Here is a 1,153,433-nt window from a genome sequence, read left to right as displayed (position 1 = left end):
AGGGTTGGGTAGTTGGGGTTCATAGGGGTAGGAGAGAGTATAGCTGTATTCCTTTATAATTGCTTTCTCTTTACAACTTGGTTGGACATTTGGTCCTTTGCTGTAACTGTATCACAATGATTGGTGGTGTTCTCCTGATTGTGGGGAGCCACATGCTTTCCTTGCTCGATCCTACAAATAAAACTTGTTGTGAAAAAAAATAAATAATCGCGATTCCACCACCCTTCCTAGGATGGTACGCCCAAGCTAAATCTGAAATTGAGCATTCATATGGGGCAACAACTCATTTTCACGGTAAGACTCTTTACCCACCCAAAAATGTATTTCAAAGCATATGGTAGCCTTTATTGTACAGGATTTGTATTAGAGATTAAAATCAGATGCGATTTCCACAAAGGGGTGTTATTTCCTCCTGATCTAGCATGGTCTCTGTTGCTGAATCTGTCCAAAATCTGTCTTAGTTGTTGTTACTCATTACCTGTTATATTTGACCAATCTTTGGTAGGCGCTCACAATACTGTGAGGCACGTCCAGCACTAGGATTCGTCAATAGATGACAAAAATAAAATTTTAAAAAGGCATATAATGGTAATCTCGGATCAGCACCTCATTGCACCAAGTGAATGTCTTGACTGTTGAGGCACAGATTGCGGCCATCTCCGAAACAGAATGAAAAACTGAAATTGCAGACTTTTACACAAACTTCATATTTCTGTAATATTTCCGTGCATGCCTGTGTTTTGGAGTTGCAGTCCCCTTGTATCAAACAAATTGTAAAACTTCCTAATTATATTTAAACAGAGGTAATGCAGAAATTGTGGTATAAAGGCCTTCACGAGTTCCCTAATCCTGGCAGGCAATTTACCGGTTTAGGCAAGGTGAAAATCTAGTAATTCTAACTCTAATACGAATGTCATTACAATATTATTAGTAAAGACTTTATGCCTAAATTTATGATTATTGCTAACACGGGCATCTAACATTTCGGAATACAGACTATCATTTTTTGTCTCACAGTATTGCTTAAATCCAGGCAAGAGAGTTTTCAAAATGCTTCCAAACGAGATCTGCTATTTCCAACTACAACACCTATTACTCTATATTTTCATTTATTTGGGTTTAAATTAAGAACTGCAGTAGCTTTTTAATACCTGCACTCGCTCTATAGTTCAGACCTGGCGTGATTTATTTTCCTCCTATGTTTAAAATGTGCCACCGTTTCTAAGAGATCAACCCTATCCTGCACATAAATCTTCCTCTTCCTTACTTTACATTCACATGCTCCCAACTTTGGATTTTAGCAGCTTAGAAACTTACTTTCCCCATCTCCATTTTCCCTCATAAATGAATGCTTCTCGTATGATATACATCAACAAGACAAAATAGCCTGTATTATGTAAGCAGTTCAGGTTGTGAGGAGTAAGGATAATGGCAAATTACTTTTATGGCACATAAAGTACCTAAACTTTTAGGTTTAATAAAGAAAATACAAGTATCGTGTTCACTATACAATAGTCTTGTTGCAATGAGTCAACAGTCTTTACATGTTACCTCTAATGTACAATTATAAGAGCAAGGAACCCTTCTGTCACAAAGACATGCTTGTTGCTAGTGTATATGCGTTAAATATTATGAGGGTGGGTCATGAGCTGTAATTTGGGAAATATCTGGCTCCTGATCAAATCTGTGGGGCAAACATGAATACGATTCATCTCTCAACATTTCCTACAAAAAGAATAAATAGGTAAAAACATCTTCTTGATAAAGTAATTCTCCCTTCTAGGGATACATGGAGCTCATTCTATCTTTTCAGTTCAACAACTGTCTTCAATATTAATAGAAATACTGGTCATGATTTAAATATACCCTGATTTGTAGTCTAATCTTCCAATAATCTCATGAGCAACGGTATAATAATCTTCATAATTTGTAAATGTTGTTAGTACATTCCCTGCACATAGGCTACTTTTAGTGAGAAGTGTCATAGAATTCAACAGAGCAATGCCACAGGGCTACGGTGTCAACCAATAGCACAAACACAGATGGTCCAAGAGGGCAGTGCTGCTGTATACATAACAGTATTTTCATTCCCATATCAAGGGTCCGATTTATGCTTATAGAAATCAGATAATGTGTACGATCAGTAAACATTTTTCACAAATCGATCTTTGCAACAAGATATTTTTAATACATCCTAAAAGGAGAATGTGGAGAAAAATGTAATTAGGATAAAGTCTGTTTGGTCTTTTTCACCCTCACTTTCAAATACACCATTTAGATATGGATCCACGCATCTCTTATAATACCTTCATATGTGTTTCTACTTTTGGTTTATCACTACTAAGATTTGTGATAGTTCTTGTACGGTACGATTCATGCGTTCGATTCATGCATTTGTCTTTAGTACAAAAAAACGTGTCCCATAAACATCTCCCTTTTGATCACACCATCAGTTGGGAACAATAGAAGGCTATAAATGAATACTCTTCAAGTTCTTCAACTTTGAAAGAAATAAACCTATTAAACCAACAAAAAGAAATCTAGCAAAAGACAATTTAATAGTAACCCAGATGACTATTTCTTATAGGAATTCACCTATACTGTAATGGTGTGGGCTGACTCAAAGGAACTCAGGTGCCATGGCAAAGATAACTGCCCTTGTTCCCCTTACTAAGAATGTTTAGTTCAGTAAAGTGGACTATACTGTACACCTGATGATCCAGGTATTTTCCTTTGCAAGAAATCACTTATCCATTCTGTAAGGCACCAATTCACTAAAAGTGTTTCATGGCATTAATCAACTTCACACAGATCAAGGTTAAAGCCAGGATGTAAACCATAGTTCTGTCAGCAGCAAAGTCCTCAGCTGCTTTTGAAATTGGAGGTGATAAAACAATAACTGCAACTTAAACTAAACTATTCCGAGCATTAGGAGCCAGAGTGAGAACATACAACCTTATTTTCCCTGAGACCCGAAACAAGGCATCCTAATGGACAAAGGGCTAGGACTTGGAAGGTAACTTAAAGCCATATCCTAAGGACCATATCCTTATGAAACTGAGAAGCCAGGTCATGGATTGCTCTAGGGTTGATATATAGTTCTAAAACTGAACTGTTAGAAGCAACAGGGAAGGAATGTATAGTTCCCCAAAGGGAGGTGGCCAACTCGAAGCCTCTGGCTCACACAAGCAGACTTATAGTAGCATTTTGAGCCAGAAAAAAACAAGGCAAAAGACCATTTAGAAATCCTAATATAAGCTTCCCCTTAGTGTAATAAAGTGCCTTCCAGGGCTAATTTAGGAAAACAGAGTAAGATCCTATACAGCAGCTTCAGCTGACAGAAAAAAAATATTAGAAACTACTGTGATCGGAGGAGCAAGTTTTAAATTCGTATCAAGTTACATTCATGACATGCTGGTGCTCTGCCTCCCACAGTTCTCGTCAACATCACATGCTAGCAACATTTGTTACGCGACCTCGGGAGGGAATGTTTATCATGAGAAAGAGAATACCATTAAGGGGAGCCTGGAAGCAGCAATGAGGCCCCTCAAAGGTGGTGTAGATTTCTGGAGATCACTTAACTTACTGATTATGGCAGTCTCTACCTATCTAAAATGTTGATACTCCTGAGGCGGTTATACCTTCTTGTGACCTTGACAGCATGGGTACCAATATTCTGGTTCAACACTTTGGATTCCCTTCTCAGGGATTTAATTTGGGATGGCCAGCGCCACAGAGTAGACGAGCGCAGATGGTGACATGAGTGCCCCAGATTAAAGACTATACTATGTTGCGATCCAGGTAAAGTTGATAGCATAGTGTCTAGACTGTAAACATCAATAAGATATAGAGCACAGAGCTAAATCAAGGAGCAATGATATCGGTTACTCGGGGGTAAGTCAGAACCTCGGGGAAAGCCAAACTACTTAGAGTAGCTTTATGCAGCTGGAAGGGAAGCGTGAAGAAAACATCACAATTCAATTCTATGCATTTACAACAACACAGGCTAGAACCCCTATATCAGGAGGCTTCTTCACAACATCAACAATGTCAATGTCGACAGAGGGGTGGCTGGTAATGGTGGGGGATTGTTATGAGACTAGGAAACTCAGCACTGGACAAGCTGAGAGCAGAATATGGCTTGCCCCCTGGTCAGTCCCTAACAAAAGGTAATAATCCATACACTGAGGCCCATGGTGAGAACAAAAACTCAGGAATCACTTAAACATGAACTATTACAATTAATGCTAACAATATGTCCTTGGGACAACATGATAACATGTTTATATAAAACCCTTGCCTCAATGATGAAAACAAGCCTAGCCAAATTTAGGGCTACTTGGGAAACAAATCTGGGCAGGGGCATAGATAATGAATAATGGGGAAAATTCATAGGATACATGTGCGAAAGATCCAGGAACTCCAGGTTCAAAACTATTCAGTTTAACTATTTCCATAAACTTCACAGACACTAAACAGATTAGTGGAGAGGGAGCTCATGACATGTCTCGTATGCGACCTCCTACATGCTGATTTGTTTCCACAAGGTATGGAGATTCCATCAATTTCCTGAAGTACTGGAGTAAGATATGCATACTACTCAAGAACACGCTGGACGAGACAGATTTTCAGAAACCAGGTGTGCCTCCTGAGGTCATTTCAAAAACCTGAATTCAGAACAGCGGGAAATACTACATTAATTGATCTGGCATATATGTTAGCTAAAAGAGCATCAGCAATGAATGCAAGACAAGAAAGGGTCAGGAGTACACCAGATGCTTAAGTTACAAAATGGGCCAAAGTTTAAAGCATTTTACTTTGAAGGGAAGAGAATGCTTCATCAGCAATTAAAGCTTCAATTGAAACTTCCTGTATGGTAGTGAGAGGAAGCAGGTAATTACCCAGGAGCCCACGTGGCCTACTATTGAGAATCTCCACATTGTGTGGTTTGATCAAATAAATGGAGACAAATCTCTTGTTTCTGCAGGAGGCAGAAGAAGCAAAGTTCCGCTATCTTCAGCAGCCAAGACCTGTACAGACACTCTGTAGGATGGCCAGAGATATTTTTTGGCCACTATTTTCTCCCTGACCAGATCTCCAACCTTCAGGATCCAACCGGGAGCTGCTGGCACTTCCTTCACTTCACCAGTGGCGGTGCATTTAACTTGGACGTTGCTTTGTTCGTCCCAGACACTGTTCCGTTCCTGTAAAACAGCCAGACATTTGTTTATGTAAAAATTATGTTTCAGCCACCACTATGCTGGGACTGTCGAGGTCTGGGACCCACATTTCAACCACAAACAGGATCTGATTGGAAGTCTGACCACCCAGGGATTTTCTAGGCAGATTGTTTAATGCCCTATGGACCCCATTTAGGTGATGGACCCAACGCATTTCGACATTCGTATATAAATGCCATTTATATGCAATCGGTAAAGTTTCACCTTCATTGAATAAAACTTAGATGTACCCTGATGCCCCCGCAATTATGCGGATAGCCAGGTTTGTTGTGCTAGCACTTGTGTGTAAATATTTTGAAGCTAGCATGTCAACTTGTACTGAACGCAAACTTGTGTGTTTTGGTGTCCAAAGTGTGCTTTAAAAGTCTACATATATGAGGTCACAGAACAGTTTAAAAAGTTCTGCGTAACCTGGAATTAAAATTTAGGAATCCCAATATGGATTGTAACCTCTTCAATGTAGCTGAAGGTTGTAGGAGCACACATTTCTCTAAGAAATATGTTGCAAGGCTTTTGCCTTCACATAACTGCTCCTATCCCAGAAACAGGACACTGAGGTGGGCTATCTGATTTTTTAAATTTAATTTGTAGCCCATGTGAGCAAATCCCAGAACTATGCAATCTACTATCGTCGGGTGTACTTAATGGTCATCAGCCGTCCGATATATGTCATCGACATATGACAATGCCTGGTCATCAACATGTTTTATGAGTTCTGTTACCCTAGCTGAAAACAGCAATAAACGGAATTGCCTCGGAGAACCCAGCGTGGACTATGCAGTCAAATAAACGCTTTCAGGTGCTATATTTTGGCAGACAAATACATTTGAGACTTCTAGTGTGGTTTTGTGGTTTTTACACACTATGTTGTTCATTAGTGCCGTGCTGTGCGCGTTTTGTACTACAAATGTGACAGTAGCTGTATTCAAGTGTGTGTAATCTAAAACTAGACGATATGAATGATCAGGCTTCCTTACAGGAAAACAAGGGATTATTCACTGAAGAGGTGCAACTTTCTATTACACCCTGGTATTCAAATTGCTGGAGAATTTCCCCAACTAGTTATTTTGCATATTTTTTTATGGGATATTGTCTTTGAGATTGTGGGATCGATCTCAGTTGTATTTCATGATGAGGGGAACCATCATCCCATCCCACATGGTTGGTGTATAATGCCAGCACTTGAGCTAACGCCTACACCTTGGCACAGGAATGTTTTACGTGTTCAGGAAGGACATCGTAGAAGGCAGGATAAATTACTGTATCTCAGGTTGGGTAGTCCATGACAAATTCTAGTGGCCAATCCTTTTCGGCCAGGAGAACAACATAGCCAAATGACAGGTTCTTCCAAAAGAGAATTTTAATCGGTCTTTGTATGTCCCCCTACAAAAAGAGTTGTATCTTGTAGGAAAGTGGGTTTCTGTTGCAGTAACCTCCCCACTTTTTGCCAGACTTTTCTTGGTGTGCCCTGGATCCCTGCCAATCAGGTTTCCAGGGCCTGTGTTCTTTCCCCAAAACTAAACCAATTGGCATCTCTGGCCACAGGTCAGCCCTGGTAAATGGTACCACAGGTACCCAGGACACTGTGACCATGGAAGACCTCTAAGGGTAGCAGCACTAATTGTGCCACCCTTAGAGGCCCTGGTACCTTTATACACACACACACACTGTCTTTGAAGGCTGCGTGTTTTGGTGCAGAACAAAGTAAAGATTTGACATGGCACACCTGTGTGCCATGCTTACAACCCACTGCTCTGGCATAGATCAGTCACCCCTCTAGCTGGGTGCCCTGTGCCAGTGGTGCGGGTGCAGGTGCATGAGCCCTGTACCCCTACAGTGTCTACGTCCATTCTTAGACATTGTAAGTGCAGTGCTGCCATTAAGAGTATATAGTGCTGGGAGCTTGTAATTACAAACTCCACAGCACCATAATGGCTACACTGAAAACTGAGAAGTTTGGTATCAAACTTCTCAGCATATTAAACCCACACTGATGCCAGTGTGGGATTTAATGAAAAATGCACACAAAGGTCATCTCAGAGATGCCCCCTGAAAATGAACCTACCCCTAGTGTCCAGGCTGCTTTCAGCTGCCACCACCAGACATGTGTCTGGACCCCTGGTTTGAGAGCATGATGCTCTCTGGGGCCTGAAACAATGCACATCCTGAGGTGCCAAGTCTCCTCCCACAGGATGGGCAGGGTTCACGAAGGGGAAGCCTTTGTGAGCCTCCCCAGACCATTTGCTGCATTCAGCAACTGGTCCCCACTGGTTCTACCCCCCACTTTGGGCAGGAGAGCCGGCAGGAGAAACAAGTGAGGGAAAGAGGTGTGCCAACCTCTGCCAACACCACCCCTCAGGTGGGGGAGGCGAGGTGAAGCACAACTCTGAGTCCCCGCCATCTTGAGGATGGGAGGACCCAACCAACCAGGGACAGGCTCCTGGCCCCTCCCACTGGAGGGTGGCACGATAGGGGGTGTACCCACCCCAGGGAATGGACCCTGCCTTTGCCTACCTGTAATGGGCCTAAATCTAGTATTTAGGGGGAAACCTGGACCTTGCTTCCTCAGATCCAGAAACAAGAAGAAGAAAAGAAGAAGGACCGAACGGCTGTGCAGCCAGCTAACAAGAGGAAGACGCCCACTAACTTGACCCCAGCCCTACAGGCCTGTCTCCCCTCGAACCTGTTCCTGCGAAATCCCAGTGTGTCCTGCAGCCAGCTTCCTCGAAACCCCAGAGGACCTGCCTGCCATCTTTTCCAAAGACTGTTTCTCCCGTGAACACCGGATTTGTTCAAACAGCAACCTCTGGCAGCAGTCAGAAACCGCAAATCCAGCCCACCCTGCACCTGCGAACCCGGCCCGATTGGAAAAACAGCACAAGGAGGTCACCCCGGCGATCCTGAACAGACATAGGGTGGCCCCTGACCGCCTCAAGCCTACAGCCGACGCCTGCAGTCTAAGTCCAGAAGGCCCCCCTAACCACGACCAGGAGCTGGTAAGAAGATCCGACTCCAAAAGGCACCACTGCACCCGACACCCCATGGCCTTGTGTGCTCAAACCAACGGTGCATAATCACCCCTTAACTTCCCAACTTACCTATCAAAGTGGTGGTTGCACCCAGAAGTCCTTCATCTTCCTGCCTGCAGCGCTTTTGCAAACCAGAGGATCTCTACTGAAAACAACAGGGCGCCCGACGTCGAAACAGCACTCTGCACCTGGCCGCCTCAGTGCAGCTGAGGGCGCACATTTTGTGCTACTTTCTTTACCCATTTGCCCTCATATACACCCTAGGAGCACCAACCGGAGGTCCCCTATCTCCCATTGGATAACAATGGGCCTCAACACTCTGCACCCGGCCGCCGAGGGTGTAAAAAGAGTGCATCACTGACCCTGGGGGACCCCTGAGTCTAACCCCAGAATCTTAACTCCCACAGTCGATTATTTACCTGTGAGCCGATTACCTGTTTTTCCTCCATAGGATAACATTGACAATTTTCTTCCAAAAAGTTTTCAAGTGTGGAGTTTTGAAATCTAAAAATATTCTTTAAAAAAAAAAAATCGCACTAATTACCAAAACTTATTTACTTACCTGTTTGCAGGGAATGTCCCAGTGCTGAATCTAGGTATCAAGCACTGAGTTAGAAAAGTAACTTACCTGTAATTTACTGAAAAAGCCTATTCATTTAAATGTACTGTATTTGCTAAGTGTTGCAACCTACTGCATCCCCTGTAAATCAACCTACTGCATCCCCTGCAGGGCTCGAAAAATCTGTAAAAATGCACTAGACCTGCAGGTCTAGTAACCTACAAAATCTCCTCGACCTAACTTGAAATGCACTTGACCTCAAACTCTGAAAGCTGAGCAAATGTGACAAGTTAACACGATTTAAAAGCATTTTTATTGCTCATTTACTTTGTGAGCAATAAAGATGCCTTTAAATCTTACTATCTTGTCACATTTCCTCTGCATTCAGAGGCAGAGGTCAAGTGTCAGTTTGTATTCCTACTCACCAGAAAGGGCGAGTAGGACCTAAAAATAGCTCGTCCTGAATCAATTTGATTTGCAAATGCGAGCGAGCAAATTTTTCGAGCCCTGCCCTGTAAATCAAACAAAGTACAATTTCTATTGCATTTCCAAACTGTACTATATTCAGCAGCTTATTACTGAAAAGTATTTTATTCTTACCTGTGCCAGGCTTGCTTAGTTCTAAAAATAAATAGTATATTTTTTTTATACAAAAACAATTGGCCCAGAGTTCAGTTGTTGAGTTTGTGAATTCATTTGCTGACTGAGTGAGTACATCAAATGCTTAATACTGTCCTCTCATACTGCCTTACTGCTCAACCACTCTACCACAAATAGAGAGTAAGGTGCTATTTAACTTTAACCTCTGCAAACCTCTGGGGTCACCTGGGCACACTATACCTCATTTTGGTGTAGTATATGTAGAGCCAGTTTCCTACATATCTCCCACAGGAGATACGGAACACTAACCAGTGTATCCGGTGATTAAACGTGGATGAAGTTACTCAGACCTACTGCCGCCAGACAAATCCATCAGGTTCCCGCGAACTATTGTGACCTCAGCCGCACTGTCCAACATGGTCGGATCCCACTTCCCTTTGAGAAGCAGAGTACTCAATATCCTTGGCATGCTTGACCTTTAGTCCAGCTACCTTCTTTTTGAATTGAGGTTTGGATGTTTTAGTTTTGTCTTCCTGTTTAATTGTGTAGTCAGATGAGTATTGCGAGTCCTTCATTGGATTCACAAACTCCTCTGATCTGCACTCTGAACGTCTATCTCTCTCTGAATGTTTGTCGGATAACTCCTGGAAGGAATGAGACAAATGTGTATTAGTATCCAGATACCGGTCAATTGGTCTAATATGAGCACGGTTAAGTAGGTTATAGCGCTTCTCGTGGTTCTTCCTTTTGAGGAGAACCACCCCGTGATTTAGCCTAGTCTTTATTTTTCTTATTATCCCACTTCTTCTTTGTAGAAGACTCGGTGCTTGCTACAAGTTAACCGTCTCAGAACTACTCTTTATTTGTGGTTTTCCAAGTTTGGCTCGCACATTATCTCTACCTAGTGTTGCATAGGTCTCTTTGATAATTTTATGGTAATTTGCTCTCATGTTGTTCCGGAGCCAAATCACTTAAATGCTGGTTTATACCCAACGCTGCTGCTTTTCCTTTAATGTTATGATAACGGGGGATACTTCTGCGAAATTGCCCATCAGTTTCATCTCCAAAATCAGGGCAGGTGCTGCCCTGTACTCATTCTGAATCTGTTTAAGCACCTCTGGCACAACAGCTAATAAAGGGGTACCATGAGTTCTGGTATATACTGCTGCAAAAACGGTACCCCAGGTGGTGCAGTTTTCCACAGGGGGAGTCATCCCCATTGGCAAGCATACTGTTAAAATACTGTGTTTTTCCAAGGGCCCCATATGGGGAAACACTGCTTCAAGCAGACTTGTTTTTTGTGCAGTCCAGAACTGAATTTTCTCCTATCTGATGGGAATTTTATCCATGACTGCATTTATTGTTTGTGAGCTAATGCCCGTGGTAGCCAATTGTGGTTGTGCAGTGTTTAACAACGGGTCTCTGGCTGGCAGAGGTATGCACCCTGTTCAGGTAGGGACCCACAATCCGAGTCAGGGTAAGTGTAATACATACTCTGTTTGGCTGTAAGTAAGGGTTTTATATAGCACTGAATTGCTGAGGCGTTTGGGCGCTGGAGAAAACACAGAAGAAAGGAAGAGTTCATAAGATAAGATCAGCTGCAAAGCTGGGATAAAAACACATTTTTAATAAACCTCGGAACTTAGACCGAACCGATTGAGATCTAATATCCAAAGGCAGCCTGTTCCAGAGTTTGGGAGCCAGATAGGAGAGGCATCTACCACCCCATCCAGCCTTACTCCATTTTGGGATTTTAACCAAAGCCTGCTTTGCAGACCTTAATGGAAGCCCTGGACAGTACCAGAACCTGTGCTCATCCTCGGGTAACTTGGCTCAGAGCAGTCAGGCTAAACTAAAGAGGCAATGTGTAAAGTATTTGTACGTGCTCACACACAAACACACACACACTCACAGTGAAAACTCCTCAAAAGTACCCCATACCAGTTTAGAAAAAAAGCCAATATTTATCGGAATAAAACAAGACCAAAATGACAAGAATCCAATACACACAATTGAAATATGAATTCTCAAAGATTAGATGCAGTTCTAGCACTTAGAAACACAAAAGCTCCGGCTGGGGTTATAATGACGTGCTTGACTAAGTCGAATCTCAAAGTTTGGGGCAGGCTTCGATAGAGCTATGGAGTCGCAATGACCCTGGTTACAGCACCTTGTAAATGATGACTAAACAAAGAAATTGTGAGGCATCGGGGTGGGAGAGTAGTGGTTTGAGGCATATTTATTTATTTATTTGTTATACATCTTGTAAAGCGCTTGGTTACACTAGCAAGTGTGTCCCCGCGCTGGTTGCTTCGATGCCGCTTCACTTATGTCAGGCATGAGTGGGGGTGTCTAAATCATGCACTAAGCTTTGGGAAACAAAGTTGTTTTGAGCTCTCTCCGGAAGATGGACTCTGATGTCTCCAGTCGCAGCTTCTTTGGCAGTTTGTTCCACTGAGTGGCCGTCAGGACTCTAAAAGATCGTCCACCCATTCGCACTCTTTTGAACTTTGGGACCTGAACCTGTCCAGTTCCACAAGATCTTAACTGGCGGGTAGGCTCATATCGATTAAGGAGGCTATGGAGATACTTGGGGCCCTTTCCATGGAGGATGCGGTGTCCTACGCAAAGGGCCTTGAAAGTCACCCGCTCCCTAATCGGGAGCCAGTGTAGGGTCCTCAATGCTTTTTTTGCTGACGCTCTTCTGGGTAGCTGTAGGATCAGACGGGCAGCCGCATTTTGTATGCGTTGTAATCTCTGGAAGCATTTTGCGCTAGCACCTTGATATAGGACATTTCGATAGTCCAATCTGGACGTTATCAGGGCATGGACCAGGGTTTGTCTTACCGGCACAGGCAGAAGGTCCAGTGTTTTTCTTAGGACCCGTAACATGCCAAAACAAGTGCCCACCACCTGTTTGGTCTGGTGGTCGAAAGATATTTTATTATCTAGCCAGATTCCTAAATTCTTCACTGGATTCCTGGGTGTGGGCAATGCGCCCAACTCATCCGGCCACCAGGCCGAAGTCCAGACTGATGGCGATTTGCCCACAATCAACACCTCCGTCTTGTTTCCATTTAATTGGAGGCAGTTATCAGCCATCCACTTGGCGAGCTCATGCATACATAACGAGAAATTGGCGGCACATTGCTCCTTTAGTTGCGTCAGGGTCACAATCAGTTGTGTGTCGTCTGCATACGACACTATCTCAACCCCAAATCTGTCTGTGATCCCTCCTACTGGTGCCACATACAGATTAAAAAGAGTGGGGCTGAGACTGGAGCCCTGTGGCACTCCCTGATTTAGTTTTATTTCTTTGGACCTAAAAGGTCCCTGTGCGACCTGGAAGCTCCGGCCTGTTAAAAATGACTCCAGCCACTACCATGCTTTGCCTACCACTCCTCCCTTTTTCAAACACTGTAGCAGTGTGTGATGGGCTACAGTGTCGAATGCGGCACTGAGATCAAGAAGAATCAGCGCCGCTGTCTGACCCTCGTCCGCGTATCTACGTAAAGTTTCGGTAGAGGATAGCAGGGCAGACTCCGTCGAGTGCAAAGCGCGGAATCCCGACTGTGAGGGATGAAGCAGTCCACTAGTCTCAATTAATGCGGAAAGTTGTTTATTAACTGCTTTCCCCGCGATCTTGGCGAAGTATGGGAGAAGCGAGATGGGTCGTAGTTTTTCTAATTTCTCCATACTAATGTTGGGCTTCTTTCTCAGAGGAAGGACTACTGCTTTCTTCCATGTTATGAGTACCTGTCCAGATTCGAAAGATAGTGCAAGTAGGTGCCTAATGTAGGGCTCCAGAATGTTTATACTGCCATGAAGTCTTTTTGGGGATGCCGGATCACTAGGTGAGCCTGATTTAATACTTCCTGCGATATGGCATATGATTTCCCGCGAGGGTACCAGAAATGCCGTGAGGCAATTCCTATCCTGAACGGACGTAGGGATTTCCGCCCTCCCATCACCTCCCCTAGCTGCCTCCGGAAAGGCAGAGTAGATTTTTTCTACCTTACTGGCAAAGAACTCTGCTACCTGATTACAAGATTTAACTGATCCATTTGTAGGGGCTGCTAGTCGGGTGAGATCTGACAATTCCCTATATACTAGAAACATTTCCTTCATGGAGTTGTCTGCTTCTTTGATTCTAGTACAGTAGTAGGTTTTTCGAGTTTTCCGGATAAGGGCGTGATATTCCCTCAATCCCTTCTTGTATCCAACTCTCTCTGTCTCAGAAAAACATCTCCTCCATTTCGTCTCTAGGCGTTTACATTCTGCTTTTTTTTCCCGCAGTTCATTATTGAACCATGGGGCGGACTTAGATTTCCTTGCCGGTGAATTCTGAGTCCATGGTGCTGTATGGTCTAGCGCCTTTCGGATTCGCAGATCTAATGCCTCGCAGGCAGATTCAATTCCCACACCCTCGGGGGGGCCTCCCAGTATTATTACTTTGTCAAATGCCTCTGTGGAAAACTTCGCCCATTTCCTGCGTTTATTTGAAGTGCTAGTTCCATTCTGTGTTCCATTATCAGGAGCCGTTGGTCTTAGAGAGACTAAAAAATGGTCTGACCAAATCACAGGGGTTGGAGGCGCTACAGTCAGCGCATCGCAATTAGCAAAGATTGGGTCCAGGAGATGGCCTTGGCAGTGGGTAGGCATTTCCGACTTGAACAGCAACTGTATGTCTGCCAGTTCCTGTCTGATCTCCTGAGCTTCAATATTCAAAGGGTCATTAAAATGGAAATTCAAGTCCCCTAGGAGAAGGAGTCTCTTGTGTTCTAACGCTGATTAAGTGAGATTCTCCATCAGTTGAGTCGCAAATCTGGCCCCCAGCCCAGGGGAGCGGTATGTCAACAATCCCTTGAGGCTGTAGTCATGGGATCCTGAGATTGAGAAAAACCCAGTCTCGCTGCCCGCCATATCCATCTCCTCTAGGGTGCAGGCCAGATCATGCCTGTATATTATAGCAATCCCTCCCCCTCTCCCCTTCTTTCTATCTATTCTGTTTATATCATATCCAGGTGGAAGGGCAGCCAACACATCTGGTGCTGACGAGGCATTGAGCCATGTCTCAGTGAGAAAGAAGGCATCCACCTGACTGTCCATCAGGTAGTCATGGACTTCCATCCTATGTTTCCCTAAGGAGCGGCAATTAATGAGGGCAAGATTTAAAGTCTTTCCCCTACGCCAAGATCTAAGTTGCCGATTAACGGCAATGATCACAGGCACAAATATGGTGACAATCACATAGAGATGCTGCAACAGGCACCTCCAGACAACAAATGGCATCAGATTTCAAGCGAAACATACAGACCAGGTCAGCCTTGGAGTGGAACAGCCACAACCATCACACGCCTTTTGGCTTTGGCATCTGTTCTTTACTGTCGGTGCAGGTTACTGGCACGTCAGTGCTTAGAACGGTGCGTTGCACAACGAAGGGGAGGCATCACTGAAGCAAGTGAGGTGTCTGTTTCTGAGGTGATGCAAAGTTGTTGAGCCATTACCACCTTCAAGGCACAGGGGAGATGATGCAGTGTTCAGGGGAGAGGTGTTGGTTCCCATCAGCGGTGCAGAGTCGATGAAGCGTCGAGGGTCAAGCCACAAGGCGTCAGCTTTGAGGAGTTGGTGTCCTGCCACAGGTGCTGCGGCAGTCGGGTGTCACAGACTTTTTTTTTTGCAGAGTTTTATATAGCGCGAACTAGACCTGAACCGAATCAGGTATCAGAGCGCTTTACATAGCACCAGTTACGTTACATGAGGACACGCTTTCATTTTAGGCACGGGGAGATTAAGTGATTTGCCCAGAATCACAGGTCTTCAGTGGCACGGTGCTCAAGACTCACACTGTGGCGCATCATAGGAGGCACTGCAGTGGCATTGGTGTCTGCGATGCAAGTCGGGGTTGTTGCATTGAGCAGGGACCAAGGCTCCAGTGCAGACAGTGGCGCGGTGCTGAAGAGTGTCGCTGGCTCCGAAGTCACACTGGAAGTCGGTGTACTGGTTTCTTTTTATTTAGCACAGTAAACTCATTTACAAGGGCCCAGTAATTTGATTTGGCACCACTTGGCAGACTAGGGCTATCAGCAGAAAACCCCAGATGCTGCAGTGAAATCTTTGATGGCCCTGAGATTTAAAACAGGAGGTAAGCTCAACTCAAGCCCTTGACGAAGCTTTGAAAGTAGGCTGCAGAGAGCTTAGTCCAATCCTCTCACTCCTAAGACAGAATCAGCAGGCCAACACAAAAAAGCAAGCAGCAAAGAGGCAGTCCCTCCTGGCAGCACAACAGCTCTTCATCTTGTCAGAATGTCTGCAGTCCAGAAGTGTTTCGAGTATATGGTGTCAGAGGTCCAGCACTTATACCCATTCCAGCCTTTGAAGTAGGGAGACTTCAAAGAGAGGTCTTGATAGTGCACAAGATCCTGTCCTTCCCAGTCCTGGCTCCAGAAACACTAAACGGGGGGAGACAGCTCTTTCTCTGCGGACAGGGAAAGCCCTGTTCAGGTGCAGCCAAGTGATGAGCCATCAGTATATGAAGGGCACACCGCAACTCCCTTTGTGTGTGACTGTCTAAATTCAGAAAGCCCAACTGTCATCCAAACCAGACGTGTACTCTATGGACAGGCAGAGGCACTGAATGGTTAAGTAAGAAAATTCCAACTTTCTAAAAGTGACATTTTCAGATCTGCAATTTCAAAACCAACTTCACTGAAAGAATTGTTTTTAAATTATGACTCCAGAGACGTCAAACTTCAATTTTCTATCAGCCCCCAATTGGAAGATACACCCATAAGATGTTAAAAGGCAGCTTCAATGCAAACCTATGGGAGAGATAGGCCGTGCTATAATGAAAAACGAATTCAGCAGTTTTTCACTACCAGGAAATATAAAACTTAAAACCACATGTACTACCTTTTAAATATAAGGCACCCTGCCCATGAGCTACCCTAGGGCCTACCTTAGGGTTGCTTTACATGTAATAAAAGGGAATGTTTGGGCCAGGAAAGTAGGGGTACTTGTCAGTTCGACATGGCAGTTAAAATTGTGCACAAATGTTCTGCAGCGATAGACCTTAGACATGTTTGAAGGGCTACTTGTGTGGGTGGGACAGTCAGTGCTGCAGGCCCATAAGCAGCATTTGATTTACAGGTCCTGTGCATAGACAGTGCACTGTACTAGGAACGTATTGGTCAATCAATGATGCCAATCATAGAGAAACTAAATGCTATCACATTTTAGACACAGAGCACATGCACTTTAGCACTGGTCAGCAGTGATAAACTGCCCTGCCCTGAGACCTAAAACCAGTCAAAAGCAGGAGGCCAGAAGCAAAAAGACATGGGAAACCACACCAAAAGATGCCAGGTCTGACACGCAGCTTGTGCAATCCTCACAGGATTTAATGTTGATGTTCGTATAACGAACTGTTTGAAACACCTACACATAGTTACTAAATTGCTGTACAATCTGCGTTCCTGTGGAGCGGTCATGATTGCTATATTAGGATATGGTGTGTAACCGGCTAAGACTGGCCATGTTGCTGACACATTTCTAAGGGGACCTAGTCTAACGTCATTTATTGTATGTGGTAGGGCGTCTCCAAACCAATTTTTATGTTCTTGGTATGCTCTTGGTATTCTATTTCTTCTATGGTGTGTAGTCATTTGGAACTTCAGCTGCAGTGTAATTGTGATACAGCCTAGTTGTGTTGTCTGTTGCTGGGAATGTAACCCATGAATAGAATACCTCTGTCCTATATGCTTTGTGAGCCTCAACCACAAAGGTAACATCCCCACCCGTAAATGCGAGATCATCCTGTAGCAGCTTCTGAGTAACCGCATGTCTGCAGTTCTCAGCTATGTTTAGTGCTGCATCTTCAGCCACAAGAATATGTGGAATTCAGAGAGGGTATCACAACGGGATAATCCTTTGAAAGATTCAAGCTTGAACAGTCAATACATAGAGGTTACCTACTTAGCTGAGGAAGATGGTCCCTACCACCACGGAGTTCTCCGGTTATGGGGTGAGATGGGGTCTTAAGGTATGCGAAAGAGAATTACTCAGGCGATCCATTCAATAATCAACCATTGTAGACATGACATGTCATACGGCTTCCACTTCTTCAGTGGTAACTGTGCTTTGTGGGACAACATAAAAGTTGGGGTAGTGCCGGAGTGATTCTAAGCACATCCTCATAATATGTTGGCCTATGGTCCTGCTAGCTCATAGTGCCACCATAAGTACCCTAAAACCCAAGAGGGTAACGAATGGATGTGGCAACTTCAGAACATGACGTACCTTACTCCCCAAAGAACCGTGTTAACAGATCTAGAACGTTTTCACTCAGTCACTTGTACACAACCAGAGAGGCACACGGGAAATACACAAAGGAGCTTTTCAATATTTATTGACCCATTGTGATTCTTGTACAAAATATATGTGCTGCAATGATTAATAGAATGAAGCAGATGAAAGTGATTAGCAATATGAGAACAGTGAAAATGATAAATTCCACCATTCTGCTAAAACAGTGTATATATGCTGGCATATAGGTACTGTGTATAGTGTACTCCTATGATGCGCTCCCTAACATACTTGCATAGGGTGGGTGATCTGTCAAAAACTCCTTCTGTATGACCCAACTCCCCAATACCTCTGGGTGAATGTGTTCAGGTCCCCGTCTTAGTCACAAGTTGGACATCCCTCCTCGCAGAGGGAAAACAGGAATCAGCTGGACTGAGACTGTGACAACAGCAACCTCGCAGTGACAGCAGAGTGATCCTCTGATGTGAACACAAAAGTGCTCTTGTTTATATAATAAAGAGATCCAATCTAACGTGTTGAAACCTTAGCCAGGCTGTCAGTGTATCCTCTTATGAAAGCAATGTTGCCTAACGGATGATAAACAAACAACAATTGTGCTGTGAACTTTAGCTCTTGTACTAAATGCTCAAGGTGTTGTGATAATGTTTTGATGAAGTGGAAATGTAAGCAAATGTGGTTTTTAAGAACCATATCCTGCACAGTCACGCATGCAAATGTGTGTCAAAAGTCAAAGTATAGAAAAGATGGCAACTTAAATGTGTGTATGGAAAATGGCAGCGTTTCTCCCCGTGCCTACCCAGACACGTGACAGGAGAATGGCATGGCATAGAGTGTTGCAGAGTCAAGTGGCATATAGTGGAGTGGCATGGAATAAAGTTGAGCAGTGGAGTGTAGCAGCATGTTGTGGAATAGAGTGGAATATAGTGGCATAGAGGGAGTTGCACAGAGCGTTGTAGAGTGGAGTAGTGTCAGAGTGGCTTAGAGTGGAGTAGAGTTGAGTGGCATGGAGTGAAGTATAATGTCAGAGCGGAGTAGAGTTTAATGGAGCAGTGTCAGAGTGGAGTACCGTGGAGAATTATGGAGATATCGTGTTTCAGAATATATTGGCGTAGAGTGCACTTTCTTTGAGTACAGTGGTGTAGAGTCCATTGCTGTAGAGTGAAGTGACAGAGAAGTTTGCAATGGTGTAGAGTGGAGTGGTATAGTGTGCAGTGGCATGGAGTAGAGTATTTCAGAGTAGACTGAAGTGGCGTACAGTGGAGTGGTGCAAGGTGGAGTGGTACAGGGTAGGATGCATTAGAGTACAGTGGCGTAGAGTGCAGTGACAGATTAAATCAGTGCAGAAGAGTGCAATGGTGCAGACTAGAGTGGCGTGGAGTGATGTAGAGTAGATGACATTAAGTGGATTGGTGCACATTTGAGTGGTGCAGAGTAGAGTGTAGTACATAGAGTGCAGTGGCAGAGTTCAGTGGCGGAGAGTGCAGTCTTGCAGAGTAGACTGTCAGAATCCAGTGACAGAGTGCATTGGCTTAGTGCAGAGGCATAGAGTGCAGTAGTCCATGGTAGAGTGAACTACCGTAGAGTGGTGCAGAGTAGAGAGGTGTAGAGTGCAGTGGTGCACAGTAGAGTAGAAAGGGCGAGTAGAGAGACACGGTTTGGTGGCAAAAGGTGCAGTGTTGTAGAGTAGCATAATGTGCAACTGTGTAGAGTGCAGTGGTGCAGAGTAAAGTGACAGAGTGCAATGGTGTAGAGTGGCATAGAGTGTAGAGGGTTGCAGAGTATAGTGGAGTACAGAGCAGTGGTGCAGAGTGGATTGGCGTAGAGTGCATTTCTTTTGAGTAAAGTGGTGTAAAGTGCAGTGGCGCATGGTAGACTGCAGTGGTGCCAAATAGCACAGAATAGTATAAAGTGGTGTAGAGTAACATGCTTCAGAGTAGAGTAAAGTGGCGTACAGTGCAGTGGCATAGAGTAGAGTGCAGGGTTGTAGAGTACATTGGTAAAGAGTGACTTAAGAGTGGATTGGCATAGAGTGTAGTGGATAAGAGTGCAGCAGTGCATACGAGAGTAGTGTGGGGTAGACTGCATTGGCGTAGAGTGGTGTAGAGCAGAGAGGCATCGAGTGAAGTGACATGGAGCGGTGCATGGAGAGTGCAATGACGTGGAGTGGCATAGTGTGGAGTGGTGAAGAGTAGAGTGCACTGTCGTGGAGTAGTGCAGAGTGGGGTAAAGTGGAGTATGCATGGTGTGGTAGCACACTGCCGTTACAGACAACACATCTTCAATTAAAATGACCATTACATTAGCACAGACATACAGTTTTACACAACAAAAAAATATACAGAGCACAAATGATGTGTATTGAAATAAGTGTTGCCACTACACTTAAGAATTACCTAAAATCTGCTTCATTTGTGCTTTCCTTATTCTGAAACACCTGCACAGTTCTTTTACAGACATTTAAATTGTGTTTGGTGCTAGAAAACAGAAAAACGTTGTATCGCACACCCCGAGTAGCCAGCTGGCAAAAAATAAGATCCTCCATTCTTTCTGTCTCACGTGGGTACCCAGCAGGGTTGTCACATAAATCCTCTCACTTTGAAGTCAAAGGAAAAAAAGTAAACACCTGCTCCCTGGAAGACAAACCCTTACATTTTACCTCTGTCTTTAATGAGCAAATGAGACAAGATACGATCAAGATTTTAAGGCCTGTGTACAGAAATGCTATACTTGTGGAAGAAAGCGGACTTTTGGCATGGAAGGAACAAACTCAAGGTGGACAGTCTAAAACAAATAAAGCCAGCAACTAGAAAGCAAGCAAATTTGAGTTGCATGCTACATAGTCAATGGTAAGCAATGGGATGAATGCACTCCAAAGGAAGCTTTCTGAACGCCACCAAGATGTCGTTAGAAAACCGCCTTTGACCTGAAAATGACAATACAGTAAAGTAATACTTCTTCAAATTGTACCGCGATACACCCCATATTTTCCCTTTTCTTGCCGCATAATTGAGTCAGCCCTGCTGCATAATTTGGTACTTCTCTGCCATATGGTTCCAGTGGCCCTGCCTATAGGCAAAAATTGGCTCATTGCATATTAATGTCTTTGCATGGTCTGTAGTATTTCACAAAACCGCCCCTCTAAACATGGAATTGCTGCGAGAGGAAGTCCTAAAGACCTCAGGTACAACGGCTCTGGCAACCTTCAAGCCAGCTGCAGAAGCTGCTAAAGAATATGCTAAAACAACAATTGTGTAATGATTAACAAATCAAGCCGGCATACATTAGGGAGGAAAAAAATGCACAACAATGTTTATATTTTAAAAAGCGTGCATACTCGGTGTGCATAGATGCATCAAATGTCCTTTACAAATTACACAACAAAAAATGGATGCAACAAAAAGCTTACAAATAAAAATGTCAGATGTTCCATAGCAAGTCCTCAAAAAAGAGAACAGGTTTCTCTGCAAATACATGATGGGCAAACAGAGATTACATATGTTCCTGTAAAATATATATAAATTATCTATTGCTGTCTTATTTGCTGGTAGAGATAAAGTTGTTGAAGCATAACAAATTAAGTAAGAATGACCTGAGCCAGGAAAGCGGAGACACAGTGACATCAATTACTACAGACCAACGACACTGCAGGTACTCATTTTGCTCATTGTAAACGACACTCCGGGTACTGACTGAAGTACTTGAGAATTTTAATTCCAGCTCAGCTGAACTGCAAACTGGGTCAAGCAGTGGGCACCTGTAGTGGCATAGCTAGAATACCATGGAACCTAATGCAAGTGATGGCAAAAGCCTCCCTCTGTACTCATTTTGTGCTGAGGAATCCTCATATCCCTCGGTCCTGCTGCTGTGACTTTCTCTTCACTAATAATAGCCCAGCCTATGAGCACCTGCATAATACATTTTTCCAAGGAAGCTGTTAATCTCATCTCAGCCCACCAGGCACGCTAGTGTGACCACCTCACTCTATGTCGTCATAGAAATTAACCTACAAGGCATTGCTAACATCTGTTAGACTAACTAGTTGAATGGAACCAAGCCAACACCCAGAATGCATCATATTGTGAAACGACAGTAGGGGCTGGAAAACATCTGTGATAACATTGAGTGAGGTGACCATCCCAACTGTGACTCTGGTACTCTATAACTGAAATACGCAAAAGATAATAGGAGGTTACTTGCAATAAGGCTATCTGCTAGTGATAATTAAGAGTAGCACTCCAACCCATCGTTCCTTTGCTCATCGTGCTACCTTCGTTTGGACCCAGCCATGAACAAATTAGTCTTAACCCTGCTCCTCATGGGAACAGTCCAGCCTGAACTGCCAAGCCAGGTGCAGCCGGAATACAAGAAGCCCAGTAAGGATGTTGCCCTAGTTATAGGCTCAACAGCCCAATACAGCTTGGTTCCAGTGGCACAGAGAGCATTGTACCCACATCTGGGCATACCCATGCCACTTAGGGGAGTACATGAAACATACAAAAGGTGATGGGAGGCAGCTTGCAATAGTCTAACCACTGGCAATAGCTCAGGGTAGCATTCCAACCCATTGTTCTTTTGCTCACCATGCCATCTCAGTTTAGACCCAGCCATATGCAAATCAGTGTTGACCCTTCTAGTCCAGCCTGAACTGCCAGGCTAGGTCCTACCTGAACCCGCACACAACCAACTCCAGTTCAGGGAGGGCCTGGCAATTCAGACAGGACTGTTTCAGTATATGTATATATATTTTTTTCCACCGAAAAAAATCATAAGTTACATACAGGAAAGTTAAAGTTAGGTTCACATTTGACCCAAAAAAAGACCATAGAAATTCAGCAGCTATACTTACAGTTCTACTTATATTAAGAAAGTAAAACATGTGGCCTAAAGTACCCTAAAAGCACATGTTCTAGTTGCTTCAGATAAGTACAACTATAACTGCCGAATTTCTATGGTTTTGTGTGGGTAAAATGTTAACTTAAATAGAACATCCCTGTTATCTTTGTTGGTTTTTTTCCAGCAAATTTGACAGTTTTTTTACGTAAAGTAATATATAATTCGATCCTCGAGTACCTGTGGAGGATCCCCGTCATAAGATGTACAAAGTTGTATTCCTTTATTAACTCTAAAACTACTGAAAAGATTTCCACCAAATTACAAAAAGGGTTCTTTCTGGATCAAGAGCTAGCTTTCTGCCAAATTTGGTGTAAATCCGTTCAGCCTGTAGCCCTATCTAAAAATTGCAAAATCCCCATAGACATTGCATGGGGAAAAATCGTTTTGATGTCAGCCCCCACTTGATGAATCACCCCGAAACATTCCATGCAAAACTAGGCAAAGTAGGGGCCCTTTTTGATAAAAGTTTGATGGTTAGTCAAACGACACCAAAGTTATTTGAAAAAGACAGAAAACTTTGTCTATGGGAAAAGTTGGTCCTAAGTAAAAATACCTACTGACTATTGCCAGTAGAGAATATATATATATATATATATATATATATATATATATATATATATATACACACACACACACAGTTTTTTCACACAATGTATGTATAACATTGTTTGACAATTACGGTCTGGAACTAACCAGAACACTTTTTTTTTACTAACTATTGGTGGATGCATTATATGCCAGTTCAGAGAGTGACATGATCATAAAAAAAATGTGAACGCTGTCAATAAAGGACAAATGCATTGCTGGCAGTGATTCGCTGGTAAGTTGTGTGCCAGCTCATCAAATAGTTTACCTTCAAAACCAGACATGTTGAAGCCATCGGAGGGAGATAATGCAACTCTCCAATCCCTACTGCACACAGTGGCAAAGGCACCGACATATCAACTCAAAGAAACGACATTTAAAACTATAATGAAGAACATGACCTCCCAAAGAAAGAAAAAAAAAAGGATGACCAGCTGGGGACCATGAACCTCCAGCTCCGTACATCATCCGATTGATCCAACGACTTGTGTGCAAAGCTTTTCATAGTTGCAGAGGTAAATATCTTCCTAGTCAGGGAGTTAAGCCCAATATGCCTTTCGAAGTCACTTGATCATACGACCACCGTAGACACACAGTTACAGATCATCCTTTTGAGAGACCTGCAGGCTGCACTTAGGTTACCACACCACATGAATGCACCTGTATCTATAAAGAACGCCATTTAATACTTATATGGAGGTTTTCAGCTAAATCTACCACTAGTTACTCACTTACAAGACCTGGTTTGCGAACGCATGAAAGGCAGCACTGTTCCAGGCAGGGCATCATACCAAAACCCATTGTTTAATAACACTGCGACCAAGTCTTCATTTTTAAAGTACCATGCTCAGAAATAGGATGTGATGCACTATTGTCAGGGCTAGATTTGGAGGGCAGTATGTCAGGAATACCTAAGAGCATTTAATATTACCTATTTTAAGTTTAGCAATTTGCCGACACCTGATTCAAAGGCACTTTGACAAGTTGAGAACAGTAGAGGGGGAGATGCGCGGGCACGGTGATCTGACAGATCAGTGCAGGGGACGAGCACACACGTGATCAGACAAATAATGAACAGCACACACGTGCTACGTGGCCAAAGGGGACGGCTCACTCATATCACACGTGGGCAGAGCGGTCTGTCACGGGAACCTTGAGGGTGACCGGACACCCCGGAATGGGTGCACATCTAGGTGGAACGTCAACACAGGGAACTCTGGGGCTCCTCCCTCAGACTGTCGTGGGGTGGGGGAGGAAGTGTGAGGAGCGTGGCCCTTTAAGAAGAGGCCCAGCGGCAGTGCGATAAGTCCGGATCGAGGAGAACCCAAGGCCTTCCCTTGCCCCCTTCTGTTTCCTTGACTTTGCCATCTCCCCGCAGCCCGCCCGCTGCGCAGGTCTAGGCTCACCTCAGTCCCCGTTAGGGTTAGGGGCGCGGCGTCTCCCGACTCCGCTTGGCTCCTGCCCTGTCCCTCTCTGTGAGCTGGGCTCGCGCGTCTCTCTGCTGCTGCCGCCTCTCGGCTCCTGGGACGCCAAGATGGCGGCGCTGCTGAGGCTGCAGGCACGGGGCCGGCGGCGGCAGCCACTTTCACTCACTGAGAGAGCAGGGACATGGGGAGCCATGGCGGGGGGGAGAGGCGCCATTGGCCAGGCCAGAGCAATCGAGTGAGCACAAGAGCCAAACACGGGAAACCTGACAGGCATCCAGACCTCAGGCAGGGGTTCTGACCCTGTGTAGTAGGTCACGGGAAGGTAGTTTGGAGAGTGCCGAGCAAGATTTAACACGGTTAGCGAACCCGGGTTCTGAGACTTAACTATCGATGCACTCGGCAGCGTGACAAGTTGAGCCTAGTTGAAGATTGCCGAACGGTTATGGTGACGTTGAGATGGTGAGGCAGCAGATATCGCGCTTAGTGCCTAGCCATCGCGAGATCTTCCGTCATTTGGTGATTATATGAGGAAGTGAGGTCACCAAAGTGATGTGAATAAATAAAAGCAGTAGACGATTGTTTGTGGGCGCGGGTGTGGACAAGTTATATTCATGCTCCGTGTAATGCAAGGCCACCTGAGATATAGTGGTTCATTTAAACAACCATCAAGACAACATCAGTTCACTTCAACTTGAGACGAGGAGCGGCGCCCTTGATTGGACAAATGATTATGCGCGTGCATATATATTAAAATGCAAGGTCATTGGAAACCCAAACTTTGGGGGGGGGGGGGGGGGGGGCAGAGTATAACCAGGAGTGGCGGTCAGACATGGCACTAAATGGCGCAGTACGAACCAATTTATCAAAATATGTAAATCGGATAATTACTTATAAAAGTATAAAGGCATTGTTTCAATGTTTGTCATTGTCTCAAATACATAGGTATGTGATTGACATTTGTTGAAAGTATTTTTTTTCAACATTCATGACCTAACTACCTTCTTCATATGGTCTGTATGGTTCTTGCATGTAAAGCAACATTATTCTATATTGGCCGGATACAAGTTAGGGTTTTGTAGAGCATAGATCCCCTACTGGATTACTTCAATGTGCTCTCAAATTAGATGGTTAAGTAACATAGTCCATAGTGAATTAAAGTGATGAGCCGCCAGTCACACAGGTTGGTCTAGTGCAGAAGCAGAGATTTAAATCCATAATTGCATATTGTGCAGTCCAGTGACTATATGGTTACATTCTTCCCATTGAACACCAACGGTTATTACTTTGTATTTAGTTTTATTATTGTTCTTCATTTATTGTTAGTATATGGTGTTCTGTAAATACACAAACCACACCTTAAGTCAAACTGGCATTATACAAACATAAATATTTACAATATCAAGATTATAGGTGTTATTTTTTTTGTTTTTCATATTTCCACGGACATTAAATATGAAACAGTGACAGAACATGCCTGTCTGAAATTTGCATTTCTTAAGCATCTCCGTAATGATCTGTTAAAAAAAAAAAAAAAGCCTTCGTTTTGTTAATAATTTAATGTGATAATTGAGGCGTTGAACCTGTGCTGAAATCCTTGTTTTTCTCAAGTCAGGCAAGGCATCAGTAACATTAACCACTTGACTGCTAGGGCTTCTCCCATTTGTAATGGTGGCAGGAGCTTCCAAATAAGGACAGGAATCGTTGTGGGGGAAAACACTGTTTATTTAATTATTTGTGTTGCAGAGAGCGCCGAGCCGGTGATGTCCCGAGCTCCGGCACTCGCGCCTTCTCAGTGGGGATGCCCGCGCATCCCAAGATGGCTGGAGGCACGTCGCGTCATCACGCGACGTGCATAAACTAGAACGCCAACTCTACATATCTCCCTTTTTTCCAAACAATGAAACAACATAAAACTTACAGTCCGCTGCTCATATCAAAGTCTTGAAATCTGGATGGTCTCACCACCACTCTCCCACTGCGGGTCTGTCTTACCGGGGTGGCCGTGACTTCTCTCTTGTGCGTCTCTGCGCCACCTCCCCTATTGTTCAGTGCCGTGGGGCTCTCCGTTGACCTCCTTATTCTCATCTCCTTCTCCGTCCCGGGACTACTTCTGTTGCTTTGCTCCTCGTTGGTTTCTCCTCTTCCCATGTCCATCTCCGACTCAAATTGTTCATTTCCTGCATCTGGCTCCCACGCACCTTCCGGTTCTTTCTCACCTTGGCTCCACTGCAGCACTCTGTTGCACCTTGCCATGCGGTCCTGAGACCACATGTTACCATCACTCAGCAAGGCGGCTCTGTCATACACCTCCTTGACTTGCAGGGGTTTGCTGTATTTACTGTCCCCCTTCCTCTGCATTACTGCTAACTTAACTCGCACCCATTCCCCTTCTTCTAATCCTGTGTCTTTCACGTTCCTCCGCATGTTGTAGTATTTTGCATAGACGGCCCGTGCCTTCTCCAAGTTCGCCTGAACGACTGCGGGGGACCATTTGCTTGTTATGGTTTTCTCCTTCCACGCTCGGTTGTCCTTAGTGAAGAGGTCACGACCCCTCAAGATTTGGAAGGGGCTATATCCTGTTCCTGTGGGGGTGATTCTGTACGCCCATATCATATGCCATATTTCCTTCTCCCAGTCCTTGTTATTTGTTATTGCGGCTTGCACGGACCCCATCACCACCCGGTTGAAGCGCTCTACTAGTCCATTTCCTGCCGGGTGATAAATGGATGTGTGTTTGGAGAGGATGCCATTTCTCTCCATGAATTTGGTCCATTTGTCTGAGGTGAACTGGGGGCCATTGTGACTCAAGATAGATTTGGGTATGCCCTCTCTCACAAACGTGTCACTCAAAAACTTCAGGATAGTCTCTGTGTCCATTATTTCTTCCACTTTCACTTCAGGCCATTTCGAGTACCTGTCGATGAGCATGCATACATATTTTTGGGTTCCTTGTCCGTCCAAGATCGGGCCCAAGATGTCGATGGATAATTCTTCCCAAGGGTTCTTTGGGGGGTCGAATCTTCCCAGCGCCGGTCGTAGTGGTTTGAGCGCTTTGTCCGCTTCCTGGCACTGTATGCATTCTCTGACATACCGTTCCGCTTGCAGGTCCATGCCTGGCCACCAGTATCCTTCCTTGGTCCGCAATTTCGTCTTTCCTATCCCCAAGTGACCTTCATGGAGGATCGCCAATAGTTTTGGAACTATGCCTGCTGGGGGAATGATCTTGTCTCCTCTGTAAATGAACACTCCCTGATCGTCCATTGACAATTCTTCTCTGACCTCATAGTACTTCCTCAGGTTTTCACTCAGGTGTTTCTTTTCTGGCCAGCACTTTACTATGCATTCCTTCACCTCTTGCATGGCCTGATCTTCTTTGTAGGCCTCATTCCACTCCTGGTTGCTGATGACCTTCTCCTGGTCATCCATCAGGGCTACCATTTCTTCCCCTCCTGCTTGGTCCTGTTCTCCAGGTTCCATGGCTGCCGCCCTACTTAAGTAGTCTGCTACTTTGTTCCGACTGCCCGGAATATATTCAACATCATATCTAAATTCCAGCAGCTTCAAAGTCATTTTCGAGATCCTGGGGGTGGCACTGGCATGCCCACTGGAGGTCAGTACCTTCACCAATGGTTTATGATCCGTCTTCAGCTGGAACCGTGTGCCCCACAGAAATTGTTGAAATCTTGTCATTGCCCACACTACGGCCAACATCTCTTTTTCAATGACACTGTATTTTCTTTCTGTGTCACTCAGTGTGCGAGAGGCAAAACTCAGTGTCTCCACCACTCCTTGTCCTCGGTCCTGCATTAACACGGCGCCCAGTCCTTTATCTCTGGCGTCTATCGTAAGCACAGTCTTTCCTTGGGGATCGTATCCTTGCAGGGGTATGGCTCCCACGACATCTTTCTTTATGCTTTCGAACTCCCCTTGTGCTTCGTCCGTCCAGCTAAACACTGACTTCTCTCTTGTAAGTTGTCTCATGTGGTGTGTCTTTGTTGCGAAATGCTGCACGAATTTGCTATAATATTGTGCCATTCCTAAAAAGGACCTGACATCTTCTTTGCTGGCTGGTGGTGGTGCATCACAAATCGCCTTTACATTCTCGGTCTTGGGTGTAATACCTCGCACTCCAATTTCATGCCCCAGGTAGGTCACTGATTCCACACCCAGGTGGCACTTTTCCCACTCTGCCGTCAAGCCTTTTCCTTCCAGCACTCTCAGTACTTTGGTCAGTTTTGCATCGTGGTCCAACCTGTCTCGTCCCATCACTAGGATGTCATCCTGGAAGTACTGGATGCCATCCATATTCTTGAACAGTTGGTGCATCAATTTCTGAAACACCGCTGCCGCCGATGCCAGTCCGAACGGCATGCGACGGAACGGATAGCACCCAAAGGGGGTAATGAATGACGTCAACCTCCTGCTCTCCGGGTGCAATGCGATCTGATGATATGCCGAGGTTAAATCAATGGTAGAGTACCACTTGATTCCTCTTGTTTTGGCCAACATCTCTTCGATCCTTGGTAAGGGGAACTTCTCCACCACAATGTTTTTATTCAGTTCGCGCAGGTCCACGCATAGCCTGACCTTTCCGTTTGGTTTCATGACCATGACCAATGGCGCCAACCATTCTGCGCACGTGATCGGTTCGATGATGCCTCTCCTTTCCAACTCTTGCAATTCTTATTGCACCACCTCTCTCACCGCGAGGGGTAAATTTCTCACTTTGTGAGACACTGGTACTGCACCTGCCTTGAGTACGATCTTGTGTGCGAACTTCTCGAGTCGTCCCACGTGCCTCCGAATACCTTGGGGTACTCTATCTTCCACTTGTCCAAGTCTGGCCAACCTTCCGGTTCAGTGAGTAGTATCTAGACTTTACCTCCCGGGTCTAGTTTGATGCCCAGGTCGCCCTCATCCAACCATCCCAGCACCGATGGTCCTTTTTCGGATATGTACAATTTACAATTGGCACTTCGTCCTCTGAATTCGAACTTTAAGGGACGGAACCCAACCATGGGTATGCGATCTCCGTTGTACGTGACCTGCCTTATGTCCAGTCTCTCAAGTTCTGGGCCCAAGTGTGGTTTAAAGGTGTCATTCCACACCGCCCTCTGGACTATAGTGTAGGGCGATCCTGTGTCTGCCACTATACTTATTGGCACTCCGCCAATCTTCATTCCCAGCACCGGCTTGGTCGATCTTTTATTGTCTATGCTCAACACTTGGTCGTAGATGCAAAGTATGGTGTCATCCTCTTCTTGGTTATTCTCCTCCAGGTCCTCTTGTCCTTGGCCGATGTACTTAACCATGCCCCTGGCTGACTTCCTGCGGCACACTTTCTCGTAGTGCCCTACGATCCCACAGTACATGCATTTGGCGCGAAACACCGGACACTTCCTGTCGTAGGCTTCATGTGCCCCGCTTCCACAGCGATAGCAGGCCTTCTTGTTGTTCCCCGTCTGTTTTCCCGGTGGTCCTGGATTCCCTTGCCACCTGTTCGGTCCCTTCGGGGTGGGCCCTTTGTTCCTACTGTCCCTTCGGGGCTCCTCTTCTATCCTGTTCACCATCGGACTGGCCAACGTCTCTCTCTTTGCCGCTACCGCGCATCGTCGTGCCAATTCCGCTTTCTTGACTATTACCATGACTTCCTTCAGCGTGGCGTCCCCGCTGGCCCACAGCTTGTCCTGCACGGCTGTACTTGTGGTGTGCATTACGATTTGATCCTTAATGAATTCATCTTGGAACGTGTCGTACTTACATGTAGACGCCAACTTCCTTAACGCCGTCACGTACTCTTCCACTGACTCTCCCGGTTGTTGCTTCCTTTGTTGGAAGTTGTATCTATCAATCGAGACACAAACCGCTGGTCTGTAGTGTTCATTTAAGTCTTCGATTGCGTGTGCATACACATCGTCATCTGTGCTCCCTCGTTGTTTGGGCACCAGATTTTTGAAAATCCGGAGCCCCTCCGGGCCTAGATTATGTAGCAGTATTCGCTTCTTCCTCTTACTAGTAAACTTTTCCTCATTTTCATCCTCGAGTACCTCAATGAAGTTGTCAATGTAGTCTCTCCAGTCTTCCCACCGCATGAGGGGTTCCCCTGGCTTGGGTAGGAACTGTACGGGGGCCGTCGCCGACGATGCCTGTGCGCACATATTTTCGCGCCTTACCGGGGGTGGGGTCCCACCGTGGCTCCTGGGGCTTCCCGGTGCGCCGTTTTTCTCCTGTTCCTCAAATTGTAGCTGGGGGCTTTCTGTCTCTGCCCCTTTGCTCTTCCCTGAGGTCGCCAGTGCTCCTGCCCGTGGTTATGCTGTGCTGTTGGGTGCCTTGGCAGTCTACCCCTCTGTGTGCCCTTCCACTTTCTGCCCGGATGCTCAGTGTGGCTCCTCCGTGGGGCTATGGGCTCTGCCGCGCTCTCTGCTGTTCCTCTGCCACTGTGTAGTTGTTCAACTGCTTGCAGGCCACAGCGTTGGTTGGTTGGTGCCTCTGCCTGGGTTCAGGGCTTCTAGCAATTCCCACAAAAGTATCTGTTTTTTTTCTCTTTGTTCGGTCGTTTTTTCAGCATCCCGCCCTCAATGCCATTGTAATGGTGGCAGGAGCCTCCAAATAAGGACAGGAATCGTTGTGGGGGAAAACGCTGTTTATTTAATTATTTGTGTTGCAGAGAGCGCCGAGCCGGTGATGTCCCGAGCTCCGGCACTCGCGCCTTCTCAGTGGGGATGCGCGCGCATCCCAAGATGGCCGGAGGCACGTCGCGTCATCACGCGACGTGCATAAACTAGGACGCCAACTCTACACCATTGATGTTTACTTTGCCTTTTTCTAGAAGTTTGGGCAATTCGCACTTAAGCCTTTGTAATTTTTTTCACAGAAGGTATCCAGGGTAAATTTGTGTCCTTTGTTGTCACATATTAGGATTCTAGAGGTGCCCAGGGATTGTGGATTCCTCCAAAGGGAGCCAAGAAAACAACAAAAAAATAGCAGAATGTTGTTTTGTATTGGAAAAAAGTAGATGTACAAGAAAGCATATGGGTTTCTTTTTGGAAAAATGGCATCAGCAAAAGGTTTGGTGTGCTAAGATCGCCATCTTCCCAAATTTCAGGAGTTGTAAAAGAAAACAGTTTTTTTTTTAATTTCAAAAGATTTTATTGTGAAGAAATTTTATATATACAGTACAGGTATACAGTACAGATAAAGTGAAGGCAATGCTGGGGTCAATGTACGCCGGTGGGGTTACAGTCGGGTTATCGTTGACACAATGGTGGCACGAACAGAGATAGCTATGAATCACGATCTTGGCGTATGGAGTCATTGGTGGTCTTATGCTTTGTCCTCGAGGAAAGGAAACAAAAGTGGGAAAGGAGAGAAAGGAAAAGAGGACAGGGAAAGCGGACAGGATGGTTCGAGCGGTAGTTAGCCGCCAGGACTTCCCGAGTTTGAGATGAGGGGAGGCTGGCTCTGAGGGTACCAAGCCCAGATGGCCAGCCTAAGGCGGTTTGTGCGAGCTCAGGTAGTTGTCTAGGGAGTACCACGTTGGGTGAGTGTTTAGCGGTTATGTTGTCCGCCCCCCTTGGGAAGGTGATCCTGTTGAACCAGCTCTTGAAGGATGCCTTCCCTGTGTCTTTCCAGTTCGTTAGGATTGTTTTAACAGCCGTTGTGAGTAGAAGGTCAATCAAGTCGCTGTCGTTTTTGGACTGAATTTCCTGGGTCATGAAGGCGGCTACTATCCCTAGGGAGTCTGGATGTATTGAGTGCCCCATTATGCTGTTTATGAAGTCTCTTATTCTACCCCAGAATGTCTTGACTCTAGGGCAGTAGAAGATAAGGTGCGCCAAATCTCCTTTTTGTTTGTGGCAATTCCAGCATAAGTCGTTATCACGTAGTCTGACAGCTGCTAGGCGGGATGGGGTCCAGTACGCTTTGTGGAGGAGCCAGTATTTAGTTTGTGCTAGGGTTGGGGTGACAGCTCTCTAAGAATAAAGGCGGCGATCTCGAGAGCAGATCTTAACAAGGAGGTCCCACCGATTCTACAATACATGTCGAACCTAAACAAAGTTGGCCACCAAACGTCGTACCTATACAAACTCCTGTGCCCAGTAACAACAAGATTAAACGCCAAAACGCTAGAATACTGGGAAACCCTACAAACTAGACAGTTCAGCGAGAAGGAAAACAGTTTTTAACACAGTTTTTGCATTTATTTAAGTGGTAGACCATTATTCCTATTTTTTACAATTTCAACCTACTTACTGTTTGGGGTGGAAACAGGTGTTCCCATGGGGAACCCGGAAGGCGACAGATTTCTGGAAACTAGGCAAAATTCTGACTTCAGCAAGGGGCTGTTTGTTTAGAATTCTCTTGATTTTCTAAAATAAAATTGTTGGACTAAAAAATAATGAAAATAAGTTGGAAACATTTGCAGTTGGTGACAGTGTTTTCATCTATAATTTTTTGCCCCATTGTTGAATTACAAAAGTGACATACTAATATGTCCATGAGACTCTTCTGGTTGCTGGGAAATGTAGGCCCTGATTACAAGTATGGTTGATATTTATCGTACATGATAAATAATGATACCACAGGGCACATTATTTATCAAGTGTGATAAATACCACTTATTACCAATTTCTAGGGAATAACGTGGATTTAGGTGTTTAGTGCACCAAAATCCTCATGATACGGTAAATACTGCATGCTGTTCCTATGTTAAATTTAGCCAGGTTTGACTTGCTGAAATTGAAAGAAGGTTGAGGTATTTTAACACATCTGATAATTATCGGATATGTTAAATACCATCTATCTCCTAATTATGACCCGTGTTTAAACAGGAGTTTGCACACAGGTGGAAATACATCAACCCCCGGAAGCGAAACCTGCGGGATCAAGCGAGGCAAGCGGTGTGAGGGGAAAGCTGCTGAAGCGAGTCTGCGGAGGTTGTGGAGCAAAGTGTGGTGCTCAGCTTTGGGCAGCGGTTAGGCAGAGACAGGGTGAATCCCGATCCCGGCCCTGCGCTCTTACTGCACTCGTTAGCTGAGGCATACTAGGGCATGCACCCCCCCAATCTGCCTGCCGCACTGAGCAGCCCCTCTTGTGGACAGCTGCATTAGTGAGGAGCAGCACCAGTTTGATCTTGCGGCTGTCGCTTTGCTAGTCTGCTGACTGACTGCTTGGTTGCCTGCCTCACCCTTGCCCTAGTTTGGGTGCTCTGCCTTGTCCGCCTTGTTCCCTAGTTTGCTCTCCCTTACCACTACGCCTACACTGACTGACTTGTTAGGCCCCTGCTGATAGCTCAAGCCTGCTTTTTAGGCCTCTTACCTGGCACTTGGCACCCCTTGGTATCCCCAGACTCGGACTGAGGTTGCAATAACAGCAGGCAAGGCCAGGAAGAAGATGGGGTTGCCCAAGCCGCGGCATGTGTAGCTACAAGTTGCTGAGCGCGAACCTAGGTCCCAGCAGAAGTGGCCAAGCTAGACCTGGGTGCGGCTTGCAGGGGCCTGGTGTGTTCCTGCTTGGGCCTCCTCGTTCCCCCAGTGCAAGACAACCTGGAACTCTGCGAATATTGCGCGGAGCCCTCACTCATCTCCGCTCTACATAAGGAGTGACTCCATTACCACCACTACCTCCAAGGGGGGCATAGAAGGCCAGAGCTTTGGAGTGCTCAGAGGGAGGCATATCTGTCTGTGAAAGGACCCTCTCACCTACCTGTCTTACACCCCAGTCTCACTGTCTGGGCCCTACATGAAACTCATACAGATAGCTGCTAAAAGGGCAAGTTATCTAAGAAGAATTGTATAACACAACAAAAGGGACCTTGATATTGCCCAAAAAACACAGAAACCATTAAAACGGAGCAGAACGCAACTGAACAACCGGTTCATAAATCGGAAACAGAACTAAGAAAAAATCAAAGATCAATAAGGGACAGCAATAGAACACAACCAACGCCGATGTCAACAAAGCGAATAGCGTCTGGCAACTCACCATTACTATGCAACGAGGAGCAAAGAGTCCATTTTAAACTACAGACTCCATAGAAACTGAAACTGAAGCCATTTTTGGACGCAGCCACCTTCTATACTAGCTCGAAACTCTCACACAGGCTATTCGAGAGCTGTAAGGGCAAGCATACACTCGACTCAAGAAAAGCACAGGAACTGTCAAGGAGGCGAGCACTGAGGGAAACAAAAACATCAAAAAACCAAACACCACACTCAGCCCCAAAAAAATACGCAAGCAGCTACGGGCCGCAAGACATCGGAAGCAAGGGGTGGCCGCTTAATGTCTGGCCATTGTAAGAAACGGATTCACAGCACACTGGACAGGAAGGTGAATGATATGTTGGAAAAACCTAAGAAAATCAACCAGCGCACAGGTCCTGTGACATCTCAGAACTTGATACATAGATACTTCCCTAGGAAATGGGGAGGCGCCCAACCTTCGCTGACAAATGCGCCAGATATAATGTCCTGGATGACTCTATCCCCGAAAAATAAAAAGCGCTAAGCCGGCAAAACTGACAGAGGCATCCCGTCAAAGACGCAACCTACAGCGGAAATGTTGGAGATGGCGGAACTGGCTGAAATGGTCGAGCTAGCAGACATCGACATAGGGGAAATCTGCACCCAAAGAAACGCGATGGATAAAGCAGAGAATCATAACAATATTGGGAGAGCGGGTATCTTCCAAAAAATAACAGAGGAGCAGTCAGGTGAGGAGCCAGAAAGAAAAAAAAAGTGTCATCGACACAATGCCCCAACACATATCAGGCATAGATGCGGGAGCAGTGACAGAAGCCATCAAAATCTCCCCTCAGTGTAGAACGAGGAAGATAACATGAAGGAAGTTATGGAGGATATAGAGGAGCAATGCCAGAAACACACTACTGAACTCATGCAAATGTAAGGCAAAATCTGGTAAGGAAGCATAACAGACACCAACTCATAGTGGAAGCATCAATCTCCCACCCAGAGAACTATCAGCTTGATAGACAACAAAACGGGGCAGAGAAAGGGCCAAAACTGACCTGTTTGACTCCACTAAGCAACAGTGGCCGGAGCTTTGGGATCATTCACCAGATTTGAGCCCAGCCGATATGGCAAGCAAACATAAACGGAGAAACACTGAAGTGAAGCCGGGTCAAATGTATTCGAATTACTATCAGACCTTGATAAGGGAGGAAACCCCAGTGCAGCTCATAAACACAATAAATACTTCTCTATTCGCGGCTATCAAAGCACTCACCTGGCAATCGCATAAATTAGAAATACAAGTTGATCTGACACACATGCTCGCTCAGAGCTTACTTTCAATTGACAAAAAGATTGAAGCACTAAACTCAAAAATTGACTGTCGGCTAAACAAGAGCATCGCGGATCTATTAACAACATTGATAAATCAATGCAAATGTAACCACGAAGGAAAATTGCAAATCTAAACGCCTACCACACAAACAGCAATAAAAAGCAGGAAGATTAAACCATCAGACAATGGGTGCACACCATCAGACCAAAAAACGCAAGAATCAAGCTGCGATAAGGCCTGCTATGCAAGCATGGGGCCTCCACACTTTACAATCGCAATACCTTCGCAGACTACCAATGAATGCCTGGAGTGCAACCAGACACCAACGCAAGCCATAGGCACTGAAACCAATAAGGTAAAATCAAAGGAGAAGACGACACCATTTTCACAGAGACAAAAAAAGAAACTGAGCAAAGCATAGAAGGCCAACAAAAGAACAATCAAAGCACAAAGAATTACTCAAAAGATCCACAAATGTAAGTACTGAGCAAATCAGCAAAGCAAGAGGATAACAGAGAAGCAACCATGCTAGAAGCTCCGAAGACATACCCCATTTTCCTTTCAAGGGTACACACCGCACGATCATCTAATGAGGAAGCAAAACACGGACTTGTCGGGGCAAGAACAGAAATATCCGAACCATCGAAAAGCGCTGGTCTGCAAACGCAGCAAGGGGCATCGGAAAAAAGGGAAAACTTTACCGAGACAACGCCACGAAGCCTCCAGCAGACCATCCCCAGCACACAAACAGTTACTGAAAGGCACAACAGAGAGGTCATTATACTAATAAGCCCTTGCACACAGCAACATCCAAACATAGAACGTGCAGTGGAGTTAGAGAGAGAGGCACACACACACAAGAAGGAAATTAACAGAAAGAAATTAACAGAACATCTCAGATGGGCCAGACTTGTGAACCAGTGGATGGTTCAAATCATCAAGCGGGGAACCGTAAAGGTTCACCGTTATATCCTCAGGGTTGTACCGCTGCTCAGAGGGGTCCACCTCTCGACTGCCCCAAGTCCGGAATAATAAGCTTAACACAGACTAGTGAGATATTCAAGCGAGGGAAGTAGGAACTGCTGGAAGGGAGCTCTGTGAATGACAAGAAAGATCCGTAAGCAATAGTGTCCCTCTAAAATATATACTTATAGGTCATACAAATACTAATCATAGGAGTATGTGGAATGTTAGTAAATGATACCTGTAAAGGAAATTAGTAGTTCTCTACCAGGAGAGATTAGAGGGTGGGTATGAAGAAATAACAAGTATGGTTTAAGCATTTACATAACAGATAACGCCTACCAAGAAATGTAGGGAACACCACCTCACCTACCCATTCTAAGTGTTGGATGATTCTAAAACGTAACATCAGTCGGCTTCCTTGACACCCCCTACTAACCTCCCCTGTATAATAATGAAAGAACACACAAAGAGAAAGACCATGGCTTAATATCTCTTCCTTGAAAACAAGTCTGTATGAATGAGACTTCAAAGACTTGTAATGATCACATTAACATGTTGAGGCAGTGCCATACGATAATCCAACTGAAAGCAACTTAGAAAAAAAATGCTGGAAGTTTTTAGTGACTCCACACTCTTGTGGTAATTAGAATGTACATAGAGTATTGGGCTATTTGCATACTCCAAGCCTGCTGTAAGGGAGGCAGCCCACAACATAACCCCCCGAAGGATCAAACACAGTCTTAAGAGGAACCCAAAAAACCATCTGCCCTTGTCTTGGGGAAGCGGGGCACGATCAAAATTCATGTGTGTAACAGAAGAAGTGAAAACCTTAGGACAGAGAAAGAATTAACAAGCATGAATCCGGAAAAACCTGAATGGACTTGGCTCCCCACAAAACACAGAAACCATTAAAACGGAGCAGCACCAGAAGCAGAACGCAACTGAACAACCGGTTCATAAATCGGAAACAGAACTAAGAAAAAATCAAAGATCAATAAGGGACAGCAATAGAACACAACCAACACCAATGTCAACAAAGCGAATATCATCTGGCAACTCACCATTACTATGCACCGAGGAGCAAAGAGTCTATTTTAAACTACAGACTCCATAGAAACTGAAACTGAAGCCATTTTTGGACGCAGCCACCTTCTATACTAGCTGGAAACTCTCACACAGGCTATTCGAGAGCTGTAAGGGCAAGCATACACTCGACTCAAGAAAAGCACAGGAACTGTCAAGGAGGCGAGCACTGAGGGAAACAAAAACATCAAAAAGCCAAACACCACACTCAGCCCCAAAAAAATACGCAAGCAGCTACGGGCCGCAAGACATCGGAAGCAAGGGGTGGCCGCTTAATGTCTGGCCATTGTAAGAAACGGATTCACAGCACACTGGCCAGGAAGGTGAATGATATGTTGGAAAAACCTAAGAAAATCAACCAGCGCACAGGTCCTGTGACATCTCAGAACTTGATACATAGATACTTCCCTAGGAAATGGGGAGGCGCCCAACCTTCGCTGACAAATGCGCCAGATGTAATGTCCTGGATGACTCTATCCCCGAAAAATAAAAAGCGCTAAGCCGGCAAAACTGACAGAGGCAGTCCGTCAAAGACGCAACCTACAGCGGAAATGTTGGAGATGGCGGAACTGGCTGAAATGGTCGAGCTAGCAGACATCGACACAGGGGAAATCTGCACCCAAAGAAACGCGATGGATAAAGCAGAGAATCATAACAATATAGGGAGAGCGGATATCTTCCCAAAAAAAAACAGAGGAGCAGTCAGGTGAGGAGCCAGAAAGAAAAAAATTTGTCATCGACACAATGCCCCAACACATATCAGGCATAGATGCGGGAGCAGTGACAGAAGCCATCAAAATCTCCCCTCAGTGTAGAACGAGGAAGATAACATGAAGGAAGTTATGGAGGATATAGAGGAGCAATACCAGAAACACACTACTGAACTCATGCAAATGTAAGGCAAAATCTGGTAAGGAAGCATAACAGGCACCAACTCATAGTGGAAGCATCAATCTCCCACCCAGAGAACTATCAGCTTGATAGACAACAAAACGGGGCAGAGAAAGGGCCAAAACAGACCTGTTTGACTCCACTAAGCAACAGTGGGCCGGAGCTTTGGGATCATTCACCAGATTTGAGCCCAGCCGATATGGCAAGCAAACATAAACGGAGAAACACTGAAGTGAAGCCGGGTCAAATGTATTCGAATTACTATCAGTAATGCAATACATTCTTCCTCAAAGTATTCTTCCTTTATTAAATTAATCACTTGCACAGGGCAAGGTACCTAGTAGGTTCAAGTGTGCTCTGCTGATCCCCTTAACTAAAAAATCTGGCATTGACCCACATGACCTTACGAATTACAGGCCGATTTCCCTCTTACCCTATCTATCAAAAATTCTGTAAGCCATGTCTCTAACTGTCTCTCAAATTTCATTGAATCAACTGAATATCTGGAACCGAATCAGGCAGGCTTTCGTCCATGCCACTCGACTGAGACAGTGATACTTGCGGTCCATAATACCCTGAGATCTAACGCAGATAGAGACCTTTATCAGGCATTGGTGCTCCTTGATTTGTCGGCCGCGTTCGACACGGTTGACTATTCTATTCTTGTCAACCGTGTCGAGCAGGCCGGTCTCAGGGGCCCTGCTTTGAGCTGGCTGAAGTCTTTCATCTCCGAACGTACTCAATCTGTTAGATTGGGGACATTTACAGCCCCAAAATCCGTTTCTACCTGTGGAGTCCCTCAGCGATCATTTTTGTCCCCGTTATTATTTAATTTGTATTTACGCCCTTTACTGCACTCTTTGAAAAATCACAAAGTTACGATTTTTAACTATGCAGATGACTTGCAACTTGTTTTTTCATTGAACTCCCCTGACGCTGTGACAGAATTTCAGGAAACTATGACCCATATCCAGAGATGGATGAATCTGAACCACCTCAAACTTAACCCGGGCAAGACAGAACTTGTCTTGCCCGGGAAAAGTGAAATTAGTTGGGGACCCCATTTCTGCCCATCTGACATGGGAATTCCACCTACCAAATCCCACACAGTTAAGAGCTTAGGGGTGACTCTCAGTGAGGATCTATCGCTTAAAGGTCATAAAGGGACGGTAGTTTCATTTAGTTTCTTTCAATTGAGAAAGATAAAGAAAATTGCCCACCTTTTAACTTATTCCGCTTTGATTCAAGTAACTATCGCCTTAGTTTTATCTCGGCTTGACTTTTCAAATAGTCTGTACCTAGGTCTTCCAGCAGGTCAGCTAAAGAGATTACAGTATGTCCAGAACCAGGCAGCCAGGCTCATTTGTAAGCAACCTAAATGGCAATCCATTAGGCCAGGATTAGAAAATCTTCACTGGCTGCCGGTAGCCCAGAGAGCTGCATTTTAAAGCCGGCTGTATTATTTTTAAAGCATTGCAGGGCAAGGGTCCCAAATTCATAAGGAATTTGGTATGCAAATACATCCCTTCACGTAATCTTCGCTCGGCCCACCAAGATCTGCTAATGGTCCCCTTATTTAAGAAAAAACGTCAGGGCGGTAGTTGTTTCCACTACCTTGCCGCCTCCTTATGGAACTCCTTGCCACTGCCTTTAAGACAGTGTGATGGTCTTCTTACCTTCAGATAGGCCTTTAAAACATGGCTTTTTAGACAGGCCTATCCTTAAATAAGTGCAAAATGTACCCTTGCGAAATGTACCTTTAGCGTTATGCTGTGTTCCCAAAAAAAAAACTTTGATAGCGCCATGAAGCCCATGGGCGTACGTGCGCTGAATAAATAAAATTTAACATAACATAACATCAGACCTTGATAAGGGAGGAAACACCGGAGCAGCTCATAAACACAATAAATACTTCTCTATTCGCGGCTATCAAAGCACTCACCTGGCAATCGCATAAATTAGAAATACAAGTTGATCTGACACACATGCTCGCTCAGAGCTTACTTTCAATTGACAAAAAGATTGAAGCACTAAACTCAAAAATTGACTGTCTGCTAAACAAGAGCATCGCAGATCTATTAACAACATTGATAAATCAATGCAAATGTAACCACGAAGGAAAATTGCAGATCTAAACGCCTACCACATAACCAGCAATAAAAAGCAGGAAGATTAAACCATCAGACAATGGGTGCACACCATCAGACCAAAAAACGAAAGAATCAAGCTGCGATAAGGCCTGCTATGCAAGCATGGGGCCTTCACACTTTACAATCGCAATACCTTCGCAGACAACCAATGAATGCCTGGAGTGCAACCAGACACCAAAGCAAGCCATAGGCACTGAAACCAATAAGGTAAAATCAGAGGAGAAGACGACACCATTTTCACAGAGACAAAAAAAGAAACTGAGCAAAGCATATAAGGCCAACAAAAGAACAATCAAAGCACAAAGAATTTCTCAAAAGATCCACAAATGTAAGTACTGAGCAAATCAGCAAAGCAAGAGGATAACACAGAAGCAACCATGCTAGAAGCTCCGAAGACATACCCCATTTTCCTTTCAAGGGTACACACCGCACGATCATCTAATGAGGAAGCAAAACACGGACTTGTCGGGGCAAGAACAGAAATATCCGAACCATCGAAAAGCGCTGGTCTGCAAACGCAGCAAGGGGCATCGGAAAAAAGGGAAAACTTTACCCAGACAGCGCCACGAAGCCTCCAGCAGACCATCCCCAGCACACAAACAGTTACTGAAAGGCACAACAGAGAGGTCATTATACTAATAAGCCCTTGCACACAGCAACATCCAAACATAGAACTTGCAGTGGAGTTAGAGAGAGAGGCACACACTCACAAGGAAAATAACAGAAAGAAATTAACAGAACATCTCAGATGGGCCAGACTTGCGAACCAGTGGATGGTTCATACCATCAAACGGGGAACCGTCAAGGTTCACCGTTAAATCCTCAGGGTTGTACCGCTGCTCAGAGGGGTCCACCTCTCTACTACCCCAAGTCCAGAATAATAAGCTTAACACAGACTAGTGAGATAGTCAACCGAGGGAAGTAGGAACTGCTGGAAGGGAGCTCTGTGAATGACAAGAAAGATCCGTAAGCAATAGTGTCCCTCTAAAATATATACTTATAGGTCATACAAATACTAATCATAGGAGTATGTGGAATGTTAGTAAATGATACCTGTAAAGGAAATTAGTAGTTCTCTACCAGGAGAGATTAGAGGGTGGGTATGAAGAAATAACAAGCATGGTTTAAGCATTTACATAACAGATAACGCCTACCAAGAAATGAAGGCAACACCACCTCACCTACCCATTCTAAGTGTTGGGTGATTCTAAAACGTAACATCAGTCGGCTTCCTTGACACCCCCTACTAACCTCCCCTGTATAATAATGAAAGAACACACAAAGAGAAAGACCATGGCTTAATATCTCTTCCTTGAAAACAAGTCTGTATGAATGAGACTTCAAAGACTTGTAATGATTATATTAACATGTTGAGGCAGTGCCATACGATAATCCAACTGAAAGCAACTTAGAATAAAGCTGGAAGTTTCTAGTCACTCCACTCCCTTGTGGTAATTAGAATGTACATAGAGTATTGGGCTATTTGCATACTCCAAGCCTGCTGTAAGGGAGGCAGCCCACAACATAACCCCCCGAAGGATCAAACACAGTCTTAAGAGGAACCCAAAAAACCATCTGCCCTTGTCTTGGGGAAGCGGGGCACGATCAAAATTCATGTGTGTAACAGAAGAAGTGAAAACCTTAGGACAGAGAAAGAATTAACAAGCATGAATCCGGAAAAACCTGAATGGGCTTGGCTCCCCACAGCCCTTACGACTAAAGGGCAGTCAACTCTTTAGGAAAGGAAATGGAAAACAATTAAAATCATTAGTCCCAAAAAGAAGCGCACTATGGATTGTCAACAGGAGCATAGCAGGTCTTTATTCCCTAACGACAGATGAAAAAACATTGGATTTCTCAAACACGGGAGACATCATATTCATGCAAGAAACGTTGTCGTCTGTTCCCATACCTATTCCAGGGTTCAAAATAAGCCATATACCTTCACACAAGAAAAATTTGTTCAGAAGGCCAATGGGCGGCCTCGCAATCTATGAGAAACTAGAATTACAAGTATGTTAGACTTGGCATCCTTGGCGTAGTTTCCCCTGACTTTTTGCCTCTACCTCCTGTATTTTTGATGCTGTGCTGGATTTCGTTTTTACTGGCTTAGATGCTTTGAGCACTTTGCCACTGCTGATCAGTGTTGAAGTGCAAGTGCTCCCAGTGTAAATTGTTATTAGGATTTGTTCTCCCTGATTGGCATATTTAATTTACTGGTCAGTCCCGAGTAGAATGCACTGAGTGTGCCAGGGCTGGTAGATCAAATACTACTAGTGAGCCTGCAGCACTGATTGTGCCACCCACACGAGTAGTCCTGAAACGGTAACTCAGACTTGCCACTGCAGTGTCTGTGCGCAGTTGTTAACTGCCATGTCGACTTGGCAAGTGCACCCACTTCCCAGGCCCTAACCTTCCCTTTTCTTACATGTCAGTTACCCCTAAGGTAGGCCCATGGTACCCCTGTGGGCAATGCACTGTGCATGTAAAAGGTAGGACATGCCCTGATGTGTGTGGCATGTCCTGATAGTTAAATACTGACAATTTCGTTTTTCACTATTGTAAGGTTATCTGTCCCCATAGGAAAGCATGGGAGTTAATTTATAACATCTTATAAATATAACTTACCATTAGGACCAGATAGGAAAATATAGTTTAGTATGCCTGAACTCAGAATCCAAAGATGCATCTTTTAGGAAAAGTGATTTTTACATTCTGAGTCTGAAAATACTACTTTTAGAAAGTGGCTATTTTCTTGTTCAACCATCCTGTGTGCTTCTGCCTGTTTGTGGATTGACTGTCTGGCTTTGGACTGACAGGGGCTGGGGTGGTGCAGTGGCTCCAGGAGTCTATATGAGTCAGCACTACGTTGAATAGGCCTGATCTCAATTTGGAGTGGTGGGAGGAGTAGCACCTGTACCTGATTAGGGATGTGCCTGCCTTCCACAATGCTGGCGCCACCCCCTGTGGTGTGTCTGGAGCCAAGGCTCACACTGACAATGGATGTTGTTGTGCACTTGTAGAGTGCCCCTCAGAACTGGTATGAACTGGGCTCAGAGCCCCTTGCACAAAGAGAACAAAGATATTTTGGGGTATAAGTATCATACCCAAAACCCCAGACTTTTAGACTACTTCTGGAATCAAGAGGAACATTTGCCAAGAAGAAGAGCTGGAGAAACAGAGGGAAGTACTGCCCTTGCTGTGTGTATAGGGTTGGCCTGCAGTTGCTGTTCCTACCAAGGAAAGCAGAAGGACTTTGCTGTGTGCTGTGTCCCCTGCTTGAGGAAAGTCTCCAAGGGCTTGAGTAGAGCTTGCCTCCTGTTTTGAAGTCTTAGGAACACAAAGACTTCACCTCAGCTCCCCTGAACTTCCGTGCTGGGAGTTCTGACCTTTCAGAAAAGGGGGTGGTGATGAACAGAGTGTCTGAATTAAGCAGACCACTCTTACCCAGTCCAAAGATCAGGGCTTGATCCATCACCGTTATTTATCTCACTGCCCCATCCCAGCTCAGAACCTGGCTATATGCAAATTAGTCTGTCCCTGGCCCAGTGCATCATGGGAACAGGGCAGACCAAACTACCAAGCCAATTCTTCACCAGAAAGGAGACAAGCTACCGGGGACCGGTTTCTGGCATTTCAGCCTCTTCGGCCCGGCTTGCTTGAATCCTGATGGAGCAGTGAGAAAGGGACTCATGTCTGAGTATACCCTGCCACACCTGTAGTGGCCAAAAACGATTCAGAAAAGGGGGTGGTGATGAACAGAGTGTCTGAATTAAGCAGACCACTCTTACCCAGTCCAAAGATCAGGGCTTGATCCATCACCGTTATTTATCTCACTGCCCCATCCCAGCTCAGAACCTGGCTATATGCAAATTAGTCTGTCCCTGGCCCAGTGCATCATGGGAACAGGGCAGACCAAACTACCAAGCCAATTCTTCACCAGAAAGGAGACAAGCTACCGGGGACCGGTTTCTGGCATTTCAGCCTCTTCGGCCCGGCTTGCTTGAATCCTGATGGAGCAGTGAGAAAGGGACTCATGTCTGAGTATACCCTGCCACACCTGTAGTGGCCAAAAACGATTCAGAAAAGGGGGTGGTGATGAACAGAGTGTCTGAATTAAGCAGACCACTCTTACCCAGTCCAAAGATCAGGGCTTGATCCATCACCGTTATTTATCTCACTGCCCCATCCCAGCTCAGAACCTGGCTATATGCAAATTAGTCTGTCCCTGGCCCAGTGCATCATGGGAACAGGGCAGACCAAACTACCAAGCCAATTCTTCACCAGAAAGGAGACAAGCTACCGGGGACCGGTTTCTGGCATTTCAGCCTCTTCGGCCCGGCTTGCTTGAATCCTGATGGAGCAGTGAGAAAGGGACTCATGTCTGAGTATACCCTGCCACACCTGTAGTGGCCAAAAACGATTCAGAAAAGGGGGTGGTGATGAACAGAGTGTCTGAATTAAGCAGACCACTCTTACCCAGTCCAAAGATCAGGGCTTGATCCATCACCGTTATTTATCTCACTGCCCCATCCCAGCTCAGAACCTGGCTATATGCAAATTAGTCTGTCCCTGGCCCAGTGCATCATGGGAACAGGGCAGACCAAACTACCAAGCCAATTCTTCACCAGAAAGGAGACAAGCTACCGGGGACCGGTTTCTGGCATTTCAGCCTCTTCGGCCCGGCTTGCTTGAATCCTGATGGAGCAGTGAGAAAGGGACTCATGTCTGAGTATACCCTGCCACACCTGTAGTGGCCAAAAACGATTCAGAAAAGGGGGTGGTGATGAACAGAGTGTCTGAATTAAGCAGACCACTCTTACCCAGTCCAAAGATCAGGGCTTGATCCATCACCGTTATTTATCTCACTGCCCCATCCCAGCTCAGAACCTGGCTATATGCAAATTAGTCTGTCCCTGGCCCAGTGCATCATGGGAACAGGGCAGACCAAACTACCAAGCCAATTCTTCACCAGAAAGGAGACAAGCTACCGGGGACCGGTTTCTGGCATTTCAGCCTCTTCGGCCCGGCTTGCTTGAATCCTGATGGAGCAGTGAGAAAGGGACTCATGTCTGAGTATACCCTGCCACACCTGTAGTGGCCAAAAACGATTCAGAAAAGGGGGTGGTGATGAACAGAGTGTCTGAATTAAGCAGACCACTCTTACCCAGTCCAAAGATCAGGGCTTGATCCATCACCGTTATTTATCTCACTGCCCCATCCCAGCTCAGAACCTGGCTATATGCAAATTAGTCTGTCCCTGGCCCAGTGCATCATGGGAACAGGGCAGACCAAACTACCAAGCCAATTCTTCACCAGAAAGGAGACAAGCTACCGGGGACCGGTTTCTGGCATTTCAGCCTCTTCGGCCCGGCTTGCTTGAATCCTGATGGAGCAGTGAGAAAGGGACTCATGTCTGAGTATACCCTGCCACACCTGTAGTGGCCAAAAACGATTCAGAAAAGGGGGTGGTGATGAACAGAGTGTCTGAATTAAGCAGACCACTCTTACCCAGTCCAAAGATCAGGGCTTGATCCATCACCGTTATTTATCTCACTGCCCCATCCCAGCTCAGAACCTGGCTATATGCAAATTAGTCTGTCCCTGGCCCAGTGCATCATGGGAACAGGGCAGACCAAACTACCAAGCCAATTCTTCACCAGAAAGGAGACAAGCTACCGGGGACCGGTTTCTGGCATTTCAGCCTCTTCGGCCCGGCTTGCTTGAATCCTGATGGAGCAGTGAGAAAGGGACTCATGTCTGAGTATACCCTGCCACACCTGTAGTGGCCAAAAACGATTCAGAAAAGGGGGTGGTGATGAACAGAGTGTCTGAATTAAGCAGACCACTCTTACCCAGTCCAAAGATCAGGGCTTGATCCATCACCGTTATTTATCTCACTGCCCCATCCCAGCTCAGAACCTGGCTATATGCAAATTAGTCTGTCCCTGGCCCAGTGCATCATGGGAACAGGGCAGACCAAACTACCAAGCCAATTCTTCACCAGAAAGGAGACAAGCTACCGGGGACCGGTTTCTGGCATTTCAGCCTCTTCGGCCCGGCTTGCTTGAATCCTGATGGAGCAGTGAGAAAGGGACTCATGTCTGAGTATACCCTGCCACACCTGTAGTGGCCAAAAACGATTCAGAAAAGGGGGTGGTGATGAACAGAGTGTCTGAATTAAGCAGACCACTCTTACCCAGTCCAAAGATCAGGGCTTGATCCATCACCGTTATTTATCTCACTGCCCCATCCCAGCTCAGAACCTGGCTATATGCAAATTAGTCTGTCCCTGGCCCAGTGCATCATGGGAACAGGGCAGACCAAACTACCAAGCCAATTCTTCACCAGAAAGGAGACAAGCTACCGGGGACCGGTTTCTGGCATTTCAGCCTCTTCGGCCCGGCTTGCTTGAATCCTGATGGAGCAGTGAGAAAGGGACTCATGTCTGAGTATACCCTGCCACACCTGTAGTGGCCAAAAACGATTCAGAAAAGCGGGTGGTGATGAACAGAGTGTCTGAATTAAGCAGACCACTCTTACCCAGTCCAAAGATCAGGGCTTGATCCATCACCGTTATTTATCTCACTGCCCCATCCCAGCTCAGAACCTGGCTATATGCAAATTAGTCTGTCCCTGGCCCAGTGCATCATGGGAACAGGGCAGACCAAACTACCAAGCCAATTCTTCACCAGAAAGGAGACAAGCTACCGGGGACCGGTTTCTGGCATTTCAGCCTCTTCGGCCCGGCTTGCTTGAATCCTGATGGAGCAGTGAGAAAGGGACTCATGTCTGAGTATACCCTGCCACACCTGTAGTGGCCAAAAACGATTCAGAAAAGGGGGTGGTGATGAACAGAGTGTCTGAATTAAGCAGACCACTCTTACCCAGTCCAAAGATCAGGGCTTGATCCATCACCGTTATTTATCTCACTGCCCCATCCCAGCTCAGAACCTGGCTATATGCAAATTAGTCTGTCCCTGGCCCAGTGCATCATGGGAACAGGGCAGACCAAACTACCAAGCCAATTCTTCACCAGAAAGGAGACAAGCTACCGGGGACCGGTTTCTGGCATTTCAGCCTCTTCGGCCCGGCTTGCTTGAATCCTGATGGAGCAGTGAGAAAGGGAGTTCTGACCTGCCAGGAGTGCCTGTGACTGTGTGGGGCCTCTGGAGGTTGTTTCGGCTGCTAGGAGCTGGAAAGCAACTCAACAAACAAGGAATTCGACGCATCGCTCTTCTGACAACAGTTTTCCAACACAACGCTGTGGTGCGAGAAGAATCCCCCTGCACCGCTGCTGGTGAAACCGACGTTGCGCCTGTCGCCACTGCAAGAATCGACGCATTTCGGCTGAAAAGTTCGACGTAATGCCGCTCGCTGCCGCCACATCATTCACCGACGCATCCCAGATTTCCACGCATCATCCCTGTGCTGCAAGTTTTCCCAGACGCATTATCTGCGGATTGGAGTCATCTCAGAACCGACGCATCGCTTCCCCCTATAGACCAGACCCGACGCATCGCTACCCTGTGTACAGTGGAACTGTCACATCGCATCCATGAAGGTCTCAGGAACGACACATCTCTTTGTTTGTCGACGCTTCTCATCGCTGCGGCTGTTTGGCTAGGTGAACTTTTTGGCAACAACAGGTACTTTGCAAGAAATCACACATCCATAGTCTTCTATGGACTCAGTTGCTAAAACCTTTTGAAAGTCATTTTTCTTAATACTTGTATGCTGGATTTTTGTCGTTTTTTTTCTTGTTAAGTTTAGATAAAGATACTTTATTTTTCTAAACCATTGTGGTATCCATCACTGTGTTACTGTGAATGTTGGTACAAACACATATACACATTGCCTTTGGGATAAGCCTGTCTTCTCGTGCCAAGCTACCAAGGGGGTGAGCAGGGGTTATCTAAAGTGTGTATCCCCCTTACCCTGACTAGAAGCCAGGGTCCCTATTTTGACAAAGGTACCTACCTTTGCCAACTAGAGACCCTCATTTGTAAAAAAGTGGAAGTCAAAGAATGGTCAAATAACAACTGGAACCTACAGGCATCAACATAAGTGGCTTAGCACTAGATGAAATGGCTATAGTGAAGAACACAATCAAGCTTATAAAAGGATACATATATGAACAACCAGAAGATCAGTACATATTGGCTGGCGATTTTACTTGCAATTCAGACCAACCCGATACATCCCAAGGAGGCCGTGAAAGAACGATCCACCTTGCATCTGCAAATCTGATCTTGGGTCAGCGGCATTAGTAGCTCCGACAGGGGGCACTATGATCCACACTTACGGAGATACATCGACCGTGGACTATATATTCTTAAGAAACAAGCTATCAAAGAAGTGCACAGCTTTCGAGGTACATTGGAGGAACAAAAGTGATCACAATCCGATTACCACAGACATCAGTATGAGCACAATGTCTATTATATCTGCAATCCAGCCGGCCATAAGTATGAAACAAATGAGGGCACACTCATAAAAAGGATCAAATGGGGGCCTTTCGCAATGACCAACTATGAAGATTATAAAAATACCAATGCAACTGGCCAATGGTGCCATGAGGTAATAAAGATAGGGCAATGATCCCGATGGCTAGACATGCTCCACGTGTCATTAATGCCACAAAATCTAAAAAAACGCCAAATTGTGCCAAAAGAAGTTTGGTGTCCCCGAATTCCTGGAACAAGAAAGATTGTAGAGAGCAAAAAAACATACAGACAAGCTGCTAAACAACATAGAAAAGAAAAAAAAACATAGCTACAGAAAGCAAGCTGAAAGAAGCCAGACGACAAAACAAAAAGATTGTGTGGAGCCAAAAACATCAAGAAACCCAGGAACAGTGGAAACATTTATTCTCCTTGTATACATAAGCGACTATGTCATATAGCATGGAGAACGTCCTATCGGCAACCAAATGGGAGCAGCAGGTGGAGAACCTATATGTAGACTCGGATAAACGGAAGATATTTCATATAGAGCAGCTGAAGAATCTTTTAGAAGACTCGGAGGACAGCACCATAACAGCAACTAGGGCAGAGATACTAAAGATACTAAGTTATAGTCAGAGTGATGGGGCTCCAGGACCGAATGGCAAACCGGGTATCATTTTTAAAGACGACCGAACGTTCTGGGCCCCATTGATGCTCAACCTGTTCAACAAATGCCTTGCCACATCTGCCAGACCGGAAGCATGGAAGGGCTCGATCCTCTACCCAATACAAAGGGAGATCCAGCTCTGCCGTAAAACTACAGGTTAATTCCACTCCTTGACAACGATGGCAAATTCTTTGCAAAAATTCTCTTAAAAGAACTAGGGCAATGGATTACAGGCAATAAAATCATACCGCCCTATCAGACAAGAGTCAGACCTAACCCATCAACTCTCGACAACATCGCTCTCGCATACCTGGGCTCAAAGGCCCATAAAAGAAACACTCCATTATATGCCTGCTTTGTCGACTACAGTGTGTCCTTTGACGGCATTGACCATAACATGCTGTGGAAAAAACTGGCAGGATGGGACATTCCAAAACAAACTGCTTGCAGCAATTGCAGCCTTATACATGGATAAATCGGTGAGGATCAAGCTAACGCAATCACATATCACCAGATGGATTTCAGCAAACAGAGGCTTAAAGCAGGGGTGTGTACTTGCCCCAACTTTATTTAACCTATATACAACAGATCTAGGGGAAGAGCAATTAAAAGGCAGAACCTTTCCACCATTGTTAGGATGAAAAAAAATCCCAATAATACAGTACGCAGACAACTTGGTCTTGATGGATCAGATTCGAATAGGAATGAGGAGGGCCCTGGACATATTACATGAGTACAATAAACGCAACGCCCTCCACGCAAATGCGGGAAAACCAAAAGTCCTGATTTTCGGCCATTGCCCTTTAAAACGCAAACTCAAGTGGAAACTCTGCCCATTAAAGTTTGACATGGACTCCAAGTACAACTACCTGGGAGTATGGCTCATGGACTCAGGGAAACGTACACTGCAGACAAAGGCAATAGGAGCCAAAGCAGCAAAGACCACTTATGCTCTATCTTGTCTCTACCACAAGCTAAACAGCCGCTTGGCAGAGGCAACACAACGAGTAATCGGGGCCAAAAACGTACATACACTAAGTTATGGCCACCTTGCCTACCCTGGCTAACAGAGGCACTTAAGCAAAACCACACATTATCATATAAAAAGGTATTTGGCATGTCAAAGCACACTCGGTGCACTTTAATACACCTGGAATTTAATCTCGCAAGCATGGACGTAGCATTAAAAAAAACATAATCAATTACTACTTCCAGTAGAGCTGGGCTGACCCTGAGTCCCTGTGGGGTGCCCTTATGGCAATGTTTTTGGACAAGCAAGTGCCTGGCCAAAGTACCTGGAACTAGACACTTCAACATTAAATCTGGATATAACATCTGTGATGGCTCTCCAAATCAGCAAAGAACAGCTATAAAGCAAAGTAAAGGCACAGACTAAGAAGACCTTGAGGGATTTGGATCTAATCAAGGCAAGAAGCATTAGAGGTGCAGAGGAGCTTGTAATATCCCATGAGGCCTATCCTTATGCAACATGAGATAAAATCATCAAGGGGCGCTAGGTGGAGCACACGCAAGATGGCCACACTGTTGTGAGGCTTCTGCAGCCCTGCACATCTATCCTTAATTTATCGTGCTTGTTAATTCTAACTATGTCCAGAGGGTGATATGGGCTAGTGGAAGACTCTGTGAAAAACTCGGCTGAATCGGACCACTCTCGATCCACCTGTGGCGTCCTGCAGCTCCGACCGAACTGTGACACAAATTGCCCTGGAGCCCTGTCTTGGCCTGCGGAGCAGTGCAACACCGCTGCTGACCACGAGGTGAGCAGGCCTCAAGTAGCGGGCTTGGCGGCCGCGTTGCACCAGCGGCGCCGCGCCTAACAATTGCGGTGGTGAACCTGGCCAGAAAATGGTGCTGGGCTAGCGGCATAGAAGGAGGGCCCCGCAGTGGAGGAAGTGAGAGGCACTGATTACCTGATATTGCGGGCGCAGCACATTGACTTGCGGATAACGACATACCGCCGCGATCCCGCTGTGCCTGGCTGTGAGTGACGGGCGTCTTCGGAAGGGGGCTGGGCAGTGATCTGGCTGCTTCATAGCGCCGACGTTGCTAGCGAGTGGCCCCACTGCGTTTACCCCGTGCTGGGCTGTTTTGAACGGGATACGCTGCCTGACTCACACCGACCCTGCACTCCTGCACGGGAAAGCACCGTACCGGGACTGGGTGTTTCCCGCGGCCCCGCAGCGCTATCACAGGAGTGTGCCCTGAAGTAATAACCCTACTGCACATGGAGGTGTTGGGCTAGACGGGGCAGAGTTGACCTGCGGACCCCTCCCTTTCTTTTGGCTTGTAACTGGGAAGCAGAGGCCAGCAATTTGAAAGGGCGCCAAAAGACACTATCCAGCCCTCAATTCCATACATTAACTGCGTCCTGCAGTTAAAACACTGGCACACCTCAAGAGATCTACCATGCTGGCAGTAATTACCACAATGGCCCACAAAGTGTTGTTTGCGCTCCTCCCTCCCATGTAATGCGGGCTGTGTGACTCGTGATCTCCCCGAGAGTCTCCATTTGCGCACAGAAGAGACTTGACCACTGTGACACCGAGGATCTGTGGACTGGTACGCCCCTCTTTGTGCGTACTGTGTTACTCAGCTTTGGGCCACTGGTGCAAGATTGGATAGTAGTGGAACAATTGGCTCCGGTAAGAGACATCTCGGAAGCCGGAAGCTCGGAAGAGCGCTCGGAACCTCCAGGAGAATCGCGATGTGGACGGTTGTGGCGAGAAGCAGGGTGATGTACCCCCACAGAGCACCGATGTACAGAGTATATTACAGAAAGTCCGATAGGGATTTGCCACCATTGTGGACAAAGTTGATCAGATGTCGTCACAAATGGACGCCATTGCGCATAAGTTGGAGGGTCACGAGGACCGTATAAAGGAGACAGAGTGACGCATCTCGGACGCTGAGGACGCATCAGCCCAGGTCACCGCGCAAGTTACTTGCATAGATCGATTGCTGAAAATGGTCTCCGCAAAGGACGAGGATTTAGAAGCGCGTAGCCGGTGCAATAATATACGTATTTTAGGTATTCTGGAATCCACCAACACGGGACGAATGGAGGACTACGTAGAACAGTTGTTATTATCCTCAGTGGGAGCGCAGGCTTTCTCCAATCAATTCATAATAGAACGAGCACACCGCACCCTGGGTCCGCACCCGCCACCAGGGAGTACACCGAGGCCCATCATAGCGAGACTTTTAAATTATAGGGACCGGGACGTCGCACTTCGCGAAGCAAGAAACAAACAGCGCTTAACCTGTAATAGCATTACTTTCTCTATTTACCCAGACTTTACGCCTACGGTCCAGGAGGAGAGGCGCAAGTTTACAGTTGTCAAGAATAAACTGAGATTAGCCCAGATTGACTATGCACTGTTGTATCCTGCAAGACTCAGGGTCACATATCAAGGAAAGCAAAAATTATTTACCAAACCGCAGCAGGCGGAAGAATTCCTCGAACATCTGAAGAGGTCGGGTTAGGCTGATGGAGCCTCAGCCGCATCACAGAACACCCCCTATGTGGGGGCAGAAGAAGATGATTCTCAGTGACTGCTGTACTATTCCAGGTTTGATAACTGTTATGGGACGAACTGAATAATTGTATATTTAGCCTTCTAAACCTTATAATGTGAATTGCCTAGTGAGCTGGCTATTTCGAGCCATTGATTGTAAGTGCGGGCCCCCCAGCTCCCCAGGGTTCATCTTTTACATCACTGGTGGACTCGTCGAGCAGGGTGTATCTGTGCTGTCACCTGGTTGTTACCCCCACCGGGCGATCCCCCTATGTTGTTTATAGCAAGATTAATGCCGACTGAAGATGGTTTTTCTTTTTTAGTGATCTTAGTTGGGGTATGGGAGGGGGGGGCGGGAGAATATTTTGGGCAAGTTGGGGCTGCTTCAGTGGATGGAGGGAGGGATTTGGGGGGTTGTTGGAAGTCCTACATGACCGTCATAGAGCAGAACAGTATTCATCATAGATCAGCATAATTAATGGGAGATTTCAGTGTTGATTTGTTACCACACAGCTTGGCGAGGCACTACTCGCGCATACATACCCTGACCGACATCCTTTAGATGCGGGCCGCCTATACGACAGGTACACGGACACATGGATGATACACGTCCAGAGAAGCTGCATATTCTCACATGGTAAGTAAGGGGGTTAGGAGACCCACGCAAAAAGTGACATATATTGACTTACCTGGACAGACACCAGGTGCACATAGCCATGCTGCAGGAGACGCACTTTGGCCCTCGCTGTGTAAACACTTTTGCCAGTAAGTGGGCTAAGCACAGGGTTTTCTCCTCTTACTCAACATATGCGAGGGGAACGGCCATACTCATAAAGAAGCACACACCTTTTACGCTGGCTGGGACCACCTGGGACACCCAGGGAGGTATTGTCTGGCATGGGGTAGGTTGGGGTCTGATTCAAGCACTCTGGCGAGCTGTTATAGGCCGAATGTGGATGACCCGGACTTCTACACTGAGTTGTGGGCAAAAATAATTGGCATAGGCTCAGCCACATCATTTGAGGGGGGTGATTTCAACATTGCAAGCAGCCCAGACGTGGACAGATCTCACCCGCCCCCACCAATATACTAAAGCACGTGCTGTCTTGCATGATACACTGGTCGAGTACAACTTGATAGATGCCTGGAGACATATGCATCCCCACAAGTTAGAAGGAACACATTACACTGCACAGGCAGCATCATGGGCTAGATTAGACTATTTGTTTCTATCCAGGGGATTTGGTCCAGCCATTTCCCAGGTACAACACTTGGCTCGTACATATTCGGATCATGCGCCTGTCAGGCTTACTTTATCCTCCGCAGATTATGGCCCACCGCAGAGCAGTTGAAGATTGCAAGCCACTATTTTATTAGACCCTATCTTTCAGGAGGAATTGAGGGAGGAAATAGGTGATTTTTTTTTGCGGAATAAAGACTCATTGGACAGTGTGGAGACTATATGGGAGGGAGGCTTTTAAAGTTACACTTAGGGGTTATTGCATATCAAAGGGAGCGGGGGTACTCAGAGATATTATGAACACGTTGCACAAGCTCGACACGGAGCTCAAGGCACTTGAGACTACACTTGCTACGCACCCAGATAGCCAAACACAATCAAAATTTAGAGAGACGCTCACGCAATACATGGATGCAGCTCACAGAGAGTCGCAGTTTAGAGGTCGTTACTGGACGGCCCGGCGGTATGGAGAGGGGGAGAGGCTGGGCAAGGCTCTAGCAGACACGATTAGAAGGCCGAGATACACAAACTATGTACTGGAGCTTGAGGGTCCGGGGGAGATACTGTATAGAGATACTGCAAACATACTCAATGCCTTTACCGCACACTACCCAAATTGTACACCACACAGAGAGTTGATAAGTTAGACCTGATACTTATCTGGGAGACGTGACACTGGAGTGGCTGAGCGATGTACAGCGAAGGTTTTTGTGTGCCCCGTTTGAGCTGGATGAAGTGAGGGGGGCAATCATGCATATGCAATCAGGGAAGGCCACCGGGACGGATGGCATTCCCATCAAATTTTACAAAACTTACATTGACCAGATGGCCCCAATACTCCGTGAAGTCTATGAAGATGCTCTTGATACTGGCCACCTCCCCTCCTTCATGTGAGTAGCCCTTATTACTTCGCTTCTAATGCCCGGGAAGTCACCCCAAGAGTGCGACTCTTATAGACTGTTGTCTCTCCTCAATAGTGATGTAAAGATACTGGCCAAACTCATTGCTACTCGGCGTAGCTTATTAATGGAGAATCTAATCTGCCCGACCAGTCCAGCTTTGTTCCCGGAAGGGCCACGTCTCATAATTTGCGGACACTCTTTACTGTGTTGAACAATGTATACTCGGAGCTGCCGCTGGTGGCTGTCTTTTTGGACGCCACAAAGGCGTTCGACTCAATAGAATGGGACTATATCTTTGGGGTGATGCTACGGATGGGTTTTCCCCCCTTTTTCTATCCTGGATCCAGCTTCTATATGGCTCACCAGTCGCCAAGGTACTTATTAACGCCAAGGTGTCCCCGGCATTCCTGGTCACAAGAGGCACCCGGCAGGGGTGCCCTCTATCACCCTTACTTTTCGCACTTGCAGTTGAGCCATTGGCGGCCAAGCTGCGGCAACACCATCGGAACAGAGCGCTACGGTGCAATATGAGGCAGATACTAATCTCTTTATATGCGGACGATATTACACTGTATGGCCGAGATCGGCAGCACAACCTCAATCCAATCCTCAGGGAGTTTATTGGGTTTGGGAAACTGTCTGGGGTTCAAATCAATTGGGGTAAATCTTCTATTTTCCCATTGACGACCGCGAAGGCTCTCTTTCCATTAGACTGTCCTTTAGAATGGAGCGAGGATGAGCTGAGGTATTTGGGTATTCGGGTCACGAAGGATAAGGATGAGCTGATGCGACTGAATTATGGTACGACACTGATGCACATAATTTAGAACATTTCTCGCTGGATCATGCTCCCACTCTCCATGGCAGGGCGGGCATCCTTAGTCAAAAGGGTGATACTACCACAATTGCTTTATTTATTTATGAACATACCATTCCACCCAGGGACCTACTTTTTTAAGACGGTTAGATCTGAATTGCTGCTCTTGGTTTGGGGAGGCAAGTAACCGAGACTGCAATGGAAGGTCCTCATCCGGCCCTACTCCCAAGGGGGATTCGGGGTCCACAACTTTGAATTGTATTATTACAGCGCACAGGCCCATTATGCTTACTTCTGGGTACATCAATCCCGATATATATGCCACAGGTGGAAGCAGAACACTGGCTGGCACATCCAGTTCAAATAGAGGGCGCACTGTATGACCCACCTACCGTAAGGGAAAAGACACCGACTACTGTCACTTGTACTGTCGCAGCATGGGCCTACATAGGTCGGTTATTGAGTACCCCGCTGCTATACTCTCCGCTACTCCCGCTGGTGTACCACCCCACTATGCCCCTACTCCAAGAGGCGGTGTTTCACAAGTTTCTGGAACGCACACACATTAAAACTTGGGGGGATTTGTATCATGAGGGACAATTCCGGAAATTGGAACATATGTTCCAGGACTTGCCCCAGACACCACTTGATGTTTTTCTTATACATCCGCCTGAGACAAGGAATCCGGGCCCTCACCCCAGATTTTCCAACTGAACCTGAAGTCCTTGTGCCACTGCAGATAACTCTTCAAAACACATCAGCCAAGCGCCTTGTCTCGTTGATCTATCACACGGTACACGCGCAGAAAGAAGAGCCACCTGCGTTGGCTAGAGATCGCTGGGACTCGGAGCTGGGCTTCGTTTTATCGGATGACCAGTGGGAATTCTGCTCGTCACAAACGGAGCAGGTTTCAGCCAGTAGCAGGCTTTGCATTATCCACTATAAATTTCTACATAGATTATATTACACCCTGCCCGATTGCATCGTTATAAGCTTATGGAGATGGACAGGTGTGACAGATGTGGGGCCTTGGGGCCAGATTTTCTACACTTAGCCTGGGAGTGCCCCGGGATACACGGATATTGGAATCTGATTTTTGAAGCTCTGGATTTAATCGTTAACGTGCAGATTGAGCCTACACCTCTGCTGGCCCTGTTGGGCTATGTTAAACCACTGAAGGCGGCGCACCGCAAATACGTAGCACTCGCACTGCTAATGGCCAAAAGACAGGTGGCATGCCGTTGTGGCAGGGGGAGGGCGCCAAAGTTTAAGATATGGCTTAATGATCTAGTGCACTGTCAAGAGCAACTCACTTCATATGCGGGATTATTTCTGAGTGCCTCCAGACCTAAAGACATATGGACCCCCCTGAAATGTTACCTGTTGGAGCACCCACGAGAGGACCCCTTACTATATAGCTGTTGAACATTCCGTGCTGTGTGACGTGCCGAGCTATATACGGCATTCGACATGGAGAAGCTCATCAACACTGTATGGTATTACATAGGCATACTGTTGAAAATACTTGATTCAATCAATCAATCAATCAAAGCATTTATATAGCGCACTACTCACCCGGAGGGTCTCAAGGCGCTGGGGGGAGGGGGTCCGCTACTGCTCGAACAGCCAGGTCTTGAGCTGCTTCCTGAAGGCGAGGTGGTCTTGGGTCAGGCGGAGGTGGGTCGGAAGGGAGTTCCAAGTCTTGACGGCCAGGTAGGAGAAGGACCTTCCTCCTGTGGTGGCTCTTCGGATGCGGGGGACTGCGGCGAAGGCGTGGCTGGTCGATCGGAGCTGGCGTTTGGGGGCGTAGAAGTTGAGGTGGCTGTTGAGGTATCCTGGGCCTTGGTTGTGTAGGGCTTTGTGTGCGTGGGTGAGGAGCCGGAAGGTGATTCTCTTGTTGACCGGGAGCCAGTGCAGGTCTCTCAGGTGTCCGGAGATGTGGCTGCGGCGGGGGATGTCCAGGATGAGTCGTGCTGAGGTGTTCTGGATCCGCTGGAGTCTCTTCTGAGTTTGGCGGTGGTTCCGGCATAGAGGGAGTTGCCGTAGTCCAGATGGCTGGTGACGAGGGCCTGGGTGACCGTCTTCCTGGTCTCGGAGGGGATCCATCGGAAGATCTTGCGTAGCATGCGCAGGATGTTGAAGCATGACGAGGAGACGGCGTTGACTTGTCTGGTCATGGAGAGGGAGGAGTCCAGGATGAAGCCCAGGTTGCGTGCGTGGTCTGTTGGTTTGGGTGCGCTGCCCAGGGCGGGGGGCCACCAGGAGTCGTCCCAGGCGGAGGGTGAGGATCCTAGGATGAGGACTTCCGTCTTGTCCGAGTTCAGTTTCAGGCGGCTGTTCGACATCCATTTGGCTACGTCTGTCATCCCTTCGTGCAGGTTGGCTCTGGCGGTGGTGGGGTCGTTGGTGAGGGAGAGGATCAGCTGGGTGTCGTCGGCGTAGGAGATGATGTTGAGGTTGTGCTGGCGTGCGATGGCTGCGAGGGGGCTCATGTAGACGTTGAAGAGTGTTGGGCTGAGCGAGGAGCCTTGAGGAACGCCGCAGATGACTTCGGTGGCCTCCGATCTGAACGGGGGGAGGCGGACTCTCCGTGTCCTTGCGGCGAGGAAGGAGATGATCCACTCCAGTGCCTTCTCCTGGATTCCGACGTTGCTGAGGCGCTGTACTAGGGTAAAGTGGCAGACAGTGTCGAAGGCCGCGGAGAGGTCCAGGAGGATGAGGGCCGCTGTTTCTCCGTTGTCGAGCAGGGCTCGGATGTCATCGGTAGCTGCGATCAGGGCGGTCTCGGTGCTGTGGTTGGGCCGGAAGCCAGACTGCGAGAGGTCGAGGGAACCGTTCGTCTCGAGGAAGGTGGCCAGTTGCTTGTTGACGGTCTTCTCGATGACTTTTGCCGGAAACGGGAGCAGCGAGATGGGGCGGTAGTTGTTGAGGTCGGTGGGGTCGGCTGATGGTTTCTTGAGTAGAGCGCTGAGTTTGGCATGCTTCCAGCTCTCCGGGAAGTTGGCGATGTCGAAGGAGGTGTTGATGATGTCCCGCAGGTGGGGTGCGATGACAGTGTCGGCCTTGTTGAAGACGTGGTGAGGGCAGGGGTCTGTCGGAGATCCGGAGTGGATGGAGTTCATCGTGCGGATGGTGTCTTCGGTGCTGATCGGGGTCCAGGCGCGGAGGGTGGTGGTGGGGGGCGGTGGTTCGGTCGTGGCGTGCGTCGGTTGAGTGCTGAAGCTGTTGTGGATGTCCGCGATCTTGTTGTGGAAGTAGGAGGTGAGGGAGTTGCAGAGGTCTTGCGAAGGGGTGATGTCGTTGTTTCCGGCGTTGGGGTTGGAGAGCTCTTTCACGATGTTGAAGAGTTCCTTGCTGTTGTGTGCGTTGTTGTCCAGTCGTTCCTTGAATGCGGTTTTCTTGGTGGCGTGGATCAGTTGGTGGTGTTTTCGGGTGGCGAGCTTGAGGGCAGTCATGTTGTCCGGTGTTGGGTCTCTGCGCCAGGTTTTCTCGAGTGCTCTGCAGTTCTTCTTGGAGCTCTTGAGTTCGTCGTTAAACCATGGGGCTTTCTTGCTGCCGGGTCTGCTCGGCGGGGTCTTCAGAGGGGCGAGGTCGTCTGCGCAGTCGCTGATCCATTTTGTGAGGTTGGTGGCCGCTTGGCTGGGGTTCGTTGTGCTGGTGGGAGGGTTCTTGGTCAGGGAAGTAGCGAGCTGGTCTGCAGTGATCTTGTTCCAGCTTCTGCGGGGAACCTGTTGCTGGTGATGGTGGAGCGTGATCCTTCTGAAGCTGAAGTGGACGCAGCTGTGGTCCGTCCAGTGGAGTCCCGTGGCGTGGCTGAAGGCGATGTCCTTGCTGGAAGAGAAGACCGGGTCGAGTGTGTGTCCGGCGTAGTGGGTGGGGGAGGTCACCAGTTGCTTGAGTCCGAGGTTGGCGAGGTTGTCCAGCAGGGTGGTGGTGTTGCGGTCGTTGTTGTTCTCCAGGTGGAAGTTGAGGTCCCCGAGGAGGATGTAGTCAGCGGAGAGGAGGGCGTGCGGGCTGATGAACTCGGCGATGTCCTCGCTGAATTGTGTGCGTGGTCCCGGGGGTCTGTAGATGAGGGTGCCTCTGAGTGTGGTCTTGGGGTTGATGTGGATCTGGAAGTGCAGGTGTTCGGCGGGTGCGAGGGTGTCATCGGCGTTGGTCGTGATGCGGATGGTGTTCCTGTGGATGATGGCGATGCCTCCTCCTGTCTGGTTGACGCGGTCCCTCCGGATGATATTGTAGCCGTCCGGAATGGCGATGGCGATGTCGGGCGCTGAGGAGGCGTTCATCCAGGTTTCCGTGAGGAAGGCGACGTCTGGGGCTGTGGTGTCGAGCAGGTTCCAGAGCTCAACGGCGTGTCTGTGGACGGAGCGGGTGTTGAGCAGGATGCACTTCAAGTGGGTGCTGTTGGTGTTCGGCTTGTGCTGGTGTGGCGTGGGTCCGGTTGCAGGTGAACTTGCAGGTGTGGCAGCTGAAGGGTCCGTGGGTGCGTCTCGGTGTGGCTCGGTAGCAACCCGGGGTTCGGCCGGTGTTGAGTGCGTTGAGTTCGGCGGCGTCTTAGGTCCGTCGGGACGGCTTTCGTCGGTGGGGGCCAGGGGTCCTGGCACTGGGCGCAGGCCAGGCGCGGACGGGCGTAGACGGGCTTACCTTTGGCGCTCAATCGGTGCTCCCGCTGCGCGTGTCCGCTGCGCGGTCGCTCTGGGGGCATCACAAGAAGGGAGCCGGGAGGGAGGGTCCGCTGGGAGGCGGGGAGCGGGTGGGCCAATCGGCAGGCGGGGGGGCGGGGTCGCAGCAGGTAACGGCGGGAAAAAACCTATGCGGGCTTGGTGGGCGGCCCTGCGGCGGCTGGGGCGCCGGGGATCCGAGGTCGGGCGGCCCTGCGGCGGCTGGGGCTCCGGATCGGCGTCTGGCAGGCAGCAGGTAATGAGTCAGGCAGAGCAGGCGGGGAGCGTGGGGGCGACCAGGCCGTGAAGGGCGCAGTGGTCGCTCCTGTACCGTGGTCTGGGTCCCCTTAAGAAGGGAGCCGGGAGGGAGGGTCCGCTGGGAGGCGGGGAGCGCGTGGGCCAATCGGCAGGCGGGGGGGCGGGGTCGCGGCAGGTAACGGCGGGAAAAACCTATGCGGGCTTGGTGGGCGGCCCTGCGGCGGCTGGGGCGCCGGGGATCCGAGGTCGGGCGGCCCTGCGGCGGCTGGGGCTCCGGATCGGCGGCTGGCAGGCAGCAGTTAATGAGGCAGGCAGAGCAGGCGGGGAGCGTGGGGGCGACCAGGCCGTGGAGGGCGCAGTGCGAGTGCTACGTATTTGCGGTGCACCGCCTTCAGTGGTTTAACATAGCCCAACAGGGCCAGCAGAGGTGTAGGTTCAATGTGCACGTTAACCATTAAATCCAGAGCTTCAAAAATCAGATTCCAATATCCGTGTATCCCGGTGCACTCCCAGGCTAAGTGTAGAAAATCTGGCCCCAAGGCCCCACATCTGTCACACCTGTCCATCTCCATAAGCTTATAACGATGCAATCGGGCAGGGGTGTAATATAATCTATGTAGAAATTTATAGTGGATAATGCGAAGCCTGCTACTGGCTGAAACCTGCTCCGTTTGTGACGAGAAGAATTCCCACTGGTCATCCGATAAAACGAAGCCCAGCTCCGAGTCCCAGCGATCTCTAGCCAACGCAGGTGGCTCTTCTTTCTGCGCGTGTACCGTGTGATAGATCAACGAGACAAGGCGCTTGGCTGATGTGTTTTGAAGAGTTATCTGCAGTGGCACAAGGACTTCAGTTTCAGTTGGAAAATCCGGGGTGAGGGCCCGGATTCCTTGTCTCAGGCGGATGTATAAGAAAACATCAAGTGGTGTCTGGGGCAAGTCCTGGAACATATGTTCCAATTTCCGGAATTGTCCCTCATGATACAAATCCCCCCAAGTTTTAATGTGTGTGCGCTCCAGAAACTTGTGAAACACCGCCTCTTGGAGTAGGGGCATAGTGGGGTGGTACACCAGCGGGAGTAGCGGAGAGTATAGCAGCGGGGTACTCAATAACCGACCTATGTAGGCCCATGCTGCGACAGTACAAGTGACAGTAGTCGGTGTCTTTTCCCTTACGGTAGGTGGGTCATACAGTGCGCCCTCTATGTGAACTGGATGTGCCAGCCAGTGTTCTGCTTCCACCTGTGGCATATATATCGGGATTGATGTACCCAGAAGTAAGCATAATGGGCCTGTGCGCTGTAATAATACAATTCAAAGTTGTGGACCCCGAATCCCCCTTGGGAGTAGGGCCGGATGAGGACATTCCATTGCAGTCTCGGTTACTTGCCTCCCCAAACCAAGAGCAGCATTTCAGATCTAACCGTCTTAAAAAAGTGGGTCCCTGGGTGGAATGGTATGTTCATAAATAAATAAAGCAATTGTGGTAGTATCACCCTTTTGACTAAGGATGCCCGCCCTGCCATGGAGAGTGGGAGCATGATCCAGCGAGAAATGTTCTAAATTATGTGCATCAGTGTCGTACCATAATTCAGTCGCATCAGCTCATCCTTATCCTTCGTGACCCGAATACCCAAATACCTCAGCTCGTCCTCGCACCATTCTAAAGGACAGTCTAATGGAAAGAGAGCCTTCGCGGTCGTCAATGGGAATATAGAAGATTTACCCCAATTGATTTGAACCCCAGACAGTTTCCCAAACCCAATAAACTCCCTGAGGATTGGATTGAGGTTGTGCTGCCGATCTCGGCCATACAGTGTAATATCGTCCGCATATAAAGAGATTAGTATCTGCCTCATATTGCACCGTAGCGCTCTGTCCTGATGGTGTTGCCGCAGCTTGGCCGCCAATGGCTCAACAGCAAGTGCGAAAAGTAAGGGTGATAGAGGGCACCCCTGCCGGGTGCCTCTTGTGACCAGGAATGCCGGGGACACCTTGGCGTTAATAAGTACCTTGGCGACTGGTGAGCCATATAGAAGCTGGATCCAGGATAGAAAAAGGGGGGAAAGCCCATCCGTAGCATCACCCCAAAGATATAGTCCCATTCTATTGAGTCGAACGCCTTTGTGGCGTCCAAAAAGACAGTCACCAGCGGCAGCTCCGAGTATACATTGTTCAACACAGTAAAGAGTGTCTGCAAATTATGAGACGTGGCCCTTCCGGGAACAAAGCTGGACTGGTCGGGCAGATTAGATTCTCCATTAATAAGCTAAGCCGAGTAGCAATGAGTTTGGCCAGTATCTTTACATCACTATTGAGGAGAGACAACAGTCTATAAGAGTCGCACTCTTGGGGTGACTTCCCGGGCTTTAGAAGCGAAGTAATAAGGGCTACTCACATGAAGGAGGGGAGGTGGCCAGTATCAAGAGCATCTTCATAGACTTCACGGAGTATTGGGGCCATCTGGTCAATGTAAGTTTTGTAAAATTTGATGGGAATGCCATCCGTCCCGGTGGCCTTCCCTGATTGCATATGCATGATTGCCCCCCTCACTTCATCCAGCTCAAACGGGGCACACAAAAACGTTTGCTGTACATCGCTCAGCCACTCCAGTGTCACGTCTCCCAGATAAGTATCAGGTCTAGCTTATCAACTCTCTGTGTGGTGTACAATTTGGGTAGTGTGCGGTAAAGTCCGTTCCCCTCGCATATGTTCAGTAAGAGGAGAAAACCCTGTGCTTAGCCCACTTACTGGCAAAAGTGTTTACAGCGCGAGGGCCACAGTGCGTCTCCTGCAGCATGGCTATGTGCACCTGGTGTCTGTCCAGGTAAGTCAATATATGTCACTTTTTGCGCGGGTCTCCTAACACCCAAACACTGATGAACTTGCACAGATTTTGCACAGATTTTAAACGCATCACACTTCGTTACAGTTAAGCTTATTATTACTGTTTGTACAAGTCATTCAAAGGGACAGGACAACTAAACTTGCTAATCAAATAATCAAATCATCCTTCTCGTCACAAGGATCTGATAAAGAGACACTAAAAAAAAAAAGGAACCAATCTGAGATGACACTCTTAATTTTCTGTTTAAAGTTTTACTCATTGCTGATCATGAAGCTGGCTGCTTTTAACCACTATCAGCTTTAAGTCACTCACATATTGTCTGGACTACTCCCGCACATGGCTTTAATATTGATATCCTTCTCTTGAAAATGAATTCCTCTTATTGTGTTTGATTTTTTTTGCAATAAATGATTGTTATGGTTTTAATTAACTAAACAATACATTTTGATATTGATTGATACATCAACTAACTTGTAATCAATACCTTAGTGTTTGCTGGTTTTCCTAAATACAGGGGCTTCCCAGAGCCACCAATTGAACTGCAGCTTGTAATGATTTTTCATTGTGTACCAAACTTTCAACAATTCTTAAGCTAAAATCTAATGAATGAAAAATGGATATGAAGAAAAATGCACACAAGATACTAAGCATAGGAATTGTGGGTATTTGTAAACTCTGAATTTGGGGTTCCCATTCTATCATGTTATTCAGGGGGAAATTTGCCAAATTTGATCTTTCTGGCACACATGCTTACATTTAGAAGCCTATAATGGAAATACATTCTAATTAATATTAACAAACTTTAGACTATTCTCTGTTCCCACATTTCTCTCAATAAAAACACAGACACACTTCTGTTGCTCGGCTTAGCATCTGCTACACATATAGCCCAAAAAGCAAAATGGAGACATAAGCATTTTCTGTTTTGTCAATGGGGGTAGCTGTGATGTTTGGGCCTGCGCTCTGCTGCCACCCAGGAAAACTTACCCAACTCAGACATTTCTGGAAATTAGACACTGCTGGAGTTTAAGGTGGTGTGCCTTGCATGGATCCCACAACATTTTCTTACAGTTCCATTCAAACCTCAAAATTTGGCAAAAAGCAAGCATATTCTTCACATTTGTGTGAGAGGAAATTCCATAATCTACAGAGATCCACAAGTTTCCTACCACCCCCCATTTCCACACCCTCCTGATTAAAAACAGCATTTTTGGCATATTTCTGTCCCTGGTAGCTAGGCCTTCTGCCCCTGTTGTGGGCAGATTAGGGGTAAACACCCTTATCTATGCTAGGGTAGGTGAAAAGAATGTTGCACCTATTTTTGGGTGGGGGCATGGCCAAATGTCTGGAATTGCATGGCCCTCAACCTTCCTTTTTTGGGTCTATTATTTCTATTGTTTAGTAGACTTTCTGCCTCCAGGGGGACCGGAAGACTGTTGCACCTGTTCTGGGGTAGGACACAGCCCAATGGCTAGGTCGGCTGCCCCAACCTTTTTTTCACAGGCGTAGATCTAAGATTGGCCAATGCCCTTTATCTTTCTTCGGTACAAAAGGGTTTGGTGATGGACGGAGCATCTGAACCAATCAAACACTCACACCCAGTCAACAGATCTGGGTTTGATCCATCACCTTTCTTTAACCCACTCTGCCACCCCAGTTCAGACATGGCCATATGCAAATCAGTCTGATCCTGTGCCTCATGGGAACAGTCCAGCCCGAAGTGCCAAGCCATGCCTTCCCTGGACCGGATTCAAGCTTCCTAGGACCGGTTTCTGGCATTATGTTATGTTATGTTATGTTATGTTAATTTTGTCTTTTATAGCGCACGGCTACTCGAACAGAGTGTCCCGGCGCTTTATTGACAGCCTGAGAAAGACAAACACAACACAGAGATAAAAAAGACAGAGCCAGCAAAATAAAAGAGGGGAATCTAACGGGCAAAGAGCCAGGTTTTAAGGCCCTTCCTGAAGGTCAGCAAATTAGAAGTGCTACGTAATGCCAAAGGCAAAGCGTTCCAAAGCTGTGGAGCCCGCAGCCTAAAAGAACGGCCTCCGATGCGGGCCTTCTTCACTCGAGGAACTGCAGCGAGGAACAACGATTCAGATCTCAGAGATCGTGCCGGGTGGTAGAAGGCAAGCCTCCTTTGAAGATATTTAGCCCCCGAGGCGTAAAGAGCCTTATGTGCCAGGGTCAGGGCCTTGAAGTCTTTCCGCTTTCGGATAGGCAGCCAATGGAGTGACTGCAAGAGGCCGGAGACTCTGGCTCGCCTATGAAGGCCAAAAATGGCTCGCGCGGCCGTGTTCTGGACCACCTGCAGCCGCTGTAGAAGATATTCCGGCAGACCCAGGTATAGGACGTTGGAATAGTCCAATCTTGAGCCAATTAAGGCCTCTACCGTAGTCCTCCTATGGTCCTCAGAAAGCAGAGGAAGAAACTACCGAAGCATCCTGAGGAGGCCAAAACAGGTGCCCGTAAGGGCCAGGATCTGAGATCTTAAAGTCAGACCATTGTCAAACTTGATCCCTAAGTTCTTAGCCACCTGAGACGAGTGCGCTGGAGGAGACATATCAGCGGGCCACCATTCCTGTCAGTCTGGATCGGATTGGCAGCCGAAGAAGAGTATCTCAGATTTATCTGAGTTGCACCTGAGGCTGTTCAGCTGGAACCATTTAAAAACAGCCCCAAGGCACTCACGGATACTCTCTCCATCAAAATCCTCTCCTTTCCCGCAGGTAAAGAGGAGCTGGGTATCGTCAGCATAGGATACGATCTGGGCCCCAAAAGACTCGGCCAGTGCCGCCAGAGGGGTCATAAAGATGTTAAAAAGAGTCGGGCTCAGCACAGAGCCCTGCGGGACTCCGACTCCCAAAGGCGGCATCTCGGCAGAACTAGATGAGGCCCAGACTGTTTGTCGACGGCCAGCCAGAAACGATCTAAACCAGCTAAGCACCGTCCCCCTCAGACCGATCTCACAAAGTCTGACAAGCAGACCCTCGTGAGGGACGGTGTCGAAGGCCGCCGACAAGTCAAGCATTACAAGCATGGCTTTGCCACCCGAATCCAGTGCCTCCTTAATGGCTTCAGACACCTCCAGCAACGCCGTCTCGGTGCTAAGGTTAGGGCGGAAGCCAGATTAAGTGGAGTGAAGCAGGTCATGAGATTCTAAAAAGTTAGAAAGCACAATATGCACATGCTTCTCCAAATCTTGGCCAACGCAGGGAGGAGAGAAATAGGCATATAATTGGCTAAGACCGCAGGATCAAGACCAGGCTTCTTAAGGAGGGAATGACCATCGCCTGCTTCCAGGCCTGTGGGACCACCCCCCGGCTCAAAGAGAGATTCATTACAGCCCTCTTCAGCCAGGCTTGCTTGAATCCAGTGGCAAAGTGAGCAAGGGACTCACGTCTGAGCATACCCTGCCAAACATATGGCGAACAAAGCGGTACAAAAGGGGTTGGTGATGGACGGAGCATCTGAACCAATCAAACACTCACACCCAGTCAACAGATCTGGGTTTGATCCATCACCGTTCTTTAGGCCACTCTGCCACCCCAGTTCAGACATGGCCATATGCAAATCAGGCTGACCCTATGCCTCATGGGAACAGTTCAGCCCGAACTGCCAAGCCATGCCTTCCCTGGACCGGATTCAAGCTTCCTAGGACCGGTTTCTGGCATTACAGCCGTCTTCAGCCAGGCTTGCTTGAATCCAGTGGCAAAGTGAGCAAGTGACTCACGTCTGAGCATACCCTGCCAAACATATGGCGAACAAAGCGGTACAAAAGGGGTTGGTGATGGACGGAGCATCTGAACCAATCGAACACTCACACCCAGTCAACAGATCTGGGTTTGATCCATCACCGTTCTTTAGCCCACTCTGCCACCCCAGTTTAGACATGGCCATATGCAAATCAGTCTGACCCTGTGCCTCATGGGAACAGTCCAGCCTGAACTGCCAAGCCATGCCTTCCCTGGACCGGATTCAAGCTTCCTAGGACCGGTTACTGGCATTACAGCCGTCTTCAGCCAGGCTTGCTTGAATCCAGTGGCAAAGTGAGCTAGGGACTCACGTCTGAGCATACCCTGCCAAACATATGGCGAACAAAGCGGTACAAAAGGGGTTGGTGATGGACGGAGCATCTGAACCAATCAAACACTCACACCCAGTCAACAGATCTGGGTTTGATCCATCACCGTTCTTTAGCCCACTCTGCCACCCCAGTTCAGACATGGCCATATGCAAATCAGTCTGACCCTGTGCCTCATGGGAACAGTCAAGCCCGAACTGCCAAACCATGCCTTCCCTGGACCGTATTCAAGCTTCCTAGGACCGGTTTCTGGCATTACAGCCGTCTTCAGCCAGGCTTGCTTGAATCCAGTGGCAAAGTGAGCAAGGGACTCACGTCTTAGCATACCCTGCAAAACATATGGCAAACAAAGCGGTACAAAAGGGGTTGGTGATGGACGGAGTATCTGAACCAATCAAACACTCACACCCAGTCAACAGATCTGGGTTTGATCCATCACAGTTTTTTAGCCCACTCTGACACCCCAGTTCAGACATGGCCATATGCAAATCAGTCTGACCCTGTGCCTCATGGGAACAGTCCAGCCCGAACTGCCAAGCCATGCCTTCCCTGGACCGGATTCAAGCTTCCTAGGACCGGTTTCTGGCATTACAGCCGTCTTCAGCCAGGCTTGCTTGAATCCAGTGGCAAAGTGAGCAAGTGACTCACGTCTGAGCATACCCTGCCAAACATATGGCGAACAAAGCGGTACAAAAGGGGTTGGTGATGGACGGAGCATCTGAACCAATCAAACACTCACACCCAGTCAACAGATCTGGGTTTGATCCATCACCGTTCTTTAGGCCACTCTGCCACCCCAGTTCAGACATGGCCATATGCAAATCAGGCTGACCCTATGCCTCATGGGAACAGTTCAGCCCGAACTGCCAAGCCATGCCTTCCCTGGACCGGATTCAAGCTTCCTAGGACCGGTTTCTGGCATTACAGCCGTCTTCAGCCAGGCTTGCTTGAATCCAGTGGCAAAGTGAGCAAGTGACTCACGTCTGAGCATACCCTGCCAAACATATGGCGAACAAAGCGGTACAAAAGGGGTTGGTGATGGACGGAGCATCTGAACCAATCGAACACTCACACCCAGTCAACAGATCTGGGTTTGATCCATCACCGTTCTTTAGCCCACTCTGCCACCCCAGTTTAGACATGGCCATATGCAAATCAGTCTGACCCTGTGCCTCATGGGAACAGTCCAGCCTGAACTGCCAAGCCATGCCTTCCCTGGACCGGATTCAAGCTTCCTAGGACCGGTTACTGGCATTACAGCCGTCTTCAGCCAGGCTTGCTTGAATCCAGTGGCAAAGTGAGCTAGGGACTCACGTCTGAGCATACCCTGCCAAACATATGGCGAACAAAGCGGTACAAAAGGGGTTGGTGATGGACGGAGCATCTGAACCAATCAAACACTCACACCCAGTCAACAGATCTGGGTTTGATCCATCACCGTTCTTTAGCCCACTCTGCCACCCCAGTTCAGACATGGCCATATGCAAATCAGTCTGACCCTGTGCCTCATGGGAACAGTCAAGCCCGAACTGCCAAACCATGCCTTCCCTGGACCGTATTCAAGCTTCCTAGGACCGGTTTCTGGCATTACAGCCGTCTTCAGCCAGGCTTGCTTGAATCCAGTGGCAAAGTGAGCAAGGGACTCACGTCTTAGCATACCCTGCAAAACATATGGCAAACAAAGCGGTACAAAAGGGGTTGGTGATGGACGGAGTATCTGAACCAATCAAACACTCACACCCAGTCAACAGATCTGGGTTTGATCCATCACAGTTTTTTAGCCCACTCTGACACCCCAGTTCAGACATGGCCATATGCAAATCAGTCTGACCCTGTGCCTCATGGGAACAGTCCAGCCCGAACTGCCAAGCCATGCCTTCCCTGGACCGGATTCAAGCTTCCTAGGACCGGTTTCTGGCATTACAGCCGTCTTCAGCCAGGCTTGCTTGAATCCAGTGGCAAAGTGAGCAAGGGACTCACGTCTGAGCATACCCTGCCAAACATATGGCGAACAAAGCGGTACAAAAGGGGTTGGTGATGGACGGAGCATCTGAACCAATCAAACACTCACACCCAGCCAACAGATCTGGGTTTGATCCATCACCGTTCTTTAGCCCACTCTGCCACCCCAGTTCAGACATGGTCATATGCAAATCAGTCTGACCCTGTGCCTCATGGGAACAGTCCAGCCCGAACTGCCAAGCCATGCCTTCCCTGGACCGGATTCAAGCTTCCTAGGACCGGTTTCTGGCATTACAGCTGTCTTCAGCCAGGCTTGCTTGAATCCAGTGGCAAAGTGAGCAAGGGAACCACGTCTGAGCATACCCTGCCAAACATATGGCGAACAAAGCGGTACAAAAGGGGTTGGTGATGGACGGAGCATCTGAACCAATCAAACACTCACACCCAGTCAACAGATCTGGGTTTGATCCATCACCGTTCTTTAGCCCACTCTGCCACCCCAGTTCAGACATGGCCATATGCAAATCAGTCTGACCCTGTGCCTCATGGGAACAGTCAAGCCCGAACTGCCAAACCATGCCTTCCCTGGACCGTATTCAAGCTTCCTAGGACCGGTTTCTGGCATTACAGCCGTCATCAGCCAGGCTTGCTTGAATCCAGTGGCAAAGTGAGCAAGGGACTCACGTCTTAGCATACCCTGCAAAACATATGGCAAACAAAGCGGTACAAAAGGGGTTGGTGATGGACGGAGTATCTGAACCAATCAAACACTCACACCCAGTCAACAGATCTGGGTTTGATCCATCACAGTTTTTTAGACCACTCTGACACCCCAGTTCAGACATGGCCATATGCAAATCAGTCTGACCCTGTGCCTCATGGGAACAGTCCAGCCCGAACTGCCAAGCCATGCCTTCCCTGGACCGGATTCAAGCTTCCTAGGACCGGTTTCTGGCATTACAGCCGTCTTCAGCCAGGCTTGCTTGAATCCAGTGGCAAAGTGAGCAAGGGACTCACGTCTGAGCATACCCTGCCAAACATATGGCGAACAAAGCGGTACAAAAGGGGTTGGTGATGGACGGAGCATCTGAACCAATCAAACACTCACACCCAGCCAACAGATCTGGGTTTGATCCATCACCGTTCTTTAGCCCACTCTGCCACCCCAGTTCAGACATGGTCATATGCAAATCAGTCTGACCCTGTGCCTCATGGGAACAGTCCAGCCCGAACTGCCAAGCCATGCCTTCCCTGGACCGGATTCAAGCTTCCTAGGACCGGTTTCTGGCATTACAGCTGTCTTCAGCCAGGCTTGCTTGAATCCAGTGGCAAAGTGAGCAAAGGAACCACGTCTGAGCATACCCTGCCAAACATATGGCGAACAAAGCGGTACAAAAGGGGTTGGTGATGGACGGTGCATCTGAACCAATCAAACACTCACACCCAGTCAACAGATCTGGGTTTGATCCATCACCGTTCTTTAGCCCACTCTGCCACCCCAGTTCAGACATGGCCATATGCAAATCAGTCTGAACCTGTGCCTCATGGGAACAGTCCAGCCCGAACTGCCAAGCCATGCCTTCCCTGGACCGGATTCAAGCTTCCTAGAACCGGTTTCTGGCATTACAGCCGTCTTCAGCCAGGCTTGCTTAAATCCAGTGGCAAAGTGAGCAAGGGACTCACGTCTGAGCATACCCTGCCAAACATATGGCGAACAAAGCGGTACAAAAGGGGTTGGTGATGGACGGAGCATCTGAACCAATCAAACCCTCACACCCAGTCAACAGATCTGGGTTTGATCCATCACCGTTCTTTAGCCCACTCTGCCACCCCAGTTCAGACATGGCCATATGCAAATCAGTCTGACCCTGTGCCTCATGGGAACAGTCCAGCCCGAACTGCCAAGCCATGCCTTCCCTGGACCAGATTCAAGCTTCCTAGGACCGGTTTCTGGCATTACAGCCGTCTTCAGCCAGGCTTGCTTGAATCCAGTGGCAAAGTGAGCAAGGAACTCAAGTCTGAGCATACCCTGCCAAACATATGGCGAACAAAGCGGTACAAAAGGGGTTGGTGATGGACGGAGCATCTGAACCAATCAAACACTCACACCCAGTCAACAGATCTGGGTTTGATCCATCACCGTTCTTTAGCCCACTCTGCCACCCCAGTTCAGACATGGCCATATGCAAATCAGTCTGACCCTGTGCCTCATGGGAACAATCCAGCCCGAACTGCCAAGCCATGCCTTCCCTGGACCGGATTCAAGCTTCCTAGGACCGGTTTCTGGCATAACAGCCGTCTTCAGCCAGGCTTGCTTGAATGCAGTGGCAAAGTGAGCAAGGGACTCACGTCCGAGCATACCCTGCCAAACATATGGCGAACAAAGCGGTACAAAAGGGGTTGGTGATGGACGGAGCATCTGAACTAATCAAACACTCACACCCAGTCAACAGATCTGAGTTTGATCCATCACCTATCTTACTTCAGCACAAAGAAATAGTGAGATTAACAGCCTATCCCTATTTCCATGTCCAGAAATTTCGTAATGGCTACTTTGTATAGAAAAGCTTGCACCTTCTGCATTGGAATGGACAGATGCTTCTCTGAGAACCAGTCTAAAGTAGGAGGGTACTGTGACGGACAGAAAGAAATGGTAGGGTATAACCATACTGAAAGATCTGGAGGATACATCAGTTGGATATGATGTACTCCACCCTGGAAGAAAGTAAAGAGTTCTGCTCCCACAGAGTGATTGTCCACCGCTATGGGCAGGCTAAAGCGGCTTGAAGGCTATGCTGCATGGAAGCGGGGACTAGCAGGACATTTTCCCTGAACTATGCTTTGCCTGCCAGATCCTCATCCACAAAAAGACTGGAGAGACTGGTGTTACCTGTACTCTAACCCAGAAGAGTAGCCTCAGAATTTCCAGAGAAAAAGGTCTGATAGGGCGTACCATGGCCGGAGTCTCCTTAAAGCAATCTGTAGGAAAGTAGGATCTTTCTGACATGGTAACCCCACGTTTTGCCTAGTGTCAGTGTGTTTAGACCGTAGTACACTGGGATCCTGCTAACAAAGTTCCCAGTGACAGTGCTCTCTCCCTTAAATTGACTTAATCAGTATTTTGTACACCCCACAATTGGCATATTGGTGTACCCCTGTAAGTCCCTTGTAGATGGTACTAAGGTACTCAGGGCATTGGTACACCAGGGGTCTCCCATGAGCTGCAGCGTGTAATATGAACTCATGAGAGTCCATGCAAACTGTGTCTACAGGCCTTCTATTGCAGCCTGTGTGAAATGGTGCATGCATCTTTCACCGCATATATGAGATTTACCTTATATCCCAGTCACTGCACTTGGACCCTATAAGTCACCCCTAAGGTAGGCCCTTCAGCCCAAGAGCAGGGTGCACTGTGCTAAGTGTGGGGTGACCCTGCATGAGCAGAGGCATCCCTACAAATCCCAGACTCCATTCTCTGGGCTTTGTAAGTGCGGGGAAGCCATTTTAAGGTCTGTAGTGGACACTAGTCAACACTGAATGTCCAACTACTTAATGGCTTCACTGAATCTAGTCATGTTTGGTATGAAACATGTTGGCATACTGCAACTACACTGTTGCCTAGTACCACATACTAGGGGGCACATTAGAGGAGCACCCCATATCTACCTGTGTAGCCTTGCAGGGTCTGCATGCAAGCCAGTGCTGCTGCTGACCCCAGACACTTTTCTGCCCTCCTGCTGCTGAGCCTAACTCATACAGAGGAAGGCACAACCAAGGATTTCCAGTAGTGGAGAGGCGTTACCACTGCTTCTTTAGAATTAGGTGTCTCTGGGCTAGGGTGGGGGTGCTCCGAGTACCACCAGACTACTTTAAGGGGCTCATTTGGTAGCCTCCTTACATAAACCAGTTTACTCCAGTACAGGAGCTCTCGGCTCCCTCTCTGGCATTAACCTACACAAAGGACGGGGAAGGGACACTCCCCCTGTGTCCAGCTCCTCCCCCAGGGAGGTGCAGAGAGCTCTACTAGGTGGCCACTTGATTCTGCCATCTGGAAAATAAGATAAGCAAAGGCCCTGTGAGTATCTGACTGGTCAGTCCACCAGAGTAGCATCCCTGACCCTCCCTGATGGGTGGATCACTGCAGAAGCTGTCCAAACCCCTTCCTGGGTTATTTAAGGGCTCCCCTGAGGGTGGGACCCTAGATTCATCTGGATAAGGATTCCTCTGCAAGATTCTTCCACAATACTCTTCAGCTGCTGGACACTGGATTCTGCTTCTGGACTTTGCCAGGAGCCAAAACAAGACTGCATCTAGTAGGAGGGCTTTTTACTGCAACGTTGTCCCCATACTTTGCAAAGGCTCTGCAACCTACATGGCTGTGCATCCTCCAGAGTCACAAGGACTCTGTGTGCATCAAGGACAGCAAAAATTAATCTCCCTTGGAGTGAAGGAATCACTCCTCTGCACCGGCAGGCACCTCAACGACGATAACTTGCCTGTGGGTGCTGCTGTCCCACAGACTCTCCAAGGCTCTACAAAACAGGTGATGGTTTTGTGGCTCCCCAGAGGTCTGACTGACTTCTGTGCAACTTGGAAGACTGTAATCCCTCACTGGAGCCGCTGGAACTTAACCCTTCTGCACCCCGTCTGTTTGTTGTTGTCAAGTCGTGTCAGCTATCCAGTCTGGAGGTCTTTGAGCTCCAAGAAGCCCCAGCCTCAAGCATCACCCAGCTGCAAAAGCGACATTCTCTCAGCATCTCTTGCAATGTGGGCCTCCATCTTCTGCGTGCTGCTGAGGTCTCCCTGCAACTCCCTGTGCCTGCTCCCGGGTCTTCACCAATTACTGCTGGCTCTCCTTCTTGCTGAGGGTTGGCCCTAACTTACCTGTAGAGGGCAATTTACTTGTACCTTGCTGTGCCCATTTCTGCATTTCATCCTGCAACACATCTGTTGCATATGTCAAGGCTTGTTAGTGATCCTGCTGGCCATTGACCCTCCTTCCATTCGTTGGCAGGCGTGGGACGGCATGTAGACTGCTCCTGAGATCCTACAGCATCGCCTGGACTCCACAGCTGCAACTTTAAGCCCTCCATCCTACAGTAAAGTACCCCCTAGAGGGGCTGGCAATGTGCCCCTGCACCTCCTGGAAAACTCCGGGTGGCTTGGACTCTGTCTCCTCTTTCCCTAGGTACTCTTCGTCCAGAATCCACGTCTGGGTTCCACCGACCTGGTCCACGGGTCACTGTGGCAGCTGGACAGCTGAGGTCCCCCATTGACTCCAACGGGCGGTTCTGATATCACTTCACACCTATGCACCCGGGCTCCCTGGTGTAGAGATCCTGCTTCTCTGGGTATCCACGGGTGGAGGTGCTCTTCAACCTCCCATGTTTCAATGGGGTTCCTCAGGGTCCTCTGAGAAGGGTCCTGAATCCTAAAAAAAGCTAACCGTGACTTCCCCATGTTATCCTATGGACACTGCCCCAGGGTATCACCTCTGCACCTAGGGAATCATAGCAACCTACCGTTGGTGGTTTCTTGCTTCCCCTGTCTTATAGATCCTTGTGTGTTGGTCTCTACTAGGCATCCTGTTCACATTCCATTTGTTAAGTATATGGTTCTCCCCCATAGGGGTCCATGTGTTTTATGTGCTTACTCACCAGCTTTACTGTATATTTGTTGTGTATTCATATCTCCAGGTAGGAGATATATAAAAGTAGTTTAGTGATTGGTGTTATAATATCAGTATTTTTCTAGCACAGGGGTACATCTTTCCTGTGTGGACATCACTGACTGACCTGTGTGGTAATTGCATCCGCTTTACACCCTCCTGGATGAACCTTAGATGTTCTCCACAGCTACCTCTTGAGAGCTTTGGTTATCAGGGACCACTTTCACTATCACTAATGGTTGCCTGGACTCAGTGCAGGGTACATCACCAGTAGGTGTGCACCATAAACTGAGCAGCCTATGAACACTCTGTCCAAATCAACTTTGTCATTTAAGTAGGATATTATTGCGGATTATATAGCCCACACACTAGTGTTGGCAGATGGGACTGTTCTGGACTGGCACTACACATTTGCTTTCATGCTGCCCTATATGTAGGTGGGACAGCGGACTACCCCCGGAGACCGGGAGACGTAAACTCAAGAAATAAGCCAGATCCATCTCTCTGATCAGGGATTTTATTGGGATTAGTGATAGAGCGCGCAGGTCACCCGACCAACAATTTTATCACATACGTATCGGGCCCATAAACTTCAATTTACCATATTTATTAATCGGGCGACCATACACTCTACTACCAGTAACCCTTGTTTCTTCCTATTTTATTTCTAGTGTACCCGACTTACCAATCCACCGTTACGGGTACCTATTGATCCCAATGGATCAGGGAGCTAGCTGTAAAGGAAAGGCAGACACAAAATACCAACTATTGTACCTTTCTTTGCACTCTCATAAAGACCACAGACTCTGAGAAAGTTTTAAAACCTTTATCTAAGGTTAATCAGTTTCATTAAACATTAGGTTTACAGCCAATAAACTGTGGGGGATTTGTATCATAAGGGACAATTCCGGAAATTGGAACATATGTTCCAGGACTTGCCCCAGACACCACTTGATGTTTTCTTATACATCCACCTGAGACAAGGAATCCAGGCCCTCACCCCAGATTTTCCAACTGAACCTGAAGTCCTTGTGCCACTGCAGATAACTCTTCAAAACACATCAGCCAAGCGCCTTGTCTCGTTGATCTATCACACGGTACACGCGCAGAAAGAAGAGCCACCTGCGTTGGCTAGAGATCGCTGGGACTCGGAGCTCGGCTTCGTTTTATCGGATGACCAGTGGGAATTCTGCTCGTCACAAACGGAGCAGGTTTCAGCCAGTAGCAGGCTTCGCATTATCCACTATAAATTTCTACATAGATTATATTACACCCCTGCCCGATTGCATCGTTATAAGCTTATGGGGATGGACAGGTGTGACAGATGTGGGGCCTTGGGGCCAGATTTTCTACACTTAGCCTGGGAGTGCCCCGGGATACACGGATATTGGAATCTGATTTTTGAAGCTCTGGATTTAATCGTTAACGTGCACATTGAACCTACACCTCTGCTGGCCCTGTTGGGCTATGTTAAACCACTGAAGGCGGCGCACCGCAAATACGTAGCACTCGCACTGTTAATGGCCAAAAGACAGGTGGCATGCCGTTGCGGCAGGGGGAGGGCGCCAAAGTTTAAGATATGGCTTAATGATCTAGTGCACTGTCAAGAGCAACTCACTTCATATGCGGGATTATTTCTGAGTGCCTCCAGACATAAAGACATATGGACCCCCCCTGAAATGTTACCTGTTGGAGCACCCACGAGAGGACCCCTTACTATATAGCTGTTGCTACATTCCGTGCTGTGTGACGTGCCGAGCTATATACGGCATTCGACATGGAGAAGCTCATCAACACTGTATGGTATTACATAGGCATACTGTTGAAAATACTTGGTTCAATCAATCAATCAATCAAAGCATTTATATAGCGCACTACTCACCCGGAGGGTCTCAAGGCGCTGGGGGGAGGGGGTCCGCTACTGCTCGAACAGCCACGTCTTGAGCTGCTTCCTGAAGGCGAGGTGGTCTTGGGTCAGGCGGACGTGGGTCGGAAGGGAGTTCCAAGTCTTGGCGGCCAGGTAGGAGAAGGACCTTCCTCCTGTGGTGGCTCTTCGGATGCGGGGGACGGCGGCGAAGGCGTGGCTGGTTGATCGGAGCTGGCGTTTGGGGGCGTAGAAGTTGAGGCGGCTGTTGAGGTATCCTGGGCCTTGGTTGTGTAGGGCTTTGTGTGCGTGGGTGAGGAGCCGGAAGGTGATTCTCTTGTTGACCGGGAGCCAGTGCAGGTCTCTATGGTGTCCGGAGATGTGGCTGCGGCGGGGGATGTCCAGGATGAGTCGTGCTGAGGTGTTCTGGATCCGCTGGAGTCTCTTCTGGAGTTTGGCGGTGGTTCCGGCGTAGAGGGAGTTGCCGTAGTCCAGACGGCTGGTGACGAGCGCCTGGGTAACCGTCTTCCTGGTCTCGGAGGGGATCCATCGGAAGATCTTGCGTAGCGTGCGCAGGATGTTGAAGCATGACGAGGAGACGGCGTTGACTTGTCTGGTCATGGAGAGGGAGGAGTCCAGGATGAAGCCCAGGTTGCGTGCGTGGTCTGTTGGTTTGGGTGCGCTGCCCAGGGCAGGGGGCCACCAGAAGTCGTCCCAGGCGGAGGGTGAGGATCCTAGGATGAGGACTTCCGTCTTGTCCGAGTTCAGTTTCAGGCGGCTGTTCGACATCCATTTGGCTACGTCTGTCATCCCTTCGTGCAGGTTGGCTCTGGCGGTGGTGGGGTCGTTGGTGAGGGAGAGGATCAGCTGAGTGTCGTCGGCGTAGGAGATGATGTTGAGGTTGTGCTGGCGTGCGATGGCTGCGAGGGGGCTCATGTAGACGTTGAAGAGTGTTGGGCTGAGCGAGGAGCCTTGAGGAACGCCGCAGATGACTTCGGTGGCCTCCGATCTGAACGGGGGGAGGCGGACTCTCCGTGTCCTTCCGGCGAGGAAGGAGATGATCCACTCCAGTGCCTTCTCCTGGATTCCGACGTTGCTGAGGCGCTGTACTAGGGTACGGTGGCAGACAGTGTCGAAGGCCGCGGAGAGGTCCAGGAGGATGAGGGCCGCTGTTTCTCCGTTGTCGAGCAGGGCTCGGATGTCATCGGTAGCTGCGATCAGGGCGGTCTCGGTGCTGTGGTTGGGCCGGAAGCCAGACTGCGAGAGGTCGAGGGAACCGTTCGTCTCGAGGAAGGCGGCCAGTTGCTTGTTGACGGTCTTCTCGATGACTTTTGCCGGAAACGGGAGCAGTGAGATGGGGCGGTAGTTCTTGAGGTCGGTGGGGTCGGCTGATGGTTTCTTGAGTAGAGCGCTGAGTTCGGCGTGCTTCCAGCTCTCCGGGAAGGTGGCGATGTCGAAGGAGGTGTTGATGATGTCCCGCAGGTGGGGTGCGATGACAGTGTCAGCCTTGTTGAAGACGTGGTGAGGGCAGGGGTCTGTCGGAGATCCGGAGTGGATGGAGTTGATCGTGCGGATGGTGTCTTCGGTGCTGATCAGGGTCCAGGCGCGGAGGGTGGTGGTGGGGGGCGGTGGTTCGGTCGTAGCGTGCGTCGGTTGAGTGCTGAAGCTGTTGTGGATGTCCGCGATCTTGTTGTGGAAGTAGGAGGCGAGGGAGTTGCAGAGGTCTTGCGAAGGGGCGATGTCGTTGTTTCCGGCGTTGGGGTTGGAGAGCTCTTTCACGATGTTGAAGAGTTCCTTGCTGTTGTGTGCGTTGTTGTCCAGTCGTTCCTTGAATGCGGTTTTCTTGGTGGCGTGGATCAGTTGGTGGTGTTTTCGGGTGGCGAGCTTGAGGGCAGTCATGTTGTCCGGTGTTGGGTCTCTGCGCCAGGTTTTCTCGAGTGCTCTGCAGTTCTTCTTGGAGCTCTTGAGTTCGTCGTTAAACCATGGGGCTTTCTTGCTGCCGGGTCTGCTTGGCGGGGTCTTCAGAGGGGCGAGGTCATCTGCGCAGTCGCTGATCCATTTCGTGAGGTTGGTGGCCACTTGGCTGGGGTTCGTTGTGCTGGTGGGAGGGTTCTTGCTCAGGGAAGTAGCGAGCTGGTCTGCAGTGATCTTGTTCCAGCTTCTGCGGGGAACCTGTTGCTGGTGATGGTGGAGCGTGGTCCTTCTGAAGCTGAAGTGGACGCAGCTGTGGTCCGTCCAGTGGAGTCCCGTGGCGTGGCTGAAGGCGATGTCCTTGCTGGAAGAGAAGACCGGGTCGAGTGTGTGTCCGGCGTAGTGGGTGGGGGAGGTCACCAGTTGCTTGAGTCCGAGGTTGGCGAGGTTGTCCAGCAGGGTGGTGGTGTTGCGGTCGTTGTTGTTCTCCAGGTGGAAGTTGAGGTCCCCGAGGAGGATGTAGTCAGCGGAGAGGAGGGCGTGCGGGCTGATGAACTCGGCGATGTCCTCGCTGAATTGTGTGCGTGGTCCCGGGGGTCTGTAGATGAGGGTGCCTCTGAGGGTGGTCTTGGGGTTGATGTGGATCTGGAAGTGCAGGTGTTCGGCGGGTGCGAGGGTGTCGTCGGCGTTGGTCGTGATGCGGATGGTGTTCCTGTGGATGATGGCGATGCCTCCTCCTGTCTGGTTGACGCGGTCCCTCCGGATGATCTTGTAGCCGTCCGGAATGGCGATGGCGATGTCGGGCGCTGAGGAGGCGTTCATCCAGGTTTACGTGAGGAAGGCGACGTCTGGGGCTGTGGTGTCGAGCAGGTTCCAGAGCTCAACGGCGTGTCTGTGGACGGAGCGGGTGTTGAGAAGGATGCACTTCAAGTGGGTGCTGTTGGTGTTCGGCTTGGTGGGTGCTGGTGTGGCGTGGGTCCGGTTGCAGGTGAACTTGCAGGTGTGGCAGCTGAAGGGTCCGTGGGTGCGTCTCGGTGTGGCTCGGTAGCAACCCGGGGTTCGGCCGGTGTTGAGTGCGTTGAGTTCGGCGGCGTCGTAGGTCCGTCGGGACGGCTTTCGTCGGTGGGGGCCAGGGGTCCTGGCACTGGGCGCGGGCCAGGCGCGGACGGGCGTAGACGGGCTTACCTTTGGCGCTCAATCGGTGCTCCCGCTGCGCGCGTCCGCTGCGCGGTCGCTCTGGGGGCGTCATAAGAAGGGAGCCGGGAGGGAGGGTCCGCTGGGAGGCGGGGAGCGGGTGGGCCAATCGGCAGGCGGGGGGGCGGGGTCGCGGCAGGTAACGGCGGGAAAAAACCTATGCGGGCTTGGAGGGCGGCCCTGCGGCGGCTGGGGCGCCGGGGTTCCGAGGTCGGGCGGCCCTGCGGCGGCTGGGGCTCCGGATCGGCGTCTGGCAGGCAGCAGGTAATGAGGCAGGCAGAGCAGGCGGGGAGCGTGGGGGCGACCAGGCCGTGGAGGGCGCAGTGGTCGCTCCTGTACCGTGGTCTGGGTCCCCTTAAGAAGGGAGCTGGGAGGGAGGGTCCGCTGGGAGGCGGGGAGCGCGTGGGCCAATCGGCAGGCAGGGGGGCGGGGTCGCGGCAGGTAACGGCGGGAAAAACCTATGCGGGCTTGGTGGGCGGCCCTGCGGCGGCTGGGCGCCCGGGATCCGAGGTCGGGCGGCCCTGCGGCGGCTGGGGCTCCGGATCGGCGTCTGGCAGGCAGCAGTTAATGAGGCAGGCAGAGCAGGCGGGGAGCATGGGGGCGACCAGGCCGTGGAGGGCGCAGTGCGAGTGCTACGTATTTGCGGTGCGCCGCCTTCAGTGGTTTAACATAGCCCAACAGGGCCAGCAGAGGTGTAGGTTCAATGTGCACGTTAACCATTAAATCCAGAGCTTCAAAAATCAGATTCCAATATCCGTGTATCCCGGGGCACTCCCAGGCTAAGTGTAAAAAATCTGGCCCCAAGGCTCCACATCTGTCACACCTGTCCATCTCCATAAGCTTATAACGATGCAATCGGGCAGGGGTGTAATATAATCTATGTAGAAATTTATAGTGGATAATGCGAAGCCTGCTACTGGCTGAAACCTGCTCCGTTTGTGACGAGGAGAATTCCCACTGGTCATCCGATAAAACGAAGCCCAGCTCCGAGTCCCAGCGATCTCTAGCCAACGCAGGTGGCTCTTCTTTCTGCGCGTGTACCGTGTGATAGATCAACGAGACAAGGCGCTTGGCTGATGTGTTTTGAAGAGTTATCTGCAGTGGCACAAGGACTTCAGTTTCAGTTGGAAAATCCGGGGTGAGGGCCCGGATTCCTTGTCTCAGGCGGATGTATAAGAAAACATCAAGTGGTGTCTGGGGCAAGTCCTGGAACATATGTTCCAATTTCCGGAATTGTCCCTCATGATACAAATCCCCCCAAGTTTTAATGTGTGTGCGCTCCAGAAACTTGTGAAACACCGCCTCTTGGAGTAGGGGCATAGTGGGGTGGTACACCAGCGGGAGTAGCGGAGAGTATAGCAGCGGGGTACTCAATAACCGACCTATGTAGGCCCATGCTGCGACAGTACAAGTGACAGTAGTCGGTGTCTTTTCCCTTACGGTAGGTGGGTCATACAGTGCGCCCTCTATGTGAACTGGATGTGCCAGCCAGTGTTCTGCTTCCACCTGTGGCATATATATCGGGATTGATGTACCCAGAAGTAAGCATAATGGGCCTGTGCGCTGTAATAATACAATTCAAAGTTGTGGACCCCGAATCCCCCTTGGGAGTAGGGCTGGATGAGGACATTCCATTGCAGTCTCGGTTACTTGCCTCCCCAAACCAAGAGCAGCAATTCAGATCTAACCGTCTTAAAAAAGTGGGTCCCTGGGTGGAATGGTATGTTCATAAATAAATAAAGCAATTGTGGTAGTATCACCCTTTTGACTAAGGATGCCCGCCCTGCCATGGAGAGTGGGAGCATGATCCAGCGAGAAATGTTCTAAATTATGTGCATCAGTGTCGTACCATAATTCAGTCGCATCAGCTCATCCTTATCCTTCGTGACCCGAATACGCAAATACCTCAGCTCGTCCTCGCACCATTCTAAAGGACAGTCTAATGGAAAGAGAGCCTTCGCGGTCGTCAGTGGGAAAATAGAAGATTTACCCCAATTGATTTGAACCCCAGACAGTTTCCCAAACCCAATAAACTCCCTGAGGATTGGATTGAGGTTGTGCTGCCGATCTCGGCCATACAGTGTAATATCGTCCGCATATAAAGAGATTAGTATCTGCCTCATATTGCACCGTAGCGCTCTGTCCCGATGGTGTTGCCGCAGCTTGGCCGCCAATGGCTCAACTGCAAGTGCGAAAAGTAAGGGTGATAGAGGGCACCCCTGCCGGGTGCCTCTTGTGACCAGGAATGCCGGGGACACCTTGGCGTTAATAAGTACCTTGGCGACTGGTGAGCCATATAGAAGCTGGATCCAGGATAGAAAAAGGGGGGAAAACCCATCCGTAGCATCACCCCAAAGATATAGTCCCATTCTATTGAGTCGAACGCCTTTGTGGCGTCCAAAAAGACAGTCACCAGCGGCAGCTCCGAGTATACATTGTTCAACACAGTAAAGAGTGTCCGCAAATTATGAGACGTGGCCCTTCCGGGAACAAAGCTGGACTGGTCGGGCAGATTAGATTCTCCATTAATAAGCTAAGCCGAGTAGCAATGAGTTTGGCCAGTATCTTTACATCACTATTGAGGAGAGACAACAGTCTATAAGAGTCGCACTCTTGGGGTGACTTCCCGGGCTTTAGAAGCGAAGTAATAAGGGCTACTCACATGAAGGAGGGGAGGTGGCCAGTATCAAGAGCATCTTCATAGACTTCACGGAGTATTGGGGCCATCTGGTCAATGTAAGTTTTGTAAAATTTGATGGGAATGCCATCCGTCCCGGTGGCCTTCCCTGATTGCATATGCATGATTGCCCCCCTCACTTCATCCAGCTCAAACGGGGCACACAAAAACCTTCGCTGTACATCGCTCAGCCACTCCAGTGTCACGTCTCCCAGATAAGTATCAGGTCTAGCTTATCAACTCTCTGTGTGGTGTACAATTTGGGTAGTGTGCGGTAAAGGCCGTTCCCCTCGCATATGTTGAGTAAGAGGAGAAAACCCTGTGCTTAGCCCACTTACTGGCAAAAGTGTTTACAGCGCGAGGGCCACAGTGCGTCTCCTGCAGCATGGCTATGTGCACCTGGTGTCTGTCCAGGTAAGTCAATATATGTCACTTTTTGCGCGGGTCTCCTAACCCCCAAACACTGATGAACTTGCACAGATTTTGCACAGATTTTAAACGCATCACACTTCGTTACAGTTAAGCTTATTATTACTGTTTGTACAAGTCATTCAAAGGGACAGGACAACTAAACTTGCTAATCAAATAATCAAATCATCCTTCTCGTCACAAGGATCTGATAAAGAGACACTAAAAAAAAAAGGAACCAATCTGAGATGACACTCTTAATTTTCTGTTTAAAGTTTTACTCATTGCTGATAATGAAGCTGGCTGCTTTTAACCACTATCAGCTTTAAGTCACTCACATATTGTCTGGACTACTCCCGCACATGGCTTTAATATTGATATCCTTCTCTTGAAAATGAATTCCTCTTATTGTGTTTGATTTTTTTTTGCAATAAATAATTGTTATGGTTTTAATTAACTAAACAATACATTTTGATATTGATTGATACATCAACTAACTTGTAATCAATACCTTAGTGTTTGCTGGTTTTCCTAAATACAGGGGCTTCCCAGAGCCACCAATTGAACTGCAGCTTGTAATGATTTTTCATTGTGTACCAAACTTTCAACAATTCTTAAGCTAAAATCTAATGAATGAAAAATGGATATGAAGAAAAATGCACACAAGATACTAAGCATAGGAATTGTGGGTATTTGTAAACTCTGAATTTGGGGTTCCCATTCTATCATGGTATTCAGAGGGAAATTTGCAAAATGTGATCTTTCTGGCACACATGCTTACATTTAGAAGCCTATAATGGAAATACATTCTAATTAATATTAACAAACTTTAGACTATTCTCTGTTCCCACATTTCTCTCAATAAAAACACAGACACACTTCTGTTGCTCGGCTTAGCATCTGCTACACAAATAGCCCAAAAAGCAAAATGGAGACATAAGCATTTTCTGTTTTGTCAATGGGGGTAGCTGTGATGTTTGGGCCTGCGCTCTGCTGCCACCCAGGAAAACTTACCCAACTCAGACATTTCTGGAAATTAGACACTGCTGGAGTTTAAGGTGGTGTGCCTTGCATGGATCCCACAACATTTTCTTACAGTTCCATTCAAACCTCAAAATGTGTCAAAAAGCAAGCATATTCTTCACATTTGTGTGAGAGGAAATTCCATAATCTACAGAGATCCACAAGTTTCCTACCACCCCCCATTTCCACACCCTCCTGATTAAAAACAGCATTTTTGGCATATTTTTGTCCCTGGTAGCTAGGCCTTCTGCCCCTGTTGTGGGCAGATTAGGAGTAAACACCCTTATCTATGCTAGGGTAGGTGAAAAGAATGTTGCACCTATTTTTGGGTGGGGGCATGGCCAAATGTCTGGAATTGCATGGCCCTCAACCTTCCTTTTTTGGGTCTATTATTTCTATTGTTTAGTAGACTTTCTGCCTCCAGGGGGACCGGAAGACTGTTGCACCTTTTCTGGGGTAGGACACAGCCCAATGGTTAGGTGGGCTGCCCCAACCTTTTTTTCACAGGCGTAGATCTAAGATTGGCCAATGCCCTTTATCTTTCTTCGGTACAAAAGGGGTTGGTGATGGACGGGGCATCTGAACCAATCAAACACTCACACCCAGTCAACAGATCTGGGTTTGATCCATCACCTTTCTTTAACCCACTCTGCCACCCCAGTTCAGACATGGCCATATGCAAATCAGTCTGATCCTGTGCCTCATGGGAACAGTCCAGCCCGAAGTGCCAAGCCATGCCTTCCCTGGACCGGATTCAAGCTTCCTAGGACCGGTTTTTGGCATTATGTTATGTTATGTTATGTTAATTTTGTCTTTTATAGCGCACGGCTACTCGAACAGAGTGTCCCGGCGCTTTATTGACAGCCTGAGAAAGACAAACACAACACAGAGATAAAAAAGACAGAGCCAGCAAAATAAAAGAGGGGAATCTAACGGGCAAAGAGCCAGGTTTTAAAGCCCTTCCTGAAGGTCAGCAAATTAGAAGTGCTACGTAATGCCAAAGGCAAAGCGTTCCAAAGCTGTGGAGCCCGCAGCCTAAAAGAACGGCCTCCGATGCGGGCCTTCTTCACTCGAGGAACCGCAGCGAGGAACAACGATTCAGATCTCAGAGATCGTGCCGGATGGTAGAAGGCAAGCCTCCTTTGAAGATATTTAGCCCCCGAGGCGTAAAGAGCCTTATGTGCCAGGGTCAGGGTCTTGAAGTCTATCCGCTTTCGGATAGGCAGCCAATGGAGAGACTGCAAGAGGCCGGAGACTCTGGCTCGCCTATGAAGGCCAAAAATGGCTCGAGCGGCCTTGTTCTGGACCACCTGCAGCCGCTGTAGAAGATATTCCGGCAGACCCAGGTACAGGACGTTGGAATAGTCTAATCTTGAGCCAATTAGGGCCTGTACCGTAGTCCTCCTATGGTCCTCAGAAAGCAGAGGAAGAAACTTCCGAAGCATCCTGAGGAGGCCAAAACAGGTGCCCGTAAGGGCCAGGATCTGAGATCTTAAAGTCAGACCATTGTCAAACTTGATCCCCAAGTTCTTAGCCACCTGAGACGAGCGCGCTGGAGGAGACATATCAGCGGGCCACCATTCCTGCCAGTCTGGATCGGATTGGCAGCCGAAGAAGAGTATCTCAGATTTATCTGAGTTGCACCTGAGGCTGTTCAGCTGGAACCCTTTAAAAACAGCCCCAAGGCACTCACGGATACTCTCTCCATCAAAATCCTCTCCTTTCCCGCAGGTAAAGAGGAGCTGGGTATCGTCAGCATAGGATACGATCTGGGCCCCAAAAGACTCGTCCAGTGCCGCCAGAGGGGTCATAAAGATGTTAAAAAGAGTCGGGCTCAGCACAGAGCCCTGCGGAACTCCGAATCCCAAAGGCGGCATCTCGGCAGAACTAGATGAGGCCCAGACCGTTTGTCGACGGCCAGCCAGAAACGATCTAAACCAGCTAAGCACCGCCCCCCTCAGACCGATCTCACAAAGTCTGACAAGCAGACCCTCGTGGGGGACGGTGTCGAAGGCCGCCGACAAGTCAAGCATTACAAGCATGGCTTTGCCACCCGAATCCAGTGCCTCCTTAATGGCTTCAGACGTCTCCAGCAATGCCGTCTCGGTGCTAAGGTTAGGGCGGAAGCCAGATTGAGTGGAGTGAAGCAGGTCATGAGATTCTAAAAAGTTAGAAAGCACAATATGCACATGCTTCTCCAATATCGTGGCCAACGCAGGGAGGAGAGAAATAGGCATATAATTGGCCAAGACCGCAGGATCAAGACCAGGCTTCTTAAGGAGGGGAATGACCATCGCCTGCTTCCAGGCCTGTGGGACCACCCCCCGGCTCAAAGAGAGATTCATTACAGCCCTCTTCAGCCAGGCTTGCTTGAATCCAATGGCAAAGTGAGCAAGGGACTCATGTCTGAGCATACCCTGCCAAACATATGGCGAACAAAGCGGTACAAAAGGGGTTGGTGATGGACGGAGCATCTGAACCAATCAAACACTCACACCCAGTCAACAGATCTGGGTTTGATCCATCACCGTTCTTTAGCCCACTCTGCCACCCCAGTTCAGACATGGCCATATGCAAATCAGTCTGACCCTGTGCCTCATGGGAACAGTCAAGCCCGAACTGCCAAGCCATGCCTTCCCTGGACCGTATTCAAGCTTCCTAGGACCGGTTTCTGGCATTACAGCCGTCTTCAGCCAGGCTTGCTTGAATCCAGTGGCAAAGGGAGCAAGGGACTCACGTCTTAGCATACCCTGCAAAACATATGGCAAACAAAGCGGTACAAAAGGGTTTGGTGATGGACGGAGTATCTGAACCAATCAAACACTCACACCCAGTCAACAGATCTGGGTTTGATCCATCACAGTTCTTTAGCCCACTCTGCCACCCCAGTTCAGACATGGCCATATGCAAATCAGTCTGACCCTGTGCCTCATGGGAACAGTCCAGCCCGAACTGCCAAGCCATGCCTTCCCTGGACCGGATTCAAGCTTCCTAGGACCGGTTTCTGGCATTACAGCCGTCTTCAGCCAGGCTTGCTTGAATCCAGTGGCAAAGTGAGCAAGGGACTCACGTCTGAGCATACCCTGCCAAACATATGGCGAACAAAGCGGTACAAAAGGGGTTGGTGATGGACGGAGCATCTGAACCAATCAAACACTCACACCCAGCCAACAGATCTGGGTTTGATCCATCACCGTTCTTTAGCCCACTCTGCCACCCCAGTTCAGACATGGTCATATGCAAATCAGTCTGACCCTGTGCCTCATGGGAACAGTCCAGCCCGAACTGCCAAGTCTTGCCTTCCCTGGACCGGATTCAAGCTTCCTAGGACCGGTTTCTGGCATTACAGCCGTCTTCAGCCAGGCTTGCTTGAATCCAGTGGCAAAGTGAGCAAGGGACCCACGTCTGAGCATACCCTGCCAAACATATGGCGAACAAAGCGGTACAAAAGGGGTTGGTGATGGACGGAGCATCTGAACCAATCAAACACTCACACCCAGTCAACAGATCTGGGTTTGATCCATCACCGTTCTTTAGCCCACTCTGCCACCCCAGTTCAGACATGGCCATATGCAAATCAGTCTGACCCTGTGCCTCATGGGAACAGTCCAGCCCGAACTGCCAAGCCATGCCTTCCCTGGACCGGATTCAAGCTTCCTAGGACCGGTTTCTGGCATAACAGCCGTCTTCAGCCAGGCTTGCTTGAATCCAGTGGCAAAGTGAGCAAGGGACTCACGTCTGAGCATACCCTGCCAAACATATGGCGAACAAAGCGGTACAAAAGGGGTTGGTGATGGACGGAGCATCTGAACCAATCAAACACTCACACCCAGTCAACAGATCTGATTTTGATCCATCACCTATCTTACTTCAGCACAAAGAAATAGTGAGATTAACAGCCTATCCCTATTTCCATGTCCGGAAATTTCGTAATGGCTACTTTGTATAGAAAAGCTTGCACCTTCTGCATTGGAATGGACAGATGCTTCTTTGAGAACCAGTCTAAAGTAGGAGGGTACTGTGACGGACAGAAAGAAATGGTAGGGTATAACCATACTGAAAGATCTGGAGGACACATCAGTTGGATATGATGTACTCCACCCTGGAAGAAAGTAAAGAGTTCTGCTCCCACAGAGTGATTGTCTACCGCTATGGGCAGGCTAAAGCGGCTTGAAGGCTATGCTGCATGGAAGCGGGGACTAGCAGGACATATTCCCTGAACTATGCTTTGCCTGCCAGATCCTCACCCACAAAAAGACTGGAGAGACTGGTGTTACCTGTACTCTAACCCAGAAGAGTAGCCTCAGAATTTCCAGAGAAAAATGTCTGATAGGGCGTACCATGGCCGGAGTCTCCTTAAAGCAATCTGTAGGAAAGTAGGATCTTTCTGACATGGTAACCCCACGTTTTGCCTAGTGTCAGTGTGTTTAGACCGTAGTACACTGGGATCCTGCTAACAAAGTTCCCAGTGACAGTGCTCTCTCCCTTAAATTGACTTAATCAGTATTTTGTACACCCCACAATTGGCATATTGGTGTACCCCTGTAAGTCCCTAGTAGATGGTACTAAGGTACTCAGGGCATTGGTACACCAGGGGTCTCCCATGAGCTGCAGCGTGTAATATGCACTCATGAGAGTCCATGCAAACTGTGTCTCCAGGCCTTCTATTGCAGCCTGTGTGAAATGGTGCATGCATCTTTCACCGCAAATATGAGATTTACCTTATATCCCAGTCACTGCACTTGGACCCTATAAGTCACCCCTAAGGTAGGCCCTTCAGCCCAAGAGCAGGGTGCACTGTGCTAAGTGTGGGGTGACCCTGCATGAGCAGAGGCATCCCTACAAATCCCAGACTCCATTCTCTGGGCTTTGTAAGTGTGGGGAAGCCATTTTAAGGTCTGTAGTGGACACTAGTCAACACTAGATGTCCAACTACTTAATGGCTTCACTGAATCTAGTCATGTTTGGTATGAAACATGTTGGCATACTGCAACTACACTGTTGCCTAGTACCACATACTAGGGGGCACATTAGAGGAGCACCCCATATCTACCTGTGTAGCCTTGCAGGGTCTGCATGCAAGCCAGTGCTGCTGCTGACCCCAGACACTTTTCTGCCCTCCTGCTGCTGAGCCTAACTCACACAGAGGAAGGCACAACCAAGGATTTCCAGTAGAGGAGAGGCGTTACCACTGCTTCTTTAGAATTAGGTGTCTCTGGGCTAGGGTGGGGGTGCTCCGAGTACCACCAGACTACTTTAAGGGGCTCATTTGGTAGCCTCCTTACATAAACCAGTTTACTCCAGTGCAGGAGCTCTCGGCTCCCTCTCTGGCATTAACCTACACAAAGGACGGGGAAGGGACACTCCCCCTGTGTCCAGCTCCTCCCCCAGGGAGGTGCAGAGAGCTCTACTAGGTGGCCACTTAATTCTGCCATCTGGAAAATAAGATAGGCAAAGGCCTTGTGAGTATCTGACTGGTCAGTCCACCAGAGTAGCATCCCTGACCCTCCCTGATGGGTGGATCACTGCTGCAGAAGCTGTCCAAACCCCTTCCTGGGTTATTTAAGGGCTCCCCTGAGGGTGGGACCCTAGATTCATCTGGATAAGGATTCCTCTGCAAGATTCTACCACAATACTCTTCAGCTGCTGGACACTGGATTCTGCTTCTGGACTTTGCCAGGAGCCAAAACAAGACTGCATCTAGTAGGAGGGCTTTTTACTGCAACTTTGTCCCCATATTTTGCAAAGGCTCTGCAACCTACATGGCTGTGCATCCTCCAAAGTCATGTCAAGTCAAAGTCAGTCTGTGTGCATCAAGGACAGCAAAAATTAATCTCCCTTGGAGTGAAGGAATCACTCCCCTGCACCGGCAGGCACCTCAACGACGATGACTTGCCGGTGGGTCCTGCTATCCCACAGACTCTCCAAGGCTCTACAAAACAGGTGATGGTTTTGTGGCTCCCCAGAGGTCTGACTGACTTCTGTGCAACTTGGAAGACTGTAATCCCTCACTGGAGCCGCTGGAACTTAACCCTTCTGCACCCCGTCTGTTTGTTGTTGTCAAGTCGTGTTAGCTATCCAGTCTGGAGGTCTTTGAGCTCCAAGAAGCCCCAGCCTCAAGCATCACCCAGCTGCAAAAGCGACATTCTCTCAGCATCTCTTGCAATGTGGGCCTCCATCTTCGGCGTGCTGCTGAGGTCTCCCTGCAACTCCCTGTGCCTGCTGCCAGAGGGGCCCTCCCGGGTCTTCACCAATTACTGCTGGCTCTCCTTCTTGCTGAGGGTTGGCCCTAACTTACCTGTAGAGGGCAATTTACTTGTACCTTGCTGTGCCCATTTCTGCATTTCATCCTGCAACACATCTGTTGCATATGTCAAGGCTTGTTAATGATCCTGCTGGCCATTGACCCTCCTTCCATTCGTTGGCCGGCGTGGGACGGCATGTAGACTGCTCCTGAGATTCTACAGCATCGCCTGGACTGCACAGCTGCAACTTCAAGCCCTCCATCCTACAGAAAAGTACCCCCTAGAGGGGCTGGCAATGTGCCCCTGCACCTCCTGGACAACTCCGGGTGGCTTGGACTCTGTCTCCTCTTTCCCTAGGTACTCTTCGTCCAGAATCCACGTCTGGGTTCCACCGACCTGGTCCACGGGTCACTGTGGCAGCTGGACAGCTGAGGTCCCCCATTGACTCCAACGGGCGGTTCTGATATCACTTCACACCTATGCACCCGGGCTCCCTGGTGTAGATATCCTGCGTCTCTGGGTATCCACGGGTGGAGGTGCTCTTCAACCTCCCATGTTTCAATGGGTTTCCTCAGGGTCCTCTGAGAAGGGTCCTAAATCCTAAAAAAAGCTAACCGTTACTTCCCCATGTTATCCTATGGACACTGCCCCAGGGTATCACCTCTGCACCTAGGGAATCATAGCAACCTACCGTTGGTGGTTTCTTGCTTCCCCTGTCCTATAGATCCTTGTGTGTTGGTCTCTACTAGGCATCCTGTTCCCATTCCATTTGTTAAGTATATGGTTCTCCCCCATAGGGGTCCATGTGTTTTATGTGCTTACTCACCAGCTTTACTGTATATTTGTTGTGTATTCATATCTCCAGGTAGGAGATATATAAAAGTAGTTTAGTGATTGGTGTTATAATATCAGTATTTTTCTAGCACAGGGGTACATCTTTCCTGTGTGGACATCACTGACTGACCTGTGTGGTAATTGCATCCGCTTTACACCCTCCTGGATGAGCCTTAGATGTTCTCCACAGCTACCTCTTGAGAGCTTTGGTTATCAGGGACCACTTTCACTATCACTAATGGTTGCCTGGACTCAGTGCAGGGTACATCACCAGTAGGTGTGCACCATAAACTGAGCAGCCTATGAACACTCTGTCCAAATCAACTTTGTCATTTAAGTAGGATATTATTGCGGATTATATAGCCCACACACTAGTGTTGGCAGATGGGATTGTTCTGGACTGGCACTACACATTTGCTTTCATGCTGCCCTATATGTAGGTGGGACAGCGGACTACTCCCGGAGACCGGGAGACGTAAACTCAAGAAATAAGCCAGATCCATCTCTCTGATCAGGGATTTTATTGGGATTAGTGATAGAGCGCGCAGGTCACCCGACCAACAATTTTACCACATACGTATCGGGCCCATAAACTTAAATTTACCATATTTATTAATCGGGCGACCATACACTCTACTACCAGTAACCCTTGTTCCTTCCTATTTTATTTCTAGTGTACCCGACTTACCAATCCACCGTTACGGGTACCTATTGATCCCAATGGATCAGGGAGCTAGCTGTAAAGAAAAGGCGGACAAAAAATACCAACTATTGTACCTTTCTTTGCACTCTCATAAAGACCACAGACTCGGAGAAAGTTTTAAAACCTTTATCTAAGGTTAATCAGTTTCATTAAACATTAGGTTTACAGCCAATAAACTGTCAATAACTAAGATTGTAAAGAGCACGTATCCATATAGGAAACAAATCAAGCCAACCATTTATGAGTCTACAGGAGGGTAAGAACAGGGAACATGCAAATCAGAAATTTCAGAGTTTAGACTTTAAATGGAAATAACTAAAGACGGGAAAGATTTATGGAACATACTAGAATGTCACAGTTGAAAACCTATACCCTTGATAAATGGAAATGGATAAGAACTTTGGATTTGTAATTACGAGCGCTCTAAGATAACATATACCTATGGGAGGGGAAAAAGTGGAACATACTAGAATTTCAGGACCATCATTTAGTCAGCTAAATGATAAAGATAAAACACATCTATATTTCATGAACGGTATAGTGAATTGAACTTAAAGGAAGGGAAAAATAGGAACATGCTAAGAAACAACAATAATGTATGACCTTTTCATTTAATAGTTTTGCGGAAAGCATGGAAATCAAAATATGCACGAGTATGACTTTATTGAAGCAAAAGAAAGGAAAAATAGAAGGTGCAGAGTAGACTTTCAGCACTATATTTACCTAGTATGGTGTGAAGACCAACCCTGGCCACGGGTCAGTTAAGGACGGGAGAAACCCCAAGGAAGGACAGTCATCAATAGGACAGCAGGTGCAGAAGGGACACCCCAGGACAGGACAGGAAACCCAGATTAGGATCAGGACAGGACCACCAAGGTAAGACCAGCACCCGCAGTTTGCAAGCAACACCTGCGCTCCACCCTCTCTGCAGCTATCAGTCAGAACCCCGATTGGGTTTTTTGAATTCCCAGCAAAGTGCTCCGCCAGCACTTAAGGTTTAAAACCTCTAGAGTCTATGGAAAGTTCGGACAGAGTGCTCCGCAGCCCTCTGTATCAATCACCTATTGAGTGCGTTGGGTTAGTGACAGGTCAGCTATTCGGACAAGTCGGACAATTTCTCTAGCTAAACCTAGGCTAGTTATACTGTTTTTGGGTCAGTGTACCACCCCCCAAATGTTGCAAGTGCAAGAATCCCTAATTTCGATTGGTCCACAAATAGGCCAGGTTAACACACCAACCACATTTCACCTTTACAAGACTTCATTAGCATACTCTGGGACCGCCTATTGAATTTGGGGTTCCCATGAGATGTTCTACAGAATACAATGAAATATATACAATTGTAGCTTTTGCAGGACAGTTCAGCTTTGTTTAGCTGGGTCGCAGGTCACTTTCTCAGGAGCATCTTGGCTGTGGCTGCCAGCTGGCTGAGTTCCACTGTTACAAGGTTTTCTTCCCTCTGCCAGGTTGACATGCGCAGTAGGGACTTCTAAGATGGGGTTTGCTTCCCTCCCAGGCCCAAGGGTTACGATACATGAAAAGTAAGCGAAAACAAATTAGAAATACAAGAAAAAATGAATACACTGTATACCGTGAATAGCTACTCTATACCCCTTACTTTATAATAACTATAGCATTAGTATTAGAGGCACACAAACAGTAGCGCAAAGGCAGCAGCGCAAGCTTCGGCATGTGAGAACACAAAGCGGCCATCTTAATGCTAGTGCACAAGTGCAAAGATTCCCACCAGAACTGCGAGTACGTCACGTCACGTGATTGTGACCAACGCATGCGCAGAAGAAAACCCCGCTAAGCAGCGGCCATTTTAATGACAAGCGTTGTTAAGGTTAATACACACATAAGCAAGCATCTCTCGGACACCCAAATGTCAAAATAACAGGGAAATTAGTAAGACGAACATTGTTGATTACATTTGTTAATGTTATTCGAGGTTCTCGAGTACAAGCAAGTTGCGTAACGTGCGAATTCTTGCTCCATCATTAGCACCTGACTGCCTGGCACTGCCAAGTTCCTTAGTTGTTTCAGTTTGCATCTTGTTGTATATTCATCTGCATACTCCTTCTTATGGAACTGCATCACCTATTAAATGTGATTTAGAATGCCGTAGTGCCAGCGGCACGCCCATGTATTGGGACCACGTGATGACCTTTGATTACCATTATTTTAATTGACTTTTGGTGTTTTACTTTACCATTGCCTGAATGTACGACATCATTTTTCCTGCATGTGCACTTTTCCTTGAAGATTTCTTTCCTGTCTCCTTGTAGTTTTAGAGTGGGCGTCCTTTCACAGAGTAGAACAGCCTCGCCAGGAACGGAACGTGTGGGATGTGCATTTGAAAGCATGAGAGATAGAAAGATGTGGAATGTACTTCTTGGTCTCGAAGTGTAGTATTAAATGCAGTGGTGCTCAAATGTGTTTTATGTTGTACATTGAGCCATGAAGTGTGTAGTGCTATAGGCACTGGTGCACAAATGTGCATTGTGTTGTACATTGGGAAGTATTATGAAGTTCTTACTATTGGCTTTGACATGCCCTCATGCCATCTTGAATTTTGACTCAGTCTAGGTTGAGCTTTTGTGCCTACAGGCAGGCCCCCAAATTACTAAATTGTTTAGGCTATTCACGTTCAAAGTTGTTTTCTGTTCTATTGGAGATTGTTTTCAAACTTCGTTGAGATAAGGGGCTGGAACATGTGAGAGCGCAGAAGGATACATGAGAACTCTTTTGCCTTTGGAATGTATGCATGGAGAGTGGCCAACTCTGGTAAGTTTCTTTGGTGCAAAGGAGGGCCTCTCAGAAACTTCTAGTGCTTTGAGATTATAAAACTGGGGTTTGTTGACTTGGAAACCGGGATTTTGGACGCGTCTGAGTCAGTGTAGCAGAACCTGGATTGCTGAGGCTGTGAATCCCCTAGTCTAGAGGAGGGCTAAGAAGCAGTGTTTGCAGCCTGTGAGGCATTTTACTTTTGATTATTGACTTTGTGATGTGTCTGTGTGCGCATTCAAGCCTCTAGTGTTTTAATCATCTGATGTATTTAGTGTATATATCTTTCTGATTTCTTGTAGTGGACTTCCATGTTATCATCTGCTTGCATTTAACAGTTGCATTTGCTTACTTACAAGTGTTAATATTGCTTGCTTGCTTACACACACACACACACACACACACACACACACACACACACACACACACACACACACACACACACACACACACACACACACACACACACACACACACACACACACACACACACACACACACACACACACACACACACACACACACACACACACACACACACACACACACACACACACACACACACACACACACACACACACACACACACACACACACACACACACACACACACACACACACACACACACACACACACACACACACACACACACACACACACACACCCCCCCCCCCCCCCCCCCCCCCCCCCCCCCCCCCCCCCCCCACCCCCCTTACTGGCAATAGCCAGTAGGTATATATAGTTAGGACCTAGCTTCTATAGGAAATCCGCAACATTCTATTGGGAATAACTTTGGCGCCGGTTGAGGAATTTGCGTGTAATTTTCCCAAATTGTGGCCAGCTCTGCTGCGCTCCTTCCCTGAAAGTTTCGGGGAGATTCGTGAAGTGGGGGCTGAGAAAAAAGGGGGGTCCCAAAACGTGTTTTCCACATGTTAATTTCCATAGGACGTTCTGACAAGGCTACAGCCCGAACCGCTGAACGGAATTACACCAAACTTGGCAAAATTGTAGGGACTGGTACGCAGAAGTGCCTTTGCTATATTTGGTGAAAATTGCTCCAGTGGTTTTTATGAAAATTAACTTCAAAAACACATATATATCTGGGCGGAGCCTAACCACACATCTCATCGTGAGATCTGATTGGCTGTCAGCACTTCATTCAAGAAGTAAGTAAAGTTTTTTATTGCGCAATTAATTAAAATCATTGCAATGTACACACACTAGGATGACCATTACATATTAAGGGTGAAGAGATACACGGAACAGTTAAAAACAAAGAAATTATTAATTAATAAAAAAGACGTACAGTAGTGTCACCAGGAGATGAGGAAAACTCAGGCTGGGTCGGAAATAAGACTAGGGGAATTAATGTCTAGAATAAACTTAACAAACCGGGCCGCCAACTGCGGCGAGTCTCCCCTCATGCAAGCGTCTAGTGCTTCCTGGCAGGTCCTGATGTTAAGAAAAAGCCAAATAGGACGCAACCAGAAGTTTCTTTGGATTCGGATTTTTGGCAAATGCACAGTATGTGGATAAGGTTTTCCTCCTCCTGCTTGCAAAAGCGGCATCGAGACGAAGCCTCTTTCCTGTACCCCTGGCCAAACTTGTATGCCATCAGCGGGATTAAACCAAAACGAAACCGCATTAACTGAAGTTTTATGTGAACTTTCATAGGAGCTGCCAGATATGACGGAAACATTTTCTGATTGTATAATTTTGAAACCTAGGGGCCATGGAAGAGCTGAGCGACCCGTTGCTCGTCGTGGTCGCTTGATAGAATTTTTGCTTGTTTGGTTAGAAGATTTGTTTTCGCCACAATGGGCAACGAGGATGACCATATGTCCTTTGCTTTGAGGGATTCTAGACATGATGTCAGAAATTTGTTCCACGATGTTTTGTGGTTGCTGAGGACGCTTTTTAAGGAGTGAGGGCTAGCGTGCTTTGTTTTTAAACAATAGTTAATGTAGCGTGCACTCATTATCCATCTCTGGGAAGACAGTCCAAATTCTTTCCGAATTTGGGCATGGGCGGTTGAATTTGGCAGCCGAAAAACCCTACGATAACAGGACGATTGTGCTCTGTCCAACCAATTATTCATTTTGTCCTTGAATATTATTGCACCAAAGGAGATAGTGGGGAGTAATTTTGCGGTGATCAGTTTTATTAGTGGTACTAGATTTTGAGAGTGCAGAGCACTTTTTGTTCTTATAAAGGCCCCTTCTAGACTACGGGCCACGGCCTGCATTTCGGTTGTGTGCACAGAGGGTCTCCCTTTGTGGTCGATCCACACCCCCAGATACTTATAGGTAGTGACAGTTTCCAGTCTTTTCCCTTCAATGAACCACGTGGTATTTTTGATTTTTCCAGATGATATTATCATTGCTTTAGTTTTCGTCACGTTTATCTCAAGCAGGTTTATATTGCAATACTGAGCGAGGGAGTCGAACAGTCTCTGGAGACCTACCTGGGTTTGATCTAGCAGTATGGTGTCATCTGCATATTGAAGAGTTTGGATCTTTCTTGACTCTATTCTTGGAGGAAAAGCACGAATGCATGACAGCCATTCGGGGAGATCCGCGAGGTACAGGTTGAAAAGCATTGGTGCAAGGGTGCACCCTTGCTTTAAACCTCAGTTAGTGTAGATTTTATTGGAGGTCGACCAACTCGATGTGACTCGCACTTTGACCCAGGTGTAAGTATGTAGAGAGATTAATACTTTCAGTAGCGACTGTGGAATACCCCATCTTGCAAGTTTTTCCCACAATTTTCATCCAAGAAGTGTTGGCAGCCATCTTGGGACCAATATACATGATAACACCTCATTAAAAAAAGCATTTTAGTTAATAGAGGGTTTTAGGACTTTAGTTACATTATAAATCATTTGTTGATGGTACCATACTCATTTTAGGAATTGTGGTGTGTTCTAAGGTGATTTTACCATGTGAAAAAGCCTTCTGCTGGGATATCATGAATCATGTTTGAAAGAAAACTATTATCTCATGCTTTTCCCACAGTGGTTTGGAAGGGGATCTATAAGCTAAACTGAAAGCATATTTTCTGTAAATTCACATTATCTTTCTCAGTCATGTGAGAATGAAGTCTGACATTCTCAGTAAAACATGTACATCCAACAAGAACAGAGACTGTCAGTTGATTCCTTTGTGTTCTACTGCAGCCTCTTAGAGTGTTCTAAAGAACAACTAGAGCGCTAACAGTCCTACTTATTACAAAGGTATGGCACACCTGAAGCCATCTTGATTGGAATAAAGTGGTAAGTCTGAAAACATTTAATTTAAAAAGGAACAAAATGAGGGGGTTCATTTTGCCATAGAAAGTAAGATTAGCAGCAGACTTCCCTGGTGAGCAGTAGCTTTACTACAGTGATCTAATGAGCAACTAGAGTGCTAACATTCAGAATTTATGGCAAATGTGTGACACATCTGAATGCCTTCTTGATGAAACCAAAGTAAACAAGCATTGAAAATGCAATAGATTTCGCTCTCGTTTAAGTTAAAGCCATTCTGTTTGTAATGAGGTGGCTTTTTAGCTTTGCTTTTATTAGTGTTTTTAAAACTTTCATGTAAATAACATGCATATGTATGCATATATGTATATGTATGCATGCATTTATATTTGTATTTATATAGATATGCAGATTATATATGTTTATATATATGTATATTACCTACTGGTGGTCGCCAGTAGGTATATATAGTTAGGATTTTTTCTCTATGGGATTTTTGAAAATTCTATGTCAAATAACTTTGGCGTTTGTGGACGGAATTGGCTGAAATTTTCAGGAAAATGGCACATTTTGTTTCTGAGCAGCCCCTGAAAATTGGGGGGGGGTTCGTCCAGGGGGGGTCGAGAAAAAAGGGGGGTCCCAAAACGTGTTTTTAACATTGAGTTTTCCATAGGGCGGTTGGCCTCACTTTTAGCCCGAACGGCTGAATGGATTTGCACGAAACTTGGCAAAATTGTAGGGACTGGTAGCCCGATGTGCCTTTTGTAGGTCTCAATATATGTGCTACAGTGGATTTTGAGAAATTAACGTTTAAAAAAAGATATATATCTGTAACAGCGGACCGGGCAGCGCTCCAGTACGCGTACTTTTCGCGCAACGGAGCTTTGTGAAGCGAAGCTGATTGGTTCTCCGGCGTCTGTAAACATTCCAAACAGTCCGTAGCGGCCGCCATCTTGTCTCTCGGTAGGATCGAGAGACAAGAGGAGGCCAAAGCGAAGGGGCAAATGACCATAAGGGGGCATAGTAGATCCTCGCTGACCCCCTAGGTTTGATGTGGAGGTTTTAAAAGGGCCCCGCGGGGCAAAAAAAAAAAATAATAATAATAATCGAACGGCTGAATGGATTTGCACGAAACTTGGTAAAATATTAGGGACTGGTAGCCCGATGTGCCTTTGCTAGGTCTCAATATATGTGCTCCAGTGGATTTTGAGAAATTAACGTTCAAAAAAAGATATATATCTGTAACAGCGCTCCGCTTCGTGTAACGGAGGTTTGCGAAGCTGATTGGTCATTCTGTCACTGGGCTATAGTTGGGCTACATCTGGCTGATATTTGGGCTACATTTGTTTTTTTGTCTCTGGCGGCCATCTTTGGGCTACATTGGGCTACATTGGGCTTCATTGGGCTTCATTGGGCTACATTGGGCTACATTTGGGCTCCAACATATATATAGGCCAATGTAGCCCAATATATATTTTTCAAAGTTAATTTTCGTAAAAACCACTGGAGCATATATCTTGAGACATAGCAAAGGCACATCGGGCTACCAGTCCCTACAATTTTGCCAAGTTTCGTGGAAATCCATTCAGCCGTTCGAGCTAAAAGTGAGTCCAACCGCCCTATGGAAATGAAGGAAATGAATGGGTAATTTGTAATTAGCAAATAGCTCATCGCAAACTAGGAATGGTAAAGAATCGCTATTTATTCCTTAAAGTTCGCTATTTAGGAAATGCAAAAAACTTTGATGATACATATGGCGGTTCATCTCTAACAAGATAAGAAGCATAGGGATAGATTTATGATGACTGGCGCATCACCAGGGATGTGTTAGTCATTCTGTGCCGCTGTTCCGTCACCTATGGTGTGCTGCATTTACAATGCGGCGCATCATGGGGCAAAAACAGCACAGATGCGTGATGTATCTGTGCCGTAATGGTGGCGCATTGCTGGAGTTGTATCGCAAGTGTGATGAAGCTCCAGCAAGGGTCGGGGGTGCCCCTGTCGCAGGGTTTCTGTTCTCACACAGAACTGTGGACAGAGGATTGGAACCTCGGCGAATTAGGGTGCCCCAAAACTCACCTTAGTAATCAAAAACCCCTTAGCAAGCTAGGTACAGTGTCACATTGGATATAACAAACTCTCAATGTTTAGACAATCCAGAATATGAACTTATAGTACCTCAGGATACGTGGAACTCATGAACAGTCGGTCGTTATATATTTCTTAGAAACCAGAACATGGAGTTAAGAAGAACACATGTGTATTTGAAATGTTTATTTACTAATGCCGTCTTCTCAGGCGTAGTATCTTAGATAATACAAGTACACATATTATCAGTAGCAAAATTACCAGCATAGTTACTAGTACATAAAAAGCGAATGGTGACAGTATGTTAACATGCTGTAAATGAATAAGAGTTAGCAACACTTATAAGCAGCCACGGGCCGTGGAGGGAGTTACGGTGAGGCGGGGAGGGGGAGGGGCAGGGTGGAGAGGGCTCCACCCTGCCCCTCCCCCTCCCCGCCTCCCTGCCCCACCGTAACTCCCTCCACGGCCCGCGGCTGCTTATATCTCACCCTCCCTAATACACATATTATATTATTTGCTAAGAAGGTCTGTTTGTGTTGGTTTAGGGCGTGCCCATACTTTAGTGTCTTAGATTTGAAGGAATCACATCAGCATACACCAGCTCTCTCTTCATGTGAACCGCATCAACTGTTGTGTATGTGTGTTCGGCAAAGCAATATAAAACCCGCCTCATGCCCAGAATTGGCAGAAGCTGCACTTATGTTATGAGTATGAAGTCGTGGAGATCAGACCTCATAACAATTCTGTATCGTGTTGTTCTTGAAACTTCAGCACTCGCTGTACAGATATAGTTTAACAAGCAAAGCAGATAGTAGAGCAATAACATATTATTCTCATGTAAACCACGATGAACTACTAGGTTGAAAGCTAAAGCAACAACTAAGTGTCGTGTGCAGAAGTTGCAAAAAAGGAAAAATGGCGTTTAAACCGGTAATGAGCCCATGCTAACTTAACACGGTGTAAAGATATCCAGGACCTAGATGACACCTCCCCATGATCCGGAAACGAACTGAATAAGATAATAGAAGTGCCATCTCATGAGAGCAGATTGCAACTTTATATGTGGACGGTCCGCAAGGTAAAACATTAAAAACGAGGAAAATTTAATGCTAAAGAAAAATAAAACAGCCAAGTACTTTATCGAGTCTTAAGCCAATAGGCAAGCTAAATAATAAAAACTTGACAAATAAGTCAATGAATTGTCAATGAAATGCTAGTACTCAGCATATCAAACATGAAAAAGGTCTATGACATAACTGTGTATGCAAAATAAGCTGCAACAGCCTCCAATAGGAAGTCACCGTCTTCATCCGAAAAGAGTTCAGCCATCCAATTTAAAAGCGGAAAAGAACATACGTGCTCTCCCAGCACCGGATCCTCTATCACCATCAGAGGACAGCTCGGTGGGTTTTCAAGAAAGCTCTGTTCCAAGAAAGACTGTGTTGCCGCCAGTAAATTCCAGGGACCAATTAGTCCATGCATCAATGCCACAGCCATAATCCTTTCGCCAGGACAAACCAACTCGTGAGTAATGATAGGAGTCATCAGCTGATTAAAGTCGACGTCAGGAGAAACCGGTCCGCAGAGACACAAATCAATGGCCCAATCGAAATCACAGGTCAGGCAGTGAAATACAGGCTGGACACAGGTGAAGTAGGAGAATCGAAAAGATAATCCATATGCCGTGCTTAATATCGCCAACGGCATTGTGCCATAATATTCTAGCATGCGATTGCGGAACAGTGTCAGCAGCTGCAGGGCGGGAGCTTGCACAGGAGGGACATCCATATTTAAAAATGTAAAAAAGCACAAGAGCGTCCGCTGGTAATGCAAGTAAAAATGGGAATCCACGAAGCACAGTGGAAAAAAATAGAATGAAAGAAAGCAGGGATGACTCCAAAGATTTTCTCAAATGAAGTCACGAGACCACTGGTAACAACTTTAAAAAAGTGCGCCAGGCCCTTTGTGGAGGACGCGTTAAAGATAGTCCGAACCATCTTGCTGAAATGGAAAGGCGAATCTGTATTGAAAAGGGTCTGCACCTCTGTACGGGTGATCGCTATGTGAAGCACGAAAGTTTCACGGGCCGAACTCAAGGCCACCTCTCTCTGAGACAAAAGAGCTCTTATTCTTGCCATGCCGTTGAAATCTGCTCCCAAGGTTGGTATTTGTGGCCAGATTGAAAACTCCCTATGTTCATGTGTGGGAGGAAATAGAACATTTCTGCAGCAAATAACCCGTTCACTTACTGTTACGATAAAAGGAATACTTTTAATTAACCCAGAACAATCTTCATTATTGAGCATCAAATAACTACCATTTTCCAACAACTTGAACGTGGGGATGATAGCAGGAACTGGCGTGCCTTGCAACACGCAAGCCATATTTGGTCGGTGTTTGTTGCATGAACCGTGTAACTGTATGTGCCTACACATTAGTGAATGATCTGGCGTCTCAGTGCATTCCTCTCCATTCAGATAAACTTCTTGATCATCTTTGAAACATCTGTATGTGTATGGAAGCGACCAGACCTCATGAAGAAAAGCACTACCTAAAGGTTCATAACGACCTATTGGTATATATTTCATACAATTTGAAAACTTATATAAAGCAAAAGGCAGCGTTATTAAACCGTGGATAAGGCACGTTGCCAAAAAACCCGCAATCCTCTGCTGATGATGTCACTGAGCATGTCATGAATGATGTAATATGTGACATCATCAGCAGTGGATTACGGGTAATAGTATCTCTAGTTTACTCCCCTATAGCTGTCTTTCTTTTAACATAAGTGTCTGTTTCCTTCCCTTATACTTACTGTTCTTTTTTTGAAAAAAAATGTTTGGTTCACTTCCGGTTCGCGTACCGGCGAGCGAACTGGGAAGCGAACTACGAGAAATAGAGGTTGGCACAGTTCCAAATATTGTACCAATTTTTTAATAACGGGGAGGTAGTTCTGAAAAGAACTTTTTTTTTAATTGTTTTTGTTGTTTTATATTTTTTTTATTATTTTTCTGAACATTTTTTTACTTTTTTTGAATTTTTCTGAACAGTTTTATATTTTTTTGGGTTTTTCTTGCAGGGGGCAATGAAAACGATTCATTGTAAAGGGCTCAACAGGAGCAACAAAACAAAAAAAAAGTATTTATTATTTGGGGCGTTTCGTACAAACTTGCATATGATAGTCAATAGCTCTGTTGATCAGAGTGATGCTTCTTTCTCCGTAGCAAATGAATCCATTGCAATGTACGCAGACGTGTTTTACTTCATGAAATCTCGTTTGAATATTTGGCACCATCTCCCTGCCCTCTGGTCCCGTTACTTCCGGTACAACAGATCTTCTGGCCATAATAGGGAGATTATCTAGGTCGTTACGAAACTGTGCAGCACTGTAGTTGTTAGGATGCCACCTAGTCATATGGCGATGCATTGTGTAGTTTCCGAAACTGTATTTTTTGTCGGTCCCTCTGGACAGTCTATCTTGACATATAAGGCAAGTTACGTATCTTGCATTTACTTTTTTCTGACCTTTGGGAATTTAAAAAAATTGGCAAATGAAGTTTTCTTTCCGGTGAGACGTCCTGGGCTCCTCAGGCAAAAAGTGCCTCTCTTCGTGCTCGTCGTCCTGTTCCTCTTCTTCCTCTTCTTGCTGAATTATAACTTGAGCAGGTGGTCCACTCTTCCTTGGATGTGGTGGAGGTGGTGGGGAAGCACCAGCTGAAGCTACTAAAGAAGCCATTGCTCACTGGTAACAAAGGGTCTTTCTCTCACAATGATGAAAGTCAGAGTGAGGAAAGAAGGAGGGATATTCATCATTTGGGAAAAACAATAGTTCTCAACCAATGAAAAGTGTTAATTTTAGATTATATGACCTAGTCTTACATCATTAGGAAACCAAAAGTGAAATGAACCAATGAAAAGTGTTATTACCAAGTCACATGACCTGCTGTGTTTACGTTAAGCGCTTTGCAGGGCCTCCCGGTTTGCTTCCAGAAACCTGTGCTTTGCGACTCGGTAAGCGTACCAGTTCGCTAACATAGCACGTCATATGACGTATCACGCGACAACGCGAAACGTCATGCGGACGGGAGGCGTCACGATGTTGTTTTCTAACGCGGCAGTTGCGGTAAAGAAACGTTTACCGGCTCGCGGTCTATTTCGCGGCATCAAGGTCAGCTAACGGGAAGCTTCCCGATTCGCGAAGCGGGAACGAAGAAAAAAAAATATTTAAAAAAAAAATTATTAATAAACATATAAAATATATTTTTGGATTTAAAGAAGAATACATTTTACAGCTACAGATATTAACTGTTAAAAAACCAATGAAATTCACTGAAAAAACCATAGGTTATAGACCATATATAGTTAGGAATTAGCATTTACAAAACCTTGAAAATTCACTGAAAAAACCATAGGTTATAGACCATATATAGTTAGGAATTAGCATTTAGAAAACCTTATTTTACTCACACAAAACCATTGAAATTCCATATATAGTTAGTTGCACTAACTATATATCGCGCACCCGCAATCCACTGCTGATGATGTCACATATTACATCATTCATGACATGGTCAGTGACATCACTGATGACATCACTGATGACATCTCAAATGACATCACTGATGACATCACTGATGACATCTCAAATGACATCACTGATGACATCATGACACACCAATACCAGTTACTACATACGCACTCACTGATTCCTACGTCTACACACACATTCACTCATTCACCCATACAATCACTCATACATACAGTCACTCATTATTACAACACTATCATATGCACTCATACACCTATGCAGACAGTCACACACTGCCACTCATCCATGGAGTTACTCACACACCAAGTCAGTCCTGTAAAGAATCAATCACACTTCCATTTCTTCATCTATACAGTTAAACACAGAACACCATACTTCAGTGACATCACTGATGACATCACTAATGACATCTGAAATGACATCACTGATGACATCTCAAATGACATCACTGATGACATCATGACACACCAATACCAGTTACTACATACGCACTCACTGATTCGTACGTCTACACACACATTCACTCATTCACCCATACAATTACTCATACATACAGTCAGTTATTATTAGAACACTATCATATGCACTCATACACCTAGTCAGTCCTGTGAAGAATCAATCACACTTCAATTTCCTCATTTATAGTTAAACACAGAACACCATACTTTTCACACATATACTAACACATACTTACTCTCTTATACAATCACTGATACAAGTACACATTGATATGCACAGCGTCACACACCTCCCAGCCAGCCACACACACACTCAGTCTTCCATCCATCCAGTCATTCTTCAATATGTAAAACGTATTTAAACTTTACAAAAACACACAGACACTAGATGATGTCATCAGTGATGTCATCAGTGATGTCACTGACCATGTCATGAATGATGTAATATGTGACATCATCAGCAGTGGATTGCGGGTGCGCGATATATAGTTAGTGCAACTAACTATATATGGAATTTCAATGGTTTTGTGTGAGTAAAATAAGGTTTTCTAAATGCTAATTCCTAACTATATATGGTCTATAACCTATGGTTTTTTCAGTGAATTTTCAAGGTTTTGTAAATGCTAATTCCTAACTATATATGGTCTATAACCTATGGTTTTTTCAGTGAATATATATATATATATACACACAAACATAAATGCATATGCATATATATGCATATATATATGTGTATATGTGTGCGTGTAGAGAGAGGTAGAGAGGTAGAGGTGTAGAGGTAGAGGTAGAGAGGTAGAGAGGTAGAAAAAAGAGAGTGAGTAATAGAGTAGAGAGTGAGTAGTAGAGAGTAGTAGAGAGCAGTAGAGAGAGTAGCAGAGAGTGATTAGCAGAGAGTAGTTGAGTGAATAGTAGAGTGAGTAGTAGAGAGTAGTAGAGAGTGAGTAGTAGAGATGAGTAGTAGAGAGTAAGTAGTAGAGTGAGTAGTAGAGAGCAGTAGAGAGTGAGTAGTAGAGAGTAGTAAAGAGTGAGTAGTAGAGAGTAGTAGAGAGTGAGTAGTTGAGTGAGTAGTAGAGAGTAGTAGATTCTGCATATTTTCACCCCTGAGGCGGAAGCCGGGGGTCCTTTAGCGCTCCCTTGTGCCTTTCATTTCAATCATTGTATTGTAGTGCTAGTCGCTGTTGATTAAGAACAACGATTTTAAAAATTGTATATATTTTAATAATCTTTTTAAATAAAGCTAAATCCCACCTTGCAGCGAGACTTGCGTCGCCCAAGGTATATTTTTCACCGCCCTGCTATAGCGCCGCCGTGCCTGGCGCTGGAAACGAATATCACCCACTTTAGACGCCATCTTGGGCAGGGGAAGGCGGGCGCTGTAGCTGATCGTGCCTCCCGCCCTCCCAGGTTACTTAAGGGCGTCTCCCTAGGCTCTCGTGGATTCTGCATATTTTCACCCCTGAGGCGGAAGCCGGGGGTCCTTTAGCGCTCCCTTGTGCCTTTCATTTCAATCATTGTATTGTAGTGCTAGTGGCTGTTGATTAAGAACAACGATTTAAAAAATTGTATATATTTTAATAATCTTTTTAAATAAAGCTAAATCCCACCTTGCAGCGAGACTTGCGTCGCCCAAGGTAGATTTTTCACCGCCCTGCTATAGCGCCGCCGTGCCTGGTGCTGGAAACGAATATCACCCACTTTAGACGCCTTCTTGGGCATGGGAAGGCGGGCGCTGTAGCTGATCGTGCCTCCCGCCCTCCCAGGTTACTTAAGGGCATCTCCCTAGGCTCTCGTGGATTCTGCATATTTTCACCCCTGAGGCGGAAGCCGGGGGTCCTTTAGCGCTCCCTTGTGCCTTTCATTTCAATCATTGTATTGTAGTGCTAGTCGCTGTTGATTAAGAACAACGATTTTAAAAATTGGATATATTTTAATAATCTTTTTAAATAAAGCTAAATCCCACCTTGCAGCGAGACTTGCGTCGCCCAAGGTATATTTTTCACCGCCCTGCTATAGCGCCGCCGTGCCTGGCGCTGGAAACGAATATCACCCACTTTAGACGCCATCTTGGGCAGGGGAAGGCGGGCGCTGTAGCTGATCGTGCCTCCCGCCCTCCCAGGTTACTTAAGGGCGTCTCCCTAGGCGCTCGTGGATTCTGCATATTTTCACCCCTGAGGCGGACCCGGGGGTCCTTTAGCGCTCCCTTGTGCCTTTCATTTCAATCATTGTATTGTAGTGCTAGTCGCTGTTGATTAAGAACAACGATTTTAAAAATTGTATATATTTTAATAATCTTTTTAAATAAAGCTAAATCCCACCTTGCAGCGAGACTTGCGTCGCCCAAGGTAGATTTTTCACCGCCCTGCTATAGCGCCGCCGTGCCTGGCGCTGGAAACGAATATCACCCACTTTAGACGCCATCTTGGGCAGGGGAAGGCGGGCGCTGTAGCTGATCGTGCCTCCCGCCCTCCCAGGTTACTTAAGGGCGTCTCTCTAGGCTCTCGTGGATTCTGCATATTTTCACCCCTGAGGCGGAAGCCGGGGGTCCTTTAGCGCTTCCTTGTGCCTTTCATTTCAATCATTGTATTGTAGTGCTAGTCGCTGTTGATTAAGAACAACGATTTTAAAAATGTTATATATTTTAATAATCTTTTTAAATAAAGCTAAATCCCACCTTGCAGCGAGACTTGCGTCGCCCAAGGTATATTTTTCACCGCCCTGCTATAGCGCCGCCGTGCCTGGCGCTGGAAACGAATATCACCCACTTTAGACGCCATCTTGGGCAGGGGAAGGCGGGCGCTGTAGCTGATCGTGCCTCCCGCCCTCCCAGGTTACTTAAGGGCGTCTCCCTAGGCTCTCGTGGATTCTGCATATTTTCACCCCTGAGGCGGAAGCCAGGGGTCCTTTAGCGCTCCCTTGTGCCTTTCATTTCAATCATTGTATTGTAGTGCTAGTCGCTGTTGATTAAGAACAACGATTTTAAAAATTGTATATATTTTAATATTCTTTTTAAATAAAGCTAAATCCCACCTTGCAGCGAGACTTGCGTCGCCCAAGGTAGATTTTTCACCGCCCTGCTATAGCGCCGCCGTGCCTGGCGCTGGAAACGAATATCACCCACTTTAGACGCCATCTTGGGCAGGGGAAGGCGGGCGCTGTAGCTGATCGTGCCTCCCACCCTCTTCCCACCCATCCGGACTTGGATATAAACAGCAGACCATCCCGTCCGCGCAGCGGGCGCGCCGAAGGCGCGCCAAAGGCAAGCCCGTCTGCGCCCGTCCGCGCCTGGACCGGGCCCAGGGCCACTCCCCCTGGTCCTATTCCCCCTGCTTCACGATTTATATATCCCAGTGCTGAGTTGTTAAGTTTGCGTCCTCAATACTCTCTGGACTGTACTATGCTTGACCCATCGCTACTTACAGTAAACTCTGCACTCTCTTGTCCAGGTTGTAAAAACCATATACTTAGGCATTTTGCCCCATCTACTAAAGCTACTAATAATTCGCATAAGTCCTATAATATCGCTCTCACTAATGTCCGCTCTTTAGCAAAACATCGACAGGAAATATCCGATTTTATTGAGGACAATAAAATAGACATTCTATTCATGACCGAAACATTGATGGATGAATCCTCTGACCCAGATGTGGTCATTGCTGTTCCCAATGGCTATTCCATTTATAGAGTGGACAGACAACGCAAGAGAGGTGGTGGCATTGCCATCATTGCCCGGGATGCTCTCACTGTTAGAACCACCAATATCTCATTTCTTCCCTGTGAGGCTTTACACTTCTCTATTAAGTTGGTTCCATCTTACACCTTTAACGGTATTCTTTTGTACCGACCACCAGGAACCAGGGGAGATTTCATTGCCGACTTCAGGTCCATTCTTGAATCGTTTGCCCTCCAGAGCTCTCTAACAGTCATGGGTGATTTTAACTTCCACTTCGATAAAGTGGAGGATAGAGACACTGCATCTTTTATAGAGGATATGAACATCTTCGGACTCCCACTAATGGTTAAATCACCCACTCATGAAAAGGGCCATATCTTGGATGGCATTTTTTCCAATGTGGATAATTTACAGATCTCTCAAATTCTTCCCCTCACCTGGTCCGATCATCATGCAATTCTGGCCACGCTGACTATTCACGATGCCGTTGTCCCCACAATATCCTCAACCCCCCGCCAACCATTTCTAGCCTGAAACGACATTAACAGCTCCCACTTGGAAAGAATGCTGGCTAAGTCAAATCCATCCTTAGCGGCGGACCCAGATACCGCCACCATACAATTCTACGATTGGTTGGGTGCAGCCGCAACCTCACTGGCTCCGGTCAAACAGCGGTCCCGAAATAGACAGGCTCCGTCGGCCCCCTGGTATACGGAGGCACTTAGGTCACAGAAACAACAGTGTAGACACAAAGGGAGGCTTTGGCGGAAAGATTATTCAGAGGAAGTTAAAACACTGTATAAAGAAGCAGTGGCTAAATATAAATCCATGATCAGTGAGGCCAAAAAACGTTTTTCAGTCATAGAATTGAGCTAGCTAAAAACTCAAACAAAGCTCTCTATGAAACTAACAAACAACTAGCCGGCTACTCCACTAATCGGACACCACCTCCCTCCCAACTTCTCTGTGATGCCCTGGCCAATTTTTTCTTTCATAAGGTTATTGACATCTATGCTGCCTTTACTAAAAATATCCCTGCCCCCAATATTATCCCAACTGGCATATGCACTGGTCCCACTCTTCCCCAGTTTGTCGATATATCTAGCTCCCAGATTTCGGACATCATATCTACTATTAGGTCAGGGTCTGCACTTGATCCCTGTCCATTCAAAGTATTTTTACCGGTTATTGAAGTACTTCTCCCAGTCATCACTTCCATATGCAACTCCATGTTTAGGACTGGAATTTATCCAGCCATGTTAAAAAAAACACTTCTTAAACCGTTATTAAAAAAAACCTAATCTCAACATGGACGAACCCAAAAGTTATCGCCCAATTGCTAACCTTCCGGCTCTGGCTAAAATAGCCGAAAAGGCTTTGAATTTACAACTCTCTGCATTTTTAGAGAAACACCATTTGCTGGACGAATCTCAGTTCGGTTTCCGTCGATCTCATGGGACGGAGACAGCCCTGATCAAAGCAACGGAGGACATAAGATCCATCCGTGATGCCGGGGGCACAGCAGTACTAATACTGCTCGATTTATCGGCCGCTTTCGACACGGTCGATCACGCTATTCTGATCGACTGTGTCGAAAAAATGGGGGTTCAACACCTGGCCAAAAAACTTTTGGCATCATTTCTAGCTGACAGGACCCAGGTGGTCACTCTGGGACCCTTTCAGTCCGCCACCTTGTCGCTGCCATGTGGGGTACCTCAAGGCTCATCCCTTAGTCCGACACTTTTTAATATCTACGTGTCGGACCTAGCTAATGTCATCCGAGCTTATGGGATGAGCCTTACCTCATATGCAGATGACACGCAGTTGGTCCTTGCCATCAAGAATTACGGCCACAAGATGGTCGAGGTTTTTAAATCAGGCATGCTGGCAATAGGGAATTGGATGGCCACCAATTGTCTAAAGCTTAATTCGGACAAGACCAAAGTGGTTATTTTCGGACAACTAACACCAGAATGGTCCGCTTCCTGGTGGCCATCATCCCTGGGACCTCCACCAGTGCCGGTCAGCAAGGTGAGGAACCTTGGTGTTATCTTCGATGATCGATTAAACTTTGTCCCTCACATCAATCAAATTGCCTCATCTGCCTTGTATAAATTAAAACTCATTAAATAAATTCTCCCTTTCCTTCCGGATACAGCCGGCAAAACCTTGGTGACCTCCCTGGTATTGTCCACATTGGACTACTGCAACGCCTTGTTTGCAAATGCACAGAGTAGAGTTTTAAACAAACTTCAGGCTATTCAGAATTCTGCTGCCAGGCTCCTTGGCAAGATTCCTAAACATCAATCTGCCGCGGAAACTATTAGAAATCTACACTGGCTTCCCATCAGAAGCAGGATAGAGTTTAAAACTCTCTGCATTGTGTATAAGGCGCTGCACAACTCCGGACCTACCTTCCTCACCCAAAACCTGATTCCTTATAGTCCCCACAGAACACTGCGTTCATCCTCCTCAAATGACCTTGTAATCCCTCGTACCAGATCAGTTACCTGGGGCGACAGAAGATTCTTGGCGTCAGCCCCCAAACTTTGGAACAAATTGCCGCACTACATAAAAACAAGTTCCTCTCTTCTGTCATTTCGTAAACAACTGAAGACCTGGCTTTTTAATCATTAAATCCAGTTTTTCCTCTCGGGTAAAATACTGCAGATACCCTCAGCGCCGAGACGCCCTCGGGCCATTGATTGCGCTTTAGAAATGTCATTAAATAAATAAATAAATAAATAGAGAGAGAGTAGTAGAGAGTGAGTAGTACAGAGTAGTAGAGAGTGAGTAGTAGAGAGTGAGTAGTAGAGAGTAGTAGAGAGAAAGTAGTAGAGACTGAGTAGTAGAGAGTAGTAGAGAGTGAGAAATAGAGAGTGAGTAGTGGAGAGTAGTAGATAGTGAGTAGTAAATAGTGAGTAGTAGAGAGAGAGTAGTAGAGAGTGAGTAGTAGAGAGTAGAGAGTAGTATAGAGTGAGTAGTAGAGAGTAGTAGATAGTGAGTAGTAGGGAGTGAGTAGTAGAGAGTAAGTAGTAGAGAGTAGTGGAGAATATTCCAAAATTTGGCACAGCACCACTTGCACAATAAGTCCAATCAAATCATATCACTTAGAGTCCTTATTGAAGCGCTGAATCTTGGTGTATATTCAAATGCTTTTATTTTCCTTAAGTTTATGTACCACAACCAGCTGAAGCATTTCGTTCTGTACAACAGAACTTCTTCAGGGCGTTCTTATTTCCTTCAAGTTATGTCGGTATCCTGTTGTCATATAACTAGATATTTCTTCCAAATGTTAGACGAGACGTAAGTACATTCTTATTCAAAGTGACTAGGTATCAATTTTACCCACACAATTCGGGCAGACTTGAGTAATTTATAGCATCCTCAAAGTCAGTCTTTCAAAAATTCCAAAGTATAGGACATGATAATCCAAATCCAAATGTTTCTCAAGAAAAGTCATTTTCAATCGTTCGGAATTTCGGCGTTTGGGCAGATATGACCCAGGGACCCCCAGTATGCAAGGGGAATTAGTCCCCCCTCTGCAAACGCGCCAGTGGCCTGCGTTGCAGAGAGGTGTAAAAAGAGACATAGCCTCATTACACCTCTGTGCAATGCAGCCCCCTGGCGCATACTGGAGGTTCCAGGTAGGCTAGTTGGCCCCCAAGGACCCCCAGTATGCAAGGGGAATTAGTTCCCCCTCTTCAAACATGGACGGGGGCTGCGTTGCAGATAGGTGTAAAAAAGGGAGTGGCCTCATTACACCTCTCTGCAATGCAGCCCCCTGCCGCATACGGAGGCTCCTGGTGGGCTAGTTGGCCCCCAGGGACCCCCAGTATGCAAGGGGAATTAGTTCCCCCTCTGCAAACGCACCAGGGGGCTGCATTGCAGAGAGGTGTAACAAGGGGCATAGCGTCATTACACCTCTGCAATGCAGCCCCCTGGCGCATACTGGAGGTTCAAGGTGGGCTAGTTGGCCCCCAGGGGCCCCCAGTATGCAAGGGGAATTAGTTCCCCCTTTTCAAACATGCACGGGTGCTGCGTTGCAGAGAGGTGTAAAAAGGGGCGTGGCTTCATTACACCTCTCTGCAATGCAGTCCCCTGGCGCATACTGGAGATTCCTGGTGGGCTTTCAGGTCTTATATAGGAATTAGCATTTAAAAAACCTTTGAAATTCACTGAAAAAAACATAGGTTTCAGGCCTTATATAGTTAGGAATTAGCATTTAAAAAACCTTTGAAATTCACTGAAAAAACCATAGGTTTCAGGCCTTATATAGTTAGGAATTAGCATTTAAAAAACCTTTAAAATTCACTCAAAAAACTATAAGTTTTAGGGGTGTTATAGTTAGCTGGACATTTCACTCATACAAAACCATTGAAATTGCTCCTATATAGATAGTTGTACTAACTATATTTCGCGCACCCGCAATCCACTGCTGATGATATCACATATTACATCATTCATGACATGGTCAGTGACATCACTGATGACATCTCAAATGACATCATCCAGTGAATGTGGTTTGCTTCGTTATTTAAATATGCATTATATATATAGCATAATGCTAATTCCTAACTATATAAGGCCTGAAACCTATGGTTTTTATGGTTTTTTCAGTGAATATATATATATATATATATATATATATATATATTACCTACTGGCGGTCGCCAGTAGGTAGTTATAGTTAGGATCGATTTCCATAGGGAAATCGCAACATTCTATTTGGAATAACTTTGGCGCCGGTTGAGGAATCAGCCTGAATTGTTCAGCAACTTTGCCTCGCGGCGCTCCGCTCCTTCCCTGAAAGTTTGGGGGGGATTCGTCAAGTGGGGGCCGAGATAAAAGGGGGGTCCCAAAACGTGTTTTCCCTATGTTAATTTCCATAGGGCGGTCTGTCGCACTTTTAGCTCGAACGGCTGAATGGATTTTCACCAAACTTGGCAAAATTGTAGGGACTGGTAGCCCGATGTGCCTTTGCTATGTCTCAAGATATGTGGTCCAGAGGATTTTGAGTAATTCAGGTTCAACAAATTTATATATCTGTAAGCGCGCCCCGGTGCGCGTACCGGGGAGCGCTCCGGGCGCGCCACGCGACCTGCGCACGGGAAGTTGATTGGCTCTCGGGTGTCTGTAAACATTCGAAACAGTTCGCAGCGGCCGCCATCTTGTGTCTCGGTAGGATCGAGACACAAGAGGTGGTAAAAACAAAAGGGAAAATAATGAAAAGGGGGCAGGGTACACCCCCCCCTGACCCTTTAGGTTTGATGTGGGGGCCATAAAAGGGTCCCTCGGGTAAAAAAAATGTTTAGTTTTTTTTCGATTTTCGCGGGGGGAGCGCCCGGTACGCACACCGGGGAGCGTACCGGGGAGCGAATCAAAAAAAAAAGAGATTGCCAGAGTGCTAAACATTTTAGCAATTTTTTATAAATGGGAGGTAGTTCTGAAAAGAACTTTTTTTAATTGTTTTTGTTGTTTTATATTTTTTTTATTTTTCTGAACATTTTTTTTTTTTTTTGTATTTTTTGAACAATTTTATATTTTTTTGGGCGGAACAACGAAAAACAGGCATTAGAAAGGGCTCAACAGGAGGGAAAAAAAAAATTATTTCTTGGGGTGTTTTGAGCACTTGTGGTTTTCAAATGCTCTATTAATTAAAATGATACTCCTCTCCCCATAAGAAATTAGTGCACCACAATAAATGCACACTAGTTTCAGGTGCACAAAATTCTTTTGAATACTTGGGACCGTCTCCCTCGCCTCTGGTCCTGATAGAGTTTCCTGTGACGATATACTGGCCACAGGATTTGGTGGGTTATCCTGGAGGTGACGCACCTCAGCAACGCTATAATTGATTGGATGCCACCTCTGCATGTGGCGGTGCATAGTATAGTTTCCAAAACTATACTTTTTGTCTGTGCCTCGGGACAGAACTGCATTGCAAATGAGGCATGTCACGTACCGGGCATTGACCTTTTTTTGCTCTTGAGGGTAAGAAAAAAAATTGCCATATAAAATTGTCTATGTGGTGGGATTGCTGGGGCTCCTCTTCCTCTTCTTCTTCCTCTTCCTCTGGGTTTGGAAGGAACTGTGCAGGTGGTCCTTCCTTCCTAGGTGGTTGTGGTGGTGGTGGGGGTCCACTAGCTGCAGCTACTACAGATGCCATGACTGAACAAGCAGAAACAGGTCTTCCTCTCACAAAGATGAAAGTCAGAGTGAGGAAAAAAGGTGGGGTTTTCATCATTTGGGAAACAAAAGTGTTCTGGACCAATGAAAAGTGTTATTTTCAAGTCACATGATACAAGCTTTCATCATTTGGAAACCAAAACTGATCTGCAGCAATGAAAAGTGTTATTTTCAGATCACATGACCCGATGCGTTTACGCTACGCGCCCCGGGGCGCGTCACGTAAGCACGTCATGACGTTGCGCGATCGTATGCGATCGCGTGATTCCGGGTGCGCTTACGCAGTGCGTCATATGACGCATCACGCGACTACGCGAAACGTCATGATGTTGTTTTCGTTCGCGGGAATAGCGCCCTTGGGACGCTCCCCGGTACGCGCCCCGGGAGCGCTCCGGGGCGCGTACCAGGGCAAACAATAAAAAAAAATATATATTTACACAATTTAAAGTTCGTTATAAAAATTATTACTTTTCATACCTATAGAGATTTGATATTAAAAAACCTATGAAATTCACTGAAAAAACCATAGGTTTCACCCCAGTTATAGTTAGGAATTAGCATTTAAAAAACCTATTAAATTCACTGAAAAAAACATAGGTTTTACACCAGTTATAGTTAGCTGGAAATTTTACTCACATAAAACCATTGAAATTCCCACGTTATAGTTAGTTGGACTCACTATAACTTGCGCGTGCAATGCACTGCTGATGACGTCACATATTACATCACTCATGACATGGTCAGTGACATCACTCATGACATCACTGATGACACCATCCAGTGAATGTGTGTCTTTCTGAAAAATAAATAATAGTGAGTAATGTTTAAATATTTAAATATATGTGTTATTGTTTCACTTTGTGTATAAGTGGCTGCATGGGTTGGTGAGTAGCTACATGTGTATGTATATGGGTTATTAGATGTTTTTCTTAGTATTAGTATGAGTGTTTGTATGGTTTGGTGGGGGTATTACTTAGCACATAGATGCATGAATGACTGACTCTCTCTTTGTATGTGTTTTGAAGACAGCATATGTGCAGGACTGTATGGGTGGATGAGTGTGTATATGTGTGTGTTAGTGAGTGAATGACTGTCTCACTAGTGTCTTTATCAGTAACTTCATATGTTTAATCTAGTATATGTGAATATTGATGTATATAAGTGAGTATATGTGAGAGTGAGGGATTCTAAGAGTTCCTGTTTAAATTAGTATGTGTTTCTATAAGTGATTGTTTAAGAGAGTAAGTATGTGTAAGTTTCCTTAGAAGTAAAGTGGTAGTGTGTGTATAGCTATATATGCAAATGAATAGATGTTCAATAGTTTATTTGCATGTGTGAGTATGTGTGTGAGTAACTTTTGGATGCCTGTCAGTGTGTAACAGGATGTATAGGTGTATCACTACATATGATGAGTGAGTATATGTATGAGTGACTATATAGAACTGTTGGTGAATGAGTGGATGTATATATAAATGGTGGACTTATTGAATTGGTTGTTGTAACTGGTATGGGTATCTCCATTTTGTTTGAAAATTTTAGTTTCTATTTTTGAATATGTGTTTCAAGGGTTACATTACAGTGAAAGGAGGTCTGTCACTCTGTCACAATGACGGTGTCATCAGTGATGTCATGAGTGATGTCACTGACCATGTCATGAGTGATGTAATATGTGACGTCATCAGCAGTGCATTGCACGCGCAAGTTATAGTGAGTCCAACTAACTATAACGTGGGAATTTCAATGGTTTTATGCGAGTAAAATTTCTAGCTAACTATAACTGGTGTAAAACCTATGGTTTTTTCAGTGAATTTAATAGGTTTTTTAAATGCGAATTCCTAACTATAACTGGGGTGAAACCTATGGTTTTTTCTGTGAATATATATATATATATATATATATATATATATATATATATATATATATCACTGAAAAAACCATAGGTTATAGACCATATATAGTTAGGAATTAGCATTTAAAAAACCTTATTTTACTCACACAAAACCATTGAAATTCCATATATAGTTAGTTGCACTAACTATATATCGCGCACCCGCAATCCACTGCTGATCATGTCACATATTACATCATTCATGACATGGTCAGTGACATCACTGATGACATCACTGATGACATCTCAAATGACATCACTGATGACATCACTGATGACAACATCCAGTGACTGTATGTTTCTGTAAAGTTAAAATATGTCTTACATATTGAAGAATGAGCGGATGTATAAGTGTCTGGATGAAGGATTTAGTAGGTGCGTGACTGACTGTATGAGTGAGTGATTAAATGTGTCTCACTGAATGCATGGGTTAGTGACTAAACTGTCTTAATTTGTGCATCATTATGTCTGTTGTTCTGTAAACTGCTGCATGTGTTGATCATTAGCTATACGAGAGGCTATATGTGTTATTAATTGGTTGCCCAAGTATTTCTATGGGAGATTGAGTTTGTGTGGGGGTGGCTGGAAGGTGTGTGACTCTATGCATAGATGTGTGAGCAGTTTATTCACTAGGTGTATGAGTTCAAGAGTGCATGTGGAAACAGCTACATGGGCAGTTGACTGTGTGCATGAGTGTATTGATGAGTGAATGGATATCTCAATGCTACATGTCATAGTAAGTACATATGTAAAACACAGTACATGTGAGAGTTGGCATATATAAATAACTGTGCATGAGAGCCACTGAATGAGTGAGTGGTTGTATCGATCATTGTGAACTTGTATCAGGGATTGTATAAGAGAGTAAATATGTGTTAGTATATGTTTCAATAAGTAAGGTGTGTTTAACTGTATAGTTGAAGAAATGGAGGTGAGATTGTTTCTTTGCATGACTGACTGGGTGTGTGAGTAACTCCATGGATGAGTGGCAGTGTGTGAGTGTCTGTATACACTGAGTGTATCTAAGGTTATATTAGAGTCTGAAGAGGTTTATCGTATTAGCACAAGAATGATGTCAAATGAGATGTCATCAGTGATGTCATCAGTGATGTCATTTGAGATGTCATCAGTGATGTCATCAGTGATGTCACTGACCATGTCATGAATGATGTAATATGTGACATGATCAGCAGTGGATTGCGGGTGCGCGATATATAGTTAGTGCAACTAACTATATATGGAATTTCAATGGTTTTGTGTGAGTAAAATAAGGTTTTTTAAATGCTAATTCCTAACTATATATGGTCTATAACCTATGGTTTTTTCAGTGAATTTTCAAGGTTTTGTAAATGCTAATTCCTAACTATATATGGTCTATAACCTATGGTTTTTTCAGTGAATTTCAATGGTTTTTTAATAGCAAATATCATAAGCTGTCGAATGTCAAGTACGTGGTAAGTGAAAACATTTTCGTGTTTATGCACACTGATCTGCTTTGAATGGTGCCCCCCCCCCTCATTTCTATTAGGAGTACTCTCTCTTTGCAGATAGTGAAAGGTAGTTAACGCAGGCGTTTGCCCCCGTTGTAATCCGTCGTGCCTGCTTCTCTCTCCATTTGATTGATTGTTATCCAAGTATTTACTGTTTTAGAATTACTTCTCTTTGGTTCATTCTCTATTTACAAACAAACACAGAGTCGCAATACTCTGTTTAGTCTTTGCAGATAACGAAAAATCGTGTAAAAAAAAAGAAAAGGAATCGAGCAAAATCAGTAGGCCACTAATGGGATCTCTTTTTGACCTCGCTAAAATAGAAACATTAGGAACAACCCCTCATGACAAATACAAAACTAGTGAGATGAACTGAACTCCACACAATGATGGCTGCAAAACAGCTCGGCTCCGCCACCCACCCCGCCCAAAATAATGATAAAGAACGGCTGCCATGATTGGTTGCGGAATGACCACGACGGAGCTACGAAATGGTGCTGCTCTCATGCTAACCCCAGCTTCAGTCTGAAACATCCAGAAACACTGTAGACTACCAATTCGATCAGTTCCGGTAGCGCCCCAATGTAACCCGGTAGAGAAGAACTAGCCCTCCCCTCTTTGACTGATGGTTCTTGTTGCCTGTCCCTTCTGTTGCCATTTAACAGAACTATTTAGCCTGCTGAAAGGGGTTGTGTTCCGACCGCTGGTTGGTGGAGACATTTTGACTATATTCTGTACCTGCGTTGTCGTGTAATGCGTCATATGACGCGCCGCATTAGCGCATCCGGAAGTCATCCGGGGCGCGCAGCGCGTAACGTAAGCATAACAAGTCATGTGACTTGTTAATAAAACTTTTCATTGGTTCATTTTACTTTTCTTATTGTAATGATGAAAGGCTTGGTCATATGACCTAAAAATTACGCTTTTCATTACTTCCGAACATTATTTTTTCTTAAATATATGTTATAATGTTCCAGGCTAATGTACTTTCCCGGAAATTTTACAACTGTCCTGCAAGTAAAATATATTCTTTTTTCGAGAAAAAGAGCGTTTCTTCGTCCCATGACGGAGCCGTTGAGCAAAAGAGGGTCGACCTGCTGTCTTAGTCGCCGATACGCCTGAATATGAGATTCTTATCGATCACTTTATGTTGCAGGAATAGAAAACACAACAGCCCTTGACCATTTATCTTTACTGCGTTCCTTCGTATTATACCTTTTACCCTTCATGTAATTGGTCTGCTTTATTTCACTTGCCTTTTAATGATTCTAAAACAGTCACTATTATTAAAAACTTTACCAATGTATATACTACTACCATGTTTTCTTTTAAAAACCTTTATTGTGAAAATGTCATTATACAAATACGAGCCTATAACCACGTGGGCCTGCCACAGAGCAAACTGTAATCGTATATGATGAATAGACATTTACACTGTAGAGGAACGTAACGGGCGGGCCATTAGGTTGCAAGAACTAAGGTGTCTAACAGTTACGGAATCGGTGGACGTACATTTTATAATTAAAATACGACAGGGCCAGTTACAATAAAATTATCTAGATATACATTTGCGGGCAAGTACCATGGGTGACGTTAATTCGAACTTTCAACAGTACAGTAATCAATAACACATCAGAACTTAATATCAATAGGGATGTCGAAATAGTCAATCAATTCTCGTCCCCGCCCGCCATGTGCTTCAAAACTGCATACGTATCTCGTGATTTCAAGGTTCTGCAACCAGTACACAACAAGGAGTTACGAGTCCCATTTATTCCGGCGCCATTTTGGGCGAGGACGGGCAGGTCCAGGATATAGTCAAAATGTCTCTACCAACCATCGACTATGATGATGTTCATATGCTGTATTTATTAGAGTAACACTCATCTGTCCACATGAAATTAATTTGCCACAATCTAAACATGTCATTTTAATCTTTCCAAAGTTCTTCTAAATATTTGGGACCGTTTCCCTTGCCTCTGAAGCTCTCAGTGCCACTTCTTTGATGAATGTACTAGCAGGTCAGGGGTTCTCCTCCAAATCTCTCTTTTATGCAGCTCTATAATTAATTGGTGCCACCTCTCCATATGACGATGCATGGTATAGTTACCACAACTATATTTTTTTTCGGTTCCTCTGGAGAGTTCATCGTGGCAGATGAAGCGTGTAACGTACCGGGCATTTACCTTTTTTTGCATGTACAGGAAAGGAAAAAAAAATCGAGCGTCCGAGTTCTAAGGTGTCCCAGGGCCATTTTAGTGGACCAGGCCCAAATCCAAAGAACAGGCCGCCATTTTGAGAGTCCTCTTGCAGCCGCCTGTCGCTGTAGCATCAAGAGCAGCCAAAACTCAGCTGAATGGCAACTGAAATGGTAAAGGGGCGCCCCACTACAGCAGACGAGCCTCCACCTAGGAAGGCCCATTCACGCCGGCTCCCCCCCCCTTCGGGCACCCCACGCCGTTATTCGAAGCAGTATTGTAGGATGGCCACACCAGTGCGGCAACTTGCTAGACATCACCTCGGTGGTAACCGAATCTCAACGCCTTGTGGTGTCTTCTATTCAAAAAACATTGTTATGCTGCCTTCGACCTATTCGCCGCAAGTGCGCACACAACTCAACTGCATATCTTGCTAGACACCACCTCGGTGCCATCCGGATCTTGGAATCTCAGCACCTTTTGGTGTCTTCTCTTCAGAAAATATTGTTGCGCTGCCTTTGGCCCCATTCGCACATCAGTCCGCTACTGACGCCATCTCACAGGCTAATGGGGCGCCCCACGCCGACTTTCAGCATTGTAGAATGACCACACCAGTACAGCAACTTGCTAGACATCACCTCGGTGCCATCCGGATCTCGGCGCCCCACTGCAGATGAAGTGCCTCTCAACTATGAAACCACCACGGTGACATCCGGATCTTGGCGCGTTGTGCTGCCTTCGGCCTATTCGCACATCGGTCCGCTACTGACGCCATCTCACAGGCTAATGGGGCGACCCACGCCGAGTTTCAGCATTGTAGGATGACCACACCAGTACAGCAACTTGCTAGACATCACCTCGGTGCCATCCGAATCTTGGCATCTCAACGCCTAGTGGTATCTTCCATACAAAAAATATTGTTACGCTGCCTTTGGCCCCATTCGCACATCAGTCCGCAACTTAGACATCACCTCGGTGCCATCCGGATCTTGGCATCTCAGCGCCTTGTGGTGTCAGTCAGAAAATATTGTTGCGCTGCCTTTGGCCCCATTCGCACATCGGTCCGCTACTGACGCCATCTCACAGGCCAACGGGGCGCCCCACGCCGACTTTCAGCATTGTAGGATGGCCACACCAGTGCTGCAACTTGCTGGACACCACCTCGGTGCCATCCGGATCTTGGCGCATTGTGTTGCCTTCGGCCTATTCGCACATCGGTCCGCTACTGACGCCGCCTCACGTGCCAACGGGGCGCCCCACGCCGACTTTCAGCATTGTAGGATGGCCACAGAAGTGCGACAACTTACTAGACACCCCCTCGGTGCCATCCGGATCTTGGCGCGTTGTGCTGCCTTCGGCCTATTCGCACATCGGTCCGCTACTGACGCCATCTCACAGGCCAACGGGGCGCCCCACGCCGACTTTCAGCATTGTTGGATGGCCACACCAGTGCGGCAACTTACTAGACACCACCTCGGTGCCATCCGGATCTTGGCGCGTTGTGCTGCCTTCGGCCTATTCGCACATCGGTCCGCTACTGACGCAAACTCACAGGCCAACGGGGCGCCCCACGCCGACTTTCAGCATTGTAGGATGGCCACACCAGTGCTGCAACTTGCTGGACACCACCTCGGTGCCATCCGGATCTTGGCGCGTTGTATTGCCTTCGGCCTATTCGCACATCGGTCCGCTACTGACGCCGCCTCACGTGCCAACGTATTTTCTACGCATTTTATACCCTATGCCGCATAACAGGTCATGTGACTTGTTTATAAAACTTTTCATTGGTTCATTTTACTTTTGGTTTCCTAATGATGGAAGGCTTGATCATATGACCTAAAAACAACACTTTTCATTGGATGAAAACTTTTTTTTTTTCCCAAACGATGAAAGCCCCACCTTGTTTCTGGATGTTTCAGACTAAACTGGCGTCAGCATGAGAGCACCACCATCTCGTAGCTCCGTCGTGGTCATTCCGCGAGCAATCATGGCAGCCGCTCCCCACCAGAAGCCTGCAGGAGTCGGGGCCCCCAAAACTTTTGATGAATTCTCAAGGCGGAGGGGACGCTTTCGAGAATGGGGTCCAAGACCTAGCAGACAAGCGTCCGATTTCCAAGGTGTCCCTGGGCCATTTCAGTGGACCAGGCCCAAAAAGGAAAGAGCCTGCCGCCATTTTGAGAGTCCTGTGACAGCCGCCTATCGCTGCACCGCAAGAGTGGGCGCAACTCAGCTGAATTGCGGCTTTTGACACAGTGGACCAAAAACGGACGGAATGGCAACTGAAACGGTAAAGGGGCGCCCCACTACAACAGATGACACTCCACCTGGAGAGGCCCGTTCACGCCGCCTCCCCCGGGGCGCCCCACGCCGTTATTCGGAGCAGCATTGTAGGATACCAAAACCAGTGCGGCAACTTACTGGACATCACCTTGGTGCCATCGTTCTGCTGCCTTGGAACTATTCGCACAACAGTTTGCTACTGATGACCCACCCCCCGCGACGCCCCACGCCGTTATTTGCTGGGTGGCAACTTACTAGACATCACTTTCGTGTCATCTAGATTTCGGCGCGTTCTGCTGCCTTGGAACTATTCGCACAACAGTTTGCTACTGATGACCCACCCCCCGCGACGCCCCACGCCGGAAATCTGGACGTTGTGCTGCGTTGGGACTATTCGCACAGCCGACCGCTACTTCGTTGTTTTTCCCTAAAAATGTTTATATGTTATTACTATTTTTGTTTTCTTGTATATATTTATAAATTATTAAAGTTTTATAATCTTACTACTTTGTCGGAGTGCTATATATTTTTAATGTGACACATAATTGTAAAAACTTTCATGTACAAAGAGTCATCCCTGGAATCTTCCGCTTCACGCTCGGTCCCCTCCCCAATCACAATACAGGATGGTTTTCAGATAATAGCAACGCTTCTGCTGTGACGGATCTCATCGAGTGTGGGCCTTGATCTACTATAACTCCTTTGAAGAGGGGTGATTCTTTACAGCTGTGGCCATAAACTACATCTGCAGGGCTAGCTGATAGCCTAGGACCGGCCTGGACAATCGGACACAGAGGAAAAGAAGTGTCAGAGGGTGCGGTAGTGAATAGGGCGAAAGGAAGGTGTCGGGCGGGCACAGGGTGTGATTCTCAGGGAAGAGCAGCGCAGATGGGGGGAGGTTTATTACCCATGCATAAGACAGAGAGCGGGGGTGACCACTGCCTGGGTGAGATGCTTGCGAGGGTGGGGAGCCATGCTAAGGATCGACAGCGTGCACAGAGTGGGTCTGGTCAAGGCATCTAAAATGGCTGCCGTGCACGACAAAAGTGTGGCATTTGAAAAAAGACAAGATGGCGCAGACAATGTTTTTCAACACTTCCTGATTTCCTTCGAATCGAACGTTAACAGACGTTGGGGCATATTACCAAAGTTAAGCGATATTTATCCCTAACGATGCATTGCAAAGATTTTTTTACCGTCAGAAATTATCGCAGATAAACCTTGCTATTATCAAGGTTTATCGCAAATACGATAAAAAACGACCGCAATGCATTAATATCGCTGAAAACTCAGCGATATTCATGCATTACCGAGCTAATGCTCTTAGCCATGTTATCCACCTCCCATTGGATAACATGGCTAAGAACTGCTCAGGGCAGCTGTTACTTTTTGGAGATATTCGCGCTTATCTCGAATATTTCCAAAAGTTGATAATAGGAGATAGCGATGTTAGCGACTGTTTCCAGTCGCTAACATCTTGGCATGCCCACTTTGCATGTCATTAGTGATAAATATCACTCACATGCAAAGTGGGGCCCAAGATGGTCGCTATCTCCTACTAGCCGTCGCTAACTGGTGTTAGCAACAGCTAGGTAATACAGATATAATTTTATCTCCGCGAAGCGGAGCCCTGTTACAGATATATATCTTGTTTTTGAACGTTAATTTCTCAAAATGCACTGAAGCACATATATTGAGACCTAGCAAAGGCACATCGGGCTACCAGTCCCTAATATTTTACCAAGTTTCGTGCAAATCCATTCAGCCGTTCGATTATTATTATTATTTTTTTTTTTTGCCCCGCGGGGCCCTTTTAAAACCTCCACATCAAACCTAGGGGGTCAGCGAGGATCTACTATGCCCCCTTATGGTCATTTGCCCCTTCGCTTTGGCCTCCTCTTGTCTCTCGATCCTACCGAGAGACAAGATGGCGGCCGCTACGTACTGTTTGGAATGTTTACAGACACCGGAGAGCCAATCAGCTTCGCTTCGCAAAGCTCCGTAACGCGAAAAGTAAGCGAAGCGGTGCGCTGTTACAGATATATATCTTTTTTTGAACGTTAATTTCTCAAAATCCACTGAAGCACATATATTGAGACCTAGCAAAGGCACATCGGGCTACCAGTCCCTACAATTTTGCCAAGTTTCGTGCAAATCCATTCAGCCGTTCGATTATTATTATTATTTTTTTTTTTGCCCCGCGGGGCCCTTTTAAAACCTCCACATCAAACCTAGGGGGTCAGCGAGGATCTACTATTCCCCCTTATGGTCATTTGCCCCTTCGCTTTGGCCTCCTCTTGTCTCTCGATCCTACCGAGAGACAAGATGGCGGCCGCTACGGACTGTTTGGAATGTTGACAGACGCCGCAGAACCAATCAGCTTCGCTTCACAAAGCTCCGTTGCGCGAAAAGTACGCGTCCTGGAGCGCTGCCCGGTCCGCTGTTACAGATATATATCTTTTTTTAAACGTTAATTTCTCAAAATCCACTGTAGCACATATATTGAGACCTACAAAAGGCACATCGGGCTACCAGTCCCTACAATTTTGCCAAGTTTCGTGCAAATCCATTCAGCCGTTCGGGCTAAAAGTGAGGCCAACCGCCCTCTGGAAAACTCAATGTTAAAAACACGTTTTGGGACCCCCCTTTTTTCTCGACCCTCCCTGGACGAACCCCCCCCCAATTTTCAGGGGCTGCTCAGAAACAAAATGTGCCATTTTCCTGAAAATTTCAGCCAATTCCGTCCACAAACGCCAAAGTTATTAGACATAGAATTTTCAAAAAACCCATAGAGAAAAAATCCTAACTATATATACCTACTGGCGACCGCCAGTAGGTAATATATATATATGGTGAGGAAAGAAACGCTTCTACCGGAGTGCTGGAACCCGATGGAAGTTGGCGCAGATCCCGGCGAAGCAATCCGGGTCAATATGTCCAAAATAAATTCAAATGAAGAATGTCATGCGCTCTCAGGCAAAAAGACAGCAGGGGATCAAAAATAGCGAGGATGCAGTTTAATACACAACGCGTTTCACCAAAAAGGCTTGTTCACGTGTACCTACACACAGAAACACCAACTTTTAAATAAAGTTTCCATGCTTCATCCCAAATGGTAAACATGAAGGTCGGACTACCAGAAAATACATGGCAGACATCTTTGAATGGTTTACAATGCATGACAATTACCTTTGCAAAATTCAAAACTTAAAATCACAAAGTAAAACACAAATGGTTGCTCGTATTTGTTAAATGTCAGAAGCGGGCTTCCCAAGTACATAATATTGCCCACGTAACTTGTCATAGTACCAAATGGATAGCCAATATTTTGGTGAAGTAAAACACAAATGGTTGCTCGTATTTGTTAAATGTCAGAACCGGGCTTCCCAAGTACATAATATAGCCCAAGTAACTTGTCATAGTACCAAATGAATAGCCAATATTAGGGTGAAGTCACCAATAAAGGCTGACAAATTGGAGCGGTCACATTTCACAACTAAAGTTTGAAGCCCCATGGTGCTGGTCTGTCATAGGTCGCCCGGCAATGAGGCGCAGAATGTAATGACTTCATCGTATGGGCAAAGTTCAACCGTATTGCAATGTGAACAGTGACATGCAGTAGCTTGGCAAAAAGGTTAGACATATGCGCAAATTATGTGACAATTAAATGTTAAAAGTGATCTTGTCTCACGCAAAGAATATTGTGAACCATGATAAAGCATGTATAGCATTGACAGGTAATGGTACATGAAAAACAAGGCAAAATGAAAAATGAAAAACTGTCGCCCAGTGCAGCGCGTGGTGTCTATATTAATATACGACAGACTTTCAGACGGCGTAGTAACACCGGTATGGGCATAAGTTGGTAAGCACAGTTCTGCATGCAGCCAAGGGAAAACACACGTATATGCATAGTGCAAGGTCAGGGGCGACATGGTTCATTGCTGCAAATGTCGTGTGACAAATAGGTGGCAAATCAAGGAGCAAAATTATCCGTGATAATTCTCGTAATGAGAAGCCTGTAGCAAGCTTGTTGCTGCCCGGTTAAGTCAAAGTGCCATATCATGCTGGAAGAGTACCAAAATTGGGAAGGTCTGACCTTGTAAGTTGGTGTCTCAAAGTGTGATAAAGTCAAGAGCAGTGATTCCTGGAGTGCAAAGGTTGGGTGCGCCCGTGCAAGTGAATCCAGAACAAAATAAGAAAAACATGAGTTAAATTCACACAAGTTGAATATAAATAATGCGAAAAAATTGCATAACATGAAAATACAATGTCAGAAAAGGAAGTGTACATGATTAGAGAATGATTATAGCAGATCTCAAATGCTAGTCAGAAACATAGATTATTCTCTTAAGTGAATTGCTAATTCCTCATCAATATTAAGGCCTCCCGGGAATCTGGTTTGGAATTCAATTATGAGTTTGGACTCACGTTGCCTCAGATTGAGTAATCTGTTACCCCCTCTCGGATGTCTGGGGACCTGTTCCAATATGAAGAAATTTAAATCAGCAATATTGGAAAAGTGTTGTTGTTCGAAATGACGTGCCACCGGGTATTTCGGGTCTTTGTTCGTGATGGCCCTGAGATGTTCCAAGATTCTTTTTTTGGCAGCACAACTCGTGCTGCCAATGTACCAGAGTTTGCAGGAGCATTCAATAGCATATATAACAAAAGTGGTACTGCAAGTAAGGAAAGAGGTCAATTTTTTGGTAATGTTGTTATATTCCACAGATCCTCTGTATTTGCTGTGTTTGCAGGCTTTGCAGTGGCCGCGGGGATAGAAACCGACTAGACCATGATCTGTGTCTGTCTTAGTATATTGGGTGATGTCATTTCTGACCACTAGATCACGTATGTTCTTACCTCTCTTGTAAGTAATCATGGGTCGATCTGGGATGGTATTACCGAAGACAGAATCGGTTTTGAGAATCCCCCAATTTTTGGCAAGAAGTTTTTTAACTTGTTGAGATTCAGAACTGAAAGTGAGGATGAGTCTGGTCGATTCATCGTTTTCAGTAGTGTCAGGCACGCAATTGTTTTCCAGTATCTCAGATCTTTCTATACTCTCTGCTCTTTCTTTGGCTTTTTTGAGAACCCAACTGGGGTAACCCCTACTCTTGAACCTATTCATGATGGTTTCCTGCTCCCTAAGAAAAGAATCATCGGTGTTACAATTGCGTTTCGCCCTCAGAAGTTCTCCGTAGGGGATGCTCCATTTGAGAGCCTCAGGGTGACTACTTAGAGCATGCAAAACGCTGTTCCCAGCTGTGGCCTTGCGATACAGTGAGGTGCAGATTTTTTGTTCTTTGATCTCTAATTTGACATCTAAAAATTCGGTTTGGCTGTTACTGATGCTGCCTGATAGGAAGATGTTGTAGCTGTTACAATTAAGTTTAGTGATGAAGTCTTGTGCTTCAGCTTTAGTGCCTTTCCAGACAATAAAGAGGTCGTTGATGTAGCGTAGCCACACGATGACCTTTTCAAAGTATTCCCTCAAGGTGGCACTGTCATGGATTTCCTGCTCCCAGTAACCCATGAAAAGATTCGCTAGACTGGGAGCAAAGCAAGAACCCATGGCAGTACCACTGATTTGCCTGTAGAGGGCGCCGTCAAAGGAAAAAATATTGTTAGTCAGACAGAAAAACATCATCTCCATTATCATTTTCGTGTGTTCACGATAGCACATAGGTCTATTTTTCAGAAAATGTTCACAGGCTTCAATACCATGTTGGTGATTAATGATAGTGTATAGAGATTGGACATCTAGTACAATAAACATGAATTCAGGTTCCCATACTATATTTTCGATCTGACAGAGAAAATCTTTCGTATCTTTTATATAGCTGGGTAATTGGATAACAAAGTCTCGAAGGAAATGGTCCACATATTTAGAAATGTTTTCACTGATGCTACCGATGGAGGACACTATCGGGCGTCCTGGTGGGTCAGAGGCATTTTTGTGGAGCTTGGGTAGTAGGTATAGGATGGGTAGTTTGGGGAAGTCTTTTTTCAGATAGCGATATTCTTCCCAGACAAGGAGCCCCTTGTCTTTCCATGTTTCCAGCTTTTCCCAAATATCAGTAATACTTGTGTTGTAGGCATCAATTTTAACTGGAATGTAAAACTTGGTATCACTGAGTTGTTTCATTGCCTCACCAATATAGTTCTCTCGATCCAGGACAACAATGTTTCCACCTTTATCGGCAGGACGGATCACTATACTAGTGTCATCATAGAGTACTTTAAGTGCTTTTCTTTGGGAAAAAGTTAGATTGTTTCTAAACCCTCTCTTCCGTTTGGATTTACTTTGTTTCCTTAGGCTAAGCAGCCCTTGCACAATGCACTCATGAAAGGTGTCTATGCAGTTGTGTGGAAGTGCAGGCATGAAGGTTGATTTTACCCTAAAGTTACTTTTAGCATGTGCATCTTGTGTGAGATTCATGTCATCAAGGCATTGGGTGATAGGGATGGATTGGTCCTCACTGGAATTGTCCTGGATCTCATTTAAATCAGACATGACTGCTAAAGTCTCAGCATCTCCAATGATTAAGTTGGAAGAGACAGTGTTATCTCTGTTACCACTGGTATAGGATTGGCCCAATCTTTTGAGTTTATGCCATTTTCTTAATTTTAATTTTCGTGCAAATTTAAAAACCTCTATGCGGGTGTCAATGAAATTCAGTCTGGTCGTAGGGCAGAAAGAGAGGCCTAAGCACAGTGTCTTTTTATCAATGTCAGACAAGGATCTTTTAGAAAGATTAACTACAGTTTTGTTTACCGTTTGTGCATCCATTAGTAGTTCTTGTTGGAGCGTGTCTCTCTGGTTCCCACTGCGCCCTTTGTCTTGTCGATGTTCCCACCGTTGTCTGAGTCTTTTCTTCCGGTTTCTCCTCTTCCTCGGCCTCTGCCCCTTCCGCGTCCACGTCCTCTCGGTTTGGGAGATGAGTATTCCATCTGATTGTGTTTTTCCTTGTGACGATTCTCCTTCATCACCCGAAACTCGTCTAAAAAATTCTTTCGGCGTACAACTTCTTCACTAGACACACTCCCCATCGTTACATCGGATTCTGTGTCACTGATGGAGGGATGTTCTTCTAAGGTTCCACTGGTGTTACCAGAGCTCTTGGAGGCATCATCTTTTTTGTATAGATGGTCATATTTTCGGCTGAAAGTAAGTATTCGCCCACAGTCATAATCAGCATAATCGCGATTCATTTTGCGTTGTTTGCGTAGTTTAATCTCTTCTTCATGTTTTGTTAGTCTTTCTTTCATGGTATCTAACGTTTTTTTCAAAGTTTCCTCGTCCATGAGAGCTGTTAGATCTATGATTATATCCCCAATTTCTTTCAAGAGACTCTCCCTGTCAATCCAGGCATATTGGATTAAAATCTCCAACATTCCCTTTGAGCTTGCCGCCGAATGTTCTGACCAAGCTTTTAGCATCAGTGGATTGGGTGCCTCATAAGTAGGGGTAATAAAGATTCGCAAACCACGAGGTACCATGGATTGATCAACATAGTTTTGTAGGGAAATTGCTTCCCACCATTTACCAATTTCAGCTCGTTTGAGTTTTTCCAATTTTTTAATTTTTAAATCAATTGGCTGATTTTTGGGTTCTACAGCTTTGATGTTATCAGCGTTAGATGTACCCCCAGGTTTCCTGGAAAACAGAGCCAAAGCAGCCGCCCTTCGTAATGTTTCCTCTTCTGACATGGTATGCTGATGCTCGACTTAAACTGCAGATGTTAAAATGTAGTCAATGATCCCCTCTGCCTAAGCGCCCCTTCCCACGATGGGAAGTTACTTCTGCCACATTGCCAACAAAAAATGTGATAAGCCCTGCAACAGTCCAAGGGCAAATACCGTACTCCTCTTCAATCGGCGAGTAACGGTAAAGTAATTGCGGTGACGCCCCTCAGAACAGTAGTCGTGTACACATGCAGCCGCTGCCCCGGGGAGATCAGCCTGGCTCAGATCCGCCGACCCGAGGCCACGCAACTCTCCGCACAAGGGACGGACCACCGGTGACTCGACTTACCTCGAGAGGGTCCCACGAAGAGATCTTCGGTGTGGGTGTGTCTCACTTGGCTTGGCCGGTTCGGTGCACTCCTCCGTAAATCTGGTGAGGAAAGAAACGCTTCTACCGGAGTGCTGGAACCCGATGGAAGTTGGCGCAGATCCCGGCGAAGCAATCCGGGTCAATATGTCCAAAATAAATTCAAATGAAGAATGTCATGCGCTCTCAGGCAAAAAGACAGCAGGGGATCAAAAATAGCGAGGATGCAGTTTAATACACAACGCGTTTCACCAAAAAGGCTTGTTCACGTGTACCTACACACAGGAACACCAACTTTTAAATAAAGTTTCCATGCTTCATCCCAAATGGTAAACATGAAGGTCGGACTACCAGAAAATACATGGCAGACATCTTTGAATGGTTTACAATGCATGACAATTACCTTTGCAAAATTCAAAACTTAAAATCACAAAGTAAAACACAAATGGTTGCTCGTATTTGTTAAATGTCAGAAGCGGGCTTCCCAAGTACATAATATTGCCCACGTAACTTGTCATAGTACCAAATGGATAGCCAATATTTCGGTGAAGTAAAACACAAATGGTTGCTCGTATTTGTTAAATGTCAGAAGCGGGCTTCCCAAGTACATAATATAGCCCAAGTAACTTGTCATAGTACCAAATGAATAGCCAATATTAGGGTGAAGTCACCAATAAAGGCTGACAAATTGGAGCGGTCACATTTCACAACTAAAGTTTGAAGCCCCATGGTGCTGGTCTGTCATAGGTCGCCCGGCAATGAGGCGCAGAATGTAATGACTTCATCGTATGGGCAAAGTTCAACCGTATTGCAATGTGAACAGTGACATGCAGTAGCTTGGCAAAAAGGTTAGACATATGCGCAAATTATGTGACAATTAAATGTTAAAAGTGATCTTGTCTCACGCAAAGAATATTGTGAACCATGATAAAGCATGTATAGCATTGACAGGTAATGGTACATGAAAAACAAGGCAAAATGAAAAATGAAAAACTGTCGCCCAGTGCAGCGTGTGGTGTCTATATTAATATACGACAGACTTTCAGACGGCGTAGTAACACCGGTATGGGCATAAGTTGGTAAGCACAGTTCTGCATGCAGCCAAGGGAAAACACACGTATTCTTCATTTGAATTTATTTTGGATATATATATATACAGTTGACAAAGTGGGAGAGTGACGCAATATGCGGCAAAAAATCATCAGCAGGACTACAAGGACCATGAGGCACTGCTGCATTAGCACAACCCATCCAGGGGCGTGCCTTCATCTTTCATTAAGGCCCATCCTGCTGCTCACCTGTTAATCATCGTCACCCTCTGAGGAAGAAGGCAGACGCCTTCGAAACGCGTCAGGGACTTGGGCGAAACAGAACTGAATTGAAGTCTCCCTGTTTGTCAAGCTATTCAAGCTTCTTTGTGGTTGGAATAAAGCCTTGTCGAAGCAGCCCCGCGAGTTTGGCTTGTGTTCTTGGACACGCGAGCTTTCATTTTTGGACGGTCCCATCACCTTCCCAGCCGCACCCGCCACAAGAGTGCCAGCGCCTTGATGGGGAAACGGAGCGTCGCAGGGCAACTGCATTGCGCCTAGCACCGCCAGACATCGTCGAGGGAGGAGTCCTGATAGGACGAGCATCCAGCTCGTTGGTTTTACGGTATTTACCGTTTTCCTGCTCATCGACCAAAGCGCTGCCTGGCTGGCGAGGGGCTTCTAAGCGAGACTTTGCCACCACAGTTGACAAAGTGGGAGAGTGACGCAATATGCGGCAAAAAATCATCAGCAGGACTACAAGGACCATGAGGCACTGCTGCATTAGCACAACCCATCCAGGGGCGTGCCTTCATCTTTCATTAAGGCCCATCCTGCTGCTCACCTGTTAATCATCGTCACCCTCTGAGGAAGAAGGCAGACGCCTTCGAAACGCGTCAGGGACTTGGGCGAAACAGAACTGAATTGAAGTCTCCCTGTTTGTCAAGCTATTCAAGCTTCTTTGTGGTTGGAATAAAGCCTTGTCGAAGCAGCCCCGCGAGTTTGGCTTGTGTTCTTGGACACGCGAGCTTTCATTTTTGGACGGTCCCATCACCTTCCCAGCCGCACCCGCCACAAGAGTGCCAGCGCCTTGATGGGGAAACGGAGCGTCGCAGGGCAACTGCATTGCGCCTAGCACCGCCAGACATCGTCGAGGGAGGAGTCCTGATAGGACGAGCATCCAGCTCGTTGGTTTTACGGTATTTACCGTTTTCCTGCTCATCGACCAAAGCGCTGCCTGGCTGGCGAGGGGCTTCTAAGCGAGACTTTGCCACCACAGTTGACAAAGTGGGAGAGTGACGCAATATGCGGCAAAAAATCATCAGCAGGACTACAAGGACCATGAGGCACTGCTGCATTAGCACAACCCATCCAGGGGCGTGCCTTCATCTTTCATTAAGGCCCATCCTGCTGCTCACCTGTTAATCATCGTCACCCTCTGAGGAAGAAGGCAGACGCCTTCGAAACGCGTCAGGGACTTGGGCGAAACAGAACTGAATTGAAGTCTCCCTGTTTGTCAAGCTATTCAAGCTTCTTTGTGGTTGGAATAAAGCCTTGTCGAAGCAGCCCCGCGAGTTTGGCTTGTGTTCTTGGACACGCGAGCTTTCATTTTTGGACGGTCCCATCACCTTCCCAGCCGCACCCGCCACAAGAGTGCCAGCGCCTTGATGGGGAAACGGAGCGTCGCAGGGCAACTGCATTGCGCCTAGCACCGCCAGACATCGTCGAGGGAGGAGTCCTGATAGGACGAGCATCCAGCTCGTTGGTTTTACGGTATTTACCGTTTTCCTGCTCATCGACCAAAGCGCTGCCTGGCTGGCGAGGGGCTTCTAAGCGAGACTTTGCCACCACAGTTGACAAAGTGGGAGAGTGACGCAATATGCGGCAAAAAATCATCAGCAGGACTACAAGGACCATGAGGCACTGCTGCATTAGCACAACCCATCCAGGGGCGTGCCTTCATCTTTCATTAAGGCCCATCCTGCTGCTCACCTGTTAATCATCGTCACCCTCTGAGGAAGAAGGCAGACGCCTTCGAAACGCGTCAGGGACTTGGGCGAAACAGAACTGAATTGAAGTCTCCCTGTTTGTCAAGCTATTCAAGCTTCTTTGTGGTTGGAATAAAGCCTTGTCGAAGCAGCCCCGCGAGTTTGGCTTGTGTTCTTGGACACGCGAGCTTTCATTTTTGGACGGTCCCATCACCTTCCCAGCCGCACCCGCCACAAGAGTGCCAGCGCCTTGATGGGGAAACGGAGCGTCGCAGGGCAACTGCATTGCGCCTAGCACCGCCAGACATCGTCGAGGGAGGAGTCCTGATAGGACGAGCATCCAGCTCGTTGGTTTTACGGTATTTACCGTTTTCCTGCTCATCGACCAAAGCGCTGCCTGGCTGGCGAGGGGCTTCTAAGCGAGACTTTGCCACCACAGTTGACAAAGTGGGAGAGTGACGCAATATGCGGCAAAAAATCATCAGCAGGACTACAAGGACCATGAGGCACTGCTGCATTAGCACAACCCATCCAGGGGCGTGCCTTCATCTTTCATTAAGGCCCATCCTGCTGCTCACCTGTTAATCATCGTCACCCTCTGAGGAAGAAGGCAGACGCCTTCGAAACGCGTCAGGGACTTGGGCGAAACAGAACTGAATTGAAGTCTCCCTGTTTGTCAAGCTATTCAAGCTTCTTTGTGGTTGGAATAAAGCCTTGTCGAAGCAGCCCCGCGAGTTTGGCTTGTGTTCTTGGACACGCGAGCTTTCATTTTTGGACGGTCCCATCACCTTCCCAGCCGCACCCGCCACAAGAGTGCCAGCGCCTTGATGGGGAAACGGAGCGTCGCAGGGCAACTGCATTGCGCCTAGCACCGCCAGACATCGTCGAGGGAGGAGTCCTGATAGGACGAGCATCCAGCTCGTTGGTTTTACGGTATTTACCGTTTTCCTGCTCATCGACCAAAGCGCTGCCTGGCTGGCGAGGGGCTTCTAAGCGAGACTTTGCCACCACAGTTGACAAAGTGGGAGAGTGACGCAATATGCGGCAAAAAATCATCAGCAGGACTACAAGGACCATGAGGCACTGCTGCATTAGCACAACCCATCCAGGGGCGTGCCTTCATCTTTCATTAAGGCCCATCCTGCTGCTCACCTGTTAATCATCGTCACCCTCTGAGGAAGAAGGCAGACGCCTTCGAAACGCGTCAGGGACTTGGGCGAAACAGAACTGAATTGAAGTCTCCCTGTTTGTCAAGCTATTCAAGCTTCTTTGTGGTTGGAATAAAGCCTTGTCGAAGCAGCCCCGCGAGTTTGGCTTGTGTTCTTGGACACGCGAGCTTTCATTTTTGGACGGTCCCATCACCTTCCCAGCCGCACCCGCCACAAGAGTGCCAGCGCCTTGATGGGGAAACGGAGCGTCGCAGGGCAACTGCATTGCGCCTAGCACCGCCAGACATCGTCGAGGGAGGAGTCCTGATAGGACGAGCATCCAGCTCGTTGGTTTTACGGTATTTACCGTTTTCCTGCTCATCGACCAAAGCGCTGCCTGGCTGGCGAGGGGCTTCTAAGCGAGACTTTGCCACCACAGTTGACAAAGTGGGAGAGTGACGCAATATGCGGCAAAAAATCATCAGCAGGACTACAAGGACCATGAGGCACTGCTGCATTAGCACAACCCATCCAGGGGCGTGCCTTCATCTTTCATTAAGGCCCATCCTGCTGCTCACCTGTTAATCATCGTCACCCTCTGAGGAAGAAGGCAGACGCCTTCGAAACGCGTCAGGGACTTGGGCGAAACAGAACTGAATTGAAGTCTCCCTGTTTGTCAAGCTATTCAAGCTTCTTTGTGGTTGGAATAAAGCCTTGTCGAAGCAGCCCCGCGAGTTTGGCTTGTGTTCTTGGACACGCGAGCTTTCATTTTTGGACGGTCCCATCACCTTCCCAGCCGCACCCGCCACAAGAGGGCCAGCGCCTTGATGGGGAAACGGAGCGTCGCAGGGCAACTGCATTGCGCCTAGCACCGCCAGACATCGTCGAGGGAGGAGTCCTGATAGGACGAGCATCCAGCTCGTTGGTTTTACGCTATTTACCGTTTTCCTGCTCATCGACCAAAGCGCTGCCTGGCTGGCGAGGGGCTTCTAAGCGAGACTTTGCCACCACAGTTGACAAAGTGGGAGAGTGACGCAATATGCGGCAAAAAATCATCAGCAGGACTACAAGGACCATGAGGCACTGCTGCATTAGCACAACCCATCCAGGGGCGTGCCTTCATCTTTCATTAAGGCCCATCCTGCTGCTCACCTGTTAATCATCGTCACCCTCTGAGGAAGAAGGCAGACGCCTTCGAAACGCGTCAGGGACTTGGGCGAAACAGAACTGAATTGAAGTCTCCCTGTTTGTCAAGCTATTCAAGCTTCTTTGTGGTTGGAATAAAGCCTTGTCGAAGCAGCCCCGCGAGTTTGGCTTGTGTTCTTGGACACGCGAGCTTTCATTTTTGGACGGTCCCATCACCTTCCCAGCCGCACCCGCCACAAGAGTGCCAGCGCCTTGATGGGGAAACGGAGCGTCGCAGGGCAACTGCATTGCGCCTAGCACCGCCAGACATCGTCGAGGGAGGAGTCCTGATAGGACGAGCATCCAGCTCGTTGGTTTTACGGTATTTACCGTTTTCCTGCTCATCGACCAAAGCGCTGCCTGGCTGGCGAGGGGCTTCTAAGCGAGACTTTGCCACCACAGTTGACAAAGTGGGAGAGTGACGCAATATGCGGCAAAAAATCATCAGCAGGACTACAAGGACCATGAGGCACTGCTGCATTAGCACAACCCATCCAGGGGCGTGCCTTCATCTTTCATTAAGGCCCATCCTGCTGCTCACCTGTTAATCATCGTCACCCTCTGAGGAAGAAGGCAGACGCCTTCGAAACGCGTCAGGGACTTGGGCGAAACAGAACTGAATTGAAGTCTCCCTGTTTGTCAAGCTATTCAAGCTTCTTTGTGGTTGGAATAAAGCCTTGTCGAAGCAGCCCCGCGAGTTTGGCTTGTGTTCTTGGACACGCGAGCTTTCATTTTTGGACGGTCCCATCACCTTCCCAGCCGCACCCGCCACAAGAGTGCCAGCGCCTTGATGGGGAAACGGAGCGTCGCAGGGCAACTGCATTGCGCCTAGCACCGCCAGACATCGTCGAGGGAGGAGTCCTGATAGGACGAGCATCCAGCTCGTTGGTTTTACGGTATTTACCGTTTTCCTGCTCATCGACCAAAGCGCTGCCTGGCTGGCGAGGGGCTTCTAAGCGAGACTTTGCCACCACAGTTGACAAAGTGGGAGAGTGACGCAATATGCGGCAAAAAATCATCAGCAGGACTACAAGGACCATGAGGCACTGCTGCATTAGCACAACCCATCCAGGGGCGTGCCTTCATCTTTCATTAAGGCCCATCCTGCTGCTCACCTGTTAATCATCGTCACCCTCTGAGGAAGAAGGCAGACGCCTTCGAAACGCGTCAGGGACTTGGGCGAAACAGAACTGAATTGAAGTCTCCCTGTTTGTCAAGCTATTCAAGCTTCTTTGTGGTTGGAATAAAGCCTTGTCGAAGCAGCCCCGCGAGTTTGGCTTGTGTTCTTGGACACGCGAGCTTTCATTTTTGGACGGTCCCATCACCTTCCCAGCCGCACCCGCCACAAGAGTGCCAGCGCCTTGATGGGGAAACGGAGCGTCGCAGGGCAACTGCATTGCGCCTAGCACCGCCAGACATCGTCGAGGGAGGAGTCCTGATAGGACGAGCATCCAGCTCGTTGGTTTTACGGTATTTACCGTTTTCCTGCTCATCGACCAAAGCGCTGCCTGGCTGGCGAGGGGCTTCTAAGCGAGACTTTGCCACCACAGTTGACAAAGTGGGAGAGTGACGCAATATGCGGCAAAAAATCATCAGCAGGACTACAAGGACCATGAGGCACTGCTGCATTAGCACAACCCATCCAGGGGCGTGCCTTCATCTTTCATTAAGGCCCATCCTGCTGCTCACCTGTTAATCATCGTCACCCTCTGAGGAAGAAGGCAGACGCCTTCGAAACGCGTCAGGGACTTGGGCGAAACAGAACTGAATTGAAGTCTCCCTGTTTGTCAAGCTATTCAAGCTTCTTTGTGGTTGGAATAAAGCCTTGTCGAAGCAGCCCCGCGAGTTTGGCTTGTGTTCTTGGACACGCGAGCTTTCATTTTTGGACGGTCCCATCACCTTCCCAGCCGCACCCGCCACAAGAGTGCCAGCGCCTTGATGGGGAAACGGAGCGTCGCAGGGCAACTGCATTGCGCCTAGCACCGCCAGACATCGTCGAGGGAGGAGTCCTGATAGGACGAGCATCCAGCTCGTTGGTTTTACGGTATTTACCGTTTTCCTGCTCATCGACCAAAGCGCTGCCTGGCTGGCGAGGGGCTTCTAAGCGAGACTTTGCCACCACAGTTGACAAAGTGGGAGAGTGACGCAATATGCGGCAAAAAATCATCAGCAGGACTACAAGGACCATGAGGCACTGCTGCATTAGCACAACCCATCCAGGGGCGTGCCTTCATCTTTCATTAAGGCCCATCCTGCTGCTCACCTGTTAATCATCGTCACCCTCTGAGGAAGAAGGCAGACGCCTTCGAAACGCGTCAGGGACTTGGGCGAAACAGAACTGAATTGAAGTCTCCCTGTTTGTCAAGCTATTCAAGCTTCTTTGTGGTTGGAATAAAGCCTTGTCGAAGCAGCCCCGCGAGTTTGGCTTGTGTTCTTGGACACGCGAGCTTTCATTTTTGGACGGTCCCATCACCTTCCCAGCCGCACCCGCCACAAGAGTGCCAGCGCCTTGATGGGGAAACGGAGCGTCGCAGGGCAACTGCATTGCGCCTAGCACCGCCAGACATCGTCGAGGGAGGAGTCCTGATAGGACGAGCATCCAGCTCGTTGGTTTTACGGTATTTACCGTTTTCCTGCTCATCGACCAAAGCGCTGCCTGGCTGGCGAGGGGCTTCTAAGCGAGACTTTGCCACCACAGTTGACAAAGTGGGAGAGTGACGCAATATGCGGCAAAAAATCATCAGCAGGACTACAAGGACCATGAGGCACTGCTGCATTAGCACAACCCATCCAGGGGCGTGCCTTCATCTTTCATTAAGGCCCATCCTGCTGCTCACCTGTTAATCATCGTCACCCTCTGAGGAAGAAGGCAGACGCCTTCGAAACGCGTCAGGGACTTGGGCGAAACAGAACTGAATTGAAGTCTCCCTGTTTGTCAAGCTATTCAAGCTTCTTTGTGGTTGGAATAAAGCCTTGTCGAAGCAGCCCCGCGAGTTTGGCTTGTGTTCTTGGACACGCGAGCTTTCATATATATATATATATGTATATATATATATATACCCCTATATACATTTGAATGTTGTTCATTTGACACCTGGTAAAGCCTTTTTGTTAGAGAGTGTTGCACAAATAAAACCCCATGCCTTATTCTGAAAACAGTCTTTTGATGTGTTTCATTTTATAAGAGTGAAATCCATTTCCAGGTGCTTTTATAGCTTCGCCTTGTGTGTGCATCTGCTCTGGGAGAGTGGTATTTTCTATTATTGCGGAGGGCAAAAAATATAGATACTCCTCCAGGACTGGAAGCATGGAACAGCACAGGAGCCGCTGAGATTGGCTGAAATTGTAGTCTGATATGCTTGAAAACTCTCAAATCAGTTATACTCAATGCTTTATGACTATGCAAGACCACATATACTGTGATATTTGTCCAACTCTTAAAATAAAAACCAACTCATGAAAAATCTGTGAATCACTTTCAGGCATATCGATGGAGCATGACACTGGTGCCAGCTGCCCATCCCACACAATGAGTTGTATCGAGGCCCTCACAAATCGCATATTTGGCTGCATCCTGACCATCTCAAATGGTTTTTGTCAAGTAGGCCCTAAGTTGTTTCGGGACAGGTGGCAAGATCTCGCTGGCCATGTCCCAGAGGAAATTTATATATTGACCAATAAACACATTTGACTAACTTCAATGCTAGGCTTGCCAGGGAGAACAATAGTTTCCTGAATGCCTCAATCCTATTTATCTACCTGTTTGGGGGACAAGGTGGGGGGTGGTGTCAGGGAAAGAATTGGAATTCACCTTGCTGCTGGAAGTCTGGACACCAGACTCTCTGGAGTAGCTTGCTGGGTAAGGAAATCAGGATCACCAGGAGCCAACCTTTGGCATCTACACTCCTGGCACCAACAAGGTTTGCACCAAGTGCCCATTAAGCTATCAGTAATGGCCTCATTGAACTGAAGTAAGGGCTCAGATAAGGCTGGCCCAGGTTGCAAAACCTAAGTAAAGACATTCGTCTTGACTTCATCTGAAGACAGTTGTATGTCCAGGACCTCAGTTGCTCGTCAAATTACTACAACGAAAAAACCTAGAATCCTTAAAATCCCGTCTCAATAAATTAAAATCGGGCTCCCCAGATGACCCGGTTCCACCTAACGTCCTTAACCAAGTCTCTCAATCAGTGGCACCTACCATACTTGAGCTCATAAACCTGTCATTAAGCACTGGCAATGTCCCCTCACCTTGCAAACAAGCCATGGTGAAAGCACTTCTTAAAAAAAGTAGGAGCCGACCCAGACATCCTCCTGAACTACAGACCTATATCCCTGCTGCCAGCTATTTCCAAAATCACAGAGAAGCATATGAATGGTATACTCTCAGCATTCCTCGAGGAAAACGGCTGCCTTCACCTGACACAAACTGGCTTAGACCCCAACAAGGCACCGAAACAGCTCTAATTGCCGTGACCGAGGAAACCAGAAAAATCATGGATAGCGGAGGTTCGGCAGCCATCCTCCTCTTAGATCTGAGTGCAGCCTTCGATACCGTTAACCATCATCTGCTTATCTCTAGGGCTAGAGAAGCAGGGGTATCGGGGACTGCACTGGGATGGCTGAAGTCCTTCGTCGAAGGCCGATCGTTCCGGGTCTACGAGAATGATGTTACATCTAGGAGCATGCCGATGAGATGTGGGGTTCCTCAGGGTTCCTCCCTGAGCCCCACACTTTTTAACATTTATATGAGCCCTCTGGCCAAAATTGTCGAACCCTTTGGAATTCGGATCATTACTTACGCTGATGACACCCAACTGATAGTATCCCTCAATCAACCAGAAAACAGTCCAGACACCCTAGCAAATTGTATGAAAACAATTTCAACCTGGATGGAAAGCTCCTTTTTACAACTCAATGGAACCAAGACCAAACTGATGTTCTTAGGTAAACCACTTCCGGAGGGGGCCATCACCCTTTGGCCCAATTGTCTAGGCAAAGCTCCAACTCCCAAAGATCAAATCAAATCCCTAGGAGTTTGGCTAGACAATAAACTTAACATGAGAACCCAAGCGCAGAAAGTTGCAGGATGCTGTTTTGGACTAATTAGAATGATGAGGAAAGTCTTCCCACTTCTCTCATGGGAATTCAAGAAATTAGTGGTCCAGGCACTAATTCTCTCACGTCTGGACTACGCCAATGCTCTTTCTGCTGGTTCACCGCGGTCCACAATAAGGAGTTTTCAGGCGGTGCAGAATTGCGCAGCTAGACTTCTCATGGACATCCCCCGCAGAGAGTCAGCCAGAAGAGCAATAGCCTCCTTGCATTGGCTACCCGTGGCAGAAAGGATCCAGTTCAAAGCCCTCTGTGTCACCCACAAGATCCTGACTGCAAAATGCCCTCCAATACCACAGGGAACCATTGTCCCCTATCTCCCTAATAGATCTCTCCACTCAAGCAACAAACGCCTAGCAACAATCCCTAAAATCCTTAAGACTAGAAGTGGAGGCCAACGCTTCTCTTATGTCGCTTCCAAAAGTTGGAACACCCTTCCTGACCACATTCGACTGGTGGATGACCATCTGGTTTTCCGCAAACGATTGAAAACATTGCTATTTCCATCCAGCTAAACAGAGCAGTCACAGCTAATAGTTCACAGCGCTGGGGGGCCTCAGGGTAGCCATGCGCTCTACAAATCAATTTACAATTACAATTACAATTACAATTACTCTTCCACTGAAGAACCAAGAGGCAAATTCAACCTTGTATTTGGGGAAGTATCAAGCTCGCTGGCCTCTTGTAAGTTCATGTACAAGGTGTCGTCTTCATAGTGGGGATAAATCATCCCCATCATCCTCTCTGAATGGTGACAAGCACTGTAAATGGAGCGAAAATGGGAATGGAGACTCTAAGGATGCCTCTGCAATAGTAGTAGCATAAGATCAGACTCAAGCTATAAGGGGACCGGAGGTGCTGTAGCGAATTCTGAACAATACCTCAGTCGGGGTTAAGCCGAGGTTAGTACGAGATCGGACATTGGGGTCAGTACCAAATTCTCCTCTGATGTCAGTGCCATTGATGAAGGAGGGACCAACGTGGGTCTCGGACCTGTAATGGAAGTCTGCCCCAGAGTCATTTCTGAACCTGTGAACGGCCCCAATTCTAGGGGCCCGAAGGCACTCAAGTGGGAGCCGGAAGAGTGCTAAAGATGACCAGTATGGCCTCCTTAAAGGCCTCAACCTGCTATGGCATCACCGATGGCCTGGGACACTCTGGCGCATAAGGATCATGTGTGGAATCAGCACCTTAATCGAAGATCGAATGCAAGATTAATTTGCGCCTTTAAACCCTCGGAAGATCTCTCTAGATAGAAAGTGGGAAGGGGTTGAGTTCCGCCTCACCTTATGCTTTGTAACAGATAGGTTTCTCCCAATTATTCCACCAGAAATTTTCACTTTTGACTACCCTGTTTTCTTTTTTTTTTACTTTTATAGTTAGTGATTCTCACTACCTGAGTCTCATGGTAAATTGACAGAAATTAGACTCAGCTTGTTAACCACTAGTGTCCGCCTTTCAAGATAAAGCTGCTGCTGCTGCACTGCTAGGGCAAGCTCACCAGTCTAGTTACACATGAACATACCACATGTGTGCGGGATGCACGTGCAAAACTTCCGTTGGGCGCAGCCTGGTGTCTGCACACAGGTAGCCTGTTTCATTAGGGAGTCTGCAAAGAGTGATACTGACCAAGGGTAGGTCATATAATGTGAGTGTGTGAGTGGAATTCATAGTGTAGGTCTTTAGCGTTTACTGGAAAATCTGTGCACTTCACTGTATTATACATTACACACAAAATCTGCCTAAAGTACAGTTTCACTCCACTTAAGCCTACAGGGTCCAGTAAAGTATCAATATGGGGAAAAACAAGCACCCCGAGTTTAGTTTGAATTTGCAGTCCCCAAAGCACTAAATACACATCTTATGGGACTTCAAGATTTGTCATATTTCTCTAGCTCAGCTAATAATCAGATTCTAGGCCTTTGTGACCCCTACCAGTTGATGTTAGTTGCCCTGCTCCCCAGCAGAGAGATCAATGGCTTCCCTACAAAAAAAGGCAACCAACAGTGATTGACCCAGTTTCTGCATCACATAATTAGCTTGTGACACTGCACCCATTGGAACAAAGGTGGGAACCTAGACATCTGCAGCCAGCATAGAAGGGGGCTCAACTTTAAATTTGTGGAGTGAAGGGATCAGGCGGCAGCTGTGTCAGCTAGGAACAGAGTAGAAGTCCTCAGAGGAGCTCCTTCCAGAGACAACTTTTAGTCACAATCTTTGATTGTCCCAGAATACTGTGCAGGAGGGTTGGGACAGGGGTGTGGGGATAATGGGGCATCCTAGGATTGCCCATGGGTGCCTAGCATCCTCAGCTTTCACCACCACTTAAAAATTCCTCCATAAGGAGAGAGACAGGTGAAAAGACTCTGAACCTGGGAGCGAGGATGGCAGAAGGAGGGTACCCTGTTGAAAGATTAGGTCACATGATGCCGTGCAAAGATGGACCAAGGGCTTTGACTCTGACTGTCCCCCAGGAAAAGGATGACTCTCTGTAAGGCCAGGGGCACTGGCTTACTTATGCCCCCTGGGGACTGATTGGTAGAAATCACATGCTGAGGGGCTGTTAGAAATTTGGTTTCTTGTTGGCAGAGTATGCACCCTGTGCAAGTAGGAACCACAATCCTAGTCAGGGTAACCTGGAACTATACTAAAAGATAACCCGTGCTCAGCCTCTTGCAGCTTGGCACATAGCAGTCAGGCTTATCTGAAGAGGAAATGGGTAAAGTAATTGTTCAACATATACACACACTAACACAATCAAAACACCACAAAAAGATTCTACACAGGTTTAGAAGAATACATTATTATATTTGGAGCAAAACACGACCAAAACAACAAAAGTCCAATAAGTACAAGTCAAGATATGAATTTAAAAAGAATAAGTGTAAAAATAACGCTTAGGTGCAATAGGGCTTTAGGAGTTACATGAAGTCTCACTGAACTATGGCAAAGTCAACAGTTCAGGCCAACAGTGATGGAGCGCAAGCTGGAGACAAGAGTCATTCTGGCCCCTTGAACAAAGTACCTTGATCGTGGTCGCAACAGAAAGATGCAGGGTGCAGACGAGTGATGCGTCAATGTCGGGCCCTGCAGTAGAGGTGAAGCGTTGATTTTCTTCACACAGTGGTGGCGATGTGCTGGGGTCTATTGAGCAAAACACCACTTCCAAGTGTGATGATTCCGAAGTTAATGCACAGGATTAATACACACTGGAGGCCAGGCGCGGCCGGTACAGTTAAGAGCGGTGGGGAGGGGGCAAATTTGACAGACAACGGGATAGGTAAAAACATTTTTTTTTAATAAAACCACTCACCTTACACTCGCCACATCGCCGATGCGGCGAGTGTAAGGTAAGTGGTTTTATTTATTTATTTTATTTTACCTATCCCGTTGTCTGTCAACTTCCTCCGCCCCACCGCTCTTACCTGTGCCGGCCACACCTGCTGGAGGGACGATGCATCGATCTTCTCCACGTAGTGATAGCAATGCATTGGTTCCATAGCAGTGGTTCCAGATGCTATGCGGCGGTTCTGACGGAAATGCGCCAGGTTCTACTCTCGCAACAGGGTTGATGCACGTATTTTGCTACAAGCAGCCTGGAGATACGTCAATTTCTGTGATGCAAGTATCTGGGCCCACTTCCTCCAGTGAATCAGGCATTGGAGCAGGGGTAGAGACTATGATATCCCTGAGTCTCAAGCAACAGGAGGCAAGCCAACAAGCCCTTGGAGATCACTTCAATTACAAGGCAGAGTGAAGCGCTCCCTCAGCAGGGTCAGAGAACAGCAGGACAGCACAGCAGAAAAGTAAGCCTTCCAGGTCAGCAGTCCAGAAAAGGGTCAGCTGTTAATGCAGCACAGCAGTCCTTCTGACAAAGTCCAGTTGTAGGTCCTGAAGTGTCTGATTTGGTGGGGTCAGAGACCCAGTTCTTATACCCAAGTGTGCCTTTGAAGTTAGGGTGACTTCAAAGAAGGGTCTTTGAAGTGTACACAGTTCCTTTCTTCCTAGCCCTGTCTCCGAACTATCAGTAGGGAGGTAATCTGCCCTTTGTGTGGGAAACAAGATACTGCCTATTCAGGTGTATGTGTCAGCTCCCCCTCCCATCCTGCTTAGAAAGAGCTATCAGGATTCAGAATAGTATTCAGACACACCTACCCTTCGTGTGTTTGTGGCTGTCTAGAGGGAATGCACAAAGTGTAGCGGTCACCCACCCCAGACGTGTATTGGAGACAGGCTGCAGGCACACAGAGCAGTAAGAGCAGAGAAATGTTCACTTTCTAAAAGTGGCATTTCTAAAACAGTAAGGTAAAATCCAAATTTACCAGTAAAGAGGATTTATCATTGCTATTCCAAATATATAAAACACGATGCAGCTTCTTCTTTCCAATCAGGAATTACAGCTTTAAAGTGTTTAAGGAATTCCCAATGTTAACCTATGAGAGGAGTAGGCCTCATAGTAGTGAAAAACGAATGTGAGTGTTTGTCACAAGCAGGACATGCTAAACGTGACAGTATATGTCCTACCTTATACTTAGACAGGGCTCTGCCCTATGGGCTACCTAGGATTTAGCTTAGGGGTGATATATATATAATAAAAGGGGAATTTTAGGCTTGGCATTTAGCTTTAAATACCAAGACTAAGAGGCAGTAAACTACACACACAGGCCTTGCAATGGCAGGGCGAGAAAACTTTAGACTACTTGTGTGGGTGGCACAATCAGTGCAGCAGGCCCACGAGTAGCATTTAGGTTACATGCTCTGGGTATAGGGTATACCACTTTACAAGGGACTTAGGGACTTACAAGTAAACTAAATATGGCAATTGTGTATACACCAATGTTACTATGTTTAGGCTAGAAGCACATGCACTTTAGCACTGGTTAACAGTGGTAAAGTGCTCAGAGTCCTAAGGCCAACAAAAAGAATCAGCAAAAAGAGGAGGTGAAGGGCAAAAGGTTTGGGAGAAGACCACCCTAAGGATGACAGGTCTAACACGTGTCCCCCCCCCAGCTGAAAATGGTGAGATATACCCAACCTCCAGGGAGTTCTCATCACTAAAGTGGAAAAACCTGGATAGACCATCAGCATTGATGTGGTCTACACAGTTATGTAAATGTAAATGTAAATGTATTTCGATTTATATAGCGCACGAATCACCCAGGGGTCTCAAGGCGCTTGCTTAGGGAACCCGTCCTGGTATTCCCCTGTGAGATACCCCGGCATGGTATCCACAAGGTGAAAGCCAGGCATCCCGCCGCGAGGGGCCGTAGTGGAGATTAAGCAAGCTATTGCCCAGAGTCGCAGAGTGTGACCCCGTGAGTCGAGTAGGCACCGGAGCGAGAATTGTCGAGTCCGTGGAATTTTTGAGCCCGAGACCCGCCGAGGCGGGGAATCGAACCCTGGTCCACGGCCGATCGCAGCTTCCGGGTCTGCCGCCTCTAACCACTGAGCCACGCTTCTCCACCAGTTCCACCCAGATGTCCATACCCTGTAGGGAAATGGACCACCTCAACAATTTTGGATTCTGATCCCTCACTTGCATGAGCCACCCAAGGGACTTGTGATCCGTCTGAATCAGGAAGTGAGTGCCAAGCCTCAACTTCTTCAGTGCCCAAACCACAGAAAAAGCTTCTCTTTCTATAGCACTGCACCTCTGTTCCCTGTGGAGTAATCTCCTGGAGATGAAGGCTACAGGTTGGTCTAGGCCCTCTTCATTTAGCTGTGATACTACTACCCCTATGCCATGTTCTGAGGCATCTGTTTGAACAATAAACTCCTAGGTGAAGTCAGGGGTCTTGAGCATAGGCTCTGTACACATGGCCTGCTTAAGGGAGTCAAATGCTTTTTGGCATGCCTCTGTCCAAATCACATTTCTGGGCTGCTTCTTAGAAGTCAGCTCTGTTCAGAGGGCAACTGTGGTGCTGTATCCCTTGACAAACATCCTGTAGTACCTAGTGAGGGCCAAGAATGCTCTGACCTCAGACTGGGTTTTGGGTGGGCTCCCAGGCCATGATAGTCTCTATCGTGGCCTGGAGGGGCTGCACCTTACCCCTGCCCATCAGGTGTCCAAAGTACACCACAGATCCCTGCCCTAAATGGCATTTATAGTCAGGCCTGACTGTTGCAGAGCCTGAAGCATTTCCTGCAGGTGAAAAAGATGGTCCTTCCAGCTGCTACTTTAGACAGCTATGTCATCCAGGAAGGCAGCTGAGAAGGCCCCCATACCAACAAGGACCTGGTGTACCAACCTCTAGAAGGAGGCAAAGGCATTTTTGAGTCCAAAGAGCATCACACAAAATTAGTAGTAGACCTCTGGAGTGGAGAAGGCTGACCTCTCCCTGGCATCTTCTGTTAGGGTGCTCTGCCAGTACCCAGACGTAAGGTCAAAGATACTGAAGTACTGGACAGCCTCTAACCCGCCAATCAGCTCATCTGACCGGGGGATGGGGTGAGCATCTGTCTTAGTGACAGAGTTTAGCCCTCTATAATTCACACAGAACCTGAGTTCAGGTGTGGCACCTGATGGGGCAGCTTTTGGTACCAGAACCGCAGGACTGGACCAGGGGCTACTGGAGAGTTCTATCACCCCCAATTCCAACATGTTAGAGACTGCACTCCTAATGCTGGCCCTCACCTTATCAGTCAACCTATAAGACCTATTCTTGACATGGAGGTTGTCTCGTGTGTTTACATGGGTACACAGGTGGGTAATCCCTGGGATGAGGTAAAACAGAGAGGAGTATTGTCGCAATACTTGGTGGCAGTCCCTCTGCTGTTCAGGAGTCAGACGGGGGCAGGATTACTCCCCCCACAGATCCATCTTTCTTCTTGGAATCTAAGAGGTAAGGGAGAGGTTCACTCTCCTCCTCTTTTACATCTGTCACCAACAGCATGATGAGCTCAGACCTCTGAAGGTGGAGTTTGAGGCGATTTGTATGGGACACCCTGTGGGGTTCCCTAGGGGTCTTGAGGTCCACCAGGTAGGTGGCCTCACCCTTTCTCTTAATCCCCTCATATGGCCCAGTCCAACAGGCCTGGAAGGCTCTGGGCTCCACCGGTTCCATCACCCGCACTTTCTGCCCAGGAGTCAGTTCCACAGTGGTAGAATTTTGGTGATACCACTGCTTCATGACATCCTGGCTGGCTTTCAAGTTGTCAGAAGCTTGCTTCCACAACTTAGCTATTTGACTTCTGAAGGCCAGCATGTAGCTCTCGGAGCCTCTATACCATGCTCATTGATGGTGGCCCATTGCCTATACCTGGTAGTATGTGAGGGCACATGGCTTTAAGGAAGCATCTCACTGTCACCGAGGGACACTAGGGTAGCCCCAATAACCCACCCCCATTAACTGGGACAAATGCCTCCCCTTGCACTACACTACCCACCCCTGGACACCTTCCTCCAGTGTGAGGTGGTGCTCTTTTTAGACACTTGGGATCCCCTTGTCGTGTCCAAGCTCATAGCACTTGATTGGCTTGGGCTGCTGACTATAGTTCGGGTAGTTTTGCTTCTGGTGGCCAGATTTGAAACCAGATCCTTTCCCCTGTGAGTTGTTTTGAGGGTCTTTAGAGAACTCTCTCTTTTTATCTACCCCACCTTCTTCTGGTGGGAATCCTGACCATCCGTTTGGGAGTCCTCCCCCAGATACCTTCTTGGATACTCTGGTGCTCACCCAGATGTCCGCCTCCTCAGCAAGCTTCCTGGGGTCAGGAAGCTTGCTATCAACCAGGTGCTGGCACAGCTCTGGAAAGCAAGTATCAAGCATGTGCTCCTTTAAAAATAAACTGTACAGTGCTGATTAATCATCATCCTTGGTGCCCCTCACCAGCCCTTCAGTGCCTTACTAGCATAATACTAGAAATATCATCCATGTCTGTGTGAAGAGTTTTATGGCTGCCCCTGAATCTGAGCCTATACCTCTTAGGGGTCAGTTCAAACTTACTAAGATGGCCTTCATAGCAGTGTAGCATGTTGGTTCCTCTAGCACTAGTGTAAGAAGTGTGTCCCCCCAGCACTGTGGGCATATACCTCGATAAACTATCACCCCAGAAGTCCTCTTGGATCTTATGCACTTTCATAGCCACTTCATTGCTGCAAACCACTTATCTGTGTCCCCCCATCCCATAGCTGGGCACCAAATCCTTGGATATATTGACTGTGGACTCACCAGTAGACACTGTGGGTATGCTGCTACCATTGTTGTTGCTGGACCCCACTTGTAGGACCATAATGTCCAGCTCTTTGAGGTTGAGCTCATGGGTAAATTTGCTCTCTTCCATTGCTACCCTCCTCTCCTCTAGGGCCTGTCCCGAATTAGCAAGCTGGTTGTCAGAGTATGCACCCTGTGCAAGCAAAAACCACAATAATAGTCAGGGTACGCTAGATACACAATAAAAGATAACCTATTCTCACCCTAGTTTAGCATGTAGCAATAAGGCTTATCTAAAGAGGCAATGTACAAAGTACTTGTGCAACACATACATACACACACACAGTAACACAATAAAAACATCACAAAAATACTCCACATGGGTTTAGAAAAATATATTATAATATTGTAAACTGTTGTGAATGTATCTAGGACCCTAATTAGATATTCCCGATTCATGCCCTTATGTGGTTATAACAAAACACATCCTTATAAAGGCATAAGAATCATGTCCATATTTAGTCATAGCCAATGCAGTCCAAATACGGCAAGGCTACTCCCATAGACTCCTAGAAAGTACAACGTGTTCTTTAAACAAACCAAGCCTCCAGCAGCCCGGGAATTCCCCCTGCTTTTGTTTTGATTTGCACAAGAACTCCTGGAGTCCAGAAAGAACTGTAAGTTCTTAGTGACGTCTTATGTCCAACCTTATGTCAAACCCGGCACCTTCCAGGTATAAATATATCCAGTGTTTCCAGTCACCCTTGCGGGTTGCTGGGAGATCGAGTCCTGAGAAAGAGATACAAGACTTCCTTCGTTCTAAAACCAAGGTACGGAGCTGATTAGATCCTTAGAGAATTCTTGATGCAGATTCTTGGCAAAAACCTAACTTAACTTAAACTGCAACTTACTTACTCCTTCCCACGTATTAGGCTTAGGTCAGGTACACCGGGGTAGGCGTATCTTAGAAGCACCAGTTGAGTACGTTTATTCAATGATTTTATGTATGTATATATTTTATCCATTTTAAGTATCATATGGCTCAGAAACCATATCAATGCTTTTACAGTATTATTTCATAATACTACATTTACTATACGCACTTGACTTTATGACAACTATTGCAATTGTGGCAATTCACTTTTCTTGCATGAGAAAGAGGACTGCTCAATAAATAACACCTTTTTTTGAAAACGCCCGTCTCTCTATTTCTCTGCACTCCTGGTGAAACTAAGTATGCACGATTGACTGAGTGAAATAACTGTCTATTGTTTTCACACGACTCTGGAGATATACTCCTTGTTCTGGAGGGAGCAAAGTTGTCATGTTTATGCGGTTGTCAGAAACTAATCCCTTCTTGTCTAATCAGGAAAGTTAACTCCTTCCTGTTCATTCGAGAAAGTTTCTAGTGACCTCTGAGCTAGCTGGCATACCTAATTAAGTCTAACATATTCAGTAGAGACCTAGATGACCTCAGTCCTACGTCTAAACTATTGTTTGTGTTATTCGAATGCGCAGAGCCTATTGGGAATATAGGAACTACACTACATGGCGCCCAACGTTTGGTAAGGCGATAATCTAACGCTAGATACTAGAGTAACTCAGTTGTGCTTTTCACACAGACCCCTTTTTCCCGTAAAAACTCCAATAGACGTCTGGAGTGGGTGAAAAGTTAATATCCGCCAGAACTTAGTAGGAAGAGATTCCTATGTATTAGTTTTTTGGTTTAGTCAACGTTGAAGGATACAGTGTTCCAAAATATTGTGCACCTAATCTTTGTTTCCTTGAAACTTGATCTGCAACAAAAAACTTTCTGTCAGTAAAATGCCAGAAGGTGATGAAGAAAGAGATGCTTTGGCAGCTCAACTTATAGCGGATGACACAAGTCTCCAAGATGAAAACCCGAATGCTATAATCATTCCGGTAAATGTAAGAAGAACTATAACTCTTAAACTTATAGAAAATGAACTATCATCGAGAGGTGGTACAGTCATATTTGTGGTAGAGGCCCATGAATATCGGCAGACAGAGGTATTCTATTCATGGATACATTTTCCAGCAGCACACGCTGTAACACAAGATTTCCACTATTACAAAATAGAGGAACCTCCGGATGAATACGCCCCTTTCGAGGACGTTGAAATTCCACTAACATACCAAGAGCACCTGCTCTGGTTTAATGGTGCCCTAAGGGGGAGGAGCTACGCTAGCAACCAAGATGGCTGCATAAGCTCCCGGCTCCGCCGACCTCCGCCAGTTGCTCACAAATCCTGACGATTATCCTGATTTCTCACCGGTCTCCCGTGCAGCTGAAGTGTTCCTGACTCTAAAGGTGCAATCCCGGAATTTCTAGCTGCTTGAATAACGAAGATACGCCGTGTTCCATTCTCGGCCTAACCCAGAGTTGAAGCCGGGGACTCGATTTCCAACCCAGCCGGGTTGGAGTTGAATAACATCGGCCGCGGGACGTGGGTGGCGTCCGGTCTCCCGAAGTGGAGTGTTTCTTGTCCGTTTTGGATGGTGGATCGGTGGCAGTTTTATCTCGCAGCTATGGCGGCGTGACCCATCGTTTGCTGTGGTCGGGGATCCGCTGCCCGGAGGCCCCGTTGAGCTCCCGGGGTCGATGGGCTTGGTTCCTCGCTGGCGGCGACGGTGTTGAGATCGCGCTTTTGGAGAGTGCCCACAGTTGTCATCGGCTTTGCCTGTGCCTGGTGCCCCGGAGTAGTCGACCTCCGGGGTTCAGAGACCTGCTCGGTCGATTCGTGAGGGGCGATGGAGCGGGTGGAATGCATACCGTCGCTGCATACTGTAATGGGCGCCCTTGGGGAGCTCCATTCACAAGTTACCGCCATCGTCCAGAGGATGGTCGTAACGGTTGATATCATCTGCCGGAGACCTGACTCCGACCCTTTGTTGGTTCTGGAACACGCTGCTCTACCCGTGGAGCAAGCTCCGACTGTTACAAAGAGCCCCGCGCTGAAGTCAGACTTTGTATTCTTCTTCGACTCCCGAACGGCGGCATGCGAGCCCGGGACTATCAACGGTGCATCCTCCCCTACGCCGATACCGCCCAAGATGGATATGGACAATCTTATATTTCAGAGTGAGTTCTCCAGTGACTGTCGGATTGATACCTCGCCCTTTTTCTCCCAGATGGTCCAAACACGCTCTGGCGACCTATTTCTGGTGGGCAGTGAACTCTGTTTGACTTTCGGATTTTGTGTACCGCTACCCTGGTCTCAATCCTTCCGTACTGACTTTGAACTTTTTCTATATTTTGATTCTCCTATTGCGATGGCGGTTCGAGAGGACAGGGCTCGCACGAAGAATCGTAGCGGCCAGGGTTGACTTTTATTTTTCCTGGAGGGGTTTGAAAAATGACTTCATTTGACACGGGACTTGTATCTTATAATGGTGCGGGAGTGGGGTGGTTCTTACAAACTTCCCCCCGTTGGATTTTACTAGTTGCATTCTATTATTCTGGAGATGTGTGGGGTGGGTTGCTGCTGGTGGGGGGTAAGGGAGACCGGGGGCCTGTTTGATATTCCCTCCTTCACTCTTTTTTCCTACTTATAGGCTTAGCTTCGGGGCGACAGGCACACTGCTAGTGGGGATGGACCGTAGCCATTGCAGGGGTGCAGGGTGGGGGGAATGGGGAGGGGTTTGTTATTTTACCTTTGTTTAGTTCTATGGCCTTTTTTTCTCTTTCCTTTCTTCTTTCACAAGAGATGGGTCGTTTATCCTGTATCGATTTTCTTACTTAGTCGGGTGTCTAATTTGGTCTTCATTATCCTGAATCCTGGCTGGGCGAACCTTGCAGGCTGTTGATTTGTCAGATTGCTGATCGTTTCTCCTCTTTAAATGTGTATATCGTTGCTACAGCTACATACTTCTGTGAATTGATTTCTATGCATTGGTATACTCGCTCGCCTATCGTTATATTGTATTTTGTGTATGACACCCGATTTATGTAAATTCTCTTGCTTTCTTCAATAAAACCCTTAAAACAAATTAAAAAAAATGGTGCCCTAAAACCTCAAAATCACATCACCAGGCTCGGTCCACTAGGTAGACCAGGAGCCACATGGCCGGTTCTAGCCAGCTACACACCACATCCTGACATTGAAAAAATGTCAAGCGAAGAACTCCTAGTTAAACTAAAAGAATTAACAAAGGCATATAGAGAATTAGTTCAATTGGCAATTGATGATATAACATACCTGCAGAAATTGAAAGAAACAGATATAGCAGAACAACCTTTTGAACTTGCCAGAATCATAAAAAATCATCCTATGAAGAACTAGGTAGAGATAGTTTGGGTGGGAAACCACTAAAACCACAACTAACTGAAAATCCTGAAAAACCTTTTATTAAGAATAATCTCAACACTCCAAAAAAGAGTTGGGAGGGTAATAAACAATCCACTCCCAGAGAAAAACGGTTTCAGTGCAGAGGAAGGTCTCCTCAAAGGAGAGATAGATCTCCAGAAAGAGGAGGCAAGTCTCCCCAGAGGGAGCCCTCTGAGAAAAGATACAACCTTAGAGATAGGGATAAATTGAGAAAACCTGACAGATATCAAGATATTGATACACGTCCCTCTTGATCTTTTCAGACTTCCTCACAGAAATTGGAAAGAAGAGGACGGTCAGAACACAAGGAAGAGCACGTCAAGTCCAAAGACAAGGAACCTGCTCATCAAAGTAAAAAATTACAATTTACAAAAAAGAAGGTAGCTAGTATTAAAATAAAACATGCAGAGGATTCTGAGGACACAACTGAAAAACGGAGAGACAGCGCAGCAGAAGTAACCATAGATCGCAAGATCCTGATGAATCTTCTGGAGACAGTGGACACAAATGAATACATTCAAGTGGAAACTGCAGACACCAGAGTTAGCAAACCCCATAAATTATATGAAATAACATTGCGTATAGAGGGGGACAAAACTAGGAAAATAAAGGGTCTCTTTTGGAATAACCCTTCGAAAGGCTATGATATCCTTCTAGCAGAAAAAGACTGGCCACCAGAGTTTGTCAGGGAGTGCCCACATGGCGAAGAAATGATTATGCCAGCCTTCTCAAATCAAATTCCAATTCATAAATAATACACATTTGCAAGAAAATTGGCAGTGGCCCAAGCCCCTGCATTATATAACAATCATGTAGGATGGGATGAGGATTCTCCTCACCAGAAAATCCAGTTAAAAAATCAACCGACTGCACAAAGGCAGTATCCTGTTAAACAAGAAGCTAAAAAGCAAGTCAGGGAGATCTTAGATCAACTTGAATATCAGGGGGTGCTTGAAACATGCACCTTACAAATGAACAATCCTTTGTTTCCTGCCTCCAAGCCAGACGATTCCTATCGTCTAGTTTTGGACTACAGACACCTAAACTCTTGCTGCAAAACATTTGCAGTACAAAACTCACACAGTGCAGCACTAATGAATAACATTGTGCGCAAAAAATATAAAACAATATTAGATATCTCAAATGGTTTCTTTTGTCAAAACATTGCACCTGAAAGCAGGTATTTGACCGCTTTCTCAACAATGGGAGCGCAAAAACAATTCTGTCGACTCCCACAGGGATTCAAGAATAGCCCAGGATTATTTTCAGCAAGGGTAACAGAGTTACTACAATTGTATGATGATGAGGCATTATCTTATGTCGATGACATCTATCTTACAGACGACGACCTGGAGACACACTTGAAAAGAGTGAACACCATAATACTTGGGTTCGCAGCTGAAGGGTACAAATTCAACTTTAAAAAGTCACGAATTGCTCACCTAACTGTCCTGTTTTTAGGATATGAATTATCAAGTCAAGGCAAAAGCCTAGCAGACAACTTCTTAGAGAAGTGTGCAGTACTCCAAGCACCAAAAACGCTGAAGAACTTACAATCAATACTAGGTTTCCTGAATTTCGGAAGAACATACATTCTAAATTATGCGGAGAGGGTTAAACCTCTATATGAATTAATAAAACGTGATTTCAAACCAATTAATTGAACTCAGAAACACACAGAAATTTTACGATCATTACAAACAGACATGTTAACTAAAACAAAACTGCAAACACGCGCAAATGAACGCAACCTTGTAATCCGAGTCATCCCAGGAAGATGCGGATTCACGTACCTGACCTCTAATGAGGGAGAAACGGTACCAATAGCTTATAAATCACACTTGTACACACAAGCTGAAATGAAATTCAGTTCTACTGAAAAAATTCTAACAGCGGTTCAAACTGCTGTAGCAAAAGAAAGAGCCCTAGCCCAAGGCAAGAGCATATCTTTTTTAACAGCAGTATCAGCACTTGAGGCAGTGACAAGACCACGCATTCCAAATGCAGTGGCATTAGATCCAAAATGGATACAATAGGAAAATTCTCTTGCTGCAGAAGACGTGAAACACACTTTTGATCCAAAAGACTAGAAGATCTAGAATACGAAAGTGAATGTCCTCTGTCAATCGAAATTCTGCCTCTCGAACAATACACCTGTGTAATCTACACGGACAGATTTGCACAACACTACGTCGTGAAAAAACAAGTTTACAATGCAAAATGCGCGATCGTTAAAGGTCGCCGGCGCTTAGGTAAATTCAGACCGATGGTCATCAAAACTGAATCAATCAGAAACTGTACAGCTCAGCGAGCTGAAATAAGATCTTTAAAGATGGCGCTTGAAAATGCCGATTGCGAATTCCCCACACTAATAGTGTGCGATTCGCAGTATTACATCCAGTCTTACAATAATGACATGCAGATACGGATCAAAAACGGTTACAAAGATGAGACTGGTGCCACAATAAAGCATAAAAAACTTTGGGAACAGGTAGTTCTTTTGCAGAAAGAACTACGAAAGATTCACGTGATACATACAATGAGTCATCAACGTGATGGCGCTCACGTTGCAGGGAATTCATTAGCTAACAGAGCCACAGTGGCAGGGGTCAAACCGGCTTTCGTAACTACAAAAAAGCGTACTAAAAAACAAATAGACGGTGAAACGCTACTAGCAGTAAGAGCCTCAATGAAAGGCAACTATGCGGCGTTACCTCTAAATGATCCACTTGGAAATAAATACATAGTTGATGCGAACTCCGTTCCTTTTGACCAAATCCCTGGAGTGGGGGATAGAGTAATTCCAAACACGAACCGGAGAGCTTACTTGATTCAAGAAGCACACATGGGAATGGGTCTGAGGCACCAAGAGATCTTGAAATCTGTAATAGAATTACAATCACAATACTGGTGGCCGGGGATGAACGTGCAAATTTACAACTTTGCAACTAGTTGTCAGAACTGCAATAGAGATTGCAGTAGTGAACTGGACGAGACACCAGCCCAGATACCTTTATTAGAAAGCATTAGGCTATCTATACGCAAAAATCCAGAAGGAAAAAGGCGATCCCATAATTATTAAGATGAGATTCATTTAGATGTAGGCCCCAGCGCTCGGCTGACGCCAGAACTGTTATAAAAGATTTGCGAGTCTTTATCGGCACATACGCAATTGGCATGCTACATTCTGACCAGGGTCCTGCGTTTAGCTCTTGAGCTTACAAGGAGGCCATGGTCAGCATGGGCATTGCATTGCGGTACTCTTCCCCTTTCCATCCTGAGGGTAATGCGGTAGTGGAAAGAAAAACCGTGACATAAACCAATCTATAACGGCGAGGGTATTAGGTTCGGGTGATGGGTGGGTCAAACATCTAACAAGTGTCCAACGTAGTCTTAACAATCTGCCAAGAAATTCTCTAAGAGATATCACTCCATACGAACTATTGTATGGTACTAGAATGATAATCCAGGACTTAGATTGTCAGACTTCAGTGGTGAAAGAAAAGTCCTTTGATATCAAAGATCGTTTGGCTGTTTTACAGGACTTAAATGAAACAAGAAGAAGTCTAAGTAACATAAAGTTAAAGCCAACAGCCACTGAAGAGAAACCACCTGTCCCAGCAAGACCTGTCTGGATTCCAAAGATTGGGGATCTACTCAGAGAGAAGATCGCGGTGAAGAAGGAATTAGGGCTTTCTTACAGAAAAGCAGTACCTGTCTTAGCTGTCAGCGGAACAAGATCAGTAGTACTACCGCCCCTTGCTGGTAAAAAGGAGAACAGAGTTGTATCTATCGACCTGGTAAAACCACAATCATATGGCCAATAATAAGTAGTAGGCCCAGTGGGCTCCCAAGAAGTAGCAGAAGACCAAACCTTGCTACAATCCAAGAGGTTCAAACTGAGAGACTAATCACTTTTGAAAAACCTACAGTAAATAAAAAAGGACTATGCAACAAAGCCATGGAACTTGTGCCTCTTGAAACCCAAATTGCAACAGTTCGTCAAGAAACACCTGTCTACAATGATGTAGCATCGGACTATACTAATGTACCAAAGAAAGATCCAAAGACTAAAGAAAATCCGGAAGCAATTCCAACAATTGACAGAATTGCATCTGGCTACTTCATCAATTTCGATGACTTTTCTGATGATCCAAGTGAACATGAAGAAATGCCAGCAACAAAAACTTTCAAAGAAAAAGTAACTGAACTCTTTCATCAACTCAAAGAAACATATCTGATTTCACCATGGATTGAATTATGAATTGTGTTAGGTGTACTTTTCCTCCTGCTTTGGCTCATCATGACTTTATGTTTGGGTAGATTTATTGATGGAAAATATAGTACAATGGACACAGCAAGTCAGAACATCAACTTGGTCCTAAAGCCACACAGATCATCTCACATCGAGAAAAGAGAACTGTCATCAGTGAACATCACAGCCATTCCTATTCCCGGTGGGGTAGCATGGGACAAAACGGATTATGAAATCTATGGCCCGATTGAGCTCTTGAAATATCCACATCAATTCAAGGTTTCCTTAAGTAACTTTATGACACCAAGTACTTTCTCTGATGATTGGGACTTTGAAAATATTAATAATAAGATGTCAGATTTAGTAATGTCAGCAAAATTCACAGAACATGATTATTTGCAGGGTTCATCAAACTATGAAGAAATGTACTGTTATAATCATTATGGTCATCACTATCTGCATAAATCTGGTCAACCTAGAAATGTTTTTACTTATAACCAATGGGAACATTGTCCAACACCGCCAAAAGGCAGCTCGAAAACATTTTATAAGAAATTCCCATACTTCTCAGGGTTTAACAACAGTGAACCAGAAACGTTTTATTTCAAAATGTTAAATAAGACAGGAATGAAAACAATGTTGACAAATACTAAATTGATTTATTCAGAAAATTTTTATGATAAAATGTCTACATTTGGTTTTGAATTTTGGAAAAACAACATTGAAACAAAAACTATCTGGGGTACAAAAGACTGGCAGGTACAAGGTTTGGAATCATTTTTTAGAGCCTACATGATCCCAGAACAGATAATATTCCTGAATGACACCATTCAACAAAAAACCTGTCTTGGTTTAGCCAAGATAAAAGACTTGAACAAACCGTCTATTCCAAAGCCCATACCTGCTAGTAATAGCACTACAGATGTGGAGATAGACGTATCGCATATTTTACACTAAAACAGAACAAATACTGATTGGAAAAATGGTTGATCTGGCCCACAGACACAAATAACTGTCAAGATAGATTCCTGAACAAAACACAGGGATTCAAACATACCAGGCCAGACCCAAGATATTCCCAGAGACAACATCCAGGGATAGTTACAACATACATTGTAGGGAAACTATGCCTTGAGTGGCTACAAAAATCCACACTGGCTGAAATTAAACAACACTTGACTTTACTTAAAGATGGTGCTGACTTGCGAGATTTTATACTGGGACCTCGCAAACAGCATCAAAAATGTTTCATATACGCCGGTATATACGCTGCTTACAACGAGGCTTGGAAAGTAATGCAAATTGAAACTGCTGAAAAAATACGAGAAATTGATCGTATAAATTTGGAAAAATCACTTTCTGTAGTGGACAATGGGTTAACGACTCTGTCCTCCAGAATGTATTCACTGGACAGCATTGTATCATCTGCTATTGATATAATAGAGCAGGATTTGCTAATGTTACAACATGGTCAGTCCCAATTGCGTTCTATTGTACAATTTGGCTGGACGTTGCAAAACCTGCGTTCAGGCTACGTGCCATGGCGTCTAATCAACACAACGTCATTATTTTCTAACTTTAACCTTACTGATAAACAAATCAGTTTGGCACAAAAATTAGCAGACTATACGATTCTGAGCATTGAAAAACTTGAGAGATTACCATTGACAATGTCAGAGAGGCCTGTCATTGAATGGATAATACATGGAACAATTACAATTCCGATAACAACTTTTCAGTTTCGGTATTGCCAAAAGTATATACCAGCAGGCCTGTATGAAAGGTTGGGTAAAGGATACATCAAATCGACCTGGAATTTACCCTACACACATAAATGTTATAGTGAAGGGAAAAAAGAAGTATTTCTTAGTGTTAACAATTGTAAAAAATCACTAAGCGGTACACTTCTGTGTCAAGGTATTATCTTGCATGGAGCCTGCGAAGGTTCATTAAATAACCTTTCATGTCACCTGCATGGCACTCCTGCAACACAGATAGAGCCTTTTTTCAGACAGCTTTCCAACGGCAGCTACGTTCTAATAAGTGACCACAGCTGTTGTGGCATGGTGCCAGGATAAGCCTATCTCGTAACCGTTACTTCCAGGGTCATTTGCTGTATGCAAGTATTGTATCCAAACAGCAATCCAGACATGGAGGCTGCAATATGGCCTTCTTTGAATATCTCTTCTATTCGAATTGATACTTTAAGCAGAATGAAGTCTATTCTTTTACAGACAACTGTGCCTTTAACCTCGTCCAAAGAGACGTATGATCTGCAAGTTGCAAGGACAGTGGCAGAGATACATACCCTATTATCGACAAATTGCCCCGTGCATTTCGTAGAAATGTTAGGTCAAATCTTAAACATGTCTGATACCAGTGGCATCGCACATGTATTTAAGACAATTTTTTCGGGACTGTTAGCACCCTTTGAAACAGTTCTGGGCATTTTCACGAATTTTGTGCATTCTTTATTCGGCGGCCTGCCTCTTCTTTTGGGACTCGTAGCAGGAATTTTATTTTTGATCCTTCTGCTCCGATATGGCAAGCCAAGCCACAGACAAAACTCCAGCTACCGCTACCGAGACCGAATCACTAGTGTCCTCGGATTAGCCCGGCTAAGAGATCTGAATACAACTTGGTTTCTTTCATTCAGACCAATCTGGCAAGATTGCATCTTACCTGTGCTTCGAGGTTATTGTTATTTTTACTTTAGTTTATATAGCGCCAACTCACCTACAGGTCTCAAGACGCTTTCAGACCAAGAAGACACCACAATTCCCGGCTAGAAAAGGAGTAAGATGACCAAAAATTTAAGAGGGACCTAAGGCTTCCCTGAACAGAGTTGTTTTCAACTGCTTTCTAAACTGTAAGAGATTGGTCTCTTTACGAAGTGTGTCCGGCAATTTGTTCCACAGCTGTGGAATTAGTGTGGAAAAAGATCTTCCACCCTTTGTTGCCAGTTTAAAGCGAGGGCAAACCATCAGCTGAGCGTCCGACGATCTGAGTGATCGTTTAGGGATATAAGGCATCAAACGATCCTTAATATAGACCGGAGCTTGTCCATATATTGCCTTATGTGCTATACACAGGCTCTTAAACTCTACTCTCTGCTTCACAGGGAGCCAGTGGAGCCTGAGCAATAGGGGGGAGACATGAGGTCTTCTAGGAAGATTGAAAATTAACCGTGCTGCATCGTTCATGAGAGGCTGCAATCTCTTGAGCAGACTATTTGGCAGGCCTAAATAAAGGGCGTTGCCAAAGTCCAATCGTGATATAATTGTGGCTGAAACTACCGTGCGAAGCTTCGATTGAGATAGAAGAGGAACTAGTTTACGCAATTGCCTGATTAAACCAATGCATTTGCCAACGACCGTAGGGATCTGGGCAGACATTGACAAGTCACAGTCAATTTTTATGCCTAGACTTTTTAGGTTTTGCCTAGCGAAAGCTGCGCTCTGCGCAGCTTTTTCGCGCAGGCGAAATCCTGTTGAGAACTGTAGGGTGCTTTGGGTCGGCCCTCGTCATTGATTGGCTGGCTCCGTAAACGGAGCCTTGCCATTGGACGAGGGGCCTGTCCGTCAATGCCGGACCAGACACGGGGGCGTTCCTGACATTCTTTGCCTTTTGCCGACGTCACGCGACGCCGGGAACGCCCCCGAGTCTGGTCCGGCATTGCCGGGACCTGCGTTTGCTGAAGTGTCGGGTTTCTTTGCTGTGGCGGAACAAATTGCAGGTAAGCGATGGTGTCTTTTGTAATATAAATGACTGTATTTTTTGAATGCCCCATCCGAAATGTTTAATCACGTATTTTTTTTTGTTCTCTGCAGGTATTTTGCGACGGCCCGGTGGGGGGAACAATTTCCGGTCGGGATCCTTGGCTCGCTGTCTGTCTCCATGGGGGGAACAATTTCCGGTCGGGATCCTTGGCTCGCTGTCTGTCTCCGTCTCCGTGCTCCAAGGGATTTCTTGCAGGTAAGCGATGGTGTCTTTTGTAATATAAATGATTGTATTTTTTGAATGCCCCATCCGAAATGTTTAATCACGTATTTTTTTTTGTTCTCTGCAGGTTTGCTGAAGTGTCGGGTTTCTTTGCTGTGGCGGAACAAATTGCAGGTAAGCGATGGTGTCTTTTGTAATCTAAATGACTGTATTTTTTGAATGCCCCATCCGAAATGTTTAATCACGTATTTTTTTTTGTTCTCTGCAGGTATTTTGCGACGGCCCGGTGGGGGGAACAATTTCCGGTCGGGATCCTTGGCTCGCTGTCTGTCTCCGTCTCCGTGCTCCAAGGGATTTCTTGCAGGTAAGCGATGGTGTCTTTTGTAATCTAAATGACTGTCTTTTTTGAATGCCCCATCCGAAATGTTTAATCACGTATTTTTTTTTGTTCTCTGCAGCTATTTTGCGACGGCCCGGTGGGGGGAACAATTTCCGGTCGGGATCCTTGGCTCGCTGTCTGTCTCCGTCTCCGTGCTCCAAGGGATTTCTTGCAGGTAAGCGATGGTGTCTTTTGTAATATAAATGACTGTATTTTTTGAATGCCCCATCCGAAATGTTTAATCACGTATTTTTTTTTGTTTTTCTCTTCAGGTTGCCGGGACCTGCCTTTGGTGACGTGTCGGGTTTCTGTGTTTGTGGCGGAACAAATTGCAGGTAAGCGATGATGTCTTTTGTAATATAAATGACTGTATTTTTTGAATGCCCCATCCGAAATGTTTAATCACGTATTTTTTTTTGTTCTCTGCAGGTATTTTGCGACGGCCCGGTGGGGGGAACAATTTCCGGTCGGGATCCTTGGCTCGCTGTCTGTCTCCGTCTCCATGATACAAGGGATTTCTTGCAGGTAAGCGATGGTGTCTTTTGTAATATACGCGATTTACATTTGTATATAATTATAATTTGTTTTATGTGTTCTACTTTTTATAACTTTGCAAAGTGTTTTAGAAATTAATTTATCTCACTTTCGTTGCAGGTATTTTTCGGCGTCGCGGCGTGGTCCCGGGATCTGGGCGTGGTCGCTGTTTCCGGTCGCCATTTTGCGCTCGGTGTCTGGCTTCGTGGTACGATGGATTTCAGGTACGCGTTTAATTTGTATATAATTGTAATTTGTTTTATGTGTTCTACAGTCTTTAGCCTATTTGTTTTATATATTTTGCGCTTGTTCTCTTTAATGTTTCCGTGTCGGGTCTCCTCCGTGGCGTGACGACTTGCAGGTAAGCGATGGTGTGTTTTTTAATTTACATTTTTATGTCGCTGTAATTTCTTTTATGTGTTCAGCCTATTCTGTTTTTATTGTAATGTATTTATTTTTTGGGCCTGTTCTCTTTAATGTTTCCGGGTTGGGTCGCCTTCGTGGCGTGACGACTTGCAGGTAAGCGATGGTGTGTGTTGTAATTAATAAATGGCTGTCTCTTTTTAATGACTGTGAGTTTTTGTAACTTTGTAAAACTTTTTTTAGAATTATTTTATCTCACTTTCGTTGCAGGTATTTTTCGGCGTCGCTGCGTGGTCCCGGGACTTTTTATAACTTTGCAAAGTGTTTTAGAAATTAATTTATCTCACTTTCGTTGCAGGTATTTTTCGGCGTCGCGGCGTGGTCCCGGGATCTGGGCGTGGTCGCTGTTTCCGGTCGCCATTTTGCGCTCGGTGTCTGGCTTCGTGGTACGATGGATTTCAGGTACGCGTTTAATTTGTATATAATTGTAATTTGTTTTATGTGTTCTACAGTCTTTAGCCTATTTGTTTTATATATTTTGCGCTTGTTCTCTTTAATGTTTCCGTGTCGGGTCTCCTCCGTGGCGTGACGACTTGCAGGTAAGCGATGGTGTGTTTTTTAATTTACATTTTTATGTCGCTGTAATTTCTTTTATGTGTTCAGCCTATTCTGTTTTTATTGTAATGTATTTATTTTTTGGGCCTGTTCTCTTTAATGTTTCCGGGTTGGGTCGCCTTCGTGGCGTGACGACTTGCAGGTAAGCGATGGTGTGTGTTGTAATTAATAAATGGCTGTCTCTTTTTAATGACTGTGAGTTTTTGTAACTTTGTAAAACTTTTTTTAGAATTATTTTATCTCACTTTCGTTGCAGGTATTTTTCGGCGTCGCTGCGTGGTCCCGGGATCTGGGCGTGGTCGCGGTTTCCGGTCGCCATTTTGCGCTCGGTGTCTGGCTTCGTGGTACGATGGATTTCAGGTACGCGTTTAATTTGTATATAATTGTAATTTGTTTTATGTGTTCTACAGTCTTTAGCCTATTTGTTTTATATATTTTGCGCTTGTTCTCTTTAATGTTTCCGTGTCGGGTCTCCTCCGTGGCGTGACGACTTGCAGGTAAGCGATGGTGTGTTTTTTAATTTACATTTTTATGTCGCTGTAATTTCTTTTATGTGTTCAGCCTATTCTGTTTTTATTGTAATGTATTTATTTTTTGGGCCTGTTCTCTTTAATGTTTCCGGGTTGGGTCGCCTTCGTGGCGTGACGACTTGCAGGTAAGCGATGGTGTGTGTTGTAATTAATAAATGGCTGTCTCTTTTTAATGACTGTGAGTTTTTGTAACTTTGAAAAGCGTTTTTTAGAATTAATTTTTCTAACTTTCTTTGCAGGTATTTTTCGGCGTCGCGGCGTGGTCACGGTTTCCGGTCGCCATTTTGTCTTTGGATTCTTGGCTCGCTCGGTGTCTGTCTCCGTGGTACGATGGATTTCAGGTATGCGATTGCCATTTGTATGTCATTGTAATTTATTGTATATGTGTTCAGTGTATTTTGTTTATATTGTAATGTATTTATTTTTTGGGCCTGTTCTCTCTAGTGTTTTTGTGTCGGGTCTCCTCCGTTGCGTGACGACTTGCAGGTAAGCGATTGTGTGTTTTGTAATAGTGTTTTTGTGTCGGGTACGCAATTTACATTTTCATCTAATACTTATTTTGTTTACAAGTGTATTTCCTATTGGTCTTATATATTTTGGGCCTGTTCTCTCTCATGTTTCCGTGTCGGGTCTCCTCCATGGCGTGACGACTTGCACGTAAGCGATGGTGTGTTGTGTAATTTACTTTTTTATGTCATTGTAATTTCTTTTATGTGTTCAGCCTGTTTTGTTTATATTGTAATGTATTTCTTTTTTGGGACTGTTCTCTTTTGTGTTTTTGTGTAGGGGCTCATTCGTGGCATGACGACTTGCAGGTAAGCCATGTTGTGTTTTGTAACAAATGACTGTCCCTTTTCAATGCCCGGGAGTTTTTTAACATGGAAAAGGTATTTTTGAGTTTATGTATCTTCCTTTCTTTGCAGGAATTGAACGGCGGCGGCGTGGGAACGATTTCCGGTCGCCATTTTGTCATGGGATCTTTGGCTGTCTGTCTCCGTCTCCTTGGTCCAAGGGATTTCAGGTACGCGATTTAAATTGTAATGTAATTAGTATTTCTTTTACAGGTGTTCAGCCTTTTTGGTTTATATTCTTTTAATGTTTCTTTTTGGGGCTGTTCTCTCTAGTGTTTCCGTGTAGCCTGCCGTGACGTGTCGGGTTTCCTTCCCCGTGGACGAACAACTTTAAGGTAAGCGCTGTGGTCATGTCTTAGTGCGACTCGGTGTAGATAGATTCAAATGTAATTTGTATTTTCTTACAGGTGTTGTAGATTTAACGTAACAGGTGTTCGGCCTATTTGGTTTATGTTCTTCTGATGTTTCTTTTTTGGCCTGTACTCTCTAGTGTTTCCGTGTCGGGTCTCATCCGTGGCGTGACGACTTGCAGGTAAGCGATGTGTTTTGTAACTAAACAATTACTGTCACTTTCGAATACCCGGAGTGTTTTGTTACGTTTCAAAAGTAATTTCTAACTTCATTTCTTTCCCTTTATTTGCAGGAATATGTCGGCGGCGTGGTGTCGTAATTCTATTATGCTTACTTTAATAGTTATTTTATATCGTGTGGTTTCAGTGTAGGGAATTATTGCAAAGAGCTATCGTGTTTTTCTACTTTAACAAAATGATATTCACCAGCACTTCTTTTTGTATTTGCAGGCAGCGTGGCGCCAACTCGTCTACCACTAAGCTTTGATATTCAAGATCGGCTAAAGTCGCACATAGCCACTAAGTACTCTAACGAGTCACAGCATCCACGACCTTTTCATTCGGCCAGACAGCCTCCTATCGGCAATTTACATATGTCGAGACAGCAACATCCTAAACAACATCTCACCTACATGTTCTTAACAACAAACTTTGCAAGTCTTTTGTTATTTAATGAACTAACTGCGTTTTTTTTTGTCTTCCACAGTATGTAAAGGACTACAGCCACGGAAAGAAACATTTCTTCGAGCGAGCTCAGAAGGTATACTTCGTGACAGTGGACTGGAGCCTCTCGATTTCTCGACCGATCTCAGGAGGTATACTTCGAGACAGCGGACTGGAGCCTTTCGACATAAACTGTAAGTTCCTTCCTGTCTGTGAAAGTAATTTGTCCTTTTGAGCTGCGGTATTACGACCACAATTTTCAGTTTTACACGCGCAAACAAAGCAGTAATAATATGAATCACTTTAGAATTAAATTTTGTTGCCTATACGTTTGTCCAATTTCACCATGTTTTTGTTTAATGCGTTTGAGTTCTTTTTGGTACATTGCCAATAGGTACATTTACGATATAAATGTTGTCGCATGTCTCCTTTATTCATGAACTTTTCAAATTCAAACAAATGCTTACATTGTAAGGACCTCTGTTTATTCAAATTCGCCATTATGTACATTTTGGATGCCTTGTTTGTGCGATGCCACATTTTATTTAATATGCATAAATCGTGGGGCTGAGTTAGCTGACCACAAGCATGTATTTGTCGCAACACTAGATTTAGTCAAAGCATGAAGGCCTGTTACATTTACTGAGAGCATAAAGAACAGTTAGGATAAGGTGAGACCGACGACTTTCAGTGCAAAGTTATACATCGGCAAACTGTGCATGTAGGAGGAAAATGTAGGTAGATTTACGATATAAATGTTTGCGCATGTCTACTTTATTGATGGCCTTTGAAAATGCGAACACATGCTTACTTTGTAAGGCCTTGCTGTTTAATGCAATTCGTCATTATGTACATTTGGGATGCCTTGTTTGTGCGATGCCAGATTTTATTTCATATGCTCAAATCGTAGGGCTGAGAGTTAGATGGGCACAAGCATGTGTTTGTCGCAACACTCGATTTAGTCACAGCATGAAGGCCCGTTACATTTACTGAGAGCATAAAGAACAGTTAGGATAAGGTGAGACACGACGACTTTCAGGGCTAACTTATACATCGGCAAACTGCATTTAGGAGGAAAATGTTTGCGCATGTAAGTTTAGCCCTTTCTGTGAAAGTAATTTGTCCCCTTTTTTAGTTCATATGCTCAAATCGTAGGGCTGAGAGTTAGATGAGCACAAGCATGTGTTTGTCGCAACACTAGATTTAGTCAGAGCATGAAGGCCCGTTACATTTACTGAGAGCATAAAGAACAGTTAGGATAAAGTGAGACACGACGACTTTCAGTGCAAAGTTATACATCGGAAAACTGCATTTAGGAGAAAAATGTAGGTAGATTTACGATTTAAATGTTTGCGCATGTCTACTTTATTGATGGCCTTTGAAAATTCGAACACATGCTTACTTTGTAAGGCCTTGCTGTTTAATGCAATTCGTCATTATGTACATTTTGGGTGCCTTGTTTGTGCGATGCCAGATTTTATTTCATATGCTCAAATCGTAGGGCTGAGAGTTAGATGGGCACAAGCATGTGTTTGTCGCAACACTAAATTTAGTCATTGCATGAAGGTGAGACACGACGACTTTCAGTGCAAAGTTATACATCGGCAAACTGCATAAAGGAGGAAAATGTTTGCGCATGTAAGTTTAGCCCTTTCTGTGAAAGTAATTTGTCCCCTTTTTTATTTAATATGCTCAAATCGTAGGGCTGAGAGTTAGATGAGCACAAGCATGTGTTTGTCGCAACACTAGATTTAGTCAGAGCATGAATGCCCGTTACATTTACTGAGAGCATAAAGAACAGTTAGGATAAGGTGAGACACGACGACATTCAGTGCAAAGTTATACATGGGCAAACTGCATTTAGGATGACAATGTTTGCGCACGTAAGTTCAGGCCTTTCTGTGAAAGTAATCTGTTCTTTTGAGCAGCGGTATTACGAGCACATTTTTCAGTTTTTATACGCGCAAACAAATCAGTAATAATACGTATTACTTTAAATTTAAATTGTCTTGCATATACATTTGCCCAATTTCCCCATGTTTTTGTTTAATGCCTTTGAGTTCTTTTTCATACATCGCCAATAGGTACATTTACGATATAAATGTTTGCAAACTGTGCATTTAGGATGAAAATGTTTGCGCATGTAAGTATGCCTTTCTGTGAAACTAATTTGCAGTAAGAATACGTATCACTTTACAATTCAATTGTGTTGTATATACATTTGGCCAATTTCACCATGTTTTTTGTTAATCCATTTCAGTGATTTAGGTAAGACTAATCTTTCACACACACATATATATATATATATATATATATATATATATATATATGTTCAGTTACAACTTTAGTTCACAAACTGCTTTGCACGATGCGAGAAATTAAATAAAACACTGACAACATTCCTTCTTTTATTTTCACTACGTGCATGCGCGGATTTCTATATTTTTAAAGGCACATACAAACCAGTAACGTGACGCAAATAATTGCCATACTATTACATTAGAACGCATTAATCGCTAATACGCAAAGCTTTAGCTAAGATTCAATTTGCACAGTTTGCATGAGAAAATCACTGCTTTTTTTGCCTGCACTCATAATATTTTGCTAATGCTATTTTTGTTTTGTAGGGTAAAAAAGTACACGTTTGTTGCAACTGACCCATCAACTACACAATTTGAAATTCGTTATATAAACACGGTATGTTAATACTTTATTTATTTTACTTAATACATTTCTTTTTTTAATAATTGCTGTTTGTACTGAGCATTCTTTGCTGTATACTTATACACAAAATTTCGCTCATAAAGCACATCTTATGCTTTTGTACAAGAGCGCCACTGGTAAAGTTGTAGTCAACAGAGAAGGAAAACTTATAACAAACACTTTTTTTACAGGTCCCTGTAGGGAATGCTTTGACTCATTTACCACACGCAATATACATAGATCTCTTTATTTCCTGCCTTCCCTTTCAATTTCTTTCTTGCCTTTCCTTATGTCTCTCTTCTGCATTTACTCTGCATCTCCTTCACAATTTTACATTCAATGTCCTTTCTTTCACTCTCGCATTATTCTTCTCTCCTTTTCTCCGACTTTCTCTTTCTTTTGCTCTCCTTCTCTCTTCTGCATCCTCACTCTTCTGCCCTCACCCTATATATTCATCCCCACCTTCTTTACAGGTCCCGGCAGCAAATGCTTACATACTAAGCTAGCACATGCAACATACATACATTTCACTCTCTTGACTTTCATTTCAATTTTGCATTTTTGCCTTTATCTCTTTTGCATTTACTCTGCATCTCCTTTCCCATTTTGCCATCAGTCTTTCTCTTTTATTTACTCCTGCTCTATTCTTCCCTCACTATTACACCTACTTTCTTTCTTCTTCTCTTCTCCCTCTTTTTTTCATGCCCTCTCTTATACCTTCTCTCTCCTGTTTTAATCTTCTTTCCTTCTATCATGCACACTTTCTTTTACTCCATCTCTATTCAGCTCTCACTTTTACCCATCCTTTTCTTCTCTCTCCTGCTCTCTATTTTTTGCGTCCTCCCCCTTCTGCTTGCTATCTCCCGACTTATCTATTATGCTTATCTCTTTTACCTTCTCTTTTCCTATTCCTTCTATCTTTATTTCTCTCACTCTCTTGATATCTTAACCTTTTGCCCCTCTTCTTCCAGACACTTTCCACCACTCCTTCTTTCTCTCCTTATATCTCGCTCTTTTGTATTCCTTCTTTATTTCTCTCAATTTTGCACATTCTTCCCTCACTATTACACCTACTTTCTTTCTTCTTCTCTTCGCTCACTTTTTTTCATGCCCTCTCTTATACCTTCTCTCTCCTGTTTTAATCTTCTTTCCTTCTATCATGCACACTTTCTTTTACTCCCTCTCTATTCAGCTCTCACTTTTACCCATCCTTTTTCATTGCTACTCTATAATACATAGTGCTTCTAATTCTCTATTTACAACTTCTAATATACTTCACACAAATGTCCTCACTCTTTTCAAACTTTTGCTAACAGTATATTTTACTTTTACAGGACAAAAAATTTGCCATTTGGTGCAACTGCCCCATCGAGGACACATCTTTCAAATTTGTTCATTCAACACGGTACGTTCATACTTAAAACTTATTTTACTTTAGGCATTTTTGGGTAGTACTTCCTGTCTGTACTGGGCATTCTTTGCTAGATTATTATACACAAAAGTTTGCCTCATAAACAACATTTAATTTAGTTTGGAGATGAAAGCAGCACTGGTGAGGTCGTAATCAGGAGAGAGGTCAAAGGTAAAGGAAAACTTATAACTAAGACTTTGTTCTTTCTGTCTGTACTGGGCATTCTTTGCTGGATATACACAAAAGTTTGCCTCATAAACAACATTTGATTTAGTTTGGAGATGAGCAAATGATTAGATACTGAGACAGCACATGCAACATATATACATATCCTTCTCTTGCCTTCCCTTTCAATTTAGCATTCTTGCCTTTCCTCTCTCTTGCATTTACTCTGCATCTCCTTCATGATTTTGCCAGCAGTCTTTCTATTTTATTTACTCCTGCTCTATTCTTTCCTCACTTTCTCCTACTTTCCTTCTTTTTTTTCCTCTCCCTCTTTTGCATCCTTTCTCTTCTACACTCTCTCCTGTATTTAACTATCCATCCTTTCATTCTTCCACCCATCCTCCATACATCCATCATTTCATCTATACATCAATTCACCCACACTTTCATCCATCCACCCATCATTCATCACACCACCTTTTCACACATCCATACATCATTCATCCATGCAACATTTTATACATCCATACAACTACATTCTCTTTTATCCGTCCTTCCGTCCAACATTTCATCCATTCACACTTTCAACAATCCATCCTGCATCCATCCACACTTTCATCCTTCCATACATCCATCCATCCTTTACACATCCACACACCTTTTCACACATACATTATTCATCCATGCAACATTTTATACATCAATCTTCGGATTCTTCAGAAGTTATGGTTTTTACAAACTAGTAACGTCACTGTGCAATATTGTACTTATGCATGGTTCGGTGTGACATCCTCAAGTGCCTTATTGATGTTATCCAACAATACATGCAATCGCATTCTAAGACCTTCACATCATTGTATATGTTGTTTAAAGAAGTTTCAAAGCAGCTGCCTGCATCCATCTAAAAGTGGCTTGTACAAGATATATTTCCATAAGTTGAAAAAAAGTACACAAAACTTTACTGTAAATGGAACTAAAAAAACATAACTAAATTACGTTTCATACAAAATGTAAAAGTATTTTCAGTACAGTTTAATTTGCTTACATACAATAATAAATATGTTTACTTAAATAAAAAAGTTAAACCTTATCTTGTCTTTGCATTATTATTTACAAACAACATAAATGTTACTATGCAAATATAATTTAACAAAGTACAACAAATGCACTCATTCTATGTTCTATAGCAGAGTGGAGCTTCAGAGTGGAGCTTCAGAGTGGAGCTTCAGAGTGCAGAGTGTCAAAAGCAATGCCAATAGCTCTAACTTAAACAAAGGCAAAACCATTGCATTGTAAATGCTTGTTACATTTGCTGCTGGTGTTGGAGTGGGACCAAGTTCTTGCGGCCAGTACAGATCACCCCAAGGTGACATACCGGTAGATACCACCAAGACTTCCGTCTTTTCGGGGTTCATTTTCAGTAGGTTGATGGTCATCCAACTGACTGTATACCTGAGAACATCTAACACATGTGCCTGGGCCGTAGTAGAGTTCTCAATGCTAAAAAGCAGTTGAGTGTCGTCGGCGTAATTAAACACTCGACAACCCATGTGCATTAGAGACTCGATCAGAGGTTGTAGGTAAAGATTAAAAAGTAGTGGCGATAGTGCTGAGCCCTGCGGGACTCCACAGTCCACAATACCCACATTGGAGAGATCATCTCCCTGTTGAATCCTCTGTTGCCTCCCTGTTAGGAAGCATTCTAGCCATTAGTAGGCTGTGCCCTTTATTCCGGCTCTTGCCAATCTTTCCAGAAGCAGGTCATGGCTGACAGTATCAAACGCCGCTGACAGTTCTAAAAGTATCAGGGCGCTCGGTTTCCTACTGTCAGCCATGCCTCTGAGCTCATCAAGCACCGAGAGCATCACTAACTCGGTGCTATGGTGTGCACGAAAGCCCGCCTGACGCCCATGAAGGAAATTGTGAGATTCCAGAAAGGAAGAAAGATCTTGTAGCACATGTTGTTCTAAAATTTTAGATATAAATGGTAGTTGGGAAATCGGTCAGTAATTTTTCAGATTAGTTGAATCCGCTCCCGTTTTTTTAGCAAAGGTCTAACCCGAGCCTCCTTCAAACTGGGTGGAAGATGTCCCTTCAACAAAGATAAATTAAGAAAGGAAACAATAAGATTTTCCAGGATGGCCCGCGCCGCCCGGAAAACCCTAGGGGGACAGGGGTCAGCTGGAGAACCTGATTTAGTATTATTCATCAATTGCTCAAGCTTTGTAGAGTTAATTTTAGAAAAGCTTGAAATGATACAATCTTGAGGGACTTCAGTATTCTGCAGTGGAATAAATCCACTGTATTATTTTTAATCTCAGAGAGAATCGTTTGCACTTTCTCTGAGAAATACTGTTGAAAGGTGTTACAATCAATCTTTATATCAGCTTTAGCCGGTATTTTTGTCAATTCTCTCAAGATGGTGAACGTTTCCTTCTGAACATTTTGCGCCTGCTTTATACGAGTGTCAAAGTATTCTGCTTTGACTGTCAAAATCAATTTCCTATAGGCGTTTAATTTGACTTTGTAATGGTCACAATCAGTTTCCTCCTTTGTCTTCCTCCAATTCCTTTCCACACGACAAAGCTCTTTCTTATGTTCTCTCAGAAGGGAGGTGAACCACGGCGCCCCTTTCCCCGACCCTTTAGCTTTTTGAAGCCTCTCCGGGGCAATCTGATCGATCGCCTGAGTTAAGTTTTGAGCTAACTTCCGATAGTCCTGCTCAAGATTGCCGCTGAGAGGATTAATGCAGTATTGAAGAATGCCTGTCAAGGTTTGCAAATCAACCTTCTTCCATTGGCGAACTTTCTTTATTTCTGGGGCTTTGGTTACGGAAGTTCCATTAATGGGAATAGCACAATTAATCAGATAGTGGTCTGACCACACGCAGGGTAAGATGTCTTGAATCGTCGCCTCAAGATCCGAGGTCCAGACAAGGTCAAGCGTGTGTCCCCTATTATGCGTGGGACCTACAACCAACTGCTTCAGGCCGATTGAGGACATAGAAACCTCCAGTTGTCGAGATATCGAATCCTCAGGCGTTTTTTCCCAGTGCAGATTGAAATCACCGGTTATCACTACCTTTTGGAATCTGGTACAGATATCTGATAAGATGGGGGAGAGGAGATCATTAAACATTGAAGTGGTATTAGGGGGCCGGTAAATTGTAAGAAGCGCAAGGCATGAGTTATTGAAAATCACCTTTATTCCAAGTAGGTCTGCCAGATCCACCGATTCCGCTATGAGATTTTCAACTCTCAAATACTTTTTAAATAAGATTGCAACTCCACCGCCACGTGAGTTATTAGCTCGATTATGCCATACCGCATCATACTCTACTGGAAGGGCTGCTATGATGTCCGATACCGAATTATCATCCAACCAAGTTTCTGTTAGGGTTAAGATATCTATATCTCCCTCTTGCAAGAGGGTAAATATTTCCAAATGGTGCTTATGGAGAGATCGTGTGTTCAGGCTCCCTACCTTCAATACAGGTTGGTCTAAATAGAAACTTGCATTGACGGGTTTTAGAATCTGCATATCTTTTAGCGTGTTGATCATCTTTGGGCTCAACCTCCCCTTATTGGAGTATAAGCCGTGTAAAGTATCTGACGAGTACATAATACTACGACCAGGAGTCCAAGCCCCTGGGCCCGTTCGTGCACGGACGGGCACAGACGGGCTGGACTCTGGCGTGACTCCGGCGTGCTCCCGCTGCGCGTGACCGCTGCGTGCTGCCATGGCCGTTTAAATAGCTTGCAGTATTCCCGCCGCCTAGCACGCTGCCCTGAAAGGCGCTGCCGTGAAAAAGTTACTCCCAAGATGGCGCTGCCGATCCAAAACGAGGGAAGAAAGCCCGCAAAATGCGGTGAATAAACGATTATTGAGCAAGTGAGTGGCACTAAAAACAGGGTACAAATAACCTAATATTAAATTAAATACAAAACGGGATGTTTTAAAAATGTTCAGAATTCGAGTCTGATAACGAGAAATGCGCTACTAATCTAAGCGCTGCGCTAAAAATCTAGGTCTTGCCTGGTCAGAGGTCCAAATCCCAATTCCAACCCACCTTAAATAGCTTGCAGTTTTCCCGCCGCCTAGCACGCTGCCCTGAAAGGCGCTGCCGTGAAAAAGTTACTTCCAAGATGGCGCTGCCGATCCAAAACGAGGGAAGAAAGCCCGCAAAATGCGGTGAATAAACGATTATTGAGCAAGTGAGTGGCGCTAAAAACAGGGTACAAATAATGTAATATTAAATTAAATACAAAACGGGATGTTTTAAAAATGTTCAGAATTCGAGTCTGATAACGAGAAATGCGCTACTAATCTAAGCGCTGCGCTAGAAATCTAGGTCTTGCCTGGTCAGAGGTCCAAATCCCAATTCCAACCCACCTTAAATAGCTTGCAGGATTCCCGCCGCCTAGCACGCTGCCCTGAAAGGCGCTGCCGTGAAAAAGTTACTCCCAAGATGGCGCTGCCGATCCAAAACGAGGGAAGAAAGCCCGCAAAATGCGGTGAATAAACGATTATTGAGCAAGTGAGTGGCGCTAAAAACAGGGTACAAATAACGTAATATTAAATTAAATACAAAACGGGATGTTTTAAAAAAAATTCAGAATTCGAGTCTGATAACGAGAAATGCGCTACTAATCTAAGCGCTGCGCTAGAAATCTAGGTCTTGCCTGGTCAGAGGTCCAAATCCCAATTCCAACCCACCTTAAATAGCTTGCAGTATTCCCGCCGCCTAGCACGCTGCCCTGAAAGGCGCTGCCGTGAAAAAGTTACTCCCAAGATGGCGCTGCCGATCCAAAACGAGGGAAGAAAGCCCGCAAAATGCGGTGAATAAACGATTATTGAGCAAGTGAGTGGCGCTAAAAATAGGGTACAAATAACGTAATATTAAATGAAATACAAAACGGGATGTTTTAAAAATGTTCAGAATTCGAGTCTAATAACGAGAAATGCGCTACTAATCTAAGCGCTGCGCTAGAAATCTAGGTCTTGCCTGGTCAGAGGTCCAAATCCCAATTCCAACCCACCTTAAATAGCTTGCAGGATTCCCGCCGCCTAGCACGCTGCCCTGAAAGGCGCTGCCGCGAAAAAGTTACTCCCACGATGGCGCTGCCGATCCAAAACGAGGGAAGAAAGCCCGCAAAATGCGGTGAATAAACGATTATTGAGCAAGTGAGTGGCGCTAAAAACAGGGTACAAATAATGTAATATTAAATTAAATACAAAACGGGATGTTTTAAAAATGTTCAGAATTCGAGTCCGATAACGAGAAATGCGCTACTAATCTAAGCGCTGCGCTAGAAATCTAGGTCTTGCCTGGTCAGAGGTCCAAATCCCAATTTCAGCCCACCTTAAATAGCTTGCAGTATTCCCGCCGCCTAGCACGCTGCCCTGAAAGGCGCTGCCGTGAAAAAGTTACTCCCAAGATGGCGCTGCCGATCCAAAGCGAGGGAAGAAAGCCCGCAAAATGCGGTGAATAAACGATTATTGAGCAAGTGAGTGGCGCTAAAAACAGGGTACAAATAACGTAATATTAAATTAAATACAAAACGGGATGTTTTAAAAATGTTCAGAATTCGAGTCTGATAACGAGAAATGCGCTACTAATCTAAGCGCTGCGCTAGAAATCTAGGTCTTGCCTGGTCAGAGGTCCAAATCCCAATTCCAACCCACCTTAAATAGCTTGCAGTATTCCCGCCGCCTAGCACGCTGCCCTGAAAGGCGCTGCCGTGAAAAAGTTACTCCCAAGATGGCGCTGCCGATCCAAAACGAGGGAAGAAAGCCCGCAAAATGCGGTGAATAAACGATTATTGAGCAAGTGAGTGGCGCTAAATACAGGGTACAAATAACGTAATATTAAATTAAATACAAAACGGGATGTTTTAAAAATGTTCAGAATTCGAGTCTGATAACGAGAAATGCGCTACTAATCTAAGCGCAGCGCTAGAAATCTAGGTCTTGCCTGGTCAGAGGTCCAAATCCCAATTCCAACCCACCTTAAATAGCTTGCAGTATTCTCGCCGCCTAGCACGCTGCCCTGAAAGGCGCTGCCGTGAAAAAGTTACTCCCAAGATGGCGCTGCCGATCCAAAACGAGGGAAGAAAGCCCGCAAAATGCGGTGAATAAACGATTATTGAGCAAGTGAGTGGCGCTAAAAACAGGGTACAAATAATGTAATATTAAATTAAATACAAAACGGGATGTTTTAAAAATGTTCAGAATTCGAGTCTGATAACGAGAAATGCGCTACTAATCTAAGCGCTGCTCTAGAAATCTAGGTCTTGCCTGGTCAGAGGTCCAAATCCCAATTCCAACCCACCTTAAATAGCTTGCAGTATTCCCGCCGCCTAGCACGCTGCCCTGAAAGGCGCTGCCGTGAAAAAGTTACTCCCAAGATGGCGCTGCCGATCCAAAAATGAGGGAAGAAAGCCCGCAAAATGCGGTGAATAAACGATTATTGAGCAAGTGAGTGGCGCTAAAAACAGGGTACAAATAACGTAATATTAAATTAAATACAAAACGGGATGTTTTAAAAATGTTCAGAATTCGAGTCTGATAACGAGAAATGCGCTACTAATCTAAGCGCTGCGCTAGAAATCTAGGTCTTGCCTGGTCAGAGGTCCAAATCCCAATTCCAACCCACCTTAAATAGCTTGCAGTATTCCCGCCGCCTAGCACGCTGCCCTGAAAGGCGCTGCCGTGAAAAAGTTACTCCCAAGATGGCGCTGCCGATCCAAAACGAGGGAAGAAAGCCCGCAAAATGCGGTGAATAAACGATTATTGAGCAAGTGAGTGGCGCTAAAAACAGGGTACAAATAACGTAATATTAAATTAAATACAAAACGGGATGTTTTAAAAATGTTCAGAATTCGAGTCTGATAACGAGAAATGCGCTACTAATCTAAGCCCTGCGCTAGAAATCTAGGTCTTGCCTGGTCAGAGGTCCAAATCCCAACCCACCTTAAATAGCTTGCAGTATTCCCGCCGCCTAGCACGCTGCCCTGAAAGGCGCTGCCGTGAAAAAGTTACTCCCAAGATGGCGCTGCCGATCCAAAACGAGGGAAGAAAGCCCGCAAAATGCGGTGAATAAACGATTATTGAGCAAGTGAGTGGCGCTAAAAACAGGGTACAAATAACGTAATATTAAATTAAATACAAAACGGGATGTTTTAAAAATGTTCAGAATTCGAGTCTGATAACGAGAAATGCGCTACTAATCTAAGCGCTGCGCTAGAAATCTAGGTCTTGCCTGGTCAGAGGTCCAAATCCCAATTCCAACCCACCTTAAATAGCTTGCAGTATTCCCGCCGCCTAGCACGCTGCCCTGAAAGGCGCTGCCGTGAAAAAGTTACTCCCAAGATGGCGCTGCCGATCCAAAACGAGGGAAGAAAGCCCGCAAAATGCGGTGAATAAACGATTATTGAGCAAGTGAGTGGCGCTAAAAACAGGGTACAAATAATGTAATATTAAATTAAATACAAAACGGGATGTTTTAAAAATTTTCAGAATTCGAGTCTGATAACGAGAAATGCGCTACTAATCTAAGCGCTGCTCTAGAAATCTAGGTCTTGCCTGGTCAGAGGTCCAAATCCCAATTCCAACTCACCTTAAATAGCTTGCAGGATTCCCGCCGCCTAGCACGCTGCCCTGAAAGGCGCTGCTGTGAAAAAGTTACTCCCAAGAAGGCGCTGCCGATCCAAAACGAGGGAAGAAAGCCCGCAAAATGCGGTGAATAAACGATTACTGAGCAAGTGAGTGGCGCTAAAAACAGGGTACAAATAACGTAATATTAAATTAAATACAAAACGGGATGTTTTAAAAATGTTCAGAATTTGAGTCTGATAACGAGAAATGCGCTACTAATCTAAGCGCTGCGCTAGAAATCTAGGTCTTGCCTGGTCAGAGGTCCAAATCCCAATTCCAACCCACCTTAAATAGCTTGCAGTATTCCCGCCGCCTAGCACGCTGCCCTGAAAGGCGCTGCCGTGAAAAAGTTACTCCCAAGATGGTGCTGCCGATCCAAAACGAGGGGAGAAAGCCCGCAAAATGCGGTGAATAAACGATTATTGAGCAAGTGAGTGGCGCTAAAAACAGGGTACAAATAACGTAATATTAAATTAAATACAAAACGGGATGTTTTAAAAATGTTCAGAATTCGAGTCTGATAATGAGAAATGCGCTACTAATCTAAGCGCTGCGCTAGAAATCTAGGTCTTGCCTGGTCAGAGGTCCAAATCCCAATTCCAACCCACCTTAAATAGCTTGCAGGATTCCCGCCGCCTAGCACGCTGCCCTGAAAGGCGCTGCCGTGAAAAAGTTACTCCCACGATGGCGCTGCCGATCCAAAACGAGGGAAGAAAGCCCGCAAAATGCGGTGAATAAACGATTATTGAGCAAGTGAGTGGCGCTAAAAACAGGGTACAAATAACGTAATATTAAATTAAATACAAAACGGGATGTTTTAAAAATGTTCAGAATTCGAGTCTGATAACGAGAAATGCGCTACTAATCTAAGCGCTGCGCTAAAAATCTAGGTCTTGCCTGGTCAGAGGTCCAAATCCCAATTCCAACCCACCTTAAATAGCTTGCAGTATTCCCGCCGCCTAGCACGCTGCCCTGAAAGGCGCTGCCGTGAAAAAGTTACTCCCAAGATGGCGCTGCCGATCCAAAACGAGGGAAGAAAGCCCGCAAAATGCGGTGAATAAACGATTATTGAGCAAGTGAGTGGCGCTAAAAACAGGGTACAAATAATGTAATATTAAATTAAATACAAAACGGGATGTTTTAAAAATGTTCAGAATTCGAGTCTGATAATGAGAAATGCGCTACTAATCTAAGCGCTGCGCTAGAAATCTAGGTCTTGCCTGGTCAGAGGTCCAAATCCCAATTCCAACCCACCTTAAATAGCTTGCAGGATTCCCGCCGCCTAGCACGCTGCCCTGAAAGGCGCTGCCGTGAAAAAGTTACTCCCACGATGGCGCTGCCGATCCAAAACGAGGGAAGAAAGCCCGCAAAATGCGGTGAATAAACGATTATTGAGCAAGTGAGTGGCGCTAAAAACAGGGTACAAATAACGTAATATTAAATTAAATACAAAACGGGATGTTTTAAAAATGTTCAGAATTCGAGTCTGATAACGAGAAATGCGCTACTAATCTAAGCGCTGCGCTAGAAATCTAGGTCTTGCCTGGTCAGAGGTCCAAATCCCAATTCCAACCCACCTTAAATAGCTTGCAGTAGTCCCGCCGCCTAGCACGCTGCCCTGAAAGGCGCTGCCGTGAAAAAGTTACTCCCAAGATGGCGCTGCCGATCCAAAACGAGGGAAGAAAGCCCGCAAAATGCGGTGAATAAACGATTATTGAGCAAGTGAGTGGCGCTAAAAACAGGGTACAAATAACGTAATATTAAATTAAATACAAAACGGGATGTTTTAAAAATGTTCAGAATTCGAGTCTGATAACCAGAAATGCGCTACTAATCTAAGCGCTGCGCTAGAAATCTAGGTCTTGCCTGGTCAGAGGTCCAAATCCCAATTCCAACCCACCTTAAATAGCTTGCAGTATTCCCGCCACCTAGCACGCTGCCCTGAAAGGCGCTGCCGTGAAAAAGTTACTCCCAAGATGGCGCTGCCGATCCAAAACGAGGGAAGAAAGCACGCAAAATGCGGTGAATAAACGATTATTGAGCAAGTGAGTGGCGCTAAAAACAGGGTACAAATAACAAAATATTAAATTAAATACAAAACGGGATGTTTTAAAAATGTTCAGAATTCGAGTCTGATAACGAGAAATGCGCTACTAATCTAAGCGCTGCGCTAGAAATCTAGGTCTTGCCTGGTCAGAGGTCTGCTATGCGGAGAAGAATGCGTGTTGGACGTCTGTCTTACACTACCATCAGCAGTACCAACGGATATCAATACTTTGCTTGGTTCGGTAATGGCTCATGCAACGTGTTGTCCCCAGCGGCTACCTATTCTGATGATGGCATTCGTTGAGACTTCACCATTACGATTAGGTGGGGGTGAAGTACGAGATTAAAGCAGCACCACACAGGTACAACCATCTGTGAGCATTGCTGATCCCGACATCGATGATGGCAATGATTCTCACATATGCACTATTGCAGTTTTTTCGACCTTGGTCGAACTTTCACCTACTGTTGTAGACCAATTTTTCGCAAGACTGTCTGATATGATGTTCTCTCCTAACAACGAGGATAACTTTTAAAACACCGAGCACACAGCGTTCCCTGAACTCTGAATTCGGCCTTCAGTTTTTGATAAACAACGCTACTGAAAACAATTGGAACTATTTTTTCCCCTGAAAGCGAAATTATTTTTTCCACTTCCAAAATATTTACCTTTTTTTTGGCACATGGTACTCTGCTTAAAGTAGAACTATTCTTAGAGAACAGACCTTCTATTTTTAGAGACACTAGAGACAATATTTTACCTCAGCCTCTAAGACATGTACAGTATTGTATAAATATGTGATGAAATGGTCTCGACCTTCTTTTCTGTATTAAGAGCCATTTCATAAATGTAATTTTCGCAATTCATTCAGCCGATATTCATATATGCTTTATCTGAATGATACCACTGCTTGAAAAACGTACAGTATAAATACTCATTTTGTGTATATACCATATACCATTTCAAATGCAATTTATGTATTTTGAGGTGGGTTGGAAAACACATGCATCGTTATATGTTTAGTATTGCTTAGTATTTAGTAATGATGGACATTATACATGGAGTGGGTGTTGTGAATGTATCTAGGACCCTAATTAAATATTCCCGATTCATGCCCTTATGTGGTTATAACAAAACATATCCTTATGAAAGGCATAAGAATCATGTCCATATTTAGTCATAGCCAATGCAGTCCAAATACGGCAAGGCTACTCCCATAGACTCCTAGGAAGTACAACACGTTCTTTAAACAAACTAAGCCTCCAGCAGCCCGGGAATTCCCCCTGCTTTTGTTTTGATTTGCACAAGAACTCCTGGAGTCCAGAAAGAACTGTAAGTTCTTAGTGACGTCTTATGTCCAACCTTACGTCAAACCCGGCACCTTCCAGGTATAAATATACCAACGTTGCCTTAAGCAAACACACGGTGGTTTGGAGCAGAGCGGCTATCTACTTGCCCGATGCCCAGCTGATGCGAGTGCCGAAGGAAGCCGACCCTCCCATTTGACGCACTGAGAGAGACGCTGTCTTTTCTCCTGCCGAGAAATCCAGCTCCGGTGTTTCCAGTCACCCTTGCGGGTTGATGGGAGATCGAGTCCTGAGAAAGAGATACAAGACCTCCTTCATTCTAAAACCAAGGTACGGAGCTGATTAGATCCTTAGAGAATTCTTGATGCAGATTCTTCGCAAAAACCTAACTTAACTTAAACTGCAACTTACTTACTCCTTCCCACGTATTAGGCTTAGGTCAGGTACACCGGGGTAGGCGTATCTTAGAAGCACCAGTTGAGTACGTTTAGTCAATGATTTTATGTATGTATATATTTTATCCATTTAAGTATCATATGGCTCAGAAACCATATCAATGCTTTTACAGTATTATTTCATAATACTACTTTTACTGTACGCACTTTACTTTATGACAAGTATTGCAATTGTGGCAATTCACTTCTCTTGCATGAGAAAGAGGACTGCTCAATAAATAACACCTTTTATTGAAAAAACCCGTCTCTCTATTTCTCTGCACTCCTGGTGGAACTAAGTATGCACGATTGACTGAGTGAAATAACTGTCTATTGTTTTCACACGACTCTGGAGATATACTCATTGTTCTGGAGGGAGCAAAGTTGTCATGTTTATGCGGTTGTCAGAAACTAATCCCTTCTTGTCTAATCAGGAAAGTTAACTCCTTCCTGTTCATTCGAGAAAGTTTCTAGTGACCTCTGAGCTAGCTGGCATACCTAATTAAGTCTAACATATTCAGTAGAGACCTAGATGACCCCAGTCCTACGTCTAAACTATTGTTTGTGTTATTCCAATGCGCAGAGCCTATTGGGAATATAGGAACTACACTACAAAACAAACCAAGACCAAAACTACAAAAATCCAATAGGTACAAGTCAAGATATGAATTTTAAAAGAATTTATTGTAAAAATAGTGCTCAACGGCAATAGCGTTTTAGGGATTAGTTGAGGTTGTGCTGGACTGGGGCAAAGTCAACAGTTCAGGCTGACTGCGATGGAGCGCAGGCTGGGGACAAGAGCCATGCAGGCCCGATGAACAGAGTACCTTGATCCTGGTCACAGCAGCAAGATGTGGGGTGCAGACGAGCAATGTGTTGCTGTCGGGCCTGTAGTCGAGGTGATGCATCGATATTCTTCGCGCAGTGGCAGCGATGCGTTGAGCGAAGCACCGGTTCCTAGTGCAATGGATCCAAAGGCAATGGATCCAAAGACAATGTGCTGGGTTACTCCACCGCGGAAGGCTGATGAGTCGATCTTCTGCGCGCAGTGGCAGCGATGGGTTGGTTCTGAAGAGGTGGTTCTGGAAAAGTGTGATGCTCCCGTTTCTACTCCCACAACAGGGTCGATGCACCAGTTCTTCTAGACACAGAATGGAGATGCATTGTTTTCATCTGAGTGATGCAAGTATCTGGGTCCACTTCTAGTGAACCAGGCACAGGAGCAGGGATAGAGACTTTGATATCTCTGAGTCTCAAGCAGCAGGAGGCAAGCCAACAAGCCCTTGGAGATCACTTCAGTTGCAAGACAGAGTCCAGCTCTCCCTCCAGAAGTGTCTGATTTGGTGGGGTCAGAGACCCAGTACTTATACTCAAATGTTCCTTTGAAGTGTGGGTGACTTCAAAGAAGGGTCTTTGAAGTGCACACAGGTCATTGTTTCCTAGCCCTGGCTCCAGACTATAAGTAGGGGTAAATCAGCCGTTTGTGTGGGTTACAGGACACTGTCTATATAGGTGAAATTGTCAACTCCCCCCCTCCCATCCTGCTCAGGAAGAGCCAGGAAAATGCTGGTAAGCTCTCATACCAACCTAAACTTCCTGTAGTTGTCTAGAGGGAATGCCCAAAGTGTAGCTGTCACTCACCCCAAACGCGTATTGGAGAAAGGCTGCAGGCACACAGAGCAGTAAGAGTAGAGAAATGTCCAATTTCGAAAAGTGGTATTTTTAAAAAGTAAGGTTAAATCCAACTTTACCAGTAAAGAGGATTTATCATTGCTATTCTAAAGATATAAAAAACATGATGCAGCTTCTCCTTTCCAATCAGGAATTACACCTTAAAAGTGCATTAAGGAATTCCCAATGTTAACCTATAGAGAAGCAAGCCTCATAGTAGTGAAAAACTAATTAGGGTGTTTGTCACTACCACGACTTGCAAAACTCAATAGTGCATGTCCTACCTTTTACTTACACAGCACCCTGCTCTATGGGCTACCTAGGGCCTACCTTAGGGGTGATGTATGTGTAATAAAAGGGGAGTGTAAGGCTTGGCAGGTAGTTTTAAATGGCAAGTCAAAATGGCAATAAATTGCACACACAGGCCTTGCAATGGCAGGCCTGAGACAGGTGTGAAAGACTACTCATGTGGGTGGCACAATCAATGATGCAGGCCCAATAGTACCATTTAGGTTACATGCACTGGGTATATGGTATACCAATTTATGAGGGACTTATAAGTAAAGTAAATATGCCTAATTTGTATATACCAGTGTTACCATGTTTAGGGAATAAGCACATGCTCTTTAGTACTGGTTAGCAGTGGTAAGGTGCTCAGAGTCCTTAGGTCAACAAAAAGAATAAGCCAAAAAAGGAGGTGAAAGGCAAAAAGTTTGGAGAAGACCACCCTAAGGACGATAGGTCTAACACGTGTCCCCCCCAGGTGAAAATGGTGAGATATATCCAACCTCTAGGAAGTTCTCATCACTAAGGTGGAAAAACCTGGATGGACTATCAGCATTTATGTCACAAAATGTTAGTGTGCAGTTCTTTGTGTGAATGTCATGGCAACTGCAGTGAAGTGTAATTGGGACTGTGCACAGGTCCGCCCCTTCCCTCCTGATAGGATGGCCCATTCTGCCAACACCCGGTCCCCATTTTTTTATACTGTCTGGGAGGAATACACAAAGGCTATCTACCAACTACACCTAGCCATGTGACCCAGGATACAGACTGCAGGCACCAAATGGTTAGGACAAGAAAAGTGAGACTTTCTCAAATGTTTTAGAACAAACAAGTGCAAGTACTGACTGAACACTATGATTGCAGTTTGTGGTCACATAACTCAATTACTGTGATCACCATTTATATTCAACATTATTCATGAAAGACTTTTTTTATAATTCTTTTTATTAACAGTAGGAATCAACATTGTAAGGCAAATCACAGTACATACACATGTCTTTTCACGATGTAATTTGGACAGTCGGAACTGCACATTTTACAACAATAGGTAACATGTTTCACCTCTAGATTGTTTCATCATGAGCTGGTAATAGCGGTGGAGTACAGATGTTCCCTCTATATTCGTTCCAGTCAGGCCAAATGCAAGACCATTTTTTGGGGCACCCCCTAGCCACGTATACATACTTTTCACGGTGCATGCACCAATCCATATCCTTTTCCCATGCGGGTACCACAGGTGCATGTGCTGCCCCCCATTTCTGTGCTATATTACGTTTTGCTATCATGAACCCCAATGTGGCCCACATGGTGTGTGTGCTGTTGAGATCTGTGGGTTCCCACACATTAAGGAGACATCGCTTGGCCTCTAGTGGAAGTATATTCGGTAATACCTCGCCCATCACCTCGTGTATCTTCTCCCAATACCTATGTATATATGTGCATTCCCACAGTATGTGGAGGAATGTGCCCTCCTTTCCACACCCCCTCCTGCACCGGCCATCCGTCAATCTACCCATAAGTACCAGGCTAGGCCCCGTGATGTAGATACGGTGTAGTATTTTACGTTGTACCAGCCTTAACCTAGCTGCAATGGCAACCTCACGTGGTGAGGTTAGCGCGCGAATCCAATCCTCGTCGTCAAGAATTATACCTTCTCTTTCCCACTTTTCCTGCAGTTTCAAGAGGGGATCTCCAGTGTGGTTCACTAACTTTTTGTAGGTGAGTGATATGACCTTCGTTGGTAAGTATCCATCAAGGAGTCTGTCCTCGATGGGTGAAGAGTCCAGGGCGACGTCACCCTTCTGTAAACAGGATTGCAACGCGTGGCGGATCTGTAAGTATCTAAAATATTCTGTGGGAGCCAGGTCGTATTCCTGTTGCAGGGCTGAGAATGATTTAACTTCACCCTTTGTCCATAGGTCTCCTATTTTTGATATACCTATAAGGTCCCATTTGTCAAAACCTTTAGTTGTCAATAGGTTCCCCAGCTGGTCGAGTCCCATAGAGCAGCGGCCAGAGTCAGCTTATGATTACACCCCAGACTTTTGTTGGCTACCTGCCAGATCTGCACCGAGTGCTTTGGGGGTCCGGTGAGGCAATCCTTTCCGGCGCTTGAATAAAGTGCACGTTGTTAGTTCCCTCCCGGTAGTACCCAATGATCCATCGCGTAGCCCAGATCATACGCCTGTCTGTAGGTGCCGTGGTTGATGGCTGCCTGATGGGCTGTCCAATAATATTTTTTGAGATCAGGGAGGGCGATGCCCCCATCGTACCAGGTGAGATTTAGTTTAGGGAGCGCAATCCGCGGCTTCCCGTTCCAGAGTAGGCGGCCTTGCAGGTTTTCAATTTCTTTAAAGTAGCTTGCAGTGAATTTTGCAGGGCGTAAAGGAACCGAGGTAAGGACATCATTTTGAATAACAATGCTCTACCTAGCATGGAGAGTGGGAGCGTCATCCAACGCTCCAAGTCCTTCTTGAGTCTCTGCAGGGGAGGGAGTGAGTTCTTATTAAATCTGTCTACGGGATCTAAGGTAATATAGATACCTAGGTATTTGAAACCCTGGGTGGTGATCCGTATCGGACAATTCCTGGGAAGTCCCACAAGGGTTCCCTTGAGGACGTGCAGCACCGATTTGGCCCAATTAATGGAATAGCCTGAATATCTTCCAAATATGGTGAAGATATCAAGGACTGTAATGAGAGAGGCCTTTGGGGACGTTAAAAACAACAGGATGTCGTCCGCATACAGGGAAATTGCTGTCCTCTCGTGTTTAGGCCCATTTAAAACCTCAAATCACCGGGTTTCTACGCACCCAGGAGGCATGGGGTTCTAGGGCCAGAGCGAAAAGGAGAGGGGAGAGCTGGCATCCCTGTCTGGTCCCCCTATGGAGTCCAAACACTGCATACTTTTTAATATTTACAACTATCTGAGCTAAGGGTTTTGTGTAGAGGAGGTTTACCCACTGAATGAAGTGAGGTCCAAAACCCATTTTTTCTAGAACAGCAAATAAGTATGTCCATTCAAGCATATCAAATGCCATGGATGTATCTAGCGAGACTAATACCGCCTTCTTCCTGTAAGGTTGCCGCCCTTCCTATCACCCCATGTCCCCTGCGGAGATTCAATGCTGTATTGCGCTGGGGCATAAAGCCAGATGGTCAGGGTGTACTAAGTTGTTGATGACTTTAATCAGCCTGTTGGCCAGGAGTTTAGCTAAAATTTTGGGTTCAGCATTTAGTAGGGAGATTGGTCTGTAGGAAGAACAGGTCGTTCGGGGTTTGCCCTCTTTGTGAATCATTGCTAAGGTGGCTATCCTCTGGTCACGAGGCAGCTCCCCGAGGTCTTTACTCTCTGAGAACATTTTACACAAGTGTGGGGATGAAAGACTTTTCAATTTGCATAAAACTTTCAACAGAGGAACAAAATCATCATGAAATGAATCAATTAACACCATTACATGTCCCACATCTAATCACCATCATTGCATTGACAAACCAATAAATTATTACATAAGACATCAAGCCAAACAATAAAATACATGTAACAATAAATGTCCCTGTTCTGAATTTTGAAGCATTCAAAATGGGCACTAAGTGAAAAGCTAGTAAAGCCCCAGTTTTATTTTGCTTTCAACCTAGGAGTGTAGGCTAAACCTTTAATTTAATTTGAGGCCTCGGACAGGGATCTGACCATTAGAATATTTCTGTCCAAAAATTCCCTACATGCCTGTGTTGCTTTTTTGTGGACACACGCCCTAATTCTCTACAGCTGCTGATGCATTTCGAAACTAACATCAATTTGGGGTTCTCTTCAGGACCCAGAACTGCAGAAAACTAAAGTGATTAAAACATGGACAAAAACAGAGAAAAAGACCAATAGTGAATGATCGGCGTAAATAATCTATGTGTGGGCTCAAAAATTCCAACAGCACTATCCTTCGCTTATTGACTTACATAAGTGTTAGTTGCACAATTACATCCTAATTCAAAATTCAGTTTTTCCATTTTTAGGACAAACCTAGAGTCAGCGCGCATGCACTGTTCTTCGAGATTTTTTGTAGTGGAGCATGGAATTGAAGCCCGCCCACTCTCCACCCATATTTGTCATTGTCATTGTCCTTCATAAATGCTGGCTCCTGATTCGTAAATAGGCGTGTTAGTCCCTTCTTAGTACCGCCTTGTCTTCATTTGTAACCTCCCATGGTGATTGGCTCTTGTTTCGGTTGTTACACAGTACGTTTCCTTAAGTCTGTAAGCACTATTTTCTTTATTGAATTTCTCTTACTGCAGGCATGACGTCCTTTGCTTACATTCAGAGCGCCACGCGCGCTTTCTCTTTTCAAGCAGCCGGGACAATGGCGGCCACTACTTTCCAATGCCATAGGTCTCGCATTTAAATGCGAGACCTATTGCATTGCAAATATTTTTTAAACACACTTGCAGTGCTCACTCTTGTTTAAAGCGGCAGTCTGCAGGACATGGACCTTTCCAAGCAGACAGTCACATAACGGACTGAAAAGCCATCTGCGTGACGCGGAAAGAAAAACATTCCCACCAGCAATCACATGCCACACAGGTCTGCCGAACCCCTTAACGTGGCAATTTCTTGTCAAAATTGAAACCCAACCATAAAATGTGTGTTTGCAGATTTTCTCTGCTAAAATGTCTGACTTTAGACATCAACGATGTCCCGCAAACAGAAGACATTGAGTTATATAAATCAAAAAGCAGTGCACAGCTCCTAACTGTCCCCACACCGAGAAGGTGATTTTGAGCGAGTCTTGTATTTCAGCCCTCCCCAAGCATGCTGTGAATTTTAAGCTACTGCTCAGCGAGGAACAAGTGGAACCACAAGTCCCAGAATGCTTACTGCATGTGGTTGAAAATCCAGGCATGTCAGAAGTCACCCTGACAGCTTAACGTAAGCTCAGTTGTCAGTTATGTTGCTTCGGATGGCTTTGTCTGCCTAGCAGAGGCCTTTATTAAATATGTTACATATCCAAAGACAACGGGATATTGTAGACTCCCCACACTTCGGGGACAACCCACATTCATTAAACCGAGGTCCTTCTTATGTCTGTACGGTCAGGGGATAACAAGACACCCTCACGCCACACCACATTTTTCAGGGAGACTCCGTGATTTGCCAATGTGTCTTTGAGAAACCGTGAATATGGGTCATACAAGGTCTTTGAGGTAAAACGCGCTCAATTAGTGAGAGTGCGGTCCTCACACTCAGTAACTGCGAAAATCATGTGTACCAAGAAAGCCAGAAAGACACAATGGGGCTGCTTGTTCTCCCTTGTGAAACAAGTTTATCAGCAGGCAGCACTGCAAAGAGAATGGCTCCTCCCAGTGCTCTTCCAACTTTATGTTGTGTCTCCTTAACTTTAACTCTTGTCTCATTTCCGTTTTTTCTGGTGAAGATGAACATCTGAGCACACGAAAATGAACTCATTTAAACAGAGGCCAATTCATTTTTTGGGCTATTAAGATATTTCTTGGTTACTTGTGACATCATACTCTTCAAATGCCCACTTCGGTGAACTCAAGAGAATGAGTCCTGAACTTTAACAGGTCACTCTTTCTCTTTACCTTGCCTGGTACCAGCGCCACATGGTCACTGACTGAGCTTAGCTCACTTTTCGGCATTCCTTGATATTACGTGCTATGCAAGGGCCAGCTCTTGCATAGTTCACTGACTTCTTTCTTTTTCTACATTGGCATGCAGCCCTCCCTTTGAAGACTAGATTCCTGATTTGTATTCCCCTGCCTAATATAAACAAGCATTCACAATGCAATAGGTCTCGCAATTGCGAGATTTTGAGCTATTGGCATTGTGAATAACAATGGGCCCGATTCACATAAGTAACTTAAGACAAAATCCTAAACTTACTACTTTTGGTATTCACAGAAGTTAGGATTTTGTTTTAAGACAGACTTAAGACAAAATCCTAACTTAAGTATGTCTTAAGTCTGTCTTAAGCCTGTCTTAAGTGTGTCTTAAGACAAAATCCTAACTTGTGTGAATACCAAAAGTAGTAGTTCAAGTTCAAATAACGTTATTCGATTGTTAGCATTACAATCATAAAAGCACAATTCATAAGCATACAATTAAAAAACAAGTGATCCATTCCATTTGTAAAACGAGAGATTATATGGACAGTATAAAACAAGAGCAACAGGCAGAATAAATACTTAAAAAATATAAATAGTTATAACAAAGATAAAAAGTTAACAATATGCCTAACAACAGCAGCATAGTTATCCCTCCATACTTTTCCTGAATGTAATTGCTAATTTCAGAAAACTGCATACAAATAAGGTGCAATCAGAGTTCAGGAGTTGAAGGTAATAAAGTGCTGGTTTAATCTGTGCAAATTTCAGTTCTTTGAGGCGTGGTTTTAAGTATAGCCTCCGGGGTACTATGTAATAAGAACAAGTAAATAAAAAGTGCGCCAGATCTTGCGGAGACTTTCCGTCGCAGCCGCAAGCTGGCAACACTTGACCTCGATGGGCCCCACTCGGTACCGCCAGTAAAAGATGAAACAAAACGGAACCTTGGTAATAAATAACGTTCATAGCCAGTCATGGGCCATGATAAATATGGTTCCATTTGTGGACAGGTTTTAAGTAGTACGTGTTTCCTAACACTGTCCTTCTGTAGCTCGGCCTCTTCCCGGGCTAAGTACCTGGTTGTCATAAATGTATTTTTCACAAAGGTGACGTCCAATATAGTGATAGAGTCTGGGGTTAAAAACAAATCAGACCGTCCTATTTCAGTAAAACAATCACTAATGTACTTCAGCCACGGTACCTTAAACCTACCCTCCCATGTTAGGGCTTCTTTTAATATATCATGGGTAAGAGGTATATCATTATTTAGCCAGCAGTTCAACCAACACAGCAGGGGATTAGCTGCTATTCTATCGCTTAAATAGGGCACCCCTAGCTCCTCATGTACAGAGAAGTTTCCAGTTCCCCTTGGCAGCCTCAAAATCTGCTTCAGGAAATTATTTTCTACAACCTCCAGGTCCCGCATCTGGCTATAGCCCCAGAGCTCGCTTCTGTAGCAAGCAACGGCGATGCTCTTTACCTGATATAATTTAAGCAAGGCAGCCACCGGACTATTGCCAATTTTTCTTGCGAAATCAAGTATGGCCGCATTGACGCGGGTTACCTCGCCCTTCTTCCTCAAGACAGCGGGGCCCCAAGATAGTTGGTAATCAAAAAGGACCCCGAGGTATGGGAAGGTTCTGGTGGTTGGAATTTTTTCCCCATTTATATTAAAAAGGTTGTATTTTCGTGACCCCAGGCCTGTCTTCATAACATAAGACTTAGAGTTGTTAATACTTAAGTCTCGAGACTCCATGAAATCAAAGAAAGAATTTAAAAGTGTCTGGAGGCCGATTGCTGTCCTTGAAATAAGGACAGCATCGTCCGCATAGAGCAGAACTGGAACGCCTTTCCGTCCTACGTAGGGGTAATCTGCTCCGGTTTTTAGCAAGTATTCCTCTAACTCGTTGATATACAAGTTAAAGAGGAATGGAGCTAGGATACACCCCTGTCGAACACCCCGATTAATTCTGATATCCCCCGTCACTTTCAGATCTTGGGTGTATCGAACATTAGCTCTTGTGTCGGAGTGCAGGTCAGCCAGTAAATTAATTAAATTCTGCTCTACACCCATCTTTAGCATGGTGTCCCATAACTTGCCTCTGTCCACACAGTCGAATGCGGACGATAAGTCCATAAAAGCCATGTGGACTGTTCCCTGCCGGGCCATGGTATATTTACCTATAATCAAATACAGGTTCAGTCACTGGGTAACTGTCAAGTGACCAGGTCTGAAGCCGTATTGTATTGGTGATATAACATTGTTCTCATTTGCCCATGCAGTTAATCTATTCAAGATTACACCCCCTACCACTTTGGCTACAGAGTTAATTAGAGATATTGGCCTGTAGCATGACGGACTTCTACGATCACCCTTTTTAAACACAGGCACTATAGTCGATACCCCCACGACTTTGGGCATCCAGAGGCCGCAGCTGCATTTACTACAGCAGTAAGGACAGGGGCCCATAATGAGATACAAGATTTAAAAAGGTCCGGAGGCAAGCCATCCAGGCCAGGGGCCTTATTACTAGTTAACCCTTGAATGCCCTTCTCTACTTCATTGACTGAAAAGCACAAAAAATTCTCCATAGGAGTCGAGAGGCCGTGTTCTGCCTGTTGCTCATTGCTTTTAAAAATTGCACTAAAATGAATGACCCAATCCTCCTCTGGGATGTTAGTGCCAAGTGCGATGTCACTGAGATCATCAAACAAAGGTTTATTAATAATTTCCCAGAATTTACTACTGTTACCCAGGACTAATGGGTCGAGCAGAGACTCCCAGGTACGCGCCTTAATTTCTTTTTTTCGTTTAGAAAGTGATTTCTTATAAATCAATCGCAGGATTTTGATTTGGCCTGAATCTCTGGGTTTGGTTTTTAACGCTTTTCTCAAATCTCTGCTTGCCTTAGAACAAGAGTGGTCAAACCATTTAGGGGTACTTCTGGTTTGTCCTTTCACTGGGACTGTTAACATAGATCCTACTGATGACACCACAACCTCAAAAACAGCTAGGGTTTGCTCTGGGGATGTGGCTGGTGACACACAAACCGCAAGTTTCTCACCACATGACCTATTGATTTCGGTATACAGGTTTTCACAATTTACCGTTGACCATTTCAATCGACGTTTACCATTTATAAATTTCAAGGTTCCCCGGCCTTCACAGTTCATTCGCTGTTCAAATACTCCACCACCCAGTCTAATGGTTATGGGATTATGGTCACTATAGATGTTTGTTTTAATAGTGAATCTGTAGGCCAGTTTAGGATTTTGTCTTAAGTTAGTTCTGTGAATCGGGCCAATTGCCTTTTTTTTAAAAAAAAACCTGCAATAATAAACGGCATTGCCGTTTACAATATCAATAGGTCTAAGTTTAAAAAATGCGAGACCTATTGCATTGCAAATGCTTGTTCTATTAAGCTGGATGGAACAAAGTAAGGATTAATGGTCACTCGTTTTAGAAAAAAAATCTTGGTGTGGAAAAATCAGAGCGAGCACACAAGTTAAAACAACTCACTTATTTTTTGTATTTTGGATGTGACACAAACCCTTGTGGTTTCACTTTATGATGTCGCTGCACGGGCCATTCATTTCTGACTCACTTCTTTTGTCCTGTGAAAATATGATTACACAAACTTTTCAAAAACAGGGGAGACATGCTTTCCATTATCTTTTGTTTAGAAGAAGACATCCATCTTATTCAAACTTGTTGTGCAGGTTTGGAAAACCCTATGCGGTTAGGAGGTGACCAACAGATTGCACTCACTTAGATTTTTTTTTTATAGCAGCATTACTTGAACGTCTGCTTTCTGCAGGCAATCGCTGCTTTTCAACTTGCTTCTGCAAAGTAAGTAATGCGATTGTAGTTGAAGTGTGGTCGACACGAAGAGCAATTCGCTCTCATATTCAAAACAAGGTACCATTCCTTCTGGTGGATTCCCAGCATTCGCTTTCTTTATGTGCTACAAAACACCGTGTAATACAATTGAAAAGGCATTATAAAACTTGTAATTAAATGCACGGAGGATTGCTCATTTCCATTGTGATCTTCACAAATACCTTCTTGTTCTTATATTAAGATGAGACTCATTTCTATGAATTAGGCTTCCAGTTCCAGGATTTTTCAAAAACATCTCTGTGTACTAAAAGGCAGGGGCCACTATGGATCTTCAAGAGATGTACTTATTGACTACTTGTTCAATTTTAAATGATGTATTTCCGTAATTTCTTTTAACTCATCCCTCACTGTGTGGAAGCTGAGGATGAGGTATGCCTCTTTCTGTGTGAATAATCTTTCAGTGGTTCTTCCTCTAGGGTCAATTTGTATGACTGTTAGTACTGTCCATCGGAAATCAGTTCAAGAAGTCTTTATTCGATTAATACATCTTAAAAGACAAACATACAATATTCACAACAATGTAAAATTTATAAAACATCTAAGACCATATTAAATCACTTAAGCAGGCTTCTTGTAACAGAAGTACAAATCTACAATAATCACACAATTTACCACAATGTCACAAGTCTTATTGAGCAACATAAAAGCTGGGAATCTTGAATACAGTTAAACACTTGTTTTTAATTTAATAAACCTTGTTCTTAAGATCCATGCCCAGCCTATGTATTTGGCTACACCCGTTACAATTAGTGGGGACAGATTTGTCCTTAATATTCTGCTTGCATTAGCAGCCGAGCGAGTTCCTAAGTTTCAACAAACCGGGCTCAGCCATTTGGCTCTAGAGGCAACATACAAGGGACACGCAAACAAAAAATGATTTAAACTTTCACCCTGGCCAGGGCAATTTGGACAATGCCCTGACCCACCCGTGCCCCATTTTTTGGTGAACTCCCTTAAAGGCAGAGAACCGCATCTAAACTGATGGAATAATTTGCGGTCCATGGGCTTTGTTATGGAATCCCAGTATTTTTCGAGAATGGGAGTATCTTTGATGACAATAAATAGACTGGAGAGGTTACTAGAACTCAATCTTGCATGTCTATTTTGGACCACCCAGTCCCAATAATGCGTTTTTAGTTCATTCTTAGATGGAAAGGATACAGATACGGGATCTAACCACAGTTCGCCATGCCCCATAGCACACAAAGTAATTCTTAAATCTTTAAACCAGCCAATATTTGTGGCACCTGGAAGACCTCTAACCTCCAAGCAGGCTCTAGCATATAAATGAAGTTCCGGCGTTGTCCAAAGACGGCGCCAGAAAGCCAGTGGACGAAATCTAGCCTGGTCCTCCACAGGCTGACACCCAAGGTCGTACAGGAGCGGGATCCGTGGAGTTGAGAGAGGCAAACCTGTTGCTACCCTAAGAAATTTGTTTTGGGCTATTCTCAGGTTATCTAGTTTACTAAACCCCCAAAGTTCCGCCCCGTATAAAACAGAAGGGAGAACCTTTGATCCATAGATCTTAACCAATGGAGAGATAGGCCGGGTATACGAACTTTTGTGCTCTTTGATCAACGCTCCTCCTAGTTGTAAATGTTTTAGAGCCATAAGATCAACCTGATGGGACCAGCTTAAAGTCTCGCTGAATGTTACTCCCAGGTAAGTAAACAGCTTGGTTTGTTCCAAGGGAGTACCCCCATATTAACCCTTGCTGTAATCGGAGTGTGTCCTCTTAATACCATGAATTTTGTCTTGGACACATTTACCTCAAGCTCATGTTCGCTGCAGAATAGTTCGAACCTCAACAGGGCCTGTTGAAGACCCTGTCTGGTCTTAGAGATCAGAAGAGTATCGTCAGCGAACATGAGCAAGGGGATTTTCATTCCAGCTAGGGACGGGGCGTCTGTCGGGTGATTAACAAAATATTTAATAACCCCATTAATATATAACGAAAATAATGTGGGGGCTAATACGCACCCTTGCCTTACGCCTTTGGCAACTGAAAATCTGTCCGTTACCTCCCCTGGTTTTCCCCAACGTACTTGGGCGTAGGTATGGGCATGTAAATTCACTAGGAAGCGTACAAGGGGGACCGGCATACCAAGTTCTAGTAGACATTTCCACAGGCCTGCTCTCGGAACAAGGTCGAATGCAGACCTTAGGTCCACAAAGGCTGTATAAAGATACCCCTTACCTAAGAGAACCGTCTTCCAGTAAAGAAGGGTAAAACGGAAAGCCTGATCTAGTGTGCTCACATTAGACCTAAAGCCGGCTTGAAGAGGGGTCAGGATATTGGACTCATTGATCCATTCCTGAATCCTGCCAAGAACAAGGCGGGCTGTGATTTTTTGTACCGCATCTATAAGGCTGATCGGCCGGTAGTTTGACGGAACCGACCGATCACCTTTCTTGTAAATTGGCAGGATTTCAGCCCCTGCCCAGGATTCTGGGATCCTTGCTCCTTTTGCCAAAGCATTAGCCAGCTGAACTAGATAGGGTACCCATAAATCATGGTCTTGTTGGAATAGGTCAGCTGGAATGCAATCAGGACCTGGTGCCTTACCCCTAGGGATAGATTGCAAAACAGATTTAACTTCTCTACTCGTGAATTCCAGAGGATCGGCCGATACCGGCCAGGGAATATTATCCAGTGCACCACTAGGGCACCTAAATTGTTCCTCAAAATATTGAACCCACAGCTGCTGACCCACTGAGGCAGGGCTTGGACGATCTTCCTGGGCGGAGCCCCATTTGAGTAAGTGCCAAAACTGTTGCATGTTCCTAGAATTACATGCTTCAGATAATGTTAGCCACCGATCCTCATCCCACTTAGCCTTGGCTATGTGTTTAGCAGTATTAAAAGCCTTCCTACAAGCCCTAATTAACATAAGATTCTTAAGTTTTACTGCTTTAAACAGAACTCCATGGGTCCGTCGACAATTAGCATTGAACCAATTAGAGGATTTCATTTTCCCCCTAGAACCCCGTTTGGAAATTGACTTTATAAACAGTTTTTTTAGTGATGTAAACAGTCTAGTATGGACATCAGTAATGGTTGCATTAATCACCTCCTGTGAATCACACTTGGAGATTTCTGTCAGTGAGTTAGAAACCAGGGATCTAATCATCTTACATGCGTCAACATCTACAGATATTTTGGGCCAGCGTACCCTTCGCATATCATTGGAGAGAACAACTTCATCCTGAACTAGGTTATTCATACATTTTTTTGACCCAGAAAAGCTAAAATCCCTTAATTCCACCACCAGTGGATCGTGATCGCTTTCCGGGCGAGACTTAACCCCCATATCCTCTACCACAGCCCATAACTTGACGTCCATTAATATGTAGTCAATACGACTACTGTATCTACCATTACCAAAGGTATGTTTGCCCAGCCTATCAGAGCGCACTCTCCCATTTAGAGCACGCAAACCCTGATCCAGGCACAGACCGTTGATAAAGATAGCCGCTTGTGACCATTTTTTAATTGGGACTAGCTCTAGCTGGGGAATCCCCCAGACCAAATCTTCTGCCTCTGTAAGCAGTCCATCCTCCAAACTTAGTGGTTCAAAACAGGTGTTTAGATCACCCATGACAACCTTATGTCCATCTAACGATACTCCACTTAAAAAGTCGTCCAGTAGGAGGAGGGTTGGTGAGACCCTACCACCCTGAATACCTCTGACATATATATTAATCAGAAGAATATTTAACCCACTTGGAGATTTGATGCTAACCATTAGTATATCGGGGCTATCAATAAAAACGTCCTCTGCTAACACACCATCGGAAATCATTCTCACAATGCTTCTTCTCAATAAGATGATTCACTAATAGAGCTGCAGTCACTTTTCAACTTATTCGAGATTTATGCTGGATGATTCATTGGCGGATCTCTTATTTGGTTTTCTCTATATATAGTTTATTACATGGGCAAATAATACTGTAAACTACAAGTTCAGAATAGAGGCTGTTTCCACTTGACCATTTTATGTTGAAATGCAGTCCCTTCAATAGTTTGGTTGCAGCTGACGAATGGGGCACATTTGTGGAGCCCTTCAACTAGTGTTAAGTTCCAAAGCAGTCTTAAATTGCTTTTTGGCATTGTGTTGGAGTGTATGCCCAGGCTACTTGTCATCCTATCCGATGGTCCTTTTTTAGTTTAAAAAAGGGGGCATCAGAAAGATTCATCCAGCTGGGAAAGTAGATGCCAATTCTGTAAGATGATTTTTTTGAATGATTTGTTTATGAACAGAATGTTGAGACCAAGCATTCACTAGTTGTTTTGTCTGTTTTGGTCAACAAGGTTCTCACGAGGAGTGAACCAGACTCTCTCCATAGAATTTTTTAGCAATTTTCCTGGGTAGCCACATGCTTTTAATTTATTTAGCGATTTCTGCACATAATGAAAATAGTCAACCATCTCAGAATAGTTCCGCCTTATTCTTAAAATTTGCCCATACAGCAAGTTGTCTCAAAGGCTCCATGGGTGATGGCTGGAATAATGAAGGGCTTTAATACGATCAGTGGGTGTGGTGTATAATCCAGTTTTCAAATATGGCATCTTTGGCAACAACCCCCACGTCCAGAAAAGTGATAGTTTTGTTGTTATTGTTCAAAGAAAAGTTAATGTCTGGAGATCTCTCCTTTAGTCAGGTGAAGAAGTGGGTTAAACAGTCTTTTGACCTGATCAGATACAGAAGAGATCATCTATTTACTATAGCCAATTTCCCAGTTGATGAAAAAAAAGGATTATTATGACAGATACATTGTTCCATGTAGAACACTGCCAGCTCTGGAGCAAAGGGCCAACCCATGGCTGCCCCTTGCAAGTAAAATTCTTCTCCGAATATAAAATAATTCTTTTGGGGAATAAATATGGCCAGGTCTTCAATGTATTTAGTGGGAACCTGGTGGGGTCTATGCTACAATTTAAGGTAGATCACAATTCATTCTAAACCGTCTTCTTGGGGAAATTGAGTATAAGAGTATTTGAAAAAACAGGGGCTTTTACAGGCATTTCACTTAGTACCTTTTTGATTGCTTTAAAATTCAGAACTGGCACATTTCATGTTTTTAATTGTTTGTCTTGATATCTTTATTAGTTAGTATAATAGGTTATTGTTATGACAATGTAATGATGCTGATTCGACGTGGGACACATAATGACTTTAATTGATTCATTTCATGATGAAGTTACTCCTCTGTTGATGACAGTTTTATGCAAATTGAAAAGTCTTTCACGAATAATGTTGAAAATAAATGGTGATCACTGTAATCGAGTTGTGTAACCACAATCTGAAATCATAGTATTGTTATTAAGTAGAGTCAGTACTGGCGCTTGTTTGTTCTACAAAAGTTACTGTGGCCTGCCTGGCTGACATTAATTTGGCCCAACCCCTTGTTGCTATTTGACTTTCTAAATATGGCATTTTCAGAATTGTTACTTAAAATCTAACTTTACCATTTAATCGCATGCGTGCTGCGGTCATTTTTGCGCTGTGCGGCTTTTTTTCAAAAGCCGCGTTACATGACGTGCTCCGCTCGTCATGAGCATGGAAGGGGTTAAGAGGGTTTTAAATTACATTTCTTTAGACACCAAAAATGAATTTTCTGCCTGTTCCGAAACAAAAGTTATAACTTATTAAATGTGTTAAGGGGACCCAGTATCATATGGGCAAGGTAGGGCTCACGGTAGTAAAAACCCTTTTGTGAGATTTTTCACTAGCAGGACATGTAAAACCTAAAAGTAAATTTCCAATTTTTAAATATAAAACACATTACCCTATGGGCCTACCCTAGAGGTGACATATGTATCGAACAGGAAGTTTTAGGTTTGGCAAAAGGTTTATTTTGACGAGTCAATATGGCAGTTTAAGACTGCACAGTGGCTGCAATGGCAGGCCTGAGGCATATATTAAAGGGGTACTTAAGTGGTTGACACAATAAGTGCTGCAGGCCCACTAGTAGCATTTCATTTACTGACCCTGGGTGTATGGTATATAACTTTAATAAGGACTTATAAGTAAATGAAATATGCCATTCACGTGTAAGCCATTATTGCCATGTTTGAGTGAGTGCGCACAAGCACCATAGCACTGGCTAGCAGTGGTAAAGTGCACAGAGTCTAAAGCCAATAAAAATGAATTCCAGCAAAACAGGCAGAGTAAAGGCATAAAGTTTGTGGGAAGACCACCTTAAGGCTGACAGGTCTAACAGCTGATAAATAACTGTTTACAGTGTCCACTGCAAGGCTTTGCGGGGATAAAGAGAAAACAAACTAAAGAACTTCCGACAGGTTCATTGTAAGGGGGCACAATACCAGTCTTTAAACTTGTCTCAGTGCCCAGCATAGATGTATTCCATGCAAGGGCATCTGGCGAGGAGGATGACATTCACCACTTAAGATGGAAAATGAGATATAGACAATAGCAGTCGCTCGATCTCCATGCATGAATATGCAAAATTATGAAGGTTCAGATGAAGGAGCCTGCCTTGTTGCTGAGACAGAAGTTCCTCCCCAAATGATAGCCTGATTAGAGGACAGATGATCACATTCAGGAGTTCTGAATATCACACCTACCTGGCCCAGTCCGGGGCAATGAGGATGACTTTGGCCTGGTCATTCTTGGTCTTCTTCAGAACCCAGGATCAGAGAGTTAGAAGTGAGAATGAATAGAGGAATGTCCTGTTCCCAGCAAGCTGTAATGCATCTCCTAACAAGTAGTTGTTCTGCTGCTCTAGCCACTTCCAGAGACACAAAGATTCCTGGCACAGAGCCTAGGAACCCACTCTGCCCTGCCTGTTGCTGTATAACATTTCAGTACTGTTGTCTATGAGAATCTGCAGCCGCCTCCCCTTGACTGAGAGCAGGAAAGTCTTTAAATCCAAACAAATGGCTTGTAGCTCCAATTGATTGATTTGGAACAGGGGCCTCTGATCTCAAAGTCTCCCAGATGACCCTTCCCCCCCAACCCAGTAGTGATACATCCGTCACCACTGTCAGCTCTGGGTGGGGAAGGGTGAGTGGCCTGCTTTAGAACAAATTGTGATTGGTTTATTTTGTGTAAAACTTTAAATTTGATTTTTATCATATACATATAAGTTGCAATAAGCCAGGATAAATGATTTGGTATTGCTAGAACTGGGGGTCTCTAGTTGGCAGGGGTAGGTACCACTGTCCAAATAGGGACCCTTGCTTCTAGTCAGGGCAAGGAGGAAACCCTCTGAGAAAACCCCTGCTCACCCTCTAGGTAGCTTGGCACGAGCAGTCTAAGCTAACCAGAGGCAATGTGTAAAGTATTTGTACCAACACTCACAGTAACACAGTGAAAACACCACAAACTGACTCCACAACAGTTTAGAAAAATTAAGGTATTTAATCTAAACTACACAAGACCAAAAATGACAAAAATCCAACATACACAGTTCAAGAATATGGTTTCAAAAAGAGTTCTTAAGGTTTGCGATAACGTTCTTTAGGTTGCGATAAAATAATCCACAGATGCGTGAAAAGTTCACAGTTGCGTCACGTTTACTCACAGTACCTTTTAGTTGCAACAAAGTTCCAAAAGCAGAAGCTGGTGCTGTGGAAAACAAGGGATGCGTTGCTCCTGAGACCCTGGGGAGGCGTTTGCGACAGCCCCGCTGCAGCAGCGGGCGTGTTGCGACGAATCCTGTCTGTATGGGGAGCAAGGCCACTTGTATGGATTCCGGTGGGTAGGTTCCGTAGGAAGTTTGTTCTCGCAAAGGCAAGATGCAACCATCTTTGGAGTTGCGACGATCTCCGGGGCAACGATGCGTGGACCAGCGGTGATCTTCTCTCTCGCAGCTCCTCAACGTTATGGTTTCTGCGACGACACTCGCAGCGACGTGATGCGGTCGGCAAGCAAGCAGTGCGGCGATCTCACCCAGCGACGACAGGCTCTGCGACGACACTCGCAGCGATGTTAGACTTTCCCGCACCGGTCTGGTGCATCCCGCAAACGAAGGATGTGACGGCTCTGGCAGCGGCAACAGACGCTGCGACGATCTGGGGTGAATGTATGACATTGTTCTGCATTCTGTCTATCAACTGTTGTTTTTGCATTTGTAACCCCGAGTGGGACGGGCATGCTCAGACGTGAGTCCGGTGCTCTCCACGCCACTGGAGTCAAGCTATCCTGGCTGAAGACGGCTCATAGCGAGAAACCAGTCCTAGGATGCTCGATTCCGGTCCAGGGAAGACATGGCTTGGCAGTTCGGGCTGGACTGTTCCCATGGGGCACAGGGTCAAGGCTGATTTGCATATGGCCATGTCTGTACTGGGGTGGTGTGGTGAGCAAAAAAACAATGGATTTAGGCCCAGATCTCTGTACTGGGGTGAATGTATGACATTGTTCTGCATTCTGTCCATCAACTGTTAATTTTGCGTTTCTTGCAATACTGCTATCTGTGCATGTTGGCATTTTATGTATGAGTGGACTGCATATCTTTTACAAGCAATGTGCATACCCCGCACATTTAGAGTAAGGATGGTAAGGTTCTTGGAGTGGTGTATATTGCGATGTGGGTGTACCATTAGGAAGGGTTTGGTGTGAGTTATGCTGGTCCTGTCCTGCCTGCTCCCTGGATGTGTCATCCTGTAGCTCATGACCATCTTCGGGCTTGTGCTCAGCATATGTGTAGAGAGGGGGTGTAGGAATGCAAACTGGAGTGGGGAAAACGGAACTCCCCAATACAAAGGACATGCTGCAACAGGCAGCACTTCCAAACTGTGTATACTACTAATTATCTAGTTTTAAGTGGGGGCGGGCTGTTGTTGCGACTGCCTGTGCAGGATTTGTGTGGTGGGTGGGATCCTGACTATACTTGTGGTATCATTGGGGCTGTTGCCTATTATGCTGTAAAACGGTCCAACCTGGGCATGAGATACAGCGTATATAGACACATTTTCTTAGAAAAGTTCAGATGAGTGTGTCCGCAGTTTGTGGGGTCAGGATGGGAGGGGTCGCTGACCCGGCTCGCAACGTGTTCGTGTCACTGCTTTCTTCCTCTGAGGTAAATACGTGTGGGTCTTTTTCGTCATCTGTGTCCACCGAGGGTGGACCAATGTATGCTGCTGCTTGTAGGAATTTTCTGCGTTCTGCGATGATTTGTTCCAGGTCGGGGTATCCCATTGGAGAGCTGCAGTGTAAAGGCTCCTCGAGTGCTAGTATATACCGACCAATGTGACACATTCTGCTCTTCGTTCTTTTCTTCTCCCCATTTCTGCCTGAGCATAGCCTCCCACGACCACTTTGAAAGCTTCCCACAACACACACTGAGTTCACAGACCCCGTATTTTCCCAAAAAATACTGCTCTGATCGCTCTCGAAACTTGTCCTGAAAGTCTCGATCTCTAAATAACCATGGGTCCACTCGCAGCGGCAGGACCTGCTACCTCTGTGGGTCCCCCAGGGGGACCTCTACCGGGGCATGATCGGATATACTACTAGCCCCATACTGCGCATCCCGAAACTGCCCCACATGCACACTTTGTGTAAAGAAGTAATCTATTCTGGATCCACTACCCTGTGCAGCCGAAATATGCGTGTACTGCCTGGCCCCCGGATTTCGCACTCTCCATACATCCACCAAACCCATAGCCTCTACAAATACCCACAGCAGTTCAAGGCTCCTGGTCTGTGCAGGCAATTTGGTCCTGTCCAAGTCTTGACACATCACTTCATTCATATCACTCCCCAGCATTAGGATCTTAGGTGGAAGGTCCAATATCAATTTGCTCAACACCAGTAAAGTTTCGGTATGCAACCTGGATGGCACATACACAGAACAAACGTTCAACACACACCCCTCCCAGCTTCCCATCAGCACAACATATCTACCCTAAGTATCCTGCCATATACGGCCCGTAATGTCGGGTACTGACTTCTCCACTAGTAGTGCCACTCCCCTCGAGCCTGAGGCAAACTCTGCAAGCGCTAGGAGCTTATATCCAAATCTATTGAGAGCCAGGTAAGAATTGCCCTTTAAATGCATCTCTTGAAATAGAACAAGGTCTGGCGATTATCTGTGTAGATATTTTAGCACCATTGTCCTCTTAAGTTTGTCATTCAGCCGGTTCATGTTCCATGTCATGGCCCTCAGGTTCGATTTATTCTGTCTAGCCATATCCTGTGCGAAGGCATTGCATCCTATCCACTGTCACCACCCCCACTCCAGCTCACCCCGAGATGGTATCTTCCAGTATATTGTAACTCACATGCCAATGTGTCACATAGACATAGTATCACCACTTTAAACAAAAACCTCCCACCTATCCCAAACTCACTCCCCCTCCCGCCCCTCTCCCCCCTCCCTGCTGACGGACTTTTGAGCTACCCGCCTCCCTAACTTAGCAGAGTGCCTGTCACAACCCCCCCCCCCCCAACCGAGACAACAACAACATTGTGGCATCCATAGCCAACACTTCTGCAGCCCATAAGCCACTCCCCGAGCCCTTCTTTGTACCAAATTGGTAAACAGGCCCTGCATTACCTCAGGTTCTTATCACTCGGCCAAAATCCCAATCCCTTCCCTAGTCAAATATTTACATTTTACACATTTTAAAGGGGTACTCCTGCCATTTCTACCTACCCCAAACAGGATTCACCCGATTCAACTTCAGTCCGGTACTTATCTGATACGCATTTCAACCTTGCATTAATATCCTACGTTTGCTCAGCATGCACACCACCCCTTCTTATCCCACACTCAGTTATTCTGTGTCCTTCCGTAACTCTTTGGAGTGTTTGACACGGGGTTCTCTCTGGCCAAGCTGTTTGTCCTTGCCCGAGTTCCCAACTCATCGCCAGCCATCGAGCAAGTCCCATGCCTCCTCTGGCGAAGAGAGAAAATACGCCTTCCCCTCCATTTCAACTCTCAGCTTCGCCGGAAACAACATAGAGTACTTGATGCCTTTGTCTCGAAGAGCTTTCTTGACCTCCAAGAAACTCTGACGCTGCTGTTGCACTTTCAGTGTAAAATCGGGAAAGAAAGTGATCGTGCTATTTTCAAACTTCGTGGGAGCAGCACTGCATGCCATATGCAAAATAGCATCCTGATGCCAAAAATTAAATACTCTCTATAATAGGCCTTGCAAGAGCTCCGGGTCTCAGTCTCCCACCAGGGATACGGTGAGCTCTTTCAGTTGAGAAGTACTGTGACAGTCCTTTGGGCTGCAGCTGCTTCGTGATGAGGTCTATGACAAAGAGGTCTGGAGCCGGCCCCTCCGCCTGCTCCGGCACCCCCAATATGCGGATATTATGCCGCCTCGCCCTCCCTTCATAGTCATCCAATTGGGTCTCCATCTTCTCTTGCTTAGATTGGAGTAGCTGCACTTGTTTCTTGAGACTAGTAGTATCCGTCCCCAGCACATTAGCGGCCTCCACAACCTCTTTTACCCTAGGATCCATATTTCGAAGGTCTGTACGTATCAACGAGACCTCGATAATGACTGTATCAAGTCGCGATTCTAGGGAAGCACGGACCGCAGTAATGGCAGCCATAATATCTTGCAGCGTAGACTCCGGCACTCTTGCTGGACCAGGAGAGTCATTCGCAGGAGCAGCTTCCGATTCTTCACCCCCCTTGTTCCATGCAAACTTGTCTAACTTTGTTTGGAGGGACGGCTTGCCTCCCTTACCCCCGGCCATTATGACCCCTTTGTCCAGTGCCCACAGCGTCCAGTTCCGAGCGACCTTCCCAACGCCAGCTGCCTGCAGGCCGTGCCCCGCTTCTGCAACTTATCCTCCCACTATGTTGATGAGTCATCCCCTTCTGTCCAGCAGTGCCCACAAGTGGGCCCTCCTCACAGCTTCCACAGTATCTGATCCAGCCCACCTTGCATCCCAGGTCTCTTACCTTCCAGTGCACCTCCTGGAAATCGTAGGTGGTATTTTGCTGGGATCTGATTAGCCATGCCGCAGGAGCAGTCCGCAGAGTCACACACAACCCGCTCCTCGCGGTGCAGTCCTGCAATTAAGCTAGGTTTCTTTATGTTGGTAGTTGTGGGTAACGTCAGTATTACTGTCACCCGGTCTTCAGCGCAAGACCTAATACGTAATTTCGCCATGGGCATTCTCCTTCCAATTGCATAAAGTGCGCCGCGCTCTCCCTTCACCTCGTTCTCACGGGCGGTCTCTATTCGGTTGCCCCAGGTTGTGCTAGTTCTTGGCAACTTCTCTTCTTAATACTTAGGGCCCAGTCACAGATCTGGATTGAATCCATCATCGTTCTTTCGCTCACTTCGCCACCCCAGTTCAGACACAGCTATGGGCAAATCAGCTTTGACCCAGTGCCTCATGGGAACAGTCCAGCCCGAACTGCCAAACCATGTCTTCCCTGGACCTTAAACAGTCATCATGGGACCGGTTTCAGGCTAACAGCCCTTATCAGCCAGGCTAGCTTGAATCCAGTGGCAAAGTGAGCAAGGTACCCACATCTGGGCATACCCTGCCAACTTAGGGCGAACAAAGTAAACACAAGGAGATGATGGATAGAGCGCTGAAACTTTTCAGACTCTCACCCCCAGTCACAGATCTGGGTTGAATCCATCATTGTTCTTTAGCTCACTTCGCCACCCTAGTTCAGACACAGCTACATGCAAATCAGTTTTGACACTGCACATCATGTGAACAGTCCAGCCCGAACTTCCAAGCCATGTCTTCCCTGGACCGGAAACAAGCATCCTGGGACCGGTTTCGTCTAACAGCCCTCATCAACCAGGCTAACTTGAATCCAGTAGCAAAGTGAGCAAGGGACCCACGTCTGGGCAGACCCTGACAACTTAGGGCGAACAAAGTGAACACAAGGAGATGTTGGATGGAGCAATAAAAGTTTTCAGACACTCACCCCCAGTCAAGATCTCTGTTAAATCCATCATTGTTCTTTAGCTCACTTCACCACCCCAGTTCAGACACAGCTATATGCAAATCAGATTTGACCCTGTGCCTCATGGGAACAGTCCAGCCCAAACTAAGCCATGTCTTCTTTTTGCATTTGTCACCCTGAGTGGGATGGGTATGCCCAGACGTGGGTCCCGTGCTCTCCATGCCACTGGAGTCAAGCTCTCCTGGCTGATTAGGGGTGAAACCCCAAAACTGGTCCTAGGAAGCTTGTTTCCAGTCCAGGGAGGACCTGGCCTGGCAGTTCTGGCTGGACTGTTCCCAGCAGGGTCAAGACGGATTTGCATATGGCTGGGTCCAAACTGGAATGGCATGGTGAGCAACAAAATGATGGATTTAGGCCCAGATATCTGTACTGGGGTGAATGTATGACATTGTTCTGCATTCTGTCCATTAATTATTCTTTATGGGGTGGAAGTAGTCCCAGTATACAAGAAGGGTGATAAAAATGAACATGCAAACTACCGGCCCATCAGTCTTTTACAGATATTTCACAAAAAGTGTTCTGCAGGCACTTGCTAGTGTGGCTCTAGGAGTGGGGAAGGGAAAACCAGATCTTGTCTGCCATACAGGCTGGATTTAGAGAGAACACGAGCATCACTGACCAACTGGTTAGGTTTCTAATGATCTTATGGAAATATGTGGTTACTAGGCAAGAACACCTTTATGTAGTGTTCGTGGACCTACGTGCTGCATTTGGCTTCAACTCTAGAGAAAAAATGTGGGCAGCACTGGAGAAGCTAGGGGTCCCAAGTTACTTACCACACTTAATAACTAAACTCCATAAGAACAATTATACCCAAATATGATGGGGACGCAACGGTGAACTCACAGAGCGTATAATGGTGAGTAGAGGGGTGCAGCAAGGGTGTGTATTGGCACTAACACTGTTCACCCAATACAAAATGGGTTAACTGAGTCCTTGGCTGACTATAATGGGGATCCTTCTAAGCTGGCTAATAACTTAGTTGCGTCTTTGCCATTTGCTGGTAACACATTACATTTATCCAAAACTCTGATGGGGCTTCAAAATCTACTGGATCGGTTCCTAGCAATCTGTGAGGAATTTGATCTGGAGGTACACGTCAATAAGACTACATTTATGGCGTTTAACCCTCTTAAGTCCTTTACAGGTAACGTTAAAGTAGGAGATACTTTTCTGGAGCACGTTAAGCAATTTGATTACCTGCGGGTAAGGTTCACAAACACACTATTGTGGCTTCCGTAAATCTCCAAAGCCGACTTACACTCCAGTATGTAAGTTCTGCTCTGGCCCAAAAATTAAAAGCATCTACTAGGCCAGTTGGTCGGTTATTGACGTCTACTGAGCTAAAGGAGTTGGAGCTATGCTTTATGGAGCCGAGATCTGGGGATTAAGCAACCTAAGAGTCACTGAAAAAAAACAGAGATTATTTTTATTCTTGATTTCCCCGGAATTTGCCCTGATCCCCATCATGGTTGGACCCCGGGCTTAATAATATAGTGCATGTAGCAAAATTCAGACCCCGAGTCTACTGGAGTCTGGTTTAACAACTCACTGCTCCCTATGAGACAATAATTTCTTGAGGTGATTGCACTCAATACTAGAGGGGGTGTACCATGGTTTACATATGCCAAGTCATAGTTTCATAGACTCAGTACGAGTGACCTATGGTCCAATCCACTTTCCATCTGTAAAAACAGCCTATGCCTTAAGAAGAGGTATTGGCAGTACTTCAGTGGTCTATGGTTGCATTGCAGTATTGTTGGGGAGCTAACAGGAAGGTTTTTGAATTTTAGAGACAAATTGTATTGTGAAGAATTTCTGAACCAAATTGAACCCCCTCAGGCGAAATCCCTATACTTTCGATTCAGATATGGTATTTTGCCAGTTAACACTTTCTGCTCCAGATGGAATGCCCATAATACTCCCTCTAATTGTCCTTCCTGTGATGTCTGCTCTGGAATGGAAGAGCATTTCCTACTTTTTGTCCCAGATATACAAATTTAAGGGAAACTTGGCTGATTCTGATATGTTTTATTCTATCTGCAGGACATTTAAGGGCTACAATCAGGATTCTTAGAAGCGACAATACTAGATGGTTAATCTTTGCCCCGTCTAACTACCTGCTATATGTATGGTGGCTAGGATGCAAGAATGTACGGCTCCTCACCAGAGATTGAAATTGTTACTCCTTGATATTGATCTGCTTTTATGTTTTAAAGTTACTCTTATTTTAGCATTATTGCTGTAGACAATGTAGAACTTTAGAGATTGTGTATCCATTAGTGATTGGGACTGTTGTTTCCTTAGAAACTAATTGAGACAAGTGGGAATTACAAGTACCCAATTGCACTTTAGTTTTTCAGATGAATTGTATTTTGTGATGATTTTTAAATTGGTCTTAATGTGGAGAATTATTAATAGAAATGTAGATGAGACATTTTCTAGCGGGGGCTTTCGCTTTCTAATCACTGAACAGTGGTGAATGTGTGCTATGTTCTCCATGCCTTAGGGTTAGTACTTTATGCACGTACATTGGTGACGTGTATGATTTTAAGACAATGTATATTGTATATGGTTTTCAATTTAAACCACATAAAGTTACTACTACTACGAGTAATAACCATAGTAGGTAATGCAATCAAACCACGTTTCATTCCCTCCGAACACTGTGGACTAATACATTAAAAAAAGGATGGACATTTTCATGCAGTGTGTTTCACAGCTTCTAATGAACAAGCATTGGCATAGCAAATAGGTCTCGCCTTTGGGACCTTATAAGTATTTAATTATGCAGCATAATATCCTTGGTGCAACAACATCAACTGTTGCATGGCTAAAGACTTATACGGTCCCAAAGGCGAGACCTATTGGCTATGCCAATGCTTGTTTTGCTTTCTTTTCTGCTCTCACCATCACAGTATTTACTGTTCCCAAGTTTAAGGGCAACAAGAATGTTACAAAATAATATATACACCTCGCAAGTAGGGCTAGGCAAATCTAACTCACCCACAGCAATGAAGGCGATTTTTTAAAACCAAAATTCACTGTTTGGCAAAATATGAGTCGATGCATCTTCTAATTAAATAAATAAAGACATATGTTGAGTGTGAGTTGGGACCAATTCACTCAAAATAACACTGATAAAATGGTCACATAACTAATGTGGATTTCTTTTTTTAAAAAGCAACTCTGGAATTCAAGGAAAACAATGTACAAGTATAAATTCACAGATAATCCATTTTTTCTAGCTTTTAGACGTTTTTTCAATTGTTATTTAAAGATGATTTAAAAAAAATAATCCTGCAGCCCAATTTACAAGCCATGAGTGCATGAAATTAAAATGCTATGCACGAGAAGCGGCAAACAGAATAGTTGCTATGCTACATTTTGGTGCTGCTACAATAAATGTATTATAGTTTACAACCCACAAACACTACAGAGTGTCTCATTCTGCTTCACTGCCATCTTGACTGGCAGGATAAACATGTGATCAAACATATAGGAGGAAACTTTGGGAAACAAAAATAAACTGCACGGTTCAAGTCAGACACTGTTGTCGTTGTACATAAGAATAGCGTATTGCAGTTTACATGATAATCTTTTTCAGTTTTTTAGAGATACACGATGATGATTCGACATTATGAACACAGTCTTCATGAAAATACGAAACTCAAGCCTATCCTTAAATGCTCTTTTCATTGTTTCAGTATTGTCTTGCACTTAAAGCTTGGCAATGCCTGACCCCATCACGGCTTCCCTGAATACAAGAACTGCTTCAGAAGCTCATGCCAATAAAATGAGGCTACGTCATAAAATAAACGTGCCACTGGTAATTTCTACGTCATGAATGGCTCTTACATTTTTTGCAGCTACCCATCACTACGCCTAAGTTCCGTAAATACAGTCCTTGTTCCTTATTGTCTTCTAAAACATTGCTATGAATGGTTTCTTTGTCCCCTAACGCCCATCATATGCGATCAAATACATTTTGCAACAAAAGACCACAAGTTAAGGTATTCAATCTTGTAGTCTGAGACATATGACACTCAATAATCATGGACCACATGGCCACTTCTGCGTCAAGGAAGAAACATGGTATTGAAATGGACACCGTTTAGACATCGGCTTGTGGAGAGGGAGGAATGGTACAAAGTTTTAGAAAAATCGTGAAATTCACACAGGTTTTGAGCTGGGAAGAGAAAGGCACTTGGGACTCACTTGCAGTATTTAAAGAAGCCCCCCCCCGTCACCTTTTGTTTTGTCTGTGCATAGATAACTAACTACATGAATGAATAAGGGACAGAGGCGCAACTAGAGTCAAATTTCGGGAGGGGCTAAGAAAAGATTTCGGGGGGGGGGGGCCTGATTCTTCAAGCAAAAGGCAGAGTGGTGCTGCAGGGGCTCTAAGCAGTGGGGAGGGGGGACATCAAAGTCTCATTAACAAGTAAAAGGTCTTTAAAAGACCTGTGAAGTACTCGGTGCGGCTGTGTGTGTGCCCGGGAAGCGGTCTCATCCCAGGCTGCCACACACAACGGCGGGGGCTGAAGCCCTTTGAGTCCAATGGTCATTGCATGCTTGATAAGGGATATGGGACACGTCAAATTAACTTGGAGAACAATTTTCCATACTATGTTACCAAACACTGGGTGAAAAATTAGTAGTTCGCCCAAATCCAAGAACGCCTACAGCGCAATCACAGAAATGCTTAACTTTAATAAATAAATACAAAATTCACACATTTATGTTACTCTGCCAACTTTACAGGAAACTGAATTTACAATGAAGCACACAGGAATCCGTGTACATTTTTCATTCAACACAAAATCGACAGTGGACATAAATAAACCAAAAGCGAGAGGCATGTGGAACATGCAAAGCCTCCCAACTTCCTTCACAGAATGCTGACGCGGCAGGACTTTCATGTCCACCAGCTGAAAGTGGGGCATTCTTCCTTTCCATAATTCATGCAGGCAGAAGACTGTCATGGTGCTGTACAGTACTCTGTCAGTTACTCTTGCTTCCAGTTCATCTCATGAGTTGATGTGTGGCCCGGGGGCTGGCATTACAAATCACACTACTGTGAAAAATGAACCCGCCAGTTTCATCATTGTAGACAAACGCGTGATTGTGTTAGCATGGTTTCAAAGCTCAAACGGCTATGCACGTTTAAAACAAGCATTGGCCGATTGGCCGTGAAAGTGACACGGCTGTGCGAAGCACAGGTAACTAAGGAAAAAAATGGCAAAAGAGAAAGCAGGGGTGCATGCACACCGGCAAAGATGCGAGTAGTGCGCGCGCAGCAGCGCCAAAAGTGAAAGTGATCATGCTGCAGATGGCGCATCGGGCGCTGAAAGCTGGCAGCTGTGCACGTTCACGCTCGCGTGAACGCAAGCTTTAGGCCAGCAAAAGCCGGCGGGTAGCACTCTGAAAATCCACTTACTAAAAGTCAAGCAAGCAGCGCATGCGCTGCTCTAGGCTCGACCTAAAAATCATTGTCCCAACCCTGAGAGTTTGCCTATGCTATAAGTGTTAATGTGCATTCAGTTATAATCACTGTCTCTTTTTTGCCAGAGCTTCTGCTTCACATTTAGCAAATCTATTGGAACATTCATTTTTTTTTGTTCACTCCAAACACACGTTCTTCTAAATTCGGAAAACGCATTTGTGAAAGTACCATTAGCAATAATGCTTGCATTTCATGTTCGTTCAATGCTCTCCTATTTCCAAATTGAGAAGTGAGAATGATTTTCTTTTGGTATTAAAGGTACCAGCAATTCATCAATATAAGCAAAAACTGCACATATTAACCATTGAATAGTATCAGAAATATAATATATTCTGGAAAATAACATGCTGGAACCACAGTATGTGACTATTGAATCTGCCAACTTTCTGTTCCCCACACTGAGTTTACTATTATGGTTGTGTTCGAAGCTGAGTATCCATTTTCAGCATATTCACCTAAAATAAAATCAAACTAATAGATCACTTTGTGACTAGAAATAATCTAACTAATAGATCACTTTGTGACTAGAAATAATTAAACTAATAGATCACTCTGTGAAATAAACACACGAGTCAGGTTTATTGCATTTTGATTATAAAAATATGTTTCAGAGTCACTTTTATATTTCAGTGGAGACTTACAATAGGGGACATTTGGTTCAAATTTAGGCTTACCTCCTATTATCGGAGCTGGACACTGTTCCGGTTGTTGATATTGATGTAACGTTCTTGTTCCATTTGATATGTATGTATATAGATACTAATGATTATACTTGGTGCAACAGGGCCGTTGCCTATAATTTCCTATGTTGCGATCAGCGTAGTACACTGAAGAGTATGCTTGTAGTTGCATGAGTACATTTTTCACAGTGTCTTTATCCCATTCACTAGCAAAAGGACTTTGAGGCAAAAGGTCATATAAATTAAGACGAAAATTGTTCGCCACTTAGACAGCCTCTTCTTCCCCTAGAATTATTTGATGATCTAATTCCTCTCAGCTACGTTTCTACTATTATTTGAGACACTTCTCAAGTCACTGTGTGCATTTCATTTTTGGTTGTTTAGCATTTTAAGTAGTTCAACAGGATTCTTTACACCTGAAACATTCTCTGTGCACCATCCTCACAAAAAACACTATCATCAACCAAATATTTAGTCAAATTGATGGTAATGTCAGTCATACTTAAATCCAACTTAGGCTCATATATTCTTTCACACTATCTTAAAATTTCTTCCATTTATTTTTTAAGGAATACCTTTAATTAGCTTCTTTTTTTCGACTAGATATACTCTCCAACATTACAATTTAAAGGAATAGTTTCAAAATCTGATAATTCTGCACTTGAATCTTGCGAAACGGAGATACTGAAACACTGAAGTAGATCTGACTCCCTTTCAAACATGGAATGATGTGTAAATGACATTATGATGTCATGAGTTCTAAAAGCATGTTAAGGCTTAAGGAACGCTCTAAAAGAATGTTAAGGCTTAAGGAATACACAGGGGGCATTCAATAGATGTACTGAGATGAGTATGGATGCTGATTTACAAGCTCTATTAAAGGATACTACTAAATCATATCCATTGTGTCTGGATGACTCTTTTACAAAACAGTAAAGATGTAGCAGTTGGTAATATCGAATTATCAAAACTTCCTTCAGTGCTCATCATTTTCTGATCTCTGCTTTAGATTGATTGCTTTTCAATTCTATGAGGGGAATCCGAATGGGACATCTTCTGCAACAGAATTGTTGGCTGCACAGTCAGCAGTGGTGTAAGGAAACACGCCATTAGTTGTGTGGCATGCACAAGTAGTGGCCCCACAATCACCCCTTTACTTGGAACCAAACACCCTATTGTAGAGCTTGGCTGTCATGGTAGCGAAGCAGAGCAGTCCAAGGCCTACCATGGGAGGTGATGTGAGGAGTGCTTAATTTGAGCAGGTGGTTTCCGGTGCTCAGTGCAGACACTTAATTTTCAACACTGGCACTTATGACAGTCTGCTACATGGTGTCGCTGTTTGACTAATTTAGAGATGAACAGAACAACAATTGTTTATTAATTCAATATACATTAAAATGACTGATGCCTGCCTCCCAAGCCATTCTTTTAGCGTTGGAGGCCTGGAATAGTCTAAATTGTCAGACTTGTAGGAGTGTGATGCATTAGTAGTTGGGTTGGTAAAGTCATTGGCAGTGCTGGCAGGGGCAATGGATGGTACAAGCTGCAGTGGCGTCCTAACAAGGGATCTGGCACATACTTTTTTTTAAATTATAAATACAAAGCACCCGGCTAGTAATCACCTTTCGCTGGCATGCAATAATAACACTCAACAAATGATTGTCCAGTCTGTGATTTTTCTTTGAAAAAGGAAAAGTACATTTATTAAAGACTAACTACTAAATACTAAGCAGTCATTTACAAACTCACATAAGGATGGCGGAAATACCTTTTAAAACATTGCATTAGACTCCTAGAGGGTCACAAACACAGAAATAACAGTACCCCCCTCCCATACAATGTAACACCTAACCATTTAGGAGGGTATTCCTTCAAATCATGTCAATGTTACCATACGAAAAAAACAGAATCGCGCCATAATACATCATTCCATCACTGACTTCAGTAACCATAATCCATCGCTATTTAACTAATTTAGAGATGAGCAGAACAACAATTGTTTATTAATTCAATATACATTAAAATGACTGATACCTGCCTCCCAAGCCATTCTTTTAGCGTTGGAGGCCTGGAATAGTCTAAATTGTCAGACTTGTAGGAGTGTGATGCATTAGTAGTTGGGTTGGTAAAGTCATTGGCAGTGCTGGCAGGGGCAATGGATGGTACAAGCTGCAGTGGCGTCCTAACAAGGGATCTGGCACATACTTTTTTTTTAATTATAAATACAAAGCACCCGGCTAGTAATCACCTTTCGCTGGCATGCAATAATAACACTCAACAAATGATTGTCCAGTCTGTGATTTTTCTTTCTTTGAAAAAGGAAAAGTACATTTATTAAAGACTCACTACTAAATACTAAGCAGTCATTTACAAACTCACATAAGGATGGCGGAAATACCTTTGAAAACATTGAATTAGACTCCTAGAGGGTCACGAACACAGAAATAACAGTACCCCCTCCCATACAATGTAACACCTAACCATTTAGGAGGGTATTCCTTCAAATCATGTCAATGTTACCATACGAAAAAAACAGAATCGCGCCATAATACATCATTCAATCACTGACTTCAGTAACCATAATCCATCTGCTATCCTTATAAGTAATAAAGCTTGCAACCACGTGCACACATTATAATTAAAAAGCATTGCACAATAACAGCACCTTTAAATAAAGCTTTGTACAAACAAAAAACACATCTGTGTCTTTCTTAACCAAACTTAGGCTACAAAATGCACATCCATGAATCCAACAAACAGAGGTTGCTGCACTCCCAGGATATGCAGCAAAAATTGTAGCTTTGAGAGTGCTTAACATTGGCTGAAAAAAGTCAGAGGGATCACAATTCCTTTGACCCTGTCCACTTAGGTTCAGTGCCTTTTTGAAAGTTTCCTTGGAAGGGAGCTGCTGCACTCCTGCAGCCCCCACACTCTTTTCAATGTTGGTGGTGTCCCTGCTGTCCTGGGGCCACCACATCCCTGACAAACGTGGGCTTGAAGAAGCCATGCAGGGCTTTATGGAGCACTCCCTCACAGGAGCGTGAATTTTTAATGAGACGCTCCAGCAGAATTCTTTATTCTGCTGTTGTGCGGCCTCGCACTACACAGCTTTCTTTTTGCCTTTAATCTTTATTGGGGTGCCCAGTCGTACCCAGGCACCCCACACTGCTCCTTCATTTGGGGGCAGCTCAGGGATCCCATTACCTGGTTGTTCCTGCCGGCTCCTGCCCATCTGGCATTCTCTGTTGGCACAGGAGCTGGCAGCATTCTTCTCTGGGAGACTTCTTGGTGGTGGCCGTCCCGCTCCCCCAGACAGGGCCTGGAGATCGGTTTCTGGGGCACACTCAGGGGCGTAACAAACGGCCCGGGGTGCGGGGGGCCCCACTCTCCTCAGTTAATGAAGGGGGCCCGCCCCCCATCAGCTCTTCTGAGAGTTGTGAGAGAGGCTTGAGCTGAAGCAAGCTTCTCTCCTCTGCATCTGAAGCAGGTGCAGTCTGTCTGCAGCCTGCTCGGAGCCCCTCGCCCCCTCCTGTTGATTGAAGAGAAACAAAGTATCAACATACATTGTTTCTCTTCAGTCAGAGGTGCCAGGCCCGGAAAGAGGACGGGGGTGGGGGCCGCAGAGAGCAGGAGGCAGCACAGAGCAGGGACCCTGACAAGGAGAGGGGAGGGGGCCTGGGGGCCCCAGAGAGCAGGAGGCAGCACAGAGCAGGGAGCCTGACAAGGAGAGGGGGGGCTGGGGGCCCCAGAGAGCAGGAGACAGCACAGAGCAGGGACCCTGACAAGGAGAGGCGGGGCTTGGGGTCGCAGACAGCAGGAGGCAGCACAGAGCACTGCTCGGGACCCTGACAAGGACGGGGGGCAGAGAGAGGTACAAAAGGGGGTGGTGATGGACGGAGCATCAGAACCAATCAAACACTCACACCCAGTCAAAAGATCTGGGTTTGATCCATCAGGAGCACAGAGTACTGCTCGGGACCCTGACAAGGGTGCGAGTGGGAGCCCCCAGAGAAAGCATTCTCCAGGGCAAAGCTCATATGAGAAAGCATGAGGCAGCAAAATTCTGCCCTCAGGTAAGCACTCTTGTTAAAAGCACCATGTGGGTGTCCGCAGCGGGGGGCAAGGTGGCCTAGAAGGGTGCAAGGCAGAGGGGAGAAGGGTGCAAGGTAGAGAGGAGAAGGGTGCAAGGCAGAGAGGAGATGGGTGCAAGGCGGAGAGGAGATGGGTGCAAGGCGGAGAGGAGATGGGTGCAAGGCGGAGGGGAGAAGGGTGCAAGGCAGAGAGAAGGGTGCAAGGCAGAGGGGAGAAGGGTGCAAGGCAGAGGGGAGAAGGGTGCAAGGCAGAGGGGAGAAGGGTGCAAGGCAGAGGGGAGAAGGGTGCAAGGCAGAGGGGAGAAGGGTGCAAGGTAGAGAGAAGGGTGCAAGGTAGAGAGGAGAAGGGTGCAAGGCGGAGATGAGTGCAAGGCGGAGAGGAGATGGGTGCAAGGCGGAGGGGAGAAGGGTGCAAGGTAGAGAGGAGAAGGGTGCAAGGCAGAGGGGAGAAGGGTGCAAGGCAGAGGGGAGAAGGGTGCAAGGCAGAGAGGAGATGGGTATAAGGCAGAGGGGAGAAGGGTGCAAGGTAGAAAGGAGATGGGTGCAAGGCCGAGGGGAGAAGGGTGCAAGGCAGAGGGGAGAAGGGTGCAAGGCAGAGGGTAGAAGGGTGCAAGGCAGAGGGGAGAAGGGTGCAAGGCAGAGGGGAGAAGGGTGCAAGGTCGAAAAGGGTGCAAGGTGGAGGGGGAGAAGGGTGCAAGGGGGAGTGGAAGAAGGGTGCAAGGGAGAGGGCGAGAAGGGTGCAAGGCAGAGGGGAGAAGAGTGCAAGGGGGATGGTGATGAAGTAAAAAATGTGCCCCCCCGGAAACATTGCTGTGGACGCCCATGGCAACGCACACTACTTTGTGAGAAAGAGTGGAGTGAGAGAGAGAGAGTGGAGTGAGAGACAGAGTGGAGTGAGAGAGAGTGGAGCAAGAGAGAGAGTGGAGCAAGGGAGAGAGTGGAGAAAGAGAGAGTAGAAAGAGAGTGGAGAGAGACAGTGGAAAGAGAGAGAGAGAGTAGAGAGAGAGTGTGGAGAGAGGGAGTGGAGAGAGAGACAGTGGAGAGAGAGTTGAGAGCGAGAGTGGAGAGCGAGAGTGGAGAGAGAGAGTGGCGAGAGAGTGAGTGGAGAGAGAGAGTGGAGAGAGAGAGTGGAGAGAGAGAGTGGAGAGAGACAGTGTTGAGAGAGAGTGGAGAGAGACAGTGAAAGAGAGAGAGAGAGAGAGTGGAGAGAGAGAGTGTGGAGAGAGAGAGTGTGGAGAGAGAGAGAGTGGAGAGAGAGAGTGGAGAGAGAGAAAGAGAGGAGAGAGAGAGTAGAGAGAGTGGAGAGAGAGAGTAGAGAGAGAGAGTAGAGAGAGTGGAGAGAGTGGAGAGAGAGTAGAGAGAGTCGAGTGAGTGTACAGAGAGAGAAGGGAGAGTAGAGAGAGAGAAGAGAGAGAGAGTGGAGAGGGAGTGGAGGGAGAGTGGAGAGTGGAGGGAGACAGTGGAGAGAGAGTGGGGAGAGAGTGTGGAGAGAGTGGAGAGAGAGTAGAGAGAGTGGGAGACAGTGAAGAGAGAGTGGAGAGAGAGAGTGGAGAGAGCGAGTGGAGAGAGAGAGTGGAGAGAAAGAGTGGAGAGAGAGTAGAGAGAGAGTGGAGAGAGAGTAAAGAGAGAGTGGGTGGAGGGAGAGAGAGTGGTGAGAGAGCGGAGAGAGTGAGTGGAGAGAGAGAGAGAGGGGAGAGAGAGAGTGGAGAGAGAGAGAGAGTGGAGAGAGAGAGAGAGAGAGAGAGAGAGAGAGAGTGGAGAGAGAGAGAGTGGCGAGAGAGAGAGTGGAGAGAGAGGAGAGACTGGAGAGAGTGGAGAGAGACAAGAGAGAGAGTGGAGAGGGTGGAGAGAGAGAGTGGAGAGAGAGAGAGGATAGAGAGAGAGTGGAGAGAGAGAGTGGATAAAGAGAGTGGAGAGATAGAGAGTGGAGAGAGAGAGTGGAGAGAGAGAGGAGAGAGAGAGTGGAGAGAGAGAGAGTGGAGAAAGAGAGAGAAAGGAGAGAGAGAGAAATGAGAGAGAGAGAGTGGAGAGAGAGTAGAGAGAGTGAGAGAGTGGAGAGAGAGACAGTGGAGAAAGAGTGGAGAGAGAGAGTGGAGAGAGAGAGTGGAGAGAGAGAGGAGAGAGAGAGTGGAGAGATAGAGAGGGAGAAAGAGAGAGAAAGGAGAGAGAGAGAGAAATGAGAGAGAGGGAGTGGAGAGAGAGTAGAGAGAGTGAAAGAGTGGAGAGAGAGACAGTGGAGAAAGAGTGGAGAGAGAGAGTGGAGAGAGAGAGTGGAGAGAGAGAGTGGAGAGAAAGAGTGGAGAGAAAGAGTGGAGAGAAAGAGTGGAGAGAGAGAGTGGAGAGAGAGTGGAGAGAGGGTGGAGAGAGTGAGTGGAGAGAGAGAGAGTGGAGAGAAAGTGGAGAGAGACAGTGGAGAGAGACAGTGGAGAGAGACAGTGGAGAGAGAGAGAGAGTAGAGAGAGAGAGTAGAGAGAGAGAGTAGAGAGAGAGAGGGTGGAGAGAGAGAGTGGAGAGAGGGTGGAGAGAGAGAGTGGAGAGAGAGACAGTGGAGAGAGAGTGGAGAGCAGAGTGGAGAGAGAGTAGAGAGAGAGAGTGGAGAGAGAGAGTGGAGAGAGAGAGAGAGAGAGAGAGAGTGGAGAGAGAGAGTGGAGATAGAGAGTGGAGATAGAGAGTGGAGATAGAGAGTGGAGAGAGAGAGAGTGGAGAGAGAGAGAGGAGAGAGAGAGTAGAGCGAGTGGAGAGATGGAGAGAGTAGAGAGAGTGGAGAGAGTAGAGAGAGTGGAGTGGGTGTACAGAGAGAGAAGGGAGAGTAGAGAGAGAGAGAAGGGAGAGAGAGAGTGAAGAGGGAGTGGGGGGGAGTGGAGAGTGGAGGGAGACAGTGGAGAGAGAGTGGAGAGAGAGTAGAGAGAGTGAGAGACAGTGGAGACAGAGACAGTGGAGACAGAGTGGGAGAGAGAGAGGGTGGAGAGAAAGAGTGGAGAGAGAGTAGAGAGAGAGTGGAGAGAGAGTGGAGAGAAAGTGGAGAGAGAGTGGAGAGAGAGTGGCGAGAGTGAGTGGAGAGAGTGGAGAGAAAGAGAGAGAGTGGAGAGAGTGGAGAGAGAGAGAGTGGAGAGAGAGAGGGAGAGAGAGAGAGAGAGAGAGAGAAAAAGAGTGGAGAGAGAGAGTGGAGAGAGAGAGAGTGGAGAGAGAGAGAGAGTGGAGAGAGAGGAGAGAGTGGAGAGAGAGGAGAGAGTGGAGAGAGTGGAGAGAGAGAGAGAGTGGAGAGAGAGGAGAGAGTGGAGAGAGAGGAGAGAGTGGAGAGAGTGGAGAGAGAGGAGAGAGTGGAGAGAGACAAGTAAGAGAATGGAGAGGGGTGGAGAGAGAGTGGAGAGAGAGAGGATAGAGAGAGAGTGGAGAGAGAGAGGATAGAGAGAGAGTGGAGAGAGAGAGTGGAGAGAGAGAGTGGAGAAATAGAGTGGAGAGTTAGAAAGTGGAGAGAGAGAGTGGAGAGTTGAGAGAGAGTGGAGAGATAGAGAGTGGAGGGAGAGAGAGAGAGAAATGAGTGAGAGAGAAATGAGAGAGAGAGAGTAGAGAGAGTGGGAGAGAGTGGAGAGTGAGAGAGTAGAGAGAGTGGAGAGTATAGAGAGTGGAGAGAGAGAGAGAGAGAGAGAGGAGAGAGAGAGAGTGGAGAGAGAGTAGGGAGAGAGAGGAGAGAGAGTAGAGAGAGTGGGAGAGCGAAAGTGGAGAGAGAGTAGAAAGAGTGGAGAGAGAGAGAGTGGAGAGAGAGTGAGAAAGTCGAGAGAGTAGAGAGAGTAGAGAGAGCAGAGAGAGTGGAGAGAGTGGAGAGAGAGTGGATAGAGAGTGGAGAGAGTGTAGAGAGAGAGTGGAGAGAGAGGAGAGAGAGTAGAGAGAGTGGAGAGAGAGTAGAGAGAGTGGAGAGAGAGTAGAGAGAGAGAGAAGGGAGAGTAGAGAGAGAGAAGGGAGAGAGTGGAGAGAGAGTAGAGAGAGTGAGAGGCAGTGGAGAGAGAGACAGGGGAGAGAGAGACAGTGGAGAGAGAGTGGAGAGAGAGTGGAGAGAGAGTGAGAGAGAGTGGAGAGAGAGTGGGGAGAGACTGGAGAGAGAGAGTAGAGAGAGTGAGAGAGTGGAGAGAGAGTGGAGAGACAGTGGAGAGAGAGACAGTGGAGAGAGACAGTGGAGGGAGAGACAGTGGAGATAAAGTGGACAAAGTTGAGAGAGAAAATGGAGAGAGAGAGATAGAGTGGAGAGAGAGTAGAGACTGACTGACTCAGAGTCTGAATACTGACTGACGGAGAGACTGAGTGGCTGAGAAACTGACAAAGGGAGAGAGATAGAGAGACTGACAGAGAGAGAGAGACCGAATGACTGACAGTGAGAGAGAGACTGACTCACTGAGAGATACTGAATGACAGAGAGAGAGAGGGGGGGGCTAACTGACTGAGCGAGAGAGACTGACTCATTGAGAGAGAGAGAGAGAGAGAGAGAGAGAGAGAGAGACTGTGATGGAATTGGGGTCACAGTGTGTATGAAGCTATGCAATGCCTCTTAAGATTGCTATTGTCTACTAATAAAAAATGTATTATCAAAATTTGCTCTTTGTAGTTACATCTGCTTTTGAAATACTGCATTGTCGCTTTGTCTAATGTTTTAAAACGGAAACCAGAAGGAGCAGTGGATGAACCTTTGTCAAAACTGAACAATGAGTGGGCCCGATGTTGTATATCATGACAGGAGTCTGCATCAGGAAACCCACCTAAAATTGGGCAAACTTCCCTGGTGTACTGGTGGCAGGGACCCTGTAATGAATGGACCACCACCTATGATAGCCTGCTGGCAGACTAATCCCAACCTTAAACTCCACCATCCAGTGTTACTTATAACGGCTGTATTGGTGACAGTGGCGTAACAATTTCCCCGCATCCCCTGCAGTATGGCGGGTCGCTGGCCTGAGCGCTCTAGACTGGCACGGAGGATGGGCGGGGGGCCCCCTCCATGTAGTTTGCAGGGGGGCCCCTCAAGTTTTGTTACGCCACTAGGCACACTTCCTCTTCTTGCGGGAGCTCTGCGCCTCATTAGCTGTGTGTTGAGGGCCTGGAGATGGGGCACGGGCTCCTTTACTTTTCCTTGGGGGAGGGGGGTGTGATGGCGTTCCTCCGATCCTTTTTACAACGGGTGCCCAAAGATGAAGCCCCCTCAAGTATAAAACTGGCCTGGGAGTTTGGATCCCTGGGACTTTAGAACTCTGCAGAGTGCCCCTCCCAGGCTCATTAATTATAAATTATCCTTGTGTCGACGCAACCCCCGGCCCACCCTGGAGTGTTTTGAGGACTCGGCAACGGAGCTCCTCTTGCTCCAATCCTAGTTTGCAGGGTCGAAGGCCAGATCCTTATTTTTTGGATATCTTGGGCCACACTGGAACGAATCTCGAAATCATAGGCTCATTTTGCCCCGGGTGGCAAGCCCTTGCCACATGGAGCCTTTTCCTCATGCCTCCTGGCCTCTGAGGCAGCATACTTTGCAGAGCTCTGGTTCTACTTGCTCCCTACACCAGGCTTTCTCCTTTAGCTTGTCACCTGGAGCTTCTATCCTCCTTTGTGTGCAGAAGTCCAGTTCTTCCACCCACTGGTTCTTAGGGGACCATCTTTCCTGGTCCTGGAGAGAGGAAAAGCTGAATGAAAGAAAGATATTCAACACTACACACTGCTTTCATGAGGCTGAATAACGAAGTAACTTATGCATGCTTAAAGAGTTCCATCATTGAGAATGTTGATAAACGAATTCCCCTGAAACTAAGGCTACCAAAATCTAAACCTTTGGTACCATGGTTCACAGAAATCTTGTGGGAGATGAAATTGCGCTATAGGAAGCTAGAAAGGTAGAAGCGTAGATTGTATTCAGCTAAAGATAAGCAAATACTGAAGACAGCACTAAATAAACACAAAAAGAAAATTTGAGCCAAAGAGATGTACTTTAAAAAAACTATTACAGAACCTGCTAATAGAGTTAAGACGGTATTTGATGCAGTAAAAGAGTTAGCATCTCCAAACTGTCTAAAGCAAACAGTTGATCCTTCACAAAAATACGTAATAATCTATTTTACTTTTTTCAGAACAAAGTAGATCGGATTTTAAATCAGATTAAAAAAAAGGATAGCTATCCGAAGCAGGTGAACCATGCTTTAGAACAAAGATATATTAGCGAGATGAACCTCAACTTCTAATGAGAAATCTCATCGGGAGGGGTGTCTGGGTGTTCTTGATAAGGTGGACTTGTTAATAGCTGAAGAATTCAGAACTCTAGCCTCCTTATTCTCCTCTGGCTCCCCGCTAGACTTAATCCCCACTGAATCTGGAAGGACAGGGCAAATGAGCTCTATCCAGTCTTACAAATAATTTGTAATCAATCTTTACCCATGGGAACTGTACCAGCCGCCTGGAAGAATAAAGCTATTGTCACACCTCTGTTGAAAAAACATCTGGCAGATATCAAAGACCCCAGTAACTACCGTTCAATTTCTCTGCTTCCGTACCCGGTCAAGATTCTAGAACAGTACATCAGTAAATTACATAGCGATCTGCTTGAACAAGAGCAGTTGGGCTTTAGACCGCCCCATGGTCTGGAAGCAGCACTGATTATGATAATGGATGAATTTAGGATGTGGGTTGACGGTGGTCAAGCAGCATTTTTGATTTTGTTAGATATATTGGCTGCTTTTGACACCATCAACTCCTACTCAAAAGATTAAAAGAGAAAGGGGTAGGCGCTACCTTTCTGAACTGGATTATTTCATGCCTATCAGGGAGATGCCAAGCAATATCTCTCCCCCCATTTGTCAAAGGTTAAAGAAATTGAACATGGGGTACCACAAGGATTGGCTCTGAGCCCTATTCCATTTAATGTTTACCTTCGGCCATTGCTGTTCTTGATTAAATCTTTTGGGTTGTCATTTATAAATTATGCAGATGACACCCAACTAATACTTTCCTTATATACCAATATCACCCAGCTAGAAAAAAGTCATGCCTGCCTACCCGAGGTGGCAAATTGGATGAGCAGAAACACACTTAAATTCAATGGAAGTAAGACTGTGTTTCTATGCTGCTCCCCCGGCAAAAAACTCCATCACTGTCCAAGCAAGTTTTGGCCATGGACAAATGATTTAGACTTAATGATAGCCCAATCACTTCGAAATCTAGGAGTCCAGATTGGCAAGAAGCACTCCATAGAAGCTCATGTCAAAACTGTAGCTACCTGCCATGGACTTATGAGGAATCTTCGAAAAAGTGTCCCTCTACTGACAAAGCCAGCTAAGAAGCTGGTGGTGCAGTGTGCAGTGTACAGTGTTAAGCAGATTAGACTACTGTAACTCCCTTCTGATAGGAGCTCCAGAATACTTGGTTAAAATACTTTACAGGATTCAAGTGATGGCTGCAAAATTTGCACTGAATATAACAAGATCGGACTTTTTAGGCCATGTGTATAGTTCATAAAGCCTTAAATAGAATTGGACCTAAGTCTCTACAAAATAAACAGCCGTGGCCCATGGAGGGAGTTCGGTGGGGCAGGGAGGCGGTGCGGGGAGGGGCAGGGTGGAGGGTGGTAAACAACGGAATATGGATAATTGCAGGTAAGTAAACAATTTAATAAATAAAACGAATTTCGTAGCGCGCGCTACATCGCATTGCGATAGATAGATAGATTGGATAACTTCAAAAAGGAGACCCCTCCTGTGTTTGTTTCAAAGGTCTGGGTTCCCTCCTTTGTTCAGTGGTCCTGTCCCAACCCTGGAACAGTGCGACAGCTAATTAACGGATGTAGATTTTCATCTCCCCTTCCTCCTCAGCAGCTGAGTGAAGCACTGTTAATTGCCCCTTTTGTTTGGGAGGCCTTTGTTCCTTCTGCTGGAGAGCAATGTAATTAACTTGGCCATGCAGGGTGACAAAAGACCTGGGCTCTGGTCCTTTACTGGGCCAGAGAAATATGACAATTCTGGATGACCCATGAGATGTACATATATCTTCTTGGGACTTGCATAATCCTTATTGGCGCATGTTTCACCCCATTTTGAATCTTGATGGACTTTGTAGGCCTAAGGGAAGCGAAATTGCACTCTAAGGCAGATTTACCTCATGTATATAATAAAGTGTCACTGCAGACAAAACTGTAAGCCACACCGACTTTCCTCATGAGTGTCCCCTATTATAAGGCCTAGCCCAGGTCAATAACTAACCCCGCATAGTCCCCTCTGCACCAGGCTACATGTGCACAGGTACTGGGCTGCGCATGTTACTAATCTCACATATGCAGCTCTCACATGTGTGCACACATTAATGTGTAACCAGCCAAGTGCCCCTTACCCTTGCTGCATCACAGCGGCACTATCTTAAAAGGTGGGCACTGGTGGTAAACATGGGCAGGACAAGCAAAGTCCGTTTACAAGGTGATTACTGTGGGTGAGACACCAATTGTGGGGCTCACTCACAGTAAAAAGTCCAAATCCAGGTGATCAAAGGGAAAAAAATCCAGGCAGAATAAATAGGCGGAACCCATTTCTGGCTTTGGAAGTTGCATTGGTTTGCTGTATAGGACGGGGCACAGGATACAGTTTCACTGCCCGAACTGACAGCAGTCTTTTCCTCTTCCTCTCAGTTAATGGTGATAGCACCGCCATTCTTCTTCTCTTTGTCTGCAGCACCAGCACATGATTTCAATATGTTGGACCAAACTCTTCCCTCTGTCCCAATTCCTCTACCATGAGCTCACCAACCTTCAGTAACCAGCCAGCTACTGATACTGTGTTGGAGTCTGGCATAGACTTTTCATCGCTGCTACTTTGCAAGCATATACAGCAGAGTTCGCTGCCTGATATGTGGTAGAATTGCCTGTGAAGCGAATTCTCTCACTCTTGTGCACTAGAGAGTGCTGAACTTACACCAATGAAAACTGTTGTCGGAGCCCAAGGCCATTTAGATTTTGGCATCTTACTCCATGAATCTTTGCAATCATTGGTCTCATGATGTTCATTATTTCCCTGCACCCAAAAAGATGAATTGCACACAGTTAAGGTAGGAACCAACTTATCAATTTTTTGAAAGGTTAAGAGGAGTGCATTTAATTCTGTGATTTGTGTGATTGAGTCTACCAAGGACTTAACATGTATGATTTTGATTTTAAATCAGAAACCTCAAATTTTCCTTGCACTCCAGCACAAGTCACGGAGTACAATTGTTTTGTGAGTGTACCTGTCAATACTGTAGGGATTAATTCATTTTCATTACAGGATCGTACTCAAATTGTACATCAGTTCTGGCCTGACATGCAGCCCGTTACATTCAACAGGCATACACTGCATGTGGGTTCAGGAAACTTGCTTACCATAATTAGTTTCTTTTCTTCAGCCATGGGTCATTCTTTGATAATTGTGGTTTGTACTGCAGTGAGCATTTTCTCTATCAGATCGAATTGCTTCTCTACTGAAGTATACAAGTGTGGTTTATATACAATAGGTATGGTTTATTTTTCATTGTATAAGATAGATAAGTACCTAGACTAACTGGGCACTAATCTGACCACCAAATTATGTGTTTATAAATATGCTTTTGTAAGCATGTCTCGTTGTAAGTCTGAGTATTTGCATATGTTATTGCTCCCAATTTGTTATGGAAAATGTTGTTGTGATCAACTGAAATAAGGATCTAACTCTTGAGGAGAGGATGTGGCCTAATGGCTAGAGCGATCGACTTCGGAACTGGGGAACTGAGTTCGAGTCTTAGCAGGGACGCTCAACATCCTGTTATTCTGGGCAAGTCACCTAACCTAATCTCCCCATGCCTAACTCCAACATTTAAAAAAAAAAATGAATGTACTGATCTGTACCGCAACTGGTGCTCATGTAAAGCGCTTTGATAGCTTCGGGTTTAGTTTGCGCTATATAAAACTCCCCCCCCCCCCCTTAAAAAAAAAAAACAACTCAGCATACTGTGCCAAATTTACTGCCGAAATTCAGGAATTCCACTGATGCTCGGTATTCCCTGAGGGAATTGGGAGGCTCAAGTACCCCACCTTTTTTCAAGAACCCAGATAAGTGTCTTCCCTGTGAATATTAAAAAGCATATTTTAGATTTCCTAAAATTCAATTTATAGCCTGCTTCAGCTGGCACAATAATTATGCTGCCCACGTCTGGTAAATGTTCTTCCAAATCATCTGATGTATATAGGTCATTGACATAAGATGCCACTTGTAATAAGTCAATTACTCTTGTAGGAGATACTCGAGGACTATTTTCATAGCTCTGGGTGAGTTCTGTAAATCCAAATTGGATTTCTCCTAGTGTAAAGGAAGCCAAATAATATGATTTTGGTGCTAACCCTTGAGTAAAAAAACATGTTTGCTATGTGTAAAGTGATTTTGTACTTTTTGCATGTTAGTTGCATCATTAATCCAGCACAATAAACATTGTTTATTGCATATGTTTTGCAATTAAAATTTACATTGTGATCGTCAAAAATGATGCTCCAAGGCTTATCAGCTTCTAAAATTCGGTAAACTAGATTATTCATGGTTGGTGGGCATGGGACTTTCCCCCATAATTCATCTATAATTTGTTTAAGATCTTTTTAGGCTTCAGGTTTAGTTGGCTATTATTTTTGAACTTGTAGTTCATCTCTCAAAAGAATCACTTGTGATTTGGGGCTCTAAATGATGCTTGTGGCATGCTCTTGAATTTACACACTATCGTGCTGTGGGTATCATCTTTTGTCAAATTTATGAAGGATATAATCAGATTTGAAATGAGATACTTTTGTTCAGAGGACTTTCAAGGTATATGAATTTGGCTTATGCAGAATATTAATTTCTTAGGTCATATAATAATAAGAATCCCCACTTGGTGAAGTTGAGGGACAACACGACCTACATTTTATTAATAACATTTATATTAAGAAAGGACTTTTTTTAATGATATCAACACAATCTAAATCGGATAACTGAATGTTGGACTAGTCCCGCTATATGTACTACACATTATCATGATTGCAAAGGACCCATAACCAATATAGAATTACTTATGATTATTGGTGTGTGCCAAAACTGTACTTCTCCATAAATGATCTAAGGGTTCTTTAGTAGAAATGGAAACATGAATTTTGCAAAGTACAGTTGAGAAACCACAAGTTTTAATTTGTATTAGCTGGTTTCATTTCTGTTAAGAATTCAATGAGAACAATATATGTATGATTTAAATTTAAAAGAAATGTTTGATGAAATGTTGTGGAGGTAATGTTGATTCTATGACTGTTATGATATTGTATTAATGGATATTCAATGTATTTCGTTACAGCCATGAAGAAGCGGTCCGATCGCGGCAAAACACATGTTGGCTGAGGCTTAGCTGCAGATGTTATGACCTGCTGTGAAATTAATTCAATCCTTGGATATATATATATATATATATATATATATATATATATAGATATAGACTGTGGCTTAGCTGTCCATGTTGTGAACTGGTGTGAATTGCTGTGAAATAAATTTTAGTTATTGATGCATAAAAGTAATAATTGCAAATAATTGTTGAAACTGGTATATATAATTGCATAGTAAAGAACGTACTGATTGTTATTAATTAAAATGCAATTGTTGATCTGAATAAAGAACAGAAACATGCAGTTAATAATTTAATTAGAACATAAGTTACTTACCTGTAAACTGTGGTTCTCCAGTATTAGTGTCTTTCATAGACTCACATGCTTGAATCATTCCCCGTCGTTGAAGTGGGAGTCCCACGGTACATAAAATAGCAATAATATATAGTAATGTGATCAAGAGAGGGATCTCCCGAAACGCGTTATGGCACTGGCTGAATAAAAATGCACTAAAAATATCGGGTCCACGCTCGTCTGTTCATGTGGGAATAGAAGTAAAGGCGTGTTAGGAGTGATATATTATATATATATATATATATATATATACACACACAAAGGATAGCCATAGTTAAAAACTAAAAATGCCATAGGCAGTATTGTAACATAGCAATAAATAGGAAAAAACTTGTCACTTTATTAGCTCGTCCAAGTCATTCGATATAGTCCAAACTCTGGCCAATCAGGCGTTAGCACCCTCTAGCAGTCCTGCCAAGTATCACACAACAGGTATGACACTTACGCATTTCAGTGGTCCGCATCACCGCACTGAAATGCAAAGTCACGCATAAATGGGATAGGCGGCTCCTCGCTGATAGTGTCGATTGTGCTGATTAAACTGAAAGAGTGGCAGCACGCTGTGTCATGCAGGCTGCTCCTGGCAAGTTTGGGGCTGACAGTGACCGAGCCTAGGTAGTAGCTGCTAACTCACTTGGCTGCTAGAATTTATTAATAAAAAGCTAATGACTTCCCGCTGCGGCATTCATTGTGACTGACGTCACGTCATGAGGCAGTCCTGTGGCCAATAGGCGCGCCGCAGGACGTCATATCCTGCTGACGCTGGCTACAGTTAAGCTTGTGGCAGGCCGGCACATATTGGCAGCGCTGGTGCTGCTTGGTGGTAAATTGAAATAAATGACAGCGGGACCCAATCCATGGACCCAGCGAGCAGTGAAGAACAACACTGTGCAGCTGAGCTGTTCCTGCTGCTGACCCTGAGAGTGTGAGTTTGATGGCCGGGCGGCTGCGCAAGTTTGTAAGTACAGACAGTGCCACTGACTCATCGTTTTATTGTTAATCTAATTTGCTTTTAAATTGAGTATTTAGCGCGTCATCAGCTGCCTGCTGGTTAGTGGGTCTTTGTTGCGGCTTTGCTTTAGGCTCAAACTCATTGAACTCGAAAAGTGGCAGCGCACTTAAGTTTCCCAGCTACCTTCGTGAGTATCTGTTAGTCGCTGCACTCCCGAGACCTCCTTACTGAGACCCATCAACAAAAGAATTTAGTTGACGTTTGTTGCTCGGCATTCTAGGTCTTTAGACTCCTGACTTTGCATTAAAAATGGTTGAATGGATATTTTATTTACAGGTTAAACTTCTATAGAAATGCATTTGTGGTAAAGAAGGATGAAGACCACGCCGAGCAGGTAAGGAACACTTTCTTTATTTGACGGAGAAGCATGCAAAACAGACTCTTCCCAACTGGTCGGAGGATCAACTGACCATACAAGGAATGTTCCGGTTTGATGGCCTGGCGGCTGGCGCAAGTTTGTAAGTATCACAGACAGTGCCAGACTCATCGTTTTATAGTATTGTAGTTCCGACCTTGTCACTGATGCTAGTGTTGGCGGGCAGCTGTGACTTTCAAGTGTGTACCTCATCTGCCTGTCAAGCTGTCGTGCCCAAATTCAGTGCCGGATACATGCTGTTTACCGCATCTAATTTGCATAGACGATCAGGACTAGTTCACACTGAGCTTGTCCCTTTCACCACAGCAATTACTGCATTGCAGGAGGACGACACAGTGTTGAACGCACCAGAGAGAGCCCTGTGATTACTCTGTTGTGCCTCTCACGGCCGGCCCCCAGAAACTGAATCTCCAGCCAGAGCCAGTTAACTAATTTTCTGTAGTAAGTTGTAGTACGGAGGTGAGTGCTCGGGTGGCAGCTATATAAATATTCCATTGCCACCAGTTGAACCCGTAATACTCAGGTCCTAATGGAAGCAGACCCTTTGAAAGTCAGCAGTACAGTATTATATTTATATAGCTCTCCCTACCAAGGGTACCTACCTGAACCCGCGGCACCGGTATATAGTAGTTCAGCTTACTTGATGTGGCTGCTATTAATAAATACAATTAATGCTTCAATCGTTCTGAGCTGCCTGTGTCCTCTGCCTTTAGTTTACTGTGTCTGAGAACTGTGCAGCCACGCTGTCTGACTCCGTTCTGCTCAATTTTCAACTGCATGCCATTAATGTACTTTAGTTCAGTGACTTTGTAGAGTTTCTAGTTGCTCAAATTGATGTAATCTTATGTTTCCCTTGCCTTCATTACGTGACTTTGCTCTCGAGAAAATGTCACTCATAATTACACTTAAATTATGAAAATGTCACACACAGTAATTTGAAACCTTGGCAGCTATGCTCTAGATCCCTCTCCCCAGAGGCTCAGACCCTCAGATTTTCTAGCACGAGAGTGACATAATAGTCAAGTAAACGAGTGGAGCCTCTGAGGGGAGGTTGGTGGATCGCATGTGAATCTATGAAAGACACCATTACTGGAGAACCACAGTTTACAGGTAAATAACTTGTGTTCTTCTCCAGTATTGGTGTGTCTTTCATAGATTTACATGCTTGAATCAGAGTAGATAGTAGTAATCCCAAAATTGTACATAGCCAGTTATATATATATATATATATCATAGTAATATATATACATGTATATAAACAAATATATACACATATATATACATATATATATATATATATATATATATATATATATCCGATTATGTACATATAAAAATATCTGTATCTAAAAATACACATATATTTATCGTAATGTACATTCTGTGTAGGAGGAGGGAAGAAAACAGAGGCTCACCTTATTTAAAAAAGATTACATAGCACTGCTTGCCCCACAGCTGCGTCCACATTGTCTGCAGATTCCAGACAGTAATGCTTAGTAAAGGTGTGTCTGCTGGACCATGTTGCAGCTCTACAAATTTGGTGAATAGGTACACCGGCAAACGGGTCAGCCGAAGAGGAGACTGTTCTGGTAGTGTGCCTTGACCGTCGTTTGAAGTGTCTTTCCCTCTTGTTGATGACAAAGGAAATTGTACTAGATATCCATTGTGTGATAGTCTTTTTGGTTACTGGATATCCTTTATGCATCATGCCGTAAGCAACAAATGGTTGATCAGTTCTTGGAACACTGTTTGTCTTTTGCAGATAACATTTTAAATACCTTTTAACATCTAAAGAGTGTAAAGCTTTTTCCGCCGGCGACTATGGATTAGGGAAAAAAGTCTTTAAGATGACCGGCTCATTAAAGAGGAAATCGAAGCACCACGACCTGTAGGCTTCGTTTTTGGCGCGTGGCCGCCATCTTGGGGGTGGCGAGTGTCCACTGTGCCACTGGCTGAGCGCTCTAGCGCTTTTTCACCATCACAGGTGAGCCCTATTTAAAGCTCGCTACACCCGCGCAGCGGTGACGCGCAGCGGTCGCGCCTGACTCGCGCCGGAGTCAAGCCAGAGTCCTGCCCGTCTGCGCCCGTCAGCGTCCCGGAGGCGGGCGGAGCGGCGGGTGGGACTCTACCATCAGGGATGTGTCCCCCTGGGACCCCCGTTTTGCGCTATTCCCCTGGCGAACTTCGCACTCTCCATCCTCATGTCTCTGGCTGTCGCGCTGTTTTTCCCGGTCGATATCATGGGAAATCCCGTTGCCCGGGTTGTGGCTGGTACCCGACCCGCTCGCTCACCTTACGGCTGAGCAACGACACCTTCAGGATGGCCTTCGGATGCATGCTATTAAACACCAGGTCAGCATGCAAACATGCGCAGGACTTCTATGAGCTTCTCGACATAGAGAAGCCACTATGCCTCATGCTTACTGAGACATGGTGGACTGATTCTTCTAACCCTGACGTCGCTATGGCAATCCCGTCTGATTATAACATCTTCAGAAAGGATAGAGCCAAGGGAAGGGGAGGTGGAGTGGCGTTAGTGGTCCGGAAAGGAACCCCCTGTGCGATCCTGCCAGCTATTGACATCCGAGGCTCTGAGACCCTAGCCTTCTCTATCACTCTATCGCCTCACCAATCCTTTAAGGGACTGCTTATATACAGGCCACCTGGTGCACCCGGCACCTTCTTTGAAGACCTGGATTTGGTGCTGGTTGAGTTGGCCCTGAAAGCTGAACATTTTATCGTGGCTGGCGATTTCAACTTCCGGTTGGATGATCCATCCGATCCGGCTGCCACCAAACTCTCTGAGGCGCTAACCCCTTTGGGACTTATCCCTTACCTTCGGGAGCCTGCGCATGAGAAGGGGCACACCCTTGACCAAGTTTTCTCGTCTGTCCCTCTTGAGGGTATAGAGGTTACTCCTGTCCTTTGGTCAGACCACTTCCTTGCCAAATTTGTGATCAAGGGCATAGGTAAGTCAGTGCCTACTCCGGCACATCAACAGGGTCGTGTCCATAGGGCATTCCATCGAGTAACCCCAGAGATGCTGGCGCAAGCAGCTGTGGCCCATCCCTGCCTCCTTTCTGGCGATCTAGACAGGGATTTGCAGACCATGCAGGACTGGTTTTTGGACAGGCTAAACGATCTTGCCCCGGAAGTAACATCTCGCCCGACACCGAAACGGGTCTCCGCGCCTTGGTTTACCGCTGCACTGTCGGCTACGCGGCAGCAGTGCAAGGTAGCCGAAAGAGCTTGGCGGGCACAATATGACACTGTTGCCAAGCTGACCTATAAAACGGTGGTCAAGGCTTATCACCGGGACATTCGCCTGGAAAAAAAAGCGTATCTAGCCAGGAGAATTGATGCTGCTTCCAACTCCTGCAAGGAGATATTCTCCATCGTGAGAGAATTCACCTCACCTTGGTCGAACACCTCAGACCAAAAACCATCTGGTACCTGGGCTGCGGATCTGGCTGACTTCTTTACGAGCAAGATCCAACGCATCCAGGAGTCATTCCTGGTACCAATATCGGTGGGCCAAACTGAACGTGACATCACCACACTGCCAGAGGCCGGGCCTAGGGCGACGTTGAGTGTGTTTCCTCCAATCTCTGCTCCGGACTCCCTGGCTCTAATGGGCAATTTAAAATCGGGTTCTCCCCTTGACCCATGCCCGGCTAAATTTCTAGCGAAAGTCGCGGAGGTGATCAACCCGTTGGCTAATCCGCTTTTGAATCTTTCACTGAGGCTAGGTGTGGTCCCGCAAACCTGGAAGCAGGCGATGGTGATTCCCTTGCTTAAAAAATCTGGCCTAGACCCGAAGGCCCCAGTCAATTATAGGCCCATCTCCCTGCTGCCGGCCCTCATGAAGATTCTGGAAAAGCACGTTCAAGGCGTGCTTTCCAATTTCCTTGAATCTAATGAGATCTTGCACGCCACCCAATCGGGCTTTCGTCCCCATCTTAGCACGGAGACTGCGCTCCTGGAGGTTTCGGAAACCATTAAAGGGGTTCTGGACTCTGGGGGCAAAGTCATGCTGGTGATGTTAGACCTGTCGGCGGCTTTTGACACCGTTCCCCATGATGGTCTTCTCGCAAGACTTCGCGAGATAGGCATACGGGGGACGGTGTTCGACTGGTTTTCTTCCTTTCTTGCCGGCCGCCGGCAAACGATCTGGGCCCCGCCTGATTCCGCCGTGATGCCGCCTTTGGGAGTCGGGGTCCCTCAGGGCTCTATTTTGAGCCCGACCCTCTTTAACATCATTATGACCCCGTTGGCGGCACTGGTGGAGTCGCATGGTGCCCAGATCGTATCCTATGCGGATGACACCCAGCTCCTCTTCTCTTGTACGAGAGGAGGCGACTTTGATGGGGAGAGTATTCGGGATTGCCTTGGGGCTGTTTTTCATTGGTTCCATCTAAACAGCCTTAAGTGCAATTCCGACAAGTCCGAAGTACTTTTCTTTGGGTGTGACACCGAACCTGACTGGCAGACTTGGTGGCCACGGGATATGTTCCCTCCATCCTGCTCCTCTCAGGTTGCAAAGAATCTAGGGGTGAAGTTGGATAACAGGTTAACCCTGAAATCTCAGATCCTGGGGGTGTCGGGCATGTGCTTTGGCATCCTTAGGATGCTGCGGAGGTTCCTTCCTCTGTTATCCGTGGAACATAGGACGCTGACAGTTCAGGCTCTGATTGGGTCCAGGTTGGATTATTCCAACATTCTCTACCTGGGCCTTCCAGAGTACTTGCTGCAGCGCCTTCAAGTGGTGCAGAACGCCGCGGCCAGGGCAATCTTCGGCCTTAGTAGGCGCTCTAGTGCCTCGGGCTTGCTGGTAACGTTACATTGGTTGCCCATTCGCAAGAGGATCGCCTTTAAGGCTCTGACCTTGGTCTATAAAGCTCTTCACAAGGAGGGAGCTAAGTACCTCCAAAAGAGACTGGTCTTTTATCATCCGACCAGGTCTCTGAGGTCGGAATCCCTGCACCTTGCTGTTGTCCCTCGGGTAAAGAAAGCGCGCCTTGGCGGGCGCTCTTTTGGATTGCTGGCTTCTCAGCTATGGAATTCTTTGCCGCTGGCCCTGCGGGGAGCCACTAGCTTGCTGGCTTTTAGGAAGGGCCTTAAAACGTGGCTTTTTATTCAGTAGCCGTTCTCTCTTGAACTTCTGGCTCACTGCTCTTTTAGTCTTTCATTTGGTGTTATGTTATTATGTTGCAGCTGTCTTTTGCCTTCTCCAATAAAAGCGCCGGGACACTCTTTTTGAGTAGCCGTGCGCTATAAAAATGAACTAATAACATAACATAACTAATAACATAACTGAGTCCTTGGTAAAGTGAAGAAAAAGTGGTTTAATAGTAAAGGCTTGTATGTCGCTTACTCTTCGAGCAGGAGGAAGAGCCAGAAGCAATGAAGTTTTCCAAGAGATAAATTTAAGATCAGCCCTATGAAAGGACTCGAATGGGGACTTCATGAGTTGAGCCAATGCAACGTTTAAATGCCACAACGGAGGTGGACGTCGAATCCTTAAGGGTGGCGTGAGATAGCCCAGATTTAGCCAATTGCAAGAAAAAAGGCAAAAGTTGCTCTGGCGTAGAATGAACCGGGTGAACATTTGAGGCTTCACACCAAAGGCAAAACCGTTTCCACCTAAGTTTGTAGGTCTTGATAGTGAAAGGTGCCCTGGCGTTAGCAAGGACCTCCCTGCAGTCCAAAGGAATCACTAAGTCGGCAAACTCATAGTGTTCAGGTGCCAAGCCACCAATTTCGGAGATGCTGGATCCGGATGGCAGGCTTGTCCTTGGTCCGTCGTCAGAAAATCCGGAATTGGACGAAGCACAATTGGGTCGCCCTCTGACAGAAGGAGCAGCTCCGAAAACCAAATCTGGCGAGGCCATCTGGGGGCTATGGGAAGAATGCGATATGGCTCTCTCTGCATTTTCCGAAGCACCCTTGGGACTAGAGGAATTGGCGGAAAAGCGTAAGCATACATTTTTGACCAGTTCATCAAAAAGGCATTCCTGAACGACCCTGGGGAAGCCAGCTTGCGTAAAATGGGCATTTGCTGTTCTGACTGGTTGCAAATAATTCCAGATTGGGCCATCCGCACAGCCGAAAGATGTTGTCCAGCATTGGTTAATGAAGTTCCCACTCATGGTTGGACGAGATTGACCTGCTCAGGGAGTCCGCTAGAATATTGGACACTCCCGGAACATGAGCCGCTGTTAAAGTTATTTGATGCTGAATCGCCCAGTTCCAAATCTGCTGGGCTTGTAGGAACAGCAAAGTGGACCTTGTGCCTCCTTGCTTGCTCACATAATGCATGCTTGTCGTGTCCGGATCAACACCGAAGCTCCTTGAAGAAGGGTGTGGAAAGATTTTAGAGCCAGGAATATCGCCAGTAGATCCAAAAGGTGTATGTGCCAAGTTCGTTGCTGAGCATCCCTTTTTCCCTGGACTGTGGGACCCTGAATATGCGCCGCCCCCATCCCTCGAGGCAAGCGTCTGTTGTAAGGATGAAACTTGGATCGTCCGCTATGAATGAGCGACCTGCTGAGATGTTTGTCCTGTGAATCCCCCATAGCAATGCTTTCCGCATCCGAGATGTGATGACGATTACATAGTCGAAGGACCCCGAGATCTGTTGCCATGGTTTGTCAATTTCCTCCTGTAAGGGCCTCATTTTGAGACGACAGTTGGGAATTAGAGGGATGCAGGAAGATAACATTCCCAGAAGCGACTTGAACTGTCTAACAGAAACGGACCTTCTTGCACGTAGAAGAGATGCCAGTTTGGAAATTCGTTGTTGCCTTTCGTTTGATACATATGCCTATGCTGTCTGAGTATTTATCATGGCTCCCAAGAAAGTACGAACTTGAGAGGGGGTGAAGTGTGACTTTTCCAGATTTATGGATAGGCCCAGTGACTGAAACAGAGACCGGCATATTTGAGTGTGTCTCGTTGCAACTGGAAACAACTGCGCCTTTATATGGCACTCGTCAAGATGGGGAAATATTTGGACGCCCGCTTGACGAAGGTTTGCCGCCACTGGTGCCAAAACCTTTGTGAACACTCGGGGCGCAGCGCGGAGGCCAAAGGGAAGGACTTGGAATTGGAAGCATCTGCCAGCCACTCTGAAGCGCAGGAATTTTCTGTGTCTGGGTAAGATGGGGACATGACAATAGGCATCTTGAAGGTCCAGTGTTGTCATGTAATCTCCTTGAGATAGAAATTGAAGTACTTCTTGGAGAGACAACATCCAAAATGATTGCTTTTTTGAGGAACTTGTTGAAGGAACAAAGGTCCAGGATGGGGCACCAATCCCCCGAGCTTTTCTTGATGAGGAAGAATCTTGAATAGAAATTGCACCCCTTTGTAAGTTTGGAACCACTTCGAAGGCCCCTTTTTGTAACATGACTTTGATTTGGCATAAGAGTTCTTTCAGATGAGCAGGAGGAGGACCTCTGGGAGAAGAATTTGGGGGAAATTTGACAAATTCTAGGGTGTGTCCTCTGGACACTTTGTCCAAAACCCATTGATCTGAAGTGATGGCAGACCAATTTGAGAAGAAATGGGAGATTTGTCCTCCAACTTTGGCTGAGTTGCTGGGAAGAGTGGTCGGCAGGTAGTGGCTGTCACTGCTTTTTTGAGGGATCTCTGCCCAGTAGGAAGACTTTCCTCTGTACTGTTTATAAGAGGCAGCTGGTGGTTTATGATAAGTCTGCTGTGGCTGAGAGGAAGAGTAACGTTATTGTCCCTGATAAGATTAGTACTGTCTGTTCCGATTGTAGCCTCCTCGAAAGGAATAGGAGGAACCACGACCCCTCGCACCACGAAAAGGCTGTTTCTTAAATTGTAAAGTGCCAAGAGCACGTGCGGTGTCAGTATCTTTTTTAATTGCTTGGAGGGTGTCGTCTATTTGCTGCCCAAAAAGTGATTCGCCATCGAAAGGCATATCGATAATCTTTGTTTGCACTTCTTGGCGAAAGGAAGTAGCTCTTAACCAGCCCTGCCTTCGGAGGACTGATGCTCCTGCCAGTTGGCGAAAACCCATTGATGGGACGTCCACTGTACAGTCAATGATCTCGGCAGAGATCCTTTCACCCTCCTGGAGAATCTTTAAAGCTTCAGTTTTATAGTCTTCAGGTAACATGCAGATAAAAGGAGAAATGTCCGACCACATTTGCCTATCACAGCTGCCTAGAATGGCAGGGGAATTAGCCGCCATGGACAGTAGTTGCCGTCATGGTGGAATGTTTTTTCCCCAGTGGCATCAAGGCGTCTTCCCTCCCGATCAGGAGGAGCCGTCAAAGGAGGAGGATTCCTGGCACGACATTGAGCCGCCTGAGAAATGATTGAATTTGGCTTTGGTTGACCAATTAAACAGGCTGGGGAATTTTCTGGTGCCTTGTACTTTTTATCCAAGCGCAGAAGAACTGCAGGAATGGAGGCAGGGGTCTTCATGACTTTCAAACGCTCCTGCCAGATGAAATCAATTATAGGAATAGCCCAAACCGGTTTCTGTGGCTGACTTTTGAAATCACACAAAAAACAATCCTCGTCCCTTGAGACCATAGGAAGATGAAATCTCTTGGCCACTCTCCATGAGGACATGAAATCCACCTATATCCATAGGTGGAGAGTCAACAGGAGTAGGAGTGGTAGGCGACAGAGTCTGGATTTGATAATTGTACCACTCAGTAAGTAGGGATCTCTCATCTAACTCCCCTTCTTCTCTGTCCTTATCAGTTGTCTGAGTGTCTTCTATATTTTGAGCAGTCGATGCCACTGGAGGGGCGGCCCAATGATTGATGAAGGCGGAAGAATAGGAGTCTGAGGGATCGAAGAAGCTGGCTCCGAAGGAGGAAAACGGCAGTAGTAGTCATCTAGCATATGTTGCAAGTTGCAAATGGGTGGCAAAGGCATCTCTGCAGCCGGATTTTCAGAGTGTGATTGAATATTTGGCTCGGAGTAATAGTCATACTCTTGTTCATCATCTATGTCCTGGCACTTAATGAGGAGCTCTGAAGGACTTTGAGCAGCTCGAAAAGTATCATCCTCCTCTGAATCCCCCTCATCCGCCCCATAATCAAACAGTTGCACAGGAAGATTAGGAGAAGCTTGTATCGGCAATAAAAGGTCCATTGAAGACTGTCTGCGTTGAAGTAAGGAAATCTTCCTTCAAAGGCTTCCAAGGCAAAAGAGGCATCAAACCTGGAGATGATACCAGAGGTTCCGTCGACGAAGCTGCAGCCGTCGACGAAAGACATACTTGCACCTCCATTTGCAAAGATTTCACTGGAGTTGATGAAGCAGCCGTCGACGAGACAACAGTCGACGGGACAGGCGTCGACAAGGCAAGCGTCGACGGAACCAGTAGATCTTTGGAGGATCTAGTCGACGATGAAGCGTCCATCAATGAAAGTTTCTTCTTTTTCGTTGTCGACGAAGAGAGGCAGTAGATGACTTAGGCCTCACTGTCACTGAGACTAGTGTTGGCGGAGAAGATGCAGACATCACCATAGAAGATTTAGGCGAAGAGAAGGTAGCAGTCGGAGTTGTGACGACGGAGGACTTCAACGACGGAGGACTTCATCGAAGGCGGAATTGATGACTAGCCCGTCGACGAGGAGACAGTTTTTTGAGGTAAAGGTCTGTCAGGCAGTGGTTTTGACACCTGAGACTTAGATCTTGGAGGTGTAGAAGGTGGAGAGTGAACCTTAGGGAGAGCTGGAGTCCCTATAGATGAGGAAGGCTGGTCTTCACGCTTAGAAGAGTGGTGCTTCTTCAGCACCTTAGCCTTAGGAGATGTCATCTCCGCCTCACTCGCCCTGTTCTTAGGGGCAACAGTCTTGAGAGAGGAATCACTCTCCACATCAGATAATGGGTCATCTTTCTGTAGCCACAGAAGTAGTCATCTTTCTCTGTCCCTTAAGGTCTTTTGAGGAAAAGTCCTGCATGTTTTACAATCTCTCACCTGATGATCAGGATGTAGGCAGTAGATACACTTTTGATGTGGGTCCTCAGAGTGAAGTCGCACTTTTCCACAAGACTCACAGTGTCTGAAGAGTGATCTCTTAGTAGTAGACATTATAGAGAAGATGTAAGCAGAATTCTTGAAGAGAAAAGTTTAAGTACTGAACAGAGCTCAGAGAGACTCCCTTCACACAACGTGCGGTAAAAAATCTGAGGGTCTGAGTCTCTAGGGAGAGGGTTCTAGAGGGTGCTGATGCCTGATTGGCCACAGTTTGGACTAAAGTAACACGTTTTTTCCTATTGATGGCTATGTTACAATACTTCCTATGGCATTTTTAGTTTTTACTATGGCTATACTTTGTATATATGTGTGTGTGTATATATATATATGTGTGTGTGTGTGTATATATATATATATATATATATATATATATATATATATATATATATATATATATATATATATATATATATATATATATTATTTTATGTACAGTGGGACTCCCACTTCGACGACGGGGATTGATTCAAGCATGGGAGTCTATGAAAGACACCTCAATACTGGAGAATCATGATTATTTGGCTCCTTACAATAGGTATGTAGATCTAGATTGAGGTATTTGCCAATAGGGTTATTTATTGGCAGTAGTGGGTAGAACCAAGCAAACACAAGGCGATGATAGACGGAGCACTGAAGCATTTCAAGCACTCATCCCCAGTCACAGATCTGGGTTAAATCCATCATTGTTCTTTAACTCACTTGCTACCCCAGTTCAGACACAGATATATGCAAATCAGTCTTGACATTGTAGCTCATGGCAACGGTCTGGCCCGAACTGCCAAGCCATGTCTTCCCTGGACCGGAAACCAGCATCCTGGGACCGGTTTCGGGCTAATAGCACTCATCAGCCATTCTAGCTTGAATCCAGTGGCAAAGTGAGCAAGGGACCCAAGTCTGGCATATCCTGCCAACTTAGGGCGAACAAAGCAAACACAAGTAGATGATGGAAGGAGCGCTGCAACTTTTCAGACACTCACCCCCAGTCACAGATCTGGGTTGAATTCATCATCGTTCTTTTTCTTTTTTTATGTTTTTATAACATTTTCATAAATGCAAAGGGATAAAAGAACAGAAAGAACCCAAGAAAATTAAAACTAAAATAACAAAGTACAGAGATCAATTCCAGGCATGGCATACATTACAGTGTACTTCAGTGAATACCGTCCACCATACATGATGAATACCATGTAACATAACATTGCAGCATCGTATTGTCCGCGTCTCAGAACGCTGAAATAAAATGTGGCATCAAAGTGCAAATGACAAAAAATATAAATAATTGTTATATATCAAGCCCAACATCAATTACCAAAGCAGGCAACAAGTGCACCACAACAGTAGAATAGAGTGGATCCATGACACATCATCTGTGGAGGCAACCATGGACTAATGACAGGCAGTCTCAACCCGCATCATTCTCTGAGGCAGTGGGGGCTCCCCATACCCCAGCATCGTTATCTTTAGTAGTGAGGTCTGTCCTATACAATTCCCAAAAGTTTTTCGGGCGGTCACACAGAGAAAGCAGTTTGCTGTAATTTACGGTTTGGGTGCAACAATATATAATGTCTTTTGACCAGCTAGCTACTGTGGGGAGCGGGCCACGGGACTAGCAAGTAGCAATTCTACGTCTCGCAATCAGCAGCCAAGGGTTGGAGTACCCAAGCAGAGCTAGCGTGAGGTCTGGGGTAAGTGGCATATCAATAATGTCCCCTAGCAATTTAAAAATCTGTATCCAGAAATAGCAATCCCCGGGCACAGCCATGCAAGATGAAGGAAATCGGCAACATCAATACCACAGCGCTCACACAGAGCAGCGTCGCGCAGCCCATACCTATGCAGTCCCTCGGGAGTATAATATACCCTATTGAGAAATTTGAAGTGAATCAGCCTGTGTCGTCCATTCAGCTAAATACGCTTTGTGCTTTCGCAGCAGCAGTATTTCCACATCCCATCATCTATGTCTACCCCCAAATCCACCTGCCACGCCAATCTCCCCTTCGTATAATGGTTGGAAGGGTAACTCTGAGTAATCTTATATAGCTTTGAAATGATATGCTTCGTAGTATCAGTTCTAATTATATAGGACAGGGCAGCCACTTCAGGCGGCTCTACCATATCAGAACCCAAGTTCTCAAGTAATGACTGCCTCATCCGGTAAAACTGAAACCTGGTGAGTATTGTATGTTGCAGTACCGCCTTGGCCACTTCATCCCATGTTCTGACAATACTGTCAGAGAACATGTCACCTATCGTCTCGATATAAAGAGTCTCCATCGCCCTCGAAACCCCTCTGTCTGTGCATGCAGGCAGCTATAGGCACCAATCCAGCAGAGTATAAGGAGAACAAAACGACTCCCGCCTGTAGTTTCAATAGATGTTGCCAGGCATGCACCGTCACGTTAATGGAGTCTAACGATACCAGCCCTACGGTCCGGCGTGGAGCAGCAACCACCCTCTCAATCTGTATATGCTGAGTGTCAGCCGGGACGTGAATCCAAAAGTGCGCATGTGTACTTTAGACCCCAGACATCATCAACTCCTCCTTCCACACCGCCACCTTCCCGGAGAGCTGGAAGCACGCCGAGCTGACCGCCCTCCTGAAGAAACCAACGGCGGACCCCACCGACCTCAAGAACTACCGTCCCATCTCGCTCCTCCCCTTTCCGGCAAAAGTCATCGAGAAGACCGTCAACAGACAGCTTGCCGCCTTCCTCGAGACGAACGGATCCCTCGACCCCTCGCAGTCCGGATTCCGGGCCAACCACAGCACCGAGACCGCCCTAATCGCAGCCACCGACGACATCAGAACCCTGATCGACAACGGGGAAACAGCGGCTCTCATCCTCTTGGACCTCTCTGCGGCGTTCGACACCGTCTGCCACCGCACCCTAGTGAAGCGCCTCAGCAACATTGGGATCCGAGAGAAAGCACTGGAGTGGATCATCTCGTTCCTCGCCGGAAGAACCCAGAGAGTCCGCCTCCCCCCGTTCAGATCCGAGGCCACCAAAGTCATCTGCGGCGTACCACAAGGATCTTCCCTCAGTCCTACCCTCTTCAACGTCTACATGAGCCCCCTCGCAGCCATCGCACGCCAACACAACCTCAACATCATCTCCTATGCCGACGACACCCAGATGATCCTCTCCCTCACCAACGACCCCACCACCGCCAGAACCAACCTACACGAAGGAATGAAAGACGTCGCCGACTGGATGAGGAACAGCCGCCTCAAACTGAACTCAGACAAGACGGAAGTCCTCATCCTGGGATCATCACCCTCCGCCTGGGACGACTCCTGGTGGCCCCCGGCCCTGGGCACCGCTCCCAAGCCGACAGACCAGGCACGCAACCTGGGCTTCATCCTGGACTCCTCCCTGTCGATGACCAGACAAGTCAACGCCGTCTCATCTTCATGCTTCAACACCCTGCGCATGCTCCGCAAGATCTTCAGATGGATCCCCACTGAAACCAGGAAGACCGTCACCCAGGCACTCGTCACCAGCCGCCTGGACTACGGGAACACCCTCTACGCCAGAACCACAGCCAAACTCCAAAAAAGACTCCAGCGCATCCAGAACGCCTCCGCACGACTCATCCTGGACATCCCACGACACAGCCACATCACCGGACACCTGAGAGACCTGCACTGGCTCCCCGTCAGCAAGAGGATCACGTTCAGACTCCTCACCCACGCACACAAGGCTCTCCACGACCTGGGCCCCAAGTACCTCAACGACCGCATGACCTTCTACACGCCCACCCGCCAGCTACGATCGACCAGCCACGCCCTCGCCACCGTACCACGCATCCGCAAAGCCACCGCCGGAGGAAGATCCTTCTCCTACCTGGCAGCCAAGACCTGGAACACCCTCCCCACCCACCTTCGGCGAACCCAGGAGCATCTCTCCTTCAGAAGGCAGCTCAAGACCTGGCTGTTCGAGCAGTAGCGTTCCCCCTCCCCCAGCGCCTTGAGACCCTCCCGGGTGAGTAGCGCGCTCTATAAATGCAGTGATTGATTGATTGATTGACCACCCTATAATATACATCTAAGTCTGTGGCCCCTAAGACACCCTTATGTTATGATAATGTAAGTTTATCCCATTTGACCTGCGCATGTTTGCCTGCCCAAGACGTAAGTGTTCTAAAAAAGGAGCTACGGAGGACCATCGGGATGTTGGCAAACAGGAACAGAAACTGTGGCAGCACAACCATTTTCATAATTGATATTCTTCCCGCAAGGGACAATGGCAATCTGATCCAACGTTCAACGTCGTCTTCCAGCTTACTCATAGCGACCCTATAATTCTCCCTAAATACTACCTCCGAATCAGAATGTACCTTTATACCTACGTAAAGCACCCGGTCCGTTGTCCACTGCAGCGGGAAATCAGGGGCGAAGGGAACTGAGACAGGGGTAAGTGGGAAAATGATTGACTTAGTCCAGTTGACCTGTAAGACGGTCAAAGCACCGAATTTGACCACTTCGATCAATTGGTATCCCAGGAAATAAATTCATCGGTACCCAAGATATTCTCTAAGTGCGTAGGCCAGTGGCTCCGCAACCAGAGCATAAAGTATCGGAGAAAGCGGGCACCCCTGCAGCATGCCCCTAGTGATAGGAATTTGTCCGTGACCATGTCATCAAGTTTTTTCCTAGCCAACGGGCCATTATATAGCACACCAACCATTTGCAGAAAGATGCCTCCAACCCCCATCCTTGTCAGCACTTGATAGATAAATTTCCATTTGAGCGAATCAAATGCCTTCTCCATATCAAGGAATATGGCAATAGCCTGCACGTCTTGCAGCGTGTGTTGGATTGCCCCAAAAACCGTTCGTACATTATAAGTCAGGTTCCTGCACAGGATGAACCTCGCCTGCTCCGGCGTCACCAGCAACGACACAAGAGGGGCCAGCCGGTTCACAAAAGATTTTGGCATATAGCTTGGCATCCACATTCAAGAGTGACGAGGGGTGATACGAAGCACATTGAGTTGGCGGTTGATCAGGCTTTAAGATCGCAACAATGAGCGCCTCCCTCATCGAGGGTGGCATCTGGCCACTCTTGCTAATCTCCTCAAAGAGCGTACTTAAGTGCAGAATAAGAACGTATTTAAACTCCTTATAAAACGACACAGTGAGGCCGGTCACCCCAGGGGCACTACCAGATTTCATCCCTATCAAAGCCGCTGTGATTTCCTCCGGGTCCAAGGAATGCATCAGAAATTCCCTGTGTACATTCGTCAGCCAAGGAAGTTTAATATGTGCCAGGTAGTCGAGCATTTCGGCATCTAGACACCCCGCCTTCGAAGCATATAGCTGCGTATAATACTGCTTGAATCTATTAGCTATATCTGACGAGTCCGTCAAAGGGGCTCCCTGCTCATCGTTGATGACTCCGACCCCAGTTGTCTCTCTGTGCTTCCTTATTATGAGGCCCGTACTGAACCAGGGCGGTCGCCCTCTCCATAAACACGAGCTGTTGCATAGTTCCCCATATGTTTGAGCTCAGAGTCGGCTGTCTCATGATATTCTGTTATGAGTTCCTTTAACTCCTCCGTAAGCCGGACATTAGCTCCATTAAGGAGATCACGCTCCATCACATGCAATTTCTTCTCCAGGTCCAAAAGTTGCCCATGGAGGGCCCTAAGGATGCCAGAATGTTTAGCCATAGCTATCCCACTGATATATACTTTAAATGCCTCCCAAACCGACGAAAAGGTGTCCACTGACCCAATGTTACAATCTAAAAAGGTTTTCATTGCTTCCAGCAGCTCTGATCTAAAGACCGGGTCAAGTAGGGAATATGGAGGGAAGCGCCATGTAAATGGGGTTATCTGTGTGTGCAGGTAGTCCAAAACGAGCAATATTGGCGAGTGATCTGAGAAAGTACGAAGCAGCACCAAGCAATCTTGTGTAAGTGTCGATTGGGATCAGTTGAAGCCCCACCTTAAGGTTAATCCAGGTGATGACACCTCGAGCATGTGTCGTGAACCCTGCCACATGAGTATTCCCCTGTAGTTCTCTGCAGCCTAGCATTCTACTGCCAAGAGGCAAGTGCGATTCTTGCAGTAAAGCAATATCAACAGCATGCCTGTTGAGATAGGAAAGCACCTTTCTCAGCTTTCTGGAACCAATCAATCCGCGGACATTCCAAGTCAGTACCTTTAGTTTACGAGCTTGCGGTTGTGTCATGGAGGTTGGTAAGTGTATTGAGCAGCAATCCAGGCTGATACATTCATGCCAACCTGCTTACATCCATCCATATACCGTCAGTACACCTTGCGAGCCAGACATGCCACAATGTTATTAAGGTCTCAAACAGGTCTCTGCACCCCCACTCCCATGCCATACATACCCCAACTTTGCAATGGCAAGTATACCCTTTCCTCCCCTTAATAAACAATAAGACAAAACCAAAAATTAAAACATCATGAATCAAAAAAATTAAATTGAAAAAATGCCAGGTTGTGGGACACATGCGTGGGCAGATGTTAGCCAAGCCGCTATCAATTCTGTCACAACAAGAAAGGCGTTCCCTCCACCCACCATCTAGCACATCTTGTGCATCAATCTGGCCACTCAGCAAAATTATAAGATTTCTCAATTTCAATGGTAGCATGCAAAACCCCCTTCTTATAATTATCTCCTTATTGCAACAGAACCGTGCAGTATTGCTGCATAGCGTCCATATTACTGCAAGAACCCCAGATGGATCCCCATCTCCACTACCCTAACTATGAGTTTAAGGCAACAATAATTAACAGTTCCCACAATGCTCCATGCAAACTCAGAATCCTATCTGCAATGTGGGAAATTTGGGGTATCAGTCCTGGTCGTCGAGACTGCCTCCCGGCGCTCCCTCAAGGGTGGGTGACACCATGCCAGGAGGCTTTTATTTTGCCCATTCTTTGAGAGCCTTCTGCAGGATCTTTGAAGATGCAGGAACTACCAAAGCGGTTCACCCTGAGTTGCGCCGGATCTAACATGGTGTAGTGAAGATTCAGATCTCGTAGCTGCTTCTTCAAAGGAGCCAACTGTCTGCGTGCTTCCTGGACTCGCACTGTGAAGTCTGGGTAGAGAGAGATGGTCGACCCCTAGTACTGAAGTGATTGTCGCTCCCGGGCCGCCTTCAGAGCAGCATCCCTGTCCCTGTAGTTTAACAGTCTGGTGATAATAGATCTAGGCGGAGCACCAGGCGGGTATTACTTTTTGTCAGAACACTTGACAAATGTAGTTAAATAGGATGAAAAATGTGTAAAATGCACTGTTCAGATATCTGGACTCTAAAAAGCAGAAATGTGAATTGCTTATCAACTGACAAAAAGTAGTGCCCTCTGGGGCAGGAGTGTCAAAAGGGAGCTTAAAGAGAGTGCAGTATTCACTTCTTGTAAAATCCTACGCAATGTATTAGTTTATGATGCTATCATTATGTCTAACACAAGAATAAGAATGGTTTACAAAGGTATTATACTTTAATCTCAAACTATGAATACATCTCTATCTTATTCATTGTATGGTAATATTGTATTGTATGATGAACGCTGCAATACTTTTTTCAGAAGATAAACTGTCATGGCAGCCCCAGTAATTATTTCGAAACATACCTCTGAAAATATCTAATATTTCTGACTTCCTAGATTTATCATGTTTATCTTGTCTATATTAAATGTTGTAAGTATTTCTCTACCAAAATATGTGAAGTGAACGAAAAGTATTGTTTCATTGCAAACATAGTGCATTTTTGTGCATTTCCCAGCCATGAAAGTAGATATATCACACTGGCAAAAATAATCAAATTTCAATGCATTTTTAAAAAGGTTTATTTGATTGTTTCCCATTAGGTATACTTTCATTCAAAAATGGCATGTAAACTGTAGTGTGTATAAACAAAACTATTTGTATTTTTACATTTTCTGAAGGCGATCTTGTAGAAATAAAAGTACTTAGGCAGCATGTGCATTTCACATCACGGTATGCTTTCTCTAGTTAAACCAAAGAAAGATACATTTACAAATATTGCATTTGCCTTTCTCAATGGTGGTCATTGTTCACACCATTTCAGGCAGCATTATAGACAATTTTAGGCAGCACTAGAGACAGCGAGCTTCTTCAAATGATCCATGAATACTTGCAGACTGACATCATCAGTGAGAATTGGAGCACCAGAATCCTGGAATAGGGAAAAGAGAAAAAAGGAATATTACCATAGCATAATTATAATCAAACTAGGAAATTTAAATATTCTCAGTTGTAAATCACAAAACTGCACAATACCAAAATGTTAGCTAGTTGTTATCTACATGGAAGAGTCCTAGTCAGAAGCGGAGTCAGTTCTCGTACCAGTCACTATCCACACATCAGTAAACCTCGTTTTGATAAAACCTGTCTGAGAGGACAAGAGTTGTAATAAGGGGATAGAGTGCAAACCTAGATCGCCAAAACAGGGATACATGCTGAAGAACACCAAAAAGAGCGTTACTCAAGGTAAGCAACTTTTTCTTCAGATGGATACTTCTACCTGCAGATTCCTCAACTCAACTTTTGAATAGATTCCCCAAGCAGTAGGAGGGTACATTGTTGGTTATACCAAGAAATCCTGAAGCACTGAGCAAGCAAAGTGACCTTTCCTCCTCATTTCAGAGTCCAAAAGATTATGCTCTGGCGGAATGAGCACGAACACCTTCTGGTGGCTCCTTGTGTGCCATGGTGTAGCTGATCTTGATGCACAGTGTGGTAGTCTAGCCTGAATTCAAGAGCCCTGTCCACTTAGAACCTGACGGCTCTTAAGCCGGTGAAGTCTTTCTTCCTCCTTCGTTGGATGCAGAGGAGGACAGAAAGCTGGACAGGTAATGGACTGGGCTAGGTGGAAGGGGTAACCACTTTTGACAGCAACACAACCCTGGTTCTTAACACCAGCTTGCCTGGGAAGAAAGAGGTAAATGGAGCTTTCCAGATAAGGCTTGTAACTCAATAACAAGTCTGACATAATTTAATGAAAAAGACTGTCTTAAAAGTAGTAGTCTTAAAGGACAACTATGCAGTGGTTCAAATGAGGAACACATAACGAATATAAGAACACGGTTGAGGTCCCATAGGGGCATAATACATGGAGTAGGTGGAAACTTGTTATTGAGCCCTTTCAAAAACATGACAACAATGGGTAACTATAAGATGGACTTCTGATCCGGGAAACCGAGAAAAGCCGATGAAGCAGATAATTAATCTTCAACACTGCCCACTGCACAGCCCTGTCAGTCCAGCGAGAAGGCAAATTATAGAATGTCAAATAAACTGGCTTGAAGAGGATATATAGAGTTATCGGATCACGAAGTTACAAATTTGTCTCATCGGCTTGAACGGACGGATTTGGCGGATTGTCACTCTAAATATAATTAAACAATCACCACTTCAGGGGGCAGGTAAAAGAATTCAGGTTGCTTCGTTCAATCTCCAGGCATGCAGGTGCAGGCTCTGGAGGCTGGGGTGTAAAACATGCTCCTGCGACTGGAGGACTACCCTGCTAGGGAGATGGAGCAGAAGGCACAGGGAAATGTGAATAAGGTCTGCACACCGCAACCTTTGTGGCCAGTCCGCCAGGCATCTAGGATTATTTGGGCATAGTTAAGATGGATTTTCCTTAAAATTAGAGGAAATCAAAGGTATGGGAGATAACATGTAGTAAAGCAAAACATTCTACCACAAGCGATACACGCAACCGAATGCACTCTGCAACGGATTCTGGAGGGCACAAAAGTTTGGGCAGTGAGCTTTCTCTGGAGTGGAAAGTGGTCTATCTGAGGGTTTCTTGACAGCTGGAAAATGTTGTGGAAGACCTCCCAATAAAGTCACCATGCGTCGATAGCAAGATCATGCCAGCTGAGACTGTCCACCCGCATGTTAAATTTTAAGGGCAGGTGATTTGCGACTAAGTCGATTTTACGGTCCTGAGTCCAGAGCTAGAGTTGCGTAGCTTCTTGGCAGAGAAGATGTAACCCTACTCCCCCTCATGTTTGTTGATGAACCACATTGTGGTTGTGTTGTTTATCAAGATATGGACCGACTAACTGCAAAAAGGTAGGGAAGAAGGCTTTGAGTGCCAAACCTATTGCCTGTAATTTCAACAGAATGATATGCAAACTATATTCTTTGGGAGACTAGGTGCCTCTGATTGCAGATTCCTAAGATGGGCTCCCCAACCTAGGGTGGAGCATCAGTGATCACTGTTATCACCCGAGGGTGAAGGTAAAATGGCTTCCTGTGTGTAAGGTTGCAGTTTAAACTCCACCACCGTAGATCTGCTGCAGTATCGCTGGATATTTTGTTGCAGCTGTGGAGATCTCTGTTGTGTTGGAACTACTGCCTGTGGGGAAACCACTGGGGGGCAGTGCAGGAGGTTAGGAGACCGAGCAGATGTAAGACAGTCCAGGTTGGAATGATTGCTCCACTCTGAAACATTGCAATCATAGCCTGATTATCTTGAACTCAGGCCTCTCCCATTCATCCTTAAGTGTACACTTAGCGTCCATTTTCAGATACAGATGGCGTTCTGGCCAATTTTCCTTGTGGTCCAACAGCCTAGTCTCTTTTGGGCTTACTCACCTGTTAAGCCTCCTCCAGTGCTTTTGCAGCTGAACACGGTCTTGTCATAACTTATGAGCCTTCCATTCGAAACTATTCACAAGTGTGATCTCAAATTCCTTTCTTGGAAGGTGGCTTTCCTCTTAGCCATCATGTCTGCACAATGTATTAAGTGAAATCCAGGCTTTCACCATAAAAGAACCTTACCTTCAGTTCCTACTGGACAGAGTAGTACTACGTACCAATCCTTCATTTATTCCCAAGGTGCCTTCAACATATCACCTCAATGAACCAGTTGTTCTGCCTACATTCTTTCCTAACCCTTCTTCAATGGCGGAGAGAGCAATACACTCGCTAGACATTAAGCGCTGTTTGAAATTCTACTTACAAAGAACAAAGTCTGCTAATAAACTCAGTTGCTCATCTCTTTCTCTGCTCCTAGAAAGGGTCTAGGCTTAAAGCGGACACGTATTGCTCGCTGGGTCTTCTCAGTCATACACTTCAGACATGAAAAAGGCTGGACATCCACTGCCAGTGAAGGCTCACTCAACTCGAATGATTGCAGCCTCTTCAGCCCTGTTTGCAGGTGTATCTCTGCCTGACATCTGCGGGGCAGCGACATAGGTGAACGCTCACACCTTCACAAAGCATTATTGCCTTTATGGCAGGAGGAAAACAGATGTGGCAGTCGGTCAAGCTACCCTGCTACGTCTGTTCGCATAAGGTATGCAACTAATAAGATCAATCTTGTTCATGCTTTGATGTTTTGTAACTGCTTTTCTTGAGTTTAGTAAAAGATATTTCTATGTATCTTCTAATCATTGTACAATTTAAAAAAAAGTCATAGCCTTGGCTAGTTGTGTTTTGGTTGAGTGTTGTGGTGGGATGGTTCGCCCTCCCATTGCTATTACTCTTTGGATACTGCTAACTAGTCTGATTCAAGCATGTGAATCTATAAAAGATACAATATTGGAGAACCATAGAATCAAGTATTTTTATTTAGCACAGTTACTTAAAACCATTGCTACAGAATACCTCGTAGCATTTCATTTGTAAGTTACAATTTTTAAAATAGTGTAAAACAATTTACTAAAAATCTGTAAAAATCAATGCAAGCCAGTTTGTCTTTGCAATACATTAGTAAAATAAACATTTGTTTAACAATGTCCAACTTTTTTTCTTTTCGCTATAATGTTATTCTATTCGAAGTTGGTGGCCTGAGGTCAGCATCTCGATTTTGTGGCATTCTCTTCTCTACTTGGTTCAAATATTTTAGCAGGCGGCAGTTCAGCTGCGTGTCCTCAGGTGCAAAGCACGCCAGCACAGCCTGCCTCCGTGTGTGAATACCTCTCTGATTAAAAAGTGGCTTTTAAAGCTGTTTCCGTTCCTGCACATACAGAGAAGGTGAAGCATGTCTTCATGCGCCGCACCGCACAGGCAACAGATGGAATCAGATCGTTTTTTTAGCCAGTGTGGATAGTGCTTTATACATGGTAGCAGGCCAAGTCGGTACTTTAAGAATTAAATTTTTGTAGATTTAGCAAACCCTAGGGCTAGGTATTTTTCAGCAGCAAGAGTGGAATAGGAGTTCAAAATCATCCAGCCGTGCGACCTTCTGGATAGGGATGCCTTGTCTTCGATCCAGGATTGACTCTTTACTGTTTTCTTTGTTACTTATTTGAGAAGGCAGTGACTTATAGGTGTTTCCCGAAGCTCAATGAAACCCAGGGTGATCAAGCCTGCTAATAGGTATTTTGCCCCTGGTGATGATTTTTTTCTGTTGTAGTTCTGACCACAAATACCAATTTAGGATTCCTGGTTTTGATTTTCTTACTTTGTCCTAAAAGATGACTGTCGCACCTTGTCTTGCGAGGGTCTGTTTTTGAACACCAAACTTGAGCCTAATCTGTGCTGGAGAGACTCTTGTTGGTAGAGCAAAGATTATTCTATACACTTTTGCGACCACACCATCCAAGCACTTAAGAGTCCCTTCCCCTCTGTGCCTCGCTCCCGTAAGTAATTGTAGGCAGGAGTTTTGCCCGTATTACTTCAATCAATGGGGCAAGTGCGGGGCCGCTCAGTTTAGAGTTAAGGTTTCTCATCGAGACTGCTAGGGCTGTTTCCTTTCTTTTAATTGTGTCCCTTTGGGCTACAAGATGCCCACCTTAGTCGATGATCACCCCCAAGTATTTATACTCCATTGCTGAGTCTATGCGAGTCTTGCCCCAAAACCAGACCGGTGTTTTCTTGGAATTCTTTTTGATTGACATAGTTTTGGTTTTCTCCCAGTTAATATTCAGATTATTTGCCTCAGAGTAATCAAATGTAGTCTTAAAACGATTCTGTAGACCCACCTTCGTTTAGCCAATCAAAACTAGGTCGTCAGCATAAAGTAGAGACAGTAATACAAGATTCCCGACTTTTGGAGAACCATAGTGTACAGGTAAGTAACCTGTTTTTCCTCTGACCATGGACATCTTGGCCTCCTGTTCCATGAGCGATTTTGGGTTAATCTTTTGACAATGCCCAGGCGCTGATGTAAAGTTCAGATCCTAGGCACCACAAGCAGATGTCGTGAGGGTCTGCAATATACACCTGTCTATCACAGTCCCAACAAGCTTTATTTATATTATTTTATAGCATTTGTAAGGCGCGCAGCTACCCACAAAGGGTTTCCCGGCGCCAAGAACGCAAAGCACTCAAATATCACTGGGGAGAGGACAGACAAAGCAATTATTTATTAAAAAGCCACGTTTTTATACTCTTTCTAAAATTCACATAGCTTTCCTCCTTGCGAATGTGAGAGGGCAATGTGTTCCACAGCACTGGCCCCAGGTAGGAGAAAGATCTCCCGCCTATTCTGGCTCTTTTAAACCTTGGTACTGCAAAGTTTGCCGCTGTACCTGAACGCAGGTTACGGTTTGGGAGGTAGGGCTTAGCAAGGGCCTGAAGATATTTGGGGGCAGTGCCGGCTTTGATTTTAAATAAATAGCTCAAGGCTTTGAAACGAATACGGTTCTCGACCTTAAGCCAATGCAGATCCTTGAGATATTGGGTGATCCTAGCAGATCTGGGGATTTTAAAAAGCAGTCTAGCCGCAGCGTTCTGCACTAATTGCAGACGCTTTATCACTGTCTTATTTGAACCCAGGTATAAGATGTTACCGTAATCAAGCCGAGATGTCACTAAGGCATTGATCACGGTCTTCTGGGTAGTAGGTGGCAGCATCCAGATGATTTTGCGTAACCATTTGATAATGGTGAAGCATATACCTGCCACTTTGTTTGCTTGCTGGGACATAGATAAACAGTCATCAATGGTGACCCCAAGGTTTCTAACCTGCGAAGCTGGAAATGGAAGTTTACCCAATGATGGTGGCCAATGGGAATCATTCCAGAGATCTTTGCAATTTCCTAACAGGAGTACCTCTGTTTTATCTCCATTCAGCTTAAGTTGGTTGTCTGACATCCAGCAAAAGATTTCATGGAGGCCTATTTTTAATGCAGATGGAGTAGACATGTCAGATTTGGAGAGTGAGAATAGGACTTGTGAGTCATCTGCATAAGTCATTAGACTTAAGCCAGCATTTTCTACAAGATTAGCCAGTGGACGTAAGTATAAATTAAAAAGCAGAGGGCTCAAAATTGATCCCTGTGGCACTCCATGAGGAGAATGGAATACCTCAGAGCAAGCCTCCGAAGAGGAGATCTGGAAAGTACGGAGGGAAAGGTAGGATCTAATCCATTCCAGAGCTTTGCCTTCGACACCATTCTCCCCCAGCCTGTCCAGCAGTATGGGGTGAGAAATGGTGTCGAAAGCCGCACTAAGATCTAACAAGACCAGTGCTACTGTTTGGCCGTTGTCCATGAGCTCCCTGATCCTTTCTGTGACCCCGAGCAGGGCCGTCTCAGTAGAATAACCACTCCTAAACCCCGATTGAGACGAATGTAGGAGATTATTGTTTTCTACGTAAGTTGAGAGTGCCTTATGGATATGCCTCTCTAGGATCTTAGAAAAGGCGGGTAGCAACGAAATTGGGCGATAATTGGCCAATGTCATCGGGTCTGCACCTGGTTTTTTGAGTAGGGGGCTGACCATAGCATGTTTCCATAGAGCAGGAACTATGGCTTGCTCTATGGATGCATTCAATATTTCTGCTATGGGAATTAAGGCAGTATCCTCTAATTTGTTTACGATACTGACAGGAATCGGGTCACGAGGGGAGCCCGATTTGATTGATTTAAGTAGTTCCTTCAGTATATCTAATTTAATAGGAGGCCAGGCTTCAAGATGACAATTTACTCTAGGGACTAGGGTGGTGTTTCCTTGCTTGTCTGTTGACTTGCTAGCGTTTTTAATATTAGAGACGATGTTCTCAATCTTATTCGTAAAGAAAGAGGCCAAGTCCTGGCATTGCTGGGTATTAAGAGGGGTAGGTTCTGCTCTAGCGTTCTCCCCAGCTAACTCTTTTACCGTGTTAAAGAGAGTCTGGGATTTGTTTACGGCCATGTTAATTGTATTGGTTACATAGCAAGCTTTGGCTTTCATGCAAGCTGAATGGTAACAATTTCTGGCCTTTCGGTAAACTTTTTTTTGGTAAAGGTCGTAATTTTTTCGCCACTGTCTCTCTAGGTTCTTACAGCTAGATTTTTCTTTCTTCAAGGCTTCTGTGAACCAGGGAGCAGGAGGGCGATGGACTTTCCCTTTACAACGGGCTAGAGGCAGGCAAGTATCAACAGCACCAGTTAGCCACTCTTGTGTTAGCTCTGCAATGCTGTCCATATCTCCATCCAAATTTGGATGATGTTCCTTCAAAGCATTGTTCAAGTCCTCCAGATTTAGGGATTTCCAATTTCTTCTACAAGATTCTGTAGGAGTCGAAAATGGACCTTTTATGGGCTCCAACAAAATGGCAAAAGTTAGAAGAGAGTGATCTGACCATAGGACAGGCGTGGTGTTAAGCCATGAAAGTTCTTTCATGCTTGATATTATAGGGTCCAGCAAGTGTCCGGCTTTATGGGTTGGACCGCTGTTTCGTAGTGTCATGTCCAACACCATGAGGTCATCTATTAGATTTTTACAGGTCTTGCTTTGGGCGTCGTCTAGATGAAGATTCAAGTCTCCTAGTACGGTATAATTTTGGGCTTTTAGATGTTGGGGTAGGATAAAATTTGCCAGGTCATCTGACCAAGATGGATTATTTCCTGGTGGTCGGTAGATTAATAGTCCGGAAAAGGTGAAATTTGGACTAAGGGAAATTTTGAAAGAAGCAGCCTCGCAGTTAGGAATAGCTGCAGGTTCAAAAGTGCACACATAGTCTCTGCTGTAGATAATAGCAATACCCCCTCCTATTTGTCCTACCCTATCTCTCCTGGCTATAGCATAGCTCGGGGGGAGGGCGGTTGCCACATCGGGGCCTGATCCATCGTGGAGCCACGTCTCAGTTAAAAATATAGCGATGGGCTTTCTGTCAATCAGTAGGTGAAAAATATCTAATTTATGCTGGGGCAGTGAACGGCAGTTTATCAAAAAGAATAAATGCTCTTTTGAACTAACTTTCTGTTGATAGGATTTAACAACAGTCTCCTGTGGGGTAACAGGATAGGGCTGATAGTTAGTCAGGGTAAGGGTGCACTCTGGGCATGTTTGTGTACCAGCTAGTAGAGGATTCAAAGTTATACAGGTGTCATGGCTAGAGGGGCGTAACGCCCTAAGTTGGTTACCTGTTAGCATATCTTTACTATGAGGTGGGCAGAGGGTCGTGCCCTATGTCCCGGCCTGGCCCGGACGGGCACAGACGGGCGGACTCTGGCTGGACTCCGGCGAAGACGAGGCGCGTCCGCTCAAAACGCGTCCGCTAACGCGGAAGAGACCGTTTCCTTATGAAGCCGAGCCTAGAGCGCTCTCACCACTCTATCCCGCCCCAAAATGGCCGCCACGAAATTTCCTACTGCTCGGTACCTTGCCCTAAAACGGCAGGAACGAGCGTGTGTATGCTGGGGTGACTGCGTGTGGGCGAACAGGTATGCTGAATGCAAATTATTGATTTTTCAAACACAGAAAAACAATTCTTAATTTCACATGCTGCAAATGCTAATTTTTAAAACTTCGCGTCAGTAACGCTTCCTAAAAACAATTCCAAGTCCTCTGGCAACAGAAACGATTTTTCCTGTCCCCTCACAAGCTGTTTGGCAGAAAGATGGACACTGCCGAGTGTTTGCTAGCTCGCAAGACACTGCCTGGGGGCTCCTTATGAAGCCGAGCCTAGAGCGCTCTCACCACTCTATCCCGCCCCAAAATGGCCGCCACGAAATTTCCTACTGCTCGGTACCTTGCCCTAAAACGGCAGGAACGAGCGTGTGTATGCTGGGGTGACTGCGTGTGGGCGAACAGGTATGCTGAATGCAAATTATTGATTTTTCAAACACAGAAAAACAATTCTTAATTTCACATGCTGCAAATGCTAATTTTTAAAACTTCGCGTCAGTAACGCTTCCTAAAAACAATTCCAAGTCCTCTGGCAACAGAAACGATTTTTCCTGTCCCCTCACAAGCTGTTTGGCAGAAAGATGGACACTGCCGAGTGTTTGCTAGCTCGCAAGACACTGCCTGGGGGCTCCTTATGAAGCCGAGCCTAGAGCGCTCTCACCACTCTATCCCGCCCCAAAATGGCCGCCACGAAATTTCCTACTGCTCGGTACCTTGCCCTAAAACGGCAGGAACGAGCGTGTGTATGCTGGGGTGACTGCGTGTGGGCGAACAGGTATGCTGAATGCAAATTATTGATTTTTCAAACACAGAAAAACAATTCTTAATTTCACATGCTGCAAATGCTAATTTTTAAAACTTCGCGTCAGTAACGCTTCCTAAAAACAATTCCAAGTCCTCTGGCAACAGAAACGATTTTTCCTGTCCCCTCACAAGCTGTTTGGCAGAAAGATGGACACTGCCGAGTGTTTGCTAGCTCGCAAGACACTGCCTGGGGGCTCCTTATGAAGCCGAGCCTAGAGCGCTCTCACCACTCTATCCCGCCCCAAAATGGCCGCCACGAAATTTCCTACTGCTCGGTACCTTGCCCTAAAATGGCAGGAACGAGCGTGTGTATGCTGGGGTGACTGCGTGTGGGCGAACAGGTATGCTGAATGCAAATTATTGATTTTTCAAACACAGAAAAACAATTCTTAATTTCACATGCTGCAAATGCTAATTTTTAAAACTTCGCGTCAGTAACGCTTCCTAAAAACAATTCCAAGTCCTCTGGCAACAGAAACGATTTTTCCTGTCCCCTCACAAGCTGTTTGGCAGAAAGATGGACACTGCCGAGTGTTTGCTAGCTCCTTTGAACTCTGACTGTTTAGGAGGTGACTGTAGGAAAGTAGGATCTTTCTGGCATATTTACCACCACTTTTTGCCTGGTGTCAGTGTGTTTTGACTGTAGACCACTGGGACCCTGCTATTTAGGACCCCAGTGTCTGTGCTCCCTACTCAATCCATTGGTAAGTACTTTGTACACCCCACAATTGGTATACTGGTGTACCCCAGTAGGTCCCTAGTATATGGTACCAAGGGCGTTGGTACACCAGGGGTCTCCCATGGGCGGCAGCATGTATTGTGTCACCCATGGGAACCCATGCAAACTATCTCTGCCTGCGTAAAATGGAGCATGCACCTTTCACTTCTGATATAAAGTTTTCCTTATATCCCAGTCACGGGACTTAAAAATATAAGTCACTCCTAAGGTAGGCCTTACATCCCACAGGCAGGGTGCATGGTTTTAAGTATGAGGGTGCCCCTGCACGAACAGAGACATCCATACAAACCCCAGACTCCCTTTTCTGGCTTTGTAAGTGTGAGGAAGTCTTTTTAAGTTATGTGGTGGATACAGGCCAAGTCGAGATGTCCAACTACATAAAGGCTTCACCGAACCTGGTCATGTTTCGTTTCAAACATGTTGGAATCATGCAACTACATTGATTCCAGTGTTAGCTGCATGATACCATGTACTGGGGGCTTCTTAGAGGACCCCACATGCCTACCTGTGTAGCCTTGAGGTCTGCGTGCAAGCCAGTGCTGCTGCCGACCCCACACACTGTTCTACCCTCATGCTGCCAAGCTTAACTCAGGCAGGGGAGGGATGAACAAAGGATGTTCTGTAGAGGCAAGGTGTATCCACCTCTCCTTTAGAAATAGGCATCGTAGGCTAGGGTGGGTGTGCTTCCGAGTGCCTCCAGACTGCTTAGAAAAGCACATTTGGTGCTCTCCTTGCATGAACCGGTTCCTCCCAGTCCAGGAGCCTTTGGCTCCCACTCTGGCATGAAACAAAACAAAGGACAGGGGAAAGACCACCTCCCTGCCCAGCTCCGCCCCGGGGAGATGCCCAGAGCTCTGCCAGGTGGCCAAAGGATTCTACCATCTTGAATCTTAGATGGGCAGAGGGCCCTGGGAGCATCAGACTGGTTAGTTCACCAGAGTTGAGTCCCTGACCCCTCCACCCCCGATAGGTTGGTCACCGCTGATGTAGTCCTACCCACTTTCTGGGTTACTTAAGGAATCCCCTGAGGGTGGATCCTTATATTCAGCCAGACTTCATCTTAAAGAACCGCCTGGCTTTGCCTGAAGATTTGTCTAAAGAATCTTCTGCTGTAGGACACTGAACTCTGCTGCTGGAACCCAGCCAGGAACCAAGACAAGACTGATTCTGGTAGGAAGACTCCCACTGCAACTTAGCCTCTGTGCTATTCCAAGTTCTGCAATCTCCATGGCTGTGCATCCACCACTCCAACTATCACTAACAGTTGCCGGGTGCCTCACCAATAGGTGTACACCATGTACTGAGCCAGCCTCCTACAGAGACATTTCAATGGAAAACTGCACTTAAATGAGATTTTGAAGAAAGATCAGGCACCAAGTTGACACTCCTGAGGAGACCTCCAGAATGTGCTGATGGTGCAGAAATAAAGGGAACTGACATCATCACGCTGATGGGGGTGCTTTATGGCTTCAGTGCCGAGTTGGAGCTGTCAACCTCTTCCGGCATGGGAGATTTTGTGACGAGTTTACGGATCCAGATTGGCAAATTGGATATTTAAAAGGTGAGACATTTGCAGGTAGACCTCTCTATTATAAAGGCATCTTTGAGTAGACAGAGTACGCATAAAAGCACAAGTTACTACTTGTGTAACGATATATCTGTAAGAGACATTAGTTAGTATTAGATTCCTTACCTTAGAATATCCCCAGGCGTCAGACTGGATCCGGACGGAAATTTTTGCGTAGCAGTACCCTTGCGCGTCGGTAGGCGTAGTCTGCGGCTCCGCGTCCGTCGTCGGCGTCGTGGGCGCCGTGATGACGTCGTCGGAGTACTTAGACGCCACCTCCGCGTGCTGACGTCAGTTCTTAGACACAGCTTTTCCGCGCCAGAAACGCAGAGCCATGTTAAAAACCAACACTGGTGCCATTGAAACTAGGGCCCTGAAAGGGGACAACCCTAACCCTAGATATTGGTTGCAGAACGGGGAGGATGGGTGGGTCGGTAAGGAATCTAATACTAACTAATGTCTCTTACAGATATATCGTTACACAAGTAGTAACTTGTGCATCTGAAAGAGACACGTTAGTATTAGATTCCTTACCTTAGAATAGATACCCCAGCAATACCCACCCCGGTGGTGGGTCTGCGAACCAATAATCACACCAGAAAGTCCTGGAGGACGGAACGGCCAAAGAAGCCATCCCTCCGGACTTGACTGTCCAGGCAGTAGTGTCTTGCAAACGTGTGCAGCGATGCCCACGTAGCTGCCTGACAGATATCCTGTAAGGGCACACCCCGGCCCAGGGCAGTTGTAGTCGCCGTGGCTCGGGTGGAATGAGACCGTAATCCAACAGGGGGCTCCTTCCTAGCCAAGGAGTAGCATGCCTGGATACACAAGATGATCCACCGGGAGATGGTCCTCTTGTGCACCGCTTTCCCCTTCTTCACGCCCACGTAACCAACAAAGAGTTGGTCATCCACCCGGAACTGGCGTGTGCGATCCAAGTAGAATGAGAGCGCACGTTTTGGGTCCAGACGGTGGAGCCGCTCTTCCTCTTTAGAGGGGTGCGGTGGCGGGAAGAAGGTTGGCAAGGTGATAGACTGCCCGATGTGGAAGGCCGTGACAACCTTGGGCAGGAAAGAAGGTTTGGTACGCAGCACCACTTTGTCCAGGTGGACAGAAAGGAAAGGTGGAGTACAAGAAAGGGCCTGGAGCTCACTCACTCTCCTGGCAGAGGCAATGGCAACCAGGAAAGCAGTCTTCAAAGTCAGAAGGCGAAGAGGACAGTTGTGAAGTGGCTCAAAGGGAGTGCACATCAGAAATGTAAGAACCAGGTTCAAGTCCCACTGAGGCATCACAAACGGAACAGGAGGAAACGTGTGTGTGATGCCCTTAAGAAATCTGTTAACAATAGGGGACTTGAACAAAGGCGTGATGCACCAGTAGGATGCAGGAGGCCATCAGCCCCAGAAGCCGCAGCGTCAACCTGACCGAAACCCGGGATAACGGCTGAAAGATGGGAATCAGCCTGAATATCCCGGACCCGCTGTTCGGGCGGATAAACCCGAAACCGCGCCGAATCCAGAACCGCTCCGATGAAGAGGAGCTTCTGAGAGGGGCACAGGTGTGACTTCGGCACATTGATGGAGAACCCCAGCTGGTGCAGGAGGTCTGCCGTCGTCTGGAGGTGGCTGCCTTCAACAACCAGTCGTCGAGGTAGGGGAAGACTGAAACCCCTAACCTGCGCAGATGAGCTGCGACCACCGCCATCACCTTTGTGAACACCCGTGGGGTGCTGGTAAGGCCGAAGGGGAGCAAGGTAAATTGAAAGTGCTCGTGGCCAACCATGAACCGCAGGTAGCGCCGGTGGGCAGGCAGGACGGGGATATGAAAGTAAGCGTCCTGCAAGTCCAACGCTACCATCCAGTCTCCTGGGTCCAGGGCAGCCAGGACCTGAGCCAGTGTCAGCATCTTGAACTTCTCCTTCCGGAGGAAGCCGTTGACGTTCCTTAGGTCCAAGATAGGGCGTAGGCCCCCTTTGCCCTTCTTGGGTACCAGAAAGTAGTGGGAGTAGCAACCACACCCTCCTTGTGGCCCAGGAACGCGCTCGATGGCCCCCTTGGCCAAGAGGGCCGTAACTTCCTCCTGCAGAAGTCGCAAATGATCCCCCGACACACGGTGGGTCTGCGGTGGCATGGCTGGAGGAGTCGCCTCGAAGGGGAGGGAGTAGCCCCTTCGGACGATTTGCAGCACCCACCTGTCCGACGTGACAGTGCGCCAGTGGAGGTGGTGATGGCGAACCCTGCCCCCCACTGGCGTCACGTGGGCCTGAAAGCACGGACTAGGAGGGTTTTGAGGCGGATGCTGCGGGGGAAGGTGTGGACTGACCTCGCCGCTGCCCCCGACCGCCCGGACGCGGTTCCCACAGCCGCCACCGCGTTGGGTATTGCCCTGCGGAGCGTGGCTGGCGGCGCGTGTGGGCGCACCCCTTCCGTGGCCACGAAAGGAGTGAAAGGCAGCCGATTGCTGGCGCTGGCCCGAGAGGCCCAAGGACTTGGCCGTAGCCCTGGAGTCCTTAAAGCGCTCAAGCGCATGGTCTGCCTTGTCGCCAAAGAGGCGACGGCCATCGAACGGCATGTCCATGAGCGTGCTCTGGACATCTGCCGAGAAGTTGGCGGACCTCAGCCAGGCGTGGCGTCTGACCGCCACCGTCGTTGCCATCGCTCTACCTAGCGAGTCGGTGGTATCCAGCCCACACCTGATGGAATACTTTGCTGCATCCCGGCCCTCCACAAGGGCTTGGCCGAGTTTGGCCCGTACCTCCAACGGGCACTCTGGCAGCACTTCTGCGACCTTATCCCACACAGAGTGGGTGTAACGTCCCAAGAGGCAGGCGGTGTTGGAAGACCGCAGGCCTAGACTAAGGGATGAGAAGATCTTCTTTCCATACTGGTCATACCTCTTGGATTCCCTGTCCGGCGGGGCCGACGGGAAAGCGGTCTGGGAATTGGAGGCCTGGATGACCAGGCTCTCGGGGGTAGGGTGGGAGGACAGGAAACATGGGTCGCCCGGGGCTGGGCGGTGGCGTCTGGCCACGTTCCTATCTACGGGCGAACCCGTAGCGGGCTTGGACCAAGTGCCCAGAAGAACGTCGGTCAAGGCCTCATTAAAGGGCAGCAGAGGCTCGGCCCAGCTTGACTGCGGTTTAAGGACCTCAGTGAGGAGGTTAGTCCTCACGGCCGCGACGGGGGGCTCAAGGCCCAAGGCCTTGGCAGCCCTCATCAGCACCACACTATATGTTGCCCCCTCCTCCGAAGCCGCGGTAGGAGGGGAGACAAAACCAGTGTCTGGAGAGGTGTCCAGGCCACTGGCCTCCCCCAGGTCTCCTGTCCAGTCCTCATGAGACTGACACTCTCTGGTCAGAGGGTCTTCAGACCCCTCCCAGTCCTCTTCATCACCCATCTCCTGAAATTCAGGGTTCTCAACCAATGGGGCCTGTTCATAAAAGTGAAATTCACCAAACGACGTCTGGAGCGGCGCCCAGCGGGGCCGTCCCGACGGCTGAACAGCAACGGAGGTAGGACCGGGGCCGGCGCCGCCCGAGGACGGCGCCGGAGGCGACACCTGAGGGTCCGACGCCGGGGAGGTCGTCAGATCCACCGGCGACGAACCAGATCCCGAAGGAGGACCAGCGGCGTCCTGCGGCGCCGGGCCCGAAGGCGCCGGCGGCGTCGGAACGACTGGGCCCCTCGGCGCCGGCGGCGTCGGGATGATGGGGCCTGCGGCGCCGAGCCCGAAGGCGTCGGCGGCGTCGGGGCCGAAGCACCCGACGGCGTCGGGGCCGGAGCCGCCGACCCGCTAGGGCCCCCAGACGGGTCCGCTGGGCCCGGAGGCGTCGCGGAGCCCGTCGGAGGAGAGAGTTTCCTCATGGCCATGAGGAAGCGCTCAATCTCCTCCGGCGTCGCGTTGAGCCCAGGGACCGGAGGGTGTGGGGCTGAACGCGGCGCCCGCGACTCCGACGGAGCCGCGTGGGCGGTGTCACCCAAACCCCCGGCCGCATCGCGCGAGCGTCGGGGGGAGTCCGCAGAGCGATGACGCCTCTTGGACTTCTTGTGCCTCTTACCTGATGACGACTTCGACCCGGAGGAGTGCGGCCTACTCTCGGAGCTGTGGTGGCTCCGAGCCCGCGACCTGTCCCTCGACCTCCCATGGGATCGGGACCTCTCACGGCGCGGGACCGACTGCCGGAGTTCGAGTCGCCTACGGGACCGCTCCCGCCTGGCTTTCGAGGAGAGGGCCCGGCAGTCGGAGCAGGCCTTGTCGTCGTGGTCGACGCCCAAACAAGACAAACACACGCAGTGAGGATCCGTGACCGACATCAGACGGTCGCAATCGTCACAGTGCTTGAAGCCGGGCATCCCTACGGCACCGTTCGGAGTCGAGAGACTTCGAAAAGCAATCAAAAAATTATCAAAAAGTTAGTAAAAAAATGACTAGGGTTACTGCTTTTTCCAGATCTGCGCTTGCTGGCGCGGAAAAAAGAAGTACTGATGTCAGCACGCGGAGGCGGCGTCTAAGTACTCCGACGATGTCATCACGGCGCCCACGACGGACGCGGAGCCGCTGATGACGCCTACCGACGCGCAAGGGTACTGCTACGCAAAAATTTCCGGATCCAGTCTGACGCCTGGGGATATTCTAAGGTAAGGAATCTAATACTAACGTGTCTCTTTCAGATAAGGTGCTTACTGAAGATAAGTAACTTTAGGTATCTCCACTGATCTTAATGTCTGATATTTACCCCGTCAAAAGTAGGCAACTGTCTGCAAAGCAGATGTTTCAATTAAGTACGTGAAAGGTAACTTTTCCTTTTAATGACTATACCTTCCTGTAAATACTTAGTTTAAAAAAAACTTCCATAACAGCAACCATGCAGGAAGAGCATGGTCCATTAATGGTTGGAGAACTACCTAACTGTAGCAACTACCTTGCATATTAATTGAGATAATAATGCTTGGTAAATATGTGCTAGCATACCCAGGGTTTCGATTTAAATGCTCCTTTTCAATTAGAGTATTTACGTTACGGAACAGTGCTCCTTTGAACATTTGAAAAGTATGTCTGCTTTCCTTTCTAAAGTTAAAAAAATAATAATGCAGCTTCTGCCCCTTGAAAACCTGGTAATAGAGATTCGGAATAACAGACATATTTCATAAACAAACAACCATTTAATTTTTTCACTATAATGAATAATTGTTGCCATCTACGTCTGCAATTTTGATGCCAAGGCTTAAGTTAAAATGATGTTATCTGTTTTAAGAAACAGCATTAGTCAAACTAATGAACACATGAATGTATCTTTGTGACATTTGAGAAATATTTAGATCTTTGAATTTATGCCCAGGGGACGATTCCCACTTTATTTTAGCTACAGAATTGATGCTGGTACATACCCCTTATGTACAAAAAACATATTTATACTTCTAGCCGATGTACCACGACACGGCCACATCACCCCCCACCTGAGAAACCTGCACTGGCTCCCCGTCAACAAGAGGATATCCTTCAAGCTCCTCATCCACGCATACAAGGAACTCCACAAGACCGGCCCAGCCTACCTCAACAGACGGATCTCCTTCTAGACCCCCAACCGCCAGCTACGCTTCGCCGACCTCTCACTTGCCACCGTCCCGCGCATCCGAAGAACAACCACCGGCGGGAGATCCTTCTCCCACCTCGCCGCCAAGACATTGAACACGCTCCCACTGAGCCTACGACAGACCCAAGACCTGCTGACCTTCAGGAGGATACTAAAGACCTGGCTGTTCGATCAGTAGCGGCCCCCTCCCACCCCCCCAGAGCTATGAGACCCTCGCGGGTATGTAGTACGCTTAACAAATGACTGATTGACTGATTGATAATCTACACATATCAATTCTTTACTGGACAACCCCAGTAATGTTCCAAAAATCTTCTCTGAAATTGTACCCGAGTTAAATGTGCAGATTTTGCCCACATTTTTAGGTCTCGCTAATGCAGTGCGCATGCGCTGCATGGGAAAAGACCTTTAGAAATCGATTCAGCTTTGCAGGCAAAAACGTGCACGCTTTGAATGGCAACGAGTGCACGTTTGTCAAATCCCTTGTGGAGCGAGCTTTAAAACAATCTGTTTGTAATTAACAGATGGTTCCTGCTCGCTCCCGCAAGGGAAACAGGCACAGGCCCCCTCCTCTCTCCCTTCCCCCTACTGCCTCCTCCTCTCGTCAAACTTTTTTTTTTGCGCGCACGCTTGTTAAAGCTGCACATTACGAGGGTATTGGCGTAAATGCCATCAGCCACGACGACACAGCATGAGTTTCTGGGGTATATTAATTGAAGTCAGTCTAAAAGGGTCTGAAGGCATCATAAAGGCAGCCGCATTGCGGCTGGGCTCTGAAAGAAACTACAGTTTCCTTCAAGGTCCCCACTTCCTCTGCTTAATTTGATCCGCATTTGGGCATGTGCCCTAATAAATCCCCAGTGGGACTGTGCTTGGCTAATTGCGCAGCTGAAATACTTAGTCACTGGACAGTTAGAGTTTTGGGGTGAAAAAGTTACAAAGACATTATTTTTTTGTATCTTTGTTTTGTAAGTATGTAGTTGAACGCTGTCCCTTTGGGGCAATTCGTGTACGTGCAGAACTGGCGCTGCTGTGCAGCCTTTTTTTCTTTTTTTTAATATCTTTTTTTATTATTTTCATTTCAAATACAGATATATGATCAACAAATACACAATGGACAACTTAAATAAAAAGTGAAACATAAAAATACATAATAGATTAAGCCCCGTCTGCCGCATATATTGAGATAAATACACCAGCAACCAGTCTCTGAACAATGGGACAGGTGAGGTCCACTCTAAAATCATACATTAAATCTTCAATACAGAAATAATAATTAACCCCGTTCCATAAAATAAACAAAAGAAAAAGAAAAAGAAATCAGAAGAAACGAATCCATCTTAGTACATCAAAGGACACACAGTTCAGATTTCACAAAGTTCTTCAGCAGTATGTTGAACAGTCAAATATCTTCCGCAGCGTTTCTAGGTGTGCAGCCCATCCCTTCCAGTATCACTTATAATCTAGACTCCTATGTGATTTTACGTAACAAATATGCCCTGAGTGGTTCCCAGATATCTTTTGGTCTCAAGCCGACCGGTAATTCTTCAGCATATGTAGTGAGATTATCTCAACAGTATACCATGTCTGACATCCATGTTTTGATCATAGGTCTGCGTTTGCTGCCCCATGTTATGGCTACCCTACGTGCTGCTAATAATAGCGCTAAACGTATAAACACCCCATTCACTCCTTTGATGTGTGGCACACAGCAGAGCAGACACACAAGTGGGGTGCGTTGAATATCCACAGCTACCATCTCACCCAAGCAACCAATCACCGTCTCCCAGAATTCACCCACCTTCTGACATTCCCACGCCAGATGCAGAAAATCGGCCCCATCCTGCCCACATCGGTCACAACATGCGGACCCACGCAAGCCGTACTTTTGGAGTCATGCCGGAGTATAGTATACTTGGTGTATGTACTTGAAATGTATCATTCTAAGATTTCCATTCATACTGAGCTTCCCTGTCAGACCACAAATCTACATCCAGTCCGCCTCTGTAATAGGATCCGATAAACATTCGTTTCATCTGTCCCAGCTTTTATCCAAAGTCTCCACAGTTTCTTCCTTAATCTGCTTGTACAGTTTCGAGATCAGTTTTTTATTAGTAGGTGTGGTGAGTACGAACTGCAGAGTTAACAATGTAGGAGGTTCTTGTGGATATTCAGTATAGTGGATACGAGCAGCATGTCTCAATCTGTGCATTGCAAATCTAAATAGCAGTGACTGATTGCTAACATATTGAAGAGCCTCCTGCGTAAGAAAGACACCGTTCGGGTATATATCTTGCATTTGCCTGATACCAGCTTCTTTCAATAATCGCATGGATGGGCCTTCAGACGTGACCTGAATAGCCGCATGATGCTCCAAGTGCAGTGCTGGTGCATACAGTGGCAATTTACCCGCTAGTCGTCCTATCTTCTGCCATGCCGAAACCGTAGCATCAACTGTGTTAATCTCAGACTTTGGCGGGCCCCGAGTGCGGTGAGTGATTATACTATGCAGTGGGATTGGGGCCGCATCCCCTTCCTCTACCGCGACATGTGGCGTGAACGCATGGGGCCTATACCAATAGAACACATATTGGGCTTGTGCACTGAGGTAATAATCATAGAGGTCAGGAGCGGCAAAACCTCCCCTGTCATATCCTTTCATCAGAGTCGTCCACTGTACCCGTGCAGTTTTACCTTCCCACGCCAGACGGATCAATTGACTACGGAGATTCCTAAAGAACTCCATCGAGAGCACAATTGGAATATTCATAAAAAGGTACAAGAATCAAGGCAGGACAACCATTTTAATCAGGGCAATGCGATCTGCTAATGATAGTGGCAATGTTATCCAGGTGTCCCCATATCCTCTAATTTCGAGCTCGCTCTTCCATAGTTTTCCCTGATTACCACGTCTGGGTCGCGGTGTATCCAAACCCCCAAGTATTTAACGGGGTCCGTGGACCATACCAATGGGAATTCTAAGTGAGGTCGAGTGGTTATGGATGTGAGAGGGATTATGTATGATTTGTCCCAGTTTATGTGCAGGCCAGACAGATAACTGAATCGAACATATTCACAGAGTAGTTGTGATAAGTACTTGGCTGGCTCTCGAACAAAGAGCACCATATCGTCCGCGTATAATGAGATAGCCACCGGTCTATAATTGAAATTAAGGGCAGTCTCCCTTTGCCACTAGGATCACACATGCTAGGGACTTCAGAACTATCGCAAACAGCAGTGGCGACAGAGGACAGCCCTGCCGGGTGCCTCTCGTGATGCCAAACGCCTCAGAGATCAGCCCTCCCACTCGTACCCTTGCTGTCGGTGCTGTGTACAGGACGACAATCCATTGTATAAACAGGGGTGGGAACCCCATGCGTTTCAACACTTTATACATATAGCTCCACTCCACAGAGTCGAACGCCTTGGCCGCATCTAGTAGCACCGCCGCCGCCGCCTCCAGACTGGGCTCCAGCACGTGAAACATGGAGAAAATTGTCCGAAGGTTGTGGGATGTGGACCTGTCAGGTATAAAACGTGCTTGATCCGGCAATATCAACCCCTGTAGTAATGGTTGTAACTTAGTGGCCAAGATTTTTGCCAGGATTTTTGCATCCACATTAATGAGCGATAACGGACGATAAGAGTCGCATCTGTCTGGAGGCTTATCCTTCATAAGCAGAGTAATGACCAGTGCCTCTCTCAGAGAGGGTGGTAACATACCTGAGTCATATGCCTCAGCATACATTTCTAACAGCTGCGGAGCAAGCAAATCAATATATTTTTTGTAAAATTCCACTGTGAGCCCGTCTGGGCCAGGTGCTTTACCATTAGCCATTGACGCCACCGCTATCTTTATGTCTTGCTCATCAATAGGTAGACACAGGTATTTTCTATGCATGTCGGAGAGCCATGCACATGATATATCTTCCAAGTACGCCTCAAAGTCCTGCTCGGAGGCCGTACCTCTTGTTTGATAAAGCTCAGAATAAAACGCCCGAAACTGTTCCACTATATCCACAATTGCATGGTGCTCACCTCCCCTGTCATCAACTATTCTGTTAACAGGGGGGTGGTCCAGTCGCTCCTTAATTTTGAGCGCTAGTGTGCGCCCCGGTCTACCCGCCTCGCCATATCTCCTCGCCGTGTGCCTACGCGACACATACTTTATCTCTGTTTCTGCCAGTTCATCATACTGTAGAGTCATCTCCCATATTTGAGCCAGTATACCTACATCGGTCTAGCCGTGTAGTCCCTCTCTAAGTCACGCAGCTTTTTTTCTGTATTCTTCAGTTGGGTTCTTATGTCTTTCAATATGCTCGCAGTCATCCCAATACATACCCCTCGGATGGTACCCTTAAACGCCTCCCATAATGTAGAGGCCTCATCGACTGTCCCCTTATTTGTCGCAAAGTAATGTACTATTGCTTCTGTAACTGTATCCTCGAAGATGGGATCAAGCAGCGCCTCAGATCGCAGCCGCCAGGTAAACGGGTGTTTTACCCCCCAGGGAACACCACATCCAATCGCACTGGGTTATGGTCCGATAATGTCCGGGCCAGGGGCACTACATCTTCCACCCATTCCATCACTTCATTTCCAACCAACCAATAATCAAGACGGAACCAGCTACCATGTAATGGTGTCGCATGTGTGCCCTCCTTGTGCTGTGCAGCCTTTACACCACTGTGGTGCTGCTCTGTCTGCACACAACAGGTTGTACATCTTCCCCTAGACGTTTATGGGAAAGCCCAGCGCATGCCCACATGTTTGCTTTGGTCATGACGTCACAAAGCTAATCGACTCCTAGTTGGCTTCAGGTCCAATCTCTAAGCTTCAACTTTCGTTCTGATGTCGTACATGCGGTGGGCAGGGAACATTTAGAGAGGAACGGTGTGGCTGGGTTGACAACGCAGAAATGTGGGTGCGTGGGATGGTTGTAACGTTTTGTTGCCTGGGCTCCCTGACGTCAGGGGATGCCAGGGGTCATCGCGACCCGCTTTGATGCGAGCCCAAACAGATTGCCCGCGATAAGGCACCGCTCCTCAGTAGAACGGTGTAGCACAGACATCATTACAATGCATCATTTTGAATGTTTCAATTAGTTTTTTGCTCCTACATAACTCATATTGCAACTCTCGAATGAGAAGTAGAGGTTTCAACGTCTGTCTTGACACTTAACCTATCGAATGCTAACATTACTACTTGGAAAGCTCATTTTAACAGTAGAAATACTGGAAGCACACGAAATTAGCGAAGTGCACGCCTCGCACGTGCACGTTTTGGGTCAGAGGCCTTGTTATGAGAACTATTTTATTTCTCAGTATGATGGCAACAGTTGCACTCAAGCCTCGACATATTTTTGTACTTGTTTCTTGAAAAATTGCAGTTGAAATGGCACCATTTACCACAGAAAACGAATTATCTGTGGTTGCCTTTTATTAGCGAGCATTAGAAATCCCTGGAAGATGGTAACTAGCACTTACTGCGCTCATTAACCCCATTGTTTTCTGTAGCAGGTTTCAGTCACAAACTAATACTCACAATGTATTTTTCTTTGTGGTCTATCAATTAGATTTAATTACTCCTGGCCAACCAATGTGGACCTATGACAATGTCTAACGTGTTACAGCCAAGTCGGTCATGTCTGATTTTCCCTTTTGCTCATTTTATTTCAATGTGAAGTAAAATATTTATTTAGACAATCAAGTCCATTAAAGTTCAGAGTACAGAAAACAAGGAATAATACAAGCATAAATAAGTAACAAACATTGGCATAGCCAATAGGTCTCGCGTTTGGGGCCTTATGAGTGTTTGGTTATCCAGCACAATATCCTTGGTGCAACAACATCAACTGTTGCATGGCTAAACACTTATAAGGTCCCAAAGGCGAGACCTATCGGCTATGCCAATGCTGTTTTTAAAGTCTACTGAGCACTCCCTACCTCCAATAACAGATGCCACTAATGTCCTCAAGCTCATCTGCAAAGCTCAGTGGAGATTCTACAACTTTACGCAAGTCACCAAGAACTCTGTTCTCAACACAATTGTTAATGTGAAAAACGCAATCCATTTCACTAAAGCAGTGACTGGCAACATTTCTAAGGAGCGGTCCTACTGGATCATACATAACTCAATCATTTTAATTAGCACATATTTCTCAAAAGGCACTTTCACTTGCTGCCTCAAAATCAGCCAAGTCACACCTGTTCTAAAGAAACTTTTGACGAATGCTTATGATTTCAATAACTTCCATCCTCTATTGGGTCTATCCTTTCTAGGGAAGGTGTTAGAAAGCTTTGTCGCTTCTCAGCTTTCTCACCATATTGCAGTCAGGGAATTCCTTGATCATTTTCAATCTGGATTTCATTGAGACGCGGCACAGAAACTACCCTCCAATTCCTTTACGGAATAAGCTCTCGTCTCCTGATCATTCTGCTGCATTTGACAAGGTCAAATCACTAATTATTGATCAACATCAGAATAGACAGAATGGGCATTAATGCAGTAGTATTTAATTGGTTCACGTGTAACCAGCCCAACTGGCCCCAAGTGGATATTATGGTGACCTCTCTAGTTGGTTAGTTTACAGAAAGGTGTCTTCAAAGCTCTATTCGGTTCCCTACTCTGTTTAATCTCTATACGCACTCTCTGGGGTTCATCTTCAAGAACTTTGGTATATTATCAATACGCTGATTAAGATTATGTCCTCATGACATCGCTCTCATCTCTAAAACTGTGAAAATCGTTCAGTGATGGATATCCACCTGCCACCTAAAACTTAAGTCCCCAAAAACAGAATTTATGCTCATCTTATCCAAGTCTAAACTACTTGTGAAATCTGGAATTGTCTCCTCCTTCCCAGACGAACAAGTTACTTACCTTCGGTAACAATATATCTGTAAGAAACCTTAGTTAGTTATAGATTCCTTACCTTAGAATTACCCCCAGACGTCTGACTGGATCCGGAAAGTTTTTCGTCAGCAGTACCTCTGTGTGTCGGAAGGTGGTGTCGGTCGGCTCCACGTTCGCCGTTGGCGTTGTGTCGCCGGGATGACGTCGCGATAGCTACTTAGATGCCGCCCTCACGCGCTAATGTCAGTTCTATACCCGACTTTCCGCGCCAGAAATGCAGAGCAATGCAAGACACTGACCACTGGTGAACAAAACTAGGGCCCTGAAAGGATATCCTTAACCCTAGAAATCAGTTCGCAGAACGGGGAGGATGGGTGGGGCGATAAGGAATCTATAACTAACTAATGTTTCTTACAGATATATCATTACCAAAGGTATGTAACTTGTTCATCTGAAAGAAACACGTTAGTTATAGATTCCTTACCTTAGAATAGATAAACCAGCAATACCAACCCCGGAGGTGGGCCTCCAAACCAAAATCACACCAGAAAGTCCTGGAGAACAGAACGGCCAAAAAAGCCATCTCCCCGGACTTGATTGTCAACGCAGTAGCGTTTCGTAAATATGCGCAATGAAGCCCACATAGCAGCCTGACAGATGTCCTTCAGAGGAACGCCTCGTCCCAGTGCAGTAGTTGCTGCCGTTGCCCTGGTGGAATGGGCGCGCAGCCCCACTGGAGGCTCCTTCTTCGCCAGAGAATAGCAGGCTTTGATACACAAAACAAACCATCGGGAGATAGTCCGCTTGTGTACGGTCCCTTTTGTACAGCCCAACCTTTCTTGGTGCCCACGTACCCAACAAAGAGCTGGTCATCCACCCGGAACTGTCTGGTGCAATCCAGATAAAAGGAAAGCGCATGTTTTGGGTCCAGCCGGTGGAGCCTCTCTTCCTCCTTCGAAGGATGCGGAGGCGGAAAGAAGGTGGTAAAAGTGATGGTCTGCCCGATGTGAAAGGCAGTGACAGCCTTGGGCAGGAAGGATGGACGAGTCCGGAGGGCAACTTTGTCCGGATGCACAGACGAAAGGAGGCTCTGACGAAAGCGCCTGGAGCTCACTCACTCGTCTGGTAGATGTGATGGCCACCAGGAATGAAGTTTTGAGAGTTAAAAGCCTCAAAGGACAGTTGTGAAGCGGCTCAAAGAGAGAGCACATTACATAAGTTAAAACCAGGTTCAAGTCCCACTGAAGCATTAGGAAAGGAACAGGAGGAAAGAGATGAGTTATGCCTTTTAAGAAACAATTTACAACTGGGGACTTGAAAAGGGAAGGCTGATTTGGAAGCTGAAGGAAGGCAGAGATGGCCGGCAGATAGCCCTTGATAGCGCCCAGAGCAGAGCCCTGCTGGGCCAAAGAAAGGAGGAACAAGAGAACCTCAGAAAGAGGGGCAGAGAGAGGATCCACAGCCTTTGCTTTGCACCATGCCACAAATTTGTTCCACAGGACAGGCGTATACCTTCTTAGTGGAGGGACGCCTGGCTGCCAAGATTACATTGCAGTCTTCAGGAGGCAGGTCGAATGACGTCAACTGCAGCCGCTCAATCTCCACGCAAGGAGGTGGAGACTGGATAGGTTCGGGTGGAGGCCGTCTCTTGTTGCTGCGACAGAAGATCCTCCCAAAGAGGCAGACGGGTCGGAGGATTGATGGCCATGTTGAGCAGCTCGGGATACCAGACTCTTCGTGCCCAATCTGGAGCTACAAGTATGACTTGGGCCCGGTCGCGCCTGATATTCTTCAGCACTCTGGGCAGAAGTGGTATAGGCGGAAAGGGGTACAACCGACCGCAACTTCACTCGCGACGAAAAGCGTTACCTAGCAAGTGCTGCCTTGGAAATTCCAACGCGCATTATTGCTGACATTGCGCGCTCTCTTCGGTGGCGAATAGATCTAACCAAGGCTCTCCCCACTGTCGAAAGAGACCTTGCACCACTTCCGAGTGACGATGCCATTTGTGATCCATCATGCACCTGCCGCTGAGTTTGTCTGCCCTGGCGTTTAGTGAACCTGCCAGGTGTTTAACCACTAGGGATATGCCCTGATGTTCTATCCATGTCCAGAGGCGGAGGGGCTCCTGACAGAGGGTCCACGACCCCACCCCGCCCTGTTTGTTGCAGTACCACATGGCATTGGTGTTGTCCGTGAACACCTCCACTACGGTTCCCCACTTGGGAAGGAATGCCTTAAGTGCAAGATGGATCGCCCAGAGCTCCAGAAGGTTGATATGGAGCCCGGACTACGCCGGCGACCAGAGGCCTCTGATCTCCGCCTCTCCCATGTGGCCGCCCCATCCAAGAAGGGATGCGTCCGTCACCAGTGTGTGTTCTGGTTGGGGAAGAGAGAGGGATCTGCCGTTGACCCAATCCTGGTTCATGAGCCACCACTGCAGTTGTCGTGCAGTGCCCTCTGAGATCTGAACGCAATCTGACAGATTCCCATTATGCTGTGCCCACTGGAACTTCAGGTCCCACTGCAGAGCCCACATATGCCACCTGGCATGATCGACCAGCAGGCTGCTGGAGGCCATGAGGCCCAGCAGCCTCAGGGTCATTCTGACCGAAACCTGGGATAGAGGCTGAAAGATCAGAATCATAGCCCGAATATCCTGGACTCGCTGTTCAGGAGGATAGACTCGAAACCGGGTTGTGTCCAGAACGAATCCGATGAAGAAGAGCTGCTGAGAGGGAAACAGGTGTGACTTTGGCATATTGATTGAGAACCCCAGCGAATGCAGGAGGTCTGCCGAAGTCTGGAGGTTTGAGACGACTGCTTGGGGCGAGCCCGCCTCCAACAACCAGTTATCGACATAGGGGAAGACTGAAACCCCTGATCTGCGCAGATGAGCTGAGACCACCACCATCACTTTCGTGAACACCCGAGTGGAGCTGGTAAGGCCAAAGGGGAGCACGGTAAACTGAAAATGCTCGTGGCCTACCGTGAACCTCAGGGGGATGTGAAAATAAGCATTTTGCAAGTCCAAAGCTACCATCCAGTCTTCCGGGTCGAGGGCAGACAAGAACTGAGCAAGCGTCAACATCTTGAACTTCTCTGAGATCCAGGATAGGATGCAGGCCCTTGTCGTTCTTGGGGACCAGAAAGTAGTAGGAATAACAACCACAACCTATTTCTGGGACAGGAACACGGTCAATGGCTCCCTTGGCCAAGAGAGCCATAATTTCCTGCAGGAGAAGGGCCAGGTGATCCTCCGACATGCGGTGGTATTGCGGTGGCATGGCTGGAGGGGTAGCCTCGGAGGGGAGGGAGTAGCTGCAAAACCCACCTGTCCGACGTGATGGTGCGCCAGTGGGGGAGGTGATGGCGAATCCTGCCGCCCACTGGCTTTTGATGGGCCTGAAATGTCGGACTAGGAAGGTTTGGAGGCTGCTGCGCAGGGCGGCTGCAGAGACCTAAGGACTTGGCCGTAGCTTGTGAGTCCTTAAAAAGCTCTGAAGCAGTGTCCGCTTTGTCGCCGAAAAGGCGACGGCCTTCAAAGGACATGACCATGAGGGTATTCTGGACATCCCCAGAAAACCCAGACGATCTCATGGAGGATTAGAGTCGAAGAGCTACCGACTTGGAAATCGTCCTACCCAGAGAGTCGGCGGTATCCAGCACACAAGGGATGGTAAACTTCGCCGCATCCCTCCTGGCGGTAACAGCCTGGGAGAGCACTGCCGGGCCTCCTCATGACACCGAGGCAGCACCTGCGCAACTGACTCCCACACAGAATGCGAATAATGGCCCAATAGACATGCGGTGTTTACAGATCGCAGCCCAAGCTGGCGGAAAAGAAAATCTTTCCAAGATAGTCCAGCTTCTTGGATTCCCTTTCCGGTCGAGCGGTAGGGAATGAGCTCTTGGAAGTAGAGGCTTGGACCACCAAGCTCTCAGGGGTGGGGTGTTGGGAAAGGAAAGATGGGTCGCCAGGAGGTGGCGTCGGGCAATCATCCTATCCACTGGAGCCCCTGTGATGAGCCTGGACCAGGTGCCCAAAAGGACGTCAGTGAGGGCCTCATTAAACAGAAGCAGACGCTACGAAGAGCTCGCAGCTGGCTGAAGCACCTCTGTCAAGAGGTTAGTCCTGACTGCGACTTTAAGGAGCTCGTGGTTGAGAGCCTCGGCCGCCCTACTCAACACAACTGCATATGACGCTCCCTCCTCCGTAGCCACAGTAGGAGGAGACAACATGTCAAGGTCAGGGGAGGTGTCCAGACCACTGGCATCCCCGAATTCCTCTCTCCGGTCCTGTTCACTATCCAACTGGTCAGTCAGAGGGTCACCTGACCCCTCCCAGTCCTCCTCCTCTTCCTCTGGGTGCCAATCTGGTCGAAAAGGGACCCCAGGAGTGAACAGGGACACAAAAACCCCTCTTGGCGCTGGATCTGGTGTCCACATCAGGATGGAGGACAGGATTGACGTCGGCGCGGGAGGGCGGTGGGTGGGGGGGTCGGCGACTGGTGTCGAATACGTTGGCGGTGCCGGAGGAAGTGGCACCGGTGGAGGCGTAATCAGGTCAACCAGCACCGATTCGGATCCAGGCCTGGATCCAAAGGGGGCCTGCGGCGCCGGGGCCATCGGCAGAGATTGCCTTGGCTCCCCAACCGAGTCTGCGGGGCCGAAGGCGCGCCGGCGGGTTCGAGCCACCCACAGAGGGCATGCATCGCCTCGTAAAACGTACGAAGCTGGGCGGGAGTCGCTCCGGGCTCTGGGAAGGGAGGGAAACTCGGAGTCGACTCTTCGGGCTCTGCACCAGGGGGGGCACCACCCGCATCCCTCTTTGGGTCGGCTGACTGATGAGAAGTCGAAGAGCGACAATGCTTCTTCGACTTCTTCTTGTGCTTCGACTTACCTGACCCCAAATGTGAAGACATCGATGACTTGGACGAATGGTGATGGCTCCTTGAACTGCATGGAGCCGACTGCCGACGCTCAAGAAGCTTTCGGGACCGCTCCCGCAAAGCCTTTGGCGCCATGGACCGGCAGTCGGATGCGGATCCATAACCGACATCAGTCGGGAGCAGGATACGTAGGCCTTGAAGCTGTACACCCTTACGTGCGCCAGGAGTCGTAGACGCAAAAGACGTTGACAAAAAGTCGCTCAAAAAGTTTAGTCTAAAAATTACTGGAGGTACTGCTCTCTCCGGATCTGCGCTGGTTAGTGCGGAAAAAGAAAGAACTGAAGTCAGCGTGCAAGGGTGGCGTCTAAGTAGCTACCGCAACGTCATCCCGGCGACAGGACGCCAACGACGAACACAAAGCCGGCTGACACCACCTTCGGACGCGCAGAGGTACTGCTGACAAAAAACATTCTTGATCCAGTCTGACACCTGTTGGTAATTCTAAGGTAAGGAATCTATAACTTATGTGTTTCTTTCAGATTGTCATCACACCCGTGTGGACAATGCTAAATTGATGGATGTTATCCTGGACAACAGAGTTAAGCATCAGTCACAAATCTGTGACACGACCAGGAGCACTTGCTAACAACCAGACTACTTGGGGTATCAGACAGTTCATCCAACAGCAGGATTTAAATCACTAGTTCGAGCACTCTTCTCCAGGCTCAAATATTGTAATTCCCGCACTACAAGATTACCTAGAGCACACCTTGTGACACTGAAGAGCTGTGATGAATGCTGAAGCCCAATTTGCCTCTGGATGCAAAATGTTTGACCACATAACTCCAGTGCTTTAACTCACAAACTACTTCCCACTGAAGCTAGGTCTCCGTTTAAGATAGCATGGATAATCCACAAACCCCTACACACACTGACCCTCAGTTAGTCAAAGTTTTCTGTGCTGCATTAACTCTCAGACACTAAAGCCACTGCCCTTCAAGAAAAAAAGCACCGGGTCTCAATCTTTCTCTGGCAGTGCGACAAGACTTTGGAACACACTTCCTTGGACCCTGTACACCATGCCCTGTCTATCGACACTCAAAATAGGACCTGAAAGCTCTCCAGTGTTCACGACAGTTTCAAACCACTGCTTAAATTCATGTATTAGACCATCTTCTTGATGCTTGATCAGTTTCCCTTATTAGGGTATCCTTTTACTCCAAACATTAGGTCATATTATCCACTGACTTTCACCTCAGGCTGATGCTTCTCTTGGTATTTACATATACTTATATTTCTGCTATCTTAATATTGTATTAAATGAATGCATTGCATTTTCTCTGTATTACCTTTATTTCTGTATTACTTTCATTATGAAATTCTCTAACAACCTTGGACTATGTTCGCACTACGTAAAATTGCATAAACGGAAAACCTATACTCTGGTCTAAGCACGAGAAGCAAAATTAGTAAGCACAGCATTTTTTGTTTTTGCAAACCTTTTAAACAAAAAATGCATTACTAGGTACCCTGCATATGGCCATTGGATGTTATTGTTACAAAGTCACAATGAACACTTTTCAAATCACTAACACCCATTCTCCCAGACTCCCACAAATGTAATTCTTCCAGATCTGGTGTAGGAAGGACACACCTTACCTCTACTACCGTTCACAATGGGAAAATGTACTGATCGGTAAAATTAACTGATCAGTTTTAAATCTTCTGTATTTTTTCAGTAGGATGGTCACAGAAACAGCCTGTAGCTCTCCACCTAGAAGAAGTTTACACATCTATCCACTGTAAAAGATTCCCACTAATATTGCTGGTTTGTCTGGCGCGAAGATTTAGCTGACTTCTCGGTTGCTATGGCAACGTGTGCTATCGCATATACATAAGGGCAACATTTTGAAGGATTTTTTCTCATTTAGTGAAGCAGGGTGAGCGTTCGCTCAGCAGTGAGCACTACGCACTCCCTCACTCTAAAAAACCATGTCCGCAATTGGTTCACACTGCTATTGAGGGGGGCGGCCGCCGCGCAGTAAATATAGACATATATTAGGATAGGCACTTCCATCCTTCATCATGAACAGAGACAAAGCTGCAGAAGAACTCTTAGACAACCTTGCAAAGGGTATGTCAACACACAAAGCAACTACTAGTGGTACCCCTAGTGTTACTAAGAAGGAAGGTCTTAGGGATAAATTCATAAGACTTGAGAAACTGAAAAAACAAGAAAACTCAAAGTGGTGGGACGGCACCACTTTGAAGCAATATGCGAGACTAAGACGTATACCTAGAGGTCTAAGGGCACAGATCTTCCCCACCTACGATGATCTAGATACCGATCTCCTAGGTAAGTGGGAAGAAGCTCTCACTAATAATTCACACACCCTCATGGACATTCTTATTGAGAGTTCTGACCGCAAAGTGACAAAACTTCAAGCCGAAATTGCCATTTTAGAACAGGAGATAAAAGATCTAAATCTTCCTGAATCCACTGTCAAGAACTACACAATATTAGACGAAATTCTATTAAAACATCAGAATGAAATCAAAAGTCGTAAAGCCAGACAGTTGAAAAGAGATGAGGCTGATTACACTGAAGGTAGAATCTTTACATATGCCAAGAAATACGATTACATGATAAAGAAACCAGTACAAAAAAGGAAGGATATGCCTATTGAAACTGATGCCAGCTCGATTTCTTCGAGCAACACATCACTTAGCACAGTCAGTGTCAGTGAGGACGATGCCAACAGAACAGATAGCGAAACTACACCTTTTTTATGCGAGATACAACGGATCAGGAGAGGCAATCGCATCCAAGATCCAAAACCCGCAGGGGCAGGAGGGGGAAACGTAGAAGAGTACAGGAGGAAACTCAGGTCTGGGAACAACCAGAAATAATTGACACAGATGAGGGGGAGGTACAAGTTATTGACTTATCATCTAAGACTTTGACCCCCACCGTAGTCTCCCTTCTAAGTAAAGGTCTGAATTTCAACCCTTTCGCTCACACTGACATCTGCAGATTAAAGATTGATTTGTTCAAGTTTGTACGGAATTTGAAACTAAGAAAGCATTTTTCCAATCGTAATATGTCTAATAAAACTTCTACAAATATCCAGACTCAGTTTGAACCTGGTGTTTTAACAATCAATGACATTCAAACCACACAGCTCTTACTCTCTTTAACTGATCAGGAACAAACCCCATATGATATGGAGAAATTACTAGAGGAACTCAATATTGAGTCTGACTACAGTATCGTAAGTGGGCTGAAGTCAAAATCCAAATGGATCCCCACCTTACCAGGAGGGAACTCCATAGACAACTTTCACAAACGAGTACTAGAAGATATAGATAAATTGGATAACAAGAAAGACCAGCGTACCTTCAGATACAAGGACAACTTAACAACAGGAGAACGGGCTGCCCTAAATACCCTTATCAAAGATCAAGACATTATCATTAGAGAAGCGGACAAGGGGGGTAATGTTGTCGTTATGAACAAGAAAGATTACCAAGATGAAATACTAGGTCAACTACAAGACACTACTTGCTATGAACACCTCGACCACAACCCCATAGCATCTCTTACTACTGTCATTAATAGATTCCTTCTCACTTGGAAGGAGGAAGGCTTAATCAATGAGGATGAATATCTGTATTTGAACATTTTCAAACCTACTTACCCTTGGCTCTATACCTTGCCCAAGGTACACAAACACCTCCCTTTCCCCCCTGGCAGACCCATTATATCGGGCATACGGGGACCTACTGAGAGATTAGCGGAGTATGTAGACCTATTCTTAGGGCCTCTGGTACGCAACCTACCATCATTTGTTCAAGACACGAAACACATATTGAGTATACTCTCTGATCTACAGTGGCAACCAGGCAACATTCTAGCAACCATGGATGTGGTGGCACTGTATACTAGCATCAAACCAGATCTAGGATTGGAAGTAGTAACCAAGACTTTACAGAATCGTCCGGCCACAATGTGGCAACATACAAATATGCTAGCATCTATGATGGAACTCATCTTGAGGAACAATGTGTTCATGTTCAACAACTCATGGTACAGACAAATAAAAGGCGTCGCCATGGGTTCAAAATTTTCCCCTTCTTTCGCGAATTTGTTTATGGGTACACTTGAAAAGGACCTGATTTGGGGAACAAAAGGTGCGACGTTTATAGACTCTATAGTATTTTGGGGAAGATACATAGACGATTGTCTATTAATCTGGTCCGGTACACATGAACATTTGATGGATTTTCACAAACATTTGAACCATAACACATGGGACATGAGTTTCACCATTGAAGCCAGCTTAGACAGAGTCGAATTCCTAGACCTGGAAATTTATATTTGCGACAACAAGCTAAACAGCAAACTTTTTAGAAAAAGCACTGCCTGCAACGCGATTTTACACGCTAGCAGTGCTCATCCACCACACCAGATATGTGCCATTCCGTTTGGCGAATTCTTAAGAGCACGTAGAAATTGTAGTGATGACAAAGACTTTAACTAAAATTTGAGGGAAATGCAGGTACGCTTTAAGAAAAGAGGCTACCCAGATGACTTACTCAACAAAGCTACTGCTCGGGTCAAGAAAATCAAAAGAGCAGACACACTCAGGAAGAAACATACTGACACAAAAATCAACTCCACAACTATCCGTATGATCACTGACTTTAATAGCCAACACCGATCACTGCGTAGGAGCTTTACCCAACACTGGAACATTTTAAGAGCAGACAAAAGTATCCAGGACTACATAGGGGAATACCCACAGATAACTTTCAGAAGAGGCAGGACTCTAAGAAACAGGCTTAGTCCCACTATTCCTCGAGGCACTACAACTGACAACTGGCTAACAACATGAAACTTAGGCTTTTTCAAATGTGGGTTTTGCTCTATGTGCCGGTGGGCTAAACACAAAACAAAAGATTTTTACTACACGAAAGGAGAAAAATATGTCATCAAGACAAACATTAACTGCACCACACGCTTTGTAGTATACATTATTGAGTGTGCCCGTAAGAAAATGTATGTGGGCAGCACCATCCGCCCCCTTAAAGATAGAGTAGCTGAACACATTAGAGCCATCCACAAACAAGACCCCAGATATTCGGTAGCTTTGCATGCGGCTGCATGTTTCGACCAAAGCATGGATAAACAAATTTTCTTCTTTGGGATCGATACGGTACCACTTGGAATACGGGGCGGAAACAGAGAATTAAAACTGCGACGTCTGGAAGCAACGTGGATTCTCCGCCTCCGGACGGTGGATCAAGGTTTGAACTTTGACCAGGAGATGCAATACTTCCTAGGGGATTAACTGAATACATTATCCTGTCAATGCTCCCTCAACATCATGAATTATGTGTCACAAAATATTTGTCACATATTGTTGTTTTGTAAACACACACATTAGCATTTGTCATCCTCTGCACTTTGATCATGTAAATGTACTCTGAAACCACAATTACATTTTCCTCCAGTTTACATGCACTCGCAATGAGATACACATGAGGTGATGTTATATAGATAATATGGAGCGGTCACGTAAGGTGACCATCACAAATTAATTTTATATAATGGTTAAGCATCCACTAAAAAATGTACACACAACATGATCTATAATTGCGTTTTTGAAATGTTACTCAGAAGATGTGTACTGCTGAATCCCTGTTAACCTACAACAAGTGACGCTTAAAGAAAAATTATATAATTTTTATACATAACCACAGAATGAAAATGTATACTTGTATATATTCACCAACTGAACTGATAAGATAAGCAAGATGTTCGTACAAATGTAGATCTATTGCATGTTCATTGTTTTACTCTGCATGCGATACACGCTACGCACGACCTAAGCCATAAGACTTGTGCATACACTCGTTTCTCTTTCATAGCATAGTTCCCCTTCTTTTAATCTCATGGCTCTCTTCTATTTCCACACCGTTACTAGGAAATACTAAGATGAGGGAACATGCACTCTACTTCGGCAAAAAGTGACGCTCTAGTCGCTTCAATCCGGGATCTTTGCAGGTTACTTAACCACTTCCGGGTCGACACCATGTGTCCGCATCCGGAACTTCCAACAGGAGCACTCATCCTGCTGGCTCTCCTTTTTCCCGCACTACGGGTAAGAAATAATCAAATCTGACTCCCATTGTCACTTTGACACGTAGAATAAGGCACTAACGTAATATTTAGCATACGCCCTAATTGAAGGATAAAAAGTAGAGAAACTCTATTGATCATGATCGATTTACCAATCTGATGCTCACACATATGTACTATCGTGACTAGCGAGAGCCGATAAACTTACGCTCTTGCTGTTCTCCTTTCCATTTCCAGGGATTTCACTACTTAGGAGTCTCTATACTCCCCCGTGATTCACCACGTGGACGCAGACACCATTCGAAACAGTTTTTACAGAAGTTCTCTCACTGAATTATTTCTCCCAACTAAAGGTGAGATGCTAATTTAACTATTTTCGAAATGGCGAGGTTCTAGACACTAGAAAGTGTAAGCCTCGTATTGGACACAGTCCCCCGATCTGAACCCCCTTAGTTTATATTTTATATATTTTTTCCATTAAAGCATCTCCCCAAACACGCGGGACAGTACTATAACTGGACCACGTACGACGAAGACTTGAAAGCATCTAACCCGGTCTCGAGCGGGGCCGGGTCGGAATTATCACCGGCGCTGCGGTGAGATTCCTTTAATACTCACTCCATTAATACTGTGTCGCAGATACGAATTTCACTCGAGTCTGTAAATTTTTATTCCGTTCTCTATCACCATGTAGCCTTACTTTCTTTCCCCTTTTGCTTCCTTCTTTCTTTTTACACTATAGACCTGTGGTTCAGCATCCTTTAACTACAGGTAGGATGCACACTTCTGGTTACACCTAAGGAACTGTTCTATATAAATATTTGTCACCCTTACCATGAAATCGTGACAGTTATACTTCTTCAGAACAGGACCCCCCCCTTTTTTTCACACACATGCGTCGTTTAACCATACTCCATACCTTCCATACCCCGCCCCCACCTCACTTACGTCACCTTTATAAGATGTTGCAAATTTGTGGATACAATGAATGTTCATGCCACATACGTACCCACTGCCGATCCACTATCCCACCTGCACCTACACCATCTACAGTCACACTGGAAGGAGGGTCGGTGTTGTGGGCATCCACTATTATTCTGCTGTTTATTGTCACAAATTCCCCCTACACCCTGCACTTGCACCAAATACAGTCACCATATAACCGCAGTGTTCACCGTAATGTTACCATATACTCCATCTTCTATTTTGTATCCTCCCCAGCCCTGAGGAGTCGCGGAAACATTGTATTTTCTTTGCGTGTCGGCTGGCTATTTATGAGCAATAAAAGAGGAGCCGAAACACTGGTGGTCCCCTTTTCTTCAACGATGGAAATTTGAACTTTTATATGTCCATTGAGACATCTTTTGTGTCTGTACTTTCTCAATTGTAGTGTGCAACAGGTTTCTTTCTACAATTCATTATACAAATCTCCAGGCCTTTTCCACAGCATTTGGAAATAGCGAAGCGTCCCTCCCTATCCGTCTCCAGGGGCGTCAGTGTTACCGAGGCCTTCGGATTCATCCACATCAGCACCCCCCTGGCGTGTGAGGTAAATCCTGCCAAGTGAACGTTTCCCAATAGACCCTTAGAGCGCAAAATACAGCTGTCCGGATGGAGGTGGGTCTCCTGCAGGAGTGCAATGTCGACGTTATGTCTGGTAAGGTAGTGCAGTACTTTCCGGACTTTGCGGTGATCATTAAGACCTCGCACATTCCAAGTTAATAGGACCAGTAAGTCTAAGGGCTCCTCAGGTGGGATCACCGAAGGGTCAGTTGCAGGAAAATGAGCCATGGTTGGGTAACAAGAATATATGTAGCTGTAACGTGCCTTACCATAGCCGTGCCTTAGAGCCAACAATAACCAAAAAACCAACATTAAACCTCCCCATCAAATGTTTCCCTCCTGCTCGTATCTTAGGAACAGGTAGTGGGAGTGCGTCGAAGGACCAGAGTCTCGACCTTCCAATACATAAGTGTATCCATTGTAACCACAGTAGAAACATAGATTCGCATTTCCAACCCCCCCAGTAAACTCCCACGCCTGCCCAACCCCAACTTGGCTGCGTTGTTTATCCCCCCTCCCAAACAGTGACCACCCCCTCCACCCCATATCCCTCAGTAACAAAAACATTCCACTAGTAATATTCACGCGGGGGTGGATGTAGCTCTCTAGAAAACAAAACACTTTTGTGTACAGTAATGACCTGCCTCACTAAGGTTGGGCGGTGTGAACCGCACAGTAGTGCGTGAGTAGGCCTCTATCCGTACCCACATCGCAACCCTCCCGTAGGGCACCGTATTATGCAGGGCTCCCCTCTCCCTTCCCATAACCACCCCGCCATCCCAAGTAACCAGTGAGAGCAACCGCTGTCCCCGGCCCCTCCCTCCTCGGGGCGCACATCAGAACATTGATGAAACAAATGTACCATGTATATGGACACCGAGACTCGCTTCCAATACCCCCCTTCCCCGACCAATCACCCGCCGAGTATCTCCATACTCTGCAAGAAATTCAAAGGGGATAGACCCCACAGGGACAATAGTGACCCTCTCAGTAACATCGCTCCCAATCTCCCAACAGATACTCAGCCGCTAGGGATCTCATGTCGTGCTTAGTCCTGCTCATCTAGAGCTCCTCCGCCGCCTTGTCCAGAAGTGACGATGGGGTACAGCATCGCGTAGTCAGCCCCGATGTCGCGAAGTTGTCTTTTCATTAGTATAAACTGTTGCCTCGCCTCCTGAACTCTGGCCGTGACGTCCGGGAATAGAGAGATCGTCGACCCCTCGAATTGCAGTGGCTGTTTCTCTCTGGTGAATCCGAGGGCTGTGTCCCGGTCCCTGTAGTTTAACAATTTCACAATTATAGGTCGGGGAGGCGTTCCCAGTTTCGGGCTCGGGCCCAGGGAGCGATGCGCCCTCTCGACAACAAACATTCCGGAGAAGGCGGTGTCCCCTAACAAGGTCTTCAAAAGTTTTTCCATGAAAACTCCATATTCCCCGTTTGAGTAGTTTCCGGAAGGCCGGTGATGAGGAGAGTGCAGCGCTGAGAGCGGTCCTCCAGGTCTTCCGTCTTGTCCTGTATGACCTAGAGGACCTTACCTAACTGTTTGTGTTCTATGTCCAGATCGGTGTGGGCCACCTCCACCTCAGTCAACCTCCGCTCTGACATGTTGATGTGTTCTGCGTGTTTATCTAGCCTCTCGGCCATGTGGTCCATTCAGTAAGTGAGGGCATCCATCTTGGTTCCAAGGGAGGCAATCCCGCCCTGTAGGCTCTTCTCCTTGGCTACCAGCAGACCACGAATGCCTTGCTGTTGATTCTCTCCGGCCTGATCCTGCCCGCCAGCCCCAACCTCCAGTGCAGTCTCGTTAGGCTTGGACCTCTTCGGGTCGAACGATAGTTTCGTTTGAGTTCTGTCTAACCGCCCCATTGCGGTTCCACTGGTTGTCTTCCGCCAAGGGGGGAGTCAACACAAACTGTGAGCAGGCACTCCAATGCGAGACCACTAGGCACAGGGTAAAAATATCAATAGAGTGCGTTCCTGTCAAGGTGTCACTGCAACCCCCGCCACAGATATTTATCCCCAGCATCCAAGGCGGCTATTCCCCAGATGCAGCTCACCGTATTTCAACCGCCACTGGGACCAACAGAATGTCATCAGAAGACCTTCCAGACCGCCCCTCAATACTCCTCAGGATTACCAGTCTTGGGCGTAGCTGGGGCTGCGATCCGCTTCCCGGGATCACAGGGCGAGTCACACACCCAAATCTCCGTGCGTAGCCTCAGTTTTCCCACTCCCCTCTCACCAAGTTCTCCAAGGTGTAGGCCACCACCGCGGGGAACATAAAACCGGTGATCATTCAATGTGCATAGAGAGGGGCGCGCAGCTCTGTTATTTCTCAGTCCATCAGAGCAGCACTCTGCCGGGACACGTGGTGTGTGGCGATGCTTCAATCCTCCCCAAATGGTGGCCGAGCCTCCACAAAAATTCTCGCAGGGCACCCGACCCCACTGCAAGTCCATAAGCAGTAAGTGCGTAGTGCTCACTGCTGAGCGAACGCTCACCCAGGCCAGCGCCCCTCACCGCTGTTCATCACCGCCACGCGGTGCATCTAGAATCCCTGCTGGACACCTCTGGGGAGGGGGATGGGCCGCCCTGTGTATGCCAAGCAGGGAGAGGCCCACCGCAGGAACTCTTTGTGCACTTTCGGCCGCTCCGAGTGGCCGCTTACATAGCAGTCAGTCCGGCGCGCTCTCCGCGATGCCCTCCCCGCAGGAGTCGGCCCCCCGGGACCCGCCTCGGGTACGTGCCGCACCGCTCCTTCCGGCAAGGTTGAGTCCTCACTTCGCAGCTGCCTTCCGGCCCACCGCCTACCACGATCTCACCAGGCAGTCCAGGACACACAGCGAAGTCCGCCGCAGGCCTCTCCACTCACTCCTCTCTTCGTGCCCACCTCCGGCGTCCCTCGGCGCACCGAACCAGCAGCCGGAGCAACGCTAGGGGTCCCTGGGGCCGGGGACAGGCCTCTCGTCTCTGTCGATTCACATGCACGTAGCTGCCGCAGCTCGGGCAGCGGGAATGGAGCACGTAAGAAGCCCGCTCTTTCAGCGTTTTTACTCCGCCACAGTCACAAAGCCCCACAGCAGGCACAGGGCAGGATTTAGGTGCACAGCTCAAGGATAATTGGAGGATAGGTACGTGAAGCGAGGGAGCTCTCGGCTCAAGCAGCCATCTTGGTCGTGAGCCAGCTCCGCCCCCACCCAAGTCACACTTCCTAGTGGTGGGCTGTCCTGCAGGACCGAACAGACGAAATGCCCGTCCCTATGGACCTGACCGTCCAGGCAGTAGAGTTTCGCAAACGTGTGCAATAAAGCCCACGTTGCAGACTGGCAGACGTCCAGGACTGGCACTCCCCGAGCCAACGCCGTGGTTGCAGCCTCCCCCCTGGTAGAATGGGCTTGTAAGCCTTCTGGAAGCTGCTTTCTAGCCAGGGCATAGCAAATCTTAAAGCACATAATGACCCAGCAAGAAATGCTTCGCTTCTGCACTGCCTGACCTTTTTAGCTTCCACGTAACCCACAAAGAATTGGCCTTCCACCCGGAACTCTTTTGTGCGTTCACGGTAGAACGACAATACTCTTTTTGGGTCCAGATGATGGAGACACTCCTCTTCCTTAGAGGGATGCGGAGGAGCAAATCAAGGTGGGCAGTGTGACAGACTGACCCAAATGGAATAGGGTCAACACTTTTGGAAGGAATTGTTGCAGGGATTCTGCTTCTACACAGAACTGTGCACAGAGACCCAAGACCTCAGTGAATTGTGGTGTACCAAAAAACTCACCTTAGTGCCAATAAACCCTAACCAGCTAGCATCAGTGTCACATTAGCTCTTCATCCTATAGCAAAGGAACCAATGATTAGAAAACCCAGAACATGCGACTTAGGGTATACTCAGGAATGGTAGGAAGCAGGAACACTATTTCGTTATACTCTCATACCAGTCCACAACAGGAGTAAAAAAGAGACACGGAAAGGTTAAAATATTTATTTTAAAGACGTGCTCTAAGATGCAGTATCTTTGCAAACATAAGCAGACATATGAATAGAAATAAAATTAGCAGCATTGTTACAATTCCATAAAACACAAAAGGAGAAATCATATTACAATGATGGTGAAAATAGGTCTCATAGCGCCTAGTAATTCGCCCTGCCTAGGTAGGAACTATGTTTTTATAAAATATAGAAGGTTTCTTAGGCTTGTTTGGGGGACCCCATACCTCCAAGATCAGCAGGTGTGAATCACATCAGGATCTGCAAAAGATCTCGGTCTCTCTGGAAAAAACGGGCTTCTTCCAAGTGTCTTAAATCATGCTTACAGTGTGATATTAAAGGCGCCAGAATCACGTTGGCTTGCAGCTGCATATATGTTATGGCTATAACATGAGCCGATCAGTCCGGACAACAGCTACCTTGTTATGATAACCTTGGAGGCTTTAGCACTCAGTGTGCAGGCTAGAGTCACGATGGAAGTCTAGGGATGCTGAAAACAACCTATTCTCATGTGAAGCATTTCACGCAGCCTAACTTACAACAACAGTTATATGCAGTGTCGTGTGCAAAAGCGTCAAAAAGGTAAGATGGCGTTTAAACTTCTAATAAGAATATGCTAACTTAATGTGCACAACAAGGCCCAGCCCACACTACAGAATGAGTCATGGGTGCAAAGCACCATCTTATCCAAGAATGTCATAAGGTGTTGTGTGGTTCCTACCAATCTGTAGGACATGTGCATTGTTTGGACAGCAAAGTAAGGACCTGGTCTCAAGACTGATTCCAGACACCCCAGTTGGATATGTTGGCCTATAGACCAACTAGCTCACAGTGCCACCGTAAGCCCCTCTACCTTCCAGGGAGCAAATGGTTTCTGGCAAATACTGATAGTGACGAAAACTCCTAGGCAATATTAACCCCTTGGCTGTGGGGTCGATTCCCCCGCTGTGCTGGGGGCGCGCACAGCGCCCCGGTGCTCATATGAGTCACGTTTCTCGTGTGCTCATGACGAGCTCAGCTCGTCATGACCACGTCCGTTCCTTAGAACGCCCAGCACAGCAGGGGAATTAGCCCCGCACCTGAGCGTTCTAACGGTCATGACGAAATCAGCTCGTCATGAGCACACGAGAACGTGGCTCATGACGAGCTGAGCTCGTCATGAGCGTCGGAGGGGTTAATAAAGCAAACATAATACACAATACGTATAACATTAGAAAAACCAAGGAAGACAGGGAAAATGTGTTCAAAGTTGTTACCGTTTTAATAATTTCTTCTCGTATTATCTGCACAAAAGATATTTATAAAAAACATACTAAAAAACATTATGTAACATATCACATTTATTCAATACATATCAATAAAAGGTTAAAAAGTGGAAATATGTACAGATATTGTTATTTGTGATATATGTAAAAAGAGAAACAAATGGTTTTAATAGATGTTTTTCTTGAGCAAACATGTCGATGTATGGACAACAAAATTTGAAATCTGAGCATGTTCTCTTCTTTTTTTATTCAGATAATTGTGTGGCTTTCCTGAAGAAGGCGTCCTATATGCCGAAACGCGCGTCGAGTTAAAGATATTGCCACTTTTTAACCTTTTATTTATATGTATTGAATAAATGTGATATGTACCTCGGCTGTCCGCCAAACCACCACTACAAAAGAAGCGCACATTATGTTGGTGGCCCATTTGCGAGTCAGGCTCTGTCTCAAAGGAAGTATCAAGCCCACTGGTTTTTTGTAAACAAAGGTATAAGGCATCATCAGCGTACTGGGGGGTGGGAGGGGTGAGCAAGTCATCCTCTTCACCATCACCATAGCCTGAGGTGCACCCTGCTCTGGCAAAGACTCAGAATAAGAAACAAAATGAGACAGGAGACTCGCCTCATAGGTGCAATGTGGTAGTGGCACAGGTTTAGAATCTGGGTGTATGACAGCAGGTTGTACTTTTGTATTCTCAAAGCAGGACATTGGTCGAGCTAGTGCAGATATCAGTTCGGGATCTGACATGTGCCAGTAAGGGTACTCAATGTGTATCTTGAGCCCGGAGTGAAAATCAGCACTGGAGTTGGTATTGACCCAGTAATCCGTCCTGAGGGAACAGGCATAAGGGGGAGGAACCCACTGCAGTGGTGATAACCTGACTAGAGGCCCTTACAGTTTCATGGATTCATGGAGCCCAAATGCACGCCAGAGGGAGCTGAAGCACAGTGACCATTTGCTGCATGGCCTCTTTGAAAGCCTGGATCTGCTGGTGGTAAACTTGTGGCATTTGGGATCAACTGAGGAATTGGCTTTGTGGCCGATGCAGTGCGACTGACATCTTGACATCCTTGTGCCTTTATTTGGAGTAAGAGTGGCAGAATAGGGCCATGTCCCGCTACACTTCTTATGCATGCATTTGGACTTGGAACTCAACTTATTTCCATTGTTGACACCTCGGGATATGGAATTCCTACTAAAATCTGCAAAACCTGGCTCTCCTACTGATTTAATCCCTGCCAAATTCGCTAAGGAAGTAGCCGCTGAATTGGCAAAACCTCTTAGCTCCGTTTTTAATCATTCTATCAAAGAAGGTAAACTTCCCAAAGCATGGAAGGTTGCTCAAATTATGCCTATTTGAAAAAACACCAAATTACCCTCAGACACTAAGACTAACTATCGTCCGATCTCTTTGTTGCCTTTATATAGCAAGTTACTCGAGAAGCATGTTAACAACTGCCTGGACTATTCCCAGTCCGGTTTCCGCCCTAGATATAGTAATGAACTTGCTTTGGTTAAAGTGATTGATGATATTCGAATGCTAGCGGATGCAGGTCAGGCAGTAATTCTTGTGCTGCTTGACCTATCCTCTGCATTCGATACTATTTCTCACCAAATATTGTTGGAAAGATTACACGTTATAGGTGTCCAAGACATGGCCTTGAATTGGGTACAGGACTTCCTGACAGATAGGACTCAAACAGTGAACTTGGGCCCTTTGAAATCTAAGACCAGGCGGGTTACGAAGGGAGTCCCTCAGGGCTCCTGTCTTAGCCCGTCCTTATTCAATGTGTATGTCGCCCCTTTAGCAGCTCTCCTCAGGAAAATTGGGTTCTCCCCAATTTCCTATGCGGACGACACGCAATTGTCTTTCACATACAATAAAAACACCCTTAACAGCCAGAATACGTTCATGGAAGGCATGAAAACAATCACCTCCTGGATGAAGACCAATTTCCTACAACTAAACGTAGGAAAAACTGAAATCATGCTTTTCAGGGAGGCTGTTACTGGGTGGTCTCCTAGTTGGTGGCCAGAAGAATTGGGCATTGCTCCCATTCGAAAGACAGTTGATAAAAATCTTGGGGTCTTAATAAATAATGACCTTAACCTAGAAGACCACATAGCAAATACTAAAAAAATCTTGTTTTTATGCACTGAGCCTGCTTCGTAAGACCTTTCACTTCCCCCAACCAGTACTCGCAAAACACTAATCCATGCTTTAGTTCTTAGTCGCCTGGATCATGGTAACGCTCTGCTGATTTCGGCTAGGGACTCTGACTTACAAAATTTGCAGGTAGTGCAAAATACTGCGGCACGTCTGATGACTAGTGCCCCTAGGCTTTCTCCTTCTCTTCCTTTATTTCACAACTTACATTGGCTTCCGATTCGGGAGAGAATTCATTTTAAAGTGTGTTGCCTTGTGTTTAAAGGCCTCAATCAGTTGGCCCCTAGCCATTTGTCGGAAAAACTTATCAAATATACTCCTTCTAGGACACTTCGTTCTGAGGGCAAAGGCCTACTTGTGGTGCCTCGAATTAAACTAGCTAGACTAGGAGGAAAATCTTTTTCACATATAGCCCCCTTGCTATGGAATCAATTACCCTTGGACCTCCGCCTGAATGACAATTACTTGACATTTAGAAAGAAGCTTAAGACCCATCTCTTTTAACTTCTTCCTCCTTCCTATGTTGTACCGCTTTTGTCCTTAGCGCGGAGATGCCCCATTTGGGGCGATTCAGGCGCTTTATAAATGCGATAAATAAATAAATAAACTTATTGGAACAATCCGAGCTGAAAGTGGGGCAGTCACAGGAACGGCTCAGTGACATGGAAAGAGCTACACACAAGGCTGCAACAAGGATTAGTTACTTACCTGTAATCCTAGTTCTCTTCCAGGGGTATACTCATTAAAGTCATAAGCACTGAATTATCTCCGCCCATGAGCGGGAACCCGGAACACATAACAATATACATATATATGTGTAAATATATCAAAAAGTACATTGTACTAAAATAATTATACACATATACATGTATAACAACCATAATATGCAGCCTAACATATACACATAGGCTAATAAAGCCAACCTTACACACGTTCTGAAGCATGAAAATATGCTAAATATAAATGCAATAAACAGGCATGAGCCCAAAATGCATTTCATAACCATGAAAAACTTTTATTTTCATCAAAGAACCTGTTGTAAACAGTTATTAGCCTAAAAGGCTGCATATGAAAAATTGTCTGTGTACAGAAAATCAGACTGGCACCCTGCCTTTAAGGCCCCAGAGAATCTGCACACTTTGCCTTTAAGGCCTCTAGGAGAACTCTGTTCCCATCATGCACCACAGGTGACAGTTAGGTCAGTTCTTTTGTACGGTACAGTAAACTTTTAGCAGGAATCTGCACTTAAAAACTTCATAATACATATTGAAAAAACTTCAATGCTACTGCTCGCCCAGGGAGGCGGGAGGGTGCTTATGACTTTAATGAGTATACCCCTGGAAGAGAACTAGGATTACAGGTAAGTAACTAATCCTTCTCTTCCAGGGGATACTCATTAATAGTCATAAGCACTGAATAGAGTAGCAAGCTCATACCCACTAGAAGCGGGCGAACAGATAAATGCATAGATGCCCTTTTAACAACACAGTGTTTAACTAGAAACAGCAAACAAATTTCTGAGTGATGCTTGTCCCACTTGTGCATCAACCTGCGCATCAGAATCCAAGCAGTAATGACGTGTAAACGTATGCACTGAACGCCAAGTAGCTGCTTTACATATCTCTGACATAGCCACATTCCTAAGGAGAGCTGTGGTAGCAGCTTTCCCTCTCGTAGAATGAGCCCTAGGTCTACCTGATAAAGACTTGTGGGCTAGCTGATAAGCCAGTAAGATACATGACACTATCCATCTAGAAATGGATCTCTTGGATGCTGCCAAACCAGTATTCGTAGGACCATAGTTCACAAACAAACGGTCCGTGTGTCTCAACGACTTTGTTTTATCTAAGTAAAATTTCAAAACCCTCTTTAGATCCAATGAATGCAAAGTCCGCTCAGCCGGACTCGAAGGGTTTGGAAAGAAAGTAGGCAATGTTTTGGATTGGTTCACATGAAAATCCGACACCACCTTTGGTAGAAAAGCAGGATGAGTCCTAAGCACCACTCTGTTTCCATGAAAAACTGTGTATGGTTCCTTGCAACACAGAGCCTGAATTTCGCTCACTCTACGAGCAGAAGTGATGGCTACCAGGAATGCTACCTTCCAAGATAAGTGTTGCAAAGAAGCATTATGTATGGGCTCAAATGGTGGACCCATCAACTTAGTCAATACCACATTAAGCTCCCAAGGTGGAGAAGGAGACCTGACTGGAGGAAAAACCTTCCTTAACCCTTCTAGAAAATCCTTCACCACAGGCATCCGAAAAAAACGATATCTGTGTAGGCGATTTTCTATAAGCCGTTATTGCAGCAAGATGGACCTTGATAGAACTAAACTGCAAACCAGACTCAGCAAGGTAAAGAAGATAAGGCAAGATCACCTGTTCTTGACCATGAATAGGATCAAGACCTTTACTCTGACACCAGAGGTAAAAGCGTTTCCACTTAAATCCGTAGGATTGTCTTGTAGAAGGCCGCTTTGCCTCCTTAAGAATGTTCATACACTCCGGATTCAGCTGTAAATGTCCGTACTGGATGACTTCAGGAGCCATGCTGCCAAGCGCAGGGAGGGCAGATTCGGGTGAAACACTCGCCCCTGCTGCTTGGACAGAAGATCCGGGCGACAAGGCAATCTCCTGTGTGGCCTGATGGACAACTGGAGGAGATCTGGGAACCACCACTGGCGTGGCCACTCCGGGCAAATCAGTATCATTCTGGAGTTGGTCTTGTACATCCGGTTGATCACTGCTGGTATCAACGGTGTCGGTGGAAAGGCGTACAGCAAATTTTGACACCAGTCTATCAAAAGGGCATTCCCTTGAGACCCTTTCTGGGAAAACCTGGACGCGAAGACGGGGCATTTTGTGTTTGCCGCGTCTGCGAACAGATCGATGTCTGGTGTGCCCCAAGCCTGGAAAATGCTGTGCGCGACATCTTCGTTGAGAACCCAGTCGTGCGCTTCGACGAAGTCTCGGCTGAGGCCGTCCGCCTCTGAGTTGAGACTTCCTGGTAGGTGAACTGCTGTTATGGACAGGTCCCTTGCAAGTAATCAATGCCAGATGGTCTGGGCTTCTATGGACAGAGTCCTGGATCTGGTACCCCCCTGCTTGTTTAGATAATACATTGTTGTGGTATTGTCTGTTTGTACCAGAAGGGACCGAGTCTGTAGAGATGGAGCCAGAGACTTGAGAGCAAGATGGACCGCTCTGAGTTCGAGTAGATTGATGTGATATCCTTTCTCGAAGTCTGACCATAGCCCTTGTACCTGAAGAGGGCCCATATGTGCCCCCCAACCAAGGAGAGAGGCATCTGTGATTAGAGTCTGCGTTGGTGGGTCCTGATGAAAAGGAACTCCCTTCATCAAGTGTGCCTTTTTCATCCACCACCGAATGGAATCTCTTGCCGACTGTTGGAGATGAATTCGATCCTCCCAGCGTCCCGTACTCTGTTTCCACTGATCTTCCAGACACTGCTGCAGAGGACGCATCTGCAAACGTGCGTTTGGCACGATGAATATGCATGATGCCATGGACCCCAGGAGAGAGGATACTTGCCGAACTGTCGGACGAGCATACTGGAGGAGAAGCACGCACTTCGCCTTGATAGATGACCATCTCTGCTCCGAAGGACACACGTTTTCGTTTTCTGTGTCCAGCTGCGCACCCAGGTAGTGGATTTTCTGGGTGGGATTCATTATGGACTTCTTGTAGTTGACTTGGAGACCCAACTTGCACATGAGTTGGAGGCATATCGATAGATGTTCTTCTAGTAGCGATGGGGATGAACTCTTCAGAAGCCAGTCGTCTAAGTACGGATATATGAAAAACCGTCTCTTTCGAAGACAAGCTGCCACTACCGCCATACATTTTGAAAATGTTCTGGGAGCTGATCTCAGGCCAAAAGGGAGTACTGAGTACTGGTAATGATGAACCCCTACTTGGAACCTGAGGAACTTGCGATGCTTTCTGGATACCGGAATATGAAAGTACGCATCTTTCAGATCGATGGAGCACATCCAATCCCCTTGGTGTAATTGAGGGAAAATCTGATGAAGAGCCAGCATTCGAAATTTCTCCTTCCGAATGAATTTGTTCAATACTCTCAGATCCAGAATGGGTCTGAACTCCGTAGCTGGACCTTTTTTCTGTACGAGAAAAAATCGAGAGTACAGACCTTGACCTCTCTGTTGAGATGGTACTGGTTCTATGGCGTTCTTCTTCAGAAGGACGTTCGCTTCCTGCTGCAAGCGCCTTATATTCCACTGAACCATCCTTAAGGGGCGAATGAAAGGAGGGGGCTTCTTGAATCTCAAAAGGTACCCGCTCTGAATAATACTCAGCACCCATCTGTCCTTTGTGATTTGCTTCCACTCGTCCAGATACCACACAATACTTCCTCCAACCGGAGTGGCACACGGTTGTGGAGGAAGCATCCGTTCATTGCTTTTGAGGCTGCTTGGTAGCAGAGGATTGCTGCCTGTTTCCATTGCCTCTGCCTCGCCCAGGTCGTCGCTGTTGAAATTGCGACCTCTGCTGATTCTGGCCTTGATTTTGCGAGGACCAATTCGACTGTTGGCCCCTCTGCTGAAAAGATCTTTTGTCAAAGGGACGAAAATTACCCCGACGTCGAAATTCTTTTTTCTTTTCAAGACCGACAGCTTTCAGGGTGTCCAACTCCACTTTCATTTTAGACATTTCGTCGTCAGCGTGAGAGCCAAATAGAGTCGAACCATTGAAAGGTAAATTCACCATCTTTCTCTGCGCCTCTGGCTTAAGTCCCGTAAGGCGAAGCCAAGCCGTACGTCTAGCACAAACACCATGTGCATAACCATGAGCTGACAGATCCGCCGCATCAGCAGCCACACTAATACTCTGGTTAGCCACCAATCCTCCTTCTTCCACTATTTCCAGGAAGTCTTTCTGATCCTCCTTAGGGAGTTTATCTGCAAAACGAGTCACTGAGTCCCAGAGCAGACGATCATAGCGACCCAATAAGGCTGACGCACTGGCCACTCTCATGACCGAACCTGAGGTGTTGCACATTCTTCTCCCGAAGGAATCCATACTCTTACTATCCTTTTCAGGTGGAGCAGAAGAGGTAGATGCCGCAGAATGTGCTTTTCTGACTGCCGCCACAATAAGTGAATCTGGAGGAGGGTCAGAACGCAAAAATAAAGGATCCTCTGCTGGAGCCCTGTACTTCTTAGCAATCCTAGAAGGACCAGAACCCACCGTGGCCGGAGTTAAGAATGTTCTCATTGCTGGTTCTATTAATCCGGGCACTAACGGCAGAAGAGGTCTACCAGTCGTCTTGTGATGTAGGGTTTCAAAGATGACTGACGTTGCTATTGGAGGAACTGCCATCTTGATCTTGAACTTATTCGCCCCACGACACAACACATCATTAAATGTGCCCAAATCATCCACTGGAGACACTCTGGAAGGAGGAGTAGATGAGATTGTGGGAGAATAGTCTCTATAGGAAGATCTTAAAGAAGACTTCGAAGACGTAGAAGATGAGGAAGGAGACCTACTCCGCCTCGGAGGAGTTGCCGATCGCTGCCTCATTCGTTCCCGTGAACGTGATTTCTCTCTCACTAAAGACCTAGAGCGTGATCTTCTATGCAGCTCCGTCTGAGGGACCGGAGCCCTCATCCCCATCAGTCCTGCATCTGGACGCATTTTCCAATGTCTCAGGCTTTCCAGCCACCTCGGAGACAAGTTACTAGGCCGCCCTACACGCTCAGGTGAAGCCTCAGGTGACACCTGCACAATATTCAGTCCAGTGGAAGACTTGGAGGCTATGGAAACTACACTGTGCTCAGAAACCAATGAGCCAGATGGAGTCCGTTGTCTGGGCACCAATTGTCTATCATCCGACACCTGTCCTGAGGTTGAGCCCGAATGAGCCACCACAGACAAGTCCTGGTGCACTACCTCTTGTCCCACCGCAGACCTGTCGTCTTGCTGGTCACGCGGAGAAGACAAATGTTCTGGACTGATGTCTGACCTCGACAAAGACCTAATTGAGGTCCGAGAGGCCGGTCTGGATAGTCTCGACGCCGACCCATGTTCGGGTGGGGGAGACCTAGACACTCCATGCTTCGAGCCCGAAGCAGACTTCGACATCGACCTATGTCGCGATGGAGACCTTGATCTTCTCTTTTTAGGTCTCGATGTCCTTTCTCTCGACGTCGACCTCTTCTTCAAAGACGTCGTAATCGACGTCGACGTCGACACTTTCCTCGACGTCGACACCATCCTTCGACGTCGACACACCATCCTTCGACGTCGACACACCATCCTTCGACGTCGACACACACCATCCTTCCACGTCGACACCTTCGTCGTCGGACGCCTCTCTTCTCTCGACGTCGACTTCTCACGAGCCTTCGACGTCGGACATGTCTTTACAGCAATCGACACCAGATGTCTCGACGTCGAAAGAGATTTCGACGGCGACCGCCTCGACGCTGAACCTTGCCTCACCGGCGAAGTCCTCGACGTCGACGGAGCCCTCTTCGACGTCGACAATGTCTTTTTTGACGGCGACGCTCCCTGGAGTCGAGTTTTCTTAGATCTACCTTCTGGAGACGCTGATCTTCGACGTTTAGGATGAGAAGATGGCTTGGAAGAGGAGAATAAGCCCTTGGAACTCTTCTCACCACGGTTTTCTCTCTCCAGGAGGCCCAGCAACCTCATTTTCTCCCTTTCTCTTAAAGTTCTACTAGAAAGGTTGAGGCAGTGATAACAATCCTCCACCTTATGAGAAGCTGGAAGACACACCACACAAACAGAATGTGGATCCGTTTTTGACATCTTCTTCCCACAGGAAGGACATTTGTAAAATAAAGGTGGCATTCTGACTAAAAAATACCAACAGTTAGTCAGAACAAGATAGAAAACACCACCAAAATATTCTTTTGTCAAAAAAAGGTAAGAAAAAACCAACTTCTGACAGAAAATACTACAAATGAGCAGAGCTCAAGTTCCAGGTTCCTCACAGAACAAGCCGGGAAAAAGAACTGACCTAACTGTCACCTGTGGTGCATGATGGGAACAGAGTTCTCCTAGAGGCCTTAAAGGCAAAGTGTGCAGATTCTCTGGGGCCTTAAAGGCAGGGTGCCAGTCTGATTTTCTGTACACAGACAATTTTTCATATGCAGCCTTTTAGGCTAATAACTGTTTACAACAGGTTCTTTGATGAAAATAAAAGTTTTTCATGGTTATGAAATGCATTTTGGGCTCATGCCTGTTTATTGCATTTATATTTAGCATATTTTCATGCTTCAGAACGTGTGTAAGGTTGGCTTTATTAGCCTATGTGTATATGTTAGGCTGCATATTATGGTTGTTATACATGTATATGTGTATAATTATTTTAGTACAATGTACTTTTTGATATATTTACACATATATATGTATATTGTTATGTGTTCCGGGTTCCCGCTCATGGGCGGAGATAATTCAGTGCTTATGACTATTAATGAGTATCCCCTGGAAGAGAACTTCGGTTGCTCTGGGCATACAACTTTGCCGCCCCGTCAAGAAAGCTATCGGTGCATTAAAACATATTTATCACACAATTTTGTGAAGCGTCCCGAGCCAAAGCACTGAAGGCACACCTCATAGGGTCTTTGACTGACATCTGTTTCCTGCATTCGTGGAATTAAATCCTGTTGTCTTTGGTAGCGATAGCATTACCTAACACACCGTGGAAATTTTTGGGGAAGTCGTTCGACAAACAGCAAGTCTGGGAAGGAGCCCCAGATCTGTATCGAAAGGCCTGGAAAGAAAGGAAAGGACATCAGAATGCATAGGTGATACTTGTGTGCGGATCTGCTCCATCACTTCTGAGGACGCATGAAGCCAGTGTTGAACCACAACGCCACCTAGAGGCATGCCGGAGGACTGCTACAAAATTCTCTGAGCTCCGTCTCACTCCCAGGGTTTTAAGGTAAGGAATCTGTGGTTAAAAGTATCCATCAGAACTAACGCTCCAGAATCCTACAATTAGGATAGACTTTTCAAATATTTATGACCATCAATGAAAATACAAAGTTGTAGAGCTCAGTATTAAACTGTGTACCAGCAGAAGAAAAGCTAAAAAGGACTTCGGCTTTGGTACTGCTGCAACAAAGGAGAGAACCCTCTTGTCTTGTCCTAAAAAGGTGTGAAACACCTTGGATGCTCCTTTCTTGTTTGGAGCCAAAAAGATACAGACAACTTCTGTAGGTATGCGATACCAGTAACAGCTCTCTGTTTTGTGCGTCTGTGAAAGCATGTAACCTCAAACTTTAAGTTTAATGTTCTGTATATGAGACTTAGAGGATATAAGAGTATTCTATGTACAGTGAGGATGGAAACTAACAAGATTGTGGTTGAACAAGCAGGTAACATGCACTGCAAAGGGCAAGTTATGGCAAACTATTGTTCATCAGGATAAGTTACTTACCTGTAATCCTAGTTCTCTTCCAGGGGTATCCTCATCAAAGTGATAAGCACTAAAAATTCCCGCCCATGTGCGGGGACCCCGGAAATAATATAAAAAATATATATGGAAAACATATATCTATACACACCTCTACACAAACACACACACACACATATATATATATATATATATATATATATATATATATATATATATATATATATATATATATATATATATATCCATATATATATATCCAAAGTAGCTGCTTGAAAAAGACGCTACCCGCGCAGGCGGGCAACACACAGGCAGACTCGAACCCAGATTTCGTGCAAGATAGTGCGTTTATTTGTCGGCCATAACGCGTTTCACCACCGGAGTGGCTTGATCACATGACAACGCTAAGACATGGGCGGACCATTAAAAAAGGTTACACCTCAGACACGTGATAATGTGATGAGTCATAGACATGGAAGAAACATTGCAACGTTTAAGAAAAAACGGCACTAGATATGTAAATACAAAAGTAATTTGCAAAATGTCTTGATACATTAGTATTTTGAAAATGCAAATAAAAAACATCTCATGATGGTCATGCTTGTTCAATTGGTAACGAGTAAATAAATTCAATCTTTCCATAATAATTGTATAATAATATGCCTGACATGAGTAATGGTTAGGGAAAGTTAAGCACAAAACCTGTTGATTCATAGATGATAGTGGAAATAGTTGTTTGGGTTATAATACCGATTTTTGCATTATGGTGCAAACACATAATTGTATAATCATCCTGAATTCCAATGACAACAGTTTTGCAATATCATGTTCAGAAGAGCAGGTAAATACATTGATAAGGAACAAATCCCATGGGATTGGGTTACAGAATTATAAGTAACCTTAAGAAAAATAACTGTGTAAATACATAGAGGTCCATGTCTAGGAGCGGCAAAGGGTGAAGTGCTGGGGTGAGAATAAAAAATGCAGTTCATTATAGGTGTGATAAATTTAGAGAAGAAAGGAAGGGGGCGGCTGCAGGGAAAAGAGAGACTAGCAACTAAGAATAGGGATAGTTGCTAGTAAGCTAAGATTGCTTCAGTGACTCGGTACATAAAAATGGGTTTGCCATCAAATGTGGTATGTCCAGATGGAATTATTGGTTCAGAATAGAGTGGACATTGTTGGCAAAGGGCAGAACCCGAGGAGGAGGAAGAACGCGAGATGACACCCAGTGGAAGGGAGCTACAGGTGGTTACAGGCAGGTATGTAAATCCTCAGTGTTGTTGAGGCCCCCGGGGTGTTTGCTATTGAGGTTTAGAATATATCTGGTTTCTAATTTGCGCATTTTATGTTCTCTGTCACCACCTTGTTTGGTTTTGGGGATGGTGTCTATGACATAGTAGCGAAAGTCCTGTAAGTTGTTGTTATGGACTTCGCGAAAGTGTCTGGCCACTGGGTAGGTGGGATCCTGATTAGTGATGGCCCTCATGTGTTGGAGGACCCTCATGCTGACTGGCAGCTTAGTGCTGCCTACGTATCTTAGAGGACACGTGCATTCGAGAACGTAGATGGCAAATTCTGTTTTGCAATGGAGATTTTTAGTAATTTTGATCTCCTTATTGCTGAAAGCAGTGCGATAGCTGGTGGTATTAATGCCATATTTGCACGCTTTACATAAATGGCATTTGGTGAAACCATTGGGTGCTCTAAACCATTCAGGTGAGGGTTTTGATTCAGGGCAACTGGTCACTAGGCTGTTATATACTGAGGTGGTTCTTTTATAAGTTATGCTGGGTTTGGCCGGCATGTGTGGTCCTATAATGGGATCACTACGTATCATGGGCCAATTGGAGTTGATAATCTTGGTTATAGCATTCTTTTGGGCACTATAAGGTACAATTAATCTGACTTTGTTGATACTGTCAGATCGAACATCTGTTTTAGTTTTATATGGTTGAATCAATTTGGGGGTAAGAAGGGTGTCCCTGTTCAAATCCCTGATCTTGGAGATGGCAGTATCTATGATTTTGATCGGGTAACCTCTAGCGAGGAATCTTTTTTTACATTCTTGCTGAGCATTGTCCAAGTCCAACGGATTACTACAGATTCTCTTAATCCTCAGCATTTCCCCGTAGGGGATGCTGTGGATCAGATGTTTGGGATGGAAACTAGAATAATGCAGGACAGCATTTCCTGCGGTTTCCTTCCTATACAGTCTAGATTCCAAGATATTGTTGGCAATGTATAGTTCAGTATCTAAGAAGCATATATGTGTTTTGTTAATGCTGCTGGTGAAGGTAAGGTTAATGGTGTTATCATTTAGGGTGTTTACCCATTCATGTGCCTCACTTACAGTTCCATCCCAGATCATGAACAGGTCATCTATATAGCGATAATATAGTTTGACGTGCTTGGCGTATTCGTCCAGATGTGTGCCCTTTAGGATCAGCTTCTCCCACCAGCCCATAAAAATGCAAGCGTAGCTGGGGGAGAAGCTGGCCCCCATTGCTACGCCCCTGATTTGTTGGTAAAAAACCTGGTTGAAGGTGAACAAATTATGGTTCAAACAGAATTTGACCATGTCCAGCAACATGCGGTTATGATCACGTTGAGAGGCTCTATTTAAGTTGAGGAAAAATTCCAAGGCTCTCAGGCCGTCCTGGTGGTTAATACATGTGTATAAAGAAGAAACGTCCATGGTCATGAGGTGGTAATTAGGGTCCCATGCAAAGTCTTTGATTTTGCCTAAGAAATCATTTGTGTCCCTTAGATATGATTCCAATCCGGTAACACAGTCCTGCAAGTAAAAGTCTATGTAGTTGGAAGTGTGCTCAAGTAGGCTATTTCTGATGGAAATGATAGGCCTGCCCGGAGGGTTCTTGGCATCTTTGTGAATTTTGGGCACAAAGTAGATGTTGGGTATGGTTGGGTGATCATTTCTCATGTATAGAAGTTCTTCTTTGGTAATTAATCCTGCGCTTTTCCAAGCTATCAATTTCATGTGATAGGAGTTTGCTGTGTCTCTGATTGCTGCAGCACTACTGATGTGATAACAAGTGCGGTCGTTTAATTGTGACATGGCTTCAGTCATGTATTGGTCTTTTCCCCAAAGGACAACATTTCCTCCTTTGTCGGAGTTTCTGACGATGACTTGGTTATTGTTTCTTAGTTTGGATACTAGTGTATGGTATTGTCTGTTGAACTTAGATATTTTTATTTTTGAGGCGCATGTTTTATAATTGAGTTTCTTAATTTCCTCGATGACATGTTCATTATAAATGTCTATCCCATCCCGAAGCATAATCGGGTTGAATGTGGATTTTCTTTTAAACGGTGTTTTGGTTTCTTTGGTAGTGGGCTGATCATAAACAGGGTTGTCCAAGTGGATAGATGATGCTTGGGAATTACTGATGCAGCCTTCTGTGTGTAAGTCCCTGAGCACTGTCAAGAGGGGCAATTGGGACCCCGAAGGTGAGGACGTGGGTTCTTCATTCATGTTGGAACTGTTGGCTTTGGTATGGTTACCTGGATTTTTTGTTTTGTTCAATTCATGATATTTAAGAAGTTTTAATTTTCGAATGAATTGATAAATGTCCATACGTGTTGTGGCGTAGTCAACAAAAAAAAAAAAAAAATATATATATATATATATATATATATAACTTTTTCTCATACCAATGCAGCTCCAAATAGGAGGCTAAACAATGTAATAACACACATAAAAGATGTATTTGCAAGTATATAAAAACACAAGAGGGCAAGTAGCACTTTAACTCTGTTTTTTAATGAGTAAAACTCATGAAGAGTAAACCTGCAAATAAAGTAGACATTGTTAGCCTACAGGCTACATTGTAAACCAATAGCATAGAAAATGAAAGCATTTTCACACAAAAAACTTACACTTGCCTTTAAGGCAGCAATGACCCCTAGCTTCCCATCATGCCTCAGGGGTGACAGTTAGGTCAGTTGTTCTTTGCGTAACCCTGAAGATCAGGGCACAAAGATATCCTTTAACACCGAAGAAAATCTCATTTGCCTGGGGAGGTGGGTGGGTTGCTTATGACTTTGATGAGGATACCCCTGGAAGAGAACTAGGATTACAGGTAAGTAACGTATCCTTCTCTTCCAGGGGTTCCTCATCAATAGTCATAAGCACTGAACAGAATAGCAAGCCCATCCTACACCTGCAGGCAAATGAGAGTAAAATGACCCAACATATTGTAACAGCCGCAATCAGCTGTTGAACAGATTCCTCAAGGAGGCCTGGCCTACTTGGGTGTCTGTTCTGGTGTCTGAATCTAGACAATAGTGCTTCGCAAATGTATGGACGGACCTCCAAGTTGTTGCCTTACAGATTTCAGATATGGGCACGTTATGAAGAAAAGCAGCTGTAGGCACTTTTCCTCTGGTAGAGTGCGCTTTGGGAGTAAACCCACGGGGCCTCTGTGCTAATTGATAAGCTAGCTTGATAAATGAAACTATCCATCTGGAGATGTACCACTTTGAAGCTGGAAAACCTGTTCTGATCGACCCATAGTTAACAAATAGTTGAGCAGATTTTCTCAAGGACTTGGACCTATCCAGATAGAATTTTAAAACTATTTTCAGGTCCAGAAAGTGTAAATCCCTCTCAGCTGGAGTGGAGGGATTAGGAAAAAAGGTGGGTAGAGATATGGTCTGATTCACATGAAAATCTGACACCACCTTAGGGAGGAAAGAGGAAAGAGGGGTGAGTCCTCAATACGACCGTATTAAGATGGAAGTCTGTGTAAGGTTCCTTAGAGCAGAGAGCCTGTATTTCTCTCAATCTGCGAGCTGACATGATCGCTACAAAGAAAGCCGCCTTCCAAGAAAGGTGTTGCAAGGTTGCTTTGTGTATGGGTTCGAAAGGCAGACCCATCAATTTTAATAGCACCAGGTTTAGCTCCCTGGGTGGTGAAGGAGGCCCGACCAGAGGGTAGACCTTCGTTAGACCCTGTAAAAAGTCTTTCACAACCTGTAATTGAAAGAAGGTTGAGAAGGTGATTGTCTATAAGCAGTGATAGCAGCAAAGTGCACCTTAATGGAAGGAAACTTCAAGCCTGCTTTCGCCAGATAATGCAGGTATGGAAGGATGACTTCTTCCTGTCCTTTGGTTGGGTTACAATTGTTTTGAACACACCACATATAGAAACACTTCCACTTGCACGCATACGAGTGCCTAGTGGAAGGCATTTTTGCCTCTTTTCAGATGGACATGCAGTCCTGTGGAAGTCCTAAATGTCCATCCTGGAGGACCTCAGGAGCCATGTTGCCAGGTTCATTGAGGGAAGGTTGGGGTGATGAATCCTCCTGTTCATCTTTTACAGCAGGTCCGGTCTGCACGGCAGTTTCCTGTGAGGGCATTCTGACAGGTGCAGAATGGGTACCACCATTGTCTCGGCCAGTCCGGGGCAATCAGAATCCTCCTCTTGTGCGAATGTGACAGCTTGGTCACCACCTTCGGGATGAGAGGAAGGGGTTGAAAGGCGTACACAAATGCCTCTGACCAGTCTATCAAAAGGGCATTCCCTTTCGATCCTGGTCGGTAGAATCTTGAGGCGAAGTCTCAGCATTTTGTATTTTCGTCGTCCGCGAAGAGGTCGATGGTGGGACGACCCCAGGAATGGAAAATGTTTGACGACCTCGTCGTTGAGAACCCAGTCTTCTCTGTCCTCGAAGTGACGACTGAGAGCATCCGCACTCACGTTCTGTTCTCCCGGCAGGTGCACTGCTGTGACTGATAGATTCCGTGCCAGTGCCAGAGTGTTTGAGCTTCCAGTGACACTGTGCGTGAGTACATGGTGGTGGTATTGTCCGTCTGTACTAAGATCGAACTTGCCTGAATCAAGGGGAGGAAAGCCTTGAGGGCTAGGTGAACTGGCCTCAGCTCCAGCCGGTTGATGTGGTAGGATCGCTCTTTTGGTGACCATAGACCTTGTGTCTGGAGAGACCCCATGTGGGCTCCCCAGCCGTGCAGGGAAACGTGCATGATCAGCGAGGAGTTTGATGAAAAGGAATTCCGACTAGCATATTCTCCTTTTTCATCCACCAAGGGATGGAAGCTCTTGCTGCATTTGAGAGAATTATTTTTTCGTCCTAGTGAGCCGTCTGCTGTTCCCACTTGTCCTCCAGATCCTGGGGAAGAGGACGCATTCGTAGTCTGGCATTGGGAACCAGGAAGATGCAGGATGCCATCAACCCCAACAGGGAGGCAATCCAACGAATCGACAGCCTTCTGTTGTCCAGAACAAGCTTGCATTTCTGTATGACGGAATACGGTCTCTCCTCCGAAGGAAACACTTTTCCTACTTAGGAGTCTAGCAGAGCACCTAAGTAATGCATTCTCTGTGTTCATAGCAAAGTCGATTTGTCGAAATTCACATAAAGGCCCAGCCGGTGACAAAGTTCAAGGCAGAGCAGGAAATGACTCCTCACGCTGTGTGGTGAAGGGCCTTTCAACAGCCAGTCATCTAAGTACCGGTACACGAAGATGCCTCTGCGTCGTAGTGCGGCTGCTACCACCGCCATGCAGAGGTCTAGATGCTGCCTGTTGGTATAGAGTGTCACAAATCACAGAGTCGGCATACGCATGTCTAGCTTCGTAGCCCCTCTACCAAGAATGTCTTGAAAAGTGGAGATATCATCCACCGGAGAGACCCTCGATGGCGGACTGTCAGTCAGAGTAGGTGAGTAGTCTCTGTGAGACGTACGAGTGGAAGAAGAGGACAGAGTTGGAGATCTGTGTGTTCTCCTCCTGCTTCTAGATCTAGACCTCCTTCTGTGCGAGTGTGCAGGAGTGGGGTTGCAAGCTCTGGCTCTTGAAGGAGAACGTTCTCTATCCACAGCCTGTAGCAGCCGAGCCAACCCAGATCTGTGAAGAGGGCTCTAGAAATGCTGCTCCCCTGTGGCTGTGGCCGTGGACCAGTGATGCAAAGGCCTGTTCCATCGTGGCGACAGATGGATGGAAGGTGATCTTTGCCTCTCTCGCCCCTCAGGAGACTTTGCAGGAGGAGGGGAGTTCACCACCTCTTGAGCAGGCCTCTTTGGGGAATCTTGGTATCCCGCTGACTCTGGATTGCTGGACGTCGAGATCACCACCTCCGGAGAACTTGACGTTGATCCTCTGTGAGACTGGGGGAGCCTGTTCTAGACGTCGGTGATGGTGACGAGGACAGGCTTACAGGAGGTGAGGCTTCTTTGGATGGGTGCCTCGACACTGATCTGGAGCGCCTCTTCACAGATTGTCGCCTTGATGGAGACACCTGCTTCGACTTTCTCCTCTTGGAAGGAGGACTCAATCCTGCAGCTGAGCGGCCTATCTACTTCGAACGTCTGCTCGACGCTGAAGGAGTCCCTTGTTTCGACGTCAGCCACCTCTGCTCGACGTCGACCGGTGTTGGACTGCCGATGATGGAGATTTCTGGTTCAACGTCAATGAAGGAGTGGGGTGGATCGACGCCGAAGATCCTTTGCCTGGCTCCGACGGAGACTTCTGTTTCGATGTCGAAGAAGGTGTCCTGTGCCCCGACGTCGAACATCTCTGGACTGATGTTGACAGAGACCTGCGCCTCGATGTCGATCGTCGATGATGAGGCGACGGCAGAGTGATGTGCCTCGACCGTTGATCGCCGAGGGTGTGACGACGGAGTGATGAGCCACGACGTCTATCGCTTAGCCGGCATCGGCGGAGACCTGTCTCTCGATGTTGAGCGTTGCCTGGTTGACCTCAACGGAGGACCTGTTACCTTCGTCGCCGATGATTTAATTGTCGATGTTTGATGATGCGCCGGCATCACCGAAATCTTCGACGCCAATTTCTTCACCATTGGCAGCTTCAACGTCGATCCAGATGCAGACAGAGAAGAAATGCGTTACTTACCTGTAACTGCAGTTATCCAGTATTGGTGTCTTTCATAGATTCACATGCCTGAATCATTCCCCGTCGTCGGAATGGGAGTCCCCGGTATATAAATAAAGTAATGTCCCATAGACCTATAGATAAATAGGCCTAAAGCTTCACATTAGTAACCTATCCCTGTCCTTTTGTAGAAAGGACCAAACTCTAGAAAAGAGTCAATCAGCTGTTACCTCCCTCTAGAACCCTCCTGGAAGGAGCCTCAATCCCTCAGAATTTCGTACGCACAAAGCTAAGTAGGTGTATTACTGAGAGAAGTAGCTGAGCCCTTCCAGGGGAGGCGAGAGGGTTGCATGTGAATCTATGAAAGACACCAATACTGGATAACTGCAGTTACAGGCAGGTAACGCAATTTTTAACCAGTATTAGGGGTGTCTTTCATAGATTCACATGCCTGAATCAGAGTAGCAAGCAATGAACAAAGCACATTTCGGATGGTATAGGATATGATATACAAGTCATTAGATAACAACATATCAAACGACCAATATAAACATTCATTCGCAAGCAAGAAATATCACCAAATTAACCAATAGAGAAATGGGCATACATGAGAAGGATGGAGGGATGAAAAGAAGGCTCACCTCTACTGAAACAAATGATGAAGTACTGCTTGTCCCACTGCAGCATCCCTCATGAGTTCTGTATCCAGGCAGTAATGCCTAGTGAAGGTATGTGGCGACTTCCATGTTGCCGCTCTACAAATGTCTATAACCGGCACTCCTGCAAAAAGCGCCATGGATGTAGATATTGCCCTGGTAGAGTGGGCTCTCACTTTAGATTGTAGGGATTGCCCTGCTTGTTCATGACAAAAAGAAATAGCTGCCGAAATCCAACGGGAAATACTTTGTTTGGTGAATGGAAGGCCCTTCCTGGGCCTACTATAAGCCACGAATAGCTGATTTGACTTTCTGAAGGCTTTTGTCTTTTCAATATAAAATTTCAGGCAGCGTTTAAGATCAAGAGAGTGTAACGGCATTTCCGCTGCAGAACTGGGATTCGATAAGAAAGAGCGCAAGACCACAGGCTCGTTGAGATGGAAGTCCGACGGGACTTTTGGAATAAATTTTGGATTTGTCCGTAAAATTACTCTGTCCTGCTTGAATTGCAGAAAGGGTTCCTGTATCGAGAAGGCTTGGAGCTCACTCACCCGCCTTGCGGAGGTGAGTGCAAGCAGGAGGGCTGTCTTCCAAGAGAGGTATTTCAGGTCAGCCCTGTGTACCGGCTCAAAGGGATGCTTCATGAACTGATTAAGGACTGTGTTAAGGTGCCAGGTAGGCGGCAACATTTTCACAGGGGGAAAAGTCTGTAGAGTCCTTTCAAAAACTGTATGATCAATCTGTGAGACCAAAGAGAAGGGCCCGTAGGGGATGTTCTGTAACGGGATATCGCAGCCAAGTGGGCCCTGACGGAAGCATGAGCAAGGCCTGAGTTTGCCAGATGGAGAAGATAAGGCAATACTTGTTCCGGAGAGGAAGAGAAAGGATGTACCCCTTGAGCCTTACACCAGATGCAAAACTTCTTCCATTTTAAAGAGTATGTTTTGTTGGTACTATCCGCTCGTGCTCGAGCCAGGATGGCTCTACAGTCTGGCGGAATATTCAAATTCTGAAGTTCTCTGAACTCAGGAGCCAAGCGGCTAATTTGAGTGAAGCCAGATTCGGATGCTGGGCTTGCTGGTTGTTCATCGTGAGTAGGGACGGAAACTGTTTCAAGCGTATTGGCGGCTCCAAAGACAGGCGGTGGAGTTCCGTGAACCAATGTTGGCATGGCCAAGTTGGGGCTATCAAAATGGGTGTACAAGGCTCCGCTTTTAATTTCCTGAGGACTCTGGGAATCATTGGAAATGGTGGAAAGGCGTACGCAAAGACGTTGCACCATGCGATAGAAAATGCATTCCCTAGCGACCCTTTCTGGGGATGTCAACTTGCGAAGTGTGGGCATTTGGCGTTGGATCTTGTGGCGAACAGGTCTATCCGGGGAGTGCCCCATCGTGAGAAGACTTGGTTGAGGATCCCTTGATCCAGTTCCCACTCGTGAGACATTGTCCTCTGTCTGCTTAATGAGTCAGCGAGTACATTGTCCATGCCCGGGCGTACTCTGCCCGAAGAGATATATTGTGTCCGATTAACCAGTTCCAGATACTCTGCGACTCGTGAGAGAGTGTCAGAGAACGAGTCCCCCCGTTTGTTGAGGTAGTGCATCGTCGTGGTGTTGTCTGTATGGACAAGCACCAGGGAATTTTTGATCCTTGGAAGAAAGGCTTGAAGGGCAAGGAAGACTGCCCGTAGTTCGAGGAGATTGATATGGAGCCCTTTTTCGAAGAGGGACCACTTTCCGCTTATCTGCAGTTCTTGGAGGAAAGCTCCCCAACCTTCCAAGGAGGCGTCTGTCGTGATGATATGCGGTGCAGCCGGAAGCAGGAATGGTAAGCCTTGAGAAAGGTTCTGAAAACACATCCACCATTGCAGGGCCTTGACTATCCGAGGAGTCACTTTTATGAGATTATCGAACGACCCTTTGCATTTGAGAGTTCCTCCTGGAGGGGACGCATCCGCAGACGGCAGTGAGGTACTAAGAGGATACATGATGACATCATTCCCAGAAGGGGTTTGAAAAGTCGGACCGTTAAGGTCCTCTTTGAAGCCACGAGGATCGCCAGTGCCAAAAGCTTGTCCTTCCTCTCTCGAGATGGCAAGGCTTTCCTCAGTTGTGTGTCGAGAGTTGCACCTAGGAAGTTGATGCGCTGAGAAGGTGGAAGGACTGATTTTTTCCGATTGAGCGTGAGTCCTAAACAATTGAAAAGCTGCAGACAGGCGTTGGAAGACCTGGACGCGTCTTCTAAGGATGGAGCCTTGATCAGCCAGTCGTCCAGATATGGAAAGACTTGATGATGGTGCTGTCTGAGATATGCAGCTACTGGGGAGAGACACTTTGTAAAGATGCGAGGTGCAGACTTCAGTCCGAAGGGCAGGACCCGATATTGAAAGTGTCTGCCTGCCACTGCAAATCTTAAATATTTTTTGTGATTTCTGTGAATCGGGATGTGGAAGTAAGCGTCCTGAAGGTCCAGGGACGCCATGTAATCTCCCCCCTCCAGGAGTTGCAAGACCTCCTGGATTGTTACCATGCAAAACGACTGCTTCTTCAGGAATTTGTTGAGGGCTCTGAGGTCCACAATTGGTCTCCACTTCTTCTCCTTTTTCTGAATTAAAAAGAAGCGGCAATAAAATCCTTTCCCTCGTTGAGACAGAGGGACCTTCTCTATCGCCCCTTTCTGGAGCACAAGAGAGACTTCTTGGAGAAGCAGTATTTTTGTGAAGCATAGGGCTGGGAGGTGTCTGGGGAGGTAAATGCATAATTTCCAAAGAATGGCCGAATTTACCTAATTGTAGGACCCAACAGTCCGTGGTAATCTGCTTCCAATTTTTTATGAAATGGGATATATTTCCTCCAATTTTTAGTGATGGAAATGAATCTGAGACTGGCTGAAGTGAAAGGTCATTGCCTACGTTCGTTGTTTTTTCGTTGGCCTTTACCACGAAAGGACGTCTTGCCATAAGAGGATTGTTGATTTTGTTGCTGCCGCTGCTGATACTGGGATCGATTCTGGCCTGAAGAATATGAAGACCGGTACTGTTAGTCCCTTCTATAAGTGGACTGTCCTCTACCTCTAGACCCACGAAAGGACTGACATTTTTGTCCCAATGCCCAATGCTCTAGCAGTGTCAGTGTCCTTTTTTATACTCTGCAGCGCTTCATCAATCTGTGAACCGAAGAGAAATTGGCCATAATAGGGCATATCCACCATTTTTGATTGTATTTCGGGACGAAAGGAAGTTGCCCTTAGCTAACCTTGTCGCCGCAAGACTGCCGCCCCAGCCAGCTGACGAAATCCTGTGGTTGCTATATCCATCGCACAGTCTATTATCTCTGACGCCAAGGCCTCACCCTCTAGTAATATCTTCTTCGCCTCTTCTTTTGACTCATTAGGTAACTCCAATAGATATGGGGCTATATCCGCCCATAGCTGTCTAATATAGCGCCCCAAAAGCGCCAAGGCATTGGCCGCCTTCACTGTTACTGCAGTGTCACAACTTAGGAGCCTATGGGGAAACTACAGGTCCCAGAATGCTTGGTGGTTAGTCTGTTTTCCCTTTCTTCTGCTCTGTCATTCACAACTTCTATAACTGTGTCTGTGTGGAAGCCCTCGGTGCTTGTCACCTGTGTTTAGCCACTATTCTGTACTTGGACCTTTGTTGCTACGAGTGATCCTGCTCCTTTGGAACTGCATCGGGTCGGCAAGCTGTTGACCTTTTGAGCGCCGCGCTGGAGCCGCGCTGTGACCCGCTCTGCGAGCCGCGCTGGAGCCGCGCTGTGACCCGCTCTGTGAGCCGCGCTGGAGCCGCGCTGTGACCCGCTCTGTGAGCCGCGCTGGAGCCGCGCTGTTTGGATATACCTATAGGGTGAGTGGATGACTCGAATCCAGATCCCCTTTTGCCTCGCTTGACTTTTCACATTCTTTGGAACTGAAGCTAGTGGTGAACTAGCGCGCGGAGTGTACTTTTGTTTTGTTTTCTCCATTACTTCCTGATTTTGGATTGAGCTGAACTCTTTTGATCCACTTAGAGCTGTTGAGTAGCTCGGACTGGTTTATCTTCCCAAGGAACTTGCAGCTGACCGGGGTTTGGTCGAGTTGCGCTTGCAGAGAATATACTACGCTTCAGATAAGTAGCGTTTTACATTGACTGTGGGTGATCCACAGAGACTTCTTTAGTCTTTTTTCCATTTAGGGTTCATGGGCAGTTCCCTACTATTTTATGTTGTTTACTTTATTTTTCCTACTTTTTGCCCTGATGTGTTGGAGTGCTTGCTGGAGCCTTGACATGTAAGCATAACTGAATACTTAAGAATTGACAAGTAGAGGTGGCCTTGTATATGAGACAGAGAGTGAATCCTGTGTGTTTTGTGTCTCCATACAGGAACCTGTACCCTGACGTAGGCGTGGTGTTTCTCCTATTGTCAAGCCCTGTGGATGGTTTATGGCTGCCAGCCTTTTTCTATTTTATTTCTCCATTTTTTCCCTTCCCTGGGTGGTGTCCTCTCAAGTGAAGTTCAGCTAAAGATTCACTTGTGGTACGCATCTAGGGAGGAGAGAAATTAGCTTCAACATCGCTCCCGCTGTATTTGAACAAACCAGGTTAGTCAATCTGCATATCGTGACATGCAGACATTGACGAGAACCGCTTCCCAATGTTGTCTAATCTTCGGCCTTCCTTATCTGGAGGGGCTGATACCGTGGCAGAAGGATTTCTGGACTTCTTCTGGGCTGCCTGAGTAACAACCGAATCCGGCTTGGGGTGTCCTGTTAAACACGCCGGTGCAGTATCAGGCGCCCTATACTTCTTATCTAAGCGAGGTACTACCGGAGGTACCGAGTTAGGGTTCTGCATGACCTTAACACTCTGTTCCCACAGGTATTCAATAATGGGTATTGATCTTACTGACTTTTTAAGAGATTCCTTAAAATCATATAAGAAGCAGCCTTGCTGTTGAGTGACCATTGGAATTTTGAAACGTTGAGCGGCTCTCTCAACCACATTATGGAACCCTCCAATGTCGCCAGGTGGTGAATCTGCGGGCGCAGGTACTGGAGATGCGGGAGAGGGAATGACATAGTCAACCCAGTCATCGTGGTTAGATTGAGTATCTTGTACTTCTCCCTCTTCCTGTTGTTCTTCTTCCTCCTCCTCATCAGAAGACGGAGGATGCGGTAGATCAATCCGCTCCAGCTGTACACTCAAAGGTGGAGGCCGTGGTCTTGGTGAGGGAGATACTGCGGAAGGCTGAGGAGCAGGAGACTCTGGAAACCTCTGTTTATAGTCTTATATGAGGTACCGCAAGTCCGAAACTAAAGAGGCTGGAAGGCAAACCATTGGAGTTGGTGGTGGATGATATTCCTCCTCCCGATCCTCTTCTTCGTCCGAACTCTGACATTTGACATGAAGCTCCTAAGGGCTTGTCGCCGTCTGAAACATGTCCCCTTCATCTGAGTCCTCCTCCTGAAGAAGACATGCTGGAGGCAGTGGCTGGACTCTGCTTGGCGATGTTAAAGCCGGCGTCAGCGCCTTTTTTGTAATCTTTAGGTGCACATATGTGCTTTGCAGACCTGAATCCATCATCGTCGACGGCGGAGCGTCGACGGGTGTTGTAGCCAGAGGATTCATTGTCGACAGGGCCATCGTCGATGGTGGAGACATTACTGGAGACTTCGTCGACGGTGTTTTCGTCGACGGTACCTTCGTCGACAGTACCTTCGTCGACGGTACCTTTGTCGACAACGTTTTCGTCGATGGTGTCGACGATGTTGCTTCGTCGTCGAGGTCGTCGCCGATTCCGTCATCGGCGAGTGCAGCGTCGACGGGTGCTTTGACCACGACGGCGTTTTCTTGATGCTTATTGTCGACGATACAGTTTTACCTGCCGTCGACGATGGGGTTGTAGTCGTCGGCGAGGACAATGACATCGATGCCATCGACATAGAAACCGTCGTCGTCAATGTTGATACATACGATGCAGTAGACATAGCTCTCCTCGACGATGAAGACGTATCGTCGGAGTCGAAACAGGCTTTTTGAAGGTGGGAACTTCCTGAGAGGAAACCTTCACAGAAGTAGCCTTGGAGAGAGCCTCTGAAGACTTTTTTGATGTCTTCTTTTGAGGAGGTACCGTAGGGCTAGGAGAAGCCACCCTTGGTCTCTTTAGTGAAGATTTGGAAGAGACTGAAAAACCTTCACTTTCCTCAGAAGACTCCAGGTTGTCCCTGTCTTTTAGCCTCTGGAGCCAGATTAAGATGCGTCCCTCACGGTCTTTGAGGGTTTTAGTGGAAAAGGTATGACATACCTTGCAGTCCTTGGAAGAATGGTCTGGATACAGGCAATACAGATAGTCTTGATGTTGGTCATCTATATGCAGCCTTTTCATTCCACAGGAACCACAGGACCTAAAAAGACCCTTTTTTGGTGTGTCAGCAATGATGATATCAGCAATCACAGATGGAACAGAATAAAATACCAAACAACACTGGAAATCAGTTGTGAAGAAAAACCTGAGCAGAGCTCAGAGGAGACTCCCTTAGCACAACGTGCTGTAGAAAATCTGAGGGACTGAGGCTCCTTCCAGGAGGGTACTAGAGGGAGGTGACAGCTGATTGGCTCTTTCCTAGAGTTTGGTCCTTTCTACAAAAGGAGAGGGATAGGTTGCTAATGTGAGGCCATTAGGCCTATTTATCTATATGTCTATGGGACATTACTTTATTTATATACCGGGGACTCCCATTCCGACGACGGGGAATGATTCAGGCATGTGAATCTATGAAAGACACCCCTAATACTGGATAACAGGTCGGGACTTTTCCTCTCGACGTCGACTGAGTTCTCTTCTTCTGCTGGCTAACAGGAGACCTACCTCTTTCAGAGAGGCCATAAAGTCGAATCCTCTCCCTGTCCTTGATGGTCATTCTCGACAACTTCTTACAATGATGGCAGCTGTTAGAAGAGTGAGAATCAGGAAGGCAGAGGATACACATAGGGTGTGTATCTGATCTGGCCTTCTTCTTGCCACATGCAGGGCAAGGATCAAATAAAGAAGTAATTTCTGAAGAGAATAAACCTGTCCTGGAACTCAAAAAAGGTGTCACTCTCACTCTAAGGCACAAAGACGTTGAGTTAAAGCACAAAAACTAGAACTGTAAGAGATATTTTTGACAGAAAGTCAAAAAAGTAAGAGATTTGAATCCAGGGTCCTGACTGAAGGAGCCGGAAAGAACAACTGACCTAACTGTCACCCCTGAGGCATGATGGGAAGCTAGGGGTCATGGCTGCCTTAAAGGCACGGTGTCAGTTTTTTGTGTGAAAATGCTTTCGTTTTCTATGCTATTGGTTTGCAATGCAGCCTGTAGGCTAACAATGTCTACTTTATTTGCAGGTTTACTCTTCATGAGTTTTACTCATTAAAAAAACAGAATTCAGGGTTTACTCTTCATGAGTTTTACTCATTAAAAAACAGAGTTCAAGTGCTACTTGCCCTCTTGTGTTTTTATATACTTGCAAATACAGCTTTTATGTGTGTTATTACATTGTTTAGCCTCCTATTAGGAGCTGCATTGGTATGAGAAAAAATTATATATATATTTGACCGTCCTTTTGTTTTTTGCACATGGTGACAGAGAAGAAATAAAAATTATCTGAAAGACACTTGCCGTGCTATGGAATCCCTTTGTGCCATGGATACTCTGGTGGGGGACCTTGCCGAGTGTCTCTTAAGATATATATATATTACCTACTGGCGATAGCCAGTAGGTATATATAGTTAGGACCTAGCTACCATAGGAAATCCGCAACATTCTATTGGGAATAACTTTGACGCCGGTTGAGGAATTTGCGTGTAATTTTCCCAAATTTTGGCCAGCTCCGCTGCGCTCCTTCCCTGAAAGTTTCGGGGGGATTCGTGAAGTGGGGGCTGAGAAAAAACGGGGGTCCCAAAACGTGTTTTCCCCATGTTAATTTAAATAGGACGTTATGACAAGTCTACAGCCCGAACCGCTGAACGGAATTACACCAAACTTTGCAAAATTGTGGCGACTGGTACGCAGATGTGCCTTTGCTATATTTGGTGAAAATTGCTCCAGTGGTTTTTATGAAAATTAAGTTCAAAAACACATATATATCTATATGAGCTCACCCTAAGCTTACTCGTAAGCTTACCGGTACGCGTACCGTACGCGTACCGTACGCACGCGCGCGTACCCCTACGTGTATGAGCTGCATGCTGATTGGCTGCCACTGTCTGTCAACACTCTAAAACAGAAATTGTGGGCAGCCATCTTGTGCCTCGGTAGAGTGAGGTACAGGAAAGCAGAAAACCAAATGTGTAGAACTCAAAAAGGGGGCAGGGTAGAAGCACCCTGACCCCCTAAGCCTGCTCAGGGGGTCCCACAAGGACCCCAAGGCAAAAAAATAAATAAAATGTTTTTTTTTTAAAAAGTCGCGGGGTACGCGTACCGTACACGTACGTACGCGCACGGTACGCGTACCCCGCGACTTTTTAAATTTGTTTTTTTTGCCTGAGCAGGCCTAGGGGGTCAGGGTGCTTCTACTCTGGCCCCTTTGCGAATTTCACACCTTTGTTTCACTGCTTTCTTGTGCCTTGGTTCTATCAATTCAGAAAAGGGGGTGGTGATGAACAGAGTGTCTGAATTAAGCAGACCACTCTTACCCAGTCCAAAGATCAGGGCTTGATCCATCACCGTTATTTAGCTCACTGCCCCATCCCAGCTCAGAACCTGGCTATATGCAAATTAGTCTGTCCCTGGCCCAGTGCATCATGGGAACAGGGCAGACCAAACTACCAAGCCAATTCTTCACCAGAAAGGAGACAAGCTACCGGGGACCGGTTTCTGGCATTTCAGCCTCGTCGGCCCGGCTTGCTTGAATCCTGATGGAGCAGTGAGCAAGGGACTCATGTCTGAGTATACCCTGCCACACCTATAGTGGCCAAAAACGATTCAGAAAAGGGGGTGGTGATGAACAGAGTGTCTGAATTAAGCAGACCACTCTTACCCAGTCCAAAGATCAGGGCTTGATCCATCACCGTTATTTAGCTCACTGCCCCATCCCAGCTCAGAACCTGGCTATATGCAAATTAGTCTGTCCCTGGCCCAGTGCATCATGGGAACAGGGCAGACCAAACTACCAAGCCAATTCTTCACCAGAAAGGAGACAAGCTACCGGGGACCGGTTTCTGGCATTTCAGCCTCGTCGGCCCGGCTTGCTTGAATCCTGATGGAGCAGTGAGCAAGGGACTCATGTCTGAGTATACCCTGCCACACCTATAGTGGCCAAAAACGATTCAGAAAAGGGGGTGGTGATGAACAGAGTGTCTGAATTAAGCAGACCACTCTTACCCAGTCCAAAGATCAGGGCTTGATCCATCACCGTTATTTAGCTCACTGCCCCATCCCAGCTCAGAACCTGGCTATATGCAAATTAGTCTGTCCCTGGCCCAGTGCATCATGGGAACAGGGCAGACCAAACTACCAAGCCAATTCTTCACCAGAAAGGAGACAAGCTACCGGGGACCGGTTTCTGGCATTTCAGCCTCGTCGGCCCGGCTTGCTTGAATCCTGATGGAGCAGTGAGCAAGGGACTCATGTCTGAGTATACCCTGCCACACCTATAGTGGCCAAAAACGATTCAGAAAAGGGGGTGGTGATGAACAGAGTGTCTGAATTAAGCAGACCACTCTTACCCAGTCCAAAGATCAGGGCTTGATCCATCACCGTTATTTAGCTCACTGCCCCATCCCAGCTCAGAACCTGGCTATATGCAAATTAGTCTGTCCCTGGCCCAGTGCATCATGGGAACAGGGCAGACCAAACTACCAAGCCAATTCTTCACCAGAAAGGAGACAAGCTACCGGGGACCGGTTTCTGGCATTTCAGCCTCGTCGGCCCGGCTTGCTTGAATCCTGATGGAGCAGTGAGCAAGGGACTCATGTCTGAGTATACCCTGCCACACCTATAGTGGCCAAAAACGATTCAGAAAAGGGGGTGGTGATGAACAGAGTGTCTGAATTAAGCAGACCACTCTTACCCAGTCCAAAGATCAGGGCTTGATCCATCACCGTTATTTAGCTCACTGCCCCATCCCAGCTCAGAACCTGGCTATATGCAAATTAGTCTGTCCCTGGCCCAGTGCATCATGGGAACAGGGCAGACCAAACTACCAAGCCAATTCTTCACCAGAAAGGAGACAAGCTACCGGGGACCGGTTTCTGGCATTTCAGCCTCGTCGGCCCGGCTTGCTTGAATCCTGATGGAGCAGTGAGCAAGGGACTCATGTCTGAGTATACCCTGCCACACCTATAGTGGCCAAAAACGATTCAGAAAAGGGGGTGGTGATGAACAGAGTGTCTGAATTAAGCAGACCACTCTTACCCAGTCCAAAGATCAGGGCTTGATCCATCACCGTTATTTAGCTCACTGCCCCATCCCAGCTCAGAACCTGGCTATATGCAAATTAGTCTGTCCCTGGCCCAGTGCATCATGGGAACAGGGCAGACCAAACTACCAAGCCAATTCTTCACCAGAAAGGAGACAAGCTACCGGGGACCGGTTTCTGGCATTTCAGCCTCGTCGGCCCGGCTTGCTTGAATCCTGATGGAGCAGTGAGCAAGGGACTCATGTCTGAGTATACCCTGCCACACCTATAGTGGCCAAAAACGATTCAGAAAAGGGGGTGGTGATGAACAGAGTGTCTGAATTAAGCAGACCACTCTTACCCAGTCCAAAGATCAGGGCTTGATCCATCACCGTTATTTAGCTCACTGCCCCATCCCAGCTCAGAACCTGGCTATATGCAAATTAGTCTGTCCCTGGCCCAGTGCATCATGGGAACAGGGCAGACCAAACCAATTCTTCACCAGAAAGGAGACAAGCTACCGGGGACCGGTTTCTGGCATTTCAGCCTCGTCGGCCCGGCTTGCTTGAATCCTGATGGAGCAGTGAGCAAGGGACTCATGTCTGAGTATACCCTGCCACACCTATAGTGGCCAAAAACGATTCAGAAAAGGGGGAGCTAAAAAACGGTGTTGGATCTAGCCCTGATCTCTTGACTGGGTGAGAGTACTCTGCTTAATTCAGAGACTCTGTCCATCACCACCCCTTGTTGTAAATTATTTGGTTCTATCAAGGCACAAGATGGCTGCCAACACTTCCTGGTTTGGAGTGTTGACAGACAGTGGCAGCCAATCAGCATGCCTTCCCAAGAAAGCTGCATGGTCATTGGCTGTCAACACTTCTAACCAGGAAGTGTTGGCATCCATCTTGTGCTAGTGTTGACAGACAGTGACAGCCAATCAGCATGCCTTCCCGAGAAAGCTGCATGCTCATTGGCTGTCAACACTTCTAACCAGGAAGTGTTGGCATCCATCTTGGGTCTCAGTAGACTGAGGCACAAGAAAGCAGAAAAACAAACGTGTAGAACACACAAAGGGGGCAGGGTAGAAACACCCTGACCCCCTAGGGCTGCTCAGGTGGTCCCACTAGGATATTAATATATTTAAATGTTATCCGCTAATAGAATTAGCATTTAAAAAACCTTGCAAATTCACTGAAAAAACTATAGGTTTAAGGTCTTATATAGTTAGAAATTAGCATTTAAAAAACCTGTGAAATTCACTGAAAAAACCATAGGTTTCAGGCCTTATATAGTTAGGAATTAGCATTAAAAAAACTTTTGAATATATAAAAACGTTATCCGCTAATAGAATTAGCATTGAAAAAACCTTGCGAATTCAATGAAAAAACCATAGGTTTCAGGCCTTATATAGTTAGGAATTAGCATTTAAAAAACCTTTGAAATTCACTGAAAAAACCATAGATTTCAGGTCTTATATAGTTAGGAATTAGCATTAAAAAAACGTTTGAATATATAAACGTTATTCGCTAATAGAATTAGCATTTAAAAAACCTTGCGAATTCAATGAAAAAACCATAGGTTTCAGGCCTTATATAGTTAGGAATTAGCATTAAAAAAAAACTTGCAAATTCACTGAAAAAACCATAGGTTTCAGGCCTTATATAGTTAGGAATTAGCATATAAAAAACCTTTGAAATTCAATGAAAAAACCATAGGTTTCAGGCCTTATATAGTTAGGAATTAGCATTTAAAAAACTTTGAAATTCACTCAATAAACTATAAGTTTTAGGGGTGTTATAGTTAGCTGGACATTTCACTCATACAAAACCATTGAAATTGCTCCTATATAGTTAGTTGGACAAACTATATTTCGCGCACCCGCAATCCACTGCTGATGATGTCACATATTACATCATTCATGACATGGTCAGTGACATCACTGATGACATCACTGATGACATCATCCACGTGACAATCACATACACCTTTTCATACACTAGTAAAATCTTTCATCACTCTTTGTAAAATACAGAGTATCATATATGAATCCATTGACACAGCAATACAAGTATCTAAAAACCCACTCAGCGATTCCTAGATGTATACACACATCTAATCACTTACCTGTAGATTCAATCATACATGCGGTCAATGAAAAATAGAACACTATCAAAAATACTTATACACCTATATCGTCATTACACACCAGCACACAACCTATTAAAATATGAAGTTATCCTACTCACTTATGCAAACAATGGATCATACTTACATACTTACTTAGCTACACACTTATACAAACACCACTTCATCTATTCATTTACATAGTAAGTCATACTTACTGTATTATAAAATCATTATTACAAGTATACAGTCATCCATATATTCACTTACAGAATCATTGAGTCTTATGAATACTTATTTATATACAAAAACTGACATATAAACTGACATATACACTGCCTTTTATTGTTCTACTTTGTTGGACATGCACCAAAGAGAAATATATTTGCTCATCACCACTCCCATAATGATATTCACTCACCCAAACAACTATTAGAACATGTAGTTTTAACTTCATATATCTACTGAATCAACTATTCACACATCTTTGGGCACTCACACACCCCCCACCGAACCACACACACATTCACTCTCCAATACAAATACTCAGTTAACTAATTAATAAGTAATATAGACTTTCACATAGCTAGTAACCAACTGGAGAACCAGTTTACACAACAACTGACAAAGTGATACAGACATTCACACAGTTTAGTCACTATCCACTATATTTAGTGAGACACTATACATTGTTAAAGTAAACAGTCAATTACATTGCTACTAAATCCTCCATCCAAATATTTATTTTTATATATCCACTCATTCTTCAATGCAAATTGCTATATATAATGCATATTTAAATAACGAAGCAAACCACATTCACTGGATGATGTCATCAGTGATGTCATTTGAGATGTCATGAGTGATGTCACTGACCATGTCACGAATGATGTAATATGTGACATCATCAGCAGTGGATTGCGGGTGCGCGAAATATAGTTAGTCCAACTAACTATATAGGAGCAATTTCAATGGTTTTGTATGAGTGAAATGTCCAGCTAAACTATAACACCCCTAAAACTTATAGTATATTGAGTGAATTTCAAAGGTTTTTTAAATGCTAATACCTAACTATATAAGGCCTGAAACCTATATATATATGTAGAGCTGTATATATATGATTTCCATATATATTTTTTATATTATTTACGGGGTCTCCGCACATGGGCAGGAATATTCAGTGCTTATGACTATTGATGGGGATCCCCTTGAAGAGAACAAAGCTTTACTGCATATCAAAAAAACCTCAAGTAGTGCTAAATTATAACTAATATAGTGTAATATTATCAACTGTACATATATAACCCTGATCTTTTTTGCAAAAAATAGACTTAAACTTCCCTGATAAATGCCCGGAATGTAAGTCAAGAGGAGGGAGTGGCAGAATGATAAGTTAGGGCTACACCATAGCAGTATGTGGTGAGTCCAACTACAAGAGTGCTGGGCATATCTACATTTAAAGCTAAAGTCAAAAAGCAAAAATAAAATGCGCAGTTTATGATTTTATCTGCTGGACGGAGAAGAACAATAGTTACTTACCTGTAAACAGGTGGTTCTCCAGTATTGGTGTCTTTCATAGATTCACATGCCTGAATCATTCCCCGTCGTCGGAGTGGGAGTCCCACGGTATATATAAAAGCAATAAATGCCATAAAACTTATAGCAAATATCAGAGATACCAAACCAGGAAGTAAAGTAGCACCAGCTACAGTAGAAAAAACTTCCACATTAGTGACTATCCTAGTCGTTATGTATTAGTCCAAACTGCGGCCAATCAGGCGAAAGCACGCACCAGAATGTCCTCCCCAGAGGCTCAGGCTCTCAGATTTTCTCGCACGGGAGTGAAACCCTAAAATGCCTGAGTGAGTCTCTGGGGGGAGGCGGGCGGGTTGCATGTGAATCTATGAAAGACACCAATACTGGAGAACCACCTGTTTACAGGTAAGTAACTATTGTTCTTCTCCAGTATTAGGGGTGTCTTTCATAGATTCACATGCCTGAATCAGAATAGTAAGCAGTACTCCTAACATAAGGCTCGTAGACGTCAGAGTATCAAATGCATATATATATATATATATAAATATAACAGAATAACAGTTATACACTATCTGAAAGAACGTCTAAAGAGCATATAGGAGGAGGAGGAAACAGAGGCTCACCTTATTTGAAAAGATTACGCAGCACTGCTCTTCCAACCGAAGCATCTGCGTCGTCTGCTGAATCTAGACAGTAGTGTCTAGTAAAGGTGTGTCTGCTAGACCATGTAGCAGCTCTGCAAATCTGTCGAAGAGGCACACCAGCAAAAAGGGCAGTGGAAGAGCTAACCGCCCTTGTAGAATGTGCTCTTGGCAAGGCCTGTAAGGGTCTACCAGCCTGCTGATGACAAAGTCCAATCGTTGAGGAGACCCATCTAGCAATGGTCTGTTTTGAAACTGCACAGCCCCGGCGTTGCCGCCCATAAGCCACGAACAGTTGGTCTGTCTTGCGGATGCCAGAAGTTCTGGAGAGATAAAACTTAAGACATCTTCTAATGTCTAATGAATGTAGTGCTCTTTCAGCCGTAGACTGTGGGGCTGGAAAGAATGTCTTGAGGACAACCGGCTCATTCAGATGAAAGTCCAGAGGCACTTTAGGCATGTACGTTGGATTAGTACGCAGTACCACTGAGTCCGTGGTGAATTGGATGAAAGGTGCTTTAGATGTAAATGCTTGAATATCGCTTACCCTTCTAGCAGATGTTAAGGCTAGTAACAACGACACTTTCCATGACAGAAATTTTAGGTCCACCTTATGGATCGGCTCAAAAGGGTGACGCATGAGCTGAGTTAGTACGACATTCAGATGCCATGCCGGAGGGGGTTTCCGGACAGGCGGAAACATGCGAAATAACCCCTTGAAAAATTGTTGTATGATCCTCACAGAGAACAAAGAGTTCGATCCATCTTGACGAAATCTAGAAATGGCAGCCAGGAAGACTTTAACCTGATGCGTGCGGGCGGAATTCCGCCCGTACGCTGGGAATCTGTAAAGTGCATGTTACATGACGAGCTGGGCTCGTCATGAGCGTGCGAGGAGGCTACCTCATGACGAGCCCAGCTCGTCATGAGCGTCGAAGGGGTTAAGAGTAGAATGTGCCAAACCCAATCTGGCCAAATGCAAAAAGAAAGGAAGGATTTGCTCCGGTTTTGCATGAATGGGATGTAGATCATTAGATTGGCACCATGCACAGAAACGTTTCCAATTCAGTTTGTAGGTTTTGATTGTGGATGGAGCTCTGGCTTTCGCCAGCACCTCTTGGCAATCTTGTGGAATGTTCAGGTGTGCAAATTCCATGTGCTGAGGAGCCAAGCTGACAATTTCAGCGAGTTCGGGTTCGGATGGTATACCCTGCCCTGCTGGGTGGAGAGAAGATTCGGAATGCGTGGAAGTTGGATAGGGTTGCATTCCGAGAGAAGGAGTAGCTCGGTGAACAAGTATTGCCTGGGCCATCGTGGAGCGATCAGTATCAGCCGGCATGGCTGCCTCTTCATCTTCCTGATAACTTTCGGGATCAGAGGTATCGGTGGAAAAGCGTAGGCGAATATTTGATTCCAATTCAGCGAAAGGGCATCCCCGCACGATTCCTTGTGGGGAACCCAGCTTGCAAAGTATGGGCATTTCCGGTTCTGATATGTCGCAAACAAGTCCAGATCCGGATGCCCCCATATCTGAAAGATGCGATGTAGAGAAGGTAGATGTAGTTCCCACTCGTGAGTGCAGCCCCCGGACCTGCTGAGAGAGTCCGCCAACACATTTGCGATTCCCGGAACATGGACCGCTGACAGATGGATATTGTGAGTCAGGGCCCAACTCCAGATCTCTTGTGCTTGTTGCGACAACCGGGCTGATTTTGTGCCACCCTGCTTGTTCAGATAATGCATGCAGGTGGTGTTGTCTGTCCGTATTAAAACTGTGGCACCTTGTAGAGTCGCTTGAAAGGACTTCAGGGCTAAAAATATGGTGTGCAACTCCAGCCTGTTTATGTGCCATCTCATTTGGATCTGGTTCCATTTCCCGCTGACCGTCATGCCTTGGAGGTGTGCACCCCAGCCTGTCATTGATGCGTCGGTCGTTACGATGAACCTGGGCACTTCCGTGAGGAAGGAGCATCCCACTTGTATGTTGGATCGGTGGGTCCACCATTGTATCGATTGTCGCATTCGTGGTGTAAGATGGATGATATCCTCGAAGGATCCTGATACCTGGAGCCACTGACGACTGAGCTCTTCTTGCAAGGGCCTCATCCGAAGACGACAGTTGGGGGTGAGAAGAATGCAGGAAGAAAGCATCCCGATGAAGGACTTGAACATGCGCACTGAAACGCACTTTTTTAATAACAGTGCCGCAGCGAATCGGTGAATCTTGTCCTGTCTTTCGTTTGAGATGAATACTTGGGCGAGCTTGGTGTCCAGTGTCGCTCCCAAGAAAGTGTTTCTTGTTGCTGGCGTGAGGTGTGACTTTTCGAAGTTTACAGAGAACCCCAGGTCTTGCATCAGTGCCAGTGTTGTTTGAACGTGATCTTGTGCCATGTCGAAAGAACTGGCCTTGATAAGGCAATCGTCCAGATATGGATATATTCGTATCGATTGCAACCGAAGATGGGCCGCCACTGGGGCCAGTATCTTCGTAAACACTCTGGGAGCTGAACGCAGTCCAAATGGAAGGACTTTGAACTGGAAGTCCCTGCCAGCCACTCTGAACCTCAGAAACTTTCGATGCCGTGGAAAAATTGGTACGTGGAAGTATGCATCCTGAAGGTCTAGTGTTGCCATAAAATCTCCCGCCGAAAGAAATTGGAGGATTTCTTGCAGTGTTAGCATCCTGAATGTGAGTTTCTTCAGGAACTTGTTTAGGGCACGCAGGTCGAGGATGGGACGCCATTCTCCCGACTTCTTGCGAATAAGGAAAAACCTTGAGTAGAAGCCTTTTCCTTTCTGATGATGAGGGACTCTTTCGATTGCACCCTTCCGGATCATGGTGTTGATCTGGACGAACAGCTCCTTGAGGTGCGCTGGAGGGGGTCCTCTTAGGGGGCAATTTGGGGGAGTTTTCACGAATTCCAAAATGTGTCCTCTGGCTACCACATCCAGGACCCATTTGTCTGTGGTAATTTTTGACCAATTTAAGTAATGTTGGGATATTTTTCCTCCAATTTGGTTCGGGTTGGCAAAAAGTGGTGGCAGGATGCGTACCTCATTTCTTATTGTCTCTTCCTCGATAATTAGATTTTCCTCGAGGTTGAGAGAAATTGCCTCTTCTCTGCCCATAAGTTTGCTGCCGATATGGCTGGAATCTTTGGTTTCCCTGGGCGGAAGAATAGGAGCGCTGTTGGTTGTACCCTCCTCTATTAGAGAAATTCCCTCTTCCTTTTGCTCCACGAAAGGAAGACTTCCGGTATTGCAGAGTACCCAGCGAACGTGCCGTTTCGGTATCTTTTTTGATGGCCTCCAGCGACTCATCAACAAGCTTTCCAAATAAGAATTCTCCATCAAATGGCATGTCTATAATTCTGGATTGGACCTCCTGTCGGAAGGATGTTGCTTTCAACCATCCTTGCCTCCTGAGAACAGCTGCACCCGCTAGCTGTCGAAATCCAGTGGCAGCAACGTCCACTGCAGCGTCAATCATTTCCGAGGAGACACACTCTCCTTCTTGAAGGATTTTCTTCGCTTCAGTTCGATCTGGCTCGGGCAGCTTGTCCATGTACGGCGAGATGTCCGACCACATCTGCCTATCGTATCGTCCTAGAATGGCTAGGGAGTTTGCGGCTCTGATGGTCGTAGCTGCAATAGTAGAAACTTTCGTCCCGATAGAATCAAGGCGCCTCCCATCCTTGTCTGGAGGAACAGAAACTTGAGACGTAGGATTAGAAGATCTCTTCTGCGCTGCCTGTGCTACCACAGAGTCTGCTTTAGCTTGTCCGATGAGGCATGCTGGAGAAGTATTTGGCGCCCTATACTTCTTATCTACTCTTGGAAGCACTGCTGGTAAAGAATTTGGCTTGGACATGATCTTTAGTCCCTCCTTCCAGATAAACTCTATAATTGGAATGGTCCAACTTTGTTTCTGTGGTGTAGTCTTGAAATCGTACAAGAAGCAATCCTCTTGCTTTGACTCCATGGTTATCATAAACCTCCTCGTTGCTCTATCCATGATCTTATGGAATGAGGCAATGTCCACAGGTGGTGACTCAGATGTAGTAGGTTCTGCCGGAGAGGGCGTGTTTGCATTATAATCCTCATACTCCGACGATTCTGACCCATTATCCAGTTCTCCTTCCTCTTGTTCTTCATGTTCTGAGAACTCTTCCTCCCGTGGCTGAGGAGCTGAACCTTCCGACGCAGCTAACGCTGGACGTCCGTCCTCCAACGGCACAGTAGTCAATGGTTGCGTCCGCTTAGAAAGCGGAGGCACTGTCTGAGGTCTTGGTGTAGATACTGTAGATTCACCAGACTCTGAAGGTGGGAAACGTCTGTAGTAGTCACTGAGCATGTACTGAAGATTGCGAAACAAATCGTCAGGCAACTGCCTATCCGGAGCAGGCCTGTCAGCATGTGAAGTGGGCTCAGTGTCCTCCATCTCCTCCTCTACATCCTCCTGCACCTTAATCCGGAGGTCAGATGGACTTCTAGCTGCCCCAAAATTCTCATCCTCATAGGATCCTTCCTCATCGGAATCCAAGAGTTTGTCTGGCACTACAAGCGTTGAAGAAATCGTCTCCGTAGTAGCTCTCTTCTGTAGCAGCGTAGCCGTAGTTGCAGGAGATGGCAATGGAATCCCTGCTGTGTGCGCTGACCAAACTTGCAAAGTAGTGCAGCTTGATAGAGGCGGCGTCGACGGAACATCCGTTTGCTGCAGAAACTGTTGTCTCGTCGACGGTATCGTCGTCGACGGGGTCGTCAACGGGGTCGTCGACGGGGTCGTCGACGGTAGCTTCGTCGACGCGGTGTTCGTCGTCGACGAAGATCTCTTCGTCGACGAGGTCGTCGACGGTAGCATCGTCGACGGGGACGCCGTCGAGGTCGTCGACGGTGGCTTCGTCGACGTGGATTTCTTCATCGACGAGGATTTTATCGTCGACGGACGGGCCGTCGACGTCGAAGGCTTCGTCGACGGTACCAACTTCATCGTCGACGGGGATGCAACCGTCGACCTCACAGACGTAGACGAGAGACTCGTCGACGGTACCTTGGCCGTCGTCGACGGGACAATTGTCGACGACGAGATAGGCCTGATCTGGACATGAACCAGTGTAGGCGATGAAGCTGAAGACATGACAAGAGTAGGCTTTGGTGAGGAGAAAGTCATAGTGCAGGTAGTAGACGTGGCCACATGAGAGGAAACACAGTCCTTTTTTGACGTTGAAATTGTCAATGGTGGCAACTGAGGAGGCGCAGAATTTGAAGATTTCTTGGGAACTGTATTTTTCCCAGACTTCTTAGAGGGCGTACTATCCCCTATAGTAGGAGGGAGAGTTTTACTTGAAGTACTAGGCCCCGCATCCTGAGAGGATTTAGCCTTCTTAGCCACCTTCGCCCTTAGAGATGAAACTTCTGTTTCAGCCTTCCTCTTAGTAGAAAGAGATGAAGAACCAGAGGCAAAGCTTCCTACCTCAGACAAAGGGTCATCCTTGTCCTTGAGTCTGTTGAGCCACAGTAGCAGACGTCCTTCTCTATCCCTGATGGTCTTAGGGGGAAGGTCCGGCAGATCTTGCACTCTTTTGCCTTATGGTCTGGATAAAGGCAATATAAACATTTTTTGTGGGGATCTTCCTTGAAAAGTCTTGGCTTCCCACAAGAATCACAGGCCCTGAACAGAAATTTTGAAGAAGACATCTGTGAAACTTGAAGAAACTAATAAATTAGAAGAAAAACTGAGCAGAGCTCAGGGAGACTCCCTTCACACGACGTGCGGTAGAAAATCTGAGAGCCTGAGCCTCTGGGGAGGACATTCTGGTGTGTGCTGTCGCCTGATTGGCCGCAGTTTGGGCTAATACATAACGACTAGGATAGTCACTAATGTGGAAGATTTTTCTACTGTAGCTGGTGCTACTTTACTTCCTGGTTTGGTATATCTGATATTTGCTATAAGTTTTATGGCATTTATTGCTTTTATATATACCGTGGGACTCCCACTCCGACGACGGGGAATGATTCAGGCATGTGAATCTATGAAAGACACCCCTAATACTGGAGAATGACCATACCCTATATGCATGCTGAACTCCCTAAGGTAGAGGGATTGATCTGAGAGATAGAAAAGTATCGGCTAGTACAGAAGATTTGTATCAAATTTATCTGTTAAGATTATAATTTAGAGGAAGATCTAGCAGACTGGAGGACATACATGCAGAACTGATATATTCGCCTGAAAATCTATCGCAATACCTAGATTTGGGACTGGTGGTTCACTTGTATCTAAACCCAGAAGAGATCCCACTGTTCCCCACCCTAAGTATATGAGTAGGACTGGCAGTACTCAAAGAAGAGAGTCGGCGAGATTACCCACAGGCATGTGTAGGAAGATTCTCACCTGTCCAGAAGTAGGAGTATTGAGTGCATCGCCAGAAATCTACCCAGATGTGATGTTATATAATCAAATGTGAAAAGCACTTCTGCGTATTGGACTGATGATCTTATTTTGTAATGTCCATAGTATGTTGCCATTATTTGTATACGTATTTCATTCCCTGTGTTGAGGTTATGAAGAGTGGGAAAAAACTAATAAAGAAATGTTTTAAAAAAATTGCACAGCAATCTTGGAATAGGCAAACTAAAAGAAAAGAAAACACACAGAAAAGACAAACAAGGAAGAAAAATAAAAAGATGAGGCTCAGGTAAACGGAAGAAGCCCATAAGTGTGATAGAGAAAAATGAGAATGGGTGAATCAAAGTCTGAACTTCATGCTGCATTTCCGAAGCAGATTAAAGTATTATTAAGTGTATGCCTTAATTGGTCACACTGTAAGATTTTGTCTGAGACTTTTCATAATCAACCAAAATAAGTAAAAAGACTTTCTTATCATTTAAAAACAGGTGTGTAATACAAGGTTTTAGACGCTTACCTGTCCCCATGCATACATGTTATTATGGGTTTGTGAAGGATTCACTTTAGAAAGCAAGAAGCGGGCCTGAAAAGAGAAAAGCAAATACATTGCTTGCTTATCAGTATTCATTTAGAGCAAACTCGTTTTGGCACAGATTCTGCACATCTTGACATCACAGAAACTAAAGCAAGGATGCAGTGCTAAGGTTTTATTGATATCCACAATTAAAGGAAGGAGTTGGTTACAATGGCTATGCTGGCTTGTGAATGCTACTTTGTTGATAGACATTCAACAACAGGTTAGCATCAAAGGCTGCAAGCACTTCAAGCTATGGAGTGCCACCTGTGGTTAATCAGCTTCTTAAGGAATATTGCCAACTAATCCATAAGAACACGTTTATCACATAAGATTCTAATTATCTATAGCATTTCATCTCCTTATCCAAGAGACCATTCAGTTTTATTTGTGTGTTATGCGCCATAACTTTACTAAAACATCAATAGCACATTTGAAATTGGAGGACAGAACAAGAAAATATTTGTCTTCCAGACATTTACTCACCTGTAACATTGGTTTTCCAGAATGAATATTTTTACCAAATGGCATACAAAACTACAGTAGCTGTAGACAAGAAAGATGCTGTGCATCCAACAAAAACAGTGGGCGTATAGTCTCATGTTAACAGTATGAACAGATATGAAGTGGTGCTACTACAATGCCAAAACACCGCAGCTACCTCAGGTTGTCAAAAAAGCTGACAGACGAATGGCTCCAGCTCCCATAAGATAAACAAAGATGGCATCGGAGCACTCTATAATGTAATTAGAAGAAAAGTCCAAGGTTCACAGAGTCTTGTTGTTGAAGCTGTGTTTGCATTTGGTCCTGAAAGTCAACAGAGAGAATAGGTTATCTATACAGCCAACGAGTGTTTTGTCCATCGGACTTCCTCAAGGCTGTAAACAAATTTATTTAAGGCTAGGGTTATAATAGATATACTATGTAGAAAAATACAATAGTCAACATACAATTATTTTAAAAGCCGCTTGAACAAGACTCTGTGAACCTTGGACTTTGCTTATAATCATGGTTTAAAGTGCTTTGATGCCATCTTTGTTTATTTTCACCAAATATTTTACCTATCAATTTTCTTGTAGAGTGATGCAAGAGGAGCTCAGTGTATACCTCTTTCATAGAGATTCTGCTGCAGATGGGAAACTACAATGCAGATAACATTTTAATGACTTCAAACTCAGAAACAATCCAGTACCGAATAGAAAATTTCGGTCATATGAAAAAGTTGATATCCTTCAGAAACAGTAATTCTTGTGGATACTATAGCTATCTGCAGATTCCTCTCCCCCTTTTTTTTTTTTTTTTTCAAACAGAAATTTATTGCAGTTTTTATACGTACCATTCATATTCATATACATGAGGGTAAGATAATAGGTGAAATATCACTATGAGCATTACAGTACACGTAACCTGAACTGAGCAGTATCCGTTTCATATTCAGGCATACATGTCATGCAAAAGTAACCACAATCCCATTTCTCTCCCCCAACAACTTTCTGCCATCCTCCTAAGATTAATGTGATATTATGGGGTTGTCATCATCGCAAGAACATGTAAAGTGGATAAGGTAAGTAGGGAGGCCCTGTTATTGCTCAAAGCCGCAAGCTAGAGTATGGCATCAGATCAGGTAGTTACACCCACCCTGGAACATGAGCAGAAACAAGTATGATTGGACAAGAAGATTAGGGTATGGTAGGGTACACTGTGGGGGTAGGGGAGTGCGGCAACATCCCTTGTGCGGACCCATCATGTAGGTGTAAGGCGGCTGTAATGTTGCTCTAGTGTACACATTCCTGTACTTTAAATGCTTACATTAAGGTAACCCACTCCAGAGATATCGACCTCTCACGTAGTCCCCTATATTCCTCTCAAGGATTGCAGCACTTTCCGCCAGTCCCCAATGCGCAACCTCCTCCCTCCATCATGCAACAGAGGGGACCCACTGGGATTTCCAGTATCTTGCCAGCAATCGTATCGCCAGCAACAAAGTTAAATCTGCAAAACAAGAAGTCACCATGGTTGATTTGGGATATAAACGTAGGATACACTGTTCTAGCGCACACCAATGGTCGTTCCCTGTCAGAACTAATAGGGATGTCCCTACTTTTGATCAGTAAACTGCTAGTGAAAGACAGGCACATAACATGTGTACAAGATCTACGTCCAGTGCGAGGCATCTGGGGCAACCCGCGGAGGCTGCGGGGAAAATCACATTAATTATGTGGGGCAATGAAGTAGGCCCTGTGGAATATAGATTAATGTATGAATTTAAAATGAGAATTGCACAACCTTCTTGGGGTACTGAAAAATTAAGGACCATTCTTTATCCGTGATCACCCTGTTAGTGTCCGCCTCCCACCTCCGCTTGACTGACTCTATGGGAAGCACAAGATGAGCACGGTGTCCACGATATAGACTTCTAATCAGGTGTCTGCCATGTCCCATAGTATGTAGTGCTTGCAACAACTCATGTGTCACCGGCTCGGTACCGTGGACCCTAGTATATCAGGATCATGAGAATGATAGGCATACACTAAATAGTACGTATGTCCTTTGTCCAGCCGGACAGGATTTTATTAGTTTCAGTGTTTGGCAATAGTTCATATAAACAACATATATACACAAGTGGGCACGACCCGTGACCCACAGAAGACAAGACAAAACAAGAAAGGAATTTTTATGCAGGGGCACATAAGGCGGTCTGTACTAATATTTAGTTGGCAGACTTGATTCTGTTTCAGTACACCATTGTAACATTTTGTAACATTATTTAATACATATGGTGCTCTATGCTTGACGACGTTTCGATGCCTCAACTTAAATAAAGGGCATCATCATCAGGACAAAAATTATAAATCATGTTTGTCTAGAAAGCATTTTAAAGAAATTCAGCTTGGCGTTCATCTGGTTTAGAACAGTGGGCGCGGCAGCATTGGCCGGGATGAATTGGAAAGAATCTTGCACAATGGCAGGTCGGGTGAGGTTCTGGCGGTCTTATCTTTCCAATTCATCCCGGCCAATGCTGCCGCGCCCACTGTTCTGAACCAGAGGAATGCCAAGCTGAATTTCTTTAAAATGCTTTCTAGACAAACATGATTTATAATTTTTGTCCTGATGTTGATGCCCTTTATTTAAGTTGAGGCATCGAAACGTCGTCGACCATAGAGCACCATATGTATTAAATAATGTTACAAAATGTTACAATGGTGTACTGAAACAGAATCAAGTCTGCCAACTAAATATTAGTACAGACCGCCTTATGTGCCCCTGCATAAAAATTCCTTTCTTGTTTTGTCTTGTCTTCTGTGGGTCACGGGTCGTGCCCACTTGTGTATATATGTTGTTTATATGAACTATTACCAAACACTGAAACTAATAAAATCCTGTCTGGCTGGACAAAGGACATAAGTACTATTTAGTGTATGCCTACCATTCTCATGATCCTGATATACTAGGGTCCACTGTTCTTTAAAATATACTACTGCCCAAGGTCCCTAGTACTACTCCCTTTGGGTTCTCCTTGTTCTTTATAACACCGGCTCGGTATCGTCCAGAGACCAATACACACAGACATATCCGACAGTGCTAGTGTGTGTTACAATAGTGTGTCTGGCAACCCATAAGCCTGCGTAGACTCCAGGTGTGGCATTAACCAAGAGACAGCACCTCCCCTTGATCCCAGAGATGCAACATCCCAGCTGTCAAGGTGCCCAAAGGTGTTGGGAGGGCGCACAAAGGTATATTATGTGCATAGGGTAGCAGTAAGTGTGTGTATATCATAAGGCAAGTTTCCAATAAAAGAGAGCTACACATAGCAAAAGGGGGCCCCTGGTGGGCAGAGAAGAGCCCGGACGCACAAGTTACTTACCTTCAGTAACGATATATCTGTAAGAAACAGTAGTTAGTGTTAGATTCCTTACCTTAGAATATCCCCAGGCGTCAGACTGGATCCGGAAAGTTTTGCGTAGCAGTACCCTTGCGCGTCGGTAGGCGTTGTCCGCGACTCTACGTCCGTCGTCGGCGCCGTGATGACGTCGTCGGAGTACTTAGACGCCGCGCTCGCGCACTGACGTCATTTCTTATACATAGCTTTTCCGCGTCAGAAACGCAGAGCCAAGATAAAAACCGACACTGGTGCCATGAAACTAGGGCCCTCAAAGGAATGACCTTAACCCTAGATATCGGTTCACAGAACGGGGAGGATGGGTGGGGCGGTAAGGAATCTAACACTAACTACTGTTTCTTACAGATATATCGTTACCGAAGGTAAGTAACTTGTGCATCTGAAAGAAACAGGTTAGTGTTAGATTCCTTACCTTAGAATAGATACCCCAGCAATACCAACCCCGGTGGTGGGTCTGCGAACCAAGATCACACAAGAAAGTCCTGGAGCACGGAACGGTCAAAGAAGCCATCTCTCTGGACTTGGCTGTCCAGGCAGTAGTGTCTAGCGAACGTGTGCAGCGAGGCCCACGTAGCTGCCTGACAGATGTCCTGCAAGGGGACTCCCCGACCCAGGGCATTAGTAGCTGCCGTGGCCCGAGTGGAGTGGGCACGCAGCCCCACCGGAGGCTCCTTCTTAGCCAGAGAATTACAGGCCTTGATGCACAACACGACCCATCGAGAAATGGTGCGTTTTTGCACTGCCCGTCCCTTCTTAGCGCCCACGTAACCAACAAAGAGCTGGTCGTCCACCCGGAACTGGCGTGTGCGGTCCAAATAAAATGAGAGCGCACGTTTTGGGTCCAGACGGTGGAGCCTCTCTTCCTCTTTTGAAGGATGCGGAGGCGGAAAGAAGGTGGGCAAGGTGATGGACTGCCCGATGTGGAAGGCTGTAAAAACTTGGGCAGGAAAAACGGACGTGTTTTTAAGACAACTTTGTCCGGATGGACAGAAAGGAAAGGAGGCTTAGAAGAAAGAGCCTGTAGCTCGCTCACCCTCCTGGCAGAGGTGATGGCAACCAGGAATGCAGTCTTAAGAGTAAGAAGACGGAGAGGACAATTGTGAAGTGGCTCAAAGGGAGCACACATCAAATAAGTTAGAACAAGGTTCAAGTCCCACTGAGGCATCACAAAAGGAACTGGAGGAAACATGTGAGTGATGCCCTTCAAGAATCTATTTACAACAAGGGACTTGAAAAGAGAAGGTTGATCAGGAAGCCTTGAGAAGGCTGAAATGGCAGTGAGGTAGCCTTTGATAGTGCCCAGAGCAGAGCCCTGCTGGGCAAGTGAAAGAAGAAAGAGGAGAACCTCTGAAAGAGGGGCAGAAAGGGGATCCCCAGCCTTTGCTGTGCACCATGCCACAAATCTGTTCCACCTGCAGGCGTATACCGTTTTTGTGGAGGGACGCCTGGCTGCCAGAATGACATCACAGACTTCAGGAGGCAAGTCAAATGGCCTCAACTGCCACTGCTCAATCTCCACGCATGGAGGTGGAGGCTGGGCAGGTTCGGGTGGAGGACCGTCCCCTGCTGCTGCGACAGAAAGTCCTCCTGAAGAGGCAGACGAATCGGGGGATCGACTGACTTGCTGAGTAGCTCGGGATACCAGTATCTTCGTGCCCAGTCCGGGGCCACAAGGATGACTTGGGCCCGGTCGCGCCTGATCTTCAGCACTCCGGGCAGAAGTAGTATAGGCGGAAAGGCGTACAACAGACCGCAACTCCACTCGCGACGAAAAGCGTCGCCGAGCGAGTGCCGCCTTGGAAATTCTAACGCGCAGAACTGATGACATTGCGCATTCTCTTCTGTGGCGAATTAATCTAACCAAGGCTCTCCCCACTGCCGAAAGAAACCTTGCGCCACGTCAGAGTTCAGACGCCATTCGTGATCCATCATTCACCGACGGCTGAGTTTGTCCGCCCTGGCATTCAGGAAACCTGCCAGGTTTTGAACCACCAGGGTGACGCCCTGGTGTTCCAGCCATTGCCAGAGGCGCAGAGCCTCCTGGCAAAGGGTCCATGACATGGCGGTGGTGTTGTCTGTGAACACCTGCACCACACTTCCCCGAACAGAGGGAAGGAATGCCTTCAGGGCAAGCCAGATCGCCCGCAGCTCCAGAAGATTGATGTGGAACCAGGACTCCGCCGGAGACCAGAGGCCTCTGATCTGCGCCTCTCCCATGTGGCCCCCCCAGCCCAGGAGGGACGCATCTGTCACAATTACGTGCTCCGGTTGGGGTAGGGAGAGGGATCAACCGCTGACCCAATCGCGGTCCGTGAGCCACCAGTGCAACTGTCTCGCAGTGCCCTCTGAGATCAGGACATGGTCGGACAGGTTGCCCTGATGCTGGGCCCACTGAAACTTCAGGTCCCACTGCAGAGCCCACATCCGCCACCTGGCGTGATGCACCAGAAGGATACAGGAGGCCATCAGCCCCTGAAGCCGCAGCGTCAACCTGACCGAGACCCGGGATAAAGGCTGAAAGATCGGAGTCAGAGCCTGAATATCCCGAATCTGCTGTTCGGGAGGATAAACCCGAAACTACGCCGAATTCAGAACCGCTCCGATGAAGAGGAGCTTTTGAGAGGGACACAGGTGTGACTTCGGCACATTGATGGAAAACCCCAGCAAGTGCAGGAGGTAGGCCATAGTCTGGAGGTGGCTGACGACTGTCTGAGGCGAGCCCGCCTTCAACAACCAGTCGTTGAGATAGGGGAAGACTGACACCCCTAATCTGCACAGATGATCTGCGACCACCGCCATCACTTTCGTGAACACCCGTGGGGCGCTGGTAAGGCCAAAGGGGAGCACGGTGAACTGAAAGTGCTCGTGGCCTACCGTGAACCGCAGGTAACACCGGTGGGCCGGCAGGACGGGGATGTGGAAAAGGGCGTCCTGCAAGTCCAACGCCACCATCCAGTCTCCGGGGTCCAGGGCAGCTAAGACCTGAGCCAAAGTCAGCATCTTGAACTTCTCCTTCCGGAGGAAGCCTTTGACGTTCCGCAGGTCCAAGATAGGGCGTAGGCCCCCTTTGCCCTTCTTGGGAACCAGAAAGTAGTGGGAATAGCAACCACACCCTACTTCTGGCCCAGGAACACGCTCGATGGCCCCCTTGGCCAAGAGGGCTGATACTTCCTCTTGCAGAAGTTGCAAGTGATCCCCCGACATGCAGTGGTACTGTGGTGGCATGGCTGGAGGGGTCCCCTCGAAGGGGAGGGAGTAGCCCCTTTGGACGATTTGCAGCACCCACCTGTCCGAAGTGATGTCGCGCCAGTGGAGGAGGTGATGGCGAACCTTGCCCCCCACTGGCGTCGAATGGGCCTGAAAGCTCAGACTAGGAGGGCTTTGAGGCAGATGTGCGGGGGTGGGTGTGGGCTGGCCTCGCCGTTGTCCCCTGGCACGCCGCCGCTCTGGATGTTAAACTGCGGCCCGTGGCTGGCAGGACGTAAAGGGGCACTCCTTCCTTGGCCACGAAAGGAGCGAAAGGCAGAAGATGGCGGACGCTGGCCCGACAAGCTCAAGGACTTGTCCGTAGCCCTGGAGTCCTTGAAGCGTTCAAGCGCATGATCTGCCTTGCCACCACAGAGGTGGCTGCCATCAAACGGCATGAGGGTGTTCAGGACATCAGGCGAGAAGTTGGCGGACGTCAGCCAGGCGTGGCGGCGAACCGCCACCGTCGTTGACATCGCCCTACCCAGCTAGTCCATGGTATCCAGCCCACATCGAATGGAATACCACGCTGCGTCTAGTCCCTCCACAAGGGCTTGAGCGAGCTTTGCCCGGGCCCCCTCCGGGCAATCCAGCAACACGGCCGCAACAGTATCCCACAGAGAGTGGGTGTAACGGCCCAAAAGGCAAGCGGTGTTGACTGACCGCAACCCCAAACTGAGGGAAGAGAACAGTTTATTGTCAAACTGTTCATACCTTTTGGATTCCCGATATGGAGGTGCAGTCGGGAATGCAGACTGGGAAGTAGTGGCCTGGATAACCAGGCTCTTGGGGGTGGGGTGGGTGGACAGAAAACTAGGGTCGCCCGGAGCCGGGTGGTGGCGCCTGGCGACGTTCCTATCTACAGGGGAAACTAGCGGGCCTGGACCAGGTGCCCAACAGGACGTCCGTAAGAGCCTTATTAAACGGCAGTAGAGGCTCCGGAGAGCCTGCCTGTGGTTTAAGGACCTCAGTGAGGATGTTAGACCTCACAGTCGCGACGGGGAGCTCAAGAGCCAAGGCCTTGGCCGCCCTCGTCAGCACCACACTATAAGCAGCCCCCTCCTCCGTAGCCACGGTAGGAAGGGAGACAAAGCCAGTGTCAGGTGAAGTGTCGAGACCACTGGCTTCCCCTAGCTCGTCTGTCCAGTCCTGAAATGACCGACACGCCCGTGTCAGAGGGTGTTCAGACCCCTCCCAGTCACCCTCGCCCTCCATCTTCTGAAAATCAGGTGCAAAGGATGGAGCCGGATCATAAGAATTGCTCTCCTGCTGGCGTCGAGTGACGCCGGTCCGATGCCGGATCCAGACCGAGGGAAGAACCAGGGACGGCCTCGGGGGCGACACCCTAGGGGTCGACGCCGGCAGGGTCGTAAGGTCGACCAGCGGCGACCCGGATCCGGAACCGGATCCAGCTGGGCCCTGTGGCGCCGGGACCGAAGTTGGCGACGGCGCCGGGGCCGAAGCACCCGGCCCGCTTGGGCTCCCAGCCGGGACCGTGGGTCCCGAAGGCACCACGGAACCCGACGGAGGAGAGAGCGACCTCATGGCCATGAGGAAGGCATCGATCTCCTCTGGCGTCGCGTTCGGCCCAGGGACCGGCAGATATGGAGCAGGCCGCGACGCCTGCGGCTCTGGAGGAGCCGCGTGGGCGGTGTCACCCGAACCCCCGGCCGCATCACGCGAGCATCGGGGAGAGTCGGCTCTTCGACAAATGGTGACGACTCGCCGAGCTTCGACGACTGTGGCCCTGCGACCGGTCCCTCGACCCCCTCCTGTACCGGGACCGTGAGCAGGGTGGGGCCGACTGCCGTATCTCGAGGCGCTTACGATACCGCTCCCGCCTTGCCTTCGACGTCAGAGCCCGGCAGTCGGGGCACGACTTGTCGTCGTGGTCGGCCCCAAGGCAATAGAGGCACCGGTGGTGGAGATCGGTAACCGACATTAGTCGGTGGCAATCGGTACAGGGCTTGAACCCGGGCATCCCTACCGGCACCGAGAGTCGTAAAGACTCGAAGAGAGATCAAAAAGGATCGAAAAAAGTTTTGTCAAAAAGTGACTAAAGTACTGCTTTTTCCGGATCTGCGCTTGCCGGCGCAGAAAAAAGAAGAACTGACTTCAGCGGGCGAGGGCGGCGTCTAAGTACTCCGACGACGTCATCACGGCACCAACGACGCCGACGACGGACGCGGAGACGCGGACAATGCCTACTGACGCCTACTGACGCGCCAGGGTACTGCTCCGCAAAACTTTCCAGATCCAGTCTGACGCCTGGGGATACTCTAGGGTAAGGAATCTAACACTAACCTGTTTCTTTCAGATAAAGTAGTTTGTGCAATTATCCACTACAGAGCATGCAGGTGGTATACCCAATTTCCTCCAGGTTGTGGCCTGCAATCCAAAACGCTAACCATTGTAGCTGTCCCGCTATACTTTAGGACTTCAGGTCTGGCGGCAACTGCAGCTTTGCCAGGCTAAGTCTGCGATGGCCAGTGCACCAGACTAGATCTATTAACAAGGAGTTTAGCATGCGGAACAATCGTGGAGGAACCAGGTTCGGTAAAGTCACAAAGTAGTAAAGGGAGCATAACCAATTTAGCCAATGCCAGGCAGCCGGCCACCAACAGGGGCATGGTAGTCCAAAGATCCACCTTTGATCTGAGTGAAGCAATCGTCCGGAGAACATTGCTATCTAATATATTTGTTAGACTGCGGTACACCTGCACACCGAGTTAGTGAAACGATTGTGCAGCCACCTGGATCTGCAGAGGCCCGAATGAAACCAAGGGATCCCAATAGGTATAGTTAAAGGAAAACACATAGGATTTACCCGCATTTGTACTAAGACCTGACAAGTTGCCGAATTCAGACATCAGCTGGGTTGCCTCACTCAGGTCACCCCGTGGGTCATTAAAGTATAGTACCATAGTCCTTAGAGCGATATCTAATGGAGCGTGCGTTCTATAGAGATCCCTCCCAACCCACAGTCCTCTGATGGAAATACTGTGCAAGAGGATCCACTGCTAAAACAAACAATGGCGGAACAGTGGACAACCTTGTTGTGTCCCTTGTGACACCCGATAAGGGGCAGAAATATAGGATCCCATTTTAGCTCTTTCTGTGGGGGCCGAATATAGCATATGCTGGGGGTATCCCGTAAGTGGTGAGCGCTGACAGAATGAAATCCCAAATGAGGGAACCAAAAGCCTGCCTGATATAGAGGGAAAGCATTCGGTGAATATGCAATGTTCCTTCATCGCGCCCATAATGTGGAACAGTTGATGCATGTTTAAGGAGGTCCTGCGATGGGGGGCAACGCAACACTGGTCCACATGCAACAAATGGGGGAAGTAGAGAGCGCAGTGGGCATGCCAGGACCCCGCTAAGGATTTTATATTCAGTATTCAACAATGAGAGGGGCCTATAAGAGGACATGTTGTTAGGTGATATGCCGGGCTTAAGAAGGGATGTCACTAGGGCCTCTCGAGTCTAAGGAGGAAGAGCTCTTTCTTCTAGTGAAACATTACATAGCATGACGTGGCGGGGAATCAGACTTGTGGCATTTGTAGAGTAAAATTCCATTGGCAATCTTTAGTGCCCAGTGTTTTATTCCAAGCTAGTTCCTTGATAGGGCCTTGTATCTTATTCGCAGATATGGGAGCCACAAGGACTTCCGATTAGACGATGCAATCTGGGGGAACGTTAACCGATTTCAGTAGGTTATTGCAGCCAGTTTGACAGAGGGTGGAGCACTATATAAATCAGTATATTAATTCCACAATGCGGCATTTATTTCTAATTGGGCAGTAACTGGACTGTGACGCGGTGTATGTATTAGGAGGATAGGGGTAGGCGACAGTTCGAGTTTAATAAAGCAGGTGAGTAGCGGGCCTGACTTCTCTGCTTCTGTATGCGTCTTATGAGTGTAAGTTCTATGGTCTATAAGCCAGAGGTGTTCTAGGAGTTGAGCATTATTCACTTGTGCTTCCTAGAGTTGGGAAGCAGAGTCCGAATTTTGTGCCGTTGCCAGCTCCATGGGCTCAAACTATTCTCTACTCAAGTAAGCTCCTGCAAGATCTCCCCCTGAGCACCTATCAATGTATTAATGGCCGCACACCGCACTACCACCTTGAAACCGTCCCATCCAATTAGTGTGAATGATGCTGTTCCGTTTAATGTCTATAAAATATGTGTCAAGGGTTGTCGCCAATGTATCATAGAACACCGTGCCTTCAAGAAGCTGCAGTTGGAGGCGCCATGTGGGGATAGGAGCCTGAACCTAGCCCCATGCCAGTGTGATCTTCAACAGGTTATGGTCTGACAGTGTCTTACCAAGGCATGTGGAATGGGAACCCTGAGGCTGTAAAGAGGAAGCACAGAGGAACCTGTCAAGGCGGGAATGTAATGTGTGCTGGCAGGAGTAAAATGAGTATTCCCTCATCCCTATATTGTGGACACCCCAGACATCAGCAAGGGCCCAGCTTGCCACCCACTGCTGCAAGGCCTTGGATTGTCCAGTCGAGCCCTGCACTTGGTGGAGAGTGGGGGGGGGAGGGCAAGGGGGACAGGGGGGAGGGTTGGAAGCGATCCAAAAGAACCTCTATCATTGCATTAAAATCCCCTTCTAGCACCCAGAGGAGATGTGCCCAGTCTGCCAGCGTCATAAACAAGTAGAATAAAAACACGTACTGCTCATGATTTGGTGCACAAATGCAGCCTAACACAATCGGTGCATTTTTCAGGCTTCCATGCAACAGCACATAGCGGCCATGTGTGTCAATTATGGATTCTTTGATCGAGAAGGGGACTCCTGCCTGCACCTAAATCGCAGCTCCCCTAGCATAAGGTGTGAAAAAGTTGACCCCTCCATTTTTTTCATAGCTTCTGGGCTTCCAATAGGGTGAGGTGAGTCTCCTGGAGGTAAGCAATGTGTGCTCTTCACCTGTACACCATTATCCTTAAAGTTACCACCATGGTGTGTGCCCTTCACCAAAGCACTCTTTTTCCCTTGTTGGTAAGGGATCCAGCATTTATACCCTGGAGTCTCAGAGACCCCCCCTGAGAGAGTCTGCAGCACCAAGGGAGCCACAACAGCAGAGGTGTGGAAATGGCGCTCCTTGCGAAAGCACTCCCTCTGCCCTTGTTGAGGAGGGGTACAGTATTTATGCCCTGGAGTCTCAGAGACCCCTCTGAGAGAATCCACAGCGTAAAGGGAGCCACACACAGCAGAGGTGTGGGAATGACACCATTTCCACGTTTTTTCCTCCTCTCCTGGTTATGTTTCCTTCACCCTTCCCCACCTCTTTCCCTCTTTCATTCTTTGTCTACCTCCCCTGCTCCTATCCTGTCCCCTGAATCTCTACCCTTGCCTGCTTTTTCCCTTACATATTTGTTTTAACGCATGTAACTACGCTCCAGCAATTTGTAACTATACTCTGAAACTGTGTAACTTGTAACTATGTAACTAGTAATTATGCTCTGAAACAATGCTCTTCCTCATGTAAAGCGCTCCGATACCTCTGGGTCTAGCCAGCGCTATACAAACCTTTTCAAATAAATAACTAAATACATAAATAAAATAAATAAACCCAGTCCCCAGACATTCCAGGTGAGAATGTTATAAGCATTCAGTGTAGTGGCCATGATAGTGTGTGTTCCAACAGCCTGTGTTAGTCCCTTGCTGTTGATACACTGCGCCCCAATCATTGATAACAGACTTAAACATAAGAACCATCTTCCCCAATACACCACCCAGCGATCGATTAAAATTGGTTTGACCAAATAACCATGTAGAACAATACATGAGAAACAAAGAAAACCACAGGCCTACGCTTATAAGGTACATTGTCCAAGCTGGACCCAGACTGCAACTGATAGATAATTGGCAATGTGATATTTGAAAATGGAGGCATAACATATAACCAGATCCCCAAGTATAACATAGGAAAATGACAGGGTGAAACAGTACAGACACCGCCCAATAAACAATCCCACCCTGGGGAAAGTATATAGTAAGGATAAATGGATATCAGTCTTGGGCCCACAAGACCCATTGTATCAACATCTCTAGGCATCTTCAGTTCAACAACCATGAGCCTCAGTATTGGGGTATACTCACAATCTTTCAGCCCTGCAAGTTATAAGCCACATGTGGTGTTATTGAGGGAAAGAGTGCCATGCTGCCATCTGTGTCTACGTCCGAGGCACTTCTTCTCGATGAGCTGGAACTGGAGCTATAAGTCGCGATATGTAGTGAAGACGCCAATATTATGGCCGCCCTTTGACTCTCAAGGGTCTGGTGGGGGGACGACACGATTTTTGTGCGGTCTATGGCAGCCATACCATGTCACTGGGACAGACGTTGGGGCTTTGGAGGTGTTACTTGCTGGTGGTCCTGTCTGTGGGAGTCCGGAAAGTTGTGGTCAAACTATGTTCCAGCGGCCTCAGGAGTATCGAAGAAGTGAGGCAGTTGCTCATGGAGAACTTTAAGTTTAGCTGGGAAAATTAAAGTGTAAGTGAGAACAATTGTGCGGAGATGGTGCTTCATATCCACAAACGAGGAGCACTGAACAGTGATGGTATAATCTGGAAACTGTGAGATTTGTGCACCCTCAACAATGAGTGGTGCATTCTCCCTCACCACCCGAAGCAGCTGGTCACGGTTCCTATAGTCTAAGATCTTTGCCACAATAGGTCTCGGGGGTGCACCAGGTGTGGGTGCCTTCGTTGGCGCACAGTGCGCCCTTTCCACTGTGAAACGGTCTGATAGGGCCTGTCGGGGACACCACAGTGCATAGCCAGGTCTGCACAAATTGCGGCGGATAGGAGCTTTCTGGGCCCTATATACTATACGTACATTATTCTGGGCGCCCTCCCCTCTGTGTCTTCAGTGCGATATTAGAGCTGGTCCACTGGTCTTCGCAATTGTGACACTACAGAGGTTTGGTCCGCCAGGCCTGGCTCCAATATTGACAACGATTTATCGGTAGTGTGAACTGTCCGCCAACTTACGGTGCTCATCCTTTAGGATGCTTATGTCCATTTCCAGTTGCTGTTCCATAGCGGCTCTATAGTCATGAATCTCCTGTGGCATAATGTCCAGCTCGTCTAGTGGGGGTGGCCCTATTGTGGGGAGTATACAATCTGCTGGTATAAGATTAGATGAGCAGTCTGAGGTCGGGGAACAGGAGGGAAAGCTCTTATCCTGGCCAGGGGGTTGAGCTTGGTGCGACCCATTACAATTGCTTGCTGCAGATGCCCCCCCACCCAACAATTCAGATATAATGCAATACAGTTGCAACCCAGGTGGGCTGGGGAACCCTAAAGTTTCAATTGCCCTGTCCTCTTAAGCTACCTTGGAAGTTATAGGCACCGAAGGGGCCTGTGGTGACTCTCACATAAGCCCTGGGTGTGTCCTTGAGGCTGTAGGTACCCAGGTAAGGTGTCAAAGCCAGTACAATGTCAATGGACATTGAAGATGCACCTGTGTAGTAAAGGCCCCATGTGCGTCACTGTGGGCACCAAGTGCATGTGCCAGGCCTATCCTCAAAGCAGGCTAGTATCTCCTTCTGGCCTTCTATGCGGCGCCGCCATGCAACATCTGACCTCACAGGCCCTCAACAAATCACTGGGTGGGGGGCAGCCAGGAAAGACGTGTAGTACTCCTAGGCATGCCCCAACAGATCCAACAGAGGCATCAGGGCAAAAATGTATAGTAACAGCAAATCCCCCACAAATCAAGGGAAGTAGCAAAATAGGAAAGTCCCAGTGTTCCTTGTCAGCGGGCTATACAATACGACGGCAAATACAGTTACTTCAGGAGGCAGCTCTGAAGGGCACCAAGCATGTAGGCCATGTCAGGCCGCAGGCCAGCCAGTGCGAAGGAAAGGCTGCGCCGGCCACAGCAGCACCTGGGAGTCAGGCCCCAATCTCTGAGTAGTATCATAGGCCCGCAAGTCGTCCAGGCTGACAGCTGGGTCCGTGGGGGGCAGGGGTAGGACTTCAAACCTGTAGGCAGTGCCTCCGGTTGACCTCGCTCAGTGCCGCAGGTGAAGGAAAACTGTAGCACGTGTACCAAGATGGATATCGGCCGTATGGGTTGCCGGATGCCACGGACGGGCACAGACAGCTCTGGAGGTGCAGCAGTGTCAGCAGGCGGTACTTTGTAGTGTCAGTCATAATCAGTGCAGGTGTGACCACTGCCGGTCTGGACCTGGGAACGGGCCCGACAGGAGGCCGTGGCGCTGGAGCCGAAGGCATGGGTCCCACAGGGTCTCCTTCACCTGGGCATGCGGGGCCCGAAGGCGTGACGGCAGGGTCAGGCCGCCCAAACACGGCGCACATGGCGTTGTAAAAGTTGGGCGGGGTCGGTCCTGTCCCCGGAAAGGGAGGGAGACGCGGAGTCGACCCAGGTTCCCGCTCTGCAGAACGGAGCCTAGAACACTGAGGCTCCTCCGTCTCACCGTGTGGCGAAGTGGAAGTACGCTTTGACTTCTTTTGGTGCCTCTTACCTGACAACTTTGACGAAGAGGGCTTCGAGCCCCCGGAGCGATGCTCGGACCTCCCTCTCGACCGACACCGGGAGCAAGATCAACAAGGCGACCTCGGCAGTGCGTGCCGGGCCGCGAGCAGCTTCAGGGACTGCTCCCTCAAAGCCTTTGGCGCTATGGCCAGGCAATCAGAGAACGACTTTGTGTCATGGTAGCGCACCAGAGACACACAAGATGGGGGTCCGTTACCAACATGGCGCGGTGACACGCGCCGAACGGCTTGAACCCCAAAGTCTTCCTACTGGAAATCCTAATACAACAAAAGGAGTCAACAAAAGGTCGAAACAACTCTGTCAAAAAGTGACAGGTGGTAGCTCTCTTCAACGGCTCGGCACTGGCTGGCGCAGAAAGAAAGGAACTGACGTCAGTGCGCTCGAATGGCAGTAATATTGATGACGCGAACGTCACGACAAGGCCTACAACGTCACGCGGAGTCGACTGATGCCATCTACCAGCGCGCAGGTGTACTGCTATCAAAACATTTCTGGATCCAGCCTGATGCCTGGAAGTTCAAAGGTAAGGAATCTGCGGCCAGATGCCTATCAGATACATGTTTTTTTCCCCTGTTTTTGTATGAATGTGCTAAAGAGAGAAGGTACATTAGTTCCCTTTTGTTGTTCTAGGTTCCATCATCCTAGACCTAGACGGTCTTCCTGGAGTCTTCCTGCAGTCTCTTCCATTTACTCCCTCTACCTCCACTCTACAGATAACCTATTTTCAGGGCATACCAGTCACCAGGGGTGGGAAGGGGTACACATACTTATACTATATTATAATTGTCCTGACCTTGTCCTTTTGTTAAAAGGGTGACCTGCAGAAGAACACACACCCACGTCATTCAGGATCTCCTCTCCAGGCTCCAGCCTTCTCCCTTGTTTTTGTTGATACACAGACAGGTGGGAGGAAAGGGACAGTGGGGGCAGTTCATACTGTCTCTGCAGGATCACTCCGCGAGCCGCAGATAAGACTTGTAGAGATGGGACAGAATACAATGCCCAAGACGATATGTTAAAAAAGATTTCCATATTCTGTTGCGGGTTGCACTCAAAGACCTAATAGCACAAATGGCAGAACCCCCCGGATGAGATAGGGACCTTCATAGATCTAGTAGTCAACTTAAGTACAGGCTATTGGAACGTAAATCAAAAATAGGCAAGGGTGATGAACACAAATTTCTTCTGCCCTGAGATAGACCTAAGATGGACACGTACAAGACACCAGACACCTCCAAACTGATAAGGGGTGGGGGGTTGTGATTACTTGTCTAAAGACTAGAAAGAGAGGAAGCAGAACCTATGTTTATACTGTGGTAGGAACGGACACTACGTAAAGATTGCCCGGTAAAGCATACCAAACCAAGACAAAATAGACAATACGCTCTTCCTGTGACCCACAGGGAAACGGTGGGAACAACCAGGCTCAGTAGACGCTTGGGTCGGCCTACTGGGATGGTCATCTAAACAGAACTCAAGCATAGTTCCATGCATTTTCCATAATCATGTTGGCATGGCCGTTACCTTCGTTTTCATGTCGGGTCAGTGGGGCTACCGGAAACTTTATTGGCACACAATATCTGTTAGACCTGGTATAGCTATTGTGGTCAAAGAAAAACCCAAAGCATGAAGGCAGTGGATGGTACTGACTTAACCTCTGGCCTAATACGTTATCAAACAGAAAACATAGAGATGTCCTGCGAAAATGGCCACAGTGAGCGCATTACATTCGATGTCATAGATAACCCCCAGTTTAAATTCATCCTGAGCCTTCTGTGGCCAGCTACACATAACCCATGCATTGACTGGGTGTCCAGGGTTATCACCTTGGTTTCCAGATACTGCAGTTCTTCCTGTTATCAGAAATAGACCACACCTCATGCCTGGTCTGTCCAGGGCCATGCTTTTCCTGTGGCAGCAACTGGCGCTAATGCTCAGGGAGAGATATCTACTGTATAGGCTGATTTATTGGCAGTGTTTGACAAACAGGGGGTTAACCTCACTACCATCGCATTGCACTTTTGACTGCTGCATAGATCTGATTCCTGGACCATGTTACCTTGCGGTCAGATCTACCTCCATTACTGCTTCAGTAAACTTAGGCAAGACCTGCCACTGGAGCCACTTGGAGTTTAAGGAAGAGATGTGGCCAACAACAGTGGAGGACACTTGGGAGTTGGGTGAAATACTGCGCAGCTCCTGTTAGGAAGCAGCAGTCTGCAACAGTTGATGATCATTTTGAGCTGGCCTATAAAGGCCTGCACCACCCCTCCCTAAACTGCCAGTCAATGTTGATCTGAACCGGCTGTGGTAGTGAGTTGCACTGACTGACTGACTGATCTTCTTTTAAAAATGGCAGCCGATTCTGCAGTAGATAGTCTTCACTCAGAGATGCAAGAACAGTGTCCATGAAAGCTTAGCTGAGGAGGCATGATGTTTTTTAGGTTTTGCCTGCAAGTGCGCAAAAAAACCTCTTGAGATGTATATGTGATCGATGACCCGCCTCTGTCGCTCATTGGCTAGCTCCATAAATGGAGGCTAGCCATTGGGAGACAGAGGCTGTCAATCACGCTTTCTCGGGGAAAACGCGATTCGGGGGCGTTTCTCGGGCTTTTTTTAAGCCCCGCCCCTTTGTCCCGGGCCCCGCTGTGATTGGCTGCCGGCCCGGGACATCCCCGTGACGTCATTTCCCGGGCCGCCCAGTGTTTGGCTGGCCGGCCCGGGACCTGACTTGTTTTTCATTATTGTAGACCGTCCGTGCTGCTTTGCAGCATCAGAACAAATAAGAAATGTAAAAAAAGTTGGCATTATGTCTTCTATCTATATTTATTTTGCTGCAAATGGGGTGGAGTGGTTGATTTGGTGATAAACACATATTAGTTTTTACCGCCCACGCTATGCGTGTAATCGGACCCAAAGTAATGCAATAAGAAATGGCAGCAAGATCTAACCTGGTTTTGAATTTAAATGCAAAATAATGAACAACAAATGGTGGTGTAACATGTTGCAAGAAGTCGGACACTGCACTCCAACCCTATTCCACCCGATTTTTCGTACGAATGTGAAGAGCCTATATAGGCGCAGTTACTTTAAAAAGGTTTGGGACTTGCATTTTTTGTATCCAGGGAGGTCTTGGCAGTAACGTGTGAAAAAACGCACCCCCAACTGATTTTTTTTTTTGCGGGGGGCTGCTCTAATGGAAACTGCAATTAGCACAAAATAAATATTATGATTGACGTGCGGTGACCTGACGTACCTCTATGGTACTATCACGAATTGCATGTATAATTCACCGCACCGCTCGAACAACCTGTACATGCTCTACAAACGAGTGGCGCTTAGATCAGCCTCTCTTTAGCAGTTTTGCCATTAATCGGCGGGCCTGCGCAATTACTGGCAGTGGCAGCTGATGGGTAAGGAAGGCTGTTGAAATGCGATTGGGTCCCTTTAATTGGAGGCAAACTAAGTAGCATTTAAGAAAGAGATTGTTGCCGAGTGTTCGCTTCCTCGTTTTCGCATTCAGGTTCATTTTCTTTCTTGAACCCACAGGTCGGAGCGGTGCACGGGTGTCCCGGAGCTGCGCCTCTCCCATGCCATGGAGTTGGAGGGGCAATGGTGGAAGGGCAGCTGGCTGCGGACACCCACCAGGCGCTGCGCTACAAGGCGAGTTGGAAGCTGTTCATGTGTGCGCACGCACCTCCTCCTGATTGCGGTTCACTGGGCTCGGTAGCTTAGCCTTTGCTTGGGGCAACTGTTCCCACAGTGGCGCATTGGGGCAAACCCCACCCCGAAACTATGCGAAGCCAGCTGCTCCCCTCGTGTGACTTCACACACAAGTGCCAGGGAGCCGGGCTGCCACTCCCTGGGCCAATTTATCCCTCCAACCAGCTGCTCCGTTCCTAGAGGACCGTGGCTCCACCCCGGGTGTATTGTATTACGCCCAGTCCTCGCACCTTGTCTACAGCCTTTTGGTTTTCGTGCGGGAACTTTCGCGGTATAATCCCGTTGCTTTCCGTTTTCTTAATCTCTTTATTAGTGCCATTTTAAATTCGTCTCGAGAGACACATGGAGCAGGATTATTATATGTCCGTAGTGTTTTCTGTATCTGCCCGTGGTGTCTCCATTCTGAGTGGTTTCATTTTGAGTTTGGACTGTTTCCACGCTGAACGTTGGCTTAAACTGTTCTTTGTTGTCTGACATTTTCTCATGGTTTTGTTTACTAAACTGCATGTGTGTGAAAGCAAAAATGGTTGACTACATACAGGGCAGCTTGACATTCCTATGTTCAGAAAGTTGCCTGCTGCCAGGCAGCAGACCCGTCGTCATAGTTTCAACATAGTAACATAAAGTTCTCCCTATCTCACTGTGCTGCGTTTTCAAAATCTTCAAAAATGGTTACAGTCGCTGATTGATGCGTTTTAGCGGTACTTTTACTTGTGTTGGCCGCGCTGCATGTTTAAGTCTCAAAGTCTCATTACCTTTAATCTCAAGTCCCTGTTTCGTAAAGGTGTTCGCTTCTTTTGGAAGGCTCTTGTGGTCGTGCCAGTGTACGTCCAGGGCAATAATGCCAAGTTGAAATAACAGCCGCAAGAATTGAACATGTTTCGATCACTGTACCCCTTTGGACATCTAAATGTTCACATATCATGTGCAACACTTTTCCATTTTTATGTACGTCATGTCACAATCCCCGTTTCATTTGCACGCTTGGATGTGCATCATGGAAGTGCCGATAGCCAGAAAAGTCGAGCATGGCACGGGGTGTCATATTGTAATGTAGAAAGGCAACTCTTTGTAGAAAAATGGTTTATGTTGCCAGGTGTGATATTTTGCGAGCCAGGCTTTGTACCGCCTGAGAACAACTGTATGAGGACCTTTAGGATCGTTATTTGTACTGTTATGAATGTAAATTCATACTAGATTTTATTATTTTAATACTTTGACTCACTCAAACAATATGTCATCTGAGGTAAAGCTGCCACTGGATCTGCCTCATTAAAGCATTTCAGGCACTCCTGGTTTTTGCACTAGTTGCGCTAGGGGTGAGGGAACTTCCAGTTTCACTTCCCAACAAAAGTCGAAAATGGCATCCTAATGGGAATAAAATTGAGGAAGTTACCACCTACGTTTATTTAGGGGTCAAAATAGATGGAAACTGAACATTCGCATCTCAGAAAAAGGCAATTTGGGTAAAGGCCTAAGCCATCAAATATGGATTTTCAACACTGGCCAGATCCATAAAAGGCCATGAATCGAAATCTATGGGAGCAGTTCTGAAAGCCAAATTTCTGCTAACCCTCGCATATGGATTGGAGATATTGTTAGGTGATGAGGCTCCTCTGCTTGATAAACTGGTAATTGGAGCCTATAAACAAATCTTTAGGCTACCCAGGATGGCCTCGCCTGCTCAACTCTAGTTAGAATTTTTAGTTACAAAATCGTCACTTGACAGGCCAGCGGCATTTGTAAATTTTTCTGTTTTCAAAACCAACACAAATACAAATGTTGTCATTTAAAATGCCAATAGCTCTAACTTTTCCAAAGGCGAAACCATTGCATTGTAAATGCTTGTTTAATTTGAACTCAGACCAAGTAGGAACATTTTGATTTTTCTTTCTTCTGCAAAAAAAAATATATCTAGATAGATTGATAATATTTATGGTATGATTAATTAAAATCGTTAGGATGTTATTGTCAGGTTTTAGCCAGCCGCGCCTGTCTGGCCTCTTAAAAACTACATTTCCCATGAGGCCATGGTGGGAGGTATTCTATGTATAGAGGGTGGGACTGAGTGGACGTTGTGCGTGATTCTGTTCGCGGTTCGTGTTCAGGACGGAGGCTGATTCCCGTTTTTCCCTGGAGTTCGTAAGACATTTGGCATCTTTCATGATTGGAGGTACTGTTGTTCCTTAGCGTTCTTGATTATCAGATGGCAGTCCCGCTGTTGTTGATGTACTGACTGTAGCACACGAGACATTTGAAAAAACGCAGTGAGTGGGGGCAGAAGTTGGAGAGGTTTCTCCATTTTTGTATGTGGCGCCCGAATTGCAAGTTACAGATAACATGACAAGAGCTGTATCGTCATAGATACAGAGAGAGAGCGGAATGCAGTGGATTTACCACGCATTACCGTTGCGAAAAGAGTAGGGGTTATTTGAGTGTGGACCCCCCCCCCGAGGATTATAAGTGCCAAAGCGGAAAGTGGTAGTGGCTTTAACTACACTTTGCCGTGTTTGGAGAACTGATTTGGAAATAATTATAGAGCCCTGGGAATTTACTTGCCAAAGCGGAAGACTGTGGTGCTTTCAACTACGTATTGCCATATTTGAAACTTACAACTTTGAGTACTCATTATTGGAACCGATGTGGTCAGTGTGGTGACGGAACCCCATTGATTTGGATAACTTTGTTTTGAGCTGCTGGGAAGGAAGCGTTCTAATACGAGAGTATGCAGTACTCAGTTCTTGGTTTATGCTCTGCCTTACTCTGATGACAGGCCCTATTCAAGGAGAGTTCCCAGTTGTATTTTTGGTTTACTAAAACAGAGGGTATGTCCATAGGCAGAGGTTACACACACATGATATATGAAGCTGGTGATATTAGCCAAGATCATTAATGTATGTCTTATGTTGTTTAGGGAAGTAAGACTCTATGAGTTCAATGAAACCTCTGCAGAAGCAGGAATCATAGAGAGCATGATCCGGGTGAATAGCAAACTCTACTAGTGAGAATTAATGAGAGTAGGTTGCTTATGTGAATGTAATAATCTTGGGTGCTTTCTTTTTGCAGCCTCCCTTTCCCTGCTGTTCCCTTCCTTCCCTTTCCCTCGCCCGATCACTCGAACACCCTGTATAATTATTTATCTCAGTGTGTTGGTGAAGTCCGGAGGTGGAACATACTTGCTGCTTCTGGATTCTGTGGAGTGCATCCTGACAGATATGTGTAAACATATTTGCAATAAAAAAATAATTAATCTATTGCACCTTCACTACAGGAAAATATTTTAAAACATTACAGTGCACAATCTCTTGATTTGCACACCCAAAGCTTTTCAGGATCCTGCAGCTGGCATGGACACTGAGACCTGTTCATGCACCATTAAGCTTGAAGCATCAGAGAGCTCTGGGTGCACATTTTGGCCAATGGTTAATAATTCTGTGCCACCTCTTTACTGCTTTTGGTCGTCCATTTCTGGATAGCCTCTTATTAAGAATCTTTCAAACATTTCCCTTGCCTGGTGTTTGAAGCCTGTTCCTTCTGGGCAGCAATGCCTTACCCTCAGAAACTCTACATATGGGACACTCCATTTCAGATATAGGGGGTATCTACTGTTAGCATGGAGTATGCTATTTGTACTTGTTGGTTTTCTCTACATTTTACTGCAGATCCTGTCATTCTCGATATAGATTGTAATATCCAAGAAGTTGATTTCTTTGTCCTGCATGTCGAATGTGAATTGTAAATTCAGTTTGTTTTGATTCAAGGATCTCAGAAAACATTCCAAGTCTGATTTTTCCCCTTCCCATATTAGGAAAAGTTTGTTGATGAAACATACCCATAAAACCATTTGCTCCATCTTTGCTCTGTTCTGTTTGCTCCAGGCTACTTCTGCTTCCCAGTGCCCCATGAATAGATTGGCGTATGTTGGGGTGAAAGATGTCCCCATTACAGTTCCCTGGACTTGTAGATAATACTTATTGTTAAATAAAAGAACACAGATTCAGACAAAAATCTGTCATCTCAATAAGCATATCTGAGTGATCGAATAGGGAAACTGAACGGGTTTGCAGGAAGTATTTGCAGGCTTCTATTCCATCATGAAGTTGTATGGAGGTATACAGCGAGACCACATGTGTGTGTATGTATATATATATATATATATATATATATATATATATATATATATATATATATATATATATATATATAAATCTTTGAAATGACTTTGTATTTAAAGTTTTTTGTTAGCGTCGGCGGGACTATTCAGTGCTTATGGCTATTGATGAGTATCCCCTGAAAGAACAACTGGAGTTACAGGTACATACCTAATTTCTTCCCCAGAATTGGATCCTTCATAAATTCAGATGCTTAACATAACAATCATAAGAAATATAAGAAATATAAGAAAGCAAGAAACAGGCTCACCTTTACTGAAACAGGTTACAGAAGACACTTGCTCCACTCCTGAGTCGGCTTCTGCATTCACGTCAAGACAGTAGTGCATTGTGAATGTGCGCCTTCTTCTCCAGATAGTTGTGTGACATATGTCCAGTGAAGGCACACCAGGTTAGATTGCTGCAGTCATAGCCTCTTGTTGTGGCAAAAGGTGATGCAGGCTGATAGCCCACTTGCTATTTTGTGTTTGAACAGGGTGTGGCCTAGGCTTGGGTTGCCAAAAGATACAAATAGTTGGTCAGAAGAACAAAGGTCTTGTCAATGCAAAACTTTATGCACCTGCGCACATCAAGAAAGTGCAATTACTTCTCTGCAGATGTTGAGGGATTTGGGAAAAGGACTGAAGAATGATGGGGTAATTCAGGTGAAAGTCAGTAGGGACTTCGGATTGGTCAGTAATATGATTTTGTCCTTAGTGAAATGGAGATAGGATTCTTTCAGCGTAAATGCATGTATTTCCCCTACTCTTTGTGCTACTGTAAGCACCAAGAGAAGCACTGTTTAACAGAAAAGAAACGTTAAATGTAATCTTTGGATTGGCTTGAACAGAGGCAACATGAGCTGGCTCAGGCCACTATTAGGCTCCGATGGAACTGATGGGTGCTGTACTAGGGGTAAACATGTTCTTAAATTGCCTCAGTGAGAAAAGAGTGAATAAGTTGTCTTCCGTCCTCTGAAATCGAGAGACTACTGCCAGATGTACTTGTATTCAGGAGTATTTTAGACCATTTTTGTCCTGGCTCAGCAAATATTGAAGTATTTGGTGGGGTTTTATAGTCACTGGATAGATTCCTTTGGACGTGCACCAAACACAAGAATGCTTCTATTTGGCATAAGGTTTTGTGCTTAAAGGCGCCCAAGCTTGTGCCAGGATGTCTCTACACTATGCTGTGTCATGTTCATACTCTAGGTCATTGGGTACCATGCTGTGAGGCTCAACAATTGGAAGCTGTGACGTATAATGCCTCCATTGTGACTGGAGAGGAGGTTGGGTGCATCTTCAATGGTATTGATGGGGGTATAGAGAGACTCATTGACTCCGTGAGCCAGCACAGGTGAGGCCAGGTTGGGGATATGAGAATCAGGGTACAATGGTCGCCTTCGCTTTACTTGGGACCCTGGGGATCAGGGGAAATGGAGGAAAGGAGTATGCAAAAGGGATGGACTATTTGTTTAAAAGGCATTACCCTAGGACTCTATTTGCCAAAACCTACTACTATAATGATACCATGTCTTGTTCTTCTGGGTAGGAATGCTTGGAGCCCCTGTCTTGTGGCACGGAGCTCCAAGATGTTGCTGTGTAATTACTTTTCTGCATCTGATAATAGCCCCATGGTTGACAGTTTCTGCATGTGAGATCCCCAGCCTTACACGGAGGCATCTGTTGTGAGTGTCACTCGCTCAAATTAAGGATGGAATGGAAGTTCAGTGTAAACATTTGTAGGGATAAGCTACCATACCAGTATCTTGTAACTTGGACTGTGTTGTCCAATGTGCTGTGAACTTATTTCCAGTGGCTGCCCTGTTCTTGTTGGACGGGTCTTATTCGGAGCCTGCAATAGGCTATAGGACCTATGCATGATGACATCAGGCACAGCAGAGATTTGCGCTGTCTAAATGCGACTGAAAGTTTGACAAAGAAGGTCTTTGCCAGGAATTTAAGTTTTCTATTGAAGGGAAAGCTTTTCCCAGTTGTGTTCCCAGTACATCTCCAAGAACTATAGCCTTGGGAAAGGTTCTGTGGATGACTTGCGAATGTTCAATGTTAGTCCTAGTCTGTAGATAAGAGTAACTTTTGAAGTAACTTTTGAAGCTTTTGACTCTTCTTTTGACAGAGCATGGACGAGGCAGTCTGCCAAGTATGGGTAGACTTGATGACCCTGTTGCCTGAGATAAGCAGCACTTGGTAAATATCTGAGGTGCTGACTTGAGGCCAAATAATAGGGCTTGGAATTGAGATAATTGTTTCCGTCGAGCATTAGGACGACTTTCTGAAGTGTTACCATGCAAAAGAACAAAAGTTACTTACCTGTAAACTGTGGTTCTCCAGTATTGGTGTCTTTCATAGATTCACATGCTTGAATATTCCCCGCCGTCGAAGTGGGAGTCCCACGGTACATAACATAGCAATGGAGTTATAACACGAGCATATATACATAGAGAAAGCAAAACCATAGAGTTTTTCCTAGATAGAAAACATATCACTTCTATGATATATCTTAGTCATCATGTTTTGGTCCAAATTCCAGTCAATCAGGCGTCAGCACCCTCTTAGAATGCTCTCCTCAGGCCCTCAGATTTTCGTAGCACAGAGTAATATAGAGCCAAGAGATAAAGAGAGAGAACCTCTGAGGGGAGGAGGGTGGGTCGCATGTGAATCTATGAAAGACACCAATACTGGAGAACCACAGTTTACAGGTAAGTAACTTTTGTTCTTCTCCAGTATTGGGGTGTCTTGCATAGAACCACATGCTTGAATAATAGTAGTGAGCAGTATAGTTAGAATAATACAAGGTACTTATCATTCCACTTAATGATAATATAAGTAATGGTAATGATAACAATAACCATACGTAGTACAAAAGACTGAAGTATATACCAAAGAAAAATAAAGTACCTTGTATGCAGGAGGAGGGAAGCAACAGAGGCTCACCTTATTTAAAGAGATTTCGAAGGACTGCTTGTCCCACAGCTGAGTCAGCGTTGTCCGCACCATCTAGACAGTAATGCCTCGTAAAGGTGTGCCTGCTGGACCATGTTGCAGCTCTGCAAATGTGATGAAGAGGCACACCAGCAAACAGCGCTGTAGACGTGGAAACTTTTCTAGTAGAATGCATTTTAACAGATGCAGTAAGAGGTTTTCCCGCTTGCTGATGGCAAAAGGTAATTGCAGTAGATATCCAGCATGCAATTGTTTGTTTTGGTGACTGGATGTCCTTTCCGCATTCGCCCATAGGTCACAAAAAGCTGGTCAGATTTACGTATAGTAGCAGTCTTTTGAAGGTAGAATTTTAGGCACCTCTTAATATCCAAAAAATGAAGTGTTCTCTCTTCTGGTGTCTGAGGATTAGGAAAAAATGTCTTTAAAACAACTGGTTCATTGAGGTGGAAGTCCGACGGCACTCTAGGAATGAGTGCTGGATTGGTGCGGAGCAAGACTGAGTCCTTAGTAAACTGAAGAAAAGGCGGTTTAGAAGTAAACGCCTGAATGTCACTGACTCGACGTGAGGAAGTGAGAGCCAGAAGTAGAGAAGTTTTCCAGGTGATGTATTTAAGATCAGCTGTATGGATTGGCTCAAATGGGTGTTTCATTAGTTGTGCCAAGACGATGTTTAAATGCCAATGAGGAGGTGGTCGACGAATTGGTGGGAACATCCGAAAAAGACCTTTAAAAAATTGTTGAATGACTCTGGAAGAGTAAAGAGAATTAGAGCCATCTTGACAGAATTGTGAGATTGCTGCTAGAAAAACCTTTAAGGTAGCAAACGAGAGGCCCAACTTTGCCAAGTGTAAAAAGAAAGGCAAAAGTTGCTCCGGCGTGGAATGTATAAGATGCACCTGCGCACCATTGCACCATAGACAGAATTTTTTCCATTTGAGTTGGTATGTCTTCACAGTTGAAGGTGCTCTTGCCTTTGCCAGGACCTCCCTACAATCCGAAGGAATGTTCAAATTCAGAAATTCATAGTGCTCAGGTTCCAAGCCGCTAAGCGTAGAGATGCTGGGCCGGGATGACAAACTTGGCCCTGATTCATGGTTAGATTCGGAAGAGGGCGAAGAATGATCGGGTCACACTGTGACAGGAGCAGGAGTTCCGTGAACCATACTTGTCTCGGCCATCTGGGAGCTATTAGAATAATGTGACATGGTTCTTTCCTCATTTCCCGAAGAACTCCGGGAACTAGAGGTATTGGTGGAAAAGGGTAGGCATATATTGTCGACCAATTCTTCAAAAAGGCATTTCCGCATGACTCTGGTTGGGGAAGCCAACTTGCATAGGACAGGCATTTGCGGTTCAGATGTGTTGCGAATAGATCCAGATTCGGGTGACGCCAAACTCCCAAAAAATGTGATCCAGTGTGGGTTGATGTAACTGCCACTTGTGGTTGGTTGTAGAAGACGCTCCCGGAACATGCACTTCTGAAAGGACGACCTGATGCTGAATCGCCCAATCTCAAATCTTCTGAGCCTGATGGGACAGTAGGATGGATCTTGTGCCTCGTTGTTTGTTTATGTAGTGCATGCACGTTGTGTTGTCTGCTCGAACCAACACTGATGCTCCTTGTATGATGGAACAGAACGCTTTTAGAGCTAGATAAATGGCCAGCAATTCTAGTAGATTGATGTGCCAGATCTTTTGCTGACTGTTTCACTTTCTTTTTACTGTTAATCCCTGAAGATGCGCACCCCAGCCTTCTAGAGATGCATCTGTTGTGAGAGTGTAGCTTGGAGCGTCCATCAGGAACAGACGACATGAAGAGACATTCTTTTCGAGAGCCCACCACATGAGACCTTTGTTCAATCGAGATGTGACTCTGACTACATCGTTGAAGGTTCCTGAAACTTGAGCCCATTGTTTGTCCAACTCCTCCTGAATAGGTCTCATTTTCAGCCGACAGTGAGGGACAAGAGGGATGCAAGAGGACAACATCACTAGGAAACATTTCAACTGTCGGACAGAAGCGGACTCTTTTAATAGAAGGGAGGCTGCTAAGTTGTGAAGACGCAGACGTCTTTCGTGCGACACAAAGGCTTTTGCTAGCTTGGTGTCTAGAATGGCTCCCAAGAACAGTCTGTTTTGCGCAGGGAGAATTTGAGACTTTTCCATGTTGAATGTGAGGCCCAGGGACTGAAAGAGGATCTTGCAGATTTGAGTGTGTTTGGAAGCCTGCTCGAATGACTGTGCCTTTAGCAGGCAGTCGTCCAGGTATGGAAAGATTTGTACTCCTTGCAGGCGAAGGTAAGCTGCCACTGGTGCGAGGACCTTGGTGAACACACGGGGAGCGGAACAAAGTCCGAAAGGAAGAACTTTGAATTGGAAGTCCTTTCCGGCAACTCTGAATCTGAGAAATTTTCTGTGCCTTCGCAGAATTGGTAGATGAAAATAAGCATCCTGGAGATCCAAAGTTGTCATATATTCTCCTTGAGAAAGTAAAGGAAGTACCTCCTGAAGGGACAACATGCAAAATGTTTGTTTTTTGATGTATTTGTTTAAGGCACGTAGATCCAGAATAGGACGCCATTCTCCCGACTTTTTCTGTATGAGGAAAAACCTCGAATAAAAACCTCTGCCCCTTTGGAGTTTTGGCACCACTTCGATCGCACCTTTCCTTATTAGAATTGTGAGTTGGTTTAAAAGTTCCTTCAGATGGGCTTGAGGTGGACCTCTTGGTGGAGAATTGGGAGGAATTTTTAGGAATTCTAATGCATGACCCCTGCGTACAATATCCACGACCCACTGATCTGTAGTAATTAGTGACCATTTTGAGTTAAAGTGTGAGATTCGACCTCCAACCCGTGAACAATCGGGCGGGGCTAGAAATGGTTTGTGAAGAAAGTCATTGTTTCTTGGAAGAGTCCTTTCCTCTATAAGAGGATTTACCTCTGTATTGTCTGTAGGATGAAGAGTGTTGCTGCCTGTACGATGGCTGACTCTGGGAGGAATATCGTTGTTGCCCTGGTTTATATTGACTGGAAGTACCTCGAAAGGAGGAAGAGGACCCACGACCTCTTCCACCTCGAAAAGTTTGCCTTTTAAATTGGTGCGTTCCAAGAGCACGGGCCGTGTCGGTGTCTTTCTTTATTGTCTGAAGGGCATCATCTATATGTTGGCCAAACAAAGATTCCCCATCATAAGGCATGTCTAATATTTTTGTTTGTACCTCTTGACGAAAAGACAAGGCCTCTAGCCAGCCCTGTCTTCTGAGAACCGCAGCCCCAGCCAAAAGGCGGAAACCAGTGGAAGAGACGTCGATGCAGCAGTCAATCATCTCAGGAGAAATCTTTTCTCCCTCATGAAGAATTTTCAATGCCTCTACCTTTGAAGATTCTGGTATTAATTGAACTAGAGCGGAAATGTCCGACCACTTTTGCCGGTCGTACCTGGCAAGAATGGCCATTGAATTGGCTGCACGGAATGTTGTTGCTGTCATTGTTGAAAATATAGCATCAAAGGCGCCTACCTTCACGGTCAGGTGGTGAGGATATTGGAGATGAAGGATCTCTTGATCTGTGCTGTGGCGCCTGAGTAATGATGGAATCAGGCTTTGTCTGAGAAATTAAACAAGCAGGTGTATTTGCGGGTGACTTGTACTTTTTGTCCAGCCTCGGTAGAATGGCTGGAATAGAATTAGGATTTTTCATGATTTTAAGTCCTTCTTGCCAAATGAAATCGATGATGGGAATAGAGCGCACTTGTTTTTGAGGCTGCTCTTTAAAATCATATAAGAAGCAATCTTCTTTGGTTGAGCGCATGAAAACTGCCAATCTCTACTAGTGGGGAATCTAGAGGAGCTGGAGTGGGGGATGACGTCTGAATTTGGTAGTTGTCCCATTCTGAAAGTATGGATCTATCGTCCAGTTCACCCTCTTCTCTCTCACCATCATCATGATGATTGTCATCATCATTGCCCTCCTGTAAAACCTGAGGGGTCTGTTGTTGTTGTGTCCTGGTCGTCGACTCAGAAGGTGTCACCAATGCGTCTTTAGTGGCTTGAGTAGGTGGTTGAGGTGCTGGAGAGGTCTGTACTGACCTCGGAAAACGGCGATAATAATCATTCAGCATATACTGTAGATTAGAGATAAGCGTGAAAGACATCTGTGCCATGAGAGGTTCAGGCTCAGGTTGCGTTCCACATGTTGAATAATCTTCCTCTTCTTCTAGGTCTTCCTCCTCATCGGAGTCCTGACATTTTAGGAGCAGTTCCGAAGGACTTCGAGCCGCTCTGAATCTATCATCATCAGAATCTTCATTATCTGAAGAAAATAACTCTGCTGGAGGCTGAGAAGGGGTTTTAATCTGAGCCTCTAAAGACGAATGGCGTCGATGAAGAAGAGAACTTGAAGGCTTCAGTGGAACTAAAGCCATCGTCGACGAAGCCACCGCCGACGAAGCCACCGCCGACGAAGCCATCGCCGACGAAGCCACCACCGTCGACGAAGCCCCCACCGTCGACGAAGCCACCACCGCCGACGAAGCCACCACCGCCGACGAAGCCACCACCGCCGACGAAGCCACCACCGCCGACAGAGCCACCGCCAATGAGACTGCCGACGACGACGAAGCCATCGCCGATGGAGCCACCGTCGATGAAGCCACGTCGACAAGGCTGCCGTCGACGACAAAGTAAGCGTCGACGAAGCCTTCCTCTTCTTCTGCTTGGATGATATCGTCGACGATGTCAAAGTTATAGTCGACGAGATAGGCCTCACCTTCACAGATACAATCGTCGACGGCGAAGATCGAAGATGCAGACGACAGGATCATGGCCGTCTTCATAGATGATGATGCCGAAATCGTCGGCGTAGACTTGACGATGGCAGCTCTCGTCGACGGGGGAATCGGGGATGAAGTCGTCGACGAGATGATCAGGTTTTGAGGTAAAAACTGCGTAGATGGAGTCTTAGACACCTGAGAGTCCGATCTCGAGGGCTTAACAGGTGCAGGAAGACTCTGAGGGGGAGAGTTCACCCCTTTTGAAGTGGAAGGTTGATCCTTGTGATGTTTCTTCATCACTTTAGGTTTAGGAGATTTCTTCTGATGTTCACTTCATAGATGAAGAAGTTTTGATGGAAGACACTCTCCACATCAGAGACAGGGTTCTCTGAAGTCTTCAATTTCTGTAGCCACAGAAGGAGACGGCCTTCTCTGTCTTTCAAGTTCTTCTGAGAGAAGGTTCTACATATCTTGCAATCCTTAACTTGATGTTCAGGATACAGGCAATATATACACTTTTTATGAGGGTCTTCAGAATGAAGTCTCTGCTTTCCACAGGAACCACAAGGTCTGAAGAGGGACTTGGTGGTAGACATTCCAAAAACTGAATTCCTGAGAGAAAAAGAGAAGAAAACTGAGCAGAGCTCAGGGAGACTCCCTTCACACGACGTGCGGTAGAAAATCTGAGGGCCTGAGCCTCTGAGGAGAACATTCTAAGAGGGTGTTGACGCCTGACTGGCCGGAATTTGGACCAAAACATAATGACCAAGATATATCATAGAAGTGATATTTTGTCTATCTAGGAAAAACTCTATGGTTTTGCATTCTCTATGTATATATGCTTGTGTTATGGCTACATTTATTTATAGGTTTATATAGCGCTGGAATCGACTCCCGGAGGAGTATCTCTGCGCTTAATTCACCTAGCAGGTAGAAAGTAATGCTCTCAAGATTTTAGAGGAGGAGCTACTTTTGAAACAAGAAAGTTTTCAACAATTTCCTAAATGCCAGATGGTTAGTGCAAAGCCTAAGAGTAGCAAGTAGTTTGTTCCAGAGACATGGGCCCAGGTGGGAAAGAGCCTTTCCGCCCAGTCTCGCCCTTTTAATAGGGGGGATTTGAAGAAGGGACTGATTACTGGAGCGGAGAGCACGTATTGGGTTGTAGGGAACAAACTTCTCCGCCAAATACGTGGGCCCTAAGTTGTGTATACCCTTGTGGATGATACAACAGGTTTTGAATTTGACTCGTTGTCGAATCGGTAACCAATGAAGTTGGTCCAGTAGGGGGCGTGAAGGAGATCTAGGGGGAGGCATTCAAAATCAATCTCGCGGCGGTGTTTTGAACCACCTGGAGCCTACTGAGTAAACGGTCGTTAGCTGACATAAGTAACCCATTACAGTAGTTCAGGCGACTGAGCACCAGGGCCTGAACGAGGGTTTTTCTAGAGGAGTCTGGTAGTAACGGAAACACTCTTCTGAGTAGTCCAATTACGTGAACGCAAGATCCGGCTGTTTGATTTACGTGTTCTTTCAGGGACAGACCTTGATCCAGCCGGACACCCAGGTTCTTCACTACCTGCTTAGGGCTGGGGACGGGGCCGAGGTCTAGTGGCCACCAGTCCGGAGTCCACAGCAGGGTTGCCTCCCCAAAGAGCATTACCTCCGTTTTCCCTACATTGCACTGCAGGAAATTCGAGGCCATCCATTGAGATACAGCCCTCATACCCTCTGAGAAGGACTGTTTAACTGCCGTAGTCAGTGTCTGGAAAGGGAAGAGAAGCTGAGTGTCATCAGCATATGACACAGGGATGAATCCATAAGATCTCATAAGGTCCGCCAGGGGGGCCACGTATATGTTGAAAAGAAAAGTGTGGGACTCAAACACAAACCCTGTGGCACCCCCTTGGTAAGCTCCACAGGTGCAGAACGGAAGGAGCCCATACTAACACTCTGTGTGCGGGCAGATAAAAAACTCCTCATCCAGGACAGTGCCGAGTCCCCAACCCCCACCTCCATCAGGCGACCGAGCAAGATGTTGTGCGATATTGTGTCGAATGCTGCGGACAGGTCCAACAGCACCAGAATCATAGAGTTCCCCTTATCCTGCGACATTCTGATGGTGTCAGTCACAGAGAGGAGCGCTGATTCTGTGCTATAGTTGGGCCTGAATCCGGACTGGGAATAATCCAAGCCTCCAGTTGACTCAATATAGTTCGACAGATGAGTGTTGACATGTTTTTCCGTTATCTTGCTCAGGTGCGGGAGGAGAGATATGGGTCGGAGGTTTGATAATTCAGTCCAAGGGATGGTGGAGTTTTTACTGCTGGGTCTCACCAGAGCCTTCTTCCACTCCTGTGGTACCTCACCCTCCGAAAGAGAGAGGTTGACCAAGGATTGGATCAAGGGACCGAGTGTCTTGCCCAAGGATTGAATAACTCTGGCAGGGATAAGGTCTGAAGGGGATCCTGTCTTAATTTGGCCAATTAGTGTTTCTATATCGCTTAGACTAGCTGCCGGAAATGCCGTAAGCAAGATGGAGTCAGTGGCCTTGGAACTCTGTGGTGACACAAAAGGGCAGCGCATAGGGCTATTTGTCTTGATGATTTTATCATAAATCATCTCTATTTTATTAGTAAAAAATAGAGAGATGTCATCACATAATTGTTGTGAAGACAGGTCAAGACTCTCACAAGCCATGGGTTTGGTGAAGGATTGCACCTTGGAGGAGTTGCCCGCCTCAGTTAGTTGAGTGGCAATATGGTTTTTCCGTGCCAGTCTAATGTTTTTATGATATGTAGACAGGGCAGTATGGTAGTCACTTTTGTCTTCCTCCAAGTGAGATTTCCTCAAGGCCTTTTCAAGCTTTCTACAAGCCTGTTTGTAGGAGCGTAGTTGATCAGTGTACCAAGCCTCTTGACAGGGTGCGGGACAATGCCTGCATAATTTCATGGGAACTAAGGAGTCGACCGCGGTGGAAATGGCGAGATTACACTTAGATAGGGCCAGCTATGTTATTTACCGTGGGACTCCCACATCGACGACGGGGAATATTCAAGCATGTGAATCTATGAAAGACACCCGAGTACTGGAGAAGTTTTGTTTCTTTAGGAAGTTGTTCAGGTCTCTGTGGTCTCTATTTCCTGCTTTCTTCCAAAAATCTGGAATAAAATCCCTGATTTCTTCAAGGTCATGGGACCATCTCCATCGTTCCGTTGAGAAGGAAGAGGAGAATTTCCTGTTGCACCTCCCCCAAATTAAGATAATGCCCCTTCCTGGGTCGGCAGACAGGCATTTTTTGCAGAAACTCCAAGGTGTGACCTGAGTGCACACAAAAACTCTAAGGTGTGACCTGAGTGTACAATCTAATCTGCCTCACCCATTGGTCTGCTGTTATGGATTCCCATGTGGGGGCAAAAAGGGTAATATTCGCCCTTACGCACTGAGGAGGGGATTTTGGGGGCAGCTGCGAAAAGTCAATCTTGCTTTTGATTGTCTTGGGAGCGTGTTTGTGATGCACTCCTTGTTGGACCCAAAGGCCTACCAAACCCTTGTCTGTTAGTTCTACTGGGTGTATAACCCCGGTCGTTTCTGGGTTGTCTTGGCGGGTAATATGGGTGGCCTTCACTGATTGAAGCCCTCTCTGGAGGTCTGAAATGTACATGTCAGAAGAAAATTTGAGAAGTCATGGTGCCAATAATAGAAGGGTCCAAGGGGTTTCGCTGTATCAGTATCTGTCCTGATATTCTGTAAGGCATCGTGAACATGTTTGCCAAACAAAGTGAGTCCACCTTCTTGGCTTAGGCTTCTGGATGGAAAGAGGTGGATTGGAATCAGTCTGTCTTCTCAATACAGCGGCTCCTGCAAGTTTCCGAAACCCTGTGTTTGAGAAGTGCATTGCTGCGTCAATAATGGCCACTGAAAATGTAGCGCCTTCTTAGCATGTTGCAATAGTAATGTTCCCCTTCCCCTCTGGTACAAGATCAATTAGTGGTGAGATGTTAGGACACATCTGGTGGTAATAACGGCCTAAACTCGCCAGGGTGTTTTTGGCCTAGATTGATTTTTCAGCCATGGATACAATTCCACGACCAATTTATCCCAAAACCGGCCACAGAACCTGGCTTGGCTGATCGGGCTGGACTATTCCCATGAGGAGTAGGGTGAAGACTGATTTGCATATGTCTGGGTCTAAAGTGGGGTGAGCAAAAGAACAATGGATTTAACCCAGATCTCTTGACTGGGGGTGAATGTTTGATTTTTTTTTGGCATTCCAACAACATTTGTGTGTCTTTTGAGTAACAACATTGATAGCATTGACTTCAGCAAAAACAAAACTCTGGTAACTTCAAAAGTGGAGTCACAATCGACATCAGAGTGGTGTGAGGTTGCAAAATACACACAAACATATATATTTATATATTCTTTTAAAAAAAAATCTTTTTATTAAAACATAACATCTCCATTTCAATACACATCCGGTAGCAGTGGGAATTCATTGGTACATTTACAGTATACAAATCGAAAAAATTATTAGACGAGTTCCGTGGTGGCCTACTCTCCTAGCGTGTCCTGTACAAGATGTAAATTTCTCTAAAAGTGTTCCCCAACCCTCTCCACTCAGATCCTCCCCCCATGTTGGCCCAGAACCCCCCTCCCCTTCCTCACCCCTCCCTTCACTGCAGGGCTATTCCCCTGTGCGCTTGTGAGTGGGAGGTCTTGCAGACAGTAGGGTTTCGCGAGAGCCCGCGAAGGGTGTGTATCAGGGAGTGGATTCCACGTGGGGCCCCGTTAACCCAGTGGTGAACCATCAGGGGTGCTCAGCCAGTCTCCCCTGTAACGCCTCGACGCCCGCCATACCATTTCCCATTTCTTGGGACAGCCCCGACTGTCATAGATTACCTTCTCTGCTCTCTGGCACCTATCTAGGTCCCTCTCCCATCCTTCCACTGTTGGCACCAAGTCGCTCCCCCATAGTCGGGCTATGTTTCGCTTGGCCACCATACTGGCGAGGACCAGCCACACCTTGTCTCCCTTGGGCCAGGTAACATCACTCATCACCCCTAAGATATGCCACCTTGCCTCTAGCGGTACCTCCGCCCCAATCACCTCTTCCATGATTTCCTGCAGTTGGACACAGTAAGCACGGATTTTAGGGCAGTCCCAAAGGATGTGGAAGAAGGAGCCCTCTTCCCCGCAGCCCCGTAAACAGAATTGTGAAGCTGCAAATCCCATCCTGTAATGCAGCGTCCGTGAGGTGTAGGACCTATGAAGGATACGCAGCTGTACCAGCCTAAATTGAGCCCGGATCGCTACCTCCCTGGGACATTGCAAGGCCTCATTCCAATCGTCATCTTCCAATAGGCCAAGGTCTGACTCCCATTTCTCCCTCAGTGGGCCCAAGATGTCTGGGAGGTTATTGACCAGCTTTTTATAGGTGAGGGAGATAGCTTTGTCAATCATTGGGTCGAGCAATAGTCTGTCTGCAAGTGGAGCGTATTCGGGTAGCTGGTCCCCCCGCTTCAAGTGTGTGTGCATGGCATGTTTGAGTTGTTGATAGTGCAGAAATTCCCCATCGCCCATGTGGAACTCCTTCTGTAAAGTTACGAAGTCCACCAATTCTCCCTTTTTCCATACATCCCCCAGCGTATCTATACCTATCAGACTCCATTGGCGCAAGTCTCGCAGTTTCACTACCTCCAGAAGAAAGTCACCTTTCCACAAGGGCGTCTGTGCCCTGTGTTTAGCATCCCAGCCCAGTGATTTCGTTGCCCTCTTCCACGCCTCTATCACCACCGCTGTCTGAGGGGGCAAGGTCTGTCTGCGTCTGCATTTAGAGTACAAGGCTGCCAGATATGAATCCTCTCCCAGGGTCATGAGGTCCACTCGATACGCTGGTTCCTCCAACGGGGCAAATACCCAGCCGTTTATGTTGACCAACTGTGTCGCCCAGTAGAAAAGGCGAATGTCTGGCACCGCCAATCCGCCCTCATACGGCCCTCTCTGCAGTTTTTTAAGCGCTATTCTAGGCTGCCCTCCACTCCACAATAAGGAGCGTTGCTCCGCCTCAACTGTTTTAAATGGTATGCAACCGTTACAACGCAACTTTTACAACGGACTACTTTTACAACGCAACTTTTACAACGCAGGGTCCATTACAACGAAGTACCATTACAACGCATTTTTTTACATCGCAGATACCTTTACAACGCATGCCATTACAACGTAAGTATTGGTAAGTATATAATTATAGTAAAAATGTTATAGGTTTGGGTTTTTGGGTAAAGGGGTATTTTTAGGGTTCAGGGCTAGGTTTGGGTTTTTGGGTAAAAGGGTATTTTTAGGGTTCAGGGCTAGGTTTGGGTTTTTGGGTAAAGGGGTATTTTTAGCGTTCAGGGCTAGGTTTGGGTTTTTGGATAAAGGGGTATTTTTAGGGTTCATGGCTAGGTTTGGGTTTTTGGGTAAAGGGGTATTTTTAGGGTTCAGGGCTAGATTTGGGTTTTGGGTAAAAGGGTATTTTTAGGGTTCAGGGCTAGATTTGGGTTTTGGGTAAAAGGGTATTTTTAGGGTTCAGGGCTAGGTTTGGGATTTTGGGTAAAGGGGTATTGTTAGGGTTCAGGGCTAGGTTTGGGTTTTTGGGTAAAGGGGTATTTTTAGGGTTCAGGGCTAGGTTTGGGTTTTTGGGTAAAAGGGTATTTTTAGGGTTCAGGGCTAGGTTTGGGTTTTTGGGTAAAGGGGTATTTTTAGGGTTCAGGGCTAGGTTTGGGTTTTTGGGTAAAAGGGTATTTTTAGGGTTCAGGGCTAGGTTTGGGTTTTTGGGTAAAGGGGTATTTTTAGGGTTTAGGGCTAGGTTTGGGTTTTTGGGTAAAGGTGTATTTTTAGGGTTCAGGCTAAGTTTGGGTTTTTAGGTAAAGGGGTATTTTTAGGGTTCAGTGATAGGTTTGGGTTTTAAATAAAATTAAATTAAAATTAAATTAAATTAAATTATATTAAATTTAATAATTTACATTTTAAAAAATATTATATACTTACCAATACTTACGTTGTAATGGTATGCGTTGTAAAGGTATTTGCGTTGTAAAAAAATGCGTTGTAATGGTAGTTTGTTGTAATGGATCCTGCGTTGTAAAAATTGCGTTGTAAAGGTATGCGTGCTAAAAGTATGCGTGTTAACGTCATGTTAATTATTTAATTAATTAACAAAATGTGCTCCGTAGTCGGGAAGGGCGCGCTCTGCAGCGCATAGAACAATCGAGTCAGCGCCATCATTTCAAATAAGACGGCGCGGCCCATCAGGGAGATCGGGAGGGTCCTCCAGTGCATCACGTCACTATGTAGGCGATCCAATTGCGTCTGCACATTTAACTGGAGGAATTCGGTGTCGGTTGGCGTGATCCATAGCCCCAGATACCGGAACTATGTACACCAGGTTAGGCCCTCACAATCTTCTGTTGCTTGAGGCTGGGGGCCCGCCAGTACGTACCCCAACGATTTGCTCCAATTTATGCAGTACCCGGAGTATATCCCGAATTCGCGTAATATGGCCATCAACCTTCGGATGGACTCAGACGGTCTCTGGGCGTACAGTAAGATATCGTCGGCGTACAACGATATGCGTTCCTCCAAGCCACCACCCAGGTCTATAGCCCGTACTCCCGGGTCCGTACGTACCCAGTGCACCAGGGGTTCCAGCGCAAGGGCAAAGAGGGTCGGAGAAAGGGGACAGCCCTGCCTCGTGCCGCGCCCCAGTTGGAATTCACGTGACATAGCCCCATTGACTCGGACCCTCGCGGTCGGTGCAGAGTAGAGGAGCCTCATCCATGCGCAGAAGTTATCTCCAAATCCTAGTTTCTCCAAGACAGCATATAGGTATCCCCATTCGATGCTGTCAAACGCCATATGGGCGTCGAGAGATAGCAGGGCCGCCGGAACTCCCGGTCGTTTGGCTACTGCCTGCAGGACCCCAAACAGACGTCACAGGTTGAGGCGCGTGCTCCTATGGGGCATAAAGCCCGACTGGTCCGGATGGACCAGTGTTTGTACCACTGCACCCAGGCGCGTGGCTAGGATTTTCCCGAGGACCTTCGTCTCGAAGTTGAGGAGGGAGATAGGTATGTAGGAGCTGCATGCTTCCTTCGGCTTATGGATCACTATGATCGTTCCTTGTCGTAGATCTCGAGGAAGCTGCCCATTCTTCCGCGCCTCTTGGAACATCGTACACATGTGCGGTGCCGTGCAGCTCGCCACATACCCAAACGCTTCTGCCGGGAACCTGTTGGGACCCGGGGCCTTACCCCTCTGCAGATCACCCATGACCTCTTCGACTTCGGTGACCGTGATGTCAGCATCCAGAATATCCCTATCCGCAGGCTCCAGTAGGGGCAGCTGCATTGGGGCCAGGAAGTCACGACATTCCTGCTCCCCCTTAGTAGTCTGAGATCGGTAGACCTCCTCGTAGTAGCATGCGAACTCCTCCGCAATCGCCACGCTTGTAGTGCTCACTGACCCGTCCGCGCGCTCTATACCCGGTACCCAGCTGCGCTCTCGATCTTTCTTTTCCAGCCAGGCGATAATTTTATTTGCCTTATCACCCAGGTCGTATACCCGTCGCTGGGTGGCCAGCGCATGGGACCGTGCCTGTTCCGTCGTAAGGTCTCTCATTTCCTTGCTTAGGAGACGTGCTCTATGCTGCCTATCCTGCCCCTGTTCCTGGGCGGATCCCACCTCAGCCTCCAGTTCTTGGAGCTCCAACTCTAACTTTTCGGCCTGCGCATATTTCTCTTTTCTCCGTCTCCCCACCTCCGCCTGCACGAAATCCCTGGCCACCGTCTTATACGCTTCCCAGACCACCCCGGGGGAGCTCACAGACCCTACATTGTCCTCGAAATAATGTTCCACCCGTTCCCTGAATCTCTCCTGGAAATCCCTATCTTTGAATAGGAAGGAATCAAGTCGAGGGGGGACACTCCGGTCTCGCCTAGGACCAACCATCTGAACCCCAACCGGTGAATGGTCTGATATCCCTCTGGCCTTGTGATGTCCGCCCCTAAAGAGGCTCAAGCTATCATTACGTGTGAGCATGTAGTCAATCCTGGAGGATGAACCATGGGCCGCGGAGACGTGGGTGTATTGTCTTGTCTGCGGGTTATGTGCCCTCCAAAGGTCCACCAGACCCAGCGCGCATGCGCGAAGTCTCTGAGAAAATGCGCCCCTCCACCACCCAATTTAGGCGGCAGACGGTCCAACTCCCCTGCCATCACATCATTCATGCCCCCTCCCAGGATCAGTGTCCCCGTGGGCATCTCTAACAGCACCTTACCAAGATCGGGGAGTGTAGTCGTGTGGAGCTTTGGGGGAATGTAGAGGTTCAGCGTACGGCCTTCCCATTGGGCCGGCAACGCTGCGTAGCGACCCATTGGGATCTAGCCAGCATCTCCCCAGGACCACCGGCAGTGAGTTTTTAATAAGGATCCCGCACCCCTGGAACCCGTAGTAAAGCCAGAGTGGGCACGCAGGGTGTAGCCAAATCTGTCTAAGGCTTTGCAGTGGTTTCCCAACAGGTGTGTCTCCTGTAGGAGCACAACGTCCGGGGCGTAACAACGGAGGTATTGGAGCACCACAGTGCGTTTAATTTTGTTTTGTAGACCGTTAACATTCCAGGATACTATGTCAATGTGTTGTGTCTGCGTCGTGCGTGGCCCAGCCATCGATCCCGTCAATGATATTGGGTAAAGACCAAATCTCCTTTTGCCCCCCTCCCTCCCGCCTACTGAATGTGTCAATGGAGTCAGAACAGTCATGTGAAAAAACACATACAAACAATAAGAATAAGAACTGGAGTAAACCCCCACCCCTCCCCCTTTCATCAACCCCCCTCCCTGCTACCCCGGCCAAACGCGCCAGACATCCCCAACAAGCAGAGCGCCTGTAGCCCTAAAAACGATAAACGGTAAACTCAGGGGTGAGTGGTACGACCAAGAATGCTACCGGGGCACCCATCCGACCCCCTTTTTGCATAACCACATCGATACCATCACATGTCCTGCTGAGGAACAGCGTCCCATTGTAACAGAGTGCTTCCAGAGGACCCTACCGAGGCCCACAGCCCGCGCAGTACACAAATGGCCGCTATTTTACTCTAGAGCTTCGAGGCAGTCTCTTGCATAGCCCCCATCAAGTCCGAGACCCCTCCCCCCCCGTGCCCCATAAGATCAACAGCCATTGTCCCCATATACATTACGTGTCCATGGATTGTGACAGTTCAGGCCAGTGTGGATCTTCATGTCACCCCAGCTCCGGTGACTCCGAGAGGCTGCGGGCTCTCCTCCTACCCTCCGGGTGCGGGCTTTCTTGTCGCCATCGCGCACCCCCTGCCGATCCCACCGAGGAGGCCGGGGACCGGGGCACCGCACTTCTCCAGCTCCCCTCCCACTCCGGACCTCTTTGTCGCTGGCCACGCTCTTCAAGCCAAGTATGAACATCCTCTGGGGCGGTGAAGAAAAAGGATTTCCCATCCGCCAGGACCTTGAGCCGCGCCGGGAAGAACATCATGTACTTAAATCCACGTTCTCGAAGTCCTCTCTTGACAGCATCGAACGAGCGGCGCTCCTACTGGACCTTGAGCGTGAAGTCCGAGAAGAAGCGGATCGTGGCGTTGTCCACCCGAATGTCCCCATGTTGCCGGGCCGCCTGCAGAATTGCATCCCGATCCCTATAGTTGAGGATCCGCGCGATAATGGTGCGCGGCGGCGCCCCCGGGCGCGGCGGGACCGGTGCCCGATGCGCCCGCTCAACAACGAAGAAATTAGACAGACGTTTGGGCTGTAGGCAGTTTAACACGAGATCCTCTAGAAACAGTTCCACGCTAGCCCCTTCCATTTTCTCTGGAACCCCTACCACACGGAGGTTATTTCTTCGGGCCCTCCCTTCTTGGTCCTCCAGCCATGCCGCCATCTGCTTCTGCTGGTGTGTGAGCTGTTGGACCTGTTGCTGTAGCTGCTTGGCTGCGCCCTGTAGCTCCGCGACGGCGGCGGTATTCTGTGTGACCTTCTCGGACGTCTTGTTCAGGTCCGCCCGTTGGAGCGTCAATTCTATAGACATTTTGTCAATTTTGGACTCCAGAGTTGTGCCCAGCAACTGTATGGCTTGCATTATGGAGGACAGGGATGGCTCACGAGGCTACTCTGAAGTCCCGTGGTGGGGCCCGTCCCCCCCCCCCCCTCGCCGTTGTCTTCTTGGGCCTCATGTTAGTGTGGATAGATGCTGACCGCCACTAGGCACTGCGTTCTCCTTCCACACACCACCCCGTCTAGGAGGAGCCGGGGCGGCCCGGGCCACCGCCAGAGGTGGCAGCTGGTAATCTGGCTGTCAGGAACGCCCTTCGACGGACGGACGGGGGGGCGGGGGTTTTGCTTCGCCCACCGATACGCTGTCTACCTTCGCCCCCTGGCCTCGGCGTCACTGTCGCCAAAGGGACCTCCTCTGTGGATGGTTGTGCAGGTCTGTTCACTCCCGCTGTCTTCGCATCCAGGGTTCGCCCGACCGGGCCGTGCAGGCCCCTCAGCCGCCCCAGCGGGCCACGTGGCTGGGGTCCCGTCACTACGGCCCCATCTCCATGCCACCAGATTCAGGAGGGGAGACCAGACCGCTCCCCCACGGTTCCAGCGTGCCCCACCGGCACTCTCCAAGGGGGGGCCCACACTGGAAGCAGCCGCCTCTCTCACGTCCCCGGGGGTCACCACACTCCACGACCCCCGCTGCACCTTCCTTAATTCCGCCGTCAGCGCTCCCCAGGAAGGGGGGGGCCAGGAGGCGGGCACCGCACTCCGCGACCCCCGCTGCCCCGTCCTCAGCTCCGCCGCCCCTCCTTACCCCACGGGCTGCCCGTGGATCACGCGAGGCCGGTGCGCCACCGGCTGGCCCTCCTCACTTGGGCAGCAGCAGGCCCGCAATCGCCGCTCCGCAGATCTCCGCCTCTCGGGGTCGGAGCAGCACAGGGAACACACCGCCGGGCACCGGAGGTTGTTAGCTCACCGGCCCCGGTGCAGGACTCAGTGGCATCGCCGGATTTGTGCAGGATTTCTGGGGGTCTTCCGATCGCCGCCGGAGCGCCGCAGGATTATGCGGCCATCTTGGTCGCCGCCAGGCCACGCCCCCCCATATTTATATATTATAGATATAAATATATATATTTTATTTTTACATGGGCCTGCATCTGCAAAGTGCTACCGAGCAGATTTCAGGCTGCTCGTTCTTTTTTTGCGCTACATGCGCACCTATTTTAATTTTCTTAATTTTAATTTACTATTATAACATGATCATAAATTGATGGATTGTAAATTAAATATCAATGTCTACATCAAGACACATGCCACAGCACACATGTCTGTGTTCAGAGGCCCTAGCAGAATGGGTGGTCATTGACAGAAAAACGATTACAAGATTGCCAGGCATGCATGTGCCTTGATGCATGCATGCAATTGCAAAATCACTGGCAAAGCCAACAGGTCTGACCTTTACAGAAGAGACCTATTTGCTTTGCCAATGCTCTTTTTGTTACGGAACTGCCTTTCCAACAATATTTTTATATTTGTTATATGAGCAGCAATGTTTATCTGGAACTTATGAACCCAATGTAGACTGGGTACACATTGTCGTAACAAGGCCCAGTCAATTCCATGCTCGTCGCCAAATAATTGTGGTAAAGAGGTTCAGGCAGGTAGATGTAGTTCAAGATGTTTTATTGTAGATAGTTGCAAGATATGTAGATCAGCCCCACCAGGAGCAGCCAGCATGCTGCTCAGCCCACTCTTAACTGTGACTTCTCCTCACAGGCTCCCATTATCCCTAAGCGCATCATCACTGCAACATTCCAATGGCTGAATAGACGGTAAAATGGTACAACATTAACATTGATAGGATACTAGACACATGCAACAATAGGATGATGGTCTCCACTAAACCTGTAATTTTGATGATGTAGTCAGACAATAGCAAACACATTAGAAGAAAAAAACAAGGAAAATGGATACTGTGGTATAAGGAAGAGTATTTGGCAGTGCATCAAGTAGGTAACAAGGATTGTATGAACTTACCTGGCTACCTCCATGCTCTGTATCAATGTATCGTGGCATTGGGAACCTAGAATGAAGTATTTCTTGAGCATCATCGAATGGAGCTTGCAGCAGATTGCGGAAATTCTCATACTCCGGCATATCTTGGTAACCAGCTTTGCGCCACTGCGCTATGGTCTGAAAGCAAAAGTTTATTAACTAATTTTTACAATATATATTTACTGTCTAGTGATTGATTCATTCATACATACAGAACACCACATTGCAAGGAGGCGGTAACAAAAATCAGAAAACAATTACTGAAAAATACAAGTTACTTACCTTTAGTAACATTCTTTTTGATGGGTATGTAATCTTCCAGATGAACATTTAATGATGTCATCTTCCAGGCTTCAGGCTAAACCTGGAGGATTCTGAAGAAATTCCAGCTCACTAGCATCCAGATGGATCTGCTGCAGCACTAGCCACAGATCTCATTCCCGGTAGTGACGTAGTGAACTATAAAGGTGTAAACTGGTGGCACAGACATTAGCTCTCCCTACTTCTGCAAGCTGTGTAGATGGCAGGGCTGAAAAACAAACTGAACTAATGAAAACATAAAAGTGTCCTAAAGAATGTTACCAAATGTTACAGTCCTTCAGTAGGGGGAGGGCAGGAAGGTGAAGGCGGATCTGCAAGAAGATTACCTATCGATCAGAAAGAAACATGCCAGAGATGAGTAACTATTTATTCAAAAGGATGCTCCTTTCTGGAGCTGGAGATTCTTCTTTACTAACCATTCCCAAAGCAGCAGCCTCTAAGGACGTGGCTGAGCGAATCTGTTACTTACTGACTTCTACGGGTACAGGTCTGCTTTCTCACCAAACTGCCACTGATCGACACAAGCATATCTAAGAGTCCAAGCCTTTAATGTTCAGAGAAAGACCAGTTAAATGCCTCCAGGCATGACACTGCAGAACCACAATGGACCCCATGGATAATGGCACCATATCTATAGTGCCATAAACACATTGTTTGGCAGCATCCATGACAATGCTCAATTTGTAAGAAAGGTTGTTGTACATGAGCAAGTAAAGTGGATGGGATCCCCTCTGCCATCTCCCACACAGAAAAATTAATTAGGATCTTCATACTTGCACATGCTGACTAAAACTGAGTCCACAGGGCCCTGCTTGTGTTTTATGGTTGTCTGCCACCCACTGTAGTAATGTGGCTCTTTTGTCATGCTGTTTGTGTGGTTGCTAACCAGGCTACATTAAACGGTTATATGGTATTTGTTTCCTGCAGTTCACCTTGAAGAGATTGTTTTTGTATCCTGTGTAATGCCTGGTGGCAGCTCCTGCCCCTCTGCAAATGAGGCATGTTCCTATGAAAGGTCACCCAATGGGTGTTTCACCATCAGGTCAGTGAATAATATTGCTGCCATTTTGCAGTTCCCGTACAAGCCCCGCCTTTATGCATTCTGTTGGCAAAAACGTTGCTGCCTACGTGTTTTAATTATGGGAAAGATACAAGTGAAGCACAGGGCATCAGAGTAAAAGCTAAAAACACACACTCCACTTTCAATGACTGTCCCAAGACTAGCAATCGTTTTGATTTAATAACACCTCCTCTCCTATTAAGTAGATGGGCATCAGAGAGTTACATCTGCATAGGCACTGTGAGGTACATATCCCTTGGCCTCGGAAACAGAAGCAAGTCTAGCACAGTCATCACCAAACCCAATTACATGAATAATAAACCTGATGCAGCCAGCTTTCTGAGTTTCACCCCATCAAAGCTCCTGGGATTGTGACAGAGCAAGTCAGTACTGCTAGCACTAGAGGAACAATATGAAAAACAAAACAGTCTTAGGGAAATGCTTAAATTGGTCTCAGTAAATGGTAATTATTCTGGACCATGCTGTAGTACATCATTTTTATTTAGGTCGAGCATTTGAGACCTCTTGTTTATACTTTCGTATATACTTATATGTGTATGTACTTTGTGGGCTCTGGAGATCAGCCCTAGAATTAGTCTTCTTCCGCTTAGGGACTTTTATTCTGTTAAACTGCCTCTATTTAACTGTCTTGATAGAAAAAGACCAGTAGAACTCAGTAAAATACCAGAATTGGTTTCTGCTTGTTTAACTGTCTCTATTTAACTGTCTTGATAGAAAAAGACCAGTAGAACTCAGTAAAATACTAGAATTGGTTTCTGCTGAGGAACTTTCTTTTTTTTTGTCCTGGCATCTGCCTCTATTTAACTTTCTTGATAAACAAGCATTGGAAATGCAATAGGTCTCGCAATAACGCAAGTCTGAACTATTAGCATTGTAAATGATAATGCCCTTTATTTTTGCGTTCTGGTTTTTGCAACATAAATAAAAGGCTTTGTCATTTACAAGGCCTATAGCTTAAATTTGCGTTAAAACGAGACCTATTGCATTGCAATGGTGGTGGTGCTGCTGAGTTTTCTCTGAATCTGCACTCTGAATCTGCACCCACAATCTGCACCCTGAATCTGCACCCTGAATCTGCACCCTGAATCTGCACCCTGAATCTGCACCCTGAATCTGCACCCTGAATCTGCACTCTGAATCTGCACCCACAATCTGCACCCACAATCTGCACCCACAATCTGCACTCTGAATCTGCACTCTGAATCTGCACCCACCATCTGCACCCACAATCTGCACCCACAATCTGCACCCACAATCTGCACCCACAATCTGCACCCACAATCTGCACCCACAATCTGCACCCACAATCTGCACCCACAATCTGCACCCACAATCTGCACCCACAATCTGCACCCACAATCTGCACCCACAATCTGCACTCTGAATCTGCACTCTGAATCTGCACTCTGAATCTGCACTCTGAATCTGCAGTCTGAATCTGCACCCACAATCTGCACCCACAATCTGCACCCACAATCTGCACCCACAATCTGCACCCACAATGTGTGAGTGGCGTTGCGTGTGTGAGTGGCGTTGCGTGTGTGAGTGGCGTTGCGTGTGTGAGTGGCGTTGCGTGTGTGAGTGGCGTTGCGTGTGTGAGTGGCGTTGCGTGTGTGAGTGGCGTTGCGTGGGTGAGTGGCGTTGCGTGGGTGAGTGTGGTGTTGCGTGGATGATAGTGGGCTTGCGTGGGTGTGAGTGGCGTTGCGTGTCTGTAAGTGTTGCTGTGTGGGTGAAAGTGGCGCAGGAGAAATGCTGCTGCTGCTAATTAAATACAAGAGCGGCCGGGAAACACAAGTACGGCCGGCCACATAATTAGAGGAGGAGAAGCCGCACAGCACACGCTGGGAGAAGCCCTTTGATGTGCTGTGCGGCCGCGATGCGCGCTCTGTGCTGGGGGAGGGCCATTAGCCTGAACTCGCGGCAAGATCAAACGAAGGGTGGGAGGGACATTGAGGAACAGATGGCCATGAAAGTGTATGGCCAAAAGCGCGTGCCTGTGGCCACGTGCACTTGAAGAAAACGCCACGAAAAAATGCGGTGGTTTGACAATCAGTTCGAGCACTTGAATTCTCGCCATTTCCCATTCCTTCGGAATGGTAAAGGACGAGACCTAAAAACGACCAGCAGAGGTCTGTGAAATACCAGGATCACTTTGCCATTCTCTAGATTCCAGTCCATAGAAATTGCCATCCACGAGCACTCATAGACAATAATATTTTTTTCAAATCTTGTATTTTTGGCGATATGACCACCGAAGGCCCTGATTTTATATTAAAAACAGAGCTTTGGACTATACCGAGTCGATAAGTCTTTATTTCGAATAAAAGATTCATAAAAGACAATGTACAATCATACACAATATATAAAAAAAAGCAGTCAAACGAAATGATAATATACACAAGTTATTCCTAAGAACAATAAGATGCTTTACACATATGTACATTGAAACAAATGGGACCCAAATAACATGCACATGAATTGGTACCACTAATAACCATACAGAGCACTATATATAACTGGATAAGAGCGTTCAACGTACAGGGATGCCCAATTTCTTGGATCGGCTCAACCAGGCCCATCTCAAAAATTTGGCAACACAAACCACTACAGTTTCTGATCTAATAACACGAAGTTTGAAGAGTGCATCTCGGTAGCCACCACTATTCAGGGTCAAGCATATCGGTCTTAACCACTTACTTCTCGGTGCTCGATAGACAGGACAACCAAAGAAGAAGTGGCCAACACTTTCTTCCTGGTCTGGACACCAGTGGCATTTATTTCCTGTAGTCGTGTCCCATTTTGCTGTAAAAGAATTGATGGGCAAGGTGCCGATTCGAAACTGGTGGTATAGTTTACGATCTGATACGCTTGTGATTAAATCCCAATACTGCTCTAGTGAGGGAATGGCCTTATACACTAAAAATGAGCCAGTTAGATTTACGTCCAAGGATTGGGTTACAAGAATAGATTTTTTCCAAGCCCAAAAGAGCGCCTTAAACTCAAGTTTAGATGGAAAAGTTGCCCCCCCTGGGTTGGACCAAAGCTCCGGGAGACCCATCATGTTCAAAACATTTTTGACTACCCTAAACCAGTGTATTTTGTGCGCCCCCCACATGAGTTTTACCTCCTCCAACTCTCGGGTAAACAGACCAAGCTCGGGAGTGGTCCAGAGGCGGCGCCAAAAGGCCACCAGGCGGTACTGGGCCATCTCGTCGATCGGTCTGCAACCAAGATCCAACAGCAGGGGTTTAGTTGGGGTGGACTGGGGGAGACTAACCAGATTCCGTAGGAACCTGTTCTGCGCAGTTGCCAAACTGGAGAGATTCTTATGACCCCAAACTTCGGCTCCATAAAGGGTTGCAGAGATGACCTTCGCCTCATAGATTTTTAGGGCAGGGGTAACACTTAGTTGGGGAGTTCTTTTGTTCATGGATCAAACAGCCAGCCAACCTATTAAATTTGAGTTTAGACGTCTCCACTTGGGGGTTCCAATTGAGTTGGTGATCTAGAGTCACACCAAGGTATGTCATGACCCTAACCTGCTCAATATGGACTCCGTTTAAGGAGACTGTACACTTAGGGGGATTTTTCTTGCAAAAAACCATAAATTTGGTTTTATCCACATTTATTTGCAGGTCATTCATTGTACAAAACTCGGAAAATCTATTCAGGGCTACCTGAAGCCCAGCTCTAGTTTTGGAAAGGAGGAGGGTGTCATCTGCGAAGATTAGCATGGGGTACTTTCGACCACCCAACATGGGTGCATCCGACTGAGTATTAATAAAATGTTGGGTAACCTGATTAATAAATAGGAGAAACAACGTGGGGGCTAGGACACAGCCTTGGCGTACCCCACGTTGTACAGGGAATCGTTTGGTCACCTGCCCCTGACTACCCCACCTAACCTGGGCATAATTGTCCTCATGTAGTCGCTGGACTAGGCTCAAGAGCTCAGGCGGAAAGCCCATGCGACTAAGGGCCTCCCACAGCTTCTTCCTTGGAACTAAATCGAAGGCCGACTTAAGGTCAACGAATGCAGCATATAACATACCGCCACCCAACAGAACCACCTTCCAAAAAAGTAATGTGAACCGGAAGACTTGGTCAACAGTGCTAGTCCCAAACCTGAATCCTGCCTGCATAGGGGAGAGTATGTTATTTGAATCGATCCAACCCTGAATTCTTGCTAAGATCATTCTCGACACAATTTTCTGGATCGAATCGATCAAACTGATGGGCCGATAGTTGTTGGGGAGGGAGCGGTCACCCTTTTTATGTACTGGCAAGATTTCTGCCCCCTTCCATGAAAATGGAATCTCAGCCCCTGCAGCTAAGTTATTTGCCAGTAAAGTGATGTAAGGGATCCAAAGGTCAGGTTTGAGCTTAAAAAGGTCAGCGGGAATAGCATCAATGCCAGGAGCTTTACCCGGCTGAACAGACTCGAGAGCAAGTGCAGTGTCGGATTCCGAAAATAAGAGTCTGTCTCCTATATGTGGGAGGTGGCACGGTAGTGTAGTTTTTATCATCGGTTCCTCCGCTGTAATTGGGTCATTAAATTGTGCGGTATAAAATTCCACCCACGATTGAGCGGAGACATGATTTACTGGGATCTGGGCGGCAGGATCCCTTCCCCTCCTTACAATCAACCAGAAATCTGTTAGGTTGGGGGAATCGCATGCACTAAGGAGGTCAAGCCAATAAGAGTCATCCCAATCTCGCTTAGCAGCCCAGATGGTACGCTTGTAGCACTGCCTTGCTATCCTTATGTCGTCAGAGTTCCGGGCCTTCACGGCAGCTAATAAGTTGCTGTGGGCAACTCTACAGTTCTTATTATACCATTTTTTGTGCACTCTGGCATTAACAGGCCTAGATGGTTTCGTGAGAAGACTTTTAAGGCCCAAAAAACACTCCTCGTGGAGATTAGTGATTATGGGGTCTGCGTTGCCAGAAGGGGATAACAAAGGCATCCTACTCCACACACCCCACACCTTTTCCTCAATCTTGGAAATAAGTGCTGGGTCATCCAGAACCCTAAGCCATTTTACACGACGCCTATTGTCGCACAAAACTACATCAGATGTTAAGCTATTAGTACCCCTGACTGGGGCCCCCATACCTGGGACCAAAATCTCGAGTGAAAGGGGATTATGGTCACTCTCTGGGCGGGGCTCTACCACCATGTCTTGTACAATGGACCAACACTCAATTTTAATCAATATATAGTCGATACGGCTTAAGCTCAGACCGTTATCGAAGGTGTTGGACCCAAGGCTATCAGAGCGTGTGCGCCCATTGACGGCCCGTAGGCCCCATTCTAAACAAAAGCCCAGCCAATGTAGAGCTGCCTCGGTGCCCCTAACACCCTTTGCGATAGTAAGCGGGGGGATGGCCCAAACAGTGTCCTCCTCAGAACCCACATCCTCTGCCAAGGAGGAGATGGGCTCAATGGAGGTATTCAAGTCTCCCGCTACAATTACAATCTGGTCGGTCTTGAAATTCTTAAATAGAAAATCAAGATCGTCCAGGACAGTTTGTTTTTTCCCACCCTGGCAACCACGGGCATAGACATCGACCAAAAGGAGATCTGGGGTGTTAGGTTTACTCAAGCTGATACATAGGAGATCCACACACGCCACCAGTGTTTCCCTACCATGGAAGCCCAAGTTATTTTTAATCCAAATGGTAAGGCCACCAGAGGCCCTACCCTTAGGGCTCTTAGTTGCAGGTTTTGAAAAGTTGAGGTAACCCAGCCTATGTAATGGGACAGTTGACCAGGTTTCCTGGAAGATGACGATATCATATAAATCAATAAAGTTGGCCCAATCGTCATTTTCCAGGCGTCCCCGTAGCCCTGCAATATTCCAAGAGGCTACTCTTAGTGGACAGTCCGTAGTTAGGGCGCAAGGTGGCTGTGCCACGCCCTTTACTTCATTCATAGCCAAAGCAGGAATGTTTACCGGGTCTAAAAGTACACCCGGATTATTAGGCAAAAGTGGGCCAGTAAGAGATGAATTTGGGGGTGGAGGCCTCCGTTGGTGGGGAGTAGTCTTAATGGGAGATAAGTCTCCAGACCTCCCGAGTCAATCCACCTCCTCCAGGCAGCCGAACCTATTGGAGGTGGGAACCCCTTGCCACCAATTAAGTTGATTTTGTCCAACAAAACTATGTGTCGGTCGACTAGCGTTCCTAACAGTGGACCATGACCCCTCACTCACTGGTTGTTGTCTAGGAGGATAGAAAAAAGTGAGAGGCCTCACCACTATTGTAGAATTGGCCTCGAAAGATGGCCATGCACATAGATACTGGGCTGTGTGGGGATCAGAAAATGATACCACCACACAGTCGCCGGCTATGGACTTGTGCGTACGGCCGATCCAAGGAACTCTCCGAACCATAAGTACACTACTTCTTTGGTGGTCGGGGAGCTGTTTGTTGGAATTAAGCCAGTGGATGACTTTATTTTTTAGAGAGAGATCATTCTCCTGGGATTGTTGATCCAACTCTGGAACACCGGCTAGAATAATAACGTACGACCCTGCTTCTGGCGGGAGGTCAATAAACCCTCCGCGGAAGTTGTGGCGACTGGCCTGACGTATTGGGTTATGCACCAAGGGTGGCCTAGGGGGGAGGTTGGCTGCTGCCCTGAAGTCAGTGTTCGGCCTGTATGCTGGTTTATGCGGGTGGAAGGGTTTTGGTACTACTGGGCTAGGGGTAGGTACAATAGTATTTGCAATGGTGGTACGGGGTTTTGGAATGGGTTTGGATGTAAGTAGGGTCGCAGGAATGCTTTGGGCTGGTTGTAAGAGGGATTGAACAGGTTCTGTTTCTTTGGGCTGGGGAGTGGGTTCGGTCACACGTGTAAGCTTAGCATCCATTTCCTTAAGGCTCAAGCTGGCCAGAGTGACTATGGTCCTATCCATTTCAAGGAGGTTATTCTCTATACGAGAAAGCCTCAATTCCAGGGGGGAAAGTAGCTGCTTTAACGTACCCCAGACTAATTGGAGGAATTCGCTATCACCCTCCCTGTCGTGCACAGGTCCGCTCACCCGACCCTCCAAAATATTTGTACTGTTCTGACTAGGAGAGATGATAAGAATATCATCTTCCACCAAACTAGGTATTTCCGGAGTAGCTTCCCCATTAAAAACACTGTGAGTCGATTTGGGGTTATCATCTTTCACCCCAAGAGAACCCATGGCCCGTCTACTATTAAAAAACTTTAACCTTGCTATTCTAGCTTTTTTCCTAGCGTGAATAGTTCTCGCAAGGCATTTCTTTTTGTAAGTTGCGGCTTTCTTAGCACTACAATGGCTTGCTGCTTGGATTGTTTTGGGAGGGGGAAAGGAGCCTGCGATACTAAATAGAGGGGCAGGGCCAATATTTTGTTGCACTGGATTGGGTTGGGAATTGGGGGGGGAATGTAAAAGAATAGTAGGGGGAGCAGGGTGCATTACTGCCGTTGTTAACAGAGGCCGTGGAGCAGCGGAACGATCAGGGGTACGGGCAGATGCAATATTCCCCAGGGAGGATTTCTTGGAGCTAGCAATATGCGCTGACAGCCTTCGTGCAGCATCAAGTTCTAAGGAGACCTTGTGCTGCATTTTACTGATTTCCTCGTCAATAGCCAAATTGGTTTTGACTAGGAAATCATCTATGGATCTGTTAGAATTGCTAGCAGCCATGAGGGTTTTGCTCCGGCTACCCCGTGAGCACATGTTACAGAATACAAGTCAATAAATAAGTATACACACAACGATAAAACTGTAAGATGTACCAAGAAAAACTAGAAAAATAAGGGGGGGTGGCCCAGCCCAGCCCTCTTAGTCCTCGAACGGCCTCAAACGGCCCGCTCTTTGCCCGGTCTTCGCCCCGGGCTGCGTCCCGCGCTGCGGGAGTGCTAAGACAATAAGTAGGGGGGGCGTGGCAGCAGGGAGAGCGGACCGGAAGTTGGAAAATGGTCTTGCAGGGACTCCTGGGCAATGGAGTCCCCTGCACGCTCGCAGCCCCGCTGACCGCACTCACCCGGAAGCCTGCAGCCCCTCACCAATGTCCCGGTCTGCAAGGCGGCGAGATGTGGGTCTTTGTCCTCGAGAAGCCGCTAAGTTGCAAGGTCAGTCTCTAAAGTGCCTCCAAAGTGCCTCTGTTTGCTGGAAAGCGTCCCGCCAAAAGAAGGGGTGGGAGAGGTTTTAAAACTGCTGGGGGCGGGGGGCGGCAGCAGGGAGAGCGGACCGGAAGTTGGAAAATGGTCTTGCAGGGACTCCTGGGCAATGGAGTCCCCTGCACGCTCGCAGCCCCGCTGACCGCACTCACCCGGAAGCCTGCAGCCCCTCACCAATGTCCCGGTCTGCAAGGCGGCGAGATGTGGGTCTTTGTCCTCGAGAAGCCGCTAAGTTGCAAGGTCAGTCTCTAAAGTGCCTCCAAAGTGCCTCTGTTTGCTGGACTATACCATTTCCTGCTGAAAGGCAATATTTCTCTCCATGTGTTCCCATACCTGGCGTGTCACCCAGGTGGGTGCTTACTTTCCCTCCATGTTAAAGAACAGTAGATGTTTCAGCACCCAGGCTAATGTGCTGCATAGCTAAATACATATAAGGTCCCAAAGGCAAGACCGATAGCATTGCAAATGCTTGTTAGGTCTTGCCTAGACAGCATATGGATTGTCTCTTCGAGACTTATTGCTTTCTAACAGTGGGCTTGGAGACTACCCATTACTTAACATTGGTCAACTTCATTGTAACTCATTTTCTTGCTTCTTATTGGTCAGTTGCCATAGGCTTCCTTCGTCCTTGCCTGCTTATTCCTCCCCACAACTATGGACACATTACATGTATCCTTTCACTATACATTTTTTTATGTGCTACATTTTATTTGTGTTCAAGCACTGTTGTAGAGGGCTTCTTTTTGTGCACTCTCCCTTGTGTACATCCCCACCCTATGTGCTCCTTCTGCCCGCCAACTACCTCCTTGCCCCAGCCTCTCCCTTCCGCTGTTATCGTCAGCTTGCCTCGGGCCCATCCTTTCCACCTTCTCTTGTCGTCAGCTTGCTCCCAAACCCTCCCTCCCACACTCTGTTCTCATCAGCTTGCCCTAACTCCTCCCTTCCACCCTCTGTTGTCATCAGCTTGCTCCAGCCTCTCGCTACTACCCTCAGTTGTTGTCAGCTTGCCCCGAGGCCCTCCGACCAATGCCCCATGCTTTCCCTCGCGAAATCTGTTGCTGTCAGCTTCCCCCAGCCCTTATCTCCCACCCTGTTGTTGTCAGCTAGCCGCTAGCACCTCTCTCCCTCCATCCAATGTCCGTGTTGCATTCCCCCACTCACTCCCGCACCTCCGTGTTGCCTCCTGCCTCACTTCCCACAATAAGCTAAGGTGACGGCCAGCGCTGGCCGCTTAATAGAATTTTTTTTCTCCCCCCACACCCATCCTCCCTCTGTGTTGCTTCACAATGTGCCAACAGCAAATAACAAAATATAATTAAAAGAGGACTATGATGCAGCCAGAGTTGGACGAGTCATAGCACTTTTTAAAATTGTATATTTCAGCCATGCTGCACAGCAGCCACACTGCAATACAATGACAAAAATAAACATTGATAACGTTGATACGGCAAATTAAGCATGTTTTACTTAATGGGGCACTCTACACATCAAGTAGCCACGGTACGACTTCAATGGTTACAGCACAGTCCTTAATGGCTCACTTCCCCGTTGCCCGGAGTACAACAAGCCCAGCCTGATTTCAGAGATTTTGGTCATGCTCTCAGGTACCAACAGACTGCATCCACACCATGAGCTGTAAATCGCATACACCTACCGTAACAAGCATTTGCAATGCAATAGGTCTCGCATTAGGAAAGTTTGAGCTATTGGTATTGTAAATGACAAATTTTGTATTTATGTGTTGGTTTTGAAAATAGCTAAATTAATAGCTTTGTCATTTACAATGCCAATAGTTTTAACTTTCGCAAATGTGACACCTATAGCATTTGTAATGCAATGTGTGTTGTATTTACGTGACTTAGATGTATTGATGTTACAAATAACAATGGCTTTTAATTTTTTAAATAATTAATACTTAAATAAAAGGTATTGTAATGTATAATGGCAATAGCTTAAACTTTTGTAAATAACTTTTGTGAAGATTATGTTCAGTGTATTTTATTGTGACGAAAATCCAAGAACAGAAGTGAAAACATTTAACATCTTTTTATGACATTTGTAATAAAGCTTGAAACATTGACAGAACATATTTGAACCAGTTGTTGTTGAATGGTTACACATATTGATGCTGTGGTGGCGATGAGTGATGTTTTGGCGACAAGTGATGCTGTGGCGTTCAGTGATGCTGTTGAAGCGCATAGTGATGCTGTGGTGGTGCTGAGTGATGCTATGGTGATGCAATAGATAGAGTGAGTGCGATAGATAGAGGGAGGGAGGGCGATAGAGTGAGTGCGATAGATAGATAGAGGGAGGGAGGGCGATAGAGTGAGTGCGATAGATAGAGGGAGGGAGTGCGATAGAGGGAGTGCAAAAGAGGTAGGGCGATAGAGGGAGGGCGCGCGATAGAGTGATGGAGCGCGATAGAGTGAGGGAGCGCGATAGAGTGAGGGAGCGCGATAGAGTGAGGGAGCGCGATAGTGAGGGAGCGCGATAGAGTGAGGGAGCGCGATAGAGTGAGGAGCGCGATAGAGTGAGGGAGGGCGGTAGAGTGAGGGAGGGCGGTAGAGTGGTGGAGGGCGAAAGAGTGAGAGAGGGCGAAAGAGTGAGAGAGGGCGGTAGAGTGGTGGAGGGCGGTAGAGTGGTGGAGGGCGGTAGAGTGGTGGAGGGCGGTAGAGTGGTGGAGGGCGGTAGAGTGAGGGAGGGCGGTAGAGTGACGGAGGGCGGTAGAGTGAGGGAGGGCGGTAGAGTGAGGGAGGGCGGTAGAGTGAGGGAGGGCGGTAGAGTGAGGGAGGGCGATAGAGTGAGGGAGGGCGATAGAGTGAGGGAGGGCGATAGAGTGAGGGAGGGCGATAGAGTGAGGGAGGGCGATAGAGTGAGGGAGGGCGATAGAGTGAGGGAGGGCGATAGAGTGAGGGAGGGCGATAGAGTGAGGGAGGGCGATAGAGTGAGGGAGGGCGATAGAGTGAGGGAGGGTGATAGAGTGAGGGCAGTAGAGTGATGGAGGGCGGTAGAGTGATGGAGGGCAGTAGAGTGAGGGAGGGCGGTAGAGTGAGTGAGGGCGGTAGAGTGAGTGAGGGCGGTAGAGTGAGTGAGGGCAGTAGTGTGAGTGAGGGCGGTAGAGTGAGTGAGGGTCGTAGAGTGAGGGCGGTTGAGTGGTAGGGTGAGGGTGGTATAGTGAGGGCGGTAGAGTGAGGGCAGTAGAGTGGTAGGGTGAGGGTGGTAGAGTGAGGGTGGTAGAATGGTAGAGTGAGGGCAGTAGAGTGAGGGCGGCAGAGTGGTAGAGTGAGGGCGGTAGAGTGAGGGCGGTAGAGTGAAGGCGTGAGGGCGGTAGAGTGAAGGCATGAGGGCGGTAGAGTGGTATAATGAGTGCGGTAGAGTGAGGGCGGTAGAGTGAGAGCGGTAGAGTGAGGGCGGTAGAGTGAGAGCGGTAGAGTTAGGGCGGTAGAGTGGTAGAGGAAGGGTGGTAGAGGAAGGGCGGTAGAGTTGTAAAGTGAGGGCGTGAGGGCAGTAGAGTGAGGGAGGTAGAGTGAGGGTGTGAGAGCGGTAGAGTGAGGGCGGTAGAGTGAGGTCGGTAGAGTAGTAGAGTGAGGGTGGTAGAGTAGTAGAGTGAGGGCGGGAGGGTGGTAGAGTGAGGGGGTAGAGTGGTAGGGTGAGGGCTGTAGAGTGGTAGAGTGAGGGCGGTAGAGTGAGGGCGGTAGAGTCCGGCCAAGGAAAACTAGAAAAGGAAGCTAAGCATGCATGCAGAGAGGCGAGTGAGAGACTAGCGCTGCCTGCTCCGTAAGCATTAGAAAGAAAAGTGTGTGGCAGAAGTACAGGCTACCTGACTCTGAACTATCCCCCAAAGTGGGTCATCACACTGCCCTCCAAAGTCCGGCCAAGGAAAACTAACAAAGGGAGCTAAGCATGCATGCAGAGAGGCGAGTGAGAGACTAGCGCTGCCTGCTCCGTCAGCATTAGAAACAAAAGTGCGTGGCAGAAGTACAGGCTACCTGACTCTTCGCACGCACCCATTCAGTTGTTGGCCTCTCAGCGGAGTCTGCCAACTAGACAAAAACGTGGAGGTGGGGCGGTTAACTAATGAGGCAGTAAAAAAAAAAGTGCGCTCTGAATTAGTGAGACCGTGGCAGAAGTGCAGGCTACCTGACTCTGAACTATCCCCCAAAGTGGGTCATCACACTACCCTCCAAAGTCCAGCCAAGGAAAACTAACAAAGGGAGCTAAGCATGCATGCAGAGAGGCGAGTGAGAGGCTAGCGTTGCCTGCTCCGTCAGCATTAGAAACAAAAGTGCGTGGCAGAAGTACAGGCTACCTGACTCTTCGCATGCACCCATTCAGTTGTTGGCCTCTCAGCTGAGTCTCCCAACTAGACAAAATTGGAGGTGGGGCGATTAACTAATGAGGAAGTAAAAAAAAAAAAGCATTAAAAATGCAATAGGTCTCGCCTTTGATTCATTTAAAGCCATTTGCTTTGCTATACAATACCATTAGCAAAGCAAATGGCTTTAACTTAATCAAAGGCGAGACCTATTGCAGTTTCAATACTTTTTTAGCTGTCTCCCACAAGTGCTTACCACCCCACTCGTGTTGCTTTCTCTCATCCTATCCGCTTTTTCTTCTTGCGCGCTACTATCTCCTTTTTTTGGGGGGGTTTTGGTCTAAAAAATATTATTCTTCTGCCATCCTAGATCAGTACACCATGGTACCCATGTCATTCTGCTGGCGCACACTGGCCTACAGATGTAGGTTTCCTGGGCAATCTGATCACACTCTTTTCGCACCATCATAGGATTTCACAAATATTGCATAGGTGACACTTGAATCCTGTTCACCGACACGCCACAGGCAGTCAGGTTTTTGAACATTTTAACATTTGTGCCCCATCTCGATGATGATAAAACTTCGCCACGTTTTAAGATGATGGTGATCTGGGCGCCTATGTGCACCGGACTCCTTCCTGGATGGTATACTTCAGTACTGGTTTCCTTATGCAGCCTCCCCTATCTGCAACATTCAAAATAAACCCGGAAGTGAGCAGCTGGGACCACCCAGGCGGAACTGAGATTATGAAGGAAGGTAGATGCAGAACCTGGGAAATTACAGAGCAAGCATCATTACAGACCATGGCGGGGACATCTAAAGAGCACCAGCTGTGACCCTGCCCTGCTGTGGACCTAGTGAGGGCTGCCTGCGCCTGTTCTTTGCTGTCTCAAGGGGACCATGCCTGCTGTGCCCCTCCTCCTGTAATGTCCATAGGTCAGCAGTAGTTGTCTCTAGTATCGAGCAGGGGTGTGGCTACCAATGTTGCAACAGGTGCAGTGGTCCCAGTGCTCTCTTCAGGTCTTGTGGTGTCCGTAGTTTAATAAGTGTGTTTCTTGGGTCTGACCGGGTTCCTAGGTGCGCGCGCTTCCTTGCCCTGGCACAGCCATTTTTCTATAAGCCAGCCTGCCGGTCTGTCCGGTCTCAAAATTTCTCAAGACGTTCATACTGCACGTGCTGATACTGTAGGTGTGAAACTCTCCCTTGTTAGCCGTACGTCAGTGACCCTAGAGGACATACAGAGCGCTGTGCGAAAAATATAGTGTGTTATCCCATTTGGAACGATTTCCAACCGTTCAACCCAAGGACAAATAACCCCAAGTCGGGGGCAACATTAACATCACATGCCCAAAAATCTTAATGCTTTAAAAAACACAATCATTTAAACACTGTGCGGTAGTTTAGCGCTTGTACTTTTAACATTCACAAATCAAGGTACTGTAAGGTAAATAACACACCCAGCACGCTTCAAGTTAAAGTAACTAAACAACAGGGTGTTTTAATAAAAACATGTGAAAACGCAAACAGACAATAAGCAAATTAACAGCAGACACCCACATAAAGAAATAAAATGCAACTCATTGAGATCTTTATGCTAAAACGAAGCACTGAACGTTGTTGGTAAGATGCATAACGTGGATCACGTCTATTCTACTAAAATTATTGTTTAAGAATGGCTAGCTAGAAATAGCACTATGTACATCTCTACCTACTAAATTGGAACTTTCTGATTTGTTGAATTAATAACAGGCTAAAGTTGTGAATTCAAGGTGAAAGTGTGTTTTCAGAATTTATACGCTTAATACAAATGGCTGAACGTCCAAATATATTTAAAGCAGATTTTAGAGTGAAATCGTGTTGGAAGACCAATTACTAAATTTTCGTGCTGAGGTGCTGCAGGCGGGATTGGCATGGGAGAGGCATTCGAAATTAGCAAAGCCATTTTCACATTACTGCTGACATCACTGCCTGATGCACCCAATGTGAAGTTATCACTGCTGGTAATCTTTCATACGGTGGGCACATGTGATCTTGTCGGATGTGGTCACTATTAGAACACCAATATTAGTAGTGCACAATGATTTTAATTAAACATAAGTAGCTCTTAGAACACAATGGGCTGGTGGTCCCAATGTATACCCTCAAATAGGTACTGAAAGCGTAAGCACAGCAGCTGATTGCACGACACAAATGCGATAGCACGATGTAGTAGAGTATACACTCATTCGGAAAAAACACGTTTTAGAGAAACATTTGCATGTTATGGATTTTAAGGTATAGCACTCAAGTTAAAGGCAGTAATGAGGACAAACGTAAGCATTCGGAATTTGGGCGCATGCGATACTTAAATAAGAACCATTTTTAAGACTATACAGATTCGAACTCGTAAACAATAGGTCAATGTGCGGCGCGGGAGCGTATGTGCAATACTATCGGACAAATGACAGTTAATCAATGGCACTTTTACACAGGAACACGACATACCCGAGAAGAATTGCACTATCTCTTCTTTATTACACCCGAACGGGAGACCGCGAAGACGAGCAAAACCATCGTTCGTCGTGTCTGGGCTGTTAGGGCCTATGTGTTTTAAAACCCAATCCACGTTATTCGACCTAAACACTGAAACAATGAGGGGAAAACGGGTTATGAGAACATGGTTGTCGAGGAATACAGGATTATGAACTTTGATGTGACACTCCAAACCAACCTTCAACGTATCGGTGGCCCATTATTTCACGGCCATTTTCACGTCTTCTTCGTCTTCCAGTTCAACAAAAGCATCTCCACTAGGCCTCCCCTCGCGGGTGTAAATAAAACAAATACCTACAGCTCCATTCAATATTTTGCACTCTTGGGGGGAAAGTAAATGAATTGTTCAATTGAACACTCAGCCAGAAGCCAACTTCCAAAGCGTCTCAGACTAAGATGAGAAGCGACAACTTGTTAAACAAGCCGTGAGCGTGCACGCTCCCGAACTTCCGGTTTCGGGAACACTCCCGAACTTCCGGTTTCGGGATGTGCACGCTCACGGCTGTCGTGGGGCGGGACTTTTGTCTTTCGGAGAAGCCCGCGCCCACGGAGTGGATGGCAGAGGACCGGTGGCAGCAGAAGGAGTGGCGGCTGAGGCCACTGATGCGGTAAGTGGGGCTTGGGGGCTTGGCACGTGTGTGTGTGTGTATGTGTGTGTGTGTGTGCATGTGTGTGTGTGTGTGCATGTGTGTGTGTGTGTGTGTGTGTGTGTGTCTCTGACTGAGATGTGCACGGCTCGGGAGGCGGGGCTGGGCATGCGCGTCCACGAGGTGCAATCGGCGCTCGTGCCCCGGTCTATGGTCCCTTCAGAGCTAACTGGGCAGCAATAGGTCTTTCGCTGACGCGAGACCTAAAAATCAATATAGATGTATGTTTATACAGCCCGGCTGTGTACACAGGGGAGAGCAGTCACAAGAAAGGGCTGTCAACAAACCAAGTTTTACACTGAACTGTTCACACTCAAAGACATGTTCACCTGGTTTTATAATGTTGAATAACATGACATAGGACACAGAGAATGACGAAAAAAGAAGCAAATATAAGGGGGTGTAATACTGAAAAGGGGAATAAAGACAGGGAGAGAGAGAGAAGAAGAGGGGAAGAGAAAGCTGGGGAGGCAAGATCGTGAGCAAGTGTAATCTTATGAGACAGATGGGGTGAGAGAAAGAGAGAGCGAGAGTAAGAGACTGCTGGGCAATGAGTGTATACTTAAGAATTTGTAAATGCAAAAAACAGTAACTGTGGATGTATGGATGGGTTCAATAAATGACTAGATGAAATGATCGATGGATGGAATAATGTAGTATGAATGAGTGGATATAATAAAGAAGAATAGACGGACTTGTGTAGTATGGATGAATGGACGGATGCATGGATTAGAGTGGCAGGGATGAATGGGTGGATGGATGTATTGATTGAAAGATGAATGGGTTGTCAGATGGTCGTAGGATAATTGGATGCACTGATGCTTAATGAGTGGATGATTGGATGAATAAGCCGATGTGTGAATGGATGGATGGAGAAGTGTAGTAGGGGTGGATGCATGGATTGATGGGTGGATGAAGGGGTTCTAAGATCGTTGTAAAATGAATGGTTATATTGATAGTAAACGTGTGAATAAATGGATGGATGATGGATGGATAAATCATGTGCAACAGATAGTAGGATAAATGGCTGAATGGTTGAATGGATGAGGTGACTAGATAAATGTATAGCTGCAGTGGGAGGGAGGATGAGTGGAAGGATATATGGGGCAACGAGGAACAATTGATTTTGCTAAAACTAATATTTAAATAATCAATACATATTTTTTTATATATTCTTGATAAACACATGTTAGAATATATTTTCAACACATTTTTAAGATAGCCTTCTGCTTCGGTTCCCCTTTGAAATAAAATGTCCATAGGGAGGCACTGCATGACAGTCATACAATAAAGTTACAAGCCAGCACCTGTAATAGCTTCTAGAGGTATTTAGCAAAGTCATACCTTGATCCATGGAGCGCATGTTGAGATGATGGTAGGGCACCAACCTGCAGGCAGCTTCTCTGTGCATTTGTGGGAAAAGGCTTCAAAGGCAAGAACAAGGAAATCTTCTTTGAACCATGTTCTGCAGTCAGGCTCTTACCGCATTGAAGCGCCCCTCTTCAACCTGGGACACGCAGAGGGGCACCCGGCGTGCCCTGCCAGGCACATTAGCACAGTTTATTATTATTAAATAATGTTGAAGTGCTTAAGCTCCTGTCTTAGAAGTGTTGCCAGGAAGTAGTCAGGCCAGTATGGCTTAAACTCGGCGATAACAATGATTAAATTCCAGGGATTGGCCAGTGGTCACAAGAGGGGCACCCTGCGGCCTTATTTCATTCACTACCATCAGCAAGGGCACCAAATTTCTCTCCGCCCAGGGCGCTATTTTAGCAAAGGCCGGCTCCGGCTGCACCTGGAAAACAGGTGCCCGGCACGGATAACCGGACACCCCTCACTGGGACCAGTGCCCTGCCGCGCACCCACATCTGGTAACCAATAACCACATCTGGTTCCCAATACAACCGACAGGCCTATGTCCCGCCCCCCGCGCAGCTCGCCTGGCCAAGCCTGCACTCACTGCGTGAACCTGAAAGTGCTCGCCGGTCTACTGGCACTTACCTGCCCTTCAGCGGTCCCTGAGCTCCGGGCCCAGCCTCGTAACTGCTTCCACGTGAGACAATGAAAGTGACCGGATGACTCCATGGACCTGCGAGCTACATGGACTGATCCGGGTCCTGCAGTGCGCGAGCTGCCTTACTAGAGAGGGAAAGGCCACTTCCTTCCCCGCGTTGAGTGTTTATAGTCAGAATGCTGTAAAATAACGGGATTCCCTCACTGTTTCCTCCTGTTTATCCCTTTGCCATGGAAACCCTTGGAGCGGCTCCATCTCGCGGGTTGAGGCTTTCCTGCAAACTCCAAGCGCAGGAATTCATGACGTCTCTCCGCTCAGGGCCAAGGCAGATCTGTGGCTTTCTCGGTCTAGCAGCACAGGCCCGGGATTGTTCAGCAGCGAGCTGACTGTGTGCTATCCAGAGAGAGAAAACATGGGGGGTGTTGAATAAAATCCCTCTACGCCTTTCTGTGTCATAAAACTTGCCTTCGCTGCTAGAGGTAAAAGCAGCAGATCTTTTGTGGCCATATTAGCGTCTTTTAGTGCCTCATTTAAAATGAATTGTTCAATTGAACACTCAGCCAGAAGCCAACTTCCAAAGCGTCTCAGACTAAGATGAGAAGCGACAACTTGCACGCTCCCGAACTTCCGGTTTCGGGAACACTCCCGAACTTCCGGTTTCGGGATGTGCACGCTCACGGCTGTCGTGGGGCGGGACTTTTGTCTTTTGGAGAAGCCCGCGCCCACGGAGTGGATGGCAGAGGACCGGTGGCAGCAGAAGGAGTGGCGGCTGAGGTCACTGATGCGGTAAGTGGGGCTTGGCACGTGTGTGTGTGTGTGTGTGCGCGCGTGTGTGTGTGTGCGTGTGTGTGTGTGTGTGCATGTGTGTGTGTGCATGTGTGTGTGTGTGTGTGTGTGTGTGTGTGCGCGCGCGACAGAGGCATGGCTGACTCTGACTGAGAGGTGCACGGCTCGGGAGGTGGGGCTGGGCATGCGCGTCCACGAGGTGCAATCGGCGCTCGTGCCCCGGTCTGTGGTCCCTTCAGAGCTAACTGGGCAGCAATAGGTTTTTCGCTGACGCGAGACCTAAAAAAGTATTTGGAACATCTACGATACTTCTCATTTGTGCAATCAACCCATGTCATTTGCACCTCCACTTACATGCCTGCGTACACACCCACCCGGAGTCTTTAGATTTAGCCACCCAAGCTTGCCTATATTTACAGAGAAACATTGTGTATGGAATATATTTGAATATCGATTCGATTCAAAAACTTTATTCAGCATAATTATAATAGCCATAAAGGTACATAGAATAGCAATATACAATAAATAATAAGCATATAAAATCAATATACACATTTAAAAGCAATACAGTTGGAAATCCCAGGCCGCTCCTCCATTTTGTTCAAAATAATACTTTTCCTGGGTCAATACGCATCCCTTATATAAAGTGCAATGCTAAGGCATGTAAAGTGAGTCCCCTGTGCACATAAGTACCATAAAGCAGTATTATGGTCCCTAATATTATGTGCCAGGAAAATCGGTATTAAGTAATATTTCCTTAGACCATCATAAAACCTACAAAATAAAATAAAGTGCTTCATGCTTTGCTTTGAAATGCCATCGCATGGACAAGGAATTGTATCCGTAGGTCGTTGCTTCATAGTAGGGAAGGCGACTAAAAAATGTGCAATGCCTAACAGCAGCCTGATCAAAGTAAATCGGTGCTGGTTATTAGCCACCCACATACTATGTGGATCATGCGATACGGGCAAGTTAAACAGTTGTTTAGAAATGTAATTAATATAGGAGAGCCAAGAACTTTTGAAGGCATGGTCTGATGCTAGACAACCTACAATATTAGTAGATGCTTTGCCCGGATGGAATATCAAACTAGTATAGGCTGCTTCAGCAAGAGTGAGTCTTCCAGGTAAGTTAGCCCAGCCTCCTTATGGACAATGAAAGACGTTACAGAGGCTGGGGTACACAACAGATGCCTAAGAAAGGAGTTTTCCTCAACCTCAAGGGGGCTGCTGGATGTGTAACCTCAAAGGCCTCCACCAAACGTGGCAATCAACAGCACTCGCGCCTTGTATATAGTAATAATGTCTTTAACTGATTGTGATTAGAACTTATCCCTTCGATGCAAGTAAGGAATGTGAATGGGACAACTCAAGACAAAGAGCGCTTCCCTGGAGAGCAGTTGAGCGCCTTGGTTCTATCACAGACGCTGGAGCAGAAGGAAGCCTTCCAACGAAGCCCCGCCTGACTGTCGGGATCAAGATCAAGTGCTTTCCTCTGTTCACACCCGAGCGCCCTGCCTCCTCACAAGGCGCCTCACTTCTACACTTATTACCTATGGGGGCCGCCGACGCCTTGCCTTGGCAACCTCAGGACTTGCCTGCAACGTCGAATCTAAGCCCTTCCCCTTACGGGGTTTCCTGGCAACGCTGAGCCTTTCTCCTCCGGGTCCGGGACGCCGCATCACAACCACCCCTCTGGTACTCAACAACACAGGGGACTGTTGACGGAGTACTCCCCTCGAGTTTGCTGCCTTTCCCCCACGTCCTGTGTGTGAGCACTTTATTTGAGTGTATTTCGTGTGCTCATTCAGGATTTCCATGTGCTGGGCTGTATTTGTTTACTGCACAAGCTAAAGTCTGGTTGATGGAAAGTTACAAACTTCCAAATTGATATACAATGGACAACAGGGATATTGTACAATATAATATTTCAGTTTCTTTGAAGAAACTGTGTGTGCGCATGTGTTTGTGTATGTGTGTGTGTTCGTATGTGTGTGTTGTGTATGTGTGTTTATGTGTGTGTATGTTGTGTGTGTGTGGGGTTGGCGGTGTATTAAAGGTGCATTAGATGGCTTTGCTGGACTGTCATCTTGTCCATGCTGTAGGTGTGATAGGTGAGTTTGGTAGGTGTTTTGACATTCAAGAGTAGGGGGTGAGGCTTGCCTTTCTGTGGATATGTGACCTGAAAACTTTCCTCAACAAAGCTGCCTTCTGATCTTCAAGGACAAAATTTAACTAGTGTAGGTTAGTAGGCCGTGTCCTGTGCTCACTGTGGAAGCTCACACCATGTCTTTGTGGCTCACACCATGTCTTTGTGGTGTGTCCCCTGGGTGACAGTGTATGGGTCACATGTGCGTAGCACTGGCAGGGCCTTGCTTCAGAAACATTTCTATCTACATGTTGTTGTTATATGACATACCTTTAATAATGTAATAACTGCACTTTCACAATTGCTTTAATAACCTTATTGCTTCTCAAATTTGCTTGAAAATGCACCATTTACCCACTCTTTTTTCAAAATGTTCTCGGTGAGAACCCCCTGTACTCTCTAAAGATGTTCAGACTCGCTTGCAGCACTCGCTCGCCACGGTGCAATCCAACAGAAAGTTTACACCTCACCACTTTCAAATGTCACCAGCTACCACTGTTTACCTGCATACTTTAAAAGCTTATAACTTAAAACATATTCATCAGATATTTATCGTTTTGGTATTGTTTTGTTGATAATACACAAAGCTATTTTTACAAACCTGTGTGGAGTCTTTTTGTGGTGTATTCATTGTGTAACTGTGTGTGTCTGTTGCACAAATACTTTACACAGTGCCCCTTTTGATAAGCCTGTCTGCTTTGTGCCTCACCACTTTCAAATGTCACCAGCCACCACTGTTTACCTGCGTACTTTAAAAGCTTATAACTTAAAACATATTCATCAGATTTTTATCGTTTTGGTATTGTTTTGTTGATAATACACAAAGCTATTTTTACAAACCTGTGTGGAGTCTTTTTGTGGTGTATTCATTGTGTAACTGTGTGTATCTGTTGCACAAATACTTTACACAGTGCCCCTTTTGATAAGCCTGTCTGCTCTGTGTCAAGCTACCAGAGAGTGAGCACAGGTATTTCAGGTGTGTTTCTTGCTTGCCCTGACTAGAATGGTGGTTTCTGCCTGGCCTGGGTGTGTACCGTAGCCAACCAGAAACCCCATTTCTAACAATCACGGACCATTATAGGGCTCTGTAGGAGGATAAGGAAGATACAACGGGGAGGGCTAGAGCGCTGGGAAGCAGCTTGCCTGGGCCTACTCTCTGAGTGGTACTGGAAAAAGCCCTGTGTGGCTGTGAAGACTGTGACCCAATGCTAGGTTTGACACATTTTAATTGCATACACCAAACCTATCTGATGCCCACTAAGTTGAGCCGAATGAATCCTGGCAAGCTGATAAAGTGTGCGAGGTGCGGACTGCGTACAGAATATTTTTGGCATATCACCTGGGCATGCCTACCTGTTGAGCACTTGTGAGAGATGGTTACAGGGGGGATTCTAGCGCATAACGGCAATAAGGGTGGAGAGGATAGTACAAATGAGCTTACTAGGCATTCTGAAAGACTGGAAAAAACGAAAAATGGGGAAGCACCTGTTTACGCTTGGACTGGTGCTGGCGAGGCGCAGAATAGCGATGCACTATGCTGCCCCGCAGGCCCGGGAGGCCCCTCAGGTGCAGGTGTTAAAGAAAGATTTGGTGGAGTGGGCAATAGCGTATACCCAACACATGAGACGCAATGAAATATTGGGGTTACCTCAAGCAGTGGTGTGGGATGATAAGTGGAATTGAGGAACGACCAGACGCTCATACACAGAGCGAGAACGCAGGGGAGAGGGAGGACATGGCTTGTTGAACAGCACGGTTTATGATATGGGGGGGGTGCGTGGCATCCTGGTCTCTGTCCATTTGCTGAATTCTATGATCTGACCAATCTAAATGCTTCTGTATCCTGCAGCGATGGCTGCAATTGCAATGAATATGTGCCTATTTTTTAATATTTCAATAAGGAAATAAAAATATATATTAAACTTTGCTTCACATTACTTTGGCACAGCTCATTAAGTGGAAACCCATGTTCGATAATTGTACATTATGATGGATTTAAGCATCAGAGGAAACTCCTGGATTTGGGTGTGGGCACGTTCCACAACTTTATGGCAGATGCAGCCCTAAAAGTAGTTTGGACAACATTTTTATTAGATTCCAAGGATACAGGAAAATCCAGGTTAAACAGGAAAAGTTTTAATCTTCTGGAGCACAGTACTTCTCACAGCCAGTTTCACAAGTAGAATCAAGAATACTGTTTTGAGTGATGTCATACACAACTGTAAGGCATGTGCCATAATTAAAGGAATACAATATGCATAAATGGGAAATACATTTAAAAGGGAAATACAAAGAATGAAGGATATAACACATCTCTTCTCTTAAAAAAAACTATTCATTCATAAAACATTTGGAGACTCGTCTCACATTCCAAACTTGACCATTTTGGGTGACAACACTATTTCTGTTAACTTTGACAACTCTCAAAGGTCTACTAAATCTTGCATTATCTTTGAGCAAGATTCCAGGCTAACGTATTCTGACATAATCCCCAACATGGAAGTTTGGAGTTTTAACATTCATGTGAGAGTCGTAACAGATTTTGCTTCTTGACTGTTTATACTCTACAGTTTGAGCAATATCATCCTTATTCAACTGTGAACACTTATCTTTAACAATCTTCTTAAACCACCAAGGACAAAGTTTAGAAACAGGATCTCTACTTCTAAGTAAGCGGAAAGGTGAGACTTCAGTGGTGGTATGGGTAGTTATCGATACAACCATAACTTCTCCCTTAACTTGTCCTTCCACTCAGCACCAAAGTTTCGCGCCCAAAGTATATCTTGCTTAAGAACTCTATTATACCTTTCTACTTGCCCATTTCCTTGAGGTTCATACAAAGGTGTGGTTATGTATCGAACATTTTGAGATATAAGAAATTCTTGCATCTCACAGGACTTTAACTGTACACCATTATCAGAAATAATTACTTCTGGATTACCTTCCCTGGCAAACACTTCCTTCAAAAACAAAATAACACTACTGGTTGTGACTCTTGGAACTAGTTTGACTTCTGGCCACTTAGAACGGTAATCTACCATAACAATGGCGAACCTACAATCTTGTGGCAAAAAATTAAAAGGCCCTGCAAAATCAATACCTACTTTCTGCCACGGAAACTCAGGCCCCTTAACAGGAATAAGAGGAGCAGGACTGCATCTGAGAGACTTCTCACTACTAACACATTCCGGGCACTCCCTAACCAATTTGTCAACAAACCTGTCAACCCCTGGCCACCAAAACAATGATCTAATAAGTCTTTTCATTGAGGATATACCAACATGACTTTCATGACTCAAATTCAAAATGGTTTCCCGTAAAGAAACTGGTGGAATACATTTTCCTTGTCTGTAAATTAAATCATCCTCTATAAAAACTTCATCTGAGATTTTCCAAAATGGGAACAACTCCTCTGGAACATCATTCTTAGAAGGCCACCCTTCATGACAGTACACCATGACCTTCTGTAAAACTTTGTCTTCTACCATACTCTTTTTCCACAATTCCTCTGAGATACTTCCAAAATTCCCAGGCAACACATCAGCAATTCCAGCAACAATCTCAACATTGTCCAAATCTTCACTATCCACACAAGGAAGACGCGACAAACAATCTGCAGTAACATTGACTTTCCCAGGAACATATTTCACAGTAAATGTATACTCTTGTAAACGTGACATTAACCTAGCAATCCTTGCTGTGGCATTCAAACCTCCACCAGGAGACAAAATGGAAACTAAAGGCTTATGATCAGTCTTAATAATAAATCTCGCTCCCCAGATGTAATTCCTAAAGTGTTCCACACTCCACACACACGCTAATAACTCTTTTTCAATCACTGCATAGCGTCTCTCTGTTGAATTAAGAGTGCGTGAGGCAAATGCCACATTCCATTTCTCTTTACCAGAAAACTGCGAAAGAACACAACCTAGCATCGACAGTAAGAACACATGTTTTCCCAACACAAAATGCTTTAAGAGATGGCGCAGCAATCATGTCCGCTTTAATCTTTTCAAATGCTTTTTGTTGACAATCTCCCCATTCAAATATAACATTCTTCCTTATCTATTCCCTTAAAGGTTCCATTTTTGACGCAAAGTCCTTAATATATTTATTGTAATATTCACAAAGACCGGAAAAGGAAAGAAGTTTCTCTTTAGAATCTGGCGCAGGTGCTTTGAGAATGGCATCAACCAACGATTTTTTTGGAACTACACCATTTTTAGAGAGAGTATGTCCTAAGTATTCGACAGACTCTTGGAAAAATGTACACTTGTTTCTTTTTAAAGTCAGACCATAGTCCTTGAGGATGCCACATACACTGTTTAAATGTTTCGAATGACTCTCTACATTTTCCATCTAGACCAAGGGATAGGTGGGTCTCCTTTAGATTGTAAAAACTTAGTAGGTGGATCAAATTGGATAGTGGTAAGAATAAATAAAACTCAATAAACTTTGCAAATTGAAGTCACAAAAGATATAACAAGCATTTACAATGCAATGGTCTCGGCATCATTAAAGGTAGAGCTATTGGCATTGCTCATGACATTTCTTTTTTTTTCTTTAAATCATAAATAAATGGCATTGTCATTTACATTGCCAATACACCGCACTCTGCACTCAACAGCACACAGCACTCAACAGCACACACCACTCTGCACTCAACAGCACACACCACTCTGCACTCACTACTCTGCACTCACTACTCTGCACTCACTACTCTGCACTCACCACTCTGCACTCACCACTCTGCACTCACCACTCTGCACTCACCACTCTGCACTCACCACTCTGCACTCCCTACTCTGCACTCTGCACTCCCTACTCTGCACTCTGCACTCACTACTCTGCACTCACTACTCACTACTCTGCACTCACTACTCACTACTCTGCACTCACTACTCACTACTCTGCACTCCCTACTCTGCACTCACAACTCTGCACTCACTACTCACTACTCTGCACTCACTACTCTGCACTCACTACTCACTGCTCTGCACTCACTACTCTGCACTCACTACTCACTGCTCTGCACTCACTGCTCTGCACTCACTACTCTGCACTCACTACTCTGCACTCACTACTCTGCACTCACTACTCACTACTCACTGCTCTGCACTCACTACTCTGCACTCACTACTCTGCACTCACTACTCTGCACTCACCACTCTGCACTCACCACTCTGCACTCACCACTCTGCACTCACCACTCTGCACTCACCACTCTGCACTCACCACTCTGCACTCACCACTCTGCACTCCCTACTCTGCACTCTGCACTCACTACTCTGCACTCACTACTCACTACTCTGCACTCCCTACTCTGCACTCACAACTCTGCACTCACTACTCACTACTCTGCACTCACTACTCTGCACTCACTACTCTGCACTCACTACTCACTACTCTGCACTCACTACTCACTACTCTGCACTCACTACTCACTACTCTGCACTCACTACTCTGCACGCCCTACTCTGCACGCCCTACTCTGCACGCCCTACTCTGCACGCCCTACTCTGCACGCCCTACTCTGCACGCCCTACTCTGCACGCCCTACTCTGCACTCCCTACTCTGCACTCCCTACTCTGCACTCCCTACTCTGCACTCCCTACTCTGCACTCACTACTCTGCACTCACTACTCTGCACACACTCACTACTCTGCACTCACTACTCACTACTCTACACTCACTACTCTGCACTCACTACTCTGCACTCACTACTCTGCACTCACTACTCACTACTCTGCACTCACTACTCTGCACTCACTACTCACTACTCTGCACTCACTACTCTGCACTCACTACTCTGCACTCACTACTCTGCACTCACTACTCTGCACTCACTACTCTGCACTCACTACTCTGCACTCACTACTCTGCACTCACTACTCTGCACTCACTACTCTGCACTCACTACTCTGCACTCACTACTCACTACTCTGCACTCACTACTCTGCACTCACTACTCACTACTCTGCACTCACTACTCTGCACTCACTACTCTGCACTCACTACTCTGCACTCACTACTCACTACTCTGCACTCACTACTCTGCACTCACTACTCTGCACTCACTACTCTGCACTCACTACTCTGCACTCACTACTCTGCACTCACTACTCACTACTCTGCACTCACTACTCACTACTCTGCACTTACTACTCACTACTCACTACTCTGCACTTACTACTCACTACTCTGCACTCACTACTCACTACTCTGCACTCACTACTCTGCACTCACTACTCACTACTCTGCACTCACTACTCACTACTCTGCACTCACTACTCACTACTCACTACTCTGCACTCACTACTCACTACTCTGCACTCACTCACTACTCTGCACTCACTACTCTGCACTCACTCACTACTCTGCACTCACTACTCTGCACTCACTACTCTGCACTCACTACTCACTACTCTGCACTCACTACTCACTACTCTGCACTCACTACTCACTACTCTGCACTCACTACTCACTCACTACTCTGCACTCACTACTCACTCACTACTCTGCACTCACTACTCACTACTCTGCACTCACTACTCACTACTCTGCACTCACTACTCTGCACTCACTACTCTGCACTCACTACTCTGCACTCACTACTCTGCACACTCACTCTGCACTCTGGACTCACTACTCTGCACTCACTACTCTGCACACTCACTACTCTGCACTCACTACTCTGCACTCACTACTCACTACTCTGCACTCACTACTCACTACTCTGCACTCACTACTCACTACTCTGCACTCACTACTCTGCACTCACTACTCTGCACTCACTACTCACTACTCTGCACTCACTACTCTGCACTCACTACTCACTACTCTGCACTCACTACTCTGCACTCACTACTCACTACTCTGCACTCACTACTCTGCACTCACTACACACTACTCACTCACTACTCACTCACTACTCTGCACTCACTACTCTGCACTCACTACTCTGCACTCACTACTCTGCACTCACTACTCTGCACTCACTACTCTGCACTCACTACTCTGCACTCACTACTCTGCACACACTACTCACTACTCTGCACTCACTACTCTGCACTCACTACTCTGCACTCACTACTCTGCACTCACTACTCTGCACTCACTACTCTGCACTCACTACTCTGCACTCACTACTCTGCACACACTACTCTGCACACACTACTCTGCACACACTCACTACTCTGCACTCACTACTCACTACTCTGCACTCACTACTCTGCACTCACTACTCTGCACTCACTACTCTGCACTCACTACTCTGCACTCACTACTCACTACTCTGCACTCACTACTCTGCACTCACTACTCTGCACTCACTACTCACTACTCTGCACTCACTACTCTGCACTCACTACTCACTACTCTGCACTCACTACTCTGCACTCACTACTCTGCACTCACTACTCACTACTCTGCACTCACTACTCTGCACTCACTACTCACTACTCTGCACTCACTACTCACTACTCTGCACTCACTACTCTGCACTCACTACTCACTACTCTGCACTCACTACTCACTACTCACTACTCACTACTCTGCACTCACTACTCACTACTCACTACTCTGCACTCACTACTCGCTACTCTGCACTCACTACTCGCTACTCACTACTCTGCACTCACTACTCTGCACTCACTACTCACTACTCTGCACTCACTACTCACTACTCTGCACTCACTACTCGCTACTCTGCACTCACTACTCGCTACTCACTACTCTGCACTCACTCACTACTCTGCACTCACTACTCTGCACTCACTACTCTGCACTCACTACTCTGCACTCACTACTCTGCACACTCACTCTGCACTCTGGACTCACACTCTGCACTCACTACTCTGCACACTCACTACTCTGCACTCACTACTCTGCACTCACTACTCTGCACTCACTACTCACTACTCTGCACTCACTACTCACTACTCTGCACTCACTACTCACTACTCTGCACTCACTACTCACTACTCTGCACTCACTACTCGCTACTCTGCACTCACTACTCTGCACTCACTACTCGCTACTCTGCACTCACTACTCGCTACTCTGCACTCACTACTCGCTACTCTGCACTCACTACTCACTACTCTGCACTCACTCACTACTCTGCACTCACTACTCTGCACTCACTACTCACTACTCTGCACTCACTACTCTGCACTCACTACTCTGCACTCACTACTCACTACTCTGCACTCACTACTCACTACTCTGCACTCACTACTCACTACTCTGCACTCACTACTCGCTACTCACTACTCTGCACTCACTCACTACTCTGCACTCACTACTCTGCACTCAGCACTCACTACTCTGCACTCACTACTCTGCACTCACTACTCTGCACTCACTACTCTGCACTCACTACTCTGCACTCACTACTCTGCACTCACTACTCTGCACTCACTACTCTGCACTCACTACTCTGCACACTCACTCTGCACTCTGGACTCACACTCTGCACTCACTACTCTGCACACTCACTACTCTGCACACTCACTACTCTGCACACTCACTACTCTGCACTCACTACTCTGCACTCACTACTCTGCACTCACTACTCTGCACTCACTACTCTGCACTCACTACTCACTACTCTGCACTCACTACTCACTACTCTGCACTCACTACTCTGCACTCACTACTCACTACTCTGCACTCACTACTCGCTGCTCACTACTCTGCACTCACTACTCTGCACTCACTCACTGCTCTGCACTCACTCACTGCTCTGCACTCACTACTCTGCACTCAGCACTCACTACTCACTACTCTGCACTCACTACTCACTACTCTGCACTCACTACTCACTACTCTGCACTCACTACTCTGCACTCACTACTCTGCACTCACTACTCTGCACTCACTACTCACTACTCTGCACTCACTACTCACTACTCTGCACTCACTACTCTGCACTCACTACTCTGCACTCACTACACTACTCTGCACTCACTACACTACTCTGCACTCACTACTCACTACTCTGCACTCACTACTCACTACTCTGCACTCACTACTCTGCACTCACTACTCTGCACTCACTACTCTGCACTCACAACTCACTACTCTGCACTCACTACTCTGCACTCATTACTCACTACTCTGCACTCACTACTCTGCACTTACTACTCACTACTCTGCACTCACTACTCACTACTCACTACTCTGTACTCACTACTCTGCACTCTGCACACTCTCTCTGCACACTCTCTCTGCACACTCTCTCTGCACACTCACTACTCTGCACACTCACTCTGCACTCTGCAAACTCACTCTGCACTCTGCAAACTCACTCTGCACTCACACTCTGCACTCATGGAATCGTCCACCACACTTTCTAAAACTCTATAGTCCGAAGCATAATAGGCACAGGACCAAAAGCAGGGTAGACATTTGCTTAAAATAATCTTATTGTATTTATGAGAAGCAAAAGCGAGACTGTGAAATGTGCTGAATATCAGTTTGTTACGAATCAACAGAGTGGAGTTAGAGAACCAAGAAATAGTAATTTAGAATCCGGGTTAGAAGGAGTAGTAATCACAAGCTGAGGATCAACGGGCGCGAAACAGCGTGGTGGGCGCGCACGAGACGCAGCGTGGGCGTGCACATCAGCTGAAGATCGCCGGAGAAGACACCGAGTCTGCCTGCTGCCATGACTGACCCGCTGCGGAGGGAAAGAGCCCGGTGAGTGGGGGTAGAGGGGGGGGCGGCAGAGAGGGAGTGGGCAGAGAGGGAGGGAGGGTGTGTGTGTGTGTGTGTGTGTGCGTGCGTGTGCGTGCGTGTGCCTGTCTGTCTATGTGTGTCTTTCCGTGCCTGCCTGCCTGCCTGGGTGTGTGCGCGTCCACAGACCCTGGTCGGCTCGTGCACCGCTCTGTACTCCCTTGCGAGCTTACTCGGTGACAATAGTTCTCGTTGCCGAGACCTAAAAATATTCAAAATGATATTATAAAATAAAGGAAACTATATTCATCAGAGAGAAGTGAAATGTGGTCGTATAAAATCTCAATTGTACACACTGGCGTAATGGAAAATGAAACTCGAAGAAATATTTTAATCCAAGTAATTTTCAGCTGTGTACATCAGCATTACGAATTAGATAAACAACAAAAAAAAAAAAGGAGGTCCCCCTGCTGACTGCATCAGCACTGAAGAATTTACAGCAGAAAACGAGTGATTACGAGTGCACCTGCTGTGCGCATCAGCGTTGAAGAAATTCTAGTTAAGAAAACGAGCGCTGCGTTCCCGTGTGCATCGGGGTTGTCATGGAGATTCAAAATGGCCGCCGACGTGAGTGACGCTGAAGTGGAGCGTCTCGATGTCACACGCTGCAAGGAATCACGGCAGCGGACGTCAGAAGCTCCGCAGCTCTTTCAGGAGAATCTTCGTCTCGGGGCCCACACGCGCACAACAACAGCGCGATTTTCAAACCAAAACAGGTAACTTTCGAGGGAAATCGGCAAAATGCATAAAAATGTGTATAATATGATGGGAATACTCCAGAAATTCCCAAACAGCACGCAGAAACCCTTCCGAGGGTGAGGAAGTTGAAATCAGTAAGGAAATCCCACAAAATCCACAAGAGAAGGTGTTCTCTTAAAAAAAAAAAAAAAATCCCAAAATAGTTGTACCGCTCCAATAGTAGTAGGTACTAAGTTCTCCTCGTCGCCAATATTAGATTCCAAGGATACAGGAAAATCCAGGTTAAACAAGAAAAGTTTTAATCTTCTGGAGCACAGTACTTCTCACAGCCAGTTTCACAAGTAGAATCAAGAATACTGTTTTGAGTGATGTCATACACAACTGTAAATTGCAAAAACCACAGTTGATGGAGAGAATGCAGAACAATGTCTTACATTCACCCCAGTACAAAGATCTGGGCCTAAATCCATCGTTTTTTTGCACTCCACACCACCCTAGGTCAGACAATGGCTATATGCAAATCAGCCTTGACTCTGTGCCTCATGGGAACAGTCCAGCCCGAACTATCAAGCCATGTCTTTCCTAGACCGGAATCAAGCTTCCAAGGAACGGTTTCTGGCTATCAGCCTTCTTCAGCCTGGATAGCTTGACTCCAGTGATGTGGAGAGAATGGGACTCAGGTCTGAGCATACCCAGCCCACTCGGGGTGAAAATTGCAAAAACCACAGTTGATGGACAGAATGCAGAACAATGTCTTACATTCACCCCAGTACAAAGATCTGGGCCTAAATCCATCGTTTTTTTGCACTCCACACCACCCTAGGTCAGACAATGGCTATATGCAAATCAGCCTTGACCCTGTGCCTCATGGGAACAGTCCAGCCCGAACTACCAAGCCATGTCTTTCCTAGACCGGAATCAAGCATCCAAGGACCGGTTTCTGGCTATCAGCCTTCTTCAGCCTGGATAGCTTGACTCCAGTGATGTGGAGAGCCTGGGACTCACGTCTGAGCATACCCAGCCCACTCGGGGTGAAAATTGCAAAAACCACAGTTGATGGACAGAATGCAGAACAATGTCTTACATTCACCCCAGTACAAAGATCTGGGCCTAAATCCATCGTTTCTTTGCACTCCACACCACCCTAGGTCAGACAATGGCTATATGCAAATCAGCCTTGACCCTGTGCCTCATGTGAACAGTCCAGCCCGAACTACCAAGCCATGTCTTTCCTAGACCGGAATCAAGCATCCAAGGACCGGTTTCTGGCTATCAGCCTTCTTCAGCCTGGATAGCTTGACTCCAGTGATGTGGAGAGCCTGGGACTCAGGTCTGAGCATACCCAGCCCACTCGGGGTGAAAATTGCAAAAACCACAGTTGATGGACGGAATGCAGAACAATGTCTTACATTCACCCCAGTACAAAGATCTGGGCCTAAATCCATCGTTTTTTTGCACTCCACACCACCCTAGGTCAGACAATGGCTATATGCAAATCAGCCTTGACCCTGTTCCTCATGGGAACAGTCTAGCCCGAACTACCAAGCCATGTCTTTCCTAGACCGGAATCAAGCATCCAAGGACCGGTTTCTGGCTATCAGCCTTCTTCAGCCTGGATAGCTTGACTCCAGTGATGTGGAGAGCCTGGGACTCACGTCTGAGCATACCCAGCCCACTCGGGGTGAAAATTGCAAAAACCATAGTTGATGGACAGAACTGTAAGGCATGTGCCATAACTAAAGGAATACAATATGCATACATGGGAAATACATTTAAAAGGGAAATACAAAGAATGAAGGATATAACAATTTTCTCTAGCAACTCTGCGTGCCACCGCGTTTTTCAGTCACAGTTTCAGGTTTAACTCCTTCATTGAGCTCATGCTCCTTTTTAAGTCTGGCCTAGAGAAAGTTTTAGCTGCTCAGCGAGACTACTGTGTAAGTGAGAACATAGCAGGAGCTTTCAGTCAGCCCTCTTCATCCACTGGCCGTTCAAGTGTCATTTACATTTTGATTCTGCCAGCCACATCACACAGCATGGAGCAATGTGTGAGATCACTTCAGAAATTGGCTGCCTTGCTCTGTGACACCATTTCACTTGATCCCATGTGCACAGCTGCTTAGAAGGAGCGAACTTCAGTGCCAGGACTGGCGCGTCGTCAATGTTTTCTCAAGAAGACAGACCAGATCTGAAAGCAATGCTCCTAACAAGGTTTGCCTGCTAGTTCTATGTTTGCTTTGCAGTGTTTCACCTTTAAAAGTGTATGAACAGAGAAACTGTACACATAATCCTATGTTAATAGTTTAGAAGAGATGATTAAAAGAGAAAGAGAGTACCCTTCTAGTCAAAACCCACAGGAACAGGGTAATAAATGTAAAAAAGTTAAGACGTTCCCTGGGTTCTTGATTACAATGGGGAACTGAGTCATTCACTCATCACAGCACATTTTCATTCAGCCTATTTACCAGTAGTATGCTATAGTGGAACCACAGAGACATAAACTATTTCGTGTACAAAACCATCAACATTTTATTATAAAGACAGATTTTGTTTAAGAACAGATTTTGTTTAAAAAAGTGTTTGATACAATATAAAACATGAATTCATCACAATAGTTAAACACAATATCAGTCTACTCAAATTTCGGTGTTTTTTGATCAAGTCTAAAGATACAGAGGTATAAAGATCAACATATTTTTGAGGACTTCAATTGCATTAGCACATAATTAAAAACATAATTAAAAAATGCACAAAATCAATACATCCCCAACGGGGTAGTCGACGCGTTTCGGTGGTTGTGGCAGTGTGCCCCACCTTCCTCAGGACAGTTTTGATGTACACATCTATCTGCGGGCAAAGAATATCGGTATAAGAATTCATTTACAATAGCACTGACAGTTTTTTTCTCTTTTTTATCCCCTTATTCTTCATCTTATTTATGCTCATACATCAATATTTTGTGGTTCCACTCTGCATTTTACAAAACAAGATGGACCCTTGGAGCCAGCCACCCTTAGGGATCGATATGGACTGGAGTATAGGGGCCCAAAACATTCATACATTCATTCATTTCCCTCAGTTTTAGAAACCACGCAATCACCCAGGATTGCATACCTTAAGAAAGTATCCCTTTTTGCTTGGGATATTTGATCGAAGTAAAACTTCTTGGGCGGCTAGTTTTAGTCTCGCTCTATCAATAGAAAAAGGATTCATTTAGACTCATTCATTTAATTTTCAGGTTTAGAGGCATATTAATTTTAACCCATACCCTACCTTATGTATTTACACAGACACTTTACTTTATTCACATATTACACTCTCCTTTTTTAATTTGATGTGTAGTTTATTCTCCTTTTAATTCTCATAATTTTTACACACCTTGATTCAGGTAATCAGATCTGTCATTACTCGTTTTTCTGCAGGGCAGCATAGAACAAAACTGCCAGAGAAATTAAGAAAAGAACACACACTGGTGGCTCTTTCTCTTCTGCCTTCTGTCTGAAGCAGGGAACAAGACAAGGATGTCCCCTGTCTCCCTCACTTTTCTTATTGGCAATCGAACCATTTTTACATCATATAAGGGAGGATCCAAAAATTGCGGGCATTACATTTGGGGACTGTACCGTTAAATTAACTGCGTATGCAGATGATGTACTAGTTATGTCTGAGAGAGCTGAGGAGGCTATACCTGCGCTTATGGCTGACATTGAGGAGTTTTCCAGAGTGTCTGGGTACAAACTTAACAAGGACAAAACAGAGGTCAAGCTCCTGAACAATATTGGTGGTAAAGGAATTGTTGGGGACTCGGGTCTTACATGGCAGCCTAAGTGCTTTAAATATCTGGGCTTAGACTTCACTAAAGATTTGGTAACCACCCTGAAAATAAATGAGGACCTGATTCTTAAAAAGATTTCCACGCTACTCGAAGGTTGGTCACCAAAATTCCTCTCCTGGTGGGGCAGAGCGGAGACGCTCAAAATGATGTCTACCCCGTTGGTTAACTATCTGGCCAGTATGCTCCCAATGACATTCTCGAACAACTTTGTTACTAAGGTAGATCAACTGTTTGGTACTTTCCTATGGCGAGGTAAAAAAGCTAGAATTTCGTTAAAAAAGCTGCAATTAGCCAAAGATAGAGGAGGCCTGGGTCTGCCTTCATTCCGGAACTACCAGACAGCCTTTCTTTGCAAACAAGGAGCTCAATGGTTGACAAAATCACCACTCTACACACCAATTTGGATTAACATAGAGGAATCGCTACTGAACCATGCCCCTCTTGAAACCCTACTCACTATGGACCTATCGCACTTACCACATTCCAAATATATACTATTAAATACTAGGAGGGCTCTGCTTAGGCTTGATCAGTCACATAAAACTAAGTTGGTCTTCGCTAAGTCATCCTTTATGTCCCTTTGGAGAAATCCATATCTCAAACACAAGGGCAGTACACTCTCCTGGGACTCATGGTCCGAGAAGGGCATTAACTTGGTGGGAGATCTATACGAGGGGGGGACACCACTCCCGTTCTCGATCTTACAGCAGAAGCATGATCTTACTCCGATGGACTTTTATGATTTCCTGAAAATTAAAGCGATACTAACTGCACGTAATTTTTCTCCCTATACTCCATGGTTAATGACTCATATCCCGCGTCTCATATCTGCGGGCCATTTCGTGTCTAGGGTGTATAAACTTTTATTGCCCCTACCAAAGAAAACTCACAGAATGGTGGAGCTGAAGTGGGAAGCTGAACCGAACCTTACATAGAGTTTGACTGGGAATTGATTCATAAGACGGCTCTTACCCACAAAGTCTCACCCATTCTATTCCAAACAAAGTACATGCTAATAAATAGGGCATTTTGGACCCCGGATAGGCTCTTCAAGTGCAAGTTACGGGACTCACCTATATGCTGGAACTGCCACTCAGGGTTGGGGGACCTTGCACACATGCTATTCAACTGTCCTTCTTTAAGTATATACTGGGGGAATATATTTGAATGCATTCACTACGTATTCAAAATAAGACCTGTACAGGACTTTGCCTATGTTATTCTGGGGGCACTGGATCCGCAACTGCCAAATGACCAAGACCGCCTGCTTTTGGACTTAATGTTAACATTGGCATGCAAAGTAGTACTATGCAAGTGGAAAAGTGCGAAGGAGGTACACTTCAAAATTTGGAAGGAGTGGCTGTCATTCTTGAGAGGAGCCAATAATCCGGCGCTACAGGCAGCTACTTGGAAACCGTCCAACAGGAAGCTTTGGAGAGCGCTAGATGCATCCTCATTTCACTATGAGCCACCCTGAAGAGTAGTATGTAATTCTGTTAATTGTCCTGTGGTACTGAAGAGCATATCTTCTGTAATCTATTAGAGCCCATGCAGCCACCTTTACCTACTGAGTGTTATGTATGTACCTGTACCGCGAAGATGCAAGCTGAGTCGATTTACTCTATGTTATTGTCATTTTATTTTCCTTTCTGTGATCGTCTATCAACAACTGACTTGATAATGTCTGTAACGGAAGACTTATTGTAATGTCTTTTTTTCTTTGTTTATTACTTCAATAAAAATGACTTGAAATAAAAAAAATAAAAAAAAATAAAATGGGTGAGACAAATGGTAGAAGGTGCAAGGAGGGGGTGGGAGAGCTTATAGGTGATGGTAACGTAGGAAAGAGTTAGGCAGAATCAGCACGGAAGAGTAAGTGGCTGGAGGAAAGGGAGGCGGCGAAGAGAAAGAGGTGGATGAAACAGGTAGAATCAGTTAGAGATGGGAAGAGGCTGGGAAAGAGCAGTAGTGTAGCAAGGATGTCATGAGCCTTGATGCAAGGAAGGAAAATGTCCCCTTTGACTGCTGTTGGGGTTTTAAAACTCTGCAATTATCGGGGCTCCCCTTAGGGCTCTGGACCCCTGTGCCACTGCAGCTACTTCACCACCCTGAAGAACAAGTTACTTACCTTCGGTAACGATATATCTGTAAGAAACAGTAGTTAGTATTAGATTCCTTACCTTAGAATATCCCCAGGCGTCAGACTGGATCCGGAAATGTTTGCGTAGCAGTACCCTTGCGCGTCGGTAGGCGCCGTCTGCGGCTCCGCGTCCGTCGTCGTCGTGGGCGTCGTGATGACGTCGTCGGAGTACTTAGACGCCGCCTCCGCGTGCTGACGTCAGTTCTTAGACACAGCTTTTCCGTGCCAGAAACGCAGAGCCATGTTAAGAACCAACACTGGTGCCATTGAAACTAGGGCCCTGAAAGGGGATGACCTTAACCCTAGACATCAGTTCGCAGAACGGGGAGGATGGGTGGGGCGGTAAGGAATCTAATACTAACTACTGTTTCTAACAGATATATCGTTACCGAAGGTAAGTAACTTGTTCATGTGAAAGAAACAGGTTAGTATTAGATTCCTTACATTAGAATAGATAACCCAGCAATACCAACCCCGGTGGTGGGTCTGCGAACCAATAATCACACCAGAAAGTCCTGAAGGACGGAACGGCCAAAGAAGCCATCCCTCCGGACTTGGCTGTCCAGGCAGTAGTGTCTAGCAAACGTGTGCAGGGATGCCACGTAGCTGCCTGACAGATGTCCTGCAAGGGGCCTCCCAGGCCCAGGGCAGTGCTAGCCGCCGTGGCCCGAGTGGAATGGGCCCTCAGCCCAACAGGAGGCTCCTTCCTCGCCAAGGAGTAACATGCCTTGATACACAAGACGACCCACCGAGAGATGGTCCTCTTGTGCACCGCCCGTCCCTTCTTACCGCCCACGTAACCAACAAAGAGTTGGTCATCCACCCGGAACTGGCGTGTGCGATCTAGATAGAACGAAATCGCACGTTTTGGGTCCAGACGGTGGAGCCGCTCTTCCTCTTTAGAGGGATGCGGTGGCGGAAAGAAGGTGGGCAAGGTGATAGACTGCCCGATATGGAAGGCCGTGACAACCTTGGGCAGGAAAGATGGCCTAGTCCGCAACACAACCTTGTCCGGATGGACAGAAAGGAAAGGGGGTTTAGATGAAATAGCCTGGAGCTCACTCACTCTCCTGGCAGAGGTGATGGCAACCAGGAAAGCAGTCTTCAGAGTAAGAAGGCGGAGAGGACAGTTGTGAAGTGGCTCAAAGGGAGCGCACATCAGAAAGGTAAGAACAAGGTTCAAGTCCCACTGAGGCATCACAAACGGAACAGGAGGGAACATGTGTGTGATGCCCTTCAGAAAACGAGTTACAATAGGGGACTTGAACAAAGAAGGTTGATCAGGCAGCCTCAGAAAGGCTGAAAGGGCAGAAAGGTAGCCCTTGATAGTGCCCAGAGCAGAGCCCTGCTGGGCAAGAGAAAGAAGGAAGAGAAGAACCTCAGAAAGAGGGGCAGAAAGTGGATCCACAGCCTTTGCTGTGCACCATGCCACAAATTTATTCCACCTGCAGGCGTATACTGATTTTGTGGAGGGACGCCTGGCTGCCAGAATGACATTACAGACTTCAGGAGGCAAGTCAAATGGCCTCAACTGTCGCCGCTCAATCTCCAAGCATGGAGGTGGAGACTGGACAGGTTCGGGTGGAGGACCGTCCCCTGCTGCTGCAACAGAAGGTCCTCCTGAAGAGGCAGACGGACCGGGGGATCGACTGACATACTGAGTAGCTCGGGATACCAGTACCTTCGTGCCCAGTCCGGAGCCACAAGGATGACTTGGTCCCGGTCGCGTTTGATCTTCTTCAGCACTCTGGGCAGAAGTGGTATAGGCGGAAAGGCGTACAACAGACCGCAATTCCACTCGCGACGAAAAGCGTCTCAGAGCGAGTGCCGCCTTGGAAATTCCAACGCGCAGAACTGATGACATTGCGCGTTCTCTTCTGTGGCGAATAGATCTAACCAAGGCTCTCCCCACTGCTGAAAGAGGCCTTGCGCCACGTCCGAGTTCAGACGCCATTCGTGATCCATCATGCACCGACGGCTGAGTTCGTCCGCCCTGGCGTTCAGAGAACCTGCCAGGTGTTGTACCACCAGGGTCACGCCCTGATGTTCCAGCCACTGCCAGAGGAGCAGAGCCTCCTGGCAGAGGGTCCACGACCCCACCCCGCCCTGTTTGTTGCAGTACCACATGGCAGTGGTGTTTCCCTTGAACACCTGCACTACACTCCCCCGGACAGAGGGGAGGAATGCCGTTAGTGCTAGACGAATCGCCCGCAGATCCAAAAGGTTGATATGGAGCCGGGACTCCGCCGGAGACCAGAGTCCTCTGATCTCCGCCTCTCCCATGTGGCCTCCCCAGCCCAGGAGAGACGCGTCCGTCACAACAACGTGCTCCGGTTGGGGAAGGGAGAGGGATCTGCCGTTGACCCAATCGCGGTTCGTGAGCAACCACTGCAGCTGTCTCGCAGTGCCCTCCGAGATCAGGACATGGTCGGATAGGTTGCCCTGATGCTGGGCCCACTGAAACTTCAGGTCCCACTGCAGAGCCCGCATCCGCCACCGGGCGTGATGCACCAGAAGGATGCAGGAGGCCATCAGCCCCAGAAGCCGCAGCGTCAACCTGACCGAGATTCGGGATAAAGGCTGAAAGAGTGGAATCAGAGCCTGAATATCCCGAACCCGCTGTTCGGGAGGATAAACCCGAAACTGCGCCGAGTCGAGAACCGCTCCGATAAATAGGTTATTTACAACAAGGGGTGGTGAGGGACAGAGTCTCTGAATTAAGCAGAATACTCTCACCCAGTCAAGAGATCAGGGCTAGATCCAACACCGTTTTTTAGCTCATTGCACCATCCCAGTTTCAGAACCTGGCTGTATGCAAATTAGTCTGTTCCTGTCCCAGTGCATGATGGGAACAGGGCAAACTATTATTATTATTAAAATTTTATATAGCGCACAGCTACCCTGAGGCATCCCGGCGCTTTGAACAGTGCATCAACAGTAAAACCAACAGTAAAACCATGAGATAGTGGGTCACCTCACGCAGGAAACAGATGTGTTTTCAGGCCCTTACGAAAGCGCAAGATGCAGGTCTCAGCACGAAGTTTTAGGGGCAGAGAGTTCCAAAGCGTTGCTGTGTGCACAGAAAAACGTCTCCCGCCCGTGCGTGATCTTTTTACTCTCGGGACGTGGAGCAGGCATTTCTGATCGGACCTCAGCGCTCTGTTCGCTTTGTAAGGCACTGCCAAATTTTTCAGGATGGATGGTCCGTTACCCTGAAGAATTTTGTGGGCGATACAAAGTGCCTTAAATTTTACTCTCTCCCGCACCGGCAACCAGTGTAGGGCCTTGAGGGCCGGTCTAGCAGATTCTGTTCTAGGGATGCCCATGAGTAGTCTAGCCGCCGCATTTTGCACCTGCTGTAGTTTGTTAAGAGTAGATTCAGGGGCGCCCAGAAAAAGACCATTACTATAGTCAAGGCGAGATGTTATCAAACCCTGAATCAACAGCTTCCTCGATGGAAGAGGAAGAAGCGGGAAGATTTTACGAGCGGCCCGCAGCAGGGCAAAACACACTCCAGCAGTCTTTTTGGCGTGAGTTCTGAAGGAGAGATCTTGCTCCAGCCAGACTCCCAGGCTCTTAATCTCCTCTTTCATGGTGGGGAGATCACCCACACAGCTTGGCCAGCATGTTAAAGGCAATGGGGGAGCTTTATTTCCAAGCAGCATAATCTCTGTTTTAGAGCAGTTCAGCTTCAGAGCTGAGCTGCTCATCCAGGTGTGGACGTCCACCAGGCATGAGTGCAACAAGTCAGGGTTCTCTACCAGTTGAGGAAGGGCGACCACCAGCTGAGTATCATCAGCATAGCTGATGATCTTGATGTTATAAGGGGCCACCACATCCTCCAGGGGGGCCAGGTAGACATTAAATAATGTCGGGCTCAAGGAGGAGCCCTGCGGCACCCCCCACTGGAGAGAGATGGATGTAGTCTTATTGCTGCCTTCCCAGACCTGGTAAGACCGGCCTTCGAGAAATGAACAAAGCCATTTCAGAGCGGCCCCTGCCACACCCGCCTCTGACAGTCGTTGAGTCAACACCTGGTGGTTCACGGTGTCGAACGCAGCACTCAGATCCAGGAGGATCACTGCCACTGATCCTCCCGAATCCAAGATGCGTCTGGATTCTTCAACGACTGCCAGGAGGGCCGTGTCAGTACCTTGACCGGGACGAAAACCGGTCTGCGAGTCTCGGAGCAGACCATTCGACTCCAAAAAATTGGACAGTCGATGATTTGCAAGCTTCTCAGCAATTTTGCTGAGGCCTGGCAACAGAGAGATAGGCCTATAATTGGCCAGCTCCGCCGTGTCAAGGTTAGATTTTTTTAACAGTGCCTTTACCACAGCTGTTTTCCAGCTGGGTGGCACCAGACCCTGGGAAAAAGAGGCATTTATCAAGTCCGTGATGGGCCCTACCACAGCGGTTACTGCTTGCTTTAAAATTTTAAAAGGAACTGGGTCCATAGGGGAGCCACTTTTTCTGGAGGCTATGGCTTTTAGAGTTTCAGCTTCTGAAACTGGGCCAAACGTGTCCAGGGAGATGAGTCGCTCCTTCACCTGGATTGGGGGGAACTCTTCTTGGGTCCCATGAGGTTTAGTAACCTGGGGTAGGGAGTTAAGTATCTTTACAATTTTGATATGGAAGAAATCGGCCAACTCCTTGCACTTCTGAAGATCGTGAGTGGCTGCTGGTTCGGGGACTTTAAGGAGTTCTTGCACCACCTTAAAAGTTTCCCTGGACGAATTTGAGGCAAGTTGAATTCGTTCCTCAAAAAATTGAGCTTTTGCCAAGCGGAGGGCTGCTTTGTAGCATCTCATCGCTGTCCAGTAGTCCTTACGCTTAGCAACATCAAATTTCTTCCTCCAAGCCCTTTCAAGTTTCTTGCATCCTTTTTTAAGCAGGCGGAGCTCAGCCGTAAACCAAGGAGCAGAACCAATTCTTTTCTCCCTCTTCTGTATAGTTTTCATAGGAATGAGGGCATCGAGCGAGGCATTCAGCCATCTGTTAAAGTCAGCATCTCCTTTGATCGGGTCTGACTCAGATGGAGGTTGTGAATTTGCCAGGTTGTGGGTCCAGTCACTGATCGATAGTCTGGACCATACACGGTCCACCACAACCGCTTGATGTGTCGGTGTTGAGGGCAATTTGACTTGCCATTCCACCGAAACTAAAGAATGGTCTGACCATGGGAGAGGGAGGGCTGGTCTGGCCTAAAGCCGGGGAATGTTAGAAAAGACTGGGTCCAATAAGTGACCCTTCTCATGGGTGGCTCCTGTATTGATTAACTGGAGCTCACATGCAGTCAAATCGCCTTTGAGATCTGTAGCGGTTGTGTCTGCGATGTCATTAAAGTGCAAATTCAAGTCCCCATAGACAATAAAAGTGGAAGTGGATGTGGCCAGCAGTGTTACTGTTTCCATCACAGAACTTACGAAGTTGCCCACACTGCCAGGGGGCCGATAAATCAGCAGACCTGCCAGTGTCACGGTAGGAGATATCTGTAGTGAAAAGTGGCAGCTCTCACAGTCAGCGACAAGTCCCTTCCAAGCCCTACATATATAGTTTTCTCGATAAAGGATAGCAAGACCACCTCCTCGCCCCTCAGGTCTATCCAAATGAAATATAAGAAAGCCTGGTGGGAGGGCTAGTACGATGTCAGCGTCAGAACTGGGAGTAATCCAAGTTTCTGACAGAAACAGGATATCCAGTTCCTGATCTTGAATGAGGGAGTTAAGTTCCACTGCGTGACGCGGAAGTGACCTGCAATTGAGCAGGCCCCAGAGCAGGGTACTTTTACCTAATTGAGGAGGAACTGATGTGTCCATTCCTCGTGGGGATGATAATAGAAAACCATTGTTGACGACAGGGTGGTTTTCAATGGGCAGGATACGTAATGCGAGTAGCTCCTCCCGAGAATAGATACGACGCAGCGGTAGTATGTTTGGCATAATGCCAGGCCCCAAGCCCGTCTGAGCCCGGACGAGCCCAGACGGGCAGGACTCTGGCTGGACTCCGGCGTGAGTCCGGCGACTCCGCAGCGCGTCTCCGCTGCGCGTCGTCATGGCGAGGTTTAAATAGGGGCGTGAAGTCCTGTCTGCGAGGCTAGTGCGCTGGCCGAAATGGCGCCGCAATGAATCCCTGCCTCACCCAAGATGGCGGTGACAATCCCCGAGTGTGTTTGAGAGTCTACGTGTGTTCCGCTCCCAACAGCGGTGCCTGTAACCTTTTAAATGCGGTAAGCACTATGTGTGAGGGACAAAAAGTAAATTTAAACTATTAAAATAGATGCAGTTTAAAAAAGCGCGAGAAACGCTGCAAAATGTCCTGCAAGCGCGCCTGTAATCTCTGTGCTGCGAAGTTCGAGTGCCTTAGTTCAAGGCCGGTCGTGCCTGAATACTCGCCTTAAATAGGGGCGTGAAGTCCTGTCTGTGAGGCTAGTGCGCTGGCCGAAATGGCGCCGCAATGAATCCCTGCCTCACCCAAGATGGCGGTGACAATCCCCGAGTGTGTTTGAGAGTCTACGTGTGTTCCGCTCCCAACAGCGGTGCCTGTAACCTTTTAAATGCGGTAAGCACTATGTGTGAGGGACAAAAAGTAAATTTAAACTATTAAAATAGATGCAGTTTAAAAAAGCGCGAGAAACGCTGCAAAATGTCCTGCAAGCGCGCCTGTAATCTCTGTGCTGCGAAGTTCGAGTGCCTTAGTTCAAGGCCGGTCGTGCCTGAATACTCGCCTTAAATAGGGGCGTGAAGTCCTGTCTGCGAGGCTATTGCGCTGGCCGAAATGGCGCCGCAATGAATCCCTGCCTCACCCAAGATGGCGGTGACAATCCCCGAGTGTGTTTGAGAGTCTACGTGTGTTCCGCTCCCAACAGCGGTGCCTGTAACCTTTTAAATGCGGTAAGCACTATGTGTGAGGGACAAAAAGTAAATTTAAACTATTAAAATAGATGCAGTTTAAAAAAGCGCGAGAAACGCTGCAAAATGTCCTGCAAGCGCGCCTGTAATCTCTGTGCTGCGAAGTTCGAGTGCCTTACTACAAAAGCCAATTCTTACACTGGGAAGGAAACAAGCTTCCGGGGACCGGTTTCTGGCATTACAGCCGTCTTCGGCCCGGCTTGCTTGAATCCTGATGGTGCAATGAGCAAGGGACTCATGTCTGAGTATACCCTTCCACGCTTAGGGTGGACAAAATTATTTACAACAAGGGGTGGTGAGGGACAGAGTCTCTGAATTAAGCAGAATACTCTCACCCAGTCAAGAGATCAGGGCTAGATCCAACACCGTTTTTTAGCTCATTGCACCATCCCAGTTTCAGAACCTGGCTGTATGCAAATTAGTCTGTTCCTGTCCCAGTGCATGATGGGAACAGGGCAAACCAAACTACCAAGCCAATTCTTATACTGGGAAGGAAACAAGCTACCGGGGACCGGTTTCTGGCATTTCAGCCTCGTCGGCCCGGCTTGCTTGAATCCTGATGGTGCAATGAGCAAGGGACTCATGTCTGAGTATACCCTTCCACGCTTAGGGTGGACAAAATTATTTACAACAAGGGGTGGTGAGGGACAGAGTCTCTGAATTAAGCAGAATACTCTCACCCAGTCAAGAGATCAGGGCTACAAAAAACGGTGTTGGATCTAAAAAGTTTAGTCAAAAAATGACTAAGGTACCACTTTTTCCGGATCTGGGCTGCTGGCGCGGAAAAAAGAAGAACTGACGTCAGCACGCGGAGGCGGCGTCTAAGTACTCCGACGACGTCATCACGGCGCCCACGATGGGTACTGCTACGCAAAAATTTCCGGATCCAGTCTGACGCCTGGGGATATTCTAAGGTAAGGAATCTAATACTAACCTGTTTCTTTCAGATAGTGAGACTAGATGAAGGGCATAGCATGCAAAAGAGAGCGATGCAAGAGGGGCTGAATTTGCTCAAAAAGGTATGAGGACTGAGGAGTGCAGAAGGGGTGAGGTGGATATAAAGGAGAACAGGTGAAGTGAGGTAAGAGGCTGGGGAGAAAAGTGATAAAGATCAGTACACAGAGGGAACAGTGGATGTTATAGGGCCAGAACCAGCAAAAGAATGGTACAGTGAGGAGAGATGAAATATGAAGAGAAGTGCATGAAGGGAAGAGTTTATGCTGAAGGGACGGAACGAGCAAGAGGAAGGGAGAGGCAGAGGGGAATCATGTAGACTAGAACATGGTGGGGAAGAGGTGATGTAAAGGGGACAGAACCAGCGAAAAAGGTTGACGCTGGAGAAACAGATAAACTCTGAATGGTAGAGGGCATGGATTGGAGAGGCAGGATCATAAGAACTTAAGTGGTGGGAGATGGAATGCTGAGAGGTAGAACATTATGTAAGAGGACAGGACCAACAAGAACGGGTAAGAGGCTGTGGGAGAGACAGAGAAGGGATGGATGTAAAAGGGGCAGAACAAACAAGAGAAGGTTAGAGGCTGGAGAGAGATGAAAACTGAAGTATACAGCAGACAGGAGAGAGAAGTGGATGAAAGGGGACCCGAATCCGAGAGAAAGGTAATAGCTGTGCTTAATTTGAGCCAGTGGTTGCCGATGGACGCCACCAGGACTTATTTTTCTGCATCAGGCATTTATCGTAACCAAGAGAGGGAAAAACACACAACCAGGAAAGAAAGAGGAGAAAGACAGAAAAACAGTCACCAGGGGAGAGAGCAAGAACCTCTAAGAGTGAAAGAAAATGGTTGGCAGTGTCTAGCAGTGGATTAAAGTAGCTTGAGGTAGATGCAAGGCTATGCAGCCTTGGTGTTTGGGGTGCTGATATTTAATGGCACTGACCGTGAGTTTTTGAGCAGCACATTAGGCACTGGCACTCATCCGACTGATGACCGTGACTGATCCTCTAAAAAGGGGTCCCGCGCCTGTGCCTTGGAACATTGCCTTTGGTGAACTGGGGGGTGGGTTGGGGGGGGGGGAATGATACGTACTGGGACTGGCAGGGGAGCAACCCCTGACTGGAAGCATTTTTTTTTGTTGATACGATGATTCCGACTGGACTGCAGGAGTGAATGAGATGAGACAATGTGAGGGGTGGGGTAGAGCAACATGTCTGACGGGAAGGGGGGTGGGTAGGGTTGGGGGGGAGGGGGGAAGGGGAGGAGTTATTTTTCGGTTAGCTCATGGGCTGTCGGGGTGAACTGGACTATGGTCAAGACTGGAGCGGCAAAGTTTGGACAACCTAACTGCGGGGGGAGGCCGCATCTTCCTCGCACTATAAGCCGGGCGGATAGCTCTGAGATTGTAGATGGCGATGGGGACCTCGAGGAGGCTGAACTGAGTGCGAGTATGCCATCCCATATGTCCAAGATGTTGGAGAATGGAATCCTATGAGTAGGCTATTATCTGATTGTAGATGTACTTGCATCTGTAAACAATGAATACAATTTGTTTAAAAAAAATAAAAAAATTAGGCACTGGCACTCATTTTAAAAATTAAGGTAAGAGGCAGGAAGAGGGATAAGGTGAGTGCAAATCATGGAAGTGAGAGGTGAATGAAAGAGGCAGAAACAGTGAGAAAAGGTAAGAGGCTGGGAGGTGAAAGGGGAGAGGTGAGAGTGAAGGGGACACATCAAGAAAAAAAGTTAAGAAGCTGGAGGGAAAGATGAGAGGTGAAGGGCAGTACATGAATGGGAGATGTAAATGTAAGAGAGGAAGGGAAACTTATACGGGCAAGGAGGAAGGAAATTGTGAAAGGTGATGTAGGGAGGCAGAATTAGTGAGAATGGTAATAGGTAGATGAGGTGACCTGTAGAGAAAGGAGGAACAATGTGGATATCAGAGAGACAGTACCAGTATGAGAAGGGACGAAGATTAGAGAGAGGGAAGAGATGGAAATAAGAGGGGTAGGATGCACAAGATAAGGTAAGAGTCTGTGGGTGAGACGAGAAGAAGAGCAGAGTATGGAAGGGGAGGTGGGAGTAAATGGGGTAGATTCAAAGAGAAAAGATAAGACGCTTCGGGAGGATGGTAGGGGCAAGGTGGATGTAAATGGGGTAGAACCAGTGAAAGACGATATGAAACTTGGAGGGATGAGAGGTGAAAGTTAGTGTAGACAACATAAGCAGAGTGGAGAGGACAGAGATGCAATTGTGAGAGGAGGATGGAAGAGAGCAGATTCACTAAAAGACAAAAGTGTTGGGGGAGGGAGACAGAAGGGGTAAGGCAGATATTAGATGGGAAAACCAGCAAGAGAAACAGAAAGGGTTGGCAAGAGAGGAAAGATGAAGAGTTGAACAGAGAGGTAGAGGTCAAAGAGGGAAAGAACAATTAAAACAAGCATTTACAATGCAACGGTTTCGCCTTTGGAAAAGTTAGAGCTATTAGCAATGTAAATGACAATGCCATTTATTTATCTGTTTTCAAAACCAACACATAAATACAAATTTTGTCATTTACAATGCCAATAGCTCAAACTTTTCCAAAGGCGAAACCTTTGCATTGTAAATGCTTGTTTAATGCCTGGGATTTACTGAATGCATTCTCCTTTACATTCCACCACATTAATAGATGAGTCCCTCCTACTGATGCTAGATTAACAGCTAGCGAATGCCTGGCCTCCTCAGCAGTGGTGGCTGGCACAGATCTGGGGTGGCGAGGCGAGGGGGAGGGGTGTAAAGAAAGAAAAAAAACACTTAGCTCCTCGCTGCTCTCACCCACGTCGTCTCATCCGTCGGCCGAACAGGAAGTAGCTATCAAGACTGATCTAACCTACCAAAAGTCTCTGCTTGGTTTATGCCTCGCCAGGTAAAGGCTGCCCTGCATAGCGCTCCGCATTTCGCGCTTCAACATCGCGCTATACTTTTTAAATCTTACCTGCTTATTATTTGGATTCTTTGTTTGGTTCTTATTCCCTGTTTTTATACTGGGGCGTTTCTTCCCTCATACTTGCACTGTAATCGTGCTACCACCGCTGCTGTAGCGGGTCCGGGTCCCGGGGTGAAAAAAACAGCGCCCGCCATCTTGGAGTGGTGTTTTGCCGGGAGGGGGGCGGTGACCACGAGCGGACTAGCGCTCGGTGGGGGTGGATGTTCGCCTACATAAAGCTCCCTTGCGAGCGCAGCGGGATCGCGCAGCGGGTGCGCCTACGCAGCGCCGGAGTCACGCCTGAGTCCAGCCCGTCTGCGCCCGTCAGCGTCCCGGAGGCGGACGGGGCTGGACGGCTTTTCGGGGCTGGCCCTGCGGTTAGTATTATATTGACTATTGTTGTTTTTAACTTTTGTATTATGCTGACTTATTCTTCAGCTGAGCTCTTCGCTCTACGTCTCCCTCGAGGGAAATGCTCTCATATCTTTCCTGGTGGTAGGAAACTAAGGAAAGGTTGCCCGTCATGTGCATGGCGTTTCCCGGCACCAGCCGATAACGGGCCCGACAGTACTTCTGTACCCTTTCAATGTCTCCTCCTCAATACTAGGTCCGTGAACTGTCACTCTAGCGACATTTGGAATCTGTTGTATAATTCAAGCATTAAGTGTTTGTTTTTGACCGAGACCTGGCTGGGCGATTTCTCCGCGCCAGACCTGGCAAATGCCATCCCTCCGAATTACACCATCTTCAGGAGGGATAGAACATCGGGCAGAGGTGGTGGAGTTGCTCTTATAGTGGAAAAGAGTACTCCCTGCTCTACCTTTCTGGTGGAGAATATACAGGGATGTGAAGCACTTGGTTTCACCTTACATCTTTCCTCCCTCCAGGCCTGCACTGGGATACTTATATATAGGTCCCCTGGATCAATAGGGCCTTTCTTTGATGAACTGCAAGAAGCATTAGCAGTCTCTTGTCTCAGGTCAGATCATTGTATTCTTTTGGGAGACTTCAATGTCCATATGGACAATAGCTGCGATCCGGACACTATAAAACTCAATGATATTACGGCTTCGTTAGGGTTATTCCCCTTTGTGAAAGGCCCTACACACAATAAAGGCCATACCTTAGATCAGGTATTTTCAACAAGACCCATTTCGGTCTGTGCCACACAGCCAGTACTCTGGTCGGATCACTTTTTAATCTCCTTTTCTTTGCTGGTTACTGCCTTTGTTCAGGAGAGAGAAATTGCGGCCACGAGAACTTCACGCCCGTTTCATCTGCTCTCTGGGGACATGCTGTCCGAGGCTCTCATCTCCTCACCTTGCCCCCTTTTGGGAAGTCTGGAGGAGAATCTTGTCCTCTTGCATAAATGGCTTTTGGCAAGATTTGAGACCTTAATCCCCATTAAAAGGTCTAAACTAGGAGAGCGTAGGGCGTCTGCCCCATGGTTCTCTCCTCAGTTGAGGACTCAACGTCAGGAGTGTAAGAGGGCTGAGAGGGCCTGGAGGCGGACTTACGACCCAACTGAGAAATTGAAATTTCGGGCAGCCATTAAAGCCTACCATCATTCTATTTGGGACGCAAAAAAGGCCTATTTTGAGCATCGTATTGATGAGGCTGACAATGTCTGCAAAGAAATTTTCAAAGTGGTCCAGGATTTTATCTCTCCTCTGGTTTGTACCCCTAGCCACGCTCATACGGATGCGTGGATACAACAACTTGCCACCTTCTTTGTCAGTAAGATTACAGCCATCCAGGCCTCTCTCTCTAGTGCGCAATCGGTTGTGAGTTATCTACCGCCACCTTGTTCTGTGGAAGACCATGGCCCTCTCCTCTTTGCATTTCCCCCTATGGATCTTAGTACATCTTTAGAGTTGTTGTCCGGCCTGAAATCCGGCTCTCCTCTAGACCCATGTCCGGCTAAATGCTTGGGGAAAGTGGCTCCCGCCATTAACATCTTGGTGAACCCCCTGCTGAATACATCTCTGTCGACAGGGGAGGTGCCTCAGGCCTGGAAGAGCGCCATGATTTTACCACTGCTCAAAAAACCCACCTTGGACCCCTTGATACATGCCAACTACAGGCCAATCTCCCTTCTCCCTGCTCTGGCAAAAGTGGCCGAGCGGTATGTGCATAGGATAATTTCCAGTTTCATCGAAGGAAACGACCTATTGCACTCCTCGCAGTCCGGCTTCCGTGCTAATTTTAGCACGGAGTCGGCGCTGCTGGAGGTCACTGATGCTATCAGGGAAGTACTCGACTCGGGGGGAAAGGCCGTGTTAGTTATGCTTGACTTGTCGGCGGCTTTCGACACCGTTCCTCATGATGCCCTCCTTGTAAGACTCTGGGAGTGTGGCCTTCGAGGAACGGTGTGGAATTGGCTAAAATCATTTCTGGCCGACCGCCGACAAACGATCTGGGCGCCTCCTTTTTCCGCTGATATGGCTCCGCTAGAGGTGGGAGTCCCGCAGGGCTCCATTCTCAGCCCTATGCTGTTTAACATCTTTATGGCCCCTCTGGCGGAAGTCGCGGAATCTTTTGGCGCCCGGATCGTGTCTTACGCTGATGACACCCAACTCCTGTTCACATGTGACAGGGAGGGGTCATTTGATGGCATAAAGATCAGGGATTGCCTTGGTGCGGTGTTTGAGTGGTTCAGAGGTCATGGCTTAAAATGCAACTCTGACAAGTCAGAGTTGCTTTTTTTCGGTTGCGCACCGGAACATGACTGGAAATCCTGGTGGCCTCAGGATATGTTTCCTCCTGACAAGGTTGCTGTGAAGGCGAAGAATCTGGGAGTGATAGTGGACTGTGATTTATCCTTTGGACCCCACATCTTGTCCATTGTTGGGAAGTGCTTCGGCATCTTACGGATGTTGAGGAAATTTCTCCCTCTACTGTCACTCAATCACAGGAAAACAGTCGTACAGGCATTAATCGGGTCGCGACTGGACTACGCAAACGCTCTCTTTCTGGGTCTACCAAAATATCTCATGACCCGTTTGCAAGTAGTCCAGAATTCGGCAGCCCGTGCCATTTTTGGACTCCCAAGGAGAGCTGGCGCCTCGGCCTTATTGAACACTCTTCATTGGCTACCTATCTCCAAGCGTGTCCTTTTTAAATGCCTGACTGTGGCCTTCAAGGCCCTTCATGGTATTGGCCCCAAATATATTGGGAAACGCATTTTCCGGTATGTGCCAAGCAGGAATCTCAGGTCATCTGGTCTGTCTTTGCTTAATGTTCCTGTAATTCGTCGTGCACGATTGGGAGGTCGTTCTTTCCGCTATCTGACACCCAAGGCATGGAACGAATTACCAGTGTCCCTGAGATCGGCTCCCTGTCTTCTGACTTTTAGAAAGGATCTGAAGACATGGCTTTTTAGGAAATAGTCTTTCTGTTTTTTCTGTTGTGTGGTTGCTTTCTATGCTGTCTTTCTTTGCCAAAGCGCCGGGACGCTCCTTTGGAGTTGCCGTGCGCTATAAAAGAAATAAAGTAACATAACATAACATAACATGCACCATAGAATGTACTTAGTCTCCAGCTCTGGCTGTGCTCTAACAACCTTGACGTTGCACCACCACTTTTTCTACAAAGTAACCCACACTTTACATGGAATGGAACAAAAACTCCTTTTTACCAAAAATACGGTTTTACCATCGGTCAGCTCAAATCTGAAAGAAAAAGAAGGCATTGTCGTTTCTGGAGGGGTTGTAAGGATTTGTAACTATGGTTGGCGATGCAAAAAAGAGTATCTATTGTTTTCTGTTTCTCACTGTTTTGCCACCAGGGTAAACGAAATCAAAGCAGAGGAAATTGAGGGACTGAGCGTTTATTTAACAAAAAAAAAGCAAAAAATGACAACGTCCTCCCGGAGTTAATGTTAATCCCTTAATTAGAACTTTCAGAGGTCTAAGTGCTTTCCGTGACCCCGGCTTTAAATAATGATGCCTAACAGAGCCTTTCTCCGAGTTCAAAAGACGGTGTCTTGGTGATGGCAGCCAGTGGATGTCTGCAGGCTGGCAGGATGCCAGGGTAATCCTTGGAACGCTCTGCCCTCGAACCTGAGGAACCTGTGGAACGGACGGCGGGAGGGGGCGGGAGTGGACACGGACGGCGGGAGGGGGCGGGAGTGGACACGGACGGCGGGAGGGGGCGGGAGTGGACACGGACGGCGGGAGGGGGCGGGAGTGGACACGGACGGCGGGAGGGCTGGGATTTACTGAATGCATTCTCCTTTACATTCCACCACATTAATAGATGAGTCCCTCCTACTGATGCTAGATTAACAGCTAGCGAATGCCTGGCCTCCTCAGCAGTGGTGGCTGGCACAGATCTGGGGTGGCGAGGCGAGGGGGAGGGGTGTAAAGAAAGAAAAAAACACTTAGCTCCTCGCTGCTCTCACCCACGTCATCTCATCCGTCGGCCGAACAGGAAGTAGCTATCAAGACTGATCTAACCTACCAAAAGTCTCTGCTTGGTTTATGCACCATAGAATGTACTTAGTCTCCAGCTCTGGCTGTGCTCTAACAACCTTGACGTTGCACCACCACTTTTTCTACAAAGTAACCCACACTTTACATGGAATGGAACAAAAACTCCTTTTTACCAAAAATACGGTTTTACCATCGGTCAGCTCAAATCTGAAAGAAAAAGAAGGCATTGTCGTTTCTGGAGGAGTTGTAAGGATTTGTAACTATGGTTGGCGATGCAAAAAAGAGTATCTATTGTTTTCTGTTACTCACTGTTTTGCCACCAGGGTAAACGAAATCAAAGCAGAGGAAATTGAGGGACTGAGCGTTTATTTAACAAAAAAAAAGCAAAAAATGACAACGTCCTCCCGGAGTTAATGTTAATCCCTTAATTAGAACTTTCAGAGGTCTAAGTGCTTTCCGTGACCCCGGCTTTAAATAATGATGCCTAACAGAGCCTTTCTCCGAGTTCAAAAGACGGTGTCTTGGTGATGGCAGCCAGTGGATGTCTGCAGGCTGGCAGGATGCCAGGGTAATCCTTGGAACGCTCTGCCCTCGAACCTGAGGAACCTGTGGAACGGACGGCGGGAGGGGGCGTGAGTGGACACGGACGGCGGGAGGGGGCGGGAGTGGACACGGACGGCGGGAGGGGGCGGGAGTGGACACGGACGGCGGGAGGGGGCGGGAGTGGACACGGACGGCGGGAGGGGGCGGGAGAGGACACGGACGGCGGGAGAGGACACGGACGGCGGGAAACGTGCACAGGACAGCGAGGGGGGGGCGGAAATGGACAGCGCATCAGTGAAAGGGGAGGGAACAGGAAAAAACGTAACTCCGCCCTGGGAAAAAATCTCGGGAACGCCCCCGAATCTGGTCCGGCCTTGACGGACAGATCTCTGTTCCAATGGCTAGCCTCCATTTATGGAGCTAGCCAATGGGACAGGGGGGCGTATTCCAGAGTCCTTACTAAAATCAAGAGATTTCTCTGGAGGCGGAGCTAAGAGCTCCGCCCTCCAGCGAAACCTAAAAAGGTAAGTGGAGTAAGGGAAGGAGGAAGACGAGAGGTTATGCAACAGGGGAAAAACCAGCAAGAGCAGATAAAGTAAAGGGAAAAGGGAACTGGATAAGTGGATGTAGGAGGGTTGTACCAGCAGAAAAGATAAACGGCTGGGTGGAGAGTTGAGATGTGAAGAGTTGGGAAGGGAGATGTGGCTGTAAGAGGGGCAGGAATAGCAAGAGAAGGTGAGAGGCTGGATGGAAAATTGAGAGGTAAAGAGTAGAACATGGAGAGGAAAGATGGATGTAAAAGTGGCAGAACCAGAGAGAAAAAGTAAGAAGCTGGGTGAGAATAGCACCTTATCCAGCCATTCTATTTCCTTCTTTTACAATGATCGGATTTTGAGTAGGTGTTAATGGAATGAAATACCAAACATTTTTCTATGTGACTAATAGTCTCCCAATCCTCAACAAACATCTCACTATGTCTCTGTGTGCCCAAAGTGTCCTGTGAAGTGATAAGGAATATAAGCCACCCCTGCAAGACTAAAGAGTTGTGAGGGCCAGGGAAGGGGGCCAGGCACGGATAGGCAAGTTGCCGGAAAATTCAAATTTGACCGTTGGGCCTATGGCTGGGTAAACTGGCCCCTTGTGGACTGGCTTGGTCATTGGTGCTCAAGTCAAAAGGCTACTGCAGACTTAGGGTTGGTGTGTACAGAGTAAGTTTGATGGTGTTTGCAAAGTCATCCAGCTCATTGTCATGTGCAGAATGAAAATGGGCCGGGCTGGATAGGCACAGAATGGGTGCACCTTCTCCCACAACAATGAATCCTAAAGATCAGGGAGTGACAGCAAGGTCTGTGGAAATTGCTGCTTTTTGGCTGCACAGTTAGAATTGGCCTCCTATGGAAGGTGAGGTAAAGAAGGGTGAGAGTACATGGAGAGGGGAGCCAGCTCAGAAGTTGCGGGCATTCCTGAGAGTACATCAAAGCACATGGAGTGATCTGCCACTCATTGACCATATATGAGTAGGTGTCCGGAAGATTCAAGGAAGCAGATCTTGTATTGGAGGTTGGAAGGACCGAAAGTGTTCGGCCAGGAAGCTCGACACAGGGCTAGAGTGACTTGCGAATGATCGAAGGGGTCTTCCAAAAGTATTGTATTCAGTTATCGCTTTAAGCAAAATCCAGTTGCAATTTAGTTATTACATCTTAGGCTAAATATGAGTTGAGCAGCTTGGTTCTTTACCCTTTGCATTATGGCAAGTGTCATCCCTTTTTAAAAATTGTAAATCTCTGGGATTTTGGCAGTTTTTTTTTTTAAGGCACACACCATCTCCCCCAACCTATAGATATTCCACCTTGCTGGATTTCCTGTACTTATAGATGTAAACTGCACAGTGTATACTATATTAAGTCCGTTTTGTTTTGTTACTTTAATACTTGCCTGCTTAGTGACTAGCTCAGCATACATTTTGTGAGTTTTTTTATTTTTTCGCTGATGACAAATAGTGGTCTCTTTTCAGCAATTTCTTCTTTATATCGTAAAGTTAGCTAATCTCTTTGCATCTCAAACGTGGAGTTTAAGAGTAATTGATGTGTTTAGGTGCTCAGTGTGTTGCGGAGGTCCAGTATTTGGTGCTTTTGCTTGACAAGATATCAACCGCCCCACCTATGTAAGATATCTGTGCCATCTCCTCCTGTTATCTTTGGCAATCTGTGCTTTCTGTTCTTTACTGCAGCTTCTGCAGTTCACTTAACTCATATAGAACGTATCTCTTTGTGTTGATCCCCCATGCCTGCTGAAAACCAAATGCCTTATCCATTGATCTCATTGGCATAAAGGGAAGTTTGAGGTGCCACCTAAAGATCTGCTGTATATCTCTGGGACTATCAGTCTTGGAATTTTAATCATGCACTAATCTGGAAAGAATCAGTGAACATTGTTGTAATTATATTAGTTTTAGAGAAACATATTCCTGGCTTTTCTATCTATTTCGATCAATGTAATGTATTACACTTAATCGAGTTTTACATTATTTTTACTTATTTTATTAGGAGTATTATTTATATTTTTATCCTTTTACTGTTATCCACAATAGGTAAGTAGATTCATGCAAAGTTGTTTCAGTGATGCCACAGAATTGTCAAATGATGATACTTCTTGTGATGCACATTTGCAGGAAACAGTTTGTGTTTGATGGTGTTAGGTCATGATAAAAACACATGTGCAAAGGATGCACTGTATCTGTGTATCCTTACATTAAAATTTCACTTGTGCTAGGAAAGACTTAGTGCAAATCTAATGGCAAATCACCCATTGGTCAAACCTGATCCGTGTGCCAGCTGCTGTCTACAGTGCCGTATGGTCCACTCGTTTCGAACCCTCTATTGTGCTACATTTATTTCTTCCTCATCGTCACTGGCAAGTGTCAAAATACAAGGGGGGACCATATGCCACCAGTCTTCAGAATTCATATTGTGCAGCCTGCAGATTAAAGGTCTGTCCTCTTCCTCTGAGCTCTCAACGTACTAAACTGTGGCTATTTAGTACGCTGAACATGTAGGACTAAGGTGGATCCCCAACTCATTCATATAGCCAGTTTCTCTACAATGTACGTCTTTTGTGACTAGTGGGGCTCATTATCTTTCACAATGTGTGTGGACCTACACAACATACATTTGTGTTATGAGATCTAGACAAATGTTTTAGGACTGACCCCATGACAGGCTTCAGATGTAGTAGTCTGTATGGTCTTGGTGCCCACACCTAGAACTGCGTGCTCTATCCACATGTTTTCTCTTTTAATCATAGTGTCAAAGTGTAAAATCTCTCAGGTAACCCATTTACCTTCACCCAGGTCACCCTCGTGCCATCCAGTACCACTTCAAAGCACAAATGTATTCCTATCAAGTGCGACCCAAAAGATGCTTTTATTACTTTCCATTTATTGATAGAGCACAGTGTGCTCAGGGAAGCACAGTCAATCTCCAGGAGAGGTTGTGAGAGAAGAAGTGTGCGGTCAATTGGTAGGAGGCTTAAAATTGAAGAGATTCAATTAGTATTTCATTTTCATATAGAATTACTGGAATGCATTTTTATGATTTATCATTTTCGTTTGATAAGAATTATGCAGAAATTACGCCTTCGGCACCCTCCTCATACAGGTTTACTGGTTGCTCAACAGAAGTAAATTTGATTCCAAATTGAGCATAACATTATACTCCACAATGGAGATATTGATTATTAACACTATAGAAAGAACTATGGTTCCCTGTAGTGGTTGAAGTGCATTAAAAAAAGTATGGGAACTGTGATGTTGTGCGCTATGAAGGCAGGGAGAATGAAAGTGGGGACGTGGTCAAAGGAGTGGCCAAAAAAACAACATACTCTAACTTTTTTCAGTCTTTCTATAACTACATATAAAAAAAGGTTAAAAAAACACACACATCGTAAATGAAAATTAAATGCAAGTTTTTTTAATCAATGAAAAATGAACTAGAGTACATTATGAAACCTCTTATTAGTTGATACACTGCACCAGAGAGCCACATAATTGAATCCTGGTTTGTGCAGTGGAGAACAGTGATGTGAGTATGTTTAGGGTTACAAGAACCCAGTCTGTGAAAGAAAGCACTTTGAACAAGCAAGTCATTATTTTAAACTTGCATTATAAACAGTATAAGAAAGGTTGCTACAAAATGTGCAAAACATATCAAGATTAAAAAGTGCTTCCAAAATATAGATTTTAGTAATAGCAAGACTGCATGTAATGCAACTTCTTTTTTTAGAACTGTTTTAAAAGCACACACTTCACAGCTTAGCTGGTAGCTCCCTTGCAATACCTCTCAAAAAGAATAAATGTGTGTCATCAGGGAGCTTCAAGTGATTCTAACAATTAAAACCAATACCTGCTTCCAATCACACTTTACATTTGGGGATTGACCAGTTGTGCACATTTACATTTCTTTCAGGGAAGCAGGCACCCAGGCAAGAAAGCTTGTTTAGCTGTCTGGCCCTCCCTTGGTTTTGTAGCACAGGATGCTCCCTGCCTTCCAGTTCAGCTGAAGCATTTCAGCTCTGGAATTAACCACCCCGAAACGGTAGTCTTTTTACAAAAAGCAGGGGGGCTGTTTTTCTAAAGCATGGGCACTTTTTACCCCTGTATGTCACAGGGATTTCTTCACTGAACTGAGGTACAACCATTAACACCAAACAGTAGGCCAATACACAAATGCCAGTGCGGCTCTAGGCTCATGGCGGCCCTGGGCAGGGATCGTAGGTAGAGGGGCCCCGGAAGAGGGGGTCCTGGCAGGGCGGAGCGCGGAGGCCAGTGAAGAGGCAGGGTGTTTGGAAGTGGAACAGAGCTGGAGGCCACCAAATCCCTGCCCGGGGCCACCACGCAAATATGTATCCATCCTCAGAGGATTATTAGATTAAGGATATATATTGGCGTGGTAGCCCCTGGGGTTTGGTGGCCCTGTGCAGGTGCACAGCTTGCACATGCCTAAGGCCGCCCCTGCAAATGCATTTGCGAATATGTGAGGTATTACTACAGGAGTACTCTTTTACAAACTCTTACATGACTTTATTCAATTGCCCCGAAACGTCCAAGTCCCTATTAGTAAAGGAGCAAAGAGGGTACAGTCCTCACTACTTATACTAACTACCATAAGCAGTCAACAGCACCTGGAACCTTATTGGTAATCACATGCTAAGAAAATGGTTGATACAACTAACTGTATATGAACATTCCCCAAATATTCACATTTTAGATATTATGGGGCCAATTCATAAACCCATGTGAGAGTCTGCAAAAGAGTAATAAAGGAGAACAAGCTGTTGTACTCCATAATATCTTTCTGAGGAGGCCACAATGAATTTGAACAAAGCTCCAGTGTGGCTCCAAGGCTGTAACAAATTTGACGCTTCAGAGAGCACGAAAAAAAGAATAAATAAAATATTTAATTTTTAGAGGGAACATTGAAGGCAATAAACAATACTCTGACAGCTTCAACAGCAATTAAAACCAATTACTGTAGTTCACAATTCCCGCATCAATAAATCAAAATAAGAAAAAGACAGGAGAAAAGGGTCTCTTGTGACATTTTCCTCTTTTGCATGATTTATTTGCCTTGAGTGTTAGATGAATTCAACACAGGTGTTTCATTGTTTAAAACTGTACATCAGTGGCTAATTCCCTGCTTTATTGCCTCTTTAAAAACATTTTTATTGTTATGGCTATATCCTCCAGCTACACAGGAAGGTATGGTAGACCAGAATGTTCTCCTACTTTTTAGATCTCGCCTGCAACAGCAAATGCGCTGCATATGGTCTCGCTTGCAAGCGATATTGTATACAAGGGGGTTGCAGCCCGCCCTTTGCTTAACAGTCCATGGCCAAACTGTCCCTCTTATGTGCTCTTGCTTGAGTGAGATACTGAATAAAACGAGGGGCTTCCAGCCCACCCTACGCTTAATATTCGTTGGCTTCACCATCACTCTTATTTGCAGCATTGAGGTTAGCCAGTGCAACCTGGCTTCACATCCTCTTCTTTCGGCTGGAGCATGGACAAAGTATTGATTTCTTCTGCTTGACTGTTGTCCTTCCGCTGATTGCATTGTGACTGAGGTGCTACTTTTTTTCTTCTTCCCTGATGGGTAACCTCTTGCCACCTGTAGCTATGTTTTACTATGCCACACACACACAAAGTCCTTTTCTTGTTTGAAATGGATGTTTATTGTGACAAATAATGCTATCAACTCTTATTGTGTAAACAGTCGTTATCTGCTTCGAAATATATTTTCAGTAACACATGAACATAGGCACAATTGCTTTCTGTATGTGATAGGTTTTTTACCAAATGTCATATTTTTTTTCTTTTTCACGCATGGGCAGATTAACTGATTTGCAAAGAATCACAGGGGTGTTGTGCTAAGACCTAACAAGCATTGACAAAGCCAATAGGGGTCGTTTTCGAGACTATTGGCTCCGTTATTGTCTTTTGTTCATGCTATGCATCATGGGCATTGCCGACTTTGACTATAAGTTGTAGCCATGCTGCAGCATGACTAAAAAATAATAATAACAAAAGGACGTTTAAAAAAAGCACATTAGCCCTGGCTGAGTTATGTCGCTTTTTAAAATTATTTTTTACTGCACAGAGTGGCTGCAAAACATTGTCAAAGCCAATAGCTCTCATAGGTGAGGCCTATTGACTTTGCCAACTGCTCAATAAACGTTATTCTTTTTACTTTTGCTCCTTATGCATGCATAAAAAGTAAACAGAACCTGAAAACACTTTAAGAGAAATATGATTGCTTGCCACAGACAAACCTATTGGTTTACCAATACTTGCTGCCAATCATGACCCACTAACTGTCTGCACTGAGAGCCTGGATGTTCCTGGGCAGTTAGAAGTGGTGCCCATCAGTAGCCTGTATTTTGATAATTGTGTAAAGAGTCAATTGTGTGCAAAGAGTTTGTGTCAAGGCAAATTAGTCCTAGAATTGCGTGCAGGAGCCCTTTGCTTTCATGTAGGATGCCTATGTAGGTCAAAAGACTGTGGTCAGAGCCTCACTTAAGGCGGGAACCTTCTACCAACACCCAAACACAAGTCTGAAACAGGCAGGTATTCTTGAAGGAGGACACTGTATGAGGTTGCACACCTATCTTATATTTGAAAACTGCAGCAGCCCAATCTGGTATTTCCATCTGCCATTCAGTATGTTAGGACTTTATCTCACACCAACTCCCGTCCATCTCCCAAGAGGCAGTTCCAGCCATTGACTTTCAAAAACACACGTCAGGTGTCAACAGGTGAGCAAACACTAATAATATTCCATCCTGTGGTCACTCAATAAGGAGGTGGGTGCAAGAATTCTCAAGCTCAAGCTTATAATGCAAGTATTCAAATCTCTCTGAAGATACTCCTAAGTGGTATAAATTAAACTGTCAGAATGTGAGAGCAACCACCCCTACACGAGCTCTGAAACCATCATCCTCTTGGTAAGTGGAAATATAAGACCAGACCAAAGGCAAAGGAAACCAATATAGGTCACTGCCCCCACATCATATAATAGATAGGGGTGGGCAGAACTTGTGGAGTTACATAACAAGCATTTACAATGCAATGGTCTCGGCATTATTAAAGGTAGAGCTATTGGCATTGCTATTTATTTTTTTTGTTTTTATTAATAAATGGCCTTGTCATTTACATAGGCAATAGCTTAATCGTTAAAGAAATGGCATTGTCATTTACAATGCTAATAGCTTTGTTTGCAAATGCATTACTTTTTGCATTTACATCCACACAGAGCTACCCACACAAAGCCACCTACATAGAGCATTCACATAGAGCTACCTACACAGAGCCACACTCACACAGACAGAGGCATCCACATATAGAGCCACCTACAATAAAAGCTATCTACACAGAGCCACAGTCACATACACACAGCGACACACACAGAGGCACGCACACATAAGCCACACACACACACAGGTACACACACACACACACACAGCCACACACACACCCCCACACACACAGAGAGAGACACACATACACACACACACACACACACACACACACACAGAGACACACACACCGAGCCACATACACATACCTACACACACAGAGGCACACGCAAGAAAAATGGCACAATCAGGGGAGCAGAGCCAAGAAAAACTAGTGCAATCATGGGGCAGAAGGCAAGAAAACGAGCACAATCAGGGGGGCAGGGTCAAGAAAAATGGCACAATCAGGGGAGCAGAGGCAAGAAAAACGAGTGCAATCAGGGGTCAGAAGGCAAGAAAAACGAGTAATCAGGGGGCAGAAGGCAAGAAAAACGAGTATGAGGACGGAGAGTCAAAACAGTGAAACTGCAAAAGGTGCTTTCTGCGTGGGCTTCCACTGGGGTGGTGCGTGCGTGCGTGGGTGTGTGTGTGCGTGCGTGGGTGTGTGCGTGTGATTGATGTATTGATGTGTAGAGAACCTGTGAGTGTCTGTCACTAAGTGAAGAGTGTTTTGCACTCGTTGCTATGCACGTGACTGGTGAGAAATTAGGTGAGCGCAGGAAAGTGGCTTTGTAATTAAGACAGAATGTATGAATGAGAGCCAGGTCTCTCAAGTCTAGCTGATGGCTTAGAACAATGCCTTGTCTGCATTTGTTGGTTGGTTTGCGGTTGGAGAGTGAGGGCTTTGCTTTTTTTTGAGGGCCTCATCAGAACAGGCTGTAATGTGGCGCCCAACCACCTCTTCTTTTAAGACTAGTGGCAGCGTATTATTTCCTCTCCGGAATTCACGTAGACAACAGGCACGGGGCTGCAACACTTTTCTGGCAATTTGCATAGTTAGTGTAGTACTTTTAAAGTGGCAGCGCCCCCATAAACAATTTCGATCCAATTGTGACCGCCCTATAGTTGTTTGCAGCCTCTGTTGTACCTTTAGACCACAAAAGGGGCTCTCTGGCTGCTGCAATTGCTCAGAGGCTGACAAGCAAATAGATAAGGAACAAGATAGATGGCAACCATTGGGAGGGACGGCCCCTGTATTAATTTTAATTTTCTTTCTCAAAGGCAGAATCGAAAATAGTGCTGGGGCCAAAACAACATTGAGCTCTTAAGAATCAGAGAGAAACACTCGTCCGAAGCGACGCCTGGCTTCCCTGCCCAACACACATGTGCAAAATCATACAAGCAAAGGATGACAAAGAGACCCACACAGTCCTCCAACTGCCTCGCCTCCACCCCCAGCAAGGCCCGTGGTAAAAGGGGTAGGTGCGTGAGTCTGGAGGTGTACGCAGTGGCAGTGATGCCCGAGGGGAAGATAACACAAACACTACTTTCTTTGAAATGCGCGAGCTGTAGTAGCACACAAAGGTACGCGGGCGCACAGACCCTCGCACCGCGGACGTGTGTGATCATTTCAGCTGTGGTAGCTCACATTTTAGTGCTGGCGGTGGATTTACACGGAAACTATAGCAATAAGACTCACGGGTCCCGGTCATCTCACAGGAGGCAAAGCAGGAGGGCAGGCCATGGGGGAAGGGCAGAAGTCAAACCCGGAATGCATCGGGTTGGGAGACCTCATCCCAGGCTCAGGATGGTACGGAAAAGCCCGGGAACACCACAGTGCCGAGTAGGTTCACTAAAACTGCACTCACGTGTCCCGGATGTCCCATCGGAGGAGAAGCTGGAAGGCGGGCAGTAAGGGAAGAAACTGCTGTCGCGCTCGGGGGGCCAGGGGATGATCAGGAGGGGTCAGCCTCGTCCCAGCTCTTCACCAGCCTCCCACGGAGCTTTGCGAGGGGTAATCACCCTCGAGACTGGTTCCTTCATCAGCCGAACCATCAGCGATTCACCGATGTACAGGGGGAGGGAGACAAGCAGCGGAGAAACGATGGGAACTTGGAATACACGCTAAGCAACGGCTCACCTTCACTGCGGGAAAAAAAAAATGGTGGCCGCAAGCTTCCAAACATTTTCAGATTCGGGGGCATGTTCAGCGTTCTAAAAAGGGGCGTGGCTAAAAAGTGGAAAGAACAGCACGAACACGCCCCCGAATCCGAAAGAGACGGGGCTTCTTTCGAGTGATGCCTCTCTCCTCCAATGGCTGGCCTCCGTTTAAGAAGCCATCCAATGGAAGAGAGACGAGGAGAGAGGCGGGTTTAAGCACCCTACTGAAAGACATTAAATCTCCGACTTCCGGCTGGCAAGCCAGCCTTCGGTCCTCGACCTAAAAACTCCTCAGAGTTCTGCCAATGGCCAGAAATTTTCATGTCGCACTGCAATTTAGCACCAGTATCGCAAACAGCACTGAATAATCATGTGGTGCGCAAGAGCGCGTGGCCATTAGAGTGATTTTTTTCCTGCTCAAGTAGAAAATCTACTTAAGCATCAGCAAATCTATGTGAGAAGCACTGCCTCTGACCGTGACCGCTCGTGACCTTCCTCGTTAGAGAATGGTGCTAGGAGACGCTAAATCTCGCTCTAATTTCTGGAACCTCATGGGAAAAATTCAGCAAGGCGGAATTTGGCCGGAACTCTGCGTACAAGAGTAACGCGGTGTTGCTAAATTCCGCTAATTCCACGGGCGGAAAGAAACATTCCGCCCAAACCTAGTAATACGACTCCGGCAGTACCACAAAACACTCTCAAACCAATTGTACAAGGTTGTTTACTGCTCTTGGGCACTGCAAGTCAGTCTTTTGGATTGGGGAATAGATGCAGCGAGTGTTTAGGTCCTAAAGGTTACTCAAGACTAACTCAGCTTCCCACGGATAAGTAAATAACTCGGTGGACACAATATATTCTTTGACTAATTAATTCTGATCCAAAGGCAGGGATCCTCTATTTATCCACTCTGCAAATCAAGTCAAAGTTGGAGAAGGTTCTTAACAATATATCTCTTCCTATGTGAAATGGTCTCATTCCAACAGATCATGATTTGCAGCAATGCCCATTCTATTAATATGCTTTCCTTATAAGGAACGCCACTTTTGCGACATATTTACACATGAAATATGTAGTCATGTAAAGCAGACAAGTTCTTGTGTCTTGTTTTAATACAAAACATGGAAATCTCAGTGACAGTTAATCCTGAAAATATGTCACAATTAATGCTTCCATGACAACTGGAGGTTCTATGACTTGAATTCATAAATGCTGATAGAATATGCTTATTTTTCTGAAATACACACCCCTTGTATTCCTAGGCCTCAAATATGGCAAACAGCTTGGAGGAATCGAATGACTTTAAAAGTTTAGGAAAATTCTGAAAGTCCATATTGTCGTATTGTTAAACTCTTCTGCACAGTCTTTAACGCTTGGCAGTGCCATGTCCCCAAATACTTATTTTCCTGAACAGTACACCAAGTGTAACCATTAAAACATAACAGCGCTTAACTTAATCTCATAGGTTATGTTCAACCGCACTAATGGTGCTTCACTTGATCTTATAGGTTAGGTTCAACCGCAAGTCACATGGTGGTCAGACAATCCAGGTGACAGGATCAAACCTATGGAATGCAAAAATATATAAAGTCACAACCAAATCGGTCTGTCCTCAAAAAAAGCTGAAAGCAAGCCTCTTCAAAAAGGCCTTTACATGCCACCAAGATATCACCAGGACTACTCATCTGGACATGGCTCATGAGTTTAAATAGACCTCTGCTTATTTCTGGATCTGAACACCCATATAAGATTCTATTGCCCTGGCAGTCAAGATTCATACAATCCAAGAAGGTGTAGAGTAAAAATGACATTTTCAACATGCTACTTTACAAGTGGTACAAAGGGACTAAAGTCACAAGATGGCAGGCTAAAAAAACAGATTAGCAAATAAATACATGTTATAGATTGCTTACCTCTCCGTGATAAATCAGAATTTGGAAGAACGTGTCCATTAAAAGAATTCGATCTGGAAGAATACTGCTGCTATCAAGTAAAACGGGCTGGAACCAAAACACAACGCAAAACATTAAAACAAAGAATAAAGAATTTAATGCAACTTTTTAAATTGAAAGGCAAGACCTTTGGTAAAATAATCAGCGCTATTTTGGTAGTCAAGTCAACTCTTTTGGTAAAATGTCGAGCACTGCAAACGCCATAGGTGTTATCGAAGATAAATTGGTGGACTGTCTGACCGGTGTCAAAGGGCAGTGGAAGTAGAAAATGAAGGTGTGAAGCATTATCAGCCACAGAAGCAGTGCATCTCTACAGCAGAACAAACCAAACATTCACACAAATGCTCCTCTCGCAACACAGCAGCTGTCCAGATCTATTCAACAAATATATTATCACTGTGTATAAATCAGTGGAATTGTCATGTCTTTTGCATAAATGTAGTATACATTACTAACAGAGGGAAAACGTGTTATACAATACATTGTATATATAGATCACCGAGTGAATATAATAAGATGTACATGCTGCCTGGCTGGATAACCAGCTTGAGATCTCTTTCACGGAAAATGCTGCACATCAATTCTACCTTGGCGCTATCGAGGCTAGACTTGTGTAGTCTTGGAATTTCGTGAATGTAAACTTTCTCATAATTTTAGGTATGTGTTACAAGAAATGGGAAATCTCACCCCACAGAATAATTATTCAATTATTTAAAGGATCTCTATCATATGAAAATACTATATGTCAATGTCTAGAAGACTACATTTCATTAGTACAGAGCAGCCCTACAGTATTTTAAGGGCTCATCTTTTGACCACTACTTTGTGCATGAAAAGAGAGGAGTTAATAAAGAAGTAGTCCTCTGGCTAGACTCTCTCTGCAGTCTCAACCTTTGAGTACTGGCACAGGAAACGTATTCTATAGCTGTTCAACAAAGCATTGAGCATCCAGTACCATATACACAAGTGTATCTCGCATACACCACGTTGTCTGCGCCTGTGTGTGCTCTCATCAGTTCCATTTATTAAAAACCTACTTCTCACGCTCAATTCCTCGATGGCACCCCCCCCTCTTCTTTCAGGTGCGGTTGTTTATGCCTCAACGTTCTAATTTTGAACACGGTGCGTCATGTCAACGGTTGATTGCAACAGCTGACATGCGGTGAACGTTAAAGAACATGCCACCCGAGACTTCGTATGGCAATATAGTACTTCTCACCAGCGTGTCGCCTCACAATTTCCTTGTTTCAGAGATTCCCACTGTCTAGTTCCTTCTCTGGTTAGATGGACTCCATGATTACAAGCCTGACACATCTAACCCACGGGGGGAGGCAGCCTGCACAACCACCCCTCAAGTACAAGCTCAGGACTCATCAGCATGAGGATGTGTCTTTCTAGGAGTTCAATTCTTACTCTTTATTTCACTAAGACTTTGCACTTAACCTGGGCAAAGGAACAGCTGAACAAACACTGCTGCTGTTCCAGGACTGTACTGACATTGTTGTCAGGTGCACTAACACTGTACTACCCATGTAAAAGCAGACACACCTTAGTTCTTTGGATCTACAGCCTGAGGAGTAGGCAAATGTTATCGCACTCCTCTAACTGTCCCTTCATTCAATGTTATGAAACTGTTGAACCTCCCACTGACTAGGTCGTTCAACATTACATGACAGGCATGGCAAGCGCCAAACTACGAGGGGAAACGAGCTGTCTTCATCCATATCATCTTTGGACCAGTCAGCATTGCAGGAACACTTGCATGAGGTCAAACTCTTTTAAGGTGCAGTAGACAAGGTCCTCCTGGACTGAGCAAGAGAGAGTAAAGGTGTGGCTATAACTCTCATTCCATCTGCTGACTTTGGCTCACAGCCATGCAGTTGAGGTGAACAATGACTGAGTGACTGACTGATTAAGAACAGTTGTGTAGTGTTCCCTACCCAGGGTCTTGGTATTAGTATTATAAATGTTATCTTAAAACGTGTACGCTTTTAAGGCATTTTAATGCAGGGCCAGACTGAGAAAACCAAAAGCAGCCCTGATAAAAAAATGTTCAATTCAGCCACGTTCCCTTTGCCTCCTCGTAACTCTCTTTCCTTTAATCAATTCTCTCTCATCCTCTCCTCTCCCTCTCGAATCGCTTTCTCTCTACAGTCTCACTCCCACTCTCAGTCTAGGGCCGCTCCCAGAGGCACTGGGAGCGGCCCTAGACTTTCAAAACCGACATTCAGGGGCTCCAGCGCACCAGGGAAATACCCAGTGGAATAAAAGGACTTTCTGGGCATTTCTAAGATGGACAAACTCGGCAAATATTGTAAGGTCTTAGGTAAAGAGTTCCAAAGTAAGAGATCTAACACCGAAATGGTTTTACCGCCTTTTGATTTGAGGCAGACCATAGGAATTGAGAGCAACTTTTTGTCTTTGCTCCTTTGTTCTCAAACAGGGCATTATAAGCTCGAGTTAGATAAATGTTTAGGGGCAAGGCAGTTGACAAATTTATAGATAAAGCAGCTTAATTTAAATTGGATTTATGCCTTGACAGAGAGCCAGTTGGAAGATCTTCAAGCCTCAGAGACGTGGCTCTTCTGCCCAGATCGGCGGTCAATCTAAAGAACAAGTTACTTACCTTCGGTAAAGCCTTATCTGGTAGAGACTATCAGCCTGATTCATGTAGGCAATAGCGCTCGCAAAAGGGCCAGATTCTGAGAATCTGGCCCTTTGCGAGTGCGATTTTTGCATTTGGTATTCATGATACCAAATGCAAAAATCGCTATTTAAGAAGTCGCAAATATGCGAGGAATAGCATTTAAGGAATCTCTATTAGAGATTCCTCAAATGCTATTCATGACACATCAAGAAATTGCGATTTAGCACTTTTGGGGCCGCTATTTACCGAGAGGTCTGACCTCTCGGTAAATAGCAAAAACTCAGAGAAATGCTTTTAAAAGCATTTTTCTAAGTTGCATGTTGCACACACACATGTCCTTTGGACATGTGTGTGCGCAACACCTGTTCAAATGTGCTTTTTAGGGGTGCAACAGGGTGTCCTTTGGACACCCCTGGCACCCTTAAAATCGCTATCTTATTTGCGAGTAGCAAATTGCTACTCGCAAATAAGGGATACTCCCCATTCATTCCTATGGGCCTCTTGGCCCATAGGAAAGAATGGGGAGTTTTTGCGAGTAGCAAATTGCTACTCGCAAATAAAGAACATGTAGGAATCGCTATTTCATTAGCAATTCCTACATGAATGCCGTTTTGCGTGTCCTCAATAGCGAGTCGCTATGATTCGCTATTAGGGCCACGCAAAACGGATTGTACATGAATCAGGCTGTATATCTTGCTACAGATTTCTTACCTTTAAATTTCCCAGACGTCAGACTGGATCTAAAAGTTTTTGGAGCAGTATGCCTGCACGCCAGTAGGTGACGTCGGTCAGCTCCGGGTCGGTCGACAGTGTCACAGTACCTGTATAGGCACCACCCAGGCGAGCTGACGTCAGTTATCTTTTTCACAACTTTTCACACCAGAAGCGGGGAGCCATGAAGTGCACTGACACTGGTGAGTCTAAACTAGGGATCTGAAATGGGTCGGCCCAGGCCTTAGAAATCTGTCCGCAGCGTGGGGAAGATGGGTGGGTCGGTAAGGAATCTGCAGCTAGATATAGTCTCTACCAGATAAGGAGTTACCAAAGATAAGTAACTTGTTTATCTGATAGAGACTTCTAGCAGCAGATTGCTTACCTTTCAATAGATACCCAAGCAATACCATCCCTGGAGGAGGGTCTGCAGACAAATTTAAACTAGGAAGCCCTGCAGGACCGAACAGGCGAAGTACCCATCCCTGCAGACAGGACTGTCCAGGCAATAATGCTTAGTAAACGGGTGCAGAGATGTCTTAGTTGCTGCCTGACAGATATTCAGGACTGGAACTCCCCGTGCTAATGCAGTGGTTGCAGCTTTAGCTATGGTGGAATGAGCTTGTAAGCTTTCAGGAGGCCGCTTCTTTGCCAATGCGTAGCCGATCTTGATGCAGAGTACGACACATCGAGAGATGGTGCGTTTCTGAACCGCCTGACCTTACTTTGCGCAGACATACCCTTAGAAGAGTTAGTCGCACACCCAGAACGCTCATGTGAGGTCAAGGCAGAACAACAGTGTTTTTTTTGGGTCTAGATGGAGTCGCTCCTCTTCTTTGGAAGGATGTCTGGAAGCATAGATGGTGGGCAAGATGACAGATTGGTCCACATGAAATGGTGTGACCACTGGAGGAGCACTGACGAAGCTGGCGATCACTAGAGGCTGAGCGGTGAGCCTGGTAGGAGAGTATGCTGCAGTGGTGAGGGGCCTGGCGAAGGTGGGAAGAACGCTGAGGCCAGAGCCCGCTGGCCTGGAGCACGCTCCTGGGGAAGAAAAGAACCGCTGCTATCCTGCGGGGGAGAGATCCTTTTGGAGAGTTAAGACCACGGAGTGGTACGGCCTGGCCGTGCTTGGCGGGAGGCCCGGGTGAGGAGCGTGTCCCCGGAGGAGAGAGTGGAGCGGCGCAGAGGGAGCAGCTGGACAGCTCGAGGCACAAGCACATAGAGGGCAGTGGCAGGAAGACAGTGCAACATAACGAGAGCCTGACGAGCAGATGATACTCGAGGCCTGTGGGAGTATGGGGAAGCCACGGGGTAAGCAAGCGGGGCACCAGTCGAACAGGAGGACGACACAGCAGCCACGGAGGCACGGGAGGCAGCGCAACAACACCTGGAGGGGATGCTCCAGCAACTGGTCAATCAAATACTCCAAGTTATAACGAATACTAGTGAGGCCTTGCAAAAGGAAATTAGGCATTTGACGCAAGGCCTTGGGCTGCTCAGAGCTAACCATGCAAAATTGTCTGACAGAGTGAAACAAACGGAAGCAGCCATAGAGGTCCTGTACCCGGCTCAAAAGTCACTGGCAGCACGGATGAATGACTTTCAAAGTAGGCTACAGATGCTGGAGAGTCGAGCGGAGGAATGCGGAAGGGAGGAATCGGAGAAACAACGTCCGGGTGGTGGGACTTCTGGAAGGTGTGGAAGGACCCAACATGGTGGAATATCTGGAAGGATGGCTGAAGGAGACCGTCGCGCCAGTAGGCCTGAAACACTTTATTACTTTGGAGAGAGCCCACAGAGTGCCAGCCAAACCATTGACCCCCGGGAGGCCGCCGAGGCCGGTGGTGGCCAGGCTGCTACACTACAGGGATAGAGATCTCCTGCTGAAATAGGCCAGGGTGGGTGGCCCGTACACAGCAGACAACAGAAGGGTAACACTGTTTCTGGACTGCACGCTTGAGGTCCAGCGCCGCAGAGTGTCGTTTGTGGCCGTCAAAAGAGCAATGCGGGACGAGGGCATTCCATACTCGCTGATGTTTCCGGCGAGACTGAAGATAACGATGGATGGCAAGGCGTCGTTTCATGACAGTCCTGAGGAGGCCTGGGACTGGCTGGAGCTGTACAAGGCGGGAATTGGAGAGACGGGAAGGGGCGAGACTGAAGGTACACTGAGACCTCAACTGCGCAGACTGAGGCGCAACCGGCACCGCCATACAGCGACCCAGAGACCAACAGAGAAACACAAACAGAGCAGGAACTCACGGCCGCTTTGCAGGCTGTCATTGCTATCTCGCGAGAAGGAGGAGGATCGCATTCGGCAAGGACGGAATAGGAAAAGGGGTCCCAGGGAGGGGACGGTGAACAATCGGATGCCGAAAGCCTGAAACTGCCCCATGTGACAGCTGGAACGGCAGACGAAATCGTCGATGGGTTAAGTAGACTCTGGCTGGACATGAATAAAGTGCTGCGTGGGTGGGAGGGAGGCTGGGGCGGGGGGGAAGATAGCTGCGAACTTGGTTGATTGGCAATTAGCTGTGCAGAGATATGGAGTAGTTGGGGGATGTGGAGTATATTTGGAACAGGTCTCGCAGCTGCACGGCCCCAGAAGGGGCTGGATCAGTTCTAAAGGGGGTCGAGCGTGGGAAGGGGGCTGACTAGGGGTCCGACTCCCTGAAGCTTCAGGCTTACCTACCGTACGGTTGTGTGGGTGTAGCTCCTTAGGAGCTTAGTTGGGTTCATTGAGTAATAGTTTGGATGGGTACTAATGTTGTAGCACCTGTTCTGGGGGTAGGGAGTTGGGGAAGGGTTAGGTGGAGGCTTGGGGAAGGTACTGATGCCGGTGTGCTTTTTGATGTGGGGAAGGTGCGGAGGAGGGAATGGCCGATCAATGAGGACGTTACATGATTTGAAGTGTATTACCTGGAATATGCGAGGGCTTCACACAATGCAAAGGCGACATAAGGTGCATGCTTTCTTAGTACGCCGAGGGGTGCATATAGCATTCCTTCAAGAAACACACCTTAACCGAACTGAGGGAGTGTCCTTGAAAAAGAGATGGAGGGGCAATTATTTTACAGGACCTACTCGACGTTTGCCAGTGGCGCTCTGGTGTGTATCAGGGCTGGAGTCCCTTTTTAGCTGAGGCAGCACTAGGTTGACCCAGAGGGAAGATTTGTAGCGGTTATGGGGCAGCTTAATGGAATAGATGTAACTCTGTGCAGTGTGTATGCCCCCAATGTCGATCAATCTTCCTTCTTTGAGAAATTGTCTGGGAACCGAACGTCATATTTGACGACTAAATCAATACTAGGGGGAGACTTTAACTCAATAACAGATGTGGAGAGAGATAGGTCCCACCCCCGCTATCTAGCGCCCAAGTACATAGGATCTCAAAGGTGAGAAGAACATGGCAGACCAACTGGGGTCTGATTGACACATGGCGTGACCAGCACTTGGGAGACAGGGATTACTCTTATTACTCCGGCCTACATGACTTACATGTGAGGTTAGACGCAATGTTATGCGCCCCTGAGGTTCACGCCAAGGTGAAGGGTAGCGAATATCTGGTGAGAACGATCTCGGACCACAACCCGCTGATATTGGGGATACGCTGGAGTCGAGTGAGGGCAGCCATTCCGACCCGGCAGCTCAGGCCGAAAGGACTGGAGGATCCGGTCTTTAACGAGGAGATGGGAACGGGTATTGTACAATAATTTGAGGAGAACGATGGGACGGCGACATTAGCGGCAATTGAGTGGGATGCGTTTAAGGTTGGGACCAGGGGTATATGTATAAGCAAGACAGCGGGAGTAAGGAAAACGATCTTGACTGATCTAGAGAAAGCAGAAGGTAGGCTGCGGAGAGAAACCGACCTGGAAATCCGGGAGCGCAGGCTGAGGTATCGGAAGCTAGGGAGATAGTGGCAGTTCAGCTGGAGAGGCTGCGCTCCTTCGATTATAAAAGTTACAGAGCAAGGATGCACGCAGAGGGGGACAAATCGAGCGCACTGCTGGAGTGGTTAGCTAATCCGATCCCCAGGGGGGTGCCGATATTGGGCCTGGTAGCCCCCTCAGGGGAGATGGTGAACACACAAGCAGGGATCAACCGACTGTTCATAGAGTATTACACTGAACTATAAAGTAGCCAATTTGCACAGGGTCCCGATAGAGTAAGAGAATATTTGGAGGAGGTGGCCCTGCCCAGCTTGAGCACAGAGCAAGGGGATCTACTGGGAAGTGAGATTACGGTGGGGGAGAAAAGGAGCGCGATTAAGCACATGGCCTGTAATAAGACTCCTGGGGTGGACGGCCTCCCCGTAGAATTCTACTCCAAGTATGCAGATGCCTTAGTTCCACGTTTGCACATGATTTATCGGGAGGTGCAGAAAGCAGAGAAGATACCTGAAACTACTAGAGAAGCCATTATTATCCCCCTGTTGGAGCCTGGAAGGGAAGCTACGGATATGAAGGCATATCACCCGCTGTCAATGCTGACAACTAATTACAAAATCTTGAGCAAGATATTGGCGTACCGCCTGCTCCCACATATGTCCCAATTAATACACCAAGACCAATCAAGTTTCATACCTAAGCATAACACGTCTATTAATGTGAGACGGCTACTGTGGATTCTGGAGCACTGCCAGGGCCTGACGCCGTCTGCCTTGATTCTCTCGGTGGACATTGAGAGGGCATTCGATAGCCTGGAATGGCCATTTCTCTTTCAAGTTATGCACAATATGGGACTGGGGGAGGAGTTCGTGAAGTGGACTCAAATATTATATAACTCTACAACAGCCCGGGTGCGAACGGGGAAGACGGTGTTGACGCCTTGCATGGTGGGACGAGGGACACGGCAGGGCTGTTCACTTTCTCCGCTGCTGTTTGCGTTGGCGATTGAGCCTCTGGCGGTGCAAGCTAGGTCGGGGAGGCACTGCACTGGGCTTGAGATGCGGGGAGAAATGCACTATATATCGCTATACGCGGATGACCTGTTAATGTTTCTGGCAACCCCTGATGAGGACTTAATAGGAGAGACAAACTTGTTGAGGGCGTTTGGGGTGGCATCAGGGCTGTGCGTGAACTGGGAGAAGACTATTTTGTTTCCGGCGCATCGAGCAATGGGTAGCCCCGATGGCTTGAAAGGAATACGATGGGAGCCCTGCTGCCTGCTATATCTGGGAACAAACATTTATCATGCGCAGGTGGACCTGCTGGAGGGTAATGTGAATAGAGCAGTGCGAGGGATCAGAGGGAGCATGGAGTTCTGGAGTACGCTGCTGCTCTCAGTGGCAGGAAGGGTAGCGCTTCTGAAGATGGTAGCGCTGCCACGATTACTGTATTATTTCACGACACTGCCAATCTGGATACCAGGTCGGATGTTTAAGATGCTCAGAACTATGGTAGGGGGATTTCTGTGGGGGAGCGGTAGGAGGCGGGTGGCCCTGAACACGAGGATGAGACCTAGAGCGGAAGGGGGTTGGGCAGTTCCAGACTTCGAACTGTACTACCTGGCTGCCCAGCTGCAGTGGCTTACGCAGGCAGCTGCTCGGGAGTTCAGAGGGCCGGATGGCCCAGAGGGCCGATGGTTTCCATGACACGTTCTATCCTTTACTATCCTGGGCCAGCGGTTGCGGGCCGACTCACTGACCTCCGAGGAGAAAGTGCGGAGACCGTGCTGGTATAGGAGCAGGAGTTGGGGAGGCGGCGCCCGCCCATATGCACCGGAGATACCCCTTGGAATGTGTACGGCCTTCCGGCACGGAGGTGACTGGTCGGCACTGGCAGAATGGGAAGAACTGGGGTTGCAGATGGGCGGTGACTTGTATGCGGAAGGAGCTCTTTTGCCTTATCAGACACTGCGGCTTGCCTAGGGGTGATTTCTTGCTGCATGCCGCCCTGGTATCAGCGATTCAGAAATGCTGGTGGGAAGGAATGCTAGAGCTGCAAACATCTCTGATGTGCCAATATGTACTAATGGCGGCGGGGACGGTGAAGGCAATAACGTGTCTATATAGGCGAATGACTGAAGAGGGGCTTCAACCGTTGCCTCAGCTGCGAGGAAAATGGGAGGAGGACCTGGGCGGAGATATACCTGAATCGACATGGGATAAACTCGTGGAAAGGGCGTGGAAGGGCACGCGAAATGCCAGATTCCAACGTATTCATTTCTATGTCATACATAGGGCGTACTTAACTCCAGGGCAGATAAATAAATACTTTAATGTGGAGTCGGCATGCTGCCCTAGATTTCACTTGCATGCAGTGGACTTTCAGCACATGATGTGGAGTTGCCCGCAGCTGGGGATGAACTGGGAGGAGGTGGTTGAAGCCCTGCGCGGAGTGAAAGATCAGCAGATAGAACCCGACATGGCAGCATGTATCCTGCACTGGTTGCCTCACACGGCGAGAAATAAGGTTACAAGCAAATTCATTGATCTGGGCTTGCGGTTGGCCAAACGGGAACTAACTAATGGAAATCCAAGCAGGGACCTAGTATGGAGCGATGGAAGGTGGAATTTACAACTTGGGCGGCTAGCGAGAGTATGGTCAGGTTCCAACAGGCTAGAAGAGCGAATAATGAGAAGGCGATTGAAACTGCACAGGCATGGGAAGCCCTAGTGGCGCGGATGACGGCACCAGAACAGGACTCAGACTCTGATTCTTTGGAGGCTTTTTCAGTGATTGCTGGTGAAGGCAGTGCATAGACAGGTTGGGGGTGGCTGATGGGGAAAGGAAGTGAGGTCGAGCATAGCAGGAACTGGGTAGCAACCCAAACGTAATAGTATACTGGCACACCCTACTGAGATGAGGTAGGAAGAAGATTCTAGTTTAATATACATAGAAGCACACCGGTGGGGGGGAATGGACGGGAGGTGGGAGGGAGAAGCAAATGACTGAGGGAGCACATAGTAGAGCTCCCAGTATATTGCGAGCTGCATTGGATACGAACACTGGTAGAGACACTGCTGTAAGGAGAGGAGGTTGGAAGGAATAATGTGGTATTGTTTATAGTATGTATACAACTCAACTGAGGAAATTGACTTTATGTAATGTATCCAGTAACAGGCTCCAGTTGATAAAGTGCCTTGTAAGGGGGGGTGAGGGGGTTATGTTTGTGTTGCAAAACCAATAAAAAAACGAAATGGTGTGACCACTTTTGGCAAGGAAGAGGACCTAGTGCGAAGCACCAGTTTGTCAGGGTAAACCAAGAAAAAGGGAGGCTCGGATGACAAAGCTTGCAGCTCACTCACCCTCCGGGCAGAGATAATTGCCACAAGGAAGGCTGTTTTAATCATGAGCAGCCGGAAGGAACAATTGTGAAGAGGCTTGAACGGAGCACACATCAAGAATGTAGGACCAAATTAAGGTCCCACTGTGACAGATTGAAAGGAAAAGGAGGGAACATGTGTACAAGGCCCTTCAAAAATCAATTTACAATAGGGGACTTCAATAAAAAGGGCTGGTCAGGCAGCCGCAAGAAGGCAGACAGAGCTGAAATATAACCCTTCAGAGTGCCCAAAGAAGATCCCTGATTGGCAAGGGTAAGAATAATAAGCAAAATATCAGAAAGGGAGACAGAAAGTGGGTCAATAGACTTTTCTTTACAGTAGAATACAAATTGCTTCCAACGGCAGGCATATACCATCTTGGTGGAGGGACGCCTGGCTGCCAGAATAACATTGCAGACTTCAGGAGGAAGATCAAAAGCTAGCAACTGCCGCCGCTCAATCTCCACGCAAAAAGATGGAGAGTTGCCAGGTTCGTGTGGAGGACCCTCACATGCTGCTGTGACAGAAGATCCTCCGAAAGGGGCAGCCTTATCAGAGGATTGATGGCCATGCTCAGTAGCTCGAGATACCAGACTCTCTGTGCCCAGTCGGAGCCACAGGGATGACTTGGGTAGGCCGCTCTTGATCTTCTTGAGAACTCTGGGCAGGAGTGGTATGGGCAGAAAAGCATGCAGGAAGCCTGAGCTCTACTTAAGATGAAAAGCATCTCTGAGCAAGTACAACCTTGGAAACTCCAGGACGCAAAACTGCTGACATTACGTGTTCTTGGTGGATGTGAACAAATCTAATCAAGGCTCTCCCCACTGCTGAAAGAGACCATGCGTCGCCTCTGGGTGGAAAGGCCATTCGTGATATGCTAGGCATCAAGGGCTGAGTTTGTCCGCCTTGGCGTTAAGGGAACTGGAGTTGAACCACCAAGGAAAATGGCCTGCTGTTCCAGCCATGTCCAGAGACACAGGGCTTCTTGACAAAGGGCCCGCAAACCCAACTTGCCCTGTTTGTTGCAGTACTACATGGCGGTGTTGTTGTCCGTGAACACTTGTACAAAGCCTTCCCTTGATGGAGGGTAGAAAGGCTTTCAATGCCAATCTGATCGCTTGACGCTCCAACAGGTTGAAGTGGAGTCCGGATTTCGCTATAGACCAGAGTCCTCTGATCTCCACCTCTCCCAGATGGCCGCCCATCCCAGGAGTGATCCATCTGTCACTACTGTGAGATCTGGTTGGGGAAGGAGAGGGGTCTACCTCTGAACAATCACAATTCATTACCCACCACTACAAATCCTCTGCAGTCCCCTCCGAGATCTGGACCAGGTCAGAGAGATTCCCTCGATGCTGTGCCCACAGAGTCAGTCTCACTGATAACCAGGATAAAGGCTGGTTGAAACATAGGTATCATAGCCTGACTAGCCTGGGCTCGCCACTTGGGAGGGAAAAAATCAGAAACTGCACTGTGTCCAGATCAGCCCTGATGAACGGGAGCATCTAAGAGGGGTTCAGGTGTGACTTCAGCATGTTGATAGTGAACCCCAGTGAATGCAGGAGGTTCGCCATAGCCTGGAGGTGGGAGACGACAATCTGGGGCGAACCCGCTTTCAAAACCCTGTTGTCGAGATAGGGGAAAACTGACACCCCTGATCTCCTCAGATGAGCTGCAACCACCGCCATCACCTTTGTGAACACCAAAGGGACGCTGGCAAGGTCAAAAGGGAGCATGGTGAACTCAAAGTGCTCATGGCCAACAGTGAAACGCAGATAACGCCCGTGGGCAGGCAGGACGGGATATGGAAATAAGCGTCCTACAAGTCCAATTCCACCATCAAGTATTTTGGTTCCAGGGCAGACAAGACCTGAGCTAGCATGAGTATCTTGAATTATTTCTCCTTTTTGAGGAACAGGTTTAGGGCTTGGAGGTCTAGGATGAGATGAAGACCCTTGTCCTTTTTGGAGACCAGAAAGTAGCGAGAATAACAACCAGAGACTAATTCTGCCACTGGAACCCTCTCTATGGCCATCAAAAGGCATGTCAATAAGGGAAGCTTAGACATCCCCAGAGGAGCCAGTCATTCCCAGCCAGGCGTGGCGCTACAGGTCCACCACTGAGGAAACTGCCCTACCCAGCGAGTCAGTTGTGTTAAGACCACAACTGATCGTGAACGTTGCTGCGTCTCTCCCGTCTGTTACGGGTTAGGAGAGGATGGCCGGTGCCTCCTCCGGGACCTGCGGCAGCATTTGCGCAACAGTATTCCACAGCATGTAGGAATAGTGGACCATTAGATATGTGCTGTTCACAGATCGCAAAGCCAGACTGGCGGAAGAAAACATTTTCATTCACAAGCAGTCCAGCTTCTTGGAATCCCTGTCCAGGGGTGGTGTAGGGAATTTGCCCTGGGATGTGGAAGCTTGGATTGTCATATAGATACGCTTTCCCTATATGCTGTTTTAAGTTAGCATGAGCTTATTAGAAGTTTAAATGCCATTTTTACCTTTCTGCTGCTTCTGCACACAACACATAACTGTTGTTTTAACTTTCAGCCTAGTCGAGCGTTTTGATTCACACGAGAATAATATGTTATAACTCTGATATCAGCTTTGCTTAAGTAAACTGTGTCTGTACAGTGAGTGCTGAAACCTTCAAGGATAACTCGACACAGTGGTTGTTGTGAGGTCTGATCTTCGCACCTTCCTAGACGTAACATACATGCAGCGGCACCGAAATTCTGGCTTTAGGCACGTTGAACAAGTTACTTACCTTCGGTAACGCTTTTTCTGGTAGATACAGTATCTGCCTGTGGATTCCTCACCTTGTGAATATCCCCCTTGCGTCAGCAACATTAGGAAATTCTTTTCGTAGCTTCGCGCCGACGTGGACTTGGACGTCATAGAGGCACGGCATCGCTCGCGACTCTGCTGACGTCACCGACGCCTATAATAGGCCCACGCCGGCGTGATGACATCAGTTCCGCCCTTTTTTCCGTGCCTTCGAGGCACACAGACAGACCAATGACAGTAGTTATATACATAGTATACACAGTATACAATAGCCAAGGTAAAACACACAGTGCAAAGTAAATATAAGAAAACATTTGAAATAAAACATTTTCCTTGACCATAAAATATTTACAACACAGATTCTCTGGTATAGAAGAACAGACAACGGGGAGGCGGGTGGGTCAGTGAGGAATCTACAGGCAGATACTGTATCTACCAGAAAAAGCATTACCGAAGGTAAGTAACTTGTTCTTCTGATAGATACATCTGCCGTGTGGATTCCTCACCTTGTGAATAGAGTCCCACAGCAGTCCCCACTCCCGGAGGAGGGTGTCCACTCTTCTATACCAAGAAATCTTGGAGGACAGAACGCGCAAAGTGACCGTCCCTCCTCACTTCGGAATCCAAGCAGTAATGCTTTGCGAAAGTGTGGAGGGAAGACCAAGTTGCCGCCCTACAAATGTCCTCTACAGGAACACCTCTAGCCAATGCTGAGGTTGAAGATTTAGCTCTTGTAGAATGAGCCCTTATACCCTCTGGTGGTTCCTTACCGGCCAAAGAGTAGCAGATCTTTATACAGAGGATGATCCATCTTGACAAAGTTCTTTTATGGACCGCTCTTCCTCTTTTGCAGCCAGCAAACCCAATGAAGAGTTGGTCATCCAAACGACAGTCTTTAGATCTGTCCAGGTAAAAGGACACCGCCCTTTTGGGGTCCAGACGGTGTAATCTCTCCTCCTCCTTGGAAGGGTGTGGGGGGAGGATAAAAGGTAGGAAGGGTAATAGATTGACCAAGGTGGAAAGGAGTCACCACTTTAGGCAGAAAAGCAGCCCTGGTCCTAAGAACCATTCGATCAGCATGAATGGTCAAGAAAAGGGGCTTGGAACTAAGAGCTTGAAGCTCACTTACCCTCCTTGCCGAGGTTATTGCAACGAGGAAAACTGTCTTAAGAGTCAAAAGCCTCATAGGACATTTGTGAAGAGGCTCAAAGGGAGCACCCATCAAAAAGGTCAAAACAAGATTTAAGTCCCACTGCGGCACAATAAAAGGAGTAGGAGGGAACTTATTCGTGAGGCCCTTCAAAAACCTTAAAACTACAGGAGATTTAAAAAGAGATGGCTGGTCAGGCAAGCAGAGAAATGCCGACAGCGCTGAAAGATAGTCCTTCACTGTGGCAACAGCAAGCCCCTGTTGCGCCAGAGAAAGGGCAAACTGGAGAACATTAGACAAATGGGCTCTCAAAGGGATAGATTTCTCCCCACACCAAGTGACAAATTTTGACCATCTATAAGAATAGATGGACTTAGTGGAGTCACGCCTGGCTGACAAGATGACATCCACCACGTCAGGCGGGAGAGAAAAGGAACTCAGGTTGCCCCGTTCAATCTCCAGGCATGAAGGTTTAAGGTCTGGAGGTGGGGGTCGGGGTGTAGAACCTGCCCCTCCATCTGGGAGAGGAGATCTGCCCTGTGAGGGAGACGGAGCGGCGGATGAGAGGAGAGGTGGAGAAGGTCTGAGTACCACACCCTTCTTGGCCAATCCGGGGCGATCAATATAACTTGGGCCCGTTCTTGGCGAATTTTCCTCAGAACCCGAGGAATCAAGGGTATGGGAGGGAACGCGTAAAGGAGTTGCGAGCCCCAACTCAACTGAAACGCGTCCCCCAAGGCTCCCTGCATCGGAAACTGGAGGCTGCAGAATGACGGGCAGTGAGCATTCCCCTGAGTGGCGAACAGGTCCACCCGAGGAGTTCCCCACGTCCGAACGACGTGACGAACCACCTCTGGATGAAGCCTCCACTCGTGGTCGGCAGAGAACTGCCGACTGAGACTGTCTGCACGAACGTTCTGAACTCCGGCCAGATGATTTGCCATCAGACAAATCTGATGGCCCTGAACCCAGGACCAGAGACGCAGAGCCTCTCTGCAGAGACACTGCGACCCCACTCCTCCCTGCTTGTTGATGTACCACATCGCGGTCGTGTTGTCCGTCAGGACCTGAACCGATTGACCGCGAAGGGAAGGGAGGAAGGCCTTGAGCGCCAGACGTATCGCCCGTAATTCCAGTAGGTTGATATGAAGCAACCTTTCCTCTGGAGACCAAAGACCCTTGACCTCCAGGTCCCCCAGATGAGCACCCCACCCTATAGTGGATGCATCCGTTATTACCGTGGCCACCGATGGAGGAAGTTGAAAAGGCTTTCCTTGCGACAGATTGCCTTCCACGCTCCACCAAGACAGATCCGCTGCAGTTTCTCTGGAGATCCTCACTGACTCCCTGAGATCTCCGTTGTGCTGATACCACTGCCTGCGGAGGCACCACTGGAGTGCCCTCATGTGCCAGCGTGCATGGTAGCCAACAGAATGCAAGAAGCCATCAGACCGAGCAGACGTAAACCTTCAGGACTGGAACAACCGCTCCATTGAAGAATAAAGGAATCATTTCCTGTATGTCGCGAATCCTTTGAGGAGGAGGGAATGCACGACATACAGTAGTGTCCAGTACCGCACCTATGAACAGGTTGCGCTGGGAGGGCACCAGGGGAGACTTGGGTACATTTATCGAAAAACCCAACCTGTGCAACAAATGAGTGGTCTCTTGCAGATGAAGGAGCACCTTCTCTGGCGACTCCGCTTTGATCAGCCAGTCGTCCAGATACGGGAATACAGGAATCCCCGACCTCCTGAGATGTGCTGCCACCACTGCCATCACCTTAGTGAAGACTCGAGGCGCAGTAGTAAGACCAAACGGAAGGACCGCAAACTGGTAGTGTTGCGACCCAACCGTAAAACGGAGATACTTTCTGTGCGACTTCAAGATGGGAATATGAAAATACGCATCCTGCAAGTCGATCGACACCATCCAGTCCTCTTCCAGCAGCGCTTGAAGAACCTGTGCAAGAGTGAGCATCTTGAACTTTTCCTGTTTCAGGTAAAGGTTCAAGATCCTGAGATCCAGGATTGGCCGAAGCCTGCCATCCTTCTTGGGGATCAGAAAATACCGGGAGTAGCATCCCTGACCCCTCTCCTGCTCCGGAACCTCCTCTATCGCACCCTTTCTGAACAGTGCCAGGACTTCTTCCTGCAGAAGAAGCAGGTGGTCCTCCGAACAAAAACCCTGGCAAGGAGGGTAATTTGGGAGAAACTCCCGAAAGGGAAAAGCATACCCATTCCCCACAAGATTGAGAACCCAAAGATCCGATGTTATCAATTCCCAATCTCGTAGGAAATGGGTAAGCCGAGGCCCCCACCGGTGCCACATGATCCGGAATGGCGGATCTAGGGCTGCTTTGCTGCGTTGGCAGGGGGCTGGGACGGGGAAGAGGAGGAAGAGGAGGAGATTTGACGGCCTCGAGAACGGGCTCTTTGCTTGCCCCTATAAGACCTGTACAGCGTGTTTTGCGGCTGCTGCTGCGTAGGCTTGTAGGATCGAAAGGAAGATCTGCTAAACCCTCTAGTACGCCTTCCAAAAGTGCCCCTGGTCTGAAGGCCCAATGACTTGGCTGTCGCCCTGCTGTCTTTAAAGCATTCCAAAGCAGCGTCTGCCTTCTTGCCAAATAAACCAGATCCGTCGAACGGGAGATCCAACAACGTAGATTGGACATCTGAAGAAAATTCACTCGACTTCAGCCACGCAGCTCTCCTCGTAGCTACAGAAGAGCCCATGACCCTTGCCACAGAGTCCGCCGTGTCCAAACCACTCTGAATCACCTGCCTTGCTGCAGTCTGAGTGTCAGAGATAACCTCCTGGAAGTCTTTTCTATCCTCCTCCGGCAACTTGGGCACCAACTGTTTTACAGTGTCCATAAGGGTGTGAATATAACGCCCCATCAGGCAGGTCGCATTTGTGGACTTCAGCGCCATACTGGCGGAGGAGAAAACCTTTTTAGCAGCCTGATCCTGCTTTCTCGACTCTTTTTCAGCTGGAACCTGAGGAAAAGCTCCCGTTGATCGTTTGGAACAGGCAGCCTGCACCACCAAACTCTCAGGCAGAGGGTGAGTGGATAAAAATTCTGGGTCATCAGGAGCAGCCCTGTACCTTCTGGCAACAGCCCTAGACACAGCAGGAGCTGACAAGGGTTTCTTCCAAACCTCTAAAATTGGATCTTTAATGGCATCATTAAAGGGCAGCAATGGTTCAGTCACCGATGATGGAGAGTGAAGGACCTCTGTGAGAAGATTTGACTTGAACTCAGCAGTAGGTAAAGCAATGATCAACAAATTTGCAGCCTTCTTAATCACAACGTGATAAGGAGCCACATCTTTAGAGGGTTCTCTTGTACTGAAACCAAATCCCACTCAGGGGACAGTTCAAGGCCACTGGCCACTGAAAGATCCTCAAAAGGGTCCTCAGGATCCTGCAGCTCACCCTCCTCCAAATACTCCTCACGATAGTTCTCTTCCTCCATCAGCCTCTGGGCTTCACACCTCGACCTGTGCTTCATATTCGAAGCCGCCGGATCCACTGTCGACTCCGTCGAAGTCGGAGCCGGCGCCGAGCCCGACGCCGGACGAGGAAGAATCCCACGACGTCGCTCGGGGTTCGGCATCAGGGATGATGGAATCGGCGTCGAAGGATTCGGCGGCGTCGACTTCGGCGTCGATGGCTTCGGAGTCGAAGGCCTCGCCGGCGTCGGAAAATGCCAAAGCAGCGCCGGAGCCGGCATAAAGGGCATAAAGGGCGCAGGAGCATAGGTTTGGGGGACACCCAGACCAAACGCCATCGGACTCGTGGGACCAACAGGAGCCCCAGAGGGGTACATAGCCCTGGAGTAAATACTATACATCGCATTTAGGAAATGCGTCGGATCCTGACCTGGAGCCGGAAAGGCTGGGTACGAACCCCCAGGTTGTTCTTGAGGGTGTGGAGTCGATACGACGTCGACCTCTTCTTCAGGCTGGTGCACCGGAGTCGACAGACCTTCGGGCAACGGAGCCTCTCCCTCTCCAACCATCTCCCCCTCACCTTCATCCTCCCGATCCGGAGAATAGGATGGAACCGGAGATGGATTCGCTGTCTGCTTCGGCGAACATGGCGAATTCACATGCGGCGCCTCACTCCCGGCGTCCTGATCTTCCGAAGCCGAAGACACCAATTCTTTCTCAACCAGCTTCACCTGCGACTTCGGCTTAGAACCCGAATCATTCTTCGAACGATGTCGGGATTCATGAGACCTCTTCTTATGCTTCTTTTTTGAAGATCTCGAAGCATGGGCCGAGGACGAATCCGAACGCGACCTCGAGTGAGATCTTGACCTCGAGCGTCGAGTCCGCGACCTCGATTTCTTCTTCTCCTTACTTCGTTTAAGCTTTGCAACAATAAGCTTAGCTTCTCTCTCCCGGAGGGCCTTAGGAGTCATCTTTTTACAAGATCGGCAGTCTTCGACATCGTGGTCGGAGCTAAGACACCATAAACAACATTCATGCGGATCTGTAATGGACATGGTCTTGCCGCATTCTCCACAGGCTTTAAAACCGGTCTTCTTCGAAGACATGTCGAAAGAGGAGACAATGAAACACCAATAACACAAAGTAACAAAGTTACTGTAAAAGCTACGGACGATCCCTAGAAAACCGTTAGCGTCGACGACGCGGAAAAAAGGGAACTGATGTCATCACGCCGAGTGGGCCTATTATAGGCGTCGGTGACGTCAGCAGAGTCGCGAGCGATGCCGTGCCTCTATGACGTCCAAGTCCACGTCGGCGCGAAGCTACGAAAAGAATTTCCGAATGTTGCTGACGCAAGGGGGATATTCACAAGGTGAGGAATCCACACAGCAGATGTATCTATCGGAATAATATTGCTTCACGCAGAGCACCCACACACACTTGATGGTGTTTCGCATGCAGAGAGCTAGTGGAAGATGATGTGATCCCTTACCACTAGGATCTGAGGTATGGGGCCGCCCTGCTAAAACCCAAAGAGATCTTCTTAGATATAATATAATATCCTAACTAGGGAGGGTGAGAATTAGGTGTTGATTAACCCTATTCGTTTTAGCATTTTAACATGCTTTCACCTTTTGCATTCTATGGACTAGTAACTATGCTGATTACTTTGATTCTTATATTATGTTTGCTTGTATTAGCTAAGATACTGCGTTTGAGAACACTGCATTAGTAAATAAATATTTCAAATATGCACGCGTCCTCATTTACTCCTTGTTCTGGATTGAAATGATTGCATAACGAAAGAGTGTTCATGTGTTCCACTTTACCTGACGTATTCTAAGTTCATGTTCTGGTTTGTCTAAACATTGGGAGTTTGTAATGACCAATGAGACACTGTTGCTAGCCTGGTAGGGGATTTTGGGTACTAAGTTGAGTTTTGGTACAGCCTAATTCACTGAGGTTTAAAGTCTCTATGCACAGTTCTGTAGGAGAACAGGATCCCTGCTACAGGATCACCAAGCTCTCCAGAGTAGGGTGAGCATGTTTGGGTCCCCAGGACTGGGGCAGTGGCAACGGGCAGTCATCCTATTTACAGGGGACCCTGGGCTGATTTTGGACCAAATGCCTAGAAGGACATTGGTGAGGGCCTCATTGAATGGGAGTAGGTGTTCTTATGAGGAAACTCACGGTTGTAGCACCTCAGTCAAGTGATTACTCTTGACAGCCACTGAAGGCAGCTGGAAGTCCAGGACCTCAGCATCTCTCTGCACCACCATAGCATAAGAAGCTCCCTCCTCCGAGAGTAAGCATGCCCAGATCTGGAGAGGTATCTAGTCTGCTGGCATCACCCAGTTCCTCACACTAGCCCATTTGGGGCTCATATAGCTGGTATTGTAGAGGGTCAAGCGACTGTGACCACTCCTCTCTGAGGCCTAGCCAGTAGGAATAGGGCTCAGGATACGAATCCAGGACTCGAAGGTCCTACTGGCGTAGGAGACGGGCTACACCCCTCCAGCTCCAGGTCAGATTCAGGGATGATAATGGGGCTCGTGCCACTGGTGGGCGCAGGCAGCATCAGCATCGGAACCAGCGTCATGAAAGTTCTAAATGGTATGACTGGCACCAATCTGCATCCAATATTAAATCCATGGGGAGCTGCCGGTACGGAACCAGAGGGCCCCCAACCTCTCCCCACCGACACCACAGGGCCCTAAGGGTCCTCGACAAGGTCAATCCACCCAAATATGAGATGTAGGGCCTCATAAAATTCTAAGTTGGGTGGGGATCGCTCTGGCTCCCGGATAAATAGGGAGGCGCGGAGCCAACCCAGGCACAGGCTATGAAGAACCATGCCTCTGACGCAGATGCTCCTTCATCACGTCGGTCAACAGACGAGGAGAAGTCAAAGAGCGATTCGACTTCTTACTCTTCTACTTTTGCCTCTTACCTGATCGTGAATAGGACGAAGAGGACTTCGGACTACATGAACGATCCCAGGACCTTCCTCTAGACTGAGACCTTGACTTTCGCGGAGTCGGGTGCTGGGGTGGTAGCAGCTTCAGGGACCGCTACCTCAAAGCCTTCGGTCCGTGGCCCGGCAATCGGAACACGACTTAGTGTCATGGTTGCATTCCAGGCACCACAGACAGACACGGTGCAGCTCTGTCACAGACACTGTGCGATGACAGGCTCTGCAGGGCCTAAAACCTGTCCTAAGTGATAACATTCTCTACACACCAGGAGAAAACCTCGAAAAAACAGTCAACAAAAAGTCACAAAATTCCTGTCAAAATACGAGGGGGGTAGCACTTCTCCAGATCAGAGCTGGCTGGCAAGGAAAGAAAAGAAATTATGTCAGCATGCCTGGTTGGTGCCTATATAGGTACCACAAGGTCACTCCGGTGAAGACGACCATGGGTAATGCTTGAACAATCTTCCTGGATCCAGTCTGACACCTGGGAAACTCAAAGGTAAGGAATCTGTGGCCAGAAGTCTCTATCAGATCACAGGATTCAATTCATACACATGATCGTTCATGTGACCAGTAAGGCAGCTGCAGTAGTACTGTCTTGAGTTGACAAAAACAACCACAACTACGATTTAGGGCCCGTCTTAGTTATACTACTTGGTGACAAGAGCTGCCACCATTTTACTAACATTAGTTCAAAGAAACATGTCAGCTTTACGAGATGTCAAGATTTATGGATGAAGAGGAGGTAGGGATGTATTGTATTTGTTACCATGCAACAATGCCATAAAGTGTGGAACGTCAAGGCTCAGACTACACATAGTATTAAAAAATAAAATGATCCATAAATAATACATACATAAAAACAATATATTTACCAAAAAGTTAAAGAATTACTTGACATGACATCCTAAAGCTTTCAAAATATACTTTACCAAATTAATTTTGAAACTCTGAAGAATCGTCAAATGTCATATGGCAGATGGAGTTTGGTTCCATATGTGTGAATTGGCGATACATTGCCATTTAGAGATCGTAAACTTATGAATTGCTTTACTCACTACATACAGGTTCACATATACTACAGCACAAGAGAACAATCTTGAATAAACAATAACTTGAATCAACTGCATTAATGACATTTAGGCCAGACAGGAGGCCATTTTCAAGAGGTTATCAAGAAAAACATTAGCAGTTTTCATTGCTGCAAGGAGCTGATGTCAAAATGAAGATTAGATTAAATTATGGCCCTCAAATTCCTACCTCACTGTCCTGCAAAAGGAGTGACATCCATGGATGCAGGCCAAATAAAACCAAGTAGGGATGAATAAACCTAGTCAGTTAAGATAATTTATGTCTACAGAATTTAGGGGTAATTGTCACCCAGACCTTTAATTCATATACAAGAAACAGCTGTGAGGGTTATATTCAGTACAGATGGAAGGCGCTCTGCCTACAGTAAACGTTACAGTGTGGTAAGAAAATAATGTATGTAGCGTGGTGCGTGAAGAGCGAACGGGATAACCCAAACCGTTCAGCGAAAATCAAAGAATTTCAATAATGAGAAAACAGCAAGGCTCTCGCAACCACAAGGCAGTAAAATAGCATGAAACACAGTATTGACAATGAAGTGAAGAACAACAGCAGATCTTGTATTTTCAAAATTTCCAAAGACGTTTAATTTGGATCCACATTCAGCCGACACGTGTTTCGTCGTGTTCTAAAGTGGAGTCAACACGACTCTTCAGGGCTGGTAAAGACCCAGGCATCTATCGGTAAATATAAAATGTTGATGTAGTGGAGCGGTGAATCCTGTGTATGACTCGAAAAAAGATCACAGTGTAAGTAATCCCGATTGACTCAGATCCGGGTTGGGAATATGATTAGGTTAGGACGTGGGCGCTCTCTGAAGCGCAATGGTGAAAGCATAAAGAGACTAGACACGTGTAAGTGTCAGATTCTACCGGGAGGGGATCCAAAAGGCGGGAACTAGAGTAGTCTAATTGCTTTTTAAAAATCAAGCGGTACGCTTAGATTTGGCATCCCTCTGTAGTAGTTAAGGGTGGTTCCATCCCACCAACGAGAATTTTCCTGTTTCTTAAGCTTCTCTAGCTTGAAAAACTTTTCCCTGAGACCCTCCACAGGTGTGGGACCTGTAGCGGCCGATGCCTGATGTGTGGGCATTCCCTTGGCTAAGTTTTCAAAAAGATCTGATGCTGCCTTGTCCCTGTCCATAATGAGGACTGAACGAAATACAACAAGTAAAGTAACGTGGAGGCGCCTACCCTGATAACAAGCTCAAGAAACAGCTGTGAGGGTTATATTCAGTACAGATGGAAGGCGCTCTGCCTACAGTAAACGTTACAGTGTGGTAAGAAAATAATGTATGTAGCGTGGTGCGTGAAGAGCGAACGGGATAACCCAAACCGTTCAGCGAAAATCAAAGAATTTCAATAATGAGAAAACAGCAAGGCTCTCGCAACCACAAGGCAGTAAAATAGCATGAAACACAGTATTGACAATGAAGTGAAGAACAACAGCAGATCTTGTATTTTCAAAATTTCCAAAGACGTTTAATTTGGATCCACATTCAGCCGACACGTGTTTCGTCGTGTTCTAAAGTGGAGTCAACACGACTCTTCAGGGCTGGTAAAGACCCAGGCATCTATCGGTAAATATAAAATGTTGATGTAGTGGAGCGGTGAATCCTGTGTATGACTCGAAAAAAGATCACAGTGTAAGTAATCCCGATTGACTCAGATCCGGGTTGGGAATATGATTAGGTTAGGACGTGGGCGCTCTCTGAAGCGCAATGGTGAAAGCATAAAGAGACTAGACACGTGTAAGTGTCAGATTCTACCGGGAGGGGATCCAAAAGGCGGGAACTAGAGTAGTCTAATTGCTTTTTAAAAATAAAGCGGTACGCTTAGATTTGGCATCCCTCTGTAGTAGTTAAGGGTGGTTCCATCCCACCAACGAGAATTTTCCTGTTTCTTAAGCTTCTCTAGCTTGAAAAACTTTTCCCTGAGACCCTCCACAGGTGCGGGACCTGTAGCGGCCGATGCCTGATGTGTGGGCATTCCCTTGGCTAAGTTTTCAAAAAGATCTGATGCTGCCTTGTCCCTGTCCATAATGAGGACTGAACGAAATACAACAAGTAAAGTAACGTGGAGGCGCCTACCCTGATAACAAGCTCAAGAAACAGCTGTGAGGGTTATATTCAGTACAGATGGAAGGCGCTCTGCCTACAGTAAACGTTACAGTGTGGTAAGAAAATAATGTATGTAGCGTGGTGCGTGAAGAGCGAACGGGATAACCCAAACCGTTCAGCGAAAATCAAAGAATTTCAATAATGAGAAAACAGCAAGGCTCTCGCAACCACAAGGCAGTAAAATAGCATGAAACACAGTATTGACAATGAAGTGAAGAACAACAGCAGATCTTGTATTTTCAAAATTTCCAAAGACGTTTAATTTGGATCCACATTCAGCCGACACGTGTTTCGTCGTGTTCTAAAGTGGAGTCAACACGACTCTTCAGGGCTGGTAAAGACCCAGGCATCTATCGGTAAATATAAAATGTTGATGTAGTGGAGCGGTGAATCCTGTGTATGACTCGAAAAAAGATCACAGTGTAAGTAATCCCGATTGACTCAGATCCGGGTTGGGAATATGATTAGGTTAGGACGTGGGCGCTCTCTGAAGCGCAATGGTGAAAGCATAAAGAGACTAGACACGTGTAAGTGTCAGATTCTACCGGGAGGGGATCCAAAAGGCGGGAACTAGAGTAGTCTAATTGCTTTTTAAAAATCAAGCGGTACGCTTAGATTTGGCATCCCTCTGTAGTAGTTAAGGGTGGTTCCATCCCACCAACGAGAATTTTCCTGTTTCTTAAGCTTCTCTAGCTTGAAAAACTTTTCCCTGAGACCCTCCACAGGTGCGGGACCTGTAGCGGCCGATGCCTGATGTGTGGGCATTCCCTTGGCTAAGTTTTCAAAAAGATCTGATGCTGCCTTGTCCCTGTCCATAATGAGGACTGAACGAAATACAACAAGTAAAGTAACGTGGAGGCGCCTACCCTGATAACAAGCTCAAGAAACAGCTGTGAGGGTTATATTCAGTACAGATGGAAGGCGCTCTGCCTACAGTAAACGTTACAGTGTGGTAAGAAAATAATGTATGTAGCGTGGTGCGTGAAGAGCGAACGGGATAACCCAAACCGTTCAGCGAAAATCAAAGAATTTCAATAATGAGAAAACAGCAAGGCTCTCGCAACCACAAGGCAGTAAAATAGCATGAAACACAGTATTGACAATGAAGTGAAGAACAACAGCAGATCTTGTATTTTCAAAATTTCCAAAGACGTTTAATTTGGATCCACATTCAGCCGACACGTGTTTCGTCGTGTTCTAAAGTGGAGTCAACACGACTCTTCAGGGCTGGTAAAGACCCAGGCATCTATCGGTAAATATAAAATGTTGATGTAGTGGAGCGGTGAATCCTGTGTATGACTCGAAAAAAGATCACAGTGTAAGTAATCCCGATTGACTCAGATCCGGGTTGGGAATATGATTAGGTTAGGACGTGGGCGCTCTCTGAAGCGCAATGGTGAAAGCATAAAGAGACTAGACACGTGTAAGTGTCAGATTCTACCGGGAGGGGATCCAAAAGGCGGGAACTAGAGTAGTCTAATTGCTTTTTAAAAATCAAGCGGTACGCTTAGATTTGGCATCTCTCTGTAGTAGTTAAGGGTGGTTCCATCCCACCAACGAGAATTTTCCTGTTTCTTAAGCTTCTCTAGCTTGAAAAACTTTTCCCTGAGACCCTCCACAGGTGCGGGACCTGTAGCGGCCGATGCCTGATGTGTGGGCATTCCCTTGGCTACGTTTTCAAAAAGATCTGATGCTGCCTTGTCCCTGTCCATAATGAGGACTGAACGAAATACAACAAGTAAAGTAACGTGGAGGCGCCTACCCTGATAACAAGCTCAAGAAACAGCTGTGAGGGTTATATTCAGTACAGATGGAAGGCGCTCTGCCTACAGTAAACGTTACAGTGTGGTAAGAAAATAATGTATGTAGCGTGGTGCGTGAAGAGCGAACGGGATAACCCAAACCGTTCAGCGAAAATCAAAGAATTTCAATAATGAGAAAACAGCAAGGCTCTCGCAACCACAAGGCAGTAAAATAGCATGAAACACAGTATTGACAATGAAGTGAAGAACAACAGCAGATCTTGTATTTTCAAAATTTCCAAAGACGTTTAATTTGGATCCACATTCAGCCGACACGTGTTTCGTCGTGTTCTAAAGTGGAGTCAACACGACTCTTCAGGGCTGGTAAAGACCCAGGCATCTATCGGTAAATATAAAATGTTGATGTAGTGGAGCGGTGAATCCTGTGTATGACTCGAAAAAAGATCACAGTGTAAGTAATCCCGATTGACTCAGATCCGGGTTGGGAATATGATTAGGTTAGGACGTGGGCGCTCTCTGAAGCGCAATGGTGAAAGCATAAAGAGACTAGACACGTGTAAGTGTCAGATTCTACCGGGAGGGGATCCAAAAGGCGGGAACTAGAGTAGTCTAATTGCTTTTTAAAAATCAAGCGGTACGCTTAGATTTGGCATCCCTCTGTAGTAGTTAAGGGTGGTTCCATCCCACCAACGAGAATTTTCCTGTTTCTTAAGCTTCTCTAGCTTGAAAAACTTTTCCCTGAGACCCTCCACAGGTGCGGGACCTGTAGCGGCCGATGCCTGATGTGTGGGCATTCCCTTGGCTAAGTTTTCAAAAAGATCTGATGCTGCCTTGTCCCTGTCCATAATGAGGACTGAACGAAATACAACAAGTAAAGTAACGTGGAGGCGCCTACCCTGATAACAAGCTCAAGAAACAGCTGTGAGGGTTATATTCAGTACAGATGGAAGGCGCTCTGCCTACAGTAAACGTTACAGTGTGGTAAGAAAAAAGCTAGAGAAGCTTAAGAAACAGGAAAATTCTCGTTGGTGGGATGGAACCACCCTTAACTACTACAGAGGGATGCCAAATCTAAGCGTACCGCTTGATTTTTAAAAAGCAATTAGACTACTCTAGTTCCCGCCTTTTGGATCCCCTCCCGGTAGAATCTGACACTTACACGTGTCTAGTCTCTTTATGCTTTCACCATTGCGCTTCAGAGAGCGCCCACGTCCTAACCTAATCATATTCCCAACCCGGATCTGAGTCAATCGGGATTACTTACACTGTGATCTTTTTTCGAGTCATACACAGGATTCACCGCTCCACTACATCAACATTTTATATTTACCGATAGATGCCTGGGTCTTTACCAGCCCTGAAGAGTCGTGTTGACTCCACTTTAGAACACGACGAAACACGTGTCGGCTGAATGTGGATCCAAATTAAACGTCTTTGGAAATTTTGAAAATACAAGATCTGCTGTTGTTCTTCACTTCATTGTCAATACTGTGTTTCATGCTATTTTACTGCCTTGTGGTTGCGAGAGCCTTGCTGTTTTCTCATTATTGAAATTCTTTGATTTTCGCTGAACGGTTTGGGTTATCCCGTTCGCTCTTCACGCACCACGCTACATACATTATTTTCTTACCACACTGTAACGTTTACTGTAGGCAGAGCGCCTTCCATCTGTACTGAATATAACCCTCACAGCTGTTTCTTGAGCTTGTTATCAGGGTAGGCGCCTCCACGTTACTTTACTTGTTGTATTTCGTTCAGTCCTCATTATGGACAGGGACAAGGCAGCATCAGATCTTTTTGAAAACTTAGCCAAGGGAATGCCCACACATCAGGCATCGGCCGCTACAGGTCCCGCACCTGTGGAGGGTCTCAGGGAAAAGTTTTTCAAGCTAGAGAAGCTTAAGAAACAGGAAAATTCTCGTTGGTGGGATGGAACCACCCTTAACTACTACAGAGGGATGCCAAATCTAAGCGTACCGCTTGATTTTTAAAAAGCAATTAGACTACTCTAGTTCCCGCCTTTTGGATCCCCTCCCGGTAGAATCTGACACTTACACGTGTCTAGTCTCTTTATGCTTTCACCATTGCGCTTCAGAGAGCGCCCACGTCCTAACCTAATCATATTCCCAACCCGGATCTGAGTCAATCGGGATTACTTACACTGTGATCTTTTTTCGAGTCATACACAGGATTCACCGCTCCACTACATCAACATTTTATATTTACCGATAGATGCCTGGGTCTTTACCAGCCCTGAAGAGTCGTGTTGACTCCACTTTAGAACACGACGAAACACGTGTCGGCTGAATGTGGATCCAAATTAAACGTCTTTGGAAATTTTGAAAATACAAGATCTGCTGTTGTTCTTCACTTCATTGTCAATACTGTGTTTCATGCTATTTTACTGCCTTGTGGTTGCGAGAGCCTTGCTGTTTTCTCATTATTGAAATTCTTTGATTTTCGCTGAACGGTTTGGGTTATCCCGTTCGCTCTTCACGCACCACGCTACATACATTATTTTCTTACCACACTGTAACGTTTACTGTAGGCAGAGCGCCTTCCATCTGTACTGAATATAACCCTCACAGCTGTTTCTTGAGCTTGTTATCAGGGTAGGCGCCTCCACGTTACTTTACTTGTTGTATTTCGTTCAGTCCTCATTATGGACAGGGACAAGGCAGCATCAGATCTTTTTGAAAACTTAGCCAAGGGAATGCCCACACATCAGGCATCGGCCGCTACAGGTCCCGCACCTGTGGAGGGTCTCAGGGAAAAGTTTTTCAAGCTAGAGAAGCTTAAGAAACAGGAAAATTCTCGTTGGTGGGATGGAACCACCCTTAACTACTACAGAGGGATGCCAAATCTAAGCGTACCGCTTGATTTTTAAAAAGCAATTAGACTACTCTAGTTCCCGCCTTTTGGATCCCCTCCCGGTAGAATCTGACACTTACACGTGTCTAGTCTCTTTATGCTTTCACCATTGCGCTTCAGAGAGCGCCCACGTCCTAACCTAATCATATTCCCAACCCGGATCTGAGTCAATCGGGATTACTTACACTGTGATCTTTTTTCGAGTCATACACAGGATTCACCGCTCCACTACATCAACATTTTATATTTACCGATAGATGCCTGGGTCTTTACCAGCCCTGAAGAGTCGTGTTGACTCCACTTTAGAACACGACGAAACACGTGTCGGCTGAATGTGGATCCAAATTAAACGTCTTTGGAAATTTTGAAAATACAAGATCTGCTGTTGTTCTTCACTTCATTGTCAATACTGTGTTTCATGCTATTTTACTGCCTTGTGGTTGCGAGAGCCTTGCTGTTTTCCCTTTAATTCATATACAGCCAGAGATAGGCCACTGATACCGAGTAGGATCACTCAAATCAGCCAGAATCTGAAGTTAATCTCCATATCATTAAAACCGCAGACAACAGGATGTGATGATCCGTACATGGGAAAGCATACAGATACTGAACAATAGGGGAGTACACCACACATCAGCTCCATAGGAACTGATGAACAATGCCACAAGAGAATCTGCCGAAAGCATCTCCTCAAGAATGAGTAAATTTAAACCTTTGCCCAGCAACTGCACAAGCCACTTGCACAACAGCATTTGATACAGATCTACGGCATCAAATGCTGCAGAGAGATCTAATAAAATAAAAGCTGCAAGCATTTTTGCAACATGAAGATGTAAAAGATGTTCATGGATATCAAGTGGTGCTGGTTTCAGGGCTGGTCTTAAATCAAGACAAAGTGGGAGAACAAACATTTACTTCAAGATAGTTTTGTAGCTGAGACAGATTCAGTAGCTTTGACAAAAAAAAGGTAATACAATACAGTAGCCTTTTTTTAATTCAGGAGAATAGAACTTTCATTGAAGGGATATGTTCTTTTTAACTAATAAGGCTGGAAAAAGATCCATTTTGTTATTTAAAGTTCATAGCTTGACAATAGCTGATTCTATGAGAGGAAAGCTTTTAAATTATGCCTGTAATATACTATGAATGGCACAATCACCATTTCTGGGCGAAACAAACGAAGGATGAGTAGTAATTTCATCTCTCAGGTCTGAGATCATCTGGTGGCAAAATTATCCAAGGATATTATAGAATTTCTGCGAGGGAGAATTAACGACAGTGTCCTGAAGTGGTGAACTCATTAACTTGCAATAGATTTTAAATGGTTGTTGAGCAGAATTGCAACTTTTGTTAATTTACTCATATTAACACTGGCATTTTGCTGATACAATTGCGCATTTATAAAGCTTAGGTTGGACTCAATGGGCTGAGTTATCTGAATCAAGTTTTGATTTACACCATTTTCTTTCCAGGCAGCACAATTTCTGATTTAAAGTAAACTTAAGAAATCATTAGTGAGGCAGGGATTCACAAGTCCAGCTGTTACAGCGGCACATGGGCTTACATTTGTTAATTAATGTATTTCAAGACAAAGGTTTATTAGGGCACGATCATACCAAGGCGGGGAGTTGCTATATAACAGATTTTTGGACAGCAAGTTGAAATCTAGAACCAATTCTAGCAAGTTAACATCAGAAAGGGTAGCGCCATTTGTATGCTAAATAAAGCCAACAAATTCTGAAAACGTTACATGGTACTCTGCTTGCGAACAATCCGTATCTAATCAAGTGTTAAAGTCCTCATGGATTAAAATCTGTTTCACGAAGTGTTGCAACTTAATACAAAGATTTCTAAATTACAAATTGAACTAATACTATACTGTGGGGTAGAGCATGTTTTCACTGTGATACAAGTAAAATCCATATATGTGTTCTACATTTTGGGACATAACGCTCAAATGCAGAACAGTTTTGGGGTGTTTGCCCTCCATAAGTAAAATACTTAGAATACAATAGCACAACTTTTTTTAAATTTGTCCTACATCTGCACAACAGTTGATATTTAAGTGGGAGTATCACACTTAAAATGACTTGAGGAGTCAAAGTAAGAAAAAGTTACCTTCTGCTAAATTCGTTTGGCTGGATACTTTATTCAGTGCTTAATTTGAGCCAGTGGTTGCAGATGGGGCCTTCCAGCACTAATTTTTGAGGACTGTTAGTTATATATACTCAACACACTTTGAGCAAAATAGAGAAAAAACACAAAAGAGGAAAGTGAGGAGGAGAAAAATGGAAAAACAGTGACATAGGGAGAAAGCAGGGATGAAAAAAAACCTGCATAAAGAGGCAGGGATTGTTTGGTGGTGGATTAAAGAGGCATGAAGTGGAATCAAGACTATGCAACACACCAACCTTGATAGCACCGGCCACGGACTTCTGAACAAAAGTTTAGGCCCCAAGACTACTTTTGTAGATCAAGCAGAAACTAGAAGCTACATGCATATTCTTCTTCTCATCTTGAATATGTGCCCAGGTGTCAGACAGGTCTGGAAGATTTTTCCAATAGCTCTTGCTCAACAGTAGGGAGCAAAGGCTTTGTCTGGAGCTGGGATTGACGTCACATGGTGTTGCAGGGACCACAAAGTGCCCACCACCATCAAGACGACATCAGTATCTCATTAATGTTTGATGAATTACATCAGGTTGTGAACGTAGTGCAACACCGTAAAAACGGGGAAGTGAGTAGGACTGGTAAGAAAATTAAAAGCAGAATGCACCGAAAAGAGTGTTACAGTTATTTAACTGCAGATTCCTCACCTCTTCAATAAGTTCCCAAGTATTTCTACCCTGGGAATGGAGGGTGTAGAAGAGTAGGATCTGCTTTCATGGTTACCCTCACTTTTTGCCTGGTGTAATGCTGTTTCTGACCAGTCTGACTGGGATCCTGCTGATCAGGACACCAGTCCCTGCGCTTTCTCCCTTAAATTGGATATAGTGAGTGCCTAGGTACATCCCAAATTAACTACTGGTGCACCCTTGTTAGCCCCTAGTACATGGTACTGAGGTACCCAGGGGATAAGTGCACGAGGGGTTCCCTAAGGCTGAAGCATGTATTACGCCACCCCTGTGAGACCACACAAAATAAGACTACATACCTGCCATTGCAGCCTGTGTAAGCTGGTGCTATCACCACTTACAACAGATATAGGATTTCCTATATATGAGGTCACTGCACTTATAACCAACCTACAAGTCACCCCTAAAGCAGACCTTTTCCATCCTGAAGGCTGGGTGTTCGGTTCTAAGTGTGAGGGTGCCCCTGCATGAGCAGGACGGGACACCCCTCCAACCTTCGGAGTCCATTCTCCCAGGTTGTAAGAGCATCAGCCATAACGATATGTAGAGTGGCCATGCGACACTACGCAATGACCATCTCTAAACTGGCTGTAACAAACTCTGTCATGTTTGGTGTCACACATGTTGTGAGAGGTATGGTTATATGCACTGCAAATCTCCTCCAAGAGGCCCTCAGTGCTCTCTGTACCAGTCTTCCAGAACCGGACAGCAAGCTATGGCTGCTGCTGACCAGACACATGATTCTGCCCTCCTGCTGCTGAGCCAAGCTTGAGCAGGGGAAGGTAGGACAATAGATATCCTGTCACAGGGAGGTGTTACCACCTCCCAGACAGGGTTTAGTGTATTGGGCAGTGGTGGCTCCTCTATAGGGGCGTTTGGGCGCCGCCCCCCTGCTTTCTCGCAGTGCGAGAAGGCAGAAACCTAAATGGTAATAGCTACCATTTATGTTTCTGCCTTCTCGCACTGCGAGGAAGCAGAAGTGCCTGGTTAGGGGTGGGTGGTCCTGCTCGAGGGCAGGGGGGGAGTGGCTTGCCCACTGTTGTGCATACGGACTGTTTGGTCGGCCCTGGGGCGGATTAAACAGTCCATATGTTCCTTAAGGTACTTAAGGGCTGACCTGTGGCTAGGTCCCTAGATTCATCGTGGGATTTGTTTCAGATTCAACTCCGCGTCATCTTCAACCGCCTGGACACTCTGACCGCGTTGAACTGACCAAGTCGGACTGACCGCATCGAACTTCGCTTTGGGAAACCGAGATTGCAACCGGGAAGACACTGTGTGCTCCAAGTCTCATTGTACTGCAAGTCCGCTGCATCAACCATGTCCGTGCTCCATAGAGGTCCCTCACAGGGCGCGTGGACATCCAAGACATCCGAAGGAATCTCCCTTGGACTGAAGGAGCCACTACCCTGCATCTGTAGGCACTGCAACGTAGCTGATCAGTTTGCTGAACTTGGGCTCCTACGGACTCCAACAGGCTAAGTAACACAGGTGGCGGTTCTACAACTCCCTCAAGGCCTGCCCTGTCTTCACACAGAGTCTGAGGGCAGTATCCCTTGTCGACACCGGTGGAACCGAGCCCCTGTGCACTGTGTCAGCTGGCCGTTGCTAAGGCTGGGTGACTCTTGTCTCCTGAGAGCTTTGGGTCCTTTCAAGAGACTTCTTTGATTCCAGTGGGCTCCCCTGTTTGCTTGGGGCCTGCTCCGACTCAACTGGACTTGGTGAGTTCCTTGGATCTTGCTGGTCCCAACTTTGCAACTGTATCGTTTGCCACATGATTGGCAGTTGCCAGGGCTTGTTGGTGCTCCCGATAGACCCGACCCCTGAGCTCTCGACATCTGACGTGAGACAGCTCGTGATCGGTTCCTGGTCTTCCACAGCATCGCCTGGTCCACACAGCGGCAGCGCTACGGTCATCGTCAAGTCTCCTGCCTCTCCCAACATCGGTGGGTCTTCGCCTCCTGTGCCTCCTGGCCACCCCTGGGTGGTATAGACTCTGTCCCTTCTGGTTGCAGGTACTTCTCCACCTTTGTGTTCCACCAGACCTTTTCACCTTTTTCAACTGCGGCATCTTCCTGAAGTCCTCCATTAAGTTTGACGGTGGTTTCCGATGCCACTTCCCACACATGCACCCGGCTTCGCTGGGGTGAGAATTCTGGTTCCTACGGTATCCACTGGTAGGGTGGCTCTCCAACCTTTTGTCTTCCACAGGGTCTCTTCAGGGTGCACTGGGAAGGGTCCTTCTGTAAAATTGCAACCACGACTTACCCATTAACTTGAATGGAGCACGCGGTCGTGTTCCCACTCTGCACACGGCCTCTGTGGGGTTCCTGGTTACTTACCTTGGGTGGTTTCTGGGGTTCCCAGCACTTCTACATCTTCTTGGGATAGTCTTGACTTGGGTCGTGGTTAGCAATCCACTATTTTAGTATATGGTTTGGTCCCCCCGGGTGGCCACTGTGTAGATCGTGCTACTTACCTGTTTTCCTCGCAAAGTACTGTGTTCATTATGTATATCTCCAGGTAGGAGAAATTTGTATGTGTTAGAGAGTGTTTTATAATAAATACATATTTCTATAAATATACTATGTGGTTCTGTTTCACTTAATCTATACCATTAAGATTACGTTCTGATAAAACAAGCTGCTTTACACTCCTTCTGGACTAAGCCGGAAGGCTGCTCTCCACAGTTACCACTTAGAGAGCTGTCTATGGTTGTCTAAGACCACTGAAATCACCATAAGGGTTGTCTGGATTATTGCTGGGTGCTACACTTGAGCACCATATACTAAGCCAGCTTCTCACAGAGGGCCTGATAGATAGTACACTAGCAAGTCCTGCAATACAGACTGAAAGAAATGCCCATCCCTCCTCACCTCCGAATCCAGGCTGTAATACTCGGTGAAGGTGTGAAGAGATGACCAAGTGGCAGCTCTGCATAGGTCACCATACAGGGCTCCCCTAGCCAAGGATGATGCAGAGGACTTGGCTCTCATGGATCCAGCCTATGCGCTCTCTCTTCCTCTGTTGTTGGGTGGGTAGGTGGATTGGGCGGGGGTAGGTGGTGATGGGGGGCGGGTGAGGGGGAAGAAAGTGTGTCTGACTGGCCCAGAAGGAAGGGAGTCACCACCTGAGGAAGGACAGCAGTTCTGGTTTGGAAGACAAAAGTGTTAAGGCGGAAGGAAGTGGCAGGAAGGCCTGATGGCAAGTGATAACACTTCATGGATTAAGCTACCAGAAGTAATGGCAATAAAATAAAAGATCCCAAAAGGTCAGAAGGCACGAGGAACAATTAAGCAGGAGCCGAAACCGAGAACTCGTTAAAAAAGGACGCACCAAATCTAAGTCCCACTGAAACATAACAAAGGGAGTAGAAAGGAACATGTTGGTTAGACCTTTTAAAGACCTCAATGCAATAGGGGATTGATTTGAAAAGGGATGGTTGATCTGGGATGCAGAGGTAGGTTGACAAGGCAGCAAGATATCCCATCACCGTACTCACTCTGCAGCCTTTTTGAACCAATGGAAGAATAAACTTCAATATGTCCAAAATCGGGCTTTCAAGGGATCAGTCTGGTGGTCCGTGGACCAAGCAACAAATTAACACCCACTCCCACAGTAGACCTTTTAAGTGGACAAGCAACAGTCAGACAAGAGGACATCCATCAAGTCTTCAGGCAGCTGGAAAACAGTGAAATGCCCCCACTAAATCTCCACGCATGACGTTGTATGCTTTGAAGATTTAGACGGAGGACCTGCCCTTTAGATTGGGAAAGAAGGTCCAACCTGAGAGGAAGGCAAATCAGGGGAGAAAAGGCGAGGTCTGCATACCACACCCTTCTCATCCAATCCAAGACCACTTAAAATGACTTGGGCCTGATCCTAGCTGATCACCCACTGTACCTAAAGAATCAAGGCTGTGGGGGGAACAAGTAGTGAAGAGAAAACCTCAGTGTCTTTCAAAACGCATCCTCCAAAGTTCATTGTTTCAGATACTGGAGGTCACAGACTGTTGGGTAATGACAATTGAAACTAGTAATAAAGTGAACTATACGGGGCAGGCCTCAATGATGAAAGATGTTCTTCACACCCTCAGGGTGGAGCCACTACTTGTGATCAGCAAGGTGACGCCTATTCAGGTTGTCAGCCGTGGTGTTCATAGAGACAGAAGGATGATTTGGCACCATCCACATTACAGTTGGTGTGCCCAAGAGTAGTGTCTCAGCACCTCCCAACAGAGAGGTTGTGATCCTATTTCCCCTTGTTTTTTGATATACCACATCGTGGTTGTATTGTCTGTCAAAATCTTGACTGACTGACTGACTGACAATGAAGGCAAGGAAGGAATACCATTAGCACCTTAAGTTCAGGCAGATTTCTGTGTTATTCCTGCTCTGCTGATGACCAGAGCGCTCGAGTATCTGGTTCCTCCAGATGAGCTCCCCACCCTAGAATAGTGACTTAACTTTTCTTGAAGTGCTTCAAGGCAGAATCGGCCTTTTCTCCGGAGTTTGGAACCATCAAATTGAAGATCCATAAGGGTGGACTGGACATTAATTCGAGAACCCTCACGTTTTCAACCAGGCATGTCTGCGCACAAGTTACTTACCTTCGGTAACGATATATCTGTAAGAAACAGTAGTTAGTGTTAGATTCCATACCTTAGAATATCCCCAGGCGTCAGGCTGGATCCGGAAAGTTTTCGTCAGCAGTACCCTTGAGTGTCGGTAGGCGTCGTCTGCAGCTCCGCGTCCGTCGTCGTGATCGCTGGGATGACGTTGTCGGAGTACTTAGACGCTGCCCTCGCACGCTGACGTCAGTTCTGTACATAGCTTTCCGCACCAGGAACGCAGAGCCATGATAGAAACCGACACAGTTCCATAAAACTAGGGCCCTGAAAGGGATGTCCTTAACCCTAGATATCAGTTCGCAGAGAGGGGAGGATGGGTGGGTCAGTAAAGAATCTAACACTAACTACTGTTTCTTACAGATATATAGTTACCGAAGGTAAGTAACTTGTGCATCTGAAAGAAACAAATTAGTGTTAGATTCCTTACCTTAGAATAGATACCCCAGCAATACCAATCCCGGTGGTGGGTCTGCGAACCAACATCACACCAGAAAGTCCTGGAGAACGGAACGGCCGAAAAAGCTATCTCTCCGGACTTGGCTGTCCAGGCTGTAGTGCTTAGCAAATGTGGGCAGCGAGGCCCACATAGCTGCCTGACAGATGTCCTGCAAGGGGACTCCCCGACCCAGGGCAGTAGTAGCCGCCGTGGCCCGAGTGGAATGGGCGGGTAGCCCCACAGGAGGCTCCTTTTTCGCCAAGGAGTAGCAAACCTTGATGCACAAAACGATCCGAGAGATGGTCCGCTTGTGCACCACCTGTCCCTTATTAGCGCCCACATAACCAACAAAGAGCTGGTCGTCCACCCAGAACTGGCGTGTGCGGTCTAGATAGGAGAACGCACGTTTTAGGTCCAGATGGTGGAGCCTCTCTTCCTCTTTCAAGGGATGCGAAGGTGGAAAGAAGGTGGGCAGGTGATGGACTGCCCGATATGAAAGGTTGTAACCACCTTGTGCAGGAAAGTAGGACGAGTCCTCAGAACAACTTTGTCCGGATGGACAAAGAGGAAAGGAGGTTTAGAAGACCGAGCCTGGAGCTCACTCTCTCTCCTGGCGCAGAGGGGATAGCAACCAGGAATGCAGTTTTAAGAGTCAGAAGACGTATAGGACAGTTATGAAGTGGCTCAAAGGAGCGCACATCAGATAAGTCAGTACAAGGTTAAAGTCCCACTGAGACATCACGAAAGGAACAGGGGGAAGCATGTGTGTGATGCCTTTTAAGAATCTATTTACAACAGGGGACTTGAAAAGAGAAGGCTGATCAGGAAGCCTCAAGAAGGCTGAACTGGCCGAGAGGTAGCCTTTGAAAGTGCCCAGAGCAGAGCCCTACTGGGCAAGAGAAAGAAGGAAGAGGAGAACCACTGAAAGGGGGGCAGAAAGTGGATCCACAGCCTTTGCTGTGCACCATGCCACAAATTGTTCCACCTGCAGGAGTATACCGATTTTGTGGAGGGACGCCTGGCTGCCAGAATCACATCACAGACTTCAGGAGGCAAGTCAAAAGGCCTCAACTGTCGCCGCACAATCTCCACAAATGTAGGTGGAGACTGGACAGGTTCTGGTGGAGGACCATCCCCTGCTACTGCGCCAGAAGGTCCTCCTGAAGAGGTACACAAATCGGGGGATCGGAATGACATGCTGAGTAGCTCGGGATACCAGTATCTTCGTGCCCAGTCCGGAGCCACCAGGATGACTTGGGCCCGGTCTCGCCTGATCTTCTTCAGCACTCTGGGCAGAAGTGGTATAGGCGGAAAGGCGTACAACAGACTGCAGCACCACTCGCAACTCTCAGAGCGAGTGTCGCCTTGGAAATTCCAACGCGCAGAACTGATGACATTGTGCGTTCTCTACGGTGGTGAATAGATCTAACCAAGGCTCTCCCCACTGCCGAAAGAGACTGAATTCAGACGCCATTCGTGATCCATCATGCACCGGCGGCTGAGTTCGTCCGCCCTGGCGTTCAGGGAACCTGCCAGGTGTTGAACCACCAGGGTGACGCCCTAGTGTTCCAGCCATGTCCAGAGGCGCAGAGCCTCCTGACAAAAGGTCTACGACCCCACCCGCCTTGTTTGTTGCAGTACCACATGGCGGTGGTGTTGTCCGTGAACACCTGCACTACACTTCCCTGGACAGAGGGAAGGAATGCCTTCAGTGCAAGACGGACCGCCAGCAGCTCCAGAAGGTTGATATGGAGCCGGGACTCCGCCGGAGACTATAGACCTCTGATCTCCGCCTCTCCCATGTGGCCCCCCATCCCAGGAGGGACGCATCTGTCACTACTACATGCTCCGGTTGGGGTAGGGAGAGGGATCTGCCGCTGACCCAATCGTGGTTTGTGAGCCACCCCTGCAACTGACTCGCAGTGCCCTCCGAGATCAGGACATGATCAGACAGGTAGCCCTGATGCTGTGCCCACTGAAACTTCAAGTCCCACTGCAGAGCCCGCATCTGCCACCTGGCGTGATGCAACAGAAGGATGTAGGAGGCCATCAGCCCCAGGAGCCGCAGAGTCAACCTGACCGAAACTCGGGATAAAGGCTGAAAGATCGGATCCAGAGCCTGAATATCCCGAACCCGCTGCTCGGGAGGATAAACCCAAAACTGCCCGAGCCCAGAACTGCTCCGATGAAAAGGAGCTTCTGAGAGGGGCACAGGTGCGACTTCGGCAAGTTGATGCAGAACCCCAGCGAGTGCAGGAGGTCGGCCGTTGTCTGGAGGTGGGAGACGACTGTTTGGGGCGAGCCCGCCTTCAACAACCATTCGTCGAGATAGGGGAAGACTGGAACCCCTGATCTGCGCAGATGAGCTGCGACCACTGTCATCACGTTCGTGAACACCCGAGGGGCGTTGGTAAGGCTGCAGGGGAGCACGGTAAACTGAAAGTGCTCATGGCCTACCGTGAACCGCAGGTAGCGCCGGTGGGCCGGCAGGACAGGGATGTGGAAATATGTGTCCTGCAAGTCCAACACCACCATCCAGTCTCTAGGGTCTGGGGGCAGCTAGGACCTGAGCTAAAGTCAGCATCTTCTACTTCTCCTTCCGGAGGAAGCCGTTGACACTCCGGAGGTCCAAGATAGGGCGTAGACCTCCTTTGCCCTTCTTGGGTACCAGAAAGTAGTGGGAGTAGCAACCACGTCCTACTTCTGGCCCAGGAACGCGCTCGATGGCCCCCTTGGCCAAGAGGGCCGCAACTTCCTCCTGCAGAAGTTGCAAGTGATCCCCTGACATGCGGTGGTACTGCGGTGTCATGGCTGGAGGGGTCGCCTCGAAGGGGAGGGAGTAGCCCCTTCGGACGATTTGCAGTACCCACCTGCCCGACGTGATGGAGCACCAGTGGAGGAGGTGATGGCGGACCCTGCCCCCCACTGGCGTCGAATGGGCCTGAAAGCTCGGCTTTGAGGCATATGCTGCGGGAGCGTTTGTGGACTGACCTTGCCTTTGTCCCCTGGCACTGCCACGGCGGTTACCACGTCCTCGGCTGTGTTGAGGCGGGTTCTGCGGCCTGTGGCTGGCAGGACGTGTGGGGGTGCCCCTTCCTTGGCCACGAAAGGGGCAAAAAGCATAAGTTTGCTGGCGCTTGCCAGACAGGCCACAGGACTTGGCCGTAGCCCTGGAGTCCTTGAAACGCTCAAGCGCACTGTCTGCTTTGTCGCCAAAAAGGCGACGGCCATCGAAGGGCATGTCCATGAGCGTGGCCAGGACATCGCCCGAGAAATTGGGGGACCTCAGCCAGGCATGGCGGCGAACCGCCACCGTCGTGGAAATCGCCCTTCCCAGCAAGTCCGTGGTATCCAGTCTACACCTGATGGAATAACGCGCCACATCCCGCCCCTCCGCAAGGGCTTGGGCGAGCCGGGCCCGGGCCTCCTCCGGGCACTGGGGCAGCACGTCCGCAACCGTGTCCCACAAAGAGTGGTATAACGGCCCAAAAAGCAAGCGGTGTTGATAGACCGCAACCCCAAACTCAATGGGGAGAACAGTTTCTTCCCAAACTGATCAAACCTTTTGGATTCCCGATCCGGGGGAGCGGTCAGGAATGCGGTCTGGGACATAGAAGCCTGGATCACCAGGCTCTCGGGGGTGGGGTGCACGGACAGAAAGCTAGGGTCGCCCGGAGCCGGGCGGTGGCGTCGGGCCACGTTCCGATCCACAGGGGGCACTGTGGAGTGCTTGGATCAGAACGTTCGTGAGGGCCTCATTGAACGGCAGTAGAGGCTCCGAGGAGCTTACTGGGGGCTGAAGCACCTCAGTGAGGAGGTTAGTCCTCATGGCCGCAGCAGGGAATTCAAGAGCCAAGGCCTTGCTGCCCTGCGCAACACCACACCATACGTAGCACCCTCCTCCGTAGCCACGGAGGGAGGAGAGATGAATCCAGTGTCGGGCAATGTGTCCAAACCACTGGCCTCCCCTAGCTCATCTGCCCAGTCCTGGTTCAAGTGGCACTGCTGTGCCAGAGGGTCCACCTGCGTTGTGCGGTGCTTCAGTGCTTGGGGTATTATGAGCCTCGATACTCTTAGTAAGATTCCGTCCCCGTGGCGCTGAGTTAATTTCTTATTCGCCAGGTTTTCTCGGCTCCAGGAGTTGGCTTGGCGGAGGTAGTTCGTCCACGAACCTTCTTGGATGGCTTGTAGAGACCTGGCATACACAGCATCGGTGGCGGCAGCCTCCTTGATGTCGTCCAAGGTCATGGTTTGGGGGCAAGCAGCCATTAATATCAGGTTTACGTAGTGTTCTGCTCCTTTGCTGTCTTTTTGTGTCTCTTGTGGTGCAGGGTGCTTTGACAGGAAGTCAGCTGGGTTTTCGACTTCCGGCCGGTATACCACTTCCATCTTGTATGGCTGCAGCTGAACTGCCCATCGCTCAATTTGGGGGCGGGGGGGGCTGAGGGAGGGGGTGAGGTGCAGTCCCTTTGAAGAGAGGAACAAGGAGTTGGTGGTCTGTGACCATGGTGAACGGCTGTCCTGTTGAATATAGATGGAAATGGCCCCAGGCCCATTTTATGGCTAATACTTCCCGCTCGATCTGAGCATATCTTGTTTCGGTGGGCGTGAGTGACTTGCTGGCAAACGCCAGGGCTGCCCATTGGCCGGGTTTGCGTTCCTGGGCCAGCACCGCACCTAGTCCTACTGGGCGTGCGTCGACGAGCACTTCCGTTCTTTTCGCGGGATCGAAGTATGCCAGCGTGGCTTCCCCCAGGAGTGCATCTTTTATGCCTTGAAACGCTTCCTCTTCCTTCTGGCCCCATTGCCACTTGGTGTCCGTCCTGGTAAGCACTCTGAGCGGGTAGCGAGTCCTGGGATGAATCTTCCACAGTACGTGGCCATCCCCAGAAAGCTTTGCACTTCAGTTGGCATGGTTGGGGCGGGGGCGTTCTTGATGGCGTGTGACTTCCTCGGGTCCACTTGAATGCCTTCCTGATTGAATACATACCCGAAGAACTTGAAGGAGGGTTGGAAGAACTGACACTTGTCTCTGTGCAGCATTACTCTGTGCTCACTAAGACATCTTTAGGTATTGCGGAGATGATTGTGGTGATCACCAGTGGTTGCAGAATGGATCAAAATATCGTCGCTGACATTTAGCACTCCTCGTAAACCCGACAGCATCTCCCTTATCGTGTTTTGGAATACTTCCGCTGCTGAGGATATCCCGAAGTTGAACCTCTTATACCGTCGCAGTCCTAAGTGGGTGCTAAAAGTGGTAATGTAGTGGCTTTCTTCGGACAAAGGAAGTCGGTGGTATCCTGCGTTTAAATCGATCTTCGAAAACCACTTGGACCGGTTGATATCTGCAATGATGTCGTCCATCGTTGGCGTCATGTGGCGCCCCCTTCGGATGGCTTTGTTCAGTAGCCTCATGTCGATGCAGAAGCGTATGACTCCTGGCTGCTTGGTTTTTCCGCGATGACCATCGGGGACACCCACGGCTTTGGTCCTGACACCTTTTTGATGACGCCTTGCTCTTCTAGGGTTTCCAGCTCATTTCCACCAGTTGCCGTAGGCGGAATGGTACTCTTCTGTGTCGTAGGGCGACTGGGGCAACCGTCTTGTCAATGTGTTATTTGATGGGGTCACACTTGATGCATCCGAGTCCATGGAATAGATCCGGGAACTGGTTGAGTAGCTCTTCCACTTGGTGGGTTTGGATTCTCCCTGCAAACGAGACGAGGCCCAGGTCCTCTGCCATGTGGCTGCTCAGTAAGGTGTCTGCTTCCATGGCGATTATATGGATCGTTGCCGTGACTTCCAGGTCATCTGCCTTGATGGGAGCGGAAATCTTTCCTTTCAACGGACGAGGTGTGTCCGCTCCATATGCGATTATCCTGGTCTTGGACGGCGTCACGGGTGGGCATGGTCGTAGACGTCTATATTGTTGGAGGCCCATTACATTTACAGTCGCTCTGGTGTCAATGACTGCTTTTATCTCGGTTCCTGCGACGTGGATCATGCATGTTGGCTGGGGCCTGGGGCGTCACTTGAGCTCCTGTGCGAAAGAAATTTGGTATACCTCTTCATCATCTTCTTCAGACGAATCTTCGGCTGGCCCCTGTTACCTTCTGCCTTTTCGTTGCGCATCTTCAGATGGTGCTGTCTCTGTCACCGACAGTTGTCACACTGCCCGTGTAGGGGGTCTTTGGTTTCGGTAGTCACGACCTCTGTTCCGCCTTCGGCACACCTTGGCAAAGTGTTTGGGTATACCGCAATTGGTACATGCTTTCCCCTGTGCGGGGCAGTCTTTTGCTGCATGTGGCTCGTGGCCGCAGTATCCACATCTCGGCTTGGATGTTTCCGGCTATGGCTTCCTGAAAAATCTCCTTTCGGTTTAGTTCAGAGGGCATCTGCACGCTCCGTTTTGATGGCGTTAGACAATCCTTGGGGCTTGATGAGCGCCTGGTCCACCTCGTTCAAAACGTTCATGCACAGGCTCCGGTCCCCGTAAGTGTTGAACTGAACATTCTGAATTTTTCAGATCCTTCACTTCTAGTTCCATACTGAAGGTATTTGAAGTTGGTGCACAAGCAGGTCAAATTGACCAGACCTCTTCATAGCGACTTGAATAGATTTAACGTGTTGAGGTGCCGATTCATTTGTGCCCTCCCACATCGTGCCTTCACTAATTGGAAGAATTATATATATCTCTTCACCAGAATTCTTTAGAACTTGAAGAAGTATAAGTTCGATTCCCCTGGCTCATCAAAAGGAATTCTTGCAGGATATTACTCAACCTTATGTCCTGAAGATGGTCTGACGGTCTCATCGCCAACACATACGGAAACGTCAACTGCGACATCTACTTCTATTTTTTATTTGTTGATTTGAAGGAATTTTCTCTGATGTATCAGATTGTTTTCCTCTACTAATTTATAGAATAGATGTATACATAGTTTTTTTGCAGGTAAATTTATGTCATCTCTAGAACTATGTTTGGTTGATTTTAATTTCTTTCTCCCTAGTTCTCAATTGTTCGTGTATTAAATATATGTTTTGTTTGAAGTAAAGTCTGCCCCGTGTGTTATACTCTATGTTTTTATGACAGAAATCTGCTAAGCAGAATCATTCTTTAATTGCCAGATTGATCAATTGTTCACCACTAGTCAGGGTTGAACAAATATAAATGTTTATGAGATATTATCTCTGAAATTCATATACAAACAAAATCCCTTGTAGGCAAATTTTCACTTATTTCAAGCTTGGTTAAAGTGTCAGCAAAGGTGCCAGTCAGGCGAGCCGCACATTTTTAAAAGTGGTCGCCACTACACCACATGTTTTGTTCCCTCTTGAGGTCCACCAATCACCTCTGTGATTGACCTCCCCCTACGCAGGCGCACACCACTCCTCCTGCCAACAAACTGAGCCGACTCGGTCTGGCCTCACTCTCCTGAAACATCAGGGTTACGATGCAGGTGTGGCGTGAGGCAATGGTGCAGCTAGCAAGTTACTACCATTTGTTATCAACCTCGTTTCACACTAGGAGTTTTCACCAAAGCTGACAGGCCCGCTGTGGTGTTCGGAGTTCTTCAAGGTGTGTATAATTGCGTGAACATGTACGGCATTACAGTGAGATGGGCTGAACGCGAGATCACCGGGAGCTGCTCAACCACCGCCTGTGTCCCGCTTCAGCAGCCGCCATGTTGACAGGTACAGTATGGCACTGAAGAGGTGTATTGCCAGGAAGTAGATGGGCAGCACCGCTGCTACTTTCGTTAAGGTGGACCGCCAAGCAGCAGCTGTCAAAAGCACTCAAATCACTTCCTGCCTTAGTAAATGTAAATGTGTGTATACTTGTAAAGCGCACTACCGCCCCATCTCGGGGCATCCTGGTGCTGTATACCGCTGTGAAACCCATCCTGGCTTTCCCTGTGAGACGCCCCCTCCAGGGCACCCCCAAGGTGAAACCAGGCATCCCAGCGCTGTTGGGGCCGTTGTGGAGATTAAGCAAGCTATTGCCCAGAGTTGCAGAGTGGGACCCATGATTAGAGTAGGCACCGAGGCGAGAATTATCGAGTCTGCGGACATTGAGCCCAAGACCCTGCCGCGTCGGGAATTGAACCCTGGTCCAGGGCCTGACCTCTGCTTCAGGGTCTGCCGCTTCCAACCAGTGAGCCATACTTCTCCAGTCTTCTCCACTTCTTTAGTGCGGAAGCTTCGGGCTTAGCTGCAATAAAAAAAATTAAAAAACAAGAAGAGAAAGGCACACAAGGAGCAATATCAGTTTTGTAACAACCAGAAAAAGTCTGCCTTTGTCCACCCTTCTTTAATACCAACCCTGGCACTCTCAACTATGATCCCACTCACCTAGTTGTGAGCCTCTTCCCAGGCAAATAATCACAGTGATGACCAACTTACTAAAGTTCAAACTGGTGTACACTTTTTATATTAGTGGCTTGTGGGTAGGTCATATTAGGTTCTCCATTAAGAGGCTGGAGTTGAACGTCATCTAATTGCCCATAAAAGCATTCCTACTATTGGCTAGTGTAAGAAATTGAGTTATAGGTTTTGAGGTGGGGACATTTCAGTAAATAAAATATCAAAACAAATTAAATCCATAGAGTGGAACCATATATATGAATTTATAAACATTTTAAGGAAATCTACTGCCTAAAGGATAAAAGTGTTCTCCGCAGTATCTGGTCATGCAAGAACAAGGCATAGTCAAAAGTTGAGGCCAACCGCTATGGCGTGCGGGTCGAAGTCTCAGTGAAGCCGTCAACAACGGTGGGACAAAGTGGATTTTCAGGCGCAGGAGGTTGATATTGACGGGGTGCTTACTGTCATCAAGCTTGGTGAAGATTTCTACCTTTAGACTTATAATTTTTACTGGAGCTCGAATTCACCCAGAGGGACGAGACTGCACACTGTAGCCAAAGAGGGTTCCACAAGGCTTTATTCCATCGCCGGAAATTTTCACTTAAGAGGAATTGGTGCTGCTGAGAAGAATGTTTTACAGCAAACGAGAATGAGAAGAATGTAGCAGGAGCTGCAGCATAGTCAAAATCCCACCAGTGATGCACCTACTGCAGACTGGGTTGCAGATAGGCCCCGGTCTCCTGAAGGTTCTCAGAGCATTTTTAGTTGAAAAATCTTCCAAGTTCCAGATAAGAATTCTTGTAGGAGGAGGCCACGCCAACAGCACGCAAAGGGCCCAGAACCCAAGCGCATCCCTTGGGGTGTTAGGACTTACTCCAATGAAGGCCAGCAGCAGGGTCAAAGGAATGAGGAACTTGTCGTGTCCCTGAAGCTCACACAGGAGGTCAGCCAACTAGCCCTTGGAGTCGATATGGTGGTTCTGGGGTCACACAGCAGGTCAAGTCCCACACCTTCAGACACCAGAGCAGCAAGGCAGTTCTTTCGACAGCAAGGTAGTACTTTCAGCAGCAGGGTAGTCATTCTGGCAGCAGGGCAGTCCTTCTGAATCTTTCACAGGTCCAGGAGTGCACTGAAGAGTGGTTCTATGAGTCCAATATTTATACCTGGTGCCAGCCTGTGTGTGTGGGGGTTGAGGGGGAAAGGGCACCCCCTCTCCTGCCACCCATATCTGGTTCTGTAAAGTTCTTCCCTTCCCTTGTCAAGGCTCCAAACAGTTTGGGGTGACAAAAGGCTGGTGCCAGGTTCCTTTGTGTATGCTGGAGGCAAGTCCATTGACGTGTAAGCCGGACAGTTCAAGTTCAAGAATTTATATAGCGCGCTACTCACCCAGAGGGTCTCAAGGCGCTTGGGGGTGGGTTCATTATTTATCGAATAGCCAGGTTTTAAGTTCTTTTCTGAAGGAGATGTGGTTCTGAGTAAGGCGGAGGTGGGTGGGGAGTGAGTTCCAGGTCTTGGCAGCCAAGTAGGAGAAGGATCTACCTCCAATGGTGGATCTTTGGATACGCGGAACCGTGGCGAGGCCTTGATTTGAGGATCTTAGTTGGCGGGTGGGTGTGTAGAAGGATAGTCGAGAGTTGAGGCATTCGGGCCCTAGTTTGTAAAGGGCCTTGTGTGCGTGGGTGAGGAGACGGAATGTTATTCTCTTGTTGACGGGGAGCCAGTGGAGGTCTTTCAGGTGGCCGGTAATGTGATTTTGGCGAGGGATGTCCAAGATGAGTCTCGCTGATGCGTTTTGGATGCGTTGGAGTTTTTTCTGTAATTTGGCTGTAATTCCGGCGTAGAGGGTGTTTCCGTAGTCCAGTCGACTCGTGACTAGTGCGTGGGTGACAGTCTTTCTTGTCTCGGAGGGGATCCAACGGAAGATTTTTTTGAGCATACGAAGTAAGTTGAAGCAGGAGGATGAGACGGCGTTGACCTGTTTGGTCATCGAGAGTGAGGAATCTAGGATGAAGCCCAGGTTGCGTGCGTGATCTGTGGGAATGGGTGCTGTGCCCAAAGCTGAAGGCCACCATGAGTCGTCCCAGGCAGAGGGGGATGATCCTAGGATGAGCAGCTCCGTTTTGTCTGAGTTAAGTTTTAGGCGGCTGCTTTTTAATCCATTCGGCTACTTCTTTCATGCCTTCGTGGAGGTTGGTTTTGGCGGATTTAGGGTCTTTTGTGAGGGAAAGGATCAGTTGGGTGTCATCAGCGTAGGAGATGATGTTAAGGTTGTGATGACGCGCGATGGATGCGAGTGGACTCATGTAGACGTTGAAGAGGGTAGGACTGAGTGATGATCCTTGTGGTACACCGCAGATGACTTCGGTAGCTTCTGATTTGAATGGCGGGAGTCTTACTCTCTGGGTTCTTCCGGCGAGGAACGAGATGATCCAGCCCAGTGCTTTTCCTTGTATTCCGATGTTTTTGAGGCGTTGTATGAGGGTGTTATGACAGACTGTGTCGAAGGCGGCGGAGAGGTCGAGTAGAATGAGGGCCACTGTTTCTCCGTTGTCCAGAAGTGTTCGGATATCGTCTGTGGCTGCGATGAGGGCGGTTTCGGTGCGGTGTTTGGCTCGAAAGCCGTTCTGTGAGGGATCGAGGGAGTTGTTGGATTCGAGGAAGGCGGCGAGTTGGCTGTTGACGGCTTTCTCGATGACTTTTGCCGGGAAAGGGAGGAGGGATATTGGGCGATAGTTTTTGAGTTCAGAGGGGTCTGCTGTGGGTTTCTTCAGGAGGGCGCTGACTTCGGCATGTTTCCAGCTTTCTGGGAAGGTAGCAGAGTTGAAGGAGCAGTTGATGACATCACGGAGATGGGGTGCGATGATGGAGTCTGCTTTGTTGAAGATGTGGTGGGGACATGGGTCGGTTGGCGAGCCAGAGTGGATGGAATTCATTAGGCGGATGGTGTCTTCGGTGGTGATTGGGTTCCAGGCGCTGAGATTGTTAGAGGGCGGTTTAGGTTCTGGGGTGGGCGGGGAAGTCTTGTTCGTTGGGACTGTTTTCGAAGCTGTTATGTATGTCGGCAATTTTGTTGTAGAAGAAGGAGGATAACGAATCGCAGAGGTCTTGGGAGGGAATGATGTCGTTTGAGGCTGCGGTGGGGTTGGTAAATTCTTTGACGATGTTAAATAGTTCCTTGTTGTTATGGGCATTGTTGTCGAGTCGATTCTTGAGTGCTGATTTCTTGGTGGATCGGATCAGCTGGTGGTGTTTGCGGGTGGCTGTCTTGAAGGTGGTCATGTTGTCGGCGGTTGGGTTTTTTCTCCATGTTTTCTCGAGAGTGCGGCATAGTTTTTGGGATTTCTTGAGGTCATCGTTGAACCAGGGGGCCTTTTTGCTGTCTTGTTTGGTGTGGTTGCTAATTCGTCAGCGCTGTGAGTGATCCATTGTTTGAATTTGATGGCAGCTTGGTTTGGGTCCGATGAGAGGGCGGGTGGTTTTTGGTTGAGTGATGTGAGGAGTTGGTCGGTGGTGATTTTGTTCCATTTTCTTCGGGGAATAGGTTGTGGGGGGTTGTGGGTCGAGGTGGATTTGTAGCTGAAGTGAACACAACTGTGGTCCGTCCAGTGGAGAGCTGTGGTGCGATCGAAGGAGATGTGTTTGCTGGAAGTGAAGATTGGGTCAAGCGTATGCCCGGCTACGTGGGTGGGGGTGTCAACAAGTTGTTTGAGTCCGAGATTGGCCAGGTTGTCCAGAAGGGTGGTGGTGTTGCTGTCGTTTTTCTTTTCTAGGTGGAAGTTGATGTCTCCTAGTAGAATGTAGTTCTCGGAGGCGAGGGCATGAGGACTGACGAAGTCAGTCATGTCGTCGGTGAATTGTTTGCGTGTTCCTGGAGGCCTGTAGAGGAGGGTGCCTCTGAGTGTGGTTCTGGGGTCCGTGTGGATTTGGAAGTGGAGGTGTTCGGCGGTGGTAAGGATATCGTCAGAGCTGGTCGTGATTTTGATGGTGTTCTTATGGACGATGGCGATGCCTCCTCCAGTTTGAATGGAGCGGTCTTTTCGGATGATCTTGTAATTGTCCAGGATGGCAATGGCGATGTCGGGTGTTGTTGATGCATTCATCCATGTTTCAGTGAGGAAGGCGACGTTTGGTGATATGGTGTTGACTAGTTCCCAGAGTTCGGTGGCGTGTTTGTGGACCGAGCGGGTGTTCAGCAGGATGCACTTCAGGTGGTTAGAGTCGGAGCTGTGTTTGGGGTTAGTGGATGTGGTAGAGGTCTTGACGCTGGTATATTTGCAGGAGTGGCTGGTGAAAGGCCCGTGAGTACGTCCCGGGGCAGCTTCGTAGCGTCGGGGTGTGCGTCCGGGGTTGAGGGCTAGGAGGGTGGCTGCGTCAAACTTAATGCGGCCGGAGTGCGGTTTGTGGGGGCCAGGGCGTCTGGCGCTGGGCGCTGTCCAGGCGCGGACGGGCGTAGACGGGCTTACCTTTGGCGCACCTTCAGCGCGCATAGGGCGCGATCGCTGCACGTGACAGCTGCGCGCAATAGCATCTGTCATATGTGGATAGTGGGAGGAGAGGGGCGAGGGAGGGTCAGCTGGGAGGCAGGATCTGGGTGGAGGGGCGGGCTGGAAGGCACAAACAAACAAGATGGCAGCAAAACAAATTAACCAGGATAGGCGCTACAGTATGCAGCAGCACACTTTGATTGTCACGATGTGGGCTGAGCAGGGAATCGTGCAACTCTGAGTGAGGCAAATGCGGCAAGAACAGCTCAAGACACTCAATGTAGTGCGAGCGCAACTCTCAAAATAATATTAGTAATGCAGTGCGAGCACAATTCAAAATATCCTCAGCAATGCAGTGCGAGCGCAACTTTCAAAATGATACTAACAAAGCAGTGCAAGCGCAATTCTCAAATGATACTAGCAGATGATCAATTACACAGATAGCGCTACGATACCACTTGCTGGAGGCAGGGAGCTGGGGGAGCGACCGCTGCTGACGAAGTCAGGACAGGGCCCAGCTCCATCCCCAACTATCCTCGCAGGATGACCGGTCACTGTCTGGAAGGCATACACAAACCCCCAGCAGCAGAGCCATTCACTGTCATGTGACCCAGTACGCAGGCAGAAGGCACAAATGATTAGGAAAAGAAAATCCCAACTTTCTAAGTGTCATTTCCAGAATGATGACTCAAAATCCAAGTTTATTATTAAATAGGATTTTAAAATACAATTAATTTGTGACTAAACAGCATATGAATCTGCTCCCAATCCCGAGTTAGCACTTAATAAATGTAATATGGTAACCCAGTGTTAGCCAATGGGAGAGAAAGGCCTTACAGGAGTGAAAACAACTTTAGGAGTTTTTCACTACTAGGGCATGTAAAACCTAAACCGCTTTTTAAATACCATGCACCCTACCTTATAAGCCTTTAGGGCCTACCTTAGGGGTGAAATATAATTATTACAAACTAGAATCGGGCTGATTTTCAAATACCTTGGAGTAATTTTGGTAATTCCACGTTACTGTTTGATGCCGAAATATCGATAACACTGCAATTACTCCTGTCCATGTAATTAAGAGTAATCGGAGGGGGGGGGGTTGTATTTCTTAATGCAAAATGCATCATCACATCCATATTGGATGAAATGGTGCATTTTGAGATAAGTAAATAGCGCTAAATCCGGGCAGTAAGTTAAGGGAAATCCTACCCCAAGAGCACATTTAGCGACTTCAAGTTTCTACTTGCCCTTGCTATTCATGTTCTGTTGCATTTACTGCTATTTCTTAGCGCAAAAGGCATTCTTGCACCTATTTTGGATGCAAGGGGTAATTTCTGTGCTAAGAAATAGCGCTAAATGCTGAATTACTGTTCTCGCGTACTTATGTGTAATCTCCTGGAATTCTTAGGTAATTACGCATAATTCCGCGACACTAAATTGCGCAAGTTACACCAATCCCTATTAAAAAGTAAGACTTAGGCTTCGCAAAAGACTTATTTTGCCAGGTTGAAATGGAAGTTTAAAACTTCGCTACAGCCTGCAATGGCAGGCCTTGGACATATCTTAAAGGGCTACTTTAGTGAATAACACAACGATTGCTGCAGTTTCACTAGTAACATTTAATTTACTGGCCCTGGGCATATGTATTACCATATACTGGGGACTTACAAGAAAGTTAAGTGTGCCAATTAGGTGTAGGACAATTTTACCATGCTTTAGGGAAACACCGCAAACATGTTAACACTAGTTAGCAGTGGTAAGGTGCACAGCGTCCTAAAGCCAACAAAAATAAATTCAGCAAAACAGGAGGGGTAAAGAAAAAGAGAATGAGGGAATACTAGGACAGGGATGTCAGGTCTAGAATGTCACTATAACACAGTTAACACAGTGGCGCTCTTTTACATGTGAAAGCAAGGGGGACTCACTACATGCAATGCTGCCAAATTGCAATAGAAAGAGTGGACCATCACCCAGGATATATGCCTACTGCTCCTACACATTGTAGGGGTCAACAACCATGAGTGAGAAAGTTGGCTAAAATTATTTAACTCCATCTTTGAAGTCTGGGGGTGCTCTGCCTTTGGTGAACATCTGTACTCCAAGATTAAAGGCGATGCCTCCTGGTTGGTAGGTAACTTGGGTCTCCAGAGAACAGTACACAATTCAGTTGGATAAAGAGGTTTATGCATACCTGTTCTCCAACCCCATTGACCCTGAAAGTGTCCTACAGAAAACCAGTTGCAGCCTACATGGCCCATCAGTCTATAGGTGCCAGCTAACATCAACAGTCATGATTCTCAAACCACTAACACGTCCTTCACCACTACAACCCTGTGTTACATTTGACAGCTGGATTCCGGGAGGCCTAGACTTGCCATATTTCCTCTTCGCTTCAAATAACTTACTTTCAATTCCTTATGGTTTCCAGGAACTTCTAGACCAAAGTACAGTTTAGAAGGAAGTGGCTAAGGCTGTGTTTATGGGCCCTGCCAGAGAAAATCAATGTACTTACTAGTTCAGTTGACTATCCATGTAATTACCAAGAAAATTCTTCTGAATCAGACATCTAGCCAGACTCCTGCATGACTTACTATGCCTCCCTTTATGCCAGTAACAGGGAGGAGAATGAAATGACCCAATACCTAGTGAGATCCAACTATGGTTTTGGCCAGATGTATTAACAAATCCTTCAAATACACAGCGTATTGCCCCCCAACACTCCTGGTTCTTAAGCCTTCTTTATTAGTCTCTATAATTTCAGCAAGGTGTATTAAAAGCTTCAGGCTTTCTGTGATGCCGAAACATACACTATGTTCTAGCAAGACAAAAACATCTCGAGGATTCTTCCCATTTCTGTGTAGAACATGTTGACAGAGTTTCATTTAAACAAGCAAGTATTTTGCTTACATTTTTTCACATCTGCATGCATTTGTGGAAGAGAAAATATCTCAGAATCTCCCTGCTAGGAGTGGCATGCACTTTATATGCATATACCCAAAGAGATGTGTTCTACTGACTCACACTGGCTTATGGAGGCTAACCTACCATTGCCAGATTGTTTGCTTTTCGCATCTCCCATTTTTAGGAATAACCCTACACATGGTGTTCAAGCACAAAATCACCACAGCTAGGGTGGCTTAAGTGCTACTGTTCTGACCAGTCACAGAAATATGAAGAAGGCTATGTGGGCATTCCCAAATGCATCCTGCAAGTATTAGGCTCTTTATTCACAATATGAGTCGGAGGCTCTACAAAACCAGTTTGATTATAACTAAGGTATCCAATCCAGCTACCTCCCTCCTCTTGCCATGTTCTGAAGAATCTATCCAGAGGTTGAGAATGGGATGTCACCAAGGAGCAGAAGTAGCATACAGTAGGAAAAAAGAATGATCATTTATGGTAGAAAGAAGCTACATTCTAAATTTGAGCTGTCACAAGCCAAAACAATCAAAGTCTTTTAAGACAGAGTGGCTTCAGAGTGGAATACTTGCCTCAGCTTTGGTAGGTGGTTCAAGCAGCAATGTTTATTATTAGAGGAAAGTACATGCTAAAGGTGCAATGCCATCAAAACAGAGGCGCAAAGCTGGAAGGTGCAACCTAGAAGGACTCAACAAAGCCTGATATTCCTTTATTGATATGTGCTACAGCCACAAGCTTCACTGTAAAAATAAAAGACTGAGCCAGACAAAGGGAGAAAGTGATTTTTTAACACAATTTTTTATTATTTCTTCAGCAGCTGGTGGTGAGAGCAAGGCCAAGGTAGGTGAATATGTTACCCTTGATGAATGTGTGACTACAGGTGCATGTCCTGCATTCCTCCCATGTAGCCTAGTGATTAAGGGCACTATTGTTCTTTGTGCATGTCAGATTTGTGTTGCATGTTGTGTGTTTTCGTGACCAAATGAGTTAGGATTGAATGACAAAGACTTCATTCTGGGGCATAGCTTCTAAACCCTGATGAAAGCTCTGGACCCGTTAGCCACCTTAACTCAGGGCTAAAACATGTTATGCTTACAAACAGGGTGTAAGAACATAACCTCCATAGATATCCCATTATTTCTAACTTTAACCATGTCAGGAGCACCGTGAATAAAAGAAATACCTTGGTGTTCTGAGGCCTTTTTTAATCTAAGACCCCGGCAGGAAAACATATCTAAAGTGCTCCCTGGAACATGGTCAAGCCCATCCTGGCTTTTAGGGACCAGGATGGCACCCAATGATGAAGCATGACACCAAAGCGTGAATGAGGGTCTACCTAACAACACAATGTGATGTCCTGATTATAGGTAAAGCTTCACTCTGTATACATTAGTAATCCTCCATTATCCACAGGGCGACAGTTTAAATATGTAGGATACCTTTTGTGGAGATATATTATTTCTTTACAACATAAACATGGTCAGGCAGAGAGATACTTCCAGGAAAGCTGTGCTGGGGCACAGTAATAACGAGTTTAACAGTAATAATGAGTTTTAATGTTTTATATATAATTTGTTTGGTATCATGGTTTTTATTCAATGAATTTAATATTCACTATCACGTAACGAAATGACACTTTATTATTTTTATACAATCAACAAATTTCTATATATATGCATAACAAACTTGTCTAAAGGCCACTTAGGCAGGACACCAGAACAGATTACAGCATGTAAATAGCTCACATGGGCGGAATAGATTTTCACAGTGAATACAGATGACAAATGTTATATTATCATTGAAAAAGATTGCAAAGATCTTATGTAACATGCCTGTACTGCAATTGAGAGCAACATTAAGGGCTGAGGAATTTTTATAAAATTTTGAAAATGTTTTAAAATTCATAACCTTAAGTGTGGGTGTAATGAAAGCCTTTTTGGAGGCATAAAATTAATTTGAAAATTCGAGTAAGGTGTTTTAACATATCAATTCAGATTGCAATTGCATGCAAAATGCTATAAAACTATGAGTCTGTTGTTTGTATTGATTACAAGTGTAGTTTCACTTGAGGAAATGAAAATAGTTAAAAGACTGCTGTTAATGCCACCTCGCCACTGGGGAGCAAGGCTGGGATCCGCCGAAACACGTTCAATGGAGGTTTGACAGTAAAGAACATTGGCAATCACACATGGCGCTGTCATCTTTGTGAGAGGATTTGGAGTTGGAGTATTATTCGGACCATTCTTACGAGGTCCGTACCGCGACGCGCCCTTCAGTTTGGAGTACAGTGTGCAGTTTGCGAGAAGACAAACAGAAATGATATATAGAGGATATATATATAAATTAAAGTAGTCCGTACATGTTTTTTAGGTCTGCTGAGCCAGCACATGCGCTGTTCAGAGATACATTTAGTAGGTGAGTTTTCAAAGTGCTACAGGCTGTCCTAGCGCTTGCGTTCAGGCAAGCATGCGCGCATCTGTCTCCTCAGTCATGGGTCATTAAGTTGCTTGATACTTACTTTCATGGCTCTTTAAGCCTTACAGCATGCTCCTCCACCCCCTTGCGCTCTGCCCTCAGTACCCCCTCCCACGCAGCCCTCACTAACCCCTCCCAGGCAGCCCTCCTCCTCTGTAGCAACCCCCTTCCCTGCCGAACCTTTCCTCACGACCACACACACCCACAACCACCCACAACCACACACACCCAAAACCACACACAAGCACACCCACAACCACACCCACACACAACCACACCCACACACAACCACACACACAACCACACCCACACAACCACACCTGCAAGCACCCACACCCACCCGCACCACACACACACAACCACACCCGCAAGCACACACAACCACACCCATACACACAACCACGCACACCACAACCACACACAACCACACACACAACCACACACACCACACACAACCACACCCACACACACAACCAACCACACCCAATCACAACCACACACACACCCACAACCACACACAGCACAACAAAACACCACAGCCACACCTACACACAATCTCACGCACACAACCACACACACACAACCACACCCACCCACAACCACACCCACACACGCAACCACACCCAACCACGCAACCACACCCACACAACCAACCATGACCTTACCTAACCACACCCAATCACAACCACACAACACCACACACACACCCACAACCACACACCACAACCAAACACCACTACAGCCACACCCACACACAACCTCACCCACACAACCACACACACAACCACAACCACACACACCACACCCACACAACCACATCCGCAAGCACACACAACCACACCCGCAAGCACACGCCACACCCACACGCACAACCACACACAACCACACACACACAACCACACTCGCAAGCACACACAACCACACCCACAAGCACACCCACAAGCACCCACAACACAACCACACACAACCACACACACACAAACACCACACCCAACCACACACACACACACACAACCACGCACACAACCAACCACGACCACACTCAATCACAACCACACACACACCCACAACCACACCCCCCCACAACCAAACACCACCACAGCCACACCCACACACAACCTCACCACAAAACCACACACACAACCACAACCACACCCAACCACACCCAAAGCCACACACAACCCACACACAACCACACCCACACCCAACCACATACACACAACCACACACACAACCAACCACGACCCCACCCAACCAAACCTAATCACAACCACACACAATCACAACCAAACAACAACACCCACCCACAACCACACAACCACACACACACACACCACAACCAAACCACCACAGCCACACCCACACACCTCACCCACACAGCCACACACACAACCACACCCATACACAACCACAACCACACCCACACAATCACAAACACACAACCAACCACACACACAACCACACAACCAACCACACATACACAACCATACACACAACCAATACACACAACCACACACACACAACCACACACAACCACAACCACACACAACCACAACCACACAACCCCACACACACCACACCCAAAACCACAACCACACACAACCACAACCACACACACACAACCAACCACACAACCACAAAACACCTACACACCCACAAACCACACAACCACAACCACAACCAACCACACACACAACCACACACAACCATACACACAACCACAACCACACACAATAACCACACACCACCACACACACACACCACACCCACCACACCCACACAAAACCACAACCACACACAACCAACCACACAACCACAAAACAACCCCACAACCACAAACAACCACACACACAACCACACACACACACATACACTCAACCACCCAACCACGCACACTACACCCACAACCACACACACACAGCCAAACACACATACAACCACAACTACACACAATCACACAACCACACACAACCACACCCACAACCACACACACAACCCCACACACACACCACACTCAAAACCACAACCACACACACAAACACACCCACAACCACACACCCAACTACACAACCACAAAACCACACAACCACAACCAACCACACAACCACACAACAAACAACCACACACACAACCACACACAATCACAACCACACACACAACCACACACACCACACCCACCACACACACCACACCCACCACACACACACCCACCACCACACACACAACCAACCACACAACCACAAAACAACCACACACAACCACACACAACCACACACACAACCACACACCCAACCACACACACCACACCCACAACCACACACACAACCACACACAACCACACACAACCACACATAACCACACACACACACACAACCACAAAGCCACACACCACACACCCACACACAACCACACACAACCATACCCACACAACCATACCCACACAACCACACACACACCCAACCACACCACACACACGCCACACCCAACCACACAACCACATACCCAACCACACACACTCAACCACAGCCACACCACAACCACACACACACACAACCACACCACACGCACAACCACACACCCACAACCACACACAACCAAACACACACCACACAACAACAACCACAACACCACAACCACACACAAACATAACACCACACGCACAACCACACACCCACAACCACACACGCAAAACCACACACACGCATGCACAACCACACACACCACACACACAATCACACACACAACCACACATGAACAACCACACACACACACAACCACACACACCCACGACCATACCAACACACAACCACAACCACAGCTACACACACACAACCACACACACAACCACAGCCACACCCACAACCACTCCACAAGCACACCCACACACACAACCACACATACACAACCACACACAACCAACCACACAACCACAACCACACACACCACACCCAAACACACACAACCACAACCATATACACACAACCACACACACACCACACGCAGAACCACCCACCCAACCACACACACACAACCACTCACACACCCACAACCACACACACAAACGCACAACCACACACACAACCCCACACACACAACCCCACCCACAACCAAACACACACCACACCCAACCACACACACCCACAACCACACCCACACATACACAAGCACACACCACTCAAACAACCACACACACAACCACAGCCACACCCGCACCACACACACCCAACCACACACCCAACCACACAATCACACCCGCAACCACACACCCAACCACACCACACGCACAACCACACGCACAACCACACACCCAACCACACACACCCACAACCACACACACACAACCACACACACCACACCCACAAGCACACACAACCACACCCGCAAGAACACGCCATACCCACAACCACACATAACCACACCTGCAAGCACACACAACCACACCCGCAAGCACACCCAACCACACCCACAACCACACCACAACCACACACAACCCCAACCACACACACAACCACACACAAACAACACACCCAACCACACCCACACACACAACCACGCACACAACCAACCACGACCACACCCATTCACTACCACACACACACCCCACAACCAAACACCACCACAGCCACACACAACCTCACCCACACAACCACACACACAACCACACCCACACGCCACACCCAACCACACAACCACATACCCAACCACACACACTCAACCACAGCCACACCACAACCACACACACACACAACCACACCACACGCACAACCACACACCCACAACCACACACAACCAAACACACATACACAACCATACACACAACCAATACACACAACCACACACACACAACCACAACCACACACAACCACAACCACACAACCCCACACACACCACACCCAAAACCACACACAACCACAACCACACACACACAACCAACCACACAACCACAAAACACCTACACACCCACAAACCACACAACAACAACCACAACCAACCACACACACAACCACACACAACCATACACACAACCACAACCACACACAATAACCACACACCACCACACACACAACCACACACACACACCACACCCACCACACCCACACAAAACCACAACCACACACAACCAACCACACAACCACAAAACAACCCCACAACCACAAACAACCACACACACAACCACACACACACACATACACTCAACCACCCAACCACGCACACTACACCCACAACCACACACACACAGCCAAACACACATACAACCACAACTACACACAATCACACAACCACACACAACCACACCCACAACCACACACACAACCCCACACACACACCACACTCAAAACCACAACCACACACACAAACACACCCACAACCACACACACACACCCAACTACACAACCACAAAACCACACAACCACAACCAACCACACAACCACACAACAAACAACCACACACACAACCACACACAATCACAACCACACACACAACCACACCCACCACACCCACCACACCCACCACACACACACCCACCACCACACACACAACCAACCACACAACCACAAAACAACCACACACAACCACACACAACCACACACACAACCACACACCCAACCACACACACCACACCCACAACCACACACACAACCACACACAACCACACACAACCACACATAACCACACACACACACAACCACAAAGCCACACACCACACACCCACACACAACCACACACAACCATACCCACACAACCACACACACACCCAACCACACCACACACACGCCACACCCAACCACACAACCACATACCCAACCACACACACTCAACCACAGCCACACCACAACCACACACACACACAACCACACCACACGCACAACCACACACCCACAACCACACACAACCAAACACACACCACACAACAACAACCACAACACCACAACCACACACAAACATAACACCACACGCACAACCACACACCCACAACCACACACGCAAAACCACACACACGCATGCACAACCACACACACCACACACACAATCACACACACAACCACACATGAACAACCACACACACACACAACCACACACACCCACGACCATACCAACACACAACCACAACCACAGCTACACACACACAACCACACACACAACCACAGCCACACCCACAACCACTCCACAAGCACACCCACACACACAACCACACATACACAACCACACACAACCAACCACACAACCACAACCACACACACCACACCCAAACACACACAACCACAACCATATACACACAACCACACACACACCACACGCAGAACCACCCACCCAACCACACACACACAACCACTCACACACCCACAACCACACACACAAACGCACAACCACACACACAACCCCACACACACAACCCCACCCACAACCAAACACACAACCACACACCACACCCAACCACACACACCCACAACCACACCCACACATACACAAGCACACACCACTCAAACAACCACAGCCACACCCGCACCACACACACCCAACCACACACCCAACCACACAATCACACCCGCAACCACACACCCAACCACACCACACGCACAACCACACGCACAACCACACACCCAACCACACACACCCACAACCACACACACACAACCACACACACCACACCCACAAGCACACACAACCACACCCGCAAGAACACGCCATACCCACAACCACACATAACCACACCTGCAAGCACACACAACCACACCCAACCACACCCACAACCACACCACAACCACACACAACCCCAACCACACACACAACCACACACAAACAACACACCCAACCACACCCACACACACAACCACGCACACAACCAACCACGACCACACCCATTCACTACCACACACACACCCCACAACCAAACACCACCACAGCCACACACAACCTCACCCACACAACCACACACACAACCACACCCACACGCCACACCCAACCACACAACCACATACCCAACCACACACACTCAACCACAGCCACACCACAACCACACACACACACAACCACACCACACGCACAACCACACACCCACAACCACACACAACCAAACACACACCACACAACAACAACCACAACACCACAACCACACACAAACATAACACCACACGCACAACCACACACCCACAACCACACACGCAAAACCACACACACGCATGCACAACCACACACACCACACACACAATCACACACACAACCACACATGAACAACCACACACACACACAACCACACACACCCACGACCATACCAACACACAACCACAACCACAGCTACACACACACAACCACACACACAACCACAGCCACACCCACAACCACTCCACAAGCACACCCACACACACAACCACACATACACAACCACACACAACCAACCACACAACCACAACCACACACACCACACCCAAACACACACAACCACAACCATATACACACAACCACACACACACCACACGCAGAACCACCCACCCAACCACACACACACAACCACTCACACACCCACAACCACACACACAAACGCACAACCACACACACAACCCCACACACACAACCCCACCCACAACCAAACACACAACCACACACCACACCCAACCACACACACCCACAACCACACCCACACATACACAAGCACACACCACTCAAACAACCACAGCCACACCCGCACCACACACACCCAACCACACACCCAACCACACAATCACACCCGCAACCACACACCCAACCACACCACACGCACAACCACACGCACAACCACACACCCAACCACACACACCCACAACCACACACACACAACCACACACACCACACCCACAAGCACACACAACCACACCCGCAAGAACACGCCATACCCACAACCACACATAACCACACCTGCAAGCACACACAACCACACCCAACCACACCCACAACCACACCACAACCACACACAACCCCAACCACACACACAACCACACACAAACAACACACCCAACCACACCCACACACACAACCACGCACACAACCAACCACGACCACACCCATTCACTACCACACACACACCCCACAACCAAACACCACCACAGCCACACACAACCTCACCCACACAACCACACACACAACCACACCCACACGCCACACCCAACCACACAACCACATACCCAACCACACACACTCAACCACAGCCACACCACAACCACACACACACACAACCACACCACACGCACAACCACACACCCACAACCACACACAACCAAACACACACCACACAACAACAACCACAACACCACAACCACACACAAACATAACACCACACGCACAACCACACACCCACAACCACACACGCAAAACCACACACACGCATGCACAACCACACACACCACACACACAATCACACACACAACCACACATGAACAACCACACACACACACAACCACACACACCCACGACCATACCAACACACAACCACAACCACAGCTACACACACACAACCACAGCCACACCCACAACCACTCCACAAGCACACCCACACACACAACCACACATACACAACCACACACAACCAACCACACAACCACAACCACACACACCACACCCAAACACACACAACCACAACCATATACACACAACCACACACACACCACATGCAGAACCACCCACCCAACCACACACACACAACCACTCACACACCCACAACCACACACACAAACGCACAACCCCACACACACAACCCCACCCACAACCAAACACACAACCACACACCACACCCAACCACACACACCCACAACCACACCCACACATACACAAGCACACACCACTCAAACAACCACACACACAACCACAGCCACACCCGCACCACACACACCCAACCACACACCCAACCACACAATCACACCCGCAACCACACACCCAACCACACCACACGCACAACCACACGCACAACCACACACCCAACCACACACACCCACAACCACACACACACAACCACACACACCACACCCACAAGCACACACAACCACACCCGCAAGAACACGCCATACCCACAACCACACATAACCACACCTGCAAGCACACACAACCACACCCGCAAGCACACCCAACCACACCACAACCACACACAACCCCAACCACACACACAACCACACACAAACAACACACCCAACCACACCCACACACACAACCACGCACACAACCAACCACGACCACACCCATTCACTACCACACACACACCCCACAACCAAACACCACCACAGCCACACACAACCTCACCCACACAACCACACACACAACCACACCCACACACCACACCCAACCACACACACACAACCACACACACACAACCAACCACGACCACACCCAACCACACCCAATCACAACCACACAACCACACCCAATCACAACCACACAACCACACACAACCACACCTACCCACAACCACACACACACCACAACCAAACACCACCACAGCCACACCCACACACCTCACCCACAGAGCCACGCACACACAACCACACCCACACACAACCACACCCACATAACCACACACACAATCACAACCACACAACCAACCACACACACAACCACACACACACACACACAGCCACACAACCACACACACACACATAACCACAACTACACACAACCACACACACAATCACAACTACACACAACCACACACACACAACCACACAACCCCATATACCACACCCAAAACCACAACCACACCCACACACACAACCAACCACACAACCACAAAACAACCACACAACCACAAACAACCACACAACCACAACCAACCACACAACCACACACACAGCCGCACACACACCCAACCACACACCCAACCACAACCACACAACCACACAATCACAACCACACACCACCACACACACACACCACACCCACACACACACATCCACAACCCCACACACAACCAACCACACAACCACAAAACAACCCCACAACCACACACATACACACAAACACCCAACCACGCACACAACTACACCCACAACCACACACACAACCACAACCACACACACACAGCCACACACACACACACAACCACACACAACCACAACTATACACAATCACACACACACACAACCACACACACACACCACACCCAAAACCACACCCACAACCACAAACACACCCACAACCAACTACACAACCACAAAACAACCACACAACCACAACCAACCACACAACAACAAACAACCACACACACACACAGCCACACACACACACAACCACACACAATCACAACCACACACAACCACCCACACAACCACCCACACAACCACAACACCCACCCCCACCCCCACAACCACCCCCACAACCAACCACACAACCACAAAACAACCCCACAACCACAAACAACCACACACACACAACCACACACACACCCATACACACAACCACACACCCAACCACGCACACTACACCCACAAGCACACACACAACCACAAAGCCACACACCACACACCCACAACCACAAACACACAACCACAACCACACACAACCCCACACTCAACCACACCCAACCATACCCACACAACCACACACACACACACACACACACAACCACATGCAACCACACACACACACAACCACACCACACACACCCACCCACACAACCACACACACACAACCACACCACCACAACCACGCACACACAACCACACCCCCCGTACAACCACACACCCACAACCACACACAATCACACACACAACCAAACACACACCACACAACCACACACACAACCACAACACCACACACACACACACAACCACAACACCACATGCACAACCACACACCCACAATCACCCACAACCACACACGCAAAACCACACACACACATGCACAACCACACACACAATCACAAACACAACCACAACCATACATGCACAACCACACACACACACACAACCATACACACAACCACACACACAACCACACACACCCACGACCACACCAACACACAACCACACACACACACAACCACAGCCACACCTACAACCACACCACAAGCACACCCACACACATACACAACCACACACAACCAACCACATAACCACAACCACACACAACCACACACACAACCACCACAACCACACACACAACCACCACAACCACACACACCACACCCACACACACAACCACAACACCACAACCATATACACACAACCACACACACAACCACACGCACAACCACACACCCAACCACCCACACACGCACAACCACACACGCACAACCACACACACACACACGCACAACCACACACACAACCACACACACAACCCCACACACACACAACCACAGCCACACCTACAACCACACCACAAGCACACCCACATACATAACCACACACAACCAACCACATAACCACATCCACACACAACCACACACACAACCACCACAACCACACACACCACACCCACACACACAACCACAACACCACAACCATATACACACAACCACACACACAACCACAAACAACCACACAACCACAACCAACCACACAACCACACACACAACCGCACACACACCCAACCACACACCCAACCACAATCACACAACCACACCCACACAATCACAACCACACACCACCACACACACACACACACACCACACACACCACACCCACACACACATCCACAACCACACACACAACCAACCACACAACCACAAAACAACCCCACAACCACACACATACACACAAACACCCAACCACGCACACAACTACACCCACAACCACACACACAACCACACACAACCACACACACACACAGCCACAACCACACACACACAACCACAACCACACACACCACACCCACAAGCACGCACACCACACCCACAAGCACGCACAACCACACCCGCAAGAACACGCCACACCCACAACCACACACAACCACACCTGCAAGCACACACAACCACACCCACAAGCACACCCAACCACACCCACAACCACACACACCACAACCACACACAACCCCAACCACACACACAACCACACACAAACACACCCAACCACACCCACACACACAACCACGCACACAACCAACCACGACCACACCCATTCACAACCACACACACACCCCACAACCAAACACCACCACAGCCACACACAACCTCACCCACACAACCACACACACAACCACACCCACACACCACACCCCAAACCACCCACAAACACACCCACACCCAACCACACACACACAACCACACACACACACAACCAACCACGACCACACCCAACCACACCCAATCACAACCACACAACCACACCCAACCACACCCAATCACAACCACACAACCACACACAACCACACCTACCCACAACCACACACACACCACAACCAAACACCACCACAGCCACACCCACACACCTCACCCACAGAGCCACACACACACAACCACACACAACCACACCCACATAACCACACACACAATCACAACCACACAACCAACCACACACACAACCACACACAGCCACACACACACACAACCACACACACACACACACATAACCACAACTACACACAACCACACACACACAATCACAACTACACACAACCACACACACACAACCACACAACCCCATACACCACACCCAAAACCACAACCACACCCACACACACAACCAACCACACAACCACAAAACAACCACACAACCACAACCAACCACACAACCACAACCAACCACACAACCACACACACAGCCACACACACACCCAACCACACAACCACACCCACACAATCACAACCACACACCACCACACACACACACACACACCACACACACCACACCCACACACACATCCACAACCACACACACAACCAACCACACAACCACAAAACAGCCCCACAACCACACACATACACACAAACACCCAACCACGCACACAACTACACCCACAACCACACACACAACCACACACAACCACACACACACACAGCCACAACCACACACACACAACCACAACCACACACACCACACCCACAAGCACGCACACCACACCCACAAGCACGCACAACCACACCCGCAAGAACACGCCACACCCACAACCACACACAACCACACCTGCAAGCACACACAACCACACCCACAAGCACACCCAACCACACCCACAACCACACACACCACAACCACACACAACCCCAACCACACACACAACCACACACAAACACACCCAACCACACCCACACACACAACCACGCACACAACCAACCACGACCACACCCATTCACAACCACACACACACCCCACAACCAAACACCACCACAGCCACACACAACCTCACCCACACAACCACACACACAACCACACCCACACACCACACCCCAAACCACCCACAAACACACCCACACCCAACCACACACACACAACCACACACACACACAACCAACCACGACCACACCCAACCACACCCAATCACAACCACACAACCACACCCAACCACACCCAATCACAACCACACAACCACACACAACCACACCTACCCACAACCACACACACACCACAACCAAACACCACCACAGCCACACCCACACACCTCACCCACAGAGCCACACACACACAACCACACACAACCACACCCACATAACCACACACACAATCACAACCACACAACCAACCACACACACAACCACACACAGCCACACACACACACAACCACACACACACACACATAACCACAACTACACACAACCACACACACACAATCACAACTACACACAACCACACACACACAACCACACAACCCCATACACCACACCCAAAACCACAACCACACCCACACACACAACCAACCACACAACCACAAAACAACCACACAACCACAACCAACCACACAACCACAACCAACCACACAACCACACACACAGCCACACACACACCCAACCACACAACCACACCCACACAATCACAACCACACACCACCACACACACACACACACACCACACACACCACACCCACACACACATCCACAACCACACACACAACCAACCACACAACCACAAAACAGCCCCACAACCACACACATACACACAAACACCCAACCACGCACACAACTACACCCACAACCACACACACAACCACACACACACAGCCACACACACACAACCACACACAACCACAACTACACACAATCACACACACACAGCCACACACACACACCACACCCAAAACCACACCCACAACCACACACAAACACACCCACAACCAACTACACAACCACACAAACACAACCAGCCACACAACAACAAACAACCACCCAAACACAGCCACACACGCACACAACCACACACACACAACCACACACAATCACAACCACACACAACCACCCACACAACCACACACAAACACACACCACACCCACACACACCCCCACAACCACACACACAACCAACCACACAACCACAAAACAACCCCACAACCACAAACAACCACACACACACCCATACACACAACCACACACCCAACCACCCAACCACGCACACTACACCCACAACCACACACAACCACACACACAACCACAAAGCCACACACCACACACCCACAACCACACACACACCCACAACCACACACAACCCCACACTCAACCACACCCAACCATACCCACACAACCACACACACACACACCCAACCACAGACAACCACACACACACACACAACCACACCACACACACACCACACCCACACCCAGCCACACAACCACATACCCAACCACACACACAACCACACACACACACCACACAACCACAACACCACAACCACGCACACACAACCACACCCCACGCACAACCACACACCCACAACCACACACAATCACACACACAACCAAACACACACCACACAACCACAACCACACACACAACCACAACACCACACACACACACACAACCACAACACCACATGCACAACCACACACCCACAATCACACACGCAAAACCACACACACACATGCACAACCACACACACACCACACACACAATCACACACACAACCACACACACACATGCACAACCACACACACACAACCATACACACAACCACACACACAACCACACACACCCATGACCACACCAACACACAACCACACCCACAACCACACACACCACCACAGCCACACCTACAACCACACCACAAGCACACCCACACACACCCACACATACACAACCACACACAACCAACCACATAACCACAACCACACACACAACCACCACAACCACACACACCACACCCACAACCACAACACCACAACCACATACACACAACCACACACACAACCACACGCACAACCACACACCCAACCACCCACACACGCAGAACCACACACGCACAACCACACACACACACACCCAACCATACACACAACCACACACACCCACGACCACACCAACACACAACCACACCCACAACCACACACACCACCACAGCCACACCTACAACCACACCACAAGCACACCCACACACACCCACACATACACAACCACACACAACCAACCACATAACCACAACCACACACAACCACACACACAACCACCACAACCACACACACCACACCCACACACACAACCACAACACCACAACCATATACACACAACCACACACACAACCACACGCACAACCACACACCCAACCACCCACACACGCACAACCACACACACACGCACAACCACACACACACACAACCACAGCCACACCTACAACCACACCACAAGCACACCCACACACACACCCACACATACACAACCACACACAACCAACCACATAACCACAACCACACACAACAACACACACAACCACCACAACCACACACACCACACCCACACACACAACCACAACACCACAACCATATACACACAACCACCCACACAACCACACACACACAACCACACCACCACAACCACGCACACACAACCACACCCCCCGTACAACCACACACCCACAACCACACACAATCACACACACAACCAAACACACACCACACAACCACACACACAACCACAACACCACACACACACACACAACCACAACACCACATGCACAACCACACACCCACAATCACCCACAACCACACACGCAAAACCACACACACACATGCACAACCACACACACAATCACAAACACAACCATAACCATACATGCACAACCACACACACACACACAACCATACACACAACCACACACACAACCACACACACCCACGACCACACCAACACACAACCACACACACACACAACCACAGCCACACCTACAACCACACCACAAGCACACCCACACACATACACAACCACACACAACCAACCACATAACCACAACCACACACAACCACACACACAACCACCACAACCACACACACAACCACCACAACCACACACACCACACCCACACACACAACCACAACACCACAACCATATACACACAACCACACACACAACCACACGCACAACCACACACCCAACCACCCACACACGCACAACCACACACGCACAACCACACACACACACATGCACAACCACACACACAACCACACACACAACCCCACACACACACAACCACAGCCACACCTACAACCACACCACAAGCACACCCACATACATAACCACACACAACCAACCACATAACCACATCCACACACAACCACACACACAACCACCACAACCACACACACCACACCCACACACACAACCACAACACCACAACCATATACACACAACCACACACACAACCACAAACAACCACACAACCACAACCAACCACACAACCACACACACAACCGCACACACACCCAACCACACACCCAACCACAATCACACAACCACACCCACACAATCACAACCACACACCACCACACACACACACACACACCACACCCACACACACATCCACAACCACACACACAACCAACCACACAACCACAAAACAACCCCACAACCACACACATACACACAAACACCCAACCACGCACACAACTACACCCACAACCACACACACAACCACACACAACCACACACACACACAGCCACAACCACACACACACAACCACAACCACACACACCACACCCACAAGCACGCACACCACACCCACAAGCACGCACAACCACACCCGCAAGAACACGCCACACCCACAACCACACACAACCACACCTGCAAGCACACACAACCACACCCACAAGCACACCCAACCACACCCACAACCACACACACCACAACCACACACAACCCCAACCACACACACAACCACACACAAACACACCCAACCACACCCACACACACAACCACGCACACAACCAACCACGACCACACCCATTCACAACCACACACACACCCCACAACCAAACACCACCACAGCCACACACAACCTCACCCACACAACCACACACACAACCACACCCACACACCACACCCCAAACCACCCACAAACACACCCACACCCAACCACACACACACAACCACACACACACACAACCAACCACGACCACACCCAACCACACCCAATCACAACCACACAACCACACCCAACCACACCCAATCACAACCACACAACCACACACAACCACACCTACCCACAACCACACACACACCACAACCAAACACCACCACAGCCACACCCACACACCTCACCCACAGAGCCACACACACACAACCACACACAACCACACCCACATAACCACACACACAATCACAACCACACAACCAACCACACACACAACCACACACAGCCACACACACACACAACCACACACACACACATAACCACAACTACACACAACCACACACACACAATCACAACTACACACAACCACACACACACAACCACACAACCCCATACACCACACCCAAAACCACAACCACACCCACACACACAACCAACCACACAACCACAAAACAACCACACAACCACAAACAACCACACAACCACAACCAACCACACAACCACACACACAGCCACACACACACCCAACCACACAACCACACCCACACAATCACAACCACACACCACCACACACACACACACACACCACACACACCACACCCACACACACATCCACAACCACACACACAACCAACCACACAACCACAAAACAGCCCCACAACCACACACATACACACAAACACCCAACCACGCACACAACTACACCCACAACCACACACACAACCACACACACACAGCCACACACACACACACAACCACACACAACCACAACTACACACAATCACACACACACAGCCACACACACACACCACACCCAAAACCACACCCACAACCACACACAAACACACCCACAACCAACTACACAACCACACAAACACAACCAGCCACACAACAACAAACAACCACCCAAACACAGCCACACACGCACACAACCACACACACACAACCACACACAATCACAACCACACACAACCACCCACACAACCACACACAAACACACACCACACCCACACACACCCCCACAACCACACACACAACCAACCACACAACCACAAAACAACCCCACAACCACAAACAACCACACACACACCCATACACACAACCACACACCCAACCACCCAACCACGCACACTACACCCACAACCACACACAACCACACACACAACCACAAAGCCACACACCACACACCCACAACCACACACACACCCACAACCACACACAACCCCACACTCAACCACACCCAACCATACCCACACAACCACACACACACACACCCAACCACAGACAACCACACACACACACACAACCACACCACACACACACCACACCCACACCCAGCCACACAACCACATACCCAACCACACACACAACCACACACACACACCACACAACCACAACACCACAACCACGCACACACAACCACACCCCACGCACAACCACACACCCACAACCACACACAATCACACACACAACCAAACACACACCACACAACCACAACCACACACACAACCACAACACCACACACACACACACAACCACAACACCACATGCACAACCACACACCCACAATCACACACGCAAAACCACACACACACATGCACAACCACACACACACCACACACACAATCACACACACAACCACACACACACATGCACAACCACACACACACAACCATACACACAACCACACACACAACCACACACACCCATGACCACACCAACACACAACCACACCCACAACCACACACACCACCACAGCCACACCTACAACCACACCACAAGCACACCCACACACACCCACACATACACAACCACACACAACCAACCACATAACCACAACCACACACACAACCACCACAACCACACACACCACACCCACAACCACAACACCACAACCACATACACACAACCACACACACAACCACACGCACAACCACACACCCAACCACCCACACACGCAGAACCACACACGCACAACCACACACACACACACACAACCATACACACAACCACACACACCCACGACCACACCAACACACAACCACACCCACAACCACACACACCACCACAGCCACACCTACAACCACACCACAAGCACACCCACACACACCCACACATACACAACCACACACAACCAACCACATAACCACAACCACACACAACCACACACACAACCACCACAACCACACACACCACACCCACACACACAACCACAACACCACAACCATATACACACAACCACACACACAACCACACGCACAACCACACACCCAACCACCCACACACGCACAACCACACACACACGCACAACCACACACACACACAACCACAGCCACACCTACAACCACACCACAAGCACACCCACACACACACCCACACATACACAACCACACACAACCAACCACATAACCACAACCACACACAACAACACACACAACCACCACAACCACACACACCACACCCACACACACAACCACAACACCACAACCATATACACACAACCACACACACAACCACACGCACAACCACACACCCAACCACCCACACACGCACAACCACACACACACAACCACACACACACGCACAACCACACACACAACCCCACACACACACAACCCCACCTACAACCACACACGACACCCAACCACACACACACACACCCACAACCACACACACAACCACACATACAGAAGCACACACCACACAACCACACACACAGCCACAGCCACACCCACACCCACACACAACCACACATACACAACCACACCCACAACCACACACCCAACCACACCCCACACCCGCAACCACACACCCAACCACACCACCACAACTACACCACCACACACACAACCACACACACAACCACACACACCACACACACACCCACAAACACAATCGCACACACCACACAAACACAATCACACACACACCACACAACCACACACCCAACCACACACCCACACCCACAATCACACCCATTCACACCCACACCCAACCACACACACGCACACACAACCACACCCCCCACACACACACCCCCACCCCTGGCCATTCACTGCCTATCAGCCTCCTCTCAGCCAGGTAGCGCGATCGCGATCAGTTTCACTTTCACGGCTGCGTTTGCCGTGAAAGTGTTTGCGTTTCTAGTTTTATTCAGCATTCACTCTTGTTTCCTAGTGCTTGCCAATCCAATCGCTAGAATATTTAAGCAGCCTGCATGTCTCCTGTCAACCGTACCACTCCATGAATTTCTCAGATCCACATAGATATCAGTGGTACAGACAAAGGTAACCAGGTTTTTTATCCTTCCTTCAAGCAATAACCACAATGCTAAACTGCATTTGTGCCCCACTTAGATTTAAAGAGCAAACCGTTATTCTAATTGGTTTGTTTCAAAGAGGTTGTGTCTTAGGAGAAGGGCAGTGGCACTCGCATGGCACTATATGCTAGTGTGTCCAAAAGAGTTGTTTAAAAAAAAAAGTTTTATGAAAAATGTACTCTTTTAAAAATTCTGATTCCACCAGAATCTGAGTCCTCTACAACACCCTGTTTTTTGGCTGTCAGCTGTGAAAAGGAGACCAATATCCTCGGTTCAATACTGTGGTGCTTTTTTAACTTGTCTCTAGTTCATTGCAAATCTTACCGTTACTAATTCAAATTGTGTTAGCTTTGGCTTATTTGCAATGCAAACTTTATCTCAATAAGTTGCTGTAACAAGCTGCAAGTCCGCTTTGGAAGCCCATTCATTTGCTAATTATTTTCCACATAAGGTTGCAAGACCATAAAGTGGAGTTTTCAGGATTTTGAATAGTTTCTTGTTTGAAGATGTTACTCTCTCCTGCGTACCCCTGTACTAAGGTTACGAGTGACCTGGCACCCGCCTTTCAGAGGTTCTTGCGTCCACTCAAGTCTGGCCTGGCACTGGTGCGTCCCAGCCTGGCACACACCGGGTGATGATCTCCACACCTTCTTCTAGACCCCAGCTCACTACTGTTTGAAGTCTGTCACTCACCCCTCACCTCCCTGGCATTCACCCTTCACACCTCAGGCCTGGCAGTCACTCCTCGTACCTGGCGCTCATCCTTCTCCCTCTCTGGCACTCAGCATTGCCTCGCTGTGACACTCAACTGTCACCTCCCTGACACTCACCCTCGACCCCCCTCTTACTCATACGTCCCCTCCCTGGCATATATCCTTCACCTCCCTGACACTCACCCATGTCCCTCCTGGAATTCACTACTTTCCCCCTTGGCACTCACCCTTCACCTCCATGGCACTAGCCCTTCATTTCCCTGGCTGCTACCCTTCACCCCTTGCACTCACCCTTCCCCTCCCTGGCAATCACCCTTGACCCTCCTGACTCTTACGTCTCATCTTCATGGCCCTCAACCTTCATCTCCCTGGCACTCACCCTTCATCCCCCTGACCTGGCACTCAACCTTCCCCTCCGTGGCACTAGCCCTTCACCCCCTGGCCTGGCAGCTACCCCTCACCCCTGGCACTCATACTTTCCCTTCTCAGCACTCCCCCTTGGCCCTCCTGACTCTTACGTCTCATTTCCCTGGCACTCACTCCTCACCTCTCTGGCACTCACCCTTCACCCCCATGGCCTGACAGTCACCCTTGTCCCTCCTGGCATTCACTCCTCATCTCCCTGCCACTCACCCTTGACCCTCCTGGCACTAGCCTGGTTTCCCCCAAGAACAAAAAATAACAAGCATTGGCATAGTCAATAGGTCTCACCTTATAAGTGTTTAGCCACGCAACAGTTGATGTTGTTGCACCAAGGATATTGTGCTGCATAACTAAATACTTAGAAGGTCCCAAAAGCGAGACCTATTGGCTATGTTAATGCTTGTTATATATATATTATATATTTATGTGCCCTGGGATCCCCGCACATAGGGAGGAATTCAGTGCTTATGACTATTGACGAGAATCCCCTGGATGAGAAACATATTTACCTATCAACCTACACCAATCCAAGCTAACCTTCCACTCCTCCACTGTTGGTGGATCACATCCACCCCATTTCCTAGCCACATATCGTCTAGCCACTATTAGTACCAGGTCACAAATAGATTTAGCAAATTTGGATGGGAATGGCTCACCGCACATACCCACAAGCATCACTTACACTATACTATCTATATCGACCTCAATTATTGTGTTCAGTGTGTTGTTCACCCTATTCAAGACGTCATGCACCTAAGGAAATATCAAAAGGGGCTACAGCCCCTGCCACACAATTCAATGGGTATTCTTTCTAAGTTATCTTTGTATGGAGATGGTACACCCTGTGCAATATTTTATCTGCAACAATCTGAATACTGCCATTATGGCCACCTCCTGAGGGCACTGCCCTGTCCAATCTGTGTCTTCAATGTACCTCAAAACAGTCACCAATCTTGCCCCAAGTTTAAACACTGAGGCTGCTGTGTTATTTACCAATGCCTTACATATCAAAGAGATAGCTTTCTTGGTCCCTTCTGAAGCTCGGAGTCGTATCTGAGCCAGGATCATGCCATCGGGCACATGAGTCCCAAAAGCACGTCTGAATTACATACATCTTAGGAATTCTGAGCTCGCTAGCTCAAACTCCTGCTGAAGATGAGCAAAGGATTTCAATGCATCCTGCTGCCAAACATCTGCCAGTATGGATATACCCATGATGTCCAATTTAGTGAAGTCCTCACATCCCATCTTGCTCGTAGTCACCCGACATGACTTCACTACTGCACCTATGTGCATCGGCAACCACACCCCATTCTTGCCACAATATAAACCCTCTAGATACCTGGGTCTGTCAAATAATTGTCGTTCATCTTGCAAAGAGGACTCCTGCTGTACAGTAAACACCTAATAAAAGTATCACTGCCAAGTTCTACTCTATTTCGGGGTACCTTTTGAACCATGTCAGAGTCTTCTAGAGTTCTGTGGCCAGATAGGTTGCAGTAGCTGGCCACGCACCTGCACACAAGCACATGGGCCACTACTGATCCCTGAGCGGACACATGCATCGATACGCATGATGAGCCCGACCTTGGCCTTGCTATCATATGGAGCACAATTCCTACTTTTCAAACAGGCAAGCATGTCTCAACTATCTCTGAAGCTCGAAATATGTTTAATTTTCTGCTGTGCTAGGATTAGCTTAGTGCCTAGAAGTAGCAGAATGGGGACACATATGTTGGAATATTTCCTCTTGTTCATGATTTTGGTAAGCATTGATGTTGCTATATAGTTTGTGTTTATTGTGGTTACAATTGATATCATGTCCAGTAGACTAGGTTTCTGATTTTAAAATACATCGTTAAATTACATTAGTCGTTTTCTAGTGTTCGTGAGGGACAAGTTACTTACCTTTGGTAACGTCTTATCTGTTAGGGACATGATCTGGCCACAGATTCCTTACATTTGAATTGCCTGGTGTCAGGCTGGATACAGATCTTTTTTCATAGCAGTACCCCTGCGCACCGGTAGGTGGCGTCGGTCAACTCTGAGGGATGTCGTTCGCATCGTCAATATAACTGCCACTCAGGGGCGCTGAAGTCAATACTGTCCACGACTTTCCACATCAGAAACACAGAGCTATGAAGTGACTGACCATGGTGGTAAAAAAGAACGGCTAGGGCCCTGAAGGGGAACAACCTTGACACTAAAAACTATTCCGCAGTGCAGGGAGGATGGATGGGTCAGTAAGAAATCTGTGGCTGGATTATATCTCTACCAGATAAGGCGTCACCGAAGGTAAGTAACTTGTCCATCTGACAGACATCTAGTCGCAGATTCCCTACCTTTGAACAGTTACCCAAGCAATACCTTCCCCAGAGGAGGGACTACGGAAAGCTTTAGACCAGAAAATCCTGCAGAACAGAGCAGCCAAACAGGCCCTACCTGCAAACCTGAGAATCCAAGCAATAGTGTCTTGCAAACGTGTGCGGAGACGCCCACATGGCTGCCTGGCAGATATCAGCAACTGGAACCCCACGCTGAAGGGCTATGGTGGCTGCCTTCTCCCTGGTGTAAATGGCCCTAAGGCCTTCAGGAGGCTGCTTCTTTGCCAAGGCGTAACAGATTTTTATACAGAGGATATCCAATGAGAGATGGTCTTCTTTTGAACAGCACGCCCTTCTTGCTTCCACAAATGCTAAAAAGAGTTGGGCCATCCACCCAAAACTCTTTAGTGCTATCAAGGTAGAACCATAATGCCCTTTTTTGGTCCAGATGGTGGAGACGCTCCTCTTTGGAAGGGTGCGGAGGTGCATAGAAAGTGGGTTGAGTAACGGGCTGTCCCAGATGGAAGTGAGTTGAAACCTTGGGCAAAAAGGATGCCCTAGTTCTCAGTACCACTTTGTCCGGAAAGACTGTCAGGTAAGGAGGCTGAGAGGACAGTGTCTGCAGTTCGCTCACCCTCCTGGCAGAGGTAATTGCCACCAAAAAAGCTGTTTTGATAGTGAGCAACTGTAGAGGGCAGTTGTGCAGTGGCTGAAATGGTGCACAAATCAAGAATGTAAGGACCAAATTAAGGTCCCACTGTGGCATAAGAAAAGGACAAGGGGGAAACAAGTGGGTTAACCCCTTCCAAAACCTCTGCACCAGTGGGGATTTAAAAAGCAAAGACTGATCTGGCAGCCAAAGAAAAGTAGTGAGGGCTGAAAGGTAGCCTTTCAAAGTGCCCAAAGCAAAGGCCTGCTGGGCCAAGGAAAGGATAAACAAGACAAAAACTGCCAGAGAAGCAGATAAGGGGTCAATAAACCATTTGTGCAATATTTACAAAATGTGTTCCATCAGCAAACGTATACCGATTATGTGGAAGGACGCCTGGCTGCCAGAATAACTTTACAGACTTCGGGAGGAAGGTTAAAGCTGTCGCAGGTCAATCTACATGCAAGGAGGCGGAGAATGGACAGGTTCGGGTGGAGGACCCTCCTTTGCTGCTGCAACAGAAGATCATCCTGAATGGGCAACCTGAACGAAGGATCGATGCTCATATCCAGAAGTTCGGGATACCAAACACTCTGTGCCCAATTCAGAGCTACAAGAATAACTTCTTAAACACTCTGGGCAGGAGTGGTATGCGCGAAAAGGTGTATAGGAGGCCTGAGCTTCACTTGCAACAAAAAGCATAGCCGAGCAAGAGCTGCCTTGGAAACTCCAACGCGCAAAACTGCTGAAATTGTGCGTTCTCTGTGGAGGCGAATAGATCTAACCAAGGCTCTCCCCACCGCTGAAATAGACCTTGTAACACTACCGGATGGAGATGCTACTCGTGATCCGCAAGGCACGTCCGCTGAGTTCATCTGCTCTGGTGTTCAGCGAACCGGCCAGGTGTTGAACTACCAGGGAAATACCCTGTTGTTCCAGCCAAGTCCAGAGGCACAGGGCCTCTTAACAGAGAGTCCACGACCCCACTCCATCCTGTTTGTTGTAGTACCTCATGGCAATAGTGGTGTCCATGAACACCTGAACTAGACTTCCTTTGATGGATGGTAAAAATGCTTTAAGTGCCAATCGGATCGCACAAGCTCCAATAGGTTGTTATGGAGATTGGCTTCCGCCAGAGACCAGAGTCCTCTGACCTCCACCTCCCCCAGATGGCTGACACATCCCAGAAGAAACACAGCAGTCACTACTGTGAGATCTGGGTGGGGAAGGGAGAAAGGTCTGCCTCTGACTCAATTGAGATTTGCACCACCACTGCAAGTCTTTTGCAGTGCCCTCTGATATCTGAACCAGATGGGTGAGATTCCTCAGATGCTTTGCCATTGGAACTTCAGGACCCACCGCAGAGCCCACATGTGCCACCTGTGCATGATCCACCAGCAGGATGCAGGAGGCCATGGGGCCCCAATAGATTGAGTCATTCTCACCGCAATCTAGGATAGAGGCTGAAACATCATTATCATAGCCTGATATATTTTGGACTCGTCATTCGGGTAGGAAAAACCCGAAACTGCACTGTGTCCAGAACCGCTCCAATGAAAAGGAGCGTCTGAGAAGGAGTCAGGTGTGACTTTGGCATGTTGATAGTGAAATGCAGGAGGTTCACCATAGCCTGGAGCTGGGAGATGACTGCTTGGGGCGTGCCCGCATTCAACAACCAGTAGTTGAGCTAGGGGAGGACTGGAACCTCTGATCTACGCAGATGGGCTGCTACCACAGCCATCACCTTCGTGAACACCCGATGGGCACTGGTGAGGCCAAAGGGGAGCACAGCAAACAAAGTGCTCGTGGACCACTGTAAACCGCAGGTTGCGACGAAGGGCAGGCAGGACGGGGCTATGAATGTAGGCATCCTGCAAACTCAGCGCTACCATACAGTCTCCGAGGTCCCGGGCAGACAGGACCTGAGCTAGGGTGAGCATCTTGAACTTCTCCTTTTTGAGGAAGTAGTTGAGGGCTCTTAGGTTGAGCATAGGATGAAGGCCTCCGTCCTTCTTTTGGACCAGAACATAGCAAGAATATCAACCACAGCCTATTTCTGGCCTGGGAACCCTCTCTATAGCTCCTTTAGCCAAGAGAGGTTTGACTTCCTCGTGGAGTAAGGCAAGGTGGTCTCCGTCAGCAGATCGTACACTGGAGGCACCGATGGAGGGGTAGTCTCGAAGGGGAGGGAGTAGCCACTTTGGACAATTTGCAACACCCACCTGTCCCAGGTGATGTTTTGTCAGTGGTGGTGATTTTTTATTTTTAAGAGTTTTTAAAATGCGGATGTGACTCGTCAGGGTATCAGAGTGATAAACAAATGGTAGACAGGTTATACTGACAGAGTGAATGTAAAAGATAGGTATGAGTGACAGCAGCAATAATTGCAGAGTATACATTTAGTACGTTGAAGCACGATCAAATATAGCCAACAAAAGATTCATCCTGTGTTCCGTAAAGTTGTTAATAGAGATATTTGTTCATCAGAAATCTTTTCATTTCTATTTTGAAGGCAGTAGTCGGGGGATTGGTTCTGATAGTGAGTTCGAAATTCTAGGTGCTAGGCCAGAGAATGAGTGGTTGTATGTTGTCTTCTTGTTAAGCTTCTGTGGTTTCATCAATAGTTCGAAATTCTAGGTGCTAGGCCAGAGAATGAGTGGTTGTATGTTGTCTTCTTGTTAAGCTTCTGTGGTTTCAGCAATAGTGAACTGGTACTTCTCAAAGAGAGACTGCCCCCTGACCGCTCCAGCTTATTGGCCAGGTGGATGGGAGTGCTATGGTGTAAGTGCTATGGTGTATAGCCTTATGAGTCATGCTGGCTATTTTCAGCTGGATCCTTGCTTCAAGTGGGAGCCAGTTTAAAGTTTTTAGGTCTGGACTGATGTGATCAAACTTCCTGGATCCCGAGACTAGTCTAGCTGCTGAGTTCAGTACAGCTCCTAATGGTGCTAGACTGGTTTTGGGCAGGCCTACGAGAATAGCAATCCCGTAGTCTAATCTGGAAATGACAAAGGATTGTACTGCCATGCAAAGGTCGTCAGGGAGCAAGAAAGGTTTAATTTTCTTTAGGATACTTAGCTGATAGTTGGCTCACTTTGTTGTTGTGCTGATATGGTCTTGCATATTCAGATGTTTGTCCAGAGTTATACCAAGCGATGTCATGGAGTCTATGATGGTGGGGACACAGTTGAAAGCTGTAAGTTGTTTGAGCCACACCTGTGTTGGGATAGTGCAGTTGTGGGGGGGTTGATCAGGAGAGCGTTGAGCATGAGGTGGTTGTGAGATAGTCAATGTTGTGTTTGTAGCAGGGTGTGGTTGAGAGTCTTGACGTTTTCGGGGGATGAGCTTTTCAATTATAATGGAGTGTGGTGAGCATACATGTGATAAAGAATATTTGACTGCTTTAGAATATCCATGAGGGCTTTCATAAACAGATTAAATAGCATAGGAGAGAGGGTGGATCCTTGAGGCACTCTGATATAGACCGGAGTGGAGTCGGAGAGGGTATGCTTGATTTTTATTCTTTGAGATCTGTTATGTAGGAATGACGCAAACCAGATTGTAACGGGTCAGGATAGCCCCATCTTAGTCTCCAGAAGGCTGATCATGCTGTCATGTTTCACCCTGTGGAATGTAGAGGATAGATCCAGTAGTATAAGGAAGCATGATTCATTTTGATCAAGCAGTCTCCGGGCATCATCAACAATATGTGTTAGCGCTGTTTCAGTGCTATGACACTTTCTGAAGCCAGATTAGCAATCGTTCAGAAGGTGGAACTTATCGATATGGTCACAGAGTTGTAAGCGCACACATTTTTCTATGACCTTTGCTAGTGTAGGGAGGTTGGTAATGGGACGGAAGTTGTTGAGGTCAGACGGTCCGTAGCCACGAAAGGACCAAAAAGCAGACACAGGCCAGGATATGGTGGTGAGGCCCAAGGACTTGGCCGTAGCCCGCAAGTCCTTGAAACGCTTAAGGGCGGCAATTGCTTTGTCTACGAAGAGACAGGAGCAATCAAAGGGCATGTCCTTTAGATTAGCCTGGACATCCACTGAGAAACCAGACGTCCTCAGCCAGGCGTGGCGACATACGGCCACCGTCATGGAAATCGCTGTGCTCAGCAAGTCTGTAGTGTCCAAGGCGCACTGGATGGTGAACCTTGCTGCATCTCTCCCGTCTGAAAGGGCCTGGGTAACAGGAGCCACTGTGCTGGGCTTGGACCAGGTGCCCAGAAGAATGTTCGTCAAGGCTTCATTGAAAGGCAGCAAAGGTTCCAAGCTGGAGACACCAGGCTGAAGGACCTCTGTCCAGACGTTAGTTTTGACTGCCACCAGAGTGAGCTGCAGGCCTAAGACCTCCGCAGCCCACCACGACAGCGAATGATGCCCTCTCCTTCGTTGCCAGGTTAAGGGGAGACAGCACTGCAGAATCTGAGGCGGTGTCCAGGCCACTGGCATCACAGTTCCTCATACCAGTTCATATGCTGAGGTTACAGGACCTCTAAGGGCTCCTGCTCCCCCTCCCAATCCTCCTGAGCCTTCCCTGACCTTCAGAATAGGGCAGTTTTAACGCATGGAGCCATACGGCGCCGTCGGCGCTGGTCTCAGCGTTGGTGGACGATCGACTGGCTCTGTGTCATCCAGAATCAAGATTATGAAGCAGCCGGCGACGCTGAGGACCTCTGCTGTGGATGCATCCCCGGGGATGGTCACTGTGGCTGTGCAACCAGCGCCGATCCAGACCTGGGAATGGGTCCAATAGGATGCCTTGGCGCCGGTGCGGATAGGTGTCCCTATCAGATTATGTTACTCTTTAATGAAAGAGAGTTTGGGAGTCCACTAGCTAACCCTGTAATGCCTCATGAGACCGATCATTACCTGAATCACATCTCACTTACATACTGCTCAGTGGGTTGTGGGATGGTGCCAGGAGTCTAGAAAAACAAACTCTGCAAATTCTACATCAATCATAAAACTTATCAAAACCATAATTGAGTAACATGGCCTTTTTTTTTTTTCAATAACATATTTGGAACAAATTTACAACAAGACTAAACAGAACATCACCGTTATTAACAAAGAAATATCTTCATGTTATCCATCTCTCTTACCTCAGGGGGCCCACTGAAAGAATATGCATAGAGAATTGGCTGAACCATAATTAACGACTGTGTTAGGTCTTGACGCATGAAATGGTGCCGGTAATACGAGCTCTCATCAGGACTGTTGTTAAAAACTTGTAGGAAAGGGGATCTTCGTAAATGAAACATAAACTGAAAAACAAAGTACATGAATAATTGATTTAGTAGGTTTGAACTCTAGTCGAAAACAACATTTACCTACCAACAGGTTCAAATCGCCTTCATTTCCGAAACATGGACAGACGACAGCTCAGGTCCTGACATTGTGAAAGCTACCCCACCAGGCTACCTTTGTCACCACCTCAGCAGACCTCTAAAAAGGAAGGGGGGCTTAGCCAGAATATACCACAATTCGATTAAAGCTACCTTGATATAGCCTCTAAACTGGCATGTGAGGTACTCGCCTTCGGCTTTGGATTATCAAATCACCACACGTTTAAGGGCAATCTGGTATACAGACCTCCAGGACCTAGACGCACTGTCACATCCTCTATTGGGAATCTGCTGGAAGAGGGGCTGTGTTCAGGCTCCTTCATTATCTTGGTGGATTTCAACTACCATCTAGAATTATTGGAAGACGCGGACACAGTAGCCCTCACAAACCTGATGAGGAGTGCTGACCTGACCCAACAGGTGACTGTGAGAAGTTGGCCTGGTATATGATGTTCACTATTCTAGTGAGCACCTTGTACAAGTCCAAACAACCCTTATGGTGATGGTTGTAAAGTCAACCTTATAGACCAGCTATCCTAGTGGTAGCATGGACAAAGCAGTCTTAGGCTAAACTCAAGAGGGCGTGTGAAGCCAGCTGTTTTACCATATGCAATCCCCTTAATACCAAGTGAAAGGACACCACACAGGTTGTATATCAAAATATATATGTATTTACTTCTAACACAATCCTCTGAACTCTTTATGAGGTCCGAGGCACCAGCACAATACAAGATACTTAATTAAAATATAATAAGTTGCACAAAATACAGTAATGCCTTAGGGGCACTTCGAACCATATACTAAAATAGTGGTATAAGAACCACGTCACAAACAAAGGAAAGGCCTAGGGCCTGGAGAATCGCTGGGGCTACACTGTACTACCAATGGATGGAGAGCAGGAGGCCCACGGGATGCGCGTGCAGTGTCTTTACACGCACGCAAGTTACCATAAAGTTCGAATGGGAACGAAAGAAGTGGAAACTAGTTCTTTTAGGACACTTCCGGATGGACTAGGCAAAAGCTACTTGAAACTAGGACACTAGGATAGTCAATACCCACAGGAGTACAGAAATACTCGCGTTACCTCACCCACAGGAAGCGGGTGCATAGGTGTCAAAGTGTGTCGGGTTTCGTCGCTGATTCCTATGGAGCCTTGGAGAAAGATGCTGCAGGCGACCAGGCGAGAAGTGTCCGGGTGGATCCAAGGGCGGATCGAGGATGAAGAGTACCTGAAAGCAGAGGGGACAGAGTCTGGGTCACTAGCCAGTGACCAGGATGGAACCAGGAAGGAACCAGGCGATGTCGCGAAGCAATCAGGTGATGTCGTGATGCTTGTCTCTGCAGCCACATGGACCAGGAGGTGTCGACGGCGACCAGGAGCTGGACACGAAGGATCTCGCTGTCGGCGGTGTCGGCTTCCGGATTGGAGTCAACAAGCCTTGGCAAAGGCAACCCACGTAGAAAAGGAAGATGGCTTCTTAATCAGACCAGCAAGGTCTGATGGGCTGTTCCTTTTCAGGGGAGCAAGGGCCAGTCTGGAACAACTAGACCAGCGTTGTAAATCAAAGGTTTCGTCGTCACAGAGGCCACTAGCTAACGGGCAAGTGACCGGACAGATGCGTCAAGCAGGAAAATGCAGAAGGGCCCCACGCAGAACTCGTGGAGTGTGGAGGGTTGATCTTCGGTGCAGTTGGTGCTCGGGTCTGGGGCTTCTCAATCCCCAATGCACAACTTCAAGGGTGCCTCAGAAGTTGCACGGAAAGCAATTCGCTGGCTTTCCAAGATGGCCGGTCCCACGTCTCGCTTTGCTGTGGCTGTGGATCGGGCTGAAGGAAGTCTGGAAGTCCGGGTCTTGTCAGGCTCTGTGCTCGGGCTCCGGCAGGAGCGTCGACAAAGCAAACCGTTGATCGCTTGATGGTGCTTGCTTGTGCAGGGTGGTCACTCCTTGACCACATGGGAGATTCTTCAGTCTTCTACGTCGAGTAGGATGTCGAAGGTCCAGAGTTTCGTTTCAGAGTTTGTCAGGATACATCTAAAGTCTTGGGACTCAGCTCCTACCTATATACCAAATTTAGGGGCTGGATTACCTGCTAGGTCCCTCCTATGGGTGGGACCCAGGAAGGGGGTGGTTACACCTCTTTCCCTTCGTCCAGTTTTGCGCCAGAGCTGGGGCTGGAGTGCCCCAGCACCGGTTTGAACTGGACTATGCATGGGACACCTTGTGTGCCCCAGGCAGTGTCTCATTTCATTCAGCCCTCCCTGCCCCAATACACTATAGCCTGTCTGGGGTGGTGCTAGCACCTCCCTGTGACAGGAAACCTATTGTCCAAGCCTCCATCACTGGAAGGACTCCCAGCAGCAGGAGGTCGGACTTGTGTCTGTGGCAGCAGCATCCATTTTGTGATGCTGAGGTTCTGGTTAACTTTAACCGGGATTATTGGAAGTAACATGTCTTCTCCCTCTAGAAGGGTGGAATGCTGGCGACGGGGGTAGTATTCCAAAGCGTATGACACCTTACACAGTCAGTCAGTCAGTCAGTCAAAATACACTTTATTCGATTTTTGTTAAAATCATAAAAGGCAAGATATAATACAGAACAATTTTTTAAAAGCATCAATGAATTTGATTTCCAGTTTTGACAATAAATTATCAATCTCATTATTTCATAATATTTACAAATGTTTAAAAATGATTACAGATAGTGCCAAATTTAAAATAGAATTAAAGTAAAACATTCCAGGAATTTTTTTTATTCCTTAATCTGAAGGGAGCTGTTAGAAAGCATGCAACACTAAAAATCGTATGAGTGTCCGGTAATGATTGGAGGAAAATTAGTGCTGGCTTTACTTGAACAAAACCAGCAACTTTCAGGGTGGGTAATAAATATTTTGCCCTCTCTATGGTATACAGGCTACAAAAGAATGTAAAATGGAGGGTATCCTGGTTCGAAAACTGGTCACAGTCACAGGGTGGGCAGTCTTCTGGTTTTGACCACACGGGGAAATTACCAAGTGAATAGTGAATCAAGTTCATCCTGAATTTTGTTAACAAGAATCTGTGGAGAGGGTTAGTAACTATTTTTAAATATGGTTCCAGAGAGGGGGAAGTGGATAAAACCATGTAAGCTCTTACAGACGGTTTCCTCAATTCCAGCTCCTCTCTCTCCAAACCAGCCCTCTCCAGAAACTCTCGTTTGATCCACCTGATATCCTCCCTCCTAATATTAGTTGGTAAGGTAAAAAGCTCCGGTCTCCCAAGCGTAGCAAATGCAGATCTGATATATTTCAACCAGGGTATTTTCATGGCCTGATCCCTTGAGGTTACATCTTTAAGAATTGCGTGGTCAAGTATTAATTCTGGGTTCAGCCATGTTTTTGCCCAAAAAATAAGAGGGGCCAGTTTCAGTTTGTCAGTAATATAGGTCAAACCAATTTCCTCATGGATCGTGAAGGTAGGGGTGGAATTGGGAACAGATCAAAATTGTCTAATAAGCCCGTTTTCCACCCTCTGGATTTTATCCGTATTTACATATCCCCACAAGGCGGACCCATACATGGCAATTGGGATGCACTTACTGTTGTATACTTTTATCACTGCCTCCATTGGTTTAGCCCCTAGTCTTTTTGTGAAAGCCAACATGGCTGAGGTCGATCGGGCCAGGCTTACGCTTTTTGCCTTAATCTGGGGGACCCAGAAGCCTCTCTAATCGAAAAGAACCCCCAGACCTTACACAACATGTTTTGATAAAGCCAAACCAAAGTAAGCATTTAACCGCGAGGTTCATAATGCACTTAAGAGTATATGGTATGGCAATATCCTAGAACAGCTAGAAGGACATGGTTCCGAAAGCTGCAGACAGGCTCAACTCATGCTAGAGCAGCATCTCACATAACACCAAGCACTCTGCCTTCAGGATTGTTAAGGCCTGCCATAGGAGTGACTTATAGGTGTATATGTGTCTAGATATAAGGTTAGATATAGGAATACCATATCTAAGCAAGGGGTGATTACACGACCTTGCCCTAGCTGAGTGATCAGCCAGTTGTGTCACTTTGGATGGCCAGCCAGGGGTGGCAAAAGATATGCTGCAGCCCCTGGTAGGCCTTGGGTGCATCTATGCCCTGGGTACCTATAGTACACTGTATAGGGACTCATAAGAGTGACCCAAATCCCAATTGGTGATGTACCTAAAGGACATGGTGTGAATTTAGAGAGAGAACAGCAGGGCTGTGGGTCTGATTAGCAGGCCCACAGCCACATTAAGTCAAAAACCAGTGAAGCAAAAAGCAAAAAAATGGGGTGGCCATAGGAAAGCAGACCCTAGTCTCCTACAGTGACGAGCCCCACGCATTTGGCAGGACACACCCCCTAGATGGTATCTTCTCAAATCACCCCAACTTGCGGTTTACGGGCACACTGCCTTTGACCTGGACTGACCATATGGGAGTTCAATTTGAGATTCTCCTAGGTTCCCATTACACGGCAGAGAAAGGCCCTAAGATCCAGATTCAAAGCAGATCTTTTAACACTATTAAAAGCACAGACCTACAGGCTGTACTTATGGCCTCTGTCGGTCAGCTACCTTCTTGCTCCAGAATAGGCGGCCACTCATTAACCTCTTCCATGCTCATGACGAGCTGAGCTCATCATGAGGCACGGTGCTCCGGTGCTCATGACGAGCTCAGCTCGTCATGAGCCGTGGAACGCTCACACGCGGGGATAATTCCCCTGCTGTGCTGAGCGTTCCACGGGAACGGGTGTGGTCATGACGAGCTCAGCTCATCATGAGCACATGAGAGCCGTGCCTCATGACGAGCTGAGCTCGTCATGAGCACTGGGGCGCTGCGCTCCCCCCGCTCCCCCCCCGCACGGAAGGGGTTATACAGCTTGGGTAGAGTCAGCCTGTAATACACTAGCTCCAGCTAGAATGATATGCCAGAGAAGAATGAATCCCACAGTCCCCTGGTATTCGGAAGACTTGAGGAGACAAAAAACTTTCCTGTAAGCTCCTTCAGCGAACCTGGAGGTAAAATTATATGGAAGAGGAGAACCAGAAATATAGACAAAGTTTATCTATTTACAAATAACTCCTATTTAAAGCAAAGACAAACTTCAACACAAAACAAATCAATTCTGCAAACAATTCTACGAAATAACTTTTTAAAACGGTCTCAAGTCTGGCCTCCCCACCATGACAAAAGTCAAAGCAAGTCAGAAACCTTGCGGCAACATCACCAAGTTCTTTTTTAACAAAGTAGAAGCTATCTTTTTAAACTTCAGTCACCCTAATACAGAGGAAGGTAGGACGCGGTCAGAGGGAAGGCAGCCAATTACTGATTCCCTGATGGTTTTTAATAAATTTGAGCATCTGTCCACAACAGACACTGAGAAGCTTCTTCTCTCCGTCCGATCCAGATCCCCCCCATGACCCCTTACCAGTCTCAATAATTAAATAGGCACACGTGCAGTACTCACTCCATTGTTTAAATCAATGTTTGAAGTCGGACACTTCCCTAGCCCCTGGAAATTGGCCTCGATATTGCCTTTATTAAAAAAGTCTAATCTGGACCCTAAGGAGCCAAACAACTTCCGACCCATATCTCGCCTCCCATTACTGGCAAAACTGGTCGAGAAAACTATGAATTCACAGCTCAGTACCTTAGTAATTGGGACAAACGCTCTGGACCCAACTCGGTTTGGGTTCAGAGAAAGGCATAGTACTGAATCCGCACTGATAAAATCCACGGAGGAGATTAGGGAGGCTGTGGACAGGGGAGGCAAAGCAGCCCTGATTATGCCGGACCGGTCCGCAGCCTTTGACACGGTCCATCATGACGTTCTGATGGACCGCTTGTCTGCATGTGGTATCCAGGGCAAAGCTTATGACCTTCTTAGATCTTTTTTGTTGGACAGATCTCAGACGGTGGCACTGAGCAACTTTAATTCCAAACCTTTCTCACTGCTGTGTGGAGTGCCCCAGGGGTCCTCCCTTAGTCCTACTCTTTTTAATGTTTGTTATCTCGCTGGCCACCCTGATCAGATCATTAGGCTTCAGCCTGACTTCATACGTTGACACGCAAATTGTGGTGGCTTATGGCCTGGTCAGATATTGGGAATTGAGGACAGGTTCCATGATTGCATGGCAGCAATCTGAAACTGGATGTCACAGAATTGTCTAAAATTGAATTCTGGGAAGAGCGAGGTCACCCTGTTCAGCAATGACCCTAACTTCTGGACCCCAAGGTGGTGGCCAAAAGACATGGGGTCACTTCCTTCTCCTGTCAGGAAGGTGAAGAACCTAGAAGTCATAAGCAATGAAAAACTCAACTTCGGGGACCAAATCAATGCAGTGGCCTCTTCCATCCATTTATTAATTAAAATGATTAAGAAAATACTGCCTTTTTTACCTACATCTTGTCAGTGAACCGTAGTCACTGCCCTCATTTTGTCCAGACTCGACTACTGCAACAGCCTGTACTTAAATATACAGGAAGGCTTTGCGAACAAGTTGCAAATGCTACAGAATGCAGCCGCGAAGCTGATTACAGGTACGCCCAAATACGCCTCCATCTCTAAGGAATTAAGAAAACTACACTGGTTGCCAGTCAAGAATCGAGTGTTTTTTAAAACTCTTAGTACTGTGTTTAAGGCACTCCACGGGATAGGCCCAGATTCCTAAAAAGGAAAATGCAATGGTACACACCGGATAGAACCCTGCGCTCCGGAGGAGCCAAGCTGGTGATTGTGCCACTTGTCAAAAAATCCACATGGGGAGGGAGAAGCTTTATGGTATGCGCAGCCAAAGCTTAGAATGAGCTCCCCCTTTTTGAGAAATGCCACGGACCTACTCACCTTTAGGAGAGGCCTTAAAACCTGGCTTTTTACTCACTAACCTGGATTGCTTGATCTGATCTCAGAGAATTAGTGGTTCAGCGCCAGGGCACCTTCGGGTAATTGCTGCGCTTTAAAAATAATGATAACATAACATAATAATGCATTTTCTATAGAGTCTTTAAACATTCTGTCCTCTGTGGGCACGATCAAGTAATTTTTTTTAATTTTTTTTTATTAAAAGGCACCAATCTAAGCTTTCTCCAGTACACGTGTGCATCATGCTGCAATCAGAATGCCTGAGTTCCTGTCCACACAATCAGACTACCAAAACCTAGAGCTCCGGAGAATAGATATGGTTATCTATGTTGATCCACGAGACAACAACTATTGTCACACAATTACGAAGTATCACTCTGCCATGACGTTCTATCAGTGTTTTAGGCTCTCTGAACAACGTGAGAGGGGCACTCAACTATAGAAAGTTCTGTTCTTGCACAATTACTGTGCAATCAATTTCTGTAGCGCGATCCTACCAAACGGAGCTTTTGTCTTAGAATTACAGCCCTAGCAAAAAAATGTAGTATCTCTTAATGACCACGTGCCCACCTCACAACTTTGCTTCTCCATGTCTGCTGCACAACAAGGTTACACCACAAAAACTACACAATGCACCAACCCACTCTCAAACACCTTCTCCACCACCTACACATGCAGACCCATCAAAAGGCCTTCTTAGCCTGCTGGACGAGGAACATGATACAGAACAGCTACACAATCACTATCCTCATATACCCAATAGCAACACTAAGGACACCCCTGCTACAAGCACACAAAATACTGCTAACTCTTCTACAAGACAAAGTCACACTATCGCCAAAGCGCAATCTCTAAACTGTCTACTAATAAATGCTCGATCGCTCTCAAAAAACAAACATCACATCTACGACCTTCCCACTGACGCAAAACCAGACATAGGGGCCGATTAGGATGGCGGACGGACTTGCGTCCGTCCGCCACCCCTGAGTAGGAGGGACCGTCCGCATGGGCAGCGGCGGTCCCTCCATGGCAATTAGGATGTGACCGCCACCCTGGCGGTCACATCCTGTATGTTTTACATTGCGGCGGGTGCTGCTTGAAGCAGCACCCGCTGCAATGTAAAAAACGAAAGCTGTGCATTTGCATGCACAAAGCGGCAGGCACCGCACGGTGCCTGCCGCTTCGTGCACGCAAAGGCAGGGGGGTACCATAGGTACCCCCCATGTGCACCCCCCACGCAACCTTCCCCCAGGGGGCCCGCAACGGGCCCCCAAAGTGATTGTCCGTAGGCTTTTCCACGGCGGAAAAGCCGCCGCGGAAAAGCATTACTTTCCCTACATCCTAATATGGCTGGCGGTGTCTGATAGACACCGCCTGCCATGTTAGTGCTTTTCCGCCGTGGTCGCCTTCCGACCGCGGCGGAAAAGCGGCGGACAGATTGTGAGACCCACCAGCCATCCTGATTTGGCGGTGGGTCTTGCAGGCCTCCTCGGCGGATTTCCCGCATACTCCGGGCCGGCGGTGGCTTCCGCCGGCCCGGAGTATGCGGAAAATCCGCCATCATAATGACCCCCATAGTGTTCATAATTGAATCATGGTTTGGAGATGATATGGCTCCAGTCATTCATGAAGCAGTTTCTCTAGGCTATCATACGATCACTCAAAATCCTACAGGCAAAAAATTTGACGATGTCTCCATAAAAGATTGTGAGGCCCTTCTCACCAAATGCAATCCTACACCATCTTCCTCCTTCAACTTCCTGCTCCTTTACAGACCTCCACCTAGCAATGCAACATTCCCAGACACACTTCTAGACATGGTTTCAAATCTGATAACACTACACTCCAACCTATGCGTTCAGGGTGACCTCAACATTTGGTTTGACAAACCCAATATGCCACACCTGAAAACAATCATCACACGCCTAGACGCACTGAACTTGTATCAGATTCCCCACACACATCGCTGGACACATCCAAGTTGTTATTTTTACTAATACAGAACTAGTTACCTTTCAAACAATAACACCAGTCACATGGTCAGACCACCATTTGCTTGCTTTCCAAAAATAAAACAACACTAAGCGACGCACCTAAAAGCACCTTACGTGCATCCACCTATCAACTGTGGAACAAACTCAAATTGGAACACTTAGAAATACAACTAACATCCAGTACAGATCTAGAAACAATAAATTAAGTTCGAAAACTATATGAGTAGACACGGGAAGGTTTTGATATCCTGATGCCACTAAAAACCACACAACAGAACAAAGGAAAACACTCACTGTCGAGATATACAGAGATAAAGGAAATAAAACAACAAATTAGAAAGCTGCAACGTGCCTGACTTAAAACAAAAGTCGGTCAAGACAAACTTTGCCTAGAGAAAATTAACAGATTATACAAATCAGCTATCAAAAAAGCAAAGAAAATATACTATTCAGACGGAATTCAAAATGCTAAATGTGCAAAAAAGTATTCTATAAAACGCTCAATGAATTTTGTAAACCAAATTGCCTAGAAGGAGCTCATCCCGTTACTCTAGATTTCACAGACAAACTGGCAAATCATTACATGGCCAAAGCAGACACATTGGACTCATACTTAAAAAAAAGACAAAGCACCAACACTGACCCTTTTACAGAACAACAACCAAAGAATACTCTAACCCAGCCTCTCTGTTCCTTCCTAAATATTTCACACAATTAATTTATGGACCTGATCAACGCAAGCAGGCCTGCCAGCAGCCCTTCTGGCCCATGTCCACTGCAAACCTTCAAGACAATTCTTCTAACAACCTCTGCTGCCACTCCAGTAAGAAGAATCCTCAACAACTCCTTAACCACCGGAATATTTCCAGAAGAACTCAAAAAGTCATACATACGCCCATTACTGAAGCAAACAAACCAGGACTCGCTGAACCGTGACCACTACAGACTGATTAAAAATGGACCTTTCCTGGGCAAACTGATAGAAAGAGCAGCATTCGCCCAGATGTCACAATTCAATGAAGATAATGCCATACTTTCAGACTTCCAAACAGGATTCGGTCCAGGAAGAGGCACAGATTCTGCCCTCCTTGCCATCTGGAATGACCTGAAGAACACAGCTGACCAGAACGGGGTTGCCGTACTACTTCTCTTCGACTTCTCGGTTGCCTTAGACACAGTTGGCCATGACACCCTGATACAAAGACTCTACGAAGCCGGCATAGAGGGGATTGCTCTAAACTGGATCGCATCCTAACTTCGCGACATAACTAATGTCATCCATACCCCACCTTTCTCATCCAAACCGTACTTCACAAAAACACCTCACGTGCTTTAACTATGCACATAACACACAAATACTCCTTCAACTGAAATGCCCCTAAGACATTGGAAACGCGCCGATTTTCAGTTGTCTCAGAGCCGTGGATCAATGGATGATGTGGAGCCATCTCAAATTTGATGCTTGCAAAACAGAAATACTCACGTGTGGCGACTGGAAACGTTATGGCCCGCTCGCCGCGTGGCCTGATGATATGGGAACACCGCGTAAAGTATAGAAGGATGTACAAAACCTCGGAATGACCATGGACACATAGCTATCAATGAATGCCCAAGTGTACAAACTAGCAATATCAAGCTTTGTTACTATAAAAACTCTGCGATGAATCTTCTCCCATTTGGGATTTTCACACAAGGTCCAAGCTGCCATCTCCCTTGTTCTTCCAAACTCGATTAGGCCAATAACCTCTACCACGGATCACCTTTAACAACCATGAAAAGACTACAGCGGATTCAGAACTTGGCTTCCAGACTACTCGTATATAAAACCGCAAGACCACATCTCCCCTGCCTTAAAAGCCCTGCATTGGTTACCGGTTGCTAGAAGATCCACAGTCAAGTTGCTTTGTATCATCCACATGGAACGGCACGGCTCTTCATCAGGAATAAAATCACCAAACACATTCAACAAAGGAACCTGCGCTCTAGAGTGACACCTTGCCTCAAAATCCCAAGATACAAGAAAAATACATGGGTGGCACATCCTTCTCTGTTCAAGCAGCCAAGCTATGGAACTCTTTATACCCCAACATAAGATCCACGGATAACCAATTTGTCTTCAGAAAACTACTCAAGAATTGGCTCTTACCCACATAACCACCATACGCAAACAGAAATATACAGTATATCTCTCTGTATATAAGCAATTTTTCATACTATAGATATGCACCTTTATATGTGTATTGCTCTGAATAAACATGTTGAATAGTTATGCTTTAAAAAATATCTAGATCACTCGCAATGTTGAATATATGATGATGAACTGCACTGAGTAATACTATATGTATGTAACCTCCTTTCTTCGGCTTTGAAGTTCCCACGGTACAATTGTAAGTTTTTAACTGTATGACTGTGATGTACACCACTGTTTTTTGTTTTTTTGCACAGTTAATACATTTTTTTTTAAATAAAAAAAATATATAGATATGCATTAGTTCTGCTTACCGAATGTACAAATTACATTAGTCTATGTTTTTAACATTTATATGTGACTGCATGACTAAGTAATTCTTTTATCATATCTATTTATCTACAATTGCTTCACCATTGAATTACAAATATATATATATATATATCAAAATAAATACAATTAATTTAAAGTACAATAACGCTTGAAAGCAGGAGTTTATTTAATGCATCTTTAATCTACATATACTACCTTCCTTTATGCGTCTATATAACTTCCATGTACTTATGGTTCTATATATTTATTAATTCAATTCATCATATCCAATACATAACACTATTTCTCACACTATACCGCTCTCAATATATCCTCTACCTCCACTCTCTCATGCATCCCAAACCCCATACTACTACTATGATGCCCCAAATAACCCTTTCTAGACTCTTCCCTTCTCTACCCCTCATTGCTTCATCTCATACCCCTTTTACTCTTCTGATCCCCAAAAACAAGCTTTTCTAAACCCTTCCCTCTGACGCTTCCCCCTCCACATCCCTTTTACTCACACCAAGCCTCCTCTTACTGCTAGACGTCCAAAACAAACACACACAAATAATAAAACATCTAAATCCATCCCTCTTCTATCCCTCCACTATCCTCTTCAATTTAAAAAACAGATTAACTTGTCCACCACTCAAATGACTTTCATATTTCACTTTACTAATTCACCACTAATCCTTAATTGGTTCTGGAGTAGCGTGCCACTCACCGAAAAAGCACTTCAACACCCCATCAGGGGTAGCAAGCATTATATAAATGCAAACCCTTTTCTTTCCCTGCACTATCCTTCTCAATCCAAATAACTCACTAATAAACCCACCACTCAAATTACTTTCAAATTTCACTTTACTAATTCACTACTAATTCTTTATTGGTTCTGGAGTAGTGTGTTACTCGCCGAAAAAGCGCTTCAACGCCTCGTCTGGGGTAGTAAACGCTATATAAATGCAAATACAATACAATACAATACAATTACACCTTTGAACCATGCCCTCATCTCGCCCCCTCTACATACTGGGTGGGGAAGTGGGTGAGATTGTACAGCACTTTAACCCTTTCACTGTCCAGCGGAGCCCACTACCCTGCAGGCACCATCGCCTTGCTTCAAAGTTCTACACCAAGTGCTGGCCAAATCTTACCACCACCTGTCTGGGGCCCCACATCTGTTACTGTTGCACATTTGCTGCCCGCCTGGTCCCCCTTACACCTCCTTTCAGTCCGAGTTGTCTTCAGTCCCTGTCCATGGGCCTCTAGCCCGGTAAACCATCTCCTCTGCCCTTATGCAACAGCCAGCCACTGTGGGAATTGTTGTCCCTCCCCAGTACCTGACTATATACCTCCTGGCCACCATTAACGCTACGTTACAAAACAGAAGGTTGTATCTATCAAACCTCTGCTCCCCCAAACCATGAATAGTGGAGTGAGGAGTAGGGAGCAATCCAGAACCGAGGAGATCCTGCCCCTCACCTTCTCCCAATAACCGCACAGCTTCGGGCATTCTCACATCCTCCCCAATTTTCATAGGGCGTCTACGGAAGCCAAACTGTGCGTAAGCAGAGAGGAATATATTTGTGAAACTGCCTATTTGTGTGGGGGACCCCCAGTACTCTACACTCTAGGGCGGTTTCTTTCTCAACATCCCGGAGGAGGTCGCCATATCCCTGCAGGATGTGCTTTACCTGTTGATATTGGAGATATTGTCCCACCCGACAGTTCAAATAGTGCCTGGAGTTTGGGGAACAGTATCATATTCCCCTTCTTCCAGACGTCATTCACTTTTGAAATTCCCAGCAAGTCCCACTTCCTGTGTCCCTTCACACACTTCATTGTGTTTTCACAAAGACAAGGGAACCCGAAAGGTATGCCATAGGGACTTTGGGCAGTATCAATTTACAAAAAACAGTGGTCCCTACATGTGGACAAGATAACATACAAAAATCAATAATCATACACCTGATAAGTAGTATGTCTTTTGTCCAGCCGGACAAGAAAATGTATTTTAAATGTTCTGGTTGATAAAGTGAATTATAAGAACCAAAAAAGATAACAAGTGGGCACAGCCGTGACCCACAACAATCAAGACAAAACAACAAAGAAATGGCCAAAAGGGCAAAGCGAAAATCTGTCGGTATACTTGTGGTCAGTGCTACAGACTCAATCTCTTAAACATAACCATACCATTGCATCAAATAATATAGCATTATCATATTACATATGGGGTTTTTTTAGTCGACGACGTTTCGATGCCCTTTTACATTTGTGACATCATCATCAGGACAAGAATTATCAACATTATTGTTTTGTACAACAGTTATTAACACAATGCCTATTATCGCATTACTTTACATGAAGGAAATGGGAGGCAAGGGTGAAGGAAAAACAGGAAATATATATCAGTTTAGGCATGTTGGAGACAGTTTTTAAAAAAAAACGAGTGACTTCAGAATTGCGGCGAGTGAAGAGGTGAAGATTGTGACCTAGGAGGTGTTCAGGCATGCGTGTGGTTGGACGGAGCGGGTAATCGGCGAGTGAAGGGGATAGTGATATGAACACGAGTTCAAGGTCTCTATTGAGATCAATGGGATGTGAGGTAGAAATAATTTAATCAATATTGGCTTTCTGGCTAAGCGGTCATTCTGGTGATCGAATGGAAATAAGTCTAAGGCAATTGCATGGCTGGGTCGTGAATGACGTGAAGAAATAATGTGACTAGGTCTCTGGATGTGACAATAATCGCGGGCGGTGGCAGGAGAAAGAACCGAGTAACCTACATGTTGGTTTCCTCGTAGGTTTAGGAATACTGATGAGTAAACGCTGATAGATGTGCTTTCTGAGGAAAAAAAGGCGTGGGGTTAGTGATTCCGGTCGTCTGTCTTAGGCGGAGTGCCGGAGTGAAGGGGTAGGACATATTTACCTTTCACATCAAGTCCAGGGCTTCCATCAGGTTTGTATGGATTTGCCAGGAAAGGAGCGTGATGGCTCAATCTAAACAAACGGAGCGGGGTAGGAGAGTTAGATACACGCGTTGCAGTGTATCAGATTGCTCCTTGCTTAATTACCAAAGGGCGAGAGTCACTTACTTGTGATGGCCGGAGCGCTATGGCGAATACGGCAGTCCGATGGGATCGATCTTCCGGTCAGCCAGAGGAACAGGCTTTTCAAGCCACATGGTCCGTGGAAACCGATGAGGGACTTACTGTGACTTGGTATCTAGTAGAGAATGTGCAGCAGTGATTGATTAAATTATTTCTACCTCACATCCCATTGATCTCAATAGAGACCTTGAACTCGTGTTCATATCACTATCCCCTTCACTCGACGATTACCCGCTCCGTCCAACCACACGCATGCCTGAACACCTCCTAGGTCACAATCTTCACCTCTTCACTCGCCGCAATTCTCAAGTCACTCGTTTTTTTTAAAAAACTGTCTCCAACATGCCTAAACTGATATATATTTCCTGTTTTTCTTTCCCCCTTGCCTCCCATTTCCTTCATGTAAAGTAATGCGATAATAGGCATTGTGTTAATAACTGTTGTACAAAACAATAATGTTGATAATTCTTGTCCTGATGATGATGTCACAAATGTAAAAGGGCATCGAAACGTCGTCGACTAAAAAACCCCATATGCAATATGATAATGCTATATTATTTGATGCAATGGTATGGTTATGTTTAAGAGATTGAGTCTGTAGCACTGACCACAAGTATACAGACAGATTTTCGCTTTGCCCTTTTGGCCATTTCTTTGTTGTTTTGTCTTGATTGTTGTGGGTCACGGCTGTGCCCACTTGTTATCTTTTTTGGTTCTTATAATTCACTTTATCAACCAGAACATTTAAAATAAATGTTCTTGTCCGGCTGGACAAAAGACATACTACTTATCAGGTGTATGATTATTGCTTTTTGTATGTTATCTTGTCCACATGTACAAACCTTCACACACTTCAGGCATGCTAGCAAAGATGATTCCCAGAGTGGGGTCTCCAGTGTCACTCGAACCTTCCACCTCAGTGCTCGTCGCTTTATGCCATATGATAACCGCCTGTGTAGTAGGGCTTTGCAGAATATTCCCCTTGTCCACCCCATACAGCCAAAGGGGGTAACTCTTCAGGTCCTTTGCCCTCCGGTCTGCGGATGTTGGTTGTTCCTGCTGTGTCATAAATGCCTTTATTTACCTGCAGATGGGTCGCCCAGGAGGGCCCCCCCTTCGTCCACTGGCTTCCGCATCAATGCGGAGAGCCAATCCACAGCGGATGTCTGTCCCCTATCAGCCATCTGGTCACTGCTTCTACATCCCTGAAAAACTTGCCCGGTACTCTAAATGGGGAGTTCTGTAGTATATACAGAAACTTCGGGAGATAGATCATTTTATAAAGGGCCACACAACCCGGTTCAGAAATTAGGCGTTTTCTCCAGTGGGATACCACACCTTTATACTCATTCAGGATGTGCTTCAGATAATCCCGGAATAAAGTTTCAGGCTTCACAGTAACATAGATGACCAGGTACCTGAACCACGTCAGGCGGAGTCCACTCTGTCAGGGGGCAAGCAATGGATTTGTTCCAATTGATTCGGATTTTGGCATATGAACCAGACACCTCGAGGATGTATAGAATAGGGGGAAATCGAACCCTTAGGTTCGGCCCAATACACTCGAATACCACCCACAGAGAGCAACATCATGTCTTCCCAGTCTGGGTCCCATTTTAAGCCCCTGAGCAGTGAATCTCCTTGGATCCAGGGAGTCAGGGGCTCAATCAATTGTGAACAGTAGCAGTGATAGTGGGCACTCCTTTCTGGTGCTCCTACCAAGCCTAAATTCCATCAATCATGCCCCATTCATGCGGACCCGAGGTAAAGGCTCTCAATATAACAGGCCTACCCATTTCAGAAACACCGGTCCGAAGCCCATTTTTCACAGAACTGCCATCAAGTATGGCCAGGCCACAGAGTCAAATGCCTTTTCAGCATCTAGTGATAACAGTATTACTGGTTCACCAATACAGTCTCTTCGGGGCAGGCAACTGAACAGGTGTCGTACATTGTGTCTGGTTGCTTAATAAGGCAGAAAGCTTGATTGATCAGGAGCAATATAGTCGCTATCACCTTCATATGTCTGGTAGGCAGAACCTTTGCCAAGATTTTGGTTTCTATATTTTGTAGGGAGATCGGCCTATAAGAGGCAAAACTCTTCCATCAGCTTCCCCTCCTTGTGAATGAGGACCATGTAGGCCTGCCTGTGATCCATGAGCAGGATCCCTTCCCTCAACGCTTCCCCAAGCATTGCTTTCATGCTTTCTGGGCCTTCCAGCACTTAAGATGAGCTACGGCCACAGAGATTTCTTCCTCAGTCATCTCTACCTCTAAGGCCATGCTCACCTTCTCCCCCAATGGCAGGACAGGGAGGTCCCCAACAAAATTTGCCACATCAGTTGAGCTGTCTCCCTGTTTCGAGCTGTACATCCTGCTCAGATAGTAGGCAAAGGCTCGTGCAATTTCACCCAGAGGATCTGCGCCCCACAGCTCCCCTGGGGGTGGGCACCCTGTGTATGCATCTACGGCCCTGCTCCCTTCTGGCCAGCCAGGCCATCAGCTTACCAGCCATGTTTCCCAATTCGTATCAGCATCCCTGCTTGTTTCTAAAGAGTTGTCTTGCCTCCTGTCTCACTAGACTCCTGTACAACTCTCTCAATGCCTTTAGCCCCAGCGCCCATTCCATCGTATTGTGAGATACCTTTTCACTTTTCATTCTCGCTTCGTACTAGCTTATCCTACTTTTCCCTCCATGCATTCTCACTTTCCTGGTTTTCTCCTGTGAAGTGGGCTATTCGGTCCCCCTTCAATACCATCTTGTATGCCTCCCAGACTATTGTGCTGGAGCTCATCGTCCCTATGTTCTCCTCAACAGAGTTTTCCGTGACTTGCGTTATCAAACCCTAAGTAGTCTTATCTGTCAATTCCCAGAAGTCCAGTCTCCACCCCCTCTCAGGTTTGGGCAGTCCCGTCCAGGGTGTTGTTGCAAGTGGGGCATCCCCTCAACAGTATTCCGTGTTCCCAAAGGCTCCCACTAGGTGGTGCAATACCAGCAGACAGTCCAACATGGCTATCGACCACAAGGAGTTCGATGCAGAAGAGTAATGTCTCCTCTGGGGATTATGGGCCCTCCACAGATCGACCATCCTGGTTGCATCCAAGAAGTCTCCCTAATGTTTATCTACACTTTGGGGGATCCTGGATCTAGTCAGCCGGTCCATGTCTTACCTTCGAGTCAAGTTAAGGCTCCCTCTTGCCATCAACATGTCCTCTGGTGCATTTGTTATTCATTTGCTGAACTTCACCAGCCTCTTTCCCTGCAGTCCCCCAGTGGTGGGGGGAGGGAGAACCAGGAGGCCACCGCCAATCCTATGCCATTACAACTGCCATTTACCGACGCATAGCAGCCTTGGGGAGTGGGGGGTGGGGGCGGTCCACCCAGGAGCTGGTAACCTGCAGAGGTAACGTTTTCCACACCAGGACACCCAGACCCCTGATCCCTGGAGAAGCCTGCATGGGCCAGGAGCAGGTAATGTCCCATGTTGAGGAATCCACAGTTATTTGCCACTAAATGCATTTCCTGCAACAGAATCACAGCAGGGTCATGCCTTCCATATATGTAGTCACTATTTACCTTTTCAGATTTCTCTCCAGGCCATTAACAGTCCACAGCAATATTTTCAGAGGGAGGACCCCTCCAAGTCTGTTTTTCAGGTGATCTTTCATATCCAGTACTCAGGAAGTGCCGTTCTCTTTTGCCTCCAACGACGTGGTGGCTATCATGGTTGAAGTTGTGCTGCTTCCCCCCCCAAAAAAAAACTTCCCTAAGAACTGCCCCCTCACTACACTCTTGTGTTACAGGCTTAAAACGGCCTGCTTTCCCGACTACTGAGGTGTCTGTCACCCCATCACTGTAAACATTTAACACGTGAAACCCCAAAATCATTGCCTGGCATTGGGTATCAACAAGCTTCCAGCCCAAGCCGCCATCGTGAACAATCCTGAGCTTTCCCAGGAACAAGAGTGCGTACTGAATATTCAGGTGCCGCAGCTGCTTTTTGGCTCAGAGGAAGGATTTTGTTGTTTCTGTACTGCTGTGGTTTAGCCAGTGTGTATATTCACTCTCCCTCCCTCCAGCAGTCTGGACCCTTGGGTTTGTGCCACTTGCAGGATATGGTCCCTGTCCCGGAAGTTCGATACCTCGCCCTCAATCACCCTGGATTGTGCCCCGGATGCCGGCCAGGGACTCTGTGCCTCCATTCCACCCTGAACCACTTGGACGCGCCCCCTAGCCTGCTCTCCTTCGCCATGACATGCTGCGGCCAGACGGCTATGGCATGTGCACCCCACACCTTCCAGGCTCCAAGTCCCTATCCCGCTCCATCTCCTCGTGTCTCCCTGTCCTCCCTCTCATGGGAGAAGGGGGTCCGTCTTCAAGGGCTACTCACCCCAAGCGCTCCCCCAGCTCCAGCAGCAGACTGCCTCAGGACCTTTCAGATGCGTCTAGTGGGCCAAGGAGGATCGTGGGTGGGCATTACTCACTCACCAGGCCCCAACCGGTGTCCCAGGCCATTCTGAGCCACCAATCTATGTTCCTGGGATGCAGCAACTGGGCAACCTGGTGCCTACACAACCACATCAGAGGAACCTGCCCAACCCACCACAGCACTATGCTCCTCGCTGCAGCATCTGCGTCGGTGGGCATGCTGTCTCAGCTCGGCACTCTTCCCACTGAGGGCAATCCAAGTCAGTCCCTCACCATGCCGCTCTGCTCCTGTGCCGGACAAATCACCGCTGGCTAAGCACAGTATCCACCATCTTGTTTTTTCTCCCAGAGGCGGCTCCACTTCTTCCACAATTAGCTCTCCTGAGGGGGACTGTCCTCCGTCAATGGTGGCCGGGTGGCACCCCCAAATGCCCAAAGGCCACTGGGTCTTGTTTGACTGCTGGAGAGTAAGTGGGAGGGTGGGAGTGAGGGTGGAGTCAGATGGCGCTGGAGCTCTTCTCCTATGCAATTGCCACCATTTGCGCTCAAGTATATAATCACAGAACAAGAGAACCCTTATATTCAGAAGGGACAAAGGGTAGTAGTAGGTTATTAGAGACAGTGGTACCTTTCAAGAGAGATACCTAATCATAGACACAAAACTTCAATCAGGATTGGGTCTATTACTATCCAAATGGACGGTATTATAATTTAACAAACAAAATAAAACATGGAAACAATACATTGACATAAAGTGAGCAGGAAGTGACGGGGTTGCCGGAAATTAACAGATTTACTTACCTCAGGCATGTAACTTAAAAGTGACTTTTTAGTTAGATAAGAAATAACAATAGTCACAATAGAAAGAACATTTTGTACGCCGTATAAATCATAAATAACGGTTAGAGTTAATATGTGGTTTTTCGCGGACGTTTTGATCCCCAACAACGGTTATGAGATCATCAGGACTAGTGAATCAGAATGCCTGAGAAGTTGTCACGCTCGGGGAGATAAGGATCTCGTATCTGCCGCACTGCATAGTAGGAATTAATCTGGTTAATGAGAGGCCTAGACACAGTCTGATTCACTAGTCCTGATGACTAGTTACGCGACCCCCAGCAAAATCATCAAACCTCGGTTTGAGGTCTCCCACTTACCAAAAACCTTTTGATTTAAGTATTGAGTCACGTGGCGAAATCGGCCGATTTCATCAAATTAGTGATTGGTCCTGAAGAGAACCCCACCTTGCAATCTACGGGGTTCAAAACGAGTCGACCAGTATACATGTTGACCAATATACATGTTGTTGAGGTCTTGTTTATTTTGGCTGTGTAACAAGTGAATTAACGCAGATTTCCAATTTAACACTGTTACCGTTGGTTGCTCTTTGATTGATCAATCATTGCCTCTGGTGGTTTTTAAAAAAAGTAACAAGACCATAATGTTGTATATGTTCTATGTTTTATGTCGTCTATGTAAGTGAGTGATGTGTCTTGAATGTTGTCCAGCATTTGTGCGTTCTTTTTTAGTCATTCATGGCTCTTCAAGTCAAACTGTTGGTGTTGGTTTTTTGGTAGAATGTATGAATAGGTTTAAATATATGAGAATTCACAAAAATAAAATAATTTTTTGAAATAAATTCAAACACATGTTTTGGAATTGAATTCGAAAGGTAGTCATTATTTGATTTTTATGGCGCCTTGTCCTTGTGAGGTACTAAAATAAGTATCAGCATTGGCTCTCCCGTTGTTGTTTGTTGATTGAAGGCTCAGCCTTGCTGATTAGAGCCAGACCCTGTGTTGTTATACAACTCTTCACATAGATGGCCCTATAAGGCAATGTATCTGGTTGACGTTTTAGATTTATCCTTGAAATTAAAGAAGCATGATTTTACAGCGTTAGATTTTGATACCCTTTCTCTTATCGTATGGAAACTTGCAATGTCATCTGGCAGGTAGTCTCTCGGTGGATGGTGAGTCTGATTATTAGCATGGGTCACATATGCGTCCTGGGCCCCTGATCTGGATGGTTTTCTTGCAGTAGAGTACCTTCCACTTTACCATCACTTTTGCCATCCATCTCGTTCAGCTCCTCATTCTACATCTGTGGCCATGAGAGCGAACTGATTTTTTGCAGGAGGTGGTGGTGGTGACGCTGATTGCACCAAAGCAAGAACATGCTAAAGTAGAGGTGGCTGCAGTGAAGCTAAACAGGGCATACAGGTACATACCCTCTGCATGATATACTTCAGAGCATTTAAAAAAATCCAGCTGGCACTTGCACAGCTGTAAGTATTTAAAAGGGCCTGTCGTTATAAGGCTGATAACGCCATCTTCAATATCAATCATGTTCTTCATCTGCATCTTCATCCTGGGGGAAATGGATATCCTGTTAATGAAGACTAGGGGGTCCTACTGTCCCATCGCCCCCCCAACTCTTTTCACTGAAGAAAGTCTGAATCTGTTCTGGGTCCCCATACCGCTTTTAATCTACTTCCCTATTCATTAATTCTACCTCATGACTGGAGGCAGGTTCTTTCACAATCTCTTCCGGGGAAACTGTGTTATGGAAAAAACTTGGAGAAGTACCAATTGTCATAGCTGCCAGTCTCAACACCTCTGTACAATAGGCGCTGGGATTCCAAGCCGATGATTCAGAAAAGGGGGTGGTGATGAACAGAGTGTCTGAATTAAGCAGACCACTCTTACCCAGTCCAAAGATCAGGGCTTGATCCATCACCGTTATTTAGCTCACTGCCCCATCCCAGCTCAGAACCTGGCTATATGCAAATTAGTCTGTCCCTGGCCCAGTGCATCATGGGAACAGGGCAGACCAAACTACCAAGCCAATTCTTCACCAGAAAGGAGACAAGCTTCCGGGAACCGGTTTCTGCCATTTCAGGCGTCGTCGGCCCGGCTTGCTTGAATCCTGATGGAGCAGTGAGCAAGGGTCTCATGTCTGAGTATACCCTTCCACACTTATGGTGGACAAAATGATTCAGAAAAGGGGGTGGTGATGAACAGAGTGTCTGAATTAAGCAGACCACTTTTACCCAGTCCAAAGATCAGGGCTTGATCCATTACCGTTATTTAGCTCACTGCCCCATCCCAGCTCAGAACCTGGCTATATGCAAATTAGTCTGTCCCTGGCCCAGTGCATCATGGGAACAGGGCAGACCAAACTACCAAGCCAATTCTTCACCAGAAAGGAGACAAGCTTCCGGGGACCGGTGTCTGCCATTTCAGGCGTCGTCGGCCCGGCTTGCTTGAATCCTGATGGAGCAGTGAGCAAGGGACTCATGTCTGAGTATACCCTTCCACGCTTATGGTGGACAAAATGATTCAGAAAAGGGGGTGGTGATGAACAGAGTGTCTGAATTAAGCAGACCACTCTTACCCAGTCCAAAGATCAGGGCTTGATCCATCACCGTTATTTAGCTCACTGCCCCATCCCAGCTCAGAACCTGGATGGTGCAGTGAGCTAAAAAACGGTGATGGATCAAGCCCTGATCTTTGGACTGGGTAAGAGTGGTCTGCTTAATTCAGGCACTCTGTTCATCACCACCCCCTTTTCTGAATCATTTTGTCCACCATAAGCGTGGAAGGGTATACTCAGATGTGAGTCCCTTGCTCATTGCACCATCAGGATTCAAGCAAGCCGGGCCGACGACGCCTGAAATGGCAGAAACCGGTCCCCGGAAGCTTGTTTCCTTCCCAGTATAAGAATTGGCTTGTTAGTTTGGTTTGCCCTGTTCCCATCATGCACTGGGACAGGAACAGACTAATTTGCATATAGCCAAGTTCTGAGCTGGGATGGTGCAGTGAGCTAAAAAACGGTGATGGATCAAGCCCTGATCTTTGGACTGGGTAAGAGTGGTCTGCTTAATTCAGGCACTCTGTTCATCACCACCCCCTTTTCTGAATCATTTTGTCCACCATAAGCGTGGAAGGGTATACTCAGATGTGAGTCCCTTGCTCATTGCACCATCAGGATTCAAGCAAGCCGGGCCAACGACGCCTGAAATGGCAGAAATCGGTCCCCGGAAGCTTGTTTCCTTCCCAGTATAGGAATTGGCTTGGTAGTTTGGTTTGCCCTGTTCCCATCATGCACTGGGACAGGAACATACTAATTTGCATATAGCCAAGTTCTGAGCTGGGATGGTGCAGTGAGCTAAAAAACGGTGATGGATCAAGCCCTGATCTTTGGACTGGGTAAGAGTGGTCTGCTTAATTCAGGCACTCTGTTCATCACCACCCCCTTTTCTGAATCGGGATTCCAAGCCAGCATAATATTTGTCTCTGAAATGACCACTGCTATTTATGGCTTCTTCACTAGCAGGCATTGACTTATCCTTACGGATAAGGAGTTTACCTTTCTCACAACATATGGTAAAAGTAAATAACAGTCGGTATTTCTCTCCAGACAGAAGCACAAATCATGGAGTTTCCACTATCAATGCCATTTAAACACCGACTACAGAAGATTCACAGCTTCAGATGGAATAATTCAAGCATGTCAATCCATAAATGACCCAATGCTTGTGATGATATTGTTACCCCAATCAAACATATGAACACAGTTACTCAGGGAATAAACAGCCCCATGAATAACAAAAAACATTTCTCTATCAAACTTGGGGCGACAAAGATTTCTCAAAAACAAAAAAGAGCATACTCATATGCAACAGATTTAACAAATTAACATTTCTAACAAACTTACTTGAGGATACAGGGAGAAGGTCTCAGAAAATCTGAATGAACTTGGGTCATCTTTGTGGTATTCACCAAACTTCTGACACTGCAGAAAGAAACACAAGTATGATTAATCATTCTGGTTCTGTAAAAACCTCACATTACAGCTAAAGACCAATGTAGCCTAATAATGCTAATTCTTCTGTGCCTATATTTAGCAATCGATTGTTTATCATTTGATGTGGGTCATTACATGTGGATTTGTGGACTCTAACCTGCATATCAGACCCTTTGGTATCACTTGGCAACACTCACTCAATACAATCAAGAACAGATGCAAATAAATCTGACCAGTGAAAGGGAAGAACTGAAGTATGCTGCTATGTAGAAGTGAGTCTAGGGCACTAGGAGAGGAAATTACAGCATGGCTAACACAAAGAAGGGAGGAAGAGGATGACTGATCCGAATACTAAGAGCTGGAGGCTCCTCGAACAGATAGCTTAATTCTAATTAAACATTTACAGCTTCCTCCAGTATCCGAAGTCTGATGCCTCTTTATTTGCCATACACAAAAGTGAGTGTACGAAGCCTCAACCTTTGGTATTAACGAGGCATTCAAAACACTCAAGTAACACCTACAACTCACAAGAAAAAGGCAGGCAGGTCTGAAGACGATAACTTTAACCATTTGCAAAATGCACAAACAAAAGAAAATAAGCTCTGACAGACAGACAGGTGGCTTTACATTCCACATGTTTGTTAAAGGTGTTCTCATACCTGAGAAATGTCTGTCACTGAGTGAGCAATAGAACCATCGCAAGATTCAATCCTGAGATATCTTACCCAGACAAAATGAGTTACATTTGGAGATCGCCTTACCAAAGACCCACGTTCGCTCTGATCCTATAAAAAAACACTTGCTAATGAAAATACTCGAATCACGTGGGGACATATTATGTAGTGTATGATTGATGATGTAAACAAAATCAGACAAATGATGCCCTGAAGAAATGAGGACTGCATGTTTAGCGTTGAGAAACGTGTTGGTAAATTTTTGTGTAAAAATTATGTGCAAGGACAACTTTAAATTTCACTACCAGACATTAAAAAAAATAAAAAAAGGATTATAGATTAATACCCTTGCATGTTTTGGAACAAAAAAGTATTTGACATTTTCAGTGTTTAGGTTGGGACATTGCTCACCAAGTGCTGGCTAATAAGAAAACAAGTTACTTACCTGTAACTTTGGTTCTTCAATATTGGGAACTTTCATAGATTCCCATAGCTTGTATCATTCCCTGTCATCGGAATGGGAGTCTCAGAAACAAAATAACATAGCAGTAGGTACAAAAGAGAAAGAAGAGGGCCTAGGCCTCATTCCCTTTTGTATCATATTCACCTCTTTTCGCAAAAGAGACCAAAGTAAAGCAACAGCTAATCAGATTAGCCTCACCCCATAGAACCCTTCTGAGAGAACCTCAGAGCCTCAGATTTTCGTTGCCATTGTGTAACAGTATAACAAAACCTGCTGAGGGCTGAGCTTTCCCAGGGGAGGAGGGCGAGCGCATCGGAATCTATGAAAGTTACCAATACTGGAGAACCAAAGTTACAGGTAAGTAACTTGTTTTCTTACTCCAGTATTGGAACTTTCACAAATTCCCATAGCTTGTATCAGAGCAGCTAGCAGTCTGAAGCACATTTTGGTCCCTCATTGTAATCTCTTCCTCTCTTTTCACCATTTTCTATTTTCCCTTTTTTTTCTCACATCAAGCAAAACATTAATCAACAGTGCAATAACATTAAAAACACATAGCAAAATGTGCTAATAATAACAAAGAAAGGAAGGAGGGAAGAAAGGAAAGTTCACCACTCAATGGAAGAGGTTCCTCAGGACTGCCTGGCCTACAGCCGTGTCTTCTTGTGCCGCGGTCTCCAGGCAGTAATGTCTTGTGAGGGTGTGCGTGCTGCTCAAAGTTGCAGTCCTACAGATATCTTTAATCTGGACTCCCGGAAAGAGAGCCGTAGACGAAGCCATGGACCTTGTAGAGTGTGCTCTGACTCTGCCCTCTAGAGGCTTGCATGCTGCTGAATGACAGAATCGTATAGCACTGGATGGCCACCGAGCAATACCCTTGCGGGGAGCACTAAATGCAAAGAACAATGGAGAAGATTTCTGAAATTCTTTAGTATGATCCAAATAAACCTTCAAGCATCTCTGCACATCCAGCGAGTAGAGTAGAATCACCGGTTCATTTAAATGAAAGTCCAATGGCACCTTAGGTATGAACTTTGGATTAGTCCTTAGAATCACTGTATTTTTCTTGAATTGGAGGAAAGGTTCCTAGATCGTTTGAGCTTGCAACTCACCAATTCTTCTTGCCGAAGTGAGAGCTAGAATGAGGGCCATCTTCCACAAGAGGTATTTCATATCTGCTCGATGAAACGGTTCAAAGGGATGCTTCATCAGATGGGTGAGAACCAAATTCAAATGCCACGTGGGAGGCAGAGGCCTCACTGGAGGAAAGACTCTAAATAGGCCCTTGAGAAATTGCTTAATAATCCTGGCTGACCAAAGGGAAGGCCCAGATGCAGTGCGTCTATAGCGAGAAACTGTCACCAAATGAACCTTTATGGATGAATGAGCCAGACCTGCCTTAGCCAAAGACAGGAAATAAGGAAGAACCTGGTGAGGCTGAAACGAAAAGGGGTCGATATCTTCCTGCTGACACCAGATACAAAATCGTTTCCATTTTAAACGGTATGTCTTGTTAGTAGAAGGAGCTCTAGCCTGAGAGAGAATCCCCCTTATCTCTTCCGAGAGACCTAGACCAAGAAACTCTCGCTGCTCAGGAGCCTTGCTGACAGGTGTAAGGAGCGAGGATCCGGATGCCAGACTTGGCCCTGGGACATCGTGAGAAGATCCGGAACCGTCCGCAGAGGATGTGGAGGGTCCAGAGACAGGAGGGGAAGCTTTGTGAACCAAAACTGCCTCAGCCAAGCTGGAGCTATTTGGATCATCCTGCACGGCTCCGTTTTGATCTTCCCGAGTATTCTCGGTATTAACGGAATGGGGGGAAAGGCGTATACAAATGCGCCTGACCAGGCTACCGAAGGCGCATTCCCTAGCGATCCGCGATGGTGTAGCGTGCTGGCGTAAAACTGGCATTTTTTGTTCTCTGGGGTGGCAAAGAGATCTATTGAGGGTTTGCCCCACCTGTGGAAAATCTCCTCCAAGACTGTTTGGTTTAGTTCCCATTCGTGCCTGACTGGCGAAAGCCTGCTGAGCATGTCTGCCTTTTCGTTTTGCACTCCTGGAAGGGGTTCTGCCTGTAGCGATATTTCATGTAGGATCGTCCACTTCCAAAGCTTCTGGGCCTCCTGCGACAATGGAAGAGATCTGGTACCCCCTTCTTTGTTTATGTAGTGCATGGCCGTGGTATTGTCCGTGCGGACGAGAACCGCTAAACCCTGCAACCGTGGAAGAAAGGCTTGCAGTGTCACATGAATCGACCTGAGTTCCAGGAGATTGATATGAAGAAGGCGGTGCTGAGGCAACCAATGTCTGATTAAATGCAAGTCTTGAAGCACCTCACCCCAGCCTTCCAGCGAGGCATCTGTGGTCACTACTTGAGGAGCTGGATTGATTATGAAGGATAGACCTGGGGATACATTTTCTTCCTTCGTCCACCACAAGGCTGCCTTCTTCATTGCCGCAGTGGCCACTATCTTGTCGTTGAACGATCTGTGAACTTTTTTTTTTTTTTTTGCAGAGTTTTATATAGCGCGAACTAGAACCGAACCGAATCAGTTATCAGAGCGCTTTACATAGCACCAGTTACGTTACATGAGGACACACTTTCATTTTTTTTAGGCACGGGAGAATAAGTGATTTGCCCAGAATCACAGGGGGTTTTTGGCGTCGTTACCGAGACTCGAACCCAGATCCCCAGGTCCGAGGTCGAGCGCCTTATCCGTTAGGCCAACCCCTCTCCCCTGTGAACTTGCTGCCATTGCATGTCGAGTGGCTCCTGAAATGACCGCATCCGCAACCTGCAGTGGGGTATTAGAGGAATGCACAAAGAAATCACTCCTAGCAGGGATTTGTATCGGCGTACTGAAAGACACTTTCTTTTTCGCAACAGATGAGCCATGAACATCAGTTTCTCTTGCCTTTCGAAGGATGGAGAAGCGTTGCTGAGAGACGTGTCTAGGATGGCTCCCAGGAATTGTACCTTTCTGGACGGGCAGAGAGAAGACTTCCCCCTGTTGAGAATCAGGCTCAAATTGCTGAACAGATTCGTACATGCATCGACTGTTTCTTACGCTGCTCGCCTGGTCGGGGCATTCAGCAACCAATCGTCCAGTTAGGGAAAGACTTGAAAATGCTGCCTCCTTAGGAAAGCTGCCACAGGTGCCAGCAGCTTGGTAAAAATCCTTGGAGCAGACCGAAGCCAAAAGGTAGAACCTTGAACTGGACGTGGCTCTTGGGTACTGTAAACCCCAGAAACCTCCTGTGGGCTGGATAAATCGGTATGTGAAAATACGCATCTTCGAGATCGAGAGTGGCCATGAAGTCTCCCGGGTTGAGGAGACATAAAATTTCCTGAAGAGACACCATCCGAAAAGATTGGCTTATGAGATAGGTGTTGAGCTCCCTGAGATCTAAAATGGGCGCCACTTCTCCTGCGTCTTCTTGACCAGAAAAAATCTGGAATAGAAACCTTCTCCCTTCTGAGAAAAGGGGACTGGCTCCACGGCTCCCTTGAGGAGCATCTGATGAACTTCGAGCCGCAAAAGACGCAGAAGTTTCGAAGGCAGGGGGCTTGGAAGGTGGAAAATGAACAAACTCCAGTGTATGGCCACCTTGAATGATATTGAGTACCCAACGGTCTGATGTAAACGGCTTCCAGTAGTGGAGGTATTGAGACACCCTGCCTCCCACAGATGTAGTCGGGGAGGAGGGTATAGCAGGCAGAGCCAGAACGCCGCTATTGTCGTTTAGAGGAGTCACGCCCCTGGCGATTCTGCTTTGCTCTAAAGGTAGACCTAGAGAAAGAAGAGGTCTGGCCTTGCTTCTGATGATAAGACGGGCGATAGGACTGAGGCGTTGAACCATAAGAAGAATACCGTTGCTGCTGGTATGGCCCCTGTAGGATGTGATACTCTTTCCTCTGGCTCCACGGAAAGGAACCTTTCGATCTTGTAGCGTTCCTAGGCATTTTGCCCTCTCCGTATCCTTTTTTATGTCCTGGAGGGCATCATCAATATGTTTGCCAAATAATGCCTCACCATCACACGGAATGTCCAGGATTTTGTTCTGGACCTCCGGCCGGAACCATTTCGCCCTGAGTCAGCCTTGATGACGAAGCACAGCTGCGCCTGACAGCGAGCGGAAAGCCGCTGTGGCAATATCCATTTCACATCCGCTGATGTAGCCTCTCCCTCCTGTAAAATCTTCTTCGCTTCCACCTTGGACTCCTGTGGCAGCTGATCTAAATACGGTGAGAGGTGGCACCACATCTGGCAATCGTATCTGCCAAGGATTGCCAACGCATTAGCTGCTCTAATCACAAGACTCGCCATCGAGGAAAACCTTTTCCCCGCATAATCTAGGGGTCTGCCTTCTTTATCAGGAGGAGGAGTCAGGGGCGCAGAAGGATTGCGAGATTTTCTCTGAGCCGCCTGAGATATTACCGAATCCGGCTTCGGCTGACCTATTAAGGATGCTGGACTATCATCAGGGGCCTTGTATTTTTTCTCCAGGCGTGGCAAGAGTGGAATGTCAGTAGCCGGATTCTTCATTGCCTCTAATCCTTCGTCCCAGACATGGCTGACAATCAGAAGGGAACAGACCATTTTCCGATAAGGTTCTTTAAAATCATAAAGAAAATACTCTGTTTGAACAGAAGGCATGGGAAGTTTAAATCTACTTGTGGCTCTTTCCATCAGCTTGTCAAACCCCACCAATGTCTGCCGGGGGAGAATCAACTGTACCCGGAGTGGGAGAAGCTGGGTCCTGAATCACGTAGTCATCTCACTCCACACACTGGTCAGGCCAATTACTATCGTCCTGATCCTGGGCTGAGGAATCGTCCTGTCCCTCCGGAACCACTGGAGGTATACCTGCGGTTGTGACACAATCTGGGATGGTGCTTTTGGCAAAACCACAGAAGAAGCTGATGGAACAGACACATCTTGCACAGCAAAAAATGGAGGAGGAGGAGGTTGTGAGAATCTTTTCTTATCGTCCAGCAACATGCCCTGAAGATCTGCCAAGAGGGAAGAAGGAACAGAAATCATCTCTTTGCCAGCTTCCTCCCGACGATGAAAAGACTGCTGGTATGAGTGTTCATGAAGGTATTCGCCTTCAGAATCAGTGTCTTGGCATTTGACCAGAAGCTGTGAGGGGCTATTGGCATAGCCAAAAGAATCATTTTCATCTCCCTCAGAATCTTCTTCCTCTTCAAGCAACAGTGTGGGAGGCAAGGGGGCAACCCTCCTTGGAGATGCCATATCCGGCGTTATCCTTTTCAGAGAAATGGTGATTCTCTCCGTCGACGAAGATGGTACCGTCGGCGGTGAGGATGAAAGAGAAATCATCGTCGACGAGGTCGTCGACGAGACATCCACTGTCGACGGTTGAATCGTCGATGAAGAAATGGGCTTCGTCGACACTGCCGTCGACAAAACAGTCGACACTCCCGCCGTCGTAGTTGTCATCGTCGACGTTGTAGATGCCTTCGTCGACGACACTGTAGTCGTCGCTACCGTCGTCGACATATTCGTCGCCGCGCCCGTCGACATTTACGTCGAAATGTGGAGACTTGAAGGTACCGTCGACGAGCCAGTCGACGGTGGTACTTTTTTCACCTGTAATTTAGCAGTCTTCGTCGACGGAGTCTTCTGCAGCGTCGTCGATGACTTGGTCTTTTTATCAGACTTCTCAGATGTTAGAGAAGAATGATTTTTGAAAGCTTTAGCAGACTTCACCACTGCTGTAGCTGAAGGTAGTCCTTCCCTCTCCTTTGCACCACGGTGAGGAGATTTGCTAGGACTCCGGCTCTCAGACTCAGGGGAGTTCTTTTTTGAGGCCTTTGCAGGACGGTCTGCGGATGGTGAAGGGGAAGCCCTACCCCTCTTCACTGACCTTCTGGGTGAAGTGGCAGATGATGAATCCTCGCTATCACTTGACAGAGTTTTTTCCTCGACTTAGGCTTCTGGAGACAATTGAGGAGGCGACCCTCACGGTCCCGAGAGTCTTTGTTGAGAACGTGCGGCAGATCTAGCAGTCGGCTGCCTTGTGGTCAGGGTACAGGCAATAAATGCAGTCTTTATGCCAGTGCTCCACATACAATCTTTTCTTGCCACAGGTGAAACTAGCCTTAAAAAGGACTTTCTTCTCCTTGTCAGACATTTCAAGATTATATATTAAACAAATCTGAATAAAAAATGCTGAAAAATAGTCAACTAGAGTTGAAGTGAGCAGAGCTCAAAGGAGACTCCCTTAGCAGAACGTGTGGTAGAAAATCTGAGGCTCTGAGGTTCTCTCAGGAGGGTTCTATGGGGTGAGTCTAATCTGATTGGTTGTTGCTTTACTTTGGTCTCTTTTGCAAAAAGAGGTGGATATGCTACAAAAGGGAATGAGGCCTAGGCCTTCTTCTTTCTCTTTTGTACCTACTGCTATGTTATTTTGGCTACCGAGACTCCCATTCCGACGACGGGGAATGATACAAGCTATGGGAATCTATGAAAGTTCCAATACTGGAGTAATGAATATGCTACTTACCAGTTGCATCTGTTCTTGGCATGTAGGGCTGCTGACATTCATATCTATAGCATAGATCGCCGCCTAGTGTTGGGTCCGGATGATTGCACATTGTTGTCCTGGAAGAGTCTTCGAAGTATCACGAGATAGGTGGCTCCTCCCCTGGACTACAGTGCGTATGGGCATCGACTCCATCCCCAGATTGTTTTTAGCCATTGTGGCAAAGATGGAGTGTAATAGTGTAAGCGATGGCCATGCTAAGAGTAAGTGTTAAAAAGTCTGCAGCCGCTACAGGTGCCGGGGAGGAGGGCGGGCGATATGAATGTCAGCAGCCCTACATGCCAAGAACAGATGCATACTGGTAAGTAGCATATTCAGTTCGAGGCATGTGGGCTGCTGAATTCATATCTATAGCATAGAATACATAGCAGTCCCTCCATTAACGGCGGCCGCCTGTGCCAGCTGCAGAAGTCTGAAAAAGTGTTTTAAGAACAGCCTGCCCTACAGCTGCCTGCTGCTTGGAGTGCACATCTACACAGTAATGTTTAGTAAATGTGTGTGGTGTAGACCATGTGGCTGCTCTACAAATATCTTCCAAAGGGATATTACCAAGGAAAGCCATAGAGGCCCCCAACTTGCGGGTGGAGTGGGCTCTTGGAGGGACCGTTAAAGTGCGCTTAGCCTTGTGATAGCAAATCTGAATGCACTTAACGATCCACCTGGCTATACCTGCTTTGGAAATGGGGTTGCCTTTGTGCTGGGCTGAGAAGGCAACAAAGAGTTGTTGTGTTTTCCTAAAGTCTTTGGACCTATCGATGTAGTACATCAAGGCTCGTTTGACATCAAGAGTGAGGAGCATTCTTTCGGCTACCGTTTCTGGGTTTTGAAAGAATGCGGGCAGTTCAATGGTCTGATTGACATGGAACTGCGAAACCACTTTAGGAAGAAATTTAGGGTTAGTGCGCAGCACCACCCTGTTGGAGTGACTTTGAATGAATGGCTCTTGTACAGTGAGCGCCTGTAGCTCACTAACACGTCGCAGAGACGTAATGGCAATGAGAAACGCCACTTTCCATGTTAAGAACTGAATCTCACATGAATGTAGAGGCTCAAAAGGTGGGCCCATCAACCTGGTGAGGACCACATTGAGGTTCCATACAGGAGCTGGCGGGGTCCTGGGAGGGATGACCCGCTTCAGGCCTTCTAGGAAGGCTTTAATGGCAGGCACTCTGAAAACGGAGAGATGCTGCCTGTTCTGGAGATAAGCCGCTATGACGGATAAGTGTATCCTGATGGAAGCGTATGCTAGATTGCATCTGTAAAGATGTAACAAATAGCAGATGATGTTGGGAGTGGATGCATCTAGCGGGTTGATGTTGTGTTTAGCACAGTAAATGACAAACCGCTTCCATTTTGCTGCATAGCAAGCTCTGGTAGTGGGCTTCCTTGCCTCCCGTATGATATCCATGCATTCAGGAGGCAAGTTAAGGTAGCCAAACTCTAAGACTTCAGGAGCCAGATCGCCAGGTTGAGCTGTTGCGGATCTGGATGCTGAATATCGCCATGGCTCTGCGTCAAAAGACTGGGCGTGAGGTGTAGCCTTTGATGCGGTACCACGGAGAGTTCTAGAAACGTGGTGTACCATGGCTGGCGTGCCCACGTTGGAGCAACCAGGATGAGTGTTGCATTAGCTTTCTTGCCACCAGCGGTATGAGAAGTGCTGGGGGAAAAGCGTACGCAAATCTGCTTGACCAGTTCATCCATATCGCATTGCCTTGCGACTGTGGGTGAGGGAACCTGGCGGCAAAGCTTTGGCATTTTGCGTTTTCCCTAGTGGCGAACAGGTCTATCTGTGGATGACCCCACTGCTGGAAGTACGGGCGGAGTACTGATGGATGTATCTCCCACTCGTGCATTTGGTGGCTGTACCTGCTGAGCAGGTCCGCCATTTGATTGTCTGTGCCCGGGAGGTGTTCCGCCATTAGGAAGATGTTCCTCTGAATGGCCCACTTCCACATGCTCTCAGCCAGATGAGACAACTGTGGAGAGTGTGTACCTCCCTGCTTCTGGATGTAGTACATGGCCGTCATGTTGTCCGTCCGGATCAACACGACCTTGTTGCACAGATGTACTTTGAATGCTTTCAGTGCCATGAAGATTGCCATCAGTTCTAGGTAGTTGATGTGCATCTTCTTTCGCTGCATTGTCCATAGTCCCTGCACTGTGTAGTGGAGTACATGAGCTCCCCATCCCTGGAGAGACGCGTCCGCCGTCAGGATGATCTGTGAGACAGGCTCTTGGAACGGTCGGCCCTTGCAAAGGTTGTGTGGATTCCACCAATGCAGAGAGTTGTATGCCCGACCGGTGACCAACACTAGGTCTTTCAACTGCCCCTGAGCCTGATTCCACTGATGCGCCAAGCATTCCTGGAGCGGACGCATATGTAACCTCGCGTGCGGGACTATGAAAATGCAGGAGGCCATCATGCCTATCAACTGCATGAACACTCTCGCAGGAAGCGAGTGTTGCGGTCTGAACTGTTGGATTAGCGACTGGATGTTGTTGATCCGCGCCGAAGTTGGCTGAGCCGTGGCTGCCAGAGTATTGATTGTTGCACCTAGATATTGCCGCACATGAGCCGGCTGAAGGTGCGACTTTGGATAGTTTAGGGAGAAGCCCAAACCGTGAAGAAGGTGAATGGTGTGGGACATGTCGGCGGTGCACTGCTGGGCCGACTTTGCCTGAACCAGCCAGTCGTCCAGATAAGGGTAGACATGTACGTTTTGTCTCCTGAGGTGCGCCGCCACTGTCGCTAGACATTTGGTAAACACTCTGGGGGCCGTGGTCACTCCAAAAGGAAGGACCTTGAATTGATAATGCCGATTTTGAATGGTGAATCTGAGGTATTTTTTGTGTGATGGGTGGAGTGGAATGTGGAAGTAAGCATCCTTGAGGTCCAAGGTTGCGAGGAAGTCCCCCTGAGTGAGTAACGGAAGAACTTGCTGCAGCGTTAGCATGTGGAAGTGTTCTGAGAGAATGTATTGGTTTAGGGGCCGGAGGTCGAGAATAGGCCTGAGGGACCCGTCCTTTTTTGGGATTAAAAAGTACAGGGAGTACACTCCTGTGCCTTCTTCCTCCACTGGCACGAGCTCTATAGCGCCCTTTTGCAGCATGACAAGAACCTCCTGCTGCAATAAGTGCAAATGCTCTGTGGACATAGGACGGTGTTTTGGTGGTATGTTGGGTGGAGTGGATGTGAGCTCCAAACAATAACCGAACTGGATAAGTTTCCTGACCCACCTGTCTGTGGTGATGGATTTCCAGACTGGCAGGAACTGCTGGAGTCTCCCCCCGACAGGTGTGGAATGTTCGGGGGGCAGTGACAGGGCGTCACTGTTTGTTGGAGGCGGAGGAACGGGAGTTGTTGTTGCCCCTGCCTCTGCCCTTGGCGTTGTTGCCTCGATAACCTCCTCTACTTTGTTTGGGGTAAGAGGATTGCGCCCCACCTTTATTGAATTGTGTTTGCTGGGACATTTGGCCTCTGGAAACACCCCTATTGCCTGAGCGACGAAAAGTGCTCCCCTGAAACTGTTGGGATTGGAGAGCTCCCATGGACTTCGCAGTCTCGGTATCCTTTTTTTTTTTTCCAAGGTGGTATCCACCTCAGGACCAAATAATCTGTCAGGGTTAACTGGCTGGTTGAGGATGGTAGTTTGGATCTCAGGCTTAAATCCGGAGATTCTGAGCCATGCCTGACGTCTTAACATCACACTGGTGTTAATCGCCCTGGCTGCAGTGTCCGCAACGTCTAGTGCACACTTAATTGAAGCGTTGGAGATGAGCTTCCCTTCCTGGATAAGCATCTCCGCAGCCTCCTTATATTGGTCTGGGAGATGTTGCAACAGGGTCTCTAGTGTGTCGTAGTGTGCCCTGTTGTACCGAGCCAAGAGTGCCTGCGTGTTAGAGATATGCCAGATATTGGCCGCCTGAGCTGCTACTCTCTTTCCCGATGCTTCCAGCACTTTGGACTCTTTGTCCGGGGGAGGAGCTTCACCAGTGGTCTGCGAATTCGCCCTTTTGCGGGCATTAGAAACGACCAGGAAGTCCAATGGCAACTGGCCCTTGATGTAGGTGGGATCGCCAGGTGCCGGTCGGTATTTTTTCTCAATTCTAGGGTTGACCACCCTTGTCCGTGTGGGCTCTTTGAAGATGTCCGCAGCATGTTTGAGGACCCCTTTCAGCATTGGGAGGGTTTTCACAGTCTTTTCAGCTGTTGAAAAAGTGTCAAAGAGGAAGTCCACCTCCACAGGGTCAGCATACAGTTCAACGTCGTGGTTCTTTGCCGCCCTCTCAATCAAGGCATTGAATGCCGCAGAATCCTCAGTGGGAGAGGTCTTGACATTGTATATCTGAGGATCAAGGGCGGGTTGCTGATCCCCCTGGTCTCCTGTGTCCACCCATGCGTCCTGTTGTTCATCAGGATCTGTGTGGGCCGGGAAGTTGTATTCCTCGTCCTGATCCCCAGCATCCTCGGCATCCGAATAAGTTGGCGAGGGTGTGGCAACTCTCTGCGTCCGAGGAGCCAGTGGTTCGACCAAGACCGGTGAATCCGAAGCAGGCTTTTTGCGCTTTAGAGGAATGGTGTATGACTCCAAAGGCGTTGTCGCAGTAATTTTCCGTTTGTAAAGTGTAAGCTTCCCTGTGTCAGCATCGATGAAACGCTCCGACTGTTCCTCCATTAATGGTGGTCGATGCTTCATGCCCCCAGCCGGGAGAGTAGGCTTCGACCCTGCAGCACTTTGCAAGTTCGCTTCGGGCGCCGCCCGTGGTGCGAAGGCCTTCGGTGCCACCTTCGGCGGCAACGTGAAGAGGATTGGCGTCGATGACTTGGAGGTGGGGACCGACTGCTTCGGTGCGGAAGGTGCTTTGGGGTCTTCCGCTGAAGCCTTGTCCCTGATATGCTTCAGGGAGTCCGAGACCTGCTTCGTGAAGGAAGCGGACGGCTTCGTCGACACGACAGACGATCTTGGTCCACCAACGTGTGAAGACTCGAGCGTCGATGACTTGGGCTGTTCGGGCCGAGGCTTGATCGTGTCGGCGTCCTGGGTAACTGCTTTTGGGGCCCAAGTCTTTGGCTCAATGCCCTTGCTGGTCTTCGGCTCGACGCCTTTTGTGGCCCTCGGCTGGACGCCTTTGCCTGGCTCCGGCTCGACGCCCGTTCTGGACTTCGGCTCGACGCCCTTGCTCGACTGTGGCTCGACGCCCTTCTTGGACTTCTGCTCGACGCCCTTGGTCTGCTTTTGCTGGACGGATTTCACCGACTTCGCCGGGTCGACAGGCTTCTTCGGCCTGGGTTGTTCCGACACCTCGGAAGACGAGGGTGTCGACGGTGGAGCAGATGGTTTCGGTTTCGAAGGCGCCTGAACCACTTTTGGTAGTGTGGACAACGAAGGTTTCACTTTCGGTTTCGTTTTTGGTAATGGCGGCTCCGTCGAAGTGTCCGTAGCCGGGCAGGGAGGCAGGGCCGTGGATTTTGGTAGAAGGTCTTGGGTAAGGCCGATTGGCGATCCCTCGACCTGAGCCTTTGTAAGTGTTCGAACGGGGCATAGCTCTTCCTCTGAGCTATCTTCCATGGCCCCATAGGCCTCATCGCCGTCTCCTACCTCGTCGACGACTTCTTGTACGTGTAGGCCTTCGACATCCACTTGATAGTCGTAGTCGATTCCTTCCGCTGGAGGTGAAATCTGCAGCTGAACATCGTGTTCGTCTGCTTCTTCGCTGTCAAAGATGTCCACTGGTGCCGGGGCCGACTGCCGGGCCTCCATGCGCGCCACGCACCGAAGCCGAATCGTCCTTTTCGAGCGAAACCGTGAACAAGCCATACAGTTGGCTTCATCGTGGTCCGGCGACAGGCACTTGTTGCACACCGGGTGGACGTCGATGTGTGGCTACTTCGATCCGCACACGGGACACTTCTTGAACGGGCTCCGTTCCATGTCGCGTTGTCGAGGGTCTTGCTGCGCCGACTGGGCCTCGAGCACCAAAGAGTCACGCGACTCCCTGGATGTCAAACTCGGGAGGCGAGTCTGAACAGAACCGGGCACCGAACGCAAACAATACCGACAATACGAGAAAAAGGCCTTTTGGCCTCGAGAAAGTGTATTGTCGATTCCGAACTGGAGAGAACGATAGTACATCCGAACCCAATGGCGGAAAAAAACAATCTGGGGATGGAGTCGATGCCCATGCGCACTGTAGTCCAGGGGAGGAGCCACCTATCTCGTGATACTTCGAAGACTCTTCCAGGACAACAATGTGCAATCATCCGGACCCAACACTAGGCGGCGATCTATGCTATAGATATGAATTCAGCAGCCCACATGCCTCGAACCTTAAGTTTATCCCCTTACAAACCTGAGTTTACCAATCACCACTATAATCATTTTACAGAGAAATGGCAGAATACATTTCCACTCACCAGTCTTATAAGTTGCCGATCCAGCCATCTGAGAACATCGGGTCCTTCTTCAGTCTCAGCCCTATATACTGCCAGCCTAGCCATAAGGACGGCAGCAGCCTCTTGGTCAAAAGAAGCAGCAATGTTCTGGATCTGTGACTGTGCATCTGCCCAACTAAAAAAATAAATAGTTATGGTTAGAACTGCATTTATTAAAGCCTGTGTGAATAAATGCAAGATGTGATTTTAAACAAACACCATGAAACTAAACAAATAGGCTTACCGGAAGAGCGTCTCAAAGTGAATGATTTTTGCTACATGTGTGTACAATATTTAAAACATCCCCAACATCTTAAAGGGAGATGCAAAAGTTACTCACCCGCAAGCTTAGATATCCAATCGTTATGACATTATTAAATACGAAATATGTATGCTTATCTTTGGGAAAGTAACATTTAAAAGAAGATTTAAAAGCAAATGCGTATCGAAAGTTAACATTTTCACAAAGTATAGCTCAAAGAGATCGTCCTTACTATTCATAAGAGGATAGGAGGATTGGTAGTGGATAAAATATAAGTATGCCAGCTGTAGACCTATAGTACCATTAGTACAATCCAATTTTGCCAAAAAGATTTTGAACCCTAACAGGGAACATGGAAAATTCCTTTGACCCTGAGGCTCTGGTGGAGTCCCATTTTTTAAGTTTCTATGCGATAACTATATTAGGAATGGGTAAAAATAGTAAACCCACCACTGCCCACCCAATGACTAGACAACTAGCGGCAACGACTCAACCACTCCCGAGCCTTGCAGCTATTGAGAAAATGCTCCAAAAAACAATAGGGGTAGTGGCATCAGCCATAGAAAATACTGAAAGGAGGCTCTCGATTACCCCTGTTATGCCCCCCCTTATGCCTCTGGGGGATTGCTCTGAAGTTACAGCCAACTCCGCTGAATTCGCGTCATTCCTTATTCCCTCCTTTTCTGACCTACCTTGTGCTCAAATTGTGCCTGACGTGAATGTTTCAATAGAGGTTGTTCCGTCCCCACCTCCTCTTGCATGTAAAAAGGCTCACAAACCTCGTGCTAGAACCAAAAAGTCGAAACCTGTTAAAAATTTGGCTAAAAGAATTGCATCTACACCTGATCCTGTACAGTCTGATCCTGGTCCCCTATCCTCTACCATAGGACCTCCCGTCTGGGCTACCCATTTATTAATTGATTTCCAGACCCATATGGAACAGCTTATCAATACCCACTTCAAATCTTTGTCTACTAGGATTGATAGACTAGTTTCACTGATAAACAACAAAGGTCTAGGGAGAGCACAGCCAACCTCCTCAATGGGGAATCCCGCTACTATAGGGGTTTCAGGAGTAACTAAGCCTGCTACTAAGGGCTCAATCCAAGGTGCTAGTATATGTCCAGACGTCCCTACACATGATTTGGCCCCTCTAAACATGCTGAAATCTACCCCAGCCCCCATTGGCCCTGGTCTAACCATTTGTCCTAATTTGCCTCTAGCCGTTTCCGGTTCGAAAGCGTGTGGCTTTCTTTCCACCTAAAAAATTCCCGGAATTCAGAGCACAGAGTCGGGTAGGTACCAACACAACCCTCCCCTGAAAATCTGGTGAAAATGGACCTTTACAATCTCCTCCTCGCCCCCAGTTACCCCTTGAAGCATCGCCTTATGTGGTGGTGCTCACGGGAGTACCCCCTCTGGCCAGTGAAAGAAGGGAAACTTTCCCTGAGTTAAAGAATAAAGTCATCTTCTGGCTAAGTAGACATAGACCCTTAACAGGAGCTGGCCAGGGGAAGATTTTATTTGCGCGAAGAGTCAGCTGGCTGGGGACTAGACCCAAAGACATCTGTGGTGATTGTGTAATTGTCAACTTTAGGGACCCTAGAGTAGCTGGACACATATTAGCTAAGGGAGGGTCTTCTGATGCGGGCACTATTAACACCTGTCACCTTGGGTATTTTTATCTTCGAACCTTTGTATCGGGTAGGTCAGAACCATCCTATTTCTCTCACGGCGGTCATGAATTCGATTAGAACATCCCAGTGGGTAACCGATATAGTGCATTGAGCAATTTAGATTGACTACTACCATCACCGCACCCAGACGGAACGGTTCCGAATCGGCTTGGGAGCCATGTTGTGGAGGGTTTGAGCATAGAGGGGGGGTCCCCCGAGCAGGCTTTTAGAACTACAACCACAACCACATCCTCATCTTCCCAAAACTTTGGCTCTACAGGAGGTGTAACAGAGTTGGACAGTTTCATACATATAGCACCTCCATCTTCTATTGTGTTCCAACTCACTGAGGACTCCCCAGCCCAAGTGGTGCTACGTAGACCACTAATTGGGTCTTGGAATATAGCAGGGATGGGGCCTAAGCTGCACAATCCGGAGTGGGGAGAGCTGACGGATAGTTACGATATATGTCTGTTCCAAGAGACTTGGTTGTTGTCTGCTCCAGTTAGGGTAGGATATGCGTCCTTTCATACACCGGCTGTGCAGGGACCTAGGGGAGGGGTTATGTACTTGGGTTGCTTCGCACCTAGGTTGTTCAGCTAAGATAATAGATTCTCATTGCCCGGACATCCTATGCATTGTACTTCATTTTCTGGATGGGTTGTCGCTGGCAGTGATTAACATCTATTTACGTCCCCAACCGCACCAGTTGGGTTTATCAATTCTGGATGCCCTAGAGGTCCTCCTTCACTCCTTCCCTTCGTCATATCATAAAATCATTGGCGCCGATCTTAATTGTCATTTTGAACCACTCTTGGGGATCCCCTCGGTAATCTCGGATAAGGACGAAAACTGGCTGATCCCGGACTGTACAATATACCCGGAAATGCGCTTATTGCCCCTGGCCCTTGTGATCAACAAGTTGGTTGTTTCACACTCTCTCAGGGCATGTAATGGCAGACTTCTCCCAGATGTTCCGGGCTCAAGTATCTTTAATAGACCAGGGAAAAGCACGACTATAGTTTATATCCTGGTAAATGTAGAATTCTGGGCCAGATTGAGAGCTTTCTCTATCATCCCAAGGGTCGACAGTGACCACAATTTACTGTCTTTAGAATTACTAAACACTTTGGGTCACCGTAAGGAACTGGGGGGAGCTGAGACTACCATTAACTCGAACTTGGTTATATCGGCAGGTGGTAGACGAATCAGGTGGGCAAAGATCGCGCTAGCGCCTGATAAGCTAGCGGAGCTATATCGCCATGTTTCACGCTCTTTAATAGAGGTTTCTCACCTCTTGAGCTCCAATTGCGATCCCCCCATCTCCACCTTCAGGGCTTGCAGTGTATCCATAGCAAGCTTCTCTGTTCCCTGGCCGGTTACTTTTATAACACCGATACTAAGAAGCCAAGGGTAAATAAGCGTGATCATTGGTTTAACAAAAGCTGTAGGCTGGCTAAAAATACCCTGATAAGGGAGGTAAAATCAGGATCCCAGTCAAGCATCAGAAATGCGAGGGAAATATATAAAAGTTTGATTAAGGAGGCCAGGTCTGAGTGGGAGGCCTCAAGGTGGGAAAGTATCAAAGCAGCCCTAGAAGCTCGTGATTATAGGTCGTTTTGGAACCTTGTTCGAGTTGGGTCGGCTGAAGGAACATCTGCCATCATTCCTAACCTTAGTGAAGAGGTTTGGCTAGATCACTTCAAACCCCTCTATTCACTCAGCAATTCCGAATCCCGAGTAGATCTAGCGACCCAAATAAGTACTCTGGATCCTGTGCACCCGGAGGTCTTGGACCTTGTTTGCCCACCCTGCACCCTCCTTGAAGTTCAGGCAGCCCTCAGAAGTCTGACGCTGGGGAAAGCGCCGGGTCTTGATAGGATCCCTGGTGACCTATATCGAAGTGAACAAAAGGTTTGGGCCCCCTATATTTGGGTTTATTTTAACGCTATTCTACAGGGTTTGGAGATCCCCCCAACCTGGCTGGGCGCCGAAAAAATTCCCATCCACAAAAAAGCTTCCCCTCTCAACCCGGCAAACTACCGCCCCATTAGTTTGATCGATGTCCTCCAGAAATTATTTGCCCGCTTCCTTTTAACCAGGATGCAGAGTTGGATGGACGAACATCACATCCTAACCTCCCTTCAAGCGGGCTTTCGTGCAAAGGTTTCCACCATTGACCTACTGTTTAGATTACAGTTGGTCTACTGGAAGACTGTTTCTATTGGGGCAGGTAGCCTGTACTTGATTTTTGTGGACCTCCGGTCCGCATTTGATCTGGTCCAAAGGAATAAGCTCTGGGCAATATTGTTGGAGATGGGTGCCCCGGCCTACCTGTGCCATCTATTTAAACGTATGCACCAAGGTACATACGCAAGGGTGAGATATGGGAGAAGTGGGGAGCTCTCGGCTCCGTTCCCGGTGGAAAAGGGAGTGAGGCAGGGGTGCGTCTTGGCCCCCACGCTCTTCTCCCTCTTCCTCAACGGGTTGGTAGACCACCTACTGGGAGCAAGAGACCTGGACTCTCCAAGCTTAGCGGGGCGCAAGATACCTGCCCTAATGTTCGCTGATGACACCCTTTTACTGTCAAAATCATCTACGGGCATACAGCGTACATTAGAGGCATTCTGCTCCTTCTGAAGACTGAGGAACTTGGAGATTAACCTCTCTAAAACCAAGTTCATGGTTTATAACTTCAAACTAGCCAACTGCCCTCACCCCCACATGGATGGAACGGTGTTGGAAGGAGTGTCTACCTTAGATTATTTGGGGGTTACACTAAACGACAGAATGGATTGGAGGTCTCATATGGCCATGGCCAACCTGAAGCTGGCCCAATCATCTGGCATTATCCTAAAGGTTTTTAACGACACCTCTTTTAAATTGTTGGGTCCGCCCATGGAAATTTATATAGCCCAGGTAAGAGGGGGAGCACTTTATGGTGCAGATTAATGGGGTCATGTCAGTGCTGCCTCCCTATCACTCACTGAGAATAGTTTTATCAGGCGTCTTCTGAGACTCCCTATGAGTACCCCCCTGACCCCCCTTCGGCTGGGTTTAGGTTTGGTTCCTATCCAGGAGATTGTCTCAAATCGTCCTCTCCTGTATTAGAGACGTCTATGGTCAACCCCTGAGCTCTTGAGCTAAAGGGAGGACCTGGGGGATCTTTTGTCCAGGGGGAGCTCGGGGAAAATTCCTTGGTTAAACCACATCAAGCATCTTTGCTACGCTCTAGGTAGGGGGGGACATGTGGTCGTCCCCCGAGAAGACTGTGCCCTGTATTCCAAGAAATCATTGAGTGTGGCTCTCAAGCGCTACCGAATGGAACTCATAATGATATACTCTTCCATGGGTAGGCTGACTAACACATTTCTGGATATCAAGGCCCACCCTCACTTTGAGAAATGTTTGGATGATATCCAGCCTCCCCTGGCTAAGAAACTATGTATCCAGTTTAGACATGGTTCATTGCCTCTTAGGGGCGGAACACATAAGTGGTCAAATGCCCTATATACCGCGAGTTCCTGCCCAGGGTGTGCGAGTAGCAGAGAAACAGATCTCCACGTTCTGCTCTTGTGCCCCTTCTACACCAAGCGAAACATCACCACCCCCTTTTGTACGACTTTTGGCCGCCATAAGTGTGGCAGGGTATGCTCAGACGTGAGTCCCTTGCTCACTTTGCCACTGGATTCAAGCAAGCCGGGCTGAAGACGGCTGGAATGCCAGAAACCGGTCCTCGGAAGCTTGTTTCCGGTCCAGGGAAGACATGGCTTGGCAGTTCGGGCTGGACTGTTCCCATGAGGCACAGGGTCAGACTGATTTGCATATAGCCATGTCTGAACTGGGGTGGCAGAGTGGGCTAAAGAACGGTGATGGATTAAACCCAGATCTTTTGACTGGGTGTGAGTGTTTGATTGATTCAGATGCTCTGTCCATCACCACCCCCTTTTGTACGGCCTTCAACAACAAGGCAAGAGCAAAATGGCTCATTCAACTTTGTAAGTCCAGGGGCCTTAGGGACTACAGGGAGGTATTCCGAATCCTTAAATATGATACCACCCCCCGATAGTGTTTGCAACTGCTAGATTTCTTTTGTCCATGTGGTACTCGAGGTGTGCAAAATTAAAAACTGAATGTCCACAAATCACCATTCCTGCGGTAGTATAAACATTGTAACGAATGTGGTTCCTTATATGCACTATGGCCAGGGCTTGTTCACTGGGACCGCTAGTTCTTTTTTAATGTAGTCAATCAAATTTCATGATTCTCTTATAACTACTTTATGAATTTTCTGCGTGCTAGGACCGTAATGTACGATCTTTTAAACATCCTCAATTTCTAGTTGGAATTGTGTATTTTTTATCTGTAATTATGTATGGTATTTTACCGATAATAAAAGCTTTTTGACTGACTTACTGATATTAGGAATGAAATACCATACATAAGTGGACAAATAGACCATTGACAGACGTTGGGGAGCAAGGAAAGATACAATCATCTTTAAGCTTCTATTTGAGAGTGAGTTTATAAGAGTCCTCTATTATATGGATGGTTAGAACATTTTGTCATTTTATTGTTCATATCTCCTATGGTTTCACAGGGTAAATATTAGTGCAAACAAAACATGTACCATCAAAGGCCTCATCCCAGGCGGTGCCCGTCATGCTAAGATGTTTCTGAGACAACACAATGGTATCAATTTAACACAATCCCAATGTCCCATCCACCCCAAACTCTTACTCACTCTTCGTTACTGTGCTCTGGCCTGGGTGGTTCCAACCTTTCTGGAAGCCCTGTCCAATGAGCGCCACCCACCGTGCGAATGTCACCTCTGTGGCCGGCAGGCACAGTAGTCGCAGATGCCTGGCCCACAGGGTAAGTACCGCCAGGAACGGGCTCCTAGTGCCTAATCAATGTGCAGCCCCCATTTGGTGTTCAGGGGAAAGGACAGGGTTTTGTGGAGCCCCAAAATAACTAGGCCAGGGAGCATGAGCGCTGCCTATCAAGATGGTTTCTAACTAAGTCTGTCAAGACTGGGTCCCGCTACCGGGTTAATTTCGGGCATGTCCCCAAGAGGTGCAGGAGTGTACCTCTGGGTCCACATTCCTGCCAACAGTGCTCATTACGGGGGGATGTCTCCTGTTCATCAAGCGGGCATAAGGTACCAATATGTGATTTAGTGACTGTTACCAGGCTTGATGTGTTGTGCCCTATAGTATATTTCTTGTAATTATTTATGAGTTTGGGTACGTCCCGGTTCTTGTTCCCATCACCTCTGCCTTGGTATTTTCTCTTCTGTGTGGGGTTGTGCCAGGACGTGTATAAATCGGTGATCATACACATATCTCTACCCTTGGTCAGGAGACATTTTCCGTATGGTGTGAGCAACATCTGTGCACCGTTCCAGATGTCGGGTGTGTCTGTCACACAGTGTTGAATTTGGAGGTAATGGAGGCATTCTGATTCAGGGAGGCCGCAGGCGGATTTCTGTTGTTCAAATGACAGGGCCTTTGGCGTCAAAAAAGTTCCCATTGGACCTACAGCTGACATGCGGCCATGCGGAAAAGGCCCGGGGAGAAGTCCTCGTTACCCAGTATGGGCAACAGTGGCGGGGGAAGAGCATCAGAGCTTTCTGGGGGCCACTCTATCCCAATCAGACAGCATGGCCCAGGTGGCCAGGAAAGAGTACAGGCTCCATGCTCTTTGATTCCGAAGCAGCCAGAGTATTTTTCCAGAGGTGACCCCTCCACTCCCCCCACCCACCCACTATCACACAGTTCATAAAGCACCAATGCTTTTTGACTTCTGAAATTCTATTCTACCAGGCAACGGAGCCAAGCTGCCGATAGTAGTGAGTGAGGCTAGAAACACCCAAACCTCCGTTCGCTGTGGGGAGGTGCACAGGGTGGCGTTTGTCCTCCCAGACAAAGTGATTGAGTTCTGCCTGTAGCAATTTGAACATGCCCACGAGCGAGGTCAATGGTAGGGTCTGGAATAGGGATAGGGGCCTGGGGAGTGTAGTCATTTATAGAGTCACTAGTATCCCATGCCAGGAGAGGCAGTACTGTCTCCAATAGGCAGGTCCGGCTTGACCTGGTGGAGTAAATCGTGGTACTGGATTGTCACTGTTTACTGTGGGAGCGATCTACATCCAGAGGTATGAGATGGAGCAGTCGGCTCCTGTATATGGGATACAGGAGATAGATTAACAGCCTGTGACTTTTTGAGATTGCTGTGAAAGCCATTCGCCTTTCTAAACTGCTTCAACTCTTTTAGAAATGGCGATAGTGAACGTAGGTAGTTGTTGAGCACTACAAAAACATAATGTGTAGCAAGCCTATGCAAACGTTCTTTTCATTTCTAATTTCGGTAAAATTCAAGTAGACTCTGTACAAATCCCCAAAAACACAATATATAATAAATGAGCACAGATTGCCTTCCACGCTCCACCAAGACAGATACGCTGCAGTTTCTCTGGAGATCCTCACGGACTCCCTGAGATCTCCGTTGTGTTGATACCACTGCCTGCGGAGGCACCACTGGAGTGCCCTCATGTGCCAGCGTGCATGGTTTACCAACAGAATGCAAGAAGCCATCAGACCGAGCAGGCGAAGGACCTTCAGGACTGGAACGACTGCTCCATTGTAAAATAAAGGAATCATTTCCTGTATGTCGTGAATCCTTTGAGGAGGAGGGAATGCACGACACACAGTTGTGTCCAGTACCGCACCTATGAACAGGTTGCGCTGGGAGGGCACCAGGTGAGATTTGGGTACATTTATCGAAAAACCCAACCTGTGCAACAACTGAGTTGTCTCTTGCAGATGATGGAGCACTATCTCTGGAGATTCTGCCTTGATCAGCCAATCGTCCAGATACTGAAATACAGGTATTCCCGATCTTCTGAGATGTGCTGCCACCACAGCCATCACCTTGGTAAAGACTCGAGGCGCAGTAGTAAGACCAAATGGAAGGACCGCAAACTGGTAGTGTTGCGACCCAACCGTGAAACGGAGATACTTTCTGTGCGACTTCAGGATTGGGATATGAAAATACGCATCCTGCAAGTCGATCAACACCATCCAGTCTTCTTCCAGCAGCGCTTGAAGAACCTGCGCAAGGGTGAGCATCTTGAACTTCTCCTGCTACAGGTAAAAGTTCAAGATTCTGAGATCCAAGATGGGACGGAGCCTGCCATGCTTCTTGGGGATCAGGAAATACCGGGAGTAGCATCCCTGACCTCTCTCCTGCTCTGGGACCACCTCTATCACACCCTTTCTGAACAGAGCCAGGACTTCTTCCTGCAGGAGCAACAGATGGTCCTCCAAACAAAAACCCTGGCAAAGATGGTAATTGGGGGGAAATTCCCAAAAGGGAAGAGCATACCCATTCTCCACGAGATTGAGAACCCAAAGATCTGAAGTTATCAATTCCCAATCTCGTAGAAAATGGGTAAGGCGGCCCCCCACTGGGCCCATATGATCCAGAATGGCGGATCTAGGGCTGCTTTGCTGCGGTGGTAGGGGGCTGGGAAGGGGAAGAGGAGGAGGAGGAGGCTTGACGACCTCTAGGACGAGCTCGTTGTCTTCCTCTGTATGACTTGTACAGCGTATTTTGCTGCTGTTGTGGCTGCTGCTGCGATGTTTTATAGGAAGACCTGCCAAATCCTCTGAAGCGCCTTCCAGTAGTACCCCTGGTCTGAAGTCCCTAAGATTTCGCCGTGGCCCTGCTGTCCTTGAAACGTTCTAAGGCAGCGTCAGCCTTCTTGCCAAACAATCCTGAACCGTCAAATGGCAAGTTCATCAAAGCAGACTGAACATCTGCAGGGAAATTTGACGATTTTAGTCATGCAGCTCTCCTAGTGGCCACCGAAGAGCCCATGACTCTCGCCACCGAATCAGCCGTGTCCAGCCCACTCTGAATCACTTGTCTCGCAGCAGCTTGAGTGTCCGAAATTACCTCCTGAAAGTCCTTTCTATCCACCTCAGGAATTTTTGGCACCAACTGCTTCACGGAATCCATCAAGGCATGGATGTACCGCCCCATCAGACAAGTTGCGTTAGTAGATTTTAATGCCATACTGGCTGAGACCTTCTTGGCAGCCTGATCTTGCTTCCTGGACTCTTTTTCCCCAGGAACCTGCGGAAAAGCACCCGCAGACTTCTTAGAACAGGCAGCCTGCACAACTAGACTCTCAGGCAGGGGGTGTGTTGACGAAAAGTCCGGGTCACTAGGTGCAACCCTGTACCTCCTCGCCACAGCCCTTAAAACCGCAGGAGCTGTCAAAGGCTTCTTCCAGACTTCATAGATGGGTTCAGCTAAAGCATCATTAAATGGCAGCATTGGCTCAATAACTGAAGATGGCGAGTGAAGGACCTCAGTAAGAATATTAGACATACTCAACAGTGGGCAGAGTAATATTCAACAAGCCTGCCGCCTTTTTAAAGTCCACTGGCTTCTCTCAGGTCATCAAAAGGATCATCAGAATCCTGTAACTCTCCTTTCTCCACGTCAGCATACTGATACTGTTCTTCCTACAGAAGTCTCTGGGCTTCATGCCGCGACCGCACCCTCATAAACGAAGTCGACGGATCCGGAACCGACTCCGCTGGGGTCGGAGCCAGCGTCGAACCCGAAGTCGGGCGAGGAAGTTTCACCCGAGGTCGAACAGGATCCTGCATCAAAGACGTGGGCACCGGCGTCGATGGAATCGGCATCGAAGGCTTCGGCGTCGAAGGCCTCGGCGCGCCGGAAAATGCCACTGCGGTGCTAGAGCCGGCATGAAAGGCATGAAGGGCGCAGGAGCATAAGCCTGGGGAACGCCCAAATTATACGCCATAGGACCCGTGGGACCAACAGGTGCACCAGAGGGGTACATTGCCCTGGAGTAAACCCCAAACATGGCATTCAGGAACTGGGATGGATCCTGACCTGGAGCCGGAAAGGCTGGATAAGGGCCTCCAGGTTGCTCTCGAGGAGGCGGAGTCGTCACAACGTCGATCTCCTCCTGGGCTGCGGTACCGGGGTCGACGAACCCGCGGGCACCGGAACCTCCCCTTAACCAACCTCCTCCACCTCACCTTCATCCTCCTGACCAGAAGGATTAGACAGATCCGGAGAAGGGTTCGCCTGCTGCTTCGGTGATCCTGGCGAATACGCACGCAAAGCCTCACCATCAGAGTCCTGTACTTCCGACGCCTCCGCTTCCTTACGAAGAAGCCTCACTTGCGACTTCGGCCTCAAACTCGAGTCCTTCCCCGAGTGATGACGTGACTCATGGCTCCTCTTCTTGTGCTTCTTCCTCGAGGACTTTGAAGCATGTGCAGATGACGACTCCGAACGCGACCTCGATCAAGACCTCGACCTTGTCCGCCGAGCCTGAGTCTTCGAAGCCTTCTTATCTTTTTTATTTTTCAGCTTCGCAACGAGGAGCTTTGTCTCCCTCTCCCGAAGGGCCTTCGGAGTCATCTTCTTGCAAGATGGGCAATCCTCGACGTCATGGTCTTAGCTCAGGCACCAGACGCAGCATTCATGCGGGTCAGTTATGGACATAATCTTGCCACATTCTACGCAAGCCTTAAAACCAGTCTTCTTCGAAGACATCTCGAAAGAAGACGAAGATACAGTGAAAATAACCACAGAGTAACAAAGTTACTACGAAAGCTACTGTGCGATCCCAGAAAACCGTTAGCGTCGACGACGTGGAAAAAAGGGAACTGATGTCATCACGCCGGCGTGGGCCTATTATGGTGTCGGTGACGTCAGCGGAGTCGCGCGCGAAGCCGTGCCTCTGTGACGTCGTTCCACGTCGGCGCGAAGCTACAAAAAGAATTTCCGAATGCTGCTGACGCAGGGGGATATTCACAAGGTGAGAAATCCACTGGCAGATGTATCTATCAGAAGGAATGGCCACCCCCATCTTAGTGGAGTTAGAGGTTAAATGTTGGTGTTGATAATAGCGTGATCTCAGCCTATGCCAGTCTTAGGGTATCAAATGTGTCTCCTGGAGGAGGTAGATGTCTCCCTGACCTTCCTCCAAGAAGGATAGTACTACCCTCTGCTTAACAGGGCTGTTAAGTTCTCGTACATTGAGGCAAAGTATCTTCAAATCAGAGTGGGTAGGGGTGGTAATGGGTGTATTCTACTACCTGCTTGCCGGTATGAGCTTGAGGGTCAGGGCTGAAAGTGGTTGTGTCTTAGCACACAGGAGACTAAAGGGGCCCCAGCCCATGTGCATCTACCTAGGATAGAGTGAGTACTAATCCCTTGTGATCCCTCGACGAGAACATAAACATGTAAATAACAAAATAGTCCAGTGAACACTATTTCTAACTCCGGTGTACCCATAGATGTCTCCGAGGTGGGGAAATTCACATTAAGCTTTTCAGTGCTGAACTCTGGCTCCCCCACCACCCCTGCTTTTGGTGCAGGAAAAGAGGATCAGCGATGGTGCAGGGCCCCATAAACAGTGTCAGTCTCGGACTAGACTTAGCTTAAGTCTTGACATTTCGGGTCACTGTGACTCCTCTGTAGGTGCTCTCTAAGCATTGAGATACATCTCTGTGACCACAAAGTGATTAGTAGGGCCAGAGGTGTACATCTTATACTCTTCTTGTACTTTGGCACGTGGCAGGCCTCAGGTTTTATTAAACTCTTGCCAACGTGTTACTCTTCATGTAAATATGCTAGTTCCTTTATGCCCAACAAATCTGAATATACACTGCACAGCTACACCATGTGACAGGCAGCTGCTACTGGATTGGCACATTGTGGAGAACATGCCTTGAACCTATAGTTAGTAAAAAATCTGTGAGTGAACACAAAGACTGGTCATTGGTTTCACCAGCCAGGAAACCTGCCTTATTGCTATGTGCATCAAGAACAGCAGGAACCCTATTTGTTTACTACCACAGAGTAGAAAGAGGAGACTATGTGCCTGTCAAGCTAAAAATATGGATTTAACCAACTAATCTTCAGAAGGAGCTTTATAGAAGGTAGGAGAGTGTGTTTCGAGTGTCATGTCAGTAATCTTCTATACTTAAAAATGCTCTTAGCTTATCCAGTGAAAGAAGACCCTCATAAAAAAATATCCTTGCACGTGCTGTAACCGAAGGTTGTAACATACAAAGCTAATTATTAACCTGGAACAATAGCTTCCAGCTTAAAACTATTCTTGATAAACTGGATGTGCATTAGTTCTCTATTTAGTGACTGGATTCTTAATTGGGTTTAGATAACTTAGCTTTTGCTTTGTCAGTCAATGACAGCACCTACCACCTGCTAGATCTCTGCAGTGGCTGTTAGGCAACACGTCAGTATTACAGAAGGAAAGCAACTTGTTCTTCTGATAGAGACTTCTAACCACAGATTCCTCACACGTAGAATAGATAATAATAGATAATAAAGCAGTACCTATTTGTAGGATTATCTGTGAATGAACTCAAATCAGAAAGTCCTGTAGCACAAAGTTGGTAAAATGTCCCTCTCAGCAAACCGGACTGTTCAGACATTAGTGCTTTGTGAACGTATGGAGTGATGCTCATGTAACTGCCTGGCAGATGTCAGGACAGGAACTCCGCATGCCAACGCAGTGGTAGCAGCTTTGGCCCTGGTGTAATGAGCCGGCAGACCTTAAGGCAGCTAATTTGAGGGAAAAGTGTAACAGAATTTAATGCAGAGGTCGATCCAGCAGGAGGTGATACTTTTCTGCATGGCTTTGCCTTTTATTCGTTCCAGTGAACCCCACAAAGCGTTGATCATCCACCCAGTATTTTCTAGTATGTATGATGTAAAAGCTTAGTGCTCTTTTGGAGTCCAAGCAGTGGAGTCTCTCCTCCTCCATACAGGGATGAGGAGAGGAGAAGAATGCCCGGTAAAGTGATATGTTGACCGGCATTGAACAGCCTCGCAACTTTCAGCAAGGATGCTCACTTCTGCATAGCCAGTTTACTGGGAAAGAAGGTGGTGTAGGGTGGGTTGACACAGCTGTGAAGCGGCTCAAAAGGAGTTCACATTAAGTATGTGAGGACCAAGTTAAGGTCCCACTGTGGCACGACAAAGGAAAAGAGAGGAAACAGGTGTTGTAAACCTTTCATTAAATGCATCACAATGAGTGATTTAAATATGAGGGCTGGTATGGCAACTTTAAAAAAGGCCAAAAGAGCTATAAACTACCGCTTAAATGTGTCCAAATCAAGACCTTGTCAGGCAAGGGACAAAACAAACAAATCATCAGATAACTTTGCCTGGATCCGATCAATTTGTCGTGTGCCGCTCCAATCCGCAAACTTGTCCCAATGACCGGCGAACACAGTTTTGTCGAGGAAAGCCTGGCTGCAATGATGACATCAAGCAGATCCAGAGGAAGGTCAAATATGTTTAGACGTTGCTGCTAAATCTCCAAGCATGAGGGCGGAGATGCAAGAGCACGGGTTCGGTTGTATGACGATCCATCGTGAACTATCATTTCTCGCGCGTTCCCATCGCGCCATTTACATCGCAACGGTGCTTACATCGCTATAGTTTGCTAATGCGGGTATATTATTGGACAGCGTGTCACATCGCAGCGGTTACATCGCGGAATGTGACAATGTGATGTTTGTGCCAGGTGTTTAGGGATTATTTCCCGTTTCCCGTTAGGAACACCTCGAATGAAGAAGTCTGAGAGAAGAAGACTGTTGCCATTAATTAAGAGAAGTAAGGCGCCTGGCTCTGGGACCAATGATCTACCAGCCAGGATGCTTAAATTAAATCATATTCAGCAATCCAGTCTATTAATGCTTCAATACGTAGTGCTGTTTCAACGACGTTTGACATGGTTAAGCATCAGTTGCCGTTATGGCGTCTGGATGGCTTTGGTATTAAGTGTATTTCTAACAAAGGAGGGAGGGAGAGAAAACGAGTGGATTCAGTCTCCCCAAGTATAGTACAAAAACAAAGTGGAATCCACTGGGGCTGTTTGAGATGGTCCCTACTATGGTGGGGAACACTCAGTGTTGTTTGAATACCCCTCACACACCAACAGGCCCCTTGGTGTCATGCTTCATCATCGGGGTCTTCGCACCCCTCTACGGAATGCGGCGTGCTGCGACCTACGGCTACGTGGGAGCACTTTTAATTGGACTATGTATGGATGTGTGTGGGGTAAAGGACGTATGTGAGTGGTGAGTTTAAAGTGGGTGAGGGTTAAAAAATACCTGGCTCGTGGGGTAGGAAAAAAAATAATCTTTATTCAGCCCCCGGCTGGTATTGTTAAAAGGGGTGCAGAGAGAGGTTTGTAAGTGTATAGTTAAGTACACCAACCTCGTTTGTGCGTCGTCTACATGAACATGTTTCGGAGTTCAAAGCCTCCTTCTTCAGGACGGGAATTTGCACATAGACCCACCTTACTCACATGTATTCATATGTCAAAGTGTATTATACAAAAAAATGGAAAAAGTGAACTAAAGGTGTAATGTACCTAGTCACTGAATCATTAACGTAGTCTTTATTGCCCAGTCGGCAAGTGAAGAAGACTCAATGTATAAGGGTAGGATACCTCATGAGCCTTTTGCTGATGATCATCGGAGCCGCGTTGAAGGGAGGAGGTCGAAATACGTCCAGATAACCATCAATCCATTGTGCCTGATGAAACCCTCCTAAAAAACGCAAAATGGATGGTTGCAACGATATTAAGTGAAACGATGCAAAAACAGAAATTCTGCTGCATGTTATGCAACGTCGGGTATGGAGTTATGATTTTTGGATTCCAGGGATGAGCCAAAAACCTACCCCAGTGCATATTGTAAAAAAAGTGTAGGGGTAAAAATGGACTGAAGACTTACATTAGGAGATCAAATAAATACGACTGTGGGTGGGCCCGTCTCTACCTGAACATGACTGGAACAGGCCCTATCCTATTTCACCAGCCCATTGGGGGTCTTGTGTAATGGGCAAATAGAAAGATGTTGCACTGGCGGAATCTTCTTCTGAGAATGAGGGCCCACCAGTGAAGTCTGCCCCAGGTAAGTGCTCTATTCTCTCATAATTTTCTTCAGTGGTGGGGGGCACTCACTGTGGAAATTGTTACTGTGGAAAAGGAATTAGCCATGCAGGCCAATGTTAACCGCCTGATCTCTTCTTGGTCCTCAACCTCCCCATCAGATTATGCTGCCCCAGCTGCGGCTGTGGATATCCAGGAGAAGGGTTTGGTTCTTATTCCTCCCTCGGGCGTTGGAAGCACTACTCTGACCCAGGTACTTGTGCTCCAATCCCCGCTAATATACCGGCTAGTCATGAACATCTCCCCCAGGAACCAGCACCTTTATCTGCTAAAAGGAAATAAGTGAAAGGGTGGGTCCAAGACTGAAACATTCTAAACCCCCATTCTCGCAGGATTGAGCGCACGTTTACATGGATCATGAGGGTAATCATAGCAGGCAGGTTAAGCTACAGGTGCTTCGGGATAATTTTTACCTGAAAATTGAGACTCTAGTTAAAAGCCTTCTGGTACCTATTGTAACTTGTCTAGGACATAACGATGCATCCATCCACCCCCACCCAGCACCCATCCATGCATCCATCCACCCCCCACCCAGCACCCATCCATGCATCCATCCACCCATACACCCATCCTTTCATCCCCCAGCACCCATCCACACTTTTATCCATCCATTCATCCATGCATCGATCCAGCCCCCACCCAGCATCCATGCATGCATCCACCCACCCCCCACCCAGCACCCATACATGCATCCATCCACCCATACACCCATCCATCCAGACAGCCATCCATTCATCCATTCTTCGATCCATTCATCCATCCCCCAGCCCCCATCCATGCATCCATCCAGCCCCCCACCCAGCACCCATCCATGCATCCATCCACCCCCCACCCAGCACCCATACATGCATCCATCCACCCATACACCCACCCACCCATCCAGACAGACATCCATTCATCCATTGCCATCCATTCTTCTGTCCATCCATCCCCCAGCACCCATCCATGCATCCATCCATCCCCCACCCAGCACCCATACATGCATCCATCCACCCATACACCCATCCATCCATCCAGACAGCCATTCATCCGCCATCCATCTATCCCCCAGCACCCATCCATGCATCCATCCACCCATACACCCATTCATTCATCCATCCGCCATCCATTCTTCCATCCATCCATCCCCCAGCATCCATCCATGCATCCATCCACCCCGCACCCAGCACCCATACATGCATCCATCCACCCATACACCTATCCATGCATCCATCCATCCATCCAGACAGCCATCCATTCATCCATCCGCCATCCATTCATCCATCCCCCAGCACCCATACATGCATCCATCCATCCATCCATCCAGCCCCCATACATGCATCCATCCATTATTCATTCATGCATCCATCCACCCACCCACCCACTCACCACACACACACCCACCCATCCAGCACTCAAACATGGACCATTCATGTATTCATCCATTTATATAAAATAATAACTACAAAGCCGCTGCATTTTTTAATGGCATGTAAATGTAAATGTAAATGTTTGTATTTTATATAGCGCACTTCTACCCGGAGGCCTCGTAGCGCTGTATTCATACCGCTGCGGAACCCATCCTGGCTTTCCTATGAAATGTCCACTCCTGGGCACTCCCAAGGTGAAGCCAGGCATCCACAGCGCTGCTGGGGCCGTTGTGGAGATTAAGCAAGCTATTGCCCAGAGTCACAGAGTGGGACCCATGATTAGACTAGGCACCGAGGCGAGAATTATCAGGTCCGGGGAAATTGAGCCCAAGACCCGCCGAGGCGGGAATCGAACCCTGGTCCCGGGCCAGACCTCTGCATCAGGGTCTGCCGCTCTAACCATTGAGCCACACTTCTCACTTGTGACAGACTGTGACTTTTTTTAAATGTTTTTACAAGCTTCTTTTATTAGATTCAGCGGAGCTTGTTACGATCATTTTCACAAGCCTCTTTTATTAGAATCAGCGGAGCTTTGCCGAAGTTTCATGTGACAGACTGTGACTTTTTTTATTGGCAAGCCTCTTTTACTACAATCAGCCCTGTCGTTTGTACAAGGAATAGCGAAGCTTTGCCGAAGTTTGCCATTAACACAGCGTTGTAATATGCCATTAACATTGCATGCGTTGAAATTGCATGCGATGTTAATGACATCGCGCCGTCGTAGCATGCGTCAAAGTCAAAGTCGCGGTGCTATCGCTATGACCCCGATGCGATGGGTGTTTCCCTGCAGACCCCTGCACAGCAGATCTTTCCGGAGGAGACGCCTCATCCGAGGGTAGATCCTCATGCTCGGGACTTCTGGATACCTTACTCTCTGTACCCAATCTGGAGCCACTAGGATGGCTTGGGCCCGGTTGGTCTTGATCATGTTGAGAATTTGGAGTAGAAGAGGAGGCGGCGGGAAGTTATGCAGGGTCCGAGATCGACTCTAAGTAGAATAAGTCTCCTTCCACGAGATGCCTGGAAAACTCCTCAGCACAGAACTGCTGATATTGCACGTTCTCTGCAGTGGTTAACAGATTGAGTCAAGCTTCTCTTCATTCGCAGAAAAACCTTGCGCCACACCACGGGGTGTAACTGCTACTTGTGATTCGCTAGGCATCGATGACAGAGCTCGTCCGTCTTGACATTTAAAGATCCTGCCAGGGGTTTTACCACCCGGAAAATCCCTTGATGGTCCAGCTATTTCAATGGGTGCAAGGCTTCCTGGGCCAGGGTACATGATCGCACCCTACCCCCAAGCACCTGTACCAACCTCCTCTTGATGGATGGAAGGAAGACTTTCAACACTAAGCAGATAGCACTCACTCCAGAAGGTTAATATGGAGTTGGGACTTGGCTGGAGAACAGGGTCCCCAACCTACAAGTGACGCATCAGTCACCACTGTCATGGGTTGAGTAGGGAGAGGGGCTGTCGCTAACCCAAGAAGCAAGGTCCAGTATCTCCCCACTGCAGTTCTTTTGCAGTCTCCTCCAAAATATGGACAGAGAGGTCTCATTGATGATGAGCCCCCTGAGACTTCTGATTCCACTGCAAAGTCCACATTTGCCACCTGACATGCTTCCCCAGCAGGATGCAGGCAGCCAACAGCCCCTGTACACTCACAGTCAACCTCACTGAAATCCAGGACTGAGGCTAAAAGATCAGAATCCCAGCTTGAATGTCCTGGACTGTCTTACCAGGGGCAAAGGAACGAAATTGAACCGTGTCTAGATGGCTCTGATGAAGGGGAGCGTCTGAAGAAGTCAGGTGTGACTTCCGCATGTTGATAGTGAACACCAAATATGACAGGAGGTTCGCTGTAGTCTGGAGGGGGTTGAGGACTGCCTGAGTTGAGCCCGGCTTTAACAGCCAATCATCGAGTTAGGGGAAACCTGGAACTCCAAAGGTGTGCTGCCTCTCCGCCATCACTTTGGTTTCACCAGTGACCCTCGGGTGTTTACAAAAGTGAAGCACAGCAAACTGAAAATGATCCTCACCCACCACAAACTGCAGGTAGCGCAGATATGCCAGCAGGACGGTAATATAGAAATTGGCGCCCTGCAGGTCCAACAGAAGCAATCTCTGAGAAGGGCAAAAAAGCAGACATTTGGAAGTAACTCGGGACCTGAAGGAAGAGGTGCCGCTTCCAGCTTTTACCCACCTAAACTATATAAACTGTCAAATTCCCAGAATATTCAAAAGTAGGGAGAGCTGGCATTACCAAGTCTCCAGCAATCCCAGACGTTTACCTATGATGAGGGGATCGCAGTACTCACTATTCGATGTTTCAGCCCCTTTATCTAGGCCAGGATATTAATGAAGGAGTTTAATTATTTCACCGACACTCCCTGATATTTAACAGGATGTAAATGGATTGCCCAGACGTGGCCTGTCGATTTGCACTTGCCTTGCTCAGGATTTCTAAGAGGTAGGCCAAATGGAGGTCTATAAGTTAGTTGTGAAGGTTCCAGCAATGGAAATTAAAGCATGTGCTTTAGGTAAGGTGCTTGGTGATACCAATAATACCTGATTACTACATGGTGGGATACCTTCAGATTCAGCTGCTAGAGCCACCCCCAACAGGGGAAATAAAGTTGTGTTTAAACTTTTTTATTTTTAGTGTTTTCTAACAAAACAGACAACATAACGTGCATGCTCTTGACCCGTACCTTGCGTGAGCCCTGTGCACTCCACTGCTGAGCACATCCCCTCTCCCTACAATACACTACAATGGTAGTCTTATACAGAGGCAGTCACTAGGTAAATTGGCGCATAGCGCAATCACCCAGTTCGTCCGACAGCCGTGTCCGCAATGACCATGTTATTAATCACATACAGTTCGAGTCCAACTCTAGCAACACCTCCCCTGCAGTCTTGAGGAATTTGTGCAATGCTGCATCCGACGTTTCCAGATCATCTACCACTCTGTCATCCTGTCTAATAATTCAGATAAATATCTCTTCAGCTAGGGCCCACTATATTTTGTCTCCACAACTTAACACTAGGGTGTTGGCTCTCCATCCATCCAACCTTTAGCTATGCACCTTTTGGCCAATAACACCACCAATCGTACAAAGCTTGTATTGCATTTTTTCTGTTGCACTCAGTCAATAATGCAAAATAAGCCATGTTTAGGAGAGGAGAGTACTGCCCCTCGTATTTTCATGAAAACCTTAGTCAAGGAAGCCGTGACTCCAGGACAATTCTACTCCATGTGTAAAAATGAGGCACTGTGTTCCCCACAATGTGGGTGAAACACTGGTTAATGGGATATATTTTACTCAGTCTTATGATGCTTAATATGTGTGATGCAAGAAATTAAAGTGAATTAATTTGAACCTGTCACTCCTGACACCTTCCTGACTAATTCACTGGCCACTGCCCATTCTTTGTCAAAGAGCAGCTCTTCAAGATCAGCATCCGATAGCCTTAAATGGAGGTCTGGGTCCATCAAGCTTCATGGCTTTGTGCATCAATGTGATTCAATGCCAGCCCTAACCATAGCAAAGAATACCATCCAACATGTTTGATGTGAGTGGGGTCTGAGGGAATCCAGTCTACATTTCCTGCGCTGTGCTGAGCAGTTTAGCGTATTGGAGAAATTTTTCCAGGTCCAACCCCAAAGGACTAATGTGTTACCTGTAATGTAAGAAAAGCCTCTCCAGGGCAAAAATCACCAATGATCTGGCATCCTCCACCTCGCCAGCCCACCATGATGCTGTCAATACAACAGAAGGGCTGTAAGTCCCATATGGTCAATTCTCTGGTGCTCTGGTGAAAGATCCATGTCTGATCACCCGCGTAATAACTCTCCCCCAAAGAGCTGCAGTCTTGTGTACCACATAGGGATAAGAGGTATCAGGGCTCCTGCCCCTCAAAAGCAGAACCAGAAGGGACTCCATCTCATATGTTCCCTGTGGAAGACGTTTTTTCACAATTATTCTCCGCAGACAACCATTTGGCTGTGTGCTGCATATGAGGGGTGTGTAATAATATGGTTCCAGGATGGGGAGGCCAAAGCCACTCGACTGTTGGTCCACGAACAAGATCTACAGCACCACTCTGCTCCATTTCCCCAGCAATGATACAAAAATGCGGTTTAGTTTCTTAAAGACCGAGATGTCTAGAGGGGATAGTAAATTATGGAGGTGATACAAGCAGTGTGGTAGGAGGATCATCTTTGTGGTGTTTAAGCACCCAGCTGTGAATAGCGGAAGCGCATTCAAAACTGCACAGAGGAGATCAAACCCTCCAACACTTGTCTATTATCGTAGGCATACTGTTTTTCAGCACTCTGGGATGTAGATCCCCAGTTGTTTTCGATGTATGTCTCAAGGACAGTGGTGAAGTCACCCAGATACACCCCATCTGATTGCATATCCAGCGGCATCAACCAAAAGATAATGGTTCCTATTGTCACACCCCAAGTACAGTCTAGAACAGTGATCTTCAAACCTTTTTATGTCACCCCCCCTCCCTTTCAGTGGGGGGGGGGGGGAAATCATCAGGCCCTCAGAATCTTTCATAATTATTCTATTAAACTGGCAATGTTTATATGTATATATATAGAACGGTAAAAGTTTATATATATATATATATATATATATATATATATATATATATATATATATATATATTACCTACTGGCGGTCGCCAGTAGGTATATATAGTTAGGATTTTTTCCCTATGGGATTTTTGAAAATTCTATGTCTAATAACTTTGGCGTTTGTGGACGGAATTGGCTGAAATTTTCAGGAAAATGGAACATTTTGTTTCTGAGCAGCCCCTGGAAATTTGGGGGGGGTTCGTCCAGGGGGGGCCGAGAAAAAAGGGGGGTCCCAAAACGTGTTTTTAACATTGAGTTTTCCATAGGGCGGTTAGCCTCACTTTTAGCCCGAACGGCTGAATGGATTTGCACGAAACTTGGCAAAATTGTAGGGACTGGTAGCCCGATGTGCCTTTTGTAGGTCTCAATATATGTGCTGCAGTGGATTTTGAGAAATTAACGTTCAAAAAAAGATATATATCTGTAAGCGCGGACCAGGCAGCGCCCCGGTTCGCGGACCTTACGCGTATCGGAACTTCGCGTAGCGAAGCTGATTGGCTCTCCGGTGTCTGTCAACATTCTAAACAGTCCGGAGCGGCCGCCATCTTGTCTCTCGGTAGGATCGAGAGACAAGAGGAGGCCAAAACAAAGGGGGAAATAACCATAAGGGGGCATAGTAGATCCTCGCTGACCCCCTAGGTTTAATGTGGAGGTTTTAAAAGGGCCCCGCAGGGCAAAAAAAAAAAAATTTTTTTTTTGTTTTTTTTCGTGGTTAGCGCCCGGTCCGCGAACCGGGAAGCGTTCTGGGGAGCGTACTACAATGAAAAATGAATGATAGTCTTTTTAAATGCTGTATGTTAATTGATTGTTGGATTTGTTGATTATTTTTTATTTCCTTTATCTTCCCAGGGAGCGACCCGGTACGCGAACCGTTGAGCGCCTCGGTTCGCGGACCTTAAGCGTTCCGGGAGTCCACCATTTTGTGTTTCGGTCGAATTAAGATACAAGATGGAGGGCAAATAATGTTCAGAATGGGTAGAAGGGGGCACGGTAGATGTATCTTGACCCCCTTGGTTTTCTGAGGGTGGCTGAGGAGGACCATAGTTCTTCACTCTTGTTCACTCTCTCTGTTTCTATTAATGTCACTGTTTCTGACTGATCAAAAAAAAATTTTTAAAAAAAGAACAGTAACTATAAGGGAAGGAAACAGACAGTTATGTTAAAAGAAAGACAGCTATAGGGAGTAAACTAAGGATACTGTTACCCGCAATCCACTGCTGATGATGTTACTGACCATGTCATGAATGATGTAATATGTGACATCATCAGCAGTGGATTGTAGGTAACAGTATCTCTTGTTTACTCCCTAGAGCTGTCTTTCTTTTCACATAACTGTCTGTTTGCTTACCTTATACTTACTGTTCTTTTTTTTAAAAAATATTTTTTTTGGTTAGCTTCCGGTACGCGTACCGGGTAGCGCTCCGGGGAGCGAACTAAGAGAAATAGAGGTTGGCAGAGTTCCAAATATTCTACCAATTTTTTTTATAACGGGGAGGTAGTTCTGAAAAGAACTTTTTTTTTATGTTTTTGTTGTTTTATATTTTTTTTAGTATTTTTTGAACATTTTTTTACTTTTTTTGTATTTTCTGAACGTTTTTATATTTTTTGGGGGTTTTTTTGGGGGGGGGAAACAAAAACGATCCATTGTAAAGGGCTCAACAGGAGCAACAAAAAAAAAAGAATTTATTTTTTGGGGCGTCTCGGACAAACATTAACATGATTCTGAATAGCTCTCATAATCAAAATGATGCTACTTTCCCTGTAGCAGATGAAATCGCCGCAGTGCACGCACACTTGCTTCACGTGCCCAAACAACATTTGGATGTTTGGGATCATCTCCCTCGCCTCTGGTCCCGACACCTCTGGAACAACCGATCTTCTTGCCATTGGGAGGGGATTTTGTTGCTCATCACGTAGCTGGGCAGCACTATAATTATTTGGGTGCCACCTACTCATATGCCGATGCATAGTGTGATTGCCGTAACTGTATTTTTTTCCAGTTCCCCTTGACAATCTATCACCGCATATACGGCAAAACACGTAGCGTGCATTCACTTTTTTTTGCCCCTCAGGAATTCTATAGAATTGCCAAATGTAATTCTCCTTTCGATTGTACCTCCTGGGCTCCTCTGGCAAAAACCTTGGCTCTTCCTCCTCTTCCTGTTCTTCCTCTTCTTGCAAAATTACTTCAGCAGGTGGTCCTCTCTTTCTTGGATTTGGTGGAGGTGGTGGGTTAGAACCAGCTGAAGCTACTAATGAAGCCATGTCAAAGTGTAAATAAAGGGTCTTTCTCTCACCAAGATGAAAGTCAGAGTGAGGAAAGAAGGAGGGGTTTTCATCATTTGGGAAAAGCAAAAGTTGTAAACCAATGAAAAGTGTTCATTTTAGATCACATGACCTAGTATTACATCATTAGGAAACCAAAAGTGAAATGAACCAATGAAAAGTGTTATTACCGAGTCACATGACCTGCTGTGTTTATGTTACGCGGTCGGCGCCGCGCATCGCTTCCGGTTCGCGTACCGGTGCGCTTCCGGGTACGCTAACGTAGCACGTAATATGACGTATTACGCGAGAACGCGAAACGTCATGCTGACGCGACGCGTCACGATGTTGTTTTCTAACGCGAGAGGTGCGCAAACGGAACGTTTACCGGTTCGCGGACCGGGTCGCGCCTCCGAATTGAGCTAACGGGAAGCTAACCGGTTCGCGTACCGGGAGCGAAACAAAAAAAATAATAAAAAAAAAATTGTATTAAAAACATGTAAAAAATATTTTTCTATTTAAAGAAGAATACATTGTAAAGGTTTTGATATTAGCTGTTAAAAAACCAATGAAATTCACTGAAAAAACCATAGGTTATAGACCATATATAGTTAGGAATTAGCATTTACAAAACCTTGAAAATTCACTGAAAAAACCATAGGTTATAGACCATATATAGTTAGGGATTAGCATTTACAAAACCTTATTTTACTCACACAAAACCATTGAAATTCCATATATAGTTAGTTGTACTAACTATATATCGCGCACCCGCAATCCACTGCTGATCATGTCACATATTACATCATTCATGACATGGTCAGTGACATCACTGATGACATCACTGATGACATCTCAAATGACATCACTGATGACATCACTGATGACATCTCAAATGACATCACTGATGACATCATCTAGTGTCTGTGTGTTTTTGTAAAGTTTAAATATGTTTTACATATTGAAGAAAGAGTGGATGTATGGAAGACTGAGTGTGTGTGTGGCTGGCTGGGAGGTGTGTGACTCTGTGCATATCAATGTGTACTTGTATCAGTGATTGTATAAGAGAGTAAGTATGTGTTAGTATATGTGTGAAAAAGTTTGGTGTTCTGTGTTTAACTGTATAGATGAGGAAATCGAAGTGTGATTGATTCTTCACAGGACTGACTAGGTGTATGAGTGCATATGATAGTGTTGTAATAATGAGTGACTGTATGTATGAGTGATTGTATGGGTGAATGAGTGAATGTGTGTGTAGACGTAGGAATCAGTGAGTGCGTATGTAGTAACTGGTATTGGTGTGTCATGATGTCATCAGTGATGTCATTTGAGATGTCATCAGTGATGTCATTTGAGATGTCATCAGTGATGTCATCAGTGATGTCACTGAAGTATGGTGTTCTGTGTTCAACTGTATAGATGAGGAAATGGAAGTGTGATTGATTCTTTACAGGACTGACTAGGTGTGTGAGTAACTCCATGGATGAGTGGCAGTGTGTGAGTGTCTGCATAGGTGTATGAGTGCATATGATAGTGTTGTAATAATGAGTGACTGTATGTATGAGTGATTGTATGGGTGAATGAGTGAATGTGTGTGTAGACGTAGGAATCAGTGAGTGCGTATGTAGTAACTGGTATTGGTGTGTCATGATGTCATCAGTGATGTCATTTGAGATGTCATCAGTGATGTCATTTGAGATGTTATCAGTGATGTCATCAGTGATGTCACTGAAGTATGGTGTTCTGTGTTCAACTGTATAGATGAGGAAATGGAAGTGTGATTGATTCTTTACAGGACTGACTAGGTGTGTGAGTAACTCCATGGATGAGTGGCAGTGTGTGAGTGTCTGCATAGGTGTATGAGTGCATATGATAGTGTTGTAATAATGAGTGACTGTATGTATGAGTGATTGTATGGGTGAATGAGTGAATGTGTGTGTAGACGTAGGAATCAGTGAGTGCGTATGTAGTAACTGGTATTGGTGTGTCATGATGTCATCAGTGATGTCATTTGAGATGTCATCAGTGATGTCATCAGTGATGTCATTTGAGATGTCATCAGTGATGTCACTGACCATGTCATGAATGATGTAATATGTGACATGATCAGCAGTGGATTGCGGGTGCGCGATATATAGTTAGTACAACTAACTATATATGGAATTTCAATGGTTTTGTGTGAGTAAAATAAGGTTTTGTAAATGCTAATCCCTAACTATATATGGTCTATAACCTATGGTTTTTTCAGTGAATATATATATATATATATATATATATATATATATATATATATATATATATATATATATATATATTCATCACAAAAAAGGTTACCCTTACGAATGAGCCACTCACAGGTAGGTAGAGTTTTCGTATTTATTTCAGAAGCTGCAGCTTGGAGCAAAAGGTCATCTTGCAATAGAACATGCCGACGCGTTTCGTGAATGTCTTTCACTTCATCAAAGGCACAATGAAAAATCAACTGCACTGCCTTCTTTTATGTTGATAACAAGGCACCTGCCCAGTGACTCAGGGCGAGGCTTTCTGGTACTTGTAGTGACAGTATTCCCTCCGTGGGGTGCTGTGCGCTGTTTTTCAAAAGTAAAGCCCCAGTGGGTTTGCAAACGAAGTCCATGGTTCACAAACTGCAGTTTAAGCCCTTCTGATACGACCTCCTGTCCTGTTATCTGCTGGTTAGCATCAACTACGGGCTGCTTCTGCGCAGCGAGGCTTCATCCACGACTGGGTCAGCCGTCATTAATTCATCACAAAAAAGGTTACCCTTACGAATGAGCCACTCACAGGTAGGTAGAGTTTTCGTATTTATTTCAGAAGCTGCAGCTTGGAGCAAAAGGTCATCTTGCAATAGAACATGCCGACGCGTTTCGTGAATCTCTTTCACTTCATCAAAGGCACAATGAAAAATCAACCGCACTGCCTTCTTTTATGTTGATAACAAGGCACCCGCCCAGTGACTCAGGGCGAGGCTTTCTTGTTATCAACATAAAAGAAGGCAGTGCGGTTGATTTTTCATTGTGCCTTTGATGAAGTGAAAGACATTCACGAAACGCGTCGGCAAACCCACTGGGGCTTTACTTTTGAAAAACAGCGCACAGCACCCCACGGAGGGAATACTGTCACTACAAGTACCAGAAAGCCTCGCCCTGAGTCACTGGGCGGGTGCCTTGTTATTAACATAAAAGAAGGCAGTGCGGTTGATTTTTCATTGTGCCTTTGATGAAGTGAAAGACATTCACGAAACGCGTCGGCATGTTCTATTGCAAGATGACCTTTTGCTCCAAGCTGCAGCTTCTGAAATAAATACGAAAACTCTACCTACCTGTGAGTGGCTCATTCGTAAGGGTAACCTTTTTTGTGATGAATATATATATATATATATATATATATATATATATATATATATATATATATATATATATATATATATATATATATATATATAAACTTTTACCGTTCTAAAATGCAGTTAAATACATGATTGCCAAACATACTATTCGGGTCAGGCAGGCCTTACTAACGTGTAAACATGTAAAAGCATCCATAGTGTGATTATTAGATTGGGGTGGGTGTTTTGAAGAATATTTGGAGTCCCTTCCCTTTTGACAAATACTCCCAGCTAGCATGTAATATATACATGACAAAATGATGTTAATGATGGCCCATTACAGAGAGGCTTACTTCCGTTCACCCCCCCCCCCCCCCGAAACAAAGCCCCATTATCAGCATAATGCTTCTTTTGGCCAGAGTCTGGCTATCCCTTGGGGACCCCCTAGGGGGGCCCACCACCAAGTGTTAAGACCCCTGCTCTAGAAGTAGTTGGGAATAGTACAAGAGAAATTTACAAATATTGTCCAAGACTCATCTAGGGTGGCCCACCCCAGCAACCAAGATGCGGTCCAGCCTTTTAAAGGTATTGTGCTTTAAGGAGTGGCATGAAATTTCCTTGGAAGTGGGGTTGAGGGCCATCCAGATATCTATAAGGCCCATACTGCACATCACGGTGGACAGAGCTTCTGTCATTCCAGGTTTAGTGTGGTGTCGCGGTAGTGCTCTGTCTATTGCCCCATTTAGGACACAGTTAAAGTCTCCCGCACAATACACAGGAACCCTAACATAACCCATGACAAGGTCTTGCATGGTGTAATAAAAGTCTTTATTAACAATGTTTGGAGCATAATAATTAAGTATACAGACCCCCCATCCATCCATCATTCCATTAAGCAGGATATACTGACCTTCCACATCCGCCTGCATATAGCAAAGGTGAAATGGTACCCCGGGGCTATCGATAGGGCCATGCCCTTTGTGCAGGCAGAATAAGTGGAAGAGTACAATTGACCCCTTCATTGTTTTGCCAGTTCGAGGGACTCCGCATCAGTGAGAGGAGTATTTTGCAAGCATGCCGCAGCTAGCTTGTTGTGCTTTAGCAATGCTGAGACTCTGTTTCTTTTCTTATAGTTATTAAGACCCCAGCCTTTCCATGTGAGTAGTTAAAGTGAATGTACGGCCGCAGCCATGGGCATCATTCCCCCACAAAGTGGGGCACTACACAGCACCACACACAGCCAAAACCATGCTAATGATAACATAACACAGTGTATTGTAGAACAGTAAACAATCTCTCCTAATCACCCTCCCAGGATAAACACTGTAGAGAACCACCATAACTTTGTGTTTTGCCCTTTCATTCCCGACTAAAGTAGTAGCCCAGCACAGGTGCCCAACAATTAGTCAAACTCCAACTCTAGCAACTCTTCCCCTCCCGTCTATCTGTGAGAATGTGATGCAAATCAACTAAGACAGGGATGGGTAGCTCCCCTGGTGCCCCGAAGCCAAGAACAATTTCATGGGTGAACCCGCCCCCCCAGCACCCCTGTACGCCATAGCGTACATTGAATCATTAAGGGCTTTCCTCATAAGAAGGAGGACATACCATATCAACCAGCTTCATCATCATCCTAGTCAGAGGAGTACAAAATCAAGGTCACTCCGTGCACATCTCACACCTTCCCCATCATTAATCTGTTGAAACATTTGTGACATCATTTACATATTTCTAGGTAATAAGCAGTCCACTAGGCAAGTGTGTGTTTAATTAGTACTTTCTGAACCTTTCCCTGGGTCTCTGGAGGTGCCACCTATTATCAGAGGACCAGAAAGGCAGCATCAAACTCTAATTGCCCTTCAGCAGCCTTTGTCCCCGCTGACGAGTAGGGCCATTCTCCACTAGCAACCACTACTGCAATGAGATTTTCCATAAAATACCACAACTCCCCCTGGCGCATGGTGCCATCATCCTTGATCATCACTCATGGGGTAAGACACAAAGGTGTTATGGAAATCTCCTGCAGTTTGTGGGCACTCTCACGCTTGCTTTTTTCCTTGTGGCTGCCCTTAGGTGCACGTTCCCAGGCAGCCTTCGGACTTTCACTTTGCCCCATATTTTCAACCGTGTCCAAACCTCTTCCGGTCTATCAAAAAAATGAGCTTTCTCATTGGCAAGCACTTGCAGTCATGCCAGGTAGAGGAGCATGTACTTTAACTTCATGGGCTTCACTTTCTGCTTTACTTCTAGGAAAGATTTCTCCTGCTCTTTGTGTGGGCAGTCAGGGTAGATAGCAATTTTTTGATTCTCATATTGAAGCAGCCTCGCCTCCATGGCCGCCTTCAGAATACAGTCTCTGTCCTTATGATGGAAGACATGGGCTGTAATCACTTAAAGAGGGACCCCTGGCAGCGGCCGAGCAGTCAGCACTCGGTGTGGGGGGGGAGGGGGTGGGGCTGCAAGGAGAACATGGAAGACAGTCCCTTGGGGTGCAGCATTTGTTGGATCCAATTATATAGGAACCCTCAGTTGCGGAACCAGCTGAAGTTTTCAAGTATTTAGAGGATGTGGCAATTGCATGGCTTTCAGACAACCAAAGGGCTTATCTTTCATTTCCAATCACGGTGAAGGAGGTTACTGAGATCATTAAATCGTTACCCAATGGCAAAGCCCCGGGTCCGGACGGATTCACGTGTGAATTCTATAAAACCTATGTCGACCTGCTCGCCCCAAACATGGTTGCGATATACGGGGATGCCTTGGAGAAAAAGATATTACCTCCCACATTGCGAGAAGCACTGATTATTACACTCCTGAAACCGGCTAAAGATCCTGAGTTGTGTGACTCATATAGACCATTATCTTTAATTAACGTTGACTCAAAGATTCTGGCCAAGCTGCTGGCCGCGCGACTACAACCGCTAATGACGAACCTGGTCCTACCGGATCAGTCGGGTTTTATACCCACCAGGGCGACCACGCACAATACGCGGACACTTTTTGCCTTATCACATTACCTGGTGCCAGACACTAAAGCAGTGGCGGTCATGTTAGACGCCGCCAAGGCCTTTGACTCGCTTGAATGGTCGTACCTGTTAACGGTGCTTCAGAGGATGGGATTCCCGCTGTTATTTATACAGTGGGTGTAATTATTATATACGCAACCAGTAGCGAGAATCCGGGTTAATGGATACGTCTCATCTCAGATCAATATAGAGCGTGGGACGCGACAGGGATGTCCATTGTCCCCTCTATTGTTTGCTCTAGCCCTTGAGCCGCTGGCTTGTAAGGTCAGGCAAGAACATCGTACGTCCGCTCTGCAATTTCCTAACAGGCCACTACACATATCACTATATGCGGACGATATGCTGCTTTATGTGCGAGATCCTGAGCAGAACTTGTCCCCACTGTTGCGGGAATATATCAAATTCGGGAGGCATTCGGGGCTGCAAATAAATTGGGCTAAGTCATCTATTATCCCCCTGACTGATTCTACGCTACCACACACCACGGAATTCCCATTGGAATGGCAAACGGACCCCATCAAATACCTGGGTGTTTGGTACCATAGAGACCCTGAGATGGTCATCAGAACTAATTATGGACGAGCATTAACAGTACTAGAGGATAAAGTTGCTCGCTGGGTTCAGTTACCTTTATCACTGGCGGACAGGGTTGCCATTGTGAAAATGGTCATATTGCCTAAACTCCTTTATATTTTTAATAACGTCCCAATACCCTCCCCCTGGCGAGGTGTTCAAACGTATTCAGTCAGTGGTAATCAAACTTATCTGGGCAGGCAAACAGGCGCGCGTGGAACTACGCACATTATCCCTGCCATATGCTAAAGGCGGCTTTGGTATGCCAGATTTCCTATTATATTATCTATGTGCTCAGGCCCAGTATGCTACCTATTGGTATCATGAAATCCCATATCTGACACATACTGCGGTGGAAGAAGGCGATGCCCTGCCAACGCCCTTAACAGCGATTATAACACACCATAGACCGCCCCTGCATGCTAAAGATATCAACACAATTGACACAACTAACAAAGCGTGGGACAAACTTGGTAAACTTGCGAATAAATTACCTCTGTATGCGCCAGCTTTGCCGTTGCAACATCACCCCGCCCTATCTGTCACATGCGAGGAGGTAGGTCTGCACCAACTAAGACAGGTGGGAATAGATACTTTTGGGGACCTCTACCATAATGGGCTGTTTAAAAAACCTCAAGATTTATCATATGTCACGAACCAGACGCTGCTATTTCAATTTATGTACCACAGACTCCAAGGGGCTATCAGGCAGTTATATTCCAATTTTCCGGCTGAACCACCACAGTTAGACACACTGCAACTCCTAATATCCTCGCCTAACACCACGCATTTAGTTTCGAGACTCTATACAGTAGCGCAGAATGAAATAGGTTATTCCACGAACAAGGCTATAATCAGATGGTCTGAGATGCTTGATATCCCTCTCACAGAGGTGGAGTGGCAAACTGCCTGCTCTCCGACACAAATGCTCACGCCTAATGGGAATTTAAGAATTTTACATTTTAAATATTTACATCAGGCATACTACACACCTGCAAAACTTTATAAGTTTGGGCTACGTCTAGAGGCGAGCTGTACAAGATGCGATTTCGAAGTGGCGGATTTTGCTCATTTGGCGTGGAACTGCCCTAAAATCTGGGATTATTGGGAAAAGGTGACCACGCTGCTCGCTGAGATGGTGGGAGCTACGGTCAATTGTAATGTGCGCACTTGCCTACTGGGATTGATTAATGATGTACGTGCATTGAAACGTAAATATTGTATAGTGGCATTGTTGGTTGCTAAGAGACAGGACTCTCTATGCTGGGACAGTAAAAGTACACCTAATGTAAAGCAATGGCTACATGATCTATCCTATTGTCGTGACACGCTGTACACATATGGAGAGGAATTGCCAGCAAAATCAAGGCCAAAGGACTATGGGAAGTACTTATTGGATTATCTAACTGCACATGCAAATTATTGATTATATTGGAATTATTGATACTGTCTTATGAAGTCAGGATTTATGACCATTGTATGTGTTTTTTTTTTACATATGTGTTAACAAAACATGTAGTACACTGGGATGACGAATGCAGTAGTGTGGAGGTTCAAGTTTACTGTTTGTAATTGGGAATTTGTTATGTTAAAACTGCAATAAAGAAATTAAAAAAAAAATATATATATATAGGAACCCTCAGTTGAGGAGCCCTCCACTCCCTCAGGGAATCTCAGCACTAGGATACTGTTATGCCATGAATAGCCCTCAGCCCTGTTCTTCAAGACTCCGGCCACGGTTTCCATTTTCCTCATGCAAGGACAAAGGGCTGTGACAAAAGCATTGAAATGAAGTTACACTGATCAACCAACAGTCCAGTTTTTCCAAACTTTGTTTAATACATTGGATCACTGTTCAATCATGAATCACTGTTCAATCGCGAAGTCTAACCCTCTATGGTGAAAATAAAGCAACAAACACTCTGTAACAACACTCTTATCCATGACGATTGCATGGGAAAAAAAGATGGTAAAAAATAAAAGTACAAAGGCTAAGCGTGCTTTAGGTTAATATTGCGGCTATGAGAATGAAGGAAAGCAAAAGGTACTACCCTATGATTCAAGTTTGCTTTCAGGGTAATTTCATTTAAGTCATAAGGACCGAATAATCTCACTCATGTGGGGGATCCAACAGCATATTAAAAAAAATATAGAAATATAAAATGAATACTTTTGGAGAGAAAAACAATTTAAAAAAAGAAACATATTTTGGTTGCCCAGTTGTAGGCTATATTGACCTTCCTTAGAAAAGATGCAAATTCTAATTAAAAACTTTCACTATTGTAAACACTGTTCACAAACAGTTTCTAAATAAAAAAAATACATGAAATAGTAAACTTTCCCAACTACACAGGCCACCCATAAATAGATCAAGTTCATGTGTAGTCCTTGGCCCAACAGAGAACAGAGGCTTCAGACCTCCAGGTGGGCCCCACACCCTAATGTGACAGTGTTAATCACTGCTATTGCCACTGTTGGTGGTAAGTAAAGAGACTGTGCAAAGGCCATGTTCTCCTCTACTGGCCACCACTAGAAATCCATTGCTATGCCTAGGCGTGATTCTCATGTCATCTCTCACATTAACACTTGTTGAGATTGCAGACGGAAGCAGCACTGGAGAACCCTCATATACCATCATGCATAAGTGACGAACAAGATGAGGGAATCCAGCAGACCCAGCAGGCAGATATTCTTGAGGACTCTATCATAAGCACCCTCCCGATACATCAGAGTCTGCTAGGGAGAAGTAAGGCTTTGAGAGGTATTGTGTCCAATACTGCCCCAGTGAACAGGTACAGAGAAGGCTCCAGATGTGATATGGGAAGACTGACGTGAGAAATCTAATTTGAACAACAACATTGCTGTGGTGTTGTAGTGGTTCGACATCAACTGCGGCAATCCTGATTGAGCACCCAATCATCCTGGTAAGGGAATAGTGTAATTCCCCCATCTGTGCTGCAGAAGTGCTGCAATCCTCACCATCACCTTGATGAAGGCCCTGGATGATGATGTTAACCGAATGTGAGGAATGCAAACTATTAGTGGGTGGATTCCACCACGACTGGAGATACCTCCTGGGCATCTGTAGGATCCGTATGTGGAAATAGGTGTCCTGTAAGGTGAATGACATCATCCGGTCCTCCAATTCCAGGACCAAAATAATTTTGGATTTCTCTTTGCAAAGGAAGGAATTCAGGACCCTGAGATCCAGGATCAGATGTAGATGACCATCCTTCTTGGGACCAAGGAAGTACCAGGAGTAACATCTCTGCCCAATTTTCTGCCCTGGGACATACTCCACTGCTCCTTTCTGCGGTAGTGCCTTGATCTCCTGCTGGAAAAAGCAAGCATGTTTGCCTGACTGGGAGAAGAAAACTGGGAGAATATTGGGAGTTTTTTTTATGGAAATTAAGGGCATAGCCCCTTTTTACAATTTGCAGGACCCACTGGTCTGTCATGATGGACTGCCAGGCACTAAACAGAACGCCACACTTCCCACCCCAGGTAATACGTTTTCCATAGTGGGGAAACTAAAGCAGCTTTCCAAGTGGGGCCGGGTAGGAGGTGGAGGAAGTGAAGGGTTACTGGGCCTCTAGCCCTTTAATTTGTTATGGCCTCTATATTGCTGAACAATCTGGTTTGGCTGCTGGATAGGCTGAGAGAGCTTGCGCTGGCAAAATGACAGAACTTTCCAGTAACTGAGAAACTTTCCCTACTGTCTTTAGAATTCTCAAGCAGGAGACGCTAAACCTGAAGAACAAGCTGTAGCCTGACCTGCCACAAACTTCTCAAGGCCCGAGTCATCCTTGTAGCCAAAGAGGCATGTACATAAAACTTCCCTGAATAAATTCAACAAAAGAGAGGGGGGGACCAAGGAGCCAATAAAGGTCCAGTGTCCATGCTCCTAAACCAAATCTGTTCACAAAAAGAGGACAAAGTTCCTATACCAGGGTGCAAAAGTCACCCACATATCTGAGTGCAAATAGTCACCCATACATTAAAAACAGGGAAGAATGGGGAAAAGTAATCCTAGGTAAAAAATACCCTGATGGGAGAGGGAAAGATTATACTACATCCTCTGCTGCCCTCACACACCCCGGAGGATGTCATGCTTCATCATCGGGCAATTTTGCTCCTCGTAGGGCCGGCGCTGCAATTCCCTACGGGTCCCCGAAGGGTCACTTTATCAGAGATCTTTCAGAGGATTAGCCGGATGTTGCATGCAGGTGTGTGGGTAAGGGAGGGTAAATCAATTACGTGTAAACATAATAGTGTGATAAAATCAAGGGTATGGAAGCAGCGACAAGATTGTCTAGGTAACCTTTGGCAGTTAAAAGTACTGCTTAAAAATGACTGACCCCACAAGGCCCACTATGCCTGGGTGTCACTAGTCAAGGTCAACATGTTTCGCGCCTCTATCGCCCGTAGGTCATTGGCGCTTCGTCAGGACCAAAAACAAAGTGAAGAGCACGTGAGTAAAATACATAAAAGTTAAAATGAGAACCCTCTTATCTCATCCAGGGTGGATCAGGAGACCTGTGTCCCCACTATGTGGTTGTAGCTGTTACATAGAAGCTGCTCCTGGATGATACCTTGTCCAGAGGGCGTCGATGTGGACATCCCCTCAGAAGACCTCTTGGCCATAGCCACAAAGTTCAAATTTTTCATACTCACTCTGAGGATCTGCTACACAGTGTCCTGTCTATCCTTGACCACCTCTGTAAAGTTATATTTTAAGTGGTCGAGGAGGTCTGACACCTCCATCAGTGCTATTTCTCACAGCACATAGGTATAACTAGCAAACAGTTTGTTTTTATGGACTTCAGCATGACGTCCCTGCGGAAAAGGGATTCCTTCCCATTACTTCCAATTTTGGGGATTCTTCATCAGGAGGTGCTGTAGGTAAAGCGCCTGGATTCTATTTAGTACATCACGAAACCTGCACCCCCAGGCTTTCTGGTGAGAGATGATTAGAAAAGAAATCTGGGTCCCAGGATGCCAACCTATAGTAGTGAGTGATCAGCTGCTGACAAAGTGCTGTATAGGACTTGGCCCCGGACTCCTTGCTGTGGCTTATATCTGCTTCATTACAAAGAAGCAAAAGCTCAGAAGAAGTAGTGCCAGTTGGAAGATCTCTGTTAAAAGGTTAGACTTGGTTTTCTCCATCAGAAGAGGCAATTCCAGCACTTTTGCAGCCTTTCGGACGACTGGTGTAAACTAAGCCACCTCCACAGATGGAAGGTCCCGAGGGGCATTCCATCTCTACCCTCGGAGACGTGTTGAGACTAGTGTTGTGAAGGGCTAAGTAATTTGCTGTGTCTGTATTGGCAGGAGAGAGCAAACTGTCTCCCTTGCTGCTGCCATCGTTGTCATGAGTAACTATAAATAGCATTTGAATGTGGTCATAGTGCGACCCAACAATATCATTTAACCTTTGCCATATTCTTCCCAGGACACGGATCTGGGCTGATTGTCATCTTTGTACCTGGATTCCTCTATAAAACTCTGTGCTTGACACATTGAGCGCAATGCTATGGCCTTGGTTTGAGGAACAGGTTCAGTAACTGATGCCGGTGTCATTGTTGCATGGGTGGAGTAGCTGCTAGCTGAGCCTTGGCTGCGGGTGGTCCTCCCAGCTCAGGCCAGAGGTGTGTCCTGAGACACACGTCACTGGCGTCAAGAAAATAACCACCAGCAGTAGCCTATTTGGAGGACCTTAGGGATTCCAGGATCTTGAAAGTGAGCCAGGGAGAACTGATGCACCACCGAACAGCACAATCATTGTTGCATGACAACAAGGACCAGCGGCAGGTCGACATCAAAAACTCTATATATGATGAAAGAAGGCTCAGCATCTGAGCAAGTGGTGGTGCCGGAGATGGACTCGGCACTGATTCTTCATCCGGAGTGATGTCTTGCACCAATAGCCACCTATGGAGCTGAGGTGTGGGGATACACTGACAACCCTCTGATTCAAATTAGTGAAAATAATTGTTTGCATAGATTATTATCACTCCTGCCCAATGTCCCTTCTAAGATAGTGCATGAGGAATTGGGGCTACGCTATGAGCGAGATACCATAAGGTTGGCACCCATTATGTTATGGCTCTCTAGACCAGAAGCACTGTTAACACAAACAGTCATTACTGACTGTATGAACCTCGCTTAAGTAAATAAAATAAAATGGCTGTCATATATTAAGAGTGAGTTGTGAGCCATTAATAGAACCAAACTGTCCGTAAATCCGATTGCATTGTTCAATCAGTGAGATAAGCAGTAAAAAACTAACCACTAGGGTCTTTAGCAACTGCGAGACAAGAGGGCGAACTGAGGAAGAGAATGGTGGTGTTATGCCTCCTATTATGTACAACACCTGGCATTGAGTAATATTTTATAACACGCCAACAAAGATTTTATTTATTAAGATTTAGGCTTGGCTTAGTTCATTTGTTGCTGTCCTCTCGCTCCAATGTATATGCTGACAATATTTGATGCCATGTCCATGTGATGCAATCATAAGTAGATATGATATTTTTTATGACCAGTATAAGGACCAAAGAACCAGAATAATAAAACTGCTCGAAGTATCTAGGTCTTAGTAAATGTAAAGAGGCCATGGAATATTTGCAGATGTTGCAAACTGGAGAAGTAGGTGTCGCTATCTATAAAGTTATTGTATCTGCAGTTAAGTACAGGAGCATAATCAAGAAAGAGCACATTTGTTGGCCTGCTCCCCTTGTTAATAAACGCATTTTAAACTGGTATTAACGAAAAGCATTATAAATCTGGTATTAATGAATCTTTTTATGTAGTGTTAAAATATTATATATACTTTTGCACTTTATCCGATTGTTGGCAATTTGCCTTATTGATTGTGGGTATCTTATGGAATTTTTTATCAGTTTATAATTTATGATGTGCTTTTATGGTGTGTTTTTAAGCCGAACAAAGCTTTCTATTGATTGATTGATGTCCGCCAACAGATGAAGATTCCAGTGGTGGTGGGGACCTCTAAGGAGACTTACCTCTGAGGTGGGAACAACATGAGTCTTTCCTTCTGTACCCCTTCTTATGCTTTCTCCTTTCACTTCTGACTTCAATCTAGACCTGAACCGAGTTCGGCGCAGTGTCAGCAATCCATAAACAACTTCTCCTCCAGCTCCTTCATGTTTTTTTACTGCAGAAGAATGCACTGCTTGCACCTCTCGAAGATGTGCTTGTGCCCAAAGCACCACAAGCCTACCTCGTGGTGTTTTGATATTGACATTTGTCTAGTACAGGAGCAGCGGGGTTTAAACCTTGACTTCTTTAAAGGAAACATCCTGCCTGGCACTACAAAAATATAAGGTTGACATGCAAAAACGCCACTTAGAGCAGCTCTGGATTTGTGTTGAAAAAAGAAAACGGAGGTCAGGGTGCTGGAATGGTGCTACGTAGATTCAGAAAGGTCACGTCTGCGGTGGTAACTGACTCTGAGACAGAGCCAAATACCACCTACCATTGCAGGACATATATTGCAAAATTTACAGATCTAGTCTGCCTTCTAGAGTTATGCAAAAGTTGAGGAATCTGCAGATAGAGGCATCAATCAGAATTCTAGTTTAGTTTCCTGTTTTTTTGCAGTATGTTTTTTATTCTAGGCTGGCATTGTCCAGACTTCTGATGTGGTACTGTCCACCTGCTGTAGTTCTCTGTCATGTATGGATGGTGGACAATGTAGCTACAGCAGGGTTGGAGTTGGGGTCTTAATGTGCGTGGTCTAACTCATGATTTTAGTTAAAAAGAACCCAAATACACAAACTCTTGCACTTGTTCAAGGGGAACAACCTGCACCATAACATTTGCCTTAACCAGATAAGCAAGTTACTTACCTTCGGTAGCGATGTATCAGTAAGAGACATAGGTTAGTTATAGATTCCTTACCTTAGAATTACCCCCAGGCATCAGACTGGTTCCGGAGTATTTTTCTCTTAGCAGTACCCCTGCGCGTCAATAGGTGACATCGGTTGACTTCGCGTCTGTCGTCAGCGTCGTGGATGCCGGGATGATGTTGCGGTACCTACTTAGACGACGCCCCTGCGAACTGACGTCTGTTCTAACATGACTTTCCACACCAGAAGTGCAGAGCCATAAAAGACACTGACCACTGGTATGCTACAACTAGTGCCCTGTAAGGGTGTCCCTATCCCTAGAAGTCAGTTTGCATAGCGGAGAGAATGAGTGGGGCGGAAAGGAATCAATAACGAACCTATGTATTTTACCGATACATCCTTACCAAAGGTAAATAACTTGTTCATCTGAAAGAGACATTTATAGATTTCTAATCTTAGAATAGATACCCCAGCAAGCCCGGAGGAGGGTCTGCGAACCATGTTCATACCAGAAAGTCCTGGAGGACAGAAGGGGCAAAATAGCCGTCCTCCTGACTTGGCTGTCCAGGCAGTAATGTCTGGTGAACGTGTTCATAGATGCCCACGTTGCCGCCTGGCAGACGTCAAGGAGTGGGACTCAATGTGCCAATACAGTAGTTGCTGCCGTAGCCCTAGTGAAAATAGCATGCAGCCCCACCGGAGGTTCCTTTTTCACTAAAGCGTAACAGATTTTAATACAAAGGACAACCCATCGAGAGATGGTACGCTTTTGGACAGCCCGACCTTTCTTGGCACCCACATAGCCAATGAAGAGTTGATCATCCACCTGGAAAAATTTGGTGCAGTCAAGTTAGAAGGACAACGCACGTTTAGGGCCCAAACGGTGGAGTCTCTACTCCTTGGAAGGGTGCGGAGGTGGGAAAAAGGTGGGCAAGGTGATCGTTTGTCCTATGTGAAAATGTGTAACCACTTTAAGAAGGAAACAAGGGTCTCCTCCTGAGCACCACTTTGTCCGGATGCACAGAGAAGAAAGGGGGCTTAGAAGAAAGAGCCTAAAGTTCACTCACCCTGCGAACAGAGGTGATGGCAACAAGAAAAGCAGTTTTCAGGGTAAGGAGCCTGAGAGGACAGCTATGAAGAGGATCGAAGGGAGCACACATAAGATAAGTTAAAACAAAAGTCAAGTCCCACTGGGGCATTATGAAAGGAGCTGGCAGAAAGAAATGAATAATGCCCTTAAAGAATCTGTTTATATTAGGGGACTTGAATAAAGAGGGGTGATCTTGTAGCTGAAGAAAAGCAGAAATAGCTGCAAGACAGCCTTTTAGAGTGCCCAGAGCAGAGCCCTGCTGGGCTAAAGAAAGGATGAACAAAAGAACTTCAGAAAGAGGGGCAGAGAGGGGATCCACAGCCTTTGCTGTGCACCATGCCACAAACTGATTCCATTGACAGGCGTATACCGTTTTTGTGGAGGGACGCCTGGCTGTCAAGATGACAATACAGACTTCGGGCGGAAAAGCGGTTCAATATTGCCGCGTAAACTCCACGCAAGGAGGTGGAGGCTGGAGAGGCTCGGTTGGAGGACCGTCCCCTGCTGCTGCGACAGAAGATCCTCCTGAAGGGGCAGTCTGATCGGAGGATCGATGACCATGCTCAGGAGCTCGGAGTACCAGACGCTTCATGCCCAGTCCGTAGCCACAAGAATGACTTGGGGACGGTCGCGCTTGATCTTCTTCAGCACTCTGGGCAGAAGTGGTACAGGCAGAAAGGCGTACAGGAGGCCGCAACTCCACTAGCAACGAAAGGTGTCGCTGAGTGAGTGCCACCTTGGAAACTCTACGCGCAAACCTTCTGACATTCCGCGTTCTCTTCAATGGCGAAAAGATCTAACCAAGCCTCACCCCACTGAAAGAGACCTTGCACCACCTTCAAGTGAAGACACCATTTGTGAACTAGCAGGCACCGACGGCTGAGTTCGTCCGCTCTGGCGTTCAAGGAACCTGCCAGGTGTTGAAGCACCAGGGTCATGCCCTAATCATCCAGCCATGTCCAAAGGCGCAGAGCCTCTTGACATGGGGTCCACGAACCCACCCCGCCTTTTTTTTGCAGTACCACATGGCGGTGGTGTTGTCTGTGAATACCTGCAGGGAACTGAGACGGAGAATTAGAGCGATGACGCTCCGGATCCCGCATCAAGTCAGCCGACCGACTGGGAGAAGGCGAAGAGCACTGGTGCTTCTTCGTCTTCTTCTTGTGCTTTGACTTACCAGAGGATTTTGAAACTTGGATGGGGTGTGACGGCTTTGCAAGCGGTCTCAAGACCTTACCCTCCAGCAAGACACAGTGCTGACTGCCGGGCCTCCAAGAGCTTTCAGGACCACTCCTGCAAAGGCTTTGGATTCATGGCCCGGCAGTCAGAGCATGACTTCGGGTCGTGGTCGCGCTCCAGACTCCAAAGGCACAGGAGATGCAGGTCCGTCGCAGACATCAGTTTGTGAAAGGCCTCGCAGGATTTGAAGCCATTTTGACGATGGGACATCCCTCCTGCACCAGGAGACGAAGACTCAAAAAGAAGCCAACAAAAAGTTGAAAAAGCTTAGTCAAAAAGTGACTAAAGGGGTGTTTCTCTCCGGATCCGCGCTAGGCTGGCGTGGAAAAAGAAAGAACGGACGTCAATTCGCAGCGGCGGGGTCTTAAGTAGGCACAGCGACGTCATCCCGGCAATCGCAATGCCGACGTAGGAGTCAACCGACGTCACCTATCGACTCGCAGGGGTACTGCTAAGAGAAAAATTCTCAGGATCCAGTCTGACGCCTGGGGGTAATTCTAAGGTAAGGAATCTATAACTGTCTCTTTCAGATTTGTAAGAATTAAATGCCATGAATTTTGTTTTGTTAATAATAAGCTCAAGGCCCCGATTGCTGCAGAAAATTTAAAAGTGATTAAGTATTGCCAGCAGGCCACACAGAGTTTTGGAGCTTAAAAGCTTATCATTTGCAAAGAGCAGTGTCACAATTTTGTGAGGGCCTAATTCGGGTGCATCGTTTCCAGGGAATTCAAGGCCTTGGACTTAGTCATTAATACATAGGATTAACCGAGTTGGTTCTAACACGCTACCTTGCTGAACACCAGTTTCAGTATTAAAAGGGTCTGTGACTTCACCATTGTTCTGGCTCGAGCTGTGTTGTGTGCATGCAATCTAAAGAGGATGGATATGATATTAGCGGGGACACAATCTTTTGCAAAACCTACCACAGCTTGGGCCTTGGAATGTAATTAAACGCAGTTCTCAAGTCGACAAAGACCACATATTAAGTGGCCCTTGTCAAGCGTTACAGTTTTCCAAAATAGGGTACAAAAACTGAGGACCTGGTCCACCATACTGACCGTTTTCCTAAATCCCATCTGCATCACAGAAAGAATGGAGTTGGCCTCAACCCAATCCAGCAGCTGTTCTAGGATAAGGTGAGTGAAAAGTTACTGGAATGTGCCAATAAAGCTGATGGTCAAAACATCCCCTGGGACGTCTTTACCGCCATTTTGATGAATTAGGACAATGTCTGCCTTCTGCCAGGAACCAGGGACCGGGAAACCTTATAGAACTGAATGGAAAAGCAGGGGAAAAAAGGTAGCTCGGATGAGTAGTTCTAATCTAAAAAAGTCCCCGGGGATGAAGTCAGGGCCTTGTGCTTTGTTTGACGGAAGCATCATAAGTGCCTCCAGTACATCTTTGTGCTGAAGAGTCAAGGGGGTGCCCTCACTTGCAAGTGAAGGAGGATCGCTTGCTGGTACCCTTCACCCATAGTCGGCTTGGCTGCATACATTTTATTTCTAAATTCTCCACCCAAGTCTGGGGTTGAAGGTTATAAACAACACCCTTGACTGGATTGCGTTTGCCATGGGCCACAATCTCACAGAATGATTTAGCATCCCCAACCCGGGCAGCTACAACCAGATCCTCCCACATCTTTCGTTCTTAATCTAATTTGGCCTGTATTAGACTCCTTTTGTAATCCTTTCTGGCTCTAACAATATCTTGCCTAATGCCAGCTTTTAGACTCTGCATCAAGACATGTCAATTTCCTGCAGCTATTATTAAACCATGGACAGTGAATGTGCAGGCTAGGGGCCTTTCGGACCTCTTTTGTAAGTGAGGCTTTATGGGTTATAAAAAGATTTTCATGGGACTGAACGATATCACCAGGGTCGGGGATTTGCGTTCTGAATGAGGTCAGGGCCTCCAAGGTCCCCCAAATGTTAAAAAAATCTGGGTCTGGCCCGCCGCTTATTGTTCGTGAGTTTGTGAGTGTTGGAACGGCCCCAGGATTCAAGCTGCCACTCTGATGGGTGCCGTTCCCAAACCCTCTAAGAGACAGATAAAGATCAGTGTTATCACGATCAATAACCACCATATCTTTAAGAGATGACCACAATGGTAGTGACAGGAAAATGTAGTCAATGCAACTCTTTTGTAGCGCACGTTTAAAAGTGTAGGTACCACAATGATCCGAAGGAGACATGCCTCTGTAGGCCCTGAGTCCAAGGCGGAGGGATAAACTCAACAGATGGTCTGCGACAACTGAACTTCTCGTAAGTGTCCAGAGCTAGCTGAGGGACTCCCCAACTGCAAACACCTCCTCTGTAAATTTTAAGGGTTTAAGGCCATATGGTTCAAAAGAAACATTGAAATCGCCAATGGCGATTACCTGGTCTTTGAGTGGAAGGGTGTCTAAAACATCTTCTAAAGCATGTAAGGTATTAGATGGCTTATTTGCCCCACTCAGCCTAATTTACATATTAAAAACTTAACAAGAGGATCCTCCCCTCCAGCAATAGACAGCTCCAGGATATCATAAGAATGTATAGCAAGCTTTGCAATGGAAAGAGCTAGAGAATTTTTAATCCACAAGATTATGCCACCTGTTGGCCGACCCCTGCCACCAGAGACTGCTGGACAAAAAAACGTTGTAAACCCTGATCTGTGGACCGGAGCAACATACGTTTCCTGTAACATACATAAATCATAAGCGCCGCTAAAAGTCCCCCAGTCCGGATCAACCAGCTTGGCGTTAAGGCCAGCAACGTTCCATGAAAGTATATTCTAGACTTTGTGCTGTGAATCTATTGGGGTAATCATAGCGACAGTAATGGAGTGTGACCCCTCTACACTGGCCAAATTTGCAACGGATAATGTCTTGATGGCTTGCTCATTCTCAAACCCACTCTTATGTAAGGCTGATCCATACGTGGCAAAGAACAGCGACTTTAGGGTTGAGGGCTCTGTGGGATGGCTTGGGGAGTCCTTGGTGGTATCTGGGCTGGGAACAATAATTGTTGCAGTGACAACAGGGCCCTGGTGGAAACTCAAGGGCGAAAGAAACTCGGTAAGCAACTGATGCCATTTTCAGATACAGTCAGTCTTTAGCATCCAGTGACGAGAAAGGTTCAAAAAGAATTCCTAAAGAGATTTTCGTAGTTGTGTTGCCAGGAAAACCAGTTCTTTTGACAGTGCTTGGCACATACCATTCCATTCCAAAAATCTTTATTTCGATCACAGATCATAAAAGATACATAACATTTATACACAATTAAAAACGAATTAAACGCAGTGTGATCCAGTATAAAACATTTTAAAACAAGGGGTGCTATGAAAACAGTATATAACTTTCAAGGAGTCTTTTTATACAAGTCTTTTGACCCATCGGCTTCGAGTGAACCACATAGAGGTTAAAAATTTCGAGAGGGCAAAGACTACAGTGGGGGAGAGGTCTGTCTTTAAAACTCTGTAAGCAGGTTGAAAAGTTCTAAAACCCAGGTTCCTGAGTAGTGGGACTAACCAGTATTTCCTGCTCCTCTCATAGCCCTTGCAAAAGAAGACAACGTGAGCGTCATCCTCCTTCGGGTGAGCACATACTGGGCAAGTTTCTGTGGTGGAGCGGCATTACCAGGACGCTGTAAATGAAGCTAAAGGGAGACTTCCGTATCTCCATTGTAAGAATAATTTCCTCGTTAATACAGGAGACATAGCGTCTAGAGTACTTTCGAGACAATAGGAGTCTTTCACTTTTAGGAACAAGTGTGTCAAGGATCCCTCACGAGTGGCGTCAATAGCTTTTGTGAGCATCAGTTCTTGATATGCTCTCACAAGTGCCTTTTTTGGAATCTTTAGGCAGGTGTTTGAAGGATCCGTCCAGAGTTCCGGGAAGCCCATCTCCTCTAGCATTCCCTTCACATAAGTCAACCACGGGATCCTCTTGGCATTTCGTAGCTCCAGGAATTCCTGCAGCTCCTCTCTATAGTTTATAAGATCTGGGCTACACCACAGTCGCCTCCAAAATGTTAGGGGTTTAAGTCCCAGCTCCTCCGTTATTGGTCGAATTCCCAAGTCTAATCTAAGGGGAAGCAATGGAGTACTCTGAGGGAGGGCAACGACCTGTCTCAGGAATTTATTTTCAGTTGACTGTAATTTAGGGAGTTGAGAGTGTCCCCACAGCTTACCCCCATATGTAACACCTGCACGGGCTTGAATTTTATAAATATGAATGATTGGGGTTAGTGGGCGATAGGAGGATTTATTCGCCAAACGCATAGTGCCACCCGCCAACTGAGCCAGTTTGATGTTCACTTTAGTCTGGTGAGTCGTCCACGTTAAATGTTCATTTAAAGTAATCCCCAGGTATTCAATATTGTGCACACGTTCTAGTTGGACTGTGCCTAGCCTAGGTGGAGCTCGATTATGGGGGTTAGGATTCAAAATCATAAATTTAGTTTTCTGTGGGTTGATTTCCAATTCTCGTTCAGAGCAGAACTCTAAAAAACCGTCCAAGATGCGTTGAATCCCCATAGGGGATTTAGACAGCAGCAGGGTGTCATCTGCAAACATAATTGCTGGCACCCTGCTGCCTGTCAACTTTGGGGCATCAGTATTGGCAATCCTGTTTAGGTGGGCAACAACCCCGTTCACAAAGAGGCAAAACAGGGTTGGTGCAAGCACACAACCCTGTCTAACCCCTCTGCGAACGGGGAACCTTTCGGTTAACTTGCCACCTTTGCCACACCTTACGCGAGCGTAGTTGTTATAGTGTAGTCTCATCAGAATTGCCAGAAGGTCACCAGGGACGTTCAGCTCTTTCATAACTCTCCACAGTCTCGCTCTGGGTACCAAATCGAAGGCGGCACGTAAGTCAACGAAAATAGTATACAGAGTGCCGCCCTCGATTACCGCTGTTCTCCAGTAAAGGAGATTCAGCCTGAAAATTTGGTCTATGGTCGATACACCCTGCCTAAATCCTGCCTGATAGGGGGATAGGATGTCCATCTCTTCAATCCAGGCCTGGAGCCGATTCAGGATCAGTCTTCCGAAAAGTTTTTGGGATATATCGATAAGACTGATGGGACGATAGTTGGCAGGAAGCAGAGGGGATCCCTTTTTGTAGATTGGGACCACCTCTGCTCCCAACCAAGTATCGGGCACCTCCATTCCCCTCAGAATGGCATTGAATATCGCATACCTTATGGGGTTAGAAGTGGCAAGAGACCCATAAAATTACCCTAATAGGTAGGCCTTGATTCCAGTTGATGGAAATGGCAGTTGGTTCAATCGTCCCAGGAGAAGTTCCATAATTAGGGGAGTCTTGAGGTTCACCAGTACACAGCTCCTAGGGCAGTCTTTAGGATGGATACCAAGCCAAGCTGATCAGCGGGCTAATAAGACCTCTGGGGCTGGGTCATGGGGCCACCTCGAATTGGTGGTCAACCGGTGCACTGATGTATTCCTCAATGTCTCAAAATCTTCACTTGCGTTGGGAGGAATCTCAGGGAGATTTTGGAAAAAGTTAGGTAGGGTGTGCACTCTGGGGGGAGTTGTCGACAGCACATGGGAGATATACCGTGATGGATAGTTGGGGTAGGCTTCCTATTACTTTCCTGATGTTGTGCCCAGCTATTAGGCTTGCCTTGCCCCTCGCCCCCCGAGATCGATTGTCCACTGAGCCCTGGCTACCACAAGGCTCTGTCACAGATGGCAAATGAAAAGTAGGTGGAGTGGATCTAAATTGATCCTGCTTCACATGTAAGTGCGGGGGTCTTGTAATCGATGAAGTGCCCTTCCCAACCTCAGAACATGACAGGGCCTGTAGTGACTCCAGTTTCACCTGTAACAATGAGCAACTGCTGGGGCAAGCTCTTCCCTTAGAATGGCCCTAAATTGTTCCAGAGATCTCTCCAGGAACCCTTCCAGGAACTCCTGGAAGGGTACCCTGGGAATCTCAGTAGACCCACTGGAAGATGAAGGGAAAGTGGGGTCGTCACACTGAGAAGACTTCTCTACTAACCTCATCGACTAGTTGTTATCAGGGGCTGGGAAAGTAATCACCTCGCCTTAAGACTCGCTCTGGGGGGCAAACCGATGACTGCAGGGGGAAACACCGTCAGGGGAGACTAAGGTGGAAGAGGCCAAGAGAGATGTTAAAGGCTGGTTTATTTGGGAAGTAGGGAGGGGTTTCTGACCGTGCTTACTAGATCTTGTGAACATCCCAGGAATCCTCTTTTGCTTGCACTGGGCGTTGCTAGTGAGGGTCCTGGTGGCACCTCATTGAGGGGTGGTCGGAGTGGGCACTGATATCTGCTTACATTCATCAGTTGACTGACTATTCTATCCAGAACACAATTGTCACCATCAAGCTTTTGAGTTTTGCCAGATTTCTATCTACCTGCGCCTGGTCCACCTCCGTTGCATTTTGTTTCCCCATGACCAAGCGTAAATAGCTCAGGAATCAAAGATACAAACTAGAGTTTCCGGGGCAAAGCAGTTTGACATGGGGGCTAGAGAGATGAATAGCTCGCCCACTGCAGACACAATGAAAACAAAACCTCATAGGACAATTTTAAGGACAAGTGTGCAGTAAGCTGAACATGGGAGTGAGCTGAACGGCTAACAGCAAGGAGTAGTACCTTAGGATATAGGAAGTGTTAGAGGTGTGGCTCAGCAAAGCTTCCTCCAGGCTCTGATGGCGTGGATGGGCCCATGCGTGTCCCGTGCTTGACACAATGGCTGTAGGCCCCGCCCCTCAGGCAAATGTGGTCATCCGTGCATACTGGCACGGTGACAGTTGGGGGAGTGAGTCCCCTGTGGTACTTTAGGGATCAGAGAGGTAGCGTGTCCCCAAACTTGCTGGCTGCCCCCTCAGGCAAATGTGGTCATCTGTGCCTACTGGCACGGTGACAGTTGGGGTAGTGAGTCCCCTGTGGTACTTTACGGATCATAGAGGTAGCGTGCCCCCAAACTTGCTGGCTGCCCCCTCAGGCAAATGTTGTCATCTGCGCGCCTACTGGCACGGTGACAGTTGGGGGAGTGAGTCCCCTGTGGTACTTTAGGGATCAGAGAGGGAGCGTGCCCCCAAACTTGCCACCTGGATGTTATTTATATACTAATTTTACCCAATGTTGTTTGATGAAATGTTTAACTTTAAACTAACTGATGCACATGTCACTATTTTAATGGGGCCAAACTGCAATGCAATGCTTCGGTAAACTGTTTTATTAGCTACGCTGAATGAAAAAAGGAATAAACATTTAATTTAAAATTGCACTTACTTTAATAAAGTTAAAAACGGAACCAACACACTACTTACTGTTGAATAGCAGGCAAGCACCGATTCAGGCAGAAGTTTAATGATCTCACAAATAATACATGGCAATGGATACTTTTCAACATAATCGAGTTACTGACAAAGTGAGTACAAATACATCACACATTACGTACTTTCGAGCTATTGTGGTCACTCGGATCCGGCGCTGTCCGCTGGAGTGCTGGTACTGCGTCACAAACTGAATGGCACCACGTCCACCTTGAGGAATGGGAGCATTGTGCTAAATTAGGAAGACATAATTTGATTAAGTGAATAAAATGGTCAGGTGTTTATTTTATGATGCAATAGATTGATTTCTGTCACTAGTGACGTTTGGAGAAAATTTACAAGCTGGTTTATCATAGCAAACAAGCCCGGTAAACATTAGAAGTGAACTCTTCATGTATGATTTAGACAAGCTCTCCTGGGCAAACAGAACACATTGTTATTATGCAAGCAATCAGATAAAAATATAAAGCAATCACTGTATAAACATCGGGCCATTAGCATCAGCTCATTCATTTTCTGTATTCTGAGATCTTATGCAAGGCAGAGTCGGAGGCAAAAACAAAGTGACCATGTTTGCAAAATAGATTATGTGCACCTAAATTCTATTAGTTCAAGACAGCATGATTTTCATTTCAAGCACGAGTTCATGTGTGGAACGGATACGATATTCAAGTCATTCCAAGTGTTTCACGGAACATTAACTAGGGAGTCGCTATACACCGAGGATGGGAAATGTCGGGAAAATAAACGTTTCAAGGTTTTCAAATAAATTTCCAGTGAAGGGGTGCATGACTGACCACAAAATATATACTTTACTCTCTTCTGTATCCTCAACATAGGAATGGCATTACAGTGACCATGAATGACTTTTTAGAGGATGGCAGATAGATCTTTTGTGCATGGGTAAATCGAACATCATCCTCGTCAATTTTCCTCGGCCCAGCACTTTCTGAACATTGAGCTAAATCCATCTCATGACTCGCACCCTGCAGCCCCAAAGTCAAACCAACAAACTTTGGACCCTAGCTTGCTCCTCAGCATCCTGTCTGTCCTGAGAAAGAGGGAGTCAGGAAAGAGGAGGGGGTGCGGGGGCAGTAAAATGGGTGGCCATGGAAATGTCAGAGTGGTTTGTCATGTGCTGCGCCAGGGGAAGATATGGTGATGTGGGAGCCAGGAAGGGGAGCAGTGAAGCCCAGCAGTCAAAACGATTAAACAAGAGGTGCACAGATGTCACTAGCTACTTCTAAGAACTTATTCCAAGTGCGAAGAGACGTTGTTTCTTTGTTTCTTATTGAAGAGGCATTCTGAAGTCAGTGAATAATTTAGATGACAGGTTGGAATATGCAGCCTGATGTCCTCCTCTTTAGGTGTGATCGATTCTGAACTGGTGAATACCACAGGCTTATCACAAAGCATTATCCATCAACTGGCCAATGCCTGGTGACTCAGATTATAAAATCGAATGAGCCACACGCCTGAACAAAGCAAAGTATTTTTCAAGATCCTTCTGAATATTACACAGAAACCTTCAAGTCTTATCTAAGGTGGTACAGAGTTCCCCAATGAGGTGACCTTGAAACACACAGCTCTTCGACCACATCTTTTGTAGCGAGTCAGCTGTACAATCAGGAGATTGAGGTACGTGGACCAAAGGCATCAGGATGGCTGATCAGGAATAAACAACACAGCAGGGTATACAGGGTATCCAGGTGAGCGATCATGTAATGTCTTGTGAGTCCTCAAGTATGATCTTCCTTTTATCAACAAGCAATAGGGATAGTTTAGTGATGTGCTTGGGGATGGCATCTCAGACTGAACAGGTGACAACGACTGTTCTGAATTTTTTGCAATTACAATAATACAAACAGCGCATTTACTCTATGAGCTGGAGATCTTTGTTTTGAGCAGCAAACAAGAGAAAGGACCCTTCAAAGCAGAGTGAATTGCAGGAAAGCTGATTTCAACACTGCTTTACTTTAGGTAACGGTACACCCAGGCTACGGACTTTCTTTGCCGATAATAAGGGGGGAGGGGGGCAATAGAAGTGGGGAGGTAGGGTAGGGGAGGTATACAGGGCCTATGCGTAGGAATACACCATTCAGGCAAAACCAGCTTTGCGGTATTGAGTGCTGCATCTGTGTCAGACAATGAGCCGCATCTGAACATTTCCCACATTGGTCTTCCAGTTTGAGCTAGATCTGTGTATAATCAGGGCAAATATGTTAGCTGGTCGTTTGTGTATTATTAGAAGAAGGTGGGCCCCACAGTGTTGGCAGTTCTATGGAGTGACAAGCTCAATTAACCTTAATGAGCGAGGAAGGAATCAAAGAAAGTTAACTCTGTTCTGTCTATGCTTGATGACTTTACAAAGATGTCACAAAGCGCAGAGAATACACATCACTAAAGGAGCTCCGGGTCCGTGCTGGTAGGGAGGTCTAGCATGTGACTCGATGTGCCTAAGTGCATAACAGGGGATTTCCATTTTGAAGGACAGTTCCCTTCACACACCAGAGGTGTCATGTTTCATCATGGGGGTACGTCCTCGCGTGAGAGACCTAGTCCTCACGCGGGCTACAACCCCCTCACTGCGAGGGAGGAGCTCAGGGATGTTTTAATAGGGAGGGTGGGTGTACTAAAACCCTATGAGAACTTGGTGTGTTAAAGAAAAGTGCAGTGCAGTGTTATAAGTGATTAAGACTGGCTACTGGGTCAGCTATGATGCTACTTTTATTCAGCTGCCCAGTTTCAGGATTAAAACCAAAGTTTCGCTTGTAACACAGGTGCCAGGATTCAAGGCCTCTGCGCTCTTACAGGACCAACATGTTTCAGCCTAATAGACCTAGACTAATGTCACAGCTTATTCAGGGTCGATAATGTAGCTTCTGCAATAAATAAGTGAATGGCGTGTGCAGAAACACAGGTAAAACGTGTGCTGGAGTCCTGCGAGGAACCGCACTCACAGCGGTTGTGGCGCCCGTACCTTATGGCTAAGTAGCCGTGACAGATGTGGTGAACCCCGTAAACCTAGAATGGTATACGACGAACATACTTAACAGCGAAAACTGTTCTGGTTCAGTTTTGTCTCATTTATTTATCACGTTTTACCTGTGTTTCTGCAGGAAAGGGCATCACTGTCCGCTCTCGGAGACAGAAATGGGCGAGTCTCCAAAGGGACTCGGAGGAAGAGCCATTAAAGATACGAGCAACGACCATCAAGAGGCAGGTCCAGCGGTGGATAGGCGGAGGGGTGCAGTAAAAAAGGTGAAACCATTTAAGCAAACTTAGTTTCCAGTTAAGGATTAGTAGCTGCAAGCTTCTTGCTCGCTGGTTTATTCACTGAGTTTGAAAGTCCTATTCCGTTCTCTGCTACTCTGAGATCATTCACTACAGTGCTTCTTCAGTGGTCCGTGCGTTCATAAATCCAGTGTTATGGAGCCGGTAGTAGACAACTGAATACAAACTGGTTTGGAGTTCTGATAAAGATGTATTTGGCATGGTTTACATGTTCTATTATAATAATCTCTGCTGGTCCTAAAATAACCTGAAGCATGTTTACAGCAGCTGACATTTTTAATTTTTATAGATTTAACTAGCGTTTATTACAAAGATTATCTCTGCTGTCCATCAGTTAATTGAAGCGCATGTAATTGAGGTGACGCAAGCTCACTGATTAACAAATCACCTGCGCTCATGTTTTGTTGTGTGCCTTCCTTTAATCAGTTGGGAATACAATTGATGTGAGCATAGAGGTTATTATAATTATATATTTAATGAGGTCTCTCCTTTTGCAGGCCATTCCATGACTGGTTTTAAGGCCAGATTGTGTCTTACAGGAATCCTTAGTGCTAGAACTGGGTGCAGAATTCAAGCGAGCTGATTGAGCAGTTTGGGGTGGAGCCCACCGTGGAGGACTGTTTCGCCTTCATAAGAATGACCTCTTCTGATCTGATGTAGGGTCTTCAGGATGACTTTGCATCTGGTTCTTATCTACCGCCGTTTCTGAAAAAATACCCATCGTTTTGTTTGTGTTTAAGGGCTTTGTGGCGACGAGGCAAGTACGTATATAGCTACTGCTGCACCCCTCCCTGAAACAACAAATGCATTCAGGGGATCGTATTAGGGTGATGAAGGAAGGCACAGCGTCCAGCTACTACCCAGAAACAAATGAGTGTTTAACTGATTAAACCTAGACTAACTCTTAAAGTTTAAATGGTACTCTTACAATGATGTTCTTTTTGGCTCTCTGGCCCTCTGAAGGCAGAGTAAGACATAGACACTGTTCTTTTGGCCCCTCCGGAAGTTGAGTAGAACATAGAACGGGGTTGAGTGGTAATTCTTGAAAGTAAGCACATATTACAAGGAGATGTACAAGAAAATACATTTACATGGTAAAGGGACAAATGTTTAATGTGAAATGTAAAGATAATAGGTAGATGAAAAGGAAGGCATCTTCGTGCATGAGTTTAGGAAGCATACACTGCATTTTACAAGTTACTGACTTGTGGTTGCAACAACCATGCCACTATGCTTGCTGCTTTGTGTTTTTTGTAATTGTTGGTGGGTTTCTGTTATTTCTAAGTTACAACTTATATTTTAGTCTGTGATGCCCGTATCAACATCCTTGCATCCGTCATGCAGTCACCACCATCAGCAACACCACCTCTTTTCTGAATTCTCGTGAAATATGTATCACAGTGAATATTCTGATCCTACCCTTAGCCTGTTATACATTACATTTACTTTGTAACATAAAAGTGACGGACCTGCAGATAATTCCTGGTTTATTGTATTGCATTCAGGATCATCTCCCTCAGGGCAGCAGCCACCCAAACTGCCCTGAGACATTAAACTGCAACACTTTGCCCCTGTTTTACATCATTTGAGGAATTTCTAACTTCCCCTGTAATATTCCAGGTGTATAGTTGGAATAGTAGTCAAAAAGCATCCTGGACTATTCTGGGGCTGTGCTTTCCTCTAATATTCTAGGACCTGGGTTAGAATAGTAAATTAGCTGTCCCGGCATTCACAAAACATCTGCTGCTCTAAGTGCTAAACTGAAGATAGAAACTCAAGCAGCAAGGAGCACTTGAATAACATAAATCGGAGCAGGTAGGGCTTATGAGGGAGAACTGTGAGAAGCAGCAGTCCTGATATAAATCCAGAATATCAAGAGAAGAAAAGGTGAAAGGTCATTCTGGGATAGGAGCCGAATGCAGGGAATGGTTCATCATCAATGTTCTCAAGTCAACAGAAAAAGTGAACCATGAGACACTCTTTATGTCCTAGAGTCAGCAGGGAATGGTTCTTTTCTGTACAGCCTTGCCCTTTTTTTGCTCCAGAGAATCCCACAAAGAGTTGGTTGTCTAATGCTGGTGATGACAATGGGGGCCACGTCTTCCAGAGTCTGTATCAGCGCCGATTCGATGGGAACTGGCATGGCCTGTGGAGCCGGAGGTGGCCCAGTTATGAGCTCAGGGGCCCACCTGGCGCCGAAAACAAACCCGCCAACAGTATCCCGGGATGGAGACCCTCTTGACTCAATGGGCTTGCAGGCACAGCAGAGGGAGTTGGCACGTATCTAAAGAGTTGGAGCATGACTTTCCAGAACTCTTCAATCTCCTTAGGAGTTGAAGACAGCCCCGGAAATTCAGGTTTTGCTGAAGAAGTTGCAGGATTTACTCCAAAGTCAACAACTTAGGGAGTGAGATCGAGATGTATGGTGCTACTCCAGTGCCTTCTCAGGACAGTGTGAGTGGCAGGAAGAGATTGAATCCCACTTAGGTTGCTTGAGTTTAGGTTTTTGAGTTACCAGAAGATTGGATTGAGAGGAAGACTGACTCCTGGAATGACTCCAGAGACATCTGGATCTCAAAGAGGACAAGGACCAAACTTTCCAGAGATTGAAGAGTTCTGGAAGGTCATGCTCCAACTCTTTAGATAAGTGCTAACTCCCTTTGCTGTGCCTGCAAGCCCATTGAGTCAAGAGGGTCACCATCTGGGTTACTGTTTTTTAATTGGTCAATACATTTACAACAAATTTAATAACAATGTATTCTTGTTATATTAGGATTTATTTCTTTTTACTATGTCGGGTTTAGGAGGATTCTGATTTCTGACACTCGAATGAATGAAGGATGTATGCATGAGCACACTACAATCTACATAAGCTTTTGATATCCCAAGGTTTTTTTTCTCTTTTTTGATTGTATTCAGTACCCAATCCCTTGGTTGGTGGGTCATTTTCTTTGTCTTTTTGGACCCCAGGCACCACAGGAAAATTTGGTGAGAATCTGTCACAGACCTTTGTTTGCAACAGTCCTTACAGGGCGTAAAATCAGTCATTATGGGAGGTGATATAACCCTTGCACACTCTAAAACATTTTTTTGATTGCGGTAAGTGTCTCACAGGGATGAGTGGTAGCTCCGGATCTGCACCTGGTGATGCGGAAAGAAAGGAATTGGCATCAGCACACAGGAGTGGTGTCTATATAGTATCCACAAGTCACTTCTGGAGTGGCATGGCATTAGTGAAGAGCAGCATGGTGCCACCTACCGCAGCGCAGAGATGCTACTGAAAAGTTTCTGGATACAGACCAATGCCTGGGAAATATTCAAAAGGTGAGGAATCTGCAGCTAGAAGTCTATCAGAAATCAGAGGTCCTCATATAACAAAATGGTTTCTTACCTGTAGGAGCAGTTTTGCAGCTTGAAGAATTTTCTGAATTCACATGCTGTGCATTATTCTAGCAGCTAGTGGTTGGATCCGGAATTCTCCTATGGGTTTAGTCCTTCCCTTCTTTCTTCTGCCTCTTTTTCAGGTCTCGCGCCTAGCGTTGCAGTGCACAGAATTGTCACGCAGCGAGAGACCTCATGTAAGGGCTTGTGCGTGTGCTTTTATTATCGTCATCTGCGATTGGCTTGTGCGCGTTTTTTTTTTACAAAAGGCAGCACGCCATTGGTGGAAGGCGTGTGCATGTACCAGCATCTTTGGAAATGTAACCGCCCATGTCCCAGTGGTGAATGTTACGTGCAGCAGCGGCATCTGGTTGTAATTATAAACATGTGTTTATAATTAGCGCACGTTCGCTTTGCTGCCGCGCTCCCTTAACCCTCACTCCTCTGTGGTGCGCGTGCACCACTGGTTTCGATTCCATGCTTGTTGTTAGTGGAGCGAACAAGTGAATGTCAAACACACTTCAGACCGCTTGTTTTCCTTTTGGAATGTCTTTGTCTTTAACAATGGCAGCCGCGCAATGTGCAGCTCGCTCAATGTAACTTTTTAACCCATGTGTTTTTTGTTGTTTTTTTAAAGCGCCAAGTTTAGCTATGTTTTGCGGCTCACTCAATTATAACTTTTAAAACAAACAATGTGTTTTTTTGTTGTTTTTTTTCCCAGCGCCAAGCTTTAACTATGGCAGCAGAACCTTTCTTTTTTTTCCAAGTACTAGGAGTACTAGAAGCATCTGGGAGGTGCGTGGAGCAAGGCATCAAGGCAGCTTGCAGCTGGTGGATTATAAGGCATTCACGTCCACTGCAGCGTCTGAGCCTTGCAGGGGGACTTGCGTGAGGGGCTGCTATGGTTTCAGAGCAAAAGCCTGCCAATTCACAATGGCGGCAGAACCTTCCAGTGAATCCTGCTGACGTGCAAGGCCCTGCATCAGCCCGGGATTGGACTGCCCACCACCTGGCCTAACTCTGCTGCTATCCCTGTGAGGCGGTATTGACCAGAGAGCCACGCGGAGATTAGGTAAGGCAGCGCACCTTGGTTGCCTCGTGGGAGCCGCTGGAAGGGGTGGTCTGTTACTGTTGGGGGCACTTAGAGGAGAGCTGTAGCCACCAACCGCATATGTACAGGGGGAGACCCCTTTGATGCTGAACGAGATGCCTCCTGCTAAAAGTACCAAGTGAGCAGTGTGGGGCGCTCCTGATGTTGGCTGGTTCTGGTTCTGGTTCAGCACTTGGTGGCAGTAGGAGCAGAATCTGCATCTGCTTGCGCTGGTAGACTCAACCTGTGTGAACTGCAGGCAATGGATTTGCTCCCTTAATCCCCCTATTTATACTGGTTGATCCTGCTGCCCCCATGCAATGCACTGAGGATGTCTGTGCTAAAAGCTACATCCTACGAAGGTGAGGGCTGCATCATTCAGAGTCAGAGCTACGACACAAACCATGGGCGGGTCTTCGTTGGCCTCCAGAGCTGTGATTGACAACAGCTGTTCCTTCCCGGAAATTGTGCAATGTATTACTTTTGAAGCAACTGCTGGACGTTTTGGCGCGCAATTACCAATCAACAATGGGCCTGATCACCAGTCATTACATCCAACTTTGACTATCCAGCACTACTGGGGTTATTATAAACTTCATAACTCCCTCACGGACTTAACTACGTCCCTAGGCTGTGGTGTATTCAAGTTCTAAAATGTTCATACCATCATAAACCACCCAATGTGCAAGAAAAAGTGTGGAAAGGAAAGGAGGCACCTCACGGTTGTAACACCAAGGGGACTGCTAGCTGGTACTCGTCAGCAAGTCCACTTATCATCATCGGTTACCACCTTTCCTGTTTAAAGAAACGTGTGTGTATGTGTTATTTAACAAAAACCTTAACCCATGAAACCAAGGAAAACTCAAAACCTAAGTGTCATAGCATGATAATATCATGTATGCCCAATGGACCCCATGAGGATATAAGCAGATAATCCTCACATTTAAAACTTGGTGAAGCTACCTAGCTGAAACTACCTTTATTTGGTGTTGCTAGCTTTCCAAATTAAAAATGGTTATAATCAAACCATAATCAATTACACTGCCGACATGTTTCGTTGCCCATACGAAATTTCAGGCAACTTCTTCAGGGCTGTTGGGGTTCCAGATTAGACTCTCATGGTAGGTTCACATCAAACCTATGATGGTATAAAAACAAGAGGAAACACCAACTGTGAACACACTCTGCTTAACACTGATCTAATATATTCTCACTTTAAAAATCATCTAACACCCACCATCTGGTTGCGTCCATCATATATACCTGCAACCATACATGCCAGGGGCGGTAAAAACTGTTATGCGTTAATTGATTGCGTTTCCCCACAGTGAGTGCCCAAAGGTCCTGTCACCTAAACAGAAGTTTCCAAAACAAACAATCATAATGTTGTAATATATTCAGCCAACTAAAATTATGTAGTCCAAAATGTCTACCTCCAATGCTTAGAAAAAGGGTACAGTGTAGTAATGGCCCCACTTTCATAGTGTGCATGCATATTTATGTTCCTATTCACAGTGGCAAGTGTATGCTCTCTCACTCAAGTTGTCATAGCCCTCGCCTCCAGAAGCCAACATAATGTTAATGGTACCTTCACAGTTCTCTCGACCAGCGACCCAAACTGTCGCTATCAATTCATTCTTAAAAAACACACAGCCACGTGCTTTAGCCTATAGTTCTCAGGGGGAGCCAGGCGCGTTTACAATTGTTCAGTCTGCACGCCGCCCGGTCGGCATCCTGAAACTGCTAGCACTCCACTACAAATGCCGCCGAGTGATTATACCCGGAAATTCAAACAGGGAGCATGGCCCGTTAACAGTTATTTTAACTCTAACGTGGCGCGATTCTACTAACTTTCAGATCATCGCCCCCACTCAGTCCCTACTCGCTTGCGCACTCACCGCTACCGGTTGTATCCGGGCCTCTGATTCAATGCCACACACGGGTGCCATAAGGGCATGTTTAAATCGCTCCCTCTTCGCCACGCAAATCACGCCCAACGCATGATTCTCGCCGTTCCTCACCAAACCGGGGCCATCATGGAACGGGTTAAGACGTTCACAAAAGCCGTCGGCCATCTTAACCTAGTCAATTCTTACTGTTTCCAGAGTAACTGAATCACAATCATAAAAATGGTTCATTTCCAGACGGTTTTTAATTTAAAAGACCCCTTTTCAGTGTGCAAACAGCACAGGACTCTTGATAGTTTAACAACCAGTAACTCAATTCCAGCCCCACTAATGTTGATATCCACCTTCACCATTATTAACATAGGGGGTATTTTTTGCATAAATTGTTATATTTGGCAACAACGCCCGCTGGGTTGTGTGGTGCTCGACATACCAGGATTATCACCCCAGGGTGGCCAGCAGCATTCCAATGCATTGGAATTATATACACTCAAAAGTCAAAGTCCTGTAGCTCGCCTATGGTCTCGAACACTTGCTCCATTCAATGCAGTCATTTAATCCAAACTTGTCAGCTTTCTCAGAAAAAATCCATTTAGTCTCCTTTCTGGCTAAAATGGATTCAATATTGTGAGTCTCGCCGATCACTCCTTCAAGGACAGTCCACCTCAGATCCCTGGAGTCATGCTGTTTCTCTTGAAAATGCTGTACCAGCCTTGTTGTTAGCTTCTTAGCCTTGAGGGTACTCAAGTGCTCCTGTATTCGGATCTTTACCTTCCTAGAGGTAAGCCCAATATAATGTAATCCGCAGTTGCATGTTAACCTGTAAATTACGTTATTCGTATTACAGTTGCTGAAGTGATTGAGGTGCCAAACTTTGCCACTTTCTAGAGTAACGCTTTTGGTCACTTTCGTGAGTCCGCACACAGTACACCCTCCACATGGGTAATGACCCGAGGGGAGAGTCGAAGTAGATGAAGGTTATGATGTGCGTGTATGTACCAATTTGTCTTTCAGACTAGGGGCCCTTTTGAAAGCAAAGCAGGGCGGGGGCATTTTGCTGGTCTCAGTGTCCAAAATGGACCAGTGTTTTTGCACAATCTGTTTCAATTTGGTAAAGAGTCGGTCGAATGTAGTAACCACAGGGAGACAATCAGTTTTCCTTTTCATATTCCTTTCAAGCAATGCATCGCGGGGAGTATTTAATGCTCGTTTGCATGCATGTTTGATAGATTTCGACGGATATCCCCTGGCTTTCAACTTCCCCACCAGTTCATCTGACTGTTCAATAAACTTCTCAGTTGTGGAGCAGTTACGCCGATATCTCAAAAACTGCCCCACCGGAAGATTGTCCCAGAGGGATCTCAGATGAAAGGAGCGATAATGTAGCAGGGAATTCCTTTCACTCGGCTTCTGGCGGACATTGATAAATAAACCATGCTCGCTAGCTGTAATGTCAACGTCCAAATAGACAGCAGTCGTCCTACAATATGACCAAGTGAAGCGCAAGCACCCATCCGCTTGGTTGAGCCAGGCAAAGAATGACATTAGAAGCTCCTCCGAGCCAGTCCAAATGCACAAGACATAATCTATATAACGCCTCCAAAGAGAAATATTCTCTTTGAAGGAGTTAGAGATGTGATAGACGAAGTTCTCTTCAAACTGGCCTACATAAATGCAGGCCAGACTTGGAGCGAAAGCTGCGCCCATCGATGTTCCAGATACCTGAAGATATAATTGGTTCCGGTACTCAAAACATTTTTTGGTTAAAGCCAGCTCAATGCATTGTAAGACAAAAGATTGCGGGGTGTCATAAAACTGCTCTGATACCCCAAGTGCCAGCGCCGCTGCCATTAGCGTGGCGTCTTGGGGTATACTGGTGTATAATGATTCAATATCAATGGTAACCAAAAATTGGTTACGGGAATCAAATGACACTGTCTTTAGAATGTTCAGTATATCCGTTGTGTCTTGCATGAAGGAGGGCTGCGTGATGACAGATTCCCTCAAGAAGAAATCCGAAAATTGGGACTGGGGCTCCAATACTGATTGAATGCCAGAAACAATAGGTCGGCCTGGGGAGGGCGCTGGGGCTTGTGAATCTTCAGCAAGATGTAAAATGCCGGTATTCTAGGTTTTTGATTCACTAAGAATTCAGCTTCCTTGTTGGTAATCCATTTATTCCCCAACGCCTCTCCAACCATAGCCTTGATGGTGCACTGTAAGTCAGGCGTGGGGTCTCGCCTAAATGGATGGTAATTGGTGCGACACCCCAACAGCCTGAACACCTCCGCCTCATAATCGCTGGTATTGAGCACCACAACAGCCCCGCCCTTATCGGCTTGCTTAATAGTGATGGATTTATTGTCTTGTAAAGATTTAACTGCTGCCCAGTCATTCTTACTCATATTATTTGGGCGAGCATTGTCCTGTGTCTGTTCCAAAGCCTCTAAATCTTGTAACACACGCCCTTCAAATACAGCAACGTCAGGGACCACTGCTGAGGCCGGAGGACAAAAGCTAGATGGATGACGTAATTTGGTAGAAAAAACAGATCGAGGTTCCTTTTCTTTGCCACTGAAGAACTTTTGAATTTTAATTTTTCTCATCATTTCAAAAATTTCTGTCCGGCAATTGAAGTTATCATGCCGCGGCGTGGGCACGAACCCCAAACCCTTATTTAATATTCTGGACTCATCCTGCGACAGTGCATAGTCAGACAGATTGACCACAATATCATTGGAGGGAGGTTGGGAATCAGACAACTCAGTACAAGAGGGCATCACTGGTGTGTTCTGCCTCAGCTGCGTGTAATGCGAGGAGAGTATGCCTGCCATGTTGGTATGTGATTGGCCCTGCCTCTTCCTCTGCCTCTCTGGGCTGGGGCTCCTCCGCCCCGGTTGCCCCTGCGGGCTTGGTCTAAAAAAGATCTCAATAAAGCACCCAGGTCTTCGTTGGTTCGTGTTTCTGGGGTGAATCTAACTCTGCTCTGGTTTGATGTTGAAGGTTGTTGCTCTCCTAGCTCTTCCTCTTCGCTACTTGTGTTGTTGAATGTCCAATTCGCTGGGGTTCGTCTATACTGTTTACGCCCACCCCTCTGCTGATTCTGATAGTGTGGCTGTTCTGTCGTGGATTGATAGTACTTGTCGTCTACATAGAGATATGCCCACTCATGTGTAAAGCGTTCCAGGTTCCTCGTTAAACCCTTAATTTTTTGATTTACCATATAGGTCTTATAGTCTAGTAAATCACCCTGGATCTTTGCCAGTTGCTCTTTTGCATCCAAAATGGTGTTGTCCCTCTTAATACTTTCTTCCAACTCTAGGATTTCAGCTAACAATGCCTCACTCAGTCTCTTGGCGGTATAATAATTAAAACCAACCAATCCCTGATGCATTTGTTCGCTATATAGCTCCAATTTACCCGGAATTCTTTATCCTCCCAAAAAAGTTTGGGTTCAATTCTTACCAATAAACTCGGGGGAGCTGCTCCTGCCCGGAGATACTCAGTCATAAGCGGCCCGTGCAGGGCAATACGAACCTGGCGCTTTTTAGTATTTGATAGCTTCTCCCATTCTTCTCTAGCTGTACAGTTAGTCGTTAGTGGTGCATCGGGCAAGAGCGGGGGCCCAGCTAAGATCAACGCTATTTGTTCATCTGTGAAAGCCAAACAATTTTTGTCCATGGCAAAACTAAACAAACTAAAACAATTTCTATCAGTGAGATAAAACCCTCTTTCAACAGAGAACGAGGAAACAAGGTAAGCTCGAATGAGTGCGATTCACAGAAGGCACAATCCTCACAAAAAAATTCAATTAAAAGGTCTCATGGCTGAGCCGCCGTCCTTAAATCATCCAAACAATAGGAGCTATATGGGTCATTACACCCGCGGTGAAGGCAAACCTGGAATACAAACTATTACTACCTGCCATGCCCAGCAGGAGGACGATAGCCGGTAAGTGAGCCTTAACCTACAGGCAAGATGTTGCCGCGGACCGTAGAAAGAGGCTGATGCTTCCACCAGACTCCTACAATGAGAAATAAATGTGTCTTGAGTTTCTTCCTGAACGCTATGTGTTCTTCAGTTAGTTGTAGCTCCAACGGGAACTCATTCCAATCAAGTGTTGCAAGGTGTGAAAAAGTGCGTCCACCTGTCCTGCTCTTAATGATAACACATAAAAACAAAACTACAAGCACCAGAATTCCCCAGTGGGTGAAAAAGCCAGGGCTCTTTGAGCGTGTCACACAGCGACATAAGCACATACGCACGGCTAACTTCAGTCGTGGCTTTGTCGGTGCGACAATCATTTTGGGCGTCTCTGCTCCCCCCTCCAAACCCAAATTAGTGACCTCCTTTATAGATTCGCTCAATACCACACTCCAACAGAGACTTTCATCTCTCCATAGCCCCTCTCTCACATACATTTCATTTGTTTTAAATCTTTGGGTGGGGTTGGCTTTACTGATAAGAATGCGAGGGAACCCAAATTAATCCTTTTTTAGTAACATTGATAATGAAATACTGGTGAAAAAAGTAATGTGATAGCCTGTATTATGCCGCTTACATGCAGCTCTTTGGTGCCAGTTTATAAGTAACTTTTCTATGTTAGGAGTGTAATTTATGAACTGTTGTAACAAGGATCTCTGTGACAAAAGCATTAATCCACTGAGCTATCCACATAAAATACTATTCTGAAATCTGCGTGGTACACGTTCTTTGCAGCAGACATATTAGAGTGTGCGCTACTTTATAATGAGTCAAAATGCCACTAGACAAAACTCCATCTCCCTCCAACAGAAACATTAATTAGAATCTTTATCTTGACGTTTTATTTGCTGCCTGAAAACTGCTGGATGCACAAAGCTCACTGCAGCAGGTGCTTTTAAAACCATGACTTATTTCTAAACACAGGGCGTCTGAGGTCAGCAACAGGTGCGGCTGCAAAACTTAGCTGGCCCTGAACATGGCCTTTTTGGTAAATCTGTACTCCTCTAATTCAGGCACATCACTCCTTTGGCGCTAGTACAGGGGTGTGGCTATCAATGGGGCAGCAGTGTCACTGGGACTCGGCTGTAAAGGGCTCTCTGCACTCGAATGGTGCAGTTTTATACTGATCAGCATGGAAATAGGAGGTCATTTTCCCTTGTTACATTAGAGTCTACTGTACCCATGCTAAACTACTGCACGTACATTACGTAAGCAAATGCAAAATATTGTATCTGATGCTTTTATGAAACGTGAACTCCCAATAAGTGAGTAGATAGACGGCGAACCAGGGTTATTGTGTAGTTCATCGCAGCGTCTGGTAATGGTGCCAGTATCTTTGTATAAGAGCAACTGTAACATTATCCCTCAGGAATTTTTTTGAGCGTGTACAGAACAAAGGACACCACATTTCATAGGAGACATTTTCAGTTAACATATTGAAGCACCAATACCGTACATCTCTTTCTGAAGCCCTCTCATCTACAGGTTTCATGCTTCATCTCCTTCCTCTACATTGCTGTCTTTTCACTCTCCTTCAACATGCACTTACATTCTCCTCGTCTACATCACTTTCATTCTCCTCCTCTACATCATCTTTGCAGCTGGTGCTTAACCCACCGAGCGATCTCACCAGCTGCTCCAGGCTTTGGAAGCACAAAAGAAATGGTCCTGAGTTTTCTATAGAAAAAAGCGTGCTTTATGGACATTGTAGATAACTTTCCTCAGCTTTGACAAACAAACGCAGTTTTTCTGTGCACTGCAAGGAAACCTAATCTCCGGTGCCTGGCTGCTGCAATGAATAGCGTTTGTTGTTAAGGTGCTGGCTACCATCCGCCTTGCAATGCAATAGGTCTTGCATTACTGAAAATTACAGCTATTGGTGTTGCATTATTATTTGCAACGACAAAAGCTTAAACCTTTACTAATGCGAGACCTATTGCATTGCAAATGCTTGTTGTAGTTCGGCATCGACTGTCCCACCATTTGGTGTCTAATCCAGCCTCTCACGAAGAGTTGTTTTCCTTTCCTTACTGATTTGTTTTCTCTATATAATTCAGTACCGCACTGCCAGCTCTTTCAGCCTGAATCTTTGGCTGTTGGAAGAAACTAGGTATTTGGATTGTCTGGTTTATGTGGAAATGTGCTATGGCCTTTGGTAGGAAATGTGGGTTGGCCCTCATGATGATCCTGTCTTTGTGTCTTTGCATGTACGGTTCTTGGATAGGGAGTGCTTGGAACTCACTCACTCTTCAAAACGATGTCATTGCGATTAAAACGAGCATTTTAAATGTGACCAATGTTGAAGAGGCCTTATGAAGTCGTTCAAAAGGTATTCTCATGAGGTGGGTAAACATTACATTTAAGATCCATGTAGGTATTGGTTCTCTTCTCGGTGGGCCTTTCTTTTTGCCCCTTCTAAAATGATTTTTGATTACAGGAGTTTTGAAGAAACGTCTTCCAATGTGACCCCTTGTGTGTGCCATTTTGACTGCCAAGACGCATAGGTTAACTTTCTGTTTAGCAGGTGAGTGAGGTATTGTATAACAGTAGTGTCTTTTGTATTGTCTTGAAAGTGGCTAGATTTGTAGCACCACCTTGAGTATCTTTCCCATTTTGCTGTGTAGCATTTCCTTGTTGTTGGTCTTCTTGCTTCTCTGAGGACTGCCACTGACTTTTCTAGAAGTCCTAGATGTTCAAACTCTATGTCCTCGGGAGCCAAGCTGCTAAGTTCAGCAAGTTCAGTTCTGGGTGGAGAATCCTTCCCCTTGCATGGAGAGCAGGTTTTGTAACACTTGTAGTTTCTGCACATTGTTGTGAGCTATCACCATTAGGTATGAGAACCATTTTTTTTTTTCTGCCCACTGTGGGGCGATGAGTATTAAGGTAATTTTTGAATGTCTGCATTTGTTGATTACCAGAGAGAACAGTGGGATAGGGGGAAAAGCCTAAGCAAATCTTCCTGATCAGTCTTTCGACAGAGCATTCCCCAGGGAGGGACAGGGAGTTGCCTCGATGAAAAGGATTGGCTTTTCGCATTCTCTGGTGATACCAAAAGGTCAATTTCTGGTGTTTCCCCACAGCTGATTCTGAAAGGCTTTTAAGGCTAGGAACACTGTTTTTACTTTCAGAATGTTTATGTGCTACACTGCTTCCACTACTCCCCATACTCATCTGATTTTGAATCTTCCTATAAGAGCTCCCCCATCCATTATGCGAGGCATCTGTGGTAATTGTTACTGCTGGAGTTGGAGATATGAAAGGTCTTCCAGTTGCTATATTTGTTTTGTTCTACCACGCCACCTTGTCCTGTACGTTTTGTGTGAAAACCACTAGATCTTCCCAACTCCCCATAGCTTGTGATCATTGACTCTGGACCCATTCGTGAATTGGTGTAATCTGTAACCAGGCATTTGGTATAAGAAGTATGCAGGAGGCCATTTGTCTAAGCACCTTTCCCACAGTTGTCACTGTGAAAGACTGACCCTTCTGGTATTGGTGAGTTTTGTGCATCAACAATAGCATTCTCTTCTTGCAAGTGTATGCTTTTGCCTCTAATGAGTTGACATTCGCTCCCAGGAAGAGCTTTTCTTGTTCTGGTGTAGGTGGCGATTTTTCTTTGTTTATGGAAAACCCCATTTTGTGCAGTGTTGATCTCATTGAATTTATGTTAGTTGTGGACTTGTTTAGTGAGTTTGGATTTACCAGCCAGTTGTGGTGGTAAGGATATACGTGTATCCGCTTGCCTCCTCAGATGTGCCATAGCTACTGCTAAGCACTTTGTAAACACTGGGTGCTGATTTTCTTCCAAATACTAGCACTTTGAATTGATTGTGTTTGCTGTCTACCACAAAGCGCAAGAATTTCTAGTGCTTGTGATTCATTAGGGTATGTAGATGTGCATCTTTTAGATCAATTGTCGCCTTGTTGCCGCTGTGGAATGACATCCTGCTGCACTGTCAATTTGAACTTATGTGTTTTTATGAACTTATTTAAGAAAAGGGGGCCCAGAGAGGACTGTGGCAGCATTGTCAGCAATCCCTGATGACATTCGTTTTTCTTTGCTCTCTACTGATGAAGGATAAAATCCTGAAGCACGCATCTAGAGATTTACAGCACTATCTGCACCAACTCTGGTGAAACACTACAGCTAATATTCAAGTAAAGGCAAACATTGTACTGCATTTACCATAATGCTAAGAGGTGAACTGTGCTGTGATGTGAGGCAGTGTGCTCTGATCTCCCTTCTGTCCAGTATAGGACATAGATATCCGTCTTGCTTTTGTACCAGATAATAAGTTGAGAAGTTTACTTGGTTGATCTTCTTTTTGGGCACACTTTCTATTGCCTTCCTTTGTAGCAATTCGTTTACCTCTTGAAGTAGTCAGGATTTTTCTTGTTTTGTGTGGACCACTCTCCTTGGTCCCTTGACAGGTGGTTGTTTGACGCACAAGTTACTTACTTGTGTAGCGATATAGCTAGTGATAGATTCCTTATCTTAGAATATACCCAGGCGTCAGACTGGATCTGGAAAGTTTTTGTCAGCAGTACCCCTGCGCGTCGGTAGGCGTCGTCGTACGGCTCCGCGTACGTCATTGGCGTCGTAGTCGCCGAGATGACGTCGCTGGAGCTTCTTGGACGCGCTCACGCATGTGGACGCCCGTTCTCTACACGACTTTCCGCGCCAGGAATGCAGAGCCATGCAAGATACTGACCACCGGTGCATTGAAACTAGGGCCCTGAAAGGGATGACCGTAACCCTAGAAATCAGTTCGCAGAACGGGAAGGATAGGTGGGGTGGTAAGGAATCTATCACTAACTACTGTCTCTTACAGATATATTGTTACACAAGTAAGTAACTTGTGCATCTGAAAGAGACACGATAGTGATAGATTCCTTACCTTCGAATAGATACCCCAGCAATACCAATCCCGGTTGTGGGTCTGCGAACAAAGATCACACCAGAAAGTCACGGAGAACAGAACGGCCAAAGAAGCCGTCTTTCCGGACTTGACTGTCAAGGCAATAATGCTTAGTAAAAGTGTGCAGCGAGGCCCACGAAGATGCCCGACATATCGTGCAGGGAGACAACACGTCACAATGCAGTAGTAGCTGCTGTCGCCCTGGTAGAATGGGCGCGCAACCCCATCGGAGGTTCCTTTTCTTTTACATTTTTTTTATTGATTTGAACAGGGCAAAAATTAGATTCATCAGAGATTCATAATTGGCTATAATCACAACAAAGAAAAAACAAAGGTGATGATGGACGGAGCGTTGACAATACAAACACTCACCCCCAGTCAACTGATCTGGGTTTAATCCATCACCGTTCTTTAGCTCACTCCGCCACCCCAGTTCAGACATGGCCATATGCAAATCAGTCTGACCATGTGCCTCATGGGAACAGTCCAGCCCGAACTGCCAAGCCATGTCTTCCCTGGACCGGAATCAAGCTTCCCAGGACCGGTTTCTGGCATTACAGCTGTCTTCAGCCACAACAAGACATCAGGACAATGCTACACATTCCTCATCCATCATTGAAAGGATCATTACAGACGGCCCCCAACACCCCTAGTAGTATCGTCTAGCTACAGAGATGCATCATCTATCTCTAATTCGGAGGTTCCTTTTTAGCCAGAGAATAACAGGCCTTGATACACAAGACGACCCAGCGGGAGATAGTCCTCTTGTGTACAGCCCGGCCTTTCTTGGCGCCTACGTAGCCAAAAAAGAGCTTGTCATCCACCCGGAACTGTTGTGTGCGACTCAAGTAAAATGAAAGAGCACGTTTTGGGTCCAGACGGTGGAGCCTCTCTTCCTCTCTGGAAGGGTGCGGAGGCAGGAAAGAAAGTGGGCAATGTGATAGTTTGCCCAATGTGGAAAGCAGTGACAACGTTTGGTAAGAAGGGAGGACGAGTGCGAAGCACAACCTTGTCCGGATGAACAGACAGAAAAGGAGGCTTACATGAAAGAGCCTGGAGCTCACTCACGTGCCTAGCAGAGGTGATGGCAACCAGGAAAGCAGTCTTCAAAGTCAACAAACTAAGAGGACAGTTGTGAAGAGGCTCAAAAGGAGCGCACATCAAAAAAGTAAGAACCAGATTCACGTCCCACTGCGGCATCACAAACGGAATAGGAGGGAAAAGGTGAGTATTGCCATTGAGAAATCAATTAACAACAGGGGACTTGTAAAGAGAAAGAGAGGGCTGATCAGGGAGCCTGAGCAAGACCGAGATCGCAGAACGGTAGCCCTTAATAGTGCCCAGAGCACTGCCGGGCCAGAGAAAGAAGTAACAAAAGGACCTCTGAAAAAGAGACAGAAAGGAGATCCACAGCCTTTGCAGTGCACCATGCCACAAATTTGTTCCACCTGCAGGCTTATACCGATTTAGTGGAAGGAAGCCTGGCTGTCAGAATGACATCACAGACTTCAGGAGGCAAGTCAAACAGAATCAACTGTCGCCGCTCAATCTCCACGCATGTAGGTGAAGACTGGACAGGTTCGGGTGGAGGACCGTCCCCTGCTGCTGCGACAAAAGATCCTCCCGAAGAGGCAGTCAGACCCGGGGATCCATGTTCACAAGAATGACTTGGGCCCGGTCGCGCCTAATCTTCTTCACCACTCTGGGTAGAAGGTATAGAAGGTAAGGTGTAAAATAGAACGCAGCTCCACTTGCGTCGAAAAGCGTCGCCGAGCGAGTGCCTCCTTGTAAATTCCAACGCACAGAACAGCTGACATCGCGTGTTCTTTTTGGTGGCGAACAGATCTAACCAAGGCTCTCCCCACTGTATAAAGAGACCTTGCGCCACCTCTGAGTGAAGACGTCATTTGTGATCCATCAGGCACCGGCGGCTAAGTTCGTCCGCCCTGGCGTTCGAAGAACCTGCCAGGTGTTGAACCGTCAACTAAATGCCTTAACGTTCCAGCCATGTCCGGAGGTGCAGAGCCTCCTGACATAGTGTCCACGACCCCACCCTGCCTTGTTTGTTGCAATACCACATTGCGGTGGTGTTGACTGAACACCTGCACCACCTTCCCCTTGACAGAGGGAAGGAATGCCTTTAGTGCAAGAAGGATCACCCGAAGCTCCAGAAGGTTGGAGCCAGGACTCCGCCGGAGACCAGAGGCCTCTGATCTCCGCCTCTCCCATGTGGCCGCCCCATCCCAGGAGGGACGCATCCGTCACCACTGTGTGCGCCGGTTGGGGAAGGGAGAGGGATCTGCCGCTGACCCAATGCTGATTTGTGAGCCACCACTGCAATTGTTGTGCAGTGCCCTCAGAGATCTGGACGTGATCCGACAGGTTCCCCTGATGCTGCGCCCACTGGAACCTCAGGTCCCACTGCAGAGCCCGCATATGCCATCTGGCGTGGTTGGTGAGCAAGATGCAGGAGGTCATGAGGCCTAGAAGACTCAAGGTCGTCCTAACCGAAACCCAGGACAAGGGCTGAAAGATCAGAATCATAGCCCGAATGTCCCGGACTCGCTGTTCGAGAGGATAAACCCGAAACTGCGCCGTGTCCAGAACCGCCCCGATGAAGAGGAGCTTCTGAGAGTCAATCAGGTGCGACTTCGTCACGTTGATGAAGAACCCCAGCAAATGCAAGAGGTCGTCTGGAGGTGGGAGACGACTGTTTGGGGCGAGCCTGCCTTCAAAAACCAGTCATCGAGATAGGGGAAGACTGAAATCTCTGATCTGCGCAGATGAGCTGCGACCACCGCCAATCACTTTCGTGAACACCCGAGGGGCTTGTAAGGACAAAGGGGAACTTGGTGAACTGAAAATGCTCCTGCCCTACCATGAATCACAGGTAACGCCGGTGGGCCGGCAGGACAAGGATATGAAAATAAGCGTCCTGCAGGTCCAATGCTACCATCCAGTCTTGCGGGTCGACGGCAGACAAGACCTGAGCAGGCATGAGCATCCTGAACTTCTCCTTCCGGAGGAAGCGACTGACGTACCGAAGGTCTAAGATAGTACGCAGGCCTTTGTCCTTCTTTGGAACCAAGAAGTAGTGGGAGTAGCAACCACAACCTACTTCTGGCGTCGCAACGCGATAGATGGCCCCCTTGGCCAAGAGGGCCGCAACTTCCTGCTGGAGAAGTGCCAAGTGATCTCCCGACATGCGGTGATATTGAGGTGGCATGGCTGGGGGTGTAGTCTCGAAGGGGAGGGAGGAGCCCCTTCGGACAATCTGCAGAACCCACCTGTCCGATGTGATGGATTGCCAGTGGTGGAGGTGATGGCGATTCCTGCCACCCACTGCCGTCTGGTGGGCCTGAAACACCGGACTAGGAAGGTTTGGAGGCAGTGGCAGCAGGGGGATTGGTGGACTGACCTGCACGCTGGCCCCGTGACTCGCCTCTGTGAGTCTCACGTCCGCGGCTGGGCCTTAGACTGTTGTTGCGCCGGCTTGTGGCTTTGAAACTAATGTGCTTGGGCGCCCCTTCCTTGGCCACGAAAGGAGCGAAAAGTAGAAGGAGTGTGCGTGTGGCCAAAAGGCCTAAGGACTTGGCCTTAGCCCAGGAGTCCTTAAAACATTCCAGCGCGCAATCTGTTTTATCGCAGGCGAGTGCAATCAAAAGCCATGTCCATCAATGTATTCTGGACATCCCCAGAAAAGCCAGTGGTCCTCAGCCAGGCGTGGCGACGTAACGCCACTGTCGTGGAAATCACCGTGCCCAGCAAGTCAGCAGTTTCAAGACCACAACGGATGGTGAACTTGGCTGCGTCTCTCCCCTCAGCAATAGCTTGGGAGAGAATGGTCCGAGCCTCCACTGAGGCAGCACTTGCGCAACCGTATCCCACACAGAATGGGAATAATGGCCTAAGAGACATGCAGTGTTCACAGACCGCAGTCCTGAACTGGTGGAAGAAAAAATCTTCTTCCCAAACTCCTTCAGTTTCTTGGATTCCCTGTCCGGAGGTGAGGAAGGGAACACGCTTGGGGACGCAGAGGCTTGGACAACCAAGCTCTCGGGAGTAGGGTGTTGGGAGAGGAAAACGGGGTCACCCGGGGCTGGGCGATGGCGTCGGGCCACCTTCTTGTCCGCAGGAGCCCCTGTGTTAGGCCTGGACCAGGTGCCCAAAAGAATGTCCGAGAGTGCATCATTAAAGGGCAGCAGCGGCTCCATAGAAGAAGTCGCCGGCCGAAGCACCTCTGTCAGGAGGTTAGTCCTGACGGCCACGGTAGGGAGTTCGAGGTGGAGAGCCTCGGCTGCCCTACGCAACACCATAGAATATGAACCACCATTCTCCATATCCATGGTAGAAGGAGACAGGGCGCCAGGTTCCGGAGTATAATCCTTGTCACCTGCAGCCCCCTTATCCTCATCCTAGTCCGGGTCTAACTCACATTTTGCCGCGAGAGGGCCCTCAGACCCCTCCCAGTACTCCTCATCCTCCATAGCCTGCCAAACAAGTGGAACATTCGGAGGCGGGTGAACAAAGGGAAAGAAATTCCCAAACGGCGTCGGAATCGGCGTCGGTCGACACCCTTCCGGCACCGGCTCCACGTCGGGGAGGAAGCCAGGGACGGCGTCGGCCGAGTCTGTGGCTGACGCCGGCGCCGTCCACGTTGGTGGAGGTCGTACAGGGCCAACTGAAATGGACGAGAATCCTTGCCTGGATCCCTGGGGGTCTCTCGGCGTCAAGACCGGAGTCGTCGACGACGTCTGGGCCTGGAGCCGGCGACGTCGAAGAATGAGGACCCCCAGTTGGGCCCGCGGGGCCCGAAGGCGCACCAGCAGGGCCGGACGGTCTGAAGACATGTGCCATGGCTGACAGGAACTCCAGCAGCTGGGCCGGAGTCGCCGATGGACCCGGAAAGGGTTGGTAGGCCATCGGTAACTGTGGCGGACCCGCCGGAGCCGCGCCACCCACACTCTCAACCGCATTCGGCGACCGGCTAGGAGAAGACGAAGAGCGACGGTGCTTCTTCAACTTCTTGTGCATAGCCTTACCTGACTCAGAGTGCGAAGACTTCGAATGATGGTGATGGCTCCGCGGCCAGTCCCTTGACCTCCCACGGGACCGGGACCTCGAACGGCGCCGAGCCGACTCCCAGGCCTCCAGCCACTTTCAGAACCGCTCCTGCAAAGTTTTCGGAGCCATGGCCCGGCAGTGGGGGCATGACTCGGAGTCATGGTCGCACAACAGGCAGTAGAGGCACTCACAGTGCGGCTCCGTCGCTGACATCATGCGGGGACAGGCCACGCAAGACTTTAAACCGGTCATCCCAATGCACCTTTTAGATGAAAGTACTGAAAAACAGAGACAAAATGTCCCAAAAAACTCAGTCAAAAAGTGACTGGGGGTACTGCTCTCTCCGGATCTGCACTTGCTGGCGCGTATAAAGAAAGAACTCACGTCAGTGCGCGTCTAAGTGTCTAAGTGCGCATCTAAGTAGCTCCAGTGACGTCATCTTGGTGCCAATGACGCCAATGACGTACGCGGATCCAGTCTGATGCCTGGGAATATTCTAAGGTAAGGAATCTATAACTAACATGTCTCTTTCAGATTAGTTCTATGCAATAGCCGTGTTTGAGGATATTGATTATCCATTTGTCTGAGGTGACCTTCTGCCTCTCCTGGAAGAAGTCTCCTACCCTACCACCTACAGATGTTGAGTATGGAATGGAATGGTATGTTTGTTTTTTGAGTCATTTACTAGTTGGTGCAAGCGTCCCCCTTTGTGGCTACGATGTGCCTCTTGCTCGTACCCGAAAGGGTTGACGCAGTGGTGTCTGGTACTGCCATTGTTAAGTAGGTACTTGCATATGGCTTGCACCTTGAAAACTCTGACGTGTGGTGGTACCATGGTAGCTCCCTTTACCTACTGGACTTCTTGTAAGTGTGGTTCCTCTCCTAAGATGCCCCCTAAACTGCAAGGTTCCCAGTGATTTTGCTGTGCCATTGTCCTTTTTAAGCTGTTGCATGGTATCATTCACTGCACTCCCAAAAAGTGGTTCTCCATTAAATGGGATGTTATGTCTGCTTGGACCTCACAGTTTTGAAGCCTGACACCCTTAGCCATGCATGTGTTTTTGGGTTGGTCCCTGCCATCATCTGTCTACTTGCTGTGTCTGCAGTATTTAGTGCTCAAGTAGGTTACGGCTAATTTTTCCCTTCTTCTGCAAGGGCTGCTGCTCTTCTCTGGTACTGCTCTGGTAGATGCTGCATCAGCTTTTCCATCTCCTCCCAGTGCTGATAAGCAGACCTGTTGAGCAGGGCATTCAAATTAGCTATGCGCCCTTGTGTTGCTGCTCCTCTCTCAAACTTTCTCCCCATCATGTCCATCTTTTTAATGTCCTTATCATGAGTTGGTCTGGAGGTTGTTGGGACATTTGACCTTTTTCTGGCTGTTGTAGCAATAATAGAGTCTGCTGGTACAGACCCTCGATTATATGGTGGGCCTTTTGAAGAGTGTTTTCATTTCTTTTCAGCCGTAGGTTTTACTGACCTGCAAGTTGCAGGGTCCTTAAAGGCATCTCTTCTATGGTTCAGTATGCTTGGGAGTATGGATAGGAATTTACTCTTACTGTGGTATGGTAACAATATCTCTAATAGAAAACGTGCTTGAGATTCCTCCTCCTCCAACTGTACCCCATACTTGTCTCCAGCCCTCTTTATTAGCTGGTTATACAAGGCAATGTCATCTGGAGGCACAGCCCTCAACGGATAAATGTCTAACCCCTCCTCTGGGGAATGTGTCTCAAGGTCTTGATATTGTGTCTTGAGGTATTCTGACGCCCTCTGTGTCCTGGGACATGTCCCAGGACTCTGGGTCCTCTTCTTTATAGAAGATCTCTTGATCCTACTCCTCCTCCTTCTGTGGTTATGGAGTCATTGGGGGCTCCAGTTCTTCTGAGTTCTTGTTCTCTTTTGTCTGTTCAGTTGACGTTTTAGGCTAAAATCTGAATTATCAGAGAGGTGTCAAACTCTCTTTTTCTGTAGGATCGTGGCTATGTAGGCTTCTTCCGTCTGATTTTGACTGTGCGTTATTCCTCATCGAGTATCTCGTCTATTTTCTTTTTGATGTCGAAACTTCTGGTGTCGGAGATTCACTAGAGACTTTTTTGTCGTCCTTCGACACTGTTGTCTTTTCGGCAGCCCGTCGACCAGCGGTATCCCTGATATGGGATCCGAGGGGCTCTTTGGTCCTCTGCTTGCCTTCCGTCAGCAAGATTTTCAGCGCCAAAGCAGCTTTGTTTGAGACTCGCCCCCTCATCAGTTTTTTCGATGTTACCTGTTTCTGTTTTCTTTTTCGACATCGATGACCCTCATTTTGACATCCGAGCCCTCTCCTTCAGCGATGTTGTCTTCCTCCTTGCTTCACAATCCCAGGTCTCATAGCAACGGAGTCTCCTTCTGCCCCTGCATGGCACATTGTGCTTGCCTCTGTTTTTCACTCACTTACAAGTCTTTGGTTTCAATTCTGGCAGGCCTCACAGATGACGCTTCTGTGGTCTATTGGAACGCAAAGGTTGCACAGCTGATTGTTATCCTTTTGTGCAGACTTGTGATTGCACTTTGGGCAGAATTCAAAGGTGTGTTCTCCATGTCACACAGAGCAGGGGGCCCCCCCTGTCCAGATAATCCCTGATCTTCCTTTGAAATGATGCCTAAAGTCGTGTGAGAAACCTTTAAATCCGATCCCCGTTTTCCAATATTTTTCACCGGTACTACATGTTCCCTGTGGCTAACTTTTAAGCGGATCTTCTTCTTTCGCCAATTGGAGAGCCTTCAGCAATGCTTCCAGACCCAACTACGTAAAAAAGATTCTGAAGCTGGTGACCTCACGTGGAAGCTTCTGTGGAGGCGGACTATAACGTCAGGAGAGGGTGGATTAGACACCAAACTGGTGACAGTCGACACACCCAACAAAAAGAAGAAAGAGAAAAGGGACTAAACACAATGGAGAATTCTGGACCCAACCACTACATGGCGGATTAACGCACAACATGTTAATTCAGAAAAGATTTGTGCTGCAAAACTGTCAAAGCTCGCCCCTGCCACTGAAAAGGGACTGAAGTTCACTCAATATGCATCCATATAATGTGAACCTGCTTCTTGATCTTCAAAAGTTCAAAATGCTTATTATGGTGCAGATAATGATAGCAGTTCTGGAAGTTTTCTGCGCATGTTCATTTGACTTACAGAATGCTCATTTTCACTTCCATGTTTGTTGATGTCATGGACAAAATCTTTCATTTGTCACATGCACCTTCACACTAACACAAAGCACTAGTCACTGGTTTCAACGCTGCTCCATTAGTATTCAGTAAACTGCCTATTCCACAAGTGGCCATCTTACAGAGTCACATTTTCATAGCTATACTTATTTGGAGAGAGACTTGATAACAGTATCTTTTGAAGAACTGGCTTCGTTCAATTAGGCCTCGGTCTTTCAGACTACTGAATTTTATATTTCCACTTTTTTTTTTTAAACTCTTTATTCATGACTGTATTCAGATAGTACATTGTACATATATACCTCATAGATATCATACAGTCTTTTCTCGTTTTCTCCCCTTAAACTATAGGCATTTGACTTATTGTCTCACATAACTGTGTTCATACAAGGCGTTACTGACTTCATATCTTGAGCAAATGTAGAATAATACATTCACATGCGCGGGTCTCTTCCAGTAATATCATTGTATCCATCGGTCTTAGTGTAACATTGGACCCACATAGTCAAGTCGTAGCCATTTCCCGTCCCACCCAACACCCTCCCCTCCCCCGTACGTCTCCTGGCATCTCCACCCATCTTGCACGGTCACCATTGGCCTTAGATGGGAAGAAATTCACCACTAATTGGCGTGTCCGGAAAATTATGCTCGTCGTCGTCTAGCAAACCTGCGCGCATCCTGGGTGAGGCCCTATTCTCAGTCTCCCTTACTCCAGTCCAACAGTCTCAGTTATGCAGTCCCCGCCTGCGAGGGCGTCAAGTCTATATCCTCTAGCTACAGCAGCATCCTCTCCCAGTCTTGTGCAATTGGGTGTTTCCGTAGCCCTCGCTCCTCTTCTCTACGCAGAATTACACTCTCAGCCCTACCCCACTTTAACACTTCAGATCGCCAAATCACTACAGTTGGGGGTCTTGCAGACTTCCACTTCATGGTCAAAGCTCTGACCGCCAACAACAGCGCCAGGTCCGTGAGTTTCAGTGGGGCTTTATGTCCCTTGGGTCTTTTCCTATGTCCAATCAGGCTAGACATTGCTCCCTCCAGTATCTGCATGCCCGTAACAGTGTGAAGTATGTGTCGGATCTGTCCCCAATACTCACTTAGGCGTGGACAAGACCACATCATGTAGACAAGACCGGCCCCCTCAGCCTGACACCGAGGGCAGCAGTGGGAGGAGGCAGGGAACATCTTGTGAATCCGCAGGGGAGTAAGATATGCCCTATGCAGTACCATGGCCTGTATGAATTTGAATTTCACATTCCTGGACACCCTTCTGGGGTGTTCCAGAACGATTTTCCAGGCCCCGTCCGTCAGAACCTCCCCCGTGTCTAGCGTCCAAGTGTCTCTAAGTGTCTTAAGAGGCATAGCGGCATGTTCTCTAATCCCGGTGTATAGCCACCGCACTAAGTGCCCCCCTGTCCCCATGTAGTGGAGGAGATGTACTAGTTCATGTTGCATGGGTTTATTGCGCTGCGGAGCCCATGTTCGTCGTATGTAAGACGATACTGTGGCATGTAGGAAGTATTGTCGTGGTGGGGCCCCAGTGGTCTGTATAAATGAAGCATGGTCTAGGAGTACGTCATCCCCGAACAAGTCTCCTACCCTATCCACTCCCGCCTCCGTACATGGTCGCAACCTGTGTTGCGTCAGCCGTCCCTGTGGCGTTGGAAGTCCCAACAGGGGGATATTGTTCGCGTAGGGCTGGGCTGCCGACGTGTACGTCAAAGCCCTTCGCCAACACATCAGAGCGGTGTGTAAGAGAGGATGGCAATCTCGGGGTATCTTGGCCCCGGGTAATAGGAGGGAGGGCAGCTCTCCTCGCGCTATCTGGTCGCTTGTAATATCAATTTCGTTCAGGATCCTATCCGCTACCCAGCGTGACAGCCATTGCAGTTGACTCGCGTAGTAGTAGCCGCGGAGGACCGGCACTCCTAGCCCTCCCTGTCTGGTACTTATTTGAAGTTTTTTTAGACTTATTCTCCGCCGTCCAGATCCCCAAATGAGGTTAATCAGGATCGTGTTTAGAGTGTTAAATATGTGTTGCGGGAGGAGAACCGGCAGGTTTACAAAATAATAAAACATGCGGGGGAGCATCACCATTTTAGAAACCGCTATCCTTCCCATGACTGACAGCGGTAAGGACGTCCAGAATTGTACGCTACCGCGTAGGCCGGTAATGGCTCGCCTGATGTTACCATCAATCTGATCTTCCGGTCGTCTATATACGTTTATGCCTAGGTACTTGAACGTGGCCTGTGCTATCAGGATTTGGGAGTCACCAAATTGTATGTGGGAAGGCCGCCGCCCCTCCTGAAAGTAATATCCCACCGACTTCACCGGGTTGATCGCCAGGCCCAACACCTCTGCAAACCGGTCAAAAATGGCCGCTAGGGCCGAGTGGTTTCCTTCCAGGTCCTGGAGATATAAAAGGATATTGTCGGCGTATATTGATATCAGGTGGTGCGTAGCCCTGACGGGAATGCCCATTCCAGCCATCCTTGTCCTGAGGGCGATCGCCAGTGGCTCAAGAGTCAGGACAAACAGCAGGGGCGACAGCGGGCATCCCTGCCGGGTGCCACGGTGGATGTCGTAGCTGTCGGAGACGTGTCGGCCAGTGCGTGCTCTGGCCGTTGGGCGTGTATACAGTAGTCGGATCCACCATAAGAGGGAGTCAGGGAGTCCAAAACGTGTCAGGACCTCGAACATAAATGCCCATGACAAGGAATCAAAAGCCTGCCGGAAGTCCAGTGCGACACAACCGGCCCGAGAGAGGGCCAATGGCACGTCAGACATTAGGGCGTGGAGCCTCCTCGTATTTTGGGACGTGCTCCTCCCCGGTAAGAAGTCGCATTGGTCCGGGTGTACGAGGGCCGGGAGGTGAGCCTGTAACCGCAGGGCTATGATTTTACTAAGTATTTTGTACTCCGTAGAGAGCATGGAAAGAGGTCTATAATTAGTTAGGTCTAGAGTGTCCCTTCCGGGTTTTGGGATTGGTATGACTGAGGCTTGCATCGTCGAGACGGGCAGGTGTCCGGTCTCATACAATGTCTTATAGATTTTCTCCAGAACAGGTACCAAGGTTGTAGCATAGGTCTGATAGAATTCTACCGGTAGTCCATCTTGACCCGGAGTCTTGCCTTGGTTGAGAGAACGAATGGCCACTCTGATTTCCTGCTGTGTGATGGGTCCGTCCATCCCCGCCTGCTCGTCTCGGGACAGGACCGGGAAAGGCAGGTCTCCCAGAAATGTCACCATTTCCTCCCGGTTCACCAGAGGGGGGGAGGCGTATAGCGTACTCAGGTGGTCCCTGAAGGCTGCATTGATGTCCGACTGTGTAGACACGATTCTCCCCGTTCCATCCCGGACCTGCATGATCACTGGAGCCTCGGGGCTATCTCGTACCAGCCGAGCCAATAAAGCACCCGATCTGTCTGATTCGGCCTGTTGCCGTCGTAGATATTCTTTATGATCAATAACTCGCAGCGTCTCTAGGAGGTCTGCGTGTTCTACATTGTTTGCTTGCAATTCCTCCCTGCGTTCAGTATTTCCACCTGCTGCCGCCTCTAGAGCCTTCAGGCGGGCCTCAACATCGCATAGTTTCCTGTGGATTTCCTGCCTAGCACCCACGGTCTGTCCTATGGCTGCCCCCTTATCACTACTTTCATAGCATCCCATACCGTTAAGTTAGAGGTCGCCGAGTCCCAGTTCTCCCGGAAATAGTGTCCAGCGTATCCGACAAGGATGTGCGGAAGGGACCGTCTTCCAGCAGTAAAGGGTTGAGTCTCCAGGTGAGCACTGGATGTGGCACCCTCCCCCATTGTAGGTTGAGTGTCAGAGGTCTGTGGTCAGAGAAGGTTTTAGCCAGGTAGTCCGAGGACGCACATTTGGTTATCAGAGAGTTAGTGCATAGGAACCGGTCTAATCGAGTATGTAGGGCATGCACCGGGGAGTAGTAGGAATATTCCCTGTGTGTCGGGTGTAATGCTCGCCACGCGTCTGTCAGTCCCCATCCTTGGTGCCAGGTCCTGTATGAGTCCGTCAGTCTATGTATGCCTGTCGTCTGGAGGGGGGATGCGACCTATCCAGGTCCACGTCTAATATCAAATTCCAGTCTCCTCCCAAAATCCAAGGGATATCAGGCCAATTAGCCAGTGCTCGGCCCACCCTCGCGAAGAATGTATCCTGCTCAAAATTCGGGGCATATATGCTGCCCAGGACCACCAATGTGCCGTCCAGTGTACCTTTCACTAGGATATACCTTCCCTGATCGTCAACCTTTCTCTCTAGCTCAACAAAGGGAGTGCTGTGTCTCACCCATATGGTAGCCCCTCTGGAGAAAGCAGAGTATGTCGTGGTAAACACATTGCCTCTCCACTTCTTCCTCAGTGTGTGTGCCTCGGACTGTGTTAGGTGGGATTCTTGCAGGAATACAATGTGTACATGTTGTCGGAGTAAGAATGCGTGTATTCTGTGTCTTTTCTGTATAGCGCCAAGTCCCCGCACGTTCCAGGTAGCCAGTCTGTACTTCCCTATAGTGTCAGCCATATTCGGCAGGGAGTACCGTGGGATACAGTGCCCTCGTCTGCAGTACAGGTAATACTATCAATAGCCAGGAGACGTACTTCTGCCCACCCCAAACTTGAACTCTTTTGGCACAGCTTGTAAACACTGCTGTGCCGAACCATAATATGTAAACCATTACAAAACAAACATTGGTGCATACGCCTTTGGGGGGGTTGGCTGAGCATGTACCTTATCCTCATAGTCTTTCAGTTCTGCGCCGCCGGCTCAACGGCGCCGCCAGGGAAGCTTTGTTAGCAATAATACTTATCTGCCTCTGGGAGGGGGAGGAGGAGGAGAGGGGCCCCCCCACCGGCTATCATAGGGTCGTCTGAACCTACAGTAGTCCATTTTGGCAAAGTATCGGCTCGTACCCACTCTGAGGGAGGTACATGACATTATAGCCCACGCTCAGCCGCTAGGCGTCCCAGAGAAAGCAAACAGAGGGCATCTCACAACCACTGAGAGGACCCACACCCCCGCCCCTCACACCCCAGCCACATTCAGAACACCATTAAAGGATATCAATAGGACACTGAAGCCCAGGTTACTTCGTATTGGACAGTCACTCTTGTCCATTGTCCAGTAGTTCATCCGCCGCCCTCGGCGTCACAGTCGGAAATAGGACCATGCTATTTTCAGAGTCTGAGTGCAGTGTGCTGTCCTCCGTGTCCGTATTGATTGTGACATGTTCGTTCCGGAAGGAGCCCACCATGTCCACAGCTACCCTCTGGTCCTCCTTTTGCTGCGCCGCAGAGGGCTTGTGCCGTCTCGATTGTGCAGACTGCATGGGGGAGGTTCTGCCCGTGTGCCCGTGTGCTCCCTGGAACTGTTGGAAGACGCTCCTTGGGTCGCCTCGACGTCCATCACCTCGAGCCATTCCTCTACGTCCGTAGGACTTTCAAAAAAATTGGTCTTATTGTCATGTATAATCTAGAGGCGAGCCGGGAACAGCAGGGCGTACCGTAGGTTTGCCTTCTGGAGCCTCTTCTTGACCGCGAAGTAGGAGGATCTCTGCCTCTGCACTTGATTAGTGTAGTCTGGGTATAGCGAGATTCGCTGATTTTCATATTCTATAAGCGATTTCTCCCGGGCCTTTTGGAGTAGCATGTCTCTATCCCGATAGTTAAGGATCTTGACGAATAGCGGTCGTGGTGGTTGTCCTGGTCTAGGCCTTCCCGTGGGGATTCGGTGTGCTCGTTCAACACAAAAGAGCAGCGACAGACCCTCCGCGGTGACATGATCTCGGAACCACTGTTCCATGAACTCAGTTGCGCGGGACTCCTCGCTGCGTTCCGGAAGCCCAATGACGCGGATGTTATGGCGCCGATTGCGGCCCTCGGCATCCTCCACGCGCTCCATTAGGGTCACCTGTTCCTGTAGGTACTTGATAGTGGTAGTCTGGCCGGCCACTTTCGGGGTTATCTCCGCCAGCACCGCTCCCTGATCTTTCACCTTGTCAGCCAACTTGCAGTGGTCCGCTTTTAGTAGAGAGAGGTTAGTGGTAAGGGTTCCCATGTGCGCCTCCATGGCGAGCCTGGAGTCTCTGATCTCTTGTAGGATCAAATCCAGCTTGTCAACTGGTAGATCCCCAGCAGGAGCTTGGTCCGTTGGTTTCGGTATGGGCCCCTCCGCCAGGGCCCCCGGGGCTTGTCCCGCAGCCATCAGGCCGTCTTTCCCATCTGGGACCCTAGTCCCCTTCCGGACCATGGTAGTTTCCGTCAGGCGTGTCCAATGTCTAGGTGCGGGTTTCTCCTAGGGTGGCATGCCACGACTCTCCCTAGCCCTGCCGGCCGTTACTCTCTTATCAGGTCCTCAAGCCCTCTTAATGGGGCTTACCACGTGGCACAGGGGGGCCTCTCGGACCCTCTCAGGAGAAACGAATTTAGTGGCACCGTCCTATCTCTACCCCCGGGGTCCCTCCGCGGGAGGCCAGGCAGTCCAATGTTTCCCGGGGCGTCCGTGGGCTCCGTCTATTCCATCGGGCCCGGCCCCATGGTGTTGCAGTGCCGCCCGCAGCGGTCAGTGACAGCTCCGTTCCTGGGTTGCAACCGTCCCCGGTAAGGCCGAGATATGCTGGGAGGGGGGAAGAAAGAAAAAGTGGGGGGGGAGGCCCGGGCCCAGCAGCAGGGGTCTCCTCCGGGTGTTGGCTCCGCTCAGGTCCACAGGGCTCCCGGTGCCCTCGCACCTCTCAGGGTCTTCCGGTCTGGTTCTGGGCAGGGCAACGGTCCCCCGTCCCGCAGCCTGCCAGTTATTGTGTCCCCAGGGCCGGCCCCGTCTCCGTCGCCCCTCCTTACCGCCAGTGGCAGTGTAGGCGGGTCCCGAGTGGTCCGCTCCGGAACAGCTTCAGCGTCCCCCGTCTTAGGTGCCCTGCAGTCCAGGTGCGCCTCCTACTTCAGACCCCGGTCGCCTCTCAGGGGATTAGGCCGCATTCGCGGTAGGCTCCTCCTCTCCGTCCCCCCGGCCGTCGAAATCGCCGAGGCCGTCTGGATCCGTCAAAGTGCTCGGGGTGTTCAGATCCGCCCTCCTCAGTATGTCGGACAGCCCCGCAGAGGCTTTCCAGGGATAATTATGGGCCGGGTGCGTCTCACCCTCCAGGCCCCGGCCGCCGTCAGGGAAACAGTCCGCAGCACCGCCGGGCTTCGCCGTGCAGCCCCCTCGGCCGTCACGGATATCGGAACACAACCAGAGTGGTCAGGGAGTCCAGCGACATCAGGTCCGACCCTTCCACGGTGTCTAGTGGCCCCATAGAGGCTTATCCAGGATGTTTGCTTCCCGGAGGCACCGGAGCTCTAGCAGACTCCATCCGCCATCATGGCCTGCTAGCCACGCCCCCCTATATTTCCACTTTAAGGCCTTCAAAAAGGATTACATCTATCAAAGTTGTTGTGGACGCAAAAAGTGCCAGTGCATTCCCTGGCCAAGAGAGTGAAGTCCAATGAAGCAGTGGATCTCATCAAGAGCAGTATGCAAATTCATCTTTTTGGTTACATAAGCTTCTGGGTCTTCAGGCTTCATGCAACAGAGTGGTGTCTCATGCCAAGCTGTAAACACGCTCTACAAATTGTCATGCCGAGTCCTAGTCCATTGCAGTCCATCTACCTCTCCCACCATCTCTGAAGTGGTGGGCCCATGCTCTTAATCTCCTTGTGGATGGCCCCTTCATCCTTTAAGGGACTGGGATTTCAGTAGCCCTGAATTTGGTAAAGGAGTCCTGTGAGGAAAACGATCTCTCTTTGCATGCTCCCCTGTTGCTTTCCATTTGAAAATCTGAAATATTTGACTTTTGCTGCAGGCTGACTGATAAAGAGACTACAGTCTCATCCACTCCATAAGATGACATTCCCATGTCTATACTAACTAGCCCATTTTATGCAGGGAAGTTAGCAGAAGTCTGCTTATCATGTATCATTTAGGTCAATTATGAAAATTGTGAAGCAGTTTAAACATGTCAGTTAGCATAGAGGCTACATTGCAGTGTGAGATCTGTGCTGCAGAAACAGATATATGTAAAATCTCTGTAATTTCACTATTAATTTAAATTTGTATATGTAGGATTGCAGTCTACACCAAAACTGAAGCCTAGCTGCAACTTGGCTTGAAAAGTTTACATTTGTTATCCGGTCTGAAATAGTAATTTAACTGGATTATGTTTGAGGAATGTGGTACTGTGCTTCTGAAGTCCAATGTGTTTGTCAAATTTCACAAAGATTTTAAATATGAAATCCAGCATTTGAAATGGGGGATAGAAAACCAAGCTTAGCAAAACAATGGATTGAAAACATACACCTGACAGCATAAATCAGATGTCAGATCCAGGAGCAACTACCATAAATTTTTACGACAAAAGGAGCTTTTTTTGGACAGAGCGATTCAATTCTCGGGACCCACTTGAGCTAAATGAGGAACTACATTGGTCATGTTTCCTATGACAAAAAGAATTCATTAAAAGCTTGATAAAATATCTTAAATAAGGACAGGACAAAATATTTCAAGCATGAAAAATCCATATCTGACAACATCAACCATAATCCTTTGGAAATAATTTGTTTGAACCATACAATTTATGTAAGGGATTCATAAGAGCATAACATTAATAAAATAGTAAAGAAACTAGGTGTTGACAAAAAGATACCAAATTATATCTAAATGAAACACAAATGAGTTGAATAACATCAGAAATGAGATGTGATAGGGTAATATTAAAAGATGTACCATAAATTAAGATCATATAACAAAAGCACTAATGATCTATTCGGAACAGGAAGAGGCCTCAAAAGTAGTTACTTTGCGTGATCCAAGAAAAGATGCGATGGAAAGGAGAAGTACTGCTGGTGAAGCAGTGACTTACAGAATATTCATGTCTGCACAGTCAGCCATTACGGAAGGAAGAAAGTAAGAAGAGAACTTGCAAACAGATGTGGTATGTTGCATTATGTGGTAAACCTTTAGGGAATTATCAAGAGATTCAAATAAAAGGGAGGGTTTCGAAAACTGTAATATTTTTGTATATATAAAAAAGGACATAGGAAGTTGTTTTCTCAATTCAAACATCGGAAAGTTCTTCAGAAAGGACAGGAAGAATATAACAAGTAAAATGCACAGACTAGATGCACAGAATGTTGAACTGGGATGTGTTTTTAGAATTGTGACAGAAGAAAACTGGGTTTTGGGGAGATTCCTTGAATAATATACAAATATTTGGCAGCTGCGATTTGTTTCCCAATGTTTATGAGAACCGCTGGACGATATGGTTTCATATGTTCTATTTAGTGGTTGTTTATTGTAATATATTCGCTGAAGAAGTGTATCATTTGAAACGTGTAAAGATTGTACAAATTCAAAAAGAATGAGGTCTTAATGGCAAAGAGAATAGGTACAATAATGATAGAAAAATTAAATATGTGAATTAAATAAACAATAAAGATAAACCAACTCTGTTATGTGTATCTTGAATATTTATATATTAAGTGTGCACCTCTAACAAGGATAAACACTTTTGATTTTGACATATTTACAAGCCTGTGGGACATTAGGGAACTAGTGGTAGTGCCTAAGCAGTGTGCAAAAATAGTGAACGGGACTTCATCCCTAGTCAAAGATCACAAGCACCCAGCTTGCTGAAGGGCTACCTAGCAGTCCTATTCTCAAATGGCACAAACATGGAACATCAAGAAGGAAAGAGGGTCTTGAATTGCGCTCACCACTGTCTCATTTTTGACTGAATAGCCATGCTCATACCTAGATCATCTCTGGAAAAGGTCTTTGGCAGTCTCAGTCTCCAAAACCCTTCAGGGCATCCTCTCCTGTGGCCAGCACAAGGCCATAAATGTATTTGAAGTGTACTTTGCTGAAGTGGTTTGATGAGTTAGAGAGGAAAGGTGAGACCCTTGGCCACAAAGATGTCCTCAGTAATCTTGGATTTTTGCTCACAGAGTACTAAGAAGATATTAGTACCACTTGGTATGAAAACTACATCATAGTGCAGAGAAAGTGGGACGGATCAATCAATCAATCAGGAGTTTGTTAAAGCGCGACTACTCACCCGTAAGGGTCTCAAGGCGCTAGGGGTGGGGGGGGTTGGGGGGGTGCAGGTTCCATTCCATCAAGGAGGGGGTCTGACGAAGAGCCAGGTTTTGAGGTTTCTTGCGAAGATGGGGAGCGATGTTGTCTGTCTGAGGTGGAGCGGAAGGGCGTTCCATGCTTTGGCCGCGAGGAAGGAGAAGGAGCGGCCTCCCGATCTGGTCTTTCTGGTGCGGGGGACCACAGCGTAGGAAAGCTGGGCTGATCGTAGGGTCCTTTGGGGTGCGTGGAATTTGAGTCGGCTGTTCAGGTATGCTGGTCCGGTGCCGTGGAGGGCCTTGTGTGCGTGGGTGAGCATCTTAAAGGTGATTCTCGCCTCAACGGGAAGCCAGTGGAGTGTGCGCAGGTGCTGGGAGATGTGGCAGTGTTTTGGCAGGTTGAGGACCAGTCTTGCGGCAGCGTTCTGGATGTTCTGTAGCTTGCGGATGAGGTTTTTGTTTATTCCGGCGTAGAGTGCGTTGCCGTAGTCGAGTCTGCTGGTGACCAGGGCGTGAGTGACTGTCTTTCGGTGTTCGAGGGGGATCCATTTGAAGGTCTTACGAAGGAGGCGGAGGGTGTGGAAGCAGGAAGATGAGACAGAGTTGATCTGGCGGTCCATTTTGAGCTCGGAGTCCAGGATGATTCCCAGGTTGCGTGCGTGGTCTGTGGGAGTTGGCGGGTTTCCGAGGGCGGTGGGCCACCAGGTGTCACTCCAGGCGTCGGGGTTTGGGCCCATGATGAGTACTTCTGTTTTGTTGGTGTTTAGTTGTAGGCAGCTGTTTTTCATCCATTTGGCGACGGCTTCCATGCCTTCTCGAAAGTTGCGTCTGGCGGTGTTGGGCTCGTTGGATAGGGAGAGGATGAGCTGGGTGTCGTCTGCATATGACACGATGTTGAGTCCGTAGGTTCTGACGATGGGGGCAAGTGGAGCCATGTAGACGTTGAAGAGCGTCGGGCTGAGGGAGGAGCCCTGGGGGACTCCGCAGGTGATAGGTGTGGGGTCCGAGAGGAAAGGGGGGAGTCTGACCCGCTGCGTCCTGCTGGAGAGGAAGGAGCAGATCCAGTCGAGGGCCTTGTCCTGGATTCCTGCATCGTAGAGTCTGCGTATTAGGGTGCGGTGGGAGACTGTGTCGAACGCCGCTGATAGGTCGAGGAGGATGAGGGCTACTGTTTCTCCTTTGTCCAGTAAGGTGCGGATGTCGTCTGTTGCGGCAAGGAGGGCGGTTTCCGTACTGTGGTTTTTTCTGAAGCCGGATTGGGAGGAGTCGAGGATGTTGTGTTCTTCAATGAATGTGGCGAGTTGGCTGTTGATGGCTTTCTCGATGACTTTCGCTGGGAACGGGAGCAGGGAGATGGGTCTGTAGTTTTTGAGGTCGGTGGGGTCCGCTGAGGGTTTCTTTAGGAGGGGGTTGACCTCGGCGTGTTTCCAGTCGTCGGGGAATGAGGCGGTCGCCAGGGAGCGGTTGATGGTTTGGCGGAGCATGGGTGCGATGGTGTTGGCGGCTCTGTTGAAGATGTGGTGGGGGCAGGGGTCCGTGGGGGCCCCTGAGTGGATTGACTTCATTGTCTTCAGTGTGTCTTCGGTGGTGAGGGCTGTCCAGTCATCAATCGCTGGTTTCCGGGTGTCGGGGGTGGTTGGTGAGGGTTCAGTGTGTTGGTTGTCTTCGGAGAGTATGGAGACATTTATAGATTGGACTACGATCACCTACCAATGGCATGCTAGCCTCTCTTTTAAAAACCCTTGCTCAGCACAATGGTACAGCAAAACTGTTGACGAAGGACACATTGGCGCTTGAACCAAACAAGTAAGGACAAAACAAATGCCAGAGCCAGAAGAGAAAAAGCAAAAAACCTAGCAGACAGCTAGCAAAAAAGGTCAGTCTTCAAAGCCTTCCTGCAAATATAAACGTCATCGATTGGGTACCGTATAAGGAGGTAGGAAGTCTATTTCAAGTTTATGGTCCAAGGAGTCTGAAAGCTTTCACCACAGCAGCATTTCTTAAAGTGCTGCACTGTGCTAAGAGCAAGAGAGTCCGAGGGGGACATGGCGTATCATATCGAAAATAAATTTGGTGCTGGTTTGGTGAACAACGCAAACAGCCTTGTAATGATTCCATTAAGAGACTAGAAACCATGCAGCACCCTGCAAGATGTCGAGCTAGGGTTACATTTATGGTTGCCTAAAATAAGCCGTCATACCATATCTGATTACACTGAAGCTTTTTGATCTGGAACGTAGGCAAGCCAAGGTAGATGCTGTTAGCATAGTACGGCCAAAATAATTGGTTAGATTCTTCTGGGATCAATAGAAGAACCTTTCTTACAGTCTTTAGTGTCAATATGCAGACTCCACCACTATAGCTGAATCTGGTCTGCAAATGCGAGGCCCCTTGTCAAACCAAATCCCAAGATTTTCTTTTTATCCCACTCCATCAAATCGAGTTTCATGGGGGTGAGGCAGGGGCCCATAAAGGATGTGTTCCCAAAGACTACTCCCAAGTCAGAACATGGTAAATAGTATTGCTTTTCTTTAAAGGCAGACTCTCATCCACATATTCCTAAGTGGCATGCCTCATCATTATCACCCGTGAGGGTTTCCTGGCGCTTTGCAGGTGTGTGAGGCTAGTCCCGGGAGTGGGTGTGGGAGAGGACTCACTTGCTACCTGCTGTATTCCTCCACGCCCTCTACTCTGGCTACCATTCACAGCACTGCGCCAACCATACAATATGGAACGAAACTTCACCTGCAACCCAACCCCACCGTTCCAACGCCCACTACAACAGCACCAATGGCATCCAGCACTGCACCCGTTCAGGCAAACTCAAACCAGCTTCCATCCACACCATACTCCTCAATCTTATACATGCTCCTCAACACTCGCTCACTCAGCAAGTAACACCACGGCGATTGAGGACTAGCAGAAAATCTGCACTCTGGACCACCTCCTCCTCACAGAAACATAGCTGAACCCAGCAATGGCACTGGACATTGCCACGGCCATCCTTGCTGGGTACAAGGTCATCAAATAACAGCACCAACACAGGCCCAGTGGAGGAATTTCTATCATCTTGTAGGACAACATCAGCTGCACCACCTCTGCGGACACCAAAACAAACTACATGGATAACCTCACCTTCAAGCTACAAATCACAGCCAACTGGACCGTGTGGGACACCCTGGTCTACATACCCCCAGGACCACGTGTCAACTTCACCAGCAAAATTGCAGATTTCGTCGCTCCATCATCAACTCCAGTGCCTACATCCTCCTAGGAGACCTAAACTTCGACCTAAAGGACCACACCGACTCCAACTCAATCACCATCCTAAAAAAGCCTTGAAAAACGTCCTCATTCAGCGCATATTTAGCCCCACCCATGCCACTTGACACATTCTAGGTCCAGTTTTCACCTTTTTCAAAGACCGCACGATCAATAAATCATCTCCCAGCACCTGGACCGACCACGTTCTTGTCCGCTTTAATATCCACTTCCGCCCTTTCCGAGAACCACCCCAAGCATGCTGGCAATATAGCAGAAGACATTGAGAACTTCAGTGGATGGCTCACAGTCTATGCCAACACCCTGGGCCCTTGGAAACCAAACCCCAAGAACGCATGCTGAGGCCAGCTAGCACATAGAAGAACTCAGGATGACCAAACTGCACTGCAAGCAACAGGAACACGGGTGGAGAGTGAGTCAGGGAGCTACAGACAAGGATGTCTTCAACTCAGCCTTGAGGCGCCGCAACAAGCAAATACGGAACACCAAGCAGGACCTAGCAAACCACATAAACATCAGCCTTAACAGCAGCAAAGAAATCTTCTCCATCATCAAAGATTTGCCATCGCCTACAGCAACCACTAGCAACATCAACCCAACACAAGAACTATGCAACAACCTCTTTCTCAGCAACAAAATCAGACAACTTCGACTCTCAGCCTGACTGCTACAACCTTGCAGTCAGTCTATCAATCTCAAAAGAATTAACCTTAACCACATGGTATCACACCACCACAGAGGAGACCGTCACAATCATAAAGTTCATCCACTCTGGCACCCATCGGACCCAGGCTCCTAACACCCTCCAATAAACGACTCACCCCATCAACGTAGGCCTCACTCTCATACTCAACACCTCAATCAACACAGCCACATTCCTGGAAGCCTGGAAGCACGCAGTTTTCAGCACCCGGCTGAAGAAGCCCTCAGCAGACCCAGAAACACTCACAAAGTTTCGGGTGATCCCCTTCCTACCTTACATAGCCAAGGAGAAAGCTATCAACAGATGCCTCACAGCCTGCCTCGTCAATCAACGTTCTTCAACACCATGCAGTCAGGATATAGACCAAACTACAGTACAGAGACAGCTCTCATCACAGCAACAGAAGACATACTAGACACAGGAGAAACTGTGGCACTCATCCTATTGGACCTCTTGCAGTTGTCAACATGATCTCCCAACCCATCCTCAGACATCTGCATGACACAGGCATTCAGAGACCTCGATGGCTCTGTTCATTCCTGACTGGAGGAACTCAGTCAAACTATCGCCTTACTCTTCAGAGGCCCAGGAACTCCTCTGCAGAGCACCTCAAGGCCCCTACCGCCACCGTACCCTCTTTAATGGCTATATGATTCCAATGACCGACAACATCTGCGCCCAAGACTTCGATATCCTCTACTACTCTGATGCCACACTAACTATACTGTCTCTCTCAGACAAATCCCCCAACATAAGGAACAAATTCACTGCCTGCATGCCGGAAGTGGTCACCTAGATGAAGTCAATCTTTCTCGGACTGAACTGACAAGAAAGAAATTGGGATATTCTGTAAAAATGCCTCCCCATGGTACTCCACCTGGCGTCCTACTGACACACTCGCACCCCAAGCCGATATGCCAGAAACCTTGGCATCATCAACAAGCTGGGAATGTCTGCCCAGATCAGTGCCGTCACGGCGTCCTACTTCCACAAATGAAGGATGCTGTGAAAGATCTATAAGTGGCTACCGAACAACACCAGTAAGACCGTCACCAAATTCCTCATCATCAGCAGACTGGACTACTGGAACTCTCATTACGCAGGAATTACCAAACATTTCACACAAAGACTGCAAACTATCAAGAAAGCAACAGCTATACTCCTCTTTAATCTCCAATGCAGTTTACACATCACGTTACACTTAAGGGAGCTACACTGGCTCCCAATACACAAGCACGCACAGACAGGCGCCTCACTAACACACACTACACAGCCCACGCACAGCCGACTTGAACAGCAGCATACAATTTCACCAACCATCCAGGCACCTCCATTCAGCCAGACTTCTAGCACACATTTCACGCACTCACAGAAGCAGAACCAGAGGTGGAGCCTTCTCTTATATCGCCCCAAAAGCATGGAACAATCTTCTGATGCATATCAGAGCATCCTCCTCTCTTCTTGAATTCCGCAAGAAGTATAAGGCATGGCTCTTTGAGTAAGTCACCTCCTCACTCCCAGGGCTAACCACACACACCTGCACAGCATCAAGATACCTTCACAGTTGACAGTATGCTATACACAAGTATTATGCAACATAACAAAGGCAGAATCCTGCCCGATACAAATCCAGAAATCCTACTGATGCCAACACCCCAGAGAACTAGAGTGTCAAATGTTGCTCCATCATTTTAGTGATGACTTGAAGAAGGGTAATGGGCATGTAGTACTTCAGATCACTCTGGTCAAGGTTTTAGCTTTTCTTTAAGCTACCTTTTTAATACTTGAATCGCCAATATCAAATAGAATGGGCGATCAATTGAAAACGTTTGCCCTCAAGTCAGCATAGCGCTACAGGTTCAGTAAAGATCCTTCTCCTGGCAATTGTGGAGCAACAGAGTATCAATCAATCAAGTGCATTTGTAAAGCACTCGGCTACTTCAGAAGAAGCGTCCCGGTGCTAAAAGCAGTGACTGGGACAAATCGGGCTATCATGACTAATTTTGGTCAAAGAGTGAAGTTTTTAGTTCTTTCTTGGAGCAGTGCTTGGACTCGGGCATGGGAAGATCAAATGTCATCAACTGTCATCACTAAATCTCAGCAAATGAAGGTGTAGGGTGTGCCGGCTTGAGTGAAGAACATTGCCTTGCTGCTACATCAGTAGGTTCCCTAAAGGAGAAGCTGATCATAAGTCTTAAGGCTTTTGGCTCATGACCAAAAGTTCTGGGTAACACTCCTCGCTCAGTATGTGGGCCACTAAGATGACTTGCACTCGGTCTTTCCCAATCTTTTTCAGCACTCTGTGCAGGAGAGGTAGGAGCGGGATGGCATACAGTAGTCCTAATCCACAATGCAGGCAGAAGGCATCTGCTAGGGAGGACAGCCTTGTGAACTCCATTGTGCAAAGATTGTGAGACTCTACAGTGGCAAATAAATCGAGCCATAGTTCTCCCCATTGCTGCAAAGCACACTTTGTCATCTCAAAGTGTAGTTGTCATTCGTAATCGAGTAGGCAACATCAGCAGAGTTAGTTCAGTCTGGCTTTTAAAGATCCTGCTTGGTGTTAGTTGATCAGGGAGATGCCCTGAGCGTTCAGCCACTTTCAGAGAGGTAGCTCAAGGCGCAACACACCCGACCCTACTTCGCCTTGTTTGTTGCAGTATCACATGTGGTCGTGTAGTCTGTGAGATCCCATAACCCGTTCTCTCTTGATGGTCAGGAGAAACGCCTTCAGTGCCAAGTGAAGGGTTCATAACTCCAGCAAGTCGATGTGAAGTTGAGCGTCCGCCGGAGACCAAAGTCCTCGGATCTTCATCTATACAGATACGACCTCCCTTACCCAGCAACAATACATCTGTCACAACCATTAGCTCTGGGTGGTGTAGGGATAAGGGACTGCTGCCAGTAAAAATGCTGTCGAGCAGCCACCACTGTAGATCTTTCACAGTCTCCTTTATTGACTCTGACAAGTCCTCTTTCTTGCAGAGCGCACTGAAAATTCAGAGCTCACTGCTGAGCCTGCATATGCCATTTGGCATGGTCCAAAAGCAGGATGTAGGTGGTCAAGATGCCCAGAAGTCTCAAAGACGCTCTCACTGAGACCCAAGTCAAGGGTTGAAACATCTGGATCATACCCCAAGTGTTGACTTGTTGAGGCGGAGGGATGGCTCGGAAGAGCACCGTATCCAGGATGTCTCCAAAAAGGGGAAGTCTCTGTGAAGGAGTCAGGTTGATGGAAAAGCCCAGCGATATCAAGAGGTAAGCCATAGTCTGGAGGTGGCTTTCGCCTACTTGAAACAATCCCGCCTTTAGTAGCTAGTTGAGTTGTTGCTGGTTGCCCACCCCCCTCTTGATTTCTTTCTTGCTCAGTCGTTGCTGCTTCCCACTCCCCCATCCTGCGTCGTGACTTTTGCGGGTCTGCAGCCTGCCTGCTTTGACGTTGTTGTATCTTGTTATTTCATGTTATTATTTTCTGATCTCTGTTTCTTTAACGTGTGCATTCCTTTTGGATCTTTCTCCTCCTCGGTGTTCTCTCTTCTTGCTTGGTATGGCAGTTGCTTGCTAGCCTGGAGAGGGACACCAGCTGATAACTGTAGCTCATAATAAATATCTCAATTTATATATTTACTTATGTGGCCGCTGTGACTTCTTCAATACAACAGACGTCTCTTAGAGCCATTAATCTGTTAGTACGAGTCTGTTGTTCTCCCTAAGGGCTCCGCATGACACAGGATGAAAGGACGAAAGAGCAGGGCAGACACTATAATAGTGTGTTGGTCGCACTGGTCTCTTTCTCACGGACAAACTCGTGCGTTCTGTGATGTCCGCGTCAGCAGGAGCACAAGAAAAAAAAAGAAATTGACAGCCAATAGACACAACATAGGCGAGTGCTACTGGTTTTGCCCATGCTTGTTACAAGGCGAGGATGCACACTCATTAAGGAGGAGGGGGCGTGACTGCCTCCTAAGTAGTACCCGTTGGCAAGGTATAATAATAAATATTGATCAGTTTCCGGCCCTGCAATAGGACAAAGTATCGAGCTGAGAGCATGGACACAACCACAAAAGAATGTTCAGGCTCAAACTGAAGTTAAATTATTAAAGCAAAATATTTGTCATGGCAGCATTCGCTTCTTAATGTACTTTGTATTTGATTTAAGATGAGAAAGTAGTTTTCTGTTTTTGAGACACCCCAATTCCCAAAGCAGAAAAAATATGATATTGTCAGAATTGAGTCCGTTTACATTACAAAACCACCTGAAAAGGATCGAGATTTTAAAAGCAAGCACAGTGGTCGAACGGTTATGAAAAAAACCACTTGTATTTCGATTGAAAGCGTGTGACAGCGTGCCCTTCTGACGGCACACTGGAGTAATTGTTGATTTGATCTGCTTTTCGGTTTGGGAAAATCGCAAAAAGTGGAAACGTTGCACGGTTTTTATAAATAGTAACACATAGTATCAGCGTCATGCATTAAAGAAGAGAGAATCCCTTTGGAGTGTAATGTGCCATAAGAGTAACTGGGCAGCACTAATTGGAGTAGAAAGAACAAACAGCATCACACACAGGATTTCTGCCCGTCACACAAGCCTGCTCTGCACAGGCGAACCTGCTTTATCTGATCTGGCTGCACGCCAGCCGTGGGCAGAACCTCCTGACAGCGCTCGGCTGACACTCGTCATCCCAGACTTCCCTCTTCACGACAACGCTTCTTGCTGAGAAAAGTACAGTGGAACCGAGTAACGGGACACGCAAGGCTCCCAGAGACCTAAACAAACACCGTCAAAGAGGTAACTAACTTCTTTTTAGTTTCTTTACAATTCTTTACCAACCATGTATTTAAAATCGTAGAACAAGACGAGTGGATATATGCGACGTTACAGACATAACAGCTTTATGATTCAATATCTTGTAAGAAACAAGGTTTTAAAAAAACATATTTAGCAATAAAAAAACTGTTTATCTTAAAATCGGACATTGATACAAGCCTTAACCACACCAGTCCAGCAAAGGACACTTGCCGTGATGGTCACAGATTTTCTAACAATGTATGTACATTGCACAAGTATTCACTAGAGTTATGTTAGTACTTCAAAGTTACAAAACCATCATATAAATGCCATGAGATGTAAATTACAATATGGGCTTCTGCTTTATGTCTTAGTTTAGACAAACGGAGCATTGAAATATGCACAATGTATAAGTGGAAAGACTCATTAGAATTTTAGAATCACCGAAATGAGAGTAATCTCACGTTGCTTTTACATGTATTGAGTTTCATACCAATATGTTGTTTATGAGATCTATTTTACATTCCAGTGGAAAAGTGGGTTCTAGCTTGAGAAGCACCAGTAACCACCAGAGGTATTAATTCCAGACTATAAACAATTCCAGCCCCCTGCTCTACCAACATCCAGGTTTCTATGAATCAAAGTTCTTTGAGAAGACGGCATGACATCCAATGATGACCCAATAACAGCAGGACTGCCCCAGACAATACTGGAACAGAAGAACCTGGTAAAATGCACATATCTTCACTTCTATATGCGGTGTGCATGATCACGACATGCGCTGGCTCGGTAGCCACCAACATTTTGCTGCTAATTTTAATTGCCTCTCATCGGAAACTGCGAACAGAGACCTGGGTATTGACTCTAAATCTGACTATCTCGGATTTGATTCTGGCAATAACCATCATCCCAAGCAGTGTATACAGTTCATTTGGTGGGAGTGCTCTCACAACAAACATGATGGTGTGTCGCCTAGCAGCCTTTTTGTTTGTTCTACTTCAGTTGTCTTCGTTACATTCATTAACCTGGATGACCATTGACAAATGTACAGAAATAGGGTTCCCGCTGCACTATGCCCAGCTCTTTACGGGCCGGCGGACGTGGTTAATCATCTCTGGACTGTGGATCTACTGCACTTTAACTGCAGCTCTCCCATTTATGGGTTTTGGATACTATGTGTACAATGAGAATGCCAACATCTGCGCACCAAAGTTTAGTTCTTCGACAAAAGCATACAGCATGGTACTATTAATCCTTGGAATGATCATCCCATTAATTGTTATTTGTGTGCTGTACATCTCTATTGTTCACATTGCGAAACACCAGGCAAGAAGAGGGACATTTGTATGCAACGAGCATCACTGCTACTATGTGCCAATCAGGCCTTACTTCAGGAATACATTTCTGCTGGTCTCCTCTGCCCGTAAGTCAAATATTTCTTTTTATTTTAAGGGATAGTCATACTGATTTTACACATATTGGTAACCTGGGATTAGTGGGTTAACGACGAAGAACATGTAAATCACATTTTGTTACCACCAAGCATGCATTTGTTCAAGTGGGGGCAGACTGGGACAAACTTGAACCTATCAGTTCTGTTACTTTTCACTTTCTTCTTCATGCATCAGAATTACTAATCGTCCACATCCCAGTAGTACACAGAGCCTCGAGCGAAGCAGTAGAATAACATGTCTCCTGCCTCTCTCGGATTTGGCCAGACCGGAGAGACACAAAGGAGTGCAGCAGGGCTCTTGCACTGCCAATCACTGCCTCTCCCGTAAGATTTCAAAGGGCAGTGTGAAATTTGCCTCAGTGAGAAATGCCGTCAGCATGTTCCTGTTCTCCACTTTCGCACTGAATGACAAAAGCCTCACCTTTGGGTGGATAGTAGCGGGAGGAGGTGAGAGGGACAGCTTTAAAGGATGGTGGGAGGTTGTCGGGTATTGATATTTAGACAGAGTAAGGGGTGTTTTACCAATGGTGTGGGTGAAAGGATGTCAGCTTTTAAAATAATTAGGCAGAGGTTGGAGTTGTTAAAAGTGGTAATAATAGTGGTCATGGTGGGTGGAAGAACACCGAGTATTTGTGTTTAAGCATGGGGTGGGTGGTTCATATGGAGTGGTAGAACGCAAGGTGTTTCTTTTATATTTAGATTCACTTACCCTCCTCGCTTCCTATCCTTTGTAACCCTTCTGAGAGAGAGAGGGGAATGGGATGAATAACAGAATTTTGAGTGAGGCTCCCTATGACTCCTCTCCCACAGCAAAGCTGCTCCAAAGTATTAACTTACAGAGGGTAGGTACTCATGGGGTCTCAAACACAACCTAGAATTGTGGTTGGTTAACTAGTAGTAATTGGGGTTTCAAGTGACATACATCATCGATAGTTACCATCTGAAATGCTGCACAATATTGCATCAGAATACAAACTCCTCACAACTGCATGAGGTAAAACATATGCCCATACGTATCTCTCATTACCAAAATATCATTCTAAGAACAACACTGGCCTTTTGGTTTTACAGTGATAATCTTTGGTCAAAGCTAGAGAATATTCGCAGAATCTGCCGAACATGAACACGCCCTTCTCGATGGGGCATAGAGTAAAAACTATATAGCAAATAAGGATGACGGCTTAGAGCCTTACTATTGTGTTATGGAAGGCATAATGCTTGTGTGAAAAACGCCTGAACATAGGCTGGAACAGGAATAGATGAAGTAGGTTTTGATTCTCTATACAATAGAGCTAACATGTGGGCTATTAAATAAATACTGTATGTCTTGTTTAACTATCATTGGTTGGAGTGTAATTTCATTAAATCAATCAATCAATCGTGGTTTATATAGCGCGACTACTCACCTGTGAGGGTCTCAAGGCGCTGTTAAATAGGTTAGACTAGAACGGCCTCTTTGGGGACTTTGGTATTTTTCAGAACTAACAACGTGAGGCAGGTGTAGGAATGTTTTTACAGGTTCGATCAGGCATGCTGCAGTTAACATTTAACCAAAACACTCTCGGGTAGAAAGAGGAGGTTCCGGTACAGCAGGCACACATCAAAGTCACTCGTAGGTTTTGTGTCCTAACTGAATTTTTAAACACCATAGGGCCGCAACAGAATCGAAACCAACCTGGTGTCTCCGCAGCAAATAACGCCCACACACACCTCATATTCATACTTAAGCTTCTCTATAGTTTATGGAAGTGTGCATTTTTGATAAAGTTAGCAGCCATTTCACTGACAATCGTTTTGTTTCTTCAAAGGGAAAATTAAACCAACGTGTCCCAAAGCTTCTTTTCTCACGCTCTATGTTTAGTTTTACATGTCTGCCATTTGTGCCTGATGATTTAGCACAGTTCCGGTATGTTTGACCGACTGCTCCAAGTCACTTGCAATGCTTAACAAATACTTCCAAAAAGCCTGGGCCTGGGAGCCAGTGAGTTAATCGTCCCTCTACTTCAAGGTTATAAAGTGTAGGACACAACCCCTACTCATGCTATGGGGGCAACTCCAAAACTGGCTCGTGTGTGCAGTGGTGAAGAGCCACATTACACACCAACTGTAGTCTTCTACATGTGGGAGCCCAATATTTGGCTTCAAAAGCAGTCATGCCAACATGGAGTTTGGTAAGGTGTACAAGTCACAAACAGTTACTGTCAATATCCAAAACATTGCAATGGGAATGTCCCTACACCAAGGTTTCCCAACATAGTCCTGGGTTATGTACAAATGATGGTATTGGAATTTGAGATTTCTATCAAATAATTACCCCAATATTCAGGACTGGATTCCAGTAGGTAACAGGTTAGTACACTGAAACAGTGGAATCAGTATTAGCCCCGAATACTTTTGGATCATCAACAGTCTCTTGCTCACTTCTTGAAGGAAGGTTTTCAAAGCAAGAAAGACAGTCTTTAGGTTCGACATGTTTCTGGTAATGGGAAATTCTGATTTGTCTGATAAGGTCATGATGGAGAGTTGACCTACCAAGTTCTATTTTGCTGTATTTGGGTGAGTTGGTGATTACAGAGGACTTTGGCAGCTTAAAAGAGCACCCTAGCAAAAAAGCAAGGAGCATAAGCCAACCACAGAAGCCTATAACCGCAACTGGTAGGCCTGGCACAGGCCTGGACTGTTCACCCGCAGCTGGTCCCCATGTTTCATCAAAAGGTGCTGCAGGAACACAAGTGGAGTTTGGAATGTGCACATACCCCTATGCAGGACCACAAGGCAAAAGTAGGTATAAGTGTTCATGCTGAGACCAGTCTCTGTCTCGTCACGTGGAGTTGCTTAGATGACTTATTCTCAAGGTTACTGGAACACTGTTAGCCTCTGGCTGTCTCTGAAGCAGACCATCTGCAAATTACGTGACAGATGGTAGATTATATAGCAAGAATCCACCATCAGTTGTATCATTTGCGGATTTCAGCAAAAATGAGTTAACTCAAACGGACCAAAAGTTGACAAACACAACAACAATGGTACAACATAGTGGGATGCAGTGTTCAAGAGTGATCTGCTCACCGTGTAACTGCTCATAGCTGTCGACCATTTTAAACAAGTATTAAAGATATGAAAATGTTGTCCAGATGGCATCAGTGCCCCCAACTAATGGATTGCAGAAGGGATTTTGTGGTAAATAAATCCTTTTATATTTTAATGTTATTCAAACAGAATAAAAATAATGATTCCTTGTCATCAAAAGTTTTGTTTCACTGTTAGTGTAAAATCATACAAGCCCGTTTCTCCTACCCCAGCGCAACAGTTACTTCAACAGGACAAGGATAGTTTAGAAAAAAAATCAAGGCATACTGCTTCTCTTTCTAATGTCGGATATCTTGAATGTTGTATCGCCTCCTAGTGAGACCACTACACTACACATATATATTGTACAATTCTGATCTACAATGTCTTTTTTAACCCTTTGTAGCCTTAACGATGTACATCTACATCATGAAAGGGTGTCACCAGAACACCTTTACAATGTATGCCTATTTCAATGGGCCAAAGAGCCACTTGTAGATCTTCAGAATAAAAATAATGATTCCTTGTCATCAAAAGTTTTGTTTCACTATTAGTGTAAAATCATACAAGCCCGTTTCTCCTACCCCAGCGCAACAGTTACTTCAACAGGACAAGGATAGTTTAGAAAAAAATCAAGGCATACTGCTTCTCTTTCTAATGTCGGATATCTTGAATGTTGCATCGCCTCCTAGTGAGACCACTACACTATACACATATATTGTACAATTCTGATCTACAATGTCTTGTTTAACCCTTTGTAGCCTTAACGATGTACATCTACATCATGAAAGGGTGTCACCAGAACACCTTTACAATGTATGCCCTATTTCAATGGGCCAAAGAGCCACTTGTAGATCACCAGCCGCCCCGCACCCGGTGGGCTGGGACTAGTGCCTCCTGGTTCTGGGTGCCCGCAAGGACTTTGTTTGATTGATTGAAAAAGCTTTATTCGAGTTGTACACTCATAAAAGCACACACATATAAATTCATACATTTTTTTAAAACTTCAAACATTCTACAACAATAAATTTAAAATTTAAAAATACGTAGTACATAAGCATAAAAGTTGTTACCAATTGGAATTAAAATAAGCTTTTTCATAATATGCGGAGACTAGATGCATGTTGAGGTATAGAAACCTCCGCGTTACGGACCATTCCAAGGACTTTGTTAGTGACTGATCCCTTATGGGCACTGGCAAACTCTGAAAGGCAGCCCAATACGCACTTCTGGGCCACCTCATTAAAAAGTATGTGATTTCACGAGTGACATCACAAATCAGATGAACTCGGGAGAGGGGGGCTAACAGCAGCTATTACAACCTCACCCCTTCCCCAGCCATGCCCACCAGCTGCACCTTAAATTTTCTGTTGGAGGGAGAAAGGGTGGTGGGAGAAGGGCTGGAGGAGCAGCCTAGATGCCACTACCCCATCACCCCACCAACAGAGAAAACTAACCAGGAGGTAGGGATTGTTCTTAGTCCCTCCTGTCTACAATCCACTTCCTGGTTCATTAAACACAGCTGCTTCTTCTCAGAATTCTTATCTATTCATGCCCCTGCAAGGAGCCAGATACTGTTTCGATTGTTTTCTAAGGCTAAGAAAAAATAGTGTCTAGCTCCTTGCTGGGGAACAGACTTGCGTGACTGTCCTAGAAAAGAGACGGATTCTATTTGCATTTTTTCTTAGCCCAATTACAAATCCAATAAGCGTCTCGGTACCTTTCACAGGCAAAGGGGAAACACTGAAAGGGCTGAAGCCTTGGCATAAATATTTTCCTACATAACGAAGCCAGAAGGAAATTACGTTTTGGGAAAAAATGCAGAAAATCTAACAAGCTTCATGTTCAGTGTGTTGTTTCGGCCAGTCAGCCAGGACAACAGATCTGGTACCCGGCAACAGAAATTTTATGATATGCAGGTGTTAGAAATATATGACTGGGCTACGTTTCTGTACAGTGTATTGGTGATACTGCAACCAATAATCAGGTACTCTAAACTGATATTTTGTTTTAAGCTTTCCAAATGCACTGCAACCAGTTTATCTCCTGTGTGCACACTTGAGCCCAAAGAAAATCCATATATGTATGGTATCTGCACACTCAGGAGATATAGAAGAACTAAATAGGGGGTCAAGTGTTGCCAAAAATATGATCCTGTGCAGCGGGGACTGGAGTATATTACCATGTTTTTCAAAAAATAATTGACTGTGAAGACTACATTCTCTAGGGAACCACATACATATTTGACCTTGCCAGACTAGACATTCGGTGCAACATTTCCTTAATAAACATTCCAGGGTTTAGGTTTGTCAATTTTAGAAATGTAACATATTGAGCACATTTGTTTACAAAATTAAATTATCTTCACTTTACTTCTCTATATGCTCATGCTGCAGTGAGTCACTGATGTACGGTTTGCACCAACACATAGCCCTGAATTAGCAGAACAATAATATTTTGTATGGGTTCACATGAATACAAAAGAGGAACTTGTGTTTAAACAATCCACAAACAACACAGAAGTGAAAGGGCTATAGGAGAGGAAAGAGGTGCTTACAGAGGCCCATACTGTGGACAGAGAATAAACCAGAAACTGAAAAACAGTTTTAAAACATATTTGGAACGCATATTATCAAAACTGCGAACATGTAGCGTAGTATTTCCCAAACAATCTTACTTCGCGAGTACGACCAGACAGTGTAAATAAAAGGTGTTCCTATGCGACTACATAAAACAAAAGCATTGTGTGTTGGGGAATAACACTTTAGGATCAGCTGAATGAATGTGTCTAGTTTTCTTTCAAAAGAAACCACCTCATTTTCTGTAGTGCTGTGAATCTTTTCCTAACCGGGTTCGAGTCTCAGCAGGGACGCTCAACATTGTTGTAATTCTGGGCAAATCACTTAATCTCCCTGTGCCTAACAAAATGAATGTGTCCGTCTGTAACGCAATTGGTGCTCATGTAAAGCGCCCTGATACCTTCGGGCAAAGTTTGCGCTTTATAAAAAGTAAATTGAAAAATATGTGGATTGAAACGACAGAATAACGTAATAACGTCGTAGTCCTGCATTATTCACATTTTCTTAGGGAAGGTCATTTTGCCAAAATTGGCTGATGCTGTGGGGTGCCGTTAGGGATCAGTGGTGACCCTCTCTAAAGGGGCAGAGCACCTTGTGTGGTGCTGCAGTGAAAGGGGCAGCGCTCGGACCAGCTGTTCCATTGTAGGAACTTGGGACCATGTTCTGGGATAGGAGGGTGAGGGTATACTTGCCATGCGGGCAATGCAACTAGTCAGCTGAGCCGGTGAGAAGATCAGAGTAGCGTTTGGTTCCGCTGTCCCATATCAAGGGGTAGATTGGGAATGCTGGCACAGGCTGGTTAGCTTTTTCCGAGTTGAGTACTGGAAGTGTTGGCTTCCCACAGCAAACAATAGCAGATGTTCTTCCTCTGATCCAGCTAGAATGGCAACCGTTGCCTGTCACTTAGGTTCTTTAACTCTTGCAGACTGAACTCATTCAGAACAGAGAGATACATAACGGGGATAGCTCAACCTTTTTTCCTTACACGCAAGTAATGTATAATGCTATTAGTTGGGCACATTAGTGTAGGAGAGTAGGATCTGCTTACTATGGTTACCCCCACTTTTTGCTGGTGTTTCACTGTTTCTCAACTTTAGTCTGACTGGGGCTCTGCTATTCATGCCCCCAGTCTAGCTGCTTCCTCTCTAAAATGATTGCATGTGCTTTAGGTACACTCCAGATTGGTTACTGGGTTACCCTTGTGAGTCCCTAGTATATGGTACCTTAGGTACCAAGGGCATAGGTACCCCAGAGGCCTACCAAGGGCTGAAGCATGTATTATGCCACCCCTGGGAAGCCTTACAAAATGGCACCACAGGACAGCTACTGCAGCCTGGGTAAGGTGGTGCATGCACCCCTTACTAAGATATAGGTTACCTATATCTACCTTTAAACACTGCCACAAATAAACCTATTAGTCACTCCTATGGCAGGCCTTGTCAATCCTGAAGACAGAGTGCTTGGTTTTGTGTGAGAGGGTGCCCATGCATGAGCAGGACCCCTCTGCAGCTTCCGGAATCTATTCTCTGAGGTTGTTCTGTGATGCAGCCAGACCTCATACTCATTATAACCTCGCGGTAAATGCTAACTTTGGAATGGCCTCCTAACAACAACACTTGCCAGTACTGATAATCATTAAAAAAATGATTTGTTCCAAAATGTATACTACATACACATCTGAAAGCTCATAAGTCGCTTTTATTTCAATTTTTCATTTATCATATAACCAAAGGAATTTTTAGTACATAATCAAGACGTGCTGCGGTGTATATATGTAAATTAGGATGTGTGGATGTGAAAAAATGTGGAATGATGATTTTATGAGTGGTTGAGTGTGTGAATATTGATTTACTTGTCCCCCGAATCATTGTTGATAAAAATCGTTTTCCTTTGTGTCTTGATTATGTACTAAAAATTCCTTTGGTTATATGATGAGGATGCTTGATTCCGGTCCAGGGAAGACATGGCTTGGCAGCTCGGGCTGGACTGTTCCCATGAGGCACAGGGTCAAGACTGATTTGCATATGGCCATGTCTGAACTGGGGTGGTGTGGTGAGCATAATAACGATGGATTAAACCCAGATCTGTGACTGGGGGAGAATGTTTTGCCATTGTGCAACAATCCGTCCATCAATTGTAGTTTTTGCAACAAGCATATTTAGGCAGCAGCTGTAAAAAGCTCATCCAAAGGCAATTGTTTTGACCTTTGTATATGAGAACGTTTGAAAGGCATTGGTAGAGGTGATGTTGCATATGACAATGGAAAAGGCGATAATAGACGTGAACATACGAGGCACAGATGCAGGGTAGTGGAGTGTGTTAGCGAGGTGTCGGTGTACACAGGCTGTTGGACAGATCCACATCAAGTCCATCTGGTTGTGAAGGGAGTAGACAGGCAGAGGGGAAAATTAGAAGCCCAAGAACAGACATAGAGAAGGAGAAGCAGAAGTCGGGGAGGTAAGGAAACACAACTAGAAAAGGAGGCGAGAAATGGGAATGGAAAATTGAACATGGGTGTGAGTGGAGGGAATGGACAGGGAAAACGTGGAGAGAGGCATAGAAGAACAAGGAGGCGGTGAGCCCTTCTTTTAATCAGAGTACCCTTTTGGCAGACCCCACCGGACATATCCTGTATCAGAGCAATGAGCATGTATAACACTGAAAACAGGGACATGAAATATTTACCATCTCTCCAAACAGAAAAATACATAAAACAAATAAGCGATCTTCCTAGGCCTACCTCTTGCCCCCACCCCAGTATGCTCCCCCTCTTTTCCTGCCATTCACACCACTAAAAGTGGTGCTTGGAGTAGCATTCCTAATGAACCAATCCAAAGACTTCGAAAAGTATAAGTACATGCATGATAGCAGCATACTGCGGGATGATAAACAAAACATTCATATGAAAAGGATCAACACGCCCACCTAATAGGTGTGCCACTATCCATGTGGAGCTATAGAATCACTCTTCTGATAAAGCAAGGATGCATCTCGCTTCTTCTTACTCTGTAGGTCGTTTCTAGTATGCCACTCAAGACAGTGTTGCCCTATAGGCACAGAAGTGTCAATATGCCAACATATATAAATTACATAAATGAGAATTATTTACATTTTTAAATAACGTAAAACTGCACATGCTCCACTGAAAGGCTGAATGATGCTGTGAGAGCAATATTTGAAAACAAAACCTGAGTAAACTTATGTATTTGCCGTTACATTTTCTTTTTTTACTCTTTACGCCAATCTCATTTTAATGTCCTGATTTGAAAGGGCCACCATGGCAAAACTAAATCAAACTTGCTTAAAAAGTTAATTGTAGTAAGTGTATCAATATTCGTGTAAAATCATCCAGAGTGTATATGTTTGCATTACTGATCTTTCCTTTCTGTAATACTGTGGCTGAAGTTAATATAACTATAAAAATAGGACACAGCCTTGTGCTATTATGTAGGCACCCCTGAAAGGAGTCCTGCTCCTGACAGGACACTGCTATCCCTGATCTGGGTGCTGATAAGTTCCAAACCCTCAGATAGGCTGCCAGAGAAACCAATGACAATCATCCTAGAACAAGATGCATGGTGATTGGTGTTGGTGCAGGCCTCCACGCTATCAGTTACAGTGCGTGTGTAGATGTGTCCGAAAGCCTGATATATAATTGCAGGAACAGCTGGGTTGGTCACAGTGCAGGTCTGTTGGTGGTGGCATGCAAGCACGAAAGCCATGCGTGGAATCGTCATAAGCCAAAGAGTACATGAGTCAGTGTGGGAATGGAGACAAAGAAGAACCTAACTGGATAGTGGGGATAAGAGATGTGTTTGACCACGTGTGTATACTTTAATTTGATTGACTGATTTATAGTTTTATAAAGGGAGACAAGAATCTGTAGGGCATCCTGATGCTTAAGAATCTATATGAAGTCATAACCACAGAGAAGATTGATAGTGGCTCGAAGTTCCCAAAGAAGAGAATTCCAGGTTTTAGCCAGGAGTACTGAAAATGCATGACTTCCTTTATGAATCTTGGCAAAGCAAGGTGTGACAAGTAGATTATCCTTCTGTGATCATGGTATGTATCTTAAGAAATGGTTTTTCATGGATAGCTTTATTTATAACAAAAGCATATAGCCTTACAGAAGCACATTTTCTAAGTAGAAAGTCAAAGGGGTGCCTGAATAAGAAAGTTAAATACGCTATCTTTTTGTGCGACTTAAGATGCAGTGTGCTGAAGCATTTTTAATACGCTGTAGACAGCATATAAGACTGGAAGGAAGTCTGACGGAAAAAGAACTGCATTAGTCCAGGCATGCGCTCACTAAAGCTTGGATCACCTATTTCCTGTGTATATCTGGGGCAAGATTATGCATTATCCCACAAGGCGTGTGTAAAATAAGAAACACAGTTGCCAGTGTGATTTTCAAAAGAGAGCATGCTATCAAAAATAACTCTTACATTTTGAGCAGCTATAAATGGAATAGATGAACAACCCAGTTCTCCTGGGCACCATGTTTAGGACCCGCAGGAAGGATTTCTAAACACAATGAATCCCGTCTTATGTGTGTTTAGTCACAGAGTGATGTCATTCATCCAAGATACGACTGCATGGAAAGAGTATTTGAAGTTGTTACAAGAGTGATGGCCAGTGCAGTTCAAATGTTCTAACCATTTGGTATAATCTGGACAGGATTACACATGCACTCATTAAGTACCTATTAGGGCTTCTACTGGTGCTAAATAGATATTGAGTAGGGTTCGTCTCAGTGCCAAAGAACATCTTTTATATTAAGAGATGAAACGTACCAAAGAAGCAGTTTCCTGGCACTCTGGCAGGAAGGAAATAATTCAACTTAAAGCCTCGTCCTTGATACCCATATCCCACCAATAGGGCGGGCACAGTATCATAGGCCACTGACAGATCAAACAGTAGCAATGCGGCAGACCTGTCGTCATCCATAATCCAGTGAATGTCATTTGCTTCCTTAACTAGCACCATTTCAGTGCGTAGGATGTACGAAAGCCAGACTGATGAGGATACCAAATACCATTTGAATCACTGAATTGTGTATATTGACTATTCTCTATATTTTCAACAGCTTTAGCTGGAAAGGGAAAAATCATTGGAGAAGCTGGAGAAGACTGTTTTGCCTTTCTTTTTTTAATTTAAACTATGGGTTGACTACTGCCTGCTTCCAAGTACTTGGTAACTTTTCGACCGAAAAATGAGAGGACATGGAGCTTGGGAGGTATTGAACCTGAGAAAAGTCTGAATCCTTTGACAGGGCATGGACCTAAAGGAGATCCAGAGGAAATAGTTTGGATTTTTTATGCAATTTGCTGATAAGTTACTAGAGAAATGGAGGAGAAGAAATTAAACGTCTTAGGGTGGTTTTTTAGGTCTCGTGGCGTTTGCGTGCGAAAGCGCGGTCTCGCCAGAAACCTATTGTCAGCGGCTCAGCTTCCCAGGAGACAAGAGCTGGCCACGCGCATGGGATCGGAGCGGGCCACGCGCGCGCGAACGCGCTCGCTGTGGTCATCTCCTGTCTCTTGGGAAGCGCAAACATACACAGGCACACCTCCCCCTGCTTACGCATGCGCACACACAGAGACCAACACACACGAGCGCACATACACGCACGCACACATACAGAGACTCCCCCCGCCGTCGCACACAGAGACACACACACGAGCGCACATACACTCACGCACACATAGAGACACCCCCCCGCCGTCGCACACATACACACACACGCGCGCACACACATACACACACGAGCGCACCAACACCCCCCTGCCGCCCCCCCTACAACTAAGGCCCACTTACCGCCACTCCGGACTTCTGCAGCCTCTGCAGGGCTCTCCCTCGGGCATGGGAGCCCCGCGTCACCACTGCTCCTCGGGCCAGGCACTCCGTGGGCGCGGGCTTCGCGCACAAGACGGAAGTCTCGCCCCCACGATAGGTTTCGTTTTTATGAGTGCGCGCGCACATCTTGTTTTGTTTGCGTCAGGCAGCCCATAATGTTCACTTCGTTTGTATATTAGTGCCAGGCAATCCTCGATGTATGCATAGTCGTATGAATAGATGTATACATGCATATATGATACATGCATATATGAATCTGCTGTGGTGTGGTGAAATCTTAGCCAAAAGGGAGCAACCATCTAGCCATTGACTCGCTTTCAGTGAGCTCATGCTTCGTGGGTAGATTAGGACGAAGACTAACCCTTCTCCTTTAAGTATGTTGGATGTGATAAATTCACGTAATTTGCTTTCATGTAATTATGCGATATTACTGAAAAATGAAGTGAATGTACAAAGGACTATGCAAAATGCACATCTGTCATTGCTGACCATTTTTTAACTATATTTTAAAGCGGAATGCGCCTTTGAGTCAATTTTTGGCACAAGTGCGCGCTTAAAAGCACTGCAAACAAAGGGAAAAAGCTGCTCTTGTTTGTGCTGCGTTGTTTAAGTGCGTCTTCTTTCTAAAGGTTCCATACAGCCAGTACTCTGGTCTGATCATTTTTTAATCTCCTTTTCCTTGCCGGTCACTGCCCTCATTCGGGAGAGAGAAGTAATAGAGGCCACGCGGATTTCACGCCCGTTCCATCTGCTCTCCGGGGATATGTTATCGGAGGCTCTCATCACCTTTCCCTGTCCCCTTCTGGGAAATTTGGAGGAGAATCTTGTCCTCCTCCAAAAATGGCTTATAGCCAGATTTGAGACCTTAATCCCCGAAAAGAAACCTAAATTAGGAGAGCACAGAGCGTCGGCCCTGTGGTTTTCTCCCCAGTTGAGGATACAAATACAGGAGTGTAAAAGGGCTGAGAGGGTTTGGAGGCGGGCTTATGATCCGATTGAGAAATTGAAATTTCGAGCAGTAATAAAAGCCTATCATCAGTCAATTTGGGATGAAAAAAGGGCCTATTTTGAACGTCGCATTGATGAGGCTGATAATGTCTGCAAAGAAATTTTTAAAGTGGTTCAGGATTTTACCTCTCCTGCCGTCTGTACTCCTAGTCATATTCACACTGACTCTTGGATACACCAATTAGCCACTTTTTTTGTTAGTAAGATCACAGTCATTCAAGCCTCTCTCTCCCTCTCTGGCTCTCAACCGGATTTGAGCCATTCACCGCCACCATCTCTTGTGGAGGGCCAGGGCCCTTTCCTCTTCGAATTTCCTCACATGGATCTTAGTACATCTTTGGAGCTTCTGTCAGGTTTGAAATCTGGCTCTCCTTTAGACCCATGTCCGGCCAAATATTTGGGGAAAGTGGCATCTGCCATTAACATTTTGGTGAACCCCCTGTTGAATACCTCCCTGTCTACAGGGGAGGTGCCTCAGGCATGGAAGCGCGCCATGATTCTACCACTGCTCAAGAAACCTACCTTGGACCCCCTCATCCATGCCAACTACAGGCCTATCTCCCTTCTCCCTGCTCTGGCGAAAGTGGCCGAGAGATACGTGCACAGGACAATTTCCAGTTTCATCGAAGGAAACAACCTGTTGCGCGCCTCGCAATCCGGTTTCCGTGCTAATTTTAGCACGGAGTCGGCTTTACTCGAGGTCACTGATGCCATCAGGGAAGTGCTCGACTCTGGGGGAAAGGCCATGTTAGTCATGCTTGACTTGTCGGCGGCATTCGACACCGTTCCTCACGAAGGCCTCCTTGCAAGACTCTGGGAATGTGGCCTTCGCGGAACGGTGTGGAACTGGCTTAAATCTTTTCTGGCCGACCGCCGACAAACGATCTGGGCGCCTCCTTTTTCCGCTGACATGGCTCCGCTAGAGGTGGGAGTCCCTCAGGGCTCCATTCTTAGCCCTATGCTTTTTAACATCTTTATGGCCCCTCTGGCGGTAGTCGCGGAATCTTTTGGCGCCCAGATCGTGTCATACGCTGATGACACCCAGCTCCTGTTCACATGTGATAGGGGCGGGTCATTCAATGGCATTCAGATCAGGGACTGCCTTGGTGCGGTATTTGAGTGGTTTAGATGTCATGGCTTAAAATGTAACTCAGATAAGTCGGAGCTCCTCTTTTTCGGCTGCGCCCCTGAACCCAATTGGAAATCTTGGTGGCCACAAGATATGTTTCCCCCTGATAATGTGTCTTTTAAGGCCAAGAATTTGGGAGTGATAGTGGATTGCGAACTATCTTTTGGGCCTCACATCTCATCTCTCTCAGGGAAATGCTTTGGCATTTTGCGGTTGTTGAGGAAATTTCTTCCTCTACTATCACTAGACCATAGGAAAACAGTCGTTCAGGCATTGATCGGTTCACGACTGGACTACGCAAACGCTCTTTTTCTGGGGTTACCGAAATATCTTATGACCCGTTTGCAAGTAGTCCCGAATTCGGCAGCCCGTACCATCTTTGGACTCCCGAGGAGAGCTGGTGCCACTGTTTTATTGAACACCTTACACTGGCTACCTATCTCCAAGCAAATTCTTTTCAAATGCCTGACTGTGGCCTTTAAAGCCTTACACGGCATCGGCCCCAAGTATATTGGGAAACGTCTTTCCCGGTATGAACCGAGCAGGACCCTGAGGTCATCGGGTTTGTCTATGATGACAGTCCCTGCAATTCGACGTGCAAGATTGGGAGGTCGGTCTTTCCGCCATTTAACACCAAAGGCCTGGAACGATTTACCATTGTCCCTTAGACAGGCTTCTTGTCTTCTTGCTTTTAGGAAGGACCTGAAAACATGGCTCTTTACGAAATAGATTTCTTTTTTTCTGCTCTTTACTGTTGTGTGGCTGCTTTTATCTGCTGATATTCTTCGCCAAAGCGCCGGGATGCTCCTCGGAGTAGCCGTGCGCTATAGAAGAAATAAATCAACATAACATAACATAAAGGTTTATACTGTAAATGACGCACAATTGAGCAAGTGTAATTTAAATTCGCCCAGGGCTAGTGAGCAGCAGGTCTGTGCCCTTGACCACACTCAATTGCTGAAGGAGTCAAGTCTCTCAGGCCACACGTTGACCTTCCGGAACTGGCTTCACCAAGGAAGATGAACACGAAGAGCCTTTCTCCTCTATTAACATCTATGTGAATCCAGGCCGGACATGCACACATGTCTTTACAATGGCCGCAGCAGCTATTGGACAGGAGAGAAGAGCACCAACAGGACGTGCCGAGAATGAAAGACAGGCAGAACTAACAGTGCTTAATTTGTAATGGAATCAGTGCCGGTCTCCAAAGCTCAGCTCAGAAGCCAGTGGCTGGTGCTACTAAATGTCAGCAGGCTGATTACGAAGGCTGCGTAGTCTTGAATCCACATCGGGCCTCTTCAATCCGATGCCAGACACTCCCTGCCTCTTTCACTCACGCAAGTTCCTGCTTTCTCCCCTTGTGACGGGGTTTCCGCCTCTCTCCTCCTCCGTATTTTCGTGCTTGTTTTTATTTCTCTTGCTCTCGAGAAATTTCTAAAAATAAATAAATAAGTGCTAGTCCCCAAAAATTAGTGACATCTTAAGTTGAGCGCTGTGATTACCACTAATCCTCATGACATACAACCTTGAGGATCACAAACATATATGGGGTGTCCCAATATATAATTAAACACTACTTCACAAAAACCCACTAAATTGAGGGGAATTCAGGGTACAGACTCGACAGTGTTAGACGGTACAGCCAGTAGGGAGTCTCCCCTCTGGGATGCAGGTAACATTCCTATGCACTAGGACCCGGTCAAGAGGACAGGAGTAACCCATTATAATAAAAAGAGTGCCACTTTGGATGTGACCGTCCTATACTGAGTCAGGAACCCTGTTGGTAGATTGGTGAGGCGGCGTGACCCCCTTGTCCGAGATGACACACTGAGACAATGATAAAATAAGTAGCGGGATTGCAAATGGTGACTGCGCCACGGAATTTCCACGCTACCGATGCAAACTGCTTGCTGATGGAGAGTACCGGTGGTCCCGAGGCACGTGCCTCGAAATCTGAGCCAGCACCTCTCCTTTCGTTGTTACCCAGCAAGGGAAATTTTCCGTGAGCATCACATGCTGCTGATGCAGGCAAACGAGGCATCTCCCCACAGGCGCTGCACTCCCAAGTGGGCACCACATACTGCACACTTTGCACAACAGGGAGCATTGCAGGTTGCCCGTGTCTGCCACGCAACACGTTGTTCCTGCCATGGAGGTTTCCCACAGCCCGGTGCAGTTAATAAATACAGGGACCCAACGATACGTGGCATCGGGGAATAAGAACGGACGTGGTAGAGATAGGCTTTTTTTAAATTTATTTATTAGTTTTCACTTTTATATAGCGCAAACTTTACCCGCAGGTATCAGAGCACTTTAAATCAGCATGCTTATAACAAACAAGATTAGCACTCTATATTACTGCCAACTTTGCTTCGCATAAGCAACAGATAACCATTCACAAACAATGTTTATATACCAATTGCAAATTAAAAAAAATAATAATGCAAAGCATTGTCATTTACAATGCCAGTAACTCAAACTTTAATGCTGCGAGACCTATTGCATTGTAAATGCTTGTAATTGGGTAGTGAGGGCTACTGATTCAATTGGAATAGTATCTGCTCCGAGCATGTGTAATACGTTTGTTGTAAGAACTGACAGCTGTCTTGTAGTTCAATTTAGCCGAATCAGAATATATTTTCTGCCAAACATGTTTCAATTTCCTCACATTACATGTGGTTATGGTTAACTCAGTAGTATACCAGGGCTTGTTTGATATAGTTTTAGGTTGTTTAAGTTTTAAATAAGTTGTACCACCCAAGGCAGGAGTCAGCAATAGTTAAAAGAATTAGCATCCCATTCGTTGCTGCTGGAAAAATAGGCGTAGAGGTAGCCAAGAAGATGTTCACTCTAAAATTTGCCAAGAATCTTCTCAAACAAGCGGATTTATTAGGGGGAGGGGGGAGAGGGAGAAATATATATATGTGTGTATATATAATTCTTAAGAGTGAAGAATACGGCCTTATGATCTGTCCATGGAAGATCTAAGCCAAAGTCAAATTTGCATCAGTCAGGATTGAAGAATATCAAGCTGAGTGTGGTTTCCAACATGTGTGGGACCATTCAAGAGCGGTGTCAATCACATGGCACCAAAGCACTCAAACGGCTCTTGGGCCTTCACTTGCTAAGGGGTCATTGACACAACCACTGATCAAATCTCCAAATAGCAGTAATTTGTTGAAAAGCAGTGTAAGAGACGCAATATTGTTTATCAGATGACTACTAAAGAACTTTTAAGTGTAAGCGGATCTGTAGACCGGTATAGTTTTGATGGTAGAGAAGGCGTTGAGTCCAATATTTAAAGCAGGGTTATACACATTGGGTGTAGAGCTCATATTAGCCTTTTATATGTTGAAGTGTTGACAATGACGTGTTTACCGATTAAGGCATCCCGCCCCACTGCTGAGCAAGTCAATCTACATGGCAGATTTCTAGCCTGTTGGAGCTGCTAATTCAATGCCGGTACGGAGGTATTTCTAAGCTACTTTTTCTGTTCGAAATAGCAAGTCGACGTTGTGTTTAATTATAAAGCCATGAATCTCGACAGCATGCTTTATCATGGACCTGGAATTGATTAGTGCACAAAAGATCTCGGAAATGATCTTCATAGTTTGACGTAGGGGTAGTTGTATAGACAGATATGGTGGCAGTACCTTGGTACATTTTGGAGAGGCAGAGTAAATCTTCAAAAAGAAAATTTATGATTTAATTAAGTCAGATGGGACATACTTACAGATATTTGTGCGGCAATAGAAGAGGACAAAACGTCTTTTTTACCTCAAATAGCAGAGATGCCAAATCTCCAGTTTGCCCTGCCCACTACCCAGCAAGTTTAGATTAGTTCAAATTATATAGTGGTCAGGAGGTCTGCACATGACCCAGTCTGTGGCACAAGAATGCAAACTCCTTCCTTACACTGTGGCACTAAAATGGAGAAAGCGGATATGGGTTGCAAAGGCAAGAGGATATGCGAGAAACCGCAACATTGATGGAATGAGAATAGCGGACAAAACTGTCTGAGACTTGATACCACATCTATCAAGATGCAGGTAAAGAACAAGTTACTTACCTTCGGTAACGCTTTTTCTGGTAGATACAGTATCTGCCGGTGGATTCCTCACCTTGTGAATATCCCCCTTGCGTCAGCAACATTCGGAAATTCTTTTTGTAGCTTCGTGCCAACGTGGACGACGTCATAGAGGCACAGCATCGCGCGCCACTCCACTGACATCACCGACACCATAATAGGCCCACGCCGGCGTGATGACATCAGTTCCGCCCTTTTTTCCGTGCCTTCGAGGCACACGGACGGACCAATGACAGTAGATATATACACAGTATACACAGTACATAAATGTCAAGATAATACACACAGCGTGAAGCAAATGCAGGAAAGCAATTGAAACAAAACATTTCCTTGACAAAATATATATACATTACATTACAGTAACTCAGGTATAGAAGAGTGGACAACGGGGAGGCGTGTGGGTCAGTGAGGAATCCACAGGCAGATACTGTATCTACCAGAAAAAGCGTTACCGAAGGTAAGTAACTTGTTCTTCTGATATATACATCTGCCAGTGGATTCCTCAGCTTGTGAATAGAGTCCCACAGCAGTCCCCACTCCCGGAGGAGGGTGTCCACTCTCCTATACCAGAAAATCTTGGAGGACAGAACGCGCAAAGTGGCCGTCCTCCTCACTTCGGAATCCAAGCAGCAATGCTTCGCGAAAGTGTGGAGGGAGGCCCAAGTTGCCGCTCTACAGATGTCCTCTACAGGTACACCCCTAGACAAAGCAGATGTTGAAGACTTTGCGCTAGTAGAATGAGCCCTTATACCCTCTGGAGGTTCCTTACCCGCCAGGGAGTAGCAGATCTTGATGCATATAATAATCCATCTTGAAAGAGTGCGCTTGTGCACCGCTCTTCCTTTCTTGCTCCCAGCAAATCCCACAAAGAGCTGGTCATCCACACGATAGTCTTTAGTCCTATAGAGATAAAAGCTCACCGCCCTCTTAGGGTCCAGACGGTGTAGTCTCTCCTCCTCCTTGGAAGGGTGAGGGGGAGGATAAAAGGTAGGAAGGGTAATGGACTGTCCCAGATGGAAGGGAGTTACCACCTTAGGCAGAAAAGCAGCACTGGTCTTAAGAACCATTCGTTCAGCATGAATGGTCAAGAATCACTGACGGGGGGGGGGGATTTGGGGGCGGAGGGGATTGGAACTTTATTAAAGGGCATGAATATCATTGACTGTCGAATAGTTGGTTGCTACAGCGACATGGTGTACTACTATATATGAAGTTCTGTTGTTGGCGAAAAACAATAAAAATTTTGTTTTAAAAAAAATAAAAAAATGAATGGTCAAGAATGGGGGCTTTGAACTAAGAGCTTGAAGCTCACTTACCCTCCTTGCTGAGGTAATAGCGACTAGGAAGACCGTCTTAAAAGACAAAAGTCTCATGGGACACTTGTGCAAGGGTTCAAAGGGAGAACCCATCAAGTAGGTTAAGACGAGATTTAAGTCCCATTGAGGGATATATGACGGTACAACGCGTACCGTCACAACGCATACCTTTACAACGCGGCCGTGACAACGCAAGTCGTTACCACGACTTGCGTTGGGGGGGCGCGGATTTCGAATAGTTTAATTTACTATTCTAACACCAGTCCCCGTGGACCCTAGGGAAGGTGTTAGGATAGTAAATTAAATATTTTTAGACCTTGAGCGCCCTCCAGCGCAAGTCGTGGTAACGACTTGCGTTGTCACAGCCGCGGTGTAAAGGTACCGCGTTGTGAAAACATCGTTGTAAACGATGTTTACCCCCATTGAGGCACAATAAAGGGAGTAGGAGGGAATTTATTAGTGAGACCCTTAAGAAACCTTAAAACTACAGGAGATTTGAATAGAGACGGCTGATCCGGCAAACAGAGAAATGCCGACAATGCCGAAAGATAACCCTTGACTGTAGCCACAGCAAAACCTTGCTGCGCCAAAGAAAGTGCAAACTGTAGTATATCAGACAAATGAGCCTTCAAAGGGTCAACGGATTTCTCTCCACACCAAGAGACAAATTTAGACCATCTGTACGGATAGATAGATTTAGTGGAGTCACGCCTGGCCGAAAGAATGACATCCACCACATCGTGTGGGAGAGAAAAGGAATTCAGGTTGTCCCGTTCAATCTCCAGGCTTGAAGGTGTAAGGTCTGGAGGTGGGGGTGTAGAACCTGCCCCTCCATCTGAGAGAAGAGATCTGCCCTGAAAGGGAGACGGAGCGGCGGGCATGAGGAGAGGTGGAGAAGATCTGTGTACCACACCCTTCTTGCCTAATCCGGGGCGATCAGTATAACTTGGGCCCAGTCTTGGCGAATCTTCCTCAGAACCCGAGGAATCAAGGGTATGGGGGGAAATGCGTAAAGGAGCCGTGAGTCCCAACTCAACTGAAACGCGTACCCCAAGACTCCCCGCATCGGATACTGGAGGCTGCAGAATGACAGGCAGTGAGCATTCTCGCGAGTGGCGAACAGGTCCACCTGAGGAGTACCCCAAGTCCGAAAGACGTGACGAACCACTTCTGGATGAAGCCTCCACTCGTGGTCGGCCGAGAACTGCCGACTGAGACTGTCTGCATGCACGTTCAGAACCCCAGCCAGATGATTTGCCATCAGACAAATCTGATGGTCCTGAACCCAGGACCAGAGACGCAGAGCCTCTCTGCATAGACACTGCGAACGTACTCCTCCCTGCTTGTTGGCATACCACATCGCGGTGGTGTTGTCCGTCAGGACTAGAACCGACCGACTGCGAAGGGAAGGGAGGAAGGCCTTGAGTGCCAAACGTATCGCCCGCAATTCCAGAAGGTTGATGTGAAGCAACCTTTCCGCTGGAGACCAAAGACCCTTGACCTCCAGATCCTCCAGATGAGCACCCCACCCTAGAGTGGATGCATCCGTTATCACTGTGGCCACCGATGGAGGCAGTTGAAAAGGCTTTCCTTGAGACCGGTTGCCTTCCACTCCTCACCAAGCCAGACCCGCTGCAGTTTCTCTGGAGATCCTCACAGACTCCCGGAGATCTCCGTTGTGCTGATACCACTGCCTGCGGAGGCACCACTGGAGCGCCCTCATGTGCCAGCGTGCATGGTTGACCAACAGAATGCAGGAAGCCATCAGACCGAGCCGGCGAAGGACCTTCAGAACTGGAACGACCGCTCCATTGTGAAATAAAGGAATTAACTCCTGTATGTCGCGAATCCTTTGAGGTGGAGGGAATGCACGACACACAGTTGTGTCCAGTACCGCACCTAAGAACAGGTTGCGCTGGGAGGGCACCAGGTGAGATTTGGGTACATTTATAGAAAAACCCAACCTGTGTAACAACTGAGTTGTTTCTTGCAAATGATGGAGCACTTTTTCTGGGGATTCGGCTTTGATCAGCCAATCGTCCAGATACGGGAATACCGGTATCCCCGATCTTCTGAGATGTGCCGCCAACACAGCCATCACCTTGGTGAAAACTCGAGGCGCAGTAGTAAGACTAAACGGTAGGACCACAAACTGGTAGTGCTGTAAACCCACCGTAAAACGGAGATACTTCCTGTGCGACTGCAGGATAGGGATGTGAAAATATGCATCCTGCAAGTCTATTGACACCATCCAGTCTTCTTCCATCAGCGCCTGAAGAACCCGTGCAAGGGTGAGCATCTTGAACTTCTCCTGTTTTAGGTAAAGGTTCAAGATCCTGAGATCCAGGATTGGACGAAGCCTGCCATCCTTCTTGGGTATCAGGAAATACCGGGAGTAGCATCCCTGACCCCTTTCCTGCTCTGGAACCAACTCTATCGCACCCTTTCTTAACAATGTCTAGACTTCCTCCTGCAGGAGTAACAGGTGTTCCTCCGTGCAAAAACCTTGGCAAGGAGGGTAATTTGGAAGGAATTGCCGAAAGGGAAGAGCATACCCATTTTCTACGAGATTGAGAACCCAAAGATCTGATGTAACCGATTCCCAATCCCGTAGAAAATAGGTAAGCCTACAGGACCCGCATGATCCTGAATGGCGGATCTGGGGCTGCTTTTCTGTGGTTGGGGGGCTGGAAGAGGTGGAAGAGGAGGAGGCCTGATATCCTCGAGGACGAGCTCTTTGCTTACCCCTGTAAGACCTGTACAGGGGTTTTTGCTGCTGCTGCTGCTGCTGTTGACCTTGCCGGTAGGGGCGAAAGGAAGAACGTACAAAACCTCTATACCTTTTGGTAGATGAACCCCTGGTCTGCAGCCCCAAAGATTTGGCAGTAGCCCTACTGTCCTTAAATCTCTCTAAGGCTGCGTCAGCTTTTTTTCCAAAAAGTCCAACACCGTCAAAAGGCAGATCCAATAATGCAGCCTGAACGTCCGCCGAAAAACCCGATGACTTCAGCCAGGCAGATCTCCTAGAGGCAACAGCGGTTCCCATGATGCGAGCAACCGAATCAGCAGTGTCCAGCCCACTCTGGATCACCTGGCGTGCAGCCGCCTGTGCATCAGTCAACACTTCCTCAAAATCCTTCCTGTTGCCATCAGGAATTTTAGAAACCAACAGACGCAGCGAATCCATAAGGGCATGAATGCATCTCCCCATAAGGCAAGTGGCATTAGTTGACTTTAAAGCCATACTTGCTGAAGAAAAGGACTTCTTAGCAGTGTGGTCCTGTTTCTTGGCATCCTTATCCCCAGGCACTTGAGGAAATGCGCCCACAGTCATTTTAGAACAGGCTGCCTGAATAACAAGACTTTCAGGCGAAGGATGTGACGTTAAAAATTCAGGGTCCCCAGGTGCAACTCTATACCTCCTTGCAACACTTTTAGACACTGCAGGAGCTGTTAGAGGCTTGTTCCAAACCTCCAAAATAGGCTCAGTTAAAGCCTCATTAAAAGGGAGCAACGGCTCAATTACCGAACTTGTGGAATGGAGAACCTCAGTCAGAAGATTAGATTTAAATTCGACCGTAGGCAAAGTTAAATTCAAAAGTTCTGCAGCCTTCCTCATGACTACGTGGTATGGCTTAACATCCTTTGAAGGATCATCAGATACAGATGGCAGCTCCCATTCAGGAGAAAGCTCCAGACCACTAGCCTCCGCTAGATCTTAAAAACAATCATCTTGAAGCTCACCTTCCTGCATCTCAGCCTCAGCCTCCCTATACCTTTGTTCTTCCAAGAGGCGCTGAGCATCCCTCCTAGATCTCTCCTTCAACAGCCGCGCCGTCGGATCCGTGAACGACTCCGACGGAGTCGGGATCGACGTCGGGATCGACTCCGAAGGCACAGGGCGCTGTTCACGAGGTCGACTCGGAGCAGGCGACGTCGGTATCGGCGTCGACGACCTCAGCGGAGCCGAGAACTGCCAAGGAGGCGTCGGAGCCGGCATGAAAGGCATAAAGGGAGCTGGAGCATAGGAGTGGGTAACTCCTAAATTAAAAGCCAGAGGACCCATAGGACCAGAAGGTGCACCAGAGGGGTACCATGCTCTGGAAAAGACACCATACATAGCATTTAAAAATGCCTTAGGGTCTTGACCTGGGGCCGGGAAAGGAGGGTGAGAACCCTCAGACTGACCCTTTATAGGCTCCGGATTCGCCTCTTCTTCCACAGGTACTGAACCCTCATCCAAAGGGACCTCTTCATCTTCTCGAGCCGGGGACGGCACCGGAGATGGATTCGGAACCGGAGTCGGTGGATGAGCTCGCGATTCCAAAGGCGAAGCCTCACCTTCTGGATCCAAGACTTCCGGCAATGGAGACACAAAATCCTTCCCATGCTTCTTCTAATGCGACTTCGGTCTCGAGTCCGAATCCTTACCGGAGTGATGTCGAGGCCCATGCCTTTGTTTCTTACGTTTTTTCTTCGACTTCTAAGCATGATCAGATGAAGACCTCGAAGGCGACGCCGTACGGGATCTTGACCGCGACCTCGACCTCGCCATTCTCGAACGTGATCTCGAAGTCATCTTTTCTCTACTACCTCTCAACTTCGCCATAAGAAGCTTGGTCTCCCTCTCACGAAGCGCCTTTGGGTTCATTCATCTACAAGAAGAGCAGCCATCGACATCATGGTCCGAACTCAGGCACCAGATACAATCCTCGTGCGGGTCCGTGATAGACATCATATTGCCGCACTCCCTACAAGGCTTGAACCCGGTCTTCTTAGTCGACATCGCTAGAGACACAAAGAAGCAGGAAAATCGAGAAAACAGTAACAAAGTTACCAACAGCTACAGAGAGTCCCCAAAACCGTTTGCGTCGACGACGCGGAAAAAAGGGAACTGATGTTATCACGCTGGTGTGGGCCTATTATGGTGTCGGTGACGTCAGCGGAGTCGCGCGCGATGCCGTGCCTCTATGACGTCGTCCACATCGGCGCGAAGCTACAAAAAGAATTTCAGAATGTTGCTGACGCAAGGGGGATATTCACAAGGTGAGGAATCCACTGGCAGATGTATCTATCAGACAAGATCAACTAAAAACAGTACAATTCAAAGAAATGTATGAGTAAGTTTAACAATACACCCCCTCGTACAAAACTTAGAGAGGGAACAAAATATATTATCAGCAGTTTCCCAAATCAGTAAAAACTGTACTCTGTAGCATTAACAACTGTCACTGAGAACACAAATATCCCTATTGATTCATGCAAATGTGTGTGTGCCTGGTGCGGTGTCCCTCCATGACAGATGTTATGTCTCTCTGTAGGTAACCCCTGGCATCTAAGACCGATACTGACATTTGATTGTTCCTTTGCTTTATGGAGGTAATCTTTGACAGTGTTCACCATTTCTAGCACAGTGATTTCAATGCCTTGCATAATGGTGGTTCTGCACAATTGTGATTGTTCTATATTCTGGGCCTAACTCTGACCACATTTGACATAAAGGGTCCCTACCTTGGCATAATGGTGGTCACTCCTGGCGTAATGGTCACCTTTAGCATTATGTTGTCCAGGCTGGCATAATTGTGGCCATTCTTGACGTAACCTCCTAAGTTATTAGTGACTGCCCGTGACTTATTGCAGGCATCCTTCGCCTAGGGGTACCACTTCTACTACAGTGGTGGCCATCACTAGTTTGAATATGGCCAGTCTTGACATATGGTTGCCATACTTGACATTATCGTGTTCAGCCATAGCAAGATTGGTGGATGTGTGGGTATTCCTGATATTATGGTGGTATGATGATACAGCATGGCCACATGAGAGACAAAATGATCATATTAGGCAGTTGTACATGTTAGTAACTTATAAAAACAACAAGCTGATGTTTGAGGACTAAAGGTGCAGTAGCTAAAAATGAAAACTGGCATTTGGAAGCAAAAACCTTTTTTTGTCAAAAATCTTTGTTTGGAGGGATTGGGCGTCTTTACTAACAATTATAAACAATTATATTTTTATAGCACCGTGTATATTTTCAGAAACTGAGACACTGATTGTTGGACTTGGCCCTTTCGGCAGGTTCACCCCTAAACTTTTTGCCTGTCTCATAGCCTATTCCCTGTGCAGTGTTGGTGGTTTTAGGCCTCTAGGCACTTTAGCACTGCTGTCCAGTGTAAAGTGTGTGTGCCCTGGGTTACATTTAGTGAGATTGGCCTGCCCTCCCATAGGAATGCATGGGGGATTCCCTGATGAATGTGGGTCAGTGGTAAACCCTGATATGAGAGGCGCAGCATGGTCAAGTATGGTATGTATGAAATGGTATTAATAAATGCTGCACAATGGTGTGCACAGATTTATTGTGGTTATTTTTGAAATGCCACTTTTAGAAGTTGGCATTTCTGTGTGCTATGTGTCTGCCTGCCTGATGTGAATTGCATGTCTGGCTTTTGAGTGACAGGGGCTGGTGAGGTGTGGGTGGCTCCAGGAGGGGCAGGGTGAGTCAGCGCTAGACTGAATGGGACATCTACATTTTGAGTAGTGGGAGAAGTCCCTGGTCCCAGAATAGGGACTACTCAAGACTACTCAAGACCTGGCTCTTCAAGCAGTAGCAGCACCCCCCGCCCCCCCAGCGCCTTGAGACCCTCACGGGTAAGTAGTGCGCTTTACAAATCTCATGATTGATTGATGATTGAATAGGAGTGTGCCTGCCCTAGTGAATGCTGGCTCCGCCTCCCTGTGGTGTGTCTGATGACGAGCCCCCACCTGACAAAGGGGAAGAGGAGCCTTGTAAACAAAGTGCTCCAATTCCCCCCTGAACCAGTTTTTGCTGGTTCCCCAAGCCCTGTGCTCTGCAGTACAAAGAGGAAAAATTGTATAAATGTAGGGGCTGTGACCCCATGAAATGTTTTTCTTGTGCTCGTATTTTACTTGAGGAGACCCTCTGCCGGTAGGTACCACCGCGGGACCCAGCTGCTGTTCCCTGGGGGTCCCAGCGTGCTGGTCTCCCCAGCACCAAGGACTCATTATTTCTGCATGCCTGCGCATTTCTGGAAAATATGGGCTGCCTGCTCCCTGATTGCGTCAGGTGGGAGACAGGCTGAGCGCTGTATTGTATTTACCAGAGGGAGAAGGAGCGTGGACCCTGCAGCGCTGAGGCTGCGACGTGCTTTGAGGGAATCCCGGCGTGTGGGATTCCCCCTTCCGCTGCCCAAGAAGAGCAGGAGCCCCCCCTTCAGTCGCACCCTCCGTGCTTATTAAATTACTCGAGAGTCCACCCCACTGTTTCCTGCCTCCAAGAGCAGGTGTCCACCCCACTGTGGTGTTTATGTGGAAGCGGGTGCCCAGCCAGCTTGGGGTGCTGATGAGCAAGTGCCCACCCCGCAATTGCTTTATTCTTCCAGCAGGTGCCCAACCCAAGTTTGCCGAAGGAGATGTAGCGCCAAAAACGCAAGTCAGGCACCCGCGCCTGACTGTAGGCGGGACTTGTTGAAGACAGGAGAGCCTCGCGGGCTACATTTCCACACCCGTCGCCCCCCAGAGTGAAAGTCCGGCGGAGGTGCAGCTGACTGTTGTACGGGGGCCCTTGTGACCTGGGAAGAGAGCCTGGCGTGTTTCCTGGCAACCGGCATCAGCAAGGTGCGGCCCCCGCCTAGTTTCCCGAGACAGGAATCTGGCCGCTGCCCCAGCTGCAGAAGGACCGCTGGATCGCGCCCGGAGAGGAATCAGAGAGCTCTCGGCGCAGTGTTGGTGTTCAGCCAAAGGACCAACGCCGGGCAGATCTTCATTACCGGCTTGAAGCCAAGCGGGAGCCCAACCCGCATTTGTTTGCAACGTGAAGAGGAGTGGAGTCCACAAAGGAGCCCCAGTGAGTAGGGGGCTCTATGTCACATATGGTTGGTGCCCATTGCCACAGCTGCCCCGCCTGACAGTGGGCAGCTCCAACGTTTTTGGGGCACTTATGACCCTAACCAGGAGTCCGGTGGAGGTGTATGTCGGGGCACATGTCGATGACCGTGCCGAGGTCACTCCTAAGGCACAGGTGGTGCCAGGTCCTGAGGGTTCTTCACAGCTGCCCTGCTAGACAGAGGGCAGCTGCAACATTGGCAAAAGTTACCTGGGGAGTCACAGAGTGAGGCTCCCACGGTACGGTGGTGCCAGTGCCATGTCCAGCTGCTCTGCGAGAGCGCAGGTAGCTGCAATGTTGGGACATTTGTTGCTTAGGAGCCCTAGTGGGGGTTCAGGAGGCACAGTAGTACCAGACCTATTATTTTCCTTGGGGGCATTTCGTTTTGCAAAGAGAGGGGTGAGTTACACTCCTGCCCTGCCCCAGCGCTCTGCGCACTTTTCTTTTTCTTTAGCTGTGAGTGGCAGCTTCTAGCCCTGACATTTTGTTATTAAAACATATTTTATTGGCATTTTGTATCATCATATAAACATAGATTTCATGAAGTTCAATAAACCATCATCATCGCCAGTAAGAAGTAAGTAAAGCACTCAAAATTGCAGTGTACATACGTCAGTTCATCATAGCCCATTGGTGTCAAAATTGCGCCGGCATCGCCGGCCTCTTCATTGTCCCCCCGTATTCACAGTGACGTATAGTGCTAGCACATTGCCCCTCTCGTTCCATCATCACTCATGGGCTATCATCTGGTGTCCTTGTTGCGTGCGGTGGGTCACAGAGGTTCCCCCGGGACTCATTCCATCTCTCCCATATTCTGGACCACTTTTTAGGACACCCTCTGTGTATATGAACCGCTCTCTCTGCAACCATGGCTGTGTTTATGTCTGCCGCCCATTGCTGTAACGTAGGTGGTGACCCAGAGCCCCAGTGTTAAGCGATGTTCCGTTTGGCGAATGTCATACCCTGTGTAGCCCATGTCTGCAATGCTAGGTTGAGGTATGTGGGTTGCCAAATATTTAGTAGGAAACACCGGGGATCTCGTTGTACTTCCGCCCCTCCCACCTCTGAGATGTTTATGCAAAGTGGTGCGGGGGTAATATACCCGATGCAACACCTTGAGTTGTATCAATTTAAGCCGGGATGGATGGCCGCCTCCCGATCGGACGCCAGCGCATCCAACCAATCTGAGTCTTCTATATCCCCCAGGTCTGCTTGTCATTTGCCTCTCAGTATCAGTGTGTGATCAGGTTGATTATTAACCAGTTTGCGGTAAGTTTGGGAGATGGCTTTTTTCTCCATGTGGTCTGTGAGTATCCTGTCCTCTAGAGGGGAGGAGTCTGCCAGTTTAGTGCCCTGGGGAATCGCATTTTGGAGCGCATGCCTGATTTGAATGTAGCGATAATGTTCAGTGGCTCCCATGTGATACTCTTCCTGTAGTGCAGAGAAAGTGAGGATCCCCCCCCCCGCACCCAAAGATCGCCTATTTTAGTGATCCCTACCAGGTCCCATTGTTTGAACCCTTTGGTGTGTGCTAGCGTGCCCAGACGCCGTGTCTCCCAGAGCAGAGTGGCAAGCGTCAATAATACCTCCCAGCCCAATGCCCTTTGTGCGGTATGCCAAATTCTGATTGCGTGTGCGGTGGGGCCTGTGAGGGTATTTTTCCGTTTGTTAGTATATAGGGCCTTCATCAATTTGTCAGCAGGGAGGAGGATCCTGTCCAGTCGGAACGCAGGCTCGTCCTGGGGAACATGTAGCCACTGATTTATTATCATTAGCTGCGAGGCCCAATAGTAGAATTTGACAGTTGGTACGGCAATGCCACCGTCGTACCAGCGATGTACCAGTTTATGTTGTGCTATACGGGATGGTCTACCATCCCATAGTAGTGATGAGATCTCACCCTCTATTGCTTTAAAGTACATAAGTGGGACTGGGAAGGGGGTGTTTTGCAGGGCGTAGAGGAATCTAGGGAGTGCCAACATTTTAAATAATGCCGCCCTCCCCAGAAGCATCAGCGGCAGAGACCGCCTGTGCCCAACATCCGCCTTAAGCCGTGTAAGGGGTTTCGCCAGATTTTCGTCCATGAATACATTTTCTTGTGGGGTTACGTTAATTCCTAAATATTTGAAGCCTCTGGACGCTATTTGGAGCGTGCAGCCCGGAGGCAGCTCCGGTGTTGGACCTTTCAGTACATACAGTAGCGACTTAGTCCAGTTAATGGTGTACCCAGACTTCAGCCCATACGCCGTGAGTACTTCCATCAGGACCTTCAGTGACTCCCCAGGGCACGTCAAGTAGATTAGAGCATCATCTGCATATAAGGGAACCAGGTCCTCCCAATCCGCCTCCCACCGCATCCCACGTATCCTTGGTTCCTGTCGGAGCCAGGCGGCCAGAGGTTCCAGTATGAGGGCAAAGAGGAGCGGCGACAGAGGGCAGCCTTGTCGAGTCACTCTCCCCAGTTTGAACACCCTAAAAATATGGCCATTAGCCACCACTTGTGCCAATGGAGCCGTATATAATAGTCTAACCCAGTTGCAGAATTTGGGGCCGAATCCCATCTTACGGAGGACTGCAAAAAGAAATGGCAATTCAACAAGGTCAAAGGCCATCGTAGCATCTAATGAAAGGATGGCAGCGTCCTCTTTAAACAGGGGTATTCGGGCCAGGACCTCGTGCAGGCGTCGCAGATTTAGGGAGGTGTTGCGGTCAGGCATGAATCCAGACTGGTCTGGATCTACTAAGGTCTTGAGGTGTGGCTGCAGCCTAAGTGCCAACGTTTTCGCCAGTATTTTTGCCTCCGCGTTTATTAGCGAGATCGGCCGGAAGGACGACGTCATCGTCGTGGGCTTTCCCGGCTTAGGGATTGCCACTATCGTTGCCACCCTCTGATCCTCGGGCAGTAATCCTACTGTCCGGCTGTCATTGTACATATTCAATAAATCGGGCGTGACGGTTTTTGCCACCTTCTTGTACAATTCTACTGGCAGTCCGTTGGGTCCCATGGCCTTCCCCGTGTGGAGGGCCGCTAATGCCTCCCCCAGTTCTTTGGCCGAGAGGTCAGCCCTGACATTTTGGACATAGGGCATCTGAGCCCTAGAGATGGTATGTTGGCCTGCGGGTGAGTTGAGTATTGGTAGGGCGCAAGGCCCTTATGTGATGCCTACAATGATTTATGCATAATGTGGTTATGCTGGAGGCCCATTGCGTAATGTGTTTATACTAATGAGGTTTGGGCCTAATATGTATTATGCCTAATGTGTTAATGCGGAGGTCATTATTGTGCCAGTAGTTACTGGTTGTGTTTTAAATGTACTTACCTGTTCTGATGGTTCTGACCGTGGCCCGATTGGCCTGGTCCTGTATATAATCCCCTGTGAATATTGCCTAGTGCCAGTTGGCACAGTGTAAATGCGTGATTATGTTTCTAATTTGTTTATGGCAATACAAAGGCTATTTTTTATATAACCTTGTGTGGAGTTTCTTTTGTGGTGTGCGTAGTGTGTTGCTGCTGTGTGAGTGTGTTGTGCAAATGCTTTACCCATTGCCTCCGGGATAAGCCTGACTGCTCATGCCAAGCTACCGAGGGGGTGAGCAGGGGTTATCTTTGGCGTGTAACTCCCTTGCCCTAACTAGAGTGGTGGTCTCTGCCTGGCTTTGGCGCAAGCTTTAGCCAACCAGAGATGCCATTTCTAACACTGATGTTTGAAGAATAAATGAGTGTATTTCCAAAACTGATTACATTTATTGATGCAGAATTCATGCTAAAATGTGGAGACCTATTGCTGATGTTATTTCCTTTTTTCCAGAAGAGTCCCGCCGCTATGGCTGTTATTTCATTACACATTTAGAAACATTTCAAACAAAGATTTTTAGGACATTTTTGCTGCTAACCTGACCAACGCACAGAAAGAAATGGTCACTAATGGTAATCCTAGATGGAATGGCCACTAATAATCTTGTCCGATGTGGCCTATATTGTGGCGCCAATATTTGTTAGTAGCTCACAAGATCTGCATTGATTTGAAGTAGCTCTTCTTATAGAAACTTGGAGAGCCTTGCAGTGGGATAGCGAAGGGAGAAGCAAAAAAAAAAAAAAGAAAACTAAAACAGGTGCCTAAATGTAATTGGTAGAGCTTACCATGTGCCTTCATACACTGGAACAGAGAGGAACAACCTGTGATTTTTTTTCCTTTTGATTGGTATTTCCAAAGCAATTATTGTTTTTTTTCTTACTATGTCACTGTGGAATACCTGCTTTGAGAGGTGTGTGCAGGGTGCGTGGGCCCTGGGGTCTCGTGGTGGGGGTGTCTTTCTTTACGCTGTCAATTTTGGGACAGCAAGGAATGGGGAGATTCCTTTTTGTAGGTACTCGGGGGAGGTAGGAAGGGAGGGGGAGGGTTTAAAAATGGTGGATTGGTCGACTGGTAGGGGGGGTGTAAAGAGCCACAGCTTGTTGAAATTTACATTGGTTGAGTACAGGGAAAAGGGGCACGTAATGAGAGGGGAGATGATCGGAACGAGTTTACAAGTATTTTCAAATGCCGGACCTTAAGAATATGTGTTGGAATGTGCCGGGGCTTAATCAGGCTGGTATGCGCCGGTTAGTAATGGCTTGCTGAAACACATCTTGCCTATAAAAACAGAGCTCAGTTAAAACAGCTTGGTTATGAAATAATTGTATGTACTTCGCAATCAATTTATATCTGAGGGGTGGCTCTCTTAAACTCCAAAAGCTGTAGGGCTACGGCTCGTCGAACAATGGCCGACTCTAAAGGGAGATGGGCAATTGCCCAACTGATGGTTTATGGGCGTAAGCTTACAGTATGTAGTGTTTAAGGCCCAAATACTGAATATTGATACTACTAATGCTACAGCTCGTGTTAGAATGTGTAAGACTGGGGCAGCTATTTTAGACCTCCTTCATATACATCAGTTGGTGGATTCTTGGAGGAGACTATTTCCAACTATACCGAGCTATACATTTTTTTCATCCCCGTACAAACATTATACGAGGATTGATATGATTTTTTTAACTAATATTATTTTGGGAAATGCATGCATAGAGGTATGTCCTAAAATAAGATCAGACCACAACCCGGTGATGCCAACAGTGCAGTTTCAGCCTGGGCTAAAGAATCAGTTAGGGAATTTTCTTTACCTAGACACCTCCTCAGTAATCCAGAGTATGTGGAACTTATGCGAGGAACATTAGAGAATAATTTGGGCACAGCGCCTATTGCAATAGTATAGGACTGTTTGAAGGCCTAAGTAAGAGGGGTCTCGCTGCAATATATTATAAAACAGAACCGGCAGGGTGCCTGCTTGTTAGAGCAGGAACACAGGCTCAATTTAGATCTGGAGCAACAACATGCTAGAGCTATTGCTGCAAAGGAGACAGGCGAACAATTGATCTATCAGCAGGTTGTCGAGGTAAGAGCTAAGCTCAGGAGAAGGATAAGGGATAAAGAAGGAAATAACTATAATAAGTACAAATCCAAACAGTATGAATACGGGGAGAAGGTGGGCCATTTGCTGGCTAACCAGATTGCTGATCAAAGGGCTAGATCGCATATTAAATTAATTAAAGGGGTAGAAGGTCTTGTTTACACTAGATCTACTGACATTGTGGAACAATTTAGGTTATTTTATGCTGACTTATATGGCGATTCAGTATGTTTTAACCAACAAACTGCCTTGGAATACATACAGGAGATTGCAATGCCTGTTTTGAATCTATTGCTCTCCAAGCTTTTGCAAAAAGATATTGACGTTGGGGAAGTTGAGGAAGTGATTAGTGCTCTGCCAACTGGCAAGGCAGTTGGTGAGGACAATATTCTGCTTGAATTTTATGAAATCTTTAAAGATACATTGATATCTGTCTTTCGTGCACTATGCAACGAAATTTTTCAAGGGGAGGATGTTCCCTACTCCTGGAATACTACTAATATTATTGTTTTACCAAAAAAGGGGAAACCAATGCATGATATGAGCTCTTATCGACCTATATCGTTGATCAACAAGATGCAATTTTTCCCCCCAAATTCTCGCATCACGATTGACTCCTGTTATTCATCTTCTAGTCGCGGCACAGCAGCATGGTTTCATCCCAGGTAGAGACATGGCAGCGCATATTAATACAGCCATTGCTGCGTTTGATGTCTCTGGTCAATTGGGTCAGCAGTTTGGGATGTTGATGTTGGACGCCGAGAAGGCCTTTGACCGGGTGACTTGGGGAGCTCTATGGTCGACAATGTCAACAACAGGTCTCGGTCAAAGGTTCATCTCGGCGGTACAGAAACTATATAGGAACCCAATAGCTGTTTAGATAGTGCCATTGGTAGCTTTATCTGGGGCTAACGGCATGCAAGGAGACCTATCCGGTATATAAAACTATTGTACAAACAAGGTGGTTTTAAACGCCTCGATTTTAAATTATATTTTTGGGACGCATTTGACGGTTGAATACAAAGTTTACTTAGGGGCCCGGCACCAGTACAATTTGGCTCTCAAAGCAACTGGCCTGTGGATGAAATACGGGGTTTTTACTGTACAAAACGTCTGACCCTAATGACTATAAGCGGGTTCGATTTAAGGTAGTTAGGGATATTACTAGGATATGGCATGAAATTGGTAAAAAATATGCACTACCAGATCTGCATATATATACTGCATTATGGGGAAACCCCATGCTGCCTGACATATTTCATGACTACGCTAGGAAAGAGTGGCAGTGCAAGGGTATAACGCAGCTTGACCAATTGTATGATGGACAAGGATTCCGGTCTTTTTTAGCCCTGAAAGAAGAATTTGGGTTGCTACAGACCTATTTTTATGAGTACTTATAAGTAAGGGATTTTTTCACTCTTGGTCGGGGCTTATTAGAGTTATCCAATCCTTCTGAGGTACTATCTGTATTTTTTCGTACTACAGGCCGAGGAACTATCGGCAAAACTTATCAGAAACTTATAGCAGCTGTTAGTGATGAAGGTATACAGATAGCCGTTAAGTTAAGTCGGATTTTCAATATTAATAGAACTTAAGAGGACGTACAGGAATCTTTGGAAACTGTAGATTCTGCAGTGACGTCAGTCAGTCTGAAACTTCAGCAACAGAGTTATATTTATGCTATATTACACTCCAGAGCAAATTTCTAAGTGGGGTAACACCCAATCAGCTACTAAGTCATATTGCCCAAAGTGTCAAGAATATGCTGCATATTTATGTCATATGTTCAACACTTGTCCTATGTTTAATACATTTTGGTCTGATGTAACCCATGCGCTTGCAACGTTGATTGGCCATGATAACCAGATTTCAGTGAAGGAAATAGTGTTAGGGGTACTTTCAGATTGGGGTTTTCTTACGAGATCACTTGTTTCAATTATTCTGGCATGTGCCCGTTTATGCATAGCTCGATCTTGTAGTCAAAGAGTGAGTCCAAAATATTAATGAATTTTGGGTCTTACTAAGGGAAATTTATGAAATGGAAATAGTGTTAAGCAAAGTCTACGCTCTTGGCTAACATTTAAAAGGATGTGGTCCATTTCTGTATTTGTCTCCCTTTGCTTTACATGTGTTGTAATTGTAATTGGATAGGTACATAGTTATGTTCTGTACTTTGTGTTCTCATGTGCTCTGATAATGATCACTGGTATTTTATTTCTGTTTTCTTTTGATGTAATGTATTTATACATGTGGCTAAGAAAAAGAATAAAAAAGGAATGTTTAAAAAGGAATATATTTTTTTATATATTACATAATATACGAGGTAAAACACAATATGAATTACTTATTTTAATGTATTCACAATCATATCATTTTTCTTTCAGTATATCTTGTCGTATGCTGGATACCCTACACAACCATCAGTTTCATGGATATTTTTCAAGAGGAGAAGGTTCCATCGCTAGTGGAAAAAATGTCAACATGGCTGATTCTGTTAACATCTGTGTTAAATCCATGGCTCACATCACTGGGTCAAAAGTAAGAATACTCGCACTTAACTTTACATTTATTTTGCAGACAGAAAATCAATTGATACATTTTATTGTATTGAATTTAGTTCTATATAGCTCTACATACCCCTTTATGAAGCACCGAAGGGCAAGGGAGGACAGGTACACACTACACTATAGAGTGCGAATGATTGGAAGAGTGTTCACTTGCATTTTAGCCTTTGGGGAAGTGCCTAACCGACCAGAGTGATGCTCTTAACCTAACTGAAGCCGCAGCAACGACATGTGTTGTGGAGGCAATACTAGCGAGGGCTAGAATCCATGTGAATTACAATCAATTACAGCTGTGCCTGGTGGTGATGGTGAGGACTGTGTGTAGGCCCAATGGTGGAAGCGTTTAGGTGTTGTGTGAGGAGATGTGGAATATCAGCTGGGGGAGGCAAACAAGATGGAATAAGTGCAGTCGGACAAAAGGGCCCCCTCTGAGTAGCTTTGCTGCGAAGGAGCAGCTGCAATTATGCCTAAAGTATAACGCAGAATTCAAGGGCCAGATTGGCAAAGGTTAAGGCCCGAGGTTGGTTTTCAGCTGCATAAGAGCAACACACAGACAAGCACTGGACATATGCAACCATGTTACATAATCTGAAAAGTCCACTCAGGAATGACACAGAAGTAAACCACAGGTGTGCCCTAGACATACACAGGCGTGACAGGAGATAAACCTCCAAGGGGTTACAGAAGTGTAATACTCAGGCTTTGACTAGACATGCGCAGCCACAACAATTACTATTAAGAGCCCACCCACAGATGAAAAAGGGGCAACCCCAAAGCATGCCCTGCATGCAAAGAGCTATGGGAACTCATCAAAACAGTCCACTTACAAGTGACAGGAGCAACCTACAAGTAAGGTCTGGTTCCAGGCCGCAATTCACAGCCTTGCATCAGACAGAGCCATGGCTAATGATATAGAGTCCAACCAGAAGTGACAGAGTGGTAACATATGGGCAAGGCAAATAACTATGGTAGATGCCCTTTCGGGGCAATGCAGGAGCACGGAGGGAGCAACCTACAGGCTTGGCCTGGTTACAGGGCATTTGGTTTAATTTCAACAGTTCAAGTGCAGGCACAATAATTAGCAGAGGTCCCAGCCTACAAGTACAACAATGCGCTATATACACACTTCACAAATAAAAATGCGTGAGGTAAAAAATTAATTATAACCCATTTCTATCTCAATTTTGTATTGGAGTGTGAGAACAAACTGATGTTTCTGAATGTTTTTAAATTGGGAAAATTAAAATGAAAAGTTAACTTAATGATTAAGTTAACTCTTCATTTCAATTTTCTCCCATTTCAAAGTGCCACATTTGCAAACTGCAGGTGTTCTGCTCCCAGTGGCCAGTAGACACTGTGCCATATTTATAATTGAAAAATAGTATATTTTTTTTGATGGGACTAATTTAAAGTGAAGAAAAATATGTCTATGAAACATTAAGTCTTGATGTATTTCTAAACTTTCAATTAAGCAAATTATGTCTAAATGTGTATGAATCATTCTTCTTTACTTGAAAGTCCTCACATTAAAACAAATGGATGTATTCTGTTATAAATATGGCACAAAGTCTACAGGCCACTGGGAGCAAGATGCCTGGTGTTTGTAAATGTGACACTTGGAAATGGGAAAAAATGTCAACTAGTTTCATGAAATTCACATAAACAAAGTTAACACTTCAGTATAATTTTCATGCGTATCAAAGTATCGCCTTTACACACAGAAGACATCTTGTTCCCACTGGCTAGTAGACACGTGCAATATTTATAACTTAAAAATAACGCCATTATTTTAGGTATGGAGAAATTTAAAGCTCAGAATTTTTTTCCCTATTAGGAACAAATTTGCATAACATTTTTTCCATTTAAATAAATGTTTGTATGTTTGTGTTATACATGTAACAGTGCCACATATGGCGAAGGTATGTCCTGTGTCACATGTACATATGGCACATGCTCTCAATCACAATACACAGATATCTCATTCATACGTCCACATGTTCATACACACTCACACGGACATACATGGCAGCCCTGTTATATTATGTTCAAACCATAGTATCTTTCTCTATGGTCACTGGGCTTAAAGTCAATGAAGCTGGGAGTGGGGGTGTCTGGTAAAAATGAGCAACTTACTTAGCTTACAATGATTTTCACTGATCGGTAGTAGCTCTCACTGCAGAAAAGGTTGGAGACCCTTTCTATAGAGGAATTCTTGTTCACTTAATTGTCCTTTCTGAACACCATGAGATTTATATGTAGCAATAACTTGCTGCCTGATCAAAGGGTGTTCACTGCAGTTTCTTTTAAATGAGCACCACCAGCTCTCTCTAAATCATGACGGAAACATCTGCAGCAATTCGGTGATATCTCCTTGAGAAAACCTTACCTCCTGTACTGGAGGCTACGACAAGGGTGGAAAAATAAGATGGCTGCAAAGTGCGTTATCTCACAGAGAAGCATTTTTATTTATCGTCTAGCAGATTTTAAAATCTGGATGTGCCTCCCAGTGCATTGATCTTTCAGAAAAAAGAGGAGTTCCACTGATCTAGCAGCTCAGTTGCTGCCTTCCTGGCTACTTGAATAGGATAGCCTGCTTAGACTTGAGAGACAGGGCCAGAGAAGTGTGACTTGACACATACACCATCCATTCTACCTTGACTTATGTTACAGGTCACTCATGAGCAACACAGTATGGGCTGCTGTGGATTGGTGTGCCTGCCTCAGTGGCGCAGCTGCGTTTATGCCGCTTCTTGCACCTGCCTTCAATGCGCTCTATAGCCGAGAAGATGTATTGTGACAGAACAGTAACTGAAGTGCTGGAAAACTCCAGGAGGGGCTGCCGTGCTGCCTGCTTGAAATTTTCAAAATCCACGCTAGGGGAATTAGTATGTCAAGGGCATGCGAGTCTCAAGTCCATCAGAGTTGCACTGATGACAAGAGAGTAGCCAGAAGAAGAAAAATATAAGGACCACTTTAAACCATATAGCACTGACAGTGAAAAAATACAATCCCAATGCTTTCTTGAAAGGTCTCAGAAATTTCTTTCATCCACGCAAAAAAATGAAATTTGGTCAAAAATAAGCAAATGACCAATTTTAAAGCGCCATTCTAAAGAATGCTAAGTTTACTAAGCAGATATTAAAGCTACCCTTCAAGAGGGTTTTGGGAGGTCATGCCCCTGAAATGTTTCTTAAAAAATTGGGACATAATGTAGATTTTACAGAACAAGTTTCAAATAAATCACAAATGTCAAAGGTTTTAGAGCTTGGTCTACAGAGACTTTAATTAAATATTCCAATATTTTAACATTTTAGTGGCCAAACATTTAACTTTACAGGTGTATGAGAGGTCAGACTATCATAGGTAAATCTGGCAAAACACAGAAACACAGCAGTTTGCATTCCCATTTCGGTAAAAAGTGTCTAAAGAAAAGCTTAGGTTGATAGGCAGTGCACAAAATCTGGATATGCAATTTGACATGTCCTCCTATTATTTTTCAATACACATATAATACTGTTATTTAACTTCCATCTCTTTTGCCGGGACACTCTTCGGACCAGCTGTTGGTTTATAACTAAATCTTTTGGTATTCCCATGTTACCCTCCACGTAGATTTGCAGTCATACTACGGGTCTTAATGTACAACTGAAAATCTATGTGAATGGGGCAGGGGAAGGGCGGGATTGATAGGTTGAATACATCTCGCACTCGTAATCCTAGATTATGAGTTGAGTGGAGCACAATTTACAGATGGAGTGCCGGTAAACTCAATCATGTGTTTGGCTGTTATTCCCGCATCCAGATTTACTAGATGCTGGAACAACATCTAGTTTTACCAGCTGTAAAATCCTGCCAGTCACATTGCCCATTTCTGACTCCCAGTCATGGCCCAGCGGGAGCATGTAATGCTCCCCCACTGACAGACTACAGATTATGCTGCCATCCATCACCCTACCCACCATCCTTCCTCCTTCGTGCAGCAGACCCCTGCTCACAATCACCAAGAGTCCAGAGCAGGTAACAAATGTGAGCGAAAACGCCCATTAGAAAAGGAATATGTTGCAAAAACCTGACTATTAATATCAGGTCTGCATGATTATTACCAATTCCTTCGGGATTAGGTCTTAATTGAACTGTACTGGCGGGGTGTTACTGGGTAGTACGGGTTTTGCGGGTACAGATTTACCATCCTGACAGCACTGTGCAACTTCTGTTAGGTGCCTTAGTCTATACGCGTCCCCTTCACTAAAGCTATCATTTTGTTCTACACAGCAGACACACCCATACGGGTCTCAGACAGAAAATATTTACCAATCTAGGAGAAGCAATGCCTCATTATGTATCACAACATAACACCAGTAGTAGCAAACACCCTTTGACACCAATGAAACAATAAGAGTCTGCGGCTCAGCAAGGAATGTCCCCTATAAATCCACTTTAAATACAATACGGAAAATTAATAACTTTGCTTTCAAACATTATCTAGATATTTCCAAATGCCATGTTTTCCTGTTGGCTAAATACACCAAATTCCCCCCAAACAAAACTTGTAATTTTTTTTAAATAACTTTTTTTTGTCAGCAAAATACAAACTTTTTACTTTTACTAAATCTGCAGGTTTTGTCCCCAAGTACCAGCTCAGCATTTTCATCAAATAATCACAAGTACTACTGACCCGCATGAACATAGTTTCACATATACACCACTACATGCTAGCCTGAGCCATCAAATGCAGACGACCAATGTCAGGGTAATAGTAGAAGGCATGAGAAACCAGCATATGTCAGGGTTAGCCACAGAAAAGACCAACTGCTGATAATATGAAAAGCATAAACAAGTGTAGTAATTGCCACCATTGTGCCGGGGATAGTCAAATGAGGCCTAGAAAGAATTACCCTAACAGACAGCTGAGGACAGCCATATGTCCAGTCTCCTATATTACTTCGAATGGCCACACTTTGCCAAGAATGGATACCTCATGCCAAGCCTCCATGTGTTGAGAATGGCCACAATATGCCATGGAGGTCCACTTTATGCATGTGCCACCACGATGTCCAGATAATACCAAGGAATGCCACCATAATGCTTAGAATATCTGTTGTATGACAAGGAGGGCCAAAATAATGCCTCAAATGGCACGCACATCCTAATCCTTACCAGTTTCACTGCCATCTCGATCTCAGAGTTTCCCTCTCATTTCAATTTCTTATTTGAACACCCATGTTTCTCGGTTTCCTCTGCCTCCATTTTCCCAGCTTTTCTCTTACTTAACGGTGGTTATGCACAACCTCTGATGAAATAATGGTGTGCACATGTAAACAATTTAAAATACAATTTACGACTGGAAGCATTATATGCACTAATCCGATTCATTCATATCACGATCCACAAGGGCACAGTCGGTTTCACATTAAAATGATGGTCCTTATTAGTCACACAACTCGATTATATTATGTGGGTGAATGCCTGCTTTTGAAATTAGCTAACCACATGAGGAATAAAAGAGAAATTGCCCAAAATTAATAGTAAACTAGATTTTTCACATGTGTAAGACTGTTCCATCCACAATTTGGATAACAAAAGTAGGTAGTTATCACGGTCATTGCGATAGGGGGTTATCATAATGAACCACATTGTACCTGCTCTCTTTAATACCCTGGTTTCTCTTCAAAACGAATAATTATTTCCCCTATGTACCTGCTCTCTTTAAGTGTCTATTTCGAAACAACATTTGCAACTCTATGTATTTTATATATACTTTTTGCCCCCCCTGCTGGCTGTTTTTTTTTGGCATACACATTACAAAGAAACGAGAAAACGTGGTCCCCCATCCTTAAATTTTTTTATAGATGTGAAATGCGCACAAGTCCAGATAACACTGGACCTGGAGGGAGCCGAGCTGGCTCCACTCCGGGATAGTATTGAACCAGCGCAGTCCCCGGCGAGGCAGATTTCAACATTTTTAGGAACATGAAACTTCAAGTCCACTCCGGCTCGGTTTCCCTTAAATTTGCTCGCATGTCGTTCGGTAAAGAAGGTATTTCGCAAACTGCGGGTCGACTGCGAAAAATGCATAATTCTGGATGACATTTCCCTGCCAGGTTCGGGGTAGAGGGAGACCTTCACAAACTCGCTTGGGCCCTATTTATTATATTGATCACAGCCCATCACAGTAATCTCTGGGGTACATACATACATCCCTTCCACAATATATTTGGGCGAGCCTTCACAAGAATCCACAAATACTACAGACACGCATTTTCATAGACTGTTTTGCTTTGTATTTAATTTTATGCAAAAAGGAAACCATTTGCAGATACCCATGGAGGTGGTCTTTGAATGTGTCCCGCCAATTGATGTGTTGGAATTCGTGCTAGAGTATGATACATTTTAAGTGCATTAATATCTATTTACAGAAAAAAAGCGCAAATAATCATCACCGGAGTACATTCAGCAGTAGAGGATGGAGTATTTCTCGGTCTAAATTCTTCTTTTCTTCCTTCTTAGAAAATACAGGAAGGCAATGCAAGAAACATGGAAGAAATTCAAACAGGCATCTGCGCATCTGGAAGCGAATGCACCCCCTTCGACAAGAGAGACAGGTTTAAGCCTGAGATCTCGCTTCAGTCTTCCCGGGAGCACAAGCCAGACTTCTGCTCACAAATAAAGGCATAAGAAACAAATGCGGAATGCAAAGTAAGGTCCAGAGGAGCTCTTCAGTAAACCAAGACACTGATATCCAAGTGAAATCACAGAACCGGGCTGTGTTGAAAACGTAAATGGACAGACCGTGTAATGGCGTCACAGTAGAGCACCAAAGGTTTCAAAGCACTCGACTTGTAAAGTAAGTATCTGTACCTTGCTCCTTCAAACATTAATCAGAAGCTTGGGCTCAAGCCAAGTTTAACGCATTCAGGTTATGAAGAAGATTTTGTCCAAACATCACTCCTGGATGAGGTATACTTGGAGAAAGTACCGTCACAGTCCCCAGCTCAAATAACTTTCCACCAGGGGAGTTGCTTACAAGTAATAAAAGTATGAAGCGACCGATGGAACTACAAAGATGCCCTTGCATGTCTGTTAGTTATTGTCTACAGCATTGAACATGCAGCACAGACCATAGTCTCGTCACGAGGTGAGATCACTTAACACAGTCATGGTGCAAATTGGCACTCAGTGCTCTAGGTCACGAAGGAGAAAGGTCTTTTTAACTTTCCAGAAGGTAACAAGAGGAGCAGACGGTGAAGGTCATTTCAACGTGTGGCTCACCATGGAACAAGAGTGGACGTCCAACAGTGGACTTTAATCAGAGGCATAACTGCTCCTCTGAGTGGATGGATCCGTCCGGAAAAGTTATACAGCATCATGTGGGAATACTGTAGGATTAATCATGAAGAAACTCGACACAGAGTTCACTTCCTGGAATAAAGAAGATGTCAATCTGTCCACTTTAACTGTATCTTTACTCAACCAAGCAAAATAAATTCCCAACGCAGATGGGAAGAGTAGGGGCAAAGGTTGGCACAGGAGTCTCGCTACAAATACAAGTAACATAGGGAATGAGTAGGTGTGTAGAAATTAAAAGAATTAACATTGTACGTAGATGCAATGAAAGAAGAAAGTATTTTACTGAGTTTACTATGAGAGCGGAGTTTGGTTCTTCAGACTACCTGGGTAAAAGGAACTTTATTCTGAATCATTGCGCGCGCTTAGGTTTGAGGCGGTGTTCTTGAATGGAGGCTAAATAGGAGGGTGGATAGGGAAGTGAAAAATTGTTGTAGCAAGAGAAGGGTAAAACTTGCATGGCATGTGTCACAAGCATATGACAGTTAAGACAGTCTATAGGGTGTACAGGGTCAGGTCCTGTCCCCTGGCTACAATACTCGGTCACTCTGTCTCAAGATCTTCGTTTGCGGACGAAGCTTTGGTCGCAAGATTCTATGTTCGGTGGCAAACAGACATTTAAAAAAATTCTTACGTCTGGTTTCTTTATTTGAAAAAACAAAAGATAAAATATGCATAAGGTGTATTGTAAAACATTCGTTAAAAAAACAATGAGAAAGTTCTATAATCAATAGGAACGACTAAAATTAATAAGAAAACACTTTTTCCATTTCTGCCATCTCACAACAGTCAGAACAATCACAGTAATTACGACTTAAAGTAGAACCATCCAGTATATCTTCACCTCCACTATCTAACCAACTAAACGTAGTAAATACTTGAAAAAACATATCACACAAGACACTTGGCACTGTGTAATGTTACAGTGACTGCTCGAAGTTAGGAATAGTTAAATGAAAGTCCCTTCCTTGGCACTTTTTTAACCATTTCTCTGCAGACAAAATGTCCTTTCATCCGTCTTGCTAGCAAATTGCCCTTATGCGATATTTTGAGGTTTGAAGTTAGTGATGTGGCTGGTCAACAAAGTGGTGGTTCCTCGTCAGAGCGGGCGGGGAGGGGGCTTCAGTTTCTGATGATATCCTGGATATAGATTGAGGTTAAGCATATTGATTCAGAAAACTCCTTGATGAAGCAGCATAAAGAATGGCAGGGGGCAGAAGAGTGGGCAGGCGGAAGTGATCTGGGTAAGAAATAACTAGCGAACCCCTCTCCCTCAAGCGCCTTGAGAACCTCTGGGTGAGTAGTGCGCTACACAAATTCTTGACTTGACTTGAAACGGCAGGAATGGCGGCAGGGCATAGGAGAGACGGAAGACACAAATAATGGTGGAGGAAGCAATGGGCTGAAGAAGCGGGCAGCAGGACAGACAACAGTCAGGGGAGGAGCAATGGGCGCAACATACCAGGAAGGGGGGAGCTTTTTGGTGGTAAATGGCGAGCCCAAAGGCATTTTTAATACACATTATTGAAATATTAAATGTAATGTTTATATAGGATGTATAATTTATTTCAGCAGATGGATAGAGAATTCCAGATCAAACAGTGTATCCATTAGACAGGGTGTGACGCAGCAGCCAGAGCGTCTGACTCCGCAGCGCGGGGCTTGCGGTTCGTTCGCTGGTGGTAGATCAGCTCAGCATCATGTGACTCTGGGCAATAGCTCACTTAATCTCCCCAACAGAGCCCGGCGCAATGAAAACCCTTTAGTGGTGATATGTTTGCGCTTTACAAATAGGAATTATTATTATTACCCATCAAAGGTTGGGACGGACATAGAAAGGGATCATATGACTTTGCAATTTACAGCAAAAGGGAAGCCAGCAAAAGAGGAAGTCAATCAGCCAGCAATTTTTAGGGGAAACAAGTCGACTCAGAGTGGGATTTGGGGGTGGGTTGAGATGGGGAGGACTTAATACAACCGTGGATCAAGTGCCTTCACCTCATTTGGGCAGAGAAAGATAATGCAATGGTAATTAGCATTTTGAAGTTCTACGTCACCCAGAGGGACTCCAAGGCACTAAGAAAGAAGAGAAAGAATGTAGATTTAGCCCCTTCATGCCCTTTGAAAAGCTTTAGGTTTAGTCTCTACAGTGCAGATGGGTTTGAGGAGGATTGGTAGGTGGGGAAGGTGCATGCTTGGTGGTAGTTACTATGTGGCTAGATGATGCCTCTTTGATTGCGGCATTCCTGACAGGTATAAGTATGTCCATTACCGTTGATAAATAAATAAATAGGTCTGAAGGAAAAACAGTCTCCTGACGAGGCGGTATGGGTAGATCTGTGGAAATGATCAGTCACATCACCTGTCTAAATCACCAAAAGGTGAGTTTTAATGAAAAGCAAGGAATCCTTTGTAGTAATTGTTATCAATGCATAGTGAAGGGACTATTGTCAGAAGAACACTCTACTAGAACATCTAGGGGTAAGGTGAGAATAGTGCTGTTGGCTGAAGTCTACAGACAACTGCCAAAAGAACCTGCATCTGTGACAGGAGAACATATTTTGTCCTTTTTCACTCTTGCTTTACTAGCAAAAGATTTATCAAAGGACTGAGTAACTACAGTACAACCCAGCCAAGTGCATTTGACAGTACACCGCGAGGAAGAAGCAGGTCACACACAAAGCATAGGATAGAAACAGGCTTAACATCTCCCAGTGTTAAAGTTAGCATACAGCTCCTTAATGAAAGTTACTGCAGATTTTGTGTTTGCTAAAAAAAAAAAATGTAGGTTACTTTAAAAAAAAAAACTTTAGTCCTCCTTTCAGAGCTCATATTAAAAGGGGACTTTGCTGAAAATGACTCACCCGTGTCTCCAGAATTTGTAAGTGGATGTTACTTAAGAGTACAGAAATAAATGAAAAGGCTGTTTATTTCTGGATTGCTTAGAACACAAAAGAAAATGTGATAATGTTTTATTTTTGAAATGTAAACATTTGGGGGGAAAAACTAGAATGTGGGTGTCTAATTTTAGGTAGTGTCTTAACAATTTCAGTAAGTGAACATGAATTCTAATTAAAAAAATTCTGTGAAGGTTATCACAAGTTTCACAACAAGCCACAAGATTTACTTCACAAACGATATTTTGTGCATGATTGTCAAAAATGCACAGCATATATCCCCATAATGTAAGTCTCCTTTACGGTAAGTAAGTGCAGGAATACAGGTCTTCGTGAAACAAAAAACGATCAATCATTGTGTGGTGGTGATCAGTGACTAACGCTCTCTCGAAATGAAAACTGACAACTTCTTATTACGGTTCAACTAAACAAATCACCCCTTACGGTTGTCTACTCAGGGATGGTCTCAAAGACCAGATACCCATAAAGCAACAATGAGAGATAAAAATTGCTTACTGACTTATTCCATTTTGTGTTGCAAGTAATTGTGTCATAATACAATTGTTTGAAATATTTCTTAGTGAATATACTTTACTGGGAATTGTAGCTCTGACATTGAAAAGCAGAAATTATAAAAAGAATTATAAATTAAAATCTTTAAATATGGCAAGCACATTAAAAATATCTTGACGCGAAAAGCAGTAAATGTGACAGAATTTGTCTTCATTTATCATGTTAATTATTTTGTAATATTCCAACGTTCCACACATTCGACAGGAAATCAGAATGGCATTAATTATAATTATTGAAAAGTAGCATTCTCAACATGGAGTTAAACATGCTCCTACTTCCTGTTACAGAAATCTAACTAAGCTGGTCATGCCATTATTTACAGTGAAACCATGTCCATTAGCACTTGTCCAAAATGTTATATCTTCTCACATCTCACATTTAACACAGCCAGATATATTTGCATTTCATTACAATCATAAGATTATTTCTAAAAGTAACTATTAGCACCAGTTTTCGTTTTAAGCCTTTTTGGGTACTGGCTGGATGTACTTAACTTGCACTTGTGTAATGCAAAGCCTCAACCTCTAAATGAAATGTATGTAATATATTACAATAATTGTAAAGGAAGTCTCATATTTTGCCAACAACCAGTCCATTTTTAATCGGATATGCTTAGCCCACCATCACGTAGCCATGTCTTCAGAGGCCAGTGCAAAAGTTCAGAATTACAATTAATGTTTTTCACAAATGGAGAAACCTACTGTTCCAAACGATATCAAACGCCAACAGTCCGAATATTCTACACTGACTCACGTTCATAAAAACTTGAATGTGAGATCGGTTTCACTTCTCAGGCTTGCAACATAGGCTTTTTGAACACAGAGCTCCATAGCCCTTTTTTTCTTCATATTTTTAGCAGAGACCCAAGGGTTGGAAGGATTGCAACCCAAAATGGAAATACGTCTGGATGTGCCACTTCCTCCCAAACAATGACTGGTGCTAGCAAGGCATAGATGCAAAATACACAGGCACCCATCGTACCAACGTCCAAATGAGAAGAAGGTTACTACAATCACTGCATGTGTAACTGGAAAAACCGATGTGGAGAGGTGGGCATCGATGCCTGGAGAAAATACGGAGATGCTAGTGTCCCCTAGCAAGTGGTAGAGGCCGCAGTCGAGATAGAGAAAAACAGTCGCATGCAGAACTGAGGTGAAAGAAATTATAGCAAACATCAAAATACTGGTGGGGGGAGTCCTCTGACTTGAAAAATTGCATTTTACGACCAGTGTAAGTGCCTAAAAGCCTAAGACAATGTGTGTTAGACTGGACAACCTGGAACTGTTCCATAAGAAAACAAGTTACTTACCTGTAACTTTAGTTCTCCAGTATTGGAATCTTTCATAGATTCACATGCCTGAATCATTCCCCGTCGTCGAGACGGGAGTCTCCGGTATATAAAAAAGCAGTGCTTAGTAGTATAGCAAACTGAAAAGAGGCCTAGGCCCATTTCCGTTTTGCAACCCATAGCCTTTGTTATGTAAAAAAGGCCCAAACTTTTCCCTGAACCAATCAGAGCTCCTCACCCTCTAGAACACTCCTGAGAGAACCTCTGCCCCTCAGATTTTCCGTGCACTTGTGCATATAACACACTTCTTGTGCTAAATCCGAGGTGCGCCTCTCAGGGGAGGAGGGTGGGTGCATGTGAATCTATGAAAGATTCCAATACTGGAGAACTAATGTTACAGGTAAGTAACTTGTTTTCTTACTCCAGTATTGGAACTTTCATAGATTCACATGCCTGAATCAGAATAGCGAGCAGTGAAAAAACAAAGCACATTTTCCTGATACATTACATAATCATGCAATACCATTAGAAAATGAAGCATAATTTCATATACATATATACATACTTATATAAAATGTGACTTTGTAAACACAAGAAATTATGGATGGAGGGATGCAAGAAAGGCTCACCGTTACTGGATGATATTCCGCAATACCACCTCTCCCACCGCCGCATCCGATTCTGCGGCTGCCTCCAAGCAGTAGTGCCTGGTGAAGGTGTGCGTAGATGCCCAGGTTGCTGCTCTGCAGATGTCCTGGATTGGCACTCCTCCAACCAATGCAGTGGATTTGGCCACTGCCCTCGTGGAATGGGCACAGATTCGTGCATTCAAAGGCTTCCCAGCAGCTTGATGACAGTAGACAATTGCACTGGAAATCCATCTGGCAATTCCCCTCTTTGACAGCGGGAAACCTTTTCTGGGTGCGCTGAAGGCGACAAATAACTGGGAAGACTTGCGAAACGCCTTAGTTTCTTTCAAGTAAAATTTCATACATCTCTGAACGTCCAGCAAGTGTAATACTCTTTCTGCCGCTGTTGATGGATGAGGAAAGAAACGCTTCAGCACCAATGGTTCGTTCAAATGAAAATCAGTTGGCCCCTTCGGAATGAACTTCAGGTTTGTCCTGCGAATCATTTTATCCTCTTGAAATTGCAAGAAAGGCTCCTGAATCGTGAGCGCTTGTAGTTCACCTACTCTTCTCGCAGAAGTCAATGCAATGAGAAGAGCCACCTTCCAGGACAAGAACTTCAGGTCTGCCCTGTGTATCGGTTCAAATGGTGGCTTCATCAATTGAGAGAGTACAATATTCAGATTCCATAAAGGAGGTGGAGGCTTTACTGGTGGAAAGACTCTGAATATCCCTTTCATGAATTGTTTGATAATCCTTGAGGACCATAAAGATGGGCCTGACGATGACCTCCTGTAGCGGGATAATGCAGCCAAATACACCTTGATGGAGGCGTGTGCTAATCCTGACTTTGCTAACAGCGCAATGTAAGGTACAATTTGATGAGGTGCAGCAGTAAGAGGGTGAACATCATGCCTCTTACACCACAAACAAAACCTCTTCCATTTCATTCTGTAGGTTTTGTTGGTACTCTCCGCTCTGGCCTTGGACAGGGTCTCCCTCAATTCATGTGAGATGTTCAGATGGCTAAACTCACAGTGTTCAGGAGAAAGGCTGCTATCGCAAGGATTTCGGGTCCGGATGGCGCACCTGCCCCTTGGACATTGTCAGAAGCGATGGAATCAGGCGCAACCGAATTGGACGGTCCTCCAACAGTAGCAGCAGTTCTGTGAACCAGTGCTGTCTGGGCCACCACGGGGCAATTAGGATCAGCCTGCACGGCCCTTTCTTGATCTTCACCAGTACGTGGGGGAGAAGAGGAATTGGAGGAAAACCGTAGGCAAAGATGCCGGACCATGCCATGGAAAACGCATTCCCCCAAGATCCCCTCTGTGGAAGCCAGCTTGCGAAGTACTGGCATTTTCTGTTTTCCTTCGTAGCGAAGAGGTCCACCATCGGTGTTCCCCATCTTCGAAAGATGCTGTCTAGGATCTGATCTAGCTCCATTCGTGGCAGGACGATTTTAACCTGCTGAGAGTATCTGCCTTGACGTTTTGATCCCCCGGGAGGTGTTTTGCTGTCAATGATATTCCCTGCTGAATTGCCCATTCCCATATTTCCTGGGCTTCCTGAGACAGGGAGAGAGATCGTGTTCCCCCTTGCTTGTTTACATAATGCATCGCCGTGGTGTTGTCTGTTCTTATCAACACCAGCGCACTTTTTATCCTCGGCAGAACAGCCAGTAATGCCAAGCGAATCGCCCTGAGTTCCAGCAGATTTATATGTAATTGCTGCTCCTCTGCCTTCCAACGTCCGCTGACCTGAAGGTCCTGAAGGAAAGCTCCCCATCCTTCTAACAACGCATCCGTTGTTACCACTAGCGGAGCTGCTCTTGCTAGAAACGTCAGTCCTTGAGACACATTTGCCTTTTGCGTCCACCACTTTGCTGCCTGCAGCATGACTGGTGTCACCTGTATTGTATCGTCGAAGGATCCCTCCGCCTGACGCCATTGGAGATCGATCTGTTCTTGCCATGGTCTCATCCTTAGCCTGCAGCAAGGTACCAGTGGAATACAAGAGGACATTGTGCCCAGTAAGGATTTGTACCTGCGGACTGAAAGAGACTTTCTTTTTCCCAAGTCTTGGAAGAGGGACACAATCCTCAGTTGTCTTTCCTCGGAGGGAAACGCTTTGTTGCATTCCGTGTCCAATATTGCCCCCAGAAATGTAATCACTCTTGCTGGGTGGAGGTTTGACTTTCCCTCGTTTAGAGTCAATCCTAAATTGGCGAATAAGTCTATGCAAGCTTGCGTCGACGTTCTGGCTTGTGTCTTCGATGGTGCCTTGACTAACCAGTCGTCGAGGTACGGAAATATTTGATGTCTTTGCTTCCTCAACACAGCCGCCACTGGAGCCAGGCATTTCGTGAACACCCTTGGCGCTGACTTCAAGCCGCATGGCAGCACCCTGAACTGGTAATGTCTTCCGGATACCCAGAACCGAAGGTACTGCCTGTGTGCAGGATGTATTGGCACGTGAAAATACGCGTCCTGTAGGTCCAATGTGGTCATACGATCTCCTGGGTTTAATAACGGAAGGATGTCCTGTAGGGATACCATCCTGAAAGATTGTTTCTTGAGATAGGTGTTTAAGGATCTGAGATCCAGAATGGGGCGCCACTGGAGTTTGTTCTTCTTGATAAGAAAAAAACGGGAGGAAAACCCCTTGTTTTCCTGGAATTTCGGTACCGGTTCTATTGCTCCCTTTCGGAGCATTGTCCGAATCGCCTGCCGGAGTTGATGCAGATGATTGGCTCTTTTGTGCATCGGTGGCGTACAAGGGGGTGTCTGAAGAAATTCTCGTGTGTGACCGAATTGTACTATTTTGAGGACCCATTGGTCCGTTGTTCTTTTCCGCCAATTGTGAAGATAGTGAGCAATCTTTCCACCCAGGGGAGCATATGACAGAGCCGGAAGATGGAGGTTGTCATTGCCGACGGGTGTTATCCTTTCCTCGGCCTCCACGTCCTCTTGGAGTTGATTTTGTGTATCCTCCTGACTGACGCTGGTTATATTGTTAACGGTAAGGCTGCGATGAGGACTGATAAGAAGATGAATATCTCCCTTGTTGGTATCCTCCACTATACGAGGATGGACCTCTACCCCTGGAGCCACGAAAAGGGGTTTTTCTGTACTGCAGTGTTCCCAGAGCCTTTGCCGTATCAGTATCCTTCTTGATACTTTCCAGCGTATCATCGATATGCTTTCCAAATAATTCTTCTCCATTGAAAGGGAGGTCTAAGATCTTGTTTTGTACCTCCGGCCTAAATGCTGTTGCTCGCAGCCAACCCTGCCTGCGCAGGGCTGCAGCTCCCCCCAGGGATCTAAATGCCGTGGTCGCTATATCCATAGCGCAGTCTATGACTTCAGCCGAAGTCCTCTACCCTTCCATGAGAATTTTCTTCGCCTCCTGCTTCTCTGGATCTGGCACCAGGTTAACGTATGGAGACAGGTGGCACCACATCTGCCCGTCATACCTCCCCCATATTGCAAGGGCATTAGCTGCTCTTACAAGCAGAGCAGACATTAATGAGAAACGCTTCCCTGCGTTATCCAACCTTCTACCCTCCTTGTCTGGAGGTGTTGCAATTGGAGCAGATGGGTTCCTGGATTTCTGTTGTGCCGCCTGCGTGATAACGGAATCCGGTTTGGGATGACCCAAAAGGCAAGATGGAGCATCGACTGGTGCTTTATATTTTTTATCCAGTCTGGCCAGAACCGGTGTTACCGTCGCTGGCGTCTCCATGACCTTTAATCCTTCTTTCCAGATATGAGACACTATAGGTAAAGATCGTACAGATCTCCGATACGAGTCTTTAAAGTCATATAGAAAACATTCCGTTTTCTCTTCCGTCATGGTCAGTGCAAACCTCTTAGTGGCTCACTCCATTAAACTATGAAATCCACCAATGTCCTCCGGTGGAGAGTCCACTGGTCTCTGCGAAGGAGTTGCAGGTGATGGGGCGATATAGTCATGCCATTCTGCATTTGTGTCCGCAATCTCACCATCCTCCTGATCCTCATCCGAGGTATCGTGCTGTGTTGTCGGTGGTGGGGACCTAACAGTAGGTTCTGGCACAATCTCCCTCCTATGAATCGGAGATACTGGAACCGATCGTGGTCGTGGAGTAGCCTCTATGGCCTGTTGAGTGACTGGAGTCGTTGGGTATCTCTTCCTATAATCCTCCAACATTCCTTGGAGATCCTTCAACAAAGAGGATGGTACACTGGTCAGCTCCTCTCGTTGCTGTTGTCGATATCGGTGTTGTTCCTGGGGTTGTTCTTGATAACCCCCATATTCTTCCTCAGAATCGTATTCCTGGCATTTGACCTGTAACTGTGAAGGGCTACTGGCAACACCATACTCATCATCTTCATCCGAATCTTCCTCCTCCAGTAAGTGAGACGGTAGCAATGGGGAGACCCTGCTTGGAGATGTAACCTCGGGTGTTATAGGTTTTCTCCAAGGCACCAACCTTTTTTCTGGTGTTTTTTCCCTCGTCGACGAGCCCGTCGACGAGATTCCCATCGCCGTCGTCGACCAAGTCATTGTCGTCGACGCTACCGTCGACGTTGTAGTGACCGTCGACGCTGTCCTCGTCGACGCTGCCGTCGACGCTACCGTCCTCGGCACAGTCCTCGTCGACGCTGCCGTCGTCGACACTGCCGTCGTCGACGCTGCCGTAGACACAGCCGTCGAAGTGTTCGTCGACGGTGAAATCGTCGACGCCTTCGTCGACGGTGAAATCGTCGACGATAAAGTCGTCGACGCTGTTTTCTCACCAGCCTTCTCCTTCTTCGTCGACGGAGGTGTTTTCGTCGTCGTCGATGGCACCTTTTTAGTCGACGGTCCCGTCGACGGAGTTGATTTCTCCTCAGAAGGCGCAGAAGAAGATCGTTTGATGGTTATCTTGATCTTCTGAGGTGACTGTGGTGGATCTGAGGTTGATTTTGCTCCTTTCACCTCACCAGCAGATCCCTTCTCCCCCTTAGATGAGACTGAAGGGGATTTTGAGGGACTGCGCCCTGAAGACCCTGGGGTGGTCTTTTTTAGGGCCTTCTCAGGTCTTTCCCCTTAGGAATGTGTCTGAGGAGATCTACTTCTCTTCTGAGATCTCTTAGACGCCACAGATTCCTCCTCATTCTCACTTGAGAGGATTTCCTTTCTGGCTTTGACCTTCTGAAGCCAGATCAGTAGACTTCCCTCACGATCTCTCAAGGTCTTATTTGAAAAGGTACGACATACCTTACAATCTGTTGCCTTATGGTCTGGGTAGAGACAGTAGATGCAGTCCTTGTGAGGGTCATCTGTATAAAGCCTCTTCTTGGAGCAGGTTGAACAAGCTCTAAATAATCCTTTTCTCTCTTTATCAGACATGGTTGATGTAAAAACCTCAAATTCAAGTCAAAATACTGTAGAAGTAAAGAGTTTGAGCAGAGCTCAAAGGAGACTCCCTAGCACAACGTGCGGTAGAAAAATCTGAGGGGCAGAAGGTTCTCTCAGGAGTGTTCTAGAGGGTGAGGAGCTCTGATTGGTTCAGGGAAAAGTTTGGGCCTTTTTTACATAACAAAGGCTATGGGTTGCAAAAGGGAAATGGGCCTAGGCCTCTTTTCAGTTTGCTATACTACTAAGCACTGCTTTTTAATATACTGGAGACTCCCGTCTTGACGACGGGGAATGATTCAGGCATGTGAATCTATGAAAGTTCCAATACTGGAGCAATCACCTTTAAAGTTTTTTATTGTGTTGGAAAGTGCCACTTTTTTAATGGTCACCCCCCACTTTTTGCCTGATATCTGATGCACTTTGACTGAATGTGCACTGGGTACCTGTCACACAGGTTCCCAGTGCCTGTGTTCTTTCCAAAAACTGTTCTTTCTTTCTACAATTGGTACACCTGTCTCCCACATAAAAGTCTCTTGTAAAAGGTAACCCTAGTATCAAGGGCCTTGTGACCAGAGAGGGTCTTTAAGGGCTGCAGCATGTATCGTGCCACCCTCAGAGACCCCTCACCTAACACATATGCCCTGCCACTTCAGACTGTGTTTTGGTGCAGACAAAACTTAAGACTAGGCATGGCACACATTCCTGTGTTCCATGCCCACAGAACACTGCCTGTGGTATAGGTAAGTCATCCCTCTAGCAGACCTCACAGCCCTAAGGCAGGGCCACTATACCGCATGTGAGGGCATAGCTGCATAAGCAATATGCCCCTACACTGTCCAAGTCCATTCTTAGACATTGTAAGTGCAGTGAAGCCATATTGAGTACATGGGCTGAGAAGTTGCATTACATCCTCCACAGCCCCATGATGGCTTTACTGAATGCCAAGAGGTTTGGTTACAAACCTCTCAGCATAATAAACCCACACTGTGGCCAGTGCTGGAATTATTATAAAATGCACTCGGAGGGCATCTTAAGAGATGCTCCCTGAAAAACTACCACCTCCCTTGTGTCCAATTGACTGGACTGCACCAGCCTGCCATACTCAGACATGTTTCTGACCCTTTAAGGTGGGAGCCCTTGTACTCTTGTGGGCCAGGGACAAAGGCTGCTGGGGGGGGGGGGGGGGGGGTTAATGGTGCTTCACACCAACGCAAATGCAGGAACAGCATTCAGGGTAGTAAACCTCAAAGGCTTCCTGCCCTTTTATATGCTAGCCAGAACCTCTCCAACTAGTGAAGCTGCCCACCCGCTTACCAAGTCACAATTCTGGTGGCAAGGTCGGCGGGAAAATCAGTAGTCAGGAGAGGTGTGTCTCCTCTCTGCCAGGACCACCCCTAAGGTGCCCTGGATCGTGGTGACCCCCTCCTTAGAAATCCTCCATCTTGAATAGAAGGATTTTAACCAATCACGTTAAGGGATGCCAACATACAAAGGGTGTAGTCACCCTAAAGGCAAATAGCCCATTGGCTACCATCTGCCAGTACCTGTAACAATCTAAAATTCAGTATTTAGGGGCACCACTGAACCTTGATTCTCAGATTCCTGCAACCTATGAAGAAGGATGAAGACAGTTTTACAGCAAAGCCTGAACACGCCTACTGACTTGGCCCCAGCCCTACCGGCCTGTCTCCAGCTTTAAAGCCCCTGCAAAGTAGAAGACGCCTGTCCTGTGGACAGCGACTTCCAGTACAACGAGGAAGAGTGCCTAATCTTCAACAAAGACTAGATCTCCCATGGACAGCAGCCCTGTACAGAAGAAATCTGGATCCAGCTGGAACCGCGGCTCCTGCCCCACTCCGGACTCGATGCCACGGCCCGAGTCTGAGTGACTCACCTGTCCAGTGAAGTCTCCTGGCCTCAACACCATCAGTGGCTGACCTCTTCTGGACTCCACAAAGATGCCTGCAGTCTCATCCCGAAAAGTCCCCCTCTCCGCAAGCGGCTCCGGTAAAGAAAATCCGACATCTAAAGGCCCCCCTGCATCCTCCACCCCCAACTTTGGGGAGCCCTACCAACGGTGCCTAGATGACCACTGAGACCTCTACTTATCTACTCTGCTGTTGGGCCGCCCTTGTACCACTGGTTGTGTTTGGTTGGTGCTGCCTTGTGGCCCCCCGTGCTTGCTTTAATTCCCTGGGGCGGCGCCCTGAAACTGCGGGTACTTACTTGAAACCAGCACCTCTTGTGGGTGGCCCCAGTTTCCATTAACTAACATTAGGCCCTGTGACCTCAGCACCCAGCTGCCCCAGTACTGCTGGTGGTGCAGTACCTACCTTGATCTGACCCTTACCCAGTGTTGGTCTAAACCCCCTAAGACTGGATGTGTGAGTTGAGTACTTACCAGTAAATGTACACAACTGTTATCCTTCCATAGGACTGCATTGCAAATTTGCCTATTCCACTAAATGTTCATCTCTTTCATTTGCTAAGTTTGCTACTGTTTGATTGACATTACCAGAGTATTTTTAATACTTTGGTAAAGTACTTGTATGCCTTTACAACACAATACCTACTGTATTTGAAATGTACTTCTATTCTTGAAACAATTACTTACCTGCAACTGAGTTCCTATTGGTTCTAAAATACAATAACAAAGTAATAACTTTTTATACAAAACAATTGGTCTTGGATTCAGTTTTGAGTGTGTGTAATCATTTCTTGCCTGGGCGTGTATAACAAATGCTTAACAAAGCCCTCCACATAAGTCTAACTGCCTGACCACACTACCACAAATAGAGCTTTTAGTATCATCTCCTTAAGCCTGGGTAAACCTCTGGGGATCCACTGTATTATATGCACACTATACCTTACTGTGGAATAGTATATACAGAGCTAGCTTCCTACAAATGGGTACTGAGAATCAGTTAAGAAGACATACCTATGGAAATGCATGGATCACCACCATGCTGTAATCAGCTGTTAAAAATTGGTCAGGGAAAAAAAGACAATACTAAAAGATCACATCATAATTGAGTAAATTAGTATATTTTTTCCCTTTGGACTTGCGTTCGAGGAAAAAGCAAGAGAATCAGACTCCACACATGTCCTCGCCCTTGAAAGTTTCCATTTTAGAACTTTTGCAAAAAACATATATAACTTTTATATGGAACCTCAAAAGTTATAAAGTTGAATGCAGCAGTTTTAAAATTAGCAGGTATAGCCAGTCAAATGGAATCTGATCAACAGAATGCAAGTGATCGAAAGCAACATCAAAACATAACTAAGATACAAGTCATTAATGAGCTTGTAAAAAAGTAATAACTGTCAGACACCAAACCTCACATGATTTAAAATTAATGATGGGCTTCTTACATCAGGTCGGCAGGGGTTTCAGAATACAGATAATTAAATTCCTTAACTGCTCAAACTGAAATCAGGCCTATACCCTTTGAAAAATCAAAACAATATGGCACATGAGAAATCCAAGTGGTGTGCCCTGATCACAGAAGATGGTGGCCTCAGCTGCCTAGAGCACCATACTATTTATTAGAAAAGGAGTATCTAGTTGGCAGAGGTAGGTACCTTTGTCCAAATAGGGGCCCTTGCTTCTAGCCAGGGTAAGGGATATACACTCCTAAAATAACCCCCTTGGTAGCTTGGCACGAGCAGACAGGCTTATCTCAGAGGCAGTGTGTAAAGCATTTGTGAACACACACACAGTAATACAATGAACACTACAAATGGACACCACACCAGTTTAGAAAAATAAGTAATCTTTATCTAAACAAAAACAAGACCAAATGACAAAAATTCACAATACAGGTATCAAGATATCCTCAAAAATAGGTTATTCACAAAAATAAAGCTTGTAGCAACAAATATCTCCACTTGGGGTTAATACGACGTAGAGGCTGGTGGAAATCCCAAAGTACGGGGAGGTGACGTCACAATGGCGCCGAAACCACTGTTCCTTACGATGGCGCGATGTCAATGGATTCGGGGATCACCCAAGTCGAGGATCGGCTCCTCGATGATGAAGTCGGCTTCTGAGTTGATACGACACGGCAGCAGGCATCGGTCCTACGTCGCAAGTCGGAGCAGCGCTCACTGCTTCGGTGCAGGTTGCAGCGTCCCTCGCCAGTGTCGGTGTTGCAATTTCCTTCTGTAGCAGCTGAAACAGAAGTTCCAGATGCAGGGAGACAGACGGGGTGAAGTCTTTGTGTTCATGAGGCTTCAGAACAGGGGCAAGCTCAGGTTCAAGCCCTTGGAGATCTTTTCTTCAAGCAGGTGACAAAGCAAAACAGCAAAGTCCTTCTTCTCCCTTTCCTTACCAGCAAGCAGCCACTGCAGGCCAACCCCAGACAGCAAACAGCACAGGGGTAGTATTCGTCCTCAGCTTCTCCGGCTCTTCTCCTTGGCAAAGGTTTCCCAGAAGTGATCTAAAGTCTGGGGTCTGGGCCCCACTTTTTATACACACACATCCTTTGTTCTCCGAAGGCAGAGAGTGTCTGTACCCAGCCAAAACCAGTTCTGTCCTCACTAGTGCAGCTTCCTGACAGGAGGTGGAGACAGCATTGTTGAAGGCAGACTAGGCCCAGGCAGGTAAAAGGAAATCTCGTCCCCCTCCTCTAAATTAAACCCAGGTCCATTCAGCCCAGCCCTGACTAATCAGACTTCTGTAGCCACAGCCCTTCTCCAGCCCTGTCATCCAAAAGCCAGACATGCAATACACAAACCTAGCAGAGGCACACTGGATGGGTAGGCAAGAAAATACCTACTTTCTAAAAGTGGTATTTTCAAACACAGAATGTAAAAATTACCCTCACTAAAAGATGCCTTTTAACATTCTGAGTTCAGGCATACTAAACTTTGTTTTCCTATCTTGTTCCTAGGGGCAGTTATGTTTATAAGATGTTATAAACAAACTCCCCATTCTGGCCTATGGGAACCGATAGCCTTGCAATAGTGAAAAACAAAATTGGCAGTATTTCAATATCAGGACATGCCACACACAGCAGGGCATGTCTTGCCTTTCACATATAATGCACCCTGCCCACAGGGGTACCTCTGGCCTACCTTAGGAGTGACTAATATGTAGAAAGGGGAATTAGGACTGGCAAGTGTGTGCACTTGCCAAGTCTACATGGCAGTCCTAGACTGAACACAGGCTCTGCAATGGCAGGCCTGAGTCACCTTCTATAAGCTGCTTCTGTGGGTAGCACATTCAATGCTGCAAGCCCACCAGCAGCATTTGATTTACAGGCCCTGGGCATAAATAGGGCACTGTACTAGGGTCTGACAAGTAAATCAAACAGCCAATCATGGAATCACTAATCAAGAACATCAATTTACACAGGGAGCACTTGCACTTTGGCACTGAACAGCAGACTTCGGTACAACGCCATTGTCACTGGGTTAGAATCAGACTTGCATGACTCCCCAGGTGTCTCAAAGAGGGCTTGAAAGGTGGGTTGAGTTAGAAAAGATGCACAGAGGCGTTGAAGCACAAGAGTGACCGGAGCAGGGATAGTAAGAACCCCTGTTCATGTCCCAAGTGGTTCAACATGCACTCACTCTTCCCTTGGCGAAACAAGGGAGGGAGGGGTTACGAAAAGGCACAGGCGTGATCCAGAATGAAGGGAGACATGAATTGATGAATAAGTGCCCCCCAAATTCACCAGAGAGCCTGTGCATTATTTTGGGGCATTTCCTCACATGTTCTGACTACCTGACTGATAGTGTACAAAATCATAGTCCCTTCCAGTCTTCAAGAGTAAGAAGTTCAAAACATGGCAAGACATGAACCTGCACAGGACCACCTGCCAAAAGAAATGACAAATTCCTTAAACCAGCTACTGACATAATACAACAACCCCTACCCCGAGCTGAAAGGGAAACAAAAGCAACTAATGGGGGCGAGCATTCTACCACAACTGTTTTCAGCCAGTCCAGGACATCCAAGTTGCACCGGAAGGCAAAACAAGGTAAGTGGGGCTAGATGTGTCCCTTCTATGACAGAACATCAGAAAGGTAGTAGAATGCGTAGGAGAGGCAGAGGGTCGGCTTGCCGGCCCAGTAGATACCCATACATATGCCACCCATGCCCTTCAAAGGTCAGTAAGTTGTTTTGTGGAATCTAATCAATGATTTAAGAGAGGGTCCTGAACGGTTTAGAAGGCAACCGTCTGTAGCAATTCTTGCATCCTTGCCATCATGAGTGATGGCAGATTACCTATACCCCTGATTCGTAGATGAGAGGGTGCACCAGGGCCTGAAACAGAGGCCCCCACCCACAACGCTACTATAATCTCTCATTAAAAGGTTGTTCAATCACATGGATGACAACAAAATTCTCTGTACAGCATTGTGATGCAAGTGAGCGATTCTTTTAATTGGCGAAGTTATGATTTTTTCTGGACTGCTGCAAGCTTGTCCAGCAACAGCGAATGGCTTTCATGGGAATACAACATAGCTATACAGCTGTATTATATGCTACTCTTCCCTGCTTAACTGGAAATGCTTCACAACTGAATTCTATCGACCGCCCTGATGGCGCCTGGGACTGGGTTGCGGAGAGAAGGACCCCTCAAGATGCCAGCATATCAAATCGCATGAGCCTGGGACATCAGTCACTTGCTTACCACTAGACACAAAAGGACTGACAAGGCTACATGGAGTGCCATCAGTCTGTTTTTTAAATTGGGATGGGTAACCAGTTGGACAATAGATGCTTCTGGTATTGAACAATAGGATGGGGTGGAGTTCAGAGGAGGGAGATTAGTTACCTATGGTTTATGATCTTTATACTTCAGTACAGCAGACCACACCCATTACTTCTTTATCTATGACTGACAATTTGTGGATGCAAAGGATCAGTCTCTAGTCTAGACCATAATGAGGACCGGGTCCTCATGAAATGTGAATGGTCTTAACCAACTTATTAAAATTGATGGGGTCCTGCAGTTTTTTGTTTCTTTAAGCACCACACCTCCGCAAAGCTGTTGCTACAGGAAACCTATAGGTTAGGCACAAAGTGCACTTTCTTGGCAAGTATGAATACTCAATAATATTTCACTCAAGCTTCACTAAGGGTTTCGCAGAGTGGCAGTCCTGATCCATAGATCCTTTGCCCCCCCACCCCCAGTCTCTTGGTTGAAGAAAGGTGACTTGGGATGTTCTTTCTTGATCACAGATTCCCTAGAGGGCTGCATAGCTGAGTGCATATGCCCCAATCGCAATAACTAAACCTCACCACCTCACGGAACGACCAGTTGACAATCCATAAGGACAATCATATGGGAATCTTTAATGCCACAATGGATCAAGAACAAGATGTGGTAGGCTCCAGGTTGCCAGACTGCCACAAAATGCTTTTGTTCCTGAGTTCCGAGACAGACTGGGCAGAGGCTGATGGACATTCTAGACTTATACAGTGATACCTCAGTCCTCAAGGTAAGCTGGGATAAATAAGTGATTGTTCCACTGAAGGGTGGTCTTTTGGCCATGGGCTGGCATTCACAATTACAAGTCCAGACTGATCATTTTAAATATCTTGGAGCGCACACCTCAAAGAACCCACAGACATGCTGGGAACTCAATGTCAGCCCTCTTATGCATGGGCTAAGTAAATACTTGCAAAGCTGTGAAACACATTCCCTCACAATTATGGGCATAACTGCTTTGCTCAAAATGTTTGCAGTCCCAAGAAAGCGCTACATACTGCAAAGCTAACCTTATGGAACCCTAAAGTAGTTTTACAAGGCAGTCTATGCCCTTACTTTTGAGCAAGCAAGTAGCCTAGGGAATCCTTACAAATATGCATCCAGTAAACGTATAATGGGACCTGGGAGTCCAGAATATCGTTTTATTACTGGGCATCTCAGCTCGCTCCGATCTAGGGCTGATTCATCAGAAATGAAGTGACACTTTGTATGGACTGGAGCTTGACTTATTTGATGGCTCTGGTCTAATGGTCTATCTCTATGGCTCCATAATTCTCTTGACATTGATAAAGTTGACTAGAAATGGTATTTGTTGTTGGTTACAGGTGATAAGGTCTGGAAGCTCAAGTTAACAGGGAGAGCAATTGGCTGTCTTATAAGGCACACTTAACAGGTTTTAGAGCCTGGGACTTAATCAAACAATCAAAACTCGTAGATGTCACATAAAATCATTTGAAGACTGGGGAGGGGGGGTATTTCACTCAAATAATCGCAATTCGACCATTGCTTCAAGTATGTCACACACTGGAAGTCTATCAAGCAGAACTGGAAATCGATTTCAGTCCTCTAGAGTCTCTTGCCTGTACCATATACTGGTGTTAAATGCCCCAGATCACTTTAAGACACTTCAAGATAGTTGGAGCAAGACATTGGTCCTCCGGAAGCAGTAGAGTAGATTAAGACTAGAATGGCCCTTAGCCACTTGGATGCTAAGGTGTTTTATGGCTTTGAATGTAATTTCCATTGAAGTCAATGGAAACTCCATGACGAGCTGGGCTCGTCATGAGCGTCGAAGGGGTTAAAGGATTAGCAACCTCCACTCTCCTACGACTTCTACAACTAAATTATCAACATTTAATTAAATTTACTCTAGAAAAGATCTGGAAAAAGGGAAACAGCAAGTCCCTGAGATGTCATGGTGAGACTAGATCCTTCCTACATGTGACTTGAGTCTGTCTTGTGATACAGGAACACTAGTGATGCATCCTATGCACCCTGACAGCTGTGTTAGGCTGGCCCCTAAACTGCAACCCAAAAACAGCGATGCGGGGACTTACAGAGGAAATTGGGGACAAGGGCCTCTTGCAAACTGGTTAGGATTGGTTAACTTTTGGCGAGCAGTGATATCACAACCTAACAGAGGAATGTGAAAAGGGCATAGATTACTGCTAGCACACTGAGGAGGTAATCTATAAAGTTGCAGGCTGTCCTGGGTCCCTAAATGAAAGGTATCTCTCTCACACATCAACTCCAACCCCCTCAATTACCCATTTGCAATGATCTAAAGAACCAAGGCACGAAGCAGCCAATACAGCATGCTGAAGTTTCTCGAGAATCTCTAAGCCATTTCCACTTCTGACTACTTTGCCCTGTGAAAACGACTAGATCTCTCCTTATGAGTGGTTCGGAGTGTATCCCTGAATAGGATACCAGTATAGGCCATTTTAGGTTTCAGAGTGCCTCATGGCCGGTAATTACCATGTTCACAAACTCGAGTCTAGACCTAATAATTGTAGGCGCTGAGACACCAGACCCAAACATTTGAAAGGCGCTGCAGGGCTTCAAGCAGCTGCTGCACTCAGAACCTTGCCCATTCTCTAACACTATATGAGATGGCAGAAAAAGCTCTGCCCACCCCAACCGAAAAACCCTTCTAAAAGGACATACATACAACTACCACTTGCCCCAAACATGTGCTAAAGTGTGAGAATTTGGAACTATTATTCTACACAAAGGACATGTGGACATGGTACATCTGTTTCCTTGTGTTAATCCCCATTTCGAGGGAAATAATTTGTAATCCCTACATTTTGGTGCAAGCAGGCTGGAATCAGAGGTGCTGGCCATCCGAATCCCCGCCTGTCCGATGTTATATTTTGCCAATCTTTACGGAAATATCTGATCCCGCCCCCCACAGAATGGCTGTGTGCCACTAAGGCCAAACTAAAACATCCAAGATTTTTGTCTTAACATTTTTTCAAAAGCCATAAACTTTAATATGCTTCTAAGATAAAATTCTCTTCTGAGCCCTTAATACTATTTTACTGTGGGTGGAGTATTGTTTTTTTTATTTTGTTTTTTTACCCCAATTAGCTTTTAAGTGATACATTCTTGTTATTTTACGAAATTTCCTTTACATGACTCTATACAGGGTTTAAATTTAGGATACTATTGAAGCATCCCCTACTACCTTCTGCCCGTTGTAAACCTTTAAGTCTGTCGAGCTATCAAACGGAAATCTATGGGTACCTTAGGAAACCTGGGGACAGACAGCTATTTGCAACCAACAATTTGTCCAATGTACTAAACGCATCTTAAAAGTCTTTACATTTTTACCAACTACTAAAATAGGTTTGGAACCCCTATCGATTCACTATTTGGAAGCAGAGTGTTGTAGGCGTCCCTTCCAAAAACAAATCATTGGGAGAAGTATCAATGTTTTTCGATCGCCTGGATCAAAGGTCAACAGAACCTGGGCTAAAGTGAGTGTCTTTAATTATTCCTTCCGCAAGAAGACTTTCAGAGAGCGGAAATCTAAAATAGGATGAAGGCCTCTATCCTTCTGCGCCACAAAAAAAAAGCAGGAGTAACAGTCAGTCCTTACTTCCTCGGCCAGGACCCATTCATAGGCTCCTTTGGTAAAACAAGCCTGAACTTCTTGGAACAAGATGTACAGGTGCTCCTCTGAAAAATGTTCGGATGTGGGTAAAAGATACAGTGGGTTGACAAGAAATGGCAGGGCAAAACCTCGCCGGCTAGTCTGGAGTACCCACCTGTCCGATGTTATATTTTGCCACTCTGTGAGGAAATATCAGATCCTGCCCCCACAGGATGGTCGTGTGCCATTAAGGGCAAACTAAAAAGAAGGCTTTAGCAGTAGGAGTGGGGGGCTGCCCTTTGTGGCCTGGACTCCATCTGCTTGATCCCCGCCCCAACTCCGAAAGCACTGGAGAGCGAGCCAGTTGCGGGGGCTCTGGGCCTTGGCGTGGGAAGTATGCCAATCGCCTTGTGTAGCCTTGAAAGGGGCAAAACTGTAGGAGAAACGGCCTTGAAGGGGCAGAAAACCTAAGGGAATGTGCTGTGACAAGGATTTCTTTCAAATGTTCTAACACCGAAAGCGCCCTATTACAGAGCAGGCGAGATCCATTGAATGGTATGTCAATCAAAGAGGATAGCACACCCCTAGAGAAGACTGTAGATGTCATGCAAGTGTGCCACCTAACCTCTACGCTAGTGCCAATTGCTCTTTCTAAGCAGTCAGCGGTGTCTAGTCCAAAGCGTATGATGTACTTTGCGGAGTCCTGACCATTCTTGATAGTTGAAGCAAAATTGGCTCGAAATTCTTCAGGAACAGACAGAAAGATCTTGACAGCAATGTCCCATAAACCATGGGTATATATGCCCAGTAAGCAGCAGGCATTGGGTGACCGAATTGCTAGGCTGCCCGTAGAGAACATATGCTTCCTGAAAGCTTCAATATATTTTAACTGTCAGGAGGACTTGAGAGAAAAGAACCGTGGTTCACCCAACTGATGGAAGCCTGAACCACCAAACCTTCTGGTGTAGGGTGCTGTGTCAAGAAATCAGGGTTGCCTGGTGCAAGTCTGTGGTGTCTGGCAACCTGCCTGTTCATTAGCAGAAAGGAACAGGACTTAGACCACTAACCCATAAGGCTGTCAGTCAGGGCTTCATTAAATGGAAACAAGGACTCAGATGAAGTCAATCCCAGTTACAAAGATGTTAATTTTGATTTCCATAGTTAGCAGTTTTAAATCCAATACCTCTGACACACGTCTCACTACGGCGAAGGAGGCCCTCTCTTCCATTGGTGGTCCAGTTGGAGAACACAACCCAGTGCCCAATGAAGTATCCAGCCCACTGGCTTTCTGCAATCCTATGCATAACCTGCCACCATCATAGTGTTAGGAAAAATAAACCCCCATTATCTCCATTTTCAACTCCAAATGATGGTTGTCTCTGATCAGAGTTTGAACTGAAATGTTTTTGGGCCACTGAGTGCAGCTCCAAGGCAAAAAAATGGTTCTGTCCAAGTCTGATTGAACAGGGGCAGGGGGCACAAGGTGATGGCTTTGGGATGGGGCCTTGGTCGAACCCTAGAGGAGTCAGCTAGTACTACAGGAACAGGGTCTTCCTCCGGTGCTGGCATCAGTGTAAAAGAGACTAGAGTGGATTTTGATGCTGGTCTGGAAGTAGGCTTCTTCATCAGAATGGAACCTGAGACAGGTTCAGTAGGTGCAGTCCTCGGTAACCTGACTAGAGGTTTCTGATCCTTGGTGCCCAAAGGTGCAGTAAAGGGAGACAGAGGAGTGCCAAAAATTTGCAACATGCCCTCTTGGGAAGCTTCAATCTGTTGCAGCAATGCCTACGGACCTGGGAATTCAGGGAGCATTAGAATCAGTTGCAGGAACAGCTCCTTTGCAAGGTAAGACAGGACCACAAGGCACCCTAATGTCCAAGTGACTTCTTACGTTGAGAATAGCGGTATTGGGACAAATCCCACTTGATTTGTCTATGCTTCCGCTTCCTAGAAGAACTGAACCATGATGACGACTTGTCACGGGAACGGGTCTGGGCCCTCGACTTCAAGAGGAGCGAGACCGCCAAAACTTCTTTTGGTGTTCGGTCATAAACAACTTTCATTCATGGTCTCGGATTGCCTTTGGGTTCATAAGAGCACACTCACCACCAAAATCAAATTCCAGAGGAACACCTTGTGGCGATCTGTCACAGACATTTGTTCACAACAGTCCTTCCAAGGCTTCGACCCTGTAGTATAGGAGGCAGTCAGTTCCCTTGCACACTAGAAAAAAGGATTTTGTCAGAAATACCTTGTCATGTGACAAGAAAAAAGTTGGGACCTATCTCCAGATCAGCTTATGAACATGTGTGTGAGGAAATGCGGTGTATTACATAGTGTGGTTGTGCAGCCTCACCATTTAATACAATTACCAACCCCATTAGGACCCTTAGGTTTCGTCTGCCAAAACCTCAGCTCAACCCTAGGTAGCTGTGGACTGATCAGCAAGACTTACACAGAGAAACAAGAGTAAAGTATTTAAACAGCACCAAAGCAATTGAAGAAGAAATAGACATAGACAAACAAAATACGAATTCCCTTTTCATGTAGTCTAGAGAAAGAGACTTTTGTCTCTGGGGAGTTATAGAAAGGTGCTTTGGGTGAGCCAACCACTGTAGCAAGGTTATAGAGGGATCAACAAATTTACAATCACATCAGTATGCATCAGTTCACAACCTTCTGTCACTATACAGTTAATAAATTTATAAACACTCTAATGTGAATTGTATAAAAAGTTTTTATTTATTTAATTATTTTTATATTCATCTCTGTTCGAACCTTCAGGTGCATACAATTTATTCATAAAAAATAAGTTAAAAACAAGTGATATCACGTTTTACAAAGTCAAAATATAGTTTAAAAAATTTTTGGCAAACAAAGTTTATCACACAAACAAAATGTCGACGCGGCGTTTCGGTGATTTTTATGTCGTCACCTTCTTCAGGACAATGTGTAAGTTAAAATCACTCCAATTACGTTGTTACTAGGTCTGGCGCTTTTTTAGAACATTGGCGATCTGTGACCTTTTCTGGATTATCTCAGTTTCTTACTGTAATGAGATTGTTCATGAGTGGAGTGGATCAGTGTTGGTATTCTTCTGTCCCTCCGTTGATGTATGAAGTCAGGGTGCCTGTACTTCTTTGCAGGCAGGTCTTATGCAGAGGACGGTCTTTCTTATCTACGCCTGGTATTTCCCAAGGAATTTTGATTTCTGGTCTGAAAATATATCTTTTAAATCCAAGGAAACTCGCTCTTAATATGTGGCGAGGTTTCTCTTTGGGGCACAGGAGAGATTCTTTTTTCTTTGAATTGGTTTTCCTCCGCGCTTTCCGGGCGTCCTCCGTGACCGTCTTGCAGAAAGTTTCTGCAAGACGGTCACGGAGGACGCCCGGAAAGCGCGGAGGAAAACCAATTCAAAGAAAAAAGAATCTCTCCTGTGCCCCAAAGAGAAACCTCGCCACAAATTAAGAGCGAGTGTCCTTGGATTTAAAAGATATATTTTCAGACCAGAAATCAAAATTACTTGGGAAATACCAGGCGTAGATAAGAAAGACCGTCCTCTGCATAAGACCTGCCTGCAAAGAAGTACAGGCACCCTGACTTCATACATCAACGGAGGGACAGAAGAATACCAACACTGATCCACTCCACTCATGAACAATCTCATTACAGTAAGAAACTGAGATAATCCAGAAAAGGTCACAGATCGCCAATGTTCTAAAAAAGCACCAGACCTAGTAACAACGTAATTGGAGTGATTTTTACTTACACATTGTCCTGAAGAAGGTGACGACATAAAAATCACCGAAACGCCGCGTCGACATTTTGTTTGTGTGATAAACTTTGTTGTTTGCCAAAAAATTTTTAAACTATATTTTGACTTTGTAAAACGTGATATCATTTGTTTTTAACTTATTTTTTATGAATAAATTGTATGCACCTGAAGGTTCGAACAGAGATGAATATAAAAATAATTAAATAAATAAAAACTTTTTATACAATTCACATTAGAGTGTTTATAAATGTATTAACTGTATAGTGACAGAAGGTTGTGAACTGATGCATACTGATGTGATTGTAAATTTGTTGATCCCTCTATAACCTTGCTACAGTGGTTGGCTCACCCAAAGCACCTTTCTATAACTCCCCAGAGACAAAAGTCTCTTTCTCTAGACTACATGAAAAGGGAATTCGTATTTTGTTTGTCTATTTCTTTAACCCCTTCCCTTTTCACAAAGGGTTTCTTCTTCACAATTGGAAGAAGAAATAGACATGACACTCACGAAATCCAGCACCACTTTATAAAAATAGACTGTATCTTTATAAGAATTTAGGCACCACAATGAAAAAAGATCCACCAGAGGGTTTACAGAGATATGGATTTTACAATAATAAATCAAAGCATTTTCACTCTACTGTAAACTAACTTTGGTAAATTCAACAGATTTTCACACAAACTTTTTCAAAGAAAACTTGGGTAAGTGTCAATGTGGTCAGGTAGGAGAACTTGGGGCGACCAACTCCAGCAGGGAGCTAGTCAGGGGGAACAGCAAGTTTCTTAGAAACAGTTACCTCCACAGAAGAACCAGTCCTCAAGCAGTTCCAGACACTGTTCCTGTGTTGCAATGGATTCCTATGGAATTGTCCTGCTACAAAGGGATGAAGTATGGTGAAGAAGCTCCAGGGATGCAACGCGTTAGGGGGGACGAGGGGGGTGAGAAAGAGGTTGTAGGGGGTTCTTCCTGTATGGATTCCTTAATCCACGACAATGGTGAAGATGGTCCTGGTGGCAGGGACGACATCCCACGAGGTCCTCTCCAGTCTGGCCAAATCTTGTCGCCACTTGACAAGCAGTCGCCCGGTGTCGCCGTCAAAAGCTATTTCTTCCTGGTGGCTAAATCGTCTACTGAGGGACCCAACAACACTCTGACAACACTCCTGGGCTCAGCAAACTCAGGTGCAACTCTGTCTCAAGTCAGTAGTGGATTGAAGACTTTGGGCTACCAACTTGCCCCAGCACGCTTCTTCAGTGGTTTTGTCCCCGTGATGGAAACAGGATGCCAGTCGGCTGGCCCATGAAGTCTCTTGGCTTAGCTGGAGTTAGCTTCCCCTTGAACAGGACACAGTAGGTACAGTCCCTCCTTTCACTAGCCACCAGGTGCAGTCTTTGAGGGTGCAGCCTCTCTTTGCTGGTCCTTCGGTGTAGCAGGGCACTCTTTATTTGGTCCTTCTTCCAAGTCGGCTGAGCTGTGGGTGCCAGGAGTGCCCTATTTATCTTCAGGAAATACCCTCAGGGTAGGATGCGGTTGGTAGCCAATGAGTTACCAGGTTCCTTCCCTCCTAATGTCCACTTCTTGGTAAGTGAGGTATCTGCCTATCCCAGGATGCACCATTCTGCCCACTCTCAAAATGGCAAGACCCCTCTCTCGGCACAGAGAGCTCTTTTAGCCCATCCTCAGGAGTGTGGGTATCAAGGAACTACACGTCCCTGAAAAAAAATGGTTTAACAACTGGCTTCTCCTCTCCTGTTCCCAGTGCCAGCCTGTCTGGTCTGTCTAAACAAAAGAGCACCCCCCTCCTAAGTGTTACCCATTTGCCTTCAAAGGCTGCTTCTCCTTTGAAGGTCACCTTGTGGGCTAACCCCCGTTTGGATTCGTGCAGGACGGATCTAACACCTCTCTCCCATGCAGGCTCCTATTGTGTCATTTCCTGGGAGCTGTTAGCAGTCTCCACAGGACAGCAGAAAGCTGTCTGCAGGACTAGCCCTGTGGACATGAGTAAACCGGCACTAGAAACCTTGGGTAACTAAAGTGGCAACATCTAAAGTTGCACTTTGCCCACCAGTGACATTAAACTCGATTTAACCATTACATCGGAATTAAGGCACTGATCCTTTTCATATCATAAAATACCAAACATAATAGTCTCATTCAAACGTTAGCAGGGTTGTGGGGTGCCAGCTGGTAACACAGGACTTGCCAATGGGGCTACTATCCTTTCCACAGTAAAAATTACAATTTAGGGTTTTTAGTGATGTAAAATGTAAAAGTACAGGTTCCACTTTTTAACATACAGAACCCTGCCTTAGGGATTGATAGGCCTGCCATAGGGGGGACATATATATAAAAAAGAGAGGTTTATGCTTTGCCATTACTTTAAATGGCAAAGTAGAGTTAGCAGTTTTAAACTGCCCTTCAAGTCTGATGTGGCAGACTGTGAACCATGTTTTACATTGTTGTACTCATGGGGCACAACTAGTGCTGCAGTCCATGCGAGACACCTCACCCTACAGGTCCTAGGTACCTCTGGTACAATATACTAAGGACTTACAAGTAAGTCAGGTTATGCCAAATGGGCCAAGAAAATTAAACATATACCATCCCGGTTTTTGATACGGTCTGCATGAGATTTTTTGCAAACAGACAGGTAAAAGTGGTCTGTAGGCGAGAACTAAAGAATAAGTTACTTTCCATCGGTAATGCCTTATCAGGTAGAAACAAAATCTAGCCGCAGATTCTTTACCTTAGGATTGTCCCCAGGCGCCAGACTGGATCTGGAAACTTTTCTACAAAAGTACCTCTGTGCATCGGTAGAGGGGGTTGAGCAACTCCATTGCATCCAGTGGACAATGTTGTTAAGTCGGCAGAGGCCACATAAGCCCTGCCCCTACGCGCGGACGTCAGTTTCTTCCACAACTACTACCCGCACTAGAATATGCAGCCAGTATAGAAACTGCAATGGAAACAGTGTGCCCAAAAAGAATATTCTTTTTGAAAAACTATTTTATTAATTTTAGTGTTTTATACATATGTATGTTATTACTATTAGGATGGGTGGGTTGGTAAGGAATATGTGGCTAGATCTTGTCTCAACCAGATTAGGCGTTACTGAAAGTAAGTAACGTATTCATCTGATAGAGACAACAAGCCACAGATTACTTACTTTAGAATGAGATACCCAAGCAACGCTATTCCCTGAGGGGGGTCAGCAAACCCGATCGTAAGAAAGATCCCCGACCAGGCTAACCTGTCCGAAATAAGGAAAAGAGAGACTGGCTGCCAGTAAGGGAGGTGAGAGACATCTCACCAGAATCACTGAGGAGAAGCCTGTACGGAAGTAAATCCGCTACTTTGGCAAAAACATGGGAAGAAGAATTAAGATGAGTCGGAAAGAACAATTCATTGAAAGATAAAACTACAGCATCACCTGAAAGGCAATCGGGCCAAGAAAACGGAACAGAAGACGAAAGGACAGTGGCTAAAACTATTGAGTTAAAACTCCAAGCCATAGAAGTAAGGAATGCAGAGAGCACCAACTAATAGCTCTCAGGGACTGATCAACCGAAAGTCCTCGGTCGTCAGAGAGCAACAACATGCAGAGGCCTTCCTATGGTACGAGGAAGAGTGCAACAATATAAGCAGAAACACACTCCTCCATAAGAAAGACAGGAGAAGATCACTCACTATAGAGATACCGAACAGAGGAAGGTATAAAAGACATATATACATACACATACATATATATACACACATATATATATATATATATATATATACACATATACATACACACATATATACACACATATACACACACACACACATACATATACACACACACACATATATATATACATATACACACACATATATACAAAAACACACACACACATATATATACATATACACACACACATATATACATATACATACACACTTACATATAAATACACATAGATACACACACACACATCTAAATATACATACACATACACATACACACACACATATATGGAACAGTGAGCCAGCAACCAAACCACAGCGAGCTGGAAACCAACCACCTGGCCTCATATACAAGGAAAAGAAGCAGAAAACAATACCTTTGACTGAGTGGTGTTAAGCAGGCAGCCGAAAGACCGGTGAAAAGAAAAACAATCTTGCTAGAATAGAAATAAAAGACCAATATGGAGAACTGTAAAAGGGTCAAGTTGAACAAGGCCAGCACAGGGTGGCCTACGCAGATAACTAGTCCCCGTCTGAGGGATGAATAACTGATAGGGAAGGGATCTGGCTGAAGCAGTGGACAATACAGAGGAAATATCATGGAGAGACCAACTCCACAAATGACTAAGTACGGGGGGAGAAAAGGACGGTATAGCCAGCAATGGATTAAGATTTCTCTCCACTCCAACTATCTCTAAATGCCAATAAGTGGAGTGGGCTTGAGAGCAAAACAGATATTGACCATTCAAAGGCATGTCCACCAAGGCAGACTGAATACCCTCAGAAAAGCCAGAGGTGCGTAGGCACGCTGGCAAAGAACTAGAGAGAGAGCCATGGCTCGTCTGACAAAATCTGTGGTATCCATGCCACAATGAGACAGCAATTTCGCCACCTGCCCGACATCTTGGACCATCGGAGTAAGAGTGTACTGTGTGTTATAAGCGACAGATGGGAGATGGCGCAAGACCAAATCCCACAACAAATGAGATCATCGGCCCAAAACACAAGCGGTATTAAGCGGAGCTGGTGGCAGAAAAGGGATATTGACCAAAAGCATCTAGACTTTTAGATTCCCTGTGTAACACACTGAACTGATGTAAGGGGAGACTGTAGCAGCCTGAACCACAAAGCTGCACGTAGTATGCTGCAAGAAAAGGCAGAGCAGGTCTCCTGGGGCAGGATGGTGCGTATGAGCTATAGATTGGTCCACGGGGGCTCTTGAAATGGGTTTAGTCCAAGTGCCACACAGAATATCAAAGAGGGCTTCACTAACTGGGAGCACAGGTTCAGTCCTCATTTGGCCCGGATTAAACACCCCAAAGAGGGGATCAATGGCCACCTCGACAGGAGGAAGCTGCAGCCCCAGAACCATGGCACCCACTGCCTGCTGTCCACACCGAACACCACCCATGGCCAATTCTCCCGCAACCACTGCTGCCAGACCGTCACCACCATCCGCACCCTCTCGGGCAGCGCCCCAGGGCCGGTCGCCAACACCATCGGAGCCCTGAAGTGCATCCTCCTCAACGTACGATCCCTGCACAGACATGCACTAGAGATCTTGGATCTCCTCGACACCCTCTCGCCAGATGTCGCCTACTTCACGGAAACCTGGACCAACGCCTACTCCGCCCCTGACATCGCCACCGCCATCCCTGGCGGATACAAGGTCAAGAGAAAGGACCGCCCCAACCACCGAGAAGGAGGACTCGCCATCGCACACAAAAGCTTCCTCCAACTTTGCACCTCGAGTGGCTCCTTCTCCACTACAGAGCACCTCCACTTCTAAATCCAGACCAGCCCTATAACCACACTGTGCGGCACCCTCGCCGATAGACCCCCGGACCTCCCGCTTCATTCGTCACTACCATCGCCAACCTCATCGCACCCCACACCATCGCCTCAATGGATTACATACTCATCGGAGACCTGAACTTCCACCGCAACAACCACAGTGACCCAAATCCTCCACCTTCCAAGACAACCTCACCAACTTCGGACTGAAACAGCTCGTCACCATGCCTACCCACAAGGCAGGACACACCCTCGACCCCATCTTCGCCGGAAGAATCAACATCCGCTTCACCCACACCACGCAACTCCCATGGACAGACCACCACTGCGTACACTTCCTAGTCAACAAACCCATGCCGCCCAAACCTGCCCCCTGCCCTCTACGAAGAAACTGGAGCTAAGTCACTGAAGACCAGCTCAACTCCACCCTCAACCGCGACGCCCCACCACCTCGACCGACGCAAACCTTGCAGCTAAATAAACTCCACAGATGTATCTCCAACTGTGCAGGGGAGCCCGCACCCCTATGTAACCTCAACAGACACCACCTCAGGAAGGCCTCCTGGTTCACCACCGACCTCCAAGAATCCAGACGCAGCTGCATTGAGAAGAACTTGGGAAACAGCAAAATGCCAGAAGACCGCACCACCTACAAGAACGCCATGACGGAATACCACCAATGCATCAGATTCACCAAAAAGACCTTTATCCAGAACAAGATCCCCGCCAACTCCAAGGAACTTTTTAGCGTCATCTAGGAATTCAGCAAGCCCCCTGCAAAACCATGGACATCACCCCATCCCAGGACCTCTGCAACAAGCTAGGATCTTACTTCCATCTAAAAATCAAGGGCCTCTACGACAACTTCAACGACCAGACACCTGACTTCGAAACCACCTCCTACTCCAGTAACGCCATCCAGCCCACCATCTCCTCCTGGACCCCAGTCACAACCGAAGACAGCACCTCGACCATGAAAGGCATCCACTCAGGAGCCCCCATGGATCCCTGCCCCCCACACATCTTCCGCAGAGCCACCTTCACTCCGGAACTACAATGCACCATCAACGCCGCCTTCAAAACCGGCATCTTACCAGACTGGAAAAGCACAGAAGTCAGACCGCTTCTCGAGAAACCCTCAGCAGATCACATGGACCTCAAGAACTACCGACCCATCTCCCTCCTCTCATGGACAAAGTCACAGAGAAGACCGCCAACGCCCAACTAACAAAATTAATTGAAGAAAAAGCCAATCTCGACCCCTCCCAATCCGGATTCTGCAGCAACCACAGCACAGAGACCGTCCTACTCGCCGCCACAGATAACATCCGCACCCTCCTCAACCAAGGCTCTGATCCTGCTCAACCTATCTACAGCATTCAACACCGTCTCCCACCGCACACTCACCACCAGACTCCACGTCTCCAGCATACGAGGAACAACCCTCGACTGGCTCCGCTCCTTCCTCACCAGCAGAACCCAAAGAATCAGACTACCGCCCTTCCTCTCCAAACCGACGGAAATCAGCCCCACGCTCTTCAACATCTACATGGCCCCCCTCGCCGCCATCGTCAGGTAGCACATACTCAGCATAGTTTCCTACACCGACGACACCCAGCTCATCCTCTCCCTCACCTAAGACCCCATCACCACCAGACCCAACTTCCAGGAAGGAATGAAGGACATCACCTCCTGGATGAGCAGAATCTGTCTGTAGCTCAACTCAGAGAAGAAAGAGGTCCTCGTACCCTCCACCTCAGCATGGGACAATACCTGGTGGCCCACCGCCCTGGGCAGCCCTCCCACCCCCACGGACCAAGCCCGAAACCTCGCATCGCACTAGACTCATCCCTCTCTGTGATTCCCACGTACCTAAGCCCACAGGGGCAGGTGATCAGATAAATGAACCGCTCACTAATACAAGTTGTGTGGTGCACCAGACATTTCACCGATTCCATATATCATGAGATGTGCTACCATGGCGATGCAGGAGAACTTTTTCCTCTTTGAAACACAACTCTATCTCCAGGTGTCTGTCACATCCACAGGGAGCACCTTTGCGCCGAGTCTGGCGAATCTTTTCATGCACGTGTTTGAGGAGGAGGTCGTCCTATCATCCAACAATCCCTTCCAGACACACATCCATCTCTGGAAGAGATATATCAACGACATTCTTGTGGTCTGGAGAGGCAACAAGATGACATTTAACACCTTTCATAATTGGCTCAACACCTGCAATGACCATCTCAGGTTCACATGTGACTATATTAAAGAAAAACTTGCTTTCCTGGACCTCTCCATTTATCTATCAGATGGCCAGTTAGAAACTGAACTATATACCGAACCCATGCCTCGAAATGCTTTATTTCATTACGAAAGCTACCACCCCAAATCACTGTGTGAGAATCTTTCCTACGGTCAATTTCTCAGGCTGCAGCGGAATTGTTCTTGCACTGACACGTACAAAGAACACGCCCAGACCCTAAGAAATAACCTTCTTGATAGACACTATCCCAAAGCCTTAGTCAAGAAATCAGCCAAACGCGCATTAAACAACAGAGATACCTTACTGGATAATCCATCAAATACACCCACACAAATCAGGTTGTTGTGCGTCAACACCTTCAGTTCTCTCTCAAACACAGTGAAAAAGTCAGTATTGCGGAATTGGAACATCCTTAACAAAGATCAACATAAAATACAAAAACCCCTATTTTCTTTCAAATAAAGCACTAACCTTAGGGACACCTTAGTACACACAAGACAGTTACTAAGGAGCACACAGAAACCTAACACCCTCTGCCATCTGCCATCTGCACAAGGTCATTTTCCCTGTGGGTCATGCTCAGTTTGCGCTCAGTCTCATGCCTGAGGCGAGGAGGCACCCCCTTGATGAAGCATGATACCTCAGGTGTGTGAGGGGAACTGTCCTTAAAAAGGGATACCTTCACCGCACCAATCGGTCCCTATCTTGGTGTCTGGTATATATGTTCCATATACGCATATATAGTTTTATATACTGGACCCGTGGGCTCTTTGTGAGTTAACTTTCAAGATAGTCCCCCACGCCTACAAATGCCTCCACAACACCGGATCCCAATACCTCAGCGAGAGAATCTCCTTCCACGTACCCAAGAGAAACCTCGGATCCGCCGACCTCGCCAACACCCTGCGAATCCGCAGAGCCAGAACAGGTGGAAGAGGCTTCTCCTACATCGCGGCCAAGACCTGGAACGAGCTCCCGATCAACATCAGACGCGCCCCCTCTCTGAACATCTTCAGGAAGACACTCAAGACCTGGCTCTTCCACTGAACGGAGCGGCTCACACCCCACCCCACCCCAAAAGCGCCTTGAGACCCTCACGGGTGAGAAGCGCTCTTTACAACCCCTTGATTGATTGATTGATGGCAACTCTCTGCTCCAGCTTAGCAAAAGGCGAGCTAGCCTCTGAAGCGAGGCTATGAGGAGAAAAAAAGCCAGAGGATGGGATTGAATCAAGGCCACTAGCCTCACCAAGGTCAGACACCCAATGATACTCAGGAGGAAGCTGAGGAATTGCAGTTATGTCATGACTGACCTCACCAAATTACCTGTGTCCCAAGGGGAAAACATTAGGGGGCTCCTCTGAAAGCCGAGGAATGTAGCCTGAAAATAACTGTTCCAACGACGCCATTCCTGACATCGATCAGCGTTGAAGACGAGACAGCTTGGCATCAGGGAAGAGAGACAAAGTAGCAGCCATGGGAAGCAGATGGTGGCGCTGGTTGATCCAACACTGGTACCACAGGTGGGAACTCCAAAGGGTAGTGCACTAGAGCCGATAAGGGTTCGATCATGGATTTGGAGGGCCTAACAGACACCGAGGGAGTCCCCGCCAGTTTGGTTCAGTCAAGGTGTCACCAACCTCCTTAGGGCAGAGGTGCGTGCCAGAGGGAGTCGGAGAACCAAAAATGGCATGAAGTGATAGACAGTGTCCCCTCATCTGAGACAGTCTTGTCTCCGCACCGAGAAACAGAAAGGGTGGGACAGATTCTCACTGTGACCCCGAAATTGGAGAAACAGGAGGAGTGTCAGGGGCACTGAACATACGCGGTAAAGTTGTGGGAGGCGGCAACACTGACAGCGTGACTTACCAGCTGACAGCAAGGACAAAAGACTTTGGGAGCTGGCCCTCGCGTCGTCCTCGGAGGGAGAAGAGGACAGGGACCGACACTGGACCTTGACCACCACATCGCTAACAGTGTCATGCAGCACTCCCGCAATGCCGACGATTGAAACTGAAGACCTGAGAATATCTAGGCCCAGATTCCTCACCTTAGAATTATCCCCAGGCATTAGACTAGATCCGGAAACTTTTCAAGCAGAACCTCTGCATGCTGGTATGTGACGTTGTTTGGCTCCGCATCGGTGTCATCCGCACTGGACGTAATATGCCTATCTAGGTGCCACACAAAGGGCTGAAGTCAGATACTTTTTGTGCCCTTTCGATGCCAGAAGCGAGGAACCATGAAGATTTTCATGATGTACTGGTATGCAGCACTATGGACCTCCTAAGAGTACCCTCTGTGAAGAAATCGGTTCACAGAGCTGGGTGGATGGATGGGAGGGTCGGCAAGGAATCTGCAGCTACATAGTCTCTACCAGATAAGGCTCTACAGAAGGTTACTTTTTCATCTGATAGAGACGTCTAGCAGCAGAGTCCTTACCTTAGAATAGATACCAGGCAATACCTCTCCAGAGGAAGGTCTGCAAGCTGATTTAGACCAGGAAGCATTGGAGGACCAAACGGGCAAAGTGCCTGTCATGACTGACCTGACTATTCAGACAGTAGTGTCTGATGAATGTGTGCAGAGATGCCTACTTGGCCGCCTGAATAAGTGGTTGCAGCCTAGGCTCTGGTTGAATGAGCATGCAAGCCCTCATGGGGTTACTTCTTGGCCAATGTATAGCAGATTTTAATGGAGAGCACTATCCATTGTGAGATGGTCCGTTTTTGCGTAGTGTTTCCTTTCCTCGCCCCAATGAAGATGTGATTGTCCATCCAAAACGCTCTGGCACAATCAATGTAGAATGCTCTTTTTGAGTCCAATCAGTGGAGTCTCTCCTCCTCTATGGAAGGGAGAGGCAGGGCCAAAGACGGCAGGTAAGATATGTTGGACCACATAAAAAGATGTCACCACTTTCAGAAGAAAGGAGACACTGGTTCTCATTTCCAGTTGTCTAGATAGAACGTCATGTAGGGAGGGTGCACAGAAAGCACTTGCAGTTCAAATACCCTCCGGGACGATGCTATGGCCACCAGAAAATCTGTTTTGATGGTAAGTACACAAAGGCGACTGTTGGGTAGAGGCTTGAAGGGCGCAAACATTAGAAATGTCAAGACCAGATTAAGGAGCCATTGGGGAATGATGAATGGTTGTGCAGGGAACGATTTTGGAGTCCCTTTAGAAAAGGAGCCACAAAGAAGGCTGGTTCGGCAACCACACAAAAGCCGAAATGGTTGACACTTAACTTTTAACAGTGCCCAAAGCAAACCCTTGCTGAACCAGGGAAAGTATATACAACAAAACTTGGGATAGGGTTGTAGAAAGGGGATCAACATTCTTGGAAGCACAACATGCCACAAATGTCTCCCAACGACAGGGATAGGCTGTCTTGCTTGAGAGATACCTGGCTGCCAGAATAACATTGCAGATTTCAGAAGGAAGGTCATAAACGGCCAATCTGCAAGCGTGAAGGCAGAGAGTGCAGAGACTGGGATGCAAGACCCTGCCCTACTGCTGTGACAGACAATACTCTCAAAGGGGCAGTCTGATTGGAGAATTCCGGCATGTAGAAGTGCTGACATTGCATGCTGTCAGAAGTGATGAATTGATCTTAAAAAAACCTTGCACGACCTCCAGATGGAGACACCATTTGTGATCCGCTAGGCGTCGATGGCCGAGTTTGTCCGCTCTGGCGTTCAGAGAGCCTGCCAAATTTTGAACCGCCAGGGAAAAGCCCAGTTCTTCCAGCCGGTACACAGACAAAATATCGAGTTTTAAATTTCGATATACAATTATATCGAAGTTTAAATATCGAAGGGACATAATATAGAAGGTAAGTAATATCGACACTCTTAATATCGATATTAGTAATATCGAAGTTTTAAATATCGATGTCAGTAATATCGAAGTAAATAATTTCGATGTTACTAATATCGATTTTTAAATAAATTTTGTGTATATTATATTGTATTTATTATGTTTAATAATTTATTTTTAATGTAATTTAATTAAATGTTGTCTTTTAGTACTGTAGCGGGTTGTGGGTTTATAGGGGAATAGGGTGGGAAGTAATTCAATTATGTTAAATTAATTATTAATTAGTAGGAATTATAAATTAATTAATTGAGAATAATTTTTAAATAATTATAATTAATTGAATAATTGATAAATATGTTCTGTAGCGGGTTATGGGTTTATAGGGGAATAGGGTGGGAAGTAATTTAATTATGTTAAATTAATTATTAATTAGTAGGAATTATTAATTAATTAATTGAGAATTCTTTTTAATTAATTTTAATTAATTGATTAATTGATAAATATGTTCTGTAGTGGGTTATGGGTTTATAGGGGAATAGGGTGGGAAGTAATTTAATTATGTTAAATTAATTATTAATTAGTAGGAATTATTAATTAATTAATTGAGAATTCTTTTTAATTAATTTTAATTAATTGATTAATTGATAAATATGTTCTGTAGCGGGTTATGGGTTTATAGGGGAATAGGGTGGGAAGTAATTTAATTATGTTAAATTAATTATTAATTAGTAGGAATTATTAATTAATTAATTGAGAATTCTTTTTAATTAATTTTAATTAATTGATTAATTGATAAATATGTTCTGTAGCGGGTTATGGGTTTATAGGGGAATAGGGTGGGAAGTAATTTAATTATGTAGAATTAATTATTAATTAGTAGGAAGCATACAATACATTAATTGTTATTAATTGGTAAATAATTATAATTAATTGGTAATTAATTTTAAATAATTCATTAATTGATAAATGTGTTCTGTTGTGGGTTGTGTGTTTATAGGGGAATATGGTGGGAACTAATTTTAATTTAATTAAGTAATAATGAATTATTTTTTATAAGTATGTTATTTCAACCCCTACTCTATCCAACACTTTCCCTACTGTTGCACTCTCTGGAGTGGGAATAGTAATTTTTACCCCTACGCTATCCAACACTTTCCCTACTGTTGCACTCTCTGGAGTTGGAATAGTAATTGTTACCCCTACGCGATCCGACACTTTCCCTACTGTTGCACTCTCTGGAGTTGGAATAGTATTTGTTACCCCTACGCTATCCAACACTTTCCCTACTGTTGCACTCTCTGGAGTTGGAATAGTAATTGTTACCCCTACGCTATGCAACACTTTCCCTACTGTTGCACTCTTTGGAGTTGGGATTGTAATTTTTAATCCTACGCTATCCAACACTTTCCCTACTGTTGCACTCTCTGGAGTTGGAATAGTAATTGTTACCCCTACGCTATCCAACACTTTCCCTACTGTTGCACTCTCTGGAGTTGGAATAGTAATTGTTACCCCTACGCGATCCAACACTTTCCCTACTGTTGCACTCTCTGGAGTTGGAATAGTATTTGTTACCCCTACGCTATCCAACACTTTCCCTACTGTTGCACTCTCTGGAGTTGGAATAGTAATTGTTACCCCTACGCTATCCAACACTTTCCCTACTGTTGCACTCTCTGGAGTTGGAATAGTAATTGTTACCCCTACGCTATCCAACACTTTCCCTACTGTTGCACTCTCTGGAGTGGGAATAGTAACTGTTACCCCTACGCTATCCAACACTTTCCCTACTGTTGCACTCTCTGGAGTTGGAATAGTAATTGTTACCCCTACGCTATCCAACACTTTCCCTACTGTTGCACTCTCTGGAGTGGGAATAGTAATTTTTACTCATACACTATCTAAAATGTATTTAGCTTTTTTATTAGTATTATGTTGTTATTAATTGTTATTTATGTGATTATTTTATGAATATGAATGTATTAGTAATTTATTATATTTTTATTTTTTTATAAGTTATGAAAATAATTAATTTAGAGTTAATATTAATGAAAAATATATTATGTATTATATATTTATTAATATTAATTTGTATTACATTCTGTATTAATTTTAAATATTATAGTACATTTTTAAATATGTTTATTACATTTATAAGTATTATTTTGTTAATATTAGATTTTTATTTAATAAAAAAAAACGATATTTTACAAAAAAACATATTTTTGTCATTCTATATATTTTTTTCGATATATTTGTACTTACCTTGTTAGGGATAGGATTCCTATATTTTTTACTTCGATATTTTTGTTCCGATAATTTTGTATATCGATATTTGTGTTATCGATATTTTGTCAGACATTCGTTCCAGCCATCTCCAGAGAAGAAGCCTTTTGACACAGTATCTATGATCCCATCCTGCCCTGTTTGTTGCAGTACCACATGGAGGTGGTGTTGTCCGTGAACACCTGCACTAGTCTTCCCTTGATCAAAGGATGAAAGTGTTTTAATGAAAGTCATATTGCCCTCCGCTCTAACACATTGATGTGGAATTGGTACTCTGCCGGAGACATGAGTCCTCTGTTCTCCACCTCTCCCAGGTGGCCACCCCAACCCAGGAGTGACAAATCTGTCAGGATGGAGAAGGGAGAGGGGTCTGCAGCTGGCCCAATCAAGGTTAGTCAGCCACGACTGCAGGTCTCTTGAGGTTCCCTCTGAGGTCTGGAGCAGGTCGGAGAGATTTCTGATGCCAAACAGCCTCAGTCAGTATCATAGAAATTAAGGACAGAGGCTGAAACATCTGAATCATAGCCTGAATATTCTGGGCTCCATGTCCAGAACAACTCAGATGAAGGGAAGTGCCTAAGAGGGAGTCAGGTGTGACTTCAGCAAGTAGATAGAGAAACCCAGAGACTGTAGGAGGTCCGCCATAGTCTGGAGGTAAGAGACAACTGTCTATTGTCGAGGTAGGGGAAGACCAGGGCCCCCATCCTCTGCAGATGAGCTGCAACTACTTCTATCACCTTGGTGAACATTCTCCGGCGCTGGAAGCCAAAGGGAGCACAGCAAACTGAAAGTACTTGTGGTCCACCTTGAATGCTTGTGGACAGGCAAGGAGGGGATATGGAAGTGGGTATCCTGAAAGTCCAGTGCTACCATCCAATCTCCCGCGTCGAGGGGAGACATGACCTGCGCTAACGTTAGCATCTTGGATTTCTCCCTCAGAAAGACATTGAGAAGGCACAGGTCTAGAATCCTGCTGCCCGTACAGGTATGATGGCAATATAAAGGAATTTGGGGGCTTCGCCTGGCCGGGGTGTGGCAAATTGGGTCAACCTTTGGCTAGTGATCACATGTCTGTGGGAATCGCGTCCACAGCAATCAAAAGGCTGAGCTGCTGAATGGGAAAAGACACTGTTGGTAGACACTACTGCAACAACAGAAGAGGCAAAAATCAGAATAGGGTTGGCAGTGGGCAAAGGAGAGTCCTAAGGACCTGGCAGCAGCCCGGCCGTCCTTAAAGCGTTCTAGTGAGGAGTCTGTCTTTTTGCCAAATTATCTGAAACCATCGAAGGGCAAGACCATAAGGGAAGCTTGGACATCCCCAAAAAGCCAGCAGTTCTGAAGCAGGTATGGTGTCTTAGTGCCACAGATGACACAATACCTCTGCCTAGCTAGTCTTGTCATGTTCAGTCCGCAGCAAATAGTGAATTATGTTGTGGTTCTGCCATCTGAAATTGCCTGTGACAGCATGGCTTGGGCCTCCTCTGAGACCATGGGCAGTACGTGCGCAACTGAACCCCAAACCATGTGGGTGTATCTGCCCAAAAGGCATGCATTGTTCACTGACTGCAGAGCTAGGCTGCGGAAGAGAACATTCTCTTGCCAAAGGTATCCAGCCTTTTGGATTCCCTATCCGGTGGAGTGGCAGGGAATGCCAGAGTTGACTTTTCACATGGAGGATTGAACCGCCAATCTCTTCGGGTTGGATGCTAGGTGAGGAAACTGGGATGCGCAGGAGTGGGGCGACGGTGGTGAGCAATTGCCCTGTGCATAGGAGCCCCTGTGCAGGGCTTGGGCCAGGCTCCAAACAGGCCGTCCATAAAGGCTTTCTTAAATGGGAGGAGAGGTTCAGAGGGGGTGTCAAGACATTTGACTTGACTGCCACAGAGGGCAGCTATAGGTCCAGGACCTCAGCCACCCTGCACACCACTATTGCAAAAGAGGTCTCTTCCTCCATAGCCACCATGGGATGAGACTAAGCTAGAGTCTGGTGAGGTGTCCAAATCACTTGCATCTGGCAGTTTCTCGTGCCAGATGTCCTAGGCCTGATCTAGGAGATTAAGGTAACCGTATGTGTCCTAGGACCCCCTAATCATCTCCCTCTCAAGGCCTGTCAAAGGAAAAAGGCACTAGCTCTCAGTCCAGGGCACAGTTCCAGCTAGCACTGGAGTCGGTGTTAGACAACGTCTATGTGACTCCATATTGGATGGGGTCGGTGCCGCCGCTGGGCAAAGGTGGAACCAGGAACTACAGCACTGGAGCAGATTCGCGGAAGGATTTGGTCTTGTAGCCAGTACTGATCCAAGGAGCCAGAATGGTGAATAGGGTGAACTCACCAGTGGGAATCCACTGAGGACTCCCTCCGAACCCATGAGGCCTGAAGGCGCTCCAGATTGGACCGGCCACTTAAAAATGGCCTCACAGAACTCCGGGTCGGATGGAGGTCGCTCCTATTCTGGGAACCTCTGGGAGGCGCAGAGTGGACCCAGACACATGCTCTGCGGTGGACGCGTGGGAGAGGGGTCTCAGCTTGGGTAGTCGTTCCTGTCCCTTGTCCGAAGGCTTGGACCCGTACAGTGAAGTCAAAGAGCGTTTTGACTTGAACTTTTTCTTTTTGTGGGGCTGACCCGATGACTTCACTGAGATGACTTGTGTCTCCGCAAGCAGTTCCGGGACCACACACGCAACTGGGATCTTGATTATCAAGGGGTCATCCAACATCGGACAGCGAGAAGCTTCAAGGAGTGCTCACGCAACACCTTAGGGTGCATAGCACGCAGTCCTCGCAGGCCTTGGAGTCAAGGTCCCACTACAGGTACCATAGGCAAATCAGGGAAGGGTCGTCAGAGACATCTGCGTGTGATAGGCACCACAAGGTTTGAAACCCGCTGGTTTCCTAGGGAACATTTCTAGCACACCAGAAGACTAAGTCTCAAAAAATGTTGAAAAAACAATTGCTCTCCCTGATACTGGGGGTGACTGGAGCGGAAAGAAAACAACTGATGCCAGTGCTCTGGGGTGGTGACTATATAGGCACCACACATGTCACTTCTGGCAGGGAAGGAGATGAACGATGCCACCTACCAGCATACAGAAGTACTGCTCAAAAAGTTTCTGGATCCAGTCAGATGCCTTTGTAAAATTCTATGGTAACAAATCTCCTGCTAGAAGTCTATATCCGATACATGCATCCTTTATGCAAAGGTAAATTCCACATTTAGAAAAGCGGACAGAATCAGGGGACTGTCACTGAACTGGAGGAAGGACGCACAAATCTGTAGACCACCCATAAAGTAGCAATCGGTTGAACAGACAAGCATTTAGGAATGTACTTGCTACATTTTCAAAGCACCCAACCCTACACCAAATATATCCAGTATAGGAAAGTTTACTGAGTCGTTATCAATCCCATTTTTAGATCTTGCCTTGAGAGCTGCAAGATATTTTGTTACCCAACAGTTAACTTACAGCTTGCCCATTACTTACCACTGGTTGGTTTTACTGTCGTTCTCATTTGTGTACTTCTAATTTCTTAGCGCATGTGGGCTTCACTTGGGTTTGTTCGTCCTGTGGAGCATGGACCCATTAACTTGTGTCCTTCCACTGGTCTGTTTTCAGGCGCTAATTTTTCTTTTTGTTTAGGCACTCTGCAACAGTGTGTATGTTTTCCTACTGTCTTCCTCGTCTATGTCTCCCTCTCCGCAGCTCTCGCTACCCATGTGTTTCGCCCCTGCCCTCGTTTGCTTATATTGCCCCCACATTGCTTTTTCAGCAATGTGATTCTCCCTACACCTCCTAGTTGTGCTTTCTTGTTTATTTGCTCCACTCACGTACCTCTCTCTCTGTCGCTACTCTCAGTGTTCCATCCCTGTGCCCTCCAAGTTGCTTCCCCCTGCCCACACCCTGTGTTGCTTCCCCCTTGCTGCTTCCCCATCCCCTGGCACTCCCCCCGTGTGGTTTCCTCCTCCCTTGATGTCACCCCCACATGGCTGCCTTCTCCCCTATGTTGCTTCTAGCTACTGATGCTACTTTTTCTTTTCGTTTACCAATCCGACTCAGATCTAACAAAAAACGCTTGCTTCATAATGCCTTTGAAAGTCTACAAAATTATGCGGCCAGCCGCAAAAGGCTTTTATCTTTTTTAAACTCTATGCTGCACAGCAGCAGGATGCTGTAAAGCATGGCTAAAACCACCGGTAAAGCCAAAAGGTTCTAAAGGTGAAACCTACTGGTTGTGGCATTACTGGTTTTGTGAAATGGGGGTACCTTTTTATGTTTAAAATAACTTCACAAAAAAGTTTTAAAAGGTGGAAAGAAAACCTGATTCCCCAATTGCACAATATGTGTAATAGTCATTACTCCATGTTAGACGTTACTGCATGTGATTACCATACATCTGTGCTATGTTAAGTAATGTGTGTTTCATGGAAATTGACATGAATGGGAAATAAGTTATATGACACATGCACACAGATCTTGTGCACTTTGTTTTCTAGAAAATCTAATCTGAAACTGTTCAAGTGTCAAACTCTGGATGCTTAAGTCTGGTTACTTCAAGCAGCAGATTACAGAAAGACAGAGGTATGCTTAAGGTTCCATCAATTAAAACGTGGCATAAAGCCCTTTTCCTACTGAAATTATCCAAATGGAAACAATTGAAAAGTAAGGTCTACATTGTGCAAACTAGGAGGTTTAGCCAACCCCTTTAGCAACATTTCATATCCATCAAAATGCATTGAGAACTGAAAGCTCTTTATAGTGAACCCTCAATTGACATCTTCTAAAGACCTCCACAACTCACCTGCAGCATTATAGCAAATAGACAAAACAGAAAAGACATTAAAGACACGAAAGACAAAACAAAAAAACGTGCATTACCTGATTTACGACCTCAAAGTATACAGCAAGTGTTGTTGTGGGGTTAATCCCACATATCTTCCACTGACAGGTACCCCCTGTTCCTATTTCCTATAAATTAAGCACAGAAATAATCATTCTTACTTCAACGATACCAGAATTTTCTAACAAGAAAGGTTTGCAATCATTTATTCCCTTTAGTATTAAGCTGTTACACACCCAGTGGCAAGCCATTTGATTGGATTTTATATATTTTTTTATTTAAACTTCAATAACTTTTTTAAATTATTTTTTTAACAAAGGGTACCCAGGCACGATTATGATGGTGCCTGCAGACTTTGGTTTTCTATTGGAACATTTATAGTTGCACCAAAATATTAAAACATTTATACAATACATTAAGTAAAAAAAGTATTTTGTTTTTATACAAATGATAGCCACACAACGTTTGCATATGTACACTGTGCATTTACAAAAGTTTAAAAAATCTTTGGTAATGTTCTTTCTGATGGATATGACAGCTACTGCAGGTTTCTTAAATGAAGCAGTTCCCAGGTGTAAGACTGGATTAGGAAATTTACTACAGCTGTATCAAGCCTCTGGCATCAGCCCACATAGTTCATTGAGGCGAATGCCTGCTTGAGAGACACCCAGAGTATCTGAAAGGAGCCAAAAGAACTGATGACAACAGTTCTTTCCTAATTATTCCAAACCCCGCCCCATCAGATGCTAAAGACACACGGGACGGAGCCAATAAAAAATGGAAAATCATTTTACGCCATCCTCAGGAGGGAACATAGGGTAGAGTAAGGAATCTGCAGGAGCCGTCACATCTATTAGAATCGACATTCATTGTGTTCTGTTAATAGATGTCGGCACCTGCATATTCCTTTACAGATCCAAGACTCAAGTATTTCCAAACTAGAAGGACTGAGGAGCCATAATTTAACTTTCACCAAAATTCTCTACACAACCGCTTGTCTAAATAGCTACTGAGCTCAGTCTGGCTCAATTTAACAGTAATGCTTAGTGTTAGTCATGACATCCAGGGCGTGGTAGTCCCCCAGACTATTTGCTTTCACCCCACTATTTTTGCTGGACTGGTTTTGTTAAACAGAGTCAAATTGGCATACGCCTAATTTTAACATTTAATTTACTTAAAAGCCACTAGTAAATGCTTCCCAGGGCCTGTAAATTACATGCTGCAAGCGGACTACACACTCATTGTGCAACCCACTAAATTAGCACTGTAAAATATGCCTTGGGTCCGCCACTACAGCCTGGTAATATAAACCTTTTGCCACGCCTTAACATTCCTTTTTAATATTTATAAGTCACCCATAAAGTATCCCTAAAGGCTTATTGGCAGGGTGCATGGTACTTAAAAAGTAGGAATGAGTTTTTGAGTTTTACATGCCCTGATAATGAAAAACTCCTAAAGTAATTTTTCATTGTAGGAAGGTTATTTCCCCCATAGACTAAAACTGGGTTACCTTATTGCTCTTAAGTGATAACTTAAGTTTGGGAACAGATTGAGAAATGCTTCTTCTACTCATTTAAATTATAATTTAAAAACCTCTTTAATCGTAAAAAGCTGTCTTTCTGCTAGCGTCCAGGGTCACATGACTGTGAATGGCTCTCATGTGGTGTGTTGTGATTCCTTCCAGACATGAGGACAAAAGGCACCTGGGTGTCGAGGGAGTGGGCCTTCATGAATGGATGGTTGAGAAGGAGTTGCACCCTGCGATGGAGGATCCTGCCTGCAGCACACAGAAAGGGACCTGATACCAGGAGGCAAACCCAGAGGAAGAAGAATAACTGACCAGGACCAGTTTTGGAGTAGGCAAGGGATTGCCCCCACAGAAAGACTGGGACTGGGTATAAATGTGGCACCTTCAGAACCTCTCATCAGAACACCCCTGGACCTGTGGAAGATTCAGAAGAACTGCTCAAGAGTCTGACGGAAGACTGGACCTGCTTGCCTTGAAACCGAGGATGACCACATGTGACTCCAAAGCTCAGTTGTTTCACTTTCTGTTTGAGCTACAGGGACACAGAACGCTTTCAGAGCCCTTTCCTGCAACAGCCCAGCAGATCTGAACCACCTGGGCCTGCCAAAGTCCTGCTACTGGCCTCTGCTGGAGTGAGCCCTGATCTCCAAGAGATGCCCTCAGGTCCTGACCCTTGCTGGCATCAGGGCATGCTCCTCCTACCCAAAAGTTACAATACCTGCACTCCAGATGAACACCCAGAAGTTTGGGGCTCTTCGTGACCGGGAGCAGGCTTCTTACATGAGCAACTGTCATCGAGACTTCGCCAATAAGAAGTTTCCATGGAAACCGGCTCTTCACACCAAACAACGATTGCCTGCGTCTCCCACCAACGTGAAGCTCAAGCGGCAACTGCTTCTCGTGTCGACAATGCCCACACTAACAAGCAGCACCAGCTGAGGCTCCTCACGTGGACTTGACATTTAGAAGGTAAACCTTAAAGCAGGATGAACCTGGTCCCTCTATCCGACCTGTGCTAAACCTGAACTTGTGACTTTGGCCCAGTCCCAGCAAGTTGCACTTTTGGTGCTATTTTCACCTGGAAATTAAAAAATCATATCTCCAGTTCTACTAATTTTAGTTTATTTTTCAGAATTGTTTTAGGTTTCTTCTTGAGTTCTGTTTTCACTCTAGTATGCTTGAATGCTTCATAAATACTTTGAACATACCCTCTAAGTTAAGCCTGACTGCTTTTGTGCCAAGCTACCAGAGGATTAAGCACAGGTTTATTTTGTGACTTTTACACGTCACCCAGACAAAAATTGTGTTTATTATTTGAGTGGGGCTTCCTCCTCTCTCAACTAGTAGTCCAATTTCTTACACATGGCAAAGTAAACAGGGTCCAGGTCACTGCCTCGCAGACTGACTGCACAGGAACTCCTCTTAATAATTCCTAAATTGTAGTTTTAGCCTTTAGAGTGTGGGCCCTGAGTCAATTAGGCAGATTTTTCCTCTTTTTCAAATGCAATGTACAGATCACCACCTGTCCTAAATTTTGCAAGAACGTATATAAATAATGGCTTTAGGCTGATCTCAAGATTAACCTTTCCTCCTTATTCAAAGGATAACGTGGAGAAAGAAAGATGATAATGAAAGACTATGGGATGTGGAACTACTTTGGGCCAAAAAGATAGTGTTTTTTTTATATTACAGATTTTATTGGGTTTTTACAAGTTACAAAGTAAAATGCAATGAAGTACATATACGATATAAGAGCATATATTTTGCAACATTTGGTAACATCTCTGTGGATCTATACTCGAGATAACACACTGGTCAAAGTCTGCATCTAGTACAACAGTTAGAATACATTTACAGATAAAATGTCAGTACATTTGTAGTTGCGTCTGATTCTCAACCCAGTTTAATAAGATAATTAACATTGAGTAATGCAAAAGGAACCCCCCCTATTGACGGGCGCAACCAATATTCTTTGACTCTTCAGAAGATCTGTTATGGTGTTATCACCAAAATATTGAGCCAAAAAGATCCAACTGGACAAGAACATTGACTCTTTCAGCCTTTTGGTCACATTGCAGTCAGGCTTTAGAAAGGGCTGCAGTACTGAAACTGCTATGCTCAACATTGTTGATGACATCCATCACTCCCTTGACGAGGGGGAGGCCTCGCTTCTCATTCTTCTTGACCTCTCTGCTGCTTTCGATACTGTTAACCACTCTGCCTTACTCTACACCCTCAAAGATCGGTTTGACTGCAATGGCCCTGTCCTCAAATGGTTCACCTCCTTCTTTCAGCACAGATCCCAACAAATTCAAATCAGCAATTTCCTCTCTCCCTCTCTATTTAACCTCTTCATGGAACTCATTGTATCTCTCAGACAAACTCCACAAAGTGGGCTGCTCTAGAGAAATGAGGAGTTAAAATACTCTCATGCTAGTACCTCCTTTGGTAGACAAGAAATCTACCCAGTTACGCTCTTTCTCCGAAAATGCACCTACTATCTGGAACTCACTCCCCAAAGATCTACGTTGCAACCGCTCCTACCTCAGCTTAAAAAAAATCTCAAGCTGCACCTTCTGAACAAATACTGGGGTCCTTAATCCTGCCACCTAACTGGGTTTCACAACCTGCCCATGACGGTGCTATGTTCTCACCACATTATACCTGACTTACTACCCTCCTCCTCTCATTCTCACATATACTTCCACCCTCCCCCTACTTGTTCTCTTATAATCACTGCCTACTCCTACAAGCTATCTCCTCTCCCATCACCCTCCTCAGAGTCCCCCACCTCCATACCCGCCCCTCATCCTTGACCACCCAACCTAGCTCAACTGTCCAATTCTGGTTACGGACTAATTGTACTCCTTATTTTCTTGTCCACGTATTTACTGTTCTTTGCATTTTGTTCTCATTATCTTGCACTTTTCCTTTTTGTACAAATGTTATATTGCAATTTGTTCCACTCCCAATCTTTGTAAAGCGCTCTGATACCTTTGGGTCTAGCTAGCGCTATATAAAACTTTTTAAATAAATAAACAAATAGAAAGATAGTTTGACCCTCAACAAAACTGAATCTTTTCAAAACAATAAAGGAGAAACTGATAGGACAACTCATTTAATTATTTTGGCTGAGGTGAGTGGCAGTAAAAGAAACATATCCAAGACAGGCACGTCAATGAGCATGAATTCATTAGTTCAAACATAGAGCCCACATGAAAAGTAAAAAAATAATTGTAATCCTACTGAGGGGAAATAATAGACATCAGGGATATTTATTTAGTAGCTGTGTTTGGAATCTCACAACTTGGTAATATTTCTTGTTGTCAGCTAAAAGTCAAACAATACATTAAAAGACTAAAAACATACTAATAATTTACATGAATCTATAAATAAAAAATAAAACAAAATAATTAAATTAGAAGGCAGCGCATTTTCAACTGGTCTCTTGACCCTAGATTTTCTCATCACATTACAGGAGAATACCACGATAACAGATTATAATCAAAAGCAACACACAAGCTTGGACAAGATTGCACCACACTTTAATGCTATTCTATTTAATGAATTTACAAAAAATAGACCTGCTCACGTGTAACCGAAGAATGGAAGCTAAAAGGTGACCACTCTTTTGGGTTGATCTAATCAAAGCGCTACCTGCCCAAGAAGCATATTAAAAAGTTATAGGGACCACAAGGTGCTTTGGATCAACGTGAGGCTTTAAGAGAAGAAATAAAAAACAGCATGGCGTCCTATGACCTCATTGTTCTAGCCTCGTGAGACGCCATGCAGCTGTGATGTAAGCTGACATTTAGTGGGAGATTTAATCATCAGAAGCAGAAATAAATTCCATGGTATGGTTAAAAAGGCACAGACTGAGATGGCTACTAGACAGCCCTTAACTGTCCCAGTTGTGAAACCCTTTATACTCAAGGATACCACGAATCAGAGAAACTACATTCTAGCACTAACACTCAACACTAACAGGATCATTGGATTCCTCTTTAAACCAGGAAGAGAAAAAATAACCATCCATTACTAGAGACAGCTCGAGCAGGCAGACATCGGTCACGCCGAAACATTTCAAAGACTTTCAAAGGAAGATCATACACACTCAAGGTTAACCTTTTACATTTCTTGCTTGAAGCCTCCGCTTTGGAAGGAAAAGTTAAATGAGAAGTCCACTGTGCTGAGAAAGGAAATCCTCCTAAACAGAACATATAACAGAGGCTATAAGCTCAACAGGAGGACCATGTCCATCTTGTCCAATTTGGGGCGCTGATAAGCACAGTCCAGTAATATCTCAATTTGAGGATGACTTATTGCACTAGAGGCAGTGGCACACAGATGTGGGAGAGCTTACAAATCCACTACACAAACTAAGCATCGCTTATCATCATGGAGGCTAGGCATTCTATAGAACAGCACCAAAACATTTGTTGTTGGACTTGGTCACAGAAAATCAATCTCTGGGACTCTCTATCTGTGACAGGGAACAGCTAGCACTTGAGGACGCAGCTCCCACTTGTGTTTTATCGATCAACGTCCCCCCAACTGACAGCCATTACATTCTGAGACCCAGCTAGACGTAAGGCTGATAGTCCAATTTTCCTGTTTAATGCCTTCGTTCACAAATGAGCAGTCTCTTCGCATAAGGACCTCGAGGAGACTCCTCCCTGCCTATTTACATAAGCCATTGTCCATAGTATTATCAGTAAGTAGCCGAACATGAACACCAGAATCAGGGAGAACGAAAGCAACTGCTGTTCCATAGCATTGATGGCCATGTCACTCAGATGCATTTCTAAACTAAAAAGAGAGACATCCAGCAAAAATGAAGATTGAGGCCTTGCTCTGCACCACTTGTCCTTGTAAAAAGAGAGGCTGAATAGGCCGGGGATCCCTCATTAAGAAGAGCGAAGCTGGTATTTCCACCTTTACAAACAGCAGCCCAAGGAACTGGTTTCACTGAACTCCTTAGCAGCCACTGAAAGAGTCTCATGAACAAAAGAGCATGAAACGCCAAGCAGATTCAGGGATTCGAACTGTAGAACCATCTGCAAGATGTAAGACAATCCCCTGGCATTGGTAAAGGCCTGTAGTGACTTGATGTCCAGAACTGCTAAAAGGTAAAGGTAAAGATAGATAACCTGATGATGAAGCTGAATACCTTGGGACAACTGACACCTTAGTAACAACACGTTAGAAAGTTCTAAGAGTATTTTGGCAAACTCCGATACATCAGGTAAATCAAAACATACCATTCAGTCGCTTAAATATCTTGGGCCAGATTAAAAATGTGTATTTCCGGGGGTGCGTGGCCGAGCGGCACCTAAGATGGCCGCACTCTAACGAGGCTCCCGTGAGGAACTCCCCACGGCCCGGAAATCCGAAATTTATCCTTGGCCCTGACTGTCCTAGAGGCCGGAACTGGGTGCAGCGTGGGCTTCGGTTTCCGTGGACCCCTCCCGGACCCTCCCGGTGGCGTGTGGACGCCGCGGTGATCTTTGGCAATTTGAGGCCTGCCGCGGCCCAGTCTTTGGTGGTAACAACGTCGGACGCCGGCCTCGCGTGATCCTGAGGCCGGCGGCGGTGGAGCGGGGCCGGCGGCGGGCGCCAGGGGACCGGCCGGTCCGGAGGTGTGGAGTGGAGCCCGGGACGGCCCGGGGGCACCGGAGTGGGCTTGCCCCTCCCCTGGGTGACAGTGGAGAGTGGGGACCCTGGGGCTGCGGATTGCGGCGCAGGGGGAGCGGATGACGCTGGTTTGGGCTTGGAGGCCAGAGCCGGGCTCAGTAGTGGATCCGAGCTCAGCGGCGATACCCCCAGGTCATCGGGGTCGGGGGGTAGGCCGCCTTGATACACATCCTGACGCTCTGTAGAGTGGCTATGGTGGCTGCTGGATGGGCTAAGAGGTGACGCGGAGAGCGAAAGGGGCCCTGCACCGGGGTGCGCGCCGGCATCAACCGACTGGGTTGACAAGGCGGCGAGGGCTGAGCTGGAGTGCAGGAGATCGTCTGATGAGCCGCGGAGAAAACCCTGGCACCACAGGCAGGGAGTGTTGGACAGCGGAGGGTAGCCGGCCCGGGCTGCCTGTGCAGGCGGAGGACTTGGCAAGGGTGCCCCGCGTCCACCGGCAGGTGGTGTGAGATCCTTGGACGAAGGGCCCAGCGGGTTTCGCCCGCCTGGAGAATGGGTTGGAGGAGGGTCTGCCGCAAAGGAGGTGGAGTGGACCGAGGGACTGATTGTGGATCTCTGACTGGGCCCGTGTGGGATCCCCCGGGGACACAGGACCGCCGTATGCAGTCTGGGGTGCCGTTGTGCCCCCATGGGTGGTTCCCCCCTCCCCGCAGAGGGCCAACATATCACGGGACGCAGCCATGAAACCCAAGAAATCCACGACCACCCAGGCCAACACTATGGAAAACTACACGGCTGCTGCCAACGGTGGTGGGGACGTGCAGGTGGGGACCCAGGCGGGCGCACAAGAGCCATCCTTGGCATCGATCATGCAGGCCATACAGTCGCTGGGAACCACACTGGAATCGAAAATAGACAAAGTGTCCATTGAAATGACATTACTGAGGGTGGACTTAAACAAAACGTTGGAAAAGGCTACCCAGAACGCAGCTGACATTGCAGAACTCCGAACTACCGCTAAGCAAATGCAACAACAGGTACAGCGTCTATCACAGCAGCAGAGGGTGGTGATGGTCAGGCTCGAGGACCAGGAATGACGGGCCCACCGGAACAACATACGCGTGGTAGGGGTGCCGGAGAAGATGGAGGGGCCAAGCGTGGACCTGTTTCTTGAAGACCTCATCCTCAAGCACCTGCAGCCCAAACGCCTTTCGAAGTTCTTCGCAATCGAGCGGGCTCACAGAGCTCCGGTCCCCCTGCCGCGTCCAGGTGCCCCGCCACGGACCATAATTGCACGGATCCTTAACTATAGGGACCGCGACGCCATTTTGCAAGCAGTACGCCAACGGGGAAATTTGAGGCTGGACAATGCCACCATCAGGCTCTTTCGGATTTCACGATGAATGTGCAGCGGGAACGTAGATCCTTCGACGGAGTCAAAAAAGTGCTTTGGGAAAAGGGCATCAAATACATGATGTTTTTCCCAGCGAAACTTAAGCTTCTCAGAGGCGGGAAATCCTTCTTCTTCACCTCCCCGGAGGACGTTTATACATGGCTGGAAGAGCACGGGGATGCGGCTGGCCCTGGCTCAGAGGGAGGCTGGAGGGACATGGCGCCGCGGTCTCCGACCTCCTCGGTTGGCTCTCTGGGGAAAGAGGGCAGCGGCGGTGGGGATCTCCTTTACCTGCCAGCAGAAATCAGCCATGGAGCCTGTCGGCTCGCCGGATATGGGGTGAAGGAGCCCAGACTAGTCTGCAGTGAAGTCGTTGACAGAGATTCACGTGATGTATAATGTCTCCTTCATGTCCCCTGGGACTGGGTGTCGGAGGTGATGTTGGATGTTGATTTGGGGGTCCAGTGGGAGGGGGGGGCCCTTGCGGAGATGCTTCCTGAGTAGTTTCGGTATTTGAGAACATATTGGACAAGATGTGGCAATTACCGGACTGTGAAGTGGGGCCGACGGGAGCCCTCAAGTTGCGGGACTAAGTAGAGGTACTCACCCCTTTGGTTTTCGTTTGAAGGGCTACAGTCGCTCTGCTCGTTGGGGGATGTCCGGCCCTGTTGGCTGGAGTAGCAGGGAGGGGGGCTAGTTATAGGGGTAGGGGGGCGATGGGTTTGTCTCAGTTTAGTTCCTTGTGTTTCTTTCATGATGCATCTGATTTGGCTCCTAAGGCACTATCGGTGGGAAGGCGGGATGGGGGGGAGGGGGGGGGGAGGGGAGGGGAGGGAGCAGGCTTGTCTCCCCGATTGATCGTATCAGTTGTCTATCATGCCTATATCACAAGCTAGTCACATTAGAGTAATGTCCTGGAATGTTAACGGCCTACAGAATAAGATAAAACGGACTATGGCACTCAGTATCTGCATAGGCATGCACCGGATATTGTCCTGCTACAGGAAACACATTTGCTGGGAAACAATTGTAAGGCCCTTAATAGATTTGGCTACACGCTACGCAGGGTTCACCACAGGCTCAAGGGGGATGGGGATACTCATCAGGAACTCCATGCCACTGGTAATTGGGAGACAATGGCTAGACCCCTTAGGGCGCTATGTGGCATTGACAGCCCAGTGGGAAGGTAAGACTGTCAATCTGTGTTCGTTGTATATACCTCCCCGACTATACAGCACCACACTCCCAGATGTCGGTAAACTGTTGTTAGATATGACACCGGGGATTCTGATGCTAGGGAAGGACATGAATGCAGTAATGGAGAGGGACTTCGATAGGTCACAGACTCGAGCTGCGGGGGGGGGGGCCTGTCACCTCCGGGACTTTGTGCATTCTATGGGGCTCGTGGATCTTTGGAGGGCACACAACCCCCTGGTACGACACTTCACACATGTATCGGCGGCTCATGGGTCAGGGTCTCGGATTGACTATATATATATTCACGCAGGTGGGCAGCATGGGACAGTTCCAGGGCAGGTGTCAGAGCCAGGGAATATCTGATCATTCCCCAGTAGAAGTGCAGCTCCGAGGCCCGGTCCGGGATTGGACTAACCTCATCAGACTTGACACGATTTTATTTAAGGATCAGGAGTTCCAGGACGCATTCAGGGAGCGAGTTGATCACTACTTCGCCAACAATGTTGGCTCTGTCAGCTCACATAGTATAGTATGGGAGGCGTACCAGACTGTGGCCAGGGATTTTGTGCAGGCGGAGGTAGGGAGACGTGGTAAAGACAAAATGGCGCACATTGAGCGATTGGAGCGCGACCTGCAGGCGCTGGGGAATGCGGGAAAGGGATCTCCTGAGCAAGATCGGGATAGGAGACATAGGCAGCAGCTCCTGGAGAAGGAGATAAGAGATATCCTTACTGACCAGGCGAGATCCCATGCCCTGGCAATCCAGAGGCGAGGGCATGATTTGGGGGATAAGGCCAACAGAATGATCGCCTGGCTGGAGAACAGGGACCGGGACCGGAATTGGGTCCCGGGGATTGTAGGATTGGACGGATCTATGCACACCACGGGTCAGGAGATAGTGGCGGAATTCGCGGGCTATTATGAAACAATTTATAGATCACACACTGCCAGGCGAGAGCAGGAATGCCGGGACTTCCTGGCCCCCTTGCGGCTGCCTGCGTTAGAGCAAGCAGATATAGAAATCCTTGAGTCGCCCATCACAGTTCAGGAAGTAGAGCATGCCATGGGAGATCTGCAAAAGGGGAAGGCACCGGGCCCCCAACGGGTTTCCAGCGGAGGCATTCGGGTGTGTATCAAGTCGACTAGCGTCCCACATGCTGAGTATGTTTCAGGAAGCCAAACAGCAGGGAATCTTGCCAAAGGATCTGCGGTCGGCAACGATCGCGGTCATACATGAAGCCGGTAAACCGCAGGAGCGGTGCAGTTCTTATATGCCCATCTCCCTACTTAATTTTGAAACAAAGGTACTGGGTAAAATACTGGCCACGAGACTGGGGACAGTTATTCAGTCCTTGATCCACCCGGACCAGTCGGGCTTCATGCCCCACAGGAGCACACGTCTCAACCTAAGGCGGTTATTCGGGGTCCTACAGGGGGTGTCTGAGAGGCCTGGGGTGCCGGTGGCGCTACTGTCTCTTGACGCCCAAATGGCGTTTGACAGTATTGAGTGGCATTAACTCTATGCAGTCCTGGAAAAACTGGGCTTTGGCGAAAACTTTCGGGCTTGGGTGCAGCTGCTATATACTGAACCGTTCGCTAGAGTCCGGGTAAATGGAGTGCTGTCCAGGGAGTTCCGCCTGTGCCGGGGCACGCGCCAGGGTTGCCCCCTTTCATCCACCCAGTTCGCACTGGCGCTAGAACCTCTAGCGCACTGGATACGTAAGGACCCCTTGATCTGGGGTGTAGACTTGAGAGGGGGCTGGGAGGAGCGTATTTCATTATACGCAGATGACATACTTCTATATGTCCAGAGGCTGGACGCTTCCATCCCGAGATTGATGGAAATTGTAAGCGAGTTCGGTACGTACTACGGATACCGTATAAATTGGGGTAAATCCTTAGGTCATGTTCTGGCGGGGCTGCAGCCATCGGCGGCCTGTGAGGGCCTGGCCTGGAAAGAAACCTTCAAGTATTTAGTAATCTGGATCACACGGTCTGACTGGGAGTTCTTGCGCCTGAACGTGTTGAACCAGCTAGACCGACTCCGATGTGATGTGGAGCATTGGAGGTCTCTACCGCTTTCTTTGATGGGACGTGCCGTCTTATTCAAAATGATGGCCCTCCCCCGCTTGCTCTACGCCTTGCAAAGTGCACCCTTCCTGGTCCCCGACCAGGTTTTTAGGACGATCGAATCGGAACAACGCTCCCTGCTTTGGGGCGGTGGGAGTCCCAGAATAGCCCTTAAGAAATTGCAGAGGGGGCCATACGAGAGAGGTCTGGCAGTGCCGGATGTTCGTCTATACTATTGGGCGACGCAACTAGTTAATGTGAACGGGTGGGTGTTTGCCCAATTGGATGTATCAGCCTATAGGGTAGATAGATTAGCATTTGGGAGTGCCACGTACTTGGGCGCCCTCTATACCAGGGGCAGGCGCGGCCAGCCTCTGCCTCCCCAAACAGCAGCAGTGGTGGGGGTGTGGAAAGGAGTTACTAGATTACTGGGATGGGACGCAAAGCTCACGGAACTGACTCCTTTATGGGCTGGGACCTTCCTGCCGGCAGTGGCGAAATTGCAGGATCTGAGCCGTTGGAGCCTCATAGGGATCGATGTGCTGGGGGATGTCTGGAAGCGGGGAGAGATGGTGGGTTTTGTGGCGTTGCAGATCGAGTATCAGATGGGAAACGGGGAGTTCCTGCACTATCAGCAGCTCAAGTTTGCTCTGCACAGGCACCTGACCCCGGGGGAGGGGTTGCCAGAATATACCCCACTGGAGGATAAATTGCTACTGGACCCTATGATTGACAAAGCGATCTCCCTCACGTACAGAAAACTTGTTAATAATGTTCCGGACATCTTGGGACCCTTGCGGGAAAAATGGGGGTCAGATTTGGGACTGCTGGAGGATGATGATTGTGGGGAGGCGCTACAGTGCCCCCGAGAGGTGGCGATTCGGGCCCGTTTTAGGCTCGTCCAACTGCGTATCCTGCAGAGATCATACACCCCGCGAACCACGCAATACCCGATAGGGTATACAGACTCCCGCTTTTGCTTACAGGGGTGTGGAGAGGAAGGGACCTTCTTTCACATACTGTGGGACTGTGCTAAAATTTGGGCATACTGGTCCAGACTGATAGGCATAATGGCAGAAGTGGTGGGAGCGGAGATTCCGCTGGAGGCCAGATGGCATGTATTGGGTGTCACTAATGACATCACCTGGCCGAAATGGGACAAAGTGTGGCTGGCCCTGGCTAGTATGGTGACCAAGAAAAATATCGCAAGATTGTGGGGTAGTGATTTGTCACCCACGGAGGAGAAATGGGAACGGGATCTGGACTGGTGTCAGCAGCCAGAAAAGGTGATCTACAAAAGTCGAGGATGCCCCAAGAAATGGGAAAGGATATTGGCGGCTTGGAGGCGGTATAGAGGGGATTGGATGGACTCCCAGCCGAATGTAGAGGCACCATGAGTGGAAAGTAGGGTGGGAGGGAGGGAGCGAGCGGGGGATGGTGTTCACCATGTGTAGGCATTGATGGGCTACTGTTTGGTGGGAGGGTCTATCGAGGGTGGTGGGCTTATCCTGTGTAATGTAACTGTGGGTGATTATTTTGTGATTGTCAATGAATTCCTGCTAGTAAACTGATGTGCTATGTTCTGGAGCCGGTTATTTCAATAAAAAGAATAATAAAATAAAAATGTGTATTTCCTTAAAAACATGTTCAGGAAGTACGAGATTGGTATTTTAAGGGGGGAGGAGAGGAGGGAGGGGAGCGTAAACTGAAATCCCTTTGCACAATGAAGCTGTACTAATAGCAACCATAGCCCCATGAGATTTGAACACTTCCTTTGGTAGTAGGGAAGAAACCTCCTACATCAAGGTGTTTGTATTGAGGGGAAGAGGAGATGGTTGGAGGTCCCACTGATCTGAGGTTATCGTACCCCATTTCATTAGATAGGCTGCCATCAGTACCCCAACAAGGACCATATCTGCAAAAATCGATGTGAGGACAGATTATGCATTGTTGTGGTAAAAATTAAATAACTACTGCTATGGAGAATGGGTTTGTGGTGTCCTATGTGTGTGGTTCATGATGTTATTCCCAAAATGTTCTGCATTGTTGGGGAAAGCTTTTGGGTGAGAATGCTAATCTCAGTGCAATGAATTACTTGAGCTTAATTCCGCAAGGGAGCTTATTGTTTTCTCATCCAAATGTTTCTTGCCATCAAATGGCATGTATACAAGTTGGACTGCCAATCTGCTGATACTCATGTGCCGCTCCTCCACACAGGTTTGCAGATGATACTAATGTTCACATAGCTTGCTTTTGTATATGTAGTTTCTAGTCCAGTATGCAAGCACTATGTGGTAAGACCCTATACACTCGTGAATCACTCATGATGTCTGTAAACAGCTAATGTCTCTATCTGTCTAAGAGCTTCTGTGTACCTCGTTAAGAAGTAATTACCATTCATGTCAAATAAATCTAAGGTGTCCAAAGCAAAGACTTTACACCATCTTTACACCGCAAGTCTATAGTAGATAGTGGTCATGTTGCCAACCTTCACTACAACTGTTTTGCCTCGAATGAGTGGGCAAAGCACTCTTTGTGCCAACTGAACAGCTGTCAGCGCTAGTTTTTTCTGGGTTGTGTAGTTTTTACATTCAGTTTTTGGTTGCTATTTAATAAAAGGCAAGGAAAGCCAGCATAAAAAAAAAAGAAGATAAGTTACCTACCTGTAACTGCAGTTCTCCAGTATTGGCATCTTTCATAGATGCTCTTGTTTGAATCATTCCCCATCGTGGACGTGGGAGCCCCACGTTACATAGTACAGGAGTATGTATTAGTGTCATATGCTATAATGGCAATGAAAAGTCAGTTTATTGTATTGTATTGTATTGTAATTGCATTTATCTAGCGCTTACTACCCCTGACGAGGCGTCGAAACACTTTTTCGGCGAGTAGCACGCTACTCTGGGACCCATAGAGGATTAGTGGTGGATAGGTTAGTCAGTTATTTGGATTTGGAATGATAGCAGAAGGATAGAGGAGGACAAAGGGTTGTATTTATTTAGCGCTTGTTGACGCACGCTATTCAGGAAGCATATAAAGGATTAGTAAATATGAAGTAATTTCAGTGGTGAATATTAGTCTGTTACTTGGAGTGAGAAGGATAGCGGAGGGATAAAAAGGGAAGAAAGATTTGCATTCATATAGCACTTGTTACCCCTGATGGGTGTTGAAGCGCTTTTCTGGCGAGTAGCACACCACTCCGGAACCCATAACGGATTAGTGTTGAAAATTAGTATAGTATAAATATGAAGTAATTTGAGTAGGAGATATGTTATTCAGTTATTTGAGTAGTATATTAGTATAGTTGAATATGGAATTTGAGAAGTGAACATGTTAGTCTTAATTTTGATTGAAAAGGATAGTGGAGGGATAAAAAAGTGAAGTATTTTTTTTAATTTTTTTTTTAGGTCTTAGCAGTAGGAGGAGGATTTTGGATGAGTAAAAAGGAGTTTTGGAGGAGAGGAGTCAGAGGGAAGAGTTTAGAAAGGTTTGTTTTAGGGGATCGGTATAGTAAAAAGAGGTGTCAGATGGAAGTATGTACATGTAGGCCAAAGATGATTTTTATTTATTATTATTATTATTTTTTTCCTCTCACAAAGTAATACACAAATATAGGTACCTATCTATAGTGAAAACAAATGCTTATATACAGAGGATATGCTGTAAATTTCTGTTTACGTATGGTGCTTATGTGGGGAAGAGCCAAATCTTGAGTAGTTTTCTGAAAATAAGGTGGTGGTCGGTGGATCTTATGTTGGGGCCGGGGGGGGGGGGGGTAAAGAGTTCCACAGTTTGGCTGCTTGAACAGAGAAGGATGTGCCACTCATGGTGTTTTTCTTGTATGGTGGCATTTTGAGGCGAGATGCTCCGTTAGAGCGGAGGATCCTATGTTGAATGTTTTCGGTGATTTTATTCCTGAGGAAGAGTGGTCATATTCCATGTATTGCTTTGTGGGTGATACAAAGCAGCTTGAATGTGGATCTTCTGGCAACCGGTAACCAATGCAGGGCTTTCAAGGCAGGGGAGATGTGGTCTCGCGGTTTGATTTGCAAGAGTAGTCTGGCAGCCGAGTTAGGAATCCGTTGTAGTCTTTTCTTGTTTGTTAAAGGTGATCCGTGGTAGAGGCTATTGGCTTAATTGAGTTTGGACAGAACAAGGGAGATGGCAGCTTGGACCTTGTGTGGAAATCCCAAATGAGGGAAAATTTGTCGCAGCGTTTTTATAGTAGCAAAGCTTCATCTTGCTAGTTTATCCACTTGGACATTCATCGACAGCTTGGAGTCCATGGTCATTCAGAGGTTTCTTACTTCCTTCGATACTTTAGGCAGTGATCCCAGTTCATCAGGTCATGCGGCAAGAGGGTTGTAATTTTTCCAATCGCCACACGCGAGTATTTCAGTTTTTGAAGCATTCAATTTGATATGGCTCCAAATCATCCACTGATCCATGGCTCTGAGACAGCTGAAAATTGGTGATTTTCCAATGTCTTTGGGGCATTCCAGTTGAAGGAGTATTAGCGTGCCATCTGCATAGTTGTAGTACGTGAGGTGAAATTTATTGATCAGTACTGGTAATGACTTCATGTAGATGTTGAAAAGCATGGGCGAGATGATAGAACCTTGAGGGACCCCTGCTTTTGTGGAATACAGTTTGGACGAGAAAGGTGGGGTATGGATGACATTAGTTCTGTTTCGAAGGTAGGACGCAATCCAGTCTAGAGCAGTTCCCTCTATGCCGGCTTCATAAAGTCTTTGTTTCAGAGTGTCATGGTCAACCGTGTCAAAGGCAGCTGAGAGGTCCAAGAGGAGAAGCGCAGCAACCCTGTTGCAGTCAACTGTATGCTTTAGATCAGCCCAGATGGCAATGAGGGCAGATACATTGCCTCTTCCAGGACGGAATCCTGTTTGGAAGTCTGAAATTCTGTCATTCTCTTCAATAAATTGTGACATCTGGGCAAACTCTGCTCTTTCTATCAGTTTGCCCAGGAAAGGTCCATTTGTAATGGGTCTGTGGTTGTCAGGGTTCAACAGGTGCATGCCTTTTTAAAAAAGGACCAAACTTAGTGGCTCTGGCGACCTGTGTCCAATCTACTTACTGTGGGGGCGTCGCGGCGGCGGACGTGCGGTTGTACTACTGGGCGTCCCAGCTACTGGTCATCAATGATTGGTGGTATAACCTGCAAAGTGATGCCGCTTATGCAGTGGAGCGACTCTTCCTGGAGGTGTATCCACTGCTTGATATTCTGTACAGTAACTCTACCCTGGAAGTCCTCCCCACAGCCTGTCGCACAGTGATCCAGATATGGAGATGCGTCTCTAGGTCCATGGGTTGGTGGGGTATGCTGGTGTGCGGGGCACGTGCCTCCGACCGGTCTCGGCTTTGCCCGGATTCCGTCGTTGGGACACTATAGGGATCTCGACGCTGGGTGATGTGATGCGCGGACCCACACTTACATCCTTCCAAAGGCTGCAGGAGAAGTTTGACCAACACAAGTCCTAATTCTATAAATACCTCCAGCTTCGCCATGCTCTGTCTCACCTGATTAAAAACCTTATGACGCTACCAGAATTTCACCCACTGGAGGGTAGACTGTTGATGGGTGATCTGGGAGGACATAAAATCCGCCAACTCTTTCAGACACTGACCACACATACCAAGACTAACTTGCACCGGACGAGGGCAGCGTGGGAGGCAGATGTACTGACCCTCTCAGACGATGACTGGACTGAGGCCCTTGCCAGCCCTGGGGGTTCAGCGGTGTCCTCTAGATATCGACTGATCCAGTTTAAATATCTACATCGGGTGTACTACACCCGCCTCCGTCTCTGGAAGATGGGGGCTATCCCATCCCCCACCTGCCTCAGATGCCAGTCGGATGACGGATCCTTTTTGTACACGGTCTGGGGCTGTACGCTGCTACAACATTTTTGGTCTGGAGTACTGTCCTGCCTGGGGTGAGTGCTGGGTTGGGACCTCCCAGCAGATCCTCGACTAACTCTTCTCCACAGTACAGATGATATTGGGGGGGAACATATACAAAAGACATTTACTATTTTAAGGACTTACATTGCCCAACAGTGGAAATCCTCTTCTCCCCCGGGGCTGGCGGCCTGGAAATCAGTCTTAAATAAATGTATGTCTGCCGAGGTGTCAGTGTTTCAGGCTCGGGGTTGCCCGCAGAGCACGGGATGATCTGGACTGCATGGGACCTTTCTATCTTCCCCACGTCAACAAATCAGGACCTTATAGACAGACTCACCATTTCATGACTTTCCAATCTAATTCGTGGATTGGCTGGCATGGAGAAATGCCTGTATGTTTATATGCCTGTATAATGTTTCAAGTGGGAAGTGCGGTGCAAGGGAGGGGGGGCAGGAGGCAGATGTTGTGGGTTTGAAGGTTGTATTGATCCTCAAATGATACCCTCATCAGAAATGTGTGTATCTATGATCAGTGCTTTGTATGAACATTACTTGTGGGGGGTACGCCTAGTTGGATGTAAAATTTCAACTAAATCTATTGTAAAAAAAAAAAAAAGGACCAAACTTGAACCATAACCAAATAGGTAACAGCACCCTCTAGAACTCTCCCATCAGAGGCGGAGTCCCTCAAACATTCCACCACAAGTAGGAATACAAATTCCCAATCAATGAGGGGAGCCTCTAAGGGGAGGAGGGTGAGTCACATGTGACTCTATGAAACATACCAATACTGGAGAACTGCTGTTACATGTAAGTAACTTATTTTCATTCTCCAGATGTTTCATACATTCACATGCTTGAATCAGAATAGCAAGCAATTTTAAAGGTAAATGTATAGTAATAGAAGTACCCTTTAGGAGGATAATGGGTAACAGTTTAACATATATATTAAAAAATACCTGGAAGTGGGAAGAGTACCAAGAGGTCTCAGAATCCTTGTGGCTCCAACATATGAGAATCCTGATCCCGACATGCTAAAGGCCTGGGCTGACAATAGCGCTCAATCTTCAAGAAACATGCTAGAAATTCTGGTACAATTTGCAACAGACAGAGAAAAATTACTGGCAAAAATCGAAACGCTACTGAAAGAATTAGAAACAATTGTAGATCAGGCAGCTGTACAAAAAGGATTGGCAGACATCAAAATTAAGGTGCAGAAACAGGAACAAATTATAAAGGAGAGGAAGGCAGTAAAGTTCCAAAGGGACAGAAACGACTATTTACAAGGAAAAATGTATACTTTCTCACGGAAATTTGAAAATATACGCCGCCAACAATTATCATCTGCAAATAGCACGCCACCGTACCCGGCGGGAGTAAGTGAATCGGAGGCCAGCTCAGGAGCTGAGTCAGAACCGGAAACAAGCAGAAACAAAGATCAACAAAGAAAGGTTCCGACATCCATGGATGAATTTGCTTTTTTACGCATGGAGCGCCTCACAAGCCTGCGACCAACGACGCAAAGACAGGGACAGACTCAAACAAACACGCCCCCTCCAAGAACAGAAGGAGAAAAAACAGGCGCTGGAGGAGAAATGGCTCAAAGAACCAGAAACACGTACAGAAGGAACAAGAGACAATGATAAACATACCAGACTCTTCCAACACAGTTATTAATCTAACAGACATGGCCCTGACGAATGAGGAAGAACAGACATTGGCTTTAGGCCTATCCTTCTGCAAAGAGACTAATTTTAATTATACAGACACCAGGATCGACCTGTACAAATTCACTCGGAAACTAAAATTGCAAAAATATTTCTCCAACATGAAAGGAAAAACTCAAGAAAGACAATCAATACCAACTGGCGGAACAGAAGGTGGGACCCTATGCGTCACAGATATGGAACTCTTGAGAGATTTAACTGAAATACACTTGAACACTGCAAATGAATCAGAGAGCATGAGCTACATGCAGGTAGCAAAAACATCAGAAATCTCGATTGGGGCAATTTGTAAAACACCTTTCAGCCCAAAGTCTAAATTCACCCCTCTCAAGCCCAAGGACAATATAGACATTTTTGCAGACAAAGAGACACAAGATCTAAAGACATTGGCTCTGTCTAGTAGCAATGAATTCAACAAAACAAATCTAATCAGAGTATGAAATACACCAAACTGATGGAAAAAATAAGATCACGACCAGACATCGTGGTACGCTGTGCAGATAAAGGGGGCAATGTCGTGCTATGGCATCTGAAAATGTACAACAATGAAGCACATCTCCAGCTACAGGACAAGGACTGCTATATAAGAACAAACTCCACCAACATCGTGAATATCAAGGAGAGATATCATGCGAGTTTATATGAGTGGAAGAGACAAGGACTGATAATGAAACAGGAATTTGATTTTCTAAAAAATGACTATCCTATAACACCCCAACTATATCTCATTCCAAAGATCCACAAGGACCGCCTACAGCCACCTGGAAGGCCGATCATATCAGCCATAGGGAGTCTCTTCGAGAACACTAGTCAATATGTGGACTTTTTTCTCCAACCCTTTGTCAGTGCCCTACCTGCGTATACAAGAGACACCGGACATTTCCTATCACTCATCTCTGATTGTATGTGGCATGATGATTATGTACTAGTTACACTCGATGTACAGAGTCTGTATACCAGCATCAGACATAGGGACGGTCTCAATGCATTACAACACTATTTAGGCACTAGGGAGATTAAATTTCACAAACACTCGCAAATGCTCCTACAAATGACAGAATGGTGCTTGGAGAATAATACCTTTCTCTTTGACAAACTCCCCTATAAACAGACACAGGGCACAGCAATGGGTACCTGCTTCGCCCCCAGCTATGCGAACTTGCATATGGGCTGGTGGGAGGAGCAGGTACTCAGGGTCCAATATCAAGATGAGATGTCAACCAACGTGATGATTTACCGTCGCTACATCGACTACATTTTCATCCTATGGAGAGGGACAGAACAGGAAGCATTAGACTTCACTGACAAAATCAACAGCAACACCCTCAACCTGAGATTCACCTGTAACCTAAGCAAGGAGAAGATCACATTTTTAGATCGAGAAATCTAACACGAAGACAACAGAGTTCACACCCGTACATACAGAAAAGAGACTGCGGGCAACTCTATTCTACACGCACAGAGTTCCCACCCAAAAAGCCTAGTTGAGAGCATTCCCTATGCGGAATCCTTAAGAATGAGGAGAAACTGCAGTACCACCAGAGATCTAGAGATCTGCACATCCAGTCTCTTCGCAAGACTCAGACACAGAGGGTATAAGGACACCACATTGACCAAAGCAAGAGAGAGAAGCGGGAAACACACCAGGGAAGAACTCCTAAAAAACAAAGTTTCTAACAAGAGGGCACCTAGTCAGGAAAACAACACCATCCCACTCATGATCACAGGTTACAATAAATATCACACAAACTTGCGGAAAATCTTATACCGGCACTGGCCGATTATCCGCTGTGACCCTGTGATTGGTGCTGAATGCACCAAGCTGCCACAACTCACATTTAGAAAAGCCAAATTGATGAGGGAGGAATTGGTGAAAAACGCACCAACACAGACACCTAGACCAGATTGGCTCAAAGCACAAGATGGATTCTTCAAGTGCACAAAGTGCAAAGCGTGCAAGCATGCCAAAAATACCCGTTCAATAACAACACCTCTCAGGAAAAGTTCACTGCAAATAAGGGGCCATTTTACCTGCAAAACAGAGTACGCAGTATATGTGCTACGATGCACCTGCGAAAAAGTCTATGTAGGTAGCACACTACATCCCGTACACGTGAGGATCTTACAGCACCTCAGGGCGATCGCTAACGATGACCCGGCCTACCCGGTAGCGAGGCACATAAACAGACATCACCATGGCAGAGCAGGGGACTTAAGCTACTTTGTGCTAGACAGTGTCCAAAAACCCCAGAGAGGGGGAAACAGACTACTAACACTGAGGAGACTAGAATCGAAATATATAATCTTACTGAAATGTAGAGCACCACATGGGCTCAACACAGATGAAGCTCTAAGTGTGCATCTCTAAATTAACATCCTTCATGCTGCAAGAACACTAGTTCAAAACACCAACTACAATCCCGCATCCTGACCTTACCCCCTCCGCATAAACATCCAAACTCACCTTCTCTTGTAAATACACGCACAACACATGATAAACACAATCACCCACACCGGATGAACTGGCACCTCTATAGATAGACTCGAACTCCTCCAAAGGTTGCATTACTTGCCAAACAACCAGAACCCCAGGGTAGCGGTTTACATCTATCCCCCAGCGCGCCACAATACAGATAGGCAATGCTATCCTAACACACAGCAGGATGCCACGATTGTCGAAGGCTGACTCACACGGACCTTACTTCCCTAAAGCGCGTAAAATCCACTAGGAATCCACATGCGCACTGGTCCAAGTAAGGTCCCCAGCCCTTTCTGACACACGGCAACACGCCATCACTGAGGCACACCAGTGCCACCCGCACAATCACGATAACCCAAGCAGTACTTTTACCTTAAGCCCGTCCGCATCCTGAGCCGAGCGCCATGAAAGTATAGTGCAGCGTGTAACATCCATCAGACAGACGGTTGACAAATCAAACCTGGAGTTACAGATTGCGCGCGCAGACAAACCTTTAAAGCAAGGGGTTGATAGTACGCCCTCACTTTCCATCTTTTTCAGGCAAAATAACTAAAATAGGCTCCCGACACGACGATCCCCCTTTGGTTGTACAATTCTGCACAAGCAACAAGTAACATTTAATGCAACTCGACCCACTGAAACAAACATCGTAAAAGTCACTTTTATTGAATGTATTTCACAATGACTTGCATTTCTTAAACCTGTTCAACTCCACTATGTCTATCGATTATGTGCTTGTAACCATGACAACTAATGGTCTTTCCTTTGAATTTTTTTCACTTTTTCAAACTTTTTTCATTTGTTAATTTAAACCACTATAAAAAGAGTATGCACTTGGGGAGTAGTAGATGTAGTGACCAAGGCGGATGGGTCCGTCGAAACGCGTCTACGGTATGGAATAAAGAATAATCCTTGATACTTACCTCACGGAGTCGGTGCTTTCGTATGTTGTGGAGAAGTATAGAATATATATATATATATATATATATATATATATATACACATACATAAACACATATATTTATAAACATATACATAATTATAACCTACTGGCAGTCGCACGTATGTAATTATAGTTAGGTCCCAGTTTCCACAGGAAGAGTGTTTTGTCATTTGCCAATAACGTTGGCGTGGTTTAACAAATCTTTGCGCAATTTTCAGCACTAATTTGACACTCACTTTAGCTGGTGTCTTGAAAATTTCGGGGTGATACTTCAAGCGGGGGCTGAGAAATAGGGGTGGGTCCCTAAATGTGTTTACATTTTCAGCAGCTCCCTCTATCCAAAAGCAATGCTGGCTCCTGCAGGAGGCTCCTGCGGGGGCATTCAGGCTCCCCTGCAGTCCCCAACTTTAGAATGTGGGTGCACTGGGTGAAGGGCACCCACAAGTGGGGCCTAGGGAGGGGGCCAATCCCAGCCCTATTAAAAATTTGACTGGCCCCGGGGAAGGGGTGCCATGCCACCCCATCCCCAAATAATATTTTTTAAAAAGCAAGTCGTTGAAGGTCATGCTCCTTTTCTCCACCACTCTGCAAACACTCCTCCTGGTGCAGTGCTGGTTGTGGGATTAAGTCGCCTTAGCTCCATAGGGTCCTTGGGGGCCAACAAGTCCCCCTGGTACCTACAGTAAGTCTCACACAGCAGGATTGCTGACTGGTGTTTGGAGGCCACGCCCCCTTCTCCTCCACTCTGCACATGTGCATCCAGTCACTCACCCATACAGCCAGGCACATAACCACACACTCACCTATAAAGAGCTAGTCACACACCCAGTCACTCACCCAATCAGCCGCTCAACACCGCCACTTAATCACCACACAATCCCTTACACACTCATCCCTCATTCACACAAGTACTTACATACCCATTCATGCATCCATACAAGCACTCACACATCCACATACTCCTCCATACAGCCATTCACACACCAACTCACTTATCCAAACACCCACTCAAACAGCCACTCACTCACCCATACAGCACACTTACACCCCTACTCACCCATGCAGTCACTATACACCCACCTACCCACCCATAGAGCCACTCCCACACCATTCACCTACCCATACAGCCACTGACACACCCACTCCCTCACCAATACAGCTACTCATACAGCATCTCACTCACCCACACAGATACTCACTCACCCACTTATACACCCGTACAACCACTCATACATCCATACACACAAGGATACATACATGCACACAGCAACTCACACAATATATATTAGAAGTAGTATCATTTATTAGTAGTGCACCTAGTACACTACTTTTGTAGTACCTTAGTATATATGTTTAACAATCAAACTCTTACAAAAAACTTACACTGACAGGAAGATGTCATCAGAGATGTCATTTAGATGTCAGTGATATCACTGAGCCGGTCATGAGTGATGTAATATGTGAGGTCATAAGCAGGGCATTGTAGGGGCATAAGTTAAATCTAGGTGAGGTAACTAGAACTGCAGAATGTCACTGGTTTCTGTATCGGTGAAATCTGAGCCTAACTACAACGTCCCTGTAACCTTTAGTTTTTACAGTGGGGGGGGGGGGAATAAATAAATAAATAAATTATTTATGTATTTATAAAGTTTTATATAGATCGAACGTGACCCACGAGGGTATCAGAGCACTTTACAGTATAAGAGCATAAATGGTTGGGGTTGTATACATACATTCGAAAGTGTCAATTTGTACAAAAGGAATATAAAATATATGAATAACAAACAGAGGACCATGAAACTGCAGGACGTAGTACAATATACAGTTAAAGGACATTAGGTTAATGTGCTAGCAAACATACATATTATAACCACGATCGAATGCCAATGGATAAGAAGTGTATGGATAAAACCAAGAGGGATCCACCACAAGCTAAGCTTTACACTACATATAGTTGTTGAACAATAAGGGTAGTGATAATCGTCATACATGAAATGGACTCAACCATTCCATCCGAGATAGGCAATATTATTCCGATCATAAAGATGACTCAGTGACATCCTAGAAATCAAGCTCATGGCAAGTATTTGTTAATTAGTAGTATTTTTACTTCTTTTTTGAAAGCGGTGAGGGAAGTGATTCCACGAACTACTGGAGGTAAGTACACACTCACACACACGAACACACACACATATATATATATATATATATAGTCATGTTTATTCTTGAATGTTTTATGCAATGGTGGTTTTACATACATTTATAAATGATATTATTGCGGTTTTATGAGAATGTAATAGGCTCAATGTATTCATACAGACATTTATTTAATTGTGCAATACCGAAACATCTATTATTCAAATTTATTGTTTTGATTATAGAGTTGTACAATTTACAGACTGTATCACCAGTTTCCTTGTTAAAGTAAGCGTGGTTTTTAGAGTCTTTCTACCTTGTCTTTCAACAGGTCATGTGACGTCCAAGCACAGGATTATTTTTTTGTGTTTTAAGTTTGTTGGGTCACATGTCACTTTATTCCAGTGAGCAAGGCGACTGGGTTCGCCGAAACGCGTCTGGTTTTTAGAACTTTGCAGTTCACTTGTCAAAAACTTTGAAAAATAAATACCTGCCATTCGAAGGAGAAGAAAGCGTCCGTTTCTCTGTTTTGCTGTAAGCATTTGGGAGTTGTGACTCCATATATATATATATATATACACACACACATACATACATATATACATACGTATATGCGCTATTATATACCTTGGTAAAGACTTAGTAATATCACTTACAGTTACAGAGACTCACCTCATTGAAGCATATGAGGTAAAAGTGCCTGTCCTATGGCTGCATCACTTTTCTGCGCCAACTCTAGGCAGTAGTGCTGCAAGATTTTGTGTGTGTTCTTCATTGTCGCAGCACAACATATCTTCTGCAGCGGAACACCTGCAAAATGAGCAGCTCAGGAAGACACTGCGCTTGTTGAGTGTGCCTTTGTCCTGTTGAGAGTGGCTTGCCATCCTTGATGAGGCAAAACTCTATGGTGGCAGAAATCCTTCTTATGATGGTTGCTTTCATGACTGCCGTAGCTCTATAAGAAAGTCCGTAAGAAACCAATAGCTGATCAGTTTTCCAGAGTTGCTTGGTATGATGGAGATAGAAAAAAACATGCAGTATGATAGGTTCATTGAGATGGAACCTCTGAGTAGCAAAGAACTGTCAAGGAAATGCAGGAAAGATTCCTGTGTTGTGAAAGCCTGCATTTTGCTAACTCTTCCAGTTGAAGAGAGAGCCAACAGCAAAGCGGCTATCCACGGGAGAAATTTCAGATATGGCAAGTGAATGGGCTCAAAGGAAGGATTCATAAACTTAGAGAGAACCACATTGAAATACCAGTCTGGGGAGGAGCTCGTACTGGGGGTAGAGCTCTGAACAACCCCTTCATGAATTGTTTGACTATTCTCGTGGAACAGAGAGAGAGAGAGAATGTGCTGAGCATCTGTACCTTGAAATTGTGTCTAAGTGAACCTTTACAGACACATGTACCAATCCTGATCCGGCCTGTAAGAATAGGTAGGATAGAATCTGTTCAGGTGATACTTCCAATGGATGCAGGTTAGATTGTTGGCATTATGAACAATACTGCATCCATTTCAATGTATACTTCTTGTTGGCAGCCTACGCGCTTGCCTTGGATAAAATCTCCCTACAATCCTGAGGATGTCCAATTCTTGGTACTCACTGAATTCAGGAGCCATGCGTGTAATTCGAGAGAGGCTGGTTCTGGATGTAGGATATGGCAGTTGTTCCTCGTCAGGAGTGTTTGGATCCAGAGGGGGCATGTCCAGCAGCGAAGAAAGATGGCCGATAGTTAAAGAGGTTCGCGAATCCCAAAACCACTAATAAAAAAAAAAACGACATTTAATCTATGCTACGTAAACAATAAGAGGCAAAGAACAAAAAAAGTAGGAATAGGGCCTTGAGGGAAAGTTTTCAAACTACTGGACTCAATCCCCCATTCAATAGTATCAATACACACAAACAGTCTATCAAAAAGGAATGTCCAAATTGTATGAACAGACCAGATCACAAGAACTCAGAACTGTAGCTCTGGTGATCTACTCAGAAACAGAAATTGCTGAGAAAAGCACTCATACTGAGAGACACATAGCGGAAAAAAACAGAAAAGAACCCTGTAACTGGTTAATGGTGTCCCATCAACACACGTACTGTGTCCAGTGTCATCATCTGGGCTACCAACATACTATAATGTGCCTGCCCTTTAACCATGAGGACAAATCACAGCAAATGTATAGTTGTACCCTTGTTATAGAGTCAGAAGAGTAATAAGAAAGGGTAAGAGTGGTGCAGTACAAAGAGAAAAGAGTGATTTAAAAAGAATAGGCATCAGAGATAGTGATATTTAATCCTGAATTGTTGTCTCAAAATGTCTTCCTGTATAAAAACAGTGCAAATTGGTTATACGAGGGTAGTTAAAGTGTGTCACTACTCAAATGGTCGACATGGTTCAGCCATACTGGGGTCAAAAAGAGGACCTTGATGCGCCAGGAAGGGGCATCAATACGGTCACCAATACAATACACCAGTACATACAATTTTGTTGAATTCACAAAATGAAGTTATTTTTCAAATCCTCCAGATTGACATGATGTCTTTAGCATCTGAAAAAGAGAATATAGGAGGGACAGAAACATAGAAATTAAGAAAATAATGCATCTCGATTTCAGAGTGCCAAACATACAGTTAGAACAGCAGAGGTAAATTTACCAATGCAACAAGATGACATTACCTCACCTCACCGGGCACCAGCGTGTGTCTGAGAGGCCCAGCTCTGTAAAGAAATTAATACTCAGAGCAGGCAAAAAAACAAGAAAACAATCATACTAAAAGACAGCATCGTCAGGCAGCATTTGTTACTGACGGAGAATGTCTGTAAGTGGACAGATATACTATTACAAACACTCTTAAGAACTAGTCAAACACAGTGCAGAATCCTGCCAAAGTAGCAGGAGTCAGAGGAGGTCCAGAGACCAAGGTGCGGTCTCTCTCAAGCATACAAATAATGCACATGAGTCCAAGCGATTTACTATCTGTAACACGTGTTTAGAAGAAGTAGTGTTGGGTTGCTACAAGTGACTGTAAACAAAAAATACTCTTAAGCCTTGCGCTTGGCTGATCTAACTGTCGGACGGCAGTAAACAGTCTGCAGCGGTATTAGGGATAGACACTGCCTCGTACCTCCCAGTTAGAGAGGAAAAAGCCGTTAGCGGTACTGGCTAGTAGTAAGAAAACGGGAAAAATTCAGAGGTATTATCGTCCCCAGTTCTCACAGATAAAGCAAAAGAGAAAGAGCCATCTGCCTCTTACCTCTCCGTCTGTATCTCGGTCGGGAACACCGCTGGAATGGAGGTGCGGTTTCTGTGTCTGGTCCCCAAATATATACGCCAAACAAAGGCGTGTTTAGAGTTGGGCGCGTGTTCACCGCGTCATCAAGTACTACAGATTTAGCGCTATGCCTATGGGAAAGGGAGCTCATAACGTTCCCAAGTCTATCTTCCATACTCACAATAAATGCGGAGTGTAAAAGCCGTCTTAGGCATGACCCCAAATATATTGACAAGAAAATAATTTCACTCACCACGTAGCTAATGGGGCGTGATATCTAAAAGAAACCGCCCTTAAGCTAGCGTGTGTTGAAAAAGGGGGGTGGGCGTTGATCAATCTCGCCATTGAGAACTACAAAATCGCGATATGCCGATGGGAAAGGGAGTTTATTATCCACTCGTTCACGATTTGACATGGCATTTCTCATTAGACTCGATACCACTGGAATAAACGCACACCTTGATGGCAAATAGGTGGGGCGAAGCATAAAAAACGCTTAGTGGATAGCTATAGTCCATGAACATGTGGTCTTGCTATTTAGAGTATGATATACTAATTGTGTATGAATTCTAAATGTCGGACTTGGGGTCTCAAGAAGGAGTTTATTGAAGATTTTAATCAAATGTGAATAAAGTAGGACCCTTCCTAGGTGGCGCAATATGCCTACAAGACTGATGCTGGGCACTGCGGTTACAAGAAATTTACTAGTTGTTCACCCCATACCAGCGCATCACATCCACACATTGTCAAGTAATTGGTTGTTATCTTTTGGAGAGAGACACCCACGGTATCGCATCATTCAAGCCCTGTGTGTCGCTTATTAATCTGAACACCCATCTTTGTTTTTTCAGGAACAGAAAATTGGCAACGTCTGATACGTGTGGGGATGTACGGTTTCTCCAACACAGTCCAGTAGAAATCTTCTGCTTGGTGATTCTTCTCAATCAAGTGCCTTGTGAGTCCCGTCATGGTTTTTTTTGCACCTAAAGGTGCTTTTATGTTCCTGCATACGGAGTTTAACTTTTCTTGTCGTCATCCTGACATACTTAAGATTTCAGGGGCATGTAATCAAGTAGATCATGTGATCACTATTACAATTCGTAAAACTCAGTTGCACCCAAGGTTTGCAGGTGCCAACGTTGATTGTCTTCGAAGATTTTGTCTGGGGGCATATAGCGCACGAACCACAAGGAAAATGTCCCTGTACTCTAGGGAGGTCCCATAGTGTGTTTGTCTGTTGTTGTATGTGCACCTGAGGCCTGGTGTGAACCAGCCTGTCTCTTGTGTTCATGCTCCGCTTCAATGAAAAAAGAGGTGAAGGAATTTTATCTGTGTCACAATTAAGGATGCGGCAATGCTTTCTGATGATTTTTTGCATGCCGTTTGTCAATGAGCTGAAAGTATTAACGCATATGAGACGGCCCAGAGGAGGTTTTTCAGCTGATATCTCCAAAAGAGCCTCTCGGTTGTTGTTGGATGCTCTTTTGTATACTCTTCTGATAATTCTTTTAGGATATTTCCTGTCTACTAACTGTTTCATGAGGGTGGCAGCATGTTCTTCGTATTTATCTTTAGTGGAACAGTTCCTCCGGACGCGGAGAAACTGTCCGAAAGGCAAATTTTCCTGAAGGGATTTAGGATGTTGACTATCAAATGTTAATAGAGAATTGCGTGCCATGGATTTGCGATAGAGTTCGCTCTGTAGCCCCTCTCTAGTCCAGTAGATTGAGAGATCAAGAAACGATATCCTCTGTTTGTCAACTTCTAATGTGAACCGCAGGAAATCGTTACTTTTGTTCAGCCAGGTGTGGAATTGAACAATGGATTCATGAGTGCCCCGCCATACAACTAAAACATCATCGATATAGCGTTTCCAAACGCTTATCGAATTAAGAAACGGGTTGGATGTAGCTAGAATATGATGTTGCTCAAAAGTATGGACATACAGATTTGCCAAGCTTGGCGCAAAAATGCTGCCCATACTTGTCCCCGATACTTGGAGATAGATGTTGTCCTTGTATTTGAAGACATTTTCTTTCATGGCTATACGGGCTTGGGACATGATGAACGGCACCGGTGTTATGGAGTTCAGTGTAGCATCTGAAAGAATCTGTGTGATTGTCTCTAAAGTCTCATCTTGCGGTATCGACGTGTATAAGGACTCCACTTCAAATGATGCCAAACAGTCTTGTTCTGGATCGAAGTTGATCTCAGGCAATAGGCGTAGAACATCCTTAGTGTCCTTAAGATATGTGGGAATGGTACTGACAATAGGTTTTAAAAAGTGGTCTACAAAGGTGGAGAGAGGTTCCAATAAGGAGCCAATGCCTGATATTATAGACCTCCCTGGTGGTGGGCGTTGTTGTTTATGTACTTTTGGTAGACAGTAAAAGTATGGTATCATAGGGTGACTCGGTTGTAGATATGTAGCCTCTTGTTCAGTAATCCATTTTTTTGATAATCCTTCTGCCACAATATCGGAAATCTGTTTCTTCAGTCGTGTGGTAGGATCTTCCTTCAGTAAAAGATAAGACTTGGTGTCGGAAAGCTGACTAAGGCATTCTTCTCTGTAACTAGAGGTATCTAGGATAACTATAGAACCGCCTTTGTCGGCGGGTTTTATAGTGATCAGTGGATCTTCAGAGAGTGTCTTTATAGCCAATTGTTCCCGCCTTGGTAAATTGCAAAAGGATTTCTTGTTTTTTTGGCAAAGATGGTTCATCGCCGACAAAGGCGGTTCTATAGTTATCCTAGATACCTCTAGTTACAGAGAAGAATGCCTTCGTCAGCTTTCTGTTCCTGAAAGAACAAAGATGGGTGTTCAGATTATCAAGCGACACACAGGGCTTGAATGATGCGATAGCCTGGGTGTCTCTCTCCAAAAGATAACTACCAAGTACTTGACAATGTGTGGATGTGATGAGCTGGTATGGGGTGAACAACTAGTGAATTTCTTGTAACCGCAGTGCCCAGTATCAGTCTTGTAGACATATTGCGCCACCTAGGAAGGGTCCTACTTTATTCACATTTGATTAAAATCTTCAATAAACTCCTTCTTGAGACCCCAACTCCGACATTTAGAATTCATACACAATTAGTATATCATACTCTAAAGAGAAAGACCACATGTTCATGGACTATAGCTATCCACTAAGCGTTTTTTATGCTTCGCCACACCTATTTGCCATCAAGGTGTGCATTTATTCCAGTGGTATCGAGTCTGATGAGAAATGCCATGTCAAATCGTGAACGAGTGGATAATAAACTCCCTTTCCCATCGGCATTTGGCGATTTTGTAGTTCTCAATGGCGAGATTGATCAACGCCCACCCCCCTTTTTCAACACACGCTAGCTTAAGGGCGGTTTCTTTTATAGATCATATACCCCATTAGCTACGTGGTAAGTGAAATTATTTTCTTGTCAATATATTTTGGGGTCACGCCTAACACGGCTTTTACACTCAGCATTTATTGTGAGTATGGAAGATAGACTTGGGAACGTTATGAACTCCCTTTCCCATAGGCATAGCGCTAAATCTGTAGTACTTGATGACGGGGTGAACACGCGCCCAACTCTACACACGCCTTTGTTTGGCGTATATATTTCGGGACCAGACACGGAATCCGCACCTCCATTCCAGCGGTGTTCCGGACTGAGGTACCGACGGAGAGGTAAGAGGCAGATGGCTCTTTCTCTTTTGCTTTATCTGTGAGAACTGGGGACGATAATACCTCTGAATTTTTCCCGTTTTCTTACTACTAGCCAGTACCGCTAACGGCTTTTTCTTCTCTAACTGGGAGGTACGAGGCAGTGTCTATCCCTAATACCGCTGCAGACTGTTCACTGCCGTCCGACAGTTAGATCAGCCAAGCGCAAGGCTTAAGAGTGTTTTTTGTTTACAGTCACTTGTAGCAACCCAACACTACTTCTTCTAAACACGTGTTACAGATAGTAAAATCGCTTAGACTCATGTGCACTATTGTATGCTTGAGAGAGACGCATCTCGGTCTCTGGGCCGCCTCTGACTCCTGCTACTTTGGCAGGGAGGATTCTGCACTGTGTTTGACTAGTTCTTAAGAGTGTTTGTAATAGGATATCTCTCCACTTACAGACATTCTCCGTCAGTAACAAATGCTGCCTGACGATGCGGTCTTTTAGTATGATTGTTTTCTTGGTTTTTTGCCTGCTCTGAGTATTAATTTCTTTACAGAGCGGGGCCTCTCAGACACACGCTGCTGCCGGTGAGGTGAGGTAATGTCCTCTTGTTGCATTGGTAAGTTTACCTCTGCTGTTCTAACTGTATGTTTGGCACTATGAAATCGAGATGCATTATTTTCTTAATTTCTATGTTTCTGTCCTTCCTATATTCTCTTTTTCAGATGCTAAAGGCATCATGTCAATCTGGAGGATTTGAAAAATACCTTCATTTTGTGAATTCAACAAAATTGTATGTACTGGTGTATCGTATTGGTGACATTATTGATGCCCCTTCCTGGAGCATCAAGGTCCTGAAGAAAGCCAGGGAGTCTTTTTGACCCCAGTATGGCTGAAACATGTCGACCATTTAGGTAGTGACACACTTTAACTACCCTCGTATAACCAATTTTCACTGTTTTTATATAGGAAGACATTTGGAGACAACAGTTCAGGATTAAATATCACTGTCTCTGATGCCTAATCTTTTTAAATCACTCTTTTCTCTTTGTACTGCACCATTCTTACCCTTTCTTATTACTCTTCTGACTCTATAACAAGGGCACAACTATACATTTGCTGTGATTTGTCCTCATGGTTAAAGGGCAGGCAAAGTATAGTATGTTGGTAGCCCAGATGATGACACTGGACACAGTACGTGTGTTGATGGGACACCATTAACTAGTTACAGGGTTCTTTTCTGTTTTTTTCTGCTCTGTGTCTCTCAGTATGAGTGCTTTTCTCAGCAATTTCTGTTTCTGAGTTGATCACCAGAGCTATAGTTCTGAGTTCTTGTGATCTGGTCTGTTCATACAATTTGGACATTCCTTTTTGATAGACTGTTTGGACTCTGTTTTTGTGTATTGAAACAATAAGAGACTCACCGGAGGACTGAGGAGAAGAAGTGGACCCCACGGTGCAGTAGACAGAGAGATCCGAGGCAGGGACTAGAGTACAGCCGACAGCCCGGGACATGAGCTGAGAGACTCCAGCATCCTAACAGATTGAGAAACGGAGCGCCAGAAGACCCCCCAGGACCAGTCTTGCCTTGGTTACTGAGCCCTCGTCCGGACAAGGTGAGCAGAAGGGACCGTCCGGGAGGGTCGGAAGCCCACACGGACACAGATGCGGAGAAGGCGGGGCTGTGGCCTGGTTGTGAGAGTGGATGTCGGAATATTTGTCAGAAGGACAGGAGGAATGCTAACTGAACCCAAGGGCGGCGGAAACACGCACTGTAGTGGGGCAGAGACTGAAATACGGCAGTAAGAGAAAGACTGGCAGAGACCGGAGGCGAGAAGACTAACCGTCTGGGGAGTTGGAATCTCACAGGGAGAAGGACACGGAGAGGGCAGGACTGCGGCCTGTTCGATTCAGCGGACGCTGGACTATCGTGTCGGAAGGACCCGAAGGGCAAGAGGAATACCAAACGAACCCAAGAGCAGCCAGAACACGCATTGTAGAGGGGCAAAGGCAGCAAGGGAGAGATTGGTGGAGACCGGGGGTGAAAAGAGAAGGAGGCCCCTCCGTAGCAGCAATGGGGGAAATTGAAGAGATCTGGTGCCAGCGCAAGGCACTGAAAAGAGCACACCATATCTTCTCCAGGAGGTGAAACCGGGGCGCAAACACTGCCTGAAGCTCAATGGGGCTAAAACGGAGGTGTTAGTGATAGGGGGAGATGGGGCGAGCTGGACTCAGGAATGGTGGCCGCCTTGCCTTGGCTCTCTGCCCATCCCGTGCAGTGAGGCTAAGAACTTGGGGGTCTGGGTTGACCCTAAACTCTCTTTTGAGAGTCATGTTGACAAACTGGTGGGGATATGCTTTGGGGTTATGAAGACCCTAAACCGTACTCTGGACCTACTGCCACTTGAGGCCAGACGTACTATGACCCAAGCGTTGGTCACTTCTCGTGTTGACTACGCGAATGTGCTGCTATTAGGAACTACAGAGAAGAACCTGAGAAGACTGCAAGTGCTGCAAAATACGGCGGCCCGTTTAGTCCTCAGACTCCCTAAAAGAACAGCATCCAAGCCTACTTTGGCTGCCCTTCACTGGCTTCCTATAAAGAAAAGAATCCTCTTTAAAGCCCTACTCTTTTGTTATAGGATAACTTCTGCAAAAGCTCCAGAGTATTTGAAGGACTTGGCCATCCCCTATCTGCCCCAAAGAGCACTTCGCTCTATGGGTATGGGTCTCCTTACAGTTCCTCGTGTAAGAAGGGCCAGGATGGGAGGCCGCTCTTTTCGGGTGTTGGCAGCCACCCAATGGAACAGCCTGCCAGCTGTGATCAGACTAGCCAAAACGGAAATTATGTTCCGGAAACTTTTAAAAACACATTTGTTTGCCCTCTAGGGATGGTTGTTTCTGCCCTCTTGACTCTCGCTCCACAGCGCGGGGATACGCCGGGATGGCGTCACCAGGCGCTTTATAAACCCCTTTATTATTATTATTATTAAAGACACAGGCAGACTGCGGCCTGAGCACCGGAAACATAGCCAAAGGACAGACGTTCGAACAAGAGACTTTGCCTCCCCCACCAGCAACAAAATACCGAGCTGAGAAACAGCACCCCACCCCCAAATAAAGAAAGACACCTAGGCAAGCAACAAGGCAATAAGCCCCACAGTTGAGGGGTGCAGTGAATCAACCTATGCCTAGAAACAGAATGCACCACGCCAGACCATCGGTAATGTTTCCAATAAGATCCCTACCCCAGTTTCACCGGGAGGCACCCGACAGGCCGTGTAGTGCCCAAAGGCACTTCCGGTCAGGCGGCGGAAGAACCCGGAAGAAACAGAACAGTAACCTCTGCGACCTCAGTAAAAGGGAACACTCCTGCACCATGACAGGAGGTAAAGTAGGGCGAAACACCCACCAAACTAAGCTGAATAAGTACGCCTGGACAAGACAGACAGAGGCAGATGAGAGCACAAACAGGAGCCACAACCAACGCCTCGGGAAATGCATCCAAAGAAATCTAACTTTACAGGACATAATGATTACTTTAAATAGAGGGCAGACCTCGCGGGAGTCTAGAATTGACTCCGTCACCACACAAGTTTCCCTGGTGAGGGCAGACTTCAAGAAAATGAGCTCAAGAGTCATGGAGGTGGAGAAGAAGACAGCCAACCTGCAGAATGACACAGCCAAACTTAAAAGGCAAATCAAGGAACTTTATGAAACCAGTAAAGAGATGGAGGCCAAACTAGATGACTATGAAGAAAGGTCAAGACGCAACAACGTCAGAATTATAAGTGTACCAGAACGAGCAGAAGGACCAGCGACATACTTATCTGTTGAAGACCTAATCCTGAAATAGTTTCAGCCCCAAGGCATTTCCAAATATTTTTCAGTGTAACGCGCCCACCAAGTTACAGGGGCGAGACCGAGACCAGGAGCACCTACGAAACCGATACTGGCTCGTATCTTCAACTTCTGGGTCCAAGACGCAATACTTCAAGCCGCAAGCAGCACACCGCCAGTGTGCTGTGAAAACAGTGAAATCACATTCTTGCCCAACTTCACATAAAAAGTACAGAGATGGAGGCGCAGCTTCCTGGAAGTCAAGAAAGCTCTGAGAGAAAGGAATCTAAAATACGCAATGCTATTTCCAGCAAAGCGAATGGTAGAAGCAGAAGGGAAGAAACCAAGTTACTTACCTGTAGCTTTGGTTCCCCAGTAATGGTAACTTTCATAGATTCCCATGCTTTGTATCATTCCACCGTCGTCGGAATGGGAGCCTTGGTAAACAGAAAATACCATAGCAGTAGTTACAAAAGAGAAAGAAAGGCCTAGGCCTCATCTCATTTTGTAGCATATCGCCCTCTTTTTGTGAAAGAGACCAAAAAACTGCAACAACCAATCAGATCAGCCTCACCCCATAGAATCCTCCTGAGAGAGCCTCAGATTTTCGTAGCCGGTGTGCAACAGTAACCACCTCTGCTGAAGGCTGAGCTTTCCCAGGAGAGGCGGGTGGGCGCATGGGAATATATGAAAGTTACCAATACTGGGGAACCAAAGTTACAGGTAAGTAACTTGTTTTCTTGCCCCAGTATTGGACTTTCATAGATTCTCATGCTTTGTATCAGAGTAGCCAGCAGTAAGCAATAAATGCACATTTTGCATAATACAGTATAAGTATTATCATAGATAGTAGATACCATTTGCAACAATAGATAGAAAACATTATCAGATACAAAATGTACAATATAGGAAGGAGGGATAGAAGAGAAAGCTCACCGCTTATTGGAAGAGGTTCCTCAGGACTGCTTGTCCAAGTGCTGCCTCACTCCTTGTGGAAGAGTCCAAACAGTAGTGCTTCCTGAATGAATGGGCACTGCTCCATGTAGCCGCCCTACAAATGTCCTTGATAGGAACACCAGAAAACAGAGCCGTAGAAGATGAAACTGATCTTGTAGAATGAGCTTTGATTCGTCCTTTCAGCGGCTTTCTTGCCGCTTGCTGACAGAAGTGGATTGTGCTGGCAATCCAACATGATATCCCCTGCTTTGATAGGGGCAGGCCTTTCCTTGGAGCGCTAAAAGCGACAAAAAGTTGTGAAGTCTTTCTGAAATCTCTCGTGCGTTGGAGATGGAACTTTAGGCATCTTTGGACATCCAAAGTGTGGAGAGATCTTTCAGGCAGAGTTGAAGGCCGAGGAAAGAAAGATCTTAGAACTACAGGTTCATTCAGGTGAAAATCCGATGGAACTTTTGGAATACATTTCAGATTTGTCCTCAAAATCTTGAACTGCAAAAAAAAGGTTCAACTATTGTGAGAGCTTGAAGTTCTCCAACCCTCCTGGCTGATGTTATAGCCAGAAGAAAAGCAATCTTCCATGACAAAAATGTTATGTCCGCTTTATGTATAGGTTCAAAAGGAGCCCTCATGAGATGGGCAAGGACCAGGTTGAGTTGCCATATTGGAGGAGGAGGTCTAACTGGAGGGAGAGCCCTGAATAGACCTTTCAGGAATTGTTTGATCACTCTTGCGGACCAGAGAGAAGGGCCAGAGGTTGTTCGTCTGAACCTAGAGATCGCTGCCAGATGCACCTTGATGGAAGAGTGTTGAAGACCTGACCTGGCCAAAGACAACATGTACGGTAAGATCTTATGAGGAGCTGAAGTGAATGGATGAAAATTTTCTTTGTGGCACCATGCACAAAAACGCTTCCATTTTGCTCGAAAGGTTCTGTTTGTACTTGGGGCCAGAGCTTGAGCTAAAATCTCTTTGCAATCTTGAGGGATATCTAAAGTTCTGAACTCCCGGTGCTCAGGAGCCAAGCTGTCAATTGCAGAGAACTCGGGTCTGGATGCATTACTTGGCCCTGGGACATCGTCAACAGGGTAGGAATGGGACGCAGGTGAATTTGTTGATCCTGAGACAGAAGGAGGAGCTCTGTGAACCAAAATTGGAGGGGCCAAGCTGAAGCTATTAAAAACAATGTGCAGGGTTCAGTCTTGAGTTTCCATAGTACTTTTGGAATCAGGGGAATTGGTGGAAAGGCGTAAACAAATGCGCCTGACCAGGCTATCGAAAGAGCATTCCCCAACGATCCTTGGTGGGGATACCTGCTTGCGTAAAATTGGCATCTCTTGTTTTCTGGAGTCGCGAACAGGTCTATAAGAGGAGTGACCCAACGAGAGAATATTCTTTCGAGAGATCTCTGATCCAATTCCCATTCGTGAGAGACCGACCTTAGACGGCTCAATGAATCCGCCTCCGTATTGAGGGAACCTGCCAGATGTTCTGCTGAGAGAGATACCGGATGACGAATCGCCCATTCCCAGATCTCCTGTGCCTCCCTTGAAAGAAGTTTGGATCTTGTGCCGCCCTGCTTGTTTACATAATGCATGGCCGTAGTGTTGTCCGTACAGACCAGGACTGTGGAATTCCAAATTTTTGGAAGGAAGGCTTGTAAAGTTAAACGAATCGCTTGTAGCTCCAGAAGGTTGATATGGGAGGTGCGAATCTCTGGAGACCAGTGGTCGCTTACTTGAAGATCCTGTAATACCGCCCCACAGCCCTCTAGAGGCGCATCTGTGGTCAGAACTAATGGAGAAGGAGGAACCGTGAAAGAGAGACCTTTCACGATATTGCCTTTTGTTGTCCACAACATGATTGCCTTCTTCATGATAGGAGTGATCTTTATACTGTCGAGCGCCATTGCAAGTCTAGTTGCTCTTGCAGGGGGCGCATGTGAAGCCTGCAGTGCGGAATTAAGGCAATGCAAGATGACATCGATCCTAGAAGGGATTTGCATTGACGGACTGAAAGAGTTTGTTTCCTTTATAATCGGTTGGCAGAAAGGATCAGTCTGTTCTGTCTCTCCTCTGAAGGGAAAGCTTTGCAATGAGTTGTATCCAGAATGGCACCCAGAAACCTTGCCGACCTGGATGGAAGAAGGACAGACTTGCTTCTGTTCAGACCTAGACCCAAGAGACTGAAAAGTTGAATGCAATTTTCGACTGCCCTTGTGGCTGCTTGATAGGATGGAGACTTTATCAGCCAATCGTCCAGGTGAGGAAACACTTGCAGAGACTGCCTTCTGAGAAATGCTGCTACTGGGGCCAATACCTTTGTAAATATCCAAGGCGCGGATTTCAGTCCAAAAGGTAGGACCCTGAACTGAAAGTGGCTCTTGGCTACTGTGAAGCGAAGATACCTCCTGTGGGCCAGATGAATGAGAATATGAAAGTACGAGTCCTCGAGATCTAGAGTTGTCATATAATCGCCAGGATTTAGGAGATGCAATATATACTGGAGAGAAACCATCCGAAAAGACTGTTTGATGAAATAGGTGTTGAGCTCCCTCAGACCTTGAATTGGGCACCACTTTTCTTCTGTTTTGCGAACCAGGAAAAACCTGGAATAGAACCCTTTCCCTCGTTGGGACTGGGGAACCGATTCTATCGCTCCTTTGATGAGCAGCTTCTGAGCTTCGAGACGCAGAAGATTCAGATGTTTTGATTCTGTGGCGCAAGGGGCTCTGGATGGTGGAAAGTCTTGAAACTGTGGGTGGCCAAATTATTGGATGTTGAGGACCCACCGATCCGATGTAATAATCTGCCTGTTGTGGAGTTATTCTGATATCCTGCCCCCCACTGATGTAACTGGAGGGGGAGGAGCAGTAGGCAGAGCCAGGAAGCCGCTATTGTCGTTTAAAAGCATCTCTCCCGTGACAACCCTGTCGTCCTCTTCATGGTTGACGAGAGAAAGACGCCAATTGACCTTGGCGTTGCGAGTATTGGGGCTTGTACGACTGAGAAGATTGCGAATAAGAGAAGTAACCTTGTTGGTCACCACCTCTATACGACGAAAAACCTCTTCCTTTCGCACCCCTGAAAGGCACTCTGCGGTATTGCAAAGTCCCCAAGGACCTTGCCGTGTCTGTGTCCTTTTTGATGTCTTGAAGGGCATCATCTATATGTTTCCCAAAAAGCATTTCCCCATCATAGGGTAAGTCCAGGATCTTATTTTGAACTTCCTGGCGAAACCAGGTAGACCGAAGCCAGCCCTGACTTCTTAAAACTGCTGATCCTGCCAAAGCTCGAAAAGCGGTGGTAGCTATATCCATACCACAATCTATAACCTCCAAAGAAGACCGTTCTCCTTCCTCAAGGATCTTCTTGGCGTCTACTTTGGCACCATCCGGAAGTTGATCAACAAACAGGGACAAATCGCACCACATTTGGCAATCATATCTACCCAGATTTGCAAGAGCATTTGCAGCTCGAATTAGAAGACTAGACATTGAGGAGAATTGTTTACCCACATTGCCCAGGCGTCTACCCTCCTTATCTGGTGGTGTTGTAAGGGGCGCTGATGGATTCTCTGACTTTCTTTGAGCTGCCTGGGAAATAACTGAGTCAGGCTTCGGTTGACCAGTCAGACAAGCGGGACTGTTTTCTGGAGCTTTATATTTTTTCTCCAGCCGCGGAAGAACAGGGATGAATGTAGTCAGATTTTGCATCACCTTAATCCCTTCAGACCACACATGCTCAACGATTGGGATTGAACGGATGGACTTCCTATAAGGTTCCTTAAAATCATAAAGGAAGCAATCTGACTGTACGGTCGTGATAGGAAGGCCAAACCTCTTGGAAGCTCTGTCCATAAGGTTATGGAAACCTCCGATGTCTGCTGAAGGAGAGTCAACGGGATCCGGAGATGGCGGGGCCGGATCTGGAATGACAATCGTCCCATTCCCTATCCTGGTCCGGGACCTGATGTACATCATGCTCTTCATCAGATGAGTCATCATCATCCTGAATAGCTATAATTTCCTGGTGGCTCTCAATTGGCTCCGGCTCTGAAGGTCGAGACACCTGAGGAGTCACTGTAATTGAAGAAGTGGCAGGAATTGATGGAGGAGGTGGCTGCGCTTGCTGCTCAGAAGCTTGAGACGGAAACCTTTTCTTGTAGTCTTGTAGCATCATTTGTAAGTCCGTTATAAGAGAGGAAGGCATTGCCACCATATCCTGATGAGACTGATGTTGAGGTCTCTCTTGTTGGTCATAATGGCGATCTTCAGTATAGTAATCGTCAGAATCTGAATCCTGATATTTCACCTGAAGTTGGGATGGGCTATAAGCATCCCCATAAGGACTATCCTCCTCCTCTGAAAGTTCATCTTGAAAGAGTAAAGTTGGAGGCAAGGGTGTCACTCTGCGAGGAGATGTCATCTCAGGAGTGATCTGTTGCCTTCCTATCGATATCTGGACTCTTTGAATCGTCGACTACGTCAACGAGCTCGTCGTCGACGGGACCGTCGACAGAGAAAGGGCTGTCGTCGACGATGAACTGATCGTCAACGAGCTCGTCGTCACTATCATCACCGCCGTCGTCTGCGTCATAGCCGTCGACACTATCATCGGCGTCATCGTCGTCAAAGATGTCATCATCATCGTCGACGACAAGGGGATAGTTACCTGAAACGTCGACGAAGATAACATCGCAGACGCCGTCGACTGAGCTCCCATCGACGGTCCCGTCGACGGAGCTGTAACTGAAACCAGGTGCGCTTTCGATGTCGTCGTCGACGTACCTGAAGTTTTCGTCGTCGACGGACGGTTCTTTCTATCTGAGGGACAGAAGCTGGTTTCTTGAATATTTTCTCCTTTTCAGATGGTGGAGAAGCAATAGAAAGAGTTTGTTGTACCTTCTTTGATGGTTGTACCTCAGCAATTTGTCCCAGCCTCTCCTTTACACCTCGGTGAGGAGATTTTTTGGGACTGGGCCTTTCAGATCTATCAGAGTTCTTTTGTGAGGCCTTAATAGTGGGTTCAAATGCAGTTGAAGGGGAAGACCAACCCCTTTTCCTTTTCACTATCAGATGACAGAACCTCCTTACGAGACATCATCTTCTGTCACCAGGTTAATAAACGGCCTTTCCTGTCTCTCAAGGTCTTGGTGGAGAAAGTCCTGCAGATCTTACAATCCGTGGCTTTATGATCAGGGTACAGGCAGTATAAACAGTCTTAATGCTTGTCCTCAATGTACAGCCTTTTTTTAGAGCAAGTAGCACAGGCTTTAAACAAAGCCGTCGTTTCCTTATCAGACATTGTAGAGTAGAAAAAAGAAGAGAAAATCCAAATCTGTACAGAAAACTGAGCCGAGCTCAGTGGAGACTTCCTTAGCACAACGTGTGGTAGAAAATCTGAGGCTCTGAGGCTCTCTCAGGAGTATTCTATGGGGTGAGGCTGATCTGAGTGGTTGTTGCAGTTTTTTGGTCTCTTTTACAAAAAGAGGGCGATATGCTACAAAATGAGATGAGGCCTAGGCCTTCTTTCTCTTTTGTAACTACTGCTATGGTATTTTCTGTTTACCAAGGCTCCCATTTTGACGACAGGGAAATGATACAAAGCATGTGAATCTATGAAAGTCCAACACTGGGGCAAAGTCTGGTTCCTCGCTACCTCAGAGGAGGTATGGGAGCAGCTGAGGGGAAGCAGAATAGTCGGAAAGCCCAACTCCAGAGAGAGGAGAGACAAACTACTGGGAAAGACAACGGAAGCGGTAGGTGCTAATAAGACCGACAACTCACAACAAAGGAAATCTACCTATAACTGAGCTGGAAAGCACAGGGGACCCCTGAAGACCTCCATGAAAACTCTTGAAATTTAAGCATGGGATAAGTGAAACCAGAAGAGATACAAGTACAGTGCGTAAGTGAACTTTGAGGTCGTGAATTCGGAATCCAAGACCCGCCAAGCAGAGCAGGGAACGACAGACGACACTCTGCACCAGGAGATACAAGACTCTCAAGAGGAGCATGAACTACTCAAGTAATATTGTACTAAGCACTGTATAAAATTCTATTGAGGGGAGAGATAGAGAAGGGAGAGAGGCTGGGACACTCACCCCAAGTTATGGTGGGGAAGGGACGACAGGAACTCTGCGGAGTTGGGGACACAGGTATTTTTAGGCCTGAGATGCAGAGAAGGGGGATAGTTTAGGTCTAATATACCATAAAGATAGAGTAGTTGAATTACAGGTTAGTCAGCAAGTGACGTTACGAGCGGCTTCCAGGGTCAAGGCACCTAGAATAACTTCTCCTAAGCCGCAAATACACACAGAGATATCCCAAGATATGAAACATTATAATTTGTGTCCCCCACGAGGACTATATATCCATTCCACATATCGAGACAGGCCAGACAAAAGGACACCACAGATACAGAGATGAGTGACAATGTTACTATGCCTCAGTTGAGACTTCTCTTATGGAATGTTAATGGGTTGGGGGATAAACTAAAAAGAGGGCTGGCGCTCCAATATATTAAGCAAGACTCAGCAGACGTGGCACTCATACAGGAAACACACTTCGGGCCCGATTATGGTGTGGGAAGGAATGGCATCCTTACACTATCTTAATATCCTGTTTGTAATCATTTCCGACCGACTCATTTTGATGGAGTCGGTCGGATATTATTACGAACAGGAGTTCCGAATGGCGACGACGGGCTCAGAGAGCCCGTCCGACTTTCGGAAACCCTTCAGCAATCCCTCCGCCCGCTCTTTCCGGCCAGGGGATTACGATGGCAGTTTCCCACTGCCTTTCTGTGCCGACCTTTCTGACACAAAAAGGCATTGGGAAACGGTCTTTGGGGGCCCCCAGCAGGGCTCCCATGGGTGCAAGGCAGCCGAATGGCGGCCTAGCGGGCACTGTAGCCCCCTGTGATCCCTGCACACTGTGGCAGGTACCTTGAGGTGCCTGCCACGGGGTGCAGGGATGAATTGCATCCCTGCTCTTTGCTATAACAGCATGCATTCCGTTCGGTATGGATGCTGTCATAGCAAGGTATAGGATTTGCGACCGATCCTAATAGCTCGGCTGGAACCGACAACAGGAGGTCGTTCGGCTTCATTTCCAGAGGAATGTCGGATGGACTCCAGTCAGTCCAACATCGCAATCAGGCCCTTAGTTGGAAACACATGCAGGGCGCTTGACAGATGGGGATATACCCTAGCCGTACACGCCGGTTTAACAACTGGGTCAAGAGGAGTTGGGGTGCTGATGAAGAAACAGTTCCCCTTCATGGTAGAAAAGACATGAATGGACGAACAGGGCAGAGTTGCTGCGATAACGAGCAAATGGGAGGGGAAAATAATTAACATCGTATCAGTCTGGATACACCCAGCACTACATAATATCGCTCGCCCAGAACGAAGTGCTTTTCTCCTCAAGTTGCCTGACGATGAACTTCTCATTGGAGGTGACTTTAACATGACCTTAAATGATGTGCAAGATAGGCTCCCCTCAGGTCGCAGCCTCACCACACGCCACCGTCGGACTTTGAGGGAGCGATGGACCCGGCGGATGTATGGCGTATACAAAACCCGTGGGTGAAGCAATTCACTTATTACTCAGGAGCACATAATAGAGCTGATGGGTTCTGTAATGTAGAGAAACACATCAGTTGGTGAGAGGAATATTGGACCACTCCCCCCCTCTGAACCTTTTATTCAACAGGAACCCACAACACCTGACGCAGTGTGTCCTTAAACCCGTGGAGCCTAAAAGTGCCCAAGATCCGGAAAGGGCTAATTCAGGCCACTAAAAACTACTTTGAGGAGAATAAGGGCGCAATGACTTCAGCACTGGTCCTGTGGGAAACTTACAAGGCAGTCGTAAAGCGGGAAGGATTCTCTCTCCTGGTAGGACATAAAAAGGAAAAAAGGGTGCCCATAGAGGAAGTGGAGGGAAACATACTGAAGTTGGAGAACCACCTGGTCAGTAGCCCCTCCGATGCGATGACACACACTTTGCAACTAAAGAGGCTGGAATACAGAGAGCTAGCAATGGAAATGGCCAGGGCCAAATTGTCAGCAACAAGAGACAGAATATATGAGAATGGAGCTAAAGCTAGGAAGCATTTAGCCTGGCTTGCGAGACATGAAAGGGCGAATAGATGGGTGCACACTATTACCACAGACTCTGGAGAGGTTCGGAGTGATCCACAAGAGATCGCTGATTCATTTTCACAATATTAAGCTTTAATCTACACTGAGATTCCGACAGCCACAGCGGAAGCCGCTAGAGCCGTATTGGTGGCTTTGCCTCTCCCGATACTCACCCTGGACGCTATTTCCTACTTTGACAGGGACATCATGGTCAAGGAGATAACCTCTGCCATCCGTGAATTCAGTCCGCGAAGGGGATGGGTCCAAACGGTATTCCAATTAAATTGTACACAGTAGTGGCATCCTATGTAGCGCCATATCTACTACAAATGTATTCAGAGAGTGTGGTAAGCGGTGAGCTGCCACCAGATCAGCGGCTAACCATGACAGTAGTCATACACAAACCCAGTAAACCGAGAGACCACTGCTCCTCATACCACCATGTTTCACTCCCAAATGCCGAAATAAAAATACTAGCTCGATCCTCGCTTCCAGACTTTACAACACATTTCTCACCTGTTTAACCCGGATTAATCGGGTTTCATGCTGGGAAGGAATAAAGTGCTCAATCTGCACCGCCTCCATGGGTGATCGGTAGAAAAGAAACGATTAGAGAGGAGGCAGTGGTAATGATCTGGACGCACATATGGCATTTGACACAGTGGAGTGGCCATACTTATTCGCAGCACTGGAGAAGATGTGGTTCGGTCCCAAATATCAGGCATGGATCCGACTCTAATATTTTGGACCTATGGCTCAGGCAATGGTGAACGGGTGAACTTCCACTGCGTTTATGCTGCGGAGAGGGACTGGACAGGGTTGCTGCTCATGTTCACAATAGTCCTCGAGGGGAGCTCATCTGATATGAGGTCTGCGTTGGGCAGAGGTATGGGAAGATCGCATATCATTGCATGCAGACAATGTCCTACTATTTATCGCTTGCCCACGTCACTCCATATCTAGAATTATGTTGATTCTTACAAGTTTAGGCGAGCAATAAGGGTACTCAATTAATTGGCCTAAATCCACAATATATATACTAAGCGGCTCAGCCCCGGCACTACCAGAGGACTGCGAGGCAACCGTGACGAGAGAGGGATTTCAATACCTTGGCATATTCGTGACAACAGATCCTGAGCTCTTCTATACTCAAAATATACAAGCCCCACTGACCCACCTTTAGAACGATGTCCAGCTTTGGAGGAAGCTACCGCTGTTATTATTAGACCGAGCAGCATTCTATAAAATGATGGCATTGCTTTGCCTCATAAACAGCTACAAAACGCCTCATTCCTAATTCCCCAGACATTTTTCCGGGCAGTCGAGTGGGAGGTACGAGATCTGCTATGGAATGGAAAACCTGCACGGATAGTGGCGTGGAAACTCACAGGGGGGTGATTTGACGGGGAATAGCGCTACCACATATCGAAACATACTACTGGCAGTAATAAACCAATGAGTCCACCGTTCAAAGGATGAACCAGCATATAGTGTGGACAGGTAACTGATGAGTAGGGTGGATACATGAGGGCCATCTACACAAAACCAAGAGGGATTGCCCTGACTGGGCCCACAGCACATACGATCACCTTATGGCACAAGGTAAACAAAAGGCTTGGATGGTCTGACATCCTGATACAAAGTATCCTGTTAAGGGATAGCAAGAGGCTTGGAGGGCTTCATATTTCCCGAGGTTTCGACAGATGGGGAGAGGATGTGGCCGAACGGACTAGGGCGGTGTAGAGCGGGCGGAAGAAAAGGGCAAGAGACGTGTTCTAGTGACTGGGGGATTTATTACTGAGTACAAATAGTCAGTGCAAGTTTTCCTAGAATTTGGAGTCCGTCGGGGAGATCTGCTGCGGCCGGTCCGGCGTGTACTCCTCCTTCCCGCTTCTGTCCTCCTTCGTGTATCCGGGCTTCTCCTAGGTAGGTGGGTGGTGGTCTCCGTGTTGCCGTTGGGTGTTCTCGAGGTGGAAGGGAAAAGGACAGAGAAGGCACTCGTCAGTTCTTTTGGGTGAGAATACGCTAGTGAAAGGGAAAAGGGAGTGAGGAAGCACCCGCTGTGTCACACTCTCGAACTCGTGTGGAGGAGGGGGTATGTGGGCCGGGAAATAGGATCACGGGGAAAAGGGAAACCAGGTCACGTAACGGACCCTCCCTTTCTCCCCACCCAACCCGCTATCCGACCCCGTACCTGCGCAAGCCACACACCTCCGGGCGCGTGGCTGGACGGCTCGTGTTGACGGTGGCCTCCTGGCTTCCGCGCCGTCGACGGGTCAGCTCCTCTCTTCCTCCCACTACTGTTATGTGTTTCTCCTCTCTCCGCTCGATACTCCGCTCCTGACTCTGCTCTCCGCTCCTCTACGCCTCCGGTGAACAAGCAAACCTCTCCTTCTTTGACTTCCGTATTTGACGTCGCCACGCTCGTTGGAGGGCCCGCCCATTCCTCCTGGCCTTCCCAGTTAAAGCTATAGGGGACCTCTTTGTCCTCCGGCGGATGAAACTGCAGTCCAGTGTCTGTCCAATCACCCTGCTGAAACGAGAAGATGGGGGGGGGGTTTGCATAAGTCCCCGAGAGGGGGTCCGGAGCCCTTGTCCAGCTGGGATGACCGCCCTTCCCCGCTACAGGCGGTCGATCTCAGATCTGGGGAACCAGGTTCGAGTCTTGGCAATGATGCTCAACATCCTGTGATTCTGGGCAAATCACTTAATTTTCCAGTGCCTAACAAAAATGAATGTGTCCTTGTGTAAAGTAACTGGTGCTCATGTAAAGTGCTCTGATACTCGACATCTTCGGGTCAAGTTCGTGCTAAACAAAACTCTGGAAAAAAAAAAAAGATGGGACCTCATTGGTATCTCGACAATAGGAGATATATGGGGAAACAGGGGGGAGTTATACCCTTTGAGGAGCTGCAGTCTAAGTTTGCAATGGTGCCAACTGAAACCTTGAGATACTTGCAGGTCAAACACGCTTTAAGGGGAGTAATCCCACAGGGGAGTAATCCCCCGGAAGCCTCTCTGTTAGAGGACAGGCTTCTCACAGAGTACATGGAACACAAAGACATCTCCCTGACTTATCAAAAGTTGCTGCACAACTCCCCCGATCCCCTCCAGAAACTCTATAGACAATGGCATAGAGTTTTGGGTGAACTCTAAGATGAGGACTGGCAGGAAGCCCTCAGATTTCCCAGGGAAGTAGCTATCGGGCGAGATTTAGACTAATTCACCTTAAGATCTCACACAGTTTACTAACCCAGAGCCAGTTAGAATGGGACGGGAAATGACCGCACATTCCCAGCGAGACTGTGGACACGAGGGTACCTCCTACCATTTAGTGTGGGACTGCCTATCAATTCAGCAGTATTGGAGGGAGGTGATGGGTGAAGTGGCTAGTATCTGTGGGGGCAATGTAGAAATACAACCAAAGCTATGTCTCTTCAACATTTGGAACGGGATCAATTTAAGCCGGAAAGAGCAGATATGGGCTACGCTGGGTATGAGGATTGCAAAATGGAATACAGCACAACACTGGGGGGTCCGACCACACCGACACTCCGAGACTGGGGCAAAGATATAGACTCCTGTATGACAACAGAAAGAGCTATATATTCACAAGAGGGTGCCTTGGAAATGGTATCAGATCTGGGGCAAATGGAATACCCACAGGGAGGAATATGCACCTGTCCCTCAGATAATTGGCGAGGGGCCACAAGGAGGCATAATAGCAAAGGGAACTCGAGTTGAGACATTCACAAAGCGGTGGATATGGGGGAAACATAAATTAAAGTTGTAGGACACTGCATGGAAGATCTACTGTGAAATTCAAGATATTAGTAAAATGCTGTTCCTACCTGAATAAGTTAACCTTAATAAAAAAAAAAAAAATTAAAAAAAAGATTGTTTGGATCCACAGTAGACGGAAGGGATTGGACTCTAACAGCAGGAGGCGCTCCATCAACCAATTATGCCTGCGCCGTTTGGGAGCTATTAGAATGAGGAGACAGTGCTCCATTTTCATCTTGTTTAGAATCCTCTGCATGAGAGGAAAAGCGTATGCATTAGTCCCAGACCCCCTCATTGAAAGGGTATTCCCCCACGACCTTGGGAGTGGGAATCAACTGACACAGAACTGGAATTTGGCGTTCTTGTCTGTGTCGTGAAGAGATCCAATGCTAGTTTGCCCTGGCATGATAATATCTTTTTGAACTCTGGTTGATCCAGTTCCCACTCATTGCAAATGTCTTTGGTTCTGCTGAGGGTATCTGCCATGGTGTTCACTCCTGACACGTACCCGCCCTTCAGAGATAGTTTGTGGGCTGTGAGCTCGTTCCAAAGCTCTTGGGCTTCCAGTGATAGAGTTAGCAACCTTGTACCCTTTTGCTTGTGGATGTAATGCATGCTGGTCGTGTTGTCCGATGGACCAGCACAGAGGCTCCTGCTATTCGTGGCAGAAAAGCTTGTAGAGTGAGAGATATCGCTTTTAGTTCCAGATGACTGGTGCACATTGATTTTTGAACTATGGACCATTTGCCTTGGATTTGCAGGCTCTGCAAATGGTCACCCCAGCCCTCCAAGGAGGCATAGGTCGTGATGACGAAGTCTGGTACTCAAGTCAGGAATGTGAGACCTTGTGAGAGATGAGATATTTGGGATCACCATGCTAATATTTCCTTGGGGTAATGCTGATAACGTTTTGAAAGGAGCCTTCTGACTGGATCCATTAAATTTGGAGTCCCTCTTGCAATGGCCTTATCTTCAGAAGTGCCAGTAGGACCAGGTTTATTGAGGAAGAAATCATGCCCAGTAGCGACTTGTACAGCCGTACTGAAATGGACTTTCAATTGAAGATCCTTAGAGCTAAGTTTGTTAACCTTCGCTGCAATAGAAAGGTCTTTTTTTTGAGTGTATCTAGGTTGGCTACCAAAAAGATTATTGCTTGACTTGGGATAGTCGAAGATTTTAGACAATTCACTGTAAGGCCCAGTCTGCGAAACAGTGCGAGGCACGTCTTGATAGCTTTGGCAGCTTGCTGCATTGTTAATGCATTTAGCAGCCAGTCATCTAGTGAGGGGTATACCTGATTACTTGTTTACTGAGTGGCTGCTAATTGTAAGGATTGCAGGCTGGTTCCACAGGAGCGTCAGGAATCCGAAGAGTAATCCGCAGCCTTCCCCTACGGTCTACCGACTCTATCAAGCACTAGAGTACGAGAGACACGCCAGGGGAAAACAGGGAGACAAAACAAGGAAAGATGGGGGAAGACGACGATGATTGATGGTACTCTCCAGTAGTGAATACGATGGTGTCTCTACGTAAGGAACCGGAACAAACAGGTAGGCTGTAATAACAAGAGGAAGTCAACAATTCTAGCTCCAATCCAGTAACTAGAATATACCAATGTACAAATACAACCATATCACATACCCCAGGTTCTTAGTATGTAGCAGAGGTAACATGTGAAGGTGAAGACAATGGCACAGCGTCTGGAGCTATAACAGGGATGACACAATAGGCTGTTGAGCACCTGCATGTGAGATGGTGTTAGGTACAATAACGGCCCATATAACTCCCTTCTTACATCAACTATAATAGACCAGTCTTCGAAGACACTTTCACCCAACACTTCTGGAGATATCTTACACAGTGTATCACCATCTAGAAGAACCAAAGCAGGACATATAAGTCATACATATGTATATATAGTACTAGTAAAAGATTGGTAGCGCATGTGCGCTCTTACCGCGATTCTTGGTAGTGAGGAATATGCACCCACCCTGATCCACGCAAGAGTGCCACCAAATATCAAGGAAGGAGGGTTCCAGTAATATCTCAGCGAATATGGCTGATGTTCTGGAAATGGGGGATAATAGGGACTAGGTGGAAATAGGATAGGAACAGGTAAATAGAGAGGGAGCAACTAACTAACTAGCTAAGAAAAGAAAATAATAATTTGGGGAATATACTGACACCGGACAGCGGAGCTAAGCCCGGCCGCCGGGTGCAGTACACAAGTAGATGAAAACAAAATAGAGAAAACAATCCCCACCGGATGGCGGAGCAAAGCCCGGCCGCCGGGTGGAGAATGCAGCCTGAGGACAATTAGGGACGAACCCTCTGAAATGGATTCCACCGGACGGCGGAGCAAGGCCCGGCCGCCGGGTGGAGAACACAACTAGTAGATGGCAAGGAAGTATACTCCGGCGCTGAGTACAGGCTCTTTATCAACACCGGAGAATGCTGTGCCCGGCCGGATGGCGGAGCTAAGCCCGGCCGCCGGGCGAGGCACACGGAAAGGGGAAGAGGGAGATAGGCGTCTCGAGGTACGCCGAAGGCAGCTGAACACTGCCAAACCAATGCTGCGTAGGCGTCTCCCGAGTTAGGAGAAGGCAGGGGACGCAATACGCTTAACCGGCAACGGAACAGGGAAGCGAAACAGGAACTGCTAGGTCAGGCAACAAGGAGTAGACGGAACCGGAAACTAGGGAAGCTTGACGCGAGAACGTGAAGCGTCGTTCTCTGTTTCCTGGTTCTTTAAATATCCCATGTCTTAAAGGGATAGCGTAGGGGAGAACCGAGGCATGACACTAATGGAGCAAGACATTTGGTGAATATCCGAGGAGCTGATTTGAGGCCAAAGGGGAGGAGTCTGAACTCGTAATGAGTATCGGCTATGGTGACGTGGAATATTTGTGATGCTTGGGATGAATGGGAATATGGAAACCTTGTAAATCTAAAGAAGTCATGCAATCTGCGCTGTTAAGCAAGTGCAGGATGTCAGAGAGTAATCGTAGATTGTTTGTATAGGAATTTGTTCAGTTTCCTGAGGTCTAGGATGGTCTCCATTCCCTGATTTTCTTTCGTATGAAGAAAAATCAGAAGTAGAATCCCATGCCCTTCTGAGAACAAGGGACCTTTTCTACTGCACCTATGGCCAGCATGATTAGGGCTTCTTTCCTCAGTAAGTGAAAACAAGGTGGGTGTGCCCCTTTTGGAGGATGGTTTGGTGGTCTCTGCACAAACTACAGGGTATGTCCATAGTTAACGAAAAGTATTACCCATTTGTCCGATGTTACCTCTTTCCATCAAGGGAGGTAGTTGGAAATGTTCACACCATGTAAAGGAAAAGAGTGGATGTTTCCGGTCCCTGGTCTAGGTCAAGGTTCACAACCATCCCGACCAGGGGGGTGCTGATTCCGGCGCGGGCTCGTTTGTTATATAGGCTGCCGAGGGTAGTTGCCAGTAAGCCTGCTGTTGGTAGGCAGGTCTAAATATGTTATTGAAAGGGTTGGCATTGTTGATATCGTTGATAACTCCCTCTGTAGGTAGAGAAGCCTCTCCCTCTAGCCCTTTGAAAGGGCCACTTCTTATACTGAAGGGTGCCTAGAGACCTAGTGGTGTCCGTGTAGGACTTTATCACCAGTAATGCGTCATCTATATGTTCTCTGAACAAGGTTTCTCCATTGTAGGGCATGTCCAAGATCTTTGAATGGTTTTTGGAGCGTCTTTGTACCACCTGTGTAATCACATTCAGGTTTGGGATGACTCGTGAGGCAAGTGGGGGAATCCTCTGTAGCCTTGTACTTTTTGCCAAAGCAAGAAGGTACGGCTGCTACTGAAGTTGGATTTGGCATTATCTTAACCCCCTCCTCCCAGGTCTAGTCTATGATAGGGATTGCTCTCTTAGACTTTCTTGCTTGCCCCTTAAAGTCCTAAAGGAAGCTGTTGGACTGCTTAACAAATGTTGGGAGATGAAATTCTGCTGCAGCCGGTCCATCAAGTTATTAAAACCCTCCATGTACTTTGAGGAGAGTCTGAACGGTGTGTGGCAGTGGAGGCGATGGAGTAGGGACAAGGTAGTCATTCCATTCATCCTGTGATGATGGGGCTCAGGGATTTCACCTTCCTCCCTTTCCTCTTCTGAAGACTTTTGATCCTCTCATGGTGGTGCCGCTATATTCGAGGCAAGTGTCATCCTGGGCGTGCTAGGCAGAGGAATATGCCTTGGCGTAGCAGGGGAAGCAGTCTGAGGTGGCACTACTGGTTGCTCCTGTTTAAGATCAGGAAATCTTCAATAATCCTGCTGCATGGCCTGCAAACCTTGTACTACCGATATGGGCATCTGCCCCTCATCATATCTAGGATGAGGGTGGTATGGGTAATGCTTATAATGTCGCTTGAGAGGGGCATAATACAGATGACAGTAATGCTCTTCCTCATCTTCATCGTCTTCCTCTTGGAGCTCCGATGGGAGAAAAATCTCAGAACTCCAGATCCCATATCTGAAGGGCACAATAAAAGGAACTAGTGTTACCCACTGCCACAGCTCCGTATATGTACTTTCATTGCCATTAGCATGTACACAAAGCCATAGATGGCACTGGATGGTGTCACCTCGTACCAGAGATATGTTATTGCAACAAACAATTTCTAGATGCAGTTAGATGCATGAAGGGTTTATTGATGGGGTTCAGAAGAAAGGTCTCATGTAAAGAATCAAATAATGGAAACCAAACCGTCCTAAACTGACCCTCTACTCAAATACTTTCAAAGACATGCTCTGGGCTGCTCCCCAAAGTAATGAAGGAATAGCAGCACATACATGCCAACATTTATTGTGTACCCCTTTCATACTTACTGTTAGAAGGCAAAGACAAACTCTTTGTCCCACTGTGAAAAGCCAAAATGAACAAACCTTTTGCAATCATTTGAATACGTCTCTCTGCCGTGATACTTAAATTGGCTCATAATATGACTATCAGCTAGCTTGAAAAGGACACCAATTCTACAGTCCAATGTTATGAGGCTGGAAATACCTGAGCTCCGGCCCAACTGGGGATCCACACTTCAGTATCTAGATGTACATCATTGAGAAACTAGGCTGCGTGGCAGAACATACCTGGTTCCAGGGGAGCAGTACGTTATGGCTTCGTGACAACATGCTGGGGCTGAGTAAAGAAGAGGCACAGTCATCCTGACTGCTCCACTGACTGTGCCATGCTTGCAAGGAGGGTTGAGGTGTGAGCGGTGGTCAGAGTTTGCGCAGTCGGTGCTGGTTTGCTCTCCATGGTGCTGTGTCTTACTACTCCTTTAACGCCACCCTTTCTGGAACCCTAAAAACCCCATTCACTACTCGTTAACACTACCCATCCCCGAACCCTAAAAACCTTTACTGACCCTTAATGTTACCCTGCCCTGAACCCCAAAAGTCACTGTCACTTAACATTTCCTGAACCCCAAAAAAACCTCTTACCATCCCTTAACATGTAAACTTAAAATCAGACTATTATTTTTTACATATTAAAATGAATCAATGTTTAAAATAATTTATATTAATATTTTACTAAGATATGTACTTTAAATATTAATATCTGTAACTTAATTGCTAAAATGTAATTTATGTTATAATAATTAAATTTGAATTAAATTAACATTACTTAAGAATACATGTACTTACACACAAACACAACGTATACATTTATGTCTGCGTGTATATAAATATATATATATATATATATATATATATATATATATATATATATATATATACACACACATACACATACACACATATATATATATATGCACCCACTAAAAAAAAATACATAGGTTTCAGGGACATTCTGGTTAAAAATTAGCATTTACAAAACCATAGAAATTCACTGAAAAAAATATAGGTTTCAGGGACGTTATAGTTAGTTGGACATTTCACTCTTACAAAACCAGAGAAATTTGGCCGTTATAGTTAGTAAAGCTAACTATAACTCGCGCCCCCACAATGCACTGCTGATGATGACGTCACATATTACATCACTCATGACATGGTCAGTGACATCACTGATGACATCTCAAATGACATCTCAAATGACATCACTGGTGACATCATCCAGTGAATGTGTGTTTCTTTAAAGTTTAAATATGTTTTAGATATATTTATGCCAAGGTGTATTGAAGAATGAGTGGTTTTATAAGTGTCTGAATGGATGATTTAGTAGGTGGGTGACTGATTGTATAAGAGACTCATTAAGCATATCTTACTGAATGCACGTGTTAGTGAGTAAACTGTGTAAATGTCTGTATCAGTCTGTCAGTTGGTGTACAGGCGGCTGCATGGGTTGGTGAGTAGCTACATGACTGTCTATATGGATTATTGATTGGTTGTATGGGTGCCGGAGTGTCTCTGTGAGTGGGTGGGGGGTGGATGACTGTGCATAGATGTGTGAGTGGGTTATTCACTGGCTGTATGGGTTCAAGAGTGCATCTATGAAGGGCTGTATGGGTGGGAGAGTGTGTGTATGGGTGTGTTGGTGATTGAATGGATGTCCCAGTGGTATATGTGTGACTAACTACATATGTGAAAGTCAATATATGTGAGTTTTGGGGTATATAAATGACTGTACGTGAGAGTGAGTGATTGTGAGAGTGGCTGCATGGATGAGTGTCTCCTTATATGAGTGATTGTATGAGAGAGTAAGTATGTGTTAGTATTTGTATATTTAAGTGAGGTGGTCTTTGTATAACTGTATAGGTGAGTAAATGGGTGTGATTGATTCTTTGTATGAATGAGGAGGTGTGTGAGTAAGTCTATAAATGAGTGGTGGTGTGTGAGTGTATGTATAGGTGTATGAGTGCATACGATAGTGCTGTATTGATGAGTGACTGCATGTATGAGTTACTGTATGGGTGAATGAGTGGATGTGTGTGTAAACCTAAGAATCAGTGAGTGGGTAAACCTAAGAATCAGTGAGTGCGTATGTAGTAACTGGTATTGGTGTGTCTATGGTTTCGAAAATCGTAGTCTGCATTATACAGTGGTTGTATTGAAGGTTATATTAAGGTGTGAGAAGGTGCATTAGATTATCACATGGATGGTGTCGTCCGTGAAATCATTTGAGATGTCATCAATGATGTCATCAGTAACGTCACTGACCATGTCATGTCACATCATCAACAGTGCATTGCGGGGGCGCGAGTTATAGTTAGCTCTATTAACTATAATGGCCGAGTGAAATGTCCAACAAACTATAACGTCCCTGAAACCTATGGTTTTTTCAGTGAATTTCTAAGGTTTTTTAAATGCTTATTTCTAACTATAACGTCCCTGAAACGTATGTTTTTTTTGTGAATTTCAAAGGTTTTTTAAATCCTATTTTCTAATTATAATGTTCATTAAGCCTATGTTTTTTTCAGTAATTTTGAAAAAAAATGTAGTGACATTTTGTAACTTTAATATCCTAAAAATAGTTTTTGTGTTTGTTAATAAAAGTATATAATGTTTTCTTTTTTATTAAATACTAAAATATGTGTACCTATCTCGGTGGGTACGCGGATTCAAACCGACTTATTGGTGAAGTCGTGAAGGACGTGCGTTTCAGCCAGCCCACTCTGCTTACGCCTACAGGGAAGGATCAACAACGCTACATGTCCCAGGTCTTCCCTGTAGTGACCTGCTGATCACAGGTCTAGTTGTCCACATGCCACAGCCACTCCCTCACGGCTGGTTTACACCCACACCACACCCATGCAGCACAGGCGCCACAGGACAGGTCACACTCGCTCCTGTCCCTCGGGCTGAGTGGTCGCTCCCCAGTGTCCCCTCGTGACACTCGGTATCGTTGTGCTGCTTTTCCTCATAAGAACTGCCTAATTATAATTGCCTGCTGTGTGCCTGCTTGCCGATTAGACTTATTTGCACTTTCAGTTATTTTATCTGCTGCTTTGACTGTTTGTGCGCGTTTTTCCCTAGCGCTCCGCTGTGCTCCCCCCTCCGCCTCCATTTTGTTGTTGTTGTGATCCCTGGAGCCCGCCCCGCCTCCCAGCTGAGCCGCCCTCGCCCCTCCCCCTCCACTATCCATATATGACAGTTCTTCCCGCGCGCAGCGTTCACGCGCAGCGACCGCGCCCAACCCGCGCCGAAGGTGCGCCAAAGGTAAGCCCGTCTACGCCCGTCCGTGCCTGGACCGCGCCCAGCGCCAGACCCCCTGCCCCTCACGCTGCCCAGCCCTCCCGCATTACCTACGATGCCGCCACCCTCCTAGCCCTTAACCCCGATCGCGCTCCCAACTGCGTCCATGCCGCTCCTGGACACACCCATGGACCTTTCTCTTGCTACGCCTGCAAATTCTGCGGCACCGACAACATCTCCGCTACGACCACACCACAGATTCCCGACCCCAACCACCTACAATGCATCCTTCTCAACACCCGATCGGTCCACAGGCACGCCATTGACCTATGGAATCTACTAGACACCATCTCTCCAGACGTCGCCTTCCTAACAGAAACATGGATGAACGCTTCCTCCGCCCCAGACATCACCATTGCCATCCCTGAAGATTATAAGATCACACGCAAGGACCGTACCGGCCACACAGGAGGAGGAATCGCTATCGTCCATAAAAAATCAATCCACATCTCTACCAGCTCTGATGTCAACCTCGCCAACTCTGAACACCTTCACTTCCAGATCCACATCGACCCCAAGACCACACTCAGAGGCACCCTCCTCTACAGACCACCAGGACCCCGCGCAAAATTCAGTGAAGACATCACGGACTTCATCACTCCACACGCGCTCCCCTCCAAAGATTACATCCTTCTGGGAGACCTCAACTTCCACCTTGAAAAGCACAACGACCGCAACACCACCACCCTCCTGGACAACCTCGCCAACCTCGGACTTAAACAACTGGTCACTTCCCCCACCCACATCGCAGGTCACACACTCGACCCCATCTTCACCTCCAGCAATCATGTCTCCTTCAGCCACACTACGGATCTCCTCTGGACTGACCACAGCTGCGTTCACTTCACCTACAACAAGCCGAAACCCACCAACCACCTCCAACCAACTCTGCAAAGAAACTGGAACAAAATCACTATCGACCAGATCTCCTCATCGCTCCTTCTAAACACCCCAGCCCACTCTTCTAACCCAGACCAAGCCGCCGCCAACCTCACCTTATGGCTATCCAACACCGCCGACATCCTAGCACCACTGAAAAAACGTCAAAGCAAACCTGGCAACAAGAAGGCCTCATGGTTCAACGAGGATCTTAAGAAGTCCAAGAAACTCTGCCGCTCCCTTGAGAAGGCCTGGAAAAAAGACCCAACCACTAGCACCAAGGACGCCCTCAAAAACGCCACCCGCACACACCACCAACTAATCCGAAAGGCCAAGAAAACAGCATTCAAGGATCGACTAGACAACAACGCCCACAACAGCAAGGAACTTTTCAACATCGTCAAGGAATTTACCAACCCCTCGGCCAACTCCAACGACATCACCCCCTCTCAAACACTCTGCGACTCCCTGGCTTTATTCTTCCACAACAAAATTGCAGACATCCACAACAGCTTCGACAACCAACCCGGAGATCAACCCACCCAACCATATGCTGAACATTCTCCCCCCTTGAACACCCTTAACGACTGGAACCCAATCTCCACTGAGGACACCATCCGCCTGATGAACTCCATCCACTCAGGATCCCCCACAGACCCATGTCCTCACCACATCTTCAACAAAGCAGACTCCGTCATAGCACCGCACCTCCGAGACGTCATCAACTGCTCCTTCAACTCCGCCACCTTCCCGGAAAGCTGGAAACACGCTGAACTCACCGCCCTTCTGAAAAAACCCACAGCGGACCCCACCGAACTCAAAAATTACCGCCCCATATCGCTCCTTCCTTTCCCGGCCAAAGTCATCGAGAAAGCTGTCAACAACCAACTCGCCGCTTTCCTCGAAGCCAACAAATCCCTCGACTCCTCACAATCTGGCTTCCGAGCAAAACACAGCACTGAGACCGCCCTCATCGCAGCAACAGACGACATTCGAACTCTACTGGACAATGGAGACACAGTCGCCCTCATCCTCCTCGACCTCTCTGCAGCCTTCGACACAGTCTGCCACAGCACCCTTTTACAACGCCTCAGAAACATCGGAATACAAGGAAAAGCACTTGAATGGATCACCTCGTTTCTCACCGGAAGAACCCAGAAAGTCCGCCTTCCACCATTCAAGTCCGAGGCCACTGAAGTCATCTGTGGCGTACCACAAGGATCCTCACTCAGTCCCACCCTCTTCAACGTATACATGAGCCCCCTTGCGACCATCGCTCGCCAACACAATCTCAACATCATCTCCTACGCGGATGACACTCAACTGATCCTTTCTCTCACCAATGACCCCAGCACTGCCAAAACCAACCTTCACGAAGGAATGAAAGAAGTTGCCGAATGGATGAAACACAGCCGTCTGAAACTGAACTCAGATAAAACAGAAGTCCTCATCTTAGGTACATCCCCCTCTGCATGGGACGACTCTTGGTGGCCGGAAGCCCTCGGAAAAGCACCCATCCCGACAGACCACGCACGGAACCTAGGCGTTATCCTGGATTCTTCACTCTCAATGAACAGACAAGTCAGCGCCGTATCCTCATCCTGCTTCAACATTCTTCGCATGCTCAAAAAAACATTTCGCTGGATCCCCACCGAAACAAGAAAAACAGTCACCCATGCTCTGGTCACGAGCCGACTGGACTACGGAAACACCCTCTACGCAGGTACTACCGCAAAAATCCAGAAGAAACTCCAACGAATCCAAAACGCCTCAGCCAGGATCATATTAGACATCCCGCGTAACGAACACATCTCTGGCCACCTGAAAGACCTCCACTGGCTACCCGTCAATAAGAGGATCACTTTCCGACTGCTAACCCACGCACACAAATCACTCTACGACATCGGACCAGAATGCCTCAACTCACGTCTGTCCTTCTACACCCCCCCCCCGCCAACTACGTTCTTCCAACAAAGCCCTCGCCACTGTACCCCGCATCAACAAGACCACCATGGGAGGAAGATCCTTCTCATACCTGGCAGCTAAAACATGGAACTCACTCCCCACTTACCTTCGCCTTACCCAGAACCACCTAGCATTCAGAAAGCAACTTAAAACGTGGATATTTGACAAGTAATCCTCCTCCCCTCCCTAAGCGCCTTGAGACCCTCTGGGTATGTAGTGCGCTATATAAATTATTTGACTTGACTTGACTTGACCCTGCCAATAAAAAGGGCCGGTCGCACGTGCTAGACGTCATTTCCATTCTCTCCCATGACTTGAAGTGCACAGAGTTGGTGGCAGCCGAGGCACTTTGCCCGATACGGGCCTCCCGCCACGTGGCGATGACTTGAGTTTCACTGAGTTAATAATGCCACCGGAGCTGAGTGGGTGTGCAGCCTGCAATGATGCGTAGGCCTCGATATAACCATCCTGGGAATCAAGAGCCGATTTGAATTGTGAGCTCGGCTGGACCGTGTGTTCGCCACACAATGAAGACTCCGCGGCGCGGTGCATTGATATGTTCTCGGCCATTGCGATATCAAGACCCAGAATCAAATGTGCGACCTTCTGGCTGCCAAGGACCCTGCCTTGGAGATCGCTTCAGCGCGTCTTGGGCCCTCTTGGGCACATGCTGGTGGCAGAAGGTGAGCTGAGAGGCTCGTTTGCGCAGTGACAGGCAGTCACCTCTGGCCAGCGGTAGTGGATGGGGTGTAGCAGCCTGGGTGCGCAGGGGCGACGCAGCGATGAAGGCGTGTGCAGTTGTACGTACTCTGTCATTACTGATTCTATACTATGTTTCAGATGAGGCTCGTTTGCGCAGTGACAGGCAGTCACCTCTGGCCAGCGGTAGTGGATAGGGTGTAGCAGCCTGGGTGCGCAGGGGCGGGCAAACACCTCTGGGTGGCGGGAGTGGATGGGGTGTAGCAGCCTGGGTGCGCAGGGGCGACGCAGCGATGAAGGCGTGTGCAGTTGTACAGTTGTACGTACTCTGTCATTACTGATTCTATACTATGTTTCAGATGAGTGAGCTTGAGGGCTGCAGTATGTTCCAGGACGTGGTGGGAGACACACCGGTGGCGGAAAGGTGAGCAATGAGGCCTGGGAGTAAAGGGGCGTACAGTCACCTCTGGGCGGTGGGAGTGGATGGTGTGCAGCAGCCTGGGTGCGCTGGGGCGGGCAGACACCTCTGGGCGGTGGGAGTGGGTGGTGTGCAGCAACCTGGGTGCGCAGGGGCGGGCACACACCTCTGAGCAAGAGGATTGGATGGTGTGCACCAGCCTGGGAGCGCAGGAGTGGGCAGACACCTCTGAGTGGCGGGAGTGGATGGGGTGCAGCAGCCTGAAGGCGTGTGCAGTTGTATGTACTCTGCCATTACTGATTCTATACTATGTTCCAGATGAGTGAGCTTGAGGGCTGCAGTATGACCCGGCTAGTAGTTGGAGACACACCGGTGGCGGAAAGGTGAGCTGTGAGGGTTTTGTCTGCAGTGTCAGCACTCACTCTCCCTCTCCATCTCCATCTCTTCCTTTCTCTCTCTCTCTCGCTTTCTGAATTCCTCTCTCTCACACTCTTTCTCTCTCTCTTCCTCTCTAGCTCTTTCTCTCTTCCTCTCTCTCACTCTTTCTCTCTCTCTCTCTCTGCTTTAATGGGCGCATGACGCACAATCTTATCTTGCAAGCTGTGATTCATAGATTGTCGAGGGATGACACGCCATGGCTGTATCTATTTTTTTTATTTATTTTCGGTTCTTCTATAGCGCAGGAATTCGATCTCCGAGGAGATATCTCGCGCTTTGTTTTTCCGAAGGCAGGGCTAAAACCGAGTATTTGTATGGTAGTGCTAGGGTTACTGAGTAGAGAATAAGTATGTCTTCAGACATTTCCTAAATGCAGAAAGGTTGGAGTTTAGTCTAAGAGTAATGGGCAGTGAATTCCAGAGAGTGGGGCCCTTGTATGAAAGGGCTCGACCTCCGTGTCTTTCTCTTTTGATCCTAGGGATCTGGAGCAGAGCTTGATTTTCTGATCGTAGGGTTCTTCCAGGTTGGTAAGGTTTGAAGATTTCAGTCAGATATCTAGGACCAGTTCCAAACAGGCATTTATGGATAGTACAACATATCTTGAACTGTACTCTCAAGCGAATGGGAAGCCAATGTAGCTTGTTTAGTAGGGGACGAGAAGACGATCTGGCAGGGGCATTGAGAATCAGCCTAGCAGCTGTATTTTGAGCTACTTGAAGCCTCCCCATCTGTTCCTCGTTAGCAGATATCAATAGTCCATTGCAGTAATCTAATCTGCTAATTACCAGTGTCTGCACTAGTGTTTTCCGGTGATGATCTGCTAAGTAGGGGAAAACCCTTCTAAGTAGGCCAATCACTCTCATACAAGTACCTGTGACCTGTATGGCGTGGTCTTTAAGCACCAATGACTGGTCAAGCTTGACACCCAGATTTTTTACGCTTTCCTTTGGACATGGAGCTGTGCCTACTTCCGGGGGCCACCACTCAGATGACCAAAGGAGTGGGGCATTTCCAAAGAGCATGACCTCCGTCTTACCCATATTACATTGTAGGCAATTGGAGGTCATCCATCCAGCTATCGCTCTCATTCCAGCAGCGAAAGAATTTTTAACTGCAGGGGTCATATTTTGGAATGGGAATAATAGCTGGGTGTCATCAGCGTAAGATATAGGTGTGAACCCATGTTCCCTAACAATATTCGCATGGGGGGCCACATACACATTAAATAATGTGGGGCTTAGGCATGAGCCCTGTGGAACCCCCTTAATGAGCTCCCTGAAGATGGAATAATGGGAGCCCAGGCGAACATTTTGGTAGCGGTTGGAAATAAAACTTTTTAGCCAGGATAGGGCCATTCCATCCACTCCTATCCCCACCAGACGACTGATCAGGGTGTCATGAGACACCGTGTCGAAAGCAGCGGACAAATCTAATAGCACCAGAATCATTGAGCCTCCCTTATCCTGTGCCATCCGGATGGTATTGGTCACGGAGAGGAGAGCTGACTCTGTGCTATGATTTGGCCTGAACCCAGATTGAGAAGGTTCCAGGCCGTCCGCTGCTTCGATGAATTTAGAGAGATGAGAGTTGACGTGTCTCTCAGTCATCTTGCTCAGGTGGGGTAGGAGGGATATGGGTCGTAAGTTATTAAGGTCCGACCATGGTAACGCGGTGTTTTTGCGTATTGGGTTCACTACTGCCTTTTTCCAGTCTTTGGGGATCTTTCCTTCTTTAAGAGAAAGATTAATTAGTGTTTTAAGGCTCGGCGCTAATATGCTACCCAAGGTAGCTATCATTTTAGCAGGTAGTAGGTCTATGGGTGAGCCTGATTTAATTAAGTTAAGTAGAGTATTTACTTCGGTAAGACTGATCTCTGGGATCGTAGTCAGAGTGAGTCTACTTATTCCACTTTTAGTTGACTCAAGGCTAGAGATGTTGGTAGTATCCCTATTATTTGATGGCTTGGTAATTTTTTCATAAATTAAATCAATTTTATTTTCAAAAAATACAGAGACCTCATCACATAGGTTTTGACTAAAGTCATCTGGACTTTCACAAGCTGTGGGCTTAACAAAGGATTGTAAAATTTTAAAAAGTTCCCTGGTAGAATTTCCTGCCTCTGTTATTTGTAAATCAAGTTTATGCCTCCGAGCTTTTTTTAATATTTTTTAAATATTTAGATTGAGCCTCCAGATAGAGTGTTTTGCTGATAGGAGTATGTGTTTTCCTCCATTTTTTCTCCAGACTCCTACATTTTTGTTTCTCAACTCTTAGTTCTTCTGTATACCATGTTTCTGTTTTTACTTTAGTACATTGCTTATGCAATTCTAATGGTGCAAGTAAATCAATAGCTTCCAGGAGTGCTTTATTGAACTTGGCTAAGCCTTGTTCAATGTTATCCTCTTCAGAGAACATGGGTTCTTTCCATGTTTTCTGTAATTCTTCTGGAGTTATTTTATGCCATTTTCGTTTCCATATAGCAGGAAGAGGTTTTTGGGGCAGTGGATAAGGGCCAAGTAATTTGAAAGTTACCATATAATGGTCTGACCAACTAATAATGATGGGAGGACAACATATTATTTTGGGGCAGTTGGTAAAGATTAAGTCCAATGTGTGACCGCCCAAGTGTGTTGGGCCATTATTCTGAGTTTTAAGTCCCAAACTAGATAGATCACCAAGCAAAGATATGGTGTCAGGGTTGTTTGGTACATCTATATGAACATTAAAGTCTCCAAGGAGAATAAAATCCTCATTGGCTCTAAGATACGGGGCTAAAAGTTCCATAAGCGTTAAAGAAAAATCAGAATATGAGCCAGGGGGACGATATACTAATGCTCCTTTCCACTGTGATTTAAGGGAGAGAGAAAATCTAAAAATCATTAATTCCATCTGAGCATTACAACGTTGGTCTAATACTGAGACTTTTAGGTTCTCTTTATAAATAACAGCCACACCTCCTCCAGTTTTATTCAAACGATCTAGATGTAAAATCTTATATCCAGCTGGGATTCCTAGCATTATTGTGGGGATAGTGTGAGGTTTCAGCCATGTCTCTGTAAGAAAACAGATGTCTGGCATGTCTGTATTAATGAGATCCCATAGTTGTTGGTAGTGTTTGGGTAAAGAACGTATATTTAATAGAAAACACTTAAATCCTGGAGGTCCTTTTCCGACAACATGGTTAACATTAGGTGCGTTAACTACTCCAAGCAGGGAGGGTATCTGATCAGGCTGTTTCGTCACGGCTGTAATGCCCGTGTCAGTAAGGAGATCCCTTATTGGGCATATGTGTACAGCCTGGAAGCGGCAATTAGCACAGGAGAAAGGACCCTCAAAGTTAGGCCAGGGTTCTCGCATGCAAGTAGTAGTGGAGATCGGGGTCATACTAAGGAGTTGTTCCCTAGAGTAGGATATGTTAGAGCTAACCTGTGTCCCAGGGGTTCCAATTCCAGGGGCCAACGCCATGTCCCTTCGTCCCGTCCTGTCGCGGACGGGCGCAGACGGGCTTTTCTTCGGCGCTTCTTAGGCGCACTCGAAGGCGCCCCCTGCGCGCAACCGCTGCGCGCTTGATAGGAAGGCGTGGCTAAATAGCCCTGAAGACGGTGACGACTAGAGCGCTGACTTCCGCTCTAGCGGAAGTGGAAGTTCGTATGCCTGGCTCTTACCTGTCCGCCCTCCGCTCTACGGCAATAATTGCCGAGTCGGACCGGGGCGGGCAGGCTCCAATATCGAGCCCAGACAATGCGGGGGAGAGTGTTTAGGAAATTACGGCAATTTATATTTGTAATTGTGGATTATAAAAATCAATCCTAAAAAAATTTAAAAATCGGTCGCAAATATTAAAAAGATGCCAAAGTCTCGTTTTCCTTCCTAGCTCCTCGCAGCCCTGGCAGTCAGGACAGACAAACAGTCTAGGAACTCTACCTTCGTGTCAACAGCGGGTCGGGGAGACAATGCCACCGCCTCCCTACCGCAGCCACTCAATAGTCAGACCAGTCTAAATAGCCCTGAAGACGGTGACGACTAGAGCGCTGAGCTCCGCTCTAGCGGAAGTGGAAGTTCGTATGCCTGGCTCTTACCTGTCCGCCCTCCGCTCTACGGCAATAATTACAGAGTCGGGCCGGGGCGGGCAGGCTCCAATATCGAGCCCAGACAATGCGGGGGAGAGTGTTTAGGAAATTACGGCAATTTATATTTGTAATTGTGGATTATTAAAATCAATCCTAAAACAATTTAAAAATCGGTCGCAAATATTAAAAAGATGCCAAAGTCTCGTTTTCCTTCCTAGGTCCTCGCAGCCCTCGCAGTCAGGACAGACAAACAGTCTAGGAACTCTACCTTCGTGTCAACAGCGGGTCGGGGAGACACTGCCACCGCCTCCCTACCGCAGCCACTCAATAGTCAGACCAGTCTAAATAGCCCTGAAGACGGTGACGACTAGAGCGCTGACCTCCGCTCTAGCGGAAGTGGAAGTTCGTATGCCTGGCTCTTACCTGTCCGATCTCCGCTCTACGGCAATAATTGCCGAGTCGGACCGGGGCGGGCAGGCTCCAATATCGAGCCCAGACAATGCGGGGGAGAGTGTTTAGGAAATTACGGCAATTTATATTTGTAATTGTGGATTATTAAAATCAATCCTAAAACAATTTAAAAATCGGTCGCAAATATTAAAAAGATGCCAAAGTCTCGTTTTCCTTCCTAGCTCCTCGCAGCCCTCGCAGTCAGGACAGACAAACAGTCTAGGAACTCTACCTTCGTGTCAACAGCGGGTCGGGGAGACACTGCCACCGCCTCCCTACCGCAGCCACTCAATAGTCAGACCAGTCTAAATAGCCCTGAAGACGGTGACGACTAGAGCGCTGACCTCCGCTCTAGCGGAAGTGGAAGTTCGTATGCCTGGCTCTTACCTGTCCGCCCTCCGCTCTACGGCAATAATTGCCGAGTCGGACCGGGGCGGGCAGGCTCCAATATCGAGCCCAGACAATGCGGGGGAGAGTGTTTAGGAAATTACGGCAATTTATATTTGTAATTCTACTTTTATTTTGTTGTTTTGTGTAAATAAAATGTTTTAGATGTAAACCCATAGATGACTGCGATTCTCATTTGTCCAACCTCACATGCATCTTCATTGTTATAATTGTGCAACATTAGCCGATTTGTTACGTTCCAGATTTTGGAAGGTTGCGGTCACATTTGTTTGTCGGGGGGGGGTAGACAAGAGGATGGTGGCCGGGCACTCTTGGGTGTCCGAGCTGCATGATCGTTGGCTTCATGGCATCTGTTGTCATTCAGGTGTGGCTGTGGGCTTGGCTCCCTTTCATGTTGCAGATTGTAGTCCGACTTTTCACCAGGTCAGAGCAGGTGTAAACTTCCTGGTGCTAACGCACCTTATCGCCTGTTTAGTGTTCTCTTCGCCGATCTTGCTGGTCGTTGAGAATGTTGCGAAGTGGTGTGTTTGCTGCTTTTTGCACAGGAATGCCTATAGCGATATTTGCCTGGGTCATCCGTGACAATGTTTTTTTGAGGCTGCTATCGCTGGTAAACTGGTGAAGTAGGCTTTTTGCACCAGCTTGTGAATGGTGCGTTAAATTTATCACCATTTTGGCTGCGATTAAGTGCTGTTAATTCAGCACTGACAATATGCCCCTCGGTGTTTTAAACACCTGAGAAGTACTCGAGTGCCGCGCTGAGAGCTGTGTTCACACTAGGGGGGGGCCGTGCTGAGAGTCGCGCAGCCAGCGCATTCACACTAGGGGGCCGTGCTGAGAGCCACGCACCCTTCATGTTCACACTAGGGAGCCCACTGAAAGCCGCACTAGGGTCGCGACTCCAAACTTTTTTGGGTGAAAAAAAAAGTTCTCTTTCATTAATTTACATTCGCCTTGGGGACCTCATCCCCCAATGCATGCCCACATCTACATGTATATTATTATTTTTTAAAGGGGAAGGATGTGCATGGCCCCCCTCTCAGACCACTTCTGGCCCCGGGGATCCCATCCCCCGGGGCCTGGCCTCTTTGTTGGTGACTGTGCGGGGAGCCCCAATGCCCCCACGGTCCCGCCGGCTCCCCGCCTCCTGCGGGTTCGGGCATTGGTTTTGGGCAACGGGAGCTGCTAACATGCAGCTTCCCTTGCCCAAAAGCAATTCTCCTTTCCTTTATTGAAGCGAGAGGAGGTTTTCCGCCTCTCGCTTCAACGAAGAAAACCAGAGTTTGCTATTACAGGGTGGAAGCCATGCTCCCGCCCTGTGATAGCAAAAAGCAATGTCCCGGGGGTGGACACCCCGGGAACTTGCAGAAGCAAGCCTGGGGGGTGGCGGTCCCCAGGGCCATCAAGCACTCCAGGAAGGGGGTCTTGCTGCCCCGCTCCCTCTATTTTCAAAGCCCCGAGGTGGTGGTGGTCCCCGGGGCTGCGGGAGGGCCATGTGCCCTCCTGCACCTAATTTACATAGCACCGAGCGGTGCTTTTAGGGATAACTGACTGATGAGTGGCATGTAAATACTCTTGTTTGGCTGTGCTCATCTTGGAAACATGTTGGGTGTGTCTCTTATCAAATTGTAACATTTTTATATTCAATACTCTTTAACTAGGTTAAGACTTGACTGGGCCACCAGGGTAAGTGTATGTAATCTGTTGGTATCTCCTGACAAATGCATGATAATCAAGTATCTTTTTTCTTTATATAAACGAAAAATTATTGTAAAAAAATAGACTTGTGACCAATGAGTAGTTAAATGGTTAAAATAGTGCTCAATACCGATTTTCAAAATTTAGTATCAATATATTAAAATGTTATTCGCCTGAAGCAAAATGTATAGATTACTCCTTTCTATGAATTCATCTTGATGTTCACCAATAAACCAGTTATTGTTATCAACGGATTGTTTGGTTTTTTTAACTTTGAATTTAAACATACCAAAATAAAGTTTCTTTTAAAAACAGGTCTTTAAATGAATCGTGTAGGGCTTTTTTTTAACAATTTATTGTAATTTACACATGCGCTTTCTCTCAATTTCATAAAACGCATGTGGCTGCTGTGAACCCTTAACATGGCAATATCCACCGGAAACTAGTTATAAAGTGTATTTAACTACATTTCTTAGAATTCAACACAATCACTGGTGAAACATTTTCCTTATTTCTAGGTCAGTAATAAAGGGGATGAATGAATGAGCTCAAAGCCACGCAATCAAAATTAATAATCACTGGTAATGGTGTACGGTATTTAGACAAGAAATTTCTCTTAAGAAGCAATAGTCACCCGCTGCTCAAAGTAGCTAATACACACATATCTTTTTCTAATTTATACTTTAATTAATTTTAACAAAAAGACTTACGTTTTCTGACACACAAGGTCCTTTGGCATTGAGGGACACACAAGGTCCAATAGCTCCGGAAACCTTTATCTCCCTTGAGGTCTTTGCAAAATATTAACACAAAAATTAGCAAGCCTTCTAAATCAACCACAAAATATTCACAACACTTGAAAGCACAGATAATGTAACAATTTGTTTGATCATACTCATTTAATTAACACTCAAGCTTTGTTCTATTCTAATGAAAAAGCTTAATGTTATGTTAAAAGTTTTAAACGCTTTGCATCAACAAGAAAATTATTACTTACCTGTAACTACGGTTCTCCAGTATTGGTATCTTTCATAGATTCACATGCTTGAATCATCCCAGTCATCATAGTGGGAGTCCCACGGTATACATATAAAAGCAGTGGATAAAATTACCATAGGCGACCATGCAATGAAAAGTCAGTGCAGTAGCCTATCCACCTTCTTTTGTAAAATAGAACAAAATCCAACCAACAGCCAATCATGCGACGGCACCCTCTGGAACAATCCCAAGAGAGGCTAGGTTCCTCAGATTTTCCAGCACAAATGTGCAATTATAAACCTTAGAGAATAAAGGAAGCTTCTCCGGGGAAGCGGTTGGGTCGCATGTGAATCTATGAAAGATGCCAATACTGGAGAACCGTAGTTACAGGTAAATAACTTATTTTCTTCTCCAGTATTGGATCTTTCATAGATTCACATGCTTGAATCAGAGTAGCTAGCGGTTTCATAAACATGCGCATGTTTAATAGTACTGTAATATAAACCTTTGTACCTTAGAGAATGGTGGGTTATAACATACATGCCAATATAAAAACCTTAATGAGATAGTACTTAACAACATATCAATCATTTAAACATATATAAACATATATATCAATGTATATATCAGATAAGAAAGAATACCTCTAAAAATAGTGGCCTACCTTATTGAAATAGATGATGCAGGACTGCCTGTCCCACTGCTGCCTCGCTATAAGTTGCCATGTCCAGGCAATAGTGCCACGTGAAAGTATGAGCATTCTTCCAGGTAGCGGCACAGCAAATCTTGTATAGCGGTACACTAGGAAAAAGAGCAGCAGAAGAAGACACTCCTCTTGTGGAATGTGCCTTGGTTTTGATTGTCAACGTTTTACCCGCCTTTGAATGGCACAATTGAATAGTGGCCGCAATCCATCGTGCAACAGTCCTTTTTGTAACAGCAGAGCCTAGTTTAACAGGTCCATAGCAGGGATGTGGAATTCCTATAGCCCGACACCCAGGACATATTGTTGGGGGTCAAGGGCAACAAGTTTTTATGTGTATTTTGTCCTTGGGACAAGTGGGCCCAGCCCCCTGCAGCACAAACCCTTTGGCTGCCAGTGTTCAGTACCAGTATGGATCAGGTAAGGGCACTGTCTGCAGATAAGGTAATATTGCTGCCCATATGTTAATACTGCTCAAACTTGTATTTATTGTTCATTAACTTAAAACCTATACTATTAGGGTGAGCGCTCCAAGTAAATGTTGCAAGCTCTGACTGCACTACTGACAGTAGTTCCAGTATAAAAACTTGTACACACCTTTTCAAAGTTTAGCAATATGAGGGTATATCTAATGCTCGCAGAATGCTATCTGATTTGATGCAAATATTTGCAGAAGCTTGAAAGCAAGATTGAGGATTATTTGCTTTTAAAATAAAACGTTGATAAAAAAATTAAAGCAGGAAAAAAAACATTTAGCTAAATTACTGTAAACTTTCAGGTACCATTTCTTTGCAGAATCATTTAGTGATATGTGTTGGTGTATGCTAGTATTTCCCCAAAAATTCACAATGGAAAATCAGTGTAACTAGTTTCAATAAGATAATGGGAAACAAAAATAAACAAAATAAATAGGCATTGGCAAAGTCGGTAGGCCTGAAATTGGAGGTCAGCTTTTTAGTTTTGTCAATGTGTGGCTTGTTTTGGCATAGTTTTTTAAAAACCTTACTGGTGTGGGAGGTGCTGAGCCCTCACGATTATAATAAACACTGGCAAAAGCAAAAATGGTTTTTGGTCTCAAAAAGCACACATTGCCACAGGAGTTACTAGCACTGAACAAAACTACTTTGTGTGCCGATGTGCTCCTTGTGAAAGAGCAGAATGCTGTCACTCACAGTGAAACCAGCAATACAGAGAGAGAGAGACTGCATTTTAATAATGCGCAAAAGGTCGTGGCCAGACTAAATTAGGGGCCCAATTGAAGAAAGTCTCAAAAGTGTACCCATGGTATATGTCCTTGCATTAAGTGCTGCTACGCGGCTTTTGTGAATTCCCAAGAATTTATAAAAGTAGGAAAAGAAATAGTACTCCTAGAAAATATTTGTGAACTGCATTTTAGCATGAGCATGTGTAGATTTGCTCATGCAAAAATCTGAGTGTTTGCAAGTTCACTTTCCCTTCAACCACTTTTTTTCCAACTCTGGAAGGAGGCTTACATCTGCCATTGTCAGGAGTACATTTCTCAGTATGAGAAAAGATTGGAGAAGAGACCCTTAAAACATGCAAGTTAGCAGGGTTGCACAGACTCAAAAGGGTATTCTAACCCTGGAACTATTGCTTAACACTACCTTCAGCCCCAGGACATAGATCTGTGGAAACGTGGCAACATAAGGGCATTGAAAGTATTCAAACACTACTATGGTATAAACCTTGCAAAATCAGAGAAGCTAGTCAGAGCTCTTATATAATGAGATTGCTGACATAATTTGTCGCCGCACTACATGGCAATAAAGGGACAAGTGGATTTTGTTACAGGACAAGTAGATTTATGAAGCAACCTTCCCCATGGACAAGTAGATATTTTAATAAATTCCACACACCTGCCATAGAATACTAGGAGTTAATCCGCTCTGCGCAAATGCTTTGTCCGTTGCAAATAAAACTTAAGGCATCTTTTTCCGCTGAAGATGAAGGATGCGGAAAAAAAGTGCGCAGAATTACAGGTTCATTGAGGTGAAACTGGGATGGCACCTTTGGAATCAATTTAGGATTTGTCTGTAACATTACATACTCCTCTGTGAAACGTAAGTAAGGTTATTTAATGGGAAAGGCCTAAATTTCACTTACTCTTCTGGCGGATATAAGTGCGAGAAGCAAAGCTACCTTCTATGAGAGAAATTGGAGCTCTATCTTGTGGATCGGCTCAAAAGGTGGTTTCATTAACTGTAAAAGAAGCACATTAAGACGCCATTCTGGTGGAGGAGGCCTAATAGGAGGAAAAGTTCTGAAAAGGTATTTCATGAACGGTTTGATGATGCGAGCAGAACAAAGAGAGGAGGCGTCAGACGTCCGTCTATATCGAGAGATGGCTTCGAGGTGTACCCTTACTGAAGCATACGCCAGACCTGATCTTGCCAGAGATAAGACAGCATAATTTCTGGGGAAGAGTGAAGAGGGTTAGTATCATTGCGATGGGATCAAGAACAAAAAGTCTCCATTTCAGTATATATGTTTTAGTAGTAGACTCCGCTCTTGCCCTGGACAAAATATCTTTACAATCCTAAGGGATAACTAAATTCTTGTACTCCGGTTCCAGGCATGCAATTGAAGAGAAGCTGGGTGTAGATGCAGGATCAGTTCCTTGTTCATCGTTAGCAGGGTGGCTGACGAAGGTAGGCGATAAGGATTGGACTGCGACAGCAGGAGCAGCTCCCTGAACCAGTGCAGACGAGGCCAACGTGGACTAATGAGAATGAGTTGGCACGGTTCCCGTTTCATTTTCATCAACACTGTGGAGATCAGAGGATATGGGGGGAAAGCGTACGCAAAGATTCCGGACCATCTTATTGAAAACTCATTCACCCATGATCCTGTCTGAGGTTCCCTGCTGGCAAAGAACCAGCATGTCTGGTTCACCTGAGACGCAAATCGGTCCAAGTTGGGTGTTCCACATTTTTTGAAGATGTGGTTGAGAACCGATTAAGTTCCCACTCGTGATTTGATTGGCTCAACCTGCTCAAAGTGTCTGCCAGGTTGTTTTTTATTCCCGGGAGATGCTCCGCTTTAATAGTTATATGATATTGGAAAGTCAATTTCCATATCTTTTGAGATTCCCAAGATAGGATCGGAGATCTTGTTCCTCCCAGCTTGTTCAGATAATGCATGCAAGTGGTGTTGTCCGTGTGTGTTAGGACTGAAGCTGCTCTTATCCATGGGAGGAATGACTGGAGAGCTAGAAAAATTGCCCCTAGTTCCCAAAACACGATATGCATTTTGGGGAGAGAGAGAGACTCCATTTGCCGCTTATTTGGAGGTCTTCCAAATATGCATCTCTTGTCAGAACAAACTCTGGAAGAGGAGAAAGGAATGACAGTCCCAGAGAGATAACGAGGAGATTGCCACCAAAGAAGTACATCCTTCATGATCGGAGTTACTGAACCTATTTCGTCGAATTACCCTGATATTTGAAGCCACTGGGCGTCCAACTGTTCTTGAAGTGGTCTCATCCTTAGTCGAGCATGAGGTACCATGAGAATGGCGGAAGACATCATCCTGAGAAAGGATTTGAGGAGACGTACAGAAGAGCACTTTCTTCTGTAAAGGTCTTGAGCCAGAGATAAGATGGTGTTCAGTCTTTCTGTTGACAAGTATACCTTGTTTTGTAGAGTGTCTATTAGTGTTCCTAGAAACGTTAGTCGATGAGAAGGGGCTAGAATGGATTTTACTAGCCAATCGTCGAGGTATGGGAAGATCTGTAGGCCTTTCAGCCGTGGGAATCCTGCCACAGGAGGAAAGCACTTGGTGAAAACCCATGGGGCTGAGCGAAGGCCGAAGGGAAGGACCTTGCACGGATAATGCGTACCTGCCACAGAGAAACTTAGAAATTGTCGATGTTTTTGGTGGTTAGGTATATGGAAGTATGCGTCTTCCAAATCCAGGCTTGCTAAAAAATCAGAATGGTTCACAAGTTCTAAAATCTCCTGAAGAGTAACCATACGAAATGATTTCTTCTGCAGGAATTTGTTGAGTTTCCGGATGTCTGAAATGGGACACCATTCCCCCAACTTCTTTTTTATCAGGAAAAAGCAAGAGTAGAAACCTTTTCCTTTCTGAAACCGTGGAACACGTTCTATTGCTCCATTTTTTAAGGATTATCAAAGCCTCCTTCTTTAATAATTGAAGATGGGGTGTTGTTGATCTTTGAGGCGGGTGATGAGGTGGCATTGTGGTAAACCCTAAACTATTTCCATACCTTATTATATCTAAGACCCATTTTGATGTTATTTCTTTCCATTGATGCAGAAAATGTGAGAGAGGGGTTTTCTTCATAGAATACAGAGGAGCGGCAGGCGGCGGAGCGTCATCTTTGTTTATGGCCCGAATCTTCTGGCTGAGCCTGTTGCTTTCGTCTAGGCTGTCTGGAGTAGGCAGCCTGTGGTGGTGCACGATATTGCTGTTGCTGCTGGTAGGACGGCCGGTAAGAGGTGTAAGTTTGAGGCTGGTACCTTTGATAACCTCCTTGAAAATAATAATTTCCTCTGCCTCTGCTCCACGAAAGGGGGTCTTTCTGTATTGGAGCGTTCCTAGAGCCTTAGCCGTGTCCGTATCTGTTTTGATGGTTTGTAAAGCGTCATCGATATGCTTGCCAAAGAGTGTTTCACCATCAAATGGCACATCAAATGGCACATCCAAGATTTTGCTTTGTACTTCAGGGTGGAACATAGTTGCTTTCAGCCAACCCTAGCATCTCAAGACAGCGGCTCCAGCAAGCTGGCAGAAAGCTACAAAGCAATATCCATGGAAGCATCAATAATTGTGGATGCTGACCTCTCTCCTTCAAGTAGGATTTTTCTAGCTTCCATTTTCTTGTCTTCTGGAAGGAGATCTAAGAATTGGGCAATGTCCGACCACATCTGTCGATCGTACCTGACTAAAATCGCAAGAGGGTTGGCAGCTCGAACAGTTGCTACTGATGTGGTTGTGAACTTTTTTCCAATATTATCCAAGCGCCTCCCTACCCTGTCAGATGGAGCAGTAATGGGCGCTAAAGCGTTCCTCGATCTTCGTTGTTCGGCCTGTGAGATAACGGAGTCAGGCTTAGGATGACTTATTAGACACGCTGAAGCATCGTCCAGAGCCTTCTATTTCTTGTTAATTCTGGGCAAGACAGGGATAACTGTGGCTGGTGTCCTCATTACTTTTAATCCTTCTTCCCATATGTGGTCAACAATAGGTATAGACCTAACCGATTTTCTAGATAGGTCATTAAAATCATAGAGAAAGCAGTCTGATTGCTTTACTGTTAGGGATAGTTGAAAACGTGATGCTACTCTCTCAATTAAAGCATAAAAGCCGCCGATGTCTTCTGGCGGAGACTATCATTTGAGGAGATGGAGACGCTGGTGTTGATATGACATAGTCATCCCATTCATCTCCTGTTTGACCTTCCTTCTCCGGCTGATTATCCTCAATTTCTCCCTTATCAGAGGTATCTGGATGTTGTTGCGGCCTACTAGTATCTCCCACCATGGAGGATGCAGACACAGGTACAGAGGTACGAGGTGGTGAAACAACAGGCAGTGGTGGCTGCGGAGGTGGAGGAACAGGTGCTGAAGAAAAACGTGTAAGATAGTCTCGTAATAAAATCCTGAAGGTCTTGAACCATTGCGACAGGAAGGTGGACCATAGGTTCAGAAACTGGCTCCATATTTGTATTTTTGCATGAGGACGGTGATATTCTTGTTGATAATATCCTCCATAATCCTCGTCATCATCCTCCTGATATTTTACATGCAATAGGAAAGGACTATCAGCAGGTCCAAACATCCCATCATCATCATATTCCTCCAAGGAGTTTGAAGGAGGTAAAGGAGAAACTATCGCAGGATTTTGCAAAAATTGCCTAATCGTCGACGAGAACGTCATCGACGGACACATTGGCGTAAGATAGACGCTTACGACCAGGCGTGGGGTACATCGTTGTCCGCTTAGTCGGAGGTAATGGCGTCTGCGTCGTTGACGAGGACATGTTAGAATAAGATGAAGGTATCGTCGGTATCGTCAACGAGATTGTCGTTGATGCGGTAGTAGACAAAGTAATCGACAGAACCACCATCGTCGAGGAGGATGCAGACGAAAAGGTTGTAGTAGTCGTAGTCAGTGTTGATGTCAACAATGAGGTAGACTGCAGTACAACAATAGTCGTCACAGGAAGCGTCTTCGACAGGACCGTCGTTGAGGCAGTCGTAGGCGATGGAGATTTTTTCGACGATGAGGAAGGAAAAACTTGTTGAGAGGATGTTTTTTTTTTGTCTACGGTGATTTTGAAGTTAACGCCGTCGGTGGTACAAGCTTCTTTGAGACAGATATCTTCATGTAATGGATAGAAGAACATTGGTCTTTCTTCTGGCTTTTCTCCTCAATAGGAAATGGAAACTTTCCTTATTGTGAGGTACATTCCTCCTCATGACGAGACCTTTTTGATGTCTTTTTCTTGGAAACATCAGAAGATTCAAGAGATCTATCTCCTTTTAGGGTTTTCCTTTGAAGCCAGTGAGGTAGAGCTCTCCTCATGCTCAGAGAGGACATCATATTTTGACTTAAGTTTTTGTAGCCAAATCAATAATCAACCCTCCTTATCCTTGAGGGTTTTTGTAGAGAAGCTTCTACAGATTTTGCAGTCTTTTACCTTGTGTTGAGGGTAAAGGCAGTAGATGCAGCTCCTATGTGGATCCTCAGCATGCAGCCTCATTTTCCCATATGACCCACACAACCTGAAGAGACCCTTCTTTGTAGATTCAGACATATTTGATGAAAATACTACTAGTAAACTGGAAAAAACAGAGAAGACTGAGCAAAGCTCAGGGAGACTCCCTTTCACACGACGTGCAGTAGAAAATCAGGGGAACCTAGCCTCTCTTGGGATTGTTCTAGAGGTGCTGTCACCTGATTGACTGTTGGTTGGATTTGGTTATTTTTTACAAAAGAAGGAGGTTAGGCTATTGCACTGACTTTTCTACTGCTTTAATATGTATACCATGGGACTCCCACTACGACGACAGGGATAATTCAAGCATGAGAATCTATGAAAGATCCAATACTGGAGAAATTACAATTTACTTATGTAGGCTACTTTCATCAACCATACATTCTTAAATCTATACATATGAAAATTATTCACTGGAAAAAACAAAGAATACAGTTAGGCGTTATAAAAACATAGTTAAAAACAAAACAAAAACCACCACTGAAATTCACCAGTTTTAGTTCACCTAGGAAACTATAACTTGCACATGCACTGCTTATGTCCTACCATGACATCACTCATGACATGTTCAATAACATCATTCATGACATCACTGTTGACATTTCAAATGAAAGCATTGGTGACATAACTGATAACACAATAGTCCTTTAAATCATGGAGTTACAGAGTGTACACATGTGGATCCATGGTATGGAAATCGAGTAAGCCTTTGAGTCAATTGTAGTTGTGCATGTTGAAAGTTTTATGGTGCACCACTTACAAATTATTAAACTTAGGGATGAAAGTAGTGCTATAAGTAAAACAAGGTCAAGACTGAGCACACCTGATGTACTTTGTAGAGTAATGATTGAAGGCAGGTTGTGGCATAAAGCCAAAGCGTGTTCAAAAATCTGTGAGAAACGCTAAAGCTGCTGTTGTCAATAGATTATCCACAAGTGGACATGTGGCCACATGCCCATGTAAATAGTTGCAATACAGTGGTATACAAACATTTTACATAATAAGGATGTTTATAAGGTGCGGTGTTTATTTCCATAACTTTGCTGAAGATTTTGATACACAGTAGATTTTAGAATAAAATACAATGTAGAGGTGCTGCACTTAAATGTGGTATATCTCATAATGGTGTTGTAAGCATGGTTCTGAGGTTGTATGCCACAGTGTTCATCTCAGGAACATGTATAGTGTAACATTACTAAACTACAGATATATGTTCACTGTCTCACAGAGGGTGTCTTTTCAGTGGCAAATGTATACCGTTCAAACTCTTCCTAAAATTAAGAGTCATGTCAAGTCTGTGAGTGTCTAATCCCAGTAAGGTGATTAGATAATTGGCCATAGGTGTAGCCTGTTAAATTACCTTAAGTCCACAAAGCCCTTCGGATGGTGTCAATGATTGTAAGATGTCATCAATGTCGTCATTTAACATATCATTAGTGATGTGCTTTGTGAGGTTATAGGCAGTGCATGGCAAGGGTACAAGTTATAGTTAGCTCAGAAAACTGACGAATTAAATTTTTTTTTTTTTAAAATGTAATGTTAGCATTTGTATTACTTTTCAGCACCTAACTATAACTATACACTTTCATAAGTTTTTAGGATTTTCTTTTCTTTTTTTTAATTACAGTCTTTATCTGAGTCCAGGATCAGTTGTGTGTCATCTGCATAGGATGTTGTTTCGATGTTAAAAGAAGATATTTGTGAAATAAGCGGGGCCATGTAGATGTTGAACAAAAGAGGGCTAAGGGATGAGCCCAATTGGACGCCCGAAGTGATGGGGCGTTCAGTTGAGAGGAATGGTCTTAGGGCTACTGCTTGTCTGCGATTAGTAAGAAAGGATTTTATCCAGGCCAACGCAATGCCAGATTTACCTCCATTTTTTATCCGAGTTAGGAGAATGCGGGTGCAGGGTATCAAATACGGCTGACAAATCTAATAAGATCAGCACCGTATTTTTCCCTTTGTCTCACTGAGAATGTAACTGAGGAACTCTCATTGACCGCGATCTGGGATGTGGCCAAGGCAGTCATGAGAGGAGAGTGCTTAGTTCACACTACTGCCTTTTTCAATTACATAAACTCCAACAGGTGGAAATAGAAGGCATGACAATCAAAATAGAAAAAGAACTTAAAGAACATAAACAGACCACCCCACAAACTACTTATTGAAAGCTTAGCAAAGCGAGAGGATAATCCGAATCCCTGCTGAATAAAGATGCAGCCTATAAATTATTGGAGACTAAACATTTATGACGAAAAAGGGAACAAAATACAACAAGAGACTCCCTCATGACCTAAATACTTGTGCAACGAAATCAATCCAAAAACATACAATGAGCACCCACCCTGAATTATTGAGCCCACTAGACAAAAAATACCAACATTTATAAAAATATGATTCTTTTATTTCATTTCTTTTATCAAAACTTTCTTCATTATTATTTCTTTATATTTTCAACATACATTTTATATTTAAAAATAATCATCAATTGAAGAGATAATATAAACAACTGAGTCAAATACAAGCAGCCCAGGTAGAGAGAAATAGAAATACACACCAACTCATTCAAACCCTACTCACACACACCCAACCAAACCTTCACATACATAACATATCTGGGGAACACAACTACAAGATAACAATGTAATTGGAATGACCAAAGACGACAACTGCAGGTAGAAGGATGTTTTCAGGGCAGTGGTCGACGCGTTTCGATGTCTAAAGGATGATGGGGTGCCACCTTCACCAGGACCTGCCAGATATAATTTCCCAATCAAGGGCCACTCCATCCGGGAAAAGAAAAAAATCAAACTGTGCGAAATGTATCACAGTCCTCTAATTCAGAACAACCAGATGTTATCAAGATTTAATATCAGGAGTCTGGACACTCCTCAATCCGTTGCTAAAAGGCAATATTCTCAATACCTATGCGACTCAAAACCATATGACGTCATAAAGAGATGCCTGTAGAAGTTCCAGAAAAGTATTCTTCCTGTTTTAAATTATTTTAACTCGATGCGCATAACGCCAGGTCAAGCACATCTGAGAAGGTGTTCATGTGCAGAATATCAGGTATCCACGCCGCTTAGGTGATCGAAGAAATTTCCGTAAAATCTCTCCATGGCGTCCCTAGGGCTTCCTCCTCCTATCTTGTCAAATCTCGTATGTTTCAGTCTATAACTGGCTTGAAATGAATACACGCGGAAGTTCATGGCGATAACAGCACGTCGCGTCCTAGGAGCAATCCGGATGAAAAAGGTAACAAAGCCAATAAACCTTTGGCTTACAAGATTAGGAATTCTGGGCCACGAATTACAAAAAGGGGATCACGACTGCAGTGGGATCATATTTGACCTCTGATACAGACGTTAGTAATTCTTTTGTCTCCTTTTATAGGGATCTGTACCGGGAACCCTGGACTCAGTCACACAAGATGAGTACCTAGCAGAATTCGACTTCACAGATATCACTGAAGGAGTCAGGGAGGAACTGGATTTCCTTAGTTACGATAGAGGAGGTGAAGGCCACTATTAAGTCTCTACCAAACAATAAAGCCCCGGAACCCAATGGGTTCCCTAATTCTTTCTACAAGTCTTTTAGGGAGTTGCTGGTCCCTCATTTAACAAAGGTATTTAATTATTTCATGGACACTGGCTCAGTTACATCGTCAATGATATTGAAACCATCCAAATCCAGACCAATTGTGCTGTTTTACAGCGACGTCAAGATATTCACTAATATTCTAGCGAATCACTTGGCTGAGGGGTGGCCCACACTTATACCCCCGCTCCAAGTGGCTTAATTAGGCATATGAAGACCAGGAACAACATTAGATTAGCACTTAATGCTATTGAACAAACCATGACGGAAAGGTAAATGAATGCTCCTCCTGTCTTTGGATTCAGAGAAAGCATTCAATAGAGTGAACTGGCTCTGACGAAGTTAGGCCCATGTTTACAATCCTATTTTTAGGCAGATTGTGTTCATTCATCATAGAATAAACACAGGACAGGTCCCTTTTATCCTAATCGACTCCAGAACATATTTAAGCCATAATCTAAAGTGGGGCAAATGGACAAGAGAAAGATACACACACTCTTATCATGTTTTGTTCCTTACCTTTATTTCCAAAGTGCCCTCAAAAGCCATTTTGAAATTTGCTTGTACATCTTTTGTAAATACTCTTTGAAATGTTTGTTTGAATAACGAAGTGTTGAAGGAGTCTCCCATCACCATGTATCCGCTGTAAAAAAAATCAAAGATCACACAGTCGGTAATATTTAGATATGCAGTTTTCTCTAGCGCGAACCAGGTACCAAAGGGCATCACAGTGCTGTGCAGGTAAATAATATGCATGCAAAATACAAAACAAAGAACATATAAACAAACAATCTATCAATGAAGATTTTGAGGGAGACCCGAAGACTATATGAGCGTTTGCACCGTAGTTGGGTAATGATGAATAATTTTTTTAACAGACAAGCGGCTGGAGCAGATGAGGAACCAAAAAAATGATCTTTCTGACAGAATCCAGTTAGTTAGTGACAGCTACATGATAGAGGGTAGATATAACTGAGCAGAATGGCAAGTATTGAGACAAGGTCTCTTAACACTGCATTATTGCTCTCACAATCAAGTAGGATAGGGGAAGGGTAACAGGTATACGAGTCAAAGGATTTGAATCTGAGTGAGGCTAATTTTCAGCCCATTCCAATATAAGAACAGTGATTGGTTCAAGTCTTAACAGATGGCAGGAGAGGACAGGTAGGGCCATGCCTGTGCATGGGTTTAAGAAAAAGGTTCAGAAAGGTATGCTCACCTGTGGAGTGACTTGAGAAATTGACTAGGGGTATGCAGGAGCCAAGTCTGTAGCTCTATACCCAGAGTTGGCATCTCAAGCCCCAATGTTCCACCTTACAGTCGACATCAGACCCTTGCATCTGGACTAGGAGACGAGAGGAGGGAAAAGGTGACCAGTGAGCCACAGTTGGTGACCACAACTAGTGGAAGTATGGGGAAGAAATAATAGAGGAAAAGGTAAGGGAACTGGTTATTCAACTTTGTATTGAGTAGGGAAAGTGAGCTACACCTCCATCCCAGTGACGTACCTCCAAAACAAGAGCGTTCAAGTGTTTTGGGAAAGATAGGAGGGCACTGGCACATAACTTCCCCTTATACTAGGGAGATTCGTAATCTTGCAGCACTCCTGGAGAAGGAATGTCTCAGGGTTTGAGGCCTCTTAATTAGAAGGATTTTCCAGCCAAAGCTCCCCTTTCTATGAAGGTATTGTGAGCCTCCTACTAGATATCTGGGCATGTCAAGGTGAACCACTTTGTACATACAGTAGTATTCCAAGTATATGGACACTTATCTGAAGACAACAATTCACTTTGGAAACTTAAGGTAAACTGTTTTTAAGTACCTCTTTGTACTTGGATGCTACAGTGTTCATCTCTGAGCAACACTCCTCAGCTTTCATACAACAAGGCCAAGCAGCAAGGACTTTGTCCTCAATTACCAGCAATAACTTGCTCGGATCATACTACAACCTCCGGCAACAGCAGCCCAAAAATGTGAATTCCCTAGGCTCCCTTCCCACCCAGGTGAACTGTAAATTGGGCCAATCCAAGGTCCAGCAGCCAGGACAAACCCAGAAACCATCTTTAGCAGACTGCGCTCATTAATCCGCAATCTGCGTCAAGTGCAATCATTGTTCTACATCCCACTTTCAGGGTGGTGGCAGCTCCTGAGGTTCGCTGGGAGGATTCTGTGTCAGTGTGAGCAGCTAAACCTTGGAGCTCGCTATTACCAGCAAAGCTTGTTCAGCTATATCAGAGAGCGTGGGCATTATTTAGATGCTGGCGCCATAATAACTTTTAGAAAACTGTCACTCACCACTCAGGGCACTGTTTTATTGTTTTTACTGCCAAAAGTATTTCTAGTGCTTTTTCGCTCTTCTTGTGGCCTCCCTCGCCCCGTTCCACCGCGGCTGACTGTGCCGATTGTGTGGAGGGCGAGGCGCCATCTTGGGCTGTGTTTTCCTGGAGCGAGGCAGGAGTTCGCGGTCTAGCTCATTTGGGGAGGCAGGGCATAAAGTGACAAGCAGCGCAGGGCTCGCGGTGAACTTTGAGGTTGGTGGCAGCTCCTGAGGTTCGCTGGGGGGATTCTGTGTCAGTGTGAGCAGCTACACCTTGGAGCTCGCTATTACCAGCAAAGCTTGTTCAGCTATTTCAGAGAGCGTGGGCATGATTTAGATGCTGGCGCTATAATAACTTTTTTTAAAACGTCACTCACCACTCTGTGTACTGTTTTATTGTTTTTACTGCCAAAAGTATTTCTAGCGCTTTTTCGCTCTTCTTGTGGCCTCCCTCGCCCCGTTCCACTGCAGCTGACTGCCGATTGTGTGGAGGGCGAGGCGCCATCTTGGGCTGTGTTTTCCTGGAGCGAGGCCGGAGTTAGCGGTCTAGCTCATTTGGGGAGGCAGGGCATAAAGTGCACATGTGTCCCAGGGAGCGCAGCGGGCGCGACGATGGCGCGCCGAAGGTGCGCCTAAGGTAAGCCTGTCTGCGCCCGTCCGCGCATCGGCAGCGCACAGGGCCAGATTCGTTGTCGCTGCAGGGACTGATCCTGGGGGCTCACGCACTACTTATAGTAGAGAGTTACTATACTCCCTTAATAAATACTCCTATTGCAACATGTTTCCCTGGAATGTACTTCACTCTATGGCACGGACTTGCCCAGCATGCCAGTTCCAGTTTAGAAGCTCTACATCTACCTCAACCCCTCCTGTTGACACTGACCCTCACTCCAACATTCGCGCTGCACTTATTAATGCTCGCTCACTAGTCAAGCACACGGAGGAGGTTCATGAGCTGATCATAGATGAATCGCTTGACCACTTATTTATCACGGAGACATGGCTTCGTACTTTCTGCGCTCCAGTGATCGAGCTTGCCATTCCCCGGGGGTTTAAGATAATGAGGCTTGACCGGTGTTCTGGCAGAGGGGGGGGTCTAGCAGTGATTTACAGGGACAAATGGTCTTTGATGAAGGAATGCACAGGGGTTATTGTTGAAGGATCTATCGCCCCCCAGGTCCCCCTGGCTCCTTCATCAAATCACTAGAGGAGGTGATTACCCAGAGAGCACTGAGGTTCCCTAAATTTCTACTACTAGGAGATTTCAGTACCCATGCGGAAATCCCGACAGCCCCAGGGACCAAAGATCTGAGGGACCTCTGCGATTTTACTCACCTAATCCAGCAGGTTCATGACACTACCCACTTAGGAGGCCACTGTCTAGATCTTGTCCATTCCAACTTTAATATAACATTAGAAACCCCACACCCAGTCACTTGGTCTAACCACTTTTTGATTTGTTTCTCATGGGATATTGACAGCTCCCGCATACGGGGAAAGGAGTATCATGGCCCCCTTCCGCCGAAAATTAGTATCCCTGCTTTAGCAGATGCACTGGCCCACACTCATCCTGCCGAGGCCCATAATATAGAGGAAGCAGTTGAGAACTTCTCAACCTGGATAAACTCCACTATAAACACTTTACCTCATCCATCAGGGAATAGGCGTTCTAGAGCCTCTCCATCCTCTCCCTGGTATACAGAACATTTAAAAACTTTAAAGCTTGGTTGTAAGGAGCGGGAACGGGCCTGGCGGCGGGAATACTGCCCCGCAGCCAAGGCGGAACTCCGAGCTGCGCAAAAAGAGTACTATGCCACCATTAAGTCTGCCAAAGGTGACCACTTTGCGGCTAGGATTAGCAAGGCCAAAAACAATAGTAGAGAAATCTTCGCTATTGTGCGGAGTTTTACGTCCCCAGCGGCAGAAACCTCGTCGGCCCCTACATCTGCCGGCTGGTGCGAGAAGTTGTCCACTTTCTTTATAGAAAAAATTCCAAAATCCAAGCCAGCCTTAAGCTTCCCACTCTGGTCTACCCTCCTCCCATTCCGGTTGACCAGGACCATAATGAACCATCCCAGCTCCTTACCACTTTTAATATTGCGGAGGCAGTGGACGTGATGTCCACTTTTAACATTGTCGAGGTGAAGGATGTGATGTCCATCTTAAAAGCACTTAAGTCCGGTTCCCCTGCGGACCCTTGTCCTGCCAGGGTTTTAAGCGGAGTGGCGGAAGTAATTGCTCCTATGGTGACAGCCTTGGTTAACGATTCTTTACAATCAGGCATGATGCCTCACCAATGAAAACACGCAAAGCTCCTCCCTCTGATTAAAAAACCCTTGGCAGATCCTCTGATTCCCTCCAATTACCGGCCCATCTCCCTGCTCCCAGCATTAGCTAAGGTCTGTGAGAAGGCTGCTTTCAGACAGCTGGAGAAGTTCGTGGAGTCCTCCGGGGCGCTTCACCCTGCCCAATCTGGCTTCCGAACTTCTTTTAGCACAGAGACTGCGCTCGTGGAGGTCACCGAGGCCATTAGAGAATGTCTGGACGGGGGCGGCATGGCGGCTCTGATTTTATTGGACCTCTCTACCGCGTTTGACACGGTATCCCATTCCCAGCTCCTCTCTAGGCTGTCGGATGTTGGCATCACGGGCGCGGCCTTAAGCTGAGTTAAATCTTTTCTCACAGACCGCCTCCAACAAGTATGGATTCCCCCCTTCCACTCATCCAACAAGAAGGTGAAAACAGGAGTCCCCCAGGGGTCCACCTTGAGCCCCCTGCTTTTTAATGTCTATATGACCCCTCTCATTTACCTGGCGGAGTTTGGGTGCCAAAATAATGGCCTACGCCGATGACACCCAACTTCTCTTCACATTGGACGATGGTGACCTTCATACGGAGGGTGTCCAGCAATGCCTGTCCATGGTATTTGCGTGGCTTGCCCGGGCCAGCCTCAAGTGTAATGAGGACAAGTCGGAAATACTCCTGTACGGCCAATTCCCATGGCCTTTAAAGAATCACTCTGGCCCAAAGGATCACCATGCCCCAAGGGTGACTGTGGGGTTGCAAAAAACCTGGGGATTTGGTTCGGAGCTGATCTGTGCTTCGGCGAACAAATCACGAGGCTGGCGGGTACATGTTTTGGCACCCTAACCACCCTGAGGAAGTTTTTCCCTCTTCTCCCCCAAGTTGCAAAAGAAGCAGTAGCCAGGGCACTTATACTTTCATGCCTGGACTACTCTAATGCCCTTTATATCGGTGCCCCAGACTTTCTGATTCGCAAATTGCAAGTGGTCCAGAACGCGACAGTGAGGCTCCTCTTTGATATCCCCAGGAGGCTAAGCGTGCGCAAGCAGCTCTGCGAGCTCCACTGGCTTCCTGTTGCCCAAAGAGTGCGCTTCAAGGCCCTGGTACTGGCCCACAAAGCTTTACATGGCCCGTGCCCATCCTACTTAAGGGCCAGATTTGCGTTCTACCAGCCAACACGTCAGTTGCGATCGGCCACCCTCAAACATGTGGTGATTCCTAGGTTCAAGAGTGTTCATCTAGGTGGCCAATCTCTGGCAGTTAGAGCTGCATCCTTGTGGAACAACTTACCGGACGCTCTGAGGCACACGCCAAACCTGACTAGTTTAAAAAAACTTCTTAAAACTCATTTATTTCAGCAAGCGCTCTAGCTCCACTGTTCTCAGCTGACATTATGTCTCTCTTCCGCGCCAGGACAGTCTTGACTAACAGTGAGCGTTACAAATCAATATATAACATAACATAACATTTACAATCATATACACACCATCAACAGTAAAGCACTCCAATTCATGCTCATCACAACACACTCTTCAAAAATCCATGCACCTGACATAGCTGACATCCTTACAATCAGAACTTAGGCTAATTCTTCATCACAGAAACCTAGCTCACACATCATATTTGTCCTTAACACTGGAGACTACAACATTAAAAGCACAAAACAAGGAGGGGCGTGGCCAAGCTGGTGACTAAGATGGCAGCTTAACTTGAAAGTTCTGGGGACATCAAGCTGCAAATGCTAACATCTGCGGTAAAATTGAACATCCGCACCGCAAGGGAGCTACTGACGATGTGACGAAGGCTCTGGTTTTAAGAGCGGAGCCTGGAGGTGCTGGTAACCACAAGATCCGAGCGTGGCAATTCCGAGCCTGAAGCGGCCCTCCGAGGCCCTGAGTCGACAGGGGGCTACGGTGAGCCTAAGGACAGGGCTTGGAACGCGCGGAAACGCTAAAGACCTCCAGCTCGAAATCACCATGCTGAGGAGCAGCGGAATACCAGCAGTGATTATGTTCTCTTAGTGCCTGCGTTGATACCACTCCCTTGATGGTGCCAGGGAATACAACGTACCATGGTGGAGTCAGAAACGGCCCAGTTCCTGCCTTGTGAGGGCGGTAAGGGCCTGGTTCTGCGGGACTAAAGGTGGCGCTGCTAATTTACATAAGCTATACCTAGGCTTTCATGTTTTCAGTTTCTATTTTTGGTACATCCTGGTGGGGTTTTGTCAGTGTTTTCAAGGGATTTCAGTAAGTTAAAAAACTGCGGTTATCAGTGGTTACACATTTTCGCGCCATTAAAAACAACAGAAAAGTTTTTTCCGGTGTTTATGGAACGTTTTGCTTTTATTATTGCTTGCTTTCTGCACTGATAGCGTATGGTATATAGACAGTTTACGTACAGTGTATATGAGGTCCAAATAGATTTTTGCAAATTAAACTTATTGTAGTACACCATACAATACTTTTTCAGTGAGTCTTTGGTCGTGTGAGCTCGCTCTTTCTTTCCTATGTAAACTTCTGTGAAAAGGCCCTCTCAACATTGGCACTTGAGAAGGACAACGCCGAAACAGCCAGTGCACAATTTGTTAACTTTGGCCACTGACATAGCTTTCCATGCCAACATTGGTGCACTTGAAGATTACGATTCTCAGGGCAGGTTCTGCAACAAGTGCATTGAAATGGGCGCTTATGCCATCGGAGTTATTGAAGCGGTCAAAAATGAAGCAGCACTTTTGAAACTACAGAGGAAATTCCCCATTACGGAAGGGATCTAGAACTTGTACGGGGTACCATAGTTTCATTGACTTCAAATTCCATTGGTGGTGAAGGGACATTTCTATGCATCATTGCAAGCCATTTCTCATACATTGTAAAATAAAAGTTTCTGAATTGCTCTTCAACATTGCTTTGCTTACCATGTGGCGAGCACTCTGACATGGAACATCTTGAGGCGCCAAAGTCATTAAAGGGGTCGCCCAGCCTACTCTCCAGATATTTTACATCTACACCAATTATGCTGAACACTTGGAAGACAAGGATCATTTTTATTATGCCCACTACAGCAGTTATGTTTTCCTGTAAAAATCTAAGAATGCAGTAGAGTGTACTTTTTTCACATCACTATCAATATAGGACCAAAGATCCTCACATTTCTTGCCTTTGGCATCATCACTCAGCAAAAATGTTGTTAATGGTTGCCACATGGATAATATAGCATTCATAGCCTCTTGGACTGAGAACCATCAGCTAAGTGGCACAGTTGGAATGATTCTTTCTTTGATGCCACACAAAAGCACAAAATAATATTTTAGTTTTAGTTCCTATGCATAAGAAAACAGTGCACCAGAATGGACTAAAAAGTCAATAGCATTCCTCATTAACTCTGAAGTTTGTAAAGATGCTTTCAGCATACCATCTAACAAGTGGCAAGGATCTCTTACAGGGAAGCACTTCAGCTCAGGTATCAATTTTGACAGGTCATCACAGAACATTATCATATATACAGCTGAATCACTGCAAATAAGAACAATATCACTCCAATCTTTGTTGAACTTGGAAAGAACATTTTGTGCAGAGTATTCCAAGTGACACTGCGCTACATGTTTTCCAAAGGTTTGGTGTCATATTTTCACCACTATCAGAGATGCTTGGTGATAGCGCTCTATTCACTATACCTTGCATTGAATGTTTAAAGCCAGAGGTGTTGGAAATTCACTTACTATCAATACTGACTCACTAGAAACTTGGGGCTGATGTATTAACCACTTCGTTGCGGCGCGCATTTCCCCGCTGTCCGGGCAAATTCTACGAGTGCGCAAATTGGACGGCTCCCAGCCGTCCGACGCACACACCCATCATGACATCAGATGGCCGGGGGGCGTCCGGCGCACGGAAGATGTTAAGGGTTTTTACCCATTCTCTATTGGTAAATGTGATGACACATATTATGAAAGAGTCTTATGAAACCAGTCATTTTACCCATCAGTGAAAGAGTCAATCGCAGCCAAAATATCAAATATGATTTTGATATTTCCTGATTCTCTACAGTTTATAAAATAATTGAACACGATCTAAAACTTGCTTCTAAACCCTTTAGACCAAAGACCACAAAACTGAAAAAGCAAAAAGAAGAAGAAACAATATTTGAGTGGCATCCCTAAACAACAAAACTCAAGCAGAATAATGTTAGTCCAGTCTTTCTTACTGCTAGCTTGTATAACAAAGTTACATTGTATTGGCCCCTTCAGGAAGAAAAAAATTACTCACTCTCTTTTTCCTTTCTTTGAATAGCATTTAGTTTGTGGTTGGGCAGGTGTTTTTCAGTGTTTATATGTTTTCACAGGTGAGGGCGATTTCTCTTTCAGTTGGATTTTATCAGTTATTATAGGTTTAAACCTAAAACCGGACTGCCTAGCTATACCCCATACCAACCTGCACTGCGGTGGATCGCTGTTGCCTCTGGGGTATGTCCAGCACGATTACCGCTCTTGAGGCGCGGCTATATGACGGCTGGCCTTCACCCATTGCAAGTGTGCATGCTGCCCTATTGTGCAATGTAAATTTTAGGGGGCACAGCGCAATCTGCTGCTGATCTGACATAAGAGTGCCCTCCTTGCCCAACGTCCTTTCTTCCCTTGTTTTTGGCTGCCTTGTTGTATCGGTGGATTACTGGCCAGTGATGGGCCTCGCGCTCGACCAAATTGACATGCATGTTTGCTGGGCTGACCTTAACATGATCTCTTTCACTGGACTACCCCCATCCAAAGGCTTGCACCAAGCCTGATCTCTGGACTGTGAGCTGGTGCCATCTGCCTTTTCCCTGCTGCCTTAGTGAACCCCTGGCTGGCGCTACAGCTGTGTGTAAAGATGGGACGCATCAACCCGAAGCAGAAGCAACTGAACTTTGATGGGGGCAAGACCCCTAGGCGAGATGATGTAGACGAGGCCTCTGGCCCGGAGCAAAAGTCACTCCATAGTGCGGCAGCCATTTTGGCCGAGCTTAGGGCGGGATTTAAAGCAATAGACTCACGCTCAGACATACTTACACCCGCCTGGACGATATTAATGGGCGTCTAGAAGTGCATGATACCAGGCTGGATAAGGTAGAGCAGCGAATTTCTGACTTAGAGGATGGCCATCTCTCTATTCAGAAACGATTGGACAGGTCTGAAAGCCTCCTCAAGCAACTTGCGGCCAAGGGAGAGGATTTGGAGGAGCGCACAGAAATAACCTGCTGATTGCTGGGATAGCAGAATCCACCAACACAGGCCCCATGCCAAAGTACGTTGAAACGGTTTTGGCTGATCTATTTGGTAGGGAGGCCTTCTCGACCACATTTGCTGTAGAGCGGGCTCACGGGTCTCTGGGCCCACTGCCACCTCCGGGAGCAACCCCCCGGATTATCATCGCCGAGCTGCTCAATTACAACAACCGGGACAATGCGCTTCGACTGTCCAGGGAACGTGGTACGCTCTCTTATCAAGGCTCCAATATTTCCTTGTTCTCTGACTTTACACCCATGGTACAGGAAGCCCACCGAAAATACGGCAATGTGAAACACTAGTTCCAAAAAGCCAACATATGCTATGCGATGCTATATCCTGCTAGACTCCGGGTGCAGATTGGGAACAAATCTCAGATCTTCGATACGCCAGACGCTGCAGCCAAATTCTGGAAGAATCACCAACATACGATGCAACGACAGGACAAGGAGGACCGACGCCACCCTAAGGATTGAGACTCTTTTTTGAGTATTCGCTGATATGGTATGGCAAAAGAAACTCGGCCACCCTTTTTCCCTCTTCTTTGCCACGACGAAGCCGTATGGTCTGCCTGTTTTGATCCGTAGCCATTCGAGGCCTTGATTACGAACATACCGTCCTTGCCTGATCTTTTCTTGTGTGGGACAGCACGGATCTGAGAACTTGTGATGGCTGTGTGGTCATCTACCAAATAGTGACTATCTTTCCACATGATGGCTCTGATGGAGTGTTGCCACTTCCTAAAGGAAAATTGCCTGTGTCTTTTCTTCCACCTCTCTCCCTTCCCTCGCTCTCTCTTTTCCATTAATGTATCTTCTTTGCGATTCACTGGGTGCCGTATATTTGAGTATCCAATTGGGGTCGGGGGGGGGGGGTGTTGCAGTGGGATGTTTGTATTTGTTTATGTTTTAGTAGTCATTTTATTTCCTTGGAGCACACTAATGGGTGTAACACGCCACGTCTTGGTCTCTTATTATTCCCATGTATAATCACTTATTGATGATAGTATAACCACAAAAGAATCTACCACTACTGATTTACACGTTAAATGCCTATCCTGGAATGTTAGCGGGCTCTCATGCCCAAAAAAGAGTAGGCAGGTGTGCGAATATCAAACAAGCCATTCCATACAAATAGCTTTTCTTCGGAAGGCACACTATGCAACCCTCCCAACTCATGGCTTTGCAGCGTCATGGGGAAAACACCGTTTTTTTCCTGCTACAGTACCTACTCGCAGGGGTGTGTATACTTGTGCACCGTTCTCTTCCCTTTCGCACTGTGTCGGTTGTGACGGACCCAGAAGGAAGATTTCTCCTAGTAGGGCGTTATTGGATGGCAGCCCATATTACCTGTTAATGTCTACGCTCCCAATGTAGATACACCCGATTTCTTCACAACAATTGCATCACATATTGAACGATTTAGCTCAGACACTATACTGATGGGGGAAGATTTTAATCTTACATTAGACCCTACCACTGATACTAATGGACCAGGCAGCGTCACAAAGCCCCAAGCCACTAAAGACATCCTCACATTACTGTGTCAGCATTGCTGGCGGACCCTTGGTGCCTCAAATGCCCAAGATCTCTGAACTATTCTTTTTATTTAGCCCCATATGGAACTTGGTCCCGTATAGACCACTGGTATCTAACGCCTCAGCTGTTGATAGAGGTGTGCCGATTGGAATACTTCTCCCGTACTATCTCTGATCACTCCCCGGTGTTGTTGGTAGTTGCTTTCCCATCGATCCCCAAACAGCATCCCCAGTGAAGATTTCCTGCGAATGCGCTGCTGACTCAGTGTTCCATAGTGAGGTTGGTGATACTATCACAGAATTTTTTGAGTTGAACAATGGCTCTGTAGAGTCGCAGCTATCGCTTTTCGGGCGCCTTTGAGGCATTTATTCGCGGTGTATATATTTCCAAACAGGCAGGAGTCTTGCGCTCCATTCGGAACAAACTGGCAACCATTGAGCAGAAACTAAAAGATTTAGATAACCTCATGCAAACCACCCCGTCCTTGACGATTCTTCGAGACCATTCAGATTTGATGACTGGGTTTACAGACGCAGCGGTTCGGGTGCTTTAAGGGTTGGGTAAGTACGGTAGAGCACGGACGTACGGTGAGGGGGAGAGACCCGGCAGAATACTTGCACACCTTCTTAGACCACCTTCTTGGACTCAGGCAAACCATTGACGATAGGGACGGATATCATACAAGCTTTTTTTGACTACTATACCAAGATGTATCAGACGAGATGCCCGTTCTCGGCACAGGCCCTCGATGCGTATCTCCAAGAGATAGCCATGGTGTAGCTTGAAGATGGGCAGCGAGAGTTTTTAGCTTCCCCAATGGACGTTCACATAATTAAACAAGCAATCAAGGACCTAGCCAACAGCCGCGCTCTGGGGTCTGATGGGCTTTCCGGGGGATTTTTACAAAGCTTACCAACATGAACTAGCCCCCGCCTCCTGGAAATGTATGACGAAGCATTGCAGAATGGGTCCCTCTCACCGACAATGCATGAGGCAATTATTACATTACTGTTTAAACTGGCCAAGTCTCCCCAGAAATTGAAATCCTATAGGCCACTCTTGCTATTAAACCATGATTATAAAATTCGCTAAAATACTGGCTACTCGATTGGCATTGCTCGTTGACAACTCACTATGCCCTTTTCAGGCTGGCTTTATACCGGGTCGGTCTACGACACAACTTCCGCACAATTTTTCGTAATAAATCCATGGAGCCTACCTTACTAGCAGTCACGGTGATGCTAGATGCCGAAAAGGCCTTTGATTCTTTGGAATGGCCTTTTTTTAAGCGCAGTTATGCAAAAACTGGGAATCCCTATTGACTTTTTAAACTTAGTTTGCTTATTATTTTCCCCTCATGTTGCTCGACTTAAAATAAATGGACTGATCACACCACAATTTGGCTTGACTCGGGGCACCAGGCAGGGGTGTCCGCTCTCCCCCCTATTATTCATAATTGCTATGGTTCCACTTGCCCGTCATATTCAAGGAGAAAACAAGTTACTTACCTGTAACTTTAGTTCTCCAGTATTGGAATCTTTCATAGATTCACATGCCTGAATCATTCCCAGTCATCGAGACGGGTGTCTCCGGTATATAAAAAAGCAGTGCTTAGTAGTATAACAAACTGAAAAGAGGCCTAGGACCATTTCCCTTTTGCAACCCATAGCCTTTGTTATGTAAAAAAGGCCCAAGCTTTTCCCTGAACCAATCAGAGCTCCTCACCCTCTAGAACACTCCTCAGAGAACCTTCTGCCCCTCAGATTTTTCGCGCACTTGTGTATATAACACACTTCCTGTGCTAAATCCGAGGTGAGCCTCTCAGGGGAGGAGGGTGGGTACATGTGAATCTATGAAAGATTCCAATACTGGAGAACTAAAGTTACAGGTAAGTAACTTGTTTTCTTACTCCAGTATTGGAACTTTCATAGATTCACATGCCTGAATCAGAATAGCGAGCAGTGAAAAAACAAAGCACATTTTCCTGATACATTACATAATCATGCAATACCATTAGAAAATTAAGCATAATCTCATACATATATACATACTTATATAAAATGTGACTTTGTAAACAAGAGAAATTATGGATGGAGGGATGCAAGAAAGGCTCACCGTTACTGGATGATATTCCGCAGTACCGCCTCTCCCACTGCCGCATCCGATTCTGCAGCTGCCTCCGAGCAGTAGTGCCTGGTGAAGGTGTGCATAGATGCCCAGGTTGCAGCTCTGCAGATATCCTGGATTGGCACTCCTCCAAACAGTGCAGTGGATGTGGCCACCGCCCTTGTGGAATGGGCACGGACTTGTGCACTCAAAGGCTTTCCAGCAGCTTGATGACAGTAGACAATTGCACTGGAACTCCATCTGGCAATTCCCCTCTTTGACAGTGGGAAACCTTTCCTGGGTGCGCTGAAGGCGACGAATAACTGGGAAGACTTGCGAAACGCCTTAGTTTCTTTCAAGTAAAATTTCATACATATCTGAACATCCAGCGAGTGCAATACTCTTTCTGCCACTGTTGATGGATGAGGAAAGAAACGCTTCAACACCAATGGTTCGTTCAAATGAAAATCAGTTGGCACCTTCGGAATGAACTTCGGCTTTGTCCTGAGAATCATTTTATCCTCCTGAAACTGTAAGAAAGGCTCCTGAATCCTGAGCGCTTGTAGTTCACCTACTCTTCTCGCTGAAGTCAATGCAATGAGAAGAGCCACTTTCCAGAACAAGAATTTCAGGTCTGCCCTCTGTATCGGTTCAAATGGTGGCTTCATCAATTGAGAGAGTACAATATTCAGACTCCATAATGGTGGTGGAGGCTTTACTGGTGGAAAGACTCTGATTATCCCTTTCATGAATTGTTTGATAATCATTGAGGACCATAAAGATGGGCCTGACGATGACCTCCTGCAGCAGGATAACGCATCCAAATGCACCTTGATGGAGGCTTGTGCTAATCCTGACTTTGCTAACAGCAGAATGTAAGGTATAACTTGATGAGGTGCAGCAGTAAGAGGGTGAACATCATGTCTCTTACACCACAGACAAAACCTCTTCCAGTTCATCCTGTAGGTTTTGTTGGTACTCTCCGCTCTGGCCCTGGACAGGATCTCTCTACATTCATGTGAGATGTTCAGATGGCTAAACTCACAGTGTTCAGGAGAAAGGCTGCTAATCGCAAGGATTTCGGGTCCGGATGGCGCACCTGCCCCTTGGACATTGTCAGAAGCGATGGAATTAGGCGCAACCGAATTGGACGGTCCTCCGTCAGCAGCAGCAGCAGTTCCGTGAACCAATGTTATCTGGGCCACCACGGGGCTACTAGGATCAGCCTGCACGGCTCTTTCTTGATCTTCACCAGTACGCGGGGAGAAGAGGAATTGGGGGAACACCGTAGGCAAAGATGCCGGACCATGCCATGGAAAACGCATTCCCCCAAGATCCCCTCTGGGGAAGCCAGCTTGCGAAGCACTGGCATTTTCTGTTTTCCCTTGTAGCGAAGAGGTCCACCATCGGTGTTCCCCATCTCCGAAAGATGCTGTCCAGGATCCCCTGGTCTAGCTCCCATTCGTGGCCGGGCGATTTTAGCCTGCTGAGAGTATCCGCTTTGACGTTTTGATCCCCCGGGAGGTGTTCTGCTGCCAATGATATTCCTTGCTGAATAGCCCATTCCCATATCTCCTGGGCTTCCTGAGACAGGGAGAGAGATCTTGTTCCCCCTTGCTTGTTCACATAATGCATCGCCGTGGTGTTGTCTGTCCTTACCAACACCGGCGCACCTTTTATCCTTGGCAGAAAAGCCAGTAATGCCAAGCGGATCGCCCTGAGCTCCAGCAGATTTATATGTAATTGCTGCTCCTCTGCTTTCCAACGACCGCTGACCTGAAGGTCCTGAAGGAAAGCTCCCCATCCTTCTAACGACGCATCCGTCGTTACCACTAGCGGAGCCGCTCTTGCTAGAAACGTCAGTCCTTGAGACACATTTGCCTTTTGCGTCCACCACTTTGCTGCCTGCAGCATCACTGGTGTCACCTTTATTGTATCGTCGAAGGATCCTTCCGCCTGACGCCATGGGAGATCGATCTGTTCCTGCCATGGTCTCATCCTTAGCCTGCAGCAAGGTACCAGGGGAATACAAGAGGACATCGTGCCCAGTAAGGATTTGTACCTGCGGACTGAAGGAGACTTTCTTTTTCCCAAGTCTTGGAAGAGGGACACAATCCTTAGTTGTTTTTCCTCGGAAGGAAACGCTTTGTTGCATTCCGTGTCTAATATTGCCCCCAGAAATGTGATCACTCTTGCTGGGTGGAGGTTTGACTTTCCCTCGTGAAGAGTCAATCCTAGATCGGCGAATAAGTCTATGCAAGCCTGCACCAACGCTCTGGCCTGTGTCTTTGATGGTGCTTTGACTAACCAGTCGTCAGGTGAGGAAATATTTGATGTCTTTGCTTCCTCAACACAGCCGCCACTGGAGCCAGGCATTTCGTGAAAACTCTTGGCGCTGACTTCAAGCCGAATGGCAGTACCCTGAATTGGTAATGTCTTCCGGCTACCCAGAACCGAAGGTACTGCCTGTGTGCAGGATGTATCGGCATGTCCAAATACGCGTCTTGTAGGTCCAATGTGGTCATATGATCTCCTGGGTTTAATAACGGAAGGATGTCCTGCAGGGATACCATCCTGAAAGATTGCTTCTTGAGATAGGTGTTTAATGATCTGAGATCCAGAATGGGGCGCCACTGGAGCTTGTTTTTCTTGATAAGAAAAAAACGGGAGTAAACCCCCTTGTTTTCCTGGGATTTCGGTACCGGTTCTATTGCTCCCTTTTGGAGCATTTTCCGAATCTCCTGCCGGAGTTGATGCAGATGTTTGGCTCTCTGGTGCATCGGTGGCGTACAAGGGGGCGTCTAGGGTGTGACCGAATTGAACTATTTTGAAGACCCATGGGTCCGTTGTTATTTTCCGCCAATTGTGAAGATAGTGAGCAATCTTTCCACCCAGGGGAGCATCTGACAGAGCCGGAAGATGGAGGTTGTCATTGCCGACGGGTGCTGTCCTTTCCTCGGCCACCACGTCCTCTTGGAGTTGATTTTGTGTATCCTCCTGACTGACGCTGGTTATATTGCTGACTGTACGGCTGCGATGAGGACTGATAAGAAGACTAATATCTCCCATGTTGGAATCCTCCTCTATACGAGGATTGTCCTCTACCCCTGGAGCCACGAAAAGAGGTTTTCCTGTACTGTAGTGTTCCCAGAGCCTTCGCCGTATCAGTATCCTTCTTGATACTTTCCAGCGTATCATCTATATGTTTTCCAAATAATTCTTCCCCCTTAAAAGGGAGGTCTAAAATTGTGTTTTGCACCTCCGGCCTAAATGCTGTTGCTCGCAGCCAACCTTGCCTGCGCAGGACCGCCGCTCCTCCCAAGGATCTAAATGCCGTGGTCGCTATATCCATAGCGCAGTCTATGACTTCAGCCGAAGTCCTCTCTCCTTCCATGAGAATTTTCTTCGCCTCCTGCTTCTCTGGATCTGGCACCAGGTTAACGTATGGAGACAGGTCACACCACATCTGCCTGTCATACCTTCCCAATATAGCAAGGGTATTAGCGGCTCTTACAAGCAGAGCAGAAATTAATGAAAAACGTTTCCCTGCGTTATCCAACCTTCTGCCCTCTTTGTCTGGAGGTGTTGCAATCGGAGCAGATGGGTTTCTGGATTTCTGCTGTGCCGCCTGCGTGATCACAGCTCCTCCCAAGGATCTAAATGCCGTGGTCGCTATATCCATAGCGCAGTCTATGACTTCAGCCGAAGTCCTCTCTCCTTCCATGAGAATTTTCTTCGCCTCCTGCTTCTCTGGATCTGGCACCAGGTTAACGTATGGAGACAGGTCACACCACATCTGCCTGTCATACCTTCCCAATATAGCAAGGGTATTAGCGGCTCTTACAAGCAGAGCAGAAATTAATGAAAAACGTTTCCCTGCGTTATCCAACCTTCTGCCCTCTTTGTCTGGAGGTGTTGCAATCGGAGCAGATGGGTTTCTGGATTTCTGCTGTGCCGCCTGCGTGATCACAGAATCCGGTTTGGGATGACCCAAAAGGCAAGATGGAGCATATACCGGTGCTTTATACTTTTTATCCAGTCTGGCCAGAACCGGTGTTACCGTCGCTGGCGTCTCCATGACTTTTAATCCTTCCTTCCAGATATGAGACACTATAGGCAGAGATCGTACAGATTTCCGATACGAGTCTTTAAAGTCATATAGAAAACATTCAGTTTTCTCTTCTGTCATGGTCAGTGCAAATCTCTTAGTGGCTCTCTCTATCAAATTATGAAATCCACCAATGTCCTCCGGTGGAGAGTCCACTGGTCTCTGCGGAGGAGTTGAAGGTGATGGGGCGATATAGTCATGCCATTCTGCACCTGTGTCCGCAATCTCACCATCCTCCTGATCCTCATCCGAGGTATCTTGGTGTGTTGTCGGTGGTGGGGAATGATTCAGGCATGTGAATCTATGAAAGTTCCAATACTGGAGTAATGGCATCTACACCGCGGATTGCAACTCCATACAGGTCCACTCATTGCATCCTTTTATGCAGATGACGTGATGTTGTTTGTGCGCCGTCCTGAGAAGAATTTGCCTCCTCTCTTACGTGAGGTAGTTCGATTTGGAGTGCATTCAGGCTTGGTCATTAACGGGAACAAATCTGAAATATTTATCTTGACCCCAGGTAGTCTTCCATGTGATCTGAATTCCCCCTGTGTGGTGCACTGAACCTCCCAAGTATCTGGTTGTTTATCTACACTGCGACTCCTCTGAGGTGGTCCAGTTGAACCTGTGGTTGACCGGCTCGAATCGCAAATTCTTAAGTTTTCGAAACTCCCGCTTTCTATTTAAGGACGAATTGCTATCATTAAGATGGTAGTACTTCTGCGTTTTCTGTACTTTTTTTTTAAATATCCCCCTTTCTTTAACAATGGCCTTTTTTTAATACACTCTGGTCCCTTTTAATACGGCTGGTTTGGGCAGGTAAACAACCGAGAATGAACTGGGCTAAATTAACCATGCATTTTGAACGAGGTGGTTTCGGTGTCCCACATTTTTATCTTTACTACTTGGTTGCCCAACCCCACTTTACGTGCTATTGGTACCACCCGGATGCTCGACTACAGTATCTTAAGCCTGACAGATCACAGATTTACCCGCAATTACGGTCGAGATTCCTACCCCTGAGTCTCCCTCGCGTCCCCACAGAGATTCAGACGGTCCCCACTACCTGTTGGGCATGGGCTATATTGCGGAAATACCTGAACTACACAGCTCTATACTCCCCACATATACCATTGGCCAATAACCCAGCAATACCCCTGACTTTAGAAACACTCACGAAGAAAACGCAACTGAAGAATAGGCTCTTGAAATAAGGTGATCTGTTCCACAATTCCAGATCATGCTCGACAACTGAACTGGCCGAACGAGGCACTAACACATATATGAACACCTCTTGCTTCATAGAACTCGCAATTCCCTATTAAACATTTTACCCGATTTATCGTCCGAACCGGTCGATTTCCCACCTCTCACACTGGATATAACCTCTCCTGATAGCGCCCATTTGTTTTCTCGTATATACCACTTGTCTCTCCCCCTTCGCCTGCCAAAGCTAATATTATTATAAATGGCTCGGTGGTTGGGTCAGTTTTTGTTAAGCGTGGCCCTAGGCAAGGGTGCCCTCTCTCGCCAGTCCTTTTTGGTTTTTTTATTGAGCCTTTGGCAGTAGCACTAAGGAACTGTGCTGAAATTACCCCCCCGATTCCATCAATGGATGAAGTGAAACTGTACGCAGATAACATCATGCTGATTATTAATCCTAAATTAAGAACCCAAGTTAAGGTAGTTCAGCTTTTTGAGGAGTTTGAAGCTCTGGGGGGGTACCGGATCAATAAAAAGAAATCAGAAATTATACTTTGCGGGGGTAAAGCCTTGGAAGTGCATCCCGATTTATGTGCCTGTTTCAATACTAAGCCTAAGAGATATCTTGGAGGTTTTTTTTCAGCATCAATTAAAGATTTGAATATTCTGAATTTTGATCCCCTTCTTCGGAAAGTTCAAGCATTGTTCCTACGGTGGAATCCTTTACCTTTAACCATTCTGGGCCTCGTAGCATTGATTAAAATGTCTGTCCTTCCGTTATTTAATTTCTTGTTTTCCTCGATTTCATGTTTTTTACCAGGCTCATTCTTTACTCAGGTCGAATCTATTTTTTCGGCCTTTATTTGGGTATAAAAAGACTCCTCGTATTGCTTTAAGTACCCTATATGAGGAATTGGATCAGGGAGGACTTGCCCTCCCAAATCTTAGGGACTACTATAACGCATACTTTGCTCAGTACTTAGCAAGATTTAAGAACCAAACTCATGGTAAGGTATTTAACATCAATTTCTTTATTGATTTAATGTGTAAAGAAGCTAAGATTCCGGCCCCCTTACATGTGATCAAATCCCCAAAACTAGTTCGTTATAAGACTTTATTATGGTTTTTAAAGAAACGCCAGGCTTTATTTAGAAGATATTCGATTCCTGACATTAATGCAATTACAAGAAGGACTAGCTAGGTTTTATATAAGGAAGACTCAATGGAGTACGTATGTCAAGAAAAAAACGGTGGGTTTTTTGAAAGCCCTCACCCACCAACCTAGTTGGTGGCATGCTTCATCATCGGGCCCACCACAGTGGCACCTAACGTGCCCCGGGTGTGCTTCGACGCCAGATTACTGCGGAGCTGGTATAATTGCTGAGTGTGCAGTGTGGTGAGTGTGAAGGTGAAGATTAAAAAGCCATACAAAAAATCCCAGCACCCGAGGGTAAAACTATTTTAATATACTGGGTCTCTGTTGGCAAATTAAAAGGCAGACGGACACGGTGGAGTATGGATTATGACCTCCAGTGTCCAGTGGTCTACATGTTTCAGCCTGGCCTTTCTTAATTTAAAACAGGCTTTCCTCAGGACCAAGTGAGTATGTGTGGGTTTTAAATAGATAATTTACAGTGAGTGTTTTTTGTTTTTATGTGTAGCACTCCCTACGGTGCTATATGGGTGAGAAGGGGGTTCCCTCTCGCTTTGACAGTATTTATCTGTTCAAAGCCTTCTTGGGTCGCCTGGCAGAGAAAAAGACCGAAGATGTCGATCTGGTTCCTCCTTGGACCTGTCGTCCTTCTGCGGCGCCCGCAGAAGGACGACAGGTCCAAGGAGGAACCAGATCGACATCTTCGGTCTTTTTCTCTGCCAGGCGACCCAAGAAGGCTTTGAACAGATAAATACTGTCAAAGCGAGAGGGAACCCCCTTCTCACCCATATAGCACCGTAGGGAGTGCTACACATAAAAACAAAAAAACACTCACTGTAAATTATCTATTTAAAACCCACACATACTCACTTGGTCCTGAGGAAAGCCTGTTTTAAATTAAGAAAGGCCAGGCTGAAACATGTAGACCACTGGACACTGGAGGTCATAATCCATACTCCACCGTGTCCGTCTGCCTTTTAATTTGCCAACAGAGACCCAGTATATTAAAATAGTTTTACCCTCGGGTGTTGGGATTTTTTGTATGGCTTTTTAATCTTCACCTTCACACTCACCACACTGCACACTCAGCAATTATACCAGCTCCGCAGTAATCTGGCGTCGAAGCACACCCGGGGCACGTTAGGTGCCACTGTGGTGGGCCCGATGATGAAGCATGCCACCAACTAGGTTGGTGGGTGAGGGCTTTCAAAAAACCCACCGGTTTTTTCTTGACATACGTACTCCATTGAGTCTTCCTTATATAAAACCTAGCTAGTCCTTCTTGATTTTGACATATAATTACGGGGATCCGGACTAGCTTACCTAGTCCTCCCTCTCTCCTTTGATTCAGTGATGATTAATGCAATTACGCCACTGTCAAGTATTTTCCCGCTGATTCAGGGATCACAAGGAGCAGATCTAGTTGGTTATTGGACTGCTGCAGGATTTCTCAAAGTGTCAGACTTCTTGAGATATGGGGCCTGGATTACTTTGGCGGAAATGTTACAATTCATTTCTAATAATTTTATATTGATAGGGTCATACAATTCTCTCTATACATTTTTCGCACAATTAGACAATACTCAGCTGAGTCACCCTAATCAATTGATTAATGAACTTTTAAGTTTTGATGGTGATAAAAAGCCTGGGTACTGGAAGCGTTATCTTGCCCAGACCAGGAGGACCGATTTAAGTCAGAAGGCCATCAAAAAGTGGCAGGACCTGGAGAATCATGGAATGTCATCGAATACTTGGTCAGTCATTAATAGATTTAATTTTTCTACATTACGTGGGGCTAACTGGCGGAGAATGCTATTCTTCAGTAAATGGTTACTGTATCGCACACCTGTTTCTATTTCAAAAATGTATTTTAATCACTCAGCACACTGTTTTAGGTGTTCTGACTATTCACCCGCTAATTGGTCACACGTTATGGTATACTGCGTTACAATTGTGAAATTTTGGGAAGAAATTTTTATTTTTTGTCAGACCGAATGTAATATCACAATAACAGTCAATGAGAAATTAATATTATACGGTTTTGACCCTGATCTTTTGCTATCTGATCAGTTGGCTAAATTACTTTATATAGCTATGGCAGTTGCTAGATCTCTTCTTTTACAGCGATGGCGTACAGAACAAATTCCATCCATGTACGAGTGGTTACAAAAGATGAGACGTGTTAAAGTTAGTGAACAGATTTATGCACTACGGGCAGGGGGGATTAAAAGATTTGTTAAGATTTGGGGGACATTATTTGATTCGACCTGAGATGAATTATTTATGTTTTGGTTTTTTTCTGTTATTATGTTTATGCTAGAATATTTGGTGCATAAAACCTTGTTCTTTGTGGTTTATTTTGCGTGGATCGCATATTGCTAATAAACTGTGATGATGCTAAAGGACTTCAATACACAAATAAAAAAAAAACAATACCAAACATACATGCATTTTCTACCTCCTATCCTCCACCACTGCACCTCAAAGTGGACAACTTTCAAACTCCTATCACACCCTAGCATCAAATCATGCTGTAGCATTGAGACTTCTAACCTTTAAGTAAATTACTCCTTAACAATGAAAAAACATTTCCACTTCCTCCAGATTCATCTCAACCCGCTGACGCTTTTGATGAAGTTCAATCACCAACCACTGATCCAGAAACATGCATGGGCTTCACTGACATAGTCCTGCAATGGATCACTACACACCACAGCAACTGGTACCATTAATCTAGAAGGGTCGCTTAGATCTAACAAACTGCCTGCCTCCTGCAGAATACTCCAGAGACTCATACTTTCCCACGGTCTCTGCAATGTCTACATGGAACTTTTTATCCATACTGTCAGAAATGTGGTTATTGGTTAAGGAGGCTGTAAGCAACAACCACAATCCTGGTCAGGGCGAAGCACAAAAGTCACTAAATTAACATGGATCATTCCTCTGGTAGGTTGGCAAAAATCAGCCAGTCTTAACTTGGAGGCAATGTGTAAAGTATTTATGCAGCATACAAACAGTAATAAAGTGAAAACACAACACAAGAAAAATTCCAAGCCAATTTAGACAAATATACTGTGATTTAATAAATCAGTTTACACTAAAACAAAAAATCCAAGCTCAGAACAAGAGGCCAGCCAACGTACCCTTGGAGACACTCTTGTAGTCCTGGTTTCAAGCAGAAAGGCAGGCCTCAAGCAGCAGGGCAGTCATTCTTGTAGAGTTTGCAGGTCCAGAAGTCCTCTGGAGAGTTGGTCTCAGGTTCTAATAATTATATGTGGTGCCAGTTTGAAGCGGGAAAAACTTTTAGAATACACCCCCCACACACATTTGGTTCTGGAATTTCTGTCCTTACCTGGCCCCAAGGAGTATGGGTTGACAATAGACTGGTGTGAAGTCCTTTGAAAGTGTCCTGGAAAAGACTACTTAAGTGGGTGGCACGAGTGCTGCAGACCCAGGAGTAGCATTTCATTTACAGGCCCTGGGTACATGTGGCATGACTAAACTAGGGATGTACAAGTAAATTAAATGTACCAATACGGTGTAAACCCAATTATACCATGTTTACAGGAAAGAGCACAAGCACTGTGGCACTGGTTATCAGTGGTAAAGTGTGCAGAGTCCTAAAGCCAACAAAAACGAATTCAGCAAAACAAGAGAAAAAAATGGATCAATGTCCTTGCGTTTGCACCATACACAGAATTGTTTCCATTTAAGCTTGTGAGTCTTATTGGTGCTTTCATCTCTAGATTTGCCAATAATGTATTTGCAGTTTTGTAAAATTCTCAAATCTCTAAATTCAAAGAATTCATAAGCCACGCATGCAGTTGCAGAGAAGCTGGCTCCAGGTGACGCACTTGACCCTTGTTCTTTGTCAACAGCGTTGGTGTCGGCAACAGACGGATGGGTTGCGATTCCAACAGAAGGAGGAGTTCCGTGTACCAGTGCTGCCTGGGCCACCTGGGGGCTATCAGGAGAATGCGGCAACGCTCCCATTTCATCTTCGTGAGTACCCTGGGTATCAGAGGAATGGGGGGGGGGGAAGCGTATGTATAAATCCCAGCTCCAGTCTGTGTATGTGCATCTGCTGCTGAGGCAAGGACCATTTCCCTTGCACCTGTAGGTCCTGCAAGTGCCCTCCCCATCCTTCCATAGAAGCATCTGTTGTTACTACGTAATCTGGGATGACTGGAAGAAAGGAGTGGCCTTGGGACAGAGGTAAAGTACGAGTCCACCACATTAAGGCATCCTTCATCCGTGAAGTGACCTTGATTACATCGTCCAAGGAACCAGAGGTTTGAATCCATTGAAGCTGCAATACCTCTTGCAGAGGTCTCATGTGCAATCGAGTTAGCGGCACAAGATCTATTGCGGAAGAGAGCATTCCCAGCAGAGGTTTGTACACTCCCACTGAAACACACTTTTTTCTGTACAGTTTGAGTGCCAATGCTCTTAACCTTAGTTGCCTTTCTTCGGAAAGGAAAACTTGGTTTTGGATGGTGTCCAGTTTTGCCCCCAGAAATGTCATTATCCGGTTTGGGAAAATTGAAGATTTCTGAAAATTGACTGAGACCCAGTTTGTGAAAAAGAGCGAGGCAATCGTTTGTTGCTCTCTCAACTAGGTGAGAAGATGTGCCTTTAGCAGCCAGTCGTCGAAGTAAGGGAATACCTGATGACCTTTGTTTCTCAAGGCTGCCGCCACTGGAGCTAGGCTATTATGTGAACGTCCGTGGGGCCAAATTGAGGCCAAATGGAAGGACTTGGAAATGATAGTGGGTACCAGCCACTGTGAACCTCAGGAACTTTCTGTGCTTTGGATGAACAGGGACGTGGAAATATGCATCCTTGAGATCCAATGAAGTAATAAAATCGCCCTTGTTGAGGCGTCGTAGGATGTCTGACAGAGTAACCATCCTGAATGTCTGACTCTTTTAAGTTTCTGAGGTCTAGGGTAGGCCTCCACTCTCCCGACTTTTAGCAAATGAGAAAGAAGCGGGAGCAGAAACCCTTCCTCCTTTGGAAAAAAAGGGACCTTTTCTATTGCCCCTTTCTGAAGCATGAGACGTGCTTCTTTCTTGAGTAAGTGAATGTGAGGGGGGTGCGATCCCCTGGGAGGAGTATTAAGTGTTTTTTGGTTGAATTCCAATGTGTGGTCATAAGAGATGAGATCCAGGATCCACATGTCTGAAGTGATATATCGCCATTGGACGATATGCTCAAAATTCGTCGCATCACTCAGGGGCGAAGAAAAAGCAGCCGGTACCCCATTGGAAACATTGTTTTCAGCCAGTGTCCCGGCCTTCGTTTGGAGCCTTGTCTGGAGAAACTAGCTGTACTCGCTTGACGGTAGGATTGCTGTTAATATCCCAGGCTGTATTGCGGCCGATAGGTCTGATATGACTGGGAACGTTGGTAATTCCCCCTATAATTGGAGAAGCCCCTACCTCTGGCTCCTCGAAAGTACACTTTGCGGTACTGCAGGGTTCCAAGAGGCTTGGCAGTGTCAGTACCTTTCTTAATGGCAGTAAGTGCCTCATCAATATGGCTGCCGAATAGGCCGTCACCATCATAGGCCATATCCAATATCTTGGTCTGGACATCCGGGTGCAAATCAGCTCCAGCTAACTGCCTGAAACCAGTTGTGACAATGTCCATAGTAATGTCTATAATTTCAGACGCTGCTCTCTCTCCTTCAGTGAGTAGTTTAATAAACTCTTCCCTGCTATCTTCCGGGATGACCTCCTTCATTGAGCCAATGTCAAATCATATTTGTCTGTTTTAACAGGCTAAAATGGCCATAGCATTAGCCGCCGCACTGAGACTGCTGCCATTGAAGAGAACCTTTTCCCAATTGAATCAAGGCGTCGACCTTCCTTGTCTGGCGGAGAAAGCATAGGTGTAGATGGATTTTTTGATCATGTCGGAGCCGCCTGAGAGATCACAGTGTCAGGTTTAGGGTGACTCGTAAGACACGCAGTAGAGCCCTCCGGTGCTCTATATTTATTATCCAGCCTTGACAGCACAGGAACCACAGAAGCTGGTGCTTTCATGATTTTAATCCCTTCTTGCCAGATATGGTCAATATTGGGTATGGACCCGACAGTCTTCCTCGCCTGATCCTTAAAATCATAAAGGAAACAATCCAATTGATGAACAACCGTTGGCAGATGAAACCGTTAGCGGCTCTGTCCATGATATTATGGAATCCTCCAATATCCTCAGGAGGTGAGTCAGAAGGATGATGAGGCGGTGGGAATGGAGTTGGTGCTATGTAGTCATCTCACTCATTTGCTGGTGGAGAAGGGTCCGGTATCTCACCTTCTTCATGCTCCTCCTCAGACGCAGTAGGGTCTTCCCTGGGAGGAAGAGGAGTAATGGGACATGGTGTCATTCCAGGAGTGACCAGAGGTGGAGGCAGCGGTGTTTGCGGAACTTACTGCGGAGGTGGAGGAGGTACAACATCATCCTCTTGAGGAGGAACCATCTTTTATAGTCTGCCAACATATTCTGAAGGTCCAGAATTAACACCAAAGGAAATTGCGCAGGCTGATGCCTAGGATGTTCAGAATATTGTTGGTACTGAACAGGAGGGGCAGAATAATGCCGGTAATATTGTTCGTCATTGTCATATTCATCGTCCTCTTCCTGATATTTAACGTTTAGTTCAGAAGGACTATGTCCGGTTCGAAACTGGCCTTCGTCCTCATCAGAATCCTCAACATCCAAAAGATGGCTGGGAGGTTGTGGAAACATTTTTGGTGTCCTTAATTTAGCTGGCGCAGGCTGTTGGAACGGTGTTATTGCCTGTTTAATAAACAGAATTTTTCGATGGGGCAGTCGACGGGAAACCAGTAATAGTCGACGGTACTGTCACAGCCGGTGGGATTGCAATCGTTGGATCATCTCCAGTCGACGACGGTGTCGTCGACGATGGTAGCAGTTTCTTCGTCGACGATGGTGTCGTCAATGGTTTAGTCGTCAATGGTTTAGTCGTCCTCGGCGATGGTGATGTCATCGACAGTCTCAGCGTCGGTCATTGTCGATGTCTTCGTCTTTGATAGCTTCACTGACAAGCTTGTCGAGGATGTGGTCTTGACTCTCGACGGTGCAGTCGTCGTCGACAAAGGTAGCATCAACGGTATAGAACCTCTTGAACTCGCAGTCAATGTGGTAAACGCTGTCGACGATCTTGACGACGAGAGTCATAGTAGTCGTAGTTGAAGTGGAAACAGGCGTCGATGGTGAACCGGAGACAGAAGAAGACTTGTGGCCAGTTTTACCTCTAGAAAGGCTAGAAGACTCTGGTCTTTCCTTTGACTTTCCTGTAGTCTGAGGGGATCCAACCTCTGAGGAGACCTTGGGCTGCTTCTCCTTTTTAAGAGATTCCTTGGCCAGATGAGAGACTTTTGATTGTTTATTTCTATCTTCAGGCTGACCCTCAGGCGACCTGGTCCTCTTGTGTGACATAGAGGACGTGTTGCTTGTTCACATCAGAAGAAGAAGACTGCTTCTTTTTTTAGCCATAGTAGAAGCCTTCCTTCCCTATCCCTCAAGGTCTTTGTTGAGAACGTGCTGCAAATCTTGCATTGCTTTGTCTCATGGATGGGATAGAGAATAAATACAATCTTTGTGGGCATCGTCCACATGCACCCTCTTCTTCCCACAAGATTTACAGGCTCTAAATAACCCTTTTTTATTAGACATTCTGCTTCAAGAAATCGAAAAGAGACTTATCTGAGAATATGAAGAAAACTGAGCAGAGCTCAGGGCGACTCCCTTACACAACGAAGAGCGGTGAAAATCTGAGGCACTCAGCCTCTCTTGGGATGGTTCTAGATAGTGCTGGGTGCTGATTGGCTGAGTTTTCAGTTTGGTCCTAATTGTAAAGGAGACTAATAGGCTACAGAGTACATGGTTGCTACCATAATAGCCTATAGAAAGGTACTATTTACTTCTTACTACTTTGTTATTTATGAACCGTGGGACTCCCACTACTACGACGGGGAATGATTCAGGCATTTGAATCTATGAAAGATACCCCAATACTGGATAATCTAACAAACTAATTTGTCATCACAGAAACCTAGCCCACACATCCTAGATGTCCTCAACCCTGCAGACTACAAAATTAAATGCGAAAGCACAAGCGAGGATTCGCTGTCTTCACTTTAAGCACTACTAAACAGGCTATTCAAGCACCGGACCTGCCACTTCCCATTTTCACAACACCAGACACCCTCCATCAATGTGATCTACACATGCTGCCTTTAGTCTTCTAAGAATTCAGTCATGTTGGTGACTTGAGCACCAACACTATGAAAGACTCGCTCCACCTGCTCCCAAACACCGTGGGTGTTAAGGAGCAATAAATCAAATCTAGCCACTGTGTCAGGAGCCATGGCGCTAGAAACAACTGATCTGCCTCATAGTGGAGTATCTTTCCTTTTTGCATTGTTCAGTTTGTGAATTTCTAAACTTTTTTATGCGTGCCCTGGACATTGTCATTAAGTGGGAAAAACTAGGAGAAATTGTATTCTTGGCATCCTGCACTCAATGATTACTTTTTGCATCTAAGGAATCATGGGCATGCACAGGTACATATCCCTGACCAGTTCAAAAATAAACTGTGCATTTACCAAGAAGACTGTGCATTGATACCCGGATCAGACGCTTTGGCTTTTTGTGTTTTTTGAAGTTCAAAACAGATCTATGTCTGGTGTGCCCTTCCTGAGAAAATGATTTCTACAGCAAACTGTCTGCCTGAATTGCTCCAATAAAGCGGATGCCCATAAGCTGAGAGACTGCCTGAGTTCGCTAATAATCTGCGTGACCACCAATTCCATTTGCCTCAATGCAGTCAAAACTGGACATTTCCTTTCCGATAACATCTTCTAGGTCCCCATGCTGGTGGCAGGAAGAATACGGACCACATCTACCCCCTACAGATACTGTGGAAAATACATTTTTTGAGTCAGACTTACGATTTTAAAGTCAAGTTAGTAAACTATTGTCCAAATCCCTTTTTGCGCAGCGCACCTTGAGAAATATTCTATCCTTTCTACCAGAAATGAACAGGAAGCCATTGGTCCAGGGAATTCTCTAATTCTCCTAAAACTGTAACTAGCGTTATCTGCGAATCCTTGCAAGGCTGCAACATAATCAGAATGTGGCTTACCGCTGTATACTTAGCCTCTGCAAACATTCACATATTCAGGTCAGATAAAGTGCTTACACTGGCTCTTAATCAAGAACCGTTGCAAGCTTTAAGCACTGGTCTGGGTCATAAGACCACCGCTTTGCTTGTTTCATTTACTTGCAACGTTTGCTTAAGCCTTGTGTTTCCTCGAGTTCTTTAAGATCTCAATCTGCCTTCTAATTAGCTGTTCCACAGTTTTCTAAATTCTGTCAGGGGTGGGGGTAGTGGGGAGCTTTTTCGGTCTCCGCTGCTAATCCCTGGAATTCATTGCCCTCTGAGCTCAGAGCTATTCCTGATTTACTTTTATTAGGAGACTCCTGATAACTTATTTTTTCAAAAAAGTAAAATTCCCTGTCTTCCTATTAGTAGGACTTTTCCAAAATTGTTATTTTCAGCGCCAGGATTTCCTCTGGGTAATTGTTTGGGATTTCACTCATAAAATAAGCTTTCTTCTTGGCTTAGTCTGCCTTCTTCTATGTTTAGTCATCCTGCTACAATGCAGGAAAGTCCCACACAGGCCATTTTTAGATACTTTCCAGCGTTGGACTTTACCACGTAGGTAAGTTATTTCTTTTCAATTTGGCATAAGCACTAGGTAAGTTATTTTTTTTCTTTTCAATTTGACGTAAGCACTCGTGTGTGTGTGTATATATATATATATATATATATATATATTCACTGAAAAAAACATAGGTTTCAGGCCTTATATAGTTAGGAATTAGCATTTAAAAAACCTTTGAAATTCACTCAAAAAACTATAAGTTTTAGGGGGGTTATAGTTAGCTGGACATTTCACTCATACAAAACCATTGAAATTGCTCCTATATAGTTAGTTGTGCTAACTATATTTTGCGCACCCGCAATCCACTGCTGATGATGTCACATATTACATCATTCATGACATGGTCAGTGACATCACTGATGACATCTCAAATGACATCACTGATGACATCACTGATGACATCAACCACGTGACAATCACATACACCTTTTCATACACTAGTAAAATCTTTCATCACTCTTTGTAAAATACAGAGTATCATATTTGAATCCATTGACACAGCAATACAAGTATCTAAAAACCCACTAAGAGATTCCTAGATGTATACACACATCTAATCACTTATCTGTAGATTCACTCATACATGCTGTCAATGAACAATAGAACACTATCAAAAATACTTATACACCTATTTTTTTTTTTTTTAAATATATTTGCAGGAAGTTAAAGTAATTACAACGTTGGCAACTGTATCTTATCACAATCCAGTGCGGGTGGGATCCACACAACCTCTATACACGGCCATTCAGCCCACAACCCGGGGGACGGGTAGCGTGTGCCATTCTCTTGCAGTGTGTATCTCTCCATTCACGTAGCTTTCACAGGTAATAGCGTAAATCCCATCCGCTTTATCAAAACACTCCAAACAAAATACCCACCCTCCCTCCTCCTAACTTACCCCCCAGAGGAATAAAGTGTTGATCAGCACGACTCATTGTTCTGGAGCTTGATATAAATGAAAACATCCCACTTCCTCTATCCCCCACCCTCCACCCCTCTCGTCATCGGTATATTATCTTGTGGTCGCTCATCAAATGATAAAGTGGCCATGAGTCTGCTTTGGTGACGCCGTTCCATTATGGTGCGTTATTGGGATCTAGGCCGTCCCCCTCTGTACTGTCTGAGTCAGTATGAGTGTTATGGTCGCGCAGGGCCTGCACTATCGTTTCCCAAGCTCGCGCCGTCTCTAGTGCTCGCTCATCTTGTCGTCGCCTCGCCTGCTGGAATCTCAGCGTACTCTCACTCCCCGCCCACTTAAGCAGTTCAGTGCGCAATTTAGTGCCCGACGGACCAACCCGCGCCTTCCAGTGTCTGGTGATTTCCCGTTTAGCTAACAGTAATCCCAAATCGATGAATTTACTTGTAATTTTATTTTTAGGGGTATGCGGAAACCAGTGTAGGATCCCCACAGCTGCTTCCATCTGTAACGATCTCCCAGTCACCACAGTCAGCGTGTCTCCTACGATTGACCAATAAGCGGTCAGCATAGAGCAGGACCACAGCATGTGAAGAAGGTCCGCCCCGGCTGCCCTACATCTAGGGCAGGCTGCCGTCTCCAGACCAAAGTACTGCTGTAACTTCAGCGGGGTCAAATAGGCTCTATGTAACACATAGAAGTGGACTAACTGGAATCGTGCATTCCTCGTCCCCTTCCAGACCCTCAGCAGCAGCTGGGACCACGTGGCCTCTGGAATTTCTTTACCTATATCAGTCTCCCATCTGACTTTGAGGACCGCCAGGGGGGTCAATCTCTCTGCCACCATTCTGGAGTATAGGCACGATACTGCTTTAATTGTTCCCGCGGACATCATGACATATTGGCATGCCGCTGATAGTTGTGGTTCTTCATGACCAGTTCTCCAGTGAGCCTGGAGCGCTCTAGTGACCGCCGCATGTATCAAAAAGTCGCCTCTTGGGATGTCGTAACGGTCCAAAAGGGCCTGGAAGGGTATCAACGCTCCATCCTCGTAGAGGTCACCTACCGTCTGTATCCCCATGTCTTCCCAAACACTGAGTCGAGACCAGTCTCCGCCATGGGGCAATGCAGTAAGCATTCCCAGCGGGATCTCCGGGGCGTAGGGTCGCGGTCTGCCCAGTATACGATGTACCCGGTTCCAGCAGGAACGTATGGTGCGGTCCTCCTGAGTGAGGTGTCTCAACTCTAGTTTCTGTTGCAGCGCAATATACGATAAGACATGTCTGGGTGTGCCATTGCCCCTCAGGTCCTCTGGGCCTCGGAACACACGCGCGACTTCCTGGGTATAGAACTGTAACTGGGCCGCCAAATAATATGTCTCAAAGTCCGGCGCCGCTAATCCCCCCTCCACCCTCGGTCTCAGCAAGGTCCGGAGCGCCACCCTACGGCGGCCAGAGCCCCATAGGAATGACACTATCATGGAATCTAGGCCCCGAAAAATAGACCTGGGGATCCATACCGGGAGCGTTTGGAAGTAGTACAACAGTCGGGGCAGTGCCACCATTTTTAGTAGTGCTATACGCCCCGCTACCGATAGGGGTAGGGTGGACCAAAAGGACATACTACCCTTTAGTGCCCGAATGCCCCTGGAGATATTACCTTCTAGGATGTCAGCGGGGCGATGGTAAACATACACCCCCAGGTACTTAAAACAAGTCGGTTCCCATCTGATATCTCTGTGAATGTCCGGTTGGAGGCTATCATGGCGCATCGGAAAAAGACAGGTCTTAGCCCAGTTCACCTGAAGTCCCGACACCTCCCCAAAAGACGTGAGCACCGCGTCTGCTCCCGTCAGGGCCTCACAAGCATCTTGGAGGAAAAGCAACAGGTCGTCGGCATATAGGGAGATGTATTGGGGGCCCAGCGAAGACTGCAATCCCCTATAGTGGGCTCCTGTACGGATCGAGATAGCCAGCGGCTCCATTGCTAGGGCAAATAACAGTGGGGACAACGAGCATCCTTGTCTCGTGCCCCGTTCTACTGGGTATTGCCGAGATATCAGCGGGCCCGACTTCACTCTGGCCACCGCCGAAGCGTATAGCACCCTGGTCCATCTCAGGAATCCCTCACCCAACCCAAATCTCTCAAGAACTCAGTGGAGGTAGATCCATTCTAGGCTGTCGAAGGCCTTTTCCAGGTCTATTGAGAGAATCATAGGGTCGGGAGCATCCTCGTGCTCTCCCTCCAGGAGTCTGAACAATCGTCGAATATTCATCGTTGTGTTGCGTTTGGGGATGAAGCCCGCCTGGTCGGCGTGCACCAGGGAGCACATGTGTTCCAGTAACCGCGCAGCCAATATGCTGCTCAAGATTTTGTAGTCGACCGTGAGCATTGAGAGCGGTCTATAAGAGGCCGGAATACTTATACACCTATATCGACATTACACACCAGCACACACCCTATTCACATATGAAGTTATGGTACTCACTTATGTAAACAATGGATCATACTTACATATTTAATTAGCTACACAGTTATACAAACACCAGTTCATCTATTCATTTAGATAGTAAGTCATACTTAGTGTATTATAAAATCATTATTACAAGTATACAGTTATCCATATAGTCACTAACACAATCATTGAGTCTTATGTATACTTATTTATATACAACAACTGAAACATACACTGCCTTTTATTTTTCTAGTTTGTTGGACATGTACCATTGAGAAATATATTTGCTCATCACCACACCCATAAAGATATGCACTCACCCAAACAACTGTTAGAACATGTAGTTTTAACTTCATATATCTACTGAATCAACTATCCACACATCTTTGGGCAGTCACACACCCCCCACCGAACCACACACACATTCACTCTCCCATAAAAATACTCAATTAATTAATCAATAACTAATATAGACTTTCACATAGCTAGTAACCAACTGGAGAACCACTTTACACAACAACTGACTAAGTGATACAGATATTCACACAGTTTAGTCACTATTCACTATCTTTAGTGAGACACTATAAATTGTTAAAGTAAACAGTCAATTACACTGCTACTAAATCCTCCATCCAAATATTTCTTTTTATATATCCACTCATTCTTCAATGCAAATTGCTATATATATAATGCATATTTAAATAACAAAGCAAACCACATGCACTGGATAATGTCATCAGTGATGTCATCAGTGATGTCATTTGAGATGTCATCAGTGATGTCACTGACCATGTCATGAATTATGTAATATGTGACATGATCAGCAGTGGATTGCGGGTGCGCGAAATATAGTTAGTACAACTAACTATAAAGGAGCAATTTCAATGGTTTTGTATGAGTGAAATGTCCAGCTACCTATAACCCCCCTAAAACTTATAGTTTTTTGAGTGAATTTCAAAGGTTTTTTTAAATGCTAATTCCTAACTATATAAGGCCTGAAACCTATGGTTTTGTCAGTGAATTTGCAAGATTTTTTAAATGCTAATTCCTAACTTTAACATGGCTGAAACCTATGGTTTTTTCAGTGAATTTCAAAGGTTTTTTAAATGGTAATTCCTAACTATAACGTGGCTGAAACCTATGTTTTTTTCAGTGAATTTCAATGGTTTTGTAAATGATAATTTCTAAATGTATTGTTATATTTTTTGTACTGATTTACTACATTATTTCAAATTATTTATTTTTAGATATTTTATTTTTTAAATGACATTACATATTTTTAATATAAATTTAAAAAAAAATGTTTTCACACCTCTCTGCAATGCAGCCCTCTGGCGCGTTTGCAGAGGGGGAACTAATTCCCCTTGCATACTGGGGGCCAACTAGCCCACCTGGAACCTCCAGAATGCGCCAGGGGGCTGCATTGCAGAGAGGTGTGATGAGGCTATGCCCCTTTTTACACCTCTCTGCAACGCAGGCCCCTTGCGCGTTTGCAGAGCGGGAACGAATTCCCCTTGCATACTGGGGGTCCTGGGGGCCAACTAGCCCACCAGGAGCCTCCAGTATGTGCCAGGGGGCTGTGTTGCTTTGCCCCGGGGGGCGGCGGTCCCCAGGGCAGTGTGGGGGGGGATTGGGGACCCCCCACACTTCTTTATCACTATGCCCCCGCGATTTAGTCCCCTCGGGGGGTAATTTGAAAAAAAAACAGACCAGGTTTAAAAAAAAAAAATTGGGTCCTTGGGGGTCCTTGTGGGACCACCTGGGCAGGCCTAGGGGGTCAGGGTGTGCCCCCTTTTTGTGTTCTACATGTTTGTTTTTCTGCTTTCTTGTGCCTCGGTCTACCGAGCACAAGATGGATGCCAACACTTCCTGGTTTGAAGTGTTGACAGCCAATGAGCATGCAGCTTTCTCTGGAAGACATGCTGATTGGCTGCCACTGTCTGTCAGCACTCCAAAACAGAAATTGTTGGCAGCCATCTTGTGCCTCGGTAGACTGAGGCACAGGAAAGCAGAAAAACAAACGTGTAGAACTCAAAAAGGGGGCAGGGTTCTTTTTTCGAAAAATCGCGGGGTGCGCGCACGGTGAGCGCACGGTGCGCGCTTATAGATCTATAAATTTTTTCAAATTCGATTTTCTCAACAACTACTGGAGGGATTTATACCATTTAAACAAAAGGGCAATCTGCGAATCAGACTCTACCATTTTGCCAAATTTCTTGTAATTCCGTTCAGCCGTTCGGGCTGTAGCCGTGTCTAATCGTCCTATGGAAAATAACATGGGGAAAACACGTTTTGGGATCCCCCTATTTTCTCAGCCCCCACTTGACGAATCCCCCCAAAACTTTCAGGGAAGGAGCGGGCCATCTTCTTTGAGAAATTTGCGAATATTCATCAACTGGCGCCAAAGTTATTCCCAATAGAATGTTGCGGATTTCCTATGGAAACTAGGTCCTAACTATATATACCTACTGGCGACCGCCAGTAGGTAATACACACACACACACACTATATAATACATAGATAGATATTCTCGAAAAAGGTTACATGGGCGTTATAGTTAGGTTAAGATTGCTCATCAATAATTTCAAATATTGCAGTGATATTATCAATGATGTCATAGAAGATGTCATGACGGATATAACATTTGGGATAATCAACATGGCCAGGGTGCGAGTTTAAGTTACCTTAGGGCACGGGTTGTAGTTACTGAAAATAACTAGAACTGCTGAATTTCAATGTTTTTTTGTGTGTAAAATCTATACTGAACTATAACGCCCCAGTAGCCTTTATTTTTTTTAGTACATTTCTAAGGCTTTTTTAATTCTATTTCCCAACTATAACGTCCTTGCAACCTTTGGTTTCTTCAGTGAATTTCTATGTTTTTAATGGTATTTCTGAACTACAACGGCTCTGTAGCCTTTGTTTTTTCCGTGAATTTCGACTTTTTTTTTAATGTAAAGTAATATTACCACGTTAATCCTACCCCCTACAAGCAACCAACTCCACATCACGCACGGCCTAAAGCCATGCGCGGAGGGGGTAGTCTTCTGGTTGCCTTGCCAACTCCCCCAAAGACAGCTAACCTGGGAGGAAGGCATTTAACCACAAACCCCAGGCCGATTTCTGCCCCAGTAACCCCATCCCCTGCGGCCCCCGTTTTTTTTTCTATGGCTGTTTTTGGACCCGGGACCCCAGCCACCAACCCCCCCCCCCACTCCGAGGATCACCGCTGGATGTATGGGGGAGGGGAACATGTAGCCCTCTCCCCAGGCAGTCTGATCAGCGTCTTTCTGTGGTGTTTTTATAGGGTACTGTGTTTTGTGTTGCACAAATACTTTAAACATTGCATCCTAAGTTAGGCATGCCTGCGCAGAGCCGAACTACCAGAGGGTAAAAAGAACAAATGATGAATGGAATGCCAAACAAATCAAACATTCACCCCAGTCACAGGTCTGAGTTCAATCCATCATTTTGTTTATCACCACACCACCCCAGTTTGAACCCAGCCATATGCAAATCAGTCTTCACCCTTCTCCTCAAGGGAAGAGTCCATCCAGAACAGCCAGGCCAGGTCCTCCCTGGACCTGAAACAAGCATCCCGGGATTGGTTTTGTTTTTTCACCCCATATCAGCCAGGTTAGCTTGAATCCAGGGGTACAGTGAGCACGGGACCCACGTCTGGGCAAACCCTTTCCACTTATATGTTGACAAAAGGAAAAAGAACAAATGATTGACAGAATGCTGAACAAATCAAAAATTCACCCCCCAGTCACAGATCTGGGTTAATTCCTCATTGTTTTGGCCACCACGGCACCCCAGTTTGGGCCCAGCCATATGCAAATCAGTCTTGACCCTGCTCCCCATGGGCACAGCCCAGCCAGAACATCCAGGCCAGGTCCTCCCTGGACCGGAAACAGGCATCATGAAACTGGCTTCAGGGTATCACTCCTCAACCCAGAATTGGGACTGGGGGTGAATGTTTGATTTGTTCAGCATTCTGTCCATCATTTGTTCTTTAAGCTACCAGCGGGTGAGCACGGGATAATTTATGGTGTGTAACTGACTTACCCTACTTAGGAGTGTGGTCCCTACATGGACAGGATGCATACTTGTGCCAACATGAGTGACAATTTTTAACATTAGGTTTCAGGGATGGGGGGGGTAAGGAGTTTGTAGGGTTCAGGGCTGGTTACCTGGTAGTAAGGGTTTTAGCGTTCAAGGATGGGGAGGGAAAAGGTTTTTTATGTTTAGGGAGGAGTAGGAGTAATAAGGGGTTTTTGGGGTTCAGGGATGGAGAGGGGCAAGGTAGTAATAAGGGGTTTTCAAGGTTAAATAGGGCTATGTGGCAATAAGGGGGTTGGTGGTACAGAGCTGGGTAAGTGGTAATACGTTTTTAGGGTTCAGGGATGGGTAGGGTAAGGGTCTCTTAGGGTTCAGTTATGGGGAGGGCTAAGGGATTTTAGGATTTAGGTTTCAGTAGGGGTAGTTAGGGCTTTTTAGGGTTCACATATGGTTTGGAAGATGGGTTTTTAGGGTTCAGGGTTGAGCATGGGTAAGTGGTAGTAAGAGATTTTTAGGGTTCAGCGTTTGATAGCTGTAAGGGGTAGTAAGGAAGTTTTAGAGCTCAAGGTTGAGTAGAGGTGAGGGTTTAGAGTTCAGGAATAGGTTGAGGTAAGACGTTTTTAGAGTTCAGGGTTGGGTGGGGTAAGAGGGAGTAAAGAGTTTTAGGATTCTGGGATGGGTAAGGGGTAGTAAGGGTTTTGGGGTTCAGGGTGGGTGAGGGGTTTTCTAGGTGCAAGGAAGGGAGGGATAAGGATTTTTTAGTGTTCAGGAACGGGCTGGGTGGCGTTTTTTTGTTTCAGGGATGTATAGAGGTAATGGGTAATAACTTTTAGTGGTCAGATTTTGAAAGATTTCTATGGTTCAGGAATGGGTAGTGGCAAGGGGTAATAAGGAGTTTTTAGGGTTCAAGGTTGAATTGGGGTAAGTAGTAGTAAGGATTTTTGAGGTTCGGGCTGGTAAGGGGTAATATGGGCGTTTAGGGTTCAGGGATGGGGAGGGATAAATGGTTCAAAGATGGGTACGAGTACGGTAAGAGTTCAGGAATAAAAAAGGCTAAAGTGGAGTTCTAAGTTATGAAACCAAGAAAAAAGTCATTCATCAATTAAACATGGCTGACCAAGGTCTACCTGCCATCACTATGATGCACTGTTTATGACCTCACATATTACATCACTGATGACCGACAAAATCTATGGTGTTTGCAAGTTATACTTAAGTCAGATACATATACGTGCTCTAGAAACGGGAAGGAGTGTTCTTGGATACCCAGCACAGTCCTATTGGCTCTCAGGTTTTTTAAGCAGAAAATAGACCTCCTTCCTAAATCAGCTATCAGGTTTATGTTTGCCACAAACTGCACTGCCCTGTACATGTGCAAAGCACAGCGCTCGAATTCATCTTGCTAAGTAGAAGGGACACCACACTGAAGCTTTCAGAAGTCGTTCCTCAGGAATTTAATGGTGACTGGGGTCCACATGACGCACCTGCTACCGGATTCCAGACACTCAGTACTTGAAGGCACAGTGGGAAGTGTAAAGTTGAAGCTGCATACAAGAGTCCCAAAGGTAAGCTGCCATTGTGAGCTCTGGCCAGACCCTCACTCTCCCCAAATGTATAATTTGAAACAACAGAATTACTGCTTTAAAGTTTCCAGATCCAGTCTGACGCCTGGGGAATATTCACAGACTGAGGAATCTGTGGTTAGAAGTATCCATCACAAATGTGCTTTCTTTTGTAAAGTGTTACATAAACCTGCACGTGGCAAAGCTAATTAATGTTCAAGAATATCAGTTAAGATACTATGGTAGAGAAAGACCACTTTATAAAACAAGGGAACAAAAATATTTAGAAAAGACGGGATCTTCTCTCACTATGATGCCCTATTTGAACATATTTTAACACTGCCTATTGAGAACAGGTAAGAAACGATATGTTCAGTTTGTCAATAAGTATGTTAATATCTACTAATAGATCAAACAGAATGCAATGTAGGTCTAGAAAAGAACTAGGTTGCATGATGCTCCTATGCTGGACAAGAGTGGTATTCAGTTGTAAAGCTTTCTAATACAAGGCACTGCTTCAGACAAGATGTTACAAATTTTAAAATCTACATGAAAGACCAGGGGATACAGAAGGACCTTTCACATAAGGGGTAACACCAAGGGTCCTTATTACATTGTATGGTGCTGCAATCCATTTCTCTGTAGATTGAAAAGACAGCAGATTCAAGCATGCTTTATAACTAAGAAAAAAAGACAAAATTATATCCATAAGAATGCCTAAAATCATATTGAAGAAAACGGGGCAACCAAAATATGTTAGGCCATTGAATAAAAATAAATTAAGCACATTACCCAGTAAAGTTTGGACAGCATTTCATCTCCAGAAGCCCAGTCTGATCTAAGGCGCAAGCATAGATGTCAATCACATGCCCAGTTGTAGCGGCACGATTAGCAAGGGCCTCAAAATGCTACATAAAAATTAAAAAAATGGGTAAATACCATACATCAAACAGATCATTCAGTCGTTCTATAACAAAGGAAGATATTTTTTAAACAAACTTTAATAAGCAAGCAATTTTCCGCTACTAAAATCAATAGGGAAGATTATACCTGACTTAATGATTACATATCTAAACATTAAAAAACTATTTTTTCACATTGGTAGAAGGTCAGCAACACTGCAAAAAGGTAAAGTAATTCACCACGGTCCATCTACTTTCCATGTACAAAGCATGGTAGGAGGATACAGTGTTTATTTTCAGAATTTTTAAAATAACAAGGCAAGCCTGATTTTAATGAATGCCATTAAATACAGTAGGGAACGGTGATCAAACTCTGGGACCTAGAAAGGAAACAAGCGAGTAACATCAGAGGAGTTAGAGCGTAAACTAGTGAAGCCAAGATCATCAAGGATGCATAAAAGAAATGAGTGAGTGCAGATAGATAGCTACTACCCGATACAGAGGGATGATTCAATTGATGATTGGTTGAATTAACCAGACCATCACGCAATACCTTCGACGCCACGGAGGTGGGGGGCACACACACTATAAAACACAGCATTAGCTTTATATGAAGTCCAATAAGAAAGAGAGGAAGATGATTGGGGATACAAATGAATAAATCAATGTACACCCTGGTGCCCACTAAAGCTGCGCCCCTGGTACCCCTGCACAATACACCTGTGTATACGTGCAGACTAAAGAGAACAATTTTTTTTCTGTGAGCTCAGCTGGGAGGGTTGTTGCCTCAATGATTGCCCACAAACATATTTCAGATGGGAATACTTTATTTATTTATTACTCTTTGTTCTGTTGCAGAAGCCTTGATTCTCAGATGATATTAGCTAAAATGCAGCACCACCCATTGCTTAACTAGACATTGCTCTTGCGAACACTGCAGGGCACCAGTAAAGTAAGAGATGATGTAGGTGATGGTGTCAGGCATAGATTACATACGTTATTAAACCGTTATTAAAATGTGCGTATTTAAGTCCACGTTCAAAAAATGCACACAGCAATAAATAGAAGTACTCTTAAAGGGCTGCTGGCGCATATAAAGGAATTGATCTTGCAAAGCAGGCTCAATTGATTCCAGGACATGTGTCTTTTTAGGTCTCGCCTGAGATGGGAAATGTTCTTTACTTAAAGGGGGCTTAGATTCTCCCACTGCTTACCATTAGTTGTCTTTATTGTTCCTCACATTTGCTTTCTTTTCATTAGTTGGTGTATGTAGCATTAACTTCCGCTTCCTGCATTTGTCCCTCTCCTTGAGCATGGCCCAAGTACTTCCATTACTTCCTTATCGGGTGTTACTTTTTTAGGTCTCGCGCCTAGCGTTGCAGTGCACAGCATTAATCGCGCAGTGCGAGACATTTAGTAGTAGGTAAAAATGGGGTTTAAGAAGCTGACCTAGAAATAGCACACGCACGAGCGTGTGCATTTCCTTTCGGGGCACGTTATTGGCCTTTGCATGCGTGTTGTTTACAAAGCCAGCACGCAATAGGCCAAAGGTGGGCGCATTGTTCCGCCCATGGCCTATTGGTGTCTATTACGCGCACCAAGGCCATGTGGTTTCAATTATCGTGCCCAGACACGGGTGTGATAATTGAAAGCACATGTCTCCCTGTGGCACGCGCGCGTGCCCCACTCGCGGGCTTCTTGGATCCATTTCACGAGGAAGCAACTAAATGAAAGAACCGCTGACCTCTTGCGTGCTTCTTCTGCTGTTTATAAACCACCAAACCATGTACTTGACACGTTTACCCGCTACACTTCTCCCGACACTAACTACTGCCACTTGCAGACTTGGTCACACTTTCTTCATCACGCTGGTCGTTGCACGGCGATTCCAGGGGTAACCAGGGCCAAGGAATGGGCTCCAAAGTAATGTTTGAAGTACAACTAGGGGTGCATGGCTAATGCTCTTTGTTTTCAGCAGAAAAAAACGTTAGACTTGTGATGAAACGAGAATTCTGTCCACTGAAAATATACTTCTTACATAGTTTAGACCAAAAGACCTCCTGTTAGCCAACAGGTCTGGCCGAACATATGGCTGTCGACAGAATGTGTTTTTGAACGTCTTATTGCTAGTGATAGATTAGTCATTTCAGTTCACCTGCACCTAGTCTGTGACTACCATTCCACGGCTGTAATTAGCATATTTGTTAATTTATGCGCCAGGGCTCGCCTTAGATTTGCAGATGCTTTGCTTCACAGCTGCGGTCTGAACTTCTGCACGTTAAAGTGTTTAGATACAATTCAAGGAGCTGCGTGCTTTCCTCCAGCATCTGAGGCCAAGGCCTGCGTGCTATTCATTAAATCAAGCCCCGTTGCACAAGTTACTACTTGTGTAACGATATATCTGTAAGAGACATTAGTTAGTATTAGATTCCTTACCTTAGAATATCCCCAGGCGTCAGACTGGATCCGGACATTTTTGCGTAGCAGTACCCTTGCGCGTCGGTAGGCGTCGTCTGCGGCTCCGCGTCCGTCGTCGGCGTCGTGGGCGCCGTGATGACATCGTCGGAGTACTTAGACGCCGCCTCCGCGTGCTGACGTCAGTTCTTAGACACAGCTTTTTCGCGCCAGAAACGCAGAGCCATGTTAAAAACCAACACTGGTGCCATTGAAACTAGGGCCCTGAAAGGGGGTAACCCTAACCCTAGATATTGGTTCGCAGAACGGGGAGGATGGGTGGGTCGGTAAGGAATCTAATACTAACTAATGTCTCTTACAGATATATCGTTACACAAGTAGTAACTTGTGCATCTGAAAGAGACACGTTAGTATTAGATTCCTTACCTTAGAATAGATACCCCAGCAATACCAACCCCGGTGGTGGGTCTGCAAACCAATAATCACACCAGAAAGTCCTGGAGGACGGAACGGCCAAAGAAGCCATCCCTCCGGACTTGGCTGTCCAGGCAGTAGTGTCTTGCAAACGTGTGCAGCGATGCCCACGTAGCTGCCTGACAGATGTCTTGCAAGGGCACACCCCTGCCCAGGGCAGTGGTAGCCGCCGTTGCTCGGGTAGAATGAGCCCGCAATCCAACGATACACAGGATGATCCACCGGGAGATGGTCCTCTTGTGCACCGCTTTCCCCTTCTTAGCGCCCACGTAACCAACAAAGAGTTGGTCATCCACCCGGAACTGGCGTGTGCGATCCAAGTAGAATGAGAGCGCACGTTTTGGGTCCAGACGGTGGAGCCGCTCTTCCTCTTTAGAGGGATGCGGTGGTGGGAAGAAGGTTGGCAAGGTGATAGACTGCCCGATGTGGAAGGCCGTGACAACCTTGGGCAGGAAAGAAGGTTTGGTACGCAGCATCACTTTGTCCGGATGGACAGAAAGGAAAGGTGGAGTACAAGAAAGGGCCTGGAGCTCACTCACTCTCCTGGCAGAGGTGATGGCAACCAGGAAAGCAGTCTTCAAAGTCAGAAGGCGAAGAGGACAGTTGTGAAGTGGCTCAAAGGGAGCGCACATCAGAAACGTAAGAACCAGGTTCAAGTCCCACTGAGGCATCACAAACGGAACAGGGGGAAACGTGTGTGTGATGCCCTTAAGAAATCTATTTACAATAGGGGACTTGAATAAAGAAGGTTGATCAGGCAGCCTCAGAAAGGCTGAAAGGGCAGAAAGGTAGCCCTTGATAGTGCCCAGAGCAGAGCCCTGCTGGGCAAGAGAAAGAAGGAAGAGAAGGACCTCAGAAAGAGGGGCATTGAGGGGATCCACAGCCTTTGCTGCGCACCATGCCACAAATCTGTTCCACCTGCAGGTGTATACCGACTTCGTGGAGGGACGCCTGGCTGCCAGAATGTGGAGGTGGAGACTGGACAGGTTCGGGTGGAGGACCGTCCTCTGCTACTGCGACAGAAGGTCCTCCTGAAGAGGCAGACGAACCGGGGGATCGACTGACAGACTGAGTAGCTCTGGATACCAGTACCTTCTCGCTCAGTCCGGAGCCACAAGGATGACTTGGGCCCGGTCACGCTTGATCTTCTTCAGCACTCTGGGCAGAAGTGGTATAGGCGGAAAGGCGTACAACAGACCGCAACTCCACTCGCGACGAAAAGCGTCTCCGAGCGAGTGCCGCCTTGGAAATTCCAACGCGCAGAACTGATGACATTGCGCGTTCTCTTCGGTGGCGAATAGATCTAACCAAGGCTCTCCCCATCGCTGAAAGAGGCCTCGCGCCACGTCGGAGTTCAGACGCCATTCGTGATCCATCATGCACCGACGGCTGAGCTCGTCCGCCCTGGCATTCAGAGAACCTGCCAGGTGTTGAGCCACCAGGGTCACGCCCTGGCGTTCCAGCCATTGCCAAAGGCTAAGAGCCTCTTGACAAAGGGTCCACGACCCCACCCTGCCTTGTTTGTTGCAGTACCACATGGCGGTGGTGTTGTCCGTGAACACCTGCACTACACTCCCCCGGACAGAGGGGAGGAATGCCTTCAGTGCCAGACGAATCGCCCGGAGCTCCAACAGGTTGATGTGGAGCCGGGCCTCCGCCGGAGACCAGAGGCCTCTGATCTCCGCCTCTCCCATGTGGCCTCCCCAGCCCTGGAGGGACGCGTCCGTCACAACTACGTGCTCCGGTTGGGGAAGGGAGAGGGATCTGCCGCTGACCTAATCGCGGTCCGTGAGCCACCACTGCAGCTGTCTCCCAGTGCCCTCCGAGATCAGGACGTGGTCGGATAGGTTGCCCTGATGCTGGGCCCACTGAAACTTCAGGTCCCACTGCAGAGCCCACATCTGCCACCTGGCGTGATGCACCAGTAGGATGCAGGAGGCCATCAGCCCCAGAAGCCGCAGCGTCAACCTGACCGAGACCCGGGATAACGGCTGAAAGATGGGAATCAGAGCCTGAATATCCCGGACCCGCTGTTCGGGTGGATAAACCCGAAACCGCGCCGAGTCCAGAACCGCTCCGATGAAGAGGAGCTTCTGAGAGGGGCACAGGTGTGACTTTGGCACATGGATGGAGAACCCCAGCTGGTGCAGGAGGTCTGCCGTAGTCTGGAGGTGGCTGACGACTGTCTGGGGCGAGCCCGCCTTCAACAACCAGTCGTCGAGGTAGGGGAAGACAGAAACCCCTAACCTGCGCAGATGAGCTGCGACCACTGCCATCACCTTTGTGAACACCCGTGGGGCACTGGTAAAGCCGAAGGGGAGCACGGTAAACTGAAAGTGCTCGTGGCCAACCATGAACCGCAGTTAGCGCCGGTGGGCAGGCAGGACGGGGATATGAAAATAAGCGTCCTGCAAGTCCAACGCTACCATCCAGTCTCCTGGGTCCAGGGCAGCCAGGACCTGAGCCAGTGTCAGCATCTTGAACTTCTCCTTCCGGAGGAAGCCGTTGACGTTCCTTAGGTCCAAGATAGGGCGTAGGCCCCCTTTGCCCTTCTTGGGTACCAGAAAGTAGTGGGAGTAGCAACCACACCCTACTTCTGGCCCAGGAACGCGCTCGATGGCCCCCTTGGCCAAGAGGGCCGTAACTTCCTCCTGCAGAAGTCGCAAATGATCCCCCGATACAAGGTGGTACTGCGGTGGCATGGCTGGAGGAGTCGCCTCGAAGGGGAGGGAGTAGCCCCTTCGGACGATTTGCAGCACCCACCTGTCCGATGTGACAGTGCGCCAGTGGAGGTGGTGATGGCGAACCCTGCCCCCCACTGGCGTCACATGGGCCTGAAAGCACGGACTAGGAGGGTTTTGAGGCGGATGCTGCGGGGGAAGGTGTGGACTGACCTCGCCGTTGCCCCCAACCGCCACCGCGTTGGGTATTGCCCTGCGGAGCGTGGCTGGCGGCGCGTGTGGGCGCACCCCTTCCGTGTCCACGAAAGGAGTGAAAAGCAGCCGATTGCTGGCGCGGGCCGAGAGGCCCAAGGACTTGGCCGTAGCCCTGGAGTCCTTAAAGCGCTCAAGCGCATGGTCTGCTTTGTCGCCAAAGAGGCGACGGCCATCGAACGGCATGTCCATGAGTGTGTTCTGGACATCTGCCGAAAAGTTGGCGGACCTCAGCCAGGCGTGGCGTCTGACCGCCACCGTCGTTGCCATCGCTCTACCTAGCGAGTCGGTGGTATCCAGCCCACACCTGATGGAATATTTGGCTGCATCCCGGCCCTCCACAAGGGCTTGGCCGAGTTTGGCCCGTACCTCCAACGGACACTCTGGCAGCACCTCGCGACCTTATCACACACAGAGTGGGTGTAACGTCCCAAGAGGCAGGCGGTGTTGGAAGACCGCAGCCCAGACTAAGGGATGAGAAGATCTTCTTCCCATACTGGTCATACCATACTGGTCATACCTCTTGGATTCCCTGTCCGGCGGGGCCGACGGGAACGCGGTCTGGGAATTGGAGGCCTGGATGACCAGGCTCTCGGGGGTAGGGTGGGTGGACAGGAAACATGGGTCGTCCGGGGCTGGGCGGTGGTGTCTGGCCACGTTCCTATCTACGGGCGAACCCGTAGCGGGCTTGGACCAAGTGCCCAGAAGAACGTCGGTCAAGGCCTCATTAAAGGGCAGCAGAGGCTCGGCCGAGCTTGACTGCGGTTTAAGGACCTCAGTGAGGAGATTAGTCCTCACGGCCGCGATGGGGAGCTCAAGGCCCAAGGCCTTGGCAGCCCTCATCAGCACCACACTGTAGGTTGCCCCCTCCTCCGTAGCCACGGTAGGAGGGGAGACAAAACCAGTGTCTGGAGAAGTGTCCAGGCCACTGGCCTCCCCAAGGTCTCCTGTCCAGTCCTCATGAGACTGACACTCTCTGGTCAGAGGGTCCTCAGACCCCTCCCAGTCCTCTTCAGCACCCATCTCCTGAAACTCAGGGTCCTCAACTAATGGGGCCTGTTCATAGAAGTTAAACTCTCCAAACGACGTCTGGAGCGGCGCCCATCGGGGCCGTCCGGACGCCGGAACAGGAACGAAGGTAGGACCGGGGACGGCGCCGCCCGAGGACGGCGCCGGAGGCGACACCTGAGGGTCCGACGCCGGGGAGGTCGTAAGGTCCACCGGCGACGAACCAGATCCCGAAGGAGGTCCAGCGGCGTCCCGCGGCGCCGGGCCCGAAGGCGCTGGTGGCGCCGGAACAACTGAACCCCTCGGCGCCGGGCCCGAAGGCGCCGGCGGCGTCGGGATAGCGGGAACCTGCGGCGCCGGGCCCGAAGGCATCGGCAGCGTCGGGGCCGTAGCACCCGACGGCGTCGGGGCCGAAGCCCCCGACCCACTAGGGTTCCCAGACGGGTCCGCTGGGCCCGAAGGCGCCGCGGAGCCCGTCGGAGGAGAGAGATTCCTCATGGCCATGAGGAAGCGCTCAATCTCCTCCTGCGTCGCGTGAAGCCCAGGGACCGTAGGGTATGGGGCTGGACGCGGCGCCTGCGACTCCGTTGGAGCCGCGTGGGTGGTGTCACCCAAATCCCCGGCCGCATCGCGCGAGCGTCGGGGGGAGTCCGCAGATCGATGACGCCGCTTGGACGTCTTGTGCCTCTTACCTGACGACGACTTCGACCCGGAGGAGTGCGGCCTACTCTCGGAGCTGTGGTGGCTCCGAGCCCGAGACCTGTCCCTCGACCTCCCATGGGACCGAGACCTCTCGCGGCGCGGGACCGACTGCCGGAGTTCGAGTCGCCTGCGGGACCGCTCCCGCCTGGCTTTCGAAGAGAGGGCCCGGCAGTCGGAGCAGGCCTTGTCGTCGTGATCGACGCAGAGACAAGTTAAACACCGTCGGTGAGGATCCGTGACCGACATCAGACGGTCGCAATCCTCACAGTGCTTAAAGCCGGGCATCCCTACGGCACCGTCGGAGTCGAAGACTCGAGAAATGTTCAAAAGTGATCAAAAAGGTTAGTCAAAAAATGACTAGGGTTACTGCTTTTTCCAGATCTGCGCTTGCTGGCGCGGAAAAAAGAAGAACTGACGTCAGCACGCGGAGGCGGCGTCTAAGTACTCCGACGACGTCATCACAGCGCCCATGACGCCGACGACGGACGCGGAGCCGCAGACGATGCCTACCGACGCGCAAGGGTACTGCTACGCAAAAATTTCCGGATCCAGTCTGACGCCTGGGGATATTCTAAGGTAAGGAATCTAATACTAACGTGTCTCTGTCAGATGTGACTGGCAGTGTAGGGTGTACGAGCTCGAGCCGCCGGACCGTGAGGTGAAGCGTCTCGAGGACTCTGACAAAGGCGCGCACCGGCGGCGCAGGCCCCATGCCCGGGCTCCATTCGCCACGCCTCGCTGTGGTCTCGGGGGGGCTCCTGTCACTTCATTCACCGCGCCTCGCTGCGGTCTCGTGTGGCTCCTGTCACTCCACTTTGTTTAATGTCCAATTTTAGTGGAACAGAAGCTCCGGTGGCGGCCTCTGCCCTGAACTCTACCCCCTTTCATTTACTGTTCACGCAGCCCTGCGGGGGTCCTGGAATAAGTCTAAAGGGGGAAGCTCTTTCTTGCAGCGCTTTGAATTGAAAAGTTAGACGCTGGACGTACATCACTAAGGGAAGAGAGATATTACCCTTTAATTTTGCAGTATGCTAGTTTTAATTAAAGCAGCAGTTAACTTTAGCTGAAGCAAACATTACTCTGAGCAGAAGGCTGAGTTGGCTGAGCTGCCCCGCCCCTCCCCCCCTTCATGGGAACCCTTAGGGTTCGTCTGGCCTGGAGTCTGAGGAGGAGGGCGTCTTATCGAAGAACCTCAGCTTTGCCCATTCTCCTTTCTTCTCAATACTCTTGATTTTGTGGACTTGTGTTTTCTCTGCAGTGTTTAGTCTGCTCCACTAGCTTGCGGATTTGGGGGAAACCCCAAATTGTGTTTTTTGGGCAGGTGGGAGTGCCTTCGTGTAGATTGTCAAAACTGTAGCTAAAAGGAAAACACAAATGGACTTTGACAGTTTAAAAGCCGCAGCTCTGCCTGGGTGGACAATTATGAGACAGGCTTGGAGTCCGGCTTTAACTGGGCCAGGTCCTGTCGGGTCCAGTGAGTAATTAAAAGCTCACATTGAAATGGTTCCTTATCAGGACATATATTTGTGTCATTTAAATTTTACCCGTTTTACTCCCTCTTGTATTTGCTAAGATGATTTGCTTTTTCCAGATGTTTCTCTAGTGAGATCTAGCCTGGGCAGCGCATGTGCTACTCGGCGAGGCATGCTGTATTCAGGTATGGACGTGAAGCTCCACCCATATTTCCATTTGCTTGTTTTCAATTGCAGCAAGTTTGGTTTTCATCTTGAGGTTACCTAATGTACTGGCCCTTCCATACCAGCCACCACCTCACTCTGGAAGAGAGTGATTGTAGTGGAAGTTACAACTGGGAGAAGGCGGATAGCAAAATGGTGGCTCATGAAGATTCAGCTTGAGAGGGTGAGAGAGTCCACTGTTCTCCAGCACAAATACAAATCGACAGGCATGGACATTTTCAACAGCCAGTACTCCCACATATAACAGCATGATGGTGACCCTCGCCAACTGACCAGACACCGTCGATCAGCTTCCCTCTCCCTCGCAGACACACGTGTCCACCGGACCTTCAGTGTTTGACACTCATTCTCGCACCTGGCGGCCAAGACTTGTTTGGCTAGGTTTGTGCAACACAAATACCATATACATACAAGCATATTTCTGTCTCTCCCAGAAGTAGCCATACAGTCTTTATTACATCCTTCCACTGGTCTCGCATTACTGAAAATTAAAACTATTGGTGTGCCATTATTATTTGCAACGCCAAAAGCTCAAACTTTTACTAATGCGATACCTATTGCATTGCAAATGCTTGTTCTTTTTGTCTAAGCACTCTACTAGAAGGCATATCTTTTCTAGCAACCCCTCTTGTGTACCTGTCTGTGTTGCTTGGGTTCACCCCATGCCTTACTTGTTCGCTTCTCCCCCCCCCAGTATCCTCGTTGTTGCATGCGCTGACTCAGCGAGACCTAAAAAAGCACTATGTCACAGCTAGCACTGGCCGGTCATAGCGTTTTGTTTTTTTTAACTTTGTCATGCCGCATAGCAGCCATGCTATTTTACAAGATGGCTGAAAACTTTGACACAGTCAATAGGGCTCGTAGATGACACCTATTGGCTTTGCCAATGCTTTTTTATTTTGAAGCCACGTTGCACGGCAGTCTCATTGCTGTACAAAATATCTAAACATTGCCAAACCAAATAGCTCTTGTCTCGTAGGGGAGACCAGTTAGCTTTGCCAAAGTTTGTTTCCTTACATGGGTACATGTGGCAGAACTGTTTAACTTGAGCAAATACACACAGGACACATTTCGAGTTGCGTGTTTACTATGCAGTGCGTTAAATGGTTTCGCACCAGTTCATTTTTCAGAAAGGGCACCAGGGGAAAAAGTGAGAGTTGTTGAAGCACGACACATCCATTTCTTATAAATAATTTTTCAATCATTAATAATTACATTTAAAAAAAATCACAGACCACGAACAGGCCTTTTAAGAAATGAAATAAAAGAACTTTGCACGATTTCTGTTAGTTAACTAATCAAAAAAAGAATCCTCAAACATGAATTAAATTAGCTTATAAAGCACAAAGTGGCCTTAAAAATGTATCCCAGTGCAAGAGCAACTGACTGGAAGGCACATCAGTTCGCAAGAAGTTACATATAAGCCATATATAGCCGAATATCCTTGAGCGGCTGCGCAAAGAATAGCCGCACTCCGGGATTTATAGGGAGAAAAGATTGTTTATTGACTGACGCGTTTCAAGCTGCACGGACTTTGACAAAGACTGTGCTGGTTGAAACGAGTCAGTCAATCAACAATCTTTTCTCCCTATAAATCCCGGAGTCCAGTTAGCTCTTCTTTGCGCAGCCATGCGAGGATATTTTGACATTACCCCCTCATGGATCCTCCCCGTCCAAGTCCTTACTACGTAAGGTAGTCCTGCCTCCACCCAGCCAATCACAACGCCAGTATGTTTAAACTACATAAGCCCCGCCCACCTACCACCGTGCTTGTGTTTTTTTCTGCTCCGATGGCGGTCGGAACGCTGGTGCTCCCGGTTCCTGTTTCCTGGTCTAGATTTTCTTCAGGACGGTGCCGTGAGTGAATTTGCAGTTTTATGTTTCTGCATTGTTTTCCTTGTTAATTTATCGGCGCGGCTGCTCCGGTGTTCCGGTCACCCACGCTCCTGTTCTGGGGTCAGGGACGCTCCCTATTCATGTGCTGGGCTGGGGCAGAGAGTTTTTTGGTTTCCTGGCCCCGGGTCGTTCCAGCGCTGGGGCTCTCGTGCAGCGTCCGGCCATTATCTTTTGATCTATGGCTGTAGGTGGAGACTACAGGGCTGCCCTTTTTATATTTCATTCACCTGTCTCACCTTTGCGTGATTTGATGATTGGGGGCAGTATTTATTGGAGGTTGCTGGGCACTTCCTTTGATTGTGTGCTGAGTTCCTGTTTGTTTGACACTGGATTTCTCACCATGATTGAAGGGGCTTCTTCACCTGTGCCTGCTAAGGCGCTTTCGAAGCAGAATAATGTTCAGGATCTGCAGGAGGAGGACGTCTTGCAGATTTCTAGGGCAGATTTGCAGCACTTGATTAATTCTGCGGTCCAGTCTGCGCTGCTGGAGCCTACAGCTAAGCGGCTAAGGATGATGAGGAAGACATGGACAATTACCCTAAGGGAATGTACGTCCAGGGCAAGGTTTTTTCTGACATGCTGGTTCATATTCGAGAGGTTCTTGGGTTTCACCCTAAATCCCTGGCTGAGGAGGGATTTTACGCTCAGTATAGTTCTTCTGTGGTGGAAGACCTTCCCTTCCATGATGTCCTGAAGGATAGCCTCACAAAGGAGTGGCTTGAGGTGGATAAGCAGGGTATTCCGCGATTCCTGGGGAAGCGGTATCGCCTGGCAGATTTTGATTCCCAGTTTCCTGCGATTCCAAAGGTTAATTCCCTTTTGTCCTCTATGGCTTCTGCCTCTTCTTCCTCTTTGTCCTCGGAGGAGGCTTCCCTGTCTGATCCGGTGGAGCGTAAGGTGGAGTCTGCTCTCAAGCGTTCTTACGCTGCTTCTCACTTTGGGGTGCGTGCTAGCACTTATGCGGCCTATGCTTAGCAGGTCCTGCTTAAGGATTTCGAGAAACTGTTTGACTGTCTTCAGGATCAGGGGGACCCTACTCCTGGCTCAAAAGGAGGTCTTGGCGCAATTCCTCTCTGATGTCACTTTTGATTCCTTGTGGGCTTTTTCCTCGGCTGCTGGGGCACCGGTGGCTGGAAGGAGGTCTCTGTGGACAAAACCTTGGCGTCTTGAGGTTGCACAGAAGGCCTTGGTCTATAAACTGCCTTTTGAGAGTCCCTGTTTTTTTGAGAATGCTTTGAATACAATTGTGCAGCGATCTGTGGAGGAAAATAAGTTGTTAAAGCCTTTTCAGCCTGCTCATAAGAAAAGGTCTTTCTTCCAGAAGCAGGGGTTCCAAGGGGTTTGTCATCTCAGCCCTTCCGTGGTCGGGGGGCTGCGTTCCATTATAAATCCCGGCCTCAGCAACAGCAGCAGCAGCAACAGCCTCCCTCTGGTGCAGGACAGAAGTGGCTATGCCGCTGTGGGGCTCGTCTCAGTTTGTTTCTGGACCGTTGGTCAGCTCTGATTTCCGACCAGTGGGTCTTGCTGTCATCAGGTGGGGTTACCAGATTCCTTTCCGGGGCCCTCCCCCTCTGGATTGTTTTCTGATTACCCCGTTGTCAAGAGACCCCATGCGGCGATCTGCCATGTTGTGCGGCGATCTGCCATGTTGTCCGGCGTCGCCATGTTGTTACGGAAAGGGGCTGTGGTGCCGGTTCCAGTGGAGGAAGTGGGCCTGGGGTTCCATTCCCATCAGTTTCTGGTTCCAAATCCCGATGGTTCCTTCAGTCCCATATTGAATCTCCGTTCCCTGAACAAATTGGTGCGGTTGGATCATTTTCGGATGGTCACGTTACAGTCCGTCATTCCCCTCATCCAGGAGGACGCTTATTTTCACGTTCCGGTCCATCCTGCCAGTCAGCGGTTCCTGAGGTTTGCTGTCCAGGGGAGTCATTTCCAGTTTCAGGTTCTGCCGTTCGGCCTCTCCACTGCTCCCTGGACTTTTACCAAGGTATTGGCTCCTGCTGTGGGAGTTTTGCAACATCAGGGTTTCTCCGCGTTTCCATATATTGATGATTGTTTGGTCTCTGCTTCCTCTTTTCCTCTGGCTCTTCTGGCGGTGGAGGCTATGTTGTCCCTGTTCCAGGAGCTGGGGTTCAAGGTTAATCTGGCCAAGTCTCATCTGGATCCTGTTCAGAGACTTCAGTTCATCTGGGTCTGTTCGACACCTCTGTGGGGGCGGTGTTTCTCCCTTCTGCTTGGATCCTTTCTCTGCAGACTCGGTTGCGGGATCTGTTGAGTCGTCCCTCTGCACCGGCTCGTGTTTGGTTGCAAGTCCAGGGTTTGATGGCTGCGCCCACTGCTGTGGTTCCTTGGGCTTGCCTCCATCTCAAGCCCTTGGTGACTCATCTGTTGGCTCAGTGGGACCCTTCCCGGGAGGATTACGAGGCTCTGGTTCCTCTCTCTCCTGTTCTTGTTCGGGACTTGGACTGGTGGCTTTGCACTCCCAATCTGGAGAAGGGGGTACGATTTTGTCTTCTTCCTCCCCTTTTGTTGATGACGTATGCCAGTCTTTGGGGTGGGGGCCCACTTTGGGGTCCTTGGAAGCCAAGGGTCGATGGTCTAGGGGAGACGGCGCCCGTTGCTCAAACTGGCGAGAGTTGGCAGCCATCTGGGAGGCGGTGCAGTTCTTTCAGGTGCATCTCCTCGGGACGAATCTGTTGGTTCGTACCGGCAACCAGGTGGCTCGTTGTTACTTGAACCGTCAGTGGGGGACCAGGTGCCCATCTCTAAACATGTTGGCCTCCATGATTTGTGCTTGGGCAAAATCTCATCTGTTGGCCTTGAGGACGGTGTACATTCCGGGACAGTTGAATTTTCATGCGGACGCTCTGAGCCGCAACCTTCTATCTTCTGTTCTGTACCATCTCTCTCTTCCTCTGTTCCAGTCCCTTTGCCTTCGGTTCGGGATTCCATGGATCGATCTTTTTGCGTCTCCTCTCAACTCTCTCCTTCCTCGGTTTTGTTCGGTTCGGTTTGTATTGTATTGTGTCCTCAGGCTTGGGCGGTGGATACTCTTTCGATTCCCTGACCTTGGGGTCTTCTGTATGCATTCCCTCCCATTCCCCTCCTGCTGAGGATGCTGCAGAAGATTTGGAGGGGTGGGGAGGGAGAAGGTTTCGGTCCTGTTGAATTCTCCTTTCTGGCCTCACCGCCTTTGGTTTCCTCTCCTGTTGCGGCTGGCGGAGGGTTGGTTTGTCCGGCTTCCTTTGTGTCCGTCTCCTCTTCAGTTTCCGCTCCTGTCCCTGCCTTGATGTCGTCGTTTGCAGCTGACGGCTTGGCTCTTGAGCGGTTGACGGAGTCTTTGGGCTATTCTTCTGTGGTGGCTCGTGACATCCAGTTGTCTCGCCGCCCATCGACCCTTAAGTGCAATGGTCGTCATTGGTGTTCTTTTGTTTCTTGGTGTTCTTCTCATGGGGTGGATCCTGTACTGGGGGTTCCTACTTCTGTGTTGGACTTTCTCCGAGATGGTTTTTTGAAAGGCCTTTCGCCTTCCACGTTGTCTGCTCAGTGGGCGGCGGTTTGTGCTTGTCAGGTCCTGAGGCCTCCTTGGAGGGTGTTGCCCCTCTGGTTAGTCAGCTTCTTTGGAGCTTTCGGCTTCGCCGGCCGGTTTCTCCTGTTCTTGTTCCTTCTTGGGATTTACCTACTGTTTTGCGGGGTCTACAGTTGCCCCCTTTTGAGTCTTTGATGGAGACAGATTTGTTGTGGCTGTCCGCTAAGGTGGCTTTCTTGTTTGCCATTACATCTGCTCGCCGGTTGGGCGAGTTGGGTGCCTTGATCATTTTGTTTCCTTATTTGCAGTTCCTTTCAGATGGGGTCGTTTTACGGCTTGATCCGGCCTTCCTGCCTAAGGTTTCTTTAAGTTTTCATTTGAGGCAGGAGGTGATTCTTCCTGATTTGCCTGCTGAGGGGGATTCCCTTGTTCCCCCTTCCTTGGATGTTCGCAGGGCTCTCCAGATTTATCCCCAACGATCCCTGGGGTTCCGGCTTTCTCCTGCCCTGTTTGTCTCCTGTGGGGGTGTGGCTAAAGGGAAGAAGGTTTCCACTTCCACGATCAGTCGGTGGGTGCGTTTGGTGGTCTGCCAATCTTACAAGTCCTTGGATTTGCCTCCTCCGTCTCATGTACAGGGTCGTTCGAAGTGTTCTGTGTCTGCTTCCTGGGCTGAGGCGGCGGGGTTCTCTATCCAGGAGATTTGTAGGGCAGCCACTTGGCAGTCTCAATACACATTTGTGCAACATTATAGGCTTGTTGTTTTACATGCCTCTGCTGACAGTTTTTCTGTTGGCGTCTTGAACGCTGTTGTTCATTGGTCTTTTATTGACTAAAGTTTGTACTCTGCATGGATCCCTGGTTCTCTGCTTGTGAGTTCCTCACGTAGTAAGGACTGGGAGGACCCATGAGGGGGTAATATCTTGTTACTTACCGGTAATCTTCATTACCTCGATTAGAGTCCTCCCCGTCCCAGTCCTCGATCCTCCCTTCCTCTGTGTTTGTGTCGGAGTCTTGTTGATAAAAAGCATGGTGGTAGGTGGGCGGGGCTTATGTAGTTTAAACATATTGGCATTGTGATTGGCTGTGTGGAGGCAGGACTGCCTCACGTAGTAAGGACTGGGACGGGGAGGACCCTAATCTGGGTAATAAAGATTACCGGTAAGTAACAAGACATTATACGTGGGTCCTCGAGCCAGCACCAACCACGTCTGGTGGAGGTGGTCGGACGAAACGGCAGGAGCTGTTTGCATAAGCCATAAATAGCTAGCTTATGGGCTGTCACCTGAGACGCAAGATTAGCTATACAACGGACGGCAACAAAATGCGGAGCATCCAGAATTGATTTTATAGGTCTAAACAACACACAAGGATGGGATCTGGAATGCAAAACAAGAGGGCTTGTGTTTTAATCGAATTGTGACAAACGCATATCAATAAAAACGTTTTGGGGAAAGGCAGCTTGATGTTTCTTTCAAACGAGAAGATGCCTCGGAGAAGAAATATGTATTACCTCAAGTCTGTTAAGTTAAGCAGGCAGTTTAGTAGTCCAGGCAGGCAGAAATGATCAATTGCTAAACCATCTCTCGGACAGAAATAGATTGGTAGAATTTCCATAAGAATCCGGTTGCTGAAAATAAGAGGCTGCAACCTTCATAACATGAGCCTTAAAAGAGAGATGTGCCAAAAATGACACCTAGGTTTCTGGGTTAGTTGACAGCTGACAGGTTTTTGATAGCCTCTCTGTCGGATCAACAGTAATTGGTAGGTATGACCTTATGTAATTCAATTGTCTGAGGCATTCGTCCCGGTAGGTGACTGTATCCATCAATACTATGGCCCCTCCCTTGTCGGCCGGTTTAATCGTCAAGGAGTTATCTCTTGTAAGACTTTTCAGAGCATCCTGTTCTGTCTTCGGGAAATTCACAAAAGGTTTGTGATGTTGCTGATAGAGTTTCTTGATGTCACACTCGACAGCTTCTTCAAATGTTAAGACCTTGGCCGGGAGACCAATCATTGGTGGGTGAAAGGTAGAGGGTCTCTTCAGTCCAGTATTGTTGTCAATAGTCGTTAGATCCAGATTTTCTTCATTCTTTTTGGAAAAGAGAAAGTGTAGACGGACTTTCCTAAAAAACTTCCCCATCTCGACTTGAGTATGGAAAGGGTCACCTGTATTTGTAGCCTATGTTGATTTGCCAGAGCTCATTCGTTACGTGCTGTATACTGATGAGCCACCGCCATTGAGTAATTATTGTTTGCCATATTAACACTTCACTACCTTTGATGTAGGAAAAATTCTTATGGTCTAACGAAAAACAAATACGCATCAAAATAGGGTGGTCAATTCTTAAAACTACATTTCCCATGAAGCTTAGGGCATAGCACGGTATTGATGTGCGTGACGTCATTTCCCGCTGCCAGCTCTACAATCAAATATGCGTCTGATAGCTGACCAGGTACCTCCCCGAGACGGCCCAGAGGGACGCCCGGAGTACCGACGGTCAGGTAAGCTAAATACAAGGACGCCAGCACTATCTCCTAAGTGTATAAATAGCGTAAAGGGTCGAGGATTTGCAACTGGGACAAGACGCACGTGGTGCGGAGTACTTTGGATAAGGCTGGGGCTTCTGGTAAACATTTAGGACTGCGAGTGTTGCCGATAACCAACCAGTACTATTTCCAAGTGTAGGAACAGTATCTACATTGCATAAGAGGCAACATTTCGCACGTGGCTCTTCAATATTCAATATTAACTAATAACAGCAAAAGTTATTGGCACTACAAATTCACAACCTCACTGCAATAGGTAGTAATACCTTAATGCATGAGATAACAACAGGCATGCTGATATTGTGGCTTTGCAGTCCTGGGGCAATTTAATCACAGCTGCATTTGCTGTCTGAATGGTTGACTGCCATAGTGACAACGAGAGACATGGGGGGCTCTTTGCGCCATGAGTCATTTAAAGATCTGTGCTTGATATGGCTAACAGGCGACAAAAGGGGCCGAAGAAACATATATGCCCTACGCTATGAAGCAGTAACTACCCCACGAGGTACTCATACTGAATGAGAGGGTTTGTGAAGTTGGTTTTTAACTGACATGTCTGTAACTCTCTTCTTTGTATTTCCTTACTAGAGTGGGGCTCTATTTACCTGCGCGTAGTCAGGTAAGGTGGAGCTTTTCTCTCCTGCCAATTAGGTAAGAGAGAGTCCCTAATGGGGGACTAGTGTATATATGTTTGACACATGGACTAAATAATGAAAAAATAAGATTTTTGGTTTCCTTCCCACATTTGGCTACAATAGAGAGAAATTCCTAACTAGATGTTAATGTATATTTGTTTGTATTTTGTCTGTCTTTCTATGTACCTGACTGTGATTATTCTACTACTCCAGATGTCTGGATCACCAACTAGGAGAATGTCTACACCTAGGATACCCAGGTGAAATCTGTCTTTTTAAAAAATAACACTTATTTTTCGTTTATTACCTAATAAGCAGTAGCGCCATCCGGTCCTGATGAAAGCAGCGGACACCCACTAGGGTCCATCAGTCTGCAGAAACATGTTGACCTGTTAATACACATAGTAGCTATTTGTTTAAACTACTATATCGCACTGGTTTTATTGATTTGGAAGTAGAGAGGTACAGATTAAAACTTCTTTCCCTTTCCTCTCCAATTTTAGTCTTTTTGGCACTTTATTCCTTTTTGTTCCACTCACATTTTTGCACTGCTTTACAGTTGTCATCACACGCCCATATTGCCTCTGCTTCACTGGGACACACTCATTGTACAATTCATTTGAAAGGGTTGTAACACCTATCCTTCCTGGTGTGAAGGATCCCAGAGGATGACAAGGGCGGTTCCGATCGACAACTTATGGGTCTTTTTTCACATACAGAAAATATCCTTTTGACTGTTTGTCTTATTGTCTCACATATATTTTGCAAGTATGTGGTTCTATTTATTATTCTCTTTTTGTCAGGTATATAGAGAGTCGACAGTTTGCTGTGTGACCCACAGCTACTCTACATCTTGCTAAATTATTTTTTTTAAGTGCTTCAGATCCCAGCAGTGGGTGGAACTATTCAGTGCTTATGATTAAGGTTGAGGAGCCACTAGAAAAGAACCTTGATTTACAATACAATCAATTTAATTTGCTCATATCAAATACTACATTCTAGGATGATATCTAAGATGGTATTTGTTGATTATTTTCCCAAAGGGATGGAAAATGAATTTGTACGAGCACCAGATACCCAGAGTGTCACTGACCTGTTGACTCGGTCTACCACCTTTCAATAACAGCAGGAAGAGTTGTATCCACCAGAATTTTTTTTTACTGAAGATAACTTTCTGCCGATGGATACATGTTCCCACAGTCCGCCTCCCACCCCCCAAATGAAGGAATCCCAAAGCAGTACCTCCCTGGGAAGTGGGGAAGAAAAGCGATGGTTAACCAAGACAATCCTCGAACACAGCTGGATTAAAGTAGAGGTCACATATCCATGAGGCAACAGTATGCAAAGTACACATAGTTGCTTTGAAGATGTTGGCAACAGGAACATAACAGGGAAAGAGCCATGGAAGCAGCCATGGTCCAGATGAAATTAACACCAATGCCCTATGCAGGGTCTTTTTTGTTTGCAAAGGCATAGCAGACCTAGATATAAAACTGCCTTCAAGGGAAGAAGTTGAACAGGACACTGAAGAACAATAAACAGACTGACAGGAAACAAGTAAAGCAAACACTTTAGAAACCCTGCCACTAATGGTGATATTAACAGGAACAGTTGATGGGACTGACACATGAAATCAGACACAGCTGTAAATAGCCCTTTCCCGTAGTCACCATAGCCACCTAAGACCCTACTGAGAAAGGAATAACACAAATTTCAAAATGATGGGAGGGGTCATTTAAATTGATTGGTGCCCTCCGGCTAGCACTACTCAACAAACTACGTCAAGTGATCTGCAAAAACAGATTTATTAGCAAACTTCCTGGCTACCCAGATCACATCTGCAACCTCATCAAGAAGGCAAAGCAACAAAACTGGCACAGCTCAAGCCCCACATGTGCAACCATAGCGTTTGGGCAATGGGGTAGAGGACCTGGACATCCTGCAGTGAGAGCAAGTCTAAGCAGCTCTGGAAAGGAAGTAGTGGCCTATTGCTGAAGGCCAACGGATCAGTGTACAAGAATCTCTGCACCCAGTCTGGGGCAATCATAATCAGTTGTACCATATTCTCCTGCACTCCGTTCCATACTTTTGAAAGAAACAAGATAGCCAGAATGTGCAACAAGCCCTGAGACCAGCTGAACAGTGAGGCATTTCCCAGAGAACCATTAAGATGGAAGTTTAGGCACACTGAGGACAATGGAGGACGCTTCTTGTTCTAGACTGTAAATAAAAATCCAAACTAGAAAAAAACACCTCCACCAGCTCGGGGTATACCTCCCACCTGCGGTCCTCCAGTGTGAAAAAAACACCTCCACCACCTCAGGGTATACCTCCCACCTGTCGTCCTCCAGTGTGAGGTAACTGTGAGCATCCACCTTCACACTGAGACAGCCTGCTAGGTAAGCAGTTACTGGAAAGTTTACAAATCACTGTCCCCACTTCCACAAGTGAATTACTTTCCAACAGAGTCATGGCCTCACACTGATATGTCTGATACATAACTGACTGTGGTGGTGTAGCTAAGAGAATTAGTAATGTTTTCCTGAGATGGAAAAGAGAAGACGGTCCACCTGAAGCAACAGCATATTTGCATGCAGGTACTGCTTCAACACGGACCAAAGTGCCAGCCCTGCGGTGAAGCCCAGATGAGCTCCTCAGCCTAGTAAGGAGGTATCTGTGACTGGGGTAGCCTGGGCAAGCAGGCAGCTGAATGGACGACCCTTCAGAAGGTGAGAGGGGTCCATCAACCAAAGAAGATCCTGATGTACTGACTGGAAAACCCACCCCGGAGGCGAGAGACTTTCATGGCGTTTTAGCCACCAGCTCCTTCGACACCGCAGGAAGGCTCTCATCCACTGTTTGTTGTGAGCCATCAACAGGGTGCACAAGGGCATAAGGCCCAACAGGCACAAAACCTGCAGGACAGGGATCCAAGTCAGGTATCTCGGAATCATTGTACAAATACCTACAATCTTCTAAAGAGATGGGGAGACCTTCATAAGGGTTGAGTTGAGCACCGCCCTAATAAAAGTTAGCCTCTGTGTATGGATGAGGTGAGAATTCAGGACGTTGATGGTAAAACCCAGGTCATGAAGTAGAGTCATCATCAGCTAGGGACGTTCTTGGACCAGCGACTTCAATAGCCAGTCATCAAAGTACAGAAATACATGGACTCCCGACCTTTGCAGCTAAGCTGCCACGACTGTTATCACGATTGTAAAGGCGTGAATGGCTGTCGGTAGTCTGAACTGAAAGACCCCAAAAGTGTTTGGACCACACTGTGGACCTCAAGAAGCGCCTATGGGTGGGGAGAATTGAAAGATGAAAGTAGGCAACCTGGAGTTCTAGGCTAGCCAACAAATATCCAGAGTTAAAGGCCAACAGGGCCTGCAACATTGACAATCTTCAACATGTCCTATCAGATGAGCAGGTTCAGAAGACAAGGATTCAGGATAGATCCATGCCTCTGTCCTTTTTGGGGACCATGAAGTAAAGGGAATAAAATCCTATGTTTTTCGCTTCTGGAAGCACCACTTCAATGGCTCCTCTCCTTTCCTCGTTTCTCATTGCATGAAACCTTGCTATACACTTGATATAATATAATGATCAATGATTTACCATGTCTTAGAATGTATTGCACTGCGCTTTTAGGTCGATGAACTGTGCATGGATGGCAGATAAAAATAAGGCTGCATCTTTTCATAAAAATGTGTTTTCATTGGGGAACAAATCTCAGTGCAATAGCTATTTTCAATGTCGAAATATTGCTTTCATTTGGACTTGCAGACGTTATCAGTCTTCACTATTGGCACTGTGGTGAAAACATCTGTGGTGGGCTTTTTTTAACTTTGCACTTGCGTACGAAACACAAACAAATCACGTTCATTCAAACATTTTAACTTCCCAGTTAATCGTTTCTAGGTAGTCACAAAATAGCACAGGCAAGCAAAATGATCTCCTTTATACACTTGCCTGTAAATACTAAAGGAGAGTACTCCCACCGGTCATTCTAATCCACCTGCAGCCATCAGCTGGTGGCCTTGGTGTAAGCATTCTTAGAACCCTTTACATCCTAACTTATTGTACTAAAACCCCCATATACAGGTCTTCAATAGACTAACAATTGTATCTCTGTAGCTATTACTTACTAAGACCCTTTAAAGAAATTACCAGGAACTCGTCCTTCTGCTCTTTGGTTCTACCCAGAACTGGATAAACTCAAAACATCTTACAAATTTAAAAAATGCCATTGGTGCAAAGAATACGATCCTTCCCTTAAAACATCTTGATGAAAGTCTAGAAAGCGATTATATTTTGATGCTCATGGCTCTTAATACAATGGGTTAATATATATGGCTCTTAAATTCACTAAAGAAGCCTTCGCCATTTCTAAACTCCTTAGGGGCCTCTTGTGTAGCGAAGTTCTCTTTCCAACAGTAAAAAAGTATTTTAAGTTCTCCTCCTCTGGGCCTTTCCAGTTTGTTGTCCAATACTCTTACCTCAGACATTGCCCTCACCAGCTTCCTCCTTCTCTCTGTGTATGGAGTTATTAACTACACTATCAAAGCTGCCTCCCTTTTTAACCCATTTCCCCAACACAACTCTAAAAGCCAGCCCACCAGCTGACACAATCCAAATTCTCCACTTCTCTCTGGTACGGTATGCCTACTCTTAAACAAGCGATCAAAGCTGCATTACTCAAAATAATCATTGAGGACCTGAATCATTTTGTGAATGTTTGGTTAATATTTCATATTCAACTCTCGTCTAAAGTATTTATTGGACAGTAAATCAGCCTTCTTGGATCCTGCTGAAGCAGGTTTTCATCTAGCTTATAGCACTGAGGCAGCGCGGATGGCAGCTTTTGATAACATCCATATTAACTTGGATGATGACAGAGTGATTACTCTGATCTTCTCAGATCTCTGGTCTGCTTTTGATACTTTCACCTAAAGCGTTTCTAGAGGCTCCACGAGATGGTAGCAAAGTGGTAGGAACTGGTCCCTACAGCTTTTCACTGACTGGAAGCAAGCTATAGAGTTTCCCTTCATCAAATCGCCATTCCACTCGGGTAACTTTGGTGGCCCTTAAAGTTCTTCTCTTAGTTCAACTTTAACATTTGTACTTCTGCCTGACATAATTTATTAGCTACCAAAGGTTTAAATTGTTTGACTGTGCGGACAATTCCTAAATACTTACTGCGTATAATGGTAACAAGGCGAAGACCATCTTGAGCGTCTGCAGTTGTACAAAAAAACTTGCATTGTGACTGTCGGAAAATATTCAAACGAGATCAGACAACACTGAGGTTTTAGCCTTCAGTGACTATATGGCCTTTTGCTTGATGGTCCACGGTTCTTCAAAGTCCTCCCAACTCTAGTTGCAAATAATTAGAATTTAGCGACGTTATTTGCCTTCTCTATTTGATTATCAAGTGATTATGTTTTCTTCAGTCTGCCCCTTCTCAAGGTTCCCAGATCCTCCTGCTTTTACATCAGAATAGGGAATGCATGGTGAGCCATGCACTTTTTCTTTCCCTTTAGTTTACCACAAAGCTTACTATCTCGGTCTCCCTACCTACTGGACATCTTGACTTCAGACCACACATAATGCAGCTGTCTGCTTGTCGCTTTGTCTTAGAAAGTGTTCTTGTTTCCACTCACCAGCTTGGCGTCAAATGGCTACGAAAGCATAATTTTCAAGTCTCAGTATGTTGTTCACTGTGCTCTTCATGCCAAGGATACGTTGTTCTTAATAAGCCATTTTTAGATGTACTACCCTTCTGGCTCTCTCATTTCTTCCACGACACTCTTAAAGGTTCATTGTTTCTACTTGCGCTTGTTTAGCTGAAAACCCAGTTCTTTGTTTCTTAGCTCAACCGACTCCTTGCTCACGGACCATGGCAGGTGAATCCAGCGCTAGGACTACAGTGGGTAGCAGAACGAGCTACACAGTATCAATTCAACAATCGGTCACTCAAAATGTAACAATCATACAGCATTGTCATAAACAATAAATATTTGATTGATTTGTAAAAAAAAGAACAACAAGTGCCTGGGCTCTCGTCAGGAGGCAAATACAGCTTGCATTACACAATGATAGTACCAACACGACGACTAACCATCACACTCCTCCTAGAGTGCCAATTCGGGCTGTTTCGGACCCCCAAAGCTATAAGAATGCCTTGGGCAGAAGGTAACAGTCATTTTGAATGTTTATTGAATTTATAATTAACTGTTGTTGTGGTCCACTCTACATTCCCCAGACGAGCCAGTGTTGACAATTATGTGCCGGTGCCGAGCACCGGAAGCCACCGGCTCAAACTAAGCATTGCTTGTCCTACAGCATGACCCACTTTTAATTAAAGTGATTGGAGACAGAAGGATTTCACAATAACACATTCTGGTTCACTTTAATTGCCTTTCTTGCATCAGCCGTATGCAAAGGAACTTATTAATAAAATGCTTTACTTTGACAGACCAGTAATAAGATTCTTTGGACCTTTGACTTCATAGGACCCATGCCAAAAAGTAGGATTCATACTCATTACACTTTGTGGAATCAAGAAAAATATATAATTTTACCTTAGTTCCTTTTTTGACATATTTGGCATTGTCTTTTTCAATGTCATGCCATGATCTAATTGGCGTTTTAAGTTCATCACCTACAACCATCCCAGGCCCCTGAGTTGGTGGTCCTCCAATGAACATCATTATTCGAGCTCCAGTGTTGGGAAAGGTGCACTATTTAAACAAGAAAAAAGCAGAAAATGTGAGGTTAAAATCGATGTGTTTTATGAAAAGCATGAAAATAGATTTACAACTGGTTTTCTTTATTTTTAGCTTCTTGGCTCTATTTGCCCTGTCACGCCTTTCTTCTGTAGCTGTAAGAAAGTGATAAGGGTATTTCTGTGATGAAAGAACGGCAAATCGTAAAAAAACTGTGCATTCCTTTTCAGAGTTTGCTCTTTACTATACTGGTTATGACAGGGGTAGTCAGGAGCCGGGGCGTACCCACCACAAGTAAAAACAATTTCTTTAAAAACAAGCATTGGCATAGCCAATAGGTCTCGCCTTTGGGATTTTATAAGTGTTTAGCCATGCAACAGTTGATGTTGTTGCACCAAGGATATTGTGCTGCATAAGTAAATACTTATAAGGTCCCAAAAGCGAGACCTATTGGCTATGCCAATGCTTGTTTTCATTTCTCTATTGTCCTGCCCCAATGTGAAATCCACATTTTTTTTTGGCACCTACTGTCATGCGTGAACTGCTGAGCTCTGAAAGAATTCCAAGTAATGATGTATAGAATTTGAATTTGAATTTGAAAAGGAACTTGATTAAGCGCACTGCGGCCAAGCGGCTTCCTGGCGCTGAGGGGTTAAGCCAGATTCATGAGGGGAGCACGGGAGGACTAGCGAGGAAATGCTTGGGAGAACAGGAAAGTTTTGAGAGCCTTGCGGAAGTGGGTGTAGATAGGAATAGAGCGAATGAACAGAGGGAGGCTATTCCAGATCTGGGGGGCCAGGACCGCAAATCGAGTGCCTCCCGTTTTGGATTTGCGGAAACGAGGGACATGAAGAAGAGAGAGGGAGGAAGAGCGGAGGGTGCGGCTTGGGACGTGAGGAGTGATGAGAGAGCCAATAAAAAGTGGAGCCGAGTGGGTGTGCGCGCGAAAGGCCAAGCAGGCCAATTTGAAAACAGATCTGGAATGCACAGGAAGCCAATGAAGAGATTCGAGAGCAGGGGTGATGTGGGAAGATTTAGGAAGGCGAAGGATGAGACGGGCGGCCTGATTTTGAATGGCCTGGAGACGGCGGGTTTCGTAGGCAGGTATGCCCATGTACAGGCCGTTCCCATAGTCGAGGCGGGAGGTGACAAGGGCCATGACTATGGTTTTAAGGGCATCCGCCGTGAAATACCGGGAGATCTTTCGGATGAGGCGAAGGGACAAGAAACAAGAGGACACCACGGAGCTAATTTGGGCATGCATAGTCAGATCGTGGCTGACCTTGATGCCCAAAGTCCGGACAGAAGAGACCGGTGAGGGAGGGGGGCCAAAGGAGGGGGGCCAATGAACCGTGGACCAGGGATTAGAGGGGCCACCCGTGAGGACAAGCTCCGTCTTGTCCGGATTGAGCTTCAAATGATTGGAGCTCATCCATTCAGATATAAAAACTAAGGTGGAGCAGAACTTAGGAAGTGACACAGAGGGGGAAGAGAGATCGAAGACTAGCTGGAGGTCATCCGCATAGTTGTATACAGATACCCCCAGCTTGAGAAGTGAAGTGATAAGAGGGTAGATATACAGATTGAAAAGGAGGGGAGAAAGTGAGGAGCCTTGGGGGACCCCGCAGGTGATCAAGCGGGGGGGGGCCGAGAAGCCTGATAGGTGGACCGCTTGAGTCCTGCCCTGAAGAAAGGACGCAAGCCAGGAAAAGGCGGCGCCCCTATAGACATATGCAAAATCTGACTGGTTTATTCTCTCTGTCTATTTTTGAAAATAATAACGTTTAAAAAAAAAAGAAAAAATAGGGGTCAGACTAAGAATATAGTTGCCTTTCTAGTGAGTGTTTTGCAGGTCTAATGCTCTCTACTAATCCCACCTGCTTCCGCCCTGTTGCCCTCCCCAAAAAATTAAAGAAGTTTCTCAACATAGTGAAAACATAATAAAAATGAATATGTAAAGTCGATGTTTTACTACCAATTTCAATGTATAGAACCTTCTTCGCTCATGGAATCAGTTTCCAAAAACGATTTACCCGCCATATTGTATGAGGAAATAACCTGAAAAGAGTTACATATCAGGCCGGTCTAGTGTCTCAGTAGAAAAACTTTCACGAGTCCTAGTGTGGGTGCTTTCATGTAGATAAAAACAATTAAATGCACATGTGGGAGGTTGTAATCGAAAGGGAGTCCATTATACAAGCCAGAGTGAACTTCTGGGCTGATTGTAGATGCAAGCACATGACAGATGAGAGGGAAGTCTGAAGATCCGTGGTGGTACTTTTTCAGTCGAATGTGCAGCGATTTCAAACTGGCACAAAAGAAAATTTCATGTTGTTGTAAAGTTTTCTTTATGCTGCTGTCATGGCAATTTCACAGTTAGTGCAAGCATCGTGAGGGTTTGTGGGTGCATTTCTGAAGGTTAGAACTGTCGACTTGAGACCTGGGGGCCAGTGTTCGAGCCTCGGCATCGGCTCAACATTTATGAATTATTTGCAAATTACGATTTTTCAATTACAAATAAATAAACAGGGATCTCACCCCTCCCGGGAGAAAAGAAAGACAAAACAAGCATCACGCGGCACCCAACTATCCTAATGCTGATGGCGGCACGCCCGGAGTGCTTCAAAAGTAAGGAAAAAGAAAATGTGCATTTTTTCTTTCTTTACTTTTGAAGTAATCCCGGCACTCGTGCTTTAGCTTCAGATGTTTCAAGCTAAAGCACGAGTTCAGCAATTGAAACCAAAGTAAAAGAATAGAGGTAAAAATCGTGGGCAGACATTTTTTTCCTTTTATTTATTTACTTTTGTTGTAATGGCAGCACCCGCGCGGGTGCCCCATTGTTACAAAAGTAAGTAAACAGGGAAGAAAAATGTAATCAGCATGTAATCAGTTGTCCCATTTCCAATTTGCCATCCCTAGATGGAGAGGCGGTGGTTTAGCAGTTACAGCTGAAGACTTGAGACCTGGGGACCAGTGTTCGAGCCTCGCCATGGCTCAACATTTGTTAAGTATATGCAAAGCAATAATAAATAAACACAGGGATCTCACGGCACTGGGAGAAAAGAAAGTCACACGCCTAACATGTCCGATAAACATTGTTAACATGCGACTCTCAAACATATCCAATAAAGAAATCTTAAAGTCATACCAAAAAGACATTTATATGTATGTGGAAACATGCGCAAATGCTTCAAGTCTGTCAATATAATGAGCTTGCCTCAAGCTTACGTGCCTGGAAAAACAGAAACTGAAACACTTCACAGGTGCTTGCCTTGAAGTAAAAATAAAAAAAAGCAAGGCCGGAGAAAAGACAGATGGTGGCTACGCGCGCATGAACGCTGGTAGCACTTTGTGGCCACTGGTAGCACTTTGAACAAGCATTGGCCGCGCGGCAGTAATAGTAATGGCGCGCAGCCGTGAAAAGGAATGTGACCACGATCGCTGTGAAAGCGAAAGTGATTGCGATGACGCGCTAAAGCACGCAAGGGATGTGCGCGAAGCAGCACGTGTGCTTGTGCGCGTTCTAGCAAGCTGGTGGCCGCTTTGGGAGCACTTCCCAAAGCCGCTACTAAATGTCTCTCCGAGCAGCGCATGCGCGCTGACTCAGCACGACCTAAAAATCTGTGTATCAACCGATAAAAGAAAGTTGTTCAACAGCACAAATCTTCAGTTCCATAGAATTTATTCACTAGATAGCAGACAATCAGTAGGAAATAACTTAATATTAGTCTGCAGACGGAAAAAACATTTATCAGAATTACCCATTTTCATGGATTGAGGAGGAAGAAAAACAAGCATTGGCAAATGCATTAGGTTTCGCCTATGTGATTAATAATACTTTTTTTGGGTTGCAAATTTTAGCTTGGTGAGCAGGTGTGCAAGATAACTTACTGAAACTTTGTAAAACTGTTATGACTCGTTTATTGAGTACGGGAATATTTTCAGTAACAGCATTTTTCATACAATTATGGATTTGCCGCATTTGCAACATAATCCATTATCAGATGCATAATCTGCAGATTTAGAGGAAAAAAGTTTCAAGCCCAAACGGTTCAAAGGTTACTAAAAACGCAGGGGCAGACAGTGGAATGCTCTTTGTAAAGGTTGACTGGTCTCTGTTGCTTATTGCTATATTTGGGTGTTGAAATGGTACTAATGAGCTGCAACCTATGCCCAAACAGTGCTAAGAACTGTAACAAGTGCTGGAGGTCATTGTAAATTCAAAGATGGACACCTCTCTCAGCGAGTACATGCATCCTTGCTACACCTCTGAATGATGTGCTTAAAGCGCCCTCCATCAGACAGCTGAAGAAAGCAAGCCTCGGTGTAAGAGTGTAATGGTTCGGATGTGCCAACTTTGGAGCTGGGGAACCAGGTTCGAGTCTCTGCGTCCGCTCAACATCCTGTGATTCTGGGCAAATTACTTAATCGCTCCATACCTATCAAAAAATGTATGTGTCATTGTGTAATGTAACTGGTACTCAAATAAAGTGCGCCAATACCTTCAAGTCCATCGCATTTGCTAAAAAAAAAACTAGAGTGCAACATTGCCCAAAGGCACGTGCACAACTGTGCAACCTTTAGTAAATGTAAGCGCTAGACTTTAATGTATGTGTGCTCATTATAAACAATAACATTATAATGCATGCTTCAAATGTATGCTTACAGAAAGTAGAAAATAAATCAAGCGCGTGGTTTCCTAACAAATTTATGCAGCTTGCCAGCATGCTTTAAACAACTTTATTTTATTTGGAAGGAGTCAGAGCCCCAAACGTGTACAAAAGCATAGACATTAAAAGCACAGTTATCATTAAAGGCCATGTGCCATATGTTTTCGGGTTTGTTGTATTTACATTTTTTATATAGAGTAAACTCCACCCGAAGGTTTAGGAGCGCTTATACATGAGCCCCAGGTACATTACACAAACACACATTTTTAATTGTTGGCACTGTGAGATTAAGTAATTTGACCAAAAAGACAGGATGTTGAGCCTGCGCTGAGACTTTAACCTGGTTTCAGAGTTTTAAAGTTGTCAGATTTGAACGTGCAACTATGCAACCCTTACACAATCTAGGGGGTAGCTTTTAGTATGTGTGTGATCCTGCTCTTCTATTTGTAAAAACGTTTGCATTTCTTCTTGTTTAAAATGTTAACTGATGCCAGTAGGTTCACCTTTAAAACAGGTATGTATGACACAGAAAATAAATAATTAGGCATGCATTTGTCAACTCCACGTGCAAAAGACACGCAAAGATGAATTTGAAAGACTATGATGCCGTCATGCGAACAAATGAGTGTTGGCAGAGGAAGTGAATGAAAGGCCTAAATAAACGTGTGCTCATCCGAAAAACTAATATGTAAATAATTGCTGTAGAAATAAAAATGCAGAGTTTAAATGCATGCAATCTGGGAAATTTAACTAAATGCTGGACTAAGTAATAAAAGTGTAAGATAAATAACAAGGGTACCTAGTGAAATGTAAGTATTGATGTGCGACACAGTTGGGCTCTGTTGCGCAAAACAGCATATTTGACTTTACTGGTATTTTTGAGTGGGAATTTTAAAATTAAAGTATTTGCCTCAGACTGATTCTGGGTCTTTTTGATGCCCATACACACCAGTTGATTATTCAAGCCTCTATCCTGGCTTGCCTGGAGTACTGCAATGTGCTTTTGCTCGGCTCTAATAAATCCGTGCTTAACCGAATGCAGCGGGTCCAGAACGCAGCAGCACGCGCCATCTTCGCCCTCCCTAAATTCAGCCATGCCTCTAATCTCCTCCATCGCCTACATTGGCTGCCCCTCGAACAGCATGTTTGCTTTAAGGCGCTCTGTATCACGCACAAGATACTGATAGGAATCGCCCCAGACATTCTAGGCGATCTGTGCACCCTATACATCCCACTGCGTGCACTGCGATCGGCGAACCTGCGTCTTGCATGCATCCCTCGCATACGCAGAACTAGATCTGGCAGCCGCTCCTTCAGACGTCTGGCCCCCGCCCTATGGAATTCTCTCCCCCTACACATTCGCAGTAACTCTGACCATCAGGCCTTCAGACGTCTTGTGAAGACCTGGCTCTTTACTCAGGTCTAACCCTTTGGCCTTGTGCCCTGCTTAGTCTTGCTCCAGCGCTGGGACGCCTCTTTGCCGAGGCAGCCATGTGCTTTACAAGTATTTTAATCTAATCTGTTTGTAAGACGATCCTGCCGTTCCAAAGTGATGCTGATAACAACTACTAATTTGAGCGCTTTTACATGAGCACTTGTTCCGTTACACAAAGACGCTTTTTTGGGGGGGTCGGTACGGGGAGATTAAGTGAATTGCCCAAATGTACAGGATGTAATGCTGGCACTGAAACATAAACCAGTTTCCAAGTCGGCAGATGGAGACACCTGTACTATGTGACACGGTTTCACTCAAAAATGAGCAAGCCGATGAGCCAAAGCACTTAAGTAAATGCCTGCATGCCGTGAAAGTTAAAAGTCCAAATAAGTAATAATGTATCCTAAAATGAAAGAAATGGAGAGGAAAGTGATGTGCAACATGGTTTCCAGGCAAATAAGCAAGTTGTGAAAGGTAAAAGCCGAGATAACTTTGAAACATATCAGAGAATGAAACAAATGGAGATGGCAGTGATTTACAAAACGGTTTCACTCGAAAATGAGCAAGCCATGAAGATTATGTGTGATATGGTTTAATGTAGCCAGGGAAAGTAAAGCAAAAAAAAAAGGTTCAGTACAAAAGCGCATTAACACAGTACTTCGATGAGGGAACTGAGAAGAGCCCATTTTAAGTTATATTAAATACAAGAGATTTCTCAAACAGCCCAAGCGCTGTGTAGGTGAAATCTAAAAAGGGCAAAGGTTTTCTGAAGTGGATAATCTGGCGTGGGAATGGGTAACTTGTTCGAACTGTGACAAGAAATAGACCCAGGCACTCAAATAAAAGTGGCTCAATTGGCAAATTAGACAATTAAAAAAAAGATACACACATCTGTTAATCCCGCAACTCTGAATTATTTAGGGCATGTTGTGTAGCTGGTCCATAAGAGGATGGGGACTTCAAGCATTTGTGCTTGCTGCAGGCAATGTGTGTGGTAATATTAGAAGAATGTACATGTCATGGAAGAGAGTTTCCACAAAAAGGCATTTTTTGATTACAGCCTCTTTATGGTGGAAAACATCTAAATTGGGTTAATATTTAGTACAGACAGGCTTGCATTTGAATGATATGGAATATGTTGTGTGATCTACTCCTTTTTGTCTATACACTTTTTCACAAGCACATTTTCAGAGAACACCTTGTTAGATTTTTTGGTGCAACCTTTTGTACGTAATTTCTGCATTTTTACTGTTTGAAAATACAGCTGTTGAACGTTTTTTTCGGAGAGCCTCCACTGTGAGTACTCCAGTGTGCCTCCCTTGTATTGGACGTGTACATCAAAGGCATAAACACTCTACCCAGGCTAACTAGAAAGAGGGAGTGGATAATAGAGCTTTTGACTTGTTCTATTCTCCCTTTCTTAGGTCTCACCTAGCGATGCAGCGCATGCGCTGCACGCATTGGTGAGACCTATTGTCATCAGTTTCTCTGCCGAAGGTGGACAGGAGATGTGCACACCTACGGACAGGAGATGTGCACTCGGTACGCGTGCACATCTCCTGTCCCCGCGTAGGGCTGGCGTTCGACACAGCGCGCGCATGGTGAGCTTTCACTTTCCCTCCCTCCCTCCCTCCCTCCCCCCTCCCCCCGTCGGCTCCAGATCATCTCGGAAGCTCCCGGGGAATTAGTTTTGTTTTCATGCGCTGCTCGCATTGGTGAGACCTATTGTCATCAGTTTCTCTGCCGAAGGGGGACAGGAGATATGCACGCGTAGGGACAGGAGATGTGCACTCCATACGTATGCATATCTCCTGTCCCTGCGTAGGGCTGGCGTTCTACACAGCATAGGCATGGCACGATTTCACTTTCCCTCCCTTCCCCCCCATCGGCCCCAGATCATCTTTGAAGCTCCCGGGGAATTAGTTTTTTTTTCTCCACCCCTCCACCTGAAGCTGTGAATGCCCCCGCTTCGGCACTGCCCCACTACACTGTATGAAGGTCATACTGTGGCCCGCACCCCTACAGGGATCTTACAATCCCAGACAGCTCCTACAAGACTGCACAGCTCTAAGCCTACTGCTACACATCTCTCCTCCAGGCCCTCCGGTGTGCAGTGACTACCCCCGCCTGGCTTGCTCAGCAGTTATATCGGCCTCACAGCTCCCCGCCGCCTGCTCTCTACTCTTGCTATACCCTGCCTCTGTGGGTGTTTGTAACTAAAGGTGCGTTTATATAGCGCTTCATGCCCCCGACTAGCACTATATCCCCCTGGAGCAGTGGCAGTTTGGGGAAGGAGGCAGGGGGACTCCTGCCGGAGCAGACATACGTGGAAAGCTCAACTCGCCGGACTTGTATTTACCTACCAGCCTCAGACGGTAATGGCTGTACCCACCCTAGGTTAGAGTCCACTCCGGTACCAGGATCTTCCAAGGGGGCGGGGCCTGCTCCGGTGCCACACCATTTCCTCATCAGACCTGTTTCCAGGGTCGGCCTGCTCGGTTCAGCAGGTCTCGGAGAGCAGAGGCCGGTCCGTGAAAAGTCCTGGTTCCAGCAACAATTGACTATTTGTGCAGCTCATTGAACTCAGCGGTATCCTGGAGGTGCTACAGACACTACCCGACTCCCCACGAGGCAGACTTAACAGATGTGGATCTGAGGAATTCCGACATATACTTGTCATTTAGGGTGAGTGCACGTGTCCAGCACTGGGGGAAGGAAAGGCAATCCGGGAGGGAAATCCAAAATAGGACAAGGGGGCAAGAACTCTCTTGCAAGCCTACAAAACATCCAGACGCCCGACTAAAGAACAGTGTATTCACATTTGTATTTTTAAAGAGGCAAAGACGAAATATTGTATGCCTCTGGTGTGCGCTTCGTTAGTGTTAAGTGCGGGAGGCAGAAGTGCATTTTGGAAGATGTAGTCCTGTGTGTGCTTCTTCTATGGAGCAAATATAAACAACCCTATCTCACCTATGGGTCTTGCTCTTTGCTGACGCCCCATAGACGCCATGGTGATGTATAGGAGAAATGCATTTATCACCCACCAGGCCTTTCATACATACATCCGCTCCCCGCTACCTGGTGAACACACTGAAGCCTTTGGGAGGCAGCGGGCGAAATGCTGAAGCCATGCTGTTAGCACATTCAACCTTTAAGGAACTACTCATGGCGCAATCCAATCGTTCTCAGGCAGCGCGACCAGAATATGGAACTCAACCCCCCCTGCTGCCACTACCTAGGCTGTACCCCCTACAACTTCTAACAATCTGTGTCAGTGCCTTTGTAGTGATCAAAACGAGTAAAGATCCCTCTGTTAATACCTGCCTTATATAATGACCGTAACCAGCAACTGCTTGTAACTTTGTATCCTTTGTACCAAAACCTGTTTTATTGAAAAAGCGCTCTAACACCTCCAGATATTGCCCGTACTACGTAAAAATGCAAAATAAATAAATACATTTCGCAAGTGAGGGTTAGTGCTACGAGTTATCTGTACTGATTGAAGCACATTGCAGTATCCCGTGTTGCGAACTGGCTACACAGAGGCGCAGTGCATTATTGTGGTATCTGCACGCATTCCTGTACATCAGAGTGCCGTGGCACCAGTTAAAGAGTAAGATTACCCTGTTATAACCAGGACTTTTGAAGCCTCCCTTCAGTCATAAGAGGCGGCTCCCCCATCAATGTATTTACTTATAATCAGGGCTTCTTGAGTTCCATGGTTGTGACCTCGTCGCTTTTACCACATAATTGTGGAATGCCACATTTACCACATAACCCACTACCTGCCGTGTAATATGCAGGTTGCAGCAAAGAAACGTTTCTAGTTTAAAGAAATCTGAACCTGTTCAGCACTGCGCATTTCACTTTAGCGCCTGGATACCCTCGCAGGTGATTAGCGGCGCTGTACAAATTCATATAATATAACAAATGCAGCTCACGACAGGTTACGAAAGATTATGGCCCCTTTCACCTGTTGCTCGCCGGGTTTAGGCATTAAAGATGAGCGAACTCTCAAATAACGTTAGCGCGACAGTCTGGGCAAGGGTCTTCAGCTATAATGTGTGAGGGAAAATGTAAACATTCAAGAGCAGTTCAAACAAGGTGAAAAGAATGATTTATGCCCCGTCATGAAACTTTCCACCTTCCACTTTTCCACCTTTCACTTTTCTTTCATTGTTCTCAAAGCAGCACTTTTCAGGATGCGATAAAGATTTTGCAGAATCGGAAATATTCTGCGCCTGTTTTTAACGTCGGAGATTTTTTACAGTTAAGTGTCTTGTAGTGAGCCCTACAGATAATGGGTGTATAATCAACAATGTTCACTTGTGCCAAAAAGGACTGTGCTTCTAATATACTTCAAATTGTGAACTCAGAGTTAATCTAAAGCTGAAAGAAATTTGTAAAACCCCCTTGGAACCACAAAATACATCTCCTTTATTACAGGGACGTGTATACAGTTTTCTGCTGATGCAACGTATGTTTTACACAAACTGTTTTATTCTGGATATAATTCAGGACAGTGCAGAATTAAAGGGTGTTGCTGTGCGTCCGTAGCAGACTCGGCCATACCTGCAGTGATTGGCACTTTGCACAGGATGTGCTGTGACTGTCCATAGGTTTTACTTAGCCTATGTATTCTCTATGGGCGTGGGACACCTTATGGAGCAATGTGTATTTCGAAGGTTAAAGTAGTGAGATAATGTCACAGAACGTGTTGCATAATGTACTTGTTACAGAATAATATTCAGAATGACGTGCTCTCTCTTGAAGCATAACGAAGCCAGTCCTAGTGCCTACCTGTTCTTCCTTTAAAACATCAGTGTAGGGGGTCTGTCAGGACCACAACACATACACTGCTTACTGTATAATGGAAATGTTCCATCATGTACTTGTAACCAGCTAACATTCAGCTCTGACAATGATACAACACCATGAGCCTAGCAACAAATATATATAATCACTGCATGTCCAGCATCTGCAGACACACCCTTTAACCAGCACTGCGATATGTCTAACTTCATTCATTCATTCATTCATTCAGCAGGATGTATATAGCACGTGGCTACCCAACTGGCCTCCCAGCGCTGGTAGTAAACCTCCGCTACGGTTCTTTATAGCATGTCTAATGATTGAAATAGGTAGGTTTTCAACTTTTTGTGTTAAGCCTTTTCCTCTTTGATGAAAGAGGCTCTCATTCATTTTCGGGTGTGTCGGTTATTTTAAGGTTTTTAGCAGCTCATCCACACTCGGAAGTACTGTGGCCACGAGCAATAAGGATTTGCTTCTTAATAACCAAAGACAAAAGCAGCAAAACTCACTGACATCTGGCAGGTCACCTGGCAAAACCAGGTGGGCATGCTCACAACTTGCCTTTTCTTTCCAGCACCAAATATAAATCGAAAGAGTTGCAAAGATAGAGAGAGTTGCAAAGATAAATAGATAGAGAATGATGTAAAAATGATGCAAAAAGTTGGATTAGGTTGCTAATATAGATATGGAGAACTAAAGGGATAGATGGATAGGCAGGTTTGCAAAGATAAAGTATTGCAAGATAAGAGAGATGAATAGCTAGACAGAGTTGCAAAGATAGATACATAGAGGGATGCAAAGATAGAAAAGGTTGCAAACAGACATAAATGCAAAGATAGAGAAGACTGTATTTAGAGAGGCAGAGAGAGAGGGCTGCAAAGATAGCTAGAATGGGTTGCAAAAGGAGATAAAGAGTTTTGCAACAAACTTATTTAGGGTTGCAAAAATAGCTAGAGACAGACTTACAAATATAGAGAGGATTTAAAACCTACACATCTGGATATAGAGGGTTGCAAATGCAGCTGGATAGGACTGTAAAGATAGATAGGTCTGCAAAGATAAACAGATAGATGGATAGATAGAGTTGCAAAGATAGGTAGGCAAGGAAGGTTGCACTTCATTGTGCACATACTACAAACAGGATTCGTTTCATAAGAACAGTTTCAAATTGACACAATTTGGTATGCTATGGAAAAGCAGCAGCAAAAGGCCTCTCTAAAAGGAATTTACAAAAGCGTTATTAGCAGATGGCTGAAGTATGCTCTGTGCTACATTAAAAACAAGTAGAAACTGCCCTTAAATCAGGATCTAAACACAGAATGAAAAGGCAAAACTACAGTAATTATTAACAACAATCACAAGCAATGAAGGGAACAGCTTTGTGTGCATATGGAAGAAATATGTGAATGACAACGATAGACCAATGGATGAAGAGGGCTGCCTCCAAGACCCCAAAAGTAATAGGAGAAAAAGTTACTTACCTAAAAGACGCTAGAATGGTGGATGATTTAGTGGCACTAGATATCAGGACAAATCCCTCAAATAAATCCCACATTAGATTAAATTACTGTAGACCAGGAACTGATCTATTGCTGTGTTCTATACCAAACATGGGGCCATCATCCCCACTACGAGATGTGGATTGACTCAGCAAAATTAGCAATTTTTCCCTTCCTGTATCTTTATACGCAAATTCCCCAGAAGTCTACCACACTGCTGAGCAACCCACTACTAACCCGAACCCCGAAGTAAAAATTGATGCATCACCTAATAGCATTATTGGCGCAGTTAAGGTTGTGCTCCGATAGCCAATTACATTATGTACCCGACTAATTGACCCAGCCACTGATAATATGTTGCTTACTGATGTTGGGATCTGTAGATGCCTGCCCATACCTGGCAATGAGGCTAATGACAGATTAACCCTAATTTCCTGGAATTTGGCGGGGATACATCTAAAACTAAAAGACCCAAAATGGCAATCCTTCATAGGCAAAAATGACATCTGCACCTTCGCTACTTCATTCTAGACCCAGTCCACAGTTTCGCTCTGACCGCAGCTGCCGCGACCGCAGAGCAGAAGGATGCGAGCAGAGCGCGGGGGGAGCCGAAAATCTGTTTGCGGCTTGCGGCTCTGGTCCTGCCTTGGCCTCGGCCCCGCGGCATCCTCTGCACCCCAAGATGCAGAAGAGGTGAGATTCCAGACGCCGCAGTATCGCTCAGACCACAGCTGCCGCGACCACAGAGCAGAGCAGGAGGACGCGAGCAGAGCAGACGACGCGGGGCGAGCCGAAAATCTGTTTGCGGCTTGCGGCTTTGGTCCTGCCCCTGCCTTGGCCTCGGCCCCACAGCACCCCCTGCACCCCAGCTCACTCACTTATTTACTTACCATAGTCAATTGTCCAACTATCACACGCCAGCGCAGTATAGCATACCGGCAAGCCCCACACGCCAGGTTGCTGGCTTGCTACTCCGCTTCCTCGCCTGCTTCCTACACCATGATACCTCCGTGAAAACTCCAGCCCAAAGCAGTCTGTCTGCCCGCTCACTACTTTTTTCAGTCCTCAGCAGTATAGCAGCTCTTCCAGGCCAGGCTCAGGCCACCATATAATCAGGACGGACCCGGAGTTTCACTATAGCAGCAGCAGCAACAGCCGGGAGTAGCATAGAGGCACAGAGGAGGCACAGTGGAGGCACAGTGGAGGCCAGGAACTTCGGGGTCACCTGTCTTCTGGCACAGAAGGGCACAGGACCATCTCAGCTTCCTAACTGCCTAACTGCTGTACCCCCCCTATTGAGCTGAACTGTGCCTACCTATCCTCTCGCATTTTGCGGTCACCTGTTAACTGGGGGACGTCAGCGCCGAGCAATAGACCAGAGCAACAGACCCGATAAGCCGTCAAGACCCTGCAACGGTCTTAGCCCGTTTAGCAATCTTCTGCATTTGCTTCAGCACAGATGGGAGGACGAAAGGAGTACGCGCCCTTACTGCCATTGGGGCGTTGTCCAGCAAGTTGGGCAGGGGAGTAATTTGGAGCAAACTACAGGAGGAGCCCCCTCAGTGCTTCAACCAGCAATGGGCCCCAAACGAAAAGGGCGAGTGCACACGACCCCAGAGGAAACTCTCAAAGCCCAATCCTCAAACAAGCATTTACAATGCAATGGTCTCGGCATCATTAAAGGTAGAGCTATTGGCATTGCTCATGACATTTCTTTTTTTTTCTTTAAATCATAAATAAATGGCATTGTCATTTACATTGCCAATACACCGCACTCTGCACTCAACAGCACACAGCACTCAACAGCACACACCACTCTGCACTCAACAGCACACACCACTCTGCACTCAACAGCACACACCACTCTGCACTCACTACTCTGCACTCACTACTCTGCACTCCCCACTCTGCACTCCCCACTCTGCACTCCCCACTCTGCACTCCCCACTCTGCACTCCCCACTCTGCACTCCCCACTCTGCACTCCCCACTCTGCACTCCCCACTCTGCACTCCCCACTCTGCACTCCCCACTCTGCACTCCCCACTCTGCACTCCCCACTCTGCACTCTCCACTCTGCACTCTCCACTCTGCACTCACTACTCTCCACTCACTACTCTGCACTCACTACTCTGCACTCACTACTCTGCACTCACTACTCTGCACTCACTACTCACTACTCTGCACTCACTACTCACTACTCTGCACTCACTACTCACTACTCTGCACTCACTACTCTGCACTCACTACTCACTACTCTGCACTCACTACTCACTACTCTGCACTCACTACTCACTACTCTGCACTCACTACTCACTACTCTGCACTCACTACTCACTACTCTGCACTCACTACTCACTACTCTGCACTCACTACTCTGCACTCACTACTCACTACTCTGCACTCACTACTCACTACTCTGCACTCACTACTCACTACTCTGCACTCACTACTCACTACTCTGCACTCACTACTCACTACTCCGCACTCACTACTCTGCACTCACTACTCTGCACTCACTACACACTACTCACTACTCTGCACTCACTACACACTACTCACTACTCAGCACTCACTACTCACTACTCAGCACTCACTACTCACTACTCTGCACTCACTACTCACTACTCTGCACTCACTACTCCGCACTCACTACTCTGCACTCACTACTCTGCACTCACTACACACTACTCACTACTCTGCACTCACTACACACTACTCACTACTCAGCACTCACTACTCACTACTCAGCACTCACTACTCACTACTCAGCACTCACTACTCACTACTCTGCACTCACTACTCACTACTCTGCACTCACTACTCACTACTCCGCACTCACTACTCTGCACTCACTACTCTGCACTCACTACTCTGCACTCACTACTCTGCACTCACTACTCTGCACTCACTACTCTGCACTCACTACTCTGCACTCACTACTCTGCACTCACTACTCACTACTCTGCACTCACTACTCTGCACTCACTACACACTACTCACTACTCTGCACTCACTACTCACTACTCTGCACTCACTACTCACTACTCTGCACTCACTACTCACTACTCTGCACTCACTACTCTGCACTCACTACTCACTACTCTGCACTCACTACTCACTACTCTGCACTCACTACTCACTACTCTGCACTCACTACTCACTACTCTGCACTCACTACTCACTACTCTGCACTCACTACTCTGCACTCACTACTCACTACTCTGCACTCACTACTCACTACTCTGCACTCACTACTCACTACTCTGCACTCACTACTCACTACTCCGCACTCACTACTCTGCACTCACTACTCTGCACTCACTACTCACTACTCTGCACTCACTACACACTACTCACTACTCAGCACTCACTACTCACTACTCTGCACTCACTACTCACTACTCTGCACTCACTACTCACTACTCCGCACTCACTACTCTGCACTCACTACTCTGCACTCACTACTCACTACTCTGCACTCACTACACACTACTCACTACTCAGCACTCACTACTCACTACTCTGCACTCACTACTCACTACTCCGCACTCACTACTCTGCACTCACTACTCTGCACTCACTACTCTGCACTCACTACTCTGCACTCACTACTCTGCACTCACTACACACTACTCTGCACTCACTACACACTACTCTGCACTCACTACACACTACTCACTACTCAGCACTCACTACACACTACTCACTACTCAGCACTCACTACTCACTACTCACTACTCAGCACTCACTACTCACTACTCTGCACTCACTACTCACTACTCTGCACTCACTACTCACTACTCCGCACTCACTACTCTGCACTCTCTACTCTGCACTCACTACTCTGCACTCACTACTCTGCACTCACTACTCACTACTCCGCACTCACTACTCTGCACTCACTACTCTGCACTCACTACTCACTACTCTGCACTCACTACACACTACTCACTACTCACTACTCAGCACTCACTACTCACTACTCTGCACTCACTACTCACTACTCTGCACTCACTACTCACTACTCTGCACTCACTACACACTACTCACTACTCAGCACTCACTACTCACTACTCAGCACTCACTACTCACTACTCTGCACTCACTACTCTGCACTCACTACTCACTACTCTGCACTCACTACACACTACTCACTACTCAGCACTCACTACTCACTACTCAGCACTCACTACTCACTACTCTGCACTCACTACTCACTACTCTGCACTCACTACTCACTACTCCGCACTCACTACTCTGCACTCACTACTCTGCACTCACTACTCTGCACTCACTACTCTGCACTCACTACTCTGCACTCACTACACACTACTCTGCACTCACTACACACTACTCTGCACTCACTACACACTACTCACTACTCAGCACTCACTACACACTACTCACTACTCAGCACTCACTACTCACTACTCACTACTCAGCACTCACTACTCACTACTCACTACTCAGCACTCACTACTCACTACTCTGCACTCACTACTCACTACTCTGCACTCACTACTCACTACTCACTACTCAGCACTCACTACTCACTACTCACTACTCAGCACTCACTACTCACTACTCAGCACTCACTACTCACTACTCTGCACTCACTACTCAGCACTCACTACTCACTACTCACTACTCAGCACTCACTACTCACTACTCTGCACTCACTACTCACTACTCTGCACTCACTACTCACTACTCCGCACTCACTACTCTGCACTCACTACTCTGCACTCACTACTCTGCACTCACTACTCTGCACTCACTACTCTGCACTCACTACTCACTACTCCGCATTCACTACTCTGCACTCACTACTCTGCACTCACTACTCACTACTCTGCACTCACTACACACTACTCACTACTCACTACTCAGCACTCACTACTCACTACTCACTACTCACTACTCACTACTCAGCACTCACTACTCACTACTCAGCACTCACTACTCACTACTCTGCACTCACTACTCACTACTCTGCACTCACTACACACTACTCACTAAGCACTCACTACTCACTACTCAGCACTCACTACTCACTACTCTGCACTCACTACTCACTACTCTGCACTCACTACTCACTACTCCGCACTCACTACTCTGCACTCACTACTCTGCACTCACTACTCTGCACTCACTACTCTGCACTCACTACTCTGCACTCACTACTCTGCACTCACTACTCACTACTCCGCACTCACTACTCTGCACTCACTACTCTGCACTCACTACTCACTACTCTGCACTCACTACACACTGCTCACTACTCTGCACTCACTACTCACTACTCTGCACTCACTACTCACTACTCCGCACTCACTACTCCCTACCCTGCACTCCCTACTCTGCACTCCCTACTCTGCACTCCCTACTCACAACTCTGCACTCACTACTCACTACTCTGCACTCACTACTCACTACTCTGCACTCACTACTCTGCACTCACTACTCTGCACTCACTACTCACTACTCTGCACTCACTACTCACTACTCTGCACTCACTACTCTGCACTCACTACTCTGCACTCACTACTCACTACTCTGCACTCACTACTCTGCACTCACTACTCACTACTCTGCACTCACTACTCACTACTCTGCACTCACTACTCACTACTCTGCACTCACTACTCACTACTCTGCACTCACTACTCACTACTCTGCACTCACTACTCTGCACTCACTACTCTGCACTCACTACTCACTACTCTGCACTCACTACTCACTACTCTGCACTCACTACTCACTACTCTGCACTCACTACTCACTACTCTGCACTCACTACTCACTACTCCGCACTCACTACTCTGCACTCACTACTCTGCACTCACTACACACTACTCACTACTCTGCACTCACTACACACTACTCACTACTCTGCACTCACTACACACTACTCACTACTCAGCACTCACTACTCACTACTCAGCACTCACTACTCACTACTCTGCACTCACTACTCACTACTCTGCACTCACTACTCCGCACTCACTACTCTGCACTCACTACTCTGCACTCACTACACACTACTCACTACTCAGCACTCACTACTCACTACTCACTACTCAGCACTCACTACTCACTACTCTGCACTCACTACTCACTACTCTGCACTCACTACTCACTACTCCGCACTCACTACTCAGCACTCACTACTCACTACTCTGCACTCACTACTCACTACTCTGCACTCACTACTCACTACTCTGCACTCACTACTCTGCACTCACTACTCTGCACTCACTACTCACTACTCTGCACTCACTACTCACTACTCTGCACTCACTACTCACTACTCTGCACTCACTACTCACTACTCTGCACTCACTACTCACTACTCCGCACTCACTACTCTGCACTCACTACTCTGCACTCACTACACACTACTCACTACTCTGCACTCACTACACACTACTCACTACTCTGCACTCACTACACACTACTCACTACTCAGCACTCACTACTCACTACTCAGCACTCACTACTCACTACTCTGCACTCACTACTCACTACTCTGCACTCACTACTCCGCACTCACTACTCTGCACTCACTACTCTGCACTCACTACACACTACTCACTACTCAGCACTCACTACTCACTACTCACTACTCAGCACTCACTACTCACTACTCTGCACTCACTACTCACTACTCTGCACTCACTACTCACTACTCCGCACTCACTACTCAGCACTCACTACTCACTACTCTGCACTCACTACTCACTACTCTGCACTCACTACTCACTACTCCGCACTCACTACTCTGCACTCACTACTCTGCACTCACTACTCTGCACTCACTACTCTGCACTCACTACTCTGCACTCACTACTCTGCACTCACTACTCACTACTCTGCACTCACTACTCTGCACTCACTACACACTACTCTGCACTCACTACTCACTACTCTGCACTCACTACTCACTACTCTGCACTCACTACTCACTACTCTGCACTCACTACTCTGCACTCACTACTCACTACTCTGCACTCACTACTCACTACTCTGCACTCACTACTCACTACTCTGCACTCACTACTCACTACTCTGCACTCACTACTCACTACTCTGCACTCACTACTCTGCACTCACTACTCACTACTCTGCACTCACTACTCACTACTCTGCACTCACTACTCACTACTCTGCACTCACTACTCACTACTCCGCACTCACTACTCTGCACTCACTACTCTGCACTCACTACTCACTACTCTGCACTCACTACACACTACTCACTACTCAGCACTCACTACTCACTACTCAGCACTCACTACTCACTACTCTGCACTCACTACTCACTACTCTGCACTCACTACTCACTACTCTGCACTCACTACACACTACTCACTACTCAGCACTCACTACTCACTACTCAGCACTCACTACTCACTACTCAGCACTCACTACTCACTACTCTGCACTCACTACTCTGCACTCACTACTCACTACTCTGCACTCACTACACACTACTCACTACTCAGCACTCACTACTCACTACTCAGCACTCACTACTCACTACTCTGCACTCACTACTCACTACTCTGCACTCACTACTCACTACTCCGCACTCACTACTCTGCACTCACTACTCTGCACTCACTACTCTGCACTCACTACTCTGCACTCACTACTCTGCACTCACTACTCTGCACTCACTACTCACTACTCCGCACTCACTACTCTGCACTCACTACTCACTACACACTACTCACTACTCTGCACTCACTACTCACTACTCTGCACTCACTACTCACTACTCTGCACTCACTACTCACTACTCTGCACTCACTACTCACTACTCTGCACTCACTACTCTGCACTCACTACTCACTACTCTGCACTCACTACTCACTACTCTGCACTCACTACTCACTACTCTGCACTCACTACTCACTACTCTGCACTCACTACTCTGCACTCACTACTCACTACTCTGCACTCACTACTCACTACTCTGCACTCACTACTCACTACTCTGCACTCACTACTCACTACTCTGCACTCACTACTCACTACTCTGCACTCACTACTCACTACTCTGCACTCACTACACACTACTCCGCACTCACTACTCTGCACTCACTACTCTGCACTCACTAATCACTACTCACTACTCAGCACTCACTACTCACTACTCACTACTCAGCACTCACTACTCACTACTCAGCACTCACTACTCTGCACTCACTACTCTGCACTCACTACACACTACTCACTACTCTGCACTCACTACACACTACTCACTACTCAGCACTCACTACTCACTACTCAGCACTCACTACTCACTACTCTGCACTCACTACTCACTACTCCGCACTCACTACTCTGCACTCACTACTCTGCACTCACTACTCTGCACTCACTACTCACTACTCTGCACTCACTACACACTACTCACTACTCAGCACTCACTACTCACTACTCACTACTCAGCACTCACTACTCACTACTCTGCACTCACTACTCACTACTCTGCACTCACTACTCACTACTCCGCACTCTCTACTCTGCACTCACTACTCTGCACTCACTACTCTGCACTCACTACTCTGCACTCACTACTCTGCACTCACTACTCACTACTCTGCACTCACTACTCACTACTCTGCACTCACTACACACTACTCACTACTCAGCACTCACTACTCACTACTCAGCACTCACTACTCACTACTCTGCACTCACTACTCACTACTCTGCACTCACTACTCACTACTCCGCACTCACTACTCTGCACTCACTACTCTGCACTCACTACTCTGCACTCACTACTCTGCACTCACTACTCTGCACTCACTACTCTGCACTCACTACTCACTACTCCGCACTCACTACTCTGCACTCACTTCTCTGCACTCACTACTCACTACTCTGCACTCACTACACACTGCTCACTACTCTGCACTCACTACTCACTACTCTGCACTCACTACTCACTACTCCGCACTCACTACTCCCTACCCTGCACTCCCTACTCTGCACTCCCTACTCTGCACTCCCTACTCACAACTCTGCACTCACTACTCACTACTCTGCACTCACTACTCACTACTCTGCACTCACTACTCTGCACTCACTACTCTGCACTCACTACTCACTACTCTGCACTCACTACTCACTACTCTGCACTCACTACTCTGCACTCACTACTCTGCACTCACTACTCTGCACTCACTACTCACTACTCTGCACTCACTACTCACTACTCTGCACTCACTACTCTGCACTCACTACTCACTACTCTGCACTCACTACTCTGCACTCACTACTCTGCACTCACTACTCTGCACTCACTACTCTGCACTCACTACACACTACTCTGCACTCACTACACACTACTCTGCACTCACTACACACTACTCAGCACTCACTACACACTACTCAGCACTCACTACTCACTACTCTGCACTCACTACTCACTACTCTGCACTCACTACTCACTACTCTGCACTCACTACTCTGCACTCACTACTCTGCACTCACTACTCACTACTCTGCACTCACTACTCTGCACTCACTACTCTGCACTCACTACTCACTACTCTGCACTCACTACTCACTACTCTGCACTCACTACTCACTACTCTGCACTCACTACTCTGCACTCACTACTCACTACTCTGCACTCACTACTCTGCACTCACTACTCACTACTCTGCACTCACTACTCTGCACTCACTACTCACTACTCTGCACTCACTACTCTGCACTCACTACTCACTACTCTGCACTCACTACTCACTACTCTGCACTCACTACTCTGCACTCACTACTCTGCACTCACTACTCTGCACTCACTACTCTGCACTCACTACACACTACTCTGCACTCACTACACACTACTCTGCACTCACTACACACTACTCTGCACTCACTACACACTACTCTGCACTCACTACTCTGCACTCACTACTCACGACTCTGCACTCACGACTCTGCACTCACGACTCTGCACTCACGACTCTGCACTCACGACTCTGCACTCACGACTCTGCACTCACGACTCTGCACTCACGACTCTGCACTCACGACTCTGCACTCACGACTCTGCACTCACTACTCATTACTCTGCACTCACTACTCATTACTCTGCACTCACTACTCATTACTCTGCACTCACTACTCATTACTCTGCACTCACTACTCATTACTCTGCACTCACTACTCACTACTCTGCACTCACTACTCACTACTCTGCACTCACTACTCTGCACTCACTACTCACTACTCTGCACTCACTACTCTGCACTCACTACTCTGCACTCACTACTCTGCACTCATTACTCTGCACTCACTACTCATTACTCTGCACTCACTACTCATTACTCTGCACTCACTACTCACTACTCTGCACTCACTACTCTGCACTCACTACTCACTACTCTGCACTCACTACTCACTACTCTGCACTCACTACTCTGCACTCACTACTCTGCACTCACTACTCTGCACTCACTACTCTGCACTCACTACTCTGCACTCACTACTCTGCACTCACTACTCTGCACTCACTACTCTGCACTCACTACTCTGCACTCACTACTCTGCACTCACTACTCTGCACTCACTACTCTGCACTCACTACTCACTACTCTGCACTCACTACTCACTACTCTGCACTCACTACTCACTACTCTGCACTCACTACTCACTACTCTGCACTCACTACTCACTACTCTGCACTCACTACTCTGCACTCACTACCCTGCACTCACTGCTCTGCACTCACTGCTCTGCACTCACTGCTCTGCACTCACTGCTCTGCACTCACTGCTCTGCACTCACTGCTCTGCACTCACTGCTCTGCACTCACTACTCACTAGTCTGCACTCACTACTCTGCACTCACTACTCTGCACTCACTACTCACTACTCTGCACTCACTACACACTACTCACTACTCTGCACTCACTACTCACTACTCTGCACTCAATACTCACTACTCTGCACTCACTACTCTGCACTCACTACTCTGCACTCACTACTCTGCACTCACTACTCTGCACTCACTACTCTGCACTCACTACTCTGCACTCACTACTCACTACTCTGCACTCACTACTCACTACACACTACACACTACTCACTACTCTGCACTCACTACTCTGCACTCACTACTCTGCACTCACTACTCACTACTCTGCACTCACTACTCTGCACTCACTACTCACGACTCTGCACTCACTACTCACGACTCTGCACTCACTACTCACTACTCTGCACTCACTACTTTGCACTCACTACTCACTACTCTGCACTCACTACTCTGCACTCACTACTCTGCACTCACTACTCTGCACTCACTACTCATTACTCTGCACTCACTACTCATTACTCTGCACTCACTACTCATTACTCTGCACTCACTACTCATTACTCTGCACTCACTACTCATTACTCTGCACTCACTACTCTGCACTCACTACTCTGCACTCACTACTCACTACTCTGCACTCACTACTCTGCACTCACTACTCACTACTCTGCACTCACTACTCACTACTCTGCACTCACTACTCTGCACTCACTACTCTGCACTCACTACTCTGCACTCACTGCACAGCACTCACTACTCACTACTCAGCACTCACTACTCACTACTCTGCACTCACTACTCACTACTCTGCACTCACTACTCACTACTCTGCACTCACTACTCACTACTCTGCACTCACTACTCACTACTCTGCACTCACTACTCACTACTCTGCACTCACTCACTACTCTGCACTCACTCACTACTCTGCACTCACTCACTACTCTGCACTCACTCACTACTCTGCACTCACTACTCTGCACTCACTACTCACTACTCTGCACTCACTACTCACTACTCTGCACTCACTACTCTGCACTCACTACTCACTACTCTGCACTCACTACTCTGCACTCACTACTCTGCACACTCACTACTCTGCACACTCACTACTCTGCACACTCACTACTCTGCACACTCACTACTCTGCACACTCACTACTCTGCACACTCACTACTCTGCACACTCACTACTCTGCACACTCACTACTCTGCACTCACTACTCTGCACTCACTACTCTGCACTCACTACTCTGCACTCACTACTCACTACTCTGCACTCACTACTCACTACTCTGCACTCACTACACACTACTCTGCACTCACTACTCACTACTCTGCACTCACTACACACTACTCTGCACTCACTACACACTACTCTGCACTCACTACTCACTACTCTGCACTCACTACTCACTACTCTGCACTCACTACTCACTACTCTGCACTCACTACTCTGAACTCACTACTCTGCACTCACTACTCACTACTCTGCACTCACTACTCACTACTCTGCACTCACTACTCACTACTCTGCACTCACTACTCTGCACTCACTACTCACTACTCTGCACTCACTACTCACTACTCTGCACTCACTACTCACTACTCTGCACTCACTACTCTGCACTCACTACTCACTACTCTGCACTCACTACTCTGCACTCACTACTCTGCACTCACTACTCACTACTCTGCACTCACTACTCACTACTCACTACTCTGCACTCACTACTCTGCACTCACTACTCACTACTCACTACTCACTACTCACTACTCACTACTCACTACTCTGCTCTCTGCACACTCTCTCTGCACACTCACTACTCTGCACACTCACTACTCTGCACACTCACTACTCTGCACACTCACTCTGCACTCTGCAAACTCACTCTGCACTCACACCCTGCACTCACACTCTGCACTCACACTCTGCACTCACACTCTGCACTCACACTCTGCACTCACACTCTGCACTCACACTCTGCACTCATGGAATCTTCCACCACACTTTCTAAAACTCTATAGTCCGAAGCATAATAGGCACAGGACCAAAAGCAGGGTAGACATTTGCTTAAAATAATCTTATTGTATTTATGAGAAGCAAAAGCGAGACTGTGAAATGTGCTGAATATCAGTTTGTTACGAATCAACAGAGTGGAGTTAGAGAACCAAGAAATAGTAATTTAGAATCCGGGTTAGAAGGAGTAGTAATCACAAGCTGAGGATCAACGGGCGCGAAACAGCGTGGTGGGCGCGCACGAGACGCAGCGTGGGCGTGCACATCAGCTGAAGATCGCCGGAGAAGACACCGAGTCTGCCTGCTGCCATGACTGACCCGCTGCGGAGGGAAAGAGCCCGGTGAGTGGGGGTAGAGGGGGGGCGGCAGAGAGGGAGTGGGCAGAGAGAGAGGGAGTGTGTGTGTGTGTGTGTGTGCGTGCTTGTGCCTGTCTGTCTATGTGTGTCTTTCCGTGCCTGCCTGCCTGCCTGGGTGTGTGCGCGTCCACAGACCCTGGTCGGCTCGTGCACCGCTCTGTACTCCCTTGCGAGCTTACTCGGTGACAATAGTTCTCGTTGCCGAGACCTAAAAATGGGACCACAAGGGTTACAAGAAATAAATCTCTTACAGACAACAGAAAGGAAATACTGTTGGATGCAGTACAAAAGGGCTTGATAATGTATTTCCTTAGGAAATAGGACACTTCGAACCCGGACTATGATATAACGCATGAGACATCCCTCGGTCGCTCACGTCACGGCTTGAGAGTGCCGCTAGTCACCAGTCCCAGTCCCAAGGGGACGGGTAGAGCAACTTCGGAGAACACCCGAAAATGTGATGAGGGTTAACCCCCGAGTAAGGAGTCTAAGGGACAGAAGGGAGAGGTGGGCGTAGCCTGCACCCACCCGGACTCATCACAGTCTAAAGACACAATGTCAAGTCCAATTCTCCTCCAAAGCCCTGTCATGAGGCAAGATGCCACACCCACCAAGCCAAACGAACAGGCTCTAACCAGGGATGCACCCACGTTTGTGATAAAAGCACAAATTCATCAAGTCAGTGATCACGGTCCTGATTTCCAGAGTACAGACCCTGAACTAAATTGCACAACCACGTGGCCATATTCAGTGGCCGAGGGGCTAAATTCCCCGGCGGGATGAAACCTGACAGCATCATTCCTCCACAATCTGGGGCAGAAGATTGAAAGAACCCTCGAATAACACCCAATTTGCTGCTGCCACCAACATCCTCACTGGGCACTAACTCAAAAGCCGATTACAACCTTAGGAACGTCAGGAACGTCAGCACAGACGAGGGAGATCTCTCCAGATCCGCAATCGAGAAACTCTTCCACTAATAAAGCCCTTCTGTGGCAGTCATCCAAAATGGAAGTCCAAATAGACCTCCTACAAGCCATCGCAGCCCGTCTAGTCAATATAAGCACCAGGGTGGACGAATTGAACAACAGGGTTTATCGGTATTCAACTGCCAATCGGGGGGACTGTACCTGCTGCTGCTCAACCCTTATGGAGAAATGGGCCTCGCTCCCCGAGATCCCAACGGACATAGTTGAAATAGCCAAAGGACGCTGGGAGACATCAATTATATCCAACACTGATGACTCAGAGTTGACCAACCGGAAACACATGGAGGCAATAAAGTCAGCGGGATCCCAAATGGACCCAGATTCAGTGTCGCACGGCAAAGTGGGCAGCCCTGGAAAGGCCAAAGAGACATCAAGTACGATCCAGGGACAGCGCGGGGTGCGATATCCTGGTTGTTGACCCGCAGGAACACACCCTCAGTACAACCAACGCACAAGACTCCACTCTATCAAGGCGAGCAAAAAAGAAGCTAAGGAAACAACGGAACAAAATAAAGACAAGAGGGAGGCAATCGCAGTTGAGAAGGAGCATCCCCCAGACGCTGCAAGGGATCACCAACCCTCCCCAGCTCTATCCAATCTTCATTGCCAAAAATTTGGGCAAAAAGGCAGCTCATGGCACTCTCCCCCGGGCAGAAGAGCAAAACCAATTAAGGCCTCCGAGCACTACAGCTGTGACGGACCATAAACCAGCATCAAGGACAGAATCCTCTGTAAATCCAGACCATCTCACCAGACACGTGGCATCCGTCACAATAAATCAGCCACCGCACGAAGCAAGCCCCCAGACAGCGATAGCCACAACAGCACTGCAGCCGCCGGTCCTTTCTTCACATGAAGCAGAACTCGGACAAGAGGTCGACGCTGGGGCCAATCAAGGCTACATCAACTGGTCCCAAGCTGGACACACAACAAGTAAACAAGTAAGCCACAACTCAGGACTGGGTTAGGTAGAGCCCTCCCCATATAGGGGAACAGTGGCTCCTATCCCAGGCTCACCAACATTAATCCAAGAGATAATTCTCACTCCCAGGTATCAAAGCACGGGACAGCACGACATCTTGAACAGGAGCAACATACTCCGCCTCTTTAAACATCTGGCTTCCCTAGATCAAATACAAACGGGCGACATAGAATGGGTGAAATTCCTGAGTACAAAGGGGGACACACACGGCGACTCAACAGTGGTGGGTTTAAAGCATATAAAAGCACAACAAGCCATTGCAAATAACGCTATTCAACTCGCTGAACGGGGCATTGATGTTCAGGCGGTGTCGAATCCAAAATATCCTCATGTCCTGGCACCAGACAACAGAGCAAAGATCCCGTGGTCAATCCTGCACGGGACAAATGGCTCGGGCAAAACTCAGACAGCCCCCAAGGTCCCAACGGGGATCAGGATTCCCTGCAAAAACAACCACCGGGTCATTAGTGCAGCCCCCCCCCCCCCCCGCCCTTAATCAACTAAGAAGGGTAAACGGGGGGAACTAGCATTCCTAACATTAGAGAAACTAGGCCAGCAGGGGTAGGAATAAGGCGAAGATCAGTTCACAAAGAGAAATGAACTTTAATCTCCTGGAATATAGCAGGAATAAGCAAAGTAAGTGGCAACGAAAACTTGAGGAAATTTCTGGAAACTGCCGACATACTCTGCCTCCAAGGGAACTACGAACACTTTATTCCAGCCATAAAAAAGAATTTATTTGGCCGACCGGCCGGCGGTCTATCAGTTTTTATTAAGCATGATAGTGCTCTTGAAGCTAAAACTATCAATTTAAACACAACAGGATTGCAAGCTCTACAAATCAAAGGCCTGAATATGAACTCACATCCAATGCCTCTTCTAATAATTAACTGTTATATAAATCCGGCCCAGCTTACCACAAAAGAGAAGTTGGAGGGGCTGCTGGGGAAATTAGAAGATCTTCTGTGTAAATATAACCAGGTTATCCTAGCCGGAGATTTTAATCTGAAGGATCTGGACATTAACAAATCCCCTCTCCTGAGTTCTGGCAGGGCAATGCCCTTGATCAAGTTCGTCAGCAACCACAACCTGACCTCAACTTACGCACAGAAGAAAGCCCACTCGAACACATGGGATCCCCATCCTACCTTCAGAGACATCTCAAGAATTGACTACATCATGATCAGCGAAGCAACGGCGGCTAGCTTGTACAACTTTGAAGTGGAAGAAAGGTCGGAAAGTGACCATAGGCCACTGACAGCGGTCTTCCTGTTGACAGTTCACACTATCAAACCCTTGGCGCATCGAGAGGGGATGAAAATCACAGTGTTCCGAAGAGAATCAAATGGTCGGTGAAGATAGGTAACTTGTTACAAACATGGCTGGAAGAAAAACAGGAAGGCAATCTTTCTACGCCGATATCACCAATAAAAGCCTGGGAAGTTATTGTGGAGGACCTACAAGAAAAGGTTGGGAACCCCCAGACAAAATACATCAGGCCCATAGGATAACCAAGAGGGGGCATCAGAGGCCTACACAAAGACATACAGGTCTGTAAACGCCTCCTGCGTAAGGCCCTAGCAAAAAAGAAAAGAGGGGGCGGCACTTCGGAGGGACCGACGGTTGCATCTCTGAGGGCAGCTCTAAGAAAGAAAATTTGGGAACACAAAACCGCCATCACGGAAAGGGAATGGCTAAAAGTCTTTCCCCTGATAAAACGGAAGAACCCAGTCTACCTGTGGAGACATATAAATTAACTGAATAGCAGAGGAATATCATGAGAGAATGGAGTAGCAGACAAGGACTGGCTGACGTATGTCAACCAGCTTTATACAATTACCGCTGCCCACAATGACAGTCCAGAAGGGGGCAGTGGCAAAGCGGGCCCTGACCGGCAAACAGACATCACTCCAGGTAACACGAAAGTCAGCCAAGATAACTGGCCTGAGGGTAATAGAACGCCGGCAGAATCCTATGATGAAATACCAGCCAAGCTAAATCCCCATACGGTCAGTAAGATCATTAAGAACATGAAGAACGATGAGGCCCCTGGACCAAATGGAATTCCAGCACCGGTCTTTAAAAAGGCCCATGACTTCTAGGCAGGTTTGCCAACTCCTTTATTCATCCATACATTCCAATCATCAACAACCCCCGATTCCTGGAGGGGCTCCATTTTGGTCCCTATTGACAAAAAAGGAGACCGCCTAAAAACTTCGAACTATGGGCTTATTGCCCTGCTCGACCTTGAAGCCTAGGCTTACGCTCACCTTCTACTAAAGGACCTGGAGGGGTGGGCAGAAGAAAATAGCATTATACCATCTTATCAAACGGGCTTCAGGTCAAAGGTATCGACCATGCATAACGTACTGGCACTGGCCTACTTATCCACCCAGGCCACTACGAAGAACCAACCCCCACTTTTCTGCTGCTTTGTGGATTACAGCACAGCATTCGACAAAGTGGTGCGTAGAAGATTATGGTTGAAGCTGGAAAACTGGGGCATTCCACCGAACCTATTGAAGGCAATAAGATCACTTTATGAAGATACCTGGGTAAGAGTCAAAACCAGCGCCAGCACTGTGTCCTCGAAAATCAACAAGGAGAACGGGCTGAAACAAGGTTGCGTGTTGGCTCCCATTCTTTTCAATCTTTACACGGCGGATTTGGGCGACGCCCTAAAAGGAGCCAGCCTAGTAACTCCAAGACTAGGAAATATGAGGGTGCCGGTGCTCCAATATGCTGATGACACCGCCATAATGGATCAAACAAAGGTGGGTCTCCAAAGAGCCCTAACTGTTTTAAATCAATTTAATAACATCAATAATCTGACAGTAAACCAAGGAAAGACCAAGGTTGTCATCTTTGGGTTCTACCATCAGAAAAAGAAAGCACAATGGCATTTGGGCAACCTGCAAATCAAGACGGCGGAGTCATACATTTACCTAGAGGTCTGGCTGACGGATCGGGCTAAGGTGACTGCCCATTTGAAACATCAGAGAACTAAGGCCAACAGGGTCATATATTTACTCAAACAACTAAGCCATCAGCTGACTAGCCCTACCGCCTGCCCAATATTGAAAGTTATGAAAGCGAAACGGTTACCTGCAAACAGCTATGGCCACCAGGCTTTTTCCGGGTCACAGCATGCCTACTTAAATACAGCGCAATCTAAAGCTTATAAAACAGTGTTTCAAATCCCAAGGGCAGCAAGGCAAGCAAGGCTAAGATTGGAGCTGGGAATGGCAAGGCCGGACCGGATGTGCCAGGGTGACATCATAAAACTCTACCTCAGGATTTTAAGGGCTCCGGCTAACTCCTTAAAACTCCAACTAAAATCAATCTTTGAAGAGCCTTGCACGCCCTGGCATTCTGCACCCGACAAAGCGATTGAGACATTGAATATAGTGAAAGAAAGCACATCGAGGCCAGACATCCCCCTGAACACATGAAAAAAAGTGATAAATAATCAAGAGTGTGAAATCTCATTTGACTTGGAATGTAAATCCCTTAGTTCAAGTTCACTTTTAAACTCCCTGAATAGTTCTTACACAGTAGGCAAAGCACAGGCTTATTTAAGTGACGCTATTACACCATCAGCTCGAAGTAAAATCTAGTCCATGAGACTAATCACCCTAGGAATCACAGATTTTAATCCTGTGTGGGCTCGCAGAGGGGAAGCCACTAAATGCAGAATCTGCCCATAAGTCCTATTAAGGAAAGAAGGTGATTACTGCGTCCGGTTTGCTCCACCAATGGAACAAAATCCTGTAGCGAAGCATCAGCCAAGTGTTTTTCCGCAAACAGCACGATGATCCTAGCCAGACTGGGGAAATTGATCCATCATATTAGGACTGCCTTAAAACTGGCAAATGAATGTAATCAAACTCTGGAGAAGATCATTACAAATCCAGCGCAAGGATGCTGAGGTGGCCTAGTCCGTGCATTGATGCTTGTCTGCACTTCCAACATCCCAGCCAGGAAAACCCCTCTCATGGTGAATGGGCTAGAGGCCAAGGGGAAGGAATCATTACCTGACAATGCCACCCACAGAACAACATGGGAGCCCGGGCCACCTTCAAAGCCACACCTCCATACCCTGTGATTGATACTCCTCCTGAGGCGTGAGCCGGGAGGTTGTGGAAAAGTAAATTTTGCCATGTTCTGTGTCCCTACGCGTCCTCCATCATATGTTATATGTGCATGATTAATATGCATATGTTATTCCCCATGTTTGATTAAAGACGCAATTACAGTTGTGTCCATCTCTAGTATGTCAGTTTCCAGTCCTCGTGAATACCACAAATATCAGGCCTATGTAAAGCTACGTTGCCACGTTTCTCAGTGTGCACGTTATTCCATTGTAAAGTCCCCGTTTCTAGGCCTCAAAAGGGCCCGGACACCAGATTCAGCTCCTGTCTCCTGAAGCCTCGCGGAGGAGCGATACAGCCCCCACCTGTATCCTCGACCCTTCACTTACTTCCTGCCTCACAGTGCCCGGTTCAGCCTGGTTCTGCCTCTGAGTCTGCCAAGAGTATGTTATGATTCCAGTTATCAGTTCAGTCCTCCTCTGCATTCCTAAAGCTACTGAACTGCATCAATAGTTTCCGTCATTGTCTAGCCTTTACGGCCCCATGTTAGAGAAATACTGTATTAATGGTCATTTAATATTCTTCATCACGCACTACATGTAGAATAATGCATGCTCCAGTCTTAGAGTCTGTTAGCTTTTCCCCTCCTGACTTCTAGTTTATATCAACATGTTCCCTAAACATCAGATACTAGATAGGGTTTAGGTACATGTCGCCCTGACTCTCCAGACTTCAGTCTCTGCTCCTAGCACAGAGTTCATAGCCCCCAGCTTCTCCTAGTAACACGTCATTGCCAGTTTGCGCGCACCATCAGGTTAGAGGTCCCGGCTCCTCAGGTAGCCCCCTCCACGGTTTCCGCCCCATTCATGACATATTCTGTTATGTTTGCATCACATGTCTGTGTATACGCCCTGTTACACCTACTTTCACCCTTATCTTTCGCGACTGCTACGCGTCACGCTTTCTGCTCCACCCACTGCTACGCCTATTGCAATGAAATGCTATGTGTTTGCGTTATGTATATATGCTCATGTACTGTTATTAAAAGCTAGCTTCCCTTGTCCCGATCCTGACCCCGGCAGCGCTGTCGGGCCCTGCCATCCTATTCCTGTGCAGGTTGTCCTGTTCCTGTCCTTATGCTGTATTAAACCTGCAAAACTCCTACTACCTCGAATCTTGACTCTTATTTATTGAGCTATCTGTTATTCATTTATGCATTCAAAAATAGGGTATTATTTATTTATTTACCACATAATGGCGCCCGAATAGGGACTTGCCCTTTCCCCACGCGTCGGTGAAGCCACGCCGACCCCCTGACCCTCTGCAGTCGTGACGGAACTCTTCTGCGCACCGGCAGATATTTCTGCTTCAAGTATCCCTCAGGCCCACGGAGGAGACGGAGGAGGCGGTCCAGCATCCAGACGAGACGGTGGAGGAACGCGGCGAGTCCCGACCAGAGCCCAAGCCGAGAGTCCAAGGTCCGAGGTATCCGGAGGTCCACCCGTAACAGAAGTCCGAAGTTCGTCCGTCCGGCGTCCAAGCAGTCCCGTCCAGTCTGAGGCCTTCCGTTCTTACTGCCCGGTGAGTACCATTACTGGGGTAGTATCTAGACAGGGTCAATTTAATTGACTCTGGTCCGTGGGTTGGTGGTACACAGACCCACAAACGAAGTGTCCACTTTGGTGGATGCGGGTCCTGACGTGTCTCTTTATGAGACCGGTAAGTTTCGTACTGTTTCAGCAGTGCATCTAGTTTCTGTTCTAGTCAGTTCTGTTCTCGAGAAAATTCATGTATTCTGTGTTCCGTATTCCAGGTAGTATTCTGTTCGAACTGTTATTTTAATGTTCTTCATGTATTTTAATGTCGTGGTATGAATGGGGAATAAGTATCGTGTTCATTGTGTATTGTATTGTGTCTAGATTACAGTCCAGTCATGCCCTTGTTTTCTAAGTTACGTCAGTTAAAAACTAGAAAGGGTCTGCTGGAAGCAGCAGTTCCAGTTCCGCCTAGGGACAGTCCAGGTCATTTTATGTATCAGAAGCATGGCATAAGCGCCATATTGTATCTAGATTTATGGGTAGAGTATACCAAACAGTTAGAAGAAAAGTATAGATGGCCCGTATCGGGTACATGGGATGCCGAGTGCATCATGAGAGTAGAAGAAGCATTATGGAAAAAGAAAGCCAGACAGTCACAGAAAGATGCCATCGAGTTATGGCGCAAAGAATCTCATAAAAGAACCGAAAAAGAAATCAGAAAGTCAGAATTAAGTAGAGAATCCTTAGAACGAGCACAAGAAAAAGAACTAATCGAGATAGGTGAACAAGTTAAAGCCGAACAGTCAGACAGACAGAGGCATGCTCTTATTAGGGGTATGTATCCTCTTCTTGCCGAGGGCTTGCCAAAAGCGACCCCAGAGGCATCCAGTAATTTCCCGCCACCATTAGTTCCGACCAAGCTACGTCACAAACCGACCGCAGCTGATATTTTTATTTCGTCCTATTTGGACGACACAGTCCCAGAATATGCAAATCCTGTTCGCGCTCCGCCAGTCCCTGTAAATCAGGCACTTCCCGCTCCTCCAGACACCGGAGTACCTGTTACGGTACCCCCGGTCCAGCCCGCCATACAAGTCCAGCCTACATTTCCATTTCCCACTCTGCCAGGACGAAGAGGATCAGTCGACGATTCTAGTTTAGGGGCCGCAGGGGGAGGTCCTCCTCAGACCCCGCCGCCACATAAGCGTTTAACGTCAGCCGAATTACATGCACAAGCGTCACAGCGTACGCCCAGACATCAGACTTTAGCAGAAATAAGAAAAGCCCTTAATGAATGCGGCTATTATCCAGTCCCAGGCGAGGATAATATGGTTTTATATTCATTCCGCGTAAGAAAGGTGGCCGAGTATCTAGTCACCCTACCGAATATGAAAGAAGATCTAGACAGAATATATCGTTTCATCCGTACAGGGGATGATCCAGAAAGCATTGGCGAAGCCATGTCTCAAAGGAAAGCCGAGATCCAGCTCATGATACTAAAGTTTTTGATTAATTGTTTAATAAGAGAACAAGATTACCCGTCTAAAGATCAAGCCGAAATGAGAACCCTGACAAGGTGGAGTGATAATATAGCCGAGGGTAAGCACAAGACCGTCGGTGCTATGGAGAGTATGTACAAGAAAATCCGTAAAGAAATAATAAAGTTACACGAGCAGCGTAAAGCAGCACAAGTAAGCGAGAAAGAAAGTAACTCTGATACTGAAGAGTTAGACGACGAGAATTCCGCCAGAATAGCGTATGTAGGAAAATCTAGATTCCCAGATCACCATTTACGCCTAGAACACAAGTCAACTTTCCATCATCCAGCACCAGAACAAGGTTCTCTAGAACAAGTGTTTCAAGCTACCGATCACATTCTGAAATCACGAATCGGTTACAGTGAGTTAAGTACTATGCATGAACAAGAACTAGCCCGATCAGCAGTCCGATGGACTACTGATTCTACCACTTTTCCAGACGAAATAGTGGCACAAATGTTTCTGAAAATGCCCCCAGCCGAGCAACGACTGGCGGGTATGTATATGATTCAGCACCTCATTACATTGTATGAGGGTCAGCACTCTGATCCAGGCCCGTTACATGATATCCTGAATGAGTTACTCCAGTATAGATGGAAAGGTTTAGGTACCGATTTAATTAGTGTCATTCTAGAACAGCGCCACAAATATAGAACATTTCTGAACCCGCATTTTGTTCATGTCTCACCCCCAGAAAGTAAACCATTTTACATGGAGAGACAGAATCCGTTACGAGAAGTCCACCCAGTTAGAGGAACGGGTGGCGAACTAGAACGAGTGTTTGTTTACACCCCGATCACAAAGATGGAACTCTTAGAGATGAAAAAATTAATCCCCTGTCATGATAAAGATCCAGCAGGGTTCCATCGAGAATTAAAAGACATGCTCCGTATGGGAGAATACACGTATCCAGATATAATTAAAATGTTAAAGGTTCTGCTGCCCGCAGGGGTGTATGAAAAGCTCAAGGAAAAAGAATGGGAGGTGGGAGAGAAAAAGATCGATTGGGCAGTTCTAGAAGCTGAAGATAAGGCACGAGTACCAGGTACCGGTCTTGGAGCGAAATGTAAAGAATTACCTGAATTATTGATTCAAGTTTTACCCAGATTGTTAACAACGAAAAAGGAAGACTGGGATGCAATCTCAGCCTGTAAACAGAAACAAGACGAAGACATTAGTGATTTTTATTCTAGATTTGAGAAATGTTTTAGCATCAACAGTGGCCTCAAGACAAGTAGTGAGTCATACCCTCATCTTTTTGTTACTAAATTAGTCGAGAATTCAAGTCCACAAATTAAGAATCGAGTTTTGAAAGTCGAAAGTACCTGGCAAGCTAATACCCCGTCCCAGATGTTACAGATGCTCCAATACCACCAGAATAGAATCAGGGAAGAGCAAGAACACGAGAGAAAACGTATGAAAGACACGAAAATGAAAGTACTAGTTGCACAATCTGTTCCTCAAGACAGTCAGAAGAGGGGTCCGAATCAAGCCAGTCATCCTGCAGCTCCCGTTAAAGGGAACTGCAATTATTGTAAACAGCCAGGTCATTTTATAAACGAGTGTGCAGTTCTGAAACACAACATAGCTACTGGTAAGACTAAAGAAAGACCACGTCCGCCTAGACAAGAACAAGTTTTACAGATTCCTCAGCCACAGAATGCACCACAGACAGTTACAGCACCGCAGCCCATCGCTGCAACACAGCACGTTACACAGCAGATGTACCAGTATGCACAGTCTGAGTATCCAGAGTATCAGTCATACTCATGAAACAGCCTAGAGAGGGAGGTAGGCTTGCCTCTCATCGAGATACCTGTAGATCAAGAAGGTCCCTATGTTCATAGTCAAGTATTAGGGAAAGACAGAAAGTTTTTGATTGATACAGGGGCAAGTAGGACCACAATTAGCCATGCCGAAGTTCCAGGGGCTCCGCTCTCAGGCTCAAGAAATGTTTCCCTTGGATTTTCAGGAAAACCTATCGTAAATGAAATATCAAAGCCAGTTACTCTAGAAGTAGGTCCATTGTCCCGTACTACTGATCTGTTACTTACTAAGTCATGTCCAGAAAATCTGTTAGGCATTAAAACACTGAAAGAATTAGGTGCAGTTATATGCTGTTCCCCAGAGGGAATACGTCTGTTCCTGCGTGACTTTAAGGGTCACTATGTATTACGAGATTTTGATCCCAGATTGTCTAATGTTCCGCAGCATTTATGGGCGCAAGGTCCAACTGATGTAGGTTACATGCAAATCACACCCCATCGTGTGACTCTCAAGCCAGGTGTAGTGTTACCACGAATCAGACAGTATAGATTGCCACCTGAGGCTGTAGCAGCCTTATCCAAAATTATTGACGAGCTCATCGCTCAAGGAGTAGTTGTAGAAACTGACTCCAATGTATGCAATTCTCCGATCATTCCAGTCATGAAACGTACTGATCCAAATGCACCCCCAGTATATCGATTAGTGATTGACCTACGAGAACTTAACAAATGTATTATTCCCCAGTACCCAGTTGTCCCAGATATCTCTTCCCTATTGACAGCCATTGATTCCGAAGCCACATTTTTCACTGTCATAGATCTCAAGAACGCATTTTTCAGTGTTCCCATTCATCCAGACAGCCAGTTTCTTTTCGGATTCTGTTTAAATGGAAGGAGCTATATGTTCACACGAGCTCCTCAAGGTTTCACAGAAAGTCCTAGTATTTACAGTCAAGCACTCAAGAGACAACTAGACAACATTCACATGCCAACTGACACTGCCCTGCTCCAGTATGTCGATGATCTACTGATCACAGCCCGTTCTGAACGTGACTGCGAGCGAGCGTCACTGACGGTTCTGTATTTCTTAGCCGAGATGGGGCACAAGGTGTCCCCTTCGAAGCTTCAATTCTGTGTCCAGCAAGTGGTATACTTAGGACACTTGCTGTCCAAGAGGGGTAGGCAGTTGACACCAGACCGTATCCAGTTAATAGCGAGTCTTCCTCAGCCCAAGACCCAGAAGGAGGTACGTGCTTTTATCGGCCTTACTTCTTATTGCCGACAATGGATTCCTCAGTATGCATTTCTAGCCAAGCCACTGATACAGTTAACGACACAGGAGGCAGCCGTACCGACTGTCCTCCCTTGGACATCTGAACATACACTTAGCTTCAATGAGTTAAAGAAAGCTTTATGCCAAGCTCCAGTTCTAGCTACACCGAACTACAGTAAGCCTTTTACACTTTTCGTCACAGAACGCGAAGGTACAGCATTATCTGTTCTCACACAAGATCAAGCAGGACAATACAAGCCATGTGCTTATTTTTCGAGCACATTAGATCCTGTAGCCCAGGCTCTGCCTGCGTGCCTCAAGTCAGTTGCAGCCACAGCACTAGCTATCAGACAAAGTGATTCCATAGTATTAGGACACTCCCTGACAGTACAAGTTCCACACTCCGTGGAAGTTCTTTTAAATCGAACACAGACTCAGCACTTGACAATTGCACGTCTAACAGGTTATGAATTGACACTGTTCCAGCCACACATAGAAATCAGACGCTGCAACGTTCTCAATCCTGCTACACTGTTACCATCAGCTAATCCAAATCCTGCCACACATGACTGTGTGGAAGTAGTTAGTCGCCGCGTATGCAGTGACTACCGACACCGAGGTTATTGAGACACACCGTATTGACACCCTGTCCGCTCAAGCAGCAGAGCTAGTTGCTCTGACACAAGCCTGCATACACGCTAAGAACCGGAAAGTTAATGTTTACACAGATTCACGCTACGCATTCGGAGTCGTACACGACTTTGGAGTGCTCTGGCAGGAGAGAGGTTTCATGACTTCTCATGGAACCAAGATTCAGCATGGTCTCCTTATTCAAGCTCTGTTAGATGCAATACATTTACCGACATCCATTGCTATCATGAAATGCAAAGCACATACGAAAGTTACTGACATTATTTCCCAGGGTAACGATCTAGCAGATCGCACAGCCAAGCTTACAGCACAGACTCCAGACATTCCAGTTAACATGACACACACTCCAGATCCGACTACATGTATGACAGTTAAGGACCCTACTCAAGATGTCATAGATATCCAGTTACACGCTACTCCCGATGAAATCAAGAAATGGTCCGAACAAGGAGGGGTCCAGACAGATCAGGGATGGGTAACGAAGGGTAAAGCCACTTGGTTTCTCCCTGACTCTATGGTTCAAGTCATTATTAATACCGCACATAGTCCAGCACATTTAGGAGAAAAAGCTATGTTAGACAGTATCCAGAACATTTGGTTCAACAAGCATTTACGAGCTGCAGCCAAGCAGAAAGTCCGTACCTATGATATGTTGTCAGTTTAATCCAGGTAAAAGTGTCCCGGTGGAACAAGGTGGATTCCAACCTCCTGACCACCCTTTTGAAGTCCTCCAGATGGATTATATTCAGATGGAGCGATGTCGAGGTTTCAAGTATGTCCTTGTAGTTGTATGCGCTTTGTCCAGGTGGACAGAAGCATATCCAGTCCCAGATTACACAGCCGCGACCACTGCCAAGCAGTTGGTTCGTGAATTCTTCCCCCGTTATGGACTCCCTAGGGTCGTATATTCTGATAACGGCCAGCCATTCTCATCAGAGTTAATGAAGCACGTTTCCCTTTTGTTAGGGTACCAGTGGAAGTTCCATTGTGTACGCCATCCTGAAGCAGCAGGTCTCGTAGAAAGACATAACCAGACCCTGAAAATTCGCATTGCAAAAATTTGTAAAGAGAAAGGTGTGGACTGGCTAGTAGCTCTGCCAGTCGCTTTGTTCTATATGCGCATGGTCGCACATTCCAGATCAGGTCTGTCCCCGTATGAGGTCGTTTTCGGCCGCCCCCCTAACATGTGGGGTACACCTAGACCCCGAAGTATTACCGATGTTTCAAGTAATATGCTGACAGATTACCTAGCTTCCTTGATGTCTGCCCTCAACTCTTGTCGTTCACAGGTTGCCGCCGCATTTCCAGACAATACCGAGGTGGCACCGCATGAAATCGTTCCAGGATCCATGGTTCTTGTCCGGAATTTTGACCGCTCAAGTCCGCTGGAGCCTCGCTGGAAGGAGCCCCGACAGGTCCTCCTCGCCACCCGTACAGCCGTGAAGTTGGAGGGTCGCAAAGGCTGGGTGCACCTTTCGCACGTAAAGAAATTTTATGGACTGAAACCCGTCTCAAAGAACATTTCCCAGGATTCGAAGGATTGCCAAAGTACTATTCTTAAGGACTGTCCCGCAAAAGACATTGCTACAAACCCTCCCCTGTTAGAGAAAACTCCGCAGCAGGAGTATAAGTTGAAACTCCGGTCTAGTAAAATAAGTCAGCCAGTTTGATTGTCTAAGTCCTCCCCTAGGTGAAACGGTTAGACTGTTTCTGACATGTATAAAATAGACCCCCATAGTGAGAGAGTTAGTCAAAACTCAATCCGATGTATCGTTTTTCTATGTTTCATATTATTTCTCAGTATTATGATTTCCTGCACCAGTTATGCATTCTACTTGTATTTTCTAGTTTCTCATGTAAATAAGTCTACCAATGCTACAGTAGAGCATACGTTTAGTGATCTGCCTCCTCATGAACTCTCTTACCGCCTCGCTATGCGAAATAATTCTTTCATCCGCATGTTACATTATTCACACCAGACCAGCAATGCCACTAATTGTTGGGTGTGTGGTCGACTCCCCCCTTTTCAGACACCGAAGGGAGTTCTGCCACTCTTTCCTTATCCATTTTCACATAATGGTTCGTGTGGAGCATGGTCCACGTTAACGTCATCCTCAACAGATATGTCTTTTCTTAACAGTACATGTTTTCCAGACAAGCAAGGTCTCCCCCACAGAACCGGGTTAGATCTAGAAAATGAAGTGTATAATTTAGGTAATTATTCTTCGAATTTCATGGTCCTGAATGTTCAGTCTGATACTACTCCAGACTTACCTGCAATTTCAGTACTACCAGTCAAAGGCGAATTATGTGTCCGAAATAATGGTTCCATACATGTAGGACATAGTGATTGTACTACTATTGTCAAGTATAGTGACAGTAGGAAATCTATTTTCAAAGCTTCACGTCATTCTTATTTTATTTGTGGTCAGACCGCATATGTTCGTCTGCCCCTCGATTGGGAGGGAACCTGTTACATTGCCTTCCTACTGCCACCTGTTTTTCTAGCCCCACCCGACTACCATAGGAATTCCCACCTAGTACATACTAGACACAAGAGAAACCTCCCGATTGTCGATTATACTGAAACTGTTCTAGAACAATATATAGATATCAATAAAGGTGTCTTCCCTTATTTAGGTACAGTCGTGAATAGTAAACTGATACGTAGGTTAACCAGAACACTCGAAGCAGTAGTAATTGAGACTACTTCTGCTCTAAGTAATTTAACCGAAGAACAATCCTTTATGAGAATTGTCGTGCTCCAGAATCGTCTCGTCCTTGACGTCATATTGGCCGATAGAGGCGGGGCCTGTAGAGTCATCGGATCTAGTTGCTGCATTTTCATTCCAAATAACGCGCCGTCTGTTTATTCAGCTATAACCAGACTCCATAAAATTGCCCATCTGTTACACCAAAACCCAGGCACCTGGACATGGTCCGGTTGGTTCTGGAATATAATTTCCGCTTGGGGATGGAAAGTCTTGTCCTTTCTAGGTATTGCAGTAGCGATCATATTTAGCTGCTGCCTCTGTATACAATGTGGCCCTGCGATTTGCGGCATTTGTGCTACATCATGTATTCCTAGTCCCAAGCCCCGTTCTAAATCCCGTTCCAAGAAAATTCGAGACGAGCAAATGATACTGTATGAAATGATAGATGGTATCATGAATATTGATGTTTCCTGAAGGAAACGTAGTGACAAGGAGGGAATGTGGAAAAGTAAATTTTGCCATGTTCTGTGTCCCTACGCGTCCTCCATCATATGTTATATGTGCATGATTAATATGCATATGTTATTCCCCATGTTTGATTAAAGACGCAATTACAGTTGTGTCCATCTCTAGTATGTCAGTTTCCAGTCCTCGTGAATACCACGAATATCAGGCCTATGTAAAGCTACGTTGCCACGTTTCTCAGTGTGCACGTTATTCCATTGTAAAGTCCCCGTTTCTAGGCCTCAAAAGGGCCCGGACACCAGATTCAGCTCCTGTCTCCTGAAGCCTCGCGGAGGAGCGATACAGCCCCCACCTGTATCCTCGACCCTTCACTTACTTCCTGCCTCACAGTGCCCGGTTCAGCCTGGTTCTGCCTCTGAGTCTGCCAAGAGTATGTTATGATTCCAGTTATCAGTTCAGTCCTCCTCCTCTGCATTCCTAAAGCTACTGAACTGCATCAATAGTTTCCGTCATTGTCTAGCCTTTACGGCCCCATGTTAGAGAAATACTGTATTAATGGTCATTTAATATTCTTCATCACGCACTACATGTAGAATAATGCATGCTCCAGTCTTAGAGTCTGTTAGCTTTTCCCCTCCTGACTTCTAGTTTATATCAACATGTTCCCTAAACATCAGATACTAGATAGGGTTTAGGTACATGTCGCCCTGACTCTCCAGACTTCAGTCTCTGCTCCTAGCACAGAGTTCATAGCCCCCAGCTTCTCCTAGTAACACGTCATTGCCAGTTTGCGCGCACCATCAGGTTAGAGGTCCCGGCTCCTCAGGTAGCCCCCTCCACGGTTTCCGCCCCATTCATGACATATTCTGTTATGTTTGCATCACATGTCTGTGTATACGCCCTGTTACACCTACTTTCACCCTTATCTTTCGCGACTGCTACGCGTCACGCTTTCTGCTCCACCCACTGCTACGCCTATTGCAATGAAATGCTATGTGTTTGCGTTATGTATATATGCTCATGTACTGTTATTAAAAGCTAGCTTCCCTTGTCCCGATCCTGACCCCGGCAGCGCTGTCGGGCCCTGCCATCCTATTCCTGTGCAGGTTGTCCTGTTCCTGTCCTTATGCTGTATTAAACCTGCAAAACTCCTACTACCTCGAATCTTGACTCTTATTTATTGAGCTATCTGTTATTCATTTATGCATTCAAAAATAGGGTATTATTTATTTATTTACCACAAGGTCGTTATTTGTTAAGCTTGTCCCTTTTGTTTTTTTAAACCTGCACGTTTTTATCAGCTGACCTTTCACTTAGTTTGATTACGAAGCTAAGTTGCTCGCACTCGACATCCCCTCCGCTTGACTAATAAGCAGTAGCGTTATTTCTTCCCCTTTCCCTGCTACATGCAGGTTAGAAAATTGCTTGCCTGAGACTCACCCCAGCCGATCTTAACGCTGTTTAAGGTGCTCCGATTAACTTCGTCGGCCATCTTGGAATGGGGTAGCCTTCCAAGGCATTCGATCGGCCCCTATAAAAGAGAAAGCGCCGCATTGGTTCCTCAACCCTGTGATTGATACTCCTCCTGAGGCGTGAGCCGGGAGGTCGTTATTTGTTAAGCTTGTCACTTTTGTTTTTTAAACCTGCACGTTTTTATCAGCTGACCTTGCAGCTTATTAAAATTCACATCACTTAGTTTGATTACGAAGCTAAGTTGCTCGCACTCGACATCCCCTCCGCTTGACTAATAAGCAGTAGCGTTATTTCTTCCCCTTTCCCTGCTACATGCAGGTTAGAAAATTGCTTGCCTGAGACTCACCCCAGCCGATCTTAACGCTGTTTAGGGTGCTCAGATTAACTTAGTCGGCCATCTTGGAGTGGGGTAGCCTTCCAAGGCAACCGATTGGCCCCTATAAAAACGGAAGGTCATGTCTCCGCGCAGCGAACGCGACCAGCGGACGCGCCGGACCTGTGCCGGAGTCGTGCCTGAGTCCTGCCCGTCTGCGCCCGTCTGCGCTGTCCGCGACCAGGATGCGGCCGCGGACGCAGGTACTGTTTCACAGAGCTCTCCTCTTCTCTTGACTTATGATAGCGCCAGGCTCAAATCCCTGCGCCCTTCATTTTGTACCATACCATTATCCATTAGCCCATCTGTCACACCCCGTTTTCCTTTTGTAAAATGCCTCCCAGACTTACCCATCAACGCTAAGCATGATTGCCTTTTTTGTCTGCAGTCAACCCCCCCGCAGGCACGATTAAAAGCTGGCCTACTTAACTGTCGGTCTTTAGTAAAACACTCCCTCGATATATACCAAACTTTAGAAGAGGAAAAATGGGATTTATTGTTCCTCACGGAGACGTGGTTAGGAGAGGACACCAACCCTGCGTTATACCTAGATATCCCCTCGGGCTACAGTATATTATGTGCCAATAGACAAAGTACACATCCTGGGGGTGGGGTAGCCATCATATACAGAACCCATTGGACCATCTCGTCCTTTTCCTATAACCAAGTAGAACGCATCGAAGCGCTCCCTTTCTGCATTAAAACCTCGTCCAACTTTACACTTTCTGGTCTCCTGGTTTATCGACCACCCAATTCTAAACCATCACATTTCCCAGCTTTCTTAGACTACGCACTTCAAGCCTCATTGCGATATGCCAACTTCACCCTTCTTGGGGATTTTAACCTCCATGTTGATAATAAGGAGGATACTACGTCTTTGAACTTTTTGTCTACGTTAGCAGGCGGTGGACTCAAGCAGGTTATTAGCTGTCCTACTCACAAAGCGGGTCACACCCTTGACCTAATTTGAACTAATCTGGATGATTTAGATGTTCACGCTCCCCTCCCTATAGTGTGGTCGGATCATCTGCTTGTTCCCTTTACACTGCCATGTTACCACATAAACCGACATACCCGTCCGGCTAAACAACTGGGTAGAAATTGGAGCAAAATCTCTCCTGACAGTTTAGCTCCTTACCTACCATCGGTGGATCTTTCAGATATGGATTCAGATCTCGATACACGTCTCACTAACTTCAACGACCGGATTACCTCTGCAATTGATCTCATCGCCCCAGTTAGGCCTATAAAAACCTATTGTTCCGCTCCCTCCGCCCCATGGCATTCAAATGATCTTCGGAACCTTAAAACGGAATGCAAACACCTTGAAAGGCGCTGGAGAGCCAACTACTCACCGGACTGTAAAATCCTTTATAAAACTGCTTTAAAAAACTATAGGAAGAAGATTATAGAACATAAAAGAGTATTCCTAGAAGAGAAAATTAATCGTTCCCAAGGGTCATCTAGGGAAATATTTGAGACAGTCAGATCTTTTACAGATCCCCTGGCACTGAAACGTCCGCCAGTGGTATCACAGACGCTTTGTGATAATCTTTCTGTCTTTTTCGAGAACAAAATAGCTTCCATCTATGATTCCTTCCCTGGTATCACTTCGGTAAATACAAGTCCCTCTCCCGCCTTTTCCGGACCCGAATCTCTGTTTACTGACTTTGCAGAGATCACTTTGGAACAATCTTTAGCGGAACTTCTTAAAACTAAATCGGGCTCACCATTGGATCCATGGCCCGCTAAACAATATAAGTCACTAGCCCATATTATTAATCCCTCATTGAATAGAATCTGGAATGACTCTCTGAAGCTGGGACTTTTTCCAGATACATGGAAACAAGCTCGTCTGGTCCCTATTATTAAGAAGCCTAATGCAGACCCAAGTGAGCCTGCCAACTACAGGCCAATCTCTCTTCTACCTGCACCTGCTAAAGTACTTGAGAGACTGGCTCAACAACAACTAGCGGGCTTTCTTGAAACCACAGGAGCTTTTCACGACTCGCAGCACGGCTTTAAGCCAGGATACAGCACCGAGTCGGCCTTAATCGAGATGTCAGACGCTGTTAGATGGAGGCTAGACGAGGGATTCAGAGCGGTGTTGGTGCTGCTGGACTTGTCGGCAGCATTCGACACCGTCTCCCATCCCCTCCTCCTTGAACGCCTCCACTCAAAGGGCATCCGGGGCACGGCCTTGGGATGGATTTCATCTTTTCTGTCCAACCGGTCTCAGGCAGTTTTCACCCCCCATTTACTTCTGACAGTCGTCCGCTTCGGTGGGGCGTCCCTCAGGGCTCCTCACTGAGCCCTCTTTTGTTTAATGTTTATTTCTCCCCACTTTTTGATATCATCGCTCAAACTGGTATAAAGGTCATCTACTACGCTGATGATATCCAGCTTTTGTTTTCATTTAATAACATTTCCCCTTCCACATTTGATCCCTTAAAAAACTGCCTCCGTACTATTGCCCAATGGATGGACAGTAATTTCCTCAGGCTGAACGCAGGGAAAACGGAGGTTCTTTTTTTTCATCAGCCTTCTCCTCTTGACCCTAACATCTGGTGGCCTCTTGATTTAAGTGCCCCCCCTACATAAAGACTCTGTGAAGAATCTTGGAGTCAAATGGGACTCTAACCTCACTTTTCATCAGCAAGTTCATTCAGTCTCCACTGCTTGTCTAGCCAAGACTAGAATGATAAAAAAGTTCATACACTTCCTCCCTTGCAACACCAGGAAGATCATAGTACAGGCGCTAATTACCTCGCACCTAGATTACGCCAATGCTCTTTATACTGGTCTGTCTGTGGGGCTTTGTCATCGCCTACAGACGGTCCAGAATGCGGCGGTGCGACTAGTTGCAGGTATTCCTCTTCGTGAGCATATTACCCCCCATCGTCGAGAACTTCACTGGTTGCCTTTGCATAAAAGAGCTGAATTCAAAGCCCTGGTCTTAGCTCATCGGGCCTTGCAGGGTAAAGGCTCTGCCTATCTATCCACATGTCTGATCCCCTATAAAACCTTCCCAGTACTGACTGCGGCCCTCTGGAATAAACTTCCTATTGCTATCCGGTTGATCAAGGAGGAACAACCTTTTCAGAGAGCCCTCAAAACTTATTTGTTCTGCTGATCGACCTCGGTCTCATTTAAAATCACCAGGCTGTATGCAATCACACAGGAGCGCCGGGACACCCCGTTGGGGTAGCTGTGCGCGATACCAAAATACACTAAATAAATAAACACAAACTCTGGGGAAGACCTACTTTGGTGGAACTTGGGAAGGGGAGTCAAACATTTTTTTTTATCAAAATGCATTTTAAACCCCTGTTACAAATAATAGTTTTTAATTATTGTTCTAGCTGCAATATGATGAGCACTTTTTACTGTAATTATTTTAATTAATTGTACAGTTAATAAATACTTACATCTGCCTTTTCCAAAGAGACTTGAGCATTGGACAGGATACATATAAATGGCTACACAACCTACAGTGTGGAAACTAATGTGCCAAAACTATCGGGTAGAGCCAATGAGGGACAGATAATACTTGTGAGGAATACCCTTGCCTGCAAATATAAAAAGCTGATAATAAACTCCCAAGATACACCGGGGATCCAACTTATTTTTCAAACAGGCGAGTCCCCAGTGTTATCATTGTTAGACAATCTGGTGGGAGCTTACCACAGAAACTCTAAAGTTATTGTTGCTGGGGACTTTAATGCCCCTTTTGAACCCTCTTCCCTACTAAGTACTTTACTAGAGGAGGAGAACGAGATTTGGGGCATACCAAATCTGGCAATGACCAAAAATTGCCATTGTCCAACTGCTGCGTCCCTGCAAATTGCATCACTGGGCACAGGAAGGAGCCTGAGGGCATGCAACGGGAGGACTGCATCAGACATAAATAGGCAGGCTACCTTCAAACAGGGTGCCAGTATTAGCGTCATTGATTATATTCTTTTTGATGCTAGAATTTGGTCACTAGTTGCGGAGTTGTTGATTACCCAGAGGCTTTCCAGCAACCACTATCCACTGCTGTTAAAAATGACAGGCGTTGCACTGGGATAGGCAGCTACCGAGTTGTTTCTCTAAGGTGGATGAACCTCTCGTAACCAACAACGGTAGAAGAGTCACCTGGCCCAAAGTACTTGCATACCTAGACCTATACACTAGGATTTATGAATTAGTCCCACACTTCTTGTCAGGCCTGAGCAGCAGCCTGGATTGTGTAGATTCCCCTGGGCCAATTTCCATATGAACAACGCACAATTAATTTTATGGTGCATTGCAAAGTGTATTTACTAAAAAAAGAGCTCCGGCAGTAGGCCTGCTGGGAAAACGAACAATAAATGGTTTAATCACGAATGCAAATTAGCAAAGGGGGCATTACAGCTAGCGGTTAAGGAGCGTAGTCAGTCTGGGGTAGCTATGGCACGCAATAGATATAAAATCGCATTTGCAAAAGCTAAGCGTGATTTTGCAGACAAAAATTGGCAGGACCTGATACAAGGTGCCAGAGGCAAGGATAACCGCCTGTTCTGGCATATCCTTGCAAAGGGTAACACGAAAAATACAAAAATTCTTAGCTACCACATTCAGTCGGAGGTTTGGGTTGAGCACTTTGCTACATTATACTCCAAGAACACGAATGCTCATTGTATATAACGCAAGAGCCGAACAAAGCACTCTTAACATCCTTCCTGTTACGCTCACGACTGGTACAACACTAGTTCTTTAGCTAGGGTGATACTTTGTCAGCAATAAACAGACTCAAGGCAGGAAAAGCCCCAGGCCCTCACCAGATACCAGGGAATTTATATGAATCGGTACCCATGATATGGGCTTCTTATATAAATCTCTTGACAAACTGCATATTGGCTGGTGGGGCTATTCCACCAACCTGGAGGGAAGCTGAGATAATCACAATACCAAGAAGAGAGGCACTTCCATCCCCTCCAATTACAGACCCATCTGCCTGGTTGATAATCTGCAAAAGATCTTTGCACAACAAGTTCTGGGCAAACTCCAAACTTGGATAGAAGAAAAGGCGATACTGTCCCCATACTAAGCAGGCTTCTGCCCTAAAATTAGTACACGCGACCAGGCTTTTAGATTCATTCTGCTAACATGGAAAAAAGTGCTACTGAAAAAACAAAAACTCTATGTAGTATTTGTCGACCTAAGAGCTACGTTCAAATTAGTACCACGAGAAACGTTATGGAAAATAATGATCGACCTAGGGACCCCCATAGATTTGGTGATCCTAATAGCTAGACTCCATGAGGATAACTATGCCCAGGTCAGATGGGGAATAAATGGTGAGTTAACAGATAGGATACCCATACAGTGTGGGGTGCGTCAGGGGTGCGTCCTATCTCCAACACTATTCTCCTTGTTCATTAATGACGTGGCCAGCAGACTATTGGATTGTAGAAATTAAGCTCCTGTTATGAATGACACGGAAGTCCCAATCCTGCTCTTTGCAGATGATTCTTTAATTATTTCCACAACCCCAAGAGGCCTACAAACGCTAGTGGACATGTTTATAGAATTCTGTAAGGACAGATGTCTGGAACTTAACGTTGCCAAAACCCAATTCATGGTGCTCAGTAAAGCGGTGGGGAAATCACGTGAGGGTAGGATCGCATGTGAACCACTGGAGAGGGTGAAAAATGTTGACTACCTGACTGTCCAATTGTAGTCCCTGGTTGGGAGCTACAATTGGACAAGTGTCACCTTACCCTTTGCCACAGGTCAAAAACAATATTGAGATACCACAGGCAGTCTAACAGTCGACCGCTGAGTCCAACACTAGGAGTGTATCAAGTAAAGCCCAGAGTGGAGGTCTGTACGGAGCAGAGATATGGGGGTACATTAACACAAACAAACCGAAAATATATTTGCTAGATCCCTTATCTCAGTACCTATCACCACCCCTCTGATCCCTCTGTTCTTTGACTTAGGGTTAAAAAGAATAGGTGATATGTCCTCATTGAAACCTCTAATGTACTGGCTACATTTGTGGACAACACCCCAGCTCTCTGATTACAGTAATTCTCTGATGGAGGTCCTGGCGTTCAGTGGTACCAAATGTTTACCCTGGTTTAAACATGTTCCAAACTGGAATAAATCACTTGGTATGTCGGTACTATGTCATCAGTGGTGTCATATGAAGTCACAATAAGAGTATGACGGAGGTGGAGGCTATCTGTAAATCTGGCTCTCGAGCACTGGCATCTTTCATAGATTCACAAGCTCGAAATATTCAACGTCGTCAGACTGGGAACCCTGGATAATAATGCTAATATAGCAGTGTACTTTTGCACTCAATAACACTGAACTTTTTTCAAACCATCTAATCCCTATCCATATCATATGAAATGATCCAAACTTCAGCCAATCAAAGACCAGCAACTCTGTCTCATGACAAGGGGAGGAGTACAGGTCACATGTTAATCTATGAAAGATGGCAATGCTAGAAGAACAGAAGTTACTTACCTGTAAACTGTGGTTCTCCAGTATTGGTGTCTTTCATAGATTCACATGCTTGAATAATTCCCCGTAATCGAAGTGGGAGTCCCATGGTACACATCATAGTAGTAAGAAAACATTTATACATAATATATAAATATAAATATTTAAAATAATATTCATAATGATAATATTTCACAGTATGTATAATTTAAAATAAGTCTTGAAGTACCATAGAACAAAATGAGCCAAAAGTTTTAAAGTAGCATAGAACACAATTAGGCCCATAGAAAGCATTGAAGGAGAGCTCACTTTAGTAACATATCTAAGTCTTTATAATAGTCCACATTCCAGCCAATCAGGCTACAGCACCCTCTAGAACCTTCTAATCAGAAGCTCAAGCCCTCAGATTTTCGTAGCACCAAAGTGACCAAGTGCATGAGGGGAAGAGAGCCTCTGAGGGGAGGAAGGGTGGGTCGCATGTGAATCTATGAAAGACACCAATACTGGAGAACCACAGTTTACAGGTAAGTAACGTCTGTTCTTCTCCAGCATTAGGGGTGTCTTTCATAGATTCACATGCTTGAATAAGAGTAGAAAGCAGTACGCCATAATAAGTATCATAAAAGGCAAAGAGGAAAGTTGCAGTGCATAAAACATACCGGCAACATTGAATAACGTGAATACAACCTTGTATGATAGGAGGCGGGAAGCAACAGCGGCTCACCTTATTTGAAGAGGTTTCGAAGCACCGCCTGACCCACAGCAGTGTCCGCAGAGTTGACTGCCTCCAGACAGTAGTGCCTTGTGAACGTGTGTCTGCTGGACCATGTTGCCGCCCTGCAGATCTGATGTATCGACACTCCAGCAAAGAGGGCTGTGGAGGATGCAACAGCCTTCGTTGAGTGTGCTCGCACCGGAGCAGAAAGAGGCTTGCCAGCCCGTTGATGGCAGAAAGAGATGGCAGAAGAAATCCACCTAGCAATGGATTGTTTAGTGACTGGATGTCCCTTGCGCATTCGGCCATAGGCCACAAACAGCTGGTCTGATTTGCGAAAGGAAGCAGTACGCTGAATATAGAATTTAAGGCAGCGTTTTAAGTCCAATGAATGAAGAGAGCGCTCAGCGGGTGACTGAGGGTCTGGGAAAAAAGTTCTGAGAAAGACGGGTTCATTGAGGTCGAAGTCCGAAGGGACCTTACGAATAAATTTAGGATTTGTGCGAAGAGTAACAGCATCCTTGGAGAATTGGAGAAAAGGAGGCTGGACGGTGAAAGCTTGAATGTCGCTCACTCGCCTCGAGGATGTAAGGGTGAGAAGGAGAGCAACCTTCCAGGTGAGGAATTTCAATTTCCCTGAATGAATGGGTTCAAAAGGAGGTCTAAGGAGCTGAGATAGGACCAGATTTAGGCGCCAAACAGGTGGTGGACGCCGGATGGGCGGAAACATCCGAACAACCTTTAAAGAACTGACGAAGGATCCGGGAGGAGTACAGTGACGTGGTACCATCATGGCGGAAACGGGAAATCGCAGCCAGGAAGACTCTAAGAGTGGAATGCGAAAGTCCTGACTTTGCCAGCAGGAGGAAAAAAGGCAGGATCTGCTGAGGTGTGGCGAGCATCGGATTGAGTTGTTCCTTGTGGCACCAGACACAAAACCATTTCCATTTCAATTTATAGGTCTTAATCGTCGAAGGAGCACGTGCATGAGCAAGCACCTCCCTGCATTCAGGAGTGATAGTCAAGTGTGCAAACTCATTGTGCTCAGGTTCCAAGCATGTAACTGGAGAGCCACCGGATCCAGATGGCAAATCTGCCCTCGGCTCATGGTGAGCAGATGATGAAGAGGCCGTAGAAGAACAGGATCGCACTGGGAGAATAGAAGGAGATCGTGAACCATGGGCGGCGTGGCCACCTGGGCGCAATCAGTAGGACATGACATGGTGAAGTCTCATCTTGTGCAGCAGGCGTGGGATCAGAGGTTTCGGAGGAAAAGCGTAAACGAATTTGTTCGACCAGTTGATCGAAAACGCATTCCCGCTCGATCCTTTGTGGGGATGCCGACTTGCGAAGCGTAGGCATTTGCGGTTGATCGGAGTCCCAAACAGATCCAACCGCGGCTGGACCCACAAGCGAAATATGTACTCTAGGGTCGGTTGATGGAGTTCCCACTCGTGATTGTCCGTTGCCGATCTGCTGAGGGAGTCAGCAAGGGCGTTGGAGACACCAGGCACGTGAACCGCTGACAGCTGGACGTGATGGTGAATTGCCTATTCCCAGATCTGTTGTGCTTGTCTAGACAGCAGAAGAGATTTCGTACCCCCTTGTTTGTTGAGGTAGTGCATACTGGTGGTGTTGTCTGTACACACCAGTAGCGATTTTCCTTCCACCAGCGTCCCGAATGATTTTAGGGTGAGGAAGATGGCCAAGAGCTCCAGGCGGTTTATGTGCCATTTGCATTGAGCTGCCGTCCATTTGCCTTTGACTGACAAACCTTCGAGGTGTGCTCCCCAACCCTCCAGAGAGGCATCCGTTGTGAGGGTAAGCGTGGGATCCGCAGCCTGAAAAGGCCGTCCGGTGGCGATGTTTGGGAGGTGAGCCCACCTTTCCAATGCACTCTGAATGCGGGGGGTTAAGTTGACCTTGTCGTTGAACGACCCCAAGACTTGTCTCCACTGGTTGTCCAATTCCTCTTGGATGACTCGCATGTGAAGCCTGCAATTTTGAATCAGGTGTATGCAGGAGGATGCCATGCCGAGAAAGGATTTCAACATCCGGACAGAAGCGGACCTTCCTGATCGTAGAAGAGCCACTAACTTTATCATGCGAGTTTGTCGCTCCTGCGAGACAAACACCTTTGCCAGACGAGAATCTATCATTGCCCCCAGAAAGATTCTTTGCTGGGATGGACGAAGATGGGATTTCTCGTGATTGATTGAAAGGCCCAAGGTGTGAAAAACAGACAGGCAAGTTTGAGTGTGTTGTTCCGCTGCCTGGAAAGTTTGAGCCTTTATCAGGCAGTCGTCCAAATAAGGGTAGAACTGAATGCCCTGAAGGCGAAGAAATGCCGCTACCGGAGCCATGATCTTTGTGAAGACTCGGCGCAGAGCGAAGTCCGAAAGGTAATACTTTGAATTGGTAGTGTTTCGATCCCACAGTGAAGCGAAGATATTTCCTGTGCTTGTGATGTATTGGCTAATGAAAATATGCATCTTGGAGGTCGATGGTGGAGAGAAATTCTCCTGGGTTGAGGAACTGTAAAATTTCCAGTAAGGTCAGCATCCGAAATGTTTGGGATTTGATGAACTTGTTAAGAGCTCGAAGGTCCAGGATTGGGCGCCACTCTCCTGATTTTTTCTTCATTCGAAAAAAGCGGGAATAAAAGCCCTTTCCCGGTTGTAATCGAGGAACCACTTCGACAGCCCCTTTCTGTATCATGAGCTTGACCTGAGCAAACAGTACTTTCAGATGAGCTAAGGAAGGGCCAGAGGGTGGACGGGTGGGGGGAAATTTGGTGAATTCGAGAACGTGGCCCTTTAAGATGACGTCCAGGACCCAGCGATCCGAAGTAATTTTTGACCAATCGTAGAAGTGCTGGGAGATTCGACCTCCAATCTTCAGAGAAGGAGAACACGTGATGTGGGGAAAGTCACTGTTTTTTGGAAGTAGCACCTCCTCTGTAGGTGTTCTTTTTCCTATAAGGTCTTGAATCGGATTGCCTACTCTGATTCTGTTAGGTGTATCGCTGCTTGTTATCTCCATAGGAACGATACTGGGAGGAGCCAAGAAAATTGGAGGAAGCACCTCTGCCACGTGCCCCTCGAAAAGGCCGTTTCTTGTATTGAAGGGATCCCAGGGCACGAGCCGTGTCCGTGTCCTTCTTGATGGACTCCAGTGTGTCATCCACGTGTTTGCCGAAGACGTTTTCCCCATCAAAAGGCAAGTCGAGCACTCTCGCTTGGACCTCAGGTAGAAAAGCTGTAGACTTGAGCCAGCCTTGCCTCCTTAAGACCGCAGCAACTGCGAGTTGCCTGAAACCTGTCGATGAAATGTCAACTGCGCAGTCGATAATCTCCGAGGAGATCTTTTCCCCTTCCTGCACAATCGTCTGGGCTTCGGCTCTGGAGGAATCCGGAAGTAGGGAAACCAGCGCCGCAATCTCTGACCACATTTGACGGTCATAACGTCCAAGGATGGTAAGGCGTTAGCTGCCCTAACCGTCGTGGCTGCCATAGTGGTGAATTTCTTCCCAATGGAATCCAAACGGCGACCTTCCGGGTCTGGAGGGGAAGTCAGAGGTGTCGCCGGATTGGGCAATCTCTTCTGTGCCGCTTGCGTAATGACTGAATCAGCCTTGGGGTGTGATATAAGGCATGTCGGTGAGTTTGCAGGCGCCTTGTATTTTCTAACAAGTCGGGGAAGCACGGCCAGTAAGGAATTCGGTCGTTCCATGAGTTTAAGCCCCTCTTGCCAGATGAAGTCAATAATTGGGATGGTATGAATTTGCTTCTGAGGCTGATCTTTAAAATCATAGAGGAAGCAGTCTTGTTGTTTGACTTGCATAGTCAAATGAAAACGTTTTGTGGCACGCACCATCAGAGTGTGGAAACCCCCAATGTCCACTGGTGGAGAAGCCAGGGGAGATGTTGGTGGAGTAGATGGTGTCTGGGCCCTATAATTATCCCAATCAGCAAGGACGTCGACGCCGTCGTCCTGGTCAGTATCTTGGCGGACATCATCATCATTGTCCGTGTCTGGTTGTGTGCCTACTGGAGACCTTGGTGGAGCAGCAGTAGGTCTCGGCGTTGGTGCTGGAGGTTGAGGAGCGAAAGAAGCTGGTGTAGAAGGTGGAAATCTGCGATTATAGTCATCCAACATGTGTTGAAGGTTCAACACTAGAGACAGTGGAATGTGTGTCATAGGGACCCCATAGTCAACATCCGAGTGATTATCATGTACAGGGAAGAGTGTTTCCTCTACCTCATTGTCGTCATCTTCATATTCCTTGCACTTAATGTGTAACTCCGAAGGACTTGACGCAGGACGAAAAGTTTCATCCACATAGGAACCATCGGAAGACTTCTCTTCTGCAGACTCAAATAACTTAGCCGGAGGCTGAGAATCACCCCTGAGAGGACTCACATCCAGAGGAGCGGGACATTTGACAACCGAAGCCGTCACCATTGTAAATGTAGTTGCAGTTGCCAAGGAATATTTCGACAAACTCTTAGAGGTTTTTGACTTTTCAAAACCAAGAGTCGACGAGGAAGCAGAAGTCGTCGACGGAGGCTGGACCGTCACCTTAGATGTAGATGTCGTCGATGATGAGTGTTTCACCGTCAACGGTGCCGCCGACAAAGAGGTAGCCGTCGAAGTAGATCTTGTCGTCGACGAGGCAGCTGTCGACGATGAAGGTACCTTCGACGATGAAGGTACCGTCGACGATGATGATGATGTCATCGACGAGAGTGGAGCCGTCGACGAAGGTGCTGTCGTCGACGGTAGTGGCACCGTCAACGAAGGTGGTGCCGTCGACGGGAGGCGCGTCGATAAGGTCTTCGTCTAGCCTGGGTCGTCGACGAGACAGGCTTCTTCGCCGTCGACGAGATCTTAATAATAGAGGAGATGGGTCTCACCTCTGGGATCGTCGTCGACGAGGTCATCGTCGTAGTCTTCGTTCTCGTCGACAAAGAACATGTCGTCGTCATAGTGAGTACAGCGTTGACGGATCTCGTTGACGCGCCCGCCGACGAGCTGGCGCTCGTTTTAGATGACGAGGGCACAGCATGGGATTGCGACGCCAGAGAACCAGGTCCCGCAGGCGTAGAGGCCGGCAAATCCCGTGGAGAGACAGACTTTTCCAGAAACTTCTTCTTCAAGAAAGGAGAAGGCAGCTCAGTGTCTGACCCACGCTTAAAGGAGAACTTAGAGTGGTAAGAAGACACACTCTCCACATCAGAAGCTGGATTATCTGAAGTCTTCAACTTCTGAAGCCATAGAAGGAGACTGGCCTCTCTATCCCTTAGGGTTTTTGAAGAAAATGTCCTGTAAAACTTGCAGTCCTTTACCTCGTGGTCTGGGTATAAACAGTAAATACACTTACTGTGAGGGTCCTCATGGAACAGGCGTAGCTTCCCACAGGAAGTGCAGGGTCTGAATAAAGACTTATTTGTAGACATTCTTGAGAAAATTGACAAAATTTGGAAGTTGTGAGAAAAACTGAGCAGGGCTCAGGGAGACTCCCTTCACACGACGTGCGGTAGAAAATCTGAGGGCTTGAGCTTCTGAGGAGAAGGTTCTAGAGGGTGCTGTAGCCGGATTGGCTGGAATGTGGACTATTATAATGACTTAGATATGTTACTAAAGTGAGCTCTCCTTCAATGCTTTCTATGGGCCTAATTGTGTTCTATGCTACTTTAAAACTTTAGGCTCATTTTGTTCTATGGTACTTCAAGACTTATTTTAAATTATACATACTGTGAAATATTATCATTATGAATATTATTTTAAATATTTATATATGTATATTTTATATATATATTATGTATATATGTTTTCTTACTACTATGATATGTACCGTGGGACTCCCACTTCGACGACAGGGAATTATTCAAGCATGTGAATCTATGAAAGACACCAATACTGGAGAACACAGAGTTATGGGTAGGTAATTTTTTTCCTTCTCCAAGCATTAGATCTTTTACAGATTCACAAGGTTGAATAAAGATATTATGAAAAGAGGCTTCTCAACACTGTCCATCCCACAGCAGTATCTCTGGTGGTTTCCACATCAATGCAGTAGTGATAGACTAGTATATGTGTCATTTTCCATGTTGTTGCTTTACAAATGTCTTTTAGATACATTCAAGCAAAGAGGGCACTTGTCGTTGCCACAGCCCTCAAGGAATGTGCTTTGACTTTTCTTATCTACAGTTTGTTCATAGGTGTATGAGCCATCGTGATGCAAGTAGCAATCTATCTTGCTAAAGTGTGCTTAGTTATTGGTTTGCCCTGGTTTACTACGCCTAAAGGTACAAATAGCTGATCAGATATTTGGAATTTCTTTGCATTGTTCAAAATCAAATTAAATACACCTCATTATATACAATGAATGCAACAACCTTTCTGCTGTGCTTGGATTCAGAAAGAATGATGGTAAAATGATTCTCTGTCTTCTATGAAATGCTGTAGAAAACTCTCTGAATAAATTCTGGGTTGGTTGCCAGTTGCTTTATCCTTTGAAAAATTGAGCTGTTTACAAGACCAACTCTTCTTTCTGATGTAACAGACAGAAGAAAAGCAGTATTTCATGAAATATGCCCAATTGATGATACATGAATATGGTCAAATAGCAGCCACATTACAGCTGCTAATACTGTTTTTAGTTCCCATTCTGTAGCCAGCTTGAGAGCAGGCACAAACATTCTCAATAATTCTTTCATAAACTCCTTGATTACGCTATTGCAGCTAGATCAAATCTAACAGACGTGAAAGAAACCCCAGATTTCATCACAATAAAGAGATATGGTAAAAATTGTAGTAGAAACATCTTTTATGGACTTAATTTTTCCTTCTTTACTAAATGCAGAAAATGTTTTCATTTTGAGTTGTTAGTGTTGAAAGTGCTCTGGTTGCTTTTAACACCCGTTTGCAGTTTTCGGCTACTGGCAAATGGCCAAACTCAACGTCATGCATAGACATGCAATCAATCAGACAGAATGTGGACAGTGGTGAAACATTCATCGCCTGCTCTTTGAAATTAGTCATTACATTGGGTTGAATTGGATGGGTGTTCCCTGCTTGGGAAGTCAGGCTCTACTTCTCTCAGGGTCATATTTGGAGGAATTATTTCCTCTGTCATTTCCTTTGTGTCTCTCGCCCTAGTTTTTCCCTTGGCCGGCCACTGTTTTAACTGCTGCCAAAAAGATCCGAACTGTCTGTATGAAAAGAAAACAAGCATTTGCAATGCAATAGGTCTCGCATTATTAAAGTTTGAGCTATTGGCATTGCTAAATAATGCAACACCAATAGCTCAAACTTTAATAATGCGAGACCTATTGCATTGCAGAATGCTTGTTTCTGATGGAGGCAGGTAAAGGAACAGCCACAAGAGGGGGAGGGGCAGGGAGAGGGGTAGCAACGACAAAGGAGAGAGTGTCAGGTACTAGGTGAACGAAGACAGGAGTGAGAGCGACGGGATATGGGACAAGTAACAATAGGAGGGAGGAGGGCGAGGGTACAGGTCAAGCGCTGACAGGGAAGAAGTGTGGTGTATGGAAGCAAGGAAACGAGGGTTTGATCCACGGCTTCAGGACATCTACAGGAGATATGCTCAAATACAATAAATCTAAATGGGAATTTTATGCAAAGTCAGGGGATACATTAATGGCCACTGGAATTATGAGATTCTGCAGCCACAGCTTTTTGCCACATTTGCCACACAATCCATCATCTGCTACATAATCTGCAGATTTGAACAAAAATATTTGCTCCTAGCTCAAAAGGATAAAAAATAAGGCGACATGTTTGTGCACAGTGGAAAGCTCTTCATTTGTTAAACCAGTACAAATGAGGTGAAATCTCTACCATGACAGTATTTAAATATGTAAAAATAACACAAAATAATAAAGTAATATATTTATTTATTTATTTGAGGATTTGTATAGCGCCAGAATCGACTCCGAGGAGTATCTCTGCGCTTTTATGGAGGCGTCATAAATGTGCAGCGGAGGATGTAGAATATTTTTATTAAAATCAGAACAGAGTGGTTTTTAGCAGTTTCCTAAAAGCCAGGTGATTAGGACATTCTCTTAAAGAGAGGGGGAGATCATTCCAGTATTTTGGTCCAAGGTAAGATAGGGATTTTCCTCCTAGTTTTGCTCTCTTAATTCTAGGGATTGCCAAAAGATGATGGGTATTGGACCGCAGACATCTCGAGGGATGATAAGGAATATATTTTTCTGCCAAATAGTCAGGGCCAAGGTTAAGTAGTGCTTTATGAATGATACAGTAGGTCTTACATTTTATCCGCTGGCGAATTGGTAGCCAGTGGAGCTTAAGAAGAAGGGGGCGAGAGGGAGATCTCGGTGGCATATTCAGGACCAGGTGCGCCGCCGTGTTCTGAATCACCTGCAGTTTATTAATTGATGCTTCATTAGCTGAGAGAAATAGACTATTACAATAGTCTAAGCGGCTCAGTATAAGAGCTTGGGTCAGTGTCTTTCGTACAGAGTCTGGAAGAAGAGGAAAGACACGTCTTAATAGACCCAGTGTTGAAGCAAATTCCAGCTGTCTTGGCAACATGTTCTTTAAGAGTGAGGGCCTGATCTAGCCGGACTCCCAGATTTGTAACTGAATTTTTGGGAGTGGGAGGTTTACCAAGATTAATGGGCCACCAGTTGGGAGACCATAACCTGGGGGCATCTCCAAAAAGAAGAAGTTCGGTCTTCCCAACATTACACTGTAGAAAATGGTGCCTCATATATTGCGATATAGCGTTCATACCGGAAGAGAAGGTCTCCTGGATAGCAAAAGGGTTAATTTGTCAAATGGAAAGAGTAGCTGCGTGTTGTCCGCATAGGATATTGGAATAAACCCAAATTTCCTTAGAACATCTGCCAAGGGAGCCACGTAGATATTGAATAAAGTAGGGCTCAAGCAAGAGCCCTGTGGGACTCCCTTGGTAAGCTCAGTGGATGCCGAACGATATGGGCCTAGATTCACTGTCTGAGTACAACCAGATAAAAAACTTGCCAACCAACAGAAGGCAGAATCAATTAATCCTACTTCTTTCAGCCTTCTGAGTAATATCTGATGGGAGATGGTGTCAAATGCGGCAGAAAGATCTAATAGCACCAGAATAATTGACTGTCCTTTGTCTAGGGTCATTCTGATGTTATCTGTGACCACTGGCAAAGCTGATTCGATGATATACTTAGGCCTAAAACCAGTGTCACATTATGCCCCACAATTTGCCATTTTTGCTACATACTTAAGTCAAACCTGCCGCATAGTTTGGTGCTCCGCTGTTGCATAATTCCAGTGGCCCTGGTTATATTGAAAATCGGGCATGGATTTAGCTCTCGTATACCAACATTGAGCTCCCTTCTCTAAACTCTAACTATGATGGTTTCTCCATCAACACACTGTGTGACTAGGATCCTAATCCTGATTGCAGAGCAAATGTTGAGTTGGCACCAAGGCTTTTTTATACTCGACTTAGTATTGCTACACTGGCACAAATTGCACATGCCATAGAGTTTCTACCCAACAGATGTTGGTAAGGTCAAACAAGTAGCAGATGTGCACTGTTTGCAGAACTCTGAATGGAAGAGAACATGTACTGTTAGCTTCTTCGACCTCATTTCAGTTTTATTTATTTATTAGTTTTTAAAGTTTTATATAGCGCGGACAAGATCTTTGCAGATATCAGAGCGCTTTACAGAAACAGAAGGTAGGGTAGACAAACTCTTGAAAACAATATAATATTCAAGTGCGACAAAGAAGAATTGGGTGCAAGCTGAGATGTTACAGCGATGTGCAAACTAGAGTATCTTTCCTTGCTAAATGTCATGAAAATGTGGTAAAACTATGCTGTACTTTTGTAGCCAAATGCGTGCGGTTTGCTAGTATCTTTAATTCCTTCATTTACTCAGGTGCACACCTCGCATTAAAACAGTCTCACAAGATGTGTCTTGTAAACCAATCTCCGGCTAGTATCATGCACAATTTTCTTATTTGAGGTGTAAATAAAGTTTTGCAAAATCGTGGAATGTGTATATTTTTTTATTTGATCAATTAAAGGAAATGCGGGAACTTAGGGAAGTTTTGTCACCTCGAGGTGCGATTGCCTGGCCCCTCGAGGTGCGATTGTGTGGCCTCTATGTCACCTCGAGGTGTGAATGGGATTGCCTGGCCCCCATGAGGTTTGATTGTGTGGCGCTCGTTCCAATCGCTACTTGGCTCGCGAAGCAACATTACCTGCGCTGATGCTGGCAAAGACGTTGATTGATTGATTGCGCAAATTAATTAAAAGGCCTTCCTTTCTTCACAGCCATGTTGGGTACGTCACACACCTCTTCACTCTTGTCTGTTCCATCAGGTTGTCAGTGGCTGTCACAACTTGTTTGTAATGAAGGATGTTGGAACTAAGGGAGTGCAGTGGCGGCAAGCCCGGGCACACCGCCACCCTGCGCGCAGCACCTCGTTTCACGTTGTCCTCCTGGGTTTCTATTCAGCACACGTCCTCCCAGGCCGCAGGTGACCAGCCTTTTCAGGGCCGCTTTCAAAATTAGAACTGTTTGTCAACGGAATTGTATGCAAATTACCCTCATGAATATGCATTCCAGAGGGCAGGGTAAAGTTAGCCTGCATGAGAAGAGCTCTCAGTCGCAAGATGAACTTCCAGAAACTGCCACAAGGGGGTGATCTTATCTGAAGCATTTTGAAGAGACCTTTCACCCCATCCAACATACACTCACTAAAGCCAAATTATCTGGCACCCAAAGCTATAAGAATAGGTTGGGTGACATGTATTAGTAATTTTAATGTATAATTAAAGTCTGAATTGTCAAACTTGTGTGAGTGTGATGGGTAGTAGTGATAGTATGGTCATTGGCAGGGCTAGTGGGTGCAATGTGCGGGGCGAGCTGCAGTGGCTTCTAAACAAGGGCCCTGGCTTATCCTCTTTTTTTTGTTGCATATTAAGCACTAGTCCACGGAATGTTATCACTTAAAGTGTGCCTGGCTGCTTCATTTTCGCAATGCCTCAGTAGGCTGTAATTGAAGAATCAGGCCGCTGCTATACTCTAAACGACTGTAAAAAGGAAATCTAAATTTCAATAGCTTTTTAACTTGCCAGAGAGAGAAAAGACACTTGTCTCATGAACTGAGGGTGCCTTCCCCTGCTCCCCAAGTTCCTCGGTTCATCTCCAGCATGTGTCAAATGACAAAGGAAAATGTGTGACTATTGATACCGAAAGGCTGCAGAAGCCAGAGAGAAAGAAATGGGTAGTTCCAAAAGTCAAACCCAAAAAATATTTATTGGGCATTACAAGTCCCTTGGGCGCTTGCTTCTCCATTGCAGTAGCTGCCATTCTACATATTCCCCTAGGTAGAGCCGAGGTAAATTAGAACCGGTGAAAACAAAACTGCTAATTTTATGCAATTCCCATGGATCTCAGGGGCTAATCAACAAACCTAGTATGGGATATGATAACCTTTGAGAAGCACTCCTGAGGTTGTGGCCTTAGGGCCAGAGCTGCCGACTTTGAAGCTGGGGAACCTGGTTGGAGCCTGGGCTCGGCTCAACAACCTTTGATTCTGGGCAAATCACCAATCTCCCCGTACCCACCAAAAAATGATTGTGTCCTTGTGTAACGTAACTGGTGCTCATGTAAAGCGCTCCAATACCTTTGGGTCGAGTCCACACTATATAAATCCGCAACAACAAAAAATACAGACTCTACTTAGCACTAGCCTTTCAAGAATGAGCTTGACTTAAAAGTGACTTTTCTCAATCACTAGTAACCTTTTAGTGGTGAGTCTGACTTGAAACTGACGTGTCTCAAGCTCAAGTTACCTTATAGTGGTGAGCCTGACTTGAAACCGACGTGTCTCAAGCACTAGTGACCTTTCAGTGGTGAGCCTGACTTGAAACTGACTTGTCTCAAGCACGAGTGATGCACTAGTGACGTTTCGCCTCAAGCACTAGCGAACTTTCACAGGAGAGCCTGACTTGTCATTGGATTTCCACATTCCCTTTTAGAACTTGGACCAGACAGGATTAGTGACTTGTCCCATTTACTAGCAGCCCTTCAGAGGTGATCCAGATATGAAACCGACATGTCTGGTACACTAGAGACAACTCAGAAGTGACCCATGCATGTTATTGACAACTCTGGGCACCAGGTTCCATATAGAGGTGAGTCTGGCACGAGAGTGACCCAGGTCCTAGAGGCCATACAGAGGTAAGAGGTTGTGCCAGGCGTTAGCCCCCTTTCCGAACTGACCCTCATGTTACTGTTAATCCTCCAGCACTTGCAGCTTTTCAGACATAAACCTATTAGTGCCTTTGCACCAGTGCTAACAGCCTATCAGATGTGAGCCTGACAAAACACGGACTGCCACGCCACTAGGGACTTTACACGCCTTTCGCAAACTACCCCGTGGTCTTTCAGAGACGTTCCACCGTCACAGCCTGCAAGCCATTCAGCGGCACCAGCCTACCTCCTTGAACAGCGAGGGGCACAAAGAATTGCCACGGTAAGTAATAAAGGATGCATATGTGGAGGCGGGGAAGAGAGGAAGGATAGATGCCAGCATGTGAATTTCTGGATGTGGCAGATTTTCCTGCACCCACCGGCACGCCCATGAAGCCTCTGTTCCCCAGTAGTCCTCTGGGCGGACAAAGAACATGCTATGGCGACTAGACTACCGCTCGCGCCGCAGACTAGACCGCAGCTCCTCGGCCTCGGCACATACGCAGCTTGAATTCATTAGCACCGCCTCCTGGCGGGGGCCTGTCACCGCGCCAGAGGTGCCGGGGCGCTCCATCCCAAGCGCGCCCGCCGTGCCCCTTCCACAAAACACCGGCTCACTATATTTCGGAAGTGGCGATGGCGGCAAGCACGCGAGTGGTGCGAGCGTGCGCCACAGCGAGCCCTGTGTTTTGCATTATCGTGCACGCGTCTGCGCACGATAATGCAAACCACATGTTACCCTGTGCAGGTAACAGACACCAATAGGCCATGGGCGGAGCAATGCGCCCGCCTTTGGCCTATTGCGTGCTCTGTTTCTGAAATACAAGCACGCAAAAGCCAATCCCCTCACAAAAAAGAACAAGTTTAAGATATTGCCATTGTAAATGACAATGCCTTTTACTGATGTTTTAAAAACAAAAACAAAAATAAAAGGCATTGTTATTTGCAATGTCGATAGCGCAAACTCGTGTAAATGCGAGACCTATTGCATTGCAAATGCTTGTTTCACTTAGTAAACGTTCATCATGGACAACAGCTGCTAAGCATACTAGCATGAGCTTTTTCTTTTTGAAGCTTCACTTTCTAGAAGGCATTTAAACGTTAATGTATGTGGAATGTGTGTACGTCAATATACGTATGTATATATGTGGAATTTGTATAGAGCGAACCTAGCCAAAAAAGCAGCGTAGCTACCAGCAGGGCAAAAGGCAAGCTTATAGTCCAGGAGTGTTCTTGAAGGAGGTGCATCGTCAACTTTATCATACATCTTTGAGTAGCTTTGGGGTGGTCCTTATGATATGGTAATGTTGTTCTAGTTCCTGGCACAATGCCCCTGGCACTTCAAATATTTGAATTTTGTGTTTAGTTTTTTCTTTTTTCATTTTTATAGATATTATACAGCTTGGGAACTATACTGTGCTTATTGTCAGTGCTGGTTTTGTTATGTTTTTTTTGCAAAACTTTATTGTTGTGAAAGAGGCCAGACTCTAGTCATCCTGAAATTTAAAAAAATTAAAGAAACACAGGGAAAAAAATGCCAAAACCAAAATGTGCGGCCTTGGCTGCTAACCTTTTGCTTGGTCAAGGCTTTATTTGTTTTGTCATTTATTTTTAAAAGTCTTTTTCATACAGCGGTTGCCTGTCAGTAGCATCCACGGGGTCTTCATGAGCTGCTGGCTAGTGGGTTGCTTTCTGAACGGGCTGAAATAACAATAATGTATATTGCTGGGAAAGCGGTCGGACTCTCGTCAATCTAAAATAGAAAAAAAATTAAAACTGGCTAAAAGCAAAACAAAATTAATCTTAAAACGCCCACATTCCCTTGATTCCTTGCACTGAAGTGAACTACTTTAGGCGTGGATGTACTCCTTGTGAAAAGACAGAGAATGTCCCTTACAGTAAAGTTAGCCAATAGCTGAAGAGGGCTCACTCACTAACCTTTTTCGTCCATTGGTCTGTTATTGTGTCATTCACATTTGTCTGCTGCCTACCACACTATTCAGTAGGGAATGCTGTGGTAGGCAGCAGAAAAATGTGAAGGAAACAATAACAGACCAATGGACGAAGAAGACTGGCTGAAAGACCCTATAAGAACACTACACAATTTAGAAAAATTAAACCAGACCTAAAAAGTGGATGCCATTTTACACTTCAGTTTGTGGTGGCACTGCTAATGGCAAAGGTATGAGACTGAATTTACACATGTGAGATACAACAAGAAAGGTTGCTGCCCATTCCTTTTATTCCAGCGCACCACTGAAGAATCAGAAAGACTGGATGTGGAAAAAGTGCAGTCAAGGGACACAAACGAATCTAAATACTGAATGCAAGGAGCCAGTCAGTGAATAAACAGAATTGAACTAAATTACCTTGAACTACTTGCATCCACTCCACAGGTTCATTTGGAGTTAAGCCTGAATTAGAAGGGGTAGTAGACAGTCAAGTTACCCCTCTAGAGTACAAGAAAATGTTGCGATGTCAGTTTCACAAACACAATTAAGCTGGCTGCACTATTCCTTTTCCCAGAAGTGGCGACAGTCTAACCGCGTTACGTTATGTCACAAAAACAGCCGCAAATACCTCGAAGAAGTAGCACAAATGTCAAGTACGATTAAATGAAAATAAACCACAAGGCAGACGGATATCTCTGAATCGAATTAAAAACGCACAAGCTCCAGGTTCACTGGGTGACTGAGACGAACTCCAATAGGGGCGTCCAGGGGGTTCTCGTAGGCTGCTTGATAGAGTGGCATTCTGATTGGGGCTGAAATAAGCCAACAATGCCGCGAGTGCGAATATCTAGTCACAGCCTTCGGCAGTGCGGGGCTGGTTTGCTTTATTTTCAGACCGGCTCTGGGCTTCTACGCATCAATAAGGTTGTAGCGGACGTTGGCTGTGTAGTAAAGCACAATAAAAACGTCATGCTGCTCGAGAAATATGGATGTTGTCGAATGATTTCAAAGCGAAGTTGTTTCTGGTGTCCAGCAGCCTTTCTATTAAAGGCCACAAGAGGGAGCAAGACGGATGAAATAGTGACTTTGGAAGTGTAAATGTTTGCAGAACTACAAAGGCTGGTTAAGCGGCTGACAGCAGATGGCAGCACAGGTGAAAAGCACTCAGAGTTAATGCGCGTCTCCATCTGAAATGTGGCGACGGCGGCAAGCACGCGCGTGGTGGGCACGCGCGCGCCAGAGCGAGCCATGTTTTGCATTATCATGCATGCGTCTGCGCACGATAATGCAAACCACATGTTACCCTGTGCGGGTAACAGACACCAATAGGCCATGGGCGGAGCAACGCGCCCGCCTTTGGCATATTGCGTGCTGTGTTTTTTAAATTTAAACATGCAAAAGCCAATCCCGTCACAAAAAAGAACAAGCATTTACAATGCAACGGTTTCGCCTTTGTAAAAGTTAGAGCTATTGGCATTGTAAATGACAAATTTTTCATTTATGTGTTGTTTTTGAAAACCGATAAATAAATGGCATTGTCATTTACAATGCCAATAGCTTAATGTCTCGCAAGACCCTAGACGTACAGTGCACAATATTATCTCTGCATCGCTGATCAGCCAAAGGTTCGCGTAATATCACTAACTGCAGTCAGAAGTTCACATTTGTTAAATTTCACTTCATGTCATTTAATTTCATTTTTCCACCCTGCCTTTGAATAAAACATTAGTTTGAGTCTATCAAGTAACTGATTATCGTTTATTTTTCATTACGCTTCACAAACTCATGCACAATCCCTGGAGAACGGGTTGTAGCAGCAAAAAGACGATGGGACCCGATTTTCTAGCAAGAGGCTCAGTGGGTTGAGAGGGCGCGCTATGGAGGTCAGTGTGCAATATCGGAGCACAGAATCGTGGCCCAGTAGGGCCAACGCCGCTATTCATCCTTCTAAGGGTTGAAGAAAGGAATACCACAGCCGATATAAAATATCTATAATTTAGTATCATCCTGGCATTTCTGCTAAAAGCAAAACCTTCATACATAGAGGAAGTTTGGTTTATTGAAAAAGTAAAATCCTTTCCACTGAACACTCATACTCCAAACCTGCATACATCTACTTTCCTGGTTAATTCCTCCCTTGATGCTTCCAGAAGGTGTACTGTTTTTGCCAGGGATGTTTTGTTGCTCAATGTACCAGAAAAAGAAATGATTGGCCCGTGACTAGTCTGGTTGCAGCACCCAGGGATGAACGGATATCACTGGGAAACGAGCCAGCAGGCTCCAATTCACAGGCTGGATGTTTCGCAATTCACCACATGTGAAGCACATCACTTTCCAATTAACTTAATTAATATAAACAAATACGGACCCGAATTGCAGCTCTGAGAGGAAGCGCGGCGCGCGGGCAGCTAAATGAGTACACTGCTTTGCTGTTCTGCTATTTAAATTTTCAGATTACAGACTACACATCCGGCTCTGAAGTGGACAAATAGGACTCCCGTCTCTCTACAGTAGCCGCGCTGCTGCAATGCTCCACTGTTAACTAAATAGTACATTGAGGTTGTTTTGACGAGCGCTTGTTTATAGATATGAGAAAAAACGGTAAATACTAATTTTAGTACACATTTTTTAAACCAAGTTTCGTTATTACACAAACATGCCAATCGCAGAAATGTATATTCTTCATGGCGGAACTTGCGGGTTACAACCACATTTTCAAGATGGTAATTTTTTTTGCGCTGTGCATTGGACTTCCCTGGGTTCCCTTTCCATGTTATCACAGCCAGCATCTTTCATTTTGGCAGTGGTGCCAGTATGTCTTCAAGATACCGAGTTTATTATAAGACCAGATTGATGGCTTCACCAGCTATGGTCACCTTCGGTCAGTCAGTTTTTATACGATCTGATTCTGTAGCGATCAACCTATATGAGCATCCCGAGACATTTTGACTGACCTTATGATGGCCACCACCAAATAGAAACCACATAAGCCCCGCAGGCAAGGTTACTTATAAAACACGTTTGTATAAAGCACATGACGGAGAGTATCAGACCCATTCCCTCCTATTTCCAAACGTCATCGCTGACAAGTAAATTTTTTTAAATAACGAAAATAAACATTACCATCTAGCCTCTATGAATGCTTTCTGGGACAAGAACGCAAGCGTGATATGCGCCTACAAATATGACAACACGTAAAAAGGTAAGGGAGGTAGGGCTTGTCTCAGTTGTGTACTACGCCTTCTCGGAGAGACCAACGCGAGGCGCAGGTACCCTTCTCACACGTTTCCCTTTTAAAGTTCACCTTTCTCTCGGGTGGACGTGCAGCGTGCGGCCGCGCGCACAGCTTCGGAGTGCAGGGTGCATTTGTGTCCCAGAGGCCTGCACTGATTGTGCTCCCCAGATGTGCACAGATGTAAACCATTTAATTTGGCAGGAAAAGGCTCCTACTTGAGCAAGGCTTGCACGTCTTGCATTGCAACGGACTTCGTTGCTAAAGCACCTAGGAGCTAGTGCCTGGCGCCCCAGATGTGCACAGTTGTAACACTGGAGAATAGCTTGCATGTCTTGCATTGCAACGGGCTTCGGTGACAATGCGCCTAGAAGGTAGTGCCTGGCGCCCCAGATGTGCACAGTTGTAACACTGGAGAATAGCTCGCACGTCTTGCATTGCAACGTACTTCGGTGATAAAGCACCTAGGAGCTAGTGCCTGGCGCCCCAGATGTGCACAGTTGTAACACTGGAGAATAGCTTGCATGTCTTGCATTGCAACGGGCTTCGGTGATAAAGCACCTAGGAGCTAGTGCCTGGCGCCCCAGATGTGCACAGTTGTAACACTGGAGAATAGCTTGCACGTCTTGCATTGCAACGGGCTTCGGTGATAAAGCACCTAGGAGCTAGTGCCTGGCGCCCCAGATGTGCACAGTTGTAACACTGGAGAATAGCTTGCACGTCTTGCATTGCAACGGGCTTCGGTGATAAAGCACCTAGGAGCTAGTGCCTGGCGCCCCAGATGTGCACAGTTGTAACACTGGAGAATAGCTTGCACGTCTTGCATTGCAACGTACTTCGGTGATAAAGCACCTAGGAGCTAGTGCCTGGCGCCCCAGATGTGCACAGTTGTAACACTGGAGAATAGCTTGCACGTCTTGCATTGCAACGTACTTCGGTGATAAAGCACCTAGGAGCTAGTGCCTGGCGCCCCAGATGTGCACAGTTGTAACACTGGAGAATAGCTTGCACGTCTTGCATTGCAATGTACTTCGGTGATAAAGCACCTAGGAGCTAGTGCCTGGCGCCACAGATGTGCACAGTTGTAACACTGGAGAATAGCTTGCACGTCTTGCATTGCAACGTACTTCGGTGATAAAGCACCTAGGAGCTAGTGCCTGGCGCCCCAGATGTGCACAGTTGTAACACTGGAGAATAGCTTGCACGTCTTGCATTGCAACGTACTTCGGTGATAAAGCACCTAGGAGCTAGTGCCTGGCGCCCCAGATGTGCACAGTTGTAACACTGGAGAATAGCTTGCATGTCTTGCATTGCAACGGGCTTCGGTGATAAAGCGCCTGGCTTGTACATGCGCTTTCAGCAACTGCATTAACACATTTTAAAGTAATACATGCCTTGGCATTGGGCAGCTGTGCACAGCTGGTCCATTTTCTCGTATCTTTATTTTGTAAAGGGGGTGCGTGCTTTGCAATTCGGATGTCTTGCAATGCGGGATTGCACAGCGTCACAGCTCTGAAATGGCTAATTTTCACAATTTCATGAAGAAGTTGCCTTGTGGTGTACACACGTGTGCCCCGTTGGCACCGAGGCTCTGATGCTTTCGGGCATGCGTTAACACTTCCCTCAAGTGATACAGGGTGGGGGGGGGGGTGGGGGGGGGGGAGGGGAGTCAGTTTCAGACTAAAGATACGAGCAGCAGAGCAGCTCTGGCCGTGAAGAGTTAAGTTATCTTACCTACCCCTCTCCAGTGCGCGCTGCAGAACATTCAATTAAAACAGCAGAACATTCAATTGCTCTGCAGAAAATCGAGTAATAGACGTCAATATGGTATTTGAAGAAACATTGTGAACTGAACGATCTCTGTTGAAATCTGTAAACTACCTGCAGTGACAGGCTCAAACCGCACCACAACTCAGCATTTCATCCTGCCGACGTCTATCCATTGAGGTTTGGGCAATAGTAACTAGTCAGGGAGGACTGACTGTGTACCGATCTGGACGGACTGTGCCAATAGGGAAGAGACATGGATCTTTCTGCCAAGCAGTGAGACTCGTGAGAGTTCAGGAAGACAGAGCTCTGGACTAACGGCCTACCCAAGAGGCTCAGGTGAAATCAGGGCTAACGAGTCTGCGCCGATATCCCAGGAGCCCCCACCTCCTGTGAGGTCACGGAGACTTTATAACACGTAGTTCACGATCAGACCCCTGCTGCTTTTATGCCTCTGTGCATCCGCCCCCATGTGGGGTGGTTTAGTTCCTCGTGACGGAATGCCATCTTCACATTTGCCATGCTCTTATGCTAGAGAGGAGACACGCCGTCCCTGAAGCCTCAAGGGAGGTATCACTTATCACATCCTAGAACACAATACACTCAGGTGAGACAGTGTCGGGCAGGCCTGTGTGGGAATCCGGCCGGAGGGCTGATCTGACATGACAGTGTGTGGGCCACTTTTTGGGCTTGTTTTATGGTCTGTGATTCAATTTTAATGTGGGTTTCCCTATTACCACCAACCTTTCCTGCAGCAAGCACAGACACATGCAGTCTTCCACACCTTGCAAAACACCTGGGCAGCGTGTATTTACAAGTTCCAAACTGCCCTGAATTTTCAAATGTGAGCCAATTTTTTAAACTACGTGCTAATAGAGGCCACTTTTATTCTGGGACCCGGTCCAATTTTTCTGCCTCTGTCCTACCGTGGTGTCAAGCTGCTCCTGTATGCAAACATATCGATTCTCCGTGGGAGACGCAGTTCTCGACTTAAAAGTACGTCTGTGTACAAACTGCAGATCAAAGGCTAGGACCCCCAAGGCGATGCTCCGCCCCTTCTTAGGTAGATACAATGTGCTCAATCGAGATCAGTGACACATACACTTGTTAGTGCTGCGTTTAGAACCCGTACATTAAGCGCTATATGCATGATGGCACACTGCACCGCTTCCGTCATACTCGATAATAAATGTGCTCATTATCGTCATCGAGAGCAGCCCCCCTACCCGTTAATGTACACTCCATTTGCGTGGTCCGGACCGAGCAACCCATTTCGGGGACACCCCTGCCCAACCTTACTGTGGAATCTTCAGTCTAGGCTTGCGGAGGAATGCTTGACACCCCCCACATGACACACACTAAGTACCTGCCACCCCCTGCATTCAAACCCAAACAAGAACTCCACCTTAAGAGGGTAACGGCGTCGGGTGGTGGTGGTGGGTCCCACCGCATCCATAGCGATGTTAAACGAGTCCTGCTTGAGTTGAAGACGGACATTTGAGGCAGTCGGTGTGTATTTGGCAAAGCGAATTCCGGAGATTTGAACCGGGGAGCTGCTATTTGTGATATTTTGCTGTTAGACGCGATCCAGAATGTAAGAAGCATTTTCCAGATAAGGGACACATCTCCTCGTTGCAGACGGTGCACGTTAGATGCCTAGCCTGGCGCTATTTACATGTCAGATAACTCTGGGCTTTACGTCACATCGTGAGGCAGTCTGGTACTTGCAGTTTTCAGCACATACAATGACGCAGTCGAATTACATTTCAAAGACCAGTTCCACCCAAGGTGTCGTGATTTTCCGATGCCAGCGTGCAGACAGGCTCGCCTTTTCCCGAGGCATCTTGTCCCCTCCTCTGGCACGGCCGCGGCTTTTACAAGTGCCTCTAAAACAGTCAGGGCAAGGGCTCCCTCTAGTGGCTGCTATGGAATATTGCTGCCCAACTCAGCTGGGATTGTTTCTCGTGCACAAAGTCGAGGCTCAAACGAATACTGCTGCTGCATACACAAACAAGTAGGGATTAAAGTCATATTTCAAGCACGGAACACCCCGCCCTTCCAGCTAACATCTGCTGGTTATTAACACAACTAAAGCCTCCCTTAAAAGAGCATATCCCAGTTAGACTCACGGACAGCGGGAGGGGGGGGGAAGGGGGGGCCGGGAACGGCGCACCGTCAATGGGAGGAGGGGGGGCGGGAACGGAACGGAAACCGAGGTCGGATTTGAAAACAGTTCACGAACACAATCGAACACAATCAGACAATGCCAGGAGAAGGGGATAGAGGGATGTTCGTCAGCCACGAACAAATGATCACAACGCGCCGTCCCCCCCAAAAAAAACAAGTCAGGTCCCGGGCCGCGCTGTGATTGGCTGACGTCACGGGGGTTTCCCGGCCGGCAGCCAATCACAGCGCGGCCCGGGAATGACGTCACGGGGGTGTCCCGGGCCGGCAGCCAATCGCAGCGCGGCCCGGGACAAAGGGGCGGGGCTTAAAAAAAGCACCAGAAACGCCCCCGAATCGCGTTTTCGTGAGAAAGCGCGATTGACAGCCTCTGCCTCCCAATGGCTAGCCTCCATTTATGGAGCTAGCCAATTGGAAACAGAGGCTGTCCTAACCTCACTACTAACAACAAAAGATTTCGACTGGGAGGGGCTTCGCCCCTCGCCAAAAGTCGAAACCTAAAAAGCACACGCACGAGCAAGTGCAATTTCTAAGTACAGATTTTTGCCCCTGCGCACTGCATCGCTAGGGGCGAACCCTATAAGGCTGTTTAATACGCAGTGCCCTTAAAGACCGCACTGTCACAATGTCAACCTTTAACATTTGCAAGGTATCATCAACCTTCTTTATTTATTTATTTATTTATTTATTTAATGCATTTTTATAAAGCGCGGACTTTACCCGAAGGTGTCAGAGCACTGTACAATAGAACCCGTTACCTTACATGAGAGAACTGTTGCAGGAATAGAGCAAACAAAAATAGCATGAACAGACTGTATAAGCAAAAGTAAGAATAAATATGACAAATTTTACAATGACTAAAGAACTTCCTGGCGAACAATATCAGGCCATAGAATCAAAACAACGCAGGAATAAGGAACACAATTTTTCAAACACAGCAAGCACAGGATGTATAAGCAAAAATATAAACATATGTGACAAATTTACAATGACTAAATAACTTACTGCTTACTGGCAGGGTCTGAGAAGGAGGGAATTAGTTATGAAAGTGTCTTTGGAATAAAAGAGATTTGAGGTCCGCTTTGAAGATCTGAATTGAGGTGATGGCACGGAGCGAAGGAGGAAGCGAGTTCCAGGTTCTCACCGCATTACCTGAGAACGATTGTGCCAACAGTTTTTCTCTTTTGAAGGAGGGGGGTTCAAGAAGGAACTTTTCCGCATTCCGAGAAGGTCTTGAGCCTCCAGACAGTTTGAGTTTATTCGCCAGATAGCGAGGGGAGGAAGAGTGCAAAGCTTTGTGGGTGATGCACGCTGTTTTGTAGATAGCTCTAGCCTCGATGGGAAGCCATCGGAGAGAAGACGGGATAGGAGTGATGTGGTCACTTCGTTTGGACCCTGAAATGAAGCGAGCTGCTGAATGAAGGACGGATTTGAGGGGGGAGAGGTGAGATTTGGGAAGGCCAGTCAGAAGAGAATTACAATAGTCAAGTCTAGAGAGAACTAGCGATTGGACCAAGGTTTTTAGGTCATTCTCCGGGAAGAACCGACGAATCCCCCATAAAAGTCGCAGTTGATAACGTGCGCTCTTGGCCATGGAGTTGATGTGTGAGATGAAGTTGTGTCTTTTGTCAAGTATGACACCTAAGGATTTAGCGCAATCCACAATGATGGGTTTACTGTTGAGTAGATTTGATTGATCCATCCAGGCTTGAACAGGAGGCGGAGAGAGAGAGAGCTAGATATGAGGAGGAATTCCGTTGTGGAGGGATTGAGAATGAGTTGGTGAACTAGCATCCAGTTGTGAATAGTGTTGAGAGTAGAGCTGAGTAGTGAGAGATCATGAGGGGAAGACACCTTGAGGTAGATTTGGGTGTCATCCGCATAGAGATGGTAGAGGATTCCAGATTTGCTTAGAAGGTTCCCTAATGGTTCCAGATAGAGATTGAACAGAGTGGGAGCAAGGAGAGAACCTTGAGGGACGCCTTGATCAACCACCAGTGGAGATGAGAGACTATTTACAATCTTGATCATTTGGGATCTGTCTGTGAGGAAGGAATATGCTACTTACCAGTATGCATCTGTTCTTGGCATGTAGGGCTGCGGACATTCATATCTATGCATAGATCGCCGCCTAGTGTTGGGTCCGGATGATTGCACATTGTTGTCCTGGAAGAGAATTCGAAGTATCACGAGCTAGGTGGCTCCTCCCCTGGACTACAGTGCGTATGGGCATCCTCTCCATCCTCAGATTGTTTTTCGCCATTGTGGCAGAGATGGAGTATGATACAGTAAGTGATGTCCATGCTAGAGATTAATTCTGAGTGCTACAGCTGCGACAGGCACCGGGGAGGAGGGCGGGCGATATGAATGTCAGCAGCCCTACATGCCAAGAACAGATGCATACTGGTAAGTAGCATATTCCGTTCAAAGCATGTGGGCTGCTGAATTCATATCTATGCATAGAATGGATAGCAGTCTCCCCCTTAGCGGTGGTTGCCCGTGCCAGCTGCAGCAGTCTGAAAAAGAGTTTTGAGAACAGCCTGTCCTACAGCTGCCTGCTGCTTGGAGTGTACATCTACACAGTAGTGCTTGGTAAATGTATGTATGGTAGACCATGTGGCTGCTCTACATATTTCTTCTAGAGGAATGTTTCCTAGGAAAGCCATGGATGCCCCTAACTTGCATGTTGAATGCGCTCTTGGGGGAACTGTTAATGTGCGTTTAGCTTTGTGATAAAAAATTTGTATGCACTTAACAATCCATCTGGCTATACCTGATTTGGAAATGGGGTTGCCTTTATGCTGTGGCGAAAAGGCAACAAACAGTTGCTTAGTTTTTCTGAAATGTTTCGTCCTATCTATATAGTACAGGAGAGCTCTTTTAACGTCTAGTGTATGTAGAGCTCTTTCTGCCACTGAATCTGGATTTGGGAAGAACACTGGCAGTTCTATTGTTTGATTGATGTGAAAGTGGGATACCACCTTTGGCATAAATTTAGGGTTTGTACGTAGCACCACCCTATTTGCGTGAATTTGGATGAATGGCTCCTGAATAGTTAGGGCTTGCAGCTCACTAACTCTTCTAAGTGATGTAATTGCCACTAAAAAAGCCACTTTCCATGTAAGGAATTGTATTTCACACGAGTGTAGAGGTTCAAAAGGTGGTCCCATCAGTCTGGTTAGAACTTCGTTCAGGTTCCAGACTGGTGAAGGTGGGTGTCTTGGAGGAATCACTCGTTTGAGTCCCTCCATGAAAGCTTTAATAGCAGGTACTGTGAAGAGTGAAAGGTGCTGCCTGTTTAGAAGATAAGCTGCTACCGCAGCTAAATGTATATGTATGGAACTGTAGGCTAAATTGCATCTGTATAAATGTAACAGATAACATATGATGTTTTGAGTTGATGCATCTAGCGGATTTACGTCATTATTGTTACAATAGATGACAAATCGTTTCCACTTTGCCGCATAGCATGCTCTGGTTGTAGTTCTTCTTGCCTCCTTGATAATATTCATGCAGTCAGGAGGCAAGTTTAGGTAACCAAACTCTATGACTTCAGGAGCCAGATCGCAAGGTTTAACTGTTGCGGATCTGGGTGCTGAATGTGTCCATGGCTCTGCGTTAAAAGACTGGGTGTTAATTGCAGCCTTTGATGAGGCACCACGGAAAGTTCTAGGAACGTGGTGTACCACGGTTGCCTCGCCCACGTTGGAGCAACTAGGATGAGGGTCATTGAGTGTTGTCGTAGTCTGCGTGCCACTAGTGGTATGAGCGGGGCTGGTGGAAAAGCGTACGCAAATCTGCCTGACCAGTTCATCCATATCGCATTGCCCTGAGACTACGGGTGTGGAAACCTGGCGGCGAAGCTTTGGCATTTTGCGTTTTCCCTTGTGGCGAACAGGTCTATCTCTGGGTGACCCACTGCTGGAAGTACTGTTGCAGCACCGAGGGATGTATCTCCCACTCGTGCATCTGGTGGCTGTGTCTGCTGAGCAGATCCGCCATCTGGTTGTCCCTGCCTGGGAGGTGTTCCGCCATGAGGAATATGTTCCTCTGAATGGCCCACTTCCACATGCTTTGCGCTAGATGTGACAACTGTGGAGAGTGTGTCCCTCCCTGCTTCTGTATGTAGTACATGGCAGTCATGTTGTCCGTGCGGATCAACACTACTTTGTTGCACAAATGTACTTTGAACGCCTTCATTGCCATAAAGATTGCCATCAGTTCCAGCAGGTTGATGTGCATCCTCTTTTGCTGTGTCGTCCATAGTCCCTGCACTGTGTAATGGAGGACATGCGCTCCCCATCCCAGGAGAGATGCGTCCGTCATCAGCACTATTTGTGGTACAGGCTCTTGAGTTGTATGCGTGACCGGTCACCAACACTAGGTCTGTTAATTGTCCTTGAGCCTGGTTCCACTGCCGTGCTAAGCACTCCTGAAGCGGACGCATGTGTGGTCTCGCGTGAGGGACTATGAAGATGCAGGAGGCGATTATGCCTGTCAACTGCATAAACACCCTTGCTGTGAGCGAGTGTTGGGGTCTGAATTTTTGAATCAGTAAATGAATGCTGTTGATTCTTGTCAAGTTTGGCTGCGCCTTTGCTGCCAGAGTGTCTATTATTGCCCCCAGGTACTGTTGTACGTGGGCGGGCTGAACATGAGACTTTGGGTAGTGTAAGGAGAACCCGAGGCTGTGTAGGAGGTGAATAGTGCGGGACATGTGGCTGGCACATTGCTGGGCTGACTTTGCTTGGATAAGCCAGTCGTCCAGGTAGGGATAGACGTGAATATGGTTCCTCCGTAGGTGCGCAGCTACTGTCGCTAGGCACTTAGTAAACACCCTGGGGGCTGTTGTCACCCCTAAAGGCAGGACCTTGAACTGGTAGTGCTGATTCTGTGTGGTAAACCTGAGATATTTCCTGTGTGCTGGATGTATCGGTATGTGGAAATATGCGTCTTTTAGGTCTAGTGTTGCGAGGAAATCTCCCTGACTGAGTGTAGCAGGGAGGCCGGGAAGGTATCAAACTCTGCCACACTGAGCAATGGTAGAACCTGCTGTAGATTGAGCATGTGAAAATGTTCTGACCAGATGTATTGGTTTAGGAGCCTGAGGTCCAGTACTGGCCTGAGAGACCCGTCCTTTTTGGGGATTAAGAAGTACAGCGAGTATACCCCTGTACCCTGTTCCTGTACAGGTACGAGTTCTATGGCCCCTTTTTGCAGCATGCTGATGACTTCTTGCTGCAATAAGTGTTTGTGCTCTGCGGACATAGGACGGTGTCTTGGGGGTATGTCGGGCGGAGTGGAGGTTAGCTCTAGACAATAGCCGAACTGGATACGTTGTCTCACCCACCTGTCTGTGGTAATGCTTTCCCAGAGTGACAGGAACTGTTGTAATCGTCCCCCGACCGGTGTTACATGGTCTGGGGGAAGTGACAAGGCGTCACTGTTTAGTATTGGCGGAGGATCTGGTGTTGTTATTCCCTCGTCCTCTGCCTTTGTTGCTGTTGCCACGGTATCCACCTCTATTGTTTTTAGTATAGGTGGTCTGCGTGTTCCCTTTATTGTATGGGGTCTGCTGGGATGCCTGGCCTCATGCAGCTCCTCTGTTACCGGAGCGACGAAAGGAGCCTCCTCTGAACTGTTGTGACTGCAAGGCACCCATAGACTTGGCTGTCTCAGTGTCCTTTTTAATCTTCTCTAATATTGTGTCCACATCAGGACCAAATAAATAATCAGGGTTCACAGGCTGATTTAATAATGTGGTTTGACTCTCAGGTTTGAACCCAGAGATGTGTAACCAAGCATGTCTCCTGAGCATGACACTTGTATTGATGGCCCTGGCTGCGGTGTCTGCTGCGTCTAGCGCACATTTAATAGATGCGTTAGATATGAGTTTACCCTCTTTTATCAGTGTCTCTGCTCCCTCCTTGTAGGCATCAGGCAAATGTTGTAGCAGTTGCTCTAGTGTGTCATAATGAGCCCTATCATACCTGGCTAATGGCGCTTGTGTATTAGAAATTATCCATATATTAGCTGCTTGAGCAGCCACCCTTTTTCCAGAAGCTTCAAATATCTTCGACTCCTTGTCTGGAGGAGGAGGAGCATTGCCAGTGGTTTGTGAGTTGGCACGCCTACGAGCATTTGATACCACCAAAGAGTCTAATGGCAGCTGTCCCTTAATATATGTAGGGTCCACAGGTGCCGGCCTGTATTTTCTTTCAATTCTGGGGTTAAGAACCCTTGCTCTTGTGGTTTCCTTGAAAATGTCTCCTGCGTGTTTAAGGACACCTTTTAACATTGGCAATGTTTTGACTGATTTCTCTGAAGTGGAAAAAGTGTCAAATAGAAAGTCTTCTTCAATTGGATCAGCATGCATTTCTACATCATGATTGTGTGCTGCCCTTTCTATTAATGCGTTAAACGCAGCCGTATCCTCTGTTGGCGAAGTCTTGACAGGATAAGAAGGAGTGTCAGGATTAGTCTGTGACTCCCCCGGGTCGACAGGGTCTGTCCAGGCTTGAGTCTGGTCATCCTGATCCGTGTCCAGAGGGTAATTAAATTCTTCATTGTAGTCATACTCCATATCCTCATCATTGCGTGTGGGTGAGTATGCAGAGGTGTCTTGGCCATGGTAACTTATAGTCTCAAAAAGGACAGGTGATGTGGAAGAATCCCTTTTTGTTTTGAGTGGAATTTTATATGTTTCAAGAGGATTTTCTGACCTGATTTTCCTCTGATAAATAGTGAGTCTGCTTGTGTCGGAGTCGATATGTAGCTTAGACTCTTCGTCGTAGGAGGGCTCTTGGTACACAACGTCCTCTTCCAGAGAATGACTCCTTTTCCCCATGGACACCTTTTTGGACGGTTCGATCCCTGTCTTCGGATCGAGCGCTTTAGGCCGTGCAGTCGGGGGCAGTCCGAATTTTATCGGTGGCATAGTATTTGTCGACTGACTGACCTTTTTTGGGGCTGGCGTCGTCATCGGTCCGACCGACTTTGTCTTCTTGCCAATACGTGTTTGGCCTTGCGTTGACTTCGGTGCCTGTTGCGTCGTAGGCGCCGCCTTTTGCCTCGACTCGACGTGGTCCTTCGAGCCGGTTTTGGACTTCGGCTCGAGGCTTTGACGAGCTGGTGCCTGTCGACTCGTTGCTTCGGATCGAGACCCGTCCGAGACTCGAGTCCCTTGTTTGTGTCGCTGTCCGTCGACGTCGACCTCGTCGGCTCGACGTGCCTGACTTTGGATATGGACTTCAGCGTACCGATCTTCGGGTCGACACTCTTTAGTTGTGACCCCGCAGGGTTGTCGACAACTTTTTTCTTCGTCGAACCCGATGGATCCGAACTCTTCGTTCCGAAGACTGTCTCCAGCAGTTTCGGTTTCGTTTTCGACTCCATGGCTTTCGGTTTCGATTTAACCAGTGACTGGTAACGTTCGACCGATGGCTCGTGTGATAAATTCTTAGCCGGGCCGAGACGCGGGGCTATAGAATGTTCGGTATGATCTTGGCTAAGGCCTGTTGGCGATGCCTCGACCTGAGCCCTTGGAAGTCTTTCTGTGTCCATACCGGGCCCCGTACTCACTGTTGGGCCCGGTTCATCGCTCGAGTCGTCATCGACGACTCCGATGGCCGATGCGTCGTCCCTTACCTCGACCACGTTTTCATTCTCGACGCTACCTTCCTCGTCCTCTTAATAGTTGGAGTCATGCTCCGACCCGGGATCCGACCGCTGTTCTGGATCCTCAGTCTCGACGACCTCATCGTCTTCTTCATCGAAGATATTCACCGGGTCAGGCGCTGGCTTCGCCATCGTTTGTCTCGCTGCGCGCCGAAGTCGAAGCGTCTTCTTTGATCTGAATTTGGCACAAGTTAGGCAGTTGGCCTCATTGTGCTCCGGAGATAGACACTTGTTGCACACCGGGTGTACATCGATGTGTGGGTATTTAGAATTGCAAAGGGGGCATCGTTTGAACGGGCTCCGTTCCATCGACGATCGGGCCTCTGGTGTCGAAAAGGCCGCGCGGCTCTCTTCGACGTCCTGCTCGAAAAGAACTGGAACAAGTACTCGGCACCGATCGAAATAACAATACCGACGACCCCGAAGGCCTTTTGGCCTTTAGAAAAAGTTTCCGAACTTGAGTAAAGAAAGTACATCCGAACCCAATGGCGGAAAAAAACAATCTGAAGATGGAGAGGATGCCCATGCGCACTGTAGTCCAGGGGAGGAGCCACCTATCTCGTGATACTTCAAAGACTCTTCCAGGACAACAATGTGCAATCATCCGGACCCAACACTAGGCGGCGATCTATGCATAAGATGTGAATATCAGCAGCCCACATGCCTCGAACAGAGGCAAACCATTTGAGTACAGTGCATTTCCACGCCCATTCTCTGTTGAAGAATGTTAAGGAGGGTGTTGTGATTAACAGTATCAAAAGCTGCAGAGAGGTCAAGAAGGATCAGAAGGCACGATTCCCCTGAATCGAGAATATGCAGCGTATCATCGATCACTTGCAGCAGGGTTGTTTCAGTGCTGCAGTTTTGAATAAAGCCCGACTGGAACATGCCGTGGAGATTATTGTCCATAATGTGTTGGGACAGTTGTTTTGCAACACATTTTTCTGTGATCTTTGAAAGAAAAGGGAGATTGGTGATGGGGCGGAAGTTATTGAGGTCATTTGTATCTGCAGAGGGTTTTGTTTAGAAGGGGGGTAACCTGTCCTGTTTTGAGGACGGACACTTGGGAGGGATCCTTGACTGAGGAAGAGACTGACTAGCCTGGTCCAGTAGGAGAGAGTGTTGGTATAGAAATCAATGGCGATGCCACTGGGAATGAGGTCAGAGGAATGGTTGGAAGGTTTGGTTTCGCGGATGCATTTGAGGAGATCAACCTCTGAAATGGCGGCAAAGTTCTGCCAAGTGACTAAGGATTTTCGCTCCTCGATGGGGGTGGGGTGGGTGACCTGTTCCACCAGAGATTTTACCTTTTGATCGAAGAATATAGCGAACTCAGTTGCTTTCTTTGATGCATCCTCAGGCTTGATGGTTTGGGGAGAACAATTTGGGTTTTTGATGAGGTCGAAATGTTTTTTGGGTCTGTTTTTAGCTGAATCGAGAAGGGATCTGAAGTGTGATGTTTTTTCCTGGAAGATGTGTTTGTGGTATATGGATCTTTCTGAACGTAAAAGAGAGAGGTTGGGGGTGGATGGAGATTGTCTCCAGTGCTTCTCTAAGAATCTAAGGTTTTTCCTTTCGTCATAGAGAGCTTTGTTGAACCAAGGAGCTGATGGGGTGGGTCTTTTCCTTTGGAGTGGAGCAACCTTGTCGATTTCGACTGCGAGTATTGAGAGGCATAGGTGAGTGAGATCGTTGACATCCGTATTGGGGTCTAGACTAGGAAGAGATTGCATAGCAGAATCACATAGAGTCTCAAGATCAATGATTTTTGTGTTGCGGAACCACGGAGAGGCTCTTTTGGGTTGGCCGAGAGTTAAAATGTGAGAGAGGTTAAAACAGAAGGGAATGAGGAAATGGTCAGACTAGTCCACATGGATGGGTGAAGCAGTGGTAATCTGGTCTGATTTGGAAATCACAAGGTCCAGAATTGAGCCCTTGTCATGTGTAATTTCCGAGCAGTGTTGTGCAAAATCATTAGCGGAAAGAAAGGTTGCAAGCTTGTTGGCAGCCGAATCTTCCAAAGAGCCCCAGTGGAGATTGAAATCACCTAGGAAGATCTGCTTATCGCTCTGTGAATATTGGTCACTAATGAATTCCTCCATGAAGGAAGAGCAGTTTCCAGGCGGGTGGTAGATGGTATGGAACCTGAAGGGTGTGCCATGATGAACTTGGAATTCTAGGGAGAGGCATTCAAAGGTGCGAAAGAGGGTAGTGGGAGAGGCTTTGATTTGGAGGGTGTTTCTGAAGATACTCGCAACACTTCCCCTGATCTTGCCTGGTCTATCGTTTCTGAGAATAGAGTAGTCAGTAGGTAACAAAAGATAAAATGAAGTGTGAGAGGAGTCATTAAACCAGGTCTCAGTGAGAAAGAGCATGTCGAGATTGTGGTGAGTGATGGTGTCGGAGATTTCCAGTTTGTGTTTGGTTGCAGATCTGCAGTTATGGAGCATACCGTGTAGCTCTGACGCAACTTTTTTGGTGATGTGAGTGTCTGGACTGATGAGGGGGATAAGGATTAGATTCTTGAATGAGGGTGCCCCTTGAGGGGGAGGCTGGTAAGTTCAGACGGAAGAGATGGTCTGAATGGCAAATTGAGTAGAGTTGTTAGGAGAGGCGAGTGCAGGGGAAATGACATTGATGGTCTTGTAGGTAGGTTGGTAATGTCTGTGGAGGATAGATTGTGGTTGGCTCTATTGGGGCGCGGGAGCAAGGAACTCCTCGGGAGGTTGTTCGGGGAGGGGGATATCTTAGCACATAGGAGTGAAATGGACGCTTCGAGCAGGGAAATGAACGAGATGAGGGAATCAAATTTAGTTCCCAGAGAGAGGTGTGCTAAGCACGGAGTGAAGGGTGGCTCAATGGTTAACGGAGAGAGTGGACAAGGCGAAGGAGGACAGGAGGAAGTGGGGGACCGGGCAGAGTGTTGGGGAGCGAGGGTCGAAGGTGGGGGAGGAAGTGAAGTATGCAAAGAAGGGCAGTGGGCTGTGGGGGGCTGGGGGGAGATTTGTGATGTAAGGGTCTGAGGGGGGAAAGAAGGTGGTAGAAAGGAGTGAATGGAGTTACTGAGATATTTTTACTGGTGTTGAGCAGAGGTGAAGAATAGAGATCATACCTGGGAGGAGAAAGTTGAGAAGTAGAAATGGATGGCTGGAGGAGGAGGGGGGAGGGCGTGGGGTAATAGGAAGGCCGTGGATACGGTGAGGTGAGAGGAGAAGGGGTTGAACAGGGAGAGGATGGAGGGAGGTCAAAGGGAGGCCACGCGAGTGGGGAGAAGAGAGAGGGTGCAGGCCAGGTACCATGGGTAATGAAAGGTGAATGTAGGGGTAAAGGCACCAGGCAGAGTGAGGGGGGTTAATCAAAATGAAAGTTGTGGGAGGAGTGAAGGGCTGAGCAGTCAAAGGGAGGGAAGAGGGAGGAATTACCAAGAGTGGAAACAGGGTTGTGAAGCATAGGGGGGAATACAAGATGAGGAGAGAAGGGGGGGGGGTGAGATCAGTGGGAGGGAAGATGATGGGATTACCAATAGGGGAGGCAGGGATGTGAGGCATGGGAGGGGGGAGAGAAGGTTGTAGAAAGATGGGGGATGTGAGAGCAGAATTGAGGGTACGAGGAAATACATTTGGCCCATCAAAGGGCACATCCATAACTTTGGATTGAACCTCAGGTCTGAGGGAGTTTTTAGCCACCAATACCTTTTTATTAGTGTTGCATTATCAATCTCCATGAAAGCACAGGTTGAGACGTCCAGAGGTGCATCGATTACCAAAGCTGATGCTTGTTCTCTATGCGCTGGCCTTTGATTTGCATTCTTGGTAACAGCAGTACTATGTTGCTTCAAAGTTGCTGGTCCAACCTTGCAACTATATAGCTGATGAACTTGTTATTTTAACTGTATCTGCAGCTAGAATGTCAACTCTTTTGCCCAAAAAACGCTACTTGCGCCCCTCCTAATCAGTTGCACAGAATGGAAGGGTTTCTTAACCTTGACAGTTCATGGTGCAGCTGAGTTTGTGATCATGTACTTCTTCTTAATTCTTGACAGATTCACAGTAGCAGGTGCTGGTTTTGCATGGTGACAAGACTTTTTTTTTTACATAAGTTTCAAAATAGATATAGACCGGGCACGCCGATGGATCTTTCCCGCATAAATATTTTATTTCTTTACAGCAGAGGTAGAAATGCTGAAATGGCAAGAAGCTTTCTCCAGTAGAGTGCAGAAACTTCCCATCTTGGGACTGGCTCAGGTCTTGCATTGTGGAGAATTATACATCTTTACTTGGGGTTCTCAGGCTAGCTTTCCAGTCATGCATTTGAATCATCGTCAAAGGTTACAAATGGAGGTGTTCCAGCACCATCACTGTCCGGCACCTCTACGATCTTTGTCACTAGAACTAGAGACCTCTCCATCAGTGCCACTAGAGCACTTTGCTTAGATGATGATGATGGCTACCTGATCAGGCTGTGGATCGGAAGGAATGGTAGACAATACTAGGGTTACGAAGTACATACCCCTTCTGGCTGTAAACCAGGATGGGTAGGTAGTGGTAGTCTTTAAAACATGTCCAATATAATGTCCTGTAAACATTTCAACATTTCAAAAGAAACTTGCTCCAATGGTGGAGCAAGTCAGACCCCTAGTCTCTCATGGAACTCTGCAATACACCGGTTTAGGTGATTGCAAACAGCGTGTCTTGAGTGGTGAAAATATATATTCTTTATACTTGCTATGTGAACTCACAATTGCATATTAAGATCCGATGGACTGGTAGCCCATTGTTAATCTTCTAGGCAGTCATTGTCACTAAAGAATGCCTTAATCTCATCAAGATTCAAATGACCCAGTCTCTTCCCATTCCTGACCTAAAAAGGCATCCTGTATTTGTTTCTTTAGTAGCCGAAAACGTATTGGTGACACCATCAAGGACTGTAGGCAGCATTACTCAAGTTAGCAGTGAAACCACCGAGAATGACAACACCAACAGCAGTAGTGGATTATGTAGCATCAAGAGGAAGGCACTGGAAGTGGTTTCGTGAAATTTCCAGTCATCAAAAGCCTTTGTGTTGTCGTCAATATTATCATCCATCTGAATGACGACAGTTTAACCATCGACGATGGCCTCAGACACAGCAGGTGGGGTCAACACAGGCTACATTGTCGACAACAATGGATGCTTCTTGGTAGGTATAAGTATGCTCAACACTAGGGCATGTGACAGACTAGCATGCTCTCTAACGTTTTGGAATTGTGGCTAGGATAAAGGCAATACAGGCATTTAGCATGTGGATACATTTGGCCACCGGCCTTTCATGCCTTTAAGTAGATTTCATCTGTATGATTTCCTTATTAAATAACTGAAGAAGGTCTTCTTTTGGAGAGAGCTTTCCAGAGGATTCCTCACACTTCACGTGAGGTTGTAACCATCTGGCAGGCAAGAAGCAAATGGGTGCTGGTTTCTGACTGGCTGAATTTAGATCATTTAGATTTTTTTTGTTGTAAACATCTATTTGTTTTCAAGTTTACAAGTTTGGAGAACTGACAATGATGTGGTTAGCATTTAGATGGTTTGGGAAAAGTTCAATGTTACTGATCGTAAAGGTACACTGGTGTATTAAAATTGTTACAGAAATGTTCCCCGTCTAACAATAGGGAATAATTCAAGCAAGTGAATCTAAGAAAGATCCAGTGCACAGGAGGGTAGTTCAAACAAGCATAAGCAATGAATGGCAGTAGTGTTTATGTTTTGCAACCATACTTTACCTTTTCAGTGTATACATACAGAACATACAAACTTCAACTTTATGTTAGCCCTCTACATCCATCAGTCTGTTTAAGTGTCAGTGCACTTTAGCCACTGGTTCTATTCACTGAGAACTGGATTTTTTCGTTTGCACAGCCGCCCAAGTAGTTGTTTACTTCATTGCCATTGCTGGTCATCCTTTTTTGTTTTTTAAATGTGTCTTCATGATAGGTAATATTTTGCTCATCTTTTTCAAACACATGGTGGTGCCACTTAAACTTTTTAAATTATTGTTAAAGCTGTAATGCTTGCTTCATATGTTTAAAAAATAAATAAATAAATAAATTAATAATAATAATAATAATAATAATAATAATAATGGTCTTGCTAAGACCAGACTTTTTGGTTTTGACAGTGCTTTTTTTTCTCTTTAAAAAAAAAAAAGTCATTCTACCCATGCCATTACTAACGCACCTAAAACTATGTAATGCCTCCACAATGTAGATCAGGCTACATAATACTGAGGCTATTAGTGGACGCGATGAAGTGGGGGTACACCCAATAAAATAGGTGACTGCTCTATTGCCAACAAATCACTAGTCTACAGATTTAGGTCACCTGGACAAATATGTGGCAAAAGCATAGTTAATCACACCTCTTTTAATGCTCTTCTTAAACATGGCATTATATACTAAAAACATATCAAAATGTATCACAATATATCCAAGAAGTTCCTTTTAATACATTTCTGCAAACCAAACTCTGCCCAAATTATTGTATAGGGTATGAAATAGATTAATCATTTAAATCTGAAAACTGAACAGTATGTTATGCTCTCTTTTACAAATTCATGCATCCTGAAGTGATTTTTATTCAACATTCTGCAGAACACGATCACTAATAAAAATAAACCATTACCTCAAGGAGACCAACAGCTATGGAAAGTGCTACACCAGAAGAACGCAAAGGTCGTTTCCCTTGTGGAACTGGCCAAGGGTCCCTCTGCAACTCTCCAAGTAGATCAGTTAGATTCATGTCAATTTTCTGCACAGGTTGCAAGAATCTGTATCAACAGAATGAGTACAAACAGATGTACTGAATCATTTGGAGAAACTATTCTTAATCGAAACAGTATCTAAATGTTTATTCCATCTAAAGAAAAGCAAAATGTGCATCGTCAATTAGTTTCCTCTTCAAAAGGTCATTAAGGGTACTACTATATGGAATACACTGGATTTGGTTTAAAATATATATAATTACATATATATAATGTAATGGTTTGGGGTATAATGAAGGAAAAGTTAACTTAACCAGTAATCCTAGTCCTCCATCAAAGAAGTGCAGCACCTACAATGTGGATGACTGTAGGAAGCTGGCTCTCTATATATATACTATACCAAAGTAAAGGTATAGTGTGCACAGAGTCCAGTGGATCCCCAGAGGTTTACAGAGGCTTAAGTAGATAATACTAAAAGCTCTATTTGTAGTAGTGTGGTCAAGCAGTTAGGTTTATATCAGAGGGCCTTGTTAAGCATCAGTTGTACACACTCAGGCAAGAAATGATTACACACTCTCAAAGACTGAATCCAACACCAATTGTTTTATATAAAAAGTTATTACTTTGTTATTTTATTGTAGAACCAAGAGGACCTCGTCAACTAGCAAGGTTCCCAGGTGACCAAAGCATTGCGGCTTACTCACTTTGTGGAGTGTTTCTTCAAACCCAAAGCAGTGTGGATTTAGTCACTTCACCCTTCCATCCCACCTGGAACCTTGCATTGTCGCACGTCGTCAATGTCACCCATGCAGGAATCCGAAGGCTTGATCAACCCTTCCTGTCATGTACTTGGTGCCTCCAAGAAGGGTCAATCATGGAAAACCTGTCCCGGCGCACCCCGGAATTATCCCTCTGGGCAGGTGTCCATTCATTTATCACATGTATTTGTGAGGGCCAGCATATGCCCTGAAGTGCGGAAGGGCAATTGCTCCATTATTCCCTGAGCTGCAGAGGGTTGGAAGCGCTATCAGGCCCTCCCTCGCACAGACGTCACCGAACCTCCTTGTCTAGGCACTTGAAGAACATTTTGGGTATGGGGAATGGCATGTTCAGTAAGATATGTAGGAGTTTGGGGAGGGTAATCATCTTGAGGATGTCAGCTCTACCATCAGTGTAAATGATGCAATGGAAGTCCTCCAAAGGTCGCATAGCTAGAGGAGCAGGGTGAACAAACTCATACTGCAAGTACTCCTGCGACCGCAACGAGGCGTCAAAAATAAACGTGACATCCGTGGACGTCAAGGACGCAGCCCACTGAATCCACCGAGGGTGCAAAGCTTTTGAATTTGGTACACTGGCTTTCGTGACTGCCTCCAAATGAGGACAGGGTGTTACAACCAACATGCGTTTCCCTTGTGACAGAGCCCGTTCTTTAAGAATAGCCATCTGTACAGCTGTTAAAACCTTTTCCACAGTGGGAAACCGCATCTCAGCCGAAGTGTACAAGTGTGACTTGTAAGCAATAGGTACTGTGTCTCCTTCATTAAAAGTGAGGTACGTGAAACCCACTGTCCCTGGTATTATTCTTATCACCAGGTTGGTATGGTTGTCACGAGTCAGTAAGAACTTAGAAGCGAGCAAATCAGCCTGCAAGGATTACAAAATGGCTGAATGCTCAGGCAGCCAGCATGATTTCGAAAAATTTGGTTATATCAAAGCATACAAAGGCTTGATACGCTGGGCATATTCCGGAATGTATGTCCTCCGGAAATTTAAAAAACCCAGCAAAGACTGTAATTTTTTCAGTGTAGTAGGAGTGCGCAACTGTGCGCACTTCTCCAAGAAGTGAGGAGCCAAACCTCTACCTTCATTGTTGAGCTCATAGCCCAAAAACAACACTGTGTGCTCAGCAATGTGCGATTTTGCAAAGTTAAATTTGTAACCCATGTCTGCAAAGTTACAAATAACAGAATTTACACGACACAGATGCTCCCAAATATCGTCGTCTGTGAGATATATGTCATCCACATACGAACAAGCATCTGGGTCGAGTGCCTCCAGAATAGAGACAATGCGAGCGGTAAATATACCAGGACTATTCTTATAGCCCATTGGGAGACGCCGGAATTGTTTTTGGACCCCAGCGCACGTAAAACTGGTCCATTGGGAGCTAAAGCTGTCCAATCTGTGGGCATAGAAACAGTTGGATATGTCAAGCGTTGTCTTAAAACGCTTACGCACGAGACTATCCACAAGGGCAGAGCCGTGAGTATTCTGTACTGCGCAGTTACGGCAATGCGAGTTCAAATGCCGGTAATCCAATACCAAACGATATGATCCGTCAGGCTTGGTCACAGTAAAAAGAGGATTATTCATCGGTGACACACAAGTTTCAATAACTCCCTGATATTCTAATTGTTCAAGGATTTCCGCGACGGAAGCTTTGGCTTCACGCCGAATGGGATATTGAGGTTGAGGCTGCGGCTGAGACCGCAACGGAATTTCGTGGCAAGGCGACAATTTATCCCAACCACATTGGTTACGGTACAGAGCCGGTGCGAGAGCCCGAGCCCACTCTTCTGCAAAATGCAGCGCATGCTCTTTCGAGACAGTGTTCGCGAAACTGAGGAGGATTACCTCCTCCCCTCGCGGCGCCGCGAGCACAAAAGGTGGGGGCCAGTCAGCCTCCGAAAGCAAAATATCATACGTAGAAGACAGATTTTCCCAAAATACCCCTTTTACGGTACGCTGTATGTCACCTTCAATTAACAGGACAATTTCATAGTCTTTCAGGGGGAGCAAGTCTCGTATCTGCTGTTTCTATTACAACGTAGACATCAGTCGCTGTCACCCTCAGTAGTGGACGCAGCGTCTCTCTGACTATGGTTATCTCCGCCGCGCTGTCCAGCAAGGTCAGAGCCCACGTCAGATTCCGAAGCCGCGTTCTCACTATCTGTGGCATATCGATGCGCTGTTAAGGCTGCGACTTTCTTTTTCGCACACTGCGGTCTCTTTGGCGTAGAATCCTCCTGCTTCCAAGCGCCTTCTGTCTGGCGGGGCTGGCCATGTCCTTGTTGGCCACCACGTCCCCGTCCGCCTCCTCCTCCACCGGTCTTCGGGGCCGATGAGTCCTGAAAGGAACGAGGAGAGCGTTGATCAGAAACCTGAAATCGATCAGGTGATTTAATCATCGCGCGATCGCGCAAATCATAAACTTTCTCAGCCGGCGCAGGGACCTGTGACGCAGGATATGATTCCTGAGTCTGCTGTTGTTGCTTCCCCTGTTTCTGAGGCCAATTCTGTTTTTTGGACTTTGGTTGTACATCTGCCGCAGCAGATTGCACTTGTGGTTGTTTCTTCTCCTTAACCGCAAAGTACTTCAAACCCTTACTTGTGCGACCGATAGTCTTATAAGCGCCCACCACAATCTTCGCCAACTGGCGGGGCTTTTCGGCATCGGGTAACACCGCCAATGCATTAAAAACCTGGAAGTTCACAGCATCTCCCTTGATGTTGGAGAGTATGAGATCACTTACAATCTCAAAAGAACCACACAGGCGCATACCCAATTCAACCGCTGCCTCTGGACCGTGATCATCCTGAACACGTTTTATGATCGTAGGCAGTACAGCCATAGATGGGGTGCCGAAACACCTCGCATAAACAGCCGCAAAAGTTTTACCCCAACTTTCACAGTCACTGAGTTCGGGAGTGATATCCTTAGGTAAAGTAATCGTCAACATTCTATGTTTATCAGCAGGAGTAGAATTTGGAAACACGGCTTCCAGTTGGTCAAATTTCTCAGCCAGCCAAAAAGGAAAATCATCTTTATTATCAGGGCGTTGACCAAAAACCGAATTTACCATAACTGGATTGAGCCGTAAACCACCACGTTCCGTTTGAACGGCCGGACCCCCCGGGGGACCACCCGGGAGATGACGACCAATGTATTGCACTAATGCACGAATCACAGCAATCGAGACAACATGTAGTCTGCGAATATCCGCAAGGGGACAAGCGCCGTGATTCGGGTGCGGGGTGAAGCCACCCAAAGCAGGCCAATTTGTACCTGGAATGGACAGTGGACCTAACCTCGCAGCGGACAAAGAGTGGGGGAGGGCGCCATCAAACCAAACGCGATGCTGCCAATGATCAATAGGTATTTCCAGTGCCCTGTACGGTGTATATTCAGCCGGTACAGGGGAGGGTGTGTAGTGGAGGAACACTTGAGAATTCGCGTCCACCTCCGGAAATGTGACCCACGAGTAAAAGAGCTCGAAAGGGTACGCCGGATCCGCACACACCACCAAAATCACAACCATGCCCTCCAAAGGGACTTGGTAAGTTTGTAAATGGTTGCGCACCGCAATGCGACTATGCTGCGCAATGGCTACAGCCATGATTCCACCAGAACTACTGAAAAACAAAGGGAACTTTGTAGCGCAACTGGGTAGTAATTCAAGGAAACCGTTTAGAAAGAATCAAGCTTGAATAAAGACCTATTTCAAAAAACAGGTAGGTTTCACCGACACCACCGTTTTCCGGAAACGACAGTGAAGGGGTTAAGGTTTGAATGATATACTACTCGAGTGCCATGATATAAGACCACCAACATTTGGGCGCCATGTAGCAGGGTTTCTGTTCTCCCACAGAACTGTGCACAGAGGATTGGAACCTCAGCGAATTAGGGTGACCCAAAACTAACCTTAGTACCCAACAACCCCCTTACCGAGCTAGCTACAGTGTCTCATTGGTCATAACAAACTCCCAATGTTTAGACAAACCAGAACATGAACTCACCAACCTCAGGTTACGTGGAACACATGAGCACTCTTTCGTTATACAATCATTACAAACCAGAACATGGAGTAAAGAAGAACACGTGAGCATTTGAAATGTTTATTTACTAATGCCGTCTTCTCAGGCGCAGTATCTTAGATAATACAAGTAAACATATTATCAACAACAAAGCTACAAGCATAGTTACTAGTCCATAGAAAGCGAACGGTGACAGCATGTTACCATGCTGTAAATTAATAAGGGTTAACAACACTTATTTCTCACCCTCCCTAACTCACATATTATATTAATAGCTAAGAAGGTCTCTTTGGGTTGAATTAGGGCGGGCCCATACCTCAGTGTCCTAGAATGAAGGGATCACATCAGCATACACCAGCTCTCTCTGCATGCGAACAGCATCAAGTGTGTTTTTGTGCCTCAAGCAAAGCAATATAAAAACCCGCCTCAAGCCCAAAGTTGGCAGAAGCTGCACTTATGTTATGTCTATGAAGGCGCGAAGATCAGACCTCATAACAATTCTGTATCGTGTTGTTCCTGAAGCTTCAGCACTCTCTGTACAGACATAGTTTATTAAGCAAAGCTGATATCAGAGTAATAACATATTATTCTCATGTAAACCACAACGAACTACTAGGTTGAAAGCTAAATCAACAATTAAGTGTCGTGTGCAGAAGCAGCAAAAGGAAAAATGGCGTTTAAACATTTAATGAGCCTATGCTAACTTAACACATTATGATTTTATAAAGATATACAGTAGCTATATGACATCAGAAGGAGTTTCCTCCACATGGCCACACCCTCCTGCAATTCCACCAGTTGAGGGTTCAAGTTTTGCTCTCGGAAACTTTCTGATTTCCAAGTCATGTAAATGACCAGCTATCGAAAGCCCCCGGTCACCTCTAGGGAATCTGGAATCAATATGTTCTGATCCCACCGTCCTGCTTTAAATAAAACAGACTTTCCCCAATGTAACCAATAGCTAGAGAACTCTTCAAACTTCTCCACCTTCTAGAGGGGTTCAATGACATCTAGCATTCTGCGACATACAGAAGAATGTCATTTGCATATAAAGACATCTTCTCCGTCTGCCGTGTTCCCAGGCCGCCACCTATCTCCAATGCCCAGCAAGTCAGTGGTTCTATGCACAGAGAAAACGAGAGGGGATGGGGCAGTCCTGTCTGGTTCCCTTCCTCAACAGGAATGGCGCCAAGGCCATCCCTTTTTATCCTCGCATGGGTTCAGCATTCAAAAGGGCCACCCAGTTACAAAAGTGAGGGCCGACCGCCTTAGCACAGCGAAGAAGGAAGGCCAGTGAATCGAATCAAACGCCTCTTCCGCTGCAGTGGATGTCCCACACGGCGTTTAGCCAGTTATACAGGTGTCTGGTGTTCTGTCTCATTAACCGACATGTTATGAATCCCGTCTAGTCATGATGAACCAGAGCGGACATCACTCCCTTCAAAACATGTGCCAAGATAGTAGCTAGGAGCTTAGCATTGATATTCAGCAAAGAAATAGGACGTTAAGAGCCACACTCGGCTTTCAGCTTACGCTGTTTTTATATTACTGTGATCAGAGCATGTCTTAGATCTGGGGGTAGCGCCCCTTGGATATGGGAAGCCTTGAGACATTGCTAGGAGGAGAGGGCCTACAAAAGTTCCCACTCTTAATTATGACAAAAAAATTCTGTGAGAACTCATTGGGATAGTTTATCGAATGTGAGATCTCCCTCCAGCATCTCTATCCATTTTCTGTCCAGTTGTGGGAGAGCTAGCATTCTCAGGAATTGTTCTGTCTCTACCGCCTCCATGTGCGGTCGAGATTCATAAAGGGACTGATAATATCTCGCAAACTCCTGGACTATCTCCTCCGTTTGAGTAAGCTTATCCCCAGTGCTGAAGATTATCTCTCCCACCCATCCGGCTGCTTCTTCCCTATGTCTCAGACACGCCAGGAAGTGTCCGGTCTGGTCACCAGGTTCATATAGTTGGTGCTGCAATACAAGGTAATGGTGGCGAGCTGTCTTCTCTAGTAAATTGCGGTACTCTAATCTTGTCGCTTTCATGAGTCGGCACGTTGCCTCCTCTGGCCCGAGTGCCATTCAGATGTCTATGAGCTGTACTTGCCTTTCCAGCTCTAATACTTTAACCTGTCTAACCCTCTTCTTATGGGCTGTTATCGTCTTTAGATGGTCACGAAGGACCATTTTATAGGCCTCCCATACCACCATGGTGAGTTCGTGGAGCCTCTATTTTCTTCAAAATACACTGTTGCGTCCATTCAGATCTTTGTCATCGTGGCTGTGTCCTGTAATTCCAATGTATTGAGGCGACACTGGGGGCTACCCAAGCGACTCGGAGCTCCCATAGTAATTCAGTTACTTCAGAGCACTTGACACTGATATGAGAAATGCAAAAGTGTGGCAGGAACTTGGAAGCCACTCCTGACGATTATTAAGTGTCTGAAATTCTTTGGTAGTGATCCCTGTTCTTTGAGTAGAGTTCATGGCAAATCTGAGTAGTTTGTTTTCAAAGGTTTACTCAACTGCATATTCAGTTTAGAATTCAAATTTAGACTGAGAGCATTCCATTGTGTTTATACATCATTTTCTTTGTTTCATCCTCCTAAATTATTAGTTTATCTCATGGTCAAATGTTAAAGTAAAATGCCAGTGTCTGAAGCTATACCAGCATGCTTTAAGGCCTGTGCACAGGACCTTGATTTTAACCCTGCTGCCTTTAGTGCAGCAGTAGAGTGCTTTATGGGTTGTTTAATTGTGACCCCACTTACAAAGGTTAAGGTGATATCTAGCTCCCTGCTTGTTAAGCCTTTGGAGTCTGTTAATGTTCGTTTATTTAGAAGGCTGAGGTAGACAATGTTCCTCGAGCTGTACAGAATACATCTTGAGAAGCTGGGCCAGGGGGTGTATGTAAATGTAGAAGAGAAGGAACATGAGGGATGTAGCTTCAGGAATAGAACAGGACCTCACAGTTAACAGTCAAGGGTATAACACGTTTCAACAGCATGTTTCTTGTAAATAGCTGGTCACAGTCATGATTTTTGAATGACCTCACTTAGGGACTTGAGGGCACCGCTGGACTTTTTTTTTGTGCTCAATGCACAAAGGAGCACGCTAGATTTGAGTTGGAGTGTCACCAGATCTTCTAACTGTAGCTTGGGAACCACACGCTGTTGGCTAATAGTTGCAATACTTCTGTATTTGGTGCTCCAGAACTACTCATTAAGTTTCTGTTGAAAACTGGGAAACCCTAAAGTCCCTTCTGACTTTAACTGATCCGACAGTCATTGATCCTTTCTAAGAACTTCAGATCACATTCATGTTTTATTGGTCTCTTTTTATTGATTTTTAACAGTCAGAGCATTCAGTTCCATCATTGCAATATAATACAAAAAATACAGAATAAGTCATAGTGCCTCAACCTGTGGACCCACCTGTAATTCACATTGTGTGCATTTCTTTGGCAATGAGAGCTTTCATTCCCACTAGATCCTGCTCACACAGGGCCCCCAGGAATGTAATAGTCCTATCAGCATTAACTTGGGTGATAGGTCAATGTGTCGTCCCAATACCTGTATTAGCGTCTGAATAATGGGACACTAGTATAATTTACTCATTGGACTATTACATGCCAAGTCGAAGATGTCTGTACGGTTTGATTCATCACCAGGAGGGTTAAATATATGGGTCAGGTGTTTTACTGTCTCTGTTGAATCGGGGACAGATAGCCTATTTCCCCTGTTTGTCTTGTCTTGCCCGAAACTGCCCCCCCCCCCCCAAGTATTAGGTTACAGTTCCACTGGTAATGTTTCTAAGTGATGTCTTTCTTTTTTGCTACCTAGTTTGAGGTTTCTTAAGGTATGTTAAAGAACAGTGGTTTGGAATTGAACCACACTAAGTTTTTCTGTGAATTGGGGCATGTAATGCTCATGGCCTTGAATTTTTGTTTGACTGCTTTGAAGGATGACATTTGTCGTTGGACCAGACCACAGTAGTTTGAAAACACCGTGATCCGAAAGGAGCTGTATAGCACTTGGTCCCTAATGCATGCACCGAAACAGTTAATAGTTTCAGGAACATATCCTCCCTCAGGATAAGCCTCAGAGAGGCCCCATGTAGTATTCTTAATAAAGACCAACTTTGTGGGGTAATGGCGCAAAGGCATCTGCAGGGTCACTAAAAAGGATACAGCTGTTGATCTTCACCCATTTTTTGCCCATCATCTTTCTCCTAACTCTTAACTGGCAAGTCCTCTCTTCAGCCCTAGAACATTCTGACACTGTTGTATAGATAAACATGCAGCTGAACACTGGTAAAATGTATCCCTTTTTAAAAAAAAAAAAAAATGTATTAAAGTTTTTTTGTCAGCACTTAGAGCACACAATACAATTTACATACAGCAGCAATTATATATACAAAAAATAAAAGAGAAAGAGAAAGAGAAGGGAAAAAAAAAAAAGAAAGAGTAAATAAATAAATTATATATCTTGACACATGGATACACTCCAGATTATATACCATTCCTATAATCCAAGCCACGTAGTTACAGGTTGCCATATTCGACTGCCTTGCCTTTTTTTCCACCGACCCTTAGTTCTATACAATGCCATCTCAAGATGATATAGTACAAGCAGCTTTTTTTGCCAATTGACAAAAGATGGTGGATTAGCATCAAGCCATTGTGAGGTTATGGACAACCGATACAGAGCCATACATATAAATATCATCCCCTCCAAATCGACCGGTCTTCCATTGCTTTGGCATCCAAACATTACCAGAGATGAGCTTATTTGTACTGGAATTCCCAAACTACACAACATAAAGGTCTGTATTTCCCTTATAAAATCTTTGAGTTTAGGACAATTGAAAAACATATGAAGCGAATCAGCGGCATATTGGCCACAACGACTACAGCTATTTCCTCTACCTGTATTCCATTTAGCCAATTTCCCCGGGGTGTAATAAAGTTCAAAAATTGCCATATAGTACTGGCTTTTTAACGGGCCGTTAATCAAAACATCGCGTGAAATTTCAATACTTCTCATCATATTAACCCCTTCAGAGCCCAATTTAGTAGCCCATTTTGCCTCCTGAAGCTCTAAGTCATCTTTTACCTTGCTCACAAATAACTGATACAGAATGCCCATTTTTCCTCGTGCTTTAAGTGATTCCATGATCTCAATTTTCCGTAAAATAATTGCGTTTTGCGCTTTTTTCCTCTCACAATAACTGCGCAACTGGAGATATTTAAAAAAGTCCCCTCGTGGTAGCTTAAATTTACTTTGTAGACTCTCAAAAGACATAAATTGTAATCCTCCATATAAATCCCCTAAAGTACATATTCCTAAATTATACCATCTTGTCATAACCGAATCAGAAAATATTGTGGGTAATATGTGGCAGCCTTGTAATGGAGTGTATATATTCAAATTCTGGCCAATACCCAACCTTTTTTTCGTTTTCCTCCAAATTGTATATGCTGCTATTACTGGCTTAAACCTCGTTTTTTTAAAATAACTAGGCTCGATTATTCGATTTAAACACTGCTTAGATTCTTGGCCCAAGAGCATCTCATATATCGAAGGTGCCGCATAATCAGGGGTTATATCTTCTGGTAACAATAAGATTCCCATATTTTGTAAAATTGCAACCCAATGATATAGCTGAAAATCTGGTAGTCCCCATCCTCCTCTTTCGCGTGGTAAAATAAACCATTTCATAGCACGCCGTGCCCTGTGATAGCTCCATATAAATCGTGAGCACATTCTCTCAATGCGAGAAAAGTATACTGCAGGTATCAAAAAGGGGATGGCCCGAAAAACATATAGAAATTTCAGGAATATCAACATTTTGATAACATTACAGCGACCATATAGAGATAAATGGAGGTTATTAATTCTTTGCAGTGTTTTGTTTGACGAGATTATAATAGGGTCGAGATTTTTTGCGATAATATCCTCAAAATCGGCTGTAATTTTTATGCCTAAATAAGTTGCCTCAGAATCTAAATTAATGTTATCAGGTCGTCCAACCTGCGAGTGAATCACCTGTGTTTTTGCCACATTGAGTTTATAGCCTGAGTATCGTCCAAAAGTTTCAGCCGCTTGAATAATTCGTGGGAGTGCCTCAGTTATATTAGCAGTTACTACCGCAATGTCATCCGCGTATGCATACACTTTATGGCATTGTGTCCTGATCTGCACCGGGTTAATGCTATTATCTGCCTCTATTATAGAGATAAAAGGATCGATATACAGGGCAAACAGGAGCGGGGAGCAAGGACACCCTTGTCTTGTCCCCCTAGTTATAACCACCTGTTTTGATAATCTACCGCCTATCCGCAATGTAGCTGTTGGGTGTAGGTACATCATTTGTATAGCTTTTATAAATTCAGAAGGCAAGCCCTTCCAAGCTAAAACTGCCCACAGAAACCGCCAGGTGACCCTGTTGAATGCCTTTTCGGCATCCAGCAGGGCCACTCCGACCGGTGATCTATTGTTCTGAGCCCAGTCCAATATCGCTATTATTCTACGGATATGATCAGTAGTATCTCTAAGCTGTATAAATCCATGTTGCCGTAATGACACTAGCTCTGGCATCAGGTCGTTCATCCTATTAGCTAAAATTTTTGAATAAATCTTATTGTCTGCGTTTAATAAAGAGATGGGCCGATATGAGCCCATTTCTAAAGCATTTTTCCCTTTCTTTTTGAAGATAACTATTGTGGCCTGTGACCATGAAGATGGTGCTTGTCCATTAAATGCTTGTTGGCATGTTTCTAATAATTCTTTCTGAATTGCTGTACAAAACGTCCTATAAAATTCCAAAGGGATAGAATCCGGACCCATGGCTTTTCCCTGTGCTAGACCCATTAATGCCGCCTCCACTTCCTCCCAGATCGGTGGGGCAGACAGAATTACCCTATGATGTTCGGCCAGTGCGTTAGTCGCTAAAGGAGCCAAATAGTCCAGCTCATCCTCACCACTTATTCCATCTCCAGACTCACAATATAATGCTTGATAAAAATCGTGAAATGCATGGAGTATCCCACTTTTTTCCTCTTGGAGCTTCCCATTCATATCTGTGATTTTAACAATATCACTGTATACAGCCTTTTCCCTCAGCCTTTTTGCCAAAAATCTCCCTGTATTTTCACTGTACTCGTATGCTTGGAATATGCCAGTGACCTGATGACTGTTAAGTCTTGTTGTGCTTTTTTTTTGATTCCAAATCTCCACCTTGATATATTACTTGCGCTAATTCCTGTTCTTTCCTCATGACCTCAGCAAAATCTTGATGGTGCTTACTCAACCATTGTTTGTGTTTATAGTTAGTAAATTTAAGTGTTTCCCCACGAATAACAGACTTGAATGTATCCCATACAACCCCTTGCGAGGCCGTGCCCTTATTTATGTCAAAAAATTCCTGAATTTGGTTGACCATTAGTTGGCAATAATCTTCGTCCCCTAATACCTTCCTGTCAAAGGTCCAGGTTCTCTGCAGTATTTTTTGTGTCAATTCCAATTCCAACTCGAGCTCTAAAATCATAGGGTTGTGGTCCGAAACCAATTTTGGATGAATAACTATATTGACCTTATTCAACAGGTCGGCAGAGGCCATAAAATAATCTAATCTAACAAACTTTGTATGGGGAACAGAAAAGAATGTATATCCAGAGTTCTCAGGGTATAAAGCATTCCAGACATCATACAACCCTTGATCCACCATTACACTACGTAGAGCGCTATACATCAAAGTTTTTCTTCCAGTATATCTGTGATTCGACCTGACATTTAAAGCAGCCGGAATATTTATGTTCAGGTCCCCACACAGTATAAGAGATTGTGGCCATTGGGCCAGTTCTTCATTAACAAAGTTAAAGAGTTCCGCATCATCCAAATTTGGCCCATATATATTGCATACAGTAAATATCCTACCTTCAATCGATAACGTTGCTATAGCCCACCTGCCCCACTTATCTGCAGCAGAATTAATACACTTCCCCGAGCTTTGTTTCATCAATATGGCCACCCCTCTTTTTATCCCAGTTTGTCTAGAACAAACAACCAAGAGCAAACCCAAATTCTTCAAGAGATCTTTTTTTACCCAAGGCTCGTGTGTCTCTTGTAGACATAATATATCAATTTGCAATATTTGAACAATTTTTGTCAACATGTTGCTTCTTAATATTATTCATACCAGCAATGTTCAGTGTACATATTTTCACCTTTTTATTCGTCATAGAGAAAAAATATTTTTTTCCCCAGCATCTTGACCTTTAACAATACCTCTTCCTCTTTCAGTGCTAAAACCATTAACAAAAAACATGTAATTCTCATACTTCTGAGCCTTCCATACCCACTTGTGCTCTAATGCTGACTTTTCACCCTGCCACCACCACCCCCTCTGAGCCCCCCCCAACTCCCTCCCCACAATCCCCACCCGGCCACCCCTCACCCCCCCCACACATGAGGCCCGGGGACTGTAAGCCCCCGCATGATATGGAATACCATGCCTCCCTTTTCCGAGTCTACCCGGGGAAAAAGAGCACCCATATTGATATATAAACATGAGCAGACCATGTCAATATCTTAAGTCCTCTAACTTATACTCTTTACTATATACACTTTCCTTTTTAAACCATTCACCCGATTGATTCTAGGTATTCTTTTGCTTTGCTCTCCATAAAAAAGAATTTTGTCTGCCCTTTAAACAGCACTTTTAACTTAGCTGGGTTTTGCAGATATGCTACTGCCCCTTTGCTCTGGAATTGTGAAATTAGTTGACGTAGATTCCACCGTTTGGAAACTGTCGCTGCACAAAAATCAGGTCTCACAAAGAAGCTACAGCCTTTGGCTAGCGCCCGCTTGTCGGGGCGAGCTCGTGAGAAAATATCTTCTCTTGCCAAAAAATTGTTAAAGCATACTAAAATTGCCCGTGGAAAATGTTCTTCAGTTTGTCGAGTTTGCTTCTTATTAAATGGAAAGCGATGAGCTCTTTGTATTTCTTTCATCCAGTCCCATGATGTCAATTCCGGAAAAGCTTCCTGTAAGAGTTCTGCAACAAACTTCCGTGTATCTGATCCTTCTTTCTCCTCTGGTACCCCCAGAAAGCGTAAGTTATTTCTACGGCTTTGATTTTCCAAATCCATGAGCTTGTTATTGAGATCGTCCCTATGACCCCTTACTAAATCCAATTCCGCTTTCTGTGCACCCAGTTCGTCTTCCAACACAGAGATTCTAGACTCAGTTTCGGTCACCCTGTCTGCAGTCTCAGCGCAGCTTTTTATCGCTTTCCTCACCGCATTTTTGACTTTGCTACACATAGCCTGGGTACGTAGATTCTCAGCCTTGCTTTCCTCCCTATGCTTCATCATTGTCTCGTATATAGTCGCTAATGTTATCTCTTGTGGGTTGGCTTGGACTGTAATCACATTAGAATCCATAGGCTCTAAATCCTTTCTGCCGCTCTTTTCTTTGACCTTAGTGGCTGAGTTGTGATGACCTCTCTTCGTTCGTTTTTTGACTGTCAATTGACTTGCATTCGGGGAAGCTAGGCTGGCCCTCGAGTCATCAGGTGAGGAGCTTCCCTCGCAGGAATCCGCCCAGTCCTTGCTGACATTGAAACTTTCCTCAGAGGAGTGATCAGACATTGAATAGAATTTTTCTCCGCCCTCTAGATTTTTTCCTGTTACATGACTGAGTATTTCCAGAGTCCCAGTATCAGCCACCAGCTCTCTCATTTTTTTTTTTTTTCTTCCAACAAAATGTTATTGAGTTTCTACCTCAACGGACAAACAGACAAATGAAAGCTGGCTCCCATAATACATATTACAAATCAGTGTCTCAGTTATTGCGCCCCACATATCAATACCCTACCTTCTCCTTCACCCCCACCCACTCTACCCCCACCCCCCCATGTCAGTGTGCCTCGATCGTCGAGCCACCAGCTCTCTATCAATATCTTCGCTATCCCCCTGAATCTGAGACTCATTTTGACTAGAGTGTGTAGTAATAGTTGACTCTTTTGGCTCATTTACAATTCCGTCTCCGTCTCCATGAATCTCTGTCCCTTCTCTTTGCGTATTTACTACTCCATTGTTTGGTATCGTATTAACCTCACGACCCTCCTGTATAGTCTCAACATCACGAGCCTCGCTCTCATTCAACGGGTCTGTTCTACCAAGAATCACCGGAATATCAGACTCATCGGCACTTACGCTTATAATTGAGCCTCCTCCAGGAATTACTTCTTGCTGCGCAGAGTTCTTTTCCTTCTGTCGTTCAAACATTGCCACCAAACTTTGTGACATTACCCGTGGGCCAGCCGTGCCCCCAGCGCTAACGCTACTTTTTTGTACTGTCTTTGAAGAGAGTACCAGGGATCTTTCCATCTCAGAGCCATTTTCTGCGGAACCCACTATAGCGGTAACCGCTGCAGGCACACCCATCTTCCCCGGCTCTACTCCTTTATTCCTTGCGTTACCGCCATTTTTTGCGCTGCGGGTTAACACCGTTGTTTGCGTTTGTGGTTTCATTGGTTTAAGAGGCATTTCTACTAGCCCCCCTGTAGCGCTGGTGCCCTCCACAATACTCAGGCGAGCCCCCCAGAGTGGAGTAGGGAGACGCTGCAGCCACCGGAGCCAGAATCGCCTATGCGCCGAACAATAGCCAGCCTGCATTAAATTTCCCAGTTTTTTAGCTGAAGGGCCGTCTAACTGCACGAGTCTCTGACCTCGTTACGTTGTGTTATAACGCATCCCCTGACAGGGGAAAAACATACCGTTTTTGTGTCCAATCCGCTTCTTTCAGCCCTCCAGACTCTCCGTCTCACTGAAAAAAACAAGCGAGTACAGCGTCTAACACAGGTGAGTTGTATCCTCAATCATCCGCACTGTGAACCGTCAGCCCGCCAGCCCGTCAACTCCTTCGGCTCTGCAGCTCCTCCAGGCTCCTCTCGGTGTGCTCCGCACAACAACCAGGCGTTCTTCGCACAGCCGCTTTCCCCTCAGCATAAAACTACAAACTTCATGCTTTTGCAGCTCCGATGATAATGCCATTCATTACGGGCGAAAAACATCGAACCGCAGCTTTTGGTGCCGCTTGCCTGCTCCCGGGTTTTCGCGTAGAGGGAGAGAGAGCTGCTCAAACAGCCCGCGCCATGGTCGCCATCTTGCCTCCGGTAAAATGTATCCCAATCACAAAATAAAATAAATGTTGCTTTGACCCCTGCTCTGACTTAGTGGAACTACAGACCACGACCAGTACACTACAATTGCCCCAGCTAAACAGTTATTCCTATGTAGTCATTGTAGGAAAATGGGTTTCTGTTGCATTACCACCCACGTTTTGCCTGTTATCTGATGCAACTTTGACGGAGTGTGTACCGGTTCCCTGCTAACCAGGCCCCAGTATGTGTGTTCTTTTCCCTAAACTGTACCATTGTTACCACAATTGTCACAACTCTGGATCACATATACGTCCCTCCCTTGTAAAAGGTACCAGTGGTACCAAGGGCATTGTGACCGTGGAGGGTCTATTAGAGCTGCAGCTTGTATTATGCCAGCCTAAAAACCCTTCACCTAACACGTACATGCTGCCACTGCAGACTGGGGGTTTAGATGCAGGTAAAACTGAAGAGTCGACATGGCACACATCCCTGTGCATCATGCATACAAACCACTGCCTGTGGCAAAGGTAAGTCACCCACTAGCTGGCCTCACAGCCCTAAGGCAGGGTGCACTATACCACAGGTGAGGGCATAGCTGCATGAGCAATATACCCCTACAGTGTCAAAGTCCATTCTTAGACATTGTGAATGCAGTGAAGCCATATCGAGTACATGGGCTGTGAGTTTGTCATCACGAACCCCACAGCTCCATGATAGCTTTATCAAACTTCTCAGCATAGTAACCCCACACTGATGCCAGTGTTGGATGTATTGTAAAATGCACTCAGATGGCATCTTAGAGATGCCCCCTGAAGAACGACCAATTCTTTGGTGTGCAGTGGACTGGTCTGCACCAGCCTGATACTTCCAGACATGTTTCTGATCTCCTGAGGTGGGAGCCTTGTGCTCTTGTGGGTCAGAAACAAAGCCTACTCTCGGTAGAGGTGCTTCTCACCTACCCTCAAGCAGGATCGGCATTCAGGGTGGTGAGCCTCAAAGGCTTCCTGCCCTTTGTTATGCTAGCCAGAGCCTCTTCAGCTAGTGGAGATGTTCGCCCCCTTGACCAGGTCAGGAGAGATGTGTCCCCTCTCTGCCAGGACCACCCTTAATGTGCCCTGGACCTATGTGACTCTCACATTAGGAAATCCTCTGTCTTGAATGGAAGGATTCTAGCTAGTAGTTCGGGAATGTCCACTCCCCAAATATAGGGGACATAGTAAGGGTGTAGTCACCCTAAAAGGTAAGTAGTCCATTGGCTACTACCTGCCTGTGCCAGTAACGGCCCTAAATTCAGTATTTAAAGGCCCCCCTGAACCATGATCCTCAGATTCCTGTGACCTAAGATGAAAAGGATGAAGGAGACACCTTGCAGCCGAGCCTGAAGACTACAACTGATTTGGCCCCAGCCCTACCGGCCTGTGTCTGGTTCAAAGACCCTGCGTAGAAGACAATGCCTGTCCTGTGGCCAGTGTCTTCCAGAACCTGAGGAAGACTGCCCACTCTTTAACAAAGACCAGATCTCCAGGGACAGTGGCCCTGTTTAGCAGAATTCAAATACAAGGACTCTGGATCCAGCTGGAACCGCGATCCCTGCCCGCTCTGTACCAGACGCCCATGGCCCGAATCAGAGTTGCTCACCTATCCAGTGATGACTCCCCAGAAATCCTGACCTCAAATACAGCATTAGCTGACCTCTCCAGGAAGACGCCTGCACCCAAATCTCGAAGGGTCCCCCTGATCGTAACCGGCTTCGGTAAAGAAAATCCAACACCAAAAGGGCACCCCTGCATCCTCAGCCCTCCGACTTTAGGGAGCCCAGCTGACGGTGCCCAGCCCTCCTTCATCATCTTAACTTACCTGCCCAGCTAGTGGTCACCTTCGTCCATCCTCCTGGTCTGAGCCTGCAGCCTCTTTGTGCATCTGAGATTCACCATTGAAACGAAATTGGACTCCTGATGCTGATTTGCACACGGCACCCGGCCGCCCCTGTGCAGTTGGTGGTGTAGCTTTGGTGCTGCCTTGTGGGCCTCATGCTTGCTTTAACTCCTGGGGCCTGTGTACTGAAACCGCTGGGACTTACCTGCAATCAGCACCTCTTGTGGGTTCCCCCGTCTCCATTGACTAACATTGGGACCAGTGACCACTGAAACTGGCTGCCCCAGTGCCGCAGGTGGTGCAGTACCTACCATGAACTGACCATTGCCCAGTGATGGTCCAAACCCCTGATGACTGGATGTTTAAGTCCAGTGCGTACCTGTAACTGCATGTAACTGTTTTCCTTCCATAAGATTGCATTGCATTTTCTGCCTATTTACACTAAAACGTCTATCTTTTGCATTTGCTAAGTTTGCTACTGGTTGATTGACACTGCCAAAGTATTTTCTATATTACTGTAAAGTATTTGACTGCCTTTACAAAACAATACCTGCTGGTCATGAAAAGTACTGCTATTCTTAAAACGGTTACTTACCTTGCGCTGACGAGGTCCTTTTGGTTCTAAAAAAAAAAATAACAAAGTAATAACTTTTTATATAAAACAAATGGTGTTGGATTCAGTCTTTGAGAGTTTTTTTTTTATCCAGAGTTTTATATAGCGCGAACTTGACCCGAATCGGGTATCCGAGCGCTTTACATAGCACCAGTTGCATTACATGAGGACACATTCATTTTTGTTAGGCACGGGGAGATTACGTAATTTGCCCAGAATCTCAGGATGTTCAGCTTCATTGCTGAGACTCAAACCCAGTTCCCCAGATTTGAGGTCAACCGCCCTAGCCGTTAGGCCAACTCCTAATCATTTCTTGCCACAGTGTGTACAACAGATGCTTAACACAGTCCTCTGATATAAGCCTAACTGCTTGACCACACTACCACAAATAAGCTCATTAAGAATCCTGATGGCCTTGCAGGCCTTTGGCGACGCTGGGAACGAGACATGGGAGAAATGGAGAACGTGTATTTGGAAGCGGTGCACTCCCAGGAAGTGGCCATAAGGGTGCGCTTCCGCCTGATACAGCTTAAAATCCTGCACAGGGATTTACATAGTGTAGAACAGGCTGCAGAAAACTGGGAAGCTCCCATCACCTGCCTACCTACGCTACAATATGCATGCAGATTGATTCTATCATATGCTATGGGGATGCTCAGAGTTTCAAACGTACTGGGAGACATACTAGAATAAGAGATCCCACCAAAACACCAGTTTGTGCTCCTGAGCAAACCAGGAGATGAAGACCTGCCCCGTAAGAAGCTAGTGTTTTGCTCTCTGGAGTTAGTGGATGAGAAGAGGTACATTGTCCTGGGAGTAGGAGAACTTCTGGGGCCGATGGAGGGAGTGCTATGGACTGGGGTTGGGAGGCTCTCACCCGATACTAGATTGACTACAGCACATGGTCCACCAAGCCCTGGCAAGGGAAGATTAGGATATTGGCAAAGGACCTCCTTCCCGGATATTGCTGCTTCACCCCTTGCTGCAATCACTTCCCAAAAATCTATGGACAGTACTATACCAACTCTCCATCCAACTAACCTTGACCTGACCTGGAATCTTTTAGTGCTTCATATGATGTAATGTGGGTATACTCACTTTGTTTGCTTATGAATAAAATGCAAACAAATTATGAAAGAAAAATTCTAGTGCTGGAAGAAGGAAACGTTACTCACCTGTAATCGTAGTTCTCGTCCAGGTGAATCGTCATTGTAGTCATAAGCCCTGAATACACAACATATAGCTATCTTTACACAACCTTGTATAGTAATACATTTACATATATTTTTGCAGTCTATAAAGTGCTAAAATGACCAAATTTCATTTAATTTTCATTAAAAAAAGATGCCAATGACATAACAATTGCCACTGAAGCTGAAAAATGACCACAGAAAATCTTTCACCAACATTTTTTTATTTTTTTAAGGAAAGGGTATTAAGAGTAGGGTTAGCCAATATGCTGCAATGCAGAGCACAGGAATGCCCTCACAATGCACCCTGTATCCCGTCAAGCCCCACAGGTGCCAGGTCTGGTACTTTTTACCAAAAAAAGATGATCTATGGTGTAAATTTGTGATAGCTGTATGTATTCTTGACCTGGGAGTTGCCAGGGTTGCTTAGGACTATGATGAGGATTCCCCTAGCACAGAATTAGGATTACAGGCAAACACATTTTCCATCTTCTAACAGGAGATCCTCATCAATAGCCTGAAGCAATGAATAGAATAGCAATCTCATCCCATGAATGAGGTGGACAAGAAAGAGAACAGGCTCCAACAATCACATGAACATTTTCCTCAAAGAAGCCTGCCCTACTTGGGTATCTGCTCTGAAGTCTGAATCCAGAGAAAAAATGTGTAGTAAAAGTGTGAACAGATTTACAGGTTGCGGCCTTACAAAGCTCTGAAATGGAAACATTTCTAAGATGGAATATATTAGCAGCTTTCCCTAGTCCAGACTCTGATTTGGTTCTACTGGGGATAGGCTTCTTAGTTAACTGGTATGAAAGCAATGTGCAAGGTACAATCAATCTAAAAATGAACTACTTTGTAGAAGGTAGACCAGTACTTACTGGACCGTAATTTACGAAAAGATGATCGGATTGTTTCATTTGCTTTGTATTATCTAGGTAGAATTGTAAAACTGTCACATCTAGCAAATGCAGGGATCTCTTTCCTGGAATTCATAGATTCAGACAGAATGTAGGCAAGGAAACGGTCTGGTTTACAGAAGAAAACTATGGCCCCACTCGCACAAGTGGCCCGCCATCACAACCTTAACATCATCTCCTACGCCGACGACACCCAACTCATCCTCTCCCTCACCAAGGACCCACTCACCGCCAAAACCAACCTCCACTACGGAATGAAGGCCGTCGCCGACTGGATGAGGAGCAGCCGGCTGAAGCTGAACTCGGACAAGACGGAGGTCCTCATCCTCGGCCCCACCCCCTCAGCCTGGGATGACTCCTGGTGGCCGATCACAATGGGAACAGCACCAACACCCACCGACCATGCACGCAACCTAGGCTTCATCCTCGACTCCTCCCTCTCCATATCAAAACAGGTCAACGCCGTCTCCTTCTCCTGCTACAACACCCTCCGCATGCTCCGCAGCATCTACAAGTAGATCCCGAACGAAACAAGAAGAACGGTTACACATGCCCTCGTCAGCAGCAGACTGGACTACAGCCAAGCACTCTACGCAGGAATCCCAGCCAAACATCTACGCCGACTACAAAGCATCCAAAACGCCTCCGTCCGACTGATCATCAACGTCCCCCGCAGCAACCACATCACCCCTCACCTGAGAAACCTACACTGGCTCCCCGTCGACAAGAGGATTACCTACTACCTGGACAAGCCTACCTGAACAGCAGACTCATCTTCCACACCCCCACCCGCCAGCTCCGCTCCGCCAGCCTAGCCCTCGCCGCTGTCCCCCGCATCCAACGTACAACCTCCGGCGGCAGATTCTTCTATCTCGCCGCAAAGACCTGGAACACCCTCCCTGCCCACATACGACAGACCCAAGTCCTACTCGAATTCAGAAGACTCCTCAAGGCCTGGCTCTTTGAATAGTAGCAGCTCCCCCCCCCCCGCGCCTTGAGACCCTCACGGGTAAGTAGCGCGCTTTATAAGTATTCGGGTTGATTGATTGATTGATTGATTGTAGGTTCTCAGTACCTCTGTTACGCATAACAATTGTATTTTACTAACTCTTTGATCAGAGGTGATGGCTAACAAGACGGCAGCTTTACAAGTGATATGCAAGTATGAATTGGGAAGGTCTATTGCATACATCCAGTCCCTTTTATGTAATGGAGCGTAGCTATGGTGTAATGCAAGCATCCTGAACTTTTCTCATCAATTTGCTCAGTATTTTGAGACCGAAAATGGGTCTGAACTTTTCTTTTGGTGTCTTGTTTCAAACCAGAAAATAATAGAAACAAATCCTCAATCCTTTTTGGTGAAAAGGAACTTTCTCTACTGCATTTTTCTCTAGTAAGACGTAGGCTTCCTTCAGTAGAGTATATTGCTGCAGCAGATTTGTTTCCTTGGAGTTATAGGAGGAGGAAGGGATTTTTAAACAAAGCAAATAAAAATTCAAGATCCATTTGTCTGTTGTTATGAGAAGCCACTCTTGTAAATTAGCACTTGTATATCCACATGAAGTACTAAAGCCATGAAGTCACTGTTCGTGACGGCAGTGCGGAGGTCCACCAATCCCCCCCTGCACTCCGCCACTGAAATCACACACTGGAAACGAAAGGCTCGTCTAACCGCCGTTAGAAACACAAGGTACCCCCCATAAAGCCTCGGGACCAGGAACAGTAACGAGTGTCTCGCAGCCGCGAGATAAAACAGACACTGGTAAAGGAATTTCCCAAATGCAACCGCGCTAGCCAGCGCGTGTAATTTAATACCGGTACTGTAGATTCTTTACACCGGGAAGAAGAGAGAAACAGCAAGACCTCCAAACAAGTCAGGAAACAACGGAGCAGCAGCCGCCACCTCCGCTACGGAATCACGAGCACTGATTACCCGGCTCTGGCTCGTGATATCCCGGTCTCGCGGGGAATCCTGGGTACTGTGGTTCAAAGCCCAGGGATGCTGGGTAATGTAGTTTTATGCAGGCGCGGTGACCTGCTTCCTGACACGGAGGACCTTGTTGGCAGGGACCCTGTACACTACAACCGAAACCACATCAATACCAGGCAAAAAGTGGGGGCTAACCATGTCAAAAGAGGCACTTTCTCACACTAGTACTGTATCTCAGGAAGGAGAACTGCTAGAAAAATAATTACACAAATATTTCAATAGTACTTAAAAATCCAAATAAATGTTGAAGTTGGGTTTTTAGTAAATATTAACCTCTTCGCTGCTAGGCATTTGTGTCCCTGTGCTAAGCCTTTTTTTGGCTATTTGGTGCAGTTTGCGCTTAGGACCCCCATAACATTTTGTCCACATAAGGCATCCACGCCAATTTTGCATCCTTTTCTTCCAACTTCTAAAGGTACCCAGAGTTTGTGGATTACCTTGGAGGGGACCAAGAAATTAGCCAAAATACAGCTAAATGTTGTTTGTTTAGAGAAAAGTAGGGGAAAAGTGCTGCAGAAGAAAACATTTGGTTTTTTCCTTCAATTGGAATCCACGAAGAGTTTGCGGTGCTAAAATCGCAATCTTCCCTCCTTTCAGGAACAGACAGACTTTTGTCAGAAAATCAAACAGAAATGTGAGAAAAATGCGATATTTTAGCTAAATAGGAGGTTTGCAGGGGATTCTGGGTAAGAAAACGTTGGAGGATCCACGCAAGCCACACCTCCCTGGACTCCCCCAGGTGTCTAGTTTTAAGAAAGGTCTGGGTTTGGTAGGTTTCTCTATATAAATGCCAAGCCCGGGACTAAAACGCAGAAGACTCCTTTGCAAAAACAGGTTGTTCTGGCATAGAAAGGCGGACACCTGGTTTTTGTTCCCAGGCTTGGCGGCCATATTGGTAAACCTACCAAACCCAGACAAATCTGAAAACTAGACACCCAAAAAAGTCCAGGGAGGTATGGCTTGCATGGATACCCCAATGTTTTCTTATCCAGAATCCCCTGCAAACCATCAATTTAGCTAAAAAAAATTGGGGAAAAAAAAAATCACATTTCTGTGTGGGATCAGCGTGCCGGCACAAAAATGAACTAGCATTCCTCTCTTTTTCCCGGAAAAAAATATACCTCCCTTGTGTGGGTGCCCAAAGCAGAGTCAGCCTAAAATTGTATAAAATGAAAAACCGAGGGGCACCAAAGAGTGTCCATAAGGGCAGTTTTTAAAATACATTTTTAGGCTACTCTGCTTTGGGTAGCCACACAAGTGCAGTATCATTTTTATCAGGAGATTGAGGGGAACGCTGGGTGGTAGGAAATTTGTGCTAGTGCGGTGATCCTTCACTGTTACCACAGATACATGTGAGTAAAATGTGACTTTTTAGTTAAATTTGAGGTTTGCAGTGGATTCTGGGTAAGAAAACGCTGGGGGATTCACACAAACCACACCGCCAGCCATTCAACAGTCTGCCTAAACCGCCAGCCAAGTGCCTGTCCATGCACACCGCCAGCCAAGCACCACCCAAAGCACACAGCCAGGCAAGCACCATCCAAAGAACACTGCCAGGCAAGCGCTAGACCGCACACACCATCGGCCAAGTCTGAGAAACCCCCACACCTCTTTGATTTAAAAAATATATAAATCCATGGTGTCTAGTGGGCAGACCCCTGAGGGGGGCAGATAGGAGGTAAAGACTGTCCCTTTAGTGTTTTGGGGTGGGGACATTGTCATTCCCATTTTGGGCAGCCCCTACCCCTATGCATTCAAAGAACAATTGTACACTTATGGAGTTGGCAACCAGGCCAAAGGTCAGGCGCACAGCTGTGGGTAAAACTGTAACAAATGAATTGTGTTATTTGTGAACTCCAAGAGAGAAAGGGACAGGTTACCATACAATCCCCAGAAAACCCTGAATAGCAATCCAGAGTTTGTCACAAATTTACACTGGTATCTCCCTGAGCTCCACAATAATAAACAGCAGTGCAAACTTTTGCACAAAAGTATAAAGAACAGTTCCACTCAGGTGCAGGAGTAATGTCTTTCTTGAAAGAAGATGTATCCGTTGAAAAAGTGATCCACAAATCCAATATTATGGTAATCCAATGTCTTTTAATGGTAGTTTCTTCCTTGGCTGTGGCTGTGTGGCTGTTTAAGGATTTATTTGAAGAAACTACCATTAAAAGACATTGGATTACCATAATATTGGATTTGTGGATCACTTTTTCAACGGATACATCTTCTTTCAAGAAAGACATTACTCCTGCACCTGAGTGGAACTGTTCTTTATACTTTTGTGCAAAAGTTTGCACTGCTGTTTATTATTGTGGAGCTCAGGGAGATACCAGTGCAAAGAACAATTGTTACTTACCTGTAAACAGGTGGTTCTCCAGTATTGGTGTCTTTCATAGATTCACATGCTTGAATATTCCCAGTCGTCGAAGTGGGAGTCCCACGGTAAATAAAATAGCAATAATGCTAAATATTATATATATATATATATATATATATATATATATATATATATATATATATATATATATATATATATATATATATATATATATATATACACATAATAAAAGAAGAGGAAATACAACTGAAAACCTCCAAAACAATTCCTACATAGGAATGCATGGTAAAGAGAAAAAAATCACTTGTAACCCATTAGTGTCATTATGGTAGTCCAAAGTACAGGCAATCAGGCGCCAGCACCCTCTAGAACCTTCTCCTCAGAAGCTCAAGCCCTCAGATGTTCGTAGCACCAAGAGACCCAGAGTGCATGAGGAGAAGAGAGCATCTGAGGAGAGGAGGGTGGGTCGCATGTGAATCTATGAAAGACACCAATACTGGAGAACCACCTGTTTAAAGGTAAGTAACAATTGTTCTTCTCCAGTATTAGGGGTGTCTTTCATAGATTCACATGCTTGAATAGAATAGAAAGCAGTAACCTCCGTAGAGCTGAGATTGCAAGGCACATATGGAAAAAGCCAAAGACAGTAATAATACAGTCATGTAAACATTATTAGCAATCACAGAAAACACCAAGGAGGGGGGAACAGAGGCTCACCTTATTTGAAAAGATGAGAAATCACTGCCTGTCTCACTGCGGTATCCGCTTCATTGATGGCATCCAAGCAGTAATGCTTGGTGAAGGTGTGCCTGCTGGACCATGTCGCTGCACGGCAAATCTGAAGAAGTGGCACACCGGCAAACAAGGCGCTGGATGAAGACATCGCCCTCGTAGAATGAGCCCTGACTGAAGACTGCAAGGATTTGCCAGCTTGTTGATGGCAGAGGTAATAGCTGAAGAAAGCCAACGGGCAATTGTTGGTTTGGAAACTGGATGCCCCTTACGCAGTTGTCCGTAAGCAATGAACAGTTGATCGGACTTGCGGAAGGAGGCAGTTCTGGCAATGTAAAATTTAAGGCATCGTTTGATGTCCAAAGAATGCAAGCGCTGCTCCGCTGGAGACCTTGGGTCCGGAAAGAAAGTTTTTAGGAACACAGGCTCATTCAGATGAAACTCCGTAGGCACTTTAGGTAGAAAAGAGGGGTTGGTGCGAAGCGCCACGCCGTTAGGTTTGAACTGTAGATAAGGAGGCTTGATAGTGAAAGCGTGAAGGTCGCTCACACGACGAGATGAAGTCAAAGCCAAAAGCAGCGCAACCTTCCAGGTGAGGAATTTGATATCCGCCTTATGGATAGGCTCAAATGGTGACTTCATAAGTTGAGATAGGACAACATTGAGGTGCCATGATGGAGGAGGGCGCCGAACAGGTGGGAACTTTCGGAAGAGACCTTTGAAGAACTGGCGTATGATTCTGGACGAGCAGAGGGAGGAAGAGCCATCGTGTCGGAAGCGAGAGATTGCAGCTAGGAAAACTCTCAGGGTAGCATGTGAAAGTCCTGACTGAGCGAGACTTAAGAAGAACGGAAGAAGTTGCTCCGGAGTGGAATGGATGGGATGGACATTCGCTGCCACGCACCAATGACAGAATCTCTTCCACTTGAGTTTGTAAGTTTTGATGGTAGACGGAGCCCTAGCATGAGCGAGGATGTCCCTGCATTCCTGCGATATGTTCAAGTCTGCGAATTCAAGGTGCTCAGGTTCCATGCAGACGTGAGATCTGGTGAGTGAACGAGGAACGACGTCCCGTCTCCAGATTGGTTGGCTGCGCCCACCAAAGCTTACTCCTTCTCATGCGGGCTGTGACAGCAACAAGGTCGTTGAAGGACCCGGAGACCTGACGCCACTGTAAGTCCAGTTCCTCCTGAATGGGACGGGTTCGCAATCTGCAATTTGGGATCAGTGCAATACAAAATGATGCCATCCCCAAAAACGACTTTAACGTCTGAACAGAAACGGACTGTCTTTTTCGAATGAGGGAGACCAGACGAAGGATCTTCTGTTGCCGCTCGTGCGAGACGAACGCTTTTGATAGTTTCGTGTCTAGAATAGCTCCCAAGAAGTTTCTGGTTTGCAGAGGCGCAAACTGTGACTTTTCGACATTGATGGCCAAGCCCAGGGACTGAAACACCTGCTGACAAAGACGAGTGTCCTGACATAGTCGATGGTGGGATTGAGACTTGAGGAGGCAATCGTCCAAGTATGGGAAGATTTGAACGCCTTGGAGACACAGGTGAGCCACCACAGGGGCCAGTACCTTCGTGAACACTCGAGGAGCTGATCGTAGTCCGAAGGGCAAGACTTTGAACTGATAGTGCGTTTGTCCCACTTTGAAACGCAGGTACTGGCGATGTTGTTGGATAATCGGGACATGAAAGTATGCGTCTTGAAGGTCTATGGTGGTCATGAAATCCCCGCTGGATAGAAGACGCAGGATTTCCAGTAATGTCAGCATGCGGAAAGATTGGCTCTTGAGGAATTGGTTGAGAGCCCTCAAATCCAGAATGGGTCGCCAATCTCCGGTCTTCTTGAGTATTGTGGAAAAGTAAATTTTGCCATGTTATATGTGCCTACGTGTTCCCCATATTATGCTATATGTGCATGATCGATATGCATGTATTCCCCTCTGATCGATTAAAGACGCAATTACAGTTGTGTCCATCTCTAGTATGCCAGCTTCCAGTCCTCGTGAAAACAACGAATATTAGGCTTATGTAAACCTACGTTGCCACATTTTACAGTGTGCACGTTAACTCATTGAATTGTCCCCGTTTCTAGGCCTCGAAAGGGCCCGGACACCAGATTCAGCTCCTGTCTCCTGAACCCTCTCCGAGGAGCGATACAGCCCCCACCTGCATCCCTGACCCTTCGCTTACTTCATGCCTCGCAGTGCCCGGCCCGGCCTGGCTCTGCCTCCCAGTCTGCCAAGAGTATGTTATGTTTCTAGTTATCAGTCCAGCCCTCCTTCTCTGCATTCCTAAGCTACTGCATCGCATCAATAGTTTCCGTCATGGTCTAGCCTTTATGTCTCCATGTAAGAGAAATACTGTATTAATATTCATAGAATATTCCTCGTACACGCAATACATGTAGAATTATGCATGCATCAGTCCTAATGTCTAGTAGCCTTTGCCCTGATAACTTTTGGATTCTATCAATATGTACTCCAAACACCAGATACCAGATATGCCTTAGGTACATGTCGCTCTGACACTCCAGACTTTAGTCTCCTCTTCTAGCGCAGAAGTCATAGCCCCCAGTTCTCCCTGGTAACACGTCATTGCCCGTTTGCGCGCACCACTAGGTTAGAGGTCCCAGCTGCTCAGGTAGCCCCCTCCATGTTTCCGCCCCGTTTATGACACTTCTGTTACGTTTACATCACATGTCTATGTATACGCCCTGTACACGCCTTCTTGTTACATCATTTTGCCCTTATCTTTCGCGACTGCTATGAGTCACGCCTACTGCTACGCCTACTGTATTGAATGTAATGTATTTGTTTAAGTATATATACTGTGCACCCATATTAAAAGTTGCCAATTAGCCACCCAGTTTCCCTTGTCCCTTCCCCGGCAGCTGCCATCCCGTACTATTGCAGGCTGTCCTGTTCCTGTCCTTTATGCCTGATTAAAGCCTGTAGACTCAAGATACCTCGAATCCTGACTCTTATTTATTGAGCTATCTGTTTCATTCATTGTATTAAAAAATAGAACCGGTAATTAATTATTTATTTACCACATAATGGCGCCCGAACAGGTACTTGCCCTTTCCCCAAGCGCCGGCGAAGCCACGCAGGCCCCCTGATCCTCTGCAGCCGTGACGGAACCATACCGTGCACGTGCAGATATTTCTGCTTCAAGTATCCCTCAGGCCCACGGAGGAGACGGAGGTTGCGGTCCAGCATCCAGACGAGGCGGTGAGGAACGCGGCGAGTCCCGACCAGAGCCCAAGCCGAGAGTCCAAGGTCCGAGGTATCCGGAGGCCCACCTGTAACTGAAGTCCGAAGTTCGTAGTCCGTCGTCGTAACAGTCCAGTCCAGTCCGAGGCCTTCCGTTCTTGCTGCCCGGTGAGTACCGTTGCTGGGGTAGTATCTAGACAGGGTCAACTAATTTGTCTCTGGTCCGTGGGTTTGGGTACACAGATCCAACACAAAGTGTTCACCTAGGTGGACGCGGGTCCTGACGTGTCTCTTTATGGGACCGATAAGTTTCGTGCTGTTTTAGCAGTACATCTAGTCATTCTAGTAAGTTCTGTTCTCGAGAAATTCATGTGTTCTGTCCAAACTGTTATTCTAAATGTTATTCCATGTGTTTTCAATGTCGTGGTATGAGTGATTTGTTTTTCCAGTTATTATTGTGTTTATCGTGTATTGTATTGTGTCCAGATTCCAGCCTAGACAATGCCTCTATTCTCGAAACTACGTCAGTTAAAAAACAGAAAAGGGTTATTAGAGGAAGCAGTTCCTGTCCCGCCTAGGGACAGTCCAGGTCATTTTATGTATCATAAGCATGGCTTAAGTGCCATATTATATCTAGACTTATGGGTGGATTACACCAAGGAATTAGAAGAGAAATATAGATGGCCCGTATCAGGTACGTGGGATGCCGAGTGCATCATGCGAGTAGAAGAAGCATTATGGAAAAAGAAATCCAGACAGTCCCAGAAAGATGCCATCGAGTTATGGCGCAAAGAATCTCATAAAAGAACCGAAAAAGAGATCAGAAAAACAGAATTAAGTAGGGAATCCTCAGAAAGAGCCCAAGAAAGGGAATTAATCGAAGTAGGTGAACGAGTTAAAACAGAACAGTCAGACCGACAGGGAAATGCCCTTATTAAGGGTATGTATCCTCTTCTTGCCGAGGGCTTGCCAAAAGCAACCCCGGAAGCACCATGTAATTTTCCGCCGCCATTAGTTCCGACTAAGCTACGTCACAAACCGACCGCAGCTGATATATTTCTCTCGTCCTATTTGGACGACACAGTCCCAGCCTATGCTAATCCTGTTCCGCCTGCTCCTGTAAATAATGTAATTCCTGTTCCTCCAGCCACCGGGGCACCCGTTGCAGCACCTGTTACGGCACCCCCGGTCCAGCCTACTGTACATGTACCCGCCACATCAGTCACTCTGCCCGCACGTACAATGCCTGTCGACGATTCCAGTTTAGGAACCGCGGGGGGAAGTTCTCCTGGAACCCCGCCTCAACACAGACGTCTGACGCTACTTGAACTACATGAACGAGCGTTACAGCGTTCGCCCAAATTTCAGTCCGTTGCAGATATCAAGCGAGCACTTACCGAATGTCGTTATGATCCAGTTCCAGGCGATGGTACTATGGTCATATATTCATTACGTTTAAGACGGGTGACCGACTATTTGGACACCCTGCCGAATATGAAAGGTTATCTAGACAGAATATATCGTTTCATCCGTACAGGAGTAGATCCAGAAAGTATTGGCGACGCCATGGTTCAAAGGAAAGTCGAGATTCAGCTCATGCTTTTAAAGTTTCTAATTAATTGTTTAATAAGAGAACAAGATTATCCGGATAAAGATCCGGAAGAAATGAAAGTCCTGACCAGGTGGAGTGACCATATAACCGAGGGAAGACACAAGACACAGAACTGTATAGAGAGTATGTACAAGAAAATCCGTAGGGAAATAATAAAGTTACACGAGAAACGAGAAGCAGCACAAGTAACCGAGAAAGAAGACGACTCTGATAATGAAGAACTAGACGACGAGAATCCCTCCAGAATAGCGTATGTAGGTAGAACTAGACTTCCCGACCGACATTCACGCCTAGATCACAAGAAAGTTTTCCCTCCTCCAGCACCAGAACAAGGTTCTCTTGAGCAAGTATTCCAAGCTACCGATCACATTCTGAAATCACGAATCGGTTATAGTGAACTTAGTACCATGCATGAACAAGAACTAGCCCGATCAGCAGTCCGGTGGACTACTGATTCTACCACTTTTCCAGACGAAATAGTGGCACAAATGTTTCTGAAACTGCCCCCAGCCGAGCAGCGACTGGTGGGTATGTATATGATCCAGCACCTCATTACACTGTATGAGGGACAGCATTCTGATCCAGGTCCGCTACATGATGTATTGAACGAGTTACTCCAGTATAGATGGAGAGGTCTAGGTATTGATTTAATTAGTATCATTCTAGAACAGCGCCACAAATATCGAACGTTTCTGAATCCGCATTTTGTTCATGTCTCACCTCCAGAAAGTAAATCATTTTACATAGATAGACAGCATCCGTTACGAGAAGTACACCCAGTTAGAGGAACGGGTGGTGAACTAGAACGAGTATTTGTTTACACCCCTATCACAAAGATGGAACTCTTAGAGATGAAAAAGTTAATTCCTTGTCACGACAAAGATCCAGCAGGATTCCATCGAGAATTAAAAGACATGCTCCGTATGGGAGAATACACGTATCCTGATATCATTAAAATGTTAAAAGTCCTGTTACCCGCAGGGGTATATGAAAAACTCAAGGAAAAAGAATGGGAGGTGGGAGAGAAAAAGATAGATTGGGCAGCTCTAGAAGCTGAAGATAATTCATGAGTACCAGGTACCGGTCTTGGGGGTAAAGTTAAAGAATTGCCCGAGTTATTGATACAGGTTTTGCCAAGATTATTAGCCACGAAAAAGGAAGATTGGGATGCAATCTCAGCTTGTAAACAGAAACAAGATGAAGACACTAGTGATTTTTATTCTAGATTTGAAAAATGTTTTATTATTAACAGTGGTCTGAAAACGAGTAGTGAATCGTACCCTCATCTTTTTGTTACCAAACTGGTCGAGAATTCAAGTCCACAAGTTAAAAATCGAGTATTGAAAGTCGAAAGTAGTTGGCAAGCTAATACTCCGTCACAAATGTTACAAATGCTCCAGTATCACCAGAATAGAATCAGGGAAGAGCAAGAACACGAAAGGAGACGTATGAAAGACACAAAAATGAAAGTATTAGTTGCACAATCTGTTCCACAAGACAGTCAGAAGAGGGGTCCGAATCAAGCCAGTCATCCTGCAGCTCCCGTTAAAGGGACTTGCAATTACTGTAAACAGCCAGGTCATTTTATAAACGAGTGTGCAGTTCTGAAACACAACATAGCTACTGGTAAGACTAAAGAGAGACCACGTCCGCCTAGACAAGAACAAGTTTCACAGACTTCTCAGCCACCACAGAATGCACAACAGACAGTTCCAGCACCGCAGCCTATCGCTGCAACACAACACGTTACACAGCAGATGTACCAGTACGCACAGTCAGAGTATCCAGATTATCAGCCATATTCATGAAACAGCCTAGAGAGGGAGGTAGGCTTGCCTCTCATCGAGATACCTGTAGATCAAGAGGGTCCCTATGTACACAGTCAAGTATTAGGGAAAGACAGAAAGTTTTTGATTGATACAGGGGCAAGTAGGACTACCATCAGTCATGACGAGGTTCCAGGGGCTCCGCTCTCAGGCTCTAAAAATGTTTCCCTTGGATTTTCAGGAAAGCCAATTGTTAATGAAATTTCGAAACCAGTTACTCTAGAAGTTGGTCCATTGTCCCGAACTACTGATTTGTTACTCACGAAGTCTTGTCCAGAAAATTTGTTAGGCATTAAGACATTGAAAGAATTAGGAGCAGTTATTTGCTGCTCCCCAGAAGGGGTCCGATTGTTTCTGAGAGACTTTAAAGGTCATTATGTATTACGTGATTTTGATCTAAGATTATTGAATGTACCACAGCATTTATGGGCGCAAGGTCCAACTGATGTAGGTTGTATGCATATCACACCCCATCGTGTGACTCTCAAACAAGGTGTAGTTTTGCCACGAATCAGACAGTATAAATTACCACCTGAGGCTGTAGCAGCCTTATCCAAAATTATTGACGAACTTATTGCTCAAAGAGTGGTTGTAGAAACTGACTCAAATGTATGCAATTCTCCTATCATTCCAGTTCTGAAACGTACGGATCCAAATACACCTCCAGTATATCGATTAGTGATTGATCTTCGGGAGCTTAATAAATGTATCATACCCCAGTATCCAGTAGTCCCAGATATTTCATCCCTTTTGACAGCCATTGATTCTGAAGCCACGTTCTTCACAGTTATCGATCTCAAGAATGCATTTTTCAGTGTCCCCATTCATCCAGACAGCCAGTACCTTTTCGGTTTTTGTTTAAATGGAAGAAGCTATAAATTCACACGAGCTCCTCAAGGTTTTACAGAAAGTCCTAGCATTTACAGTCAAGCACTTAAGAGACAACTAGACAATATCCGCATGCCAACTGACACTGCCCTGCTCCAGTATGTCGATGATCTACTGATCACAGCCCGTTCTGAACGTGACTGCGAGCGTACGTCACTCACGGTTCTATATTTTCTGGCCGAGCAGGGGCACAAGGTGTCCCCTTCCAAATTACAATTCTGTGTCCAGCAAGTGGTATACTTGGGACACTTACTGTCCAAGTGGGGTAGGCAGTTGACACCAGACCGTATCCAGTTAATAGCGAGTCTTCCACAGCCCAAGACACAGAAGGAGGTACGAGCTTTTATCGGCTTCACTTCTTACTGCAGACAATGGATTCCTCAGTATGCATTTCTAGCCAAGCCACTGATACAGTTAACGACACAGGAGGCAGCCGTATCGACTGTCCTCCCTTGGACCCAGGAACATACACTTGTATTCAATGAATTAAAGAAAATCTTATGTCAAGCACCTGTTCTAGCGACACCAAACTACAGTAAGCCTTTTACACTTTTTGTTACAGAACGTGATGGTACTGCATTATCTGTTCTCACACAAGATCAAGCAGGACAATACAAGCCCTGTGCTTATTTTTCTAGCACATTAGATCCAGTAGCCCAGGCTCTGCCTGCGTGCCTCAAGTCAGTTGCAGCCACAGCTCTAGCTATCAGACAAAGTGATTCCATAGTGTTAGGACACTCCCTGACAGTACAAGTTCCACACTCTGTGGAAGTTCTTTTAAACCGAACACAGACTTAACACTTGACAATTGCACGTTTAACAGGTTATGAACTGACACTGTTCCAGCCACACATAGAAATCAGACGCTGCAACATTCTAAATCCTGCTACACTGTTACCGTCAGTTACTTCAAATCCGGCCACACATGACTGTGTGGAAGTTGTTAACACTATGGCAAAGCCAAGACAAGACCTGACAGATATTGCATTACCTGACCCCGACCTGACACTTTATGTGGATGGTTCATGTATGAGAACGAGTACAGGAGAACTAGTAGCCGCGTATGCAGTGACTACTGACACTGAAGGAATTAGTTACTTACCTGTACACTATAGTTCTCCAGTATTATCTTTCATAGATTCACATACTTGTATCTTCCCCGTCGTCATGGTGGGAGTCTCACGGTAACAGAATGACCAAGCAGTATCATAGAGAAGAAAAACTGCATAGAAAATCCCCATAGGGGCTGTATTATTTGGTAACCAGACCATATCTTTGTTTGGACCAAAAGCCAGCCAATCAGCATTGCTGCCCTGCCCTCACACTCCCCAGCAGAAGCTTCCTGCCTCAGATTTCCGTCCCCGAGTGAGAGACATGGATAAATACCGAGAAACAGGATCTGCCTGAGAAACGGGGAGGCGGGCGGGCGCATGTGAATCTATGAAAGATAATACTGGAGAACTATAGTGTACAGGTAAGTAACTAATTCCTTCTCCAGTATTACATCTTTCATAGATTCACATGCTTGTATCAGAGTAGTAAGCAGTGCTCACCAAATTTGTAGCGTTTCCAGGACAGAACTAAGAAGGAAGCTCTGCCGTAAGACAAAGGTATAACAATACACATCAGTATATAAGAAATACGATAAATGCATGTTGACACATAAATCAAAGTACTGCATAGACAACAAATCATGCCTGTAGGAAGGTAGATCCCTGACTATGGTTGCCCCCAACTTTTTGCCTGGTGTTTTGCTGGTTTTCTGACTTAGTTGACCTGGGACCCTGCTATTCAGGGCCCCAGGCCTACTGCTCTCTCTGTAAAATGGATTCCATGTACCTTAGGTACATATCTAAATTGGATACTGAGTCACCTTATCAGTCCCTGTACAGTGTACCTTAGGTACCCAGGGCATAGGTGTACCCAGGGCCTACCAGGGGCTGCAGCATGTATTATGCCACCCCTGGCTGGCCATCCAAATCTGACACAACTGGCTGCACGACAGCTGGGGCAAGGTGGTGTAATCACCCTTTGCTTTAGATATAGTATACCTATATCTAACCCTAAAAATGGACACACAGATCTCCTATCAGTCACTCCTATGGCAGGCCTTAACAATCCTGAAGGCAGAGTGCTTGGAATCGTGTGAGATGGTGCTCTGGCATGAGCTGAGCCTGTCTGCGGCTTTCGGGATCCATCCCTTAGCCGTTTCCATGATATCGCATACCATATACTCTTAAGTGCATTATAATCCTCGCAGTTATATGCCAACTCTGGTATCGCTTTATCAAAACATGTCGAGTAAGGTGTCATACGAATTGGAATACTAACCCCTCGCCAATTCTGGCGACGGGGTTAGCATTCCACCCTTCTAGAGGGACACGACATGTATGTAACCCCTAACCCCGGTTAAAGTCAAACAGAGCCTCAGCTCCACAAAATGGATGCTGCCACCGAGACACAAGTCTGCCCTCCTGCTGCTGGGAGTCCTCCCAGAGCAGGAGATAAGGACAAAGGGTTTCCTGCCAGGGGCGGTGCCAGCACCGTCCCAGACAGGGTTTTGTGTATTGTAGGTAGGCAGGGCTTTAGAGGAAGGTGACTGCACGTGGCACCCCGGTGCTCACTGTGCATAGGCTGGCTGGAACCAGTTCCAGGGTCACTCCAGACCCTGTGCTGGGGAAAAGCCCGCCAAGGAAGTGGGTGTAACCACCCCCCTCCTAGTCCCACCCCTAGGGCAGGACTTAGTCGCGTGCCAGCCCCTTTTTACAGGATAAAGGTAGGAACTGGCCCCCTTCCAAATCAGATCATCTTTGAATCCTGAAACTACTTTCCACGAAAGGAACTCAAGACTTCTTCCTAAGATTTCTCCCTTGTGACTAAGGAGTAGTCACCCTGCATCCGCAGGCACCATCTTAAGAACACTGCGGTCTGCTGCAAGTCTCTCCTCCGGATCAAGACTGCCCAGCTCGACGAGAACCGGCTTCCCTGGCACCTCTGACCTCTACCTGCATCATCAGTCACACTGAGATTCGTGGGTGTGACGAGACCTCGAGGGACCGGCCATCTTCAAGACTGCACGACTTCTTTCCAGCAAGCCCGCCGAGTAATTTCCTGGTGAGTGCTTTGGGGTCCGAGAAGCCCCGACCCTGAGCAGCTCCAGCACCGAAGTGCAGCCTCCCAGCATCTCCACGATCTGCGTGGGGCCCTTCTGCTTTTTGCTGCTCACCGCGTTGTTTGGCTACTAGCCCGCTGGCTTGTGGCCTTCTGAACGACGCCCGACGACATTTCTGCTGCTGGTCTGGTTGCTCCAGGCTGGCCCTTGCTCCCTTCCAAAAGAGGAGCACCCCGGACCCTCCTGGTCCACTCAAGACGCCATTTTGAGTCCACCGCGTGGGCTTGAATTAGCCAAGGCTTGTTGCCCAATCCTGGGTAACTTCGACGCCGACAGCTTCATCCATCGTGGGACAGCTCGCCTCTCCATCCTGGTCGCCGACAACGCCTCCTGGTCCGTGAGATCTGCAGAGCCAGCGTCGCCCACTCACCTAGTTGAGGTGACTTCGCCCGGTGCCATCCTGGTGCCCACTTAATCACTGGCTAGTGATTCAAGAACTTGGTCCCCTCTGCTTTCAGGTTTCTTCTTCCTTGATCCAGGCTTGGATCCAACGAACTTTCCTTCACTGGTCGCCTGCCAGCAACTTCCTTCTTCCAGGCTCCTGGTCCGGCAACGAGATCCCCGACGTCTTTTCAGACCTATGCAGCTGCAGCCCCTGGGCTAGGTAACTTCGGCACTTTGGTGTCCCAGCATAGCCTCACTATCCTAGGGTCAGGATCCACTGTCGTTTTCTTCCTACCAGGTCGGGTTCGCCCGTGAACACTAACTTTGCCTTTACTAGCCTCCATAGACTTTGTCCCGCATCCCGCGTGAGAGTGCACACTCTGCACCCGAGTCCCCTAGGTCTCCTAGAAGTAATCTAACGATTCCCTAGTTAAGTCCTAGCGATTCCAAAGCCCATTAGTACTGTACTTACCTGCTAGTAATTTCGCATTCCACTTTTTAAGTATATGGTTTTTCGTGCCCCTCGGGCATTTGTGTATAACGTGCTAACTTAAGTATTTTCGTAAGAGTTTTGTTGTGTGCCTAGCACCCTGTCCTCATAAAGAGTACAGGGTTGTTGTGATTCTAATAAATACATTGTTTATTTTCATAACACTTGTGTGGTGTCCTTTCACTGGGTGTTCAAGGGGTAATGTGATGGTAAAACAGCTGGCTTAACACGCCCTCTAGAGTCTTAGCCTTAGACTGCTCGTATCCATGCTACTAGGATAGCTGGTCTATAAGGTTGACTTACAACCAATCATCAATAAGGGTTGTTTGGACTGATATATAGTGATCACTAGAATAGTGAACACTGCACATCAGGCCAACTTCTCACAATGCCATTATGTCATACCTTACTGAAATAGACGTTTCAGAACAGCTTGTCCCACTGCCGTGTCCTCTTTCCACGCAGTGTCCAGACAGTAGTGTCTCGTAAATGAGTGCACGCTCTTCCACGTTGCTGCTCTGCAGATGTCAGGCAGCGCCACTCCTGCAAACAAGGCCATCGAAGTTGCCATCTTCCTTGTGGAATGTGCATGCACCTTAGAATCTAGCGGCTTCCCCGCTTTTTCATGACATTTCAGGATAGCTGAGGAGATCCATCTGGCAATACTCAGTCTTGACAAAGGAAGACCCTTCCTTTGCCCTTCGAAAGCAATGAACAATTGCTTGGACCTGCGGAACGTTTTTGTCCGTTCAATGTAGAACTTTAGGCATCTGGAAATGTCTAAAGAGTGTAAGGCTCTTTCTGCTTCCGATGAAGGATTGCTGAAAAAAGTAGGCAAAATAATGGGTTCATTGAGGTGAAAAGATGTTGCCACCTTGGGAATAAAGGTAGGATTTGTTCTTAATATAACCCTGTCTTGACGAAATTGTAAGAAGGGTTCCTCCACTGAGAAGGCCTGGATTTCACTAACCCTCCTTGCTGATGTTAAGGCGAGAAGGAGGGCTGTTTTCCATGACAGGAACTGTAAGTCTGACTTGTGAATAGGCTCGAAAGGAGGCCTCATAAGCTGCGATAGGACTGTGTTGAGGTGCCACGGCACAGGAGGGCGTTGGATGGGTGGGTAAACCCTAAAAAGTCCCTTGATAAATTCCTTTATTATTCTGGAGGACCAGAGAGATGGTTCATTTGGCTTCCGCCGGAAGCGCGATATTGCTGCCAAGTGTACTTTGACCGAGGCATGCGACAGACCTGCCTTAGATAGTGACAGCAGGTAAGGAAGGATACCTTCCGGTTGTACTTCAAACGGATGCAAGTTTTGTCTGCTGCACCAATGGCAGAAACGGGTCCATTTCGCTGCATATGTTTTGTTTGTTGATACAGCTCTAGCTTGTGAGAGAATATGTCTGCATTCTTGCGAAATATCTAGATTTTGAAACTCCCGCTCGTGAGGTTCCATGCTGACAATTTTAGTGATTGCAGATTCGGATGCAGAATTTGCCCTTCTTTCATGGAGATGAGGTCTTGAAATGTCGGGAGCTGGATTTTTTCGCCCCTCGACAATAGAGGTAGGTCTGAAAACCACGCCTGTCTCGGCCAGGCTGGTGCTATCAATATGATCCGGCACGGTTCCAATCTCATCTTGCGCAGTATTCGCGGTATCAACGGGAAGGGAGGGAACGCGTATGCAAATCTTCCTGTCCAATCCATGAGGAATGCATTTCCCTTGGAGCCCTGTTGATGGTATCTGGACGCAAATTGAACGCACTTTGAGTTGTTTTGCGTTGCGAACAAATCTAATGTGGGAGTGCCCCACCTTTGAAACAAGAATCGAATCTGAGTGTTGTGTAATTCCCACTCGTGCGTCGCCTTGGTAGTACGGCTCAGGGCGTCCGCCCGTGTGTTGAGGACTCCTTGAATATGCTGAACCTGAATTGAAATTCCGTTGGTTATGAGCCATTTCCAGATTCTTTGCGCCAATGTCGACAGCTGTTTGGATCTCGTTCCGCCCTGCTTTAGTAGGTAAAACATGGTCGTGGTGCTGTCCGTTTGGATAAGTACTGACGATTGGCGTATTCTGGGAAGAAATGCTTGAAGGCCTAGGAACACCGCTTTGAGCTCCAACATGTTTATGTGAAGCTGAGCTTCCCAGTCTGACCAAAGGCCCTGAATTTCCAGCTCCTGAAGATGCGCACCCCATCCTTTCAGCGAAGCGTCCGTTGTCATCACGAAGTCGTGATCTAGAGGAATAAAGCTCAAGCCTTGATCCAAGTTCTTTTGAATCTTCCACCATGACATTGCCACCTTCATATGGCTCGTGATGGTAATGCGATCCTCGAAGGTTCCTCTGGCCTGGACCCACTGCTCGTCCAGTTGTTCCTGCAAAGGCCTCATTCGAAGCCGACAGTTTGGTACCAGTGGGATGCAGGATGACATCATCCCCAACATGGATTTGTATATCCTCACGGAAGTGGACCTTTTTGCTTGAAGTGATGCCGTTAGCCTCATGATCTTTCCCATTCGTTCTTCGGAAGGATAGGCTTTCCCTGCTCTGGTGCATATCCATGCCCCCAGGAACTGGATGCCCTTGGCCGGAGTCAGCGAGGATTTCTCTAAGTTGGTCCTCAGGCCCAATCGCTGAAACAGCCGGATGCAGCTCTGAAGAGATGTTGCTGCGTCCCTGAAAGATGGACCTGTCACCAACCAGTCGTCCAGATATGGGTAAATGTAATGCCCTTGCAGTCTTAAATGGGCCGCCACCGGGGCCATGCATTTGGTGAATACCCTCGGGGCTGACTTGAGTCCGAATGGCAGGACCTTGAACTGGAAGTGGCGACTCTCCACGACAAATCTGAGATACTTCCTGTGCTTCCGAAGAATGGGAATATGGAAGTACGCATCCATGAGATCTAAGGACGCCATGTAGTCGTTTTCTTTTATCAGTAGTAGGATTTCTTGTAACGATAACATTCTGAAGGGTATCTTTTTTATGTATTGATTTAGATCCCTTAAGTCCAATACCTGTCTCCATTTCCGGGTTTGTTTCTTTTTGATGAGGAAGAAATGCGAGTAAAAGCCTCTCCCTCTGAGATGTTGAGGCACTTCCTCTATGGCTCCCTTTTGCAGAAGCGAGTGAACTTCCTTCTGCATTTCCTGGCGATGTTTGTTGAGCCTGAGTACTGGGGGGTGATCCGGAGGTATTTCCACAAATTCCAGAATGTGGCCCCTGCTTATGACATCTAAAACCCATTTGTCCGATGTTATGGACATCCAGTTGGTGTAATATTGAGACAGATAGTGGTCTTTGTCCGGGATTTGTTGTGTGGGGAGCGCCGGCCTGAAATCATTGACGTCTATTAGACTGCTGAGGTTTCCCCCTGGTGTTAGATTTGCCTCTGGACTGTTGTTGGTAAGAGGAGTTGGAGGACCTGAATTGGTTGTTAGTATTATACTGTCGATATCCTTGTTGATTATACGGCTGATATCGGTTGGACTGAAAAGAGGATCTTTGATTAAATTGACCTCTTGTACCCCTCTTCCGAAAGGACTGAAACCTTCCTTGCTGAAGAGATCCTAGCGCTCTAGCTGTATCCGTGTCCGACTTTATGCCTTGCAACGCCTCATCGATATGCTTCCCAAATAAGTTTTCACCGTCAAAAGGCATAGACAATTTTCGCCTGCACCTCTGGACGAAAAGAAGTCGCCTTGAGCCAGCCCTGCCTGCGAAGCGAAACCGCTCCAGCCATCTGCCTGAAGGCCATAGACGAGACATCCATGGCGATGTCTATAGATTCGGCAGCAGATTTAGCTCCTTCCTTAAGTATGGCTGCCGCTTCCTCCTTTCTATCCTCTGGGAGTGCAGAAAGTATGGGTGCAATATCAGACCACATTTGTCTGTTGTAGCTTCCAATCAGTGCCATAGCATTTGCCGCTTTAATGGTAGAGGCAGCCATGACCGCAAACCTCTTACCTGCCCCATCCATTCTCCTTCCTTCTTTGTCTGGTGGCACTAGGGAAGTAGCCACCGGGTTCTTTGAATTTCTTTGCGCCGCCTGCGTCACAACTGATTCTGGCCTGGGGTGCCCAATGAGGCAGGCTGCTGTGGACTCTGGAGCTCTGTATTTTTTGTCAATGCGGGGAACTGAAACCGCTATAGACGCAGGTGTTTTCAGAATCTTCAGTCCCTCCTCCCAGATGTGAGGGATAATCGGAATTGAGCGAAGCGACCTCTTGTTATCATCTTTGAAATCGTACAAGAAACAATCCCTCTCTTGTACCTCCACATCCAGACTGAATCTTTTGGCCGCCCTTTCCATGAGATCGTGAAAGCCTCCGATGTCTTGAGGAGGGGAGGTAGATTTGAGTGGGTCAGGCGATGCAGCCGATGGTAAAACGTATTCGTCCCATTCCTGCCCCGAAGCATCATGAACGAGTTCTCCTTCTTCGGGCTGTTCATCCTCGTCGGATTCCGTTAGGTCGTCCCTTATAGTAACAACCTGCGGCGATCTCACCCCTTGTTCTTGGGAAGCAGGTGCTTCAGGTGTCTGCGAGGAAGGCGTCTGCCTAGCTGGTTGCGAGGAATTCGCCTCTGGGAAGCGACGGTAGTAGTCGTTTAACATCAACCTAAGATCAGAGACAAGGGTGATGGGTATAGAAATCGTCTCTTGACGTTCCTCCTCCCTTGAGTCCTAATGCTGCTCCTCCTCCTCTTCATCGTAATCACCAGATTCCTGAAATGACTCATATCTGGAAGATTGTGGTCTGTCCTTGAAGGAATAAACCTCCTCCTCATCCGTGTCTTGGCTCTTTATCTGAAGCTGAGAAGGACTGTAGGCGGCACCTGAGGACTCCTCGCCATCTGAGTCTTGCTCCAGCAATGAGGATGGCGGCAAAGGAGAAATCTTTGTCCATGAGGTGAACTCTGCAGCTTCACTGATGGTAGACGAACCTCTTGTCGACTGAAACGACCGGATCGAGATCATGGTCTTCGACTGCGGTGATTTGAACGCTTTTGCAGATGATAGCACGATTTTCGTCAACGGAACCGTCGTCGACGGGACTTTCGTCGACGGAACCATCGTCGACGGAATCTTCGTCGACGGGACCTTCGTCGACGGGACCACCGTCGGCGGGACCTTCGTCGACGGGACCTTCGTCGACGGAACCTTCGTCGACGGAACCTTCGTCGACGGAACCTTCGTCGACGGAACCTTCGTCGACGGAACCTTCGTCGACGGAACCTTCGTCGACGGGGCCCCCGTCGACATCTTCGACGTCGAACCTGTCGTCGACGGAGTCGTCGTGGTTGTCATCGACGGCCTTTTCGTCGACAGTGAGATTTTACTTGTCGATGTTGTCAATGTAGACGTCGCAGTCGTCGACGTAGCTTTGGATCTTATCGTCGACGAGGCCATAGTCGTCGACGAAGTCGTCGTCGACGGAGCTGAAGTCTTCACCACAGTCTTTGGAGCAGAAGCCAGCGAGCTGGTAGAAGGTGCAGACCCAGGTTCCTTAAGACTGGACTGTTTCTCCAGAGGAGTAATAGGAAGAGATGAGGTTAATTTCTCCTTAGGCTTACTCCTTTTAGACTCCACTCTCTCCACAGAAACAGAAGCCTTTCTTTTCTTGGGAGTTGAATGAGAAGATTCCTCCTCAGAATCTGATCCTGATGTGGCCTTCTTCTTCTGAAGCCATAACAGTAGTCTAGCCTCTCTGTCTCTTTTAGTTTTGTCAGAAAATTTTCTACAAAGCTTACAGTCTTTCACCAGGTGTTTAGGGTAGAGACAGTAAAGGCAGTCCTCATGTGGGTCCTCAGAGAAAAGTCTGGCCTTCCCACAGGACCTGCATGGCCTGAACAGCCTCTTTTTAGAGCTGTCAGCCATCATGAGAGAAATAAGTACACACAATACCTCAATCTAGTAGACAGGAAACAAGATTCCAAAGGGTCAAAAGTTCACTCAGGAACAGAAAGAAACTGAGCAGAGCTCAGGGAGACTCCTTATCACACGAAGGCGGTTGGAAATCTGAGGCAGGAAGCTTCTGCTGGGGAGTGTGAGGGCAGGGCAGCAATGCTGATTGGCTGGCTTTTGGTCCAAACAAAGATATGGTCTGGTTACCAAATAATACAGCCCCTATGGGGATTTTCTATGCAGTTTTTCTTCTCTATGATACTGCTTGGTCATTCTGTTACCGTGAGACTCCCACCATGACGACGGGGAAGATACAAGCATGTGAATCTATGAAAGATGTAATACTGGAGAAGTTATAGAGACACATCGTATTGACACCCTGTCTGCTCAAGCAGCAGAGCTCATCGCTCTGACCCAAGCCTGCATACGTGCTAAGAACCTGAAAGTAAACATATATACAGATTCACGTTACGCATTCGGAGTTGTACACGACTTTGGAGTGCTCTGGCAGGAGAGAGGTTTCATGACTTCTCATGGAACCAAGATTCAGCATGGTCTCCTCATTCAAGCTCTGTTAGATGCAATACATTTACCGACAGCTATCGCTATCATGAAGTGCAAAGCACATACGAAAGTCACTGACATCATTTCCCAAGGTAACGATCTAGCAGATTGAACAGCCAAGCTTACAGCTCAGACTCCAGACATTCCAGTTAACACGACACAGACACTCACTCCAGATCAGACTACTTGTATGACAGTTAAGGACCCTACACAAGATGTCATAGACATACAGTTACATGCTACTCCTGAAGAAATAAAGAAATGGTCCGAACAAGGAGGGGTCCAGACAGATCAAGGATGGTTGACGAAGGGAAAAGCCACATGGTTTCTCCCCGACTCTATGGTTCAAGTCATTATTAATACCGTACATAGTCCAGCACATCTAGGAGAAAAAGCTATGTTAGACAGTATTCAGAACCTTTGGTTCAACAAGCATTTACGAGCTGCAGCCAAGCAGAAAGTCCGTACCTGTATGATATGTTGTCAGTTCAATCCAGGTAAAAGTGTCCCGGTGGAACAAGGCGGATTCCAACCTCCTGACCACCCTTTTGAAGTCCTCCAGATGGATTATATTCAGATGGAGCGATGTCGAGGTTTCAAGTATGTCCTCGTAGTTGTATGCGCTTTGTCCAGGTGGACAGAAGCATATCCGGTTCCAGATTATACAGCCGCGACCACTGCCAGGCAGTTGGTTCGTGAGTTCTTTCCCCGCTATGGACTCCCTAGGGTCGTGTATTCAGATAACGGCCAGCCATTCTCATCTGAGCTCATGAAACATGTTTCCCTTCTGTTAGGGTACCAGTGGAAGTTCCATTGTGTGCGCCATCCTGAAGCAGCCGGTCTCGTAGAGAGACATAATCAGACTTTGAAAATCCGCATTGCAAAAGTATGTAGAGAAAAAGGTGTAGACTGGCTAGTAGCTCTGCCAGTTGCTCTGTTCTATATGAGGATGGTTGCACATTCCAGATCAGGTCTGTCCCCGTATGAGGTCGTATTCGGCCGCCCCCCAAACATGTGGGGTACACCTAGACCCCGCAGTATTACAGATGTTTCCAGTAATATGCTGACAGATTACCTAGCTTCCTTGATGTCTGCCCTACACTCTTGTCGTTCACAGGTTGCCGCCGCATTTCCAGACAACACCGAGGTGAAACCGCATGAAGTCGTTCCTGGTGAACATGTTTTGGTCCGCAAATTTGATCGTTCAGGTCCGCTGGAGCCCCGTTGGAAGGAGCCTCGCATGGTATTGCTAACAACAAGGACCGCCGTCAAACTTGAAGGCAGGAAGGGGTGGGTCCACCTGAGCCATATAAAGAAGTTCCATGGATTACGAGAAAAGACTTTTGTTAAGGACTGCCTTATTCCTAAAGACTGCCTAAAAACAGACTCTGAACTCAAGCCTCCCCTGTTAGAGAAAACTCCGCAGCAGGAGTATAAAGAAAAATTAAGGTCTAGTAAAATAAGTCAGCCAGTTTAATTGTCTAAGTCCCTCTCGGGTGAAACGGTTAGACAGGTTCCTGACATGTATGAGATAGACCCCCACAGTGAGAGAGTTAGTCAAAACTCTAAAAGATGTATTATTGTTCTAAGTTTCTTGTTATTTTTGAGTCTTATGGTTACCTGCACAAGTTATGCTTTACATTTATGTTTTCCAATTTCACATGTACATATGTTTTCTAATACTACAATAGAACACACATTTAGTGATCTGCCTCCTCACGAGCTATCCTATCGTCTTGCTATGCGCAATAACACATTCATTCGAATGTTACACTATTCACACCAGACCAGCAATGCCACTAATTGTTGGGTGTGTGGTCAACTCCCCCCTTTCCAGACACCGAAGGGAGTTCTGCCACTCTTTCCTTATCCGTTTTCACATAATGGTTCGTGTGGAGCATGGTCCACGTTAACGTCATCCTCCAATGATATGTCCCTTCTGAATAGAACATGTTTTCCAGACAAGCAGGGTCTCTCCCATAGAACAGGGATAGATCTAGAAAAGGAAGTATATGATTTAGGTAATTATTCTTCGAATTTTATGGTCCTGAATGTTCAGTCTGATACTACTCCAGATTTGCCTGCTATTTCAGTACTACCAGTCAAAGGCGAATTATGTGTCAGAAAGAATGGTTCCGCACATGTAGGACATAGTGATTGTACTACTACTGTCAAGTATAGTGACAGTGGGAAATCTATTTTCAAAGCCTCACGTCATTCTTATTTTGTTTGTGGTCAGACCGCATATGTTCGTCTGCCCCTCGATTGGGATGGAACATGTTACATTGCCTTCCTACTGCCACCAGTTTTTCTAGCCCCATCCGATTATCACAGAAACACACATCTAGTACACGTCAGACCTAGAAGGGAGATCGAGTCCCCAATTGTCGATCAAACTGAAACTACTCTAGAACAGTATCAAGACTTCAACAAAGGTTTCTTTTTCTTTATAGGACCTATCCAGAATAGTAAGTTAATACGTAGGTTAACCAGAACCCTTGAAGCTGTAGTGAATGAGACTACTTCTGCTCTAGGTAACTTAACTGAAGAGCAATCTGCTATGAGATTTGTCGTGCTCCAAAATCGTCTCGTTCTTGACGTCATACTGGCCGATAGAGGAGGAGCATGTAGAGTCATCGGATCTAGTTGCTGCATTTTCATTCCTAATAACGCGCCGTCTGTTTATTCAGCTATAACCAGGCTTCATAAAATTGCCCATCAGTTACACCAGAATCCAGGCACCTGGACATGGTCCGGTTGGCTCTGGAGTATTATATCTGCCTGGGGATGGAAAGTATTGTCATTCCTAGGTATTGCAGTAATGATCATATTCAGTTGCTGCCTCTGTATACAATGTGGCCCTGCGATTTGCGGCATGTGTGCTACCTCTTGTATTCCTAGTCCTAAATCCCGTTCCAAGACAAATCGAGACGAGCAAATGATGCTATATGAAATGATAGATGGTATCATGAATATTGATGTTTCCTGATGGAAACATAGGGCACAAGGAGGGAATGTAGAAAAGTAAATTTTGCCATGTTATATGTGCCTACGTGTTCCCCATATTATGCTATATGTGCATGATCGATATGCATGTATTACCCTCTGATCGATTAAAGACGCAATTACAGTTGTGTCCATCTCTAGTATGCCAGCTTCCAGTCCTCGTGAAAACCACGAATATTAGGCTTATGTAAACCTACGTTGCCACATTTTACAGTGTGCACGTTAACTCATTGAATTGTCCCCGTTTCTAGGCCTCGAAAGGGCCCGGACACCAGATTCAGCTCCTGTCTCCTGAACCCTCTCCGAGGAGCGATACAGCCCCCACCTGCATCCCTGACCCTTCGCTTACTTCATGCCTCGCAGTGCCCGGCCCGGCCTGGCTCTGCCTCCCAGTCTGCCAAGAGTATGTTATGTTTCTAGTTATCAGTCCAGCCCTCCTTCTCTGCATTCCTAAGCTACTGCATCGCATCAATAGTTTCCGTCATGGTCTAGCCTTTATGTCTCCATGTAAGAGAAATACTGTATTAATATTCATAGAATATTCCTCGTACACGCAATACATGTAGAATTATGCATGCATCAGTCCTAATGTCTAGTAGCCTTTGCCCTGATAACTTTTGGATTCTATCAATATGTACTCCAAACACCAGATACCAGATATGCCTTAGGTACATGTCGCTCTGACACTCCAGACTTTAGTCTCCTCTTCTAGCGCAGAAGTCATAGCCCCCAGTTCTCCCTGGTAACACGTCATTGCCCGTTTGCGCGCACCACTAGGTTAGAGGTCCCAGCTGCTCAGGTAGCCCCCTCCATGTTTCCGCCCCGTTTATGACACTTCTGTTACGTTTACATCACATGTCTATGTATACGCCCTGTACACGCCTTCTTGTTACATCATTTTGCCCTTATCTTTCGCGACTGCTATGAGTCACGCCTACTGCTACGCCTACTGTATTGAATGTAATGTATTTGCTTAAGTATATATACTGTGCACCCATATTAAAAGTTGCCAATTAGCCACCCAGTTTCCCTTGTCCCTTCCCCGGCAGCTGCCATCCCGTACTATTGCAGGCTGTCCTGTTCCTGTCCTTTATGCCTGATTAAAGCCTGTAGACTCAAGATACCTCGAATCCTGACTCTTATTTATTGAGCTATCTGTTTCATTCATTGTATTAAAAAATAGAACCGGTAATTAATTATTTATTTACCACATGAGGAAGAATCGAGAGTAAAACCCCTCTCCTCTTCGATTCACTGGGACCACTTCGACCGCACCCTTTTGAACAAGAAGACGGACTTGATGGTAAAGCTCCTTGAGGTGTGGAGGAGGAGGGCCAGATGGTGGGGTACGAGGAGGAATCTCGATGAACTCTATGGTATGACCCCTTCGTACAATGTCTAAAACCCAGCGGTCCGAGGTGATGGAGGACCACTGAGAATAAAACAGAGATTCGACCTCCAACACTTTGGGGATGACAAAAGTCATTGGCGCTTAGGAGTGGAACCGCAATAGGAGGACTTTCCCCTATAGGGTCTGGAGGACTGCTGACGATTGGACTGCTGCTGCGTGGGTGCGTAACGCTGGTTGCCCTGATTGTAGGAGTGGTACTGTTGTCCTCCTCGAAAAGTGGAAGATGTGCCACGTCCGCACGCACCTCAAAAGGGCTGCTTCCGGAATTGCAACGTGCCCAATGACTTTGCCGTATCGGTGTCCTTCTTAATGGACTCCAGAGCGTCATCTATGTGAGATCCGAATAGCGATTCACCATCATACGGCATATCAAGTATCTTGGATTGGACTTCCTGCCGGAAGGTGGTGGATTTTAACCAACCCTGGCGTCGTTGGGCAGCTGCACTTGCAAGGAGACGGAAGCGTGTACCAGCAATATCGACTGCACAGTCGATCATTTCTTCCGATGCTCTCTGCCCATCCTTAAGAATCTGCTGAGCGTCTGCCTTGGAAGCCTCAGGTATTAGATTTACTAATGCAGATATGTCCGACCACATCTGCCGGTCATAGCGTCCCAAAATGGCCAAGGCATTGGCTGCTCGAACAGAAGTGGAAGCCATTGTAGAAAACTTGCGGCCAATAGCGTCTAGGCGCCGACCCTCTCTATCGGGAGGCGCGGTGATTGGAGACGCTGGATTCCGGGCTCTACGCTGTGCAGCTTGAGTTACTACTGAGTCCGGCTTAGGGTGAGAGATCAAGCATGCCGGAGAACCGGTTGGGGCCTTGTATTTCTTCTCAAGGCGCTGTACTTGAGCAGGTAACGAGTTTGGAGCGTGCATGAGTTTAACTCACTCCTTCCAAACAAAATCGATTATTGGAATTGTGTGGAACTGCTTGTAAGGCTTATCTTTAAAATCGTAGAGGAAACAGTCCTCCTCCCGTTGCGTTCTAGGCAATTTGAAACGCTGATCCACTTTATCCATTAGTAGATGAAAACTGGCGATATCAACTGGAGGTGAATCACCAGAGTTTCCTGGCTGAGGAGAGGGCGTCTGCGTTCGGTAATCGTCCCACTCCGCCATATCCTGTTCGCCTGCATCCTCGTCCGAATCCTCAGGGACCTCTCTGTCCTCACGTTCTTGACCCGCCTCATCATCCGCATCCTGCGGATAAACAGTAGTATGAATTCTGATGGACGTCTGAACCTGGGGCGAAGTTGTGGGCGGTAAAGTTGGCGGAAGAGACGGGGGAGGCAGTGCAGCGGCAGCAGGAGATTGTAGAGGAGTACCTTGCGGCGTTGCTGGGAAACGACGGTTGTAATCATCCAGAATATGTTGGAGATTTGAGATCAATGTCAATGGTATTGTAGCCATAGGTACTTGGACCAACTGTTCCTCAGGTTGAGACTCTTGGTCTCCGTCATCTTCGTCAGTGTCAGACTCCTGACATTTGATAATTAAATCAGAGGGACTATGGGCTGTCCCAAATGTGTCACCTTCATTTTTAGACTCAGTGTCATGCTCAGAGGTAGTGGCAAACATTGGAGAAGGTGGTTGCGGCTCTGGAGCAGATAACTGTTGGCACGGAGCCGTACTGCTATGATGGGATGAATCAGCAGTGCTAGAGGATCCTGAAGTTTTCAAAGGCACTAACGGCAACGAGGCAAAGGAAGCCGGTACCACCGTCGACGGTGCCGTCTACGCTATCGTCAACGGTTCTGTTTTGGCTGTCGACGAAGACAATTTAGAAGCATCCATCGTCGACGGTGTGGCCGTCGATGGAGTCATCGTCAGTGTTACCGTCGACGGGCGATCGATCGTAGACGAAGTCGTCGACGTAGGCAGAACCTCCGTAGACAGAGCTCTCGTCGACGAGACCTTGGTCGGCGGAATCTTAGTCGACGACGAAGATTTCTTAGAGACTTTCGTCTACGAGGAATCTTTATTCTTCGTCGACGAGGTGATGGGAATCGTCGACGAGACAGGCTTGGAAGGCAAGGAAACTCTTGTCGGCGTGAAGGCTGTCGACGAGACCGTCGTCGACAAAGTAAAAGCTGATGTCGTCGTCAGCGTCGTCGTCGACGATGAAGACATTGCGGTTCTCGTCGTCGGAACGCTCGTAGACGCTCCCGTCGACGACGGAACTCTAAGAGTTGTGGAAACACTCCTAGAGGCAGCAGAAGACGCCTCAGAGCCAGGTCTCGTGGGCGTAGTGGTAGTAGGAGTGGTAGGAGACACCACAGAACCCAGAGGCAGGGCTAATTTCTTCTTTTTGAGGAAAGGAGATGGAAAATCCTGTACACTACCACGCTTAGAGGCTGCTGTAGAAGGACCAGATTGAAAACTCTCTGCATCTGACAGAGCAGAATCCTTGTCCTTCAGACGTTGGAGCCAAAGGAGAAGACGGCCTTCTCTGTCCTTTAGAGTCTTTGTAGAAAAAAGCGCAGCTTCCCACAAGAAGAGCAAGGTCTGAATAAAGACTTCTTACTTGACATGTTGAGAAAAACTGGAACTAGAAGATTTGAGGCAAAGAACTGAGCAGAGCTCAGGGAGACTCCCTTCACACGACGTGCGGTAGAAAATCTGAGGGCTTGAGCTTCTGAGGAGAAGGTTCTAGAGGGTGCTGGCGCCTGATTGGCTGTACTTTGGACTAACATAATGACACTAATGGGGTACAAGTAGTTTTTTTCTCTTTACCATGCATTCCTATGTAGGAATTGTTTTGGAGGTTTTCAGTTGTATTTCCTCTTCTTTTATTAGGTATTATGTTTATATATATATATATTCACTGAAAAAACCATAGGTTATAGACCATATATAGTTAGGAATTAGCATTTACAAAACCTTGAAAATTCACTGAAAAAACCATAGGTTATAGACCATATATCGTTAGGAATTAGCATTTAAAAAACCTTATTTTACTCACACAAAACCATTGAAATTCCATATATAGTTAGTTGCACTAACTATATATCGCGCACCCGCAATCCACTGCTGATGATGTCACATATTACATCATTCATGACATGGTCAGTGACATCACTGATGACATCATCCATTGACTGTGTGTTTCTGTAAAGTTTAAATATGTTTTACATATTGAAGAATGAGTAGCTGTATAAGTGTCTGGATGAAGGATTTAGGTGCGTGACTGACTGTATGAGTGAGTGATTAAATGTGTCTCACTGAGTGCATGGGTTAGTGACTAAACTGTCTTAATTTGTGCATCATTATGTCTGTTGTTCTGTAAACTGCTGCATGTGTTGATCAGTAGCTATATGAGTAACTATATGGGTTATTGATTGATTGTCCAAGTATTTGTATGGGAGACTGAGTGTGTGTGTGGCTGGCTGGGAGATGTGTGACTCTGTGCAGATCAATGTGTACTTGTATCAATAATTGTATAAGAGAGTAAGTATGTGTGTATATGTTTGAAAATGTAAGGTACTCTATGTTTAAATGGAAAATGGAAAAAATAGAAAATGGAAGTGTGATTGATTCTTTACAGGACTGACTAGGTGTGTGAGTAACTCCATGGATGAGTGGCAGAGTGTGAGTGTCTGTATAGCTGTATGAGTGCATATGATAGTGTTGTAAAGATGAGTGATTGTATGTATGAATGATTGTATGGGTGAATGAGTGAATGTGTGTGTAGACGTAGGAATCAGTGAGTGCGTATGTAGTAACTAGTATTGGTGTGTCAATGGTTTCAAAAATTATACTCTGTATTTAACACTGGGTGTAACAGAGGTTATATTAAAGTGTGAGGAGATGCATTGTATTGTCACATGAATGATATCATCAGTGATGTGGTCATTGATGTCAAATGAGATGTCATCAGTGATGTCATCAGTGATGTCATTTGAGATGTCATCAGTGATGTCATCAGTGATGTCACTGACCATGTCATGAATGATGTAATATGTGACATCATCAGCAGTGGATTGCGGGTGCGCGATATATAGTTAGTGCAACTAACTATATATGGAATTTCAATGGTTTGGTGTGAGTAAAATAAGGTTTTTTAAATGCTAATTCCTAACGATATATGGTCTATAACCTATGGTTTTTTCAGTGAATTTTCAAGGTTTTGTAAATGTTAATTCCTAACTATATATGGTCTATAACCTATGGTTTTTTCAGTGAATTTCAATGGTTTTTTAATAGCAAATATCATAAGCTGTCGAATGTCAAGTACGTGGTAAGTAAAAACATTTTCGTGTTTATGCACACTGATCTGCTTTGAATGCTGCCCCCCCCCCTCATTTCTATTAGGAGTACTCTCTCTTTGCAGATAGTGAAGGGTAGTTAACGCAGGCCTTTGCCCCCGTTGTAATCCGTCGTGCCTGCTTCTCTCTCCATTTGATTGATTGTTCTCTTTGGTTCATTCTCTATTTACAAACAAGCACAGAGTCGCAATACTCTGTTTAGTCTTTGCAAATAGCGAAAAATCGTGTAAAAAAACAAAAGGAATCGAGCAAAATCAGTAGGCCACTAATGGGATCTCTTTTTGACCTCGCTAAAATAGAAACATTAAGAACAACCCCTCATGACAAATACAAAACTAGTGAGATGAACTGAACTCCACACCATGATGGCTGCAATACAGCTCGGCTCCGCCACCCACCCCGCCCAAAATAACGATAAAGAGCGGCTGCCATGATTGCTCGCGGAATGGCCACGACGGAGCTACGAAATGGTGCTGCTCTCATGCTAACGCCAGCTTCAGTCTGAAACATCCAGAAACACTGTAGACTACCAATTCGATCAGTTCCGGTAGTGCCCCAATGTAACCCGGTAGAGAAGAACTAGCCCTCCCCTCTTTGACTGATGGTTCTTGTTGCCTGTCCCTTCTGTTGTCATTTAACAGAACTATTTAGCCTGCTGAAAGGGGTTGTGTTCCGACCGCTGGTTGGTGGAGACATTTTGACTATATTCTGGACCTGCGTTGTCGCGTAATGCGTCATATGACGCGCCGCGTTAGCGCATCCGGAAGTCATCCGGGGCGCGACGCGCAGCGCGTAACGTAAGCATAACAGGTCATGTGACTTGTTAATAAAACTTTTCATTGGTTCATTTTACTTTTCTCATTTTAATGATGAAAGGCTTGGTCATATGACCTAAAAATTACGCTTTTTATTACTTCCGAACATTATTTTTTCTTAAATATATGTTATAATGTTCCAGGCTAATGTACTTTCCCGGAAAATTTACAACTGTCCTGCAAGTAAAATATATTCTTTTTTCAAGAAAAAGGGCGTTTCTTCGTCCCATGACGGAGCCATTGAGCAAAAGAGGGTCGACCTGCTGTCTTAGTCGCCGATACGCCTGAATATGAGATTCTTATCGATCACTTTATGTTGCAGGAGTAGAAAACACAACAGCCCTTGACCATTTATCTTTACTGCGTTCCTGCGCATTATACCTTTTACCCTTCATGTAATTGGTCTGCTTTATTTCACTTGCCTTTTAATGATTCTAAAACAGTGACTATTATTAAAAACTTTACCAATGTATATACTACTACCATGTTTTCTTTTAAAAACCTTTATTGTGAAAATTTCATTATACAAATACGAGCCTATAACCACGTGGGCCGGCCACGGAGCAAACTGTAATCGTATATGATGAGTAGACATTTACACTGTAGAGGAACGTAACGGGCGGGCCATTAGGTTGCAAAAACTAAGGTGTCTAACAGTTGCGGAATCGGTGGACGTACATTTTATAATTAAAATACGACAGGGCCAGTTACAATAAAATTATCTAGATATACATTTGCGGGCAAGTACCATGCGCGACGTTAATTCGAACTTTCAATAGTACAGTAATCAATAACACATCAGAACTTAATATCAATAGGGATGTCGAAATACTCAATCAATTCTCGTCCCCGCCCGCCATGTGCTTCAAAACTGCATACGTATCTCGTGATTTCAAGGTTCTGCAACCAGTACACAACAAGGAGTTACGAGTCCCATTTATTCCGGCGCCATTTTGGGCGAGGACGGGCAGGTCCAGGATATAGTCAAAATGTCTGTACCAACCATCGACTATGATGATGTTCATATGCTGTATTTATAGAGTAACACTCATCTGTCCACATGAAATTAATTTGCCACAATCTAAACATGTCATTTTAATCTTTCCAAAGTTCTTCTAAATATTTGGGACCGTTTCCCTTGCCTCTGATGCTGTCAGTGCCACTTCTTTGATGAATGTACTGGCAGGTCGGGGGTTCTCCTCCAAATCTCTCTTTTATGCAGCACTATAATTAATTGGTGCCACCTCTCCATATGACGATGCATGGTATAGTTACCATAACTATATTTTTTTTCGGTTCCTCTGGAGAGTACATCGTGGCAGATGAAGCGTATAACGTACCGGGCATTTACCTTTTTTTGCATGTAGAGGAAAGGAAAAAAAAATCGAGCGTCCGAGTTCTAAGGTGTCCCAGGGCCATTTTAGTGGACCAGGCCCAAATCCAAAGAACAGGCCGCCATTTTGAGAGTCCTGTTGCAGCCGCCTGTCGCTGTAGCATCAAGAGCGGCCAAAACTCAGCTGAATGGCAACTGAAACGGTAAAGGGGCGCCCCACTACAGCAGACGAGCCTCCACCTAGGAAGGCCCGTTCACGCCGCCTCCCCCCCCCCCCCTTCGGGCACCCCACGCCGTTATTCGGAGCAGTATTGTAGGATGGCCACACCAGTGCAGCAACTTGCTAGACACCACCTCGGTGGTAACCGAATCTCAGCGCCTTGTGGTGTCTTCTATTCAGAAAACATTGTTGTGCTGCCTTCGACCTATTCGCCGCAAGTGCGCACGCAACTCAGCTGCATAGCTTGCTAGACACCACCTCGGTGCTAACCGAATCTCAGCGCCTTGTGGTGTCTTCTATTCCAAAAATATTGTTGCGCTGCCTTTGGCCCCATTCGCACATCGGTCCGCTACTGCCGCCATCTCACAGGCCAACGGGGCGCCCCACGCCGACTTTCAGCATTGTAGGATAGCCACACCAGTGCACCTTACTAGACACCACCTCGGTGCCATCCGGATCTTGGAATCTCAGCGCCTTGTGGTGTCTTCTATTCAGAAAATATTGTTGCGCTGCCTTTGGCCCCATTCGCACATCGGTCCGCTACTGACGCCATCTCACAGGCTAATGGGGCGCCCCACGCCGAGTTTTAGCATTGTAGGATGGCCACACCAGTACAGCAACTTGCTAGACATCACCTCGGTGCCATCCGGATCTTGGCATCTCAGCGCCTTGTGGTGTCTTCTAGTCAGGAAATATTGTTGCGCTGCCTTTGGCCCCATTCGCACATCGGTCCGCTACTGACACCATCTCACAGGCCAACAGGGCGCCCCACGCCGACTTTCAGCATTGTAGGATAGCCACACCAGTGCACCTTACTAGACACCACCTCGGTGCCATCCGGATCTTGGAATCTCAGCGCCTTGTGGTGTCTTCTATTCAGAAAATATTGTTGCGCTGCCTTTGGCCCCATTCGCACATCGGTCCGCTACTGACGCCATCTCACAGGCTAATGGGGCGCCCCACGCCGAGTTTCAGCATTGTAGGATGGCCACACCAGTACAGCAACTTGCTAGACATCACCTCGGTGCCATCCGGATCTTGGCATCTCAGCGCCTTGTGGTGTCTTCTAGTCAGAAAATATTGTTGCGCTGCCTTTGGCCCCATTCGCACATCGGTCCGCTACTGACACCATCTCACAGGCCAACAGGGCACCCCACGCCGACTTTCAGCATTGTAGGATAGCCACACCAGTGCACCTTACTAGACACCACCTCGGTGCCATCCGGATCTTGGAATCTCAGCGCCTTGTGGTGTCTTCTATTCAGAAAATATTGTTGCGCTGCCTTTGGCCCCATTCGCACATCGGTCCGCTACTGACGCCATCTCACAGGCTAATGGGGCGCCCCACGCCGAGTTTCAGCATTGTAGGATGGCCACACCATTACAGCAACTTGCTAGACATCACCTCGGTGCCATCCGGATCTTGGCATCTCAGCGCCTTGTGGTGTCTTCTATTCAGAAAATATTGTTGCGCTGCCTTTGGCCCCATTCGCACATCGGTCCGCTACTGACGCCATCTCACAGGCTAATGGGGCGCCCCACGCCGAGTTTCAGCATTGTAGGATGGCCACACCAGTGCGGCAACTTACTAGACACCACCTCGGTGCCATCCGGATCTTGGCGCGTTGTGCTGCCTTCGGCCTATTCGCACATCGGTCCGCTACTGACGCCGCCTCACGTGCCAACGGATTTTCTACGCTTTTTATACCCTATGCCGCATAACAGGTCATGTGACTTGTTTATAAAACTTTTCATTGGTTCATTTTACTTTTGGTTTCCTAATGATGGAAGGCTTGATCATATGACCTAAAAATAACACTTTTCATTGGATGAAAACTTTTTTTTTTCCCCAAACGATGAAAGCCCCACCTTGTTTCTGGATGTTTCACACTGAAGCTGGCGTCACCATGAAAGCACCACCATCTCGTGGCTCCGTCGTGGTCATTCCGCGAGCAATCATGGCAGCCGCTCCCCACCAGAAGCCTGCAGGAGTCGGGGGCCCCCAAAACTTTTGTTGAATCCTCAAGGCGGAGGGGACGCTTTCGAGAATGGGGTCCAAGACCTAGCAGACAAGCGTCCGATTTGCAAGGTGTCCCAGGGCCATTTCAGTGGACCAGGCCCAAAAAGAAAAGAGCCTGCCGCCATTTTGAGAGTCCTGTGGCAGCCGCCTATCGCTGCACCGCAAGAGTGGGCGCAACTCAGCTGAATTGCGGCTTTTGACACAGTGGACCAAAAGCGGACGGAATGGCAACTGAAACGGTAAAGGGGCGCCCCACTACAACAGACGAGGCTCCACCTGGAGAGGCCCGTTCACGCCGCCTCCCCCCCCCCCGGGGCGCCCCACGCCGTTCTTCGGAGCAGCATTGTAGGATACCAAAACCAGTGCGGCAACTTACTGGACATCACCTTGGTGCCATCGTTCTGCTGCCTTGGAACTATTCGCACAACAGTTTGCTACTGATGACCCACCCCCCGCGACGCCCCACGTCGGATGCCGAAATCAGTGCGGCACCCAGGCAACATCACCTGGGTGCCGTCCAGAAATCTGGACGTTGTGCTGCGTTGGGACTATTCGCACAGCCGACCGCTACTTCGTTGTTTTTCCCTAAAAATGTTTATATGTTTTTACTGTTTTTGTTTTGTTGTATATATTTATAAGTTATTAAAGTTTTATAATCTTACTACTGTGTTGGAGTGCTATATATTTTTAATGTGACACATAATTGTAAAAACTTTGATGAACAAAGAGTCATCCCTGGAATCTTCCGCTTCAGGCTCGGTCCCCTCCCCAATCACAATACAGGATGGTTTTCAGATAGTAGGAACGCGTGTGCTGTGACGGATCTCATCGAGTGTGGGCCTTGATCTACTATAACTCCTTTGAAGAGGGGTGATTCTTTACAGCTGGGGCCATAAACTACATCTGCAGGGCTAGCTGATAGCCTAGGACCGGCCTGGACAATTGGACACAGAGGAAAAGGAGTGTCAGAGGGTGCGGTAGTGAATAGGGCGAAAGGGAGGTGTCGGGCGGGCACAGGGTGTGATTCTCAGGGAAGAGCAGCGCAGATGGGGGGAGGTTTATTACCCATGCATAAGACAGAGAACGAGGGTGACCAGTGCCTGGGGGAGATGCTTGCGAGGGTGGGGAGCCATGCTAAGGATCGACAGCGTGCAGAGAGTGGGTCTGGTCAAGTCATCTAAAATGGCTGCCGTGCACAACAAAAGTGTGGCATTTGAAAAAAGGCAAGATGGCGCAGACAATGTTTTTCAACACTTCCTGATTTCCTTCGAATCGAACGTTAACAGACGTTGGGGCATATTACCAAAGTTAAGCGATATTTATCCCTAACGATGCTTAGCAACGATTTTTTTACCGCTAAGCATCGTCAGAAATTATCGCAGATAAACCTTGCTATTATCTAGGTTTATCGCAAATGCCATAAAAAACGACCGCAATGCATTAATATCGCTGAAAACTCACCGATATTCATGCATTACCGAGCTAATGCTCTTAGCCATGTTATCCACCTCCCATTGGATAACATGGCTAAGAACTGCTCAGGGCAGGTGGTAGCTTTTGGAGATATTCGCGCTTAGCGCGAATATCTCCAAAAGTTGGTAATAGGAGATAGCGATGTTAGCGACTGTTTCCAGTCGCTAACATCTTGGCATGCCCACTTTGCATGTCATTAGTGATCAATATCACTGACATGCAAAGTGGGGCCCAAGATGGTCGCTATCTCCTACTAGCGGTCGCTAACTGGTGTTAGCAACAGCTAGGTAATACAGAGATAATTTTATCTCCGCGAAGCGGAGCGCTGTTACAGATATATATCTTTTTTTGAACGTTAATTACTCAAAATCCACTGAAGCACATATATTGAGACCTAGCAAAGGCACATCGAGCTACCAGTCCCTACAATTTTGCCAAGTTTCGTGCAAATCCATTCAGCCGTTCGATTATTATTATTATTTTTTTTTTTGCCCCGCGGGGCCCTTTTAAAACCTCCACATCAAACCTAGGGGGTCAGGGAGGATCTACTATGCCCCCTTATGGTCATTTGCCCCTTCGCTTTGGCCTCCTCTTGTCTCTCGATCCTACCGAGAGACAAGATGGCGGCCGCTACGGACTGTTTGGAATGTTTACAGACGCCGGAGAACCAATCAGCTTCGCAAAGCTCCGTTACGCGAAAAGTACGCGAAGCGGAGCGCTGTTACAGATATATATCTTTTTTTGAACGTTAATTTCTCAAAATCCACTGGAGCACATATATTGAGACCTAGCAAAGGCACATCGGGCTACCAGTCCCTACAATTTTGCCAAGTTTCGTGCAAATCCATTCAGCCGTTCGATTATTATTATTTATTTATTTTTTGCCCCGCGGGGCCCTTTTAAAACCTCCACATCAAACCTAGAGGGTCAGGGAGGATCTACTATGCCCCCTTATGGTCATTTGCCCCTTCGCTTTGGCCTCCTCTTGTCTCTCGATCCTACCGAGAGACAAGATGGCGGCCGCTACGGACTGTTTGGAATGTTCACAGACGCCGGAGAACCAATCAGCTTCGCTTCACAAAGCTCCGTAACGCGTAAAGTCCGCGAACCGGAGCGCTGCCTGGTCCGCTGTTACAGATATATATCTTTTTTTGAACGTTAATTTCTCAAAATCCACTGGAGCACATATATTGAGACCTAGCAAAGGCACATCGGGCTATCAGTCCCTACAATTTTGCCAAGTTTCGTGCAAATCCATTCAGCCGTTCGGGCTAAAAGTGAGGCCAACCGCCCTATGGAAAACTCAATGTTAAAAACACGTTTTGGGACCCCCCTTTTTTCTCGGCCCCCCCTTGACGAACCCCCCCCAAATTTTCAGGGGCTGCTCAGAAACAAAATGTTCCATTTTCCTGAAAATTTCAGCCAATTCCGTCCACAAACGCCAAAGTTATTAGACATAGAATTTTCAAAAATCCCATAGAGAAAAAATCCTAACTATATATACCTACTGGCACCCGCCAGTAGGAGATATATATATATCTCTGCCACCAATACGTTCTTTTAGAAGGCGCACGCTGTATCACGGTCAGTGCCAGACAGCAGGGATGAACGTATCCCCACAAAACAAACTTCCACCAAGCAATGATTAATGTCTGCACACGTCCAAATGCTTGTTGAAGGGTATTTATTCAAGAGACTATGACCTTCCTAATTTCCTTTCACACTATTGAGAAAGCATAATTACTAAGATGACAATGTAAATCTTTTTGTAATTTTATATGTTGAAATTGTGTCATTTTGTTTTAAAAAACTACATCTCCCAAGATGCTTCATTATGGGCTGATTGGGAGAAACAGTATAAAAAGTGAAAATAGAAAATGGACCAGTGGTAAACACTGATCAAGACCTGCGGTCGAAACACGTAGGTGAATGGGGCTCTGCAAGTCTCTTGAATAAATACCCTTCAACAAGCATTTGGACGTGTGCAGACATTAATCATTGCTTGGTGGAAATATATATATATATATATATATATATATATATATATATATATATATATATATATTTAGCATTATTGCTATTTTATTTACCGTGGGACTCCCACTTCGACGACGGGGAATATTCAAGCATGTGAATCTATGAAAGGCACCCCTAATACTGGAGAATAAAAGATCCCTGATTCCTAGTGGGCTTTCTGCCCCCCGGAGGGCAGATCGGGGTAATAAGCCCCATCTGCCCCCCAGGAGGCAGACAGACTGTTATTAGGGTCTGGGGGAGGAGGCATTAGCATGCCTATTGTGGGCAGCCCCACCCATTTTTATTTAAAAAAAACAATAATCCCTGGTGCCTACTGGGCTTTCTGCCACTGGGGGGTGCTATTGCCACCATCTGCGCCGCGGGGGGCAAAAATACTGCAGCAATTTTTGGGAGGGGTGGGGGCATTATAATGCCCATTTAGGGCAGCCCACCACTAACTATTAAAAAAAAAATCTCTGGTGTGAAGTGTGCTCTCTGCCACCCGGGCAGGTGGGGCAGATAGGGGGCTAATGCCCCATCTACCCCAAGGGGGACAGAAAGGCAGAATATTTTATAATATACAGGGGGGAGCAAAAGCCCTTGTTCGAGGGGCCTCCCCCTCCCTGGAGCAGAGTGGCTAATTTCACTTCGATTTTTAATGTAATGTCGTCAGCGTGTCTTTACATTGAAAAATAAATGACACGGGAGGTTGGGAAAGCTCTACCCCAGCTCCAGAGGCCCAAAGAAAAATGGAAATCCCTCTGCTGTTTACAGAAGAGGCATTTTATGCTCATGTGCAGACAACAGAATGGTTCAATCTTCGGCACGAGCACTGTCATGCGCACCGAACCGGTTAAGGAAAATTTACTTTTAGAAAGTTACATTTTCCCTGTCTGAGATTAATGGAGGCTAATTTGCATTTACTCTCTAGCTTCTCGCAGCCAGTATTTAGCCTTCAATAGGTGTGCAATGCCTACTAGGAGCAAACCGTACACTGACCTGAATTGGCTGAGATCCCTCCTCTGAATATGCAGACTGGCATCTATGAGCATCCTTTCTCTCACTACAGTGGCTGACAGACACACACAGACACATACACCCACAGACACACAGACACAGACACACAAAGAGCCTCTCCCCAGTCCGCACAGCCCACATTTAATGTGGTCGAAGACTTTAGCCATCTTGAAAATGCCCAAAGTGGTAGAGTTGGCAGTTAGACGTTTTAGTCCATTGGTTAGAGAGTGCCCAGGAGTCATTCATGCCCACTAGCTAGTGCCAGGAGTTATTATTGTACCTCCAGGCACCCACTTCAGAACACTGCCTAGACCTGCGGAAAATCAGAAGACTGGACCTGCTGTCTGAAGAATCGGACCTGCTCCCTCTTGTACCCAGAATAAAACAGGGGACTTCAGGCGGACCTTCTCTTCAAGGAACAGGGATACAACAAGCTGTAGGAAGCATTTTCCTGGAAGTACCGAGCGAGCGGACCAGCGGCAACTGGACCTGCACTAGCTGAACCCTTCTACTGGCCTCTGCCTTATACCCTGTGAGTTTCTAAGTGCCTCCCCTGAGGTCCTGGGATGGTTTTTAGTAGTGTGCACATATGGTGGGTTGGGACTTAAAGGACCATGTCTTGAAAGTAAAATCTTTGACAAGGCTAAATCTGGTTGGTGTATCTAACCCACATTCCACTACAGTCAGCCTCAAATTGAGCTCAGGTCTAAGTCTACCACAATCATGGACTATCATTTACGCTTTGTACTTTTCAGCACTATACCTACATAAAACTTTAAAAATACATTCTGGCTCCTCTGACTGGATTTTTGTCATTTTGTGTATTAAATTGGGTCTGTTTTTCTAGTTTCTTATAAACATTTTAGCTAAGCCTGTCTGATCTGTGCCATAGCTACCAGGGGTTTGAGCTCAGGTTAATTTAGAGACTTTAAGGGTGGGCACTGACAAGGGTTATGATTATTCCATGCGGTGGGTCATCACACACCCCAATTATTATTCCAATTTCGTATACCCCCGCATTGAGCAGATACAACCAAGAATTAAACACAAGGCCTAAAGAACTAGTAGAACAGGTCGTTCCCATGAAATAACTTTGCAACAAACCTCTAGCACGCAAAGTACACATATATTCCTTCAAACTCCAGAGCACATAGAATGTGTAGCTAAAGTGCAATGCCCTCTAAAAAGGTCAGTCCAAAAAACCCCAGAAATAGTGCCTCTAAACAGCATAAAACAAGTGAAATCCACTAAAATACTAATGCTGTTTTTAAATCAGTTAGGGGCAATGTTCATCATAGAGGTAACATTTGTTACAAATTACTCCAATTGTTCCTAGAGGGTAGAGTCACCTACCTCAAATAATAGTTCGATATCTCAATCCGGCATTTTACAATACATAAATTGTTACAGCCAAACAATTACATTAAAATGTAAAAAAATATATATTTTGTTTTGTAATTACCTGTTGGAAGGGGGTGGCTGTTGTACCTGAGGTCCTCGAGCTGCTTGTGAAACTGGAGCCTTAGTAAGACCCAACATTTCCTGTTTTTAAAGAATAAAAAAAAGACAAACAAATATTAAAGGCACTTACCAACTACAACAAATTTAAAGAAAGAAAACCCAACTTCCATGGTAAATTTAAGGAAGAAAGACACACACTCGTTTAAACTGATGAAGTTAACATATTTTGTGAGGAAGAAATGCGTTACTTACCTGTAACAGCAGTTATCCAGTATTGGTGTCTTTCATAGATTCACATGCCTGAATCATTCCCCGTCGTCGAGACGGGAGCCCCGGTACATAGAAAAGTAATGTCCTATAGACATACATAGAGAAAAGTAGGCCTAAGGGCCTTGCCTTAGTAGCCTATCTATGTCCTTTTGTAAAAAGGACCAAAATCCTGAAGGTAGCCAATCAGCTACCACCTCCCTCTAGAACCTTCCTGCCAGGAGCCTCAGTCTCTCAGATTTTCGTACGCACCAAGCTAGGTAGACGTAACATATGTTATGGAGTGAGAGATGAGTCCTTCCTGGGGAGGCGGGAGGGTTGCATGTGAATCTATGAAAGACACCAATACTGGATAACTGCTGTTACAGGTAAGTAACGCATTTCTTATCCAGTATTATGGGTGTCTTTCATAGATTCACATGCCTGAATCAGAATAGCAAGCAATACATTATGCACATTTGCGATGGAACATAACAAATAGTCTGAGATAATACATATCATGCGACTAGTAACCATCAGCAATACAAATAAGAAAATAAATAAATGTGCATACCATTGCAGGACGGTGGGAAGGAGGAAGGCTCATCTTACTGGAATAGATGGCGAAGTACAGCCTGGCCCACAGCAGCATCCTGCATCAGTTCCGTATCCAGGCAGTAGTGCCTGGTAAATGTATGCGGCGATTTCCAGATCGCTGCCCTGCAGATGTCCAGAATCGGTACTCCAGCGAATAGTGCCGCCGATGTGGACACAGCCCTTGTGGAATGCGCTCGGACTTTGGAATGTAATGGACGTCCGGCTTTGTCATGGCAAAAAGCAATTGCCGCTGATATCCATCGTGAAATGCTTTGTTTGGAGAGTGGCATGCCTTTTCTAGGTCTGCTGAAGGCGATGAAAAGCTGATTTGTTTTTCTGAGATGTTTCGTTTTGTCTAGGTCAAATTTTAAACATCTCTTTAGGTCCAAAGAGTGAAGAGATCTTTCAGCCACAGTACTGGGGTTCGGGAAGAATGAGCGAAGTACAAGTGGTTCATTTAGATGGAAGTCCGAGGGGACTTTTGGAATGAAGCGAGGATTGGTTCTTAAAATCACTCTGTCCTCCCTGAACTGCATGAAAGGATCTTGTATTGAAAGAGCTTGTAACTCACTGACCCTTCGCGCTGAGGTTAAAGCCAAAAGAAGTGCAGTTTTCCATGAGATGTATTTGATATCAGCCCTATGGATGGGCTCAAATGGGTGCTTCATCAATTGGTTGAGTACCACATTAAGGTGCCACGTTGGTGGAACTCGTCTTGGCCTTGGAAATGATCTATAGAGCCCTTTAAGGAATTGCTTTATTAATCTGTTGGACCATAGGGAAGGTCCTTTTTAAGTTCTCGTAAAGCGGGCGATTGCTGCCAGATGTACTCTAATAGAGGCATGTGCAAGTCCCGATTGTGCCAGATGTAGTAAATATGGCAGTAACTGCTCTGGAGTGATCTTGAAAGGATGTAGATTGTTGTCCTTACACCAAACACAAAAGCGTTTCCATTTCAAGGAATAAGTTTTGTTTGTGCTGACTGCTCTTGCTTTAGCTAGGACTTCCTTGCACTCCTGCGGGATGTTTAGGTGGCAGAACTCTCGGTACTCAGGAGCCATGCCGATAATCTGAGAGATTTCAGATTCGGGTGGAGTACCTGGCCTTTGGACATCGAGAGTAGAGAGGGACGTTGATGCAGATGGTTTGATGGTTGGACTGAGAGGCGACGGAGGTCGGTGAACCAATGCTGTCTCGGCCAGTATGGGGCAATGAGAATCAAGGTGCAGTGTTCCATTTTCATTTTCCGAATGACTCTGGTTATCAGGGGAAATGGCGGAAATGCGTACGCAAACACGTTGCGCCATGCGATGGAAAATGCATTTCCTAGTGACCTCGGTTGGGGATGCCAGCTTGCGAAGCTGTGGCATTTGGTGTTCTCCCTGGTGGCAAAGAGGTCTATTTGCGGTCTCCCCCATTCCGAGAAGATGTCGTTTAGAACTTGTTGATCCAGTTCCCATTCGTGGGACAGTGACCTCTGCCTGCTTAGAGCGTCCGCTATGACGTTGTCTTTTCCTGGGACATACTCTGCTGTTAATTTGATGTTGTTGTGTAGTAGCCAGTTCCAAATTTTTTGCGATTCGCGAGACAGTGTCAGTGAACATGTCCCTCCCTGCTTGTTCAAGTAGTGCATTGTGGTTGTGTTGTCCGTCCTCACAAGCACTGCTGAGTTTTTGATGCGAGGGAGGAATGCTTGTGTAGAACTGCTCTTAGTTCTAGGAGGTTGATATGTAGAGTTCTCTCTTGTTCCGTCCACTTGCCACTGACTTGCAATTCCTGCAGGACTGCACCCCATCCTTCTAGAGAAGCGTCCATCGTTATGACATGTGGAGTTGCTGGTATCAAGAACGTTAGAACTTTCGATAAGTTCTTGTTCGTTGTCCACCAAAGTAAAGCCTTGGTTATTTGTCGAGTGATGACGATGCGATCCTCGAAAGAACCTGTACATTGGGTCCACTGTTTGGTCAAGGCCTCCTGAAGGGGGCGCATTCTGAGCCGACAGTGAGGGATGAGTAGTATGCAAGAATGTAACAAGGAAAAGTGCCGTCAAGGGAATTTGTTTCAATGACAATTAGAAGTTTGAACTAACTTAGTAGGATAAATGAATAATCCTTTTGTGAATTTAATTCATTACCAGTCAGATCACTAATATATAATCATGAATGAAGTACAAAAAACACAAAACATAAAACACCAAGGTGTATCAAAAAAGAGAAATTTATCAAGAAATTGAAGGGTCAGAAAATGTATACAGATAAAATTAATTCAAAAAACACTTTAGGACTGCAGGTCAAACACAAAGTACATTAACAGTTGACACAACAGAACCTAAAAACACCTATCCAAAATCAATATTAGTCTAAATGAGACAGAGGATGGATGAGGTGGAGGTCAACTTTAATCACCCAAGCCCTCAAGGGTATATTTTGGGTTGCTCACTGTTGTTTGATCATAGTATGCAAGAAGACATCATCCCTAGAAGTGACTTGAAAGTTCGGACTTTGATGGTGTGTTTTGAAGTCACTGCGATAGCTAGAGCCATCAGTTTGTGTTTTCTTTCTTGAGATGGGAAGGCTTTGGAAGAAATCGTATTTAGAGTTGCTCCCAGGAATGTTATAATTTTGGTGGGTTGTAAGGTCGATTTCTCGTAGTTGAGAGTCAGACCTAGGTGCTGGAAAATAGCGAGACAAGCGTTGGAAGACATTTGCGCGTCTGTGAAAGATGGTGCTTTCACCAGCCAGTCGTCCAGGTAGGGGAAGACCTGGTGATTCTGCTGTCTCAGGAAAGCTGCCACAGGAGCCAGGCACTTTGTGAAAATGCGTGGCGCTGATTTGAGGCCGAATGGTAGGACACAGAATTGGTAGTGTTGACCTGCTACTTCGAATCGTAGGAATTTCTTGTGGCGTTTGTGTATTGGGATATGGTAATATGCGTCTTGCAGGTCCAAAGACGTCATAAAGTCTCCTTCCTCTAGGGATCCTAGGATTTCCTGGATAGTCACCATTCGAAACGATTGGCTCTTCAGGAAGGTATTGAGTGCCCTGAGATCTAGAATGGGCCTCCATTTCTTCTTTTTCTGTTGAATTAAAAAGAAGCGGGAATAAAATCCCTTCCCTTTTTGAGCTGATGGGACTCGCTCTATTGCTCCTTTCTTCAACATTGAAGAGATTTCTTGCAGGAGTAAACGAAGGTGCCTGTGTGGAAGTTTGCGAGGAGGAGTTAACGGTGGGATTGAGTTGAATTCCAATGTGTGACCGTGCTGAATTAATTGGAGTACCCACCGATTTGTCGTTATCGATCTCCAATTGTGGAGGAAGTGTGTCAATTTTCCTCCAATTTTGAGTGGGCAAGACGGTGGGGGGACTGGCTGCGGGAAATGGTCATTGTCTTCCTCCGGCCGTTTTCCTCTGGGATTTACCCCTGAAGTTCGATCTCCCGTAGGAGGTCTGACGACCTTGTTGCTGCTGTCGCTGCTGATATTGTGAGCGATTTTGACTATAGGAATAAGAGGATTTTCCTTGATATGATCCTCTGTATGAGGGTTGACCCCTTCTTCTGTGCCCTCGAAAGGACTGGTTCTTAAATTGTAATGTCCCGAGAGCTCTTGCAGTGTCAGTGTCTTTCTTGATCGTCTGCAAGGCTTCATCTATTTTTTCCCCAAATAGGTGTTGTCCGTCATAGGGCATGTCCAAAACTTTGGTTTGGACCTCTTGTCGGAAGGTTGTCTGCGCAAAACTGCTGCGCCTGCCAGCTGCCTGAAGCCCGTCATGGCGACATCTACAGCGGAATCAATGATTTCCGACGCTGACATTTGTCCTTCTTTAATGAGTGACTGAACCTCATCCTTCAAGTCTTCGGGTACATCCGCTAGATATGGAACAATATCTTCCCATAATTGTCTATTGTATCTGCCTAGCAGAGCAATGGCGTTGGCCACTTTTACAGTCATAGCTGAGGTTGTGGAGAAGCGTTTGCCGATGCCATCCAATTTCCTGCCCTCCTTGTCTGGTGGTGCTGATAGTGGCGAGGATGGATTTCTGGAATTCTTTTGAGCGGCTTGGGTGACTACCGAATCCGGCTTGGGATGTGCATTAAGGCATGTAGGTGCAGTTGATGGTGCCTTATACTTTTTATCCAGTCTAGGCACCACTATTGAAACTGATGCAGGTGTTTGCATGAGTTGCTGACCTTGTTCCCAGATGTGATCTATTATGGGAATTGATCTAGCCGTCTTTTTTATAGGATCTTTAAAGTCATATAAGAAACAATCGGTTTCCTTTGATTCCATGGTCATGTGGAATCTAGTGGCAGCTCTCTCTATTAAATTGTGGAATCCGCCGATATCCACTGGTGGAGAGTCTGAAGTGTTGGGTTCCGGAGTGGCTGGAGAATGAGCGACATAATCCTCATCGTCTCTGTTATGGGACAGGTCGTCTCGAACCTCTCCTTCCTCAGGTACATCGTCTTCCTCATCAGAAGATTGGATGTTATGAACTGTTTCCCTTTCTTGAGGAATGTCCAAAGGTGGTGGTCTTGACTTTGGAGATTGTTGCGGTCTGGATGACGCTTGAGATTTCTCCGTGGAAGGGGCCGCAGGCGATTCTGGGAATCGTTTTTTGTAGTCTTCGATCAAGAATTGTAGATCAGTGACTATCGCAGCCGGAAGGCAGATCATTGGAGTAACTTGAGTATGCACTTGAGTCTGAACAGTTTCTTCTGTAAAAATGACCTCATCTCCATCATCGTCTGTACTCTGGCATTTTACATTGAGATCCGACGGACTAGTAGCCTGATCGAATTGGTCGTCCTCTGATTCATCATCTTGCAACAGACAAGATGGGGGCAGTTTTTGAACCCTACTGGGCGATGTCAAATCCCGCGTAATAGGGAGTTTGATAACCTTTTTTGATGGAATTAACTCCGCTTTTTTCCATGGCGTCGATGATGTTGTCGTCGACGATGCGGTCGTCGACGGTGTCGTCGACGGTGTTGACGTCGATCGTTTTTCAAGCGTCGACGATGAGGTCGTCGACGGTTCCTTCGTCGACAATGCGGTCGTCGGCGATGTTATCGTCGACGGTGCTCTCGTCGTCGGCGTCGCTCTCGTTGATGACGGTGTTTTAGTCGTCGGCGGTGCTTTCGTCGTCGGCGGTGACTTTGGCATCGACGGTGCTCCTACCGTCGTCGATGACTTCGTCGACGGTGTGCCAGCCGTTGATGGTATCTTCGTCGACGGTGTAGGCGTCGCCGTTTTTTTTTCCGTCGTCGACGGAGACTTGACGAACATCGACTGCTTTTTAATTAGTACAATCGATTACAGTGGCTTACCCATCGTCGACGATTGGGTGGTCGTCGTCGTTGATGAAGAGGCCGACGACGCCATCGTCGTCGATACGGTCGTCGTCGACGTGGTGACATAGGTGGTTTTTCTTGAAGAAAACGTCGACGAACTCGTCGACGATGACTGCGTTGGCTTTCTGAAGGTGGTAGCATCCTTCACAGACATGTCAGATCTTACCTCAGAAGACTTTGTGGTAGTCTTTTTATGAGGGACGTCTGAATGGCTAGGGGAAGCATCCCTTCAAGGACAGTTTCGAAGAAACTGAAGCCATTTCACTGCCCTCCGAGGACAGTACATCATCTTCTCTGGTTTTGAGTCTGTTCAACCAGAGGAGCAGTCTTCCTTCTCTGTCTTTAAGAGTCTTAGTAGAGAATGTTCTACATATCCTACATTCTTTAGGAGAATGATCAGGGTATAGACAGTAGAGGCAAGTTTCATGCTTGTCATCGACGTGCAGTCTCTTCTTACCACAAGATGAACAGGCTCTAAACAGGCCTTTCTTCTGCTGTTCAGCCATTGTTGAAGCAAATAATCCAAGTTTTTTGTAGAAAAGAGATAAATCCAAGAAACCTGAGGAGAGCTCAGGTGGGGACTCCCTAGCACAACGTGCGGTAGAAAATCTGAGAGACTGAGGGTCCTGGCAGGAAGGTTCTAGAGGGAGGTGGTAGCTGATTGGCTACCTTCAGGATTTTGGTCCTTTTTACAAAAGGACATAGATAGGCTACTAAGGCAAGGCCCTTAGGCCTACTTTTCTCTATGTATGTCTATAGGACATTACTTTTCTATGTACCAGGGCTCCCGTCTCGACGATGGGGAATGATTCAGGCATGTGAATCTATGAAAGACACCCATAATACTGGATAATGTGTCCAGCTTCAGAGACTTGGAGAAACCATCAGCTGGGTAACTGGTCCAGTATGTCAGGTATTCAATGAAATGTGCAAAATCATAGGACTGTAGGATCGTGCAATGATTGCCAGGTTGGACTGTCTCTTGTTGGTTGCTGCAGGCCAAAAGGTAGCATGAAGCCTGTTTACTAACTAAAGGCTACTCTTAGTTGATAAAAAATACAACTCAAAAGACTAAGTTGTCGATTTTCTCCAACTCTAAGCATTATTTCATTCTTACAAAATAAAACCACCACTCTAGAAAATGTTACTGGAGGCCATAAAAATTACCACTGTTTATATTAGTCGTAAATGTGAATGTGTGCCAATTTCAAAGGTTCTTTACAGTTGTGGGACAAGATTTGTTGCGACCCTCTTACCACTTAAACGTACAATTAGGCAGAGCAGGGCAGTGAAACGGACTGGTATCTCCCTGCCGTGTTGTAAATGGCAACCCTAGACCGTGGCCACCATTGCTCACTTGTCGGCTGTTTTGAACAGTGGGCTGCTATGCCAAAGATGAGCTAGAAGTAGGGGTCACGCACCTCCACCCAGGGAACTCATGGTCCAGAAATGAAGGTAAAGGAGAGAATAAAAGGGTGCCACGGGGAAGAGAAAACTATTATCACTGCCCAGAAAATAAAGTCAGGACAGAGGCGAGGCAGGTGGGAGCAGCGCAATCTCTACTACTCAGCCAGGGATGCCCAGCAGTGCTCTGTTGGTGTGTGGCAGTCCTTCCTGAAATAGTGTGTGCACAGATTGAATGGGAACCCGTAATGAGGCTGGAACTCGGGGAGTTCTCAGTGGCGGAGAGAGGGGCTGTGCTGAGCAGTGATGCCCCAGAGGACAGGTATATTTTAATGTGCCCTCAAGGGGCCTTGCCATATTGAGAGAGTGGTATAGCAATGTGGTGACATCCAATTGCAGAGACAAAATTAGAAGGGCAGACAGGATTTTCTTCTTCCCTTTTTCATGAAGAAAAGAGTCTTCTAGTGGTGAAAAATGGAGCGGGCTAAGGTCATAGATTTAGCAAAATGACAAGATATTATGGAGTTCTAAGAAGAGATCTTACAAAAGCTAAAAACTCTTAAGCTAGTGATAGAAGGCCCCTGGAGAGGGTGGAAAACAGAGAGGTGGGGTACATTAGTCACTACAAGAGTCGCTTTGGCAAGTGGTCTGTAAACCTAAGGGAAAAGCAGAAAACATCAAATTGCCTTGTGATTTACTGGCACTCAAGGGTAGAAAAGTCCTGAGATAATGCTGCAAGAGCACACATTGTTATAGTCAAGGGCTTTCAAATGCTGCCACTGGGCGACTCAGTGACTGAAGCAATGAAATTAGTTTCCATATCCATTTTTCTCTTTCAGGCTCTGTAACACCTCATCTTGTCAAGAAGGCATTCGTTCGGGTTATTACCTGGACCCCCAAAGCCTCCAGGTAGCTGGTTGGGGTACCATAATTGTGGGGTTGGCGGAGCCTTGATTTGATTGGCGAGCCTTGATTTATTTATTGGCTATGTTATCTTAACATTATGTGTCCTTTTATAAAAATAAAAAACAAATTATAACTAAACTTGCCGTTAATTTGGTGGCAGCAGTTTGTCCCTCATGGACCAAACTTCTAGCTAACATGGGCACTGATATAAGCTAAATTCAAATTAGTATTTTTTATTTAGCAAGTTCTAGTTTTGGCATACTTTACTCCATTTTATCTAGGCTTCCTAATGCTAAATAAATTAGTTTTTAAGCACTATCAGTAGCCCAGAATATTCCAGTAGACCTAAAAAAAAAAGAAAATAAAATAAAAAGGTGCTTATCTCTTTCTAGTTCACATTAGTACAGTAACCATAAAGTGCCTTGAACCGGTTTCACATATTTTCCTAGTTGTTTTTTCCATACCGAGTCGAGGTGTTCAGCACCATTATTTCCTTAGAGATTTGCTACAGCAATGGAATCAATGACATGTGTACTAAAGTTGCAATAATTTAGAAAATTATACATTTTTTCGCCTCTAATTAAGCATTAAGCTGCTTGGTCATGTTATAACCAGCCCTGTGACAGCTTCAGATCTGTGGTTCAATCCTGGACTTTAAGTTCCTTTTTCCTTTATAAAGAGCATTATGGTACCAAAAGCCACAGTTCCTGCAGCCTGAACTTACGGGACACACACCGGGAAAGAATCGCCACTTTGGTAATTTCCATTTGGCAAAGCGCTCTTCATTTCATTTATTCATTTAGATGACTGGTCCTTTTCTTGCCTGTCAGACAAACACCAAAACCTTCTCACTCTGCTGCAGACGATGAACAGAGACCATCTGTTTAGATTAAGCTCTAAAATTGGCAGACACCATCCACTTTTTACAGTTGTGATCAGCACTAGAAAATCCTCACAATAATGTAAACTCTATACACTTTAAAGACATAAAATAAGAACATTTTGCAAGGACTGTGTACTTTATATTTCTTCAGAGGCCTCCACTAAGGCGCACTGTGTGGAATGCTGGGTTCTGAAACCATGTTGATCCTGGTTCAAGGTTTCACTAGCCTCCAAAAATACAGTAATATCCTTGTTCATTGCCTTTTCAAGGACTGTAGCCAGAAAGGGCAATCGGTAGATCGGCCAATAGATTTTTGTGTCGGTTGGATTGAGATTGGGGTTGGGGTTTTCAATATAGGTAGCACATATGCTAACTTTCAGGCTATTGGAACGGTTCCTGTCTATATTTGTTTTAAAAGTTTTATGGGATGAATCGCCATTAAATTTGGTACCATGTGCCAGATACATGAAGGGCAGGGGTCAGCTGGAGAGGCAGACTTCATGGTAGTGATGAGATTCTCTACTTCCTCCTCCGTGAGAGGGGAAAAGTTGCACAGGCATTCTTGAAGACTTGCATTCTCTAAGTCAGCTGTATTAGGGGCCACCACTAATGTCTGATTGGGGCATGATCAGTGCCTCCTGTGCCTCTTACCGAGGATGTCATTACGATTTCATCATAAATACACTGTATTTTATTTTGAAATAAGTTTGCCATGTTATTGCAGCTATTTTGATCCATACTATGGGGAGAACCCGTTTTAAAGTTAGTAAAAGGTGACAATTTTGAATAACTCTGAAGAAGGGTTTTTAGCCGTTTTTATTTTTGTAGAAAAAAATAGAATGTTAGTACTATTAATCAGAGTACAGCACTCTTTACAGATATTGATAATTATCTTTAGCTATTGGATCATATTCCTTACTCCAGAGTAGTTCAACATACCCGACACTTTCTGTTTAAGGCATTTTACTTTGGGGGTGTACCACGGTGATTAACATAGTTTATGATAGGTAATAATCTGTTTTTCTGGCACCAGCTGGGTCATAGCAGAATTTACCAACTTGAGACATTACTGGAGGCTACGTTAATGTCTGGGTCAATGACCGGACTATTATTACTCAAAGTGGTCTCTAATTCTCTTTTAGAGACCTCACGCCAAGGGCGGAAAGTTATGAGGATTTGGCCGGTATTCTTGTCACACTTTCTATAGTCACAAACGTGCTCATATCCTTGATGCAAGGAACCCAGATGTTATGCTGTAAGCAATGCGGCCTCACAGAGGGCATCATTCACAAAACAGAGGGTCTGAACACATGGACCCATTATACAATCACAGTACATCCTCGAGGTAGGGAATTGAAGAACACTGGTTATAGGGGACTGTATGGATTTCCACAAGAGGGTCAGTAGATACTTCTTTCATGGGAGCAGTTAATAATGGCCTTGCCCCTGAATATTATTTAGTGGCAACCTACAGCCAGGTCTTGGGGACCCAATTCAATAGAACCTTATGCTCTGCTGAGATGCGATTTAAAAACATTATGACCCACCTTAGAATTACTAAAAAAAAAAAAAAGTCAAGTCAATTGTAGGACAGGGTCAACCAGATAACTTGTAAAAGGCCAGCATGAAATAACTCTCTACACAGCCACATGATGATTTTTCAGCTCTACAATAAATAATGAGAGAACAAAGCAAAAAGGCTAGAGACTATTCCAAAACAAAACAAAGCAAGACACCCCATGATATTGCAGAGCAAGAATACTTAAAGACGCATATCATATCCAAAATGCAGACTCCTCTATATTGAAACGGTACCATCCATTTTATTTAGCTGATCATCTGACTTCATTTGTGTTTAAAATGTCAGTATGCGAATATCAATTAAAGAAAGAAAATAAATTATTAAAAGAAAAATTTGTACTTGCAATGGCTGGGTAATGCCAGTTTGCCTTTACGGCTTAGCAGAAAAATGGAGCAAACGGTCTGTGACAATAAGACTCAACAGCTACAAATTGTAATTGAAAACAGATATCTGTACTTCATTGTTTAATACTGGTTTAACTTACTTGAAGCTGCTTTGCAGACAAGTCTTTTGTTCCACGGAAGACATAACTTTTTGATATTCCTTCACATCCCAACTCGTGTACCTGCACCATTCTTCCAAAGGTAATAAGACCCACCAAAGCTGTTGGTGGTAAAAGACTTAATGACATCTGCATGGATTCTTTCAGAGCTTGTAAATCTTCATCATCCATGCATGTATCCACGACGTAGAGAAATATCAAAGGCATCTGGGGACCACGCTGTTAAAAATACATTGGTTTAGGACATAAAAAATTAATATACTAAAAGAAAAAGCTGCTTACCTTTGTTAGTGATACTCTGTGTACCTGCAAATTCATCACCTTTGGAATATCCCAAGTGCAGTCTAGATTCGGAAACCTTTACAATAGCTCTCCTACACCATTAAAGGGTGGTGGAAGTAGGCAAACATTTTCAAGTGACCCCCGAAGAAGGGCAATGTATGCCCGAAATGCATTGGGTTCTAGTTAATTAAACACTGCTTTTTACGAAACTTTGCATCAGTCATGTTCTTTCAAAAGTCCCGTAGTGGCACAGACAGAACATTAGAAACCTGGAAAAAGGCATATGAAGTCAAGTGGGGCGATAATTCAAGTGAGTTAAAACAAGGATGAATAAAACGAGTTAAAGAGGTTTAAAAAGGAATCAAGTAGTGCCAAGGAGGCACATTTCGCTGTGCGTTTGGTCTGGGTCGGAGATACGTCCCATTCCGCAATGTTGTTAATCTTTCAGTGTCTTTTGGGCATGACACTGTGACTAAGCTGCACGCATACCGGAGTACGTTTAGACAAACTAAAATTGAGACAGTGTGAATAGGTGTGCATTCCACACCCCCCTGTATTGAACATTCAAACACTGCCAGATGACAAACAGGAATGTAACTTTGAAAAAACTTAATTACCCTACAAATCGTAATTTTGAAAGATCAATTTTAATATTTCATGGATGTAAATGATTGCAAATGTTTTATTAATCATGCAAATAAACAATTACTCACATGAATAAATAAATGATCACATTTACGGTTTTTCTTACCTGTACTACATATTCAATGCTGGAAAACTGAGGTAAAAGTTCTGCAGGCTGATTGATCTCGGATATTCCAGCATAAGTGGGCGGAAACTATAAGGGAATTTTGCACGTCATTCATGTTTTAAAAAACGACATAAGCACAATTGCAGCAAACAATTATTTATTATTCATGTTGCGAAATTGGAAAAGTATTTGTGATTTTCAAACAAACTACCCAAAACTGGCTATTCAGAAAATAGACACACGATTAAAGCATAGCTCAGTTAATCTTTTAATAAATCCCTGCCAAAAACAGGTTTATTAATCGTCATTGACAACGATCTGCAATGTATATGACTTTTGACACAATAAAAATTGTTAAAACCTTAACATTAGATCGTTTTGTTTCCAATTATGGCTTTGCTACCCATGCCATGGCCATTCATTTCTGAATCTATTTACCTTAATGCCTAATGGGATGTTAATGAAAAGGGAAAGGCCAATAAATAATTTACTATTTATTAAAATGAATTGAGTAACCTTTCCTTTTACCTTAACATCCCATAAGACATTACATTTACTTTTTAGAAAGCACCTATGGCACCAACTACCCTCAAGAAACACATTGCCAAAAAACAAAGGCTGCCTGGTGTCACATCTCTTCTAAAGAAACTGAAACCATTTTATCAGAAAGCAACTTCAGAACTGCTGTTCAAGTCCTCCTACTACTCTTGCATCTGAATGGTAGTAACGCCCTGTTCTATGGGCTCCCAGACTCCAAACTGGCTACCCTTTTGGGCATCTTATATGGAGCAGTAGTTCTCATTTAGGGCCTGAAAAAATAGGATCACATCAACCCAATCCTGATGAAACTCCATTGGCAGCAGGCCTTTACCATCTATTTCCCGGGTCTGGCACAACACGCCCATATCCATTAGGACACTCCTAACCCCAGTGATGATCCAATTTGGGAAAGAGTTGAAAACTCACCACTTTAAAGAATACTAGGTCGCAATGGATTAACCCTCCGCTACCTATCCTAACACACACACTCTCTCTTCTCCCACCAACCTCAAAAAGGTTAGAATTATCTGAAGAAAGGAGGTTATAATTATCTATAGAAAGGAATGGGAAAGGAAAAATAATGCATAATAGTATTAGCTCTCAGATGAGCCTGGAGAGCCTTCCCCTAGAGGAATGTTTTGATATTGGATACTATAATATTCACTGCACTCGAGAATCTCGTTGTCCCATAATGCTTTGCAGGGCCTTTGGTTAGGGTTGTTATTTTTGCGCATAACTGTGCTTGGGGTGGTCCTAGGAGGATGGGATCACCACCAATTGTTGAGAATGTGCTCTTTATGTTCAAGGCATCAGCTTGGTTCGCTCCCTAGGTTAATGAGGACACCAACATCATCACTTCTCTCACTGCTTGCTGAATTTTCATTTTCACTTATGTGAGATGACTATATGCATTTTTGCATGTAATGATAGAGTTACTTGTATTATCAAGGGTATGTGAGGTTTCTGTGTTTTTTAATTGGGGTGAGACTCAGTTGCCGAGCGGAGTTCAGAGTTTTTGATCAATTCCGCAAAATTCTGCGTATGGGTACTCCGCTAACTACGCCCACCCTTACTAGACACCCATTTCAGGCGTCTGCAAGTCCTTTTTTAGGTCGAGCCTGGGCAGTGCATGCCCTGCTCTGCAAGGCTTGCTGTATTCAGGTATGCCCACCCTGCTACGACTGTCCTTTGTTAACGTTGGCTTTTGATTGGTTAATGGGCTTATTAGTCCCTCCTTAGTACCTCCCTCTCCTTTTTTGTAACCTTCCCTCAGGACAGGACCTTTTACTGTGTCCTTATTATATAGCCTGCATTATCCCTTCGGGATGACGCTTTGCTTAATTAATTTAAATAGCACTGCTGGGACGCCAGCTTTAGCAATGGCGGCGCTTTTATTTTGGTATTTGCAGGCGCTATGTGCGATTTCACTTTCACAATGGAGCCATTCCGTTTCAACTCCAGCAAGTATGGCTCACAGTGGCGAGTGTTTTCTTTTAATTTCAAATACTTCACACAGAATCTCCCTGTCCGTCTCTGCCGACACCTCACCAGTTCGACAATACTGGACATTTATTATCAGTCATATTTTTCATCTGCATGTTCTCTTTTTAAGGGTGTCTTCTTTGACGTTAGCACTGATATGCATGCGTATTTTTTTTAGGACTACAACTCGCGCTATGTGCGAGCCTTTATTGTCTTGCCGCTCTGCTTGCTTGTTTGTAATGCACACAGACCACTGATTACAATACAATAAAAAAAATTATAGATTTTAAAGTTTTTTTATCCAGTAGCACCTAGTGCTTTCACACACTCCGTAAAGGACGTTTATTATCAGTCGTTTTATACCTTAGTCTGTTCTCCTTTAAAGTTTTTCTTCTTTCACTTTAGCACCAACGTGCGTGCGTATATTCCTTTATAACCAATTGGTAATCAATTGCTCTTAGCAGTACAGCGGTTTTACATTGGCTGAGAGGCGAAGAGCATGGTGGCAGTGAACCTGGTGGAGCATGTTGTGGCAAATGCATGAGGTTTTTTTTTAGGAGGTGACAGGCTGCAGGTATGGTGGGTGTACTCTAAGGCAACGCATTTGTTGGAGTGTCAAGGACTGTCTTTTGTAGACTGTATACACACAAAAGGCCTGAGGAAATTTACCGACCAGTGTGGGGGATTCCCTTTTATAGGACGAATTCCCTCACCCACCCGTAGGTGGCATGCTTCATCATTGGGAACCTACTCGCACTGCAAACCTGGTTGCAGTGCAGGCTACAACCCCTTACTGTGAGGGAGGAGCTCGGGATGTTTTTAGTTGTGGTTAACAAGAGGTGGTTCTAAAACCTTCACACGAGCCGGGTGTGGAGGGAGTGTGTAGAAGTGGTGAGTGTGAAGTTAAAACTAACTCCCTAGTATGTTAGAGAATAATTTTAATAGAGCATCGGGGGGTCAGGACTAAAATAAGTGAACGAGCCATGCCTGGAGAATTTAACCTAGCATGGTTCAAGGTGGTCATAGGGTCGACATGTTTCAGACTAAGTGCCCTCCATGGAGGTGCCGTGGCTTTCTTCATGACCAAATGAGAGAAAAAGTGTGTGAATCTCAACACCGTGCCAACTGCGTCTTCCTTGTCCCGGCCGACATGGAGACCGTGCAGGACCTTACGTGGAGGTTTTGGAACACACCTTGAGTGCGCCACGGATGAGTTGCCACTAGCTCCTTCTACAAGTCGGGGACGATGCTGAACATCAGCCCACCACAACTGAAGTACTAATTCATCAATTGCCTGTATCCTTTTCACACCGACCGTAGTTGGTACGGTGTTGAGTTTCAACAGCCTCTTCCTCATAAAAAAGTGATTTCACTTAGTATAAATGGAGCTAGTGGGTCCTTTGGAGCCCCCTCAAAAAGGGTACAAATACAATCTTGCAATGGCAAACTACACTTTCCCCCATGGCTGTCACTCTACCTGGCACCGTCACTGAGAACCTGGTTACTAGGATGAAGTGCTGGCTTGGACACCCCTTTGGAATAAGACTGGTACTCCAATCTTTTGTAGATTTAGTGCTTTTGTGCTTCAATTTAGCGCATAATCCTTTGGTACCCCAGATGTCGACATTTAGGCAGCACAAAAAGTAAATTAATGTCATCTCAACATCAAACTCTGACCAACTCTTCTCTCTACGTAATACTCACAGAGAAACCCCACTGCCTAACAACTTCAGTATAATTGCTAATCGTCACGGATATTCAAAACACAGTGTATCAGTGACGATTAGCAATTTTACTACAATTGTTAGGCAGTCGGGTTTCTCTGTGAGTATTACGTTATTTTCCCCTGCTTCCCCTGCCTGTATCTCCACTCAGGGGCCCCCTCCCATGCGATTGTTCAACTCCTCTCTCTAAACTACATGTCAACCTTACTCGACCTCTCTACACACTGCCCCTACTAGGTGACATAGCCAGGGCAGTATTTATAATCTCTAATAAATAAACTATTTAACTGCAGTGCCGGGACACCCCCGTTGGGGGTAGCCGTTCGCTTTATAAGCTTCAAAATAATAATAATAATAACTCTGACCAAATGTGGAGCACTCCATTGCTGATTTGGTTACATCTGTGCTATACCAATATCTTAATTTAATACATAAACTAAACAACAATAGTTAAGCAGCTTCAAACAAGGTCATGGAAAGCCACATAAAAGGTAGAGGATCCCAGATTAAGGAACCACTGGAACAGGAACAGTCTACTGAATGGCAATTTGTTAATCAGGAGATTATGAACTTAGCGGAAACCTCTTGTGAGAAAGGGGAATCCGGACGAGGCAGAAAACCCTATCATATGAAGCAACAGGCATGTGTACAATGAGAGATTGGCCTAGAGCTGTATGGGACACAGCAGTTAGGGACGGATATGTCCTACAGACAACGTACAGAAGGGGCTGCGAAAAAGATTTAGTACATCACATCTTTGGAGAAGAACAATGCTCTCTTACTGGATAGCTCAGTCAAACACCCCACTAGGGGTATTTTAACATGCATCCACATAAACCATTCTCAAAGTTAGAAGTCACGATTCTTATAGATAGGGATGTCAGGACTCTGGGACAACAGATGACTACTGTAGCTGACTCAGGTTCTCCAAAAGATGAGGTCTCTAAAATGTTTGTAAATGCAATCGTTGCTTATGCCCCTTTCATGTGCACCAGCCACACCTCCCACTCGTGCATTATCAACTGACCTAACCAAGTTACCACACTTTTTCAATAATGAAATGCTGGAGAACAGAATATGCTTAACAACAGGATAGACAGGAAGGTATTGGATGTAGGGAGAGCAAAATCTAAAAGTGCCAGAAACACCACAAAGGATATTTTTCGTTACTCTTGATTTTCTGTATCTTCCTGTTTGGGAACCTGGTTCCATAGGAAGCAATAGTCTATGCTTCTTTTTTGCTTGGAGTGAAACCATATTAAGTGATAAAAACCTCTAGCTATGGAAACCTCTAGGTTGTGTGTGGTTCACAAATCAACGAAAACAAACAAAACATGAATTCTCAGGTGAAAAAACACAACAGTAACACCTATTGTTCAAAATGACAGTCTTGCAAAACATTGTGTGGACCATTCTGAGATGTTATCTAAATCTAAACATGACTTTTTTTAAGAGAGAGCTTGAAGTTTGCCAGTCTTTATGACTGAGGTAATAGCAACTAAGAAACACTTCTCTAGGTAAAGAGATCACTAACAGGAAGTCTTGAATGGATGCTACATTAAAGCAGCAACAACCAGAATGAAATTCCACTAGGGATCATGAGCTTGCTGGAGGATGCAAATGTACAAAGCCTTCAAAGTGCACTCAACAGCCTCCTTCTTTTAAATACATATTTCCAGGGGTAATAGGACTACTGATGTATCATGAATGTTAAATCATCAACTAAGGAAGCCTTTTAAAAAGCTATGGTAGGAGCATGGCCGAGCTGGCGGAGCAAGGGGACGCGCATTCAGGTCCCTCCACTCTGGCCGCGATGTAACCATACGCAGCCTCGGCACCTCCGCACATCCGTGGGCGAGACTAGTGCCCTAACGCCGGGTGGGTCCTCGAATTTTTCTAGCCCAGCAGCTGCCCTCCTGGCCCGCACTGCAACACCCCTATCTGTGCGGCCTGCGTGAGCACGGTTAGCGTCCCGCTGCGGCACTATGGGCAGTAGTTCTGCTGCTCCGGTGGGCCTCGGGTGTGAGACGAGACTGGCCTCGGGGATAGCAGCGGAAGACGGCGTGTGTGGACCCGCCCGCCTGACACCACGAGGACACTGATAAGCGGACCAGGTCCTCCCCTGTCGCCTGAGGGAGGACTGAGGGTCCCAGCGGCATACCAGACCCGCTGATTGCTCCTGCAGTGGCGTCAGTCAAAAGGAGCCACCAGCCCACACAGGCACAGACGGCTGGAAGAATTGACCAGTGCCGGAGGTGTCCCCCCGCCCACCCCCTGAGACTATGCAGGGATTGGGCCAGCGGCAAACTGTGCCTGGTGAGCATGAGGCGAGTGAGGGGCAGTGAGGGGCTTTAGGGGGATACTTGGAATGAGCAACACACCGGTGTAGACATGGATCCAGAGCCCAGCCCATTCTAATGTGCCTGACTTGGACTGCATGCTGGGCCCTACAATCGGGGGAGGTGAAATCGGTCAGGCGCTGGAGCGTTGTCACACGTGCCCCCCCGCACCGATACACAAGTATCAGTGCCCACCTGCCAAGTCTTGGGCATTGGACAGACGGTGGGATCTCACCTTAGCGTGTTGCCACCCTGCGCTTTGTCGGCGGCCAGCACCATCCCTGGTGGTAAATAAGCGATAGAGACCTAACTGCAGGAGGAGAAATGGCGGTGTCTCACGCCACGAAAGATGGTCCTCCAAAAAGACATGCTCACTAAGCCCTCTGCTCCCCTCCCCACAGGGAGCCCCAGCCCCTTGAGCGGGCCATCGACCCCTAAGGATGAGGCTGAGGGGAGGTGCTAGTCACTCAAACCTACCTAGAGACTCTGTTTTCGTCCCTCAGGGAAGATCTACAGTTGATCAAAAGGGACCTAGCGTAGGACCTGCAGGGTGTACGGAAAGAACTCTCAGAAATCAGGGAGAGTGGACGTCCTGGAAAACCACAAATTCAGTAGGGACTTGGATCCTGAGCAGCTCAGGCAGGAACCCATCTGCCCCACGGATCAGCAGATCAACCTCCAGGCCCACACCGAAGGCATCGGAAATAGATCACGGTGCAACAACATTAGAATCAGGGCGGCCCTGGCGGCAGGAAACGTGGAGAAATACATGGGAGATACAGCCCACCGAGCCGGAGGCACTGCTGCAACAGCCGGAAGTCATGAGGCAGATTAAGAAACCTATTAGTGATTTCCTTGACGACACCCCACGATATACCTGCATCAACCCATTGGGATGCTCTGAAGGTGGTCATCAGGGGGAGTTTATCCTGTTGTTAGACAAAGGAGGGACTAGGGGCTAGTTTACCAAGGTCCAGTGTACATGTCCCAGCAGGCTGTGTACAACTTAGGTACGGAGTTCCTCTGTGATAATATGTTAGGAGGGTTGGAACCTATAAAAAGACAGTGGGGGTCACTGGAGGACCACTAGTGTGTGAATGAAGGAGAGGGAATTCTCCTTGTTGGAACTAGGGCTCTCACACACCCAGCAAGCTAGGTGTCATGCTTCATCATTTGAGCCTGCCCCTCGTCAGGTCGGTGCTGCAATACCGGACGGGCACCCGGAACGGGGGCTCTTTATCGGGGATCTTTTGTTCCTGCCGGAGGGTGCAGTGGGGGTAAGGGGCCTAGTGCGTTTAGATGTAGGGAAAAGTGTGTGTTAAAATAGGTCAGTTAGTCCTAACCAATATTTATTTCGAAGGTAAACTGCCTAAATTAAAAGAAAGAGAGGGGCAAAGAACTAGTCGTAATGTGCCTAGTGGTGTATGGCCAGCTCTCAAATGATCGACATGTTTCGGGTCTCTAAAGTCATTGTGATCAGGACACTTCTTCAGGATCAAAGTGGTACTATCTACACTACAAGGTAAGTGGAATCTACATACCCCGTACTCTGGTGGTAGACCTGTAAGTAGGAAACAAATAGGTAGGGAGAACATGTTAAATGCACATATTGATACACACATTATCTCTGTGTACCAATCCTTACTGTCTAACAAAGTGAACTTGCTCATGAAAAAGACCTTTGTTACACATAAAATCGCAGGAAAAATATCAGTGAAGAATAGTGCAGGGCACAATGCATTAAACTCAATACTCAATACATTTTGTGCTTTGTGTAGTAGAAAATCATTCTCACGGTTAAAAAACTAATGAGCAGAATGTAGTACTCATTGTAGTCAGGACATGGTAGGACTCACCTATACTGTCGGCAAAATGTGTTTGCAACAGTAGCCGGCGGTAATGAGAGGACGCCGATTGGGTCCTATTAGGGAAAGAAGAAAGTAATGATCCAGCTCCGTTAGTAAGTAAGTAATCGTGATCAGCACAGAAAGGTGTTATGGTAGCCCGGGCTTGATCACTGAAGGGGTTAATGGACAAAAGTCAAGGCCGTCCAATAGGCGACCCACCCCACCAGGGCACCAGTTCAGTTATCTGAGTGTAGCGCAGCGCAAAACCCCAGAGCCTAGTAGTGAACCGCTGCGGCGTCCCTGGCAGAGCCAGAGAACGTCCCGTCAGCACACCGGGCCCCAGATAGTGTTGCCGCGTCCACACCCAGCGCATAAGTAGCTGAAGTCCCCGAGAGGCATATCGGCATAGAAGGTACCCAAAATTTCGCTCACTCACCTCTAAAGCGTTGTAGGATCAGAAGGGGACTCACCAGCTTGTATAACTCTATTTAGCGTTTGACCTACCCTGCAGCCGACACCGGGATGGTGAGAGGCAGTCGGCGGCGGGTCCAGAAGTAGTGCCGGGAGCCAATGAAGTGCCACAGTCACGTGAGAGGAAATGGGATTGTCATTCAGACGTGTGTACTATAGTAGCGTTTTTTAGTCGCCATCTTATAGTGGAGTTCAGGCTACAGTTCGTAGGTGGTGAATCGGACTATTAAGCCTAGATGTAAAAGTGGGAACCGGTATGTGCTGAAGGTTAAGTGGCTGGTGATAAATACCTTCAAATGTCATGTAGAGTCTGTGAAGTACAGGCGCTCGAGTGGTACAAAAATACACCTTTCCATTACATATTGTTATATATGGTTGACACAGGGTGTTAACCAGTGTTGAGGAATGATGTCAGAAGTTGTAGTCAAGAGAGTAAAGTACCCGAGGTAGCGCGGTAATCATGATATTTAGTCAACCCCAGTGGTGGGCGTTGGCGTGAGGGATGAGGGATGAGCTAGGAGGGGCCGGTGTATATGCTTACAAGTGGGTCAGTGTATTGGGATGGCAACAGTAAGCCCTCAACAAACATAGCAGCTGCTATGACAGCTCATGCTGTGGGTCACATGGTATTACAGGTCCCTTATTGTAGAATATGTATTGCCTCAGCTTAATGAGTCCCAAGGAATGTCATCATTAAGGCCGGTGATATGCGTTGAAAATCTAGGGACCAATCTCTGTTCAGTTCTGAACAGTGCAGCCTTAGTGTTCACTGGGAAGGCTTCTAATATTGTCCAGCATAGATTGTCAGAAGAGTGTGGTGCTTCTTTGTAGTGTGTATCTAGTTTTGAAGTGACTCTCTGACAGCCAATGTTACTTCTATGTTCTGTGATTCGGATCTTAATAGGTTGCATAGTCATTCCTATATACTTCATGCCGCATGGGCACGTGATCATGTAAATGCATTGCTTGGTATTGCAATTAGTGTGCCTCTTTTGGGCCCATTTGAAGGTAGGTAGTAGGGGTAGTTCTTTGGATGTGGTAGTCAATGGGCATACTATGCAGGAACCCCAAGGATAGAGTCCAGTCACTCGTGGTAGACTCCAGAGTCCTCTGTGTGTCGGTGTTGCATTTCTTGGGTCTGGTGTGTACCAACGTGTCCTTTACGTTGCGAGTTCTTTTATACGCGAACCTAGGTTTGGGACATTGCAGATCACCTGTGTTCAATATGTGCCAATGTTTCAAGATAATCTTTTTAATTCTGGCAGAGTCTGGAGTGAAGGATGTGACACGTGAGATTATCAGTGTTGGTTTAGGATGTGCCTCAAGTAACGACTCCCTTGGGTTATTTCGGGCTCTTTTCAATGAGTCTCTGACTTGTTTCTCAGGGCAGCCTCTAGCTTTGAGGTTAGATGCCAGGGTGTTGGCCTCTGTTCTGTAGTCAGCAATTGAAGTATAATTGCGCCTGATATGCAAAAATTGGCCGACTGGCAAGTTATCCGTCAGCGCTTTTGGGTGATGACTAGTGTATAAAAGTAAGCTATTACGATCAGTCGGTTTTTTTATACAATGAGGTCTTGAGAATCCCTGCAGTGAGTGTAATATTTATTTCTAGAAATGGAATGGTGGTGGCAGAAATTGTATGGGAGAATCTGAGGTAAGCATTCAATTCATTGATCCACCTCACAAACTCATCACTGTCGGTTCGTGTCTCATGCCAGAAAATCAGGATGTCGTCGATGAAACGTTTCCATAATTTCAGGTTATTATGGTATGGATTATTGGTGTCTAGGATGTAGTCTTTCTCAAAGCTGCCATGTAGATACATGCTAAGCTTGGAGAAAAAGTGCTCCCCATAGATGTGCCCTGGCTCTGATAGAATAGATTTTGTTTGAACTCAAAGAAGTTCTCAGTAAGAGCTAGGGTAGCACATTCCATTATGAATGAAATGGGGGTAGGTGATGTCCATTCAACACGCTGAGCGCTGTTTCAATGACCTCTAGGGTGGCTGGCCAACATGACCTATAGGGGTACCTCTATAGTGGAAATAGTCGACCAGAATGGGCACCATTTATATAGACAAGAGGAGCTAGACGCCAGGTTCATGGAGTATTATATGTCTCGTTACAAAAGCATGGGGAGACAGGAGCAGACGACGCCTAACAGACTTCCTTGCTCAGCTCCCCTTCTCTACCTTGATAGAAGAAAATACTGCAATCCTGGGGGCGGCCATTACTGAGCCGGAAGTACAGAGGGCTGTTAAAGACCTAGCCAGAGGCAAAGTCCAGGGAACAGATGGGCATCCTGCCAAATTCTACGCAGCTTAAGTGGAAGAGTTAGCCCCAAAACTGATAGAGATGTAGGCAGCAGCGAGAGGAGAGAGTGCTCCCAAGTACTACAAGAGAAGCACTCGTAATACCACTGCTGAAACCGGGTAAATCGTCCCAAGACTGTATGGCCAACAGACTATTATCAATGCTTAATTTGGATTTTAAAATATTAAGTAAAATACTACCAACAAGACTTCTCCCATTCATGACTACACAAGTCCACCCGGACTAGGAGGGGTTCATCCCGGACAGTAGCACAGCTTTTAAAATTAGACGGCTGGTCTATACTGGAGGCAAGCGACTGAAGACTGAGAGGGAGCGGTTTTTGCCATTAATATAGAGAAGGCTTTTGATAGTCTGGAGTAGGGCTACTTATATGGAGTCTTGGAGCAAATGCAACTGGGACAAGAGTTCAGGGTACAGCTTCTATATACGGAACCCCTGGCAAGGGTGCGAACGGGCAGTGCGATTTCTGGACAGTATTGGGAAGAGAGAGGTACAAGCCAGGGGTGCCCTCTCTCCCCACTGCTGTATGCACTAGCTATGGAGCGATTAGCTTGCCTTGCTCGGCTGGGAAGAAAATACCAGGGTCTGCAGATAGGAGAACATACACATCACATTGCATTATATGCAGATGACCTGCTCCTAATCTTGAGAAATTTGGGAGGGGGATTGCCAGGGGCTCGGGAAATGATGACCAGGTTTGCTGGACTGTCAGGGCTCAAAGTAAACTGGCAGAAGTCCAGACTTTTCCCACTAGGGACAGGGAACCACCGGAGGGACTGGGAGAAATTGTGTGGGAGCCCCATTGCCTAAAATATCTGGGTATTAAGATATATCACTCCCAATCTGACCTTCAAGTAGGAAACATAGGCGGGATGATACGATCCTTAAAAGACAGCATGACATTTTGGAGTGTGCTCCCCCTGTCAGTCACTGGCAGAGTGGCACTACTAAAAATGATAGCCCTCCACCGGCTATTTCTATCCGTTTACCTCATTACCTATATGGATGCAGAGAGCCCGATTTTCTGAATTAGACTCACATTTGGTGTAGTTTATCTAGGGGGACAGGTCAGCAAAGAGTAGCCCTGGCGACTTTAAAACGACCAACTGAAGAAGGGGGACTGGTTTTCCCAGACTTTGAATCGTATTACTTAGCGGGACAATTGCAATAGTTTACCCAATGGATAGCGAGGGGACTAACACCGGAGACAGAGACCAGCTCTTTAGAGGGTTAGGAGTTGAGGGATTGGGAGAAATGCGCTGTCCTTACTAGGCTCCTTTCTGTCTGAGCGGTCTCAGGAAGTGGCCTTGGGCAACATTGTGTCATCTCCCTTCATGCTGCCTTGTGGAGTTCCCCAGGGCTCATCCCTGAGCCCAACGGTCTTTAATCTTTATGTCACCCCTCTTGCCAGCCTAGTAAGAAGCTATGGATTTACCCTTGTGTTGTATGTGAACGACACTCAGATCATTGTCTCGATGAGCAGTTCTGCCAGCCAGACAGCTACTAGGTTCCATGACTGTATGAGCCATATAGCCAACTGGATGTCAGATCACTGCCTGAAATTGAATTCAGCCAAGACTGAAGTTTTGCTGCTGGGGAACAATCCATAATTTTGGACAGATAGCTGGCGGCCAGTCCAACTTGGCGCCTTGCCCAAGCCAGTGCTCAAAGCCAAAAATCTAGGAGTTATCTTTGACACCAAGGTGTCCTTTGAGGCACAAATCAATTAGGCCACTTCAGCATGTTTCATCATCTTGAAAATGTTGAGAAAAATCCTTCCAGTAATACCCATGGACCTAAGGAAGATGGTGGTATCAGTGCTGATATCTTCAAGATTGGACTACTATAATGCCCTCTTTTCCAGTGCTCCGAGGCGTAGCATTAATAAACTTCAGATGGCCCAGAATGCTGCAGCAAGAGTACGGCTGGGCATCTCCAAATTTGAAGCAGTTTCTTCATATCTGGCCCGACTCCACTGGCTACCTGTAGCCAAGATGATTCGATTTAAATTTTTATGTATTGCACTTAAGTCTCTCAACAACATGGAGCCAACACATCTGGCAACATTTCTAAAGCCATATACTCCTGCCAGAGCCCTTAGATCCGCCAAACTGGAAAACCTAATCGTTCCTAGGGTCAGTAGGGCTAGATGGGGCGGCAAGAGTTTCACGGCTACAACAGCTAGCTTATGGAACTCTCTACCAACCATGCTGAAAAAAAGAGCCCAGTCTCTTCAAATTTAGAAAAGGCCTAAAAACGTGGTTGTTTTCACCATAATTGTACCTCATAGTCCGCTCTGACTTATGTACACCAAAGGCAGCGCCTGGACACCTCAGCGTATTTGTCGCGCTATATAAATGTCTCATCATCATCACCACCATCACAACGGGAGGGTACCAGTGAACTGCTAGTGGTGCAGCGCTGTAGGGGAAGATGCAAAAAACACAAACTCAAGTGCCCTACTCACCGGACCTTCCAATGACGGTGCTACAGGTGCTACCACATGGGGGCCAGTGGAGAGGGTTGGAGGACTGGAGGCAGGCAGGAGGAACTAAATTGGGGGATCTGTACGAAGAGGGCAAGCTCCGATCATTGGAGGACTTTAGGGCAGACTGGGACATCCCCCAGGACCATTTCCTGTTGCATGAAGCGTTAACTACAGCGGTCAGGAGACACGGGGAGCTGAGCACTGTAGAACCCAAAAGCCACGCTACAAATGGGTATATAGGAACGGCGGGGTCAAGATTAGGGCGGTAACGTGCCTATACAAAGCGATCAGTAAGGAATCCCTCCAACATCTGACAGTGCTGCAGAATAGATGGGAGACTGATTTGGGCACTCCAATGGAAGATATTGACTGGGTCAACACACCAGATAGAAACTATAAGGTTTTGAGAAATGCTCGATTCAGACAAATTAATTTTTATACACTTAATCGGGCCTACCTCATCCCGGAATGCATTAATAGATATTTCCACAAGAAGACACGAGTTACCCAAGATGTGGAGAAAACGGGGCGGATATACAGCACGTTTTCGAACTGCCCAACTGTACACATATATTTTCAGAAGGTTACGGCCATAGTAACTGGAATAATAGAGCAAATGGTTCCTTGTGGACCAGCATACTGCCTCATCAGCTTATTTCCCCATACATCTAAAACAAGGGTCACTGATAGATTCCAAGACCTTGCACTCATACTGGCCAAGCGAGAAATCACAAGACACTAGAAGACGCCTTGGGGACCCGAATAGCCGATTGGAAAAGAGAACTAGAAACATGGGTGGGATGCAAAGGCAGGGTCCTGCTCAGGAATGCACGCAGAGGAATTGGAGCAATGGAATGAGCCAGAGCATGGGAGGCACTGGTGGAGGGAATGAGAAACCCAGAAACAGATTTGGGCGGGTCCACACCATTAGCGCGCTCACAACAGGGAACCCCAGCACGCCATGAACATGATGGGGCTATAGAAGGTGCTCACTGACAATGCTAGTCACGGTCAGGGGAAAGTTGCAATACTAGTGACAGAGGAAAGATTAGAAATGAGGAAAGTGAAATACTCTAATCTGTGGCAAAGTACCTAGCGAAATCTTAATGGGACCTCCAGTAAGGGGATGGGAGGGAGGAGATAGTTGAGGAATGTGCAAGAAAGGAATAAACAATAAACAGTATTTGATTGACATCATGATTATCAAATGAAACAAGAAAGTGGATAGCAAATTATAATTGAAAATTAAAAATGTATATGAAAAAATTGTATTACTTTGAAAAAGAATAAAATCTTTCAAAAATAATAATCAGGGGGAGTTTATAGCACTCTCAGAGGCACAAAATAAGCAACGAAGGGCAAAGAGGGCGGAACTCCAGGGGCAAGTCCGGGAGCTGGAACATATCCATCACCGCACCAGGGCCCCGAAGATCTGGAGCCAGCTTGAGACAGTAAGGAAGCAACTTCAGGCTTGGACCTAGATAGGGCAGAATATTCTCTCCTGTGCCTAAAACACTCCTATGTGAACAGGAACAAATGCGGTTGGCTCCTCGCCAGTAAGCTCCTCGCACAGAGACAATCTACTAGAATGGACTCCCTCCTGTCTGGAGAGCGGGACCTTGCTGAAGGGGATGCTCAGATAGCAGCTCACTTCAGGGAATTTTATGTGACCGTATTCAGAGCAGGCCCTTCCCCCAGACAATCTGTTGCCCCACCTCCACGCCAATGCTACGACCCGATTGGCTGACGCCCAGGCGGCTTCCCTTGACTTCCTGATCCAAATCGAAGATGTGATCTTCACCATATCCAGGGGGAAACCTCTGAAGTCCCCGGGTCTTGGTGGCTTCCCATTGAGCTTCTATAAAGCCTTCTGCCCCGAACTAGCCCGGTCCTCACAAGGCTCTTCAATACTATCTTGAATAGGGCCACACTTCAGCCCTCGATGCAAGAAGCAATCATAGTAGTCATCCATAAGCCCGGAAAAGACAGGCGCTCATTTGCGAATTACCGCCCTATTTCGCTCTTGAGTGTGGACACAAATTGTTTTACAGGAATCTTGGCAACCCTCCTCAACCCCTTTATGCAGGGCCTGATAGCCCCAGATCAGGTGGGCTTTATCCAGCAGAGGCAGTGCACAGATAACACCAAAAGACTCCTTCACATTATTGACAAAGCCAATCGTAGGAAGGGCGCCAGCATTTTGCTCCCAGTCGATGCTGAGAAAGCATTCGCCTGGGTCCACTGGCCCTACCTGGAGGAGACACTGACGCTTTTCAGTTTTGATCTTGGGTCCTTAGCGGCTATGAGACCCCAGTAGGTTCTGTACAAGTGAATGGGCAGGGCTCTGAGAGTTTCCCAATAGGCCGGGGTACACAACAAGGTTGCCTGCTCTCGCTCCTCCTTTTCGTGCTGTATATGGAGCCCTTCGCGCAACAAGTGAGATCACCCCGGGATCAAGGAGATCCCATTTGGCAGGGAGGAACATCGGATTAGTTTATATGCAGAGGTCGTATTGATCATGTTGGATAACCCCCTTGAGAGCCTAACCCACTTCCTAGAGGAGCTGGGAGAGTTCGGAGAGGAGTCAGGGCTTCGCATGAACCTCCACAAATCCAAAGCCCTCAATATTTTGGTCCTGCCTACTACACTAGCGGCTTTGAAACAGACTTATATGATTTGCTGGGAGACCAAATCCATCCCGTATCTGGGAGTTCAACTCGCCTCGACCCTGGAAAAGACGAACTATCTCAACTACCAGACAAGTACGGGCCGAGTTGGATCGTTGGCGGCATTACACGCTGACCCTGCTGGGCCGCATTGAGGCTCTGAAGATGGCCACCCTTCCTAAAATACTCTTTCTATTTCAGGCTTTGCCTCTGACCCCTCAGACCGGCATGATCCTGGCCCTGCAGGCTGCGCTACACCACTTTATATGGGCTACGCAAACGCCCCCGGATGAGTAGGGAACAAAGGTGGCTCTCCCAGTGGAGGGTGAACTCCGGGTGCTATGCCTGTTCCATTATTTCCATGAGGCTCAGCTCTGTTTCCTAGTTGATTGGTCCAGAGCAGTCAGAAAAACCATGGCTATTGATGGACAGGGCCCTAACTAGGACCTCATTGGGGAAAGTTCCATTCTTCCAGCGAGCACATCGGGCACCTGGCCTTTATATTTTCCCCATCACGAGTTCCTAGCTGAAGGTGTGGGACTCATGCACCTAGAGAGGGAAGCTAACCACCTTTCCCTCTCCTCTGACACTAGTGGTCGACAACCCCGCCTTTACACTAGGAATCGGGTCGGCCTTTCAAGAATGGGGCAGTGTGGTCTGCAGGGCACTTCTTTGATCAGGAGGGCCACATCCCCCTCAGCAATCTCAAGAGGGACTATTCCATCCCTGAGGATGTACAGTCCCACTATCTACACATCAGACACTGGTTACTGCATCTGTCGGTCAGAGGGTGCGCTGAGCGGCCACTGGTGCATACGAAAAATGGCTTCTAGGCAAAAACTCTCATCAATGAACTGTATGCCCTGGTTCGGCCTGTACGGACCGAGGACAAAATCCCTGCCCAGGGCGCAGGGTAGCAGAACTGGGACGCTAGCGCTCTCGCAAGGAGTGGCACAACGTCTTCCATAGAGCAAGACAATCTGCCTATAATACATCTAACATTGAAACAGAGGTAAAAATCAACTCTTATTGGCATTAAACCCCCATCAGGCTCCATGCGGGTTACCCGACCCGTAGCGAGGGCTGCTGGCGACAATATGAAGAGAAGGTCAAGCTTACCCATATCCTCTGGAACTGCCCTAAAATAACCTTGCTCTCCAGTACTGAAGAATATCTTACTGTATTGAACTGAAGTTGTGACAATAAAAAAAAGATTTAAACCATGAAGAGCTATGGTAATGTTCAAAAGCGCAGAGATTAGTGCTTAGTTTGTTTGCTTTCATTCTAACGTCTAGTAGAATCCCCTTCTGGATGCACATGTGATGGTAATCTGTTACAAAAAAAGTAAATGAATCTAAGTCCTACGTCATTACCTCTTCTGCCATGTACACACGTCAACAAGCAATAAACTGACAATATGTAATATGTTAATTACCAAGATCCCAATATCTACATCTCATTGTTATCTAATCTCGGCCTAATGGCCAAAGCCAGTTTTCAGTTGCAACCCAGTAATTCTCAAATTCATGGGCATTGTGACCACAAAATGGCTTACTGTTAAGTACTGAACCCATTTTGCGAAACAGAAATGTGTTTACTACTACTGAATAACACGCAAAAAGAGACAAGGGATTAAGGTTTCTCTGACTCCCTTACTCACAGTATCAACACACACAACAGAGAAATTCTATATAAAAAAATAAAAAATAACCTCATCTTTACAATACCTAGTCATGGATTGAGGGTATTGGTCCTATAGAGAACCCGCACAAGGAAACAGACAGAGGGGTGTGTACTGTTCCTTATAGCAAAACAGGGGAAGATCACAAAAATCTTAATACTGCCCTCACACACCTTGCGGTGTCATGCTTCATCATTGGGCCGCATCAAACACCTAGGTGCAGACCAACACACTAGATGGAGCGCAATCTTTTTTTTAGACGAAGACGAAGACAGGTGTTGAGGGTAAAGATAAAAGAAGGGGAGGAAAGGATGTGATAATACACATATAACACTTAAACATAACAGAAAAAAGGAAAACAGATAAAGCAGGGAGGTCTCTTCCCTACTATTACAGGACCAAACAATGCAGTGTGAAAGATTAAAACAACCTAGGGATCAACCTCTTAGTATTTTATTCTTTTTGTAGATCCCTGGCAGGGTTAAAAAATAAGATTAGGGGTATATCGGGAAGGCAACGGTCCCTATATCCCCACTGCCATTACCAACATGTTTCTACCATTATACCGCTTCCATCTGGATGGCTTTTGGCTTTCGTCAGGGTGTTGGTCCCGGTTTTCCAATCCTTTCCCAACTTGGGTGTTTTTTACCTTGATTAGTTTTTATTGGTTAGGTAAAATTGCTCCACTTCTTACCCCTCGGCAGTATTTCTGTGGGGGGAACACATACACGAGTTTATAAGAATTTCTCTAAACCAGGGGCTGAATGGGGCTGTGTTCTCGCCGTCACATAGTCACAAGAAGCACCAAGTCTCTGGCTCCCACTCACAGCCCTCCGACAATGTGTTTACTACTCACAAAATGGGTTTACCAATCGATTCGGAATCATACATAGAAAGTGTGGGGGGGGTTGGAAGGGACTCCTTTAAGGCAGCGGTAACAGATTTGCAAGGGGGAAGCTGTTCTTACTGGACACTTTGCATTAGGAATCATGTCAGGCGACCACTGCCAGCTCCCCAGGACTTGTTCCCAAACAGAATTTTTTTTCCAGCTAATATTTATCTTGGCTCCTTCTGTACACTGCAAGACCATATACATCCACAGCTTCTGGCCAGCAAAAGCAGCTAAAAGCAACCTTTCTGGGACTTAGGTAATTCTTTCTCCTTAGTCAGGGAATAGATGTCTGGTTCCTCAGATGTTCTGTTAAAGAAAAGTCTTACTACCTATGTCAACTCGATACTTAGTCACATGACTGGGTGATTCTGAATATCTCATCTAAAAGAGAATAGCAAGGTCCAAGAGGACAGATGCGACTCAGTTTCATACACAAATGGCATTTCAATTTGTGGGTTCCCAAATAGATTTCTGTGCAAAACAAGGACAAATCACAGTCATCAATTCCTATATCTTGTGGGAGGAGGAGAGAATTCTCTAGTAGGATGCCTTGCACATTCGTTGGCTGGTTACATTGAGCTACACATTTCCATCATGCCCTTGTTTCACAGTCCTCTCTAAACAGCGATGATATCCAGAAATTTAATCATTCCAATGCAAGCATTGCTTCAAATGGAAAGACATGCGTTACTTACCTGTAACAGCAGTTATCCAGTATTGGTATCTTTCATAGATTCACATGCCTGAATCATTCCCCGTCATCGGGGTGGGAGTCCCCGGTAAATAATTATAGTAATGTCACTTGGACATATACTTAGTACTAGGCCAGAGGCCTCACATTAGTAGCCTATCTAGGTCCTTATGTAAAAAGGACCAAACTTTGGCCAGTAGCCAATCAGCCACTATCACCCTCCTCACCTTCCTGGAAGGAGCCCTAGTCCCTCAGATTTTCGTAAGCACCGTGCCAAGTAGTACCTACTGAGAAGACAAAAGTGAGCCCTTCCAGGGGAGGCGGGTGGGTTGCATGTGAATCTATGAAAGATACCAATACTGGATAACTGCTGTTACAGGTAAGTAACGCATTTCTTATCCAGTATTATGGGTATCTTTCATAGATTCACATGCCTGAATCAGAATAGCAAGCAATAATGAGCACATTTCGCATAATACATCTTGAAAGACATAATAATCTTATCATACGTTGTTACACAGTTTACATTATACTCACAACCTGATAAGAAATGTGCGATAAATTACCTGGAAGGTGGGATGATAAGAAGAAGGCTCACCTCTAATGAAATAGATGACGTAGGACCGCCTGTCCTACTGCTGCATCCTTCATAAGTTCAGAATCCAAGCAGTAGTGCTTGGTGAACGTATGTGGCGTCTTCCATGTCGCCGCTCTGCAGATGTCGACAATGGGTACCCCAGCAAAAAGCGCCATGGAGGTGGCTACCGCTCTAGTGGAGTGTGCTCGAACCTTTGTAGGCAGAGGATGGCCCGCCTGTTGGTGACAGAATGCGATGGCCGCTGAAATCCATCTGGAAATGCTCTGTTTTGTCAATGCTAGGCCTTTCCTGGGCCTGCTAAATGCAACAAACAATTGGTTGGACTTCCGAAAGTGCTCCGTCCTGTGTATGTAGAATTTGAGACATCGCTTGAGGTCCAATGAGTGTAGAGATCTTTCAGCCGCAGATGATGGATTCGGGAAGAAAGATCTCAGGACAATAGGTTCATTGAGATGGAAAGCGGTCGGAACCTTTGGTATAAATTTAGGATTAGTCCGTAGAATGACCCTGTCGTTCTTGAACTGGATGAAAGGGTCTTGCACAGAAAAAGCCTGCAGTTCACTCACTCTCCTTGCTGATGTGAGCGCCAGTAATAGGGCCGTTTTCCATGACAAATATTTAAGATCTGTTCTGTGGATTGGCTCAAACGGGTGTTTCATTAGTTGAGCTAAAACCACATTTAGTTGCCATGTAGGTGGTGACGCTCGTACTGGAGGGAAAGTTCTGAATAACCCCTTCAGAAACTGCTTGACCAGTCTGTTGGTCCATAGTGAAGCTCCACACGAAGAACGTCTGAACCGGGATATGGCCGCCAGGTGGACTTTAATTGAAGCGTGTGCCAGCCCTGAATTGGCTAGGTGGAGCAAGTAGGGCAGAATCTGTGCTGGAGTAGAAGTGAAAGGATGTAATTTCTGAGCCCTACACCACAAACAGAATCTTTTCCACTTAAGGGAATACGTCTTATTATTACTTGGAGCCCGGGCCCGAGCTAGGACTACCCTGCATTCCTGCGGGATATCTAAATACTGGAACTCTCTGAACTCAGGAGCCAAGCCGATAATTTGAGAGATGTTGGATCCGGCTGCTGGACTTGTCCCTGGTTCATTGTGAGGAGATGTGGGCATATCCTGAATAGAATTGGAGGTTCCAGCGATAGTAGGTGTAGTTCTGTAAACCAGTGCTGGCGCGGCCACGCTGGGGCTATCAGGATCAGGGTACAACTCTCTGCTTTCAATTTCCGGAGAACCCTGGGGATCAGGGGAAACGGTGGAAAAGCGTAGGCAAAGACTTTGCACCATGTCATCGAAAAGGCATTCCCTAGGGACCTTTTTTGGGGAAACCAGCTTGCATAATGTTGGCATTTCGCGTTGGTTTCTGTCGCAAAGAGATCCAGGGGAGGCTTGCCCCAACGGGAGAACACTGAGTCGAGCGTCTTCTGGTCGAGCTCCCACTCGTGGCAAATTGAGCGCTGCCTGCTTAGCGAGTCTGCCAGGGTGTTGTCTACTCCTGGGACATACTCTGCCCGCAGAGATATGTTGTGTTGGAGCAGCCAAATCCAAATTTGCTGAGATTCTCGAGACAACGTTCTGGATCGAGTACCTCCCTGCTTGTTCAGGTAGTGCATTGTGGTGGTGTTGTCCGTTCTCACAAGCACTGGGAAGTTCCTGATTCGGGGTAGAAATGCTCGAAGTGCCAAGCGCACTGCTCGTAACTCTAACAAATTGATGTGGAGTTGTCTTTCTGCCACTGACCACTGACCGTGTACTTGCAGTTCTTGAAGGAACGCCCCCCATCCTTCCAGTGACGCGTCTGTTGTTATCACATAAGGAGAGACTGGGAGTAGAAAAGGTAGGCCTTTGTTCAAGTTGCCGCCCAGAAACCACCATCTCAGAGCCTTCTTCATGACCTGAGTGATCTTGATCCAGTCGTCGAAGGATCCTGTACTTTGGATCCACTGATTTGTTAAGGCCTCCTGTAGAGGTCGCATGTGGAGGCGACAGTGAGGAATGAGAAAAATGTTGGAAGACATCATTCCTAGCAACGACTTGAAGAGTCGGACCTTGACTCTCTTTTTGGTCTGAATTTGGATGGCCAGGGTCTTCAGCTTGACCTGACGTTCCCTGGAAGGGAAGGCTTTCTCCTGTTGTGTATCCAACGTTGCCCCCAGGAAATTGAGACGTTGTGACGGTCGGAGATTTGACTTTTCCCGGTTGAGTGTCAGGCCTAGGTTCTCGAAGAGATGAATGCAGGCTGTAGAGGACCTGGCCACGCCTGTCCGAGTAGGAGCTTTGACGAGCCAGTCATCCAGGTAGGGAAAGACTTGGTGATGATGCTGGCGAAGGTAAGCCGCTACTGGAGACAGACACTTTGTAAAGATGCGTGGAGCTGATTTCAGGCCGAATGGTAATACTCTGAACTGGTAGTGCCTGCCTGCCACTGCAAACCTCAAGAATTGTCGATGACTCTTGTGAATGAGGATATGAAAATAGGCATCCTGGAGGTCTAAGGATACCATATAGTCTTTTGAATTGAGTAGGTGCAATACCTCCTGGAGGGTAACCATACGGAAAGACTGCTTCTTGAGGTATTTGTTTAGGTTTCTCAGATCCAGTATTGGTCTCCACTGCTTCTTCTCCTTTTTTCTGATCAGGAAGAATCAGGAATAGAAACCTCTCCCCTTCTGATCTCGAGGAACTCTTTCCACTGCTCTTTTTTGGAGCATTAGTGAGAGTTCCTGTTGAAGTATGGTTAGATTCTTGTGTTGCACAGGACATGGTGGATTCGGAGGAGGATGTTCCACAAACTCCAAAGTGTGTCCGAAGCGGACTTACTGCAACACCCAACGATTTGTCGTAATTTGTTTCCAATTGTGAAGAAAGTTTGTAATTTTCCCTCCAACTACGAATTGTGGAGAAGAGGTGGAGGCCTGCTGGAGAAAGCAGTCATTGGCGTCTGTTATTGTCTTTCTTTCCTCCTCTTCCTCGAAAGGAAGACTTGTTGTATGAAGATTGTCCTTGTTGTTGCCTCTGCGGATATTGAGGCTTGTACTGCTGGGAAGAGTTATAAGAGGACTTGTAACCTTGATAGTTGCCACGAGTCTGTTGTCCTCGACCTCTGGAGCCTCGAAAGGAATTCTGCTTGTATTGTAGGGTTCCTAGGGCTTTCGCCGTTTCGGTGTCCTTCTTAATACCTTGCAGCATGTCATCGATATGCTCACCGAAGAGTAGCTCCCCATCAAATGGCATGTCGAGAACTTTGGCTTGCACTTCAGGCCGGAATGCGGTAGCTTTAAGCCAGCCCTGGCGCCTTAAAACTGCTGCTCCCGCCAATTGACGAAAGCCTGTGGAAGCGATATCCAAGGCCACCTCGATCATTTCTGAGGCAGAGCGTTCGCCCTCCAGCAAAATCTTTTTAACCTCGTCTTTCTGGTCTTCTGGGATCGCCCCTAGATATGGGGCTATATCTGCCCATATCTGTCGATTGTAGCGACCTATTAATGCCAGAGAATTTGCAGCCCTGACTGATAGGGCGGACATGGAGGAAAATCTTTTGCCAATGGCATCAAGGTTTCTTCCTTCTTTATCAGGAGGGGCTGTCATTGCCGCTGACGGATTGCTGGACTTGCGCTGAGCGGCCTGAGATATAACTGAATCAGGTTTAGTTTGGCCAGTTAAACATGCAGGCGCAGTGCCCGGGGCCTTGTACTTCTTTTCAAGCCTAGCCGGCACTGGAATGAGAGAGAAAGGATTTTTCATTATTTTTAGTCCTTGCTCCCATATATAATCGATTACTGGAATGGAGCGAGCCGAGCTCTTAAAAGGTTCTTTAAAATCATGAAGGAAACAGTCCTGCGTTTCCGATGCAATTTGGATGTTGAACCTTGCAGCCGCTCTTCCTACGATATTATGGAATCCCCCTAAGTCTTCAGGAGGTGAATCGTCCTGTACTTGGTCTGGGGAAACGTTATCATCGTACTCATCATCATCATCATCATGTATTTCACCTTCTTCCTCTTGGGCCTCATCATTTCTCACTTCTTCCTCATATTCATCCTCACCCGAAGAAATTTGAGGAGGTAATGTCTCTTGCTCTTGACGCACAACTAGCGGGGGTGATCGTTGAGGAGTTGGCGTTTCCTGTTGTACCTGTACAGCAGAGGCAGAAGAAGATGATGGAAATCTTTGTTTATAGTCTGAAATTAGAAATTGGAGGTCAGAAACAATTGAAGCTGGAAGGCACACCATAGGCTGAACAGTGGTATGTTGTTGAGTTGTCTCTTGAATTGTAATCTCTTCAAAATCTTCATAGTCCGAACTCTCATGAACTTTGATGTTAAGATGAGAGGGACTTGATGCTATAGGAAACATGGCTTCAGGATCTTCTGTGTCTAGAAACTGCGTTGGCAGCAGCTGTTGGACCTTGCTGGGTGAGGTCATCTCTGGTGTCACTAAACATGATGACATTTTAAATTGTGTATAAGCATACTTCAATGAAGGAGAGCCCTTAGAGTGTAGGTCCGTTGACGCGGTGTCCGTCGACGGTGGAGCATCTACGAGTTGTGATGATTTGTCCGGCATGTTCATCATCGACTGCATCGTCGTCGATGTCCTCGTCGACAACGACGATTTCTTCGTCGACGGCGGCGCTGACAATGTAGTAGTCGACGACGATGGCTTCTTCGACGGTCTCGTCGTCGACGGGCCCGTCGACGGTGTCCTCGCCGACGAGGTAGTCTTCGTCGACGGCGGTATCTTCGTCGACGACGGGATCTTCATGGGATTTTCGTTGACGCTGGAAGCTTCGCCTTCGTCGACGATGAAGCAGGCGTCGACGGGAGCGCCGTCGGAAGCGACGTCGACGGTTTTTTGACAGGAATGACAGAAGGTATTGACCTACCCATCGTCGACGATGTTGTAGTAGTCGATGCCATGGAGAAAGTAGACGCCGTGGATGTCGAGATGGAGACTGTTGACATCGTCACAGGCAGGCCAGAAGACACTATAGCAGGCTTCTTGAAGTCTGTCACCTGAAGGGAAGGTTTCTGAGGCTTGACCTTAGGATGACTCTCCATGGACTTTGGCTTCTTGTGATGAGGCGCAACAGACTGATCTGGAGATGTCTGTAGAGGCCTTTTAGGAGAGGAGTGGAAACTCCTGAAGGAACACTCGCTCTCACCTGAGGAGACTAGATGCTCTTTGTCCTTCAGTCTCTGGAGCCACAGAAGCAGACGCCCTTCCCTGTCCTTCAATGTCTTGACCGGGAGAGTGCGACAAATCTTACATTCCTTGGCAGAATGTGGAGGATAGAGGCAATACAAGCAATCTTCATGCTTGTCCTCTATATGTAGCCTCATTTTACTACAAGAGGCACAGGGTCTAAACAGCCCTTTTTTAGGAGTAGCAGACATATTAACTACCAATACTCCCTTCCAATCTAAACTTGAAGAGTATATTAGGAAAATCCAAAGATAGAAGAAGAAACCTGAGCAGAGCTCAGAGGAGACTCCCGTAGCACGACGTGCGGTAGAAAATCTGAGGGACTAGGGCTCCCTCCAGGAAGGTGAGGAGGGTGATAGTGGCTGATTGGCTACTGGCCAAAGTTTGGTTCTTTTTACATAAGGACCTAGATAGGCTACTAATGTGAGGCCTCTGGCCTAGTACTAAGTATATGTCCAAGTGACATTACTATAATTATTTACCGGGGACTCCCACCCCGACGACGGGGAATGATTCAGGCATGTGAATCTATGAAAGATACCCATAATACTGGATAAAAACAAAATTCCCAGAAAGTTGAGGGATCAAAGAAAAAAATCAATGCCCAAGAAATGTCACTTCTCAGGAAAGCTCTCCCACTGTCCCACTGATAGGTAGAAAAGCAGGGATGTGGTTTGTTTGTTGGTGGAGTGGTGGTGGGGAGGTGGGCAAGGCTCATACTTGGTCTCTTTCCAATAGTAGTAAAGAGACAGCATCTTTTTGAGATTTTTTTCCAGTTCTGCCTATGGTACTGGCATTTCCAACTAGCTCAGAGAGGGAGACAGAACTTCAGAATAAATGCTTTATCCTCTGTACCGCCAAAACAATACAAAAAAACCCTGCCTAGCTGCTGTCTAAGTGGTTCAGCTCCATAGGCCCATCAACTCTGTCCACCTACTATGCCCAAGACTATTTTACTCCAGGCCTCATGAAAGTAACTATGCAAAAAGCTGAACGATCATGCCACCACTTGCCTCAATTACTTTACCTCTACCTTTTAGTGTCACTGTCACTTAAAATTATCAAGAAAACATACTTCAGTTGCCTTGTTACAACTTAGGCTTTCTCTATATACTGATGATCTCTGACTTTTCACTTGATCCTTCACCCTTAAATTTAATCGTTCAATTCTTAGTCAACCTTCACCTTAACAAAAATATTAAACTCTAAAATGACAATTTAAGTGGTTTAAGTTTAAGAATTCCAGTGCACATAATTTGTCCTTTCCCACTTCTTGCAGAGATGTTTTACTTACATAAACTAACACTGTACTTTAAATCTTCATATACTCAATTGTCTTCAGGTTTTCCACTGAGAGTGAGGTGCTTTAAAAATGAATATCCTCCCTAATTAACGGCTGTTGTAAAGTATACACTGTGTCCAACCCGCAAGGTCCCTGCGTGCTGAGCGGTACATTGTAAGATGTAATCTTACTGGGTGTGTGCATCGATATGCATGACTTGTATTACACTAACCTGTGTACTTCCTGAAATGTTCAAATTCAATAAAAAAAATGTTTTAACTAAAACAAAAAAAAAGACAAACAAATTGAATATCCTCCCTTTCTTTGGATTACTAAACATTTGCAAGACATTAAAACGTTGCAAACTTTGGATTTTATTCACGATTCCTTCAAACAATAAGGCTTAGAGTTACGCAGACTGAAGTAAAAATACGCAGATTTAATGAAATTGGTGGTCTGCCCATTTCAAAGTATTTATCGACAAAGTCCATAATGACTAACTGAGTTGCAAACTTAGATTGAATGTACTATGAAAATGTGAAACACAATTTAACATACCTGATTTCGCTGATAACAAAAGTTGCAGGCCCAAAGTTTTGCTCTGTAATCTACCTGACTAATAGAAACAACAATAAGACACAATGAGTAAGGTATCTCACTTGAATACTTAATTATTTCACAAGGCAGACTAAAAAGCTTCATTCTTTAACAGGACCATTATGCAACAATAAGCGAGTAGACACTCATTCAGTGTGGACAATATGATGCTATCAGCAGGTACTTCAAACAATCAGAATGCAGGTCATCTCACCTCTTTTATCACCTGTAATACTGCAGTTGTGAAAGCTTCGAAATATCAAGAAAATGGAGCTCTTCCACAAAGAATCACGTTCCTTTGGGAATCTCACCAGATATCCATTCAGAAGCCAATAGCCTAAATGCTCATTGAAGAGGCCCATCACTATCTTAGCAAACATTTACCAGGGACAATATAATTGTTGAGAAAATTAAATGTCTTCTGACAGACAAATGAAAATGATCAATGAAACCAGAGCTAACACTTCCATGTCTAAACCGGGGTGTGCAGAACTGTATTTTGAGGAGAGGTTTCACGAGTTTGCGCTTTTGGAGGGCGAATATGGTGTGCCAGGATTGCAGGTACATTTTTGTGCGCGATACCTAGATAAGATTTGTTACAGCAGAAATTGTCTCAAATCAAGACATTTTCTGTGCGAGACAGATTCTGCTGGTATCTTTTTATTCTTTTTTAGGTCTCGGCTATAACACGCTTGAAAAGCGCGTTCTCGCCAGAGAACTATAGTTGGCATCTCAGCAGTCTGAGAACGCCGAAGGGATACAAGACCTGGCCGCGCGCAGCGTTTTCCCATAGGATAACGTTGTGCGCGCGGCCAGGTCTTGTCTCCACAGCTTCTAATGCAGGCCAGATCGCGACGCGCGCCTGGTGGAATGCAGGGGGAGTCTGCATACCAGCGCGCGGCAAGTACTCCGCAAGTTTATCTCCATTGTTGCTCTGGTTATTGGAGCACGGGTGCATCTAGTTACACCGCCACACTTTTAAAACAAGTAGAAATATCAAGGTAGACTTTATGTACTCGGGAGAAGATATTCCGCGAAGGATTCGCACCTATCAAGCAGGAGTGGGTGTTTATAGATTGACCACAAGAGGGCAGAGCCGCCCCGGTAACAAAGCCCGTGGCGTGACAAGGAGGCCAGGTGCGGATAAGTAAGGGACCGTTACACTTCAGCACAACAGCGTTTTTACCGCCTCAGAAATAACGTTTTTACATACTTACGTTCTCATTGTAGAATTAATATCCAGCAATGATTCTGCTTTCTCCCGGTGTTACTGTTTTCCCATCTATCTACTTCTTTCTATATTTTCTGCTTTTCGTTTTTTGTGCTCTCTGCCAAAGCTTGATGATGATAAGTGAGTCACTGTCCGCAAAAATGAGTGACGGTGCACATCCCATGCAACCACCAGCACTAATTAAGCAACTGTTTCTCCATTGCTAAGACTGTACATTCCCCTCATGCAGTGATCCAACAGGGAGTGCAGTCAGACTGGTATTGCCCTCTAGCACACAATGCCAGCATCTCAGCAGCTCTGCGATCGAGTGGGTTGGATTCAAATAAGACTCTTATTCACATTGGAAGTCGGACTCCAGGAGGAAAGGAAGATACCGGGACAAGACATTAGCAAAGACAACAACACTGTTGCATGCAGCCCGGATCGCGACGCGCGCCTGTTGGAATGCAGGGGGAGTCTGCATACCAGCGCGAGGCGCTGCTAAAGAGGAGACTGAGTGCGGGAGAGGCGGAGGCAGGCTTACAGACGAGGATTGGCTATCGTTTCAAGAGCTGTAACGTGTTTTTTATCTACTAAAACCAACCATACTGATACGAATAAATACAGGCATTGTAAAGGTGTGCTCTACAATCACAAAAAGAAATGTCATGCCCTGCTACCGTAGGAGGTGAGTGGACCCATCTTCAGCCAATTAGCTTTATGTGAGAATTAACAGTAACATGAAGGGTAGCAAACATTTAACACACACAACAGAGGCATGTAATAAAGGGCGCGGGAACATAGTTGAAAACGAGACATTAAAAAACTGAGCATAATTAGGACAAGTAAAAAATAAAATAATATAAATTAAAATATAAAATATGTTCATATTGTTCTGCTCCTTGGGCATGCGTTAAAGAAGAACCAAAAAAGGTGCCATCTTTCCATTTTGCAAAAAACATTTCCGGAATATTATGAGGCACTCATGCGGGCTGGAATCTTGAGTACGTTTAACGTAACGTCACCGAGTAGCCAGCACTAGTTCAGTTCAAAGCCACACGTCCAATCGGTTCTGGCGACCTAAACTAGATGTTAGGTGTAAACGCACATATTTCCCGACACAGGCGGGTCTTTCATTTCACACAGCTTCATTAAATGGTATTTATTTAGAAGCACTATTTCCAAGCTGGAATAGGAATTGCACTTTCATCTGCACAGCAACTTGACAAATATTAGCGTGAACTACTAAACCAGTGTGACAACCGCATGCTGAGAGAAAAGTCTCGCTAATTTGTTTTGGCATGCAGGCTCGTAATCACACATTTACATATGCAATGACCTATATTTGCATGTCAGCTCACACACGATCTGGCTTTATTAAGACTGGGCACATCCCTCTGTTTAGCGGCCAGAGTGGCGGGAGAAGGCCAGAGGGTGGTCTTTTTTGGCAGTTGAGCAATGAACTGCCACCAAGGATTAGGATGATATGGCCTGAGCACTAGACACTTCATTAGAGGAAATCTGTTTAACAGTGGGCAGTGTATGTAAACTTCACAACTAACGTGGGACCGACGAGATGTCTTCACCAGCCTTAGAGACAGCACCGCCTTTGCCCCCACCTCCCGAACACTCGCTGCTCTGCCTCTTCATTACTGCGCGCTGCGCCTGGAGGCTGGCGCACGAGGGTTGAGTGAAAGTAATTCACAACGAAGTGCAAGCCCCAGGAGAGATGGCTTCACTAACCTCGGGGTCAGCCTTTTCTAACGCCCCCTGTTTCGGTGACAAACGTGTACAGAGAGGGCAAGTGACCACATCAATCTGACAAGTTACTCAAGAAGTGTCTTCATCTTCCTCGGTGACAGCCCTTTCCTAGTCCCCCATTCCCCACGCACACCCCGATATCACTGCGCAGTATGTGTGCCACGGCGAGCCGCGTGTTATACAGAGTGAAAGTGAGCAGCCTCGGCCACGCCGCTTCCTATTCCTCACTCCATTTTGCACACACACTAAGTGAGCCAGCCATGCCTAGCGTATACTCGCTGTACATCCTCCAGTACACATTCCTATTTTTAGACAGCAGCACAGACATCAGACATGGAAGATGCGTGATTCAGGGAAAAAACCCCAGTACAAATAGGAACTTCAGGCAATATACCATAATACCGATTGCCTGTGCCTGACTGCATAGGCGTTTTTCATGCAAAAATTGATTTACTCTGCTACTTGTGTCACAAGATCTCTTGCACAAACCTTAAGTAAATGTGGGCCTTGCTGTATCTATAGAAGTATCTATTGACCCGTCCCTGTCATGAGCAATGCCAATAGCTCTAACTTTAACAATGCCGAGACCATTGCATTGTAAATGCTTGTTGCTACTGTTACCACTTTTAAACAGGAGCTTCTCAAGTATTAAGAAGAATTAAACACAGCTCACCGCAAGCAATGTAAAACTAGATGAGAAACAAACATGCATTAATAACAAATTCTATTTTAATTACCATAGGGGGTTCAGAACAGCACGACAGGTGGTCCTACTGCAAAGCACAGGCTCATACTGAATAGGTGGTAGATCTGGACGCTCTTTCAAAGGGGTGAAGAGAGAAGCCACTGGAACCACCATTCTGGTAGCCTCTAACCGACTTGAAGGCCAAACATTCCAACTAAATCGAACTCCATCGCGGTCCTCATTCTGCTGTATGAATTCTAAGAAAGTCGTCATTATTAAAATCCTTTGAAAAGATCTGTAGGAAGAACACAAATAATGAATAATTTAATGAGACGTATGGTAAATATTGCATTTACATTTAAAAAAAATCAATTGACATTTTTGAAGAATTCCCTTTTGCTAACATTTGTATTTTAGGACTTAAATCACTGTTAAACGCACTTAAGGCAGCCACGTTGGTGACCAATAGACCCCATTTATACCGAACCTATCATTGCTTATTTTCAGCTCTCTGTGAATAAAGCAGAGTATCTATTTTCTTCTTATTTGAAGTGTGCCAGTGGCCATTTAGAGAGGACCCATTTGGAGCAGTAGAATCTGAAGACTTTTAAGTGTTCAAAATCTACCATCACAACCTGTGGTACACTTTACCTTCTCATTGAAGCTACATTTGGAGAGTAAAGTGTGAAAAGTAGACCTCAAGAACTAGAAGACGGCAGAGACCTTCTTGGAGAAAATCAAATAAACAATTAAATCAACCTGCTAGGAGGTACAGGGTCCTAACAAACCCTAGCATAAAGAATGAATCCCAACCGAGACTCTCTGCAAAACCCAACGAGAAAGGAAAAAGCAGTTAACACCAGCAAACAAGAGCAAAAAAAGTGAAAGTTCAAGGCAAATACACTTAAAGCAAAAAGGAAGCAAAGAGAAGCTTAAGAGCAGACACGCGAAGATTTATCAATGGTCTTGCCACAGAAGCCTAGGATGGAGCAAGTCATGGACACTTAAAAGAACTCTGTCACATACCAAGGAAACTCTCCTTCAGATACAGCATGCCAGAAAGACTGTTAAAGCGGGAAATCAATCATTGTTAATCAAGGCCAACAATGAAGATGGATGGAGCATTTTGAAGATCTGCTGAACCAGCCAGGTGCCGCATTCTAGACAAGACATACAGCCAAATGACAAGGACATGCCAATTGACTGCAGAAGACCAACCAAAGAAGAAATATGGCGAGCCATCAAACATCTGAGTAATGGAAGACAGTAGGATCTGACAGCATGCCTTCAGAGGCACTGAAGGCAAACAGTAAAACATCACTAGACATGCTCTATCCCATGTTTGGAAGGATCTGGGAAGGGGAAAAATTGCCATTAGACTGGAAGGAGGGATATCTGATAAAGATTGTCAAGAAAGGGAACCTCAGTAACAGAGCAAATTACAGACAACCCTTCTATCAACCCAAGGCAAAGTTTTGAACAGAGTCATACTGAACAGAATGAAGGAACAAGTCGACTCTCAGTTATAATACCAGCAAGCTGGTTTCCACAAAGATAGATCCTGCACAGACCAGACTGAAACACTGTGCATCATCATTGAGCAATCGATGGACTGAAACTACCCCCTTTATGTCAAATTCATAGACTATGAGAAGGCATGGACAGGGAGACCCTTTGGAAACTCGTCCGTCAATACAGTGTGCCACATAAACTTGCAAGAATTATCAGGAACTCTTACGAGAGAATGACCTGCAAGAGAATCCAAGGAGGACAACTCACAGAAGCCTTCAAAGTGAGGACCAGACTCCACCAGTGTTGTTTGCTCTCGCCTTTTCTCTTCCTACTGACCAAAGACTGGGTCATGAAGACATCTACAGCAAAAAAAAGAAATGGGATCCAGTGGATCCCTTTGATGCAGCTTGACCATCTGGACTTCAAAGACGACAGGTCCTTACTCTCCCATATCCATCTGCTGATGCAAGGGAAGACCAACAAAGTAACATTCACACCAACACAACTTGGCCTCGACAGCCATAGGGGAAAAACCAAGATTCTGAGGGCTAACACGGCCAGCACAACGGTAGTCACTCTTGCAGGTGGGGCACTGAAAGAGGTGGAGGCCTTCACCTACCTGGGCAGAGTCACAGACAAGCAGGGTGGTACAGACACCAACGCCAAAGCAAGAATCAGCAAATTAAGGGTTGCCTTCATTCAGTTAAAGAAGATTCAGAGCTCCAATGACATAATGCTGTACGCCAAGATCAGGCTTTTTACACCAATGTAAAATCTGTACCTCTGTATGGAGTGGAATCTTGGAGAACAACAGTGACCACCATAACGAAGTCCAGACCTTCAGCAAAACTTGTAGGAGTAAAATCCTGCAAATCCACTAGCCAAACACTATCAGGAACACTGACCTATGGCAGCAGAGTTTACATCTCCCTGCTCATCAAGAAATCACGGAAAGACCCTAGGCCTGGCTAGGTCACACCTTCCACAAGATTGCATTAAACACCGCCCGACAAGCTCTCACCTGGAACCCTCACAGGAAAAGGAAATGAGGAAGGCCAAGAAAAACCTAGTATTGACATCTCAAGGCTGACTGCAAGGAGATGGGTTATACCTGGAGTCAGACTGAAAGAAAAGCAGAGGACAGAGATGGCTGGAGAGTCCTGGTTGATGACATATACCACAGGAGGGGTATTAGGCATAACGTAAGTAATGCAACAGTAGCCAGGACATTAAGGCACATGTGATAAACACCACAGCCAATCATGTGTGCTGCCCAATAATTGAGGTTGCAAGTGGAGAAGACAAAGCCAATTCTTTTGTGCATTTATCTTCATATGTATTAGCCTGATAGAAGGATGTGTTCAAGGGAAACATGGGGAAAGGCCTGGCCTTGAGAACGGAGTTGAATAGCCCGCAGAGGCCTGAAGTCGAAAAAGGCAATAAGATGCCAACTAGTGGGATTGGGCTGAAACTCTGTTTTTCCAAATACATATTTTGGACATGCTCTGTCCCCCTTTCTTCAATTTCTGGGATGGCGTGTAATTACTGGTCAGTTCTCTGGTGAGTAACTGTTCGTTATTACTTTTTTCGAGCACTTGGGTACTATTGCTTTGATTATCAAATGTCAAGCATTCCATTTGAAGTCTTCACTTTCCAAGTAGATAGAGCGGTAAAGCAGTCAAGGATTACTTTAGGAGGTGGAGGGGAGATAGAAGTCATAAACAGTAGGACAAAAAGGAATAACACTTAAAAGGCAGAGCTATTAATTTTATTTCATTGTTTGATTTTCTACAACACTGCTGAGGCAACTGGATTCAGTGTGCATTATGTAAAACGGTCTTATAACATAAGCACCATAAGCTCTAGTTACAAAACAAGGTCAAAAGATAAAGAAAGACATAATTACAACACATAGGTTTGTTTAGATGTTATTTCTGAGTTGGATGACCATGTTATTAACCCAACAATAATCCGAAGAGGTGGGTTTTTGAAAAAAATCTTGAAGGAGAGTATCAGGTTCTTAAATCAAGTAGCATGGGGTGTCAGAATGAAGTGGAAATCCCTGTAAAACATCAGAGTTTGTCACTGAGAGGATATGTTACAGACACCGGTACTGCCACAGAGGGTGCCGGGAGTAACGAGGCCATTGAGTAACCTGGGCCACCCTCCACTCCTACCTTCAGGCCAGAAAGGATCTGTGCCAATGGTGGAGTTGAGTGAGGAACGGATGGGACGTGCGGTTCAATGTGCTGGTCCTACAGATGGAAAGTGCGTCCTTTCGTCAGCCCGGAAGCAAATAAAAGGCGGAGAACACAATCAAATTAGATCTTAAACACTGAGAAATAAGTCGCCCGCACATGTCACAGGTACACTGGGGTTTAATTGAATATATATGGAAATGCCAGTTTTTGCTTTGTAATGCAACAGCACTATGCATACAGGAGCTATTAAAAGTCCCAGAAAGCATTGTTGATAAAAAAACCAAGGGTGTTCATTTGAACTCGGTGCATAAATCATAACGCGTGTTTTCACCGCATTGTGTTTTTTTGGCGCGCCTGGGCAGACACGTCTACAGTAACGGAAACAGTTTAATCTTTGTGTTACATTTTCTTAAAGCAAGATTGACGGTTGCTGCATTTTCAAGATAAGCCAGCGGTGGCTACTGCTGTTATAAGCGAGGGGCTTGGATGCCGCTCAAGAACTTGCTGTGAGAATGAAATACAGTGTTACATAATGGAGCTGTGGTGTCAGTCTGAAGCGGGGGCTATCTCTGTAATCTTTACTTCAACACAAGCCTGTTCCCCCAGCAACCTGATAACAAGCACGATACGCTTTCACTTCTGTGAGTCGGGAAACGATTTCTTGTCTTTATGGGACCATGTGTTTTAAACACATGGCCCCATAAAGATAAGAAACCTTTTGCAACACACGGGAAGGCAGACGAGCCCGTCCAAGTGGGCCGCAAAAGTGCACCTCACGGAAAGTTCTTTCCCAATGGCTGGCCACCGTTTAGCATAAACAGTGACACCGGCCATTGGGAAAGAGGGGCAGGGTTTAAAGCCCTATACTGAAAGCTTTCTAAATCATTAAATCTCGCCAGCGAGACTGCGCATGTGTGCAGCCTACGCCAGCCGAGAGCTACAAAAGAAAGCATGGTAGTTCAGCAAACGCTAAAAGTCCCACATGAAACAAGAGGAATGCAGAGGGCCCCTCTTTTAAGCCCCCCGCTCTCCTTTTCTCCGGTGCATCCAGCGATCACCTTGAACAACAGAGAAGTTCGGCTTCACACATACATTAATCTGTGAAGTGGAGTTGCCACCCACGGCACACACTGCCAACAGTCCTCTGGTGTCAGTGCCAGCTCTGTTGGCTCTGTGCTTCACCTTGGTCTGCTCTGTATCCTTGCACCGCAGACTGGTCGCTTTTAAATGAGGCCTCAGAGAAGAGGAAGCAAACTCAAGGGTTGCTTGCAAGATAGGGAAAAGTCAGTTCTAGGCAGCTGGCTGACTAGTTCTGGGTCAAATCACGAGAAATGGAGACTAGCTGAAGGGAGAGAGCTACTTATGAAGACAAGCCTGTCCGCATCCTCAATAAGAGGTGCCTGCCCTCAAGAGGTGGTGCTAGTCTGCCTGCTAATGAACAGGTGGGTTTTTACTGACTTGTGAATTTGAGAAAGTCACTTTCCATTCAAACATGCAGCGGAAGAGAGTTTCACAGAGGCAAGCCTTGCACGTGAAGGAATCTTCCTTCAAATTTTGTGTAATGAGTAATTTAACCTTTTGCATGGTAACAATAGGCAAACAGCTTTGTGGATGAGACAAAGTATAATGCCTTATTGAGCTGAAAAGCGAGTATTATGAAATGAAATGAAATGAAATGAAAGGGGTTTTATAGAGCGCAAATCTACCCGAAGGCCTCGTAGCGCTAAAATTGCTTACTTCTGGGGAGACTTACTGAATTATGTGGATAGTTCTGGTCAACAGAGACAGCAAGAACCCCCAGCTTTCCGCCTCAGGGGAGAAATAAGCAGCTCCGAGTTCGGAGAATGCAGTAGACACCCAAGTTATCTTAATGGCAAAACTGTTCTCTTGTACCTGTTCAGTCAACCTTCTGACTAATGTTTTGGTGTTCGATCGGTGTGTATAGATTTGGACAAACAGAGATGAGATCATCTCCGCTTTACAAGTTAAGGCTCTGGCGCCACCTAGTGGTCACAAATGCGAACGTGCCACCCTCGCGTGTTTTTCCCCGCTGTCGGGCATAGCCGTGGTGGCTTTGGGAAATGAGATAAAAGCAGGCGATCTTATACAAGGCAATGAGACGTTTCTGTGACAACCGCAAGAAAACCGTCTGCCTTCCCTCTCACCGCTGTAATCAACACAAAAGAACCCCATTCCCCGGAATTAAAAAGAACCAATAACAGCGAGAGGGTCAAGGATGCAATTGGTATTTCTTAGAAACAATGCTCTGCCTGGCAGAGCCGGCATCACTTTATTTTATTTCATTATTTTTTCACGCTTTGATACTATCAGCGTGCACAACTGCAATTATCTGGTCGCAGACAAACAATGCTTGAGAAACAACAACATCCTACTTAAACGCACCCAAAAAGGGACCAAAATTCCTCCTACCTTCGTGTAGAGCGCCCTCCCAGAGAGTGTTATGAAAGGTAAAAAGGTTTCCCCCACCAAAAATAACAGCAACTTGGAAGTTGTCAGGCTTGGGCGCATCTTGCTCTGCAAGCCACGCGTTTCAGGCCCTTTACCAGCAATGGCACGATTTTTTCGGGGAGGGGGGGTGGGGGGGTTGGTGAGGGGGCAATAGATTGCAATGGGAGCTCAGTATTGTCCTTAGCCTGTGCTTTTCAAAGCAGGTGCGATAATGGGTTTCAGGAGACGGAATAAAAGCCGGTCTTACCGGACCAGCAAAATTAAAGCCAGCCACTGCCTTCTCTGGGCTCTTTCTTATTATTTAAAAATAGCGGGGGCTTATAGAACAAGCACGGCACGGTACTGAAAGTAAAAGAGGATCTCTGGTCTTTAGTGGGCCATGTGTTTGAAACACATGGCCCCATAAAGATAAGAAACCTTTTACTTCAGAAGGAAGGCAGTCGAGCCCGTCCAAGTGGGCCGTCCGCAAAAGGCAAAAGTGCACGTCACAGAAATCTCTTTCCCAATGGCTGGCCACCATTTAGCATAAACGGTGACGCCGGCCAATGGGAAAGAGGGGCGGGGCTTAAAGCCCGATACTGAAAGCCCTCTAAATCATTCAATCTCGCCAACAAGACTGCGCATGTGCGCAGCCCACGCCAGCCGAGACCTAAAAAGCTAACTGGATAAAGGTCCGCATACATTTTCAATAAAGTGCAGGTGTGTGGAATTTATTAAAATATCTACTTGGCCATGGGGCAGGTTGCTTCATAAATCTACTTGTCCTGTAACAAAATCCACTTGTCCCTTTATTGCCATGTAGTGCGGCGACAAATTATGTCAGCATTCTCATTATATAAGAGCTCTGACTAGCTTCTCTGATTTTGCCAGGGCTTATACCACAGTAGTGTTTGAATACTTGCAATGCCCTTATGTTGTCACGTTTCCACACATCTACGTCCTGGGGCTGAAGGTAGTGGTAAGCAATCGTTCGAGGGTTAGAATGCCCTTTTGAGTCTGTGCAAACCTACTAACTTGCATGTTTTAAGGGTCTCTTCTCTAATCTTTTCCGATACTGAGAAATGTTGGAAATTTACTCCTGACAATGTCAGATGTAAGCCTTCTTCCAGAGTTGGGAAAAAAGTGGTTGGAGGGAAAGTGAATTTGCAAACACTCAGATTTTTGCATGAGCAAATCTACACATGCATATTTGCTCATGCTAAAATGCAGCTCACAAATATTTTCTAGGAGTACTATTTCTTTTCCTACTTTTATGAATTCTTGGGAATTCACAAAAGCTGTGTAGCAGCACTTAATGCAAGGACATATACCATGGGTAAACTTTTGAGACTTTCTTTAATTGGGCCCCTAATTTAGTCTGGCCACGACCTTTTGTGCATTATTAAAATGCAGTCTCTCTCTCTCTCTGCGGTTCGGGCATATAGGGGTCCCAGGGCCTCCTTGGAGTTTATGGCTCCTTTGGGGAGTCGGCTTCTGCATATCATTCGGCTTCATTGTCCGGTCACTCCTGTGATTGTTTTGAGGGGTCCGCAGTTGCCCCCGTTTGAACCTTTGTTGGAAGCAGATTTGTTGTGGTTGTCTGCTAAGGTGGCTTTTCTGTTGGCCATTACCTCCACTATGTCAGGAACCACACGATTGCTGCCATTTAGAACAAGCCTTTGTCTTGTATCTCAAAAAGAAGACCCAGAGTGGTTATCAAACCACAAATGGTCAATCTTTGGTATAATTTATAATGACAGCTGACTGTTACAAGATGGCCGCCGCATTGGTATGGAATGCGACGCCATTTTGTATTACATTCACATTCTAGTCTATATGGATGACACGCGCAGATTCCACTGCGCACTTCAATTTGAATCTGTTTGAAGCAACACGTTTCGAACCGTCTCTCCGCCTATGCCTAGTGCGTGAGAGAGCGTTTCACGAATATTCCAGTCAGCAGAAGCTGTTCCGTTTGAGAGGCTGAGCTAGTTTCACTCAGCTCTCGGAAATTCAGTTTGTCATCGTGAGAGTCAAGGTTGGAGGAAGTCGTCTTCAGAGTTCCAGAGTGCTTCGTGCGCTGAGAAGTATCAGTGTAGGAGCTCCCTTCCCTCCCAAGGTGGAACTATAAAGCTAAGTGGCTTGAACTGTCTTAGCGTCGCCACTTTCCAAGTAAGACTTTTCCATTGGTTGCCGCGCTGAACTAAATCTACTCTGCAACGTCCTCCTTGAGCCCTGTCCTACCTTGCGCTTTTCCTTATCTCTTCCTTCCCTCTCCTTCCTTCCTCGTTCCCTTTGCGCGTCAACTAAAGGACATTGGGGGGCGCTAGGTGGCGCTGCACCAAGATGGCCGCGCTCTAGAAAGGCTCTCGCCCACCCGAGCTTTATCACGATTCTGCATCCATCCTGAGTGCACGAAACCGCGTACAGACACCACCGCTGGATGCGTGACCATCAGAGGAATCCTCCGACACCCAGATCGCCGCTCCAGCTGGACCGTGCACCGAGTTACGGCTGTCGGTGCAGCCCCGGGTTCCTGGCTGGAGCCTGACCGGAGGTGTGGACGGCGGCGCCTTGCAGTGCAGACCGCGGCTTTGGGGCCTACCCTGGCGGAGACTTACTGGACTCGCCTGCTGTCCTGTGCGACCCCCGCGGCTACTCAGCTACTCAGCTTCCTACCCACAGCCACCGGAGGTCCCGCTAACACTTCAGGTGCGGAGAACTTTACACCCGACTTCCCGACCGGCGGGCCGACCGTAGCAGGAATACACTGCCTTCCCAGCCCCCATCCCCCCTCTTCAACGGACGCTGCGGCCGCCGCTGGGCGAGGTGGACTCGGGACTGTGGCGAGCTGCGCTCCGGACCCTCGCGTCGTCCGGGGCTTAGAGCCTGACTCCGCCTGTGAGGTCCCGGACGGGGATACAGACCATTGTCTTGCGGAGGACCATCCCCACGTGGTGAGCCGGGAGGCCTGCGGCTGGATCGACCGGGCCTCCACACCACACCCCCCTTCTGGTGGGCATTCCGCGGAGCGGACTCTACCCTGACCAGCGCCTCCAGGTACGTTTGCCCTGTGGGGGGGATCTGGTTAGGGCCTGCGCCATCTCCTGAACCTGTGCCCGGCTGTGCCTCTGAGGGCCTGGGCAGCTGACAGGAGCCTTCTTCACTCGGCCCGCTACCGCTCACCCACCCAAACCAACTTGCCTGCTGTTCTCCTTGCCCCCCACACCTGCTGACCTACGGGGGGGGGGCTGCATTTCCTCACCCGCCCTCCGGCCCGGCTAGCCTCCTGGGGGACGTCCGCACCAACCAAAGGTGCCCCTCGAGTTTCTGGGCAATACCCCGGCCTGCAACCACACGCTGCTCCTCGTAATTCTTGCGCTGGCCCCGGACGCTGTAAGACTGTGACCTCTCTGGGCGCTCATCACTAGCACCTACCTGGCCTTCAACCTCTTCCCGCCCTGGCCCGCCTAATTGACCACTTCTCCCCACGAACCAGGGCTGCACTTACGGGACAGGGGGGTCCCTGGCGGGGCACCCGGGGGACAGCTTCGTCTTGCACAACCGTGGAGTCCCTGCTTGATCCCAGATTCAGCTGCTGGCAACCCAGGGGCCACACATAGCCCAGGGCGTGCTGCGGCTCCCCCCGGCTGCCCCTCGGAGGCCTAGTCCACTTGCCCTCCTCCCCCCTCTCAAATCCTACGCCAGGATGGGGCGCACTGATGCTAGGCAATCCAAGCTGCCTTATGAGTCCCGAAAAACAGTGTACCCTCAGCGGGTTGAGCAGCCAGCTCCTGGCGCCACAGCCCCAGAGGATGATGACTGGAAATCTCTCCTGCTGGGCATGAGAAATAGCCTAACCTCCATAGACTCCAAAATTGACGCCCTCAATTCCCGAATGGACTCAGTGGTGGCGAAACTGGACCAACATGACCATCGTTTAAAAGAGGCGGAGGGCCGCATTTCCACGCTTGAAGATACTTCCGCCACGTCGAGCCGCCAGCTCACTCAAATGGACAAACTCCTCAAAATTATTGCGGATAAAAATGAGGACCTTGAAGCCAGGTCCCGAAGAAACAACGTTCGCATTCTGGGCCTTGCGGAGTCAACCAACACTGGGCGGATGGAGGAATTCATCGAACAGCTACTGATTGGCTTGTTCGGCAGGGACTCCTTCTCAGCGCATTTCATCGTGGAGAGAGCGCATCGATCTCTTGCTGCTCGCCCTCCCCCCGGAGCCGCACCGCGTCCCATGATAGCTAGAATCCTCAACTATCGGGACAGGGACACTATTCTACGGCTAGCCAGGGAGAAACAAAACGTCCCCTACGAGAATACTTCGCTATCCTTCTATCCTGACTTTACCACGACTGTACAGGAGGCACGCCGTAAGTTCACGGATGTGAAGAAAAAACTGCAGAAGATGGAAATTCCCTATGCCATGCTGTACCCTGCCAAGCTCAAGATCATGCATGAGGGAAAGCAGTATTTCTTTGGCACTCCTCAACAAGTGGAAGACTACCTTAAGCAGCACAGAGGGGCGACACGTGGAGTGGCGGCAGCCAGAGCCCGCTCCAGATCGACCTCCCCCCTCTCTCAGCCAGGCTGACCCTTGACACAAGTCTTTGCACCGTCGGATTCCTCTCTGGTCTACGAGGCGGAACGATTTGCGGAACATTCTGGTGATGTATGACTTTACTGTGCATTCTGCGCTTTCTCATTTGAAGTTGCACACATATTGATGCTCGGACTTATCTCTCCGTCCCACTCGTGTGCTCTCAGTACTACTGGGAGCCTGGTGGGTGCAAGTAGGGAGAGATATGGGTAGGTCCAGCGCACCTAGTGACTTTTTCCCCCCTCATGTGGGCGATCCACCGACTTGCTCTACAGGTTTTCTTGTTACTCCCTTATGTTCTCGGTTACTTTGGGTGGGATCATGTACCCGGCGAGTTGGGGCAGCCGGTGTGGGAGGAGGGAGGGAATGTTGGAAATGGTACCACTACACAAATATGTAAATGCCCTGCATCTAATGCACACTTTCTGTCCCTTCCACGCCATCCACTTCTATCTTCATGTGCACAAATACAGATGACCCCCTCCTTCATCCTAGCGTTGTGGGGCAAAATCCTTACACTAGGCATTACACACGTGGTGTGGGGGGGCGATTTCAACACGGCCCTACACCCCCAGATGGACAGGTCGAGGGCGCTTCCTTCACACTACACGAACACGCAGAGGACACTCAGTGATATAGTTCAGGAGGGTGACCTACTGGATGTATGGCGACTCGCCCACCCCTCCTTGAGAGAAGGCACACACCACTTCTCAGTCCACTCCTCATGGGCACGGCTAGACTACATATTCGTCTCGGCGGGGCTGACCCCATGGCTGGCCCGAACGCAACACTTAGCGCGCACTCACTCAGACCACTCACCTGTGCTATTGGTTCTTCGACTCCCACTGGCATACTCCCCGTATTTATCTTGGCGCCTTAACTCTGCACACCTTAAGGACACGGCCTTTAAGGTCGAACAAGAACAGGATATCCGTGACTTTTTTGACGCAATATGTCCTCAGTAGACAGAGTGACTACGGTCTGGGAGGCTTTTAAAGTTACCGTCCGAGGTTGGTGCATAGCCAAAGGTGGGGGTATCCTCAAATCACTCCGCACTGAGCTCCGCACCTTGGAGTTGGAGCTGCGTCAGCTTGAGAGGGATGTCTCCTTACGCCCTGATGACCCTGCTCTCCAAGCTCGACTGAGAGGCAAACTCACCGACTACACAGAAACTGCAGATAGGGAGTGCAAATTTCTGGGACGCCCGCACCTGGCCGGCATTTTTGGCGAGGGTGATCGGCCTGGTAAGGCGCTCGCGAACTCAGTTAAACCCCCTAGGTTCCAGTCCTATGTCTCTGAAATACAAGACTCCCGAGGCGTCATTCAGAGAAATCTCCCCGAGCAACTCCATACCTTTCAGGAGCATTATAGAGCTCTCTACTCTTCCCAGAGGACTGCACCCCTGGACCTCACAAACTATTTCGCGGATACCGCACTGGCATGGCTGGGTGAGGGCCAGCAGAAATTTCTCCATCACGAACTGGAGCTAGACGAGATAACGGACGCCATTATGAGCATGCAATCGGGAAAGGCGCCAGGCTCAGATGGCTTGCCAATTGACTTCTATAAACTGTTTGCCCCTATTCTAGCCCCCATTCTAAAGAAGGTATTCTACACGGCACTCGAAGAGGGCGTTTTGCCGCGCACCATGCGCGAAGCACTCATCACGTCCCTGTTGAAGCCGGACAAACCTCCCACGCTGTGTGACTCATACAGACCCCTGTCGCTCTTAAACTGCGACACTAAAATCCTAGCTAAGACGTTGGAGACGCGCCTCAATCTCCTTATGGAGCGTCGAGTTCTCCCAGATCAAGCTGGGTTCGTCCCCAACCGCGCGACGGCATATAACCTCCGCACCCTGCATGCTGTCCTTCAGGACATCAACCCTAGATGCGAGGCAGCTGCAGTATTCCTTGACGCTACCAAGGCCTTCGATTCCCTGGAATGGGACTACCTCCTTGGCACTCTGCGTCACATGGGGGTACCATTCCGCTTTCTGGACTGGGTTCGGCTACTTTATACACAACCGACGGCCACAGTGCTCCTCAATGGCGCCAGAACTGACCCTTTCGCTGTGCAGCGGGGGACACGCCAATGCTGCCCCCTATCTCCTGCCCTCTTTGCTGTCGCGATCGAACCACTGGCTGCAAAGTTGCGCCAGCACCACAATCACCGTGCCCTTAACTACCCCTCCCGGCCGTTATTAGTGTCCCTATACGCGGACGATATCACCCTCTATATTGCAAACCCAAAAGAAAACCTCAACCCGATCTTACGCGAGATCACTGAAATTTGGAGGATTAGCTGGAGTGCAAATTAACTGGGGGAAATCCGCCATTTTTCCACTGACCGACATCACTCTACCTCACCCGCTTGACTACCCCTTGATATGGGAGCAAGATGAACTGAAATATTTGGGCATTCGCATCTCCCGTAACAGGGAGAACATGATGCGGGCCAACTATGGCACCGTTATAGATAAAATTACTGACAAAATCACCAAGTGGATCCATCTCCCACTCTCAATGGCAGGTAGGATAGCCTTGATCAAGATGGTGCTCCTCCCTAAACTATTATATCTGTTCGTCAACATTCCCTATAATCCAGGGAAATTCTTCAGCACCCTTCGATCCCAGCTTACCAGGTTGATATGGGGCGGGAAGCAGTCACGTGTCAGTCTGGATACCCTTATGCTCCCTTTCCATATGGGAGGGTTTGATGTCCCTAACTTTCAGAGGTATTATGACTGCGCTCAGGCCCACTTCGCGGCCTACTGGTTCTTCCCACCTCCCTTTATGGCACACCTTGCCGTCGAGGATGGCTATATGGCTCCCATAACTGCCTCAGGCTACATACACTCTATGGTGAGGCCTAGGGAACGAGACCCTTCCACAGTGGACTGCACGGTGGCAGCATGGCGACGCATGGCGCAGACCCTCGACTGCGCGTTTCTCTACTCACCCAAGTTACCCCTAGCGAATGACCCCAGACTCCGGGTTACATGTGAAGAGATAGGGCGCAAACTCCTTAGAGAACTGGGCTTTGTCCACTGGGGCGAACTGTACCCGAACGGGACCTTTCTAACGGCTGAACAGTTCTTCAGGGGGAGATCGGCCTCAGTCATGGACACCTTCCTCTTCACCCGATTACGACAAAATGTGCGCGCTATCACTCCCGGTTTCCCCACGGAGCCGGATACCTTCGCACCACTACATGCTATCGTACATGCGGATGCTCCACGCCACGTAGTCTCTAAACTTTACAAACACGTTCAGGACGTTCCGCACCCCCCTTCCCTTAAAGCCCGGCAAGAATGGGATGGTGACCTCACGGAGCCACTCACCGATGATCAGTGGGAAACTAGCTGTACACAAACAAAGGCCATAACAGGGAATAACAGATTGCGCCTCCTACACTATAAATTCCTGCATCGAGTATACCATACACCTGTGCGCTTACACAGATTCCAACTACGTGATTCTGACTGCTGCCTTCGCTGCGGCTCTGCTGGGGCGGACTTCTTTCATTTGGCCTGGACCTGCCCACAGGTGGCCGCGTACTGGTCGCAGGTGTTTGAAGGGCTCTCGGCCATGATGGGCACCACCATAGACCCTTGCCCTTTGATCGCTCTGCTCGACCTGTCACAGCAGATAGCCACCCCACACAGAAAACTCCTTGCACTCAGTCTTCTTCTTGCCAAGAGATGTGTGGCGTGTCGATGGGGACGAGGACGGGCACCTAAATTTAAATGCTGGCTCCGGGATATGACCACATGGCAGGAACGACTGCACGATTATGCTGAGCTAATGCCTGTGAGGTCTAAACCTAAGGACATCTGGGCCCCCTTTGTATCTTACCTGATTGGCCGGCAGGCGGAGGAAGAAGATGCCTGCGATCCTCCTCTTACATGCAGACCTGTCAGCCCTTGAGGCTCCTGGGCTATGGCTGGACCTTTGGGCTGCATACCACCCCCCCCTTCCCCCTCCTCCTCCTCGTTCTGTATATTGGGCATCATGTGACTACTACTTTACACTTGTACACCTTACCCCTGTGACACCTAACAGGCCAGGTGGCTCGGATAGCCGGGGTGGCTTGGTCCCGCCTACCCCACTCTAGTTTCCTTCCCGTTTGTGCACTGACTTATGAATGGGCTAATTTTTGTGCGACACTTCACTTCATGAAAGGAATAGTGTGGTAACTGGTTCACTGGAGTTCTAGTTTGTTGTTTATCTTCCTTTTTTCGTTCCACGCATAAACTGTCCCCTGTGTCCTACATAGCATGGGAATATGCAACACGTTGGTATCCCACTTGACACACAATTGCCAGATTTGAATGCATCGATGTACCGTGCTCCCTGCAGAGCTCTAGGGAATATATAGGGAAGCAGCGAGGAACGACGTATAGTAAAAATGTAAGGCGATGGCATATCCTCAGCAACCTTGCGCGATGGCACTCATGCATCCTGATTAACGCTGCCGGACCATTGGTTGTCGGCTTAAAAGCTGTGTAAATATGTTAGAAAACTGAGATGAAGTTCTTACTGCTGCCGGCCCAATGGGTTGTAGGCATCAGGCTGTGTCATGCTGGCTGTTATCAATAAAGATCTTACAAACTTTAAAAAAAAAAAAAACTAAAGGACCTTGAATGAACTTCATTTTCAAGTCAATCCTGGACAATAGGAAAAGAGTTCCTCCTCAATAGTAAAGATATCTCACTACATTATCCTCTTCAGAACTAGAAGGTAAAAGTTCCAGTAGATATCTGACAGTAGGAGGAAAGGTATTCAATGATTAGTTCTAAGATTGTTTTCTCATTGCAGAAATTAACATGCTCTACTAGTTCCGTTGAGTTCCACTACTACACCACAGAAGAGAGGCAATACTCCAATTAAGCACTGGTATAGTAGATGAAGATTTAAGTATAGATAAGACAGAGTGTTTGGTTAGAGTTTTGGTGTTTAAGTTCTTCCCATCTGTGCATTAGCTATCCCTTCAGGGAATAAGAAGACCAGTAGCAGCCTCTGAAGACTACTCGGAGACAGCAGTTGGAGTGTCTCTTCTTTCTCTTCCAATTCCCCTTTCCCCTCCGTTGGTGTCGTTGCTCTGTCAGAGGCGCGACGTCACCGGCGGTTGGGTGTTGGGAAATAGCGGCCATTTTGTTCCTGCGAAGATTCTGGGCTCCTGACACACTAGGCCGTTGGGTGAGTTGGGTGCTTTACTGATCTCCTTCCCTTATTGTAAGTACCTGCATGGGGATAGGGTTGTTTTGCGGCTTGACCCAGCCTTTCTCCCTAAAATATCCTCCAAGTTCGATTTGCAGCAGGAGGTGGTCCTTTCTGATCTGCCTGGGGATGGGAATTCACTGTTCCTTCAACCTTGGATGTTCGCAGAGCCCTTCAGGATTACCTTTAACGTACCCTGGGGTTTCGTCTTCTCCCTGCCCTGTTGGTCTCCAGTCGGTGGGTGCATTTGGCGATCTGCCAATCCTAGAAGTCTGTGGGTCTGCCTCCTTCTCATGTGCAGGGTCGTTCGACGCGTTCTGTGTCTGCTTCCTGGGCTGAAGCGGTGGGGATCTCTATCCACGAGATTTGTAGGGTGGCCACTTGGCAGTCCCATCACATGTTTGTCCGTCATTGTCTAACATTCCCAGTCAGGATAGAGCGAAATTTAAAGAAGATATATTGGCCATTGCAGAGTGGGTGACAGCTAACTTCTTGCAGCTGAACTCTGCGAAATCTGAGATCCTTTTGATTGGCAAAGACTCCTATCTCTGGAACAATGAATGGTGGCCTTCGGCCCTTGCAGTCCTTCCGGCCCCCAAACCCGCAGTGAAAACCTTGGGCTTTATGCTTGACAAAGACCTCACCTTTGAGACGCACGCCAAATCAGTGGCAGGGAAATGCTTTGGGCTGCTACGCGGCCTTAAACCGATACTAGTTCTATTTAACGCCCAAACGCGGCAGCTAATCATCCAAGCCTCCATGTTGGCCCGTTTGGACTACTGCAATGTGCTTCTCCTTGGCTCTAACAAGTCTGTGCTGAATCGACTGCAGCGGATCCAGAACGCTGCAGCACGCGCCAACTTCACCCTCCCCAAGTACATCCATGTTTCTAATCTCCTCTTCGCCTGCATTTGTTGCCCCTTGTACACCGAGTGCACTTTAAGGCGATCTGCACCGTGCACAAGATTTTGAACGGCATCGGCCCAGATATTCTGAGCGACATGTGCACCCTCTACTCTCCACCGCATGCGCTGCGTTCGGCAAACCTTATCCTAGCACAAATCCCATGCATTCGAAGGACCAGATCTGGAGGTCGTTCCTTCAGGCGACTGACCCCTGCCTTATGGAATTCTCTTCCCCTACACATCCGCAGCATCTCTGACCACCAGGTCTTCAGACAGTTTGTGAAAACCTGGCTTTTCTCTCAACTCTAATTCTTCTTCTACTCCCCATTTCGTCTTGCTTCAGCGCTGGGACACCTCACTGCCGAGGCAGACATGCGCTTTACAAGTATTTTAATCTAATCTAATCTAATCATTATCGCCTTGATGTTTTGCATGCCTCTGTGGACAATTTTGCTGTTGGCGTTTTGAACGCTGCTGTAAATTAATCATTTGTTTGATTAAATTCTTGCACTTTTGCATGGATCCCTCGTGTCCTGCATTTTTCTTCTTGGTTTTCTGCTTGTGAGTTTCTCACTTGGTAAGGACTGGGATGAGCAGGACATATGAGGGGATAATGTCTTGTTACTTACTGGGAATCTTCTTTACCCCGATTAAGGTCCTCCTCATCCCAGTCTTGTTCCCTCCCTCCCGCTGTGTTAGTGTCTGGACTTGTTGATAACAGGCATAGTGGTGGGAGGGGCTAATAAAAATTCACGGACTGGAGCCAAGTAAAACCTAAGGTCACCAGACTGAATTCACAACTTCAGAAACACAGGCATTGTGAGTGGAGCGTCTCTATGAGATTTACTCAATATTACATCCATAAGAAACGCATATATAAACAAGCCCACGCCACTAGATGTCAAAGTCCTCACTAGGAATGAGACAATATGACACATGGGGTCTCCTTTTCCCACACTGAGGTCCAAAAAGAGTAAATAATGGAGGAGGTACACCCTCCCTTTCTACCACAGTCACCCATCTTCCTGTAGTGAACTTGACATTTCATCCACCCCTTGCTGAGTCAGCAAGTCCAGGAGCCAGGTCTAAATTTTTCACCTCCAACCTCCTCCACACAAAGTTCCTTAGCTGGTCCTCTGGCTTCCCCCGTCTTGTAAATCTTCCTGCTCCCTTTACTTTAGATGATGGCATCCCCTTTCGAAGTCTGTGGACCACTGCCTTTCAACAGCAAGGCATTCATTTACACATCCCTTATTGAAAAAAGTCGGGGTCTACCTTGCAGACAAGCCTGGGATTCCGCATAGCAACTGAAAACGTGGGCTCAATCTTGGAAATGCAATTGGAGTAAAATTATCTAAAGAGGTGTAGCATTTCATAGTCTTGGCATTCTGGTTTAAGAATGCTCTTTTAATAGTGTTGCAATCGTGCCTTTTTTAATGGCAATAAAAATAAAAAGATATGGAAACCATTGTGGTAGGTCAAGAAAACCGTCAATTGTAACAAATAAAAGCCCTTAAGGCCCATTAAATAGCTCAGCCATGAAAGGTGAAGCAATCTGCTCTTGATTCCATAATATGGTCATTAGAGGTGACTTAAATAAAACAACTGTCATGGACACTAAAACATTGGGTAAAAAGCCTGGTAAAGGCAGAAGTATATACGAAGCATTAACAATGCCGATAGGTTTAGCTTAGGAATGAAAGTGCCTTTTGTGTCATTGAAGGGTTTGGGTGCTCATTAATTCATCATACATGTACTCTGTCACTTCTCTTTGCATTCATGTGTCCAGTCATCCATCCACTGACTCATTCTTGCATTCACCATCTCACACAACCACAGTAAAACAAACTCAACAACATATGAAGAAAAAAAAAAAGAATACAAGAAGAACAAGCATTTACAATGCAATGGTCTCGGCATCATTAAAGGTAGATGTTAGACGGGGACCGGGAGGGCCGGCCGAGCACAGTGATCGCACAGACAGGTAACTTCCCCCCCACAGATGGACACCACACAAAGATTAGGGTAACACCTTTTATAGGCACTTCGGGTAGTAGTGTGGTACGATACAAGGCGATCAGGACACGATGATCCTCTCAATTCTAGTCTCTAGTAAGGGAAGGGGGTAGCGGGACAGTCTTGGTACCCACGGGTACGGGTGTGTAACGGTGATAGCTCACAATCCTCGAGCTCGGTGTTCGGATGGGTCAGACCGCGGCAGCGCCGGCAGGTCCCCTAGAGGTCGTAGGTGGCAACGGGCCGCGGCAGCGCCAGCAGGTCCCAACGAGGATGAAGGTTACAACGGGTCGCGGCAGCGCCAGCAGGTCCCACGAGAATGCAGGTTGCAACGGGCCGCGTCAGCGCCAGCAGGTCCCAACGAGGAGGGAGGTTACAACGGGCCGCGGCAGCGCCAGCAGGTCCCACGAGGATGCAGGTTGCAACGGGCCGCGGCAGCGCCAGCAGGTCCCAACGAGGATGAAGGTTACAACGGGCCGCGGCAGCGCCAGCAGGTCCCACGAGGATGAAGGTTACAGAGGGCCGCGGCAGCGCCAGCAGGCAGGACAATAGTTCACAAGGCAGGGCTGTGGCAGCGCCAACAGTCCGTCAAGGATGAGTTCGTCGCGGTGTCTCTCGACTCCAGGATACAACTGCCTTCCTGTCCTGGGGCTGCCCCAGTTATAGGTCTGGCGCCCTTTGATGTCCGGACCCTCGCTCTTGGAGGTCGGGAGGTCCGGGATGAGGGAGTCCAGACACCCAGCAGGGGGGCGGAGCCAGCGCCCGAGGAGGCTGGGGGTGCTCGGCACCTGGCGGGGGAGAGCCATCGACACTTCGTACTCCCATTGACCTGCCAAGTGGGCCGTTCACCCCCTGGGTGGAGGGTGGTGCCGGGATGTCGGGGCCTGGCCAGGCCCAGGGTTGGGGTCGGGCTGAGGCCGCGCGGCCGCGTGGTGCCGTGTCCAAGATGGCGGCTGGGCCGGGCAATGGTGCTGACGGTGGCCCGGGCCCTGTCCTGCGGGGAGGGAGCGAGCCCTTCATGTGGCCTGTCCAACAGTAGAGCTATTGGCATTGCTCATGACATTTCTTTTTTTTTCTTTAAATCATAAATAAATGGCATTGTCATTTACATTGTCAATACACACCACTCTGCACTCAACTGCACTCACCTGCACTGCACTGCACTCACCTGCACTGCACTCACCTGCACTGCACTGCACTCAACTGCACTGCACTCACCTGCACTGCACTCACCTGCACTGCACTCACCTGCACTGCACTCACCTGCACTGCACTGCACTCACCTGCACTGCTCTGCACTCACCTGCACTGCACTCACCTGCACTGCACTCACCTGCACTGCACTGCACTGCACTCACCTGCACTGCACTCACCTGTACTGCACTCACCTGCACTGCACTGCACTCACCTGCACTGCACTGCACTCACCTGCACTGCACTCACCTGCACTGCACTGCACTCACCTGCACTCACCTGCACTGCACTGCACTCACCTGCACTGCACTCACCTGCACTGCACTCACCTGCACTGCACTCACCTGCACTGCACTGCACTCACCTGCACTGCACTCACCTGCACTGCACTCACCTGCACTGCACTCACCTGCACGCCACTGCACTGCACTCACCTGCACTGCACTCACCTGCATGCCACTGCACTCACCTGCACTGCACTCACCTGCACTCCACTCACCTGCACTCCACTCACCTGCACTGCACTCACCTGCACTGCACTCACCTGCACTGCACTCACCTGCACTGCACACACTGCACACACTGCACTCACCTGCACTGCACTCACCTGCACTCCACTCACCTGCACTCCACTCACCTGCACTCCACTCACCTGCACTCCACTCACCTCCACTCCACTCCACTCACCTCCACTCCACTCCACTCACCTCCACTCCACTCCACTCACCTCCACTCACCTCCACTCCACTCCACTCCACTCCACTCCACTCCACTCCACTCCACTCCACTCCACTCCACTCCACTCCACTCACCTCCACTCACCTCCACTCACCTCCACTCACCTCCACTCACCTCCACTCACCTCCACTCACCTCCACTCCACTCCACTCCACTCCACTCCACTCCACTCCACTCCACTCCACTCCACTGCACTCCACTCCACTGCACCCCACTGCACTGCACCCCACTGCACTCACCTGCACTGCACTCACCTGCACTGCACTCACCTGCACTGCACTCACCTGCACTGCACTCACCTGCACTGCACGCACTGCACTCACCTGCACTGCACTCCACTGCACTCCACTGCACTCCACTGCACTCACCTGCACTGCACTCACCTGCACTGCACTCCACTGCACTGCACTCCACTGCACTGCACTCCACTCACCTGCACTGCACTCACCTGCACTGCACTGCACTCACCTGCACTGCACTCACCTGCACTGCACTGCACTCACCTGCACTGCACTCACCTGCACTGCACTCACCTTCACTGCACTCACTACTCTGCACTCACTACTCTGCACTCACTACTCTGCACTCACTACTCTGCACTCACTACTCACTACTCTGCACTCACTACTCACTACTCTGCACTCACTACTCACTACTCTGCACTCACTACTCACTACTCTGCACTCACTACTCACTACTCTGCACACTCACTCTGCACTCACTACTCTGCACTCACTACTCTGCACTCACTACTCACTACTCTGCACTCACTACTCACTACTCTGCACTCACTACTCACTACTCTGCACTCACTACTCTGCACTCAATACTCACTACTCTGCACTCACTACTCACTACTCTGCACTCACTACTCTGCACTCACTACTCACTACTCTGCACTCACTACTCTGCACTCACTACTCTGCACTCACTACTCACTACTCTGCACTCACTACTCACTACTCTGCACTCACTACTCTGCACTCACTACTCTGCACTCACTACTCACTACTCTGCACTCACTACTCTGCACTCACTACTCTGCACTCACTACTCACTACTCTGCACTCACTACTCACTACTCTGCACTCACTACTCACTACTCTGCACTCACTACTCACTACTCTGCACTCACTACTCACTACTCTGCACTCACTACTCTGCACTCACTACTCACTACTCTGCACTCACTACTCACTACTCTGCACTCACTACTCTGCACTCACTACTCTGCACTCACTACTCACTACTCTGCACTCACTACTCTGCACTCACTACTCACTACTCTGCACTCACTACTCACTACTCTGCACTCACTACTCACTACTCTGCACTCACTACTCTGCACTCACTACTCACTACTCTGCACTCACTACTCACTACTCTGCACTCACTACTCTGCACTCACTACTCGCTACTCTGCACTCACTACTCACTACTCTGCACTCACTACTCTGCACTCACTACTCACTACTCTGCACTCACTACTCTGCACTCACTACTCTGCACTCACTACTCTGCACTCACTACTCTGCACTCACTACTCTGCACTCACTACTCTGCACTCACTACTCTGCACTCTGCACACTCACTCTGCACTGTGCACACCGCTGATATCACGGAATCTTCCACCACACTTTCTAAAACTCTATAGTCCGAAGCATAATAGGCACAGAACCAAAAGAAGGGTAGACATTGCTTAAAATAATCTTATTGTATTTATGAGAAGCAAAAGCGAGACTGTGAAATGTGCTGAATATCAGTTTGTTACGAATCAACAGAGTGGAGTTAGAGAACCAAGAAATAGTAATTTAGAATCCGGGTTAGAAGGAGTAGTAATCACAAGCTGAGGATCAACGGGCGCGAAACAGCGTGGTGGGCGCGCAGGAGACGCAGATCAACGGGCGCGAAACAGCGTGGTGGGCGCGCAGGAGACGCAGCGTGAGCGTGCACATCAGCTGAAGATCGCCGGAGAAGACACCGAGCCTGCCTGCTGCCGTGACTGACCCCCTGCAGAGGGAAAGAGCCCGGTGAGTGGGGGTAGAAGGGGGGGGGGGCGTCAGAGAGGGAGTGGGCAGAGAGGGAGGCTGTGTGTGTGTGTGTGTGCGTGTGTGTGTGCGTGCGTGTGTCTGTCTGTCTGTGCCTGTCTGGTGTGTGCCTGCCTGCCTTTGTGTGTGCGCGTCCACAGACCCTGGTCGGCTCGTGCACCGCTCTGTACTCCCTTGCGAGCTTACATGGCGACAATAGTTCTCGTTGCCGAGACCTAAAAAGCATTGTAAGATGTTGAAATAGAGTGCGGCGTGCCGTGTGAGAACAATGTAGTAAGGAAAACAAGGGGACTCTAATAAGTGAACCTGGGGTTGACTAATGTTTTAGAAAAACAATGGTTCTTATGTGGCCATAAAAGGTCCTTGGTAGGAAGCAGTGTCAGAATTTGTGACTGCCCTAGAGTCGAGATAGGTAATAAATATCTCAGGGACGATAAGTAATATGAACAGCCTGTGCGCCTGTAAACACTGGTGCTCACACGAGCTGCTCCTAGAACTAGTGAAACGACAAGTCCTCGAAGAGCGCACTCGGACTGGACACTGCTTTGGTGGGGAAGAGATGCAGAACATAAATCAGTTTGAAGGCCGCCCGAAACACACCAGTGCTGGTGCAAAACCGCGGTATGTTAGGAATCTGAATAAACTGCGACATACGTGCAAACCTGCACTCCAGACCACTGAATGGAAAGGCACATAGTTGTGTAGATCTCACAAAGGAACCAACTGGATAAACACGAAAAAGATGTAGAAGGTGCAGCCACCATTGTTGCTGATTAGGAGCGGCAGATGTTGAAATAGAGCTAGGCGGGCTGCGTGGCTGCCCTTGTTGAAGATTACGTGTAGCGTGCTGTACTACTTTAAAAAAATGCTAATGAATACCAAAAAAAAAACCATAAAAGCGGGCTCCTGTCAAAATATTAAGCATGGCGCCAGTGTTGTTAATATGAAAGCTGGCGCAGTGCGAAAACCTAAAGCACGACGCCCGGGGCGGGCCAGAGATGAGGAGCAGGGAGTGGAAAAGCAGGTGTCCTTGTAGGAAAGCATGTCGTATGTGCAATAGGAGAATAGGGAACACTTTCTGGGGTGACTGGTGAAGTAGCAACCCTGAATGGGGGTAGGAGGGAAAGAAGCAACACCGACCGTGGGGGGTTGGGGGTTAGGAAGAAGCAATACACACTGGGTGGGAAGGGAAGAAGCAACGCATGCAGGGGGTGGGAGGGGAAAGCAGAGGAAAGAAGACAATAAATAACAAGCAACCAGTAAACGTGTCCGTCCTAGATAAACAAACGCATTTTAAAACAAGAGGTGCTAATGCTACCTGCTGTGCGTCTGAGATGCCACGGAGTGCTAGCGGAAGAAACGATCGCTATTGTAAACAAGCTGAGGATCAACGGGCGCGCACGACGCAGCGTGGGCGTGCACATCAGCTGAAGATCGCCGGAGAAGACACAAGTCTGCCTTCTGCCGTGACTGACCCGATGCGGAGGGAAAGAGCCCGGTGAGTGGGGGGGGGGCGGCAGAGAGAGAGAGAGTGTGAGAGTGTGTGTGTGTGTGTGTGTGTGTGTGTGTGTGTGTGCATGCATGCATGCGTGCGTGCGTGTGTCTGTCTGTCTGTCTGTGTGTCTGGCGCATGCCTGCCTGCCTGCCTGCCTTTGTGCGCGTTCACAGACCCTGGTCGGCTCGTCCACCTCTCTGTAGTCCCTTGCTAGCTTACTAGGCGACAATAGTTCTCGTTGCCGAGACCTAAAAAAAGAAACTTTCTATCCACAAAAAATGGCTAGCGGGTATCTGTCTTGCAATGGTATTGTACATAATCTATTGATTTAAAGTTCCAGCACTGCTGCCACATTTACAACCATCTGCCATCTTGTAATGGTAGTCTGGTTTAGTGGAAGCGGCCATGTGGTGCACTGTAAATGAAATAAGCAGCAAGCCAGACATGTTAGCACTGCTTAGCGAGCTGCAGTATCCTAAGAAAATAAAACAAAACAAAAAGAAGCAAAGAAATGAAAAGGATCAATAAACGGGGAAAAATGAAAACTAAAAAAATGGCCAATCAGCCTTAACACTAAAGCACACTCATTTTCAGGTGGAGGTCGCATGTGATCAGGGAATGCTGTAATTAACATGGCAAGACAGCCAGACTGATGCGGATTTAAATATTACTCCAGGCATTACACTGGCGGTCATGGATGAAAGCAGAGTGTAAATGACACTCAGACAAACCAATGGCAGACGAGAACTGACAGTAAGAATATATATATACTGTATATATATTTATATTTCTCATGTTTAGGTGGAAAGCAGGTCTTGTATAGAGCACTCAACACCAATGACACTCTAAATTTGCTCACCTCAAATGTCTGCTTTTCTATCGAAGTCTTTAAGCATTGGATCTAAATCTGTCACGTCTTCTGACCAGATTCTAGCAAGAACTATAACACAAATCTACCACTAAAATCCTTCCATACAAAGGTAATCTGTGAGATTGCATGTAACAACATACTTGGCTGCAGGCTTTAACAGGGTGCAAAAACAATCCACTCTTTAAAAACTATTGGCTTTAACATGGGTAAATAAAATCTGGCCTACCGCCTTTGTCATATTTCATAATAAACGCTTCAGAACTGACTCCTGAAATAACTTTTCCCAGTGCACCAATTATGCCTATAGCTGTTATCACTGACTTGTCACGATAACCAACTCAGGCTGACTCTATTGAGCTAACGTTTTCCACATGGCAACTATCAGGCATAGAGTCATACAATTACAAAAATATATAGAATTAAATTTGGCAAAGAATAATACTCCTAAAACAATCTAATAAGGATTCTCAAAGTAAAAATCTTCTACACTCATTGTTTGTCAGTGGGGGTAAAGGGGGAACCTACACCAACACCCATGCCGAACTACAGTAATCTGTGATATTCCATGTAACAAAATACCTAACTGTAGACTTTAATACAGAGTAATAACAATTCACTCTTAAATGCCTATTGTCCTGTGCCTGAAGCACCAGCCTTTTGCCGGCCTGCCAAGACCAGTGTGCCCTGCGAGGAGGAGGAGAGAGCTTGGATGAAGTGAGGCCCAGCAGGGAGCCTGGTGGGTGTATACCAGTGAGCGAAGTGTGAGGTGACCTGTCCAGTCGGAACCACCGTTCTGATATAGAGCTGACCGTCCTCTTGCAGAAGTCAGTGACCCCAGTCGGGGCCACCATGAAGTTTTGGGCAGCTGCCCGTACAACTGACACCATTGGGGCCATCACCCTTGCCGGTGGCCTCCTTATACTAGGAGAGGCTACTAGTACCGTTGGGGCTGTCACTCTTATTGAAGAAGTTACTGCAGACATCAAAGGGACTACAGAGCAAAGGCAAAAGCCAACCTGTATCACTGCCACTGCCCCTTTACCTTACTTGCAAGAACCATGAAGGAAAGCCACCTGATGCACCATGGAAGCCATTGCTGAATGCAACCGACTCCGCGCACCCTTAGTCCGGGATGACGCAATGCATCTCGCGGTAAACGGCAAAGCACAGGAAGAAGCGCCCACGAACATTTACCCAAGCAGCAGCTTGGTAAGACTGCAGCAGGACCGGCAGCCCTTTTGAAGCATTACTAGCACCACAGTGAACTAAACTTTCAAGGCCAAAGTGAGACTTTGTTGCTCATTTGCTCATTGCATGTGCAGACAACACCCGTTGGGTCGCCTCGCGTAAAACGCCAAGAACACATTTGTTAGCATGGAGGAGGGGGAAGGGAGGATCTGGGGGACACTGCCTAGGAAAGCGCCTGAGCACTCACCCTGAGAGACTGTAATGAGTGTTATTTAGTGTGCTTTATTATACTTTACATGTACAATAAATACTTCTTTTTTTACCAAAAGTACTGGACAATCTGATTATTAGGGGTGACTTTTCTCCCTCAGAGAAGTTTTCGACTGCTCCCCGCTCTACCACTGAGAGATCTAGTGTGTAAGGTGTAGTATTGAGCCAAGATGTTCAGAATCCATAGTAGGTCGGGCCCCGGAACAGCAGTAGCAAAAGGATTCAACCCCGCGGTTGAACACAGTAGCCCCTGCCAGCCCGCTGGCCCTCTGAAAAGTAGTAATGACAGTAGTTTATTGCATGCATTATTGTCTCTTCCTAACCGGATATGAAAGTATGGTAGAGCAGTAATGCAGTGAGTCATGTACCGGATTAGTGGCCCCATGTCAAGTGAGGTAGCCACAGATAGTTTTTGTTTATTCGCAAACAGCACTTCACATGCAGAACCTTGGGAACACTGCTGGATCTTTATAAAAGGTTGTTTTGCTACTAAGCGAGCCAGTGAAGAATTGCCTCTGCAGGAGCACACTAGATGTGGGTTGGGTGAGTGAGCACTGAATCCGCATGCCGTTATGCATTCTCAACTTATGTGGTGTCTTTGTAAACAGTGGAGAGAATATTTAAGTGTGCGGCAACCCAGCAGCAACCTGTGCAATTTATAAGTGAAAGAAGCCATGCCGACCAGCAACAGCATCATCATATTGATGTGAACACCAGGTTCCTGGCGTTTGTCTAACAGGGAAGGCTATGAGAGTAACATGCAATCACATTACACAGCCACAAACCGTATACCATTGTAACCATTTTGTTTTCCCATTAATACTGTATCAGGGGAGCATAGTGAGCAGAGTAGTTAAGTTGCGAGCTCCTGACGAAATGATGACCTAATTATTCATTGAGAAGCTAGTTGGGAGGGAAATTAAATTAACTTTATCTTTTATGCATACTTATTTGGAGTTCAAAGGGCATTTTATGTGCATTTTTGTTTGAATAACTGGAACATAATGGAAGTAAACAGTGATAAAAACATGTTATTCAGAAACTCGCATTGTGCAGTTCATAGGTGGCAACCCAAAGTTTAAATCCAATAAGCAGAGTTGCTTATTTCTTGCATATTGTGGACAAGAAAGTAAAAATATTTGTGCCAAGAAAATATTTTAAGCATCATAGCTGGCAGTTGTGTGGGGTACAGCAACATGGATTTTTTCCACTACGTTCTCTGAAACCTCTACAAAAATAGAAGCATTCATTTTGAAGAGTTACATAAATGCTATTGACGCAAAAAAGATTTGACGCTGAGAGGATATTTAATCATGTACTTGAAATACAGCCCACCAGGAAAGATTCTGGTTAGAGTGATGCATATCGTGCAGCAGTGAAAAGGCTGTAGTTGCATTTTAATGATTAGCCTAGTATTGTTGAGGAGAGATTCAACTTTTACTTGTGGAAAACAAGCATCTTTGGAGAGTATTATAATCCCTACTAGTACGTTTCTTTGAGCGCAGTATTAACTAGTAAATCAGGGATCAGACGTTGTTAAATTGCTATTCTAGAAATATATTCTGCTACACAAGTCAATATAAACTTTATTCGGCCAGAGGCCATAAAAGCACACCAAGGCCTACAAATTTTAAACATTGAAATAAAAGTACATAAAACACACATATTGCTGATCCGAATAAAAGCAAAAGTCTTCAATACGATTCATATAATTTCATTAAGTTTTAAAAACATTGTCAGTTCATAACGACAAGAAACTGCTTTTAAGGTTCATACCCCCTTATATGTATTTTGAAAAGGTTTAATCGTTTTAATAATTATTGATCTCGTTTGAGGTCTGAATCAATAAACCTTTGACTTGAATTAACTTAAAGCTCTTGCAGTAAACAACCCTGAGAAGATCAATACCCTTACTTGATGGAACTCGAACCCTGAATCCCAGGGAGTCGCATAATCACACAACCAATTTACCACCACACTGGGATATTAGTTCATACCATGTCAGTCCCTGCAGAGCCCTTTTTATCCCAGCAGGGCTGAACCATGTATACCTTTTTTATTGAATTACATGGGCCAACCCACCAGCCCATTAACAATGCACTCCCTGTCGCTCCCAGTGCTTTCTTCATCCTGGTTCCTTGAAGTACTGCTGCCCCAACTTTGGGATGAGGCTCCTCCCCTCTACTAAATACTTACTTCATACATAATGGTCTCTGTCCACACTAGTCGCGGTTTAACCCTTTGACCACGACGCGAATTCCGCCGCGGTGTGGGCATTTTCTACAGTGGACGGGGTCCGTCCCTCGCATGTGCCCACCGTCAGGTGGGACGGCCGGGGGCCGTCCTCAGCATGGAACGGGTTAAAGGTATCCAGTTCACTTGTCTGCCACTACCAGCCTATAAATAAAGGAACTGGACAGCCTGCACACCAACACTGCCTTCACGTGTACACCACTAAGGTGCTAAACATTGCCTCTCTGGCAACTTAAGTTGGTACTAATCAGCGTTAACAGCCTTTACAATGCGCCCATTACCTTTACTATGCATCCTTAACAATGCATAAGTCTTTACCACAAACCTTTTACCACACATATACCTTTACCATACATGCCTTTACAACACAAATGTAAATATTTTGCAGATAAGTGGCAAGGGTATTTTTGTGGCAAGTTTATTTTTAGGGTTTAGGTTGGGTAGGAGTTTTTGGATGGCAAGTGTATTTTTAGGGTGGGTAAGGGTGTTTGGGAAACAAGGGTATTTTTAAGGCATAGGGTGGGTAGAGGTATTTGGGCGGGTAGGGGTATTTTAGTGTTTAGGGTGGGTTTAGGTGGCAAGGGAGTTTAGGGCTATGGTAGGTAGGGGTTTTTGAGTGGCAAGGGTATTTTTAGGGTTTAGGGTGGGTAGGAGAATTTGGGTGGCAAGGGCATTTTTAGGGTGTTGATAAAGCACATTTTGACGCTAGCACTTTGTTTCGTAGTCATAGGGGGACAGACATGACCCACTTGGGCGTGATTGTCTAATAGTTACATATGAAGTAAAATCAATTGACTAACAAATAGCAAAAATTACTGTTCGGGTGTACTATTTGGCACAAGAGCTCTACTGACTGATTTAAGACGTGGTTTTAAAATGCACACTGTGTTCAAATTTAACCTCTCGTTGTTACAGTATCATCGATTGCTCTTTTATGCATTTTCTTTTTTAAACAAATTTTATTGTCAGACTGCACATACAATGCACAGCCCTTGTAATCCAGGGGCATCTGCAGGTTCAAAACATTACAGTATCCAAAAGGCAATCTACATTTTGGTTGCAATCACCAACAGGCTAATGTATAATCGAGCAATACGTAACAATCTTATCCCTACCCCCTCCCAACCTTCCCAAGCCCACAACTCCCCCCCAACCCAACTCCCTCCCCCCGGAGTCGCACAAGATCCACCAAGTTCTACCCACACGCTACCGTGGGACCACAGGGAAAGTAAAATAGCTGTATGAGCACACCCGCCTCCCAGGCCCAGAAGGTGGGAGGCTTGATAGTAGGAAAGGATGTCCGAAGTCGCCAACCCTCCACAATAAGTGGAGAGGAAGCATGTACGTAGTGCCACATGCACCGCTCGCCCCCCCTCTCCCCCCCCACAGAAACTGCCCAAGGACGGAGTTCGCCAGCCGGAACCATCCGGGCTGTATGGGATACGGGTGAAATTGCAGCGGATATAACAGATGGGGGAGTACCATCATTTTTTTTTTTTTTTTGTTGTTTTTTTTAAAAAACCTTTATTGAAAGACACGTAGAAGTACAAGCGCAGGCCTACAACCACAGGGGCCGGCCGCAAAAGCAGGAGAGTCAAAAAAGGGGCAACATCAATGCGTACAATAGAATGAATACAGGATAGACGTAAAATAAAGACGTTAAACAGTCAGCGCCAGGATAAGAAAGGTTTCATTTGACATTTTATAGAGGAGGCAGCAACCATATCTACCGGGCGTCACGCAACATATACAGAAAAAGAGGGGGGGCGGGAGGGAGACAGCCCCCCACGCAATCAAATAACCCTAGTAGGGCGAAGCCCCAAGACATCCCACGCCCAGCAAAAGTTCAAAAATAAAGGTCAAATGTCAGCAAAAAAATAACGTGGACGCCACATGTACAGCCCTCCCGCCCCGGAAAAGGAGAAAGTGCGGACACGTACGAAACAAAGGAGTGAAAACAAAGGGACATAGCCCACCCCCTGAAAAAGGAAAAAGGGACCATAGAACAAAACAAACTAAAATAACAAACACCCCCCCCACCCTACATCACTGTAATGGCTACGGCCTACCCCACTAAACAGCGTGTCTGTCGCCCAGAGTCACCCGAAATATAGAAGAAAGAGAAAGGGAATAATAACAAAGAAAGAGAAAGAAGAAAGAGAGAGAAGGAGAGGAAAAAAGAAGGACAGGAGAGGAGAGGAGCCAGCGATCGAAACATGGAATACTACCCCGCCCGCAATAACGGATCACCAATCGAGGTCGAAAAGGACATTGAAAAAAGCCCACACAAGGATGAAAAACAAGAACTAACCAAAATAATGAGTCCTGGAGATGCCATTTAAAAGGGTCCCACAGGTACTCCGGCACAATCACCCCTGTCCACTTTTATGAAGAGTCGAGCTTCCAGACTCCGCCATGGCCGAAAAGCAGAATGATACAGTGGGTCCATACCAGTCCAGGAAGGCCAGTGGGATCTCCGCAAAACACCGTCCCGGCCAACAAGAAGCAACCCGGAGAACTCGGCAGCAGTCAGAATGCAAAAGTACCTCAACGATCCACGTGGCCAAGCACAATATCTGGGCTGTCCAGCACGAAGCAGAGAAATCAGGATGTAGGAAACACTGCAGCATCGGCACTGGGTCCACATGATCCCATAGAATCAAACACCCAGCTGGAGATCCCAGCACAGCAGCCGGAGAAGTTTCAACCATCACAATTCGGGAAGACGACACCGCATCACAAAATGGCGGAGCAGCCATGGCGGAGATCCGCGACTCCAAGTCTCGGCATTTCAAGGACAGGTCGATCCCCAGAGCAGCCAGGGCAGACAAGACAGCACTCCGAGTAGGGGCCGCCCGAATCAAACGAGGGCTGGAGAAGACAAATGCAGCAACTTCCCTGTCTCCAGGAGAAAGACTCCCCGAGGGGCCATCCGCCATCTTAAGCACAGCGCCCGCCGCCATCATCGTGGGCGCCTCCAAGTCCACCAGGAGCACCGGCGGCCCCAGGGCACACAACCGATCCGCGGCGGATGGCGCTCGGCGGAGAAAGGAGAGTCACCAGAAGAACGGGCGTGCTCCCCACAACACTCGGGGGGAGCCCAGCACCGGACCCCGGGCGGGACAAGCAACAGGAGTGGGCTACCCACTTGAGGGGTGCCGGACAGCGCGGCTTCTCTTCGTCGGGCCGGCAGGCAATCGGACATACGGGGTGGCCCACCCGCGGGGGTGGGTCCGCTCCAGGGCCTCCGGCCCGCGGCTCTCAGGCTCCCAGCATCGGGTCTCTCCACCGGTTCCGGACCGCCGGTACTCCGAACATCTCCGGGCAAGCACAGCACTCGAGGCCCCGGCGTCAGGGCCGGGAAGGCCAGCAAGGCAACAAGGGCAGAACGCCGAAATGACTGCACGCCAGAGCCCCGGACAAGGATGGTAAGTGAAGGCTTTTCCTTGGTGACCAAATTCGGAACACCCCGAACAGGATGAAATACAGGATAGGTGGCGGGGAGGAAGAAATCACGGAGCGAGGCGGTTATGCGACTGTTCCGATCGCCATCTTGGCTCCTCCCCCGAGTACCATCATTTTAAAAATTGCTGACCTGCCATAGATAGTGAGCGGCATACGTGACCAGGTCCTGAGCTCTGCCGAACTCGCTCCCACACCGGCAACCGGTTCTGCTCCCAGGAGACGGCCGGGACCTCCGACAGGAAAAACCCCAAATACTTGAGGCCCCCCACCGCTGCTTGAAGTGCAGATGCCCAATTACCTACTCGTGTCTGCTCCCCCACCACCCATAACGTGGACTTGCTAGGGTTCATGTAGAGTCCCGATGATTCTCCGAAGATCTGCATTATCTGGAGGATACACGGCCCGATCTGTTGAGGTCCGTAAGGAAAAAGAGGACTTCCTCTGCATATAATGCAATCCTGTCAGACGGCCCCTGCACCCACTCGAACCCGCGCATATGCGCATCTATGCGCACCCACGCCGCCAATGGCTCCATAGCCAGGGCAAATAGATAGGGCGAAAGGGGGCATCCCTGCCGGGTGCCGCGCCGAGTGGGAAAACTCGATGAAATTGCTCCCGCCACTCGAACCGAGGCCGTCAAGTCAGTGTAGAGAAGACGCAGATAGGACAGGAATCGAGGCCCAAGGTTAAGTCGCTGCAGTAAGGCAAACAGATAGACCCAGCTCAGCGAGTCGAACGCCTGATATATATTGGCAAGAAGGGCCGCAGCCTGTTTCCCAGTGCGCCGGATCGACGCCACTGCCACATGCGCTCGGTGAATATTGTGCCTTGTCGCCCTTTAGGGCATAAAAGCCAGCCGGAGATATGAGGAAGAAGCCGATTGGCCAACGCCTTGGCCAAGACCTTAGCCTCAACATTCAAGAGTGATATCGGGCGATAGGAGGCATGGTGTTCGGGGTGTCGGCCCGGCTTGTGAAAGACCACGACCTCCGCATGTCTCCAGTCCGGGGGAATCTGCCCCGTTCCCTGGCCTCCTCCAGAGCAGCCCGATAGTGAGAGGCTAACTGTGGATGGTATTTCTTTAAGAACTCAGGGGGGGGGAAACCATTCGGACCGGGGACTTTCCCCGAGTTAAGCTCACCCAGGGCCGTGCCCAGCTCCTCCTCCGTCAGGGGGAGCTCCAGCCGATCCCGCACCTCATCTGACACCGCTTTAGGTGGCAAGTCTGCTATAAAGTTATCCACAATATATTCGGGTAGGCACTCCGACGGGACATATAAGGCAGCATAATACGCCGCAAAGCTCTCCGCCAACTTCCCCGGGACTGTAATTGGGGCACCAGCATCGTCGAGTATCCCCGGTAAAGGCGGCGCATGGAAGTCCCCCTGACAGAGCCGATGTAACATTTTGCCAGACTTGTCCCCCCACTGACATACTCTACTGCGCATTGCGAGCCAGATCTGGCGTGCCTCATCCAGTAGGAGGGCCGCGTAGGACTGTTGCGCCAGGAGTAGCTGCCCCACACCCTGACCCTCACCCACCATGCGTCCCTGGCGCTCCAGCTCCTCAATCTACGCCTCGGCGCGTATTAGATACGCCGACGTTTCTTTCGGGCCGCCGCACACCAAGCAATATCTACCCCCCATAACGTGGATTTCAGTGCTTCCCATAGCGTCCCGGCACTAGATACGGAACCCACATTCCTGACCAAGTAATCAGCTATTGCCTCACTCATGTACCTCCTGTAGTCTTCCTGTTGCAAGTGCCACACTGAGAGGCGCCACCGAAATGGCTGTCTCCCCTACCTATACGGAGATCAACGGAGATAGGCGAGTGATCCGAAAGTCCGCACGGGAGGATCACCGCCAACTCCACCCTTCCCGCCATTTCCCTAGGGACAAAAATATAATCCAACCTAGAGAAGGATTTGTGAACTGCAGAGAGAAATGTGTACTCCCGTATATCCCCATGCAAGCGCTGTCATGTGTCCACCCAGTCCAACCCCACCACCATGTCCCGTAGCCTTGTAGAGTGACCGACCCCCGGGCCTCCCCCTGGCCTGTACCTGTCCTTAGGAAACATCATTCCAGTCACCTCCCACTGCCGATAGCGCATCAGGGATTTCTGCCCAGGTCGCAAACAGTTTCTCAACTAGAGCCCACTGCAAGGGGGGCGGAGCGTAGACACAGCCCAACACCAGAGGGGCCTCCCCGACCATACCCCTAATGAACAGATACCGCCCCTGTGTGTCGGTCCACTGCTTGGAAAGAATGTAGGGAATTCTACGATGCACTAGGATGGCCACCCCCTGGAACCCCTCACAAAGCCTGCATGAAAAACTTGTTGAAAGCCATTGCGTTGCAAGCACAGGGCCTTAGAACCTAGTAGGTGGGTTTCTTGTAGCAAAAGTATGTCGGCCCCAGCCCTTTTCGCTTGGCGTAACACTGCTCCCCTCTTAATTTTATCTAAAACCCCATGTACATTCCAGCTGAGAATACGGAGGTTACCATGGGACGGTGAACAACTGACCCCCCCACCCCATACCTCAAAACCGTTGAAGTACCTGCCATGGCAACGTTGGCCCCCGACCCCCAACGCAGGGCCCAAGGTCTCCCATGCCAATGGATCCCCTCCCTACAGCCCATAACTCCCAGGCCCACCACCCACTAGTACCAGACTGAGGGGAAATCAGCCCATAATGCAACTCCCTCTATCCAAGCACAGCAGACATGAATGTGAGCCCCTTTAGGAGGAACCACGAGACATCATTGAAATAGCAGAAAACAAATGTCAAGGGTCTACTGTTCGTTGCCCAGGAGCCGGGGACCCCCGGGCCGAGGCCCCGCCGGATGCAGAGCGCCATCGGGATCGCCAGTTCCCCCCAGAACGCGATTCTCGGGAGGATTTCGATTGAGCCTCACTCATGTAGGAATCCGCGTCCAACCCCGGCAGTGTGTGCACTCGCACCTTGATCGTCTCATCAGTCCACCTGAAGACCTCCTCTGGGGTATCGAAGAAATTGGTGCATGACTGGAACACCACCCGCAAGCGGGCCGGAAACAGCAAAGCATATGGGAGCTTGAGGTCCCTGAGAGGGACCTTGGCGGCCATGAATGACTGACGCTGTACTAGGCGTGTGTAATCTGGGAAAATCATAATGCGGCGGTTCTCATAGAGCAGGGGTTCCTAAATTTATCTATGGGCCCATGCTTTGTGGCTCCACTATCGCCCTTGCCCCTCGTCGTGTCCATCTGTAGCAAGCCACCCACCCACGCGGTGCAAGTCCAGCACACTGACCCGCCGGATCTCACGTAGTGTAAACACCCCCAAGTCCACCTCCGGCCGCACTCCACTGGAAGGTACCCTCGAACCAGGGCCCGCAATCCGCCTGACATATGCCAGCACCCCGACAGTCTTGCCATTCACACCCCGCTTCACGCGCCTGTCACTCCATTAGGATTTCAGCAATGTCCGTATGGGGCCACAGGACATCGCGCCTGCCACTTCGCCACACCCCTCACCTGTGCGGCTCGGTCCAGCCGGCCCAGAGCGCCCCCCAGGCCAGGACCACCCACAAGGCCGTCTCGTGGCCCGCCAGGCCCCTCGATCACAGTCAGGAAGCCACCGAGCCTGGTAGGCACCCCGTGAGTCCAGCCAGCAAGAGAGGCCTCACACGCCAACACCGCTGAGGCCTCCAGGTTCCGTTACCTCAGCCTCTAATGTTCGCAGCAGCGGGTGGCGCCAGGCCCATTGACTAGGAGCCACGCAGATCCCACTGCCGATTCGCAGGGCGGTCTCAAATCTAGGGGGGGGGGGGGGGGAGGGAGGCCCCTGATCGTCCAAGGACCCCGCAGCTAAGTTTAGAGAGGGTGCTCTGGCGGCACGAACTTGCAGCCCCGAGCCCCGCTCTCCGCCTCAACCCGTCTATCGCCCGCAGGTAGTGTAAGGTCTCTCCGTGCCCGCCTCGGGACACACCTCACCAAGTACACCACAGGATCACCTGGTGGGCCCGATATACCCCCGATCTCCGGCTATTGTAGAAGTCACCGCCTCAGGCACTCACAGGGCGGGGCACCAGGCTCCGATGCGTCAGCCCTCCATTCGCAACAGATGTGCCAAAATATACTCCCCGGCTCCCGGCACCGTACTAGGCTGCACCCAGCCGGGATCACGGCCACAGTTCCCGGCCCCACCAGGCCACCAAACGTCCGATGTGTTGTCTCGGCCGGCCGCTGGTGTGCTGCAATCTCCCCCGGGGAAACCTGCATAGTCTCAGAGAAGTCTCACAGCAGGGGGACACGCCGGCCGGCGGAGCCCGCCGCTACAGGCCCCAGTCTCTGCCCTCGCCGTCTAGGGTCCCCCATGCAACGGGACCCGTCACCTTATCCGCTTCAGGTTGCCCTGCGCCGGTGGGATCAGAAGAGCCCCCGGGGGGGCGGTATGCCCTCCGACTGCTGTCTGCTAGGTCCACTGCCGCGGGAGCTCGCAGGGCGGAGGGCCGGTCTCCAATCTGCTGGCACAGCGCATTCACAGGAGGCAGCACAATCCACGCCCCGGCTCCACTGCTCGATACCAGGCCGCACCACGCGGGGACCCCAGCTCCGACTCCCGGTCCTCCTAGGCACCCAAAACACCAGTGGATCGCCGCACCAGGTCACTGGCACTGGGATGTCGCCCCCGGGGCTACCGATGCTCAGAGGGAGTCCGGATATTCGCAGGATGATGATCGGGCTGGACGGAGCACAGCTAAAACACGTCCGCCATGCTGACTCGTCTAGCCACGCCCCCTCTTTTATGCATTTTAATTTGAATTTTAAAGATGCATTGACATTTTTTAATATTTATACATTTTATAAGTATTTAATGAATTGTGGTTTAAATTGTTCAAACCATTATTTAACTATTACATGCATATGTACTGAGGTGATCGTATTCACTCCTCTATGTCTATGATGACGGTTCTTTCATGTAACGTGTTTTGGCACACTATGCGCGTCATGTGATCAAGGCCTCCTGTAGGCCAAAACACATCATGGCGGTGGTGCAGGGCTTTCCAATAACCTCACTGCACTGAATTTTGGGTCCGCATTCGTCTGTTCCGGAAATATTGGAGTTTGTTTGGTGAAGTGTGCAGAAAATATGTATATATATATATATATATATATATATATATATATATATATATATATATATTCACTGAAAAAAACCATATGTTTCACACCAGTTATAGTTAGGTGGAAATTGTACTCGCATAAAACCATTGAAATTCCCACGTTATAGTTAGTTGGACTCACTATAACTTGCGCGTGCAATGCACTGCTGATGACGTCACATATTACATCACTCATGACATGGTCAGTGACATCACTCATGACATCACTGATGACATCTCAAATGACATCACTGATGACAACATCCTTGTGACAAAGTGGCAGACCTCCTATCAGCATAAAATAACCTTTGACACACACATTCAAAAATAGAAACTAACATTTTCTTAAAAAAGGAGAAACCAATACCAATTACAACAACTTATTAGGTAATTCCAACATCTACATACACATCTACTCATTCACCAACAGTTCTATATAGTCACTCATGCATGTACTTACTCATCATATGTACTCATACACCTATACATCCTGTTACACACTAATACTCATCCATATAGTTACTCACACACAAATTCACACATGCAAATAAACTATCAAAAAACCATTTACTGGATTATACTGCTATATGCACACCACTACACATACTTCTACAGAAACGGAAACATATTTACTCTCTTAAACAATCAATTATAAAAACACATACTCACTAACCCACCCATACACACAATCATCCACCCATACAGTCTTGCACACATGCTGTCTTCAAAATACATACAAATAGTGAGTCACTCATTCATGCATCTGTGCTCTAAGTAATATCCCCCACCGAACCATACAGACACTGATACTGATACTCAAAAAAACAACTAATAACCCATATACACACTCATGTAACTACTCACCAACCCATGCAGCCACTTATACACAAAGTGAGACACAGATACAGATATTTAAATATTTAAACATTACTCGCTAATATATGTATTCACTAAGATACATTTAATAAGTCAGTTAACCAATCAATTTTACAAAAAAAAACATCCATTTAGACATTTACCCATTTATTCTTCCATCAACCTTTAGATATACATATATAAAAAATATTTATTTTTCAGAAAGATACACATTCACTGGATGATGTCATCAGTGATGTCATTTGAGATGTCATCAGTGATGTCATGAGTGATGTCACTGACCATGTCATGAGTGATGTAATATGTGACGTCATCAGCAGTGCATTGCACGCGCAAGTTATAGTGAGTCCAACTAACTATAACGTGGGAATTTCAATGGTTTTATGTGAGTAAAATTTCCACCTAACTATAACTGGTGTGAAACCTATGGTTTTTTCAGTGAATATATATATATATATATATATATATATATATATATATATATATATAACATTTCCATGGCAAAATGAAACCTCTCATTTTGTTCCTTTTCTAATTAAATGTATTAAGTGTTACCACTTTATTCCAATCAAGATGACTTCAGGTGTGCCATACTTTTGTCATAAGTAAGACTGTTAGCGTTCTAGTTGTTCTTTAGAACACTCTGGGACATTCTGTCATTGGGCTATAGTTGGGCTACATCTGGCTGATATTTGGGCTACATTTGGGCTCTTTTGTCTCTGGTGGCCATCTTGGGAGACTGCATATCAGAATTTTTTTAATGAAATATAAGAGGATTTGAGAAGTCACTCAAAATGTGCCCTAATTTTTCTTTCTTCAGCACTAATCATAATTTCTATGGCAAAATGAACCCCCTCATTTTGTTCCTTTGCAAATTAAATGTTTTACGTGTTAACACTTTATTCCAATCAAGATGACTTCAGGTGTGCCATACTTTTGTCATAAGTAAGACTGTTAGCGCTCTAGTTGTTCTTTAGAACACTCTGGGACATTCTGTCATTGGGCTATAGATGGGCTACATCTGGCTGATATTTGGGCTACATTTGTTTTTTTTTGTCTCTGGTGGCCATCTTTGGGCTACATTGGGCTACATTGGTCTACATTTGGGCTCTAACATATATATAGCCCAATGTAGCCCAATATATATTTTTTCAAAGTTAATTTTCGTAAAAATCACTGGAGCATATATCTTGAGACGTAGCAAAGGCACATCGGGGTACCAGTCCCTACAATTTTGCCAAGTTTGGTGGAAATCCATTCAGCCGTTCGGGCTAAAAGTGAGTCCAACCGCCCTATGGAAATTAACATGGGGAAAACACGTTTTGGGACCCCCCTTTTATCTCGGCCACCTGCTTGACGGATCCCCCCGAAACTTTCAGGGAAGGAGCGGAGCACAACGAGGCAAAGTTAAGGAAAATTACAGGCAGATCCCTTATTCGGCGCCAAAGTTATTCCCAATAGAATGTTGCGGATTTCCTATGGAAAATGATCCTAACTATAACTACCTACTGGCGACCGCCAGTAGGTAATATATATATATATATATATTTTTATTTGTTTTTCACTGAAAAATCCATAGGTTTCAGGCAGGTTATAGTTAGGAATTATTATTTAAAAAACCTTAGAAAATCATTGATCAGTGATGTCACTGAATGATGTAATATGTGACATCATCACCAGTGGATTGCGGGCGCGAGAGTTACAGTTAGTACAACTAACTATAACGGAGGAATTTCAATGGTTTGTAGGAGTGAAATGTCCAGCTAACTATAACACCCCTGAAACCTATGGTTTTTTTCAATGAATTTCTAAGGTTTTTTTTTTTTTTTTTTAAAACCTTTATTGAAACTTGCAAAGTATTACATGCGCAGGCCCACAACCACAGGGGCCGGCCGCAAGCGTATCAAATGAATCAGGATGTAGAAACAAGAACACGACCGAAAAAAGCAATATCATAGATACGTCGTGTGAGTGCACACTGCAAAGCATAAGGATACATGAGGTTTTCGTTTTTTTAAAGTTATGTAGAGTAGGAACGGCTGCAGGAGCAATGGCGTCACACCACATAATAAAATAAGAAGAGGTAAGGGGGGACGTACCCCGCAGAGCAAACAGAATCAGTTGATGAACCACACAGTTGTCAAAACAATACAGTCGCCGAGGCGGACCTAGAGCAAAAACAATACGCCAGCAACCAATAAAGCAGAGCACCATTCTGAAAACTCGCCCCCAGTAACCTAAAGGCATAGTTGAGTGTAGAAGCCTTATAAGAAAGGAAAAAGGAAAAGAAAGACAGCCAACCCTACTAAAGAGGTAAAGAACCCTCCCAGAAACAGACGGAAAAAGAAGAAAGGGGCCATAGAACAAAACAAACTAAAATAACAAACCCCCCCCACACCCGCCACCCTACACCACTGTAATGGCTACGGCCTACCCCACTAACAGCGTGCCTGTCGCCCAGGAACTGCCCCAAAGGAGAGGGAAAGAAAAGGGAAAGCGGAGGAGGAGAAAGCAGACACTCCCGGACTCCCATGCCCACCGCCAACAGCAACCACCCGGAGACACAATAAAACCAATATTCAGCAATTATACAAACCAGTCACGGTAGGATAAATAACAGCCACCCAATTCCCATCACAATATAGGCACAACCCCGGCATTAAGAAAAGCTATTATATCGGAACCCAGCGATAAAGTTCAGCCCTGGCCAGTACGGTCCGTCCTAAGAGTCCTTGCCACTCGAGCCGCCATTTTGATGGAAAAGGCAGAGCGTCCATAAAAGTTTTTTGCAGCATAAGAGGATCGAAAACAGGATAAAAGTACATGGCTCGAACTAGGAAAGATGTCCAAGAACAGCGAGCATCCGAAACCATCAGCAAGTAACTCGTGGCCACATGGAAGTTTGTCCATAGAAGTGATGGGTGGCAGCAGGGTCAGGCAAAAGACACTAGTGAGAAGCACGGGCTGGCTAGCCGGCAATAGGGGACCGTCGAGAATCATAAAGTCCGGGCGATGCACAGGGACCCCGACCTCTGAGATGCCATGCATCGCTGGTACCATCTCCAGCTGGAGACCAAACGAGGTGTCGTCCTCAGGTGCCAGGATACCGTCCACTTTCACCATCAGTGTCCGGAACACAGCGACTGTGTGCGAATGGAGCGCCCCAATGGCGGCCACAACGGCCCGTAGTGATGGCGTGCCCTCCGTCCGCTCCATCTCCTCTCAGTAGGCGACAGAGCCGGGTTCGGACCCCGGAGGCCGGCTGCTCCAGAGTCACAGGCCACGTAAATCTGATCACAAATAATGGGCGCTCCTCGTCTTATAGAACACACCTTCGCCGTCAGGGAGGACCCAGCCCGTCGACCCCCACGGGACAGAAAGGGCTCCGGGCGCCGGGCCTCCACCACAGCAGCCGGCGTGGCACGCTGGCGTGTCCCGGGTGTGGATCGTTCAAAGGATCGTCAGAAAAATCAACAATTCAGGCACTCTTCGGGAGACCGGGCTCAGTCCAGGTCTCACGGCCGATGTTGTTCAACTCCGACTCGGGTAGTCTAGAAATCGAGGCCCCGGCTTCAACACGATGTTAGGCCGAGAATAGAAACACGGCGTATCTTCGTCAGCCGATAAGGTAGAAATCTCGGGATTGCACCTCTGGAAGCAGTAGACCTTCATAGACAAGAAAATCAGGTGTGCAGACAGGATGAAAGACAGGATAATCGAGCTGTTGGCGGAGGTCGACGGAGCCGGGAGCTTATGCGGCCATCTTGATTCGTAGCGTAGCTCCTCCTCCTCTAAGGTTTTTTAAAAGATAATTCCTAACTATAACCAGCCTGAAACCTATGTTTTTTTCTGTGAATTTCAAGTTTTTTAAATGATAATTCTTAATGATAATGTTGATTAAGCATATCTGTTTTTTCTATCTTTTTTCAATTATCATGCCAATCTTAACCTAGTAAAAACTGCAAATATCACCACTCGTCAATTGATTCCTTCCGCCAACAAATTTGCCACAAGCCACTAAAAAAAAAACAGGTGATAGCTCCACTTACCAGTAACAAATTAACATCAACATTTAACTGGTGTAAGGAGGTCGACTATCTACTGCGTAAATTACACCCAACTCACACACATATTTAAAGACGAATATGTGATAGAGATACTAATCATGCATCTCCGACACCCAACAAAATCATAACACCCAGCGCCACCACCACAACCACACCCCCGGATCCCTCCCACCTACTACCTCAGAGGCAGCACAAAACAGGACAACGGATCTTCCCAAGATACCATATCCTCTCAAACGCACAATAGCTGAATGTTCAGAGATATGGCAACCAACTATGTATAAGGGAGTAAATTCGCATATCAACCATAATTTACAGAATACAGAGTGTACCGTTGATATGCTATACACAACTCACTATAGAAACAAAAAAGTTTCCATGTGAAAATATAGTATTGATACCTGTAGTGTACTGCACAGTGGATGCAACCAAATTACCTCAGACACTGGGGAAGATCTCAGTCATGTAGCTGTGTTGTCTCCCCCCCCCCCCCCTTTCAAGCAGGAGCGGAGTGGACTGGTCCAACGTACGCAACTCAAAATAATTAGCCTACGCCTTGGGCGTGGTTCACTTCTGCAAAGAGAAAAGACTCTGCCACAGCGAAGATCCTCACCCTGCCCCGTGGCTGCCGCCATGACCACGTGCCTCCTCGATACAGGCCCATTCCGAACTCAACGCCACAGCACCACAGACTTATATCTGTATCGACTACTGCCTTCGATCTACACTGTGAACAGCAGGGTTCACAACTTGAATTCAGCTTTGGATCTACACTACGCACAGCATTGAAGTGATCCTTGATTTATGTATGGCAGAGACAATTCTACTCTATGTCCTCAGACTTTGTTAAAATAAGTGATAAAAATTATTCGTCAATATCTGTGCTGACTATGGCCTTCGATCTACAGTGCGGTCAGTAGAGTTTAAAACTCGATACCAGTGGCGCATCAGCAGTGCAGACAATATTGAATTCAGTCTGGATTTATTTAAGGCAGAGACAATTGTACTGTGTCCTCAGATTTTGTTAAAGTATGTGACAAAAAAAGCATTCCTCGATGTCTGTGTCAACTACTGCCTTCAATCTACACTGCGGACAGCAGGGTTCACAGTTTGAATTCAGCTTTGCATCTACACTATGAACAGCATTGAAGTTAGCCTTGATTTATGTAAGGCAGAGACAATTTTGTTAAATGATGCGACAAAAACCACTCCTCAATGTCTGTACTGAGTACTGCCTTCAAATGTACACTGCGATCAACAGAGTTCACCACTTGATACCAGTTCATGCAGTCCTGTATGCAACAGTCAATGTATGGAGTACATTACATATAATGCAGTGCAGCCTAAGATCTACACTGTGGACAGCAGGGTTCACAACTTGAATTCAGCTTTGCATCTACACTACGGACAGTAGAAAATTCTGCCTTGATTTATTTAAGGCAAAGACAATTGTACTGTATGTATTTAAATTTGTTAAAATAAGTGACAATAATCATTTGGCGATATCTGTGCTGACTACTACTTTCCATCTACAGTGCGGACAGTAGGGTTCACAACTTGAATTCAGCTTTGCATGTACACTATGGGCAGTAGGGAATTCAACCTTGATTTATTTAATGCAGAGACAATTCTACTGTATGTGTTCTGATTTTGTTAAAATAAGTGACAAAAATCATTCGTCAATATCTCTGCTGACTACTGCTTTCGATCTACAGTGCGGACAGCAGGGTTCACAACTTCAATTCAGCTTTGAATCTATATTATAGCCGTACTGACTCAGATGTCTTATTTAAAGAAAAACATACCATAGTTTTTGGAGATCTACTGCAACTTAGTCCCGTAAAAGGACAAAAAGTATTTATAAGAAAACTTGATTTTATTAACATTGTTGCTTCAGGTGCCACTAACTCTGTGTACCACTTATCATTGCTAGTTGCGCACATGCTAAATTACCAATACTGTGCAGCACTTACTCAACGCCACGTGGCCTTGGGCTCTTGCTAACCGCTGCCTCCTGCCTACACTGCAGTCATCAGAACTCACAATTAAATAGACTACTGATTCATTATTTGCAGAGTACAATACCAAACTAAGTAAAACACCTATCAAACCAATACAATAACCCTTTAGTATGCTTCCTTCAAAAACTTCTTTTATATCAGTTATAGATTTAGTTGAATAATAAAATTCACGCTGCAAGTGCAAAGGCATACTTAATGGCAATCTACACTGCTGACAGCACAGATCACAATTTGAACCTCCCTTTTTCTTCATTGGAAACCTGAATGTCTTTTCTGGAGACAAAAACAGCTACACCACTGGAAAAAGCATCTGATTCTGATCATTTTGTTGCTGAAGAATGATAACCATTGATGGTACTTGTTTCCTCCTCAAAGTACATGCAGTCCGGTATGCAACAGCCAATGCTTTGAGTGCAGCCCGTTCAGACCACGCATCATCGCAGGGTGAGCACACACTAAACACCAGATGTACCACTAACTCAGTACACCATAATTAATCGCCACAAGGCTTGATTAAGGCAAAATTCAGTAGTCAAAAAACATTACCCCCAATGCGGCCTGCCCAGACCACGCATCATTGCAGGTTACGTACACGCTCAGTCCCAAAGGTACTACTGACTCAGTGCACCATATTTCATCGCCACGTGGCCGTATTCAGGCAGAATTCAACTGACTCTTCATTCATTATTTACAGAGTGCAGTACCAAACAAAGTAAAACGTCTATCAAACCCTGTACAATATCCCTTTAGTAGTCTTCCTTCAAACACTTCTTTTATATCAGTCCTAGGTTTAGTTGAAAAACAAAATTCACGCTGCACGTGCAAAGACACATTCAATGGTAGTCTACACTGCGGACACCACAGGTCACAACTTGGACTATAATGTCCCTGAAACATACATATTTAGGCAATGTATTCGATACATGTTTCGTCTTTTATTTTAATCCGATTACAAATGATGCAGTCCAGAAGGCAACACGCTGAGCACCATACGTACCACTAACTCAGTGCACCACAAATAATCGCCACGTGGCCTTATTAAGGCAAATTTCGGTTGCCAAAAGACATTCTTACCAATGCACTCTGCCTGAACCACGCATCATCGCAGGCTCCACACAAACCGCCCCTAGCTCAGTGTACCACAACTCATGAACCCTTTACGATAGAATCTTCTGTGTATAATTTCACATATACCTACCTTTGTACAGCAGAAGTCATTAACCGTTTATGATTGAATAATTGTGTATGAGATCATGATTACTATTCTACTTGTTACCAACAGCAACGTAATAAAATATAGTAGAGCACACGTGCCTGTACCCACTTTAACTATCTATCTGTGAACTTATTATGTTTGTAAAATGCTGCTCCTGCGCCCTACCACATTATATTATGCTGTAAATAGCGTATGCAACCATCTTACCTCTGCCAATAACAAAAACTTCGATTATATAACTTTCTATCGCTCATTCTACAAATACGAAAGTACAAAGTGGATCATTACAATACTGCAAAGAAACTGCATAGTCAATTTATAAATGTGTTCTATTTCTTTTTTGTTTGTTTAGCATATTTATGTAGCGCAAAGTCGACCTAAAACTATATCAACAATTTACATGAGCACCGTATTTACAGTACATTTTCAGGCATGGGTTGATTACGTCATTACTCTACAATAACAGGATGTGGACGCGACTCCGAGCCTCGAACAATGATTTCCAGTACCAAGTTCGACAGTATACCTGAATGACCACATACGTATATATTATCTGTCCTTCATGTGCCAAAAACTGCAACCTAAACCTCTCACAGCCCTTTATTACTACAGCTACAATACTCCACTGAATGTACAACAAACATTCATATTCGCAGAAATGCGTCAAGTCCACCATCTTTTATGTGTGCAACTATGGATGAATATAGGGTCAGTGATACCCCGTACCTTCCATGTTAGCCATAATGTGGGACTTTACAGACATAATGACACATTTGCGTGTAAGACCCGGGTGAAGGCAGCACTACAACACGGACACCCGAATCAGTAGATTTTTCATATAGCTCACGACGGAACCACGCCCATAGCTTCGGAGTCATCGTTCACAGCCTCGCGCAGCACTGGCATACGTCAGTCCAGCCCACTCCGCTTACGCTTCCAGGAAAACACAACAACAGTACGTACATGGCCCAGATTTCCATTGTAGGGATTTCTTACTTCCAGGTCTAGTTGTCAGAACGGCACACACACACTTCCTCATGGCCGGTATACACCCACACCACACTCATCCAGCTCATACATCACTACACACGTGACCCTACCAATAAAAAAGACATGGTGCACGTGCTCTACGCCATTTTAGAGTTTTTCCCATCGCAATCCCTGTGATGGCCCGTCCTAGTGGTTTTAGAAGTCTCATGTCGGCCCGAACCACAGAGCAGGGGGGGCCACCACTACGTGCGAGACCTCTTTGGTCACTGAGTTAGTGGTACTGCAAGGACTGAGTGGGTGAGGAACCTGCGATGAAGATAGGTGCACAAGTATGTCCTTTGCCATAGTGATATCAAGACTCAGCACCAAATGTGAGACTTCTTGGTGGCAGAGCAGGACTGTCCGCGAAAAGGTGAGCAGTGAGGCCAGGGTGCGCAGCGGAGGGAGTAGATGGGGAGCAACAGACTGGATACAAAAAGGCAACGCAGCAATTTGGGCAAACGCAGTCCTATATACCGTATCTTATTGCATTTGTATTTTTTTTCCAATAGCAGGAACGTTTTTATAATCGGTCAAATGTCTGTCGCTCGTGATGATTGTAATCACGTGAACGTTTTTATCTAACAGGTTGTGTTTCACAAATTGGTGTCCCCTCCCCCCCCCCCAACACCTTCAAAGTTCAAGGTTCGAGGATTCTGCGATGATGAGTGGCCATCGTAACAACGGCTGAGAAGGCTGCTTCGACACGTGGTGCACCCTCTTTGAATCACACCAATGGCACAAGGTGAGCAAAGAAGCTTGTTTCCGAAGCAACGAGAAGTCACCTGTGGGCGGAGAGAGTGGGTAGTGTGCAGCAGCTTGACTGCGTAGGAATGTACAATTACCTCCAGGCAGTGAGAATAGATAAGTTGCAATAGTCTGAGGGGCAGATTTACAAGTCCCTTCCGCCACTTTTGCGTCACTTTTAACATGGGAAAAGTGACGCAAAAGTGGCGCAAGGAGCTTGTAAATCTGCCCCTGAGTGCACAAGAAAAGGCACTCACCTCCGCACTCTGGGAGTCAATGGGGTGCAACAGTCTGGGTACCAGTAATGAGAACTCACCGCTATGCAGTGGGAGTGCATGGGGTATAGTACTGTGGAAGAAAAACATCGCACAAACACCTCCTTGCAGTGGAAGTTGATGAAATATAGTATCCTGAGTGTACGAAGACATAAAGCAAAAATATACTTGAGCTACAAAGATTTTCTCCAGTATTAACTCCTCCATCTATTACTTTCTCTCACTCACACTTTTAATGTTGTTTTTTCTCTCTTTCCCTCTATCTCACATTGTTTCTCTTTCTTTTTTAAAGTTATGGACACTGCGGTCCACTCTGCTGATAAAGGAAATCAAGGCTGAATTTAATTCAGTCTGCAGTGTAGAACGAAAGCAATAATCAAGTTGTGAACTCTGTTCGCCACAGTGTTTACACAAGGTAAGCAGACCGGCCTAGATACACAATGCCTCCGATTAAATGCGTTCGAAATGAAGAATATTATCCTGCATAATGACGTGATCTCTCACCTAATTCGGTCTCATCGCTGAATCATTTTAAAGAAATGTTGGTCCATACTGTAGATCTGTCGTAGTAGGCACTTCCGTACAGACACCCCTTGAACGCGGGCCTATAAGAGAAGTGGAATGTTTCAGGCGCACTGCAGACGTGCAAATTAACAAATATTGCCAAGTGTACCTTAATTTGTGATCTTTTACCTCATTAAGTCACATCGATCTAATTTTAAACACTTATTTTCATTTTTGTTTTGCAGGTTACCTACCCTCCTTCCTTGGAGTCCAGCACACATTTTGTTTATTATATTGTTATGTTAAAGTTATGTTTCTAGTTATTTACTATATTGCTATTTTAAAGTTAAGTTTCTATTGTTGTTTTAATTAATTAAAAGTTAATAAAACAAAAGTATATATGACTTCTTTTTCCGACATTTCACTATTATTTAGTATAATAATCATATGCTTAAAAAACATTAAACAATTAAACCGTTGACCGCGGCTGGAATTCCGCCGCGGTGCGGGTGATTTATGACTGGGCGTGGTCAGGGCAGCCAGGGGCCGTCCTCTTTACCAGAGTCTGCACCTGGGATTAACGGTTCCTATGGAAATTTTTAAAAACTCCAGGACAGTAACTGTTTTGATTAGCAACATTGTGTGGTGAACTTGTAACCTGTGTGCTCAATTAAGTGTTCCATGAACTGTTACTATGGTAACAGGCAGTAAGCAGTTTGGAGGTAGGGTTGAAAGGTACTGGCTGTACAGAAACCGTTATATTTACCCAGGATCCTCTACATGACAGAAAGGAAAGCAAACTAAGACAGAACACCGTGTAGCAGATTTTCAAGTCCCTTGCACCACTTTCTCGTCACTTTTCCCATGCTAAAAGTTATGCAATAGTGACACAGGGAACTTGTAAATCTGCCCCTATGCACATTACTTGCAAAAGAAGTACACAACTCTTCGAATTCTTTATCGATCACAAATAGACAGTGTTGCTTCACTTCACTAAATACTTTGTGCCTATTTAAATGGGAGGCGGGATTATCGACATTACAAAACTTAGGGGCATATTTACAAGGACGGCGTTAAAATTGTTGCAGCTTTAACGGCAGCAAACTACAACTAAAACGGCGATAATGGACTTCAAAATCTTTTCTTATCTTACTAGAAGATTTTTTCAACATTGCTGTTTGCTATGCAAGAATGAGAGCTGAGGCTCTCGCCCTTCCATAGCAAACTTGGGAGCATATTATCAAGGACAACGTTAACATGTTCTGGTGTAAACCTGGCCTTCTATTGGAATTCTCAAAAACCTATTATTAAGCCATTATGGCCACTTTAATGACACTTTCCTAACGCTAAAGCGACGATAAGTTTAACGCTGCCCTTGTAAATTCGCCAGCCAATATCGCGAGAAATACAGCGATAATTTATGTTCGCAAGTGAAAAGCTTATTAATATAAGACTGTGCACTTAACATATCAATCCACCTCGCATATTAAACATGCTTAAGTCTACTTCAGAACAGATGTTAGGATCCGACAAAAACTGCAATTAGCAAGAGTTTTCCTATCGGCCCGCAAATCCAGGGCCGCCTTGTAAATACAACGCTATTGTCATACCTCCCTCTTCCTTTTTATATTCTCATAGAAACACGTACCTTCCCACTGAGAACACCTACATTGCAACTCATTGGAGATACGAGGCGACCCCTTAGCAAACCGGCTGCTAACATGCATTAATGCATCTTAGCGTCACCTAGTAAATAGGGTGATATACTTTTCACCGCATATTTGCCTTTTTACAAAAATTGCTGCGAAATGGCACTTGTTAATATGCCCCCAAGTTTGCTGTGACAGTGCAGGAACCTCGACTCCCGCCCTGCCATAGCAAACAACAGTGTCCCGGGGGTAGACACCCCGAGATACAGCAGTAACCGTTCCTGGGGTTTGGTGTTCCCCAGGGCCCTTGACTGCTCCAGAATGGAGACCACGCGGCTCTCCTCCCAAAATATAAAAAACCCCGGAAGGTGGTAATCCCTGGGGCTTAGACGGACCTTTGAGCTCCCTCACCCATTTATTTTGTAGCACCGAGGAATGGCGGTCCCCGGGCTACAGGGCCCCTCTGGACCCCCATCAAATGTAATATTTTAGACCCCGGGATTTGGCCCTCCCAGGTAGTTAATGCTTAAACAAGTACAGGAGTCCCGCTCCGTTTTAATTTTTATTACGGCGGATCCATGCACCCAAAGCACATTTCTCCGTTTTTTCCACCCAAAAAAAATTGTGGGGGACTCTAGGGGTCCTTGTGGGACCCCATAAGCAGGTCTAGATGATCAAAATATTTCTTACATGCCCCCTTTATACCTTTTGAACACTTGTCCCACTATTTTCTAGATCCTCGCTTCTACCGAGGCACAAAATGGCTGCCAACAATTCCTAGTTTTGAATGTTAACAACCACTTGACAGCCAATTAGCATTCAGCGCTTGATCAGGACGGTGCGCTTAGAGTGTGCGCAAGATGCGCGGATCCACCGAGGTCATAGATATATATGTATTTTTAATTGTAATTTTCTCAGGAACTACAGAACGGATTTACACCATTTAAGCAAAAGGCACAAGTCTGAACCAAGGACTACCACTTTGCTAAAGTTGGTGTAATTCTGTTCAGCTGTTCGGGCTATAGTCGTGATGAACGATTCCTATGGAAAATTGCATGGGGAAAACACGTTTTGGGAACCCCCTTTTTTCTTGGCCCCCGCTTCAAATGCAATATTTTAGACCCTGGGATTTCTCCTTCCCAGGTAGCTAACTTTTAAACAAGCACAGCTTCGTTTTTATTTTATTTTACGGCGGATCATGCACCCAGCGCACATTTCTCCATTTTTTTTTAAATCTTTTTAATCTTTTTTGGGCCCTAGGGGTCCTTGTGGGACCCCCTAAGCAGGTCTAGAGGGTCAAAATATTTCTTACCTGCCCCCTTTATACGTTTTAAACACTTGTTCCACTAATTTCTAGATCCTCGCTTCTACCGAGGCACAAAATGGCTGCCAACACTTCCTGGTTTCGAATGTTGATAACCACTTCACAGCCAATCAGCATTCTGCGCGTGATAGGGGCGGTGCCCTCATAATCCGCGAAAGATGTGTTGATCCACCGAGGCCATAGATATATATGTACTTTTAATTGTAATTTTAGCAGGAACTACTGAACAGATTTACACCATATAAGCAAAAGGCACGGGTCTGAACCAAGGACTACAACTTTGCCAAATTTGGTGTAATTCCGTTCAGCCGTTCGGGCTGTAGCCGCGATGAAAGGTACCTATGGAAAATTGCACGGGAAAAACACGTTTCAGGACCCCCCTTTTTTCTCAGCCCCCGCTTCACCCCAAGCCTTTCAGGATAGGAGCGGACCGGAGCACCCCACCAGTTTTGAAAATTTCGCGAAGATTCATCAACCGGCGGCAAAGTTATTCCAAATAGAATGTTGCTGATTTCCTATGGAAATAGAGCATGATTTGATTCCGTCATGGGCCTGTATTCACCGGTACAAAGTACCAGCACTTTTTTATTTTCTCCCCTTCAGGACCGGAATTTTTCCTTGGACAAGGACAGTACCGGTACTCATAGGGATCTTGCTTCAACAGGGGTGGTACTGCGTTCATTAGCACTAACCGGCAGCACCTTTGGCATATCTCTTAAAGCGTGTCTTTCAAACAGGGAGAGGGCCTGGGCTGAGCTGGTGCAAGAGCGCCTAAGCCACAGCTCGTCGCTGTGGATTATGAGAGGAGTAGTGTAGGTGGGGGGTGATTCCTTTATCTTTGCATCTTACCCAGTCAGTGACAGTAAAACCAAATTTGATACAGAGTTGGTTGCATTGTTCAGGGCAGTACAGCTTGTAAGCATGCCCTTTGTTTTACCGGCCTGAAAATCATCATCCATCAACAATTGAAATTAAATGTGCATGCTTGAAAGAAAATACCTGCCCTCTCCACAAAGACCCTCAAAGTAATAAAGGTTTATTTTGTAAACACTTTACAACAAAGTATTTGGTAACAAGACAAATGTGAAAACTTTATTCTGGCTTGCTTAACCGATCGCAACAGGTTGCCTTTCAAACATCACCCAACCCAGGGTACAAAGGCACTTTAGTAACTGGTGGTTAATGCATTTGCTGGAAAGTTCTGTGGGCATTCTAATCAAATGTACCTGCTGCAAAGCATAGCATGCAACATGCTGATTACAGATTTATATTTTATGTACATAGCTCACTAAGTTACTATTTTTGTTGCAGATATCCTTGTTTTACCTGCACGTCACTAGTCATAATCCTGTCATGTAGTTTAGTGACGTATGATCCTTCATCAATGAAATGCATGCAAACTACAACGTATGTTTAGAACTTTGCTGTGTTTCCTCAATATTCAGTTATTCTAAGGTTGCTAAAAAGGGGTTACTTTTGTTAATAATAAAGATGTATTAGTAAGTGCTCTATAAATGATCATTAGTGTAATAACTGATGGGCAGATACATCAGACATTCTTACAATGCATGCAGATTTCTTGCAAAGCTAAGAAAGGTCATAAACCTAGTCCCGTCCTTTGTCCTGAAGCGCCCCCCAAACTCAACCCCCAGTCCACCACTCCTTTTGATGAGTACCTGCACTTATTTTTTTCCCATTTAAAGCACTGGTACTATTCAAACCAGAGAATCAGTCGTAAACATTAATTCTGGTGTCCCATAACCCAGTTCTTGGCTAGTGTCAGCAGTGAAGACGTATCACATCTAGCCCATAGGCGATGTCATTTCGCAGTGCCTCAGTCCTTAAATACTTTTTAAACTGTTTTTTTATCCATGCTGTTTTTGAAAACTATCCGCACTTTTTTGGTAGTACGTGTTCCAACATCTTGGATTGTGATTTGTATACTTCGTGAGACAGTATGCCTGGGTTGCTTCTTAAGGCCACTAGTTACAGGTGTTTTTGGATCCAGACAGACACGGTGCAGTGTTTTTAATCACAAGCGCCAATTAGGGCTACCTCAGTTCAATGAATTGTGAGATCATGGTTATGCCAACGAAGAGGAGAGCCAGGAGCAAGTGCCTACATGTTATCCACCATGCCCTATCATAGGCGTCTTCCTTTTGAGCCATGAATTATCTCTCATCAACACAACAACGTCAAGCTTTATTCCGCCACAAAGACCATAAAAGAACAATAAAAACACTGTTTAAAACATCAAATCACAATAAAATCATGCAAATATCAACTGCCCCCAACATTTAACAGAAAAGTAAGAATACTTAAAGAAATATTTTAAAATCCCTGTCAATTACAAAATTTTATGATAGCTTTTTGGGCTCACAAATAGAAGTCCTTACAAATGCGTAACCTTGAGCTAAAGTGCATATATCCTTCTCAGTTTCAGTGCTTGGGTAATAAAATTTAAGACTGAGAAGCATATAGTTTTGGACTCCAAGCGCTGGAGGAAACACAAATCCTCCTGGTGATTATTAAAAAATCTTACTCTTAAAATTGGGCCCAGAAACCATAACCTGAGAGAGGCATATAGTGTGCAAAACAGCATAAAGTGCTTTGTTGATTGATGTGATTTCCCATCACATGGACAGTAAGGTAGTGATGGAAACAAAGTACCTGGCAGTGGGAAAGCCCCCAAAAAGTAAATCTTGTTCCTGCGTGACCTAGTTAGGTAGAACCTTAGCTCGGGTTCATTTACCGAGGTCAAATTGGGCTCCATACCTTTAGATGTAAAAAGTGTCACATATTATTGAACCTTGATCAGGTCTAGTACCTTCATGAGCCTAGCTTCCTCACTAGACGCAATATATTTTTCTTCCATTAAATTCTTTGCATTTAGGGGTATTTTATCTGGTTCTACAAATAAGTCACTCCGTTCCAGATAACGAAAAGTGTTCTTAATGTACTTGAGCCACGGTATTACAATCATATTAGTCTGCATGAGGCAATCTTTTATTATATTACGGGTGAAGCCCAGTTCCTGTGTGTTCCAAATTTTGCACCATAAATTGAATGGAGGCCATGCCTACCTTATCCTCCAAAAACCCCGTGCCCAGCTCCTTTGGGGTAATAAAACTTGGGGCGGTCTTTGGGGTTACTAATAATCTATTTAAAAATATATTTTCTGCTCCTTGTAGAGCCTTGGGAATAGATTAACTCTGTACCCCAGCCCTGTATGTGCCCGTGCTAAGAGCTTTACTGTTATAGAGCATTATCATTTCCCAAATGGGTTTTTGTCCTAAGTTCTTTGCAAAACTAAAAATTGATTCAGAATCTGCCTCCATCCAGTCTTCTCTGAATTATTAACCCAGGGATATCTTAAGGATATTGGGGGCCCTGGGTCAAACGTAATTTGGGGGCCCCTATTCCGAACAGCTTTAAATTTTGATCCAATATCAGCTCTTTCCTGCCTTCTTCGGCCAGGTCACTGGCTGTGCACAGGCAAACTCATCCAAATTCTACATGTTTACATCTAATATTCGGGAACAGTGATGTGTGTTTTTCAATATTGTAACACAGCAGCAGCTCACTAATATTACTGCAAGTAATCTCTGTGACACCCTCCCATTTCTCATATCCGAGGTCCGGTTTGATCTCAAAGAAACTTTTTTATAGATGTTGCATAAAACACAAACACACTTACTCTGCAAAATGTGTGTGATAGACTGTCACACAACACCCACATTAAAGGGGAAAACGATTGTTAAAACTGTCTATTTAAGAATTATTAAAGGTCATCAGTGCAAGACTATGCAGAACAGAGCTAGCTCTATCAGTGGGCGCCCTGAAAGGCTGGGGCCCAGGGCCAGAGCCCACTTTGCCCATGCCTTAAAACGTCTCTGTAATAACCTTTCCCAGTTGATATTCTCATTAAACATCAGACCTAGATAACTAAAAGCTTTTGTTCTCTGAACCTCAGGCCCCCCAGTAAGAAATTTTTTGACCGGGTTTTCTTTGTCCGCAGATCATAAGATTTCTTTCAATTCACCTTCAGATCTTGCATGAAATGATTTAAACCAACCTATTTGCTGTGCGCACAATTAAAACTGCAATGCGCACATAAAATAGTACAGGGACTATTAAGCGGGTACCAATTTTGGAGACGTCACAAGTGCAAGAAATTAAAAAGGTCTCCAAGGCATTTATATATGCTAAAAAATGTTGAAAAAGGAGGCCAAAATACCGCCCTGTCTGACTCCACGCTTGACTTGAATAGGGAACGTATAGTGTCCTTATTGGGTATAGCGGACCCTCATACGGGTATCTTGATGTAAACGTTTTTAAAACATGAACTATTGCACGATCAACTCCTGCATGGTCCAAGATTCCCCATAAAATGCACCTGTCCACCAAGTCAAAGGCACAGGAGAGGTCCATGAAGGCCATATGTATGGCTCCTCGCCTGGCCGTAGCATATTTCACTAAGATCAAACTTAGGTTCAGCGCTTGCTCGGTGGTCCCCAAAACTGGGCGTAAACCATATTGCACTTCCATAAAGAAAGAATACTCTTTCGCCCACTCCTCTAATTTTGCTAAAATTACCCTACCAAAAATTATAACTGAGGTGCCTAGCTCTAATCAAAGGATTGCACTTGCTCTGTGCAGCAAATGCACCCACCACCTGAGCTATCCTGCCAGAGGTAGGACTTAAGCCACCACCAGGGAACCTTACTGTACGCGATTGTGAACAATCACATTACCGCCACATAGTGGCATTAAAGAGACCATTGCCCCAACAGCTCTCTGGGAGTATGCCTACTTTCCACTCCACTCAGCTCTCGCAGTCCCCGGGGCAATGATGCCCCGTCCCGAGGGCTTCGAGTGAAACGGGTTCTGCAAGTGCACAGCACCGTCAGTAATACAGTTGCCATTAACTTTACCTGTAAAAGGCCTGTTGTATCTGGGCAATGTGTGCAAGAACCCTCCAGGAAATCCAACTTTGCGATACCAATTCCGGGTACATTGCATCCGTATAACGAAACACCACGATACATGTTGCTTATTCCCTAAGAGGATTTCCTATTCCCAGAGTGCGTTTCCATAGCACTGTTTTTCACGCAACATTCGGTCTTAATTGCGCAGAAGTGGACTCTAGGTGTCTGTGTGACAACGGGTTGTGGATGGGTGTTCAAAGCAGGGTACGGCTGACAGCTCTGCATGTTATGGTGAAGGCAGTGGAGTTTCTCACGTGCAGAACGTGCTCATGGGAACCATAGTCTCTTCAGTGCACAACGTCAAATTGTCACTTATGAGACAAATTAGTTAAGTGTATTAATTAGTTACACTCAGCTGCTGAACTATAAGAAATGCGAACTAAAAGATAATGCAGTGCAATATGATTCCTCTACGATATATGTATCTCGTTCAATGTAAAGACCCTTAATTGTATCTCTACTAAAGACGCTCAGGCTTCTGTAGCCCGTTCCAGTGGGATGCTCAGTTGTAGCGATAAACCACTTTATTATCCCGACCGCGCAACTTGCAAATTCCGACCGCTGACAGTGGATCCCAGCGCTGCTGTGCTCTCTCTGCCAGCTATGTGACCACAGACATATCCCAGCGCTATCACCTCTTTCCATCTTTACAACTAGACCACAGCGGCCTGTCCCTTGTCACCTGCAGCTGGAGTTTACCCTGCTCCACGCCTCACGATGCCGCTGCACCACGAGGAGCCGTGGATCACATAGGTGCGCGGCACCCAGTCCCACCTTATCATAAAACAAGACTCCAGACTCCACTGCCCTTTCCACCACCTCCCCTTTCACTGCTGGAATGATCCCCTCCATCCAATACTGCAATTATTTAGCCACACAGCAGGAAGACCCCCCCCCCCAAGTTGCTCCATGCACACATTTTGGGGGAAAACGTAAAACACTTCAGTCATTCTACAAGCGAGCTATAATAAAGAATATACACTTGTCATTTGCTAATGCGTTTATATGCTGTCTCGGTTGCTATGTTCGAGTTTCGGCTCTCGGGGCGCCACAGAACCCCCGCTTTGGCTCTGCATTTCAACACCCCCTGCTCGGGGTGTAGCTATAAGTGGAGCAGGAGCCCTGGGCTCGTGTCAGCCCCGCTGAGAGTTTTCACTACTCAGACAAGTTGCCCTTTTACCTTCCTGAAGTGTGGGACGGCCCAGCTCGATGTCTGTCACAAACAACGCTCCTCACGCTCACACCCACAGGAAGTCTTCATACCCGGGTCACTCGTCCCAACAACTCCTGTTCCTCGCCCGCACCCGGTGACAGCTCGCAGCCAGCCCAGCGCCCGCCGTTAACTGCCTCTATCAGCCTCAGAGAGACAGACAAGTTGCCACCCCTCCCATCCGAGGAGCCTTTGAGGGTCGTCCTACCGCGAGCCACTCAGCGCGCAGGATGACGCCACGGCTGCAACATGGCGGCCGCCGGTGCCACGTCAAGGGAGCAGAGGGCAGCACGCGAACAGCTCCCCTCCAGCGGCGGAGGCAGCGGCAGGGAGGGCTGCCAAAAATAGGGTGCGAGAGGGGGGTGAGAGACGGGGCGGATAAATTTAGAGGCAGAGGAGGTAAACAACACCCAGCGTTATCCAATCGTAGTATCATGACCGGCCGGCTGATGGGAGAGAACATGAACTGTTGTGGTTTGTCTGTCAGTCGTCCTGCTGCGCAGCTTCCTTGAAATATTTGTGGAATGCGGTGAGGGGCGCAGGTTTTTCAAGCTGAAATGTTTGGACCTGTATGTAGCTAGTCTCTTCAAAAACAATGCGTTAGGAAAGGTTACACATTAGGGTTCAGAAATGAGTGGTGTACTCAAAAACACTCGGTGCTGGAATGGAGTGCAAAGTAGCCAAAATCGGATTCTAGTATCTATTTTGAGCAGAACTTTTCTACAGGGTGGAGTGCGGCCACTTCTGAACTATATACAGTTTGCCCATGAAATTCGCTTAATGCAATGAAAAGACCGCAAAAAGGGTTGTTTGGGGAGCGTGGACTATATGTAGTTAAGACTATTTTGGAAGTTTCATTGAGATTAGCAGAAAATTCAGTGTCACCAAGGGCACAGTGTTTCTGTTGGTTTTCATTTACCAGCATCATGCATTCTGGGAATTGTAGTTCTGGTTCATTCCTGTTGCTACAGTTGTTCAGCACACTTAAATGCAATGATTTGTATATCTTCTTAAGAGGCATAGAAAGGGTCCCTAGATCTTGGGGCCACCATGAAGGAGACCAGAAGGAAACATTATTGCCGAATAAGAAGTCTTAGGTTTTAGCAGAATTTTGTTTGACAATTGTCGTTCATCCAATTGCTGACTGCGTTTATGCAGTTCCAGAATGCCTCACCTGTGTTATTGCTGCTAGAGAGCAAATCGACAATCTGTGTATCGTTAGCATATGATACCAAAAAAACCAATAGATTTAAAGAAACTAGCCAAAGGTGTAACATAACTGTTAAACAGGGTAAGGCTCAGTTATGACTCCTGAGGGACCCATGTAAACTCCTTAAGAGCAACCGATTGAACACAATCAGAGCGGAATGAATGAAGCAAGGCCAAGGCAGCATCTTTGATCCAAATGCTCCTTAGACAGTCAATCAACAAATCATGATTGACTGTGTCAAATGCTGCAGACAAATTAAGTAAGATAAGAACTGCTCTGCCGCCCGTTTTTAACGTTTTCCTGATTTCCTCAGTGGCCACGATTAAAGCGGTTTCCTTGCTGTGGCTACTTCTAAATACACACTGTGTAACATCTAAAAGATGTTTTTTTTCTCTGAAGGAGGCAACTGTTGGCTGGAAAAGGTAGCTGAGACATAGGAATATAGATATTGGGATATAAAGGATTTGGATTGTACTTTTTCATTGATGGACAGACCAAGGCCATTTTCCACTGTTTGGGAAAAAGTCCTAACATAAACATAGCGTTAAAAATCTTTGTCAAATGAACTGCGACAATGTCAGGTACTAATTGGACCGTTGCTGGTGGACATGGGTCTAGTGCGGATCCCGATGTAATGGTAAGGCTGAATTGTTTTACCTGTTCTACAGTGAGGTGGCTAAATCCCCTAAATGTTGCTTTTCCTGAAATCAAGAGGGAAATAGTATTGTTCACCTAGTAAGTTAGGTTATTTGTGGAAAACCTGTTAAATATCTCCTCCATTTTATTGTGAAAAAAATTAGCAAGAACGTTGCAGAAGGCCTGACTACAGCCTACTGAGTTTACAGTAGGCATGAGAAGAGATCTCAAACAAAAAACAGAAAAAGGGATGAGGAAGAGATTAAAAATCTAAATTATCTTTTCGCAGAACCTATAGTAGGCTGTAAGGAAAATGACTATATCCAATATTTAGGAAATCAACTGAACATACCCACAAGTCTTCAACAGCGTTGCATGTAGAAGTGAAGAACATACTACAACAGAAAGCGGCCCCAAGGAGGAAAAACAAAGATAAGAGAAACAAAATAGTCTGAAGGTGTGCATTAAAAGGGAAGAGCAGTGAAACCAGATGTCTTCCATCAGGTGTGAGCCCAAGCAACATTGCTGTGCAAGTAACCCCTTCCTCAAACATGATTTATTTTTTTTAAGACATTTTTATTTCTTGTTTAACATTTCCAGAATCGCAGCAAAATCATGACATAGGTTATACATCGCAGGTGCCTATGACAATAATATCAGTACATTCCTTTCCTTAAGCATGATGGATCAAGGAACTGCATGCCCCAGCGATGCCCGTGTTCTGTGCTCAGCGGCATTAAATACTTGTGCAAAAGCGTTCTCACCATTTTGCGTACAATCAGCTTGAGTTCCTGAATTAACACCTCAAGGACCCCCTCTCCCATCTTTAGAGACACCACCTATGTAATTTACCTCTATCAACCTCTTTCCAGACTCTGAGTGTCCAGCCCCACTGAACCTTTGGCACCCGCTGGAGGTGTCCCGGGCTACACCTGCAATTTCTATGCTAAAATTGCATGATGTAAAACTAGTAAAGCCGGGTAGCCAGAACATCACAACGTGCGAGGCAATTAGAGTACAGTAAAGTAGTGTCCTATACACTAGTCACCCCTAAGTTGATCAACAATAATATAGATTTCCTCCATGTGATAGGCCTGGATATGCTCCAGCAAAGAAGAAGATCAAAACTAGCTGGTATAGTACACAATCATCAAAAAGAATTGTGCATGGTATCAAGCCACAACCACAATTTCCTCCAAAAAGGCCCAACGGCAGTTATAGGCTCCAGCCAGGCATGTTAGGTAACACAAAAACCTTGACAGTGACCAAGATCTACTGCTGTTAGGACAGTTACCATCAGCCAGAATAAAAGGCCTGTTCCTTGAATTGATGTAGTCATCTGGCAATGGTTGGCACACTTCTTAACAACTGCGAGAAAACCAAGCCGAGAGGTGGAACATTTTCACCAACACACCTTTAACTTAAAAAAAGCCCAGTCTCCTGGTAACGTTTGCAAGCCCGTGGACAGTGATAAGACCTAAGGTGGGGCAGATAGGCTTACTATCCTTTCATGGAACATAGCTGGATTGCAATCAAAACTCGAGGACATCAATTGGATAGCATTTGTGAGTGCAAAGGGGATATGTAGTTCCCAGGAGATGTAGGAAAGATATTCTTAGTGCCATACATACACCTCCAGGCTTTATGGGGTTTGTCATAGAGGGACGCAAACTTAGCAGAGGGTGAGCAGTAGGGCACCTAACCCCGCCAGAAGTTCATCATGGATATGTTGACGGGGGGCCCCCTGCAGCAGTAGACCCAATCAATCAGCTGGAAAGTACGCTTGAACTTCATACCGGGATGTTTGATAAGGTATTGCAGGCTATCTAGGACTCGAAGACCACTATGGAGACTGAGCTCGGGGCCATTCGGATGGAAACGGGACTCCTGCAGGCAGACCAGGCTAACTTGGCAGAAAGAGTAGACGAAGCTTAATCCCCTCTGACATCCATGCAGCCCTCTTTTGGCTGCTGTCCAGGAGCAACAGAAGATGGCGTAAGCGGAGGCGTGTGACCTCAAGGCCAGGGCAGAAGAGGCAGAAGGACACAGAGGCCTGGGCTTGGCTGTGAACCAGAGGCCTCCAGAAGCAGGACAACGCGGATGTCGGAGATCTACGAGCTGGTCTGAGGGGCGCCCCAAACAACGACAGTGCAAACCACAGAGATCCTGTTCATGGCCCTCTGCTGAGCAGATGACCCTGGAACGGGTACAGGTTGCAGCTGAGGTCTACATGCACAGTGCCAATAGCTTCCAGGTGCTGACCCCAGATACTGACCAAGACTCAGTCTCGGCGGTACCCGTACTGGGGTCCACAGATGGGGACTAAAGTGTATTGGTGAGGTCACCCCAATGGCAGGTGCAAGACTCCTGATTATACATTGGGTTGGTGAGTGATGCAGGTGCGGGGTTGTGGGGGGAGGACTTTAGGGTCGCTGTATGCCACATGGGAGTATGATGGGTGTGCTCAGTTATATGCTTGATGTGGGACTTGAGGTGCTCCCCAGATGGACCTGGGTTGCTTTGGCCTGTCGCAAACTTAATCTTTGTCGCCATTTGGCCTGATCCCCAGGGACTTCTGTATAGACTGACTCATCTAGGCGGTGGTGCCCTAAGCCACATTATGTACTGTTTGGTCTTGTTGTAGCGGTATACCCGTTGGTATCCAAGCCATTGGAATGGGTGTTCTGGTTAATGTTTTGGTCTGTTGTTTTTTCATTTACTACCAGGACTGGCCTGAGCAAGGAGAAGAAGGGGTGGAGCTTCAGCTCTACTTGCAGGGGAGGATAAGGGGGGTCACCTGTCCACAGATCCCAGGAAGGGGGTGTCCAATACAATGCACTGACATGGAACATCAGGGGAACGTCAACCCCGGTGCACCAACACAGGTTCTATGCCTATCTCAGGCGCCGCCACACACATGTTGCTTGCCTACATAAGACACATCCCTCTGCCCATCTGGCGAAGGTAGCCGGACGCTGGAGTGGGCAACTCTTTAGGACAGGATACTGTGCCTTTCGAAGGGGAGCCTGATCTGGATTGCCCCGGGTATTCAGTTTGTCCAGCAAAGAACAGTTTTAGACCCAGAGAGCTGTTATGTCCTGCTGGAGGGGATGCTGGACGGGCACCGGTTCTCTATTATTTCATTGTATGCTCCTAATACACGTCAGGGTGAGTTTTTGCACACAATAACCCTGGCCTTGCTTGTTGAACCCTCCTCCCCAGCTCCATGCATTTGGGGAGGGGATTTTAATTGTATTCATTGTGCCTCCTTGGACAGGTCGGTATCCTGTTACCTGGGACAGGGCCTACAGGTGACCAAACACTTTCAATTGGGGACGTCCACCACACACCTCCAGGATGTCTGGCGCCTGGGAAACTCAGGTGAGGTGGAATTCCCAGGCTATGCTCCTGGCCACCAGGTGCACACTATAATGCTGATTTTTGTCCTTGTCTGCATAATTCGGAACACTTAGGCCGAACAACCTCACATCATAGTCCATTGACAGTGACATTCCAGTGGGGGAGTATAGGGCCCTGATCCTGACATGGCAATTACGGAGGCTTTACTAGATCCGATATAAGTGGACACTTTAGGAACCCTCTTACAACGCTACTTCGAAGAGAAAGATGGCTTGACCGAGACTAGTGGCATGGAGTGGGAAGCCATGAAGGTCGTTATGCTTGACCTTTATATGAAGACTTCCTGGATAGAGCGCTAGGCCCTCCTTTGTAGCTTGCTGGCACTGGAAACTCAGGTGCGTGTCCTTGAGCAGGAGGTGGTGACTGTGGTTGAGGCCTGTGCGCGGTTGCAGGCGGCAGCTTAGAGACGAAACGCGCCAGCTGCACAACATCGACTACAGGGCGTTCCTCACAAGGCAGCATACAGACTGGGATAAGCCTGGCCCTACTTTGCCGTGGCTCCTGTGCTCAGAAGTGCCTCAAACTGTTATTGGTGCAATTTGTGCCCCAGATGGAGAGGTGGTGAATGCCCAAGCTAACATCTGAGAGACTTTTGCTCAGTATTATGAACAATTACATTTTCCCCTGGCCTATCCTGCCCTTTCTCACCCTGGACATATATAGCAAGGGCTGCCCTTCCTCGCTTGAGTCCTTTAAAACTTCAGCAGCTTGAGCAACTTCTGCAGGTGAAGGAACTCCTCACCTCTATTAGCCAGATGGCTAGGAATAAGGTTCTGGGAACTGATAGGCTCCTGATTGAATTTTAAGCTGCATACCTGATGACCTTGCACTCAAGTTGCTTGCAGTTTACCAGGAGGCACATCGGCATGGCAAGTTGCCCGAATCCCTGCGGGAAGCTCTGATAGTGGTGCTGCCCAATGACGGGTGTAATCCCCTAGACGTGGGTTCTCTCCGTCCATTGTCAATATTAAATCTTGAGCAAGGCCCTTGCGAACAGGCTGCTGCTGTTGTTCTCCACTATGGTGCATCCTGACCAATGTGGTTTCATCCCCAACAGAGCCACTTCTAATATTCGTCGGCTCTGCCAGAATATGGGGGCAGTAGAGGGATCTGAGGGGTTCCCGTTGACGGTATCCCAGGACTTCGAGAGGGTCTTCGACAAACTTGAGTGGCCGTACCTGATGGCCGTCCTAAAGGCCTGCGGATGGGCCCCGAGTTCCTGGGTTGAGTGAGACTGTTGTACACAGCACCCCGGGCCAGAGTGCGGACAGGCCGTCTGATATTCTGTCAATTCCACATAGGCAGGGGAATGCGCCAGGCCAGCTCCCTCCCCATTGATTTTGGCCCTAGCTATGGAGCCACTGGCCGGTCGGCTACTGGCGGAGGGCACAAGATGGGGTATAGCAGTGGGTCCCTGTTGGCGCGTGGTATCGCTTTATGCGTATGATGTCCTGATGTAACTGCGTGAACCTGCAGAGTCCAGAAAGGAGGCTCCTGGCTTATTTTGCCGTGCTGGACGAGTTCAGCGACTTGGTGGGCCTGCAAGCGAATTAGGGGAAGTCTTGCATATATCCTCTTCGAAGGATGAAGTGTGCAGATTTGAAACAAATGACCATATGCCTTGGCAGTTGGACACGTTTCGCTAATTTTGGGTACAGATTTATTATGCAGACTGTGACCTCCTGGATGGTAATCACGGAAAGGCCCTCGCATCAGTGAGGCGGTCCCTGGATTTCTGGACACGCCTGCTCCTGTCACGCATGGGTCATGCCTCCATCGTGAAGATGTTGATACTGCTGCGGCTCCTCTATCTCTTTGCGGCGGTGCCAACGGTTCCCACGCTGGCCTATGTGAGGAACTTGCGGCGCTTGATCTCGGACTTCATATGTGGGGATGCCCGCAAACCACTATCCGCAACTTGCAGTGGCCATTGATGGTGGGCACCCAGGGAGTTCCTGATCTGGAGTATTATTTCGCGGCAGCGCAACAGCCGTAGCCAATACACTGGTTGGTAGGTGATGAGATGGGAGAGGGTGCGGCGGTATGGGAAGAGTTGGGAAATGTTGGATTACTGGACTGGTTGCTGTCCCCTGGTGGTCTGCCCCGAGACCTGAGCCAACTGGCACGGGTTGCCATGGTTTGTTGGAATAGATATATCCAGCCACGGGGTGCACTGCCGCCATATTCCCTGCACCTTCCGATTTGGTGTATGCCCAGCTTGAAGGCCCTACTAGGGGCCCATGATCCAGGGCCATGGCAGGAGGCGGAGCTGTTAATCATAGGTGACCTTTATCAGGATGGTACCCTGCACTCCTTCCAGGATTTGCAGGACGTCAATGACCTACATGCCGGCCAGTTTTTGACATATAATGCTCTAGTGCTGGAACTCAGACACCTTTGGAAAGCAGGCCAGGAGGCTGTGGCCCTTCATAGGGACTGCAGTGTGTGTTGACCTATGGATCGGGCCGAAGAGCAGTCACGGTTCTCTATGCAGCATTGCGGACCGTTGATGCCACTCTGTCGTTGTTGTGAAAGCCCTGGTGGGAGGAAAGCCTTGGCACTGCCCTGACTTACAAACAATGGGAGATGGAATTAGAGCGGGTAAAACAAGTGTCCCGAAACACGAGATAGAAATTTACCAGATTCTTTTATTTACATTGTACATACATTGCACCCAACAACGTACACAAGATGTTGGTGCCCCCCATTGGCACGGAGCTGGGTGCAGGTCATGGAACACATAATGGAGATGCGTGTTCCACCCAATCCCATGTTTTGTTTGCTAGGAATAACGGAGCTCTCAAAACGCACTAAAGGTCCGCTCAAATTTGCTGATCTGGCAATGTTTTTTCCCAGTCCCCTAATAGCCATGTCCTAGAAGTTGGAGGTTGTCTCAGGGTCGTGCTCCATTGGGCGACTGCTGAAGTTGATGCCATAGTGCAAGACTGTAGAGTGAGAGGGTGCAGCAACACTGCCACGCTGTGGGACACGTATGTGCTCAGACTACAAAACAAATGTGAAGCCCATACCTAAATACTATTCCTTCCAGAAGCACCAAGGGTGGCCGGTTGCTGAACCAGGACGCAGCCGATGCTGCACTGCTGCTGACCCATCCCCCTGCTTAGTGTCAATTTAGATTCCGTATGAATTTCCTGATTCATGCCCTTATATAGGTACAATTCACATTGCCCTTATTTAGGCATAGAAATCCAGCCCTTATTTAGGCATTGCTCATGCTAACCAAATACAGGCATGGCTACTGACAACCATTCATCTACGTCACAACGAGTTCTTGGAAAACCAGACTCTCAGACCTTTAGGACTTCCCCTTGCTTGGATATTGATTTCTCCAAGAACTCATTTATTATGCCTGAACATCTATTCCTTAGGGGTTCATTCATGACGTTCTTATGCCCGACTTTTACGTCAATACTGGCATTCCTAAACAACTTCAAGGTATAAATATACCTTCACTTGCCATGGCAAATCACGGTTCAGTCCACGGTTCGACTGACTACCTGCACAACGCGGTTTGCCACGGCAAGTTCGGAATGAAGTCCAGTCCCCAACTGATGCACTGACCAGACGCTGCCATCCTCCTCGCCGGGAATCCAGCTCCAGTGTTTCTGACTCCCCTTGCGGGGTGTTAGAGATCGAGACCCGGGAAAAGAGATTCCAACCTCTCTCATTCTAAGGTATGGAGCAGACTAGAACCTAGAGGGACTCTTGACAGTTATAGTTAATCTAAACTATAGCTAAACTAAAATATAGCTAAACAGCACCTACTTCTTCCCTCGTACTAGACTTAGATTAGGTACACAGGGGTAGGATTATTTTAGAAGCACCAGATGAGTATTTTAGCCTGTGTTTTTTATGTATGTATTTTTATGAATGTATGTCATAGTTACAGACCATGCTATTGCAGTTTAATTTAATCATACTGCTAACGTTGTACGTATTATACTTCGCATTATGTCTTACGATTGTAGCAGTTCATATCTCTTGCATGAGAAATAAGACTATTCAATAAACCCTTTTTATTGAAACGCCCATCTACATATTTCTGTGTAAACTCTGTAGAAACGAATCATGCACGAGTGAAACGGTTATCTATTGTTTCCACGATTCTGAGATTGTTCCGATTCTAAGGGAAACAAAGTTGTCATGTTTATGCGGTTGTCAGAAACGAATCCCTTCTTGTTCATGCAAGAAGTTTCTAGTGACCTCTGAGTTAGCTGGCACACACACGTAATTAAGTTTAATGTACTCAATAGAGACATACTGACCTCAGCCCTATGTCAAAACTATAGTGTATAATTATTCCAAAGTGCAGAGCCTATCAGGTATATAGGAACTACAATACATGGCGCCCAACGGTTTGGTAAAGCACTAAATTAACGTTAGATACTGAAGTAACTCAGTCGTGCTTTTCTCAGAGACTCCTACTCATAAAACTCCATAAGACGTCTGGAGTGGGTAGGGATAATATCCGCCAAAGCTGAGTAGGACGAAAATCCTATGTATTAGCTCTTGGTTTGTTCAACGTTGAAGGATACAGTGTTCCAAAATATTGTGCACCTTATTTTTGTTCCCTTGAAACTTGCTCTGCAATTTTTATTAAACAATGTCTAATAACGACAATAACACCGATACCGGTGGAGCTGCGGCTGACCAAGCCGAAGTAGCTTTAAACTATACAGGTTTTAATTAAACCGATGAGAATGCTATAATCATTCCTCCAAATTTAAGGGGAGCCATCACTCTAAAACTTATAAAACATGGCCTAACACCAAGAGGTGGTAGAGCAGTTTTGGTGATAGAGGCACATGAATATCACCAGGCAGAGGTATTCTATTCATGGATAATATTACCAGAATCAAATCCAGTAACACATGTGTTTCACTTCTACAAAGAAGATGAACCACCTGAGGAATATATTGTGTTCGACGATATTGAAATTCCACTCACATACCAGGTGCATGCTCTCTGGTTTAAAGGCACCCTAAAACATTTAAATTACATTACCAGGCTTGGTCCACTAGGTAGACCAGGAGCAACATGGCCAATTTTAGCGGGCTATATACCACATCCTGACATTGAAGACATGTCAGATGTAGAATTACTGGCTCAACTCAAAGAGTTAATCAAAATTTATAGACAATTGGTTCAATATGTCATGCAGACTCTCACAGTCCAACTACCATTAGTTATTCCAAAACAAACATCTCACCAGGGGCATACTCTAAAAATCACACCACAGACTTTACACACAGTCATGGGAAAATTGCCCACAAAATGTGAACAGATTCCGTTCTGGTAGCTCAAAAAATTACTCAAATCTAAGCGGTATTTCCGTATACCAGCCCTTATGAGAAACAGAATTCTAACAATCTGTTTACCAATGGGGATAACACTACATCTGGAAGACTGCACCACTTGGGGCCCAGTCTTTGCTGCTATCTACACTAAAACACCTGGGGCCAGATGTAGGTAGGACTAATTTACTGATTCTTATTTACCGAATTTTACCGATTCGGTAAATAAGAATCGGTAAATAAGAAGGGGGGGAGATGTAGGAACATCCAGATGTTCCTTTTACCGAATCGGTAAAAATCTGTATTTACCGATTCGGTAAATACCGACCGGTATTGCCCCATTCATTCCTATGGGCTTTGAAGCCCATAGGAATGAATGGGGCATTACCGGTCGGTATTTACCGAATCGGTAAATACCGAATTTGACAAGGGTGCAGGGGGTGTCACTTTGACACCCTCTAGCACTCACAAAAAAGGTTCGGGGCCATGTGGCAGGCATACCTGCCCTAAGGGCAAGTCTGCCTGTCATATGGCACAGGTGTGCATGCACACATGTGCATGCACACCTGAATCGGTATTTTACCATCAAATTGAACTTGATGGTAAAATACCGAATTTGTAGGGCTTGTGGGACTCAGAAGAGTCCCACCTACATCTCAATTTTACCGATTCTGTAAAAATACCGGTCGGTAAATTTACCGACCGGTATATTTACCGAATCGGTAAAATTACCGAAATGGCCTGTTTCCTGCCCCCTACATGTCAAAAGCCAAATACCAGTCGGTAACGGCCGAAATCGGCCGTTACTGACCGTTATTTGGCTACCTACATCTGGCCCCTGGTGTTCTGTCTATGGTGGTAATACCTGATGTCCTGAAACAGATTCAAAACGAATACGGGGCAGAACCTGCTCTGAATTTAGGTATGAAGTTACTTAAAAATTTCAACCAGGTCTCAACAATAATATTATCTAACATTAAGGGAGAAGCAGCATCAGTGGCAATCTGACAGAAATTAAGGGAATCTGATGTAACAGAAAAGCCACAAGAACTAGCCAGAATAATTGAAAAATCCTATGAAGAATTAGGCAGAGACAGTTTGGGTGGGAAACCAGTTAAACCACAACTGTCTGAAAGTCCTGAAAAGGCTTTTACTAAAAACACTCCTACCTCATCTAAAAAGAAGTGAGAAAATAACAACTATTCAAAAGAGAAAGATTCTCAACCCAGAGGTAGGCCTCCTCAAAAAGAGCCCTCTGAAAGGAGGTATAACCTCAGGAATAGGTATAATTTGAGAAAACATGACAGGTATCAAGATACTTATACACGTTCCTCTCGTACCTTTCAGATATCGTCACAGACATCCGAAAGAAGAGGACAGTCAGATCAAAAAGAAGAACGCATGAAGTCCAAAGACGATCAACACGTTCAGAAAAACTAAACAAAACCTCAATTCTCCAAGAAGAAAGTAGCAGGTCTAAAGATCAGACATGCCGAGGATTCTGAGAACACAGCTCAAGAACGGAGAATAGGCTCAGACAATGTTGGACAGTGCAAAAACAACAGTTGATGGACAGAATGCAGAACAATGTCATACATTCACCCCAGTACAGAGATCTGGCCCTAACTCCATTGTTTATTTGCACTCCACACCACCCCAGTTCAGACATGGCCATATGCAAATCAGCCTTGACCCTGTGCCTCATGGGAACAGTCCAGCCCGAACTGCCAAGAAATGTCTTCCCTGGACCGGAATCAAGCATCCTAGGACCGGTTTCTGGCTATCAGCCAGGATAGCTTGACTCCAGTGGTGTGGAGAGCACGGGACTCACGTCTGAGCATACCCGCCCCACTCGGGGTGACAAATGCAAAAACCACAGTTGATGGGCAGAATGCAGAACAATGTCATACATTCACCCCAGTACAGAGATCTGGGCCTAAATTCATCATTTTAGGCCCAGATCTCTGTACTGGGGTGGATGTATGACATTGTTCTGCATTCTGTCCATCAACTGTGGTTTTTGCATTTGTCACCCCGAGTGGGAAGGGTATGCTCAGACGTGAGTCCCGTACTCTCCACACCACTGGAGTCAAGCTATCCTGGCTGATGACGGCTGATAGCCAGAAACCGGTCCTAGGATGCTTGATTCCGGTCCAGGGAAGACATGGCTTGGCAGTTTGGGCTGGACTGTTCCCATGAGGCACAGGGTCAAGGCTGATTTGCATATGGCCATGTCTGAACTGGGGTGGTGTGGAGTGCAAATAAACATTGGATTTAGGCCCAGATCTCTGTACTGGGGTGGATGTATGACATTGTTCTGCATTCTGTCCATCAAATGTGGTTTTTGAATGTTGGACAGTGCAGCAGAAGTAACAATAGCTCTCCAGAACCTGAAGGGACTTCTGGAGACTGGACCTGAATGAAGATATTCAAGTTGAGACTGCAGACACCAGGGTTAGTTCTCCACATAGGTTATATGAAATAACACTCCGGATGGAGGGAGGCATACCAAGAAAAGTTTAAGCACTCTTTTGGGAGCGACTATCAAAAGGTTATGATATACTTCTAGCAGAACGGGACTGGCCACCAGAATTTGTCAGGGAGTGCCCACATGGCGAAGACATCATTATGCCAGTGTGAAGGATGCACTGGGGGGGAGGGGGCAACCCGTAGAAGAGAAAGGAAGTTCAGAGAGCGTTCATACAGGGAAAACGTTTTATTGTTATGTACTTTAGAAGGCTAAAGAAAAGAACAAGAGTCTCGTGGTTCCAAGATGATAAACAGAGTCTTGGTAGGTCTGGACGCTGCTTCTTTCCGGCCAGCTTTAGGTCCTTCAGAGCAGGGTTCCACGGTT

The 1,153,433-nt window shown here is 46.5% G+C and overlaps 3 protein-coding genes and 1 long non-coding RNA gene across 7 annotated transcripts in view; 2 read left to right on the top strand and 2 right to left on the bottom strand.

Moving 5' to 3' along the window:
• Window positions 1-24,861, bottom strand: part of INO80 (INO80 complex ATPase subunit) — a 534,228-nt gene extending 509,367 nt beyond the window's left edge. Inside the window, exon 1 of the mRNA XM_078659770.1 lies at window positions 24,638-24,861. The gene's annotated coding sequence lies outside the window, so the exon portion shown is untranslated. The remainder of the gene's footprint in view (window positions 1-24,637) is intronic.
• Window positions 24,862-163,552: 138,691 nt separating this feature from the next.
• LOC144781112 (uncharacterized) lies at window positions 163,553-169,629 on the top strand. Its single transcript, XR_013600878.1, has 3 exons — window positions 163,553-166,506; window positions 166,610-166,671; window positions 166,827-169,629. It is a non-coding gene; the product is annotated as an uncharacterized LOC144781112 (long non-coding RNA).
• A 79,049-nt stretch (window positions 169,630-248,678) lies between these two features.
• On the bottom strand, window positions 248,679-1,140,270 carry SEC23A (SEC23 homolog A, COPII component). 4 transcript variants are annotated; one of them, XM_078659766.1, is made up of 21 exons: window positions 1,139,969-1,140,270; window positions 1,130,828-1,130,928; window positions 1,082,552-1,082,794; window positions 1,078,805-1,078,862; window positions 1,051,997-1,052,083; window positions 1,050,946-1,051,182; window positions 1,039,493-1,039,572; window positions 976,660-976,804; window positions 890,111-890,269; window positions 865,578-865,693; window positions 826,566-826,689; window positions 814,713-814,793; window positions 746,157-746,246; window positions 613,156-613,262; window positions 564,257-564,410; window positions 550,042-550,119; window positions 526,171-526,332; window positions 442,134-442,220; window positions 376,033-376,188; window positions 331,589-331,654; window positions 248,679-249,046 (listed from the first exon to the last, which is right to left on the bottom strand). In XM_078659766.1, exons 3-21 carry the CDS (start codon window positions 1,082,770-1,082,772, stop codon window positions 248,957-248,959), a joined length of 2,298 nt encoding a protein of 765 aa, XP_078515892.1. In that variant the 5' UTR covers window positions 1,082,773-1,082,794; window positions 1,130,828-1,130,928; window positions 1,139,969-1,140,270; the 3' UTR covers window positions 248,679-248,956. The 4 variants fall into 4 exon arrangements, with proteins under 4 accessions (XP_078515892.1, XP_078515894.1, XP_078515895.1 ...); XM_078659768.1 differs by having other exon boundaries at window positions 1,140,052-1,140,270; XM_078659769.1 differs by lacking the exon at window positions 1,130,828-1,130,928 and having other exon boundaries at window positions 1,140,052-1,140,270.
• Window positions 658,649-705,330, top strand: LOC144781109 (adenosine receptor A3-like). Its single transcript, XM_078659765.1, has 4 exons — window positions 658,649-658,770; window positions 659,300-660,193; window positions 695,000-695,153; window positions 701,687-705,330. The coding sequence occupies exons 2-4, from the start codon at window positions 659,503-659,505 to the stop codon at window positions 701,844-701,846; spliced, it is 1,005 nt and encodes a 334-aa protein (XP_078515891.1). The 5' UTR covers window positions 658,649-658,770; window positions 659,300-659,502; the 3' UTR covers window positions 701,847-705,330.
• Window positions 1,140,271-1,153,433: the final 13,163 nt, after the last annotated feature.

Source organism: Lissotriton helveticus, chromosome 9 (assembly GCF_964261635.1).
Source record: "Lissotriton helveticus chromosome 9, aLisHel1.1, whole genome shotgun sequence".
Classification (NCBI taxonomy): domain Eukaryota; kingdom Metazoa; phylum Chordata; class Amphibia; order Caudata; family Salamandridae; genus Lissotriton; species Lissotriton helveticus.
The sequence above is the reverse complement of the archived record's forward strand: the minus strand, read 5'-3'. Positions and strand labels throughout refer to the sequence as shown.

Excerpts from the sequence above, each read along its gene's own strand:
- LOC144781109 (XM_078659765.1), top strand. The coding sequence starts at position 659,503 with ATGCACATATCTTCACTTCTATATGCGGTGTGCATGATCACGACATGC. Across the intron at positions 660,194-694,999 it reads TCTGCTGGTCTCCTCTGCCC|TATATCTTGTCGTATGCTGG; the intron begins GTAAGTCAAATA and ends TTTTTCTTTCAG. Across the intron at positions 695,154-701,686 it reads CTCACATCACTGGGTCAAAA|AAAATACAGGAAGGCAATGC; the intron begins GTAAGAATACTC and ends CTTCCTTCTTAG.
- SEC23A (XM_078659766.1), bottom strand. The coding sequence starts at position 1,082,772 with ATGACGACTTTCTTAGAATTCATACAGCAGAATGAGGACCGCGATGGA. Across the intron at positions 1,051,183-1,051,996 it reads GCATTGAATATGTAGTACAG|CGTGGTCCCCAGATGCCTTT; the intron begins GTAAGAAAAACC and ends TATTTTTAACAG. Across the intron at positions 976,805-1,039,492 it reads CAGCCACCCCCTTCCAACAG|ATTCTTGCAACCTGTGCAGA; the intron begins GTAATTACAAAA and ends CTGTTGATACAG.